The 1,153,433-nt window shown below is 43.8% G+C and overlaps 1 protein-coding gene across 3 annotated transcripts; it reads right to left on the bottom strand.

Annotated features, from left to right (window-relative positions):
* Positions 1-219,240: 219,240 nt before the first annotated feature.
* Positions 219,241-1,126,377, bottom strand: GABRG2 (gamma-aminobutyric acid type A receptor subunit gamma2). 3 transcript variants are annotated; one of them, XM_069654277.1, is made up of 10 exons: positions 1,125,792-1,126,308; positions 688,254-688,402; positions 609,676-609,743; positions 598,005-598,225; positions 444,557-444,639; positions 420,177-420,314; positions 246,119-246,271; positions 239,998-240,203; positions 229,910-229,933; positions 219,434-220,377 (listed from the first exon to the last, which is right to left on the bottom strand). In XM_069654277.1, the coding sequence occupies exons 1-10, from the start codon at positions 1,125,887-1,125,889 to the stop codon at positions 220,102-220,104; spliced, it is 1,416 nt and encodes a 471-aa protein (XP_069510378.1). In that variant the 5' UTR covers positions 1,125,890-1,126,308; the 3' UTR covers positions 219,434-220,101. The 3 variants fall into 3 exon arrangements, with proteins under 3 accessions (XP_069510379.1, XP_069510378.1, XP_069510380.1); XM_069654279.1 differs by having other exon boundaries at positions 219,967-220,377; positions 598,005-598,181; positions 1,125,792-1,126,377; XM_069654278.1 differs by lacking the exon at positions 229,910-229,933 and having other exon boundaries at positions 219,241-220,377; positions 1,125,792-1,126,371.
* Positions 1,126,378-1,153,433: the final 27,056 nt, after the last annotated feature.

The raw sequence follows: 1,153,433 nt of genomic DNA, 5'->3' as shown, positions 1-1,153,433 counted from the left end.
ACTCACTTTGTCACAGTACCCTTTAGACAAAGAGGCCGAGTGGGAAATTACCCCGGCATAGGACTCAATACGGAATGATAATTGGGGGCTGGATGAAAATGTAAACAGCCACATTTAGCTGTATTACGTATAGATCCAACACTGTTTAAGCACCTAATCACAGCTGTTGAATTGCAAAAATGTACTCATGTTAATAGTGGGAAAGTTCTTTTTCTGTCTATTGGAACAAATCAGCAGATCAGGAGTGTAACTTTATTCCAAACAGACCCTCGTGGTTGGTGATTGGTGCACCTGAGTTCAAGCTCAATACATAGCTCTGCCAGAAATTTTTCTAGGGACAAAACCGTCTTGGTAGAATATCCCCACAAGAATGAGCACCAACACCATTCCCTCGCGGACAATGTTAATCCCTTTGGATTCCAGCCCAAGAGAGCAATTCGCCTATACTCAAAATACTGACAATAAATTATAAGATGTTTTATTGTTGCGTTCTGCTCTGAGGTATGGCAGAACCTTCAACACATGTTGCCATCAATATCCAAAAAATTCCCCCATCTCATGGTTCTTTCTAAGGTGTGTAAATGGTTTAACCTAAATCGTAAGTAAGCATCCCTCAACGATGAACAGGGAAATTTCATCAGATACATACAACAGGGTATTCTCTTAGATAAAAATATGGCAGCTTCCGTGTAGTTTCTTTGTACCCATCAGTTCTAGGGTTCTTACCCAATTGTTTTCAAATAACCGTTTCTTAACATGTAGAAGCCGATTTTAAAGAATCATAAATTTGTACTACTGATGGTGGGTTTCTCTCAGTTATCACTTGTCGAGAATCCTGATATAATGAATTAAGGGGAGGATATAACATCTTTGCTAAATTGGTAATCTGCTTCCAGTTAAATCTGGTAGACAATGTCAATAGTCCCAATTCCTGGTGGAGCACAACATGTGGGAGTGACTGGGCCAGGCACAGCGTGCGCTTCCAGAGGGCACCCTAAATCTGGTCAAGAACACTGTCAATGTTTAGAAGACATATATCCAGTCCATACAGGATTATCGCTTCCACTTTGAGCGTGTAAAATTCAAATAGTGGGACCATTGAGAATTTACAAAATTTTGTGTTGACCATCTTCATTTGGGTAACCAAAGCAGTGATCCTGTTGTTCAGCCCATTCAACCCCATAATTAGAGAGTTTGAATCAGTTATGTCGTATCCCAGATATTTTAGGGACACAATCTTTGGGATGGAAATGTGGTTGATGGTTCATGTTGTAGATCTAATTTTGTGCTTCAAATTCTGAAAAGTAAATATTCCTGATTTTTGCACATTACACTGTAGATTATGATTATAAAAGTAATCTGCAAACATGTTGAGCTTTTTTTGCAGTCCATAGGGTGCATGGTCAAAGATTTAGATATCATCTGCAAAGGCGAGCCATTGGATTTTTAAGTGGCCCATCCTTGCCGGATAATCCTTACCAAGTAGGAGGTGTTATTGTGCAACTTTGCAATCAGGGCAATGAGATGGGAAGGTACCCCCAGACGTTCTAGTTTTGTCCAAAGTAATCCATGGATCACGCAGTCAAAGGCAGCCGACAAGTCGACTGATGCAATATAGATTAGGCCTGAGTTGGGAATGTTTGTTTTTAACAGTAAGTCGGCCACAATATATGCATTTAATGTGGTTCCGAGTTGAGTGCGAAAACCAATTTGAAATCTTGATAATGTGTTGTGTAATCAAATATGCATGTGTAGATCCTGAAGCAACAAAATTGCCAAAACCTTTGCTACTGCATCAATTAAAGCAATAGGCCTAGCATTTGCTGGGTCTGTCTTTTTAAAAATCAGAACTACATTTTATTGCAGCCATGACAAGGGAATATATGCAGTTTGTAGGATATGATCAATCTGTTTTTTTTAACAAAGCAGCACATAGACAAGGATTTCTCTTGAGTACACAGGGTGGAATCGAATCAGGACCGGGGGCAGTGGAGTTTTTTAGTACCTCAATGGCTATGGTAATTTCTTCTATTGACCAACCGGCAAAATTAATATCGGCCATGATCGTACATTTTCGAGAGGGAAATTTGAAATCTCTCAGGCAGAGAATTGGGTCCACACGTCTGCAGTAATATTCGAGGTCTGGTTTGTTGTCGGTGTCTGTTCCTTTGAGCGTAGCAGAGCCCAAGTGGAACGGCTATCATTACAACATAAGTTGTGTATCATCTCCTGATAGTTAGTATGGTGAATATATGCTCTATACTCCTTATATAGGTTTCTATAGCGATTACAAATAATGTTCTCATTTATTTGAAAATTGTCTTCAGTTAAAAGTTAACTTTTAATTTGTCTTAGTTTACCTTTTTTCTGTTGTTTTGGCCAGTTTGATTATGTTACTATGAGCGAGCACATGCTGTGTTTGAGTAGTGGTCCATTGTAACTTTGCATTTTTTCAGTTGCAGTGCGTATGATCCTGGAGATTTTGATTATGCTCAACTGATAGGGAGTATTTAATGATCTTTCGTATGGGATGGTTTAATGATGATGGAATCAATGGTAATCTGAATTGGATTATGATAAAGCGATATAATTAAATAAACATCTTTAATAGTCCCATTGATTTCTCACCACCGTCGCCAAAAAAGAGTGCGATCTATAGACTTTGAGTATGTTGTATAACAGGTTAGTGTTAAAGAGTATTGCTAGACCACCATATGGCCTACCCTGAATGCCACGTTGGGCCACCACATGGATTGCAGCAAAACCCTTTAGTTAGAATGGATAGATACACATTGTTTCCTGACACAACATAATATCAACAGATTCATGTGGATAAAAAGAATCGCCCCGACAGGATAGATTTTTAAGTCCACATGAATTCTATGAAACTACTCTCAATGACGATTTGCTACTATGTTGAGGGCGGGTTGGATGTACCCTGGAGATTTCCCACCAACGCTGTTAGCCAAGACCAGCCTTTCGTGGTCAAGGAGAGAGCAGCAAGTTGCGCTGTTACAGCTGTTTCAGGAGCGACGGGCAATATTTCCCCCCCCAGGCAAATTGTGTGAATGTTTTTGTATTTCCAAGGGCGTTTCATTAAAAACAATTGCTTCTTCAATAATCTCAAAAGGATACAATGATAGGCTGATCATTTTAAATTCTCTAGTGTGGTTCCAGATTAATTCCACAATTATTTGTGATTGTACTTGAAGTACCGTTCGATAATTGTTAATCAGTGGTAAGGTAATCCACTCAATGTTGTTTGTGGATAGTGTTCTTAGAGCAGGAATTTTTTTTAAAGCCTGAAGCATAAATGATTGGTTTAGTCTCTTGTCTGCATTGATTTATGGATCACTCAACCACCCTATACTGATGGAGGCCTGTGGGGTGGAGGCATGCTCTTCCTTTCGTGTGTTTAATCCCTTTAGTTTTAGGTGAGGGGATTAAGGTATGACCACAATGGAAGAGTTAGTGAGCAACTGACTGTCATGAAAGTTTGGGCTATATGTTTTAGACGAGGGCTTATCAGATGCTTTTTGGTGATTTAAGCTCTCCCCCAAAGCACATCTGAGGGCAGGACAGGTAGAGGATATGATAGGAGATACATTGCTTTGCACACTGGGCCTACCTACAGGATTCCCTTGAGCTAGCACTGCTACAGTGGGCTCAGTATTTGATCTTACATTTTTCCCCTGAATAATGATTGTATCTTTACCTAGATCCGTTCTTTTATTTGCAATATGTTTGTAATACATTGATAACAGATTGTTGGGGAATTGTCAGAGTAGACGTAAATTCATCTTGGTTTTTTTAACAGTAATTCGGTTTCCACCTTACTTCGTGTTATTTTAACTGGGAAGCTGCTACACCCAGTGTCAATCTTACCAAGATGCACCGGAGGCTTAGCAGTTGGGGTGATTTTAATTTCACCCCATGATCCAAATGGAGGACTGCCTCACTCTCCGTAGAAAGTTCATCCAGGTTAATACCATGATCAGCAGGGTAAGCATTCTGCGATCCCTGTGCTACTGCTGTCTCCTTGTTCTGCTGAGACATTCTGATGGAAGTTTCCTGCTGAATATTCATATTTGTTTTGTTCGATTTTTTTAGTTTAGTGCATGAATCTTTTTGGGCTGCTAAGCGATGGTTGTTCCTTTTAATTGCACGTAAGTCTGAGCATATTTCCTTCCTTGAGGTGAAGTGTTGTAACCTTGGCTTGGTTTGCACTTCCTCAGCATGTTGTTCCTTATTGTCCACTGTTGATATTTTTTTTTTATTTGCTTCCGCTTCTATTATATCTGTTAATGCTATTGGGCTATGTGGATGTTCAGTTTATAAAGTGATTTCTATCTTATCGATGAGAAACCTGTCCTGCTCCATCTCATTGTGCTGCGTAAAAAATATGAGTTGATCTATTTTCTCAGCATTGGAAGTTACCATGTGACATAATTGAAAGTGTATGAATATATGGATGGTTTCCCCAGATCCTGTATGTGCTACTGTTTGAGAAAAGGATTGTGGAAAACTAAAGGAGGGGGGGCAGTTCACTTGAATGTCATCTTGTTTCTCCTTCGGGATACCACTGTCTGTTTGAGTGAATACGTCCACTGTGGGGTGCTCCTCATTTTGAAGTGGTGGTTTACAACATTCTTCCCGTTGTTAGGGAGAATTCTCTGTTTAGGCTGAATTTCCTAACCTAGTGAGTCCCCCCGGCAGCTTTGCTGGATTTCTGGAGTTTATTTTTTTCCATCCTGCCAAGAGTGAGACTCTTTTCCTCCCACTCTTGGACATGTATGTGTGTAATTCCTTCGAATGTCAATGTGTTCTATGGGCTATGGGGTCTTTTACTCCATAGGGTCTCATATGTTTTTCTATGTGTGTTACACCGCACCCTATGTGCCGTAGCACTGGGGCGTCCTAGCGGACCCCCACCATAGACTCCATACCCGGGGACTGACTACTGTCTCCCCGGGCATGTAAAGTCACCATTGGCTTTACTAGACCTAAATTTACTAACAGAACTAGTACAAACAATCTTATTGTGGACATACTAGTAGGGGTAATTTGATTACTCCTGGATCTGTTACTCGAGGGGGCACTGTCCCGTCCCCCCTCGTCGGGTTTTGGCTGGTGGCAGTGGAAACTACTTGTTATGTCCGACCCCGAACATAACCCTATGGGATTCGTCCCACAGTTGGAGATTGATACTTTTTCTCGTTAATCTCTAATGTACCACCGGTCTACTTATCTTAAATAAGTTTATCGGATGGTATTTTCTGCCAGAACTCAGTTTGTAAAATGGCGTCTGTGTTCGTCTCTGTGACTCCTAAACCAAAGGTTGAGCCCTTTGTTCCACTTTTGGTAGGCCTCTGTACAGAGACCCTCCAAAGTGGTGCCATTCTGTCTGGGTTACCACAGTGGTGTGGGAGGGGGTTTAGGCACCCTGGAACGAGTTGCCTTGCCAACTCCGGTCACACTCTGGAGTGATTGGCCCAAGTGGTGAGCCTCCCCGCTCACCACTTAGCATGTGTTGATTGACAGCTAGGCTGAATGAATGGGGGTTTTCTGCATAAAAGCAGGGCTTTTGGGACTGGATCTTCAGAAGTCGCCACAGGACCTAATAATCCGACGAGGGTAACGCTGAGCCGACTTGCATGACGACACCTCCGGTGGAGCCATGCAGAACCAACTCACCACTTCCCGACGACAGAGGAGATCTCCCTGCCAGAGAGTCTCTTCCCCTGACTGGTGGGAACAACCAGTCCCCTTTGCTTTTTATTCGCCTCAGGACGCAGTGGTCGAATTGTCCGTGCAGAGAACCTTGACAACCGGATAGCCACTACCCCTGTACCGCGACCAAAAGGTGGTGCCTTGTGATGGAGCACTCCGCGGCTGGTCTCTTCGCTGGTGGTGCACCGGACTTCACTTTTCTTCGACGACGAGATCATCTCTACTCTTGGCAAAGACCCGACGTGCATCCACCACCAGGAACAACTGCCCCCGCCAGAGCTGCCCTCCACAACAAGGTACCGTGTCTGCCTGGCTTCCCCTTCGATCGGTTCGAGTGAAGTGTCTTAATCCTCTCCGTTCCGTTGGGTCGCCTCCAAGCTTTTCTCATTTATTGTTCTGAACTGTTTCAATCTGCCGATAACAATTTGCTACAAAGACTTGAATACATCTCCACTAGAGACTTTTTTGGACATCGCGCTTTGCCTCTCTCCGAGTGGGCCTGGCCTCTGAACTTTACGATCTATTGTGATTCTTGCCTTCCTGCCTTGCATTTTATCCGCGAAGGATTGAACTGTGTTGATTTCATAACCTGCCTATCTTTTTCTCTCCCGTCCTAACTAATATTAGAGTGTCATCTAGGTTGAGGTAAACCCCTCTGTCTGAAAATAAGTGGTACCGGTAGAACCTAGACTTGTCGAAATATTGCTAGGGGGATTGATCGTCTTCTTCGTAGAGTAATTGTGTTTGATTTGTTTGCCGTGAATTTGCCATAGTGTTTTTCATAGATGTTTCGTTATAAATAAATACCTTAATATCTTTACACTAAGCCTTGTTGCGTTCTTGCTTGTCTTGCTGTGAAGAATTGCCCTATTTTGTATTCTCCACATACTGCTCAACTCTTCTTGAGGGAAGTCTGACTGCTCAGCCACAGCTACCAAGTGAATCTGTGTGGTACAGACTGCTACCAAGTGGGTTCACCGCCAAACACCTGTAGTCCTAAATCTTTTGCAGTGGTCCCAGAGGGAACTGCACAGGTTTCTGCCTAACACTGGTGTACAGCGGTTGGATTTGTATCGAGTATACAGTTTAGAGTGCTTTTCGACACTGTAGGATAACTAACCACAAAACTTTCAAAAAACATGTCTACGATGGAAACTTACAGTCAAGAGTCTTTGTCAGGTGAAAATACCGAGAGTTTGCGAGCTCTCTGTCGGCAAGAGAATCTTTCTGTAAGAGGCAAGAAGTTAGAACTAATAGAGAGATTGCTGGTGAACCAAAGTCTGGGTACTGGTTCAGAGGAACCAATCTCTCCAGCAAATGTAGATGACAGTGATGGTGTTGATCTGAATCGTAATTCTGATAATAGCAATGAAGAGGCTGACGAGGACGGAGAGGCTGATGAAACTGTCTCCCCTGCTCCTCTACCTGCCTTACCGGCTGTGCCTACGGGGCCCATACCAGGTCCCACAAGTAACCCTGCTTATTTTGAACTTGAAAAAATGAAGCTCGAACTAGAATACAAACGGTTCTTGGCTCAATCTGAACGAAACCAAGAGCTCGAGTTCAGACGGATGAATGCCCAGGCTGAGCAGAAGGAAGCTGAGTTACGACTCAGAGAAATAGAACTTAATCACGAGTTAGAGATGAAAAAAGTTGTCTATGGAAAATGCTTCTCTCTCCTCTGGTTCCTCTAGGAGCTCCAGTCCCAAAAGACCCCGGATGCCGAAGGAATTAGTGGGTATGTATGAACCGAGATTGGATGTGTTGGATTGGTTGAAACTGTTTGAATACAATCATGGGCTCCAGGACATCACCGGGAATGCTTTGCTCCCCTGGTTGTTCTCTAGGCTCCCTCCTGTTGCGACTGATGTGGTAATGGAATTGGGGGAGGCGGATAAGACGGATTACGAAAGTGTGAAACTAGCTTTAATAGCTAGATTCGGGAAGACCCCTTCCCAGTATCTTAAGAGGTTTAGAACCCTCAAAAAGCATGATGGTACCCCTTGGGCTACCTGGGTGAGTGAAGGGTTGAAGAACTTAGAGGGATGGATTAAGGGTTACAAAGTAAACACTTATGAGGGTATGAGGAATCTTTTTATGTTGGAGTCTATTTATGATGCCTGTTCTCCTGAGCTCAGACAGCACTTGGCTGATTTGAAGGAATTGGATTCCAGGGAGCTAGCTAAGGCTGCTGACTTATGGGTTGCCAACAGGGCTACTCATAAGGATTCTGGGGCAACTCAGAAAAAGGATGAGGGAAAACAGCCTAAAAAAGACTCGAAAGAGAATTCTAATAACTCACATTTCAAAGAGGGCCCCAAACAAAACCAAAAGGGTAAGCCACATGGAAAACCTCTGCAAAATAGTGTGTCTTCTGGAGCCAAACCGGAAGGAGGTCAGAACAAGCCACCATTCCAGAAAGCATTCGGGAAATGCTTTGTTTGTGGCTCGACTGACCACGTGAAAGGAGATCCCAGATGTAAGGTTAAACCTTCCGGGGTCCAGCTTGTCTCCTTAGCCTTCGCTCCAGAGGAGGAAGTCCAAATGGCAAGTGGAAACTTTCTACTGCTAGCTGACGAACCCATTGGAGTCTCAGCCAGCGTTTCTTTAGTATCTCTGGGGTTGTGGGAACAACAGAATTTAGATGTCTATAATTCTATCCCCGATAATACTAAAGAGTATTATAAGGACAGTGTCCAGGTGAATGGTCAGGAGACTCCTGCCATTAGGGACACTGGGACCAGCATAACCGTGGTGGATAAATCGTTTTTTCAGGTTGAAGATGTTGCTAAGGCACCCAAACGCCTCACAAAGTTAGCTGGAGGGCCTGTGTAGATGCTTCCCCAATTACCAGTTCTCATCCAGTGTAACGACATGACTGTGAAGCTACCTGTCAGCATACAGAGTGAGGTACCAGGACGCGTACTGTTGGGTAACGATTTGAAAACTCTCGGAGTTGTATCGCATACTCCCAGACCTCCTAGTAAACGGTTACAGAAGCTAACCAGAACTGCAAGAGAGAGGACCATGCGCGGTACTCTCCAGGAGATGATGAAGAAAGAAATCACTCCTGCTCCACTGGAATTGTTGGCCGCTGTCTCCAAGAAATCAGAAGCAAAAGGGAAACCTAAGACGTCTATCCCGAAACCAGCAGCCAGCATTCCGGTGCAGCCAACACGGACTTCCCTGCGGTTGTCCAAAGTTACACCTGTAACTCCACCTCCAGCCGAGGCTGAGAGGGAGGTACAACCCTGTGTGGTAGAATTAGACTCTGAGGAAGAGCTAATGGAAGGCCAGGAACTCGTTGGAGATCTGGATCCTGTTGACCATCCTGAGCTGCAGTCTTTACTAGCAGAATGTGGACCCAGCAGGGCAGACTTCAGTAAGGGACAGAGGGAATGTCCAACTCTGGAAGGTCTTCGGCATCAGGCAGAAGCTCAGGCTGAAGGGCAAGAGCCTGGGAAATACAGGATGCACTGGGAAGATGGCCTCTTCTACAGTGAACCGACCGAGTCTGCACCTGGAGACTACAAACGACTTGTAGTAACCCAAGAGAACAGACCACAGTTCTTGCAGTTAGCCCACGAGATTCCTTTGGCTGGTCACTTGAGTTTCAAGAAGACTAAGGAAAGGCTCTCTCTCTACTTCTATTGGCCAAAGATGGGGGCCAAAGTAGAAAAACACTGCAGGAGCTGCAACACCTGCCAGACCTCTGGTAAGGTTGGCTCCAAGAATGTGGCACCGTTAGTGCCTCTCCCAGTTGTGGGAATCCCATTTGAGAGAGTAGGGATTGACATCGTTGGTCCCCTTGATCCTCCAACCTCCTCAGGCAACAGGTTTATACTTGTTGTAGTAGACCATGATACTAGATATCCTGAGGCAATTCCTATGAGGACTGTTACAGCTCCGGTTGTGGCTAAGGCCCTCCTTGGTATTTTTACTAGGGTCGGGTTTCCTAAGGAAGTAATCTCTGACAGGGGGTCAAACTTTATGTCCCACTACATGAAAGCCATGTGGAAAACCTGTGGAGTTACTTACAAGTTCTCAACAGCATACCACCCACAAACCAATGGGTTGGTAGAACGGTTCAACCGAACCATGAAGAGCATGATAGGTGCTTTAGAGTAACCCCTTAAGCGTAAGTGGGACCTTCTACTGCCATGCCTTCTCTTTGCTTATAGAGAAGTCCCTCAGGAGGGTGTAGGTTACTCACCCTTCGAAGTACTCTATGGTCATCCCGTCAGAGGTCCATTGTCCCTGATTAAGGAGGGGTTGGAGAGTGCTCCTTCCCCCAAGCCAGTCAGAGTGACTGACTACGTGATAGGTCTCCGGAGGAGAATGTCGCACATGATGACAGAAGCAAGCGAGACTTGAAAGCTGGACAAGCATTGGTCAAGCATTGGCACGATCAAAAGGCTAACATGGTTGAGTTCACTCAAGACCAGCTTGTTCTCGTTATGATCCCAACAAGGCAGAGGGCCTTGCAAGATAAGTGGATGGGACCCTTCCGAGTCGTGGGTAAACTCGGAGAGGTTAACTATCTGGTGTACTTGGGCAATCCCAAGGAGGCTCCGACAGTCTTCCACACCAACCGACTCAAAGCGTATGTCTCACGACCTGATGTAGGAGCGTTGCTTCTAGCATCATCCGAGGAAGAAGAAGAGAGTGAAGCTCTTCCGGATCTCCTCAGAGGCTTACCTTTAGACGAGAAAATTGAAGGAGTAAATCTCTCCTCCAATCTGACACCCGAGCAACAAGAAGAGTGCAAATCTATGTTGAATCAGTTTGCCTCTCTGTTCTCGTTTTCACCAGGCTTGACCCCTTGGGGCCAGCACGACATACTCACTGGTAACTGTCTGCCAGTCAAAAGCAGAGGATACCGCATGTCAGAAAACGTACAAACCCATATCAAAGGTGAGGTCAGCAAGATGCTCGATCTCGGGGTAATAGAGCCCTCTACTAGTCCATGGTCTAGCCCAGTTGTGTTAGTACCAAAGGCCGGATCTAAAGAACTTAGATTCTGCGTGGATTATAGAGCTCTTAATGCAGTCACCAAGACTGATGCCCACCCTTTGCCAAGAACAGATGAGTTGGTGGATAAACTTGGCGCCGCCAAGTTCCTCAGCACATTTGACTTGACATCAGGCTATTGGCAAATAGCCCTGACAGACCATGCCAAGGAGAAAACTGCATTTTCTACCCCCGTTGGCTTATACCAGTTTAAGGTAATGCCTTTCGGACTGAAGAATGCACCTGCTACGTTTCAACGGATGGTAAACCAGGTTCTGAATGGGATGGAGGACTTCTGCATGGCATACTTGGATGACATCACAGTGTTCAGCAATTCCTGGGAAGAACATGTAACCCACCTGAGAGATGTTTTGCAGGCTCTTGGACGAGCCAATCTGACCATAAAGGCGAGCAAATGCAAATTGGACAGAGTAAGGTAGTCTATTTTGGGCATGAGGTGGAGAAATAAGGCCTTTGCTCAGTAAAATTGAAGCTGTGCAAAATTGGACAACCCCGACTACTCAAACCCAGGTGAGAGCCTTCCTAGGCCTCACTGGGTATTACAGGAATTTCATAGAGAACTATGGGACCATAGCTTCTCCACTGAATGTCATCTCCTCGCCCAAATTTCCTAAAAAGGTTAAGTGGAACGAGGAGTGCAATCAGGCTTTTGAAAACCTGAAAAAGGCTCTTTGCCAAGCCCCAGTACTCAGAGCTCCTGATTACCACCAATACTTCATTGTGCAGACAGATGCTTCAAATGTAAGGATAGGTGCCGTACTCAGTCAACTGGATGGGAAAGGTAGGGAGCACCCCGTTTGCTTCATCAGCCGCAAGCTGAAGGATCCTGAAACAAGGTGGGCAACAATCGAGAGTGCTTTGCTATCGTGTGGGCTCTGAAGAAGTTTAGGCCGTACTTGTATGGTTCTACTTTTGTCATTCAGACGGACCACCAACCCTTGAGATGGTTAATGCAAATGAAAGGGGAAAACCCAAAACTATTGAGATGGTCGATCTGCCTGCAAGGGTTTGATTTCACCATTGAGCACAGGTCAGGGTGTCACCACCAAAATGCTGATGGTCTCTCTAGGATGTATATCATTGACTAGAGGTATGAGATTCATCCAGGAGTGGATTAAATCCTCCTGTCCCTTAGTCTGGGGGGGCGAGTGTTAGGGAGAATTCTCTGTTTAGGGTGAATTTCCTAACCTAGTGAGTCCCCCAGCAGCTTTGCTGGATTTCTGGAGTTTGTTTTTTTCCATCCTGCCAAGAGTGAGACTCTTTTCCTCCCACTCTTGGACATGTATGTGTGTAATTCCTTTGAATGTCAATGTGTTCTATGGGCTATGGGGTCTTTTACTCCATAGGGTCTCATATGTTTTTCTATGTGTGTTACACCGCACCCTACGTGCCATAGTACTGGGGCGTCCTAGCGGACCCCCACCATGGACTCCATACCCGGGGACTGACTACTGTCTCCCCGAGCATGTAAAGTCACCATTGGCTTTACTAGACCTAAATTTACTAACAGAACTAGTACAAACCATCTTATTGTGGACGTACTAGTAGGGGTAATTCGATTACTCCTGGATCTGTTACTCGAGGGGGCACTGTCCCGTCCCCCCTCGTCGAGTTTTGGCTGGTGGCAGTGGAAACTACTTGTTATGTCCGACCCCGAACATAACCCTATGGGATTCGTCCCACTGTTGGAGATTGATACTTTTTCTCGTTAATCTCTAACGTACCACCGGTCTACTTATCTTAAATAAGTTTATCGGATGGTATTTTCTGCCAGAACTCGGTTTGTAAAATGGCGTCTGTGTTCGTCTCTGTGACTCCTAAACCAAAGGTTGAGCCCTTTGTTCCACTTTTGGCGGCCTCTGTACAGAGACCCTCCAAAGTGGTGCCATTCTGTCTGGGTTACCACAGAGGTGTGGGAGGGGGTTTAGGCACCCTGGACCGAGTTGCCTTGCCAACTCCGGTCGCACTCTGGAGTGATTGGCCCAAGTGGTGAGCCTCCCCGCTCACCACTTAGCATGTGTTGATTGACAGCTAGGCCGAATGAATGGGGGTTTTCTGCATAAAAGCAGGGCTTTTGGGACTGGATCTTCAGAAGTCGCCACAGGACCTAAGAATCCGACGAGGGTAACGCTGAGCCGACCTGCACAACGACACCTCCGGTGGAGCCCTGCGGAACCGACTTGTGGAAATCGAAATAATATTGTACCTCCTATCGCATTGTTTGAATGTATGTTGGCCTACGCCAAGTTGTCTAAACACATTGTGTACATAGATTCCGCTGCAAGGTTTTGACCTTAATGTATTGTGCAAATCACCATCTTGGATTAAGCCGCCATTTTAGGTACTCTTGCAGTGTGGAAGTCACCCTGAACAACAAAATGGAGGCTGAATGACATTTCGAGTGGGATTCTGGCCGTTGTGACCTCCGCACACATGAATAAGTAATATGCCCGCTGGCCACTTGTTGGGGTCGCGAACTGAGACCTTGTCCTATCCCTGACCTATGTGTAAATGAACAACTGTATCAGCGGAACTGATCAAATTGCATACATTATGGGATTGACCTGGCAACGAACCCTAGGCCTGCTCCAAAGAATGGTTAACCCGCGAGGGGGTTGGCCAAGGCTGGATAAAAAGTATAAAAACCCGAGTATCCCAATATTCGGTCTCTCACACTAACACGGCGAACTACCGTTGATGGTTCGTTCTGTTACTCTGAGGGCCGAATAGCTATCCGTATGTCAATTGACTTTTGGTAATTGTTGTAACTTTGAATAAAGCGCTTTGTATGTCCTTTGTAACCTATGTTGGTGTGTTTCCTTTGGGCTTCCCGGCCTCATATCAATTTTTCTGTTTCCACAGTTGGCGCCCGAATAGGGACCCTCAAGATTGATGCCGGATCATTGAAGGTTGACGCAGACTATCGAACCGGGATCGGACGGTGTGATTCTGCGGGCCCGACCGATCGAGACGTGATACCTCGGCAGCGCTGCACGATCCGATCCTTGGACGATAGTCGTGTGGTCTGACACGGCATCTTGACGAGGGTCCAATTTTGAGGCGGGCAGATTTGCTGAAACCACCAAACGCAAGGTAAAATTCGTTAGGTAAGTTCTTTGTAAACCGTACGGTCCTCAGTTTGGTCAGGTGCAGTCGTGACCCGGCTCTTAATTTAACCCTGACACTTTGAATTTGGCGTATTGTATCTGCAGACACAATTATTGGACCAGGTAACACCAATTTTTTGAGAAATGCCTGGGAAATTGTCTAGCTGTTTTAGGGCTCTGTTCCGCAGCGATTGACAATCCTTGGAATTTAGCGGGTCGCCGGCGTGTACTATGTACTGTAAGTATGGCATTGGAAGTATAGTATTTAATGATATTTGGCACAGACAGACCAGACATGCCTCCGAATTTCAGTGGCCAATCAACGGTAGTTTTGAGATCCCCCGTATTGAATACTTAGAATTGATCTTGTTAAAGAAAAAGGCTAGACCAGCAGCCTTTGATGTGTTACAAAATTGGAAGAAAGAAGCATTGCAGCAGCTTAAAAGTAGGGATAAACATGCACGTCGTCATAAAACAAATGCTGAAAAAGCATTATTGTATGATAAAGAAAAGCGGTCAGAATCAGATAAAAATATGGATAGAGCCTTTTCACTCGGGATCCAGAAAATGTATCCCTCTAAAGATTTCCATGTGTCTGACGAATTTATTGAGAAATTATTAAATGAACGCAGGCCCGATGCCTCAGCGCCACCTCTGTATGCCCCTGTTTTGGGCACTCTGCCCATTCCTGCTGTTGTTCCTGTTGCTATTCCTGTTCCCCCTGTACAGCCTATTGTTCCTAGTCCTTTGGTTGTCGTTCCTCCGCCTATCGCACCGCCCCTTCCCCCTGCAATTGCACCTTTGTTAAATTTACCCATACCTCCGCTCCCGAGTGGCCCCGCATTGATTGGAGTCAATCCAGGTGCAGGTTCAAAGATTGTGACTCGTAGTACTGTTTCTGCAGATAGGAAACAGGAATTGTTTGCATGGGCTAAGCATTGCATGGAGAAAGGTGATCAAGCTAATGTTTTTTCTACATTATCTAATTTGAATAGTTTTCCCGAGAAAAATGTTTTTATCGAAGGTTTGGGGACTCATCTGTGTGTGATATGGGGTAGATTACAAAATTCGGATCTTCCACAAGGGGTGAGAGATCTGAATGCTTTGGCACTTTCGAGGGACACAGAGCAGAAAGTATATGGACATGTTGAAAGATTGTTTGAGTTTAGGAAAGACTTTGAAAAATCACGAGATGAGGATGATGAGGATGATAGAATATATGTACAGAAACGGTTCCTTCCGTGCCGAAGAACAGCACCTGAGGAAGTACGAATTTGTACCAAAGATGCGGTTCGATGGATCTCAGATTCATCGATACCGCCAGACGAAGTGTATGACACGTATAGTCAGTATACAGTAGAGATGCAAAGAAAAGTAATTCAGGTGATGGTACAGCACCTGCAAGAGGAATGTGTAAGGAAGAGGGTTAGTTGCCCCATAGAATTATTGGGGATTTGTAAAAGGGCTTTTTCGCCCGACACTTCTACAGCTGCCTTAGTGCTCGACCTGGCTCTATTGCTTAGTAAGCGGCCGGAGGTACCTATAGCTCAGTTGCCTATGAGAGAGGTTCCTCCGACCTTTGTCCCAAAAGTTGAGATCCCCGCCAACGCGGCGACTGGTGCCCCCGCGGTGGATATCCCTGCACATTATGTATCGCAATTTGTTCACGTCCCGTTTTCACGACAGGAAGTGAACACAATTAGACAATCAGTTCCTGATATTAGAAAAAACCCGACAGGGTTTTATAAAGAAATAGAGTCCGTTTTACAGTCCTCCGTGTTCACCTTGAGTGACATTGACTTGTTATTCCCTGTGCTCCTACCCGTAGATGTATGGAAACAGGTTCAGACAATAGACGATGTGCCAGGGCTGGGAGATACATGGGCAAATATGATTAGAATTGATGGAGAAAGACCAGCTGGTGAGAAACCGCCACAGGTAATACTTACTTTACCTGATAGGATTGTCACTAAACTAAAAACTATAATTCCAGAAAAAAGGATTATTTGGGACAAGCTTACGGCCTGTGTTCAAGGGAAAACTGAAGGCGCCACCGAATTTTTCAATATATTCGAGCAGGTATTTTCTGACTTCAGTGGACAGGATTTAGGTACAGAGTCAGGGAAGAGGTTGTTCGTGGACAAATTTGTACGTGGATTGTTACCTGACATCCAGTCACAAATGATGTCCTCTCAGAGCGCTCGGCAGGCAAAATCTCAATCTGAGGTTTTGCACATGGCTCAGTATTATGAGAACTGTGTTAATAATGAGAAGGAAAAAAATTGAAAAGTGAAAGGGAGATTTGAAAACCAAAGTATTATTACAGCAAATTATTAGAAACCCCAGAGGAGGCACGACACAGACTAGAGGTCAGTACGTTCCAAAAGGAAATGCTCCTCTGAGTACTGTGACTATTAATCAATGCGCTTATTGCCGACAGGAAGGTCATTGGCGAGCACAGTGCCCTTGTCCTTCGCCAGAGGTCAAACAGTGCATTTGGGGGTATGGGTAGACGACCTAGGGGCCGCCCTGGAGCAGGGGGCCCTGACAGAGGTCAGCTTTTACAGGATTCTCAGCAACCTTTTTCACGGGAAAAATCAGACCTCGAGTATGGACTCGAGAAACATATTTGATCACACTTCTGCTGCCTACCTTTCTGAAGAGCTTCCTTGTGACGAGGCTCCGTTTTATTAGGATTGCCCGAAGCAGGGTTTGGAACCTTTGCCTATTCCCGTTAATCAAAAAGGCCCCTACGTTGAATTATTAGTGGGGAATAGGAAACACCAGTTTTTGATTGACACTGGAGCACAGAAGTGCTCCATTGATCATTCTCGGGTTCCAAACATCCCACTGTCAGGGCAAACAAATGTTTCCGTAGGGTTTTCTGGTGTATCAACTGTCTGTCCGGTTTCTATGCCGGTATCCGTTTCTTTGGGTCCCTTTATAGACCATTGTCCTTTTCTTCTCACTTCAAACTGTGGAGAGAATTTGCTGGGGTTGAATTTGTTAAAGAAATTGAACGCAGCAATTCATTGTTCTTCGGATGGAGTACGGCTAACGGTTTCACCACAGCAACTTCCTAATTCTCAGTTCTTGATTCGACCTTTACCTCCCGAGTTCAGCATTGTCCCGGAATGCTTGTGGGCGGTGGACGACAATGATGTCGGAGTGTTACAGATTGAGCCCGTTAAAATAGTCCTGAAACATGGGGTGAAACTGCCACGCATCCCGCAGTATAAAATATCAGTCGAAGGTGAACGTGCTTTGAAATGCATTGTCTCCGATTTTGTACATCGTGGGGTGATCGAGGAGATTACAGGTAGTTTGTGTAACAGTCCGACCTTACCTGTATATAAGAAAGGCGACAATGCAATTCCATACCGGTTTATAATTGATCTTCGTGCTATTAACCGAGTGGTCGCCCCACAATTTCCAATTGTGCCTGATGTGACGACGATATTAACAATGATCCCTGCTTCGGCTACGCACTTCAGCGTTGTGGATCTAAAAAACGCTTTCTTTAGTATCCCTATACATAAAGAAAGCAGTTATTTGTTTGCGTTCACCTTTGGGGGACGCTCATTTACATTTACAAGGGAACCTCAAGGGTATACTGAAAGTCCCAGCATTTATAGTAGAGCTTTAAAAGAGCAGTTCGACACCCTTGAATTGCCACCTATTTGCACGCTGCTTCAATATGTTGACGATTTACTTTTGGCTGCAGATTCTGAGAAGTCCTGTAAAGAAGGCACTATACTGTTGCTTGTTCATCTAGCTAAAAATGGTCACAAAGCTTCGCTTAAAAAATTTCAATATTGTTGTCAGGAGGTTGCCTATCTAGGCTACCTCCTGTCAAAGGAGGGGAGAAGATTGACACCTGAAATAATAAAACACATTTCTGGCATGTCTGTTCCAAAAACACAGAAGGAAGTCAGAGCCCTGATAGGGATGGTGTCCTACTGTAGGTTGTGGATCCCGAATTTCGCACTAGTGGTAAAACCGATGTTGGCTTTGACGAAGAAGGGCATTTCTCTGCCACTGCCATGGGAATCGGAACATCAACGATCATTTGAGCTTCTCAAAACCGCGATATGTTCGGCACCGGTTCTGGGTACTCCAAATTATGACAAGGCCTTTGTGTTGTTTGTGCATGAATGTGATGGATGTGCGTTGGCTGTGTTAACACAGGAACACGTAGGGAAGAATAGGCCGTGCGGCTACTACTCCTCCGCCCTTGATCCTGTCGCATGCGCTTTGCCAAGATGTTTGCGCGCTGTTGCTGCTGCTGCCGCGTCTGTAAAACAGAGTGAGGGAATGGTCCTAGGCCATGATTTGATTTTGATGGTACCTCACTCTGTTGATATCCTATTGAACAAAACCCAAACGCAACACCTCACCTCTGCACGGTTAACAAGGTATGAACTAATTCTGTTTGCCCCTCATGTTCAAATTAAGAGGTGTTGTGTTCTCAATCCGGCTGAACTCTTACCTTTCCCGCAAAACACTGTTTGCGGTGACGAAGAATCACATGACTGCCTGTATACCACCGAGCAAGAAACGAAGGGCAGGATAGATCTCATAGATACTCCTTTGGATAATGCAGAAGGGGAGCTGTTTTGTGATGGCTCCTGCTTCAAACTTTTGAATGGTACATCTACAGCTGCTTATGCAGTTACTACATTGAGCAAAATTGTTGAAACTAAGAGAATTTCGCATAACTCCGCGCAGGCCGCAGATTATAGCGTTGACCCGAGCTTGTGAACTTTCCCAAGGGCGAAGAGTAAATATATATACCGATAGCCAGTACGCATTTGGGGTGGCTCACAACTTCGGAAAACTTTGGTCGGAAAGAGGGTTCCTGGCCTCACATGGGACCAAGATTCAGCATGGCCCTTTGATAGTGCAATTACTTTCAGCTCTCTCACTCCCTAAACGGTTAGCGATCATGAAATGTGCAGCACATCGCAAGGTCATAGATGATGTGGGCAGAGGGAACGCTTTTGCGGATTTGATAGCCAGACAAACTGCCACAGACCTTAGCACGGACATGTATACCTCGAGGGAAATGAGAGACGTTTGCATAATGGATGAAGGTATTTGGTCTGTGCGAGATATTCAGGCTGATGCCACAATGGAAGAATCTAGAAAGTGGGCTGAAGGAATGGGGAAACTGGATGACGAAGGGTGGTTGCTTCCTGATTCTTATGTATTGGCGATGGTTACGATGGCACACGGTCCTACGCATGTGCGTGCCCAGCAGATCACGAAAATGTTAGAACAGGTTTGGGTAAATGACAAAATTCTGGAAACTGCAAAGAGGCGCGTCCAGAACTGCATGATCTACTTACAGCACAATGTGGGAAAGGGGACAGTGACTCCAAGGGGAAGTTTCGGGCCCCCCTCTGTCCCTTTTGAGGTTATACATTTTGATTTTATTGAAATGGAGCGATGTAATAATCTGAAATATGTTCTTGTAATTATTTGTGCCTTTAGTAAATGGGTCGAGGCTTTCCCCGTCAGAGATGCTACCGCCATGACCACTGCAAAGATTATGGTAAAAGAATTCTTTCCTCGATTTGGGCTCCCGAGGATAATCTGGTCGTACAATGGTCCTCACTTTATCGCAGCAGTAATTTTGCAAATATGTACAGCCCGAGGTATTGAGAAACGATTTCATTCAGCTAGACATCCTCAAAGTGCTGGGTTGGTAGAAAGACACAACGGTATTTTAAAGAATAAACTTGCGAAAACATGTGCTGATACCAAACTGAAATGGCCAGCTGCTTTGCCTATTGTGTTATTAGCTATGCGTACCACACCTCAGACTAGAACTGGGCTTTCTCCATTTGAGGTACTGATGGGGAGGCCTGCTAACATTTGGGGTCTCCCGAAACCTAAAGCCCTGAGGGAGGTGGAGAATGTATTGCTTGTAGACTACTGTAACCAGCTAACTAAAAATGTGTATTTCATCTACCACCAGGTGCACTCAGCTTTACCTGTACGGTTCACGGGCCCAGGACACGATATACAGCCTGGAAGTTGGGTCCTCGTGAAGGCCTACGAGAGGTCTTCCTGTCTCGCGCCTTGCTGGCGGGGACCCCACCAGGTATTGTTGGTCACCAGGACAGCAGTGTGGGTGGCTGGAAAGAAGAACTGGATTCACGCGACGCACGTCAAGAAACTTCCTCACCCGACGCCACGCGCTACAGAAGAAGCAGAACCCCTCGCTGATGCTACAGTCTCTGATCTTGGAGTAGCAAACAGCGCTGTGAGTGCATCGGAGAAGGTCTCTGAGCGTGAGGAGCTTGGGGAACAATCAGTCCATCTCGTCACAACACTCTCTGAAAAAATCACTTTCGGAAAACACTGTTTCGAGCTCTGCGACTTCCGTCGCCACCGACACGTCGCTTCCCTCAGGAAGTGACGATACTTTGCTTCTGGATCAGACAAATTTGGGTACCATCAGGTACAACCTTCGACCACGGAAATAGAACTACGGCACGAGTGTCGTGCATCTGGAAAAGGAAGTGATTGGAAGATTGTTTTGTTTTGTTGAACAAAAAGGGATTCTGCTTGCTAGGGTTGGGAAGGACTAAGAAATCACGCGACCGTAGTGTCGCCAGCAACGAACATTGGGGCCGTCGATCGAGGAACTACAATGCCTACCACCTTCACCGCTGCTCCCCGCACTGGACTTTTAGATAAGGGGGTGACCAAATCGAACAATGAACAATGTGCCTGGGCCCCGAACACGTACTGTTGTGTTTTGATTTTGATTATTGTTATTTTTGCAACTGCTGCTGTAGGACTTTGGTATTTCGAAGAAGACTATCCTTTGAAACCTTTTTTACCGACCAAGATCGTACCAACTGTTTTGACTCCCTCTGTACACCTTCACACTCTGTCCCCTAGAGACTCCCAACATAGACAGAAGTATCATAATAACACTCTGATGACAGTAATGAATGCTACTCATGCCATTTTTAATAAGAGTAATTGTTGGATTTGTACTCACTTACCGCAACATGGGAACAAAGGACTGGGATGGTATATACATCCTCTACCTTTAACGACTTCTTGCTATGCCTCTCTTAGAGCACTATTCTTTGGCCGATGGAATGATAGCATCTCTGGGAACTTTGATGGAACTAATTTAAATGATTTCGAGAAACGTGAATTGACTCCCCTGGGATGCTCGCTTTTAGAAGTAAACCTAACGTTGCTTCTATTAGGCCGTCTGACAAACTATCTCTTCCTTTTCAAACTCTGATTTCCTTTAAAATGGCTCCGATAGGCAATAAGGACGCTGTACCTCCTTCTTATTCTGTAAATCATAGTCCCGATTCGGTTCCCTTCTGTGTACAGAGAAATGGCACTAGGCCAATGGGAGATTTTGAAACTTGTAAAAATATTGTAAATTTGACTGGGGAAAACAGGCCTCTGTATGTAGGAGGGCCCGTTTATTTTGTTTGTGGTAGTTTAGCATTTCCCTGGTTGCCCAAGGATTGGCAGGGGACCTGTTATTTAGGAATATTGTTACCCGGTGTATTTGTAGCTAGTAACTTGGAGGTTTCTAAGGCTCGCTCACGGCGAGACAACAATGGAGATACCCCTGGGCAAGTATTAGGGGACATAGCTACATTGGTTGTGCCCTTTTGGGGACAAATAGCAAACTCAGAGAACATTAGGGATGATGTTTAGCACTTGGCCTAGGCCAAAAGGAGGGTCTGTGGAAATCGAAATAATATTGTACCTCCTATCGCATTGTTTGAATGTATGTTGGCCTACGCCAAGTTGTCTAAAAACATTGTGTACATAGATTCCGCTGCAAGGTTTTGACCTTAATGTATTGTGCAAATCGCCATCTTGTATTAAGCCGCCATTTTAGGTACTCTTGCAGTGTGGAAGTCACCCTGAACAACAAAATGGAGGCCGAATGACATTTCAAGTGGGATTCTGGCCGTTGTGACCTCCGCACACATGAATAAGTAATATGCCAGCAGGCCACTTGTTGGGGTCGCGAACTGAGACCTTGTCCTATCCCTGACCTATTTGTAAATGAACAACTGTATCAGCGGAACTGATCAAATTGCATACATTATGGGATTGACCTGGCAACGAACCCTAGGCCTGGTCCAAAGAATGGTTAACCCGCGAGGGGGTTGGCCAAGGCTGGATAAAAAGTATAAAAACCTGAGTATCCCAATGTTCGGTCTCTCACACTAACACGGCGAACTACCGTTGATGGTTCGTTCTGTTACTCTGAGGGCCGAATAGCTATCCGTATGTCAAATGACTTTTGGTAATTGTTGTAACTTTGAATAAAGCGCTTTGTATGTCCTTTGTAACCTGGGTTGGTGTGTTTCCTTTGGGCTTCCCGGCCTCATATCAATTTTTCTGTTTCCTCAGACTCACCACTTCCCGACGACAGAGGAGATCTCACTGCCGGAGAGTCTCTTCCCCTGACTGGTGGGAACAACCAGTCCCCTTTACTTTTTATTCGCCTCAGGACGCAGTGGTCGAATTGTCCGTGCAGAGCACCTCGACAACCGGATAGCCACTACCCCTGTACCGCGACCAAAAGGTGGTGCCTTGTGATGGAGCACTCCACGGCTGGTCTCTTCCCTGGTGGTGCACCGGACTTCACTTTTCTTCGACGACGAGATCATCTCTACTCTTGGCAAAGACCCGACCTGCATCCACCACCAGGAACAACTGCCCCCGCCGGAGCTGCCATCCACAACAAGGTACCGTGTCCACCTGGTTTCCCCTTCAATCGGTTCGAGTGAGGTGTCTTAATCCTCTCCGTTCCGTTGGGTCGCCTCCAAGCTTTTCTCATTTATTGTTCTGAACTGGTTCAATCTTCCGATAACAATTTTCTACAAAGACTTGAATGCATCTCCACTAGAGACTTTTTTGGACAGCGTGCCTTGCCTCTCTCCGAGTGGGCCTGGCCTCTGAACTTTACGATCTATTGTGATTCTTGCCTTCCTGCCTTGCATTTTATTCGCGAAGGATTGAACTGTGTTGATTTCATAACCTGCCTATCTTTTTCTCTCCCGTCCTAACTAATATTAGAGTGTCATCTCGGTTGAGGTAAACACCTCTGTCTGAAAATAAGTGGTACCGGTAGAACCTAGACTTGTCGAAATATTGCTAGGGGGATTGATCGTCTTCTTCGTAGAGTAATTGTGTTTGATTTGTTTGCCGTGAATTTGCCATAGTGTTTTTCATAGATGTTTTGTTATAAATAAATACCTTAATATCTTTACACTAAGCCTCGTTGCGTGCTTGCTTGTCTTGCTGTGAAGAATTGCCCTATTTTGTATACTCCACATACTGCTCAACTCTTCTTGAGGGAAGTCTGACTGCTCAGCCGCAGCTACCAAGTGAATCTGTGTGGTACAGACTGCTAATAGGGTTCACAGCCAAACACCTGTAGTCCTAAATCTTTTGCAGTGGTCCCAGAGGGAACTGCACAGGTTTCCGCCTAACACCCGTTTGTAATTTTCCGCAAAAATGTGTCCCTCCAGTTTATTTAGTATTTATAATATTAGTATTATGTGTGTGATTTTTTTCTTTCATTTTGGCTATGGTCTGGTTTGGTTTGGTAAATTGTATTTGATCTAATTTGGCTTAAATTGTTTTGATATTTTGAAATTGTGATCTGTTTCAATATGAAACTGTAGTTTTCTGTTTTAATGTCATATTTTTTTGTAAATTTGATTTTGGTGTTTGTATTTATTCTTTCTACTGACTTCTTTCATTTTTTGTAAAGGTTATGTTATAACCAAATACAAATAAATAAATAATAAGCAATATATTAGTCCACGTAGAAGGCCTTCCCATTTTGGAGCCATTTAAGGAGCAATCTAGGCTCCAAGCCTCTTGACATTTGAGTAGCACTCGATCAGTTGACATAGAAGAAGAGACTTTGTAGAACATGGACGCTGTAACACTAGGGTTAGATAGACAAAGAAGTGTTTGAGCCTGATAACCATTCGTATTACAAATTAACAGATCATCATTTTCCATTGTAGCATTTATCAACCTTACATATTGCTGCAGAAATTACATGTATGCATGAAATTTGGTTATGAACTCATCAAAAGTAAGAGGAATACCTTGAATGAACAGCTGTCCTACATATTTACAGGGTAATTCATACAAATTCACACAAAAGTGGCGCACGCGACTGGCGCCCAGCATGCCCGTGCGAATATCTGTGCCAACCCCGTGCGCTAAAATCGATTTCCGTGCACAGCGTATTCATGGATTTTCGCATCCAAAACCCGCCGTGGCGCAGCGTGGCGCAGCGACCCTGCAGCAGCACCAGTTACGCCCCCAAGAACTTCCTCGCGCAAGGAAAAGCCTTCAAAATCCCCAAATAATTACAAAGGGCTGCGCTAACCCTGGACCAGTTCACAGGGCTGGCAAACAGCAAACGCCAAGCGGGGAACGTGTATTTCAGTGGTTCGCGGGAAGTTCCACACGCGATTGTCCTGTGTACGTGTGCATCAGGGGTGCGCGGGAAGTATCACACGCAAAATCTGCAGGGTACGTGTATTTCAGGGGTGCGCGGGAAGTATCACACGCGATTCCAGCACGGTACGTGTATTTCAGGGGTGCGCGGGAAGTATCACACGCGATTTCAGCAGGGTACGTGTATTTCAGGGGTGCGCAGGAAGTATCACACGCGATTGGCCCCGTGCAAGCAGGGTACGTGTATTTCAGGGGAGCGCGGGAAGTTCCACACGCGATTGGCCCCGTGCGAGCAGGGTACGTGTATTCCAGGGGTGCGCGGGAAGTTCCACACGTGATTTCAGCAGGGTACGTGTATTTCAGGGGTGCGCGGGAAGTTCCACACGCGATTGGCCGCGTGCGAGCAGGGTACGTGTATTTCAGGGGTGCGCGGGAAGTTCCACACATGATTGTCCCCATGCGACCAGGGTACGTGTATTTCAGGGGTGCGCGGGAAGTTCCACATGCGATTTCAGCAGGGTACGTGTATTTCAGGGGTGCGCGGGAAGTTCCACACGCGATTGGCCCCGTGCGAGCAGGGTACGTGTATTTCAGGGGTGCGCGGGAAGTTCCACACGCGATTTCAGCAGGGTACGTGTATTTCAGGGGTGCGCGGGAAGTTCCACACACGATTGGCCCCGTGCGAGCAGGGCACGTGTATTCCAGGGGTGCGCAGGAAGTTCCACACGCGATTTCAGCAGGGTACGTGTATTGCAGGGGTGCGCGGGAAGTTCCACATGTGATTTCAGCAGGGTACGTGTATTTCAGGGGTGCGCGGGAAGTTCCACAAGCGATTTCAGCAGGGTGTGTGTATTTCAAGGGTGCGCGGGAAGTTCCACACGCGATTTCAGCAGGGTACGTGTATTTCAGGGGTGCGCGGGAAGTTCCACACGCGATTCCATCAGGGTACGTGTATTTCAGGGGTGCGCGGGAAGTTCCACAAGCGATTGGCCCCGTGCGTGCAGGGTACGTGTATTGCAGGGGTGCGCGGGAAGTTCCACACACGATTTCAGCAGGGTACGTGTATTTCAGGGGTGCGCGGGAAGTTCCACACGCGATTTCAGCAGGGTACGTGTATTTCAGGGGTGAGCGGGAAGTTCCACACGCGATTGGCCCCATGCGAGCAGGGTACGTGTATTTCAGGGGTGCGCGGGAAGTTCCACACGCGATTTCAGCAGGGTACGTGTATTTCAGGGGTTCTGGGGAGTACTACACATGAATTGGCCGTGTGAGTCCTCCCAGATGTTCGCTCTACAACCTCCACGGCCCCTGCAGGCAGCCCACACCACGGGGGACTACCCTGCACCCCTGCTCATGTCCCGCAGGCAGCCCATCCACCATGGGCATGCCCCCCAGCCAACCCACATGTCACCTTGCACTACTGATCAACAATGCATGTCTCCCACCACCCCCACCCCCAGCAGTGCATGGGCAGCCTCCACCAGGCCCCCACCCATGTCTACCACCACCCCCAGCCACCAGGGGCACCCTCCACCAGGCCCCCACACATGTCCCCCTGCACCCCATCCCCCAGCAGTGCAGGGGCAGCCTCCACCAGGCCCCCACTCATGTCTACCACCACCCCCACCCCCCAGCCACCAGGGGCAGCCTCCACCAGGCCCCCACTCATCTCCCCCTGCACCCCCACCCCCCAGCAGTGCAGGGGCAGCCTCCAACAGGCCCCCACCCATGTCTCCCACCACCCCCTACCCCCCAGCAGTCAGGGGCACCCTCCACCAGGCCCCCACTCATGTCTACCACCACACCCACCCCCCAGCCACCAGGGGTAGATTCTACCAGGCCCCCATTCATGTCTCCCACCACCCCCACCCCCCAGCAGTGCAGGGGCAGCCTCCACCAGGCCCCCACTCATGTCCCCCTGCACCCCCACCTCCCAGCAGTGCAGGGGCAGCCTCCACCAGGCCCCCACCCATGTCTACCACCACCCCCACCCCCCAGCCACCAGGGGCAGCCTCCACCAGGCCCCCACTCATGTCTCCCACCACCCCCACCCCCAGCAGTGCAGGTGCAGCCTCCACCAGGCACCCACTCATGTCCAACTCATGTGTCCCACCACCCTCACCCCCCAGCCACCAGGGGCAGCCTCCACCAAGCCCCCACTCATGTCTCCTACCACCCCCACCCCCAGCAGTGCAGGGGCAGCCTCCACCAGGCCCCCACTCATGTCTACCACCACCCCGACCCCCCAGCCACCAGGGGCAGCCTTCACCAGGCCCCCACTCATGTCCAACTCATGTCTCCCACCACCCTCACCCCCCAGCAGTGCAGGGGCAGCCTCCACCAGGCCCCCACTCATGTTCCCCTGCACCCCCACCCCCCAGCACTGTGGGGCACCTGCCAGCAGGCCCCCACTCATGTCCAACTCATGTTCCCCTGCACCCCCACCCCCCAGCACTGTGGGGCACCTGCCAGCAGGCCCCCACTCATGTCCAACTCATGTTCCCCTGCACCCCCACTCCCCAGCACTGTGGGGCACCTGCCAGCAGGCCCCCACTCATGTCCAACTCATGTTCCCCTGCACCCTCACCGCCCCATCACTGTGGGGCACCTGCCAGCAGGCCCCCGCTCATGTCCAACTCATGTTCCCCAGCCAACATGTCATCACAATCTAGATCCCCGGTCCCTATGGTCAGCCTCCAAATGCAAAACACCCACCCAAGTATTGCATCCACCCACTCAGAAATGGCAATAACATGATAGAACTGCAATTACAAGTTTGGAAACGAACACATGTCCCTCACATACACCCAATGGGTGTCAGTGAATCTCAAAACCCATATCATGATATGCATGAAACCAATGAGATGATAGTACACATTGAAGTTTGATCAAAACATATGTATTAAAGAAAACATGAATTGAATCAAAAATAAACTAACAGAAATGGGAATGTAAAAAAAGTAAAAAGAAGCATGTCCATGAAAAAATGCAAAACCAAAAATCAGAATCCAAAGGAATGGTGTCCAAAGTCACAGTCCAGAAAAGAAAATCCAATGGGAAATTATAGTTGAAAGCCATTGCTCCATGGGTAAATAGTAAAAAGAAAAGAAAATCCAACAGTGAACTATGTACAGGTGAACAAGCCAGGGTCCATGATCCCAACAAAAGAAATGAAACCTATCAAACAACACTACGTAATAAAAAATAACTATATACAAAAATGTGGCCCATTGTCCAAAAGGTCCAAAGAAAATGCAAAAACAAAGGAAACCTAACACTAACTACATAACTATTTACATGGGCAGCGGGCTAGTCCAACGGCTCAATGGATGTTGTCATGGGCCAGGGCATCATCGAACTCCTGTTCAATGGCTTGGAGGCGGGCATGTTGCCTGGCCCCGAGGTCTCGCAGGGATAAAGCAGTGTCCAGCTCCAACTCCCTGCGAAGACCCTCAAGGCACTCAGCACGCCTCAGCACCCTCCGCATGGAGTTCTCCGCCCTGACTATTGTGAGCCGTTCCTCCTCTGCCTGCTGCCGCTCCGCACCTATCTGCTGGCCCAACCGCTCCCACACGGAAGCCACTCCATTCCAGGGTTCTCCTGCCCTCCGGCCGATGCCTGCACCCCTGATGTTGATGGCCCCGAGCCATGATGCCTCCCACGTCGAGCCTGCCGCTGCCTCCGACGCAACTGCCTGTGCCAGCACGACGGCATCCAGGCTGATGGTATCCACCGACGCCGTAGTGCACGTGCCCTGCCCGATGATGCCGTCACATCCTCCATCTGCTGGGGTCCAGTTGCTGGGGTGTCCACCCCTGATGGACCTCCGACTCCCGACTGTGGCAGGGATGGGATCCCCACTGAGCCGGCTGCATTGGTCGGGGCAGGTCCACAGGGGGCCTTGGTGGCATCTGGGCCGGAAGACGGCATGGAGAACGACTGGTGCATAGTCTCCACAGAGGAGGAGAGGGTTGCCAGATTGGCCGACACATGTAGGAAACCCCAGACCATGGCCGTTCCCAACTGGGCCACGTCGGGACAGTGCTCTCCGTGATGACGTGCATGCTCCACCCGGGAAGCACGCACCTCATCACGAATTGCACCTGTGCGCAACGCGACACCAATCAGGACCTTCTCCATACGGCCAGGGGTCCCCTCGTACGCAGGTGGAGGGGTGTCAGATGACATGGACATCCCCCTACCTGCGGACGGGCTTGGGATGGGGCATCCCTGCTGGTGCATGGTGGTGCAGTCACAGTGTCAGGGCCAGTGACATGCACAGGCCCCTCCACGGCGACCTCTGCTGCCTCCTGCCCCTGCCCCTGCACTGCAACACTTGCACCAGCAGGGATGCCCCCACCAGGCCCCATGTGCGCCTCAGTAGCGGCCTCCTCCTCCTCTGTGGAAACCACCAACCTGGATGGCTCCACCCCGTCTTCCGCCGTTGCAAGCCCCTGTGGGGGCTCACCCACCCCTTCTGCTGCAGCCGTGGGGGCATCCCCGCCACTTTGCTCCACAGAGCCGTCTCCGCCCTCTTCTTCACATGGCGCTGTGTAGAGGGAGACATAGAACACAAGCATCAGGGTACTGTACAATGGTCCCCTAGACAGGAAGCAATAGCAGATGAGTGGCACTGTCAAAGATCACTTCCATCATGTCCCTCCACAACACATGGCTCAGTGCAGGTAAAACACATCCGGTAACAGGCATGGCACATGCTATGGACATTAGCATACATGTCCAAGTGATTCTTGAAACATACACTGTTGTTTTGGAACTCACATGCATCATGTGCCATGCCTATCACATGCACACACTTCACCCTAGTTTCATCCATCTGGCCTCGTACACCACAGACACAGTGGATACAAGGATGACTAGGCTACATCAGTGAACCTGAACATTGCGACAGACATGTGTCATGCATCCCTGGCATTCACAAGTCACAGACACGCAGGTCAGACACACAGACATGGACAGCATACATGTACATGGCATCAGCACCCATCCCTCACCCATGTCCAGGAACAGAGACTGGCATGCTTTCATGTGGCCATTCCGCATAGGGCAACCACATGCACCAACCGTGTGGTTCACACATTACTGGTCTCACATGCATGACGTCCCTGCACACACACAAGCATACATGGCCTATGTCACACATACAGGCAAGTATCAGACAACCAGCACACTGTGACATGCCCTGACTCACACAGCAATGCTTGGCCACTTACCGCTCAACTCCAGACGGGTCTGCCTCTCAAGGATCTGGGTGTGGAGCGCTGGGCCTACGCGTTCCAGGACCCTCATCTGGATGGTACTCATGCGGCCCCGGCCCCCCTCCACGAGGCGCCGGGCCTTCAAGAGGGTCCTGGACCTGCAGTCATCCCAGCGCTTCTTGACATGTTGTTAGTCGCGACCTGCCACCCCCTCCGCGTTGATGGCAGTCACGATGTCCGTCCAGATCCGAGTCCGTCCTTCCTTGTTGGCGCGCTTACTTCCGAAGAGGGCATCATACTGCCCCAGGACTTGCTCCACCAGGACACCAACTTCGGTGGCAGTGAAGCTGGTGCCCCTCTACCTCTCTGGCCGGGGGTTGCCAGTGGTGCCAGATGTTGCAGTGCCGACATGGCAACCCCATAGGCAGGAGTGGGTGGGCAACTGGGTCCTGGGGCTGGGCTGTGGAGCGATGGTATCCCAGTCGGGAGTCTTCTGTTCCAGCAGGGGTGGACACAGCAAATGAACTCCTGCAGATGGCTGATGTGCAGGCACCAAATGGCAGGGCACGGTGGCAGCAGGCAGGCAGGCAGGCAGCAGCAGATGGCTCGTGGGAGTCTGCTCGGGACTCTGGCGGGCAGTAATTCGGCCTTTTGGGCATGCGCGTGGTCTTCCGTGTGCTTACGCGTGGCCAGCTTGATACGGAGTGATTTGGCACGTGAAAATCCTGCACGTCTGCGTGTAAATCGAGGAAAGGCCCTTAGCGCGTATGCACGTCAGCACGCATATGCGATTTCATTGGACCAAAGGCCCTTAGCGCGTGAGCGCGTCTGTGACGTGAGGCGCGCGGGTGTTTCCCTCATTACACGTGATGACAGAGCACACATGGATTTCCACCAATTGCGTGTGGAACTTCCTGCGCACCCCAGAAATACACGTATCCAGGCCAATTGCGTGTACGCTCACTTCCCTCCGATTACACGCGATGACACTCGGACGTGCAGTTTTACCACGTGTGCTCGCATTTGCGATTTCATTGGCCCAAAGGCCACCATGTGCAGCTGTGACGTCACGCGCATGGCCGTAGAGAATGGCGCGTGTAAAAATGAAGAGATACACGTCCGAGTGTCAAAGCGTGTAATTGGTGGAAATGGCCTCATTGCGTATGCGCGTCTGTGACGTGTGTATAAAAGTACGTGTAGAACGCCATTTCCTTGTAAGTGCTTTTCGTGGAGAGCGAGTGGGTGAAATCTGTACTTCTTGTCGGTTCACACGCGATTTACTTCACGGCGTTTCCAGTTCGTACTCCCTTCCCTGTTACCTCTGACAGCTTTTTCTCTTTTCCTCTTTTTCCTGGGCCTGTTTCCTCAAACAGCGTTCCCTACTACTGTTGTCCTGTCTCCTCAGACAGCATACAATTCTTCTTTTGGCGGGGGTGTTGCCAACGCGCACACGTGCATATTTTTCACGCTTTTGTTCCTGGCAGACAGTGAGTCGCGCACGTATTTAACATCTGTGCTTGCCCCGTGTGTTGCGTACCCCTTCAGAGGTCATTCTAGGCTGCGTGTGACACACATACATTCATTCTTGTGTTCCTGGGTGCCACAGCGTAGTGCAGGTTTATTTTTCCACGCACGTGGTCTAGGAGGGGTTGCGTGCACCTTACTTCGCTTTTTTGGGGTGCCTGTGCATTGCGTGACCCGTCATCTTTCCCCAGGGGTGACATACAGCCTTGCTAGAGCATTAGGGTACGATTACCATCTGGTACCCAACCCCTTTGTCCCCCAATTGCCCAGGACAATAGTTCACATCGACTCCCATACGCACAATAACAGCAGTGCCATGGCTGGGAGGCGAACAAGCCGTAAGGGTGGCAAAGGTGGCCGAGCCCCAAGTGGTGGCCGTGGTGTATCCGGTAGGGGACGTGGCCGTGACTTGCAGGGTGCCCCTAGCCCCCCATGTGTGGAGGAGCTGTCAGGGACACCAATGCCCCCCCCGGTTGAGGTTACGGTGGCTGACACCATCATGCTCAGCCCTTGTTGAACCAGCCCACTGTGGAACCAGACCTGGCACAGAGTGACTCCTTGGCTGACTTCCAGGTCAGCAAGTCTAGGCCACATGCGCCGGTGAACGTTGGTGTCATCAGGCCACATGGATCAGGGACAGCTAGGTCATCTGCTGCTCCGTGTAGGCAGGCTGGGAAGGCTGCAGGGGCAGCTGCGGCTCCATCCACCCCACCTCTCACACACCCATCCAGGACAGTGTCGGTCCAAGTCCATCATGCTGACATTCCCCCTGACACCATCACACTTGAGATAATGCCTGCACCAACTCCCATGCTGAGTGTGCAATCCCACGCTCCTGCCCCTAGTGTCCAGAGCGGCGCAGGACACTCCGGATCCCCACCACCTTCCAAGCGGAAGAGGAAGAGTGCTCGTCTAGTAGAGGCTGATGCCCCAGACACGGCTACACAGTCCGGCCCGTCAAGGAAGCCCAGCTTCAATGAGGCCGAACTGAATGCACTTGTAGAGTATGTGTCCGCACATGACCGCGAAATGGTGATTGTTGCAAGATCCAAGACCACACCTGCACAACGTCAGGCACACTGGCAGACCATTGCGGACATCATAAGTGCCCTTTGAATCGTGAGGCGCACAGCTAATGAATGCTACAAGCGCTGGAATGACCTGAAGCGCAGGGCAAAGAATAAGCTGGCCTCAAGTCATGCCGCAACTCTATTGACTGGAGGTGGGTCTCCAGCAGACGACATAGAACTCACTCCACATGAGCAGGTTGCTGGGACCTACGTCACGGAGGAACAGATCCAAGGCGTGGGAGAAGTGGCAGATTACGAGGCATTGTCCGGTGAGTGCACATGCATGTGTGTGTCATCCATGTGCATGGTGTGTGTGGGAGGGCTTCTGTTTGGGTGCCACGGGAGGGTGTGTGTGCCTGAGTGGTTCGGCTCACCCATGTGCCTCTTCCTAAACATTCTTGGCAACAGCATTTGGGTATAGCAGCATCCCTTCGGCCAACATTAGACATCCAGCCCAACACCACGCCAGTTCCCCTTGGAGTGTCATCTTGCCACTACACTGTTGCTTATTTACCTCTGTTTATTCAGGAAGATTGTTTGCATACCACCACTTTTACTCGGGATTTCTCAGTCCTATTGTCACATGTCTGACATGGCTATGGTACAGTGGACTGGCTCAGTTTCGTGAACATGATTAGTTTGGACATGTCCCTGTGCTATAGGACCATTTTTGACTGGCAGCTGCATGTTAATTATTTGAACCATTACAATGAAAATAATCAATCATATGAACAAACTGGACTGAATGAACAATTGGTGAGCTCCTCTCCCTCTTCACTTCATGGCTAGGGTACATGCCATCTGTGTGATGGCATGTGTATTTGACCTGCCAATCACTGGCCAATGTGTGATGCCACTGCTACGCAGCATGCAGCAAATGTGTTCATCTTCCATCTTGGTGTCATCAATGTGTGCCATCTGCCTCCCCATCACACGCAGTGAAGGTGCATGCATGGGAGTGTTTTAGTCATGTGGGACATGTGCCAATCAAGTACTGTTTCTGTAGCCTCTCAGCCCTCATTGTGTGCCATAGTGCTAATGCCTGTTTCCATTTCTTTTCTTTTTTGTCTTTGCAGGGGAAGACGCACCTGATACTGCTGGGGTTGTGGAGATGGTGCAGACCCAGGAGGGGTCTGAGGGCCGACCGACCACCAGTGAGGGACGTGGTGTGGTGGTGGGTGAGAACCCACAACTGCTGCAGGTCGTGCTCTCAAGGGGTGTCTCTGGCTGCACCTCCCCCGAGCTGTACTCAGGTGTTGATTCGGATGATGAGACCTACATGCCGTCGCAGGTGAGTGTTCCTGGGAGGGATTCTGTTCTGTCCGACCCACCTGCACCAGGGTTAGAACCCTCAATGGGGATGTCAGTTTTGGCAGGTACGCCTTTGGTGGTTACGGATGCAGGGTCACACTCTGATACTGTTCCTGGGCCAGCAGATCAGAGGGGGAATGCAGTCCTGCAGCCTCAGGCAGTGCCAGCACAGCAAGGCGCAGTTCGCCTTGCCCCAGACAGGTGTGGTGCCCGCCGACGTGGTGGCCGTACGCCACCTGGCAATACCGCATGGGAGCAATCCATTTACGGTATGGCAACCCAACAGGCAGCATCATCAGAGATGATGGCTCAGGCCATGGATAGGGTGGCCACTTCCATTGTCCCCCCCGAAAGGCTGATGGAGCGACTACAGCAGGCAACCGACTCCATCTGCCAGTCACACAGGGAGGACATGTTGGCGTCCGACAGGGACAGGCGGGCGGCACTGGCGACTCTGCAGGAAGCCATCTCCATAGAGTCCCCAGGGCCACAGGGAAGCCCTGAGGCTGGAACTCCTTCACCTCAGGACGACTCTTGTTGAGCTTGAGGCTTCAACAAACCGAAGGACAGAACAGCAGCTGGAGCGTTTCACCCGTACGCTCTCAGCTGAGATGCAGGCAACTAGGGCGGAGGTCCGGGCATCCCGTGAGTTGTTGCATGGGGACCTCCGCACACATCCTCCAGAACGAGACCTACCACACCCGCATGCTTGCAGCCATGGAGGAACAGACTAGGGCTTTGCGTGGGCTGCCTCCTATAGTGCCACCACCTCCGGATGCAGCTGCAGAGGGTGAGGATAGCGACAGCAGTGATACTCCCACAATAGGGTAGCCGTGTAGGCCATGAGCCCATGGAGGTGTTTTCTTTTCGCAAGATCCACACAGGTGGGTTTTGGTGTGCACCCTGTCCTCGGACCTCCTGGGTGGCCTCCCCAACCCCCCCAGGCCCATTAATGGCCATTTTTGATTTTTTTTGGGACAGTGTGTTGCCTTGTGTGGCTCCCATGGGCATATGCTGCATTGTGGCTGGGTACATGCAGTCTTGTCATGGATTTGGTTCAGATGCTTGGGTTTTTGTCACACACACCCCTCCTGCTTCCCGTTTCCATGGGCTTGCAAAGGGTTTGCCCAAGTGACATTGATGTACATGGTGACATTGGACTCCCATGAGCTGTGTGGGCAGTCTGTAGTCAATACTGTGTATACATTCATAGTGCATATTGTTGTTGTATTGTACACTGCGTGGTGTATTGATATGTGCCTCTGCATCCATCTCATCCTCATTATTTGCAGGTCCATTCCTCATGTCTTCACAATGCGGTCCACCTTGGAACTGGAGTCCATGTTGTAAGCAGTGCACCTACACTCTTGCGTGGCGCTAACACTGTATACTTGGAAGTGATGGAGGGCTGTCATCATCAGGTGGTGAGGCTAGCTAATTTTTAAGTCTGTAATGTCATGTTTAAGGTAGGTTGGAGGTTGTGTAGGTGATTGGTATTCTTGGTAAGTATTTGGTAATGTGGGTTGTAGGTCCTGCATTACTGTGAGCATTTCATGTGTGGACATGTTTCCATTAGGGACACTGTAGCTGCTGACACTTGGGGCATGTTGTGGGGATTCATTTCTTTCCTCTCACATTGCATGACATGCCATGGTGTGTTGTGTGGCCGTGCCGGGCAGGGGGTGGGTGACATGGCACTGTTTTCACATAGTATTTTGCAAGTGGGTATTCATTTCTGCAGCATGGAAGTGTCTTTTCATGACACTGCATTGGTGGTGTTTGTGTAGGTAGGGATGCACACATTGTGACACTTCCACATGAACAATCTCAGGCTGCTATGGTTCTGACAGTTGACAGTCCCTTTGTTCGTCTAAATTGTCAGGTCGAGTCATCATTGCTTATCAGATGATATGTGCCAGGCCTGTGTGCACTCCACTGGAGTGTGATTTCTATGTGAAGTAATTAGCCACCAGCTGCGTACAGGCTGCCTCACCCCGTGCCCTCTCCCCTCCCATGCGCAGCGGGCGTGCATGTGGTTGGGGATGTGGGGGCACCACCATGTCCATGGCCAGGCCCTGGGGTGTTGCAACATTGTGCAGGACACATGCTGCCACTATGATCCTGCACACTACTGGGGGCGCATATAACAGCTGCCCGCCAGAACTGTCAAGGGAGCGAAAGCGTGACTTGAGCACTCCGAATGTGCACTCCATTATGCCCCAGGTTGCAATATGGGCTGTGTTGTATCTTACCTCTGGAGGCGTGATGGGGTTCCGAATTGGCGTCATCATGTGGGTGCTCAGAGGGTAGGCACTGTCCCCTGGTGAGGAGGTGATGGGTATCATTAGTGGGGTAGTGACATAACTCTGCATCTGACATGCATGCATGTGCAGTGGCATTCACACTCACCAAGCAGCCATGTATCGCCATGCCGCCCAGCTTCTATGTCCCGGCTTAGGGTAGACATTCCGTAAATGAAGCAGTCGTGGGTGGACCCTGGATAGTTGGCATATACTGAGGTGATGATTCCCTTAGCATTACATACTACCTGTATGTTGATGGAATGCCAGTGCTTGCGGTTCCTATAGATGTGCTCAGATGCCCTCGGGGGACATAGTGCCACATGGGTGCAGTCAATGGCACATAGCGCTTTTGGGATTTTGTGCCACACCGTAGAAATCGAGGGTGGCAGCCTGCCTTTCTGCAGGTGTCCTGGGCAGGTATATGTGCCTACGGACTGATGGGCGTGCAGTGATGATGTTCAAGACCTGGTGTAGGCAGCGTGACTGCGTGGCCTGTGACACCCCACCCACTATGGCACTTGTCCGCTGAAATGATCCTGTGGCCAAGAAGTACAGTACATTGAGGACCTTCTCCAGGGGGCTGAGTGTTTGGGAGCACAGTGTGGGTTATGTGAGGTCATCCTCCCACTCACTGAGCAGGTCCAGTATTATGTGTGGGGGAAACCTGTACCTCCCATACACCTGGTCATCAGGCATCCCAAAAAGGCTGGTTCTGGGAGTGAAAATTCGGGCCCTCAATATCCTCCTCCTCCTTTGGTAACCCACAGCCACTGCTGCTAGAAATGGTATATTCATCCTGGCGTATGAGCTTGTTTGTTGTTTGCGCGCACTTTTATGCTGCGCGGGTCGACGTACGGCTGCTTCATGCTGGCGTACGTGTCTCAGGATTGGACCATTTTTCGGCACGTCGTAGGCGAACGTGTGAATCTTCCCGCCCATCCCAGGAATACACGTAGCACACTCTCACAGGCCCAATCGCGTGTGGAAGTTCACGCGCACCCCGAAGTTGACGTACCCAGGCCAATCGCGTGTGGGACTTCCCGCGCACCCCATAGTACACGTACCCAGGCAAATCGCGTGTGGAAGTTCACGCGCACCCCGAAGTACATGTACCCAGGCTAATCGCGTGTGGAACTTCCCGCGCACCCCATAGTACACGTACCCAGGCCAATCGCATGTGGAACTTCCCGCGCACCCCGAAGTACACGTACCCAGGCAAATCGCACGGCTGGGGGGTGGGGGTGGTGGGAGACATGAGTTGGACATGAGTGGGGGCCTGGTGGAGGGTGCCCCTCGTGGCTGGGGGGTGGGGGTAGTGGTAGACATGGGTGGGGGCCTGGTGGAGGCTGCCCCTACACTGCTGGGGGGTGGGGGTGGTGGGAGACATGAGTGGGGGCCTGGTGGAGGCTGCCCCTGCACTGCTGGGGGGTGGGGGTAATAGGGGACATGAGTGGGGGCCTGGTGGAGGCTGCCCCTGGTGGCTGGGGGGTGGGGGTGGTGGTAGACATGAGTGGGGGCCTGGTGGAGGCTGCCCCTGGTGGCTGGGGGGTGGGGGTGGTAGTAGACATGAGTGGGGGCCTGGTGGATGGTGCCCCTGGAGGCCGGGGGGTGGGGGTGGTGGGGGACATGAGTGGCGGGCTGGCGGAGGCTGCCCCTTACCTTCTGGGGGGTGGGGGTGGGGGTGGTGGGGGACATGAGTGGGGGCCTGGTGGAGGCTGCCCCTGGTGGCTGTGGGATGGGGGTGGTGGGAGACATGAGTGGGGGCCTGGAGGCTGCCCCTGCACTGCTGGGGGGTGGGGGTGATAGGGGACATGAGTGGGGGCCTGGTGGAGGCTGCCCCTGTTGGCTGGGGGGTGGGGGTGGTGGTAGACATGAGTGGGGGCCTGGTGGAGGCTGCCCCTGGTGGCTGGGCAGTGGGGGTGGTGGGAGACATGAGTGGGGGCCTGGTGGAGGCTGCCCCTGCACTTCTGGGGGGTGGGGGTAATAGGGGACATGCGTGGGGGCCTGGTGGAGGCTGCCCCTGCACTGCTGGGGGTGGGGGTAATAGGGGACATGAGTGGGGGCCTGGTGGATGGTGCCCCTGATGGCTGGGGGGTGGGGGTGGTGGGAGACATGAGTGGGGGGCTGGTGGAGGCTGCCCCTGCACTGCTGGGGGGTGGGGGTGGTGGGAGACATGAGTGGGGGCCTGGTGGAGGCTGCTCCTGCACTGCTGGGGGGTGAGGGTGGGGGTGGTGGGAGACATGAGTGGGGGCCTGGTGGAGGCTGCCCCTGGTGGCTGGGGGGTGGGGGTGGTGGAGACATGAGTGGGGGCCTGGTGGAGGCTGCCCCTGCACTGCTGGGGGGCGGGGGTGGTGGGAGACATGAGTGGGGGCTTGGTGGAGGCTGCCCCTGGTGGCTGGGGGGTGGGGGTGGTGGTAGACATGGGTGGGGGCCTGGTGGAGGCTGCCCCTGCACTGCTGGGGGGTGGGGGTGGTGGGGGACATGAGTGGGGGCCTGGTGGATGGTGCCCCTGGAGGCTGGGGGGTGGGGGTGGTGGGAGACATGAGTAGGGGGCTGGTGGAGGCTGCCCCTGCACTGCTGGGGGGTGGGGGTGGTGGGAGACATGAGTGGGGGCCTGGTGGAGGCTGCCCCTGGTGGCTGTGGGATGGGGGTAATAGGGGACATGAGTGGGGGCCTGGTGGAGGCTGCCCCTGGTGGCTGGGGGGTGGGGGTGGTGGTAGACATGAGTGGGGGCCTGGTGGAGGCTGCCCCTGCACTGCTGGGGGGTGGGGGTGGTGGGAGACATGAGTGGGGGCCTGGTGGAGGCTGCCCCTGGTGGCTGTGGGATGGGGGTGGTGGGAGACATGAGTGGGGGCCTGGTGGAGGCTGCCCCTGCACTGCTGGGGGGTCGGGGTAATAGGGGACATGAGTGGGGGCCTGGTGGAGGCTGCCCCTGGTGGCTGGGGGGTGGGGGTGGTGGGAGACATGTGTTGGTGATCAGTAGTGCAAGGTGACATTTGGGTTGGCTGGTGGGCATGGCCATGGTGTATGGGTTGCCTGTGGGACATGAGCAGGGGTGCAGGGTAGAACCTTTGGTGTGGGCTGCCTGCAGGGGCCGTAGAGGGTGTAGAGGGAACACCTGGGGGGACCCACATGGCCAAATGACGTGTAGCATTCCCCGGCACCACCGAAATACACGTACCCTGCAGAAATTGCGTGTAAATCTTCCGCGCTCATCGGAATACACGTACCCAGGCCAATCGCGTGTGGAACTTCCCGCGTACCCCCACCTAGCCAGGCCAATCGCGTGTGGAACTTCCTGCGCACCCAGTAGTACACGTACCCAGGCCAATCACGTGTGGAACTTCCCACGCACCCCCACCTACCCAGGCCAATCGCGTGTGGAACTTCCCGCGCACCCCGAAGTACACGTACCCAGGCTAATCGCGTGTGGAACATCGCGCGCACCCCCACCTAGCCAGGCCAATCACGTGTGGAACTTCCCGTGCACCCCGAAGTACACGTACCCAGGCTAATCGGGTGTGGAACTTCCCGCGCACCCAGGAACACGCGCACATGCTATTTTTCACACAGCGGGTGTCCGTGTTTGTCGGTGCCCCTTTGCACCTCATTTGTCCTAGAGGGCCACTGTATGGGCCATTCATCATGGCTGTATATGGGTGCTTTTTGTTAGCGCACATTTTGGCGCACATTTTTTTCAGTCGCAGGGGCGCTACCGCCTGCTTTCTTGTGGCGTACTTGTTTGGCCCTGTGCGCGTCTTTGACCGTGCGCTGGTTTGCCCTATTCGATTCCATGAATACGGGTTGTAGGCGAGCATGTGGGCGTTCCGTCCATTTGCCTCCTGTACTTCCCCCTTGACGCCCATATTTTCACGCGTTGTTCCCCATTCCGAGTGTTACGCCCCGTGTTCCGCCTACTTTTGTGATGTGCGCCGCGCTATGTGCGATTTCGCAGTGGCCGTGGCGCACGCTGTTGGATGACCTGTGCGCCGGCGTGCGCTGCGCACATTTTTAGCTCACATCCAATGTTTTTCTCGCGCACGGACTTCCATGAATCGCTGTGCGCTGGTTTTCCTGCACTTGCACTGCGATTTTCGCACTTTTCCTGCGATTCGCATGTTTTGGCATCTCTGCGCGGGAATTTTCGGCGCACATTAATTCCATGAATCGACCCCAAAATACCAAGAGATTGCCATGGTCTCCAACAAACAGTTATTTTGTTAATTTTTATCAGGCGGTTCATCCAACTATACTGTGACATAAACTGGAATATTTTTGTGCTCAGCGAAAATAAGTATGATCGAAGGTGCATAATAGAAACGTTAATACTAGTACTAGTAAAGCATCTATTGTTATTGTTGATGTAGTGACCATCCATTAGAACATAGAGGGAGACCATTGTTCTCTCTATAATAAACCAGTTTACCACAATAGGATTAGTGGGAATGAACCATAACTGAGATTGTCTTAGAACAAAGGCTTTATGATATTTTTTATAATCTGGGAAATCAACTCTACCTTCACGTCTGAGCTTCTTCAGTTTACACAATGAAAAGCTCCTTTTCTTTTTTCCCCCTGAGAAATTTGAGAATACAAGAGTCTAGTGATTTAAAGAGAATAGGAAGCATAGATAGAGAATAAAGAATAATAGGTGAGATCATCATTTTAACAGCTTCAAGTCTACCCCACCAAGATAGGAAAAGGGGTAACCATGTATGTGTTAGTTCTTTCACTCTGGTTAGGATATTTGCGTTGCTGTATTTTGTTTAATAGTATTCTTGGTCGATGACGTTATATGAATACCTAGCTATTTAATACCTACTGGGCACCATCTCATTCCAGAACATAAAAAATGCTGTTTGGTGCAATGTATGTTAAGTGGTAGAATTTCAGACTTATCTATGTTAAGCTTGTACCCTGATGCAAGGGAGAATTGTTTAATAATGTGAAACAAGTATTTGTTACATGCAATAAAAGTAGTACATCATCTGCATAAGAAGCCATTTTAATCTTAATATCTTTATACTGAATACTAAGTATATTGTCATCCTATCTTATTGCTTCTAGAATGGGTTCCAGTGCCAGGATAAACAGGAGTGGGGAGAGACGACAGCCCTGGCAACTCCCTCTATGAAGAGGAAAAAAGGAGGACATCTGAATATTTATAAAGACTGATTTTGTGGGATTATAACACAGTACTTTGACCATAGATATAAATGGATCGGGAATTCCATGCCAAGTAAGAGCTTCAAACATAAAGTTCCATTCAACCCTATCAAAGGCCTTTTCAGCATCTCGTGATATTGCCACATATGGCCGCAGGCGACATTTGAATAATGCTAACAATATATGTAAATAGTCTAATATTGGCTGGCTGAAGACAGTCTGCCTTTGACATACCCACCTGGTCATTCTTAATCACATTTGGAAGGAAGGGGATACATCTATTGGCTGAAATATTGGCAAAAACCTTACACTCAGTATTAATTAGGGATTGCGGTCTATGATTTTGAGTTAATTGAGGCTCTTTATTGGGTTTAGGGAATACAATAAGCATTGATTCAGAGAAATATCCAGTGGCTCTTTCATTAGTAATAAAGGATGTACATCATTAATTATCGTAGGAACTAGTATATCCTTAAAGTGGGCAAAATAATCAATTGAGAAACTATCTGGGCCTTTACCCTTTTTGAGGTCTTTGATAGCCCTGTAGATTTAATTCGACAATATGGGAGTATTTAACAACTGGAGGTTGGAATTTATATATGAGTGGCAATGTATATGCTTAAGGTGAGTATAACTTTTGATAACATTTGGAGAAGACTTGTATAATCTCCTTTTCATAAGTACTCTATTGCCCATCATGATCTTTAATAACAGTAATCTTTGCTTGATCTTTTTTTAAAATTTGAGATATGATGAAAATGATTTACCAGAGTATTAGAAAAGGGATACATCTTGGATTTACTTTAAAAGATTGGCACATTAGTATTCTGTATTCTAAGTTTAATGATTTTTTGAAGAGTAGTGGGGGAATTAGTACATATATATTCTGATTGTAAAAATTGGTTTGTTTAAGAATATCTTCTATTTCTTTTTTGAGTTTTTTCTTTTTAGTGGTAGTATAAAATGTAATGTGTCCTCTTAATACCGCTTTATAGCAATCCCATTTATTATGTACGGAAGTATCATCTGGAGAGTATTATGTGAAAAAATGGGTATGTTGATGGATAAATCTCACAAATTGTTCATCTTTTGAAAGAGCTGAATTGAATCTCTGTCTATTATATTCATGTGTATTTTGTGCATTGGATAGTTTGATTTGAACAGAAGCATGATCTGACAAGGTAATAGATTATATCTTGGCATCTAATAAGCGGTTAGTCAAGGATTTGGATCAACTCATGATAAGGAGTTATGAGGAGAGGAGTAGAAGGTATAGTCCAAATCAGAGGGATAGGTGATACGCTGTGTATCAATGAGACCTAATTCAGACACAAAGTTGGCAAATTGTAAGTGGGATTTAGTGGTTTTTAAATGTACATTAGACTATTTATCAAGGAGGGGATGCATGATCTCATTACAGTCTCCACATACAATGAAGTTATTAGGATAAGATTTGGAAATATGATTTCTTAGCTGAGTCCAGAAGGCAAGGTCAGCAGTGGTAGGGCCATACTCATTTAACATAGAATGTTCTATAGAATCAATAAGAGGTTTAACCAAAACCCATCTCCCTGCATCATCCGACTCTGAGGATAAGAACTTTCATTGAAGATGTTTATTGATAAGGGTGATAACTCCATTCTTCCTTCCATCTGCCACACTTGAAAAAGATTGACCCACCCATAATCGTTTCAATTTGAGAGCTTCTGCCAGTGAGAGGTTATATTCTTGATGGTTTATCCCTATTGAGGTGTGAGAGGATTTTAAGCTTTTTAACAGGATTATGTAGCCCTTTGACATTCTGTGTGGCTATGTTAAGTGTCATGGGTAATTGTGAGGGTACAATATACACACTTATAGTCTATATTAATATACTGGTGAGTTCAAACACATTGGGGAAAGAGACATAAGGGAGAGGGAAAGACAAACAAAAAGAGCATGGATTTTTCCAATTTCCATACAAACCAAATTGTGCAGAAAGGAATAGAGGCTAATGGAAAAGAACCACTCGAAACCATGTCTGGGTGCAGTCAATAAGTAGTAGGGGTGGAGATCCATATCCGGATGGGCTCACTCCGTGCCCCATCCTGGCAGGAATGTCGAGCTATGGAAAAAACATTTTGTGTACATATTCCAATTCATATAGGTGGTCTTGTGGCGTCCATCTCATCTGTTCTGTGGCTCTGGATAAAGTTGTGTGAGTCGATTGGATTCAGAAAGGTGAACATGTCACCATTGAGAGTGACCTTTAGAGATGCTGGATGGATGATTCCATATCTAGCAATGAGCTGCATTAACGCGGTCTCAACGCCAATAACTTTTTTCTTCTTGCCGCCTTGGCATTGGAGACATATTGGGATATAAAGATTTTGGTGCCTTCCCATGTAAGTATCTTTTTCTGCTTTGCCTTGTCCATTATGAGTAGGATATGAGTATAGTCAAGTAAGGCAAAGATTAGAGTTATTGGAGCATTCAGAGATGGATTTCTAGGTCCTAAACAATGAGTCGGTCTTTCGGCACAAGTCCATGTTGTGAACGTGGACTTGTGCTGAAAGGCTGACAATTCAATTGTTCAGACGCAACAGCGAAGGCATAGACAGGAATCAGGAATCAAATAAATTCGTTATGGCAACAATGCCTATTGAGGACTATGAGAACAAAATAACACCCTAAGCCTCAGAAGAAGAGCTCAGGCTCAAAACACGTGTCAGGCTGACTCTGAAATTAATAGAAACACATGGATTTATGCATGAAAGTCACAGTGATTTGCGCAGTTTGAGTGTATATGTTTTTTTGTAAAATATGTTTATACATGGGGAAGGGAGCTGAGAGAAAGCTGCAAGCTAGAAGACTATTTCTTTTGACTTTTTACATCCCTACACTTTGGTTTATTGTAAAAGTGAGGGTAAAAGTGATAGGTTTTGGACTCAGACAGACTTTTAAGCTGAACTCGTTGACCCAGACTTTCCTTAGTTTTATCAGGTAGGGAAATTCCAACTTGGCATAGAGAAAGGTAGGCCTTCACCCATCCTGGCATTTAAGTTAATCAATATTATTTTTTTTCAACTTGATATCTTCTGTGTCGTAATTCATGATGCCTTCACAGAGGTAACCAAAAAGGAGAGTCAAACCATTTAGGTGTTTATATGTTAGTATCTGAATTTTATCATTGGTTGGGTCACACGTCACAGGTAGCAAAGTTGACACATTTGACAGTTTGTTTCATTTGATTGCATGTGAGACTATCCTTAAACAACATGAGATGGAGTTACAGCCTCATTTAGCGGACAAGACTATCATAGACAGGCAGCCGGAATGTATGTGGATACTTGAAAAAGAAGGGGCCAGTGTATAAAAACCAGATGACAGAGCATGTGACGAATCCTGGTACGTTGCCCCTTCTCCCCAAGGGGGAGCGGCCCCATATTGGACTAGTGAGGCTAGCCCTAGGAGTTTGGGCAAGCAGGATCTCACTGAGAGCCACTCACCCATAGGGGACAAGGACTCCCAATTCAGTAAGATTGCAAGATCGTTCTTAAATCCAATGACCCCAGTGTTCTTAGGATACAATTGGATAGAGTGAAATACTGCCTGTATGGGGCCTATACACATGATTGGTGTGGATGCTGACTCCACCTTTCAATTGCAATACCTGGACTAATGGGAATATGAATATGACTCTCACCCAAAGATATATACAGAATCCTCCCCTTACCCAGAGAATGATAAAAGCTAAGACTAAGCCCATCAGCTGGAATAAAGACACGCAGAGTGGATGCCACTGCTGCCGTGTGGAGCCAAGACTGCCGGGAGGAAGGACCATAGCGCATATGGGGTTTGCAGAGGGCCCTCACATTAATTTAGAGCCCAGGAGGGCTGGAGATGGATGGCTTCCAGCTCTCGCTCTGAGAGCCAACCCTCTGCCAACAAGGTGGAAGACTGTAATCCTGGAGAAGAGGCACCCACCAGTAGGAATCTGGAATCAGCATCCCAAAATGGAAACCACCACAGAGGGAGTGACCTCCCCTCCTGGGTGAGAAGACCACAGAACAGCAGGTATGTGGTTTGTGAGCCACAAAGGGAGAAGGGCAGTTGAACACCCCAGGTGACCAGAGTGAATTGAGAATTCTGTAACTCAGAGGCCCAATGAGCCCAGAAAAGACACCCACTTGAGACATAAGGAAGGATAAGCCATATCCTATATGATAAAAGGGACCCATAGAAAACAGAAAAGAAGTGAAAAAACGTATATCCAAGAAGTGGGTGTAGGTACCACTTAACAGAGTAAAAGACCAGAGGAAAGGTAACCAATATCCCTCCCAAGTGACAGGACCTATAGAAAGCAGAGCAAATGAGAAATACCCCATGGGGTGACCAAGAAGACTATGACCCAGACGGGGGGTGAGTCAATCCGTGTGAAGGAGAATCCCCAAGAGGGTTCTAGGCAAAAGGACTAGCTTATGCACAAGAGATAAAACATAATTAAACCTACATAGAAAAATTAGAGAACTTGAACCAACACTGGAAAGCAGACTCCTTAGGTCTGTGGGAAACCACCAGAATTTACCCCAAATGAGAAGGTGAACTGTTCCGAAGGAAAGAGCCAAAGGGGCAAACAAATTGACTTCCAATGCTACAAAAGCTAACAAAACAAGTGATAAGTACACTTGTACTCGCTGTATGAAAGGGCACAACCATCAGTCTGGTTCATTTTGAATCAAATAACTAATGAGAACCAACATTTTAAGAAACTCTAAGAGGAAGATCTCACAGGTATTTTCTGTGGACTGTAAAAACTGTGGCGAGAAAGAAAACAAGAGTTACAATTTCACCTTTATACAAGACTTTTTAGATTTGTGTTGGAACTCTGAGGAGAGCCAAAAGCCTGGTACATTGCAAAACGTATTCAGTGGGAGGGGTCAAGCACCACTGAACAACCAACTAAGACAGAGTATCATCTGTACTACTTTTATTTCTCTTTGTTATAGTGATAGGGTAAGTTGGAGAGTTTAGGTTTGCACAGAGAACAGTATTGTTTTGTGTAAGACATCCTCATGAGCACCTTTGTTATTTTCTTTCCTAGTTAGGGAACCCTATTGTAGCAATAGGGATAGTTGGGGGACTTTCTTTATGTATGTTAATAAAACGTATATTTACCATGTCCAATGGCCTGAGTCATACCTTCGGCCCATCACAGGGATTGACAAAAGTATAAACAAACAGAATAAGGACAAAGTTTCACACCTTCCAGCTAGGAAATGGACCCAAACCCCTGAGAGTAAATTAAAGTCACTTGCATCTTCCATTCCCACAGAGAGGGAGAGCCAGGGCACCCTAACTCTGGGGCAGCCACATTCACATCACTAACAGGCTGCCATAACTGTGGAGACTGCTGACATGCGAAGGGAGATCCTGCCTGCAAGGGTAGACCCACACCAATGGTCATTAGTGATAGTCTCGTAGAAGAGGAGGGAGATGAGTTTGTAAATGTGGTCTAGATTATGAATTGACACTTGGACTGCCCAAATGTAACCTAGTATAACTGAGTGGGAAATGTATTGGGTCTCCCACAGAGGCTCCGGTTCCTGCTAATTCACCAATCTTCTTGGACTACGTGTTCATAAATGGGAACAGAGCCTGGGCACTTTGTGATACTGCTGTTAGTATATCCACTGTCTGGTGACAGTGGGTGAATGAGTACCAGATCATCCCTGGTCCTCGAAGATAGGGTATTGTATGTTATAACCCGATGCCCACTGGCTAATGTAGAGTTCAGTTAGCCGGGAGAAACTTCACAGCTCTGCGTTGCTATAAAAGATGCTATTCCAGTAGACTGTCTATTAGGAAATTATAAACCTGATGCTGAAATCATTGCCATGATCACAAGGTCTAGGTATTCTACCAAATCCTGATCCAGAGTCCACAGAGGCACCTGATTCTGATTGAGAGGGTCTAGTGGCCACTGAGATGCCTATTTTGGAGCATCCAACTCAGTGACCTCAGGGTTGCCTATAGGCATAGAACCAGAATCTGTGGAGAAGGACACAGAAGCTTCAGTCCTCAATGGCCATCCAGAATTAAGGGACTTGTCCTTAGCTGGAGTTGTGATTTAGGCTGACTTTTACCAAGCACAGGGCGACTGTCCAACTTTGGCAGATATGGTTACCAGCAAGAGAAGCAGGCCCAGGGGGAAGCCTCTAGAATGTTCATGGTAGAGTGGGAAAATGGTCTCCTGTAAATTGAGCCAAGAAGCCAGAGTTTGGTGGTCCCCCAGTGCAACAGAAGGTTCCTTATGGACTTTACTCATGACATTCCATTGGTGGGTCATCTAGGAATAACTAAGACAACAGACGGGCTGTCTGCCCATTTCTACAGGCCACAGATATGGTCAAAATAATTTGTCTGATCCTGCCAAATTTGACAAGTATCTGGGAAAGCTGTTGGTGCTACTAATGCTAAGGCTCCCATAATTCCACTACCCGGGGCTGGGTGGCCTTTTGAGAGGATAGGTATGGACATTGTGGGTCCTTTGAAACCAGTACATGTTGATAGTAGTAGAACATGCCACCCCGTACTCCAAGGCTGTGCCTTTAACGAGCATCAAAGTCCCTATGGGGATGAAGGCACTCATTAGAATTTAGAATATTCACTTGTTTAGGGTTACCTAAATAAATCATTTCGGACAGTGGATACAACTTCATATTCACATATATGAAGTCTATGTGGGTTGAGTGTGAAGTAGCCTCCAATTTCTCCACAGCCTTTCATCCACAGACAAATGGGCTTGTTGAGAGGTTCACAACAACCCTAAAAGGCATGAAAGGTGGCTTGTAAATGCCCCTCATGAGAATATAGGATATTCTCCTGCCATGCCGCCTGTTCTCCTACAAAGAGATGCCACGGAACATTGCAAGTTCAGTCACTTTGATCTCCTCTTTCGCCAGGTCTGCTAAATCTCATGTAGGAAGGATGGGAGGGCAATCCCCAAACTCCTTCCCTTGACATGGTGGACCATCAACACACTTGACCATAACTACAAATCCTTTACCATTGCTAGCATGACCATACCTGTATCAAACTCTTTCAAAACCATGGGCATTTACCTAGATGCCAACCTGTCGCTAAACAGGCATATCAACACCATTACTTTTTTACACCACCAAACTGTTCAATGCCTGCAGACCCTTTCTGTTGATGGCCAGCTGCATCATTATTTCCCAGGCTCTTATAGAGTCTGATTGGACTTTTATAATGACTTATTGGCAGGCACCTCTGCTTGTAATTTCAATAAACTATTGATGATTCAGAAAAATGTTCTCAGGGGATGATGAATATCCCGAGGCAGAAATACATCACTGCTGCCAGAAAAAGTGCACATTGGCTTCCTAGTCATGAACGCGTTAGTTTCAAAACTCTGGCTATTACCCACAAATGCTCTGCAAACACAGCACCTAGATAGTTGTCACAGAACTTCCTAAAGTTTCAGTCAGCCAAGCCTACATGGTCACTCGATTCTCACTGACTGACTCCCCCCTAGTTGCAGACTCAAGAGGTCAGGGGGATTGATGTTCCCACTCACTGCCACCAAGAACTGGAATGCCCTCCTCCACAACCTCAGATTAGAATTGGGTTTTACGGAAACACCTTATGACTCTGCTGTTCACCAGGATGCTTTATCTTCTGGTCTCTCTCCCTAAGACTTTGCAGTTTTATGCAAAATAAGTATGTGTCTCTGTGATCATGTGATGTGATGCAATGTTTTTTATTCATGTGGCCAGTGCCTTGGTGCCTATGGGTTTAGTGCGCTAAAATAAATAAATACATAAATGTCCTTGGCCTCAGATCTAAAAGTGCCAAATTGCGGAGAGCAGAACACCCAAAACTGAAGGCAAGTCAGGAGCTTATGAAACACTGGCATGACCAGAAGATCACTATAACTGAATACATGCCAGGCCAAATGGTCCGGATCAATGAACCAGTGGAGACCACTGCCTTGCATGGCAGCTGGACCGGTCCCTATGTTGTGTTGGTGAAAGTCAATTAGGTTAAATACCTCATTGATACCAAGGCCTCAAGTCAGACCCATTGAATCATACATTTCAAATGAAGCCCCATTACAGCTTGGATGACTTAGTGATCGCTCTGGACAGTGATGATGAGACTGAGGAGGAGAATGATCCCATCCCAGACATGTTATACACTGAGCCCACTAACAGTTATCTAGAGGGAGTTCAGATCTTCCCAGAATTCATAGAACATCAACTGGAGGACTGCCTGCAGTTACGGATCAGTTTGCAGGACTGTTCTTGCTGACTTCAGGGAAGATTGTTTGGTGTGTCCATGATATGAAAACCGTTAACAGCAAGCCAGTGAAAAGAAGGATTCACCAGATGTAGAACAAGGTCAAGGACACCATCAAAGGTCAAGGACACCATCAAAGTCCAAGAAGTCTCTAGAATGCTGGCTCTGGGGTTTATCAAGTCATTGCACAGTCCCTGTGATACCCCAGTGGTACTGGTCCATAAAATGTCCAGTATCATAAAAATGGAAGTCTGCTTTTGTGGTGGAAAACCAGGGGCTTAACTTTGTCGCCACGAACCAAAACAGATTAAAACCCCATCCCGAGGGCTGACAAACTGGTTGACAGGTAAGGTACTGCCAAGTTCATGCATACCTTTGACCCCACGACAGCGTACTGGCAGGTCAGTCTGACTGATCAAGCAAGCGATAATTCTGCATTCTACAACCCAGAAGGGCATTACCAGTTAACTGTCATGCTTTTTGGAGTAACAAAGACCCCTACCGCCAACCAGAGGATGGTAAACCTAGGGTTGTCATGGCTGTATGACTTCAGAGTCCCCTACTTAGATGACGTTGCAGTATTCTGCCACAACTGGAAGACCATCTATCCCATTTGGAACAGTTGATTAAAGCCATGCAGAATGTTGGCTTGACTATCATGGCGTCCATGTGCCAGATAGGGCAGGGTACTGTAACTCACTTAGCGCACCAAGTGCTTGGCAGTAAAAACAGCCTCTCCAAGCCAAAGTTAAGTGTGAGCGGTCAGAAAAGTGAGGCAGACAACTATGCTAAGGTTTTTCAAAAGATGCCATTTTGTTAAACTCAAAAGGGTTTGATGAACTCCTCACTGTCCCTACCCTAATGAGGATTTCCCTGCCAAGGAGAAACTAAAGGAAACACTCTAACAAAATAATTCTGTGCCTCACACTTGTACATACAACAAACTCAACAAGGTAACATATTGAAATTCATATGCAACAAAATTAGCAGATATATTCAAGGCTAGGTAACCGCTTCTCCTTGTAACCACGGTAAGCTCCCCTTCTCAGATTCAATCAGGATGCTAACCAACAAGTCAAATGTATAAGCAAATCCTGTTTTGCAGCAAAGTTCCAATTTAGTTCCAATAAGTCTCTCACTTGGACTGGACCAACTGTTCAACATTTTCAACAAAAAATCTGTTTTTCCACTTAGGGCAGAGAGTTCTACACAACCTCCCTTCATCCTTTCTGAGTATACCTCCACAGTTCATCAAGATCAAGAACAAAGCATCTGTCAGAATGATTCTTTAACAATTCACAACATTCTTAATTCAACAGTTTTGGTTATTCAGGATGATTCCACAATTATTCACAATGTGTTTTGTGGTCTTCACACTTCTCTTTCTTCATCATCATTTAAACTACAATTTCCCTTCTCCTGGTGTACTCTCCTTCCAGGACGGACTAGTATAACTTCTGCTACCTCTACAAGTGCTTCTGTGGTTTAGTTTTGTTCACACAATTCAGAAAGTCTTTTTCATTTGATCAAGAAGTTTGACTACGTCCTGCGACTTGAGTTGTCTCCTGAACACCTTATATCAGAAGGGAAGCCTTCCTGCCACTCTTATTTTCCCACTCTTTCACCAAGCAAGTATTGATAAGGATTCTCTCCTAAGCCTGCTCTACTTTGGCTTACGCAAAGAGTGTTTAGGTCAATTGCCCTTATTGCTTCTTTCTCCCTCTGATAATAGAGTCTATAAAAAAAAAACTGGCTTCTTAATGGTTTTCTCTTGGCTTTGAAAATGATGTTTAATTTAACTTGATTGAATATGATATTGTTTTGGCTTTGGCATCAGTTATCTATTTTGAGTGTCTAACAATATTGCTCTCTCGTTTTCTGGATAATTAATTTGACCTTCAAAATTACCAGAACACTTGACTGCTCTGCTCGCCAGGTTTTTGTATTGTCTCTTTCTCCACTTAGTATCAGTTTTGTGGGGTAAAATATAGCCCCTGAATGACAGAAATAAAAAGACAAGGCCAGGCCAGTGTAAGAGTGAAGCTCACTGGTTCTATCCATTGAAATGTGCAGGCCAGTCCGAAAAATCTTATTTTTCTGACTTAAGGCCTTGGACATGAACATAAAGGTGACTCTTTCAACTTTACCAAAATGAACAGGCGCTCAAGTGAAGGAAAATGTGCCTGAAAAATAAAAATTTCTAGATGTGCCCAATGCATGGCAAAAGACATCTGCAGCTGAAAATGCTGTTTTCATAAAATATGAAAAGCTACACTTTCTACTTAAAGAGATAGATAGCAGTGTGTACAATACCTTAATGTAACATGAGACTGTGATTCAGGAATCCAGGTGAAACCGAGTCTATGACATTTGACACAAGGGAAAAGAGCTTTTATGCTAAACAGCCAAAATGACATTTAATGGAAAGGCTTATTTAATTTTTCATAATTGAACACTGGTGCTTAATGTTAACTGGCCTGTTTGGTGAATGTACTTCAGTGTTAATATTGTGGAAGCAAAAACTATATGTTATAAACAAAAGGTTAAAATGTAATGTACTATGCAACTAGGTAAACACAATGCCATGCACAATGTCAAAAGATGAAAACCGTTGGTTGATCTAAAGCTGTACTTTGAGAAGCATGGATGCAGAGGGGTGTTTCCATTGAAATGAAACTGAGGCCCATGAACTGTTGGAACTGGGCTTAAAAGAATGCCTGGTTGTCAATTAGTTTCTGATAACAGGTCCTGCAGAAGTAAGCTTGAGGTCAGGTTTTCCATAATATTGTACATTAAGCAATGAGCAAGACCTTTGAAGCCGAGATGGACATGTGAAGTTCAACACAGATAAGCTGGATGACTGGTCACAAGTTTTCAGGCGAATAGAAATCTACCTAATGAGGCCATGTAATGCTTTGCCATCGATCAAACATTGAATACCGTTTTTCATTAATAATAGGAGCAGTGTGTGGCTGATAGAGCACATCCCGGGTTCAAATTAAACAGGAGAAAAAGCCTATCGTGACCCTGTAAAAATGAAATGTGTGTGATGGACATAGTTTAAGTTATTTGGAAAAGTAGGATTTTTGCCATTTACATACACTTGAGCAATGGGAGAGTTGCCATGGGCGTAGATGTTAAAAATAAGGTCTAAATGGGAAATGGTCCCATTTTAGATAAATTGGCGCAGCAGAAAACTGCAAAAAATGTTATCTTTTCCCCACCCTCAGCTCTCCCAACTTCTTGTCCTATCAGCAGCCAGTGGGCATTCTGGTGGGAGGTGAAGGGAACATGCTAGCCAATCCTAAACACAGGGATTATGACAAAGTTACTGTGTCACTAGCCCTAGAACAGGCAGGGTTTGCATGAGACAGAAGAAGGCTTTTTTGTGAATTATTTATATTGATATATTGATATTGATATTTTATTTCTAACGTGCTCATACACAAGTGCTTCAAAGCGTGACAAGACAAATGATGGGAACAGGGGAGAACAAAAAAACGATCTTACTAGGCCCATTAGTGTCAATTAGTTTCTGATAACAGGACCTACAGAAGTAATCTTGAGGTCAGGTTTTCCATAATATTGTACATTAAGCAATGAGCAAGGCCTTTGAAGCCAAGAAGGACATGTGAAGTTCAACACAGATAAGCTGGATGACTGGTCACATGTTTTCAGGTGAATAGAAATAGAGTGGCAGGGAGGCTGTTCCAGAGGGGGGCCCCAGCCGAAGACAGAGATCTACCCCCAGCTTGTTTCTTTGAAAAATGACTGACCCTGAGGGAGTTAGAGGTTGAGGAGCGAAGGGCTTGAGAGGGGAGGTATTTGCGGAGGGATAGCTGAAGGTATTTTAGACCCAGGCCCCAGAAAGCCTTGTGGACAATACAGAGGGTTTTGAATTGAATCCTTGCATCCACCGGGAGCCAATGGAATGATTTCAGAGACGGAGAGATACAATCCCAGGGCTTGAGACCAAGGACAAGTCTTGCAGTCCTGTTCTGGATTAGTTTCAGAGGGCGGAGAGTAGAGGCAGGCCGATTTAGAAAAAGGCTGTTGCAATAGTCCAACCTAGAGAGTTCTACCATGAGCTTCTGGGGGAAGGAGAGGAAAGGCAGTGTACCTCTGAGGACGTGCAGTAGGAAGTTTGAATTTTTAGAGACCTCAGAGATGTGGGCGGAAAAGGAAAGGGTGGAGCCAAAGATGACCCCGAGGTTCTTAGCCTCGCAGGTGGGGACAGGAGGAGGGCCAAGGGAAGCCGGCCAGAGAGTGAGGGGAAAGGATGGTGAAGGTGTGCCAAAGAGGAGGATCTCCGTCTTGATGGCATTCAGACAAAGATCATTGGCGGCACACCAATCTTGAATGGCAGTTAGGCAATCAGAGATGATAGAGGGAGAGGAGGTGGCCGAGGGCAGCCTGAAAATGAGTTGAGTGTCATCAGCGTAGCACTGGAAATTTGAGCAGAAAATGGCAATGCAGTAAGCGAGAGTTGCCAGGTATTGGTTGAAAAGCCAGGGCAAGAGGTTAGACCCCAGGGGGAACACCACAGGTAGAGAAGAAGATAGATGATAGGAAGGACCCAAGTTGGACCTGGGAGGGTCGATCAGAGAGGAAAGAGGTTAGCCAGGCCAGAGCCTGATCAGTGATACCCAGGTTTTCAAGGAGACAGTTGAGCAGGATGGTATGGTTGACCGTGTCAAAGGCAGACAAGAGATCGAGGAGGATGAGGACAGAGGGAATGTTAGAGTCAAAGTTGGAGAGCAGATCTTCACAGATTTTCAATAGAGCAGTTTATTTGCTTCTAGCAGCTCTGAAGCCAGACTGGTGGTCATGGAGACAGCCAACAGAATTGGAATGAAGGTTAAGCTGAAAGATGGCCAACTTTCCCAGGAGTTTGACCAGAAAGGGAGTAATGGAAATTGGGCAATAGTTAGCTGGACAAGAAGGATCAGTTGTGGGTTTCTTGAGAAGAGGATGCACAAAGGAGGGCTTCAGAGGGGAGGGGAAGGATCCTGGGGCAAAGGAGTGGTTGCAAAAATCAGCAAGGGCCGGAGAGAGGGTGTCAATGTGGTCCTTGATGGTTTTAGAGGAACAGGGTTGAACCTGTTTTGACAAGGCTTTCATAGATCAGACTTGTCAAGCGACCTCGTCAGGGGAGAAAAGAGGAAAGGACGGGAAGGATGATGGGGGGTGGCTAAAGGAGTGTCTGCAAGCACAGATGGAGAGGGGGGAGGATGGGTGGGGTGGAAAGGCTGGACAGGATGTCCTGGGTTTTTTTAAAAGAAGTGAGGGGCAAGGGCATTGCAAAGAGCCTGGGAGGCAACAGGAGGGATAGAGATTGCAGCAGGGTTGGCTAGCTCCTTGCAGATTTTAAAGAGTTTGGCTGAGTTGTTAGATGCCGCAGAGACACAAGCTTGAATGTTGACTCTCTTCTTGGTGAGGACAGAGAGTCGGTATTGCCTTTGGAGCAGGCGACAGGCCAATTTGTTAGAGGATGAACAGGAAGCCCTCCCTTTCCTTTCAGCCGCCCTACGCTTATGTTTAGGTGTAGCTAGGTCAGAGTCATGCCAGGAATTGCACTTGGCTTTATACTTCAAACGGATCCTCATGACAGGGTGTTAGGCGGAAACCTGTGCAGTTCCCTCAGGGACCACTGCAAAAGATTTAGGACTACAGGTGTTTGGCAGTAAACCCACTTGGTAGCAGTCTGTACCACACAGATTCACTTGGTAGCTGTGGCTGAGCAGTCAGACTTCCCTCAAGAAGAGTTAGGCAGTATGTGGAGTATACAAAATAGAACAATTTACACAGTAGAACAAGCAAACACGGAACAAGGCTTCGGTGTAAAGATATATAGTTATTTATTTATAAAACACATCTATGTAAAACACTCGGGCGCTAATACGGTAAACACTTCAAGCACAATTACTATAAGAAAAATCAATCCCCCTAACAATAGTTCGACAAGTCTAGGTTCAAAGGCACCACTTATTTGCAGACAGAGGTGAATGCTTTAACCTAGATGGCACTCTAGTATTCGTTAGGACAGGAGAGAAAGGCAGGGTATGAAATCAACTCGGTACCAACACTTTTACAAACAAATGCAAGGCAAGTAAGGCAGGGTTCACTGTAGATCGCAAAGTTCAGAGGCCAGGCCCACTCAGAGAGAGGCAAGGTGATATGTCCCAGAAAGTACCACAGTGGAAATGCACTTTGAGTCTTTGTCGCAAATTGTTATAGAAAGATTGGATCAGTTCAGAACGGAAAGTTAAGAAAGCTTGGAGGCGACCCAATGGAGAGGCGAGGATTAAGACACCTCATGCTAACCGACACATGGGAAGCCAGGCGAACACGGTACCTTGTTTGTGGAGAGACAGCTCCGGCGGGGGCAGTTGTTCCTGGTGGTGGATGCACGTCGGGTCTTTGCCAAGAGAAGAGATGATCTCGTCGTCGAAGGAAAGTGGAAGATCGTTGCACCACCAGGGAAGAGACCAGCCGTGGAGTGCTCTGTCACAAGGCACCACCTTTTGGTCGCGGTACAGGGGTAGTGGCTATCCGGTTGCCAGGGTGCTCTGCACGGGCAATTCGACCACTGCGTCCTGGAACGAAGAAAATTCAATGGGGACTGGTTGTTCCCACCATTTAGGGGAAGAGACTCTCCGGCGGGGAGATCTCCTCTGTCGTTGGGAAGTGGTGAGTCGGTTCAGCAGGGCTCCACCGGAGGTGTCGTCGTTGCAGGTCGGCTCAGCTTTACCCTCGTCGGATTCATAGGTCCTGTGGCGACTTCTGAAGATCCAGTCCCAAACGCCCTGCTTTTATGCAGAAAACCCCCATTCATTCAGCCTAGCTGTCACTCAAAACACGCTAAGTGGTGAGCGGGGTGGCTCACCACTTGGGCCAATCACACCAGAGTGCGACTTGAGTTGTCAAGGCAACTCAGTCCAGGGTGCCTAAACCCCCTCCCGCATCCCCTGTGGTACCCAGACAGAATGGCACCACTTTGGAGGGCCTCTGTGTAGAGGCCCGCCAAAAGTGGAACAAAGGGCTCAACCTTTGGTTTAGGAGTCACAGAGACGAACACAGACGCCATTTTAAAAACCGAGTTCTGGCAGAAAATACCAACCGATAGATTTATTTAAGATAAATAAACCGGTGGTATGTTAGAGATTAACGAGAAAAAGGATCAATCTCCAACAATGGGAAGAATCCCATAGGGTTATATTCGGGGTCGAATATAACAAGTAGTTTCCACTGCCACCAGCCAAAACTCGACGAGGGGGGACGGGACAGTGCCCCCTCGAATAACAGACCTAGGAGTAATCGAATTACCCCTACTAGTACGTCCACAATAGGATGGTGTGTACTAGTTCTGTTAGTAAATTTAGGTGTAGTAAAGCCAATGGTGACTTTACATGCCCGGGGAGACAGTAGTCAGTCCCCGGGTATGGAGTCTATGATGGAGGTCCGCTAGGATGACCCAGTGCTACGGCACGGAGGGTGCGGTGTAACACACATAGAAAAACATATGAGACCCTATGGAGTAAAATACCCCATAGCCCATAGAACACATTGACATTCAAAGGAATTACACACATTCATGTCCAAGAGTGGCAGAAAAAGAGCCTCACTCTTGGCAGGATGGAAAAAAACAAACTCCAGAAATCCAGCAAAGCTGCTGGGGGACTCACTAGGTTAGGAAATTCAGCCTAAACAGAGAATTCTCCCTAACACAGGGGCAAGAGCATTAAGAGTATCAGAAATTGAAGAGTAGAGCAGAGACAGGGCTGTGTCAGGATGTGAGACAGCCAGAGGTGGAGGAGGGGGGAGAGAAAGTGCTAGCAAAAGCCTCAACTTACACACGCTTCATGGGCCGATGTCCGAGAAGGTAGGTGGCAGTGTTGGGGTAGGCTTGGAATGGGGGGGGGAGATGAGAGGAGAGGAGGGAGTGATTGCTCCAGGAGAGAGGAATGGTGAGAGGGATGGAGAGGGGGAGGTCAGAGGAGATCAAGGCATCGAGTGTGTGCCCTGCAGAGTGAGTCAGGCCAGAGGGGAGGATGGACACGGAGAGGGAGTCACAGAGGTCACGGAAGAGTACAGAGGAGGAACAAGGAGAGTCTTCATGTATATTGAGGTCACTGAGGAGGAGGAGTTGAGTGGAAGAGGCCAGGAGAGAAGAAGAGAGGTCTGCCCACTCGGAGAGAAATGATGTGATTTGACCAGGAGGCCGGTGGATGATAGTCACAGTAAGAGAATGGGTAGGCGAGATAGAAAGCCTACAGACAAGGCATTCAAAAGAGGAGTAGGTCTGAATCCACTCAGGAAAGATCAGGGCTACCCACAACCCCCCCCCCCCGGGACCAGGAGGTTCTGGTTGTGGACAGGATCTTGTAGCCATCAGGGAGGAGAGTGTCAAAGCTTGTGAAAGAGCTGGCCGTGAACCATGTCTCAGTAAGACCAAGGACATTGAGGTCTAGTTCTTCAAGGAGGTGGCAGATGAGTGTTTGACAGCAGAGCGAGAGTTGAGAGTGGCAATATGAAGAAGGTTGCTAGCCTTAAAGACCTTCCGGGGAGGGATACAGATCAAAGGTATGCCCTGCGGACGAGAAAGAGCCCTAGGAGGTGCAGAGGAGCAAGAGGAGGAGGATAGAGAGGGCAAGGTAGCCAAGGGGGAGAGAAGGGGACTGCAGGAGATGAGAGGAAATTGATGAGGCGAGGGAAGCACCTATCAAAGAGGAGAAGATTGGCCTGAGGGCCTTGGACCATGACAGTGCCATTTAGGTAGACATTAATGATGACTTTAGAGGATTCGAAGGAAGCCATGAGAACTTCTAAGCGAGTGCCACTATTAATGGGAGAGGGGGAGATAGGAAAGAGCACAGTGATCATATGAGGAGTCCATAGATATGGTGAATAAACTGTGAATCTGATAAAATGAGGAGCCTGGTATTGTTATCGTTAGACTCATCATTAGTATCTGTAGAGAACCATTACCCATTATGAACACCCATTAGGAGAATAGGTACTATCTGTAGAGAACCATTATCCATTATTAGACTCATTGTTAGACTAATTAGAATCTTTGCTATGGAATCATTCCATTATTGCATTCTGTTTGGTTATCCATAGTACATTGCTGAAGTAGACACTGTCCAATATTAGACTGTCATCTTTGTATGCATTTGCAGACTTGCTTTTAGAATGATATTGTATGCATATAGTGCTTTCCATTAGGAGAGAAACATGCTGCCACTTTGCACTTTGCCATTTGAAATAGAATGACACTTGCACTGCCATATATCTGAAGTGCCACATAGTGTGTTAGAGACACAACATATACTCACCATGATATGCTGTATTTATGTTTGCATTAGAAATAGCACTTAGGCTGAGAGAGAAAATGCATTGCTTGCACCACACACACTGTCATATTTGAAATGCACGGAAAGCCAGTCACACATTGTTATGGTTTGTAGAGACACATTTAGAGATATGTTTGGTATGTCATGTATGTATGTATGATTGTTGAGTCACTTAGAATGAGTCTGCATTATGTAGTGCTTGTATTGCAAGAGATTTGCGGTAAACACTAGGAAGCATTCAGAATGAGACACAAGGCTTATGAGCCATTTTTTGATGGAGGAAGACAGAAGTTGCTCAGTGCGGAGAAATGTTATGGTACACTGTTCGTAAACATTGGCAGACATACACAGATAACATGAACCCTTGTCCGAGAGGGAAGCTTATCAGCTTGGCTGGTGTGCTTCGCAGAGAGAACCCTGAGGGTTGGGGCCATGAAGGGAGTGACGATGGAGAGATGGGAGAAGGTGCTTTTGTATGAGAGGGACGGGGCCTAAGAGCATTTTGTAATACAGAATGAAGCCTACAGTGGAGAGAATGGAGAAACAGGGAATAGATGATGTATTTCGCAACATACTCGGAAGGCCAAGAGGGAGAGATATGAGGTCACGCTGACAGCGCACGAAGTAACAGGACATGCTGTGCAAGGAACATGCAAACACAGACAGGCAGGCATTTTGCTAAACGCTGAGGGAGAGACATTCTTAGACATTCTGTGTGTCATTGGAGACTATAACCAGGAGGGCTGGAGAGAAAGGACAGAAGAGTTGTGAGAGTCGGAAGTGTTGTGGGACTGCACGAGAGATCGAGAGTTGGCCAGAGAGATCGGGAGAGCCACAGAGAGAGAGTTGGCTGGAGATGGTGCTTGGTGCAGCAGACTGATGGGCCGTTGGCAGTCTTGAGGCCTGCCACTGACTGATTGACAACAGAATGGGAAGTATGGGTTTGGCGTAGGCTTAAATTGATTGATCAAGAACAGACACACACACACACACACACACAGAGGTTTGGGTGTAGGGGAAACTAGACAGGGATTGTCTAGAGTGTGGATGGTGTGGATTGATGGTGTGGATTTACCCATGAAGGTGATGGATGCTAGCGCTTGCATTAGATTGCATTAGAACCACACATTTTCAGCACAGGCTTACATTAGGAACCTGAAAGGCTTATAGATACTGCATGGTAGCTTTGCACCAGAAGTATAAAAGGTGCAAATTAGACATAGCATTAGAACTGCCTGCATTGTCATGTATTATGCTTAGCTGTGTGTATATAAATAAATGTATCCCATTGTTATAAATTGAATCAATTCTTTGTGTTTTCTTTGTGTCTTAATGTTATTTGTTATTGCCCACGGTAGTAAGATAGGTGTATGTTATTAGCAGTAATCTAGGATTAAGTAACCACAGTGCACATGGGGCCTGATATGAATGCAGTCAAGGGGGGGTATAGTGATCCACACCCCCAATAGGAGGTTGTCAGATTGTCAAAGGTTGACCGAAGACCGGAGAGCGTGCTTGCCCAAAGGGGGCGGGGACAACACGACGGTTAGGGGTTTGGTTTTTTCAGACTGACAGAACAGCAAAGAGGATGTCGCTGAGGGTCTGTCTGGAGGAAGCATTGGGGTAGGTGTCGGTGATAGGAAGACCAGGGTTAGAGGACAAGATATCCTTTTTGAAGTTCTTCCTACCAGTCTTAGTGAATAGGGAAGGATAGTCAAAGGAGAAGCAGTTGGAAAACATAGGAGAAACAGAAAGCGCCATGGGGGTGGAAGTTAGGGGAGGATGGAGAAACTGGGGGGGGCTAAGGCAGGTAGGTGTGGGACGAAAGAGAGTGGTGATATCACTGGGCTGGCAAGTTACAGAGAAGCATCAGTATACAAGCAAAATACAGAGAATTTCACAATGGGCAACAAGATTTGACTTTCAAGCACAAAGCAAACACAGCAAGATTTGACTTTTTAGCACAAAGCAAACAAAGCAAGATTTGACTTTTCAATCTTGGATTAAGATGTTAGCAAAGGGTTTTTTTTAAAAATGTGTTTTAGTTGAAAGTTCAACTTTACAAATACATAAAATGCATCATTACTGATTTAATATACATTACTTTTGCAAAATAGTACATAAATAACTATCAATTAAAACAACAAGCATATTGTCATGAATTTTATTTTAACAAATTTACGATTGGATAAAAGATAGAAAATAAAGGTAAGGGTTAAGAACGTTTAACCTAGCATTAATTCATAAGAGAAGAGCATAACTATTTCATTTTCATTTTACAATCACAATGGGATTGCTCTCAAATGGGAAAGCAGCATCAAGAATAAGCGAAGTTGCAATTCTAAGCGAAATTTTACCAGACCCAAACATTTCAGCCCATATTTAATTGCCAGTTCTCTGAGTATACTTTGGTATTGTCATGACCGCAGCCTCCAAGGAGTCAGGTTTAGCCCAACTGCCTCGGAAGCTGGGTCACAACTTCATTTCCAGGCACCCATCGGCTCCCATAGGGGCCTTATGGGCCAGTGGCGCCAGGCTCATAAGGGGACCCAGTCCCGGCACAGGACGTGCCGGGCTCATGATGTAAGGAATGGTGCTTGGGTGGACCTACCTGCTGCAGACCATGCTGCTCACTCACCTGCAGGATGAAATCCTCATCCATCCATGGCTGGAACTACTTTACCTTCTGGGTGTGGCCAGCACCACTCCCTGGGACTGGATACTGGAACTATTCTGGAAGCTGGGACTTCTTACCTGGGCGAGGCTGCTGTGGAAGGAGACACCTAAGCACTCCAGTAAGCTATTTAAACCACGCCCTATCAGAGCAACGTGCTTCGCGTTATTCTGCAATAGCAGCAGGACGCTCACCGTGTCAGCTCCAGAGAATCTTCAACTTCTGCATCTGGGGAAGAGAAATCCGCAATCTTACCTTCCGAAATACCATCTTCGTCTTCAGCAGCATCTGAAAAGGGAAAAGAACACCAGGTTAGCACGAGATAAAAACCAGCGCAGCACTTACCCAGTCCATCGGTGCATCTCAAGCCACGGGCTGCAGCTTTCCATTTTTTTCCGGCACCCTGTGGAAGCAAAGACATTGGTTAGTAAACCTCCGTGAAACTTTCCTTACCTGCGCTGCATTCTTCTCGCCTCCGCCGACGCTGCTACTCACATCTGCAAAACAAAAGGACATCATTAAGAAATACAAAACTCCATCTATACGCACGTGTTTTGGGCAGCGCTCATCTTTCTCACTCCTCGGTGCATTCCTCGACATCCATTTTTCTACCCAGCTGCTTCTGCGACCTGAAAAAGGAAAAGAGACATTAAGAAGTGCTTTTAACTTCAAATTGACATTTTCTACTTACTTGCCTGCAATACCTTCGCCATTCCATCGCTCTCCGGACCTCCATATTCAAGCAACCACCGTTCGTGCTGCTAACAACGGCCTAGCTCCAAATCTTCATCCTCTGCAACCAAGAGGCTGGACAATTAACCAGTGAAGTAACTGGCTTTGGCGCCCCTGCACAGACGCAGGATGGAGAGCTCCGCTTTCACCTACATAAGGTGAGCACATTTAGCCTACGAACTACTTGGGAGTACCAGGAAGGGGAGGCAGCTTACCCAGTCAGGCTTATATATCCATATTAACCCCTTGCTCTCATAATTGCAGACACCTCACCCTTCAGATCAAGATCTCAGTGAGGAAAGGGCCTTTCCAGGGTGGCATTCGAGGCCTGCGCATGACCCTAGAAGACTCCGAGAACCCCCAGCCCAGACCTGCGCCTCCGAGGGATTCAGGTGATCGTTACAGAACGCGAAGCCTACCGCAATTTTCCCACCCAGGCGCAATGGAAACCTCGGACACAGATCAACTGGCTCAATTGCTTGGGGAGCTAAGGGCAGAAGTACACGCATCTCGCCAAGAAACAAACGCTTTACGAAGGGAGTTGATCATTGCCAAGGAACGGACGGATGATTTGGCCAGACAGTTGCTACAGGCTCAAGCGGGACAGACCCCACTGCCTCCCTATGGAGGGGGCGGCACTCCTACAACCTCAAGTAATCCGGTGCAAATTAATCTGCCAGGGAATGTGCCTTTGGCCCCGCCCGAACGTTTTTCCAGTGATCCAAAGCGATATGCAGTATTCATCAATCAATGCCGCTTGCACTTTCTGTGTAGACCCGCCGCATTCCCAACGGACCAAGCCAAGGTAGCGTTTGTACTTTCCTATCTTAGCGGTAGTGCTGCAGATTGGTCCATTCCTCTCGTGACACAGGATGACCCGCTCCTCTATAACTTTCAAGACTTTCAGACCAGTATGGAAAAGTTGTTCGCAAGACATTCACAGGGGCAGGCCTTGGACAATGAACTCCTGTCACTCAGACAAGGTAATCAGGATCTCCTGGCTTACATAGCGTCCTTTAATAGACTGGTGGTTGAGACCAGGTGGCCTGAAGATAAGAGAATCACGCTCTTCTACAGAGGTCTACGTGGGGAACTTAAAGACGTTTTAGCACAGGTGGTTAATCCGCCGCAAGACTGTTCAGATTATATCGACCTAGTAGTCCAATTAGATCATCGGCTACAGAACAGGAAGACCGATCGATCCAGATTTGAAACCCGGGTACTTTCAAGACCTCAGAGCTCCGCTAAAGGGAATGACTCCGTGGAACCAATGCAAATAAGAGTAGTAAAAGGACCATTAACTCAGAAAGAACGGGAAAGAAGAAGGCAATTACAGCTGTGCCTATACTGTGGGAATTCTGGACATTTCCTTCGTGATTGCCCAGTGAAACCGGTCAAGAAGACCGTAGGAGTTTCTGATAAAAATGCTGAGAAACTGGAATCGGGAAACGACCTCACCCGACAAGCGTAGAGGTCCGCTTGCCGAGCGTTAAAACCAGTTCCTTGATCTCGCATTTGGTAATGCCTATGGTCCTCATAAGTCCCAATAGACCAGATCGCATGCATGCTATCAAAGTATACATTGATAGCGGAGCAATCGGTAATTATGTGGACCAAGACTTGGCTATCAGGATGGATCTTCCCCTACTTCCCAAGATGGTAAAGGACGTAATCACTACAGTGGATGGTACTGAAATAGCTTCCGGACCAGTTTCTCATACCACCATGGAGGTAACGTTGTTATGTCAAGATGGACATCGGGAGAAGATCGTGTTTGATGTAATCAAGGCCCCGCAGTTTCAGGTGATTCTGGGAATGCCTTGGTTGGAAAAGCACAATCCTCAGATAGACTGGCGAGCCAAGGTAATTCGGTTTCCAGAATGCGCTTCAACCGGTTATCCTCAACCCGAAATCAAGCTAGCAGCCATCACTTCCGAGGACCCCCGATTACCTCTGGAATACCAAGAGTTCAGCGACGTCTTTCAGAAAGATCAAGCCAACACCCTGCCTCCGCATCGGTCATACGACTGCCAGATAGACCTAATACCTGGGTCCACCCCTCCGTGCAGTAGAATATATGCCCTCACTGAACCAGAAAACCTCCATCTCAGGCAATACTTGGACCAGTACTTGGCTAATGGATTCATCCGCCCCTCGAAATCCCCGGCTTCCTCAGCTTTGTTCTTCGTCCCGAAAAAGGAAGGTGACCTAAGAACTTGTATCGATTATCGCGCCCTGAACCAGATTACAGTCAAAAACCGATACCCGTTGCCCTTGATTCCTGAATTATTGGACCAGGTAAAAGGCGCCTGCATATACACAAAGTTAGACCTCAGAGGAGCTTACCATTTGGTACGCATTAAGGAGGGCGACGAATGGAAGACGGCCTTTCGCACTAAATATGGATTATTTGAGTATCAAGTAATGCCCTTCGGACTATGTAACGCACCGGCCGCTTTCCAGTTTTTCATGAATGATGTCCTCAGAGAACTTATTGATGTGTGCGTAGTCGTTTATATTGACGACATCCTGGTATACTCAGCCTCAGAAACTGATCATCGTAGACACGTCACAGCGGTTTTACAGAGACTTCGCCAACACCGCATGTTTGCTAAACTGGAGAAGTGCACCTTTCACGCAAAGGAAGTGGAATTTTTAGGGTTCATCTTGTCACCCAACGGAGTTCACATGGACTCAAGAAAAGTGGATGCTATCACCAAATGGCCTTCCCCAACTTCCGTGAAAGGTGTACAGAGCATGCTGGGCTTCGCTAATTTTTACCGAAGGTTCATTCCTGAATTCTCTCGGGTAGTCCAACCTATCACGGCTCTTCTGAAAAAGAATAAAAAATTTGAGTGGACTCCAGAAGCCGAACAAGCCTTCCAAGAATTAAAAGCCAAATTTATCTCTGCTCCAGTCTTAAGGCATCCCCGTCCAGAACTTCCCTACATCGTCGAGACAGACGCTTCCAGTCTTGCAATGGGGGCGGTGCTGTCACAAAGAGACCCCAGAACGCACCAGTTACACCCTGTAGCCTTTTGGTCTCGCAAATTTTCAGCTCCTGAGATCAACTACACAATTACGGACAAAGAACTCTTGGCAATTAAGTCTGCCTTTAAGGCCTGGCGGCATTATCTTTTGGGAGCCCGGCACACAGTAACTGTAATCACGGATCACCGTAACCTCCAGTACCTGAAGTCAGCTAAAGCTCAATCTTCGAGGCAACTACGCTGGGCTTTATTCTTCGCAGAATTCGATTTTGTAATCACATATCAACCAGGCGTTAGGAACGGAAAAGCAGACGCCCTTTCCCGGATAGGGGTAGACGAACTTACAGCTAATCCGGAGCCGGTGCCAATAATTCCTGAACAAAAGATACTAGGAGCAATCAACACACTATCCCTCGAAAAGATTAAAGCAAGGGTCAATCAACTCCTAACTCCCGAAGATTCATCGAATTGGCAATTGAAAGGAAAGGATTTTACAATAGATCAGAACCTATTGTATTTCCGAGGAAGACTATTCTTACCCTGCGTTGACTTACAAAAACAGGTCATCACCTGCTACCATGATTCTCTAATGGAAGGACATCCTGGAGTTGCCAAAACCTCAGAGAAAATTAAAAGGCATTTTTGGTGGCCATCTTGGAGGAAAGATGTTAAAGAGTTTTTGCTTCTTGTGGTATCTGCGCACAAAACAAGAGTCAGAAGGAAAAACCAGCAGGATTACTACGTCCAATAGACATTCCACCAGGCCCTTGGCACACGCTCTCGATGGATTTTATCACGGATTTACCCCCTTGCTCCGGATACAACACAATTCTAGTGATCGTAGACCTTTTTTCAAAAAGGGCTCATTTTATCCCACTGAAGGGTTTACCTACAGCTTCCATTCTAGCCTGAAAATTTCTTGAAAACATTGTCCGGTTGCACGGTTTCCCTTCAGTAATAATCTCTGACCGAGGGAGCCAATTTATTTCCCATTTTTGGCGGAGTTGTTGTCGTTTAGCACAAATTGATGTACGACTTTCCACCAGCCATCACCCTCAAACCGACGGGCAGACTGAGAGAACTAACCAAACTTTAGAACAATATCTGCGCTGCATGTTGCATCAATCCGAGGGTACTTGGAAGGATGTCCTTTGGATTGCTGAATACGCTTACAATAATTCAATCCATTCTGGGACGGGAAAAACCCCTTTTTTCCTGCTGTATGGAAGTCATCCTCGAACCTCAAATCTGGACCCACCTCAAGCTCTCGGAACACCTGCTGTTGACCATCTGCATTCGACGATAACTCAAGCATTTAAAGAAGCCACAGCTCATCTTCAACGAGCTAAAGAATCATACAAAAAAGGAGCAGACCAACATCGAAAAGAGGCTCCTCAGTATCAAAAAGGAGATCAAGTCTGGCTGTCCACTAAACATTTATCTTTAAAAGGGCCACGCACCTTCAAGCCAAGATATTTAGGACCCTACTCGATCACGGCCGTGATTAACCCAGTGGCTGTCAAACTAGAATTACCTACTCGAATGAAGATACATCCTGTCTTCCACGTTTCTCTCCTGAAACCTGTGCAACCCGGAACCCGTTTGACTAAACCTCCTGAGCCAATCCAAGTTGACGGGGAATCCGAATTTGAAATTCGAGACATCTTGGACTCCAAAATTTCCAAATCAAAACTATACTACCTGATTGATTGGAAGGGATATGGACCCCAGGAGAGATCTTGGGAACCCTCAGAATATGTACATGCACCTCGTCTAGTCCGAAAATTTCATCGGGCTTTTCCCAACAAGCCAAAACCTCCGGAAAAGACAAGCTTGGGAGGGGCTTTGAGGGGGGGTGCTGTCATGACCGCAGCCTCCAAGGAGTCAGGTTTAGCCCAACTGCCTCGGAAGCTGGGTCACAACTTCATTTCCAGGCACCCATCGGCTCCCATAGGGGCCTTATGGACCTTGTCCTGGCGCCAGTGGCGCCAGGCTCATAAGGGGACCCAGTCCCGGCACAGGACGTGCCGGGCTCATGATGTAAGGAATGGTGCTTGGGTGGACCTACCTGCTGCAGACCATGCTGCTCACTCACCTGCAGGATGAAATCCTCATCCATCCATGGCTGGAACTACTTTACCTTCTGGGTGTGGCCAGCACCACTCCCTGGGACTGGATACTGGAACTATTCTGGAAGCTGGGACTTCTTACCTGGGCGAGGCTGCTGTGGAAGGAGACACCTAAGCACTCCAGTAAGCTATTTAAACCACGCCCGATCAGAGCAACGTGCTTCGCGTTATTCTGCAATAGCAGCAGGACGCTCACCGTGTCAGCTCCAGAGAATCTTCAACTTCTGCATCTGGGGAAGAGAAATCCGCAATCTTACCTTCCGAAATACCATCTTCGTCTTCAGCAGCATCTGAAAAGGGAAAAGAACACCAGGTTAGCACGAGATAAAAACCAGCGCAGCACTTACCCAGTCCATCGGTGCATCTCAAGCCACGGGCTGCAGCTTTCCATTTTTTTCCGGCACCCTGTGGAAGCAAAGACATTGGTTAGTAAACCTCCGTGAAATTTTCCTTACCTGCGCTGCATTCTTCTCGCCTCCGCCGATGCTGCTACTCACATCTGCAAAACAAAAGGACATCATTAAGAAATACAAAACTCCATCTATACGCACGTGTTTTGGGCAGCGCTCATCTTTCTCACTCCTCGGTGCATTCCTCGACATCCATTTTTCTACCCAGCTGCTTCTGCGACCTGAAAAAGGAAAAGAGACATTAAGAAGTGCTTTTAACTTCAAATTGACATTTTCTACTTACTTGCCTGCAATACCTTCGCCATTCCATTGCTCTCCGGACCTCCATATTCAAGCAACCGCCGTTCGTGCTGCTAACAACGGCCTAGCTCCAAATCTTCATCCTCTGCAACCAAGAGGCTGGACAATTAACCAGTGAAGTAACTGGCTTTGGCGCCCCTGCACAGACGCAGGATGGAGAGCTCCGCTTTCACCTACATAAGGTGAGCACATTTAGCCTACGAACTACTTGGGAGTACCAGGAAGGGGAGGCAGCTTACCCAGTCAGGCTTATATATCCATATTAACCCCTTGCTCTCATAATTGCAGACACCTCACCCTTCAGATCAAGATCTCAGTGAGGAAAGGGCCTTTCCAGGGTGGCATTCGAGGCCTGCGCATGACCCTAGAAGACTCCGAGAACCCCCAGCCCAGACCTGCGCCTCCGAGGGATTCAGGTGAGCGTTACAGGTATCATACACAGGGCAAGTTTCAGACGCTGCGAAATAAAAGCTGTACATTTTGTAATAATATGATGGAGAGTTTCTGTTTGCAACTCATCTTTGCAGAATCGTCAGTGAGCTAATTCTTTTTTAAGGAGACCTCTTCTAACCAAAATCTCGTTAACCGGCCACAAATTGAGATGAAGTCTCAGAATGTTGGATCTTAATACAGGCGATGGGCATTTTACAAGATAGTCTGCCATTGTTCAGAATTGTTTGTGACCAAAAAGATTCCTGTCAAAATCTTTTAACGTTAAGCATTTCTCTTGTGTTAGTAACCAATCGGACTGATAGAGTTTGATCTTAGCTCTGTTCGGATTCATGAGAAGAAGATCAATCGAGATATTTGCATTGGCTAGTGCATTCAGGATATGCGTACTCCAATTTGAAGGAAAGGTCTGCTTCGAGGTCATCAAATTATTCGCTAGAATGGCAAGACAATCTCGATTAGTGATTCCTAAAAGACATTTCTGAAATAATGCACACATTTTCCAGGTGACCTGAATGTGAATTGAAAGAAGACCAAGTTCATACCTGAGTAACATAGTTGGAGTGCTTTTTGGAAGATTGAGTACAGATTTCCAGAATTTGGCTTCTAACTGTTTCCAGAATAGATGAGTTATTGGCAACACGGTTTCCATCCCATAAGTAATAATTGGCAAGACCTTTTGTTGATAAAAGGACATGATGGGTATAAATGTGATCTTACCAAATTTGGCGAGCAAAATTCTAGCCTGAGATGTCAACATAGTGAGTTTGGATACCAATGTTAGTTCAAGAGATTTTTCGGAAATGAAGTTGTTTGAGTTCAACCCTAAGTATTTATATTCTAAAGCCTCTTGTAATGTTTGGCTTGCTATTGACCACTGGTACTTGTTTGAAAAGGACGATTTCGGTTTACTAAGTGCAATGATTTGCGTTTTGTCCTGATTTACTGTTAGATTGTTAATGGACACATATTGCGCAAGTAAATCAAGAAGAGTTTGTAGCCCAGATGGAGTTTAGGATATCAACACCAAATCGTCCGAGTAAAGTAGCCAAGATATTGTTTGGTTTTCTAACTTTGGGGGAATCAGATGAGGCTTTGGCGAAGGAATCTGCTATATCCAGTAAAAAAAGATTGAACAATGTTGATGCAAGTATGAATCCTTGCTTGAGGCATCTAGCAGTCACAATGATGTTAGAAAGAAGCCCTTCCATGTTTAGCTTGATTTGGACAGACATATTTGTGTGTAAAAGACTTACAATTTTAACCAATGATACACGACAATCATATTTCACTCGTTTTTGCAGAAGAAGCTCCCTGTCAATTGGATCGAATACTATGCGGAAATCAACCAAAACCACATATAATGGTTGATTCCGCATGGCGTGCGATGACTTAAGGGCATTGAGTAGTGTTAGATTAATTGCAGTGCCTAATCCAGAGACAAATCCAGTTTGGAATGTGTCCCTTCGATGAGTTGATAATGACCAGGCATTCAGGTCACGAAGGACCAATCTACAATAGACTTTTCCAGGCACGTCTAATACTGCGATGGGCCGGTAACTCATGGGATTCTGTTGATTTCCTTTTTTTGTGGATTGGCACTATGATTGAGTGAGTCCAAGATTTCGGTATCTCTTGCTTAAGTTGAATTAGCTGAAATGTGATGTAGAGGATAGACACCCAGAGGTCAACATTTTTTTTAGGACTGCATTAGAGAGTCTGTCAGGACCAGGGGCTCGGGACATGCTGGCTTTGTTTATAAAGCAGTGAATATCGTCTTCATCAAATTTCAGGTCAAAAGTGGAGGGTAGGAGACAGGGGACCTTAAGGGATATTGGGGTAGCATAAATTGCTGAAAAATGAGTTACCCAATCTTTTTCTGTAACATCTTTTATCTGCGAAGTTAATTGCGAGACATTAGTAACCGAATTGAACATTTGCCAAATCTGTGCAGTATTTCTGCGTTGAATCTGCTTTACCATTAATTTGCCATCTTTTTGTTGTTTTAATAGTTTGTATTCATGCATCCAGTTTCTATAGGCAGTTTTGATGGTGTGCATGACATCATAATTACATTCTTGAGTTATGTTGGTTCTCGAGTTCAGGGTAGTGGCATATAACTGCATTTCGTCGTAAGGAGCCAATTTGTTTAGGTCTTCTGTTTCCATACATGCCTTGTGACACAATTTTAAATGATCTCGATAGAGCACTAGCGATTTATCGGACCACTTCAGCCGATTTAAGGAATTGTTTGTTTCCACCAAGCCTGAAAATAGTTGTCTCTGGGCCAAGGGGCTGATGCCAAGGTTTTCTTGAATGTAAGTGGCCGATGATCACTATAATCAGATGTTATCACTGAAAAGTCAGATATGTGATTAAAAAGGCTTCATGTTACAAAAATATAATCGATAGTCACAATCTGCATTCCTCTAAACCAAATTGCTTGAAGGGGAGAATCAGCAGTGCTAGTACCGTTCAAGATCACCAAGTTACAAGATTTTAAAAAATTGTTCCACAGTTCTTCTCGATCCTGTTTTTTGTGCTGACTTCCCTTCAAAATATGTAAATTCAAGTCACCTGCAACAATGATGTGTGTGATACCAGAGGATAAGATGATATTCTCCATTACGGTTGCCAGATTTTTAAGAAACAACAAAGTCGAAATGCCCATGGGATTCCAATACAAATTAATACAAGCAATTTTGAAAGAACTAATGGTAATATAAGAGCATTGAATGAAAGGATTGGCAGCAGGGAGTGAGGTCAAATGAATATTGGCTAATGTGTTTATGGCAGTTAACAAACCCAACATGGGCCTCCCTTTAGTTGCTCGTATTGCAGGTTCTAACTGGATATCATAATTATTCCAGGTAGGTGGTACAGTTAGCCAAGTTTCCTGAAGTAATATAAGGTCATAGTTACCAAGGATACTTCGGGGATTATTGATAAGGTCACTAAATCCTTGAGTGTTCCAGCTAATTACTGAGAGGCACACTTGACACACGGCCGGATCTAGTTATTCTCTCGTAATATGACTGTAATCCTTGGGACCATTCAGAACCTCTAGAGCATTATGTTTTAACATATTGAGGTGAGGATTCTGAGCAGTTCTAAGGCATGATTTTAACAGACTTTTTGTATCATCATTAGCTGAAATCATGAAACCTAAGTTGTACAAAGCATCCTTGGTTGCCCAAATGATATTACGTATTATTAAGGATTTAGTCCATATAAGGACTGTGCCAAGGTTGCTTTTATTAGGGAATTCAATTTGATCGAGGTCGTCGGATCCAATTTCTCTAAGCGTCATGGTATCGGAAAAGAGTTTTAGAATACTCTGACGATTGATGGTATAAGATGGAATAATTTCTGGTCGACATGCAAGCAGCAATGAATGTCTTGTTTCTAATCCAGGGCTAATCTTTTTAAAAGATTGTAAGGATTGTCTAGTAGACATTATGTTTGAGGACATGGTCATGTGAGCATTTGAAAACTGAGGACTTTTTGGATTAGTATCTTGAATAGTACTAGAGGCAAATGCCTGACCTTGTCTAGAGTTCATCTGCCATAAGCAGTGGGTGCCAAAGGGTTTTAGGAAGCACTGTGCATCAGGATGACAACATGGGAGTAACAAGCAGAAAAAAACAGTAATAGTCAAATGTGGTAGGAGTGAATCCATAAGGAGGGAACTAACCCATAGTTCTGGAGGAGGCAAAGTCAAGGAAGTGCGGATTTCTTAGAGGAGTGAGGTGGCAGCATCATTGTGGTTAGGGTGCAGGAAGTACCCCAATTTAGCATTCCAGAAGTGGACAGGGAGCAGACAGGGGCCTTAGAAGTGGACCTTCGCTGAGAGGGCCAGCTAAAGCCTGCCGGTCCCTGTTTTGGATGAAAGAAAACACTTAGCAACCAATGGAAGTGCTGCACAGGAAGAGGTGGTTCAGCACAGCCTACCTACACAACAAAGAAAACCATGGCGGGCATCTTGGAAGGAGAGAGCTGCTGCTGGACTCTTGCAAGGAACAAATTGCAGTGAGGCCTCAATGCTTACATTGGAGACAGTGGCTGGGACATGGAGAGGCTAGCTGGGACCCACACCAGAGGAGCAGAGGGAGTCTGGGAGCAGGAAATAATTCTATGACTGAAATCCCTTAACTAGACAGTGCTGTCCTCAGAGGAGCCCTGCTGTTTCCCTGGCCAAAACCTCCCATGTAAGTAGATACCCCAAAGCCATCAATTGGGGAGCCTTTATCCATTTCCATTGGTGGGTGATGAATGGGGTGAAACTTGGTACGCCCTTTGCACCATTTATTAAATCAATTCCTAGTAAATTCCCCATTGAAAACTAAACTCTCTGATGAAATTGCATTGTGTTGGGAGCAGCCATCCTTAAACCTTTCCATTAAAGTGTGGGGAAGGGGGCAACTGTGTAGACTCTTAGCACATTTGAGTAAAGTAAATCAATTCATTCCCATATAGAAAATCACCGGAGGAGTGCTGTTAGAATTAGAAACAAACAAAGCATGTGCTCATTATGTTATAGCAGGTATAGCCCATAAAGACTTGGATGACTGTTTCTGAAATGCTTGACTTCCACATAGGAAGGGGTGGGGGTGGTCTATAATCCAAAAAATACCACCTTTTAAATCAGAATTACAAAGTATTGCATCTCATCTGTCTGTGGGTACAAAAATGAAATTTCCCTTTTGGTTCCCATTTTTCTATGACCCCAGGTTATCAAGCTCTGCCTTTTATTTTCAAGTGTGTTGAAAAACGATGTTCATTTGAGTTCCTTTTTCCAAGCCTTGGGGGTCATTCCGAGTTTGGAGGTAGCCATGGTGCTATTAGCACCCAGGTCCGGGTCCGGTGTCTCTGAATGGCTTACCGGGTCATTCCAACCTTGGAGGACCCGGTAAATCCTCATTCAGAAAACTATTCCCCATTCCCATTTGAGCCCCCATAGGGCTCAATGGGAACTGGGAAGGAGCTAATAACGGGTGATTACTATAATCAGATGTTATCACTGAAAATTCAGATATGTGATTAAAAAGGCTTCATGTTACAAAAATATAATCGATAGTCACAATCTGCATTCCTCTAGTACCGTTCAAGAGCACCAAGTTCCAAGATTTTAAAAAATTGTTCCACAGTTCTTCTCGATCTTGTTTTTTGTGCTGACTTCCCTTCAAAAGATGTAAATTCAAGTCACCTGCAACAATGATGTGTGTGATACCAGAGGATTAGATGATATTCTCCATTACGGTTGCCAGATTTTTAAGAAACAACAAAGTCGAAATGCCCATGGGATTCCAATACAAATTAATACAAGCAATTTTGAAAGAACTAATGGTAATATAAGAGCATTGAATGAAAGGATTGGCAGCAGGGAGTGAGGTCAAATGAATATTGGCTAATGTGTTTATGGCAGTTAACAAACCCAACATGGGCCTCCCTTTAGTTGCTCGTATTGCAGGTTCTAACTGGATATCATAATTATTCCAGGTAGGTGGTACAGTTAGCCAAGTTTCCTGAAGTAATATAAGGTCATAGTTACCAAGGATACTTCGGGGATTATTGATAAGGTGACTAAATCCTTGAGTGTTCCAGCTAATTACTGAGAGGCACACTTGACACACGGCTGGATCTAGTTATTCTCTCGTAATATGACTGTAATCCTTGGGACCATTCAGAACCTCTAGAGCATTATGTTTTAACAAATTGAGGTGAGGATTCTGAGCAGTTCTAAGGCATGATTTTAACAGACTTTTTGTATCATCATTAGCTGAAATCAGGAAACCTAAGTTGTACAAAGCATCCTTGGCTGCCCAAATGATATTACGTATTATTAAGGATTTAGTCCATATAAGGACTGTGCCAAGGTTGCTTTTATTAGAGAATTCAATTTGATCGAGGTCGTCGGATCCAATTTCTCTAAGCGTCATGGTATAGGAAAAGAGTTTTAGAATACTCTGACGATTGATGATATAAGATGGAATAATTTCTGGTCGACATGTAAGCAGCAATGAATGTCTTGTTTCTAATCCAGGGCTAATCTTTTTAAAAGATTGTAAGGATTGACTAGTAGACATTATGTTGGAGGACATGGTCATGTGAGCATTTGAAAACTGAGGATTTTTTGGATTAGTATCTTGAATAGTACTAGAGGCAAATGCCTGACCTTGTCTAGAGTTCATCTGCCATAAGCGGTGGGTGCCAAAGGGTTTTAGGAAGCACTGTGCATCAGGATAACACCATGGGAGTAACAAACTCCAAAGAACTTGATCCAGAAGTCAAAGTAAGGGCCTAAACCCACAGACTGAGAACTCTTCTCAGCAAGCCTCAGCATCCAGCAAACCTAACAGCGGATGCAGCATCCAGGAGCCGTGCAGATCAGCGCTGTGTCCAGAGAAAGCTGTGCAGAAAGATCCAGGAGCTGTGCAGAGACGCTGTACCCAGAGACCAGACTGTGCCAGAACCGGTGCCGGACAGAACCAGAGACCAGATCGCTGTGAAGTGCTGTGCGCAGAGACCGTCCGGGGCGAAACCAGAACCGAAGCCATCTTGACCCGATCCGTGAGACCTAGACCTTCCAAAACACATTGTGAGTACAGCTAGGACGGGGTGAAACCAAATCTCTAAGTTTCAAGTGATATAATTCAATCTATTTAACCTAAGTAGAACTGCCTCCTAACTGTCACTTGTCAATTCTGAAGCTGCATAGCTGTCACTTGTCATTTTCAAAAGCTGTCACCTGTCATTTCAAAAGCTGTCACTTGTCATTTCAAAAGCTGTCACCTGTCAATTGGAGTTACTTTAAATTTGAAAAATGACCTTTACAAAATCACTCATATCTTTGGAACCGTTTGGGCTAGAAACTTGCTTTAACTTTCCTCTGAAAGCTTAGAATCTCAGCTTTTCTATGAACCTAGAAACGACTTGCTTCTCCTTATACTTATGCCGTAATCGCGATTCAAACATTCGCAAATTTTGCAGCGATTCGCGATTTGGTTAAAAATCCAGCCACGTGTGAAAACAGCAGCTTCCTTGCTTTCCTTTGCAAAAAATTTGTTTAACCTGTAAGTTACTCCTAGATCATTGCTAAAGTGAGCCTGAACTCATCCCAAGTATATTTCACTCACCCTGAACCTCCTAAAGGGAATTAAAACCATTTTCAGCATATTCCTCACTTCATTGCCAGCACATAGAAAAGCATTTTGGGCCTGTGTTTCAAACTTCTGTAGTCTAAGCTTGCTGGGGTGAACTGAATTACATTTGATTGCATTTCTAAGAACTGTGTGCTCTCCTCTTCATTTCCTTACATTGCATAAGGGGGGGGAGTGGATTGCCAGAGAAAAGTGATTACATTGTTTTGTTGAAATCATATTGAGTATTTTCTGTATTGCATTTTCATTCAACATTGCATCCATCTGAAACTAGATAAAGCATTCTCTACCACCTTATTCTTCTGTTCCTATTCCCAAGCGTGCTACCTCATCCTTTATACTACTCCTGGGTAACCAAATCAGTTTATCAGTAGAACATTACCCATTGTTGTTAACTGCTCATGTTCTGAAGTGTGATATTAATTATTAATTTATCAAAAAAGTGTGATCTATATATATTGTTTAATTTTTCTCAAATAAACCTTTTAAACTTGCAAAACAGAACTACTTCTTGGCTCAGTGGGGTCAGGGGGATTCTAAGAGAGGGGTGTTATATAGGGGTTGTCATCCAGAATATGAACCTGGACATAAAGATATATCAAGAAGGGTTTTTCATTCAGTATCCCAGGCTAGGCATTGACTTGGCTGTAGTGCTGGATTGAATCTTCTTACAAGTTGGGGGCTCGAGCCGGATGTCTGGGTTAGAACTATCACTTGTGCAGCTTAATACAGTGTGCTAACTGACGGGATACATACATCCGGTCGGATCACCACGCTGTTTTACGCTGTAAAGCACTCTTCAAAGGGACACTCTAAGGAAAAGGTCTGTTTTGCAAAAATAAAATACTAATTTCTGTAAATCAGGACAGAGATCAATCTCTAGAATGACGACCTTGGTAGACATGAAAATAGCGAGGGAGCACCTCTTACATAAGCTATTTGTGAGAGGTGAGTGGACTCACCAGGACCAAACGGTCTGGTTGCAGGCCATCGCGCAACAGGTCACTGAAACAGGGTCAGACAAATGGAGAGATCAGGGTCCATTACATGTGGCCCTGAGTGAACTATATATGGCTCCTGAAGCCAAAGATGAACACAATAAGATTGCCAGGATAGCGGCATATTTGTATCTATATATGGGAGCCATGCAAGACAGATGTGCTGAAGGCCAAGATCTGGCAAGTAGGCAACTGCTGGCGTTAGAGAAGGTCCAATCTGACCTGGTCTCGTCTGAGCAGAGGCTGCAGAGGAGCCAGGAGTCAGAAAATGATAGTAGGCAGTATATCATTAAAATAAAAGAGGACATGGATATACTGCAACAGGAAAAGACAGACCAGGATACCAGAATTCTGGCTTTGCAGATGGAACGCCAAGATAGTTTGGACTCCCTACTGCAGAGCCAGAAAAAGCTGGAGCAACAGATCAATTTCAACAGGGCATGCACAGAGCAGGTAGCCACCCTGCAAATCCAACTAGACAGAGAGAAAGAGGAGAGCAATAAACTGATCCTGAAAGACCTGGATACTCAGGCAGAGTTTGATCAGGAGCGCCAGAAAGCTGGTGCCTTACAAAGGCAAAGGGACGACCTGGCATCACAAATTCAAGCTCTTGGTCAGGAAAGGGACACCTTAGGCCAGGAAGTCTGCCACTTAAGAAGAAAAATGGAAAAAAAATCACCTGGCCCACAAGGGACTGGGTGACCTCCAAAAAGAACACCAGGACTTGCTAGAGCACACCAGGAGGGTGGAGGAGGCCCTGGCAAGACAGGAGCAGGCCAATAGGGACACAGCTCAGGAGGTAACCCTCCTGCAGCAAAGACTGGCCCAGTGCTCCAGGACCAATCAGGAAACGCAGAGAGAGAATGAGGCTCTCTGCCAGCACAACGATAGGCTCCAACAACAGGTAGCGATGCAGGAGAGACTGATAGAGTCTAGTAAGGCCTTAACTGAGGAACTGAAGGCGCAGGCTCTTGCATTGCAACAGGGAGCAGGGGCGGATAGAGACCAGGTTTGCTGGGAAAGAGAAACTCCTGAGCATAACCTCAGGAGCCCTAGTACCAGAGGCCTTTATCTCTCTCAGTCCCTGGACTCTGCCACCCCCATGTCACCTGGAGCACATGAGCACCGGGCCACAGGGATGGCAGATTACTATCCAGCCAAAAGCATGGGGCTCATAGGCCAGTACCACCCAGGTATGGAGGGGCGGGCATCTGGGTATGGGCACCCAAGCACAGTGCAATTTAGTGGGGGACCCCAGGAGAGTAGGCCCATTAAGGGAACTCTGAAAACCTCTGCCCAGTTAGGTCAGTGGGGGGGGTACCCATCAAATCCTGGCAGCAAGGAGGGATCGGAAGACTCCTTTGAGCGGTACAGGACACAGGAGACCAGGTCCCCACATTCTGCCAGCCACCCCCAGGCTCGCAGAATCCGGGAAAACCTGGAAGATCAGACAGGAACCTCTGGGAGCAGTGCCTCTGAGTCAGAGGATGAATGGACCAGGGTTACCCGAACCAAAAAAGCCAATAAGGCAAAAAGGGACTTGCTTAAGACCCATTGAAACAGATTAAGGCAATCAGGAGTGTCATCATGCCTTATCATAAGAACGCCAAGTATTCTGTTTGGTAACACTTGCAGCTCTATGAGCAAATGATGGAGACCTTTCATTTGAAGGACAGCCAAAGCTGTATTCAGTATGTAAAGTGGACATTCTCCCCAGAGTACTCCAGTTTCTTTGCGGGGCTGGAGGACCAAAATCATTCAAGGTGGTCCACCTAGAGGGCGGCCATCTTGAAACATTTTTCTGTGCACAGAAATACCCAAGAGGCTCACAAGGCAGCCTACAATTTGCAATGTGGGGAGGATCAGGCCCCACAAGAATTCGTGCAAGAACTGAAATGTGCCTTTGCGCAGACCACCAGAAGGGTGTGCACAGACAGCAGAGAATTTGTCAATACATTTTTCCATGCCTTGCCCAAATACATAATGACCCAGCTTGTGAGAGATTTTCATGAGAAAAGATCTTTAGACTGGGTCATTGAACAGGCTACCCGGATCTATGAGGTGCAGAAGCCTATCGAAAATAAAAATAACGTGCCGAAAAACCCCAAAACCAGCAGCACCCCTGCTGCTGCCAAGGTGGCAGAGTTAAAGGTCGCCCCCGTTTTAGATTTGGAGATGGGGGGGCCTAAAAACCTGCCTGCACCAAATAATTCACAGCCCAGAAGGCCCTCGGGCCAGTCACAGACAGGGAGTCGAGGAGGTAGTCCCACAAATGGGGTCCCCCGCTCCCCTGACTATGTAAGTCCCCGCTACAAGGGAAACCGACCAATCCTGGGTTATGTGTGGACTCCTCCAGCCCAAGGGGGGGGGATCCAGCCAAGCACCTGACCCGGTGAACTTCCCTCCTAACTTCCCCCAGGAGGGCAGAAATTCTCCAAATCCTGGGCAGAACTTTTTCCCCAGGTATCCACCCAATTTCCAGCCCCAAAATCATCCATCCTTCTTTCCCCAATTCCCTGAGCCCAGACAACCTAATCTGGGAGAGGGGAGGCCAAGGGTGGAGGGGTACCAAAATCTTCCCAACCAGGGGTACTACCAGAGAATGGATAGCTACCCTTCCCGGGATCAGCCCAGGGGAGAAAATAGAGCCCCGTATCAGCCTGAGCGGGTTTCACAACTTGAGCGCCAGGTCCAAAATATGGCACGAGATCTGGGTCACATACTGAGGACTCAACAGAACCCTCAGATGAGCATGCCACCGCAGAATGCCCCAAACTCTGGACCTGGTGCTCCAGAACAATGACGGGGCAGCACCCTGATAACACACTGGTTCCCAGGGAGGAGGCACAAGGGAAGGGGGGTGTAAAGCCTTGGAGGAAGCTTCCTTCCCAACTTGTAAACAGCCCCTGGAAAACCAGGAACCGGAAACAAAATCTCCTACCCCTGAAAGCCTGCCTCCCAAGGAGCAGAGGGGGGGGTAGGAGAAAAAAAGGACCCAAACAGACCCACTTTGTGGAGGAGGTACAGGTCTTCCAATTTGAGGGAGAGGGATCCTCAGAGGATCCTGGGGAAAGGATCTTCTCCTTTAGAGATGGGGGAACTCCTCCCAAGGAAAAATGGGTCCCAAGGGATGTCAATTCAGTCTGGGGAGATATGGAGACTGAGCTACCGCCGCCCATCATCTCATCCCAGAACCCACAATACCGAAATCCCCTGGTTCAAACCCATCCTGGTGACTGCCTCCAAGAAGGGGGGGCGGCCCAGAACCGGAACCATGGGAACCAACCATGGCTCTGATCTCCAGTTGCCAACTTTTTCTTTCAGATTCCCAAGGCTCTCCACAGAATTCTGCCCAAATATCTTTGCTAGCAATGTCCAAAACCAGAAAGTTAGCCCACCAGTTGTCCAAAAATGTGCATTATCTGTGCCCCCTTGAGGAGAAGGAGGGAAGATACTATGCCCCGGTACAAGTACAGGGGCAGGGTACAATTTTGGCACTGGTGGACACTGGATCCCAAGCTACCCTTCTGTCCAAAATGGCCTTTGAGGAACTAAATGCAGGAAGGGGGAGAATTACCGAATTCCTCTTACCTCTCTTCCTGGACAACTGCAGAACTTTGACGGGAAGGAAATTCCCGTTGAGGGGACTGCAGACTTGGACATTAAAATTGGGCGACACAAGGTGAAACACCCGTTCATAGTAGTGACTCCAGAGGGCACCCCTTGTTTACTAGGGAATGACCTCCTAAGAAGGTTGTCACCCCTAATAGATTGTGTAAACAAGGTCCTCTGGACCCAGACTAGGTGACCAATAAAATTAAAACAGAGTGTCAACCATGTTAGTTTAAACGACACTGCCATATGGTTGAACAAAATCTGACCAAGTAGAATTTCACTTCCAGAACAACCAAATTCCAGACGTGACAGTAATAGCAGTAGGACAACAGACTGGTGATGGGGGGTCCTCTCTATTTCTGAAAATCAACCTTCCTTCCAGTTTAAGGTGGTATTCCACACTGGAAGGAAACACCCTGAAATTCTTTATTAATCCACAATCAGAAACTCCCACTCCTATAGTCCAGAAAGATGTTAAATCAGCTCAGAGCCTGGCTGATATTCAGCAAATTGGAGAGCAGTTGTTCATCCCTGTCCAGGTAAATGATGGGAAGGAATCTGTTCTCGCTCGAGTGTGTGTGAACAACGGTAAGAGCTTCATCAGCAAAGCCATGTTCCGCCAACTCCCAGAAGATCCAGCCATTCCCACATTCAAACTGATAGACAAATGGGAAATGGACTTGGAAGCACATAATTCCAAACAGCTCCTGCCAAGCAGGTGTATGCTCAAAATCTCCATTGGCAACAAGAGCATAGTCCATAATTGTTGGGTCGTGCGAGACGTCACTGCCGCCTTTTACTTAGGCAGTGACATTCTCAATCGCTTTGCCATTGGTTTGGACCTAATAAACTTCAAAGCTTGGTCCCGATTAGCGGATAATCCCATGGGCTTTGATGATCCAGAAAAAGCATTTAGATTAGCTCAATTGCTACCTTATGCAGTTGAAATTCAGATTAATGAGGAAGTCACCATCCCAGAAAGGACCCGACAATTCTCCCTGGAAGTGAAAGTTAAAAGAGGACAACATTTGAAAAACCCTGATGCTTAAATACATCTAAATGCTTCTCTCCAACAGCAAGGGTTAGGGGTAAACCCAACACCATTAGTCAACATAGAACATGACGCCATTCCAATAGAGGTGGATAACAGCGACTTAAAGAGTATTACTCTAGCCGCAGGCACCATTATTGGAATGGCGGTTGATGACCGACATTTTTCCATTGATCTAGGAAATGAACTGTTAGGACCAATCTCCAAGGACTGTTTTGACAGTGACAGTGAGGACAATACAACACCAGACAGGATTTTTACCCGGCATGGGGGGAACTTCCTGGTGTACACTTCCTGCCCCTGTGGTAAGGAAGATGTGACTTGTGACTTCAGGAGGGATGAGGTGATTTTCCAGGTCCATAAGGGTTGCCTTTCTCACCTGAGGCCTCCAGTCCAAATCAGCACTCTGACCAGGGACTTCTCCACCCAGCTGGAGGAGGCCGCTGAGATAGCCAAACCAGAAGTCTTTCCAGGTTTCAGGCAGATGGTGGAAGAGAGAGTCAACCTAGCTGATGCCTGTGTGACTCTGGAACAGAAGCAAAAGTTGAAACAAGTTTTCTTGGATTTCCAAGATCTCTTTGCGGTAGACTCATATGACTGTGGTCGCACCGACATCCACACCACAACAATCCCCACGGACCCTGGAATGACTCCAGTGTTTGTGAAGCAATATCGTTTGCCTCTCGCATCCATGGAGTCGCTTACTGAAATAATTAAGAACCTGGAGTCCCGGGGAATAATCCGTCCAGTTCACAGCACCTTCAATAACCCGGTGCTGGGAATATTGAAGCCAAACGGCCAGTGGAGACTCTGCGCCGACCTCAGGGAGCTCAACAAACGGGTCCATACTTCCCGATGGCCTCTGCCCTACATTGACCTAGGGATGGCCCAGATTCAGGGGTCACAGGTATTCACAGCAATAGACCTGACCAATGGATACTGGACCGTGCCTGTCAGTAGGGAGGACCAATAAAAACTGGCTTTTACCTTTGGGGGCCAGCAGTACACATGGACCCGGACTCCCTTCGGATACCTCAACTCCGGCAATGAATTCAACATTTTCCTACAAAAGGCCATGCCTGACCTGGGTGCAAGGGGTAACCTGGCTTATGTAGATGATGTCCTCATCAAAAGTTCATCTGTGGAGGAACACATAGCGGAGATCCGTTATGTTCTGACCCAGTTGAGGGCCGCCGGAGCAAAACTTTCCTTTCAGAAAGCACAGTGGTGTAGAACCCGTGTTAATTTCTTGGGGCATGAGATTACTCCTCAGGGTCTCTGTCCCCAGGAAAAGAAAGTGGAAGCACTTCAGAAACTGAAAGACCCCACAACTCTGCGGGAACTAAGGAGCCTCCTTGGACTGACTAATTACAGCAGAAAGTTCATTGAGGGCTACGCAGAGATCACCAGACCCCTGATTCATCTCATGAAGGGGGGGGTCAAGTGGGAATGGGGTCCAGAACAAGCCGAGGCGGTAAGACAACTCAAAAGAAGCCTCTCACAAGCGCCTTGCCTAGCTTACCCTGTCAGAAACAAGGAGTTCGTCCTGGAGACGGGGTTCTCTAATACGTGCTTGACGGCAGTATTATACCAAAAGCATGATGAGGTCAATAAAGTAATCTCCTATGCGAATAAAACTTTATCCTCTGTGGAGGAAAAATTCAACGATTGTGAGAAGGTACTCCTGGCAACGGTGTGGGCATTGAAGAATTACCGCCCGTTTATCCAGGGGGAACACATCATAGTGGAGACTCCACACCAGCCTCTGCAATATCTCCAAAGTGACAGAATCCGGGCCGGAAATGTGAGTAATTCCCGAATTACTTCCTGGATTCTGTCAATGCAAGGCTTTCCTGTGGAGGTCAGAGTCACCTCGCGCAAGGTCTGGCTGACTTGCATGATTGTGCCAGAGAAAACTGTCTCGAGGACGAAAGTCTAAAAATCAATGACAACACAGAGGCATACCTTAATTCCCCACACAAGTCTTTGAAGAGGACAAGTGTGAGGGAATGCCCACTGTCTATGTGGATGGATGCTCTTACCATGTTGACAACGACGGGGAGAAAGAACTGGTGGCTGGCATAGGGAATGCATGGGTGAAGGAGTTCCCAGAACCCTCCGCCGGATACAAAATTGGTCCCCGAAGTAGTCAGGTGCAGAATTGATGGCTGTGCATCAGGCCATCCTCACTGCTGTCCAACATCAACTCCACGAACTGGTCATAATCACTGATTCGGATTATGTACGGAACGGGTTCGTGAAGCACCTGGTTAATTGGAAAACCAGAGGCATGTTATGTGCTAATAACAAAACCCTGAAAAATGGGAAGTTAATCCAAAACATTGATGATCTGGTCACATCGAATGGGATAACCATCTACTGGAAAAAGATCAAGGGTCATTCCAAAGTAGAGGGACCAGACAAAACTGGAAATGACTTAGCTGATCAGCTGGCCAAAACCGGGGCCATCCAAGGGGATCTAATAGAAATAGAGTCCCTGTTGGGGGAAATCCAGGTCACTGCTATCACTAGGTCGCAGACAAATGCTCACAGTGATCTTTCAACTGCCCAATGGAGTAAGGAGACCCCTGATGCTGATTTGATTCCCGCTCAGAAGGGGGATCCAATAATTGGTAAATTTTACCAACACATTGAGGACCCTGAGAACTTTCCCCTGACGGATACCGATTACAACGGGAAAGAGGACCTTTAGAGTATTAATGAAATGTCCAAAAATGTTCCGGATCCAAGACGGGTTGTTGGTAAGGAAATCCCAAGCTGGCCATGATCAGTGGGTGGTTCCTACCTCCTTCCGAAGCCTGATGTTAAGTCACGCCCATGATGCGGCTACCGCCGGTCATAGGGGGTTTCATACAACACTTGAGATCTTAAGAGAGGTTGCCTACTGGCCACACATGGGCCAGGACCTCAACCAATATTTGAAGGGTTGTCTTGTGTGTGCACAATTTCAGCCAACATCCCTCACACACCGGGCGCCTCTCCAAAAGAGGGGAATGAGACTCCCATGGTCAGATTTACAAATCGACTTTGTAGGTCCCGTGATTCGCTCCACTAGGGGGAATAAGTACATGTTGACTGTGACATGCTTGTTTACCAAGTGGGTGGAATGTCTCCCAGCCCCAAACTGCAAGGCAGAAACGGCAGCTGCCTTGATGATTAACCACATCTTTTCCCGTTTTGGTCTACCTCAAAGGATTGAGTCAGACAGAGGTAGCCACTTCACCAGTGAAGTGATGACAAAGATGTGGGAGATACTGGGGGTCAAGAGAAAGCTACACATTGCTTACAGGCCAGCTTCTTCTGGAGCAGTGGAACGCTACAACCGGACAATTGTGAGCATCTTTAAAAAGTTTGTGGCAGATTCTGGGCCAAGTTGGGATATCCGATTACCTCTGGTCCTAATGGCCATCAGATCTACCCCTTCATCTGCAACCAAAATGTCACCATTCGAGTTGATGACTGGGCGCAAGATGGTGCTTCCTCAGCATTTGCTCTACAGGACCCAAGAGCAGACACTGATAAATGCCTCCACAACTCATGAGTATGTGGAGAATTTAAGGAAACACCTCCAACATGCTTTTGCTTATGCTCAGCGGAATCTAGAAAGATCAGCTGATAGCATGAAGACCCACTATGACCTGAAAACTTCCCGGAAGGAATATCAGGTGGGGGACCGGGTCTATTTATACAACTTCCAAAGAAACCAGGCAAGACAGCGCAAATTTTTGCCTACATGGAAGGGACCCTTTGAGATTATAGACAAGATCTCCCCTGTGGCCTACAAGATCCGCATCCCCAAAGGCGGTTTGGCAGAGGGGGAAGACAAGTGGGTCCACATAAACCAGTTGAAGTGTTGCCATCCCAGGCACACTTTGCAGCAACTGGAGGAGTGTCTGCAATCCCAGAGGATACCGCTCCAGAGTAATTCAATTCCGACCCTAAAAGATCCTACATATAGCCTATCAAATTCTGTGTTTCTCAAGTTCATGTGTTCCTGTCTCTTAATTTAAAAAAATGTGCATGTTCATATCTGTTAAGTTCTAAAATATTTATGCCAACCCACTATATCAATGGTGGGGGAGAAATGTCCATGAATAGGTATTGCCGCTTTTCCTTTGTCATCCTAGGAGAAAGAAAACCTGGAGACTGGCCAAGGAGGACGATCCGGAAACTGGGAGCAGAGACCCAAGGGGCCCGGGGTACCGCCCAATATTCCCATCAGGACCGGCGAGGAGAACCGATCGATCAGTACCGGATGGAGGAAAAGATGCTGAACTGTGCCATTTGCAGAATTGGGAGAAGATTATGCAGACATACCAGTACGTAGGTCAAAACACTCTTTGCACCCGACTCCCCATCGACTCAGATTTAAAGTGCAGTCGGGTGGGGGGGCCTTGTTGGGTGTCCTGACCCACGTTTGAGCTATCATGCTGCAACATTTGGTGCTGTGGGCTTAGAAAATCCAAGATGGCCAAAAAGCCCACATGTGCGCCAGAATCCAGGAGAACCACGCCGTTTGTGCGCACACCAAAATGGTTACCTAACTTGCCACCCACTAGTGTAAAGAAAGATCTTTGTTAACAAAATCCACTGTTACTGATGTCAAAAAGTTGCTGAAATCATGGCTCATCGGAACACTTTAAAGATTCAACCCTTTTGTGGGGTTCCACATAACCATTTTACTGTAAGGAGCCCCATCAAAACAATGTTAAGCAAGGATTATTTACTACCATGTAAGAACCATTCCTGTTTAGAATGCATTAATCCAAGAAAGATCCTAAAAATTGATGCAGTACCAACAAAATCCTCAAGGCGACGCTAGCGGTCTAAACTCTGACAGGAGAACTGAGTGCAGTTGCTGACAAAGGAATTTGACTCAGCTGACTTCAAAGGCTGCATTTTAATCAAAAATTAGCCACCTGCTGTTCCCAGAGGCCAGAAGCCTGGGAAACCCTCTCACCTCAAGAGATTCACACCACAGCCCAGGATATCACATGGTCATAATAACCAAATGCAAAGTAACCCCCTGGTCTGCTGACCTAAGCCTCCCAGAGACCACACAATAGGCTCTTGCACTTGAATAGAATATGTTGATTTTGACTGTTTCCTGTCAACAAAGGCCTGCCTGCCAGCAGAGGCATGGTCACTGACCCACCCAAGTCTTGGAGGCAGACTCCAACACTCTGAGAACTGAATTGAAAGCAAAATATATATTTTACAGAAACACTGATAACTCTTTGTGATCAAATGACAGGAATATATAACTCTGAGAGCCTTAATTTAAAAAATGTACCTTCGATTCAAGCCCAAACTCCAATTTGTGTGATGTTCTGGGGAAAAACCCCGCTATTTATTGACACCACATACTCTGTATTTAAGCTAGAGATATGGGAATTTACTGGAGTAGGTATGGACAGCCTGTGTATATGTGTATAACTTTTAATGAAGAACCAAGGTTGCATAACCCACTAAAATCGAAAATAAGTTGCCATTTTTTTAATGCAAACCCTCAGGAAGAGCAGATTTGGGACAGAGACTACCTCATGTGATAGGTAATATGTACATACAATGACAAACCACTATGTATTTGAGAAATGTGTATTTTGATCAAATATAGATTTCTGTGCAATTTGACAGGGGAGTGTCCTTTCTGCAGGCCATATAATGACATTGCTCTGACACTCCACTTCTTTCCCCCAATCAAGAGAGAAAGGAAAGCTTGACCAATGATAAATTGAGAGAGGGGCTGGCTTAGTGATGCTGCGCACACACCCACATTCAAAACATAAAAGGAACATTGAAACCCAGGTGGGGACATTGAAACCCATTTGCTGCAACGCGCTCTGCCGGACCACACAACATCCAGAAGGCACCAGATCCAACACTTAGACTTTAAAACTCCAAAGAACTTGATCCAGAACTCAAAGTAAGGGCCTAAACCCACAGACTGAGAACTCTTCTCAACAGGCCTCAGCATCCAGCAAACCTAACAGCGGTAGCAGCATCCAGGAGCCGTGCAGATCAGCGCTGTGTCCAGAGAAAGCTGTGCAGAAAGATCCAGGAGCTGTGCAGAGACGCTGTACCCATAGACCAGACTGTGCCAGAACCGGTGCCGGACAGAACCAGAGACCAGATCGCTGTGAAGTGCTGTGCGCAGAGACCGTCCGGGGCGAAACCAGAACCGAAGCCATCTTGACCCGAAACTTGCTTTAACTTTCCTCTGAAAGCTTAGAATCTCAGCTTTTCTACGAACCTAGAACCGACTTGCTACTCATTATACTTTTGCCGTAATCGCGATTCACGCATTCACGAATTTTGCCGCGATTCGCAATTTGGTTAAAAATCCAGCCACGTGTGAAAACAGCAGCTTCCTTGCTTTCCTTTGCCAAACATTCGTTTAACCTGCTAGTTAGTCCTAGATCATTGCTAAAGTGAGCCTGAACTCATCCCAAGTATATTTCACTCACCCTGAACCTCCTAAAGGGAATTAAAACCATTTTCAGCATATTCCTCACTTCATTGCCAGCACATATAAAAGCATTTTGGGCCTGTGTTTCAAACTTCTGTAGTCTAAGCTTGCTGGGGTGAACTGAATTGCATTTGATTGCATTTCTAAGAACTGTGTGCTCTCCTCTTCATTTCCTTACATTGCATAAGGGGGGGGGGGGGGTGGATTGCCAGAGAAAAGTGATTACATTGTTTTGTTGAAATCATATTGAGTATTTTCTGTATTGCATTTTCATTCAACATTGCATCCATCTGAAACTAGATAAAGCATTCTCTACCACCTTATTCTTCTGGTCCTATTCCCAAGCGTGCTACCTCATCCTTTATACTACTCCTGGGTAACCAAATCAGTTTATTAGTAGAACATTATCCATTGTTGTTAACTGCTCATGTTCTGAAGTGTGATATTAATTATTAATTTATCATAAAAGTGTGATCTATATATATTGCTTAATTTTTCTCAAATAAACCTTTTAAACTTGCAAAACAGAACTACTTCTTGGCTCAGTGGGGTCAGGGGGATTCTAAGAGAGGGGTGTTATATAGGGGTTGTCATCCAGAATATAAACCTGGACATAAAGATATATCAATAAGGGTTTTTCATTCAGTATCCCAGGCTAGGCATTGACTTGGCTGTAGTGCTGGATTGAATCTTCTTACACCTTGCCTTTTGAATAGCAAGCCCAGAATGATTTTTCCCATTGAATACCTTTCCCAAACAGCACCTTTTTAAATTAGCAGCAAAACGATGTTTCCATTGTGCTCACACTCCTTGCACTTTGACTTTCAATCAAATGGGTCATATTTAATTGAGGCCTGAAGGGTGGGGTTTGCTGGGAGAAAAGTACTGTTTCAAATTAAGTAATTTCTGTGGAAAATGGTATTGTATTGCACATGTTTTTATTGATTAAAGCAAAATCAAATCTGGTGTAAGTTGTCATTGCATGTTTCAAAATTTCACCTGTGTTGTTTTACATAACAGAGTCATAGTTGTGATTTTGGCTGTTGGCACAGCATTGGGGCTGATGTTAGCATTGTGTCAAATATTAAATAAATAAATACATATTTTTCATGCACAACGGCCTGGTTCCTAGTCCGTTGATGACACAGAGTATTTGTTGAGGTTTTGTGCGAGACGGGTTGGTGACCTCACCAAATTGAACCTAAAGTAAAAGTGATTACTAGTGAACTCACCGGGCTTGCGTGTCCACTTCACTTGCTGCCTTCGGGCAGTGTGCTTCCTCTGCTTTGGGGGTAAGGAAAACTGCTTCGCTCGGTCTTCCCCATTCTGCGGTAGTCAACCACGGAGCGTTCCTTGCTCCAGAATCTCTCTGCTGCTCACCTGCCACTGCAGCCCACCTTACCATGGGGAAAGCGTCTCGACTTTACGCTTCCCTCTGCTCTACCCTTGCGACCATCATTTTCAAGGGGAAGGTTTTCATAAGTAACGCTTCCCACTGCACAATGTCTGCAACTAAAGTCCCTGAAGGAAGAGACCCTCTCAGAGCCAGCATCCGTAATATGGCAACTCTGGCGTCTCCTTTCTCCTCCTGTTTCAGCTTCAATGTGGAGTCACAGCAACCACCCCACCTCCCACTACTACTACTCTCTGCTACTCTCAATGACCTGCACCTGAGGGGGCCTTTTATGACTCTCACTCAGACGTGTGTCATTAACCTTATTAACCTGCAACTTGCAGATCAGTGCTTTTGCTTTCCTCTTTTTCATCCCATTACTTTGGGCATTGTCAGACACAAAGTCCCCAATATTCAAATCACCCTTTTCTAAAGTTTTACCACAAGCCATTAGAATTGTTGGGTCTCTGGTAAAATTATCAAAGGGGTTTTTCCATACATCGTGACCTGCTACCCCCCTCATGTGATCCTCCCGCAGAATACCACACGCAGGGTCAGGATCAGGAACCATCTGCCTTTTCCTGGCCATCACACAAGGCAGTGGTGTATTGGGACATCCTCATCACCCAAGCTATGTGAGAGCATTCTTCACCCTCAAAGGTTATTACCAGTCTTTTTTAAGGGATATAGGACTCTTGCTCTCCTCATAAATTGTGTGACATCAAATAAACTGCCAAAGTATATCTCCTGGACCACTGCCTGCCAGTCCTCCTTCCAGAGCTTGAGGAAGACCTGTGCCAGGCCCCAGTTAGAAAGATCCAATATTTTGGGCAAGAGTTTATCCTTCAGACAGACACCTGTGAATTTGGTATCTGTGTGCTGCTAGCGCAAGTGGACTTTGAAAGTGTGGAACAACCTTATGTGTACCTGAGTAGGTGCTTGACCAAGCAAGTGAGCAACTGGGCCACCATTGAAAAGGTGGCATTTGCAGTGGTTTGGGTGGTGCATATGATGAAGACCTACATTTTTGGACCTCACTTCAATGTCCAAAAAGTCCAAAGACCTCTCAGGTGGCTTATGGCCATGTAGGGGGAGAATCACAAGTTACTACGATGGGCCATATCCCTACAGGGATTAAAAATAGACATCCAACACAAACCAAGTTAGTAGCACTCCGGTGCAGATGGCCTCAGTCAATAAGAGGATAATCCAGACCTTTAGAAGCGTGAGTCTCAACAGGTTTAGCTGAGGGGCATTTCAGGAATGACCATGTGGCAATGGTGTGAAATACCGTTCTTTTTTTATTTGTATTAATTAATATAATGATGCACGTGAATCTATTTCTAAAGGGGAAATTTGCTAATAAGATTCCCCTTTCATAAACCCCATTCAGAGGACACAGTCTCATATGACAGTTGCAGTGACAGTCAAGTCTTTGCAGCACAAGTGTTTCATTTAAGAGTTTTTGAAAGGAAGGTGTTGGAGGAGATTAACAATTTAGAGACCAGAGGAATCCCACACCATTCCAATTTGAGTGCTACTGAGCATAAAATGTTAAAACATTTAGGAACCAATGAGAAGATCATTATCCGCCAGGCTGACAAAGGGGGCGCTATCGTAATAATGAATAGGAGAGAATATATTGAGGAATGTGAAAGGTTACTATCTGATGAGAATCATTATTTGAAAATAGATAGAGATCCCAGCAGTGACCTTCTTAATATCATTCGGAGTAAGGTACACAAGCGGTGGAAGAACATATGATCAGTCAACAAGAAGGTGAATATCTGATTAGAGAAAATTGGCGGGTTCCCATCTTTTATACCCTCCCTAAAATTCATAAGAGTCTAGAGAACCCACCGGGCAGACCTATTGTTTCACGGGTGAGCTCCCTCCTAGAGCCTCTATCCAAATTTGTGTACTTCTACTTAAGACCTTTTATACCAACTATGAGAAGTTACATTAAGGATACCACAGATGCAATCAACAGAATAGAGGGTAACTTTTTTGACCCAGACATTAATTTACTGTTGTGTCTAGACATTCAGGCACTTTACACTAATATACCACAACAGGCTACACTAGAGGTAGTGGAGGAAACACTTTTGAAAAGAGAAGATGAGTACCCAGTATCTAACTCTTTTATTAAGTGGTGTACAGAGATGGCCCTCACAAAAAACGTTTTTCAATTTATGGGTCAGTTTTATAAACAAGTCGAAGGGACAGCAATGGGTTCAGCCATGGCGCCCAATGTTGCTAATTTATATGTGAACATGTTTGAGGAAACCGTAGTCTATAATGATCGCAACCCATTCCAGAATAATATTGTATGCTGGTTGCGGTATATAGACAACACTTTTTGTCATTTGGAATGGGAGCAATGAAGAAGTAGGCAATTTCCTTCAGTGGCTAAACCTACAAAACAGATATTTAAAATTTACCAGCAATGTCATTAATCAGGAAGTTAATTTTTTAGATATCTGTGTCTAAAATCAGAATGGGGTACTTTTAGTGAGACCATACACCAAAACTACTGACAAAAACGCCTTGTTGCATTTTAAGAGTCATCACGCACAGCATGTAAAGAATAATCTTCCCCTTGGGCAATTCTTACGCCTTAAAAAGAATAGCAGCACCAACGAATCTTATGAGAATGGAGCCAATAACTTAATTACGAAATTGGTCAATCGAGGGTATCCCATCCCCCTGGTGAAAAAAGCTGCAAAAAGAGCTTTCAACAATAACCGGGAATCTCTTCTCGATCAACAAATACAGAGAGAAAAAAATCTAAAGACACCTCTTTAGTATTTGTCAATACGTTTAGTAATTTGTCATATAAGATCAAGGGCATTATTATGAGAAACTGAAATAAGATCATGACCAAGGAAGTGGGTAAACCAATTGTAGCTTTTAAGAAAAGTACTACTGTTCGTAATTTGGTGATGAGGAATGATGTGAGTGTTAAAAAGAAACCCTCCATACAAACTACCCTTTGGGGTTCTTCCCCTGTGATGGGCCATTATCCCTGTAGTACTTGCACAATGTGTGCCCAAACTAAAAAAACTTTGACTGTAGATTTGGGCCTGGAGAAAATGTGGAATATTAATGAACATGCAAATTGCAACACAAGTAATGTTGTTTATTTGATTAAATGCCCGTGTGAACGCATGTACATTGGAAAAACGAACAGGAAATGGAGAACTTGGATGATTGAACATAGAAGCTGCATTAGAAATGAAGTTGAACAAGCTCCTATGGTCAAACATTTCATGGAAATGAAACACACATGTAACGAGTTTGAGTGGTGTATTTTGAAACAAGTTAAAGGCCGATCGCAAATTGTGATCAACAGGAAATTACTGCACCTTGAACAAAAACTGATTTTTATGTCTAAAAGTCACATTAGTGGTCTTAATGAAGGAGTGGAATGGCATAATGCCTAAATGATGACATCTATTCCTCTTCCACCAGATTAAGGCCTTATGAAATAAGAGGGTTGGCTCTTGTAACTACCATTCAGATATATGCGATTTGGATATTGTGTGATACAATATGGGCGTTTCTGCCATACTGAAGTAGAATGAGTCTTGTATATGGACAATCGTGGACCTAAGAGCTAATGTAAGGGTCCACTCTGTCTATGACTCAATGATTTGAGATGTTAGGAAACAGATGCACATGTGAGTTATTGTATTGCACTGTGGCTTATGGGACAATGCCCTGTATAAGTTAATGCTATTTTGCCTAATGAATTACTGTAACACAGCACTGTTATTATACATTAGGGTATACGGTCAAGTGTCAGATGGGTAATATCCGGTACTGATGTTCCACACATGCCTTGATATCCAAATGGGATTTAGTGGGGCAACAGTATAAGAGTGCTTGTTGCCCCGCACACCTAGTTTTTCTTAATAGAGAGATACACATTGTCTCTTAAATAGAGAGATGCACGTTTTAAATCCAGGGTGGCAACTACTAGGTAAGCATATTGAACTGGGGTATGCTCTTGAGAGCACTCTCTGTGACATCGTGCAAGCACATATTGGCCCGGTATATAGTAAAATAAAGCAATAGGAGTTTGAACGTTATGGGACTACTACAAGTCCCAGGCTGCTTAGTTAACGGATGGAACCGGAGTTGACGCGCGACCGCATGGCGCAGTGATGTCACCACGCACATTTTCACGTGATTTGGTGACGCCACCGCGTCACGTGCTTGATCAATGCGCCTGCGATTGTAAGGCGGTTGTTTTGAACAATCCAAGCGAGGATGCCGGCTCGGTGAGGGAAATCTAAATCTAATTCATATATTGCAAGTAAGTGTAACTCAGGGATCAGTTTGAAGGCCGCTTGGGATACCCATTTTTTAAGTGGTGTCTCATGAAATGTATGGGCATTTATATCTCCACAGATTTGGGGACCAACTATAGCAGTAAGGACAAATTTTCTTTGGGCTTCTACCTAAGGGAGGAAGCTACTATCAACAACATATAGACCCTCAAGTGAGTGGGTGTTTTTTCATTGTTTGGAAATGCTGAGTTTTTTCATTGTTTGGAAATACTGACTTTTTACATACTAGTGTCAGATAGGAACAGATTTGTCTAACAGAGTAATCTTACTCTGTCTTACAGGGTGTTTATCCACATCTGAGGTTTTTGTTCGCGAGAACTGTGAAAAAATATAGTGATTGGAAGGCTCACATACTGGTCAGCATGTTTTCAGTATGGTCTAGAGTCGTCTAAGTGAGGTTATGGCTGGCATAGAGTATTAATATGTCATATTTGTGCATTAATTTAGAGAGGTGAAGAGGATTTGCAAGAATTCCCGTAAGAAATTGGGGATCTGCACTAGGAGCCAGAAAAGGTCCTAAAGCTACTAGGAGAAGAGAGGTATGTAATGAATAACATACCGTAGCACCTTGTTTTGGGGAACAGGGGGTTTGAGATGTATTTTGAGATTCATACTTGATAACTAAATTACTAATAGGGTGTCTGTTCCTTGATCTACAGGGTTCTCCCTCCATCTTAAAAAAGATTTTTAATACCAGCACAAGACACATTCCCCTAAATAATGTCCTACATGGTTGTATGTTAAGGACAGAAACGTGTACAAGTCAGGTTTTTTTAAATATAGCAACACGAGATAGGCTGAAATTAGTGAGGCATAGGAATTCGAGTGTGATTTGTTACACACATTTGAGATCCTGTGAAATTTAGTGCAAAGTACTCACGTACGGAGATTCTATTTGTGTGGTTTTTAATATGATGTATGTGTTTTATGTATGATGATCATTTTTATGATTATTTTATGAACTTGATGATTAATGTTTAATAACATTTTGTGATAATGAATTTTCATGTTTATGGGAAGAACCCAGAATGACACCAAATAAAACATAAGTCTGTCTTTTTGTATATAGAATCATTTAAGATATGTCCATCTGTACCACAACTATGATGATCATAAGTGACCCATGATGGTGTCAGTGTAAACATGTTCACACATGTGTCAGCCCCTGTGAGCCAGCACAGCTGGTGAAGGTGATGTGTATTTTGTCCATGCAGGCTAAGCATGACAAATGACAGGAGAGGAACCTGCATGACCATGCTCCTTCTTTGATCTTTTTTTCTTTTTTGAGGGTAGGTAACACCCTCCACCAGAGACAGCCACATCAAAAGGCAGCTGCAATGGGCCCAGTCATCAAAGGAGTGCACCCATTGAAAAGGAGTTGTCTCACAGCAAGGTGTTTAATTTCTAAATGCCTTTGCTCTTAGTGAGATGTGAAAGGGGTGGGGATTAGAGAAGACATTAGTTCTCTATATGGTGGAGGATAACATCCACCATTTTATTTCTCTCTGCATCATGCTTTCCTTCCTTCCTCTCCACTTCCCCGGGGGCAAAGCACTTTGGGTATGATGTCAGGAGGGCAGAATCCAATCAATTCTAGAGAAGGGATTGGAATACTAAGGCAGGCTAGTTGTAGACCAATCACATGCTGACCTTGTCCTTTAAGGGATCTCCTAACACGTCTTTGATTTACCCTGGAACAACACCTGAGAAAGATTCATTGGATCTTTTTTGGGAGAGTTGCACTTTCCAGAAGCAGTAAAAGGCAGAGGAATGCCCCGCCCCTTACCGATTTCAAGGACACATTTTGGGTGATTCTTGCTATGGACCAGGACCGGCCAAACTGCAACAGAATCTACTAATGCTGGGACGGTAGACCCTGAATGGAATCATCCTCTCCTAGAGCCCCTTGAGTGGGCCTCACAGCACCTGGAGGACAACATAAGCTAAGGATCTCTGTTCTGACTCCCAAGCCGGTCAAGTCACTGTTGATCCCTGTTTCCGCTCATTGAACCACAGGGATCATGCTGGTAATGCTTTTGGAACTCCTCTGTTCAATCTAACTGCATTGCATGCATCTCAACCCATCGCAATGCTGCATCATGCCCTTGCTGAGCCTGTCACCTACTAGGTTTGAATCAACCATTCGTCCCCAGAATCTGTCTGAAACCGCTGGGGAGTCACACGCAGAATCGAACCAGGGGTTATGCTATGACTTGACCCGACTCGCCTTCCAACTGCCACTTCGGCGAACCACACTGGAGCAACATAATCACTGTTTCTAATCACTGCCAACCACAGACTTAAACCAAACCACTGAAGCTTCACTAATCAACCCTCACCAGAGGTTACGATCCCACTCCACCTGGATCAACTTCGAACAGATGCTAGTGAGTGCCTGAACCCGTTTCACTGAACGCTGCACCCAAACTGCACAGAGCTACTGTATTCACACGTGCTTGACAGCCTCTTGCTGCTTGGGCCCTCAATATCTAACACACCCGAACTGAGCTCAATCAGCTTGCATCACTGCTCACGATTGGGTTCTACCCCGTCGAACTAACAACTAATCGAAGCAAGGTACTATTGACTAATAACTTCCCCCTGGTCCTTTTTGGGCCCTACAGACAGATTAGGCCACTTGTGCATAGTTTTCACCAGGACATTCTTTTTGTGATTTATAATTTGCCTATTACCCCTTTATTCATGCTCAGAGTGGTACATTCTACTTCCTGTTGCATCTCTCTGTTCTATCCAACAGAGGTGGGTTTTATACATTGCTTTCTATTTAGTTACCTTGCAGATGTTGTGTTCAATTAATTTGTATATATTTGTATGGAACATTGATTTGACCTTCCCTTTATTCTGGACTGTACCTCTGTGATGTTTAGGTCACTACTGGATCTCATTCACATCCTTCTTAAGAGCATAGTCCAAGCTACCACAAAAGGCGAAGGAGGTATATCTCTTAAATGTGCCTGTTTTACCTTTACAGTTTTGTTGGTTCTTGGTTTGTAGATGTATGAGGGCCAAGTGGGCATGTTAGCCTCTACTAATCATTGTATTCCTGCAAAGCAGAATTCAGTTTGTCATAGATAGTCAGTTACAGATGTTTCTGGTAAGCATTCACCAGGTATGCCTGCACTCTATCTTGTTTCCTGTAAAGAGTGCTGCTCCAAACCTTTGCAGAAGATAACACTGGACATCTCATCACACGTAGCATGGAGGTTGTAGCCCAGGAAGGGGGTGAGATCCTTTTGTTTGGTAATAGGGCTCTTTGCACGTCATTTCCCCCAAAACTCACACTTTCAAAAATATGTCCAGATCGTTTCATCTGCCTGGCCTTTACGGAGATTTCTGTGCGCATCATAGACTCGTACCCCCAGAAGTCATTGTGGGTGGCCGCTTCAGACTATTCACCTCTCCAATAAGTGTGGAATCCAGGTTGAGGACCTAAAAGGGAGACCAGCCATTTTGTTTTCAAACAGGGCTCTTTGCACTTCATTTTACTCTCAAGATGCAAGAAGGGGGCCACACCACTCATTCTGCCTGGTACCCAGAGGTATTCCTATGAGGTTTGATCTCCCAAATCCACCAATAAAACCCTACGTGCAAGACCTCTAACTATCGTCCATGACTTCTTAATTTTTATGCTAATAACGGAAATAGTGCAATAGGGGCCAGAGTGACCAGACTAAGATGCCGACTATCAGACATTTGCCGAATAGCACCACCAAGCAGTCTTGCCCTCCTCAGAAGTGCCACCTTAAAAAAGGGGGCTTGGAAGTGATCACTATTAAGTCTTTCTGGAGTCTGTAGATAGGCTAAGTTGCTACTTACGGCCCTTATATCTACCCTGGTTTGCTTCTGGGCCCACCTACTACCTCTGAACTGTTACTGTGCAATCCCCTTAGATGCCCTCCCATCCCTGTGTTTATGTTGGGCTTCCCATTCCAACCCTGTGCTAGTTCTGGTTGGCCACGCCCTTGTCTGGGTTGGTTCTGGGATGTTTCTCTCATCCCAACCCTGGGATGGTTGTGCACTCACCACCCCATCATTGGCCTGGTCTTTGGATCCCCCTCCCATTCCTGAGCTAGTTTTGGACTTCCCTCTCTTCTGATCCCTGAGCTGGATCTGGGCCCCCCTGACTTGACCGACTCATTTTCACTCTCTCTGGTACCCTGTATATTGTTTTATATCCCAAGCCCCTCGCCTTGTTCAGAACTTCTCTCCTAAATGGTAAAGCACAGAGCAATAGGATTGCTACATTGAGTTTTTGTGTATATAGGAGGTGTGTGCCTAAATATGTGTTGCTGTCACAAATAAAATACAAAATACAGATGCAAAAATGCAATTGCGTATTATAAATCTGCAATCTCATTGGTCCTTGTCGTTGCTGTTGATATGTCTCCAAACAGCATATTTGATCAATGTGATAATCTTCTTGTTATGGCAATGTTTGAGGAAAGCTCAACCTGGTAATTGAATAGTCCAAGTTCCCTTCTTTGTTTTTTTTTTTTTTTTTGCCCTATGAGGTTACGATTTACCATTGATATGGAATCCACTTTATTTCCGCAGTCGGGTACCTTTTTTCAAAAGTGTTGTCTACGGTATTGATAAGTTAGTATATGCTGACATGTCAAATGTCATGTTCATAGACTTATGTCTTGAGCATGCAAGCACCTTCTAAAGGCGCTATATAAATAACACATCATTATCATTATCATCAGTCTGCTGCATCCGCTCTGCATAAACCCAAGTCTGTTCTGAAGCTCTCTGACTAATTATTTGATATATCCCATTATTGTACCAAAAGTTAACATACTGTAATATCCCCCAAACAGAGCATTGTGTTGAGCAGATGAAGCCATGCTCACCTTACACAGCCTTGCTAATGAAAGAGCTCTCAGTCGCTTTGAGGGACTAAGAGTGTGGGATATGAAATCCCCTACATTTCTCAAGCACTACCCCTGGTCAGAATCCCACAGTAATCCAAACACTGCTTCTACACATTCGGCTTACTCAACTGTCAGTTTTGCATGCTGCTACCCCGACGACCTTACTCGTTAGTGACCTTGAAATGGACGCTATTACAGGATGCACACACATTACTACAGGTGAGTAATGCCTGTTATCCCACTCCGTGAATTTTGAATCTGACAGTCAAATACATAAATAAATACATCTCCTTATGGGTGGAGGGATTGCCATCACTCACAATGGCGGTAATAGAGAAGGTGGCATTATCAGATGCAGCAAAAGTGCCATTCCCCGATTCCTGCTGGACTTCGGAATGGCCATAATCGGGCGGTAACTTACTATTCCCACTGGAGGCAAATGTAATTCAGTTTGGCGGTATTAGTGATGCTAATGCCACCAAACTAGTAATGAGAATTTGTAGAGGATTATTTGAGAAAACTATAACTGTTAGACATGTTTGAAACTGTATGGCAACATGCCATGCTTGAAGCGGGTCAACATCAAATTATATCGTTCAGGTGACACAGTAGGGTGACCAGACGTCTCGGTTTTGTTGGGACTCTCCCTTTCAATTGGGTGCTCTGGCCCCGTTTCTCAAGATAATTTTTCCATTGGAAAACCCAGTGGTCCGAGTTTTTGGTAGTAGTCTTTTTATAGTTGGCATGCAGGAATGCACAATGCCACACAGAAGAAATGCTGCATTTTACAACTTAAGATAGTGGTAGTTTGTGATGAATTAATTATAATATGGGTTTATTCGAGCAGTATCACTTAAACCTACTTCTCCTTCAACCTCTACTGAAGTGTAGTGCCTTGACAACCCCTTTCAAGTGTTAGTCCTGCTTTTATGTTAGTTGCCATGTCCGGGTTTTATACTTTTTTAAATCTGGTCACGTTATGATTCAGACCCAAGGCTTTCGATTGACTAAGAATGTGATGTTTTTCTAGTGGCGTATTGCACCGTTCACTGTTTCGAGGTGAAATCCGAGCTGCTCATGGATATCCGTGTTCAAATAACGCCTCACGCGGACACCCAACTGCTCCACCCCATTGATGGCGCATTGCTCATACTGAAATTAAACACGCGAAATACAGAAACTACTATCTTGGTCTGAGGAGCTGCCTACATGTCTGACTCTGATGTTGGGCGAGAGCACAACGTCTCCTGGAGACTGTTTAAATGTCACTCTTCATGTCACATCATGTTGGCATCGACGACGGTTTTCCGTTCTGGGATACACAGGTTGTCTTTGATGCTGTGCCCAGCAGGCGCCTGCTGGAGAGACACATTCGGCAAGCGGTTTTAGCCATTTCCCTTCCGCGACGCTCTCTCTGATGAAGGAGATGCATGCATACCCATGTGTGGCGGCTGCTGGATTGGACGGTGTAAATATTTCCCTATAATGAGTGCAAGCGACCAAGCGAAACGAGGGAGTGCAAACCGCCAATACAATGCTGCATTTTCGGGTCACTTAAAGAGAACAATTAGGTGAAGTCACACAATTTCAACCTTTACGTAAAGTAGGTAACATGAACAATACTCCAACAGATGCCAGATCAACAACACTAAATAGGAGCATTGTCCATCACACTTTTAGGATTCCAGTGTACACAAAATATGCCAGTGTTTCCACTGTAATAACTCACCAATAATGGCTTTTCCCAATACGCCATACGCTAGACACTGTAAAATGAAAATGTCTTCGTTTGGCCTAAACATGCAGTACTGTAACCATGTGAACGAACTCATCATGTGTCTGTCCAACCATGCACTACTAAGAACACATTTGTTTTGGCTTTGCTCAATAATATCTGTACTCCAACTATAAGAACACACTCATGACTGTTTTGCCCAATACTTTCAAGGGCAGTACTGCCAGCCTGATAGTTCCGGCCACTGTAAGAACATACTTGTCTTTGCTTTGCCTATTAATACCAGTACTGTAAGAACACACCTGTAACTATTGTGACCAATAATGCATGGCCGTTACTGCAAGCCTGGCAGTACAGCCATTGCAAGAACAAACGTGTCTTGGCTTTGCCCAGCAAAGCCAGTACTGTTAGTGTAAGAGCACACCCATGGTGGCTTTACCTAACAGTGCAGTACTGCCAAGTTGCTAATGCCAGTACTGTAACTTTAAAGCCCATGATGCATTGACTTTGAAGCCAAGGCAAGCACTGCCAGCCTTGCATTGTTTAGCCTTTTCTTGGCTTTGCCTAAATATTGCGAGTAGAATATTTTTTTAGGACACACCCATGATGGCTTTGCCCAAGAAGCACAAGGGTGCCAGCCTTTCGGAGCTAGCCACTGTAAGACCATACTTTACTTGGGTTTGCTAAACAATGTCAGTACTATAATTGTAAGAATACATATAGCAGTTAAGGTCTCTTTAGCTGAATTTCAGGGGTATTGTTGCATTAAGTTCTCTCCTTAACGTCCCTGCAACCAAGGTTTTTACTTGAATTTCAAAGGTTTTGTTACAATGTTTTGCTCACCTAAACATTCCTGCAAGTAAAGATTTGTCCTTGAATTTCAAGGGTTTTGTTATTCCATAAATAATTGACATCAATAATACAGACAATTAGGCTAATGAAAACCATGTATCATGTCTACAAAGTAAAATAAAAACAAATTGTGCAACCCCCGCCCCCCCAAATAAACCTGCTCATAACAAGCTTCCAGACCACTAGCATTGTCTTTGCCCATGATCAGTGGGCACGGCCTTTGGCCATGCCTACTGTCCATTTTAAAATGCTACCAGACATGGCCTTTGGCCATGGCTGGTGGGCACGGCCAAACACTACCCAACCACTAGCCATGGCCTATAGCATGGCCAGTGGGCACAGCCACTCTATATTTTAAAACACTTGCAACCCATTGCTCAAAGATATTCATCATGTCTTTGGTCCCAGACGCTTCAGGTGAGTGAGCTTGTACCCCGACCTTCCTGGGCCTTGTTATTTGTATTTTGTACTTTGCTGAGTTCCCCTAGCCCCTGCCTGCACCCACAATCACCCTTGCCTCTTCACGTCCCCCCTTCTTCCTCCTCCGCCTCCCAGTCCACCCCCTCCCCTGATAGGCAAAAAATCATCTGCCATGCCAGCCTAGTCTCCGGCACCAACACCTGATCACCTCTTTGGTCCCAGGCACTTCAGGTGAGTAAGCTTGTACCCCGACCCTCCTGGGCCTTGTTATTTGCATTTTGTACTTTGCTGAGTTCCCCTAGCCCCTGCCTGTACCATCGATCCTCCTGCCTCTCTGCTTCCCCCTCACTTCCTCCTCCCGCCTCCCACCCCTCCCGCCTCCCCTGATAGGCTAAAAATCATCTGAGTTGCCAGCCTAGTCGCCGGCACCAATACCTGATCGCCTCTTTGGTCCCAGGTGCTTCAGGTGAGTGAGCTTGTACCCCAACCCTCCTGGGCCTTGATTAGTATTTCTACTTTGCTGAAGCCCCCCAGCTCCTGCCTGCACTGCACCCTCGATCCTCCTTGCTTCTCTGCTTCCCCGTCATTTCCTACTCCCGCCCCCGGCCCTCCCCTGAAAGGTCAGACAGCTGCTCTTAACTGACCTTCCCCGGGCAGCCCTCTGTCCATGCAGCTCCTGCAGCTAAGAGCCCCAAGGCAAAGGACAGCTCCCACAGAGGCGGCTCCACATTGTGTCTGCAGGTGTCAGCAGGGGAAGCCTGTGCACAGCCGTCAACCAGCAGCTACTACCAAGGTAGGTGTCGCCTTGGCGGGGAGTGGAGCTATCACTCTACTCTGAAGCACAGCCATTCTACATACCCTCTGAACACGCCAGCACAACAATATTGAAGTAATGTTAGTACTCCCTTGATTCACATCTAGAAAGTGCTCACTGAGATAGTACTGTAATTTATTTGCCTGTCTTGCTCACCTACAAATTGCTCTTGTTGCATTGATTCACATCTAGAAGGTGCCCACTGAAATAGTATTGTAATTTATTTGCCTGCGGCGCACACTTAGAAACTGTTCCTGCTACATTGATTCACACCTCGAAAGTGCCCACTGTGGTATTGCTGTGATTTGCTTGCCTGTTCCTGTCACCTAGAATCTGTTCTTGATTCACATCTAGAAAGTGCCCTCCGAGATAGTTCTGTGATTTATTTGCCTGCGCTGCACAATTGTTAATGGTGCACTGACTCTCACCTATAACATCCAACCTTACGATAGTACTGTGAATACTGGCCTGCATCCTCCTCTAGGAGAACTGTGTTTTTTTAGACCAGTGTCGCATGCCTAGAAAATGTGCTAATTCTGCATTGTGCCCCATTTACAGAGTGCCACTTTAGAATTCCCCATGTGTTCGGCACTTTCTCCCTCTATCCAAGTGTTGCAAGTCTAGGTGCTGCTACTGCATCTAGACTTCCATTCTACTGTTGCCCCACTTGGCCCTCTCCCACTGTCCTAGTGTCCAGAATCTAGACACAGGTTCTACATTTAAGGCCACTGCATCTACTTTTACAAGTACATCAATCTCTAGGTGCTGCCATTAACCTCCCCCCTGGATGGAGATCCCAGTTCAACAACGACCTCCTCTCCAACCCGTCCTGATCCCTGGCCTCCCTGCTCCATAACCCCCCATAACCTACCTCTTGCGGTGCATAACCCGCACTCTAGCACCCAACTCACAACCCCTCCCTTTACCCCCCTTCTGGTTGCAAACCACGACCCCTCCCCCCTACAACAGTGCACCTGGACACCTCCCACCCACGCTCCTACCATCATCCCTCATCCAACTCTAAAACCAGAGGAGCACTCGGGCGCACCAAACACCTGCCTCCTCAAACGTTCATCCCCCACTCCTTATCCCTCCCAAACACATCAACATCCACATTCCCTCTGGCATCTATTGAGAACAACCTCATACCCCCACCCATACACCACACCCATTATGGAACTCACAAGCCAGAGGAGCTCTCTGGCACTTTAAGGAGCACAAATTCACCTCCACTACTAGTCCATCCTTGTGCCCACTGAGTAACTCCCCACTCTCTCAATCAACCTCCCATGCTGCCCTGTCCCTCCCCCTTAGCCCACTGGGGAACTCAGCATCCTCTCCTTAACCCCTAGTCGACCCCTGCCAAAAGACACCCCTTCATAGTCCTTCCATTCTCTGAAAGTAGCTTGTCTCACCCTTGCTAGAATGGTAGCCTCATCTCCCTCCCCCTCTGACCCCCCTACCTTCTTGCACACTGTTATGGCACCAAAACCCACAGACCAACAAAAAAATGACTGGTCTTCTCCCCTGACCCTCCACATCTCGCCACTTCATCTTCAATCCAACCTCCAAGCCTCTCCCTACACTACCCTCAGACACTGCCCTCTCCCCTCTCCCAGTTTCCACCCCCTTGCCCTTGACTTCTCTCCCAGTACACCTATATCCACAGTGCCCTCCAAACTCAATCCAAAAACAACCCATCTCATCCCCTACACCTCAAATGATCCATTAACCACCCACCCATCCCCCCTGATCCAGCCCTCGTCTCTAACATACCTACCCCATCCGTCTACTCTTCCTGTCCCCCATTGAAGTAACCCTCTCACCCGGCACTCAAAGTCCACAGATATCCAGCCCCCACTACACCTCAACCCGTCTCACCCACACTGAATGATCCTACCACACCCACCACCCCATCGGCCACCCATGCCCGCTAAGCTCCCCCTGCGATGAGCATCACGAAAACAACCTCCCCTCACAAAGTTAGATTCATCCTTTTTAATGCCAGCTCGGTAGCAAGAAACAGACACAGGGCCTCATTACGAGTAGCGCGGTAAAAACGGGATAATTACCGGCATGGCGGAATAATCAGGTCCGTGCTCGTATGACGGCGCTAATAGCAGGTGATTACGAGTGCCCGAGCACGCATGAACGCCCATGCCGGTAATGGCCATACCGGCATGCCGCAAAAGGCCCTCCAACCCCCCAATAGTGCCATCACGGGACCCGCCGATACCGTCACTGCTTAGGAGGAACCCCTAAATACTGACCCGGTAATACCAACATGCTAATACCGGGCTCATAAAATCGAACCCGAAAATAACATCATTGCGTCGGAATGGGAAATGGGCCAGCGGCCAATTTTAAAAACAGAAACTATTGCAATCCTCCCAAACCACCAGTTGATTCCTGGAGAGCTCTGTGCCAATACTTCCAGAATGTCCAAGGCTAGCCGGAAGACCTCCCCCCCGGCTGCGGAAACAGCATTTTTCCAACGCTGAATTAAATATGTTAGCGTACACCCTTACTGCACATGCAGATCTCATGAAATCCCATGACATGAAGAGTGAGGTGCAGCAGAAGAAGAAGGACATCTGGCAGGAGGTAGCCCACAAGATGTCGGCTGTAGGAACCACCCCACGTAGTGTGAAGGACTGCAGGAAGAGGTGGGATAACCTCCGCTTGAGGGTCTGCAACATCATGGCAAGCAACAGGAGGGAGGCCATGGCCACAAGCGGGGGTTCTCACTCTCCTGCCTAAATGCTCCCCTGGGAGGAGACCGTAATCAGCTTCATAAATCCAGAGTCCATCAAGGGATTTGGGGAGATGGAGATGGGTGCAGCATCATCACCAGAAGGAGGTGAGTGACCCTGCAGATCCCTGTAGAGGAAACCATGACGTAGCACAAGTGATGTGGAAGAGAGTCTAGGCAAGGCAATGCTTGTCCCAACACCCACATAAACATATCCATGCCCAGGTGGCGGGCCAAACCCTGCCAGACAGAAATGCATGCTGAGTGCCAATCCCATAATCAACACACAGCCAAGACACCTGGACCGTGCCCATGTAATACATCACACAACCCCAAATCAACGGCATGCCACTTGCCATGCAGCGAATTCCAAAATGCGCCCTCTGAATACACTGTGTGACACACCTGTAAGACATGAATGCATGATTAAATGAATAATGAACAGCACCATTGTATGCTTCTGGCATGTAACACCATCACTGATGCCCTGCATCTCTTCTACCCTCCAGGCACCGATGAAGAAGATGCCAGCCAAGACACCACCGCAAGGGCATCCACGTCCCACCCAAAGAAAAGGGCTACCGCCACCACCACCTCTGTGGCAGCCAAGCAGGCCACACCCACAGCCAGTGTGCCTGACCAAGACGAGACACAGCCAACAACACCTGCTGCCAGTGTGCCTGACACACTTCAGAACCAGCAGCCCACACCCACACCAGTTGAAGGGGAGTCCCTAAGAGCACTGGCCACCACTGAGGATGACTTGGAGGACAATGTGGACCAGGAGGGAGTCACGGAAGTGACATGTCCACCCAGCCCAAGCCCCGTGTCCAGCCCCACCCCATATCCAGCCCTCACCCACCTACATCAGTGCTGATCCCTGCCTCCATGATTCAGACCTGAGCCCCTTCCAGGAGGACAGCACCGAAAATGCAGGCCCCGTGAGTGCACCACCCACCACTCCAGCTGACAACACCCTCGAGTCACGCCTGTCGAGGGGGGAGGCCCGACAGGAGTCCATGTTGGCGCTTCTGCGGCAGTATATTGCAGATGGAGAGGACACCAGGCGGGAAATCGCCACTGCCATTGCGGGGACCACAGCGGCCATTACAGCAAACACAGCCACTGTAAATGCATCAGCTGTGCTGATGAGGGACTGTCTAGGGGCAATAACACAAGTACTTTCATCAATGCTGCTCCAAATGCAGCGGCCACGCCTTGCTGCAGGCGTGGAACCTGCCACCGACTCCTCATCAGCCACCACACCTGCTTCCTCAGCCCCCACCAGCCCTGTGCGCCAGACCAGAAGGAGTGCAAGGCACACCGAAAGGCTGCCCTCGGACAGCAAAAACTCCCACAAGTAATGTGGGCAGACAATGGGAGTGGGACACATGGTTGGGGGTGAAGGGGAGCAATTTGTGGAGTTAATTGGGGGGGTTTGGGAGTTCACTGGGGGTTGGAGTTTGTTGTGGGTGGTTTGTAGTTAACTGGGGGTTTGGGAGTTCACTGGGAGTGTGGGGGGGGCAGTTGTCACATTTTTGCTGTTTGAACTTATACACCCATTGTGAGAAAAAACATTCAATGGCTGGACATTTTTCATTTCATGTGTATCCATTTAATGTGTGACAGTGTTCAGTGCCCAACTCCCAACAATCCCTGTGTGCATGTCCACATGGACCCAGTGTGTCACTGACACATGTCTATCATAGTCCCTGTGGCTCAGAAGTATTCGTGAATCATTGATTGGCGTACTGCATGGCCATTCCGTGCATCACATACTGGCAGGGGTGCTACTTCACCTCCGTCTCCATCCTCATCATCCGCACCCGGTGCATGAATGTCAATGTCAAGTGGCAGTGGTACATTTCTCCGGACGCACATGTTGTGCAGCATGACACAGGCCATGGTGATCTTTGCCACCTTCTCAGGCCTATAAAGGAGTGCCCTACCAGACCTGCTTAGGCAGCGGAAACGCGCCTTCAACAGGCCAAAGGTCTGCTCAATCACAACACAGGTACGGGTGTGAACACGATTGTACTCCTTTTCATGGCTGTTCTGCGGGTTCCGCATGGGGTAAGCAGCCACGGCCTAAAGGGATATACTCCATCACCCGCAAGCAAATACAAATAGGTGTTTGTCACTCTGAGTTGCCACCTTCAGGAAGCACAGTCATGGCCGCAGCTATTTGGTGTGGACATGCACATGTCCCTGTACATATGCAAGAATGCTACCTAGAAGCATAATATACTGCTATGAGGTGTGGTAGTCTGGATGGCGTTCAATAGATGATGCATGGTGAAATAATGCATGCTGAGGCGGATGTACTGTGGTTGTACGACAATGTTTAGCCTCCCATTTATGCTGTGTATTCTACACTGTGCATGGTCACACTAGCCACATTGGCACAGTTGCAATCCTGTTCAGTCATGCATTGCTTGACATATCCATGGTGGCCCGGTTGTGCCTCTTACTTTTTGTCATCAATATGCATAATTGGTAAAATGTTTGCCAGTGATGTGTCATGTTGGGTTTGGGAGGTTCAGGTCAGGAGTTTCTAGCTCTGCATGCATTCCCCAATCACCGTCAATTGCCACCCAGATGGAGTATGGATCCCCCCTTTCCCACCCAGCTGGAGCATGCATCCCTACACATCAGTACCCCAAAGCACTGCCATGGGTCAGTTGGGCAACTCACCAAGCAGCCAGGCACGAGGTTCAGTATGTCGCTCCATGTGATGGGGTAGTGTGGAGTTGCGCAGCACCATGGCATCATGTGTTGATCCGGGAAATCGGGCACAGCAATGTGTGATGATCTTGCTGGAGTCACATACCATTTGCACATTGATGGAGTGGTATTGCTTGCGATTGTGGTACACCGCCTCTATGGCATGGGGGACTACCAATTCCACATGGGTGCAGTACAGGGCACCAACACAATTTGGCATGCCTGACAGTGCATGGATGCCTACTTTGGTGTCCGCTATCTCCTGGGCAGTCCGTGGTAGTGATATGTGGGTGCTTGGCTGCTTCAGGAGGGCATCCAGCACTTGGTTCTGCATTCGTGAAAATTGTGGTTGGAAAATGTCATGCAGCTACCCCACTGTGTGTTGATAGGTGCCTGTGGCCAGGAAGTGGAGCACAGATACCACATTTAGTAGCAGGGTGATAGCAGTGCATATTTCTATGAGGCTGGCAATGTCGTTGTGTATCATGTCCACTAAGGTGGTGATGGTGTCCCGGTCCAACCGGTACAGGGTGTCGATCTGCTCAGGGGTTAGGTTGAATGGCCTGGGTCAGATGCGAAGGATTGGTGGCTGCCTACGAGGCACTGCTGGCTGCGCTGTTGGTAATTGCTGACCCTGTCTCTCCCTCCTTCTCCTCCTGCGTCTCCTCTGTGCTGCCTGTTGTTGCTGCTGTGGTTGTTGTTGGAGTTGCTGTTTTTGCTCTAGTTGTAGCGGTATAGGCATGTCCTCCAACGCCATGATTGCAACAGCTAGTGGTAGCATTTTGGTGTAGGAAGGGGTGTGGTGTGTGGGTATACTCATTTTATACTGGCCCAGCCTCCATTGACTCCGGGAGGCCGGTATTTGCATGTCGGCATGGGTTGTGATGTCCTCCTATTACCGGCCTGCTGGTATTTGCTCCCCGAAGGGGCGCGTGTACGCGGCCATGCCAGCATGAGGGGGCAAGGTACGGGCAGTGCCGGTATTGGTGGGTTGTCGGGTCGGAATGCCCCGGACCGGTTAACGATGAGGCTATTACCATTCCTGTCTCCCTGTTTCCCACTCTCTCATGTACTTTAATGTGATTTTGAACACTGTATTTTTTTTTTTGGTTATGGAGTCTGACAAACCCCATAGGGTTTACATTGTGTCACACAGCACCCAGTGGAATGGCACAGGTAAGTATTTCAGATTTCCCCAAGGTTTAAATACCTTCTATTGGATAAACTACTGTTTCCAAGAGCAGTAAAGTGAAATTGACTTTACTTATATTTGTAACTTTCTACACCCAGCACACACTATCTTACAATAGCGTGCTGGAGGGGTTACTTAGTATCCCCTTTGTCTAGCTTCTCATGTAACAATTTTATGTTACCCTTTCACTAATGAATGGCTGGTGGCAGTGGTTTACTTTTTTCTACCGTTGTGTGTGTTTTGGCACCCTTGGATGCAGCCACGGTAAAGCATCCAAGGGTCCCATTTTTGTCAAAATGGTCCAGTGTTCTTTTTTCACCATTTCTTTGTGGAAAGGTCCTTCTTGAGATTCACTCGGCGTGCCAAATCAGGTTTAGTCCCTTTGTTTATTTTGTCTTTGGTGGGATTCACGAGTGATGCCTGCCTCTGGCTGCAGGGTGTCTGGCGGGGTCAGGAATCTAGTAAGGTGCCCGAAACTCCCTGTGCTTAGTCTCCTAGGAGACAGGAATGCGCTATTAGGTGATCCGGCAAGGACAGCCACCAGGCTGGGTGAACGACGGCTAGGCTGGAAAGAAGTGGAGAAACCTGCATAAAAGGCGAGGGTTTTTGACTTGGAATGCAGGGTAGACCACTGGACAAAGGAATCCAAAGAAGAACTTGGAAGAGACACCTGCTGCAACTCCTGGACTGTTGGTTTGCCCGGTGAAGCCCTGGTGATGTGCTGAAGCTCTGAATTTGTATCAACAGAGAAGCCCTGCAAGGATGACTTCTCCCCTTGAGTTGGTGGGACCAATCAACTCCAAAGCAAACCACCTGGACATCCTCTCGAAGCTGGTTGAATTTCCACTGCAGTCGCTGCTGGAACCGAATAGCCAGGGTGAGGAACACCAGATTGTGTGTGTTGCTTTTAAGCTGGCCAAGAGCTTCAGAAAGATCCTCCAGACTCCCAGGAAGCAGGACTGACCAAGCCAGAGCCACCTCAACAGAGTGCTGGACCCCAGATGCAACGAAAGTCCATCTTGACAGCCAGGAACCATAGTGTTGCTATTTGCGGTAGACGTGAGGAGCAGAAACACTGAAGTGTCACATGTTTGAAGATTGCCGGTTGCGGTCGGTGACTGTCCCATTGCAGTGCAGGAGTCCCCAGAAGTCCTCCCACTTGTCCCCACAACTGAGGCACATGAACACCAAGATCTACAGAGCTGCACATGAACAGAAGACATCTGCTGCAATTTTCTTCAACCTTAAGGTACTGTACACTCTCAGAGAACTTACCTCTTGTTGTGCCCCTTGCTTGATCTCAGTTGAGACGTGTCTCTGTTGTTCTTGTAGAGTTGCTTGCATCTTCTACTACCCACAGGCCTAACAGCTTGTGACCCTACATTTGATTCTTCTTTTGATACAAAGATTTCTAAAACATTGTACAAGATGTTTACTTATCTGCAAGAAGTGTTCTAGCTCACCTGGACTTTTGCTAACTTAATGTTGGCTGAATGATTCTTCTCTCCTCTGCTTATACGTTTTGCCTTCCCTCCAGGAAAGGGTTAACTGACTTTGCATTTTTTTTTAACATACTTACCTGATTAAGAATAATTGTGTGAACACTTGTCTTATTCAGAAACCTCTTTTCTTTGGCACTCCTATCAATTATACTCTAAATGCAACAGCAATATATTAATGTCCACAACACCCTAGCTATTGAAGTCACCTGACAGTGTATTTAGTGTCTGTGAGTCATCCTAAATTGCTATTTGCTGATTTAGAAAACTAAGAGTGTGTATTTTTGAAGTGTATTGGTGTGTTGTTTTATATTGCTCCCTTCTGAAGAAGACTTATTCAAATTGACTGTTAAATAAAATAATACATGTTTAATCAAGAAACCGTGTGTAAGAGTTCATTTGGATACTTGTCACTGTTAATCTCGGTGTAACTCCCTACAGCTCACATTGACCCGTCTTGAGATAAGCCTGGCTTTTCGACCACACTACCAACCTGTATAGTACAGACTTATACCAAAAGTTGGGTTCCTATTGCCAGGAGGTCAGGGTTGTTGTAGTGCACCCAAAGGGTACTGAATACCACCTTGCCTACACTGGGGCAGGCAGTGAGGATCTATTGTAGACATGTTACACTAAGAATTTGCTTTGCTTTTGTTCAACTAAAACTTTCACAAGGCTAAGCACCACTAGAAAAGCACTTATAACATGCCAACTATGGATAACTTCAGTCAGGAAGCCCTGATCATTCTAACAGTAGATCAACTGAAAGAAATGTGTAAGATCAGATATCTCCTGGTTTAAGGAAAGAAAAATTAATGAATTGCAAGATTGTTATTCATCAAAGCCTGGGTACAAGGCTTTGATGAACCCAGGACATGTGGAAAATGATAATGAGGATGATAATTCAGAGTTTAACTTTAATGTTTTAGAAGAGTCAGAGGAGGGAGAAGAGTCTCAGGAAGAGAACCACTCTATGACCCAGCCTGTCCTTTTTCCTCAACCTGTATCCAGTGGGACCCCACAAGGTCCATCACTGAATCCAGAATGTGTGTCCCTTGAGAAAATGAGACTTGAGTTAGAATTCAAAAGATTACAGATCCAAGCTGAACCAAACACCAGGATATCAAATTTAGGGAAATGGAAATGCAACATGCTCTTGAAATGAAGAAATTGTCTCTTGAAAATGTTTCTATCCCAGAGTACTCTAAGTCTTCCAGTCCAAAGAGGCCTTGCATGCCCAAAGAAGCAGTGAGTATGTATGATGTGAAACTTGATATTTTGGATTTGTTGGGTGCTTTTGAATACAATTATGGGATTCAGGGTTTCAAAGGGAATCAGTTGATTCCTTGACTTTTCTCTAGACTCCCCCAGGTTGCAACTGATGTTGTAATGGAGGTTGGGGAACTTGAAAGATTGGATTATGAAAATGTGAAGCTAGCTTTGATAGCTAGATTTGGGAAAACTCCTTCCCAGTACCTTAAGAGGCTTATGACCCCCAAAAAGACTGATGGTACCTGTCATGATTCCTGCCATTCATGTCCCCAGCCCTCCAAGATGCCAGGATGGAGCCAGGCCACAATCACCTACATGGCCCTCAAGGGCCTCTCCATCCCTCCAAAGACCCACTTGGAGTCAGACTTGGCGCTTGTGGCACCAGACTCACTCACTCCCATAGGATAAAATTGGGGATTGGACTTGTAGTGCATTGATGGGGACAAGATGGATGCCCCCACATATTTCGGTTCCCATAACTGCATGTGTGTTCTAGTCTTTTGGGTGTGGTTCAGCCCAGAGACACCTGGGATACCCAGACACTATTTAAGCCACACCCAGGCTGAGAAACATGCTTTGCGTTTTCTGCACCTGCAGCATGACACTCACCGTGTTTGGATCGGTTTCCAGTAGGCCTGCATCTTTCTTCTGCGCTAAGCTCCTGCAAGAACAAGAACACCGTTAGGAACAGCCATACTTTGCGGCGCTTCTGCCCATCATTCATCATTTCTTCTGTTCTGTGGGCATCTTCGGCGGTGTCATTCCCATCCCGGCACGCCGCTTCCTAAGGAAAAGGGAAAAGAATAGAAAAAAAGGCATTAGTAAGCATTCTGCAAATCTTCGCTTATTTTTAAATGCTGTATGAGCTTCAAACGCTTACCTGAATCCCAGCCACTCTGGGGGAACTCTGTCTCCGGAACTTCTCATCCATCTGTAAGAGGGAAAAGACACTCCTGGTTAGCGTGGAAACATCTAGAGGCGCCGCATACCACGCTTACCCACTGCATTTGTTCTTCATAACCGACATCCACGCTGAAAACGTTGCGGCACCTAAAAAAGACAGAAAAAGAATTCAGTTCAATGCAAATACAAAAGGGGTGCATCGCGCTTCGCGCTCTCACTCACCTTCAGCGCTACTCATCTCAGCAGCACGGAAGGAAAGGAAGGAAAGGAACGAAGTTAGAGAACTGTTCAAAAGACTCATTATACATACCTGTCAGAGTCTTGCCAGTGAAGTAACTAGGCAGCAACGAGCCTGCATCAATCAACACGCCCCTGCGCTGAAAGCAGGATGGAGAGCACACTATCCAAGAAAACAAGGTGAGCTGTGGATCAAAGGGAAGGGTTGGACCCCGGGGAAGAAGGGGTTCAAGCACACAGAGAGATTAGGGAGTTAAACTCTACCAATCCTGTGTTTCAGGCCCAGTCTCCAGTCGAATAGCCTCCAGGGAAGGGTTTGAGGTCATAAGAGGTCAGAACAGGCTGAGTGACGTCCCCATGGATACCAGTTGAGTGTTACAGAACCGCCTGGGTGTGTGAATGTTTGAAAAACCGACATGGTTGGGTTAAGGGTTACAGAGTGAACTCCTTTGAAGGAATGCTACATCTATGTTTGTTGGAGTCTATTTTTGATGCCTGCTCTCCTAAGCTGAGACAGCACTTGGCTGACTAACAACAGATTCATCCCAAGAAGCTAGCAAAAGGTGCTGACTTGTGGGTTGCCAAAATGCCTAATCACAAGGATTCTTTGGCGACTCACAAAAAGGATGAGGGGAAGCAGCACAGGAAAGATGACAAAGAACATTCTAAAACCTCCCATCCAAAAGAGGGCCAAAAATATAAGAAGGATAAGCCATATAGGAACCAGGTCAGTCTAGTGAAACCTCTGGTGCCAAACCAGCGGGAGGTCAGCAGAAACCCCTATTCCAGAAAACATTTGGTAAATGTTAATTTTTGCAGGTCTACTGACCATGTGAAAGGGGATCCCAGATGCAAGTGTAAACCTTCAGGGGTCCACACTGCCTCTTAAGCCTTCATCCCTGAGGGAGAAGTACATATGGCAAGTGAAAACCTTCACCTATTGGCTGAAGACGCCATTGATGTCACAGCCAGTGTTTCTTTAGTGTCCCTGGGTCTGTGAGAACAGCAGAATTTAGATGTGTATAACACTATTACAGATAACAGCAAATAATATTACAAGGACAGTGTACCTTTTTCAAACCTGAGGATGTTGCTAAGTCACCCATAGGCCCCACTAAACTTGTTGGAGACCCTCTCCAGAATGTTTCAAATTTTAACAGCTCTCATCCATATGCAACAATATGATTGTAAGAACACCTGTCAGTGTACAAAGTGAGGTGCCTGGGAGAGTTCTGTTGGGGAATGACTTAAAAACTCTTGTAGTTGTATCAAACACCCCCAGACCTCCCAGTAAAAGGAAGCAGGAGCATTCTAGGAAGGCCAGAGAGCTCACCTTAGATGACTCTGAGTGGGTTGTTATAGAAGAACCTATAACACTCAGTCCACAGGAAGAACACACCTCTACTTCCAGGAAGAAAGAGACAAAGGGGAAACTCAAGGTCTCAGGAAACAGGAAAAGTAACACTCCTGTGCACAAAACCAGGGCATCCCGAGAGGACAGTCCCAGGTCACACCAGTGACACCTCCACTAGCTAAGGCTGAGTATGAGAAATCACCAGAGAATGGTAAATCAGCTACTGATGACACAGAACTAGAAGAAGACCTTCCCCTGTTGGAGATCTGGATCCCAAAGAGCATCCTGAGCTGCAGACTTTGCTTGCAGAAGGTGGCCTCTGTAGGGCAGACTTCAGCAGAGGTCAACAGAGTGTCCTACTCTTCAAGGACTTCGCCAACAGGAAGCTTCCCAGCTGGATTGGGCAAGAGCCAGTGAAGCATAGGTTGTACTGGGTGGATAGCCTACTCTACAGTGAGCCTATTGAATCTACCCCAGGAGACTACAGAAGACTTGTAGTACCCCAGGAGGTGAGACCCTAGTTTCTAGAGTTAGCCCATGAGATTCCTTTAGCTGGTCGTTTAAGTTTTAAGAAGACCAAGGAAAGGATTTGTCTGTATTTCTATTGTCCCAAGATAGGGTCTGATGTAGATAGATTCTTTAGAAGCTGTCACACTTGTCATACTTCTGGCACGAGTGGAACCAAGAATGTAGCATCTTTGGTGCCTTTCCCAGTGGTGGGAGTCCCTTTTGAGAGGGTAGGAATTGACATTGTTGGTCCCTTAGACCCTCCCATATCTTCAGGCAACCAATTTATATTGGTTGTGGTAGTCCATGCTACCAGGTATCCTGAAGCTATACCTATGAAGACTGTTACTGCTCAGGCAGTGACTAAGGCCCTACATGGTATTTTTACCAGGGTAGCTTTTCCTAAGGAGGTTATCTCAGACAGGGGGACCAATGTCATGTCCCACTACACGCAACCCATGTGGAAAAACGGTTGAGTGATCTACGAGTTCTCAACAGCCTACCATCCCCAAACCAATGGGTTGGTGGAGAGGTTTAGTAGAACTATAAAGAGCATGCTGGGTCCTTTAGAAGTACCCCTTAGATGAAAGTGGGACCTTCTACTGCCATGCCTTCTCTTTGCTTATAAAGAAGTCCCTCAACGAGAGGTTGGCTTCAGCTCCTTTGAGCTTCTCTATGGTTATCCCGCTAGAGGTCCATTGGCCCTAATCAAAGAAGGGTTGGAGAGTGCTCCTTCCCACAAGCCAGTGAGAGTCACTGACTATGTGTTAGGTTCTCCGAAGGAGAATGACACACATGATGACTGAAGCTTCTGATAACTTGAAAGCAGGTAAGGCTCTGGTGAAGCATTGGCATGACCAGAAGGCCAACATGGTTGAGTTTACTCAAGACCAGCTTGTTCTAGTTATGGTACCTACAAAGCAGGGGGCCTTACAGGACAAATAGATTGGACCCTTCAAGGTTGTGGGAAAACTTGGAGAGGTCAAATATTTGGTGTACTTATCCAATCCTAAGGAGGCCTTAGGGTCTTTTACACCAACCGCCTGAAGGTCTATGTTTCTAGACCAGAACTGGGATCTTTGCTTCTAGCCTCTGCTCAGGAGTAGGAGAGTGAGCCTCTACCTGACCTCCTCAGAGGACAACCTTTATATGGAAAGATAGAAGTAGTTAATTTCTCTTCTGATCTGACACTGGAACAACAGGAGGAGTGCAAAATTCAGTTCAATCAGTTTGCCCCTCTGTTTTCACTATCCCAGGCTTGACCCCTTGTGGCCAACATGGGATTCTCACTGGTGACTGTCTACCTGTCAAAAGCAGGGGTTACAGAATTCCAGACCATGTAAGAACCCACATAAAGGAAGAGGGCAAGAAGATGATTTATCTTGGGGTAATAGAGCCCTCTACCAGTCCATGGGCTAGTCCAGTTGTACTAGTGCCAACGGCAAGATCCAAGGAGTGGAGATTCTGTGTGGTCTATAGAGCTCTTAATGCAGTCACCACAAGGATGTTTATCCTTTACCTATGACAGATGAGCTGGTGGACAAGCTTCGTTCAGCCAAGTAGCTCAGTACATTTGACCTAACCTCAGGCTATTGGCAAATAGTCCTGATAGACCATGGTAAGGAGAAAACTGCATTTTCAACCCCAGGAGGCCTCTACCAGTTTAAGGTTATGTCTTTTGGACTAAAGAATGCACCTCCTACATTCCAAAAGATGGTAAATCATGTTCTGAATGGGATGGAGGACTTCTGCATGAAATACTTGGATGCCATTGCAGTGTTCAGCCCTACTTGGAAAGAACACATTGACCACTTGGCATATGTAGTGCAACCTCTTGGAATATGTAGTGCAGCCTCTTGAGCAGGCAAATCTCACCATAAAGGCAAGTAAGTGCCAAACTGGTCAGAGTAAAATGGTCTACCTTGGACTTGAGGTAAGAGAATGTGAAATAAGGCCATTGCCTAGCAAGGTAAAAGCTGTGCAGGACTGGGCTACCCCTACTACTCAAACATGAGTGAGAGCCTTTTTGGTCTCACAGGCTACTATAGGAACTTCATTGAGAACTATGGGACCATAGCTGAAAGTGATCTCCTCACCCAAATTCCCCAAGAAGGTCAGGTGGAATGAGGAATTCTCATGTCCCCAGCCCCCCAAGATGTCAGGCTGGAGCCAGGCCACAATCCCCTACATGGCCCTCAAGGGACTCTCCATCCCTCCAAATGCCCACTTGGAGTCAGACTTGGCGCTTGTGGCACCAGACTCACTCACTCCCATAGGATAACATTGGGGATTGGACTTGTCGTGCATTGATGGGGACAAGATGGATGCCTCCACATATTTCTGTTCCCAGAACTGCATGTGCAGTCTAGTCTTTTGGGTGTGGTTCAGCCCAGAGACACCTGGGATACCCAGAGACTATTTAAGCCACGCCCAGGCTGAGAAACATGCTTTGTGTTTTCTGCACCTGCAGCGTGACACTCACTGTGTTCCGATCGGTCTCCAGTAGGCCTGCATCTTTCTTCTGCGCTCAGCTCCTGCAAGAAAAATAACACAGTTAGGAACAGCCTTACCTTGCTGCTCTTCTGCCCATCATTCATTGCTTCTTCTGTTCTGCGGGCATCTCCAGCGGTGTCATTCCCATCCCTGCACACCGCTTCCTAATGAAAAGGGAAAATAACAGAAAAAAGGCATTAGTAAGCATTCAGCAAAACTTTGCTTATTTTTAAAGACTGTTCGAGCTTCAAACGCTTACCTGAATCCCAGCTGCTCTGGGGGAACTCTGTCTCCGGAACTTCTCATCCATCTGCAAGAGGAAAAGACACTCCAGATTACCGTGGAAACATCTAGAGGCACCGCATACCATGCTTACTCACAGCATTTCTTCTTCATAACCGGCATCCACGCTGAAATGTCAAGGCACCTAAAAGACACAGAAAAAGAACTCCGTTCAATACAAATACGAAAGGGTTGCATCACGCATCGCGCTCTCACTCACCTTCAACGCTACTCATCTCAGCAGCACGTCGCCATCCCCGGACGCCCGCCATCATCTAAGGAAGGAAAGGAACAAAGTTAGAGAACTGTTCAAAAGTCTCATTATACTTACCTGTCGGACTTTTGACAGTGAAGTAACTAGGCAGCAACAAGCCTGCATCAATCAACACGCCCCTGTGCTGAAAGCAGGATGGAGAGCACACTTTCCAAGAAAACAAGGCCCAGTCTCCAATCGAGTAGACTTCAGGGAAGGGTTCGAGGTCGTAAGAGGTCATAACAGGCTGAGTGACATCCCTGTGGATACCAAGTGAGCGTTACAGGAATGCACTAAGGCATTTGAAGGACTTAAGAAAGACCTTTGTCAAGCTCCAGTGTTGAGAGCTCCTGACTACAAGCAATCCTTTATTGTACAAACGGATGCTTCCAAAACAGGTATAGGTGCAGTTCCGAGTCAGCTGGATGAGAAAAGCAGAGAACACCCAATCTGCTTCATCAATAGGAAACTGAAAGACCCTGAAACAAGGTGGGCAACCATAGAACATGAATGTTTTGCCATTGTGTGGTCATTGAAGAAGTTTAGACCATACTTGTATGGATCTACTTTTTTAATTCAAACAGACCACCAACCCATGAGATGATTAATGCAGATGGGGAGAATCCTACATTGTTAATATGGTCAATCAGCCTACAGGGGTTTGGTTTTACCATAGAACACAGGTCAGGGTCTAATCACCAAAATGCTGATGGTCTCTCCAGAAAGTTTGACCGACTGGAGTAAGGAGATTCCTCCAGGGGTGGATTAAATCCTCCTGTCCCTTAGTCTGGGGGGTTGAGTGTTAGGGAGAATTCTCAGAAATGTGCTAATTCCTCTCTACCTTAGAAGAGACCCGCAGCAACTTTGCTGGATTTTGAGGCTTTGAATTTTTAACCTGGAGAGAGTGAGACTCCTATTCCCACTCTCTCATGTATTTTAATGTGATTTTGAACACTGTGTTTCTTTTTGGTTATGGAGTCTGACAAACTCCATAGGTATCATCTTTTACATTGTTTCACACAGCACCTTCGTTGCAGTGGCACAGGGATGTCTTTCAGATTTCCCCAAGTTTTAAATACCTTCTCTTGGATAAACTACTGTTTCCAGGAGCAGTAAAGTGAAATTTACTTTACTTACATTTTACCGTTTGAAGGGTAGGTGACTTGTGCAAGTTACAAACGCATACAGTGCCTAAAGCAGCGACTAAATGTAGGTTACATTTGTGAAATGAAAGGGGTGTGTAGCAAAGTGCATAAGAAAACATATGAAAATATTATGAAAACCAAGAAAAAACAACAAATGTCCTTCCTTACTTCAATCTGACAGGCGTCTCGACGAAAAACGGTACCTCACATGTGGGGGTGCACCTACCTGTATGCAAAGGGAGAATGCCAAACCACTGGTACATCAAATGCCCTGGGGAAGACTCGATTTGGCTTTATGGACAACCAACAGATTTGGGTGTGGTGTTTTGCAGCCACCACGGTAAATGCAATCCTGAAAAGAAGACACTGTGGGAATCCACAGAGGTCTGACATGCAGAAATCACCCAAGAATGTATTACCCACAAGCACCAGCAAAGTCCGAAATTTAGGAAAAAAAACCTGCATTTTCAGATATTTCCCACCTTGAAACTACTGAAACACACCGCCAGCAACACATATCCACCTTACCACATTCTCACAGGTGTCCGGATTAAAACAGTACCTCACATGTGTGGGCGCACCTACCTGGGTGGAAAAGAAAATGTTTTGACTGTCCACAAGTCCAACGGCAGTCCCATGGAGCCCCACATGGGAGACAGGTGACCAAGGCCAGGGACATGACCCCCAACCATCCGGGTACTTTGGCTGGCCGGAGGTACAGCTCCTCCCTGTGGGAAAGGAGAGGGAATGTGCTGGGCCTCCCTGGAACCACCACTGGGTTTGGGAGATTCAACCCATATGGAAGTCAACGACCGAAGGCCAGGCTTATGACCCCAGACCACCCTGGAGCTCTGCTGGACTGCGTTATAGAATATCCCTCTGATAAGGGATGGGGACCTTGCCGGGGCCCCCTCGGTCTGCTGCTTGGCTTGGGGATAGTAGACGCACATGGGAAATGAATGCCCAATGCGGGGACATCACCCCTTAGTGTCCTGGAGTTCTGGCTGGGCTGTATTACAGCTTTTCCCTCTGGGAAGGGATTGGCACACTGCCGGGCCTACCTGGTGGGGAAACGTTGCGACACAGCCCAGTCAGAACTCCAGGATGGTTAGGGGTGATGTACCTGACCTTGGGCATTCATTTCCCATGTGGGTCTAACATCCCCAAGCACAGCGGCAGTCACCAGAGGGAAAGACTAACAAATCCCAGCCTGAACCCCATAGGAGAGACAGTCGCCCCAGGCCAGGGACATTACCCTTGACTTTCATGGAGCTCTGGCTGGCCTGCATTACTGAATGTCCCTCAGATTATAGATGGGGACCCGACCGAGGCACCCTTGGACTGCCCTTGGGATTGGGGATGGTCGATCCACATGGGAGACTGATGCCTAAGACTAGGGACACAGGATATGATATGATATGATATGGCATTTATAACGCGCCTATACACAAGTGGTTCAAGGCGCGACGAGGCACAGGAGGTGAAACAGTGGGAAGACAGACAATGATCCTATTAGGCCAGGTGTCATTCAGATCGCACAAGTGCATGGGTAGGGAGAAAGGGAAAAGTGCCTTGGGGAAGGGAAAGGGGAAAGTGCAGTACATGGGATAGAAGAATAAATAAGATAAATAAAAGCGGCCAGATGGTGGCATGTGCAAGGTAAGAGCAGACACAAGTGCTGGTAGGGGGACTGTAGGGATACAGAAAACAATCCCTAGGTGCGGGGGTTGCCACGGAGGCAGGGCAGGTGTGCAAAAGGCGGGGCCTAGCCCCAAGATCAGAAAGGGTGGCCAGGTAACCAGTGCAGTTTCAGCCAGGAATTTGAGCAGGGACTGCATTACAGACCCCCTATCCCCTCAAAAACATGTTTTTATTTTATGGTTATGTTTGGCCCCTTCCCTAGGGGCAGATGGGCACAATAGTGTGCCCACCTACCCCTGGGGTGGAAACAACTCCCTCGATCTAAAGAGCACAATAATGCTGGAGATCGAGGGAGAGAAAGGTGGAAACCTACCTTCTCTTTCACCACGGCAGCCCAAAGTAGATGCAGCAGTGAAATTTACTTTCAATTTCATGTCAGGGCGCATTATGCATGCTGAAGTGAAACTGAAGGAAATCCAACCCCTGGGCCGAGAGGAGGAACCTCCTCCATACATAGCCCAGGGGTTGAATTTCAGATTTGTGCAATCACTGCTTTGCAGCGATCGCACAAAGTGAAGTGTAGTGCTGAGGACGATATTGCTCGTCCTTGGCATTTAAGTGGTTAAAAGAATACTACATGCAGATTTGGGAAATATACAGGTACCCAGCACTATCATTCAATGTGTGGACGACTTGTTAGCATGCAGTGATAATGATCAACAGTGCCCAAAGGACTCTGTCACGCTCTTATAGCTGTTAGCACATAAGTGATACAAAGTGGATAAGGCTAAGTTACAGTACTGACCAAAGGAGATTATTTACTTGGGCCATTTAATATCCTTCTATGTGTTACGCTCACCTGGTCTCTGCGGGGATGCTGGGGCACGGTTGCAGCCCTCCCAGGATCTGGCCTCCCTGGATCAGGCTTCTTCCCCTGCTCTGGTGTTGTGGACTGTTCTGATGGTTGGAACTGCCTCTGGAAGGATACAAAAGGTTGTGAGGATGCTGTGATATGGCTGGAGTTCTTAAACCCTTCTTACCAGAACGTGGTGAGCATGCATTTGCCTATATAGTTTCACCTGTTAAACTATGATGATGAGCTCTCCGTCCTTCTTCTCAAATGCAGGGGCACTTTAAATGGGCCTAGTTCCTTCACTGGTTCTTGTGCGTGACAGCGCAGGCCGACTGTGACTGATCTATTTCTAAGGTAAGAGGTCTTCAACAATGATTATTGTCCGTATGCGTTAGCAATGTTTTTTCCACATAATTAGTGTTCATATCCCTAGTAATGTCTTTCTTTCTCCCCAGTAGGTGATGAAGGCCCAGCAGAGTTGCGCTGTTGGAAGTGAGCCCGAATAGAGCCCTGAGGAGTCTACAATGTCCCAAATAGATGATAAGTTTGAGCCCTAACATCAGGGCAAGCGTTATGCAGCGCGTGACCGTAGCGAATTGTATGTATGTGGTTTCCGACCTTAATTATCCTTTTCTTCTGCAGGTATGACCTGGCAACGCCTGACGAGGAGCAGCTGTCCGAAGACCTGTCGGCGGGTGATAGATGACTGTAGCTGCGAGGATGCTGGCCGAGGAGAACTCCCACGTAAGTGTTCATACTCCAGAACAGGTAAGGAGCGTTGCAGGCGGCAGTATTGCTGGAGTCAGGTAGATGCGCTCTAGGCGATGGTAGATGGTGTTGCTGAATGCATTTAAGATGAGCTTCAGGCAAAGGTAGGATGAGTCCCGGGCGATGGATTTGCTGGAAACAGGTAAGATGCCGTTCAGCAATGGTTTTATTGGAAAACAGGTAAAATGCTCTTCAGCAGTGGTTTTACTGGAAAACAGGTAAAATGCGCTTCAGCGATGGTTTTGCTGGAAACATGTAAGAAGTGCTCCATGCGGCGGTGAGTGTTACGGTGCATGAGCAGACTAACGTGAAGCGCTGGCATGTGGGTGGGTCAGGCTTAAATAGGCTCGTCCCAGCCACGCTCCTTTGCTCTGCTTGATGGCTCCACCCTGCCACTCCCAGAAGATGCTGCACGTGTAGCCCAAGGCATTCCTATGTCATTGCCCAGCCTGGGTGCACGTGGGGGCTCTGCAAGAGATGAAATAGCATGAGCACTAGGAAAAAAGTGTGCAGAGCACACTTTCTCATGAGCCTGGCACCAAAGGCACCAGGACTGGGTCCAAATGGACCCTTTAAGTGATGTCAGTTGTGGTTCTTGCCCAGTGGCCGTGACACCATGGGAAGAAAATAACACCAGAATGAGCTGTGTCAGTGTGCAGTGCTCCCAAGCCAACAACTGTCAAAGAAATGCAGAAGTTTTTTTTTTTTTTCTTTTTAATTATTTGGTTGGTTGAAAACAAAAAAAAAACCTTTCAAATATTTCATAAAAAAGCAAAAAGTATACAACCACATATAATGTATAACACATACACTATTCATACAAAACAAGTGCAGGACTTTGCTTCTGAGATTTTTTTGTGCGCACACACCACAGGTGGTGATGAATTGGACCACGTCTCTTCTCCAGGTTGGCCACCAATAACCCTTTTGGATCTTGGCCCAAGTCTTGGCGATTCCAAGATGTCCTTCCACTAAAGATTCGTGGTCATTTGCTATTATCTGATTTTGCAATTTTTTGTCCTGAATATGTAGTCTTCCTTGAAAATAGGGTAAATCATCCTTGATGGAGTATTGGTCTCCCTGAGCTAACCACTCCTGTTGTGCAGAGATTTGATTCTGTATTTGTTCTTGGGAATAATGGCCAAATGCTCAGATGTTATGAAGGCTTCCTTGGCTTCTCCCATACGTGATAGGGCATCGGCTTTCCCATTATGCACTCCTGGTCTGTAAGTAATGACAAAATCATATTCTGCGAAGAAAATATCCCAAAGGAGCTGGCATGAGGATTGGGCCCTGGCTGATTTTAAATACTGTAGACTACGGTCATCTGTAAACACCGTGACAATGTGTATGGCTCTCAGAAGATAGTGTATCCATGTTTTGAAGGCTCCTTTGATTGCTAACAGTTCCTTGTCAATAATTGCATGGTTTAACTCCTGCGCTGAAAACATACGGGATCAAAATGCTATGGGATGTAGTTGTCCTGTATCCGGGTCTCTCTGTGACAAGACGGTTCCCATGGCTATGCTGGAGGCGTCTGTTTCGACTACATACGACTGGTCGGGACAGGGGTGCCGAAGAACCGGTGCTGAGGGGAAGGCCCATTTCTGTTCCTGGAAAGCCTTTTCTGCCTCGGGGGACCAAAGAAATTTCTTATTCTTTCTCAATAAGGAAGTGATTGGATGAACCATTTGCGAGAACCTGGGGATAAATCGTCTGTAAAAATTGCCAAATCCGAGCATGCTTTGTACTCCTTTTATGGATGTTGGTGATGGCCACTGAAGGATAGCTTCCACTTTGCAGGTATCCATGTGAACTACTCGTGGGGTAAGCATGAAGCCCAAAAATTCCACATCCGTGACATGGAAGAAGCATTTATCCAATTTGGAAAACAGCGGGTGTTGCCAAAGCTTTTCCAGAACTGCTCTTACATGGCTGACGTGATCTTCCTTGGACGTAGAGTAAATGAGAATGTCATCAATGTACACAAGTACGCAAATGTCCAACAATTCATGAAGCATATCATTCATTTATTTTTAAAATTTGTTTATTGGCATTTGTGGTTATATGCATTACACATTTTCATTGGTCAGGCCTTTAGCTCAGGCTGACTGACTTACTTGCAGGTAACATGCCATTACATTCACAAAAGTTAACAACATTAATACAACATAAAAACATTAACTGTCTCCTTATGGGGGTTAGCTGGAGGTTAGTCCGTCTTCGGAGGGGGGGATGGGCGGTTGGCACGGCTTTGGGGGGGCCATCGGGAATCCTTCTGGGATGGCCTGGTTGACGGGGGGCCGTATTCCAATGTTTATTCGTTTCAGTGGGTCGGTAGGGTGTTCGAGTTCATTATTCAAGGGGGTTTATCATCGGAGGATCGAAATATTTTAGCCATAGTGTCTTTCCATGCCTCCAGTGCCGTGCTTGATTCTTCGGTGGATCTGGCTATGCTGTCCTCCCAGGCTTTGGTTTCAGCATTTGCCCACCTTTCCAGTTCGATGCGCCAGGCTTTACAGCTCGGACCCGCAGGTTTTTTCCATGCCATGGCGATGGTCCTCTTGGCTGTTATACACAACAGGTCCATCAATTTCACAGCATGTTTAAGTTTGGCTAGCCTGGGGTAGCTACCCAGGAGACATTCCGCTGGGGTCCATTTGTATCTCGTGACTTCAGCTACTTCGCAAGTCTGCTTCACTTTTGCCCAGAGAGTTTGTGTCTTAACGCAGTTCCATAGCATATGGATCAGATCTGCTCCTTCCGTCCTGCACCAGTTACACTGTGCTTGGTTGGTCTTATTAAACTTTGCTAGTTTTCTTGGAGTCAGGTAGGTGCGGTAGAGCACATTGATTTGTATTAATCGGAATCTCTGGTTCCTTGACACTTCCTTCGGGAACGACAGTGCCCTGAGCCATTCGTTGTCGGACATTTCCTGCCTCATGTCCATTTGCCAGCGGGCCCTCATTGCTTCGCTTCGAGGGTTGGGGATGTTGCGCACGATGCTGTATAACTGCGATACTACCTTCCCGCCATCGTTCAGGTTGTATATCAATGTCAGAAAGGGATCTGCCTCCGGTTCCTCGGGCCAGGTGGCCCATCTAGATCGGGCTATGTTCCGGAGCTTTTGGTACCACAAGAATTGTCCGGCGTGGATATCCTCCATCTCCCGTATTTCGGCAAATTCTCTAAATATGCCGTCCATGTAGAGGTCGCCCCAGGTGTATAGCCCTTTCCTTTCCCACGATCTGATGTTGTTCAGGTTAACGTGTGTTTCACCCAGGCCAGCCAATATCGGCACTTCTTGGTAGTATGGTTGTTTCAGATGCTGGATCATCATAGCTCTGTGCCATATTCTCTTGCCTAGGTCTGCCAGGAATGGTGGTTTGCACATAAGGTTTTTAGGGGCCCAGATCAATTCTTTCAGCCGAAGCGGCTTTATCAGCCCTTGCAGCAGAGGGGACTCGGAAGTGACATCGTCTGCTAGCCATTTGGATACATGGCTCAGTTGGGCCGCCAGGTAGTATTTTTCTAAGTTTGGTAGTTGAATTCCGCCCTGCTCATACGGCAGGACCAGCGTAGATAAGGCCACCCGGTGTCTGCCGTTTCCCCACAGAAATTCCCTGATTATCGCGTCAAGGAGTTGGAAAAAGGGTTTTGTAATGTAGAAGTGCACGTTTTGAAATCCGTACAGGAATCTGGGGAGGATGATCATTTTAACTATTGAGGCCCTGCCTAGCATAGACAATGGAAGCTTTGCCCAGAATTTTATGGATTTCCTAAGTATGGGAACCGCTGCCTTCGTGTTATGCTCATGCATCAGCTCCGGGGTATGCATTACTTGGATCCCAAGGTAACGGAAAGCCGTCGTCCGCCACTCGACGCCCACCTCGGGGAGTTCATCGGTGCTTCTATTTTTTAATCCTGCTAGTGGGAACAAGCAGGATTTAGTTTTGCTAAACTTAATGCCAGAGTATTTGGCATAGTTGTCAAGGACGTCCAATATTGTCGGGACATTTTTATGGGGGTTGTTTACGTATATCAGGACGTCGTCGGCATATAATGAGATGATGTGGTCTATTCCTGCCAGCCTGATCCCTGCATCAAAGAACTGGTTTCTAAGGTAAATTGCTATGGGTTCTAGTCCCAGAACGTAAAGCATGGGAGAGAGTGGGCAGCCCTGCCTAGTGCCCCTTTGGATGTCCCAGGCTTCCGACACTTATTTCCCAGTTTTGAGCCTAGCCCTCGGATTATTGTATAGGATCTTAACCCATCTGATGAACCTTTGGCCAATTCCAAGTCCCTCCATAACCGCTATGAGCCACTCCCAGTATATGGAGTCAAACGCCTTAATGGCATCTAGAGACAGTAGTGCTAGTTGTTCGTCACATGCGTTGGTTTGGGCTATGATATGTTGGAGCCTTCGCAAGTTCAAGGACGTGCTTCGGCCGGGTATAAAACCATTCTGGTCTATGTGTATGACGTCTCCAATCACTTTGGAGAGTCGGTTTGCTAGGACCGTCGTCAATATTTTGACGTCATAATTCAGCATAGCGAGCGGTCGGTAGGAGTCGCATTTATCGGGAGGTTTATCGGGCTTGAGCATTGGTATCACCAGGGTTTCTCTCATGCTGTCTGGTAGGATGCCTTCTTCGTAGGCTTCTAAGAAGACCTGGTGTAGTAGGGGGGTCAGGGAAGGTTCAAATGCTTTATAAAACTCGGGGGGGAGCCCATCTGTCCCCGGGGTTTTACATGTGGCTAGGGAGCGAATGGCTTCTGATATGTCCTCTTGTGTGATGTCAGAGTCTAGGGTCTCGGATCGTGTTGGCGATAGTCTGGGTAGCCCTATTTCTTCTATGGTGTCCAAGATTTGTTCTTGCAGGACTTTTTCTGTATGGGAGTATAGTCTGGCATAGTAAGCTTTGAAGGCATCGTTGATGCCCTGTTGGGTACCATGCACTGCACCATGTTCATCCTGTAGTGTCGTGGTTATGTGTTTAGGGTGCTCTCTTTTACAAAGCCAGGCTAGTAGCCGGCCAGGTTTGTCCGCTTCTGAGTGTGTTCTGTTTGTTCTGGTTATGAAATCAAATTTGGCTAGTCTGTCCCATGCCCCTGAGCAGTCCTCCCTAAGAGTTCTGAGGTCATTCTCCCTCCCGGGGGTATCCACTGGCGTGGATTCAAGTGATAATATCTCACATTCTTTCTGTTCAAGGGCGGTTTTTAGGGTTCTCCTGATTCCTCCGGCTTTCGCTATAACTTCCCCTCTCGTAACTACTTTTAGGGCGTCCCATAATGTCCTGGCATGTTCGACGCTACCTGAGTTTTCAGTTATGTAGTTCTCTATAACTTCATGTAGTTCCTCCCTGAAAGCTGGATCTATTAGGGCCTCGGTGGGCATTCTCCACATGGGGATGGGTGGTCTGGGGCTTTTGTGTCGCCAGTCTAGCAGTAGGGGGGAGTGATCGGAGATAGTCCTCCCTAGGTATTGCGTGTCACTTACTTGGGGTAGGTGTTCTCTGCTTATGAAGAAGTAATCAAGCCTGGTGTGGAGTTTGTGGGGTGATGAGTAGTATGAGTAGGCCCTCTCGACTGGGTGTAATTCCCTCCACGTGTCGGTCAGATCCAGTTCCTTTAATAAGGTGACTAGGGATAAAGTGGCTGCGGAGGGACCCTTCTGTGGGGACCAGGATCTGTCCAGTTCTGGGTCATGAACACAGTTAAAGTCGCCTCCCCACAGAAAGAGGCCCTCCCTGTACTGCACCATCTTGGAACCCAGTGTTTTCAGGTGGTTGGGGATGTTGTTATTGGGGAAGTATGAGTTAACTATGCAAATCTCTTTGTGCTCAAGGGTGCCCCATATTATGAGGTATCTGCCCTCTGGGTCTATTTCCGTTTTATGCAGGTGGATTGGTGTTCGTGGGTTGATCCAAGTGTAAACCCCTCTGGCGTATTTAGAGTAAGGTGCTCCGAAGCCCTGTCCCCCCCAGTACTCATCAAGCTTTGCGTTTGCTTCCTTGTCACAGTGTGTCTCTTGTATCAGGGCTATGTCCACTTTCTTCCTGCTTAGGTAGGATTTGATTCTATTTCTACGAAGGTAGGTGCCCAGGCCCCTTACGTTCCAGGTCAGTATCTTAATGTGCGTTGCCATCTGGGTTGTGTTGGAGGTGCGGGAGGGTCTTGCTTCTCCCTGGTGTGTCTGCGTTCTCATCTGGGGCCTCAAGGTCAACCCTTGCTCGTGGACTTCTGCCCCTCCCAGCCATCGTTCTGGCCCCCTGGCCCTCCAGTTGTGCTTCTTCATTTGGAGACTGACTAACTACTTCAACTACCATTCCGGGGAATGGATTAACATTACAAAACAACAAGAAGAAACTGCCCCCAGCAGTTGTTTCAAACTCACAACGCTCGGGGGCTCCCAAGCCTTCCATACCTCTCCAGGTCTTCAGGTTCGGGCGGTGTGTAGCTGCGTTGACTACACCTTGTCTGTTGGGGGGGTTCAGCAGCTGTCTTGTGATTGGGGCTCCTGCTTCCTGCCCAATCTTTCTGTTTCCTTGATGCGGATTTGGGTTCAATCTTTACGTTCTATTTCGCTTGCGTTGGGCTCTTGCGGAGTCAGCTTTTGCTGCTTTTCGCCTGTTCCTCTGTGTCTTCCGCTAGGTTATTATGTTCGAGCCATAAGTTTGCCGCGTCCGGGGTTTCCAAGAAGATCGCCTTCCCTTTGTGTATTATTTTAAGTCTTGCTGGGTACAGCAGCATGTATTTAAGATTTAGTTTGCGTAGTCTGGCCTTTATGGGTACAAAGGAATTTCTTGCTCGCTGCACCACCGGCGTGTAATCAGGGTACATGACTACTAATGCATCGTTTCTTTTAATCTCTCCCCCTTCTCTGGAGAACCTCAGTATAGTTTCTCGGTCCCTGAAATTCAAAATTTTTGCAATCATAGGTCTCGGGTAAGACCCTGGGGGTGGGCGTTTCTGGAGAGATCTGTGGGCACGTTCCACGGAGAACCCCTGGGTGAGGTTGCCTGCCCCAATTTCCTGTAGTAGCAATGATTCTATGAATTCTGTGGGGTCTGAGCCCTCCATGCCCTCCGGAATTCCCAAGATTCGAACGTTGTTCCGTCGTGCCCGGCCCTCTGCTTCCTCGGATCTTGCTTCTAGTCTTGCCACCGTTGTTTCTAGCGCTTTGACCTTCGCTTGTAGTCCCTGCGTCGCCTCTGAGGTCTCACGTGTGGTGGCTTCTGTGGCGGTGACTCTTTCAGCCAGGTTTCGGGCATCTTGCCTTATTAATTGGAGGTCTGATATTATCTCCCCCCTCATGTCCTCTACCGTTGTTCTCAGTGCCGCGATTGCCTGAAGGATCTGTGAGTCACGAGGGTCTGCCGTCGGTGTTGGCGCCTCGGCCATGTTGTTCTCCGCGTGTGATATCTGTTGTTTCGGTTTGGGGGTAGTAAATGCGTCCATCGTTATGTTTTTTGATCTGCCTTTGGGAGGAGACATTACACCGCCTGATGGTTCTGGTTTTACCGGTGCCAGTTTATGGATAGTGGCCACGTTGAGTTATGAGGATCTCTCCTCTGGGGATCGTTTCAGAGCTGAGTCCCACCCTGGCTTGGTGCTCGTGTTCACCCCCGTTGGCCGTGGGGGGTGGTTAGATGGTTCCACAGTCCCGCTATAACCGCGTCATCGGCCGTCCATGGCGCGCCCCGCGGCGCGACCCTCAGCGGATTGTCCGTGGGCTTGCAGTTCGGGTAGCTGGGTGAATGATAGCTCCCCCCGGGGTTAGGTGGTGTGAAGCAGTTCCGGGCGTTGGTCGCCGCCGCACCCTGCAGTTGATGGGACGGTCGACGGCCCCCGCCGGTGGGTGGCCGTGTATCCGCTCGTAATGGCAGGCACTTACTTCTGGTGTGCTGGTCGGGGATGCGGCTGCCTCTCCTGATCCGGGCCTTGACCCGGGCTGGGTGATCCGTGGGTTTCCAGCTGGGGCCCACACCGATGCTCGGGTGTTTTGCTTCCGCGTGTGCTTTCGCCGGCGGGCCGGCAGGGACAGCTAGCGGCGGTGCCGGGTCCCCTCGCTCTCTGGCTGTCGCAAGGTTCTCCGCTTTCTCCCTCCTCCTTCTCCTCGGGGCGATGCAGACAATCGTCCGCTTCCTGTGCTTGGTGGAGGAGTGTGGTTATGGCCGCAGTCCGCCCTTCGATCCTACGCTCTCGGCAGGCCGTAGCGTCGTGGGTCCCATGGTCCGGCCGCCATCTTGGATGTCTTGGGGGGAGTTTCGGGACGCTTCGTTCTCGGTGTTACCCGCTCCGATTTTCTCCGGTATTTTCGCCGGTCCCCCAGAGGTGGTTCATCTGTGGCTCAGCTGAGTTTCAGCGTCAAAAGTGCATTATTTCGGCCGCGATTGATCGCGCTTCAGGATCATGGGCAGGAGCTTCGTGGAGAGCAGTCCTCACTCCATGCGTGCTGGCCACGCCCCTCCATATCATTCATGAAGAATTGGAACGCCGCCGGGGGAATACATAATCCAAAGGGCATGACCTTATATTTGAAAAAAGTCCAAATTTGGTTTGGAATGCCATTTTCCATTTGTCTCCCTTTTTAAGCCTCGCAAGATGGGAGGTCCCTCATTGGTCCAGTTTTGTGTAGATTTGGGCATTCTTTACTTGATCTACCAGCTCCGGGATGAGTGATAGGGGGCATCTATTCTTCACTGTGATTTGGTTCAGTCCTCTATAATCTATACAAGTTCTTAAATTGCCTTCTTTCTTTGGTACGAAGAAAAGAGCTGAGGAGGCAGGAGACTTAGGTGAGCAGATAAAACTGTTGGCTAGGTACTTGTCCAAGTAAGACTTCAGATGCTGATTTTCTTGCTCTGTTAGAGCGTAAATTCGACTGCAGGGAATTTGTGCTCCAGGCATCAGATCGATTTGGTAGTCGTAAGGTCTGTGAGGAGGTAGGGTGTTTGCTTGCTCCTTCTGGAACACATCCTAGTAATCTAGATATTCTGGGCGTAGGGAACCAGAGAGTCCCAAGATAGATTTCGTTTTGAGTTCCTTGATTTTCATTTCTTTGTGGTAGCAGATTTTAGCGCACTCTGGAGGAAAGGTCAGCACCCTTGTTCGCCAGTTGATCCTTGGGTTGTGTGTTTCTAGCCACAGCATTCCTAAGCTCATCTGGAACTGGGCAGCCCCAATAAGATCAAAGGAGATGTCTTCTCAATGACCATCCTGACACATCAGCATGACTTTGTCGGTATGTTGCGTCACTGGACCAGATGACAACTGAGAACCATCCACCGCTATGACGTTTTCCGACTTGAGCTTTTGCTGGAGAGGAAGGCCTATTCGTGTGGCCAGATCTTGATCAATATAATTTCCCACTGCTCGCTATCAATATATGCCTCCAAGGCATGTACCTTTGTCGGTTGCTGATGGTTGACCAAAAGTACCAGGATGACCAGGTGTGAGGTCTGTACAGATTCCTTCTTTTCGCTCGACAGGTGGACCCCTATGCTTGTCGGGTGCTGGAGTTTTCCGGGTTTTGTTCTTTTTCTTTGTTACCATTGTCTGTTGCACCTACAAACCTTTTGGGGGGTTTCACTGGGCTTACCTGGAGGAAATGTCCTGCTGGTCCACTGTATAAACAAAGTTTTTGTTGTCTCCTCTTTTCTCTCTCCGCCTTGGAGATAGGAGCCCGTAATCCTCCGATCTGCATTGGTTCGGTTGGTTTGTGGGTTTTGATTGGATTGTCCCAGGGTTGCAGATAGACTGACCTCCCTTCCGTTCTTGTGCAATCCATTTTTCGATTCTGCAACCTGTTATCAAGTTGTACTGTCAGATTGATGTACTCAGGACAACCTTCTGGAGGATTGACCACTGGGCTAGCACATCCTTTAGTCCCCCTTGCAATCCCTGATAAAAGAGTGTGGTCCTCTTCTCTTCCGGCTAATTTGTCTGTGCTTCGAGACGATTAAAGGTGGCAAAATAAGTCAGCAGATCTTTGTTCCCTGGTCTGAGGGACAATAGTTCGATACCCAGGGCTTGTCCTTGGGTGTGCCTAGCAAACAACCTTTCCATTTCTATTTGAAATTCCCCATATTTTTGGAGCAGAGGATCAGCCTGGTTTACTAATGGTTTTGACCAGTCCGCTGCACTAACTCCTAAAAATGATAGAACAAAGGCGACTCTTGCACTATCATTAGGAAAGGCTCCAGGTAGGCACAGAAATTGAAGACGACATTGGTTCATAAATATAACATACTTGTTTGGGACGCCGGTAACACATTTGGGTGGTGCCAGTGGCACTACCTCTGGAAATACCGCCTGGACTGGCGGCGATGGCTGCGGCATGGGAGGTTGTGCAATCCCTGGTAATGGAACCTGACCTGCATGTGTCTGAAGCATCTGCTTTGCCAAGTCATCAGTTCGTTTTTGGGCTACAATTAGGTCCCTTCGCAAGGCATTGGTTTCTTGTCTGGAAGCATGAATTTTGGCCCGCAATTCCCCCACTAATTGGGCCAACTGGTCAGTTTCTGAGGTCTCCATAATGCCCAGGCAGAGAGTCAGAGAGGCTTCACGTTCTGTTACGCTCACCTGGTCTCTCTGGGGACGTTGGGGCACGGTTGCAGCCCTCCCAGGATCTGGCTGCCCTGGATCAGGCTTCTTCCCCTGCTGCTATGTTGTGGACTGCACTGATGGTTGGAACTGCCTCTGTAAGGATACAAAAGTTTGTGAGGATGCTGTGATATGATGTAGCTCTCGAACCCTTCTTCCCAGAACGTGGTGAGCATACGTTTGCCCATATAGTCTCACCTGTTAAACTATGATGATGAGCTCTCCGTCCTGCTTCTCAAGTACAGACGTGCTTTAATTTGGCCTACTTCCTTCACTGGCCCTTGTGCGTGGCAGCCCAGGCCGGCTGTGACTGATCCACTTCTAAGGTAAGTGTTCTTCAACAATGATTATTGTCCGTATTCGTTAGCAGCAAAGTTCTTTCCACATGATTAGTGTTCATATCCATAGTAATGTCTTTCTTTCTCCCCAGTAGGTGATGAAGGCCCAACCTTGATTATCCTTTACTTCTGCAGGTATGGCCTGGCGACGCCTGATGAGGAGCATCTGTCCGAAGACCTGTTGACGGATGATGGAGACTGTAGCCACGAGGATGCTGGCTGAGGAGAACTCCTGCATAAGTGTTCAAACTCTGGAACAAGTAAGGAGCGCTGCAGGCGGTAGTATTGCTGAAGAGAGGTAGATGCGCTCTAGGCGATGGTAGATGGTGCTGCTGAAAGCAGGTAATATGAGCTTCAGGCGAAGGTAGGATGCATCCTGGGCAATGGATTTGCTGGAAACAGGTAAGATATGCTTCAGCAATGGTTTTGCTGGAAAACAGGTAAGATCCGCTTCAGCAATGGTTTTGCTGGAAACAGGTAAGAAGTGCACCATGCGGAGGTGAGCATTATGCTGCATGAGCAGACTAACGCGAAGCACTGGCATGCAGGCGGGGCAGGCTTAAATAGCCTTGTCCCAGCCATGCCCCTTTGCTCTGCTTGATGGCTCCACCCTGCCACTCCCAGAAGATGCTGCACGTGTAGCCCAATGCATTCCCATGGCCACGACCCGCCTGGGTGCACGTGGGAGCTCAGCACGAGATGAAATAGCACGTGCACTAGGAAAAAAGTGTACAGAGCACACTTTCTCATGAACCTGGTGCCAAAGGCGCCAGGACTGGGTCCAACTGGATCCTTTAAGTGATGTCAGTTGTGGTTGTTGCCCAGTGGCCATGACACCATGGGAAGAAAATAACACCAGAATGAGCTGTGTCAGTGTGCAGTGCTCCCAAGCCAAAAACTGTCAAAGAAATGCAGAAGTTTTTTTTTTTCTTTTTAATTATTTGGTTGGTTGAAAAAAGAAAAACTTTCAAATATTTCATAAAAAAGCAAAAAGGATACAACCACATATAATGTATAACACATACACTATTCATACAAAACAAGAAGGCAAGAATAAAACAAATAACACAAACAAGGATCACAATGCATATTGACTACATAGGTGGGTCTGGAGTATTTCTTGTCAAAAATTCACTAGAACCAATGACTCTTAAAATATCTATCACATATATCAAAATAACACATCATCTGCAACCATACTTGCCATTGCGATTACTTGCCTGTTTACTAGTTAGTATTAGCATCAACTGATGACAATACAGTGGGCCTCATCACGAGTTTGGCGGTAACCCTTAAATGCAGCGGTAGCGCTATTACCGCCGCATTTAAGGGTCTTCCAAATCACAGCTTCAGCTGATTTCCCCCCAGCTTTTAGCTGGGTGGAAATCTGCCGTAATTTCGCACTCTTACCGCCGGCGTGAAATCCACCGGCGTTAAGAGCGTGAAATTTCCCCATTGAGCCCAATGGGGAATGGAGAATTCCCGAATGGGCTCAATGGGGAATGGGCAATTCCTGTTCCACCAAACCCGTAAATGGCGCTATTAGCACCGGGGGGTTTGGCGGTAGGGCTATTAACGCTGGCGCTAATAGCGCCGGCGTTACCGTCCAACTCGTGATGAGGCCCAGTATCTAGATATTGCACTATCACGATTCTAATTGCTAATTTCCTGCTAGTAAAAATTGCAAACCAGATTTCATCATCAGTCATGGGAGTATACACACATAATAGATCCTGAAAGTACATTTTTCTTATCAAGGTTAGAACTGGACAAATGACAACCAGATGCTGCAATGTTTCTGGACATCTTTCTCAAGACAAAATCGACAACGGTTTAAATCTTTTGAAAGGAGCCCCCTTCTTAGCAGTATTTCTGCTGTTGGTAGTAGATTTAGTCTAAATCGCATATACTTTTGTCTGATATATGGAGATGGACATTTTAACAAGTAATCAGCCATAACTCTGAGTTTTTTTATCCCAATAATTGACCATTGAAATCTTGCAACATTGAACTCTGTTACAAATCGATTTGTGCTGAAAAATTTCATTTTCACACGATTTGGATTCATTAACAACACTTCAATTGATATGCACGCATCTGATAAGGCGTCCAGTACATAACTTCACCACTGAAAAGGGAAGACATGATCCGAAATGATAAGGTGGTAGGCAAGAGCACTCAAGATGTTATTTTTCTCAAGACCCAACAGGCATTTGCGTTGGAGATTGCACATTTTCCATGTCAATTGTGCAGATAAAGATATTAATCCCAGTTCAAAGCGGATTATGGGCAATGGAGTACACTTTGGTAAATTCAATACAGACTTCCAGAACCTGCCCTCACATATATCCCAGAATTTACATTTTAAGGGTAACTTGGTTTCAGCTCCATACAACAAGATCAGCACTGCTTTGCTTTGATAAAACAACATTGTGTGTTTGCATGAACATTTTCCAAATTTAGATGTCAGGATGTTTGCTTGAGATTTTAAATTTTGTAATTTTAAATTCACTGTTGCAATGTATGATGTATCAGATCAATTAATGTATTAATTAAGAAATTAATTAATGGCATATTCTGAAAATGCCAGCTGTAACTTCTTTGAGAGACAGACTTGTTGCGATGGCAAGCAACAACTTGGGTTTTTTCTAAATTGATTACAAGATTATTGTCTATTGAATACTTAGATAGTTCGTTCAGTAGATTTTGTAATCCACTGGGTGTTTGAGATAACAAAATCAGATCATCTGCATATAACATCCATGCAATCCGTTGCCTACCCATTTTTGGTGCATCATGTACGGTCTTCAATAATTGTTCACCCAAATCAAGAATTAACAAATTAAATAAAAAAGAGGCCAAAATACAGCCCCGCTTGAGCCCTTGCTCAGTCAAGATGAATGCAGATAGCAAGCCTTCTATTGTGAGTCTGATTTGTAATATTGTGTTAGTGTGCAATTGCTTAATGATAGAAATTAAAGAGGATGCAGCTATATTTAACCAATTTTCTGTATAACATCTTGCGATCAACAGAATCAAATGCCACCCCGGAAATCAATAAATGCAAGATACAATGGTTGTTTCCGGCAGGCAAATTGGGATCTTAGCATGTTCAACGTCATGATGTTTGGAGATGTTCCCAACCCTGAGATGAAACCTGTCTGAAATGGGTCCCTTCTCACTAGATCTGTTGCCCACCTATTTAAGGCCCTGAGAACAATTTGGTTAAATATTTTCCCCGGGGCATCCAACAAGGCGGTTGGCCTGTAGTTTGCCGGGTTTGACCTGTCACCCTTTTTGTGAATCGGGAGTATAATCGAGTGTTTCCATGACTTCGGGATGTTCTGCATTTGAGTGATGTTAGAAAACATATTATACAGTATTTCTGACAATAATTTAGGATATTTTTTCAAGGTGTAATTTGATAGACCATCTGGTCCAGGGGCTCGCGATTGATTTGCTCCGTTTATAAAGTATTTAATGTCTTCCCTGTCAAAGTTTAGTGTGATTCTATCTGCAATATGCACTGAGTGAGTGTTCTGTTTGCATATTGAGTGTTTATAAAGACCTGTGTAATATGTGATCCAAACATGCTCAGAAACATTATTAGATTGATACTTGAGTTGGTGTCGAACAGTGGACTGATTAAGGATGGCCCAGATATGTGCTGTATTCTTCCCAGCCAAAGCCCTTAACATGGAAGCACCATCATTCTGATACATGGAAGCTTTATAACCTTGCAACCAATTTGTATGCCTTGTTTTAATAATAGTCAATACTGGGCCTCTAAAATCAGGTGAAAGATTCATGACCTGTCGCTTATTGGAGCAATAGATGGTTTTTGCTGCTTGTACTTGTTTGTTATAATGCAGAAGTACCTTGGGCAGTGTGATTACTACAGGGTGTGGATAATTAGATTACGCTGCATATACTAGGCCCTTGTTGCAACACATCAAAGAAGCACAGCAGACAATAAGATAACATGGACAAAGTACAAGGATGCTTGTTGTTTTAGTGACACATTGAGATTTTTCTGTGTGTTATGTGATATCTTTTGTGTCGTATAAATAAGTTATTTGATGTTTTAAATTTGTTTTATATTTGTTTTTTAATGTTTAGTACACTGTGTTAGGTGAGGGTAGTGTTTTTTGTTTAAATTCAGTTTAAATTATTTGAATAATAAACTTGTTATACATTTGTGTAAATCAGTTACAGCAGACAGTCCATTTTTTCAGGACTCGTGATGCTGGAAAACCTTATAGAGTTTTTGTGTGAGGGGGTTGGAGGCAAGTAAACAACACGTATCATCTTGCTCTTTATTGTATTATACAAAGTACACACCCACAAGCTTAAACAACCTAAAAGATGTTATTTCCAATGCCCCGGTGTTGGCAACCCTTGACTACACTCAAGAGATGTACTTGTTCTCCCATTCTGATGATCAGATGATGACAGCAGTACTCACTCAAAAGAGCACTATGGGACACAAGCCACTGGCCTATTGCAGTGGAGTGCTAGACTCAGTAATGTAGGGGCAGTTCCCTTGCAAGCAAGCGCTTGTTGCTGCCACATTCTCAATGGAAAAACGCTCAACAATTACCATGGGGTGAACCATAACATTGTATGTGAAGCATGTGGCATTTGCCATATTAGAACAATCTAAATCCATGCTAACCACACATTGGGCATCTACATATGAGGTTATTTTATCGAGCCCAAATATCTACAAAGTGAGGTGCAAGACAGTAAACCCAGACACTTTCCTAACAGAACTGTCTACTGAGGAAGATAGCATTAGGCATGCCTGTGCAACATTTGAGTGAGAGGAGGAGATTATACCAAAATCAATAGCTAATCCGCTTGAGAAGGGAAACACTTTTTGTTGATGGTTAAGTGACCATTGACAAGGGTACAGGACTAAGACAACCGGGAGTGGCTCTTGTCCACTTGGTGGATGGTGCGTAGGAAGTATTGGTGCAGAAAAGGCTTTCCATGCATTGTTCAGCCCAGGCAGTGGAGCTCATAGCACCTATTGAAGCACTTCTAATCTCCCATGGGTGCCGGGTGACCATTTATTCAGATTTGGCCTACGTAACAACAATAGTGCATTCTGGGCTTGCAACATGGAAAAGGAGAGGGTTTAGGAGGGCTGACGTGTCCCCAGTCCAACATGCAGCATTGCTAGACTAACTAATTGAAGCCCTTTCCCAGCCCCCCATGATGGCTGTGGTTGAATGCACCACCCATACAAATGATACAGACAAAGTTTCACTCTGCATCGCCGCCGCAGACATGGCCATGAAACAGGCCACTTTTCTCCAGATGCCTAGCATCTACCAAGTATCCAGTAATAGCACGGGACGAGAGCATTTGTCAGCACCATAACCCTCACTTCCAATAGCATAAAATATTGAGTCGTAAGGAGGTACCTTACAGGAAGAGAAGGAGTTATGGTAAAAAAAAAGAGGGTGTAAACAAGCCTCCACAGATTTATTATGGCCACAAGGAAGTATGGGTAAAGATGTCATGCCACAACAGTTGCTGGACGCCTTCGACTAGTTGCATCGTCTGTCTCAGTTGTCAAAACAATATACCACTGCAGATATACAAGAGGACTGGTTTGTCCCCAATTTCCAGGAAGTTCTTATCAAAATGGTGAAAAATTGCATCAAATGCCAGACCTAGAGTACTAGTCATACCCTAAGAATGACACAATTTGCATTACCTCGCACTAGTGGGCTGTTTCGGGAGCTCCATATAGATTACGATGATGTGGGGGAGTGGTGAAATGGGTATAGGTATATGATCATCGTAGTGTGTCCCTTCTATCGCTGGGTTGGGGCAGGTTCCATGTACACATCAAAATGCTAAAAGCGCTGCCAAATTCTTAGTAAATTAGGTATTCCCTCGCTGAGGTATTTACGATGTATTGCACTCAGACAATGGCACCCATTCACCCATTTCTTTAACCAACTCTTTAAAGAAGTGAACACATTATTGGCCATCAAGCACTGGATGTGCACAATTTACCACCCTCAAGCCAACGCGATTGTTGAAAGGATCAATGGATTGCTAAAGGCTAAATTATCTAAGTTATGTTTCAGAGAAACTGGGTGCACTGTCTTCTGCTTGCTCTATTCAATTTACGCACGCAGCCCTGTAAGGTTCACCACTTATCGCTGCATGATGTGGTAACAGGCCAGCAAATACATATGTTTCTATCTCCTGTATGGAAGAACTCTGATGGTAACAGGCCATCATCTCTTCTGGATGAGGAATTTAATAACTATTTGACTCTTGACTAGATCAATCACATTTATTTCTCAACAGATAGCACCATGGCGATATGAAGAAACAACCAGTACTGCACCTGCTTCGGCGACATCACAGCTTCTTAAATTGTGTCCGGGTAATTGCGTATTTATTAGGAACTTTGTCCACAGGTGGAGTGAACCAAGATACAATGGCACTTTTACTGTTGTGTATGCCACTCCGTTTGCAGTGAATGTCCAGGAATTGCAATATTGGGTACACCTTTCTGATATCAGAAGGACTTCAAATGCCACACCCCTCACTAACGAACATGACATAGTACATCAGTATTGTCCAATAATAGTGAGCATACATTTGAAAAGTAATTCAACAGATGTACATATGTATATGAACTACATACAGAGTTTCACAAATTGTCTACTTTAACTCAATGCAGTGTTGATTTATGTTTTTGCTCTATGCACTAGTATATTCCCACTGTTTTGGACAATTCATCATTTTCCCTTCCCTTTTCATCTAATAAAGAAATTACAATTACTTATTGATGCACAAATTACTAATATACAACCTGAAGTTTAGAGACCTGATAATACTGTGTTTTGCTCTGCATATATGTGTGTGTGTGTTCACATTGAACATATTTTGTATTTTATGTTTGGTTTAGGAGTATATTCAGTATGTAATTTTATATGGAGGGAGTTGTGCCATGGACTGGTGTACACATCGGAATGGGGACAGTAACATAATACTGGGAATTGACACTAATACACCAATAAATGGGAATGTGATGACATGAAAAATAAATATAAATATGTTACCAGATGAAAAGTTATATGTGCCATATGCAAGCATATTAAAATGTTATCTGTGTCATTAATGCATTTTTGGGCTTTGCAGGGATGGCAAAAATAACATGTTCAGCATATAATGTGACTGAGCAGCCTACAGTTATGTGTGCCAATTTCTCAAAGCAAAGGCTGCTGTAGCCAATGCTTGCTCACATGGGTAATGGCCTCTCATTACGGAATCTAAGATATGACTGTAGATTGTTAATAGTTTGTATCCCAGTACAAACCATTATCAATCTACTAATGGTAGATCTGTGTGATGACAGCTGTCATCACTACTCCATTTGGATGGGAACATAGAAAAAAGTCTTCCTTGTACTCAGGAATGCTTATCATTAGAGCAGTGCTAATTGCAAGTTTCAACTTATCAAAGACATCCATCATCTCGCCTGTCCAGTTTATGTCACTTGTGTCCTTTTGTGATTCTTTTAGTCCTTTTAAAAGTGGCCTGGCATATGTCCTGTAGTCAAAAACCCATGCCCTAAAATAATTTTAAAATCCCAGAAATAGCTCCAATTCGTTCATTATCTCTGACCTGTGTGTTTTCATAATTGCTTCCACTCTTTCAGGTGTCACTTTCCTCCCTTCTTTTGATATTAGCTCGCCTATGTATAGGTCCTCTTCCTGAATATATTGTCCACTTTGTAACCTTTTTCTGACAGCACTGTCAACAATTTCACTGAGTCTTTACTGCACTCTTGCTCTGTGGTGCTGCAAACTAAGATGTCATCCACATGTCGGATGACTGCACTGCCAAGGTATACATTTCCTAGTTCCATCTGAAGCACCCTGTTGAAGACCGAGGGTGATTCATAGAACCCCTGGGGTAAACAGGAACGTTACAATCGGAATCTGCAATAAGTGAACACAGTCAAATATTGTGATTCTTCATGTAAGGGATTTGAAAGGAAAGCATTCTTTAAATCAATCACTGTAAAGTATTTTGCTGTAGACAGGATGTTACATATATTGTCGCTGGATTTGGCATTAGTGGATATTCTGCCTTAAAAATATTATTCCAGGAGTCTAAGTCCTGCATAAATCTCCATGACGCCCATTTTACTGTCTTAACGGGTATAATGCTGTGTTGCATGACGATTCTGAAGGCACTAACATCCCCTGCCGCACTACAGTGGCAATGATTTGTTTCATAGATACTCTCTCTGCTTCTTTTGGCATGGGATACTGCTTTATTCGGAATACAATGGCTCCCTTCTTCAGTTTAATTTTGACCTCTCCGGCTCCTTTTAATAGACCAACGTCATATGGACTGCTGGTCCATAATTAGCTTGGTACATGTGCGAAATCTTCTTGAAGAAAGCATGGTACTTTCCTCACTAATTATTTTCTCTGGGGAATCTCTCTGTCCTCAATTTGCACATGGTATGTGAGACTGATGCTAGATATCACCTTCTCATTTGATTCCTCATCTGTAAACCATTCTTCATCTGTCAAGTCCATCAGTCTCTGTACCAAGTTGATCAATATTACTGTGTGCCAATTTCACCCCTTCATCATATATTTTTTTACAATCACTCAGTCCTCTTTTACTATGGATGTGTCTAGCTCTATTGCAAGTATCTGTGTGTCTGCCACATCTGTGGGTATTTCTGATCTCAACAAAACCCTGCTGGTAACCTCAATATGTTGTCTTGTATTCGTGGAAGCCTAGCTAATAACACATCTACTGCATAAAGGCCTACTTCCAGTTTTAGTGACACCCCTCCTTGTTCTTTCTGACCGTAAAATGTTGTTAAGAATTCTTGTGCATTTACATAATGGATCCCTGGGGTGGAACATATTATCCCCTTTACAGTAAATGAGATTGTCATGTTTGGTTTACTCATTCAGTCTCTCCCCAATATGTTAAGTTGTGTCTTGCAAGTATATGACAATGGCATAGTCATATCATGACATGTTATGTTCTCCTATAGTGATAGGTAGATTGTCTGTAAAAAGGAACTATAGCCATTGTCCCAGAAAACCCTTCTGCATTGATGGAAATGCCTGACATTGGGCATTTTCCCTCTCTAATACAAGATATAGTCATCCTGATATCTACTAAGAAGGAAGATGTCTTGTCACCTATAGTTACCCTGACCCTTGGTTCCTCTTGTGGATCAAGGTTTTCTGTGGGCTGTCCTATTGTAGATATATATTCAGTCTCGTACCGGTGAAAGGATTGCCTCCCACTACTGCCACACCCCATGTTCTAGGTGTAGGTGTCTGTCGTAATATGTTTGCCTCCCACAGTGCCACTGTGTTCTGTTGTGCTGGTGCCTATGCCTGCATGGATTCTTGCTGTGTCTGAGGTTGCATTGTCTGTTCTGTCTGCTGTACTTGTGGCACTGGCTTATGATACTCTGTGTGATCTTGGGCATAATATTCTGGTGGTTCTATGCTATACAGTGGGGGTATACTGCCTCCCTCTTGGGTCTACTGAATGCCAGTTCTGTTGCATTCCTCCCACACTTCTGCATACATTTTTCCACATGTCTAACACTGTTGTGGGAGACCTCCGAATTCTGGTTGCCCTCCATTGATCCCTCATCTTACGGAGCTTAGAATCCAATCGCTCTGCCTCTGGGTGCAAACCCTCATCTACCGGGATAGTAACTATACTCCTCTATTCCAGCAAAATTGCTGTTCATTCTGGACTGTGCTTTTTGTGCTCCTTGTGTATTATAACCTTCTCTCGCACTTGTCAACACTGCTCCTTCCACTGAAAAATTTTGACAGTTTTCTCTGAACCAACTTTGCTTCCTCAATCTTTATGTCTTCAACTTTCTTTCTGTTCTTCTCTTGTTTTAGTCGACAATGGTGAACAATAGTCATTTGTGTTTTTGCCCATGGTTTTGCTTCGATTTACACAATTTTTATCGGCTGTCTTTGCACTTCTTCAGGTGTCTCTAACATAAAATGTGATACAAATTGATATGTTTCATTCCCATGTCTCTAGTCTCCATTTCTCTTGAAGGTCCTGTATATGCAGCGGATCCTCGTCTGCTCCCATTTTACAAGTCATAATTGCACTCATATCTGATGAGTTTGGGTACTGTACCCTAAGCACTTTCCATACGTCAGCTCAACAATTATTAAAAGGCACCTGCCATGTTTGGCATTTTGTGCAGTCACCCCGGGATATACTGCTCACCTCCAAATGCTGTCTGATTGCTCTCCCAATATGCCAGCATGTAGGATTTTCATATTACCTACGGCTAATGTCATCTGAGCCGTCTTCCTTTCCAGCTCATAAATCCATTTGCCTGTTCCTGATATGAGTGATGGTAGCTTACAAATGAAATTATTTGTATCTATTTGTGTCACTGAGCTATGTTGTGGCAGCCCTCCCCTTTCTCTAATAAGGGGAATGGTGTTAGTTTGGTGTCACGTCCAAGCATGGCCACCCTTTATGTCTTTTTTTACCACATCTGTCATGCTAACTCTCTTCCATTCTGGTAGACTTATCAGTCTATTCATATAGGGTATTTGTCCTTCTAGAATAGTTGAGCGTAACCTTGGTCATCTTGGGTATTCAGTGAGTCTGGTCTCATTGCCGGTTCTTCTATCTCTGCCCACGCTACTTAATTCCCTATCTGTGTACACATGAATGGGGCTTGTGCCACCTCCTCCTAACCTTTCTCATCATATTCATCTTCAAACATTGTATCCTCACGGTCTCCATCCTCTTCAACCTCTCTATACTAAAAATCTAGTCTTCTAAAGGGATTGACCACATATGTTCCACTCATTACTTCTTCCAATACATTCCTTCCTTCAAATTGAGAGGATCCTGACCTACTCTCCCTTTTATTGCTGCAATCTCTTCTACTCCTGTATAATTTGCCAATCCTCCTGTGATGCTAGAAATGTCTAATGGAGAGACAGAACCTCCTTTCCTTGTCCTAACACTTCTCTGAGTGTGTTTTCTAAATGTTTTCTGCCACTGAGGTTCAGTTTGAACATCTGGCAGTCAGCTCTTCATTTTGTATTTTGGTGAACAACATTCCATGGGATACCCTTATGGCACCCACGGGTGGGGGTACACTCTTATAGCCCTTATGTGTTATTTTGGGCACCTGTGTATTGCCCTCATAGCAAGGTATGGGTTGGTGACAGCTACATGGTGACTTGGCTGTGGTTGTGAGTTTCCTCCATTTTTGGTATACTCAGGTCCTGCCATATGAATTAATGGATTCCTACACAAAGGCAAGATGGCCACTGTGGCCTCTTGGTTTCTATTGCCTTTTACCTTGTTTCCCAAAGTCCTGGGAACCTCTGTCTCTATGACTTCCTCCTGAATGGCTCTTGGGTGTAAACAATATATATGTCTATTGTGTTCCCTTCCCCCCTGAGTGGCTGTTTGGTGGAAATAACATACATGACGCTGAGTCTGCCACCTGTCAGATTGACTGGAGCCTTACCAGGTGTTGTGTGTTGGGTACACCATAGGAGTGGGACCTGTTTGAATGGAGTTGGGAGTCAACTTCTATTCTTTGTTGTGGGTGCCTGGTTTCTGTGTGTGTGACACAATGAACGTGACAACCCTGAATGAAACTTACATGCATGCAGAGGAGTGTGCTGAAAGACTGGGTACTTGCCCGAATCCACATTCATTTTTATGGGTGTCTGGGTGGAGCTTATTACCTGCCTGCATGAATGTCCTTCTGTGTGATTGGCTGACTGAGCCTGGCTCAGCCAGAGTAAATGAGGGACAGATGTGTATATTTGGGACCTCTCAGCTACCATATTGTTCAGAAGCTGAAGTAAAAGCTGAAGCAAGAAGAAGCTATTCTTCAAAGCACAGCTTGAGGAGACGTTTGCTGCTGCATTTCTTCACTGTAATCCACATTTTGTTGTGTTTTCCAAGGACTGATGCAGAGAGTACCGACAAAGGAGGCCTCTCCCAAAGCTATGAGGTTCCATTGTACAAAACTGCTCTTCATTGAAGGGGCTCTTCATTGAAGTATCCTGGAAGCCAGTCATGTGTGCCTGCCGTCCTGGGAGGGGGTCTTTGAAGTTAAGAAAGAGGAGTGCCAGACATCTCGAGACAGAGTAGTCTATTGGTGTCACTCATGGTCCGGGGTATTGTTTTGGGACTGCTGGAAGCCGTTACTGCCTACCTCCCAGAAAAGGGGATACCCTGGCATAGTGCTGCTGGACACCCAGAGCTGTGAACATTCCAAACTGACTGAGAACATTAAAAAGGACATCCTTGCCATCATCCCTAACACCTTTCTTCTGCCAGAGAGAGTCCATAGTTGCTGGCAGCAGAGAAGAGTTGCTGGTGGGTTTCTGCCACCAGAAGTCAACAAAAATATCCAGAGGGTCTAGACTTGGTGATAGTCTGAGGCTCACTCAGTGGTCGAGTCCAGGTAATCAGAAGTCGTCCAGATGTCCGTGTTGTGACTGCAGAACCTAACAAACGAAAGTCAGAAAACCATGATATTCCAAAACCTGACACCAATATTGACCTATGCACACGTCACTGCCAGAAGTCATCAAAGGGTCCCAGTGGTCTTACTTTCATCTGCAAAGCCATTAAGGATGCCACAGCAAGTTTCATCTTCACAGGACATCTACAGTCGGAGAAATCGGTTAAAGGAGAGCACCACGATCTGCCAAACTGCTGCACTTCAGAAAGACGCTGGTTCCTTTTTATTCTTGTACTCAGCATCCCAGTGGCTCCTTCTTGCAAAGGGGTCTATCCTCTAAGGGAATCATTGAGTAGGTCCGAGAAACTCTGCCACTTCGCCTACCAAGACACCAAAGCTACTGTGACAAGGAAGAGAATCTTATAGTTTCAGGAGTCATCCAGGGAACCCAGATTCATCTTGGATCCTGTTCTCATGTGGCCTCTCAGGTATGTTGGGGTGGTAGAACATTTTCAGAGAAAGCACACGGTTATTGAACATTATTGGACAGGGCTGTAAAGGACAACATAAGTCTCCCCCTAACTTTTTCCTTACAGGCTGCCCAGGTTGGGATCCTCACTCAAAATTACTTGTCTAGACTAAAGGAAGTATTCTGCCACTGTTCATAACTAATCTGCCTTTTTTTCTCTATTCTATGCTGTTATACCTAACTGTTGCCTATTGTTAGTGCATCTATTACTGGATTTAAGTCATGTGTGGCACTTCATAGAATGTATATATTTACCATTCTTTGAATAAATATTCCAAGTACAAAGTGTTATTATGTACATATGTACATATCATACTAGTAGCACACTTTATTTTATATAAAGAAGCTGTGTTATCACCTAACATAGTGTGTGGACATTCCTTTGTGGGGGCTTTGGAGAAACAATGTGCTTAAGAATCTGCCTGCATCAACTGCTGAAAGCTTAAGCATGGCTGCTCACTCCATTATACCAATTTGAGAGCCTTGCTGGGGTGTTATGTGCCTTTACCCTACCATATAGAGGGCAGAAATAGAGATACCCCCCTCCAGTCTTTGCACCTCCGTTGTATAGTTCCTTCCTTGTCTTGGTCTGTAAGTGTTTGTCTTGTAATTATGTCATCAATTTCCTTTCAGTGCCTCTCCCTAACTTCTTTCCTCATATTATTGTCTTTCTCTCTCCTTCTCTTCTTCTTCTTTTTGTTCTATTGCCTTCTCTATCCCTTCATTGTTTTATTTTCCTTACTTCATCTCTTCTTTCGTCTCCCTTTCTCTTTTTCTGCCTGTCATCTGTTTTCATTCTCTCTCTCCCCTTTTTGTTCCTTTTCTCGTTCTTTCTCTCTTCTCTTCTTCACTTTCATTCTCTTTCCTCCTCCACCCTTTTCTCCTCTTCTATCTCCTTTACTTCTCTGACTTCCCTTACTTTCTGTTTAGAATTATTGATGCACTTTCCATCCAGCTTGAGCATTATCTGCCCTACTATCCATTAATTGGGCAGATTTGCTTTCTCATCCCTATCATATTGCTTATTTCTCTCTCTCTGAACCTGTTCCTCGGCTTCTGTTAACTTTTCATCTAAGCCCAAGCACTCGTCATATTTGACATGCGTGTACATTGATCATTGTTTGCTTATTTTCTCTCCACTTATAATATCTTCATTACTGTATGTGGGGGCGCATACGTGGAATTAGTATACACTGCTTCTGCTTTTAATGCTTGTAATGGATATAATCCTAGTGTAGTCGAGGACAGATCACTGCTCTGGAGAGGATGAGTAGGAGAAGCCATGTGCATCATACACCCCTCATCATGCAGGTTCAGCATCCATTATTTTTTTATCTAGCTCCACTATGTCTTCTCCGAACAATTGCCATAGTTCCAGTATACTTAGTTTGTTCTTTAAATGTTTGCCCATATAATCACCATGTAAATAGGTGCACATGTGTTGCAGTAGCGCTTTCAAACCAGCGACTTCTTGCGTCCAGGGATTGAACATTTTGCCCGCAGTGTCTTCAACACATTCTGCATGATGCTTATCTATTGTGTCCTTATATTGGGGCAATGACTTATATAATTGAATGCTTGGGGTGTCTTCCATGATAATAACTCATAAACACAATTTACCAATGAACACCAAACTCAAATTTCACTCACCTTTTTTCCTCCTTTATGCACCCCTACCCACACTAATCCCCCACAAATTAATACAACCTTTGTCTCTCTCCGAGACAAACTCAACCCTTCTAAGTGGCACCACAAATGCCACTCACAATCCGAACAGCCCCATTTCGCTGCTCCCACTGTCGCTGCGCTGACAACAATCCTCGGTCCACACCATCACTTCACGTCCTCTGCAATTTCAAAGAAAACCCCTTATGAAATCTCAAGCTATCTCACAACATAAGGTTGGCACCAGCAATGATTACACTAATAAAATACAGCTATCTTCTCAACTCTCTTTGATGTATACATCTTCTATTACTGCCCTGTAACAAGGCTTACCACGTGATCTTTCCCAACTATTGTTGGAAAATCTCTTGTTTACTTTCTTATTTCTTCCCAAAACCCACAATATACAACAAACACCCTCCCTTATTTTGTTATGCCTTTGTCATACTTATATCCATGGATCTGCTGAAGGTCCTCAGCATCAAACCTCTCCTATTAGCCTTTTGTCCTTCATGCCCTATGGGTTGGCTGGGGGGATGGACAGGACTTTTCTTCAAAGGTGGGTCATGTCACCCTCTGTTGCATATATTCCTGCTCTCCACAGGTTGCCTCTGCAGAACTTGGGACACAGTAGCTACTCCTCGAACGTCCAATGACACTTAGCCATCCCTCCTCTACTACCATGTGTTAAGGTGACCCAAAGGTCCCAGATAGGCCCAGAGGAATCGAAGTCAATCCAAAATAGACTCAATGATGGTGTAGACAAAGTGCATGACAAAACCAAACTTTATTTGCATTGAAACAAAGCTGGGACAGCATACAGGCATTTATATCTCTTCGCTCTCGCCAAACTTTTCAAGAACAGTTGGTAATGTACTCCATATGTGTCATCAATGACATCATGATGTAATATCAGTTTACAGATCCTATGGGGAATGGGAATAGGTTAGTGGGTTTGGCTATATATATATGGGTTAAACAGTTAATTGGGTTATACGTATCTGATACCTCCACCTGGAACCACCCCTATATTAATAAAGGCTAAACTACATCATCTACACGACAAGGGGTTGGTTGGCATACTATTTGATGGGTAGCATCTCTGTAAGGATTTTGATAGGTTGGAACATTGCTTTCCAACTTTGGATGCTTGGCATGTCATTAGGATATGAGCTAGACATAGCGTAGGGTGAGTGATTACCATGGAACATTCTTACTTCAATTAAAAGTTACCATCCCTCATTCTCAGGCCATGCGACTGTGCAAATCCCTTTGTACTTGCCCTTGTGTGGTGCCTCAAGTCTACTTGTGCATTTAAGGAGTACGGCAAGTGTCCTATCTGTCTAATGAATGGCCAGTGTTCTCCAATTATGGGTCACGTGCACTGGGATGGTGTTTGGAATAATTTACCTCTTATTTTACCTCTTATTTATTGAGATGTCAGTTAATATCAATGTGTGTGTTGTGTCTTCTATTACCAACATGGACGCTCTTGAATCACTCTTCATGGAGTCTTTTGGTTTACTGTTACACCTGGTTAACAAAGGTTGGCTGTTTTCTTATAAAAAAAAAAAACTTTAATTAATTTGTGTTGAGTATACTGCTTGTGACTTCAAATTCCTTTCACGTGCCTTCACTCCATCGTTCAGATCCACCCTAATTTCACTTTAACCTCAGCGTTAATTGTTAGCCAATATCTATCCTGTGCATGTGTAAGTATTTCTGTGGATTCGGCCCTTTGAGTTTTCCCAAAGCTTTTAGGCCCACGCTTATTCAGAGACCTGCTGTGTCTAATAAAATGGCTGCCTAACGAAAATCTTGCTTCTGTGTTAGTGAGCTATATTTGTGTGTCGCTTATGTTGCATTCACCTTATCCATTGGTCATGTTAGGCTTCCTCATGTCTGTGGATGCTATGTTAATTTTCTTCATCCCTAAATGTATATGTTACCTATTGTTTATGTTCTTCATGTGAAGTGCATATTTTCTTTGTGTCATGTGCATGCTTTTCTAATGTTACATTAGTTTGAATGCTTTTGCCATCTTCAGGCCACATTGTTCTTAAACCCTTCTGTACCTGTGGCGGATACAGGTGGAATGGCTATCTCAGTGAGTGATATCTCAAACCTTTTCAGTATTGATGCAGAGGAGTGGCAGAAGCAACGGATGCCATATTCCTCTGCTTCCCAACGCTGACCTCTCTGTTTTCAGTTAGGACAAAGTCTTAAACCCTTATGTCAACATGACATAGACATTCAGATAAGTGTGCCTGTCAAAAGGTGGAGCTATAGGATGTCTGATAATGTCACAGAACACATCAAGCCTGAGATTGCCAAGATGTTGATCTTAGATGTGATAGAGCACTCTAACAGTCATTGGTTGAGTCTTGTGGTGCTGATATCTAAAGCCTGAACAATGGAACTAAGGTCCTGTGTGGCCTAGAGAGCTCTGAATTTAGTCACAAAAATGTATGCATACCGTCTACTCAGATATGATTAGGTAATAGACAAATTTGGTGCAGACGAATTCTTAACCACCTTTGACCTTTGTTCTTTATCTAATGCTGCCATGGAGAACAACATTCTCCATTACAGAAGGTGTATGCTATTTTAGAATAATGTCTTTTGGACTCAAGAATGCACCTGCCAATTTTAATTTGCTGGTTAACTATGCCCTTAGTCGACGGGAGACTTTTGTATCATTTATTTAAATGACATAGCTGTCTTTAGAGACAAAACCATTATATAAAAAAAGACAGTCACAAGGTTAACTATGCCCTTAGTCGACGGGAGACTTTTGTATCATTTATTTAAATGACATAGCTGTCTTTAGAGACACCTGGGAAGATAATGTGTGCCAACTCCACAAGCTGTTAAAAGCCCATCTCACTGTAAGGCATCCAAGTGATCGACAGGACAATGTTTTGTGCTCTAAGTTAGTCACAAGGTTAGTGGGGCTACAATCCAATCTCTTCGCAGTATGATCCAAACTGTTCAGGACTGGGGAACTGCCACAACACAAAAAGAACTGGGAGCCTTGTTGATCATTACTGGATATTACTGAAGCTTTATGGCTGGACCATAGGAGCTCCTCTAACTGTTCTGGCAAATGCCCAGAACAGTACCAGAGGGCATTCTAATTCTTGAAGAATACCTTATGCTAGGTATCTTTTCTCAAAGCTTCTGACAATAGTCAGCTCTTTTTGTACAGACCAATGTTTCTAAAACTAAAATACAGACAGCACTGTCCCAACTGGAACAGAAAGTAGGGCTGACGTAACCATAGAATGGTTCATAAGTGTGCCCAGGCCCTAGATGACTTGGTCACAATTCATGAAACAAACAAATCACAATGCACTCAAGTAGTTGATGCATATAAAAGGGGAAACCCCAAATTGCTCATGTGATCCAGCAGCCTACAAGGCAGGGACTTCACCATTTAGCACAGGCTTGTTCATTGCAATGACAATGCATGTGGCCTTTTCAATAGTTTTAACTAACACATGACACATCCCATGGGGATTAGCTCTACTTCCCTTAGAATGGGGGAGGGGCCCTGTACTTGTTGGCATATGATTCATATTTACGCTAAATTCCCTTTTTTCCTTTTCTACCTATTTCTACACACCTCACCTCCCTACGTCTCACAAATGCTGCACCACATGGATCTATTCAGGCTGGGGAGACTTTCTGGCTCATCCATCATCTCTCTTTGATGCATACTCCCCCTGCCACCTTCCAGCTTACTTGAATGTACTCTGAGATATTCATCTCAATCAGTTTCCTCCCTATATGTGTTGCATGGAAGCAGTGTGTCTCAGCAAGAACTTGCACCCTGTCTGAATGCCTGTCTCCTTGCAAGCAATGTCCCAGGACGTGCTGTCACATGCTGTGTTCTCACTACAAAGCATGCGGAAGCCAAGGCAACCTCATGATGCTGTGACAACCCATCTCTAGTTTTCTCCTTACCTTCCTCTTGTCATTCACCACCAAGAGTATGCTTTTTTGTGCTTTGGCTACACATGCCCTTTGAGAGCTGCATCCCTAGCCAGCGGTACAGCTGAACTCTCCTTTATGGCCTGAACTTCACCCAGGTATATTAAACCAGGATTTACAGGTTCCTAATAACTGTGAATGCCACTTCTATGGGCACACATTCATCATTATGAATTGTAATAGACATTCATTATGGCCTCATTATGAGTGTGGTAGTCCAGAAAGAAGGGTATTGGTAAGCTCACCAGCACCCTTGTTTCCGGACCACCACACTACGAGTTTGCCTGTGGGTGCGCCTGACAGATCTGACCCTGCCAGGTGCAGTAGCCCCGGTAGGCAGACTCTTCACGGAAGCATCAGCACTGTTAGGGCTGGTGCTGATGCTTCTGTGAACCCATTCCCATGGAGTCCTCTGAGAATCCATGGGAATGGGACTTGCATTTTCCGGCACCCAGCTTCCTGGTCCACTGGGACGTGTAATGCCTCTGTGGCATGGGGAAGATAGGTGCCAGTAAAATGTTACGACTCTGGCGGCAACCAGCCGGAAACTCCTCCAGGGGTACTGCCGGACTGGTAATGAATCCCTATGTGTTGGCCCATTGTCACAGGAACAGCGAATACAGATTACATCAGAATTCCATATGACTACTTTCTAATTCAAGCCCGCAGCTCTGTGGCATCAAACAACACATCCAAACAATTCAAACTCTGTAAGGAACTGGTCAATCCTGCAGCAGCCTCCTCTTCTGTCACACCCACCCAGGACCTTTGCTAGGCCTTGGCTGCATACTTCACTGCAAAACCCAAGGCATCCTTTCCTCTCTCACATCCACACCACATCATATACTAACACCTCTGGAGCCTGCCTTGGCAACTCCACCACTTCTCCTCTCTTCTCTCACTCCCACCACACCTGATGAGGTCGCCAGACAAGTCGAGTATTTCAAAGCCTCATCCAAACAGGTGGACCCCTGCTCCTCCAAAACCATTAAGCCTTGGCTGATCTCTGCAATCTCTCTTTTGCCACTGGAGTTATTCCAACTTCTTTTAAGCTCTCCCTTGTGCACCTTCTGCTTAAGAAACCATCTGCAGGCCTCTCCATTCCGGCAAACTACCGCCCCATCTCTATCACCCCTTTCCTGGGCAAATTCCTGGAGAAGCTGGCTATATCTCAGCACACCCGCCACACTGAATCGGCTGGTTGCCTCCACAACCATCAGTCTGGCTTTGGAGCACCCAGAGGCATAGAAACTGCTCTTCTGAACACCTGCGAAGACCTGCTCTCAAAATATTGACACTAACACTCCCTCTGTCCTCATTCTTCTTAATCTCTCCTCTGCCTTTGGCACGGTAAACCACAACATTCTGATTGAATGTCACTGTGATACCCTGGGCATCACAGGTCAGGCTATGGTGTGGTTAACCTCCTTCCTTTCCGACCTCCCATCCCAAGTGGAACTTGGGTTCTTTCTCTCTACTATCACTCTTTCAACCTATGGCATTCCCCAGGGTTCTAACCTATCCCCCTGGTTCTTCAATGTCTACATGGCTGCCCTGGCACGTGTGATTGCCACTTTCACCTCTAACTTCCAGTGTTATGTGGATGACACGCAACTCTCCTATGGGCTACCCTCAGCCACCTCCCCTACCTCGCTCATATCTGACTGTCTGTACCCAATCCAGTGATGGTGTGCTGCAAAGAATCTCTGCCTCTGCCTCAATGTCCATAAGACTGAGATTGTTTGCATGGGACTCCTGCTCCCACTTTCCCACTCTCACTCTGGCTGGTCTCCTTTGGCCCTGCGCCCGCACCTCCTGCGATGCAAAAAACCTTGGGGTCACATTCGACTCCACTCTCCTTCTCCACTCACATTTTTATGTCTATAACAAGTCCAACTACCAGCTGCACATTCTCAGAGGTACTCTTCCTTTTCTCACCTTCCCCCACTGACTCACTTGGCCTCATTACGACCTCGCCGGTAGCCATGCCGCTATTGGCGGCATGGCTGCCGGCGAAATCGTGCCCGGGTCCAGGTTCACAGAATGGGGAATTACCAGCCCATTCCGAGTTCAGAGGGCCCGGTAATTCCTCCCTCCAGGAACCCGGGCCCAGACCTACCCCATTCCCATTTCAGCCCCCATAGGGATGAATGGGAATGGGAGAGGGAGCAAACAACAGGCTGATTACGAGTGGCCGGTTGTATGCTCCCTCTTCCCCTCGCGGGGAATGTGGCGGAACGGGTTTAACGGGTCCGCCTCCTTTTGCGGAGCCCATTAACCCGTTCCGCCAAGGTCGTAATGAGGCCCACTGTCTACAGAGCCCTGGTGCTCTCTAGGCTGGAATACTGCAACAGCCTCTTTCTCAACCTCCCTGCCTCTGCTTTGTGCCCTCTGCAACTCATCCAGAACAGAACCGCAAGACTTATCCCTGGCCTCAAACACAGGGATCGCATATATCCGGTGCTGAAATCCCTGCCCTGGCTCCCCGTGGCTGCAAGGGTCAATTTCAAGACCCTCTGCATTGTCCACAAAGCTTTCTGGGGCCTGGGATCTACTTATATGCAATGATGTCTACCTAAATACTTTCCCTCACGAGCCCTCCGCTCATCTACCCCCACCCTTCTACAAGTGAGCCCGTTCTCCAAGCAGAGATTTGGAGGGAGTACTTTATCCTAAGCAGGGGACTCCCTCTGGAATATCCTCCTTGCTGCCCTCCGTCTTGAGCCTGATCTCTTTAAGTTCCCGGAAACTCCATAGGACATTCCTCTTCGCCTATTCCTTCTCTCTCCATTTACCCTGCTAAACTCTCTCTCTCCGCTCTATCCCTCTCTCCCTCTTTTCCAACACAGCTTCCTGACTGGCTGCTGGGTGTACCTCACAGGTCCTTTCACACTTGCCTGCAGTCACTATTCTACTTGGTCAATGACCCATGAGAATGGCATCTCTCAGCACTTACCCAGTTTCTGACTAACTCGGCGCACTTGGATCCCCACCCTGCACTTGCCCCCCCTCACGTACCGTCTGTGCACTTGCACGATCTGAATGTACCATACCTTGTAGATCAGCTATCTATTCTACCCTGTCTCCCCTCCTTGCATGGTGGCACCTCAATGCACTTGGAAAAACTCCAGAATCGTTGTCAGACCTATTTTCTTTTATCTACACTGTTAATTGTGTTATATGCATTTACGCTGCCTGCGCAGACTTGTATCGTTCAGAAATTCAAGGGCTCTGGACATTTCCCTCCCTCCTCGAGTGCTTTGAAACACTTGCCTTGAGTAGAGGTGCTTTACAAATAAACATTACCATTACCATTACATGTGTAAACAAACTGAATGATTCCTAATACAATTGGAGCATATCTTATTGATTGGTTTGATTGGATTCCACTACTATTGTTTCAGAAAAATTGAAGATTATAAATGGGCAACTATGTTTTTCCAAATCTGGCTGTTTGAACGCAAGACACATAATAACAATAATAATAATAATAATAATAATAATAATAATAATAATAATAATAATAATAATAATCCTGCAAGGGGAGCCAGCCAATCAGGAGGTTTGAAATGCAGGCTGACAATCCCGATTTAGCACATGTTCCAAGTTGCCTGATGACCTGTTCGCCTGCTCACCATCTTCCCGCCACTCTCCATTCCCTTTTTTTAAATCTCCCTCCCAACTTACGTTATTGCGGTGGATGTGAGTGCCGTGAACGCAACTGAGGCTGCCATTCCTTCTACTCTGTCCCGTTTGGCCACCATTGACATGGAAGGAGCCATTCCTTTGTTTTCCATGGCGACCATGTTTGTATAGTATTTTGTTTCTTTGAACGGGATGCCACGAGGCAATCTGTTTATGGAAAGCAAATACTTTAAAATAGCCTCCTCTCAGCTCATTGGATAGGTGCTAATAGCGTTAACTAAGCTCAGGCCTTTAACTTCGGCCCTGCGTCGTTACCACCTCTTCCAGCCCTTGGAACGGCTGGATAATAATAATAATAATAATAATAATAATAATAATAATAATAATAATAATAATAATAATAATAATAATATACATATATCCACATGCTAAATATATTGCACACAACACACCAAATTGATTCTTGACATATACATGCATGTGCAGAAAACCCTGTTATATTAATACTGAGATTTATATTTTTGTTTTTTGAAAAACATTCTTTAAGCATTTCAATGTTGCCCAAGGTGCACCATCACTGATATTTTGCCATAGTCACACAGGAGGAATGCTCTAAATTGCCCGCCAGACACTCGACTATCCCTCCTGCACTAACAATTCAAACTCTATGATCGAACACATTACATGCAGTAACAGGGTCACTAAAGTGTTTTGGAAGGTAATCATTGTTTCCAAGAATTGATAGAGGAACGAGTTGGATGGGATGAAATGATTGAACATTTATATGAGAAGGAAGAGTATCAAAAAATATCGGAACAATGACAAGAGACTGGAGATGTTGTCCAAATGAAACAAGATGTACTGAAAATAATATTGAGAGCATGACCAGCTGTGTGAGTGAGGTTGTGCACAATGGGCCTCATTATGAGGCTGGCGGTAGTTCAGGCACGGCTGCCGCTGGTATTCATTTTTTCCAGCGGCCAGAAAAAGGCAATTACTGGGTCATTATGACCTTGCCGGACCCAGTAATTGCCCTTTTCTGGCCGCCAGAAATAATTCTTCCCCATTCCCAATTGAGCCCTGCAGGGCTCAAAGGGAATGGGGAAAGTGGTAGCACTGCTACGTTTAATAACGGTACCAGTGCTACCTTCATGTTCTGGTTGTGGGTGCCAGTGCGGCCACCAGGTCAGACCTGGTGGCTGCAAAGGCACCCGCGAGCAGAACTCGTAGTTTGCCGGTATGGTAAGAACAGTACCGGCAAGCTTACCAGTACTGTTGTTAATGTACCAGCAAACTCATAATGAGGCCCATTGTGTCTTAGATTAAGAAAGGACATATTATCAAGAACGGTGAGTGATTGGAAAGGTGGGTCAATCCTACTAAATATTATATCAGTCATCTTGTTTTTACTGTCATTATATGGCAACTCTAGATTAAAAAGGTAAATAATTAGGCTGAATTGCATGCAAAACCTATACTTGCAAGGGGTTATTTTGTCTCAACATCACTCCATCACCTATAAAAGGATCAAGCCCAAATTGTAAAAAAAAATAAAAAAATAAAAAAGAGAACTGTGACAGAATGCCATCTGGTGTGGATGTGAAAGCCCATGTTTATTTTTTAATTGTATTATTACAAAATTATGCAGGTAATTCTGTTTTTGAAACTCAATGCATTTGCTGCAAAAGTCTCTTGACCACTGTAGTCCCTACTCTTCAGTGGCACAGTGCACATTCAAAGGTCACATGTGCATTCCTGACAGCTTCAGGAACATCAAGTCCCTGTAGACCGAAACAACAATTTAACATCTGCAACTCGGAGGGTAAACTCCAAATTAAGCCATACCTGGTTATGGTATGGTGACTGAAAAGTGCACAAAGCTATTAAAGCCACAGCATATCAATATCATGAAAGTGTCAACTGTGTGAGACTAGGCACAGTGATGTCAGGGCAAAGTGGAGTAACAGCTAGCTTGGCTGCCTCTGATGCTGCAAGTGAGACAATTACCAGAATACTGTCTCTACTGATTTCCAAGGAGTAAGGGTAACACCTACCCTCAAGGCTGGTTATTCTCAACAGGATATCTCCTTGGAATCTTTGCTTCAAAGGCAGCACTAACATAACAGAGCCAGCCTTACACCAGAGCGCTGCACACCAAAGGGACTTGGATGTCTGCAGGCATGGGAAAGAGTCTGAGTTAGAGTAGCAAGATTGGGAAGGTGGCCTGAGAAGGGGTCACACCATTTTAGCTTTCTTTTAAGGCTCTCTTACTCACAACCCCCTCATTTCCTGCAGAACAAGGCACTGTGGAAATGGTGTTGGAAGGCAAGTATCCATTCTCACATTATGTGGGATTGGTCACTTTACAACAGGCTTGCCTTGGGCAAATACTCTGTGAAATGTTTCCTTTATAAGGAAGGGGTATTCCAGAAAAATACGTTTTTGGGACGTCTGATGAGAGCGCAGTCCATTCAAGATTTGCTGCCGTAGAGGTGAAGATAAAATGTATCCAAGGAAAGCTCTACTGCCTAACTATCACCAGGTCCCATTGGGGATAAACTGTTCTGGACCAAGGCCTGCCACTCTGCTAGCTTCACTGGAAGCAGTCTAGAGGTGAAAGAATCCCAGTATGTATGTGCCAGCAATCTCTCTGGATTGGGAGTGCATCAGAATGTCTCACCTTGTGCTTTAGCCCCAAGATTGGGACTCACAGCACCCAAGAATCCCAGAAGCAACTGCAACCCTGTGTGTTGCTTTAAGCCATCTTCAACCCATGTTGGCAGTGCTCAATGATTTCAAATCACCAGAGGACCCACCAGCTATTTTTGATACTCTAAGACAACTTTGAACGACTTGCATGATCTCGAGCCAAACAGACATAGATCGACCCATTGTTGCAGACCAACAACCCAAACCTAACATTTGCCGTTCGAGAGAGCAACCAATTGAAGAACAGTCTAAACCTTCAGGTCAACAATGAAGTCATAGTCCCGAGCGCAAACTCAATCCAGCAGAAGCCATCATCTTACCGCTGACTTGACCACTAATTGAACCATTGGAAGACATTGTCTCACTGTCTTGAATGCTGACTCGACCGTTTGGGGCCCTGAAGAATTGAACCAACTCAACGTCGACCGCCAGCAAGATTGCATTGAGTCGGACCATCTCAACATCAGTTTGACCACAACTAAAGCAACAAGAAGCCTGGATCGATGCTGTATAAACCAATTAAAATGTACTGTTAAGAGGCCCTGTCCCCATGGTTCATTTTCTGTGACTGTAGTGACTTGTAAGCACCCTTGTCCCATCCAGATTCTGCAACGCATAGCCTTTTGATTATGAAAAAAGTCTTATTAATCACTCCAAATTGTTAAAGATACTCTATAAAATACAATAATTAAGATTACTGAACTCGAGTGATTTCGATTTTATTGAGCCACTAGGTGAAGATATGGGTAATATTACTCGTATTCATTGTTACTTACCAGAAACTGCTATTTTAATACTCCTGCATCAGCATCACTGGGTTTTCTGGGTTGTTTTGGACAAGGAAGTCCGTCAACCTAAATCTATTTCATGTTTTGCCCAATGTAAAGTAAAGCAAACTGTTAAACAAATTGAAGTATCAAAACCAACTGTGAATCGATTTTCTAAATATGATGACACACAAGGGTGGGAGTGTCTCAAGAGTATTCTACCAGCATCTGGGGGACTGGTACATTCAAATTGTAAGATTGCTTGCTCGAACACCAGGGTTCACGCTCATTTCCTATCATCTAGTGGTTTCCTTGACTTAATGTTGGGATATGGCATCTTTATGACAAAACAAGAGACATGGTTAATCCATGTACATATGTTTTTTAAGTCCACCAGCTGAAAGCCAAGAAAGGCAAAAACATTGTGGTGCTGTTTGGTGATTTAAATGCTAGATGCATTGATGATGAGTTGACCACACAGTATGAGAACGTTGCAGAAAGAAGTGTCATGACTCATATATTTTCCACCCACTGAGAGAACCAATGGCTGCTCTTCCTAAAAGATCGGGACTTAGTTCTTCTTAACGGACGTACTGAACGTGATTGTCCAGGGAAGGCTACATGTTTATGTGGGTCTAGAAAGACTACTTCAGATTACTATGTGGGTAACAATGTTTTATTAGAACCAGTCTGTGACTTCGAGGTGTTGTACAATGTCTTCAGTGACCATGGAATTCTTGCTTAAGATTTGAACCTGGAGGGGATAGCATGCAGTCGTTAAGTGTGGAAACCTGTTCCCTAACCATGTGGGAAACCACCTATGGACAAGGTATGCTTAAGAATTTTGGAGAGGAGCCGAGTGAACTGGATTAAATTTGGAAGTTGCACAGCAAATGAGATTGAGAGTTGGCTGTGCCAAATGACCCATATGGCGGGGAGCCGTAAAAAGAAACATAATATGGTCGTAGATAAGTCAAAAGTGATGCCTTTTCACATTAACATCTTAAACACAAATTGCAAGATGTGCATAGAAATACGTGGTGGCTAAAAACATGGGTGGGTTAACAGAAGACACTATTGATATGATAAAAAAAATAAAAGGTGCCTACCACTGTTCACTGCAGCATTACAAGGCAGCCTTGAGAAACGAGAGCATCTTTCAAGGGTCTTTTGTAGCCTTGACACCTGTGCAATATGGTTAGTATTATCCTTTGCGAAAGGAGTCAAATCTAAACAATTTGTAAAACCCATCAAAGGCAAAACCTGGAGAAACTACATTGAATCAAAAAGGGTCATTGTTTCTCAGGTGGCGGCTGACTTTGAGGACGAGCCACTTCCCTGTTCATTGAATGTCGAAAGGGAGGACATAGAAATAGCAATAAAAACATTGGAAGTATCTAGGGCTCCAGGCCCTAACAGCCTAGCTAACTGTCAGAATTAGGCGTTTGGGCAGACGAGGATGCTTTGGGCGACGAAGGTGTGAACGGGCTGCAGCGGTGGAAAAACTACAATTCTCAGCAGGACTAGGAAGTTCTGTCATTCCTTTGCACGCGTGCGTGCAGCTGGGCGTAATTATCACAGGCTTTACTAGAGGCTACCCGACCGTGCCAGGTGCGGATTATTGAAAGTCGGCATGGGTGGTTGCAACGGTTTGTGAGACACATGGAAGCTGGCACGCCAAAGGAATGGTCTGTTGAGGGACAAGCCGAGAGCCACGGCGGTGACCAGACGCTTTTCCGCTAACTTCGCTCTAGTTCTTCTTGTCCGGGTATTCCCGTGGGGCTCGCAGACCAAAAACTAAGTAACACGCTTGTTTGTTTGGACTCAACTATGTGTCAGAAGAAAAATGGGTTATCAATGAACTTGCTACATTTAAGATCCCATGTTTTTTTGTTTTTTTGTTTGAGTTATAACACTCAGCAGAAGAAAAGGGGTGAAGGAGTTGCTGCAGCAAGCGGGTTCTGACTTTATTTAAGGGTGTCTGTTTTCAGTTAACATGCACCATTTTCGCAGGACATAATCAATTGGCCAATCCTTCTATGGGCCAGTAAGCAGTTTATGATTTGTGTTATGTTTCCCTTTTGCTTTGTCCCGGAGGCCATGAGTTTGTTTAATCATATGGGAGAAACTCCCTTGAATGTTTCATACTGCTTGCTCATTGTTATCCATGTTACCATTGCATCATCTTGTTTTATGTTATGTGTCCTGTGGCCATTCGCATTGCAGAATGGAGAAAGTGTATGAGTACTGAATGGTGGTTTTGGGGTACAGGCGGTCAGGAGTATAGGTAGGTGGCAGTTCGATTCAGATCTATTTAAGGTTGTGAACAGGGTCATTGTATATGTGTGTTTTCCCTTTACTCCTCATACCTATCCAATCATATTTACCCTTCATTTCTTTCTGGTTTTCCTTAATTCTCCCTTCATATCCACAACCTATCCCTAATCCCTCTTCCCTCCATTGGTTGCATCATGGTTACCTGTGGTTTTGACATCAGGTGCCCATGCCAACCATGGTGGTAGAGTCAAATCTACTCGGCTTCTCTGGTTCGGTGAGAGTGACTATGTTCTCTTCCCTTTTGAGTTTGACATAATAATCCACCCCCATCAACGATTTATTTTTTACCACCCAAGCCAAATGGAGACAAATCCTTACCCTATAGCATATGTGCTAAAGGCACTACAGGATATGCAAATTGAGTTAGCACATGCAATAATCCCCCACCTTAAAGCCTCAGGTGCAGGGGTTGATGGCATAAGGTACACCTCTGGAAGCGGTCAGTGCCGGACCATCTTTGGGAATAGTGGCCAGTCGAGCCCTAATGTAATAGTAGAACCCCCAAGTAGTGTTCGCAGGCAGCACCTGAAATGTTTTCTGGGGATCCAAGGAAGTATATGATGTTTTTGACACAATGTTGTTTGCATTTCTCATGTAAACCCACTGCCTTTGAAACAATTCAGGCTAGAAATGCATTTGTGATATCTTATTTGACTGGGGATGCAGCAGCATGGACCATGCCATTGGTCCAGAAGGATGTCCCTTTTTTGTATAATTGGGATACGTTTTTGACAGACTTTAGGAGGTTGTTTGACAGGCGGGAGGTGTCGCTGGCTCAGGATAAAGAATTAATTGACAGTATGCCACGGGGCACGTGACTTGGTATCATATGTGACACAGTTTAATCGTCTGGTGATAGAGAAAGATTGGCCAGAGACCAAACAGATAGTTTTATTTTGCCAAGGCTTACGGGAGGAATTGAAAGACGTGATAGATCAGGTAGAGCCACAACCCCCTACTTGCACCACCATGATTGATTGGACGTTATGATTGGATCACTGCATGAACAAACATATCGGGGGGGGTTAGCAAAGACCAGAGGGTTTACCCTTTGTAAGGTTGGATAAAATCACAGGAGCTAGAGCAGCAGACAAAGAATTTATGCAGCTTGGAAGTGTGAGGGGGCCATTGTTCCCAGCGGAGAAAGAACAATGCAAAGCAAACAACCTGTTCCTATATTGTGAGCAATCAGGACACTTTATTCGTACCTGCCCCAACACTCCTAAGAAGAGTGTGGGGGGTAGTGCAAGGGGGAGAGGTGAAAAGAATTGTCCCAGCATTAGGGGGACCACAGGTGGCGGGCCAGATGGAATCAAGGTTCCCAAGTTGGCTGGCAAACACAGTAGGGAGTAAGACATCTCATTTATATATCTTGGTGACTTTGTTTTTTGCCCTAACCAAGCAGGTAGTGCCAGCAATGGTTGATTCATGGGTTACAGGTAACTTTATTGACATAGCTTTGGTGGGACAATTGAAATTACCCCTTCAGCACACCACGGGTCGAGGGAGTGCAGTCGATGGATGGATCACCTCTAACTTCAGGAGTCATTCGACAGCAAACCCAACCCTTATGGATTTTATGTGCTTCAGGACATGAGGAAGAGATTACTTTCAATTTAATAGCGGCTCCACAATTTGGCCTTATTGTGGGAATGCCTTGGCTGGAGCAGCATAATCCCAGAAATGGTTGGTTTACTCAGGAAGTTTTCTTTGAAGCACAAGAGTGTGCATGGGCAGGAGGAAATGGGGCCCACTATATTCTTGGCAGAGAAGACTTGGGTAGCACAGGTTTAGAGGTAGTGGGGACAGGAATTCCATGCCAATATACAGTGTTTAAGTGCAGTGGTAATAGAGTTTCTGACACATCTAGGGGCTACCACCCAACTCATGATGAGGCCCAATGTCTGGTTGGTCATTTTCAATACTCATGCTTGAAATGTAAATCAGCTGGTATTCTGGAATACTGCAGGTTTGAGTAGTAAGTTTGACAATGGAGGCTGGATTGCCTTTCTTAGTACCCACAATGTTATTGCGCACCGAGAGATCTATACATTAGAAAAACGAGCCTACAGAGACGCATCTCTAGCTATGGACAGCCAGACATAAAACAGATGGCCAGACTAGCTCTGTGTCTTCGGATATGGGGTGCATATCCTTTGTAGAGGTCTTTGGAGTCACATTAAGGTAATCAGATGATATATACATATTTAAACATGGAATTCAGGGTAATTTAATAACATATGTAGATTACCTCTGCCCACATTTTCATTTAGAAGTGTAATCCTGACTTATTGAGGGCAAATGGAGAGGGAGAGATCAAAATGATTGAAGCCAGATAAGTTAACTGGCTGTATGTTTGGAGGAGGATATGTATAAGTAGAAGCAGATTATTATATGGTATTCCATGTACTGAGAGACCCCAAGTCGGGCGAGAAGGAGCTGGCCTTTTGGCTGTTTTTTTTTGTAAAAGGGATTGTGGGTCATAATGCTAAATTGATACCAATATCCTGGAATCCTTTTCCATTAATAATAATAAAGGGAAGGCTACCATTAATTACATTATTATCAGAGTGATGTCATCTCAGAGGGATAAATATTCTCTAATTTTCACATTAGTTTGTGTAGGAAAATACAAAACCAAAGATAATTTACTAAAATAAACTGAGAACCGAAAGTGACTCAAAAGAGAAAGAGAGGTATGGCCCAAAAGTGAATTCCACAAACTGTAACAAAGTCTAGGGCTGTTAAATACATTGGGCCTCATTACTAGTTTGGAGGTAGCCATGCCGTTTTTACTGGCATGGCTACCCCTAAACTCTGGTCTGGGTCCTGAAAAATGGCAATTACCTGGCCATTCTGACCTTTGCGGGCCCGGTAATTCCCATTCGCAGGAGCCGAACCTGATACGTCCCCATTCCCATAGAGTCCCCATAGGGCTCAATGGGAATGGGGAGGATGGTAACAATGGTCCCGTTCATAACGGGACTGTTGCTACCATCCTGTTCTGCTAGCAGGTGCCGTTCTGCATGTCTAGTCTGACCAGGCATGCAGAGCGGGCCCGCAAGCTGAACTCGTAATGTGGCAGTAGAGTGATAACGGTGCCGGCAGCACTACCGCTGCCATTATCACTCTACCGCCAAGGTTGTAATGAGGCCCATTGTATCTGGAGAGTGAGTTTCGATGCCAAGTAAAAACAGGAACACAAGAACTATTTGTTGAAATTGGAAAGTGGTTACACCTAAAGGGATAAGGCCCAGATGTTTGGAGTATGATTACAAGCAAAAGAACTAAGCAGACTCCATAACATTTATTTTAGGTTTTCATAGATAAATGAACAGCTCCATGATTTCAACACAGTGTCATGTTCCTGGGCCCCAAGCACAAAGAAAGAAAAATGCACCTGTGAATTATAAAAACTATTTTATTTGTTTTTCCACAATAGTATCTTGCAATGTATATCATTTAACAAAAATGATGCAAAGTTTAAATCAAGAAATGAAACCCCATTCTAAGTTCCATTATTTCCCCTAACCCAGTATTTTGTTAATTTGAAAATGGTGCACGACTGTATCTGCAAACTGTATTTTGTTAGGAAAGTAAGCTCCTACCTCTGGAATGTGTCATAAGAACTCAGATCATGGAATGGGCGCTTTTCCAAAGTATAAAATCAACTGTCTAATCTTATTCAAACACGTTGTTTAGGCTCTGGTCATGAGATACTGTGTATCCCAAGAGAAAATCATATGAGGAGCTTTCCTTTCCCGTGTTATAGAAAAATGCTTATTTGCAATGTACCACCAGTTACATTTGTGGCCAAAACTGACACTTATTTAACATAAACGTCTTGTAAAGCTGAAAAACATGTTCAATGTGTTGCATTTTAACCCACAAATATAGTATATCAAATATATAAATTGATAATGGAAGATCCCTGGAACCTAGAACAAATAGTGAATTACGGATAAAAAATCAATGTTTCATTCAACACCAAATCTGAATTTTGTACCATTACGCATGTTATAAAAAAAGCTAAACATTAATATCTCCAAAAAACATACATCTCACAGAGTCGTGGGCGATCTGAAATCATCCATCCCGATGTATAGATTATAATGCTCTTCATTGTATTAAACTCGCACAGTGACATCAAAAGTTGTACTAGAAAATCAAAATGCTGCTCCTCAAGATTAGGTTTGATGTTCACCCTCCCTCTTCCAATCACAAAACTAGGGTGGATAATACTGCCTAGCCAGTCACAAGGAGTATAGGCCCACACCGCTTAGGAACCACTTAGTGGCAAGGTTAGCAGAGGAGTTTGCATTATAAAATACCTTGCACGCAGATAGACAAAGATTATCATTATTTATCTTTATATTTCTGGGTGGAGATGGCTGGCTGGGGGAGAACATGCATCAATTTGATTGCTGGCATCCCATAGAGATCTTCTGAGATGCTCCAGATTTGAAAGGAGATGAGCATTCCATACAAGGAGCTTTTGCACCAGTTTAAGAGAACTTGCAGACTGAGAAATTCCAAACTGAAAGGGTCCAAATTGAACTTCAAAAATAAGAATCCCCATTTAAATTGTAAGTACTCAGTATCAAGATAACTCCTTATAATACTGTACAATTGTCTATGGTAACTCCCTGGGAATAAGGATGGCCTGGGAACAACCTGGGAAACTAGCTTTAAAGGGGACACAGGGGCAGTGTAAGATAAAATGGCACTGCGTTTCTATTTGAAACGAAAAGCAAGTGAGGATGATTAATTTCCATAAATCCAGCACAGATTCAAGCTAACAGCTTTTTGGGACAATAAAACGCAAATTGTTTCGGAAGAATTACACCACATGGTAATCCCGCCGCTTCGAGCCTCCTCAGGGCTCGAGGCCGCCAACTTCACCACTAGAGAACCAGGTATGTGCTCCCCTCCATGCCTCCGACCCCCCCTTGCCTTCTTTTTGGCTCCTGTTCAGGAGCAGATGCACTGGGGACATTTCTGTCCCCAGCGCGTCTGCTTCCAATCTGTTACACGCCACCATGTAAAGGAAGAAGGGTCTATATGAAGACCCTTCTCTCCTTTCCATGCCGGCCTTCTTTTATGTTTACTTTTTCCCAATTATTTAATGGCCAACATGGAAAGGGAGAAGGGACTACCTTCTCCCATTCCATAGTGGCCTTTTTATTTGTTTACCTTTTTTAAAATGATTTTCAATGACCACATGGAAAGGTAGAAGGGAATCAATTTCCTCTTCCTTGGTGGCCATTTTCTTCTTTTTTCAGTTGCCTGTAACTGTGGGCCCCAGAGCATTACCTGAATCAGTAATGCCCCCACTGCTCTTGGCTTATTGCATAATTAAAACAGAATCTGTGTCTCCTATTTGCATAGTAGGACATAGCTTTTGGCACTATGACACTTCACACAGCACCCGTCCACTCCCCTATGCAACACTGGCTGCTCTTAGAGACCTAGCCTTTCTCTACCTGCCTTTGATTTGGCTATAAATGCACAGACACACACATTTAATTACAGATCAACTCATACGGTTTTCTAAAGGGCGTACATCCACCACAGTACTTCAAAGTCATGCAAATGGAAGTAGGTGCTATACAAATATGACATAACCTAGCATAACATAGTTGTTAATGGTGGCCATGTCACAGTAATTAAGTTTCATCATCATCTGACATAATGTTATGCATGATTTGTTACTGGTGGGAGTTAGTCATAAAAGGGTTGTTGGTGATAAGTCATTTAGAGGACTTATTTCTGTTCACTGAAAACTATGCAAAGGCAACACCAATGCAATCCCTTATCCTAAAATGCATAGGTAGGCCTATGTGTGAGGTGAAAGGGCAAGAGTGCTACTACATTGTACAGTTTAATGGAGAATATTATGTCTTCAGCATAAACCTGTAGAAATTAGTAGAAGTTGATTGAAAGTTGCACATATATGCAGATTGAAAGGTGCACACACATGTTCAGAGAAAGCTGCACATAAATGTTACAGAAATTCATGGAACTCAATTTTTTCATTAACAATGATTTAACACTGTAAATGATCAGTAGGGAAGGTCACAATATTACTTTGATGCATTTGCTAATGTAACCTTGCATATTCAGCAAATTTCCTTTCTTGCATTTAAAGATTTTGAGAGATATTTAAGCAATGTAAGTGTATTTTGAATGCCTAGTATTCTTCAGAACATAATATATGCATAGAATTGGTTATTGAATTTAATTCTTGTCTATGAAAAATAGTATAATTCATGGAGGCAGGTTAAATGTACTTTTGCTGACCAATTGTTTATGAGAATAAAACATTCTGGTGACTTCCCTGGCATAAAGTTGGATACCGACTTTGTTTGGATTTGACTTTCTTTTAAATACATTTGAGTTTCCATACAATTGCCTGTTTGTTATCCCGAATTGTGGGTGGGACTGATTGAGCATGAGTGTGGGGTGAGGGGGTAGAGACCAGCTGTGCAAACATCTTTACATTTGGGTTGGATCAGTTCCTACCAGCTATTCCAAGGCTGATCACACATTCAACATTGATGAAATAAGTATCCATTTAGAACATTGTGATAAGGAGCACATTATAGCCAAAAATATGGCACGTGAATAAGTGAATAAGTAAAGATGTCTGGATATGGGTTGTACTGACATGGACAGAGTGCATCTATTTGAGGTTTTTAGTGTGATATATTGACTCCTTTTCAAAGATGTGCACAACTATGGGTACCAGGCTCAAATCATAGCTTAATGACTCCTGCAAAAAAATGTAAGAACTCTCCTTTGAAATCCCAGGAAAAAAAAATTCCGTAAGGCAACTGAGAGGCAGAAATGTAGAAATAGAACTATAAGAATGAGCAGAAAATGTGAAAGCTACTATAATAAGAGACACAATGGAATTTTGGAAGCTACTCATCCGTATGTATTCATGAGAAAACCCAGGTTGGTGTGTAACACAGGTTCACTTTGCCCGATGGGTGTGGCTGAATCACCTTGAAAATACTCTAAGACAAAACTTAACAGAATCTGAACATGGCACCGTTCTTGGTGGTGAATCAGATTCATTTTGAAAAGGGGATTATTATATGCTGGGACATGGTCAGATTTTCTTTTCAAATACTCATTCAGGTAGGAAAACCCCAGATTGCAATGTAGCCTCTTCTAATGTATCTAAACATCTTATTCCATGTTGGGCTTAAAAAAATGTAATTAAGAGCGTGTCGGTCTAGAAAAATGGACACCTCTCACGATTGACGGCAAACGTATTTTGGTGGCCGAAGGTCAACCGTCTCATGTACATAACGATAGAAATACAGGTTTCCGAGTTTGACCAATGACCGGCCATTTTGATGTAACAAGGATTGCCATTTTGTTTTCTAACAATTGCTCATTGCTTTCTGTTCAAATTGCTTCGCAGCACATTTCTGCTTTCTCTGGTCGACTGTTAACATTGTTGTCTGAACGTGAAAGGACAAGGCCGCAAGGCCGCGAGGCTAATAAAGAGTTTGTTGAAACACAACGTAGGCAGCTCCGAGAGGAATGCCCGGCTCCCTCCCGAATGAAGCATTGAAGGAGAGCCGCAGGGCATTTAATCATTTCACAGCTGCCAGCCAGTCTCGTTATGTGGTAGAATATGTTAGAGTAAAGCAACTAAAGGCTTGAATTATGCTCTTCTTACGGCCCCCCTTTTCCGAGCCCTGTAGAGCGTGTCGGATCCCAGGACACGAATGGCACCTCATAGATAGCAAGGTCTGGAATGTGACTCTTCCCCCGTATGTAGCTCGCTTACAAGAACAGAAGAACTGTGTTCTGTTCAACAAAGAAAAGATGTCTCCACACTTGCAAGGTTGCATATTGTTGCTAGAATAGATATTTGAAGGTGTTATATTCGTCGAAATCGTCCATCATCAAACCGAGTTCAAAGAAACCCAATAAAGGGGAGGTGTTAAACATATCACAGCTGATTGTATGATATGCATTTTGTATATATGTAACTGATGTACGTAATTCACTCTCTTGCGTCCCTCGAGGTCTAGAGATACACGTCGCGGGGCGTGAGACCGAGTTGGCCAACTGAGAATATTTGCTTGGCAATAAACCCTAGCTTTGGGAATACAACCTTGTGTCTGGCGTATCTATCGTGTGTGGTGACTTGCCTTGTTTCCATAATGCGAGGGACCCCTAAGGGCCCCTTTCAAGATGGCGCCCAAATAGGGAGCCTCCCCCACTTGTTCCATCGTGTACGTTGTAATTGAGTAAAGGCGGAGAACGACGAGGACGGGACGATCGAGCCGGGATCAAATGCTTTTCGGGGCACCCTGTAGAAGTGATGAGAGATTCCTTTGCAGATCTGCACACATCTGATCCCTGATCGACATATATGGCCAGAAGGCGAGGGTCCTGAAACGAGGCAGAAGCCAAGAAACGCAGACACGACGTCGTTGGTTGCGTCAGTATACAGACAAATTGTGTCCTGGAGGACAATTTGATTTATCAGGTGAGTCATACCCCGATTCAAAATAACCCTGATATTGGTTGACAGTTGAATTTGCAAAATCAAACGCCCTAAGTAAGGTTGATTAACCAAGGGGGGGTTGAAACATACCTGGGGTATTGTCCACCCTAGCAGGGCTTTTCCGCTGCGGTAGACAATCTTTGGAAGATGGCCAAATTGTACCACCTGGGGGAACGCCGGCTTATGAGATGTATGTGAAGTATGGTGTGGGAGCGATAATATTCTGTGAGACTTGGCATAGGCAAACCAGAAAGCAACAAGACCATCAGTGGCCGATAAATGGTGGGTTTTGAGATAGCGAGAATAGATAACCTGGAAAGGATGTTGACAAGAAAGAAAGCATGTGCCGCAGCATTTGATATCGTTAAGGACTGGAGAAGGTAAGCAATGCTTCGATTTAGAAGTAGAGCGAAGCATGCGCGCAGGCATAAATCGAAAGGTGAAGTAGCGGAAGAAAAGGAGGAGGAGGAGTGGACGGAGAGTCTAAGGAGGTCAGGTAGACGTGACCAGTTGAATATAGAAAAATATTTCCACAACGGGAATTGCACATAGCAGATGAAGTGATGGAAAACATATTGATCCATACAAAACATGCACAAGATCAGAAGCGAGGCCAAACACACCAGTAACTATTGCTCAAGCCCCTCCCATAGCTCAAACTCTCCCTCCCATAGCTCAAGCCCTCCCACAGCCACAGACCGCGCATGTAGCACTGCCTATTAGCCAACCAGGCCCACAGCAGACACTCCCCGTTCCTATTGTCCTATCCGCACCTCCCACCCTAGATACCGACTCGGTACTGTCCGTCCCTGCAGGGGTTGAAGTTGAAACCACGGTGGCGAGAGGCGGGACTGAACAAAGTAGATGCACAAGGGTAACTTGCAGTGCGATCAGCAAAGAAAGGAAGGTGGAAATGCAGCAACAGGCAGAGATGTATATAGACGGGAATGATGGGACGGCAGCATTGCCTTCGATGTATGACTTCCGAAGAAGCAACGAAAGACATGTAGTGTTGGAATCTATGGGTGAATATTTGGTGGAGAGATGGAAACAGTTAATTGGGAAATTACCACCGCAGCGATTGTTAGACTTGAATGCATTAGCACGCTGTAGAGAGAGAGATGAAGAAGTAAGGGAACATGTGTATGGACTTTTTGAGCTTAAAAATTAATTGAATAATGATTATGCTGAAATGTTTACTGCACCTGGTTACAAGGGTAAGGATATCGGGAAAGATAGGAAAGAAGCGGTAGAGCCATATATACAGCGTCGACATTCAATGTCGTCAGTACAGAGGGGCGACAAATTGAAAGTATGTATACGAGAGGCGTTAAGATGGATGTTGGATCCCAGTATCGCCACAATGGAGATACATGAGATATTTGATAAATATTCCATGCCCATGACAAGAAAAGCACTGCAGTCAATGGATGAACATTTAATAGATAAAGATATAAAAAAACAACAAGGCCAGCACACCCGAAATAATGGCAGTATATAAGAGAGCACTAGAGCGAGGAACAGGAGAAACAGCCCTATCGCTAGATCTGGGAATATTGTTACACATGAGAGAAGGGGGAGGGACAGTAAGTGAGACATTCCCTATGAGGGAGATCCCACCTACCTTTGTGCCAAAAACATAGGTTCCCGCAACGGGCAACATAGCGGCGCAGGTAACGCCAGCCCATTATACCGCCCAGTATGTACATGTCCCCTTTTCCAGACAAGAGGTGAATAACATAAAACAGACGATTCCCTATATAAGAAAGAATCCTGCAGGATTTTACAAGGAGTAGAGTCCTGCCTGCAATCATCCGTGCTTACCATGAGTGACATAGACCTAATATCCCCAGTGATCCTGCCAACAGACATATGGAAGCAAATAAGAAAGGTGGATGACGTAACGGCCTATGGCGCCACATGGGCGGACTTGGTAATAGAAGACAGGAATAAAGCGGTTGGAGGGACACCGGGAGCGAACATGGTGGCATTACCAGCACGCATAATACAGAAATTAAAAGAAATTGTCCCAGAGAAAAGAATTCAATTGGACAAGTTGACTGCATGTGTGCAATGCAAGGATGAGTTAGCAACAGATAATTTCAATAGGTTTGCGCAAGTATTCACAGACTTCAGTGGGCAGGATGTGAGCTCGGAAGCGGGGAAGAGGCTATTTGTTGATAAATATGTGAGGGGGTTGAGACTTCCAATTCAGAACCAAATAATGACATCAGAAAGTGCATGGCAAGAAGAAACGCTGGGTGAAGTATTGCACATGGCCCAATATTATGAGACGAGAGTGAATGGGGGAAAAGACCACGAGAAGAAAGATAGAGTAAATTTGAAGACAAGGGTTTTACTGCAGCAAGTTGCAGGACATAATAGCGGTAGAGGGAACGCACAAGGGAGGAGTAATTTGAATATACATGGGGGGGCATTGGGACCAAATCAGTGTGCATACTGCAGGGAGGAAGGACACTGGCGAGCGCAATGTCCACATCTACAGAATAGAAATGGAACTGGCCAGAGAAGACAGCACAGAGGGCACCAAGGAGCGAATGGACCAACTAGGAATAGTATTCAGCAGCACCACAATAATTCAAGGTAATCAAAACCAAGCCCAAAACCAAAGTGCTCCTAACCAGAGCCAGGGTCAGCAAAACCAACAGTATGGGAATCAGAGTGGGGGAAATAGAGGAAAGAATGGGAACATTTTCAATACACAGCCAAATACGTATTACAGTAATAGTAGTGACTACACATCGGATGATGTGTTATTTCCCCAATAGGACAGCCCAGGGCAGTGGTCGGAACCAGTGTCTATTCTGTGAATCAGAAATGAGTAGAAATGAGAGTCGGGAATGAGGAGCACTGCTTCCTTGTAGATACAGGAGCGCAAAAGTGTTCAATAGACCATCACTTGCTTCCGGATATACCACTGTCAGGGCAAAAGAATGTTTCTGTAGGGTTCGCAGGTACACCAGTCATAAACCCAGTGTCCCAACCAGTCCCAGTTATCATAGAACCATTCACTGAACATTGTCCCTTTCTCCTAACAGAAAATTGTGGGGAGAACTTGTTGGGATTAAGCTTGTTGAAAAAGCTAGGTGCGATTATACATTGCACGTCAGACGGGGTGTTTCTGACGATTTGGCCACAAGATGCCCCTGTGTCAGAATTCATGTCTGAAACTTTGCCAGGAGAGTTAAGAAAAGTACCAACCTGTATATGGGCGATGCATGATAACGATGTAGGATGCTTGAAGATAGAGCCAGTTAGGATGATTTTGAAAGAAGGAGTTACACTGCCGCAAATTCCCCAGTATAAAATTTTGGCTAACGGAGAGAGAGGATTGAAAAGTATTGTTTCAGATTTGGTGAAATTAGGGCTAATTGAAGAAATTACAGGCAGCACATGTAACAGCCCGATTCTTCCAGTATATAAGAAAGGAGGCAATGAAGTACCATATCGTTTCATAATTGATTTGCGTGCGCCAAACAAAGTAGTAGATCCACAATTTCCTTTGGTCCCAGACGTCACTACAATATTGACAATGATACCTGCCTCAGCAGAATACTTTAGTGTAATTGATCTAAAAAATGCTTTCGTTAGCATTCCGATGGACAAGGACAGTAGATATTTGTTCGCGTTCACATTAGGGGGACGATCATTTACATTCACGCGCATTCCACAAGGATATACGGAAAGTTCAAGTATTTACAGTAGAGCGTTAACAGAGCAGCTAGACATGCTAGAATTACTAGTGGGGTGTGTACTGTTACAATACATAGAAGATCTGCTTATCGCTGCTGATACAGAAGAGATTTGTAAAAAAATCACTGAATTACTAGTGTCACACTTAGCGGCACTTGGCCATAAAGCTAATTTGAAGAAGTTTCAATATAATCGAAAGGAGGTAGCTTATTTGGGCTACCTACTTTCGAAAGAAGGGAGAAGGCTAACGCCAGAACACATAGAAAGTATTTCTTGTATGCCTATTCCAAAGACACAGAAAAGAGTCAGAGCCACAATAGGCATTGCTTCTTATTGCCGACAGTGGATTAGTGATTTTGCGTTGATTGTGAAGCCAATGGTGCTATTAACTAAGAAGGATGCGGTAATACCTTTGCTGTGGAATGAAGAATGTCAGAGAGCGTTTGATCAATTGAAAACTGCATTATGTTCTGCTCCAGTTTTGGGCACACCGAATTATGAAAAAGTTTTTAGATTGTTTGTATGCGAGAATGAAGGATGTGCATTGGCTGTTTTGACACAGGAACAAGGTGGAAGAAATAGGCCGTACGGCTATTTTTCTTCTGCGCCGGACCCTGTAGCGCGCGCACTACCACGATGTTTGCGATCTGTAGCAGCGGCTGCTGCGTCGGTCAAACAAACAGAAGGGATGGTATTGGGGCATACTTTAATTCTGATGGTGCCACATGCCATAGATGTCCTATTAAATAGGACACAGACGCAACACCTCACCTCTGCTAGACTGACACAATGTGAAATTATCTTATTCGTGCCCCGTATCCAAATTATGAGGTGTAGCGCTTTGAATCCTGCAGAATTAATGCTACTGCCCACAGAAGAAATTGGTGACAACGAATCACCACCCCATGATTGCTTAATGGTCACTGAGGAAGAAATGAAGGGGAGAGTTGATTTAAGTGACACCCCACAAAAGGAGCCAGATGCAGAGTTATTTTGTGACGGCTCTTGTTTTAAGCTACCTGATGGCACGTCAACTGCCACTTGCGCTATCACTACCCTAGAGAGCGTTGTAGAGAGCAAAAGAATCCCCTACAACTCGGCACAAGCTGCAGAAATAATAGCATTGACCAGAGCCTTGGAGATTTCTGAAAATCTGAACGTGAATATCTATACTGATGGTCAGTATGCTTTTAGGGTGGTTCATAACTTTGGTCGACTCTGGGCTGAGAGGGGTTTCTTGACATCGCATGGGGCCAGAATTCAACATGGCCCTTTCATTGTACGCTTGCTGTCTGCACTCACGTTTCCAAATCGCCTAGCAATAGTGAAATGCAAGGCACATAAAAAGGTAACATGCAAAGTGGGAGAGGGAAACACATTTGCAGACAGAATTGCGAAACAAACTGCCACTGATTTGAATAATAAAATGATGACAGTCCAGACTGAGGAAGTCCCTGTATGATAGAAGATGGAATTGCCACTGTCAAAGAAATGCCGGCCAAAGCCACCGCCGATGAGATACAAGGGTGGGCAGAGGGCTCTGCTGAGTTAGATTTAGAGGGTTCTTGGGTGGATAAGGGAACTAAAAACTGGGTGGTGCCAAATTCCTATGTAACTGCAATGGTCACAATGGCTCACAGCCCTACCCACATCTGTGCCAAGAAAATAATACAGCACCTATCTACGGTATGGAAGAATGCAAACATAAAAAAGAATGCAGAGAGGTTGGTGCAGAACTGCATTACGTGTTTACAACACAATGTAGGAAAGGGAACAGTGACTCCAATAGGCAGTTTTGGCCCGCCCTCTGTGCCTTTTCAGGTAATGCATTTTGATTTCATAGAGATGGAGAGGTGCCAAAACTTGAAATATGTCTTAGTGGTGATCTGTGCATTCAGCAAGTGGGTGGAGGCATATCCCTTAAAAGACTGCACAGCAATGAGTACGGCAAAAGTAATGCTTAAAGAATACTTTTCCCGTTTTGGCTTGCCCCGTGTCATATGGTCAGATAACGGTCCACATTTTTGTGGTCGCAGTGGTATTGCAGATATGTGCAGGTCTTCAGATTGATAAGAGATTTCATAGTTCGAGGCATCCGAGTTCGGCCGGTCTTGTTGAGCGGCACAACAGAATCCTGAAGTCAAAAATTAGCAAGATATGTGCAGGGAGCAAGTTGAGTTGGGTGGATGAATTACCGATAGCGCTATTGTGCATGCGTACGTCTGTACAGGCTAGAACTGGGCTCTCCCTGTATGAGATTGTGATGGGGAGGCCGGCGAATATTTGGTGCGCACCTCAGCCAAAGCGACTGAGTGAAGTGGAGCATCCTGTACTTAGCACTTATTGTGGCCTTTTAATGCAGAAATTACGTTTGTTTCATCAGCAGGTGTAGGAGGCTCTACCCGTAAGATATACTGGTCCGGGGCATGCACTAGAGCCAGGAGACTGGGTGCTGCTTAAGAACTTTGAGAGAAAATCATCGTTAGCACCCAGGTGGCGCAGCCCCTATCAAGTACTTCTGGCAACGTAGACGGCAATACGGGTGGATGGGAGGAAGTCGTGGATCCATGTAACCCATGCCAAAAAGATCCGACCTTCACTGAAAGACTTGCCCAATCCAGACGACCAGAAAGAGACAGCGGTCCCAGAAATGAAAGAAACTGCTGCCAGTCCACCGCCGCTAAATCTGTCCGAGCGAGAAGTGAAACTCGAAACAAAGCCTGAAAAGAATGCCAGAAAGGGGTAAGGGCAAAGAGTGCCCCAACGTTGCCCAGCAGAACCTACATCACTTTTGGCCGACACGAAAGCTGCATTGCAAATAACGGCAGACACTAAACGTGTACCCCTTTGGCGCCCACCAGCACTTGCCATTGCGCCAGAGCCAAAGACTGAATCTGCATCACTATTGCAGCGCACACCAGCATCTGCCATTGCGCCACAGGCTGACTCTGAGCCTGGATCTGGAAGTGCACCGGCACTGTTCACGGATCACACAATACCAGGAGTGAGGCGATATGATTTGCGGCCTGGAAAGACAGAGTGATCCACAGTTCTTTGGTGTTTATGCTAACCTCTGGTTCCGCTCATGGACGGAGAAGGAACTAGACGTGTAGAGGAGAGAAGCGTGAGAGTTGGGTGGATGCATTACCGATAGCGCTATTGTGCATGCGTACGTCTGTACATGCTAGAACTGGGCTCCACCTATATGAGATTGTGATGGGGAGGCCGGCGAATATTTGGTGCGCACCTCAGCCAAAGCGACTGAGTGAAGTGGAGCATCCTGTACTTAGCACATATTGTGGCCTTTTAAATTGCGTTTGATTCATCCGCAGGTGCAGGAGGCTCTACCCGTAAGATATACTGGTCCGGGGCACGCGCTGGAGCCAGGAGACTGGGTGCTGCTTAAGAACTTTGAGAAAAAATCATCGTTAGCACCCAGGTGGCGCAGCTCCTATCAAGTACTTCTGGCAACGCAGACGGCAATACAGGTGGATGGGAGGAAGTCGTGGATCCATGTCACCCATGCCAAAAAGATCCGATCTTCACTGAAAGACTTGCCCAATCCAGACGACCGGAAAGAGACAGCGGTCCCAGAAACGAAAGAAACTGCTGCCAGTCCACCGCCGCTAAATCTGTCCAAGCGAGAAGTGAAACTCGAAACAAAGCCTGAAAAGAATGCCAAAAAGGGAGAAGGGCAAAGAGTGCCCCAACGTTGCCCAGCAGAACCTACATCACTGTTGGCCGACACAAAAGCTGCATTGCAAATAACAGCAGACACTAAAGTGTACCCCTTTGGCGGCCACCAGCACTTGCCATTGCGCCAGAGCCAAAGACCAAATCTGCATCACTATTGCAGCGCACACCAGCATCTGCCATTGCGCCGCAGGCTGACTCTGAGCCTGGATCTGGAAGTGCACCAGCACTGTTCACGGATCACACAATACCAGGAGTGAGGCGATATGATTTTCGGCCTCGAAAACAGAGTGATCCACAGTTCTTTGGTGTTTATGCTAACCTCTGGTTCCGCTCATGGACGGAGAAGGAACTAGACGTGTAGGGGAGAGAAGCGTGAGAGTTGGGTGGATGCATTACCAATAGCGCTATTGTGCATGCGTACGTCTGTACATGCTAGAACTGGGCTCTACCTGTATGAGATTGTGATGGGGAGGCCGGCGAATATTTGGTGCGCACCTCAGCCAAAGCGACTGAGTGAAGTGGAGCATCCTGTACTTAGCACTTATTGTGGCCTTTTAATGCAGAAATTGCATTTGATTCATCAGCAGGTGCAGGAGGCTCTACCTGTAAGACATACTGGTCCGGGGCACGCGCTGGAGCCAGGAGACTGGGTGCTGCTTAAGAACTTTGAGAAAAAATCATTGTTAGCACCCAGGTGGCGCAGCCCCTATCAAGTACTTCTGGCAACGCAGACGGCAATACAGGTGGATGGGAGGAAGTCGTGGATCCATGTCACCCATGCCAAAAAGATCCGATCTTCACTGAAAGACTTGCCCAATCCGGACGACCGGAAAGAGACAGTGGTCCCAGAAACGAAAGAAACTGCTGCCAGTGCACTGCCGCTAAATCTGTCCGAGCGAGAAGTGAAACTCGAAACAAAGCCTGAAAAGAATGCCAAAAAGGGGGAAGGGCAAAGAGTGCCCCAACGTTGCCCAGCAGAACCTACATCACTGTTGGCCGACACGAAAGCTGCATTGCAAATAATGGCAGACACTAAACGTGTACCCCTTTGGCGCCCACCAGCACTTGCCATTGCGCCAGAGCCAAAGACCAAATCTGCATCACTATTGCAGCGCACACCAGCATCTGCCATTGCGCCACAGGCTGACTCTGAGCCTGGATCTGGAAGTGCACCAGCACTGTTCACGGATCACACAATACCAGGAGTGAGGCGATATGATTTTCGGCCTCAAAAGACAGAGTGATCCACAGTTCTTTGGTGTTTATGCTAACCTCTGGTTCCGCTCATGGACGGTGAAGGAACTAGACGTGTAGGGGAGAGAAGCGTGAGAGTTGGGTGGATGCATTACCGATAGCGCTATTGTGCATGCGTACGTCTGTACATGCTAGAACTGGGCTCTACCTGTATGAGATTGTGATGGGGAGGCCGGCGAATATTTGGTGCGCACCTCAGCCAAAGCGACTGAGTGAAGTGGAGCATCCTGTACTTAGCACTTATTGTGGCCTTTTAATGCAGAAATTGCATTTGATTCATCAGCAGGTGCAGGAGGCTCTACCTGTAATATATACTGGTCCGGGGCACGCGCTGGAGCCAGGAGACTGGGTGCTGCTTAAGAACTTTGAGAAAAAATCATTGTTAGCACCCAGGTGGCGCAGCCCCTATCAAGTACTTCTGGCAACGCAGACGGCAATACAGGTGGATGGGAGGAAGTCGTGGATCCATGTCACCCATGCCAAAAAGATCCGATCTTCACTGAAAGACTTGCCCAATCCGGACGACCGGAAAGAGACAGTGGTCCCAGAAACGAAAGAAACTGCTGCCAGTCCACCGCCGCTAAATCTGTCCGAGCGAGAAGTGAAACTCGAAACAAAGCCTGAAAAGAATGCCAAAAAGGGGGAAGGGCAAAGAGTGCCCCAAAGTTGCCCAGCAGAACCTACATCACTGTTGGCCGACACGAAAGCTGCATTGCAAATAACGGCAGACACTAAACGTGTACCCCTTTGGCGCCCACCAGCACTTGCCATTGCGCCAGAGCCAAAGACCGAATCTGCATCACTATTGCGGCGCACACCAGCATCTGCCATTGCACCACAGGCTGACTCTGAGCCTGGATCTGGAAGTGCACCGGCACTGTTCACGGATCACACAATACCAGGAGTGAGGCGATATGATTTGCGGCTTCGAAAGACAGAGTGATCCACAGTTCTTTGGTGTTTATGCTAACCTCTGGTTCCGCTCCTGGACGGAGAAGGAACTAGACGTGTAGAGGAAAGAAGCGTGAGAGTTGTGCAAGTCGGACAATTCAAGACTCGCGGCTCCTCGGTGCGATCATAAAAAGTACATGTGTCCTGAACCAGAGCGGACAAGCTGGGCGCACATGGTACGAAGGCAATAGAGAACTGTTCAGAAGTCCTCCGAGCAGTATGAGAGAAGACAAGTGATCTTGCCTAGAACGAATAAGCAATCCAGCCTGCCAAAGGCTGGCAGACTAAACTGTTGACAATTCATTTGAACTTATTGACATCCGGACAAGCACGAGGAAGAGAGATATCCACGACAAACTTTGTCAGGAAGAAGAAGGACGGTGAGAAAGATCTCGGGAACGGTTTGAGCCTCCTCCTGCACCACTGCTGAGAATGAGTTAGTTATAAAGACTGTAAACTTAGGGAAAACGCATGGTAAAAAAAAATGTATGCTTGCTTTGTCAATAAACATGTTCTTCATGAGTGTGGTATCACCAATAATGACAGCCTTTGTGTTATGGTATGTGGATTCTATACACCCATTGGGAATGTTCTTACCAATAGTTAATATGTCCACTACTGAAAGCCCGGTTCAGGTGATTACTTATATCTTGTCCCGAATGGAGGAGAGACACAGAGAAGGGTATGGGAACAATACGCTATTACTCATCATGAACATGACGCATGCAATTCTAAAGAAAAATAATTGCTCGGTATGTGCCAATTTACCGCAGCATGCAGGGAAAGGAATAGGCTGGTATGTACCATTAAGTTCTGCATGCAGTGCATCTTTAAGTGCAATGTTTAATGGGAAGTGGAATAAGAGTAGTACGGGTCAATTAGATAGAACAAACATGAATGAGTTTGAGGAAATAATCCCTGTAATAATGATAATGAGGCCGGGGGGTTGTTCCATATTCCATAAAGCGCAAGTGATGATCCCAGAATGTACGTCTAAAAGTACGCGAAAAAAAACACGACAAAATAGACAAAATAGATTGTCCCCGCCAGTTAAAACATCTGTAATGATGTTTCGTGTAAGAACAGACGGGAACAAAGATGCAATGCCCCCTTCTTACACAGTGAATTACAACCCGAGAACTGTCCCTTTTTGTCTAAAAAAGAAAGGCTCCTATTCAGTAGGAGCATTTACTGGATGCATGAATACAGTGGTACTAAAATGTGAAATAGAACCAGCATATGTGGGAGATCCTGCCTATTTTATATGCGGAGAAAAAGCATATCCTTGGTTGCCCAGAAACTGGGGAGGTACATGTTACCTAGGTCTACTGTTCCTGGGAGTGTTCCTCTTAGAAACAGCAGACATGGCCAGGCTATCCAGATCTAGAAACCGAAGGAGTAGCAAAGGTGTTTTGATAGCGAAGGACGTAGCAAAATCATTCATACCATTCTTGTCCCAGATAGATAACTCCTATAACATAAGGTAGCTGTCCAGAATACTAAAAGATATGATAAACACAATGACAGATATACTATTTAACATGATGTTGGAAGAAAAGGGAATTAGGTTAATGACGCTGCACAATAGAATGGCAATCGATGTAATCCTGGTTGTTCGTGGGGGAATTTGCAAGATTGTGAGATCAGCGTGCTGCGTATTCGCAGATGACTACTTTCCAGCAATTTTTGAAGCAATAAAAAAATGCATGTCCTAAGCTCCAAACTCCCTACTGGAGAAGGGGGCTGGGGAATAGGGTCCTTGCTTTGGGGAATACTGCATGCTTGGGGATGGAAGTTGATTGCGATATTAGTAGTAGTGTTTGGAATATTCATAACGTGCTGTTGTTGCATACACTGCCTACCGATAGTTTGCACTGAGATAAGTGAGGGATGTACTAAGGGATGTATGCATATAATGACAAAAAGAAAACAAACTTATGGCCGGGATGACAGAGACACGAATGAAATGAAAACAGTGAAAGAATTAATGGCTATAGATATTAATGACGATAATGATGCTTACAATAGCATGCAAAATTCAGACATAGGTACTTCAGACTTATCGTCATCCGAGGAGTATACAATCAATAAATGAGACGTTTGCCATACGGCCAAAAGGAGGGTTTGTCGGTCTAGAGAATTGGACACCTCTCACGATTGACGGCAAACGTATTTTGGTGGCTGAAGGCCAACCATCTTATGTACAAAACAATAGAAATACAGGTTTCCGAGTTTGACCAATGAGCGGCCATTTTGATGTAATAAGGATCGCCATTTTGTTTTCTAACAATTGCTCATTGCTTTCTGTTCAAATTGCTTCGCAGCACATTTCTGCTTACTATGCTCTACTGTTAACATTGTTGTCTGAACGTGAAAGGACAAGGCCGCAAGGCCGCAAGGCTAATAAGGAGTTTGTTGAAACACAACGAAGGCAGCTCCGGAGAGGAATGCCCGGCTCCCTCCCGAATGTAGCCTTGAAGGAGAGCTGCAGGGCATTTAATCATTTCACAGCTGCCAGCCAGTCTCGTTATATGGTAGAATATGTTAGAATAAAGCAACTAAAGGCTTGAATTATGCTCTTCTTACGTCCCCTGTTTTCCGAGCCCTGTAGAGCGTTTCGGCTCCCAGGACACGAATAGCACCTCATAGATAGCAAGGTCTGGAATATGACTCTTCCCCCGTATGTAGCTTGCTTACAAGAACAGAAGCACTGTGTTCTGTTCAACAAAGAAAAGATGTCTCCACACTTGCAAGGTTGCATATTGTTGCTAGAATAGATATTTGAAGGTGTCATATTCGTCGGAATTGTCCATCATCAAACCGAGTTCAAAGAAACCCAATAAAGGGGGGTGTTAAACATGTCACAGCTGATTGTATGATATGCAATTTGTATATGTGTAACTGATGTGCGTAATTCACTCTCTTGCCTCCCTCCAGGTCTAGAGATACACGTTGCGGGGCGTGAGACCGAGTTGGCCAACTGAGACTATTTGCTTTGCAATAAACCCTAGCTTTGGGAATACAACCTCGTGTCTGGCGTATCTATTGTGTATGGTGACTTGCCTTTTTCCATAACGCGATGGACCCCTAGCGGCCCCTTTCAACCTGGCTCTACCAATAACACCTTGTTGTAAACTGGATGCTGGCTATCTTGGGCACATCCCCATCCCTATATTGAAATATGATAATTATGACTTATTCAATACTCACTGCCAATGCTTGCTCTACATCCCTTACAGTGCCCTGTTGTTGCTGAGCTTGGTTTGTACTATGCAAATAATAAGACTGAATGAAGAGCAAGGGGTTCGACTAAAGATACCTATGCGCCAAAATATCCACCTAAATAAGAGATCTGAAGTCTAGGCCTGTAGCGTGCACAGTCCCACATAGCCTCCCCTAACCAGGCTCCGATTTGGTATGACGAGAAAAATTGGTTTGGGAGTGTCGTCAAACGCGAAATGCCTTAAAAATTAGTTGCTACAATCAAAATATTATGTCACAAGTTACTAATAGTAGATACACATGGATTGTTGTTATAAATATATTTAATCAATTAATGTAGCAACTAATGTTTATGGCATTGCACGTTTCACCACACTCCCAAACCTATTTGTCTCTATAATAATAATAATAATAATAATAATAATAATAATAATAATAATAATAATAATAATAAACATTATTATTATTATTATTATTATTATTATTATTATTATTATTATTAACCATGGAAACATTCTCAAAATTGGTCTGCATGCTCCTGGAGACATCCAGGTAGGTTTGTGAGATCCCACAAATGTTCCTCTAACTTGAATCTGACTAACTCTTCTTTAAGAGCCATACATATACAGGTAATTTCAAGGTAGATTTAGGCAAGCTCGGGCTGATTCTTTTGAAAAGGAAAACATACACAAACTAATGTGAAAGAGGTCAGGAAGTGAGAGAAAAGATAGGGGAAAGGGTGGCATCACGTTAGGCTGGATGGGTTAAGCAAGAAGAAGTGGAACCCTTTCCATCTGTTAATGTTGTCCAAATTGGATAGCATCTTAAATTCAGCATACAGAAATCCCAGTAGATCAAAGCAATTACTGGGAAATCTCTGTGTGATCATCCAGGCCGCAAGTATGGATCTGGGTAAAAGGTCTATACATTAAGTATTAATGAGGTTTTCAATATTACAATACAGGAATTCATAACACATTCTGGAACTCTGAAAAATGTGTAGGGATGGGGGAGAGTCAGTCATGTATTGGGGGTGAACAAACTTTTATCCTGCTGACTTTGTTTATGACGACTACTAAGGTAAGAGATAGCTCCCATCAACAGTTATTAACATTAAACAGAAACTGTTCTTAAACATTCAATTTTAATTTTATTAAGACATAAAAAATACAATTCATCAAAATACCTTTCATAAAACACTGTATAAAAAATACAATTCGAAAAGTGTGACTAACACCGCCTTTGTAACTTAGCAATGATCCAGAGGGATCAGCTATTAAATTGTGTCTAAGAGGCTCTAATTAGCATCTCCGAGACAAGATTGTCACCAGTTTAACATATAGTTACTCTCAATAGTTAGTTCATAAACCATTGCATTGTTCTCAACATGTTTCAGTTCTCTTAAGTTGTTAATGGAACTTTCATCAAGAGTAATGTCACTTGTTAATTAAAAAAAACATAAATACAAGATATACTGTTATTGTATAATGCTGGAGTTTTCCTACAGCTTCTTTTACACAGTGTAAAACGCTGTTTTCTTTGTAATCTAAAACCGTTGTAACTGTTGATTAAGAACAACAATAAAGAGGGTAAGCTATAAATGCTGGATTAAATGTCTAAGACATTCAACTAGTCTGAAATAGGCCTGAGGTAAACAATACCTGTTCTATTCTGTGGAGTTTGGGGGGAGGCAGTCTTAGAAAATTTGCAAGAGACATCTTCTCTTCGGATGCCCCATCCCAGACCCGTCCGCAGGTAGGGGGAGGTCATCGTCATCTGGCACTCCTCTACCTGCGGACGAGAGGAACCCGTGACTGTATGTAGTCCATTAGTGTTAGTGATTAGTGTTGCGTTGCGCATGCATGACATTCGTGATGATGTGCGTGCTTCCTGGGGGGACCGCGCACGTCATCACTAAGATCTGCATGCCAATGTGGCCCAGTTGGGAGGGGCCATGGTTGGGGATTTCCTACATGTGTCGGGCACTCTGGCGGCCCTCTCCTCCTCTGTGCAGACTATGTGCCATTCGTTCTCCATGCCATCTTCTGGCCCAGATGCCACCAGGGCCCCATGTGGACCTGCCCCGACCAATGCAGCCAGCTCGGTGGAGATCCCATCCCTGCCACAGTCAGGAGTCGGAGCTCCAGCAGGGGTGGACACCACAGCAACTGGACTCCAGCAGATGGAAGATGTGCCAGCATCATCAGGCAGGACACGTGCACAACGGTGCGGGTGGATTCCATCAGCCCGGATGCCATCGTGCTAGCAGAGGCAGTTGTGTCGGAGGCAGCCGCAGGTTCATCGTGGGAGGCATCATGGCTCAGGGCCATCAACATCAGAGGGGCAGGCATCGGCTGGAGGGCAGGAGGACCCTGGAATCGGAGTGTTTGGTAGGGTACTTTGTAGGTTTCCTTTGTTGGGCTCACGGACCCTGGATTTTTGCATTGTATATAGTTCTGGACTGGATTTTACTTCATTGATTTTTTTTTACACATGGAACAATGGTTTTCTTTTTTGTTTACCTTTGGATTTGGTTTGATGGACGGACGCTTTGGAGCCATTTTCATTTGGATTTATTTGGATTCAGCATTCGTATATTTTTCATTCATTTTGGACATGCAGCCTTTTGTTCATTATTTCTTTTATTTCGTGATTTTCTTTCATTCCCTTGCTTTTGTATTTAATACATTTTGGTTTCATACTTCATTTGTGTGGTATTCTCTCATTGGTTTCATGCATGTCACGATGTGGGTTTTCTCATTCACTTGCACCCATTGTGTGTGTGTGACGGACATGTATTGTTGTACATACTTGTCATTTGGGATCTATCATGACATGGGATTTCAATGTGGGGTGGATGGAATACTTGGTTGGGTGTTTGGACTGGGGTGGCGTGGGGTGGGATTTGGATAGCCAAAAGGGCCATGAGTGTGGTTTGTGATGACGTGTTGGGGGGGACATGAGTCATGGCCTGCTGGCAGGTGCCTGTCACTGCTGGGTGGGTGGGGGTGCAGGGGGACATGAGTCGGGGCCTGCTGGCAGGTGCCCGTCACTGCTGGGTGGGTGGGGGTACAGGTGGACATGAGTTGGGGCCTGCTGGCAGGTGCCCGTCACTGCTGGGTGGGTGGGGGTGCAGGGGGACATGAGTCGGGGCCTGCTGGCTGGTGCCCATCACTGCTGGGTGGGTGGAGTACAAGGGGACATGATTCGGGGCCTGCTGGCAGGTGCCCATCACTGCTGGGTGGGTGGGGGCACAGGGGGACATGAGTCGGGGCCTGCTGGCAGGCGGCCATCAATGGTGGGTGGGACATGTGTTGGGGCTCACAAGTGCATGGTGCCATGTGGGCTGCCTGTAGGGCATGCCCAGGGTGTATGGACTGCCTGCGGGGCATGCCTGGGGTGGATGGGCTGCCAGCGGGGCATGTCCAGGGTGGATGGGCTGCCTGTGGGGCGTGCCCAGGATGGATGGGCAGACTGCGGGGCATGCCCAGGGTGGATGGGCTGCCTGCAGGGTATGGCCAGGGGTGTAGGGTTGTCCCCTGTGGTGTGGGCTGCCTGCAGGGCCTGGGGAGGGGAGAGGGGCACACCCGGGAGGACCCACACTGCCAAATCACGTGTAAAACTCCCAGCGTACCCCTCAGAATACACGTACCCTGCTCGCACTAGTGAAAACACATGTAAAACTGCCCGTGCACGCCTCGGAATACACGTACCCCGCTCGCACAGTGCTATTGCATGTGAAACTTCCCACACACCCACGAAATTCACGCACGCTGCCCATCCACCCGCCCCATGCCCCACAGGCAGCCCATCCACCGTGGGCATGCCCCACAGACAGCCCACACCACAGGGGGGACTTTTTCCATGCAATTTACCTGGCGCGAGCAGGGTACGTGTATTCCGAGCGGTGCGCAAGCGGGGTACGTGTATTTTGAGGGGTGCACAGAGAGTTTTACACATGTTCTCGCTGGCGCGAGTGGGGTACGTGTATTCCAAGGAGTGCGTGGGGAGTTTTACACGCGTTTTCGCTAGCGTGAGAGGGGTACGTGTATTCTGGGGCATGCGCGGGGAGTTTTACACACGTTTTTGTGGTTGGGGGGCTGTATGCTGGTCCACTGGCCTTTGCGCCAGGTACTGGATTTGTGCGATTTCTTTGGTGCACAGGGCGGGGTTGGGGGCGTAACTGGTGCTGCTGCAGGGTCGCTGCGCCACTCTGCACCACGGCTGCTTATGGATGTTTTAATCCATGAATACGCTGTGCGCCTGAATGGGTTTTGGCACACGCGGCTGGCGCAGACTGCCACACGGGCACTCTGTGCGCCAGCCGCGTGCGCCACTTGTGCACCGATTTCTATGAATTACCCCCTTAATCTAGCATTTATAGCTTACCCTCTCTATTTTTGTTTTTAGCAACAGTTACAATGGTTTTATATTATGAAGGAAACATCGTTTTACACTGTGTACAAGAAGCTGTAGGAAAACTCCAGCATTATACAATAACAGTATCTTGTATTTATGTTTTTTAAATTAACAAGTGGCATCACTCCTGATGAAAGTTCCATTAACGACTTAAGAGAACTGAAACATGTTGAGCAAAATGCAATGGTCTATGAATTAACTATTGAGAGTAACTATATGTCAAGCTGGTGACAATCTTGTCTAAGAGATGCTAATTAGAGCCTCTTTGACGCAATTTAATAGCTGATCCCTTTGGATCATTGCCAAGTTACAAAGGCAGTGTTAGTCACACTTTTCGAATTGTATTTTTTATACAGTGTTTTAAGAAAGGTCTTTTGATGAATTGTATTTTTTATGTCTTAATACAATTTAAATTGAATGTTTAGAAACAGTTTCTGTTTAATGTTAATAACTGTTGATAGGAGCTGTCTATCTCTTGTTTATACTGTTCTTACTACACATTATAAGACAGAGCTACCACTTAGGTGGTGTCTATGGTATTCCCCCTAAATTTAGTGACTACTAAGGTAATACATGTAATTATAGGGAGACTCCATTGGACTGACGTAGAGTCTGCCACATGTCACACATTCATGATGTATACTTTGACATTTCTTAAATGCGTAACATTTAGCTTGTTATGATTGCAATGTTACACGCTCTATACCTGGGGGAAAATAAATGAACATATAGCCCTACTATGAGGCCTATTCACAAAACAGTACTTGACACAAGTGACATGAGACACTGCTGCATCTCATCACTTGCATACAAAAAGATGTGTCCTATTCACAAAGGTACTTCAAATATATTCACATTCCCATTATGCAAATTCAGTAAGGATGCCCCTTAAAATGTGCAGAAACAGACCCATTAGTTTCTTTCTCTATAGAATCAATGCAGGAGAAGAGCATTGCATGAAAGGGTAATTTCTTACACATTCATGTCTTTTGTTTGGCATGAATCACTGCTGTACTATTTTCACAAGGGCAGACCCTTCAAGTGCCTGTTTTGATTAAATGCACTCCCAGCATCCACGTGTGCCATACATGCTGCTAATATATCCAAAGGGGCTGGATGACACATAGGGCCAGATTCACAAAAGTGTTTTATAATTGCACAATACCAAAGGAAAATGCTCTGTGAATCAAGTCAATAATGTGGCCTGCCGCATAGCCCCCAACCTTTTTGAATAAGGTGATCCGTTCTCTGCACGTTTTTATTTGCATTATTTGTTTGTGAATTTGTCAGCTACAAACAAAGAAATAAATATGTTTCTATATAAAAAAACAGGCACATGTAGACACATTGGGCCTCATTACGAGTTTGGCAGTAGCCGTGCCCTTAATTAGGTCACAGCAACAGCCAAATTCGCTACTAGCACCGGCACGCAGGAATGGGCCATTACTGGCCCATTATGAGTTGAATGGGCCGGTAATTGCCCATTCGCACCGTTTATAATGGTGCCGGTGCAATCACGAGTTCTGCTTGCGGGTGCCTCTCTGCAAGCAGAACTCGTAATATGATGGTATGGTAACAACGGCGCCTGTAGCACTACCAGCGCCGTTGTTGCCTTACCGCCACATTCCTAATGAGGCCCATTGTTTTCTTTGAGCATCCCTGGCACGAAGGTTTCTGACCTATCCCATTAACCTTTTGATATTTTTGCCTTTAACATTGGCTGCCATGAAAAGACCTCAACTCTTCAAACTAACGTTTACATCAATATTTTATCAGCATTAAAATGGCATGAGGTTAACCTAAATATGTCATCCTAATTTCTTAAACTTTCAGCCTGATCCGAATCACCCAAATACTGGGATAATTCGGGTGAATAAGGGTTTGTCAGAATGTATTCACTCAGGCTTACTTTCAATCCAGTTGAACTCTGTCCGTAATTTACAGAGAAACCATGCCTGCAAAAACATGCAAGTATTGTGACTAACTGCAAAAAAGGAAACCACCATGCCTCCAATCTGATATGTTTATTGCACATCTCTAGTAATTTGACCGGATTCTACACGTCATACTGCCGCAGTGTGTCCTTGGATATGTTCTCATCCCAATACGGTGTTAGGAGAGCAAGGTGGGGTCTGGGAATTTCTCTACCAGCACAAACACAGCCCAATGACCTGTTCTTGGGTGATTAACAAGAGTTAAATCTGAACAAGTGTACCAACAGCAACCCCATACACGTGTTTCAGCCTTGTTGGGCATCATCAGTGAGGTGAATCTGCACCTCTCTAAGAACAGTGAGCAAGGGGTCAACGTCTGGATTGCCCTTTTAACTAAGGGTGAGACCCAAAGTTAATTTATGCAAAACCAGGGGGGTTCTGGGAATCTCTCTACCAGCACGAACACAGCCCAATGACCTGTTCTTGGGTGATTAACCCCTGGGAGAGACTCTACCAAGTATTTAGCTCACTGTCCCTTTCACAGAGAAGAAATGTCCCTGCATATCAGTCTTTGTCCTGCCCAGAGGCAGTCCAGCACAGAAATACTAGGCAATTCTCCTCTGAACAAAAGTACCAACAGCAACCCCATACATGTGTTTCAGCCTTGTTGGGCATTATCAGTGAGGTGAAGCTGCGCCTCTCTAAGAACAGTAAGCAAGGGGTCCACGTCTGGATTGCCCTTTTAACTTAGGGTGAGACCCAAAGTTAATTTATCCAAAAGAGGGGGGGGGGTCAGGGAATCTCTCTACCAGCACAAACATAGCCCAATGACCTGTTCTTGGGTGAGCAACCCCTGGGAGAGACTATACCAAGTATTTAGCTCATTGTCCCTTTCACAGAGAAGAAATTTCCCTGCATATCAGTCTTTGTCCTGTCCAGGGGAAGTCCAGCACCAAAATACTAGGCAATTCTCTTCTGAACAAGAGTACCAACAGCAACCTCATACAAATGTTTCAGCCTTGTTGGGCATCATCAGTGAGGTGAAGCTGCGCCTCTCAAGAACAGTGAGCAAGGGGTCCACGTCTGGATTGCCCTTTTAACTTAGGGTGAGACACAAAGTTAATTTAAGCAAAACAAGTCGGGGTCTGGGAATCTCTCTACCAGCATGAACTCTGTCGGAAATTTACAGAGGAACCATGCCTGCAAAAACATGTAAGTATTGTGACTAGCTGCAAAAAAGGAAACCACCATGCCTCCGATCTGATATGTTTATAGAACATCTCTATTTATTTGACCGGATTCTACACCCCAGACTGGCGCAATGTGTCATTGGATATGTTCTCATAACAATACGGTGTTAGGAGAGGGCTGGGAACAACTTGCGTTACCGCATAATTCATGGAATATTTGCCTGGTTCAAAGTGAATTTGCACTGCTGACAAAGTGCATTTTTGCAGTGCAAAGTCTGGGCGAAGTCAGCGCATAGTCATTTTCTGCAGTTCAAAATGACTTTGGCCGGACTTTGCTCTGCAAAAATACACTTTGCATAGTTCCATGAATCAGGGTTTGTGTTTGCAGTGCAAAGTCACTTTGAACTGGGCCAATATTGCATGAATCTCCGCTCCTGCAAACAGCTTGAATCTAAATAAAGAAAGTCACCTACCCCAGCTATCAAACTGGAGTTTACATCTGCTGCAAAATGCTACAAGTCAACCATATTACAGGCAAAGGCCTTATCGTACAACACCTTTATCAACAATGCCAAAACAGACACCAGGGAGATATTCACTATTCTTACGGAGCTTAAAACCCCCACCAAACCCCCAGCCACCATCACCAAAAATGACTCATGGGGCACGACCATTCAAAACTCCATTTTGGCCAAAATCAACACCCTCCAAAATAAAATAGGCCTGAAACAATCTTTGCTAACACTCCTAGGCAACCAGACCCTTCCTTCGGTGCCAGCAGCCCTCCCTAATTTGCTTTACACTTCCATGTTTGATTCTGCCAGGTATCTGTCATTGAAGTCAAAATGATCCTAAAAGGCCTCAAACCTTCGAGATGCAAGGGAGACATATGCCCTACAGCCTTAGTGAAGGACTGCTCTGAGGACCTAGCACCTTTTATCACCTCCTTCATCAATGCATCCTTTGCCGCTAGCACAGCCCCGCCCTGCTTCAAGGAATCCTGCCACTCCCCCTAATAAAAAAATGCAGGATAGAGCCCTCAAACCCCTTCAACTACCACGCTATCCTGACACTTCTATTCCTCCTTAAAATCCTAGATAGAGCAGCCTACCTACAAACCAAGCATTACTTGGAGATGTTGGGTATTTTGTGGATATTTGGGGCTTTGCGGTATTTTCTTACCACCAAAATACCTTTAGCAATAATCACTCTCTGTATTCATATTGGATCACACATAACAATAATACATTGCATTATTTCAGAATTCAGACCTATTTAGATAATGTGAGCGATAATTTGCGTGGTTGGTTGGTATAGTGGTTGGTTTTTTTGTGGCCACAATATCCAACATCCCTTGTTTTTTATCTAGATTGTTCTTGATCACTAGAGAGACCTCAGGCCTACATTTTAGGGATACCACATTTTCAGTGTTAGTGTTGTGTGCCACCATGGGCTATTGTGGTATTTTTGTGGTAATTTCCACTATCTTATATACGGTATGGAACTATGTCCAGAGAGTCTCTTTTCCCATTGGCTCATGTACCTCCAACAAGCTATGCTACAAACAGTCACTCGCAACTGTCCATACTGAATATAATCATGCACACATCTGTTTTAAAATGACAATTGCACTGTTTAAAACTCTACCCACGTTTAAACCTTTTCCCATGCAAAAAATAATACACACTAGCTATCTGTTTTCAGATATTTTTGTACTATAGAAATTTCCTTTAAACACAGTTTAACCCTTTTTTACAGCAATAAATGAAATGGTACAACATTATTTGTGATAAAATGAACAGAGAACTGCGAGAATATATTCAATTGGTAACATCAAATATGCTGATAAGGGACTGGGACTCCCTCGAATACACTGACTGAACAGTTTCGCACACTTTCGCACAGCTCCCACACTTCTGTAATTACCTTATCTGTTCAGCATGAGTTTTCTCCGGCTATTCTCTTTCTGAATTTGGCTCCCTTGAAGATTAACCCCAGTGAAAACAAGCGTCTGCCGTTCTCAAACCGGGGTTATTGCCTGGAATTCTCAGCTTTTGCAGCAGGAATGCTTCAGCCAAGAAACAGGTCCTTCTCCCAGCTCTGCAAGATCTCGATTGTTCTCCCCCTCTCCTCAAGCTTCCCCAGCAAAACTCTAATCACAGCCTCTAGCATGATACGTGCTATGACGCTGCTCCAATCAGAATCAATCATGCCATCTCCTCCCTCACTACACAATGGCTCATTTCTACAGTAAAAATTGTAACAAACTGATTTCCTGTTCCTTCGAGCTCTTTGCTTCCTGTAGTTATGTGGACAGGACAGCAGAGAAAAAAACGAATGTGCGTTTAAAAGTTCACTTTCAGAGTAGGCCTAATTCTGCAGTGGAATCACATTTTTATTAGTGGGTTATGTTAAATGAAGTTTTATTAGTCAGGTTAGCTATTAATAAGGTTAGTTATTAATTTTCAAATATGTCTCTTGCAACATAGGCATTTCAGGTGAAAAATAGTGTGCATTTTTGAATGTGCACATGTGTGCTTTTAACTGTAAAAATAGATTTGCATCTTATATGTAAAAATCGTTTTTGACTGAATAGCCTGTCTTTACTTATATGTCCATGTTACTCTGGCAACACATATAGCAATGCACCACACCCATGATGTGGTGCTGCATCAAAAAAAAATTGCTACCTGTGCAGTAGTGCTGTACTCTGTGCTGTAACAAGCCAAATATCCTTACATATCCTCCTTTTGTTTTTAGAACTTGGCTACGATCCAAGCCAATTCCTAAAAACAACTTGTTCTTTTTCTTCTTTTCACAATATAGCAATCCAACAAAATGAATATTCATGTGCATCAATGAAAAAGTTGCAATCAACACAGTATTCATCTGAGTTCATTAGTTTACAAAATGTTCTACATTTGCCTTCTCAGTGGAAGTGGCATTACTCTAAGTTTCGATTTTACAAGTCAATTAAAAACAATAAAATAAAACAACTAACTAAAACAAATAATTAATATAACAAATTAAAATAAATAATTAAAATAATAAATACGTGGAACTCCATATGTCAGGACTCTTGTCCGCCTTTGATATGTCCCGACCAGCGATGTCATTTGGTTCATTCGAGTACACTTTCATCTTGGCAATCTTGGATCCATAGGAGTCATCTTTTCTGGCATTCTGGTTATCTTGTCTTCACCTCCACCTGGAGGCAGGCATCTTTTGGTCTTCATCCAGGGGACTCCAGGACTCCATCGTCTCCCGTGGCCTCTGATCCCGGAACCTCCGACCAAATAATGTAAATTTTCTAAATCAAATAGAAAAGAAACAAATTAAGTACATAGCACAAAACTAACTTCACCCTTTTGCCAAAAATAAAACATGCTTGGTAAAAACATTTCGTTTTTTTTTTTCCTGAAATTAAACACAAGTTAAAAAGAAAACAAGCACATATAAAACAGCATTCAAAATTTAATACATTTTCTCTCTGCACACCAACCATGAGCTTCCATTATATATATATTTATTTATTTATTTACTTATTTTATATTATATATTTTTACATATATTACAGTGTTTATGTGCAATTATAACAATCAACCTTTTAACTTCTCTGTCACTGCCTCCTGATTGTACCCATTAATTTTCTCTTTTTGTGTTCGAGGGACTTTATCTGTTTCTACATGCTCAAGCTGCCTGATCTCATGTCTGGGATGGCATGGTTTGATTTGATTTACATGGACGAACTGCTCTATTGCCGTTTCACCTTCATTTTTCAAAATTTGATAACCTACAGGAGAGACCTTATCTATAATTCGAAATGACCCCTGCCAGGCTGCTAGAAATTTAGAATTTTTCTGTTTACTTTTTCCAAAATGAAACTTGTACACCTGATCCCCAACACTGTATTCCTTTACTGATGTTCTTTTATCATAGTATGTTTTAGCACTGTCAGCAGCCCTTTCCAGATTTTTCTGCGCAAAAGCAAACGCATGTCGCAAATGCTTCCTCAGTTCATCGATGTACTCATGAACTGTGGATGCACTCACAAGTGTTTGCTCATGTGTTCTGTATAGTAGGTGTTGTGGTAACACCATTTTCCTACCTGTGAAGACCTCATGGGGGCTAACACCTGTTGCTTTGGCAGGAGATGATATGATTGCCATCAAAACCAACGGTAAACGTAAATCCCAGCTGGAACCTGCTTCTGCCACGAATTTCTTTAAAATATCCACAACAGACCTATTGTTCCTTTCAACTGTACCTGAAGACGCTGCCCGATATGGGATATGTAGTTTCCTTTTCACACCTAGTATTTGCCATACCTTACTCATTAGAGTACTTGTGAAATGACTTCCTCTGTCTGACTCAATTCTTTCTGGCAACCCAAATCTTGAGAACACATGGTTCACCAGCAATGTGGCTGCTGTTTGCACACTACAATCTGGTGCAGGAATGCATTCAATCCACTTCGACATCAAACATACCACACTTAAAATATAACGGTTTCCCCTGCTTGACCTTTTTAAAGGACCTACATAGTCTATTTGCAAATCTGACCACGGGAGAGTTAGGCATCTTTTCATCAATGGTGCTCTATGCATTGGTGAAGCAGGTTTAAATTGGGCGCATACTAGACATCCTCTAGTATATAATTCCACATCTTGGGACATATGTGGCCAGTAAGCATAATCTTTTAGTATTTCTAATGTTTTTTGTGAACCTCTATGGCCTGCAGTTATAGCATCATGTGCATGGTGTAGCATTAGCCCTCTGAATGAAAGGGGTACTACCCACCATATTTGTCCTGTTATGGACTCTCTAATCACGAGTCCATCCTGTAATCTAATTCGTGTTTTGTTCTTTAATAGCACCCTCAACTCTTCTTTTCCCATACAATCATTTTCTGTTAAAGAATGTTGTTCAGGATCTATCAAATGATTATAATAGATTCCCAAAATTCGATAATTCTTTTGTGCCTCAACCAAATCTTGGTCTGGCGTGTCATGACTCCACTGCACCACCGGTTGATCTACCTCCTTTGGTGCTTTAGAACGTGTCACTGCATCAATTTGTATTTCACCCATTAAATAATCAATAGGTAGCAATTCTCCCATCACAGCCCCAATCTTAGCCAGGTGGTCTGCCTTATCATTTCCCTCCTTATCCTCTCCTGGTGTTTTTAAATGCCCACAAATTTTTCTCCAGTATATTGTTAAATTATTCTCTGACACCAATTTGTCTATGGCTTGTATCATTTTTCCATGTTTAAGTGGCTTTTTGTTGTATGTAACCATGCCTCTTGCTTTCCAACCAGGCAAATACTCCACAAAGCTATTCCGTGCATAGTCAGAATCAGTCACCAGGACAATTTCACTGAACTTTTTATCAACTGCAGTAGCAATTGCTTTATAAATGGCTGCCAATTCCGCCACCTATCTGCTCCTAGCTCCAATCCTCATCCCTATACTGGGGACGCCTTCACATTTCAACCAGACATTTCCTATTCCTGCCACTAATTGTTTATTACTGTCATTTTCAATGTGAAAAGCACAACCATCCACATATACAGTTGGCAAATCCTTGCATGTTTTTTCATCAAAAGCTTTGTGTGGTGATTGTTCAAATTCCTGCAAACTTGTTTCCACTTCCATTTCATTTGGTATTTGTTCAGCTGCGCAGTCATGTAAGTCAGCTAACCCTTGAGCAATTGGGTTCTTTTTATTTTGTCCATATCTCACTTCTACAGGAAAACCTTGTAATGCTAGCGTCCATGACGTGATTCTGGACTGCGCTAGATTACCTGATCTAATTCTTTTACTCTCTAAAAATTGCAAAGGTTGATGATTTGTTTCAATAATCACCTTTTCTCCCTGAACATTGGGGCGGAAATGTTGTAGCGCCCACACAGTGGTTAATAGGGCCTTTTCACATTCATTAAATTTCATTTCAACTTGGGAAAATGCCTTACTTGCATAGGCAATGGTTTTGTGATTCAAATCGTGTTTTTGTGATAACACTGCTGACATACAATGTTCAGAAAAACCTATTTCTATAAAGAAATCCCTGTCCTTTATGGGGTATGCTAAACATGGTGCCTTTTCAAGACATTCCTTTAATTTAGCCACTGCATCAGACTGCTCTTTTTCCCATTTCCAGGGAGTATTCAATTTAAGCAGTTTAGTCAATGGTTGAGTGATTTCTGCATAATTTTCAATGAACTTTCTGTTATAGCCTGTCATCCCTAATAAACTTTTTACTCCTTTCACATTTTTAGGATCTTTTAATCTTTGTATGGCCTCTATTTTCTTCTTTTGTGGATTTAGCCCATGTTCAGTCACTTCATGCCCTAGAAAGTTCACTTTTTTCTTGCACCATTGTGCTTTTTGCAAAGATACTTTGGCGCCTGCTTTCTGCAATTGGCCAAGTACATGTCTTATTAGATCAAAATGGCTTTTCAGGCTTTCATTTTTTATCAGGATATCGTCCACGTAAACTATTGTTCCTCTTTCCGCTGCATCCGGCATGGCCTTTCTCAAAAATATGCCAAATTCACTCCCACTATTGATGTACCCGAACGGAGCTCTAAGCCAGGTGTATTGAGTCCTGTCAAATGTAAAGGAAAATAAATGTTGTATCTCCTCTGCCAATGGCACGCACCAATATCCAGAGGTGAGATCTAATGTGTTAAATACATTTGAACCATGCACCTGGGCTAGGCCCTGATCAATGAATAGCCATGGCCATCTAGATACTGGTACTCTTTTATTTAACTCTCTCATGTCTGCACATAGCTGCCATTGACCATTTGGCTTTAACACACCTAAAATAGGTGTATTGGATGTGCTATGAATGGGCCTGATGATTCCCCACGATTCCAAATTTTTAATAATCTCTGCCAATGATTCTAAACATGCCAGCGGTAGTCTATACTGGCGTACAAACACTGGATTTCTGCTACACCCTTCTGGTAGTGTGGCCACATGTAAATCAGTTAAACCACAATCATAAGCATCTTTTGCAAATACATCCTGAAACTCCATAAATATCTCCCTCAGATTGTCCCTATCCTCATTGCTTTCACACGCATCCGCTAAGGAGATCTGCTCTTCTACCATTTTGGAAAATTCTGGAAAATCTTCTGGTAAGGGAATCTCGGCGCTTTCCTCTAACTGTGTGGCTGTGTCTTTTTGTAAAGCTGCCACTTTTAAATATTTTGGCATATCAGCTTCCACTTCAATGGGCTGAATTTCTGTTTCATATTCATTTAAATTAAATATTATGCAATCCTCTTGATGGCAGCACACTGTCTCATTTGAATCATAAGGATACAGAATGAATTTTAAATATTCCTTTGGGCTGAGAATCCTGGTGTTCTGGCAACTCACCCTTGGCATCTACATACTTTTCAGGGATATTTCCAATCACCATGTTATTTAAATCTGCCGTATAATGTGATTTTTGTATGGCCATTCCTAATGGGGAGTTTTCCTCTAAATGAATATCCTGACAACCTTTATTATTTACCATAATTTTTACAGATCCTTCACCAATGTCTACCAATGGAATGTATTCATAATACAGGCCTTGCTGCTTTATGGATTCATTCAGGCATACAAATGCATCAGAGCCTTTCATCTGCTGTCCATTTTTGCATTTCAGTGTTATTGCAAACTGTTTTGTAAATGCAGGAATAATAGTATCTTTCCTCATTTGTAATTCGATTGCATAAGGAACCAGTTGTGCACAATGATAAGCCCTTCTTTTGTCTTCAAATTCAGGTGCCGGACCACCTAGGCGTGACCATATTTTTTGATTAAGGAAATCTAACACCATACACATTCTGTGCATGATGTCATTGCCATGTAAAATTCATTTTGTGCTCCACTCACTATCCATACATTATGGTAAATTGTTTTCTGCGCAATGCTAATTTTAAGCATGCATCTGCCTGCAATTCGGTTTTCAAAGTCTGGACTGTCCAACCCAGAAACATATTGGCTTTTAATCCTAAATTTCGGTATTTCTTCCCGCTCCATTGTTTTTTGCAACAATTTCTCATTAATGAAACTCCTTTCATGTCCAAGCGCTAAAGTGGGTTTTATTGTTTTAAAATAGTCATTTATACCAACATGAACCCATGGTTGCTCATCTTCCATGTGTATTTCTACCAGAGTGGTAATGTGTTTTTCTGAGTCTGTTTTAGGAACAATATTCTGTTTGCATGTTTTCTCTTTTAAATAAAAACGTAATGTGTGCTCATATATGGCAGTCTGCCAATTTTTCCTTGGGTCCAAGTATATTTGTACAGGTAGTTTTTCATTGTCGCTCTGCATTTTGTCTTGACACATTAATATAACAGTGACACTAGGTATGCAGCTATTCTGGAGATATACCTCCACAGCATCATTTGTTTTGGCAACGGTGTGACATTCATTTATATTGCTGTTTTGTGATTTTAGTTTCTTAGGCCTCAATGGTTTTTTGGTTAAGGACCACAGCACTCCATTCACCCCATCTATGAGAGGAGACAATCTTTTCAGGCAATCTGTCCCCATCAGAAATGGAATTTCACAAATAGATGTGATCAATACCTCTTGTTTCATTCTGTGCTTTCCTATTTTTATGTCAACCTCAGTTACACCTATGATGGGCACCTCCTCCCCATTAAAGTTATGCACTGGACCTTGATTTTCCTTCACTGTGATCTGACTCTGTGGGGTTCTCCCTTCATTGATACTCTTTACCAGCTCCTTGGACATAATTGTGGCCTGTGCGCCAGTGTCAATCATTGCAAAGGTGTGGCATTTTTCTTCTACAGTGATGGGTGCATAATATCTGTCCTCAACTTCCTCTAATACACATAGGAAGTGTGAATTCTTACTGATTTCAGGGCTCACCTTTCTCATGTCTTTTTCACTTTTGGCTAAGCACATTGGTAAATGGAAAGACATTTTTCCCTCGTTTTTACCCATTTCTGCGCGAGAGACTTTATTAATTTCTCCATGATCAGAGGTTTTTTGGAGTGTTGCCACTGTTCGCCCATCCATCTGGGTAACATCAGGGACCACATTACAACCTTCCAACTGAACATGTGTAACAACATCATTCAGCAATTTGTCATTTTTTTAATTCTGTGCATTTGTGATCATTTAGTGTGATACCAGCCCTTTCAGCCTCTTCAAAAATATGTGGCTCAAAGAATTCCTCAGGTGATTGACTTGTACCCTCCTCTTGAGTATTTCCTTTTTCTGTCTGTGTTTGGTCATTGTGCCCAGGGAAGGAGCTATAGCATCTCCACTTACTCCCTGTTCACTGGTATTCCCCATGCATGAGTCATTTTTCTTAAATCTGTCCCTTTGTTCTTTTGGAATTCCTAATGTTTCTTTTTCATTTGTGCAAATCTTTACTGTTTTATTTAGCTCTAGGTTAAACCGTACCTCTTTTTTAGAAGTATTTGCACTTTCTGTCACAAGTTCATTTACTGGCACTTTCATTTTTAATCCATTAGGCATCTCAGAGTCGTTATGCAAAAATTATATCAGAGCAATCTGTCATTTTGGCACTGCAGTTATCATGAGTACTTGAAGGTTCATGAAGGTTGTTTTTGCGCTGTATAGAGCTTTCCTATTTGCTCAGCTAACATTTTCACTTGGGCCTCAAGGCACTGGAACCTTTCCATCTCTCTAGGATCCTCTTTCTGTGGCCTAGGTCGATATTGGTTGTTTTCCCCCTGATTGGATCTATTCTGATACCTCTCAGGTGATTGATGTCGGTTGGGATGGTTTCTGAACTCTTGATTCATTTGTGGAGGGGAGCGGGTTGCACCCATCCTTTGATTATAGTCCCCTGGTGGGGAATCATTGTACTGACGTGGATTGTAGTTCACGTTTTGCCTCATGTCCTGTCTCTCAGATTGTGGGTACTGGCCCCTATGTTGATTTCCATTATCAGTAAATCGATCCACATATCGGGGTCTATCCTGATTACCATATATCATGGTGTTGGGATCAAATCTGCTCTGTGTCCCCAATGACTGGTAGGGCCCATCATTTCTTTGATCTTGATTTTGTCTCTGGTTATTGTTCATACCTGCCATATCAGGCCGATATCCTACCCGGGGTCTGTACCCTAAATACCTAGGGCTGATGTAGCTCTCCCTATTACTAGGATCATGTGATTGGAACATTGGTACAGGAAATGGCGATCTTTGTTGATTACCCCTTTGTTCAGGTGTCACATTATTTTTACCTTGGCTTTGAGCAGACTAAAGGGACATTTTGGCTGACCTGACTTCCATTACTGTGGCTGAGGGTTCTTTAGATTTAGGTCTAGTATCTTTCATTTTATCACTTTCTCTACCCTGACCATAGAGTACCTCATATAGTTTTGTGCTTTGATGTACAATCCATTCAAGGGACTTGTCACGGTCAAATTCACGGACCAATTGGGATATGATGTCTTTCTGTAGCCCATAGAAGTATGCAGTTTTAAACTCATTGGAATTTGGGTCAAAAGATACATCAAAGCGAGAAAATGCTCTTTTTAAGTCTTGTAAAAATTGGCGAGGGGATGTATTAGGTCCAGCAGTAATTGTGTAAGCAACTTTCTTTTCCTCCTGCAATGACTGAAAAGGAGAAAAATGACACCTCATTTCTTTTTCAAACTCCAACCAGGTCATATTCTGCTGTTCATTTAATCCCCTTATGATACTGGCCGTCGGGGCATCTAAAGTTAAATGAAAATATTGTATGTACTGTTCCTTAGGTATCTGGAGTGCTTTAAAAATGTCATGCACCGCTTCTAAGTGATCCTCAATGCAGCATTCACCTCCCTTTTTAAATGGTTTGATCAGGGCTTTAATGGATTTCATTATTTTTATGGGGCTACTTGTTGCAATGCATGGAATTGCACTATTTTGTGATTCAATCCTGTTTTCAGGTGTATGAGATTGGTGGCTGCCCCCAATGGGAGTATCAAATCCCCCAATAGCGCTGCAACCAAGTTCAGTCACCGGTCCAGTCACTGGAGCACTAGCTCTTTGGGCAGAGCTAGAATTCACCTCCACTCCATTGAATGTGGTACCCTGCCGCCTCTCCTGGGACCTGGGAATGCACATTTGCTGTTCTAAGTCCTTACACTTTTTAAGGAGTCTGTTTGCTTCATTCTGCAAATAGTTGTTTTCATCACTCATCTTATTAATCACCTCCTGCATGTCGCACATTTGCATTTGGCATTCGTTGAACTCTTTATTTCTCTTGTCTCTTTCTTGAATCATTTTAATCATTTCTTGTTCTGCACTCTGGAGATCACATTCTTTTTCACAATGTTCTTTTTGTAAAATCTGCATTTCTGAAACAACCTCATCTTTATCCTCTCTAATGTGGTCCACTAAGGCTTTTAGGTGTACCAATTCTTGCTCACTATCCTCAAATTGTTTCTTGCTTTTGGATAACTGAGCATCAAAGTCTCTGCATTTTAATTGCATGTCTTTTTGGCATACATCCAATTCTGCTCTTAACATTTCCTGATTTTTACTTGCCCCATCTAATTCAGTCTTTAACCTGTTAATTAGCTTGGTATCATTCTCCTGCATTTGCAGGGACTTATTCAAAATAAACCATATTTTGCCGCATAGCCGTATTAAACAGTCTTTCTCTGCACTTTTATCGACTGCATTCAATAATCTTGTAAGGCAGACCTGAATTATACTGCCTTCTGCAAAAATAGTGTCTAGTTTTTCCTTCTGCACCTCACCCTGAATGCGGTCACACCATTCTAAGGTGCTGTTCGACGACCACGTCCCATGTGCAAACAACTTTGCCTCTAAATATTGCACTAGGTCTGAAAATGTGGTTTCCCTTTGTGACATTCTGAAATTCGTTTTTAGTGGCACACTGCTATTAAAAAATGGGTTCCCTTTAATGTGCAAATGGCAGTGTGAGACACGCTTGCCACGCCCAGTAGGTACTTTATGATCACTTTCCCAGCCTGCAACGCACCATAAATATGTTGGGTATTTTGTGGATATTTGGGGCTTTGCAGTATTTTCTTACCGCCAAAATACCTTTAGCAATAATCACTCTCTGTATTCATATTGGATCACACATAACAATAATACATTGCATTATTTGAGAATTCAGAACTATTTAGATAATGTGCGCGATAATTTGCGTGGTTGGTTGGTATAGTGGTTGGTTTATTTGTGGCCCCAATATCCAACATCCCTTGTTTTTTATCTAGATTGTTCTTGATCACTAGAGAGACCTCAGGCCTACATTTTAGGGATACCACATTTTCAGTGTTAGTGTTGTGTGGCTATTGTGGTATTTTTGTGGTAATTTCCACTACCTTATATATGGTATGGAACTATGTCCAGAGAGTCTCTCTTCTCGTTGGCTCATGTACCTCCACCAAGCTATTCTACAAACAGTCACTCACAACTGTCCATACTGAATATAATCATGCACACATCTGTTTTAAAATGACAATTGCACTGTTTAAAAATCTACCCACGTTTAAACATTTTCCCATGCAAAATGAAAGAGAGAAATAATACACACTAGCTATCTGTTTTCAGATATTTTTGTATTATAGAAATTTACTTTAAACACAGTTTAACCCTTTTTTACAGAAATAAATGAAATGGTACAACATTATTTGTGATAACATGAAAAGAGAACTGGGAGAATATATTCAATTGGTAACATTAAATATGCTGATAAGGGACTGGGACTCCCTCGAATACACTGACTGAACAGTTTTGCACACTTTCGCACAGCTCCCACACTTCTGTAATTACCTTATCTGTTCAGCATGAGTTTTCTCCAGCTATTCTCTTTCTGAATTTGGCTCCCTTGAAGATTAACCCCAGTGAAAACAAGCGTCTGCCGTTCTCAAACCGGGGTTATTGCCTGGAATTCTCAGCTTTTGCAGCAGGAATGCTTCAGCCAGGAAACAGGTCCTTCTCCCAGCTCTGCAAGATCTCGATTGTTCTCCCCCTCTCCTCAAGCTTCCCCAGCAAAACTCTAATCACAGCCTCCAGCATGATACTTGCTATGAGCCTGCTCCAATCAGAATCAATCATGTAATCTCCTCCCTCACTACACAATGGCTCATTTCTACAGTAAAAATTGTAACAAACTGATTTCCTGTTCCTTCGAGCTCTTTGCTTCCTTTAGTTATGTGGACAGGGCAGCAGAGAAAAAAAATGAATGTGCGTTTAAAAGTTCACTTTCAGAGTAGGCCTAATTCTGCAGTGGAGACACATTTTTATTAGTGGGTTATGTTAAATGAAGTTTTATTAGTCAGGTTAGCTATTAATAAGGTTAGTTATTAATTTTCAAATGTGTCTCTTGCAACATAGGCATTTCAGGTGAAAAATAGTGTGCATTTTTGAATGTGCATATGTGTGCTTTTAACTGTAAAAATAGATTTGCATCTTATATGTAAAAATCGTTTTTGACTGAATAGCCTGTCTTTACTTATATGTCCATGTTACTCTGGCAACACATATAGCAATGCACCACACCCATGTGGTGGTGCTGCATCAAAAAAAAATTGCTACCTGTGCAGTAGTGCTGTACTCTGTGCTGTAACACGCCAAATATCCTTACATAGAGCAATTACATCTTAGGAACCTGCCAAATCAGGATTCCACCCCCACAATGGCACTGAATCTGCCCTCCTTGACCTTAACAATCAGCTGGATGACATAAGAGACAAGGGCAAACCTGCTTTATTCCTCCTTCCTGACCTTTCTTCAGTGTTGGGCTTGGTGGACCACAAAAACCTATGTCACCATCTTTCATTGGCAGCAAACTTCTCGCCCAAAGCCACTGCCTTTATCGCTTCCTTCCTCTGTGAGAGATCCATCAGAATATTTGCCAAGAGGGCTAATGCCTTGCCCACACCCCTCTCTTGTGGCGTCCCACAGGGTTCCTGTGTCTCTCCTTCATAATAGAATATATTCACTAAACCCCTTTTCCTTTTTGTCCTCTTGGACTCAATCAGTGTATTGTATATTGAATTATGCGGACGACACTCAAATCCTACTCTCGCTCACGGGCAACAACATTACTGACTCCACTGCCCTGAATTCTGTCTCTTTGTCTATTCAAGCATGGATGGCCACACACTGATTTTGCCTAAACAATGAAAAAACTGAGCTCCTTCTGGTGGCCTCACCTGCACTGATAAAAAATCTTGACTCCCAGCAGTACTCAGGCTTTGTCATCGAGGGCATCCAGATACCATTTTCACAGTCGGTGAAGCCTCTAGGGGTGTGCCTGGATGCCACACTCTCATTTACACATCAAGTTAATGCCATCACCTCATCTACAGCTTACACAACAAAGCTAATAATTGCTGTGTGGCCGTTCTTATCCTCAGATAGCTGTCTCAGAATTGCCAGAGCCATGGTTGGCTCAAGACTTGACTACTGCAACGCATTCATCACAGGCACCTCAGAACACAACATTAGGAAGATGCAGGTCAGCCAAAACAATGCCCTCAGAGCGGCCTTGAACATTCCTAAACTTGAACACATCAGTGCAGCAAGAAGAAAGGCACATTGACTCCCCATCCATGAGAGGATTTGATTCAAGACTATTACGCACAGATGCCTTTCACAGGAAACCCCCCTACCTCTCGCAGAAAGTTACGAAGTTGCCTCTCTCAGACTCACAAGACTGGCCTATACTCACTGCCTAGCACTGAGGACACCATTGACATTGTTGGCAATGGTGTTGACCCAGGTGCAGTCCCTGCAGCTGTGGGCACACCAATGCAAGCCATGGTAGTGTCTTGCCTCACATGTGTCCAGTGTCCCTGGAACCCCATGTGGATTGTGACATGGTCACATTACATGAGGGCAGGCTGGCCTAGGTCTGTCCCTCTGAGAAAGCCTCTGACATGAACAGGAGCAACTCCTCATCATGTCTGGTGAGCTTGGGCCCATGCATTAGTTCACCAAATATATCATCCACATAAGTAGTCACAGACAGGGAAGAGTGAGAAAAGGTTTGACCATCTCGTCATTTTAGAACTTTATGTTGGCAAATACCCCGGTTTTCGGCTCGCTCAAATTCAGTAGATGCATTTCCAGGTATTTGTCCTAAACCAAACCCATGTGGTGAGACTGGCTCCCTACCCACAGATGTGTATCGCAGGTGGCACTTTGTTCTTGGGTTTCAATGGATCGTTCTGGTGTGATAAATGATCATTCCCCCATCAACAATAAATATCCTGGGTTAACACTTTGGTCAACTATGTTGGCAGCTCACTACAAGACTGAGAGGAATGGCAAAGCCAATGTTCATCATAATTTACCATGTAAATTTGAAGATGTATTTGTAACTTTTACACAGCCACAATTGGGAGTTTAGTTACAATGCAATCTTTTGAACAGATTTTCGCTAATACAAAGTTTAGAATCTGCATTCCGGTCATGACTTCACATGCAGCAGAAAGGTGCTTTATTTTAAAACATGGCAACATCCTATAAAATCACAGGATGATGCACTTGACTTTCAGGACTTTAAAATTAATATTTCAGTACCAAAGGTCATGTTCTATTCTTTGCTTAATCACATTTCTAACCTAGGCCTTTTCACACTTTCTGCTGAGAATTGAAAGTTGGTGAAGACCCAGTCTTAGAGACTGTATTAATTTTAATCTCAGAATTCTTTGCTTTTGGTGATATGTGTCAAGGTCTGCATTATAGTTGTGTGCTGGGTCTGAGCTTGTGGCAAATATATGCACCGTAAGGGTGTTCTGTTATCGTGATAAATTAAATAACATGCTTGTTTCCTTTTTTCTTTTCCCATACAACTTATATCACATCAATTATCAGAAACTGCACTGGTTACCAATTACAGCTAGAATAGTTTTCAAACTACTCATAATGACACATAAATTATTTTACAACTCTGAATATTTAAAACAATATATAAAATAGCATATAACATCTCGAAAAGTGTCTAAGAGATTTACAATCATGGCTACTCGATTCAAATTATTCATCGCCTCTGGGAGATCTTTAAATTTCCTAGCAAATAAATACTGTCATTGTCTTCCAGGGGATATTAGATCTATAAGTAATCTATGGGCCTCATTACGAGTATGGAGGCAACCATGCCATTAATAAGGGCATGGCTGCTTCCGTACCGGGTTCCAGTAGCGGATTATGTGATTGCGGAATTACCCGGTCATTCCGACCTTGGAGGACCCGGTAATTCGTCATGCACAGAACCATTCCAGACGTTCACATAAGAACAGTTTTATGCACAATATATGTTCATGGATTAGCTTCGTTGGTACAGGTAATCCTCTATGCACAGGTCAACGAAGGACAAGGTCTCAGTACATGACCCTTACATTTGGCCTGTGGGTAGTTTACACATTAACTTGTACACAGGTCAAGACGGCCATGTTACATTCGAAACAACACTGTCCACCATTTTAGAACACAGGGTGACTTTAGAGTGAGAATTTGAAATGGCAGATGAACCTAAAATGGCGGCTAAAACAGATCTAAGGTCAGGACCTTGCAACGAGGATTTCTTTACAGAGCAACTGGGCTTAGGCCAATATATACAATAAAGGAGGCATGATATGATTTCCCGTTCGACACTGCGTGCGCCCCAGCATGCTGTCATTAATGGGCCCTTAATGGGTCATTAAAGGGCCTGTTTTTAGCATACTCCCCATTCCCATTGAGCCCTGTGGCGGCTCAAATGGGAATGGGGATGGTCCGGGTTCCCTGAATGGGGAAATACCGGGCCCTCCAAGGTCGGAATGGCCCGGTATTTCTCCATTCAGAGAACCCCGATCCGAGTTTGAAGGCAGCCATGCCCTTATTAAGGACATGGCTACCTCCTAACTCGAATGAGGCCCATTAATGTATCTAGGAAAGAACACATCTCCAACTATCGAAAGAAACTAAACTGGCTGCCAGTAGAAAAAAGAATTCAGTTCAAGGTATTATCGTTGACCCATAAGTGCATACATGGGAAGGCAACGGAATATCCAAAGCGCACCTTCACACAATACTCACAAAACAGGATGCTTAGATCAAGTTCAGCACATCTTGTTACCATTCCTCAGGCTAAACTAGCCAGAGGGAAAGTGAGATCCTTCCCCCACAAAGCCACAGGTGCATGGAATACCCTACCAAGAAAAATACAATACTTTTTGGAAAAACCTAAAACCCTTTCTCTTCGCTTAAATACTGGCTGATCATGTTTTGAGTTTGTCTAAATTTTTTGTTTACCTGTGCGTCCTGATGCCTGCGGGCTATGGCGCGTTATAAATAAACAAATAAAAAATAAATAAAAAATAGTTCATAACCCGCCTTTTAAAAAGATATAGATTACTTATAGATCTAATATGGGCCTCATTACGAGTAGTGCGGAATGGGTTTAACGGTGCCGGTAATGGTGCTGGAGCCGTTAAACCCACTCTACACTATTACAAGGTCCCCTCGCGGGACCCGCTCTGGACATCTTTTTTCTCCAGAGGTCCATAGCGGGTTCCTCAAGGGAACCAGGGAGCTAACAACGGGCCCGTAATTGACGGCCCGTTGTTAGCTCCCTCCCCATTTGCATTTAGCCCTACGGGGGCTCGAATGGGAATGGGGAAGGACCGGGCCCGGGTTCCCTGAAGGAGGAATTACCGGGCCCTCCAAACTCGCAATGGTCTGGTAATTCCCCATTCAGGGAACCCGGACCTCCAAAGTCGTAATGAGGCCCAATGTCAGTATGTATTTGCTAGGACATTTAAAGATCTCCCAGAGGTGGTGGATAATTTGAACCGAGTAGCCATGATTGTAAATCTCTTTTCGAGATGTTATATGCTATTTTATATATTGTTTTAAATATTCAGAGTTGTAAAAGAGTTATGGGCCTCATTACGAGGTGGATGGTAAGGGATTACTGGTACCGTTAAGGGCACCGGTACCGGTAATACCTTACCGCCCTATTACGAGTCGCCTTTGCGGGTCCTCCTTTAACGCATGGTTTACCAGGCGGTAATAGCTCCATTCACCAGGGCGGAGTCGGTTAGGATTTGCTAATAGCACCATTGTTACCTCCAAACTCCTAATGAGGACCTATGTGTCATTATGAGTAGTTTGAAAACGATTCCAGGTGTAATTGGTAACCAGTGCAGTTTTCTGATAACTGATGTGATATGTGTTGTATGGGAAAAGAAAAAAGAAGTCAGGTATGTTGTTTAATTTATTACGGAAACAGAACACCTGTACGTTGCATCTTTTTGCCACAAGCTCAGATCCAGCACACCATTATAATGCAGATTTTGGTACATATCAGCAAAAGCAAAGAATTCTGAGATTAAAATGAATACAGTCTCTAAGACTGGGTCTTCACCAACTTTCAATTCTCACCAGAAAATGTGAAAAGGCCTAGGTTAGAAATGTGATTAAGAATAGAACATGACCTTTGGAACTGAAATATTAATTTTAAAGTCCTAAAAGTGACGTCATGACCGGAATGCAGATTCTAAACTTTGTATCAGCGAAAATCCGTTCAAAAGATTACATTGCAACTAAACTCCCAATTGTGGCTGTGTAAAGGTTATTAATACATTGTCAAAATTACAAGGTAAATTATGATGAACATTGGCTTTGCCATTCTTCTCAGCCTTTTAGTGAGCTTGCCAACATAGTTGACCAGAGATTTAATCCAGGATGTTTATTTTTGATGGGAGAAGGATCATTTATCACACCAGAACGAACCATTGAAACCCAAGAACAAAGTTTCACCTGCGATACACATCTGGGGATAGGGAGCCAGTCTTACCCACATGGGTTTGGTTTAGGAAAAATACTTGGAAATGCATGTGATGAATTTCAGCAAGATGAAAACCAGGGTATTAGCCAACATAAAGTTCTAAAATGACCAGATGGTCAAACTTTTTCTCTCTCTTCTCCCTCTGTGACTACTTATGTGGATGATATATTTGGTGAACTAATGCATGGCCCAAGATCACCAGCCATGATGAGGAGGAGTTGCTCCCCTTTATGTCAGAGGCTGTCTCAGAGGGATAGACCTAGGCCAGCCTGCCCTCATGTAGTGTGACCAATGCACAACTGCCTACATCTACCTGGGGTTCCAGGGACACTGGACACATGTGAGGCAAGACACTACCATGGCTTGCATTGGACTGCATCTGGGTCAACACCATTGCCAACAACGTCAATGGTGTCCTCCGTGCTAGCACTTGTAGGTCAGGTATATTTTGTCATCCACAGACCTTTGTCTCATTACAACAGGGCAGGACATTTTTATCACATTTGTCTAGGCCGCACACAAATGGGGGCCACTTGGATGCCATCCAATCTGTCTTGAAGGAGTTGCTTTATGTATAGCAAAAGACAGAAACAGATCCTTGACGAATTCTCTGATAATGTGACCCAGGTAGTCAATGGAGTAGTAATATTTATTTATTTATTTTTACATTTGTATAGCACACTAAGCACTCAGGCATCAATCGCTTTTTCATGGGCGGTTACATGTAGCGAGAAAGCAGAATAAAACAAGATGTTGTGTTGTAAGAGGGAGATTACATATTACAGCCTTTGCCATTGCAGGATCCAGATAGAACAGTGGACAAAGTTAAGTAAACAGCAGTATTTTTAACAATTTTCAGAAGGCCCAGTAGGAATTTTCGGCTCGCAGGGATGGAGGCAGTAAATTCCACTTTTTAGTCGGAGATGGTGGGGAAGCTTGTGCCTCCGTCTTTTGCCCATTTTAATTTGGCCTGGGTGAGCAGTGTTGTGAGTCTGAGAGAGGCAGCTTTTGTAACTTTCTGCAAGAGTTAGGGGGGTTTCCTGTGAAAGGCATCTGTGCGTAATATTTAGTGTCTTGAATCTTGATTCCTCTCACGGATGGGGAGCCAATGTGTCTTTCTTCTTGCTGCACTGATGTGTTCAATTTTAGGAATGTTCAAGGCCGCTCTGAGGGTATTGTTTTTGCTGACCTGTATCTTCCTAATGTTGTGTTCTGAGGTGCATTTGATGAGTGTGTTGCAGTAGTCAAGTCTTGAGCCAACCATGGCTCTGGTAATTGTGAGACAGCTATCTGAGGATAAGCATTTATTAGCTTTGTTATGTAAGCTGCAGATGAGGTGATGGCATTAACTTGATGTGTAAGTGAGAATGTGGCATCCAGATACACCCCTAGAGTCTTCACCAAATGTGAAACTGGGATCTGGATGGCCTCGATGACAAAGGCTGAGTACTGCTCAGAGTCAAGATTTTTTATCACTGCAGGTGAGGCCACCAGAAAGAGCTCTGTTTTTTCATTGTTTAGTCAAAATCAGTGTGTGGACATCCTTGCTTGAATAGACAAATAAACAGAGTTCAGGGCAGTGGAGTCAGCAATGTAGTTTCCCATGAGCGGGAGTAGGATTTGCGTGTCGTCCACATAGTTAGTATACAATACACTGATTGAGTCCAAGAGGATGAAAAGGAAAAGGGGTTAGTGAATATATTGTATTATGAAGGAGAGACACAGGAACCCTGTGGGACATCACAAGAGAGGGGTGTGGGCAAGGCATTAGCCCTCTTGGCGAATACTCTGATGGATCTCTCTCTCACAGAGGAAGGCAGCGATAAAGGCAGTGGCTTTGGGCGAGAAGTTTGCTGCTGATGAAAGATGGTGACATAGGATTTTGTGGTCCACCAAGTCCAGCACTGCAGAAAGGTCAGGAAGGAGGAGTAAAGCAGGTTTGCCCTTGTCTCTTATGTCATCCAGATGATTGTTAAGTTCAAGGAGGGCAGATTCAGTGCCATTGCGGGGGCGGAATCCTGATTTGGCAGGTTCCTAAGATGTAATTGGTCTCCGAGTAATGCTGGGTTTGTAGGTAGGCTGCTCTATCTAGGATTTTAAGGAGGAATAGAAGTGTCCTGATAGCGTGGTAGTTGAAGGGGTTTGAGGGCTCCAGTTGCGTTTTTTGATTAGGGGGAGTGGCAGGATTCCTTGAGGCAGGACGGGGCTGTGCTAGCGGCAGAGGATGCATTGATGAAGGAGGTGAAAAAAGGTGCTAGGTCCTCAGAGCAGTCCTTCACTAAGGCTGCAGAACATATGTCTCCCTTGCATATTGAAGGTTTGAGGCCTTTTAGGACCATTTTGACTTCAATGACAGATACCTGGCTGAATCAAACATGGAAGTGTAAAGCAAATTAGGGAGGGGTGCTGTCACCGAAGGAAGTGTCTAGTTGCCTGGGGGTGTTAACACATATTGTTTCAGGCCTATTTTATTTTGGAGGGTGTTGATTTTGGCCAGAATGGCGTTTTGAATGGTCGTGCCCCATGGTTTCTGATTTGGCATTGTTGATCCAGGAGTTGTATGATAAGGCCTTTGACTGTAATATGGCTGACTTGTAGCATTTTGCAACAGATGTAAACTCCTGTTTGATCGCTGGGGTATGTGACTTCATCCATTTATATTCTGCAAGCTGTTTGCAGGAGCGTAGTTCCCAGAGGTCCTTGGTGAATGAGGAGTTCCTGTGCTGAAGGTTTGGACTCACGAGGTAGTAAAGGTGAAATGATGTTGATGGATGTGGTCAGGGTTGTGGTGTACAGATCAGCTAAAAGGTTGGTGTCAGCGGGAAAGGGAGATTGAGCTAAGTGCCTGGGGCAAGGCACTCCTTGGTAAGGTTTCTCGAGCAGTGGGCCAGAGTTGGCGGCAGCAGGGATAGAGTGGGTGTGGAGTGGCTGATAGGGTACAGGGAAAAATATGTCACGTGAAAATCGACAAGGGGCAAGGGTTGTTACTGGTGATAGTAGTTTGGCAGTTGAGGTCTGCAATCCAGTCCAACATGCTTCCTTTTGAGTGTTTTGGGGCACATATTTGGTGCACAAAGCCTAGCAGCGTGAGTGTGTTAGCAACCGATGTGGCAGTGGAGTCTGTGGGATCGTTATAGCCTACATTAAAGTCTCCAAGGAGTAGTCTTCTAGATGTTGGCTTGAGATGGGCAGTTAGTGTAGTGTCTTCTTCAAAAGTAGGTTCCAGGCCTGGGGGGTGATAGATAATGTGCAGAGTTAAGGTGTTGATATTCAAAATGGGCATCTTGACTGTCAGGGTCTCACAGTTATTGATAAGGGAAGTACTGACAGTTATGATACGTAGGCAGTCTCAAGCTATTAGCACAACTTCTCCACCCCTGGTAATGGGTCTGTAGCAGTGGAAGATGGTAAATCACTGTGGGATAGCTATTGAGAGTGCCAGGCCAAAGATTGGCTTTAGCCAGGTTTCAGTGAGGACCAGAATCTCTAGGCTAAGGGAGGTGATCAGGTCGTTGATATCCAAAGCATGGGCAGAGATAGACCTAGCATTGATCAGGACACATTGGAATGGCCGGGATTTGGGGGAGTTCTTATTAGGATGGAGTTGGTCTATGGTGTTATCAGTGTGGGCTCGACCAAACATTTATGATGTGAGGGGGTCAATAGGTAACGTGTGAGTTGGGCATTGGAGCTGGAAGTGTGTGCATAAATGGCAAGGGCTTTGTGATAGAGTTAATTAGGTTTGGGCCTACGGTGAAAGATAATGCATTCGCTCAAGTGTTTGTTCCTGATTGAGGTAGGTTGCGGGCATGACATGGAGTTCTGTTTTAGTCACTGCTGTGAGGGTCTAGAGGCAGGTAGTGGGCTGTTAGGGTTCAGCCTCTAAGTGGGGAGTTCTGTGTGTCCCATAAATGAAGCCTGCGGCAAGTGTTTCTGATGTGTGTCTCCTGTAGCTCTGCAGGGTATAGTGAGTGATGGGGTTGTGGGCCGGTAGAGGGGGGTTTCCGCCATTTACCCATTTCCCTTGGATGTTTTGTGTGGGTGCCTTGTAGGACAATGTGTTTAGGTAAGTGAAATGCTAGTTGTGCAGCCTATAAGCAGCTGGTGGTGAGTTTTACTTCATAGCTGTTTGTTGTATTTGGACTACATATGTTGGGTACTCATATAGTGAGGCTGCCCAGTATCAGTCAAAAAGCTAGAAGAACCTTAAGTACCTTTGTAATATGCACCCCATGAAAATTACTTGGATTTATTCAAATAATAGAGACTTGTTAAATTTGAATGTTACTTCACATTTCATAATTCCTAACGTTTCACTTAAATTTCAATTTGTGTTTGGATATTTTATCACATGTCCCTTGGTTTAATAATGATGTGTAACTCCCTTGACACGTTTTTGTTTACATTAATCTATAATGGTTCATCAGGAGGGTTAACAATTAGCATTACTGAGTACATAAACAAAAAACATTGAGTTAATTTTAAATTGACCTTTCGTGTTAACAAAAAAAATAATTGCGTGCAAGTTTGTATATGCTATCTGGATAACAATCTTTCTATGATGAGTTCACTCACTTTTACTCTCTCTGTTTGGATAGATATAAGTGCTTTACTAACCAGCATCTAAGGTGTTTGCCACTTCAACCGCGATGACAGGATGGTACCTGTTAATACAACAGTTGCATGCTTATTATGTCTAATCACAGTACATTTTAGTGCATGTAGTCTGTTGCTGGCAAAAAAGATCTTGCGCTTACCTTATTTTCTTAAGTAAATGATTCAGGCCCCTTTCGGTTTCGCAGCTGAATCACCCGGCGTGTTAACCGCTGTAAATATTACACTCAAGATGGCCACTTTTCAAATTTGACGCAATGACATGGACACATTTAACATCACAGGACCGTCTGATCGCGTTGCACCATTTTGTATTGGTTTAATTTTTATATTGGAAACAAAATATTCTCTTGTGACGTGCGGTAACACCATTTTTCAGTGCTAATTTAGGTGCAATGCACAAAATAGATATAGGTGACCAATAACCAAATATAGCATATGAAATTCAAACCAGTCCTGTAAAATCATCATGCTGACTCTGCACTGTCTCAGCCAGAGTCAACGGTCCCACCTTTAAGCCTGAAACCGGGTTCCACCTTACCATCGGTAATTACCCAGTTTTGGAGTTATGCTGTATGTTACTGTTACTTAATACTCACTCCCTAGTCAAGCACGTCCTTGAGATCGCTAATTATAATGAGAATAATCTGGACCTATGCGCTTTGACAGAGACTTGGGGCTCAAATGCTGCCAGTCCCAGTCTTAAGTCGTGTTAAGTGCTCCTCAAATGCCAACTGAAATAGTTTATTTTATTGTATGGTGTGCATAAGTCAAGCTCCAAACTTGAAAGCACAGTTTGTTAAATCACTTACCAGTTTTGAACATATTTGATTCTAGGTTTGGGTTCAATGTAATAACATGCAGAAGCCTGTACTAAAGTGCTTTTACTTCATTCGAAAATGACCTGCCTTGACTAGGTAATCATGAAAGTCAATACCTGAATGCAAACACCTCTTCATAATGAATATTTTATGTCAAACCTTCAAACACCTCTATTTATATGTGGGCAGTGACATACCACTCATAAATATATCAAATGTAAATCAAAGTTATCCAATGGGCCTCATTCCGAGTATGGCGGTATGGGGTTAACGGCACCAGTAAGGATGCCGCTGCCACTAACCCCCTACCGCCACATTCTGAGGTCCCTAATCGGGTCCCACCAGGAACAGCTGGTCTGACCAGCCGTTCTTAGCGGGACCCATTAAGGGACCAGGGACCAAATAACGGGCCCGCTATTAGCGGGCACATTATTTGCTCCTTCCCCATTCCCATTGAGCCCTATGGGGGCTCGAATCGAATGGGGAATGGTTTTCTGAATGGGAACTTACCGAGTCTTCCACGGTTGGAATCACCGGGTAAGTCCCCATTCGGAGAACCCGGACCCGGGATTGGAGACAACCATGGTGCTAATAGCACCATGGCTACCTCCAAACTCGGAATGACCCCCAATGTTTAGTCAGTAAAAGCCTAATCATTGTGCCTCATTATGCGTTAGGTGGTAAGGGATTACCGGCACCGGTAAGGTCACTGGTGCCGGTAATCCCTTACCACCCTATTCCGAGGTCCCTTAGCGGGTCCCTTCCTCAACGCCTGGTTTTACCAGGCGTTATGGATTGTTAAGGGACTTCAGAGCTAATAACAGTACTGCAATATGGGGGCTCGAATGGGAATGGGGAATGGTTCCCAGAATGGGGATTTACCGGGTCCTCCAAGGTTGGAATGACCTGGTAAGTCCCTATTTCAGGAACCCGGACCCAGAATGGCTACCTCCTACCATATAATGAGGCCCATTGTGTAGTAATGGATACATCTACTATCGTTTTTGGCTATGGTCTAGCCAGAGACCAAGTTCAAGATGCTTTGACTCGCCTTTAAGAGCATTCATGGCCCAGCCACCCACAAACCACAAACACATATGCATCCCTCCGAGCCATCTAGAGCTCTATGCTCATCCAATGCCAATCTCGTCTCTGTTCCTTTGTCCCAATGCAGGAGTATGGGAGACATATGATTTTCAGCTCTCACCTGTGAAAATGACCCCCTCCTCTCCACAGATCCACAGACTCACTGCAGTCAAAACTTTCCTTTTCTAACCTTTCCCCTCTCTTTCAAATATGATCTCTTTTCACCCTATTCATCTCTTGACAGCAGCAAGAGGCGATTCAATTTGTGGTGTGTGCATTATAAATAAAAATAAATATAAAGACACACATATGTATTATAAATAGTTTATTTCCTTCAATGTGTAAACATTGCAATTATTAAGCTTTAAAGTAAAATGCTTAATTTCTCGTTGTATCTGAAATTTCCACTCAAAATTGGATAGGTGAGGCTGCCAAGGAAATGCAGACAACTCTTCTTTTGAGAAAGAACTGAAGGTTCGTTCTAGCAATGGCATATTAAGCATACCTATCAAAATCCTTAACCTGTGTCGGGGGAATGTGAAAATAACATATCCTGCTTTCAAATTCTTTGATTTTAAATCTTGTAATTAAATGTTTCTTAAATAATATGATTGTGTTGTTAACTTACTGGGTGACACTTTAAGATTGTTTCTGCCTAACTTCGCAAACAAATAAGGCATGATTCTCAAAGATGTGCAATGGGGGAAATCAGAAACACCACTGGCCATCTCTGATCTGCTCATATTACCTGGTATCTGATTCATAAAGGCTAAAACAAAAGAACCTCTTTATGTGCATGTATCATCTCTGAGATGCTGACTTGCAAATGTGATTCATAAATATTTTCCCAAGGGCTCCTCAGAACAGGTCCAGGGATCTCGAGATTTCCCTTAGTTGTTTCCTTGTTGAATCAACTAAGGAGCAGGAGGAGAAAATCAGAGTTGACAAAAGAAATGTCTGTTTTGCTCCAGTGCAATTCTTTGAGAATCAGAGATATTATGTGCCTCAGTTTTGTGTGAACAATGTGATTTTTTTAAACTGTGATTCAATGCAATGTGAGTGTTGTGACTCAACTTCAATGAGTACCACTATATGTCTTCCCAGTTGTATACCATTTTACATAAGCTTACCATACCAGGCCTGCATTTCATGCATATTCCTTGTCACCTAGCATATTTTTATCCTATGAAGAGTAGATGTTCAATGTGGGTTGTTTTGTTACTCATTTAACTCTGATGAAGAAATCTTCTATATAACGTTTAAGGGTGTCTAGTCAAAGGATCGAATCTAAAGGGTCGACAGGTCAAAGGATCGACACCAAAGGGTCGACAGGTCAAAGGATCGATTTTTTTTTTTAATTATATTTATATTTTTAGGTTTTCGTATAAGGGAAAAAAAGTGTTTTTTAGCAAAAAAAAGGGGGTTGGTGGGCAGACCCCCCCAAAAAAAAGAAACGTGAAAAAAATAATAAAATTCGATCCTTTGACCTGTCGACCCTTTGGTGTCTATCCTTTGACTTGTCGACCCTTTAGATTCGATCCTTTGATTGGCAACCGCGTTTAAGTAGTCCAATAAAAGGTATCAACACTTTGAATGTGTGTGATCTTATAACTGAACTAACACAATGTCAATAGTTTGTTACATGCAGAATTAAAAATATATGTATTCAGAATAATGCAGCAGGAATGATGACAATAAGTCATCCATATGTTTAGGGAAATCAAATGTCAACAATCCTGTTGGAAAAAGAAAAACATAAAATGGAGTGTAAGGATAAGGAAAAAAGAAGTCCAGCAACAGAAAGGGGTTGAACTGGGTCATATGCATGAGATTGACCAACACAGATATGATCTACATACAATTAGTATAATGAAGTTATTGTACATTGCATCTTACTAATCCACGTGTGTGTAATCCGTAGGTCAGATTCCTTTTCTGTTCCAGGCTATATTGTATGTAAGGTGCAGGTGGTCTAATTGTATTCATCCGTTTGTCAAGAGTACTCTGAGAAACGCAAATGTCCTATCAAAATGAAAGTGGTGGAAGGCTTTTTGCTCTATGTTCAAATCGGAAAATTCATAAAAGATACTTTTTTGGGAAATTACATCCAAAAGGAAGATAAAGGACCACATTCTGACATGGGTACAAACGTGACACCCATACATCAGATGCCTAAGGGTGCCTACCCATTCTTATGGAACACTGCCCAATTCAAATGTACGCATTGTATATTCAAGAATCTTCCCTTTGAAAGCGCCTGATTCACATTTCGGCAGGTATCAGAAAAGGTGACGTTCTGATTGGCCATGAAAACACATTGATTCCAGGCTGCCCCTGGCTCATGATTCTTTTCCACCATACTAGACCTCCCAATGTAAACCTCTTCTGCAACACTGTTGCTCGTTAGGACCATACAGTAGAGTTAACATGCTACAAATATTCTTGCTGAATTAGCAAGGAGAATCTACATTTCATAAATGACATTGAACATGTTCAAACCTGGTCTTTTCCCTTTTAAAACTAGACAACTTTGAAAGTTCTTTTCCTTGCTTTTTGATATTCTGGAAGCTCATCAACATCCAGCTGTTTAAAGACAATTTCAACAAGAATTGCTATTTAGGCGTATCTCCCTCATGAAATATTTCTAGAAAGACTGGTGGGTGATATGTGTTTCATGTTGAATTTTCACACATTAACAATGCCCACCCTCCTTCAGGAGGTGGAAGTACAAGCCATTTGACAGGTCACAATGCACTTTTCAGAAATGATCTCAAATTGACTTCACTGGGTAATTCAGGCATTTAGGTTTGAGGAGAAAATTGAGAAGAATTTCCAAAGAATACTAGGAGCAGACATGCTCATCAGAGATGTAGATAATAATAATAATAATAATAATAATAATAATAATAATAATAATAATAATAATAATAATAATAATAATAATAATAATAAAATAATATGCTCATTAAAGCAAATCTTTGATTTAAAAAAATGTAGTGGTGGAGGCAAGGCATTTTATTTGCATATACCTGTGTAACACCCGCTAAAACACATGTGTACACATACAATGCAGATTAAACATAACGTTATGCTTCATGAAATAAATCTCACTTTCTTATTTGAGGAGAGTCTTTGAATAATTTACCAGTGAATATTAGCTTCTTCCAATCAGTTGATCGCATTTTATACAAGAAAGAGATGAATGGCAGCAGGGGACTATTGCTATTAATGTATCTATATACACAAAAAGAAAACACACTCCTTATTCCCACAGAAGACAAAGCATTATATGTGCTTTGAAGAGAAACAATATGACGACAAATATAAACTCTACTTGCTTGACATTTCAGAGGTTTAGTAATTGTCCACTACCTTTTATTAACTGATGCATTGAGAATTTGGTGATTGGTTGTGGTGTGTGTCAATCCATAAATCTGAAGACTGCAGATGTTTTTCTTTAAAATTGATTCCTCAAACTAGTGACAGAGGTTCGTGCAATAGTTTTTAAAAACAACATATTTAAAATGGCTATATAAGTGAGTGTCTCCGTCCCCATTTCAGCCCTCAGGTCTTGATGCCACATACACATAATAAAATAACACATCAACTCTAATGGGAAACGATGTCATGCCAGTGCCAGGGTGCAGCCTTGGCTATCCAACATAACATATCACACATTTTCAGATGTTAGACAATCATCTGTTTCAAAGCACATGGGCAAATAATCAAGATTGGTTTCTAGGTGGTGTCACGCTAGCTTATTTTGTATGAGAGACAAAAGGGGGCAACATGTCAGTCCAAACTGAAGCCTTTGCTTCTTAGGGCAACGTGCCTACTGCCAGCATGTGCCGTTCTTATTAGAACATGGTGGTCATGTGTTTTGTGGCCTTGACTACATAGCTACACATTAGAATGACTAGTCACCAGTTGACCCCTGCAAAAATGCTTTTTAGACAGAATTGGTCAACCGCAGAATGATTTTCCACAGATGTGATTGCCTTTAATAAAAGTATGTAAATGCATTGCCTGGACTTTCCTGAAAGAGATACATCCAGATGTTCATGCAAGAGGGGTAGGAAATACATGTTTGAGAAAGCATGTGGAAAAATAAAACCTTCCTTTGCAGTAGTTGGAGAAGAGATACAAAGTAGAAGACAGTGGACATTGATACCATACCTTTGCTCCCTTTATTTTGTCCCAAGAAAAAGATGCATGCACTAGACTTCAGACTTTATGCACTACAAGTTATTAAAATATGTACAACATTTTACAGGTGCTCTCGGTGGGAATGTGTGGGAAGCCACGAGTTTTGAAAACTCAAAAAAGAAAATGGCGACTTCTGCATTTGGGTCTCAGTTCATCGGAGGGAAAGAAGAGCCTTCCAAACAGGGCAGAGTTCAAGCATATGTTATACATGACGCTAACAACAAAACCATGCAGTACTTTAGCCAGCCGTTCGAGCAGTCATCTCTTGCAACCTGGTGCGAGTATAAGAATCCTGTGGTTGTAAGAAAAGCACCCCTTTTCGTCTTCTTCTGGGTATATGACTTACTACTAGTGAGCTGCCCATAGATCTCCCTAAATAAACTTTAGATTTTGCGTAAATAAATATGTCAAATGCTAACTCTTTAACCACATTTATTACTGTATGGCATTGACTTGGACACTTAGTGTGATTACCTATGGATGATACTATTGAGTGCATGGCAGCGTGAGGAAATGTGCCACTGTGGACGTTCTAAATGGATTCAGAATGGACATCATCTCATTAAGGAAATTAGGAAGTACTGCAAGGATCATGTCCCTTACTCCTCTCTGTGTTTCATTTTCAATTTTTTAAAGATAAAGGTATGAAACCCAGTAGACCAGGTTGAACAAACAAAAGGCAGTGGGGAAGAAGATCCGGGAGTAGGAGTCAATTTTAGCAACACGGATGTGTATCCTTCCATGCCTCCATGCACCCGACCGGCAGTCCTCAAAGCAGCAAAAGAAACTGGCACAATCCTTTCCATCCAGGCACTCGTAGCCGTACTCCTCGTCCCTTTCTTGCAGGTGTGTGGCGTTGTTCATTTGAATCGTTGCTGACCTGGGTCGGATGTCAATTGTTGGAGCCTGTCACGGGGAGGGCAGAAGGAGGATGTTTGAAGTAAAATAAAAAAACATGTTGTTAATGGTTTTCATTGTAACAGGCTGACATTAAATTGCTCCCTATCACATTAAACATCGCTTTTTGAGTCAACAAATCCATGGCGGGCATCTTTCAAACAAATGTTCTATGGTGCAAGAAATTAGTAATGGTATTTGTATTTTGAGAACAATGCATGTTTTGGCAAGTTGATAGATCTACTGTGTCTTATGATAAATCCCGAAGGATACAAATTTGTAAGTATAAACCTTTTTCCTTTCTCCTGCAGCAATGCATTGTGATAACATGTTGCAAACGCCAAGTAGTTTAAAGAAACTTCCATGTATGAAAGAACATCGAGACCTTCATCTTATGCTCTTTGCTGTCTTTCTGGTAACCTACCTTTTTTCTACTCCAGTCCACTAATACCTTAAAATTAATTGGCCTGAAAGCACAATGCATTACAATAGTTATTAACCACAATTAAGTCACTGTCGTGTTTTAAAGTGCTGAATATCAGTGGCTGGTCTAACAGATTACAGAATTGTGAGGTTATATCCCCTAGACACTATAAAACACATTAACAAATTATGATAATAATAATAATACTAATAATAATACTAATAATAATAATAATAGCAATTATTATTATTATTATTAAAATAATAATAATACCCCACAGAAGGAAGCTGCACTACCCTGTTAAGAAGACCACCAGCAGGAAACCTAACATTGGTATGGGACAAGATGATTGAGATCAAATAGCCCAAAAAATAAATGCAGGGTTTGACCAATTTTGCAAAATTGCTATTAAAGCAGAAACCCTCCACTCGTGTTATGTCGAACAATGATGGACTGGAGTTGAGATATGCTTTTAGATATCTTTTAGACAATATTACAGAAAATGTTGGACAATATTGATGAACTTTTGCCACACAAAGCAATCACCAAGCTACCACATCGTTCAACTGCCGGTCACTATCAGAAGCTCTGGGTTTGAAAATGTTCATTTGAGATCCTACTGAAATGGTGATCCACCATATTACAGAATGTTAATACCTGCAAACATATCTGATATAATCAAAGATTTGACACTAAACGTCAGTGGCATCCAAGAACAACCAGCGTGAGTTAGTATTTTCATAGCTAAATTAACAAAAAATGACCATTGACAACTTACTTCAAGTCACACAGGGCAAGGAATAGAACACTGTGCCCCACACACTGCTTAAAAGATTATGAAAGCATGGCCACAGAGAATTAAGTAGAGATGTCAAATGCTACCCTTGTTTATAAAGGTTCTCAAGTTAGGGTTAACTTGTACTTCCTCTGCAAGAGTGTAGGAGCCCCTCTACCGAGACCGAACATGGTTCAAATCACCTGTTCTATGGAATTATTGGTGTCCAGTCAACTGGTCGACAACAAACTGGTCGACTGCAATTTGGTCGACACCATTTGGTCGAATGCCAAATGGTCGAATTTTTTTTTTTTATATATATATATGTGTTTTGTGGGTTTTCGTGTGGGGAGAAAAAATAAAAAAGAAAAAAAAGGGGGTTGGGGGGTGGACCCCCCCAAAAAAAACCAAAAAATGGGTAAAAAAAAAAAATTCGACCATTTGGCATTCGACCAAATGGTGTCGACCAAATTGTCTGTCGACCAAATGTTTTCGACCATTTGACTGGTAACCGGAATTATTACCACACAAAAATATCTACAACCATGTTTAAGCTCACTGACCTTGATGGAGGAGAAATACCATGTACATATATGTCCGGTTTCTCCCACGAGGGCAGTCCCGCTTGGAAATGCTAGTTAATTCACCTCTGAACAAGAGTGCCATCAACAATCCCAGACACTTGCTTCAGCCTTGTTGGGTCTTCTCAGTGAGGTGAATCTGAGCCTCCCTAAGGAACAGTGGGCAAGGGCTCCACGACTGGATTACCCCAGAAAATGTAGGGTGAAATCCAAACTTTTACAATTTCAGCAGGGGGGTGGGAGCCTCACTACTGACAAAGAGCATCGTTCAAATAAACTGTTCTGTGGAATTTCTTCCACTGAAGACGGTCTAAAACCATGTATTTTTCTCGCTAACACTTCACTTAACTTGTACTGTATCTACATGGGTGTAATGGATGATAGAAGAATAAGAATGGTCTCTACAATACTGGTATCCACTCGATGAGTAGAGACATGCTTTTCAAGCTAAAATGGAATTGCTGGACCTTCAAAGGCTTTATCAAAATATACAATAAGCAACATAACTAGTGAGAGGAAGTAAATAATTGTATACTGGAGACTAATAACCCTTCTTTCAAAGGTTTTTTCTACTATGAATGTTATGTTGTGTCATTGCAAAACCCGTGCAATGAAACAAACCTGGAAGTTGGACAAGAAAGAGTCCAGGAGCAAACATAAGATCTAGAAACATCATAGAAAACTCATGCTAAGAACTTTACACACATTACAGACAGAAAGATGAAGACCTCAATGTTCTGGTCGATGCAGTCTTTGTTAGATGCTGCATGTCTGTTTCAATATGTCACCACACATTCTCGCTGAAGGGTTCAATAAACAAAACAATTTAAATTTATTTAGTCTCTGTGCCTTTATAAAAAATAATTTCCTCCCACAATTGATGCAGACAATCTAGCTTTTAAATGAAATGTATGGCATCATAGTTTGTGGTACAATTAACCATGTGGCTAATACACTATACTCACACCAACAAAGTATAGCTGTGCTGTTTACAGAAGCAGTTAGCCTAGTAACATATGTTCCTCAGAATTACCATCACTGGCTCTTTGCTTGACGATATAATTGTTACAATGTGTTTTAAGTAAGCCACCATTTTCTTGCAAATGTGTCGGAATGGCACGGGTTATGTGGTATATTTTATTATCTAACTTCATGAACACTCCTTGGCTTCTACCATGCTTCAGTGATTCCAAGCAATCAGACACATTATCAGTTGAAGTCAGGTCAATAGATGTACACTGTTCTACTGCATAATCAGTGTTACGCTTAATTTATAATCAGCCATTAAACTATAAGGGCTTCACAGAGCCATTATAAATGAAACACAAGCCATTCGTTTCTTGAAGCCATATGTGCATGCAGTCACAAATATCCAACAATTGCATGGTTTGAAATAGACATCAGACATCAATTTATCTGGAAGCAAGCAACCCAAAGTTTCACCACCAAGGTGTCAAGCAAGAATCATACTGATATATGTTTTTAAAAACACAAAGCTTCATTAATAGCAGCAACAAAGGGTGTGTGTGTGTGCATTTTCTCCCCACATTATCATATCAATCTAAATCACCAAATATCATGTATTCCTTTATTGGCAATGTATACTATGGGCCTCATTACACGTTGTGCGGTAAAAATAGGAATTTACCGGCATGGCGTAATTAGCGTGTTCGCCCTCGCAAGAGGCCACCAATTGCGTGCCATTACGAGTTTGCGGGCACGAGCATAGCGCCATGCGGTAATGATCCTACCGCCATGCCGCAAAAGTCCCCAAAAAGTCCCTTAACGGCATCGTCGAAAGCTCTGTTAACACTTCCGACCTGCCGCCACATGCAAATAGCGGTCACCGCAATTAGCGGACATTGGCATAAGCGGTCACCGCTAATAGTGGTGACCGTTATTTTGCGGAACCGGAACTAGCATCATTGCACAGGAACGGGAAACAGCACGGCGGCCATCTTTAAAAACACAATCCATTGCCATCCTCCTTATCCAGGACACCTTACCAGGAAACACGTTCGAAAATCCTTCCAGGACACTGTAAAGATGCCCAAGGCTGTGAAAAAATTGCAAGGAGAAATTCAGCAAGGAGGAGCTCATAATGTTCACTGAGACACTAGCAGAAAATGCACAGGTGGTCTTCTGCAACGACATGCGGCGGGAGACCATCCAGAAGAAGAAGGCCATCTGGGAAGAGGTAGCCCACAAGGTCAGCGCGGTAGGCACCACCACCCGCACAGTTAAAGACTGCCGAAAGAGGTGGGACGACCTCCGGCTCCGTGTGAGGAACATCCTATCTGTAAACCGCAACCTGGCTACGGGCACAGGAGGAGGCAGCGAATCAGTGATTAAGCTCAGTGAGTGGGAAGAGACCTGTGCATTGACAATCGGAGTGGAATCCATCGAGGGAGTTGGACAAATGGAGCATGGCATGGCCATTTTGTCTGATGGAGGTGAGTGTATGCATCAAACAATGCACAGTGAAGTGTGATGGTCCCCCCAATCATGTGTCAATATGAATGCCGTGGATCCAGCCACAAACAAACATGCATGCATCACCACATACCCGTTCAACACAGAGCCATTCATGCATGACCCACCCAACATCCCCATTACCCGCATCCACACTAAAGAGCCCTAAATGCATAGAACGGCATGACGTATTCATTCAGTATAAGGCAGGTCGACCCATAAATGATGATTTTCCCCATTTCTCGCCCGTACAGGATCACACACAGAAACTGAGGAGGCATGCACTTCCACACCTGCTCCCACATCCAGCAAAACACCCAGGAGGGATGCCACAGGGGACACCGCCACATCTTCAAGGGCAGCCAGGAGGAGTGACCATGACCACAGGGACAAAGGCAGCAGGAGCACCAGTTTCACGCAGCCACAGGCCATACCTGCTGCCATCGTGGCACCCACGGGAGTGCGTCTCCCAGCAAGTGAAGGCATCATTGAGGGAATGCACTCTGCTGCCACCAGCTCAACGGGTGAGGCAGCAGCCAGTGCCCCACTTTCGGATGAGGAGGAAGCACCTGGCATTGAGGATCTAAGCCAGAGCCCCAGACCAACACGCCCCTTACTGGCAAGCCCGAGGTTGTCATCAGGTCCAGGTAGCCAAGGAGAATCATCCACCCCCACCCTTGAAGGGCCATGGAGCCCCCAGGTATTCTCACCTGATGCAAGTGCCATGGATCCAGGCACATCAGCCATCCCACCAGCACCCACCATGCGACATGACCTCTCATCCATCTTTCAGAGGCAGACTGAGATGACTGGGCTAGTAGGGCAGCATGTGGCTGAGACAGGCCGCCTGAGGGAGGACATCGGTACATTTGCACAGCAGACGAGGGAGTGCATGGAGGCATGCACCAACAGAATCTGCAATGAAATGGCCCAACTCAGACAGGCCATGAACCGCATAGCAGACGCAATTGAGCGCCGATGCCCACTCACAACCCAGGATGAACCGGCCCCACCTCCTCTGGGAGTTCACGGCAAACTAGCCCCCTACGCCGGTCTCTGCGCAACCTGCGGCGCACCACTTCACAACCACCAGATGACGGAGCAGGCACTGGCAATTAGGGCCAGCAAGGACTGGGTGCCACATGTGGAGAAGGACACATTCACGCCATGAGGCTCACATGGGGGTGTTGTGGGGGTAGGGGGGTAAGGTTGATTTTGGGAGTGTTGTGGGGGGACGGGGGTAAGGGTGATTTTGGGAGTGTTGTGGGGGGAGGGGGTAAGGGTGATTTTGGGAGTGTTGTGGGGGGAGGGGGTAAGGGTGATCTTGGGAGTGTTGTGGGGGAGGGGGGTAAGGGTGTTTTCACAGTTGGGGCCCTGCACTTATTGTTGTCTTTTGTTCACAATACACTGTTTGAAAGTTTACACTGGCTTGGTATTCATCATTGTGTGTGTGTACTGTATTGGGGAGATGGTTCTTTGTGGGACATGCATCAGGGCAGTAATACCCATCTTTATCCATTACAGTCATACCTTGTATGACATGCAATCTGATGCATCAGATGCTGACGCACATCGTGTCCTGCCTGGACATTGCCACTTGCATGTCCCTGCGGGCCTTTTGAGCCATCCTCATCACCATCCACATCATCCTCATCTTGTGCTTGCATGTCAGGTGGCATAGTCACATTCCGCCTGAAGTAATTTTTGTCCCGCAACACACATGCCATGGTTTTCTTCGGCACTTTGTCATGGCCGTACAGGAGGGCTTCACCCAGCACACTTAGGGACCGGTGCTGTGTGTTGTAGAGGCCGGATGCCTGTTCCATCACAACACAGGTATGGCTATGTGCAATTTTCTTGTCCTCTTCCTGCTGGTTCTGTGGTATTTCTGGGTGCCCTGCTGGTGCTTGCTGCGGCTGTCTTGCCCTACTCCTACTCCTACTACTACTCCTCCTGCGTCTCCTCTGTGCTTCGTGTTGTTGATGGTGCCGCACTACAATCACATCCTCCAGCCCATGTAATGCGGGCAGTATTGGAAGCATTTTTGTGTGGGAAGGGGTGTGGGAAGGGGTGGGTGTGCCCTTTTGTGCTGCAACAGTCTCCATCCCCTACACCTGTGCTGGATGTGTCCACCTGTGGCAGGTGGACTGCTCAGGTCTCTTAACGGGTGGTTCGCGATGCCGGTATTAGCGCCATGGCGGTAGGGTGTTTTGGGGTCTTAACCATGCCGCTATTAGCGTGTCCGCCTATCTTGTGATGGGATGCTATTATCGACATGCCGCTATTCCCGACCTGGGGGTCGCGCGCCCACGGACCCGCCGCTATTAGTGCCACCGTACTTAACGATGGCGCTAATAGAGACAAGTCCGGGTCGTAATTGGATAGGAAATATAGCGTTACCGGTATTCACTTACCGGTAACGTTATTTCCTTACCGCCGTCCGTGTAATGAGGCCCATCTTTGTTGTGAACTGTGCCCACTTTGAAATATTGTCCTAATTAGAGCAACCCGTGTGTAGGGTTTCCTATTAACAAACATGCTCATAACATTAGACATTTTAGTTAAAAAGCCGCTGTAAAGTACATGCACAAAAGTGGTTTGTTCTGGGGCTTTTAGGTTGGGTTCCAACAGCCGGATATTTTTCAGCCTTATCCAAATTTGGAGAGGGCTGGTAACTACACAGAATGCAACAAGTTCTTTGGAAGTTCCCAGCAGTGTGTCTGTGGTTTAATTGAAAATGCAGGGGACATAGTACAACGTTTTAAAATCAACTATTTCAATATTGCATCACACTCTTGCTTAAATATTTAGCATATGTGTATCTTCAGTCATGAAACTGGAATGCATGTAAGACATACTGAAGGTTATTTAGTGTACTTTGAATTTAACACATCAAGTCAGCGTCCTGTGTCATGGTATACTATGTGCAGGGAGATGGGGCAATATAATTTGGAATCTTATGTCTTTCTGATGAAGACTTAAAACATTGAAGTCGTCCATTGGCTAAACGCATTTTTTCAAAATTGTCATTCACAACCATCGAATCTTCTCATTAGCACTGACATGAATTGTAGTTTTCAATGCTTAATTTTAGAGCTATTAAATCTTTGATTGCATCCATTGTAGCTTTTTATTTTATTTTAATGGAAGTTTACAGATGTGCATACTGCTTAATGCAGACAGTTGGAATGATTTTCCTGGAGTGTGCTTGTGTTTCATTAATATGTCAGATTATCCATGCCCACGTTTAATGTTTATTCTTCCTCTGAGTGTTAATGTTATCTTTCATGAATAAGAAACATTGCTTGTCCGCTCGTTATAAGTAACATGGTAGCAAAGTACAGACACCCACATGAGTTCTCTTAGCAACAGCATGCTGTGCTATGATCATCAGGATCACACAGTTCAGCAGTTTAGAGCTCTAAGCCTTAATGTGGCCACTGTTCTTCATTTAAATTTTGTAAGTGGGATATTATGAGTATACAGTTGTAGAGATCCCTCTGTTAAAAGGTTTAATGCATGAAAGACTATAGGGCCTCACTACAAGTTTGGCGGTAGCCTTGCTGGTAAAACCGGCTGTCTACCGTCAAACTTGCACATTTTTTCGGCCCCTGGCAATGGGGAAATACAGGGCCATTACAACCCTGGTGGGCCCTATATTTCCCCATTGCCAGGAGCTGGAAATGTTTACTCCACATTCCCATTTGAGCCACACAGGGCTCAATGGGAATGGGGAGGTTGGATGCACCGGCACCATTCAGAATGGTGCCGGTGCATCCAACCTGCTCTGCTTGCGGTTGCCGTTCCACCCGGCAGGCCAGTTCTGGCAGGTGAAAAGGCACCCACGAGCAGAACTCGTAGTTTGATGGTCTGGTAACTACGGTACTGACAAGCTTACCAGTACCGTAGTTACCGGACCAGCAAACTTGTATTGAGGCCCAATGTATACTGTTGATCTTCAGAACTCAAATTTGAATTCTAGAACTAAAGATAACTCATTTGAGAACTTTGTATAAAAACACTGAAGAATATTTGTATGCAGTCAAAAACAGTTTTTTTATTTGCTCCTTGTTAAATCTTTGAAGGATTTCCATCGTCAGGATTCCACATGAGCCTTATACCAAGGGATTTACATTACAACACACTCTTTTTTCTATGGACTGAAATATAATTTAGAAATATACATATGATGCATGAGCATATAATATCATCCAAATAACCTAAAGTGAAGCCCTTTTAGTTTCTCATTTGATGGTTTGTTAATTTTGCTTTGAAATGAATTTGAAGATCAACTTCAAAATATTCAAAATCGAACCCATTTTTAAAAAAGAAAACATTTCTGTTCATTACTTCTTGGGATCTCTTACAAAAACTACTCTAACAAATACAAATCAGACAAAACATTTCCAGAAAAAAAAACATCTATGAATAAAAAACCTGATGTTTACTGGAACAAAGAAAAGTGAAAATGGAATATTTCCATTGCAAAATATACATTGTTCTGTCCTACAGATGTATTTAAATACTTGGACAATATTGTTTATTAAAACATGTTTAATGTCACACTACACAGGTCAAGAGAATGACCTCCCAATACATTTGGTTTCTATGGTTAATGATAAAAGGTAAGTGTGGTTAGAACTAAAAAAAAGTGGAATTAGGACATTGAGCGTTGTACAAGTGGGTAATGAAACCGTATGATATTGTATTTGAGAATGTCCAACAGAACCCATGCATATCTGTTCAACTATACACAATAAAGTGTTTTTATCGTAGCAGAGATGTTAACCCAGCGCTAAAAGGTAACTGCATCAAAGACCCTTTCAAAGCTCAAAGCATCCAAATTAAAATGTGGGCAAATAATACTAAAGCAATTGTGAGTATCATGTTTTTTTTTTTTCACGGGCTTATGATTTATTTGTCATATGTGAGGTCTGAAAGGGTGTTATGCAGCCTTTTTGTGCAGTTACAACAGTGGTGTGGAGTTAGACACATGGAGGTGAAAGAGTGTGATGTTGGAAAGCCAGTGCTGACAACAAAACAAACCCGTTGTTAATTTTCTAGTATTGAACATGAAATCAGTTCAAACGAGTGTGCCATTGTTGGAAGTTGGCTGCTGCACCAACTTCTCATTGTCCTGTGCAAATCGTTAACATTCCACTTTAACAGCATGATCTCCATTGGGGAAAAGGAAGCGTTCCATGCCCAATCAGGTTCACTGTCACTCGGGCTGCCATTCCCCAAACCAGCAGTGGCATGCAGTGAAATTCCATTCCAAAAACTGTATACCTTGAAGGAAAACATCCGGAGGAGCTGTGGTTTTGAGCACAGAAACAAAAAGAGTAGGAGGATTTTTTTTTTTTGTTTAACAAAAGGAAGAGAAAAGGAGACAGGAAAAAAAGAGATAAGGAAATATACATTCAATGAGTTATGCAAAAATCCAGTAATTAAACAGAACATAAATCAACAGAGAAAGATGAATGTTTAGTATATGGCACAACTCACAACCTTACAAGGAGTTTGGGAGAGGGGATGCACTCTTCCATTCAAATGAACGGAGATGGTGTTCCATTACGATAAGATCATGTGAGTGAAAGCATAATGCACTGAAAATGGTTGGTCAATATTTGTAAATCTCATTCTCGTTGTTTGACAGTTGTCATATAACTAGTGTCACATTCATTCTCCAGCGGGTGTTTATCAGTGGGCTGGTGAATGTTTCCTAGAAATATAGAACTGCATCAACATCTATGGGTCAGGATGGTTGGGATTCAGCATTACACGACTGTGGCAAATCAGCCTGGCTGCATTTCACTTCTCTACTCAGTCGACATGTATTGGTAATTCAAAAGCATTCTGACTTCAACCTCCACATCTCTAAATCATTAACGCTCGATAAAATCGTCAGGCAGAAGTGGAATTTGCACACATTGCAACCAGAGTTGAATTAATATGAGACAGATTTAACAGAGGAGGGATTTGTTTCTTATTAATGTTGTAGATGTTGAATTCACCTTAAATATGTGTCTGTTTTTTGTATTTTTTTATTCATGTACAGCTTTTGGGAGGCGCAAGCATAGTTTTGTCAGACCGCAATACACTGGAACAGAGCATTGCTAACAACACAAAACACAAAATACAAGACATTTGTTCCCAAAAGAAACAACAAAAATGAAAAGGGAACAAAAACTTATACTGATGGGGGACCAGACTGATATCCAGAGGATTATTCCTCTCAGAGTCACGTTTTCAAAGATTTTCCTAAAGCTAAGATCGTTCCTGTCAAATCTAAGAGACATTAGGAGTTGATTGTAAAATGCACTGCTTCATCCCTATATCAAGTAACAGCTGTTGCAGTTGTTTTAGAACTGTTGCAGACATGTGTTTATCTCCTTTCGCATGTGTTTGCAGACATAGTTCCCTGCATATTTGAGTGCCTGACCAATGCAACACCTTTTGTGATCATCTCCTTTAACATTTGTTTGCAGACATAGTTCCCTGTCATATTTGAGTGCCCGACCAATGTCCAGTCAATGCAACACTTATACGCGATAACAGCAGCTGCCACAGTGTCCATTTAGAATTTTAGCATTTGATGACAACGAATACAATAAACATTGATGTGTGTCCCCTACTGCTCCAAACAGTGAAGGTGAGGCCAATTTCAATAAGGGTTCAGATATGGAATAGGTAGAACATAACAAGTAGCCCACTGCAAGGTTAGTACAGGCTATACATAGAATGACATACAAGTGTCAAATAATAATTCATTGAATAGTGGTTCATGATTCATTATATTAATTGTCACTAGGAAACAAACCCTGAGAAAATGTAAGTGTAATTTCCAGAAAAAGAAAAGCTCACTGGATCAGACAAAGACAAAATGGATCAGCTCTCAGCTGCTGAAAAGTGACTTACCCAGCCGACACACACCCTGATTCATGAAACTGTGCAAAGTGTATTTTTGCAGTGCAATGTCTGTGCAAAGTCATTTTGTACTGCAAAGAATGACTATGCATTGACGTTAATTTTTAGTGCGACTGCTGGATGTCACTCTGACCCTGGGTTCCTCGAGCCTCACAAGGAAAGGGACCATTAGGTTTATCTTTTGTGAGGCTGGAAAATATATCCTTCAGATTGAAAGAATGTACACACACATATTGTAAGTGTCTGAAAGGTCATTTTGAATGCTACTTGCATCTGTCATTTCTAATGCCATCCTTTACCAACAGGTACACATAAAATGTGATGGTTTTTTTCTAATATATCTAAGATGTGTTTATTTTCCTTTTATCTTTTTGATTTTCTAAAGAATTATCATGATTATTAGGAGTATTGTAAATATTGAAAAGCCCGAATAGACTTATTTAGAATTTTTAATCAACCATGCACGTTCTTGAAGAGTGGTTACATTTTCAAATGTAGAGTGGTCATCAAAGCAGTGTTCCTATACTATGGCATTAATGATGTGCCTCAAGAGAATATCACAGTGATTTCTACCGCTAGCGTTTTCTTGAAGCACAACTGGCCAATAAAATAGGCAGGTCCCATAGAACCATTACACAGGTCTGGGCTAGATCAGAGATGCAAGACCCAAGTGAACTACGAATCAGTGGAGCTATTTTATTGTATTTATATATGTATACATTTGTAGGAGCACATTTAACCCGTAGATATCTAGGCACTAGTTAAAGAAGATTAAAGGTTATCATATAGGCACTAGTTAAAGAAGATTAAAGGTTATCATATAGAACAACAAATATAGCAGGCATTTGAGGCTGTTAATGGAACAGGTGCGTTTCTAGTCAGTTCCGGGAAACAAAGTGTAGGAAGGCCCAGCTCTCATGGCAGGGGGAAGAGAGTTCCAAAGCGTGGCCGTGGAGACAGTTTAGCTAGAGCGTCTGCATTTGGCTTGTTTGAACCTTGGAATGGCTAGGCAATTGGCATATGCAGTACATATGGGCCTCGACACGACTGGCCTGGCGAGTCTCTGGGCCAGGTACTGAGGGGCGGTTTTGTCGAGGCAATAGTGGGTGATGGAGAGAACTTTGAACTTAATTTGTTCTCTGACTGGGAGCGAGTGGGATTCTGTTCTTGCTGCAGAGATATGATAATGTTTGTTTAGACCCAAGGCAGCTCTCAGCGCATTGTTCTGTATAGTTTGCAACTTGTTTAGATTTTGCTCTGAGGTGCCTCCGAGGAGAGTGTTGGTTGCAGTAATCCAACTTGGAACTGATGATGGCACTGGCGATGTTGAGGCAATTGTAAGTGGATACAGAGGGTTGGCTAGCATCGATTAGTTTGGTCGGGTATTTGGCAGAGGAGGCAATGGTGTTGACATGATGCAGCATTGTCAGAGTGGCGGCTAAATGGATGACAAGCATTTTGACGACTGGAGAGATGAGAATGGGGTGGTTGTTGATGGCGAACAACTGGTAAAATGGGCTCACTTTGGTGAGGTGGGCCAAATTGACTAAGCTGTCATTCAGTCATATACAGTGGCTAGCCATCCAGGCTTGATTGGTTTTATAAATTGAGATGATTTCAGTCTAGGTGGTGATCCATTGTGAGTGGTTCGAATATCTGGGTTTTGTCTGCATAGTCTGTATACTTGATGTTGTACTTGATGTTGAGTGAGTCAAGGAGGTAAAGATATGGGTTTGGTGTAGACATTGTAGAGGGTAGGGGAGATGCAGGATTCTTGGTGCACTCAAAAGGTGATGACTGTGGGGATGGAGGAGTTATTTTCAGCAGAGACACTTGAGGTGCTATTTGCCAGGAATTTTACAACCCACTTGGCTGCCTCTGGAGAAAAGGAGTCACTGGTAGTCAGATGACAACAGTGGATGGAGTGGTCAACCAGGTTGAAGACTTTGGTAGGTCCATAAGTATGAGTAGATAGAGGTTGTCAATCTGGTTTTTGAGGTCGAGAAACACTGATTATGTGCTGTGCCCGCCGTGCTAGCCAGACTGATGGAAACTGAGGATATGGTGTTGCTCGAGGTTATGCTGAATATGCATGTAGGCAGCCCAGTCTATGATTTTTAGTAGGAAGGAAACTATGGTGATAGGCCCGTAATTGGTTGGGATAGATAGATCAAGTGAAGGCTTCTTGAGGGGGTGAGATCCAGTATTCTTTAAGTGAGGCAGGTACGGAGCAGGAGGCAAATGAGGCCATGATGATGTGGGTGAGTTGCAGCATTAGAAGGTATGCACAATCTTTGATGAGTGGTGCAGGGCCAGTGTCTGCTTTGAATCGGGAAGGTTTAAGGCTCTTTAGGATGTTGGCGGCCTCGGCCAGAGAGACTGGGTGGAAGTAGAAAAGAGGGGTCAGTTGCTCGAGTGTTGTAGGAGTGATGGGGAACTGGGAGGAAGCGCTGATGGTAGAAGGTGAATGAAGATGTCATAGGGTTGAATCAACACACACTGCTTGTTTTCCATTAGCACCCTGGGCGGCAGTCCCGGGCAATCAGGGAGGTCGGAAAACGCGGGCTGAATACTTTGGCATAAGCCTACATTCTTAGCTCCTCCATGGCATCCTTGCTCCCTCACACCTCCGCCATGTTGCCTTTAGCACCCGCAAGTAAGACATGCTGGTTCAAAAGGCGATGTTAACAATATTTTTTTAAAAAAAGGAAAAACGTACCTTTACTCAGTCCTGCGACACCGCGTCTGGGACATGAGCCTATTTATAATCAACACTGAGGACGGTCTCGTTTTCCGATGCTGGGCCTCAGATCGGAGTAAAGGTACGTTTTTCCCTTTTTTTTTAAATGTTAACATTGCCTTTAGCACCCAGCATGTAGTTACTCGTGGGTGCTAACGGCGATAGGCCCCTCAGTGGTGGGCTCACCCTCTCGGTAACGGCACTGCCATCCGTGTTAAGGGACCCTCGATTCTCTCGTGCCCTTAACTTGGGTGGTCTGCCACCTGGGGACATACCGCCTCAATATCCCCAGGTCAAGGAGGGCTGTGGTGACCACTAATACTTATTGGAATGGAGTGGCTAACAAATGGGAACATTTGAGGAAGTAAGTGAAGATGCTTTAGTGAGAAAACATGGGAAACTGGTTTGTGGAAATTGCTCTAGGACGACTTCAAACAATCACAATAGCAGTTGAAGATATTAGAAGAGCCAAGCCAATGAAGACAAGCATAGTAAAACTTGGATGTTAGCAGAGTTAACCTGTGGTGTGTTGTCTGGAAATCTGGGGAGACTTATGGGGAAGTTGAATTATAAATAGATATACGTAAGAATACAGTGGACACAACATGAATGTGTCTGTCTCCTATTGAGAGCTCCAAAGTGTATTATGCTTCAGCAATGTGGCTTGCACTCAGTGGCATAGCTATTAGAATTATGCCACGTTTTACTTGTGTTAAGAATCTGGAGAGCCCCAGGAAGAACAACGTCATGTTCTAAACTAGAAAAATTGAGTAAATCAAATATATCCCATACATTGTTATGACTAACAAATTCTTCCATGCATCTAACCTGTGTTTTTGCAATTATTCTATGTTCCATGCAAAGTCCCCTAATGTTGAAGGTGCTATCAACACCACGGTACAAAAAAAGCAAATCAAATTGAAGTGATGTATTATTTGCCCCTAAAATCCAGTCCTCCTTATGAAAATGACTTTAAGTGGATGCACAAACCAAGGCAATGGTCATAACTAATTCAAATAAGAGCACATTTATTTTCCTCGGCAGCAAATATAATATAATGGGATAAGCCACATGGAATGTGACATAAATACAGATGTGACTGAGATCTAATTAAAGATTGCTCTAATGGTGTGTAATTCTTTAGGAATCATATTTAAATCCCGATATTTAGAGATTAGGTTACAAGACATACGCACAAGTGTCTGTGTTGATTGCTGTACTGTTGGTTACTTGGTAACAAAACTGACACTTCTGTGTACTGATCCGTCGAAAATGCATTTAATAAAAGGACTCTATGTGTATTGTGCAGTTTTTATTGTTTAAATTGTACTGCTTTCCTTTATGGAGTGAGATTGTACTCCGAAATACAGTGGGCCTCATTATGAGGTTGCTGGTACCCGTATGCTTGCCGGTACCATTGTTACCTGACCGGCAAACTCTGAGTTGTGCTCGCGGGTGCCTTTCATTCCGCCAGGTCTGCTCTTGCGGAATGAAAGGCACCTGCGAGCACAGCAAGCATGTAGCACCGACACCGTTATGTATGGTGCCGGTGCTACAGGCATCCCCATTCCCATTGAGCCCTATGAGGCTGAAATAGGAATGGGGATGTACCGGCACGGTAACCCGCGAAAGGGCTATTACCAGGTCCGGTGGGGTCGGAATACCCCAGTAATTGCCAATTCGTGGGTGCCGGATTTTCATGCCGGTAGGAGGTAGCCTTTCCGGTAAAACCGGCAAGGCCACCTCCAACCTCGTAATGAGGCCCATTGTCTATTCATTCATTAAGGTACATGTACGTAATACGTGTTTGGGGATCAGATATCTAGAATGGTTTTTGTTGTGCTGCTGTTATGCCTATACAGGACCAAAGAATTCGGTTTTAGTTCAGTATGTATCCACTTACACCATTCAGCAATGAAAAGGTCCTCCTTATACAATTAATGTATGTGGTGGATGTCCTTGCCCTCGGCCTGCCTCAGAGGCCATAACAAGAGAAATCACAGTTCAGATTCCTGCTGTGAATCAGAAATGGTGCTACTGCAGTCTCCTCTATCGCCCTCTACCCCTCACTCTTTATGTGCACATTCACCTACTTTTACTATGACTGCTGTTGTTTAGTGGCTGCTGAGTTGCAATGGTGTTGTGCGACTGCTGTGAGGATTACATGTCATCAGTACAGTCCTACACAAAATGCCACATTATAACTCACAGTATCACATAATAAAGGCTGAGACTAACATCACAAAAGTATAGAAGAATCAAGAAAGATCACACAAGCGAATGGGTTAGTGGGAGGGGGCTGTGCAGTACGGTGGTAAGCAACAGAGGGGAAATATACTCGTACAAGGGAAATGACAAAAAAGTGGAGGCAATAGTTTGGTGGATGTGATTTTTTTGAAAGAACTAAGTTTCTATCATTAATTATTTTATTGTTTAAAGCACGGACCTAGCTCGAATGCAGCGGAGCGCTGTACAGAATGTGGTTATCCGGCATTTGACTGGCATCTTTTAACAGTAGCACAGTACTATGAAGTCTGTGCGTTGGTATGTGCGTCCATTGGAATTAGTCCCTGGTCAGGTGTTGTTGAGCCATGTTTTGAGAGATTTGCAAAATTGGAGAATTGTGAGGGCATTCTGAACCGACACCGGGATCAAGTTCCATAGAGTGAGTGCATGACAACAGAAGGATTGTTTGCGGGTCCTCTCTTTGCAGGCGAGTTGTGATTGAAGTCGGTTGGTCAAATTGCTGCATGAGGAGCGTGTTCCACTAGATATTTTGAGCTTAGCTGTCAGGGACATTGGTGTGCTACTCATGACTGCTATGTAGATAATACATGCAGTCTTGAACAGTATCCTGGCTTTGAGTGCAAGCCAATGTATTTCGTGTAGGATGGGGAAATTTGGTACATTTCCATGCTCCCACAATTAGACATGCTGTACCTTGATGAAATACTTTTAGGGGAGCCAAGGGAGCAACTAGGAGACCTTCCAGGAGAGCATTTCCCCTATCGATGGATGGGACCACAAGGGCCTGCACTGCGGTCTGGAAGTCCTGCAGCGGTATAAAGGGTTTGTTTTTTGACGGGTAGAGATTCTGAGCCATGCTATTTGGGCCTTCTTGGCTATGTTTTTTCTTGAAGGTCAGATTTCTGTCAGTGGTGATGCATAAGGATTTTGCTGAGTCATAGAGTTGTGGATCAAATCATCCTAAGTGCATATCATTGAGCCATTGTTGGACATCCTGTTTTTTAGCGGGTGGACTGATGAGGACGAATTCAGTCTTGGATGGGTTTAGTTTGAGGTAGGCAGTCGACATCCAGGACTGGATGATGGCTAAGTAATCGCAGAGATGAATGATGCCCTGCGTGCTAGTAAGTATCGTCTGCATATTGGCAGATGTCTATATTGGGATTTTTGAGGAGAGTGCCCGTAGGCTCCATGTAAATGTTCAAAAGTATTGGTGAGAGGATGGAGCTTTGGGGACTCCGCAGGAGACCTGGATTTAGTTGGAACACAGCAAGTTCATCTGGACAGCCTGGTGTCTGCCTGAGACGGAGGGGTAAACCAATTCAGGGAGATGCCAGAGAATCCCATCCTGTCAGCAAAGAGGGAGAGAGGGATGCAGATGTTGACAGTGTCAAATGCAGCTGAGAGGTCGAGGAGGACGAGCAGGCATGATTAGCCCTTATACATGATTTGGAGAGCATCATCCAACACCTGGATGTTGGCTGTCTCAATGTACACTTTGGGCAGAACCCTGACTGATAGGATGTGGAGTTGTTTGATTCTGGCAAGTATTTGTATAGCAACTACTTTTTCCAAGATTTTTCCAATAAACGGGAGGTTTGTAATGGGCCTGTAGTTGGTCCGGTCATGTGGACCTAGGGTTGTTTTTTCAAAAGAGTTTGTTTAAGACCAGTCATGAGGGTGTCCTGCAGTGATCCTTCTTCGAAGGTAGGCATTGATGATGCTGAGGAGAGCATTGAGCACTGGGCCTGAGGCCGGAATGATATAATAATAATTGTATAATATTATTTTCTATATAATGTTTTATAGTGTTAGCATCATGGTGTAGTCAATGGTAATTGTTCACAATGCCCAATATGCCTCAACATTTCTACCAAATTCAAATGGATGAACTCCCCATTTGAATTCTAATATGCTACAGAGTGTTCCCATAAAACTGTCTCTACTGTCTGCAATAACCAACTGAGCTAACATACAGCAACAACGAGGGCCATATGAATTGGAGGAAGGTAGTAGAAGTCATAACTTTGAGAGCTGATATCGGATCCTAACCAGGCTACGAAGGGAATCATGATGTTTGTGAGCCGATGCAATGTGAAGGAGAATGAAGGTTGAGAGACACAGATAAGCGGGATGGCCAGACAAGTAGGTAATAAGAAAGCAAATGTGAGGGATTACTGCAGGAAGATGAGGATTTGCAAGTTATCCTACAATATATGAATATGATGATGTGGCCTGGCTTTCTGAAAAGGAAATATGAGCCAGAGATTTACAAAAGAACAGATAATGAAAGATTGAAGGCAGAAAATGGACAGAGAAAAGTGTTCTATCTTCCACTTTTTCAAATTTTCTTTTTTATACTGCTAAAACAGAGCTCCATGTAAATTACTTGTTTTAACCTCAATAATGCATTCTGAAAAGTTTTTAGCATTTTCTGTTGCAGAAAGTTTCAACAATGCAATGGTGTTTGGCAGCTAAGAACAGCCATCAGCAATGGAAAAGCATGATTTAACAAAAACAAAAACAAAAAGTTGACAGTTAAACATTACTTTTCATTATGAGAAAAAATCCAGACAGTGCAGTGATTTATTGTTAGCACAAAGAAAGCAAAGCATGCCAGCTACTATCGTAATAGTCAAAGCAACTATGACAATTCTCCAATCAATAAATCTGATGTCAATGGAGAAAGACTGGCTATGATTGAATAGCTACCCCACCACAAAGAGTAATTATATCCTGATGAATGAAGAGTTTATGGAGGTAGGTAAAAAACTGTGGACATCTCCTCAGCCAAAGATTCTTCCAAAGCATTCTTCCTTATTCCCTGGGATAAGTGAGTGATCTAAATATGCTTCCCAAATAGATACATAACAGAACTACACAATATAACCCAGGGCTTTATGAGTGCCTAGGGTTTGCAACCTGCACTTCTCCTAATGTTTTGGACTAAGACTCCAGTGATCCCTTACCATTGACACTGCTAGCTACCACTGAAGAGATGTGTAGTTCAAGGCATCTGAAGAGTCAAATGTTGCAGATGCCTACATTTTAGGGGAACACATATTATTACACAACTAATGTATGGGCTTGTGTACACAGGATAAAGTGCAGGTTTGCAATGACACAGTGTGACCACTATATACCCTAGGCCAACAGCTTCCTCTAGCGGTGACACCAGGCGAAGCTACTGCATCTGACAAACATAAAGGGAGAAAAATACATCTGGCCTTTTAATATATTGTTAGATGGTTTCACAAACATGTGGGTAGAAAGTGGCCGGTAGACCAGAATACAAAGAGAAGAAGCAATTCAGTAAAATCAAGCCTTGTTTGTAGTCATGACAATAATGGCAGTGGTAGATCTTTGATGGAAATGATCACCTAAGCAATCCCTCAACCTTCCCTTACTTGAGCTTTACTTGGAAGCATAGGGCTCATAATGGTAATTATGCAACATTGCCTACCGGATTTTTCTTCTTTTTGTCTTTGTCCTTGGAAGGCCGTCTATAGTTGACAAAGTAATGAAGGGTCCCATACTCCACTAAGGCGGCAAATACAAAAATGAAGCACACAGACACAAAGAGATCCATTGCAGTCACGTAGGAGACCTTCGGAAGGGATTTTCGGGCAATAGTACTCAGGGTTGTCATCGTCAGGACAGTAGTGATACCTGCAAGTTGAGAAAATTGATGAGGTGTTATCAGCAATTGACACCCAAACATCTACTCCGACCCACAATTAGGTTCTACGTTTTACTCTCCAGATTCGGGAACCCCTGAGCCCTGCATTTGTGTAGAGCCTGTTGCAATTTAAGTTCAAAGTTCACGTTCACTAGTCAGGCAACTGTATTTATACAAAGTTGCCTGTCTGCATAAAAAAAATATATATATACCTCATTAGCATACCGATTTCTCAAATAAGAGAGGGACTTGTCATTAAATCGGAAAGAGGAACAGCAGCACAATATAACCAGCAACTACAGTGCCACAATACAAACATTTCATATGTACATTATTTAATAATGCGTGTAACTAACATCATGAATGATGTCCAATAATCAAGACTTTACGGTTTTATATTTTCATTTCTATGAATGATGGACGGTCTACTGTCTGGAAATAGCCACTTAACAACCGTGTGCATGTGTAATTGTGAAGAACTTGAAGGGGGTCACTCTTGAATACTTTTTTTAAAGCCCATTTATGTGTGAACAATATTATTTAGTACCAGATCTATGAAAACTGATACTTACTAGCATGAGTCAACTGGTCATACAAGTAGAGAAAAGGCTCACAAAATGTCATTATTGCAGATGTAAACTGCCTGGTGTGCACAGTTCAGCTCATAGACATAGTGTTCATGCGTGTGCATGTTCCCAGTGCAATGCTGGGTATGTTCCCCATTCAAAGAGGGATGTACCCTAGAATGTACTCCCCATGCTGCATTCTTTATGTCCCCTGAATCTGCCCTGTATAAAGTTTGGGGTTGTGGAATGTAAAAAAGTAGGCAGCTATCTGCCTTGCAATGTCCATAATAGAAACACTCATGCCCGGCATGAGTGCCTGGAATCATGTTTCACATCACCAGACCCAAAGAGGGGCAGCAAGCCAAAATTACGCTGCTCCAAAATAAAACAGCTGACAAAAAACTTAACCTGCCTCCTCAAGTCAATACCGGAAAACAGAGCCCTAACCTTCCTAAACCAACCCAACCATTTAAATTCACCTCACTATCTCCCTATGAGGTGCACAAAATCATAGCCTCCCTTGAACCTTCCAATTGCCAAGGGTATTCATGCCCAGCCACTGTCATAAAGGAAGCAAAGAGCATACTAGCTCCTTTCATCACCTCCCTAATCAATGCCTCCTTCCAGACATGCACCGTACCCACTAACCTGAAGAACTCATGGGTTTTTCCTCTTCTAAAAAAACATCTTTGGACCCTAGCATACCCACACGTTTTAGACCAATCACAATAGCCCCTTATTGCTAAAGATTATTGATAAAGCAGCCTATAATCAGATACAAAACTATTTAGAGACCAATAGGCTACTCTGTCAATCAGGCTTTAGGCCCCAACACGGCACAGAAACAGCCCTTATTGAGCTAAAGATCCATATTGACGAGCTGAAAGACAAAGGAAGCTCAGCCCTCCTACTCCTGTTGGATTTGTCTGCCGCCTTTGATTTGGTTGATCACAAGGTTCTGTGCAAGCATCTCTCCACAGTGGCTCACTTCTCAACACAAGCAACAGCATGGATTAACTCCTTTGTAAACAACAGGTCCATGAGAGTCTTTTCTGCGTCAGCTGCATCTGACCCCATCCCCATATCTTGCGGAGTCGCACAGGGATTGTGCGTATCACCTACTATGTATAATGCATTTGCCAAACCATTGTTTGATGACTTGGACCATCTGGGTGTCACCTCCACAAATTATGCAGATGACACCCAGATCCTCATACTGCTGACATGAGACTATGACACAGACCTAGCCCTTATAAATAGAATTTATCTCATCATTCAAGCATGGATGGCAACAGATGGCCTATGCCTAAATGATGAGAAAACTGAGCTGCTTCTCCTAGCCACCCCAAGCAATATTACCTAACTGGGCGATCAGTACCGCTCTTTCAATATCGATGGAAACAATATCAAGGTTGCCAATGAGGTCAAAGTACTGGGCTTCTACCTAGACTCCTCCTTGAATTTACGTAAACAGGTCAGCGCAACAGCCTCTGCAACAGTTTAAACTTGCAAGCTCATTCATGCCTGCAAGCCCTTCCTTTCCACAAAAAGTTGTGTCACTTTGGCCAGAGCCCTAGTATTATCCAAAATCGACTATTGTGATTTACTGTACCTAGGAGCCAATAAACTCATTATTAAGAAACTCCTGTTCTTGCAGAACAATAATCTCAGAACTGCCCTAGAGCCTTCCTCGTAGACAACACATCTCCTCAACGAGATGGGACAACAATTGACTCTCTATTAAGGAAAGAATTCAACTTAAAACAGCATTGCTAACTCATAAATGCCTTAACAACTCAGGCCCTCAGTATCTTATTGATACATTCTCCAGAAATCACTCTGCCAGACCTACTAGATCATCTAACTCAGGATTTCTTGAAGTACCGAGATTCAAACTAAAAAAAGCAGGCAGCAGTAGTTTCCCAATCATGGCCGCCTAACTCTGGAACTCACTACCCACCACACTAAGATCTGACCAATCCTTCCATAAATTCAGGAAAGATATGAAAAACTGGATTATCACTAATGATACACCTTACTAATCCCTATTAGCCTTCCCCTACCTCAGCTATGTACAGTAAATCCGATCAAGTTACATTGACCGCTAGTACTCACTTTGACTATGCCCGCCTTATTTGTATATACCCCCTGATGTAAATAACATGAATAACTTTTACCTGTACATTTCTGTATTTTTTTCTTGTACTGTCTACTGTATATTTTCTGTATGTATATTTGGTGTGTGTAACTATGAAACGGCATATCCTTGTGATGCACCCAGATACACCTGGGTGTGGTGCGCTCTATAAATAAACAAACAAACAAAATCGCCATTACAGGACGCAAGCTACTTAAGCCCTGAACTCGGGGCTCTGCAGCCACATGCGTGGAGAGTAAGATCCCACCGTGCATGGAAACAATCCCCATCTAAACGCTGGCACCCATAATACACTCACATATGCACTGGAGATCGGGCTGCGCAGAGCAGGCACACTCAGCCTGGCCCCTCTGCTTACACAGGTCTCAGTTATGGATAAGGGGACTTGCCTGCAGAGCCTGCTGTAAGGGAACAATGAGCCGACTGCTTATTGCATCAAGCATCCAGCTTGCACGGTTTACTAATTCCCTGCTTTATTTTTATTGAATTGCCTTTTTTTAGCCCAGTCAGCACCACCAATTAAGGTGACAGAAATGCACTTTGCAAAAACAATGCAAGCATACAAATGTAAAACCACAAAACAGTTAAAATGCAGAACCTGAATAGTGCAACAAAACATACATTTGTGTCAGTAATCCCGCATGAAACAATTCTGCAGTTCAGTCAGACTAGGCATTTCGCTTATGGGTGCCACACCTCTGAAATTAGGTAGTAAACTCATTGGGCACAGTATTTTGGCAGTCTTTGAGGGACGGGCACAGCTCCCTTGAGTTTATTATTATTATTTTTTTTTAACCATAACATTTAACATGAGTTTGGCTGAGATGGTTTCTGAATGCCTAGTAAAGGGATAACGTGCAAAGTTCTAAGATTGCTCCACCATTTGTTAAGTCAAAATTTGTACTGGTCAAACAGACAGAAAGCTGTGAAAGTAGAACAAGGTCATCAGCAGAAATTGCACAATTGGAGAAGTGAGTCACTACCCTGGCGTGGTCTGAAATCTTTGGCCCTTCAGATGTTTTGGGCCATTACTCCCAGGATCCCTACCATTAACGGTGCTGGATAGGGCTGATGGAAGTTGTAGTACAAAACATTTGGAGAGCCAAATGTTGCAGACCCCTGGCAGAGTGGTTCAGTGCAGCATTTGGCACAGTACAAAACAACACAACTATCTAGATGCATATATGTAGACCTCTGTTTGAGAGAATGGCTGTTAGCCCCTAAGCACTCAATGATAAGAGCTTGGTTTGACCCTTGTAGATAACTCAGCTGCAATATTAAGTCTATAGATAACGTATGCAGATACCAAACAGAATGGGTGAACAGACTGCATACTAATAATGGGAATGCATGCTAACCCTCATCCATTCATGGTTGCAAATACATGGACAAAGCAACATTATGTGTTGTAGTTACCTCTCTATACACATGATTGCGGTTTCCTGAAGTATTAATGGACGCATTTTCCAAAGATTCCTCAAATTAACTTCAAATCATCCTTTTTAATTTATAATCGTCAACACACCTACATTCTGATAACTTTCCAAAAGGAGTCAGATGTTTGAACTATTCATTGGCTCATGGAGAAAACGCCTTTCTGTAGATCAAAACATGCTCCCGTTCCATGCCTTTTGGTGCAGTAACCCTGGTTTAGGGCAGTGACGGTGTTTTCAATGAAACTGTTGGAGCTACATGTCTATACAGTGACATGCAGCAGATCACACCGTGCGGTCCGTTGAGTGAACAAGGAATATAATTGTTCTAATATTTTTCGGCTAATTTTCTCACCCTCTAATCAGATCCATTTTCAATCCTGTAAAACAGTGGTGGAGTTGTCAAGATTAGCACCCGTGAGAACGACTCCAGCCAACCGGGAAGGGTTTGGGGGGGCACAGGGGAAGGGGGGGGGGGCAGGAACGTGGGCTGTATCTCGTAACACGAGCCTATTTTCCATGCCAGTCTTTTGGGCCTTTCCTGTGGCCCGTCATTTTTCTCAGGCTGCACTGCAGGCCCTAACTGCCCCCCTCTACTTCTTCCCTACTGCTAGCCCCCTTAATGTCCACTCACCCCTACCACACAACACTTACTACCCGTTTGTTTTCATCACTCTTAGGACTTTTCACAACATTCTACCTGCCCACATGCAAGCCGTTTAAGAAAGTAAAGAAACACCTTCTCTTTATTTGTTCAGGCCTCACTGTTTCTGAGGGAATTCGGCAAGTGCTATGCACACAGCCAATTCTCGCTTAGAAACAAACAGTATTAACACCCCCAGAGGCGCCTGCTTCATCAGGGTCTCCCAAGACACAGGCTGATGGCTGATGGGCTGTTACCGGCCAAGTCTACCCCTCATTTGAACTTAACTCTACAATATATTGGGGGGTTTGCAGTTCCTCTGCAGATAATGCAGTGGCAACATTCCAAAGCATCTCCTTTGTGTCTAGTTGTTTTAAACAGAACATTGTAACATCATTGTGTGTAATGTTCTAATAGAAACAATGCCCCCTTCTCATGCCATTAAAGGTGGTAGAGCCCTCATGCCAAGACAAAAGGCCCGAAAACTCACTGCACAATATGAATGATCACAGGGAGATGGGGGACATGATTTTTACCCATACATTTTGGAATTGGAAAGAAGTACTTGAGATAAAAGTCTGGCGATCATGGCTTTCATTGAATTTTGTGATATTTGCTTCAATCAGGTTATGCTCCTTTTCTAACTATATTGGCCCTCATTACAAGTCAGGCGGTGGACCATGGTGCTATTAATACCATTGTCCATGCCGGATTCCGCCATGGTGGATGGGGGAATTACCGCCCCATTCCAAGGTGCCCCCATAGGGCATAATGGGGATGGGGAAGGCGCTAATTACGGCACCGTAAATTACGGTGCCGTAATTAGCACCAAGGTCGCTTAGCGCCTTGGACTTTAACGCCTGCAAAAAGCAGGCGTTAAAGTGTGAATCAGGCGTTAAGGGTTAACGGCGCCGACGGCGCCGTTAAACCCTTAACGCCTGACTTGTAATGAGGACCATTGTGTCATCTGCGAGAGGATATGATTTGGCTCGCTGTGTGCGTGTTATACATTATTCAAAATTCAAAATTCAAATACAAAATATAAAAAACAAGGAAGTCTGGGACTGAGAAACAGAGAGTATTGGTGTTCATAAAACTATCTTACCCAGTGATGTTCTGGCAGGAACGGAATCCTTGTTGATCCAGAAGGACACCCAAGAAAGGACAACAATAAGGGTGCAGGGAATGTATGTCTGAATGGTGAAGTAGCCCATCCTCCTGCTCAGGTCAAAGAGAACTGCCATCACCACATAATCCCCTGGGGACAATACATATATAGTTAATGCATGATTGCACAAGGATTGTAAGCAGTCACATAATAAAGGACCATTCTATTTTGGTTTCTAAACAATAGCAACATTTCTTTTGTCTGTTTTTTCAGAATGATAATATATCTTTATACCAGGTGAATGGGTGTTATTCAGTAGAAGGCACTGGCCAGTTACGAGTTGATGATAGAACAGTGTTTCTCTGTAACCTGCCATCCACAGCACTCACACTATTTACAGGCTAGAGTGAGACAAAGGCCGTAAACAGGATCTGCTTCTTCGTGGGCAGTCCAAGGCAAAGCTCGGGCTATCGCCCTACAAGGGTGCAGAGAGATGCAGCAAACAACAAATACAATGCTAATCCTGTAACTTTTCTTGTGCTCAATGTCCATACACAAATAATTGATTTTCTACTGATCTTCTGTCCAGTGGTTTCGACTGATTGCACCTGATCATGCATGTATGGTGTGCATGCTAGTCGATACACTTCTTTTTAGTTGCTTGCAATGTATTCCTATTTCATTTTCCATAGACATTCCATATAGATTCTGATTTCCAGCACTCACCAACCACATCATGAAATCAGACATAATATCACAACGCAAAGTATTAATAGGCAACATATCTAACTTACAAATGGAAGGCGGCAGGAAGAGGGAAATTCAACATGAGTCAGAATTCAGAGTTGTAGATTTAAAGTGAGACAGATACCATAATGCGGGGACAGGTAGACAGAAACTGAGGGGTAGGGTGACCGAACGCAGAACAAAAGCATTAAGTCCAGACCGAGCAACGAGTAGACCACATGGAGGAACACTGGAAAGGGTCTAGGGGTGGGACCGGTAAGACACTTATTTTGGACTAAGCTTAGATGCGAAACCAGGGTTTGCACATCTTCTGTATCTTTTGAAGGAATTTTCCAGTGTAGGTACACGAGGAGTTTGTGCCATGCTAAGAGCCAATCGTGCATGCCCTCCATTCTAGTTTTCTCTCAAATTCAGGGCCAGGCGAAAGACTGCAGGCTGCGGATGGGGATGTGTTTCAAAGCAAACCAGATGAGATTTGTGGGACCAGTGCTGTAGAGATGTGTTAAGGGGCTTTGAGAGGAGCTTCCTTTTGATGAGCAGAGCTTTCACAGCAGGAGTATTGGAGACCCAAAGTTTAAGGGAGAAGATTATCCAAGCTGCTATGTTTTGGAGCAGCTGCTGAACGTTCTGATATTGTGCATTATCTAGAAAGTGGTCTAGGACTGTGTGCACCAGGCTATACCAATGGAAACTAAAATTGCTGTCACTTTGTATATTCTTGTATATTCTATTGTATATTGTTATCATAGTTCCTTGCAATCACTTGTACATTTTGTAAATTCTCGCACCTATCATCTTGTACAATACTGTATCTCACTTTGTACCTTGTAATTACTTTTCTGCAACTATGTACCTAAGAAAAGCGCCCAGATACCCCTGGGTCTGGCGTGGTATAAGCAAATAAAACAAACAAACACGCTGGCAATTGGGAAACATGTTTACTGTATAAATTAGCTAGATCATTTATCATGAAGCAAAAACTCACTGTACTCTGCCACAAAACTCACTTGCACTGTGATTCCGTACAGTGAGCATGTGCTGCTGCGATGAAATATGTGCTCAAGGTCATAAGTTTGGCTGATCGAGGTATAGTGCTCTAGTGGTCGTGAAGCATTTTTCCAAATTGTGACCTGTTCCGTTTGACTAGAACTGGGTAATGGTGTAAATGATTGCCACCTGGCAAGGATGTAAAAGCCCTGCGTATTTGAATTGTTATGGATTATTACAATCATGCATGTATTTCTATCTTCAAAAGGGTGGTCCTTTAAACAGACACCTCTTTCACAAAGCTCCATACCAGCATACTGACACATGTGCACTCAAAGTCATTTAAAATCACCTCTATTCCAAAACTACATAATTATGAGAGCTAATATCCTGGTTGGTAAAGCCACATCTGTTCTGCATTATAAATGTGTCAACACTGTTAGCCTGGCTGGCCATGGTCGGGCTGTGTGTATTCTCCCTAGTCTATCTCTGCTGCACCAAACATGACCAAAGTGAGTGGGGGTTGCCTCTCTTTTGATCTTTTGTGATTTTGGGAAACAACCAAGCCCATCAGAAGAAGCTGTCCTGTGAAGCAGTTATAAAAGGATACACCCTACACAAAAGGACTAACCTCAGGCCAGGGTGTTACATGCCAAAGGGTCATTGTTGCTATGGCTATGGAAGGGGGCAGGTTTACATTAGGCATAGAGTGCTCAGCAAAGTTAGTGAAGGATACCACCATCTCTCTGTATCTCTCTTTTCTACCACACTTCCTTTTGCACAAACCACCCTGCTTATGATCAAAGAAGGCAAGGAACACTTGTCACAAGGACAGGGTTTTGACCCCTTTAAATCAGGCTTTCCTGTGTGATTCTTCCTGTAAAGGAGGGGGTCTCCCCCACCTTCTTAAATTCACTTCTGTACCACCCAGGACTCAAGGAAAGATTGATTTGGACTTCTTTTGGGAGAGTTAATCTTTCCAGAGCCCTCGGCCAGTGAGGTGAAGATTAAGTACTCCAAGACAGAGTCAAGATCCCCAACCACTCCCAGGGCACATTGGAACCTGAATCTCTTCTGCCTACACCTGTATCTAGGACATAACTGAAGGTAAAGGACCCCTGAAGGTCTGTGATAGCCTCCCACTTGTTCGGAGACCAATACCACAACATATTTTCTCCCTAAGCCCTGGGAGAGCCTGACCAGCCAGGATCCATGTGCTGTGCCATCAAACGACTTCTAGTAATCTTCAAACCAGGCTTGACAGCCCTCGAACCAAACTGGATGTACCAGTGCTGCTTTTGACGCACAATATTCAAACTGTTGCTAGCACCGCTAACCTCTTGTTGCCACTTTGTATCAAGCTGAGCTTGTGACCTGTTTGACTTGAACCAACGACTCATCACCAGACCTTGACTTTAACCACTGGAAGCATTGTGCCACGCATCTACTCAAACCAGTGGTTATCAATGACTCCAATTGGCCTGACATCAAATCGCCACTTAGTCCAAATGAACATTGGACCATCATGGTGACAGCTTCGAACCATCACCAGACCTTGGGCCTCATTACGAGTCTGGTGGTAACCGAGGCGGTAAAACCACCTGGTTACCGCCAGACTCGTATTACCATTCCGCCTCCGTGATTCCCGGAATTACCGGGGCATTACAACCCCGGTTTCTCGGGAATCACGGAGGCGGAATGGTGTTAATCCCCATTCCCATTGAGTCTTATCGGACTCAATGGGAATGGGGATCATGGAAACACCGGCAGCATCTCGTAATGCTGCCGGTGTTTCCTCGTCCGCCTGCAGGCGGGTGGTGTTAAACCTGCCAGTCAAACCTGGCGGGAACATCACCTCCCGCCTGCAGGAGTCAGGATCAGGCGGTCCGGAAACATCGGTGGCGGCGGGTTTACTGCCACCGTTATTTCCAGACCGACTAATTTGTAATGAGGCACCTTGACTCTAAGTGCTGGAGAGTCACTTGTTAACCATAAACAGCAGTTACCATCTCAAACAGGGTCTCTCTTCGAACCGACCCTGGTGATTACTTCAAACTGCATTTCTTGAAGGACACATTCAAACTGTTCCGTTTCAGAGCTAGTGCTTTGAAGTGCTTCAACCCCTGCTCACCACTTATATCTACACAACTCGCCAAACCTGAACATGTTTGAATCCACTTGCACAATGATAAGAAGCCAGGTTTGACACCATGGACTCAACACTAACTGAATAAGATACTGCCAAAAGGACCATGTACCCTGGTCCACTTGAGACTGGTTAATCCCCTTTCTGTACCTGTTTCACCAAGAGGCTTATCCTTTTGAACATAGTGATACATTATGGAATGTTTTCCTCCAAGCTAAATATTCAGAGAGCGTGCATCTCTCAAATTCTAAATTTCTCTTTCTTTCCTTTAAAGGGGTTCCGTTTTTTGTGTGCTTTTGATAGTTGAGCATACAAATAATTTGTGTAATAACAATTATATATTTAAATAGAACCTTGATGAGACATGATTTTATTTTGGAACTGTTGTGCTGTTTGGGTTACTCTGGATGACATTCACGCACCTTCTAAGAACACTGCTTTTCCTCGACTCATCCTTGTACTCCTGCGGAGCAAATGTCATTTTGACACAGATCGGCAAACATTTGTCCAGGTACGTCAGTTTCATACCTGAAAAACTGGGAATGATTATTCATCAGCTCAATATGGAAAATTATTTCTAAAAATTTAAATATTCACAACCTTCATTCTGTGAAGAGTGCGAGTGCTTATGTGTGTTTATAGTTGCAGTGTCAGCTGTAATAGCCTGTTCGACATTTACTTCCCAAGTCGATAATCTGTGCATGGGTGTATGACACAGTATCGATTTATCCCTCTGACCTTAAAATAAATAAATAAATAAATAAATAAATAAATAAATAAATAAATAAATAAGTCTGTTGTGTGTCTCGAATTTATGTTTTATACATGTTTATTTTCTGGGCCCAATCTCTTGGAAAATACAGAGACACCAAGAGGTGGAACTTAAATCAAAATGGATGAATTTATTTCACAGTTTAACTGCAGCCTTGATGTGATGTTGACAGGAAGCTTGGCTTTGAAAGCACAATAAAATGTTAATCACTGCCGGGACGGAAGCTCTATGTTCTGGTCCTGCTCTTGATGGGAGCGCATTCTTTATATTCTCAGCTCAGACATCAGCACCAGCATCAGGTTAATGGGCCAAGCTGTATTTATGATGGACGGTTGCAAGGCACAAACAGCAAGCAAATGCAGGATCATATTACTGCTTTTAAAAGTTAATTGATCGCCGCAGTGAAGGTCTAATTAAACTGACCCTTTCCATTTATTGGCAAATTGCTCATTCCTGTGCATGCATTGGTTCACACTGAGCAAAAGGCACGTTAATTGCATGCAGTAATTTAAAGTATGGTCCTACTATGCGGACTGCATTGCTTTACTGCTGTGTTTTCAGACTTGCATTGCAATCATACAAATAGGCAGAGAGGATTTTACAGTAATTGCATAGCAGCCTGGGCTTTGTGTGCAGATCACGAATGAAGGCCAGTGAGTGCGTTCCAGCCCTGGAAAACAGGAACCCACACAGAGATCATTTTCAGAGCAGGTTGTTGACGGCTTCAACTGAGCCAACCGAGCTCATGATTCTGTTTACATTTAGTGGCAAATGTAGGAATCCATGGTTTTAGCAAGAGTGATTGCAAATTAGTTTCACATCTTCAGTGCTACACTGTTTAGAGTGCTGGAAGATGTCCATGAAAAAATACAACCCGTGTGTTTTACAGTAAGGCATTCATTCTGTTCCTACGCGCATTGAAGTTCAGTTCAGCACATTCTGCTATGAACATCTACTGTAGCCTTCTCCTTTCTTCAAATCCCACTAGGTCACGTTCTACCAGTGTGGTGGCAACACAACTCACATTTTGTCTGGTATGTGGTCCTTAAACGATTGAGGTTCACCCCTCATTCAAGAAAGAGGGACGTGGGAGGACAGAAGGGGTTGTGGGTGGTGGGGCAGCTGCCAAGATGGTTGCTTAGATTGAGTGCTCCTCAGTAGAATGTGGGGACAAAAGAAAGCACTCATTACATTTAAAAATGAACAACACCTTGTTATAACACAGCAGCGTTGGCAGAGAGAGGAATACGCACTCACCAGACCCGTGGTATAAGCAGAGGGCTGGATCGTCTTTGAGATGTGTGCAGGGTACGAGACGGGGGTGCGAGCCGGCTCAGGGACTGCAGGCGATGCAGGAGATAAGAGTCGCACCCACTCGTAGCATTGGGAGAGGAGCGAAAAGATTACTGCATGCAAATTAAAGTAAGCACTCGTCTACTGGAGTGAGGAAACAAATCTCTCTCATATGACAAAGGAAAATTACTCCGGAGGCTTGTTTAGAATCAAAGATACAGACCTGCAACTGTGGGGGCCATCTTGACAGGTCTAGTACCTGATAGGTACATTCAAATTAGATTTTATTGGATGGCGCAGCTTTCTTTATTTTTCCCTCTGGAAATGTTGGTTTACCACTAATAAAATATGTCAGTTTGTAAAACGAATATTGCCCTCAGCTACTGATGTTCTCAAGAGCTACACTACAAAATATTTTAAATTATAAACCAATTAGACGAAAGGGGGCACCCTAATAAACCTTTACTCTGTGTCTGTTGGTCAACATCACAAAATGATTACTTCATCCACGATACACAGAAAGGGAGCAATACAAGATGAGGGTATTACAAATGACAACAGAAACCCTTAAACCTCCAATGGCCAATCGCTTTTGTTGCAACTGCTAAACCCAATGGAGACACTACAAACAACAATGGGCCTCATTACACGGTAGGCGGTAAGGGTTTTCCGGTACCGGTAAGGGCACCGGTACCAGTAAACCCTTACCGCCTTACTACGAGGTCCTTTTGCGGGACCCGACCTTAACGGCTGGTTTTACCAGCCGTTAAGGAACAGGCCCGCAAAGGGACCTTGGTGCTAATTACGTTACTGCAATTTGCGGTACCGTAATTACCTCTTTCCCCATTCCCATTGAGCCCTATGTGGGCAAAAATGGGAATGGGGAAGTGCCTTGGTGAATAGGGAATTACCGCCCCCGCTCACCTTAGAGTAGGGCAGTAATTCCGCCATCCACCAAGGCGGGCACGGTAAAATACTGGCGGCAACCATGGCGCTAATAGCGCCATGGTTACCGCCTACCGTTTAATGAGGCCCAATGAATTCTTTTGATAATCATACTTTGGCACTCACTCTGATCTGCAAATCCTGAATGATGGCTTGAAATCACAAAGCAGGTGACTATCAACAGTTGAAAACCGAATTACAATGGCAGAAGACAGAATTGAGGGCTTGGATCACTTACAATTCAACGTGATGGAACATGCAATTGCCAAGACAGAGTTAGAGGATCATGATAAGAGATACAATATCTGCCTTTTTGGAGTGACCCTGCAACGTTTTTCGAGTGCTTGCTACTGGCACTAATATGACTAACCTTTGAGCCAATAAAGGGTTTATAGATAGTAACTGAAGAATGTGTTAAACCCAGAGAAACCCAGACCATTCATTATCTGCCTGGTATAAAGACATGCAACAAATATTGCTGCACGGCAAAAAGCATTATCCTTTTTTTTTGTGTCAAGGGCACAAGATTTATTTATCTGTTGATTTTTCCAAAGCCACAATGGATAAAAGGAAAATAAAAAAATCAGCCTACATCCTTCACTTCAAAATCTGCCTTTAAATCTGGTTGGATTGTTGGAGCTGGCAAGAAAGACAGTGACCAAAGGCTAAAAGACTACTGGGCACTGAGAAAAATATGTGTAGCATCCGTCTTAGAACAGTGAGAGTAATAGGACATGGGCACATAAAACCCTATTAAGGATCTGCAGTATCGAGACGATGGGCAATCTCCAAAACCAATAGATGATCCATGGGGACGCTTCAGAGACAAAGAGCAGAGTAAAGATCGAGGTAATAGACTTCTGCAATGTCCTACTCCTCCCTTCTCAGTGGATGATGTAGATTACGAAAGAGAAAAATCCAGGTCCCTGTTGAAATCAAAGGTTTGGTGAAATTGTAAATAATAATGGCAACCAGTTATAGGATATTGACCAATTATTAACAATCCATAATGCTTTTGGACATTGGATGTAGACATGTTTTACGCTCATCTCTTTGCATATGTCATTCTAGACTAGTTCCGCTCTGCACTGAGTTGCTGGATTGTGTCATGATTGAAGAAAGCCTGAGTTTTGATTTTGGTAAATAAGGTAAGGATACCAACCTGAGTACAGAACTAGGTTAAAGTAACATACATCATCTTTTTTATTTTGTTTGCAAATTGTGGTATTAGAGCAAAATGGTGATTTCTTCACTCCTGCACTCTCATATTAAGGCAGAACTTGCAAAACCAAAAGCTCCCTAATACTAAACCAATTATTAGGTTCCATTTAAACAGGGCACATTCAAAAAAGCTCAGGGACTAATAAGAGAACACGAATCTCTCATATTTACTAATTGGTCTTAAAGGTTTTTCATTTAATGCTAATGCCTTAGAAATGTTACTAAGGGAAAAAGGTTGTACAATATCTGAATGCTTAAAGGTCTGAAACTAGTGCAAGAGTCCCATTTTATGGAAATCAAAGCAAAAGCTGAGCGGGAGAGGGAATGAGAATGACCAGCATGTTGGTTGGAGAGGAAACATTGAGCTATATTACAGACCAGTGGCAGATGACGAATGCTTTAATTGTACGGACAGACATGTTTCCCCACAAATATTCTCGAACAACTGAGCATTTTGAGGGAACCTGAACCAACCAACAGTGGTTCTGGGGGCTCTCTTGACAAGAGAATTTTTAAAAATAATGACTTAAAATGGTACATTTTACAGTACAAATTCTGTGAAATATTTAGTAAAATGCCACACCATTTGCAATTAGTTTTGTAGGCTAACATATGAAAACATACCATGCATGCAAGACACCAAAAGTGCCCAGACACTTTTTCAAGATATTGTTACCAGCAATATATGTACGCATGAAAAAAAAACAAAAAAAAACACATGTTCCTCCTTGCTGTGCCAATACAAACAGGTCAAGGCAGGCTGCATACTATATACTGTAATTTTCGTGTAAGGACATACTCCTGTTCACTTTGCCAGTATTAATAGGCTGCCAGACCACAGTAATAAACTATGTCCACAGTGGGTCTACTAATGTAGGCCATATGACCATGTAAGTCAACTCATGATGTTGGCTTTAAAATGGATGCCAATAAAAAGAAAAGCATGCTACAGAAATGAGATATAACCAGACCGGCTGACCAATTTAGCCTACTCTAACTGACTAATACAATATCATATTTGACTTTGTTTTGATGCCCTGTAATATATATCATGCCACCGTAAGAAAATATAACCAGATTGGCTGCATCAATGTAGGCCAGTCTAGAAACCTAGTAGTATCTCATGTTTTCTAAACTCTTGATGCTGGGTAAAACAATATGTCCAGATTGACTGCTCTAATTTAGGACAGTTTAGTCACCTAAAGCATTCCATATATGAAATATCCTTGATGCCCAGTAAAACATTATTGTCACATTAAGAACACATGTTGAGATGGGATGAAACAATGTAGGCAAATCTACTAATTGATCATGCATTTATGCACGCATACACACATGCACATTTTCTTTTTCTTACCGGCAGCCTTGATGCATAATCTGCTCCACCTCAGGCTCCCTGAAAAGCTTTCCAGCTCTCACACATCACAAACAGGAATCAGGAATCAGGAAGAGCGTATTGGTTCCGGCACACATGCAGGAAGCAGCTGCAGCTGTATGCCATAGGCACTCTACGTGTGTGGTAATCAACGGAGCACTCTCTGTATACATTCAGGTCCTCAATATACCAGCTTGAATCCCTAACATGCCATGCAAAGGAAGCCTGTTTCACTTTGACAGATTAAGCGAGCCCAGGAGTTCTCCCTGGTCTGGCTTGACTAGTTCATAGTTGGTTGCTGGTTGTCACCCCATCATCCATTATTCATGAGTCACCCCTGTTTCTGACCTGGGTCAACAAAACGAGCAGATTGGTGCAGCCAAGAGGAGAAAGATGGTTGATAAGAGCAAACGGAAAGTATTTAGCAAGCCCATTGGTCAGTATCATAGCAGGACAGATTTCAGAAGAACATGGAGGAGAAAAACAATGAGCTGGGAGAAAGGAAGTTTGTAGGAATGCTTATAAAAATCACAACAGAGAAAGGGAGAGGAAATGAACGTGGAGGCGAAACGTGCACAGAGCAGGACGAGAGTGGAGCACAACAAACAAATGTGATAAAGGGGCAATTTATTAGTTTAGGTTACAGTCAATAAAGTGCAGGAATAATCATCCAAAGGGCGCTGGCATGTGACTGCTTCTCACAACCTTAAAAGGGCAGAAGAGAGAGAGCAAAACTGCTGATTATGGGAATTCCAGTCAGCAGTCAATATAGAGGTGGGTCAGGCATCAGGGGGGAAGAGTGCATGGAGTGGAACTGCCTTGGGACATGGTAGACTCATCAGTAATATAGAAGTGATTGGGCGTATATCAAGTAACATCCTCTTGTTAGAATCGGTGTAGAGGAGTGGGACGATTAACTAGGACAGAGCATAGAATATAAATAGTTGGACGATTAACTAGGACAGAAGAGAGAATAATGAAAGTCTCTCGATGTTCAGTGGAAATGGGCATTTCGGGTTAGGCATATCCCCAAATTCTGCCATCCTGCCAATGAATAGAGATCCTTCATAGGCTGCTGGATATTGGCGTGTTGGGTTGGAGGGCAGGGTGGGGGGGCAGAACTGGTAAACGGGGTGAACATTGGGAGTGGGACTTTTTTTGAGTAGGGATTCTGACTGGTGGTGTTTCTCATGTGTAAGGAAACGTCAGGTGTTGACACTCTTTCATCGTGTAATTTTAAAGCCAACTTTATGAGTATTTCTCCCTTCACACTTCAGGCATATGCAACAATAACAGGTGTTGATGCCGTGGAGGCCTCCCTAGCCTTGAAGCGCTCTGTTGGCATGCTGTCAAATATATATATATTAATATTTCAAGGTGACCGTAAACAAAGCGTTCTGGTTGCATTACCATTAATCTTCCCAGTATTAAAATGCTGAAGGCTTTATTTTTGTATTGATTTTGATGTAATATATATGCTATGGTCGGCCTTAGCCTTTCATCACTGGCAGCTCCCACACTGCGTCCTGGGACAGATGTCACACTGTGCGAGGCGGTCAGATTGATGGGCGCCGGCTTGGAAATGATGGAGCTAAGGCTGTCCAATCAAAGGACATACACAGCCACCCTGAGGACAAGGAACATAAATATTTGCTTAGCAAACAAGAGTCGGGTTCGCTCATAAATTGTGTAAACAAATTAGAAAATTAAGGAAAACACGTTACAAATATCTGTATGTTGCATGCAAACTCGTTTTTTTAATATCGTAGCTGGACCCAGACTCTTAAGGGCATATAGTACCGGCCCCTCTTGAAAAAATAGATGATTTTTATTGGTGAATTCCTACTAGACGCATTCCACTCACAGGCCATTGCAGGGAGGGGTCACAAATAAAACTGCTCACTGACTCTCCCATCATTGCTTGACATGGCGATAATAATGTACTTGGTAGGTGAGAAATTCCCAGGGGCAGATTATATTATTTCAAATCAATAGAGAACTTGAAATACGGCTGGAGGAACTTTACTGAAAGTAAACAAACAAGAATGTGCGGCACAAAGAGCCAAACGTTCTGCTCCCCACACATTGCCACGGGGCATTTTTTGAGCTAAGCACCAACCCCCCCCTCCCTCCACCTCCGAAAACGACCCCTGAGCTTTACCCTTTCTCATCACACTTCCCCATGACACTCACACCCCCTCCCTTATACCGAAGAATCATGTCTCTTTGTTTTCCTGTTTGTAGCACAGGGGAGTACTGGATACATAGCAAATAATGTTAACAGGTCCCCAGGCCCCAGCAGGCAGAGAGGCATGTCATAGTGCCCCCACCCAGGGCTTTACAGGAGCCTGCCTTCCATAATTGGGCCCTCTTGTTTACGTATATGTTACCTCAACCTTCCATATATAAATCTCCGGGCCCGGTCTAAAACTTCACAGAAACAAACAACATCCACAATTTGTAGAGGTGTGGTAGCCATGCTGTTCCCTTTCAGGTGTATAGAGGTGTGGTAGTCATGCTGTTCCCTGACAGTTGTATAGAGGTGTGGTAGCCATGCTGTTACCTGTCAGGTGTATAGAGGTGTGCTAGCCATGCATTTCCCTGTCAGGTGTATAGAGGTGTGGTGGCCATGTTGTTCCCTGTCAGGTGTATAGAGGTGTGGAAGCCATGCTGTTCTCTCAAAGGTGTATAGAGGTGTGGTGGCCATACTGTTCCCTGGCAGGTGTATAGAGGTTTTGTAGCCATGCTGTTCACTGTCAGGTGTATAGAGGCGTGGTAGCCATGCTGTTCCCTGTCCAGTGTATAGAGGTGTTGTAGCCATGCTGTTCCCTGGCAGGTGTATAGAGGTGTGGTAGCCAAGCTGTTCCCTGTCAGGTGTATAGAGGAGTGTTAGCCATGCTGTCCCTGTCAGGCGTATAGAGGTGTGGTAGCCATGCTGTCCCCTGGCAATTGTATAGAGGGGTGGTAGCCATGCTGTTCCCTGTTGGTGTATAGAGGTGTGGTAGCCATGCTGTTCCCTGTCAGGTGTATAGAGGGGTGGTAGCCATGCTGTTCCCTGTCAGGTGTATAGAGGTGTGGTAGTCATGCTGTTCCCTGGCAGTTGTATAGAGGTGTGGTAGCCAGGCTGTTCCCTGTCAGGTGTATAGAGGGGTGGTAGCCATGCTGTTTCCTGTCAGGTGTATAGAGGTATGGTAGCCAAGCTGTTCCCTGGCAGGTGTATAGAGGTGTGATAGCCAAGCTGTTCCCTGTCAGGTGTATAGAGGGATGTTAGCCATGCTGTTCCCTGACTGGCGTATAGAGGTGTTGTAGCCATGCTGTTCCCTGGCAGGTGTATAGAGGTGTGGTAGCCAAGCTGTTCCCTGTCAGGTGTATAGAGGGGTGTTAGCCATGCTGTCCCTGTCAGGCGTATAGAGGTGTTGTAGCATGATGTTCCCTGGCAGGTGTATAGAGGTGTGGTAGCCATGCTGTTCCCTGTGAGGTGTATAGAGGGGTGGTAGCCATGCTGTTCCCTGTTGGTGTATAGAGGTGTGGTAGCCATGCTGTTCCCTGTCAGGTGTATAGAGGGGTGGTAGCCATGCTGTTCCCTGTCTGGTGTATAGAGGTGTGGTAGTCATGCTGTTCCCTGGCAGTTGTATAGAGGTGTGGTAGCCAAGCTGTTCCCTGTCAGGTGTATAGAGGGGTGGTAGCCATGCTGTTCCCTGTCAGGTGTATAGAGGTGTGGTAGCCATGCTGTTCCCTGGCAGGTGTATAGAGGTGTGGTAGCCAAGCTGTTCCCTGGCAGGTGTATAGAGGTGTGATAGCCAAGCTGTTCCCTGTCAGGTGTATAGAGGGGTGTTAGCCATGCTGTTCCCTGACTGGCGTATAGAGGTGTTGTAGCCATGCTGTTCCCTGGCAGGTGTATAGAGGTGTGGTAGCCATGCTGTTCCCTGTCAGGTGTATAGAGGGGTGGTAACCATGCTGTTCCCTGCTGGTGTATAGAGGGGTGGTAGCCATGCTGTTCCCTGGCAGGTGTATAGAGGTGTGGTACCCATGCTGTTCCCTGTCAGGTGTATAGAGGGGTGGTAGCCATGCTGTTCCCTGCTGGTGTATAGAGGTGTTGTAGCCATGCTGTTCCCTGGCAGGTGTATAGAGGTGTGGTAGCCAAGCTCTTCCCTGTCAGGTGTAGTATAATGGGAGCCAGATGCAACACGACATTGACAGATGGAGAGAGGAGCTGTGCCCAATATCAGCAAAAGCACCCTCTTAATCATCTGCTGAGAAACATCTTTCAGGTGCAGAGAAACCATAATCAATATCCGTGGATGGGGACACAGCTTACAGTGCTACCCAGAGCAATGTTCTTTGTTTGCAAACGTGGGATTCTGAGACCATCTGTGCCCCCTCTTTCGGGGGAGGTGTGAAGGCATGTGTAAGCGCAAAATAGCCGTGACACAGATGAAATAGCAGTTTCTCGGTTTGCTTTGTACAAAGACATCATTCTTTCTGAAGACCAAGGTGTTCCAGACCTGCCGTAACATATGTTGATTGGAGTGAAGTGAGGGACAGCACAGGTGGGTTCCATGTCATGGTAACATGTATTGCAGACGATGGCTTATGCAGGCTTTCTGATGTCCAAACCAATCCTTGTGGGCAATGAGCATGTCACATCATGGCCTGATCTGCCTTCCTTGCCTGGAAAGAGAAGGCTGACATGTCCACCTGACCTATATTCTCGTGTCTGATGAACATGTAGTTTGTATCATCTATGATTTTACAAGGCAGCACCACTTTTGAGATATACAGCTAAATGCATTCTCGGCACTAGAGAGTCAGAGATATCTGGACCAGAGAGCAGCCGTCTTTGGTCCTAGGGCCGTATTCTCCTTTGGGAGGAGGCTGCAGCACTTCTTCATACAGGGGCAGCACCTGCTTTATGGTTGGTATTGTTGGACAATTTCTCTTTGGGCATTTCTTGCGCGAAAAGCCACACCAAAAAGAGTTGGAATCCTACACAGACATAGGAAGATAGTTTGCAATTGAGAGAGACACGTGAATAAATATACGAATGCAAGACACACCTAATTATGTATTTAAGGAATGAATTAATACATTTGTATAGGGGGAATATTCACATCACAGAAGCTTCTCAATTCTGGAAAAGTTGCGAGCATGACTGTCAACATTGTAAAATACAAAGGAACTCTGTGGCATAAATATTCGGCAAGGGGTTACGAAGTGACAAAACAAACTACTCAAAGGCGGTGCATGGAAGCCACTAGATCCAGATGCCCAGGTGCCTCTAAGCACCTAAAAGCCAGATCAAACAGTCCATAGCATCTCAAACCTCTCCTCCACACCACCACAATACAGAAATTACATCAGAGGAATAGCGGCCCTTCTTGCAGTCCCTCAACTGTCACCCCACTTGTCAACTCTGAAGCACTCAGAAAGACTAATCAACTGCCGTCACATGGGCAGTCACCAACCCATAAGATGCTCAGTTGTGTCCTACAAGGACATTAATTAAGTGCCCAGTACATTTGTCCTGCCAAGGGGCATCTGGTTTGTCCAAACCATGCCCAGGCATATAGAGTAGGGCAATAGGACAAAACCTGGACATCTCAGCCGTGCGACTTGGTCAAACTCTGAAACAGCAGAATAATAGAAGATTCATGCGGATGCCTTTGAAATCACCATTTTGACCTGAGCTATCCTAATATTTCCCGATCACAGATCATTCAACCTTTTTATGAAAGATGCTGACTGTTCACCTGTCACCATTATGTTGAATGCTCTATGCACCACTCACCAATAGAGTAATCTACATTTAGATTTTGCACAATGCTTTTCTGAAAACATACATTTGCATAGTGGTTCTTTGAACTAAGGACTGTGCATATAAAACACTGTATTTGCAGGCTACATCACATGCATTGTAGCTATTGCTCTAGGCTCTTTTATCCCTTTCCCGGACCCTTATTGAAGTGTCTTGTGAATGTGCAAGCTTTAGACTGCAGCACACATTTTCCACAGAGAATCTGAAATGCCCACCCAAAGAGAAGACTCTAAGGCCTCATTACAAGTCTGTTCCGGTGGTAAATCCACCAGAACACTGCGAGATGGAATTAACGCTACCGCCACTTGGTCTGGCGGAATAACTGCCGGATTACAAGTGGTGGTATGGCTGTGTTAGTCTGCATTTATGGGTTTTCGGTGGAATTACTACTTACTTTAATCATTCCAGCACTAATTAAGCCGGTTTTGCTGATTTTTGATGGTAAGGCAGCAGAATTGCCTCGAGCATTTTGCTGGAGGTTTTTCCTCTCCCTCACCACCAGTTGTAGTAGGTAATGTGGTGATACGAGAGATACCACTGCATTACTGCAGGCGTTTCCAACACCATTATACTTGTAATGAGGCCCTATATCCTTGGCTTCAAAAGAAAGCAGCATGCCTCTTTGGTAGTTCATCTCGGCAAATAATTCTCATTAAAAAAGGACCATTGTGTCCACACTCCATAGTTTCTCCATGGAGCACTATTTTTAAGTTGGAAAAAATGATCTTTACTCCTATGGATCCTGCCTTATTTTTCACAAGCAAAAAACAGGCAGTTTCCACAGGAATTAATTGTAAATGCTGCTTGCCAAGTGCAAATTGTCACGTGCAAGAAAAGGGTTAAAGGTAATTTTACCATCATTTTACTCATTGCTGTACTTTTACATGACAAGAATTGCAAAGAGGAGAGCTGTTTCCAAATGTCAGGTTCACACTGTGCAGCCTACGCGGACCTGCTGCAAGAGCCACTCTGCTTCACAAACCTTTTCCTCAACAAGTGGAATTGTTTCATCACAAACAAGAGAAAGAATGTTTCATCGTCCTCCTCCGTTATCACGAAGAAACAGTGTGGTCAAAGCATACACGTGAGTAATATATCTATCTGCAGCCAGGAGATCAGCATTAAACATCTCTTTCCATACAAACATTACATTCTTAATAGCACCTACCTAACGCGTTTGCTTCCTGCAGAGAACTTGAATGCAGCACAGATATGTTACACGTTTGGCAGTGCAAGGAGACGTCACAGCAACATTGTCCTTGCGAACAATCGACCAGATGTGCTTGCAGCACATGTTCTAATCTAATTATTCTTCCAATTTAAAGTGAGCTTAAGTCAAGTCCGATTAGTCGCAGATGAAGTCCAACAGAAGGTAAACATCTATAAAAAGTTCTATTTTAGTTGCCAGACTTATGTTGTTCTCACCTTTAAAGGTCACACCATGAAAACACTCGACATATGCTAATTTCTTGTTTGTGCTAAACATGAGTCATTTGTCAGTAATGCAAGCTACCTGCCCTTCTCTAGGCAGCATTACATTGAAACATTAGACTGGACGAACATCGTCCAAAACGATCATTTCTATTTTCTTTTTTTTGATTAGTGCACCGTGAGCTCAAACATAACCTTGGTTTAAAAACAGAAGTCTCCAAAGCAATATGAATATTACAGAAACACATGCCTAATTATGACAACATGACTTCCGTCCTGCAGGAGAACAAGGGTGTGCAGTGGTTAAACTACCTAATCCATTCTCACACTAATACAAACCAAAAGCAATCCCATTCATAAAGGTGACACAGGCACAGTGAAGAGATAAAGGGCTTTTATTCACAGAAGCATTTTATAATGGCAAAACCCATCGGAAAACACTCAATGAATTAGGCCCATAGCTCCTTCACCTATTGTGGTAACATGGCAGCTGACAGGGTACAATCTTGAGAGGGGTATGCATCCGCCCCCAACTCCCTCAGTGTCAGTCCCTTCTCCAAGCAACAGATTGGTAGTAGATCTCTTTCTTCTGCTTTTGTCTCCCTCGAGAACAGCCGCCATGCCTCCCTGAAACTTGAGGAGAACCATCTTCAGTTACGGAAGCACCTCAAGACCTTTGTCTTCGCTTCTGCTTTCTCTTCTCCTCTCCCCTGCTGAACTCCCGACTGAAACTGCACTGGTCACCTAGCTACCATGTGATCTTGGGCCCAGTTCCCCTCCCCCGCCAGATGCACACCTTCACTGACTTCCGGGCCACCCCTGCACTTGGGGGCTGTTTCTGTATCCCTATAGTGCCCACCAGCTCTTGAAACCTGATTTCTGCACCTACTACTGCACTTGCCAATAGCTGGCCACACGTTTACCTATTTAATTTATTTATTTTATTAATTCTTTAATGTTGATCCTATTTATTGTATTGTGCCCCTCCCCTGCCCCACCCGCACTTACCCTTCCCCTCTCCCCTGCACTTGCGCAATCTCAATGCCCCATGGCCTTGTGAGTTTGTTGTCTTTGTCTTCCCTTCGTTCCCTCTACCTTGCCTCGTCGCGCCTTGAAACGCATGTATAGGCACGTTACAAATGCCATATCATATCATATCATATCGTTCATGTAATAACAGTAGCAACCCAAACAGAAATAGCCCAAGATTCCAAAACAAGGAATGTCTAATCAAGGTTGTATAAACAATGCATGTACTTTAATTAAACATATGAACTGGCAGAAAATACGCTATAAAACACTAGAAAAAAAGTCCACATGGAAAGAACAAAGAAAGTTCAGAACATGGAGATGAAAGCATATTCCACATTCCAACATGGCTGACTAACGCAAAATAACCCTTGCATGAGGGGGAATTAATGGGTGGGTAATGCCCCTGGGGCAGTAGTTACAAGCCAATGAGAAGCCCCGCCGAGGGTTATTTTGCTATTAGTACACTGGCACATTGTATGGGGTACTAATAACATTTTTTCGCAAGGTGAGAAATGGCATTGAAACCATTTCTCAACTCGAGAAACAAAAGCAAATAAATGGCTGCAAGGGATCTTGGAGAAGTGACTAACGGTAGTCCCTTCTCTATTTCCATGACAGCCTGATGAGGAAAGCAAAGGAATTCCACGGTAGACAGCACTATAAAACCGCAGTCAGTGAGTCTTTGTCGGGTAGGTGTCCCTTGCCGGGTACTAATAGAGCTTGATTACAGTTCAAAGTGATGGAATACTGGAATCCAGCTAGTTTCTATTCTCTGGCACTGCAAATCCCAATTTTGGGGATTGGAGGCAAGATATGTCCTTTTCCTCTTCACTTCCAGTCTGTGGAGTCTAGTTGCACCTGCAGGAGTCGGTCACTGCCAATGATATGTCTGGGTACTAGTGCAGCTGGCTGAGAGTGCAAGTCTTAGTCCAAAAGCAGTCACCCCCAAATTTCCCTTGGGATGGTTAGTGGACAGAGCTAGCTACTGTCTTGGAACTTCTGTCTTCACCTCACAAATGGAGGCCCTTGGAAAGGCCCAACAGGATCCAAATGATTTCTTCTTGTCTTAAAGGTCCACAAGGAATTTACGAAGGAGTGTTATACCCCTTCATTATTAAGGTAAAAGGTAGCAGGGGATTGGAAAAAAGCAAGCCTTCTTTAAGGGGTCCAATCTCTGTCAAGATGAAAAGTGAGTTTTGTCTACTTCCATTATACTGAAAGTGCTCTGGTGGATGTGTAGCAAGGGACAGCAAGGGAATAGAAGCAAGAGAGATGAAAAAAATATGCTCTCCTTTAGGATTTGCCTGACCATTCTAACTGCCCCCCTCCCTTAGCCTGTAGCTTCAAAGGCCCTTTAATATCAAACAACCTGATGTGAGGCGGGCCTTTTGTTATGGATGTGCCTCTTTAAAATATGATTCCCAGGATATCTCCTGTTGAGAAAAATCTTCGGTGTATTCCCAAATCCATTAAAAAAGGCATGGAAACAAGTATATTGCCTTACACTACTCAGAGAATCAACCAGAATCATGCTCTGGAAGAAAGATTGGGTGAGGCTGTAGAGCAGAGTGCACGTTCATCCAATCTTTGGCTCTCTACTGTTGTTATGAATGTCCCAACGTGGCCAATGCCAGCTGCCGCAAATCCCCATCTCATCTTGTTCAGGCCATGCAGTAGCAATCAGAAAGTATCAACCCACGCACAATGCTGTATGAACTTTATCTTTGATAACATATATATATATATATATATATTCTACAGCTCTATGATAGCATTTACTGTGCAGTTCTAATGAAATTGTGGTCCTATTGGACATTTTTCTAATCCAGCTGATGCTGAAAGATTTTGGGATGCAATCAGTACCCCATGATTAACTGTCTCCTACTCGAATATGCGCACCGAATGTTAAGTCACCATTAGATAGCGATTGCTTATTTAGGATAACATGAATGATAGCAATATTTTAAGTTGTAGACGAATAACAAGGCAGTTGAGTAAAATAGTAATCCACTTGTTAGCAGTAGTAAATGTTAATATACCCAGAATGACTCTCTGCATAACTGATGCTTGTCATTATTTATTTTTTCAGTCTTATCAATTAACAGATTCAGACTGCATAAACATATTTCAACATCTGTATTGGTGTCTTTTTTAAATGGCAGAAACATGCACAAAAAAAACTGCTACATCAGTGAGGGCAGTGAGGCATAATAGCCTATTATCAGCACGTTTCATTGCTTTCTGCACCTGTGTGAATGTTCTAACCTTTTGTTCACAAATTATTTGGTTATGACAGGCTCCAGAATGTTTATGTTAAATACTACAGAAGAACAAGTTACTTACCCCTGGTATCACTCTTTTGACTGTATGTTCCTCCCACATATTCCTCATCTTTGATACTCGATATTCAGCTTCAGCTGCTCTGGAATAAAGAATTTGGCAGAGGGTGCTGTGCATTGATGCAGTCGATTCGATGTCTCTCGAGTGTCTCTGACTCGAGGATGATGTCATCTAAGGCATATATAGCACGCGTGACCCCATCACTTCAGTTCTGTTTTTCTTACAATAGAAACTCCCTGCAAAACTACGGGTTTGACCGTGATCGACTTTGAAGGAGCGAAAGCTGTATTAGCATGGGAAATTCTACTTTGGGGTAGTTTGGGAGGGCGATGAGGAATACGTGGGAGGAACTTCCAGTTGAAAGAACATTACCATAGGTAAGTAACTTGTTCTTCAAATGGATTGTGTCCTCCCACATATTCCTCATCTCTGATAGACTCCCAAAGCAGTATTTAATTTGTTGAGGGGAGTAAGAATTTTAGTTTTCAATGGTTTTCATGAACCAAATGGAAAACATCTTTCCCAAAGATTCCAGCCTGACCGAGTGAAGACTGAAGGCAGTAATGTTTTGTGAACATGTGAATAGTAGACCACGTTGTTGCCTTACTTCTGGTTGACACTGGTTGTAAACAGATCCACTTGTGGGGTTGTTCAAAGGGTGAAGATTTCTTGAAGGACTTGCTGAGCTAGTTCCCACTTCTGGGACACTGTGCTCTGCCTGTTCAGAGCATCCACTGCTGTTTTCTCTTCTCTGGCTAGGTGAACTGCTGATAGAGAGATTTCTTCTTGAATTGACAAGTACCAAAGCTGCATTGCCTCTCTAAACAGTGGTAGTGACCCTACACCTCCTCTCATGTTGAGGTAGTACATGGCCACTTTGTTGTCTCCATCATTATCAGGACATTCTTTCCCCATACTGTGGGCAGAAAGGCTTTCAGCGCTAGTCTGATTGCCCTCAGCTCCAAAAGATTGATATGTAGCTTGGACTGTTGGAGACCAACGGCTGCTGACTGTCAGATCGTTGATGTGGGCTCCCCACCCCGTGAATGAGGCGTAAGTCACTACTGTTATCTCCAGCCATGGTTACCAAAGGTGTTCTCCCTTCAGAACATTGTCCTTGCAGGTCCACCACAGGGGATCCCATGTGACCCTGCCTGGACCCTGAAGTAGGTCTGATATGTTTCCTGAGAACTGGGACAATTGCGTTCTGAGGGCCCATTGAAGGGATCCCATTCTCAGGCTGGCCTCTGGTACCAGAAAAATGCAGGATGCAATGAGGCCGAGCAACCTCAAAAAAACATAGGCCGGGAGACGCTGGGCACTCTGAAACTTGGAGACCATAAGCAGAATGTCTTGAGCCATCACCTCAGGTGGCAAGCTCTTTCCCAAGGATATATCCAGTACACCCTGATGAACTGGAGCTTTTGAGAAGGTGTCATATGGGACTTCTGGTTATTGAGGGTGAAGCCCAATCTGTGAAGAGGGTGGCAGCTCATGCTGAGATGACCCAGGACGCATCATGATCAGCCAGAATCCCCCCTCCTCTGAGATTCGCTTCCACCACCGCCATCAATCTGGTGAAAACCTTCGAGCAGAGGTTAGCCCAATTGCCAGAACTCAACACTGATAATGAGAACCGCAAATCTCAGGTATTTTCTGTGCTTGAGATGGATTGGCAGATAAAAATAAGCATCCATTGACACCATCCAATCCTGGAGTTGGAGGGCCTGAAGGATCTGAGATAGTGTGAGAATCTGAACTTGCCCTTCCTGAGGAGCCTGTTCAAATATCTGAAGTCCAAGATGGGTCTCAGTCCTCTGTCCTTCTTGGGTGTTAGGAAATATGGAGAATACCATCCCTTGTTCCTCTCCGCTACATGCACCGCTTCTATAGTGCCTTTCTCTAGCAGGGTCAACATTTACTGCAAAAGGAGCGGATCCAGAATCCTCAAAGATTCTGCTCTATGAAAGTATCATCCAAACAGGAGCTTCTCTGTTCTACCAGAACTATGAAGGACAACATCTCCTCTCTTGCCACAGGCTTGGCTGACGTCTGTAACCATAACCCTCACCACTGGTTCCTTCCCTCAACCCCTCAAGCACTCTCATGTGCACCCTCTCCTAAAAAAGCAGTCTGCTGACCCTACCTGCCCTGCTAACTATTCCCCTACCTCCATCACCCCCATGACCACCAGTCTGGCTTCAGAGAAGCAAAGGCAGGGAAACAGCTCTCCTGACCACCCTTGAAGACCTGCTCTCAAAGTTTGATTCCAACTCTCCCTCTGTCCTGAACCTCCTCGATCCTTCTTCTGTCTTTGACATGGTCAATCACGCCATCCTTATAAATCGACTCTGTGATACCCTTGCGATTGCATACCGGGCACTGGCCTGGCTGACCTCCTTCCTTTCTAACTGACCTTCCCAAGCACAACATGGCCTTGTACTCTCCTCCACCTCACTCTCTACCTGCAGCATTCCTCAGAGGTCTATCCTATCGTGGTGGCTTTTCAACATTTACCTTGCCCCTCTGGTCCACTTGATCCCCACCTTCTCTCCTCACTTTCAGTGCTACACTGATGACACACAGCTCTCCTTTAAGCTTCCTTTTGCTCCCTCCTCTTCTTCCTCTCTCATACTTGACTGCCTGAAAGCAAATGAGACATCATGGTGTTCTGCTAATGATCTGTGCCTTAATGCCAGTAAAACTGAGATCCTTCTCACTGAGATGCCTGCTCCCTTTTTCCCTCCCACTCTCAGGCTGCCCTCCTTGGGCACACTCCCCTCAGCCACTTATGAGGCAAAAGAATTGGGGATCATCTTCAACTTCTCTGAGAAAGGGATGAGCTGCGTGGCCAGTACAGAACTGTGGACAGAGATACCGAGTACAACCTTTACACTCTGTAAAGCCCCTGCACCTACAGAGCAAGGACAAAATCAAACAAACTCATAGTACCAGGTGTTTTGAAAAATATGAATAAATGAGTGGACCTTTTTGATGCTGTCTGCTCATGAGTGATTTCGTTTTGTGAGAAAGATACACCTACTATCCACACATTTGAACATTAGGTGGGCCCAAGTGAAGCAAGGGTCTCAGCTGGGGATCAGGGCGATTACTGGCCCTATCTTGCAACACTGAAATGGTAGAGTGTTGTTGCTCCATTGCCATTTCCATTGCTGGAAGGCAGTTGTCTGGGACGACATTGGAACAAAGTCTGGCAGAGTTAAGTAGGTAGGTTTGGTGGGATGGGGCGGGAGGGGTGCAGGCATCAGTGGGGGTTGAGAGGAGACAGACAGCAAAGGGGCCTGGAAGGCTTGAAAAATGTGCAGAGGAGACCTGGGGAGGTGAGTTGGTGACCGAGAGTATGTAGGAGGACACTGATGGACATTGATGGATTCCAAGCCATGTGATTGAACATTTGAGTGCAAACATATATTTTCCTTCAGAGACTCATATATTGTAGTGCTATCTGTATCTGACACTTATTCTATATTACTGTGAGTTCCATGTTAATTCCATGTTAGGTAAGGATCATCAGACAGCCATTAGCTCTAATTGAAGTCTCAGAACTGCTCTCCTCTGGACTTGATCTCAAATGTAGCAAGAGTTCACAAAGCCTTAAATCACAACAATCAATAATCGGTACTTACACAAAGGACACCTTTCACACATCAATGGCATATCTATTTTTTTCGTTTGGCTATAAATGTAATTGTAACATTGTAATATAGTGGGATTCAACCGTTTATAGCGCCCCTAATGTAATGCAAAGTTTGTGAGAACCAATCATGATCGGGATCTTTAAGGCAATATTTACAACATGACCAAGGTTCCTGATTGGTCTTTGGAAATCTCGTCACCACCCATGTGCCTACCAGCGAATCCCTCCCTTTTAGCAAACGTTTCTGTCATCCAGCAGTCAATTCTCCACAAAAGCAATACAAATCCTCCACCTGACAAAAAACGAGGAGCGACAACAATTGCATGATTATCAACTGCCAATACCCAGTGGTTATTTTGTGATGTATTTCTTTCTCTTTCAGAAGAAAATTAGGGCTCAGCCTACCACCAAGTCATGTCCGGGGGGCTAACTGTGTCATTGTCCATCAATATGGGCAATACAGGAAGTTATTCACTGTGGCCCATAAATTGGCCACCAGTGGGCACTCAGCAGCAAGAGTAGAATGCTAGCTAAACTCTGCCAATCAGGTTCCTAAGAATGCAAGCAGTAACTGCTGTTGCTTGGCTAAAGTTGTGAATATCCTTTTGAACCCATGGCTCCACCAAGGTCTGCTCCACACTGCTGGCACATCTAGTCTATTTGCCATTAGGCCTGGTAGGTGCTCCGGATTCCCTGTGGATCTTGGTTCCTTACCTAATTGAACTTCCATTTCTACCATTGGTCTGCAATATCATTGTTGCTGTGCCTAGTTATGCTTCTTCTTCACTCCATCTTCTGCTCTTGCAATTTTGACAGCCCACAGCCCCTGTTCTCTTACTATTTGTGATCCTGCATTGTTACTATTTCAGTTTGTCCCATTTAAACATGTAGTGTTACATCTCTTTACCGTTATCAGTGGTGTTTTTGCACTTTGGCAATCATTACAGGATTTGATTCTTCTTACTTTGGAACTACTTTTACATACTCCCTCTACCCCCGAAAGCTTTACATTTTGTGTATTAAAATAAAATTCAGTGCTCACACATGAACACCAAGACATGCAGCATCATTCAAAAAGCCTTAGAGCTTGTGGGTGTGATCAACAATGGGACTTAGGGTTGCCAGGAGCTGGGGAAACTGTAAACACTGCACCTCATACACATCATAGTCAGGAGTGGTGAAGACACTGGTTAATACATAGATGGGATTCTGCACAAACGACACTGTGGTTGATCTGCAAGGGAGATATGTCATCATCTCGGGATGTTAGGGCAACATGATGATTACATTTATCAACATGTATGGTTCCAATGTGGATGTTCCTGGGTTCTTTGAGACCTTAGTTAACAGGTGTCACAAATTCCAACATACTAGCATTGTGTGGGCGAGGGATCTCAATGTAGCACTCGACCTGAGGAGAGATAGATTGGCTGGTGGGGAGAGACGCCTTTCCAGATCAGCAGAGGCAGTCTTGAGTGGCATGCTCAAACTTGAGCTGGGGATGTGTGGAGGTTGATAAGGCTGGAAGGGAGGGAGTATTCACATCTCTCGACGGTGCACAGCACTTCATCGCATTTGGATTACATCCTGGCTTGCCCCCACCTCATGAACTGAACATTTGACCGTGTCCTGCTCCCAAGAACACTCTCTGACCACTCACCTGTCCTATGGTCCTTAAGCCCGGATCAGGAGGTATCATCCCAACCCTTTTGGAGGTTTAAGTCTGCAGCAATGTCAGACATTGTGTTTAAAAGTGAGGCACACGACTTGGTCAAGGCTTATTTTTGTGAGAATTTGAGCTCTGTTTCCGAGATGAGCTCTGTATGGCAGGTGTTGAAGGTGGAACTTCGGGATGGGTGCCTCTCTCTGGAATTGGGAGTGTTAAAACTAATAAGTAGGCAGCTGAATGAAACTGAGCTGGAAGTCAAGAGATGCAAAGGGGGGGTAGATATGGGAGCTGGTTCTGGTTCTCTGGCTAAATTGAGGGAAGTGCTGGACCACTTTAATGACCTTGTGGAGCAGGAGGTTAAATATCTAGTGTGCCCAGCAATGACACGTAGGTATGGCAAGAAGGGTAGGCCAGACAGACTGCTGGCAGCAATGGTGAGGCAAGAGAGGGGAAACAGGGAAATTACAGCGGTGAGAATGGCGGAGGGGGAGGTGGTAGTGAGGCCAGAGGCGATACTGGATGCATCCATCACTATTACGAGAACCTATATGCGTTGCAGGGAACGCTGCTTAGGCCAGAGCTAGAGGATTATATCAGGGAGGCGACCCTGCGGAAGCTGAGCGAGGTGGCAGTGGAAGCTCTGGCTGTACTCATCACACTTGATGAGATCCACCTAGCAAAGCGCACCCTGCCCTCTTCAACAACACTTGGTACGGACTGGATTACGGGCGTGATCTACAAGGAGTGGGGCCCCGAGGTGGCTCAGCATATGTTATCGGTGTGGGTTGAGGGTATGTCGGTGGGGCATCCTCCCCCAAAAATGCGTGAGGCAGTGATAACGCTAATACTGAAGCCAGATAAGGACCCCTTCGACTGCTCTTCGTATCGCCCAATATCCTTGTTGAATCTTGACATAAAAATATTTGCTACAGTGTTGGCGGAACGTCTGCTCCCGCATGTCTCACATATTATACATGTGGACCAGTCTGGTTTCATACCAGGGAGGACGACCACATTAAATTTGAACCGGCTGTTCACAACTCTGGCCCAGATTGCCCCCAAAGTACAAGCTGCGGTGGCTCTGCTTGATATGGAAAAGGCATTTGACAAAGTGGAATTAAGTTATCTATTTGAAGTATTGCGTCAGTTGGGGATCCCAGAGTACTATCTCTCAGTGGTATGGCTGCTGTATGCTGGGTCAAGTGCTCAAATTGGTATCAGTGGCACGCAGTCCTGAGTCTTCTAATTGGGTGGGGGTCAGGCAGCATTGCCCTCTCTCACCCTTGATTTTTGCTGCAGCGATAAAGGTAATGCCAGCCCCGCTGCGTCCACTTCATGGAACTAGGGGCTTGGCGATGGGGTTGGTGGGCTTTGGAGTTGGTATCGCTATACGCGGATGAAGCAATTCTATATTTCAAAGATCCCGCAAATAATTTTGCTCCTCTGATGCTGGAAATGGCAAGGTTCAGCAAGGCCTCGGGTCTCAGGATCAACAGGGCTAAATCCACTTATTTCCCTCTAAACAAGGCCAAAAATAGACCCCCAAACAATGAAGTATACAGATGAGAACAGTAGGCAGTTACATATTTGGGGGTGCGGGTGAGCAGAGATGCCCAAACACTATTAAAGACAACCATGTAAAATATCTACACACCCTGAAGGCTAGGGTGGAAAGGTGGTGCAGGCTCCCTCTTTCACTACTGGGTGGGATTGCGGTCGTCAAGATGATAGTGGTCCCCAAACTCCTATATATTTTTCAGAACATCCCAGTGTGGAATGGGGTGGGCTAATTTGAGGATGTACAGGCCCTACTGGTTAGGCTGGCCTGGCCCCGCGGAGCCCTAGCATCAGCTGGGAAACACTAACCCTCTCTGGGACAGAGGGGGTGTCAGTGTACCGACGTGGAGTTATATTTTCTAGCATCTCAACTATATTTTGTATCACTGTGGATGCCGGGGGCCCAGGCGTCCCCTCATGTATGCATAGAACAATGTTTAGTGCGCCCGTCCATTCTTTCTTCAGGGGGTACTGATCTCCAGCAGCGTGCAAGGCAAATGAAAATGTGATCCCGTGGTATGCACAGTACACACATTGAAAAGAGCTTGGAAGAAGCTTGTAATAGATCTTCCCTTTGACCCAGGCATTTCACTCTAGACTATAGGGAATCTAGCATCAACATGTGATGAAGCTATGATTTAGGAATGGCGGGGGCGGGAATTAACCGTATGGAGGACATGTACCCGAACAGGTCTTTGGTTACACATGAGCTATTTGCTGAATAGATGGGAGAGGGATTTCAGTGAAGGTTAAAGTACTTTGGAATGAGATCTGCTTTCGGGGAATGGTCCTCTGTGTTCACGGAAATTCCACATACTACCCCGTTGTTGAAGTACATTAGGTGCTCTTCTGGGAGTAGGGGGGTTGGTCACTGCACTCTACAAGTTAGTCCAGCAAGACTCCCCCCCGGGGAAGCTTTAAAGTGCAAACAGAAATGGGAGGAGGATTCAGGAACGCCCTTCACAGACAAACAGTGGTTGGTGTTCTGTGGCAGTACACACAGTGGGGCATTCAATACCCAGCTACGAACTGATCCAACTCAAGACAATAAATGCACCAGTTCGATAGCACTAGAGTTACTTGTTACCCGAGATGTAATATTGACTCGGACGACTTTCTACATATGATATGTGCTTGTATTAAACTGTGCTCATTCTGGGAGGGGGTGGCGGAAACCATTTCTGAAATGCAGTGGCAGTCTATCCCTTGTGATCTGTTGTGCTGCATGTTTGGTTGGCTCCCAGGGTTGCCAAAAGAGTACCAGACGCTACATTAGACTTGTATGATCGCTGCCAGGTGCTGCATATTGAAGAAGTGGACCAACTCCCCCCCCGCCCCCCGGGTTGAGTACATGGCTAAAAGATCTGACCTGGTTTAGCGATACGGACAAAGAGTATGCTAATCTCTGCGCGCTACAGAACAGGCCCAAACATATCTGGAGTCCCTTCACTGCCTATTTGCTATCTCAGAACGATGACCCAGATTGATTGATGATCAAGGCTGGGGGAAGTGAAATCCAGTTGCTGTACCTCCTGTGTGTGTGGACCAGGCTGCTCAGAGGGCAGCTTGATCTCCCATGACCCCTATGTTTCTCTGTTCAGCAATGTATGTTCCCACAGTGTTTAAGTGCCAAAATCATCGCTCTATCTGGACAATATCCTGCTTCTATCTCTTTTGCACTCAATCTGGTCAGTCGAGGCATTGAGTACAAAAGATTATCCAGCAGTGGACTGGCCCCACCCAAGGAACATTTAGGAGCAAAGCTCCCCAACCCACTAAGAAAGTGGTTTTGCTAGCATCTCAGTGGCCACAGTGAGTGACTGAAGGTCGAGCCGATCTGACGCTAAGCTGCTTGCTTCACAGAACCCTGAGCAGGTGAGAATGAATGGTTACCGTGGGCCTGGGAGTTCTGCTCTCCAGCTGGCTACCAGATGCATCAGGCAGCCTCCAGGCACCTTAGGAACGATTTCCTCCCACTCGTCAAGGAAGCTGTGAAGCCAGTTGCTGCATGAATTTGCTTGGGAGTCTGACTGAAACCTAAACAACATTGGACAGTAATAAGGTCTTCTGATCCTTGCTCTTCACTCCCATGTCCTTATGTAGCACGGATCAAAATTATATTTAACCTACAGCCAATTGGCCCAGGATGTAAACATGTTTTCTCTCATTTTGCACCCTTAGCTTTTGCTCTGGACCATAAATTAGCTGCTCACATCGCTAATGCCAGCCCTATTGGCCTTATGGGAAGTTAACATGGCTCCGTTGCTTGTGTACACCGTATACATTTTTGTTTTCCTTACAGCGATGGAAATGTATGTTAACAAATACTGGTAAAGTTCATATTTGCTCCTTGTGATGTTGCCGCACATAAATATATCCTTGTATATTTTATGGGGAAGGATAATCCTGTTCTGTTTGCACCTTTAGGTTGATGAAGAAGACTGGAGTTTCCCCTTCAAGGCTGCACTGTGTGACATCTAGAACTATCTTCACAGCCTTAATCTACTTCATCAGCAGTGTTCTTGCAGTATGCCTCGACTGTCTCCCTTGTGCGGTATCTGGGCAAATAATGATCACTTTTAACATAATCGCTATAAACATATGCCAGCTCTACAATATTAACCATTGTTCTAAGTTTGCTCTCAAATGGGAGACTCAGACAAGCGCAACTATGGATTTCTCTGTTGAGAAGCGGACATTAAGTGGACAAGGAAACCATTATACAAGTGCAGCAATATAATATAATTCACTGACAAAAAATGTTGTTAAAGGGACACTATGGTTAAGTTGCACTAGTAAAAACCTATAAAATTCAATGGAAAATGAGTTACAGGGACATTATGGTTACAGGTAAAACCGAAAAACCTCAGAAATGTGCCAGTTATAGTAAACTAAGCAACCATAACTCGCGCCAACACTGTGCACTGCTAAGACTAACACCCATAACATCAAAGATGACATCACAAATGCCATTGATGACATCACTGATGACATCACATGTACATTTACATTTCATAAAAAGCCTCCACAAGGGATTGTCAATATAATGTTGGCAGGAAACTATCAGAGGTCATTGGAAGAACTCTCATGAGATACATAATTCATTACACAATGTGGAATGCATTTCTCTTAGCGTCTGCTGTTTCTGCTCATCTCCCCGGCTAACTGCATGATGTAAACTGAATTTGTACTACTTACCTGGCGACTCTGTGGTGTCGGACCCATGTCACCTCCCCCTGCCAGGTGAACCCCTACACTGGCTTTCTAGCAAACGAGCACTTGAGGACTGTGTCCTGTATGCCTAACAGTGCAGCCACCACCTCGTGTGTGCACTTATCCATGCACTTGCCACGATTGGCCTGTATTTTTAGTTGTTGGCCCTCATTACGACCCTGGCGTTGGACCATGGTGCTAATAGCACCATGGTCCATGCCGGTAATTTACCAACTCCGCCATGGCGGAATGGGGAATTACCGTCTCATTCCGAGGTTGGCGGGGCGGTAATTCCCCATGCCGCCATGGCCCTTCCCCATTCCCATTTTTGCCCCATAGGGCTCAATGGAAATGGGGAAGGCGCTAAGTACGGTGCTGCAAATTGTGGCACCGTACTTAGCACCAAGGTCCCTTTGCGGGTTGGTTTTTAACGCCTGCAAAAAGCAGGAGTTAAAATCTCCAACCCGCAAAGGGACCTCGTAATCAGGCGTTAACGGTTTAACGGCGCCGCCACCTTTTACGGCGCCGTTAACCCCTTAACGCCTGGGTTGTAATGAGGGCCATTGTCATTTGTTCTTCTTCCCTTCCCCTCCCTCCACCCATGCACTCGGGCGATCTAAGTCACACCTGGCCTAGTAGGTTCTTTGTCTCTGTCTCCCCTCTGTTTGCCCTCCTTTGCCTCATTGTGCTTTGGTAGATGTGTGTGTAGGCGCATTACGAATGCCGTAGCATGCAATCGCACATCATATATCACACAAAAAATGCATGCACATCAGTAGGATGCCCGCCACTTACGGTATACTCTGCAAAGTTGTTTTTTGTTTTCCACACTACCCCATTTACTGCACACTTTTCAAAAAATATTGGATACATGCAGCACAACTTAAATGTTACTAACTGCTAAAAAAAACATACAGTTCATGCATACACCCAGGATGCCTGCTCCTTACATGGCTCACTTCCACCATAGCCTACTGCCCTTATTTGTGGAAAGAGACCTTCTGGCACACTGTTGAGTACACACCTGACTCACCAACCTTATAAACAGTGTCTTTTTGTCCACAGTTTCCTTTCCTTGGCTCTCATCCAGAAAATGGCTGGATGTGGCATGTGGAAGCGTGAAAGTACAACGTAAATCACTGAGTTTTCTTGCTAGGGAGGGAGCGAGTGTGAGGGGTAGATTTGGGGGGTAAATGTAAAACAGGATAGGGAGTTGGGTCTGTAGTACCGTCTCAGAAAAGAAAATGTTTTTTTTGTCCTGTTTTTGTTATGTACATGCTTGCTTACATATTTATTTGGTTTTCATGTCTTTCAATGCATTTCTGTTCCCTTCTCCTCACACATTTGTACGGACTGAACATCAACACTTCTCTTACAGTTCTACAGGATTGTATGCAATGCTGCATGCAGAGTGGCAAACTAACCAGCATTGCCAATGGAGGTCAAAAAATGTCCACTTCCTTGGACCCACTGCAAATGCTGTCATAGTCGGTGCTGACCATCCCAGCACTGCACGTAAAAGCACACATGCTTCTGTTTATAAAACACCTCCTGGCCTCTGGCTGTGGGCAAAGTACACTCTAATGTGCAACATATGCAATTACATACACCATGTGCTCGCGATCGCAGCGTAAAAAGCTCTCCGCACCCATTATTCAAAGGTCACCATCCTCAGAGAGAAACAGAGGCAACTCTGGATGGCTGCAGTATGGTGTGCTAGCTGTCGTCAAGGGATATGCTCTCGGGTGCATAACCAACGGCCCTTAGCCATGTACCCAATACTGTAGGCCTTACCTACACCCAGCACAGCATAATGGCCTCAGTAAAGGGAACATTTCCCACATACCACAATCCACAAACTTAACATATGATGGGTGGTGCAAAGGACAACTCATGGCAACCGCAAATAGCACCATGCAGCTCCCTAATTTCCAAGGTGGTGGCATAATGGGCACCATATGGTACCGGACCCATATCAGGCCACTTGTGTTGTTCTACCACGTCTACAAATTCCTGCACAACCATTTGTTCAATGTCATCACCATCCGAGACATGCATACTTAAAACTGCATGTCTGCATTATGGTGGTGTGCTATGGAGCCTAGGCTCGTCGGTGACTGGCCTACAGGCTACAGGCTTTTGCCATACACGCAACAGTGTAGTCCTTGGCCACACCCAGCTCAACATAACAGAGTTATGCAGGTGAACAAATAGCCAGGTATATGCAGGTCACCCCTAGCCACTTCTAAGAATCCTCTACTTCACCACTTCTCCCACAGGACATACTGGAGGAGTCATCAATCCATCAGGTCCAGGCATATACTACACAGTGTAAGAATTGCAACCAATCCCCACAACCATAAAAGCAACATTTTATGAAATTATCGCAACCGCACACCAAAGTCAACATTGTAAAACCTACTTCACCCCACGGCACATATTTGGCAGTGCAAGGTGGCCACTCATTCATCGAAGGTTCTACCGACTTAGCACACGCAAAACACCGTACTGCAGTGTATGTTGCAAGTTTCATGTGTTCTCCATTGTACTCCCCTTCTACCATTGCCCTACCATCACTGACTGCTGGGGCCTCACACACGGCACACCCTAGTACAACCCATGTTTTACTTCTCATGTCATGTATAATGCAGGCCCCATCTGCAAGTGCACCTGCCGACTTTCACCCTGGCCACATCTTTACATACATGGCTCAATGACGTTGCAGTGCCTGTGCTGAACGGTATGTGAGTGGCTATGTACATTGTCCATATTGCAACTTTCTGATGCTGATCACTTCCTTTCATCGCACAATGTGGTAAACAGTTCCTGAAGCAAGGGTCTTATAAGGGCCAAACCATAGCAAATGCACATGGTGACATGTGGCTCCCTATTGTGCAACAGGGTAAATGATGCGCACAATATGGTAATGTACGCATAGGAGCTCACTTCTGCTGTTCCACCAAGTAACAAAAGTCCTCTGCAACCATTGTGTGCTACTCACCAACTCCAAATGCATGCACAGTAACAACTGCATGGCTGCATTATATTGTGGAAGCTATGATGAAGGCCTAAGCAGTTGGGTGCATGGCCTATGGGCTACGGCTTTCAGCCATTCACCCAACAGTCTAGGTATAGGCCACACTCACCACAACATAACAGAGCCATGCAGGCAACCAGGTACGCATGTCCCATGAATCACAAAGGTAACATACGCACCAGCACTTCCACCCAACTGCCACACCATAAAGCAGGAATGCAAGGAAACGTGTTCTACTTACCGTAATGCAGAAACATATCGCTGTGTTTGGCACCACTACCCACTTCCAATCACAAAGCATTATAAACATGCCAACCAAACAAGACAATCTTCACAACATTGAGCCTGCTCCCAACACTCTAGTACGTGCATAGAACCAATGGTGCATACTCCACTGCAACGCTTACTAATCTGCGCAATGGACATTACGCAAGCAAAAAGAAGAAACATTTGCACCGGGACCTCTTCCATATGTACACTATTCCGTTAATACACCCAATGGACACACTGCACGACTGGTCACTGCACCATCTCCACCCATACACCGACAACTGTAGGTTGTTCTACCAATCAGCACACACATGCAACCAACATTGTGTGCACTGCAGCCAAACCACACACAATAAGCAACAATATGGCACATTCTTTCAACCAATGGACATACATTTTCAACCAGTGGACATCACTTTCTGTGCTAGGGGTGCAGCCTTGCATCCAAGGACAGACTTACCTCCCACAGCACACCATAGTACACGCTATGTTTAAATCCTCATGTCTCTTGGAATTCACTCCCCTTCTACAAATGTGCCTTCCACCACTCATGAAAGAAAGACATTGCTGCTGTAGCTCGCATGCCATAACGAAGGCTGCCTACAATGACTACACAAGATAGTTGCCTGTTGAGGTATCCGCGCATTAGCGTAGCATGCATGGCCGTATACTTTTCTTGCAAAGTTTGGTGAGGATTCATCCAGGGGGAGCAAAGTTATGAGCTGCTGAAAAAAGTGATCTTCTTATGAGTTTAGCAACTTAACCATAACTACACGGCCGATACAGCAGGCCGTGTAATGCTTGCTCTCTACCACTGTAAGTGTTGTAGACAAAACAGGTGCTTGCATTAATATTTAAGAAATGCATAACCTGTACTATCAACCACACTCATTTCTTTCTAAAATCTGAAGAAATATTAAGAAATAGATATATTAAAGCAGTGCATTGATAATGATTGCCAATTGGTGAAGCCAATCCCAAATATTAAACCCACAAGGCATGATCCAATGGGGTATTAACTGCTTAACAGTGGCTTAGAGATCAATTGCAGTGCAGGTTGCTTATATTTACAGTTGGTTCTGCTAATGTCACATGATCTCTATATACACGTTGGAGCTTTGCCGTTGTCTTCGATAGAAGGCTTTGCAAGGTGTCAATGCACCCTCTGAAGCAGACATCTTTTACCTGTGGTGCAATATAAAACATTAAAACACAACTAAAAAAATAAGAACAGGAGTGACCACATCCTCCACAGCACCTTTGTTTTGATTTCATTTGATTTCCGAACATTCATAAAGGGTTACTAGATCCAAAACAGAATCACAATGCATAGCCAAGTGACCAACATCAAAAAGGGGAAGTAATTCAGAAGAGAAGATTCTTCAATGGTTTTGTGAAAATTCATAAACATTCAGTTTCTGAATTAGACTATCACCAGATTAGACCCCACCAGCCAGCTGCATTTTTCCAGAGGGTGATGCACACCATCTTGAAAGGAATTAGTGGGTGGTATATTTCCAAGACAAGGGGGGTCACTACAAGTTTGCCGGTAAAGGAACTATGGTACCGGTAAGCTTGCCGGTACCATAGTTCCCGGACCGGCAAACTACGAGTTCTGCTCCTGGGTGCCATTACGGCTGCCAGGTCTGTCCTAGTGGCCATACCAGCACCAGTGAGCAGAGCATGTCGGATGCACCAGTACCATTCTTAATGATGCCGGTGCATCCGACCTCCCCATTCCCAATTGAGCCCTATGGGGCTCAAATGGGAATGGGGAAGAATATTTTCCTGCGCCCGCAAATGGGCAAATACAGGGTCCGGCAAGGCCATAATGACATGGTAATTGCACATTCGCGGGCGCTGGAATAAAAATGATACCGGCGGCAGCCATTCCGGTTCTACCGGCACTGCTACTGCCAGTATCATAATGAGGCCCAATTGTTTTGGTCACAGGAAAGGATGTAGTGGAGCATGACCAGAGACTATGAGAGGTTTTGTAGAAACTAGCCTGTGCAAGTCTCATTCTTAGGAGGGAGAAATGCTGCTTCTGGGTGTGATCAATTAACTATTTGGGGCATACATTTAGTAACAGAAGGCTGGATCCGGAGTTGGTTTCATCCATAGTAAATGTGGAACTACCCAGAGAGAAGCATGGAGTAATGCCATTTTTGGGTTTAGTAGGATATTATTCTAGGTTAGTAAGGCATTTTGCAGATAGATTTTGAGCCATCAGGAAATTGTGCAAGCAGGACTGTGAGTTTGTCTGGAGAAGTACCTACCAGGCAGAATTTGAAGAGCCATTGTAAGCATGCCAGCATTGGGAAACTTTGACCCTACATGTGAGACATAGGTAATGACAGACACTAGTGACACAGATTTAGGAGCAGACCTTCTCCAGAGTCAAAATGGTGTTGAAAAGGTAATTTGTATTTCCTCCCGAGTGTTGAGAGGTGTGTAAGAGAGGTATTCTGTGATTGAGAAATAAGCCCTCAGTGTGATCTGGGTAGTGAGGACGTTTCAAGCATTTCTCTGCTCTGGGTAAGATCCTTTACCATATATACAAATCACAGGCCACGTGTGGGGGTGTTTATGAACAAAAAACTGGAAAGGGGTTTCAAGGACAATAATGAGATGGGTTACGACCATACAGGGACATGAATTTATGATAAAGCATGTGCCTGGAAAAGAGAATGTTGTTGCAGACTATTTGTTGAGGTGGATCTATCTGATACAGAAGGATCAAGGGACATACAGATCTATCCATGTCTGGATGTAGAGCCACAGGTTATGATTAGAGACACCTGTACGGACAGCTTGGACTACACCCCAAGGAGCCACGTTGCTGACGTCGTTAGAGAAAACCCAACATAGCAGTGTTAGAAATGAGGCACATGTGCCATCCACACTTCGGGACACAAACACACACTTGAATACATGAAGAACATGAGCGTACAGTTATATAGTTAGAGGAGAGTTACATATACATACTGGCATTTCTTTTATTATTTTGCCATTAGCCAAACGCAGCAATGCAGAAACTGCAAAGCACAAGAGATTCCGAGAAGAGCTTGCAGATGCTTACACGAGAATAACCATATGGAACTGCATGAACAACTATGGGACCTGACAGAGTCAAGTGTGACTAACCTATGTAAATGTAGCATAGCATGGACACTGTGGAAACCGCATTATAAGGTTTAGGAAAATTACAGCAGGCCTCAGGCCTCTGAGCAACAGACAAGCTGAGCTGATTCAGGCTGGACAGAGAGCAAGACTTGTGAGACAGGACCCACTGCCAAAGTCAGGAGATACAGATGACATTCCAATCACCAGACAACAAAGGGACCAGCTGCAGAAAATACGGATACATCCTCATAATTCAGAGCTGCTGTCATGACCACTGTGAGGGAACACAAGTTGTGCCACAAGCAGGCTCCCACAAGAACCCTGAGGGCCTTAAAACCACTGAAAAAAAGGGCTCCTACAGCCGGTCCTGGCACCTTTGGCACCAGGCTCATATGTAGGAAGGAAGGGCTGTTCAAACTAGGTCCCATTTATGTACATGGGCCTTTATATCCAACATGGAAGCACCCACACAGTCTAGTTCTAAGAACCAAGCGGTCTAGTGTTTTGGGTGTGGCAGGCCTGGAACTACTTTCCCTGGTACTACTTTACGTGGGCTATATAAACCACACCCTGACTGCAGAACACGCTTTGTGTCATTCTGCAACCAGCAGCGTGATGCTCACCGTGTCCAGCTCCTGGTCTTCAGCATCTTCCTGTAATCCTGCAAGAACAAGAACAAGATTATTCTGTTTTACCTGAGAAAACACCATCCAGCACTCAGCACCTCAACTGGGCTGCAATCCGTGGAAACCGAGAGAAGAAGAAACATCACTCACCTGTGAGTACTAGCTTAAGGACTTCCGGCGAACCGCTAACACAGCTGCTGTTCGAATATTGCGACCTGCAATAACGAGAAAGGGAAAAACAACATTAGAATGTGTGCTTCCAAAACATCAAATTCCATAATTCTTACCTGAATTCCATCGCGCTACGCCACGCTTTTATCCGGAGCACCACATAACATTTGCAAAGGAAAAGAGATATATTCAGGTTCACTTTAAATATTAAACAACTGCACAGCACTGTATTTACCTTAATGGATTCCAGGGGCCTGTTTTTCATCGCACTCTCCTCCGCTCACTTTCTCTTACCTAGAAACGTGCCTCTCCATCCGGCCCGCCAGCATCAAGACCTTCGCACCTGAAAAGAAGGAGATAAAGACATTAACAAATTCCCACCATAAACAGAACAAAGACTTACAATTAACAAACATACCTGCCTACCAGCAGGTTCGGGGTCACAGCAGGCCTGGGCCCAATGAAGGCATACTGCACCAGTGAAGCAACTTGGGCAGCTCGCCAACAAACGTCAAGCGCCCCTGCACAAGAAATGCAGGACAGATAGCTCACCCTACAAATAACTAAGGTGAGAAAAGAACCCAGTGGGAAGGGAATCGGTCAGAGGGAGGTGGGAGATTCACCCATTAGAGACATTTATCACAAATCCTCCCTTCTGTAATTGCAGATTCATTATTCAGCACTGGGCAACTATGCATCCAGGGTTCCAGATCTCTGAGCCTTCCAGACACCCCTGGGGATATCATGTGAGCGTAACAGCTGCACAGCTCAAATTCGTGGTCTCTGGCCATGTGACGCGGCCGAAGCAGACAATGGACTGCGATCAGCGGTGGGAAAGGAGAATATGTGACACATGTTGCCCCAGACAGGAAAACACTCTCATAAGCAAAGGTGGTACACACCCGTTACAATACAGACACATCATTGTTCTCATCACCTTGTGATCAGACAGTGTGCTGAGAACCTTTGTGGATCTCAGACTTGGGGACAACATCTCTAGCCAATCACAGTTTAGTACGCTAGGGGTGGGTAGCAATGGGCAAGAACCAATGGTAAGTCCACTACACTGCAACAATGTTATAGTTAGTGACTTGGGGATGGAACAGGCCAGCCACCTGACATGTAAGGGCCAGTAGAATGAAATCTATAATGTCCTATATAGGTAATAAAATACCCAATACCCAATCACTTGGCCTGATGGGTTTTCTGGAGAGAAGCCCAAGTTGTGATGAAGTGCTGATGTCCATTTGGAAGTAAAACTGGACTGCGAGCCGAGGAAGAGTGAGATGTGCATGAATATTTGTCTTGTTCCTGTGCTGATCCCTGTTGGTTTTGTCTGTAATGAACCGCAGTTTGAATGGTGCCTTTGACTGAGTCCTCCGTGTATCCTGGGGGAGGGTTTTGGGCCCTCCAATTCCACGGACTTCCAGTGTTCCACTGGCATACCTGGGGGTCCATTCCCAACACGTTGGTAGCAGAGAGGATGGTTGGCTGCTCCAGCCCTGCACCACGTTGTGTCCTCGCCGCCGAACCTGAGAGGCTGCAGTGCCCTCGCATATTTCGAGAAGACAGGAAAATTCATGCCCGTGAAAAGGCCGTCAGGAGCCCCTTGGAAATCATCCTGGCCGAAGTCAGTGAGGATTCCAGGCAGACCAGGATGGGGAATTGAGCACCTTCTGGAGGAGTTGACAGCTGAGCAGTGCCAGCTGACCATGGAGTGTTAGTATTGACCCAGTCTAACTGCAATTGTGGGACTGAGGGAGGGTATTGAGTATTGTGAAGTATGGTTTAGTATCGTGGAGCATTTTCAAAGTATTGTCTAGTGTTGGCAATGTTAGAAGGGACAGGAGTGGAGGTAGAAGACCTTCTATTTTTAGGGCACATTCGGTATTAGAGGTAAACGGTTCTGGTGAATAACCTAGACTATTGACTTGAGGGCAGGGATGACAGAAGATATAGAAATAAGTGGTTTTCCTGTGGGTTAGCTCGGGTCATAGATGACGGTATCCCGGTAAGGGTTAGCAAGGAAGCTGGCCTAGATTGCAGAAGGTGAGTCGACTGATTAAGTTTCCTGGAGTGAGACATTTTGCACGCGACTCTGCGGGTACAGCACGATCACAAGAGAATATTACTATACACTGCCTGGAGGCAGGAAGACAGCTGTGGGTTTTGTTGAATGGGTTGCGAGTAACAGGCTATTACACTGTGCACAAAGTATTTGATTTTTCTGCACTTCCTGGGTCAATAGACTGGTGATGTCACCTGTAGGTTTGCACACAGGACACAGAGAGCATGAGACGGTGACAAGCTAGTATTGGCAAACCAGGTGAACCAGAGGCAGTGCATGGAAGGTGCATGCGAAAGATTGTGGGTATGAGGCAGCGATTGTGAAGGAGGAGCGGTGCGCTGAGCACGCCTGATAAGTTATGGAGCTTGTAGAAACTGAAAAGTATTGCCATTATACTGTACCTTTTCCCCTAAACAGCAGACTGTCAAAACCATCAATTTGAGGTCAAGTAAATGTACTGAATATGTATCAGAGGAAGTGCGTCGGGACATGCCCTTTCAGCACCTCTGTAAGAAACTCCCAGCTTATCGCAAGAAGATTTGCAAGTATAGCATAGAGTGGTCCAAAAGTACAGAGGGGAAGTTAACTAAACCATGGCCACCTTCTGGAAGTTTCTCCAAAGACTTGCACCAATCACTACTGACACACATACGGGGTAAGTATAAGGGGAAAAATTTAACGAAACGCATGGCCATATTCAAGTTGTGGCGCATGTTTCAGGAAGATGAGGAGAATGCAGCGAGACATCAGTGGATGCTGAGCCAGCAGGAGGTGAAGGAGCCAGGGGCTCATCCCTCTGTACCTCCCCATGTCCCTGCAAATGTAGCAACCGATGACACAGACGTTGAGCAAGGGATGTACCCAATGCGAGAATTAAGGGCAGCAAAGCGGTACTCAAATACGACATATAAGTCACAACCAAATACTAAGGAGGAGAGCTACTGATCAAGAGGTGAGCAGCGAGGCGCAGAAGGGCGTGAGGGAGGGGCTCTAGAGCATAGCCACGAACAAGTGGATTGCAGGGCAGTTACTCCTGAAACTGAAAGTGAAAACAGATGAAGAGGCAGACGGGGCGACTAAGGCAATGGAGGGTCAGAAGAGAAGCAGCGAAGCATCACACTGGGAGGAGATCATGGATTAGGAGGATAGGAGGTGTTAAATGGGATATCATATTGTGTCTGCTTTATTGTATATATTGGCCTAAGCCCAGTCGCTCTGCAAAGAAATCCGTGTTGCAAAGTTCCGATCTTAGATCGATTTAGCTGCCATTTTAGGTCTATCCACCATTTTGATTTCAATTTCAAAGTCACTCTGTGTTCTAAAATGGTGGACAGTGTTTCCCGCTTGTAACCAAGCCGTCCTGACCTTCACATATAAGTTAATGTCTAAACTGCGCGTAGGCCAAATGTTAGGGTTGTGTAATGAGACCTTGTCGTATTTTTGACCTGTAGATCGAGGATTACCCATGCCAACAAATCCGATCCACTGTCATACATCAAATACAATGTTGTTTAAATACTAAATGTGGACGTTTGTTGAACTACATTGTATAAGACGTGTACTAAGGCTTAATGTTAAATCCGAAGATACACTGTTGCCACTGTGACTTGTTGTCGTACAAACTGGAAATAATCCACGTGCATATAGTTGGACAAACTAGAGGTGAACCCGGCACAAACCCTAGACCGAGAATTATTAACCTGCAGAAGGGCTGGACATTACGATTGGAAAATGGATAAAAGATGTAAATGTTTAGACTTCCAGTACCTCTCACTTTTCACACCGAAAGGGCTGGTATTCGCTGTGATGTACTGAGGGACAGATAGCTATCTGATACTTTGTTTCTTTGTAAAACTGCACAGTTATAGAATAAAGATCTGTGAATCTTTATAAGCCCATGTTTGGAATATTTCCTTTTGAGGTACTCAGCCTCGATATTTTTCTTTGCTTTTACAGATGGCGCCCGAATAGGGACCCTCAAGATTGATGCCAGCTCGTTGAAGGTTGACGCGGCTAGCGGACCGGGATGAGATGGTGTAAAAGGGGGCCACTTTCGTGGATGAGAAATGACACCTTAGCAGCGCTGCACAACCCGATCCCTGGACGGTGAGCACGCAGTCCGAGTCGGCATATTGATGAGGGTCCATATATCGAGGCTGGCAGATTTCCTGATATCACCAACCACGTGGGACCTTAGTTAGAACTTTGTAATCCGATCGGACCTCCTTAGGATTTGATCAGGTGAGTCCTGACCCGATTCTTAAGTATCCTGATAATTTGTTTTGGCGCATTGCACTCGCGAGTACAATTATTGACCAGGTAACACCAGTATTCTGATATGCCTCAGAAATTGTCTTCCTGCTTCATGGCGTTATTCTGAAGTGACAGACAATCTTTGGAATTTAGCCGACCGGCACCAATGGAGGGGTCGCCGGCATGAACTGTGTACTGTAAGCACGGCATGGTAGTATAGTATTTAATGATATTTCGCACAGACAAACTAGACATGCTTCCGAACTGCAGTGGCCAATCGATGGTAGTTTTGAAATTCCTTGTATTGAATACTTAGAATCCATATTATTGAAGAAAAAGGCTAGACCTGCAGCATTCGATGCATTACAGAATTGGAAGAAAGAAGCTATGCAGCATCTTAAGAGTAGAGAATAGTATGCGCGCCGTCATATGACGCACGCCGAAAAAGCGTTGTTGTATAACAAGAATAAACAGTCTGAGTCAGTTAGGAATATGGATAGGGCTTTTTCACTTGGTATCCAGAAAGACTTTCATGTATCCGATGAGCTTATTGACAAACTTCTAAATGAACGAAGGCCTGGTGCCACTGCGCCACCTCCGTATGTTCCTCTTCCTACTGTTATTCCTCCTCCCGTAGCTCCTCCTGCTCCTCCTTTTGCTCCTCTTAATGTTCCTCTTCTTCCAGCTGTTGTTCCTCCTCTTGTTGTCGCTCCTTCACCTGTTCCTCCACCTTTGCCTGCTGTTACGGGTCTGGTGGGTTTGCTTGCCATGCCAGTGATAGTGCCTTTGTTTCTGAATGTTCAAAAATTGCCTAGCCTCCCTCTTCCAAGTGGTTCTACACGACTTGTAGTGGATCGGGGAACGGGATTGACGGTTGTAACTCATAATACTGTGTATTCAAAGAAAAAGCGTGAATTAACTGCGTGGACTAAACATTGCATGGAGAGGCGTGAACAAGCCGATGTTCTTGCCACACTTTGTAATTTAGACAATTTTCCTGATCTCCCACAAGGGCTAAGGGATCTGAATACTTTAGCATTCTCTGGAGACACTGCAGAGAAAGTACAAGAGCATGTCGAGAGGGTTTTTGGGTATAGAAGGGAGTTGGAAAGGTTAAAGAATGAAGAGGTTGATGGTGATAGTTTGGACGCTGTGTTAGTGCAGAGACGGTTATTTCCTTGTTGTAAATCAATAAATGAGGAAACACGAATTTGTACGAAGGATGCGATTAGGTGGATTTCAGACACGTCGATAACTCCCGTTGAAGTATATGACACGTATAGTCAGAATACGCCAGAAATGCAGAGGAAAGTGATACAGGTAATGGTAGAGTACCTGCAGGATGAATGCGTAAAAAGAAAGATTTGTTGTCTCGCAGAGTTATTGAGTATTTATAAGAGGGCTTTTTCGTTTGACACTTCTTCAGCTGCTTTAGCGCTAGATTTAGCTCTGTTGCTTAGTAAGCGTTCGGAGTGGCCTACTTCTCAGTTGCCTATGAGAGAGGTTCCTCCTCATTTGTCCCAAAAGTAGAGTTTCCTGCTAATGCTGCAAGCCACACCTGCCCAGGATATCCCTGCACATTATGTGTCGCAGTTTGTTCACGTCCTGTTCTTGAGACAGGAAGTGAACACCATTAAACAATCTATTCCCGATATTAGGAAGAATCTGACAGGGTTCTACAAAGAAATAGAGACTGTCTTGCAATCATCAGTATTCACCTTAAGTGATATTAATTTGTTATTTCCTGTACTCCTGCCTATTGACTTATGGAAGCAGATTAGGACTGTAGATGATGTACCAGGGTTAGGAGATTCATGGGATACTATGGCTAGACTCGATAGAGAAAGGCCAGCTGGTGAGAGACCTCCACAGGTAATACTAACTTTGCCTGATAGAATAGTTACAAAATTGAACACTGTAATTCCTGAAAGAAGGATTATTTGGGACAAGTTTACGGCCTGTGTCCAAGGAAAATCTGAGGGCGCTACCGAGTTCTTTAACCAGTTCGAACAAGTATTTTCATATTACAGTGGGCAAGACTTAAGCACAGAATCTGGGAAATGACTATTTGTGGATACATTTGTTCATGGATTGCTTCTTGACATCCAGTCACAAATTATATGTTCCGAGAGCGCTTGGCAAGCGAAGTCTCAGTCAGAAGTACTGCACATGGCTCAGTACTATGAGAATCATGTCAATAACGAAAAAGAAAGAGTTGAAATGAGAAAAGGTGAATTAAAGACGAAATTATTATTGCAGCAGATTGTTAGAGGCCCTAGAGGGGGTACTTCGCAATTTAGAGGTCAGCATGTTTCACAGGGAAATGTGCCATTGGGTCCTGTAAACATAAACCAGTGTCCTTATTGCAGACAAGAGGGTCATTGGCGTGCATAATGCCCAATCCTCCAGCAGAGGTCGAATAACGCATTTGGGAATATGGGTAGACGATCCAGAGGCCGCCCAGGGGAGGGGGGTTCTGGTAGAAGTCAGTTTTCACAGTTTTCACAGCAACCTTTTTCGCAGGACAAATAGGCACCAAGTGTGGACAATAGAAACATTTTTGATCATCCTTCTGCCGCTTACCTCTCTGAAGAACTTCCTTTCAACGACATTCTGTTTCGCTAGGATTGCCCGAAGCGGGGTTTGGAACCAACAGCTATTCCCGTTAATCAGAAAGGTTCCTACGTTGAAATGATAGTGGGAAATAGGAAACATCTATTCTTGATAGATACAGGGGCACAAAAGTGTTCCATTGACCATTCACGGGTTCCAAACATTTCACTGTCAGGGCAAACCAATGTTTCTGTAGGGTTTTCTGGCACACCAGTCGTCTGTCTGGTTTCTTCGCCGGTACCTATTTCTTTGGGTCCATTTACAAACCACTGTCCATTCTTTTTGACCACTAATTGTGGAGAGAATTTGTTGGGGTTGAATCTGTTGAAAGAATTAAATGCGGTAATTCATTGTTGTTCTGATGGAGTGTGTTTGACGATTTCACCACAGCAACTTTCTGTCTCACAATTCTTAACCAGACCTTTGCCACCAGAATTTAGTAATGTTCCGGAGTGTTTGTGGGCAATTGACGACAATGATGTCGGTGTTTTGCAAATTGAGCCTGTTAAGATTATTCTGAAACATGGAGTAAAGTTGACACGTATCCTCCAGTATATGAGCTCAGTTGATGGTGAGCAAGCTCTGAAATGCATCGTCTCCGATTTTGTGCATCGAGGGGTGAATGAGGAAATTGCAGGTAGTTTGTGCAATAGTCCGATTTTGCCTGTGTACAAAAAAGGCGATAGTGCAATTCCCTTCCGTTTTATTATTGATTTACGTGCCATTAATAAGATTGTTGCTCCAAAATTTCCCATTGTGCCTGATGTGACAACAATATTGACCATGATTCCGGCTTCGGCTACTCACTTTAGGATTGTGGATTTAAAGAATGCTTTCGTTAGTATCCCTTTACATATGGACGGTAGATTCTTGTTCGCGTTCACCTTAGGGAGACGCTTGTTTACCTTTACCTGTGCACCGCAAGGTTACACGGAAAGTCCTAGCATCTATAGTAGGGCTTTGAAAGAGCAGCTCCACACACTTGAGTTGCCCCCTACTTGTACACTGCTTCAGTATGTAGACAATCTACTTTTAGCTGCTGACTCAGAGAGCGCTTGTAAAGAGGGCACCGTGTTGTTGCTTATTCAGCTAGTACAACATGGACACAAAGCTTTGCTTAATTTTTGTTTTTCAATATTGTTGACAGGAGGTCACCTATTAAGGCTATCTCCTGTCAAAAGAGGGAAGAAGGTTGACTCCTGAATGGATAAAAATAATTTCTAGCATGTCTGTCCCAAATGCACAGAAGGAAGTTAGAGCCTTGATATGAATGGCTTCTTACTGTAGGCAGTGGATCCCACATTTCTCCTTAGTGATTAAACCAATGTTGGCTTTGATGAACAACGGCATTTCTTCACCATTGCTGTGGAACTTGGAACACCAGCGAGCATTTGATCTGCTCAAGACTGCATTGTGCTCGGCATCAGTTTTGGGCACACCAAACTATGAAAAGGCCTTCGTGTTGTATGTGCATGAATGTGATGGATGTGCTTTGGCTGTGTTAACGCAGGACCATGGAGGGAAGAATAGGCCGTGCAGCTACTTTTCTTCTGCCCTTGATCCTGTTGCATGCGCTTTGCAAAGATGTTTGTGAGCTGTCACTGCTGCTGCTGCGTCCGAAAAATAGAGTAACCTGATGGTACCTCACTCTATAGATGTTCTATTAAACAGAACACAAACGCAACACCTCACCTCCGCACGATTAACGAGATACGAATTGATCTTGTTCGCACCGCACCTCCAAATCAAGAGGTGTTGTGTTCTTAATCTGGCTGAACTTTTACCGTTCCTGCAAGGTACTGCTTGCAGTGACGAGGAGTCACATGACTGCCTTTACACTACAGAACAAGAGACCAAAGGCAGAATCGATCTAAGAGACATTCCTTTAAACAATCCACAAGGGGAGCTGTTTTGTGATGGCTCCTGTTTCAAACTCCCGGATGGTACATCCACAACTGCTTATGCAATCACCACATTGAGCACGGTCGTGGAGACCAAAAGAATCACGCATAACTCTGCGCAGGCCTCAGAGATTATAGCATTGACCCGAGCTTGTGAACTTTCCAAGGGCTTATCGTAAACATATATACTGACAGCCAGTATGCCTTTAGGGTGGTTCACAACTTCGGTAGACTTTGGGCGGAAAGAGGTTTTTTGACCTCAAATGGCTCTAAAATCCAGCATGGCTCCTTGATAGTGCGTTTACTCTCAGCGCTTGCACTCCCTACTCAGCTTGCTATTATGAAATGCGCAGCGTATCATAAGGTTGTAGATAATATAGGAAAAGGGAACTCTTTCGCTGACCAGATAGCCAATCAGACTGCCACTGATCTCTCTTCAGAAATGTATACTTGAAGGGAAGCCACAAATGCCTGTACTTTGGATGAGGGTATCGAATCAGTAAAGAATATCCAAGCCGATGCCACATTAGAGGAATCTAAGAAATAGGCTGAGGGTTTGGCAGAATTGGATGATGATGGGTGTTGGGTGGACAAAGTTAAAGGGAAATGGTTATTGCCCGACACGTATATTATGATGATGGTTGTTATGGCTCATGGTCCTAACCATATTTGTGCTCGTAAGGTCACCAAAATGTTGCAAAATGTGTGGGTAAATGACAAAATCGCTAAGGTAGCTGAACGCTTCGTTCAGGGGTGTATGATTTGTTTACAGCACAATGGGGGAAAGGGCACATCAACTCCTAGGGGTAGTTTTGGTCCACCTTCTGTCCCCTTTGAAGTTATTCATTTTGACTTTATTGAAATGGAGCGTTGTGATCATTTTAAATACATATTAGTTGACATCTGTGCCTTTAGAAAATGGGTTGAAGCTTTTCCCGTCAAAGATGCCACAGCCATGACCACGTCAAAGACCATGCTGAAGGAATATTTTCCAAGGTTTGGTCTGCCTTGACTCATCTGGTCGGACAATGGTCCACATTTTATCACTGCTGTAATTCTACAGATATGCGCGGGATTACAGCTCGATAAATGGTTCCATTCGGCCAGACATGCACAGAGTGCTGGACTAGTAGAGAGACACAATGGCATCATTAAGAACAAGCTCGATAAGACATGTGCCGGCACCAACATAAAATGGCCGGACGCCTTACCGATCGTTTTATTGTCCATGAGGACGACCCCTCAAACTAAGATTGGGCTCTCTCCCTTTGAGGTGGTCATGGGTAGGCTAGCTAACATTTGCAATGTCCCAAAGTCCCGTTCGTTACGCAAGGTCGAAACATTTACTTCTTTCTGATTATTGTGGCCAGTTAACTAGAAATCTGTATTTGATTCATCACCAGGTGTGAAAGGCTTTACCTGTCTGGTACGAGAGACCCGGTCACAGCATACGGCCGGGAGAATGGGTCCTCACAAAATCATTCAAGCGATCCTCTTGTCTCGCACCTCATTGGCAGGGCCCCCATCAGGTCCTCCTGGTCACACAGACGGCGGTGCGGGTAGCAGGCAAGAAGCATTGGATCCACGTGTCCCACATCAAGAGAATTCCATACCCTGTGCCATACGCTACAGAAGATACAGAACCCCTCACCAGTACTGCAACCGACGATCACGAAGCAGTAAACAGCATCAAGAGTGCGTTGGAGACTCTCGCTGAGCCTGTGGGGCCTGGGGAAACAGCGATTTCACCTCCACACTCTTCAACAGTTCTGTCTTTAAAATTTGTGCTGGATCTTGCATCAGATCCTGGTTTGGATTTGTCGCTTCCATCGTGAAGTGACGACACATTGTTCACAGCTCACTCAGTACCAAGAGTCACAAGGTACGTACGATCTGCATCCGAGGAAATAGACCTACTGCACGGTTCGGCTGTTCCATCAAAGAAAATCATCGAAGGGCTTGCCTTTTTGGCCCAATCATTTGTATATAAGGGGATTCTGTTGTCTAGGGTTTGTGAAAGGTCTAAGAAGACGCTCGGCCTGGAGGTCGCCAGCAAAAAAAACATTGGTGCAAATCGTTTGAAGAACAATGCCTGCAACCACTCCTGCTCGTACGGTACAGATAAGAGACTGTGTGACCAGCCACGAAAACGAACAATCGGATGTGTGGGCCCCGAAAACGTATTGTTTTCTTGTGATGATGTTAATAGGTTTTACAATAGTCATTGCCTTAGGATTCTGATATCTGGAAGAAGTACATCTGCTTGAAAATGTGTTACCCACTGAAAATGTACCCACTATTTCTACTCCTTTCGTGCATCTGCACACTCTAGCTCCTAGAGACTCTCAGCACAGACAGAGTTACCACAACAACACTCTATTACTCATTATGACTGCTACACATGCCATTTTTAATAGGTCCAATTGTTGGGTTTGTTCACATTTACCACAACACAGGGATAAGGGGCTGGGTTGGTATATTCATCCTTTACCTTTGACAACTGCTTGCTATTCTTCTTTAAGAGCACTGTTCTTTGGCTGATGGAACAATAGCATCTCGGGGAACTTCGATGGGACTAACTTGAATGATTTTGAAAAACGTATTTTAACCCCCCTGGGATTCTCACTCTTTGCAAATAGGAGCAAGCCTAATGTGCTTCTATTAGGCCTTCTGACAGACTGTCCCGTCCTTTTCAATCTTTGATCTCTTTTAAGAAGGCTCCTATAGGCAATAGGGATGCCACACCACCTTCTTATACTGTCAACCACAGCCCCGATTCAGTTTCTTTCTGCATACAGAGGAATGGTACTCAGTCAATGGGTTATTTCAAGGGTTGCGCCAAAGTTGCGAATTTTACTAGAGAGGACAGACCTTTGCATGTAGGTGAACCTGTTAACTTTGTTTGCAGTAATATAGCATTTCCATGGTTACCCAGGGATTGGCAGGGAACTTGTTATTTAGGAATTCTGTTACCTGGGGTATTCATTGCTAGCAGTGTAGAAATTTCAAAGGCTCGTCCAAGGCGGGACGAGAATGGCGAAGCCTTCAGCACAAGTTCTGGGCGATGTAGCTAAATCCTTTGTGCCATTTTGGGAGCAAATACTTAACTCAAAAGATATCAGGAGACTAGCAAGAGTACTGGAGAGGACCATCAACCAGACCACTGACATACTCTATAATATGACGTTAGAACAGAAAGCAATAAGTTTAGTGGCACTTCAGAACCGGATGGCATTAGCAATGGCTTGTTCAAGGGTATGGTTAACAAGGAGATATGACGACAGCACCATAGTACACATACTAGAGCCAATAGATTTAATCGCAGGCATCGAGAGCGAGTGAGGGGACAGACAAGTCAGCTTGACGAGAGCCTTAGGAGGAAGAAGGCTCTTACACAGGCTCAATGTAAGACCGATTGTTCAAGCCTATATTTGACACAGGTTACAGAGGGAGGGTCCCAGCGGATGCATACATTTTCCAATATGGAACTGACATTGCCCTTGCATCGCTCCCAGGAATTGCAGGGAAGAGGTGGCGAGTTCCAAACAAGTACCTATTCAGACCTGATCTACCAATGGATGAACACGGGGTAACCATAGTTCCAATAGAAACAGATGCAGTGGTAACGAGAGAGGATTGGCTAGCAGTACATGGGATGGATGAAATAGGACGGGCATGGAGAACAGTGATTGCAGTGGCAGAGGGGTGCACTATGACCACAGTGACAGATGAAGAACCTTTCAGTGAAGAAAGACTAGAAAAAGAGATTGTTTTCGAGATGAGTGTGACATACTGGTTACAAATACATTACAAGGAAGTACCACAGAGAATGGCAATGGCGCAGGAGGCGCCACCACCATTCTGGGCAGAGGATATGGCCAAGGTACCCAGAATCCTATGGACCACAAGTTGCAATGACGTTGGTCACATAAAGAGCATAAGGGGAGTGACCACAAGACTTGACCAGCTTTATGTATAAAAACCAGAAGTGGTAACATACTCTTATCCCACAAGCATACTGCGAGTCACCATCTGTCTTTAACAGATCGATACAGATGGACCTAAGCAGCATGCAGATGGAGAGCACAGTTTTACAGGACTTAGATGACATTTTGATCTGCAGCACGACAGTTGATCAGTGCAGGAAGGAGTCAGTACACATTTTGACTGTGTTAGCTGACATTGGGTACAAAGTGGACAAAGCTAAGTTACAGTACTGTCACAAAGAGGTGCTATACATTGGACAGACAATATCCCAAAATGGCCAACAGATCACCCCAGAGAGAGCAGAGACAATACGCAAGACAACTAAGCCCACAACAGTGAGGGAAATGCAACAGTTCGTAGGGTCCTGCAACTACTGCAGAGCATTGTCCTTTGACTACAGCACGTACACAAGGCATCTACTGGGCGCACTGTGGGAAGCATGCAGAGGGAACAAGACACTGACATGGACCACAGAGATGACTGAGGCATTCGAGGAACTGAAGGAAGCAATGAGCGCAGCCCCAGTACTATGGATCCTAGACTACACAAAGGAATTTTTGCTATTCTCTCACACAGACGGTGTAGTGATGAAGGCAGTACTGACACAAAAGCATGGGACACAAGCCAATAACGTATTACAGTGGGAAACTCGACTAAGTAATGAGAGGACACTATCAGTGCGGAAAAGCATTAGCAGCTGCCGCATTTGCAGTGCAGAAGTCAGCAGCAATATGCATGGGATGCACTGCCACTCTTTACTTGGAACTTGCCCTCTTTCCTATACTGCAGAAGCCAAAGAGCACTATGACTACACAAAGAGCATCAGGGTATGAGGTGATACTTTCCGAATGGAGGACTGAAGATAGTCAGGTGCAGAAATGTCAACCCGACAACATTTCTAGCAGATGTCCTACAGGTAGGAGACTATGCACACAACTGTACAGCAAACATAGAAACGTTCAGTGATACATGCAAGATAGAGGAGAATGCACTTGAGGGGTGAGATGTGCTCTACATTGATGGGTCATCGACAATTGATCTGACAGATGGGGTCAGGCATACAGGAACTGCAGTAGTAAGACTGAAGGAAGATGCGACAAGTGAAGTAGTAGCCAGTGCGTGACTACCATCCCCTTATTTAACACAAGCAGCAGAACTAGTGGCCCTAATACTAGCACTGGAACACAGCAAAGAGAAGGAGGTGACAATCTATTCTGACTCTGCCTATGTGACATCCACAGTACACTCTGGGCTGTCTCAATGGCTCAGGAGAGGGTTTATAAGGGTGGGTGGGACTCCAGTACAACATTTCACTGGGCAGATTGATCGAAGTAATTGCTTATCCTAGACAGGCAGCAATAGTGAAGTGCCAAGTACACACGAAAGGGGAAGATCCAATTTCAAGGAGAACAAAGCAGAAGACTTTGAGGCAAATTGCACAGCATATTTTGGGAAGCAATGGGAACTAGGAGGAGCTCCAAATGCGAGAGAGTGCACCAGAAATATGGTACTTAAGGAAGGGTACACCGTACTGCCAGAAGAGTTGTGAGAAGAGCCATACCAAGGCCAGTAGGCCCATACCAGCATTTACATATGGATTATGTAGATATTATCCAGGCTAGCCAAGGATACTGCTACAAGATAGTGGTTGTATGCCCATTCTCCAGGTGGATTGAGGCAGGCCCCTGTTCACGTGCTGACGACCTTAGAGCAGCTAAGTTCCTGCTCAGTGAAGTGTTCCAAAAATGAGGCGTGTGTGAGATCCTGCGGTCTGACAATGGCCCTAACCTCGCCAATGAAATGTTCCAGCACATCACAGCATTGTTGGGCATTCAACTCAAGTTCAGCTGTGCGTACAACCTGCATCCAAATGGGGTGTGTGAATGCCTGAATGGCCTCCTGAAGGAGTGTATAGCCAAGATACAGCAAAACACAAAATGGAATTGGTTGCACTGCTTACCACTCACACTGTTTGCATTGCACAAGAAACCTGGGTTAGACCACCATTTAATGCCCCATGAGGTGGTGATTGGATGGCACATGCATGTCCCCCTGCCTCCTCCCACAAGGGCACTGAAAGGTTGTGAGAAATGTGCAGATGTATTAGGGCAGGAAATGCATGACTATCTTACTTCTTTGGTGGCTAGTGCTTCTGTTATTTCCTGCCAGACACAAGAACACTGGGGAGGCCCAGAAGGCAGCAAAGAGAGCAACTGCAACAGTGCACCACAAGACTCTTGATTTAAAACACTGTGAATGTGGGAGACATCATCTCCTGGGGAACTTCGTCCGGCGATGGAATGCACCAAGGTTCACGGGTCCACACGTTGTGGACAAAGTGGCTGACCATGCATCAAACTTGAGGGGAAGATGTTCTGGAACCACTTGGCAGACATCAAGCCCATCAAAGTAGCGGCCTCTCCTGGCAACAAGGTCACCATGACAGACAGAGCCAACGTTCAGCACCTAGGAGAGCTACACGCACGTTCTGAACATACACGACCAGGAGGAAGGCTTCCAATGGTCACGCACTTGTGTGCAGCAGAAGTAGAGACCGGACTCCTTGTGGACATAGATTATGGCTCACTGTCTGTTTGTTATTTTTCATTTCTGCACATAACCAAAGTGAAAGCCGATGTAATTTTTTTTGATTGTCCATGTTGCCCTCTGCCCATCACCCTGATACTTTCTCAAATCAATGTGTCCATACAGTGAGGAGACCCAGCAGAGTTGGAGCCCGATCCACCAGAGTGTACTATCTTGCCTTTATAGAGTATGTAGCCATAACAGGCCCACAGCTTGAGCATGGCAATCCTCCCATCCTCGCCACACTGAGAGAACCATCAGTAAGAAAAGTTTGGGAAGAAGTGTTTTTCTTTGCCATTAGTGATTACTTGGTCTGCAGGGCTTAATAGCATTTACAATAATAACAAAATAACGAATTTCTTCATGCATTTCAGGAATGCAAGTATATCTTCAAGCTGCAAGGATCAAGCAGCGTCAGTGAAAATGAATCACATATTAAAAATGTGATGGTTCTGTTGGTCTCACTTATTCCTAGCAGTGTTATTATATTTGTATTCTGGAAAATTACTTACGTTGCTAGTGCTACCGCTGTACCCTCTAATAACATTCCCCCAACCCGAGAAGGTGGAACAACCATGCTAGGTGGACAGGAGAACACTGCTGATAAGGTAAGGAGAGGTAAACGCAGTGTTGATGCAGACATGAAGGGCATAGACATGTATCTCACTGACACTGCTCGACTGTCTAATAACATGTGGTACAAACACATGACCAAAGTAGGAAAGAAAACCATGGGGGAGAGCTGTTATGTCTGCTCCTTGATCCCCTATGCAATTAATGCCTCCAGAATTTTCAGAGCAACTGTAATAGTGTAGGAAGTGTAATAGTGTAGGAGCACAATGCTTAATGTACCTATAGATGGTGACAACTCGAGGAAGGTTCCAGGGGAAAACAGCGGTATTAAGGTGGATGTCCAGAGCAAAGTTCATGCATGAAGATAATTACATAAAGACATTAGACATGATGAGCAATTATTGACAGCTAGATGAAGCTATACAGTACATAACTGACGGCCCTGACAAAGGAGAAACAAAGACTATTACCCTGAAGGAACTACCATGTCCATGGACAAGAGGGAAGGAAACAGGGGAGCCAGGTTGTTGGGAAATACCACAGATACTAGTGTATGGACAAGTGTACACAAAAGATGGATGGAAGGATGGGGTGGCGGGACACTAGCACAGTTGCCAGTGAAAAATGTACAGGAAGAAAACAACAAGTTACTGAAAGAATGGGACGCAAGTGCAAAGCTACTGACATGGGTATAAAATGATGCTGGTCCGAAGCCGATAGAATGAAGATAATTACATAAAGACATTAGACATGATGAACAATTATTGGCAGCTAGATGAAGCTATACAGTACATAACTGACGGGCCTAACAAAGGAGAAACAAAGACTATTACCCTGAGGGAACGACCATGTCCATGGACAAGAGTGAAGGAAACAGGAGAGCCAGGTTGCTGGGAAAGACCAAAGATACTAGTGTATGGCCAAGTGTACACAGAAGATGGATGGAAGGATAGAGTGGTGGGATACTAGCACAGTCGCCAGTAACAAGGTACAGGAAAGAAACAACAAGTTCCTGAAAGAATGGGACGCAAGTACAAAGCTACTGACATGGGTAGAAAATGAAGCTGGTCCGATGCCAATAATACCTCTGAAGACACCAGCACTGTGTTATCAGAATAATGGTGAAGTTGGCAAGAATGTTGGATGCAGAAGCATTGAACAACACACAGCTGTGAAGGCAGGAACAGCAGCTCTCGTGGACCACTACTGGGCTTGCAGCTCGGAAGCATATGTGACGCTGCCACCCGACTGGGGAGGAGTTTGCTCGTTGGTACACATCAACATGCCTACGTTGGTCATGCCAAAGAATGATGTGAAGCTTGATGAGTTCTGGAAAATGGACAATAACAGAAAAAAGAAGTGTTTGATCAAAGTGATACCAACAGCCAAGGCAGAGAAGCCAGCTGAAATGAGCAGAGTAAATAGAGGAGGACATTTCTTCTCAGAAACATCAGAAACGTCACTAGATGAAATTTCAGTAAAACACCTGCTGTTTAGCAGGAGACAGATGTTCTTTGCATCAATAATAGCATTTGTACAGACATACATGAACACAAAGTGATTACAAATCACCCGCTGGGAGCTGATGATGACGATCAACTCCACAGTGAATGGGTTCAACACAATAAAGGAAGAGCTCAGAGCAATAATGTTGGTGGCACTCCAGAATAAATTTGTTATGGACCTCCTCAAAGCCATGGAAGGAGGAGTTTGCACACATATAGGGAGTTCCTGTTGCTCATTCAAACCTGCCAAAAATGAAGATAACAGAACACTATCAAATGCAGTGGCACAGCTGGCATATATGCATGCCAAAATAGAAGAAGAAGCAAGAGGTGCAGGAAAGGACCAGAGCTGGATAGCGTACATATGGTCATGGATGTCATCTTAGGTGTCAGATGGACTAAAAGTGATAATGGGAGCACTAGTTCTGTCAGCAACATCCATGATTGGGGTTAAAATCTGCTTGGCAAGGTGTAAGAAAACAGCGGAGGAAGTTATGGGGATAAAGGTCCTGATGGATGCGAATATAGGAGGAGCAACAGGCGAGATTGTGGCAGAAAGTACCAAATAAGGGAACGGATTGCACAATGCAAACTGTTCTCATTTGGAACAATGAAGCTGGACAATCAATTTGATGCAAAGTACTAGGAAGGAAAGTGGGTTTGGTGTAACCTCGAAGGAGTGTACTGTTACATGAACTGGTTGTTCGCTGACCACAAAAACTACTATGGGCACCTCAGAGAAATAATGAAGATATGCCAGCCAAGAGCAAAAGCACTGTCTGTTATGCTCACCTTGTCTCTGCTGAGGCATTGGGGCACGGTTGCATCCATCCCGGGGCGAGGTCGCTCTTGTCCGACTTCGCCCTCTGCGCTTATGTGGTGACTGGTGATAATAGGTGATGCTGCTTGGAACTGCTCCTGCGTGGAGAATAGGGGGCATGAGTATGCCAGCTTGTGTGCCTGATCCCCTTCCAGACCCCTTCTCACAAAGCATGGTACCTGTGGGATACGCTGTCCCTGGAAAGCTCACCTGTTGATTAGTTTTGGTGAGCACTCCGTCCTGCTGCTTCTGGCAGGGGCATTTGTATGATCTGGACCGAGTTCCTTCACTGGTCCCTTGCACGTGGTAGTCCAGTCCTGCTGCGACTAAGCCACTATACTTCAGGTAAGTGTTCCTGTTTCCCTTTGTCTTTCCTCGTCTGTTTTGTTGTATTGTAAAGTTTGTTGTCTTGTATTGCTGTCCGTTCCGCTTTTGATGTTTGTTCTTTTGCTTTCTTCCCTTGCAGGTCATGTTGCCAGCCGAGCATAAACTGCAGATGCTTGAGGCAGCAGCCAGAGGGAATGAGGAACAAAGCTTCAGTGGTGTTCAAATGCGGCGCAGCCCTAGGGCGGATGTTCTAACCTTGTCTTTCTTCTTCTTCACAGGGTCCGAGTTTGTGGATGTGGAGCGTGGTGCTGTGGCGTCTGGATCAAGATCACTGGATGTCAGGAGATCAGTTTGCAGATGAAGCGATAAAGCACCCGTTTCCTGAAGGTGAGTATGCAGGAGAACACCTGGTTTCAAAGGTAAGTAAACTGGTCCAAGCGGCAGTGAGCGTCACGTTGCATGCAAGTGCACAATAACGCAAATCACCGGCCTAAAGGATGGAGCAGCTTATATAGCTGAGCTTCTGAAGCCACGCCCACCAGGTTCAGCCTACCTGCCACACCCTGCCACAACCGGTGAGTCAGCACATGAAGACGAGGCCTAGGGAGCCACACCCGATGAGTCAGCACATGAGGATGTTCTCTGGAATAAAGGCTTTCAGCTCCTGGAAAGTTCTTGTAAAATAAAAGCACTCCTGCACTGAAATAAAGTAAAAGCACTCCTGAACTGAAATAAAGTGTTCCTGCTCACATCTCGATATGAGCCTGTCGAAGGCACCAGGACTGAGTACAGCCAGTGCCCCTGTGTTTATGGGTCCCAAAGGGACATAAGTGAGTCAAGTGACCCATTGCCCCCATCACTTGATGGTGTTATGTTTGTGTTCTGGGGTCTGTGGCCATGACACTGTTGTATAAGGATGTTGTTGACAGGTCGACCAGATGGGGGGCTGAAGAGGGATGGGAAAGCCTTCCACTACCCCCACTGCTACTAAATTCATGACAAGGACGAAGGCCAGGAAACACTGCAATCACCCATTTTATTTTGGACGAATTCCTAATGGACCCATGCTTGACAAGTACGTTGAGAGGTATCCCCTCAGCCAGCAATACTGATAAAGGGACATACAGATCTATTCATGGGTGGATGGAGAGCCACAGGCTATGAAAAGAGACACCTGTATGTAGAGCTTGGGCTAAACCCCAAGAAGCCATTTTGCTGACATCTTTAGTTACACCCAAACATAGCAGCATTTGGCATGAAGCACACGTCCCACCCGCACTTCGGGACAAACATATGCACTCAAAAACATGAAGAACACAAGCGTACAATTCTACAGTTAGAGCACAGATACAAATACATACTGTCATTGCTTTTATTATTTTGCCGTTAGCCAAATGCAGCAACGCAGAAGCCGCAAGGCGCAAGAGATTCCGAGCAGAGCTTGCAGATGCTTACACGCGAATAATTATGGAACTGCAGGAGCACCTATGGGACCCGACAGAGCCAAGTTTGACTAACCTATGGAGATGTTGAATAGCATGAACACTGTAGAAACCGCATTCTAAGATTTAGGAAAATTACAGCGTGCCTCAGGCCACTGAGCAAAACAAGGTGAGCTGATTCAGACTGGACAGAGAGCAAGACGTGTGAGACAGGACCCACAGCCAAGGTCAAGAAATACAGATGACATTCCAATCCCCAGACAGCAAAGGGACCAGCTGCAGAAAATACACATAAATCCTCATGATTCAGAGCTGCACAGCTAAAATTCATGGTCTCTGAACACGTGACACAGCCAAAGCAGACAATGGACAGCGATCCGCCGTGGGAAAAGAGAGCTGGTCCCAGGCACCCAGACACAGACTTCAACAAGTATGCAACAATATGTAACACGTGTTGCGCTGGACAGGAGAACACTCTCATAAGCAAACGTAGTGTAACCTAAGCTGTGAATATCCTTGTAATCGCTGCCCCCGGATACCTTCGGGTCTGGTGCGTAATACAAATAAATAAACAAACAAACAAACAAACAAACAAACAAGTTACAATACAGACACATAATTGTTCTCATCACCTTGAAGGTATACACAGTGAGCTGAGAACCTTTGTGGATCCCAGGCCTGGGGATGGCAACTCTAGGTCTTGAGTGTTGATCTTGTCTAGACTGTTGGTCTTGTCTGTAATAAACCACAGTTTGAATTTGCCGTTGACTGAGTCCTCTGTGTATACTGGGGCAGACTTCCAGTGTCCCTCTGGCATACCGTGAGGTCTATCCCAACAATGCTCAAGAATGTATTGTTACCTTTAAGCTCTATAAAATGGACAAGCATGTTGTTGGAGTTTGTTGCATTGGACATCCTGTGTTCTATTAGTGGAGAAAGGGGTGTGCGGACATTTATCATTGTGTTGATGGACTTGTTCTCCAAGTGGGTGGAGAATAAGCTTGTTTGAGAAGCTGACTACAGGGCCATGGTTGCATTTTTGGATGAATTGTTTCAGAGTGAAGGTTTACCCAATACACCTCTAAAGGATAATGTGGTGCAGTTGACGTTGAGGGTCATGGATTCATTTTTGGAAGGTATAGATGTAAGCCATCTTCGCACCTCCTTGCATCATGAGAAAAACAAATGGAGATGTTGATTGATTTAATCGTATGCGTGTGCAGGGGATCAGAATGGTGACTCAGATAAGCAATAGCTGGGAGGGAGTAGTAGACAAGAGGCTTGTTCCTACTGACTGGCTCCACATGCCACTACGGGGCTCATTCCATTTGAGGTGTTGACACAAAAGAAGACCCATACTTCTACCAATCCAGTGTCTGGGAGAGAGGGTGGCACACAAGAGCATGAACATGAAGGAGTGGTTTGATGTTCAGAATAATGTGAGGAGAGGAGAGTGGGCTGAGTGCCAGAGAATGTTTAATAGAAGAGTGGAATTGTTATGAAATCAGAGAGCAGTTTTGGGGAGCGCAGATCATCAAGAGGGAGCTGGAGGATGCAGTAGTGATGGAGGATGGCCGGGTGTGGAGCAAGGGTAGAGTAGCCCATGGTGAAAGGGGGAGGGAGTAGAGCTTGTTCAAGTGAGTGGGGGTGTATGTTATGTTTTTTAGCGTTATCATTTATTCACATTTATGTTTAGAGTGGGCTATGGGGGGTGACATCATGGTAGAATGTATTTCACTGTGGAGTCATGGAGGCAGACTGTTTGGTGCTGAGTGGGTGGCTTTGTTCTAGGAGAAGGCGAGTTGATGGAGTTGAAAAGAGCTGTGAAGGACTGGGGGTCCCATTTTACACACACACCATTTGTCTGTTCAGTGTGCCAATAAATTAATATCTGGAAATCTTCCAGCACACCTGCACACTCCATAATAGATGTGTTTAAGTAATAAGCAAATAGACACAGTTCACAAATATAGCAGAAGTACAATGATCACCTAGGAAGTGTGTTGGGGTGAGTTGACTTATTATCATACACATATCATCAGATCATCAGACCTAAACTGAAAGGCACAGTTCCATGAAGGATATTTTATATATATATATATATATATATATATATATATATATTCAGTAAAAAAAAACTGTTAAAGGGACGTTATGGTTCCAAGTAAAACGGAAAAACCCCTGAAATTCCCCAATTATGGTAAGCTAAGCAACCATAACTCACGCCACCACGGTGCACTGTAAGACTAACACTCAGGACATCAAAGATAACATCACCGCTGGACGGATTTTCTCCAAATTTGCGGCAGGAGCAGCGGCTTGGTCCCAAAAGAGTGCTTTGGAAATTTGGTGAAAATCCATCCAGGAGTTTTAAAGAACAGATTCGCAATTAGGTATGGATACATACATGAAACACTCATTAGGGATTTGTTCCTGTGTCACATTGTTGCAGAGAGTGCATATATGTTTCCACATGTATGAAATCTGGAAAATTTCATGTATAGGTATGTTTTTGTTTTTAAGTACTTGTATTAAGTACATTGGAAATTCTTGTGGATCTTCTTGTGAGTTTATAGTGAGTTTCACCATTCCAGCAAAGTAGTCCAATTCTTGTCTTATTCCATAAACACTACTCCTGTTGTCAGGATTGTTTGTTGCGTTTCTATGAAGTACTAACATTTGCAAACACAATTGGTCTGTACTGTGTAAGTAAATGTTGTCAACAATTGGTGATAATTGAAATAGAATATTCATTGCTACATTTGCGTAGCAACTTACACCAGTTATATTTGAAAATTTGAATGGACCAGATAGGTCTGTGTCCAAGTAATTTTTTGGAGTGTTTGTTGCTTCTTTGAAGAAGTACCTGAATTACTTTGAGTAATAGGTACTTCTTTAGTTGTGGTAATTGATGAAGTATTAGCTTCTTTTCGTCTCTTTGGAGGATTTGCAGTGAGATCCTGTTGCATTTCTGTTTGGATTATTCTTCTTTTACAACTTTTTCTTTTTTGTGGAACAGGATATGTCTTTAGATGGGGGGTGTATAGGCAACATAGTCTATTGTATTCTAAAATGCAAGGAATATCAGCTTTTACTTTACTTCAAAGTTGATTCGAAATAGACTGTCAAGTGTATGTAAGCATGATAGAGCTATGTAGCTCATGCCTTCTTTAAAGACTATTGTTACCAATATCTATCAATGCTTTGTCTAGGGTAAGCCCTTGTGATTTATGAATGGTGACTGCGTATGCTAGAGTTAGAGAAAATTGTTCTCTACGTGCATACATGTTTTTGAAGAGAAGGAATCGAGCTGTTGAGCGCCCTCTCATTTTTACCTCTGAAAGTTTGTCAAAGAGAATATTGACAAACTGAATGTTGTTGTCACATGGGTATGTTTGAAAGCCAACAACTGTACCTAGTGCTCCATTAACTAGTCCTTGCTCCACTTCAAAGTTATGTTTAAGCATTACTCTACAGTTTAAGGATAATGTAATTATTTTTTCCAAACCAGCTGTGTTGGAGATAGAATTCTCTAAGGTATTTAGTCTTGTTGTGGCTTGTTGACACATGGGTACTGTCATACCATGTATGTCCAGTTTGTCTGAGAAGCAAATTTCAATTATTGGTTGCATTTCTTTTTTCAACATTGTTTCATTGAATTTGGAACAGCTTGCAAGAGTTGGCATTAAGGACATACAATTGACATTTTTGTGCGCTAATTGTTTCATAACATCAGTAGCACATGAGTTACTGCAATAAAGTGCATGGATGTGCCAGGTTTTTAATATTACTTGTGCTTCTTGAAATAGTACACCAACTCTAATACTTTTTAAAATGTTGGCGTAGGTGAGGTTGCAGCTGTCGCATGTTTTCTGTTAATTCTCTGTATTGGAAATGTTGCCAAAGGTTGACATTTCCTATGCTGCCAACAGTTCTCCAGCAGAGTTTGTGCCCTAAGGTTTTAAAAATTGGTTCACCTTTCACTGGTGTCAATTGAAGAAGATCTCCGAAAACAACAATGTGTTTTCCTCCAAAGAGCTCTTCATAGTTTGTTTTAAGTACTTCTTGTAATCTGAGGTGAATCAAAGCCAACATTATTCACTTCATCTATTAGTAGCATTTTCATTTGTTTTAACACTCTGCGTAATTCCATTGCAGCTTCTGTAGAAAGTTTGTAATATTCTAATTTGTTTTGGTGTTCTACTGGCAGGGGTAGTAAACGGTGTAAAGTGACACCGCCTATGTTGTAGGAAGCTAAACCTGTGGGGGCAGTTACAACAGCTGACAGTTTGTGGTTTGTCAATTGTTGAAGGAACTTGCTGATGATTTTGATTATGAATGTTTTGCCTGAACCAGCTTCACCACTGACGTATAATAGTATAGGTTTGTAATTTTGGCAGGTACATTCTTTATTTTCATGTTGTACACCATGTGCAATTTATTTTGTTACTTCTTGAAAAATGCTACGCTGCTCATTGTTTAGTTTTGATTGTAGTGTACTTAAGTCTTCTGTATCTTCATACTGAAACATGGTGTTTACTACTTCTGTCATAGCTAATTCCACCTCATTTGCTATTAGCGGCTGTCCCAGTGGTTCTTGGCTTCCTGTTACAGAATGTTGACTACTGGCAGGAGTGTCCTCTTCTAGTTGGGCCTGGAGTTCTTCTTGTTCATTGTGCAACATTGTTTTGTACTATGTAAAGTTTACATCAGTGATAGTGCTTTCATTTGCTTTGAAAGCGTCTTCATAGGAGTCATAGTTATCTAGTATTTCTTCTTATTTTCGCCATGGTTTAAAGAGTTGTAGCAGGGACATGTAATATAGTTCTTTATGTTGAGGAGTTTTTAATGGCAATTTGATATGATTAAACTTCGTTTGGTAAGTTTTACTAAGCTGCCTTCACAATTTGTCTCTCTGTATCTACCATTTTTTTCATCGGGTTTTATATTATTCTTGTATGTGAAGCTTTGGGCTATGTGGTATAGTCACATGGTTTCCAAAGTGGTACTTCTGTTTGGGTAGTATGTGTCTAGTAAATTGTTTTTCAAAATGTCTTGGCTGTTGGGATCATTTTTGGCTATTGTTTCTATGTTGTATGATTTGAGAACTCTTTTTCTAGATTTAGCAGGACCAAGACTTAGCCATACTATATTTTCAGATTTTCCATACAAAGCAGTACCGGTTAAACAATCTGTAGCTTCATAGCAGCCCCATTATCTATGGGAGAGCATTTTTATGCCCAAGCTGTACAATTTATGAGACAGTGTTTTGTCTGATGACAGGTCATTCCAGAGGTCTTGAAGCTCTGTTTTTTCCTGCTTTGGTTAAGTAGGCTGTAACATATCATGCAACTGCTGTGGAATTGTCTGCAATGTACTGCACATCTATGTTTGCATTACATTAAAGGGGAATGATTGCATTGCAATCATATATATATTTTGCTTCTTCTGTTCTTTTTATGTAGTTCATCTTACTTATGCTGGTAATCAGATTTTTCTGAGAAATATACAAAATGCATTGCGTCCTTTTGTGGAATTACAGCCATCCATTTTGCAGTAGGTGTTGACTATTTCAAGTTTTTCAAACACACAAAAACACCACCAAAAGGCTCTTCTCAGAGCCACCACTTCCTCCCAGAGAAAAGTGCAATGATTATGATAGGGCAGCACCCCAAAATTTTTGATGTTCACGAACTGTCAGCGGACTTCAAAAAAATGCACAGGGCCCTGCTCCTTTTATTTGTCACTTCTATTTTTAGACTGTGAAAAGCAGCTCTGAAAAGAGCCTTTTTTTGGGGGGATTTGTGTTGTTTTATATTTTGTTAGTTTTTTTACACACAACACACTAGGAGAGTAGGGAAAGGAGGGTAAGGGGGGGACACCATTCACAGGGATAATAAAGGGCGGGCGGAGAGAGAAAGATGTAGGGTGGGCCTTACTTAGGTAGTGGGCAGGTCTTCTCGTGCTCTGAGACCGTAGTCTCGAAAGCACTTCGAAGTCTCTCCCCCCTGCAGAGTACTGTGTCGCAGTACATACACAAAACTGTGACCCTCGAAAGGTAAGGGTCATCAGCATTGCTGGAGGGATGCACTCTCCCACAGGAGTGTCTTTTGTGGTTAGAGGAAAGGAAACGGAGGATGTAGTAGAGGAACTCAACCTATTACGCTCCTCACAAGGTACAACCTTGCGAAGGGCCCCACCGTGGAACGACCTTAGATGTCGTATCATAGTTGTCTTACCAAAGCTGTATGAACCAGGCCTCCAGTGACTCAGCACCATATTGCAAGAGTTGCAGGTGACCTTGTTCATACACACCTTGGGTACGTTACCATGAATGGTAAATAACCGCCACAATCAAGACTCACGGCGAGTGCTGGTAGTAGGGACTTCCACTACCTCATCCTCATCATCCTCTTCATCCTCCTCTACATCCTCATGTCTGTTCCTCTCTTCAGGCCCTTGGGGAGGTGGTGGTGGTGGAGGGGGTGGGGGTGGTGCTGAGGCAGATGTAGCACCAGGGGGAAGTAGAGGAGCCATGGATGCCATCAGGGTTCAGCAAAATCTGGAAGATTGGCACAGTGTTCTGTCAGATAGTCAGAAACACAATGAGGATGAGCTCTGGGGTGAGGCCTTTTATAGGGGTGTTGGTGCGCACTTCACGGACACCCGCCCTATCCGCAGACAGATCAAACACCCCAAAAAGGCACAAAAAGTTCCAAAAAGTATATAGAAAGTCAGGGTCATTGTCTGGGACATGTGCTATGGTGAATTTTTACCATAAAATACTGTGGATTACCTGAAAAGGTACTTTTAAAATGTTCGGGGACCTGGACAGAGTTCACAATTCAGGAAACACGCTCAGCGGGGTGCGGTCACATGATGGCGTCGCGAACATTTCTGCGAAGGGAACGAGTGTCCGCAGGACACCAAATGCACGGGAACGGTCGTGTGCATGCGCACGGGTGTTCTACAGAGAGTGTTCGGGTCCTGAAACTAATTAAAAGTGTGACACAAGTGAGACGGACAGGCGCCATGTTCGGAGAACTTACGGGTGTGGTGCACATGTGCGTAGATGTTCTTCAGGCAGTACGGACAGGTGCAGTGTCCTCAGGACACTGCCATTTTGTTTATTTACAGATATCCCAGACACTGTGTGTGTTCTTAGAACAGTTTGAACTTGCCTGCGAACAGTACAGACAGGTAAAGTGTTCTTAGGACACCTTCATTTTCGTTTGATTATGGACATCCAGGACACCGCGTGTGTTCTTAGAACAGTTTCAACTTGCCTGCAAACAGTACGGACAGGCATAGTGTCCTTAGGACACCTCCATTTTCATTTGATTACGGACATCCCGGACGCCGCGTGTGTTCTTAGAACAGTTTCAACTTGCCTGCGAACAGTACGGACAGGCATAGTGTCCTTAGGACACCTCCATTTTGGTTAATTACGGACATCCCGGACACCGAGTGTGTCCTTAGAACAGTTTCAACTTGCCTGTGAACAGTACGGACAGGTATAGTGCTATTAGGACACCTCCATTTTCGTTTGATTATGGACATCCCCGACACCAAGTTTGTTCTAAGAACAGTTCCATTGTGCTTGAGGACACTACGGACAGGTATAGTGTCCTTAGGACACCCCCATTTTGGTTAATTACAGATATCCCGGACACCCATGCTGTCCGCGGACACCCCAACTGCCTTTCTTTAAAAAAAACACAAACAAGAACTGAATTAAAACACATATAATATTTTTGTTTTATTATATATAGATGCACCATTTATAAAAGAGAAGAGGAAGCAGAAACTGACACAAACACAGGGGAATTGGGGGTTTCAAGAGGATGGATAGGAGGAGATGAAGGGATGGAAGTCTCATCAAAACGTTTTTCTTCGTTGAGAGGGTTTGGGGATAATTGACTGGAATATGGAGAGGGGGACAGGTACATATGGGACAATGGTAATTATTTTTTTCTTTTATGTGGTCCTCCACAAAAATTTTCAAATGGTTGAAATTTGCCATGAGCATGTCCATTTTTCCTTCAATGCGCTGGAGAGTCTTTTCCAATGTATCTTTTGGTATACTATTTTCAATGTTTGTATGGTCTGTTAAAATATATATATATATATATGTTAAGTGTACATAAAGTAATGCTTATTAATTTGGTTATATAGAGAAGTGTCTACCATTAGTATCACTATATTCAGACATTTCCTCACTTGGGAAATTCTCCTCAAGCCATTCTAAAGTACTGGACATTTCTGTGAAAAAAAAATATATATATATTACTTTTATTGTATCTAATACAGACATTTTAGAAATATAAAAGAAAAATGAAGTACACTTATTAGCTTCTGGTAAGTTGTGTTCTTACTGGTCTGTACATCTGCTGTTGCTCCTAGTTGTGCAGTTTCTGAGAGGTAATTATGTTCGAAGCCTATCTTTCTTCTTTTGGTATATTCCATCTTAGTACATATGGTATTTAAATGGATGGTTGATGTGTTAGATATATAGGTTCCACTTCTTATTTATTACTATATATAATGTGTTTGTGTGCTGGTTTTTGAACTTGTGCAGTGTTTATATGGCATGATATAATAATTTAAGATACCCTCTGAGTTTTTGGGTAGTGTTGCTGTTGTCCGCGTCCGCCTGCGGACATACGCACAGTCCGCTGACATCAAAATCACTAGCTTGGGGTTCAGTATGTTCTATGTTACATATATGTAAAGTCAGGGATATTATGGTTAAGTTGTGCTACTAAAAAACGTATGAAATTCAGAAAAAAAAACATTGTTAAAGGGACGTTATGGTTAAGTTGTGCTACCAAAAACCTATGAAATTCAGAAAAAAAATCTTTGTTAAAGGGACATTTGCCAGTTATGGTAATCTAAGCAACCATAACTCGCGCCACCACCGTGCACTGCTAAGACTAACACCCAGGACATCATAGATGACATCACAAATGTCATTGATGACTTCACTGATGACATCACATGTGCATTTACTTTTCATGAAAAGTCTGTACAAGGGATTGTTATTATAATGTTGACAAACAAGTGTCAAGGGTCATTTGAATACATATCATGAGCTACTTTGCATTAAGCAATGCATTGATATAAATAGCATTCTATTATGAAGTTCTTTCCAGTATACTAAGCTACACATGTAGAAACATAGACATTGTGTGCAACATACATGATGGAGGTGCAATACTCATAATCTTGCCATGTTGAACAGTGAAATGATAACGGCTTTCTTATTAGAGGGTTGCGTACTGTGAAACATGTAATAAGTAGCTAATGAAACCCACTTACTACATAATTGCATTATTACAGACACAACTCAAAGAGACAACAACACATACAAATATGAGTATAAACAGGGAAAGTGAAGTAAGCAAAAAAGCAGCAGTAGTAGCAGAAAGTGTTCATAACCAAACTGATTATCTTAATGCAGAGAAATGATTGCTCTGTTTCAAAGCAGCTACTTCCCCTATGTATATGTATTATATGATGTGATACGACCCTAAGGAAAGTAGTGTGAGTACAATGTATACAAATATGAGCATATACAGGTAAAGTACAGTAATAAAAAAAAAACAGAACTATCAGAAAGTGCTGATAACCCTACTGATTATCTTCATGCACAGAAAGCATTGCTGTCTTTCAAGCTTGTGTCTTCCCCTATGTATATGTTTCATATGATGTGACTGGAACCTAAGGGAATTACTGTAAGAACATACTTGAAGGATAAGTCTACAAATATAGTACCTTTTAAATTTTAAGTTCCTGACTGTTACTGAAGAAAACCATTTGGCCTAGATATGTCAGTAAAGGAAAAAAGGGGGAGCCAGCCATGTGATGTCATCAATGACATCTGTGATGTCATCTTTGATGTTGTGGGTGTTTGTCTTAGCAGTGCACAGTGGTGGCGCGAGTTATGGCTGTTTGGCTTACCATAAATGGCGAATTGCTGGAGGTTTTCTGTTTTACTTTTAACCATAACGTCCCTTAACAAAGCATTTTTATTCATATATATATATATATATATATATATATATATATATATATATATATATATATATATATATATATATATATATATATTTGTTTTATTTGTAACACACACCATCCGGCCCGGAGGCATCAGGGCGCAAATAAGACATGGTTACATAAGCATACAATTAAATATATTCAAAGCATTAAACAGTACATAGTATACAAGGCATACAGCAATATACATATTTACAGAAGGTAGATTAGAGCAGGAGTTTCCCAGGGCTGGGCCGGACATCATGGCTGGTTGGAGAGCCAGGATTTGGTTTTAGCTTTGAAGGCACTAAAGCGTTCTTCGGATCGGATGGTGAGAGGGAGGGCATTCCAAAGCTTAGAGGCTAGGACAGGGAAGCTAGATCCACCCGCCTTTTGTAGTTTGAATCTAGGGATGGTTAGGCAGTGGGTCTGAGCCGTTCTTTGCGGACGGGTGGGCGCATGTCGGGATAGCCGGCTACGGAGGTATGGTGGGGCTTGGTTAGCTAGGCATTTGTGGGTGAGGCCTAAGGCTTTCAGTGAAATTCTCTCTTTGACCGGTAGCCAGTGTAAGTTAGATCTAGATTCCGAGATGTGGTGGTTTCGTGGGATGTTTAGGGCTGCTCTGATAGCGTTATTCTGGGTAATTTGCAGTTTGTTCATATTCTCTTGGCTCGTTCCAAGGTAGAGGGCGCTCGCATAGTCAATTTTGGCCATGATAAGAGTTCTGGCCAGAATGACTGCGTTGGGGGTGGTCAGGAATGGCCTGCAAGCTGCAATGAGTTTGCAGGTGTATGCTGAAGAGGATCTGACTGCATTTGTTTGTCTGGATAGGGATAGGGTGGCGTCAAGATAGACACCTAGGGTTTTGGTGTCTTTTGAGACTTGGATGGTGTTGCCATCGATGACAAATGATTGGTAGGATGGCTCAAGTTTACTAAGGCGTTGCGTAGTGCCCAAGATGAGGAGCTCAGTCTTGTCATCATTGAGGCATAACTGGTGTTGTGCCATCCAAGCTTGGATAACCAAGTAGACCTCGTTCAAGGCCTTAGTGTCAGCCAGGTAGTCACCAGTGATGGGAATGAGTATCTGGGTGTCGTCAGCGTAGTTCGTATAGGAGACACTCAGATAGTCAAGTACATCAAAAAGTGGTTTTGTAAAGACGTTATAGAGCGTTGGCGACACACAAGAGCCCTGGGGGACGCCACAATGAATCGGGGAAGGATCTGCAGCTGCAGATTGAGAGAAGACTCGCATAGATCTATTACTCAAGAATGATTTGATCCAGGCCGTGGCTGATGGTGAGAAATGGGCAGCCGAGTGAAGATGCTTGCATAGGATTTGGTGACTGACCAAGTCAAAGGCCGCAGAGAGGACGAGTAGGAGTAATAAGGCAAGTTTGCCGTTGTCCTTTAACACTTCGATTTGGGTTTTTATGTCAAGTAGAGCTGTCTCTGTTCCGTGTTTGGGTCGGAAGCCAGACTGTCTAAGGCCTAGAAGATTGTTGGCTTCCAAGTGCTCTTGTATTTGCAGGTATGCTGCACGGTCTAGGATTTTTAGCAGGAACGGGACAGTGATGATGGGTCGGTAGTTGGTGGGTTTGCTAGGGTCGAGGGAAGGTTTTTTGAGCAAGGGGATCACCCAAGCATCCTTAAGGTTGTCGGGGACAGTTCCTGTTTTGAAGGATGCGTTGATGAAGGATGTGATAAATGGGGCCAGGTCGTGGGCGGATTCCTTAATAATTGGAGAAGGGCAGGGGTCGGACGGTTTGATCGTCAGGATAATGTTTTCTACCTCCGCAATGGTGAGCGGTGAGAAGGCAAATCGTTTGCAGTTGGGGACGTCAGGAGGGAGGGTCTCTGCTGGGATGGGAGGGCGATTGTCCAGTTTCAGGCTAGCATGTTTGGCTGTGATTTTAGATTGAAGCATGGTGATTTTATTCAGTAACGCTGCCTGAATGTTGGCACACCATTTGCTGTCTTTAATGCAGGTGTCAGGGGGAGTAACGGGGGTTTCAAGCTCTTTTAAAATCTTAAATAGTTCTTTGGAGTTGGAATCAGCATGCAGAATGCGATTATTGAGGGATTCTTTTTTTGCCTCTATAATGGCTGCTTTGTAAAGCGAGGCCATGAGGAAGCTGTCTTTATGCACGTCAGAAGGGTGGCTTTTCCATCGGTTTTCAGCACAGCGTTTGGATTTACAGAGTATTCTTAGCTGTGGTGTGAACCAAGAGTTCAGGTGAGCACGTGGTTTGGCCAGTTTGATGGGGGCCAAAGAATCTATAGCTGTCAGCATGCTGCAGTTATAGATGTCAGCTAAGGCAGTCGGGTCGTTACAGGAATCAGTAGCTGCTTTAAGTGAGGGGAGTAGTAGAGGGAGGAGTTTCTCTTTGGTTATGTCCTTTTTGTTTCTGGTCGGGAGAGCCGGCGCTATCGCGGTTGGGATGCAGCAGGCGGCTTCAATATTAAAGGTGATAATGTGGTGGTCTGACCAGAGGCAGGGGGTAATGGCCAGGACATTGATCTTACAATTAGAGCTGGCTAGCCAGTCAAGGGTCCTGCCTTTAGAATGTGTAGGCTCTTGGATGTGTGAGGTGAAGCCGGAGTTGGAGAGGGTTGTTTTCCAGATCAAGTGCAATAGGATCTTTAGGGTCACCTAGTCCCAAGTTGAGGTCCCCCAGGATGATGATTTGTGAATTGCTTTTAGCGTTGTCAAGGAGGAGGGTGGATATGTCATCGACAAAGGAGGGTGCAGGGCCTGGGGGCCGGTAAATTAGGTGGAGGGTGGCTGTTTGGTTGGGTGTTAACGTGAGTTTGACTGAAAATAGCTCAGCGGATTCAAGTTTGGTATTGGTCGTTACTCTTAGGTCCAAAGTGATTTTATGGATGATGGCAAGGCCCCCACCTCTAGAGCGGGAGGCAGAGGTACGGTCACATCTCAATATGCTAAAGCCAGGTGGTATAGCAAGGGACAGTGAAGGACCGGTATCAGCATGTAGCCAGGTTTCAGCTGTGGCAATGAAATCAAGTACTGACGATGTTATAAGGTCTGCTATGTCTAAAGCGTGAACTGGGAGGGAACTAGCGTTGATAAGGGCGCCTTTGATGACAGGCAGTTTCACTTCTGTAGAGGGGGGTTTGCTATTGTTGAGGGCCACGGGTGGGCCCGGGAGTGTGTGTCGTGTTTGTTTGGAGAGGTTGCAGCGGGTAGGGCGTATGCGGAATCTGGTGCCTAATCTTTTATTTCTAAGAGATGAAGGGCACGGTTGGTTCGGCGTAGGTTTGCTAGCAAAGTGTTCCAACCAAAGGGCTGGGTCATTGAGGTAGGGATTGAGGTCGGTAGTGAGGTGTTGGAGGCCTGAGGTGGGTGTCATAGCGGAGGTCGCCATACGCAGGGTCTGTGGGCCAAGACTGAGGCGAGACATAGTGTCAGGTGGCGGAGGGTGAATCGGCCGTGTCAGGTATGTGCGTGGCTGAGTGAGGATTGTTGTTTCAGATGGCGGAGAGTGGAACAGTAAAAGGAGGAGCGCCCTAAGGAGCATGGTAGATGAACACCAAGGGGGTAGGCTTCTTAGCTATGGGCAAGTGTATATATGGTTTGTTTGGGACGATTTTAGGTTCAACCAGTTTAACCCAATCCATTACTGGACATGGGTAAGACTGTCCAGGTTTTTATGGTAATATTCAGGGAGATCTGATAGTCTAATATGTAATGAAGTGGGGTGTACTTGGCATACCTGTGATTGCTTGTGATTTGGATATTAAGAACCTATGAGAGTGGTGCCATATACACAAAAGAAAGCATCAGGTACCTAGACGAAAATGTAAGCAATCTAAGGTTGGCCACAGAGTACAAGGGTCCCAGCTGGGTGTGATTTGTCAGGAGCGATTGGAACCCAAGCAGTCTATGCCTCATCGCCTACTGAGGAACCTAAGCATTTGAGGATTATATTGTATTTAACCACATAAAATGCAGTGCAGATGTTTAGGTGAATCAATCGGCCAGCATGAATGTGGGAAATCCATCCCGATGTTCATGCGGGCAGTTTCTGTCCATGTCTCAGGCAGAAGGTAAGATAAAGTCAATGAGGACGTTTTTTTGTTCATGGAATGGAGCTCATTGTGTTGCCGCCCATCTGACATTGGGATTTATTTTAGCAGCAGACTGATGATAGTAAACTTTAGCTCCATAAATGTACTCCAGAAATATGTGAGGCATTGATGAATTTTGTGATGAACAGAGGCATAACTGTAGACCTTAGAGTTGCATGCATTAGTTGTTGGACCTGAAATGTATATAGTTTATACTGTCAAATTCTGTTACTATTGAAGTTTAAAAGTACATTTGATGGCAATACCTGATGTTGAATGAAAATATTTGCACCTTATTGCATGGTTTATGTTACTGTTTAATGAAATGCATATCTAATGTCTATTATCAATTAAATATTGTAGGAAATGAAATGAAATGAAATGCTGGTAACACACAAGAACATTATAGTGGGAACAGCTACCTGGCAACAGAAGATAGGTTACTACAGTATGTTGGAATTTGGCGTTAAAAGGTGGACTTTGGTCTCTTGGCGTCACCATGTTACTCTCTAAAATCACAAATCTATATCTATATTTGTTAAAGCATTTTTTTTATGTTCGGGGTTGGCTCCAGCCCTATAACAGTTGGTGGGCAAAAATGTCAGCCCAAGGTCGGCATACCATTCTGGGGTGTACTGGTGATAGTGAAATTTGACCAATCACACCCACTCGCCCTGCACAGAGCGGGGTCCGGCCCTGTGCTATCAAACTAGGTGACTTCAGGAGATTGACGATTTTACGATTGTTGGCTCCAGCCCCACTATAGTTGGTGGGCTGAAATTTTGGCATGAGGTCAGCACACCAGTCTGGAGTGTACTGGTGATGGTGAAATCTGACCAACCCCACCCATTTGCCCTGCACAGGGCAGGGTCCGACCTTGTGGTATCAGTGCGGGTTATTTTGGGAGATTGCCGATTTTGCAACCTCCAAAAATAGGAAGTTAGGACAAAAGGTTGGCATACCAGTCTGTGGTGTACTGACGATAGTGAAATCTGACCAAATCCACCCGTTTGCCCTGCACAGGGGTGGAGCGGGGACCAGCCTTGTGATATCAGTATAGGTGACTTCAGGAGATTGACAATTTTGTGATTGTTGTCTCCATCCTCACAATAGTTGGTGGGCTGAAAATTTGGCCTGAAGTCAGCACAACCGTCTGGGGTGTACTGGTGATGGTGAAATCTGACCAACCCCACCCATTTGCCCTGCACAAGGCAGGGCCTGGCCCTGTGCTGTCAGTGCAGGCTATTTTGGGAGATTGCTGATTTTGCGACTTTTCCAAAAATAGGAAGTTAGGACACAAGGTCGGCATACCAGTCTAGGATGTACTGGCGATAGCAACATTTGACCAACTCCACCCGTTTGCCCTGAACGGGGGGTGGCGGGGTCCGGCACAGTGCTATCAGTGTACACGATTTTGGGAGATTTTCGAGTTTGCGATTCTCAAAAATAGGAAGTTATCACTCAATAAAACAAACACAAGGGTATTTCAGACCCCCACATGCATGTCAGCTACAGACCCGTGCAACATCAGGTGGTACCGCTAGTTCATAATAATGTCCAATAACATCACCCTTACAACACTTATACCAACATATGGCAGTTCAATTAGTATAGGACAAACTGACATATCAATTGGGTCTTCTGTCCTCAGAAAAGGGTATGGACACTTAAGTGTCAGGACCTCTTTCACTGCTGCAAGGTCCACTGAAATTGCAACATGGTGCTCTAGTATCACAGCATGGAAGAAGGACATCACAGAAGGGCCAGGGCCATGCAACATGACCCTAGGAATCTCTATATGAGCAACTGAGATCATAGTGGAACCATATGATATCAAAGAAGGGCCAGCAGTCATCATAGAAGGGCAAGTTGACCTCAGAAAAATCACCAATGTGGTCAGAGTAGGGCCACTGTAAAGCCCACTGACATCAAGGTCCATTGACATCAATATGTGTCTCACTGGCATCATAGTAGTGCCCATAGATGTCATTATATTAGACAGTAGTCATACAACAGCATACAACAGCATACATGTTAACAGGACTATATGGTTCAAGGTCATTCGAATCAGTTAACATCATATTACTGCTCAATGACATATCAGAAGGATCCACTGACTGATACCATAGCAGAGCTCAGTGAAATTAATTGCAGTAGAACCCAATGATATCAGTGTATGGTCCACAGACATCATACTCTGGCTGCCTGCCATCACAGATAGAGGGTCCTACTTTGCTCCAGTTTACTTTAACCTGCTAACACATAGAGCAAGATGATGACACAGCCTAGCAATTGCCGTCAATGTGGAGCTGGTTGACTACAGAATAATAGTGTACCTCTGTGCCATCAATTGCAGTAAAGCACTGGCGACATAGACAGACCCCCTACTATCATAACAGCCTATTAGCATGCCAATAATGTGGGTTCGCTGACTTCGAAGAGGACCACTCACCACGTAGTAAATCCCCGTGCACCCAATGGCAGTTCAGTCTACTGATATCATAGTATTGGTCACCGACATCAGAGCAGAACACATTAAAATCAAAATAGACCAAACTAATATCATGACCACGTTATTAAAATCGTAAAGGGGCCCATTAATTTCACAGTAAGATCAGCACACATAACAGTAGGGTCCATTAACATAAGCATTATGATCAGTGAAATCAAAATGTTCATTAGTTGCAGTTTACTGTTAATGTGGTTTGTAAACATAAAACATGCATGGGCTGCATATGATTAGATAAGCATTTATTTCCAACATATAATCTAAGAATGCCATTGGCTGTATGGTGATGATTTTGCAATGTGTTGTTTTGCATGTGCCTATAAGAGCACAGTTTGTGAAACAAAATACCCTGTTTAAAGCCTCATTTTTGAATTGCCTGAAATGAAGTGGTAACATTTTGCATTATGTGTACAACTGTTAAAAACAGGTTGTCAAAACGATAATCAAATTGCATTTTAGCACCTCGACGGGTGTAATGAGATGTGCTGTGTATACCAATGCAGAGTTAATTCTTTGTTAACATGCCGTAAATAAAACCAAAATAAGTCTTTAAATCAAAACACTTTTCTATTAGAAATATGATAGATGTGGATTTCAATTAACTTTCCCTCCATTCATCAAATTCAAGAGGTGTTTGTTCCCTAATGGACCCGCGCCACTCATGCAAACGTTTAGTCTATAAAATTAATCAACATCGTCATTGTTTTATTCAAAGACACAATTGAACAAAGTTTGTCAAGTTGTACCCACCCATCTCTGGAAATGATATTGGTATGGTGAGGCACGCAGAGCCCGCAGTGACATTCTACTCCATTTTGTAGGTGGTGGCTGTGATTAAGCATCATGTCAAAAGTCTACCTTACTACAGCAAGCACGTTATGCCCATGAGTTATCTTAAAAAGGGTTCAAACCCATGCAAGTAGAAACTGTCATCTACCTGGACGTTGAACTCGCACCTCTTCAGCAAGTGAATTAATCACTAAACCGACTTATTGGTGTTGGGGCTTAAAACCTGCAGGATATACACATATCTCTTCAGCAGATATATCGACTCTACATAGCCACTGTTATAGGATAAGGTTTTACGTCAGGTACAATAATTTACAAAAAAAGCAAACAATAAAATAATAATGTATATCATATCATATCATGGGAAATAATCAAATATGACTATACTGTCATATTCAATATATCATTCAAATGTGTGACCTGACGGTAGCACACATGTCTATGCAGCACATGCTCATCGGCACTAGGCTTTAAGAACACTTTATGCCAGCCCTCCATGTTTTATTAGTGCTGAACCACCACTATTAAATGCATTCAGTGCAGCCCTTCATGTAAGCATTTAAGAGATCATTTTGCATGTTGTGATCTTTTCAGATCATACATAGCTTTGATAAATGCCATTAAAGCCATCCGAGACATATACTAGTTCATAAATACTGCATATGATATAAATATTTACACGTGCCATGTCTCTGAAGTACTCAATAGATGTAAACATGCATTTGAATTGTTGGTAAATGCACGGAAGTGCATATGAAGCTTGAATGATTCATACAGCAGCCACCCACTGCAGAACAAACATACCAAATCCACCTAAATGTCTTTGCCTGTGTAAGAATCCAAACATCTGTGACACTCACAGTCTTAATCCCCTTGTGATACATATGCATTGTTTTGGCACGCGTGTAAAGGCTGTTGTGCTAGTGAGTAATCGGCTGATTGAAAACAATTCAGTGATACTTGTCATTTTCTGGAGGCATTCACACCTCTGATGTGGCTCTATTTTACCTCCTGAAGCGTCTCCAAAAAGAATGATGAACTCCCACGCTATGTACACTTTATTTTATATATATCTGTATATAAGTAGTATAACCCATTTGAGACAAGTCAGATATGCCATAACGCCATTGCTAGAAGTTCACCTCCAGTTCAGAGACACATCAACAAGGCATTGTGGGTATACACATTGGCTCAAATGCAAGTTGGTCCAGGAAATTGTCTTTGTCTTATGAACCCAAGACAGATATTTATCAAGACTGCCAGACAACTATGTACCTGGACACGTTGAGTAAATAACAGCAACGTTACAGTGGATTTAAAGACTTCAAAAATTCTTGGACCTGAGACATGAAAGCTGAATTAGCCATTTTAGTCAATTCCCAAACAGCATTGAACCTCAGAATAGCCGTCACTAGAAGTTCAACACCAGTTCAGAGTGACATGGGAAATGCATAGTGGGTGTGGAAATTCACCATCACTGGAAGTTGCAGTGATGGCTACTGGGCTGCACTGTGTTGTGAGAGACTTGAATCAAATGGCTAATTGTGCCATTGCATCTTCAGGTGTAAGTTGCCTTTCCACGTCTGTGTGCTTCTTTTGCAATGTGTCCCCCTTTCTTTAAATGATGTCCCTTCGAGAAACATTCCTATGCAATAACTCCCTAGACACCCTAATGCCAGCAACGTTCCCAGTAAACGTAAGAGGCCTTTCGTTGACACTAAACACACTTTGTGGTAATTTAACGAGCAAACACCAATGTATTTCGGACATCATTCTATATAGGTGTTCGAAGTAGATCACCGAATGCTGCTGAAGGGTTCATGGCACCTTCACTGGAGTATTGTTGAGCAAGAACTTCTTTTAGGTGGCCCTGTTGGATCTCCAATGTTGTAACCCTGCAAATTCTAATAAACTATCAAACAACATTTTTCAGATGCCAGGCCAAGGCCAATACTATTAGTGAGAAGTGTGGATAACCTCCACCGGCCTGAACTTCTCCATATTGACATTTGAGTCAGCATTGCAATTTTTGAAGCATTCTTATCATTCATGGTCAAATAACTCATTAGAGATATTACCTTCACCAGTTACTGTGGTCATTTGATAGTTATGTTGAAGTCCCAGAGAAATTACCATTGTGAATAATTGTTCTCCATGACCACTTGCCTCGAAGCTACATTTAACCCGTGTGATCTAGTCACAGGAAAGGAGGAAACTGGAGGGACTTCTAATGCCCTGTCAGGTGTTCTCATAAATCTTGCTCTCAATGATTGAAATGGCTGCATTGTTCCAATGGTGAGGCAGCTATCAAAATAAAAGAGATAAGGTTGAATCTGTACCCCGACAGGAAATTATGCTTAGATGTAATCTTTAGGAATAGTGGCTTGAGAAATCGGCCTCATTGGGCCAGATGTCACTGACTTGCACCTCACCAGTATCACAGGTCTTCTCAAATGCCAAAATGGGGCAATAACAATATGAGAAGTATCTACCCTACATCACTTTAAAATAAATATTCTGTTTAGAAGAAAATTGTTATTTTACTCGGGCAAAGGTCATCAACACATGGCTACAAGCCAAGAAGCTGTTTACCAGAATGATTGAGAGTCTATGGAACTGCAGCAGGTTGAGTGACTCTACATAGAATGTCCAGTTTATAGCTCAGCAAGTATTTGGTTTTGTTCCACATGCCCCTTTTCATGGTCTACATTCCACTGACCCAGGTGTTTTTATACCTAGAAATTCAGGGATACGTTTCAGTTAACCTTTTTACTGCTTGGACATTTTTCAAACCTTATCAGAATCTCATAGAGTATTTGGTAAATTGTTACCTTTTTTTTATTGCAAGCCAAAAGTGAGTATTGTATGCATGAACTAATTACAACTCAAAACACACTCGTTATTTTTTGACTGCATATATTTGCCCTTTCATCATTTTATGTTTTAATCGTTTTAATTGTGCTGCATTTGAAAAAGTACCTCCGGGGAGCCACCAGGGGGTGCGGAGATGTGCTGACCTCTCTGCATCTGTCTCTTCCTCAGTGGCAGCAAAAGGACCTGGACCCCCCCAATAGCCCTCTGAGGGGTACATCCAACCCCTGCAAGAAGACGCTGTCCATCTTGAGCAGCAGATAGTGGGGTTTCTCGAGCCTGGGCCTCCTGTAGTGGCAGAGATATACGTGATTTTGTGTAAGCAGGCCTCGAGCACCAGTCACCCCGTTCCGAATCTCTGTGCCGAGATGTGCAAGTCGCAGCGCTCTGCAGTCGGCCCTCTCTAACTTAATCTAATTGGCCTCTGCATTATTTTCCTGGCTGGCAACCACGAAAATCGGCAGCCCCGCGACGAGGGAACTGAAATGTGTCCCAAGGCCGCGGGGTGTCTCCTGTGGTGCAGACTGCAGCACCGGGAGCAGCACTACTGCAGGGTGGTTCCAGCGGGGCCGAGGATGTAGCCCCCAGTACAGGATGCGGAGCCACTGAATAAGGGAATTTAGCACCTGAAGACAGATCGCAGAACCAGTGCCTCAGTAGGTGCCTGAAATCCTCAGATGGGCAGAGGAGTGAAGCAGCCTACCCCGGGAAAGTAGCCTGCCAGGGTGTTGTTGCACTGGCCACTAGCAGGGTAGCAGGGTTGCACTGGCCACTAGCAGAGTAGCAGGACCTGGCGAGGCGACCTGGAACCTTCCCCGCCCACAAGCTTGCCTGCTGCCGAAACAGTGAAACCCAGCACCCCTCTCCAGGGGTGGACAATGTCAGTGCCCCCCCTCCCCGCTGGGTCCATTGGCCTCCTAACCGGGTCCCTCAGCATCTTGTCCTAGACGGGGGAGTGGAGTAAGGGCAGGAGCCTCAGTCCCTAATAGGCTGACTCCCTGTGTCCCTGGGACCTTGTGGTGGCACGCGCCTATGCACCTACCATTGAGGGTACATGGCACAGAGAGAGGGGTGTCCCCTGGGTCTAGTGTTGTTAGTCTCTGGGAGGGGGCTCCAGTCTGACCAGGAGTTTACACCGATAGACTCTGCACGGGATCGCAAATATTTGGGATCTGCCCTCTGCCTACGTTGCCGGGTGAGAGCAACTAACCCTGTTGACAGAGCCACCTTGCCTCGTTGGACCCCTATGAACGTCCTGCTCCTCCATCTCCCCTGCCCTGCTGTAGCTTCTGCTGGACCCCCACTGGACCCACAATTACAGGACTCACATCCAGTTCCCCTCCTCGTCAGGTGCCCAGTGTAGAGAAGAGCGTGACCTCCCATGAGACCAGGGGTGTTTGGCCTTGTTGTCCGCTGGCGTAGGGTTCCTGGCGGTGGAGGAGGTGGGTCCCCCCCATATACGCCTTCACTCTCGAGCTCCCCTAGCATGGAAACCCCAATAATAACAGCTCCTATCCCTAGGGAACACTAAGGACTCTGCCCCCGACGGCCCACTCGTGGAGGGACCCTTGTGATCCTGCTTTGTAGGCCCAGAGGCCACTCCCACTCCTGCCGGCTTTCCAGCCCTCACCTTGGCCATCTCACCCCCTCCAGGGGCACTGGCCTGGGCCCTCGCCCAGACTACCGAGAGGGCGGAGACACCTCGCACCCCCGCCACTTGATCTAGTGCAAACCTCCACTTACCCTGAACAGTACCCATTCCCACAACTCACGGTGCGAGGGGTCTGAGGGTATCTTTTGGGCTTTCTCCTGAAGTGTGAATGCCTCCCGTTGCTGCCTCTGCAGTGAAAGTCCAGTGCCTGTCCTGGTCGCCCGGTAACCCCCCAGCTGCCCAGCTCCCCTTGGAGTGCTAAAGGCTTGCTCTGACCCCCTGGAGGGTGATCCGAGCCCACCAGCCGGGTGGTGCCCACACCGTTGCCGGGCTCCTGGTCTCGTAAACCCCTATCGATGAGCTAGTCAGAACCACTTCAAAGGTTTCACCATTATTCATCTCTTGCCCCGGGAGACAGGGGAAAAGAACTGGCAGGAACCCGGAAAGCCAAAGGATTCACTGAAAGATGCAGGGTCCGGGCCACAGGAAATTCAGGAGAGTTATCCCGGGATCCCCCTGCCCTTTCAATGACTGACTCCAAGCCATGCTCAGCTGGTGATGGAAGACCACGGGATGAGGACCATCTTTTTTACCCTAGCCCTGGAACATCCGGGCTAGTTCTTTGAACTTTGGCCATGGGTGGCCCTTGTGGTGATGATCCTCTGATGACCTGAAGTGGGTCCTGCGGGAGGGGGGAACAGATGATATTTGATGTTGATTCTGTTTGAGCTATAGGAGGTGGGGGCTTAGGGAGGCGGTGTTTAAGCGCTTTGGCTAGCCCGGAGGAGATAGGTGAAGGTGGCTTTGCTCGACGGCATATCAGATGTCGCAGGTAGTCCAGGCACTCAGGAGGGTGGGTTGGTTGGTTGGGGAGTTAGTTTGCGTTGTTCTGGGAGTGTGTTTCCTTTAAACTACTGAGTGTGGGGAGTCTTCTGTGGGGTACAAAGTGTTTTTCTGAGGGATCTTGGTACGCTGTGACAAGAAGGGGATGTAGGTCACGTGTGCGTCCATGGAGGGGACTCGAGAAAACTTTGCCCCTCTGGTGGCTGACATGCATCTAGTACTGACGGTGGGTTCGCTGAATGTCCGGGGCCTGAACTCCACGTACAAAAGATCCTTAGTGGTGAGGGAATTTAATAGGTTGAAACTACATTACTTGTTTCTTCAAGAAACCCATTGGGTGAGAGGGAGGGAATTAGCTATCAGGGGCAAGTCCATCCAGGAAGTGTTCCATGCCTCATGCTCAACTAAGATTAGGGGAGTAGCTATAGTTGTGTCGCCCAAGAAGCACTTTATACCAAAGGCCCACCGTAAAGACCCTGAGGGCCATTATGCAATGGCGAAGGAGGAGATCAGAGGTAGTATGGTGACAGTGGTCTCTGAATACGCCCTTAATGAGACCAAACAAAAGCTTTGGGAAGGCCTGAAAACAAAGATTATGGCATTCACGGGGGGATTCCTTATGGTGGGCAGGGACTTTAACATGGTCCTCCACCCCGAAAACGACAGGAAGTCCGATCACCCCTACACAGACACCCAAACACAGAGGTGGAAGGCAACCACTTTCCGAAAGACTAACGATGACCTGGGTCTTATGGATACTCACTCGACATGGCAGGGTCACAACCCCTTATTCACCTTTTTTTCCAAACCCCACAACACGTTCTACAGGATCAACTATATCCTAGTTGATGGTGTTCTCTGAGAAAGTTTGACCAACTTTGGCATGGAGGTGATCCCTTGGTCGGACCACGACCTAGTTCGGGTTTGAGTGGGGGTCCCCCCAGAACCCACTGTGACTTCTAGATGGTTGTGTAACCAGTCCCTTCTCATGGCCATACAAGAATATTTTGCTATTAACGATAATGGCGAAATGGGTCCTGCAGGAGTTTGGGAGGCCTTCAAAGCCACAATCCGGGGTGTTCTAATTGGTATGGGGGCAAGAAGGAAATGGGAACGGGCAAAAGAAGAGAAGCTCCTTGGGGATAAAATAGAGGCTATCCAACCGGGGGGCAAACTCAAATCCCAAAAGTTCCCGGGTAAATGGGCTGAGCTCCAACAGCACAAGGCAAAACTGTCGGCTCTCTTGGCGGGGCAAACAGAGAGAAAATTGACCTTTTCAAAACAAAGATATATGAAGAAGGGGAAGAAGGCGGACAGGATTCTTGCCTGGAAACTACAGGAACTTAGGAACAAGTCAACAAGTGAAACCGGAAAGGAAATGAAAATTCACTTAAATAGAATGTGGAAAAGAAATTAAAAGAAAATGAAAAGAAAAATGGAAAAAGAAAGAAAAATGGCCAAAGGGTAGAGAGGGACAGATAAGGAGGGACGAGGCCCTCGATGGGTCCGCAAGGACCGGAAGGGGTGGGGGGAATTAGGATGCTATTCCTCACCGCAGAATCCTGAGGCTAGCGGAAAAACAGAACACCTGTCAGTTAACTCCTAACTTTATGTATGTTAATAAAGTTTGCAGTGGCAATTTTACTCAGTAAACTGGTCATACCTCTCATTTCAGCTGTAAGTGGGGGTGGCGGAATTTACAGGGAGGAGGGTAGCGGGTAGGAAGCAAGGGGAAGCAGGGGTGTGTGTGTGAACATTGGGTGGGACGTGCCCCCACAGAGAGTGTTGGCACTATGCCAGGCGCCCACGCCATTCGAAGAATGGGCATCGCCGGGGGCCCCCATTAGTGCCGACGCCCTCATTGGGCATGGCAGGGTCGGGGCCGGGCCTACAGCCGCCTCTCCTAGCACCGACCAGAGGGGCTGATGTCACCCGGGTGCGACGAGTTCATGCATCAGTCTGGCAGCCCCATAAAAGTGTCTCCGGTTAAGCCTCTTGTCCCAGTGCGGATTTTGTTGCCCTCCCACCCGCCATTTTATGTTATGGTTCCAATGTTATGTTTTCTTTTTTGGGCATGCCCAGCGGATGTTACATGGTGTTCCTTTTAGAAAGTACTGACGGATACCACAAGGGAACTGCACAGCTATCAGCTTAGAATGAACGGCGCCCAGGAGTATTAGGTGAGGCCCCGATAAAATGGGAGGGATGGCTTGGAAGACCTTCCAACTCCAAACAGGGGTGGGGGAAAAAGGGGAAGTGCATCGATGGAAAAGGAAAAGGAGAGTAACAACGAATACAACAAGGGAAGGGGAAGGTAGGAAATAATCTTAGAAGAAACTGGATCTGGCAAGGAGGTGAAACAGTTGGGGGGACATTGGGGGGAGGGGAACTTGGGAAATGGGGTCGGCCTGGGGGGGTCAGGAGGAGAAATGGGGGCAGCTACAAGGGACCGCTTAGGGAGAACACTGGGTAAGGCCCGGTAGGGAGGTACTTTGAAGCCGGTGGGTTGTGGCCTTCGAAGAGCAGGGGGGAGAGCTGGGGAGAACCTTTTAAGCAGGGGTAAAGGGAGTAGGAGGGGGTAGGAAGGACTTTGGGCTCTGGGGGTAGGTAACTAGTGGTGGGGGGGCTCGTGAGAACAGGAGGGTGGAAAAGGGGAACGAGGGGGCCTGAGGGGGGTGGGACTGCTAAGGCGGGGCTATGGCGGTAGGGCAGCCCTGGGTTTCGACGTAAGGGGGGATTCACGACAGGCAAAAGGTATGCACATAGGGGGAGCCAAAGGGTAGGTAAAGAGAGTCCACCCAAGGGAAGGGGAGGAAGAGGAAATTTAGGGGAAAAGGGAATCATGATGAGGGCAAAGGAGAAGTGGATGGATCCTAAGAAAGGAGAACAATTCAACAAGTGAAACCGGAAAGGTAATGAAAATACCCTTAAATAGAATGGGGAAAAGAAATGAAAAGAAAAAGAAAAGACAAATGGAAAAAGAAAGAAAAATGGGCAAAGGGTAGAGAGGGACAGATAAGGTAGAGAGGGACAGATAAGGAGGGACGAGGTCCTCGACGGGTCCGGAAGGACCGGAAGGAGTCGGGGTGTTAAGATGCTATTCCTCAGCGCAGAACCCTGGGGCTAGCGGTGAAACAGAACACCTGTCAGAGTGCCTTTATAGAGTATGATAAATTGTCTGAAGTTATGGGGGATCGCTCGATTTTGATCTTCGAATACCTGTGGGTAAAATGGTCCCGAACAATCTTAGATGGTTTGCAAAGCTTACTCGTCTCCTCACACTCTTGGAGAGAATAATCTTAGAGTCTTTGTCAAAGAAGGGGTCGCTGTCCAGGATTTATAGGGTCCTGATCACAGCACAACCAGAGTGCAGGCAGGGATTCAAACACTTCTGGGAGGACAAACTGGGGATGGCTTTAGATGAAACGACATGGGCCACTATCTATAGGGTGCTTTTTTCAGGTTCTCTCTACACCTCGGCCGTGGAGCATAACTTCATGGTCCTTCATGCTTGGCATCTCCCTCATGATAGGGTGTCTAGAATGTTTACAGGGGTCTCGTCGCTTTGCCCGAGAGAGTGCAGAGGTTGTGGAACCAGAGTGTCTGTGAAGGCAGGAAGCTAGTGAGGAGTCCAAAACTCTTCAGCCTTTTGTTTTCCAGCCTAACTGCGAGAATCCAGTTCAAACTTGAAGGCTGGCTGTCCTGAAAGGATTGCCAACCCCCTCTATGTTTGAATGTGGCAAGGCTGTTTGATTGGCTGGCATTTCTGCATTAAAGTCCCACCCTGGAAGCTGAAGAGGTAGTCAACCGCTGGAACCAAAACTGAAGAGGAAGATGAAGAATTTGTGATTGAAACTATTTCCAGTAACCGGAGAGCCTGCTGTGTAACCGGAGCCTGCCATAGCCCTTCCTTCTAAATATCCTGGGGACTCCAAAAACGATAACCCTGACCCAGAGCTTAGTGAAACCCCCTAGAATCAGATGACCTGCATTTTGAGCCATCCCACACCATGCTGTGACCTTGCGGGGCTGCAATACCCCAATACCCTGGGACCTCAATCCACTGTGCGATGCACGGTTTTCAAAATTCAAATTCCTACTGAAACTTCAGGATCATCCTGCTCGATCTCCAAAGACAAGATTTGAGTCCATGAATTCCCCTCACCAGAGTGCTGGATAATCTGACCAGTGGTATTCTATTTTCTTCTGTGCTCCAGAAAAAGGCACCAAATCCACAGAGCCACATCCAGCCAAGGGAAACCTTGCCTAGAGACTTCCTTGTGATCCTTGCTGAAAAGGTCCTTCAATTGTCCTGTCTTATGTCTTCTTGATAAAGGAATGCAACAACCGGGATTTTGGCTGCAGATCCTGAAGTGCTCTTGCTGCAAAATCTTCTTCTGTACTGAGGTACTGTGCTGGCTTAGGTAATCACTTACTCATTTGATTCCTGTGAATTTTTGGGGTGTTTTCTGTGATTGGGAGCCCGTTTGTCCAGTGCACGAAGCCCCTGCTGGAATCCTCCTAGGGTGTCTTCTCTGAAGCCCCTGGACCCTCAACTAACACTAAAATAAAGTAGTTACTTGTTCTAATATTCTTCCTTAGGAACTCTGACTTTCGCTACTTAAGAACCTATCCTGACCTGCCTGTTGGACAGTAGACCCTAGTGACCCCCTTCTGCCAATGAGAATACTCATGCTCCAAGAATAAGGGAACAACTTCTAAGGAGTGGGCCTTTTGCCTAGAAAATAGAGTAAGGGCCAGATTCACAGAGAGTTTTCCAATGGGATTGCACCATTATAAATTGCTTCTATGAATCAGGGGCTAAGTGTTTCAAAGTTTCTTACTTGCAAAAGAAGTTGGTTGGTAACTGTAACTCTGAGAGTGAGCAGTTACAAAAGTTATTACTTACCTTTTAAATGTTTTGCCATTCTGAAAGTATATGTAACATCTTTCTTTCCTTAGAAACTGTTTCGCCATTCTATCAAAAAGTAGATGTAAGGTTATATTACTCACCTGTGATTTGGTTGTACCTCTTCCCAAAAGTAATGCTGTTGGTTTCTTTTCACTATTCCTGTAAGGATACATGAATGAGTGTCCCCAACTGGGTCTTGCTTCCCATGACTTGCTGTTAACCTGTCCAGAATAAGTCTGCATTAGGTTTTACATACCTAGAATAATATTGAGTCATTTGTGAAGTGTAACACTGGGTTTTGCTATCCCTGGTGTGTTGTAGACAGATACAAAAACAGTCTTAGTTGTATACCTGCCTTTAAGTTGCTTATAGCTCCTGTAAAAAAAGTCTATAGGTGTTACTTACCTTCAGTGTAACTGCGTAATCCTAAAATAAGTTAGACCTATTGCTTCCATTAGTCTGTGAACTGAAAAACAACTGTAATTGAATAGTACACCCCAGGGTCCAACTCCCATAGAATAACTGTGTTATCCTGAATCAGAGTTATAAGTGTATACTGTTCCTAGAATCTTTGTTTCACTAGATCATAAAAGTATGTTGTCCAGGTGATATAACTATTTGATTTCTTGCTGAGATTCATGGTACAACTGATATGGTCTACTACCCCGGTATTACTGAAATAATCTAAAAGTAACTGTTAGTTTTGACTTCCCTAGTACTCCTGTTAGGTGTTCCAAATATGGTTATCTGCTTTGGTCTGTGTACCTTCAAGCATAGTGTTGTGTTTTTCTATAATGTGTTGGTTTGGTTATATGATCTGTGATAGTATTTATTTCCCCCAATATTTATCTGGGCCAACTTGTATTTAAATAAACCATTTACTTGTACAATACATAGTGTTTCAGTGTTTTCTTGGACCATTTGTATTACATGTTCTTTGTACTGATTCTACAGCCCTCTCTCACTCATGATATAAGCCTGGCTGTTCTGTCTATGTTACCCTGAACTCAGGTGGTACAGCCTTATAGTAAGATTGGAGTCTTGTACCCCCTCAGTTGAATGGTTTTACTAAGCCCTTAGTTGGACTTCAAAAAAACTGTCCTAACATGGATGATTTCACAGTTGTAGGCTGGTGCTTGAGTTAAGGCAGGAGTGATCTGCACTGATGTAAAATGGCATTGGAATGCTACAAAGATGTGTGTACACAGCCAAAGCTCATGATTTGCCAAAAGTAGCATCGCAGGATCTCTGTCAGCTTGAAGTGTGGAGGGGGATTGTAAAGGAGGGAAAGGGGAGGGGGGTCCTCTTTTATATTTATAGAGGGGCCTGAAAGTAGAGGATAGATATAATGTAGTGAGAGGAGGTGGGTTCAGGCTACCTCTTCCTCTGAGGTACTTACATGTGTGGCACACATTTACATGTAACAGATCCTATTGCATAAAACCTGTGTATTTGTTCTAATAGATCACAGACTTATTATAATATATACAACTTAGTTTATTTACACATAGGGAAAAAACGTACTTTTCTTAACATATGGACATATACATGTAAGCTGAAAAACCATGTTCATTATATTGTATCATCATATAATGTAACAGCAAGGTACAGTTTAATACATCATGACTGGAGGTACAATGTTTACTTAAACCATGCACCTAACGAGTCGACACTCAAATGTGTTTCCAGCTACAGACAAAAACACATATTAATTATGTTATGTCCTATAGCTTTCCTCAGGACTGGTGTTGTTGAGTGTTATGAGATGAATTTCCACACGTAGCTCGTAGTGTCGGTGGAACTGTGGGAACATCAAAGGTGATATTTAGCAAAAGTAGTCTGTGCATGGGGGAAATGCCACTACATGTAATTGTGCCATAACATACCTGTTGCAAGTGTTTAGAAGTCTCAGGGCAGGTTTATTTGGAAAAGGTGTCCCTTTGTTTGCCAAAGATGAGGGAGTACAAAGATCCTAGTTGCATACACTGTGTATGTGCTGCAACAAAGACAACAAAAGATGTTGCTTACTAGTCTGCCATATTATGTGACAGAAATGATGCTCACTGCGCATCAAGGGTCAAGGGCCCGTGTGATATTGTTAAAAGTTATTTAAATTTTTTTTGTGTGAAACACCGGTAGCAATACCATAGTGACTGCCTATACATATAGAGGCAGATACATTTTGTGAGGAAAACACCCTGTGTCGTTAAAATGCTGTGGCTTATACACTATAACTCGACTGCTCTCTGATTCAAGTGCTTATTAGAGCATAAATCATAAGTTCGGGCGTGTATCATGCCTGTTCGGTTTTTTAGTCGGTTAAACGCGAGCTGTACTGCCTGCAGGACCTCCAACGTCTCATGCACATGCGTGATAGTGTGCAAAGGGACGTACGGGTACTTAACAGTGCAAATGTATCTGCGTGTCTGATTAGTGTTGTGGTTGCAGCGCATGCGTGCTTTCAGAAAATGGGAGAAGGATCATTGCCGGCATATTGGGAAGTACTAAAGTAGCAAACCCATCTTATGAACCATGGTATCCTGGTGTATTGAATAAACCCTAATATCTAACAATATATGTCTATGACGTGTCATTAAAAAGAAACACTTTTTTACGAACAATTGAAAAGGAACATTTGAAAAAACGTTAAACTACATACACACATTTTTGAAAAAGTCTTTTTTACACTGACTATTTTTGGCCCAGCTATGTGTGTATGATTGCAAAAAAAGAGGACAGTTTTTTCAAGGACGTGGGAAAACAAGGCCGACCACGCCAACAGGGCTACCATGGAATGAGAACACGTCAACGGATGCCACAACCTCCACAGCAGAATTGGTAATACCTATCTTTAACTGGAGTGATTACATCCTTACTCCTGATGATATCAAAATACTCAGCAAAGGGCTGAGTTTTGTACCCACCAACAGAGCAGACCGTTTCTCTACAGATGTTGAAGTAAGAAAGTTCTTTAGAACCATACGATTGAAGTACCTCTTCCGAAACTCCAACCAAGATAAACCTCTAGACCCTACAACCACAGGATTAAAACCAAAATCCACCTTCACACCTACCTCATCAATGATGTGCCCAGAAATACTTGCCTTTGAAAACAAAGTCCTGAGAGAAATGGAGACTATGTTTAAAACAAAAAACCATCAAAGAGACAATCTCACTAAAGGAGAAAGAAATGCTCTGAAACACCTAGAAGACCAGCAAGCCTTCTGTATAAAACCAGCTGATAAGGGAGGCGGTATAGTACTATGGGGCACCAAACTATACCAAAATGAACTACAAAAACATCTCCAAGACACACGGTTCAACAAAAACTGGAAAGCAATCCAACAGAATGCCTAAGAGACGAGATCAAAACTCTCATGATTTTTGCAGAGTCCCAAGGATGGATCGATGCAGATGAGAAATCTTTCCTCACCAATGAACATCCGATCACCCCGGCGTTCTACTGTATCCCAAAAATACACAAAAACACTACAAAACCTCCAGGAAGACCTATAGTATCTGGAATAGGCTCGCTTCTGGAGCCCTTATCCATATACACAGATATGTTTTTACGCCCTTTTGTTAAAAAAATGCAATCATACACACAAGATACAACAGCAATGATACACCACCTTGCCAACATCAAAACAGAACCAGCCGACATTCTAGTCACGTTCGACGTGGAAGCGCTATACACAAGCATTCCACAGAGAGAATGTCTACAAATACTCAAAGTCTATTTAGACACAAGACCAGATCAATCAACACCAACCTCCTTTATACTGGAATGCATACGGATAGCACTCACGGAAAATTTCTTCATGTGCCAAGGAAAGTTTTTTCAGCAAAAAAGGGGCTCCACTTTCGCTCCGGACATAGCAAATCTTTATATGGATCATTTGGAAATCAACAACATTTACAATGAAGACAGCAGGTACAAAGAAAAACTGATTGGATGGGTCAGATATATCGACGATATATTCACCATCTAGAGAGGAACCCAACAAGCGTTAGAAGATTTCCACACATGGCTCAACACCATTGACCCGTGTATAAAATTTACCAGACATTCGGACAAAAACAGCATTCCTTTCCTAGACCTTAATATCCAGACAACCAATGAGGGATCTCTGATGACAAGCCTGTATAGAAAACCAACAAACAAGAATACGTTGCTTAACTTCAAAAGTTTCCATCCTCAAGCCCTCAGAGAGAACCTACCATTCGGCCAGTTCTTAAGGATACGCAGAAATTGTACAACTCTATGAGACTATGATCGAAATGGAAAAGAACTTGAGTCCCATTTAAAAGCAAGAGGATAGCCGCCAAAAATCTTAAGAAAGCATGTAAAATGGCAAGGAACACCAACAGGGATAATTGTCTCACAAAAAAAAAATCTAGAGTGGAACACACTGACTAAATGACATGTGTCACAACATTCTCACCTATAAGCAACAACATCCGGAGAACCGTTCTATCCAATTGGAACCTTTTACAAACAGATGACTTCAGTCCAGAGAAACCCAGATTTGCATTTAAACTGAGCCAAAATTTGAGAGATCGGCTAGTCCACACATACCCAGACACATCTCAGAAACCAAGACAAACAAATCTGTGGAATCTACCCCCTGTAATGGGACATTTCAGATGTGGCAAATGCTCAGTGTGTAGCCAAACAAAAGATCAAAAAGAAATTTTACTAAATGGCTACAAGTGGCAATACAAATCATTTTCAAACTGTCGGACAAAATGGAGCATTTATGTTATATGATGCCCCTGTAACCTACTTTATGTAGGCAAGAGTAAACGGGAGGTCAGACAACGCATCTGTGAGCACAGATCCTGCCTAAAAAACGCGGTAGAAGACAAGCCGATGGTAGCACATTTCAGTAAACTAAAACACAAACACACTGAATTCCAGTGGGCCATCATCCAAACCATTAGTTAAAAAGAACGGGGAGGAGACAGAGACCTGGCACTCAGAAAACTGGAACAAAAATGGATCCACAGATTGGACACAGTGAGAAATGGACTCAATATTTGCATAGAATGGAATCTGTTCTTTTAAATAACTCATTACTCCACCATGCCCCCTCCCCCCGCGACCATGCATTCTTCCCCCCTCATTGGACACCGACTAGGGACAGCATTCTGTAAAACATGCCCAAATTTAAAACATACTAATAGCCGCAGTCATTTTGGAAGTCTTGCCAATTAACCGTTGCCTCACTATGGTTCTGCATTCAGGTTCAGAGACATGGCATCTTTGTAATTTATGGTAATTCATGTTGATTTTCTCAAATTGTAACTTTTTCAAATTGTAATTTTGTCCAAATATGTTTTTCAACAACTATGGCATAACAAAACCACATTACAGGAAGGTCCTGCACTATGCAGTGCACGAAATCTGAGAGCTCAGTAACCAAATATATGTGTTTACCAGCAATCATACAAATGGTGTAGGGCCAATAACGTTTTTCCCATAAAAAGTCACAGTACAAATGACCTTTCAAAAAAACTGTGCTAATGGAGTTTTCAAATGCACTTTCAATTGTTTGCAAAAATGTGTGTGTTTCTCATGACACTTGATGTATATACACGGTATGATATCATGGTGTATGCTAAACACCAGTACACCATGGCAAGCAACATGGATTAGCTGCCTCAGCACCTTACCAACATGCCGGCAAGCATCCGTTTTCCGTTTTCTGCTAAAACGCATGCGCAGTATCTGTAATACCAATCAGATGCGCTTACACGTCTTTCCAGTCAAGTCCGCGCTTCCGCTTGCAATCATACACACGGTCCTGGGCCAAAAATAGTCAGAGTAAAAAAGACTTTTTCAAAAATGTGTGTATGTAGTTTAATGTTTTTCCAAATGTTCATTTTCAATTGTTCGTAAAAAAGTATTTCTTTTTAATGACACGTCATAGACATATATTGTTAGATATTATGGTGTATTCAATACACCAGGATACCATGGTTCATAACATGGGTTTGCTACTTTAGTACTTCCCAATATGCCGGCAATGATCCTTCTCCCATTTTCTGAAAGCACGCATGCGCTGCAACCACAACACTAATCAGACACGCAGATACATTTGCACTGTTAAGTACCCGTGCGTCCCTTTGCACACTATCACGCATGTGCACGAGACGTCCGGATGTCCTGCAGGCAGTACAGCTCGCGTTTAACCGACTGAAAAAACGAACAGGTATGATACACGCCCGAACATATGATTTATGCTCTAATAAGCACTTGAGTCAGAGAGCAGTCGAGTTATAGTGTATAAGCCACAGCATTTTAACGACACAAGGTGTTTTCCTCACAAAAAGTATCCGCCTCAATATGTATAGGCAGTCACTATGGTATTGCTACCAGTGTTTCACACAAAAAAAATGTAAATAACTTTTAACAATATCAAACGGGCCCTTGACCCTTGATGCGCAGTGAGCATCATTTCTGTCACATAATATGACAGACTAGTAAACAACACCTTTTGTTGTCTTTGTTGCAGCACATACACAGCGTATGCAACTAGAATCTTTGGACTCCCTCATCTTTGGCAAACAAAGAGACGCCTTTTCCAAATAAACCTGCCCTGAGACTTCTAAACACTTGCAACAGGTATGTTACGGCACAATTACGTGTAGTGGCATTTTCCCCATGCACAGGCTAGTTTTTCTAAATATCCCCTTTCATGTTCCCACAGTTCCACCGACACTAGGGATGAATAAAAGAACAAGGGGTGTCCCTCTCATTTTCAAGGTTATATTGCCACAGGGGATTGGTCCAAAACAAGCCGACTATTAAAGATCCAATCCCTGTTATTGTAACTAATTGCTTTGCCTTATGACATCACACCCTGAGTACCTTGCTTGCAGGAAACGGAGAGGACAGGCATACCTTCCCTCTCTGGCTACACTAACACCACTCTTCCTACGCCTGCCAGCTTCTAACGGACGCAAGTGACCAGTACCCTGGTGTGAGACTGACTTTGTTATGTTCGTGTTAACTCTGAAGTACCTTTCCCTAGAAACCTCCGGGGGAAGTTTCTATGCCATGGGGGAAGGTGTCCCTAATTGCTGGAAAATTAAAAGGGGTAGCATACTGGCTATTGATCCACATGGCAGGAGTAGAGTCAGTTGTATAGATGCCAATATCCATCATTCCTGTCATACTTAAGCCCTGTCCACCAAGCTGAGGTGACAGTGAATACACCAGTCACTGTGCCAAAGCAGGCTTCCCAGGAGCAGTCAAGGATGCACACGTGACCTTTGAACCTGCTCTGTACCACTTCATAGCTAGCACAGTAGATGCCAGTGAACTGGGTATATAGCAAGGCACATATGGGCACCATACATTTTGCATGGAATATTTTGAAAGGGGGGTCTTCTTTTTGCAAACCTCTGTTTCAGAAAAATAATTAGCTTCATCATTTTGCGGCAACAAAACTAAAAACAATCTTGCTCTATCCTACCCTCACCAGATGGCATTTTGTCACAGTCCGTGCCTAACTACTGCTAGGACAAATTCATCACAGTCAATAAAGTTATCAGCCAGGTTAACAGCATTTTTATATAAGAGATAATGTGTGGCTCTGATGTAATGGGAAAATGATACTATAGATAATAATCTAGTTAATTTCAGTGACATCTCTCTTACAGTTGTCTAATGCCCTACATGTGTACATGTTGAGAGCAACTATTTGTTATTTTATCATATTGAAAAAGTTGTATTGCTCTGATTCTCTAATGCTGTCATGCCTGAGTAAAAAAAAATACACATTTCTCAACTCTTTTGATCCATTTTGAGTGGAGAAAACATATTGCTGACAGAAAGGAGAAGCAAGCAGGCAGTCTAGCAGACGGATCATGGAAATCAATGCCCCAAAGTTCACGCTTACGGTCCGAGTGGACAGATGACAGCAAAGCAGCAGGACAGTGATGTGCATTTAGATCTCTGACAGCCGCACTCTCTTTGTCCCTCACAGTGGTGGTGTTTGCATCCATTTGTGGCCCTGAATGGTTGAAAGTCCCTTTGATGGAAGAATGAAATCACTATGACTTCAGAAGTAGAAAGGTTGTGAAAAGGTCTATCGAATGGCAACAAAACAACTTCAACTGTTATATTTGTCTACCTTGATCCTGTCTGCAGAACACTGTAGTTCAAAGGAGTTTCAGGGACTCCCAAATTGGCACAGCGATTTAAAAGGTGCACAGTATGGCTGCACAGTAGTTGGTTGAGCTCGTAAGTGCCTTTCTTGGCAGATTGCGATTTCCGTGGCACCAGCTTTGCACTTTTCTCTATCTCTCTCTGCCTCTCTTTCTCTTTCTCTTTCTCTCCTCTCTCTGCCCCTCTTACTTGCTCTCCCCCTCTCTCTTAGACTTAAACCACTAACCATTAAAGGTAAAAAAAATGTAAATAACAGCCACGTTCGTTTTAACTCACTGCTACCAACCTCTTTCGTGCTATATTATCTGCAGAACATATTTGTACCACCTAAGACTATCACTGATCAAGAAATACAATGTAATCAATGCTACTGTACATCACATGGTATGTTTGTGCATGTGAATACATTTTTAAAATTATCACATCAAATTGTCTGATTAAGTATCCTTGTTCAATTCATGAAAAAATATGCAGTCTGCTCTATGGGGACATTATCAGAATGGCTGAAAAGTCAGTGCCCGTGTTCATTGGGGCTTCAAGCAATGTCGCCCATCTGTCAGGCCCACCTCAAGTATAAGCGTATGTAACATGGTCATAGATGGTTTTCATGGCCCTGCTAATCAGCAAATCATATATTGTTAATGGGACGTTATGGTTAAGTTAAGTTGCAATAATAAAAACCTATGGAATTCAGTCACAAAAAGTTGTAAAAGGGATGTCATGGTTACAAAGCGAAACTGAAAAAGCCCAGAAATTCACCAGTTATGGTAAGCTAAGCAACCATAACTCGCGTCACCACCGTGCACTGCTAAGACTAACACATAGGACTTCAAAGATGACATCACAAAACACCAAGACGTTACAAGCACCTACATATTACAATTGGTCATGTTGGCAAGTATGCATTTACTGCCAGCATATATACAGGGTAATTCATAGAATTTCGCAGAAAAGTGTATTACAGGGGTACGCGGGAAGTTCAACACGCGATTGTCCAGGGAACGTGTATTACAGGGGTACGCGGTAAGTTCAACACGCGATTGTCCAGGGAACGTGTATTACAGGGGTACGCGGGAAGTCTTACATGCGATTAGCCAGGGCACGTGTAATACAGGGGTATGCGTGAAGTTATACACGCGATTAGCCAGGGTACAAGTATTACAGGGGTACGTGGGAATTATCACACGCGATTTGGCTGGGTACGTGTATTACAGGGGTACACGGGAAGTTCTACACGCAAATCGGCTGGGTACGTGTATTTCAGGGGTGCGCGGGAATGATCACACGCGATTTGGCTTGGTACGTGTATTATAGGGGTGCGTGGTAATGATCAGACGCGATTTGGCTTGGTACGTGTATTACAGGGGTGCGTGGGAAGTACTACACGCGATTGGCCAGGGTACGTGTATTACAGGGGTACGTGGGAATTATCACACGCGATTTGGCTGGGTACGTGTATTACAGGGGTACACGGGAAGTTCTACACGCGATTCGGCTGGGTACGTGTATTACAGGGGTGCGCGGGAATTCTCACATGCGATTTGGCCAGGTACGTGTATTACAGGGGTGTGCGGGAATTATCACATGCAATTAGGCTGGGTGGGTCCTCACAGGTGTTCCCTGTACACCCTCCACGGCCCCAGCAGGCAGCCCACAAAACAGGGGACTACCCTGCACACCTGCTCATGTCCCCCTGCACCCCCAGCCCCCAGCAGTGCAGGGTCACCCTCCACCAGGCCCCCACTCATGTCTCCCACCACCCCCACCCCCCAGCAGTGCAGGGGCACCGTGTCTCCCACCACCCCCACCCCCCTGCCACCATGGGCAGCCCCCACCAGGCCCCCACTCATGTCTCCCACCACCCCCACCCCCCAGCAGTGCAGGGTCACCCTCCACCAGGCCCCCACTCATGTCTCCCACCACCCCCACCCCCCTGCCACCATGGGCAGCCCCCACCAGGCCCCCACTCATGTCTCCCACCACCCCCACCCCCCAGCAGTGCAGGGTCAACCTCCACCAGGCCCCCACTCATGTCTCCCACCACCCCCACCCCCCAGCAGTGCAGGGTCAACCTCCACCAGGCCCCCACTCATGTCCCCCTGCACCCCCACCCCCCAGCAGTGCAGGGTCACCCTCCACCAGGCCCCCACTCATGTCCCCCTGCACCCCCACCCCCCAGCAGTGCAGGGTCACCCTCCACCAGGCCCCCACTCATGTCTCCCACCACCCCCACCCCCCAGCAGTGCAGGGTCACCCTCCACCAGGCCCCCACTCATGTCTCCCACCACCCCCACCCCCCAGCAGTGCAGGGTCACCCTCCACCAGGCCCCCACTCATGTCTCCCACCACCCCCACCCCCCAGCAGTGCAGGGTCACCCTCCACCAGGCCCCCACTCGTCTCCCACCACCCCCACCCCCCAGCAGTGCAGGGTCAACCTCCACCAGGCCCCCACTCATGTCCCCCTGCACCCCCACCCCCCAGCAGTGCAGGGTCACCCTCCACCAGGCCCCCACTCATGTCTCCCACCACCCCCACCCCCCAGCAGTGCAGGGTCAACCTCCACCAGGCCCCCACTCATGTCCCCCTGCACCCCCACCCCCCAGCAGTGCAGGGTCACCCTCCACCAGGCCCCCACTCATGTCCCCCTGCACCCCCACCCCCCAGCAGTGCAGGGTCACCCTCCACCAGGCCCCCACTCATGTCTCCCACCACCCCCACCCCCCAGCAGTGCAGGGTCACCCTCCACCAGGCCCCCACTCATGTCTCCCACCACCCCCACCCCCCAGCAGTGCAGGGTCACCCTCCACCAGGCCCCCACTCATGTCTCCCACCACCCCCACCCCCCAGCAGTGCAGGGGCACCCTCCACCAGGCCCCCACTCATGTCTCCCACCACCCCCACCCCCCAGCAGTGCAGGGGCACCCTCCACCAGGCCCCCACTCATGTCTCCCACCACCCCCACCCCCCAGCAGTGCAGGGTCACCCTCCAACAGGCCCCCACTCATGTCTCCCACCACCCCCACCCCCCAGCAGTGCAGGGTCACCCTCCACCAGGCCCCCACTCGTCTCCCACCACCCCCACCCCCGTCACCCTCCACCAGGCCCCCACTCGTCTCCCACCACCCCCACCCCCCAGCAGTGCAGGGTCACCCTCCACCAGGCCCCCACTCGTCTCCCACCCCCCCCACCCCCCAGCAGTGCAGGGTCACCCTCCAACAGGCCCCCACTCATGTCTCCCACCACCCCCACCCCCCTGCCACCATGGGCAGCCCCCACCAGGCCCCCACTCATGTCTCCCACCACCCCCACCCCCCAGCAGTGCAGGGTCACCCTCCACCAGGCCCCCACTCATGTCTCCCACCACCCCCACCCCCCTGCCACCATGGGCAGCCCCCACCAGGCCCCCACTCATGTCTCCCACCACCCCCACCCCCCAGCAGTGCAGGGGCACCCTCCACCAGGCCCCCACTCATGTCTCCCACCACCCCCACCCCCCTGCCACCATGTGCAGCCCCCACCAGGTCCTCACAATCCCCAATCATGTGCGTAATGGTCAGCCTCCACAGCCAAAAAGCCCTACCAAGTAACCCATTCACCCACATGGAAATGAAAACACATGTTACACCCCCAATGTTCATGAAGCAAATGAACCCATGTCCGTCACACACAGATTTTCAAATTGAATGGGAAAACACACAACATGACATGCATGAAACCAATGAGATGAAACCACACAGTGAACAATGGAAAAAAAAATGTATTGGACAAAAATATGAATGGTAAAGAAAGAAAAATAACTACAATGTAAATGTGAAAAAATAAGCTGCATGTCCGCATAAAAACACAAAAGTAGAAAATCAAATCCATAAAATTTTGTCCAAAGTGAAATGTAAAAACTCTCCATGCAACAAAGAACTATGTACAAAAATAACAAGGGTCCATCATCACAACTGAACTAAGGAAACCTCCTAAAAAACCTACCTAAATATCAACTATATACAAAAAGTGGAGCAGTGTCCGTCGACTCCAAATCATAAGAAAGAACAAAGGAAACCTAAAACTAAAGAACTATATACAAAGGCGGCGGGCAAGTCCAGCGGCTCACTCCGTGGTGTTCCGGGCCAGGGCATCATCGAACTCCTGTTCGATGTCCCGGAGGCGGTCCAGTTCCATGGCCCCGAGGGTCCGCAGGGACGACGCCGTGTCCTCCTCCAACCCCCTGCGGATTGCCTCGAGGCACTCGGCCCGCCTCAGGGCCCTCCGCATGGAGTTCTCCGCCCTGACCATTGTGAGCCGCGCCTCTTCCGCCCGCCGCCGCTCCGCACCTATGGCGTGGCCCAACCGCTGCCACACGGAAGACACTCTCTGTCCTGGGTCCTCCTGCCCTCCGGCCGATGCCTGCCCCTCCGATGTCGAAGGCCCCGAGCCTTCATGGCTCCCACCATGTTGCTGCTGCTGCTCTGCCTCTGCCCGTGCACTGCCTCCTGCTGCCTGCACATCCTCCGCCGGCTGGGGTGCAGTTGTTGATGTGGCCACCCCTGCTGGACGTCCGACTCCCGACTGTGGCAGGGATGCCTCCTCCACCAGCCTGGCCGCACTGTCAGAGGCAGCTCCACAGGGCACCCAGGTGACTGATGGGTGGGAAGATGGCACAGAGGACGACTGGCGCGTAGGGGGTCCAGTTGAGGAGGGGGTCGGAACAAGCCCCATCAGACGGAGGAATCCGGTCTGGGTGACCTGTCCCAGCAGGCTGACGTGGTCAACGAGCCATTCGAGATGACGTGCAGTCTCTCCATGAAAAGACTGCAGGTCACCTCGCATGGCCAGTTGACACAACGCCACACCAGCCAGGACAGGCTCAACCCGGACCTGGATAGCCACGTCCGCAGGCAGAGGAAGGCCAGTTGACGTCAGCTCATCCCCTGCCTGGAAAAGGGTCTGGACGTAGGCATCCCTGCTGGTGCAAGATGATGCAGGGACAGGATCGGGGACAGGATTGCACACAGGCACCTCCGCGGCGGCCTGTGCTGCCTCCTGTCCCTGGTCCTGGACTGCACCACTAGCACCAGTGGGATCCCCACCTCCAGACCCCGTCTCTGGTGCTTGCACGGCCTCCTCCTCCACCAGACCCCCCACCAACCTGGATGACTCCGTGCCATCTTCCCCTGTTGGGCCCTGTGGGGTCCCAGCTGCCCCTTCTGCTGCCGAGGAGTCCAACTCCAACCTCCGCCTCTTGGACCTCCCCCCGGCAGCTGCGGCCTGGGACGTGGCACCGGACTCCTCACTCCCCGACGAGATGACAACACGGGAGGGGAGCCGGGCCTTGCGTCTCCGGCTGGCGGTCGGATCCCCGCCGCTGTGCTCCACAGCACCTTCTCCGCCCTCTTCATCAGTTGACGCTGCAGACAGGGAGAAACAAAACACAGGCATCAGGGCACTGTACAATGGACACATACACACATGACAGTTGCACATGAGTGGCATTGGCAAACCTCAGACATGTCATCACAATCCCCAACACACATGTCATTGCAACTCGCACACATGAGCCATACCACAGCCATATCGCAACTGCCACCACCATCCATACACATACAACAGCATGAGCAGCCAAAGGTGACCCAGACATCACATGCAACACAGGAAGTGCACCACACATGTACACACACCACCACACTTGCATGCATGTGTACACCTCTGCCAAGTGTCGCACTGTTCAGACGGGCATCCATGTCACATCTGCCAATCAGGCTTACACATACCGCAGTCACATGCATCCATGTTGCATCACTGTTGCACCCTTGTCAAATACACACACATGCACATGTACACAGTGCTCATACATGCAGCCCAATACAACATGCATGCGTGACATCACGGACATGTCTACTTACATACACATACATACAAACATGTGTGCACGCACAACTGCATTTGCCATGCAAGCCTACACACACAAGCACCATCCATGTCTCACACATTACAGCCCTCGCATGTGTCAGCCCCACGGCCATGTACACCCCCACCCATACTCGACCCCATACAAACAGATGTGCAACCTGCACAATACCGAATAATCACCACACGCACTGCTCACAATCAGGATGCATGTACACTCACCGCTCGACTCCAGACGGGTCTGCTTCTCCAGGACCTGGACGTGGAGCGCTGGGGATATGCGTTCCAGGACCCCCATCTGTTCTTCCGACAAGTGGCCCCGGCGCCCCTTGGCATCCGCTGCCTTCAAGAGGCGCCGGGCCTTGTTCAGGGTCCTGGACCTGAAGTCCTCCCAGCGCTTCCTGACATGTTGTAAGTCCCGGACTGCCACCCCCTCCGCGTTGATGGCAGTCACGATGTCAGTCCAGATCCGAGTCCGTCCTTCCTTGTCGGCGCGGGAACTTCCGAAGAGGGCATCATACTGCCCCAGGACTTGCTCCACCAGGACACCAACTTCGGTGGCACTGAAGCTGGTGCCCCTCTGCCTCTCTGGCCGGGGGTTGTCAGTGGTCACAGATGGTGTTTGCCCCGACATGACAACCCCAGAGGCAGGAGTGGGTGGGCAACTGGGTCCTGGGGCTGGGCTGTGGAGCGATGGAATTCCAGTCGGGAGTCTTCGGTACCAGCAGGGGTGGTCACAGCAACAGCACCCCTGGCTGATGTGCAGGCAGCAAATGGCAGTGCACGTGGGCAGCAGGCAGTCAGGCAGCAGCAGATGGCAGGTGGGAGCGTGCTCGGGGCTCTGGGGGGCAGTAGTTCGGCCTTCTGGGCAGGAGCGTGGTCTTCCGTGTGCTTACGCGTGGCCAGCTTGGTACGGAGTGATTTGGCACGTGAAAATCCTGCACGTCAGCGTGAAAATCGAGGAAAGGCCCTTAGCGCGAAAGCGCGTCAGCACGCATACGCGATTCTATTGGACCAAAGGCCCTCAGCGCGTAAGCGCGTCTGTGACGTGACCCGCACGGGTGTTTCCCACACAGCACGTGATGACAGAGCACACGTGGAAAGACTGCACGTCAGAGTCTCATCGCGTGTGATTGGTGGAAATGGCCCTACACGCAGAAGTGACAAAGCGTGTAATTGGTGGAAATGGCCCCACACACAGAAGTGACAAAGCGTGTAATTGGTGGAAATGGCCCCACACGCAGAAGTGACAAAGCGAGTAATTGGAGGAAATGTCCCTACACGCAGAAGTGACAAAGCGTGTAATTGGTGGAAATGGCCCTAGCGCGTATACGCCACGTAAGTGACGCTGGACGTGTGGGCCTGTATAAAAGGTACGCGTAGAACACCACTTCCTTGTACGTGCTTTTCGTGGAGAGCGAGTGGGTGAATTCTGTACTTCTTTTCGTTTCACACGCGATTTACTTCACGGCGTTTCAAGTTCGTATTCCCTGTTACCTCTGACAGCTTTTTCTCTTCTTTCGCTTTTACTGGTTTACCTGGGCCTGTTCCCTCAAACAGTGTTCCCTTCTACTGTTGTCCTGTCTCCTCAGACAGCGTACAAATCTTCTTTTGGCGGGGGTGTTGCCAACCAAACGTGCTCCTTTTACACGCTCGTTTACCAGGCAGACGGTGAGTCACGCACGTATCTAACATCTGTGCTTGCCCCGTGTGTAGCCTACCCCTTCAGAGGTCATTCTAGGCTGCGTGTGACACGCATACGTTCATTCTTGTGTTTCTGGGTGCCACAGCGTAGTGCAGGTTTTTCTTTCTGCACACGTGGTCTAGGAGGGGTTGCGTGCACGTCATCTCCCTTTTTTGGGCCTCCTGTGCGTTGCGTGACCCGTCATCTTTCCCCAGGGGTTACATTCAGCATTGCTAGAGCACTAGGGTACAATTACCATCTGGTACCCAACCCCTTTGACCCCCAATTGCCCAGGACAATAGTCTACATCCACTCCCATACGCACATTAACATCAGTGCCATGGCTGGGAGGCGAGGATTCCGTAAGGGTGGCAAAGGTGGAAGAGCCACAAGTGGTGGCCGTGGTGGATCCGGTAGGGGACGTGGTCGTAACTTGCAGGGTGAGCCTGTCCCCCCATGTGTGGAGGACCAGTCACGGGCACCCATAATCCCCCCCCCCCCTCCCATTGAGGCTGATGTGGCTGACACCATCCATGCTCAGCCCTTGTTGGACCAGCCCATTGTGGCACCAGACCTGGTTGACTCCATGGCTGACTTCCAGGTCAGCAGGGCTACGACACGTGCGCTGGTGCACGTTGATGCCATCATGCCACGTGGATCTGGGGCAGCAAGGTCATCTGCTGCACCAAGGAGGCAGGGCGGAGAGGCTGCAGGGGCAGCTGCGGCTCCATCCACCCCAGCCCTCACACACCCAGCCAGGACAGTGTCGGTCCTATTCCATGCTGCTGACATTCCCCCTGACACCATCACACTAGAGCCAATGCCTGCACCAACTCCCATGCTGAGTGTGCAATCCCACACTCCTGATACAGAGTCCACCAGGGCTCCTGCCCCTAGTGTCCAGAGCGGCGCAGGACACTCAGGATCACCACCACCTTCCAAGCGGAAGAGGAAGAGTGCTCGTCCGGCACAGGCTGATGCCCCAGACACGGCTACACAGTCCGGCCCGTCCAGGAAGCCCAGCTTCACGGATGACGAACTGAATGCACTTGTCGAGTATTTGTCCGGACATGACAACGAGATGGTCATTGTTGCAGGATCCAAGACCACACCTGCACAACGCCAGGCACACTGGGAGACCGTTGCGGACATCGTAAGTGCCCTTGGAATCGTGAGGCGCACAGCCAATGATTGCTATAAGCGCTGGAATGACCTAAAGCGCAGGGCAAAGAGTAAGCTGGCCTCAAGTCATGCCGCAACTCTAGTGACTGGAGGTGGGTCTCCAGTAGTAGACATGGAACTCACTCCACATGAGTCAGTCGCTGGGACCTACGCCACGGAGGAACAGATCCAAGGCGTGGGAGATCTGGCTGATTACGAGGCATTGTCCGGTGAGTGCACATGCATGTGTGTGTCATACATGTGCATGGTGTGTGTGTGAGGGCTTCTGTTTGTGTGCCAGGTGAGAGTGTGTGCGCCTGAGTCGTAAGGGTCAGCCATGTGCTTCATGCAATACTTCCTGCGCAGCTGCATTTGGCCATAGCAGTATCCCTTCTGCCAACAGTAGACATCTAGCCCAACTGCACGCCAGTTGCCCTTGAAGTGTCACCTTGCCACAACATATTTGCTTATTTTTCACTGTTCATTCAGTCAGTTTGTTTGCATTCCACCACTTTCACTAGGCATGTCGCTGTCCACTAGTCACATGTCTGACATGGGTATGGTAAAGTGGAGTGACTTTGTTACCTGGATATCATTTGTACACACATGTCCCTGTGCAATTGGACCATTTCAGACTGGCAGCTCCAGGTGAAAAATCTGACCTGTTAGAATTAGAAAAGCAATTACATGCGGGAACTGGACTGAATGAATAGGTGCTGCCCTCCTCTCCATCTTCACTCAATAGCAATGGTACATGCCATCTGTGTGATGGCATGTGTGTTTCACCTGGCAATCACAGGCCAATGTGTGATGCCACTGCCAGGCAGCATGCAGAAAATGTGTTCATCTTCCATCTTGGTGTCATCAGTGTGTGCCATTTGCCTGCACTTCATACGCAGTGAGGGTGCATGCATGGGAGGGTTTCAGTCATGTGGGACATGTGTCAATCAAGTACTGGTTCTCTTGCTTCTCAGCCCTCATTGTGTGCCATGGTGCTAATGCCTGTTTCCATTTCTTTGTTTTCATGTCTTTGCAGGGGAAGACGCACCTGATACTGCTGGGGTTGTGGAGATGGTGCAGACCCAGGAGGGGTCCGAGGGCCGACCAACCACCAGTGAGGGACGTGGTGTGGTGGTGGGGGAGAACCCACAAGTGCTGCAGGTCGTGCTCTCAAGGGGTGTCTCTGGCTGCACCTCCCCCGAGCTGTACTCAGGTGTTGATTCGGATGAGACCTACGTGCCGTCGCAGGTGAGTGTTCCAGGGAGGGATTCTGTTCTGTCTCACCCACCTGCACCAGGGTCAGAACCCTCCATGGGGATGTCAGTGTTGGCAGCTACGCCTTCGGTGGTTACGGATGCAGGGTCACACTCCGCAACATCTGATCCTGTTCCTGGGCCAGCAGATCAGAGGGGGAATGCAGTCCTGCAGCCTCAGGCAGTGCCGGCACAGCAAGGCGCAGTTCGCCTTGCCCCAGACAGGTGTGGTGCCCGCCGACGTGGTGGCCGTACGCCACCCGGCAATACCGCATGGGAGCAATCCATTTACGGTATGGCAACCCAACAGGCTGCATCATCCGAGATGATGGCTCAGGCCATGGATAGGGTGGCCACTTCCATTGTCCCCCCAGAAAGGCTGATGGAGCGACTAGAGCAGGCAACCGACTCCATCTGCCAGTCACACAGGGAGGACATGTTGGGGTCCAACAGGGACAGGCGGGCGGCACTGGCGACTCTGCAGGAGGCCATCTCCATTGAGTCCCAGGGCCACAGGGTAGCCCTGAGGCAGGAGCTCCTTCACCTCAGGACGACTCTTGTTGAGCTTGAGGCTTCAACACACCAAAGGACAGAACAGCAGCTGGAGCGTCTCACCCGTACGCTCTCAGCTGAGATGCAGGCAACGAGGGCGGAGGTCCGGGCATCCCGTGAGTTGTTGCATGGGGACCTCCGCACACTCATCCTCCAGAACCAGACCTACCACACCCGCATGCTTGCAGCCATGGAGGAGCAGACTAGGGCCTTGCGTGGGCTGCCTCCCATAGTGCAACCACCTCCGGATGCAGCTGCACAGGGTGATAATAGCGACAGCAGTGATACTCCCACAATAGGGTAGCCGTGTGGGCCATGAGCCCATGGAGGTGTTTTATCTTCCCAGGATCCACGCAGGTGGGTTCTGGTGTGCATCCTGTCCTCGGACCTCCTGGGTGGCCTCCCCAACCCCCCCGGGCCCATCAATGGCCATTTTTGATTGTTTCTTATTTTTATTTTTATTTTGATTTCTTTTATTCCCAATTTTTTTGGGACGATCTGTTGGCTTCCGTGGTTCCTGTGGGCATACGCTGCATTGTGGCTGGGCACATGCAGGCTTGTAATGTATTTGGTTCAGATGCTTGGGTTTGAGTCACACACACCCCTCCTGCTTCCCGTTTCCATGGGCTTGCAAAGGGTGTGCCCAAGTGACAGTGAATTACACAGTGACGTTGGACTCCCATGAGCTGTGTGGGCAGTCTGTAGTCAATACTGTGTATACATTCCTAGTGCATATTGCTGTTGTGTTGTACACTGCATGTTGCATTGATGTGTAACTCTTCTTCTGTGTCTACCTCCCAATTTGCAGGTCCCTTCCTCATGTCCACACAAGGACCTCTAGTCTGGAGATGGGGTCCATGTTGGCAGCAGTGCACCTACAACTCTACATGGCGCCAACACTGCACAGTTGGTAGTGGTGGGAGACATGAGTGGGGGCCTGGTGGAGGGTGACCCTGGTGGCTGGGGGGTGGGGGTGCAGGGGGACATGAGTGGGGGCTTGGTGGAGGTTGACCCTGCACTGCTGGGGGGTGGGGGTGGTGGGAGACGAGTGGGGGCCTGGTGGAGGGTGACCCTGCACTGCTGGGGGGTGGGGGTGGTGGGAGACATGAGTGGGGGCCTGGTGGAGGTTGACCCTGCACTGCTGGGGGGTGGGGGTGGTGGGAGACGAGTGGGGGCCTGGTGGAGGGTGACCCTGCACTGCTGGGGGGTGGGGGTGCAGGGGGACATGAGTGGGGGCCTGGTGGAGGGTGCCCCTGGTGGCTGGGGGTGGGGGTGGTGGGAGACATGAGTGGGGGCCTGGTGGAGGGTGCCCCTGGTGGCTGGGGTGTGGGGGTGGTGGGAGACATGAGTTGGACATGGGTGGGGGCCTGCTGGCAGGTGCCCCACAGTGCTGGGGGGTGGGGGTGCAAGGGGACATGAGTTGGTGTTCATTAGTTCAAGGAGACATGTGCCTTTGCTGGGGGGCATGCCCATGTTGGGTGGGCTGCCTGTGGGACATGACCAGGGATGCAGGGTAGTCCCCTGTGGTGTGGGCTGCCTGCAGGGGCCGTGGAGGGTGTACAGGGTACACCTGGGAGGACCCACACTGTCAAATCACATGTGGAACTTCCCGCGCACCCCTGAAATACACGCGCCCAGGCTATTCGCGTGTGGAACTTCCCACGCACCCCTGAAATACACGCGCCCAGGCTATTCGCGTGTGGAACTTCCCGCGCACCCCTGAAATACACGCACCCAGGCTATTCGCGTGTGGTACTCCCCGCGCACCCCTGAAATACACGCGCACCCAGGCTATTCGCGTGTGGAACTTCCCGCGCACCCCTGAAATACACGCGCCCAGGCTATTCGCATGTGGAACTTCCCGCGCACCCCTGAAATACACGCACCCAGGCTATTCGCGTGTGGAACTCCCCGCGCACCCCTGAAATACACGCGCACCCAGGCTATTCGCGTGTGGAACTTCCCGCGCACCCCTGAAATACACACGCCCAGGCTATTCGCGTGTTGAACTTCCCGCGCACCCCTGAAATACACGCACCCAGGCTATTCGCGTGTGGAACTCCATGCGCACCCCTGAAATACACGCGCACCCAGGCTATTCGCGTGTGGAACTTCCCGCGCACCCCTGAAATACACGCGCCCAGGCTATTTGCGTGTGGAACTTCCCGCGCACCCCTGAAATACACGCGCCCAGGCTATTCGCGTGTGGAACTTCCCGCGCACCCCTGAAATACACGCGCCCAGGCTATTCGCGTGTGGAACTTCCCGCGCACCCCTCAAATACACGCGCCCAGGCTATTCGCGTGTGGAACTTCCCGCGCACCCCTCAAATACACGCGCCCAGGCTATTCGCGTGTGGAACTTCCCGCGCACCCCTCAAATACACGCGCCCAGGCTATTCGCGTGTGGAACTTCCCGCGCACCCCTGGAATACACGTAGCCCGCTCCCCCAGGCCCGATCGCGTGAGGAACTTCACGCGAACCCCTGTAATACACGTAGCCCGCTACCCCAGGCCCAATCGCGTGAGGAACTTCACGCGAACCCCTGTAATACACGTAGCCCGCTCCCCCAGGCCCGATCGCGTGTGAAACTTCACGCGAACCCCTGAAATACACGTAGCACGCTCCCCCAGGCCCGATCGCGTGAGGGATTTCACGCGAACCCCTGGAATACACGTAGCCCACTCCCCCAGACCCGATCGCGTGTGAAACTTCACGCGAACCCCTGAAATACACGTAGCACGCTCCCCCAGGCCCGATCGCGTGAGATACTTCACGCGAACCCCTGAAATACACGTAGCCCGCTCCCCCAGGCCCGATCGCGTGAATAACTTCACGCGAACCCCTGTGATGCACGTACCCTGCTGAAATCGCGTGTTAGACTTCCCGCGCACCCCGGTATACACGCACACGTATTTTTTGTCAGCGGGTGTCCGTGTTTGTGGGTACCCCTTTGCACGTCATTTTTCCTGGAGGGCCACAGTATGGGACATTCATCATGGCAGTATATAGGTGCTATTTGTTGGCGCACCTTTTGGCGCACATTTCTTACAGCCGCAGAGACGCTACCGCCTGCTTTCTTGTGGCGGTCGTGTTTGTGCCTGTGCGCTGGTTTGAGCGTGCGCTTTTTTCCCCTATTCTATTCCATGAATACGTGTTGTAGGCGAGCGTGTGGGCGTTCCGCGCACTTGTGCCCTGTACTTCCCCCGTGACGCCCACGTTTTGGCAAGTTGTTCCCCATTCCGAGTGTTACGCCCGTGTTCCGCCTACTTTTGTTGCGTGCGCCGCGCTATGTGCGAATTTCGCTGTGGCCTGTGCGATTTTCGCTGTGACCTGGCGCACGCTGTTAGATGGCCTGTGCGCCAACGTGCGCCGCGCACTTTTTTATCGCACATACGCTGGTTTTCTCGCGCACGGCCTTCCATGAATCGACGTGCGCTGCTTTTCGTGCGATTTTCGCAATTGCACTGCGATTTTCGCTATTCCACTGCGATTCGCACGTTTTTGCCCACTTGCGCCGCGCTAATTATTCCATGAATCGGCCTGTAAACCTCCACACACCAACTGCCGCTTAAAAATGTGCTTCTTTTCTTTTACAAAAAGGTTACACACAGTGCTGCTATAAATGCATAACTATATTTTTTTAACTTTCATCAAAATGCTCCTAAAAAGAAAAATTGTCTACAGTCAGCATTTTCCATGTTCCATTCCATATAAATGTCGCAATTTCCAACGTCACTCATTACATCACTTACACTGCCACCATTTGCCACCTGCTACCACATGTGTATACTATCAAAAGTAACTATATACAACACTTCACATTACATATAAAGAAGTCTTTTTTCCCGACCTCTACTATTAGATACCAAACACTACTACCGGCCATTGCATTACCACTAGGTCACAGTTTATCCTTATCTTTAAAAAAAACACTGTAACACATTACAAATACTTTATTTGTTTTGTTTGTATTTGGTTTAGAAAAACAAAAGAAACCTTTACAAAGAAGATAATTTCAATACGATAAAAGAATATACATACAAAACATGATACAAAGCTAAGGAACAGAATAAAATGTGCATAGATTTACATTACATCTTTTTACAAAATATACTTTTACACCAAAATGTAAATGAATCTAAAACTAAGAAATGCACTTTGTTCTTGACTATATTATAAGACTGCAAACATTCAATAAGAATCGTATGATTGCTATTTTTAGAGAAATCGATTTCCCATGCATCATGTTCCAGCAAACTACCTATGGAAAATATCTTTCTGTTTGTGATACAAATTGTCCAAAGTAAGTTTCACGTTCCTCACAAATCAACTCACAATCCAATAATAAATGTTGTAGTGTCTCCTTTACAATAGTGCTTTTACAAAAGCGACATTGGACATGCCATTTTTCCAATTTGTCTCTGATTTCATGGATTTGTCCGGTTGGCAATACATTAAAACGGAACCGCATACGATTACTCCTCCAAATCCTATCAGGAAATTTGCTTAAATATGGTTCCAAAGTACCCACCAGCTTCCAATCTGATACCATATGACAATACAGGGGTGAGGCCTTTAATTTTTTGTTAGTTTCCATCCAGTCAGCCCACCTTAATCAGGTTTTTACTTGCATTGGCTTCCTAATTAGGGGTTCAAAATCTGTACCAATTTTTACAAGCAGATTTCTAGAAGATTCATACAATGATAGTAGGAAGTTCGATTTGGTTTTACCCAATCTCAGAGGCAGCCCACGAATTGAATATAAGTTATTACCTGATCTCAGTAAAAGTTTTCGTAGTAATGCCATTATTTTCCACTCAATTAAACGTTTGAGTTATTAAAGGCCTATTTCATACCTAATAGATGACATAGGGATACATTTTGGGAGAAAGTAGAGTATGCTTTTCCAGAACTTAGATTCTATCCTTGCAATAGTATTTTCGGCACATCTCGGGAAGAATTTGAGTCCATAAGTGAGCTTGGAAATAACTTTAGAGGTATAGAATTGTATCAGAGGTAACTTAGAGAATTTACAATACAACTTGTCAATTCTTTTAGTCTGTGCGATCAATCTTGACATGCACTCTTCCAAAACATTCCATTATACGCATTTATTTAAGTTTACAAACACAGGGTAACCCAAATATACGAATGATCGTCTAATTTCAAGTTTGTAATTATTTAAGTACCAACAAAATCTTGCTGGTTTTTTTAGTTGAACCCAGGATAAGAATTATAGATTTCCATTCATTTATACGTAAGCCGCTGACATCAAAATACTCTTTGAATTTGTTTATCATTCTTTGTAATCCTACCTGTGTTCTATCGATCAATAGGAAGTAATCAGTGTAAGAACACCAATTTAGTTTTGTTCCTTCTATTTTGGGGGAAATAAACAAGGCTGCATCCAATGGGGGACCCACATTGCAGACAAAAAGTTTGAAAACAGTGTAGGGCCAAAGTTACAGCCTTGCCTCAGGCTATTCCATGTGCATATTGGAATTGATAATTTGCCTTCCTGGTTCAACCGGACATTGATCACAAATCCCTCATGAAAATGATTAAGGAGAGATAATATATTCCCTGGCATTCCTAGTAATACCATTTTTGGCCTTAGTAGAGACATATTCACCTTGTTGAATGCTTGTGACAGATATATACTAGCCACATGTGTCAGAGGAGCTTTTTCCTTACATCGATTATCCTGTAAAAGTGAGAACATAAGACCTCCCAATTCAGTCTCCATACACTCTCTGAAGCCAAATTGCTTGAAATCAAATATTGCCTCGGTTTCTGCCCATTCTTCTATTAACTTCAATACCAAACCAGCAAATATCTTAGAGTCTGCGTCCAATAGTGCTATGGGTCTCTAGTTATGTGGGTCACCTTTATCCCCCTTTTTATATATGGGGATAACGTAAGAAATTCTCCAGGAAGATGGAATATGTTTTGTTACAACAATATTCCCAAACAACACAAACAGGACATTTGCCCACTGGAATGGGTTTGCCTTAAAAATGATGTTTGCCAAACCATTGGGTCCTGCTGCTCTATTTATTTATTTTTATTTATTTCTTTGCATTTTTAAAGTGCTCACACAGCCCGGGGGCATCGAGGCGCTGTTACAGAATGTTTTTGTTTTGTTGTTGTCTTCGAGGACCGGGGATCGAACCTGTGTTGCTTCGTGTGGTCTTGCTTCCAAGGCGAGCACGTTGCCGCTGAGCTATCCTCTAGATGGATTTGACTTATTTATTTGGATCATTATCTCAACCTCTGTAAAGTAACACTCCCAGTCGAGTTCGTGTATACCAGGGATAGTTAAAGGAGGAATCTTATTTGCTTCATAAATATCCCCAAAGTGTCCTACCCAAACATCCTCTGGGACACTATTCACTTGTGACATCATAAGAGGTGAATCCATTGAGTGTATAAGCGTCCAGAAATTTCTAGAGGAACCATCATTAAGAACCCTTAGCATATCCTCGCCATCTGATTGTAGCATCTGGGCCTTATGTGAATGTAGCCATTTTTTTAATTTCTGTTTTTCTTTATGAATTTGCTTATTTTTCCTCTCCCAATTGATAGGTAGGGTTTTAATTTTATGAATATTTTTATTGCAAATTTGTTTATGATCTTTAACTAGATGGTCAAAAACATGTGGATGCTTAATACCTAGAATTCTCCTCTTGATGCTAATGGAGCTAGTGATTATTTTCCCTACGTATGTGCTAAATTCCTCACTCGAGAATAACTTACATATTTCCTCTAGCTGTAGTGCTTGGCAATTTATATTAAGAGCCGTGTTTATTTTCAGCACGTTACCCGTGTGCCAGGTTATTCTGTTCCTTGTTGTGTTCACTTCTAATTTAGTCTTATAGTGTTTCCTTTTTTGCTGTTGTAATCTGATGTTCATTTGTATTAGGAGGAATCTATGATAACTAAAGGCTTTGTTAATTAGGTCAAAAGAGTTACATACTTTAAGTCGACTACCTGACATAAATATGTGATCAATTGTGGAACTGTATAGGCCATTCGACCAGGTATAGCTTGAACCCAAACTCTTTTTTAATTGATTCGCGTGAAGTAAATCCCAATTCGAGAGGAATGTGTACCATATATGACCTTGGAGTGTTTTCCTAGAGCAGCCCGATGGGCCTCCCTCTATTGTTTGGCCTTACTCTCCTCCTACAAAAGACAGAATACCTATATTGGATTCCGATTTCAAACTCCTATTGTCTGAGATAGGATTTTCAGCGTTCAAATCATCAGTGATTACTACCTGTAAACCTTTGTATTTGATGTTCAGGTCAACCAGGAGGGAGTTAATCTCCCTGATTTTATTAGATAAATTATGAAGGGGTTAGAGTATATATTCACCACCAATACATGCATTATCCCCATGTCTTGTGTCATTTCCAAAACCACTGCCAAGACCCCAGATACAGGGGACATAGTCTCAAGGATTTTTAAGCCTTCCCTTATTGTGACTGAATTAATCAACCCCCCCCTTAAAGGCGACCCCTACTTGATTTGGATGCCAGTTGAAACATTGAATCGAACCCATCAATATGGAATTTGCATGTCATCCAAGATTCCTGTATACAGATGATACTATTGGTTACTAGTTCAGCACACAGCTCTTTGGAGGATGTTAAATGCGAGTTACCCCTAGCGTTCCTGGATAGTAGTTTGATCTTATTCTAAAGGCCACATTTTACATGTTTTAGTTCAGCTACTGATTCCTTCAAGGTTTGTCCCAACCACATCCATGAGTTAACATCATCATTTTTGGGGGGAGCAAATTACTTTCATAAGCATTTCCCATCTTTGCTGACTTCTCTCACTTCTTCCACCTGTGCATATGGTCCCACCCCGAAATTCCTACTGTACCCTTCAAGTCTTTCTCTGAGATCATCCCTCTTATTTCCATTTGGCGTAGGGCCATCGATTTGTGTATTTAGGACCAGGTTAAAGTTTTTTGTATCATATACCAGTCTGTTCAGTTCCATGATCTCCTTAAGAACCAAGTCGTACACAGTGCGAGAGTGAAAGACGATACGTGCAAAGTCAAAATGTTCAGGGTGAATGTAACCAATTAGTTTTAGGTCAGCTAATGTAAGGAGTCTCAAATTGGGAACTTCCCTGAGCAAAGAAAGCACACAGTTTCTATTCAGACTGGGAGGACCTCCATAATCAAACAGAAAGAATAGAAATAGACTTGGGTAGTCTGTCATTATTGGTCTTCACCAGCAAATGTTACCAAAATCCTCCATCAAAGGGGGATTAAAAGTGTTACCCTCTGAGTCGCATTATGCTGTAAGGATTGTACCATAATGTGTTTGCCACAATTGCTTTCTACTTTCAAGGGAGTTCCCTGTTTTTGAGTCTCCATTATTGATGGATCACTGGCACCTTCTCCAGGTTTGACACTGGACTCAACCGTCGAGTTTCCTACTACGATGCCATTATTTACTTGGATTGTATTTCAGTGTTGTAGTAGGGTGAGTTCTATTGTGTTTTTGATCAGGGAAGCCAGAGCAGAATGATCCAAGGGTTGCTGCCCTTCTGTCTCACCTGTGTATAACGATCCTTTACCCTCAGGGGCAACACTTAGTTAACATTTTTGATGGTTAGGTTCTTTTAATGGCTGGCTGATGTAATTTGTTAATTAAATACAGCCAAAAATGTATTTGGTCCAACCAACTGATTGTGAGATGGGTTTGGGGTGGATTTAGAATCTTTAGCCTTCTTCTTTACCTCTACTTGAGCGCTCCCACCCCTCTGGGTTTTATTAAAGAGCCCTGTATTTTGTTCAAGTGTATTTGATTTTAAGATGCGACTGTCAGGACATTTCTGGAACTTCAAGCCCAACCCATGTGGAGCTTTTTGTTGATGCTTGGGCTCGCAAGTTTTTCGAGAACAACTGGTATGTTTCTTTACTTTCAATGACTCTAGGTCCCTTTGTACCCTTATGCCTCATTTCCTCAGATATTGTATTAGAGGCAATACACAGTTCTTTTTCCTTTAAACCTGTTGGGTACAGAGTAACCATAGTGGGCCCCAAAGGTATGGGTCCTTTGTTCTCTTTATGAGCATTATTCCCCGTAGGATCAGAATTGTTAATTTCTTTTGTTATTTTCATTATGCCTAGGTGGGATTTAGATTCCTCGTCCAGCTTGTGGAGGTCCTTCAGGACGTCATCACTAGACTGGTTTTCTGTTTCCTTTCATATTTATTACGATTTTTTTGGAATTTTTATTTTGTTTTGCCTTGCGTTTCTCTAGGTGCATCGCAGAGCGTCTTTCTTTGCGAGTGAGTACCACAATGGGGCTTCCGTCAATATGGGTCTCCCCCTCCTATTCTTTACAGTTACTCAGCATTTCAGGCTTAACAACTTCCGTATCTAAGTCTATCAAATCTGTCATGGCGAAAGACTGTCCTGTGTCACAACACCCTCCTGAGAGGAGAAACTAAAAGATTTTATTGCATCCGTGGGACTTGATACCATGGATAACAATTTGGTGATTTTCGCAGTATTTGTAGCTACTTCTTTCATTAGGCTCCCGTCCTTCTTTACTTCCCCAATACCCTCTCCTCGACAGGTTGGGCCTGGTGCAAGATCTTCAGGGTTTCCCGGGTTTGTGTTTCCCCCAACCTCGTTGTCACAATGCCCGCCTGGAAATGTGGGCTGAGGGGGAGCCTCGTAGGGCGGCAAGATCTTGCATAATTTACAAGTAGGTTTATTTTGTTCCATTAACATTGATGCTATTACATCACATGTGAACATCGCTCCATCCATTTTATTTAATTTTGCCATCATTTCAACCAATGTGTTTTTATTTGTCCTTATTTCCCAATGAGTCTGTTCATGCCCCTTGTCTAGCAGATTCAATATACGTGTCATTACTGGGAAAGAATGCTCACCATCCGGGGGTGTTTCCGCTTCATTGAATGCCCCCCCATGCTGAGAGCTATCAATTGCAAATTCGTTGCTCTTACTCTCAATACTGTAATGTGAGTTTGTTTCTAGGTCGATATCTATGACCCCGGGGATTACGTTTGAGTCGTGAACAGGGGAGCTAGAGTTTACTTTGATGGAGGGTATATGATCCTGGTGACCTAATGCTGTCCGTACTTTTCAAGGACCAACTGTTGATCATTTTTCTTCTTTGTTATTCTCCTGAGAGCTCTTAAACATGAAATCATTTTCTACGCCTATTGGTCTCAACTGAACCGGTGTGGAGGGACCCAGGGAGAGGCGAATGCATCTTCCCAGTTCCGCTTCTATTACTGGGGCAATTAAGGAGCAGTCTGAGATCTCATTTTCAAACTGTTTGTGTGGTGCTCCCTCCACATAGAAGTCCCATATTCCCCCGTCTCCCCCCCCCCCCAGGGTCACTCTCCACACCAACAACCTGGTGTCTGTCATTCATTTCCTTGAATGAGAAAGTTGGGAGGGTGCTGTCACCATCCGCGTTCGTTTGGACACTCTTCAAACCATTTTCATTTTTTTCGATTTTATTATTCATAACTTCCGTACTACCGTGAAGTTGTGCTGCTACCTCAATGCCCATACATTCTGTGCCTTCAGTTAATTTTTCTTGAGTGCATGAGATTTCCAATTCAACTGTGTCCTGCTCGTCCATATTTACATATGAAGGGGTACCCATGAGCTTTCTACCGCTCCTTAAACCGTTAACCATTTTGACCCTTAATTACCCTTTTACAATACAGGGATTGTTTAAGGCCTTTTATTACTTCGTCTACTATCAACCAATTGGGTGTAGAGACAGTGAAACTTAAGTATTTAAACAGTTAAATGTGGTAGAGCCAAGATGTCAATCACCTCTCTTACAAATATGTATGTATCATTCTAATTAGAGCATAACTCCACTCTTTCAAAATACCTGAGTTCTTATCTGCAGATTTGTAGTCCCGGCCCCCGCGCCTCCACGCCTAACAGCCCAACAGTCCACTTCTTGGCACTTGAGTGCGCGTGCCAGTGGATAGTTGTAGGCTTGCAGGGAAAGCGGGGGGCGGGGCCAGAAGAACGCAAGGTGGCGCCGCAAGACGAGAACAAGAAATGACAGGTAAGGCAAACTTATTAAGAAGTCCTTTGGGCGAGCAACGAGGCAAACTAGCAACAAGTCCTCAAGGCGAACTAGAAGCCAAGGACTGCAATATGAAAGTGAATATATAGAGTATTTACTTTGGTCTGTGCAGTTTAAGCAAAAAAGTCTGTGTTGAGAGCCATAATAGGATTCCTCTTGGGGACGGGGAAGGCAAAGGCAGGCAAAGGCAGGCAGGGAGGAAAATAGCAGCGTCTCAGCCCAACAGTACACTTGTTGCCACTTGGGTGCGTGCGCGGGTGTGCGTGTCAGTGGATAGTTGTAGGCTTGCAGGGAAGACAGGGGCGGGGCCAAAAGAACGAAAGGTGGCGTTTGGTCCTTGTAGTTTACGCAAAAACAGTCTGCGTTGCGAGCCATAATAGGATTCCTCTTGGGGACGGCGAATGCAAAGGCAGGCAAAGGCAGGCAGAGAGGAACATAGCAGCGCCTCAGACCAACAGTCCACTTGTTGCCACTTGGGTACATTACACCACAAACACAGCACTGCTTGTATTAAAATGGGCAGCAAAAAAATAATCTAGATATGCACCGTTTCCTAACATCCATGTTTGCACTCTTACTTCAAATGTGAAAAATAGCAGTAAGCATACTGCAATTGCTCTAACAACATAGTTAACACACTTTAGTACACCACCCATAACACAACTTAATTAACTTTTCTTTCCCAACAACTCCTCCTACCTTCATACATAACAACCCTGCTTACTAAAAGTACTTCACACTACCGCATATACACTAACTTTCTTTTACAATTACAGGAGAGAAGAAGATTGCCAAAGTAAGTTACTGAAAAAAAAAACACTCTTCACATCCTTCAAAGTAAGTACATGTATTTCTCTCTTACTCATTATATTGCAAAACATTCACACTATTTCTATTCCCATCTAAACACCACCATTACAACACCCACTGTTTTCCTCAAAACTTCACAATGTCCCACCTTATTCAATCATACCACCACTCTCCTTACTCACTAACCCAAGCCCATCTCACCTGCAAAGACTCTTACCCTTACAACCTTCCCAAGTACAGCTATCATCCCACTACACAATCACACAGCACTCTCTTCAGCTCTATAATCACACCCACAAACCCATCCACAATACATACATGTAGAATCCACAAACTTCCAAACTCAAAATTTCATTTTTTCCGGACAGAACAGAATGCCTACTTAAAAGCAACTCTGTAGAACACAAAGAAAATATAGATCAGATTAGAATAAAAGCAAACCTTAAAGTCAGCCACCCCTCAAACAATGTATAGAAAATATTAAAACAAAACAGCTAGTAACCTCATTCATCAAAACTAAACCTGCGAACAGTAAATAAAAGTAAGGACCCCCCTTCCAAAAATGAAGTTAAAAAAGATGTATAAACAAAAGCAAACCTACAAATAAACCTAACACTATATCCACAAATGTTAACATAGCGACAGTAAAGCATTCCCAAAAAATAATTTTACAAAAAATGTTCCACCGTGGAGTTATTCAAATCTTATGAAGACAGCTAAAAAACGTTACAATCTTCCCTTAAAAACTACCACAGAAGACAAATCCTTGAAGCTCTAATTGATGGCTCATTTCTACTAAAGAGAAAGTTGTTTATATTGATTTTAAACAGAATGAAAACACTAACTAAATGAATCAATACATTACAAAAAGTACTTCTAAACATGCACAATGTCAATATAGATACCTTTGCAAACTTTGGTGAAGGTGCATGGATTCACACAAGTAGCAGAGCAACCATATATCAATGAAGAGGCTTCTAAACAAGAACAAAAAAAAAACAATTGCGATAGACAGTAATGGTCTAGGTTATAAAATGGTAGGAGACACCATTATGGCAAAAGAAACCCTTATAGAAAAAAGGCCCCAATAAACGTTCAACCAATTGTTCCTTATAACCAGACAACAAACCGTACAGAGTACAAAGGGACATGCAGCTCAATGTGTAATGTAAAAAATCTTTATGACCATTCCTCAATCACTGTGTAAAACTAAAAGACAAAAGTAGAATAAAAAATGTTACAAATCATGGACCCCTGACCAGTGCGTAGCCACAATGGACTGCAAGGACATTCATTAGCCTGCATTTCAGGAACTGCTATCAAAAGCACATTCCAAAACACCAAAATGTTAGCAACATACCATTCAGCGATACAGAATCTTGTGCATAGGCTATACTATGCAAAATGTCCTGCTCTAGAACTGCAACATTTAAATAACATTCTCCTACATGGAACAGCCAAAGAACTCCTTCGTAAAATAGAGCACATCCAAAGTCAATATTTTGGATCTGAAGTTGACTTCGAAAATTCAGTAACTTCAGAAAACATTAGAGAAAGCCGCACAAACACCAACATCCTAACAAGCTCTTACAAAAAAGAAATAGCTATGTTTCAAAACACATCTGCTGAAATACCAGACCAAGTATGTGTCTGTTGTTGCAGAGCTAAATATAAGAAACGCACAAGAATAGTAGATATGGCCTACACAATAGAGGACAATGAGGAATCCCAATGGTTCCAATTAGCTTTATATCTAACCGCAGAAACTAAATACAAAATATCTGCCCCCTCAATAGTGTGTATGTACTGCAATACAAAGCTTGGCAATAACCAAATACCATCACATGCTGTCACTAGTAACTAAAACAGTACATCCATTTCAAGCTAAATACGCCTTCAACCGAAAACGGCCAAACTGCCAACATCTGAGCTACTAAAAGGCATCCATGGAAAAGTAGTACATTTGCCATTAGATCTTAAACAAAATGTAGAAACTCCTGGAGTACAACGGGCAATAGATCAATCTTTGATTGTACAAGATAATGGTGTACCAACAAAAGACACAAGACATTGGCAATGACTAGTCGACTTAAAGAAAGTTATACAAGCCCTACAATATCTGAAAGAAAACAATGAATACTACAAAGATATAAACATAGAGGGAAACTTATGAGAAACCATTAAAATAATTCAAGATTCACCATCAACTGTGCTAGGCCATAAAGACCGCATATGGAAACTAAGGCACAATAACCATATACTTCAGTGACACGACAGACACGAGGTTCAATTTCCAAACAAGTCTGGTTTATTTCAAAGTATCTCAGTAGGCCAACTGGATCTCAACATCTCACAACGTGTGTTCCCAGACCTCGTAAGATGCAAGAGAGCGAACAACGCTCAAGCAGTAATATATATACATTACATATAATCTTTATGAAGGCAATTTGATCCGCCCATAAACATGTCATTCAGGCTAGGGTTCAGTGATCGACAGTCATGACAATTATGACATGTTATGACAAGTCTTCATTCAGTCTAAACATAGTTATTCTAGCAATAACAGCAGAGACATCTTTCCGTTGTGGGGAACATAGAGCTCTTAGCTCGGCAAAGATATCAACTTCGTAGCAGAGAAACATTCCTTATTATGTTATCTGTGTGTCTCGGGTTCATGAGCTAAGGGTCAGACAGTTCTGAAGCAGAAAATACCACTCTCCTCGAAGGAGCACCGCTAGAAGAATATCATTCATGGTTTAACTGCCTTTTACTACAGCGTTAGCAACACAGGCTGGCACCTGGACTACTGATTAGATGCAGCTTCTGTTCGGTTTCAAGGACTTGGTGAGAGAGAAAAACAATGCATTTCTGCATAGTTTGACATTCCTGTCTGTGTTAGTATTTCAGCATTCAGGCCGTGGCCTCACACTGTGTGCGAGTTCGAAGCACACAAAACATTTTGCAAAGCGTTTAGACAGAAAGGAAAAAAGCAAATGACCGACATTTCACAAAATGGATGCCCTCTGGTTATAATGACGATTCTAGGATTGCAATGTTTGTCACATGATGCTATTGGTTTCTGGCCAACATACTATACATACTATAAGGTAATTTCTGGTCTAACAACTGGCCTATTTGAACATGTAGATCCCGTTACTGCAGCCAGCATTTTAAACCAGTATACAATTCACCCACTATCCTCCAAAGCCAAAGGGTTCCAATTAGCATAAGGGAGATAAGTGTAGAAGAATGTTCTTTTCCTTCTACTCTTTCTTACTTGAAAAGGCGGAAGCTAGGAAGAAAGGTCCACGCAAATATGTGCATCACAATATTGCTCTTTACAAATGTATTCTGAAGACTCCAGATTCAGACAAAATGTAGAATACATTTTCCACCTCCTGTTTGGAAGTGACCTAGCAATTCTATGTTATGGACTTTCACACACATTAAAAACCAGCTCTCATTATTTTAAACATGTCCGCTACCCAACTGCTTCAAAAAATAAAAGACACAGATGAAGTTTTGCAGTCAAGTATCACAAATCTCTTGCCAAACATGCTGATGTACTTTGTATGCTAAGGAACCTGGGCGCACCCACATGGTTTGTTACTTCAAGTTGTGCAGAGTATGCATTGGATGACTTGCACGACTTCTTACGCACTGCAAACTAAAATAATGATGATATAGATTTAAAAACACTGGGAGAACTCTGTTTTCTTGACCCTGTTAATGAATCAAGGTACTTTGACCATCACTTCATTGACATGCAGCCCTACATTACCTGCGATATCCCTTTAGAAACCACACATAGAGACTTACGTACACAAATCTTAAACTTCCAAAAATATAAGTGTGCCAAATGCGGCTGGTGTGGGTATAAAAACAAAGGTAAATATTATGCAAAATGTTGCTTTGGGTTCCCTAGACCAGTTTGCATAAAACAACAAGTAAATAGCTTGATGTCTTCTGTTAGACACATTGTAAAAGGCAAATCCGCTAAAAAGTCATCCAACATTGAAAGAGACAAAGCATCCAAGTACATCAGTGATTACATTGCAATCATTGTCTTCTTGTGGAATGTGAACATAGTCATACAATACACTGCAAAAAAATTCCACTGCATTTGCAAAATATGTCACAGCCTATCTCACCAAAGCTGAGAAAACTGAATTAAAAGACCTCTGTGATGACATATCATTTGACAAAACACATTCACAAAAAATGTGCAGCTTTGATATAAAAATACTCTCCCATAGAGAATGCGGATGCTATGAAGCTGCATATCGTTTAACAGGTACAGACTTACATGGCAAAACTGAACACATAGGGGGTCATTACGACCCTGGCGCTAAGTGGTTAACGGCACCGTAAAAGGTTGTGGCGCCATTAACCCCTTAGCGCCTTAGTACGAGGTCCCTCTGCGGGACCCGACCTATTTGCGGTACCGTAATTGCCGCCTTCCCCATTCCCATTGAGCCCTATGGAGCGAAAATGGGAATGGGGAAGGGCCATGGAGAAAGGGGGAATTACTGCCCTGCCAACCTTGGAATGGGGTGATAATTCCCCCTTTCTCCATGGCGGTCTCCGGCATGGACCATGGTGCTAATAGCACCATGGTTTAGCGCCGGAGTCCTAATGAGGGCCATAGTCTTGCTAAACCTTGGTCAAACTTCATCCCAAAAAATAGTACTAAAATCTTACCAAGGGTTAGAAATAATAGCCATACATGATCCCAACAACCAGGACATGTTAAAAAAACAAGTTAATTATCATATGCTACCCAAACAGAAGTACTGCTATGGAAAACATGTGCCTGTACGACATAGCCCCAAACTATTCCTACAAAAACAATGTCACACCAGATGAGACAACAGGCAAATATTCAGCATCAACTTGTGAAGAAAGCCTAGTGAAACCTACCAAACCGAGCCTACTTAATCAGATACAGATATTATTTAAATCTTCACAACATAGAGAACTTATTACATGGCCCTAGTGCAACTTTTTAAACATTGCAGAAAAGAAGAAGAATTGTTAGGTGACTATGGGCCTCATTACACGGTGGGCGGTAAGGGTTTACCGGTGCCGGTAAGGGCACCAGTACCGGTAAACCCTTACCGCCTTATTACGAGGTCCCTTTACGGGACCCGACCTTAACGGCTGGTGTAGACCAATTTGCGGTACCGTAATTAGCCCCTTCCACATTTCCATTGAGCCCTATGGGGCAAAAATGGGAATGGGGAAGGGCCAAGGAGAAAGGGGGAATTACCGCCCCGCCAACCTTGGAATGGGGTGGTAATTCCCCTTTTCTCCATGGTGATACCGGTATGGTACCAGCGGCAACCATGGTGCTAATAGCACCATGGTTTACAGCATAACGTCTAATGAGGCCCAATGACTCATTTGAAGCTGCATTCGAAGCAAATGAAAGCAGTATAACAAATGTCGATTTCAAACAATACAAAGAAATGTTGGACAATGAATGACAACAAGAGGACAACATTGAAGGTAAACTAGATAAAGACACTCCTGAGGGCAGTCAACCTTCACATACAGGAAGCCAAGAACCACTTGGAGTACCACTCATTCTAAATGAAGCCGAAATTGCCAAGACTGAGGTATAAAATACATGTATCAATCTAAATAATCTGAAGAAAACTTGTCAGTGCTAAAATCACAGCTAAATGATGAACATCTCACCATTTATCAAGAAATCACTGAAGACATTAAACATGGTTTTAAACATGAAAATAAAACTTGTAGCTCTACAAATTATAAAGCTACTGCTCCTTCTAGTAGAACACCACAACAAATGAGAACACTACACATTATCAGCAGAAGCTGCTACTGAAGTATGCCGAATTCTGAAACAAATGAAAGTGCGCCTAATAAATGAGGTAAGCATGGTTTCCAACCTCATGTTGACTTTCATTCACCTCAGAATGCAAGAAGTCCTGACACTGACTATGAAGAACTGTTTGGAGGAAAACTACAGTTAACACCAGTAAAAGTTCAGCCTATTTTCAAAGAATTAGTACACCAACAAAACCGCAACACACTTGGTTGCATTGGAAATGTAAATCTCTGGCAACATTGTGTCTACAGAGAAATAAATCAAAATATGTGTCAGTCTGCAGACCTCCCCTATGCTAACATTTTAGAAAGCATTAGAACTGGTCTGCAACATTCATCTTAAATAGTAGACTAATCTATGAGATATATGCGTGAAACACATCTGCTCCTGATTTCATGTAACAATTAACTCAACAAAATATAAAATGCATGGCCTAAATGCCAACCCTTTCAAGCTGTACTGAATTCAACAAGACAATGTTAAAAAAGAAATGCAAGCCATATCAGCTCCACAGACAAACAAGAAGTGCATGGCATGACACTCCCTATGTGTCAACAAGCAACAACACAACTAAATAGCTTAGAAACATGTATCTCCATCACAGCTGGATTGGAAAAAGTATTAACTCTGTGTCTAAACTGCAGAATAATTCTAAAATGCAACCTTGACTTAGAGCAATTGATACAGTTGTTGGCTTCCTAACATATCCATAAGACAACAACATTCTATGTGTCAACATCAGTTTTGTCAAACTTGCCGAAGTAAAAAGAATTGGCTGCACAAAAGCAAGTTTCCTTCTTTTCAAAGACATGTACTTACGCAGAGAAAAATTATCTCTATCGCTTGCATATGCTGCCACTATTTAATAATCGCAAGGTCTAACCCTAGATCGAGCATTGATTGACATTGGCAGTACATTCATTAATGAAGGTATGAGTTAAGTAGCACTTTGACGTCTCTGTACACTCAATGGTCTTGTGTTAGTTAACTTTGATGCAAACACAGTCAAAATTGACATTCCTTGCATTGTAGAGTACAACAGGCTACATACACTGTACACTCCCCATCTGAATATGAACCCTGTACCTCAAAAAATAAAACTTTTAAAGCAAAAATGAATACAAGCAGAACCTATAACAATCTCCCAACAGTAACGCTACAGAGAAAAATACCAACTGCTTGTCCATCAAATAATACAACCACAAAACTGTCTACCACAAACTCCACTTCACATCCATCAGAAGACAAACAGTCAAATATCTCTTCTCAAAAAAGATCTGCAGGCCCATCAAAAAATGCAGAGGCACAATTCTCTGGTCCATTTAAATTAAGCAACAAACCTGGAGTAAATTGCTATGAAAATGTAACAATCTTCTATTTCAAATGCCACCAATTGATCACAACATTTATTTAAACAGCTCAGACCAGCTCAGACCAGTTGTATTTGTAAATGCTCATTCTACAGAGAAATGCCACATATAATCCTCACAACACTTACAGTGTCCCAGGTATCAGGCAAGAATTGGACTACTGTGCAGGAATGGTAAAATATACCATAAACACACAGGAAAATCCAAAAGAATTCATAATGTACTTACTACAAGTACTAGAAACCAAAAACATTCCTATGAATGAAATCTTCCAGATTTCACTCACCTGGAAACATACATGAACTCTCTGCAAACATGTTTCACAAGAGCACATCCCTAATGAACGATGTGTGTATGTATCCATATCAAATTGTGAATCCATTCCAGTTCAACAGCTGCTGCAGAATGCATATAGTGGCATAGTATACTCTTTTTACAATTCAGACACTCGTTCCAGCATACAAATAAACTCACATAGCCAATGTGTCATACTAATGCTGCTAAGGTACAATGCAGATTGTACCAAAAATAACTGTAAGCTTACTAGCTCTGGACAAGAAAACCTTCACAAGAGTAGGCATAATATACCACACGGGTCCCACAACAACCTCAGGTCACTATACTGCATATGTCGAAAAAAATAAGTGATTGGTTTGAATGGAACAATACCTCCGTTACTCCAAATAATAGGTTACCAGCAAATTTAACACATGCCTACTTAATATTCTTCCAACACAAATGTACTCACTAAACTGTAGCACAATAAACAGTTAGAATAGGTCAACAGGTATCTAACTACCTCCATTACACTACAATACTAATTTTGAAAGTGAAGATAGCTAAAATATGCCAAACAGGTATCTCATTACTTCAAAAATACCCTTTATTGCAATACACTTCAAATACACCATCACAGTTCTTGTTGATACAAAACATCTTCTAACATCCAATATAGTTAGAATACATCAACAGGTATCTAACTACTTTGAACATTCCCTTAATTGCAACACACTTCAAACAAATACACTATCACACTTACACATACTTATAATAGGGTTTTTGTAATCCTCTATGGATTTTCTTTCCCAATATCCCAATGATTATTTAATGTCAGTACAACAGTGTAACACACACTAGTGTTGTACCAATCATAGTACATAGAAAGTACTGTTTATGAGGGTAAAAACAAGTCAATGTATATGTAAAATGGTATTCCATTAAAACTTTTAAGCGGTTACATGTGATTTTAGCAAATAATAAAACAAAGAATTAATTTTGAATGAATAAAAAACATCAAAAAAATATTACAATTTTTCTTTTGTGGTTTGTGGGTGTGATTTCCCCCAAAGCATCTATTTTTTTGTTTTTAAATACATTTCCCCATCCCTAAAACTACTATTCCCATTTTCAATCACATATATATAGTTTTCTAACATGTGTTATATTTTTTTCAATGTTTTGGGTTCATTTACAAATGCATTCTTTGTTTTCCATTCTATAACATCACTGCATACCCGTTTAAACTATTGTGCTTATTGCATTATACTGTAATACATTATAACCAGAGATTACAGTATACTGTAATACATTATAACCAGAGATTCCAGCTTTATTACTGTATGCAAATAAGTAACCATATCAAGTATAAAGAAATACATATTCCATAAGCACTATCCTCAACTGTACTACAATCATACATTCCATATACACTTCAATTATATCATCCTGCCATATTACAAATACTGTATACTCCCCTAGAGTACTGATAATTACTATAAACATATTACTATTGTGTGTGTGGCCAGTGCAAAGATTATTGGGGAATCTGGGTACTAGCCACAACCAACACAATATAATTAAACCATATAGCATGTACAGTACACTTTCAAATAACAAAACTCGCCATGGACCCCCTGAAATAATGTCTGCAGACACTAAAATTGACTGCAGTCTCGGCAGCATCTGCAAACCCTTTTTTCACCTATACAAATAGCTCCATATAACCTTGATTCCACTCCCCTATCCTTTCAATGCCCTCTTTAAGTGATCAAATAACCCCAAATTTGTTTTTCAAGCTGTTCATTCACAGCACTGTCCGAGAGCCAACTGCTGTGTCTGCCGTCTATCGCGGCACCTGCACGCCCTCCTTTCACCTATAAAAACAGCCCCATATTATCTTTATTCCACCCCTACATTTTTCCAGCCCTTCTTTCGACCAAAAAATAACCCCAAATAGGTTTTCCAGACTTTTGAGCGTGGCCGCGGATCCAACATGGCAACTGTTCTCAAAAATATGATAAACCTCACGCTTTCCAACATCCAAACAGCAGGCACACCCGATATGCATGGACATCACGCTGGACCTTGATTGGTCCAGGGGGGTGTCCGCAGACTGAATAGGGAAGTGAGTCAGTGGACCGGATCTAGATATCATTAATTTACTTTTACCCACTTTTTGGCCATTTAAAAAAAAAAAAAATGCTGGGACTGATTTACACCAAATTTACAAAATTACAACTCACTCCTACAGCCCAAATTGCTGGACGGATTTTCACCAAATTTGCTGAAGAAGCAGTGCTTTGTCCTGAAAGCGTGCTTTTGTAAATTTGGTGTATAAATGTGGTGCCAATTTACAAATCTGCACAAATGTTTGCAAAACGATTTGAATGTTTTTTGCAAAGTTTGGTGGGATTTTGTGAAAAGGGGTAAAGTTAGAGGTTGGGTTTGAACATGTTTAAATGGCATATAACTTTGTTGCAGTTTGTTGAATGCATCCAAAGGATTTTAGACAGATTATACACCCAACCTTGTTTGTTTGTGCAAAGTCTGAATGGATTTTGTCAAGTGGGAGCTCAGTTAGATTACTATTTTATGTAGATACATTTTGACACTTTTAAAAAAAAAAAAACATGGATGGATTTCCATCAAAGTCGTGAAGGAGCATTGGCAAGGACCTTAAACCATGGTTTTGCAAATGTGCCTGTGTTTTTTTTTTTAAAGTATCATAATGTAGGTACAGAAAATAGTGACATACTTTTGGTGACTGAGGGCCATGGGCAGTGGCAAGATTGTCTGAGTCAAGGCCAAAGACCGTGACTCAGACAATCTGGCTACTGGCCATGACCATGAGGGTTTGGGAATGGGGTTAAAGTGGGCATATCCACACAGCAATGGCTACTATGTGGTAGCATTTTTCAAAATCAGGATACATTTCAATGGGAAAATGTGGCTAAAATTCTGCCCATGGCCAGAATTCGTAGTGATGCACAGGACTGCATCAACAGATCGTTGTGATTACTGATGTATACACTCCAAGACAATGCTAATCAGCAGCTTATCACGGAGGATGCCGAACCAGGTGTCCATGTCCTTAACACCCTTTATTTGCGACCATAGCTGGACAAGATATTGGGATTGCATGCTGGACTCATTTCCACAACCTTGCAACAATGACTTGTCCACAATCCACGTGCATTTAGAAAGACCCTAGAGAGTCAAAACACGTGCTGGCTGACTTCTAACAATAAATATATCACCAACAATGGTTTTCATGACTACTTTATTATGACAATAGTTAATTATTGAAAACCCTGTGCTAAGGTTATTAGGGCTCACTCTACTATTCAAAACCTAACACTTGAAGAAGGAAGGGCACCTTCACAAAAGATACCTATCACAAGCACCAGGGTAATCCATTCAAAGTACTAGATGAAGCTCAGTGATCTACCCATTCTACAGTCGTGCACTCTGGTTTTATTATTGGGGCATGCAGCATGGCCAAAACCCTAGGTTTGAATGGGAACAAATATTTTGCTTTCGTCTACAGCCTGAAATGCTGTACTGAATAACAACAAACCTGTGCAAGCAGCATCAGTAAGGACTTGAAAGCATGCTTTTGCAAATCTGTTTTGTGTTTTATTTTTCCAAAGTGTCCAAATGTAAGCAGAAAAAAATCATGATACATGTTTGGTGCATGGACAATTGGCCTAGCCCTCATGAAGGACAAATGCCTACTCTAGGTTTAAATGGGAAATAACATTCTTCTGGCAGCTGTAAACCGGAGTGCTGGACGGGATTGCAGCAAACTTGCATGAGGAGCATCAACAAGAACCTGAAAGGATGCTTTTGCAAATCTGTCCTGTGCTTTATTTTTTTAAAGTGTCGAAATGCAAGTACAACAAATTGTGATATGACTTTTCTGCTGTGGGCAGTGGCACAACAAATAGTAATATAAATTGCTTCAAATCCTTACTCTAACTGGACCTCAGCTGGGAATCCTCAAAAAAAGATAGATACTGTTGTATGTGTCAGAACCCTGCACACCATGAGACACCTAAACATACTTTCTCTGAATGTAGAAAACTGGGTCCGGAATATATGAATTTGTTAGGACCATTTGTACAGTATGATTATATTAAGAGTGATAAGTTCTGGACCTATTGCCTTAACACGCAGAGTCAAAAATTGTATATTGCCATGTACCATCTGTGTTTAATTATCAAAAAATGCCTAGATATTGCTACAATAATTAATTTTCAATTTTTAGAGTAAATGGGCCTCATTACGAGTTCGGCGGTAGCCATGCCGCTATTGTCGGCATGGCTGCCGCTGAAATTGTGTTCGGGTCCGGTTCCTCAGAATAAATAATTACCGGGCCATTCCAAGTTCGGAAGGCCCGGTAATTCCTCCCTCCAAGGATCCGGACCCGGTCCTTCCCCATTTCAGCACCCATAGGGCTGAATGGGAATGGGAGCAAACAACGGGCCCGTTGTTTGCTCTCTCTTCCCCTCGCGTGACCCGCTCTACATGTCTGGTGTGACCAGACGTGCAGAGCGGTTCCCGCGAGGGGAACTCGTAATCTGGCGGTACAGGGTTGACGGCACCGGCACCTTTACCGGTGCCGTTAAACCTGTACCGCCCGACTCGTAATGAGGCCCAATGTGTTGTTATCGGAATATTTTAACTTTTGATAGATATTTGAAACTGTGGTAAAATGTGTTTGATATTTTGTATTGCGTTTGTTCTTAATGGTTTGATATACAGGGTTATGTTATTAAATGTTTTTGTAAAGTTTCTTGGAAACTAAACAATTAAAGAATAATACAAAACTATAAGTTTGCTGCATGGACAAATGGCCTGGCCCTCGGCTAAGACAAATGCCTATTCTGATTTACTTATTGGGGCATGTGGCATGGCCCGAAGCTCTAGGTTTAAATGAGAAATTCAAATCTACTTGCAGCTGCTGCCCAGAATGCTGAATGGGATAGCAGCAAACTTGCGCGAGGAGCATTAGCAATGACATGAAAGGATGCTTTTGCAAATCTGTCCTGTGTTTTACTTTTTTGAAAGAGCCGAAACGTAAGTACAAAAAATAATGATATCACTTTTCTGCTGTGGGCAGTGGGCCTGGCCCTCAGCAAGGACAAATGTGTACTCTTATTTGCCTATGGGGGTATGCAGCATGGCCAAAGCCATGCCCTATGGATTTTGGACACTGGCCATGCAAGCCATGTACACTGCCATTTGGTTACATTATGAGGGTATAGTGCACACTGAACTAGAATGCAGGGTAGGTGCAGTGGATGATAGGGGTGGTTTGGTGGGGCTGGGGTCATGGTGGAGCTTCATGCCCATGGCAATTGAACAATGACAGGCGTCCCCGGCATGCTCTGTTGATAACAATACGCATAAGTATGTGTTAGGGAGAATTCTCATCTATGACTGATTTCCCTCACTTCATGAGTCCCCCAGCAGCTTTGCTGGACTTCTGGAGTTTATTTTTTTCCACTTGGTAAGAGTGAGAGCTTTTCCTCACTCTTACCTGTGCTTTTGCTATGTGTTTCTACCTGTTTTTGTGATTGTGGACTCTGAAGTACACCACTTCAGTAGCCCTCTTCTTTTTGTGTGTCACACATCACCCTCAGTGCCGTGGCACAGGGTTGTCTTTGAGACTTCCCTCGACTCCATTTCTGAGGTGACTACCATCCCCCAGAAAAGGGTAAAGTTACCATTAACTTTACTTAGTCAATCTACCACAGATCCAGTACACCCCATCTTCCATGGAGTACTGGAAAGGGTTAATTAGTATCCCTTTTTTATCTGTACCTTATAGAGCATTGTTTCGCTCTTTTAACATTTAGACTTGGCTGGTGGCAGTGGTATCTACCCTAACTTTTCTACCGTGATTATAATAGATAAACGTGATACTGTTCTTGGCTATTATATTAGCCTTGAACATAAACCCGCTTGACCAAATCATCTTTCTTTTGGCTCCGGCTGGGTTTATTCGCCATTTCTTTTTGTTAAAGTCCTTCTTGTGTTTTACTTTGCGCAGCAAACTAGGTTCGCCTTCTTTGTTCACTGTCTTTTGGCGGGCTTCTGCTCCGAAGCCCTCCTCAAGGCGCCTGGGTGTCTAGGTGGCTGAATGTGAGGGAGGGGTGTAGTCACCCCCTGCACACGGTATCCTAGGAAACCCAAGTTCGCACTTTGTCATGATTGGCCAGGGTAGTTGTCCCGGCTGGACAAACCCGCTGCTGGGTGATTGACAGCCAGGCTGTGAGAATGGGGGTTTTTCGCATAAAAGGCAGGTCTCTTGGGCTAGAAGTCAGAGAGTCACCACTGGAACTACAAGGAACCGTAGAGAAGCGGAGAGAACGACGGCTGCTGCAACTACCCCGCCCGGTGAAGCCCTGCTGCAGTCCCGAGCTATCTTCCCTTCAACGACTTAGAGAAGATCCAGTCCGGAGTCTTCATCCCTTGATCTTGGTGGGGATAACCAGCTCACCTTCTACAGCCAGAGGATCCTCTTCCTTGGTCAAAATCGCTGCACGCTGCTGTAGTGGTCCGGATAACCACCTGAAGAGCCTCTCCTGTTTTTAAGGAGCACACCTTTTCTTCCTGGTCGCTGTTGCCGGCTTCATCGCTGTGTGGTGCAGACCCCCTTCAGACGTCCACCTTCACAATGAAGCTCCAGGAATCATGGGTCTGCGGGAAACCAACAGGAACAACTGCCAGGGCACCAGCTGCACCATTGGAACAAGGTACTGTGTTCTACTTGAGGAAACTGGGTGAATCCCTTTTCTTCATTCCCAAGGCTTGCCCTTGTCTTCCCTCCTTCTTATAACTTTTGCTTCCGAACATTGACAATATCGAAGTACTTTTAGCTATGTTGAATCGTGAAATGTCTGACTGTGTGATCATCAGCAACAGGCCCCGGTGTCTTCCGACCCTGGCTCCGGCCCTTTGACTTTGAAACTCCTGTCTCTGAGTGTTTCTTGATTCTGCCTGCCTAACTAAAATATTGCCTGTGATTTTTGCCTCCAACTCCCTCTGTGTATCTCAGGTGCTAAGTGTGTTTTTGCCCCGGTAGCATTTCATGTCACGGATACGCGTTTATTTATTTAGTAGACCAAACTGTCAAAAGGTGATCGCAATCGTATTTGCGGTAACGTGTTTTGTTCGTAACACTGGTTCATTCAAACACAGGGTACTTACCTTAAGACTGTACAAAGTGAATTGGTTAGTTGTGGTATATTTAAAGTGTGGTTTTTATTTGAGTTTAATAGAAGTGTTGTGTTTATAACGAATGGTTTAAAAATAAATGTACTTATATTTTTCTACCTGAAACCTTGAGTCAGTGTTTGCTTGAGTCACAGTAATTGTGGTCCCTTTGTGTAATCTCTACTACTGCTCATATACTCTTGAGATAAGCCTGGCTGCTCCGCCACTGCTACCACTGTGACAAAGTAGTACAGGCTTGTACCAAAGGTGAAACTTGTATTGTCACCTGTGGTCTTAATTGTGTGTAGTGGTCCCTAAGGGCCCTGCACAGGATTCTGCCTATCAGTATGCGTTCCAAAAAATATGTTTGTTAAAGGGGGTATGTAGTTGTTTAATATATGTTAAAAGAGGGATTATTAATAACTACTATATAGTGATATAAAATTATGAAACATTTTCACTTACAAAAACCTATTTAACTGACAGAAAAATCTTTGTTAAAGGGACATTACGGTTTAGATGTACCTCACCCTTGGGACTCCTCTGCCCCAGTCATTAGCTTGTGGTCTCCAACCTTGGCATCCCTTGACACTTTCCTCCTGGTCTCCTGTAAGCACTTGTCCATCTGTGCTGCCTCTTTTATTTATGAAGTTCTCTCACTGCACAATGCATATATACAGTTATGGGTGAACAATGTCTAATTTACCGGTAGGAGTATGGGAAATGCAGCGACAAAAGATTTGAAGAACATTGTTAAGTGGCAGTTGGAGGGTGGAAGTTTAATATATTGATAGGCTATATGTAGAGTTTTTTAAAGTCATTGATGGATGTATGTGTGAATGGTTTAAAGCAGGCAATGAGGGAATGTTATACATATAACAGTAAAAAAAGTAGAAGGGCTGTCTTGTGTGATGATGTGCATGTGCAATCTGGATTTTCCAATAAGGCATGGGCTAGACAGGGGAATGCAGAGACTGTGGATAGACGTAAAGGGCAATGGATTATGGTGTTTATTATATACTAGAGAGAAGAATTGTGGACAATTGTTTCTGTATTTCTTTATTTTTTCTCTAGTATACTATTGTCAATTTTTTCCATTAGCATTGTGGAAAATGATAATGGAATGTTGGAGAATCTTATTCAATCTAAATACTTCACTGAAAAATGTAAAGTAAATGAAGTCTATAAGCTTATTTTTTTAGTTCTATTTTTAAGTGTGAAAGGTGGTTCCTAGAGGAACCTTTCTTTGTTTGTTTTATTAAAAACAATGTTTTGCAGAAGAGGCCAGAAAGTAAGGTGGGGAGGGAAATGAGGGAAGGGGTACCAATCACAAATATGGAGGGGCAGGTGGACAGTGGAAGATGTTGCGTGTGTGTTACATCTAAGGTAGGTGGCACTGTTTCCCATGCTCCTTGATCACAGCTTCAAAAGCACTTTGAAATGTCTCTCCCCTGCAGAGTGGTGTGTTGCAGCATATACAGATTACTGTTGTCTTCGAAAGATTAGGATCAACAGCCTCTTTAATCGCTTGCAAGGTAGCTGGTGGGATTTTGTGTCTCACAGAAGTAGGCTCTGTGGTTACAGTATTGGTTGAGGAAGTTGACATAGAGGAAGGCAGTCTACTACTGCCTAAGAAATGAACAGAACAGCCCTTCGGAGAGCATTCTGGTGGTTGGATCAGGTGTGGTGGCGCTGGAAGCTGGTCCCATAGGAGTACTGCCCAGGTAGTCCGCGACTGAGTACAATACATTTCACTTTGGTAGCTTTAGCCTTTGTACATTCCCAACAGTGGTAAAGAACTGCCACACCCATGATTCTCTCTGGGTGCTAGAGGTAGGTACTTCCTCTACCTCATCTTCCGGGTCCTCTTCATTGTCTTTTGATGTATTGCGCTCCTTTCATTGTGTAGGTTCTCCAGCTGGTTGACATTCTTCTTGAGATTCAAAGTTCCTAGGTGAGAAGGAAAATGCAGTTCCGAATTGGTCACGAAGCACGGATGCATTCGCGAACATGTCATCATGCCGTGCGCCTGTGCGCGGTCACGTGACACTGTCCGGAAAGTCTGCCATTACGTCAGACATTTGCAAATGTCGACAAACACAAAAACTGTGGAAAATGTGTATAAAAGTGTTAAAAATGATGTTCGCAGGTTGGTTATGGCAGGGTTTTAAGGCGAAACCTTTTTAATTGAACAGAAATGCTGCTATATTGGGTGAAAGTAAGATGTTCGGAAGTTGTAGCAAATAAGGGTGCACTGGTAAAAACCCATCAAATTCAGTGAAAAAACATTGTTAAAGGGGCATTACGGCAAGTTTCACAAATAAAACCTGTGAATGTCAATGAAAAAACATTGTTAAAGGGACGTTATGGTTACAAGTAAAACTGAAAACCCCCATACATTTGCCAGTTATGGTAAGATAAGCAACCATAACTCTCACCATCACTGTGCACTGCTAAGACTAACACCCAGGTCATGGAAGATGACCAGTGCTTAATTTGTAAAAAAATAAGTGCCAGTGCCCAAAAAATATTGGCCCCATAATGCCGGGCGTGGCGCCGCCCGCAGTGCGGGCACAGCGTCGCCCTCGGCACGGGCGCGGTGCCAACCACAGCGCAGGCGCGCCGGCCGTGCCAGTTCAGTGCTAGACCTACCTAGGACGGCCCACCACAGCCCATCACACTGCTGCTGCTCCATGTCACATGTTTGGCGCTGCAGCAACTGCTGGCACAGGCTAGTAGTAAATGCGCAACTAAGACATGCTCCTCCTGTAACTGCGCCTCGATGCCCCCAGGCTGTGTGAGCGCTTTAAAAATGCAAATAAATAAACAAACATTCTGTTTCAGTCACTGTTGCACTTTATTTGTCTCTACCCCTTCTGCCCCATCTGACAGTCTGTTAAAGTACACCAAGTATAAACCAAGTATTGTTAATCGGTTACCTCCAGGAATAGCACCCTCGCCTCACCCCGTTCTTCAGTCACTTCATCCAGGTGTTTTGTGTAATCAATTTACTCTCAAGCCCTTATCAGTCATCACATCTCATGAATGCATCCCCCTTCACCCTTCCTTCATGGTGTTGTATAACTTGGAAAAAGTCATTTCTGCAAGAAGACGGCCTCATTACGAGTTTGGAGGCAGCCATGGTGCTGTTAGCCCAAACCGGGCTACATTACCGGGTCCTTCAATGAGGAATAACCCGGTCATTCCAACATTGGAGGACCCGGTTATTCCTCCATTCCCCATCCCCATTTGAACCCCCATAGGGCTCAATGGGAATGGGGAGGGAGGTAACAACGGGCACATTACGAATGGCCCGTTATTAACTCCCTCTTCCCCTCGCGGGACCCGGAAAAGACGTCTGGTTTTACCTGACGTCTGGTCCGGGTCCCGCAACGGGAACCTCGTAATTGCCCATCCCGTGATGAAGGGTGCTGGTCCCGTACCAGCACCCTTCCTTACGGGAGCGCAAGCCTCGTAATGAGGCCCATTGTTGTGAAATCAACGGCCTGTGCTACTCTGCTTTAGGGCCTCTTTCCACCTTAACACATATTAAAAAACTAAATATGTGTTGTCACCCAATGTTCAGGAGCCAGAGGAGCATGCATATTCGGACATCTCCTTCCCACTGACATGTTCTTGACATACTTCACTAAACTGCGGGGTGTAACTGTAAGTGACTTCAATTCAGCACTCCAACTAAGTCAATGCCTAGTCTGGGATGCCCAATGGAAGACCTTATTTATATATTTTAATGACAAGTTCATAAATCTGGATGATGAACCCTTATATAACGCCCCTCTCTTTGAATCCCCCTAACCTCACTGAGCCAAGAAGTAGGTTTGTTTTGCAAATTAAAAGATGTATTTGAAAAATTAAACAATATTTATATATCACACTTTTATGAATAAATTAATATTTGATAGCACACTTATGAAGATAACAGTGATCAACAATGGATAATATTACACTAGTACAATTCTTTAATTACTTAGGAGTTGGTATAGAAAGGATAAGGTATCAGAGAATACTTTTATGGTTTCAAGGAAAAGCAATGATGGAAGAATGCATCACAGAAATAAACTGATATAGTTTCAACAATAGATGAGATGATCACTTTTTTCTTTATGACAACTCACTCCCCCCCTATGCAATATGAAGAAATTAAAATGAGGGCACACAGGTTTTCAGGAATGCACTCAAAAGCAGTTCAGTTCCCCCCTAGCAAGCTTAGAGCAACCGGTATGCTTTTAAACAGTCAAAAATACTTTTACATGTGATTTGCAATGAAGTGAAAAATATGCTAAAAATGATTTTAATTCCTTATAGGAGATTCAGGGTAGGTGATAGCTACTTTGAATTAGTTCAGGTCAACACTAGCAATGATTCAGGAATGATTATCAGAGTGAAAACGAATTTCAGCAGTGGAAAGCAAGAAGCAGCTATTTTTACAAGTGGTGAAATTGAGCCAGTTTGCAATTCGCGGCACTTTTTCTGAGTGTGTCGCGATTACAGAAAAACTATAAGGAGTATTAGGCTCATTGGAAAGCTTAAGTTCTTAGCTTTGAAATGAAAGTTAAATCTCGCTTCTAGGACATATGGTTCAAAAGATACAGACGTTTTTATGGAGGTAGATTTTCAGAAATGGAGTAAAGATTCAGAATGACAAATGACACTTTCACAGCTTTGAAATCACAGAATGGACACACGATTTCTATGCAGTTCTGGACAGGTGGATACTCACTCCTAATTTTGGACTGGAATAGGCCACCACTGGTTCTGCTCACAGCATGGCCTCTGGTCTGGGTCTGGCACTGCACAGCGGTCTGGTCTGGTCTTGGCACAGCGGTCTGGTCTGGGTCTCTGGTTCCGGCAAAAGTTCTTGGCAAAGAAGCAGAAACAGCACAGCCCGGCTGTTTTATTCTGATGTGCCCCTTGGAAGTCTGGGGTAAAATCAGTTTGCAAGATTGGAAGGCCAGCTGAGAAGAGTTCAGCTTGCAGTAGGCCCTCTGCTTCAAAGTTCTGGAATCTGGAGTCTGGTTTTCTTGTGCAGAGCGTCCCGCCAATGTTCAGGTGATGAGTGAATCTGGAAATCCCCCCACTAAGGCTTGCCATCCTTACTTATAGCAGAAATTGCATCACTAAAAATGGGTGTGTGTGTGGGCATAACTAAGCCTGTCCCTCACAACTTATCATTGGCCAAATTCTCCTCTCTCCCTTGATTGGGGGAAGGAAATGGAGTGTCATCGTGATGAGGCATGTTTATGGGTCAGAGAATCCTCCCCTTGTCACTTTGAACACAAATCTATTTTTGATTCAAATGCATATTTATCTATGTACAATTTTTCTAATATTATATATCCAGTTAACATATTTTCTGTAGCGCCAAACTATCCGATCCCTGTCTTTGTAAGATGTTGTGTCCACTTCTGATAGAATTCTGCCCTTTTCATCCAGAAAAAAAATATCTAAATCTTTCCAGAATTTACACAAATGTGCGCAAGGAATATGGGCATCATATGATGAAGTGTCAGATTTTTAACATACAGACATTTGGAGTAATACGCTATTTTCCGCTACTACCCCCCAGAACATAACACAGAGTCCTAACACCTCTTACAATGTGCACAGAAAAATCACAGGAATAATGATATTATTTATATAATTTTGACAATTTTGTACTATGAATTATCCATCATTTTAAAATTATGCTCTGGCCCAGATGGGTGTGGTTAAGTCCCAAAGCACATGGGGAATTTCTGGTTTGTCCACTTCCTCCAAGCTCAGCTGGCTCACAGAGGCAGTGCCCCTGCCAGTTCCTTCCAAAAGGAAGCCATTTATGACCTCCTGATTTAGCAATTGCTTTGAGCCAAGGGAAGTTCATTGTTCTGTTTCCCTGCAGTCCCAGGTACCCCTCCCCTGATTCAATCAGAGAGGTGTAATCTCCTTTTGGTGGGGGCAGCAGGAGGCAGGCCTGGCCTGTGAATGCAGTTGCTGGGCAAGTTTCAACTCCTGTCGGGGGTAGTTGCCGGGCAGAATTCAATCCCTTTAAGCCAGGTTTCAGCCAAAGGTCACTTTTGTTCCAATTTTTCTTCATTCAAATCAAACTTACAATTTTTACACATGCAGCTAGAACGCTGATTCTAAGTTCAAAACTATGACATTTAAACAGTTGCAACCTATGTGACACTCAAAAGTAGGTCACTCATTTATTTTAAACATTTCGATTTTAGTGGCTTTAAATCCAATTTCACTTAAGCTGCTGACATCCACAGCTCAGCCAGTTTTGTTATGAACATTATTTTAGGCTCTTCATCTTTCCAGATTTTGTATGCACTCAAGACTTCATTCTACCAGACATCTGCTGGTGTTCAGTAAGATTTATGAATATCTTGCAATGTTTGAAATAGGCATTTTGAGCTTGCATTCAGAGAAACAATGGTGATTTCAAAGTGCTTTTTGAGCTAAGAGGCACTGCTGTTTTTCCTTTGGCACCATGTTTCACTCATGGCGCTTCTGGCCCATCACGCTCGCACTGGTGGGTGGCAGGTCAGGCGACCATTTTGGTGTGCGCAAAAACTGTGCGGTTTTCTTAGATTCTGGTGCAAATGTGGGATTTTCGGCCATCTTGGATTTTGTAAGCCCACAGCACCAAATGTTGCAGCATAATAACTCAAACATGGGTCAATACACCTGACATAACAGACACCCACCTCCCTATCTGAGGATTCCTATTTGAGGATTGCATGTGCTCTCATTCAGAGCACATGATCGGAGCGTACTGTACCCAGGTTAAGGGGCCACATCTGGTGTATAAACCACACATCAGGATAGAAAACATGCGCTGGAATTATGGAAAAAAATGACAGCAAAAGACGGTTGAGAATTATACACGAATACTCAAATAGTGCTTTTATTTATGACGACAGATTAGTGGGCACATGCACCATGTTTATCCCCGTCTAGTTTTCATGTATGTATCTTTAAGCCTGAAATGGCATTTCAGAAGTTCGTCTTTGCATGGGGTGTTCTCGCGAAGTACAGCTGCTTCGGTTTCGGCCCAATACGTGCACCCTTCCAGGTCCCCTCGCTGAAGCTTCTTTGTGAACTAATGAGGCCGATAACATTAAAAGGAAGAACGGAAACACCCAGGCACACATTTACAGTTCATGTTTCGCTTAGATGAATGCTATCCAGGGTCAGACTGGGGCATACAATTGTCTCGAGGGGCTCGGCACCAATGAAAAAGAGGCCAAAGTTGCAAATGACAATTCATTCCTTTTGTGACAGACACTAGTGGGAGCACATAGAGCCCGTTCCCCGCCCAGTCCTGGGCTTTGCCCTGCCTTGCCTCAATCACTTAGGCTACCTTCCATGGGGCCACCACCGCCACTGCCATGCTGAGCCTGATGATGACAAAAATAGGTGCGCGGTGCAGCAGCCCAACGGAAGGTAAGATTTTAAAAGAAAAAACGTATATTTGGGCGGCTGGGGCCCATCACTTTCAAAGTGATGGGCCACAGACGCCACTCAAAATAAGATATTTCTTTTAAAACCTACCTTTCGTGGGGCGGGGCCCTGGCCACCAGCCACACGGAAGGTCAGGTTTTCAAAGAAACAAGTAAAAAACATACTTTTGGGCACAATCCATTGGCCCGGCTGCCCGCGGTAGAGTCATCCGACTCAGTCTGCGGCAGCCGCCAGCCCCTGGTCTCAGAAATGCACTGGCACTGACTGCAGTCAGCAGCACACTGCACACAGGTTACACAGACAGAAGCCCAGGTGCTGACGGTCCCCTGGTGGGGTCCTGACTCTGGGCAGTCAGGACACCACCAGGGGATCGTGCCGCCACCTGGGCCCCAACCTGGGCCTTCCTTGCCTGATCACTTGACTGTGACAGGCTCAGGCTGCACCGCACACAACAACAAGTGACTTACCTGCTTTGCCGGCTGGGACTTGGTCTCCTGTCGGGCCTCAGGGTGGGGGGGGGGTGCGGATACGCACACTGGCACCCGCACAAATGAAAAAGCAGGCAGAGGGGGCCCCAGGAAGCAACTAGGCCGCACCACGCAGTGCAACAGGGCAGGCTGTCTCTCTCACAAGTCAGGACCGACAACGCCACGCCTCAACACCTTCACTTCACAGTAACTCGTGAAATGAAGGTGGCGCCGCGCTGCCTCCTGTGGCAACAACAACACATCACCATGTAATTTTACTGGCTCAGAAGAACAGCCAATGAAAACTGCACATTCTGTGTTACTATACAGAATGTATCAAATACTGCATAGTAACAACAGAATGGTAGTTTTCATTGGCTGTTGTTTGTAACAGTTTGTTGTTCATTGCTATTGCTGTCCCCTCCCAGGACCAGTCAGCCATGGCCTGCAACCTGCAAGCACGAGAGAGATCGAGATCAGAATGATAAATCCCAATGATTTATAATCAAAGCAAAACGAATTGGAAGAACAAACAAAGCAATTGCATGTGCGCTGGCCCCGCATGAGTTCCGGTGCCCGAAAAAGAGTGCCGGTGTTGGGCACTGGCAACCACCCCCAAAAATTAAGCACTGAAGATGACATCACAATGTAAACCTCACAATGTAAACCTCCTTTAAGAAACATATTTTTAAACACTTTCTGATGGGTGTTGTTATCAGCAGCACATGCTGGGGATGCAAGTCATGGTGGAATAGCCTACGGCATGAGACTCCACCATCAACCCAGCCACACCAAACCACCCCCGTTATCCACTGCACCAATCCTGCATCCTAGTTCAGTGTCCACTATAGCCTCATAATGTGACCAATGGCCAGTGATCTTGGCTTGCAGCCATTGTCAGTTTCCACAATCCATGGTGCATGGGCTTCGGCCATGCCGCATACCCCCAATAGGAAAGTTAGAGCAGACATTTGTCCTTGTCGTGGGCCAGGCCCACTGTCCAGGCTGCAAAATGATATCACTATTTGTTGTACATACTTTTTGACGATTTCAAAAAAGTAAAACACGGGACAGATTTGCAAAAGCATGCTTTCAGGTCCGTGCTGATGCTCCTCACGCAGATTTGCTGCAATCCCATCCAGTACTTCTAGCTGCAGCCACAAGCAGAATTGTTTTTAAATAAGAAGGATTTGTGTGGATGGCTAATGTTGCCCTTGTAATGCTGTTTGGTTATTTTTCTAAGTTCAGCACATTTGAAGGGGGTAAGGGCACTTTAATAGAGTATGTAGACTTGTTTTGATTGCTGTTTGGGCAGCATTTGAAACGTTAAGTTGTGATCACAACAATGGGGGTGTGGTAGAGGTTCTGGATTACTTATTTTCTTTGGTTTGGGGGGCGCTAAACTCTGTCTCTGCCAAGGGCCCCAATATCTCTTAAGATGGTCATGAGCGGTGATGCACTATTATAGACCACACACTATATCATAAACATGCATAGAGGAACAGTTTTCTTCAAACAATGGTTGCACAACTCTGGAACACTCCACTATAGGCACGATCCAGGACCATCTTGGAGTAAGGGAAAGGCTAAAAAACTGTCTTTTTAATACCCAATGAACTAAGAAACAACCCAACAATCAGAAGTCTTTGGCATTTTACATCAACCAACAACCAAGACCTAAGACAAATAGATCTACCCACCGTTTGAACTTCAAGAAATGTTCAAGACAATGTCATGCTGATCCACCTCCCAACCTCATCACTTTAAGGGAATGTCAAACCACCTCATCCCAGGTGCAAGTGGATCTAGGTCACCTGGCCTAAGCCCCGCCCACCTGGTGCCTTCCTGCCTGCTGCTCTTTTTCACCACTTAGCAAGCCACACCCACCTGCTGCCTTCCTGCTTGCAGTTCTTTTTCCCTACTTAAGGAGCCCTCCAGCCTCTTTTCCTTTGCAGATGTGGAGCAGGTACAAGTGGATCTAGGTCACCTGGCCTAAGCCTTGCCCACCTGGTGCCTTCCTGCCTGCCTCTCTTTTTCACCACTTAGCAAGCCCCGCCCACCTGGTACCTTCCAGCTTGCTGCTCTTTTTCCCTACTTAAGGAGCCCTCCAGCCTCTTTTCCTTTGTAGATGGGGAGCAGGTGCAAGGGGATCTAGGTCACCTGTCCTAAGCACCACACACCTTCTTAGCCCTGCCTCTTCCTTCCTGGTCTTAACCATTTGATCAAGGACGTCTCTCGCCCGGGCGTCCTAATGAAAGGCCAGATGAAGAAAAGGGCAATTTCTGTTTGGACCTGTTTGGACCAGGAGGACCCAGGCCCCGACCCCCTGATCAGACAGCAGGTAATCATGCACCAACATGTGTTACTCCCTCTGTCCACACAGGCCATCCCCACCCCCTCTGGTCCCCTTGTGATGTGCCTTGTGCCCTTTTTTTCTCGCACACAGGTGTTGCCTGTTTTGCTTGATTCTTCTACCCTGTTCCCCCCTCACTTCCTCAAGCCAACTTCTTCAGTAGTCTGTCCTGATAAATTCTGGTTTCACCATCACCGTCTTGTGGCCAATGCTGGATTTGACTTTTATGGACTTCATTCATTCACGTTGTGTCACCCTTTCTCAACTCTCATGCTGAACTTCCTTTGCATCTTGTACTGGTGGCCCTGAATCATGTTCTTCCCATCTTCATCTTGTATCCTGGCTTGCAACATTATGGGCCTCATTACGACCCTGGCGGTAAGCGCCCGTCATTAACGCCATGGCGTAATGAGCGTTTACGCCGTGGGACGATGGCGTAAAGAGCGCCACATCACGACCCATCGCGCACGAGCATTACGCCATGGCGGTAATGCAAATAACGCCATGGCGGAAAAGGCCCCTACCGCCATCGCTAAGCGAGCAAGGTGCCCATCCGCCAGCGTAAGTAGCGGCCACCGTAATTTACGGCCACCGTAATTTACGGCCAGCGTAATTTACGGCCACCGTAATTTACGGTGGCCGTAAAAGGCCAAACCGGAAATAGCGTCATCGCGCCGGAACGGGAAGCAGCCCGTCGGCCATCTTTAAAAACACAATCCATCGCCATCCTACCAAACAACACCAGACCCAACCCTGACACCTGTCCCGACAAAACACCCACCCACCCAAGTTCCCGAAAATGCCGAAATGCGTGAAAAAGGCCTGTGACCGCCTGCGCCAGGAGCGATTCAGCCGGGAGGAACTCTGCATGCTAGCGGAGACCCTGCAGGACAACGCAGGTGTTGTTTTCTCCCCTGAAATGAGCCGGACAGCATTCGGGAAGAAGAAGGCCATCTGGGCCCTGGTGGCTGAGCGCGTCAGCGCGGTGGGGACCGTACCCCGCACCCCACAGCAGTGCCGGAAACGCTGGGATGACCTGCGCATACGGGTCAGAGCCGTCATCTCGGCAAACCGCAACCTTGCCCAGGGAACCGGTGGAGGGTCAGAATCCCCCCTGAAACTCCAACCGTGGGAGGAGATCTGTGCTGCCACCATCGGCATGGAATCCATCGAAGGCGTTGGAGGGATGGAAAGGGGAGCCCCGACATCAGGCGATGAAGGTAGGTGCCTCATACAAGACATGCCATAGTCACAGCAGTCCAATCATGTGTAGCACAAGGTTGCCCTAGAGTGTAAATGCAACACAAATCAATACTGCCCATAGCCACATGCGAGCACCACCCTGCATACACTGCTGGCACCCGCACACCTGCATCCACATGCCACACCAAAAGGAGACAACCTGCATGGCACTGCCTGAAATCTGCCTCATCCACTGGCCAAAATAATGTCAACCATTGTCATTCAAAAGTCCGTATACCCATCAATAACGCCCTCCCACCTTTGCTCCACCACAGGCACAGAATCACACCCAGAGGACCAGGAGACCCCTGCGCCGAAGGGGCGAAGTCCACCAACAACCTCCCTGCACCCTCAACCTCAGCTGCAGTGAGGCAGACCCCACGACAAGCAGGTCCCACTGCAGGCATACCGGAGGTCCCACCGGCAAGCACCCCTGTTGGCAGCAGGCCAGCAGCTGCTGCTCCACCTCCACCGACATTGCCTGCCACAGAAGGCAGGGGGTCAGCGGCCAGCAGCAACATCGGGGAGACAGCTGCAACAGCTGCATGTTCTGACTCGGACATGGAGCAGGAGGTCAGAAGCCCCACTGACCAACTACATTCCCCCTGTTTCTCAGACGCCAGCCCCCATGTGGGCGACACACAGGGGCACACTGAGGCAGAGGAGTGGCCTTCCACCCCATGCCCTGTCCACACTCCACAGGAGGGGACCAGCCCCTCCATCACTCCACCTGCACTGGCCATGGGCCAGCACGGCCAGCCGTCCCTCGAGGACATCACTCAACGGCAGCATCAACTGTCCGCAATGCTGGATGAGCATGCAGCGGAATGTGTGGGGGCTAGGTTTAGCATTGAACAGGCCACGGAGACACTAAGGGCGGAAGTGGCGCAGAGCACTGCCACCCTGAGGGATGCCATGCAGGCCATGTCCAGGGACATCTGTGCAGAACTTGCGGCCTTGCATCGTGCGGTCATTGGCCTCACCCACACACGACAGGACGTGCATGCACAGGAGCAGCCAGGGACATCCTCCACTGCCAGTTCTGCGCAGAGCAGCCCCGTGCGCCGTTCCGGACGCAACCTGCGCTCCACAGCCAGGGGTGCCCCGGGTGCCGGGAGAGGGGGCTTGTGACGGCCTGTGGACACTGTCACAGGCATCTGTTGACAGCTACTTGGGGTGTGTTGGGGTGTGCAGGGGGGAGGTGGGAGGGGGTGTGTTGGGGTGTGCAGGGGGGAGGTGGGAGGGGGTGTGTTGGGGTGTGCAGGGGGGAGGGGGGAGGTGGGAGGGGGTGTGTTGGGGTGTGCAGGGGGGAGGTGGGAGGGGGTGTGTTGGGGTGTGCAGGGGGGAGGTGGGAGGGGGTGTGACACGACAGTTCATGGTTCCAATACACTTTTTTCTTTCAAAAAAAGGAAATGTGTGGACATTTTCATTGCGTATGTGTGCTTTATTGGTGTACAGTCCACAGTGTGCATGCCCCAGAGACACACAGTGCCCCAAGTGCAGTCTCCATGCGATGAACACCAGCCGTGTGTGCTAGAAGCAGTGGTTGATGATACTTTGGCGCATGGCACGCCCCTCCTGTACATCGCCTCCTCCATGTGGTGGCGCCCCATCTGCACCCTCCTCATCCTCATCCTCATCGTCAGGTGGTTGCAGTTCTGCGTCAGGGGGCAGGGGCACATTCCGTCTGACGCACATATTGTGCAGCATGACACATGCCATGACGATCTTTGCCACCTTCTCATGGCCATACAGGAGTGCCCCACCAGACCTGCTGAGGCTTCGGAACCGTGCCTTCAGGAGGCCGAATGTCTGCTCTATGACCACACGAGTACGTGTATGTGCACGGTTGAAGTCCTCCTCGTGCTGGTTCTGCGGGTTCCGGACTGGCGTGAGGAGCCACCTCTTCAGGGGGTAGGCTGCATCACCTGTATGTAGGCGAGAATGTATGTGTCAGTCATGTTGTCTGATCAGGAACATGATGTTCCACCATGGCTGGCATGGTACTGTTACCTTGGCTCACTTCTACATGCACTAATTGATTCACACTATGCAACCAGTATATGCTCATTGCTGCCATGGCCTGTTTTGCATGCCATCACCCTATGTATGCAGAGGGGTTTTGTGCATTGTGAGTGCCCTTCCTCTGTATCCGTTCTCTGTGTTACTCACAGGCCAGTGGAGTATGCATCACCCCCCCCCCCCTTTCTGCCAGGTGGAGTATGCATCCCCCCCCCCCTTTCTGCCAGGTGGAGTATGCACTGGTACGTCATTCCCATGCCCACTTCCATGACATAGCACTCACCGAGTAGCCAGGATCTTGGGCCTGCATGTCGCTCCATGTAGCGTGGTATTGTGGAGTTCCTCAGGATCATGGAATCATGGGTTGATCCGGGGAATCGGGCACAACAATGTGTGATGATCTTGTTGGAGTCACAGACCATTTGCACGTTGATAGAGTGGAACTGTTTCCGGTTGCGGTACGGTACCTCCATGGCACGTGGAACCACCAATTCCACATGGGTGCAGTCGATGGCACCAATGCAACCGGGTATGCTGGCTAGTGCATGGAAACCCACTTTGGTGTTTGCAATCTCCTGGGCAGTCCGTGGTAATGAGATGTGGTCGTCTGTGTGCTTGAGGAGGGCATCGAGCACTTGGATGAGTGTTCGTGAGAATAATGGTTGTGAAATGCCATGCAGGTGCCCCACTGTGTGCTGGTAGGTGCCTGTGGCCAGGAAGTGGAGTACAGCCACTACCTTCAGTAGGGGGGGGATGGCGGTTGGACTTTCTATCATGCTGACGATGTCATCGTGTATCATGTCTACGATGGCGGTGATGGTGTCCCGGTCCAAACGGTACAGGGTGTGGATCTGCTCAGCAGTGAGGTTGTTTGGATTGGCTCTGATGCGTGGGATTGGGGGCTGCCTGCGTGGTGGCACTGGCTGTGCTGGTGGGGCTTGCTGGGCCTGCCTTGCCCTCCTTCTCCTCCTGCGTCTCCTCTGTGCTGCCTGTTGTTGTTGTTGTTGTTGCTGTTGTAGTAGCACATGCATTGCTATCAGGTCCTCCAGCCCCAACATTGCTAGTCGTATTGGCATCATTGTGGAGTGTGACTGGGTGTGGGTAGGGGTGGGGTGTGCTCTTTTTGTACTCCCCTGAGTCTGTATTGCCTTCACCTGTGCTGTTTCTGTGCACCTGTGGCAGCTGCATTCACTTGAATTGGCCCTTTACGGTTGGTTCGCGATGGCGTTATTTGCACCATGGCGGTAAGGTACTTTGCGGCCTCGGTGATGGCGTTAGGTGCATGTCCGCTTGGGTCGGCATTTGCGTGCCTTTCCGCCATGGCGCTAAGTACGGTGTGGGCGGTCGCGTGCGCGCACCCTTAGCGCAGTTAGCGGCAACGTTAACTACGATGCCGCTATTGGCATCGTAGTTTACGGTCAGGAGTCATGATCGGACCTGGCGGAAAACGATGGCGGTAAGCATTTACCGCCATCGTTTGTCACTTAGCGCCAGGGTCGTAATGAGGCCCTATGTGTTACTACTGACTTCTACAATTGTATTCACTCTCCCCTCTTGCTTCTCCACTCTTTTATAGTGCTAACTCTCTGTTCTCTCCTCCTTTCCCTTCTCCCTTGTCCTATCTCCTCCCCTTACTTTCTTCTATGCACTTACTCTATCAGAATTGTCCCTGGACCTAGTATGATAGCAACCTCGTCTGTCTCCTCCCCCCTCCCCATACTGTTTTTTTCCACCCCCCAACCCACCTCCAGCACTATCTGAAATGTCATCAGGCCTAGTATGATAATTGCTTGTTTTGTTCCTCCACTACCTTTCTGCACCCCTCTCCCTCACCTTTTGTTTTTCTTTGGCTCTACCAGAAATGTCGTCAGGCCTAGTACGGTAGTCACCTGTCTGTTTCCATTTCCTTCCCACCCCCCCTTCCTTATCTATGTCTTAGCTCTTGCACTATCTGAAATGTTGTCAGGCCGAGTACAATAGTTAATTTTACATCCTTACTGTTCATGGCCGGTAAGAATGTCATTGGCCCTCATTACGACCGTGGCGGAGAACCATGGTGCTATTAGCACCATGGTCCATGGCGCTAAGTTGCCAACTCCGCCATGGTGGTTGGCGGACTTACTGCCCCATTCCGACCTTGGCGGGGCGGTAAGTCCCCAATCCCCATTTACCCTTCCCCATTCCCATTTTTGCCCCATAGGGCATAATGGGAGTGGGGAAGGCGTTAATTACGCCACCGTAAATTACGGTGGCGTAATTAACAACAAGTCCCTTAGCGCCATGGATTTTACCGCCTGCAAAAAGCAGGCGTAAAAATCACCATGGCGCTACGGGAACTCGTACTCAGGCGGTAAGGGTTGGCGAAGTTTACGCCGGCGTAAACCCCTTACCGCCTGGGTCGTAATGAGGGCCATTGTATTTTCCCTTGTTCCCTCCCTTGCCTTGAAGCGCTTTGAAACACATTGTGTATAGACGCTATATAAATAAACTATCATATCATATCACCACCATTATGCAGCTTGTGAGATAATTAGATTTTAGCTTCTGGTGTCCCACTGTTTACCAGACTTCAGTCAGACCAGATGGGTGCCAACCTTGCTTTGTACCAATATTCCATGCATGACTCACTCAGGTTTCACACTGTATACTTAAAGTCCTAACTGGTGCCTCGGGAGCCATGACATAGTGACAAAAAAACTGCATGTGGTCTCTTGTGTTGCATTTCAGACTCTGCTTTCCCTTCCCACTAACCATTCAAACTGTGTACTCAAACTTAACAAACACAAAGCAACCAAGATACAAACAGAGACGCCCAAATACCCACTTACAAGAACAAATAACAGAAAACTACGCCTGTACAACCACATTCGTTCCTCACCAACCCCAGTCAATACCTATGTGTACTATATGCACATTAGGTCACCTTTCTGGACACAAACACCACGATAGTGTTAACAAAAAACACCTATTTTATTGTAGTTTTCATTTGTAACTTGCTTAATGCCAGCAAGTGGTTTCTAAGCGTGGGATCGGGATATGAACCTATGTTGCGCCATGTTATCTTGCATCCACGAAAAATGCATTGCACAGGAGCTATCCTTCCTCCTAGAAACCCACACGACCGCAAATAGAGGAGCATGAACATCTTACATTTTCCCTCCCATCATTAAGAACCAAACTATAGCTACTCTCTATTAGAGTGCTGGAGTGGCTCAAGAGTATGCATATTGCAATGGCGCACAGTGAAAATTCTAATAACCTAAGAAAACATGTGACTGAGTTGACTCTGTGGCCTGGGATGCATATCTGAGTTTTGGCCAGGCAGCTACCAGCCACTTATGTATTGGCTCCCAAACCCATTATATTAAGTGGGAGAGGCCATTTGACACTTGCAGATCTATATATTTCTTCCCACTGGGATATTAGGAGCACATGTTATCTGGCAGTTCTTAAAGAGACACTCAACGACCATTTTTGATTTACATTTCACCTATATCAGGTTGGCTTGGTGGGGGGATGGGAGGGGATGTATAACTGAACACTTACCCTCGTGCTAAGCATGAACCCATTGGGTACCGCACAAAAGAGGTAGGGGGTAAAACAATATGATTTGGGCTTTTAATTGTGCCATACCTGAGCATGTTCTGAAAGTGGATTTGTAGTATTAGCATAATTTGTACTCATTTCACTTCTTGGTACAAACCTTCACCAATTCTGCCCATGTTTTCAATAAAGAAAATACTTTTTTTTCTGAGCGTAGTGTGAGTGCTGAATATACAGGCCACACACTTATAACAATATGTGTACACTTAAGTAGCACCACGTTTTCACAACACCAAGAACATTAAGGTGGGTGTAAAAAGGGTTGGAAAAAAACAAAAAAAAAACTTTTACCTGAAATGTGAAGGTAGGAAATTTCATTTGAGCCAAGTCACACATTCCACAACGCCACCTAGTAGCCATCGCTCGAAATTCACCTCTAGTTCTGAGCCACAGAAGCAAGGCATTGTGGCTATGCAAATTAACTCAAATGCAAAACTTTTTCTCCAGGAAATTGTGTTTGTCTGTGAGGGCATTTGTATGTTATACATGGCTTAATCAACCCAAGACAGAGATCTGCAAGGCTATCAGGACAACTACATACCCGGTTTCACCCTTATTAAAGACGATGCCAAGAAATGAAAGCTAGTCACATAAGGAGCCTGAGAGGGCCGAGCATTTCAACCTCCTACTGTCTGGTGACACACATTGTCATTAGAGCATAGTGCACGCTTTAAGCTGCTCACCACATGCTTTCTTTATTTAATGATGTACACAGCCTGTCTGTACGAGCCTAAATAACGTCTTCTGCGATAGCTGCTAAGATGAAAAGCCTCGGTACGGTACTAAAGCGACACGAGATTGTTTAAAACACATTTTTTCACGGTACCATTTCTTGCTTCCTTGTTATGGTTTAATATTTAAGAGGGATGAGATCAAAGAGAGACAGCAGAGTCTTTCTCTGGGACCTGATAGTGTATAAATGGAATGATTTACTGCAGTGCTTCTCCAGCTCAAGGACCGAGTGGCAATTGCAGATGCTGGAAAGCAGCTACCAGCCCAGAACAACAACGGGGGTGCCTGTATATCTTCAAGTGGGCATCTATTTAAAAAGAACCCATGACAGAGTTACAGCGCAGTCAAAGTGTTGGTTCAATCGGCCCTAATGTCATATTTACGCAGTCACTGCGGTCTTCTTAATGGGTGTCAGTCTAGCCACATCTTATACAGCGAGGTAGCTGCCCTATCGACTAAGCCCATAGCTCAAGAACACCCCAAAAGCTGGCCGCCATAGGCCTACTGCAAGCCTGTCTTAAGCCATGTTATGAACCCTGTACATAATATATGTGTTATCAGCTTGTATATACCTGTATATTACTGTATCTATGACTGTATATTTTACACTATCACTGTTGTAACCGGGTTGTATCCTAAGAAAAAGCGCCCAGATACCCTTGGGTATGGTGCGCTATATAAGAAAATAAAACAAAGAAACAAATACTTCTTATTCCATTGTGGCGTGGAGCATGCCCAATCCCCAGGGGGACATCCACACCACCTATGAGCTGTTTCCAGGGAAGTCAAATTGTATATATAATTGTCTATGTACACCACTTTGGCAAAAGCACTATATGAATAATGGATGATGATTATTATTATTATTATTATTATTATTATTATTATTATTATTATTATTATTATTATTATTATTTTTAATTTATTGAACAAATAAAAGGTGGAGGAATGGCTCTACATACTTCCACTGCGAAATAGCCTATGTTTTGCAGTCTGGGCATGCCACCGTACAATAGCTGTCATGATTTCAGCAAAATAAAGGAAATGTCTCCACTGTACTGTGCAGCACAATCAAGAAACACCCACCCCTGTTAAATTACACACAGTACCCAGAAACAGCCATAATCGAGCAGCAGTCAGGTGATGTGGGCATATGCATCTATTTTATGGTTTGGAAAATAACCTGTCCATGGCTCGACGATATTGGTGTAGACAGGATCTCCCCAGAGAGGGTCATAGTTCAGGTTGTAGCTTTATAACTGTGCATTTGTCAAGTGCACTTGTTCCTGTTAAACCATCCAATTCATGGTGTATTTGTGACGAAATGACTACTGCTCTGCACGAGCACAGGGATGACTACTGGTTTCAAAACTCCTACTCAGCCCCAGCTCATTAATAAAGGTGAAAAAGGCACAGTATGAATACTATACCTCCCTCACCCCTTAGGGTAGAACAGACCGAGGGCAGGCTATCGTCTTCACAAGGGGTGTGAGCCAGCAAGGAAACAATCAAATCAACAATATTACTACGATTTCAAACTAAAATAAATGTCCAAAGTTCTAAAATAATGCAAGACTTAGGTCAATCTAGTAGGGCTGACTAATATACACACAAACAATCCACCTTTGTAGTGAAATCCAGAGACTTTTGGATGATAGGAGAACTCTGTATGTATGGGTTTATAACGCACAAACTTAGCTGGGAAGCAAAGGAGTCCTGCACAGAGGGAACAGACCAGGGGGCTAAACTCAGAATGAAGTCATAGCAGAGGAGCTGGGATGGGTTAAGGGAGCATGAAAAGGTGAGAAAGCGTTACTGTGAAGCTATCAGTGATTTCTGAATGTTTGTTGAAGTGTAGGGTTTTCGGTCATTTCTGAAGTGGAGGATGGAGGGGGTATTTCTTTCACTTACTTTTTATTTATTTATGTGTCATCTGTATGGCGCCTATACTCAATTGTTACCAGGAGGGGAACAAAGGAAGAAAAACAAAATTGGCTATATTGGTCTTGTGGCAATCCTACCATGCAAGTGCAAGAACGAGGAGGCAAGTGCACGTGTGGGGGGTATAGGGATAAGTGCAGGAGTGAGGTGCCCAAGGAAGGGGGAGTGGAGGGTAAGTGACAGAGGGGCAAGAAGGCAAGTGTTGGGGCAAGCACAAAGGCAATTGCATGGGGAAAAAGGGAGGGGTAGGGAGGGTAAGTGAGGAGGACAGGGTGAACCAGGTTAGGGCTAGTCGGCCAAAGGGAGCCCGAAGACACTGCTGGCAAAGGATGTTGAGGGGACCTGGTGGAGGGTGGTCTGGCCCCTGTATAACTCTGGAGAGGCCAGGCCTCAGTCGCAGTTGCAGAGGGAACATTAGCATGGGAGAGGGAGAGGGAAGGAAGAGGAGAAAAGGAAAGTCTTGAGAAGTTTCCAGAATTTAAGAAGATCCAGCTCAAGTCTGAGGGGGGCAGGGAGGCCATTCCAGAGGGTGGAACCTGCCAAGGAAAGGGATCCACCTCCCACTGTATGTATGGAAAATCGATTGAACTGCAGAGAGTTGGAGCCAGAGAACCAAAGGACACTGGCGGGGAGGCATTTAGGGAGAGCAAGCTGGATGTAGAGAGGTTGCAGGCCCCAGACAGCCTTCTGGACGATGCAGAGTCTTGAATGTGACCCTTGCGGTCATTGGGAGCCAGTGGAGAAATTTTAGGGCTCAGAGATGCGGCCTCTTGGCTTGAGGCCAAAGATAATTCTCACAGTCCTAGTATGCATTAGTTGAAGGGGGCCAAGGGAGGAAAGAGGCAGATTGAGGAAGAGGCTGTTGCAATAGTCCAGCCACGAGAGAACCAGATCTCTGGAGATATTGCGCTTCTGGGCTAACGTGAGAAAAGGAAGAATGCCTCTGGAGGTGGAGCTGGAAGTTTGACTTCTTGGCGAAGTCTGTTATGTGTGGAGAGAAAGAGATAGAGGAGTCAAAGGTGGTCCCAAGGTTTTTTGACTCACACGTGGGTGAAGGGAGGGGACCCAACGTGGCTGGCCAGAGAGTGGGGAGGGGGAATAAGGACAAGCATCCCAATAAGAAGGATCTCTGTCTTACCGGCATTACGGCAGAGATCATTCGCAGAGCACCATGCCTGGATAGCAATCAGGCAGTCAGGTATGAGAAAGGAGAAGGAGGAGGTAGAGGATGGCAGCTTGAAGGAGAGTTGTGTGTTGTCCGTGTAACACTGAAAATTAGGGCAAAAGGTGGAGATCAAGTGTGCCAGACGAGTCAAGTAGATATTGACGAACCATGGCACTAGGATATAGCCCTGACTAACGCAACAGGTAGAGAGCGAAGTGGAGGAGAGAAAAGGGTACACTTGCACTTGAGAGGGTCTGAGTGAAAGGAAGGAGGTCAACCATGCCAGTCCCCAGCCTGTGATGCCAGGGGAACATGGAGAGGGTTTATGAGGATGGAGTGGTTGACTGTGTCAAAGGCAGATGACAAATCAAGGATGAACAAACAGAGGGTGTGTTCGAGTCCAGGTTAGAGAGCAGGTCTTCACAGGTTTTCAGGAGAGTAGTTTCCATGCCTCTGTATTCTGTTAAACCAGACTGGTTGTCATGGAGGCAGTGAACCAGTTTGGTGTGGAGGGTCAGTTGGGGGATGACCAGCTTCTCCATGAGGTAGCGATAGGGCGATGAGGTAGCGATAGGGCGATAGTTAGCTGGGCTGGAAGACACTGCAGATGTATGTTTTAGGTGAGGGAGCACCAGAGAGTGCTTAAGGGATTGTGGGAAGGAACCAGTGGAGAAGGAGTGGTTGCAGAGTTTAGCCAAGGCTGGGGCAAGAGAGGCAATGTTGTCTTTGATGGTTCTAGAGGAGCAGGGGATCACCTGTTTTGAGGAGACTTTCATAGAGCGGACAACTATAGATATCATCTGGTGCAATGGGAGATTATGGGTGGAGAGAGAGGGTCCAGGGGAGGCAAGAGAAAGGGGGCAGGTTGAGGAGGGGAGCAGAGGTCAAAGACAACAGGATTTCCAAAGTTCTGGATGAGAAGTGGGAGGACAGTGCAGAGTAGAGGGCCTGAGAGGCAGGAAGGGAGGAGGAGACTGCAGTAGGATTAGCAGGTTCCGTGATATAGGAGGCTGCAGAGATGCAGGCTTGAACATGAGACCTCTTTTTGGAGCAGATGGTGAGACGATACTGCCTTTGGAGTATGTGCCAGGACAGTTTCAGTGGATGAGCGAGATGGCAGCCACTACCACTCTGCAGCCTTGCACTTGCATTTCAAAGCTGCAAGGTCGGAATCATTTGGTCAAGAGTTGCATTTGGAGGCAGACTTCATGCAGATCATCATGACAGGGGCAAGGATGTCCAGGGTGTTGGAGATAGGGAGATGGAGGTTAGCAAGAACCGAGTCAGACAGAGAGTCAAAATATGGAGAGGAGGGAGATGAAGGAACAGACAAATGCAGCACCTAACACACCCCTCATCGGTCAAATGATGGAGAAGGAGACTGGCAGTGGAGGTGTAGGCATTGTCAGGAGCAGGGGAGGTCAAGGTGGGAGGAGAGAAGAGAGTAGTCAGACCAGGAGAGAGGGGTAGTAAGAGGGTTGGAGAGGGTGATATCTGATGAGAGGAGAGCATCCAAGGTGTTTCTGGCAGAGTGGGTAGGGCCAGAGGGAAGAATAGTAAGGGAAAGGGAGTCGTAGAGGTCACAAAAGGGTGCAGTAGCAACACCAGGGGAGTCAAGATGGCTGTTACAGTCTCCACGGGAGATACATTTGGGAGAGGAGGCAAGAAGAGAGGAGGACAGGTCAGCCCTTTCAGAAAGGAAGAGAGAGAACGGTCCAGGGGGACTGTAGATGGTAGAAGAGTAAGAGAGAGAGAGTAGGTGAAACAGAAAGCCTGCAGACTAGGCTTTCAAAGGATGAGTAGGATTGAGTGGTGGTGATAGAGGCAGGTATCTATTCAGGTAAGATCAGAGACACTCTGCCACCAGGTCGGTAGGGCATGGGATTTGACAAGATCTTGTATCCCTCAGGAAGAAGAGTGTCAAAAGCTGTGACAAAGCTGGCCTTGAAACACCTCTCTGTGAGAGCAAGGGCATCAAGGTCAAGGTCTTCAAGGAGGCGACATATGTCAATGGAGTGTTTGGTAGCAGAGCTCGAATTTAGGGTAGCTAAAAGCAGCTGGTTTCTCCCTTTACATGATTTGCGAGGGTAGGCACAGGGGTGATGCAGGATTGAGTGGTGACCGGAGAGGGGGAGAAGTTGCAGAGAGTTGGAAGACACCTGTCAAGAAGGCAGAGGTTGGGCTGAGAAACCCTGAGCCATGATAGTGCTGTTATGATAAACATTAATTGTGCACTTGGAAGCGGCAAATTGAGCAAATAACATTTCCCATCTGGTGCCACCAGTAATGGGTGAGGAAGTGAAAGGGGAGAGGACAGAAATCATATGGGCAGTCCATAAATCAGAAGAAAAAACAGCAAACGGAATGTCAGTGATAGTCTGTCTGAAGGAACCATTGATGTAGGTGTCTGCAATGGGCAGACCAGGGTTGGATCCCTGGAGATCCTGTTTAAATGTCTTCCTTACAGACTTTGTGAGAGAAGGAGGATAGGTGATGGAGAAGCAGTTAGAAAAGATAGGGGAGATGGAGACCACCATGGGGACTGAGACAGAGAGCGGTAGAATAGGAGGATAGCAGAGGAGAGGGATAGAGGCACTATGCAACAGTAGATTCTCACTAGGCGGCCAAGCAGACAAAAGCAATGGGTACTGTGGAATGTGCAGGTTCAAAAGATCATACAAATTGAAAAACACACAGAAATTCGAAAATGCCAGAGCGCACTACAAGTAGTGAACATGGAGGATGCACAGTTGGAAAAAAAACACACCTCAATTCGGAAATGCCAGAGAGCAGTACAAGCAGTACAAAATGGGGGATGCACAGTTGGATAAAGCACACCTAAGATTGAAAAAGCCAGAACACATTACTTGCAGCACAAAATGGAGGATGCACATTTGGAAAAGCACACCTGCGAATCCAATGGAATCTTAGATTTTGAAGGAGGGCATTGTGACGTGAACAATTCTCTGCATCCTCTAGGGACACACATCAGACTTCGAGAGCTTCAGTCCTTGGGAGCATTCACTGAACTCAGATCTCTGTTCACATATTGTAGTTTCCATCTCCGTGCTTCTCTCCTCCACATCCTCCATCCATTTGTCCATGGCAGTAATGTTTTCTAAAAAGTTCAGCCGTGCCTGTCTCGTACTCCCTCTTGATTTCAGCAAGAAGTTCCTGCAGGTCTGACTTCATGGCTGATTGCGAGGAGGCTTGGTTACTGGGAGGAGGTTCAGTTACATTCACCAGGCTCTCTCTTTATTAGCTGCTTTTAGATTTTTGTCAGTGTTATTTTTCAAGAGAGAGGCAATATACGGGTGTTTCGATCTTTTGGGTGCTTTTGCCAGCTTGATGCTCCACCACGTTGAATCCAACACTGTGTCCTTGTGACAAGGCAGGAGGGAGTGAGGGAGGCAAGTGGGTCTTAAGTGGTTTGAGCCTGGAGGGATGAGCAGAGCTAAAGGCTGGTCCCTCGAGTGGCCACCACATCAGGACTTTCTGTAGCTGGGAAACCCTGGACTTTGTGAGTTACCAAGCTCTTACATAGAGAGGACCGGCTTCACTAAAGGATTCAAGAATGCGGGAAGAACCCACTTAAAGGTGCCTGTGGGGAGGCCGCCAGTAGAGGGAGATCACAATGCTGGACGAGGAGGGGGCTGCAGTCCATGGACGAAAGCACTGGGAGAGACGAGAGAGCGAAGCCAGCCTCTGCCACCGAGCTCCAATGGCAGAGGGACAGGGCCGGAGGGTGTGGAAAAAAAGCAGCAGATAAGAGCATTGCGGGCTCCGCAGGTTCCCAATGGATGCAGCAGCAGGTTGGCGGGAGCACCCAACAGAAGCCTCAGGGCTAGGGCAGGTTACTGTATGGGTAACATGTTCCAGAGAGAGGGTGCATAGCAGAAAAGGGCCTGTTTCCTAGGTTTTTCCCTCTTGCAGTTATTTGTTGCCAGCTGTTGATGTTGTGAATTGTGCTAGTGCTTTGGCTACTGGAGATGGTGAGTTTCTCCGCCAATTGGTGTTTTAGTTGTGACTGCTTTGTTTTTATGCAGACAGTCTTGAACACGATGCACACTTAAAGTGGTAGCCAGTGCAACTCCTTGAGAATGAGTGTGAAGTGGTCGAATGTTTGTAGTCATGTGATGAAGCATTCTATAGCACGCTGGGTGGCTTTCAGAGACCATAGAGCCATCTGGGACACCTGTAGGGTGTTGCCACTTTGGGTATGAAGACAGTTGCATGTAGGCAATTGCCTTTGCAGCAAAGTTCGAATCAAAATGAATATGTCTTTAAAAAGTACAGAGTTGTGTCTTAATTGTCTATAGGGTCCTTAAAACAAGACCCCGGGGATAGAACTAATATGCATATCCTTATTCTTCTTTTTAAGCTCAACGGCATCGATCTGGGAGCATGGACACTTTCTAAAACATAGAATTGGTGAGCTGGTTGAATGCATTCAAAATGTGGTGTGATTTGTCATGTGGCAACAGCTCCAATCTTGAGGAAGCTGCGAAACTGCAGCCAATATCAGATCTGCAGTGCTCGAACATCGATGGGCCTCGAATGCCAAGAGTGGCATGTTCACTTTGTGAAGAGTGGGCCTGACTGGGTTTAATGCAGCAACACGATTTGGCAGCAGCAATTGCTTGGGTCTGGGAGAAGCTGGGAGAGAAGCAGTCAGTGTGGAGTCGGCAAGCTCAAAGGTCAAAGTGTATTACAGTCTTAAAATCGCAGAAACAGTTAACGGGGGTCCTTAAACTCAGAGTCTCAAAGGCACACACGACAGCTGCAAGTTATAAGGGTGTCTAAAAGCAGCTATTCTTTGATCTTGTCGTGACACGAGGCCCTGTCTAGTGAAGATGGAGGGGATTGGGCATTTGAATCTAGTCCTTTCATTGACTGAGAGCCCACAAGTCATGGCTGCCACATAAATTGGGAAGGTAGTAAGAAAATGAAAGTAAATAAATACTGTTTTGGAGCAAGATAAAAATAAAATAAAGATTGAGTTCCCACCCTAACACCCTACCGGCACTCCCCACCCCCTCTCCCTCATACTTCTTGTTACTGCACTTGCACAATCCGAATGTCACAAGGCCCAGTAGGACCATTATTGTTATCTTTCCTTTTCGCCCCCACCCTTATTTTTGTCTTGTGGTGGCTTGAAATTCCGTTTGTTGTATAGGCGCCTTACTAATATCCAATAAATAAATATTGGCAACAAATTATGTCTACCCATTCCCATTCCAGCAATATCTTTATTTTCATATGTATTTACATTCTGTGTCTCAATTTGCCTTTTCTCTTCCCCAGTGTTAACATTACTTTCAATTAAAGCTTTCTGAAGGCCTTGCTTCCCATATCTTTGCCATTTTATTTTATTGTATTCTTCACATGGATGTATACGAGTTTATAACTTTGCTAAAGAAACCCCTCACTGACGGAAGTGGCCCTCTGGGTGGGGCTTGACTGCTTGACTGTTTCCTGATAGGATCTCTGCTGCTGATGCTGGGAATGTCAGAACACCTAGGTCCTTTCCTCTAAACTGCCATGGCACAGCCTTGTCACTCTGCTCGGCAGTAGGCGTTTTTCCTCCTCGCGAGAGACTGCGGTGTGTGTTGTGCTGCAGTGCTGCCTGAAGTTGGAGGGTTAGTGCTGGACAGTGAGCAAACGAGTTTGCTGCATCCGACTGGGAAAGCTGCCACTGAGGGTATTTGGAGAGGGTGCTTGTGTCTATGCATTGTAACAGTTAAGACCTGCTGAGGGGTGAATGGAGAGGGCCTAGGAGTTGTTTGGTAGCTGGGGCAGAGTCTTCCTCTCCTGTTGCTCTCGTTATTTCCTCAACCTTTCATTTTGGGGTTTATGAGAACCCTCTGTGGGCATTGGTGATCTATATTGCCCACCTCTCGTTACAATATGGTAATAACAAGGCAGGGCATTTTTGCCACGCCCTTTAAGAATCAAATCTCTGAAGTGAAGGTCGCCAGCGCACAGAGGAAAAGACTCCTCCAAGATTTCAAATTAAACACATCTGAGGATGAAAGTGGTTGTGTAGTTCGTGAAGATTAAGCCATTAAACGTGATACTGAACAATCATGGCATGAAGTGCCAAGAGATTGAAAATCTGATTATGCATTTGCAGCATCTGTGGTGATGTTACGCCCACAGCCTTGTATTGATAAAGAGGAGACAGGAGTCACAGCATCAGAAGAGGCCCCAGAAATCAAATAATGAGCAATCTTTGGCAATGAAACAGAATAGCTCAAATCAATGGTTGCAAGTAAACCATTGCCAGCCTGCTCAGCCTGCTCCGATGCAGGAACTTCCATGTTTTCAGCGTATGGCTGGATTTAGCAGATAAAGTTGTGACCATGGTACGCCCTAACATGGTAGACAAGTTATGTCAAACAGAATCAATATTGTAGGTGGAGACCATGAATATGAGTTCCCAAAATAACCAACGGGTCATGGATTTCTCAGACTTGACTAAATCTCAGGGGGCTGACCAGCAAAAGCATAGTTTAGGGTCAGAAGAGACAGCTAGCCAAACTGAGCCGCTGTCTGCAAATATGCGAGATCTGGCAAAACCTGATCACCTGAACTCAGAAGACCTTAGCCCTGGGGTTTTGTCCGCTACATGAGCTATTGCAAGACAATCTGACTCTAAAGACTGACCAGGCTCTGTGTGTTACTCTGAGAAAAATAAATCCACTTCGTTCAAGGTTGTAAGCATTAGTAAATCTCAGATGCCATGCATTCCAGATAAGAGTGTCAGAGACTTAGTTTTCGACCAAAGACATCTTGTCATTACCAATGTTATGTCACCTTTAGGGCCTGAACCTAGGGATGCTCTTAGGAACAAGGTATTGGCTTGGCTTGGCGGCTACCTCGTATTGTTAGAAAATCTGATCTTAAGGTCCTATGGAGGACAAAGATAGAAGGATGGCACGCTTAAGCCAACACAGATTTTATAATTATAGGATGTGGTTGGACCAATCGCCCCAGTTTCTTAGCTCATTACAATCCTTTTATCAATATGTCCTCTGAACTGAAACTGATAGTAGATTGGGAATATATTATGTTTCTGTTTTCCAGTACCAGATTTGAGTCTGGTGCATTTTGCCTTGTATCATTATGTTTTGTTACATGCTATTCCACTATCAAATGTGGTTCCTGCTTATTTTACCTTGTATTACAATGTTATTTCATATGTTGTTTAGTTTCTGTGCTCAGCATGTTACATTTATTACCAATGTTAATGTTTGTTTTTTGTGTGTGCCCTTAAGCCTCAGGGACAATGGTGCACAGTTTAAATAAATAAACTAAACTAAAATAAACTTATATAGGGAATTATAAGGGACGTTTGAAAGTGTTATTTGCACTCTTGTCGGCTTTAGATTAATGCGGAGACACTTCATTCTATGTATTGTTTTCAAAATATGATATCAGATATTTGTGAACGGAGGACAGCACATGGTCAAAGTGCTGGTTTGGAAGCAAATCAACACAGAGCAAAAGAGGTTCAAATCCCAGATCTGCACTGAGAAACCAAAATCAAGTATTAAATGCGTAATAAAAAGGCAAATACAATATTTAAAAATGTATATTTTACCAAAAGTAACTATTGTTTGTGGAAAAGTGCATACTATGACAACAGAAAAATGTACATGACAGCGAAAGTGTCTAAACAGAAGAGAACACACCTGTTATTTGATTTCAGTTGCAAAGCTAAACATTAATGCTATTACCCCGGCAGACACAAAAATAAAACAAAAATAAATCGCAGAGAACCTACAGACACCTCGGCTATTGAGACCCATGACTTTCCTCTTTCTTTGCTTATTTCTGGATTTAAACACACATGCTAACTTTTATATAGTGTGTCCATTATGATAAGTTTGTTTTTATCTGATGTTTTCCCTTCAGTCTTAATGTTTCCTGAACTTGCATATTTCTTTGGTTGAGTACCAACATTTTCTTTGATTTTGACCTCCTTTCGTTCCATTGACCTCACCCTTCCTCTCGTTCTGCGGGTCTACGGAAAATCTCAATACTTTTGGCAGCTGCCTCTCTTGTGCACAATCAGAGCTGCGGTCTGTCCTGTTACATGACACCATGGAACCCCGCTTTTACAAGAGGATCCAAGGCACATGCCACATGTGATCCTCTTCACACAGCCACCTTTTCAGAGTATGGCATGCTGCTTTGGAGCAGTATACGGCTGCTGTTTGCCTCTTCTGCATAATGCCTTACTCCATCTCTTTTGAGAGGCACAGTTGATGCCTTGAGTTCTTAAAATCTATGTTAGTAGCCGAAAAAGGTGACGAGTACCATCCACAATACCAGTAGGAAGCCATTGGAATGACAGATGAAGTAAAGAGAGAGAAAGAGAGAAGGCTGAGGGTGACTTCATAGTCAAGCTCATCAGAGAGTTCAAGCAGGAACAGGCCAAGCTCAATGGATAGAAGGCTATCCAATCTCAGCATAAAACTCGGGCCGGACATACACTGTGATCTGCTGGAGAGGGGACTTCCACAAGGTGTCTTTGGGAGCATGAAGAGCAAGACCTGTGGGGAGCATGGAAACTCTCTCTAGCACAACCTGACATTGGAGGGCCCAGTATTTCCCCACTCAGAGAACGCAGACCCGGACCATCCCCATTCTCATTTGAGCCCCCAGAGGACTCAATGGGAATGGGGAGCATGCTAACAATGGGCCCATTAATGACGGGCCTGTTGTTAGCATGCTGGCCCCCTCGCGGGACACGCTAAGAACGTCTGGTAAAACCAGATGTCCAGAGCGGGTCCCACAAGGGGTCCTCATAATAGGGCGGTATGGGGTTAAAGGCTCCGGCGCCTTTACCGGCACCGTTAACCCCTTACCGCCCACCTCGTAATGAGGCCCCATGTCACAAGACAGAAAGGCGTGTCTACCAGATTTTTGGTTCTCTGGTAAGTCAAAGTTCAAAGAGGCTGGTCTAACTGCAGTGGTAGAGCATGCCGAATATAGATTTGGCTGCAGACAGAGAAAAACCTCTGTGCAGAGCAAGACAGCCACAAGGGAGACAGCAGTGGGTACTGTACCCCGTAGCACCAAGAACGGCTGGGACAACTTGAAAGCTAGGGTCCACAGCCTCATAGCCAAACCCAGGAAGGAGAGCTCCCATCCTTTATCCTTGATTGACTCATAGATCACATTTACTGAAGTTGTTCCAGCCCCACTTGGTCGTATTTGCAGAGTATTTGAGCAGAACATGTAGCTAGAATAAAGGGTGCGGGTGCTTTCTCCAAAATTTTAATCCACCAGGGTTTTTTTTTTCATTCTCTGCTAGCTCCAGGCAACAGACTCCATTGTGAAAATCAGCAAAGTGACCTTCATTGCAGGCATTAACACTGATTACATGCTTTGTTTGGTTAAATTAGGAAGAACATGGAAACCAACTACTGCGGTTGCTGGAGCAAGATTAAAAGTCCCATTGCGGCGACTTGTCTGCGTTTTTCTTGCATTTTCTTTCTTTGAAACAATGTCTAATCCAGCTTGCCAATCAACCTATTGAGTGCCCTTCATTCGCAAATGCCCAGGGCATGTTGCAGGGAAGTTTCTGGAATGGAAGGTTTAATGATTACATCACATTCTCCTTCAAAGCAGATGTCTCCTCTCATAGAACCGCCTGGAGGGCTTACATTGATCAAGAGTCGACATAGTTAGGTCACATTTTCACAACATGTGAACAGCAATTTTGGGTATGCCTAAAAATGCATATTTATAAAGGAGTATATAAACAGTGTGATCTGACGACTTATGTTTTCCATTTAATAACTTTTGCAAAATATTGACATCGGTCGATGTGTGATTTGTTCAATCAAATGTAACAAACAATTACGACACATAGGGCCTCATTACAAGTCCGGCAGTAGCCGTGCCGTTAAAACCAGCAGACTGCCCCGGACTTGTGAATTTTTCTGGCACCTGCCTTCACAGAAACACCGGGGGATTACAACCCCAGTGTTCCTGGAAGTCAGGCGTTGGAAAATCGTTTATCCCCATTCCCATTGAGTCCTATAGGACTCAATGGAAATGGGGATGACGGAAACATCGGCACCGTTAACAACGGAGCCAGTGCTTCCGTGAAAGTCTGCGGGCGGCTGCTGCCCGCAGACTCGGTGTGTGCCGGTCCGGTAACAACAGTGCCGGTAGGCTTACCAGCACCATTGTGAGGCGCAAAGAATGGATTAGATGGTGAAACGAATACCGCAGATAGGCAATATGGTATCCAATGACAGAGTCATCTGGTCATTCTAAGTATAATGCAAAACCCTGATTCTGTAGAAGCTTTAAATTGTGCTCTAGATGTTCCGGCAGTGGGTTAAAATAAGGTACGCACATTGAAGTACCAGTTACACAGTGCTGCAGAGCGACCTGGGACATATATCTCGACCTCTCCATCAACTGTGATGTTTATCGTCAATCTACCTTCAATGATAAACATTAGTTTTACGTCCATTGCTATCGCCTATGGCATGGCCAAAGGCCATTCTCTGGGGAGTTTCCCACAAACCTGCACATTGTGTAAAATGGCCGCTGCCCCAGGCTGTATCGCACAGGGAGAGTGCCCACTTCAGGTTGCTTTAGTGGATCATGGCCTAAGGTGATACCCTGGCAATGCGGTCCTGACCACGGGTAGAGGGGGGACATACCAAGTGTGAGCACAGAAAGGAGGATTGCCGGTTCCACATGGTGGGCCCTGTCATGTTCAGAATGTAGATGTAATGGTTGTAGTGTCCTTATGATCATATGTGTGATCACCTAATGTGGAATGGTCCCGGAAGACATGGGTGTTGGGGTGGGTGGAAGTGGGTGGAAGAGGAGGGGTTTGATTCTTTTCATGCATGTAGTGAGAAGAACAAAGAGGTGTTTAAATCAGCCTGCTGTCCGTGCCATATATATATATATATTTATGTATATATATATATATATATATATATATATATATATATATATATATATATATATATATAGAAACAAAAAGAGAGGAGAAAGTGAACCGCACTCTGTGTGGTCAGTTTGGAGACCAAAATCCATGAAAAAAAAACAAATAGCACAGCTCGCAAGAGAGGTCTTAAAATATTTTAATATGACCAGAAAAATTGACAAAAATACATAAATTACGGCTGGGGAGCATATATATAAATGGTGCCGTGAGAGAAGTCTGGGAAACAAGGCTGTGTCTATAAGGAAGGGGCCACTTGACATTGGTGACGAATGGACGAGCAGTGTACTCACTCATAATACGCCAGTGGAGGTATGCAGGAGCATGACATGTTGGCGCCATGTAAGGGTGGTGGCGTGCAGCCTACTGAAATATAGGCTGCGAAGATAGGCTGTGCAGGAGTGCACAACGCTCCAGAAGTGAGAGAGCAGTCGGTACGGAATGCATGTGAAGGTACGGTGGGCCTGGGTATAATTCAGTATGCACGGGAGAAATCACTGCTGGCAAGGAGAAACACACACTAGTGACATGTGAAGGAGCACAATACTGCCTCAATCGTCATGGTCGGACCTCCAGGCTGCCAGATACTGATAGAGTGGGTGGGGTAAGAAGACATACCAGTTGGAGGAAACAGAATTACAGCTGTTTTTCCTGCACTGCTGAATTTTAATACTGGAGGTGAAGTGGAAGATGTATCTCCAGAATAAGCTGGAGGTGAATACATCACCTTACTGTTATAAATCGGCAGATTTACTGTGCGGTAATGCCAACAGCGGTAAATCTGCAAAAAATTCCCATTGAGACTTATGTACTCCAAAAATGGGGAATAATCACTACTTGCAAATCCTGTAGTAAATCCATGGGGCAAAGTGGGCAAAGTGGCAGTAACAGAAACTAAATTAAGCTGTAATTCTCTATATACTGCTGAATTACCACAAAACTCGTAATGAGGTACTTTGTCTTTCCATCTCTCCTGATGAGACCACAACCTCCACCGTAGAACCAGCACCATTGCCATCAACGTGCTGCAATGACCAGATAAATGAGGCCACATTGAAGGTGAGCACTGAAGGCTCCCATGATCCTGAGCAACATCTCCATTTCAAAATGGCAACCGGATTCACCTCTTTCCAGGAAGTGCTCACTCCAACTCAGTGGATAGCCGGCAGACAAACTTTAAGGAGCCAGTCACAGAAGCCAGTAGGTAATGTTGGACCCTCGCAAGGCCCACTCCTAATGCATGCAATCCCTCTCTAGGCCTTTCAGGGAAAGGAAGGGGCTCCCTCAGTCTGCATTCAACTTAATAATAACACAGCAGAGATCTTTATCAAAAAATGCACGTGCGTTTATTGGAGCTCAAGAGATCCTGTTACATCCTTGAACTACCCTAGGCTACTCATTACCCTCCCCATGAACCACGCTGTCACTTCTTACTTTGAAAAGCAATGAAGCAGCAGCTCTACTGCTTCCGCCGATGATGGTTGCTTCCTCCCGATTGTCTTACTGCCCATGTAGCACAACCTCCTGCCCAAAACCAATCCACAGGTGAGTCCAAAGTTCTTGCACATGTTATCTGCCACTCCCTCAGTACCCCCCAGCAGCACGCTACCAGGTCAAGCCCAGCCTTATGCCACCCCTGCACTGTGCTATCACCTTTATACAGGTAAGAGACTGATGACATCACTGAGATTAAGGGCCTCATTACACGGAAGGCGGTAAACCATGGTGCTATTAGCACCATGGTTGCCGCCGGTACCATACCGGTACCACCATGGAGAAAAGGGGAATTACCACCCCATTCCAAGGTTCGTGGGGTGGTAATTCCCCCTTTCTCCATGGCCCTTCCCCATTCCCATTTTTGCCCCATAGGGCATAATGGGAATGGGGAAGGCGGTAATTACGGTACTGCAAATTGCGGTACCGTAATTAGCACGATGGTCCCTTTGCGGGTCCTGCAAAGGGACCTCGTAGTAAGGCGGTAAGGGTTAGCGGTCACCGGTGACCGTTAGCCCTTACCGGTGACCGTTAACCCTTACCGCCTTCCGTGTAATGAGGCCCTAAGTCTTGCACACACAATGTTTGCTGTGCCACCTTCATCCCCCACCCGCCTACACACTTTTACCCGGCCTCTCTCTCCACCCTGCTCTGTACTGTGCACACATATCTCCAGCTACCCATTTCCCCACAAATCCAATGCAGCTCCCGGCGCAGTCAAAGCCCTAAGCTGGATCAGTTGCACCCTTAACAAACCCGATGCTCATGTCTCCATTCACCCTACCTGCACCTGCCCACTTCCACTCCTGCGAGCACACAACCTTGCACTGGGCCCAAAGGCAACGCCCAACTCTCAGACTGCACACACTCATCACTCCCCTCTCTCCCTCCCTCTGCCTTCACCCACAACCACCACCTGCGCACTTGCCCCACAGCCCCCTCACCTCCCATGCCTCTCCCTCTCTCCATTAGCCTGGGCCAGTGCCCCCATGCTGCCACCAGCCCTGCCCTATGCCCCTGTGCCACTGCCATCCCTGCCCAGTGCCCCAATGCCACCACCAGCTCTGTCCTATGCCACCATGCCACAACCAGCCCTTTCCAGTGCCTCCACACCATGCCATTGCCCAGTGCCCGCCCCTATGTCACCACCAGCTCCACCCAGTGCCCACCGCCAGCTCTGCCCAGTACCACAACGCATTGCCAGCCCTGCCCAGTTCTCCAACGCCACCGGCAACCCTGCCTAATTCCCAAACACCACCACCAGTCCTGACCAGTGCCCCCATGTCTCCGACAGCCTTGACCAGTGTCCCCACGCTACCGCCATTGACAACACACACTCCACACCCTCGCCTTCAGCACCTAACATAGTGTGTGCCCTTATCAATGTATATTCGCTTTTCGTGCACACCATAGACACCCTTAATCTCATTGAAGCCAACAATCTCAACATTCTGGCCATCACAGAAACATGGCTACACGCCCTCTGCTCCAGACTTAGTGGTACAGTCCCGGAAAAAGAAGTCAAATGGGAAAACTAAAAAGTGGAAGAAGATGAACAAGGGTCATTCTGAACAGTCACCCATAGAGGGAAATAAACATGCGAAAACAGAAAAGAAGTATTGCACGTCAGATACCAACTGATTCATTAAAAGCTTAAAGAGAAAACCTCTTTGGCTGTTGTTGCAGATATTTCCAAGGTAGCCAACCCTGGGAAGGGAACAAAGATCAAGAACTCTTCAAAACCTCTGAATCAATCTGATGAAGTATTATTGGAGGCAGTGCTGAAAGCAACTATGGCTGTTGCTATTCAAACTGACCCCATTGTCCCTCCTGGGAAAATATCTCCTATTTTTCTGAAAGCCATAAAAAAAATAAAAAACATTGAGTTTAAAATAAACTAACATTGAAACTTGCGGCCATTTTTTTAAATCACGCTCTAAGTCTAGTCTCAAAAACCAAAATGCCCCAAACCTCTTTGACTCGGCCCCTCTAAGTTAGTAGTACCTGAATTACTTCTGTCACTTGTAAATGATCTACAGTTGGAAGTAAACTCAGACCATGAGCACTTATTCCAACAGGGCCCGGGGACCGTAACTAGTGGGTACGGGCAAGTGGGATCAAGTCGGGACACTTCAATTAAGACTAAGCCAAAGGATGGGGGGCCACAAGGCTCCCTTAGAACCTCCAAGGAATTGGGGCTTAAAGTCTAGTTATCAAGAAAAACTCCATATGAGATTGGAAAACCGTTGTTGAATCGTTCAGCAATTTTAATGGAACTGAATTCTATCCCTCATCTCCAGTATTTTTCGTCTTCTGATAATGATTGAGTGTGTTTTCCTGACAATCATAACACCAACACAGCTGAGCTCTTGTTAAAATCGAGACTGGGCTAAGAGGCCATTCTGGGAGCAAAAGAGGCTTGGGATCAGAGGGTCCTGTTGGTCTCCAAATTATGTCCTGAGTGAAAAGACCAACTAATTTGGAAAATCCCTGAATCTGGGCTGGTTACTGCTCCATTTGGTTCAGGTGGAATTACCCTCCCATCCACAAATATGTGGACATCTGGCCCAGAGATTATTGCACAAGTCCTCCTGAAATTGGGCATGAACCAACCGAGTTTGTAGTAGGCAAAAAGCTAAATCTACTCTCTTAGAACTCAAGAGGCCATTCGTCCTTTGTCTCATACCCTAGTAGACTTTTGTCCCATCATATTTCAGATATATTTCTCCTTCAGGAAACATGGTTGATTTTTCCACTAGGAATTGACAACATTCCAACAGTTAGCTCTTCACTTGGGAGGGGGAAGACGGGTGGGGGGTATTCTGATAGCATGCCATAGTGATGTATTTACCTTTTCAGAATTGCTATCAAATGATAAGCAGGGCATCTTGATGGTGAGATTTGGGAAGACTGGTGGTCAAGTTAATCTATGCTGGATAGTGGTTAAACTCTTTTGGAATCTGCTGGCATCCAGTCTACTTGTTTTCCTACAGGATCTATCGGACTGCCTGGTTGAGTTTTCATCTCTTTTTCCCTCTGATGAAATTATTATAGCGGGTGATTTGAATTCCCAGTGTATATCCATAAAAGATGAGATCTCAGGCCAAACCAAATTTAGTACAAAGAATGGTAAAATCTGGTGAAATTTCATGAGGGAATGGGGTCTCTGGATGCTTAATGGTAACGTGGTGGGGGATCTCCCGAGCGCCATGCCCTGAAACAGGGGAGTTTCTTTCTCTACGTTAGACCACTTCTTTGTAACTAGGCACATTTTCGACAGATCTCTTAATTTGATAATTGTGGAGGGGAAAAAAGATGATCTCTATATGTTAATAGCTACACTTTCTCGAGAAACTTTATATGCATCTTCTGACATTTTTTGTGATCTTATTGTAAATTCCTCTGGTAATCGTTTGAGGACATTTTGAGAGAGGGGGCTCGACTTTGACTGATAACTTGGATGAACAAGTCGGACAGTTGTCTAGTTGTCAGCTTGCATGATGATGTGAACCGGCTGACCTTTTTATGGGATATGAGCCCGCAACACGACTTAACACACAAAATACAGGTTACACATAAACATTCATATGATCCCTGTATTCATGAATAAAAGAGGCTCAAACAGCAACAGAGGGCTTTGCTAAAAAAGGGAGCTTTGACAAGAGGCACCTAGAAGAACATATCAGGTCCCTGAATGATAAATATAGGAATTGGATGGGGTCACATTGGCACCTATTATACCAATGTGAGGAAAAGATGATGAACACTCTCTAAGAAATTCCAGATGTTTCTGGGCCCTGGTGGGCTCTCTCAATAATCAATCGGTTGATAACCAGGAATCCTTACTACAAGAAAAAGTATGGACTAAGCATTTCTCTGAGGTTTATGGATTGTCAGATATTCTAGTACCGATAACTGAGGTGAAATATAGGTGGTCGCTATCTTTTTCTTGTGAAATAAAAGAAAATCTGATTAAAAAAGCATCATCCTCAAGAGAGGCTGGTCTTAACGGACTGAGTAACTCTATTGTAAAAGGGAATCTGTCCCTTTGGGCAATGGTGCTAAAATGCCTTTTTGACACCATTTTATTCTCCAGGGAACTTCCAGACTACTGGAGGTCATCTGTAGTGATTCCCATCTATAAAAAGGGGGACTGTCTAGCGGCCTCTAGCTATCGCCACATATCATCATTAGATGCGGATAGTAACATCTTTGTTGGTATTATATTGGACAAGATGCAAAGCTGGGCCAAATTGAAAGGTATTACACCCAAAAATCAAACTGGATTTAGAAGGGGGCTCTCAACATCCCTTAATGGGTTGGCTGTAAGCTGCCTAAGTGCACAATCCCTCATTAAGGGAGATTCCCCCCCTATATGGAGCTTGGATTGACCTTTCACAGGCGGTCAACACTATTAATAGAAACCTTCTTTGGAAAATGTTGAATGCCTGGGGGGTCCTTCCAAACCTCCTCTCTATCCTGATCAAACGCCATTGTGACTCATCAATGCAAATTAGGTCATCTAGATCAGGAACTTTGTCCTGCCCAATTAAAATGGAGTGAGGAGTACGTCAGGGTTGCCTGATTGCCCCCTTTTATTTATCCTCTTTATGTCTGACCTAGGTCTATGGTGGTTGGATAAAGGTCTAATTACCTAAAAAATCAGAGATACTCTATTAAATGGTTGGCATATGCTGATGACGTAGTGATCTTTGACCACTTGCAAGTTGGTCTGCAACGTCTACTCTCAGCTCTGGCAGAATAAGTGAAAAAGTAACAATTTGAAAATAAACCCAAATAAATCTAGGGTTCTGGTTTTTAAGCACCTTTGGGACTTGGAAAAACACCCTATTGACATTGTATCAGAAATGACATACCTGGGGGCAGTTATTGAAGCTTTCCCATATATGGCCACCTTCTAGCAACCACTGACCTTAAGGTTCTTAGAATTGGATCACAGATGAAAAGAATTCACCTGCAAATTTTCAATTCAACCCCTAGTGAGGTTTTATATAGGTAAATTCATTTGTATGGCATTGATTCTAATCCCCTATCCACTGATATTGAGTGGGACAGAATAAAGGCCAAACTCTGGAAAAGAACATCGAATTTGCCAAACTGTGTTCCAATAGAGTGTATTAGGTTTGAGCTTGGTCTGACTTCTCTTAGGGCTATGATAGGTATGGTGGAGTGGAAATGGATATATATGTTGAGACAAATTTTAGATCCACCAAAGGGGTCACTATACGAAGATGTAGAACTTTTATTGGGAAAAGGAGAAAATGTGTTTCTTAAGAGGCTGACCCTAAAGTGTCAGGAAATCCTGTGTAATTCAGAATATTCAATGGAACTCCTGATTCATAACCCAATGAAAGTCAAAGTTTGTTTGTACCGTATGGATTGGATTTAGACAATCGACAACATGAGGCTTGCAAAGATATCTGCTTCACATTCACGATTCGATAAACTGAGGTCTTTTATCCCCCAATATCTAAGAAAGTCACCTGATCCAGTGATCAGAGAAGACTTTCTAAGATTCAGACTAAATTTACTCCCCACATTGGAAATTCTCTCGATAAGAAACAGAGAGCAGTTCCCTACTGCCAGTTGTGACAGATGCAACGAAAATATAGTTCAGTCGCTTCATCATGTATTATCAAAATGCTCAGGAACCTGGCTGTTACGAGTCATAGGATTCCAGGAATGTGTTCATGATGTTCAGTGGCAGAATTCAGACATTTTCTGGAACAGACTCTCGTCTGGCAATGAAACTCTCTTAACCTTTGAAGTGGTTGCTGTTGTTGCTGTTGTAAGAGAACTTGAACTGGGTGGTCAGGGCATAAATTGGACAGCATTGTAGTGATCCTGAAACATGTTATTTATCATGATTTGATGATCTTTTTATATGTTTATGAATTAAGTTTTTTTTTTTTAAGTGTGCAGATTCTTGTAATTGGTTGAAAATGTTATGTGTAATTTTATGGCATAAGTGTTAAAAGTCATTAATTTGCTTTTTTGCTCTGTATTTTATGTATGACTACAGCACTATACATTTAAAAAAAAGAAAAAAAATGAAACGTGGTTGCATGATGCTCCTGGACCTACCCTCACTAATGCCGTACCACCCAACTATTCCCTCCTGCGTAATGATAGACCCACACAGAAAGGTGGCAGAGTCGCCATCATCTACAAAAACACCATTCCCATCTGCAACTCACTGCACACCCCTCTCCCCAATTGTCAATAAGTCTCTGCAGAGTTGTCACTATCTCTAACCTTACATGTCACCTACAACACTCCCAGTCCCACCCTTTAAGGATGATTACAATCAGCTCCTCATGAGCAACCTCAAAACCAAATTGAACGTCATTGCCTTGGGCAACCTCAACGTTGGCTACGGCAACCTACTTGACAAGGAAGTATCCACTCTCACCAGTGCCATCTCCTCCCTAGGCTACCCGCAAAATATTCTCAATCTCGCACACACACACAGGGGCACATGCTTGACTGGTTACTCGGTCACAAATTATTTTAATACCACTATCCTGTCTACCACCCCCTGTGGTTTGTCAGACCACCAAATCATCACATTTAGTATCCCCCTCACCACAAGGAGCCCACCCCCATACTCCCCCAACCACCATCTCCAGATGCACATGCAATCTCACCAGTGACTGCCTCCTGCCCCCCCACCTCACACTGCTAATGTCAACCTCTAGGTCCGCCAATACAACATCTCGCTCGAATCAGCCATCAATTCACTCACCCCTCTCGAAACAAAATAAAACACACACCCAAATGGTCTAAACACATCAGCCCCTGGTTCACCTCCATGCGCATGTGAAGCCGGCCTCAATGAAGAGAAAACCGAGCTCCTCCTTCTTGGTAACGCAGCCAGCCTTGAAACCTAATTCCCGAATACCATACATTCAACATCGATAAGCACGCCGCCCGCATCTCTCCCTTCATCTAAATGTTTGGGTTCCACCTGCACGAGCCTTTGAGTATGTTGCGCCATGCCAGCACAATCGCCTCATAAGCCGCGTATGCCACCAAACATATCACAGCCAGCTGACCCTTCCTAACAACGAGAACTGCCTCAACAACGCTTTTTCCCTTGTTGGATCCAAATTGGACCATTGTAATACGCTCTTCTGGGGCACTTCTGGAAAACAAATCAACAAACTGCAAATAGTACAAAACAACACCCTCTATGCCACCCTTGCCCTCAACAAGCACAAACATGTCTCTGCCTCAAGGAAAAAGGCACACTAGTTCCTTGTGAGAGAACAAATACAGTTGAAAATCCTCACCACCACGCGCTGCTGTCTCTCTGGCCCAGCCCCTAGCTACCTTACCGAAAGACTCTCTAAACCTACAACCACTAAACCTACTTGCACCATCTACTGCAACCGCCTATCCATCTCCAGAGTCAGACGATCCAGGGCCAGATGATCCAGCTTCTCTGCATCACCGGCCACACTTTGGAATGCACTGCCCCCAACCATCAGAACAGAACCCTCCTACAGACTATTCCGCAAACAAAAACCCACCTGTTCAACTAAGCACTAATCGTCTAAACCAGCCTTGTAGATATGTACTTTCTATCCTGCCTGTAACTAGCCCCTAGACGCCTCAGGACTAGGTGCGCTCTTATAAATGCAAAATAAATAAATACAAATAAATTATTCGTTTTTTCCCTTGCAGTAAAACTGTGAACCCCAATAAGCTCAATATCATCTCACTTGTGTGTGTTTTTTTTGCTAAAAATACCTTTGTAGTCCCTTGCAACACTTGCCGTGTGCCAAACCTATGCAGCTAGGTACCTTGCAATGCCGTGTAGTGTTATACTGAGGATCATGGTGCAACAATTTCCCACAGTCTTTGCATAAAAGTGAGTTACTCTGCCCACTGCTGGGAAGGCACGGGTAAAAGGTTGCCAAATGGCTAAAAGCACGTTATGAGTTGAACCGATCAAGATAGGTCAGAATTCAGACCTGCATTTGTAGAATATAACATTGTGTGATGTTGCTCATATGGAAACATGTATATTCCACTCAAATTGCTGGCAACACAATGGGCCTCATTACAGGTTTTCCAGTATCTCGGTGGTAATACTGCTGGGTTACCAGCAAATGGAAACACTGTTACCGGCATGTGTCTGCCAGTAATACCGGCAGATTACACGTGCCAGTATGCACAGTAAATTCCCATTCCCATTGAGTTCCACAGGATTCCATGGTGGGATTTTGCCACAATTACTGACAACGATATTACTGTTCCAGTAATACAGGCATTCCTTTTGCTGGTAGCGATCAGATTTACCTCCACCTTTTAGCTGTAGATACATACCTCACCAGAGCAGGCAAAGTTGTAGTTCGCCGGTCTGGTAAAAGTTATGGTAAACACTATTACAGCACTTTTACGGTGCACCGGCCAACCCTTAATGAGGGCCAATGTGAAGGAAAACAATTGCCGACACAGATTCCAGGTTTCCTTCAGTGTTCTGTGTGTACAATGTTGATTGGATGCCATTTCAAGTTATGGTGGCCTACTTCAGCATAACCATTTAAACAGCCACTTTGATGTACAACAATAATATTCCATACCCCCTTCTGAGAGATCATTCAACAGGACACATTTGGAGAAATATTAATGTAAGTATGTTTTTAAGCAATTATGTCTGATTACTTTGAAGTGCATTCCCGGATAGTTTCACCTGGAGTACAAAGGGGAGAGTCAACATTAGCAAGCACAAATAAATCAACCAGCAAGATTTTAAGTTTTGACATCTTGCACAAACACCACCTGTTGAACTGTCAAATGAACATATCCAGCATTTTTAAATTCACCTATGTAAATGGACATTGAAGCAGCCTCAACATTGAATGAAACAGCATCAGCAAACAACATCAAGTGGCTTTGAAGCGGAGGGCTCGCAACATTTGCATGTTTAGTCTTTCCATCATGAAAGTAGAAGATAGCTCAAATAACCATCAGTGACATCTAAAATGAAGCTCATGACCAGCTCCACACAAGCTTGTGCAACGTTCTATGTAGTACATGGTTTTACCTGGAAAATCCACAATCAGAAAACAGTTACATTGTTGGTCACCAGGTAAATAATCACTAAATAATTTAGAAAATGAAGAAAAGCAGAATATATTGTTTGCTATTTCCTGGTGTCTTGTAACATTATTTAACTGACAAAAATGTAAACATTATTTAAAAGATTTTAGAAAAGTGCAACGTACTCCATGATATGAAATAATAATAATAATAATAATAATAATAATAATAATAATAATAATAATAATAATAATAATTTTAAAAACGTATTAAAAATATATAGTCTGAATACCACAAAGGCTTGCAAATAGAGGGAACGAGCTTCACTTGTGATGCATGGGTAGGATAATAGATATTGTATTTCAACTATTTGCATGATCTCCCTGGGAAGCTATTGGTTTTAAAAGCAATTAAGCTTCACGTTTCTGCTTCAGTGATATATACAAGGGCTGTTGTGGTAACTGGAACAAATTATGGCAAGTATTAAAAGAACAGGGCATAGCCAGGATGGATAGGCCTGGGGTAGGTGCAATGACAATTATCCGGGAATTGTGTGCAGGTGAGCGCTGTTGACAGGCAGTTCTCTACATTTCCAGTTATACAGATGAAGATCCATTTTGAAAGATGAGATGAGGTGAGATGAAGTGTTTTGAGGGATGCCATATATTTAATGTATTAGTCTTTTTCTGAGGACAGCACAACCATAGTTGGGATTCTACACACTGAGAATTTAAACATGCTTAATATATTCACAATAGGTTAGATCACCTGGACAGTGGGTATAGCTACACATTAATCGTCCATGGGCTTGGAAGGCCTTTTCTCTTCACATTTAGTGATTATTCCAGTCCATCTTCCATTTCGCATATAGGCACATTTCTCTTCAATGCACCTTCCTTTTCGGCACACTAGGCTTGATAAATCGTTGAAACTGACACATACCTGAGGTTGTCTTCACAACGTTAGATGTATTTCTCAGCCCCACAAATGAAAACTGATACAGCCTCCAGGACCGGATGTCTCCAACCTCCACTGAGACACGCTTCCACCGGTAAACAATCTCCTCCAGAGGGTAGCCATCTTGAACACAGTAATACAGTTGGTATCAGAAATGCCTTTTATTATTTTGTTCTTATTTTCAAGTACATTATTTGACTCGGCAAAAAGGGAGTCTCGCTCTCATGTGATTAACTTTACTGTGTACAAAATATCAGGACAAACGTAATAAAAAAAAATAAAAAGGTCTAGGCAAGGTGTAATAGGTGCAGTTTGTTTCTATCGCACATCCATATTCAGTCAGTGTAGAGCACCCATTTTTAGTGATCATTTGGACGATTTGAACCAGTAGTGCTCTTGAAGGTGTCAGGACAAAAGAATTCCTGAAACACACTGTACAGCTGAAGGAATTATAGGTCTTAAAGCTTAACTCAGTACTGTGGGGACAGACAGTTATTTTCTCACGATACCCATACCTTCTCCCCGCCCCCGCCCAGATCCTTTAGTCCTAGGTTATTAGCAGACTGGAATATAGTAGATCAGGTCAGTGGTCGAAGTGTACAAAAAGAAGTAGTGGAACTATGTTCACTACTGGTCTGCACTGATCCCCACAAACCCATCGCCACGCCTCCTCCCGTGCAAAATACAAACTCCAAAACACATGCGCCTGCTGTTTATGGCAACGTCCAGTGCAGTGCACGGAAAGTGCAAGTTTCAACTTCCTCCTACACTTTTATTTTAAAATGAAACAGTTCCGGAACTGTTTCTTTTTAAAATAAAAGTACAGGAACGATACAACTTAATTAGAAGAAATAGAGGAGCACCGCTCCCGACCGCTCCCGCCCACTTCGACGTCTGGATCAGGTGAGGTTTTGTTGTTTTATGTCTTATGCATAGCATTTTAAGATGTGGTAAATGCATGTTTTTGATTAAAAACACGTTAAAAGAAAATGCAGATTTCCCTTCACCAACGTATAACCCAAACACATACACATGTTTTGTTTTTCGTTAAGAAGTGATTGAGTTGCAGCAATCATTTTAAAAGTGAATAGCAGTCTTGTTTAAATTTGCTCTGGTCATTGTGATATTTGATCACACACTAGCTAAGGAGAGGGCAAATTGAGGGGGAAGAGGGAGAAATGAAAAGGAGGAGAAGAAACAGGAAGTCATGGGTTATTTGGCAGAGGTCAAAGTTGAAGATGAAGGATCAAGAGTCCAGTGGACAAAGGGAGCAGAGAATTGTGGAGGAGAATTGCTGAAGGAGTGTGCAAGGTAAGGCATTGGTTGGTAAGAGACTGTGCTACTTGCCTTTGAGGGTGTGTGTAAGGTGAGTGAGTCTGAATAATAGAGCTAAGTGGAATGTGAGAGTGGGCACCACCATAATTAGTTTAAATCATCTGTAATAATTTCACGGTATATGGTGGGCGCCTAAACCCTGTTTTATCAAAGAAGTCCAGAGAAATGTGTTAGTAGTGTATACATGCTTTGTAGTCATTAAAAATATTGTGATGCCAAACACTGGAGGGGATCCTCCAGTTTTTCCTCAGAGCGATATAGCATCAGTGGTGTATACAAAAGTGACTGGGGAACTGAGAGGAGGGTGACTGTGGGTGACGATGTGTGTGGATCCAGAGTAGTGGTGTGGAGTGGGGGGATTAATAGTAGTATGGAGAGGGGCTAGTGGCAGTACTGTGGATATGGGAGAATAGTGGTATTGTGGAGAGAGAAAGAGAGTAAGATCAGAGGGTGGAGATAAGGAGAGACACAAAAGAGAGATAGAACAAGATGTTTTAGGGACAGAGAGGACAGATCATGGGTGGAGTAGTAGGAATGAGAGTAGGTGTAGGAAAGAGAGAGTGACAGAGAGATGTTGAGAGAGGAACTTCAGAGTGCAGACGGAGAAGACCAAATGGGGTCTGAGTGTCTGAAAGACACAAATACTTTTCTTACACTACACTGGGGAAGGTAGATAGGGGACAACCTCAAATGTTTCCAAAGGGCGTTTAGATGCACAAGGTGTTTGATTTTAGGGCATCACTGCCAGATAGACAGATTCATGTGCAGTAGGTAGTAGGGGTTACCGAACTATAAGGTCTGGAGTTGAGGGATTCCTCTGCTAGGATGGAATATGGCCACAGTAAATAAGAGAGAGAGGGATGGCCCTGAGTGAGCCCCTTTACCATTCTGAAAATGTAAAACATGTGAACTGTCTATAAAATGTTAGTGTGTTCGTGAGGCCATATGTGACATAGCGCTCTCTTCCTTTTTCTGTCTCCTCCATTTCCTGCATGCAGGGCAATCTGGATGTGATGTCACAAGGCAAACAGCATTTGTAACAACAATTGGGCTTGGACCCCTTAAAGCAGGCTTGCTTTACATCAATTAAACTGTGGCATTTTATCTATAAAGGAGAGGTACATACACCCCTTCTTCTTTGATTCACCTTTGGACTTAAAGATAAGAATGATGCCCTTTTTGTCATGATCCGTCGATCACGCCTTTTCTGGTCTTCCTGGTCCCTGGCACATCGGGGGTTACTCGCTGTAGTACACCCAACATGGCCGTAAACACAGAACGCGGTCTATCGACCTTTACGTCCTATGCAGCACGTTCTATAAATTAGCCACTCCCCTGCGGTTCCGTGCGTCTCAACGCTACCGATAGCTGTGGCCTGACGTGCTCCGTAGTTCATTCTCCTGAACTGTGTTGCTTCCTGGTTCCTGGACCTTCCTCCTTCTCCTTTCCTTCTACCTTCCTTGATCCTGTTTCTTCCGCGTTCCGCGCAGACTTCCTCTGTGTGCTGCCTCCATTCCAAGCTTCCTGGAGTTTCCATAGATCCCGGACAAAGAAGCTGAACGAATCCTGGAATCCGAAGACGGCCGAGCAGGATTGTACAAGACCCGAACTGCTAGGAAGAAAACCCTGACAAAGGACTCCGCAAAACAGAGAAAACAGGTGAGAAAAGGGGAAACCTGTGACACTTTTGGGCCTCTAGTGAGCTGTCCATTCCAAATATATTTTCCAAGGAGGTAAATACAGAAGGCATACAAGCCAGAGGAGAGTTTTGTGCTCTAATCATCCCCAGTGAACAGTGGTGGTGACAGTCTTGTTCCTGTTGCACTAAGGCCTCACTGATTGCTTCATGTGAACAAGGACACTATTCACTGAAGATGAAGGATCCCCTCTGGGCAGCAACATAGCTCACTGGATTGTGAATGTGGAATAGAAGGGCTCACCTTGTCCCTGGAGAAACTGGATCAGTCCACCCAGCCATCAATCAAGGAACTCTAGGCCCTGATTCCTTCATTAAGCCTCTTTGAGGCTACACCAACCAGAACATTACCGGTCTGTCAAAAGCTTGCCACATGCCATTGCTCTTTGGATAGAACCCTGTCAAACAGATCACTAACTTAAAGTCAAATCATTTTCTCAGGATGCTCTTAGAGGCTTGGCTCAATGCTGTTCAACATCCACGGACAAGAATAAGGAACTGGTGGGCGCTGTTGCGCAGTTTCAAGTTGGATGGTCACTTGAGAAGCCTCTGATAAATGACTGCAGTATCCTGCTGTCTTATCCTGCTCTCCTGTTTATTGCTTGTTGGAGACGGTTTTCTTGTGAGGCTGATACATGCCACTGCAGGAGTGGTGGTGAAAGAATACCTGAAGATGCTGTAAAGTGGCTATTACCGCAGCATTTGTCTCAGGCTGGTGTTCGGCTGTGCTGGGCTAGGTGGAGCTGTGGTAGAAAGGACAAGCAACTGGAGTGTCACTGTGGGAGCTGCTACAGGCATGCAGCATACAGATAACCTTGTCTCTTATTACAGGGAGTGCGGCTGGTGAGCCGGCATCCCCATCGACTCTGTGGAAGCCCTTGTCCCATTTAACTGCCCCTGGGAGCTACGTGGTGGTCTCCTGAGGGGGCTCCTCCGATGTCTCTGAAATGAGGAGGACGACGGCTCTGGTCCTTACTGGTGTGCTTGTGAGCTCAGCAGAGCAAACTACCTGGGGAGCACCTCCTTTGTGTTCCTACATGCCCCTCCTTTGCATTTGAGGCCAGTGGGGTGTGGGACGGGGAGGCACCCTTGAGACATGGCACACGCCATGTTGACACGGTGCACTGTCATGATATGATATATGATACAGCATTTGTAACGTGCCTATACGCAAGTGTTTCAAGGCGCAAAAGACTGGAGAGAGACTAATTAAGTGGAGGTGTAATCATCTTCCCACAAATGGCCTGTCATTGCCAGGCCCTAAAATATCTCCCCAGGTGGCATCATACTGCTGGATTGCGGCCCATAGGATACTCTGGTCACGGTTTGAGCACAAACAGCAATATTAAAGGATGTATTTTATATTCTAGTGAGGTGCACCTGGCATTTTGGTCAGCCTCCTTTGCATAACTTAAAACTGTGTGGTATTTAGCCAGACATCATAGGATATCCCAGTGTCACAAGCAGCATGGTTAACCCCAAGAGACATTAGAAAATGGAGTAGTTTGCTAAGACGGATAAACCTGCACAGATGGCAGATGCTTCCCAGGTCCCATCTCACATCATTGTTACCACCTTAAATCACATCTTAATAGCCTTGAAAGACAGCATGGACAACCTAGGCACAAAAATGGACGCCCTTTTCTTGTAAGGTGGATGTCTCGCTGGTACAGATTGAGAAGCTATGTGGCCATATGTCTGCTGGAGAGCAAAGAATTATCGAAGGTGACAACAAGGATGCAGAAAGAGATGGTGCTCCTCCAGCAGACGGTGAAGAATGTTGTAGCGTAGAATGATACCCTTGAGGGAGTTTGGAGGAGGAACAACTTGCGCATACTGGGGGTGCCACCGAACACAGCAATAGATAATATGGAAATGTTTGCTGAAAATCTGCTTATGGACATGATAGAGGGCCCCCACCTATTTCTGATATGTTCCTGGTGGAAAGGGTACACTGCTCTTTGGCCGCACGACCACCACAAGTGCACCGGAACATGCCATCATCACAAGAATATTCAGATATCTAGTCAATTCATCTAAACCCATTCCATCGAATGCATGTTTTTGGGGGGTAAATGGTTAATTTTTGTTTAGGTGCATTTTAAACGGTAAAAAATACCCCCCAAAAATAAATAAAATAAAATAAAATGAATTAGATGGACATTTTTTAGATGGAACAATTTCTATGGAATGGCATTAGATGCAATGGTTTTAGATGAAATGACCATAAACCGAATATTCAAATACAGGGACAGAGATGTGCTACTTAAAGCTTCCAAAGAGAAACGGAATATGAGGTTCTTCTCAGCGATGATTGGTATTTTCCAAAACTTCAGTCCACAGGTTCAGGAGCAATGAAAATCCTGTTAAGCAGTCAAGAATATCCTGAGGAAGAAAGAAGTTTGAAATGCAAGTTTATATCTGACAAAATTGAGGATTAACGGCAAGGTTATGTTCTTCACTTTCCAGAAGCGGCTGAAAGATTTGCAAATGGCTTGCTGGACCTGGGAATTCGCCAAACCAGTCACTTTGTTCAATATTTACATTTTGACAAGTTGATCGATACACATCTTTCTCCATGTGTTGCAGAGGTTAGCCAGCAATGTGCTGAATAGTGACTGATGAGGACTACCATCACAGAAAAGTGAACATTTAAGTGAGGTTGTCTATCACAAGGAGCTAAATCATCTGCCAGCTACTCCCCAATTTTGCAGTAACTGCTGGTGTGGTTTGTTTGGTTTAATTGGATAGGGAATAGGAGGGGCTGATAGCCGCTATGTCTGAGTTTATGGCCTGGGAAGGGGAAGGATTTGGGACATTTAGGTTTAGTTAAGCACAGCACTAGTGATGGCACCTGGTACAGCACACATAATCTCTCTGTCAACCACTCAACTTCCCCAGAGAAGAATCGATAAGCTGATTTCTTACTGGGGCATTTGTGGGAGTGTGTTTGGGTTGAATAACTTCTTGATGCATATTTCATGGGACACCAGGTGAATGAATCATATTGATGACATGGAATGTTCATGGGTTTGCCAACAATAAGATGTTCAGGTTGGTAATGAACCAGGCAAAGAGGTCATAGGTGAATATCTTATTCCTCTAGGAGACACATTTCAACAAGGGTGGCAGACTCCCTAGTGCCCAGGGTTGGGGGATCCATAGATAGGGCTCCTCCTTCTCATCACACTCCACGGTGGGTGAAGCCATGTACATCCACAGGTCTCTAGATTTTCAACTTCATGAACAAATTGGTGATGAAGACTGGTGTTTGGCAAAATCACCTGCAGTACCCTTTGGGAACAATACAGGCAATTAGGAACAAGTGTAAGCACAATTTCACCTTTGGTACAAGCCCGTACTACACAGTAAAGTAGTAGCGATGGATGAGCAGCCAAACTTATCTCAAGAGTTTAAGTGAGCAGTAGAACAAGTTACACAAAGGACCAACCAATACAGTAAACACTTACTCAAGGTTTCTCAGTAATAGAATATACATGCATTTACTCAATCATTTATAAAACATTAACTAGCACCAGCAGCTCAATATCGCACACTAATACACCACAAAAATCCAACCGGTAAGTAACTAAACAAGTTTAGCTTAAAAATGAAGTGTGAGCAAAATGTCACTTTAGATACTTAGAAAAGGAGGGAAAAGACACGGTTATAAGAATACACAGTCCATCTACATTCATAGGCAGGGCAAAGGGTTCAAGTTAAAAACAACCAGCAATTCTTCTCAATAGGCCTGGGCCAAAGTCAATGGTTCAGAGTCTTTTGTATAGTATAGCACAGTCTGGTATGTAACTGTTAAGTCTTTGCCACAGATTTTTAAAGGATTTGGCTAGGCAAAAAGTTTGATGAACGTTTAGGGAAGGACAAGCCTTCGTAGTTGAGGAAAGTTTCACGCACTTTCTCGATGGCCGAAAAGATTCCCGCCGCGTTTGCACAGTACCTTTTAAATGAAGAAAGCTGTAGCTGAGGCAGTTGTTCCTGGCAGTCCCAGCAGATCTTGCTGTTCCTGAGCTTCATTCATGGGGACAAGAAGGAGGACGTCGGAAGGTTCCTGCACTGCCCAGGGAAGCGGCCAAAATCCCTAGCAAGACGTCGGTTTAAGGTGTGAGTGCCTTAAAGACCCCCTGGTTTCCTTCCCTCTGGCTATCAGGTTTTCAACATTACTCTGAAGAAAATTCGACCAGAATAGGATGGTGTCCAGGTGGCTTGCTAGTTGGTTGTTCCCACCAAACTCAAGGGAAGAAGTTAACCTTGAAGGGCTTCTCTGTTGTCGGAGTTTCAGGCAATTCATACCTGCAGCAGGGCTTCACCGTTGGTCCAGGAGTTGCAGCAATCCTCTTCCTTCCTCTCCTCTTCAGTTCATTCGTTCCAGTGGTCAACTCTGCTTTCCAAGTTCTAGAGACCTGCCTTTAAACTGTTTTCCCCCCATTCATTCAGCCTGGCTGTCACTCACACAGCAGGGTGGCTGTCTTTGCTGGACAGCCAGCTGGCCAATCACACCAGAGTGCATTCAGGTCTCTTAGGAGACTAAGCACAGGGAGTTTCGGGAACCTTCCTCACATCCTGTCTACCCCAGACATTCTGGCACCAGAGGAGGGCTTCAGCACAGAAGCCCACCAAAGGGCACAAACAAAGGGACCTGGCTTGGCACACAGAGACAAACACAAGAAGGACCTTTCCTAAAAGAAATGGCAAAAAAAGATGACCAAGGTCTGTTTTTACAGATAGGTCTGGGGCACCAGATTGATAACCTTTGACCTTACCTCAGGCTATTGCCAAATAGCTCTGACGGACCATGATAAGGAAAGAACTGCATTCTCAACACCTGAGGGGCTCTACCAGTTTAGAGTCATGCCTTTTGGGTTGAAAAATGCACCTACAACTTTCCAACGTTTAGTCAATCATGCGCTCAGTGGGCTGGAGGCCTTTTGTGTGGCTTACTTAGACAACCTCGCTGACTGCAGTTTCACTTGGGAGGAGCATTTGACTCACTTGGATAAGGAGTTGCAGGCCTTGAAAAGGGCTAACCTCACTATCAAGGCCACCAATTGCCAGATAGCTCAGGGCAAAGTCACGTATCTTGGTCATGAGATAGGAGGGGTCAAATCCAACTGCTTCCTAGTAACGTACAGGATGTACATGACTGGGAGACTCCCACTACTCAAACCCAGGTGAGAGCCTTTTTGGGCCTCACTGGGTATTGTCACAACTTCATGGGGGACTATGGAACCATAGCTGCCCCTGATACCCCTGATTTTGAGCTACCGTTGTTCGCAGTCGTGACAAATCGTGGTAGTTGATCTAAACCACTGCCACCTGCCATTTAAAATAGGAAAAGGTAACATTTTAATGTTACATGAGTGTTTTGACTCAGGGAAGCTAAGAAACCCCTCCAGCACTCTATAGTAAAATAGGGTGTGCTGGGTCAGTACATTCAAAGAGACTAGTAAAGTCAATTTAACTTTACATGCCCTGGGAGACAGTAGTCAGTCCCAGGAAAGGTATTTAAACCCTGGGGAGTCTGAAAGCCATCCCTGTGCCAGTGTGACACTCAGAAAAAGATGATGCCATGGAGGTTGTTTTAAAAACTCCATTACCAAAGAACACAAAAGTAAAACACACACAAAATACATGGAAGAGTGGGAAAAAAGGCTCACACTCTTCTCAGGTAAAAAATCAAATCCTAGAAATCCTACAAAGATAAAGGGGGTCTCAAAAGGTAAGGGAAATTAGCACATTTGGAGAATTCTCCCTAACAAGGGGCGATTTGTATTCCTGGCAGGTGAATGCTTGTGGGTGCAGATTCTTCTAATAAACATATATGGCCTGAATATTGACTCCCCAACTTTTTCACAGGTTCTGGCATATGGGTTTGTCTGGACTGGGGATTGTAATATCGCCATGTCACCTGTCCTTAATAGGTCATCCACCACCCAACATGCACTCCCAAAGGCTGCCACGAAGTGGGGTAATATTTCAGACAATCACAGTCTGAAAGATTCCTGCCTTTTCCGGAAACCCACTGCAAGAGAAAACCATTATTACTCTGGAGTGCATAATAGCGCATCTAGAATAGAGTATGTTGTAGTAACAGCTGATACAGCTAGGTCTCTAAATGATACTAAGACTCTACCCCAGACGTTGTCCGATCACTTCTCAAGACCAGTGCAGGTTCCTAGATTAATATTATGGTGGTTTTGAGGGCACTCTTTAGAGGATGAAGCATTTAGAGATGAAATAGAGAAAGACATACAATCATTTTTCTCCAAAATGTGGGGTCTGTCCCGGATTTGAGGATTCTATAGGAAACATTCAAGGTTTACATAAGTGGATGCTGTATCTCCACGGAAGGACGGGTTCTAAAAGCTCTTTGCAGATCTCTGTCATCTCTTAAGGATGAAATGAAATGTCTGGAAAAGCAAAATGATCCAGATATTATGTCTCTAAAATGGGATAATAGGGGAGAATGAGTGTCAGTGGGCAGTAGAGAGGAACCATTTCTGTGTGACCTGGTGGCGGCAGCTGTTTATGGGGAGGGTGATAGGCCCAGCCATACTCTGGCATGGGCGGTTAAATGCAAACAAATTCTGGAAATTTTTCCATGAGGTTGAAGACTTCTCTGCGACTCCAGTTAGGGACCTTAGGGAGATTCCTCTGTCTATTGAGATTATTATAATTGCTTTTACCCCTCCCAAACTCAAGCTAATCGAAAAGAGATTGGGACATTTCTTGATAAGGTGACACTGGGGTGGCTGGTCCTCGAGCAGGCTTGTATATTAAATGAACCCCTGTCAGAGGAAGAAATACAATGAGTGATATCATCTCTTCCCAATGGAAAGGCTCCAGGGTTAGATGGCATTATGGCCAAGATGTATAAGGAATACGCAGATTTGGTGATACAACACCTGCATAATATGTACAAAACTTCATCGGCATCAGGTGTGCTATCTGGGTCTACAAGAACTGCCCTGGTAATGATTCTATTGAAGGCTAATAAAGATCCCCGGCAGTGTCCCTCTTATAGGCTCATATCCTTATATAATAGCTAATTTGCTAGAGGATATTTCTGCCACATATGCCAGCATTGGTCCTCCCAGACCAGGCTGGATTTATACCTGGTAGGTCGACCCAGAAACAATCGACGTCGCCTCTTTTCCCTGATGCATAATTTTATATTAAGGTTCCAATTATTGTTGCACTCAACGCCGAGAAGGCTTTTTACTCATTGGAATGGGCTTTTCTGTTCACAGTCTTGTAGAGATCAGAGCTAGGAAGGTTTTTTCTTCAAAGTGTCAAGCTCCTCTATACTCCCTCTAGGGTTGGATTGATAACCAATCATGTGGTTTCAGACTATGTTACAACAACAAGGGATACTAAGTAGGGTTGCCCCCTATATCACATTCTTTTTGTCTTAGCGGTCAAGCCTTTAGTCTGCTGCATAAGAAACTACCATGCTCATAAAGGTGTTCAAATCTCGTCACACATTTCAACCATTTCACTCCATGCTGATGACATGGACGATATGTCAAGGACCCCAAACAAACCCTGCATCCCTTAGTACAGGAGGTGTGGTACTTCGGTGAAACTCTCTGGCCTACAAATCAACTGGTCTGAATCGGAGGTGATCTCTTTGACATTGGGGGAACAATGTGAGGATGTAAGAGAGACCTCTAAATGGTGTCCTTAAGGCATTAGATATCTGGTCATAAAGGTGTTGGCGGCTCCAGCCTCCCTCTATACTGAAAGCAATGTAATAGCTCTGGAACCGCTGGAGCACAAAATGGGCCTGGACCTTCTTTCCACTATCTCAGGATACTAGATTTTCCCTTGCTAAGATGTTTATAGTTCCTTAACTACTGTATTTCTTTAATAAGGTACCGTTAGTGCCTGTGGCCAGTTTAAGGAGTATGATGATAAGATTAATCTGGGCTGGTTGGCAGGCCAGGACCTTGTATGACACCCTGACTCTACCATTCCAGAAAGGTGGCCTGGAATAGCCTGACCAATACATCTATTATTTGGCGGCACAACTACAGTACACAGTTTGGTGGTGGTTCCCCTCCCCAGATCTTCAGTATTCAAATTGGAAAGAGCAGTAGTGACCTTTCTGGATGATCTCAGGGGTTGTTGTGGGGGAAAGAAGGGCAGTTGGGAGGCATGAGATAAAACTGGTAGACACCACATGCATGGCGTGGTAACGTGTGATGCTTATGGTGGGGATGGAAGATGTGTATGCTCCTGGCTTTTCTAATTATGAGGTACTTGGGGTGGATGTCATGCATGAAAAGATATTCAGGCTCCACTTTGAGAAACTAGGTGTACAGTTTCTGAGGGATATGATACATGATTGGAAAATCATCATGCGGGTCCTACTAAAGGAAAAGGGGGAATGGACTACAGTAATCATGCTGTTTACTTTAGACTCAGGGTGGCACTGCGGGTTATGTGGCAAAGCTACACATATGCGCCCGGAAAATCCCCTCTAGCTCATTTCATTATTGACCCCCCCCGAAATATATACAAAACTGGGGTCCTCCCTGTACAAGATAATAAAACAACATTAAGTGGACAAGAGGATTACACTCAAAATAAAGTGGGAGATGTCACTGGGATAGAATTATCTGAGTCGTAATGGAAACTAGTATGTATGTAAACATGGAGACTGTCATTGAACAATCGATATAGGTTGACCCACTTTAAGTTTCTTCATCAAGTTTAGTGTACTCCAGTTCAACTCCAGAAATATTATCCTGATAAATCGGCTAAGTGTAATAGGTGTCCCCAAGACCCTGTCGATTTCATACATGTAGTATGAGTATGTACTCATATATGGCCCGTTTGGGTGAAGGTTATGAAAGCCATGGAGCTGATGGTCTCTTTTCAACCACATGATTCCCCTAAGGCATGCTTATTATCATTGTTTGAAACTGGAAACTGGCCAGAAAAAATGCTGTTGGGTGTGGCCTCCATTGGAGTGCGGTCATTGATCGCAAAGGCTTGGGGAATCAGAGGGCACACAGCTTACAAGAATGGCAGAACTGTTTGAACAATTGTGAGGGACATGAAACTCAATACGCACAGTGACTACCAATCAGGAGCCGACCGAGTGACTATCGGGTTCACCTGGGGTCCGATATGGCCAGAGTAGAGCCCTCATATGATGGGGGAAATTAGTAGATATGGAAATGTGTTTAGGGTAGCTTGCAGGCCAGACATTTGGTGGTACACACTGCATCATACTTTTGGATTTTCCTGGGTGGATGGGTGTGGGGATGTAGGTAGGTAGTACTCAATCTGGTTTGAGCGTATTGTTCTCTCAGGGATTGGGGATATTATGATTTTACTGTTATCCCTTATTATAGCTGGGCTGGGTCTGTTTTCTTGTTGTGCTGTTCACTATCTATAGTTATTTTATGGTTTTGTATTGATATGAACAAAAAGATGTAAAAACAAAATAAGGAACTGTGGTTAGTCCCTGTACACAGATCCACTTTTGAGACCATGTGTTGAGGAGCAGCAGGATGAATCTGCAGGAAGTCCTGCCCCCCCTAGACCCTATATGTTGGAGGCCTGAGCCTGCCATGTGTGCCAAATCTGCAGTAAATATTCGAAAAAAGGTACCCATTGAGAATACCCAATCAAATGTATCCCAGAAGAGATGACAATCACCACCAAGACGAGGAACTCTGTGAAAGAACATGAAAAGGAGCAAAAGAGAGAAGCCAGTGATGTCACACGAGACAAGCATGACACCCTGAGAGTATTGGCTGAAAAGAATGCATGGATCTTACAAAAACTGATGATGAAGTTAAGAATCGAGTAAACTCATGTGCGTAAAGACGATTTCATGTGTGGGAAGGGTTGCAGAAAATCAACCATTCAATAATTGACGCTTAAACGCAAGTAGACCAGGTCATCATAGAAGCTGGCTATAAGTAGCGAATAGGTTGCAGTCGTTGCTGCCATTGTATACGAGCTGGACATCAGTGTCATGAATTTAGTAAGATCACACCCATGGAGAGGAAAGGCCAAGAATTGTGTCACAGAAAGAATAAGCTGAGATCGTGGAAGCTCCTGGCTAAGCAGTCTGGCCTGGTATCAAAAACTGAAGCAACCAAAGTCAGGTATCTATTCTTGAAAGCAGTGATTGTGCAAAGGATGAATCATCCCTTATTAAGGTGCAAAGAAAGAACACCAAGAGCGTCAAGTTGTATTCATTTACGACATTTAAATGATGCAAAATTGACCAAATCGTGGTCTCCTGTAACCTGATCCAAGGATGGAAATAAAGTTGAGTTTGGAGTCCTTGAACAACAATAGTGAGTGCCTGTACTCCCATATATTCCCACAGACAAGGACTCTTTGCAAGGCCAAGTTCAAAGACAATATTCATAGCAGAAGGCATGGGTGATGAGTGATGTTGGGCTAATTGGGTGGGGAGGTGTGGTCAAGTCCACCTCCTGGCACCTGGGTCTGAGCTTACGTGCTGCTAAGTGAACCAAATGTTCGAGACATGGCACAAGCATGCCAACCAAATGTAGAGGGCCTTATGATGAAGGGCCTTGTAGCTTGAAGACCAATGATAAAGCATGTACTTAATGGTGCTGGAGATGACATGTTTTAGAGCTAGGCATAAGTTGTCCACTTGACAGTAGGGCAGCCAATCACAATCCTAGTCCCTATAGAAAGTATACGTAGATGTTCCCCTTGAACCAATTACAATCACTTCTAGGTTTTTCTTACTGTTCACATAGTATGATGTCACCTCTGACATATTTTTAGTATAAAATCTATGTTTAATGAGAACATTGTCGAGAGCTGAGTGAACGCCCGTTGATATCCGTTGTAACCTCCCTGTTTTAGATAATGGTCAATAAAATAAACCTCTTTGCCATCTTCCTGAGTTGGTTCGATTATTTGGACTCAGAGTTATTCTGCAACCCTATCCATTGCATGCACGTTACTAAAGCATCATATATTCACCATAGTGGCTTTTAAGCCCCCTTCTCTGCCTTTGTCATCTTAGAAATGCTTGCATATTGACATTGTGCCAGTTAAGCACCTTAACTCCCCTTCTCATCAACCCAGAATGCTATGCTAGAACAGTCTTCACTTTCTGTGTTTTCTTGACAGGGGTGAAGTTTCAGTAGTGCTTTTAAATAGATGATTACATTTTAATGTTTGTTTAAATGTCTATATGTTTCTATTACCTTGATTGGACAGTTTGTTATTATGGAACCATCAATATTCAGTTGCTTGGGTTGCTACAGTTATCAGCTGACAACCAATCGGAATATATATATTCACCTTCGCACTCACAGCAGTCCCTCCTTTCACATCCACATTGGCAGGTGTGTATCCCAGTGAGCTAGCTTCAATGTAAAAGAGGTGACAGCGACTCCAATTGAGGAATTTACTGCAGTCATTAAAGATTTAAAGTGCAGTCGTGCAAATTCATTTCCTAAAGTGCCAATGTGCTTAGGCAGCATTATCTCAGCACCTAAAAACTGTAGTCCTACATCTTAATGTTGATGTTAACTTCCATGTATGTTGGCCACATCATCTATTATGGGATAAGTATGTTTACTATAGCAGCCATCTGAGTTATAAAGTGCTGTCGTGCTTGTTTAATACATCAGGTGCCAGCGTGTTGTGGCAGCATGCACTAATGTTGTATGACTGTCTATGTTTTAACAGCCTACAGAAAACTAAAGTGTTATTGTGCTGGTGTGGTACACAGGGTGTCATAGTGCTGTGGCGGCAATGTCATGGCATTGATGCCCTCCATGTGTTGTCCATCGTGTAATGGTTTTGAACTTGCATTGTTTACATGTCTATGTTCTAGCAGCCTTAATGGTTCAAAAGTGCTATTGTGCTTGTGTAATGCATAAAGTGCCAAAGTACTACCCCAGCGATATCATGGTATCAATATCCTTTAGTTCTTGTCCTGGTTTATGATCAAATTGTCACGTACATGCATGCTTTGACAGCATTTGTTACATATTCTCAGCAGTGTTGCTATATTAATGCCTTGGGTGCTAGTGCATGTATAATCAATGTTAAAGCTGTCTGTAACCGCACTGTGATACCCCAGAGTCTGGGCGTGTAACAAATGAACAAAATAAATAAAATAAATGTCAATAATAGCAGCAATGTGATGTTAAGTTAAAAATGTGTGATATATTCAAAAAATCTTGTGACATGTAATACCTAACACCATTAAGAATACTTTAGTGGACCAATGACCGCTGCATGTGGTTTGGCTTTCCTTATGTATAAAACTAATTAGAAAATACTTCTCAATAAGTTAATATTTCTTCTTCATGTAATAAATTGACAGAAACAGGGGCCGTAACTGCATGCATAGTCTGTGGATTATGGAAGTCTGCAATACAATGTGATTCTTTCGGTGGTCGGTCATAATTTCGAAAAAAAAGGTCGAATGACAATAATGTCGAAACAATAATGTCGAAAAATAAAAAAAACATTTTTTTTTATTTATATATTTTTGGGGGGTTTCGTGAGTATAAAAAAATAAGAACAAAAAAAAGAAAAAGGGGGTTTGAGGGGAACCCCCCCATTTCCAATAAAAAACGCAGTTAAAAAGAATTTCGATGTTTTATTTTTTGACATTTTTTCGCAAAATTGACTTTCGACATTTTTGCTTTCGAGATTATAACTATAAACCGATTCTTTCTTGTGACATCGTCCTTTCCTTATCAATTCTGATGTTGGCTGCATTGTGAATTGTTAATTCCCCAGGAAAGTATACATCTCTTCATCCAAGTTGTGTCCATTCAGGGCTTTCGCGTTTAGGTTGAGAATGTACTGTGACTCTCATTGGCGTAGTTTCCTTTTTTCGGCCCCTCCTTCTGCGTGGTTCTCAATTGTATTGATGACAAAGTATTGCAGTGTCGACAGGTCTCCTTGGTAGATCTCTTGGAAATTCTTTGCCAAAGTGTACATGTAATAATTGCTGTTTATTGCTCACCTCTATGTGGTAAAATATGTGTTTTGGCCATATGTTTGGTACTGCCTACATATGTTTTCTCGCAACCCCATTGGATAATGTATAATGCAAATTGGCTCTCACATGTTAGATGTTTCTTAATTGATGTTGTTTCCTTTGTTCTTTGGTTTGTATGCTGCTTGATATTCATGCCATAACTGCATGCTTTACATTTAATGCATTTGAAGAATCCCACTATGGGTCCCTTGAGCCACTGATTTGTCTTAGATGTTGTCTGGTCTCTTTGAAGGCACTATCTTGGATACTATCGATGCTGATTTGTGAAATGTTATCTGTGCTCTATTTTTCACATATGGAGAAATATCTGGGTCATTTTTCAAAAAATTTCAGTTGGTGCAGAAGATTTTTCTCATTCTTGTTGTTTGTGTGTGACATGTAGTGATGAATCTTATGCTGTTTATGGTGACCTCCCCTCGTTGTTTCTTCTGTAGGAGACCTTCCCTTCTTTTCACTTTGGCTTTATCATAAGCCCATTCTATTGTTGTTTTGGGATAGCTTCTCTTCTCAAACCTCCTTGCTGTCAATTGTGCATGCTTTTGGAACTCAGGTTCTGTTGAGCAGTTTCTACGAGTCCTTATCATCTCTCCATATGGTATGCTGCTTATCAGTTTTTTTGGGTGGCATCTGCTTGCATGTAATACTGAATTGGTACTGGTGGGTTTTCTTTACATGGTACTTCTAAGTTGTCCGTTCTCGGCATATATTGATACATCTAGGTAGATGATTTGGTGTTTGTTGTGGTGTTCTGTGAATTGTAGATTATGCTGGTTTCGGTTGGTTGCTCAAACAAAATCTAACCATTCCTGTGTGCTCCCGTTCCAAATTATCAAGAGATTGTCTATATAACGATTCCAGGAGATTATTTTGTTATTGTATTTCTCATATTCATCACTTTGTAGAATTTCTTGTTCCCACATTCCCATCACTAGATTTATATATAGGAGCAAATGTTGTGCCCATTGCCGTGCCGCAGACTTGTAGAAAGAATTTTCCATCAAAAGGAAATGCATTGTGTTTGAGACAGAACCTCAGCATCTCTACTAGCATTTTGGAGTGGTCTCTATAGCTTGCGGATTTGGTTGATAGATATATTTTCGTTGCCTAGATTCCTATCTTGTGCACTATACTAGTGTATAGTGAAACCATATCCAGTGTGGATAATATATAGGTTTCTTCCCAGGGTATATTTGCAACTTTGCGTAAGAAATCTGCTGTGTCTTGTACGAATGATGGTATGGTCTGTATGAATGGAAAAGGAAATGTGTCAATGTAACATGACATTTTCTCCAGGAGAGATCCTATTGATGCTACAATAGGTCTAAATGGGTTTTCTTTTAGTCTTTTGTGTACCTTTGTTACAAAGTATATGGTTGGAGTAACAGGATGCCTAACTGTGAGGTATTATTTCTCCTCCCACCCAGGAGACATGCTTTGAGCCAACCATTCAGTATTTCATCGAATTGATCTTTGCATTGTTTTGTGGGTTCTTCTGATAATCTCAGATAATGTGTGGTATCATGCAGCTGTTGCTTGGCCTCTTGTACATAGTCATCTACTTCCATCATCACTATGTTGCCTCCCTTGCCCGATATTTTTATATTAATGTTTGGATCACTGTTAAAATTGTCTGGGATCTCTGATTCTTCTATTTATCTTTTGTTGTGTACAAGTGGAGGGGCATGCCTTGCCAGCTGTTTTAGATTTTCGACCATACGGTTGTTGAATATTTCTATACTGGCACCGTTGGGAGCTATGGGATTGAATTTTGACTTGGGTTTGAAACCACTGTCCTTAGTGAGGTACGTGTGGATGCCACAGGGTGTTAAGTCAGTATTGTCCTACATTTCTTCTGTATCTATAACGTTAGGGCCTGCCGCCTCTATGTTTGCTAAGTCTTGTAGTGTTTATTAAAAATGGGATATCTTTGATCAGGAGTCAAGTCAGTCTTTCCTTCACCTTGTCCTTGTTAGTACTTTAATTCTGGGTTGGAAAATGTTTGATCAATCTCAATTTCCACACAAATTTGTATAGATCGATGCAAGTTTGTGCATAATTTAACCTCAACTTTGGGCAGTAGCTTAGGCCCTTTGACAGTACAGTTTGTTCTCGATCTTTCATGATTCTCTTGGATAAGTTGATTATTTGCATTTCTTCTCCCATTAGTTCCGGTTTCCCTTCTTGTTCTGATAGCGTGTTTGTCGTCCTAGTGGCATTGCACTCCTTGGTTGTTTTTCCTTTTCTCCTACCTCACCTTGTTTTCCTTTGTTTGGCCCTCGCTTTCCACTTGTTTTCTTTAGGAAGTGTCCACGAGTTTGTAGATTTCTGCCTCCTAAATGCAGCAATATCATATTGTCTAAAAAATGTAGGTGTACAGGAGTTTGTGCTTTGCCGCTTTCCGATGTAGCTGCTGACGAGCTAGTTCGGTCTTCTGAAGTGGATTCCACCACCAGTGTTGCTTTGTTTTGTTTGTCATCTTTGTTCATTCTTCTTTATTGGTCATACTTTTTTGCAAACGTATAGTTCTGCGTAGTTCATGGTCTTCTTTGTCTCGTAAAAATATTCTCTGTTTGTGTTCTTTGATTTCCTTCTCATACACTTTTAGGTTAATGCCCATCTTGGTTTGTAGCATGTGTGCCTCTTTTCCTTGTTCTCATTTACAAATTGTTTCTTCTATGTCCTTTATCTGATTTATTATCTTTTTGCATTCCTTTTTCACATATCTCACCAGTTTTTGAGGAATTTGAAGGAACAGACATAGGTGGTTTCTCCCCATTCTGTTAACATTTCCGGGTCCAGGGACTCATATGATGGAATAGTTAAAATCCTTAGTTCCCTCTGGATTCTGCGCATATCTATGTAATTTTGTAAGGATGTCGCTTCCCACCATTTGGATGTTTCTTGTCTGTGTAGTTTTTCTAGCATCATAATTTCTTGCTAAGTCGTTTTATTTCTTGTGTCATCTGCATTATCTGCAAGGTACTTTTGATGTTTTTCTATTGGTTTTTGTTCATAGATTAGTGATGTTGCTTCCATTATCCTTCAAGCCTCTTTGTCTGTCATGTTGCCTGGTGATTGTTCCTTTCATAGGTTCAAATCATAAAATCTGGTAGTTAAGTCAGCAGCTAATATTGTTAGTTGCTGGTTGTATTGACTCTGCAGAACAACGTTGTAAGCGTCTTGTGGAACTTCTCCTTTGGTTTTGTCTGCTATTGTTCAATGTTTATCTCCTGTTGTTGGTATCAGGGGCATACTTGTGAGGAATTCGACCATCCACACAGAGAGAGTGCACTGAACTGGGCTTTTTTTAATTTTTGATCAATGAAAATGAATGATGGGAGATCAACCTCCAAGGATTGTGTGAGTCCATTCCGCACACAGTTCACCAGCTTCCCGCAGAAAACTCATAGTCACATGTACTCCGGGAAGACACAGCCTACTGGCACCATCTTCCCCTGTCATATTCAGCTAGAATGTAACAGCCCCAGGAACATCAAGACATCTCCCAGGGAACAGAGGGAGATACCAGACTCAGAGGACCCATCCAGCAGCTCCAGAACCGGTACCCAGCCAGCACACAGCATGCCCTGCTAGGTTCTGCCAGCAGGCTTCCTGGGTGGAAAGTGCTGGAGAGTCTCTGGACAAAGGACAAGGCAGGCAATTACTCTCCTGAGCTTTAGGCCATCTGCCTTATGAAAGGACTATACAAGCCCTGCGAAGAAGCTAAGAGGAGTGCCACACAAGCCAGTCAGATAGCACAGCGAGTAGAGCGCTCGATTTTACATCCGTGAAGAGCCTGCTGATGCAGGTTTGAATCCCGGCAGGGCCGAATTCAGCCTTTCAACCTTCCGAGGTCGATAAATGAGCACCACACATCGTGGGAAATAATAAGCAGCGCTCAGATGCTTGAGGGTTCGTAGCGCTATGTAAATGCAAAAAAAAAAGAAAAACAAGCATCATCCAACGTCCATCTTTAAGGACATTTTTGAGACAGTTGAGTCCTCGAACTGCAGCTGGCTGCACCGCTGACTGTTGTTACACCATAGTCACAAAAGCTGTCCGAACCACCTCAACCACCATTCCAGATCCGCAAACCAGTACCGAGACAACTATTCTTGGCCCGATACGCCGCACCGGACAGCCTGCAGACTTCTGTCCAGCCTCGCTTGCTGAACTGGCTACCGCCTGGTACCCGCAGCTGCCTCCTGCCACTAACTCTGTCTCAAGGGGTGAAAAGTGCCCTGGAACCGCCTTGACACTGTCAAGCACCAATAACTTCTTCAGCACCACGTACATTGTGTTTCTGCCCCCCTGGTCCTTCTCCGAAGGCCCCTAGAGACAGTCACGATCCTTTGCCCCCCTTGGTGCTGGAACCAATTAACCTTGAACTGTGAGACTGATTACTTTAGCAACTACACTCCTGCCAGTATCCAGAGTGCATCCCTTTGCTTCGTGAAACTGTCTGTCCTCTGTGTTCCTTAAGTGGGTGGGTTTCATTTTGTAGTGGGCTGAAAATATCTGTTTTAGTAATAATAAAGTAGATATTTTTATGCAACAATGACTGGACAGTCCCTTTTATCATTTGCTAATAATTGTATTTTCACTGTGTTGCAACTAACTAACGATCCACAACCTTCCAGAGATAAGCCTTCCTTTCCATCCACGTTACCAAAAATTGGACAAGGAGGTCTTATAATTCAACTGTACTCCAAACTGTTTGGGTCCCTTCTGGTGTGAGGTTGATTGATGGTTTAGAAACCAATATTCATCCCTGGGCCACTGGTGTTTCCCAGAAGTTGATTAGTCACAATACTATCATGATGTACTTGTCCGTGGATGGTGTGTGCTGATTGTAGGTGTCAGCAATCCTAGTGACGGTAGTCTGTTCAGTGCCTAGGTTCACACTCACATTAACACACGCCTGTTCATCGCTCTCATGTACACCCGATAGGTTTGTATTTACACTCTGCCATGTTAAAGAACAGATACGAGTACAGCAATAGTTAGAGGGAAGTGTATGCATTACTTACCGACGGCGTCGGATCCTCCGGTATGTAGTCGCGGTGTTCGCATATCGGCTCCTCCCACCTAGTCTCGTTCCATGTTTTGCGGGTATATCGACGGCTGCGTCACTTGGTATGCTCTTCTCACTATAAAATAATTCCGGGTGCCGGTGCGAAAAGGCTGCTGAAAGGCGTTCCGCTGTGTAAAAAATAGCCAAAATCGACAGGGGCAGCTCCTTGCATCGCCTTCACACTGACAGTAGTCCCTCCTTTCACATCCACATTTGCAGGCTGTATCCCAGTCAACCAGCTGCGTTGCAAAAGAGGTGGCAGTGACTCCAATTGAGGAATTTCGTTAATTGCAGCTTTATTGAATAAACACATTTAAACTCCAGGAAAAATTATAGAATCACCAGTGAGGATGACAGACACAAAGACTCCAGAGAGTCATCTAGCACATTTCGCCATCAAGGCTTCGTCAGAGTTGACTGTGTGAAAGTGCACCATTGTTATGTAATGTCTGTATGGTATGCGTTGAGACTAGTCCCTCTTCTATTTCTCGTGTTGGATAATATCTGTGTTTTGTGTAGTTAAAGTGCTAAGGTGGTTGGCATTTTGGTTTGGTGTTGGGCCTTTATGGATCAATATATTTCAATAGATCTCAATATATATATATAAACTGAATAAGGTGTAAAGTAGCCGTGTCATATATGTATTTATGAAGCAGCATGGCTGTAGCCATTAAAGATTTAAAGTGCAGTCGTGCTAGTTCATTTCATAAAGTGCCAATGTGGTTAGGGAACATTATTATCTCGGCACCTAAAAACTGTAGTCCTACATCTTAATGTTGATGTTAACTCCCATGTATGCTGGCCACATTATATGGGATGATAATCTGTAAGTATGTTTACTCTAGCAATCATCTGAGTTATAAAGTGCTTTTGTGCTTGTACGTCAGGTGCCAGCATGTTGTTACAGCATGTGCGAATGTTGTATGGCTGACATTGTTTTGTGCGACCACATTAGACAGAGGAGGTATACCTATCGGGCTGTGTCTGTTTCACCTTTATGGCTGGGATCACTGCTGCTTTTTGCAGTTCTGTGGAGCTGAGCAGGGGGTTTAGTCAGCACTCACCCCTGTACCCCCGAAGGGCAGTGATTATTTTGTCACAATCCTTTAATCCCTCCCCTTGAGGAGCAGGATTGTAAAAGTACATTGGTCAGTTTTATTTGGCAAGCACTTTAAGTTCAATTTCTCAACAAGTAGGCCAGACACAAATAAGAGTTGCATTATGTTATTTTTGTTGAAAGCACCTTCAATTGAATGATTTCTAAATGCACTGGGCCTCATTCCGAGTACGGCGCTAACCAATGGCGCTATTAACGCCTTGGTTGACGCCGTACCCGGACCGGCAGCGCCTTGGTGGATGGCGGAATCACCGCCCCATTCCAAGGTTGGCGGGGCGGTAATTCCCCATTCACCAAGGCTCTTCTCCATTCCCGAATAAGCCCCCATAGGGCTCAATGGGAATGGGGAAGATGCAAATAACGGTGACCGTTCATTACGGTCACCGTTATTGGCTTGGAGGCCCCTTTGCGCCCTCGACTTTAACACCTGCTCAAAGCAGGCGTTAAGGGCGAGGGCGCAGAGGGAACTCGGAGTATGGCGGTAAGGGATTACCGCCACCGGTCTCGTTACCGGTGGCCGCTATCCCTTAATGCCATACTCGGAATGAGGCCCATTGTCTTTAAAGAATGTTGCCAAATTGGTCATTGAATTATGGGAACTGGACACGTGTAAAGGTGCAGCATTTCTAAGTAGTGCTTTCGGATTCTATGAGGGAGCAAAGAGATATGTAGTCTCTACTTGTATTGATGGTCAAAGGATAACATATTGGCGCATGGAACTGCCGAACAGTGCAATTCACAATCTCTACAATGAATGTATACATGTGTGAACATGTTCCAATACATTCCAGGGTCGAATTATTCGTATATTTTTACTGACAAACTTTGAAATTAATTATCCATGCTCAGTAGATACCAGTTGGCTATTGTTGTATAGCACCCACAATGGTTGGACCTATAGCACAAAGTTTTGTACCCAACGGAGAGTGAGTGAATCTGAAGTCTTTTTCCACTTCATCTTTCTGAATCCACTAAATGGAACTCTTGTTTTTACTAAAATTGAGGCTTTCCACACATTTCCACATCAGTCTGTGCAAGCATGGTTGCATAGCAACATGGCCTTCTGTACAAAAACATTAAAATATTTGTAAATATTGTCGGAAACGCTTAAACTTTGATATCCTCAAAATAAAATAAGGGATTCAATAAATAATTCAGCAACACTCTCAAAACCTCGCTTTTTCACTGGTATCTGCTTTAGGACAAATCGTGATGGACACACAGACTGACGCACAGTCCACAACTCACAGTACTGCACTACTATTCCAAGACACCAGCCCAAATGCTGGCTACCCACACCCTGGTCGGTGCGCCACCGCTCTTGAGCTAGGTCTGCACTATGAAAAGATGCATGTGGGTTCGATGTTGCTGCACTGGCTGCCATGTTCCTTGTCTTTTACATCAGTCCAATGTATTTGCATTTATTCAAGAATCATCTGACCATTGGAAGGTATGCTGTAGAAATGAGTCAGTGTATTGCGCATGTCCCTGTGATTCATTATTCGCATATCATAATGTTAGTTAACACATTCCAGTGTATACGGTGCATGTTAAGAGTAATATCACTGTTCTGCCTCCATGAATCTTAAACCATCGATATTGATGGTAACTACTTATGGTTTGTTCCTTTAACTTTAATAACTGATACTCGACAATTTCAATATGTTTACCACATATTCTTGGGTGTTATATCTTTTTGCTTGGGATCTATGTGATCATTTTAAAATAAATCCTTAAGTCCAAAATAACGTCCCCCACCCAATTTCACTGCATATATATGTAGGGGGAGACCTCCTGCAGCCTCCCCGTACATTTTTTATAGCCTTTACCCATCCCCCTACATATATATGCAGTGAAATGGGGGTCCCAAATTTCGGGTTTTTGGGCTTCGCAGTGATGGGCTGCAACATGTTGGGGTGATACCTTTGACTGTTGCACATTGGCACGCACAGTCAATGAGTTGTTGCTTGTTGTGTTATCTTGGTGTGCAAGATATACAAGGTATTGATTATCGGTTTAAACAATTATAAAACTCAATCAGTGGGCTGCAGCTCAATGGGCCGGTTGTCATAGAAACATAGCACATTGAATTACTTACAGCTTGAAAATGCCAGAGGGCAGGAGTGCTTGTCCATTGGGAAGTTGTTCAGCTTTAGCTGGCATTCAGCATCTATTGTCAACCTACAGGAGAGAATATAAAGGCACAGTTTGGGTTGAAATGTCTCACATTCTGAAACAATGAAACGGTGTTAATTGGATATGACTGAACACAGGGGCGCATCTTCGTAAGCAGCAGTGCAGATTTTTAACAGTTATAAATCCTGATTTACAAAACCGTTTTCCAAAGGGAAAGTCTAATTTAAAGACGCTTTGTAAAAGCTTTGGTAAATCAGGCCCATAGTGTTTCTCATTTTTCAGACAACACATACACGATTTGAGAGAGCTATGTGCAGGCTAAAGACACTTGGCTCCAGAACAATCTTGTAAGCATTGAATTGCTGACGCATGCAGGGCTCTCCGCCCTCCGAGGTGTCCCTGAAACACTTGACACGTTCAGCAAATGTTCCAGAGAGACAGCAACGGACATTCTGTGAGTCTCGCGGACAGAGGCGAAGAAAAGTGTGTACTATATTTCTAACGGTAAGTAGAAGCGTCTCACTAATCCATCTTGCCGTCTTTCTGCAGAAACAAAATCGTAAGTAAGTTCAAAAGTGTTTTGATTGTGGAGAAAGTATGATTGGGCAGGCAGACCGAGAGTCCTTAGCTTTGAATGTACTCCAGGTACAACATTCCTTGCCAGCCATGACTTTTCAATCAACATCACTTTGCATGTTGATGCTTGTAGGGCCATGCTTATAATGGGGAAAACAAAACTACAGCTAGAGACAGCCCAACAGATAAGGGGTGTATCGTCCACTTTTACTCCCTTAAAATAGGCAAATACTCCCAAAACATTTAAATAGAGAGTGCAAACTCGTACACAGAAAAGGAAACAGACACATAGGGCCTCATTACGACCCCGGCGCTAAACCATGGTGCTATTAGCACCATGGTCCATGCCGGGGTCCGCCATGGTGAATGGCGGAATTACCGCCCCATTCCAAGGTTGGCGGGGCGGTAATTCCCCATTCACCATGGGCCCTTCCCCATTCCCATTTTTGCCCCATAGGGCTCAATGGGAATGGGGAAGGCGCTAAGTACGGTGCCGCACATTGCGGCACCATACTTAGCACCAAGGTCCCTTTGCGGATCCCTACTTTAACGGCTGGTAAAACCAGCCGTTAAGGTCGGGTTCCGCAAAGTGACCTCGTAATTAGGCACTAATAGGTTAACGGCGCCGCAGCCTTTTACGGCGCCGTTAACCCATTAGCGCCTGGGTCGTAATGAGGCCCATAGAGCCTGTCACCCTGCCTTCATCCACATAGCTCCATGATATGTTTGACCCAGTACTACACGTAAAGTCCCATGAAGGCACTCCACTATTATTGCTGCCTGATCTGAAGAGGTAAACATTTATATTAGAATGCGCATGAAGATCTTAGTGCAAAGAAATATTTATTAGAAAAACATTTCTGTTTTACAGTTAAAACATATTTTTCCTCCCTTATTCAATTCTCCATTTGGTAATGGGACTTTAATTTTTACTCCCTTAAAAAGTCATTTTATTCCCAACTTTACAAATAGGACATAAAATACTCCCACGTCAAAAACATATCTGGAGGACGGGCTACTGGAACATATGATATGCCTCACATCAACATTTTTCACGATTGGTTTCTCAGTTAACACTGGATTTATTTTCTATTTTCGTTATTACATGTTAAAGATTCAAGGTCTATTTTTTTTGTTTACCTCAAATCCTATTTACTTATAAGACCTGTGTGTCTTGTGCCTAGCATTTCTCTGTATTTGTTACAGAATATTTGTGCTGTAAAGTGCAATTAACACAAGGGCAAATATTGCTGAAGGGCAACAGGGCAATACACATAGGCGCTGATTCATGGAAAAGAGTGCATTAATCATGCATGGGCCACGCGCTGAGAACAACACTGGTGAGCCTGGGCACAGAATAAAAAATGCGCACCCCACTTATTTGTGTCATTTTCTGTGCAAATTAACCGTACACGCAAGTTGCGGACGGAACAATCCCAACACGCCCCTGCAAAGCAAAAACAGCCAGAACAGCTACCATTGCATGCTCCACTGGGTGCAAATACATGCACCCTACAAACAGTGTGTGGGGTCCCCCGCAAGTGGATCTGCATCTCGGGGATCTTGCCTGGGGTCCCCGTAACTGTTACCGGCAACCCGACAACATGCGTACAATGTATCGTAACTCTGGTAAAACTCAGAAAAGAGAGGCCACCAGGGGGCACAGGCAAGATGTCTGCCTGAACTTCAAGCTCCCCACATGGCCCCGGGAATCAAGCCAGGAAACATGCTCTAAAGCGCCATGAGCCCCTATTATTAATCAAATCCACGGAGGAGACCTGGCCAGGAACGTGTGAGAGGTGGAGCGGTCTTCTGGGGTGCCACCGCTCCCCCGCTGGCAACATGCGGGCTGCGCTCCTCCCCCTCCACCAGGCGCCTCTGCAGCAGCTCCGAGCCATGGGCTGCGTGGCGGCCACCCGCGCCAAGGGAGGAGGAGCCGGATTCCCTATATGCGCTCGCTTGAATTGGGAGTGACGCCCGACATAACGTAGCAGGGCTGAGTCCCCCCTCCGTGGACCCGCTAGCCCCGTGGAGATCCTTGCCCACGGCCCTCTCTTCGCCACTCTCCTGCTTGAGCCAAGCAGCGTGCAGCCGTTAGAACGAGGGAGATGGACGTAGGGGTGCTCGAGGCAGTCTGACGTGAGGAGCATCAATCAAGGTACTCGGGGGGGGCGTGCTCCATTCGCCCCCCACCACCTCCTGCACCACAGATTTAATCCGGCCTGGGCTGATGCTGGAACGCGGGCCGGGCCCCTCCTCTGCGGCCCGCTTTTCCGCATCTCTGCATCATCATGCGGAGCTCCAATCGAGGCATCCAGGGGGCCGTGCCCCCCTTTCCCCCACCACCTTCAGCACCACGGTATACTCTGGTTCGGGCCGATGCGGGAGCGCGCCTCGGCCCCCCCCTCTGAGGCCTGCATCTCCGCATTCCACACCACCACAACGGCAGTGAGGGTCCGCCCTGAACAACCCCAAGCAATATCATGAGGCAGGGGAGCCCACGACAATACTGAGGTAGGCTCGGGCCGTCACGGGAGCGCGCCTGGGCCCCCCCATTTCCCCTCCCACTCTGTGGCCAGAGCAGGGCTCACACGAGGGAATTTACCCCATAAGCGTTGGGGTCCCAGGCTCCTCACCTCATGCCGCAAAGTCACACCAGGCCCCCGCTGCAAGACAGGCTACTGGCGAAACCCTGCCTCACACACAGGGCGCGGCCCCACCCATCCGTCTTAGTGAAGCTATCCAGGTGAAGAATTGTGATACTACCTACTCAGGGGCCTACTTTAAGCCCACACACCTGCCAGCAGCTTCCTGCAATTAACAACTAACACCAGGAGCTGCGCAGGGGACCACACGGCACCATCACCCCCCCTCACTACAATAAGGGGGCATAGGGAAGCAGAGCAGGCTAAGCCTACCCTCGGAGGGGGAAACCCGAATGCCAAGCTTTGAATCGTTGACCGGGGCCCTTTCAGACCCCCTGCGAGGGTCATCAAAGAACGTTCAGGTACCCCATCGACCCAGGGCTGTGACAGGAGTGAGTGTGCCCTTGGCGAGACTAAAGCGGTGGGCCACGGAACAGGCCTCACAGACTGACACACAGCTTGATCACCTGAAGAGAACCCCAAGGATTTGGGTGAATTAACGGCACAAGTGTCTCTGGGTCCTGGGAGGACACTAGGGGCCCCCCGGGAGGTTCCTGTACCCCGAGGCGGCTGAATTCCCATGAGCTGGAGAGAACCCTTGCCAAGTATAAGTTCACCCCAAGACACCCCAAAATGGAGACCGGTCCCACCGCCACGCGGAACCCAGACAAGAATACCATGCAGAGTAATATCCAAACGTTCCTTGAGGAGATCAGAGGTATGAGGACAGATATGGAAGGAGTTAAGCACAAACAGGCATCAACGGACTTCCTCGAAATACAAATGGAAACCCGATTCAAGGAGCTGCAGCACAGTGAGGAAGCTCTCCGGCTCAAGGTTGATGATATGAAAAACCGTGAGAGGAGGAATAACTTGAGGATCTTTGGCCTGGAGGAGACGAAAGGAGAGACCCAGATGGGATTGGAAAGCAAAGTTCAAGACATCATCAGGATCGTCCTGGGGTCGGACTCTGGTGAGACGCTCCTGCTTGACAGGGTCCATCATGCGGGTGGGGGGGTCAGGGGCCCACGGTCAGTCCTATCGAGATTCCATTATTACAAGGACAAGGCTAGGTTGTTGGAGAGGGCAAGAACCTTACGAGATATTCAATATGGGAACTCCAGGGCGATAATATATCAAGATCTCTCCGCCCACACACTCCAGATGAGGAAGAAATGTGGATCCATTACCAGGTGGCTACAAGAGAAAGGGATCTGCTACTGCTGGGGACATCCATTCTACTTGGTCTTCAAATGGCAGGGTCAGAGGGACCATCTAATTACGGGCGTGGACATTCAGTTGGCCACAGATGACCTCATGGGAGATCTTGCGGGAACATCAAGAGACCAAAACGGAGCCGACAGGGATCACGACCGTGCCTCTCGGGGCCCAGATCTCTCTCAATAGAAGTTAAAAGTTAAGGGTTCAGAAATCCAGGTACCCCCCAACGGAACGGGGAGGCCCCACATGATCATACATGCAGCATTCAAGGATTAATCATCACAGCAAGGCTCAATTTGTGATCCTGTGGGGTTCTCAGCAATCTGAGGACAGTGTTGGGGGACCACATGTTTTTTCTGCAGTTGGCGGATATCTGTTCAAATGATCTAGGTCATAGTTGAAATGTTGCCTATCCAGAGGCTGTTTTGTGGTTTTACAGAGTGACACTTGACAACTCGCCCTTGAGAAATGGCGGGGTTTTGCGGCCCAGCGCCACAACATGAGCCACGAGGGCCAGGCGGAGTGGACCACATGCCAAGGTCGGGGGGAAATGAGGGGAGGGGGCGCCATCGCTGGGTCACCAGCCCCAGCAAAGAGGGGCTAACACCTAGTAGGCATGGGCATGATGGAAAGAGTCATTCCTACACTTTCCCAGAACCAAGGTAGCAACCCTGGTGGTTCGTTGCTTGCTTCAACTCCACCTGGGAAGCCGACGACGAACACCCGACAAAATGGGTAAGGGTGACAGTAGGGGGGTTGTGGGGTGGAGTTCTCGTCAGGGCTAAGGGGAAAGGGGAAAATCAGCTCGAGCCATTGATATTTGTTCCACAACGGGTTCTGCATAGCAAACGTTCAAAGGGGTTTAAAGAGCACAAAACCAAAAACGATAATGATGGAAGGGAAAATAGGCACATTGAATGTTAAGGGCCGTAACTCCCAAAACAAAAGGTCCCTAACAAGTAATGTGTTTCGCAAGCAGCGCCTAATGGTTCTTTTCCTGCAGGAAACACATTACAAACAAGGGAAGGAGTTAAAAATGAAGGGGGAAGAGATTGGTAGTAACTATTGGGTCTCTCACAGGAGTTCCAAGAAGGAAGGGGTGGGCATCCTCTTGAGCAGGGCGTTCCATCTAACGGGAGTAGAAACCAAAAGGGGCTTCGGAGGACGATTTTTGGGTGTTAAGGGTACCTGCGAGGGGGAGCGCATCACTTTGGCCACTCTATACGTGCCCAACTTGGGCCAGGTACGTTTCCTCACTCAGATCTTCAGCGTAATGGACAAAAGGGTAGAGGAGGCCACGATACTGCATGGGGACTTCAACCTCATAATGGGTCACCGTCTGGACTGGTGGTCGTTGAAGGGGGCAGCACCCAGGAGAATATTCAAAGATAACCTGGCCATGCAGACCCTCCTGAGGGAACACTACTGGGTAGACGTGTGGCGCAAAGCATACCTTGCCAGGGTGGATATACCTTTTTCTCACCCCCGCATTGCACCTATACTAGGATTGATCTCTTGTTGGTTTCTGAGGAGGAGAATGAGGAGGTTGAACAACCAAAGGTTGAAGCGATTACATGGTCAGACCATGAACTACTCACAGCCAATTGGTCACTGCACATCTTCCCGAGATCCTCCCAATGGCGATGTAATGACACACTCCTTAGAGACCCCATATTCCTGGATTTCATGAAGAAAACCTATTTTGAGACAAAAGACAATGGGGAGACTGACATGGCCGTGATATGGGAGGCGGCAAAGGCCACTTTCAGAGGCCTCTTAATAGCGGAGGGTTCGAGGTGCAAGCGGGAAAGGGGCCTAATTGAGAATAAGATCCGAACAGAACTGGGTGGTCTCCGAGCAAGGCTGGCCTCCCCGGGGTAGACCGCAGGGCTCTCCTAAAGGAGATGCAGGGCAAAAGACAAGAGCTTCACACAGTCCTCATAGGAGAGGTCATCAAGAAGATGAGGTACACCAAGCAGCGGTATTATGGGCGAGGAGATAGGGTGGGAACCCTTCTGGCGCAAAGGGCTCGAGGATATAGAGTGGAGAGGGCAGTCACCCGCGTCAGGGACGGGAAGGGTAAGATCTGTGGAGGACAAGAGGAAATAGCGGAGTGTTTTGCTGACTCTTATAGCAAACTCTATTCCAGACAAGAGGGTGAATCATTGGAAGACATCCGGACTTACCTGGCAGACCACCCCTTACCCAGGCTGTCTGACCTTGAGCTTGTTGCCCTCGTGGGGGAGATATCGGAGGAGGAGGTGGAGGGCGCCATCAAGAGATTAAAGGCAGGAAAGGCCCCAGGGGGAGATGGCTACACGGCAGACTTTTACAAGCAGCCCCAATTTGTTTTGGTGAAGCCACTGGCCAAATTGTTTAACCAGATCAGAAACCGAGATTCGATTCCACCGATGTACCTACAGGCCCTAATAACCGTAATACCTAAACCATGCAAGTACCAGACAGAGTGCGGGTCGTACAGACCCATCTCACTCTTAAACCTAGACACCAAGATCTTCGCTAGAATCCTGGCCTCAAGATTGGAAGGCTGTCTCCCCGGCTTAATACACCCCGACCAGACAGGATTCGTCCTAAATAGACAGGGCTCTGATAATATGCGGAAAACTCTCCACGTGTTCAGTTCCAGGGTGGTCCACGAGGAGGACGCACTACTGTTGGCCCTCGACGCAGAGAAGGCTTTCAACATGGTCAGCTGGGCTTTCATGGGAGAGGTCTTCTCGACTCTGGGGATGGGCCCGAGGTGGCTTCGTTGGATGTCGGCGCTTTACTCCTCTCCCTCGGCTAGAGTGGTCGCAAACGGGATGGAGTCAAGAGTATTCCCCCTCGAGCGAGGTACACGACAGGGATGCCCACTATCCCCCTTAATGTATGTACTGGTGATGGAACCATGGGCAATCTCGCAACGATGAGGCCATCGGGGGGATACAAATAGGAGACGTACAATGCAAAATGTGCCTCTTTGCGGATGATGCGCTACTTTACATTACGAGGCCATCCCAGACGGTCCCTAGGATGCTACAAGCTCGTCGAGCTACGGGGAATTATCAGGGTACAAGGTCAACCTTGAGAAATCAATAGCGTTCATAGGAGTAGATCTATTGGATCCAGAGGTAGCTCATGTGAGTGGGCTCCCCTTCAGACTACGGGAGGATGGGTTTCGATACCTGGGGTCCAGGTGACGCGTGACCCCGAGGGCTTATTTCCAGGCAACTTCCCCCCCTTTGGTCTGCAATTAGAAAGGACATAGAAAGATGGGCAAGGTCGGGACTCTCCTGGATGGCCCGCCTCAATCTTATAAAAATGGTAATCCTCCCCAAGGTCTTATTTCTCTTCCAAATGCTCCCAGTACAGATCCCCAAGACATTCTTTACAGAAATAAAGTGAGTCCTTCTTAACTTCCTCTGGTTGGGTAAAAAACATAGGATCTCCTACGAGGTATTGACGAGGCCAAATGAAGATAGTGGGGTGGAATACCCTGACCTGGAAACGTCCCATAGAGCCTCCCAGTTGAGGGTTTTAATTGACCACTTCCCCCCAGGTACGGAAAAACAATGGGTGGCCATGGACAACAGGGTCCTTGCACCTGTTACAGTTGAGGAATGGCTTTGGATCGCCAGAAAAAACATCCCTATAAGGGTTCTGAACCACCCTGTCCTTAAAGTGCTGTGGTCCCTATGGAAGGAGGGAGGTTACTACCGCTGGCTCACAACCTGGCCTTCTCCACTGAGCTGTATCTGGGCCCCTACCCCCTTTATAGACAAAATAGCAGAGCCAGCTACATACCAAAAATGGTTCGAGGCCGGACTCAGTAGGCCTGGTCATCTCTGGGTGGGGGGCTCGTTCCTACCCCTAAGAGACTTGGAGGAGGCCCTGGGAATAGGTACCCTGTCCCCCTTCCGCTACCTCCAACTCAAGGGAGTCCTCACTGAACCATCTTGGGGGGATACCCTCAGGAGAGACCTTACGGACTTTGAGAAACTCCTCCTCTCTGCCCGGGGCTCTAGGGGGGTGATTTCTCATCTCTACAAACTCTTTCTGCTCTGCGCCCCAAGGGATCCACCACCGGCACGCACACAATTGGAAAGGGACCTAGGGGAGGGAATTGATGCTAAGAGGTGGTCAGAAATGTGCAGGCGGGCCAATCGCTCTACAGCCTCGCTCCAATATCGCCAGCAGGCCCTCAAGATATTACACCGATGGCACTAACCCCCGCAGAGGATTGCCAGAATGAGACCAGGATATGACTCACATTGCTGGAAGTGTAGGACGGTTAGGGGGGATTACATCCACATGTGGTGGGGGTGTCCAGTGGTCCAAACGTTCTGGGAAGAGGTGCTATCCTGGATTATGGGGGTTGATGGGGTTGAGAGGTCGACTTTCCCCTGGCTCCTCCTCTTTGGAATCGACACTGGGGATGGTCAAGAGGGCACCCAAGACCACATGTTACAGGTGATGCTGGTGGCGGCTAGGTGCTGTCTAGCACAGAAATGGAAGAGCCCCGGAATGCCGGGGGAAAATACACAAACAGGAAACTAGCCTCTCCTTTCACATTTTCTGTGGAGTTGCCTCTGAAAGGGTATGACGAAAGATGAAGCTTAAGAGAGAAAGAGAGAGAAACGAACAGTGACAACACCATGTCAGCATAGAAAGTAAGCTGCTGTGCTGAAATATGTGATTTTGCCTGCAGGCATAGAATGCTGCCAGAACACTACGGCAGTGCAAAATAGGGGGGGCCTTCAGGAATTTCGGAAAGGGCTAACACACTTTCAGACTAAGCTGAAAGAGTATATTTGGCCCAATGGTAGCTCTGATAAATGGTGCTTATTGGAACATGTATACTATACAGACATCTGAAGGAAAGAGAACTCAATTCCTCCAAGAGAAAAAGACCCCCGTTGTTGGTGTGCACAGTTTGAATCATTGCACAACACGGACGTCATTTGGGGGTCGGGTCAACAGGGGTCCCAGCTGCGACCCCTGAAGTCTCCCTTGCTCCCCTTGTAGTCTCCTTTGCTACCCCTAAAAAAATGTTAAAATGTAAGCTCCTGGGCTGTGGCCAGTGCCATGTGGCTTTTTGTATCTGTTGTGGCTGGCTTTCTTTTTCAGACCTCTTACAAAAAGAGGGGCTACCGAAAGTGTAACACTTAAGTGACCCTAAGAATAGGAATGACAACTCATTTGTCTTTCTGGAATTCTATACAATAATTTCTAGATTCATTAAAAAGTTTATTTCAGGCACTTTTCAGGGGGGTGAGTCACTGATGTTGTCTGTTTTTAAACACCTCAACTCAGCCGTTTATGGTTCTGAGGTCGATTAATGAGTACCAACACAGGTTGGGTGACATTGCATGTAAATGTATTCTAAAGTGTAGTGCTATGTAATAACACATCATTATCATTTGGACGTCTGATTGCATTCACAGTCATGTGGTAATATGGGCCTATACACTCTGATATTAAGAATAAATATGGTGATCCATTCTTGTATGAAATGTATATCACATTGTAGTGATATCCTAACCATATTATTTGTAGTGTACTTAGGAAAAAACTATGTGATGGCACTTCCTGTTTTGTCAAGGGGTGAAAGGTTGTGTTCCATTGCTTCCCGTGATGTCACTTTGAGGTGGTGTCAAATGACATCAGAGGTCAAGGGTCATGTGATGTCACTTTCACTACCCCTAGTATTTTGGTGAAATGGCATCCTTGTTGCACAAATTAAACAAATTGACCACTTATACCTTTATTTATTGTACAGAAGTGTAATGGCTAACCCACCACCTATTGATGTTGGATTTAGAACCAGGATATGGCATAAATCAGTAAGTCAGGTCAAGCACATCATACAATTGCCGGCTCTTGGCTATACATTCACTCTGATGCCCCTAATGCCCTTGCCCAATACACTCACAAATATCACTAATGCCAAAATTTACACACTGGTGCACATGCAAATGTTTTGCCAAACATCGGCATCATCTAGGCAAAAGGACCCTATCACAATTCAAAATTCACAGTACCCACACAATAACATGAATGTGCATTGTGTACATAGCTGAGTCCTTTTCACATAGTCGACCTGTGTATCAGCACAAGAGAAACCGGAATGAAACACAAAGAGTGACAAAATGACAAATGAGAAAGTGTACGTACCGTATTCCAACGTCCAATTCATGCTGCGGTTGTGTGCCTCTCTATTACATTTATAAAGAATCTATCTACAAAAATCAATGTTCCTGGCTACTATAACTATAGGCAGGCATTTCATCGCATCCACTGAATTGATTTACACAAACAGATGCATTTTTGATTGGAACATTTGCTGCGATGCTGGTACTTTCCTAATGTAGCGTTACCAGGCTATATATTTCCTCTAAGCGCATTGACTGTTACAATACTATAGAGTATTGAAGAAAATATTCTTTGAATGTATGTATGGTATGAGAGAACTATCATTTTTGCCCTTCAATACATTCAAAAGAATGGTCTTTAAATAGCCTTCCAAATTGAACATCGCCCACTGGGTGTGCGACCAAGCCATATATTAGTTCAATCTATTTTGGAAATATTAATTAGCAGAAAATCTGTGCATGTCTTCATAAAGTGGTGTCACCTATTGGGGCCCACCAGACCCTATGCTTTGTGGGCAAGGATATTGTCATAGGCTTTACTTGCTCACTTGAACTTACTATTCCCTCCTAGCACTGATCTTTCCTCCCCTCCCTGCACTTCCCTCTTCCCACCTCCTCTGTATTCTTGTTACAGCACTTGCAGGTTTCAAATTGTCCCAAGGCCTAGTAGAATCGTTTATGTTTTGTCTGATTTTGCTTGTCCTCACTTCTTTTCTCCCTGCCCTACACTCCCTATCCCCCTTACCCCCCCCCGTCCCCGCATTGCATTGTTTGTGTGAATCAACTCAGTGGTGTTGGGTGTCTTGACCCATGTGCAAGTAATCATGCTGCAACATTTGGTGCTGTGGGCTTAGAAAATTCAAGATGGCGGAAAACCCACATGTGCGCCGAAATCCAGGAAAGCTGCGCAGTTTGTGCGCACACCAAAATGGTTGCCTCACTTGCCACCCACCAGTGCGAGAATGAAAGGCCGGGTTGCCATGAGGGAAATGGGTTGCCAAAGGAAAAACAGTAGCGCCGGTTAGCTTCAAAGCGCTTTAAAATCACCATTGGACTACCCGCACAGTAGTCTGAAACCATTGGAAATGGCAATGCTGATTGCCAAAAGCAAACCCATAACTGTTGGGAATTCATTTTCTTAAATCCCAAAAAGGGGTGCAGTACCAGTACTCACCACTATCCAAAAGCCGGCATTTTAAAACAACACCAGGTTTTACTTTTTGCAAAACTGAATAAATGAACCCAAAGCAAGCCAAAGAAAGACTTACTGAGAGGTGGATCCAATGTAAAGTTATGTTCTGAAGTGACTTGAAGGTGTATAACAAGACTGGCTGACCTGTGGATTTCAGCAGTTTAAGTAAATTTGGACTGAAAGACACTACAAATCTAAATGTTCAAATTGACTGAGTGACCTACTTTTGAGTGTCACATAGGTTGAAATTGTTTAAATGTCATAGTTTTGAACTTAGAATCAGCATTCTAGCTGCATGTGTAAAATTGCAAGTTAATTTAAAAAGCAACAAAAAAACATGACAGTTAGCTGAAAGTCTGGCTTAAGGAACTGAATTCTGCCTGGCAACTACCCCCATCAGGAGTGAAACTTGAGTCACAGCTGTGTTCCCAGGCCTAGCTGCCCTTTTGCTGCTCACACTAAGGATATGCCATCTATCTGATAATTGAATTACCTGTGCTCTACAGGAGCTCTGAACAAAGCCTGTCTTGACTCAGGCAAAGGTTTTATTACAGCGGTCGTAAAATGTAGCTTCCTCTTGGCAGAAGCTGGGAGGGGCACTGCCTGTGAGAGCAAGCTGGCTTGGCAGAACTGGATAAACCAGTATTTCTACCTTGTGCTGAGAGGAAACCACACCCCTTTGGAGCCAGAACATAACTTTAAAAAGATGGATCACTCATAGTACGGACATGTGAAAATTTTATAAATGACACCATAATTCTTGTGATTTTTCTGCCCACATTTTAAGAGGTTTTTAGAACCGGTGGTATGTTCAGGGGGGTTTTAGCTGAAAAGTGGATATTACTCTAAATGTATGCATGTTAAAAATCTGAAACTTCATCAGTTAATGTCCATACTCCCTGCGCACATGTATGTAAAGTTGGGTCAATGTCAGAAATTGAAAAATCAGTTAAAAAGTCAATTATGTGCCATTTCTGAATGCAAGCTCTTAGAAACAGCAGATTTGGACAGAGACATGGCTAAATTCAGCCACACCATGTATATGTAATTTCAAGCAACTGTGTAACTGTGAAATATGTCTTTTATTATCAAATATAGAATGTGTGCAATCTGACAGAGGAGTGTCCTATCTGCAAGCCATAAAATGACATCCCTCTGACTCACAGTTCATTCCCCAATCAAATGAGAAATGGAAGTTTGACCAATTAGAAGCTGAGAGAGAGGTAGGGTCAGTGATGCTAGAACACACCCACATTCTAAACACATAAAAGCAGACAGACAGGACAGATAGGGACTTTCAAATCCATCTGCCGCTGGAAGCTCTGCCGGAAAAATCCATACTTTACCTCCATCAAACCTCCAGAGAGCCAAACTAGAGACTTCAATCTATCCAGAACTAGAGACCCAGACCAGAGAACCAGAGAGAGCTGACCCAGATCACTGTGAAGTGCAGAGACCAGAGGCGAATTTAAAACCTGACCAGATCCATGGCGAGGCCCATTTCACTCAAGAATATAGTGTGAGTACCTAGAAACTGTGCAGAACCAATCTCCTAGTTAAAATAATATAATTCAATCTATTTAATCTAAGTAGAACTGCCTCCTAACAGTCACCTGTCATTTGTAAAGCTGTCACTTGTCATTTTCTAGTTGCAAGCTGCACTTGTCATTTTGAGCTTTTAAAATTTCAAATCTGAAAAACGACCTTCACAAAATCGCTCATATCTCCGCGACCGTTTGTGCTAGAGACTTGCAGTAACTTTCATTTGAAAGCTTAGAATCTTAGCTTTGAATCGCACCAAGAACCACATTCCTACCCCTTATAGTTTTACCGCAATCGCGGAACACGCATCCGCGAATTTTACCGCGATTTGCAAATTTCTCCACATGTAAAATCAGCTGCTGCTTGCCTTCCATTTGCCAGAAATTCGTTTAACCTGCTAACTATCCCTGCATCATTGCTAGTGTGAGCCTGGACTAATATTAACTAGATACCACTCACCCTGAACCTCTGAAAGGGAATTAAAAGCATTTCCAGCATATTTCTCATCCATTGCTAGCACATATCAAAGCATTTTGCCTGTGTTTTCAAAACTCCTATCTGTTTTCTGTAGTGTAAGCTTGCTGGGGTGAACTGATTTACATTGATTGCATTTCTGAGAACTGTGTGTTTTCCTTCCATTTCCTTGCCTTGCATCAAGGGGGGGAGGGGATTGCCAGAGAAAAGTGATTACATTGTTTGGTTGAAATCATATTGAGTATTTTCTGTACTGCATTCATTGAATATTGCATCCACCTGAGCTTACATAAAGCATCCTCTACCACATTATACTTTTGTTCCTATTTACCAGTGTGCTACCTTATCCATTTCATGTCAACTCATTAGTGATTATAAGAAGTGTGCTAGTGCCAGATTCTCCGTTGTTGATCTTTATCATATCAGATTAAGTGTGCTATTCAATTATTAATTTATTATAAAGTGTGATATATATATATATATTTTAAATTATCAAATAAACCTTTTAAACTTGCAAAACAGAACTACTTCTTGGCTCAGTGGGGTCAGGGGGATTCCAAGAGAGGGGTGTTATATAGGGGTAGTCATCCAGAACGCATGAACTGGACATAAAGATATATCAATAAGGGTTTTCATTCAGTATTCTAGACTAGGCGTTAGTGCTGAATTGAATCCTCTTACAAATTGGGGGCTCGGGCCGGACGTTTGGGTTAGAATACCACTTGTGCAGCTTAATACAGCGTGCCAGCTGACCAGATACACATATCCAGTCGGATCACCACGCTGCATTACGCTGTGAAGCATTCCTCAAAAGGGACACTCCAAGAAAAGTTCTGTTCTGCAAAAATAAAATACAAACTTCTGTAAGTCAGGACAGAGACCAATCTCTAGAATGACGACCTTGGTAGATATGAAAATAGCCAGAGAGCACTTCTTACATAAATTATTTGTGAGAGGTGAATGGGCTGAGCAGGGCCAGGATGCCTGGTTGCAGGCCATCACGCGACAGGTCACTGAAACAGGGTCAGACCTATGGAGAGATCAGGGTCCATTACATGTGGCCCTGAGTGAACTATGTATGGCTCCTAAAGCCAAAGAGGAACACAATAAGATTGCCAGGATAGCAGCATACCTGTACCTATATATGGGAGACATGCAGGATAGATGTGCTGAAAGCCAAAATCTGGCAAATAGGCAACAGATGGTGTTAGAGAAGGTCCAATCTGACCTGGTCTCTTCTGAGCAGAGGCTGCAGAGGAGCCAGGAGTCAGAAAATGACAGCAGACTGTACATCACTAAAATAAAGGAGGATATGGATATACTGCAACAGGAAAAGGCTGACCAGGATACCAGATTTCTGGCCCTGCAGAAGGAGCACCAAGACAGTTTGGACTCCTTACTGCAGAGCCAGAAAAAGCTGGAGCAACAATTAGACTTTAACAGGGCATGCACGGAGCAGGTAGCCACCCTGCAAAGTCATCTAGATAGAGTGAAGGTAGAGAGCAACAAACTAATTCTGAAAGACCTGGATACCCAGGCAGAGTTTGACCAGGAGCGCCAGAAAGCTGGTACCTTCCAAAGGCAAAGGGACGACCTGGCGGCACAAATGCAGGCTCTTAGTCAGGAAAGAGACGCCTTAGGCCAGGAAGTCTGCCATTTAAAAAGAAAAATGGAAGAAAATCACCTGGCCCACCAGGGACTGGGTGACCTCCAAAAAGAACACCAGAACTTGTTAGAGCACACCAGGAGGGTGGAGGATGCTCTAGCAAGAAAGGAGCAGGCCAATAGGGACACCGCTCAGGAGGTAAACCTCCTGCAGCAAAGACTGGCCCAGTTCTCCAGGACCAACCAGGAAGCACAGAGGGAAAACGAGGCCCTCTGTCAACACAATGATAGGCTCCAACAACAGGTAGCGATGCAGGAGAGACTGATAGAGTCTAGTAAGGCCTTAACTGAGGAACTGAAGGCACAAATGCAGGCTCTTGCATTGCAACAGGGAGCAGGAGCGGATAGAGATGAGGTTCGCTGGGAAATGGAAACTCCGGAGCATAACCTCAGGAGCCCTAGTACCAGAGGCCCTCATACCTCTCAGTCCCTGGACTCTGCCACCCCCATGTCCCCTGGCGCACATGAGCACAGGGCCACAGGGATGGCAGATTACTATCCAGCTAAAAGTATGGGGCTCATAGGCCAGTACCACTCAGGAATGGAGGGGTGGGTATCCGGGTATGGGCACCCAAGTATGGTACAGTTCAATGGGGAACCCCAGGAGAGTAGGCCCATTAAGGGCATCCTGAAAACCTCTGCCCAGTTAGGTCAGCGGAGGGGGTACCCATCAAATCCTGGCAGCAAGGAGGAATCTGAAGACTCCTCTGAACTGCGCAGGACACAGGAGACCAGGTCCCCACATTCTGCCAGCCATTCCCAGGCTCGCAGAATCCGGGAAAACCTGGAAGAACAGACGGGAACCTCTGGGAGCAGTGCCTCTGAGTCCGAGGACGAATGGACAAGGGTTACCCGAACCAAAAAGGCCAATAAGGCAAAAAGGGCCTTGCTTAAGGACCCCTTAAAGCAGATTAAGGCGATCAGGAGCGTCATCACGCCTTACCATAAGAACGCTAAGTATTCTGTTTGGGAGCACTTAGAGTTGTTTGAACAAATGATGGAGACTTTCCATTTGAAGGACAGCCAAAGCTGTATTCAATATGTAAAGTGGACCTTCTCCCCGGAATACTCCAGTTTCTTTGCGGGGCTGGAGGACCAAAATCATTTAAGATGGTCCACCTATAAGGCGGCCATCTTGAAACATTTTTCCATTCATAGAAATCCTCAAGAGGCTCGCAAGGCAGCCTACAATTTGCAATGTGGGGAGGATCAGGCCCCACGAGAATTTGTGCAAGAACTGAAACGTGCTTTTGCGCAGACCACCAGAAGGGTGCGCACAGATAGCAGAGAATTTATAAATACGTTTTTCCATGCCTTGCCCAAATATATCATGACCCAGCTCGTGAGGGATTTTCACGAGAAAAGATCTTTAGAATGGGTCATTGAACAGGCTACCCGGATCTATGAGGTGCAGAAACCGATAGATAGCAAAAGTAATGCCCAGAAAAACCCCAAAGCCAACAGCACCCCTGCTGCTGCCAAGGTGGCAGAGGTAAAGGTCACCCCCGTTTTGGATTTGGAGATGGGGGGGCCTAAAAACCTACCTGCACCTAATAATGCTAGGCCCAGAAGGTCCTCGGGTCAGTCACAGACAGGGAGCCAAGGAGGCAGCCCCACAAATGGGGTCCCTCGCTCTCCTGATTATGTAAGTCCCCGTTACAAGGGAAATCGACCCATCCTGGGTTATGTGTGGACTCCTCCAGTTCAAGGGGGGGGATCCAGCCAAGCACCTAACCCAGGGAACTTCCCTCCAAACTTCCCACAGGAGGGCAGAAATTTACCAAACCCTGGGCAGAACTTTTTCCCCAGATATCCACCCGACTTTCAGCCCCAAAACCATCCATCCTTCTTTCCCCAATTCCCTGAGCCCAGACCACTGAATCCGGGAGAGGGGAGGCCAAGGGTGGAGGGGTACCCAAATCTTCCCAACCCGGGGTATTACCAGAGGAGGGACAGCTACCCTTCCCGGGATCAGCCCAGGGGAGAAAACAGGGCCCCGTATCAGCCTGAGCGGGTTTCCCAGTTAGAGCGCTAGGTTCAAAACATGGCGCGGGATATGGGTCACATACTGAGGGCTCAGCAGAACCCTCAGATCGGCATGCCGGCGCAGAACGCACCCAACTCTGGACCTGGTGCCCCAGAACAATGACGGGGGCAGCACCCCGATAACTCACCGGTTCCCAGGGAGGAGGCACAAGGGGAAGGGGGGTGTAAAGCCTTGGAGGAAGCTTCCTTCCTCACTTGTAAACAGCCCCTGGAAACCCAGGAACCGGAAACAAAATCTCTTGCCCCTGAAAGTCTGCCTCCTAAGGAGCAGAGGGGGGGTAGGAGAAACAAAAGACCCAAACAGACTCAGTTTGAGGAGGAGGTACAGATCTTCCAATTTGAGGGAGAGGGATCCTCAGAGGATCCTGGGAAAAGGATCTTCTCCTTCAGAGAGGGGGGAACTCCTCCCAAAGAAAAGTGGGTCCCTAGGGATGCAAATCCAGACTGGGGAGATGTGGAGACTGAGCTACCGCCGCCCACCATCTCATCCCAGAACCAACCGCAAGAAAATCCCCTGGTTCAAACCCATCCTGGTGACTGCCTCCAAAAAGGGGGGGGCGGCCCAGAACCGGAGCCAGGGGAACCCACAATGGCTCTGATCTCCAGTTGCCAAATTTTTCTTTCAGATTCCCAAGGCTCTCCACAGAATTCTGCCCAAATCTCTTCGCTAGCGATGTCCAAAACCAGAAAATTAGCCCACCAGTTGTCCAAAAATGTACATTATCTGTGCCCCCTTGAGGAGAAGGAGGGAAGATATTATGCCCCGGTACAAGTACAGGGGCAGGGTACAATTTTGGCACTGGTGGACACTGGATCTCAAGCTACCCTTCTGTCCAGAAGGGCCTTTGACGAACTGAATGCAGGAAGGGGAGAGAATTACCAAATTCCTCTCACCTCTCTTCCTGGGCAACTCCAGAACTTTGACGGGAAGGAAATTCCCGTCGAGGGGACGGCAGACTTGGACATTAAAATTGGGCGACATAAGTTGAAACACCCGGTCATAGTTGTGACCCCAGAGGGCACCCCTTGTTTACTAGGGAATGACCTCCTGAGAAGGTTGTCACCCCTAATAGATTGTGTAAACAAGGTCCTCTGGACCCAGACTAGCCGACCAATAAAATTAAAACAGAGTGTCAACCATGTTAGTTTAAACGGCACCTGCCACATGGTTGAACAAAAATCTGACCAAGTAGAATTTCACTTCCAGAATAGCCAAATTCCAGACGTGACAGTAATAGCAGTAGGACAACAGACTGGTGATGGGGTGTCCTCTCTATTTCTGAAAATCAACCTTCCTTCCAGTCTAAAGTGGTATTCCACGCTGGAAGGAAACACTTTGAAATTCTATACTAATCCACAATCAGAAACTCCCACTCCTATAGTCCAGAAGGATGTGAAATCAGCTCAGAGCCTGGCTGATATTCAGCAGATTGGAGAGCAGTTGTTCATCCCTGTTCAGTTAAATGATGGGAAGAACTCTGTTCTCGCTCGAGTGTGTGTGAACAACGGTAAGAGCTTCATCAGCGAAGCCATGTTCCGGCAACTCCCAAAAGATCCAGCCATTCCCACCTTCAAACTGATAGACAAATGGGAAATGGACCTGGAAGCACCCAATTCAAAACATCTCCTGCCAAGCAGGTGTATGCTCAAAATCTCCATTGGCAACAAGAGCATAGTCCATAATTGTTGGGTCGTGCGAGACGTCACTGCCGCCTTTTACTTAGGCAGTGACATTCTCAATCGCTTTGCCATTAGTTTGGACCTAATAAACTTCAAAGCTTGGTCCCAATTAGCGGATAATCCCATGGGCTTTGATGATCCAGAAAAAGCATTTAGGTCAGCTCAATTGCTACCTTATGCAGTTGAAATTCAGGTTAAAGAGGAAGTCACCATCCCAGAAAGGACCCGACAATTCTCCCTGGAAGTGAAAGTTAAAAGGGGACAAGAGTTGAAAAACCCTGATGCTTACATACATCTAAATGCTTCTTTCCAACAGCAAGGGTTGGGGGTAAACCCAACTCCATTAGTCAACATAGAACATGACACCATTCTAATAGAGGTGGATAACAGCAACTTAAAGAGTATTACTCTAGCCGCAGGCACCATTATTGGAATGGCGGTTGATGACCGACATTTTTCCATCGACTTAGTAAATGAACTGTTAGGACCAATCCCCAAGGACTGTTTTGACAGTGACAGTGATGACAATACAACACCAGACAGGATTTTTACCCGGCATGGGGGGAACTTCCTGGTGTACACTTCCTGCCCCTATGGTAAGGAAGATGTGACTTGTGACTTCAGGAGGGATGAGGTGATTTTCCAGGTCCATGAGGGCTGCCTTTCCCACCTGAAGCCTCCAGTCCAAATCAGCACTCTGACCAGGGACTTCTCCACCCAGCTGGAGGAGGCCGCAGAGATAGCCAAACCAGAAGTCTTTCCAGGCTTCAGGCAGATGGTGGAAGAGAGAGTCAACCTAGCTGATGCCTGTGTGACTCTGGAACAAAAGCAAAAGTTGAAACAAGTTTTCTTGGATTTCCAAGATCTCTTTGCGGTAGACTCATATGACTGTGGTCGCACTGACATCCACACAACAACAATCCCCACGGACCCTGGCATGACTCCTGTGATTGTGAAGCAATATCGCTTGCCTCTCGCATCAATGGAGTCCCTTACCGAAATAATTAAGAACCTTGAGTCCCGGGGAATAATCCGTCCCGTCCACAGCACCTTCAATAATCCGGTGCTGGGAATATTGAAGCCAAACGGCCAGTGGAGACTCTGCGCCGACCTTAGGGAGCTCAACAAACGGGTCCATACTTCCCGATGGCCTCTGCCCTACATTGACCAAGGGCTGGCCCAGATTCAGGGGTCACAGGTATTCACTGCAATAGACCTGACCAATGGATACTGGACCGTGCCTGTCAGCAGGGAGGACCAATACAAACTGGCTTTTACCTTTGGGGGCCAGCAGTACACATGGACCCGGACTCCCTTCGGATACCTCAACTCCGGCAATGAATTCAACATTTTTCTACACAAGGCCATGCCCGACTTGGGTGCAAGGGGTAACCTGGCTTATGTAGATGATGTCCTCATCAAAAGCTCAACTGTTGAGGAACACATAGCGGAGATCCGTTATGTTCTGACACAGTTGAGGGCCGCCGGAGCAAAACTTTCCTTTCAGAAAGCACAGTGGTGTAAAACCCGTGTTAACTTCTTGGGGCATGAGATTACTCCTCAGGGTCTTTGTCCCCAGGAAAAGAAAGTGGAAGCACTTCAGAAACTGAAAGACCCCACAACTCTGCGGGAACTAAGGAGCCTCCTTGGACTGACTAATTACAGCAGAAAGTTCATTGAGGGCTACGCAGAGATCACCAGACCCCTGATTCATCTCCTGAAGGGGGGGGGTCAAGTGGGAATGGGGTCCAGAACAATCCGAGGCAGTAAGACAACTCAAGAGAAGCCTCTCACAAGCGCCTTGCCTAGCTTACCCTGTCAGAAACAAGGAGTTCTTCCTGGAGACAGGGTTCTCTAATACGTGCTTGACGGCCGTATTATACCAAAAGCATGACAAGGTCAATAAAGTAATCTCCTATGCGAGCAAAACTTTATCCTCTGTGGAGGAAAAATTCAACGATTGTGAGAAGGCACTCCTGGCAACGGTGTGGGCATTGAAGAATTACCGCCCGTTTATCCAGGGGGAACACATCATAGTGGAGACTCCACACCAGCCTCTGCAATATCTCCAAAGTGACAGAATCCGGGCCGGAAATGTGAGTAATTCCCGAATTACTTCCTGGATTCTGTCAATGCAAGGCTTTCCTGTGGAGGTCCGATATGGCCAAAACAAGAAGAGTCCCCTCGCGCAAGGTCTGGCTGACTTCCATGATTGTGCCAGAGAAAACTGTCTCGAGGACGAAAGTCTAAAAATCAAGGACAACACGGAGGCATACCTTAATTCCCCACACAAAGTCTTTGAAGAGGACCAGTGTGAGGGAATGCCCACTGTCTATGTGGATGGATGCTCTTACCATGTTGACAACAACGGGGAGAAAGAACTGGTGGCCGGCGTAGGGAATGCATGGGTGAATGAGTCCCCAGAACCCTCCGCTGGATACAAAATTGGTCCCCGAAGTAGTCAGGTGGCAGAATTGATGGCCGTGCATCAGGCCATCCTCACTGCTGTCCAGCATCAACTCCACAAACTGGTCATAATCACAGATTCGGATTATGTACGGAACGGGTTCGTGGAGCACCTGGTTAATTGGAAAACCAGAGGCATGTTATGTGCTAACAACAAACCCTTGAAACATGGGAAGTTGATCCAAAACATTGATGATCTGGTCACATCGAATGGGATGACCATCTATTGGAAAAAGATCAAGGGTCATTCCAAAGTAGAGGGACCAGACAAAACTGGAAATGACTTAGCTGATCAGCTGGCCAAAACCGGGGCCATCCAAGGGGATCTAATTGAGATTGAGTCCCTGTTGGGGGAAATCCAGGTCACTGCCATCACTAGGTCCCAGACAAATGCTCACAACGACCTTTCAATTGCACAATGGAGTAAGGAGACCCCTGATGCTGATTTGATTACTGCTCAGAAGGGGGATCCAATTATTGGTAAATTTTACCAGCACCTTGAGGACCCTGAGAACTTTCCCCTGACGGATACCGATTACATTGGGAAAGAGGACCTAAGAGTGTTGATGAAATGTCCAAAAACGTTCCGAATCCAAGACGGTTTGTTGGTAAGGAAATCCAAAGCTGGCCACGATCAGTGGGTGGTTCCTACCTCATTCCGAAGCCTGATGTTAAGTCACGCCCATGATGCGGCCACTGCCGGTCATAGGGGGTTTCACACAACATTGGAAATCTTAAGAGAGGTTGCATACTGGCCACACATGGGGCAGGACCTCGACCAATACTTGAAGGGGTGTCTTGTGTGTGCACAATTTCAGCCATCATCCCTTACGCACCGGGCGCCTTTACAAAAGAGGGGAATGACACTGCCATGGTCAGATTTACAAATCGACTTTGTAGGCCCTGTGATTCGCTCGGCTAGGGGGAATAAGTACATGTTGACTGTGACATGCTTGTTTACCAAGTGGGTGGAATGTCTCCCAGCCCCAAACTGCCAGGCAGAAACGGCAGCTGCCTTGATGATTAACCACATCTTTTCCCGTTTTGGTCTACCTCAAAGGATTGAGTCAGACAGAGGTAGCCACTTCACCAGTGAAGTAATGACAAAGATGTGGGAGATACTGGGGGTCAAGAGAAAGCTGCATATTGCTTATAGACCAGCTTCTTCTGGGGCAGTAGAGAGATATAACCGGACAATTGTGAGCATATTAAAGAAGTTTGTGGCAGATTCTGGGCCAAGTTGGGATATCCGATTACCTCTGGTCCTAATGGCTATCAGATCTACCCCTTCATCTGCAACCAAAATGTCACCATTTGAGTTGATGACTGGGCGCAAGATGGTGCTTCCCCAGCATTTGCTCTACAGGACCCAAGAGCAGACACTGATAAATGCCTCCACAACTCATGAGTATGTAGAGAATTTAAGGAAACACCTCCAACATGCTTTTGCTTACGCTCAGCGGAATCTAGAAAGATCGGCTGATAGCATGAAGACCCACTATGACCTGAAAACTTCCAGGAAGGAATATCAGGTGGGGGACCGGGTCTATCTATACAACTTCCAAAGGAACCAGGCCAAGCAGCGCACATTTTTGCCTACATGGAAGGGACCATTTGAGATCATAGACAAAATCTCCCCTGTGGCCTACAAAATCCACATCCCCAAAGGTCCTTTGGCAGAGGGGGAAGACAAGTGGGTCCACATAAACCAGTTGAAATGTTGCCATCCCAGGCACACTCTGCAACAACTGGAGGAATCCTCTGGAATCCTAGCGGGTACTCTCTCAGACTAATTCAGTTCCAACCATAAAACATACCACATCTAGTCTCTAAAATATTGTGATTTGCATGAAACTGTCTCTTAGTTATACTGTTTTTTTTTTCAAAATAAGAATGTAATGTTTCGTTATGATAAAATGCATATGCTGCCCCACTATCTCAACAGTGGTGGAAAAACGTCTATGAGTAGGTATTGCCGCTCTTCCTTTGTCGTCCTAGGAGAAAGAAAACCTGAAGACGGGCCAAGGAGGATGATACGGAGACCGGGAACGAAGATCCAATGGGCCCAGTGGACCGCCCAATACTCCCATCAGGACTGGCGAGGAGAACCGATCGATCAGTACCGGATGGAGAAGAAGATGCTGAACTGTGCCATCTACAGAAGAGGAAGAAGATTATGCGGACAGACCGGTGCGTGGGTCAAAACCCTTGGGCACGCGACTCCCCATCGACTCAAATTCAAAGTGCAGTCGTGTGGGGGGGCTTGTTGGGTGTCTTGACCCATGTGCAAGTAATCATGCTGCAACATTTGGTGCTGTGGGCTTAGAAAATTCAAGATGGTGGAAAACCCACATGTGCGCCGAAATCCAGGAAAGCTGCGCAGTTTGTGCGCACACCAAAATGGTTGCCTCACTTGCCACCCACCAGTGCGAGAATGAAAGGCCGGGTTGCCATGAGGGAAATGGGTTGCCAAAGGAAAAACAGTAGCGCCGGTTAGCTTCAAAGCGCTTTAAAATCACCATTGGACTACCCGCACAGTAGTCTGAAACCATTGGAAATGGCAATGCTGATTGCCAAAAGCAAACCCATAACTGTTGGGAATTCATTTTCTTAAATCCCAAAAAGGGGTGCAGTACCAGTACTCACCACTATCCAAAAGCCGGCATTTTAAAACAACACCAGGTTTTACTTTTTGCAAAACTGAATAAATGAACCCAAAGCAAGCCAAAGAAAGACTTACTGAGAGGTGGATCCAATGTAAAGTTATGTTCTGAAGTGACTTGAAGGTGTATAACAAGACTGGCTGACCTGTGGATTTCAGTAGTTTAAGTAAATTTGGACTGAAAGACACTACAAATCTAAATGTTCAAATTGACTGAGTGACCTACTTTTGAGTGTCACATAGGTTGAAATTGTTTAAATGTCATAGTTTTGAACTTAGAATCAGCATTCTAGCTGCATGTGTAAAATTGCAAGTTAATTTAAAAAGCAACAAAAAACATGACAGTTAGCTGAAAGTCTGGCTTAAGGAACTGAATTCTGCCTGGCAACTACCCCCATCAGGAGTGAAACTTGAGTCACAGCTGTGTTCCCAGGCCTAGCTGCCCTTTTGCTGCTCACACTAAGGATATGCCATCTATCTGATAATTGAATTACCTGTGCTCTACAGGAGCCCTGAACAAAGCCTGTCTTGACTCAGGCAAAGGTTTTATTACAGCGGTCGTAAAATGTAGCTTCCTCTTGGCAGAAGCTGGGAGGGGCACTGCCTGTGAGAGCAAGCTGGCTTGGCAGAACTGGATAAACCAGCATTTCTACCTTGTGCTGAGAGGAAACCACACCACTTTGGAGCCAGAACATAACTTTAAAAAGATGGATCACTCATAGTACGGACATGTGAAAATTTTATAAATGACACCATAATTCTTGTGATTTTTCTGCCCACATTTTAAGAGGTTTTTAGAACCGGTGGTATGTTCAGGGGGGTTTTAGCGGAAAAGTGGATATTACTCTAAATGTATGCATGTTAAAAATCTGAAACTTCATCAGTTAATGTCCATACTCCCTGCGCACATGTATGTAAAGTTGGGTCAATGTCAGAAATTGAAAAATCAGTTAAAAAGTCAATTATGTGCCATTTCTGAATGCAAGCTCTTAGAAACAGCAGATTTGGACAGAGACATGGCTAAATTCAGCCACACCATGTATATGTAATTTCAAGCAACTGTGTAACTGTGAAATATGTATTTTATTATCAAATATAGAATGTGTGCAATCTGACAGAGGAGTGTCCTATCTGCAAGCCATAAAATGACATCCCTCTGACTCACAGTTCATTCCCCAATCAAATGAGAAATGGAAGTTTGACCAATTAGAAGCTGAGAGAGAGGTAGGGTCAGTGATGCTAGAACACACCCACATTCTAAACACATAAAAGCAGACAGACAGGACAGACAGGGACTTTCAAATCCATCTGCCGCTGGAAGCTCTGCCGGAAAAATCCATACTTTACCTCCATCAAACCTCCAGAGAGCCAAACTAGAGACTTCAATCTATCCAGAACTAGAGACCCAGACCAGAGAACCAGAGAGAGCTGACCCAGATCACTGTGAAGTGCAGAGACCAGAGGCGAATTTAAAACCTGACCAGATCCATGGCGAGGCCCATTTCACTCAAGAATATAGTGTGAGTACCTAGAAACTGTGCAGAACCAATCTCCTAGTTAAAATAATATAATTCAATCTATTTAATCTAAGTAGAACTGCCTCCTAACTGTCACCTGTCATTTGTAAAGCTGTCACTTGTCATTTTCTAGTTGCAAGCTGCACTTGTCATTTTGAGCTTTTAAAATTTCAAATCTGAAAAACGACCTTCACAAAATCGCTCATATCTCCGCGACCGTTTGTGCTAGAGACTTGCAATAACTTTCATTTGAAAGCTTAGAATCTTAGCTTTGAATCGCACCAAGAACTACATTCCTACCCCTTATAGTTTTACCGCAATCGCGGAACACGCATCCGCGAATTTTACCGCGATTTGCAAATTTCTCCACATGTAAAATCAGCTGCTGCTTGCCTTCCATTTGCCAGAAATTTGTTTAACCTGCTAACTATCCCTGCATCATTGCTAGTGTGAGCCTGGACTTATATTAACTAGATACCACTCACCCTGAATCTCTGAAAGGGAATTAAAAGCATTTCCAGCATATTTCTCATCCATTGCTAGCACATATCAAAGCATTTTGCCTGTGTTTTCAAAACTCCTATCTGTTTTCTGTAGTGTAAGCTTGCTGGGGTGAACTGATTTACATTGATTGCATTTCTGAGAACTGTGTGTTTTCCTTCCATTTCCTTGACTTGCATCAAGGGGGGGAGGGGATTGCCAGAGAAAAGTGATTACATTGTTTGGTTGAAATCATATTGAGTATTTTCTGTACTGCATTCATTGAATATTGCATCCACCTGAGCTTACATAAAGCATCCTCTACCACATTATACTTTTGTTCCTATTTACCAGTGTGCTACCTTATCCATTTCATGTCAACTCATTAGTGATTATAAGAAGTGTGCTAGTGCCAGAATCTCCGTTGTTGATCTTTATCATATCAGATTAAGTGTGCTATTCAATTATTAATTTATTATAAAGTGTGATATATATATATTTTAAATTATCAAATAAACCTTTTAAACTTGCAAAACAGAACTACTTCTTGGCTCAGTGGGGTCAGGGGGATTCCAAGAGAGGGGTGTTATATAGGGGTAGTCATCCAGAACGCATGAACTGGACATAAAGATATATCAATAAGGGTTTTCATTCAGTATTCTAGACTAGGCGTTAACTTAGCTGTAGTGCTGAATTGAATCCTCTTACAGTGGATATGGTTTTGCCTTCAAAATAAGGTGTCTCTCAACACTTCTTTGATTCATTTCTGGACAAACACTTGCGGACAATTCATTGGACCTCTTTTGTGAGAGTTGATCTCTCCAAAGTCCTCCACCAGTGTGAAGAAGACTTGTCAAAGGCAGATGTGAATCCTGTCCCATAATCTACCACAGGGACATTTGGGGGTTAACTGCTGTTGGGACAAGACCTGCCGTTCTGCCCACAAGACCGCTTACCCAGCACATCACTGTGTTGAGTGACACATGCAGTTATGGATCAGCCTCCCCTGTCTGTGGGAGGACAAGAAAAAGGACTGAAACATATCCTGTAGCCCCTGGAGTGGGACCCATAGCTACCAGTGTACTAAGACATTTAGTAAACCTGGATTTCTTCAACCAATCTACTTCAAATCATGAGCCAAGCCTGTTTGCCACCTACAGTACCCTCTAGAGCTGCTTTTAGCACTCTGCTTTGTCGAACCACTGTACTCTGTGTTAAAACCTGTTAGCTGGTGCACCATACTAGCCAAGAGCATTGCTGTCTCAGCTCAAACTGCAAGCTCTTTAATGCATCTGTGTTCTTCAAATGGCAGCTCGCCCCACCAGCATCTTCACTGCTGATCTCCATTGCCAGTTGAACCGACTGAGGTGGACCATTCGAGCCCTGACATCAAACGGCTAGAACCAAAATGCACATCCAGTTTCCAGCCTGTTTGCTCTCAAACTAAACCTAGTGGCCTTTACGATCCACAGCTCCTCAAGGACTCGATTGAACCGATCCAGCAGAACCGACTCCGGTGGCATTAATAATTCACCCCGCTCAAGTATCATCTTCAAACTACAACAAGATCCTATTTAAGCCATGCTTGACACCACTCCCCATCTAGAATAATTTGACTGCTGCACTTAAACTGTTAAATCTTCTATTTGAACCAGTTAGCCATTGCACCAGGCCAGCTGAGCACGTAATCACACCGGCCTGACCTTGGAGTTCATTGTTGCAACCGCTGCCTTTGAATCACCTCTTTGAACTATTGCCAATCTTGAGAGACAGTCGACCAGACCCTGTGAGATCTTTCTAACCACGATCTTTGAACACTGCACATGAGCCGTCTGTCCCACTTGAACTGTGCATCTAGTCACCACAGTCTATACCATCGGACCGACCATCAAACTGAACCTGAAGGCCCTCATGATCCACACTTCTAACCACAATAAACTTCACCCCTACCCTATCTCTACACCTTAGCCTCATCTGGAACAATGTTACTGACACAGATGAACCTGATTCAAACTGCCCGAAAAGCACGAACAAGTTTGGTTTGATGCTGTGGAACTGCCAAGACCTGCAAGAAGGTATTACTGTATTATAAGTGCAGCCCTGGTGACTTGTAATGTCACGTATTCCCTTTTTGAATCCAGAACATATACTTTTATAGAACATTGTGCTTTCACTAGACTGACAGTCCTGAATCATGACACAGAGTGGCTCATATTTCTATCTGTACATATTCTGTGTTCTTTCTTCAGGTGTGAGTTTTGTATAGTGTTTTCGTATTTTGTTATTTTTGCAGTGTGTGTCATTAAAGTATATCTATGTTGTTTGTCATTTCTTTCATTTTGGACTGTTGTACTATTGCTGCTTGGGTGTCTACTGAATCACATTAACATCACATTCACACCCGTCTTGAGTATAGTCTTCCCCCAGCCCACATTACCAGAAAAACTGAACATATCTCTTAACTGTGCCTGTTTTACCTTTATGATTGAGAGCAATCTTGGTTTGCAGCAGTTTGAGTGCAGAGCAGGTGCTTTAGCCACTACTCACCCCTTTACTTCTGCAGAGCAGAAGTAATTTGTCACAGTTTTATAAAAATATACTCAATTATGCAATACAATGTAATAACTAACTAAACACACACGCTCTGTAAAGAAACACATAAAATGATAGCTGTTGTCCAATAGCATACTGTGTAGATGAGCAATGGTGTTCAGGCACTAAAATGGTAAAATGGCAATGGTCAAGAAGATGTCTTGTAAAAAGAAAACAGAGAAGGGGGACCTAAAAAACACTATTTTCTTAAAAGAGGACCAGAGAGACAGGGCGCTTTACAGTACTTTATTTCTTTGTCTAGCATGCACAACAGCATCAATACAGCCTTCAATGTGCTTTCCTGCAGTTTTGCTAGTGTCACATTTATCCAGCAGCAGGTTGGCCTCAAGTGTGACTTGAGGCTTGGCTCTGCATGGATCGGGTCAGCTCTCAAGACGGTGTGAGATGAAGGATCCAAGCAGGGTCGACACAGGGGCCGAGACTTGTAGAAATGACGATTTTGGGTCTCGACTGAGGACATGCAACACAATAACTTTCAGCTAGTCAAGTCAATAGACGGGTTGGGTGAAGATGAGATGCTGCTGTACAATGTCCTGCTCTAGTTGGAGCGAGTTGGATGCCTCCTCAGCAGTGGGCCAGTGCTGGTGTTGAGACAGCTGTGCTCTTCACATGTGAAATACAGCCTAGGGATGGATCAAAGAAGCAAGCAAGCATCTTGAAATTTGTGGAGTGCCATAAGCAGCACCGCAGGTCTTGAGTTATCATGAGGGGCATTGAGCACTGTCAAAGTGCCTCAACGATGGCTCAAGGTAGTGAAACATGATTCCAGCTGCTCTTATATTTCTGGATTGATGTAAGTTCAAAATACAGGGACTCCAGAACAAATTTAGTCAATTTTCTGCTCTCCCAGCTTGGCCAGCCGCTTCAGGGGTTCCTTCACCTCCAATGACAGGATCCTGGTTCCAGAGCAAGCACAGTAGTCTCCCTGACTGTTCCCCGGTGACGCCTCTGAGAAAGAGCTCTCCTCTGCCTTGGATGCCTTCTGTCTTCATCTCATTGCCAGAGGACTTTGGGATAGACATTATCCCCAACAGAGGTCCAGAGAAATGTCTCTTCTTCTTGTGAAAGTCCAGAGAAGCATAACAATGAGGGGATCCATCTCTCATTTTAAAGGCACAATTACACAGGGGATTGACCCAAAGCAAGCATACTGTAGGGGGTCATATACCCCTTTTTGTAGCAAGTTCCATTTGCCTTATGGCATCACACCAGATGTACCTTGCTTGCTGGAAATAGAGGGGATGGAAACAGAAGAGAACCTTGACAGAAAGGAAGACGGTAAGTCACTTCAGCAGGCCTACCTCTCCTTTTCGGCTAGCTTCTAAATGACTACAATGATCCCATTATTCCGGTTGTCTCCAAAAAATGTGATGGTATCAATTATTTAATCATAAACAAGATAGATAACATATGCCAACAGATTGACACTCCCAATATGCACAATAAACACCTGTACCACCTTTATTCTCCAATCCCCAAGGATCTTGCTGAAACTCTTCTGTCACTACCTCAAAACTGTGCAGTACTGACATGGAAAACATCATGATGGCCAGAGCTTCCCAGAAAATGCACAGGGAAATGCATGAAGACTAGGCTGCCACTCATTTTTGCCGATGTTATGGGCACAGAAGGACACTGCCTAAAACCACCATTGGACTACCCACACAGTAGTCTGAAACCATTGGGAGTGGCAATGCTGATTGCCAAAAGCAAACCCATAACTGTTGGGAATTCATTTTCTTAAATCCCAAAAAGGGGTGCAGTACCAGTACTCACCACTATCCAAAAGCCGGCGTTTTAAAACAACACCTGATTTTACTTTTTGTATAAAACTGAATAAATGAACCCAAAACAGGCCAAAGAAAGACTTACTGAGAGGTGGATCCAATGTAAAGTTATATTCTGAAGTGACTTGAAGGTTTATAACAAGACTGGCTGAGCTGTGGATTTCAGCAGTTTAAGTAAATTTGGACTGAAAGACACTAAAAATCTAAGTGTTTAAATTGACTGAGTGACCTACTTTGAGTGTCACATAGGTTGCAATTGTTTAAATGTCATAGTTTTAAACTTAGAATCAGCATTTTAGCTGCATATGTAAACATTGTCTTGACTTAAACTGGGTAACAAAAAGTGACATTTTATCTGAAACCTGGCTTAAGGAACTGAATTCTGCCTGGCAACTACCCCCATCAGGAGTGAAATTTGAGTCACAGCTGTGTTCCCAGGCCTATCTGCCTTTTGCTGGCCACACTAAGGATATGCCATCTCTCTGATAATTGAATTAAGGGGAGCCCCACAGAATACAGGAGCTCTGAACAAAGCCCTGTCCTGACTCAGGCAAAGGTTTTATTACGGGGGCTGTAAAAGTAGCTTCCTCCTGAAGCAAAGGGGAGGAGCACTGCCTGTGAGAGCAAGCTGGCTTGGGAGAACTGGAAAAACCAGAAATTCAACCTTGTGCTGGGGGAAAACCACACCCCTTTGGGGCCAGAACATAACTCTAAAAAGATGGATCATTCATAGAGCGGACATGTGAAAATTTTATAAATGATACCATAATTCTTGTGATTTTTCTGCCCACATTTTAAGAGGTTTTTAGAACCGGTGGTATGCTCAGGGGGGTTTTAGCGGAAAAGAGGATATTACTCAAAATGAGTGCATGTGAAAAATCTGACACTTCATCAACTAATGTCCATACTCCTTGCGCACATGTGTGTAAATTTGGGGTAATGTCCGGTATTGCAAACCAGTTAAAAAGTGCAAAATATTGCCATTTCTGAATGCAAGCTCGCAGGAAGAGCAGAGTTTGAACAGGGGATACCTCCTGTGATATGTGAGGGGTGCATAGGATTTTAAAACAATGTGTACCTCTGCAAATATGTATTTGGTTCAAATCTAGATTTGTGTGTAAGTTGACAGGAGGAGTGGACTTTCTGCAGGCTGTAAAATGACATCACTCTGACACAACTTAGCTCCCCCAATCAGTGGAGAAATGAAAGCTTGGCCAATGATAAGTGGAGAGGGGTAGGGTCTAGTGATGCTGCACACACACCCATTTTGAAAACACATAAAAGCAGACAGACAGGACAGATAGGGACCTTCAAATCCATTTGCAGCTGGAAGCTCTGCCGGAAAATCCATACTTTACCTCCCTCAACCTTCAGAGAGCAGACATAGAGACTTCAAATCTATCAAATTTCCAGAACCAGAGAGAGAGCAGAGCTGACCCAGATCACTGTTAGCAGAACCAGAGACCCAGACCAGACCAGCAGAGAGAGCTGACCCAGATCACTGTGAAGTGCAGAGACCAGAGTCCAGTCTAAAACCTGACCAGATCCGTGGCGAGGCCCATTTAACTCAAGAATATAGTGTGAGTACCTAGAAAACTGTGCAGAACCAATCTCTTAGTTAAAATAATATAATCCAATCTATTTTAATCTAAGTAGAACTGCCTCCTAACTGTCACCTGTCATTTGTAAAGCTGTCACCTGTCATTTTCTAGTTGCAAGCTGCACTTGTCTTTTTTGAACTTTAAAATTTCAAATCTGAAAAACGACCTTTATTTAATCGCTCATATCTCCGTGATCGTTTGTGATAGAGACTTGCAGTAACTTTCCCCTGAAAGCTGAGAATCGTGGCTTTTCTACGAACCTACCCGCTATAGAGGGAATTAAAAGCATTTTAGCATATTTTTTTCTACATTGCCAGCACATTTAAAAGCATTTGGGCCTGTGTTTTCAACGTCTGTAGTCTAAGCTGCTGGGGTGAACTGAATTACATTTGATTGCATTTCTGAGAACTGTGTGCTTTCCTTCCATTTCCTTGCATTGCATAAAGGGGGGGGGGTGAATTGTCCAAGAAAGTGATTACATTGTTTTGTTGAAATCATATCAAGTTATTTTTTGTACTGCATTTCATTCCACATTGCATTCATTTGAAACCATAAAACTATTGTTGCTATCTTATCCATTTCATGTCAACTCCTTAGTGATTATCAAGAAGTGTGCTAGTGCCAGATTCTCCGTTGTTAATCTTTATCATATCAGATTAAGTGTGATATCCAATTATTAATTTATTATAAAGCGTGATATAGATATATATTGCTTTACTTCTCAAATAAACCTTTTAACTTGCAAAACAGAACTACTTCTTGGCTCAGTGGGGTCAGGGGGATTCTGAGAGAGGGGTGTTATATAGGGGTAGTCATCCAGAACGCATGAACTGGACATAAAGATATATCAATAAGGGTTTTCATTCAGTATTATAGACTAGGCGTTGACTTAGCTGTAGTGTTGAATTGAATCCTCTTACAAATTGGGGGCTCGTGCCGGACGTTTGGTTAGATCTACCATTTGTGCAGATTAATACAGCGTGCCAGCTGACCAGATACACATATCCGGTCGGATCACCATGCTCTGTTACGCTGTAAAGCACTCCTCATAGGAACGCTCCAAGGAAACGGTCTGTTTTGCAAGAATAAAATACTAACTCTTGTAAGTCAGGAAGGAAATCAAATTTCCAGAATGACGACACTCGTGGACATGAAAATAGCCAGAGAGCACCTCTTACATAAGCTATTTGTGAGAGGTGAATGGACCGAACAGGGCCAGGATGCGTGGTTGCAGGCAATCACACAACAGGTCACTGAAACGGGGTCAGATATATATAGAGATCAGGGTCCACTACATGTGGCCCTGAGTGAACTATACATGGCCCCGAAGGCCAAAGATGAACACGACAAGATTGTTAGGATAGCGGCATACCTGTACCTATATATGGGAGACATGCAGGATAGATGTACTGAAAGCCAAGATCTGGCGAATAAGCGACAGATGGCGTTAGAGAAGGTCCAATCTGACCTGGTCTCTTCTGAGCAGAGGCTGCAGAGGAGCCAGGAGTCAGAAGATGATAGTAGGCAGTACATCATTAAAATAAAAGAGGATATGGACATCCTGCAACAGGAAAAGACAGACCGGGATACCAGAATTCTGGCTTTGCAGCAGGAACGCCAAGACAGTTTGGACTCCCTACTGCAGAGCCAGAAAAAGCTGGAGCAACAGATCAATTTCAACAGGGCATGCACAGAGCAGGTAGCCACCCTGCAAATCCAACTAGACAGAGAGAAAGAGGAGAGCAATAAACTGATCCTGAAAGACCTGGATACCCAGGCAGAGTTTGATCAGGAGCGCCAGAAAGCCGATGCCTTCCAAAGGCAAAGGGACGACCTGGCGGCACAGATGCAGGCTCTTAGTCAGGAAAGAGACACTTTAGGCCAGGAAGTCTGCCACTTAAAAAAGGAAATTGAAGAAAATCACCTGGCCCTCCAGGGGCTGGGTGATCTCCAAAAAGAAAACCAGAACTTGGTAGAGCACACCAGAAGGGTGGAGGATGCTCTAGCAAGAAAGGAGCAGGCCAATAGGGACACAGCTCAGGAGGTAACCCTCCTGCAGCAAAGACTGGCCCAGTTCTCCAGGACCAACCAGGAAGCACAGAGGGAAAATGAGGCCCTCTGTCAACACAATGATAGGCTCCAACAACAGGTAGCGATGCAGGAGAGACTGATAGAGTCCAGTAAGGCCTTAACTGAGGAACTGAAGGCACAAATGCAGGCTCTTGCATTGCAACAGGGAGCAGGGGCGGATAGAGATGAGGTTCGCTGGGAAATGGAAACTCCGGAGCATAACCTCAGGAGCCCTAGTACCACAGGCCCTCATACCTCTCAGTCCCTGGACTCTGCCACCCCCATGTCCCCTGGCGCACGTGAGCACAGGGCCACAGGGATGGCAGATTACTATCCAGCCAGAAGCATGGGGCTCATAGGCCAGTACCACCCAGGAATGGAGGGGCGGGCATCCGGGTATGGGCACCCAAGCACAGTGCAATTTAATGGGGAACCCCAGGAGAGTAGGCCCATTAAGGGCATCCTGAAAACCTCTGCCCAGTTAGGTCAGTGGAGGGGGTACCCATCAAATCCTGGCAGCAAGGAGGAATCTGAAGACTCCTCTGAACTGCGCAGGACACAGGAGACCAGGTCCCCACATTCTGCCAGCCATTCCCAGGCTCGCAGAATCCGGGAAAACCTGGAAGAGCAGACAGGAACCTCTGGGAGCAGTGCCTCTGAGTCAGAGGATGAATGGACAAGGGTTACCCGAACCAAAAGGGCCAATAAGGCAAAAAGGGACTTGCTTAAGGACCCCTTAAAGCAGATTAAGGCGATCAGGAGCGTCATCACGCCTTACCATAAGAACGCTAAGTATTCTGTTTGGGAGCACTTAGAGTTGTTTGAGCAAATGATGGAGACTTTCCATTTGAAGGACAGCCAAAGCTGTATTCAATATGTAAAGTGGACCTTCTCCCCGGAATACTCCAGTTTCTTTGCGGGGCTGGAGGACCAAAATCATTTAAGATGGTCCACCTATAAGGCGGCCATCCTGAAACATTTTTCTGTTCATAGAAATCCTCAAGAGGCTCGCAAGGCAGCCTACAATTTGCAATGTGGGGAGGATCAGGCCCCACAAGAATGTGTGCAAGAACTGAAACGTGCTTTTGCGCAGACCACCAGAAGGGTGCGCACAGACAGTAGAGAATTCATTAATACATTTTTTCATGCCTTGCCCAAATACATAATGACCCAGCTCGTGAGGGATTTTCACGAGAAAAGATCTTTAGACTGGGTCATTGAACAGGCTACCCGGATCTATGAGGTGCAGAAACCGGTAGATAGCAAAAGTAATGCCCAGAAAAACCCCAAAGCCAACAGCACCCCTGCTGCTGCCAAGGTGGCAGAGGTAAAGGTCACCCCCGTTTTGGATTTGGAGATGGGGGGGCCTAAAAACCTACCTGCACCTAATAATGCTAGGCCCAGAAGGTCCTCGGGCCAGTCACAGACAGGGAGTGAAAGAGGTAGTCCCCCCAATGGGGTCCCTCGCTCTCCTGACTATGTAAGTCCTCGCTACAAAGGTAACAGTCCAATCCTGGGTTATGTGTGGACTCCCCCAGCCCAAGGGGGGGATCCATCCGAGCACCGAACCCAGGGAACTTCCCTCCAAACTTCCCACAGGAGGGCAGAAATTTACCAAACCCTGGGCAGAACTTTTTCCCCAGATATCCACCCAATTTCCAACCCCAAAATCATCCATCCTTCTTTCCCCAATTCCCTGAGCCCAGACAACCTAATCTGGGAGAGGGGAGGCCAAGGGTGGAGGGGTACACAAATCTTCCCAACCAGGGGTACTACCAAAGAAGGGATAGCTACCCTTCCCGGGATCAGCCCAGGGGTGAAAACAGGGCCCCGTATCAGCCTGAGCGGGTTTCCCAGTTAGAGCGCCAGGTTCAAAACATGGCGCGGGATCTGGGTCACATACTGAGGGCTCAGCAGAACCCTCAGATCGGCATGCCGGCGCAGAACGCACCCAACTCTGGACCTGGTGCTCCAGAACAATGACGGGGGCAGCACCCCGATAGCTCACCGGTTCCCAGGGAGGAGGCACAAGGGGAAGGGGGGTGTAAAGCCTTGGAGGAAGCTTCCTTCCTCACTTGTAAACAGCCCCTGGAAACCCAGGAACCGGAAACAAAATCTCTTGCCCCTGAAAGTCTGCCTCCTAAGGAGCAGAGGGGGGGTAGGAGAAACAAAAGACCCAAACAGACTCAGTTTGAGGAGGAAGTACAGATCTTCCAATTTGAGGGAGAGGGATCCTCAGAGGATCCTGGGAAAAGGATCTTCTCCTTCAGAGAGGGGGGAACTCCTCCCAAAGAAAAATGGGTCCCTAGGGATGCAAATCCAGACTGGGGAGATGTGGAGACTGAGCTACCGCCGCCCACCATTTCATCCCAGAACCAACCGCAAGAAAATCCCCTGGTTCAAACCCATCCTGATGACTGCCTCCAAAAAGGGGGGGGCGGCCCAGAACCGGAACCAGGGGAATCCACAATGGCTCTGATCTCCAGTTGCCAACTTTTTCTTTCAGAGTCCCGAGGCTCTCCACAGAATTCTGCCCAAATCTCTTCGCTAGCGATGTCCAAAACCAGAAAGTTAGCCCACCAGTTGTCCAAAAATGTGCATTATCTGTGCCCCCTTGAGGAGAAGGAGGGAAGATACTATGCCCCGGTACAAGTACAGGGGCAGGGTACAATTTTGGCACTGGTGGACACTGGATCTCAAGCTACCCTTCTGTCCAGAAGGGCCTTTGACGAACTGAATGCAGGAAGGGGAGAGAATTACCAAATTCCTCTCACCTCTCTTCCTGGACAACTCCAGAACTTTGACGGGAAGGAAATTCCCGTCGAGGGGACTGCAGACTTGGACATTAAAATTGGGCGACACAAGTTGAAACACCCGGTCATAGTTGTGACCCCAGAGGGCACCCCTTGTTTACTAGGGAATGACCTCCTGAGAAGGTTGTCACCCCTAATAGATTGCGTAAACAAGGTCCTCTGGACCCAGACTAGCCGACCAATAAAATTAAAACAGAGTGTCAACCATGTTAGTTTAAACGGCACCTGCCACATGGTTGAACAAAAATCTGACCAAGTAGAATTTCACTTCCAGAATAACCAGATTCCAGACGTGACAGTTATAGCAGTAGGACAACAGACTGGTGATGGGGGGACCTCTCTATTTCTGAAAATCAACCTTCCTTCCAGTCTAAAGTGGTACTCCACGCTGGAAGGAAACACTCTGAGATTCTTTACTAATCCACAATCAGAAACTCCCACTCCTATAGTCCAGAAAGATGTGAAATCGGCTCAGAGCCTGGCTGATATTCAGCAAATTGGAGAGCAGTTGTTCATCCCTGTCCAATTAAATGATGGGAAGGACTCTGTTCTCGCTCGAGTGTGTGTGAACAACGGTAAGAGCTTCATCAGCGAAGCCATGTTCCGCCAACTCCCAAAAGATACAGCCATTCCCACATTCAAACTGATAGACAAATGGGAAATGGACCTGGAAGCGCCTAATTCCAAACATCTCCCGCCAAGCAGGTGTATGCTCAAAATCTCCATTGGCAACAAGAGCATAGTCCATAATTGTTGGGTCGTGCGAGACGTCCCTGCCGCCTTTTACTTAGGCAGTGACATTCTCAATCGCTTTGCCATTAGTTTGGACCTAATAAACTTCAAAGCTTGGTCCCGATTAGCGGATAATCCCATGGGCTTTGATGATCAAGAAAAAGCATTTAGGTCAGCTCAATTGCTACCTTATGCAGTTGAAATTCAGATTAAAGAGGAAGTCACCATCCCAGAAAGGACCCGACAATTCCCCCTGGAAGTGAAAGTTAAAAGAGGACAATATTTGCAAAACCCTGATGCTTACATACATCTAAACGCTTCTCTCCAACAGCAAGGGTTGGGGGTAAACCCAACTCCATTAGTCAACATAGAACATGACACCATTCCAATAGAGGTGGATAACAGCGACTTAAAGAGTATTACTCTAGCCGCAGGCACCATTATTGGAATGGCGGTTGATGACCGACATTTTTCCATATACTTAGGTAATGAACTGTTAGGGCCAATCCCCAAGGACTGCTTTGATAGTGACAGTGATGACAATACAACACCAGACAGGATTTTTACCCGGCATGGGGGGAACTTCCTGGTGTACACTTCCTGCCCCTATGGTAAGGAAGATGTGACTTGTGACTTCAGGAGGGGTGAGGTGATTTTCCAGGTCCATGAGGGCTGCCTTTCCCACCTGAAGCCTCCAGTCCAAATCAGCACTCTGACCAGGGACTTCTCCACCCAGCTGGAGGAGGCCGCTGAAATAGCCAAACCAGAAGTCTTTCCAGGCTTCAGGCAGATGGTGGAAGAGAGAGTCAACCTAGCTGATGCCTGTGTGACTCTGGAACAAAAGCAAAAGTTGAAACAAGTTTTCTTGGATTTCCAAGATCTCTTTGCGGTAGACTCATATGACTGTGGTCGCACCGACATCCACACAACAACAATCCCCACGGACCCTGGCATGACTCCAGTGTTTGTGAAGCAATATCGCTTGCCTCTCGCAACCATGGAGTCCCTTACTGAAATAATTAAGAACCTTGAGTCCAGGGGAATAATCCGTCCAGTCCACAGCACCTTCAATAACCCGGTGCTGGGAATATTGAAGCCGAACGGCCAGTGGAGACTCTGTGCTGACCTTAGGGAGCTCAACAAACGGGTCCATACTTCCCAATGGCCTCTGCCCTACATTGACCAAGGGCTGGCCCAGATCCAGGGGTCACAGGTATTCACTGCAATAGACCTGACCAATGGATACTGGACCGTGCCTGTCAGTAGGGAGGACCAATACAAACTGGCTTTTACCTTTGGGGGCCAGCAGTACACATGGACCCGGACTCCTTTCGGATACCTCAACTCCGGTAATGAGTTCAATATTTTCCTACATAAGGCCATGCCCGACCTGGGTGCGAGGGATAACCTGGCTTATGTAGATGATGTCCTCATCAAAAGTTCATCTGTGGAGGAACACATAGCGGAGATCCGTTATGTTCTGACCCAGTTGAGGGCCGCCAGAGCAAAACTTTCCTTTCAGAAAGCACAGTGGTGTAGAACCCGTGTTAATTTCTTGGGGCATGAGATTACTCCTCAGGGTCTCTGTCCCCAGGAAAAGAAAGTGGAAGCACTTCAAAAACTGAAAGACCCCACAACTCTGCGGGAACTAAGGAGCCTCCTTGGACTGACTAATTACAGCAGAAAGTTCATTGAGGGCTAAGCAGAGATCCAGACCCCTGATTCATCTCCTGAAGGGGGGGGTCAAGTGGGAATGGGGTCCAGAACAAGCCGAGGCAGTAAGACAACTCAAAAGAAGCCTCTCACAAGCGCCTTGCCTAGCTTACCCTGTCAGAAACAAGGAGTTGTTCCTGGAGACGGGGTTCTCTAATACGTGCTTGACGGCAGTATTATACCAAAAGCATGACAAGGTCAATAAAGTAATCTCCTATGCGAGCAAAACTTTATCCTCTGTGGAGGAAAAATTCAACGATTGTGAGAAGGCACTCCTGGCAACGGTGTGGGCATTGAAGAATTACCGCCCGTTTATCCAGGGGGAACACATCATAGTGGAGACTCCACACCAGCATCTGCAATATCTCCAAAGTGATGGAATCCGGGCCGGAAATGTGAGTAATTCCCGAATTACTTCCTGGATTCTGTCAATGCAAGGCTTTCCTATGGAGGTCAGATATGGCCAAAACAAGAAGAGTCCCCTCGCGCATGGTCTGGCTGACTTGCATGATTGTGCCAGAGAAAACTGTCTCGAGGACGAAAGTCTAAAAATCAAGGTCAACATGGAGGCATACCTTAATTCCCCACACAAAGTCTTTGAAGAAGACAAGTGTGAGGGAATGCCCACTGTGTATGTGGATGGATGCTCTTACCATGTTGACAACAACGGGGAGAAAGAACTGGTGGCCGGCGTAGGGAATGCATGGGTGAATGAGTCCCCAGAACCCTCCGATGGATACAAAATTGGTCCCCGAAGTAGTCAGGTGGCAGAATTGATGGCTGTGCATCAGGCCATCCTCACTGCTGTCCAGCATCAACTCCACGAACTGGTCATAATCACAGATTCGGATTATGTACGGAATGGGTTCGTGGAGCACCTGGTTAATTGGAAAACCAGAGGCATGTTATGTGCTAACAACAAACCCTTGAAACATGGGAAGTTGATCCAAAACATTGATGATCTGGTCACCTCGAATGAGATGACCATCTATTGGAAAAAGATCAAGGGCCATTCCAAAGTAGAGGGACCAGACAAAACTGGAAATGACTTAGCTGATCAGCTGGCCAAAACCGGGGCCATCCAAGGGGATCTAATTGAGATTGAGTCCCTGTTGGGGGAAATCGAGGTCACTGCTATCACTAGGTCCCAGACAAATGCTCACAACGACCTTTCAATTGCACAATGGAGTAAGGAGACCCCTGATGCTGATTTGATTACAGCTCAGAAGGGGGATCCAGTTATTGGTAAGTTTTACCAACACCTTGAGGACCCTGAGAACTTTCCCCTGTTGGATACCGATTACACTGGGAAAGAGGACCTACGAGTGTTGATGAAATGTCCAAAAATGTTCTGGATCCAAGACGGTTTGCTGGTAAGGAAATCCAAAGCTGGCCACGATCAGTGGGTGGTTCCTACCTCATTCCGAAGCCTGATGTTAAGTCACGCCCATGATGCGGCCACCGCCGGTCATAGGGGGTTTCACACAACATTGGAAATATTAAGAGAGGTTGCATACTGGCCACACATGGGCCAGGACCTCGACCAATACTTGAAGGGGTGTCTTGTGTGTGCACAATTTCAGCCATCATCCCTCACGCACCGCGCGCCTCTCCAAAAGCGGGGGATGACACTGCCATGGTCAAATTTGCAAATCGACTTTGTAGGCCCTGTGATTCGCTCTGCTAGGGGGAATAAGTACATGTTGACTGTGACATGCTTGTTTACCAAGTGGGTGGAATGTCTCCCAGCCCCAAATTGCAAGGCAGAAACAGCAGCTGCCTTGATGATTAACCACATCTTTTCCCGTTTTGGTCTACCTCAAAGGATTGAGTCAGACAGGGGTAGCCACTTCACCAGTGAAGTAATGACAAAGATGTGGGAGATACTGGGGGTCAAAAGGAAGTTGCATATTGCTTACCGGCCAGCTTCTTCTGGGGCAGTAGAGAGATATAACCGGACAATTGTGAGCATGTTAAAAAAGTTTGTGGCAGATTCTGGGCCAAGTTGGGATATCCGATTACCTCTGGTCCTAATGGCCATCAGATCTACCCCTTCATCTGCAACCAAAATGTCACCATTTGAGTTGATGACTGGGCGCAAGATGGTGCTTCCGCAGCATTTGCTCTATAGGACCCAAGAGCAGACACTGATAAATGCCTCCACAACTCATGAGTATGTGGAGAATTTAAGGAAACACCTTCAACATGCTTTTGCTTATGCTCAGCGGAATCTAGAAAGATCAGCTGATAGCATGAAGACCCATTATGACCTGAAAACTTCCAGGAAGGAATATCAGGTGGGGGACCTGTCTATCTATACAACTTCCAAAGAAACCAGGCAAAACAGCGGAAATGTTTGCCTACATGGAAGGGACCCTTTGAGATCATCGACAAGATCTCCCCTGTGGCCTACAAAATCCACATCCCCAAAGGTCCTTTGGCAGGGGGGGAAGACAAGTGGGTCCACATAAACCAGTTGAAATGTTGCCATCCCAGGCACACTCTGCAACAACTGGAGGAATCCTCTGGAATCCTAGCGGGTACTGTCTCAGATTAATTCAGTTCCAACCATAAAACAGACCACATCTAGTCTCTAAAATATTGTGATTTGCATGAAACTGTCTCTTAGTTATACTGTTTTTTTTTTCCAAAATAAGAATGTAATGTTTTGTTATGATGAAATGCATATGCTGCCCCACTATCTCAACAGTGGTGGAAATGTCCATGAATTGGTATTGCCGCTCTTCCTTTGTCGTCCTAGGAGAAAGAAAGCCTGGAGACGGGACAAGGAGGATGATCCGGAGACTGGGAGGATGACGCAAGGGGGCCCGGGGTACCGCCCAATATTCCCATCAGGACCGGCGAGGAGAAGCGATCGACCAGTACCGGATGGAGGAAAAGATGCTGAACTGTGCCATCTATTGGAAGAAGATGAGGAAACATCCCAGGTCTTGCGAGTCCCATCAGTGAAACAGAATGGCCATCGCAAGAGGGGGGCTTGTGGGATGTTTTTATCCACGCATCCAAGCCCTACCTCAAAACTGTGCAGTACTGACATGGAAAACATCATGATGGCCAGAGCTTCCCAGAAAATGCACAGGGAAATGCATGAAGAATAGGCTGCCACTCATTTTTGCCGATGTTATGGGCACAGAAGGACACTGCCTAAAACCACCATTGGACTACCCACAGTAGTCTGAAACCATTGGGAGTGGCAATGCTGATTGCCAAAAGCAAACCCATAACTGTTGGGAATTCATTTTCTTAAATCCCAAAAAGGGGTGCAGTACCAGTACTCACCACTATCCAAAAGCCGGCGTTTTAAAACAAAACCAGATTTTACTTTTTGTATAAAACTGAATAAATGAACCCAAAACAGGCCAAAGAAAGACTTACTGAGAGGTGGATCCAATGTAAAGTTATGTTCTGAAGTGACTTGAAGGTTTATAACAAGACTGGCTGAGCTGTGGATTTCAGCAGTTTAAGTAAATTTGGACTGAAAGACACTAAAAATCTAAGTGTTTAAATTGACTGAGTGACCTACTTTGAGTGTCACATAGGTTGCAATTGTTTAAATGTCATAGTTTTAAACTTAGAATCAGCATTTTAGCTGCATATGTAAACATTGTCTTGACTTAAACTGGGTAACAAAAAGTGACATTTTATCTGAAACCTGGCTTAAGGAACTGAATTCTGCCTGGCAACTACCCTCATCAGGAGTGCAATTTGAGTCACAGCTGTGTTCCCAGGCCTATCTGCCTTTTGCTGGCCACACTAAGGATATGCCATCTCTCTGATAATTGAATTAAGGGGAGCCCCACAGAATACAGGAGCTCTGAACAAAGCCCTGTCCTGACTCAGGCAAAGGTTTTATTACGGGGGCTGTAAAAGTAGCTTCCTCCTGAAGCAAAGGGGAGGAGCACTGCCTGTGAGAGCAAGCTGGCTTGGCAGAACTGGAAAAACCAGAAATTCAACCTTGTGCTGGGGAAAAACCACACCCCTTTGGGGCCAGAACATAACTCTAAAAAGATGGATCATTCATAGAGCGGACATGTGAAAATTTTATAAATGATACCATAATTCTTGTGATTTTTCTGCCCACATTTTAAGAGGTTTTTAGAACCGGTGGTATGTTCAGGGGGGTTTTAGCGGAAAAGAGGATATTACTCAAAATGTGTGCATGTGAAAAATCTGACACTTCATCAACTAATGTCCATACTCCTTGCGCACATGTGTGTAAATTTGGGGTAATGTCCGGTATTGCAAACCAGTTAAAAAGTGCAAAATATTGCCATTTCTGAATGCAAGCTCCCAGGAAGAGCAGAGTTTGAACAGGGGATACCTCCTGTGATATGTGAGGGGTGCATATGATTTTAAAACAATATGTACCTCTGCAAATATGTATTTGGTTCAAATCTAGATTTGTGTGTAAGTTGACAGGAGGAGTGGACTTTCTGCAGGCTGTAAAATGACATCACTCTGACACAACTTAGCTCCCCCAATAAGGGGAGAAATGAAAGCTTGGCCAATGATAAGTGGAGAGGGGTAGGGTCTAGTGATGCTGCACACACACCCATTTTGAAAACACATAAAATCAGACAGACAGGACAGATAGGGACCTTCAAATCCATTTGCAGCTGGAAGCTCTGCCGCAAAATCCATACTTTACCTCCCTCAACCTTCAGAGAGCAGACATAGAGACTTCAAATCTATCAAATTTCCAGAACCAGAGAGAGAGCAGAGCTGACCCAGATCACTGTTAGCAGAACCAGAGACCCAGACCAGACCAGCAGAGAGAGCTGACCCAGATCACTGTGAAGTGCAGAGACCAGAGTCCAGTCTAAAACCTGACCAGATCCATGGCGAGGCCCATTTAACTCAAGAATATAGTGTGAGTACCTAGAAAACTGTGCAGAACCAATCTCTTAGTTAAAATAATATAATCCAAGCTATTTTAATCTAAGTAGAACTGCCTCCTAACTGTCACGTGTCATTTGTAAAGCTGTCACCTGTCATTTTCTAGTTGCAAGCTGCACTTGTCTTTTTTGAACTTTAAAATTTCAAATCTGAAAAACGACCTTTATTTAATCGCTCATATCTCCGTTTGTGATAGAGACTGGCAGTAACTTTCCCCTGAAAGCTGAGAATCGTGGCTTTTCTATGAACCTAGAACCGCATTCCTAGCCCCTATAGTTTTGCCGCAATTGTGAGAAACGCACTCGCGAATTTACCGCGATTTGCAAATTTCTCCACGTGTAAAAATCTGCTGCTGCTTGCCTTTCAGTTGCCAAAAATTCGTTTAACCTGCTAGTTACACCCTAGATCCTTGCTAAAGTGAGCCTGGACTAATATTAACTTGATTTCACTCATCCTGAACCTCCTAGAGGGAATTAAAAGCATTTTAGCATATTTTTTTCTACATTGCCAGCACATTTAAAAGCATTTGGGCCTGTGTTTTCAACGTCTGTAGTCTAAGCTGCTGGGGTGAACTGAATTACATTTGATTGCATTTCTGAGAACTGTGTGCTTCCCTTCCATTTCCTTGCATTGCATAAAGGGGGGGGGGGTGAATTGTCCAAGAAAGTGATTACATTGTTTTGTTGAAATCATATCAAGTTATTTTTTGTACTGCATTTCATTCCACATTGCATCCATTTGAAACCATAAAAGTATTGTTGCTATCTTATCCATTTCATGTCAACTCCTTAGTGATTATCAAGAAGTGTGCTAGTGCCAGATTCTCCGTTGTTAATCTTTATCATATCAGATTAAGTGTGATATCCAATTATTAATTTATTATAAAGTGTGATATAGATATATATAGCTTTACTTCTCAAATAAACCTTTTAACTTGCAAAACAGAACTACTTCTTGGCTCAGTGGGGTCAGGGGGATTCTGAGAGAGGGGTGTTATATAGGGGTAGTCATCCAGAACGCATGAACTGGACATAAAGATATATCAATAAGGGTTTTCATTCAGTATTATAGACTAGGCGTTGACTTAGCTGTAGTGTTGAATTGAATCCTCTTACAATACTTCTGGTCAGACAGGGGTCTCCACTGACCTTGATCACCTACAGCATCCAGCAAGGCTCAATACCCTCCCTGATGATAGTTAATCTAAACATGGAGCTAGTGGGATCCTTCACAATGACACCAACATCTCACTCCATTAATATGTGCATGCTACTTGGGTATACCTAAGTGTTAGTTGCATATCTCAGGCTTCAGGAATTGCCTCCATTCCACCTATGCGTGGAAGACAAGCACATAAATCCCAAACCTTCAAGGCTGGAATATATTCTAATAAGTCACCAGTCTTTAAGGCTGGCTAAGTGATACATATCTTGATGATTTGCAAATGTCTTGGGTTCACTATAGACAGCACTCCCTCCTTTTGAAAACATAACAACAGAACAGAATAACAACGCATAGGCCCAAAGTACCAAATACCTCTCCTCCTGCTTTTAAAAGCAAGGACATCTGAACCATAATACAGGATGAGGTAATCTCCCACAATCACATACCTCCCACCTTTAGGGTGCTTCACCAGCTCCTCATTCCAAAATACTCTTTAACAATGCCTGCATCACTTATATCATCACCAATTAGTTAATCACTGGTCACACATCTGCCTATCTAGCTGGAAAGGTGTGTAGTTTAGGTGGGACATGTTGCTCCAATGCTGGGCACAAAACTGGCATGCATTGAAAGAAAAGGAAAAATGCCTTCTCTTGCTACACCTCTGCCTACTGGAACATCATCCCGGTGGCATTGAGGACTGTGCCAACACTTTTGCAGTTCAGGCAGGAATGTAATATATTACTCTTCACTCAACACATAGCCTATGGTTTTCCCCCATAAAACACAGCCCCCCAAGGCTGGAAACATCCTTTCCCACATAATATAATCTACCCTCCTTACTTAACATGGTAATCATAATGAAAATTATAGCATGCCATTCCTTCCTAGCTATCATGACAAAATGATGGATCTCATCACTTCTACCCAAAGGGGAGCCCACACCCCCACCTGTGAGACTAGGGAATTGAGCCTGCTCTGCAACACCCTCCGTAGGGGTTGAGGCAAGTGGGACCTCACCAGGAGAGATAACCCCCTTGAGTACAAGGACTCCTTTTTCCTTGATGAATTCCATGAGGCCCTCCACATGATGGTTTATATAGACTTGTTCAATACACCAGAGTGTTATCAGCCAATATCATCAACAACAAGATACTGAGGATATCCCTTTAAATTATATCCCCTGTGCAGAGAAGGATGATAAAGGATGACGGGCCAGAGAACCAGCGAGAGAGGGCGGAGAACCAACAAAGACAAATGCAGAGAGAACCAGAGGAAGCCCCTATATATAGGAGAACGGAAGAAGGTGGGGCTGTCATAGAAAACTGAGCCCACGTAAGGCAGCACAGCTCTGGCATGGAGCGATAAACGCTGGGAGACAGGTGTGTCAGAGCGAAGAAAATCCAAGTCCAGTGGAAGAGAGAGTTTGGTGGTGGCACAACCACAAAGCAGTCATGGTGGGCAGTCCACCCGTACAACAACGATGACACCACCAGTGTGAGTAAATAACTCTGTATCTGAGTCATGGTACCAGTGACATTTAAAAGACCAGAGCGAGGCACAGAAGAAAGAGATGCCATGGAAAGTAAGCTGCAGAGCTTTGAAACACACAAAAGTGAATCCAATCTCCACCAGGTGCCAGCACCATTGCCCCTGAACACTGAAGCTAATACAGCGAAAGCGAATACCAGAAAGTCAAGAGGGACTTGAAGGGAATTGGAAATGAAGTAAGAAACCAGAACTATGTTAATGAAATAGAAAGAAACACAAATAAAACAAAGTGGGAGGGAAGTAAAGTTGAAAACTTGCCATTTTGGGAAAAGAGAAAAGACAACCCATATCCTGATGGTAAAAAGGAGAATATAAGAGGAAAAGACACTTGGGGAATACAGTATTCTGACAGCAAAGAGATACACTTCATACATGAGACAGCACTTTGGGGAGGGTGAATTGTATTTGGAAATTGGGTATTCAGAGTTAACGAGAGGAGAACAAGATACAAGAGGACCCAGAACACTACAAGAGAGAGAGAGAGCAAACTTGAATCGAACTAAGAGAATTAGTGAGAAAAAGAAAAGGAAAACACCCAGTCCCTTAATGGAGCTACAGAACTTAACTTAAAAGATAACAAAAGATTATTTATGTTTGGTTTACTGAATGGAACAGAAGAATGAAAACAGACTCCCTGTGACGAACACAGTACCCAGTCTTGGTTAGTTACATTTGTGGAAGGGTCAGATAGGTTAGATATGGACAGTAGATGGACTTGTTGTCAACATTAACACTGAATGACAAACACCTAAGTTAGTAAAATAGGTAGGGAACACCCCATAGTCATAGGGAAAGATAGGCCTTATTGTACTTTAAATAAACCTCACAGTAAAAATATATCTACCACATCTGCATCCTTTTTCTGAACGGTCACACTATGTTTGCTCTATGTAACAGCCAAATTCAAATATAGTTCAGCAAGCGAGAATCATACATTAAGATATGTTGCTGAATCTCTGAAGGAACAAGGGAGATGCCAACAACACGGCAATATGACCTTCAAGAAAGAAGAAAAGTATTGCAGAAACAAAAGGACATGAACATCAGATATCCATAAAAGAAGAATCATCTAATATTAGGCTTCAGGTAATGGTGCATAGGGTCCTTTCAGTGTGGATTGTGGCGTCCGATTTAAAAAGAGACCTGCTCGGGCTAGAAGTGAGGCCTGCATCGAGAATGTAAGGTCTGACGTCTTGGTTCTTCCTTATAACATTTTAAAGGGTCAACTTGTTTGCATTTTACATAATTCACTCATTAGTTACAGAGTAATACGGAGAGTATTGGTCTAGTTATTAGATATAACTGATTCAATTAGGACAACAAAGTTCTCAAACCTATTTGACCATAAGGGTGGCATTTCTTAAAGAAAGAATACATGAAATGCAAGCCTGGAGGCATGATATTACATCAAACCCACTCCCATTAATTTTCAGACAAAATTCATGATGTTAGGTCTTTCTCTGTGTGGGGTAACAGCAGGGACGTCATTTAGGGGTAGCCAGAGGTCGCAACTGCGACCTCTGACATCTCCCTTGCGACCTCTGTAGTATCACTTGCGACCTCGAATAAAAAGAAATAAAAGCATTATTTTTTTATTTTTTTATTTTGTTTGTAATGCAAGCTCCTGGGCTGTGGCCAGCACCACATGGTTCTTTACTTCTGGAGTGGCTGGCTTTCTTGTTCAGGCCCCTTAAAAAAATAAGAACAGGAGTGCCACAAGTCTAACAATTTCAGCACTGCCCCAAAATAAGAAAGAATTGGAATACCAAATAATGTGTCTTTCTGGAATTCTATACAATAATTGCTAGACTCATTAAAGGTTTATTTCAGGCACACTTCAGGGGGTGAGTCACTGATTTAGTCTGTTCTTAAACACCTCAACTCAGCCTTTCATCCTTCTGAAGTCAATAAATGAGTACCAACACAGGTTTGTGATATTGGGTGTATATTTTTCTATTTAAGGCGCTTAAGCGTAAATTCTATATAATAACACATCATTATCATTTGGTCATGGATGTCTGCTTGCATTCACAGTAATTTTGGTAATATGGGCCTATACATATGGCGATCCATTCTTGTATGAAATGTACATCACATTATAGTGATATCGTAACCATATTGTTCGTAGTGTACAATGCTATGTGATGCCACTTGTCAACGGGTGGAAGGTCATGTTCCATCACTTCCCCCAATATCACTTTGGGGTGGGGTCAAATGACATCACTTCCTGTGATGTCATCAGGGGGCCAAGGGTCGTGTGATGTCACTTCCGCTACCACTGGCATTCTGGTGAAATGACTTTCCTGGGTAACAGTTATACTGCTTCCATACTCCAATCTCCTCACAAAGTGCCCCTAAAAATGTACGAAAAGCATCGAAACCTGGCAGCCTTCAACTTAGGTTTGTCGATGCCAGACTATATCCCTGCCCCCTTTGCCCAACTCTGTGATTAAGCTGCTATGGGGAAGAGCTTTTCAAATCCCAAATCAAACAGTGGTTGTTGCAATTCTGTCTGATGCTGGTCTTTCGGCGTATGATACATCTTTTCATAGGTATGTTAGCAGCTGTTTTCATTTTACACATGTCTTTATTATCTTTATTTTTGCATAATGAGAGTTTGAATACAACATCGAAATAATTAAATTAAATGATGTATGTTTAAAAAGAAAACAGGCTAGGAGACACAATTAATGTAGCACAAATTGCGTTTGTGTCTGCCACGCTTTCTCAAGATAGCTCAAGATTTCTCTTAGATCGTCAGCCGCAATCTTTGTTTAATGGCCCTGGTGTGGTTCCTGTTATTCATGGTTCTCCGCTGCTACCTGGGGTTACTGTAAAGTGTACCTGGGGATACTGTAAAGTGGGCATATACACAGGAAGTGTGGCATATCATTTTACATTGGTCTCAATGAAAACAAGGGTTAGGAAAGACCACATTCCAACGTGCCTTAAAAGTGAGCAGAGGTAGTATGCCTAATCTTATTTTACACAATAAGATTGTTTTTTCTTTTGATACAAAGGATATCCATGTAATGTGTTAAGCAGAAACTACAATCAGTTTGTAGATACCACATAGTTAATTTCCTAATTGCACTGCAGTGACAGATGTCTTCTTCCAGACCATGTAGACAACCTGAGATATTCTTGATCTATAATACAAATAAGAGAGGCGCCAACACATAACCCGGCCTGATCCGCTTTTCTGATGCAACATTGTTTAATGCAGGTTCCCGACAGACCCCACCACACCACTCAAAAAATGTCAGAATATAGTCAGTGTTTTGCATCCACTAGCCACGATGGAACTATGGAACTACTAGATCTTCCAACTGGGACCAACGTTGAATCCTGGTTACGGAGGTCAGGGATGTCTATAGGTTTAATAGGTCTATGAACACTGTATATAAAGGATGCCTCCTCATATTTACATATTTGCTATAATTATCTTTATATATGAAGGGGTGTGTGTGTGTGTGTGTGTGTGTGCGTGTGTCCCTCATTTACTGATGCTCACCCCGATTCACAGGTACTAGAAGAAGGCAACATTTGGAAAAGTGTCTGAAGCAACATTTTTGATATGTTGGTTATCCCTTTAAAATGTATTACTACTGTATACAGTTCAAAAGTGTTTATTAAAGCATTTTTAAAGGGAATAAAAATAATTATGTTTAATTAAGCAGTAATCCTTGAGCCGCAGGGGCATTTCCGAGACAGGTAATGCCCTGGGGCCGATAGTTATAGGCCACCACACCCAGACTCACAAGATGTGTCCAGTTTATTTAGCGAAATCAGAAGTGGAAACATACACGACTTCCTCAAGGGAACTGCAAGTCACCCTCTATCTTTAACAGAGTGATACAGATGGACTTGTACACCATACAGATGGAGCGCACAGTTTTACAGTATGTAGACAACATTTTGATTTGCAGAATGACAGAAGATCAGTGTAGATAGGACTCAGTGTACATGCTGAATGTATTAGCTCACAAGGGATACAAGGTGGACAAGGCCAAGTTACAATATTATCAGAAGGAAGTGCTTTACATTGGACAGACAATCTCACAGCATGGTCGACAGATTACCCCAGAGAGAGCAGAGACAATACGCAAAACACCTAAGCCCATTACAGTGAGAGGAATGCAGCAATTCTTAGGGTTATTTAACTACTGCAGAGCATGTTTTTGTTTTTACTACAGCACATAAACAAGGCCCCTACTAGGCGCACTGAAGGAAGCACAGAAGGGACATAAAACAATGACATGGACCACAGAAATTACCGATGCATTGGACATGCTGAAAGAAGAAATATGCACAGCACAGTGCTAAGGATCCCAGATTACAAGAAGACACGCATGGGACACAAACCAATAACCTACTAGAGTGGGAAGCTTGACCAAGTAATGAGAGGACAACAGACTTTGCATATTGCAAATAGACTTTGTTAGCTGACAACTTCACAGTGGAAAAGTCTGCAGCAAAACCCATGGGGTGCACTACCACACTTTACCTGGAGAATGCCCTTGTTGCAATACTGCCAAAGTCAAAGAGCACACTGACGATGCAAATAGCTTCAGGGTACAAAGTGATACTATCAAACGCTTCACTGAAGATAGTGAGGTGCAGACATGTCAACCCCAGAATTGACACGATTACCATCCCATTACTCAGCACAAGCAGCAGAACTAGTTGCCCTAATACTAGCATTAGAGCACAGCAGAGACAAGGATTGCGGGTGCTTTCCATACCGCCGGTGCTACAGGCATCCCTATTCCCATTGAGCCCTATGGGACTCAAATGGGAATGGGGATATACCGCACCGGTACCCGCAAATGCGAAATTATCGAGTCTGCCAAGGTTGGCATGACCCAGTAATTTATTTGCGGGTGGCGAATTTTCATGCCGGTATGGATCAAATATTTCCACTTAAAGGAATAAGATATTGTGAGATAACAACCGTTCCTGCGCACACCCAGATCGAAAGAGTGTGCACATTTTAGAAGAGCTTCCCCTCACCACTTAGACCCTTGGCCTTTTTTAGTCTGTGCATTTCCAATTGTTGGACCTCAAGTATTTCTGACTCTCTGTGACCCACGGGAATAAGTAAAATATCCACACAGGAAACGGAATATGAACAGTTGACCTAATCCAGGTCGCATCACCACCACACAGCTACAGAATCTAATCCTCAGTTCTGGACAGCTATGTACCAACCCAAATGGATTTGCCACTCCCTTGTCATCCCTTGCACTTGAGTTCGACGATCTGTAACCCCCAGTTCTTTGCTTTAGAAACTCTGATGAATTAAACATATTTTCCTATAAAACCGTTGTTTTTGTGCTACCACGTCTGATCCTATTAACGGTTGAAAGGAAACCAACGGCTTGTCCGTGCCCTCCCTTGTTTCTCCACAACAACTTAACCCTGTTTGTTGTTATAAACACTTCATAGTGTGTACACTAGTTCACCCACCAGCGCCCCGCTTGAGAGTAGATGCCAACCCCAGACTTCTCAACAACTCCAGAAACCTGGAAAAAGTCTCTGCTGCACTGACGTCCATGTTAGGATCCATTGAGGGCTTCCACATTGAGGGCTTCTACAATGCTAACAGTGCATCTCACCACTGCTCTGAATGAAACCATGAGTGCCCTTGCAACAATCAAAACCAAAATGATCAAGCCAAATGTTACTAAAAACCACTTGTTTTAATGATTTCATCATCAACCTTCGACATTCAAAGAGGGCAGCGGAAAGGGATTGGCAGAAGTTCCCATCTCCCCTTATGTTGCTCTCCTATAAGCAATCCGTAATGAGTCTTAAGATAGCCGTCATAGAAGCAAAGACCACGAGCTTCAATAATAGAATTACACGGGCCAAATCCAGCTCAAGGGAGCTCTTCATGATTTTGAAAGAATTCGAAGGCAAAGTGCTTGTCAATCCAGCTCTTAATAAAGATGCTGCCTGGTACTAAAGAATTCATAATTAATTTGCCTCAAAAATCACCAGGCACTAATAAGCCATTCTAGACCATTCAAAGACCATCACTCCCATTGTGGTTTCTTATACTGCGCCGACAAGAGCAACCTCTCTGCCTACATCTCACTCAGAGTTCAATTTCAGTCAATGCACTGAGGTTGAAATAGAGAAGATTATTGCAGGTATGAAGCCCTCCACATGCTTGGCCGATAGTTGACCCTCCAATATCTTTATTGCATGCCTAGATATTCTGGCTCCATGGGTAACAAGACTGGTTAACCTCTCCTTTTCCGAACGCCATGTCCCTCTTCCTCTGAAGGAGGCCTGGATCACACCCCTGTTAAAGAAGAGTAATCTTGACCCTCTCGTTGCCAAGAACTATCAACCTATAACAAATGTGCCCTGCCTTCTGAAGATCTTAGATCATGTAGCATGTCTTCAATTTCAGGGATACATTGAGGACAATAACATCTTTGGCACATGACAATCTGGCTTCAGAGCCAAACACAGCACTGAGACATCCCTGCTAGATCCTAAGTCCAACCTAACCAGTATTGTGGATAAAGGCCACCCAGCAAATCTGATGCTATTGGATCTCTCAGCCGCCTTTGACTGGTCTACCACTCGCTGTTGGTGGGCAGGTTTCAGGACCGGGCTACATGTTCCAGTCTAGCAGCACAGTGGGTTGCACCCTTCCTTGGGCCATGTAATACAAGAGTGGCCGTTGATGACACCAGCTCCTCTGAAGCCTCCATCACCAGTGGAGTCCCCCAGGGCTCCTGCATTTCTCCCACTCTTTTCGACATTTACATTATGCCACTCTTGATGCTCCTCTCTGACTTGGGCGTCCAACACACTAACTATGGTGATGATACCCAGGTCGTCCTGGAGCTTTCAGGTTCGTACACACAGGAATCCCTGGCCATCAATTCCATCTACAATGCCATCCAAGCCTGGATGTCATTGAACTGTCTTGCGTTGAGTACGGATAAGACTGAGCTCTTGATTGTTGCTTCAGGACACAAGCTAAAGAAGTTGGCCACTAACTACCAACGCTTTACCATCGCCAATAGCAAAATCACAGTACCTAAGAGTGTGAAGACACTGGGCGTCATGCCCGATGGCAAGCTTACAATGAAACACCAGGTTGCACACACTCAGGCCTCTTTTGGTTATATTAACAAACTGCTCAATCACAATCACTCAGTTATCTCCCTCGGCAAAAGCTCCTTGCTGGCCTCTGCCCTGACAAACTCTCGCCTGGACTATTGTAACAGTCTGCTGCTTGGCACCTCTAAGGCCAGCATTATGTCCCTGCAGGTTATCCAGAATGGGGCAGTGTGTGCGATTCATGGCCTTACCACTCGCAATCATATTTCCATTGCAAGAAGGAACCTTCACTGGTTCTCGGTCAAACAGTGCATGACCCACAATATATTAACCATCACTCTTAAATGTAGGAACCTTGAGGCACCCTCATACCTCTCTGACCGCCTCAGAGCCTATCAGCCCTCTGGCACCCTCTCGTCACAGGATCAATCCCTGCTCCTACAGCATCGGGTCAAGTTGGCGAAATTCAGTGACATAAGCTTTGATGTTATGTACCTTCAGTCCGAAATGTCCTCCCACCTGACTTGAGAATGATCAAGGCACTCCAAGTTTAAAAAATAAAGACGAAGACTCATCTCTTTAATCTTGCTCCAGGCTAGTTGTCTTTCTTGCCTGATCTGGCCCCCTCCTACCAGTCTTCTGTCCCTTTGTCCATGTGTCTCATGTTTTACTTGTGCACCCTGAGACCTGTGGAACGTTAGAAGAATTAAAATAAATACATATAACTAAATAAATTAATCCTATGTTTTTGCGTTCACTGTAGTACACACGGTTTGTCCATTCACAATAGCATCCGCCTGTGGGGAATAAATAGACCATGTGCCATACCAAAATTTGAAATGCATAGTAGTACATTTGAGCACCATGATTGCTCAGAAGATAGCTCAGTTAGTGAAGCACTCATTACAGAAATGTGTGCTCATATGCCAGATCACAGCACCAAATTCCAGCAAGGCTGCCTCAGCCTTTACTATGGCTGAGATGGATAAACATGCATGTATATATACTTCTGTGACAGTAACACTTACTGCATGCTACGTAGCAACGTACCTGCACCAGATAATGCTAGCTATAAAAAGTATTAGTCCCCGGGCAGACAAAGCAGCCAATCAGGTACCTTGGATCGTGGGCTGAAACTGCTAATCTCAGCCTGTTCCATGGTACATGACGGTTGCTTCCCCCACTCTGCACTGCCATTTTCCACCCACCCTCCCTTATCTTTTATTGTTTCATTCCCCCCACCTGACCTACCTTTTTTCTTTGGACGCCACGCTGCTGGTGCCACTCCTTGGTCACCATGACAATGGAAGAGGGGCTCATTATGGAGCCCCACCTTCCACATCCATGGCAGATATCTTGTGGCAGTATTTTAATTCAATGAATGGACCGTGTGCGGCATCCCGTACATTCACTGAAAATACCATTTTCTTAACACCCCGGGATTCTGGATTGGAAACCTGTGGTGCGAATAGCTTTAAGCTCCTCTCCCGGCCCTTGGAACAGGTGCTTAATGCTATAATATAGCATCAGTCTGGTGCAGGTCTAGAGCATTGTTCCTACAAATGACGATTATTTAAACTGGCAACCACCCGCCAATGAGGAGCAGACATTTTTAGTAGGGAGAGTTGATTAGGTACTCAAATTTGAGACACTGGAACTAAGGTCAGCGGAAGGATACAGTGATTCTGGACAGATCATTTTATGTTACTTTCTAGTAGTGTGCTGTCTTCCATAAAAAGGATTGCCTTCTCATTTACTAATGGTGTTGTTTAGCCTATTGCCTGATCATTCTTTTCTTGTAGGCTGTTTGCGTGAAATGAGATCAAGACAGAAGGGAACCCACCAAATGTCATGGGCCTCTGGTGAGCCTATGTTCAGGCCGCCTCATTTGGAAATTAAAAAAAAGGTACGATTTCTTAAACAGTTTCAAATGTACATCTGCACATCATAAATAACAGTCCTCAATTCTGTGTTTTGGCTGTATGTAAAGCTTCAGAATACAATGGAAAATCACATATTAAACCTTTAGAGCTCACATTTATTAATATTGTGGTGCTTATATACTTGCCTTTGTGATAGTAAAAATGAAACTAGAATCAGTGTCCTTTTGCAGAAAGTGCCTTTATAAAGTTTTGTCATGTGGGGTAATGATGGGATTTGTGTATTTTCCAAGTCAGCTCTTAAAAGAATAGGGATTTATTTTAGTTCATGAAAGTGAAACATTCACAAATAACTGCTCCTTTCGCTATGTTAGAAACTGGAAAACAATGTGGTCAAGTGCAGAAATTGCAGATTGGGCTCAAATTTCACCTTTACCTTTTAACCAACATGTATGATCTTGGGCAAGTTACTGTCACAATTTCCAATCTGTAAACTTTTGAAAATAATTAGCCGCTAAGAGTAATTTTGTTTTGAGGGAATGCTTTTGAAAAAGTCTCACTTATGCTTTCACTGGCTACACTGTTGCATTGTATATAAATATAATAATGTGTTTATTTTCTGACTAATTGCAATGACACATGAAAACCATAGCTTCTAATTTATAGCCACAAACTATGCAATCTGTATACATGCTTGAGCACTTTAATATTTAGTGAGACTGCTAATCTGAGTCTTCTCTCTATGCTGGGGTATGTGTACCTTTTTGATTTGGCTACCTGTCTGTGGCCTGCTTCTGAACTACACCTTTCTCGTGGATGTTATTGTTAAAATGTGTCCTGTACCTATGCTTAAATACAAATACTGTTGTCATGGACTGAAAATGATGCACCTCAAATGCTGCTCATTTATTATTCTGATTCCAGTAAGTCTGAAGAGGGTTATTGTGATGTAATTTCTTTGGTTCAGAGGGGCACCCCTATGGAGTCTTTGTCCCTGCCCAGAAATTCCTAAAGATAGCCCTGACTCGCCATTACAAGTTTAAGCAAACACACTGGGCCTCATTACGAGTATGTTGGTAGCTATTAGCACCATGGCTGCCCCCATACCACATACCGGGTCCGGGTTCTCGCTATGGGGACTTACCGGGCCATTCCAACCTTGGAGGACCCGGGAAGTCCCCATTCTGAAAACCATTCCCCATTCCCATTCGAGACCACATAGGGCTCAATAGGAATGGGGAAGAGGCTAATAATGGGCCCGCAAATAGCGGGCCCTTTATTAGCTCCCTGGTCTCATAGCGGCTCCCGCTAGTGGGACCCGCTAAGGGACCTCAGAATGTGGCGGTAAGGGGTTAACGGTACTGGCATCCTTATCGGTGCTGTTAACCCCTTAATGCCACATTCGTAATGAGGCCCACTGAGAATAATGACTGTGGCACGTCAGTGTTCAGACATCCAGCGAAGGAGTACATCTAAAGTTTAGTTTCTGATTGATTTAGGCGTCCGTTTAAGGCTTTAGAAACGAAAAACCACTCACTGTGTGTCTGTACTAGCAGCGCGTGTGAATAAGGGCTTCTGTCAGCACTGACCTACGTGTTTCCTTTTAGGAAGTCGCAGCAGCTTCCCTGTTCTATTGCACTGATCTTGTACTTAATTTTTGATGAGACAAGTAGGTGTTAATGTCAGATCTCTCCAGAGAGCCAGAGCACAGCAAGGTGCGTTGCGGCTCTCCCCTTCATGTTTCAAAGGACGCGCACGTGCATCAAAAGATGCTGCTTTGCCGTGTTTGCTCTTTTCATTGAAATCGTTCCTTTTTATCTCCAATCTGCGTGACTGATAGGAGTGCCATTTTTCTTTCAATTTAAACTAAATGCAGCACCAACATTAACTGTGATGTGATTTAATCCACAAGTGTGCCATTCCGAGTTTGTGAAGAAATGTTGCTGACAGTAAATGTTTCCTGGAGGAGCAGTTTGCGTGCAGTGTGAAAACATGCCTGACATCCACTTGAACATTGCCTTAGTTCGCTGCTCCTCAGTCGGCTCGAGGTGCTTTCCCGTGGCACCCTTCTGTTAGCCTGTAGCGCGTGAATGGCCTTTTCATCGGGGCGTTTTCATTTCTACGCTAACCCTTCATGCCACTTCACTATGGGCATGGTGAGAATGGTAAAAAAAAAAACATTCCTTAGTTTAATACCTTTACTCATGAACTGATATTGCCACCCAGGTGGAGATTGCTCATGCCTGAGTTCATGTATTCGATCTAATTAAAGGTTAAGCATAATCGAGCTAATTGATTCTGGGTGCCAGGATCTTTTGGATCACCATTTTGTGGCACAACTGCAAAGATGGCATTGCATTATTTGAGTTGGAAAGAGACCTGGTATTTTCAATTCTTTACTATGTGTTCAGTAATGGGACAGAACATCTTAACACGGTGATCTGCAAGCTGATGCTGTTGGTGATGCATGTGAATTGGGGGGTGCAAGAAAAAGCTGTGTCCACTTTCTGTGTGGAACTGCAGTAGCAGAATGCCCTGAAGGCACATGGACAGGACGGAATTTGTGGTGGGGCTGTGCCTGACATTCCATCTGTTTTTGAACCTTTCATCTGCATAAAGCTCACCTTAAAGCAGACGTGAGCCATTGGGCTTCAATCTATGTCACTCTTTAATGATCCCAGCTCGATGGGAACATCTATTTTATTTGCATACATTTGAAATAGGAGATGGCGTTATTTCATGATCTCTGACAATGGGCCTCATTACAGGTTTGGTGGTATCTGGCGGGATACTACCAAATGGAATTACTGTTGCCGGCACTTGGACTTCCGGAATTACTGGCAGATTCCAAGTGCCAGTAAAGGCAGTTAATCCCCATTCCATATAGTCCCACAAGACTCCATAGGGGAAGTTACTGGTATTATCGGCAATGGTAATACCAGTGCTGCTAATACTGAGAGTTTTTTTTTTATGGTGGGGTGGCGGAATTACCACCAGCTCCATGCTGGAGGTAATTCCAGCCACCCCACCACTAAACCCAGAGGGCCTCATTCCGAGATTTGCGCCATGACTGCCTCCAATAACGGTACCAGCACCAGTCTCGTTCAATGGGGACTTACCAGTGTAGTCCGACCTTTGCGGGACCGGTAAGTCCCCATTGAAAAAACCATTCCCCATTCCCATTTGAGCCCCCACAGGGCTCAATGGGAATGGGGAAGTAGCTAATAATGGTACCGTAATTTGGGGTACCGTTATTGGCTCTGATTTTCCTTAACGCGTCCCATCCATAATGCCTGGTCAGACCAGGCGTTAAAGGAGGGACCCGCTAAGGGAACTCGTAGTAGGGCGGTAAGTGATTACCGGAACCGGTCTCCTTACCGGTGTCCGGTATCCCTTACCGCCCTACTCGTAATGAGACCCAGATTATGCTAGTGCGATAACGTGTCGGTAAATGGAATTATCAACATTTTAACACTACAGCGAGCGACATATTTGGCTACATATGAATATTAAAGAGAGGTTTCATAGATCACAGACTTGACTGAGTTGAAGTGAAATATTCTGAATGTTTGAATCCTGTCTGTCCGGTAGGGTCCATATCACTCCAAGGAATCTCTTAAAACATAATCCCAGTTTCCTAGAGAGGCAACCAGGATTTCATGATTAATCATGGCCCTGAAAGGTGGACATATATTTTTTTTAATTTTTTTTTTTATTAGTATTAGTTTCAAAAGAAACTTTGTACCAGTTATATTTTGAATTCCGCGTGAAATAAAATAGTGAAAATTCCATAACACTTAAAAGACATATGATACAACCATTTCAATCAATTGCTAGAAAAGGTGAAAAAGAAGAGGAGAGGAGTAAGTAGAGAAAAAAAAAGAGAAAAAACGGAACAGGGAAAAAAAGAGAAAAAAAAGAACCATGTTCAGCCAGAATTAACAGCTCTTACTGTCCTATTATGCAAAAGTAAACTTTCTTTCACACTTCTCTCCATCGAGTGTTAAAAAAATGATTGATACCATCTCTAACAGGGAAAAACGTATAGATAGCCTTGAGCCCTGTACCAATTGTAACCAAACATCTTTCTTTGTTAGAGTTCAATTATTTGCAAATAATTTCCCCAATAGATTACGTCGAATGTCCTTGATACCCTGGCAACTCAAAATGAGATGGCAAAGTGTTTCCATTGGGTGACCACAGAGCCAACATTTATAGTCTCTCGTACGTTTCTGTTTTCTGGCTTCAAGGATTTCTTTGGTCGGAAAGATGTTAAAGCAGAGTCTTAGAAATTGCTGTCGCAACTCCGCCGAGGGAAACTTACTCAAGTACAATGGGGTTAAACCACACTTGTTCAGAGCAACGCAGTATTTACCATAAAGTTTGGATGACTGCGCCAGCTCTGTGGACTCAATCCAATCATACTCATACAGCCGTTTTTTCACAAGATCTGGGTTTTCAATGAGTAGTTTCACGGTAGAAATGTATTGACTTCAACAGCCCCAAGCATTCGGTACTCCATTAAACAAGTAAAGGCTCTTTTTCTGTTTTAAGGGATTGACCCAACAGCCAAAAACCGCTGTCCGGTGGAGGCAATAAGCATTTACTAAAGAAAGATAGAGTTTTCCAGCTGACGTAAGTAATGAGGGAAGTCAGTCCAAACTCTTTTCTTATCACAGATACAGGTATACAGTTTGGGAGGTCACAATAGGACTACCTTCATGGTGTAAAAACGGAGCAGAGGTGTCAGTGTAAATTTGCAATTTGCAGTGTAATCAATCTTGCCTGGACTGTCAGCATCTTCAATTTGTGCCTCAGCAATATTTCTCTTGTGGCTTCACTGTAGCTTACGTTGATCGGTATAACCAAATAGAGCAGTTCTGATGTCTCTCGGATCTGGTCACCATTTATGTGCCAACCCTTGAACTTCATGGAATTGCGTCTTGACTTCCCCAAAATAAGCACCATTGATTTGGTGGCATTTACTCTTAGGTCATTGAGAGATAGAAAACGTGCTAGGGCATCCAATTGGTGCTGGAGCCCGATTGGGGTTTCATCCAGGAAAATAACATCATCTGCATATAACAGTTTATTCATTGGAGAGCCTGCAATACATGGGGGAAAGCATCTAATGTCCGCAAAGGTGTCACCCATGTCGGGGATGTATAATTTAAAGATAGCTGGGGCTAGTTGACATCCTTGCTTAAGGCCCACTCCTGTTTTGATGGGGTTTGACAAGTCACCCTTATGATTCAGCTTAATCTGAATACTTGGATAGTTATGAAGGGCCTCCATGGCCTTGTGTATGTCAGTAGGGCACCCCCAGTCCTTTAGCTTCTGCCAAAGTTTCTCTCGATTTACTGATTCGAAAGCTTGTGAAAAGTGCACTGTTGCAAGATATACGTTTTTACTGTTCTTTTTTGCCGTTCTCAATTTCTGGTAGTTTATCAGAAAAAGGTTCAATGATATACCAATTCCTTTTTCAAACCTTGCTTACCAGCCATCCCGATGTTTGGAATCCCAGCTCCAGGCTGTAAGATGGTTCAGAATCAAGGCTGCGAAAAGTTTACCAATTACATCCAAGAGGGCGATAGATTTGTAATTTGCTGCCACAGACCTATCACCCTTCAAGTACGTGAGGCCGTCAGGACACGCAGCTCTGGAATTGCTGGACGATTTAATTAGGGCGAGTATATCTTCCCTTTTGCTTTCAAACTCCCATTTTGGGCATGCATTTTCAACAACCTTCGTGGCCTGCAAAATGGGCTTTGAGAAGAGCTTGGAGAAATGATCCGTCCAGTCCTTCGCCGGAATAGGGTTGGAGATAAGACTCTGTTGAGGTCCGTCTAGCATGTTGAAGATTTGCCACATTTCACTCAAGTTTTTGGATGCAACCAGTTCCAGAATATGTTCAGCATTTGATTGCAATAGAGATTGGGGGTCATTACGAGCTGGGCGGTAAGGGTTAACTGTCAAGGTAACGAGACCGGTGCCGTTAAACCCTTACCGCCCTATTCCGAGTTCCCTTTGCGGGTCCTGACTTAACGCCTGCTTATAGCAGGCGTTAAGGACAGGACCCGCAAAGGGACCTTGGAGGTTATTACGGTACCGCAATTTGCGGTACTGTAATTACTGCCTTCCCCATTTCCATTGAGCCATATGGGGGCAAAAATGGGAATGGGGAAGGGCCAATGGTGAATGGGGAATTACCGCACCGCCAACCTTGGAATGGGGCGGTAATTCCGCCATTCACCATGGCGGAATCATTAAGGTACCGGCGTCAACTATGGCGTTAACGCCTGGGTTGTAATGAGGCCCATTGTCTATACTGTTTTAACCATTTGTTGTACGCAGTCCACATTTTCTTAACGGCCATAAGCGATGCCAAAGAAGGATTTTTCTTCAGAGCTCTTTGCATCTATTTAGTTTCCTTTTTCTTGTGGCAACCTCATGGTTGAAGGTATATTTATGATGGAAGCCCTTAGATCTTCCTGGGCCAGAGTTTTCGATAAAGATCGACAACGTATAGTCTATCTCTTCCGGCCTACCATTATCTCTTTGATTTTTAGATAATGTTGATACATTTTTTCTCAATAATCTTACTCTGTTCCTTCCCGGCTGTACTTCCAGGGCAAGGTGGACATATATCAGTGCTTTAAGGGGCCCAGAGTAAAAAAGAAAAAAAAACACTCAATCCTCACTGCTTACTCGTTGCACATAGAAGATTGGAATTTTGACTACCAATAATGATGCAGCAGCATACGCCATACGTGGCATATGTGACCACATTTCTTCTTTCCAGGGACCACTCTCTCCTAAACCTTTTTGTACAGCAATATCATGTTTGCTGTCCCAAGCTGTACCAGCCTGTTGCGGTGTATCCTGAATGATCTGTTGCATTATCACCATGCACCGTCCATACTCATGCTGCACCTAAGGCACCACTCATGTGCAACATCTCCATCATATACACAGAAAACATTCAAATAATGTCCCACACCGTTATACAACGGTGTGAGTCAAAACAGTGAGTGAAAGGGTTGAATACAAGTGTTTGACCCTCATTTACTTGCTTTTCCTAAATTGTCAAGAAAAAAACTTATTTTCTCCCAAAGACAGCCCCAGTATTCAATCTAAAACAAATTCAGTTGATGGATAAACACTTAGAAATCACCTTTCTGGCCTTTTCACAGAACACAATCACAAGCCAATGCATGATCAAAGATAGATGGTTAGATGTTAAGAAGCTGTTGGGAGTTTTTACTCCACTGCCACACTGTCGAAAAACCGGAGTAAGTGGGTTGCAGGCACTCAAGCTCCATTCTTTTTCAGACAGCTAAGAATAAAGGTGTGCATCATATTACATTTCACATTCTTTATAGAATGCTGCACCATAGTTCATGCATCTTACTTTCAGGCATTATTGGAGAGAAAAATAATAAAACACATTAAAGTCAAAAAGAGTATGGAACATATATTAGGTGTAAGCTTGTTGTATTTTAAAAAATACAGCAATTTATTCAGTTCAGTACATGAACAACCATAATAACGCAACACAACCCCAGAAACTTGAGAGAGAGATAATTCTGGGCACCGATTGTGGATTGTAAATGAGCATTATGGTTTGGAGGTATATTTTGATAGAAATAGACTGGCTAGTCTCACACATCTCATTTGTCGAAGACACTAACAGGCCGATTCATGTAATTCCTCTCAAAAGTGTTGCACGCGGCTGGCGCACAGCGTGCCCGTGCGAATGTCTGCGCCAGCCGCGTGCGATAAAATCGATTCCCGCGCACAGCGTATTCATGGATTCTCGCCTCCAAAAGCAGACGTGGCGCAGAGTGGCGCAGCGACCCTGCAGCAGCGCCAGTTACGCCCCCAAGAACGCCCTCACGCAAGGAAAAGCCATCAAGATTGCAAAACCACCGCAAAGGGCTGCGCCAACACTGTACCAGTTTACCGGACTGGCAAAAGCGGGGAACGCGTATTACGGGTGTCGGGAACACGCGTGCGCGAGAAGATTCACACGCGATCGGGCCAGGGGGAGCATGTGCGTGTATTTCAGGGGTGCGCGAGAAGTTCTACACGCGAATGGCCTGGGTGTGTGTATTTCAGGGGTGCGCGGGAAGTTCCACACGCGATTGCCCTGGGCGCGTGTATTTCAGGGGTGCACGGGAAGTTCCACACGCGATTGGCCTGGGCGCGTGTATTTCAGGGGTGCGCGGGAACTCCCACACGCGATTGCCCTGAGCATCTGTATTTCAGGGGTGCGCGGGAAGTTTCACACTCGATTGCCCTGGGCGCGTGTATTACAGGGGTGCGCGGGAAGTTTCACAAGCGATTGCCCTGGGTGCGTGTATTACAGGGGTGCGCGGGAAGATTCACATGCGATTGCCCTGTGCGCGTGTATTTCAGGGGTGCGCGGGAAGTTCCACACGCGATTGTGCTGCGTGCGTGTATTTCAGGGGTGCGCGGGAAGTTTCACACGCGATTGGGCTGTGTGCGTGTATTTCAGGGGTGTGCGGGAAGTTTCACACGCGATTGGGCTGCGTGCGTGTATTTCAGGGGTGCGTGGGAAGTTTCACAAGCGATTGGGCTGCGTGCGTGTATTTCAGGGGTGCGCGTGAAGTTTCACACGCGATTCCATCAGGGTACGTGTATTACAGGGGTGCGCTTGGAGCACCACACGCGGTTTCATCAGGGTACGTGTATTACAGGGGTGCGCGGGGAGCACCACAGGTGAATTGCACGTGTGGTCCTCCCAGGTGTTCCCTCTACACTCTCCACGGCCCCTGCAGGTGGCTCACACCACAGGGGCCTACCCTGCACATGTCCTGCAGGCACCCCATCCACCATGGCCATGCCCCCCAGCCAACCCACATGTCAACTTGCACTACTGCCCACCAACGCATGTCCCCCTGCACCCCCAGCCACCAGGGGCACCCTCCACCAGGCCCCCACCCATGTCTCCCACTCCCCCCACCCCACAGCACTGCGGGGCACCTGCCAGCAGGCCCCCACCCATGTCCAACTCATGTTCCCCACCCCTCCACCCCCCAGCACTGTGGGGCACCTGCCAGCAGGCCCCCACCCATGTCCAACTCATGTTCCCCACCACCCCCACCCCCCAGCACCGTGGGGCACCTGCCAGCAGGCCTCCACCCATGTCCAACTCATGTTCCCCAGGCCCCCACCCCCCAGCACTGTGGGGCACCTGCCAGCAGGCCCCCACCCATGTCCAACTGATGTTCCCCACCCCCCCACCCCCCAGCACTGTGGGGCACCTGCCAGCAGGCCCCCACCCATGTCCAACTCATGTCTCCCACCCCCTACCCCCCAGCACTGTGGGGCACCTGCCAGCAGGACCCCACCCATGTCCAACTCATGTTCCCCACCCCCCCCCCCACCACCCGCGTGTATTTCAGGAGTGCGCGGGAAGTTTCACACGGGATTGCCCTGGGCGCATGTATTACAGGGGTGCGCGGGAAGATTCACACGTGATTGCCCTGGGCGCGTGTATTTCAGGGGTGCGCGGAAAGTTCCACACGCGATTGGGCTGCGTGCTTGTATTTCAGGGGTGCACAGGAAGTTTCACACGCGATTGGGCTGCGTGCGTGTATTTCAGGGGTGCGCGGGAAGTTTCACACGCGATTGGGCTGCATGCGTGTAATTCAGGGGTGCACGGGAAGTTTCAACCGCGATTGGGCTGTGTGCGTGTATTTCAGGGGTTCGTGGGAAGTTTCACACGTGATTGGGCTGTGTGCGTGTATTTCAGGGGTGCGTAGGAAGTTTTACACGCGATTGGGCTGCGTGCGTGTATTTCAGTGGTGCGCGGGAAGTTACACACGTGATTGGGCTGCGTGCGTGTAATTCAGGGGTGCGCGGGAAGTTTCACACGCGATTGGGCTGCGTGCGAGTATTTCAGGGGTGCGCGGGAAGTTTCACACGCGATTGGGCTGTGTGCGTGTATTTCAGGGGTGCGCGGGAAGTTTCACACACGATTGGGCTGCGTGCGGGTATTTCAGGGGTGCGCGTGAAGTTTCACACGCGATTCCATCAGGGTACGTGTATTACAGGGGTGCGCGTGGAGCACCACACGCGATTTCATCAGGGTACGTGCATTACAGGGGTGCGCGGGGAGCACCACACGTGAATTGCACGTGTGGGTCCTCCCAGGTGTTCCCTCTACACCCTCCACGGCCCCTGCAGGTGGCTCACACCACAGGGGCCTACCCTGCACATATCCTGCAGGCACCCCATCCACCATGGCCATGCCCCCCAGCCAACCCACATGTCAACTTGCACTACTGCCCACCAACGCATGTCCCCCTGCACCCCCAGCCACCAGGGGCACCCTCCACCAGGCCCCCACCCATGTCTCCCACCCCCCCACCCCCCAGCACTGCGGGGCACCTGCCCGCAGGCCCCCACCCATGTCCAACTCATGTTCCCCACCCCCCACCCCCCAGCACTGTGGGGCACCTGCCAGCAGGCCCCCACCCATGTCCAACTCATGTCTCCCACCCCCCCACCCCCCAGCACTGTGGGGCACCTGCCAGCAGGCCCCCACCCATGTCCAACTCATGTTCCCCACCCCCTCACCCCCCAGCAGTGCAGGGGCACCCTCCACCAGGCCCTCGCCCATGTCCCATCCATGCCCCCCTACACCTGGGTCCCAACAATCCCCAATCATGTCCGTAATGGCCATCCTCCCCTGCCAAAAGGCCCAACCAACTATCACATCCACCCACATATCAAAGGCAATTACATGTTACACACCCAATGTAAATAATGCAAATGAACACATGTCTGTCACACACAATGGCTGCAAGTGAATGTTAAAACACCCAACATGACATGCATGAAAGCAATGAGATGATATGACACATTGAAGGATGAAAATAAAATGTATTGAAAATCAACTTGAAAGGAAAAGAAATGACAAAAACCCCAAAGCAAAACAACCAAAAGAAGATGAATGTCCATGAACAAAAATCAAAAACACACAGCACAATCAAAATGAATGGTGTCCAAAGTCACAGTCAAAAAAGTAATCCAAGTGTAAATGATAAAAAAAAAACATTGCTCCATGGCGATGAAAAAAATCCAAAAAATAAAAGAATCCATTGAAGAACTATTTACAAGATAATCCCGGGTCCATGAGCCCAACCAAATGAAACCTAACTATGACAACTAACAAAAAACTGAACTATATACAAAAATGTGACGCATTGTCCAATCGCAACCAAATAAAAAAAAAATTAAAGGAAACCTAACACTAACTATATAACTATATACAAAGGCGGCGGGCAAGTCCAGCGGCTCACTCCGTGGTGTTCCGGGCCAGGGCATCATCGAACTCCTGTTCGGTGTCCCAGAGGCGGTCCTGTTCCATGGCCCCGAGTTTCCACAGGGACGACGCCGTCTCCTCCTCCAACCCCCTGCGGATTGCCTCGAGGCACTCGGCCTGCCTCAGGGCCCTCCGCGTGGAGTTCTCCGCCTGACCATTGTGAGCCACGCCTCTTCCGCCCACCGCCGCTCTGCACCCATATGCTGGCCCAACCGCTGCCACACGGAAGACACTTCCCGTCCTGGGTCCTCCTGCCCTCCGGCCGATGCCTGCCCCTCCGATGTTGATGGCCCCGAGCCATGATGCCTCCCACGTTGACTTTGCTGCTGCCTCCGATGCCACTGCCTCTGCCAGCACGACAGCATCCAGGCTGATGGAATCCACCGACGCCGTCGTGCACGTGCCCTGCCTGATGATGCCGGCACATCCTCCATCTGCTGGGGTACAGTTGCTGTGGTGTCCACCCCTGCTGGAGCTCTGACTCCCGACTGTGGCAGGGATGGGATCCCCACCGAGCTGGCTGCATTGGTCAGGGCAGGTCCACAGGGGGCCCTGGTGGCATCTGGGCCGGAAGACGGCAAGGAGAACGACTGGCGTATAGTCTCCACAGAGGAGGAGAGGGCCGCCAGATTGGCCGACACATGCAGGAAACCCCCGAACATGGACGATCCCAATTGGGCCACGTCAGCACGGTGCTCTTCTTGATGACGTGCGTGCTCCTCCTCGAAAGCACGCACGGCATCACAAACCACAGCCGTGCGCATCGCGACCCCAATCAGGACCTTCTCCATATGGCCAGGGGTCCCCTCGTCCGCAGGTGGAGGGGAGTCAGATGACATGGACATCCCCTCTATCTGCGGACGGGCCTGGGACGGGGCATCCCTGCTGGTGCATGGTGGTGCACCCACAGGGTCAGGGACAGCGACATGCACAGGCCCCTCCACAGTGACCTGTGCTGCCTCCTGCCCCTGCCCCTGGACTGCACCACTTGCACCAGCAGGGATGCCCCCACCAGGCCCCATGTGCGCCTCAGTGGTGGCCTCCTCCTCCTCTGTGGAAACCACCAACCTGGATGACTCCTCACCGTCTTCCGCCGTAGCAGGCCCCTGTGGGGGCTCACCCACCCCTTCCGCTGAAGCCGTGGGGGCATCCCCGCCGCCTTGCTCCACAGCGCCGTCTCCACCCTCTTCTTCACTAGCCGCTGCGTAGAGGGAGACATAGGACACAAGCATCAGGGTACTGTACAATGGTCCCCTAGACAGGAAGCAATAGCAGATGAGTGCCACTGTCAAAGTACACTTCCATCATGTCCCACCACAACACATGTGTCAGTCCAGGCAAAACACACACAGTGACAGTCATGGTGCATGCCATGGACATTTCCATACATGTCCAATGGACTCTCGAAACATACAATGTAATGGAACTCACATGCATCATGGGTCATGCCTATCACATGCACACACTTCACCTCAGTCACATCCATCTGGCCCTGTACACCCCAATCACAGTGTATACAAGGATGAATAGGCTGCATCAGTGAATCTGTAAATTGTCACAGACATGTGTCATGCATCCATGGCATTCACAAGTCACAGATACGCAGGTCAGGCACACATACATGGATACCATATATGTACCTGGCATCAGCACCCATCCCTCACCCCCACCCATGTCCAGGAACAGAGACTGCCATGCTCTCATGTGTACAATCTGCATAGGGCTCCCCATGTCGCATTTAAACACATGCAACAACCGTGCGGTTCACACATTACTGGTCGCACATGCATTACCATGATGTCCCTGCACACATACATGCGTACATGGCCTATGTCACACATACAGGCAAGTATCAGACAACCATCACACTGCAACATGCCCTGTCTCACACAGCAATGCTTGGCCACTTACCGCTCAACTCCAGACGGGTCTCCCTCTCAAGGACCTGGGCGTGGAGCGCTGGGTGCACGCGCTCCAGGACCCTCATCTGAATGGAACTCATGCGGCCCGGCCCCCCTCCACGAGGCGCCTTTATGAGGGTCCTGGACCTCAAGTCCTCCCAGCGCTTCTTGACCTTCTGGATGGTGCGGGTTGCCACCCCCTCCGCGTTGATGGCAACCACACAGTCGGCCCAGATCCTCTCCCATCCTTCCTTGTTGGCGCGGGACGATCCGAGGAGGGCATCATACTGCCCCAGGACTTGCTCCACCAGGACACCAACTTCGGTGGCAGTGAAGCTGGTGCCCCTCTGCCCCTCTGGCCGGGGGTTACCACTGGTGCCAGATGTTGATGTGCCCGACATGGCAACCCCAGGGGCAGGAGTGGGTGGGCAACTGGGTCCTGGGGCTGGGCTGTGGAGCGATGTTATCCGAGTCGGGAGTCTTCTGTTCCAGCAGGGGTGGACACAGCAACTGGACCCCTGCAGATGGCTGATGTGCAGGCACCAAATGGCAGGGCACGGTGGGAGCAGGCAGGCAGGCAGGCAGGCAGCCGCAGATGGCACGTGGGAGGCTGCTCGGGGCACTGGGGGGCAGTAATTCGGCCTTCTGGGCAGGAGCGTGGTCTTCCGTGTGTTTTCGCGTGGCCAGCTTGATACGGAGTGATTTGGCACGCGAAAATCCTGCACGTCAGCGTGAAATTCAAGGAAAGGGGCTTAGCGCGTAAGCGCGTCAGCATGCGTACGCGATTTCATTGGACCAAAGGCCCTTACAGCGTGAGCGTGTCTGTGACGTTTCGCGCACGGGCGTTGCCCTGGCAGGGGTTGGAGATCCCGCGTGCCTTTACACTGCTCTGTACGTGCTTTTCGTGCGGTGCGTGTGTTTTCCATCTGTTGGGGTTCACACGCTATTACTTCACAGTGGGTGTTGGCTACGTGTTCTTCTACACGCAAGGCAGATGGTGAGTGGCACCCCGCTCCCCCCCAGGCCCGATCGCGTGAAAAACTTCACGCGAACCCCGGGGAAACACGTAGCACGCTCCCCCAGGCCCAATTGCGTGTGAAAACACCTGCGAGCCCCTGAAATACACGTACCCCGCTCCCCCAGGCCCAATCGCGTGTAAAAACACCCGCGAGCCCCTGGAATACACGTACCCCGCTCCCCCATGCCCGATCACGTGTGGGCCTTCTCGCGCGTGTAGGACTTTGGTGCACATTTTTTTCCTGCGCAGGGACGCTACCGCCTGCTTTCGTGTGGCGGACATGTATGGGCCTGTGCGCGTCTTTGGCCGTGCGCTGTTTTTCCCTATTTGATTCCATGAATACGTGTTGTAGGCGAGCGTGTGGGCGTTCTGCGCACTTGCCTCCTGTACTTCCCCTGTGACGCCCACATTTTCACGAGTTGTTCCCCATTCTGCGTGTGACGCTCCGTGTTACGCCTACTTTTGTTATGTGCGCCGCGCTATGTGCGAATTCGCTGTGGCCTTATCGCACGGCGTTCAATGACCTGTGCGCCAGCGTGCGCCAGCGTGTGCCGCGCACTTTTTCAGCGCACATCCCACATTTCGCGCGTGGACGGACTTCCATGAATTGATGTGCGATGTTTTCTGTGCGATAATCGCACTTGCACTGCGATTTTTTCGCTATTTCTCTGCAAATCGCACGTTTTCGCACGCGTGCGCCCTTTTTTCGGCGCACATTAATTCCATGAATTGGCCTGTTAGGATGCTTACAAGGGCTATCATCTTTCATTTCTATGTTTTAGTAATATTGCAATAAAGAGTGGGCAAAGGAGAATAACACACATTTGGTGTGTGTGCAAAGTATATTTGATAAACTATGCCACACTATAAATAATGAAATAAAAACAATGTAAACCAAAGAAACACATAAAATTAGGTCTGGCAGTGTGGCATTGAATGTTTGAAAATCTTGGATCCTTTAATTCTTAAGTTTATGGAGGAACACTACTGTGGTCATTCCCTACACACTCACGTGGTTCTTCAGTTCCTGAAGAACAGCTGGATCTAGAGATATGCATATATGTTGACATTGATTTGCTGGGAAGGGTGAGGTTCTAGTTTATAGATGATTCTGTCTGGCTGAGAGGACCGGTTACATTGGGAATACAGGGGCTTGTCATCCCTTTATTATGGTGACATTCTGACTATAGTTATTTTAAGAACACATGAGAAGTGAACAGGTTGAGGTTTCAAATATAACATTTGTATTAGAGCAGTTATGCCTGGATCTCTCCCTTCTATACAACAATACTTTAGGGACATATGGCATCCAATCCTAAAATAACTATATTTAATAATCTTCTTTCAAAAGTATTTAGAAATAGTAATTGAAAAAACATTACAAGTGTGAATGGATGAGTTTAAGTGCCAAAAACCTCTGGTACTCATAATCATCGTACAGGTATTGTACACATTTAGGTAATTAGTTACAAATACCCTTAAAAAACAGTGATTATCAAGAATACTGTCACAGCCGGTCAGGGAGCGAGGAAGTTAAACATATATGCGTATTACTGCAAATTAGATAGCAGTATGTAATTAATGATATGAATAAATACAGCTTGCCATTATTTTCACCTCAACTAAAACTCCTCGACACCTGTGAAAAAATGTACATGTTGATACACTCCAAAACATAATCTTGACAGTTTGATGCTTAAAAATATAAGTTTTAAAATGCAAACTAAAAGTGAGAAGGTAGTGCAAGTTCAAAAAACAGAAGCAACCAGTAAAATTAATCTTGGGGAGAGGTCATGCGGTTACAAAAGGGAGGGAAAGCTCTCCGAAATTCTGTTGCAAAGCCCAAGATCATGAACTTTTCACAGACAGAGCACTTTGTGAGCAGACACACGCCACAGTTAAAGTGTCTTATTGTAGGGCACACAAAGTGCTGGACTTCATTTAGTTTGGGGACAAACAAAATTTGTTCTGCGGAGCTCCTTATATTGAGGTGTTAGATTCTTGACGAGTGAGGAGACATAGTTTGTATACTCAGATGCTGGCTTATTTAATGGGCTGGGTCGTTGTAGTTAGAGGGTCAAATTGCCATGGCTTTGATCCTGTATCTGAACATACAAACTGCAAAAGTGGAAAAACATAGGTTTGGTAACTTAAAGTTGCCATATATAGTGCCTTTCTCCCAGAAATTTTGGCTTTGCTGCACATGGTTCGATAAGAAAAGAAGGTGGTTTTGGTGGTTATAGTCAGATAGCAGGAAGGCTGAAGATCTGCAGTGTTTATGAGTGCAGGTTGGAAGTTCCCTTTACCAGCAATGCAAATGAAACTCTGTATGCTTCTGGTTGGTGTTATATAAAGGTTCCCATTAGACATAAAGGCAGACCTTTGGTTGTGACATACTGACTAAAGAAGGAAGGATAGAAGTCTATTAAGTATACTAGACATGGTTGGATATCCACGTGGTTAGCTGGGTGATGCTGGATCGCTTCCTGACTTAGGGAACATATACAGCGACCATGGCCCCTTTTAAAAAAAAGACACATTGCAATCCAAAATGTGGAGTATCCCCATGTTCCAGTCTCAAACCTGAACCTTTCAATGTATACATGATATCTCTCTTTGATCACATAAGAACCACAAGCTTCATATGATAAGCTATGCAGAAGACACATACATTCCTTAGAAACTCACCAACAACCCCGAAATTACCACAGTAAACCTTAAAACGTGCCTTGCCACCAACAGATTTAAACATACCTCTAGATCTGTGGTGCAATACAGACTAACCCTGATTCAATCCCCTGCCTGGACATAATGGTGTGTTCCCCACTGCTTACCTCTACTGCAAGGAACCTTTGAATTACAAAAGAAAAAAAACCTTACACTGGAATAAAAGGCCAATAAAGCCCTTTTAAGGAGTTGGATCTTTCAAAGATGTACCTTAGGACACATCATGTTCTACAAGACCTTCACAGACAGGACCATGGAAATTATGTTACTGGCACTATGAAGACTTGACTATACCAACAAACGTTAACTTGGACTCTGGACTATCTAAAGAAACTAACACATCACTGTAGCACTTCATACGCATCACTGGCTCCTAATAGCAGAATGGATGCAATTGAACATCTCATATATCGCATGGCCCCATAATCCATTACTAGGAAATTGTCACACTACATACATAGAGGACACTTTGATCTAGCAAGAGCACACAGCTAACAGTACCACACCTCAACTCAAAATGGTGTGGATGGACCACATGCCGTCTCCTATGCCTTGAACACCCAATCTAAAAAAACTAAAACACCCTTACATAAAAGACACTTAACAGGAAGCTAAAAACCTGGCGTTTCAGTTAACCTCTTCATGAGACCAATACCAGAAACACACACAACAATACACCTAGCTCCCTCAAATTTGCTGCACAGAAATCCATGGAAATTACCAGGAAACCCCAAGCAACCGTATGCATCCCATCAAATAACCAATCAGAAAACAGATCACCTTGGGTTGAACCCTATATGGATGAAATAAAATAAAATTATTATCACAGCAAATCTATGTCTCCGGGCCTCATTATGGGCCTCATTACGAGATTGGTGGTAGTCATGGTGGGACCGGTAAGTCATCATGTTACATACCATTCCCCATTCCCATTTGAGCCCCTATAGGGCTCAATGGGAATGAGGAGGGCGCTAATAACGGGCTTGCGATGTGCAATCCCGTTATTAGCGCCCTGGTCCCTTAGCAGGACCTGTAAGGGACGTGTGGTCTGACCACACAATCCTTATGGTCCCCGCCAAGGGACCTTGGAATAGGGTAGTAGGGGATTACCGGCACCGGTCTCCTTACAGGTGCCCGGTATCCCTTACCGCCCTACTCGTAATGAAGCCATCACGCTCTTCACCAGCAGGTACATGCTACCTCACTTCCAGAGCGCAGCCGGGGCGTATTGGTTTATTTCTCTTACTTCCCAATTTGTTTACTCCTTTCAGCTATCTCTTTTCTAAAATCTCCTACAACCCTACTACCCACTACACATGCACGTTCAGACAATGACAGACAATTGCTGGACCAATACCACATGTACATTATCAAGATATGAATATGCTCTCTCTTCAGTCCTATTGCACTCGCCCTCATCAGCAGGTAACCTTACTTAACGCATGCCTAGCCTGTCGGATTACCAGCTTTCCACAATGAATAACATATTCCCTATGTTCTCTGCTAAATTCACAAAAGCATGCTGACACACAGGAACTTGGTACTTTGGAAGTGCACCAATTAACAAAACAGGTTTCACATCTGCTTCTCCCACTACCCCACTAACAACAACTACCACCCCATTTGGTACAGGGCCACACTCACCAAGGCCAACAACAAGTGACATAAGGGATTTTGGCAAGACCACTTTACTTGCATAGTCACATATACCAAAACCCTTGAAATCCCCTCACTGATCTCCAACAAAGGAACATGACGAATGCAAAATGGGGTGCCTTCTCCATAGAATACTTTATATTCAGATGTTTACATTCTTCACCAAAATATTCTGTGGTATTTTCTTTCGCAGGTAGGTCACTCATGGAGCAGGAATCAGGTAGGAGTCAGGTAAGCTTAAAAGGAAGCTTGTTCATTAGTTACAGGGTTCAAGATAAGGGGTGAACAGGAGAGCAGCAGTGTAGCTTCCACTCAGGCATAGTTCCCAACCTCAAGTCCGGTCTAACGGTCAAACCTCGAATATGGAGGTTGCCCAGGCTCAATGGCTCACAGGACGTTCAATTAGTTATAATGCACTTAGCATACTACACACCTCCATTCTTTACAAACGTAACAGAGGTAACACAGTATTGACTCAGACTCTTAGCACAACCTATACATGCTTAAACAGAGAACTTACAACCAAATTGGGCATTCATTAGAACCTACCACAGCACACCCGAGGCACCTAAGAACACACTCAACCAACAATACAATAACCAGTCATCTTCTATCTGAGTCTGCCACACTACGGGTCACAAGCCTGCGACACTTAAGCCCAACCTGCCCGATGTGGGGCAAACCTAACATGCTCCGTAACTGTCCAGTTTATACATAACTCCTTTTAGCTGGAGCCGCCACCTCCAGATCTTGAGACTACCAATCTCACGCATATCCTTTTATGCTTGAGCCTGCCATCTTGCCTTTAAAGTGTGTCTCACTATTGATGTGCATGACTACCTGCACTCATGGTGGCAAGTGTCCAGGCTTCAACACAATTATTGACAAATGTTAATTCTAATCACTATACTATTAGTGCCCAGGAGTCACACATCTCAATTACATTAACCATTGCATAGCTCCATAGCCCATCTTTTTAGACTTCCACACTCTTTGTGCCAGGAGCCAACCATCAACTTAATCTACATCAATAAACCTAAGGAACACTATTACCTAAATAGCTAGAAGGCTTAATTACCTAACTTGTGCTTAAACAGCATCTAATTGATTCTACACCCTTAGTGCTAGGAAGCATAGAACCTTAAAATCACAACTAGATGAAGGCTCCTACACCTTTAGTGCTAGGCAGCATAGAACCTAAAAGTCATAGCTAGATGAAGGATCCTACACCTTTAGTGATAGGTAGCATAGAACCTAAAAGTCATAGCTAGATGAAGGATCCTACACTTTTAGTGTTAGGTAGCATAGAACCTAAAAGTCATAGCTAGATGAATGCTCCTACACCTTTAGTGCTAGGCAGCATAGAACCTAAAAGTCATAGCTAGATGAAGGATCCTACACCTTTAGTGCTAGGTTGAATAGAACCTAAAAGTCATAGCTAGATGAAGGATCCTACACTTTTAGTGTTAGGTAGCATAGAACCTAAAAGTCATAGCTAGATGAAGGCTCCTACACCTTTAGTGCTATGTAGCATAGAACCTAAAAGTCATAGCTAGATGAAGGATCCTACACTTTTAGTGTTAGGTAGCATAGAACCTAAAAGTCATAGCTAGATGAAGGCTCCTACACCCTTAGTGCTAGGCAGCATAGAACCTAAAAGTCATAGCTAGATGAAAGCTCCTGCACCTTTAGTACAAGGTAGCATAGAACACTTGAAATACTTGACGTGATGTACAGCTCACTTTAAATCCATACATTTTATGTAATCTGTAAAGATTTGATAGCCACTAAATTTGTGACACTCATTAACACAGTCCACTCTTTCATACAATATTTTATCACATAACGTACAGTCGCGACTGGCCCATAAATAACCCAGCACACACACACATTGCTACACTCCAATGTGCAACATTACCTTCAGATGGCAGAAAGCATGTGCCTATGGAGGCACACAAGCTGATGGTGATCAGTCGCCACCTTCAGTATTAAGTACTGCTGAAAGTAGTGGTGAGCAGTCACTACAATCAGGAGTTGAGATGTTGCAGGAGAAACAATGCACATGTCAAGTACACATTGGACATTTTTCATTTCTAATTTGCACGTGTTTAACTTAACGTGGTTCCAACTCTAATATGTTTAAACATATCATTTTCAACTTTAATCCCTCCACTTTATTATCACCTCATAGAATTCTCATTTAAGAGTTATGATTGCATGATTGCGACTAACACACTTAGAATGTACTACCAATTGCATTTGATCGTTTTTAGTGTTAAGAATATCCAGAAAGCCAATAATTGTGTTCAGTATTGGACAATGTATGTCTTATATTAATTGAGGTATTAATAACCAGCTGTGCCTTACTATGTTAATAACAACCTAGTAAAACAAACAGTAGTAAACATTTCACAGCACTTAAAACCATTTCCACAAAAATTTCACTCATGCGTCCATCACACTCCAACTACAACACCTGCCAGCCAGGCGCAGAGCAGAGAGCATTCCTGCTGAAACATGCAGCCTGACATATTTAATATCAAAACTAATTATTATGCTTATAATTGCTATAACGTATTAATTCCATTCACAAAGTCCTATAATCACACTGTAAGTTCTACTGTGCAGCTGTACAATTTGCGATCAGTACCAGTTGGCAAGCCGTCCTTGTAAACCGCAAATGAAACGCACATGCACTGCAATAAAAGGGAGCTTAACACACAGTTAAACTTGGCAGTCGCTTAAACAGGCAGCAATAACATTACGATGCCAAAGTGACAGAGGATTAGAATATTTCAAACCGATAACACATAACATTAGTCATCTCCACCTTATCTCTGGGGACACCACTTGGAGTTCTTCATCCGTTAGTCAATCGGAGTTTCCACCAGTACCTTTTGTCTGTAGCTGACTTTAAAGGTTCTCACAGGAACGCCAATGATAAGCTTTTGCTCATGAAACGCAGGAAACGCTTTAACCCGCCGCCCACTCTGCCTACTCAGCGCACACCCAGCGCAGGTACGTGTTGTTATGAGGGGGGCTGGCCATGGACATCGCACCAGCCCCTTGTGGGTGCTATGGGACGCCAGCACCAAGGAGGCCCAGTGCCTCGAGGGGTTGCCGGCAAACACCCGGTCTTGGATGGGGCAGGGTGTGCCTTACCCACACATGCATTACCTTGCCAACGTGCTGGCAAAAGGGCCCCATGGCAACATGGCCTGCAGGCCTGTGCTTACATGGTGTGGGCCTGCAGGCCTGAAATGAGACACACACACAGGTCATTGCATTTTGGAGTCTGCAGCCGTTCTGCTGCACGTACCTGCAAGGCTCCCTTTTATTAGCACAGTCATGGCCCATCTTAAAAGGACAATACACGTGGGAGGGACACATCCCCTTAAAGGTCAACACATGTGGGAGGGTCACTATAAAACACTAATCACCATGCTACAGGTTCTTTCTTCAGAATGCCGACCAGAAGTTGTACGTACGTGTCATCATTACTGTTCTGCTTTCACGGAGCATGGAGCTCCTGAATCCCTGCCTGCAATGGTCTCAATGGACTCCTTTCAGGGGAGAGTTGTAACCCAAACGCAGATAGACAGTTAGTAACCAGTTTCTCTTCCTGGAGAATCTCTCCATCGAGCAGGGTGCAGTATGCACACTCCTGCGCGGCCTGCTAGGCATGGATTACAAGTATCAGAAGGCTCCCAAGTTACCTGAGCTTCTATTCTTTGGTACAACACAGGGGTGTACTGGCAACGAAAAGTGGTCATGGAATTCTTTTTCGAAGAGGCCCCATATTACACATTTTCAGCAAGCCCAACCCTTTTCCTATGGGAAAATGTGGAAATGCCACCCAAAAGGGGCCCATGGTGCAGAGGCCTACCAGGAAAACTCCAGAGCTCCCGAGCAAGTTGTCCCTCGAAAGTAGGGACAAATACAGCCATTTGCCTTCAATCCAAATGGCACCTTGAGTTTTCTCCAGCAGCGCTGCAGTGATTTCCATTTCGGGCATCTTTAACAGCAGTATACTCATTTCTTAACTGCTTTTAATAACTCCAAATGTCACCAAGGGCTTGAGACGTTGCCAGCTCGTCGCCAAAAACTGTAGAATTTCTTCATAGATAAGACACGCATGGGACAGGAATCAGGTAAGTTTAACACAAAGCATGTTTATTTTAACAGGAGAGCAGCATTGTAGCTTCCACTCAGGCATAGCTCCCATCTTCATGTCCAGTCAAATGGTCACAACTGGAATCTGAAGGTTTCTTGCTTGCATTCACCAAATCAGTAACAGCATATCTGATGGCAGAGACCATAGCAAATGGCTCACCCCACCCCAATGACCTCCAACATAATGCAATAGGTTACACTAACTTTCTAAGGAGCTGTTAACCCTAGAAGGCAAATGACATCCCATTTTCCTTTGTCCATGTATAGAGTAACTTAATTCTCTGCTGTCAAAAGTCTCCGCCCGTCCTCTTCACCAGGTGAGGCGACTACAACAGTGCATCCAGTAGTCGCTCAAGGCAAGTGCAAGGATGACTGCAAACATAGGGCCTGATTCATGGAACCTTTAGAGCAGTGACTTTGCAGTGCAAAAATACACTTTGCACCGCTGTGCAAATCAGGGTGTTTGTTGGCAGTGCAAAGTCACTTTGCACCATTGCACAGTCACTTTGGACCAGACTAAACGTTCCACGAATCAGACCCAAAAACTTTCCCAGTGAAAGTATTTCCCACAGTAAGGTCTGAAAAGGAAGCTTCTCACAAATGTGGTCCACTCACTGGTAACCTCCAACCCGGAACAAAAGTTATGTGTGGACTGCATCTATGGCATCCTCTCCCCAAAGCAATCTGATGATGAAATTTTCATTGTGTAGGCTGTCACTAAATCTCTAAAATACAACAAATACATAGATGACTGCAACACAATCCAATGGACATGTCCAAGAAGGTCATTTTAAAATGGCAAGATTGTCTGCAATCCTGGATGAGGGGAGAGGTGCTCGCAATGGGAGATAGATCAAAAGACACCATAACAAACTGAACCAATTCTAGGAAATAGCTATTCTGTCTTCTGAACAAAGCTAGGAGACATTCGATTCAGGTTCTGATTAGACCTGTGTCATGTGAACATTAAAGATTCAGGTAATTACATATTTCAATAATGTGTTTATGTGGGAAGGTTTGCAAAACTACCTTTCAATAATACTGCATGATTTGTATAGTGCTTGCCCATTCGATTTGGGGGCCCTTTATTGGCAAACCAAAATGCCCCAAAGGTATTTCATGTATTGTCCTTGGTCAGTGTGGGCCTCACGTAATACTTAGTCATATAAGATGTGAGAGGTGAAATACGTTTAAAAAAATGTAACCAATGTTTACTGTAAAAGACTGAATAAAGTGAATGTCTGAACTGAGTAAAAATAAGAATGCACATTTATATTAAATAAATATCAGAAAAAAAACAAGCCAGAACTATTCTGTATTTATCACAAAAACATACAGCAAACTCAAGCTAAATTATTAAAAAAAAGGTTTGCAATAAAAATCTTTGGGATTACCAGTTCACATGTGTGTCAGCGGGGAGCAAAGAAAGCCAATGCAAATCATTAGAAAATTGAGGAAAAACATGAATTCGGTAGAGCTTGGTTCTCCGCACCTGCACCCTTGTATAGGCAAAACGTGACTGAGCCATTAGCATTTGTGGTCAATTAAAAAAGTATCAGGTTTGTCCCAGTATAAAAAGTTGCCATTACATGTAATCAGTATAACAGAAAAAAGAAATCACACCATGAGAGAGGGACCAGGTTTGTATCCGGTGAGTGCTCCATAAGGTTAGGTACTTTTCCCAGTTGCCCACAGTTAAGCACATGTTTTGAAAAATGTCAAAATACCAATGCAGAGAAAAGAGAGAGGGAGAGGACTGGCAAAACCAGTAACTGGGTTAGAGATTCAAAGCATAGGATCAGGGCCTCATATTTCGTAATGTAGTCCAGAAAGAATTATAAACAAAAATACCAAAGTCAAAAACTCGAAAAGGGGACTGGAGTGAGGTAGCTAAGTTACAGATCTTTTTTTTCAAAAACCTTTATTCGGCACAGAGTCATCAGGATTAGATACGTTGCACGGTGGATAAAATACAAAGCAACTTACTGTTTAAAATAACCCTGCAAAACATTCTTTGGATTACAAAAAAGAGTGTGGTCCATTAAAAACAGTTGTTACGGCAACACAAACTTTTAGTTATTGTGTACAAATTTGTAAGAAGTCATTGCCATGCGTAACATTTCTTAAAAAAGCCTGGAGAAAAATATTCGCACCCTCTGGGCCTAAATTAATAATCAGCCATCTTTCTCCTCAGCAGCCATGCACAATGGATAATATACAAAACGGCTTACAGTTTAAGTTAGCCCTGATAAAAGACTTTATGTAGGAAACATGTATGATCCACTGGAAAGAAATATTACGGCAGCATGAGGCTTTAGTTGTCATGTATCAATGGGTATAAAGTCACTGCCATGCATACAATTTTTATAAAACCAGGAGCGAAATACTCGCAGCCTGGGCACACATTAATAAGTAACCATGCTGTTTGTAGGTATTTGATCACAGAACCTTCTGCTGCAGGGATTAGTTGTTCTGTCAAAAATTCTAATGCATGGCCACATGTTTTGATACCTGCTTCGAACAATAAGGATCTCAAATACAAACATCTTAGCTGCTCACTAGGCTTACAGAGTAAAAGGAGAAATGTGAAAGTGTCTCCTCAGCGGCACCACACATTGGACAGTTAGCTGACTCAGAGTCTTTCCATTTGGCAGTGATAGCAGAAATTGGCAGGAACCCAAATCTTAGACTCATATAAAGTGATCTTGCATATGGAGGCTTGATCAGGTCCAAGTAGGCTTTAAATCCAGTTGTATGCCTCCGGGCCAGGTAGACCGGCCCAACCTTAGCCTTGACGCCTCAAGGAGGAGAAGATTCTGTGCTCTTTGTCTTATCAGGGGCTTCATTCGGCTCCAACTTGTTGCACAAAGGCGCCCAGGGTCATTCCAAAAGAAGCCCATAGTCAAACAGAATAATCATGTTTTTTATGTGGGAGAGCTTTTAGTTTTCTTGCTCCTTCAAAAGACACGATGTGTAAGAGAGTATCCGTACATGGTTGCAAGGCTGGCTGGGTCCAGACTCTAACCCATAAGGAAACAGGCCAAAACATAAGGTCAGTGTTTAGGGGGATTCTGCCATATTCCATATGAACTAAAGCAGTTGGGGCACGGATGGTAATAATAACAATCTCTTCACAAAGTTATTTTACCTTCTGACAATCGTCTCAACATCTTCAAATCCCTATAGCTCTGAACCGTAATGAGCAGTTGAAACCGTGGTGTAATTTAAGTTTTTATATTGGGTTCCCAGGAAACAGCTCTTTTAGCCTCTCTACAGAAACCATCAAACCATGCCACAATCTCAGTATGTTTAGATTTGAACTTGGACACAGGCACCGAAACATATGGCAGAATGTTATTTTTTACTATTTCAAATTCAGCCAAGACCCCGGGCAGACTCGCTCTCCAGGTAGATTTACTGCATTAGATACTTGTCCATGTACCTTGTGATTAACTGTTTCTGGAAGCTCCAAAAGCAAGTGGCCAGCAACAGCCACTAGAGGTGTCTGGTGATATCGCACTTTTTTGGGACATCTCAGTGGCTTCTGTCGGACCTACAAATGACTCTTTTTCAATTCCTTGTGGTTTTTCAGAGCCTTCTGATTTATTCTGGATCTCGCTGGACCCTGAATATTACAAAGCAGGCAGCGATGGTTCTTGGAGAAATGATATCAAACTAAGGCTGACAAGTCTCTCAGTCTTCTCAGCATTAGCATCTTACAGGGAAACCCCCTTCTTAAGTAGGCAAGCAAGGCGTCTTAGAAAGTTGAGAGGTCATTTGAATAAAAGCAAGGCCAGCTCCAAGCGAAGTGATTGGGTCATGTGATTGTTGCAGGGATTGGCGTGTCAGTTTCCCGGGATGTGAAGGCTGCAGTTTATAGGCCACAAAGTCCCAGTGGAGTATGGAAATGGTGCTGCAGTACAGCTAAACAAAGGGACACATATGGAGAGCCGGGATCTCTTCCAAAACTGTTCCCTCTGCCCTCTTCTCCACTCCCAGAATAGTGTAACCTCCAACTGGACAGTTGCTTGGGCGTTCCTTTAGTTTTAGGAGTGATTTAGTGCTCGTGAAAAGATGCAGATAGTGGTTGCTGGAGACTTGCCATCCGAGTGAGGCCCGCCGAAATGCAAATATGTTGGGTAGGAGGCTGAGAATGTAGTCCATCCCTTTTGTTTAATCAAACATTGCAATCACGGTCAACACCCAGCTGCGTCCCAACTGACAGGTCGCTGGTGATTACACTTTACATCCAATGTGGAAAGATCCTGCAAACGTGCACCATACCACTGGGGCACCAGGTGTTGGAAACAGTCATAGCAGGAATAAATTGAGCTCATCTAATGAAATCGGTCTTCTTGTAAATGTTCTGGCGTGTCTTCCCACTTGTCACTTGGCTTTCTTTGTTTGTCACAGAAGGCGTTTCGTGTACTGTCCCAATGTGCTCCCATCTGGCGGAAATGTCTGGTTTGCTGCTTTCCATGTTATCCTTCTCAAATGTGTCCATCCCTTGAATAATTAAACCCCCACTCTGTTCCCGAGTGGTGTGCTTGCTTGCTTTGCACATAACTGAAAGATAGAGACAAAGGGATCCTGTTTCGTGTCCAAAGCAGTGCAACTGAACAACACACGTACATGATTACATGCTTCTGCTGGCCAATAGCGCCTATTACGAGTTTTCTTTTTCGTATCATGGATCTGGCTATTTACTAAAAAACGTCAGTTAAAGGGCTCTGATAGAAGCTGATGTTAGTCGCACAACTCAATGTTGTACAAATAAAAGTGTTTTATTAGCTCATAATTTCGGACATGAAGCCCATAACTGAACACGGCCTTTAAAGCGCTGTCACTGCTCACTTTACAAAAAGTTAGCCTCCTCTCAAAATCTTCACTCCTCCATTCTCACTGTTTTGTGTTGCAATTTACTATGTTACACCTTTTGATGTTATCGTTAGAAGATGTTTTATACGCAGTACATTGCGACACACATTTCGCAAATACTCAAAGTCGACAAAGAAAGCAACAACAAACTGTGTGGACTACAGAAAAGGAAACATACTCAAGATGTCAAAACCCATCTGAAGGATGCTCCTCCACGAGATATGCATCTCATGTTATCTATGTTCAGCTGTGACCCTTTTGTTTGTTTAATTTCTGGATGATTTTGTCAGATTCACATCTGGGTTTGTGATGGATAGCTAAGTCCATGCAGTGAACTTGGGAGTCAAAAAGGTGCAGCGTTGGTGGGTTATATCACATTGCAATACAAACACCGGCAGCATGTCCCCTTTTAAATGTTTGAAGCAACTGAAGTAGCTGATGCAAAAACTCAATGCTGTATATAGACCCTATTGTGCTGATGGTGGCCTTCTCATTGAACATCTCATTCAGCCTTGAGCTACTGATGCAGCCCTGGCAAGATTCAACACGAATGTTCATTGGCCCTCATTACGACCTAGGCGGTAAGGGGTTTACGCCGGCGTAAACTTCGCCGACCCTTACCGCCTGAGTACGAGTTCCCTTAGCGCCATGGCGGATATAACACCTGCTTTTAGCAGGTGTTAAAATCCATGACGCTAAGGGACCTTGTCGTTAATTACGCCACCGTAATTTACGGTGGCGTAATTAACGCCTTCCCCACTCCCATTATGCCCTATGGGGCAAAAATGGGAATGGGGAAGGGTAAATGGGGATTGGGGACTTACCGCCCCGCCAAGGTCGGAATGGGGCGGTAAGTCCGCCAACCACCATGGCGGAGTGGCAGCTTAGCGTCATGGACCATGGTGCTAATAGCACCATGGTTCTCCGCCAAGGTCGTAATGAGGGCCATTGTCAGTATCCATTCCACCTACCTCTTCTTTTCCTCACATAACTAGTCCTTCTATGAGACGTTCCTATTGGCTGACGCCTTGTAGCTTATATGTCAGCTCAGTTCATAGTGCATCCTGCATAATACTATTAGAAAAGCTATGCCCCCCTCTGTCCTGCTTACGGTTGCCTATGCCTGCTTTGTACTGTTTGCTGGTGCCATGGCCAACACAACATAGTCAGCACTTGATGCAAAGTGCCTTCAGCCATGGCAGATGTGGCATCATATTAACACTATGACCTCATACTATTTGTGATTTTTGTTGATACTAATGCATTTTTCACTACATTACACATTATTTGAATGCCCCTACAATACCCCTGTTTGAATTATTTGTGTGAACATAACTATTAGAAGCAAGGTATTTATACATGTGCATGCTCCATTACAATGTTATCTTTATTGAAATAGAACAATGCAGACTAACCTTCATTAATACTGTGATACAATGCCAATAAATATGTGTATCCCGTTTCTCTTTTTTTTTTTTTGTGTAATTATTGTGACAAACATCAGCGTAACTGAACTTCACATCAAGAAAAATGACTTTGCAAGCAAATTCAAACATGTCTATCCCAGACCCAATAACTAATAGTAAACTGCACCACAACACGAGACAACGTGTCAAACAAGATAAACAACCCGCTCCTACCAATGTGAATCAAGCTCTCCAACCTTCCATATTAGATGTCTTGTGCAAAAAAGAAACCCCAAAAAGAAGCCCACAACAACTCCCTCCTAAAGTTCTGATGAGGGACTCGCAAGAAATAGACAAAGAAGAAGCGAATTTGGCTCAACAAGAAGCTTGCGTAAATGAGGATGAGTCCACACAAGAAGTTAGAAGTGCTCCTCAGGACATATCAAGTTGTATGACGCCACAGGTAACTAATGAAGAACAACTATTGTCCACTTTAGACCAAGGAAATAATAACACTAACCAACCAATTCAAACCACTATTGATTTGGCTACTGATGACCCAAAGGCTACTCATAAAACTATGATGTCCTCTCCCTTTGCCGCTATATCAAATCCATCTACACCTATGTCGCAGCCCTTGGGACCGAACTCGAGAGAGCGTGACATTGAGATGTAACAAGGGCTGCAACAAGCAGAAAAAGCCATTGAGTCTAATTTGGCTCGATTATCAAAGACAATGACCATTTTGCCAATTAGACCTCCCAAAGATGCAGCAGCAACCCCTGATGAACTGCAAACACCAGAAGTATCCAAAAGAGACCAAGCAAAACAAGCAAAATTAAGATGGTTGCAGTCCTACACAGCCCGGAGCCTTGCTAAACCCAAACAGAAAAAATAAACGCTTCAATCCAACCCAAGGACAGCCCGTCTTTCTTTAGACATCACCGAAATCGAGTCCTTGCTTGTAAACATTGAAAAAAGAAAAGAAGTATTTGGAGATCCTTATCTACAACGACCAATTAATCAGCCGACGACATCTACCCTGACTATGAATATAGCACACCACTATGATATTCCTCCACAGATGAATGAGCCCTCCCGTCAATCGGCAAACAACCCAAAGCACGTACGCGGAAAGAAGAACAAATGCAACTACGAGAATTCTGATCCCCCTATGTCAAAAAACGATGCCCTATCTTTAAACGATGCATATGACCAAGAGCCCCCTAACAAATGCTTATGTCTCTCACCGGAGGCTCAAACAACCCTGCGGATACTGACGACGATGGTCGATATACAGAACATCCTCACAACCATCATGACTCAAGCAATGATTCCATTCTGCAAACTCTATGAGGCGGCCAATGATACCATCAAAGATCAAGCTACCCTCCTAGCCCTAATTCCTACAAAACAAATTCATCTTGAAGCATTTGTCAATCGGGAAGCAGAGCGCTCGCACCAATGGCAAGCAAGATTGTTCGAGATGACATTAGCCGAAAAAGCTGAGAAAGCTACGCTTACCTCGACTCTGTTTGCTCTGATGAAGGTCCAGTCTCTTCATAATCCTAATCCTGCTCAGGACCCTGAAACAAAATTGCAGCAGCTGAAGAGTAGACAGCCAATAATAGCCCCATTGGTAAGTGTCGAAATTCACCCTCAACCTGTTGTCAGCAAATCTTCCCCTCAACCATATGCAAACCAATAGATACTTTTGAAATCTTTTCTAATAATAAATCTGGAAACCAACCAGCATATATCAAACAGGCTATCAAACCTAAAAATACACGAGCGAAGGGCAAAAAGCAAACAGGCTCTCGTGCCTTTCTAAGGCACTGTAAACTCACGGGACTCAATGAAACAAACCCCAACTTAAACAAGAGTACCATCAATGAGGAAAGAACTATTAAACCAATTGTGAATATTGATCCTGAATCTCCCGCTAATCCAATTCAAGAGCATTCCAACTCTCCAGAGGAGGAAATAGAGGAGTTACTGAACCTTACTACTCACCTGAATCATGAGGCGTCAGACAACAACAATGAAACAATATTAATAACATTGGACAAATATCTCACTGCGCAATCTGATGACTCAGTGACGATCAATCTAGATTTCGAAACCGTCTCAGACGCAGAATCTTGTTATACAGGTGACATTACTGATATCTCGGATGCCCCCTCAATCTATTCGATCAACACATCACGATCAGCTGATGATTCGATTTACAGTGAAACATATATCTCTGAAATGGAAAGAGAGACTCATAAAGTACAACAAAAAGGATTAAAGAAACAACGCGCTACGGTTACCTATAACCTGCCAGAATTTATTGATCCTTGGGAAAGAAAAGTGAAATACATCCTATGAGTAGCTTGTATTGAAAACAGACGACCGCAAATTACACTCAATAGGACTAACCTATTAAGACTATTTCAGGTATTTCCAGAGTTAAAATCAATACAATCACAGGAAATTAAGACAGTGACCTTTGAATATGACGATGAGTTGGATAAAGTACTGATCGAATTTTACAACCCAGACACTATGAATCGGATTTTAAAGATGGCTGTTCCACTACTGTCATTAGGATTTGCGTGTACAGAGGCTACCATAGATACAAAGAATATAATTTAAAAAACTCAGGATTAATGCATGCTCACAGATCCAGACCAACGACTATACTGATGAACACGACACTATCTATCCTTTTCGTCGAGTCTATGAAGATACGATTCTGAACTCTACAAATAGTTCTGACGTTCAATCATAACCATTAACACAATCAACTCTACACACATGGACGCTATGTTCCTGGAACACAAGAGGATCATCTCATCTGTTTGAATCACTAGATCCTGTATTGGAATCCTCTCAAATTATATGTTTCCAAGAAACCTGGCTATCTCAGACACCTGTGTGTGATGGTTATATAACTGTTCTCAATCCAGCCATAAAAGGATCAAGAGGCCGACCATCGGCGGGACTATTAATGCTAATAAAAATATCCCCCTTGTGGAAAATTATTGAATCTGAAAACATCAACCCTTAGACTCAATTGATCATCATATCTATTGCAATAGAGGGTGATGCAAATCCGTCATCTTCAACTCAAACTCAATCACTGAATATGACGGCAATTATTAATGTATACTGGAATTGAATAGCAATAAATGATGCTAATTTTCTGGATGGCGTCTTCCTGACAATTGACAGAACTGCCGCAAAATTCCCCAAAATCAGTTTTATCAGTGGAGACCTCAATATACATGTGTATACTGCAGAAGGCAAAAGGAGACAAATTCAACAATTATCAACAAGAGCACGACGGTGGACAAAAGAAATCGCCATGAGGGACCTTGAACTAATAAATCAACCGCATGAAAAACTAAACTGCTTGCTGTCAACTTGGGCAGCTAGAAAAACAACGGCAATTATTGACTACATATATCTGTCTTCAGATATTAACAATAAGCTAGTAGGCTTCCAAGTATGCCCTACCTCCAAAAGTGACCACCTAATGCTTAAGATCTCAGTGGCAGGAGGAAATGTAACACATGCGACCACACCCTCTACTTTGCTGGAAATAACATGAGCAACACCCAGATTAAGAATCATCAATAATCAGCTGGCTGCTATTCCACAGATTTTCCAACAAACACAGATGTCAGACAGAACCAAAATAAACTATTAATGAATTCTAATTCCATATCATACGAAACAATGCATGATAGAGAAACCAGTCCATTGTCATCATTACAACCCAGAAATAGCAGCAAAAAAAAAAAAAATCTGCGGCAAAATATTCGGAAGTGGTCAAAGGATCCCACTGTAGAAAATCTCAAAAAGATCAAGAACGCCAAGCAAGCATATAGAAATTGGAACAAAACTAATGCGTCCAAGGTACAACAAGACAATGCAGAAGCCATGCTAGCTACTTTGCACAATAAAAATCTGAGATCCCTCTGGAATTTGCTAAATAGCAATCCAGGACAGCAGCATTTGATGGTAGCCAACGTCACAGAAAAGAACTGGATTGCACACTTTACGAATCTCTATAAATCTCGAAAACAAATTGAACACCTGGATCAATCCATTAGTACAAACACCTGGACTATTACTTGGGAAAAAGAGAAATTCATAGAGATGATTAACAATTTAAATGTATCAAGAGCACCCGGTCCCGATGGACTTTCCAATGCTGCCCTCAAACGAGATTCAGAGACTTGGGCGAATCTGTTGGATCACATTCTAACCTTGGTCAACGCATTAAAGATATTACCCACCACTTGGTCCAAAGCGGTACTGATACCGATCTATAAACAGGGCAATAGAGATGATCCCGCCAACTTCAGACCCATTACCCTGTTAGACCCTTTGGGAAAACTATTTGCAAGATATCTCCTTAAAAACTTGTCCGCTTGGGCCAAAGTGACCAACCGCTTCGATTCCAGACAAACAGGATTCACCCCAAAAGTAGGGACGAATGTGAACCTATTCATTCTAAATGTTCTAAAAACATGAAGCACTAACATCTAAACCCGCCCTCTATGCAGCTTTTATAGATCTGCATATGGCATTTGATGCAATAAACAGGAACATTCTGTGGAAAAAGTTGGCGAGTTGGAAATGCCCTCCAGAGATATTGGAACCATTTAAGCTACTCTACTCCAATACTACAATTTCGATTAGATTAACGAAAGAAGGAACCACCACTGATGAAATAACAACTTGGCACGGACTAAAACAGGGCTGTCCGTTGGCAGCAACGCTATATAATCTATACACAGCTGACTATTCTGCCAATATCAAAACATATCTTCTGAACCCACCGAAAATCAATTCAGTGCCGATTTCATATTTTATGTATGCGGATGACATAGTCCTTCTCGATAAGACACCCGTAGGGCTACAGGAAAATCTAAGTATGACAGAAACATACATGAAAGAGAACGAACTACAGATCAATACCAAAAAAAAAAAAACTATGTCATTGACTACCTATCGAAATACGAAATTTGGAAATAAGATATCAAATTTTACACTGGATAACAATTCACTGGCCAATGTATCTACTTTCAAATACCTGGGCGTTGTGTTGAACCAACATGAGGCAGAATTAGCCTGGGCAATCACTTTAGAGACTAAAATTCAATCGTTGGCTCGACAAGGGGTGATGCTTCATAAGCGTTTTGGCAAATTTTCGCTGAATCCAATTATAGCCTTCTATCGCCAGAAAGTCGTCCCTATAATTATCTATGGGAGTGAAGCTATGATTACATCTACCCTCATAAACTGGCAAAAGCTTGAAGCTTTATTTTGGCGCAAGATCTTGCATCCCCCCAAGAACTTTCCTATGCCACAAATGCGCTTTGAAGTAGCATTGCAATCACTCGCCTCATTAGTTCTCTGGAAACAGCTAGATTTCCTACGAAAAATCATAAATGGAGAACAAACACCTGCTTTACAAATCCTACATGAAATCCCTCAGGCGATGAATAATACAGTGCTGAAACAGTGGAAGTCACGACTCTTCCTGGCCATGACAAAAGAAGACATTACGGTTGAAATGCTTATCAAACGACCACAACGTGCAAAGGTTAAACTGCAACTTAATGATTGGCAGAAACCATCAGAAGACAAACCGAGGTATAACATGAATTTACTTTCATCATTTGATACACGAGCTCTGAATGAACTGCCTCAGTATCTCACACTTTTTCCTGACCCCACTATGCGGACAATATTCATGAAACTTTGTTTCATCATTCTCCAGACGCGACAAAGACTAGCTCACATTCGCAAAATACCAAAAGATGAACAATTCTGCCGATACTGCAAGGACATAGATGCCATAGAATCCCTTGAACATCTAGTCATGGTATGTCCTGAATTATCTGCCAAGAGAGCCCTTTACGGGGGAGCATTTAACATCGCCCAGTAACAAAAGGAAGGAGATAACAGATGGCTTAAGCTGCTTGAAGGCAAAAACAAAAAACTAATCTTCACAATTGTTCAATTCTTGATTGACATTTTAGAATATAATCAAAACTGAAGCGTTCTTCTTGTTTTTGTGTTGTTGTCTGCACCTTTTTTAAACGTTGTAAATTAATGAAATGTATATGAGAATTCAAATGAAAAGTTTATATATAAACTGTATCATTTTAAATAAATAAAAATAAATAAATAATATGTGTATTCATATTATAGCATTCATTTTCTTTTCAATATCATTACTCATAAAAATGGCAAACTTTATTTTCAAAAATGTCATGTTGTATCATAATACTACATACATGAACGGACCCCTTATTATTTAAAAGTCTGCAGCAACAATAATCCACAATGACCATCAGTTAAGTATTATAAATGCAGTTCTACCACACATGTTGTCACAACGTATAGGATGTCAGGAGCAGTGCACATAGTTGTGGTGGGCCAGTATGAAATTTCAAAACCATTTCTCTCTGTGTCCTATAATATGCGACTGACTGTGTAGGTCAGAGATCAGCTCTAGCTGGGCCAATATGTATATTTGTAAAGTGGTGTGGCATTAGGACTATCCAGTAAAATGGTATTTCATAACCAAACTTACCAATCTTTCCCTTTTAACAGGCTAATAAACAGTGCTTGCCCCAGGGTGAGTTTGTAGTGTAAAGTGGAAATCCTGAGTAGGTATACAAATTACGCTTACACAGCTATCATTGGCAATAAATACATTATTTTGATCCAAAGAAAACCCATGGCCTAATCCCTCTCTAACATATCCTATTGTCTATTTCTGCTATCTGAGCTGGCTTCATTTTACAGACAAATTGCAGTTGGTAAAGGTTCCAAAGGCCAGAACTGCTGATCAGTTCTGTGATGAATCCAATAGAGTCCTCACTGATTACCCGATGGTGAACCTCTCCCATGTGGCCTGGGGACAGCCCTGTTGCATGATCCTGACCGTGGGGTTGTCTCTTTGAGGGAGGATCACATGGGAGGAAACTACCAGGGAGATGTTATGACTTCATTGGCTGGGTCACTGTATTCCCCACTTTTCCATGAGGAAGACACTGTAATACCAGAGTTCTTAATGGCCTATTGTCATTCTAGTCAGGATGCTACCTTTGATCCCAACACCCACAACTCACACATAACACATTTTTGTTTCTGATGTGCCTTTATGTGAAATCCATGAGAAAAAATATCTAAGAGTTAAAATTTCAAAGACAACCATAATCATACAGATACTGAGGCGCGGAGGAGGGCAAGTGAGTGTGTGCAAAGTGACATGAGCTCGAAGTACAACCTTCAGAGTGGTTGTTTTTCCAAACCTTCAGTGCACGCAACATTTAAAGATGGCAACCACACTGTCAAGTCGAGCAGTGCAGGAGGAGACGTTGCCACCCATGCTGAGGCTCACAAAATGAAGAAGAACGCTGGGATAGGAGAAGATATTCTACAGAACGACTATTACTGAACTTTTTGCTTGAACAAGAACTTTGTGAGGCCAGTAAAGACACAGAAGAATCCGGGGGAAGGGGACCACCCTCTGGATCCAAGGGTCTTTACCTTGGAGAACATTTTTGTTGTAATTGCTCTTATACTTTTGGTTTTGAACACTTTTTACCAGCATCAAGTTAAAGACATTTCCTTGCACCCTTTGTTGTTTTTGTTTTAGTGTGAAGGTTGTTTTGGACACAAGGACAGCTTTTCAGTACTGACATCCTGACACTGACAGGTTCTCAGTGTTTCATTTCAAGGCAGGATAGTTCCTCTTTAGAATAGGAATAGAGAGGTATTTTCCCAACCCCTTTTTCGTTTAATACAATGTCTTATCTTGAGAACTTGACTTTGTGACAGGCTTTACTTTCTGACCTCTCACAATTCCAACTCCTAAGCTGGCATACAAACACCTATTAATATGCAAAGTTAATTGGATGCACTGGACAACCAATCTTAGCAGTGCTTTGGAGACCCCTGGATGTAATTTTACATTTCACAGATGAGGACTGCACGTTAGAGATTTTATTTGTGTGGTGCATCTCTCCTCCATCTTGTCACAGCGTCAAAATGGGGTATGGCATTAAATCTAGGCATACTAGAATTACAGCTCACTGGGACCAGGCAGCATCTGACTGGACAGAGCCCAATCTCCTTTGATGGAATGAAAAGCTTGAAAGGAACACTGAGAAAACTTGCACTTCCAACTTGAATATTTCCTGATTATTCATGCTTGTCACAGATCAGTAGGAATCCCAGAATCACCTGGGAGCTCTCTGGGACAGACCTGGCTTTCCGCTTTATCATGGATCCTATGCAACTGTTCTCTGAGGATATATTGGAGCAGACAACATCTAATTCCCTATATTTATCTGCAGCTGTAATATTCCAGGTCAAACATGCCAGCAGGTTTTTACTGATTGTACTGATTGTATTGGAGAGACGATACACTGTTCACCAATGCTGGCATCACTGTTCATTATCTCTTACTGAGTTATAATGCAAGATGCCTTCTGTAGTCAGCCCACCATATTAACTAAGGGATTGACACTTGCCCACGCTCCACCAGAAATCATATAATTTGCTTCAATCCATACCTTAGCTTCTAAATCCCATTTCCTTCTCATGTTGAAAAAGGCCCTCTGATGTGATAGATTTATGGATGAACACTTGGAATAGTTTTGGAACTGACAAGTCAACTGTAAGACAGACACATGTTATGACAAAGTGATAATTCCTAAAGGGGTATTTACAAGTGACCATCCTTGGCCTGGTCCTTCCAACCTAGTTGGCATTCAGTACTAATATTGTTGACTTTCTGCACTAGTAAAGTTGTTAAAAACGGTCACAGCCATAACATAGGAAGTGCTGCAACACTATACGCAATGGGCCTCATTACGACCCTGGCGCTAATGGGTTAACACCGCTGTAAAAGGCTGCGGCGCCATTAACCCATTAGCGCCTTACTACGAGGTCCCTTTGCGGGACCCGACCTGAACGGCTGGTCTAGACCAGCTGTTAAAGTAGGGACCCGCACAGGGACCTTGTTGCTAAGTACGGTACCGCAATTTGCGGTACCGTACTTAGCACCTTCCCCATTCCCAATGAGCCCTATGGGGCAAAAATGGGAATGGGGAAGGGCCATGGAGGAAGGGGGAATTACCGCCCCGCCAACCTTGTAATGGGGTGCTAATTCCCCCATTCTCCATGGCGGAGTCGGTAAGTTACCGGCATGGACCATGGTGCTATTAGCACCATGGTTTTCCGCCTGGGTCGTAATGAGGCCCAATAACTCATATACTAGATACCTCTGGATACAAGATACCAGGAAAAATAAGGACTCGTTTCACTGTCTATTTCATGATTTATGTCACAAAGAGAAGAGGGAAAACACCATGTCCACTGTTTGAGGATGAGGGACAATTTCACATGTTTCTCCAAAATAAATCATTGGCCCTCATTACAACACTGGCACTAAACCATGGCGCTATTAGCACCATGGTTGGTGCTGGTGTTGTAACGGGTCCGCCATGGTTCAATGGGGAATTACCACCCCATTCCAAGGTTGGTGGGCCGGTAATTCCCCATTGAACCATGGCCCTTCCCCATTCCCATTTTCGCCCTATAGGGCACAATGGGAATGGGGAAGGCGCTAAGTACGGTACCACAAATTGCGCTACCGTACTTAGCACCAAGGTCCCTTTGCGGGTCCCTACTTTAACAGCTGGTGTAGACCAGCCGTTAAGGTCGGGTCCCACAAAGGGACCTCATAGTAAGGCACTAAGTGTTTAACGGCGCCGCAGCCTTTTACGGCGCCGTTAAACACTTAGCGCCAGGGTCGTAATGAGGCCCATTATCTTTGATAGTTACCTGTACCTTACCATCTGTAAGACATTTTGAAAGTCTCCCATGATGCTATCCACAATCTGTAAACTACAGAGTTTAAGCACAATACCGAGTGATGTTTTCGCAACGCATACTCATCCCATTTTTATGTCGCCCTTTTGGGTCATAGTAATAGCAGGGACTATAGGTTGGAGGAACCTTTTGCGGTCTTTGGGGTTCAGGAGTAGCTGCAAAAATTAGTTTGTGATATTCTTCATCTGATATTCTAGGTGAAACACACATCCCATTGCACACTTGGCACCAGATGGGATGAAACCTAATAGCACACCCTACAGGTGCATGAACAAATAAGAACTCCAGAGTTACAACCTGCCATGCCCATGTCCTCCTGTTCATCCACCACAGCCAAATACCCACCTCTGTTGTAGTGATATCATTGCTGAAATTGACAGCTCAAGACAATCTTCTCAAATACTTTACTTGTTATAACATCTTTTTTTTGTTCTAGGATCCTAATCCGGTGCCCTTGAATAGTGTGAAGAGGTTAAGAAATGGAATAAAACACTAGAAATTAGAAGATGGTGCATTATATCTTGGAGATTTTGCCCACCTATAATGGGGTGGTTTGAACCCAAGTAAGTAGTCCCGCCAAACTTCTAATGAGGCCCAGTGTATAATAAAAGTTCCAGAAGCGCTACCAATCCAAATGAGCCCGCTGATGTCCATGGTATGTACCATGACACAGTAAAGTATAATAATTTTGAACTGATTGCAGGACTGGTGTAGCTAGGTAGCTGTGCATCAAAGTATTTCTAGTCTTTGCATTTGTGGGAAATTGATGTATGGCAATCACACACTGACACACCATCCAAAAAAAAGCACTGGAAAAGGAATACACTGTTGAGAATAAACTCCCTGGTAGGTTTGAGGGCTACTAGGAGTTTGCAGACCCATAACTAATGGAAGGCTCAACTCCTTCCCGTCCCCAAAAGGAACACAGGCTCAGTCGTACAAACTGTGGTTTATTACAGGAAAAACCAACAGGGATCAGTACACAAACAAAATAAATACAGGGACATCTCAGTGAGCTCTGGCTCACAGGCTAGTTTTGATAGACTCTTGTATCACGAAAACGTCAGGCCCTGGGCCCGTCTCCCGAAAAATTATCGTGTAAATTGATTGGGCATTGAATAATAGTCCACCTATACGTGTTAGTTCACTTGCTCTCCCATGTCAGATGTCAGGCGTGGCCCGTCCTATCATTACTACACCTAAAACAATGTTGCAGTTTGGGGTTCTGATCATTGGTTCTTGCCCATTGCTAGCCACCCCTAGTCTCCTGAGCAGTGATTGGCTAGAGATGTCGCCCCCAGGCCTGGGATCCAAATTGGTCCTCTGCTCGGAGTGTACCTTTTCAAGGTAAGAAGAACAACTATGTGTCTCCATTTTAACATGCGTGCACCACCAAAGAATATGAGAGTGCCCGTCCATATCATGCAACACTCAGCTTCGCCTGTAACGACTTTGTTGCAACTTCTGTCTTGCTTTGTGAGATCTCTCCTCTTTAACAGCTGCTAGTTTCGGTTCATCATCGGCTCGGCTGGGTCACGTGCTCAGAGACCGTGTTTTGGGCTTCTGGAGCTCTGAATTACTCTGATTTATTTGTATTTACTGTGCCGGTGTTAATGTAGTTGAGGGAATGGAATGCCACTCGAAACTTTGTGGCTTCCATATTGTGCTATTCTATATTTGTCATATGTTAGTCGTACATGGTTCTGTCAGGTCCCTTTGTTAAACTGTAATGTCATTGCACAGCCCGAATGTCACGTCATGGAAGTTGGCCGTAAGAAAATTGCACCATGCAACGAACACTGCAAACCACGAAGCCTAAATGTGGCCAGTGGGAATCAATTTTGTAATTGTCCGCCATTTTTTTTCATGTAACCCTTTGCAAACTATATGTTGCACTTTAAATTCACACATGGTGCAAGGCCATAGCTTGAACTCTGAATCCCGTTTAGAGTGGAATGTGAAACCCTGCAGAAATACATTGTTTTATTATTCGGTAAAGCCTTGCAGCTGTGCCCGAGCCGCAGCTAATCAGATGCCCAGGTACCAGCCTGTCTTGCAAACGCTGTCGTAGAAGGCAATTTACTGAGAATTATATGCAACTAGCGGTGCTCTTTCATGAAGGATGGTATTTCTTTGCTTTAGAACTGTCTGACCCTTAGCCCATGAGCGCATCAGCCAGATAACACTGCTGGAATGTCTCCCTGCTAGAACATGATATCCTTCCTTGTGACAATGCCCCGCCCTCCCCAAAACAGTAAGCTGTCTCTGCAAACCTTGGCTACAAATACCGAATGTTTAGACTGAATGAAGTTACGTGCCTCACTGTCAATTACTGAACCCTAGCTTGCACGTCATGTATATGGGTGGCCCAAAGAATGATGTACAATGATGATGTATTATGTATATATATCACTGTTTCATCAACGGCTCTCTCTCTCTCCTCTCACAGTGTTTGTGAGCACACGTCGTGAGGTGTTGAGACCCGATTGGCCGATCGAGATTCTTTGATTAAAACCAGACTTGTTTGGAAAACGAACCTCGTGACTGGCGTGACATTTAGTATATGGTTATGGTGCCTTTAGTCCATATATGGTCTTTATTCTGTTAAGGTGATTCTGCGGTTCCATAGGGTTAATTGCATATGAGCACCTGCAAGCTTGTTCAGGATTTCCTGCGTCTTGCGGTTTCTGCTTTGCTGAGGTTATGCTAATGACAAAATAATAAACGTGAAGACAGTATGTATATGTCTCTGTCCTCTACCTTATAGAACTGTATGCATGTGTTATTTGTGCATGTGGGTGCGTGATTGTCTAATGCTGCTGTGTCATGCTGTCTCTAACAACATCACCCATGGCCTCTTGGCTCTTTAATCAAGACTGTCAACGGAGGTGTCCTTAGTCATGTGCTCAGACTCCACATTAACTTTGGGCAACATTTGCACTGCTCCTGTGTGGTAGGTTTGACTGAGTGGGTACCTCTCAACATACTTGTCTATCGTAGGAGCACTGGAAATAGGACTGAAATGGTATGGGCGACCATGGTATCTTTGGAACTTCTTCCGACTCATGTGCCTTATGGGAGGGGGAGCTGGGTTAGGATTCGACCACCCCTCTTCAACAAGAAACAAAACGTATGATTTAGACAAACAGTTTCAGGGTTATTACAGCTGAAATAATTAGTAGTTTGCAAACAATTTTAACATAGACCTCTGCATTTATAGTGTAACTTCAAGTAAGACCCAGAAACATAGGTTAATCATAGTGTATAAGGTGACAACGTGTTATGGAGGAAAGGTTCAGGCTGAACAGCAGGCTTAATTAATTCCTAGAGGTGCATGTCCCATATATTTATTGTTTCAAATGTCAATTACTATAATCCATTCGACACTTTTTTATAAAGGGGACTCTAGCGAGCCAGCAGACAATGATTCATTTGTTTCTGTATGTCGAAATTAAGTGTGCTGCTTTGACGTATGACGAAGGCATAATGTACATATTAAGTCAGCCGATAATATCCAGTGCATACACAACGTACACAGAACCAGATAGAAGTGTTTCACAAAACCATGTCACAACTTGATGGTTAGTAAAACAATCAATGTATGGTTAATCAGTGCCCAGACACTGTTTGAATGTGTAACACAAACAGTAGAAAGTATTTATTCTAATCATTTAATTCAGTCACCGAAATAATACACACAGGGCTGCATTTCCTGGAAAAACAGGGTCTTCTAAAAGTTGAGGATGATTTCTTTGTAGATGCCCCACTTTTGGAAATCGTCAAAGGTGACCTGCACATTTCCAGATGCCTGAATTGCAGTGGCAATAATAAGTTGGGCAACCCCTTGCATACATTAGTGGCAGGAGTGCACATCCAATGTTAATGTAGTACACGCTTTGAGCAAAGAGTTTTTATCCCTGGTTTAAGGTTAGAAATGGAAGTGGGACCACAGAGGTTCACACAGCTACTGGACCTCTTTAAAAACAAATGTATTTGTATTTGTATTTGTTTTATTTATACCGCGCAGCCTTTGGACCCGGAGGCATCAGGGCGCAAATTTGTGCAAAGTTACAGTAATGCATATATACAGGCAATAGTTACAAAAACATGATAATTAATAATGTTACAAGCTAAATATATTACAAAGATTACAGTGCCATAGGCTAAGCAGTGGGAAATACCGCTGGGGTGTACAGACATCGAGATGGTGGACAGAGCAGGAGTCTGCAGGAGAGGGCGCGGTTTATGTCTAGCACTGATCAAGGAGCCAAGATTTAGTTTTGGCCTTGAAAGTGTTAAAGGAATCTTCAGCTCCGATTGTGGCAGGAAGGGAATTCCAGAGCTTAGAGGCTATGACAGGGAAGCTAGTGCCCCCTGCTTTCTGAAGTTTAAACCTCGCGATCGAAAGACAGTGAGTCTGGGCAGTTCTTAAAGGTCGGGCAGTCGAGTGGCGGGACAGTCGAGTGGAGAGGTAGATAGGGGCCTTGTTAGCCAAGCATTTGTGCGTGAGGGCCAGTGTTTTTAGTGAGATTCTTTGCTTGACAGGAAGCCACTTTAGGTTAGTTCTAGAGTCAGAGATGTGGTGGTTGCGGGGGATGTTTAAAGTGGCACGAATGGCGTTGTTCTGGGTAGTTTGGAGTTTGTTCATGTTCTCTTGGCTAGTGCCTAAATACAGGGCACTGCAGTAATCTATTTTAGCCAAAATGAGAGTTCTGGCTAGAGTGACACTGTTGGGGGTGGTAAGAAAGGGTCCGCAGGCTGCGATAAGTTTGCACGTGTATTCAGAGGCAGATCTGACTGTATTTATTTGTCTGGATAAGGATAGGGTGGCGTCCAGGTAAAAACCAAGCGTTTCGGAATCTTTCAGAACTCGTATGATGTTGCCATCTATGGTGAAGGACTGATAGGACGGGTCTAATTTGCTCAGGCGTTGTGAGGTCCCCAGGATAAGGAGCTCCGTCTTATCTTCATTTAGGCATAGCTGGTGTTGAGACATCCAGGCTTGGATAACCAGATAGACGTTGTTAAGGGCCTTGGTGTCTGCCAGATAATCACCTGTGATGGGGATGAGTATCTGGGTGTCGTCAGCGTAATTATTGTAGGAGACACCCAGATAGGGTGCATAGAAAGAATGACCCTGTCATGCATTGCTCATCCGCCTTTGCCTGTCCCGCACAGGCTCGGGGGAATGTATATTTCTCTGTATATTAAAGTGCATATTAAAGTGCATCCCCTTTGTGAATTCAAGTTGTTCTTTACAATGCACAGAAAGGCTCCTGATGTGCGCAACTTTGCAAATATGGTAAAATAAAAGGGCATCTGAATGAGCGCCTTTGTGATGCCCTCTTTTTTTGTCACAAGTGAGGGGGTGGACTTGTGCATCTCACCGTGCTTGAGGCTCTGACTCATACTCTCTTATCTGATGCCTGTATTGTTCAGCCTGAGGTTGTCAGGCTGATGCTGACAGCACACGCCGAGCCATTGATAATCCTACACACCGACATTGCACAGTCGTGCACTTTCTTCCACTTGTGCAAATAACAGGATACATCAAGTATCAAACTAGCTCATTTTGTATGTATAGATTGTGTACAGTTGTATTTGCAACACAATGTGAAGTAACCATGTGTTTTAAAATTGTATTTGAGTAATTTATTTGCCATTTCCATACTGTATGCATTTGATAATGTAGTCTATAAACCACAACAGACGATAAAAGCAGAACACCACACAAGCATGTTGAATTCAAGACATAGCCAGAGCCTTGACCTATTAATTTATCTAGAATTAATTACATCATGTAAAACAAATCAGCTGTAGAACTGGAATCAGAACCATTATATTGAGGCACACAATACATTAATATGTATAGCTGTATTTTAGCAACATTGACTGTTTAATATCCTGAGGAAGGTCTTTTTAAACACTACGCATGTGTAAATGATAACATTTTCGCTGAAATACTGCATGCCAATGATTTATGAATGCAGGCTAAAGTTAGGTACTGCTGGATGTTATAAATAAATAAATAAATACATGCATAAATAAATAAATCGATAAACAAAACTACTGAGGGACAAGGGGCCTTACTGCTGATACCCCTTAATGACCTAATCCCCTTAAGCTCTTTTCTCTGTGTGCTATTTTACTAATCGTTAGCAGTGATCTGCATGTTGTGTCTAAATATGTATTTAGATAACGGTCCTGATTAAATATTCTTTAGAGGTCCTAGTTTTTTATGTACTAAATGCAATGTGCCACCCTTTGCCAAGTTCTGTCTGCTGTTTGACACGATCTGATTTCTTATCTTTTTCTGATTCGGATTATGTTCTCCTGTGCTTCAGTGCCTCTTTGAGGTTTTTAGCGCAAAACAAATAAATAAATACTTATATTATCCATAATGAATAACTTTAATGGGGACACTAACGATATACAAAATACATGTTAGTCCATTAACAAGGATCTTCTAAAGTGTCTTTTTTGGTGAGAGTGCGTCATTGTTGCCACAAAAAATGTAATTTATGAAAATATGAAAAAATTATGAAAACCAGAACCACAAAGAAATAATGAATCCAATTGTTCAGGATACTCTTGTCCTCCATGCAGTGTTTAGTTGAGCAGCTCATGTAGATATTTATGAAACATCAGACAGAGTTAACCTGAAAATAGAACCACCATGCAGGAACAAAGGCATACATGCCAACAATTAAAAACTGTCCACCAGAAGTTATGATGAATACGTCCAAATCATCACACAGTCTAGCTGGGTTGGTGAGGGCAGATGTCATCCAATAGCAACTGCACTGGTTAAAGAAGTTCCTTGCAAATAATATCAGGATTTTTTATTATAGATGAAGAAAAATACAGAAATAGGGGCAGATTCTGTATTTTCCCTGTGTGGACTAGCATGCTGGATAACCACGGATGATACAGTATTTGGGGGCCAAGAGAAAAAGCTCATGCCAGAAGGTGAAGGTACAGTGGTCCAGAAATAACCTTCATCAACTGGAAGAAAACTGGTGGAGGACAGGAGGGACAACAAGGGGTGGTCTATATCATCAATGGGCACAAAGGTGAAACCTGTAATCTTGTTCGATCTTGGTACTCCCATTCAAAGAACACGTCTCCTTTGGGCAGTGAAGGATCAAAGTATTTGGGGCAGATGGACTGTACAATCAAAACGCCCAGCGCTGGTTTTAGAAACCTATCCCAACACTAACTGGACGGATACCCAAAGATGGTTGCTCTTGTTACTCATATTAGAGCATTTAACCCGACCAAAAGTGCCTGCAGTCTCTCTGTCCGAATCCCATCAGCTCTACAGATAAGGAAATATCTAACCCCTGGTTCCAACACAGGATGTTTGATTCAAAAGGTCAAAGTGATAGAAGGACCAGTGTTCATGCAGCCTACAACATTTTACTCCTAAAGTACCAGAGCATTAAAGGACTTGCACGAGTGGACAACAATGGAATGATGGCCATTTTAAAATCTTTCCCATATACATTTCCCTTCCCTATTTCTTTCTAGGTTGAAAGGTACTGTCAGGTAGACAAGGATGTTCATACCTACCATTTGAAGAAGTATTGAAGAGGTGTTTGTGAACATTTATTAATAGGAAATCAAGAGTAAAAGTTTCTGAAAGTTATTTGTCAGGTACAAGGCATCCATTCTATCAATCCTATCACAGAACATTATTTTCTCAAGCGTTATTTCAATCTTTTATCATGACATACTGAGTATGCAAGGCCCATGGTTAGGGAAAATGAAAGGAACAAACAGGAGCAAGACTGTAGGCTAAAGCAACATGTGTGGTGTGGGAGTCTCATGAGATGCGTGCCTGCTGGGGTTTGGGTATATATCACGGTGTTCATATTTTGTGGAAATCTGTGACATGTTGCAATTCCATCTTCATGTGGCATGCTGGAATAAAGTTAGGTGGCATCCAACATGGCCTAAGGTGCATCTAGTGGCACAAAGTCTAGTACTTTGATCTTTCTGAGGAAGTGCGCTGTGTACTGTACAATGCTCTTTGTGTTCAACACCAGAGGTTGTGTGATGGGTTCAATATATAAAGATGTAACTTTGGTTAAGGCATTTGCTTCAGAGTTGATGGGGAGTCACAGATTTGTTCTGGTTTGTGAATCTTTGGGAGCAAATTAAACATCCCAGGGGTTGGATTATTTGGTATCAGTTGTAGAAAGTGGCACTCACTCCTGCTTGGCATGGATTTTAGTATTTGCTTGGTGGGGTTATCAGTAAACGCCTGGTAATAATGTGACTACACTGTGTCTAATAATTTGTGTCTAGGCATTTTCTGTATTATTTACTTTTGTTTGTGCAGTACACCATGGCCATTAAGGTGACACCATTGTCAGCTAGTTTTATTAGGATTTCCTTGTTTGTATTGGCTGTTCTTACTGCACTGCTCTCTTGGGGGAGAGGTTCTGTGTAGTCACATGTTGCTTGCTGAGAATTTCACATCCCGCATGTTTTATAAAAGAGTCAATGTAAGTTTCAAATTTTAAGCCATGGCCATATGGAGGTTTGAGTGTTTATTTAGTGTGCCACTGTCATCTGGAGCAGCTCTTTGTTCATTGTTCTGCCATTGAAGTATTCCCCCAGACACAAATGTCGAATGGTGTCATGTGTTGTATAATTCCTGGCTGTGGCAGATGATCAGTCCACATGTGCCGGTGCATGCCCAGAGAGATTGATGACTGGTAGTTGATTGGTGGTGCAATGCGGTCCTCAGTTTTGTTGGATCCTCAGGGTTGTCTGGTCCTCAGTGGTGTCATTTTCGGAAATGACTTACGCCCACATCAAACACACTGTGTCTAACATCAAGAAAACATTACATTCCGCAGTTTAGTATTTCTTAAAATGCAGCTCCCTGCTAGAATTGTGTATGTTTTATAGTGAAAGCGTGTATGTGTTTCATGCTTTCAGCTATTTTACATTATATGTTACTAGCAAAAATCCATCCTCGGTCCAAGCAGCAGAAATGTTGAATATCGCGTGAAATAACTCTGCCACTAATTGCAGGATGCCCCAAACACGTTTACCCCTCATTCTAGTGTGTTCATGATGAAATAAATGTACAAACTTGTGACACTGTTACTTCTAAAAGAAGATGTGTTTGAGACTGTATTCAGTGAAACTGCCCAAGCAACAGTTGCACACCCGCCCAGGATGGTGGTGTTTTGTATCACAAATCCAATTACCCCATCATTAATGACACTGCCAGTGTGGTCAGCAATGGCCAGCAAACTATTTTTCCTAGCTGCACAAAACGCATTTCACTTCCCTTAAAGTAAAATGATGATCATAATGAAATATATTGCCATGCTCCTGTCAACGCCAGCTCAGCATATGATATGCAAGCACGCTTGTGATGAGATTTGCAGACCAAGTGAAGTCTTCCTCAGACAATTTCTAAATGTCATAGCCAGGCCTGCCTAGATCACACTTCTAATAAAGCTGTTTGCAAAAATAAAGCTATATTCGATTGAGCCCTGTCGGAACTTGCCCCAAAATTCAGTGAGTAAAAGCCCTGCCTAAAGTTAAGTGTTCCAGATCTTAAAGAACAAGGCCCATCCCACTAAGCCCTGTCTGCAAGAATCTTAGTGACTGCTGAGGGACACCATACGATTGCTCCTTAAATAAACCAGATACTTTGGCTGCCTGAACTCATTACCTGCATCTGTTAAAATGTAAGAAATCTGATGATTTGTGAATGTAGTAGACAGTTAGGTGATTCAAGTTTTGCCACATTAATTTGCTCAGGCTTACTATTAAAGGTACCAATAATTATATTAATTCAGAATAAAGCACAACTGCACCTTGCTTATCAACTTCAGTTCTTTCACAAATACTTATTGGACTGGCACTATCTGAGGAAATGCAAAAGTAGCATCAATTAATTATGCAACTTGGAGAGTCTCAAGACCAGCTGCAGCAGTAAAGCATGAGAAGCACCTGGAGGTGGAGAGGTTACATGCATCTCCTGAGTTCGAACAGCTCCTAACAATACAAGGGGGCCCAAGTACAAGGCTGAAGATCACACAGTTGACAAAAGAGTAAACAAAAAACACTTGTTAAAGTGAGTATATTTCCACAGACAACAGTCCCTGGACATATTGGAGGAGTAATCTTGTTCCAATATATAGAAATGTGCCATTTTGGTTGAAGTCTGCAGATGGTGAAAGAAGCTGCACTAACAATAGGGGGGTCTAAAGTAGTGTCTGATCATGTTGGATGCTCTAAGGATGGAAGGACATATCAGAAAGAATAGCTAGACCAGTAGGTCATTTGTGCAGGTGTTTTCTAGTGTTCAGCTCTGGCACTTAATTGCAAAGGTGGGGTTAAGCACCGGCACCAAAACTGAATTGGAGCCTTTCACAACTTTTTTAAAATTGGCAAATTAATATGCAAGGTTTAGATTAAATGTATACTGTGCATTTGTTACTCACTTGAATGTATTGACTTTGAGCATCGCCCTGCCCTTTGCCTACTGGTCTGGTGCAGACAGGGTGAAAGTATTTCTGTCAAGCCTCGTGCTGAAAGCTGCAAGTGGCGTGTCGTATGTGCTACAGCCCACTATAGTGCGCACAGATCTCTTCTTCTGCTGGCCAAAGACGAAAACTGTTGATTCAAAAAGCTGCAAGTGAGCATGCTCCCCCTTGCTGCTCGAGTTTTCTGACTCGTACGGCAAGACTGTACATGTTAGGAACGATTATCATAGTAATGATAAAGCTTCCTGAGCTGGGTCAGCACCTTTTGCTTTTACTGGTAGGTTATTTGTCCTTATACCTTTGTGAGTAGGACACTTTTTCCACACTCACAGTACCTTTTACTCTTCTTATGGGTGTCATTTTTAAGAATCTCCATAGTGTCTTTTAAAAGTTATTCTCTTTGACAACTGCATGGCAATAAGTGCCTATTGTTGCTGGGTTGCCCTAGGGGCTCCCCTTTAACTTTCTCTGGCTAACCTTGTGAGAACCACAGCTCCCAAGGGTAGAAATGATATTTTGATCCCTTTTACATTTAATTAGGTGAGACCAGCACCCCCCACTTTATGTGGAGTGTTGGGGAAATAGTGAGTATCCCCTTTCTCATTTTAAATGTAGCATCTATGTCACAAGGACAAACTTACCTTTAATGGCTTATGGAAGTGAACCTTTTTATTATTTTGGTGCCCCTTTGCTGAAGGCTGTTTCCACAGCCCAGTTAAAGGCACCCAATAGTGCTTATGTAATCAAAATGGCCCTGTTAGGCAGAATTACATGCAGTACACTTTGGGAACATTCCACACAATTAAGACTACAAGTGCAAGCACAATCTCACCTTTGGTATAAGTCTGTACTACACAGTTTTGTGGTAGCATGGCTGAGCACCCAGGCTTATCTCAAGAGGAATGTGAGCAGTACAAGGTGTTACACAAAGGACTTGCAATCACAGTGGTTCAAACAAACACTTACTCCAGGTTTCTTGGTAAAACAATATTAACTTGTTTACACAGTCAGTTAAAAAACATTCCACTAGCAATAAGCAGCTCAATATCACACTATAATACACTACAGTACCCAACCAATTAGTTTCTGAACAAGTTAGACTCCCCAGAAGAGAGAGAAAATGGCACTTCAGTAACTGTAAAAGGGAGTAAAAGACACAATTTATAAGAATTAAACACAAATATGTTCTTTAGGCAGGGCAACTAGTTTCAGTTCACTACAAGAGGCAGTTCAATTCAATAGGCCTGGGTCAAAGTCAATGGATCAGTGTCTTGGATAGGATAGCACAGTTCTGGTAATAAACGGTTAAGTCTTTGCCAATGTTCTTAGAAGTAGTTTGCACAGAAAAGAGTTATATGTTGGATTAGGAGCGAACAAGACTCCAAAGTTGGGAAGGTTTCACAAACTTTCCTGCGGCAGAGAGGATTTCTCAACCGCGTTTGCACAGTACCTTGGTAATGAAGAAAAGCTCTTTTACTGTCACCCCAAACACTCAGGCACCAGAGGTGGTCTTCAGTACTGAAGCCCACCAAAGGCAAACAAACAAAGATATGAAACCTGGTTTGGCACACAGAGACAAACACTAGAAAGCCTTTCCAAAAAGAAATGGCAAAGAAAGTTGATCAGAACCTTTTTTTTTACAGAGGGGGTTCAGACACCATCTTGAAAAACATGGCTCAAATGGATTTGAGCTACCAGAGCATTTAAACGTGTTGTGGTTGGGAAAATCATGGTAATACCACAGCCACCAGCTATTCTGAGAGGAAAGGGTAGCTTTTGAGTGCTACATGAGTTCTTTAAGCATAGGGAATACTAGTTATTCCCTCCAGCACTCTGTTGTAATGCATGGTGTGCTGTGTCTAGCAATTTAAAAAGACTAGCAAAGTCAATTTAACATTACTTTCACTGGGAGACAGTAGTCAGTCCCAGAAACGGTATTTAAACCGACAGAGAGGATTTCTCAACCGCGTTTGCACAATACCTTGGTAATGAAGAAAAGCTGGAGCTGGGGCAATTGTTCATGGCAGTTCCTGCAAATCTCGCTGTTCCTGGGCCTCAGTTGTGGGGACAAGAGGGAGGACATCGGGAGTTTCCTGCCCTGCACAGGGACAGATCCACAAGCTTGGCAAAACGTTGGTTTAAGGTGTGAGTGCTTTAAAGTCCACAAACTGGTATCCTCCTCACTGTCTATTCGGTTTTCAACAGCACTCTGAAGAACATTCGACCAGTATGGAGATGCTTTCCAGGTGGCTTGCGAGTTGGTTGTTCCCACCAGCTCAAGGGAAGAAGTCGTCCTTGAAGGGGCTTCTCTGTCGAGGGAGTTTCAGGCTATTTGGATGTGCAGCAGGGCTTCACCGGGCAAACCAATGGTCCAGGAGTTGCAGCAGTCGTCTTCCTTCAGCTCGTCTTCGGTTCTTTCGTTCCAGTGGTCGACTCTGCCTTCTAAGTCCCAGAAACTTGCCTTTTAAACAGTTTTCTCCCATTCATTCCAGTTTAGCTGCCACTCACCCAGCAGGGTGGCTGTCCTTGCCGGACAGTCAGCCAGCCTATCATGCCAAAGTGCATTCAGGTCTCCTAGGAGTCTAAGCACAGGGAGTTTCGGGCTCCTCCCTCACTTTTTGTCGCCCCAAACACTCAGGCACCAGAGGCGGTCTTCAGTACTGAAGCCCACCAAAGGCAAACAAACAAAGGGATAAAACCTGGTTTGGCACACAGAGACACACACTAGAAAGCCTTTCCAAAAAGAAATGGCAAAGAAAGTTTATCAGAACCTTTTTTTACAGAGGGGGTTCAGACGCCATCTTGAAAAACATGGCTCATATGGATTTGAGCTACCAGAGCATTTAAACGTGTTGCGGTTGGGAAAACCATGCTAATACCACAGCCACCAGCCATTCTGAGAGGAAAGGGTAGCTTTTGAGTGCTACATGAGTTCTCTAGTCATAGGGAATACTAGGTATTCCCTCCAGCACTCTGCTGTAATGCAGGGTGTGCTGTGTCTAGCAATTTAAAAAGACTAGCAAAGTCAATTTAGCATTACATTCACTGGGAGACAATAGTAAGTGCTAGAGAAGGTGTTTAAACCTTGGTAAGTGAGAAAGACATCCCTGTGCCACTGCACTGAGGGTGCTGTGTCACACAAGAAAGGATGTTGCCTACAGAGTTATCTAAAACTCCATATCCAAAGAACACAAAAGTAAAACACACCGTAAAATACACGAATGATTTGGAAAAAGGCTCACATTGTTTCCAGGTAAAAATTAAAGTCCTACAATTCCAGCAAAGTTGCTGGGGGTCTCAAAAGATAAGGGAAATTAGCATATTTATGAGAATTATACCTAACTGGCCCATGTCTTGTTTTTTGTCATATTAGTGTTCCTTGTACTTTCTTGTTCCTTCTCCTGACATCCAGGTAGGGAAATTCCTTTTTGTGATTTATATCTTCAGCAGATGTCCTGTGGACTCCCTGTCCAGGCTCCAGAGTGTCTGTGAAGGCAGAAAGAGAGGGAGGAGTCCAAAACCTATGCAGCCCTTTGTCTTCCAGCCTAAGTGTGAGAATCCAGTTCAAACTGGGAGTCTGGCTGTCCTGAAAGGATGACAACCCTCCAAGTTTGAATGTTGCAAGGCTGTTTTATTGGATGGGTTCCTGCATACAAGTCTGAACCTGGAAGCTGAAGAGGTAGTTGCCCACTGTAACCAAAACTGAAATGGAAGATGAAGAATTTGCAGCTGAAATGAATTCCAGCAACCAGAGAGCCTGCTGTGTAACCGGAGCCTGATCTAGCCCTTCCGTCCAATCGACCTGAGAACTCCAAAAATGAAGACCCCGGGCCCAAACTTAGTGAGACCCACTAGACTTAAGAAGAGGTGCATTTTGAGCTATCCTACATCATGTGGCAACCTAGCTACAATAACCCAATACCCTGGGACATCAAGCAATTGTGCGGTGCGAGTCTTGCGAATTTCGAATCTCAGTGAAACTTCATGGGCATGCTGCCAGATATACAAAGACACAACTCCAGTCTGAAAATTCCCCTCACCAGAGTGCTGAACTTTGCAAACCACGAGAATATGACCAGAAATATTCTCTCTTCTTTTGTGCTCCTGAAAAAGGCACCAAATCCATAGAGCCGCATCCAGTGGAGAGGAAATCCTTGCCTAGAGCCTTCCCCATGATCCTTGCTGCAAAAGGCCTTCCAGTGTCCTGTCTTCTCTCTTCTTGATGAAGAAATTCAACAACCGGGTTTTTGGCTACATCTACTGAAGTCCTCCTGCTGCAAATTGCTCTTATGTGCTGAGATATTGTGCTGGCTTGCATATTTACTTACCTTAAGTCTATTGTGATCCCTGTTTAGTTTTGAGCTGTTTTCTGTGATTGGGAGTTCTCTTGTCGAGTGCACCCAGGCCCCTGCTGGAATCCTCCTACGGTGTCTTCTCTGAAGCCCCTGGACCCTCAACTAATTCCAAAGTAAAGTACTTACTTGTTCTAACAGTCTTCCTTAGAAACCCTGACTTTTGCAACTTAAGAACCTATCCTGACCTGCCTTTTGGACACTAGATGCTAGTGACCTACCTTCTGCCACTGAGAATTTCCTTAGAGACTGTTTTGTCATTGTAACAGAAAGAAGATGTAAGGTTATTTTACTTACCTGTAAATTGGTTGTGCCTCTTTCCCAAAAGTAATGCTGTTGGCTACACTAACTATTTCTTTCAGAGAATAGGAGTATAAGTTTTCCAACATGGTCTTGCTTCCCTGACTTGCTGTTAGCCTGTCCAGAATAAGTCTGCATTAGGTTTTACCTACCTACAATAACATTGAGTCATGCATAAAGTGTAACACTGGGTTTCGCTTTCCCGGGTATGTTTTAGACAGACACAAAAACAGCCTGAGGTTTATACATGCCTTTAAGGTGCTGATAGCTCCTTTAAAAGGTGTATAGGTATTACTTACCTTCAGGTAGCTGTTTCCCACCCTAAAATAAGTTAGACGAATTATTGTTTATCTCAATCTATATTTTACTGATCTCAAAAGCAACTGTAATAGAATATTACATCCTTAGGTTTTACATTCTTAGTATAACTGTGGGTTATCACAAAAGAATGTGTATGTTTTTACTGTACCTAGAATAACCGTTACACTATTCACAAAAAGTATATTGTCCAGTTGGTTTACTATGTGATTTCTTGCTGAGCGTCACAGTACAACTGCTAGGCTCTGCTACACTTATATAACTGAAAGTAATCTAAAAAATAACTATTGGTTTCACTTCCCTAGAACTTCTGTTAGGTGTTCCGAATACGGTTAAATACTTTGGTCTGTGTACCTTCAAGCATAGTGTTGCTTTTTTCTATAATGTGTTTATATGATCCGTGATAGTATTTATTTTTCTCCAAAGGATTTTTTTTTTTTCTGGGCCTACTTCTATTTAAATAAATCATTCATGCTTTACAACACATAGTGTTTCAGTGTTTCTTTGGACCATTTGTATTACAATGTCTTTGTACTGATTCTACAGCCCTCTCTCCATCCAAAGATGAGCCTGGCTGCTACCATGAACTCAGGTTGTACAGCCTTATACTAAGAGTGGAGTCTTATACTGCGTCACTTGAATGGTTTTACTATGCCCTTAGTTGGACTTCAGAAAAACTGTCCTAACAGTGCGTGATACGCAACGTTTTCCTTATTAGATAAGAAGGAGTTTATCTGACAGACACACTGCTGAAAGAGAAGCCACTACCGGGACCACCATCTCTTAGGAATGCTTGTCTCCATGTGCGTAAAACCAGAGAATCTCCTTTTTTCAGGAGAAGCATGTGTAATACATTCTGCAGAGTCCAGAGATAGTTTTACATACCCAGGGTTTTATCATATGTTTTATTTGATATTTAACCAGCTCAAGCATGTCACGAGCAGTGTTTCAAGACCCCAGGAACCCGGTCCTGGGCAAGGCACACATGCAAATTATGTCTGTTATTGAACCCCTACGCCTGTGAACACAGACACTCCCCAACTCCAATTGCCACACTAGTTGCTGCCTCTGCACCAAACCTCCGACGTCTGACTGTCTGGAGGTGCGCTGCCACGCAGAGGCCCGGTGGAAACCGTTCACCATGTTAAAAGGTACGTTGAAAGGAAAGTGTGAGTGTGTCTGTTGTGAATGCAAGGTGTGTGTATGTGTGCAAGAGAGAATACGTGTGTGTGTGTGCGTTTGTCATGTTTGCATGTCTTTGTCTTAGTCGGGAGCATACAATCACCATAAATAATATGCTTCTTCATATGGCATAAACTATGGAATCATAACCGAAATCACTACAGGTGGTCGTTATCTGGAGAATCATGCATACATTTAATTAAATTAGTTAAATTATGAATTCAGTGTAATGCCAAGGTAGTTTTACAATACTATTTTATGGAAACCTATTCCATGTGTCCTCTGCTTGATTAGTGCAGATAGGAAAGGGCCACTGACAGCGTGCACACCTTGTTCACGTTTGCATTCCAGTCTGCTGCTGGCGTGGCTAATCACATTATGAGCCAGACCTGTTTTTCAAGCCCAACGTAATGATGGGGGAGGTGAGTCGAGCACATGTGTGTCTGAAAGGAGCGCTCCGGAAGCACATGGTGTGCTAGGCTATGATGGGGAGGCTTCAACATGTTAAAGCCCTTGCTGTGCCTTTTGAAGACAGAATATTCTGCTGAGATGCCTGCTGTGCCTGTTATATTAGGACATTTGTATTGTGGTGGCCCATGAGGGGAGCTTGCACTCGCTGCTTACACTGCTGTATGTTCTATTTGCAGGGAATGTCCGGGCTGCTCTACATTTTGAGGGGAGCTGGCACATACTGATAGTGTACTACGTTGCCTGTTCTATCTGGGGTGAGATTGCCCTGTTAGAACCCATGCTGAGCCTTTTCTACATGATGGGAGTTTCCACTTCTGAGACCCCTGCTGTGGCGGCTCTGCATATGCAGCCCACAGACCGCTTGTCTATTTGTAGGAATCTGTCACTGCTGCTTTCCTTAGTGGATTGTTCTGTGTGAGGGTTGCTTAGATTGATGGAGGGAGTCCAGGAGGACTCGTTTGTGAGGAAAATGTTGACGTTTGCTGCCCATGATGATTTTCTCTATGTAAAGAAGGAGTTGCACGGCTCTAGCCCTTGGTGTACCTCTTCTGCTTGATAACACAATTTTCTACTGATGCCTAATGTTCACCTACTCTGTGAAGGAAACTCATGTTGACCAGGGACGTCATAATGTTAAGGGGAGCAGAAGTGACATCACACACCTGGTGACATCACACAAGGAGGCATCACATGACTTTTTGACCCCATTCCCATTGACATTATAGGAAGTGACACCACTGGTGTAAATACAAGCTACAATTTGTGTAAGATCGATAGAATAATAAATGATTCCTTAAGCAAATAGTCTTGCTGTGATGTGCCTGTGTGCAGCCATTATTACAAAGAGGCACACACAACTGAGTCATCATTAGCCAGAGGCACTGCTTCTACATGCCATTCACTCGAGCCCCATGTAGCTTACTGCCAGTGCATTCCAGCTGTTTTGTCTCAGACCAGATAGCCGTCATAGTCAAGGTATTTGTTAATATGCTCAAGTACTGTAAGTGCAGCTTTAAATGCCAGTGTATGCCAGCTAAAATCATTATATTAGATGTACTGCCTCACTTGCCATGGTACTGTGAGCATAATCTAAATGCAGCCCCTTTTGGCAAAGTAGGGTTTACCTTTTGTAACCTCACGTGCCAGGTACCGCATTATATGCCTAAGTGTCTCCACTATATGCACAGTGTTAGTCTCAATGGCCAGATAGTCAGTCTTTCTGTTTCTGAGTACTATTCTCCAACCTAATAAAACTCCACTTATCAACCTCAGAAAGACAGGCATGCTAGAGGAAAGTGCTTATCCTGATAACTATGCTAGATAAATCCTCTTTTTCCATATACAGTCATGTATTTATTTATTTAATATATCATTTATTTAATATGTCATCAGCAGAAAGTGTTGTATATACAACATTTAACACAGAGTTTACAACACAGGTTTTCAAACCAGAGTTTAAAACAACACAAACACATATAGCGAATAATAGAAACAGAGTTAAATAGATTCACTAAAACACAGATATCCTTATTGTCATAATTACACCAAACTTATACATCATGTGGATAAGAACACACTAAAATTAAAAACAAGAATTTCATTGATTTACTATTTAAGTTATACACTCTTATACAGATAAAAATACCTAAAACTAACTCAACAGGTTACAATGTTAATAATGTCCATGCATTTCCAATAAAATTTAACAAGGTAAAATATCAAACTGGTATCACACCCATTTAAAAACGTGGGCCATATCTCACAGAGTGCCTCTTTTGTTATAATCTTTCAGGTAGCTTGTTCTTAAGTTATGAAGACTTTCACACACCATTAACAGATGCTCGATTGTTTCGTCATCACCTGTGCCACATACCCTACAGTATCGCTCACTCCGCGAAATGCCTAAACGTGCCCCTTGATACATTAATGCCAGGCTTACATTACATTTTAGACGCAAGTATTGGATTGCTATAGAGCTATTGGAAAATGCAGTCAAATATGTGGGAACTATGGTACGGGCCACTACATACACACAAAACGATCTACTATTACTCATTGAGTATAAATTCACCAAATGTTGCTCTTTGCTGCACCTCTGCAATTTCAATTTTAGGCAGGCTTTAATCACATATATTGTGCCATTATTTGTGATTCCATAACACCCTTCTTGCCATTTTAAACAGAGTGTTATTAGCTGGCCAAATGTCTCAATTGTTTTGCAGTTATCGATTTTGCAGAAGACATCCGCAAAATTCCCCATCATCTTGCTCGTCTGTATTTTTAACATTTGATCAGAGCACCAAACAGATTGGCTAATATACCTGACGTACCAAATTCCAAATACACGTACTCTATGGGTAGTGACAGTGACATACAACCCATTTTACCAATTTAGTTAAAGAATAAATGAAAACTATGTACCCACAGGCCAGATGCAGTTTTTACAAGAGCATTACAAATACCATCTGGACCGGCAGCTCTTGAGGAATGTAGCTGTTTGCTGATAACAGTAAGGTCTAAGATAGTGAGTTGACATGTACAAGATACATTGGGAGTCAGTACTATGTCTTCATCAGACGCAACCCGACCCAATGTAATTGTTATAGGCATCATCCAATCGAGTTCTGTAACACATTTATGGTCAAACTACAGTACATATTACTGTGTAGAGCAGACATTTTGGTATTACCTTTTTTGTAGCACCAGTACACAATGGCTTTCCATTTTTCTAAATTCAGATTATTACGATATGCAGTAAGCCATTTCCGATAGTTACGCTTAGCTATTCAGACCTAATGAGATATTCTGTCAGTTGATTACTTGACTTATAGTAACTCTCAGATTATGTTTTTCTTGTGCTATGGTTCTATCATAATTCACTTGTTTATCCCACACTTGGTTAGTCTGCTCCGCTACGCTTTTAAATTTGCATTGATTAACGATTTTCTTTAAGAATATGGGGTTGACAAACTCCAAGTCAAGTCAGTCCAGCTGCTCACTCGACACCGATTCAAAACATGCTATACAAATAGGCAACAATCTACTAGATTCTGTGGCAGCTTTTAATAGGTCGTCTTCATTCCAATGGATACGGTTTCCCTGTGAGTTAATTGAGATATCTCCAGGTGTTTCTTTGCGGGCAACCAGGTGACTTTTGGCAGTTTGCGTAAGAAATAAGCATAATGGAAGATGATCACTCTCTGCTTTTACTAAAATTGCCATATCCTTTACCATTTTAAAACTGATAGTGTTCAACAACATATGATCTAATGTAGAAGTGGATTTACCACTCGCTCGGGTGTAGGCAATTGGTAAATTGTCTGGTCCCAACCCGTTTAGTCGCAACATATCATACCCTTCCAACAATGATACACACTTTTTTCCAATCCGTCTCACATTTCCTTGTGATACACATTGCTTCGATCTCTTCGCGATAAGTTGAGAACGTTAGCTCGATTACAGCATTAAAATCCCCAACCACAAATACTGGGAGATTAGAGTGATATTTATTCAATATATTTTTCACACCTTCAACATTATCTTCAGTAGCCACTTATTTGGGCGGTCGTATACATTGATGATGATTCAAACCTGCAAAAAGTGTTTCAGTTTTGCAGCTCATACTGTGGGCACTGCACACTCAATTTATTCCAGGGACAATGGTGAGGCCACCAAAATCATTAGACCTCCTTCAAGGTGGCCTGTAGGTCCCTTAACAGTATCTTTTTGGATAGACGCAAGTCCATCAAATTCCACCTAATCTATCAGTCATGTTTCCTGAAGTGCCACGATAGTAAAGTTGGAAAGGTAGGTCACCAACCCACCATCACAAAACAGATGGGCGAATCCTTGTGTATTCCAGGAGAGTATTATCTGAATGTCATTGCGACATCTGAGTGAAGTGGGTTTTAAAGATGGTAGCTAGCCAAGGATATAATGAGGGACACATTCAAAAGCTTCATTGCTGCTGCAAGTGTTCTATTTGTGTGAGAAACCTGGTTTGCTGATGCCCACGCTCTTCCAGTCCTGTGTCTGTGTGAAAGAGCACGTGAAAGCTTGAACTGCTCCACCTGCAACTTCATCGTTTATTTGTGAATGAACTTTGTTCTGCTGACCAAACTACACCAGTTCATTGTGCACAAGAAAGAAAGCCTTTTCTGCTGCTGCCCCTGCTGTATTCATACTCTATGGAAATTGCATTTCCCTAACTTGTTCTGCATGTGTCGTGTGTTAGAAGTGTCTATAAACCTTGCACTTTTAGCCAATTTTGGGGGGGAAAGTATGCTGTATAATGAACCATTTTTGTGGACACACACTCCTTAATAGCTCCTGCATGAAGTGAGGCTTACTCACCATTCATGCGATTCAGTGGTTATTTACACCAAATCAGTTTACAAGTTCACCAGCCACAAGATGCAAAGACAAAAGATCTTCGCCCTCTTTCTGTCCTCCTGCAGCTAGAAATATGGTGACCCCTGGCATGTATTGATTTTTTTACAAATTAAACACTGGGCTGGCCCCTTCAAGCAAACAGAATGAGTTACTATCGGTATGTACACTGCCAAGAAGAAGAATCCAAACATGCCACCTACTGTAATCGGGCACAAACAGCAGTACTTGCTAGCCACGGGGTCACCAGTGCTGGCTGCTACTATGGAGGTCTCGAAGCTTGATATCAGCGCAACCTTACTGATGCCAAAATACTATGTTTTTAATACTTTCCTGTTTTCACTTTGCCTCCTTCTCTCTGAAATGCACTGTTTCCCCCCTCTCTCTCAAATCTGGTGAGTTGAGCTTTCTGCCTCTCTCCTTGCTTATGTGTTAGTGAGAATTCACATTTCTGTGATAATTCCCTTCAACCTTAGAGATCCTCAGCTCTTTTGCTGGACTTAGGACTTTTTAATTTTATCCCTGGAGTGAGTGAGACCTTTTTCTCAATCTCTTGTGTGTTTTTACCTGATTTGGATTTGGTGTTTTCACTGTTTTTGGAGTCTGACAAACTCCATAGGCGTCTACTTTGTGTATAGTTACACACAGCACCTTCAATGCAGTGTCACAGAGAAATCCCTTTAGATATCTCATAAGGTTTAAGTACCTTTTCTTGTGTGAACTACAGTTCCCAAGAATAGAACAGTGAAATTGACTTTACTTTTTTCTCTTTGTAGGTCCAGCACACACCATTTTATGTGGAGTGCTGGGGGGTTATCTAGTAGCCCCTTATCCTACATTCTCATGTAACATTTTTATGTTACCCTCACTGGCTGGTGGTAGTGATTTAAATGTTCCTACCATTGTGCTTTTCTACAGCAAACTGAACAGTCAGCTGCAGTACAACACCCATGGGTGACCATTTTGTCAAAATGGTCCATCTTTTTTTAACCATTTTCTGTTTTTGAGGTCTTTCTTCTGTTTTACTCTGTGCATTGAGACAAATTTGAGCCCTTTGTTTGTCTTGCCTTTGGCAGGCGTCCTGAATCCAGCCCCTGGCTCCAGTGTGTTTGGAAGGACAGGATGTGAGGGTGGGTCCCAAAACATCCCTGTCCTTTGTCTCTAGGAATGCCTGATTGCAACCTGTCCTGATTGGCTGCTGTGTGATTGACAACCTAGGCTGTGCATGAATGGAAGAAACCTGCCTAAAAGGTGAGGGTGTTGCGACTAGAGGCAGAGTAAACAACTGGGAGAAACACCTGAGAAAGAAACCAGGAACAAAGCTTGCTGCAACCTGCTCGCCCTTTGAATTGCCAGGTGAAGCCCTGCTGCTGTGCTGAACTTCTTTTTCACCTCGACAGAGAAGCTCCGGATTGAACAAATTATCTGCTTGGGTTAGTGGGACCAACTATCCCAGAGACAAACTCCACTGGACTATCGCCCCCGACTTGCTGTTCCTCTCTGTTCCTGTTGCTTCGGAATCCCAATGCTAGGGGTTGAGTATCCTTAGTTGAGTGAAACATCTGAAGCAGTAACAAATCCTACTAGAAGCTCCAGGAGTCTACTAAGAACCTTCCAGTAGCAGGACGACCATATCCCAGATCCCATCACCAGAGTGCAGGACCCAAGGAGTGAAGGAAGCCCAACCAGTATCTGAGATCCGCGATGGTGCTGTTTGCTAAGCGATTAAAGCGCAAAGTGCTGCTGAGCCGAAAAGAGCCAGTAGCTGCTGACGACCTCCCAACTACCACCATAGGAGCCTTCCAGACTTCCTCCCGATTTGACCCCATGATTGATGCTCAGGAACAAGGGTCTGCACCGCTGTAGCAAGACAGAAACCAGCTGTGCCGCTCTTCTACAAACCAGAGGTATTGTTTAGGCTCAGGGTACTTACCTTACTGCCTTGTAGCTGTGCTTTTCTCAGCTGGGAATTGCAGTGGCTTAACCTTTAGAGCTGATTCCAACTCTCTTGTCACAGGCTTAACAGCGTGTGACCCTATACATGATTTTTCTATAAACTCTCTAACTTTGTGCAAGACTTTGATTTAAGAAGTTCAACATATCTATCGATTGTGTTCCAATTGACTTTGGCTGTCCTGGCTCCCTGAAAGCTCTTCTAGTCCATTGACTTTGATACTGTTTGTCCCTAATAGGTGGTAGCTGGTTGTAGACTGTTAAGGCTTGTCTAGATTTCTTTGGAAGATTTAGTTGTCCTCACATATCCTGAAAAACTGTCTAACCTTTTTCCTTCCCTAACCTTTCCTTTCTGCAAGCTCAGAATCTGCAAAGTATAACTAGTGTGATATATAATTGCCATTACCGTCCTTGTGATTGAAGTCACCTCAGGGTGTAGGAATTGTGTAAGAAGCATATCCAAAGATTATCCACTAATATGTCTTGATTTTGAAAAGTAATTTTAAAGTATATTTACACTGTTACACGAATTGCCTTTTTAAAGAATGTTTTTTTTTTTTTAAATTGATGTTAATTAAATGAATAACTATTTATAACAGAAACCTTGAGTGTAAGTGTTACTTGGCTACTTGTATTTATGTATTTCATTTGTACAGCTCTACAGCTCACATTTACCCCTCTTGGGGGGTTATCTAGTAGCCCCTTTGTCCCTAATAGGTGGTAGCTGTTTGTAGACTGTTAAGGCTTGTCTAGATTTCTTTGGAAGATTTAGTTGAGATAGGCCTGGCTGCTCCGTCATGCTACCAACTTGTGGAGTACAGACCTATACCAATAGGTGGGTTACCGAATACCAAGTAGATTAGTGTTGTGTAGTCTCACACAGTGTGACTGCTCCAAATCTTACCTAACACTATGCCCACGTTTTCTTTCTGCACCTTTGAACTTTGCACTCTGAAATATTATATACACATATGGTGCACTGGAAAAGCTAAATACATACAAATATGTAAAAAGAAAACACTCTAAAAATCATCATCATTGTACTCAGAAGATGTAAAAGGAGCTGCCATGATTCAGGAATCTTGCATCTCTTACTCCTCGGTGATCGTGTCATGCACTGTGTTTTGGGGATGAGTGTGGACGATTGTATATTTAAAAATAGCTAAATACCCGACTGCACAAGCTGACAACCCCATGACCAGCCTACTTGGAGGGCACTAACTTTCCGTATTGAACCTGAGCAGTGTCTATTAGTAGATTTTGGTCTGCATGCAGAGCCAGGAGAATGTCTTATGAGCCTAATGTGAATTTACGAGTGCAAAACGTCCCTAGACCTATCCAGAGAAATGATTTCTTTCAGTGAATAATGGAGAGCCCAGTGAATTGAATTAATATTCTGTAAATGGTACAATGTATCATTTACATAATCATCTTTGGGCAGATCCTGGAAGATCTTGATAAGTGGTTGCTGATTGCTTGGGGCTATTGCAGGAACAAGGCCTCAAGTTGTCTCTGAACAATTAACAATTCTGCAACTCCAGTGTGAAGTATGCGGGTCATGTAATCTCCAAACGGGAAATTAAAATAGATTCTTCAAAGGTGGAGGCCCTCTGAACCTGGCCCTTGACTGAACTCTTATAATGTGGTGCATTGATATTGGATTGTGCGAAAACAACAGACCATCTGTCCCTGCCTTAGACAAGATTACTTAATCACTGGATGGATAAATAAATATATTTTTTTAAAAATGGCAGATTGAGCACATGAAAGATTGTTCAAGAAAATGAAAGAAGCACAAATAAAACAAGAATGTGCAGAACGTACATCAATGCAATGCATAACATTAAAATGCAAGAAATATCACTAGATGCTAAAATCACATTCATTATGTTTTCTAGCAATTCAGATATCAACACAAGCTATAGTGTATATGTGAAGTAGGCATTAACAACGTCACTAGTTGTTGGACAACACGTATTGCTCCTCTATCACTCCACTTCCCGTCATATTTTCTGAACCTTTCTTTTATCAATGCAAGTGTCACTTAGAGCAACAACACATGGTTTGCCTGTTTTTTATTTTATTTTTAAGCCCCACATACAAATAACAAGACACAGACAGAGTACCTGCACCATCTGCCCATCCAAGGAATCAATCTATTGTTTCTGAACAATTTCTATGCCCCCGTGCATTGGTAAAGAGCTTCAAGAGCTCAATGCACTTCATCAGGAACCGTAGGCAAGGAAATGGCATAGGATCAATAGTTAACATAATGAGTCCCTCATATTCACAAAGTGTCTGACCTCTGGGTAAACCCTGTCTCATCCCCACCATGTCATTTTGTATTTATGTATGCATTTATTTATTATTTGAGCATTCATTAGGTGCCTGAACATCAGAATGGTGTTTCAAGGTGCCACGAGGTGAAATGGGAAGGGAGCATGGGGAGTAAATAGCTGTGGCAGAACAGTAATATGCAACGTGGTCCTACTAGGCTTTGTGGCATTCGGATGTGCAAGTGCAATGAGGAGAGTGCAGGGGTATGGAAGGGGGGCGGGCTGGAGCGAGGGGAAATGGACAAGTGCTGGTTGGGAGAACGAGCTATGGACAAGTGATGGCGGGAGCCAGGAGGAAAGTGAAAGGGGTGCCAGTGAGGGGAAAACTGGCTAAGTGTGTGGACTGAGGAGTCCCCTGGTAGTATGTCCCACCGCCAAGCAGGGGGCCCGCAAGAGAAGCGCTGAGGGGGAGGGTGGTGTCGACTGGGAGGGGGCCTGGGACCAGTGTGATTCATTAAGGACCAGGCCACCAGTCACAGCAGCAGTGGGGTGAGTAGAAGGGGAGAGGAAGAGAGAAAGAGGAAGATAAAAGCAGGGTGTTTAGTAGTTTCTGGAATTTAAGGAGATCCTGCTCAAGTCTGAGAGGGGCAGAGAGGCTGTTCCAAAGGGAGGCACCAGCCGAGGAGAGAGACCTGCCCCCCACTCTCTGCTTGCAGTCGCGTTTGACAATCAGAGAGTGAGAATTAGAGGAGTGTAGGGCTCTAAAAGGGACATATTTAGGGAGGGAAAGTTGGATATATCATGGTCCCAGAAAGATCCTTGCGGCCAACGGGAATCAGTGGAGATTTTTAGGGCTGCAGAGACAGTCCCTGGGCTTGAGCGGAAGCATATGTCTTGCAGCCCAATTCTGGATTAGCTGAAGGGGGCGAGGGAGGAAAGGGAGGCTGTTTCAGTACTCCAGCCTAGAAAGGATCAGAGCTCTGGAGACATTGAGCTTCTGGGGAAAGGTAAGAAAAGGGAGAATGCCTCCGAGGAGGTTAAACTGTAAGTGGGCCTTCTTGGCAAGGACCAAGATATGAGGGGTGAAAGAGAGAGCAAAATAGAAGATGACACCAAGGTTTTTTGGCCGCATAAAATGGTGAGGGTAGAGGACCCCAGGAGGGTGGCCAGAGGGTAGGAGAGAAGCAGGGCACAGGAGTCCCAATGAGAAGGCTCTCCATCTTACTGGCATTAAGACAGAGATAATTAGCCCCACGCCATGCCTGGATGGTGGTCAGGCAATCAGTGATGAGAGAGGAAGAAAAATAGGAAGTAGAGGGAAGTTTGCAGGAGAGCTGAGTGTCATCAGCATAGCACTGGAAGTGGGGAGAGAAGGACAAGATCAAGTGAAAAAGTGGGGCAAGATAGATAATGAAGAGCTAAAGTGATAGGATAGAGCCCTGGTGGATGCCACATGTAGAGAGGTAGGTGGTGGAGAAAGGGCCCCATGGCAGCTGGAAAGGGTAGTTAGTGAGGAAACAGGTCGGCCATTCCAATGCCCATTCCATGATGCCAAGGTTATCATGGAGCCTTTTTGCGAGGCTATACAGTTTGACCATGTCAAAGGCAAAGGAGAGATCAATGAGAGATCAATCATGTCTTCACAGGTGTTCAGGAGAGCTGTTTCCATGCCTCTGGATGCCCGGAATCCAGATTGATGGTCATGGAGACAACCAGAAAGTTCAATATGAAGGATCAGTTGGGGAAGGACCAACTTCTGCCAGAGTTTACCCAGGAAGGGGGTGGTTAAATAGGATGATAGTTAGCCAGACAGAAGGGTTCAGCAAGCAGCTTTTTTGGGATGGGGGGTGCACAAAGGAGTGCTAGAGGGATAAAGGGTATTAGCCAGTGGCAAAGGAGTGGTTACAGAAGTCAGCAAGTGCCGGAGCGAGTGTGGAGATGTTTCCCTTAATGGTTCTGGAGAAGCAGGGGAGCACCTGTTTGGATAAGACCTTTGTAGAGTGGAATTTTTTTTCGAGATCTCATCAGGAGTTATTGGGAGGAAGGAGAAGAGTGTGGGGTTGGAAGGAGGTTGGCCAAGGGAGGTAGGGGAGTACGGGGGTTGGGGATAGGGGTGGTGGAGAGTCAGAATAGAATATCCTTAGTTTTCAATGTGAAATGGGAGGACAGAGTGGTGCAGAGGGCCTGAGAAGGAAGGGGGGTGAGTCGAGACTGCAGTTTTGTTGGTGAGTTCCTAGCAGATTTTGAAACGTTCAGCCATGTTGTTAGTGGCTCCAAAGATGCAGGCTTGGATATGGGTCCTCTTCTTGGAGCAGATAGAAAACTGGCATTGCCTTTGGATCAGCCAACTGGCCAGTTTGTTAAAGGATGAACCCGATGTCTGCCACTTCCGTTCAGCAAATCTGCATTTACGTTTCAAAGAACCTAGAGCATTGTCATACCATCCATTGCACTAGGAAACAGGCTTCAGGCGAATCCTCATGTCAGGGGCAAGGATGTCAGAGGGAGAACCAGAGGCAAGGGCAAGAAGGGGGATGAAAGTGACTGACAGTCAATAGAATGTAACTTTTGAGTACATCTATTAAAGCTCATTGGTACATAATCAATGAAAGGTTGGCAACCTTTGGCTCTCCAGAAGTTTTAGGCTGCAATACCGATCAGCCTTAGAAATCATAGTAAATGGTGAGAGATCATGGAAGTTATGTAGAGCCACAGGATTCAGACCGTTGCATACTCTTGTCTTGGCTCTTGTCTTGGGACCCAATAAAAGTTAAGTATTTTGCACAATGTTCTGCTAATCCCTTGCCAATGGTAATTTACAGAATACATAATTCTCCAGATCTGCGGATGCTACTGGACTTTTAACCCTCGGATGACTTTTCCTCAGACTCACAGATTTTGAACAGTTTTTTGGGGTAGTCTTCAATAATGTATGTTCCAGTGCCATTACGTGACTCTCCAAACCACGAAGCAACAATTCTTAACATTTAAGTCTCTGGGAGAAGACTACACTTTATTCTGTCGCTTGCATCGTTTGCATTGTCCCTGGTGTAAGTGCTGCAACCCGATGACACACAGCACATGGGCACTTATCTCCATTGCACTAGAAGAGTACAAGGAAAAGCCCTGCACCTTGGGAGTTAGGCTTCTTGCCCCTGTTTACATGTTGGGGGAAGAGTTGTTTTGTGTGAAAACAGCTTTGGAGCACTGCTATGAGGATGTGCTTGACTATCAAAGATCTATCAAATTCATTAGGGACAAAGCGGAAAATAAACAAATTGGGCCTCATTACACGGACGGCGGTAAGGGTTAACGGTCACCGTTAATGGCAACGGTGACCGTTAACCCTTACCGCCGTACTACGAGGTCCCTTTGCGGGTTGGAGGAATCAACGCCTGCTTCTTGCAGGCGTTAAGTACCAACCCGCTAAGGGACCTCGGAGCTAATTACGGCACCGCAATATTGCGGTGCCGTAATTAGCGCCTTCCCCATTCCCATAGAGCCCTATGGGGCAGAAATGGGAATGGGGAAGGGCAATGGCGGAAGGGGGATTTACCGCCCCTCCAACCTTGGAATGGGGCGGTAAATCCCTTTTCCGCCAAGGCGGTGCCGGTAATTTACCGGCATGGTCCAGGGTGCTAATAGCACCCTGGATTACCGCCTTCCGTGTAATGAGGCCCATTGTTTTCGTCCACACAAAATTGATGTATTTTGGCAGTGAAAACAGTCAAGACTGCTGACATGTCTGAGGGAGTCCGTCCTTCAAACATAAGTTAGAACATTGCACTCTGTCTCTTCCCACAAAAAAAAAAAAATAATCAAAATCGGTGAAAAGGGAACACGTTAGCAAAGACATAATGATGTGAGCAATCAAGCTTCCTCCGCCATCTCGTGCTCCTTTTATTTTATCATTCAGATAAAGTCAGACTCGCAAATAGCAATGACAAATTTCATTTTGGGAAACAAAACCAAGACAATCCTCAATATCGGGCCATCAATGCCGTCTGACCTGGCAGGGCAGCGATGCGGAAATACCGGCCCTTTCAAAGACGGCTGCACTGTCAAAATCTTGCATTAGACAGAGCTGGAAGATGGGTTGCCATGGAGACTCCAGTTTGTTTCTAAAGTGGACACAGATGTTGGCATTTATTTGGTATTTGTTTGATAGCGTACCCACATCAGCGCATTTGTGACAGGTTTTAATATCAGATAATCCGACAAATGCGTTCTTATTTAAAGAAGCAGTGCCGTGGCAATATTGATCATCATAAGCATAAGGGGAGACTATCTTCCTATGAGATGTAAAACGAGCCAATCTTTGATCTGATTCACATATCGATATATCAGTCTGGTAGTTTGCATGTCTATATCTGCAGGAGGATGTTGCATTCTTTGCATTTTAAGGGAGGGCACAACCCAGTGCATTGAGTCACTGGGCCTCATTCTGAGTCGGGCGGTAAGGGTTAACGGTCACCGGTAACGAGACCGGTGCCGTTAAACCCTTACCACCCTATTCCGAGTTCCCTTTGCGGGTTGGAACTTAACACCTCCTTTTTGCAGGCGTTAAAAAACCACCCCGCAAAGGGACCTTGGAGCTAATTACGGCACCGTAATTTACGGTGCCATAATTAGCACCTTCCCCATTCCCATTGAGCCCTATGGGGCAAAAATGGGAATGGGGAAGGGCCCATGGTGAATGGGGAATTACCGACCCCGCCAACCTTGGAATGAGGCGGTAATTCCGCCATTCACCATGGCGGAGTCGGAATGATAACGGCGTCAACCAAGGCGCTAGTAGCGCCTTGGTTAACGCCAGGGTCGGAATGAGGACCACTGTGTTGACTTACACACGCCAACACACTCCCATCACCCCCCGGTGATGAAGATAGAGCATGTTCTAGAACAGCAATCTGACATTTCCCATAAGCCTCCAGACTGGGCTTCCTGAAAGCTTAACCGTTTATCACGACTGTTCCGGCTTTACATTGATACTGACATGAGATGCAACTGACTGACCCATCCTTATCACCCTCCCAGAGTCATAAGCCTGACACAGGGCTAATTCTATCCAGGAACAATAGGCATTCGAGAGAGATAGGTATAACGTGGTATGGAGACCACCTACTTTACAGACCACCAATCCCAGAAGGCCTTTCAGATGCACTGCCTTCCCCATTGAATGAGGTGGCTCAAGATAGTGAGTGTCCGAGCTGAAAAGAAAATGTGAAAACTCCCCCTAACCCAGTGGTATTCAAACATTTAATGCTTAGCCACCCCCCTTGAAAAATATTGTTGTTGATGTCCCTAGAGTAAAATTGTGTTGCCAGGGTGTCCCACCTATGGAATATATGATTATTATTATTATTATTATTATTATTATTATTATTATTATTATCATTATTATTATTATATTGAAAGCAGTCAGTGTGTTCCTTTTTGAAGAGCCTCGTAGATTCCTCCACCCTGGCAACCTTCAGCCCTACAGTTTGAAGGCCACTACAAACCGGGCGCTCTTTTTATTGGAAAGTCTTGAATGTAAAGGACGCAAGTGCGGCCCAGAGCTACCATCCCTTTCGAGAGGTGCAAAGCAGCCCTTGAAGCTTGAATCCATTCTTCCCCTATCCTCCCCTTTATCCTCCAGTGGTATCGAAGTAAATGTGTCCAGTAGAAGGTATTAATACTGGATAGGTGTAAGGGCAGATTGTGCAAACCTGAGGTGAATAAACTACATGATTTGTTGCACACAATTTTTGAGCCAGCGCATATTGCAAGGAATATACTTAATCATAAGTATAGTTTTTGGTAGTGGAAACACAGCTTAGCAGTTCAGCTTTCAATTGTGCTGCTCTAGGATAGATTGTGGCTGCAAATCATTAACAACAACAACACGAAATGTCTGTGGAAAGTTGAGATTATGGTATATTTCATGAATTTCACTACAAGCCTAAAAAGAATTGTTTGGTTTCACGCATTATTTTTCTGTGGGTAATGGACAGGGCTGGGTGAAATTCAGTTCTGCCAGCTGCAGAAGTGAAATCTGTAACATTTTGATCTGTTTTGCTACAATCTGCCATTCCGCCATGTTTACGTATGAAAAAGAGTGGTGCTAAGTTTCTCGTGCATCTGCATGAACCTAGCACAGATCAAAAAGAGTGGCACAAAGTTTCTCATGCCACTGTGCAAATCTATCATGGATCGAACAAAAAAAAAACTGTGCAAAGTTTCTTGTGCAACTGTGCAAACCTACAACACATCAAACAAATAGCTGTGCAAAGTGTCTCGTGGCATTGCGGGAAAATAGCACAAATCGAAGAGAGTGGCACAAAGAATCTCGTGTCGCTGCACGAAACTAGCACAGATGGTCGAAAAGCACGCAAAGTTTCACATGCTGCTGCACGAAACTTGAATGGATCAAAAAAGACCTGCAGGGCGTTCCTCGTGCCAATGCACAAAACTAATAGGGTTTGAATAGTTTTCTTTTATTCCTTTTTTCCAATCTCCTTGCCATAGTCATATCATGTTTTACATATTGTTGCACCCGTTAAGATTATAGATAGTGTGCAAAACTGTTAAACTTAAAGCCAGTTTTTCTGTTGCATGTTAAATAAAGCTGACCTTGATTAGTCAAAGTAAGAATGCAATTATATTTGCTTTGTGAAGTCTGGATCGGTTGTGAGGTTTCCATTTTACTTAGCCTATGGATTGGAATAAGCAGTTTGTGTACCATAATGGTGCTTTAGATATGCTATGCCCAAGCAAAGGAATGATGTCACACAAATAGTTTAAAAATAAATGCATTTTAGGGTTCATTATGGTTCTGAAACCCCCAAATGTAAAAACATATCAGAGTTACAACCTCCACTTCAAATGCTGATTTTGTGAACCTGAGTTATGATTCAAGAGAGGCAATCTCATAACTTTGATTCACAAAGGCAAAACCAATCAACTACTACGTAAGAGAGACACATAATTCCTGAATACAACCCATGCTTGTAAGCCCAGAACCCTAACACTGTAGGCCCAGGTTTCAGATCTAAACCCACATTTTGAGGCCGATTCATGGAATTAATGTGCGCTGAAATTTTCGGCGCAAGCGTTTGAAAGCGTGCGAATCGCAGTGCAAGTGCAAAAATCACAGCGAAACCCGTGCACAACGATTCATGGAAGTCCGTGCGCTTGTAAATCCCTGGATGTGTGCTAAAATTCTGCGTGGCGCACGCTGGTGCACACGTCTCCAAACAGCGTGCGCTAAGCGCACAACGAAAGCGCACATAGCGCAGCGCACACAACGAAAGTAGGCGGAACAGGGGGTGTAACACGTGGAATGGGGAACAACGCGTGAAAATGTGGGCGTCACGGGGGAAGTACAGGAGGCAAATGTGCAGAACGCCCACACGCACATCTACCACACGTATTCATGGAATTGAACGGGGCTAATGCGTGCGATAAAAAAGACGCGCTAATCCGGAAACACGTACGCCAGCAGGAAGCAGGCGTATGTGGATCCACGCAGCATAAAAGTGTGCGCACACAACAAACAAGCCCAGACGCCAAGATGAATATACCGTTCCTAGCAGCAGTGGTCGTGGGATACCGCAGGAGGAGGACAAGGATAGTCAGGCCAAGAATTTTTACACCCAGAACCAGCCTTTTTGGGATGCCTGATGACCAGGTGTATGGGAGGTACAGGCTTCCACCTCACATAATACTCGACCTGGTGAGTGAGTGGGAGGATGACCTCACATCACCCACCCTGTGCTCCCAAGCACTCAGCCCCCTGGAGAAGGTCCTCAATGTACTGCACTTCTTTGCCACTGGATCATTTCAGCAGACAAGTGCTATAGTGGGGGGGTGTCACACGCCACGCAGTCACGCTGCCTACACCAGGTGTTGGCCATCATGACTGTATGCCCATCAGTCCGCAGGCGCATATACCTGCCCAGAACACCTGCAGAAAGGCAGGCTGCTGTCCAGGATTTCTATGGGGTGGCACAATTCCCCAAAGTGCAAGGTGCCATTGACTCCACCCATGTGGCTCTATGTCCCCCCAGGGCATCTGAGCACATCTATAGAAACCGCAAGCACTGGCATTCCATCAACGTGCAGGTAGTATGTGATGCCAAGGGAATAATCACCTCAGTATATGCCAACTATCCAGGGTCCACCCACGACAGTTTCCTCTACAGAATGTCAACCCTAAACCGGGACCTAGAAGCTGGGCGGCATGGCTATACATGGCTACTTGGTCAGTATAAATGCCTCTGCACATGCATGCATCTCAGATACTGAGTAATGTCACAACCCCACTAATGATACCCATCACCACCTCCCCAGGGGACAGTGCCTACCCTCTGAGCACCCACATGATGACACCAATTCGGATCCCCACCACGCCACCCGAGGTAAGATACAACATAGCCCATATTGCAACACGGTGCATAGTGGAGCGCACATTCGGAGTGCTCAAGTCACGCTTTCGCTCCCCTGACCGTTCTGGTGGGCAGCTGTTATATGCTCCCCCAGTAGTGTGCAGGATCATAGTGGCAGAATGTGTCCTGCATAATGTTGCAACACGCCGGAGCCTGCCGGTGGACATGGTGGTGCCCCCACATCCCCAACCACATGCACACCCTCTGCGCATGGGAGGGGAAAGGGCACACGGTGAGGCAGCCCGTACGCAGCTGGTGGCTAATTACTTCACCTAAAATCACACCCCTGTGGAGTGCACAAAGCCCTGGCACATACCAGCAGACAATCAATGATGATGACGTAAGGGACACTCAACTGTCACAACCATACCATCCTGAGATTGGTCACCTGGAAGTGTTACATTGTGTGCATCCCTACCTACCCAAACACCACCAATGCTGTGTCATCAAAAGACATACATCTATGCTGCTAAATTGATTACCCCCTTGCTAAATCCAACATGAGAACAGCGGCATGTCACCTAACCCCTCCCCAGCTCCACCACCAAACACACCATGGTATGTCATCCAATGTGGAAGCAAAAAAAGCAATGCACAAGACCTGACACAAGTGTCACAAAGTACACTGTCCCTAATGGAAACTGCCCACACACAATATGCTCCCAGTAATGTATAACTAACAGCACACATTACCAAATACTTACCACCAACACAATGCTGCAACACACCATGTAAATATGCAAAAACATGACAGTACAAAGTTCAAGTATTGGTAGTCTTACAACCTGAATACGCCAGCACATCGACCCCTTACAACTGTAAAGTGTTACTGCCACCCAAATGTCTCAGTGTACTGCATACAACATGAACTGCATCTGCAAAGTAGACGGCCTTGTGAATACATGAGGAAGGAACCTGCAGATTAGGAGGAAGACATGGATGCACGAGCACATATCAATACACCATGCAGTGTACAATACAACAACAATATCCACTAGGGATGTCTACACAGTATTGACTACAGACTGCCCACACAGCTCATGGGAGCCCAACGTCACTGTGTAATTCACTGTCACTTGGTCACACCCTTTGCAAGCCCATGGAAATGGGAAGCATGAGGGGTGTGTGTCTCATGAACCCAAGCATCTTACCCAAACTCAGGACAAGCCTGCATGTGCCCAGCCGGAATACAGTGGATGCCCACGGGAGCCACACAAGGCAACACACTGTAAAAAAAAAAAAAAAAAATCAAAAATGGCCATGTGGGAGTCAGTGGGGGTGGGGGAGGCCACCCAGGAGGTTCGAGGACAGGGTGCACACCAACACCCACCTGCGTGGATGTTGCAGAAAAGAAATACCTCCTTGGGCTCATGCCATTGTGGGAGAACTGCTATCGCTCTGCTCATCCTCTGCTGCTGCATCAGGAGGCGGTGGCACTATGGGAGGCAGCCCACGCAAAACCCTGTTATGGTCCTCCATGGCAGCAAGCATGCAGGTCTGGAAGGTCTGATTCTGGAGGATTAAAGTGCGGAGATCCCCATGCTGCACATCACTGGTTGCCTGCATTTCTGCACACATGGCCTCGCGAGATGCCCGGATCTCCTCACGTGTTGTATGCAGCTCAGCTGAGAGCAAACGTGTGAGCTGCTCCAGCTGCTGTTCTGCCCTAACATTTCGGGAAGCCTCAAATTCAAGCAGACTCTGCTTGAGGTTATGGAGTTCTTCCCTGTGGCCCTGGGACTCTATTGATATGGATTCGCACAGAGTCTCCAGTGCCGCCCGTCGGTCCCTGTTGGACACCAACATGTCTTCCCTGTGTGATTGGCAAATGGAGTCTGTTGCCTGCTGTTGTTGCTCCATCTGCCTTTCAGGGGGGATAATGGAAGTGGCCACCCTCTGCATTGCCTGAGCCATCATTTCTACTGATGCTGCCTGTTGGGTTGCCATACTGTACATGGAGTTTTTCCATACAGTATTGCCTGGTGGCGCACGGCCACCAGGTCGACGGGCACCACACCTGTTTGGGGCAGGGCGATCTGCACCTTGCTGTGCTGGCCATTGAGTTTGGCCATGAGTTTGGCCATTTTATTCATGGCAAACTTCGAGGCCAAATTTGTCCTCAGCCATCTCAATAGATGGAGAGAGAACATCAAACAATGGCGTTGTTACATAGGCAACATCATATGCCTATGGGAAGGCACAGAAGAGGCCTTACTAGAGTTTAGCTCCTGGCTCAACACATGTAGCCAACATCCAATTTACATTTGAATACAGTGATTCCTCTATCCATTTCCTAGATTTAAGAATCCAACACGACCAAGGCAAATTAAGATGCACCACTTTTTGCAAACCTACCGATCGGAATACTCTTTTACATTTCCAAAGCGATCATCCTCAACATATCAAGGAAAAATTACCGTATGGGCAATTCCTAAGACTTCGCAGGAATTGCACATCACTAGACAACTTCTACCAAGATGCCAACCTTCTAAGTGACAGACTCAAACAACGCGGGTACCCCAAAAAACTGGTGTCAAGATCTTTTAAAAGAGCCCGCTTCAAATGTCGCGACTCACTTCTCACACCCAAAATCCGAGATGCAGAAAATGATACTATCACATGTGCCATTACCCACGGACAACATGCTTTTCAAATTAAAAAAATCATTTACAAGTGTTGGCCCATAGTTAGACTCTGCCTCCCGGACCTAGACAAACCCAGATTTGCATTTAAGAGGGGAGACAATTTGAAAGAACATCTGGTACATTCCATGTACAACACAAAATCTCCCAAAACTCATATCTGGAATCTCCGACCACTCAAAGGGCACTATCCATGTGGTACCTGTTCAGTATGTCAATTTACTGTGAAACTTCAACAATTTCAGATCGGAACAAAAACATGGATCCTCAATGACGTTTCAAATTGTAAAACAAACCAAGTGGTATACTGCATAGAATGCCCATGCAATCTACGATATATTGGACAGACCATGCGAAATGTCGGCATACGGATATCTGAACACCGTTCAAGAATCCGCTGCAAAAATATGACATCTCCACTAGTACAGCACTACATGGAGAAGAAACACAACACTCAGGACATAAAATGGTGGGTCATTGAACGGGTTTGCAATGGACCCAACATCCAGGGCCGCCTGTTAGATCTTGAATGTCGTTGGATACATAGAATGGATTCTGTCACACACGGCCTCAATGAACAACAACTCTTCCCTCAAAGATAATTCATTACTGTTGGGAGTGTAATTTTGGTCCCCTATTACATAGGCCATCATGCACCACAAGATTAACGCCACGACCTTCCAGCGCTCCTGTCAACACATAGTATTCTGTCCCCCCACACACAGAGACTCTATTCATTACATCTGTCTCCATATGGGTCGCAGCTATCAACATCCCACGGCCTTGTACTGCCCACAAACAGCCCCGTATACACAACGGCTCGGTCACTGCCTCCGCCACTCAGGAGCCACACTGGATCAACGCTTAGACCTCTGTGTCACCGTCAAATTAGATCGAGTGACCCTTACTTTCACTTTTAACCCTCAGTCAGGCACATCCTAGTATTCTGGAGTCGATCCACCCACCCAGACCTTTGAGCTATTCCAGCTCGTGCGACAAAACCCTCCCCTTTTTTTCCAACTGCACTTACCTTCAGTGCGCACATCGGGGTCTGCAGCTGCAGGGCCCGCCTGCATTGACCCCGACGCTCTCAACTCCAACGGGCGTCTCTGCTTCACTTGTGCCAAGGAAGTCAAGCGCAGAGACGACTAGCATCCCGTTCATGTCTAGTTCCGCATTGCACCGGCTCTGGCCAATCAGGACTCTAAATTTTCCCGTATCCTGATTGGTCCAGAGACCCACACACCCTCGACCCACCCCCAGCCCCGTTCCTGCCTTCATTACAGCAGCCCTGCACTTGCCGAATGCATGTCTTTCGGCAGCAGGCTGTCCTTCGAGTCCTGACCCCACGTTCAGCACCACCCCAACTCAGGTAAGCCTTCCCCGAACTCCGTGGCAGACTAGCAGCGTTTGGGGACCAATATCCAGTGCTTTGCATTTCACATTGAAATGCATCTCAGCCTTTTTTCAATTTTTACAAATAGCTTTCTCTTTTTTTCCCCTCTAGTTACAGAAATAAAGAAAACAGACGGCCACATAACGTTTGATCCTTCCCAACTTCGGGAGTACTTCTGTACATACAGAAAGACCTGGAATACTTAATGAATTTTCATATTCAGGTACTGTACTACACTCAATCTCTTTTATTTCCACAAGATATGCACACGCCCACACGCTAGGAGATTCTTGCTTCTCCTGAAATTCATGATTCAATTTCTCTCTCTGCAACCACTTTTATAGAGCATTTTCCCGTGAGTGCGAGTTACTTTGAGCAGCCCAGTAAGGCAGCTACGACAATAAATTTTCTTTCCTCCTGCCTCCCCACGCACATCTGCTACAACCAACCCTCCATCCAGCTACGCCTAGTCCGGAGAGTCTGCAACACTAAGAGAGTGTCCACAAGGAGTCTGTGGTGAGATTTTTCATTTATTAAGCCCACCACAGACCTATAGAGACAAGAGTCCACACCAAGTTCACTCTACTTTCCATTAAAGGTTCCTTCTTCCCTCCAATTTTTTTAACATGCGCCATTTTGGGGATTTATTTCCCTTCCAGTTCTGATTCAGCCAACTTTTTACTAATCCGCCCTTGTAAGTCCAGCAGAGAAACACCACTGTACCATGAGAAGAATTGAACAATATTTTTTCTCTCTTGGTCTCTCCTCCATAGGGGTCACCCAACCGCCCTGAAGAAGACTGCTTCCATGTCCCTCTAATCTTAGATACAAGATGGACACCAAGGCCGCCGAAACGTCATTTTGCAAGCAAGGGGGACCTTTGCACCAACTCCATTTGGTCAAGTGATACAATACTGTACTCAGATTGCAACACTACTGAAAGTGGGATTCCCACTTACACTACCCCCTGCAACGTTGGCATACATCCAGTTGGAATTGTCTGGGATTCAACCAGCCGGGACAATCTTGTCCCAATATTAACTTTCAACCATTGCGAGTTAGATGCAATCCACCCAGATGGACAACGCTTAGACCACTGGATCAACCTATGAATTTGTTACAATGTGAAAACTCATGAAGAATTCAAATTGTTGATTAAGCAACAACAATTTTTCTGTTTTATGTCTTACAATTTACTTTTTTTTTTCTCTTTAGCACACTATGTTCAAGGTGTATATTTTTTTCTTTATTTGAAAACATTATGGTTCAGTTTTTTTCACAATTAATGTTTTATGTTCCACACAAAACTGTAAATACGTGTATTTAATACAACCTATATATTTACACAAACCCCTAGTGAGTATATGGTGTTTTTTCTTCTGGACTTATTCTTTTTCTGGGCCAAATACTTCAATTATGATCCATTCCATTAGTAAAAAAAACAGTGAAGGCTCCTTGATTTCTTAAATTAAGTCATGCTTTATTCAATGACACATAATCGAGATGAAGCCTTCCAAGTAGCAGTACTAGTTTTTGTGTATTACTGTACTCCGTACCTGAGTCTGCTACTCCTCACCACGGGTACACCGAACATTTTGGTATGGCACTGCCTGAGGCTGTAGGACTGCATTCCCTCTCTGATCTGCTGGCCCAGCAACAGGATCAGATGCTGTGTAGTGTGACACTGCATCCGTAACCGCCAAAGGCGGACCTACCAACAATGACATCCCCATAGGGGCTTCTACCCCTGGTCCAGGTGGGTTGGACAGAACAGAATCCCTGTCAGAAACACTTACCTTCGACTGCACATAAGTCTCATCATCCGACTCAGCACCTGAATAGAGGTCTGGGGAGGTGCACCCAGAGGCACCCCTGGACAGTATGGTCTGCAGTAACATTGGGTTTTCACCCACCACCACACTACGTCCCCCACTTGTGCCCAGTCGTGCCTGAGATTCCTCCTGGGTCTGCACCATCTCCTCAACCTCAACCCCACCAAGTGCGTCATCACCTGCAAAAACATGAAAGACAACAAATGGAAACAGGCATGAGCACCGTAGCACACACATAGGCTGTGACAAGCCAGAGATCCAGTACATGAATTACACCTGACCCACATGACTATAACCCTGCCATGCATGCACTGTCAAAGAGTTGGAAGTGGAGTCAAAAAGGCAGACACTGGGGAGAGCAAGATGGATATGCAACACATTTGCAGCATGTTGGGTAGCACTGGCATCACACATCAGGCTGTGAGTGGCATGTCCAATACACATACATGACACATGCCACCACACAGATGTCAAAACTACAGCAATATGTCAGTGAATGAGTACTGTCACACATCCATGTCACATCGACATGATGCGAAGATTGATGCTGAATAGTGTTTCAAAATATGCATTTGCCACACACTGAAACACATCCAGTGTCCAATAACACAGTCATTGTGGGCTGATCAATGGTTGGTCACTTTAACATTACAGGTAACATCTGCTATCTTCCACATGCAAACAGGGCATAATAAAAAATGTCTGCAGCCCAATACTCCATCGGCCTGAATGGTGTAATCATTAACATAACCTGGTAAAAGTAGTGGCCCAGTGTGGGCTGTAAACAATGACCGAAGCATATCACATATGTTGCAATAGGGCAGCATAATGTGTACTAAAAATGGGAGAGTGGACACAATCAGCCTGAATGAACACTTACAAAATCTGACCAATGTAGTTGCAAGATTCAAGGTAAAGTGTACTAATCTGGGCGTAATTGGCAACTGTGAGCAGAAGGGATACAGTCATACCCAAATCCAAGGCACGTGAATGTATGGGAGGAAGCAAATGGGTGACCCATAACACTTCAGAGTACACACCCGCACCTGGCACTCAATCAGAACCCGTCACCCAAACAACATACACATGGATTACACACACACGCATGGGAACTCACCGGACAATGCCTCGTAATCAGGTAGTTCTCCCACACATTGGATCTGTACCTCTGTGAAGAATGTCATAGCAACAGACTCATGTTCAGTGAGTTTGTTGTCTTCTCGTGGAGACTCATCGCCAGTTACCAGAGTAGCGGCATGATTTGAGGCCAGCTTGTTCTTTGCTCTGCGTTTCAGGTCATTCCACAGCTTGTAGCAATCATCAGCTGTGCGCCTCACAAATCCAAGGGCACTTATGCGGTCCGCGATGGTCTGCCAGTGTGCCCTACGTTGACCAGGTGTGGTCTTGCACCCTGCAGTCACCAACATTTCGTGGCTATGTGCCGACACATAGGTCACAAGTGCATCAAGTTCCGGGTCATTAAAGCTAGGCTTCCTTGATGTGCCAGAGTGTGTAGCTGTGTCTGGGGTCTCAGCCTGTTGTATGACCTCAATAGAATTAACTATCATAGCACTAAACCAGTTAATATCAAGAACAGCCAACTTGAACATGTTGAACAGTTGGCTAAAGATGAAGATTTAATTATCAAACCTGCGGATAAGGGTGGGGCAATCGTGATCATGGATTCATCTTACTACACACGGAGATGTTTGGAACTACTTAACGACACCGTTACTTATACAAAACTTGATAATGATCCACTATTTAGAATCAAAGCCATCATCCAGAAAGCTGTTGACAATGCTTTGGAAAACAACTGGATTGATTTAAAAACAAGTCAGTTCCTTATAAACAAATATCCAATCACGCCTGTGTTCTATGGCCTACCAAAGGTTCATAAAGACAATATTAATCCGCCACTTAGACCAATAGTTGCGGGAACCGATAGCATATTTGACCCCTTGGCCATCTATGTGGATCGTTTACTTCAACCTCTAATCCAGAAAATACCAACCTACCTGAAGGATACTACAGACTTCCTCAATTGTTTACAAGAAATCATAGCCCTGGACACTAGCTGTATTCTCTTTAGTATGGATGTATGCAGTCTTTACACCTCTATTCCCCACATCGAAGGGGTCAATGCTGTACTCTGGCTTCTGTTGAATCATGAACATATAAGAGGGAATAAAGAATTTATTGTGGAATTATTGGAAATAATTCTTCACAATAGTTATTTTAGATTTCAGGGCCAATATTATGTACAATCATCAGGTACTTCAATGGGGTCTGCCATGGCTCCGGTTTATGCTAACACCTACATGTATAAATTTGAAAAAGAAAACGTGTTGGAGCACCCATTTTGGTCATTCAAAATCTTGACCTGGAAACGTTATATAGATGATATCTTTGGTATTTGGTGTGGAACACGAGATGAATTGGATCTCTTTTTGGAACATCTGAATTCAGTAAATAACACAATCAAATTCACAATGGAAGTAGGGGACCCTTCATTACATTTTTTGGATGTGAGCTTACAGATCAAAGAGGGTCACATCGACACCACGGTGTACCATAAACCAACAGACGTGAACAATCTTTTACATTTCAGCAGTTTCCATCCTAAACCCATGCTTAAAAGCCTACCATTCAGTCAAATGTTAAGATTGAAGAGAATTATCTCAGATCCAGCAGGCCTTGACTCAGAATGTTCATTTTTAGTTGAACGATTTGGTTCTAGGGGGTATCCAGATACTGTCATAGGAGAAGCCCGCAACAGATCAGAGACCTTCACGAAGGAACAACTACGCATCCCTAAAGTCAAAGACAAACCCACACCGCTACTCTACATTTCAAAGTATTCACGACAGAGTTTCCAAATTAGCAAAACTTTGCGTAAAAATTGGACCATACTACACAATGATCCCTTTCTCCTGAAATTATTTCCTAAAGCACCAATGATGGCCTTTAGACGTGGACACAATCTCAAAGATAAACTAGTGAGAGCGGAAAGACCTCCTAAAGACAAACAACTTGTACTTAGTACCATAAAGAAGGGTACATTTCCCTGCTTGAATTGTACGAACTGTAACAATGTTATAAAAGGTGAAACGATATCTCACCCACAAACTGGGAAGAAATTCAAAATCAGAGATTTTTCCACCTGCCTCTCCGCAGGTGTCATCTATTCATTGAAATGTCCCTGTGGTAAATTATACATAGGACAAACCATAAGACCCGTCAAAGAAAGATGGTCAGAACACAAATCCACCATCAGATGTAAGAATCTCAGATCCCCAGTGGCAAGGCATTTCATCGAATTCCAACACACGATTGCACAAATTAAATTTCAAGTTATAGAAATTGTCAAACGTCCACCCAGAGGTGGCAATTACCAATCCCTGTTGTCACAGCGAGAGAAGTACTGGATCCACACACTTGACACTTTGCAACCTAAGGGTCTGAATGATGAATTCTCTTTGAGTTGCTTTCTATAGTTAATTGTGAAATCCACATACTACATTGCCAATTACTATACACAAGTGTCTGTATCCCGGATTTAAAACAATTTTTTGTTTACACTACTTTAATATTCTATTTCATTACAACTGTTGTGACTTTGATGTTTTCTCCAAAGGAACTGTATTCTCCTTTGTTTGATTTGCCTATATTTACTTAATTGTTTGCACTTGTCCACAAATGACCTATTGAACCATCTTTCTATGGGTTCGAACCTTGTATGAGTAATAGGCTATATCGCAATCTCTTATCCTTGTCCTCAATCCCCTTGCCATTGTATCATACTTGTTTCACTATATAATGAGTAGCCTCATTACTCTATATGATTTGTTTTGGACTATTTAGAGTAAACTGCATGTACCATTTGTGTTATCTATCATGACTGTAATGATTACTGTACTATTCACAAATTTCTGTTTTTTTAGTACCTAAATTATAAAATGCGTTACGATGGTGAACACCAGAATTCCTAAATTTCACTATGGAACATATTTACTCTACCTTTCTTATTCATCCTGATCTCTGGTCAGTCCTTATGAGTACGTTTGCACTATGCGCCATTGCAAGATGGCCCCCATATTCCTCACTCACCGTCCTCTATGCCCCCTTTTTATGTTTATTATTTAGTTTCCTTTTTACGTCTGACGGCGTGTCCCCAGCACAGTTCGTTTCCTAGGTCACGACGGTGCGGAGCCATTGCCTGCCGGTTTCAGTTTCCACTAACAGTGTTCTACACACTGTATAGGTAAGCTACCGCTACTTGGATTTCTTTGCCCGGTTGGGAGACCCCATGTTCATTTCTCTTCAGTATAACAGAAATGTATGTGTCCCCACTTAGGTGCCAGCAGTACGTGTCTCTTTGCAGATGCCCTGCATCGTATAATTGTTTCAAATATTTGTTGACCACACGGATGCCCCTGATACCTTGGCTACCCGTCCCGCAACTCGAGTGAGTGCATTCTTTAAAACCGTTTCCGGTTCATTCTAAGTATTATTTATTTTATTCAGTAACGCTCTTTTTGATTTTTTCTTTTTTCTTTTCCCGTCCATAGGAGGGGTAAGGTTTTTTTCTTATACACGCTCCCCATATTGTCTCTGCTTTTTCACTATTCAAGGGTGGTCCTTGCTATTTATAACCCACTACCGCCTTTGGCTTATCTCGATCTGTTCAATCTTTTATCACGCCATTTTCTAGATCCCACCATGTAGGTGGATCTCACACAATACATCTCCTTTGTTATGGGTTTAGTTATTAGTATAGAGTATTTCTCTTTTATCTGAGAGTTCACTCTTTTCACCATACTAGATCTCCAGTATTCTGCTTTTCACCATCTCGCTAGCATCTCGAGTTATGTACAGCTTGTCAGTCAGTCCTTGACTGTTATGGAAATAAAATAAAAGATTTTACTTTTTGTCTCTTTGTAATGTTGTCAACAGTTCAATTGGGCCCTTATGAAGAAGAGGTTACCCTCGAAACGCGTCGGCCACCCCACAATTGGACAGCATCATCTCTTCATCATTTATTGCTTCATCGCAATTTGTTTTAATATGTCATACGTCATGAATTACTTTGTATAACAGATTGTGCTTTTTGGCAAATTTTATTTTGTTTTCTTCTTTGCCAAATAAATCGTTATATGCTCAACTAACAAAATTGCTGTTATATATTTATACATTGATAGATTTATATCTATATATTTGAAGGCCCTATGTGGCATCAGTAAATAGTGTGCAGGGGACGGGAGGGCCCCACCTTTTGGGCCCTCTTCTATTTTCTCGTCTCAGCCTGTTGTGCCAGAGCACCCTTCTTCCTCTTTTTCAAAGGTGGAGCGGAGCCTGAGTGGCTTACGCCGCTCTGGTCAGTAGGGGCAGAAGCACCGGTGGACTGGGTAGTAGGAGTGTGCGAATGCACAATGACCATAGGCCTTGCTAAAGGCATTGGCAGAAGTGTGATGTTGGCAGGGGGAACGTCAGTTTGATGGACCTGGACCGACACTGTCCTGGCTGGGAGACTCAGAGCTGTGGTGGATGGAGCAGCAGCTGCCCCTGCAGCCTCCCCACCCTGCCTACTTGGGGCAGCAGATGACATAGCGGCCCCAGATCCACGTGGCTTGGTGACACCAACTTGCACCGCCACACGTGGCCTAGACTTGCTGACCTGGAAGTCAGCCTGGGAGTCATCCTGTGCCAGGTCAGGTGCCAAAATGGGCTGGTCCAACAAGGTCTGAGCTGGGATGGTGTCAGCCACATTTCCCTCAACCATGGGGGGGGCATGGGTGTCCCTGATTGGTCCTCCACACATGGGGGTCTAGCGGCACCCTGCAAATCCTGGCCACGTACCCTACCGCGCCCACCACGCCCACCTTTTGAAGGTCGGCCACCTTTGCCTCCCTTACCGCTTGGTCGCCTCACAACCATGGCACTGATCTTGTTGTGCATTTGGGATTAGCAGTAAACTATTGTCCTGGGCAATTGCAGGTGAAAGGGGTAGGGTACTAGATGGAATTCGTACCCTAGTGCTCTAACAAGGCTGTCTGTGACCCCTGGGGGAAGATGACGGGTCACGCAATGCACAGGCAGCCCAAAATCAAAAAATAACGTGCACGCAACCCCTCGTAGACCACGTGCTTGAAAAAATGAACCCGCACTACACTGTGGCACCCAGAAACACAAAAATAAGCGTACACGTAATACACGCAGCCTACAATGACATCTGAAGGGGTACGCGACACACGGGGAAAGCACAGTTGGTAAATACGTGCGTGACACACCGTCTGCCTGGAAAAAGAATGTGAAAAAGACACGTGCATGCATGTTGGCAACACCCCCGCCAAAAGAAGAATTGTACACTGTCTGAGGAGACAGGACAAAAGAAGAAGTGAACGCTGTTTGAGGAAACAGGCCCAAAAAGAATAAAGAACGCTGTCAGAGGTAACAGGGAGTACGAACTTGAAACGCTGTGAAGTAATCGCGTGTGAACCGACAAGAAGTACAGAATTCACCCACTCCCTCTCCACGAAAAGCACGTACAAGGGAATGGGGTCCTACACGTACCTTTTAAAGCAGCCCACACGTACAGCGTCACTTACGTGTGTACGCGCTAAGGCCCTTTCCTCCAATTACACGAGCTGACACTCGGACGTGCAGTTTTTGGACGTGTACGATGAACATGCACCCGTGTTGATGGAAATGCCCACGCGCATCACCTCACTTACGCGCGTAGGCCCTTTCCTCAGATTACACGCATCCACACGCAGACGTGCAGTTTTTCCACGCATGCTGCCACGTCACAAGGGAAACGCCCGCGCGATTCACGTCACAGAAGCGCTTACGCATGAAGGGCCTTTGGTCCAATGAAACCGCGTACGTGTGCTGATGTGCTTACGCGCGAAGGTCCTTTCCTCGAATTACACGCTGACGTGCAAGATTTTCACATGCCAAATCACTCCGTATCAAGCTGGCCACGCAACAAAACACGGAAGACCACACTCCTGCCCAGAAGGCCGAATTACTGCCCCCAGAGCCCCGAGCACGCTCCCACCTGCCATCTGCTGCTGCCTGACTGCCTGCTGCCCACATGCCCTGCTGTTTGCTGCCTGCACGTCAGCCAGGGGTGCAGTTGCTGTGACCACCTCTGCTGGAACCGAAGACTCCCGACTGGGATACCATTGCTCCACAGCCCAGCCCCAGGACCCAGTTGCCCACCCACTCCTGCCTCTGGGGTTGCCATGTCGGGCACAACACCATCTGGCACCACTGGCAACCCCCAGCCAGAGAGGCAGAGGGCCACCAGCTTCACTGCCACCAAAGTTGGTGTCCTGGTGGAGCAAGTCCTAAGGCAATATGATGCCCTCTTTGGAAGTTTGCGTGCCGACAATGAAGGACGGACCAGGATCTGGATGGACATCATGACTGCCATCCACGCAGAGGGGGTGGCAGTCCACAACCTACACCATGTCAAGAAGCGCTCGGAGGACTTCAGGTCCAGGACCCTCAACAAGGCCCGGCGCCTCTTGAAGGCAGTGGATGCCAAGGGGTGCCGGGGCCACCTGTCCGACCACCAGATGAGGTCCTGGAACACATGTGCCCAGCGCTCCATGTCCTGTTCCTTGAGAGGCAGACCCGTCTGGAGTCGAGCGGTAAGTGTACATGCATACTGATTGGACGCTGTGCGTGTGGTGGTGTGCCAGTAGTGTGCAGGTTGCACATGTGTTTTCGTAGGGCCATATAGGGATGTGTATGAACAGGGGCGTGAGGCTGCCACATGTGAGTCCTCTTAGGTGTGAGACACATCGATGGTGTATGTGTTGGTAAGCATGCTGTGCAAATGCAGGTGTGGCAGCACAAATGTTTGAATTTCTGTGTATGTACGTTGGCATGGTTGTGGTGTCACACATGGATGGTGGTTCCTGCTGCATGTATCGGCACTGTGTACATGTGCATGTGTGTGTATTTGACAAGAGTGCAACTGTGATGCAACATGGATGCACGTGATACTGATATGTAGAAGGCTGAATGCCAGATGTGACATGTATGGCGATCGCATCACTGCGACAGTTGGAGGAGATCTAGACATGCATGTAAGTGTGGTGGCGTGTGTGCATGTCTAGTGCACTCCCTGTGTTTCATGTGATGTCAGGCTCACCTTCGTCTGTTCATGCTGTTGTATGTGTATGGATGTTGCTGCCTGGTGCCACTCATGTGCAACTGTCATGTGTGTATCAGTCCATTGTACAGTGCCCTGATGTCTGTTTTTTATCTCTCCCTGTCTGCAGCGTCAACTGATGAAGAGGGCGATGAAGAGGGCGGAGAGGTTGCTGTGGAGCACAGCGGCAGGGATCACACAACCAGTCGGAGACGCAAGGCCCGGCTCCCCTCCCAGATTGTCATCTCGTCGGGGAGTGAGCATCTGGTGCCGCATCCCAGGCTGCAGCTGCCGAGGGTAGGTCCAAGAGGCAGAGGTCCAAGGTGGACTCCTCGGCAGCAGAAGGGGCAGCTGAGACCCCACAGGGTCCAACGGAGGAAGATGGCACAGAGTCATCCAGGTTGGTGGGGGGTTTGGTGGAGGAGGAGGTCGCGCAAGGGACACACACGGGGTCTGGAGGTGAGGATTTCACTGGTGCTAGTGGTCCAGTACAGGGTCAGGGACAGGAGGCAGAACAGGCCGCCGCGGAGTTGCCTGTGTGTAATCCTGTCCCTGGTCCTGTCACTGCATGATCTGGCACGAGCAGGGATGCCTACGTCCAGACCCTTTTTCAGGGAGGGGATGAGCGCACAACAACTGGCTTTCCTCTGCCAGCAGACGTGGCTATCTGGGACCGTGTTGAGCCTATCCTGAGTGGGATAGCGTTGCGTCAACGGGGCATGCGAGGTGACCTGCAGTCTTTTTGTGGAGAGACTGCACGTCGACTTTCATGCCTCTTTGACCACGTTGACCTACTGGGACGGGTCACTGGTGCTGGATTCCTCCGTGTGCTGGACCTTCTTGCGACCCCCTCCTCACCTGAACCCCCTATGCGCCAGTCGTCCTCCATGCCATCTTCCAACCCATGTGTCACCTGGGTACCCTGTGGAGCTGCCCCTGACCCAGCGGCCAGGCTGGTGGAGGACACATCCCTGCCACAGTCGGGAGTCAGCAGGGGTGGCCACCATGACAACTGCACCCCAGCCGGAGGAGGACGTGCAGGCAGCAAGAGCCAGGGCACAGGCACAGCAGCAGCAACATGGTGGGAGCAATGATGGCTCGGGGCCTTCAACATCGGAGGGGCAGGCATCGGTCATAGGGCAGGAGGACCCCGGATTTCAAGTGTCTTCCGTGTGGCAGCGGTTGGGCCACACCATAGATGCGGAGCGGCAGCGGGCGGAAGAGGCACGGCTCACAATGGTAAGGGCGGAGTACTCCATGCGGAAGGCCCTAGGCGGGCCGAGTGCCTCGAGGCAATTCGCAGGAAGTTGGAGGTGAACATGTCGTCGTCCCTGCGAACCCTCGGGGCCATGGAAGACAACCGCCTCCAGGACATTGAGCTGCAATTGTAAATAGTTAGATAGTGTTAGGTTTCCTTTCTGTTTTTGTTTATTTTGGGGCGATTGGACAATGCACCACGTTTTTGTATACAGTTCTTTATTAGGTAGTCTTTTTTGTAGGTTTTATTTTATTTGTTGGGCTCATGGACCCTGGATTGGTGATTTGTATATAGTTGAACAGTGGATTTTCTTTTTTTTCTTTTCATTTCACCATGGAGCAATGGATTTCACTTATTTTTTTCCCTTGGATTTGCTTTGTTGGGCTGAGACTTTGGACACATTTTCATTTGGATTTCTTTGGATTCTGATTTCATATTTTTCATTATTTTCTGGACATGCTGCGTTTTATTTCTTCTTCACATTATTGTGTGTTTTCTTTTCATTACATTCATTTTGGATTCAATACATTTTTGTTTCATACTTTGGTGTGTGGTATTCTCTCATTGATTTCATGCAGGTCATAATGTGGGTTTTCACATTCACTTGCACCCATTGTGTGTCTGTGACGGACATGTGTTCATTTACATACTTGCCATTCGAGTTGTATCATGTAATGGGCATTTCTATGTGGGTGGGTCTTTGGGCCGGGGTGGCATGGGGTGTGATGTGGCTGGCCATTAGGCCCATGATTGAGGATCGTCATGACGTGGGGCCAGGGGGACATGAGTGGGGGCCTGCTGGCAGGTGCCCCTGACTGCTGGGGGCCGGGGGTGCAGGGGGACATGAGTGGGACATGAGTGGGGGCCTGCTGGCAGGTGCCCCTGACTGCTGGGAGGTGGGGGTGCTGGTGGACATGAGTGGGGGCCTGCTGGCAGATGCCCCTGACTGCAGGGGGGTGGGGGTGCTGGGAGACATGAGTGGGACATGAGTGGGGGCTGCTGACTGCTGGGACGTGGTGGTGCTGGGGGACATGAGTGGTGGCCTGCTGGCCTGCTGGCAGGTGCCCCTGACTGCTGGGGGATGGGGGTGCAGGGGGACATGAGTGGGGGCCTGCTGGCAGGTGTCCCTGACTGCTGGGGGGTGGGGGTGCTGGGGGACATGAGTGGGGGCCACCTGGCAGGTGCCCCTGACTGCTGGGGGGTGGGGGTTCTGGGGGACGTGAGTGGGGGCCTGCTGGCAGTTGCCCCTGACTGCTGGGGGTGCAGGGGGACATGAGTGGGACATGAGTGGGGGCCTACTGGCAGGTGCCCCTGACTGCTGGGGGGTGGGGGTGCAGGGGGACATGAGTGGGACATGAGTGGGGGCCTGCTGGCAGGTGCCCCTGACTGCTGGGGGGTGGGGGTGCTGGGGGACATGAGTGGGACATGAGTGGGGGTCTGCTGGCAGGTGCCCCTGACTGCTGGGGGATGGGGGTGCTGGTGGACATGAGTGGGGGCCTGCTGGCAGGTGACCCTGACTGGTGGGGGGTGGGGGTGCAGGGGGACATGGGTGGGACATGAGTGGGGGCCTGCTGGCAGGTGCCCCTGACTGCTGGGGGGTGGGGGTGCTGGGGGACATGAGTGGGACATGGTGGGGGCCTGCTGGCAGGTGCCCCTGACTGCTGGGGGGTGGGCGTGCTGGGGGACATGAGTGGGGGCCTGCTGGCAGGTGCCCCTGACTGCTGGGGGGAGGGGGTGCAGGGGTACATGAGTGGGGGCCTGCAGGCAGGTGCCCCTGACTGCTAGGGGGTGGGGGTGCAGGGGGACATGAGTGGGACATGAGTGGGGGCCTGCTGGCAGGTGCCCCTGACTGCTGGGGGGTAGGGGTGCAGGGAGACATGAGTGGGACATGAGTGGGGGCCTGCTGGCAGGTGCCCCTGACTGCTGGGGGGGTGGTGGTGCAGGGGGACATTAGTGGGGGCCTGCTGGCAGGTGCCCCTGACTGCTGGGGGGGTGGGGGTGCTGGGGGTCATGAGTGGGGGCCTGCTGGCAGGTGCCCCTGACTGCTGGGGGGTGGGGGTGCTGGGGGACATGAGTTGGTGATCAGTAGTGCAAGGTGACATGTGGCTTGGCTGGGGGGCATGCCCATGATGGATGGGCTGCCTGCGGGACATGACCAGGGATGCAGGGTAGTCCCCTGTGGTGTGGGCTGCTTGCAGGGGCCGTGGAGGGTGTAGAGGAACACCTGGGAGGACCCACACTGCCAATTCACGGATAGGACTCCCAGCGCACCCCCGAAATTCACGTACCCTGCTCTGACAGCAAAATCGCATGTGAAACTTACCGCGCACCCCCGAATTACACGTACCCGGCTCCGATCACGTGTGAAACTTCCCGCGCACCCCAGGAATACACGTATCCCACTCGCACAGGGCCAATCACGTGTGGAACTTCCTGCGCACCCCCGATTTACACGTACCCTGCTCCGATCGTGTGTGAAACTTCCCGCACACCCCAGGAATACACATACCCCACTCACACAGGGCCTATCGCGTGTGAAACTTCCCGCGCACCCCAGGAATACACGTACCCCACTCACACAGGGCCTATCGCGTGTGGAACTTCCCGCGCACCCCAGGAATACACGTACCCCACTCGCACAGGGCCAATCGCGTGTGAAACTTCCCGCGAACCCCAGTAATCCACGTGCCCCACTCACACAGGGCCAATCGCGTGTGTAACTTCCCGCACACCCCAGTTATAAACGTACCCCACTCGCACAGGGCCAATCGCGTGTGTAACTTCCCACGAACCCCAATAATCTACGTACCCCACTTGCACAGGGCCAATCGCGTGTGGAACTTCCCGCGCAGCCCAGGAATACACGTACCCCACTCGCACAGGGCCAATCGCGTGTGTAACTTCCTGCGCACCCCAGTTATACACGTAGCCCATTCGCACAGGGCCAATCGCGTGTGAAACTTCCCGTGCACCCCCGATTTACACGTACCCCGCTCCGATCGCGTGTGAAACCTCCCGCGCACCCCAGCTATACACGCCCCCTACTCGGACAGGGCCTATCGCTTGTGTAACTTCCCGCGCACCCCAGTTATAAGTGTAGCCCCACGTTCCCCACTTGCCGTGTGAGAACCTGTATACTGGTACAGGGTTAGCGCAGCCCTTTGCGCTGGATTGGGGATTTTGATGACTTTTCCTTGCGCGAGGGGCCTTCTTGGGGGCGTAACTGGTGCTGCTGCAGGGTCGCTGCGCCACTGTGCGCCATGGCTGGTTTTGGTAGCTAAAATCCATGAATACGCTGTATGCGGAAATGGATTTTAGCGCATGCGGCTGGTGCAGAAAGTCACACGTGCACAATGTGCGCCAGCCGCGTGCGCCACTTGTGCGCTGATTTCTATGAATTACACTGTTTATTTTCACAATATGTGGGTGTGGGACGCAGGGTAATACAAACAAAAGCAAAAATGTAAATTCTATACAAACAATAGGACCAAATATTAAATGTATGTGTAAAACATATCCACCACAATTGGTAAGAGGTTGTATAGTTTTTCCTTGTGTTAATTCCTCAATTTTCAGGCTCCTTCAGTGAGCATATTGCATCTGTTATTCTATCCTCTGAAAACTGAAATACTTTGTTTGATAATCTAGTCAATCTTATTACCCACCTGATAACAACTTAGAGCATGGACTTCTGTAGCTGGTAGGCGGACCAACACACTCTGCCAGGCAACACATGTTCTCATCATTGTTCCAACCTGCTCTTTTCAAGGTCTCAGCTTTCGATTCCCTGTCTTATTGTGACCACAGTGGCATTGCAACTCAGATACATGCGTGTAATCACCTCAAAGCACACAAGTATGTGTGTCAGCCTTTCTGCTCTTAGCCCTTCATGAATCTCACTATGGTGGAAATCTGGCCCATGTTTCCAGCCACCAGTTAATCTCTATGTAACTCATATTATCCGACAACCTGCATATCAATATTTGGGCTATGCTGTTACAAAACCTGTGACAACTTGATCCCTCTGAATCAACTTCTCTTTTTTCTTGAAGTGGAAGTCAATGTTGTTCCAGAGTCCTTAGAGCTCAGTGTTCACACAGATTTCAGAATCTCAATGGAATTTAAACTGTGTAGCATACTGGATTCTGTTTACAACATGTGATAACTCACATACTACCAAACATTCATCACAAAAACTAAAGCGGACACATGTCCAATAGCCGAATACCATCACAACGATCGTATCCATTCTTTAAACTCATATGTGAGAATACGAGTACAACAGCATGTTAAACATCTATACTTCAAACTTCATTCACAATTCCTTACTCCTCACTTCCAGTAGAAATCTCAAAACCTGGAAATGTAGAGTACAGAAACATTTCTATTACTTCCTGGCATTCTAGTTCCCACCTCTTTGCCTCTTAGGGTCGCTGTAAAGCTTACTCTTCTTCTTCTATATGTGTTTTAGGGACGTGAACATGATGAACACAAAACAGTATCCCAGCACTTCCCTACCTGAAGGGAATGCTCTTGTCCACTATAATGGCGGGTTTTACCCATCCACCCTTCAACGCCTCTATGCATATTCTGAAATAATTCCATCCAACCTAAAACTTTGTTTAATCAATATTCTGCCTGGAATTCATGGAAGTAAACAAATCTTCATGACTACACTTAGTCACATTCCCTTCACTCTGGGGCATCAATTCGCCTGTTATTACTACAAAGCACATGACATTCCAAATGTAAATGGACAGGGAAGTCACAATCACTCTGCTGAACCTCTCCACTGCCATTGATGGTTTACAACATACAACACTTATCATATGAGTCTAACACAAGGGATTTGAGTGTGAGACATGGTTTGGAAGTTTCATGGTTGCCCAAATGCATTTTACTACACTAACAACTGAATGCAAATATGTTATTCACTCATTTTATTGATAGCCATCCATAATCCAAATCTTTTACATATAGAACAGCTAATTTAAGTGGCCGCTGAAGAAATGTTCAATATACTACCATACTATTGCTGCCAGGCTATACTTTATACACATCAAATTTGGAATTTGTTTCGAAAGAGAACAGTAGAATCATGACACGATTGCAACATCGTTTGAGTCAAGCTGACAGCAGAAGAAAACATGAGTACCTATCTGCATGGGATGAGAGCCTTTCATGTGGTGATTGATATGCAGACTGCAAACCCCTCACCTCTCCCCATTGCAGGATCCAAGAAACCATCATCACCTCCTTCAAATGAGCACTGCTTACACACAGAGACTGAGCATGGCCATCTTTAGGGATTTTGGGGCCTGGCACACAGAGAGCTGTAGGTCCCACGACAAACCAAACAAATGAAGAAATTCAAGCCTCACTGCTTGAAACAGCCCGCCCCCTACTCTGATGTCATGATCACAACTCATAGCTTGATAAATTGCCCTGGAAACAACAAATATACGCATGGGCACCCCTTTGAAGTCACACAACCCCCCTTTTCAATTCTGGAATGACAATAATACACAAGTGCAATTTCAAAGTTAATACTAGCTTTATGATGTGGGTACTTGCGTTCTAGCATAGCCACAGAACATATTTCAACAATTACGAACAGAATGAATGTACCCAGGCTGTCGTACAGATGCAGGGCACATATCAGTAGCCATTTGAAACAGGTAAACATGCCCCAGCTTAGACACAGAGTGGCTTCACAGAATGTACACATGCTCAATCATGGAATCAGAGGACATTTTTGAAGTAATGAGGAAGAAATACATGTTGTAGCATAGATAGACGATCCAGATCAGACGTGACTATAAGAGTGCACATAACTGATTGTAGATTGTGATTAGAAGATGGCTATGGTTTTTAAGTGATATTGCCATGAATGTGTTAGTACAAACATGGCATTGTGGTTTGCAACAATCCGTTGCCTCGATGATTAAATACGACAACACTTAGTAGAAAGTTCAATCATCAGTAAATATTTTTGGAAGAGAGAACTAATTCTGACAGGGAATAGACAGTTTAGGCACTGCGAAATAAAAGTGTGGTCCTAGATGAAGCATTTTGATTAGGTGCTAAAACTGCGGTTTGAGCCCAGTCTGTTATTTATACATGTGTTCAGATTGCTTCCTGGTTAGTGTCATACAACATGGTGCAATTATGTTTTAACGTTTGATTTTCAAAAACTGAAATTAATACTCTGTTTTGGAAATCTAGAGTTAGAAAATGCACACATCACATATTAAACAAATAGAGTCATATTAAACAAGATCTGCCTATAATGATGTTATGTCAAAACAAAATAATTGAAGATGCATTAAAAGTAAAAAAGTAGCAAAATGCTAATTTATGTGACCCAACAAGATCTCATCTGGATTTTACTATTGCATTTTAAAAATTTAAATGCACCCTGCAATACAAACAGTGATACATTCACCTGATTAGTTTGCTTGTGACACATGTTAACAGTTTACTATTAATCATGCGACAATCATGTGATATTGTAGAAAAATCTCATCTATGTTTTCAGTCAAATTATTAGTCTTGAAAATGTGCTTCCCAGAGGCGTCTATAAGTTATGTGCTAATTGTTATATTGCACAACAAAATAGTCATCAAAATAGACTACACCAAAATAAAGTGCAAATGGCGGATTACATACACATCATAATGTGAGAAGGCAAAAACGTTCAGTGTGTACAAACTAAAATTTTGGGCCTCGTCACAAGTTTGTAAATGTTGGAGATTAATGGTGGTAAAATGACAGTAACATATTTACTAATTTGGGGTGTCTGTTTAATGTTTACAACCCTTGCTTCGTGGTTCTGTGCTCTGCAAGCTGATGCAATGTTATGTTTGCAAGTAATGATTCCTGGCGCAAAGTATGTTGTTTTGCAGCGCAGTAGTCATTACTATCACCAAAGTGCATATACTCAAGAGCATTAACGTAAGAGAGAGTATAGTCGGAATCTGTCTAGCCAGAATTTGGAAGTGTTCATTGGAACAAGACAGATCTCTGAAACATGCGCTTAACACACTGCTCTATCTTCAGAACCAACAGGGCAGGCACTCAAGCTTATAAATATGCACTTGAACTTTGGTTATTTCATTTGATCAATACTCCTCAAGGAAAGATAGAAAAATGCTCTACAAGTTGTGCTGTAGCAAACACCCCAATTAATGGAATTATTTGCGTGTAAAACGGGGATTTGTTTGTCATTCTGCCCGCAAATCCCTGTTTGACGAATGGGGATGTGCGGGCAGAATGACACACAAATCCATGTTTTACACGCAAATAATTCCATGAATCACGAACTGTAAATTCTATAGTGAATGCAGATTGCGTTACAGGATGAATTGGTCATATCAAACGATAGTGGTTCACACCAACCAGGCAGCAGGCACGGAGTCTAAGGGCCGGATTCATGGAATTTTTTGCACGGTTCAAAGTAACTTTGCACTGCTGAAAAGTGACTTTCCACTGCTGACACATACCCTGGCATATGGAATTGTACAAAGTGTATTTTTGCCACGCAAAGTCCGTGCAAAGTCAGTGCATAGTCATGTTTGCAGTACAAAAGGACTGTGCACGGCAAAATTACATGTTGCACAGTTCCATGAATCAGGGTTTGTGTCGGCAGTGCAAAGTCAATTTTCAGCAGTGCAGTCACTTTGCACCGTGCAAAAAAATCCATGAATCGGACCCTAAGCCTATAAAATGTGATGTTATGTGTTTAATATAATGTGTAAAATAAGTGCACTACCGTCTGCAGTTAGTTGCCCCCCCCCACCCTGATCAAGGTGGGGGTCCTGCACAAATTCCTTGTTTGCCCTCTCATAAACAGTACATGTTTGAATGGTTTAATAAGATCAAGAATAACCATATACACTCGAATTCCCTATTTGCATGCAGAATGCTCCATTTAAATGAGCGACTCCCATCTCGAGGAAGCCTGTGCAAAAACGTATTGTGGGTGCATTTCATATTATCGAAGAGCCTCTACTCTTTCTTTAAACCATTACGCCCTACATTCAGGACAGTAGGCAGGAGTGCACATTAGTTAATGAGGCCAGTGAGAGAAATAATGAGATGTCTTGTTACATTCATTAAACATAGTAGCGACGCAGTACTCTTCAGTCTAGCAGTGGATTAAAAGAACACTGCAGTTTATAATGGCTAGTTTTAGGTCGATATAATTGGAATGCACTGGATGAAGGGGCGGGCTCAGAAATGCTTCCCTAATAAATAGCTCCAAATTGTTATTTGTACCTCCTGAATTATATATCTGTTATAATTAAAACAAGATATTTGAAACAGATCACGTTCATACTTGGATTTTGAAAATGTGCAAACTAAAAGCTCGAGAATTGTTGTATATAAAAAACAAATTAGTATTGATATAGACCTTCTCCCCTCAAAAGAGTGTTAATATTTTAACAGAGTCCACAGCTCGGCAATCAAGCAATCCATTAATTACCAGGATTCATAAAGCAATAGTATTCAATTAACAATGACAGGAACCTATTCTTAGAAGTAGAATGAGAATGCACTCGTGATAGCCATTGAAAGAGTTTCTGTGTACTAAATAATCACAAACTTTATAAACTTCAAAATGGCCGCACCTTTGGAAAGAAGTTCCTCTTGTAGAGTTGTATGAGTCACTTACCTTAGCGTGTACAATACTCTGCCATCGTTCCAGATCCGCAGCATCCGATTTGGTGTCGTAATCCAATGAGCATCAGCCTTCTTGGAGTTTCGGAAGAAGGTGTCTGGTATCCAAATCTTGCCAACCATGTTGCTGTTGAGTCGTAAGACTTTCATGGTACTGTTAAACTTCAGACGTCTGTCATACCAGGTTTGGGCAAAAAATATATCAATTGTATATTCCTGTATTTTTAAACACAGAAACGTTAAAGAAATAAAATGTTGTCAGTGTTTTATTTACTTGCAATGTCCACAATATTTTTGTTTCACTTTAATACATATTTGAGCTTTAATTGGACAGTAATTAGTTGTCAGTTGAGTGCTAATAGCATATCAAATATTGTTCAGCTGTCACTTAATTGCTCTATGTTCTATAACAAATCACATGTCTTTATTTAAAGTTGCTCCATACACTCTCATGTCTAAAATACCTTGTTTTTCAATTTTTTACAGATGATTGTCATTTGGTGGCAGTAAGTAACTCTTACCTATTCCTTTCTCTGAAGACAGCCATGCACTTGCAATTTCCATTCTAGTACAAGTCATGAAATAACACTGATGGGCTTACTTAGGGCTGAGAGATGTATTCAGGTGCATCGCAACACATGTATGAATCAAGGGTTAAAAAATCGGAGGGGGCGCTTGGGGGGAGGCTGGTAGCTACTGCAATATCTCCTGAATGAAGAGAGTGAGCAACTCCAGATCTCCTGACAGTGGCCTGAAATGTGTTATGTGACGGCCTGACTGAGAATCTGATAAACCAGTTTTGCAATTCATTCACAAAGCACAACTGTCCCTGATCTATTGTCTCCTTTCTATTGTGAATGTTGTTTAGGGAGTTGATGGCACATTAACTCAACTGTTTTGAGTGATGGAACCCATCTTAGTTTCAGGAATCGGTTGCATGTGTTTCAGCCACTTAAAGTCAAGGATGATAACAGGGCGCCATATTGTGGACAAAATACGGTAGTTTCGAAACCCTGTGTGTTTTGAATTGCAGTGTGCATATGGATAGAGACATCTACTCAACATCTTGCAAAAGCCATCTAAATATGAATATTCGTTTTATTCGGGGTGTGAGGTGCTTTATAAATGTGTTCTCTACACATTAACTGTTCTAATTGTATCATTTAAGTGTTTTTGTAAGGGGATTAAGTGTTTTTGTAAGGGGAGTATAAGTTAATGCCTTACATCCACCTTGATCAGTGAAACTGTAAAGGTTCCTGACTCTGCGAGGTAAGGTATACCTCAAGAGGATACAAGTCTAGACTTGAAAGGGGCATTGCATGATGTCTCGCACAAGCTTGAAGAAAATACATGGTAAGTAAGGCATATTACTGGTTTCTGTGTTTTAGTGTCATCGACTTGACCAAATGACTTCCCTTGTCATGAAAGGAAATCAAGGATTATTACTTGAATGCTTCGCGTGTGAGTGTATTTCAAAAAGACTAGGGCACCCCCACAATTATTAACCACTCCAGCAGGAATCAGTATAAATTAGAGATTCCCTAAAGGTGTGTACTGGATATGTCATAAATTAGGTTTTTTTTTAAACACATATTCTGCTCTTCTACAATAAAATACATACATCAAAAAGACCAGCATACTAAAACGTACATATTATTATTGTTTTTTCTTTGTTTTTCAACATTTCATTTATGATTTTCAACGGAGTTTAGAACACCATGTTTTTTCATTTGACATATTTTGGTTCCCCAAAAAAACGTGCATGCCATCATAAGTGGCTCAAGCATATTTAGATGTATTCTACCAACCATCACATTGTTACCAAGAAGGAAAATACTAAAGACCGACATTAAATTAATATAGAGGAATATACAGCAAATTAACTTAAATCCTTAACTTAAATCTTATCATGCAACAAAGTAAACAAAAATCACACAAACAGAAAACAGCAAATCATGTTTATCGGTAATATAACAAACATACTATATTTTAAAGAATGTCATCAATTTTTTATAAGAGTGTGCTTTGCCGGTGAAGGCTGGCTAATGGCTGCACGTGGCTATCATTGAGCCTAACTCCCAAGTACTGCTGGCCATTGGTAGTGTCTGTGAGTGAAGAGGGGAGATACCAGAAACATGCAGCGAAGTTTGAAGTCGGTGAACGCTGCTCGCCGGGCTCCCAAAAGTGTACGTGGATCTGAAGGATGCCAGAATGAAGAAGAGAGCGAACGCCCAGAGGTGCGGCTTAGTACCAGTGAGTGAAATAGAGAGAACACTCATACAGGGCACTTGTTGGGCTAAAGCAAGGCGTATGGTTATGCTGAATGAAATTAATCAAGTAATAATGGTGAACCAAAAATGGTGAACCAAAAATGAGGTATTTCAGGTTCCAGCAAGCTGCAAATTGAAAATAAATCAACTTGAATGTCAAGCAAATATTATTGAAAACCAAATTAAAGGAAAGTTCTGATGAGCTTACAAAGTGAACACGTGTGAAACATAAGTAAGAAACATTTATGAAGTAAACATTTTTGAACCACGTGAAAAGGCAATTGATAAATCTTTATGAATAAAGTGAAAATCAAGTGATGAGCGCTTATGAATACTCTGAAAGCAAGGTGGTGGAAGAGATGAACATCACAAAGTGAGTTGTGTGGGAGAACACATTGTGACAAATACAAGAGAATGCCAATGAGAATCCAAAGTAAATGTAAACCAATACACATTTGCAGTAAGAGTGAAACCTGTGCTGACAAGAAAACGTAAAGAATATGGAAAGTTAACGGAGTGCCATGGGTTATCGGTTGCATGACCTGTAATGGGTGGACCGTGCAGTCCAACAACTGTGCCTAGACCGAGGATACACTGCTTGGAAAAAGCCAAGGAAGGAAAGTAAAGATAAAGAATATACACTTTGGAATACAATTCCTGAAGTGAATGAGAAAGAGAACAATCTGTATGACCTATTGAAGATCATGAAGGATTATTAAGTTGGCCTGGAACTGGTTTTGTAAACTAAGAGACTTGAAGTGATTGTAAGTTTACAAGTTGGAAGAGCTGACGTCTTGGGAAAGGGAAACCCGAGACTTTGTGAACTGTGTTGTCTACTTTGGGAAGTGAATGCCAAGACTGTTTTGAACTGTTTTGAACTTAGTGAAGGGGAGCTGGAATGCAAGCCAAGTGCTGGAAGAAGCTCAGAACTTCATTTGGAATACGATTCCTCTTCCACTTCCTCCCTTTATCTTTTCTTTTCCCCATTCTTTTTTCTCTTTTGCTCCATTTGCTAGTAGTTTTGGTATTATTTTTAATCTAATCTTTCTTTCTCTTTTCATATTTCCAATATCTCACATTCTTGTCACTTGTGACATTACACTCTTTGCAAATCTTTCTACCCTCCATGCTACTATCTCTCTTGATTTCCCTCATTATGATTACATCTCTACACTGGTGTTCACAAATTGTGCTTACTATCCTTTTCCCTTGCAGTCTATCTGTAACTCTGCTATTCACCTCATCGTTCATCTTTCTCCTCATACCATCTATTCTGTCAATTTTTGGCCTACTTTTGACTGGCATCTTCTTTTTAATGCTCTCTATATCTTTTTAATATGCATTCATGGCTTGCTCCACCCTATTTACCATCCTTAGTCTCAATCTACAGATTGTCTTGTTTGTTGCATTCTCATCCGGATGCCTCATTGTTGTTCGTAAGTCACCATGTGCTCCGTCCCGCCTTTGCTATTTGTTACTCCATGTACCTAGGCAATATCATTTCTTACCAATGTTTTACCCTGCTCTTTGGGTATTTCACACTCAATTAAAATCTCTTCTTCTGCCTCCTTCATTATAACTTTTTCTTTTATGTACTGATTATTGTAACCTTACCTTCCACTCATATTATTTATTCGCACCTGGGGAATGGCGCTCAGCCAATAAGGTAACTTGAAGAGCGAGTAAAAATACACAATCCGTGCCTGCTGTCAAGCCACCCGACACCCTTTCCCAGGTAGTGGCTTTTTTTTTTTTAATGCGGCGAGGCAACACTGAGCCTAACCCCAGCCCCAAATTGACCTGATTCCCCTCCCCACTTTCTCCAATTACCAGCGGCACCGGGGCATTGTGCTCCAGTCCCGGCACTCCTCTCGTCTGGCCACCATAGACATGGAAAAGGGCCTTAGTCTCTTTGCCATAGGGCGGAAGCCATTTTGTTTTCTTTTTTCATTTTTATTGGGAGATCGAATGTGCAGGAAGTGCGGATCTCCCAATGAAAAAATGTGAAAGCCATTCGCAGCCCGTACAAATCCTGGTGTTTGAATGGGTTTCATGTCCTGTCAGGAGGGCGGAGTTGGCCTTTAATGGCCCACAGCCCAAGCTGAGGCCCTCGCTTTGCTTGGGCTTGTTTTAGCACGTGCTGACGGCAATTAAAGCCCATGTCCCCACTCCTGGCATGGTATGAAAGCCATATATCTGTTTATATCGCCTTTGTGAAAGCACTATCTCATTTGAAAATGTACATCTAAATAAAAACACTTATATCAATAAATAGTTTCCTCTTAGGATTACATTCTTTCTTTGGCATCTACATTCACCAACTCACAATATTGGCTATAGGCAAGGGTGTTCTTCTTCTGTGATCAATCATTAAAATCCGGTTTGTGGCTTGAAAGTGCGTTTGTGACTGAGAACCGGAGGCTTGTTTGAACAGTGTGTTTCTTTTCTTCAAAATCACAGAGGGTGGTCTAGCAAGTTACAGGGCTACAAGACCTTACCTGTGACAGTTTGACCTCTTGGATATATCCTCATGAACGTAGTGTACAGATGGAGAGTTGACTGTAAGTTCTAGCATGTACGCTTGGGATGCATTCAAGGACAAGATTTGGAGGCAACATTGACCACATGTAGACAAGGCATTCTGCATAGATGCATGATGTGTTCAATGTGACCTTGTGTTCAACTGGTGACCAGCATGAGGAGAGCATGAGGAATTCATAACTGGAATGATGTGATCGCATATTTTGAAGTTCAGGTTCATTCTTGGTACTTGATTTTGTATTTTCTCTCTGCGTTTTGTGTAGTCAAAGGGACTGATTTACAAGGCCTTTGCTAATGGTATTTTGACATCGTAAAATGGTTTTGTAAATCCGGCTCAAACTGTTTCCTTATTGGATGAATAAACAGCAGACAATATTGCACTGGGATACATTATAAGATATACAAACATATTACCAGTGATGCTTAAAGCAGTTATTTCTATCAGGAGATGTTGACACTGTATTATTGGAGTTTAAAACGTCTCATCCACTAGCCAGCCAATCATCTCTACCACAGACCAAGACAAGAAAAACAAAACCAGCCCCATCTCTTAAAGAATACAATGATGCAGGTAATTTCACCTCTGAAAGAGAAATCTGCTAATCAGATTCCCCTTTCATAAACACCATGCCAAAACCATAGTGTGTACTTGTACATTGCTGAATCACTCGCCTGATTCGCAGCATCTTTTCAACCAGTGGCACAGAGTGGGTTAATAGGTCACAGATGCCCCTTTGTCGGCTGCAGTGACACCCAAGTCTCTGCAGCATTGCGGAAACATTTAAAATATACACCCCTGTTCCAAAAACGACATACCTCTGAAGATGTCCTGGCAGCGCATACAACTGTAAATATACGCCATACCTGAGTTATGGTATGATAGCCAGCATCATTCAGAATTATCCCACCCAGATGATATTGATATTGCACATGTGTCAGCCCTGTAAGTCCAGTTCAGCTATGGAAGAGTTATGTGAATTCCCCAGACAGTATGGACCTTGCCCTACTGATAGGAAGGTAGCCTGGTGGGGTGACTCTGTTAGTTTATTTGTAAGGGCAGGTAACACCCTTCTGCCTCGGAGAGCCACTCCAGAGCACACTGGCCTGGGAGCAGAAAGTAAGAGGCACATCCATTTACAAAGACCCAGGCCTCTCACCACAATCCTACATTAATAAAGGCATTTGATCCTATTGAGAAGCAGAGAGGGCAGAGCTAGGATAGCCAGATAAGGATATGTACAGTGTTGGGCTGGTTCTGCCATCCTGATTCTCTCTGCCTCTCTTTCTCTTTCCTGCTCCTACACCTCCTCTGTAGCAATTCACTTTGGGTGTGGCATAATAAGGGCAAAGTCCACAGTTTCAAGAGTAGATATTGACCCCTAAAGAAGGTGAGCTTTAGTCTGATCACTTGGGTAATGTTGCCTATCAAAGAAGGGGTATCCCATCATCACTTGTGAAGATTTCACTGCACCCTGCTGAGATAGCAGTCTTTGTAAAGTATTCCAGTTGGACGTGAAGTCAGAGACCACCCCTGTCCCCTAAACATCCCCAGGGATCAATGGGGGTGGCCTGCTGGAACAGACCTGCATTTGTGCCAGTCACTGCAATACCCAGGACATTGCTGTGTTGGGGTATCCCTGCATTTGTGTGCCAGCCTCCCCCATGTTGGGGAGCTCAAGAACAAGGAACTGTATTGTCCCTGACTCCCTGAAGTGAGGTGCATAGCAACCTGAGACGTGACCTGCTACAGGAGCAAGACTGCCTCTCTGCCAGCCACAGCGATACCCAGAACCTCTCTGTGTTGGAGGATATCTGTAGTTGTGTGCCAGCCTCCCTGTGTTTGGGAGCATGAGCAAAGGGTTAATATGTTCCCAGAGCCCCTGGATTCTGACTCAAAGCACCCTGAGGGCTGGGACAGTTGGGATCCTAGTGTCTTCCACTGTGAAATGCTTGGGCCATGTTTCAAGAACTGTTCAACACGTTTGAACCAGCAGGAGCATCTGTTGCTGCGTTTTTTACTCTCCCAGTCACACAGTGTCAAGAAGTTTGGTTCAGAACTGCTGAACCACCAATACCTGCAAATAAGTTAATATTGACTGCTAACTGCCCTTTTGCTCCATTTTCGGTTAATAGAGACTGGGTAGCTCACTCTAAACCCGTTTCGCCCACCAGTAGATATCCTTATTCAAAAATATCGTTGCTGTTGCTTATCTTTCACCCTTGATTCATTTCCCAGATTGCTGCATGTACAATATGTTCTTATTCTGTCTTCTTTCCTCAGGTGCAGGTTTTGTGTAGTGTTTTTCTAGTTTGTTATTATTGTACATAATGTGTTTAAAGTGTATATATTTTTATAGAACATTGATGGAACGTTCCTTTATTTTGGACTATTCAGTTTCGCCTTTTGGATTGCTACTGAACCACATTAACAGGTCTCATATGAGTATAGCCTTCCCTCAGCCAATGTTACCACAAAAGGCAAAGGTATATTGCTTGACTGTGACTGTTTTACCTTTATGATTGAGTTGGCTCTTGATTTGTAGTGTGAGGGCTGAGTGGGTGTTTTAGCCTCTGCTCATCCTTGTACTGCTGTAGGGCAGAAGTTAAGTACCAATTACATATACAAATAATTGAGAGTAGAGTTGAAGTCTGCACAGATGGTAGATTAAACCAAAATTACTACGCACCATATGTATCTGGAGGGAAGACAGGGATTCCATAATTTGTGTGGCTAACACCAACAAGCAAATGAGGGAAGATGCCTTTATGTACTACATTCAAGGCAGTAGGTCCCTTCTGTAATGCCAACATGAGCAAGTGCATCAACAGCCAATGCTAAATGCCAAGTACATTAGAACAGCTCTGAAAGGAATTACCTAATCAGCCAAACCAATGTCTTTTAATCAATACATATGTCTTCAAATATTTCACAGTCTGTGCTCAAAAGTGCTCTCATGAATCACAAGAATTGGTGACGTCTCCCCAGAGGCAACCTTCAATGTGAATCTGGGCAGGTGATACTGCTCCGCAAAAACCTCCCTATGGTTAGAGCAAGCAAGACATCAATGGGGGAGACTCCTCCTCTGGGTTCAAGGATTCATATTCCAGTGAGTAACCCCCTAAGATAAATATCAATTATAGATTTCTAAGAACATCTAGTGAAGAAAAGTATGAAGGCCATTCCAAGAGCTGCTATTGTCATCAGGAAATGCAGGTTAAGGAAAGACTACATGATACTGAGATGAGGAGAAACGTATCTGTTATAGAGAATACAGAGCCCAGAACAAACATAGAGAAGGCCCTGTTATATTGCGCTGGGAAAAATCCATGGCAGCGTAATACAGAAAAGGGGTGGAGCCTGGGAAGTGAGAAAGAGAAACCACAATATACGAGTTTGCTCAAAGACGTGTACTGAAGAAAGAGAGGACATGCAGCGTCCTTTGTCGAAAAGGAACCTGAGGGAAGGTTCTCATGTGTTGCATCTAAAAGAGAAGAAACAGAGAGGAACTGGGACAGATGCAAAACCTCCTCTTCACGTTCAAGAGCTAAGTTTTGGGGTGACCGAAAAGGAGCAGAAGTGGACCCATAGGTATGTAAACATCAACAATACCAGTGCCTTTGACCAAACACAGAAAGTGCAGGTGAACAAACAACTGGAAAGTTTTGGGTTTGAACCAGAGAAAGTGTAAGAAGCCAACCTGGCAAATCAATGAGAATGCCCCAACCGGTTGAGTACCCCGATGACACTATCCCAGTACACTACAGGAAAGGTCGAAGGTGGGAGACCTTGGAGGGGGAATCCAAATCATTACTGGCTTACTCATACTTGTCCCAGTCCTAAGATTTTTTTTCAGTGAATGAGGCAAAAAAAGAATCATTACTGGAACACTCATACTTGTCCCAGTACTAAGATATTGGCATTGAGAGAACAGCAGGAGAAGTATCCCTGTAACACTTATTTTCATTGCAAACCACAGGGAATGACAAGCCTTTCTGGAATGTTTACTCTCTGCGACATCAAGGAGGAAGCCAAAAAACATTACAAAATAGGAAACACTGTAAGAGGGGAAACACTGAGGAGCACATTGAAACAGGAAAAGAATCAGAGTCAATCCCAAAGTGAAACCAAAAGCTGTGAAATAAAGATTGAAAACCCCAGGAAATCAACGTAGAAGTTTTAAGTGTTGGGTAAAATTGTCCTATGAAAGAAAAAGGACAAAAGAAATAAAATATTTCAAGAAGAGGATCAAAATGATAAAAGAAGTAATCTAAAACAAGAGACAATTATACCTTTAAAGAACTCAATATCAGAACTGTGTGACTTACAAAAAGTAGTTGCACAGAACTACTTAAGAATACCTTATTGAAATGAATTTGGCAAAGAACCAGCGTAAGGGAGAAGGTAGTATTCCTGTTGTTATAATAGTGGTGGGGTTAGAAGTGATTAGTTTGGACAGTGGACTGATTCTGAGTTGGGCTCTCACTGACGATCGATGAGCACCTTACTTAGTTCTGTTAGGCATTGAAAACCCTTCTTACAGGGAAAGACAGGAACTACTTCCTTTCAGTTAATAAAGTGATCAGTGTAAAGGAAAAATAGAGTCCATGTTCCTCTTCTGATCCGCCACTGTGCATTCAGGTTAATTGTGTGTGTGTGTGTGTGTGTTTGTGTGTTTGTGCATGTGATGATATTGATATTTTATTTGCATGCACATGTGTTTACAATTGTAAACACCTTCTTTGTTTGGTCACCATTTTGAGTATTAAGAGGTTTACAAACTATTATGTAGTGTGCAACACTAATCATTTGGGCACAGCTAACCTGATTTGCTCTTGTCTTTCAACATCTCTCTCATGGGTGTTAGTGCTGAAGGTCCAATAAAGTTATATGGTAATGCACAATTGCATTCTGTATTTTCACTTGAGTGCTTGGGATGCAGCAGATACTAAGTTGACACATGTGGAGGGACACACAATACTGCCAGACATGTTCTAATGCTATGTCCAATTTTAGCTTCATTATATATTAATAATTATGATAGCTACGTACATCATTTGAACTATATCAAGGAGGACGAATTCTGGTACATGTGCTTGAATACCCAAAATCCCAGACTACATTTAGCGCTCTATAGAGTTTGGTGCAATGTAGTCAATCGGTTGAATAAATTATAAATATGAATGTTATGGGACAGAAATAGAAGCCCAGTTTAAGCGGACAAGCTGAGAAGAATAACATGGATTAGGAGGTTTAATTAATATAAATAAATGTATTTACCACTAAGTGCGGAAATCAATGATACTCACTGGGTGATATTCGCTAGGAGGAGTGCCTGTTAGGTTCCCATAGGAAACCATAGTAAGATCCGGGTTAGTGATTGAAGAATATATACGTATGTGTATAGATATATATGTGTATATATGTATTATATCCTTGATTTGATCTATAGTGTTGACCCATTAACAGATTTACTTAATGTATTGTTTGCTTGAATGAAATATGTAATGGAAATATATTGTATGTTTTATATTCATGTTATGATATTTTACTCCTGAATTTTATTATTGATTCTATTGAAAATATATATGTCAAGTTTTTGTTTATACAACTATATCACATTAAAAATAAATAATACAAAATAATAAATAAACACAATGCAGGGCCATTTTTGGACCTTAGTGAAACTTCCCATATGCTTTCCTTAACGCTGTATTTGATGCCTCTTGATATTTGTCACCTTCTACAAGAATGACATAAAACTCCTTCGTGGACCTCTATAAGGGTCATTGTATCTGCATGGAACATAACATATTATTTGTATTAGATCTATTTGAAGATCCTAAGGAGGCTTACAACTAATGTATTGCTTGGGCAAATGAGACACCTTGCAAGAGAACATCACAATGAGAGCCAGGAAGGCAGCACACAAATTCAAGAATATATGGACTAGTTATTTTGATGTGTATTTGTATTCTATATATTTGTATTTAATAGCATGCTGTCATCATCTCTAATGTCCTAGTGATAATGTGAGAATTAACAGGACATATTTACTTGTATTTACTTATGAGATAAATTGAACAATTTGTGAACACAACTCTCCAGTTTGTGATTTGCAAATTAGGTGTTTTTGAACCATTTCTCAATATGTTTTCAAGAATAAAACAAAAATCAAGTTTGCGAGTGCTAGGCCATGAATTAAAATAATAAGTTATGGGGTCACCATCCACTTAACAAACACAATTTCCAGCACTTCATCTAGTCTGTTATTGTTGCAAATCTTACAGTGTACTGGTTTAATTTACTTTCCACAATATATATTTGTGATTGTTGGCATGAGTTGCAGATTACAACCTGAGCAGTTATTTCTAAAAAAATAAAAATAAAATAACAGCGAGAATGATTTTAAAATTAAGTAATCCAATCCATGGGGCATACAAATGAATGTTTAATGGAAAGAAAACATGTTTAAGAAAAGAATAAAGGATTTACAAATATCAGTCAAGTGGAGAAAAGGAATACCTCAAATGGCAGGACCGGGTATTAGCGTAATATTTGTACAATCAATCTAATTTAATCAATTGTCAATTTTGCACACAACACATCCCTCTGTTGTACTGATGAATGAGCCTTTTTTATTTGAATGGATAAAACCTCAATGCACTCAGCAGGCTTCTGAAATTCAGAGCTATATGCGAATAAAGATAGGATATATATGTATATTTTCTGAGATTTCATACTACCAAACTTTGCCTCTGAGAATCAGTCTCCTATCCCTTAATATGTAAAAATAAGATGCATTCATTACATAAACCAAACTCAGTATAAGCAAATTTGAAGATATGCATACCCACCATGTTGATGGCATTCACTGGACCAATGCTATTTACATACATATCAGTGTGAATCACTGTTGGTTTCACTGCAAGGAAAACAAAAACATTGGTGATGTGAACAGTATTAAGACACCACATGAAGATAAAGGTAACACTGAGATCTGTTTTTGCAATCATTATTTCTACGTTGTCACCTGCATTTCACACATAATAGTGACTTGAGAAGGTTTCTGAGCCTTTACTCTTCAATTCATAAACACTGTAGCAACCATGTTTATATCTGCAAACATCTACCTTCAAGAGCTATCATCATTCAGTTTTTGCGGTTAGCCCTATTGTTTACTAACTTACAGTAAGACGCTCAACAATGTATTAAGTGATAGTTAAGGTGAAACAATTTAATGCAGCAAAAACCATGAAATTCCACGGATGATGGGTGTGAAGTGAAAAGAGCCACAATAAATGTGACTCAGAGTACCCTAGTTGATACCATACATAATGTAATTTTTGATGATATTTGTGACATCATCTATATGCTCATTGGCTGAAATCATGGGGATACTTTGAGTTAAGGGTGTCATCACTTTAATCACTGGCACCGTTCATTGCTTTTGTTGTCTTGAATTCTTTCACCTTAACCTTCCCTTGACTAATGTCTTTTGCTGAGTTTCAAGGGTTTTGTTATGCCTTATCTTACCACGCATGAAGGAGTGAACATCCATGGCCCATGAAACCATGGCAAAGAAACAAGCTGGGGGTAGAGCTCTGTCTTCGGCTAGGGCCTCGCTCTGGAACAGCCTCCCTGCCACTCTAACACTTGAGGAGAACCATCTCCAGTTCCTCAAGACCTTTCTCTTTTCTTCTGCCTTCGCTCCCCCTCTACCCTGCTGATCTGTTCTCTCTTGGCACCGTGCACCAGGCCACCCTCTGTCCTCTGGGCTCAGGTACCTGCTCACCCTGCCACCCTCCTGCACTGCCTCCAGGCCATTCCTTGCACTGGGGTCTGTATCTGTACCCATACACCCCCCCTTTTTCTTCCTCCACTTATCAGTCCTACCCTGTCTGCTGCCTTAAACCTAGAAATTGCAAATTCCTGGTTGCACTACCACTGTTTGTTTCCTTTATTATTTATTTATTGCTATATATCTGTGTCTCCTCTGCTTCACACTTTCCACTTCTCCCCCCTTTCATGCACTTTTCCCCTCCCCCTCTTACATGCACTTGCGTGTTCTCAATGTCACTGGGCCTAGTAAGATCGCTTTTTTGTTCTCCCTTGTTCCCCTCCCTTGCCTTGTCGTGCTCTGAAACACTTGTGTACGAGTGCGATAGAAATAAAATATCAATATCAATATCAATATCACTGGCCATGGATCTCAGCCATGGCCACTAGCTACTTTGCACCATTATGATAAAAGACCATAGCCACAGCCGTGGCTTCTGCCACATTTTCAGAAATCAGGCGCAAAGATGTATGGCCACTTTCTATCAATTATGTAATTTCCCTCTCCCCTTTAGTAGTAATTTACTATGACCCATGTAGCACTAATTGCAGTCAAAGAAACAGTCCAACGGGACATGGTATTTGCCATGGCATCTATCCCCCTCAGTAGTACTTTTACATATTGCACTGGCCATGGCCTACAGCTGTGCCCAAATGCCATTTAGTAGTAAACATCCATGTCCCACAGGACATGACCTTGAGCCTGGTTGTTACTTTTGTGAGAAACTTGAGGTTATTCTCCCAAGTAGATCCCGGAATCCCTTATTTAGTTGGCCAGAGAAGAACTTGCCCTCTCAGAACCCAACCCTGCGGGTAGACGAGTGAGGAATGATCACCTGGATAGGGGAACCCGGGGTTGTGCTCAGGGAAGCACTCCAGATGAGGTGCGGTACTATACAGAGGAAGAAGGAGAGGAGGATGAAATCTCAGAGGGCTTTCAATGCTGTACGGCATCTGCCTCCCTTCCTCCCATTAAATCTTTTGTGCCAGATTCAACAACCTCTCCATATATAACACATCCCCTAGGATCCCAAACCCTGTTACATCCATAAACCATATCTCCCAAAATCCTTGTTTTCTTGTGTCTTACACAAGGACTTTACCCATCCCTTTTCTGACGAGAACACTCTCGCACAATTTGAATGACAACGGACTAACACTCAAGCTATTTACCTGACATGTCCCGACACCAGGGTCAGACAAAGTCAGGCAATTGACCCGAACCACACACACCTTATGGCCCTTTCCCTTGTCCACAGGGATAAAAGGTGGAGCACAATAGGGGCAAGGCAGACTGCACAATGTGAGAGCTAACTCAGCACAGCAGTTTAAGAGGATGAGAAAGACAGCACATACCAACAGGGAGTCAAGGAGAGAAGTGAAATTGCCCTTTCCGACCAAGGCCCATGATACCTCTGCAGAAGGAATCGTAAGACTGCGAACAATAGCCAGCATGTGTTGCAACAGATGTCTACGCACAAGACCCTCCTACGCTGATAACCAAGTCTCCGTGGAACCAACCTTGACTCCAAAGGGAAAGAAAGCCAATCGGTTCATCACAGCCGATGAGCCGAGGGGAGACTCGATAAGAAACCGAACTGTGTTGAACAAAGTCGATAAGAAATCAAACTGTGTTGAACGAAAAGTAACAAACAGCTAATTGAACTGTGAAATGTTAAAAGAACTATTGAGGAGAAAAGGGGGAAAACCAGCAACAGAGGAGTCAAGCACCACGTGGGTGCTCACTCAGGAAAACTTTGGGCGATTACCCAATTGTTAAATCTACCAGTACCATAAGGCCTTGGGAAAGGCAAGGAAAAGGTTCAAAATGGTCATACAGGGGTCTTGTAAAATTCTCTGTACAGTCCAAAGTCTTTGACCGACAAATAATTGTGAAACTAAGGCAAGTGAATCTTGCATCGTAAGATTTGAATGTGAAAATGTATGATTGACAAGATTGGAAAGAGTGAACCCAAATGAGATATGCCGGTAAAGAGGGGGCAAATTCTAAAGTCCCGAAAAAAAGTGTGTTGACACGAGTGAACCTGAAAGAGGGATGTCCAAAGAGAACTGTACAAAAGATATTAAGACTTGTGAAGAACACCATAGTGAAACTGAATGAGGGAGGCGAACAGTCAGAGTGGTCTGAGCCCGAACAAGGGAGATCCAAGGGGTCAACAGTAGTCACCCAAAGATTTGTGAATGCAAAAGGGATCTGAGCCCGAAATGAGGGGGATCCAAGAGGTGAACAGTCAGCACCCGAAGATTTATGTGAAATGGAACTTCTGTTTATTATTTTGAATACAATAGGCCCACAACGGCAAGAGACATTTTGATAGAAAGAGACTTGATCACCGATTGCCCTGATTGCTGAAAGTGGAATTGTTAGCTCATGCTGGGAAGGCTTGAGTGTGTGCTCTAAAATATACCCTTGTCAAGTCCTGAACATGTGGGGAAGGGAGACCTCAAGTACTGCAAGTACTGCATTCCGACTTATCATTTGTGAACACTTCCTTCTTAAGAAGATTATCTCACACTTCTTGTTGTATTTAGCGTAAGGATTTGCAATAGATTTTTCTTAGTATAGGCCTTTTTTTATTTTGACATGACACCATTAGGACTGCTTATTATTATTTGATGGTCTAAGCTTGCTCCCATCTTAGATTTAGGTTTAGATTAGGTGTTTTTCCAACCTACCTTTGCAGTTTAATAAACACCCATGAACTGTGATCACTTGTGTCTATCTTTACTGTTGCCACCTTGAGTTTCTTACGCTTTCCACCTATTTGAGTACAACAAGTTGGTCCACTGGCCAGTGTTCCCCAATTGTATTTTCGTTTCTCCCTCGTTCATACCCATGAGATTTTCCCGCAGGAATTAGCATAACGACAAGAGCCAAATGGTTCATTGAAAAATGCTTTTGTTCACTTCGTTAAAATTAAAATGGCTTAAAGTTAAAATGTCTTCCACAGCCCCCCTCAACACTACAAATGCGCCCGTCCTCTGTCATCTCCCCACTTTCTCCCTGCAGTGAATGTGCTCCTGATGTCATTTGCCCATTTCGTCTTCACACACCCATCATGTATTACCTGCCCATTGAAATCTACCCATATTAATCAAAACAAAACATTCTTATAGAAAATGCCTCTCTAGTCCTTCCTATAATGTCAAACTCAACGTTTATATTTTCATGTATATCATCCTCCCCGCAGCCTCTCTGACGACAAACCTCACCTTTTCTCCTTGAAATATATAAATATATAATTTATATAACCTACGTGATCAAGAGGTCTGTGTCCCGCGAAACACGTCGTTTTTTTCTTGTTTCCCTTTCCTGATGCACTTATATTAATAAAGAAAACGTGCTGCCAGGAATGCTGAGGAGTTTTTTCCAGTTTTTTCCACTTATTTGCTGCAAGGACATTGTTCTCCTGTTGCAGCTGCTCTCTGGAGTGCATTCCACTCACTGCCTTTCCTTTGAAAAGCATTTATTTCATATATATATATATATATATATATATATATATATATATATATATTACATGGACGCGGTAGCGTCCATGTAGTTATGGTTAAGTTGGTGTTTCCATAGGAAGAGCATTTTTGGGCGTCTTATAACTTCGCTCCCTCTGGACGAATCCTCACCAAACTTTGCAAAAAAAGTATATGGCCCACTCTGACATTTTTTTGCAAAGTTTGGAGAGGTTTCGTCCAGGGGGGGGGCAAATGTATAGGGGGGAGTCCCAAAACTTTTGTTTTTTCCCATAGACATAATGGGAAAAAAAATTGCGCACGCCTAAAGCCCAAACCGACAGATTTACACCAAATTTGTGGCAGGAGCGGGGGCTTGGTCCCAAAAGCATGCTTTTGCAAATTTGGTGTAAATCCGTCCAGTAGTTTTTTTAAAAATGACCAAAATGTAAGGCAAAAAAATTAGTGATATCTCTGTTCGCTTTGCGGACGGACTTCCCGGTTCGCTCCACGGACAGTGCCCTGATTGGCCGAGCGGCCTGCGCAATGTCCGCGGACATGCGATGTGTTCACTGATTGGACGGCGTGGTGCTTGAAATGCATCAGATTTTCGGTGGCGTCTGCCATCTTGCATTCGCGGACGACCTCGGACAGCGCGGTGAAACTTGGATTAAAAATTGTATTTAGTGGAGTGTGTTGGTGTGTAAGAGTGTTTGGGGAGGGTGGGGGTGTATGAGATAGGTTCAATGTTCTGTTTTTTTTATGTGCTAGTCACTTTTGCTGTGTTCAATTTTTCTGCGGACAACACGGCTGTTCTGAAATGTTCATAAATAAACAGAATGCATTCGGTGAAAGTGTTCTAAGAAGACCCGTGGGGTCCTGGAATGTTCGCAGGGGGTGTCCTGAAGACGTTGTCTGTATTGTTCGTTGTGAAGCTGAAAGTGTTCTAAGAATACTTGCGGTGTCCTGAAATGTTCGTACATAAAGAAAATGGGGGTGTTCTGAGGACATTGTCCGTATTGTTGGCTGGCAAGTTGAATGTGTTCTAAGAACACTCACGGTGTCCTGAAATGTTCGAAAATAAACAAACTGGGGGTGTTCTGAGGACGTTCTCCATATTGTGTGCGTGCTTAGCTGTATCCAATGAGGGAATGGCACAGAGAATTAAGTGAAAATGGTAGAAGGGCTGTCTAAGAGTTATGCGGTCTGCGGACACGGCGTGCTACATCCGGGGTTTTCCAGCAAATCCAGCATGGAAAGAAGACTGTAGGGATCAGCCAATCAGATGTTGAGGTTGTGGATTTGTGTTCAAAGAGACTGTGTGTAGTGAAGATGGCAGAAGTGGAGAAAGTCACGGTGTTGGTGCTCAGAGATATGTTTGTGCATGGTTTACAACAGTATGCTCAATGCAGGCATGTTGCAAAGAATTTTGATGTTAAAGGAGTGGAGGTGGTGTGGAGCACTGTGCCTGATTGCAATGTACAGGGAATTGTACAAGTTTGTGAAGATATGGGCAGGATCAACAGTCCCCATGTGGTAGTTCCGCACTATGGTGCTTTCCATTTGGGCTATGTCAGTGCCCCTACTTTGTTGGCAGATTTGGAACACTTGGTTCAAGCAGTAATGAACATCTTTCCAAATGCCAAAGTATTTTTTTCTGTATTAGTACCTAGGGCAATATGGGACAATAGTTCAGTTTTTTGTCCTCAGCAAAACAATGCTAGGTGTGTAATCAACCGAGGCATGTGTGCCTTCATGATTAGAGCTGGTATGTTATTCTGTAATAATGAGAATATTGATTCCAGTAATGCTGTTTATTTTAAAGAATATGGCATTTCCTTATCTTTTATGGGAAATGCCATTCTGTTTTGGAATGTAAGGGTTGCTTTAGAGAAGGTTATGTGAAGATTTTAGGAGTAAAGTAAGAAAAAGAAAATACAAAATAACAGGTGTCTGTCAAGCATCTGCAAAAAAACAAAAAAAAAACGGCTCTTTTCAGAGCCAACCTCAAAGGGGAAATGGGGCACACTATTTAAATCTACATTCACCACGCTCAGATTTTCGATATGTCCGCGGACATGGCGGTAGTCCATGGACATCGAAATCACTAGCTAGGGGTTCAGTATGTTCTATGTTACATGTATATAAAGTCAGGGATATTATGGTTAAGTTGTGCTACTAAAAACATGAAATTCAGTAAAAAAACTTTGCTAAAGGGACATTATGGTTAAGTTGCGCTACTAAAAACCTATGAAATTCAGTGAAAAAACTTTGTTAAAAGGGACGTTATGGTTATCTTGCGCTACTAAAAACCTATGAAATTCAGTGAAAAAACGTTGTTAAAAGGGACGTTATGGTTAAGTTGCGCTACTAAAAACCTTTCAAATTCAGTAAAAAAAACTTTGTTAAAGGGACGTTATGGTTCAAAGTAAAACCGAAAAACCCCTGAAATTCGGCAGTTATGGTAACATAAGCAACCATAACTCGCGCCACTGTGCACTGCTAACACTAACACCCAGGACATCAAAGATGACTTTCAATGAGGCAAAAGGTTCTATCAATAGAATACAAATGTATATTGAAATAAACTATTTTGGTGAAGTGAGGTAAGGTCATTCTTTAACTGAACAAAACACTTAAAAGTTAACATGTGTTGGAAGCTTTGTCACTTAAGCTCTGAGCACCCTGTTGCAAAGCACATGAGCACATTCATGACCTCACAGGTGACATCACAGTACTTCATATAATCTGTGATGACTTGCAGGATACAATTTGTGATGTCATCAATGTGCTAATGAGCTTCTCATGGGGGTTTCAGGGTTAAGGTGTCATACATTCCAACACATGATAGATTTGAAGATTTGTGTTGCATTAAACCATAACCTAAGCATTACAAAATAAAATACGTTCCTTTTTGTTTTCCTAATGCAGTTTCTCTCTCTCTTTGTCTTACTATGTTTGTCTTACTATGCCTTCTATAATGTATTGCATATACTTCACTTGACTTTGACCTCCCAAAAAAACAAGAAAAAACAAATGGTTACATTTTATATTCCTGTTTGTTTATGAAGGTTGTTGGTACTTGTCTATGAACAAGTGAATCCTAAGGGCTTGATTCACAGACCCTTTTCCAATGGGATTGTGCCATTATAAAACACTTGGTGAATCAGACCCATTGGGCCTCATTCCGAGTGTGGCATTAAGGGGTTAACGGTGCTGGTAAGGATGCCGGTGCCGTTAACCCCTTACCACCGCATTCCGAGGTCCGTTAGCGGCTCCCGCTAAGGGCGGCTGGTTTTACCAGCAGCCCTTAGCGGGAGCCGCTAAAGGATCAGGGCGCTAATAATGGGCCTGTTATTAGCTCCCTCCTCATTCCCATTGAGCCCCATGGGGTCTCGAAATGGGAATTGGGATGGCTTCCCTGAATGGGGAAATGCCGGGTCCTCCAAGGTTGGAATGACCCGGTAAGTCCTCATTCAGATAACCCTCACCCGGACCCGGGTTTGGAGGCAGCCATGCCGCAAACTCGTAATGAGGCCCATGTGTTTTAGTGTCCTTCCTTTGTGTATCTGAGATCCCAGATTTATTTAATGTTATGCCCTATTCAGCCACTTGTCTTTGTTCCTATTTTCTAGTGTGTTGATTTTCCTAATAAGAAGCTAATTGAAATCATGCAAGCAGACCCAAATTAGGAGGAAGTAGGGGAGGTAGACTTCTCTTTGCCAGATCAGGAGGGAGGGCTAACAATGCAAATTTTGCCAATATGACCGAAAACAGCAGAGCAGAAGGTGGAGGAGGCTGGGTTGGTGCAAAGAGCCCTTAGGGTGGAAATTACTGGGGAGACGTTTCTGGTAATAATTGACTTAATGCAAGAGGAGTGTAATCATTGTTGGACAATGTCTTAGGCAAACTTTGAATTAGATATTAGATGGTGGCAAAGTTGAGAGAGGATGCAGCTTTCCAGAGCCTGACAAGGGCAAAGTGCAGGTGGTAATGCAGAAGAGCAAGATGTGGATGAGACAAAGAACTTTCCCAGCAGATGCCTCAGGGGGAGGAAGAGACTGTGACTTCTGCATCGGTGTGTGATCTTGCAGAAGAGGCCACAGAAATTATTTGGCAAGTGTGAGGAATTACAGGGTAAGTGCCTGGCCCAGGCAGTGCCCAGCTTGTCATAGGCCTGGTAACAATTTAGGTCGCGAAGAAGACATTTAGAGGGCAGAATGACACTGTGATGTACAAACTTTGCAAGATGTCAGCGAAGTGGGTCTCACCAAAAAGAAAAGATGTAGTGCTTGGGCACCCAAGTAATGAAAATGAACATTGAAAGATAGCATGGTCAGACTAGTCCGAACAAGGGAACGCTTCCAGTCACCTCTACCCAATTTCATATTGTATTGGCTGGTATGACATTGAGATGTGCCCCTACACTGCAAGAAGCATTCCCAAGCACCTCTACCCTTCCAGTATACTGTCTGCGTGTCCCATGTGCCATAGTGTACATTTCCACTGCCTGGAACCCCTCTACCATTAAAGTTTGTGGCTGCTGGTATCTCTGGATGTGTGCTTTTATTTAGATGGGATTAGAAGGAATGATTGATCCATCATGCTAGCATACACTGCCTGCTTTCCAAATGACCAGCAGTTGGAGAGAGTTGAAGAAAACAGCACTGGTGGATGCTGTGGTGGGGAATTTGCTCTGGTGCCACCTGGAGCAATGAAAGGCAGCCGCGAGCACAGCATATTGGATGCACATGCACCGTTGACAATGGTGCCTGTGCATCCGGCTTTCTCATTCCCATTGAGCCATATGGGGGCTCAAATGGGAATGGGGATATACAGGGTCTGGGTCACAGGAAAGGGAATTGCCGGGGCCTCTGAGGTCGGAATGGCCCGGAAATTCCTCATTCCTGGAACCTGGACCCTGGTTCCCAGTATGGGGGTAGCCATGGCGCTAAAAGAGGGATGGGTAATACTCGTAATGAGGCCCAATGTTTTGGACAAATATATATTTTTTATATTGGCGTAGCTAACTTCATCAGTGCATTTTAACTCTTGACTGCCCTTAGTCATTAAATGTACATGTTTAGGTGATGAACAAATCACCTTCCCAGACTTTGCCTTACATATAAACAATGTGAACCACAGCCAGAATGTTTTAGGATTACAAAAAACGTTTTGCAAGAAAAAGACTTGCTTTTGCAAAGACACCTTTTCAGAACTGAAAACAAGAGCTGTGATATTGGCTTCGTGCTGTTAGATTGCTCACTAGGAATTTTGGAGCCACTTTTTCCTCATTCTGACACGGTGGAACTTTGCTCAGTGCCCAGAGCCATGAGCACACAGTAACTAATCAGCACAACAAGATAGTTTTTAACCCGTTTTCCTCCATAGATGATTCAGGCATGAAGATATGTCAGATCCGATTGAGAGCTTTCAGTGAAAGAGCTCTTGCAGCTTTCTTCAAACCATGAGCACAAAGTATCATCAGGTTGGTACTAAGAGTGGTCAATTCTAGTGAACTTGTGGTCACTTCTATTGTGTGCCGTTTGCTTTTCTTGCAAGGCCCTCTGAATACCTATCAACATGTTGTGCTTCCTAAGAATATTTTTTAAGATGGCAGGACAACCTCTTTCTTCCCACTGTTTTGGGAATACTTAACAGAAAGAATACATGAAAATTCTAAGTGCAAAAAATAATCTCTGATAGCGAGAACAATTTAGAACGCAGCCGTGGAAGAGTGATACACCCTTTGATATCCACTGATTGAAGCATGTATGCCTCGCACATGAGATACACCCGGGAGTATTTAAGTTCAGAAAATGAAGGTGTAGATGCACAAATTGCCAGATAAAACCTTTCAAAAACTGTTCTGTCCAAAGTCAGGACTGAGTACTAAACCTTTGTTAAAACACAAAGGGCCTGATTTACAAAAGCGTGTTTCAATGGGAAAAGCCCATTGACAATCATCTGTAAACCCCCTAATGCATGTAAAAAAGCAAGACTATTTTTAACGTGGTTTAGTTTGGAGTGTTATTGACTCAATTTGCACTTCAATTGATCCTCAATATTTTAGTGATATCTAGTAAATGAATTCTTAATATTTGTAAGGTAAGTAACTTTTATTGAATCCTTTGTGTGAATGTTGTTTCCTGCATCCAGCAAAATGTCATCAGGATTCATTCTTACGTTATCTCTACTACATAATGGCAGCCATGGATGTCATTTAGGGGTCGCCCTGAGGTCTCTCTTGCTACACCTGTGGTCTCCCTTTCTACCCCTAAAGAAAAAAAAGTTTTTAAAAAAACATTTTTTTTTCTTCTTTTTTTGCATTGATGCTCTTGGGCTGTGGCCAGCATTATGTGGCTTGTTGTTTCTGAAGTGGTTGATTTTCTGATGGCTCTAGCTGGTAAGATAGCTCAATGGGTTGAGCACTGGCTGCTGTAATGTGTGTGTGATCTGCAGGTTTCAGGTTTGACTCGCAGCAAGGTCAACTCAGCCTTTCATCCTGCTGAGGTTGATAAATGAGTACCAAAACAGGTAGGATGATATTGTATGTATATTTATTCTATATGAAACTTAAGCATAAGTTCTATATAATAACACATCATCATCGTTTGGCCATGGACGTCTGCTTACATTCAAAGTGATTTGGTAATATGGGCCCAACTGATATTAACAATAAATATGGGGATTCATTCTTGTATAAAATGTATATCACTTTACAGTGATATCCTAACCATATTTTTCTTAGTGTACTGACAAACATTGCTATATGATGCCACTTCCTGTTTTGTCATGGGGTGAAAGGTTGTGTTCCATTGCTTCCTGGTACGTCACTTTGGGGTGGGGTCAAATGACACCACTTCCTGTGATGTCATCGGAGGTCACAGGTCCCGTGATGTCACTTCTGCTACCACTGGCATTTTGGCGAAATGAAGTCCCTGAACGTAACAATGATCTTAGAGGTACTTGGGATAATGCTTGCTTGCATGTTACTGATCATCTGGGAGAGCGCATCAAGCTTTCATCTTTTCTACCTTTACCCAACTGGTAGTGTCTTCACGTCTCTGGTTTGTGGTTACCCTTTTAAACTTACAAAAGATAATTTCTTATTTTAGTAACAGACTCTAAGGAATCGATTTCTGGTGGTGGTATGAACATGGAGAGTTCAAACTGAAGCCATTGGCATCTAGGCTAATATAGGCGTTTGCACGCTAGTTTGCTGAATACCAAATGCGGAGATGAATGACTTTGGGTTAGTGCTCATGTAAAGTTCTGCTGCAGCTGCATTATGTGGACAGCACATTATTCGATAGAGAGGTGTGTTCATGTCTTCCCTTGCTTTTCCAAGTCACATGAGCGCTTTGAAACACTTTCCTGTGTATAGGCGCTATATACATAAACAATACGATACAATACCAATTTTCCAGGCTTCACGCTCGTTATTATACTAGGAATATTGAGGTAATGCTGACACAATTCAGGCATTGCGGGGCAGTTGCTTATAGGGTGCCTCCACCTGCCCATAACACAACACGCCTTTGTGCACGATAGATTTTTTGTCAACAGAACCCCTAATTTCCTCACTGTTTACTGAATATGCTGCTGACAGTCACGGAGATATTCACCCAACAGGAAACCCCTACGAAAACAGTAATTCCCCAAGACCTAAAAATCATTCTAATGGCATCACTATCACAAATACACAAGGTGCTGCTATGTCATTGTGAAGTGATGCAGCCATTCATTGCATCAAGTATTCCTCGATGTGAATGTGAGCGTAAGAGTGGCAGGCTGAAGGGTCTTTGCACTGTGGCCCTAGGTCCTGTTCCCCACCGTCCATCATGGAAGTGCCACGTGCCAACTCCAGCTAATGACAGGAGTGCAGGGTGACAGACAGCAATCCCCATAACCACCGTATAATGTTGGTATGCGGCGCTCCATGCCAGATTCCTCCTGTTTCCAAGATTGCCTATTATAGCTTTTAGCATAAATGAAATTATTTGACTCTCTATTGTATATTTTGAGCGAGAAATGTTGCAGAGAATGCATGTGCCTTTGAAGCCATGAATGTGCCCACCCCCCTCTCGATCTACTATAAACAGCGACATTAATGATGCGGCTGAATAGACTTCCATACATTCGGCATAACGCTTTTGTTTGTTTTATAAAAATCAAATAAGTGACAATTGTTCTGTACCCCTGGTCAAGGTCATTCATGAACGCCAAATGTTTGTTTTACATTTTGGAACACATGGCACGCAATCTTTGGAAACAATTCGACCTCCGTCGACCATCATGGGGGGCATTTGCAGTGAAGAACATTGGAGGGTGAACAGCATGATTTCTTTAAGAGCATGTGGGCAGGCAGGAGACGGGGGCAACGGCTTGACACATGGTCCCCACTGAAGTAGTTGTCTGGATGGTCATGTCATACATCTGGGATAGAATGGCAGCAGTGGCTATGCAACAACGTCCCCCGAGCTGTTCACGGTCACATTAGTGGTTCTTCTCCTATTGTTACAGTTCGTTTTCCTGAATATGTTTCTACCATTGCATACATATGTCTTCCAAACACCAAGGCTTGCTGTTTTTCCCTGAACTATTCGTAGAGGCAGTCAGGTTTCATGATCATCTGTCATCCAGGGCGATTTGGTGATCACCGCCATCTCAGGATGTGATTCAGTCCCACAGCCGCATTGATGAAGCAGAACTATTCCGCTTATCTTAGTGCTGTATGTGGGATTCTACACAGCAATTTTACACAACAATTTTGGGAGCAATCGTCACTCCCGCAGGGACTCAGACGACAAGTAAAAAGCTATGAACCTGATGGTCTGCACTGCATTTTTGTGTGAGGGGAACCTATGGCAGGCCGTTCGAGTCAAAATTTTAGGGCTAATTCATTAGAGTGTTTTTGGCTGTTGCATTGACGTGGGGGTTCCATTGTGAGTCTGTTATACATCAATATTCCTTGCTCACTTAAGATGATTTAGGGCATTTCCCCATTCACAAGGCCATTTCAGAGGACTTTTAGGTGTGCCATGAGGAGAGATGTGTATGTGGTTGGAAGACATCCATTCATTTATTCAAGTGAGACAGTTGCTAAAGGTGGTGCTGGTTTTTATCATTTTGCATTTTGTATATACTTGTGTGTCAGCCACAGTTGTAACAAATGAGACCAAATTATTGTATGATCTTCATCTTCACATCACTTTTGATCCCTGGGGAATTGAGCAGGTAATGTGACATGTATTCAAAATGCGAGGGGGAAGCATGGTGATTCCTGTTATGTCAGTTAGGAACAATTCCATCCACTGTAGAGTTGTGTTATGGTGTCCGGTTTCTACCAGCCTTGTAGTTAGTTCATTGTGGTTAACAATGTTGAAGGTTGGTGGGAGCATTGAGGTCATGTTATCTGCTGTTATTGTGCGGTTGTAGCAAATAGAAACTAGTGCTGATTCAGGGACTCTCATAGGTCTAAGACCAATGTTTGAACAATATAGTAATTTATTAGACTCATTGCTCCAAGATTTAGCTTTGTACATAGCTCTCATGAATCGTGGTTGGGTATGGTATGTTTGAAATGGGACACAAGTTGAAGAGTCTTCTGGGTCTCCAGCAGTGATTTTGAGAAGAGGGTTGATGTAGGCAGTGTTTCAAGTGAGCAGTTCAATAATTTCAAAAATAGAACGCTGAAGTTTTATTATTTAAGATCTGTTGGTAGATGATTGTGGGGCAGGGGTCGATGAGAGAGCTATGTGTTATCAATTTTGTGAAGTATGATTCAGATATTGGGTTTAAACAGAGAGTTTGTAGGCTGAATATTATTGACCAGTGTTTCGGTTTTGCTTCCAATTCCATTTCTTATTGCTGCAATAATCGCATGCTGTATGTTTAATACTTTACTTCTGAGATGTTTAATGACATCATCACCTTGCTTTTGGGTAGATGAAAGTACTTTGCTGCAGGAGGTGGGAATTTTCATCTCATTAAAGATTTGGTACAATTATTTCTCCAGATAAGGTGCTTTATTGATTTGCTTGAAAACAGTATCACTTCTTTACATTAAGGAGCTTCTGCTTTCTAGTGGTGAATCTGTCTTTGGTAAGTAGCATAGGACAAAATATATTGCATCAAGGGTGTAGTCTGCGGTATGTGCCACTTGTTTGATGATTTAATTAAGGTGAATGTTCGCCTTGTAGGAGCTCAGGCCTCTGGATGCCAATTCTGTGTGCTCCTTCATTCAAATGGTGACATCTCAGAAGACTGTTAGATGTATGTGTTATATCATTAGATTAGCAATTGTATATGAAAGTTTTCAACATAAAATAGGTTTCATGATTGCTGTAATAGGAAGGAGAGGTTGATTTTCTGGTTTAGTGTGTGGTGGATAAGGAGTCATTCAAGGGCTGGTAAGTCTATTTATCTTGAAGTCAACATTTTGATGTGATCATTGTGTGAAACAGTAATACTCACTCCTCTGTGCCGGTCTGGTTAGCTTGGATGAGTTTGAAGTTGGTGGGGATTGATGTGTGTGCTTGTAGTCATCTAAGAAGCAGGTTTCAGGTATAAAGATCAAGTTTGTTCCTCATTCGCTACACATATATTGTAAATCTGCATTCTGTGTTTAGAGTTGGAATGGACGTTGATCAGATTTCATTGTATCATGTATTTGGCTTCTAGTATGCATCAACAATGTTAATTTTGTTGTATCAATTTACATTATTGATAGTGAGATTTGCTTGCATTTTGAAGAAACATTTTCTCGTCAACACATCCTTTTAGAATGTAAAGATCTTGCTATATTTTTCCAGGACATTTTGCGCAGAATGGGTGTGGCCCTTAAAATGATCTAGAAATCCGGAATTGTGGGACTAGTACTTTTTAAACAACGGTACTTGTTGAACAACATTATTGGAACTCATCAACTCATTGGGTGTTCACAGGGACTGGTACAGAGAATTGAAAGACAGCTCAGGCAATACACGTTTTGGTTCAATTTGATTAAATATGCACCCTTCTCAAGGAATGCCAAAATCTACCAAAAGTTAAAATTAATTAGGGGAATGTATCAAAGGAGCTTTGTGTACCATTCTGAGCCTAAGTAGTCCTCCCAAAGTGTGTCAACTTTCTGCAGATGTGACATTGCAGTAATTCATTATGATGCTCCATGGATAATAATGAGATGGTGCTGGTCCAAATTGTGGGTGGACACGACAGGCAACAATACAGAAAACAAGATGTGAATGCGAGACAAAAAAAACAGGGTTGATGGGAGTGTCACTCATTGAAATAGCAGAGGAAACACGATAAATCATAAGGCCAACTTCTCTGACTACAGAAGACAATGTGGATGTTTAGAGAGTGACAGCCATAGATAAGGAGTGAGGGAGGCCAGGGCTAAAAATAAAGGTGAGGGGGGGCAATACGACAGGAGGATAATCGATGGAGATGCAGGGAGATTCCCCACACACTGGAACAGACAGCATGAAAGCAGGTAAGGAGAGCAGGGGTTTGAGGGGGGTGGGGGAAGTCAAATGCATGGTTGTGTACTGCAGAAATATGGCTCACAAAAATATCACCCTGGTACAGTCCTTCTCTTGCCCTGTGCATGGGTCATGTTTTCCCTATAATGTTCCCAAATGTGTGATATCTATTGAGACTGCTGGTTAGTGTTGTATTTTTCTTAGTGCTAAAGCCTGAGTCATATATGTGTTGTCTGACAGGTCTGTGTTTTCTTTTGACGTGTTTGATAATTGTTGTTCTATCAACCAAATCTTACAGGAAAATGGTTCAGAAGTTCTACATTTGTCTGTAATGCACCATAGTATCCATGGTGGGGAACAGAATCTCTTTATTGGTCAATCTGCGATCTACATCTCAGGGTACATTTTGGAGATTGTCTGACATGTTACTTGCTAATAACCTTCCCAGGTGCCACTACTCTTTTTTCTTTTCCTCTGGCTCTTGGCTTAAACTGCAGACAGTTCAGAAGTTCCTCAGTGCGCAGAACCAATGAGCCATAACAGATGGGGGTGTTTTGCTTCGCCATTTTTGCACAGCTCATCAGGGATGCATGCTTGGATACTTCAGGCCTGAAGGTGCTAGGGGCACTCTTGCACCTCCCTGCATAGCCAGTGGCCGAGGTGCAGCGATGTGGGAGGCTATAGGTCCACTATGCATATTACAGAAGCTAGTAAGCACTCTTTACTTCATACTTCCTGTTGTGTATGACACACCTTGAGGCAGAGGGGCCAAGAGCAGCAGAAGCGAGATCGGGGCTGCAGGAAATAAAATAAAAAACACATTTATTGTGTGGGGGTGTATGCAAGAGTTTGCATTTGTGAGTGGGTGTGCGAATGAGAAAGTATTTGTTGTTTGGGGGCACGTGTAGATGAGTGAGCATATGAATTCTGTGTGGACGTGCAGCATGAGTGAATCTGAGAGTGAATGAAGAATAAATGTCATATGAATGCTGTTGTGTGTCTGCGAATTTGAGAGTGAATGAGGAATGGATGCTGTATTAAGGCTATTGTGTGTGTTAAAGTGAAAGAAGAATTAACTATGCCATGTGAATGATGATGCATGTATGCCAGCGATTGGGTAGGTGTTGGAGGTGGAAGGTGGTTAGACGGTGGGATGGCAGATATTACAGTGCCATGGTATGTTTTCCTGGGCATGAATAAGCCCTGTAAAAAATGCCATGCAGAGGCAGAGGCAGCATAATGAGTGTACCTACATGGTACCGGCGCATATTGGTGGCAGACTGAACATATTTATGTACTGTGTCATGGCATTTTCTACTGGTCATCAAAGGTGAAGGCAGCATGATGATGTTTCCTGTGTCCTTCTAGCACCCATTGGTGGGTCCAGTCTGGACAAATCTTCACTGTGGCATGGCATGTTTTATTGGGCGTCAAGGTTATAGGGGTCATGATAAGTTTTCCTACAAGGCCCATGTTGGTGGGTCAAGTCTGGACATATTTCTTTACTGTGTCATAATAGTGTGTACTGGTAAGCCAACAGGAGTAGTTTCTTACATGGTACTGGCATATATTGTTGCATACTTGGTCACTCTGCATATTCGGGGAAAACATTTACACACCTCCATTAAAAAGAAATAACCAGCCACTCTCACACATATAGGGCCCATGGTGAAAGGAGAAGACGACACAGTTTGAAAGGAGGATTCAAGTAGGGATGCAGGTGTGCAAGATAATGAAAAGCAGAATAGAGAGAGGGAGGACTCCAAAGAGATAGGGTGCCATTGATGATGAGCAAGAGGAAATTTGATGTTAAAGAGGGCATTCCACAATTGGGTACTAGGGACAAGACACAACAAGACTTGATAGCTGCTATACAGGCAGATTACCTGCCATTGGTATGGTGGTCAAGCCTGACATGGTCATGGAGCCTTACCTTGATTACCCAACAGGGAAAAATAAGAAATGCTTGCTCACAAAACTTTAACTGGGTATCCTCCCACTTTCAGAATTCATGAGACATTGGAGAAAGGGACTGTCTCTATATTGTCCATTATGCCCCATCCTAGTCCAAGTCAAAGCACTTTTCATCTTCTTTTGCCCACTGTACATCAATCTGAGAGTTAGATGACTGAAGCCATTACTCATCTCACAGCCAACCAATTACACGACAGAGGCTCTCATTATTTTTGAATGATGCTTGTCCGTTAATATTTTTTTATACAGTAACAATTATCTTATTTGCTTTCTTTAAAAAAAAGAAGTTTCCTTAAAAAAAATCTTAGAGATTAGTTGAACGTATTTCACAGTATTAGAAATATTGATCTGTGACACATCTCAGCCCTGTACTGTGATGAGTGAATTTGTGAATGATAACATGAGAATTTGAGACATACTCTGATTATTTTATTATTTTTCTTATGTCTAATCTAATTAAATGTGTCTTTACAATCTTTTTGTATGTATGTTTGATCTGCTTTTATGATTCACATTTGAAATAAAGCTAATATTGAATTGAGTCAGAAAGGGTCAGAGTGGGAGGATAAGAGAAAAAGCAACAGTCTGAGGGGAAGGATGAGAAAAAAAGTAAGGGTTGAGCTAAGATGAGAAGATATAATGAGGGTGCAAGATGACTATCTTCAAGGGTGCTGGGGTGAGAAGAAGAGTAAGGGCATAAGGAGAGAGAGTGACAGCGAAAGGTGAGCTAGTTGATCAGTGCAGAGAGAGAGAGAGAAAGTGAGAGCACACAGAGAGTGAGAGTGTGAGAGCACCTGGAGAGAGACAGAAAGCAGACAGGTAGAGAGTGACAGCAAAGAGCAAGAGAGAGCAAAAGTGAGAGTGTAGAGAGTAATAAAGTGACAGTTCAGAGAGAGTGATAGCCCATGGAGAGAGAGAGAGAGCGAGAGAGAGAGAGAGAGAGTACAAAGAGAACAAGAGAGATATCAGAGCATGTAAAACAATGGGATTTGGGTCTTTGTGAGGGGCAATGAAACAATATTTGTTTGTTCCTTTTCTTATTTTCCTTTATTGTGCATTAGGTTACACAACATTTACACATTTACAAAATACTCTTAACACAATAACACACATTTAGCTAAAATGCAATCTAGCGTCCTTGCTATATCGATTAACAATCATTAGTAAAACCTCATTGTACTCAAAAATGTAAGAACATTGGCATAGTTAAATATAAATTTAAATGCTACTATTGCAACTATAGCGACATTTAAAAAAGGATTAGTTAGTCTCTTCCTTCTATTCAATCTATCTTTAATCAAGTTCCATATGCGGAAGGCATCCACCATGATCATTAGGGATTGTCCATGGTCCTGAAATTCTGCATAGACTTATTTCTATAGGGGAGCCAGGAGACTACAGTTTGTAAGGACATGTCTGGCAGTTTCAATGTCCCTTTTGCAGATTCTGTATAGACAAACCTCTGTTGGAATCCCAGTCCAAGCCCCAATGTAAACAAATACAGTTAAAAGTTCACATCTCAATAAGTTAAATCATATGTCCCCCCCGCCTCGTCGCGCCTTGAAACACTTGTGTATAGGCGCGTTACAAATGCCATATCATATCATATCATATCATATCATATTAGCACGGGAAGTAACACTTAATCATATAACTGCAAGGTTTATCCGTGAAACCTCCTTGCTGTGCATATTTCTGGTACTTATATTTTCCTGAGATATTTGTAAGTCACTGAATTCAATCAATTTCTCTTGTACTTTTAACATGAGAGCACACATAGAACTTGTTGAGAGTTTCAGGGACTTTGCCCACCCCAATTTCAGAAAAGTGGTTTCTAACCATGCAATCAAGTTCTGCAAACAAGATACTTCGAGAGTGCCTAGTCTGGTGGGGAATCACTGCCCTCAATAGTGGATTGCTTCCCTCGTCCGTAAAAGTGATGTTCGCCCATGCCTAAATTTTCCAGCAAGAAATGATTGGATGGTGGCCTAACTCCAATCTACTCACATCAACTGGTGTAGCACAAGGGAGGCCTAAATGTGAGAGTAATATTTTAGCCTCAAGGGACGTCAACCATTCAATAGCCCCTTCAGGATAAACCTCCAATTCATATAGGATGGTAGGAATGATGGATGTCCTATATGTTTGGACCTTTGCCTCAATGGAGCCCCAGAGTCTGTCAACACTCTTCCTCTAGAACAATCCACTTCTTCCAAGCTTTAGGTATAATAGTGCTGGGTAGGTGAGTGGAGGCACAGTTTTTGGACAATTGGATACCCAAGTATTTATACTTACTAATGTGTTCAATTCAAGAGTCTCCCACCCGTCAGATGATAGGATTGTTTTTGGGAGATTGTTGCCAAAAGGTGAGGATCTTGGTTTTATGTGTATTAAACACCATGCCATTCCTTTTGGCATATTGATGTGAAATGGTTAGTGAGCATTGTAGTCCAACCGGGGTTCTGGCCAGAATCACTGTGTCGTATGCATAAGTAAGGCAGAGCAGACGTCTATGGCCATAACTAGGCGGATGATTATTACTGTCCATTTCAAGGTATTTTAGGACGTTGGAGACATATATGTTGTACAACAAGGGAGCCAAAAGGCAGCCCTGTTTCAACTCTTTATTAGGTGGGTAGGATTCAGATAGATTTCCCTCATCTGATAGACAGATTCTGATGTTGGTGTCAGAGTATAACAGCTTAAGGAAGTAAAGTAGAGAGGAAACAATGCCCCAACTGCTTAATTTCAATCAGAGTCTGATTTGAATAACACTAACAAAGGCACCCAAGTAATCCACAAAACATACATGCATACAGGAGGGAGTCTGGGTTGTGCCAAATGTCAGAAATGAGGGTCTGGCTGGCCCAAACCGGATGAGTGGTATTATAGAGTTTTATAAAACCAGTTGGGTAAAGTGGAGAAGGGCCCTCTCTTTGGCCCAAGTTGTCAACATTTCCAATAATACACCTGAGAACATTTTAGAAGAGCTGTTCAGCATGGCAATCAAGTGAGAAAATGTGGAAAATTGTGCAGGCCAGATTTCTGAACCGGCACCAAGACTGATTGGACCCATGACCTTGGTATTGAGCTGGTTTCACAAACGTGTGAGAAGAGGCGGTATAATATATCTGCCCAGAGAACCGGGTTCTCCTTGATGAGCATATTGCTCATCCCATCAGGCCCAACCACCCAGCAAGGTTTTATATTACATATTGTGACTCGTAGTCTAGATCTTTAAATGGATGCCATACCCATGTGTCTTTCATTGCTGTGGTTAGGATAGTTTCAGGGGCCTCTTTGCATTCCCAGTAGATGTGTTTTTTTATTATTATTATTTTTGTATGTGGGATGCCCAGACTCCCTCACAGATATAAATGATGTCGTTCGTGGTGGCGCCAGCCATTGAAAAATGGACTATGTGCCAGAATATCTTAGTATCATGTGTCAAAATTAATCTGTTAATGAAGTTCCAGTGTGCATTGACGGTGCCAAGGTAATAGTTACCCAACCACAATTTAAAATGCATTCTAATGAGGTGAATTATTTCATTCCTCTCAGCCACACCTAAGCAATCTTTTCCACGAATCTGTCTCAAGGCTTTATTTTTCTCCTTCTTTTTAGCAATCTTCATGTCATAGATTATACCAGGTATATGGCTAAATCTACATGATAAGAGATGTCCTGCAGGGTCCTCCCCAAACATTCTCACCATGCCATCCAATTGCCAGTCATTTGCTACTAGAATCTCCCAATGGGATTCATCCAAATTTGTCACATTGCTGTTACATTTCCTGATGTTAGAGGCCATACAGCTTAGGCGATTGCCCTGTACATTTACCGCCAGATTGGCCTTTAGTTTGTCCTTCGGCGTAATGCTGAAGGAAAACCTTGTGGAAATGTTTGCATGGTCACTTAGGTGCATGGGACGCACCACCATTACCGGTTGCGCTGCAGCAGAATATCATTTGTAAAAAGAAAATCAATTCTGCTGGCTTACAAGCCATTGGACTATGTAGGTCTAAAGCCTCCATCTTCAAGAGGCAGGACATGCATGTAAAATTCTTAGCAGCTGGCACACCAATTTATACTCAATGCCCCCCTTTAAGTCTTGGGCTCCCTCCCCAAGCAGGGCTTTGCCAAGCAGTCAACATTAAAATCACGAGCTAGAATTATTATTCCCTTAGGGTTGCTGGCATGCCATTTGTGCAGGGAATTCATCACCAGTCTCATTAGTATGGACGTACAACTGCCATCTGGGGGATCATACAGAGTCACAAGCAATGATCGACGTTTGTCGAAGGAGGGGTTTAAACATCACCCCACTAAGAAGATTGCTGTGCATCAGACTGGCTGAGTGGGACTTTAAACCATACCATGGGTTAGCACCCTTGCAGAGGCCACCTTTAGGCTGCCCCATAGATGGAATCTTAGACAAACTAAAATCCAAGGTGTATCCATCTAGCTCAAACCTGCTGGTCAGCCACATTTCCTGCATGAAGAATATGTTTGTGTTCTTCAATTTTGCAAGCCCCTCGCAATTTATCAAAAAGGAGCAGGAACCTTGTGTGTTCCAAGATATAAAATGTGTTGCCCCTGGTGAGATTATCTTATGTCATTGCACGTTTTGAGAAATGTTTAGCCAGGTGCCCGCAACTTGGACATCATTCCTAGACTGTTCCATGTACTGAGAGCATGCAGACCACTCGGAGAGCCCTTTCCCTTCGGCCTCAACTCATAGTTGCTGTCCAGCACTTTAAAAGGTCTAAATATTGCCACCTCAAATCCAAGCTCGTTGAATTTGCTGGTATGTTGGCAAATCATCTCTGTGACTTCTGCAGAACACATGGCCACCAAGACCTAGTTGGTTAAGCTACTGGTACGAGGCAATTCAGGTGATATAATACCTGTAGAGGTCAATTTCGATAAGGATGGTATAAGACCAAGCAATTGAAATAACTATGTCCGGTTTAAGAATGGACTGGAATCCGTCAGGCATCTTTCCAAGATTTTAATGAACATTGAATCCAAAGACTGTCTACCATGTGAAAGAGAAATCTAAATTATGTTTCAGGATAAACAACTTGCGCTCAGGAAATGTTCCAAATGTTTTTCAATGTCCATATAATATTTTGTTTAGATCTTCAGCTTGGTATTCACAAAACAGAAGATACACAGTTATCATGGCTTAAAGTAGCGAGTTTTATTGTTTATAAGAAAAACAGCTGACACGTGGTTTGACCATCCCGGTCGTTCTTAAGGCTGTAAGCAGTCACAATGTTCATAAAAAATCAGTAGGTATCATATTATGCGCAAAAGATGTATGTTCCACAAATGTAAAATCAATAATTGGAAAAACCAAAGAGAAAAGAAACATACCACACAAAAAGGTTTCAGATGAAGAGTTGCAACATCATGGTCGTATTGTTTTGTGAATACCAAGCTGAAGCTCTAAACAACATATTATATCAACATCGAAAAACATTTGGAACATTTCCTGACTGAGACATAATTTAGATTTCTTCTTCATGATACAAATCCCACTGGGTGGGTTTTTGTTATCGGGATCCTCGCTGCCGGAACTTTACTCACAAAAACATGCTGTAGCTATTGTAATATGGTAACTAGCACACAGCAACTGTATCACACCCACTGAACCATAATCCTCTGTCTACCATGTGGTTGTCCTTGCCCCAGATGTTCTTTTCATTGCTGTAGCTGTTCCACAAAGTTAAGCCAGGATGGTCGGCTATTGTTATCACTCTTTTTGGAATATTTTGTTGTGGTTGGCTGCAAGGGACGTTCTTGGGGGCAGGTCAAGTTACTCCACTCTGTGGCATGTGCTGGCTTTGTCGCTACATGGCGAGAACCCAGTGGCCACCTTATTAGACTTCACTGGAATGATAGGTAGCGTGATGTTTGATTGAGGTCTGCCGTTGTTGTCAACATCTGCCGTCGTTGCAAAAATGTATTCCTTTCTGAGATCTTGCTGCCTGGGATGCTCTGCCTTCCCATTTCTTTTGGGCACTGTGATCCAAACAGCTAGCGTTCCACAACGGTGCACCTGCCTCATCGTACCTTCACCCAATTCATTGGTGGTAGTGTAGGAGGCAGAATCAGGAGGGAGATTGTGGGTGCTTTTGGGGTGGGGACGTTGAGTACTGGCTATCTGGTCGCCAGAATTTGACATTATGGTGGGTGGTTGTCTACTCCGGTCAACTTTGACAGGGGTCATTGCCAAAGTGTTGTTTAACATCGATGTCCCTGTGCACAGAGCTTCAGGAAAATGGTCATCGGAATGGGCCATGATATTAACAATGTCCTGTTCACTTTCAGGCTTTTCTGGGGACTTTCTTGGCTCAGCGATCGTTGACATTACCGAAGAACCTCCTGCTGTATTCCTCTTGTTTCTGTGTGGTTTATCCACTGCATTCTGCGTTCTGTTTGCTTGATTTGCGGCGTACGTTTTTTTTGGATTGGGAATGTTCAACAGCCACTAATCTCTGCATGACGATTTCCAGGAGGGAGGTGGGGCCACGGAAGTCTATATCTTCACTATAGACAGACATTTCTTCAAATTCACTATCTCCATAAGCAGAGATAGACATAAAGGCAAATTTACCCAGATCCAGTCTACCAGACAAATAATTTGCAGGTGCCACCGTCTGGGAGGTGCCTTCTGGGCCCAGGGAATTCCTCCTTAGTTTTTTGCATAGATTAACTAGGTATCCGTAGTTGTCCATGGTGAAAGAATTGGCTCGATGAGGAGCTTGTGCTGCTGCATCCAAAAGATCCCCTTCACCACTCTCTGGAGCCCTAGGAGGGAAAGCAACCTCTGTATTCTTATGAGGGAAGGCTGTTGTTTTATTGAAAAAACCCATGATGTTTGTATTCCGGGCCAACCCCATTCCTTCCTTTTTTCCTATGTTTGCGCGTGGCATGCCAGACTTTTTTTGTTCCTGAGGTGCCGGGCTGGGCTCCTGCTTCCCTCTCAGGGCCATCAAGCTTCAAAGAACATATTTCGTTTGCCTTAATTCCATTAAAGTGAGTACAGTTAAACAATATTATAGGTCAAGAGCACTCCGTCGAATCGAAATATTACTGAGTGCACAATTGGTCAGTAAAAACCAAGGGAACATCCAGACAGAGTAGCTCTATTATGGGGAATTAAATAAGATGAGGGACGTGGTTCTTGTGAGGCACCGCTAGGAGGCAATGATGTGATTTAGAGAGTCACCTGGATGTATTCCGGACCCTTTGTGGGAATACCCCACAAAGGCTTAAAGGAATCAAATCCCTGCAGTTACCGCCTAACATCAAAGTGCCGTAAAAACCACTGTAAACCACTTTGTTGCCTGCCCATATCAGCTTCACCACTCCTCTGCACCTTCAACATGCAGGCAGCTCCCGAAATTTGCTGACCCCGGTGCCCCAGACACTCCTCCAGTCCAACCGACCAGCAAACCAGTCCACAGACAAAAGGGACCTCAAAAGGCACAGAAGGACACTGCCCACAGAGGCCACCAATGGTCACCAGCGGCTTGCTGAACAGGGGACAAAGGTAGGCGCTCTGCTTCCAAACCAACGACTTCTTCCCTGCAAGTCGCTGCGAAGAGTGGAGAGGAAATGACTCTCAATGCCGGCCCCAGCATGTCAAGCCGCACCTCTCACCAGCACAAGCAAAGAACGTCACGGAGGCTGCTTCTGATACCAACCTAGTCTATGGCTACATGAAACAATATGGTATGTCTCCCTAGTCTACCTGAAACATAATGCAATTCTGTGTGTTGGCATTCGGGTCAGTAACAGAGCAGCCTGAAGGTAAACCATGTGGCCCCTCAAATCATTAAATCTGTCCCATTGCGAGGGAATCTTTTTTCGAATGGTGTGGATGTAATCACTTATAAGGGCTCCTCTCTGTGCAGTTAGGTCAGAGTGAGATTACACATTTTGTCCAGGATCACACACTTTGGCTAAACAGTGAAACATGGATTTGTACCCACTCTGCAATTTAAGAACTTGGCCACACTCCTTTCAAGTTTTGCTTCGTACACATATTTATGTTTTGGATGTCAATGCATACGATAATACTGTGTGTTAGTGTTTACTTGCAAGCAACCTCACAACGTGTAAATCCTTCAATAAACATGCTAAGCTAAAAGAATATCATTGTACCTTTATTTTCCATCTCCTGATCAGAAAACTTTAAATCTCAGAGTGCAAAATAATGAAAGCCTGAAACACCATCTATTTGTCACCACTGTACTTTCCCCACTTTCAGACATACACTGAGTGAAGTTTTACAGTAAACCGTGTGTTTTGGAGAATCTTCCTCACGTGTTCAGCTCGTGCAGGATTTTAAGAATATTTGGCCATGGATATAAAGCAAACCTTTTTTTTTTCTGCCAGGCTAGAAGACATCATGAATATAAATGCACCTTTAAATGTCGACTTTATTGTGTGACTCACTTTATCTGATTTTGAAGCGCGCACAGATTTGCAATATAACTGGCATGATGGGTGTGTTTGTGTGTGTGTCGGCTGCAATTTAGGGAATGGGCAGCCTTGCTCATCTTGGCAACTCGAGCTGATTATTAATTCAGAAAGAACATGTGAACATGCCTCTTTTCATGAGCCTTTGCAGTAAAGCGGTGTACTTTAAGCTTACCAATTGCTTTACACTTCCACCTTTGGAAAAGAGCTCATATTTCGAGACATTTGTCAAGCATATTCTGTCCATGGGCCTCATTACGACCCAGGCGTTAAGGGTTAACGCCGTCGTTAACCCTTAACACCTATTCTGATTTTAACGGCTGCTCTTAGCAGCCGTTAAAATCCATGGCGCTAACCTGCCATGATGCCAATTACGCCACCGTAATTTACGGTGGTGTAATTAGCGCCTTCCCCACTCCCATTATGCCCTATGGGGCAAAAATGGGAATGGGGAATGGAAAATGGGAAATGGGGATTTACCGCCCCACTCACCTTGGAATGGGGCGGTAAATCCACCATCCACCATGGTGTAAACATAGTTTACACCATGGTGGTAAAGTTGGCGCAATTAACGCCTGGGTCGTAATGAACCCCCATGTAAGTTCAGTGGACATGTAGATGTTATTTCGAAATCAACCGGCTCCAAGATGTGATCCCAATGCATACAATAGTTTTTGTTACTGGCCTTTTCAATGCAGCTACTCAATCAAAGCTTATTATAAATCATTTGGACTTCAAACGTTTTATGAAGCATTCGTTGTTAGTGGTCTGTCTCAATCAGTATTAAAGGTATTTTGAAGTCTAATAATCTGAGGCTTTGATGTCACAGACATCTACTTCCATGTTTTTGCTGTTTAAACAAGAGGTGCGGGCTCAGATTAGATGTGAGCAAAAATAGTGCATTGGTGGGTAATTTCTCTAAATCAGATCTTACATGGCTTCGGTCCCACAGAATCAGGCATATTATTGCTGCCAATGATAGATCCTGATAATATTGCAGAGTTGATTCTTTTAAAGACACTTGAGCTTGCCACTTCTTTAAAAATAATTAAAGATGTGCATACCTGGATTAGATGCCACACATTTCCATCTAGTGACATAGACCCTTTTGGTTGTTGAGGCCCTTGAATTTCATGTTCATTCGTTAGCTATGTGTATTACTCCAAGTCTTCTCTACTATGGTCAATGATATTCTCCAATAATTCCCCAAGTGCCCAACTATAATCCTGCTTCTAGGTTTAATTCCTAGGTGCAATTTAAGAGCAGGCATGGCACACTATATGCTCCTAGGACCAGTGTCCCATTTCCAGGGTGACATATGGCTACTTGTTTCAGAATGTCAGCTGTTGACAGCAAATTGGTCTGATCTTTTTTATTTTTTATTTTTAACACATATTTCCACTAATTCTTTCTCAGAAAGTTTAATCTGCTAATCAGACCATATTTTCATATTGTTCAATACTGGTAAGTATAGTACAAACATTTAACATTGCAGGACCTCACTGCTGATAATCCTAGCAGCTGTCTTGTAGTTTGTCAACATGGAAGTCACACAGTTACATGTGCATACCTGCAGCAGCTGCTTGAACCTAACATTTCAAGGGTGGGGACTATCCTTAATCACGAGAAGCCCTGATCCAAATGATATATTATTGTATATCACCAATGTCTGGTGGCAGAGTAATACATTAATACAAACCATATCGGTCGATATGTTGATCTATGGGAATACACAATTACAGTGGCCAACACAGTTTTGATGTCATGTGTTTGTTAATCTGCTTTCTAATGCCCCTTTTATCTGTCAGAGTTTTGTGTAATCCTGTCTAGGCCGTGTTTCACCCAAAATAAAACATTTGGTTCCAGCCCCATAAACCTCATTGCTCTATCTGGGAAGTCATTTCAAGTCAAGTCAAAGTTTATTTCTGAAGAATTACCAAATAATGTCCACAAGAACAGGATATACCCAAGGGGCTTATCTAGAAATCAGAGCTTTAAAAGCAGGTCCCACCAGGCCAAGGAAGAAGTCCCCCAAGGTGGTAATTACTTGAGTCTCTTTATTGTAAGGCAAGCAAGGGTGAGGGAAACGTTGGTAGATCAGGAAAGAAGTGACAGGCAGAAGAAGCATCCAGCCATCTTGAAATCCCTCAGGCAACTCACACTTACACTTCCTGCAATTCCTGCTCCCCCCTCTTTTTCCTGCAGACAAACACCCTGTGACTAAAATCACCAGGAAATGACTAATTTCCTGCAGCCTGGATTGAACACTTACTAAAGAAATAGTTTAAAATGGGCCACTATGGAAAGATTGCAGAGGGCCTCATTCGAGTGCCTGTCTGCCCAAAGCCCTCAGCCAATGATGTGATTATAAAGATTTCAATTATGTGATTATAAAGATTTCCCACACAAAAGCAAGACCTTAGCCTTAACCTTCCCAGATGACCATTTAGTGTAAACCTTTGTTTGGACATGACTGGAAATAAGGACCCTGCTCACTGAATGTGCCTGCCCATGAAATTGCTTTCTGGTTACCTTCCTGGCTGTGAAGAGAAGAATAAGGATCAATGGAGACCTTGGACAGGGTCCCCCATAAACCAAATAATCAAACACTTACTCTGGAATCTATTTCCCACCTCCAATTGGTTGCAGGACAACTTGTTTGAGTTATTTATGTTCTTCTACAGGACCCCATGAGTTGCCTTTAACACTCAACTCTGCCTCAATCTGCTAGTAGCACTGACTCAAACCATCTCAATGCTGTCTCAACCTGTGGAAATCACCAACAGATCCATCTCGATTCCAACTCCATCCACTGGGATCACTAATTCACACTGTCTCTACATCCACTCAACCCATCATGGATCTCTGACTTGAGAAATCTTTACGTTGACTGGGCCCATTGGAACACTGAAGAAGATGACGATACTCACAGAGGTTCTGTTCCATTGTGCCTGGTTTTTGGGGCCATTGAGACATTTAAGGGTCCACTCTTCTCCTTTAAAATAGCATATTCATAAATGTGAACCTTGTAGTTTTTGTATTTATTGAATTCATATAGCCAAAACGCTAATATATTTAAAATGTTTACAGCGGTACAAAAGGGGAACAATACAATCCAGATAAAAACAGAAGAGGGGGCAAAATAAGCAAAATAAGCAACAGCCAGATATTGGAAAGAAGACAAACAATTAGATTAGATTGATTAGATTGAACTTCATGAAAAGAGGGAGAGGAAGGAATAGAAAGAGGGGGAGGGTTCCAATATTTAGGGGCAAGAACTCCAAAAACCAGAAACGAGAAGATGCACATGGGGGTTTAGGCACAGAAAGAAGACAATGATTCTGATAACAGAGAGACCAGGAAGGGGAATAGAATGAGACAAGTGAGGAAAGATAGGGAGGAGAAGAATACATGACAAAGTCAGGATTCAAAAGCAAGAAGGGATATGGAAAGAAGAGGAGATGGGATCGATGAGATTGAGGAATGAAGAGAAAGAGAAAGAGAGACAGGGAGATAAGGAGACAAACAGAAGAATTATCGAAAGTGCAAATAGGAAAGAGGTTAGAGGTAGGGAGACCAAGAAGGAGGGCAGAACAGTAATCAATGAGAGAAAACCAAGCAGCAGAGAAGAAGCTTAGTGGCATGGAAAGACAGATAGGGTTGAGCATGGCAAGCATTGGATAGGGCATAGAGACAAGATTGAGCACTGGTAGAAATATGTAAATAAAATAATTGAGAAGGGCTGACAATCACACCCAAATTATGTGGAAGAAGAACATGGTAAAGAAGGAGGATGAAAGGAAAGAGAGGGGCAGAGTATGGGGGATTGTGGTAGCAGTAAAGAAAGGAACCTCAGTCTACCAGTGATTACTTGTAATTGTAATTGTAGTTGTTATTTACGTAGCACCTTTTACTATTACTAAAGTCTCAATGTGCTTGTGGTGGGAGCGCCCCTGGGACCGCAGTCCACAGCATGTAAAATTCTCATAGAGGTTTTGTGTGCATTTTGGTCAAGATAGGGAATTGGGTGGGCTGGCTGGACTCCTGTAAGCAACCCAAGTCGTCAGGCATGTGGGTGGGTACTGAGGGAGGTCACAAGTGTGTGTGACTGCAAGTGACTTGATATGTGTCTAGCTAGATCGAAATTTGCCATAGGATTTTGCTGTATCCCAATGGCAGAGCTGTTCAGGCAGGTAGGCGTAAAAGTGTTAAGTGTCCAGGTAGACCTCATTTTTTCATCGGTTGTAACTGCATACTAATGTGGTGCATTTATACGTACTTAGAGCTCAGATGAACCTTATCTTTGATGTCGCTGTGTCACCAGGGGGGGCAGAGTTATAGGCCAGATTGTCCGGGTGATGGTATAAGGTCACGACCCAGACAATCTGACTACTGGCCATGACCATGAGGGATGGAAAATGGTGTTAAAGTGGCCATGTCCACCTGGTACAGGCTATGTGGTAAAGTTATTCGAAAGTGGGATAGGTTTGAAAGGGAAGAACAATTTGCGTATGGTAATATGGTCATAGGCTTCATGGAAAGGGAACAGGGGCACTGTATGTAGCCCTGCCTTCTCTTTCCATGGTGGCCATTTTGGAAAAGTATTTTTCTTCCTACAGTGGGACGTTGCAGGCATCCCGTTGTAGGAAGGCAGATCTATTTTTTAGCACCCCGGGTTCCCACCTTGGGAAACAGGGATGATAATGGTCTTCATCCCACATTGCAGAGGCTGAAATGGAGGAAAATGGTCCGGAACCCTTGTTATTTATTTTGTTATTTATTCATAAGGCACCGAAGCCCGCAGGCATCAGGGTGCACATTTATCTGGACAAAACTTTGACCTGAAGGCTCAGGTTAATAGCTTGGTCTCTTCCTTGTCATACTTCATTAAGTTGCTTAGGCATCTCTGTCCATTTATCTCAGAGAAGAATGCAGAGACTTTAGCTAGAACCATAATTGGCTCCAAACTGGATTACGGCTGTTGTCTCCTTGTAGGGACTGCACAAACGGACCTTCAACGGCTCCAGATTATCCAGAATGGAGCAGTCAGAGCGGTAAAAGGTATTGGACGCAGGGACCAGATTTCAGACGCTAGACATAGGGCCTCATTACACGGATAGCGGTAAGGATTTACCGGTACCGGTAAAATACCGGTACCGGTAAATCCTTACCGCCTTACTACGAGGTACCTTTGCGGGTTTGGGGATTTAATGCCTGCTTTTTGCAGGCGTTAAAATCCAACCCGCAAAGGGACCTCAGAGCTAATTACGGCACCGCAAAATTGCGGTGCCGTAATTAGCGCCTTCCCCATTCCCATAGAGCCCTATGGGGCAGAAATGGGAATGGGGAAGGGCAATGGTGGAAGGGGGATTTACCGCCCCTCCAACCTTGGAATGGGGCGGTAAATCCCCTTTCCACCAAGGCGGTGCCGATATTTTACCGGCATGAGCCATGGCGCTAACAGCGCCATGGCTCACCACCTACCGTGTAATGAGGCCCATAGTCTACATTGGCTACCAGTATAAGCAAGAGTGCGCTTTAGGTTGATTCTTATCCCTTATAAGTGCCTTAAAGGGCAAATGCCATCTTACCTAATGGATCTCTGGGTCTCATTCAGCATATCAGCGGTTATTTCTTTTAACCAACAGGATTTCTAGGTTTTTGTTGTTTGTCATGTCTTTTTTCTGTCTGCCACCTTAAGCCTTAGGATACCGGGTGTGCACTATAAATCAATGAACATAAACAGACACACTTCGCTTGGGACGATAACTTGGGCTGCCGGGCCGCTATCCCCACTTCTGGTTCATGGAAAGGGGGATGAACGTCACATTATTCACAAAATGCTAATGGAAATGTTGGAAAAACATAGAGTCTATGTACTTTACTGAGATATGTAAAGTATATGGTGTCTATAAGGTTTATTTTAGTTCTGTTTTATAACTGTGAAAGATAGTTCCTAAATTAACCTTTCTTTTGTTGTTTTAATCGAAAATGTTTGCAGGAGAGGTTAGAATGTAAGATATGGAGGGAAATGAGGGAAGAAGCACCAAGCACTAATATCGAGGGTCATGTGGACAGGGGAAGATGTTGCACGTGTGTTACTTCTAAGGTAGTGGGCAGTGTTTCTTATGCTCCTTCATTACAGCTTGAAATGTACATTGAAATTGCTTCCCCCTGCAGAGTGGTGTGTTGCAGGACAAACAAAGGACTGTTGTCTTCCAAAGATATGGATCAGCATCCTCTTTTATTACTTGCAAGGTACCTGGTGGAATTTTGGGTTCCACAGAATTAGGCTGTGTGGTAACAGTATTGGTTGAGGAAGATGATGTGGAGGAAGACATCCTACTACTTGATAAGAAAGGAACAATCTTTCTCAGAGCATTGCTATAGGTGGATTTCGTGTGGCAGTGCTTGGAGGTGGTCCCGTAGGAGTCCAGGTAGTCTGCGATTGAGTACAAAGTTGCACTCAGTGCATTTCACTTTTGTAGCTTTAGCCTGTGGTACATTCCCAACAGTGGTAAAGAACTGCCACCCCCATGATTCTCTCTGTGTGGTAGAGGTGGGCCCTTCCTCTACCTCACCTTCTGGGTCCTCTTCTTTGTCTTTGGAAATACTGCACTTTTTTTGTTGTGTGGGTCCTGCAGCTGGTGTTGGTGGTGGCTCTTGGGGAGGAGGGATGGCAATCTTAAAAATGCAATAGTTATGCTACTATTCTTTCAAGTATGTGCTTTGTAATAGATTTTGAGCTTGAAAGTTCCTAGATCAGTAGGAAATTCATTTCCGAACTGTCCTTGAAGCACGGACATGAACGCAAAGTGCAAACGCGTTCATGGGCACGTCATCATGCTGCGTGCATGCGCATTGTCACATGGCACTGTCCGCAAGGTCCACAATGACGTCAGAAATGGTCAGACATCGATGGAAGCAAAAACAGTGGAAAAGGTATAGAAGTGTTAAAAATTATGCTAGAAGGTGGGAAATGGCAGAGTTTTAAGTTGAAACATTGTAAATTGTACAAAAACATTGCTATATTGGGGTAAGTTTGATCTTAGTAAGTTGTAAGATAATACTCTGCACTGGTAAAAACAATGAAATTCTCAGAAAGAAAAGGTTTGATAGAGAAGTTATGGTTAAGTTACAACAATACAAATCTATGAAATTCATTGAAAAAACGTTGTTAAAGGGACATTTTGGTTAAGTTGCACTAATAAAAACCCATAATATTCACTGAAAAACTTTGTTTAAGGGACATTATGATTAAGTTGCACTTATAAAAACCTATGAAATTCAATGAAAAAACTTTGTTAAAGGGACGTTATGGTTACAAGTAAAACCGAAAATCCCCCGAAATTCACCAGTTATGGTAATCTAGCAACCATAACTTGCGCCACCACCAGAATAAGCTCTAAATCAACAAACAAGACATTTTAGGAATCTTAGATATCTGATAGAAAACAAATTGAGTGTTACATCATCACAGAAACACTATAACACTTCATCTACTTCCTTTAATCTAAATATAATAACTATTTTCATATTGGAACAAAGATAATACATTTTAACGAGTCATTGAAATGCCAATACAACAATAAATAATGTTTCAAAGCATGTTTTTGATGAACTACAAACTCTTCTTCAGATTATTATATTTTCAGGTTGACTCTTGGAACAATTGGCTCCATTTTATTTTTCAAAACACTTGCTGTACTGATCACAGGACATTTTAGAACTGGTAAATAACCTTTCGGTGCAGTACACGTGCCTACAGTTCTCAAACACACTTTACAGATTTACCATTCTTGGCTAACTTTAGACAAGTCTTTACAATACTTTTATCTCAAAGTTTATTAGACAAATTGTTTTAAAAAAACGTAACAAATAGGTTTGCTTATTGTGATCACCATGATGTATCTATCACTTGTAAAAAATAGTGAAATCCAGGGGAGCTGTGTCAGTTATAATTTTGGACCTATCGGCAGACTTTGATAAAGAAACTGTTGGCTCCTTCTGGGAAGACATGCCCTAAATATAATTATCAACATATTTTTTCATTGGATGCATTCATTTAAGCAGACTCTGAATAAAGAGTTAGCCTTCCCCCTTTTCATTTACAGTTTACATCCATGGCATATGGAGTGCCACCGTACTCTGCTATGTCACCACTCGTATTTAATCTGTACATTTTACCACCAATACAGCTCCTCGATGTGCATGATATGAAATATCTAAAGTATTTCGATCAAACACAGCTCATGGTTGAAATGTTGGCAAGTTCATATTGAGCCACCCCTAATTTTACTGGATTGGAGCTAACTATGGACTTTTGGATATTGGTAAATATAATGGAAGCTTAAAAGACAAACTCCTTTTAGTGGGGAAACCCACAGAATCACTGGCTATCAGAGATATTGTCCACTGAATTGGCCACTTACTCCTCCATTGACCATGTCAGTAACATGGGTGTACTGGTGGATGCTACGCTTTCTGTGAACCTCAAATATTAGCTTCTTTGAAGTCAGGTGCCATTAATATTTGTGATCTTCCTCCTGGATTGCACACATCGAGCCTAATGATCATGATACCAAAAACAATATATATCTACAAAGCCCGCAAAATTTAGTAGTACAACTAGTTATAGGCATAGGGCACAGGCAGTCCATATCTGCAGTCATTGCTTTGGTATGTTAGCTTCCAGTTTGTAAAAGGAACATTGTTAAATATATTTGTAGAGCACGTTGACCATACTACAACACTGGACCATAGTTTATCAACAACAAGTTCAAACAACACCCCCTCCCCCCAGAAGAATGTAATGATATTAGTCAGTGTATGTTCTGCACTCCATTACATTTAAGAGTCGAGGACATGAGATTTGTTACACATTCACACTGTGGAACATTCTACCATCATAATTAAAATTAATGACTGGAAATGTGATGTTTTGTTAATTGCTAAAAATATTTGTTCTCACTTAAATTAAATCACCTTTAGTTATTGTTGCGTTGCTACTTCTCAAGAGACAAGCTGACAGATGACATCAACCTTTGTAGAAAACATCAATAGCATAAAATGTAGTTTTTCTACATTCACATTTCTCACAGATGGGTGGGAATAGCATGTTTAGCAAACTAAAGTTAGCAAAAGTAAATTGTGCGTATTACATTTTACTGTTGAAGTGGTTCTTAACAACACTGAAAAAAATAAAAGGATACAAAGGCTAATTATTGGGTTTCTTAATGGTAGTGACATGTGTATTGTTGTATGTGTTGACAAAAAATCCTTAAAACAGTTTTTTGCAGCGCTAAATCCATGTAATTACATTACATAATTCACAGTGATAATCGTTCCGAGAAAATAAATCACTTTCTGGACACAAGGGTACACATTCTACGTAATCAGCACAGAATATGTTCTTCATAATGTTTTGACATTTGGGAGGAAAGATGATTTTCATCCAAAACAGATATTCAAAATGTACCTTACTCTAGATTCCATAGATCCCAACAAATACTAAATATGAAGAATATGAAACATGGGCAAGACCAATGAAAGATATTTTAATAATGCACTAATGCAGAAGATAGACGTTAGAAGAGAAGGAACATAAGGTGTGAGAATAAGAAACGTAATATTAAGTAATGTGCACAAAAAAGTAATAAAGCCAGTATGATTTTTGTAACAGCATATGACCTGCATGTTTATAATATTGTGACAGTAACAGAAACATTTTGGTCCATTTCCCGAAGTTGCTAAAATTGTTTCCCGAAGCACCACATCAACTTTATAAACTGATCTTATCTATGTCTAGAATCAATAACTTGTGCCTTGAAACACTTGTGTATAGGCGCGTTATAAATGCCATATCATATCATATCATATCATATCATATCATGTTATTTTGGGAGGCTGCCCCAAATGAGAAAAGCAATCAAACTAAAGTTAAAAAAAGAAAAACAATCAGGCAAAAGGCACAATACAATACATAGTGCATTGTTTGAAATGCTCATTTCACAACGTGTTTCTGGGGGAAAACAAAAGAATGACATAAGAATGAACACTTGAATAAATATGTGACATAAGGAATAACAAATTAAAACCAGGTGACATTTCAAATTGTCAATGTCCAGCCAAATCACACGATGTGGTGATTGAGAAAAAATATAACTATAGACATAACATTTCTGTTTAGATGATTTACACAGTCAGTACTAAAGGGTTGGGAATGCAAATTAAAAATGTGTTACATTGCTATGAAGAGGGAGGTAAAGATAGCAGTAGGACGTTTGTAAAAACGTGTTTACATATGTTTATAAGTCCTTTAAAAGCTGAGCATTTTTGGAGAACATTACAAGGCAATGCTATGAAGATGATAGAGAGACATATTTGAAAATAATAATATTGAACTATAGCCCTGTAGGTGGATTAGACATGCAGCAAATAGGTCTAACCTTTAAAGTACACAGGGAGAAAGGATGAGAATTACACAAATGAATTGTGTAATTCAACAATCTTGGAAGACCCACCACATACAGTGGGGATAGCACTTGCTGAACAGGTGGAGGTTGTGGGAATGGGGTGATGCAAGGTCAAAGAACAGAAGGACCTGAGCACTGACTTGACATGCACCTCAACCTGGGAAGAGACACCCAAACTAGTTAATGTGGGATGCACTGGGTCAGACGTACACCTCATTTAATGAAATCTTGTAAGTCCGAATAGGAATCCTGGAGATGTGGAATGTGTTAAGTATATGAGAGGTCATTAAATTATTTGCCTCAAGGAAACCTGGGTTACCGGTGATCCAGAATAAATGGGCCAGGCCAAGTGGTGACATTTAGATTTGGAAAGAGTCTAACATTGGTGTAAAGGTAAAAACAATAGATAGTGGCAATAAAGTTCTCTGTGGGTTACATTTTTAAATGAGCAATGGATCTAAGATTCTCTTGATTATTTTTACAATAGGCAAACACCGGGGAGTGCAAAGGACTGGTTGGCCTCTTGAAGGAGTGGGCGCAGCTGTGGAGGGAGAGACATCCGGATAACCCAAGAACTATTATATTGGGTGATTACAATATGCAGTTTGAGCTACTAACACTGATGGTGGACCTCAGTGAAGAGGAGGATCAATTGTATGGTAGAAGATAACTTAATGCCCTTAAACCAAGAAGGGATTATCGAAGTGCGGAGGAGGTGGCTATCATTATGATATTCCTCTGAAGGCTTGTTATGCCAGACAAACAGGACACACCCTCACTAAATACTTGTTTCTGAATGGTTGTCATGCGAACTTAATAGACCACATTTTGGTTAACTTGGAATTGCAGGCACTGGTGACAGACTTTGAGGTATTTAATAGAATGGAAAATGACCATTGTCCACTTGTCTTAAAAATAGTGTGTATCTTGCTGGGATAGACCTAGCAATAAATGAAGGTCAGAGTACAGCCTTGATGGTCTATGGGCATGAAAGATGGGTAGTGAAATGGGGTAAACTGAATCTAGAAGACATCCTACCTGTAGCTTATAGCATGATCCTCACCATCCACCTTATTTATAGACCTGCAGGCCCTATTGGAACCTTCGAGGAGGACATCTCTACCATTCTATCGCATAACCTAAAACAATCATCATAAGTTATCCTGCTAGGGGATCTTAACCTGGGTTTCAATGATCAAAACGACCCACAGGCAAGCAGAGTGGCTAACCTACTCTTTAAACTAGGCTTCTCACAAAGAGTAATTCACCCTACCCACAACAAGGGTAGAATACTTGACTGGGTGGCAGACCACAATTGTAATGCCTCCATCCTATCGATTTCCCCACTAATTTGGACAGACTCCCACCTTATAACATTTGCTCTAGAAATGGACGGACCTACTACTACCTTAGCCCAGCCAGCACCGTCCATCCGACAAGGAATAAGAAAAATATCACACCAGATAACCTACTTCCGCTCATCCTCCCTACACTTAACTCACTACCAGACAACCTGGACCCTGAAACTCTAGTGAATGAGTACAACAAAATTATGTCCTCTGCTCTGGACTTCATTGCACCACTTAAAGTGAGATGAAGCAAACCCAAATCCCATCTCAACTCCTGGTACACACCCCACCTAAAAACTCTTCGCACCAAAAAAAGACAATGTGAGATTGCATGGAAAATACAACCATCTGAAGAAAATAAGAGCACTCTGAGAGACATATCTACCCTCTACAAAAAGGAAATACTGTCGGCTAAACAGGAAACCTACAACGCTAGAATAGCCCAAGCCAACTCTAGCATGGAGGAACTCTTCATCATCCTAAAGGAAATAGAATCTCCCATCCCAGTGCCAGACAACTGTGTCAAATATCAAATATGGTGCACCAATATTCAGCAAGCCCTAGCTAACAAAGTGACAACTCTCCAATCCAAAATTGCCACAAAAAAATCCTCGCTTAGTGTGGATACTAAGCCCAAAATAACCATCACCCCTCCCAAAAATAACATTGATAATCCTCGCTTCAAGTTCTCTAAAGTATCTATTATTGAGACTGAAAAAATCATACTGTCACTCAAACCATCTAACTGCCAGGGGGATCAATGTCCAGCCCAACTGATAAAGGATGCAGCTAGAGACCAGGCTCCCTTTATCTCAAAACTCATCAACGCCTCATTCGCAACAGGGTCCATACCCAGTAACCTAAAATAATCTTGGGCACTCCCATTGCTTGAAAAACAGACGCTAGACCCAGCCATACCCACGAACTACGCCCAATCACCACTGTGCCATTCCTCTTAAAAATCATAAAGTGGCATACTCACAAATCCAGAAACACCTTGAAACTAACAATTTACTAGGAGTACGGCAGTCTGGTTTCCGTCCCCAGCACGGGACCGAAACTGCCCTCTTAGATTTAAAGGCGCAAATCGATGAGCTAAGGGATCAAGGCAAACCAGCCTTACTCCTCCTCCTGGACCTATCAGCGACATTTGACCTTGTTGACCACAAGGTCCTTTGTAGGCATTTGGATATGGTCGCAAACTTTTCTGAAGAAGCCACAAACTGGATCCAATCCTTCCTCAATAATAGGACCATGAGAGTCTTCTCCACCACTGCGGCAGCAGACTCCATCCCCATCACATGCGGCGTGCCCCAGGGATCCTGTGTTTCTCCTAAACTCTACAACATCTTCACGAAGCCCTTTTTCGATAATCTGGACCTTCTTGGTATCTCCTAGACTAACTATGCAGATGATACTCAGATTCTCCTACCACTTACTGGTGATTACGACAAGGATTTGGCCTTTGTGAACAGGGTGTATCTCATCATCCAGGCAGGCATGGATGGCCACTCACAGACTATGCCTGAATGATGACAAAACTTAAATCATTATCCTGGGCACACCCTCTACCCTAAAAAAACTGGGCCCCAACTACTCCTCTTTTAATATTGATTATAACCAAATTACAACTGCCCACGCGGTAAAAACTCTGTGTTTCTACCTGGACTCCACCCTCTCTTTCAACAAGCAGGTCAACGCGATGGCTTCTGCAACCGCCTACACCTGTAAACTGATAAGAGCAGGCAAACTCTTCCTATCGAACCATAGCTGCATCACACTTGCGAGAGCGCTCGTGTTATCAAAGCTGGATTATTGCAATTCGTTCTATAATGGGGCCAATAAGGAAGTTATCAAAAGAATTAAAATGTTACAGAACAATGCACTTAGAGCAGCACTAGGTATCCCCAGGAGAGCCCCAATAACTGGCTTTCTACTCAGGAGAAAATCCAACTAAAAGTTGCCTCATTGGTCTACAAATGCCTAAACAACGCCGCACCACGTTACCTTTCTGTGAGATTCACGAGAATAAAACCAACAGGACTCACCAGATCTGCTAACTCCAACAACATATCTACACCTAGAGTTAAATTGACCAGAGTCGGTGGCTGCAGCTTTCAGGTGAAAGCAGCTCAACTCTGGAACTCCCTACCATCCACCCTGAAGACAGATCAACCCTACCTCACTTTCCGACATAACCTCATAATGTGGATCAAAAACGCAGACAAACAATAGATCACCTTCTGCCTGGACCTATTTAATTTCTAGTAGTTTCCGATTAGGACTGTAAATACGTGTATCTTCATTTTTGCCTGTTGTACATTTTTGTATATTTCGGTTGTACATTTTTTGTATATTTCTTGTTTCTCTATTTGCCATGTGCTTTTGTAACTAAGCTTTAAGCTGTCTTATAAAATGCGCCCAGTTATCCCAGGGTCTGGTGCACAATACAAATAATAAAAACAAACAAACAAACAAACAAACAGACATTGGACAATTATTTTAACAGCGATGCCTGTGAAAGTGTTAGGATTCTGGCAGCTCATGCCACCATAATGAATGAAATCACTCCCTTTGAACTGGCCCTGGGAAAGTAAATAAAAAGTATTCAACTAAAAAAGTGAACATGTGATGTGACAAAGATTGTCGGAAAGCAACAGAGGACATAGTAGGTATTGCCAAGAAGGTAATATTAAAGGCTTATCAAAAGCAAGAAGGAGGAATTTGCTACAGAAACGTGGGAATATCATTAATTGGAGGGATACACAGAGTTTCTGGAAAATTATGGAACTGGAAGATGTGATAACAAGTCTAACCATTCAAGGAAATATTCCACAGATGGTTTTGCATACTCACTTTAAAAAGTTGCAAATAAAGCACTGTGTCCAGACAAAGTACCAGGGGATTTCTACAAATCAGAACCTGTACTATGGGTACCCTATCTCACGCAACTGTGTATTGCTGCAATAAGAACTTATATAGTGCCGCCTTCATGGACTAAGGCAGAAATAGTGCTGCTGTACACAAAAGGAAACACAGAAGATGCTTGCAATTATCATCATGTCTCCATATCAGATGCAAGCAGCAACGTTTTTGTTTGCCAAAGCGTTGTTAGCACATTTGAAAAATTGGATTGAGGAGAATGATACAACACATCACATGCCAACTGGGTTTTGAGTTGGCATCAGCACAATTGACCAGAATCTGCGATTAAAATTGTTATGTGATAAATATGTGGTTTTGAGGAAGATGACCAGGAGAACACTAAAATACACCACCTGTAAGCTGGGTTTAGAGTTGGCATGAGTACAATTGACCAGAATCTGTGATTATAATTGTTATGTAATAAATATGTGGTTTTGAGGAAGATGACCATGCATATTGCTTTATAAAACTGCATTCAATAGTGTACCATGTGCTAAATTGTGTGGTGTGTTAGCCAACCTGAATGTTCCCTTGCCATAACTTATGACAATTCAAAGTTTGGATACAAGCAATGAAGCAGTGATTTGGTGGAGTTTAGGTGGTAAAACTAGTGAGAGAGTAGAGATCCAGATAAGGGTTTTCCCGAGGTGCGTTCTTGCACCAAAGTGCTTATGCCTTTTTATTTATGATGTGATCAGGAGGCTCTTAGGTTTATGCACTGATGCGCCAACCTTGGTGGGTGAAATAAAGTAGACAATTATGTTGTTTTCTCATGATTCTGCTCTAATGTCTCTAACTCCAACTGTCGTAATGTCTCAATTGGAAAACTGTGTAGATTTTTGTGCTGGTAATGGTTTAATGATCAATATCCAGAAAACTAAAACAATGGACCTCATGAGATGCATGAACAAGGAGAACATGAGGATTGACTTGATGTAGCGTGGTGAAAGAATTGAGCAGGTAGATGAATATACATAGTTTAGGATTGATGGTGAAAGATAATTGTAGTTGATCGGCACAAATGGCAAAAGTAGAGGTGATTTTAGCTAGATACATTGGGGCAATTGCTAGATAGACACGGGAACCTGACACTGGGGCTGCTAATCAGTCATTGGAAGCCTACAGGTTTCAAGCTAGACAATTTTCGCTGTATGGAGCAGACCTATGGGCAGTTGTACATTTCAGTACTGTTACAGTTATAGAGAAGACATTTATCAAGAACATGTTAGGCTTGCCTGTGAATACCCCGAATTTGCCTGTGTTCCTGGATAATAATTTGCAGAGAATCAAGCCTGTGAGTAAATTCAAACCTGTTTACTACTGGGTTACGATGTAGACATTGCCTAGGCTGATCCGATTTAGATAAGCCTGGAAGGATGTATTGTCACAGGAGGGGGAATGTGCGCCAGCCTGGTTTGTACATATTAAATCAATACATTGCAGCTAAGGGCATTGCGAATGTTGAGTTCACCAAACTTCATGGAGGGTACCGTTGTGAATGCTATCGTAAGTGTAGTACATGCAAAAATGGAGGGTTAACTGATGGAAAAAGTGATAGTTTCAGATGCGTGTGAGAGATTTTGGGAAATGAAACAGACATTAGGCTATGCAGAGTACCTGGACAAAGTGCAACCAAAGCATAAGAGAAATATATAAATAAAAATATGGTTGTGCATCCTTCCGGTGGCAACATTTTGCCCGAGTGGCAGGCTGGTGCTTCAGATAAATATCGCACTGCACAGGAAACATTAGGAATACCTTCCATTTTATGCTTATATGCCCAGGATATCAGAATGCAAGGAAAACATATTTGACACCTCTGTTTTTTAATAGATCGTTGGAACCATTTTAACAAGCGATGGCTTTGGGCTTTACATGTCTACTGATCACCTAGCAAGTCATTCATCTCGACAGGGCATGGAGGAGAAGATTAAGTGTATTAAAAGAAGACCAGGCTGCATTTCTGCAATCATTTTCACAACAATTTGCTGGAAGAGGATGGTTTTAACGGCCATTTATTATGATCCATGTTAGTATGTTATTGAAATTCTGAGCATAACGCTCACATGATTTGCATTAGAACTTTATTGTGACCTCAACTGTTGGTATTTTTTTTGATGAGGGGAGGCAAGTTGCGCAACCTGTGGCAGCCAAAGTTTGAGTTTTAATTGTAATTGTATGTGCTTAATTTTAATATGCTACTCTTTCATTGACATACAATGTCCTTTTACAGTTGTTCTAGCAACTATTGTGACCCCCCACCCCTTTATCGACATAGTTATCCAAAGCGGATGCACAATGTTTGAAGGAACAGCTCATTCTTTGTTTGAGTGGAACTATTGCTGATGAATATCAATTACACTTTGCACTTTTTATTACTGCATCCTTTTTCATTATTGTAATTCAAATGGTATGTATGTGTGTATATATGTTCTGTGTTTTTATGGCTGGTCTGCCAAGATAAAGTGATTACTACTACTGATAGAAATTATTTCAAATATAAAATGAATAAAGTAACATAGCCTAACTGCATGTCAGTACATATACACAAGTCAGTGATTTGCAATGATGAAAGATGAAAGTATAAGAATGTAAAGTCGTCAATAATAAAATGATTTCAAAAATAAAAAATAAAAAACTGAAAAAGGAGAATGTGTCGTAATGGTGCGCTCGCGCCATCTATGTGATGTCATCGTAGGCTCTGGTGGAATGTTAGTGCCAGGTTGAAGTTTGGCAGTTGGTTATTGAGGTGACTGGAAGGGGTGTGGGGAGCGCTGTCAGGTGTATCGACCCAGGTTCAAGTTATTATGCTGCAAAATTTGGTGCTTAGAAAATCCAAGATGGCCGAAAAGCCCACAATTGCGCCAGAATGCTGGAAAACCGCGCAGTTTTTGCGCACACCAAATGGTCGCCTGACCTGCCACCCACCAGTGCGAGCGTGATGGGCCAGAAGCGCCATGAGCGAAATCAGTGCAAAGAAATATGGTCTTGTTCAAAATCTGTTTTAATTAATGTCACAAATTGCTAAAATCATGGGCACGAAACCACCAAACAAAAATCCAACTTCTGGTTGGGTGTTCTACATTACTCTACTGCAGAATCCACATTAATACAATGTTAGCAAAGATCATATGCTATCAAGTAAAATCCCCTTTTTTAAATGTATTAATTCAAGACAGCTCCCAAAAATGGGTGCAGTAGCGGCGCTTGACACTAACTGGTGCTAGCGATCTAAACTCTGACAAGAGACCAGTATTTCAGGAGCTGAAAACAAACCTGAGTTAGCTGGAAACTTCAATGCCTTGCTGGTCAATGGGAAGCCTTCACACCTCAGAACTCCTCACAAGAAGGCAGTTTGATTAATTAAAAGTTCAAGAGGGCTCTGTCCATGGTAAGCATTCCCACCTGCTCTCACGACCAACAGCACATGATATCGCCTTGACATGTAAATTAGGGGGGGGGGAGAATTTCCCTGCAGCCTGGAGGAAAGAGACAATAGCTTCTTTCAACTGAATAGGATATGCTGATTTGAGGTGTAATTGTCAACAGTTGCTCTAGGGGAAGGAAAGACATTTGATCTCTGAGTCAAGCCAAGTTCCCGGGAGCCGGGACAAGCAAATGGGTGTACTGAAGGAGAGGCAAATGTATGTTTTATTAAATTGCTTATAAAATATTGTATGAAGCTGACAAAAATGTCCAATTTGAAGATAATTCTTAATATGAAAAATGGTGCTACAATTGGAGACTAAACTCATCTCCGTACAATGTTCTGAGACCGAACCCCGCAATTTATTAATGCTGCAGACACTATATTTATGCTAGAAAAATGAAAACTTATTGTCATGTCCCCAGAGAGGGGGTGTACCTCCGGAGAAGATGTGATGAAAAACCAATATCGCGAAACCCACTAAAAAGCGCAAATGTTGTCGTTTCTGAACCCACTCTCGCAGGAACAAGGGGCTTGAACAGAGAACTGTATAAAATTAATCTGGGATGTGTACATGTGTTCTTAACAACTTGTGTACCTTGGAAACATGTTTGATTATGAAAAATTGGATTCTCAGTCAAAGCAAAGGGGCGTTTCTTCAATAGATTGTAAAATGTAGCAACACTCTTACTCACAACTCTGTTCTCCAGTGAGAGCGCAGAAAATCTTTTAACCTATCAGGATCCTCAGAGGGTTGGGCATAGAAAGTCAGCCTTCCCACCCACTTTCAAAAGACATAAAAAGAGCCACTGAAACCCAGGTAGGGACATTTACTTCCCACTTCAAACTGATTTCTTGCGAAGCACTTTGACGGACGACCTCAAATTCAGGCAATATCCAGAGACCAGAACTTAGAAAACCAGACTCCAGAATTCAAATCCAGACAGATCCTGAGATTCCGAATTTAGACTCCAGAACTTAAAGCAGAGGGGCCAATCCACAAGCTGAATCCTTTTCAGCAGGCATCAAAATCTTTTGCAACCTAATATTTAACAGCCGGGCGAGCTGTTTGATTCTGGCTAGAACCCTGTGCCAAAACCCAGAAAGCAGAGCTGTATCCAGAACCGCAGACCAGACCCAGACCAGACCACCGTGCAGTGCCGATAGAAGACCAGACCACTGTGCAGTGCCAAGAACTTTCGCCACAACCAGAGAACCAGACCCAGAGAGCAGAGCTGACCCAGATAGCTGTGACTTCAGAACCACCCGCCGGAAGTCAAGTCCAGCCCGACCAGATCTTGATGGCCTAGTTCAAATTTATAGTGTGAGTATCCAGCCAGAACTGTGCAGAACCAATCTTTTAGTTTAAAATAATCTAATTCAAACCAATTCAACCTGCCTAAAATTGCATTAAAAATTGTGTGTTCATTCTGTGATTTCAAAGCTGTGAAAGTGTCATTTGTCATTCTGAGCTTTACTTTAATTTTGAGAATCTACCTCCACTAAATCGTCCATATCTTTTGAACCACATGTCCTAGGAGCGAGGTTTAACTTTCAATTTGCCTCTATGTTCTCCACCTGTCAAAAATAGCTGTCTTACTTGCAACTGCTGAAATTCGTTTTCAACCTGATAATCACTCCTGAATAATTGTTAGTGTTTACCGGAACTAATTCAAAGTAGCTGTCACTTACCCTGAATGTCCTAGAGGGAATTAAAATCATTTTTAGCATATTTTCACTTCATTGCAAATCACATTAAAAGTATTTCTGCATGTTTTAAAAGCATACCGGTTGCTCTAAGCTTGCTAGGGGGGAAATAGAATTTGTATTGCATTTGATTATATGCCTGAAAATTGTGTGCTCTTCTTCCATCTCTTTATATTGAATAGGGGGGGAGTGATTGCCACAAGGGGAAAAGTGATTATATTATCTCTTGTTGAAACTATATCAGTTTATCCCTGTGCTGCATTCTTTTCCATCATTGCATTTCCTTGAAACCATAAAGTATTCTCAGCTACCATATCCTTTCTATACCAACTCCTAAGTGATTAAAAAAAAGTGTGCTAGTGTAATATTATCCATTGTTGATCACTGTCATATTCATCAGTGTGCTATCAAATATTAATGTATTCATAAAAGTGTGATATATATATATATATATATATTGTTTAATTTTTCGAATAAATCTTTTAATTTGCAAAACAAGCCTTCTTGGCTCAGTGAAGTCAGGGGGATTCAAAGAGAGGGGCGTTATACAAGGGTTTATCATCCAGATCTATGAACTTGTCATAAAAATATATAAATAAGGGCTTCCCTTGGGCATCCCAGACTAGGCACTGACTTAGTTGGAGTGCTTTATTGAAGTCACTTAACAGAGCGGTGTCCGGCGTCCTATCGTGTCATATTGTCTTCCACTGGAAGTGCTGAACTAAGGACAATAAAGTCGGAACAGTTAGTTACATGATTACGGCGTCACATCTTTAATCAGAACACTGGCGATGAGGATTTGAAATGGATGGTACGGTTACCATCGCTGCTGTGGGGGGATTCAGCTGGCCGGACACCGTCCCCCCTGGTGTGTCCCCACACCCCGGAGCCGAGGAGTTTGCAGTTCGGCTCTGTGCACCCGCACTGTCAGGAAGCCCTGCGCTTCATTGGTCAAGCCAGTGTACGGTTTGGCTCTGCCTGGTGCCCAAGAGGAGCTGGGGTTCACCCAACAGGACAATGTACCGCCCATATTGTTAAGGGGCGGGGTGGCAATTCTGGATGCCAGTTCGTCCTGATAGGCGGAGGAGAGAAATAAATAAAATAAAAACGGCCATCAAGGGGCGTCACCCTTCAGGAGTGTCGAGGGCCGTGATTTCGGGAGCGGCTCCATCTGTTTCCGGTAGTGGTTTGCTCTGGTGATTTCTGGGACGTGCAGTGCCCAGGACTGTCCCAGTCAGGTGTGCGATTGGCGGCTAGTACTGGGAAGGTGTCTACAGGGCGCAGTGCATGAAGATAGTGTTGCCGGTCATGGAGGGCATTGTCACTCTAAATGGAGGCCATGGTCGGTGTTGTGTGTATGGGAACTGGGCAGCGCGCATTGAGGACACCAAAACGGCTAAGGAGTGTTGCGGCGATGGAGGTGCTGGGCAATGGTCGGTGCACAGTTCGGTGAGCAGGTCGGCGAGAACCTGCTGGTGCTGTGGAGGCGTTGTCCATGTTTGTTTGGATCATGAGCTTTCGGTCCCAGGGCACCCCAGAGGGGAAGTTGGCGAAGATCCTGATTTCTAGAACAGTTTTGAGGGCATAAAAGGGAGGCGTGAGGATCCCCGTGGAGGGATTGTCAGAATATGATGCTCAAGTGACTTCGCGGAGGTAGGTGTTGTTTGGGCCGTAGTTATGTTTGTATATTTGGACTGTATTTCTATGTGCGTGTTTAAGTTTGTGTGTGGCCCGTTGTTTAGGGGTTAGGTATTTCGGTTCCGGGGTGTTAGCTGTGGTGGCTGTTGTCCTGTGTCGTGTGCGCATGTGGTATATGTATTTGGTAGCCGCGGGTGTTAGGTTCTTTTATAAAAATAAAAGAAAAAATGACATGGCTTACTGTATTTAACGTGCTAATTCCTTTTCAGGTGCGGGGTCGGTTAAGGCTTCCCTGAACATTCATTGGGGCAAATTTAGTTTTACTGTGTTTTAGGGAGTTGCCGAGGGTCCAGTCACCGCTTGTTGTCAAACAGGGGTATGGTCGTTGGGATTTTGGACATGGGACTTGGTATCTACAACAAACTTTTGTGGGATGTGTGCCATGGTGTGGGGCAACACTGGGAAGGTGATGAATATATCTGTTTATTTGATGAATACATCTGTTATATTAACAAATGTATCTGTTCTATTGACGTTGCATGCTGCATGCAGGTCTGGGTGGTGTGGAGCATAGTGGGTGGCAATGTTAGATGTAGGTATTTTGCTTAACATTGCAGGGTTGCTGAATTGGCGGTTTGACTGGCGTTGTGGTGCGCTATGTTGCATTGTGGAGAGATTTGCTCAGTTAGTAGCTGCTCCAAGGTATTTTCGTTGGCTGGTGCAGGTATGTTCCGTGTCACAATAGAGGGGTGGCTCAGGTGCGTCCCATCTTTAATCATAACAGAATGTAATGCAGATCACTGCAATGGGAGGAGTGGTTTTTCTTCCTTGTTTAGCACCTTGACCATGAAAACGAATGACCCTGCCAGTGAAGAGGGCCGGGCATGAGATTATCATGCTGTTGTTTAGATCTTTGTAAAGAGCACAATATTTGATAGAGTAGAAACTGACAACATCAGAGATATGCGAGTCTCAAGCACGATGCTGTAAGGCTGCTCGATTGACAGAGAGAGCGCAGTGCAGACTCTCATGTATCCTAACAAGCAATGTCAGATCATTGAGAATGCTGCTGGGAATGCGTGTATCACGAATTGTGAGAAAAAACTCATTAAAATGAATGCAATAAGAGGGATGTCTGAATAATGGAATGCATTATATTGCAAAGCTGTGCATTGTTTGCCTAAGTAAAGAAATACCTTCACGGTTCTATAGAGATGTTGATTATCAAATGATTTGAAATGTTGCACATGAACCAAATGCGAATAAGAGAGCCCAGCACACACAACAACAAAAACATATCCGGTGAGAGTGTGTGTGGCCTGTGTACACAAAATCCTCAAAACTCAAAGCTGAAGAGATTCTCTGTTATTGCTTAGTTGAGTAAAAGAATGATGAATTATCTATTTGACCACTTGGAATTGAATGGAAGAACTGGACTGCAAAACACCATGTTGCATCATGAAATGTGGTACCAGAATTACTTGATCAGCTATCAGCTCTCTACATAGAGACTACATATGTAGTCTTTTAACGGGGGTCAAACTGCCAAAAACGGGGCTAGGGGAAAGGTTTTCTCACTGGTTGAGTGTTCTAGGAAGGAAAGGCTCCTGCCGGGAAGTGCTGGAGTATTTGATCTCCGCTGTCCATCCGGGACCCCTACGCTGTTGTCTCTAGGGGACTTTTCAGCTCTCGCCTTGAACATATCTGTAGTCAGAACAATCTAGAGGGGGACATTGATCTACGTAACTTCAGAAGTGTCATATATTTGACAAGTACCAACGTGCTCACAACTTTAGGCACCATAGAGTGACCATCTTCTGGAAACATCCTCAGAATAGTTGCCAAGATTTTCCTGAAACACATGAAATAAGCGTGTCTGAATGAGATCCACTACACCTGCACAGCTTTATTTGAAAAACAGTGCCCGAAACCATAGTTTTAAACGCATCGTGGGGGACACAATGTCACTTCCAACTGGCTTTTGTTTTGGTTTGGGCAATTATTTAACATAATCCATTTTGACGGCGTGTTTAAGTCTTTCTGCTGCTATCCAGTTTTAATTTTCAGTTTTGAATTCCACTAGGAGTTTAAGAGCTGGAAAGGAAGCTTGCAGTGTTAAAGCCTGCTGCATATATATGTGTGTGGCCTGGATGTGAAGTAATAGTAGATTACAGTGGATTGGGTAATCACTATACTGTTAATAATGTTTTGTGGGTTCATATGTCAACTGCAGATATGCCCATTTGGTGAAGTATTTTCAGTGTGATGGTGGATATTCCACTGGACGGAGTTGCGGTATCGGTAAGACAGTTTGACAGTATTCTGGTGGATTTACCGCCAGAATACTGGCAAACTTATAATCAGCCCAAATGGGCCTTAAAAATAAAGAGGATAACATTTCATGTTTTGGCATATTGCACCAGAAGAAACTTTAAACCATTGACCTCCATTTTGTTTGATATGGAAATAAAGTAGACCGTTTAAAAATAGTTTTAAACTGTCTACTTTATTTCCATATCAAACACAATTAAGTCTACAAGTGCAAGAACAAATTCACCTTTGGTACAAGCCTGTACTACACAGTAAAGTGGTATCGATGGCTGAGCAGCCAGACTTATCTCAAGAGTAAAGTGAGCAGTATCAGAAGTTGCACAAAGAACAGCAATTACTATGGTTCAAATAAACACTGATTCAAGGTTTCCGAGTAAAAGAATATACATTTATGTACACCATCAGTTATAAAACAGTTCACTATTATAAAGCAGCAGAAAATGACAATCTTAATACACTACAATAACCCCCAATCAATTCTAGACAAGTTAAGTTCAAAATGAAGTGTGAGCAAAATGGCACTCCAGCAATTTAAAAGGGAGGAAAAGACAAGCTTATCCGAAATCAACAATACCAACAAGTTATAGGCAGGGCAATCTAGAAAAGGCTTACTACAACTAGGACTTAAGTCAATAGGCCTTGGCCAATGTTAATGGTTCTGAGTCTTTGGAGAGGATCACACAGTTCAGAGTAGTTTGCGCTTAAGTCTTTGCCAAGAGCCTTCGAAGAGGCGAAAGATTTCAAACACTTTCACTGCGGTCGGACGGAACGAACGGCTGGATTTGCACAGTACCTTAAATGAAGACGAATGCTGTAGCTGAGGCGGTTGTTCCTCGCAGTTCCTGTAGGATCATGGTTCCTGAAGCAACAGTAGAAGTGACAAGAAGGAGGAAGACTGGAGGGTCCACATTGCCCAGGGAAGAAGCCAGCAGCAGAGCAACGCATCAAATAAAAGGTGCACTCCTTAAAACCCAAACATGTTCTGTTCCTCCTGGCTATCCGGTTCACTGCAGCGATGCACAGCAAATTCGACCAGGAGAGGAAGGCCAGCGTTTGGTGTTTGGCAAGCTGGTTGGTCCCACCAAGCTCAAGGGAAGAAGATTCCTTGCAGATCTTCCTAGTCGTCGGAGTTTCGGGTGATTCGGACCTGCAGCAGGGCTTCACCGGGATATCCATTAGTTGCAGCAGTCGTCTTCCTTCAGCTCCTTGTTGGTTCTCACGTTCCAGTGGCGATTCTGCCTTCCTAGTCCCAGACACATGCTTTTAAGCAGTTTTCCCCCATTCACACGGCCTGGTTGTCAACCACACAGCAGGGTGGCTGTCCTGGCAGAACAGCCGCCTAGTCAATCAAAATAGAGTGTGACTTGGGTTTCCAAGGAGACCCTGTGCAGGGGGCCTCAAACCCTGAACAAAGGAACCAAACCTTGTTTGGCAGGCAGAGCAAAACACAAGAAAGACCTTCCCAAAAAAGAAATGGTGAATAAACCCAACTGGAACCAAATAAAAATAAAAGGGGTCCAGCGGGTTAGAGTTTGAGGCCACCACTATAGCTTCTATTGTTACCGAGGCTATTTTCATAGCTCGCAGTAAATACAAATGGTAGATACCACTGCCACCAGCCAAACCTTAGAGAAATGGGAACAAAATAATGTTCCATGAGAATCAAACACAAAGGGATAACTATTAACCCTTCCAGTACTCTATTGGAAGAAAGTTTGTACTGGGTCTGTGAATTTAAAAAGACTAGTAAAGTCAATGGCAACTTTACATGTTCTGGGAGACAGTAGTCAGTCCCAGAAAATGGAGTTTAAAGTGGGAAGTCTAAAAAGACAACCATGTGTCACTGTACTAAATGTGCTGTGTGACACACAGTAACAAGGTGATGCCTATGGAGTAGGTGAGACGCCATAGTCCATGAGGAAAACAAATGTACAACACACAGCACAAACACATGTAAGAGTGGGAAAAAAGGCTCACACTCTTACCAGGTGAAATAATTAAACCCTAGAAATCCAGCAAAGCTGCTGCGGGACTCAGTAGGTAAGGGAATTTGGCCATTCTGGAGAATTCTCTCCAACACAAAGGACAAGCACGATGTAAGGCCACATATAAAAAACACAATACAATCCCAACGAAAATAGATTCCCCAATGCTGGATCTTGCATTGCTAGCACTGACATTACTACATGGAAGGAGAATGAGGGCCGTAATCTTCCACACACAAACAACAATATTTGGAATGCCAGATGAGGATGTGCATGAAAGATGATGCTTCCCTATCCATGTCATCCTAGACCTGGTCAGGGAGTAGGCGAATGACCTGGCATCATCCACCATGCGCTCAAAGGCTGTGACATCTCTTGTAAAAGTGCAATCAGCCTTACACTTCCTAGCCACTGGATCATTTCAGCATACCACAGCCATTGTTGGGGGTATATCACAGTCCACACAATGAAGGTGCCTACATCAGGTGTTGTGCTGCATCCTAGCATGTGTGCCTAGTTACATTCCCAAGCGACGGACACTGCAGGCAAAGCTGAGAGTGCGCCAGGAATTACATGTGGTTGCACACTTTCCCTGGGAGCCATCGATTGCACCCATGTAGCGATGGAACCCCCCTCTCCATCCCCTGAGACATGGAACTGTCAGGGCTTGCAGTTGCAGTAGGCTTCTCAATAGCAAGGGTGACATATGGCCAGTAGTTGTCCACAGGGTGGAAGTATGGTTTGCTAGGTGGAGGTGTTAAAAGGAAACGGAAGTTGGGAAGGGTGTATGTTTTATTTTTTCCTTAACCTTAGTTGTACAGGTCTCCCAAGCCAAGATGGCACAACAATGAAGGGAAAGCTGATTGGTTGAAGGTTCAGGAACATTCACCTTGGAATGTACAGAACGATTCCTAACTGCCTTTCATCAAGGATTTTGAAGAGTCACGTTGTTTGTTATAGTTTCCCCCCCTAATTTAGGCCCTGAGAAACACTTTTTAGAAGGAAAGAGTTTGCAGTTGAAAGCTGAAGCAGTCTATTACAGAAAACATAAAATAAGGAAAACTGAGTCTGCAGCAACTGAACACACAGGTGGGAGCAAAGCATATTGCGAGCAAGGACATGAACTGTTTTTGTTTATTGTTATGGGAAAAACTCTTATTTAAGGCTTACACAAGAGCAGCTTTTATATGGGCAGCGTTTATATTTACTTTTTGTGCTTTTTAAAGGACTTGAAAGTATGAGCACAAGTGTTTAATAAGTTATACAACCGCATTAAGCTAACAGCAGCGTCAGGTTCACTCTGTGTATGTTTCTAGTTAGTGTTATGATTCCCGAGGCACTCAGCGCATGTGAGCCACAGTGTGTGTGGGTCAGTTGTGAGGAAAAGACCACACGTGAGTAATGGGCGTAGTATTGGGAAGTGAAGCAGAGTGTCACGCATGCGCGCAAGATCAATATCGTCTCCTGAAGACAAGAAGGAACCGAGAGAGAAGGTAATCATTGGTCCCTATATTAGAAGAGTCTAAGGGCCTGATTTACAGATTGTTTTGCTTGGTGCAATGTGACATTGTACTGGAGTAAAGTCACTTTGCACTGCCAACAAACAATCTGATTTATAGAACACGTTGCACTGAAAAAGTACTCTTTGCACTGTGAATTGGGCCTACTTAGAGCAGTACAAAGAGTACTTTTTCACTGAAAAAGGATTTACGGTACAGTACAAAGTGTATTTGTGCAGTGCAAAGTTACATTGCACTGCAAAAATACACGTTGCACTGTTCTGTAAATCAGGGTGTTTGATGGCAGTGCAAAGTCACTTTGCACCAGTACAAAGTCATTTTGCACCACGCAATACATTCTGTAAATCATTCCCCAAGTCTTTGGGCCTCAATACGAGTTTGGAGGTAGCCATGCCCTCAATCAGGGCATGGCTACCCACAAACTCGGGTCCAGATCCTGGTCCCGCAAAAGGGGACTTACCGGGCCATTCCGAGCTTGGAGGACCCGCTAAGTCCCTTTCGCGGGACTCGGACCCAGTAAGTCCTCATTCCCATTTGACCCCCCATAGGGCTCAATGGGAATGGGGAGGATGGCAACAACGGCCCCGTTAATAACGGTGCCATTGCTGCCACTCGGTAGGGCTAGCGGGTGCCACCCTGCATGCCTGGTCTGACCAGGCATTCCAGAGCAGCACCCGCAAGCATACTTGGATTGTTGCAGAGAGGTAACAACAGCGACGGTAGCAATACCGGCGCCATTGTTGCCTTTCCGCAACAATTGGAATGAGGCCCTTTGTTTGGAAAAAGTAACATGGAACAATCTTCTTAAACACAGGGGGAGCCAGTAAACCCCTCTCACAAGTTATTCTTTGTTTTTAAGAGCTTGCAACCACATTTTAAGCACACAAATACAAGTTTTAGTTAGTTTAGCTAGTTAGGGTTAAATAGTGTTTAGGTTTTAGGTGACAACAATTGATACAAAAGTATTCAATAGCAATTAACTGCAGACAAGATCGAGAGAACTCTTTAATCAAGAGGAAAACAGTCATCACCTCCTGGCATTGGAAGAGGCGTGACAGGTAACAGTGAAGTTAGTCAAAAAGAGACACAACAGAAACATAAGAGTTTATTTGAAAAATGAAATAACCTGAATGCAATTTGTTGTCCAACTGCATAGCACAGAAACTGACACGAGCAGAGCCAGCCTGTCCGAGAAGCGTCTGTCTTTTGTTTATGTTATCCATTAGCCTTTCCCCTTTCTGGGGTTTCTTACACAACTATAATTGGCAAGGTTGGGTTAGAAGCGCTCTGAGAGGGTCTGTGGGATCAGCAGCCCCTGTGGAGAAGACTTTCTGGAACATGACAGTAACACATGGATTGCAACTGGAAGCATTGGCATTACATAAATGTGCAGGTGATCTGTGATTCCAAGGGACAGATCATGCATGTGAATGTCAGTTTCTCAGGTTGCACGCATGATAGCTACATCTTGTGGCATTCCCCTATATACCAGAGCCTGGCATCTGGAACCTTTGGTGACTTCTGGCTCATCGGTGAGTATCAACTATCACGCACACACAAGCAGTCACATAACACACAGAAACACAAGAAATTACACCACAAGTAATCAATCAACATCATTATAGTAACTGTCATAAGGGCATCAATTGAGCATGGACATAGATTCGGGAAACAATGAGAGTGTTTTACAATCATAGAGGCAACAACACAACGAGGGAAGCAAAGAAAAAGGGAGCATTGAGCAAGGAATCGACAAGCAACTGGAGGAGGAGACAGTGGGGAACAGATCACAGAGTCCCAGTTAGGGCAGGGTGTGTAGAACAACTTTTTAAATTGTATTTATTCATTTGTAAGGCTTGTATCCCGCAGGCATCAGGGCGCCTGAACATAAATAGGTGGAGTCATCAAGGAGACTTAATTGATGAGAGCGGCCTTCAGTTTCCAATGAGACATATTGAATTCCTTCAAAAGTCTGAGGTCTAAGGGAAGGGAGTTCCAGACTTTGCCTGTCATAACAGGAAATGATCTACCTAAGTTGTTAGTAAGGTTGAAATTAGGGGTTTTAACGAGCACTAAGGGTGATGAGCATAGTTTTCATAGGGGGGGTGACAAGGAGAAACAAGCTCTTTGATGTATGACAGGAGCTTGCCATGGAAATCCTTGTGGGCAAGTGCGGCTGCTTTGCATTGGAGGCGGCAGAAACAGAAAGCCAGTGGAGATCTCTTTGGCTGTGTGAGATGTGGTCTCTTTTAGATTTCCTTTTATCAGTGCAGAGAGCATTGTTTTGGATCACTTGTAAGGCCTGGATATTTTTCTTATGAGCCCCGATCAGGAGAGCATTACCAAAATCAAGTCTGGGCAAAATAACTAACGGAGTCGCAGATGAACAGTGGCTTTGTTCAAAAAGGGGCACAGGTTACTGTGTAGCGAGGGGGAATAGGTACCATTTTTTAAAATCTGGTTGAACTGGGCCTCAGCACTAAACAGTGAGTCCACGTAAAATCCTAGTGTCATAACACTCTTTGAGACCTGAATGGGACAGCCATGAATGTGGAAAGTCTGGTATTTGGGGTTGGCCTTAGATTTATAGTCTGCAGTGGCAAATATCAACAGCTCAATTTTGTTCCCATTGAGACACATCCAGTTGGCGTTTTTCCAGGCTTCAATGCAACCGTAGATAGTCTGAAGTAAGGTTGCATCATTAAAATAATCTCCTGTGTGTTGAACAACCACCTGGTTGTCATCAGCGTAATTTATGAAAAACACTTTGAGCTCATCTAGGAGGTCACAAAAGGTTGGATGAACAAATTAAACAGGCATCATCGATTATCTCGATGGTCACAGGCATCATCGATCATCTCGATGGTCACACGTAAGCCTCTGGGTCAGTCGTGCGCAGTACAAATGTAATAAAGTAAAGCCATTTCAGTGCTACATCTTGATCTGAAACCAGAATGGTAGGGCTGATGGATGTTATTGGCTTGGTTGTGTTGGAGGGGCTGCATGGCCACAAATCTATCAAGGTTCTTACCTAGTGAGATTCTTTCCTGGTTTGTCACACGTAGATCAGCCCATGTGAGGTGGAGTTTGGTGAGGTCTTCTGTGAAAGTCACAACTGGGAAGTTCTTGAATAATCAGAAAGCTTGTTTACAGTGTTTCCAAAGGGTTTGGCTGAGACGTGTGGTGTGATTAATCTCAAATTGGGATTGCCCGATGGTTCAGACAGTTGACTGGAATAGGGGGGCTCTGATGGAGGGCATGCATGGCAGTGATGATGGGGTTGAGAATATTACCCTTCCTTTGAGTTTTGACTTTTGTGTGTTGTTTGAGATTCAGTGTATCAAGTATGCAGGGGAGACCTTCCTTGATTGACTTGGTTGCTGGTTTGGTAGGGATATTGAAGTAACGGAGGTTGAATTGTTGGCATGCATGAGAGAGATATGGTGGTGACCAATTCCTTGAAGTATTCGATGAATGATGAGTTGGGCTTGGGCGGTCTGTAGATGATGTGAAAAGTGACTGGGTCCACTAGGAAGAGCAGGAAGAGGCATGATCAATTTCCGAAAGAGCCAATGGTGGCGACGTCCAATTGGGTGAAGGGCCCTGATGACTTGTGAATAATGGTGAGGCCTCAGCCAACCTTGTTTAGATGGTCTTGTTGTACAAATCTGTAGCTGTTGTGTGTGAGGACATCTAGGATGTTGGTGGAGGTGTATGTCAACTGTCTCAGTCATGAAGATGTCATCCATGGCATGTGTGTTTATGAGGTTGGTAATGTCAGCTCCATGGTTCATTGCTTAGAGCCAACATCAGTGAAGATCATATTTCTTGTAGTGCTGGAGTGAGGATGTGCTGTACTTTAATGTGGGTGAGTCTGCTGTGATGTGGTTTCCATGATGTTTCTGGTGAGCGGTGTGGTTGGTGATGAGCGACAATAGTAGGGAGGGCCTATTGGGAGAAAGGGGTAAAACACATATTCAAAAATAATCACATCAACAATCATGTACTTCTTTGCAGGGGACAGTGCACATCCACTGTCACTATTTCTGTTGACACTGATCAAGAATCCAGCCAGCCCAGGTGAGGAGCGCTATAACTAACCAAAATAGCCATTAATGGCATAGTGAAGCTCACATTCAGAGTGCTTAAGTCTCACCTCCTCTCCTTTGACCACTCAGTTGACGTATTGCTATGTGCACTCCTTGTAGTATGCAAAATCATTGTGGGATGTTGTATCCTGCATAATAATGGCAAGCGTCAGGGCATAGTAATAGAGCTGCAGGATGGATTCTCCCCTCATCCATAGGCACCACCCATTCCCTTAGCATGCCAAAGGGCACAGGGACTCGACACGTGAACCCATGTAGTACAAACCATTTTTTCATGAATTGCAACCCCTGTGGAACTCACACAGTAAAGCCACATGCCTGATATGATATGATATGATATGATATGATATGATTACATATTTAAAACTCACCTGTACAGAGGTGTTTCTAGGTGCCACAAGATTATGGAGAGGGAGACAGAGGGAAAGCAGTAAAATGATCCTCCTAGGCCTTGTGTCATTTGGATTGTGCAAGTGTGACAACAAAAGTGCAAGGGGGAAAGGGAGAGGGGGAAGTGCAGGGAAGAAGGAAAGGGAAAGTGCAGTCAGGGCACTAATGCTCTGATTAAGTGCAGCCAGGGCATCATGGCTCTGTGGAGTTATCGTTACAGACCCTAAATGCACAGTAGGCCCAGATGCAGTGCAGGATGACTGCTCATGGAGGGGCCTAGTACTCTATGAGACTCTGAGGGTACCCAGAGACCAGTCAGGGCAGGTATGCAGGTAGACAGGAAGGTTAGCAAGGAACAGGGAGAGAGAAGGTAGAGGTGGATAAGGAAGTTCTTGAACAGCTTCCAGAATTTCAGGTTGTCTGGCTCAAATTTGAGAAGGGTAGTGAGGCCATTCCAGCCAGAGGGAGGCACCTGCAGAGGAGAGAGACCTACCGCCCTTCTGACCGTCAGAGAGTTCCAGGTAGCTGCGCAAAAGTCTCTAGAAGGAAGGTATTAAGAAATAGAGAGTTAGATATAGTGTTGGCCCCGGCCCCAGAATCCCTTGTGGGGGGCCAGGGCCAACACTATATCAAAGGATCTTGAACTTGATACTTGTAGCCACCGGGAGCCAGTGCAGAGATTTCAGAGCTGGAGAGATTTGGTCCCTGGGTTTGAGGCCAAGGATAAGTCTTGCAGTCCTGTTCTGGAGTTAGGCAGGTTTACAAAGAAATTGTTACAGTAGTCCACCCTGGAGAGAACCAGAGCTCTGGAAACAGTGAGCTTCTGGGGGAAGGTGAGAAAAGGTAAAATACCTCTGAGGAGGTGCAGCTGGAAGTAGGCCTTCTTGGCAATGTCTGTTATGTGAGGAGATATGATAGGTATGATAGGTTATTTATAACAGACGTAATACCCAGAGGATTCTAAGCGCAGAACCGGAGACTGTGTTGCTCCGCGTCGTCTTGCTTCCAAGGCAAGCACATTGCCAATGACCTATCCTCCCAAGATGAAGGAGAGAGAAGGAGAGAGTCTAGTCGAAGATGATCCCATGTGCTATTCCTCCAAAGAGGGTGAGGCTAGAGGGCCCAAAGAGAGTTGCCCTAGTGTGAGAGGGAAAGCAGGAGCAGGGATTCCAATAGACAGAATATCAGTCTTACTGGTATTGAGGAAGAAAACGTTTGAGGTGCACAATTTATGAATTGTGGATAGAAAGTCAGGAATGAGCTAGGAAGGAAAGGAGGCTGAGGGAAGCCTGAAAAAGAGCTGTGTGTCATCCACATAACACTTGTAGTAAGAAGAGAAGGTGGAAATCAAGTGGGCCAAAGGGGCAAATTAGGCATTGAAGAGCCAGGGTGAGAGGATAGAGCCCGGAAGGACACCACACGCAGAGAAAGAGGTGGTAAAGAGACAAGCCCCAGGTTGGACCTCGGAGGGTCGGTCCAAGAGGAAGGAGGTCAGCCACGCCAGAGCCTGATCCATGATGTCCAGGTTCTCACAGAGATGATTAATCATAATAGCATGATTGACCATATCAAAGGCAGAGGAGAGGTCAAGTAGGATGGGGACAGCAGGAGAGGTGGAGTCAAGGTTAGAGAGCAAATCTTCACAGGTGTTCAGAAGAGCATTTTCTCCACCTATACCTGCTCTGAAGCAAGACTGATGGTCATGTAGACAGCCAACAGATTCAGTGTGGAAGGTTAGCTGGGAGATGGCCAGCTTTTCCAGGAGCTTGCCCATGAAAGGAGTTGTGGAGATAGGGTGATAGTTTTGCAGACAGGAAGGTTCGGCAGACAGCTTCTTTAGAAGTGGGTGCAGAAGGGAGTGCTTGAGGAGAGAGGGGAAAGATACAGTTGTGAATAAGTGATTGCAGAAATCGGCCAAGGCTGGCACGAGGGAAGCAATGTGGTCCTTGATATTTCTTGAAGAGCAGGGCAGCACCAGTTTGGAAGACACTTTCATATATCAGACTTGTCCAGAAACATCATCAGGTGTTTTTAAATGATGCATCTTCAGAACATATTTTTCCAGTATGCACTTTAGATTTATAATAGTAAAATCTAACACAGGCAATACGTGTTTCCACCTATCCTCGTCCTCAAGACAACTGGTTCCATCAATTGGTTTCCCTGATAGCAATATCTGTCGAGTGCTTTTCCTTAATGACTAGAGATTCTACAAAGTTCTCTATAATCCCCAAACCAAGTTTGACTGACTGCCACTTCAAGCCAAGCGGGATCGAGTGCAGGAAATGTAAACCTCAGATGTATTGGGACCTATTAACTAATTACAAGAGGATTATCCTAATTCAGGAGCACTGTATCTAAGAAGAAGGTTTGGGAACCAGTTTATTGGATTTTACTGCATACCAAAGGACATACAAAAAAGGATTGAAACTCTTCCTAACGAGAGAATTATACACTTATACGGCGGTAATGGAACCAAACTTGTTTTGGTGATTATAGAGAACTGTGGAGAATCTCTAGTCATTATGGAAAAGCCCTTGAGAGATACTGCTATCAGGGAAACCAGAATCAGTTGCCTTGAGGATGAACATAGGTCGAAACATGTGTCGGGTGTGTTAGATTTTACTTTAAAAAATCTACAGTGCATACTGGAAAAATATGTTCTGGAGACGCATTATTTAGAAAGGCATTATAATCGACGAATATACATGGTCATAGCGCCGTCAATCAGCATATAATCATTAATTACATTATAGGATGCAACTTCACATTATTTGCAACAGTACACACACAATGTGAGGATGGCAACTCCTCTTCACCAATGGATGGATTACAGGTGTGTGTGTGTGTCCCAACACTTGGCAAGTGTCTGGGGATATCAAAGACAATACAGGTATGTATGATAAGAGGTGCCTGGCCTAACATACCTCAGGGTGGATTCTACCCACACTCAGCCCCCACTGTCAGACTCTGTGCAAGACATACACATTGGCTTTGTGGATGTGACACATTGCTCACCTTTAATGCCTACAAGCAAGTCTATATGGATGGCCCCACATGCAGATGAATATAGCAGGTAAGACTTCAACCGGAAAGGACACATGCCCCAATGTCCTTGTGTTCTTCCAGTAAACAGCATGTATCACTCAGATGTCCACTATTTATCATAATGTGTCAGATAAAATATTATTTGAACCCTGGCACCAGGTCCTGCATGCTACACACCCATGTGTTTGTGAATGGGAAGAGGAAGAGGGCAGAGTTGGTGAAGGGCCAATAATTGACAGTGAAATCTGATTTCAAGGATTAGTAACATCACCCTGTCCGATGAAGTTTTCCAGGCTGCTCTCCAACCTTGGTGTCTGCACAACCCTATGTAATCCCTTCATGTTTAACAACCACCTACGCCGGAGATGTGTCCTGCATGCAATTTCACCAACTATCAATGTGCTCTGCAAATGAGGTACACAAATATGCCTGTGCTCTGACCCATTGCAAGTCTACTACACACTCAATTCATGCAGCATCATCTACAAGGCCATTAGCCTGTATTCAACAGGATTTCTCAGCCACATATTCAGCATCGTTATAGGCCTATACCACAATGGAAGTGAGGACAAGTGGAGACTGCTCTGCTGCTACATTGATGAGAGATCCATCAGACAGGCCTACTTAGCCCATTTAAGAAAATACTTACGCTATCTCCTCACAACAGTGGACTCACACTCACTGTCATTGTTCCTGAAAGAGCTTTTGACCCTCCTCTGCCATAACACCTGCCTCTACACACTTCTCACTCACCACCCCACCTGAGACAGTGTAGGTAGAGTCTTAAATTTAACAATAATTATGTTCACTGTAAGAGAAGGATTATAAGCCAATCCTGTTAACTCACTATTAATTAACATAGTTGTTCTGTGAACTGACCCCTCTGCAAATCGGAGTTAGCCGACATTGGAACCTAGGTATTCAAATGCTGATTGGTGTGAACATAGACATCTTAACTTTTCATATTTGAACAAGAAAATTCAGTGACAGGGTCAGACCTCCCCACCATCTTACAAATCTTGTTTTTGTTTTTTCTTTGTTTTTGTTTCCTTCTGCTGCTTAAACACAGGAATCCACCAACGTTATAGGCGAAGAAGCGGGGGAATCACATTTGAAGCCTTTTCCCCATTAAAGAGATGAAAAAATGCAGATTGGCATTGCTCTCAGGATTAATCTTGTAATGTCCTTAAGAACATACAAAAAGAGACTTTATTTGTATTTTTTCCCTGTTTTGGATAATTTCTTTTCATATTTTTAACACGTGTCATGGGGGGAGGTGAAGGATTAATGAACTCAATAATATCAGTAGCTGAGTTTTGTATTAAAATAGGGTTGTCTTTTTATTTCTAACCAGGGAAATACACTGCTGTTGACGGCTCATGCATCATAGAGTGGCTACTTGACATGACATTTATCAGGAGATGGTGTGCAAGGCTGGCATGACAGGCGTGTATATTTAATGTCACACAAAAAAGAAGCAACTGCATAATCCTTCACCAAAAACATGTGCACAGGAACACCCAAGGAGACTGACTCCAAGTAATATTTTGTGTAGGTGTAACCTGTAACAAAAAGACATGCACACACTCAATGATATAGGACAACTCACATCTTTATTGACAGAGCCCATCACCCAATGATCGCCATATTTAACTATACATGCTCAACTCTATGTGGGCCATATCATTCCTCTAATAGGATGTATATATCACCAGCCATGCTAATGAACAACAGTGCACAACATTATCTGGTGCTGTTGGTCTGTGCATCCCTTCCCCACCTCCACCTAACACTGGCCCTGCACATTGGTGCTAGGAGTGTCAGTGTCCAGCAGAGGGAATGAGGACTTGGGTCTAGATAGGGTGCTTAAGGTGTCTTTTCAGGGAGTGTGGGCAATAGATAAGGCAAGAGATCTGAAATTATATTGTGCTGCACACTTAGAATTGCTGTTGTTAGATTGAATCACATCTTCAAAGTGCCCATTGTGATAGTACTGTGCTGCCCACTTAGAATTTTCTTGTTACATTGATTCATATCTAGAACGTGCCCACTACGATAGAACTGTGATTTACTTACCTGTGCCGCACACTTAGAAATTGCTCTTGTTAGATTGATTCACATCTAGATAATTCACTCAGACATCTAAACATTGTTCCAACTGGTATCAGTACAATGGCCTGAAAGGGTAAGATTGGGCATTGGAGTGATGTGTATTTGGGATGCATTACTGTGATGTTGCACACTGTTGGGGCAATTACTGTGGGTAAGAGGAGTGGGCGTAGAGGGATGCTGATTTGCGGGCATAGATTACTGGAACTACTGGGTGGGGTTGGACTTGAGGGTGCTGCCTAGGATGTTATGACACAGATTAGATTAGTGGAGGTACTGGGACGAGGGCTGACTTCTGGGTGCTGCCTTAATGTAGGGTGTTGGGTCGCAAATTAGTGGAGGTACTAGGATGAGTGAGGACTTGTGGGTACTGCTTTAATGCCAGGTGTTGGGGTGCAGATTAGTGGAGATACCTGTACAAGGGTGGACTTGCGGGTGCTCCCTTAATGCAGGGTGCCGGAGCCCAGACTAGTAAAGGTACTGGGAGGAGGACTTGTCGGTCACAGAAGAGGAGTGGAATTAATGATGAATGCTGGTAAGCAATCCTGGATTACTTCATTCCCATGGGTCCATTGCAAATGTTGTTCAACAGAGATACATTCATTTTGCCCAGGGGGCGTTTCAGGGCATGGCAGGCGCTACTCATTTTTCTTTGTGATGCATGTTTCTGCACATATTTAATTCCATTAAGCAGCTCACAGAGCTGTACATTTGTGCTGCATAATGTTTGCACGGGCACTAACTACTCTGGTCAGACTTTCTTTGTAAATTAGTCCATAGTCTCTGTGATCGAAATAGACAGGGAGCTATCTAGCTATGTAGGCAAAAGATGCCTCAACATACATTGACCAACAGGCTCAAGATGAGGGTACCCAAAGGTGGACCGCATCTACACACTTTTTTCAGAGTGTTAACGCTGTCCCCCCAGTGTATGTTTGAGGCCAGGAGAAAAAATAAACTTGTTTGCTTTATTTCATTTATTTTTTAAGATACGCTCTATACTCAGAGCAGGGCCACCATCTCGAGGTTGGCCACTTCATCACTACATCAAACAGCCCTCTGAACCTTACACACTGCTGAAGCTAAAATGCCCTATGCTGGAACTTTGCACAAGGAATGCCAATGCTTGGTCTGGATTGCAGGAGTCACAATGGCCTGGCGGGAGCCCGGCAAAGGTGCCCTTCCCACAAGCTACCAGCATTGCTATCTCAATTAACAGGGTGTATGAACTGAAAGGACAGCAAGTGAAGAAAAATGGATGCACGAAGATGACTACGAACTGAACCCTGTCTGAATTGCTGTTAATAGTCTGTGAAAACCTGTGTTTGCAAGATTCCCTTTTATGTTCACAAATGGCAACTACTTCGAAAGCTGTGAATGTAATGTTTTGAACTTCTGCCACTGCGGCCTGGTGTGGTGTAGTCCAGCTGCTGCATGATCTTCCTTCCAATCTGGGAACATGTCGAGGGACCATGTTGTTGTACACTGTTCCCTTGTTTGTGTAAGCAATAACAAAACAAAAATAACACTCGCACTAGATGTTGGTTCTCTGGCAGGGAGTCACATCCTGAACTCTCTGCTCGTTTGGGTCATGTAACATTTCTCATATTGACATTTTACTTCACAGAACATGTTTTGCTACTGTTTCTTAGATTTAAAAGGTGAGAACATGTAATGCTTAAACAGTAATTATGTATGATTTTATAAGTTACTAAATAAGTATGATTATGAAAAAGACTCTAAGGCAGTCTCTGAGATATACGATCTTATTCATGACTGGATGGATAGGAATGGCATCCATTGAACCATGGCAAGACTGAACCTATGCTAATTGGATCCAGGCCCAGACTAGCTAAACTCAAGACAGAGTATAAATCCTTCCATTTTCCGGATTGTGATATTCTGACACAGGATAAAATAAAAATATTAAGTGTAACCTTTGATCAGACACTGAGTATGTTTGATCACATCAATGGGTTGGTATAAGCCTCACCCTATAATATCAGGCTGCTCGCACACATTTGTCCATTCCTATCCCAAAAGGGCTCTGAAACCATCGCCAGAGCTGTCATCTCTACCAAAATCGACTACTTTGGCTCCCTTCCCACTGGAGTGGGAAAAACTGAGCTAGTAAAACTCCAAGTGGTGCACAACAGCACCATTAGAGCAATTATGGGTTTACAAAAGTTTGCACATGTGTCAGAGATAAGAAGAAATCTACATCGGTTGCCGATTGCAGAGGGAATTGATTTCAGACTACTTGTCATTACCTACAAATCGCTGATAGGTATCTTCCCGGCAGATATTGCCAAAAGACTCAAAACTAATCACGTGCTATGCACCCTGCGGTCAAATAATGACTAAAAGCTGCACATACCAAAAATCTCCTTGGAGTTAGTTAAAAGAGGTGCCTTAAGAACAAACTCAAAACACACATTTGCAACTAGAGTAGCGGTTTCCAGCGTTAGGCAATGTGTTCATCCGTTCTCTATAGGTCTTGACGCTGTATGCCTCCGGGCCACTGGTCACACCCTACAAATAATTTAAAGTAAAAGTAAAGTAAAATGAAAATAGGTTCTTATTGCAAAAGCTTTTTCTGTTGTGTGTGGTTTTTTTCAATTGTGAAAGACAAACTGCTGAACGCAATTTGTATATTCCACTTTGACATCCTGTGATGTCACTTCCCAATGCACTTCAGAGTCCCTGCACTATTTTTTTTTTAGGACTCGAACCCTGATTGACAAGAAACCATGCATATGTTTTTTGCCAGTTATTGAGCAGTCTGCATGCCAGTGTTTCTTACAAATTATTCAAATTTTCTATCAGAGTAGTATTTGCACTTCAGGAAAGCAAGCAAGATAGCTCAATTGACCAATATGCCACTGCTTGGAGCCTTGCACATCGTACATACCATTGACCTGAAATCATAGGGTGGTTGTGAGAGCTGGCTGGTCCCCTCACGTTGTCTTGCACAAGCAGAGACAAGTAATCAGATAGCAATGCCACAGTGCCGTAAGAAATTCATTAACGTTGTTCATATGTGAAGGAGTACACTTGAAAAATTGCTCTTGTATGATAGACCAGGTACAATGAATTTGTCTTGTAGTTTTGTATCCCGTTTTCACGTTTAGAGACTGTTTCCCAACATGTTATAAAAAAAGAAATATATTTACAATGCATATATTTGTTAGCTTACATTTGCTCGGATCCAATAACATGATGTCACCTACACATGATGAAGGTTTTTGCATTAACAAACTCAAAAAGGGTGCTTTTTGGTTCATAGCAGTTTTTATGTACCACAAAAGTGGTGTTTTGACACTGCCCTTTTAGGTAATGGCGTATATTTTTGGAGTGACTCTTAAGGAAATACTAAGGGCAGGGTGGCCTTTTCATTCAGCTTTTAAGGACGTTGTTTATTGTGGAACCACTCCAGCCTTAAGGTGTCTACAAAGGTGAGTTTGCCATCTACGGTAGCAAGTTCCAAAGATTGTTTCTGCAACATCAAAGAAATCCATGCATCCAGTCTATCTTGGGGAATACTCAATGGGCCTCATTATGAGTCAAGCGGTCGGGAACAACGGAGGCTGTAAATGCGCCGCCACCATTGTTTCAGGACCGGCTGATTCTGAGTCCGGCAGGTGGGAGGTCTAGCTGCTGCCAGGTCTGACCTGGCGGAAGTAACACCACCCGCATGCAGGCAGACATGGAAACATTAGCTCTGTCATTGACTCCATATCGCACTCAATGGGAATGGGGATTTACAGAATTCCGCCTTCGGAATTACCGGGTCACCAGCGTTGTAATGCCCCAGTGATTCTGGCAATCACGGAGGCGGAATGCTATTACTGGTCCGGTGACAGCCTGCCGGTTTTTCCGGCACAGCTATCGCCGGATTCGTAATGGGGCCCAATGTTTCAATAATACTTGGGAGGCAAAAGTAAAATAGATAATATTTGACAGCTACCACCCAGATTTACTGCCATCTCCATTGCAAGTTTGGGAGAAAATATATTACGTGGAATTCCAATGAAGGTTGCATTAAATATTGCAACTAGTCACAAGACTTTTTGTTGTATTAAAAACTTTCTTTCCTATACAGGAGGGATTCCAAACACTCATTCATGCAGCAGCCAATGAGGATCTCTGATGGGAACCATCTAATCCATGTAATTATTGAAACACTCAGAATAAGCCCTGTTGGGCATTAACAGAATGTAAAACAGTGTTATGGTGACAAATTAACTTCTGGGGCACCAGTTGTCCGGAGGTGGATATCGGTTTCTAAACCATGAATTAGCCCCACACCTCTATTACATCAGAAGGGATCTGAACAGATTGGAATAACAAGCAAATTATACAACTCTGTGTCTAATTTTAGTAATGTGGATGCAACAGCAGGGTTATCTCCAAAAGGGAATGGATTGTTAGTTAGTTACAACACAGCGAAAATACAATTATTACCCAATGATGAAAGGGACGATCCAGGCAAGGTTGTATCCAAATATCTACTATATCATTATCACCACAGACAGTTCTAGCAACACTACAACATACAACCCACCCTGTAAAAGAATGCCGATGACAGCCAGTTTCAAAGAAAGGAAAGGGATGCACTCTGGATATGGTCAGGGAAGTCGGTGTGGTTAATAACCACAACAGTTTAAGGTTTCTTGGCTTCAGCACAAAGGGGACAATGGGTCTTATTTTGTCTCTAGGGACCTTCAGGGAAGGACCAGGTGGACAGAACCACAATGTACCGTGTACTATAGGTGTTCTTAGTGCTCAACAGGGTTGAGTTAGCTTCAGGGTGCTTTGCAGGCTTCTGTGACAGAGTTCAAGATGGGAGTCAACTGCAGGTATCAGGCGGCAAGATGGTGTGTTGAGCGAAGATGGATGAATGGCTGCATGCTGGCCTACATGGCAGCTCATGGTCAGGAACTGTTGTCTCATAGCTGATCGGCGGTTCTGTGGCACTGGTCAAGATGCCTTGCATATCTTTAAACAACTGCAGCTTGACAGCAGTGCAGTCAGTAGCTGCTCGAGGAATTTGACAAGCTCTAAAATGTTCTTCTCCCAGCTTCTTCAATGGGCTTGTGACATCCTTTTGAGTGAATGGCTCAAAGCCGAGGAGTATGTTGCATACAGCTGCCTTGTCCTTGGTTGTAGGTTCAGAGACCTTCTGGTACTTTCCATCCAGGAACTTTACTGCAGATCCTAGCTGGGCATGCTGTGTGCTGGCTGGGTACCAGTCCTGGAGTGGCTGGAGAAGTTTAGGGGAGGTATCTTGTTTCTCTCTTTGGGAATCCTGGCCTTCCATCACTGACGGGAGATGTAACGCAGACTGTTCCTTCTAGGCTAGGGTTATTATATCTTAGTGTTACGCTCACCTGGTACCCACGGGGACACCAATCACCCCTGGTTGGTTGCCGGAACCTTCACCCCGATTTCCGGATGGTGTCTTCGGAGGGAGTCTAGCCTTAAAACACTGGAGGGCTAGGTTCAAGACTGGCCGACTCAGGTAAGTATACCACCCCTTTGGCTTCAGCCCTTAGGCCCTCTCCTCACCTTGTTGTGGTATTAGGTGTGCTATCCATCATGCCTTCTTAGCAGTGGTGCGTTGTCTTCAGTGGGCGTGGGCGACCGAGTTACTTCACTGGCGCGTGCCCGTTCAAGTGTCTTTAAGGTAGGTCTTATTGCAGCAGTTTTGTATAGCGCTGTTTGTTCTTGCCTGCCTTTCCTTTGTGATTAATTATGTCCTTTTCTTTCTCCCTAGGCGTGCAGGAGATTCGGCATGGCGTACTGGTTGGTTTGAGCACCTCTGTCAAATGATGGCGCAAGATGTGCGCTGTAATGCGGTAAGTAATGCACTATGCGCAGCGCTGCACTGCCTTGTCTTGCTTTGCTTACCTGTGTCTCCTCTCTTCCTTACAAGTCGCGGTCCTTCTCCAGTGGGTGTGGAACTCTGGAGCAATGTGGGCCGGGAGGTGACAAACCAGGTAAACTTCTTGTGATGTTTGTGGCTTAAGCAAAGCCGGAGTATGCCTTTTCTAATGTTGTCTTTCTCCTTTTCCTTTTCAGGTCGCTTCGTTCCGGTAGGTATGCGGTGCCCAGAATAAGCTGTTCACTGGAGAGCGGATGACAGGATGGAGATTGCAGGTAAGATTCTATTAATGATGTTCCTTTTGTCTCCTCTGCAGGCTCTTTGCTCTGAGGATCGCGGGTATCACAGGATACAGTGAGAGTTACGTTGCAGTCTGCAAAGTAACGCGAAGAGTGCTCTGTTGCTTGGGTGTGGTTTAAATAGCCTTCCAACAAAGTAGTCCAGGTAAAGTAGTCACAGGCCACCACACCCAAAACACTATACTGCATGACTTAGTTCTTAGGAACCAAGCTATGCCAATGCCTCCATGTTAACTGCAGGCCCAATGAAAAGTAGTCCCCCTTCAAACATGTTCTCCACAATGAATATGAGTCTGGCGCCAAAGGCGCCAGGACTGACTCCAAGAGAGTCTTGGGAGTGGATGCATGGTCTTCAAGGCCTTGATGGAGACCCGAACCCTGACCTTACCTGGCAAGTGGGCTTGCCAGTGCGGGTCTGGGGTAAGGGTCGTGACACTTACTTCTTGCGAAGTCTTCATATGATCGGCCAAAAAAGGGGATTGGCCTTCTTTTAAAGCCAAGTGGGTCAGCGATTGGTGTAGGCTAAGCCCTTAACCTACCTTAAGGAACCAGTCCTGGGCTCCCTACCAACAATCTTCTGTATGTGTAAGGTCATAACCAGAGTCCTTTGCAACAGGAAGGGTAAAGGGTTGAAAACAGAAACAAGGTGTGCCACAGAATTAAAATGGTGGAATCCTTCTCTCAGCAGAAAGGGCTCTGGGTACACTCCCGTGTGACACTAAGTCCCATGCAACTTCCTGTCTGTAATGGACCAAATAGTCTCTTTGGTTAATGAATCTCTCTGTGGTTCCTGATTAAAGCAGCAGGTCTCCCTTGAATCTGTGGTAAGACCAGGCTCTCTGGCTTCTGTAAAACACATTCTTGTACCTTATGAATGGGGTCCCCCTAGCGGGATGGCCTACTGTGAACAACAGACCCAGACATGACAGTTCAGTGCCATCAATAGTGAGAGGCAGGAGCTGGCTTCAGGTTGATACAGTTTCATAAAAAAAAGGTTGTGTTTCCTGCATCCTTTGTTTTCCTCTGCAGCCAGGCACCATGTGAGCCTGTTTGAACTGCCCCTTGTTGGTATGAGAATCGCTGCCAGAAACTGCAGGGCCTAACAAAAGAGCAGGGTAGATCCATGTAGCCTTTTTCAGTTAATCAGGCTGACCATGGCATGTGGAGCCCCACCTTCCATTACCAGGCGGCCATTTTAGGACTTCCCCCTTTTGGAGATACATTGTGTACAAATTTGTTGGTAAGATACATTAGGCCTCATTACGAGTCCGGCGGTAACCGTGGCGGTAAAACCGCCTGGTTACCGCCGGACTCGTATTACCATTCCGCCTCCGTGAGTCCCGGAATTACCAGGGCATTACAGCCCTGGTGTCCCGGGAGTCACGGAGGCGGAATGGTGTTAATACCCATTCCCATTGAGTCCCAGAGGACTCAATGGGAATGGGGAAGTGGAAACACCGGCACCATCTCGTGATGGGGCTGGTGTTTCCACGTCTACCTGCAGGCGGGAGGTGTTCAACCCGCCAGGTCAGACCTGGCGGGAAGATCACCTCCCGCCTGCAGGACTCAGGATCGGGTGGTCCGGAATTAACAGTGGCGGCGGGTTTAGCGCCACTGTTAATTCCGGACCGCCCGACCCGTAATGAGGCCCATTGTGTACTCCTGTCACATTCCAACTAAATATTACAGGCGGACTGCACATGGGTCTATCCTTTCGTTGTGGTGTGAGCATAGGAAAATGTGAATAGATTAGCCCCACACACTTTCCGGAGGTTGGTCTACCATCATTCCATTTAATTAAATATTTCCAAAAAGCCCAGGTGAGCGCACACCCACCGTGTGGAGCTCGAATTGATCACAAATTACATGCATTACTTACCGTAAAAGCATTTCTGATGATTGTATCTGCTTAGATTCACATGCTGTGCATATGGTCCGACATCCAGTGGTAACCGCGGAGTATTGCATCTTGTCTTTCGGTTGACCGAAAGGGGACGTCGAAATAGGTGTGTCTGAAACACTATCCCTATCGTGACATGTGTAGTACCCAAAATCCCTCACACGCCGAGGTCCCTCCGATTGTATTTTTTCTGCCATGAGGGAGCCCAAGGCTATAGTGAGTGAGTACATGAAGAGAGAAAGTAGTAAGAAGTCTATGTTCCTTCCACCCCGAGCGGCGAGGCAGAGAGGGCGCATGTGAATCTAAGCAGATAAAATCATTAGAAATGCTTTTACGGTAAGTAATGCATGTCTTCTGATGCTTTTTAATCTGCTTAGAATCACATGCTGTGCATAGACTAGCGAACAGGACCTGGAGTTGGAGGTGGGTTGTGAGAAGGAACAGTAGAAAAAAGATGTCTTAGTACTGCTTGTCCCACCTGAGAATCAGACCTAGAATGAGTGTCTAGGCAATAGAGTTTTGTAAAGGTGTGTACAGAACTCCAGGTTGCCGCTTTGCAAATGGACTCCAGGGGAACATTTGCAATGAATGCTATGGATGCCTCAGTGCCTCGAGTAGAATGTGCTCTAGACTTGAAGGGCAGTTCTCTCTTTGCAAGTGTGTAACATAGTGTGATGCATTTGACAATCCACCTTGATTATTTTGCTGATTTTGAGACAGGGTCCCCTTCTCTACCAGCTGCCACTGAAACAAAGAATTGTTTGGTTTTCCTCAGTGGTTTAGTTCTATCCATGTAGAACATGACTGCCCGGCACACATCTAGTGTGTGAAGGCTTCTTTCGGCCATGTTTGTAGGTCTCTGGAAGAACGTGGGTAGTTCGATTGACTGGTTCACATGGAACTTTGAAATACATTTTGGCGTAAATCTGGGATGAGTGCGCAGAACTACTTTATCTTTGTGGACTGTAACAAAGGGGTCCAAGACCGAGAGGGCCTGTAGTTCGCTAACTCTTCTGATAGAAGTGATAGCTACTAGAAAGGATGTCTTGTAAGTCAGGTCTTTCAGACTAGCTTCATGCATAGGCTCAAAAGGGGGTCCCATGAGCCTAGTTAAAACCACATTTAGATCCCACCCAGGGGCTGGGTGAGTGATGGGGGGATACATTCTTTTAACCCCTTCCATAAAGGCTTTAATCACAGGTATTTTCCACCACGACACCTTTTGCTGTGACGTGGTGTAGGCTGACAACGCCGCTAGGTGAACCTTTAAGGAATTGAAGACTAACCCAGAGTACAATAGATGGGTTAGATATAACACAATGTGTGAAGGCGAGCAATCGGTGGGATTGATGCCATTGGAACTGCACCAAATGACAAAACGTTTCCATTTGCTGGCATAGCAATAACTTGTGTTAGGCTTTCTTGCCTCCCTCAGTATGTCCATGCATCTTTGAGGGAGTTGCAGATGTCCAAACTCTATGACTTGGAGCCAGGCTGCTAAATTCAGAGTTTGTGGACATGGGTGCAGAGTCTCCACCCTGTCCTGAGACAACATGTTGTATGGGCAGGGCAGCTTGACTGGTGGGGAGAGGGACATTTCCATCAGGTGCACGAACCAGGTTGGCGGGCCCACATGGAAGCCACCAGAATCATGGTGACTGGTTCCTGATGCATCTTGTGCACTATCTTGTTCAGAAGGGGAGTCGGGGGGGAAAAGCGTAAACAAATTTCCCCGACCAAGTTATCCAGAGACCGTTCCCTTTGGATCGGTTCTGGGGGTACCTGGAGGCATAATCTGGGCATTGGGCGTTCTCCTGAGTAGCGAACAGGTCGATCTCTGGAAACCCCCATTCTGCGAAGACGTTGGATACAATGTCTTTGTGCAGACGCCATTCATATTCTTCTGGCAGAGGAAAATCTCTGCTAAGTACGTCTGCCGGAAGAATGAGTTCCCCTTGAACATGTGGGGATATCAGGAACATCTTGTGTTGAGAGCCCATATCCAGATGTTTTGGGACAGCTTGGATAGCCCTGGAGAGTGAGTGCCCCCCTGCTTGTTCAGATAATACATTGCTGTTGTGCTGTCGGTTAGGACCAGCACTGTCTTCCCTTGCAGTTGCTCCTGAAAGGCTTTCAATGCTTTGAACACTGCTAGTAGCTCCAGTAGGTTTATATGGTTGGACGCTACCTGAGGGGGCCACACTCCGTGAGCTGTCTGTTGAAGCAGGTTAGCCCCCCACCCTGTGAGAGATGCGTCTGTCGTGAGAGTGGCTTCCAGTGCAGGGGTGGTGAAGGTTTTCCCCTTCAAGAGGTTCTCCCTCGACCACCACTGCAGAGAGAGAACAAGGGCTGGAGAGACATCTAACAGATCTTACCATTGTCCGCTGGCCTGACACCACTGGCTGTTGAGCCACTCTTGAATGGGACGCATGCTCAGCCGCGCATGGGGGAACAAGTATATGCATGACGCCATCATCCCTAGCAAGCGCATAGCTTTGCGTGCCGTCACCTCCCGACTGGCTAAATACTGAGGAACTTGAGAGAGCATGTTCTGAACCCTCTGGCTGGAAGGGAAGACTAGACCATCTTCCCTGAGAATTAGAGCCCCCAGGAACTGTTTTACTTGGCTGGGGACTAAGCTGGATTTCTTTTCATTGATAGAAAATCCCAGGCTGAACAGAAGGTCTACTGTCTTTTGGGTGTTCGAAAAACAAACGTCGAACGAGTCCCCCGTGATGAGCCAATCGTCGAGGTAAGGGTAAACTGGAACTGAAAGTCTGCGCAGGTGTGCTGCTGCCACTGCCAGGACCTTGGTAAACACCCGTGGCACCGAGGCTATGCTGAAGGGGAGTACCTTGAACTGGTAGTGTTTGTCCTGAATCACGAACCTTAGGAATTTTCTGTGCGCTGGCAGCATTGAAATATGAAAGTATGCATCTTTCATATCCAATGTTGTCATGAAGTCCCCCTGTTTTAGCAATGGGATCACCTCTTGAAGTGTTACCATGCAAAACTTCTGGGGCTTTATGAACTTGTTCGCCGGGCGCAGGTCTAGAACAGGATGCATGGTGAGATCCTTTTTGGGTACAAGGAAGTATATTGAATAAATACCCTTGTTTACCTGAAGAATCGGGACGGCTTCTATGGCGTCCTTTCCCAGCAGCACCTCCACCTCTTGGACCAGGATCTGCAGATGTTCCGGTGAAAGGCGTCGATGTTTCGGCAGTCTGAACTGTGGGGGTCGGGCAAATTCCACGTAATAACCGTGGGCGACCGTCTTTAATACCCACTGGTCTGAAGTCATCCCCTCTCATGCCTTGAGGAAAGGTGTTAATCGCCCCCCAACCGGGGAGACATGGGAGGGGACCTGAACTTGGTGGTCATTTCTGACCCGAGGTTGATGCACCTCTGGAATTGGAGCCTCTGCCTCTATTCTTTCCGCGCTTCTGCCCCCTATGGGGGTAGTAAGTGGGGCTTGCAGCCGGTTGACTTGCGTTGAAGTTGCCCGTGCCGAAATTATTTTGAGCGGCGCGGCCTTGTCCTCGAAAGGACCGCCGAGAATTGCTGCCCCTCTGTGAAGAGGGTTTTTGGGAAATCTGGTGCAGTGACTTTATAGTCTCATGCTCCTTCTTGGCTGTCTCCAACGCATCGTCTACCGCCTTCCCGAAGAGGTTGGCCTCTTCTATGGGTTTATTGATGATGGATGCCTGGGTCTCAGTCCTGAAACCCGACGTGCGCAGCCACGCGTGTCTTTTTAGGAGGGTACCCTCTGTGAAAGACCTGCCTGCTTTCTCTGCGGAGTCCAGGTTATTCTTTACAACATTTTGATTGGCAAGTTTGCCCTCAGAGACAATGGCGAGAAGCTTGGCTCTGGTTGGTTCCGGAACCTCCTGGAGGCCTTCCTGGAGTAGGTTCAATTGGGCGTTGACGTAGCTTGCCAGTAAGGTTGTGTTATTGGCAATCCGGAGGGTATAAGCAGCCGCCGATGTGACAACCTTTTGGACTCTTTGTCCGGGGGTGACTCTCCCTTGGCAAGGGGAACCCCTGCTCTCTTGCGAGAGTTGGTCACCACCAGCGAGTCTGGGATTGCGTGTCCTTTGATATAAAGCGGGTCGGTGGGCGAGGGCCGGAAGAGTTTTTCGCCCCTTGGGTTCACAGCCCTAGTCTGAGTGGGCGTGAGTAAAGAAGGGGCCAGCCGTCTCTTCACAGAGCTCAAGAGAGGGATAGACTGGCTTGCCGGAGGCTTGTCATTAATAATGTTTTCCGCGAAATCCTGTTCAGGCAATGCCTCAAGCGTGGCAATTTTAAAGAATTCCGCTGCTTTTTTCAACGTGTTGTTGAAAGCCATTTGATCATCCACCAGGGGAGCTAGCCGAACCGGTGTGGATGGGGAAGAGTCGAGGCAAACGATATCAGAATTGTGATCGTCCTGCTGGGGTTCCTCCCAGTTGTCCGTTGTGCCTTGATCTTCCCCATAATTATCCAGAAAAGAAGTCTCCTCTTCTTCTGTATAGATGTCTCTATACGTGTCCTTCTGGACGTCTTCTTAATAATCAACATAGTGTTGACCATCTAGGTGTTGGGCAACTCGTGTGTGAGGGTTAGGGTCTACCCAAGCTTTTTTCGGCAGAGGTTGATCAGAAGCCCCGAAAACCTGCTCCAGCCGATCCATATACCCCTCAAATTGTTCCGTGGTCCACTTGGATGACCCAAATGGACCCAGTTGAGCAGGAACAGGGTCCTCCGTCCTAAGGCGTTCAGAGGATCACCTCAGGGTGCTTGAGAGGGGCACCTTGCTCTCTTCGTAAGAGTCCTCAGGATCGTCTTCCAAACCTGTGGAAAACTTTTCGGCGGATTGGCCCATAACTGTGGGCAAAACCGGTACTAGGCCCACCGCCCTAGCAATCCTATTGATGCTCTTACTGATAGTTACTGAATCTTCGGGGGACAACGCCTCTGATGATGGTTTCTCGGGTAGAGGCCTGCTAGTAGTTAGCGGCCTACTCGTAGTTTTCTGGCTTGCACGGGCCCTGGAAACCATGAAATTCATTGAAGTTCCTTGCTCAGAAACTTCGGCGTGTAGAGTTTGGGGAGTAGCGCCTTTGTTATATTTATTAAGCCCAGTCGTCATGCACTGCTGCGGATGCGGGGAAGGCTTCGGATCAGATCGACCCGATGGCGCTTGCATCTTCTTCAACGAGGTCGTCGAGGAGGGCGCTTGGGTTGTGTGTGTTGTGCGGTGCGATTGTACGCCCCTGTCACCAGGTGCGGTCCCTGTAGCAAGACCGGAGTCAAGCCTGGAAGGGTCGGGGACGGGCGTGGTGACTCTAGAATTATCCGCCTCAAGATCTACAACGTCCTCGTTGGACGTTTGGTCATCCGATGTACCCCGTCACTCTCGGCTGGTGTCGCGGCAGAGGAAGGAGGCTCCACGTGTGACATACCATACGCGGCCCACCGCTTCAACCGGCGCTCCTCAAGGGATTAGGTTTAGGAATTTAACGCTGAACACTGCTTTAGTGCTCTAGGGGGAGACAAGCATACACAAAGTGTGCTCGTCTTTCCACGGATATCTGACCCTTCACAGAGGGCAGAATATAAATGGAGTCCTTTCCATAGCAGAAGGGAAGGGTGACCAGACCAAAAAGGAAAGAAGTGGAAAAGAGGAAAGACATCATAGCAGTATGGCAAACCCCGAGCCCACTCTCCCTACTGTGTAGGCCGGCCAGAGGGCCCGACCACGTGGAGGTCTGAACACCGGATCTTAGGTGCCGGAATCCACAGCCGTAGACGGTACCCCCGTAGTCTTCATCAAAGATGTTCTTGATAGGCAAAGTGACTTATCAGGGATTGAACTGACAATTCGGTAAGATAAACAATGTCTCATGAAGAGCTCTGCTATAGGGCGACCAGTTATATGGGCGGAAAAAAAAATCAGAGGGACCTCGGCGCGTGAGGGATTTTGGGTACTACACACGTCATGATAGGGATAGTGTTTCAGACACGCCTATGCCGACATCCCCTTTCGGTCCCCCGAAAGACAAGATGCAATACTCCGCGGTTACCACTGGATGTCGGACCATATGCACAGCATGTGATTCTAAGCAGATTAACAAGCATCAGAAATCTATTTATTGATTTACACCCAAATCAGTATTTCAGCAATAATACTGACATATCTGCTGGGCCTGTGGTAAACATGGAATTAGGTAGATATTCAGGAATACAACTGGAGATTGTGGTTATTAATTTCCATGATAGTCGTCCCACAAATCTACCCAATTTATAATGAGGCCCTTAGATTGAAACTATGTTCTGATATTAAACATCTTGTTGCGTTGTTTAAAGTGAAATAATGCATCAGGTATTGAAAGACAGCATTGATTTCAAAAGATGGAAAAATGCTGCAAGGGCCATTCTGATTTCAATGGTCTAAGTACCCGATTTACAATAGCAAAACATGTCAATGATGTAAGTATCTGAGCCGATGATGGCAATGCCGGGCATCTGACAGTTGTACCTACACCCAGATGCAGGCGCGATAGTGGTAATTGTGCTATATGCTCATTAGCCATATGATGTGAGTACCTGGAAATATCATGGAAATACATTGACCATCATGGTACTATTACATGCTTGTAGGTAGCAGACACAGCTGGAATGTGTTGCGAGTAACAAGGGAAATGATGCTACTTCTGGCTGACTTAGTATTACCTCTTTTCCATAAACGTATTGATAGCCTTCAATAGTGTGTGCCTTTTAGTTAATATGTGCGTCAAAATGTGACATGTCGCAGGAGGGCGAGGACTCTAATCACCTAGCAGTGTCGATACAGGGTCAGCCATCTCGCCGCAAGAGTAACTTAGAGGAATTGATCACGGTCACCCCCCGAAGCCAGTGCGCCTCTGCTCTGCACATCTCCACAATTGCCAAAGTTAACAGAATTAGAGACGTCAATAAAAGCCTTGCGTGGCATTGTTCATTTTCTCGTTAGCTTTCTCAATTTTGTTTTGCACTTTGCTTTATCTCCTCTTCTAAACACAAAATAAAAACATAAATAGGAAATACCACACCTCCTATGTCCGGCCGAAGCTTGTTGTCATACCCTTCGAGCAGTCCATTTAAAATGTGGGTCACGTCACTGTCGTGCAGTTTGGAGGTCAGAACCCACGTTTTGTTCAGTGTCACATCTTCATAGTCCTCTTCCGTTTTTTGGCTCGAACTGTAAGGGAGGAAGGCAAACAGATGTGTGAGATCAAAACTTGAAGTGTCATAAAAGTATCTCATACTGACACCTTGCACTTAAGTACAAAGAAAGGGAAGACACGAAGACATTATAGAGAAAGTTGCATGCTGTTGGAGCATGGCAAAATGGAACGTTGTATCTTGTCTGTCTTGTCTTATTACGACAATGAAATGTTGATCAAGAGTGACAGGCAAGAAGAGGAAAACGTATGGAATCTCCCATTACTCAAGTCATGTAATGATCAGAATTATCAGGATAAAAACAGTAATGATTAGCTACGCAGGGTAAGCACTTGCCTCATAGATGTGGTTGAAAACAGTTCTTGCAGATTCAAATACAAGTAGGGCCGAATTGACCTTCACCCATCCGAGCATGATACATTGCATTTTGGTAATTAGAGTAGTAATTGCATGTTTTATTAATGAATACATTAAGAAAAGAGAGATTACGAGCATGAAGGACTATATAACAAATGTTATACTGTCAGAATGTGGTCGAGGCGTATTGAAGCATTCCATTTAAATGGCAGCCCACCACTTACCTTGCCCCAAGACAACCCCCCCAAAGGACCACAAAAAGGATACAAGTATACCTATAGCAATAGGAATCCACATTTATATGGTCCCAACACTTAGAAGATTTTAAAGCAGGCCAACAAAGCGCACAATAGGTATTCGCATTGCTCTTAAACATTCTTTACATAACTCTCAACAGACAAGCTAATAGACCCCACTAGATAATAATGCCTTCCTTAAAGCATGCACACGTTTAACTCTTGGATGGCTTCTTAAAACAAGATGAAACATATGATCTCTAAGTGCAGAATCTGATGATGCAGTCTGCATATTTTCTTATTAAGATACTAACTGTACTGCTTTTGCCTGGCTTTCAATCCCGCATAGGTAAAGGTAACTGTGCAAAATTTTGCGCAGATCGGAGAAACTGTGGATTTGTATAAGGAACAATGCTTCACCAAGCCACAAATCCACAAACACATTTTGGCTTTTGCTGAAATCCGGGGGAAGGGCTGGCTGACCAAATGTTATGTAGCCAGTAATGACCGGAGGGTCCTTACAGGTAACTGTGCAAGATTTGGTGCTGATTGGTGAAACGGAGTAGAATATGTAGGGAGCATACACAAATCCACAAAGCCACACCCACATTTTCACTTTTGCTGAAATCTGGGGAAAGGGGTGAGTTGTCCAGATGGCGTGCAGTTAGTAATGTCTGGAGCGTCCTAACAGGTGACTGAGCACAATGTGGTGCAGATTGGTGAAACAGTGTGGAATTGTATAGGGAACAAATGCAAACCCACAAACCCACACCTACTTTTTCACTTTTACTGAAATCTGTGAAAAGGCATGGGTGGCCAGATGTCATGTAGCCAGTAATGTCTGGAGGGCCCTAACAGGTGACTGTGCAGAATTTGGTGCAGATTGGTGAAGCAGTGTGGAATTGTACAGAGAACATACGCGAAGCCTCAAACCCAGAGACTTTTGCTGATATCATGGAAAAGGGGTGGGGTGTCCAAATGTCATGTAGCCAGTAATGTCTGGAGGGTCCTAACTGCTGACTATGCACAATTTGGTGCAGATTTGTGAAACAGTGAGTCATTTTATAGGGAACATACGTGAAGCCACAAACCCACAAACCCAGAGACCTTTTCTGAAATCATGGAAAAGAGGTGGGGTGTCCAAATGTCATGTAGCCAGTAATGTCTGGAGGGTCCTAAGTGGTGACTATGAAAAATGTGGTGCAGATTGGTAAAATGGTGTGGAATTGTAAAGCGAACATATGCAAATCCACAAACCCACAAACCCACATATTTTCACTTTTATATATACATATAGATAGATTTTTTTTCGGGCTCTGCATTACCACTATTCTGCAAAACCTTAGTTAGGAAGAGGAACCTCTTGTATTGAACAGATTTTCAGATGTATCAACCAGTTCTTTGCTTCAATGGTACGTGCCTTTTCTCTGTTCATGGGAGACACCATTAATGTTTTGAAAAAAATTGCAATATTCATTTGCATCAGTAACATATACGATTATGGATGATAAGAGAAAATGAAAGACTGATTGAAGAAGTTAGTCAAATAAGAGACAGGAACTTTGGAGGAAGTCAGAATTGAAGGCAGTGGTTGTAGAGTGCGGAAGGGAAGATGCGTACAGAGTGTGAATTGTGAAGTATGGATTGATAGTGATGAGAGGGCAGGGGAATCTTTCAAAAGGAAGTAGCGCTACACAAGGAGATTCACAATGAGTACTACACAATGTGCAATTGATTGATTGTGTGACCGCACTACACTGTGTCTATTTCACCCTTGTGAATTTGTCGATTTGAGATGGTATGCAGCCTCTATCCTTCCTTTAATGGAACAGCTTTATGACATGAAGCTACATGAAGCTGGACTCTGACTCAAACACACCATATCAACTTAGTGTTCAGCTCTCTGCCACTTCAATAGTGTCACCATCTTGGACTCCTTTATATCCATCCCATTAAAACCAATGTCACTTATTGATGTCCCTGGGGGTGCTTACTCTCCAAAACATTATACCCATGGCGAGTCAAGGGATTGATAGTTAGAAATGAAAGCAATGTAGGTGGCTCATTGGCCTAACAGCTACCCCAGTGGTGGACTGATTATTATTCCTCCCTTATCCTGGCCCCTGACGAGCAACAGACATGGATAGTGGCTGGTAGTGGAGTTTAGTCATACAACCTTTCTCAGTGTGGTTCCCACATGCAACTGGTCTAACGACACATGACCTACATGGATTTTAAGCTAGTAATCAGTAGTGATTCTAACTGATGCGAAAACCCTTTAGTACATTCTAAAGCAGGTTGGCACAATTGCTATGTTCCCCTGTCACCTCGTGATGAACATTTGAAAGTAGGTCACACTTCAAGGGAATGTTCTCACAGAACGAGATGATGTCAGCCGAATGACTTTTACACTCCATGAGACATACTGCTGTTGTAGAGAGAATCATCATCAGGACTAATGTTAGCTCTTGATGGACATTTATTTATGGGCGAGTTGAAAAACAATCTGACATTTGCATTGTTACTGGCCAAGAAAGCTACATTTCTCAGGGCAAATTTCTAGGTAGACTAGTCCAGAACTTTCTACATACTGTCCCTCCAACTCTCCAAACATGCTTATACCAAACATAGTAATCATTTCAGGAACTATGTAAGTGGTCAAAGGGACTCTCCGTGACCCATCCTGGCCTCATGAAACAGTGGGCAACCAAACTTTTACATTTGCACATTCTTGCTCTTCCTGTGATTAGGTAACAGCTACTGGGAAGGGATGTTCCCTTCAATGTATTCAGCTAACATCAGTCAATATTATGTTCAAATGGACATGGACAATTGAAAAACATATTAAAAACCAGTGTGGCCAATGGGTCCACCACTAATTAAATTGTCGACTAGCTCACTGTCGCTTTTTCTACCAATGAGGGAGCCTACGAGCTCTGCAAATTCTCAGTAGAATTGTCAGCAGTCCATACACAACCCATCCCTTCGTTCTTAGCAAAGGATTTTCCTTCATTGAATGGGATGCTCGCGGTGTGTCATTCAAGTAATGAAAATCCTTTTTTTAACACCACAGGTTACCGATTTGGCAAACCGGTGTGATAATGGCGTTATCGCCCCATTCCAAGGGCTCTAATGAGGGGTAATGGTGCGGTGCTCTCGTTATAGGCTCTTGCTTTGCTTGGCCCAATGACTTTGGCTGCTGAGCCAATACCCCCCATTCCAGCCCTTGGAATGGGGTGGTAACCCCCATATTATGAACGGATTGTTAGGATTTTAAGTGGTCCAATTCCAAAATGCCAAGACCCTGCTCTTGAGTTATTAAGACATGTGTCAACTACATTTTGGATTTTAATGGCAGCTAAGCAGAAATCAGAAACTGGACTCCTTAGAAGTGTTTCCACAGTTGGAAGGTTTTTAAGAATTCTTAGTATTGTGGTGGATCTGTAGTTTAATTTGAAGGCATGTTTTCATAGGGAATCTATAGAACAGGAATGCGTTGATATTAAGCGATATCTGTTTTGTTATACAAGCAAAGCGACTAAGCTTAAGGTGGACATCAACCTAAAAACAGGAATGTGGTTTGGAGAGGGGATGACGAGACTGGGAGTTCAAGAAGAACGGCAGGAACACAGTGAGTTGTTATCTGGAATGTATGCCCTGGGATGAACCAATGTATGAGTCCAGCATTTTTGTAGGTCGGGTAAGGGAGATATGTGAAGGTGGTTTCCACTGAAAGCAGGCTGTATGTGATCCTCACCAAACTGCTCTCCATTCTACTTTCTTTCTTATACTGTACTGCTCCTTTGTGTCCACCGCGCCTATGGCACAGCAAATAGGCGAGGCTACAATTTCAATGGCATGTTTTTTTCTGATTCTTTTGTTAACTGTGGCCATGTCCAGCAATACAATGCACAACAATTCCTTCCACAGACAATGTAAACCAGCAATATATTTGTAAATATTTTAGGCAGGCTGTAAATTAAAAATGAAGTTGACATAAGTGATGCGGTTTGACATGTAATGGGGCCATGTCACTCCTGCTGATTATGTTTTTTTTTGTAGCTATATTTATATTTTCTTTCACTACAATCCTATTTATACACTGTGTATATATATATTCAATAAAAAAACTTTGTGAAAGGGACGTTATGGTTAAGTTGCGCTACTAAAAACCTATGAAATTCAGGGAAAAACTTTGTTAAAGGGACGTTATGGTAAAGCTGCGCTACTAAAAACCTATGAAATTCAGTGAAAAAACTTTGTCAAAGGAACGTTATGGTTCCAAGTAAAACCGAAAAACCCTTGAAATTCGCCAGTTATGGTAAGCTAAGCAACCATAACTCGCGCCACCACCGTGCACTGCTAAGACTAACACCCAGGACATCAAAGATGACATCACAAATGTCATTGATCACATCACTGATGACATCACATGTGTATGTACTTTTCATGAAATATGTGTACAAGGGATTCTTATTATAATGTTGCGAAACAAGTGTCAAGGATCATTGCAATAAATATCATACCCTAATTAGTGCATTGAACGATGCATTGATATAAATAGCATTCTATTATGGAGTTCTATCTAGTATACTAAGCTACTGATACAGAAACATAACATGGTGTGCAGTGTACAAGATGAAGGTATTGTGAAATATGTAATACGTAGCTAATAAAACATTACTATAGACAAATCAAAAAGACACAAGAACACATACCAATATGGGTATATACATGGAAAGTGAAGTTAGCAAAAAAGCACAAGTAGTAGCAGAAACAATTCATAACTTAACTGATTATTTCCATGCAAATAAATGATTGCTCTGTTTCAAAGCTGCTATTCACCCTATGTATATGTATCACTTGATGTGATTGGACCCACAGGGAAAGTACAGCCATAACAAAAAAAACAACAGAACTATCAGAAAGTGCTCATAAGTCTATTGATTATCTTTATGCACAAAAAGGATTGCTGTCTTTCAAGCTTGTGTCTTCCCGTATGTATATGTTTCATATGATGTGACTGGATATGGTTGCTTAGCTTACCATAACTGGTGAATTTCAAGGGTTTTTCGGTTTTACTTGGAACCATAACGTTCCTTTGACAAAGTTTTTTCACTGAATTTCATAGGTTTTTAGTAGCGCAACATTAACATAACGTCCCTTTAACAAAGTTTTTCCCTGAATTTCATAGGTTTTTAGTAGCGCAACTTAACCATAATGTACCTTTAACAAAGTTTTTTCATTGAATTTCAAAGGTTTTTATTAGTGCAACTTAACCATAACGTCCCTGTAACATTTTTTTTTTTACTAAATTTTAAAGGTTTTTATTAGTACAACGTGACCATAACATCCTTTTCAATAGATGAAGACCACTAACATCTTATGTCCTCAAAGTGGGAATGCCGGGTGGTAAAAAAAACAAAAAGATTTTCCTTCCTACGCCGGGACGCCTGCGGCGTCTCGGTGTAGAAAGGAAAATCTTTTACCAAGATGGCCACCATGGAAAGGGAAGGCGCATGAGCGGAGTTGGGGGGACACAGGGGAGACACATGGGCATGAGCAGGGGGTGAGAGGGAACAGGGTACAAACGGGGCATGAGCAGGGGGTGGGGGGAAAAGGAAGGACACACAGGGCATGAGCGGTGGTGGGGGAAACACGAGAGAGACACGGGGCATGAGCAGCGGGTGGGGAGGAACATGAGGGAGACACGGGGTATGAGCAGGGGGTGGGGAGGAACACGAGGGAGACACAGGGCATGAGCGGGGGGGTACAGGGCACATACGGGACATGAGCGGGGGTGGGGAGGAAAGGAGAGCGACAAGGGGCATGAGCAGGGGGTGGGGGGGAACACGAGGGAGACACGGAGCATGAGTTGGGGTGGGGGAACACGAGGGAGACACGGGGCATGAGCGGGGGGTGGGGGGCAACAGGAGACAGACACGGGGCATGGGTGGGAGCAAGAGGAGACAGACACGGGGCATGAGTGGGGGGTGGCGGGAACAGGAGACAGACACGGGGCATGAGCGGGGGTGGGGGGTACAGAAGACAGACACGGGGCATGAGCGGGGTAGTGGGGGGCAACAGGAGAGAGACATGGGGCATGAGCGGGGGGTGGGGAGGTACAGGAGACAGACACGGGGCATGAGCGGCGGGTGGGGGGCACCAGGAGAGAGACACGGGACATGAGCGGGGGGTACAGGAGACAGACACGGGGCATGAGCGGGGGGTGGGGGGCAACAGGAGAGAGACATGGGACATGAGCGGGTGGGGGGAACAGGAGACAGACACGGGGCATGAGCGGGGGGTGGGGGGCAACAGGAGAGAGACACGGGACATGAGTGGGTGGGGGGAACAGTTGACAGACACGGGGCATGAGCAGGTGGGGCTACAGAAGACAGACATGGGGCATGAGCGGGGGGTGGGGGGACACAGGAGACAGACACGAGCATGAGCGGGGCGTGGGGGTACAGGAGACAGACACGGGGCATGAGCAGGGGGTGGGGGGCAACAGGAGAGAGACATGGGGCATGAGCAGGGGGTGGGGGGAACAGGAGACAGACATAGGGCATGAGCGGGAGGTGGGGGGAACAAAAGAGACAGACACGGGGCATGAGCGGGGGGCGGGGGGCAACAGGAGAGAGACACAGGGCAGGTGCAGGGGCTGGGGGGCAACAGGAGACAGACATGGGGCATGAGCGGGGGGTGAGGGCAACAGGAGACAGACACGGGGCATGAGCAGGGGGTGGGGGGGAACAGGAGATAGACACGGATTATGAGCGGGGGGTGGGGAGAACAGGAGACAGACACAGGGCATGAGAGGGGGGTGGGGGGCAACAGGAGACAGACACGGGGCATGAGCGGGGGGTGGGGGGCAACAGGAGAGAGACACGGGACATGAGCGGGCGGGGGGAACCGGAGACAGACACGGGGCATGACCGGGGGGGCAACAGGAGACAGACACGGGGCATGAGCGGGCGGTAGAGGGTACAAGAGACAGACATGGGGCATGAGCAGGGGGTGGGGGGCAACAGGAGAGAGACACGGGGCATGAGCGGGGGGTGGGGGGAACAGGAGACAGACACGGGGCATGAGCGGGGGGTGGGGGAATAGGAGACAGACACGGGGCATGAGCGGGGGGTGGGGGAACAACAGAGACAGACACGGGGCAGGAGCGGGGGGTGGAGGGCAACAGGAGACAGAGACGGGGCATGAGCAGGGGGTGGGGGGCAACAGGAGACAGACACGGGGCATGAGCGGGGGGTGAGGGGCAACAGGAGACAGACACGGGGCATGAGCGGGGGGTGGGGGGCAGCAGGAGACAGACACGGGGCATGAGCGGGGGGTGGGGGCAACAGGAGAGACACAGGGCATGAGCGGGGGGTGAGGGGCAACAGGAGACAGACACGGGGCATGAGCGGGGGTTGGGGGGCAACAGGAGACAGACACGGGGCATGAGCGGGGGGCAGCAGGAGACAGACACGGGGCATGAGCAGGGGGTGGGGGCAACAGGAGAGACAAGGGGCATGAACGGGGGTGAGGGGCAACAGGAGACAGACACAGGGCATGAGCGGGGGGTGGGGGGAACAGGAGACAGACACGACAGACACGGGGCATGAGCGAGGGGTGGGGAACAGGAGACAGACATGGGGCATGAGCGGGGGGTGGGGAGAACAGACACGGGGCATGAGTGGGGGGTGGGAGGAACAGGAAAAAGACACAGGGCATGAGCAGGAGGGGTGGGGGGCAACAAGAGAGAGACACGGGGCATGAGCATGTGGGGGGAACAGGAGACAGACACAGGGCATGAGCGGGTGGGGGGAACAGGAGACAGACACGGGGCATGAGCGGGAGGTTGGGGGGCAACAGGAGATAGACACGGGGCATGAGCGGGGGGTGGGGGGGACAGGACACACACAGGCGGCATGAGCGGGGTGTGGAGGGGAGCAGGAGACAGACACAGGGCATGAGCGGGGGGTGGGGGAAGGGGAGAGACACACGGGGCTAATAATATATATATATTACATGGCCACGATAGTGGCCATGTAGTTATGGTTAAGTTGCTGTTTCCATAGGAAGAGCACTTTTTGGGCGGCTTATAACTTCGCTCTCCTTGGACGGATCCTCACCAAACTTTGCAAAAAAAGTAGTTGGGTCACTCTGAATTTTTTTGCAAAGTTTGGTGAGGATTTGTCAAGGGGGGGAAAAGTTATAGGGGTGTCCCAAAACTTGTTTTTTTCCCATAGACTGAATGGGAAAAAACTTTGCGCACGGCTACAGCCCGAACCGCTGGACGGATTTACACCAAATTTGCGGCAGGAGTGGCGGCCTGGTCCCAAAAGCGTGCTTTTGTAATTGTGGTGTAAATCTGTCCAGTAGTTTTTTTTAAAAATGACCAAAATGTAAGGCAAAAAAATTAGTGATATCTGCGTTCGCTTCGCGGACGGACTTACCTGTTCGCTCCGCGGACAGCACCCCGATTGGCCCATGGGCTTGCGTCATGTCCGAGGACATGCGACGTGTTCGCTGATTGGACGGCGAGGGGCGTGGATCGCTTCAGATTTTCTGTGGCGCCCGCCATCTTGTGTTCGCAGTCGACCGCGTACAGCGCAGTGAAACGTGGATAAAAAATTGTATTTAGTGCCGTGTGTTGGTGTGTAAGAGTGTTTGGGGAGGGTGGGGGAGCATGAGATAGGTTCAATGTTTTGTTTTTTTATGTGCTAGACCTTTTTATGCGTTCGATTTGTCCGCGGAGAACACGGCTGTTCTCACATTTTGTAAATAAAGTAAATGGTGGGGTGTTTAGAGGATGGAGTATGTGTCATTTTTGTTCGCAAGGAAGGTAAAATTGAGCTATGAACACTCGCGGTGTACTTAATTGTTCGTAAATACACAAACTGGGGGTGTCCTCAGGACGCTGTCCGTATTGTAATCTGTCTAGTTGAATGTGTTCTAAGAACACTCGCAGTGTCCCGAAATGGTTGCAATTACACAAAATGGGGGTGTTCTGAGAACGGTGTTTGTATTTTTCGTTGTCAGTGTGAAAGTGTTTTAAGAGCACTCCTTTTGTTCACTAATAGTACAATTTCCTAGGGGCGTCAACCGACTTTTTGTCCACTAAAGAAACGATAAATCCGGCTGGTGTGCGCCGAAATTATGTGATAATCCTATGACTGGCGCTATTGACCTGGCTGACTTGCTTTTGCGACACTAAATCATATCTCCCGCCCCTAAGCCTGATATTATCAAAGCATTCATATTCCCCGCCTTTCTTCGTGACGTTACAGGGTGCGTAATGAAACGCGCCCAGTCGTCTCCAGTACTACGCGACTTTACACAGAACCCGGAAGACAACACACATTATGTCACAACACAGCGCGCCACAATTCGGAATATGAAACTGTGATTTAAAAGCAAAGAGCAAGATTGTAAATGTTGTAAAGTACATTTATTTGACATCAAATGTTTAGAGAATATTCAGCAATTTGTATTTGTGTTTGTTGTCGATCCGCAAAAGTTCATGTTGAGACACGCGATGTTCCTTTGCCGTACAGAGAGTGTTAGATCAGCTTACAACTCAGTGCGCCACAATTCGGAATATGAAACTGTGGTTTAAAAGTAAACAGCAGGATTGTACATTTGGTAAAGTACATTTATTTCACATGAAATGTTTAGTGAATATTCAGCGATTTGCTATTGTCTCTGCTGTCGATCAGCAAAAGTTTATTTGGAGCCACGCGTTGTTCCTTTGCGGTAGATAGGCTGTTGGTTTATGATAAAAGCAGTAAATGGTTGCTCTGATAATCGGAAGGTTGCTCCAACAACGAGCCATTAGACCACCCTATTGGTTGGTATGTTGTTTGTAGCCGCTAGTACTGCGTAAGGGCATATTGGTCCTTGGCGATTGTCCCATAAAATCGTGAGGGTCATGAAGTTGCATATTTGGACTTGCACCTGGCAGTTGAAGACCCCATCCGCTGGAGTCTGTAAATCGTGACATAGACAAAATGGGGCCACGTACCTGTTTTAAAAAACATAAATTAGTCTCACCAGCCGATCTTCATTAAAAATCATCATTTTATTTATTAGGGCGTGAAACTATTTGCTATCGAAGATAGTGCAATAGAGTATGTTAATAATAAAAAAATAATATTTTCCCATTCATATAGCGCTAAGAACCGTGAGGTATGTAAGCGGTGCTTATTATTAACCACGGTGTGTGGTGCTCATTTATCAACCACGGAAGGATGAAAGGCTGAGTTTCGCCTTGCCGGGATTCAAACGTGCGTTAGCAAGCTGTGCACGGATGTCAAAGCGAGCGCTGTACTCACTGTGCCACTTGACAGGCTACAGTGAAGTGGCACAGCGAGTAGAGCGCTTGACCGCCTATAGACCGGTTAAATTATTTCTATTAACCCACCCTGTGTCGCCTGCCTTTTTCAGAGCCCTCTAAACGACAGGGGATCAATTCGGCGGTGATAGTGCGCAGTAGAAAACATTATGCCACTTTCAACGAACAAGTTCAACTTGAGCGGTCTTTAATGCTACGCTATTGTAATTATATTTGGTATAAAGTAATCTAAAGGGTTACTTACAGTACAATTGCAATTTCCATTGTCTACGAGTGGTGCAGTCCCAAAATACGACTCTGTGTGTGCCAACGATCTTTCGTATAGTGATATAATATATAAAAGTGGTTTTGTTTCAGAAATTTCATCTTTATCTTCTCTTACGTTTTAGCAACACTCCTTCAAGAGAAGTCTTTCATCACAATCTCTGTCTGTCAAGGTCAAAACACAATACAACCTTATAGTCCGCTTCGTGAGCCTCTCCGGGGCCCGAGAAAAAAATGGAAGCAGCTGACCTTCACTGTGAACGAGCATAAATTCTTACTTTGCAACATTCTGTGTAAAGCCATCTGTAGAAGTTGGTTTTTGCACGCCATGTTTGTATATTGTTTGCGTGATATTAAAAAAACTTTGTTAAAGGGACGTTATGGTTAAGTTGCGCTATTAAACACCTATGAAATTCAGTGAAAAAACTTTGTTAAAGGGACGTTATGGCTCAAAGTAAAACCGGAAAACTCCTGAAATTCGCCAGTTATGGTAACATAAGCAACCATAACTTGCGCCACCGTGCACTGCTAACACTAACACCCAGGACATCAAAGATGACATCACAAATGTCATTGATGACATAACTGATGACATCACATGGCTGGCTCTCCCTTTTTATCCTTTACTGACATATCAAAGCCACATAGTTTTCTTCAGTAACAGTCGGGAAGTAAAAATTGAAAAGGTACTATATTTGTAGACTTAGGGTCCTGTCACATCATATGAAACATGTACATAGCGGAAGATAGAGGCTTGAAAGAGAGCAATCCTTTCTGTGCATGAAGATAATCATTATGGTTATCATCACTTTCTCATAGTTTTATTTTTAATACTCTACTTTCCCTCTATATGCTCATATTTGTATACATTATACTCACTCTCCATAGAGTGAATGGGAAAAATGTTTTGTTCGCGCATACAGCCCAAACCGCTGGACGGATTTCCACCAAATTTGGACCAGGAGCAGCGGCTTGGTCCCGAAAGCGTGCATTTGCAAATTTGGTGAAAATCCGTCCAGTAGTTTTTTTTTATAATGACCAAAAAGTAGGTCACAAAAAATTAGTGATATCTGTGTTCGGTTTGCGGATACACTTCCCTGTTCGCTCCGCGGAAAGTGTCCTGATTGGCCAATCGTCTTGCGTGATGTTCGCCGACATGCAAAGTGTTCGCTGATTGGACGGCGTGGAGCGTGAAGCGCGTCAGATTTTTTGGTAGCGCCCGCCATATTGGATTCACAGATGTCCCCGGACAGCACGGTGAAACTTTGTTCAAAATGTGTATTTTGTAGAGTGTGTTGGTGTGTAGGAGTGTTTGGGAGGGTGGGAGTGTATGAGAACGGATGAAAGTTGTGTTTTTTATGTGTTAGATGTTCTTTTTGTGTTCGATTTGTTTGCGGCCATCACAGGTGTTCTGAAATGTTCTAAATAAACTGACTAGGGGGTGTTCTAAGGAGTCAATATGTGTCCGTTTTGTTCACAAGCAAAGTGAAACTGTTCTAAGAACACTCGCGGTGTCCGGGGAGTGTTCGTAGGTGGTGTCCTGGGGACGCTGTCCGTATTGTTCTCTGTCAAGTTGAATGTGTTCTAAGAACACGCGCGTTGTCCTGAAATGTTCACAAATAAACAAAATGGGGGTGTTCTGAAGACATTTTTGAGAACACTCCCGGTGTCCTGAAATGTTTGTAGGGGTTGTTCTGAGGACGCTGTCCGTATTGTTCTCTGTCAAGTTGAATGTGTTCTAAGAACACTCGCGGTGTCCTGAAATGTTCGCAAATAAACAAAATGGGGGTGTTCTGAAGACGCTTCTAAGAACACTCGCGGTGTCCGGGGAGTGTTTGTAGGGGGTGTCCTGAGGACGCTGTCCGTATTGTTCTCTGTCAAGTTGAATGTGTCCTAAGAACACTCGCGGTGTCCTGAAATGTTCGCAAATAAACAAAATGGGGGTGTTCTGAAGACGCTTCTAAGAACACTCGCGGTGTCCGGGGAGTGTTCGTAGGTGGTGTCCTGAGGACGCTGTCCGTATTGTTCTCTGTCAAGATGAATATGGCCTAAGAACACTCGCAGTGTACTGAAATGTTCGCAAATAAAGAAGATGGTGGTGTTCTGAAGAGGCTTCTAAGAACACTCGCGGTGTCCGGGGAGTGTTCGTAGGGGGTGTCCTGAGGACGCTGTTCGTATTGTTCTCTGTCAAGTTGAATGTGTCCTAAGAACACTTGCGGTGTCCTGAAATGTTCGCAAATAAACAAAATGGGGGTGTTCTGAAGACGCTTCTAAGAACACTCGCGGTGTCCGGGGAGTGTTCGTAGGTGGTGTCCTGAGGACGCTGTCCGTATTGTTCTCTGTCAAGTTGAATGTGTTCTAAGAAAACTCGCGGTGTCCTGAAATGTTCGCAAATAAACAAAATGGGGGTGTTCTGAAGACGCTTCTAAGAACACTCGCGGTGTCCGGGGAGTGTTCGTAGGTGGTGTCCTGAGGACGCTGTCCGTATTGTTCTCTGTCAAGATGAATATGGCCTAAGAACACTCGCAGTGTACTGAAATGTTCGCAAATAAACAAGATGGTGGTGTTCTGAAGAGGCTTCTAAGAACACTCGCGGTGTCCGGGGAGTGTTCGTAGGGGGTGTCCTGAGGACGCTGTTCGTATTGTTCTCTGTCAAGTTGAATGTGTCCTAAGAACACTTGCGGTGTCCTGAAATGTTCGCAAATAAACAAAATGGGGGTGTTCTGAAGACGCTTCTAAGAACACTCGCGGTGTCCGGGGAGTGTTCGTAGGGGGTGTCCTGAGGACGCTGTCCGTATTGTTCTTTGTCAAGTTGAATGTGTCCTAAGAACACTCGCGGTGTCCTGAAATGTTCGCAAATAAACAAGATGGTGGTGTTCTGAAGACGCTTCTAAGAACACTCCCGGTGTCCTGGAATGTTCGTAGGGGGTGTCCTTAGGACGCTGTCCGTATTGTTCGTTGTTAAGTTGAAAGTGTTGTAAGAACTATCACGTTGTTCTGAAATGTTCATAGGGGGTGTCCTTAAAACGGTGTCCGTATTGTTCCCTGGCAAGTTGAAAGTGTTCTAAGAACACTCACATTGTTCGCGGACATTAAAAGTTTCCCATAGGTCATAGTTGAAATGTTTGACTCTATGGATGTGATATGCTGCGGTGGTTGTTGCCAGGGCATAGAGTCTTGGGTGCATGGCCATTTGGCCATGCACCCAAGATTGTATGCCCTGGCAACAACCACCGCAGCATATCACATTCATATTTGCTTATAACTTTGGGTGAAAAACAAATGTATAAGGAACAAAGGTATTAGATACTATGGATGTGATATGCTGCTATGGTTGTCTTATTATTGTATACTTACTGTTTGGTCTAGTAATGGGAGTCCATGTTTTTCTTCTTCATTTCTGTGATAAAAGAAAATAGCATGTTAGTATTAGTATTTTGTAATGACTTATTACATTGTATAAGCAAAATACTTTTATTTTTTTTCGACCCTCATATTTAGTAGAGTACAAATCAGAGTACTGTGCAATTTGCTCAGTTTCTGTATTTGTTGCTAAAATCATTGGGTCTGTGGGAGAAAAAAAAATCCATGTTGGATTAAAAAAAAAAAACTTTTTCTGTTATGCTAGTTTATTTGTTTGTTTGTTTCCAGTGTTCACTTGTTGTTTCTGGCTAATGCTTTATACTTTGCTTTGTTGTATTTTTTTTGGAGCAGTAACATATTCTTCATTTGTTTTGATATTATAACATTTTGGAGCAGTTAGATACCAATTGGCATATTCTAACTGTCTATTTTTTTAATATATTTTAGTCGTTTTGATTCATCTATTTGGATATTGTTAAATTTTGGGACAGTTAGATACCAATTGGCGTATTCTAACTGTGTATTTTTTGGCCTAATTTAGTGGTATACATTTATCTGATTAGTTGTTGTAGAATCTTTGAGCTGTTAGATAGCTTTTGGAGTATTCTAACAGTTTATATTATTTTAACACAAATTTATAATTTTGGGACAGTTAGAGACCAATTGGCATATTCTAACTGTGTATTTTTTGGTCTAATTTAGTGGTATTCATTTATCTGATTAGTTGTTGTAGAATCTTTGAGCAGTTAGATAGCTTTTGGAGTATTCTAACAGTTTATATTTTTGTAACACAAATTTACTTAAAGGTTTAAATACAGTTTATTTATCAAATTTTGGTTTTAAGAACATCAAATAAGCGTTTGTAAGATTTGCTGGTAATCTCTGCTTTAGAGTAATGGTACTATCATTACATTCAAGCCATCCACATTTCTTTTTTATGTATGCAGTGTAGTGCCCTGAATTGGTTGTGGCTCCTGCGTGGTAGATTATACCTATTGTTGTGAAGGTTTTCTTACCAAGTGATATTTGACCATGTGTGAATCCAGTCAGCTTGCAGTTGTTTTTGGTACCATCTGCATTGTAACGTAGAAGCATTAGTATTACATATTTACTATGTGTTTGTATTACTAACGTGGAGCGATTATCTGAATTGCAGGTAGAGCATAATCTACCATGGTTTGCATTTTGTACAAGTTGCTGAAATGGAATGGATTCACAATTTGGTATTGATATATATATGAAGCGTTCATTGGGGATTTCTTCTTGTGTCACATTGTTGCAGAGAGTGCAAGTATGTTTCCACATGTATGAAATCTGAAAGATTTCATTTATAGGTATGTTTTTGTTTTCCAGTACTTGTAGTAAGTACATTAGAAATTCTTGTGGATCTTCCTGTGAGTTTATAGTGAATTTCACCATTCCAGCACAGTAGTCCAATTGTCGTCTTATTCCAAAAACACTATGGGCCTCATTACGACCCTGGCGGTAAGGGGTTTACGCCAGCGTTAGCTGCGCCGACCCCTTACCGCCAATTACGAGGTCCCTTAGCGCCATGGAGGTTTTAACACCCGCTTTTGGCGGGTGTTAAAATCCATGGCGCTAAGGGACCATGGAGTTAATTACGCCACCGTAATTTACGGTGGCGTACTTAACTCCTTCCCCACTCCCATTATGCCCTATGGGGCAAAAATGGGAATGGGGAAGGGTAAATGGGGATTGGGGACTTACCGCCCCGCCAAGGTCGGAATGGGGCGGTAAGTCCGCCAACCACCATGGCGTAAACGTAGTTTACGCCATGGTGGTAAAGTCACGGCCCAGGCGGTAACTTACCGCCTGGGTCGTAATGAGGCCCTATATGTGTTGTCAGGATTGTTTGCTGCATTTCTGTGAAGTACTAACATTTGCAAACACAATGGGTCTGTACTGTGTGAATAAATGTTGTCAACAATTGGTGGTAATTGAAATAGAATATTCATTGCTACATTTGCATAGCAACTTACACCAACTATATTTGAGAATTTAAATGGTCCAGGTAGTTCTGTATCTAACTGCTTTTTTGGGAGTTTGTCTTCCTTCTTTAAAGAAGTACCTGGTTTACTTTCTCTAGTTGATTCTTTTTTGTTTGTGGTACTTGATGAAGTATTAGTTTCTTTTACTCTCTTTGGAGGATTTGCAGTGACGCCCTGTTGCATTTCTGTTTGATTTAGTTTTCTTTTACAACGTTTTAGTTTTTGTGGAACAGAATATGTGTTTAGATGGGGAGTGTATAGTGAGCGAAGTCTATTATATTCTAAAATGCAAGGAATATCAGCGTTTACTTTACTTGCATCAAAGTTGATTAGAAATAGACCGTCAAGTGTACGTAAGCGTGATAGTGCTACGTAGCTCATGCCTTCTTTAAAGACTGTGTTACCAATATCTTTCATTGCTTTGTCTAGGGTAAGACCTTGTGATTTATGAATTGTGACTGCGTATGCAAGAGTTAGAGAAAATTGTTCTCTGCGTACATACATATCTTTGAAGAGAAGGAATCTAGCTGTTGAGCGTCATATCCATTTTACTTCTGAAAGTTTGTCAAAAAGTATATTGACAAACTCAATTTTGTTGTCACGTGGGTATGTTTGAAAGCCAACAACTGTACCCAGTGCTCCATTAACTAGTCCTTGGTCCACGTCAAGGTTACGTTTAAGCATTACTCTGCAATTTAAGGATAATTTTAACATCTTTTCTAAGCCTGCTGTGTTTGAGATTGATTTTTCTAAATTATTTAGTCTTGTTGTGGCTTGGTCACACATGGGTAGTGTCATACCATGTACATCTAGTTTGTCTGTGGCGCTAATTTCCATTATTGGTTGCATTTCGTTCATTGAATTTGAAACAGCTTGCAAGAGTTGGCATTAAGGCCATACAATTGACATTTTTGTGGGCTAATTGTCCCATAACATCTGTAGTACATGCATTATCGCCATAAAGTACATTAATGTGCCAGGTTTTCAATGTTGCTTCTGCTTCTTTAGAAAGTATACCAACTCTCAAACTTTTTAAAATGTTGGCATAAGTTAGATCTGCAGATTGGCGCATGTTTTCTGTTAATTCTCTGTATTGGAAATGTTGCCAAAGGTTGACATTTCCAATGCTGCCAACAGTTTTACGGCAGAGTTTGTGCCCTAATGTTTTAAAAATAGGTTCACCTTTTACTGGTGTTAATTGAAGCAGATCTCTAAAAACAATAATGTGTTTTCCTGCAAAGAGCTCTTCATAGTCTGTTTTGAGTACTTCTTGTAATCTGAGGTGAATCAAAGCTAACATCAGGTTGGAGACCATGCTCACTTCATCTATTAGTAGCATTTTCATTTGTTTCAATACTCTGCGTAATTCCAGTGCAGCTTCTGCAGAAAGTTTGTAATAGTCTAATTTGTTCTGGTGTTCTAGTGGTAATAGTAGTAATCGGTGTAGTGTAACACCACCTATGTTGTAGGCAGCTAAACCTGTGGGGGCATTGACAACAGCTGACAGTTTGTTGTTTGTCAATTGTTGAAGGAACTTACTAATGATTTTGATTAGGAATGTTTTGCCAGAACCAGCTTCACCACTGACGTACAGTAGTATAGGTTTATAATTATGGCTGGAACATTCTTTATTTTCATGTTTTACACCATGTGCAATTTGTTTTGTTACTTCTTAAAAAATGCTACTTTGCCCATTGTTTAGTTTTCATTGTAGTATAGTTAAGTCTTCCTTATCTTCATACTGACACATGGTGATTTCTACGTCTATCATAGCTAATTCTGCCTCATTTGTTATTAGTGGTTCTCCCAGTGGTTCTTGGCTTCCTGTTACAGAAGGTTGACTACTGTCAGGAGTATCCTTATCTAGTTGGGCTTGGAGTTCTTCTTCATGTTGCTGTTCATTGTACAACATTGTTTTGTACTGTGTAAAGTTTACATCAGTTATAGTGCGTGCTTTCATTTGCTTTGAAAGCATCCTCATATGAGTCATAGTTATTTAGTAATTGTTCTTCTTTTCTCCATGGTTTGAAGAGTTGTAGCAGGGACATGTAATATACTTCTTTATGTTGAAGAGTCTTCAATGGCAATTTGATATGATTAATTAAATTTGGTTTAGTGAGTTTAACTAAGCTGCCTTCACAGTCTGTCACTCTATATTTACCTTTGTTTTCATCGGGTTTCATATTATTTTTGTATGTGTAGTTTTGGGCTATTTGGTATAGACACATGTTTTCCAAAGTATTACTTCTGTTTGGGTAGTATGTGTCCAATAAATTGTTTTTTAAAATGTCTTGGCTGTTGGGATCATGTTTGGCTATTGTTTCTATATCGTCATATGATTTTAGAACTCTTTTTCTAGATTTAGCTGGACCAAGACTTAGCCAAACTATATTTTCAGATTTACCATACAATGAAGTACCAGTTAAACGATCAGCTGCTTCATTAGATCCACATTCTCTATGGGTGAGCATTTTTATGCCCAAGCTGTATAATTTCTGAGATACTGTTTTATCTGATGACAGGTCATTCCAGAGGTCTTGGAGCTCTGTCTTTTCTGCTTTAGTTAAGTATGCTGTGATATATCGTGCAACTGCAGTAGAATTGTCTGCAATGTACTGCACATCTATGTTTGCATTCCATAAGTGGGCAATGATTGCATTATAATCATTGATATATTTTTCTTCTTCTTTTCTTTTTATGTAATATGTATTTTTAGGTGACTTTCCTTTAACAGTATGTCTAACTGAAGACATGAGGATGTTTACTTGACCTGTATTTGTAACTGGTCTAGGGAAACCAAATCGGCATTTGGTGTAGTATTTGCCTTTGTTTTTGTAGTTGCGACGACAATATTTTCCACATTTGTGTCTTTGAAATTGTAAAATTTGTGCACAAAGATCACTATTTGTGGCTTCTGATGGAATTTCACAAGTGACATATTTTTCAATAAACTGTAAAACAGTGGCATCACTGTCTTGACCAAATTTAGGAGCATCTTTAATCCATAAAAGCATGTGGATATGTGGTGCTCCTCTGGCTTGGTATTCTTTTCTCCAAAAGAAGTGTTGCACTTCTCCAAGGGGAGGAACAGTTTTATTACAAATAAAATGTAGCATAGCAATGAAGCGATGGTGAAAATATCTTGAAACATTAACAGGATCCAAAGAACAAAGTTCTCCAGGTGTTAGAATATCTATGTTTGTTTTGTTTTTATTTGAAATGTGTAGGAAATCATGTAAATCTTCCCATGCATATTCTGCACAACTTAATGTAACAAGCCAAGTGGGTGGGCCAAGGTTTCTGATCATACAACGTACATCTCCATGACGTCGAAACCAGTACTCTTTAGTACCACGCATATTTGCTAATAGATTTATAATATTTGATTGTAAAACCTCATCCTTTTTTTGCACTTTCTCTAATAATTGTGTAGCTGTCATATTTTGAAAGTGTGATCCTGATTTTAATATGTGTGCAACTCCGTAACATAAAGTTACATAAATCTGGGATCTTCAGAATACATCCCTAATGAGTGGTATTCTGAAGCTGATATTTGAATAGGACTATCATCATACCTTCCTCCTTTGCCAGTAGGAAAGAGTAGAGGAAAAGCATGTGCTTCTATACTTTTTTCCCATATACTGATTGGCGATCCTTTTGGTTGAAGCATTTGGTAAGTTTCTAGTACATCTTGTACGGTGTCATTACAGTGCAAAGGATGAATTGTATAATGGTCTAAAGTATTTGATATTGTAGCAGGATCTAGTAGCTCAAATTGACCAGCTTCTTGTGTTTCTTGAATTATTTCAGGTGTATCTTTCAAGTTTTCTTCAATATTAATTTCTTTGTAATATTCATTATTCTCTTTAAGCTATTGGAAGGCTTGTCTAACTTTATATAAATCTACCAGCTGTTGCCATATTTTTTTGTCTTTTGTAGGTACTCCATTTACTGATATAATTAAAGATTGCTGCATTGGACGTTGCACTCCTAGAGTATGCACATTTTCTTTTAGATTTAATGGTAAATAAACTACTTTTCCACGAATGCCTTTTACCAATTCAGAGGGAGGTAATTTTGCTGTTTTTGATTGAAGGCGTATTATTGCTTGAAATGGGTGTACTGTTTGAATTATGATGCTCTCATATAAATTAAGTTGTTGTAGAGGTTTTGGTACTGGGTATAATTCCAAATTATTTGTGATAGAACGTGAAGGAGTTTGGTTGTTGTCAAGTTTTGTAGTGCAATAACTGCAAAGTATGAAGGGCTCAGTTATTTCATATTTGTTTTCTGTTAGAAGGTAGAGAGCTAATTCAAACCATTTAGAATCTTCATTGTCTTCTATTTTGTATGATAGGTCCACAGTTTTTGTGTTACTTTTATAAAAAATTCTAAGGCAACATACACATACATGGTTTGGTACTTCAGCTGATGTACTTTTAAATTTTAGTATTTCTTTTTTGTATGTGATTAGCAAAAGGTTGCCATGTGTAGAATTGTTGCTTAATTGGTTTAAAGCTATTTCATTCTGTAAATGGCTTTCACTTCCAAAATATTTTTTCTGGATATAGTGAATTTCTTCAAGTAGGTCTTTTGCTGTACCATGTAGAAGGATGTTATTTAACTTTGCTAGTGCTAAAGCAGGACTTTTAGCATAGTACAGTTTATAAACTAGATTTCTTATAGTTGAATGATGTGTTGATATCCTTTTGATATCATGGAAAGAGGTTTTACAAGTAGGTCCTGTAATGCAGGCCAATGAATGTCCTTGTAGTCCTGTGTACTTGCGCACTGGACAGGTATCTATATTTTGCAGTAATTTAATTTTGATTTTGCCTTTGCTTTTTACATATTTATTGAGGAATTGGTGTAAAGATTTGAAACATTGTTTGGGAATGTTACACATTGACATGCATGTCCATTTGTACACTAGACGTTCTGATTCAGTTGAATGGAGGGGTAATTCTAAGTTTTCAGGGCATATTTTTGTAAGGAGTACTTCTTGTTCCATTATGGTATTATTCACTTTTTCATAACCTCGACCACTGTTATTTATGGCAATTGTATTCGTTTGCTTTTGTTTGTACGCTTCTTCATTAAAATATGGTTCTGTGCTCGTAGTGTGATTCCATTCACCTCGCAGACACTGAAGAAGTTCTTTCTGTTGACATTTCGCTTATTGAGAAGTCTTTTTTGTAATTTAGTTATTAGTTTTGTTAGTGGTTTCATTTTGTTTAACAGTAAAATAAATACATTTCTTTTGAGAAGAATTGCACTGTCCATCAATGCTTCTAAGATTAATTTCCTATGATAGGTTTTAAGCTTTGAACCTGATTTCTCTCCTGTTTTTATAAGATTTTGAAAGACTTTGTGACGGTATATTTTGGCTAAAATACTTTTCTTGGTATGCTTACTTTGCACTATATTAAAATTTTAAGAAGTAGTTTTATCTGTACTGATAGCTGATTTTCTGTTAATTGTTTTTTGGTTTGTTTTACATTTTGATAGAGGAAGCAAAGTTGTTGTGCTTGAAACTTCTTGTGTTTCCCTAAATGATTGTATTAGCTGTTTTGTTTCAACTTTTTTTACAAATTCTGCTAGAGATGGATGCTTATGTTGGACACCTTTATTTTCATTTGCTCTAATTTTGCGTTGCTTTCTACGGAGTTGTCTTTTGGTAGGCATTCTTTAGGGTCTGTTGAAAAAAACAAAGAAGATATGGATTGGGGTGTTCTGGAATGTATGTGTGCTGTGTGCATGAGTGTTTGAGTAAGATGATAAAGATGTATGTAATGGTGTGTGATTGTGCATTGGAAACTAAAACTAGTAGGGATAGGTATTCTAGAATTTATGTGTCACTAAACTGGGGTTCAGATGACAAAAAAAAGTAAGCTAGTGGTGTGGAAAAGTACAAATAGTAAATGTAATGTATACAATTAAAACAGTTGTTTGTTCTATAATATTACAATTGTAGTGGTTCAGTTGCCTAATTTGTGTGTCCAAAAATAGAAATTTGTGGGCCATTCTGGTTGTAAATCGCTGTTTACGACATGGAAATTTTTGGACAAAATGGTACAAAATAGCTGGTATTAATGTTATAGTATATTTGATTAATAATATAAATATTATGGTGATATTTTACTTACTTTTTTTTTAAATTAACAGGTAACTTCTTAGTTTTTCTTTCTTCTTCGAATTCGGCTGTTTCTTTTCAGGAAACTGGTCTTCACTGCAGCTGTAAAAGCTTCAAATTAGTAACTTTGTTTGTATATAGCACTGTTTTTAATTTAGATATTGATTTTTTTAATTGAAATCCTCAGTGCCTTCTGTAAAACTATTAAACTAATTTATTTACATAAGATACATTGCATCAGTTCAGTACATATGATATGTTCTTAATGAACAAATTGTATTGAATGCCTAACTGTAACAAAAATAAAATATCTTTACTATGTCTTGTGAAATTTATAATATATTACTGAATACCACTATTTCTGTAAGTAAACTGTTCTAGGTAATAGCGCCTCAATGTCATGTCTAATTTAAAGTAATTAAGTAAATAAATAAATAAAAACAAAAAATATGAAATTGTATAAGTATTGTTATAAAGGTTTAAACATAGATTGTGTTTGCATGCAATTTTGTTTGAATATATGTAGTCTATATATTTCATTTAAAAAATGTTAGTTTAACATGATTTGAGTGTGTGTGTATAAAGAAAGTAAAAAGTATAAAGGTGTATACGTGATAGTTGATTTTAGGAAATTGAAAAAAGTACAGTAAATTCATTTTGAAGATTTTACAAGGTAAAAGTCTGTTTGAAAATGTGTTCATCTACCATAGCTCTCAACTCACACGCTTTTGGCGGGTGTCACACGCCTTGTAAAGGGCAGACCCACCCGCGAGGCCTCCTGCACGTCCATTCATTCCAATGGGCGTCTAACCCGCCAAAAACAAAATCGGGTGATTTCACCCGCCTGTAAAACAAAAATGGTTGAGAGCTATGTCATCTACTATACAGAAAATATGCATACCTGAAGTTTGTGTTCATGCATATGGATATGCATGGAGCTGCAAGTATAAATCTTGAAGACTTGTACAGTATTTGTGGTAGATGCTGCTTGCCAATGATATGACACTTGTACTCAGAGAGATTCAGAGTACATTTGCAGTGCTGATCTATGATGATGCAGTTAGATGTAGAGGTCTTGAATGTGATTGGTGCATGGTCATGTGATTTTTGAGGTACATCCAATGAGGGAATGTCAGAGGGAGTGTAGTGGAAATGGTAGAAGGGCTGTTCATGTTACGATATGTCCGCGGACATGGCGGTAGTTCCCGGACATCAGGAGTTACATCCGGGGATTTTGGGTTCAGAAGTCATGCAAATGAGAATAAGCACTGAAAGGGATTGGTCAGGAAAGTTTGGTGGGTGTGTTGTGCCAGGAGAGATTTTCTGAGATACTCTTTTTGCTGAGAGAACAAAAGATAGCTATGGCTGTGTGTTTCAGAAAACAGATAGTTTGGATTTTAGGAGATTTGTGGATACATTGGTTGAAGGTGCATGCAGAAAGCTGTGGAGTAGCTGTAGATCTTGGATTCCCCACATGTTTTTTGCAATTTGCTATGAAAGAAGGACTGAGGAAGGTTATGGACATGTTTCCTAATTCTCAAGTGATATTTTCACAGATTGCGCAGAGACAAATGTGGCTTCGTTCTTCTTCATTTGGTCCACAAATGGAAAAAGCAAGGCGCAATGTTAATAAGGCTGTTTGTGGCTTTCTAAGAGATTTTGGCATGTCTTCTTTTCACAATGAAAATATTATGTTTTGTAGTACATACATTTTTCGCAGAGATGGAGTCCATTTTACTCATGCTGGCAATCAGATTTTTCTGAGAAATGTACAAAATGCATTGCGACCTTTTTTGGAATTACAACAACGATTTTGAAGTAGATGTTAAGCATTTACAATTTTTGACTTACAAACACCACCCAAAGGCTCTTTTCAGAGCCACCACTTCTTTCCAGAGAAAATTACAATGTTTGTGATGGAGTAGTAACCCAATTTTTTTAATGTTCGCGAACTGTCCGCGAACTTCTAAAAAATACAAAGAACCCTGCTTCATTTATTTTCACTTCTATTTTTTAACTGGGAAAGGCGGCTCTGAAAAGAGCCTTATTTTTTTTTGATTTTTGTAATTTTGTATTTTTTTGGTTTTTCAGACACGACACAGTAGGAGAGGAGGGTAAAGGAGGGTAAAGGGGGGACACCAACCACAGGGATAAGAAAGGAAGATTTAGAGTGGGTTTTATTTGGGTAGTGAGCAGGTCTTCTCGTGCTCTGAGACAATAGTCTCAAAAGCACTCCGAAGTCGCTCCCCCCTGCAGAGTACTGTGTCACAGTACATACATACAACTGTGACCCTCGAAAGGTAAGGGTCATCAGCATTCTGTATGGCCTGTGAGGCAGCTTGAGAAAGACGCTGTCCCACAGAGGTGGTCCTTGTGGTGACAGGATCAGAAACAGAGGATGAAGTAGAGGAAATCAACCTGCTACGTTATTCGCAAGGTACAACCCTGCGAATAGCCCCAGAGTGAAATGACCTCAGGTGTCGCTTCATAGTAGTGGTCCCAAAGCTGTAGTTACCGTGCTTCCCGCGACTGAGTATCATTTTGCACTCATTGCAGGTAACATGGTTCGCACAAGCCTTAGGACCATTCCCATGAATGGTAAATAACCGCCACATCCAAGACTCAAGCCTAGTGCGGGTAGTAGGGATTTCCTCTACCTCATTCTCATCATCCTCTTCTTCCTCCTCCGCATCCTCAGTCCTGTTCCCCTCTTCAGGCCCTTGGGGAGGTGGTGGTGGTGGAGGGGGTGGTGGTGGTACTGAAGCAGGTGCAGCACCAAGTGGCAGTTCATCAGCCAAGGATGCCATGTCGATGATGGTGTAGTCTGCAGGTGGCAGCAAAAATCACTGTGTTCTGAAGAATAGCCAGAAACACAATAGGAATAAGCTCTTGGGCGTGGTCTTTTATAGGGTTGCTTGTGCATGGTCCGCGGGCATGCGCACTGTGCGCGGACAGATCGAACGCAAAAAAAGGATCGGAAAGTTTCAAAAGGTATGTAGAAACTCAAGATTGCTATGTCGGACTTGTGGCATGGTGAGATTTTATTGAAAAATATTATGGATTAACTGAAAATGTACTTTTAAATTGTTCGGGGACACGAACAGTGTCCGCATTTCAGGACACACGATGAGCGTGGGCGCGGTCATATGATCTGTTTGCAAACTATTCTGCGAAGGAAGCGCATGTCCGCAGGACACCAAGTGCACGGAGATTGGTTAGCGCATGCGCATTGATGTCCTACGGACACTGTTCGGGTTCTGAAGTAATTAAAAGTGCGTCACACGTGAAACGAACATTTCAGGACACCGCGTGTGTTCTTAGAACAGTTTAAACTTGGTAGCGAACAGTAAGGACAGATATAGTGTTCTTCAGGACATGTGTAATTTAGTTTATGTACGAACATTTCAGGACACCAATTGTGTTCTTAGAACAGTTTCAATTGGGTAGCGAACACTACGCACAGGTATAGTGTTCTTCAGGACACCTCCATTTTCGTTTACGTACGAACATTTCAGGACACCAATAGCGTTCTTAGAACAGTTTGAAATTGCTAGCGAACAGTACCGGACAGGTATCGTGTTCTTTAGGACACTTTAATTTTTGTTTGTTTACGAACAATTCAGGACAGCAATTGTGTTCTTAGGACAGTTTTAAGTTCATAGCGAACATTACGGACAGATATAGTGTGCTTTAGAACACTTTAATTTTTGTTTCTTTACGAACATTTCAGGACACCGCGTGTGTTCTTAGTACAGTTTCATGTTGCTAGTGAACACTACGAACAGTTGTACTGTTGTTCAGGACACATCATTTTCGTTTATTTACGAACATTTCAGGACAGCAATTGTGTTCTTAGGACAGTTTTAAGTTCATAGCGAACATTACGGACAGATATAGTGTGCTTTAGAACACTTTAATTTTTGTTTCTTTACGAACATTTCAGGACACCACGTGTGTTCTTAGAACAGTTTCAACTTGCTAGCGAACAGTACGAACAGGTGTGGTGTTCTTCAGGACACCTCCATTTTCGTTTATGTACGAACATTTCAGAACACTCGCACTGTCTGCGGACACTTTTATTGTTTTTTTTAAAAAAAACGGAAACTATTCACAATACAATATAAAAATTGAACTTTATTTAACATATATACTAATAATTTATGACAGAGAAGGTTAAGCAGAAACAGAAACAAAAACAGGAGAATTTGGGGTTTCAACATGATTGGTATTAGGTGAAGAAGGGATGGAAATCTCATCAAAACGTTTTGGATTATGGAGAGGGTTTGGGGATAATTGACTGGGATATGGTGAGGAGGGACAAGTACATGTGGGGCAATGGTATGACGTTTTTGTTTTAAAATGATCTTCAACAAAAGTTTTCAAATTATTAAAATTGGTCAACAATAAATCAATGTTTTCTTTTATGTTGTCAAGCATGATTTCCATAAGAGCTTCTTCAGAGGTAGTTTCTATTTTGTTACGCTCTGTACAAAAAAAATATATATATATGTTTAATCTATACAAAATAATAATATTTAAATGGTTTATATTATAAAGTGTTTACCATTAGTTTCACTATCTTGTGACATTTCTTCATGTGGGAAATTGTCCTCTAGCCATTCCGGAGTACTAGACATTTCTGTGAGAAAAAAAAAAAGATAATATATTTTTTAATCTAATACAGAAAGTTTATATATATATGAGTAAAATGAAGTACACTTACTATTTCTGGTAAGATAAGTCCTATGTATTCAGTGGGTCTGGTCTTGTTGTCAGTTCTGTTGTGTCTGTGAGGTAATTATGTTGGAAGCCAATTTATCTTCTTGTGGTATATTCCATTTCAGAACATATTGTATTAAAATGAATGGTTAGTGTGTTACATATATGGGTTACATTTCTTATGTATTACTATATATAATGTGTTTGTGTGCTCCTTTTTGAATTTGTTAAATGTTCCTATATTATGATATAACAATCAAACATACCCCACCACCCCCCCCCCACAGTTTTTAGGTAGTGGTACTGTTCTCCGAACATGTCTGCGAACATTAAATAAGTTTGCGGACATCAAGTTCATAAGAAGAGATCTAGTCAGTTCCATATGACATGTATATAAAGTCAAAGTCATTATTGTTAAGTTGTGCTACTAAAAAACTATGAAATTCAGTGAAAAAACTTTGTTAAAGGGACGTTATGGTTAAGTTCCGCTACTAAAAACCTATGAAATTCAGTGAAAAAAACTTTGTTAAAGAGACGTTATGGTTAAGTTGCGCTACTAAAAACCTATGAAATTCAGTGAAAAAACTGTGTTAAAGGGACGTTATGGTTCCAAGTAAAACCGAAAAACCCTTGAAATTCGCCAGTTATGGTAAGCTAAGCAACCATAACTCGCGCCACCACCATGCACTGCTAAGACTAACACCCAGGACATCAAAGATGACAGCACAGATGACATCACATGTGTATGTACTTCTCATGAAATATGTGTAGAAGGGATTCTTATTATGTTGCGAAAAAAGTGTCAAGAATCATTGCAAGAAATATACCCTAATAAGTGCATTGAACGATGCATTGATATAAATAGCATCCTATTATGGGGTTCTATCTAGTATACTAAGCTACTCATACAGAAACATAACACTGTGTGCAGCGCACAAGATGAAGGTATGATATTGGTAATGTTAATATGTTGAATAATGAAATGATAATTGTTTTCTTAATAGATTTTTGTGTACTGTGAAATATGTAATAAGTAGCTAATAAAATCCATGTATTACATAAAAGCACAAGTAGTAGCAGAAACAACTAATAACTTAACTGATTAGTTTCATGCAAATAAATGATTGCTCTGTTTCAAAGCTGCTATTTACCCTATGTATATGTATCACTTGATGTGATTGGACCCACAGGGAAAGTACAGCCATAAAAAAAAAAAACAACAGAACTATCAGAAAGTGCTCATAAGTCTAGTGATTATCTGTATGCACAAAAAGGATTGCTGTCTTTCAACCTTGTGTTTTCCCATATGTATATGTTTCATATGATGTGACTTTACTCTAAGGGAATTACTGTAAGAACCTACTAGAAGGATATGTCTACAAATAAAATAAAATTCTTAGTTTCTGACTGTTACTGAAGAAAACCATGTGGCCTAGATATGTCAGCAAAAGAAAAAATAGTGAGCCAGACATGTGATGTCATCAGTGATGTCATCAATGACATTTGTGATGTCATCTTTGATGTCCTGGGTGTTAGTCTTAGCAGTGCACGGTGGTAGCGCGAGTTATGGTTGCTTAGCTTACCATAACTGGTGAATTTCAAGGGTTTTTCGGTTTTACTTGGAACCATAACGTCCCTTTAACAAAGTTTTTTCACTGAATATATATATATATATATATATATATATATATATATATATATATATATATATATATATATTTAATGAAAAAAGGACGCTAAGGTAAAGTTGCACTAATAAAAACCTCTGAAATTCAATGAAAACACTTTGTTAAAGGGGCGAGGGGCGTTATGGTTACAAGTACAACCGACAAACCACAAGAATTTGCCAGTTATGGTAAGCTAAGCAACCATAACACACGCCACCACCGTGCAGTGCTTATACTAAGAAACATGACATCAAAGATGACATCACAAATCTCATTGATGTCACCACTGATGACATCACATATGAAATTAATTGTGATGAAAAGTCTATACAAGGGGTTGTGTTTATAATGTTGGTAAAAAGATGTAAGGGTTGATCGGGAGACCTATCATGAACTACTTAATCTATTAAAGAATGTACTCATCTAAACAAAACATTATAATGGAGTGATGTTGTTAATACAGGAACCTAATCATACATGAACATAAGCAATGGCTGCAACATGCACCATAGAAGTATAATATTTATAATCTTGTAATTTTGGATAGTAAAATAATGAATTCTACCTTATCAGAGTTTTGAGTAATGTTGAACATGTAATAACTAGCTAACAACTCAAGACTAACCACACTTGTACTAGTACAAACAATGCATCTGAAGACCTGCAATGCATACAAAGTAGAGGGGCACACATACATGTTAATAACATTAAAGTTCATCTTCTTGTACACAAATTAATTGTTTGTTTGAGGCCTGCTTATTGCCCCATGTATGTGAACCATGAGCAGAGACCAAACCCTAAGGACAGAACTTTAAAAAGAGATGACAATTGTTAAGGTCTAGATATATAACACCTTTTGAATTTTTATATTATGACTGTCAAGTGCCTACCTCTAGCACCAAGAGCGAATCATGGGTGTGGCTGTTCATTACCACTGTTGGGAATGTACCAAAGGTTAAAGCTACCAAAGTGAAAAGCACTCAGTCGTGGACTACCTGGACAGTACTGCTATACTGTTCCTTTCTTAGCAAGTATTAGGCTGTGTTCCTGCACCTCATCTTCCTCAATAAATACTGTAACCACACAATCTACTTCTGTGGGATACAAAATCCCACCAGCTACCTTGCAAGCAATAAAAGGGGCTGTTGATCCATATCTTTTGAAGACAACAGTCATCTGAATATGCTACACACACAACTCTGCAGGGGGGAGCAAATTCAAAGTGCTTTTGAAGCTGTAATCTAGGAGCATGAGAAACACTGCCCCCTACCTTAGATGTAACATATGGACAACATGTTCCCCTGTCCAGCTCCCCCTCCATATTAGTGCCTCTTCCCTCATGTCCCTTCCCACCTTACGTTCAAACCTCTCCTGCGAAAAAATCAAGAAAATCAAAAAACAAAAAGAAATGTTCCTTTAGAAATAAAATAAATCTTATAGATTCTATCTACTTTACATTTCTCAGTAAAGTACACAGACTCAATAAGATTTTCCAACATTTTATTTAGCATTTTGTGTTATGCTAATGGTAATAATGTGGCGTTCATCCCCCATTCTATGGACTGAAACGGGGGATAACGCCCCCCCAGCCCAAGTTATCGGCCCAGGCTCAGTGAGGGTGGATAACAAGGGCTCCGACCAGTTATCCTGTTCCAGCACATGCAATGGGGGATGAAAGCCATTACCACCCCGGGTTGCCAAATTGGTAACCTGGGGTGCTGAAAAAAAAAGATGATCTTTCTTCCTACACCGGGATGCACACTGCGTCCGGCTGTAAGAAATAAATCCTTTTCCAAGATGGCCACCATGGAAAGGGAAGGTGGGGCTCCGTGCGGAGCACCTCTTCCCTTTCCGTGCTGGTCTGCAGAAGGCGAAGAGAGAACCCTATGACCATATTACCACAGGCATTTGTTTTACCCTTTCAAATCTATTCCAATTTCAAAAAACGTTACCACATAGCTGGACCCTGGTGGACATGGCCACTTTAATTCCATTTGTCGTCCTTCGTGGTCATGGCCAGTAGCCAGGTCTCGTGCAGAAGGGATGTGACCCAGCAGTTCAGGCTGGACTGCCTCTTTTGGAGTGGGGCAGAGCCTGATTTGTATATGGTCTTTCCCCTTTTGTAATATCTTGGCAGGTGAAGAGCGATGGTCTGGAGGGCTGCCGAGAGCAATGGCAGAGGTTAGGATTAATTCCAAACCTTCCAGCCATTACCTCTGTTATTTTCTATAAGTCACCAAGTGGGACGGGTAAGCCCAGACGCGGGTCCCGTGCCTCCTGGGCCTAGAGACCCAAGCTGCTCCTCACTGATGACGCCCAAAAAAGACAAAAATATGTTTGGGGATGCTTGTGGTCTTGTGCAGAAGGGATGTGATCAAGCAGTCTGGGCTGGACTGCCACTTTTGGGGTGAGACCAAGCCTGGTTTGCATATGGTCTTTCCCCTTTTGTAATGGCTTGGAAGGCAAAGAACGATGGTCTGGAGGGTTGCCGAGAGCAATGCCAGAGGTTGGGATTAATTCCAAACCTTCCAGCCATTACCTCTGTTGTTTTGCAGAAGTCAACTCGAGTGGGACGGGTATGCCCAGATGTGAGTCCCGTGCCTAGTGGGGCTAGAGACCCAATCTACTCCTCATTATGAATGTGAATTACCAAGTCATGCTAATTTATGCCATGTTTATTGTGCTCAGGACGAAGATGCCCACTTTGTACCTTCAGTTGATAGTGATCAATGAATGAGAGAAAGAAGACCACGTGCCCTTCATTCAAATTTCTGGTGAAGGAAGCCATGCGTTTAATAGGCTGATATACCTTGTGTAGATTGCCCTCTTGATTGGAGAAAGTGTGGGAAGTGTTGCATGTAGTGAAAATAAGATGAGCAAATTATAGTTTCAATGGGTGGCAACTGAGTTTCTCAGTTGATACATTTGCTTTTTGCATAATACATTTTCAAGATGCTAGGCCTGAATGAAACCTGAGAATTCATGACAAGGGATGCATATATGAACTGAAAGATATGGACCAAATATGGAATTTGCCAGGTCATATCTACATAAAAAGAAGCAAGGACATATTAGTAACTCCCTTTATGTTACATTTGTGGAAGTGTTTGAATGCAGATTTAAATATCACAAGTTATATGCTGGAATTCTGCTGATTAATGCTAGCTTGGTTATGATGTTATCAAATGTTCCTTTTTTATTTATGGTAATTCATGGATTCTGCCATTTTACAGAGAAAGTTAATTTTGACTGGTAAATTTGCAGTGAACATTTTCTCTCTTGAGAAGTGGTTTGGGAATTGTACTTTGAAGTTATGGCTACAGTATGCTAAGTATTAGTAACATCTTTTGGTTTTCAGGCAAACTATACCACGTAAATGGTTTCTGTGAAATTATGAAGCAAATTGAAAAGGTGAATTCATAGTGGCTAAGGCGTCATAGTTCACATTTCTGCTTTTTGCAGTAATCCATCAAATGTGTTTGACATTTTTTATATACTTTTGTCCTTGAAATTCAGATGGTTCAATATATACGTTTCACTTCATATGTGCATGCTTTATTATGAATTTCTAGGTTATGAAATAAATGGTTTCTGTGGAGTATAAGATTAGCTCACTTTTCATTCAGGCTTATCATCCAAACAACGTACTGTGCCAACCACAGATATATCACAACCCGACAAACTTGTTGTCCACCCAGTGAAACTCTACTTTACTCATCTTATTTACACTATATGAGCTGCTAAGTATCGCACCACATTACTCAAGCACTAAGAGAAGATATCTACATGGGGCATTTATTTTATACTGCAGCACTTCCACTCTAATCGAATAGTTATATTATGTAGCTCAGCTACGTATAGTTTCCTTACTAACAATGCATGTGAAATTGAGTCTAACATTTCGGTCACAGCTTTGAAAGTAGATTCCATAATTGCATTGTATGTAGAACAGCATGGGTACTATAATGTGGAACACCAGTGCATGTGCATGAGTCTAATGTGTGCGGTAGACAAAACAAAACATTGGTAGTAATGTATAAGTAATGAAGGGTAACCATATTTGGTAATTTCACAATTTGTTTGGAAATGGTGTGCTTTGGTAGGGCAGGAACTGACTTGGGTTCTATGCTATGTGATCACATATGTTGTTACACAATGTACAGACATAGGAAGATGTAAAATGAATGGGGGTGCATAGTAATTTATATCATCAAACAAGCAGCATACCTCTAACCAAAACAAATATTGCAGCTATGTTTGTGCTTCGAAGTTGGATATCAAGCTCTTCCCTATTATCCCATATTAATAACTCCTTTTGTGTGAGATTTGTGGAAGTGTTTGAATGTGTCTTTAAACATGATACATTTAATGATGGAAAGCAGCTGATCAATGGTAACTTGGTTAGATTGTTGGTAAATGTTGTTTTCCTTATTTGTGTTAATTCAAGGATTCTGCCATTTTACAGGGAAAGTTAATTTGAACTTGTAGGTTTTCAGTGAACATTTCTTCAGTTGAGAAGAGGTTTGGGAATTGTGCTCTGAAGTTATGGCTACAGTATGCCAATATTACTAAGGAAATGTTCACTGGGATGGTACAAGGTCAATATTTACAATATTGATGAGTTTCGCTACGGTAGCATTCGGGGGCTGCCCAGGGAACTTGGCCATTCATATCCTAGTGAGAGTGGTGATGGGCAGTGGATGGAGGGCAGACATGGTGTTGGATTTTGTTGAGTAGCAGTAGTAGCAATTAGTTTGTAGTTGAAATGCAGGATAGCGGGTTAGGCCATTGGCCCTATCAGGCCTGAATAGGTACACACAGGTAAGGCTCTTGCCTTTGCACGTCCTTTGATGTGGATGCCTAAGAAGGACTGATTAAATAGGTGGTGGGAGGCGTAAGTGAGTGCCAAGGTCCGGTCATGGGACCAGCAGCCTACTCAAGGCTGCGTGCCTGGGGCTGACCTAAAGTCCTTAAGTAGCAGCATGTAAGGTGTGAACACTATAGCTGGGTGGAACAACTGAGTGGCAGTGCTTTACCTTCCAGCTGTCCTCCCTCAACACCTTCCTCATGAAATGAGGACATACCAGAGATTAATGAATGGCAGGTTGCTACATAAACCCAAATATATGTAACAGATTATCTTGCAACACCTTTTTGTATGTGAATTAACAAATTATGCTAATTTATGTCATGTTTATTGTGCTCAGGAGTGAGATGCCCACATTGCATGTACAGTGAATAGTGATGAAAGAATGTAGAGGGAGAAGACCATGTGTCCTCACTTCAAATTTCCACCACAGAGCTCTTATAGATTAGCCTTATATGATTGGAGAAAGTGTGTGAAGATTGCATGTAGTTTAAATAAGATGTTCAAAGTAGAGTTTGAACAGATGGTAACTGAGTTTCTCAGTTTGAGATGCATTTGTGGTTGTTACAGTGCATTTTCAAGATGCTAAACCTGAGCTCATTGTATATATTATAGTGGCAGTTTGTATTACAGCCTTATAATTCATGATAAGGGATGCATGATATGAAGTGAAAGATGTGCACCAACTATGGGATTTGCTAGGTCATACCTATAGAAAAAGAAGCATGCACATTTGATGTAGGACATTTATGTTTCTCACACATAACCATAGCATAGCATGTACTACTGCTTGAAGCCTCTTCAGAAAACACTGGAATAAAATATGGGAAACACTACTTTCCAAGTAATACCTATAATCGTTACTAAATTACACATGAAAATATACTGAATACATTTGATATAAACAACAATTCATATTATATATTGATGATATAAAAAACACAATAACTGACCTTCACCATCCCACCGTATTTCTTTACAGCTTTTTTTCAAAGATGCCATCAAGCAAGCAACAACAACGTACCAGAAGGAATAATTGTGTGCAGAGAAGTAAAGTTTTACAATATAATATTTTACTAAGCAGTGTTCTCAAAAGTGTAGATACAAATACTGGAGATAAAACAACAATACCTGTGTTTGGTAATACTTTTGCAAATCTGAAATTTCAAATAGGAAACTCAGAATGTCTTAGTGGAAGTAAAAAAAAGAACCAATGTATCAAATCTGTTAGTAATAAGTAAAAAAACAAACATTTTAGAAGAAAAAATAGCAAATGTGTTAGCAATTTGAAACAGAGGAATAACGATATGTATAAGAAAATGTACCACTGTTGGGTTTTTACAAATCTTTGGAGAAGTATGAAACAAAAATTGAGATATGCTGTAAAGCATTTTTTTCAAAAGATTATCTGATTAAAGATATTTTTGTATGAAAAGAAAAGTGTATTTTATATTGAATACACTTAAGAAATTACTTAAGGTGACTACACCATTTTGTAGAAATATCAAAACAGTTTATGTACTAAAACCTGGAAACTGTTGTAATGTGTTTGGCAGAGAGTGTAACACACTTCGCATACAGAAAGATTTTTAAATGAGGAGAGTTACATTCAAGGAAAGAATGTGCCTATTGCTATTGATGAGAGTGGGCATAGCTATGATGTTCAAAATGGTCTGATTTCTAAAAAAGAAGGAATGCTATATCCTGATAATACCAACATTTTAAGTTTAGGTCAGTCTAGAATACAACTTAAAAAGCAAAGTGAGGTATGGATGTGCAATTTTTTGTTCACTATTGATATATGTTGTGCAAAGTCTTAAAGAGATTTTTGCAAGTTTTGCACAAAAATAATAATGTTAAAAAATACATCACGATCCTACAGAGAATAGATGACTTTGAAGTTTGTGAAAACACAGGACTTCTGGGTCACTCTCTAGCTTGTCTTAATAAAAGTGGATATAAGTGTCAGTTTCATCATATACGGATTCTGACAGTCCATCATACTGCAATTAGATACCTTGTAGTTAAACCATATGAATGCAAAACACCAAGTATGTCTCTTGCACTTTTAAATCAAACACTCTTGACTGGAACTGTAGAAAGTTTCGTTTGTACAGTGAAAATGATAAACATAATGCATTTAAGAGAGTATGTGTACATAGATGAAAAACGTACAGGAAGTGGAAATGATCCTATGCTTTCAAAGTATCTCATTTTTCAACAGTATGCAATGTTTGAGTTGTCTTCTATGGAAAGACCTGGCATTGTTTGTCTATCTTGTTGAGACACCTTTTATGAGTCTCAAGTGAAACTTGTGTACCTTGAGGAGAAAATTAAACCGACCATAGCAGATGTTTGGACAGAGCTTTATTTGTATTTGTTTGTAGAAAAAAGATTTGACACACGTGGGCCACTTTATATTTGTAGACACTGTGATAGATTTTATAATCAAACAAGTATTACTGCAAGTTATTTCTTGAATGCCATGGTAGTCCTTGATATCCCTGTTGTGCTTGAACAATTGAACATGTTTGAAGGGATTTCATTGCAAACTGTTCCTCCTTTTCAAGTTATTGTTAGATTCCAAACAAATATGTTAAACCCACCTAAAAATGCATTAGTGCAAGCTGTGAGAGACAAAGTTGTTAATTTACCTCCGATTTCGGAAGAAAATGTCAACACTTTAGGAGTGAAGCGTGATATTGCAGATTATGTGGTTGTTTTAGGTAATGGTGCTGCCCCTAAAGATAAGAACATTTGGCAACAGCTTATGGTTATTGGAAAGGTGAAAATTGCATTGCTGTTTCTATCGGGGCACAATGATTTATACAAAGGAAGTCTGACTGTACCAGTCTTGTTTATGCTTGATGTTGAGTCAAAAAACAAAAGCAGTGAAGCTCAGTTACCACTTCTATCTGTTGCAGAAGGGAATAGTTTTTTATGAACATTGCACTATTCCTCCTCTACGCTCATGTTAAGTCATGGGTGACAGTTCAGTCTTGTATCAAATGAAAGCAAGGAAACATGCACCAATCAGTGTTAGGGAAAAGGAGTTAGAAGCTTGTTGTTTCCTTATATTTTTTGCTACTGGTACAGGAGGCAGATTGGATGATCAGACAGTTCCAATCTCTTCTTCAGAATATCATTGTACAAGAATGCATTCTGAAGATTCCCAATTCTGCACCAATGTTGGATATATTTTTCATGTATTGTATGAAAGTGCATTTTCAACATTATGTTATGCTGTTGCTCATACACTTTAGACAGAAATTAGATTTAGATGTGAGATGCTGCAACTGGTGAAAGAAAAATATGATGTTCTTCGAGGGTAAACTTACCAATATTCTTGCTACAATGGAAGGAACTAAGGAATATCGATGTAAGAGACACTATGAGGTTAGATGCATGATCATAAACTTGGGTTCTCCAAATAGGTTTGTGACTTTCAGTTGCACGCGGTATGTGTGGGATTATCTTGCTGAGTGGATTCCTAAAACTAATGCACAGAAAGAAAACCTAAAACACATGACAGCAGTAGAATGTTGTTCCATGAACCCTGTAAGTGTATTGAGATTCTTTCATCACTGATTTATAGCCATGTTACACTTCGTATGTAATAAAGACAAGGGTCCCTTAGGCACTGTTGAACCAATCATTTGAGGAAAGATTACCAGGCATGTGGGGTTTACATATAAATATGCTGTTGTGGATTAGAGATGCTTCTCAGTTTGGGAAAGAAAGTGATGGCTGTGTGATGGAGTTCATATGCAAATATGTTACTTGTTCCATTCCTGCTCAGCATGCGATCAATGGAACTAGGTGGAAAGATTTCAAAGGCAATCTTGTGGAAAGTACTGTTAGAGAAAATACAAATGTAAAGACAAGTACTAGGCTCAGTGCATATTTGTCTTTCAATATGGTCCAGTGAATAGTTTGATGTCATTTGTTTGACACCATGTTACTGGCAAGTCACCAATAAATACCTATCATTTAAAAAAAGATAAGGAATGCCAATTAACTAATGGTTACAGTCATGTCAATGCTCTGCTTTGGAATGGAACTACTGTAGTGCACTACATTGCTAAGGATACTACAGCTGTTGCTCGTTATGTTACAGCATACATGACTAAAGATGAAAAGAGCAATGTAGCTGAGGTATGGGCATATTCATCAGAAGATAAAAATCGTAGTCAGAAACTTCTCAGCTTTAGTCTAAAGATGCTCTCACATAGAGAGTGTGGTATCTACGAAGCTGCATATCGGTGAACTGATTTGCCTCTGTATCGTTGTAGCAATAATGTACTTTGGTTATGTTTTGGCCATGCTAGTATTAGAAATCAGACACTGAAGCCATTAAGGGAAATTCAGCAGTTAGCTGAATCTGTACCTGACAGTACAGAGATTCTGAAAATGAACTTGATTGATACATATTACCCAAATCGAACTGTAGAGTTGGATGATCTTTGTTTAATTGAAGTAGCAGAATGCTACTCATATCCAAATATTGAACCAAACAGTGACAGAGGATGGTTTAAAGTACATGGATGTAACGGTTATCTAGTGAAACATGAGAAGGAAAACTGCAGAGAAAAAGGAATTATTTGATTTGTGTCTTTTGCTTTTGTTCTTCCCACAATGTGCAGAGAGTGATTTGCTTGGAAGTTTTGAAACTTTTGCAGAATCATGTTTTTGTTAAAAACAAGCTTAATTACATATCCAAAATGTGAGCTGTTATTGGAGTTACTGGAGAAAGAGCTATGTCAAGAAAGACGTTTTGCAGCTGAATTTGCAAAAGAGACTCCTAAGGGAAGTCAAGATTCTGCAGCAGGAAGTTAACATGTGCTTGGTAAGCCAATTATTCAAACTGATGTTGAGAAATAGAAAGTGCAATGCAACAAACTAAAGTTGCAGATGCAAATTATGGTGAAATAGTTAGTAAACTAAATATATACCAAAAAGAAGTTTATTACAAAATTAAAGATAGGATCTTACATGTTTTACAGCATGACAAGCATGAAATGTTCTTGTGTCCAATACAAACTTGTATCGTTATAGGTTAGTGAACAAGCAGGAACAGGTACATCATTTTTAATTCATGCAACAAGAGCTTTGATCCAAAATGTACATTCAATGCAGAATGTGTTACTTTACATCACTTGTTGAGGCTAGCAGTGGTGCTTGACAGAAAACTAGAGTATCTAAAACTTGTATCAAGTGCAGCACAAGAAGTATTTATTCATTTGATGTATTGTTTGCTTGGTAGGTGCTTAGACAAAATAAACATACTGTTCCAAAGCATCCACAGGGCAGGGAGGGAGCAAGGGTGGGACATACATTAAAAACACAATATTTAAGAGCAGTGGGGGGGATGTAGAAGGGACATACCTACTATGTCTTGTGAGTATTCAGAACTTGCAAGTGCAGCAAGGAAGAGGGAAGGGGGATAAATGCTGGCGAGTCCAACCTCATGGGTGAGCCACAGATGAGGTGCTAGGAATGTTGAGTGCTACAGGGACTCGGGCCACAGGAGGTGTAAGTGTGGACCTCCAGTGGGTGGAGGGTGTGCAGATGCAAGTGCTGTGGATAGACATGAGCTGGGAAAAATTGGTGTGGGAGGTAAGGGCCCCAAGGAAGCATAAGGGCCTAGGAGACTGATTCAGCAATTGTGTGATTAGCAGAGGAGACGTAGGAGGAAAAGGGGAAAGTCTTAAGAAGCTTAAGCTTTGAGAAGATGCTGTTCAAGGCACATGGGGGTGGTGGGCTATTCCATAGGAGGGAGCCTGCTGATAAAAGTGAACAGCCCCCTGCCCTCTGTTTAACAAACACTTTACACACAAAGAGTTAGTGCCAGAGGAAAAGCTCTTAGAAAATTAAAAACCTTGATTGTAGATGAAGTAACCATGGTGTCTGATGCTAGTTTTCATTCACTTGTAAATGCAAGAGGTTTTTAAGACTGACTACAATGTTTTTTTAAAGTAAACATGTCATTGTTTTTGGAGACTTGTTACAATTAACTCCTGTGATGGTCAACCAGTTTTCAAAATGTTGCAACCTGAGGATAGTCAAACAACTATAGGAAGTATTGGTCATTTTAACCTTTGCAATTGTTTTCAATTCCAGGAACTTACCATTAATTTGAGGTAATCTGTAGACATAGAGCATGCAGACATGCTTAATAAGATTTGTATAGGTGTTCTTGAGGAGAATGTGAAAGCAGTCTTAAAGGGAATACTGATTTCTAATATGTTTCATGCAGATTGTGGTCTGTATGATGTCATGTTGACTTTCAGTAAAGAAGAAATTAGTGCATAACTAGTTTAATTTTATAATGCTACTGTCAGAGAAGTGAAATATTGTGGAGATAACATTGTATGATGTTTTAGATGGAGATGTTATGCCCATGCACGAGTAATGTTATCGAGGAACTTGAATGTAGCAATTGGTCTAGTCAATGGAGCGATTTGAAGAGTGATTGGGTTACATGTCTTTATAATGAGATATTGTATACCGAATGCCCATATATCGAAACATATATCTTGAAAACCTCAAAATTGAAAGATTTTTCTTTTTCTTTAGGGGGGATCCACCCACCTCTGTTTCCAACCCCTAAAAACCCATGCCAACCATTTCTCTAACAAATGTAATCCTTTACCCCACCCTAAATGTATTCAATATAAAGGTTTTCAAGATATATATTTATATATATATATATACATATGTGGGATTTGATACACAATATTCAATATACACACTGTATACTGAGATTTGGCATTTCACACTTTTCCTCAAAGTACAAATATTGAACATGCTGAAGTAAAGTGTAATCATGTAGAAGAAACTCATTTGATTTCTCAGACCTCTGACATTTCATACTTTCTAAGGATACCTTTGCGAATACTGCACAATTTCCATTGTGCTCTGCACGTGCAATTACTATCCATAAATCACAAGGGTTGACTTTTGATGCAACGCTTACTGACATTTGTCAAACAGTGTTTAAAGATGGACTATCATATGTAGCTCAGACACGTGCAAAGAATATTGAAGGTTTATTTGTAATAAACATTGATGAAAGAAATGTCACAGCTGGCATTGCTTGCATTGTAAAATATAATAGGTTATGTGTACTGTATGCTCCTCACCTGAACCTTCCACCTGTACCTGTTAAGCACTTAGCAAGGAAACATAAGGAGTCAGTGAAACAATAGTCAAATAAAATCATTCCTCTTAAGACTGAAAAAACAACAGAATCTACCGGAATTGGAAAGTTGTTCAACTATGACATACTTCCATTGTAGATTTAGTAACGAAGCAGGAGTTGAATGATAGTCTAAAGCCGCTTTGTGTATGTTGTTTCAAATTACACCATTGAGGCAGGAAATAGATTCCACAGCAGACAAGCAGCAATGTGTGGAACTTTCATTTCTTAAAATATCTGTAGATGAAAAACCCCACAGTACACATTCGGCAATGTTAATCCAAAAGGTAGTCACTTTTACAAGTGGAAATCAACAATTTTCTCAAAATACACAGGAAGATAGTCAGGAATATTTAATGACTGTCTTTGATGTATTAGTGCAGGGACTGTAAGTGTAGAAAGGTATGTAGGAATTAGTTATAAGTGGAATCATATGTGTCCACAATGTAAGAACGATTACACTACTCAGGCTATTTCTGAAAGATTCGTATATGTTCCTATCCCTGATCAGAAAATTGAAAATATTTCTGACCTTCTAACTAAATAATTATGTGGCATGCAATGCCATGACTATGATTGCAATTTGCAATATACTTTTCAACAACTTGTTTTTAATAAGTATGTATTGATTATGTTTCAAAGATACTGTGTAGATGTAAGAACAATTTTAAGATGTATGTAATTATTTGTCATGAGGAGGCATCTATTCACTGTGGACATTTTACAACATGGGTGTGTACAAAAGGAGATTGTCTTGGTGGAATGACTCTATAGACACACACCAAGCTAGAATGGCAAAGGGTTTAAAGAATGTTTATTTAATGTTGTTAGAACCAACGTTTTCAAATATATGTTTTATATTATTTGTGAATATAAACACGCAAAATAACATTTTGAAATGGAAGAATATGATAATAAGTCTTTTATGTAAAGTAGAAGATGGATTGCTACTGGGATGTGTTTTAATATTGGTACGAAATAAAGGTTGAGATAATGTGATGATTACATACATTAGAAGAGATAACATTCTTCAATCTTTTATTTCTGTTTTATTGTGTAAAACAGCATATATCTTAATATGTACAAGTGTTCCCTGTATGTGCTGTGTTACATAAATGGTTTCATGCATAATATTTTGAGTGCTGGGGAGTATAGAAGGTCATGCATGTTTACATATGAAACAAGTAAACAATAGTATACAGATACAAAAACAATAAAGTACAATGTTTGAAAAATAAATGACATCTAACTAATAATAATAATTTTAGGGAAGGATTTATATATACTGTGTTTACTTGTCATGTGTGTAGGTTGCAAAAATAAGGACACACAACATTTTAAACAAGTATTCCAATTCAATAAAGCAACAAAAACAGCTTACTTTAAGTGTTAGTTTGTTCAAAGATTAAAGATGTTCTTTTTGTAGCGTTGAAGCTTTCAGAAAAGTCGTACAATGTATTGTGTCATTACACCGTGTACGATTTTGTGTTTTTTTTAAATAATATTTTATACACAATTGTAATTTGCTACTTAAGTGTATAGGTGACCAAAAAAAGGAGGCACGCCAAATAAAAAAAGAAGTTTTGTAATGGCAATGTAGAGATAATTATTCTATTTTACAATGAAATTTGATTTCATTAAAAAGGTATTCCTCCCTACACACAACTATCTGTGAAAATAGAAGTTTAAATAACAAGTCCCAGTTTTAAAACATTTCAAATATGATGTGTACAATTTGAAATGCCAGTATTAACTTCTTATGTGGGCACGTGGCCAAACAAAGGACACACACAGATTTCACAAGAAGTATGGACCTGACATTTGTTAGGTTCTTAGTGTAGTTTTGGTAAGTGTTAATACATTTACACACACAAAAGATTGTATTCTCTACTCATTATTTGACATATTGGTATGACTATACTTTAAAACAATGTATTCTCAAAATATTGTTACAATGTTAGCATGTCTTCATACATGTATTTGTAAAATTGAAGAGATATGTTATATATCTTGGCTTCCTGGTTAAGGTTGCATACATTATTCTTCACATTTTTAACCATTTAATATTAAATAATGTTTGCACAGCATTGAGACATATCTTCATTGTAGTGACATGCCTTTATAGGTGCACATACTATTGACATTGTGGGCAATTTTATTTAGAATTTTCTGATGCAAAACCAAGTTCTTAGTAACCTAAATGGTTAGTGTAGTTGAGGCAATCATACACCATTTATTTTGTCCATACTACACTGAAGATACCCCTTCTATTTCAAAGTGTTATTCTATTAAGTTATTTTGATACATTGTGCATTTTACACAATTGTTAGCATTTGTATTTCACCTATCATATAGATTACTTGTAGAATGTGCTATAGTATGTCATTTGTGTGTATATATATATATATATATATATATAAAAATTTAAAAATTAGTTAAATGCATAATTGATACCCCAATTTGGTAGCGCAAAACAACAAGTATCAGGGGGTGGTACAAACCCATTCATGTTAAAATTGTACAGACAGCTAAATAAAATGCATTGGCATGAATACGTACCAATTGTGGTAAAGCAATGATGAACTAGAAATAACCGAAACATAAAAAGACTCATTAGTCTATTGTAAATCTCATTTAAGTTCAATGCACAGTGTTAAGGTGTGTCACATCATGACAAGAAATAGCCAAATTGCATATTTACCAATTCCACTAGATCGATTTCTTTTATTTAATCCCCAATTATGAAAAATAAAAGATAAGGCCAATTAGTATCAATTGGATATAGGTCAACCTTGTAAAATTCAATTGGTATTGTTGTTGATTCACCACTTGATTAGTTAAAAGGTAATTTACCAAGATGAAAATTATTGAATAGTAGATTTTGTACTCCACATTATCTGCAAATCAGAAAATCCCTTATAAAATTCACTCTTAAATTGCACTCGTACGAGATAATTTATTCTCTACAAGTATATAAAATGTCCAAAAAACCTTATTACCTGCCACTTTCGTGCATTTGCAATACCTCTTAATTCACAATTTCTGAAATGTGCATCAATATTTATCAAAGCACGATTCACCATGTAGTCCAACCATCCAAATTACATTCAATGTTTGCAGATTGTAGATAAGCACACACGTAGACAACCCAAAATAGAAAGAAGAAATACAAGTGGATGCCTAATTAGTCATTATTCATTCAATTACTGCTAAAGTAGCCATACAATCTCATTGAGGGACCGTAAATAAAATCACAACCATCTTTCTCACTAGCCTTTCGCCATCTGACAACTATATGGGAGAAACCGCCGCTGTGTCTCCTTCCTTTGTATATACAAACGCTAGAGTGTTAACAACTGGACTGTTGCTCACTTCAGCGTGTCCGCCATCTTGGATGAGTATCCTGAACAATTCACCAATAACAGCCGCTATTAAAACGCTGCCATTGCTTCTGCCTCAGTTTAATCAATACACCAAAGTCTTTGAAGTAGAACTACCTATGGTTATTATTCCTGAGTGATTTAGATTTGGATTATATGGTGTAACATTGACCGCTAACGCGCTGAGTATAATAGTAAACTGTAATTATCTGTGAACCTTGCCCTATGTGTTACATGATGTGACACAATGGACCTCATTACAACCCTGGTGTTAAGGTGTTAACGGCGCCGTAAAAGGCTGCGGTGCCGTTAAACCCTTAACGCCCGATTCACACTTTAACGCCTGCTTTTTGCAGGCATTAAAGTCCAACCCGCTAAGGGACCTTGGTGCTAATTATGGCACCGTAATTAGCGCCTTCCCCATTCCCATTGAGCCCTATGGGCCAAAAATGGGAATGGAGAAGGGGCCATGGTGAATGGGGATTTACCGCCCCGCCAAACTTGGAATGGGGCGGTAAATCCACCATCCACCATGGCGGAATCCGGCATGGACCATGGTGCTAATAGCACCATGGTCCAGCGCCAGGGTTGTAATGAGGCCCAATCTGTTAACGCCATCACTGATATCAAATACAATCAAGGATATACATAACAATGAACAGCCGTATTGGTACGATCATTATGGGCAATTACGTTCTATACATTTTAAGCAAAACATATTTTGATAGCGCCACGGCACATCTTAAGTTCAATCATAGTTACACAACAATAAGCTGGGAAAACATCACCCACTTGCGAAGACGGTGGGGGGAAACAAAATAGGGAGTTTATGATAAAAAAGAGTTCATAAAGAACCACAGATTCATACAAATTGTTATATCCTTTTGGTTACCCCATTGGTCACATATATTTAAACTAAAAATTAACATTAGTCTTCTTTAGACTGCACGTCCCAAGGCACATAGTACATTGTCTCTTATCTCTGTTGTACTTAAAGAAATACATGGAATTCGTGATCTGAATTGAGGCCCCGAGTTGTCATTCTGTATTTACAAATTAGTCTTGCCTCAAGTTGCCTTAATCTGAGTTCACGGTTGCCTCCAATTTGTATAACACTTGCTTGAACCATACCAGTAAACCGAACAGCCTGCTTGTCGTACATTTGGTGCATTTCCGGCCAATGTATTGCTAAAGGATATTTGCTCTCACAATTGGTAATGGATGCCAAGTGTTCTCTGATCAGAGTATTCAGGGGTCTAATAGAACTGCCAATATAACATAGTCCACAGATACACGTTATGCAATAAACTACACATTTCGTGTTACAGTTGATAAATGATTTGATCATGTATTTCCCCAGAGTTCTGAAATCTAACACTGGTGTTTCTAATGTATATGCACACATATTGCAATTCCCACATTTATAAAAAACTATTCGGACAACCAAGAGACAGCCATGTACTACTTCTTTTTTGATTTTTCATGTGTGATGGACACAAAATATTTTTAAGCGTCGGGGCTCTCCTAAAGATAATACTGAGTTTGGGCTCAAGACATTTGGTTAGATCTTGAGCTAAATGTAGCAAATGCCAATAATGCTTCAAAATTGTATAAATGTTACTGCTATCAACATTAAATCTAGTTATCAGTCTAACTGTAGGTGATATGAAGCTCATTGTTGTCAAAAAATGTAGTTAACACTTTCAGTGGCTTTCATGTGGTCAATTGACGTGTATAACGCCTTCACATTAAGTGTAACCAAGATTAGATTTGGGCGGTAGGTCAGCTTCTCCAATATCAATAAAATATGCATAGTAACTCACAAATAGGTCTGCATTGAAGACACTAATGTTGTCAAACATTCATTAACATAGATCGATATTGGTTCCATAAATCCACATTTGCCACTAACAATAGGCCTCCCCTCTGGTATGTTATCAAAGGCCTTATGAATCTTAGGGAGAAAGTAAGCTGTTGGTATAGTGGGGTGGTCAACCATAAGATAGAGTTTTTTAACATCTGTAATAACCCCGTTGTTGTACCTTTTATCAATGAGAATATTAATTTCTTGTTGCAGAATAGGTAAGGGGTTAGATTTAAGGGTCTCATAAAATCCAATCGTATTGAGGTGACATAACCCCATATCAATATAGTCTTTCCTGTCAAAAATTACATCATTGCCACCTTTGGCTGCCTCTTTAATGGTCAGTGCATCATTCGAGGCCAGGTGATGTAAGGGTGTCATTTCTGAACGTGTAAGATTTGAATTAAAGTTCTTGCATTGTTCGTTGTCTACTAATGTATGAATATCATTAGTTACTGCTCGATGAAAGGTGTCAATAATATTATCCTCTGAAAAAATAGGCATAAACTTGGATTGCTTATGAAATTATTTAATTTTTTAATTTTGTTGTTGGATATCTAAATTCTTCAAAGTGTCCATTATATTGTAATCCCTATCAAACATGGCATCATCTGCTTCCAAATCCAACACAGATGGTCCAACCAATCTAAACATTTTGTATAGTGTGTACATATGTTTCCCACAAAGAGGATAGACCTTAAGAATTACAATACCAGTATTAGATACATTCCAATAGTGTAAAAAAAAGCATAAAAAGAGAACACATGTCAGTGTCCTCTGGATATTCAATGAATATGCAACCAACCATCACCTAAACATCTAACTAATTTCATGTAGACAATTCTCTGTAAATAGCAATCCTTAAAATGTACTCCATATTGGTTTTCATGTCTGGACAAGTGCCAGAACTAGCTATACATCCATAAAGAGTCCAGAAAGTATTGCATTAAAGATAAATGCAGAATCAAATGATTCCATATAGATCAATAATGATACCAAAATGGAAATGAAAATCAAAGAAATGCGAAATAGCTAATATACATAAAATAAAATGAAATATGGAAATAACAAATAACAAGAGAGCAGAAGATAAGCAAAAAAACACACAAAAGAACAAAAGAAAAGGGCAAAAAGAGTAGAAAGTAGGATCATTATAAAATGGGCGAAGACAGCCATGTTGGACACCAAGAAGCACACCTCATTGATCAATTAAAAAAAAACAAATGGCACTAGTAAATAAGTATCTAATAAGAAAAATAATAATAATGACTCAAGAGCCCAAATAGTGTACATTTCCTCACACAGGTTGTGCTCCAAGGGTTATTTTGGTTCCAAATCCAAAATACATTTAGTCTCCAGTTATCTCAGTTGGAGTTCTCGATTTTCTTCTCTGGGCGATTCTGGAACCGAGTGTATGCCACAAAATGCAAAACCATCAAATTTCCTACATGGACTGTTTTAAAATGTACTGCCATGGGGTATTTGCGATCAACATTCTTGATGGCACATATATGTTGGAGCACTCTAAGTTTTAGTTTACCAATAGTGCTTTGAACATACCACTTTCTACAAGGACAAGTAAGTACACTTCATAGACAGTATTGCAAGTGATCCTCAACTTGATCTTAATATCAGTAGCCAAGACAGGAAGGCAGTAGCTCATTGTATTAATTTCATATTGGCATGCCTTGCATTTTGTGCATCTATGAAAACTTGGAATTATTCAGCTCATCCAAGAATCAGCCATGATGTTAACATGTGGGCTCATATAGCTTGACACCAGGCTATCTTGTAGTAACATATATTTACAAAAAGTTATGTTGATCTTATTGCCCAAGCACATGCCAATGTATATTAATTATCTGGCGAATGTCATTTGACCCATTGCCATATGTTAGAATCAAATGTGAGTCTTTATCTTCTTGGGTTGCATTCAAAATGCATTCAAAATTGAATTAGATATTAAAAGAGAGTTCCGATCTTTCCCTCAGGATTTGACGTAGTCCCTTTCAAGAACCTTTTTGGGGCATCCACAATTCTGGAATTTTTTGTCAATCAGTACACATTCTGTGTCAAATCATTCGATTTTAGAACAATTTCTAATAAAGTCCTCATATGGTATACTCCACTTAAGGGCCTTGGGGTGGTTACTCTTTGCAGGCAGAGGTATGTTGGAAATTGTTTTTTTTTAAAGTTCTGTTGTGAGTTCACCTTGTTCCACTTTAACAAGTATATCCAAAAATATGATAGCAGTCTTGTGTGGCTTTATGTGAACTTTAAGTTCAACTAGTTCACATTTAAGATTTTCACAAAACCCAGCCATTCTTCAGCAGTGCATTTACTATTGTCTCGGTGCCATACCACACATTTCTCCTACCATCCCATGGTGAGGTTAGCATACATAGGGGCAAATGTGGTGCCCATGGCCATCCCTTGGAGTTGAATTTAATTGATTGTTTATTTTTATAGTGCTTATACACAATGTGTTTCAAAGAGCTTGGATGTAAAACGCCTTATTGAACAGAAATATGTTATTCATGAGACAAAGATGGATCATCTCCAAATTTATTTTCCCATGTTGTAGATAATTCATGGATCTTGTGTTGAAGAAGTACTCACAAGTTTGCAGACTGTGAATATGTTTGATTAATGTATAGAAGGACACCACATCTAATGTAGCCAATAAAAAAGAAGATTCCCACAGTATGCCATGTATTTTATTTAGAAATACCTTGGTGTCCCTCAGATATTAAAGTAATGATGTCACAAAAAAACAAGGTTTCATCCACCAATCACAAAATATTTTCCAACAGGTCTCCACAAAGAGTAACAATGAGTCTGTCTGATGGTTTTCTCATGCTCTTATGCAGTTTAGGCAGGAAATAGATGGTAGGCTTTGTAGGAAATCTATTTTGGAGGAATCTACACATGTTTTCATCCAGAATGCCTATGGCTTTCCATGTTGTAAGAAAGTTGAAGAGTTGTATGTTCATGTCCTCTGAAAGATCACCCTCCAGTTTTTCATAACATTAGTTGTCTTTCAGCCTCCAAGATATAGGGCCTGATTCACAGACCCTTTTTCCAATGGGATTACACCATTATAAAATGCTTCTGTGAATCAGACCCATAATCGTGCTGATTCATGATAACTATGTTGGTGCCCTGATCCGAGGGTTTTTGACAATACAGTCAGACAATGTATACAGTGTCATCAAAGTTCCTTGTTCATGAAAGGTCAAATTAGATTTTTTGTATTGTTTTTTTTCCTCCAAATTTATTTCAAATCATTAATGACCATGATTTAAAATGGGATTAAACCTAGATTTAGATGTATGCTTGCATTTAGCAGGCCAGTCAGTATGGATGTCCATTGAGTTGCACTCCTCTTCACTAATGTCTTCATGGATTTGATGTTTAGATTCCAAATGTATTAGATCTGTGAGGGTCTGCATATCTTCAATGCACACATTACAATGGTTCTTTAGATTGAAATTTGGGCGGATTAATAGCAAATCATTTTTTAATTCTTAACTTCTGCATGTATTTGTCAAAATCTATTCTTGTTTCTACGTAGTCATATTGGGCTGTAGGGCAGACATTGAGACCCAATTTTAATACCTTGATTTTATCAGAGGTAAAGGAATGTGAGGAAAGATTAACCAACTCCATATCTATTTTTGTGCTTCCTTTGCTCCAGAGGGTGTTGATCTCTTGGACTTGTCCGTGTCCGAGGTGCTTGAAGCGTTGTCCCGCCTTGTTTTTATCTTCCTCTCTGTCCCGTGGTTTTTCCTCTGCCTCTTTTTTGAAGTTGTTGTTCCTGCCATCAAAGCCCAAAAGTCTAATTTCTTTTAAAAAATGTCATTTTTGCGTGTGGGCTGTTCATTCTCGCTTTCTGTTGTTTCAATTTCAGAAGAGGATACATCTCCAGATATATCTCCAGCTTGAGCCAATGTATTCACACAGACAAAGGTGAGTCACACTCCAAGTCATTATATTCAAGCGACAATGAATAATCATCAGAATCAGAGAACACCAAAGAAAGAAAAAAACTGCCATTGGCAGTGTGGACCGCACACCGGGTCGGGAGATCCCAAACAAAATCAAGAACCTTCAGGTCGAATGACACAGATATTTTTTATGACAAAAATACATACAGCAGTGGCAGGACTACATAGGCACTGTGTCCTGTATACAGAGTGCTTGTTCACATGTATATTTATATTGTTAAATATGTTAAAGAAGTTAATAGAGTTTTTGTTCTATCCAAAAATAAGTTGTTTTCCTTTGTAGTACAATTAATGAATGCAGCCTTGTATTTGCTGTGTACTAGGAAAACATTCAGTATTCACTTAGTACCATTGTGAAAAAATAAAAACAATATTCTTGTGTTTTATTTTATTATGAAATACATTTCATTCTGTTTCCGAGTTACTAATATTCAAGAAAGAAGATGACACATATAAAGGTATTAGGAAAGACATTTGATAAATATTATATATGTATATGTACAATGCACATGTGTATATACACAGATTTGTATTGTTTATAATATTATTATTTATAGCCGTGGCTACAGAACAAGCCAATGAAATGCAGGTATATGCAAGTGTGACTAAAGTGAGCAACGGCTGGAGTGACTCTATCTGCAGCTACATGACCCCCCTTTAATATTGTAACCATGGTTACAAGTAAACATTTTAGGGTATTTTAGACACTCAAACTGCATGCAATAAATTACAATAAATGTTGCAATATATTTGTGCAGACTATGTTCAATTTCATCTACTTTTGTGACTTAAAGGGGCCCTTCACTCACCCACCTCAAACTCTCTGAGGGTCAGATGCTTCTACAGGCAGTGAGTAGGGTGTAAATCTCTCTTATCTGCAGGTTCCTGCCTCTGGATGGCCATTTTTGGGGAAGGGAAGAGGGCGGTGGAACAGCGAAGGAAAACACATAAGGATGAAACACATAACCAAGGGAATTAAAATAAAAAAGGAAAATGTATTTTTGTTGGTACATTTTTGATTTTAATTTTTGTTATTTGTCTTTTTTTTTTTTATTTAGTTCTCCAATTCCTTATTTGTGGCACTTCCCACGGCTACCCATGGTGGCATAGTTCACACAAGACTCTCATAACTGAGATATTGGGAGCCAGTTTTTTTGTTTGTTTGTTTTTTAATTGTAATGCGTGCCAGACCCGAGGGTATCAGGGCGCAATAGGCATCAAGAGGGTTGTTCAGCTTAGGTTACATTGATGTACAAGATCATACATTTTATACAATGAGTTGTAGAGAGGCAGTTTGTACAGAATACAGGCATAAGAAAGGCAGGTTACACAGTACGGCAAAAACACAGTAGACAATACACACAGTATGTACAAGAGGAACCGGAATTACATTATGTATGTAGTGAGAGGTCAGAGGTAATTTTCCTTGATCCAATGGATGAGGTTCGACCTAAAGCGTATGTAGGGTAGGTCTTCCCTCAGGGGCGGAGGGAGGGAGTTCCAGTATTGGGCAGCTTTCACAGGGAAGCTGCTTCCACCAGTCTTCGTACGTTTAAATCTGGGCACCGTTAGGAGGTTGGCGTTAGCAGTTCTCATGGGACGGTTGGAGGGTTCTCTCGTAAATCTGGCTATGAGGTATTGTGGAGACATTTGTGTGTCAGGGAAGCTGTTTTGAGGAGGATTTTATCTTTCATGGAAAGCCAGTTATTGGATCTTCTGAAGTCAGAGATGTGGGCTTTCTTAGGAATACTTAGGGCTGCTCTCAGGGCATTGTTTTGTAAACTCTGAATCTTGTTGGTGATGTATTTGTTACTCCCTACATATAAGGCATTACAATAGTCCAGTTTGGATAAAACAAGGGCTCTTGCTAGGGTGATGCAGTTGTTGGAGGAGAGGAAGGGCTTGGCTGCTCCGATTAGCTTACAAGTGTAAGCAGTTGATGAGGCCATGGAGTTGACTTGTTTTTTAAAGGTTAACGTAGATGCTAGGTAGAATCCAAGGGTTTTGACCTCCTTAGCTACTGTAATGTTATTGTCGTCTATTTTGAATCAGAGTAGTTGTGGCCTAGTTTGTTAAGGTTCGCAGGGGTGCCGAGAATGAGAAGTGTTGTTTTGTCATCATTCAGGCATAGACCAGGCAAGGCCATCCATGCCTGGAGGATGAGGTACACTCTATTCACAAAGGCCAAATCCTTGTTGTAGTCACCCTTCAATGGGATGGGGATCTGGGTATCATCTGCATAATTAGTGTAGGTGATAACCAGGCTGTCTAGATCATCAAAAAGGGGCTTTGTGAAGATGTAGTACAGGGTGGGGGACACACAGGAGCCCTGGGGCACACCGCAGGTGATGGGTATGGGGTCAGCGGCTGCTATGGGTGAGAAGACGTGCATTGTTCTATTGTCCAAGTGGTTACATAGGATCTTATGGTCCACTAGGTTGAACGAAAAATTGAAGCAAGTGCATTTGAGACTGCTGCAGAAGTTGAGGCTTCATTCTGTGTCAGTGATGTCCCACTGGAGGAGGCAGGCTCTGGATGTTGTGCTTATTTCCGTGCACATAATACATGCAATTTTATTTTCTGGTGCTTATGCGATTTACGATATGCATCAACCACATTATCGCAGTGGACTTGCACCAGATGATTTCTCATGACCGATGTTCCCAAGCTTTGTGATGGAACATTAGAAGGGCCACAACTTAGTGTTTTCTTGCACAATGTGCATCCTCCACCTCTTTCTTAGAACAGTGCTTTTACACCTTGAAGTATCACCAACTGTCTGCAGTGGTCTTCATGACTGCTGCTATCTTCCTGGGTAGTGATGTATTGGGGACTTAGATGATATTGTCATCACCGCTGCTGCTATCATGATTGAACATGTAAGAAGGTCCAACTGTGGATGAAAATGTAAAACACCAAACATGACAACACTAAAAAGACAATGCCATAAAACATGAAAATGTTTTAAAAAAAGAAAAAGAGTAAAACACAAAATACACAAACTTAACAAATCACAACACAAGGGAAAAGTGGTTTAGGTGAACAGTGCTTAAAAAGCAAGCAGAATTGAAGAGTTAAGGTGCAAAGATTTTTGCGGTTACTTAGATAACCTTTTACTAACAAGCTCTGATTGCAATGATCAAAATATCTTTTGTTTTGTGTGGGTGGGCTGATTATTTGTGGCTATACACTCATTGGACCCTTATGGACATGCATATGTCCTTATACAGCATGGGTGTAGCCGTGGTAATACATTTCAACCTGTAATTGGGCCGTTCCTTGACATGGGTAGGAGTCACGTGTAGGCGTGGAGCCACAGCGCGTGATATGATTTTTTGGCGCATTAGGAGCAAAGATGAGCAGCCACGTTGAAGGAGCTAGACATCCTATTGGGTCATTTCGCACACATGTATATTGTCAAACGGCATGGGCCTAGTTGTGTCAATGCAACACAGTGTGTCATTGGCTTGTTCGTTGATGCGGCTAGCAGGGCACCACATCCTATGATCCAATTGGCTGTTAAAAACAGGTGTGAAGTTGCATAGCTGCATCAACGTAGCTTTCAAAGTCATTGGGCCTTCCATTGATGAAGCTATTGCCACGTAACGGCACAAATCCTCATTGGGCCATGCGATTGGTCAATAATTTAGTTGCAGATACGTCATTGCGCTTGAGTTTACCTGCGCATATGAAAAACACATTCTGGTTGGCTATATCACGTAACTTCGGTTATACCCCTTTTCCAAATACCTTTTTCATGTTTTCTGTCATCGCTTTTTGTCTCTTGGTGGGTGATCTTCATTGTGAGCCTTCAGGAACTTTTAAATGCAGTACCTTTCTTTATCCATTCCTTGTTTACCTTTCATCTTTCTATACCTTTCTTCTTTCTATACCTTTACTCTAAATTTGTACGATATTAAGTGGCAGAGTCTTTTTTGTGTTGTGTATTTGTACAGTTTTTATTTTTCCTCCAAGGACCAGCATTTCAAAATGACTATGACCATCAGTGATGAGGAGGTGGTGTGGGTGGCTTCAGCTTTTCTGCCACGGAATAAGCAATGTGAACAAAAAACCATATCTGATAGTTGCCAATATTTCTGTTTAAGGAACCAACACAGCAAAAGGAGATTGAGGAGGCCATGTGCAGCAAATTCAGCACAGCAGTATTTGTAATCTGTGCCACAGACTTCCAATTTGATTAACAGCTATTTTCCACCAACTAACACCCAACCTCAGTCCATCCTGCCTGCACCCGATATTTCTAATTTTATTGTGATGTGCAAAACCTGTCACGGATTGATCGGGGTGGGAGGTGGCAACCTAGACGCTTGGTGCAAGGCTCTTTCAGAAGATACAGCCATTTGCTGGATATTTTTAGGTGTCAATATCTTTTTACCCCATAGCCCATCCCATCATCATCACCCCTCACATCCCCATTGATTGTTTGATAAGTTTGACAAGTGCAATGATGGTTTTTTTTATATGTTTTTACTGCGATGTCTGCGGACATCCAACAGCGTTTCCAGAAATCTGACGCACCTTACGCGTTTCACCATCCAATCAGTGGGCGCGTTTGATGACTGCAGACTTCAGGTCGTCCTTAGAGCCAATCGGAGGCTTGTCCGTGGACCATACAGGGAAGTGGTCCCACGGACCGAACCTTGATATCACTATTTATTTTTAACCTATTTTTAAACCGTTTTAAAGAAAACTACTGGACGGATTTACACCAAATTTACAAAAGCACGCTTTTGGGGCTGTAGGCATGAGCAAAATCTTTTTTTCCATTGTGTCTCTGGAGAAAAAAAAAAATGTTGAGACCCACCCACATAACTTTGACCCCCTTAATGAAACTTGCTAGAATAATTCATACTGGGCCATATACCTATTTTGATGAGTTTGGTAAGGATTCATCAAGGGGGAGCAAAGTTATAAGCCACTGAAAAAGTGTTGTTTCTATGAGTTGAGCAATTTAAGCATAACTACAGGGCCCCTACTGCAGACCCTGTATATATATATATCCTTTCAGTTCAGTTAATCTGACTCCAATTTATAAATTGCCTCAATTGCTGGTTTCATTTGCTTTCTCGAATGACTCAGAACAGTTCTATTTAAGGGGAAGATGTGTTTGTTGTCACCTCACGTGATGCATTTTCTCTACCAAAATACCAGCACTTACGTCTGCAGTCACAACAGCCTGCTGGGTCCCTGAAGACGATAGAATTATCTAGCCTGTTTGTGATCGTTACATACAATTAATTAGAAGTGAATACTCCTGGAAATCGCCCTGGATTTCTATCTCACCACTCAATTGAATAAACCATCACCGCGGATTCAATTACCCACAGGCATCACTTCCCTCCGTGAGCCATGATTTCAGCGGGCACCGCGCTGACGCACAGTCACAGCAGACCTGCTCCTTCTCATTCTCTCCAAATGGCTACCAAATATATTGTTTGTAATCAACAGCGCCATGCAAGGTGCCTTTTTCTTAAAGCAGGATCCTAATTTGTGGGCGTTCATGATTCTACATATGAGCTTTCCAGTGACGAAAGCCATATGTCATTAACATCAGTCAGATTAGACCCTGTGTGGGCATCCCACTGTGTCCGTACGGGGGACAAACGCTTAACGTCTCTAATTATATGCATTCATTGGTGTTCATCAGGACAGAGGCCGGCAGTTTCGTCACTGAGTAAATGCCATGTAAAAACGTTCTATAAAAAATAAAGCACTGATAACACATAGACTGATGGATTGCAATGGTTATTTATGAAGACATGAATCTATGATTTGTCATGTTATGTCGACGAGAATTTTACTATGCACCACTACCATTTCACTGTTCTCCAGGTCGTCTGGAGGATCCAAAAACAAGGAGCGTGGATTAAGTTAGTGGGTGAGAGTGGGAAGATGCAAGGTAGCTTTGTTTTGTTTTGATGTGTATAGGCTGAAGGCACTCTGAGCTTGACGTGGGGGTTTGTTTCTAGGTGTTGTGTTACCAGAGAATAAATGCGTTTGTGTCAAGAAGGAAGCCTGCTTCTAGGATGCACTGCACAGGACTCTTATATGCAAGTTGATTGTTGAGGTGGAATGTTGTTTTGTGGGATGTCTGTTGGGAGGGTTTTTCAATTGGCGTGGGAGACGATTAGTTAATATGCGTGGAGTGTGTGTGGACCATCGAGAAAGATAACCTTGTTAAAATATTCTATTATTTCCATTAGTGATGTTAAATTTAGATGGTTTATAATGCCATCATACATGGTAATGGGAGCTTATGTATAATATTCCGTATGCAGCACGTGACCCATGTTAATGCAATGCACACACCTACATGGATTGTATGTAAGGAGCTACCCGGATTCTATGTGCAAAGGTTTACCTTTGAATGTTGGTGAACATTGGAGACTCACTTTCTCTGGGAAATCCATCACGATGTTTTGTATTGTTCGTAAACTATGGCAACAAATAATGAGCATACCAGATACATGATTCAGTAAGTGTATTATGAATATGTGTTAATTAATTCATTGATTGTAATCGTTTTTATGTGAAGCTATTTGTATATTATTATACTGAGGAATGCATTGATTCTTGTGATTACTTTACTACAACCGTTCACACATTACTAAAGAAACACTCCTTCATTACACATTACAGTTAACATATGACTATATAGCTACAGCCTTTTAGACATTAAATACATTCATTTAAACATGTATTTATAATCATTACACATCTTACCAAAACAAGTATGTATTTCAATACTTGTGTGCAATGGCTGTTGATCAAACAATGTGCACTATAAATAAAATAAATAGAGAGAAAGATAATATTAGTGAAGTGAGGCAAGTAGAGGGCGTGATGTGCAACTTGGAGTTCCATTCAGCTTAGCCATGGCGAAGTTTAGGTATGGGTGCCAATAGAATGATAGCTCTATAGTGTTGTCCTTCAGGAAAGGTCCTTGTGAGATGTCGTGGAGTAAAGTGGCGTGGGCTGGTGTCGATATCTGACAGTGTACAAAGGCTGTGTACACTGTCTACAAGGATGTAATCTGTGTGTAAATTTGTATTAAGCGTTAAGACTATTGGCAGCGTTTATTTTTGTGCATAATCCACACATTTGTATACATGGTCTGAGAGAAAGGAATCATCAGGAGATGGCTGACAAGGCAAAAGCACAGTAGGAGATAATGTGCCTAAGGGCATTTCACAAATTCATTCTAGAATCACAAGACGGTACGTATTTTAGGCAATTTCTTGTAAAATACATCTTTTTGAAATCATAATTCTTTAATCCAATACCATCAGTTTTGTTTTTCAAATGCTCTTTTAATGTAGGTGTCCTTAAGGTGAGGAATGTATTCATCTACCATAAATGTCCTCAATACCATTCTAGATAAACGGCATAGTTACTGAAGTGTCCACGAGTCCCAAGAAAAAGAGGTGCTGTACCATCCTTTATCATAGCTCTCCTAAGCAACTTGCCAGTCCAGTCACCCTCCTCTTCATCATTGTAATCAGTGGATTGTGGAGTATGTTTCTTTGCTGTTTATGTTTGAGAGACAGTGACTGTTAATCCTCCATACCCTGAAGGGGGTGCGACACAGCAAGCACTGAATTAACAGTGTATTCAGCCATACATCAGGGATTTCTAAGGCATATTGCAATGTAGCACACATAATTTCCTATTATATGTGTGGCTGAGAAAGCTGTGTGCTCACTTGAGTTGGAACTTAACTCGATCCTGTTGCAAAGCACACAGACACATAATCACTGATTATCATATTGGGGGAGGGAACACAGAGGGAAAGACTGTATTGATAATGGATGAGAATGCAGAGTGTGCAAGGTATTAGCAGATCAGAGCTACCCTTCAGAACTATTTCCTGCATGTGCAAGACAATTTACCAAATGGATTAGCTTCCTCTTTCACTTCACTTTGATCATGCCTGATAGACCCTCCATGTCCCTGGAAGGTCTCCCTCCCTCCCCCCGAAATCAGATAAATATTCAATTCCTGATTGAGAGGGCATGATTATGTTATATGTTTCCTCCTGCACTCTGAAGCAACACACATTGGGTTGGGTCTCCCCTATGGCTGAGCTTCTCTTCCTTGTTGCCATCCACGACACTGCTTACTGATGGTTGCACTCTGCAATATGGCACAACTTCTCTTCCCATGTTGTTTTCAGTTGGCAATCTTCCTTCTGCTTCTCTGGCAAGCCCAGAACTCCAGACTGCTTCTAACTCTACTACTTCTTCTCTGTCTCTCTCCAGATTTAGCTAGCTCATTCTTGGGTTTAAATGTCCCACTCAGGTGCCTTGCTCTACAATAACTAGACCACACATTCTGTTCAATAGCAGCTCCGACCCTTACTAAATCTGAGTCCCTCTTCCTCTTCACAAGTCCATAGCGGTTTTGCTGCTTTGACATTTAGTTAGTTTTGATTGCTTTGTGAACTGAGATTTGTCAGAGTCAGGGGATGTTATGTAAAAGGTGTGTGATTTAACATTGGGGGTAAGGATCTCTACATAAGACAGAATCATGAACATAAGAGGATGCCATATGGAATTCCTGAACTCCCAAGATACAAACCTTATTCTGTTTAGAATAGTTTTCATGGCATGTTCTTTGGGTAGTTTCATGGGAGTTGTGTAATGACAGCATGCCATTTTATAGGACTCTCATCCTCACACGAAGATGAATACTGTGTCTCTCCCAAAGGAGTCACCACTTCCCCCTGACTGCCATCTCCTCCCATGTGATCCTCCCTTATGTTACCACCCCCAGTGTTAGGATCAGGTAGCTGCTCCCTTCACCTGGCCACATGGGAGGAGATACTTGCATGGGGTTCAGTGATGACTCCGCTGGATTCATCACCAAAGGCAATAGTCAGCAATGGATCTACAAGTAACCAGGTCGGAAACAGTGGGGATCAGACAACCCAGTCTCAGGTTAAGTGGGGCATCAATGGTGTATGGTCCCAGTTGTTGTGTAGGAGACATTTCTGGAAGAGTAGGGTCTTGAGCTCTTGCCTGAACTGTAGATGTTAATGTTACTTGCCAGTGTTGAATTGTTGTGCTTCTGATCTGGTGCATAGTTGGCTTTGTTAGTTGCTAGTTCATGGTGAATGTCCAGCTGCTCGGGAGGATAGCTCAGGGGTAATGCGCTGGTCTTGGTAGCACTGGGTCCGTGCTTAGAAACCTCTGGGTAGTAAGCGTGTTACAAATAACCAATTGCAATTACCGTAGTCCCATGTAAAGCAGAGTGGTGCCACAGTTGACCTGCCTTTAGGGTGTCAGTGGGTGGTTCGAAGGGAGGTCCTGGACAACTGAGTAGGTAGGATCTGCGGGTCCTACATTTGTGCCATACCAGTATCAACTAATTGGCCATCATGTAACCTTACATCACTTAAGATGTAACAAGGCCTAAAGGAAGAATATTTTGAGCAAAGGTAAGCAAATGCAGGGAGCTATGATTCTGTCCCCAGTTAATCTATATACTAAACAGTTAAGCTAAAAGGATAACATTGTATCACTGTGTTCTACACCATAAATTAAAATACCCAAGCCCCAGGATGCAAAATGATGCAACCCTAAAATCTATTTTACACCGCAGTACTTTTATCCTTTCGGCTTAACTATCTTGTATAAGTGATTTTCGGTATAGGTTGTTTTTCCACAAATTTCGTTTCCTGTTACATTTGTTTAATAGACATTAAAGCAACCTTTTTGAATGTCAGGCCAGTAGACTCAATTGATATGCAGTAGTCTGATTAAAGAGCAACGTTGTGTTCCTGTAATTGCATGGGAAGGGGAGTCTGGGTAATAGGACCTGTGTAGGATCTCAATTCAAAATATCCCATCAGGGTTCATAACCTGCATGTGAAAGGTGCTGCTAACAAAATAATCTGTTGTGCCTCAGGTCTGCATGCATGTACAATGTTATCCTGGTTGTGACGTGGGCAATGCTGATAGATACGAAGAGGCCCAATCATAAGGCCACAATTTGGAGAAACCTAGAAAAGGTACCTTCAAATGTAGCTTCTTTGGACAAACAATCTTCAAAGTATTTTCTCAATACATGACCATGATATCATTAGGAACATCACAGAAAACTGGTTGAAATTGTTATTCCTGGAGCAAGAGCTGGAAAAAGCTCCTGGGTGTCAGTATTTTCCTATGACCAGGAGTTACTCGCAGTGACCCAGGAGCTGTTAAATTCCAGTCTCAACTAAAGTGCCTGAAAGGTTGCAATACTTGAGTATTTTTCCTGATCTGTGGCATAAAACCGAAAATGCACATATTGAAGTCTTCTATCAATTGCTGTGTTACTCCATTTTGGACACTATTACTCACTATGGGCCTCATTACACGGATGGCGGAGAACCATGGCGCTATTAGCGCCATGGTTCATGCCGGTAAAATACCGGCACCGCCTTGGCGGAAAGGGGAATTACCGCCCCATTCCAAGGTTGGCGGGGCGGTAATTCCCCCTTCCACCATTGCCCTTCCCCATTCTCATTTTTGCACCATAGGGCTCAATGGGAATGGGGAAGGCGCTAAGTACGGTACCGCAAATTGCGGTACCGTAATTAGCTCCCTGGGTCCCTTTGCGGGTTGGTTTTTAACGCCTGCAAAAAGCATCTCCTCACTCCTATCAGCACCCATCCATTGCCTGACAAAATGTGTTGCTTTCTTCCAGAGACTGGGTAGCCCAGTAAGCCTTATTTGGCCAAATGCATACACACATCCTAATCTTACTCTATGACCTCTAACACTCTGGACGTCAGTCCTCTGAGAGAGTTTACACTAATAGTGCCTTGATACAATTATAATGGTAAACAATGCTATATAAAAACAACAGGTAAAATGCAATACAATACAATATGTATGTGGGTTTCTCAATTGTTTGACTTTCTCATACGCCTAGTGAATTCAAGAGAGGTTCTCATTGCTTTGAGCTTCTCCTTTGGCAAGAAAATGCATATGAGTTTCTCTGTATTTTACTTTTTCCCAAGCCAATAAATGCATATAGGGTTCTCATTAATTGGCCTTCTCCTCCTCCCCTTGTCTTCTACACCTATTAAAACCATGTAGGGTTCCAGTGTTTTGGCTTTCTCCTATGGCTAGTAAATGAATGTGAGTTTCTCAGTGCTTTGGCCTTCTCCTTCACTGTGTAAATGCATATTGGGTTTTCAGTGTTTTATTCTTCTCCTATGCTTTATAAATTCATTTGGGTTCCTCAATGTGTTGCCCTTCTCCTAGGCCTAGTAAATGCCCATACGCTTTTCAGTGCTTTGGCATTCTCTTACATCATTGCATCCTTTTTGTTCTGGCCACACTAACAAGTCACACTCTGACCTACCAGCAAATTCCGTCTCCCAAACCCCTCCAGTCATTGATTTAAGTATACTCATGTCTTACCATCCTAGAAATCCATTCCCTAACAAGCCTGAACCACTTCTGCATCTTCAAATGCCAACCATTTATGCTCCTGTGTTCCTACTCACCTGTTTTATGCAGCCACGAGGTTGGACCTTGAGAAAACCCTGTAATGTACAACATGGACAACCTCGCTGGAAATTCAATGGGTTCAAGTCTTGCTGAACCATTACACTTATACTTAGCGGGGGATGTGGAAATCCCTATAAATCTGCCAGAATAGATGCAAACCATAGAAATACATGTCAAAGGTTCCTCATCATGAATTTACATTGTGTGCTGCATTTACATTTGTTTCTGGGTAGGAGTGGAAACAGACATGGAAACCAGGCACTGCCCAGATTTCTATGCCTTATAGACCCCATTTCCCAAAATCATGCAAAGTGCACTGAGAGGACTGTGAACATGAAGTGGTAGCCTGTGACGTCTTTGCCAGTCCAAATTACCCTTCTCTTTGTGACATTGTAAGGAATGTCAGGATGTGTCTCAGGATGTGTCTCAGCTTATGTAGGCTCTAGTGTGAAATGTTTGTGATGCTCTGAGCGTGGGAGTCAAAGCAGAGTAGACAATTAAACGTAATGGCCAGGTTATGTAAGGTGAACATAGCGTAGGGGAATCGCCCATGATAATGTGCCTGGGGAAATTCAGTATGTCGGAGTCTCTATAGTAATCAATCATGCTTGAGGCACAGACTATCAATCACCGACCTCTGATATAGGACAGGCCTGACAATATTGCTGCAACATAGCACAGAGGATTCTTCGATGGGAATGCAACCTCTCTGTCAATGGCGTTCTACTGAGAAGGGGAACATTATATCAGCCACTTGTTTGATATAAACATTGTACAGCCAAGGTTGCAGGACTGATCCTTGGGGCAGACTGCAGGCCAGCGAAGTTGGGATGTACATGAAAGGGGACCAATGCCACCCACATAATCTTTCCTCAGGAAGGAGGTGAACCCCTTGGGAGCCAGGTGCTTTGATGCCCACGATGGTCCACAGTGTCAAATAGTCACCTAGTCAATGAGTTTGCTGGAGAGCTGTTCATTGTAAGGAATCAGAAGTTTGACTCTCCTCAAGAGTAATGAACATTCTCTGCCTGACTGACTGCAAAGGAAGTGTGTTTGAAAGAACACTAAGGAAACACAGCATTTTAACCAAAATATGTAGAATGTACATATGGGTAATTGCATCAGTGTATGAAATACCAAAGGCTGAATTCTAATAATCCCATGCTATGAACCACCACACAGACATTCTGTCTTAGATCCATCCCAACACTTTGGACCCTCATACTCAAAGAAAGAGATGCGGGGAGGGGCTGTAACACATTGACTTCTGCCCTCAAGGAGTACCAGGGTGATTTGACGTTAAAGCACCCACTCAGTCCTTACACTTCTGCAAACCTAGAGCAAACACAATCATAAAGGTAAAACAGGCACAGTTAAGTCGTTGTGAATTCGGTTCAGTAGCAACCCAAACAGCAGAGTGTAACAGTTTAAAAATAAAGGAATATCCAATTAGGTTTCTATAAATATATATAATTTTATATAATGTAACTCACCATGTATAATAACTAACTAGCAAAACACTACACAAAACCCACCCCTCAGGAAAGAACACAGAATAGGCACAGAGCAAAGACAGAAAAACGCAGCAGTAATGAATCAGCAGTGTAGGGCAAATAATCTCCAAAAATAATCAAAATGATATGTTCCTGGGTGCAAAAGGGACACAGGGTATCTAACCAGTCTCTATAGCCCAACAATGAACGAGGTTGGGAGTTAGCAGTATATAGTACCTTTTTTTCAGTTCTTGGTGGTCTGGCAGCACTAAACCAAACATCTTGGCACTATGTGAGAAATGTGAGAAATGTGAAGATATGTCCTGGCAATCAAGGAGCTCAGCGACAAGATGAGTCTTTTTGTCTTGCTCTCAAACATGAGAGGTTGGCACACAGCTGCAGTGGTCATTCAGCATGGTGAGGTCCTGGGTACCACTGTGGATGGCTTAGAGTCAGGTTTTGAACAAGCAGAAGGTCACTCCTCAGGTTGCTGTGAGGCCCACTCCAGGGACTCAGGAACAAGATTGGTCCTTGTTCTTGGAATCCCAAACACAGGGGAGGCTGGCACACCACTGCAGGGGTTCTTCACCACAGTCAGATCCTGGGTACCGCTTTGGCTGATTGAGAGGCAGGTTTTGCACCCACAGCAGGTCACTCGACAGGTTCCTGTGAGGCCCACTCGAGGGAACTTGTTCTCTGGCTCCCAAACACATGGGAGACTGGCACACACCTGCAGGAGTCCTTCAACATGGCAAGGTACTTAGCACTGCTGTGGATGGCATAGAGGCAAGTCTTATTCCAGCAGCAGGTTCATCCCCAATGTTCCCTTGGAATGGTTAGGGGACAGAGCTTACCTCTGCTTTGGAACACATACCTTTACCTCACAAATGGAGGACTCTGGAAAGTACTGCTCTCCCAGCAGGGTCAAATGAAATCTTCAAGGTTTGGAGTCCAAAATATGATTTCAGGAAGTGGTGTCAGGCAGCTTATTTTAAAGGGTTACAGCCCACAGGGGATTGGACAAAAGCTAGCCTGCCTTAATGGTCCAATCCCCAAGTGATTTGCTCTAGAGGAATTGAAAGAAACAGGAAGGAGCAAGAGAGGCAGACAGGAAGAAGATGGATGGAAGTTGTCCCCATGGTGAAGAACTTTCCTGTCTAGACTAGTCATGTCCCCTTCTCTTCTGGCCAGGATTAAAAATCTTTAGAACAGTTGCACCAAGGTATGAGGCTTTTTCTTTTGAATGGTTCTGACCATTTCATGCCTGGGCCCAGGAAATCTCCCTGTAGTGCGGCTGTCACTGGAGGAGTGTGCTACCAAAAAGATGCATGGCCATTCTGGTTCCTGTCCTATCACTTGGCAGAATCAGCCTGTCTGGCCAGATTGCACATCACCTTCCAAAGATTAGCTGGATCATAGGAGCTGGCACATGTATGATAGTCATTTAATGTGGGTGTGATAACCATGAGTGATGCTGGCCACCATACCCTAATTCAGGTAAGGCTTATATTTACAGTATGATACACCACTAGGACAGAATCCACAGAGTTATGCCATTTTTAAAACAGTGGTGCATATCTTAAATGCAGCCCCTGCACCGTTGAGTGGAATCTGCTCTGTGCCCCTGTGGGGCAAGTTCTGCCTACAGGTTAATGAGGAAGCAGTGCACAGGTGTACAGTAGGTTTTTTGGCATGGAGTTTTATGAAAGGGATATCTGATCAACAGAGTTCCCTTCCAGAAATGGAATTACCCAAATTGTTTTACTTACTAATAACATTTTCTTTTTAAATCCATGGCTAGAAGGCAATTCTTCACAGAGGCACCCTCAAAAATCAGTAACAATGCAGCATCATCGACATTATGCCGACACCTTAGCCACCATTTTACTGTTGGCTTTCTGACAGAATTAACAGGATTCTGTATTCAACTGCCCTTGTACCCTTCATGGCATTTGACAGATCCTGGCTGAGGGACAGGGATACTTGTTCCAGCCTAGCAGTGCAGTGGGTTGCATCCTATCTTGGGCCCCAGAATGCTAGAATGGCTGTCAATGACACCAGTTCCTTTCTGGCAGCTATCACCTGTGCAGGGTCTCCCAGGGTTCCTGCATCTCACCCACTCTTTTTAACATTTACATCATGCTACTCCTGATACTCCTCTACTACCTGGGTGTCCAATATACCCACTATGCCGACGATACACAGGTCATCCTGGAGATCTCTGGCTCTTACATACAGGACTCCCTGGCCATTAACTCCAAATAAAATGCCATCCTTGCCTGGATGTCTTCTAATTCCCTTGCACTGAATACAGATAAACAGAGCTTCTGATTGTGGCTTCAGGTCACAAGCGAAGAAATCAGGCCCTTAACTACTAATGTTTTACCATCGTCAAAAGCAAAATCACTGTAGCTAGGATTGTGAAGACACTTGGCGTCGTGCTCGTCACCGAGCTCGCAATGAAATGTCAGGTTGCACATACACGGGCCTCTTGTAGTTATATTACCAAACTGCCCAATCACATTCGCCTGTTTATCTCCCTTAGCAATAGATCCTTGCTGGCCTTGGACCTCATTAACTCTTGCCTGGACTTATTGTAACAGTTTGCTGCTTGGCACCTCGAAGGCTTACATTATGTCCCTGCAAGTTATCCAGAATGGAGCAGTACGTGCGATTCATGGCCTTACCACCCAAAATCGCATCTCCACTGCACAAAGGAATTTTCACTGGCTACATCACCCACAAGTTGCTTACCATCACTCTTAAATGCAGGAACCTCGAGGCACCCTTATACCTCTCTGACCATCTCAGCCCTCCCGTGCCCTTCGTACTCAGGGTCAATCCCTGCTCCTACAGCCCCAGTTCAAGTTGGTGAAATTTGGGGCACAAGCTTTGAGGTTATGCCCCCCCAGCCTTGATTGACCTGCCAGATCTGAGAATCACAAAGGCCCTCCAAGTATTCAAAAAAATGGCCAAGACTTATCTCTTCAATCTTGCACCAGGCTAGTGTCCTTTCTTTCTTGATCTGACCCCCTGTTGACCGTCCTCTGTCCTGCTGTCAATGTCTCTACATTGTATATGTGTCCCCTCTGACCTGTGGGCATGTGGAGAATTAGTAGAATTAAAGTAAATAAATAAATAAATACATACATACATGCATACATACACACATATGGGCTATAGAGGGACCAATCTTGTCCTCCATTACATGTGTCCCATGCGGTGGTTCAGTGCGTGTTCATCACCATGATGTTGGTCAAAATGCACATGGCCTGATTGCCAGGTTGCATGCTATATTGATAACAAACGTGTCTTGGCAGTCTGATTTACTCAATTGTATTGGACACTCTACCAGGTTTATAAGGAAATTGTGCCATTCAGAATGTACACAGTGTTACAGATAATTATCTTTCATGTGTTAATTCCTTTCAACCATAGACACACCCAGCTCCTTTGCTCGACTTAGGACTTTTAAATTTTAACCCTGGAGTGAGTGAGGCCTTTTTCTCACTCTCTCATGTGTTTTTACCTGATTTGGATTTTGTGTTTTCACTGTTTTTGGAGTCTGACAAAATCCATAGGCATCTCCTTTTTGTATGGTGAAACATTACAATGTTATATTTGTACCACTGTTGTGTTATTTCTAGTTTACACATATACATTTACTGTTTATGGCTACTAAATATCACTAGTGCCCTAAAATGGTGTTAGAAGAATATGCAGTTCTTACTGCTCATGATGAATGAGATCCTTAGACATCCATTTTGTTGAAGAACTGAAAAACTAAGTTCACAGCTTTGCAGGAGTCATGCACGGTACGTGAGGAACAAACAGCCAGCACTTGTTTTCTGTTTTTGGGAACCACGACACAGAGATTTACAAATTGGCAACTTGCAACACACACCAATGTGACAATGGGGTCCTTGTATGTCCTGTAGACGGCTTGGGTACGGAAACCATGAACAGTACCAAGCCGAAACTCGAGTCAACACCATTTTGCCTAAAGTTCCAAAAGTTGGGCAGTCACCACTACTGCTAGGGAGAATGTACATATCAAAACTAGACAATTGATATGTGCCTATATTGTACTGAACTGGTGCATTGAATGTGAAAATAGTACTTTGCACTCTGTGGTCGGCTGTAAGACCCTTATAAATTATTTACTTTGCATATCTTGCATCGTATGAGTTGATTATGAATGTGAATTAATGATGTGGGTTGTATGAAGTGCAGAATGGGTCATATTTGTTTGTGATGTGTGTTGTTGTTTAATTGTGTAATCAATTTTTAGTAGAGATTGGGCCTCATTACGGCTATTGCGGAATGGGTTAACCAATGCCGCTAACGGTGGCGGCGCCATTAAACTCATTCCGCAATATTACGAGTCCCCCTCGCGGGACCCGCTCTGGACGTCTGGTTTCGCCAGACATCCAGAGCGGGTCCCGAAAGGGGAACAGGGAGCTAACAACGGGCCGGTCGTAATCGGCCTGTTGTTAGCTCCCACACCCATTCCCACTGAGCCCTATGGGGGCTCAAATGGGAATGGGGAAAGTCCGGGCCCGGGTTCCCTGTAGGAGGAATTACCGGGCCCTCCAAACTCAGAGTGGCCCGGTAATTCCCCATTCAGGGAATCCGGACCCAATTTTGGAGGCAGCCATGGCGCCAATAGCTCCATGGCTACCTCCAAAGTCGTAATGAGGCCCATTGAGTTCATGTACCTTTTAACAAAAGAAAGTAACTTTTCATACACTGTTTTTTCATTGGTTGTTGTATGCATGATATAAAATAAAGAATATTTTGTCATAACAAAATCAAATTGGGTTTCTATGTAAGGAGCTTGGTACTATAAGAATAATTACATAATGCTATGAGAGTTGGTATATACCTTGCAAGAAACATCACTGTTCCACAGTTGCAACCAGAACTTTGGAAGTTGCCAGTTTGTGGTGAAAGTCACCCAATTGTTGAATTTCAGCCTCCCAACTTCAAGGTATCCTGCTCTGGAAGGTCTTTATGAACCGAAACTGGAAGGATGCCTTCCGTCACCTGTGTGCGATGGCCGTTGCTTGAACTCACCTTCTGCCATCCTATGAGGTGTCCTAATGTGGTCTGCATCAGTACTTTCTGAATTTCTTCATTGCCAAGGGTTGCACTCTGCTCCTGGGCCCAGCAGGGGAATCCATGCACCCGCAGCTCCTGGGCACCTCTCACCAGAACCAACAGTGGGAAAAACAACATTCAGTGACCCAAAGTCGGCCCATCCTGTCCTCGGAGAAAGTAAGAGTCGGGGGGTAAGTAAACACAAAACAGTTGTCTTTCCCTGTCCTCCATAGGATAACATTAAAAACAAGTCTCTTTGTGTCTTTCCTTTCCACTGCTTTTTGGTAGTCTCATCTGTGCAGTGAAACCTGAAAGATAAGAACACATTTTTACTTACCAGTAACCTTGTTGCATCTCTTCTCTTGAACATTTACCAACAGAAGTACTTCACCTGCAGCAGATACATTCTACAGAGATGCATTGCGACTTTTGGGTACAAGGCACCACTCTTGATAGGGATTATACTTCTGAAGCTAGGGCATATTTCTTGTGACTTGGTTCCATCTCACTGCATCACTTACCTGCATGTTAGGAACCTTATTTCATTTAGTTAATTCATTGAATGCATTGTAAGAACGTAGGTTGACTGTATACATGTTTGTTATGTGTTGTGCAATATTATCCCCTGCTTGTTTAATTATTTTACTGTGTATTTTGGGCATAAAATGAATATAATATGTGTGTATATTCCTGTCTAATTTTAATTGCTGTGTGCTTCACTGTGTAGGCAATTTGTGGAACCATGACCCCACTCCCACTCGCTGACAATAGCTTTGACTGCTCTCTATTGCTAGCTTAATTGGGTTTTGGCTAACCTCACTGAGATCTCATGTTCACTGTAACTAGGAGGGCCTCCCAAATTCTGTCAACCACACCAGATTCTAGAGATTCTCCTTAATGTCATTCATATCTTTCTGCTTCATAGTGTGCAAGTGGGCAGGGCACTGTGTGATTTATTGTCTTCTGCCCTGCAGCAGTGCAAGACCAAGTTGAGGTTAAATTGCATACCGAACTCTCACACTTCTAAAAACCACGAGTGAACCCAATCATAAAGTTAAAACAGGCACAGTTAAGAGATATCCCTCCTTTACCTTTTGTGGTAATGTGGAGTTAGGGAATTCTATACTCTCAAGAGGGGTGTGAAAGTGAAACAATTGCAACCCAAACAGTAAAAAAAAAAAATAATAATCAAAGGTCTATATACTTTCATTTAACACACCATATACAATATAATAACTATAGATACAACACTACAAAAACCCAGCCCCTTAGAAAGAACACAGCATATGCAAGACAGCATGATTCAACAGCCTCAGTAATAGGACAGGGGGGGTAAAAAAGGCAACAAAAAAAAAGCTAATTGTTGACTAAAAGCATATGGGTGACAAACCAGATGTTGTTCTGCAGAAGTACATGGATGAGTACAGGCTAAAATGTCCACTCATCACCTCACACTTATACAAACTAAGAGCCAACACAGTCATAAAGCTAAAACAGGCACAGTTAAGAGATATACCCTCTTCGCCTTTTGTGGAAATGTGGCCCGAGGAAAGGCTAGGCTCTTAAGAAGGGCGTGAATGTGTCTGTAAGTTACATAGACAACAGTACAGGGTTGATATGCAAATTATAAACCAAACAAAAGGATATGTCTCAGAGAAAAAGGTGCACAAGTAACCTAATCAGTATTAAGGGCCCAAATGGACCAGGAGGCAGTTACTGGTTAATAGTACCTTGTTTTGCTTTGTTGACAGCTCAATTGGATCAAGCCCATTCTCAAGCAGAAATGCGAGCAGATCAAACTCATTGGAGTGTGGGTGCATAAGCAGCAGGCAGCCATCAATCAGGTTTTATTGAGGTCACTCTGTGCGGTTCGGGAGTGGCGTTTGGTTAAGCAGGTTAGACATTCACCAGAATCTGTTCAAAGTAGAGCCAGGTCGAGAAGGGTTGTAACCACTGGCAAGTGTTAATGAGTGTCACTCCAGCAGTTTGACTCAGCAGGTAATGGTGATTCGAAACAGTAATCCTATTGCTCCAGTGTGCGGTTTAAAGAAGCATAATTTCAAAGGCGAGTTGGGAGGAGCCGTAACATAATCCCTGGTCTGATTTGGCAAGCTACTCTCCAGTGGTTTGAGTCTTATTCTGGTGATGAGCGGTTGATTCAAGCCTAGCATATGTCATATTCAGCAAGGGCACAATGTAGCATTGAGCTGGTTTGAGATGCAGATGGTACAGAATACATGGTGGGAGGAGTGCCAAAAGCAGCACCGCTGCTATCCCTCTGGTTCGATAAGCTGTGAACGCACTTCAACTGGTTTGGTGTGGCAGAACACGGAGCCTTAGCTGATCTTTTCATCCAGATGCTGTGAGACCCACTCCAGTAACTCTAGGAAAGAATGATTTGGTTCAGGGTCTGGTATTTCAGGGTTTGGTGATTCTAGTGCAGAATGGTAGGTCCTGGTCCACATCGTTAGTAGCCCCCAATGTTTCCTGGGAGTGGGTAGGGGCAGCCTCTGCTTTGAAACTTCTCCTTCTTAACCTCAGTAGTTGGGGGTTTGAAAAGTTCAAATCTCCCACAAGAGGGCCAATGAATCCTTCTCAGGTATTGTTCCAGAGTGAATTCAAGAAGTGGTGGGAGACCCCTTCTTCTAAAGGTAAAGGCGTGCAGGTGATTGGACTAGACTTAGACTGACAATCCATGTTTTTGAATTGAATGGACTTTGCCCTTGTGGCATTACACCCACAGTGATTTGCTCCAGAGAAAGTGGAGGGTACAGAAAGTAGCGATAGAGACAGCGTCTTCCTCCACCATACAGGACCCACATGTCTACTGTAACCCTACCCCTGCCCCTTCTCACAAAGAGTGAATGCCTTTAGAAATGCAGTATCCTGGTGTGAGGCTACTCCAGTTCAATGGATGTGCTCCGCTGAAGGCTATTGTGAGGCTGCCTCTGGCAGAAAGAGATCAAAGAAGAGGCATGGCCATTCAGGTTCCTGCCCTTTCATTTGGCAGGCTCACCCTGTCTGGACAGAATATACATCACCTTCCCAAGCTGAGCTGTCTCGAAGTAGCTGACACATTTGTGATAGTAAATTGAATGTGGCTGCAATGATAATAAGTAGTGCCTTAACTCAAGCAAAACTTCATTTTACAATTCACACTGTCACCTAAATGGGGTACTTATGATCATCATAGTTTAGGCACAGGGGATCATATCTTAAAAGCAGCCTCTCCAATGCAGAGATTTGGCTGTCACGACAGCTGTTAAAGGGACAGCTGGGACATTGAAATATGCCCTGTGCCACTGGTAGATCAGGTGGTGCAAATCAGGATACTAATGCAGCAGGACACAGATACAGAATATGATTTTGACATTCATGAAAGGGGAGGATTACGAGCAGATTACCCTTTCAGAGATGGAATTACCTGCATCATGTTATTAATTCATACAAAGAAAAAAAAACAGGACTTTCACACCTTTGCCAGATGGTAATGAATCACCTGCCCCCTACCCCCATCCAGAAAAGGTTGAGACTTCCCTTCTAAGGGTCTGGCTCTTCCTCCTGGTGAATCTATTGATTGGGGTCAACTGCATTAGAGTGCTGTGACTCAGGTTTGTATTGGATATCCATGTCCAATCCATGTAGGGATGTGGCTGTAGTAACCTAGGATACTCTGCCTGCATGGCCATAAGCCAACTCAGAGGTCGGTGGTATGTTTGGACAGTGAAGTAAGAAACAAGAATGTAGGGGTTCAGCTTTCATACCACCCAAACTACACCAAACACCTCCTTCTCAATGATGGCCCAGTTGCACTCTCACTTGGCCGAGTGACTAATCGGGTACATACAAGGTTGTTCTATCCCTTCAGGTTTCAGTTTTGCTAGCAAGGCACTGATTCAAAATTTACAGGCAAATTATTAACTCTTGTCCAAAATCTGGGCTCTTTAAAGTTAGGCCTGGCACAATCCATCCTTGGAGGACTGGCAGGCAGGGGTCCAGGTGAAACGCTACAGCAGTTTCTTCCATGTGACATCATTTAGGAGCAGGACAAAAGTCCCATACCCCTTAATAAAAGACAAATAATAATCTGTGAAATTTAGGAAGGCTCTCATTTGAGTCTGGGGGGTGGTGATGTCCCAATTCACACTGCCTGGAGTTTGGCCTGAAGAGGCCTTGTTCTTTCTGCCACCTACTTGGTGTCCAAAGTAAGTCACAGTACGCTATGCTATCTGGCACTTGAAAGCTTTGACAGTGAAGACAGCCTTCTTCAAGGCTTGAAGCGCCTGATTGTGATGGTACAGATTATACTTATAATTGTTCTTTTATAATGTTCTTAGTACCAGAGATTGGTTTCTAACTGTGGGTTCAGGATTCAAACCTGTGTTGTGCTTCATTGTCTTTCTTACAAGACAGATGTGTTGCCCCTGAGCTATCGACCGTCACCGAGATGGTCTTCCTAGGTGTGGTTGAATACTGCAAAGTCATCTATGTAGGTAATGCTGAAGTCTCCTAGCCCCACAGCACCTTTACCATCATCTGAAGGGTGGCAGGGGTATTCTTTAATCCAAAGGGATTGACTGTGAACTGGTAATGCCTTTCTGGGGTGGATAATGCAGTCGTCTCTCTTTCTTGATCATTCAGACAAACCTGCCAGCATCTTTCATGAGGTCAAATGTACTCATGGACTTGGTAGCGCCTGATCTGTTAATCATTTTGTCTTCCATAGGGACAGTGTGTGCATCAGTCTTGGTGACAGATTTGATCCCCCAATAGTACACACAAATGCAGACTTCTGACTACTGGACATTTTAGGGACCATTACAATTGTGCCAGCTCAGAGGCTGCTGGATGGCTCAAGGACACCAAGGCTAGAATTTCAGAGATGTCCTCCTTGACGGTGTCCTTGACTTTGTCAGACATTGGGGTGAATGCACCAGCTTCTTGTCTCCAGTGTCGATATCATGGACACGCCAATCAATCTTCCCTAGAGTCAGCGAGAACAGTCCTGCAAAATCTTCCGGCAACTGCTGGCAGTCCTAAAATTACTGTTCTGTGAAGTCTGGGGATATCTGAACTCCCTCTAGAGACCTGTCAGTGGGTTTGGTGCGTAACAAGTCAGGGGGGACCAGTCTCCTCAGTCTGGTCATTAGTGACCAGAGCCCTCACTAAGTTATCCTGGTTGTAATGGTGGTCCAGCCGGTTGACATGGACAATTCCACTGATGTGTGAGTAGATACGTTCCCTGTATTTCGATAGTTAATGCCAGTCCTATTGTTCAGGACGAACCATCAGTGTGTGATATAGCATGTGTTTATGCATTCATAAATTACATCACCTTAAACTGTTATGCAGGTATTGTAGTACACTACAGTGACTTTTTGGAACACTCAGCATTTGAAAATATGCTCCCTCCCTAGAGTGCATGTAGGAAACAATGTTTCACAAAACAACACACATGTCAGGATGAATACATTTTAATGTCAGTTTTTCACAGAACTCTACTGTATTTTGAATATAAAAGCATATAGTTGCACATTTGGGTACTTTGAGGTTGCACTTGTCATTACACAGCCAAAACCTTTTGACTTTAACATTATTTGTTTATGTTGGTGAATTTAGAGATTACCATGTTCAGAAGATTTTGAATGCATAATTCAAATCACGTTATAGATTCACAAGAGTAGAGCACATTCACAAGCAATGCACATACCAAACTCAATCAGAAAAGGCCATGGCATGTTCGTAATGATACTGAGTTACAATGGTACGTCTGAGAGCCGAGAAAGGATTTTAACAAGCTGGTAATTGTTTAATTGTTCATGGATTAACTATTGACACATATATGATTCTATACATTGTTGATCATTTATTTGGAAGTTTGTAAATAGATATTGGACCTCATTACGAGGTAGGCGCAAAGGGATACCGGGCATCGTTAAGGACATCGGTGCCGGTAATCCCTTTGCGCCCTATTCCGAGGTCCCTTAGCGGGTCCCTTCCTTAACGCCTGGTACCCCCTATGGGGGCTGAAATAGGAATGGGGAATGGCTTTTTCAATGGGAACTTACCGGTCCCACAAAGGTCGGAATAGACCGGTAAGTTCCCATTGAACGAGGGCGGACTCGGTACCGGTATTGGAGGTAGTCATGGCGCTAATAGTGCCGTGACTACCTCCAACCTCGTAATGAGGCCCATTGTATTTATTCGATGTTTTAAGATGTGCATTGTGTTCAGTTGTATGACACTGTTGAAATCAACTATTTGAATGATTACATAAGACTTCAGATAGTTCTCATCCAGTCTATGAGAACAGTATCTCATGGTGATGTGCATATGCTGCCCAGTTTGAAACTGGGCCCTCTGTACAGGGCCTAATTAATATAGTTGAAGCACTGGGATAGAAAAGTAAAGGCAGGTATATGACACAATGATGGGAATACCACAGAACATATTCAGTTTGTGAGTATATATGAATCCTATGCCATATGTTCATTTCAGGGATATCAATATTGACTCTTTTGTGAGAGGGTTGCGTTCAAATGTGTGCAATAATGTTTGTAGCACAACAAGGTCTCCAACAGCCGGAATTGTTGCTTCAGGATGAAACTGTATTCATAGATATTTGTGAACATTTTGTTACGGCCCTGGATGAAAAAATCACACATTAGTCTTCAATTGACACTATGGTTTGCCAGATTCTCATTAAAAGCTGGAATAACTGGAGTGCCACGCATATGCCCCACACCAGTCCTTCCTTGTTAAAGCTTATCGGTGCTAATCAACTCAGTCTGCTCTAACAAATCTGCACTTCAGATGGGCCTCTGCTAGTCTCCTCCCTGTCCCTGGCACTACTCAATAGAATATACACCTACTACCTCCTGGTTCAACTCATGGAGTGACCTTATCAAAATTTCAAATGTACGCCGATGACACCAAAATTCCCTTCAGGTCAATACAATAAAAATACAAAAAATCAAAAATAAATAACAATTCTATTTAAGCATATTTTTTTTCGATGTGCGGGCACAGCCTAGATTTTTAAAGACATACTAAGAGAGGATACGTTAATGGGTGTCATTAATGGGCCATGGGTTTCATGAAAATGAACAGACTAACAATCACATGGACCTATAGGTGGGGAACTACCCTGCAGCTTGTAATAATAACCTTAAATGAAGGTATGTTTGAGGACCCGTATGTGTAGGGTTAAGGGAGACCATACATTGAACACACTATGGAAAGTGTTCACACTACAGTTATTGGATCACACAATCAAATTTGCAAGATCTGTGAATTTAGCAAGATAATAATACTGTGATATTGAGAAGTCCGACTTATTAAATCACTGCTATATAGATGCTCAGAATGCATCAAAATTGCTAAGCTTTCAAGAGGAGGACAAACAGCCTTGTGGTATTTCTCTCAGTGTCGTTGATATAAACTAAAGAAATGAAGGTTCTATGTACTTTTCACAAGGCCTTCCCAAAGTGCCCAAGGTTATCCTCAGAGACTGACAACCTACTATTCCAGATCCAAAACCTGCACTCTATAGAGTACACTTACTTACTGTATTTTTAGATAGTGTTTATTAAATGAGGGTATACTGTGTTTCAACGAGAAACACCTATTTAAAGAAATCAACAGTCAGCAGATCAATCCTGAGTCCAGTCCCATTAAATTGTAAGAGAGGTAGTGATCAACCAACCGGTGGATGGTGGTAAATACATGAAATAAAGAGCGGGACAGGACAGGATTCACATATCACATTAAACCAAAGGGGTGAATAACGACAGGGTATTATATTCAGTTCAGATAGTTGCATGATAATGTCATTGCCAATCGTCCCAAAGAGTTTCAAAAGGAAAACAAACACACAAAAAAAGGAGACTATGCATTCTGATTAAACACATGATAACATGAGAGAGCCATTACTGGTTCAGTATGGATACATAAACCGTGTTCAAACTGTGATTCTGCAACTAGCAGGCTTTGCCAAGTCTTCCCCATGTTTACCCTGAAAAGCCTACTCGCTTATATCACTGTACTGATTATAGCCTTCAAAGTTAAAAGGTTTCTTAGTGCAATGCAGAGAATACATCCGTCAGTCATCCAAAAAGTCCCACTATGGTACTGTGAGAATGAAGGTGGAGACATGCATTGAGTGCAAGTAAGCAGCTAAAGGCATATTGAACTGTGAAAGATTGTCAATATATAAATGAGGTATTGTAGATATTTAGTACATGTTGTGATCCAATTGGGGTGAATTGTTAGACATATTCAACAATAGTGGGTACAATATGTAAAATATCATTTGTAATGAAAGATTGACTTGGCTCTGATGATGAAACTAGGGGGGTTTGGTGTTTTGGTTGTTTTCTTTTTTTATGGAACATCCTGGTTAAATGTTGGCTTTAGATGTTGTGCTTCAACAATCTTTTAATGGTCATAAGCAAGCACATTTAGGTGCTGGCATTTTAAGGCAAGTTAAAGTTGATCCACTTGTTTTTCTTTTACCTATTTTTCCTTCTGAACTGTATAATAACCTGGGCATTTGATGATGTCTTAAAATCTCACATGAATCCTTGCAGAGGTAAATGTCTTATAAACATCCACCCACAAAGTCGCAGAGGTTCTGCACAGCCCCATAAGGCAGAGGTATTCTTTGCATAGATATTCCAAAAATTCCTTACCTGACACAGCATGAAAAGCTTAATTGCACCTTTTGACATACATGGACATATCACCATTCTATGTATAAGTCTAGAGGTGATGTAATTGTTATTTATCACTATGTGATATGGTGGGTATAGTTAGAGGCAGCTTTCTGATTGTCTAGACTCCATATTCCAGTCCTGCCTAAAAATAAAACATGTTTAAGAGAGAGGCCAAAGCCCCAGGTCTAGATGATGTACCTGCTGATCTGTTCAGAAGTGACTGGGAGGTTTATGGTCTTTCCACGGAAAGGGTTTCCATCAAAACCCTTTCCAACAAAATAAATGTCCATTGATGTTTTTTGCATCAAATGCATTATTTTTGCATTTTTTTTAGGGGGGTCCTCCACCCAACCCCCTGTTTTTTACCCTTAGAACCCAACCTCAATGAAAAATAACCCTTTACCCCATCCATATATGCATTCCATGCAAAAGAATGTGCAGTCAATGCAAAATAATTTGATGCAAAATTTTCATTGGAAAGGGTTTAGATGGAAACCCTTTCAACGGAAAGACCAGATACTGGCTGGGCAATCTTGAGCCCTATTTGGAAACAACAATCCTAATATATACGAAGCGGGACAGTGGCAAACTGGACATTTATGGTCCAATCTCTCTTTTGGACTCCCTAGGCAAGATCTTCTGCAGGATAATAAAAGGTAAAATAATACCATAAATTTAAAGAAATAATGTATCAGCAAATGCTCAAGCAGTTTCATATGGGAGAAGGGATCCAATTATAAGGTATTTCAAATCTTTCTATTTTCACACAGGTATGCAGAACTAAGGATGCAATCATTGTACCTTTCATTTATTGATTTAAAGGTAGACTTTTACATAGAGATAGCACTGCATGCTTAATGTTAGAGACACATTCCCATGATAGGAGGAGAAGTGTATACTGAGACAATTAGAGGTATTTGCCACCTCGAAAGGAATTCCTTAATCCAAAAATATACTTCTTTCAGGTAGTATATATCTTCTTATTTACTAAGTTGTGTCAATGTTCGTGGCCAGGTCGCAGATATTACAAAACAGGTCATATGCCTGAAGTAGCTTCTACAGTGACTTCCTGTTCTTGGTAATCATAACTGCATTTCATGCATATAGAGGAATAGGCCAATCCAACACTCCTCATCTATCATAGTTGCGTCTTCATCTAGAACAATCACTTCCCGGGCCCAGAACATAGCCCAAGTAAATTCCCCTTTGAAAGGGAAAGGGAGCAGTCTCCTCATCAATTGCACCGAAGATAAGTTTATCTGTAGTATTAGTAACAAGCAACAGATTTTCAGTGATGAGATTTAGCAAGAAGTTCTTCCTTTTCAAAATAGCGCACAAACCTGTCTCATCACTGACACAAATCTCATCACTGAAAACGTGAATCCTGTCCTGTCCCGCTCTTTATTTCATGTATTTACCACCATCCACCGGTTGGTTGATCACTACCTCTCTTACAATTTAATGGGACTGGACTCAGGATTGATCTGCTGACTGTTGATTTCTTTAAATAGGTGTTTCTCGTGATTCTGCAACTAGCAGGCTTTGCCAAGTCTTCCCCATGTTTACCCTGAAAAGCCTACTCGCTTATATCACTGTACTGATTATAGCCTTCAAAGTTAAAAGGTTTCTTAGTGCAATGCAGAGAATACATCCGTCAGTCATCCAAAAAGTCCCACTATGGTACTGTGAGAATGAAGGGGGAGACATGCATTGAGTGCAAGTAAGCAGCTAAAGGCATATTGAACTGTGAAAGATTGTCAATATATAAATGAGTTATTGTAGATATTTAGTACATGTTGTGATCCAATTGGGGTGAATTGTTAGACATATTCAACAATAGTGGGTACAATATGTAAAATATCATTTGTAATGAAAGATTGACTTGGCTCTGATGATGAAACTAGGGGGGTTTGGTGTTTTGGTTGTTTTCTTTTTTTATGGAACATCCCGGTTAAATGTTGGCTTTCGATGTTGTGCTTCAACAATCTTTTAATGGTCATAAGCAAGCACATTTAGGTGCTGGCATTTTAAGGCAAGTTAAAGTTGATCCACTTGTTTTTCTTTTACCTATTTTTCCTTCTGAACTGTATAATAACCTGGGCATTTGATGATGTCTTAAAATCTCACATGAATCCTTGCAGAGGTAAATGTCTTATAAACATCCACCCACAAAGTCGCAGAGGTTCTGCACAGCCCCATAAGGCAGAGGTATTCTTTGCATAGATATTCCAAAAATTCCTTACCTGACACAACATGAAAAGCTTAATTGCACCTTTTGACATACATGGACATATCACCATTCTATGTATAAGTCTAGAGGTGATGTAATTGTTATTTATCACTATGTGATATGGTGGGTATAGTTAGAGGCAGCTTTCTGATTGTCTAGACTCCATATTCCAGTCCTGCCTAAAAATAAAACATGTTTAAGAGAGAGGCCAAAGCCCCAGGTCTAGATGATGTACCTGCTGATCTGTTCAGAAGTGACTGGGAGGTTTATGGTCTTTCCACGGAAAGGGTTTCCATCAAAACCCTTTCCAACAAAATAAATGTCCATTGATGTTTTTTGCATCAAATGCATTATTTTTGCATTTTTTTTAGGGGGGTCCTCCACCCAACCCCCTGTTTTTTACCCTTAGAACCCAACCTCAATGAAAAATAACCCTTTACCCCATCCATATATGCATTCCATGCAAAATAATGTGCAGTCAATGCAAAATAATTTGATGCAAAATTTTCATTGGAAAGGGTTTAGATGGAAACCCTTTCAACGGAAAGACCAGATACTGGCTGGGCAATCTTGAGCCCTATTTGGAAACAACAATCCTAATATATACGAAGCGGGACAGTGGCAAACTGGACATTTATGGTCCAATCTCTCTTTTGGACTCCCTAGGCAAGATCTTCTGCAGGATAATAAAAGGTAAAATAATACCATAAATTTAAAGAAATAATGTATCAGCAAATGCTCAAGCAGTTTCATATGGGAGAAGGGATCCAATTATAAGGTATTTCAAATTTTTTTATTTTCACACAGGTATGCAGAACTAAGGATGCAATCATTGTACCTTTCATTTATTGATTTAAAGGTAGACTTTTACATAGAGATAGCACTGCATGCTTAATGTTAGAGACACATTCCCATGATAGGAGGAGAAGTGTATACTGAGACAATTAGAGGTATTTGCCACCTCGAAAGGAATTCCTTAATCCAAAAATATACTTCTTTCAGGTAGTATATATCTTCTTATTTACTAAGTTGTGTCAATGTTCGTGGCCAGGTCGCAGATATTACAAAACAGGTCATATGCCTGAAGTAGCTTCTACAGTGACTTCCTGTTCTTGGTAATCATAACTGCATTTCATGCATATAGAGGAATAGGCCAATCCAACACTCCTCATCTATCATAGTTGCGTCTTCATCTAGAACAATCACTTCCCGGGCCCAGAACATAGCCCAAGTAAATTCCCCTTTGAAAGGGAAAGGGAGCAGTCTCCTCATCAATTGCACCGAAGATAAGTTTATCTGTAGTATTAGTAACAAGCAACAGATTTTCAGTGATGAGATTTAGCAAGAAGTTCTTCCTTTTCAAAATAGCGCACAAACCTGTCTCATCACTGACACAAATCTCATCACTGAAAACGTGAATCCTGTCCTGTCCCGCTCTTTATTTCATGTATTTACCACCATCCACCGGTTGGTTGATCACTACCTCTCTTACAATTTAATGGGACTGGACTCAGGATTGATCTGCTGACTGTTGATTTCTTTAAATAGGTGTTTCTCGTGATTCTGCAACTAGCAGGCTTTGCCAAGTCTTCCCCATGTTTACCCTGAAAAGCCTACTCGCTTATATCACTGTACTGATTATAGCCTTCAAAGTTAAAAGGTTTCTTAGTGCAATGCAGAGAATACATCCGTCAGTCATCCAAAAAGTCCCACTATGGTACTGTGAGAATGAAGGGGGAGACATGCATTGAGTGCAAGTAAGCAGCTAAAGGCATATTGAACTGTGAAAGATTGTCAATATATAAATGAGTTATTGTAGATATTTAGTACATGTTGTGATCCAATTGGGGTGAATTGTTAGACATATTCAACAATAGTGGGTACAATATGTAAAATATCATTTGTAATGAAAGATTGACTTGGCTCTGATGATGAAACTAGGGGGGTTTGGTGTTTTGGTTGTTTTCTTTTTTTATGGAACATCCCGGTTAAATGTTGGCTTTCGATGTTGTGCTTCAACAATCTTTTAATGGTCATAAGCAAGCACATTTAGGTGCTGGCATTTTAAGGCAAGTTAAAGTTGATCCACTTGTTTTTCTTTTACCTATTTTTCCTCCTGAACTGTATAATAACCTGGGCAATTGATGATGTCTTAAAATCTCACATGAATCCTTGCAGAGGTAAATGTCTTATAAACATCCACCCACAAAGTCGCAGAGGTTCTGCACAGCCCCATAAGGCAGAGGTATTCTTTGCATAGATATTCCAAAAATTCCTTACCTGACACTGCATGAAAAGCTTAATTGCACCTTTTGACATACATGGACATATCACCATTCTATGTATAAGTCTAGAGGTGATGTAATTGTTATTTATCACTATTTGATATGGTGGGTATAGTTAGAGGCAGCTTTCTGATTGTCTAGACTCCATATTCCAGTCCTGCCTAAAAATAAAACATGTTTAAGAGAGAGGCCAAAGCCCCAGGTCTAGATGATGTACCTGCTGATCTGTTCAGAAGTGACTGGGAGGTTTATGGTCTTTCCACGGAAAGGGTTTCCATCAAAACCCTTTCCAACAAAATAAATGTCCATTGATGTTTTTTGCATCAAATGCATTATTTTTGCATTTTTTTTAGGGGGGTCCTCCACCCAACCCCCTGTTTTTTACCCTTAGAACCCAACCTCAATGAAAAATAACTCTTTACCCCATCCATATATGCATTCCATGCAAAATAATGTGCAGTCACTGCAAAATAATTTGATGCAAAATTTTCATTGGAAAGGGTTTAGATGGAAACCCTTTCAACGGAAAGACCAGATACTGGCTGGGCAATCTTGAGCCCTATTTGGAAACAACAATCCTAATATATACGAAGCGGGACAGTGGCAAACTGGACATTTATGATCCAATCTCTCTTTTGGACTCCCTAGGCAAGATCTTCTGCAGGATTATAAAACGTAAAATAATACCATAAATTTAAAGAAATAATGTATCAGCAAATGCTCAAGCAGTTTCATATGGGAGAAGGGATCCAATTATAAGGTATTTCAAATCTTTCTATTTTCACACAGGTATGCAGAACTAAGGATGCAATCATTGTACCTTTCATTTATTGATTTAAAGGTAGACATTTACATAGTTAACAGGTTTGTGCGCTATTTTGAAAAGGAAGAACTTCTTGCTAAATCTCATCACTGAAAATCTGTTGCTTGTTACTAATACTACAGATAAACTTATCTACGGTGCAATTGATGAGGAGACTGCTCCCTTTCCCTTTCAAAGGGGAATTTACTTGGGCTATGTTCTGGGCCCGGGAAGTGATTGTTCTAGATGAAGACGCAACTATGATAGATGAGGAGTGTTGGATTGGCCTATTCCTCCATATGCATGAAATACAGTTATGATTACCAAGAACAGGAAGTCACTGTAGAAGCTACTTCAGGCATATGACCTGTTTTGTAATATCTGCGACCTGGCCACGAACATTGACACAACTTAGTAAATAAGAAGATATATACTACCTGAAAGAAGTATATTTTTGGATTAAGGAATTCCTTTCGAGGTGGCAAATACCTCTAATTGTCTCAGTATACACTTCTCCTCCTATCATGGGAATGTGTCTCTAACATTAAGCATGCAGTGGTATCTCTATATCAAGCACCAATTCAGTCAGCATTGAAGATCCAGCTATATAAAGCTATTCCAGCTTTACCCCAGCGGGGTGGGGGCTGTGGGTCTAGACCAATCTGCCCCCCTTATTTAAAGTGGAGAATATTATTTTTCAAATATTTGTTCTCAAATCCTTCCTCTATTGCTTTGAATATCCTCAATTGCAAATGAGGAATTAGGGCAATTGATGTTCAGTTAACTTTACAATTAATCCTTTTCTGAAGTTGTATGTGGCTAGACCCAGTAAGGACATGTATAAGTGGCTACTGAGCAAAATTGTGAAATTGGCCACGGTGAGGAAACTACCTTGGTTTAAACAAGTGGCATTGTTCTTTCCCTAGTGGCTTTTCAGGCATGTATTTACATCCCAGGAAAACCAAAGCAAAAGATAACAGTGGATTTAAACTGCCGTACTGGAATTATCAGAATGGTATAATAAGTGATAAACTCATACGCGCTGGATTAGCACTGGGCAGCAGGCAATTAAAGCTCATTGGGCCTCATTACAAGTTTGGAGGTAGCCATGCTGTTTGTAGCGAAATGGCTACCCGCAAACTCGGGTCCGGGTTCCGCAAAAGGGGACTTACCATGCCATTCCGACCTTGGAGGGCAAGTTAATTCCCTTTCGCGGGACCCGGACCTGGGTACGTCCTCATACCCATTTGAGCCCCCACAGGGCTCAATGGGAATGGGGAGGATGCTAACAACGGGCCCGTTAATGACGGGCCCGTTGTTAGCATCCTGTACTGCTAGCGGGTCCCGCTCTGTACGTCTGGTCTGGCCGGGCATACAGAGCGGGACCCGCTGCAGCACTCGTAATGAAGATTGCCAGCCCCTTACCGGCACCGTTCATTCCGTGGCTGCCATGGGCCTAATGAGGTCCATTGTGTATTTGGGAAGTACTTAGAACACATTGGGCCTCATTACACGGTAGGCGGTAAGGGTTTACCGATACCGGTATTTTACCGGTACCGGTAAACCCTTACCACCTTACTACGAGGACCCTTTGCGGGTTGGTACATTAACGCCTACTTTTAGCAGGCGTTAAAACCTGCAAAGGGACCGGGGTGCTAATTACGGTACCGCAATTTGCGATACCGTAATTAGCGCCTTCCTCATTCCCATTATGCCCATGTGGCAAAAATGGGAATGGGGAAGGGCAATGGAGGAAGAAGGAATTACCGCCTTCCCAACCTTGGAATAGGGCGGTAATTCCCCTTTCCTCCAAGGCAGTACCGGTAAATTACAGGCATGAACCATGGCGCTAATAGCGCCATGGTTTACCGCCTACCGTGTAATGAGGCCCATTGTCCTATGTTTGTTCCAAACCATGTATTTTAAGTTCAATCAAAACATTTGTTGGATGCCATCTTTGGTGGGGAAGTAGAATGGTGTAGATGTTTTATTGTCAGCTTTGTTCTTACAATTTTTGTTAGATGAGGAAGCCATGCATGTGTGTGTAACTGACCTTATCATAGATTTTTCAAATTGTGTTGCCTGGTTTCTATACTCAAATCTTAAAAATGCATATAATTTCTGCTGAAGTTCTATGTAGTAATTAATGAAAAACACCATCTTCAAGTGTTAGTGCATGTCCATATATTCTGTCTTGGCTACATATAGTTCAAGTACATATCGTAAGAAGAAGACCCACTGGTCCCCACCACCCAGGTATCTCTTCAGCTGACTTTGAACCTAGCGCTAGGAACCTTCATTCATAAGTATACACTCCACACTCACTCTGACATCACAGAGAGAAAGGATGGAAATACAAGACACTACACACCACCTGTCCTACCGAAATGTTCAAAAGTAAAACAGGGAAGGAGGGCAAGACACTATGCACCTCCCTTATTAACAAACACAGTGTAGTCCAAGCAATATCCACAACTCACACAGGGAATAAGAGCATATAATTTCACATCTCCTTTTGCCAAACACACTATAGCCACACCCAACTATGCACGGCAATAAAGGCAATACAGGAACAATTCTCACCAAGTCAGAGACTAAGGTGGAGAAAAGGGGCACAGACACACTGCCACCACATAAAGGACCAGGAGCAAACAGTACTAAAAAGGCAGATGCCCAAACCCTGGACAAGAACACAAGGCCCATGTACACATCTGACCCACACAAACTTAGCAATCTTAAGAGAAAGGCCAAACACTGTAAAGAACACCACGTCCTAGGGGAAAGAGGTGAAACGACATTCTCACAGTATGCACACATAACTTGAATAACCACGTAAAATGGAAGTCAAGTCTTTTCTTTTTCAATACGTATCAATGCCATACCTCATATTTTACGCCTGAATGCACTGCAGTATCAACCTTTTAACTCCCATTTATTTTTCATAATACTTATCAGTTGCAAAACACCATATCTTATGTGTGAATGAAGTGCGTTACTGACGTATTTTCTACCAATTTTGCTTGGCTAAGTGGCAGTAATGGTAAATCCATTGGGCGGTAGGCCAGTGTATTTACGGCCAGAATACTGCCCAACTTGTAATGATCCCTTATAGTCTTGCGATGTTTACCAGCATTCCAAAAAATATGCACTTCTACTTTGCCTGACACCACGTATGCTGATGAAAGGCTAAAAATTGAGCTATAGGTAAGATGATACTAAGGGCCTCATTACACGGTAGGCGGAGGACCAAGGTGCTATTCGCACCTTGGTCCATGCCGGTAAAATACCGGCACTGCCTTGGTGGAAAGGTGAATTACCACCCTATTTCAAGGTTGGCGGGCGGTAATTCCCCCTTCCCCCATTGCCCTTCCCCATTCCCATTTTTGCCCCATAGGGCTCTATGGGAATGGGGAAGGCGCTAATTACGGTGCCGCAAATTGCAGTACCGTAATTAGCACCCTGGTCCCTTCGGGGGTTGGTTTTTAACGCCTGCTAAACAGCAGGCGTTAAAGTACCTACCCGCAAAGGGACCTCGTAGTAAGGCGGTAAGGGTTAACGGTCACCGGTACAATCACCGGTGACCGTTAACTCTTACCGCCTTCCGTGTACTGAGGCCCTAAGAGGCCCTAAGTGTAGAACAGTAGAAATTGAATGCTGATCTCAGGAGAACTATTATCAGATATGCATACATTATTAGCATCTCGGCTGCCTGCTCATTTGCAAATATTGACGCGCAAACTACTTGAAGACAAATGCAAACAAGTAATCAATTGGTGAGGCTCAGTCTTGCTTATTACCATGAGATATATTTGCACCTAATAGCTGACTGAAAGCGTAGTTTAGATTTCAGTGCATCAAAAGCACACACGTGTAGCTGAGCACTGTCACACAGCACCCACCTATAATAAATCAGTGGGAAAATGAATTGAGCAGGTCAGATATCTCAGATGGGGTTGATTGCATTCCCCTCCATAGTTATACAATAGACCAAAAGAAAAAGAAAAGTTTCCCTGATTAATGCATGAATGCACTTAAAATACATATTTACTACATTTAAATTCAAAAGATTTATTTTTTTACAGTGTTAGTATGCACAATGTTTTAATATTTGATGTGTATTTGTTGCAACCCTCACATTCAAATAGATACATTACATAGTATTTACAGATATCACATGTGATGAAGTCCTTTGCCTGGTTCTGGTGGCCACCAAGTGCAGTCGAGAAGAGAAGCCACTCCCAGAACACACACCATTATAACCACAGGTGAATACCCTCACTGAATGTCCCAAAGGGGGTAGGTGGGATTACAGTATACATGCACCAAGACCCAGTTGATCAGTGTGGTTTGTTGAAAAAGGTTGTGACAAATGGCCGAACACTGGTGGGGTGCAAAATGATTAGGCTGTATTGGATTAAAGCGGTAGAGGTGCTAATGTCAGAGGAGGTGGGACTAACAACAGACGAAAAGTTGGTAGTGTCATAGAAGGAGGTGCTATAAACAGAGAAGGAGGATGTGGAAATAACAGAGCAGGTGGTGGAAACAAGCAAAAAGGAGAAGATAGTTACAGCAGACTGGGAGGTGGCAGTAACAGAGAAAAGGGAAGAGGTAACAACAGAGGAGGAGTAAGAGGAAGTAGTGTAAAAGGAAGCAGTGGAGATAATGGAATCGAAAATATCTGACAAGGCAGAGAGGGTCAATCTCCTACAGAAAAAGTTTTTAAAGGAATGAGAATGCCAGGTTGGTCTAAGGCAGGTTAAGGCGGTGGGAGGAGGAATAAGACACCATGTGCGGTCAGAGGAGACGTAGTCATGGTGTTGGCCATGGTTCTGGTGGTGAAATGGAACCACAGTTAAAGGAACATGAAGGTTACAACCCTTGAACTCTCCTTAAACTGACATAGATACTTTGGTGATACAAAAGTCCAAGAGACTTTATACTTGACTGAATTACCTTTCATATTTGAGGAACGAGGTCAAATGAAAGGGTGCGTGAACCCCTGTAAAGACCATGCCACCACTGAGAGGGTATACATTATCACATCCATTGTTAAGATACTTGATTTTGATGTAACACTCTCACCATTCTCGATGATTTATGTATCAATGCAAGTTTGTGAACACTCCTTCCTGAGTCAGTCTTCTATGCATCTTGCATACATCTCCTGACAGATTGTATGAGCACAAGCAACTCAACAATGTAGTATATGCCACATACAACAGCGGGTATGTTTGTATGTGCAAAGATTAGTCATATATTTGGTATCTAAAAATACAAAAGGTGGCCCGTGTTTTGCACCATCCTACACTTTTTCATAGATTCCCCTTTGTGCTGTTGGGTCATTTCAGCCAGACGTGTCTCCTCTTCAGTATTGGTATATGCACTGTTTCTTAAAAATCGTGAATTTGTTGGAATTTACTTGGGTACATCAACTGGACGATATATTTTCCTTTGGGAAGTGCTTTTTCCTTCTTCAGAAAATACTTAACTTTTGATCTCTCTGTCTGTGACATTTTGGTTCCAATTACTTTACATTAGAGTAATACACTTCATGATTCTGTTGGCTCATGTTTAACCAGATTTTAATTGACTTGTTAGCCCTAGCAGAAGCGGATGAGTCTTCTTGGAAATATTCTCCATGGACACTGCGTACAAGCATCCCCTCTAATATTAAAGAAGCCTGGGTGACCCCGCTCCTCAAAAAACCATCCCTAGACCCCACAATCCCCACCAACTACAGACCCATCACCACAGTACCAATCCTCCTTAAAATCATAGATAAAATTGCCTATACCCAAGTACAATCTCACCTTGAAAACTACCATCTGTTAGGGGAAAGACAATCAGGCTTTCACCCTGGTCATAGCACAGAGACAGCATTGCTGGATCTAAAAAAACAAATGGATGCGTTCAGGGATTCAGGAAAATTGTGCATACTTTTAATAGTTGACCTCTCTGCGGCATTTGACTTAGTAGATCATATTAAACTCTGCCTAACACTAGCAAACAACTTTCAATTTTCCAAAGATGCAACTGCATGGATCAAATCTTTCCTATCTGACCTTACCTCCAGGGTAGCTATAGAAGATGTCTCAGCCGACCCCATTCCGGTGCCGTTGGGAGTCCCCCAAGGCTCATGTCTTTCACCAACACTTTACAATGCTTATACAAAACTTCTGTTTGCAGCCTTAGATGCAATGGGAGTTGTATACACGAATTTCGCCGATGATACTCAAATACTAATCCCAATCTCAGGCAACCTCGAACAAGACACTATTCTTGTTCATAAAATCTATTCCATCCAGAACTGGATGGCAGCAAATAGCCTCTGTCTAAACGGGGAAAAAACTGAAAATCTGATAGTCGGCACCCCAAAAAAACTAGCCAAACTTCACCCCCAATACACAGCCCTGGTCACAGACGGCACCGACATCCCGATCTCTAGCCAAGTAAAAACATTAGGCGTTTATCTAGATTCCAGTCTTATGATGAATAAACATATTAGTGCCCTCTCCTCTTCCACTGCTTATACTGCCAAACTAATTGCATTGAGCCGACCCTTCCTTTCACTACAAAACTGTATCACTCTTGCCAGGGCCTTAATACTTGCCAAGATTGATTACTGCAACATACTACTACTAGGGACTTCGAAGAAAAACCTACTTAAAATACAATTACTGCAGAATAAAGCACTAAGAGCAGCTCTAGGCATAAAAAAAGAGTGAACACATTTCTCAACACAGAAGAGAAGTTCACTGGCTACCTATCCAAGCAAGGATTCTGCACAAAATCCTCACAATTACACACAAATGTGTTACAGGTAACGCACCCAACTATCTCAACAAATGTATCAACCGTAAAACCACTACCAGAGTGCTTAGATATAACAGCAATACTCTACTACACATCCCTAGATTCAAGAATTCGAGAACAGGGACCTCTAGTTTCCCAACATCTGCACCCAGAGTATGTAACTTCCTCCCAAACTACATCAATAATGAAACATCACTACCTAAATTCAAGAAACTCCTTAAAACCTGGTTATTCAACAAATATTGAATCCCATATTTGCCCAAAAGGCCTGCCAGCCTCTGCGCCCATCCCTGTTTCGGTAGTGACAGCATCACCATCTGAAGTCCTCACCGCAGACTGGTACTAACAGGTAGATGTAAGGGGCCAGCCCCGGGCCATATTCGGCACCTCGCACTGTTTCACTCTCCTGCATGCCTCTCTTTGTCTATATGAATTACCATGCTATTTCTCACTGCTCTCATTCCCCTGTATGCTTTATTAGTTACCACATTATCCCTCAGGGCATCCATCCTCGGGTTGCCCTCTCTTTCTTTTTCTTTTTCTTTTACCATGGTGTCGTTCATTGTAATGCAACTGTAAAGTTAACCATGAATTTGTATAACCCTATGTACCTGCAACCACCAAGCTTCATGCGAAGTATTTAATGTACAAATTCTTCTACGCTGTGATACCTCAGGGCTTGGGCGTATAACAAAAGCAATAAATAAATAACATAATTCTCAAAATAAATAATAGATGAACACCTCATCAAATTGATGTACCAAGCCAAATTTGTTGTTTTAAGAGCAAGACTTTGACATGGCCTATAAACATACTTTTAGAAAAGCTTGAGATATCATTGACCTAGCAGGCAGTAGTCTTCAATATGTTTTTATACATCATAAAATGCAGAATGAACCTGCTTGCCTTTATTTATGCTGTCAAATTTCAATGTTGCTCCATTTAGCCACCTTGTCACTACCTTTGCCCACGCAATTAACTCTGCAGTCTGTAACAATGAGTCCCAGGTGAGGACACCCATGTAGTCAAGATGCCAACCTTGCAGCACTGCATTGCATTTAACAAGTACTTTGTTTCGAGGCTTGCCACAAATATCATCAGCATTTTGTCACAATAACCTTTACATTCTAGAAAAAAGGGAATATAAATATGTATTTATTAGCATCTTGCGTTCCTTTTTCAGGACTGCATCGTCTACTTTGAGAATGAGTGCCATATAATTGCGATCAATTCAGTCTTAGCTTTGTGCGTACTTAATTAGGATGAGCATATGTAGATGTAATAGAATGTGGGAGCCATCGCACAATGTTGACCATACAGACAAAGAGCTTTACGGGATTCAGTGAGGGCACCATCCCTTTTACAGAAGACAACAGCTTCAGGGTTCTATCGTCTGAAATGTGCAGAAGCTACATGTTAAACTAAGAGTTGCCTATGCCTTGTATTTTCAATTGATAATACTTCATAGTGTCAAGTGATGGACATTATCAAAGGGTATGCAGAGGTCCACTAAAGCACCACATTTCATCCCCAATCTTTCCGAAAATAAATATGAAAATAAATATGTTTCTGTTGCTACCTAGCCCCTCCCCCAACCACATAATCTGTCTAATATCTCTCCAAGTGATCCAGCCCAGTCTACTACCCTTGGCAGCAACATTTCACAAATTGTGTCTGCCGAAATATCAATCAGAGGAAGATGCCAATAGTATTCAGAATCCACATGGTATCCCTTTTTAAATGTTGGCTCATCATACTTATTGCTTTAGTTAGACCTAATGAAGCCTGAATCTGACACCCAGTTTAATTGTTGACATTACCGAGTCCCTGAAACATGGCACAGACTGTCAGAGCCAGCCTCACTGATGATGCCCAACAAGGCTGAAACACGTGTATGGGGTTGCTGCTGGTACTCTTGTTCAGAGAGGAATTGCCATAGCATTTTGGTGCTGGACTGCCCTTGTGGGCGGGACAAAGACTGATATGCAAATGGATATTTCCCATCTGTGAAGGTACAGTGAGCAAAAAGCAATGGCTGCGAACTCTCAATGTGGTTAATAACCACTGAACAGGTTATCATGACTTGTTCTTTCGAGAGAGGGACGCCTGCTACCTTTTTTGTAATATTTATTATACACTCCTGGATGTAGAAGGAATGCTTTCCTCATGATGAAGCATTTGTGTACAGGGATGTCAATTCACCAAAATGCCAGGGGTATTGGAAGTGACATCACATGACCCTTGACCTCTGATGTGATGACAGGAAGCAATGTCATTTGACTGCACCCCAAAATGACATCACGGGAAGCAATGGAACACAGCGTGTTATCCCTTGACAAAACAGCATGTGGCATCACATAGCATGGTTTCTAAGTACACTATCAAAAATATGGTTTGGGTATCACCGTTATGTGATATACATTTCATACAAGAATGAATCACCATATGCATCGTTAATATCAGTGTATAGGCCCATGTTGCCAAATTCCTGTTGATGCAAGCAGACACCCAAGGCCAAATGATAACGAGTTAATATATAACACTTAAACTAAAGCACATTGTATAGAACAAATACACATACAACATCACCCAACCTGTGTTGGTAATTAATCAACTTCAGAAGGAAGAAAGGCTGTGTTGGGCTTGCAGTGATTCGAACCTGCAACCTGCAGATTACACACACATCGCAGCACCGAGCACACAACCCACTGAGCTATCTTACTAGCTATAGCTATCTTACCGGCTATAGTAAAATGAGCAATTACATGTCTGAATGTTCTCAAAGTCAGAAGCAAATTACACTCAGTAGTGGATACCATTAAACTGGTAACTGAGATGTAATAGCAGATCAGTCCATTTGCAGGTCTGGTGCAAAGATGGCCACATGTCAAGGTTGAGTGGGTCTCCTTTTCAGGCTTCAGAGGTTGGAAAAATACATAGCATTGGGAGGGTTCATAACGGTTTATTAAAGAATTTAAAGTGGTGCTGGGAAAGCTGCACACTCACACGGCATCCCATACCATGGGGACTCGTTATCTCATACATGCAAACATCCTACACAACATGCCATAGAGTTAGGAAAGATAGATGCGCTAATAGTCTCGGAATCAGGCCCACTGTCTTTTTCCAAGGTGTACCAGGTTCACCATAACTTAGAAATGTGTGTGAATCTTTAATCAGTCTCAGAATGTGATAAAGTGCAACAAGTGCTGATCCTCTTCAAAGAAACTTAAAGAGCTAAACAATAGCATTGATGTTCTGGCCATCATTGGGCTACCTTGGCTTTCAAACTTCATCTCACAGCTTGACATTAGAGCTGAAAGTCCATAGGCAATACTGAGGGCCCTATCTACATTGCTCACAAGCAATATTACACTTTTGAGTCACTTGCCTCAAGAAAGAGCCTGTTCACAATAGCAGCCACTGATGAGGAAGGGTCACTTTTTGCCAGCGGTAATATTGCTGCTATATGAGAGGGCAAAGAGGAGCAGATGCAGAGTTGGTCATAGAAATTTTTCAGGGATATGTATTTCCACCTCTACTGGAGTACTACAAGTTCCGAGTGATCCACAATCTTATTAAATGTTTTGGTTTTCGTTCTAAATTTGAGCTGAAAATTCTGCTAGTTGAGCCATATCACAGATTCCCCTTCTCATTCATCTGTACTTTCCATACAAGCTCCACATACATGATGTTCTGTTTCATGATCAAATTGTCTTTTTAAGGATTATTGTCACTGTATATGTGGGTTATCAAACAAATCTGCATCAAGGTTGGTGATTCAAACTACCAATGAAGCACACATGACTGTACCTTCTGTCGGCTAGAAACACTGCTACAAGAATGTGAAGCACATTTTTCTTAATGTAGATCTATGCACCATATGGTGAAGCGGTTAGGTGTTCTACATTCTTTTCTATTGATTTCTAGAAATGTTCAATAACCAACACAGAGGCTTTGTTAGGAAAACACATATACAAAAGCTATAATTCCAGGACCATAAGGAAGCGAGAAGCTGAATCAAAGTCTTGGCCTTCATCTGCATCATGTACGTTTTTAAATAAAAGTCTGCACATTTTGACATGGGCTCTAAAAATTATGCTATTTCCGATACAGTAGGACGCCTGGGAGGATTCTCTCTTCTTTTATTTATCAAGAGTACCCTATCAAAGTAGGTACATTTGGTTTATCTTGGACCAGCAATTCTTCTTCTGAATTGTAATCCAATCTCTCTCGAGTCTACTTCCTGGATCCTCTTCCAAACTTGCGTATAACCTTTCCAAAAATGCAATTGCACCTGTTTTGTCCAACTTTTATATAATAATGTCCTCATTATTTGCTAGGACCCTCAGTGTTATCATTTTATGTTTTTGAACGATTTTGATATGCATTGCTTAAATCGTTTTCAAACTTTTTAACCTAATTAGGACATGCTTCTCAAAGGTTATACATTCAGAACTAAATTAATATACCAGTTGAATAAATGTAGAAGGATTCCTCAATCCTGTAATGTTGAAATTAATATGATCTTCTTTGTTTCAAAAGTACTATTTGTGGTGTCCCATAGAAATCAAATCAATCATGTTGATTAGTTCTACAGGTAGTAAATGGGAAATATTTGTTGCACTGTCAAGATGTTCTCATTGATTGAAAACACCTGATTACAATGGATTCATCTGTCAACTGAATATTGTGGTGAGTACTGCGGGAGTGAGGCAGGAGTGAAAAAAGTTAAGTTAATTTGGCAGGCAGCGGGGCTCACCCTTGACTTCTTTGGATACCGATAGTATATGTGTTGCAACTTTGCCACTTTCTCATCCAGTTCCCTTTGAGACTAGTCATGGTGTATGGCTCCCCCCAAGGGTGTCAATTTACCTCTTTGAACCCCGATGGGTTCCGTTTTTTGTGTTTTTAGAACAAAGCTTATGGCTTGGGATGACAAAAGAATATTGTCCACTAATTGGTATCCAAGTAAGTAAATTATACATTATTTATTAGGTGTCCCTGTACATGTTGTGCACTGCACCTTGCATGAATATTCAACAATGACTATACTCACTGGGGACAAATGGAGCATCAACACATCTGGAGGGCCACCTCAAGAGTAGCCATGAATGTGTAATATGAAAACAATTACTCTATATGCACCAATCAATAATCACCAAAACCTAATTGACGACATGACCCCAATCACGCTCGCCTTTGGCATACGTCTATTGTTGCATAGATCTCTGATTGTGGTGCGGGGGTTTGCCGGATGTAGATGTGTCTGCTTACCTGATATGCAGGTTACTGAATGTACGTCTTTGCATTATAGGGTCATTTGTGCTACTTTTATGTTATCCCGTATATGTGAGAACGGCACTGTGTGATGATAAACACGAGTTGGATTATTTTGTCTCTTTCCATTTCAAAGTGTAGTGCTGCTTCCTCTAGTCTAATTAGAGGATGCACTTCAAGCTTATTTAGCATACAATCCGTCCCTTTAAACCTTACACTCTAACCTTTTGTTGGTCTTTTGATGTGCTTGTTTCTCAGAAGAGAACCTTTTCAACAGCAATCTTTATCTTTTTCCAAAGGCATCATCTGTCGGCCATTTTCCTTTAGCGTTTGGGTAGAAGCAGACGGAACTGTTAGCATACATTAACAACTATGTTTGATGCTCTTTCAATAATGCATTTGCTTACAGAAGGGCATCAGCCATTAAGCCAACCTTAAAAAGGTTTGTTGAATGGGTGACCTATATCTTACATAATTCTTTGCATTTCCATTCAAACCTAAAAGCCAACTTATATACACAACGGTAAGCATCGCATTTCGTTGTCGTAGTCTCTGAGCACAAAAGTTACACTTCTGGCCCACGGCATCACTTTAGTTGAAAGGCACAGATGAAAGTACAGAGGATGTTCAGGAGAAAATAACTGTGAATTATGGCATGCTGTTGGAAAGATAAATCGCATCGAAGGGCCTATCTGCCTAGCAATTATTGGCGTGCCGAGCCTCCATCTAGTAGCTATTTTTGTTCTTGACAGTTTAATATCAGCAGGGCTTCGTGTTGCAGAGCTAATGGAGATATTGAACTACACGTGTTCGTAGGGGTGCCCTTCTGGGGCACTAGAGAAGTCATTTGGGTCAGGGGCTCTGATAATTCTAGTGATAATGAACAGACCCCTCTTAAAAGGGGTACCCGAAGGTTCTAGGAAGTATGCTGTTAAGAAACCAAGAGGTGCTGTTGAAACGTGAGTCGACTCTCACTCACAACCTTAATGCAGAATACTGCACACCCTGGTGTTTGCATTATGCACATTTGCATTGTGTTTGCGCAAATACATAAGTGGCATGACACATAAATATAGAAAATGTACTCAAGTGTGTGGTAAACGTGTATACCCAGAAAGCGGCGCTCTCACCCTCCACTCAACGGCAGGACCGAGGGCCCCCACGGCATTTGATTAATGTTAAGATTTTCCCCGTGATGTGCTGCCTGGCCCTGTACTAGGAAACCACCACACTGACTTTCAGAAAGGGGCACAACTATCAATCAAGGGCAACAATATGTCCCTGCACACATTATGGTCATTACACCCATTCCAATTCCATCCGCCCCTGTGGGTGCACCGAATCTAGGCCAACCCTCTGGCTGTTGACATGCTCGCTATCTTTTGGGAGCTGTGTTGACATCATGAAACAGGTCTACAGGAATGTCGCTGTTTGCCTCGGGAACATCCCCCATTCATTGTGGAACGTCATATTTTCATTATTTTGGCAGCAGAATTTCTGACAGCACATGCAACTTTCCTGACAGTTCCCTTCCCTTGTACCAATTTGCACAGTAAATGCATAAAAAGCTTACAATGCATTCAACATGATTTTTCGACAAATGCCTCAGAACAAATACATAAATATGGCCAACTCTATCCAAGTTTCTCCATTTTGGCGCAAAAGTTTGGATATTCTGTTATTCCGCTTGTTTTTACTCTTCACTTTTAATAACCAAGAGAAATGCATGTCTTATCTCTCGCGCACTTACATTTCGGGGAATTAGGAGAAACACATGTGTTTTGTAAATGGCATTCTCTTACTCCCCATGCGTACCACCAATCCCAAACATGGATGGCAAAGTGACATGTGGTTTAGGCAATAGGGATTGTCGGATTTACCCATGATTACATGAATATGAAGTTATCATTCACTTATAAGTGCATAAGGATCATATCAGATATGTGCATTTCAACACCTAACTAGCTTGGTACATTACATGAATGTCATTATAAGATGGATGACATGTTAGCATCAAGTAAGTGAGCATGTGACAGTGGAAGTAGTGTTATCTAAACAACAATGCATTCTTGTTTTGCACTTGAAGAGGAAAACACATTGGCTGTTTATATGACTCCCTACCCTCATTAGCCAATGGTTGTTGTTGCTATTTTAATGTATACAAAAAAAAGTTTCAATGTCTTCATGTCATAAAATGGAAATTGGATAGTAACACATAATGGGTTTATGTAACAAGGTTTGTATTTATAAAGTGAACAGTGTGCCAATGTGTTGGCCTATTGGAGCTGAGTGGTGTCTGGTGGGCGGGAATGGGAATATAGGGTTTTGCATGATAGACTGGTGTGTGTGTGAAATGTGCAGGCACAGAGGGTTGTTGTAAAGTGATGTGCAGCTATTGGTACCAGGTAAGTGTTGCAGAATAGGTTGCACGCATACACAGTTCTTTTGAAACCTGTGGAAAGTTGTCCCAGGATGGTGTGACAGTGGTTGCCAGTGTTACTTTGGTGAGGCAATTGTTGAAGGTGTGTGCAAAGGAATCATTCTTGCCAAAGGAATTGTAGGTGTGTAGAAAGCAGATGATTGTCTGAGATTGATTGAGCAGCTAGGGATCAACAATTTATTGAGGGGAGATGAAGTAGCTATATTGTGCTGTTTTCCTATTTCGTTGGCCACATTCCTAGTGTAGTGAACACATATTGTGATGCAACTGGATCCATTTGTTAGTCACGTTTCTCTGTTGCAATTGGTTCAGGCTCCCTGGGGAAGAGCAGTTTTGGGATGTTGTCATTGTGCTTAGGGCTGCTCTTATGACTCATGCACAGTATGAAGTGATGAGCGGGGCGTTTTCTGTAGATAGAGGTGTACGTGCCGACTCCAGTAAAGGTTGTGAGGCAAAACTCAATTATTACAATGTTGGTCATGTGGGATTATCTGATGAAGATTGATAAGACTGATAAGACTAGCATGGCTGCTGAATCGGTAAGGTCATTGAGAAAGGGTGTTTTTATGTTGAATTCTTAAGCTGCATTTAACATTATCGACTTTCATGGACCCTGGTCCAGTACCTGTGGAGTATGCAGCCTTTTGGACGCTCCGAGGTTTCTTTAGTTCAGCATGTCCTCCACTTTACTGTGATCTGCACTGACTTCCGGTTGCCTGGGTAACAAGGCTTTATAACTTGAAATGGTTGGCATAACAGGGAAGTAGATTCTGGAAGGCAGTGCCTTCGATTCTAGGAGTTTAAATGCCCAATGTGCCCCACTTGTGTATTTAATTCCTTGGTTTTAAGACACCTGCAAGTGGTGATACCTACCTGAGTCTTAGCTCTTAACGAATCTTAGCCTCTTTATATATCAATGGAAAAGTATGTTTTGTATTTGAGTTTGTGTTTGTTTATAACCTATTTTCATTTTGACTAGTTGTCTTTTGAACTGCACTCCTGCAATGTTTATTGTTAACCCTTTTATTGGAGTTAGGTTTACTATAGAAAACATTAAATTTAAACTCATTGCAAATCAAGACCACATAAGCTGCAGCACACAGGATGGGCCTTTACGTACCTGTGTTGCACTGTTTGAAGCAACATTTACATCCATGTAATCCCTTTATAATTGTGTTTGGGATATCAAAAAGGAAATGAAACATGGCCGGGGCAAAAGGCCATCTGGGGTACTACTCAAGAATATAGAAATGTTCAGATCAGTTAACCAATCATCGTAACTGACCATAAACATTCCAAAACAGCTTCCCTGCACACTACGGCAAAGGAAACTTCCACAAAATTGTCCCTCAAAAATGTGAATGACACATCTTGAAAAGTTCTATTTACCACCAATTTTCATATAGCAGTTATGGCGTAGAAACCCCTTCCAGACCCACCACCTCGAACCTCCCCCCACACACACATTCTACATTAACCCTTATCACTCATTTTGCCATCATCCACTGCTTCCCAGGGCCTCTCTCATGGACAAAACACCACAAGGGCATTACCTTTTTTTAAATGCAGTGTTTATGGTTGAAACAACCTTCCACGCTGAACAATAATACATTTGAAACATCCATCATACATTACATATCATATTGAATGAAAAATAAAGACAAATAACATCAGTGAATCAACAACTAAAAGACAATAGCAAAAACAAAGCCCCATTTATGAATAAAACACTATTCATCAGCACCTTAGTATGAGAAGATGGAAGACCAGGAGCAATTTAGGAAAGTTAGTTTTACTTTCCAGGATCAGTTTTGGTTTCACAAGCTGCCATATATGAAATGCTGCAACAGTAACCACCAATGACTCCGCGCCATAGATCATGCTCCAGCACTGAACCGATTGATAGTCACTGAAGATGGCATATCCCTTCCCACACAATTCGATCAATGTCGGACCCTGTGTGAGGATATGTCGAGATGTTTCCACATAAGTCCAGCATAGACTACATAATCGTTCCTCTCTAGGGATTCCTTTCCAAGCACCAGTGTTTTCCAAGACTGGAAGGAACTCTAGCCTCAAGTGAAAATCAAGCGCGTAAGTGGAGGATTTTAAAGGGTCATCAAATGTTCAGTAAAATGACACTGATGGCAATAACTTACATATTTTCGACAATCAGCCAGGTGTGCTAATGCGTGTATGCGGTCAAGCTGTCGAAATCCAAGGCGACCGTTGGGGGGGGGGGTTGACGCAGACCAATCTCTTCAAAATGGCTTTAACAACAGTCTCCATTTCTTTGAACCAAAACCTACGGGTTCACCTCTGTGCATGTTCCATTGTATGACCTATTAGTGAAGGACTACCTATGTCACCAAAACTGAGAATCGGCATACTGACACCTTCCATGAAGAGATTCATGACTGGAGTCCCAGTTCTAATCAAATTGCCTCAATGGGCACCGACCTAGAGAGTCCCAGAATGCAGCACAATATTGTTGCCTCTAATTTTGTCAGCCATAGGACCACCTTTTCAGGATATGCAGGGCATACAGGATGACCAGGACTATAGAGAGTTTATGGGCCCAGACCTTGGCCTCGATCAACCGCCCATCCCCACAGATTTCAATAACCTTCTTGATGGTCCACCATTTTTTCCAGGCCTTCAGAGGCCCCAGTTCTGCCAAATGAGATAAAAAGATGCTATTTCTGATAGTCATTCCCAGGTACTTATACTCAATTACCTGGTCTAAATATAGGTCCTCCAGTCTCCAAGAGAATGCCGGGTGGCCATATGCTCTATACCTGATGGTAATTATCTTGGTTTATTAACATTGGGCCTCATTTCAAGTTTGGCGGTGCGGAAACAACGGTGCCGGTAAGCTTACCGAAACTGTTGTTTCTGGACTGCTAAACTACGAGTCTGCTTGCGGGTGCCAGTCCACCCGCCAGGTCTGACCCTGGCGGGCAGAACGGCACCCGCCAGCAGACTATAACGGAAGCACCAGCACCATTACTAATGGTACTGGTGCTTCTGTGGTCCCCATTCCATGGGGATCAACATTTTACCTGCACCTTACTTACCGCACAGCTGAGGCTCTAATTCCCTGGTTATTCCAGCAAGTCAGGCGGCAGTAAATCATTATGGGTCTGGCGGCTACCTGCCGGTTTTTCTGGCATGGTTACCGCCAGACTCGTAATGAGGCCCATTGATCCGGATGCCATTGGCCTCAGAATACCGGCTAAACACATCCAACTATCGTTGGAGGCCAATTGGTGTGCGGTCCAAAATCAGGGTGTCATCTGCGTAAACAAGGGAGCTCATGTCTTCATTACCAAATCGAGGGGTGACGTTTTTAGCTGTTTTCAATGCAGGAACAACGTCTGAAACATAGAGGTTAAACAGGATGGGAGCAAGGACACCCCTTCTCTAACCCTCTCTTACTGGGAAAGGAGTTAGATAACTCTCCCTTTTGGGATAAACAAAGAACAAAAAAATCAGTGGTTTGGTGAATCACTAAACATGGTTGCCCATCACTGTTGCTTAGGTACAGCAGAAGCATTGCAATTTGTCCAAATACATTTACAATCAGTCATCAATACATTCGAACGACATGGCTCTTCTTAAACATTTTGTGCCAATTCTATAAACTTTAAACTTGCAGGACAGCTGCGCTGTCCAAAGTTTAGAAATGTACTGAGAAATGTCATGAAACACCACTGCAGAAAATAAATGGTCATTTGTGAGTCTCATTATTTAAAGTAAACCTGCTTCCCTCCAGCACCGACATCGTGACACGATCCCACTTAATTGGGAACATATCCTTCTCTGAGTAATCCTAATAACACCATGAATAATAAATGTTTTTAACACAAAACACACTCTCTGGTTTCTGTTTTTACCACCTCATCATTCCATTAAAAGCCTGTGAGCAAAGTGTCCCTGCGCTGAGAGATGGAGAGTGCAAAGCTAATCAATCAGACTAACAAACTGACGAAGGATGAAGCCTTACAATCATGCCGTAAGAATAATCTAAAACGAGACCCATTAGAGAAGCTTTGCAGCAGTGTGAATGCGAATTTGATGAGTATTGGCACTAGGGCAAATATTGCCCCAGAGCAAAAAATACACATATTATTTTAATACATTTCTTGTATCATGACAATTTTAATACATTTCCAAATGAGAAGTAGTACAAACATTGGGGGTCATTACGAGTAGGGCGATACGGGATACCAGGCACCAGTAAGGAGACCGGTGCCAGTAATCCCTTACCACCCAATTCCGAGGTCCCTTAGCGGGAACCATAAGGAACTCTAAGGGGCCAGGGCGCTAATAGTGAGCTTGCCAATCGTTATTAGCGCCCTCCCCATTCCCATTAAGCCCTATGGGGGCTCAAATGAGAATGGGGAATGGCTTGTTCAATGGGGAGTTACCGGTCCTGCCAGGGTCGGACTACACCGGTAAATCCCCATTGAACAACACCGGTGCCGGACCCCTTATTGGTGGCAGTCATGGTGCAAATAGCGCCATGACTACCACCAATCTCGTAATGACCCCCAATGACTTGCTAAATAACACCAAATCTGGCACTAGGTTTCTGTAACACAGACCCGTATGCACATCTTTATTGCTGAGGTGCTCCTATCACACCAGAACAATGTTCTACTTTAAACTGCATTTCTTAAATGTTATCTGTGATTAACCTTAGGCCAAAAAAGATTTTTCTCTGAATATTGACACCGTTACAAAAGCAAAACATACCAAGTCAGTGAAATAGAGAGTGACAGTGACCTACACAGAGGCTTTGTAGATGTGGGCAAGAATCAGCATTTTTATACAGGGGCCCGGGGGAGTCGACATTAATCCTCGTCTGGTGGTTAATTACAGCTCCACCCAGTAAGAGGTTCTCCTCTGGGAGTGTTCAAAATGTACAGAGAGGTTGTCTCAAATTGCAGTCTTGTGGGCCGGGCAGAAAATCAGTTACAGAGCGTTGAGGAATACAGCAGGGAATCAATAAGGAAGCTGGCAAATGTGCATGGGTGATCAGACGCTCAGGCAAAGGTAGCGCAACACATGAGCTCTGATGTGAGTTGGGACAGTTCACATGTTCAGGGAGAGCTGCAGAGTGTTCTGGTCAAGTGCTCATTGTATTCTCATCACACCTCATCACAGGAGTGGTAGTTTGGCCGATGATTCGAGAATACATCTAGGAACAGGAATTCATTGCTGGGCCTTGCACTATGCTATTATGCATCCAAAGGCCCCATCCAACCTCTCCATCATTGTAACCTCACAAAAGCATAAATGGTGTTTTTGTGCTGGGGGGGCTGGGGGGTGGGGGTCTCTGAATCTAACCAAGATCACTGGAATGGGGCATTGGAATGTATGTCAGAAGTGCGGGAACAGTGATAGGGCCTCATTAAGACCCAGGTGGTAAGGGGTTAACAGCCCTGTAAAAGGTGGCAGCGTTGTTAACCCCTTACCGCCTAATTATGAGGTCCCTTTGCGGGTCCCTACCTTTAACGGCTGGTTTTACCAGCCGTTAAAAATTGGACCCGCAAAGGGACCTTGGAGGAAATTACGGTAACGCAATTTGCGTTACCGTAACTACCGCCTATCCCATTTCCATTGAGCCCTATGGGGGCAAAAATAGGAATGGGGAAGGGCCAATGGTGAATGGGGAATTACCGCCCCGCCAACCTTGGAATGGGGCGGTAATTCCACCATTCACCATGGTGGAATTGGTAAAATACCGGCGGCAACCATGGCGCTACTAGCGCCATGGTTACCACACAGGTCGTAATGAGGCCCATAGTATTGCCAAATGATATCAAGGCAATAGGCCACATTACGACCCAGGTGGTAACCATGGTGCTAGTAGCGCCATGGTTGTCGCCGGTATTTTACAGATTGCGCCATGGTGAATGGTGGAATTACCGCCCCATTCCAAGTTTGGTGGGGCGGTAATTCCCCATTCACCATTTGCCCTTCCCCATTCCCATTCTTGCCCCCACAGGGCTCAATGGAAATGGGGAAGGCGGTAGTAACGGTACTGCAAAATGTGGTCCCGTAAATACCTCCAAGGTCCCTTTGCGGGTCCAATCCTTAACGGGACCCGCAAAGGGACCTCGTAATTAGGCGGTAAGCGGTTAACGGCGCCGCCACCTTTTACTACACTGTTAACCCCTTACCGCCTGGGTCGTAATGAAGCCCAATATCTTATTGGAGTAGGCTCCAGTGTATGTCACAAAAAAGTAACACAGCCCTTGTTTTGAAAATATACACACATTTGTGTTGTCACCTGCCCCTCCACCTCTGCAACGGAAAAAATCCCCATCCAGAAAGCTGCAGACACCACATTATCTCGACATAAATCCTCTGTTCCTGTTCTATCTATGACGTGGAACAGCAAATGCACACTGACCTTTTTGAACCGAGGAGAGCATAGATAACACAACACTGTTGTGCTGTCCCTTTCATATTTTCAGGTGTCTGATTGCGATGTTCTAATGTCTGCATGGCAGTCCAAAAATCACTGAACATTTGAAGTCAGTCAGAGTTATATTTCATGTCCTGCAGATCAGTAAAGATAGCGGTAAACTAAGTGATACCATTGTTGTGCCATTTTTACCCCTCCACAAGATTTTCTCCAAATTGTCAGGAGTAGTTTGGGAGCAGGACAACATGTACATGTCGCTTGCTTTCCCAACCTGACATATCCATCAGTTTTTCCATCAGCATGTATCTTCATGCTGCAGAAAGACAATGGACTCTGCCTGTAATTACCACCTCGTAAAAGGTGAACAAGTCCATAGGAATTCTTTGCAAAGACCTCCCACAATAATTAATGTTCACTTTCCAACAGAAGTAGTGGACATGTATAGAGTGGGCGTGCTTTCACCTTTGCTTTCTTCTTCACTTTTCCACCATTGGAGGAAATGGACAAACATGGAGGGGAACTTCCACACTTAAGGGGAAGGTGGTTGCTTGCATGGGATGACCTCCTCAATTGAACATGACACCACAGGAATTACTAGTACACATCACTGATATATCATAATCAATGGGAGTGCTACCAGCAGTGATGTGGTAAACCTGGGCATAGCAGAATGATTGTCCATGAGCAGTGTTATGAGACTGACATATCATTTGACCAACTGATTTCTTATTCCTTACTACTGGTACCACTTTTGTATGAAACATGCTTTGATGATTGTTGCTCTTGGGATGCAATGCATCTGCTTGCAAAGAAGGGTGAACTACATTCCAATTGAAAATAAATGATGTCTAGTGAGCCACAAAGCATGAAGAGAATTGCTATGGAATGTGGTGGTAGGTAGCCCTTCGGACGGAGCTATTGCTACACGGCAACCATGGCATAGGGAGATATTACCAAACATGTTGAGGGGGGGGCGATGAAATGCATTGTTTGGGAAGTCAAATTATGTGTGCAACGGAAAAGAGAATCCATAGAATGTATTATAAGGGAGCCCTTAGAGGGTGGTGAGTCATGGCACATAGAGATGTAAAGGAATGTATTGAGGGAGAAGAGTAAAACACCTTGACTGGGAAGTCATGGACAAAGAGGAATGGATACACATTAGAACGTAGTAGATGAGAAATCACAGTATGTAATATAAAGGAGTTCTTGGAGGGTGATTAGGGTAATGCCATTGAATGTTGCTGTGCAGCAGGCAAGGCACATAGAGATACAATGGAAGGAATTGAGGTAGAACATATTAAGAACATCAATTGGGAATTCATGGAGGTCTCAAAGAGGAAGGGAAAAGCATTAGAAACTAGTGGCAGAGAAATCATAGACAGTAGAGTTAGAGAACATCAAAATGCACTTAGCAGAAAGAGGAGAAATGTAGGAAGAAGAATGTCATGGAATGTAGTGAGGAAGAAATGTAGGTCATGGCAAGTCATGCAATGTAGGGGGAGCTCCACAGGCTCTTGTGACATTTTGAGTGTGTTATCGGAATCAGGCAATGCAGAGAGATGCAGAATTCAGTGAAATGCAAGCTGTTGAATACAGTAAAAGGACAGCCATCTAATAAGTGGACAGGGATCTTGTGAAGCCACTTTAAATTTTGTGTATTCAATTCTAGAACTCCTGAAAAAAGAGATTAAACATATTAACCATTTAATCATCTAGAAAGCTGCCGAGATGACATAGTTATGAGGGACTCATCAATCAAAAATTAATTTAAATGAATTAAACTAGAAAGAGGTGATAAAACCGATAGGGTGGGCAGACTTTGCCATTAATGGCCATCCACGTAAAGTTAAAGCTCAGAGCAAAGTGAGGGTCCCTTTACATGGGCATCGGTGGAGTGTTGTATTACCATTAGCATCTGTGATAGGCAAATACGTGTTCTAAAGCTGCTTAATGAAAAAAAGATAATAAAAAAAGAAATACCTCAGCAATCCACAATGCATCTGTGGTTTGGCGAAGTCTGTTTTTTGTGTTGATAACAGTGAAGTCCGTTTTTTTGTTGATAACAATGCTGGTATCAACCATGAAGAATGGCTTTGGACGATCCCAGCACCATCATAGATTGCTGATGTAAATATACTTTTTTTGTTTTATCTTTTAGTAATGAGTCTTTAGCTCCTGCATCTCATCATCACAGGTATTAAAAGGGCAATGGAGAGGTGAAATAATGAGGGGAAGAGATGGGCTACAGTCAGCCTATGTGCGGCCGGTGTTCCAAGCTATGTGATTGGTTCTTCGTACAGCCCTGGGTGCTAATCAGGGATGATATGAAGACCCTGATTACGCATGTAAATGGATGAAATGAGGACATGGGTTTAGAACTTTTAGCAAATAGAGCAATGGAAAGAACATGATGTGGCCCATCAATGATTGATCATGGTACATCAATGATTGTTCACAGTAGCTCAATGTTTGTTATAAGAAAGGAGGTTTACCTCATTCCGAGTTGGAGGCAGCTTGGCTACCTCCAAACTCGGGTCCGGGTCCGTGGTGTCGGAATGCAGACTTACCGGGACATTCCAACTTATGAGGTCCCATTTCGAAAACCATTCCCCATTCCCATTTGCCAAATTGCGGGCCCATTATTAGCTCCATTGTCCCTTAATGGGTCCTGCTACAACAGGCTGGTAAAACCAGCTGGCCTTAGTGGGACCCGCTAAGGGACCTCGGAATGCGGCGGTAGGGGGTTAACAGCACCGGCATCCTTACCGGTGCCGTTAACCCTCTACCGCCAGGGTCGGAATGACCCCCCCATGGTCATTGCAGTCCACTTTTTAAATAAAGGAGAGGCAGGCTTTTATCCGGATTTAGGAATTCTGTTTTTGCCAAGAGGTATTAGCATTGATTACAGTGAGATTTCAATGTTAAAATGAAGAATGGATCTTTTGTGTCTTGTCTATTTCATCTCAGATTGTAACCTTTTCAGAAAGTTTTTATTTGTATTTGTATTGTTTTCATTCTTTACTAGACAAATGGTAATTAAAACAGAGCTGCACTTGTGGCTTGTTCATCTCAAACAACTACTTCACTAAGTAGTTGCTAACTGACATTCTAGCAAAATCATGTCAGTATTGACTTACAGCCTGGAGCTGCTTCTGTTGTGCACGGTAATGTGACGCAAGAGAATGTAGTCAAAAATCAGGTGCATCGAACCATGCAGAAGCAGAACAGTGTCTTGAATGCCAGCTGTAAGGTGGTCCAGGCAAAGACATGTCAGGAGTTCCCAAATGCAGGGGAGCACCTACGTGAATTCAGGTCAAGATGCTTCTGTGGTGGTTGGTTGTTCGGCTATAGGAACAGAGTTTTACACAACTAGGTTATGTTATGTTAAGTGCATTTGTAAAGCGCAGCGTACACCCGGCGGTATCTTGGTGCTACAACCATCAAACCAGACTAGACCAGCGTGACAGAGGGTGTGAACATGAAACAGGTGGTTCTTTAGTAAACAGTGAAAGGATATATGAAGTCTCACAGCTTGCAGAGCAAGCGGAGGGAGTTCCAATCTTAGAATGCATTACAATATTATTTCATTTTAGGGGCAACAAGGGGCATTAGGGGGCTATGATCAGTATCCACGCCTGACAAAGAAAAACATAAATCATCATTGTTAATAAATGTTGTCCAGGCATTTTCTTCATTGTTCATTACAGAGATGGTATCTAGCCTCATATAGTGTATATCCTGACCTTCATATTCATACACCTAACGCTATTATTTCCTCATCTCATCCCTTTTAGTTTATGTGTCGGAGAAGCAGGGCTTGGCAGTCAGAAGTGGACTTTTTCCATCGTATCACGACATAGAAAAAAACAATGATGCTTTTTCACCTTGTGCATAGGATGCAAGACTGTAGTAGATGTTTAGCCACGATTTTTTGTCTTTGCCATTACAGTAAACCAATATGTACCAAATGGAGCTGGAAATGCATCAACAAAACGTAAGGCCTTCGCTCTGTAGCATACTATTTTTTTTAATTAAACACAAAGGCATGCTCCTGATGAAGATGCGTGCGTCATTTTAACTGGCCTCGCCAACCTTTCTAGCTGATGCCCCAATCATAGCATACTGAACGTGTTGTCCATCATAACAGACGATATAGTAACCAATGGCCTTGTGTTCATGAGTCTCTATGCATAAACAATTTGCCATGCCACCAATTTCTTTTGAAGCCACAATGCCTTCCTAATGGCTTCCTTGGATGGCAAGGGATTGCCAGTCCAAATTAAGTGTCCTGAGGGCCTGAGGAACCTTTTATTACTAATCGCTCTGGGGTGCACGTGCATGTCTTGTTGTTGGGCAGGCTCACAAAACAGGTATGACGATGTTCTTCAAAAAGAAGAAACATGGGGGAATGGGGCCCGGAGATGGGAGCAAGTAACATGAGATGGTAGGTAAGCTTACTTTTGACTTAAAGAAAAAGACATTCGATTAGAGCAGGTGAGCAGAAGGGGCAGGATGAGGAGGAGAAAGACAACAGATGGTTTACCACTACATACAGTCAACCTTCTGAGCCCCCAGGTTGTCAACCACACCAAGCCAGCAGCTAATAAAATATATATATTCGTTTTTTGCTTAAGCTTTCAGTTAAGCTGTTTTATGCAAGACTATCTTCTAAGCCACAGGTAGTAGCCGGTGGTCGTCAAGAGTCACACAATGGGGGTCATTACGAATTGGGCGGAAGGGGATACCGGGCACCGGTAAGGAGACCGATACCGGTACTCCCCTACCGCCCGATTCCGAGGTCCCCTAACTGGAATCACAAGGGACATGTGGTCGGACCACACGTCCCTTACGGGTCCAGTTAGGGGACCAGGCCGCTAATTACGGGCCTGCCATTATCAGGCCCGTAAATAGTGCCTTCCCCATTCCCATGGAGCCCTATGGGGGGTCAAATGGGAATAGGGAATGGTTTGTTCAATGGGGACTTACCGGTCCCGCCAGGGTCTGGACTACAACGGTAAGTCCCCATTAAACAACACTGGACTCGGACCCGTTATTGGAGGCAGTCATCACGCAAATAGCGCCATGACTACCTCCAATCTTGGAATGAGGCTCAATGTCTCGTTTTCAGTATAACCAATAAATATGCTATGGACCAATTTAGAACTTCTGTATCTAATGTATTCATGATAATAAACGTTTGGGAATGTATAAGCCCTGAATAGTTCTGGATTCCCGTCGCCACGTCTAATGTGTTAAGTGATATTCATACACGACGCAAGTATAATCAATAAGGGTTTATATGATAACAAGACCCCATGCAGATCTAAACACCATCAAGCCCAGCTCTGTAGTAACAGTTGAAGCCAAATGTCAATTGTCACTAGTGCGCACGCAATGGCATTCCGAAATAGAAAGTTGGTATGCCATTAGGTGCGCAGCAGGAACATCAGATTGTCAGTTTATGTATTCAGGCCATGATTTGTTCAAAGAGACCCACTAGTGATTTTCAGACATGAATACATATAAAGGGCAACAACCTTACATTTTAGAGGACTGTTTTGGTCATAGCATATTGTATACATTAAATATGGATTAGAAAGAAAAATGTCTGTGTGGAGTTTTGATAACACGGTTTGGTCAACATTAAAGGTGTGTGTTCTCCAGACAAGTTCACAACAAGCAAAAGTAGGCTCATCAACCACCTGAGGTCCTAGCCATACACGTTACCTTAAATGCAGGTATGTAGGACTATTATTGATTGCGTTGTCACAGTTGGCCAGGGGTTCAAGGCTGGGTACTAGTAGATGGTATCAACAATCAGAAAGCCTCCTGATCCAAATGTGGAGGTTTGTCAGATTAATCATGCTTTGTCGTTGTAGTCAATACAAGTGTCAGCCTCCTGGCCACCCCTTGCACTGGGGACTGTATATGTACCTTTACAGTCCCCCCTCCCCATTTTCTTCTTTTTCTGCACTTATCAGAGTTACCCAGTTCTGCTTCCGTAAACACAGCACTTGCCATTTGCTGGCTGCACTACCACTGATTTTTTGCCTCCTATATCTCATTATTTGTATTTATTATTTTTGTATCTGTTTCTCCTCTTCTCTGCACTTTCCACTCTCCCCCCTGAATGCACTTTTGCCCTTTCCCAGCAACTTGCACGTTCTCAATATCACTGGGCCTAGTAAGATCGTTGTTGTGTTCTTCCTTGTTCCACTCACTTGCCTTGTCGCGCTCTCAAACACCTGTGTACGAGTGCGATACAAATAAAATATCATATCATATCATTTGCATTGTCTTGCCCTGCACATTTATTTTTTTCCAATTTGATGCCTTGAAGCTGGAATTCTTTCTGGTAATTGTTTTTCTTTATATGCAACGTTAACTACTACCATTATTACTACTAGAAGAAGTAGCCAATGGTGGGGGAATCACTAAGGCAGACCCAGGCACTCAACAGGGCAGTTAGGATGGTCATATTGTGTGAAACCAACAGGAACATTGCTTCGACTGGAACTCAGTTGCAGATCCAGCAACTAAATAATTAAGTCTTGGTTTGCCTTTGCCTTCCTAACCTATATCTACTCAATTATTCTGCATAGCTCTTCTCTCCATGTCCTTTCAAGTGTATCCTTAAAAGTCTACCGGGTATCCCTACATATTATCCCCACCAAAAATATCGTCGTATATATGGTCGTCTGGCATGCCATAGGCGATATTTTGGGGGGGATAATGTGTGGTAGCCGGGATTGCGGGGGTGTCCCCTGCACATTTAAAAATAATGCAGAGTTTGCGGGGGTGTCCCCTGCAGGGGCCATTCCTCAATATCGCCACAAAAATATGGCGATATTTTTGTATCACAATATTTTTGCAGGGGTATTAACACATGGAACCATCTACCCTAGGTGCATCCATAATATTGGATCATTTTAATGTTTGTCCTTGTGAAGCCCTCAGTTGATTCACAACTAATATGATACTATGTACAAACCAACACACACACTACTACTACTACTACTACTACTACTACTACTACTACTACTACTACTACTACTACTACTATGCTACGAGACCCCACCCATATGCAACCCATTGTAACTCCTGGATGGGGGAGACTACAAAGAACTGCACATCTCACCAGGATGGGAAACACATCTTTACAGGATGGGAGAGATACAAGCACAAAATGAGGCAATACCTCCTCACAAACATGCCCGGAACGCCAGGATAACACAGTCTCCAGCTGACAGGAATGAGACAGAAAACTAGCTGAACAACCCCAGACAGGAAGCTGCAATCCCCAACCATTGAGGACCAGCTGGATGACACAGGCCAAATCAGAGGAAAGAACTCACCAATGACAGACGTGTAAATCTCAAGCCGCACCGCAACAGAAGGTCACGGCATCCTCCGACGTTTGATGTGAGAAACAGCAAACATTTGTAGGGATGAGATTCAGCTGAGAGACAGTACATAACAAGTACATAATGTGGATAGCTCGCAAATGTAAGACATACAAATGTATATTCATGAGAACATTATTTTGAATAGGAATGAGCCAAATCAGTAAATAAGAACTGCAATAGACCGGGAAATGGGAAACCTATCCATTACATTATTGTAAAACGTCGTAATGCCTCTTTTCTTGGTATTTTCACTGCAAACCCCATATTCACTGATCGCTATCTCCTCCTCAAAATATACCTCATCTTAGACAAACATTCCAAGACAGAGGTTTCTATTTCGTCAATAATCCCTCCCCCTGTCCCCAATCCACGATGTAACTACCATTGGCATCATATACATAGTAAATACATTATACATTCCGTATGGAACAATCACATCAGTCCCAGCCCCAGAATAATGAAATTGCTGAGATATCAAAAACTCACATAACATTTAGAATATGGCCAACATCCTGGTGGGACTGTTCTAATAGCTTCCTCCATCATTAACACAAACACAGTATTGTTCTGCCAATTCTGATTGTTAGTCAGACATATCTCTGGATATGCTCTTTATCACCTTTCTTTTCAAGCATTTCAGAAAATCCATCCCCTTTTGGGTTTCCCTTAGGTACAGTACTCCATTGCATCCTAAATAGGTTATTTAGGCAATATGCCCCAAGACTGTGGGCCATTATCGCATAAGGTAATGCTGCTGGGGCCCATAGTTACAGGCCCTAGCGTAGCAAGAGCGTTAACGAAGGCCCTGGGGACATTACCTTATGCAGTAATGGCCAGCAGTTTTGATGAGGAGTGTCCGTTTTCAACAAATGAATGTAATGGCTTTAGAGCATAAATATTGTGCTATGTCAGTGTTCCCACTGCTGCTTGTGGATCGCAGCCTACAAGCAAGATCCCTATTTAGAATTCTACGGTGAGCAAAGGATGACTTAGAAACAGGCATAAGCTTACTGTTCATCACATTACACTGCCCTCCTCAGGATCAGACTTCAAAAGATGAAGGCTGATCCTGTTTTCCTCAAGTTGAGATGGTTGTCATAGAGTCAGGTTTGGAGGTTTCTTCTTCCAGGTCGTATGTCCTGTTATACCTAGCCTTAAATTCATCCATTGCATATGTGCTTATGTCTGCAAACATAAAGGAGTCCTGTTCTTGCTGCTTTAAGGTTTCCACTTGCAAAGTACCAACTCGGTTTTCTAAGATGGTAGTTAATGTGTCAGAGAAGCAGTGCTCCATAGTAAGTAGTGGTTGCCTTCCATAGTATCACAGACAGAAAAGAAAAAAAGGATGGCTTTTCACCTTGTGCATATAATGCTGTTTGTTGGCACAATATTTTGCGTTTTCCAGTACTGTGCCATGTCACTCGGTGAACCATGCATAGAGGTTTTAATTCCAGTCTCTGGAAATGAGTCTATATGAAACCACTGAAGGTATGGGCAGACGTTTGGGACGATACCGAGAAGGCAATGCCTTATTTAGAAGGCAGCTGAGTGACACATATGATAAGTAATTCGAGAGATAACACACTCTTTAGCTAGGAAATGTAGTGGTGAGATGGGAAATAACAACCATGTTTCCTTGATACCAAGCAACAGAAATGTGCAGCAAAAGAAAAGTCTTCTTGAAAAGAAAATGGCCCATCTGAAATGAAAACATCCAATATACAAGGGAATTGAAACTTATCTAGAAAACTGAAGTAAGGAGAAGTGTTAACAAAACGTTGCACAAGTGCAAATGAAATTAGCACTAGGTCAAACATTTCCATATTTAAAAAAAAACATATTTTATCAATGCATGTATTAAACCGTGATCATGTTTGTTTTAGGCTAGCACGATTTTATGACCGCTCCTTGGTCATAGGGTTCACTCATCAAGGACACTCAGGATACTCAGGACAAGTGCTATTAGTGGATACTTTATTAGCTTCTTGGTTACAAGGATCAGATGTCATCAAGTCATTAAGAGATAAGAGGAATCAGGAACAAGAGCCCACTGGCTCCCACCACCCAGGCTCACATCTTATAACTGCCAGGGTCAGAACCAATTCAACTCCAAACATTACAACCTCACACTCCACACTCACAACCTACATTCTGAAGCTGACATCAGTCCTAGCACCTCACACATACAGGAAGAGGACAAGCCCTAACACATGAGCATGACATTTCTCTTGGCGCATAAAGTCACCGAAAAATATGATTTATGCCCTATGGCAATTTTTAACTTTGGGCTTGCTGCATTTGCACCAGTGCAAAGTTTCTGTAATATGGGCCAACATGTTTTAATTATTTTTAAGGATTGTGTCAATGATGTTTGGTATTTGATCATAAATACAAACATACTCAGAACATACTGGCGGACAGTTGTAACCACAAGTTCAACCAAGCAACATTTGCCATCCATCGGAACATGCATGTGCTTCGTAGGCTGTTAAGAAATAACTGGTTTCAGCCACACTCTGCTGACTGCCAACATGTGGCATACACCACCAGTAATAGTGATAAATAACAGTCAGGCCCTAATTATCTAGTGAAAAGGCCAGAATACTCACTCAGATTATTCACACGCAAAGATTAGGTCACCATCCAGCTGCCGGATCTGAACGGATTAGATGCAATAATGAATGTTTATAGTAATTACAAATTAGAATGTTAGGCTTCAGATTACTTGGTAAAAACGGTCTGCAGGATAACTAGTAAAAATGTGCATTGTTACTCAAAAACAATTTGAATCTGGCTTGTTTTCTATCAACGTGCATGCCATACGTTTATCTGAAAATATAAATTCTCCTGACTACCTAATTAATGATTTTTTTTTTGTTCATACTCCATCAGCTACTCTACGGAAGATGTATTTGATATAAGAAATTGTATATAAGAAATTGTATACATATGGTATCTCCCCAGATTCAACCGCCTGCCTCTTGCATTTGCCCTCGCACACAATTAACCCTGCCACTCGGGCGAGTACCGGATTGAGTACCGCTTACCCGCGTTGGATGCTGCTCGTGCTCCTGTGCTCCTGTCTCTCCCGTGCTGAACTTGTCTTGAACTTTGGCGCTGGACGCTTTCCTGGGGAGTCTACTTTGGCGTTTTTGTCGCCGGAACTGTGTTCGAGCTCTTTCGGCTCCACCCCTTACCGCGGCGATTGGCTGCGTAGTAACTGTCTACTCAACAAATATCCGGCGCACGCGCACAGCGCGCGCGCACTCGGGCGAGTACCGGATTGAGTACCGCTTACCCGCGTTGGATGCTGCTCGTGCTCCTGTGCTCCTGTCTCTCCCGTGCTGAACTTGTCTTGAACTTTGGCGCTGGACGCTTTCCTGGGGAGTCTACTTTGGCGTTTTTGGCGCCGGAACTGTGTTCGAGCTCTTTCGGCTCCACCCCTTACCGCGGCGATTGGCTGCGTAGTGAAACTGTCTACTCAACAAATATCCGGCGCACGCACACAGCGCGCGCGCACTCGGGTGAGTACCGGATTGAGTACTGCTTACCCGCGTTGGATGCTGCTCGTGCTCCTGTGCTCCTGTCTCTCCCGTGCTGAACTTGTCTTGAACTTTGGCGCTGGACGCTTTCCTGGGGAGTCTACTTTGGCGTTTTTGGCGCCGGAACTGTGTTCGAGCTCTTTCGGCTCCACCCCTTACCGCGGCGATTGGCTGCGTAGTGAAACTGTCTACTCAACAAATATCCGGCGCACGCGCACAGCGCGCGCGTACCGGATTGAGTACCGCTTACCCGCTTTGCCGCGTTGTCGGTGGACGGTTGGGGTGAGCTAAATTATACCTTGACCCATGAGTAAGTGTTCTTTATAGTCCCCCCTCGGACCCCAGTTTATAAACTGCTCTGAGCACTTTGTTCTGTTTCAACGCTACCTGGCTGTTCTATTTGGGACATCTTCTAGTCATCTTGAAATGTCGATGCGGAGACGGCTTTACTCATTAAAAACCGACATGCCATCAATGGTAAATGTTGGTAATAGTTTTAATGGTCACCAACATAATTTACAAAAAAAAATGTCCTCACATAAGTCTATTGTTTTGACTCCTTGCCCCCTGATCCCGAAGGGTTCCAGTACTACTGTGATCCATCCTGTGTGTTTGTCAACCCCTAACCAACGCGCCCAGCCACACACTAAATTTTCACGGCTGCATAAGTCACTCAAGTCTAACAACAACCACGACCTTCCACCCCAACGACCCTCTATTAAATCAGTAGCTGATCTTAAGACCCGATGTGAACTCTCAGACAATACCATGTTAAATTCACCTTGTCAAGCTCAACCAGTTATAATAGACCGAACCATTCAATCATCCATGTCTACTGATTACAGTTTAGATTTAAATGACTCCAATGAGAATCAAGAGGTCTCTCTCTATGCGAGTCAGTGTGAATCCCCAATACCGATCCACAACTCACAGAATTCTCACCAAAATTCTAATGTGTCTCGATCAGCCTCAGCTCTTTCTCTGTCTGCGATATCATATGTGCACCCTACACCGCGTCGCCCATGTACCTTTCCTCAAGGTGACCCTGCAGTGGCTCAATCTCCGTTGTTACAAACCACACTGACAGCTATCAACACTACACTAATGTCTCTGTTTAAACTCTTTGAGGTATTGAACTCTAAAATAACAAACCAAGAATCTAAATTAGATGATCTGTTGTTATGGACACAACAAGTGAAATTGGCGCCTTCACCCCTCCCACGTTCAACAGAAGGGACGCAGTGCGGTGCTTCCTCTGACATGCGGATGGCAGCTGCCCCAGTCCCCTTAACTTCTTTATCAACGCCTTATCTGGCGCTGCCTACTATTGCACAGATTATTACAGTAAGTCCTCCAAAATTGGCTGTTCCTGCAGCTACGTTAAACCAGTCGTGGGCGAGTGTGCAAGACTCACCAATTTCTGACCCTATGTTAGAAAATGTTCTACCTGTTATGAACTCCACAGTCCCAGATGAGTGCCCCTCTGTAGTTTCTCCGAAACTTAGGAAGATTGTTAAAATCAACGCCAAAAAGAAAAAGACCAAGAACATGCCTGCTGCACGAATGTCAAAAGCTTCCATGCATGCCTTTTTCAAAAAAATTACTTTGGTCCGTCCTGTGACTGCGGAAATAGCAAAACCTTTTCCAACCTGTCCTACATTTACTAACCTTGATGAACATGCTCTTCCTGTAATACCCGTGGTTCATGATCCATTAGACGCCCTAGTCGAGGCCCTCGACTTTGGTCATACTGACAACATTGACGATCTGACCCGGACTGACACTCGGGCTACATCCTCTGCCCAACAGTTACCAACTTCTAGCAGTCTTGACACTGAACTACAACGGTCAGTTATCACGAGTGAAATGCGTTGCGCATTGGACGCCTATATGGATGAGCGTTGCTCGTCAGCGAGTGACTACCCTTTAAATCCAGCAGTGGATTCCCGGACCAAATCAGTCTCTTGGACCTCCCCGGTAGTTCAATCCAAAATCCCTCCACATCGCCCAAATAATAGAGGACGGCTTATATTGAAACAAGTTTCATGTTTGCCTCCAGAACATCAACAATACACCACGGAAAAAAATAACATCTCATTCAATAATCTCGAGATGAAAAATGTCAGCAATAGGCAATCTCGCCATCCTATTACCACTGCGCCAGCTTGCCACACACTAATCCTGAAATGCCGTGATGGTCCCTATCCTAAATTCAATCTAAATAGGCAAAGTGTTCTGAACATTTTTGGCGATATATTTGAACTAGAAGATCTAACTTCACACGATATAGCCCAAGTCGAATACATCTCTGACACCACTACAGCAATTGTGAGAATATGGATCCCTTCAGGATTAGTCTTAAATACTATATGGCTTGCTAAAATGTCTTTATTTGATATGGGGTTCCTGTTGACACAAGACCCGGAGCGCATCACTAAACATGTAGATGCCCCATCAGTTCTCCAATCTCAAATTTATATGAGCTCTCGGGATGACACGCAGACAGCTTGGTCTTAACCATTAGTGACACTACAGCCTCATGTGATTAAAATAGCTTCCTGGAATACCCGTGGCCACTCACATTTACACATCTCATTAAAAACACTAGCAGACTATGCTATAATCGCTTTGCAAGAGACTTGGCTTTTGGAATCCCCAACATGGGACTATTTCGATGTCATTTTACTACCTGCAAAGATGGGAGCACGTGGTCGGCCCTCGTCAGGGCTATTGGTGGCTGCTAATAAGAAATTGGGTTTTAAAATCGAAGCCTGGAAGCATGTCAGCAATTATATGCAGTTGGTGAAAATTACCTGTCAAAATCATATAATAGCCCTTGTTAACATCTATCGTAACCCAGTTGGGTTATCAGATGTGGCTTTCTTTGAGGGCCTAACAGCTTTCATTGATCTAATATCAGTCACTCCTGGCATTACTGATTTCTTTATCATGGGTGATTTAAACATGGATTGTTTATCCCTAGCTAATAGAAATAAGACGAGGGCGGTTACCACGTGGTCTCGCATTATGTCGGATTGTAATATGTGTATGGTGAATGCTCGGTAGAAGGTGACATTCCACCGAATCCGACTTGGCAGCGAGGCATTAGCCAAAGTACCATTGATTATATGTATGTTGAGCGAACCATGCTTACTCACATTCTTTTGTTTGAGATAATAAAGGGGTCTGTAAGTGATCATCATCTTCTGTCCCTCCAATTAACTTGGACGCCTATGAATTCTTCTAGACAATGGCTTGAACAACATTTCATGGTTAATAATACTAAAAATCGGCTTAGATGGACGCATGGAAATCTTATGAAGTTTACGCAGGCAATTCATCAGTACCATAAATCATCTAAACTGATTGAGTATATTGATTTTCTTGATCCATTTCGGCACACAATTGTTCCAAATCCTAAAGCAAAAACTTATAAGCATACATTTGACTTTGCAATTAAAGCTCGCAAAATTGAATACCGTAAGGAAAAAAGAGCAATTCTTATGTCAAATAATGCTAACACTAATGCTAATCTAAAAACAGCTAAATGCAAATATATGAATTGGATTCGAGGACATCGAGCGAAGCTCTTCCAACAAGATGGTGAAGCGATGCTATCTGCCATCTGGTCTAAAAACTCAGCAGAAATATGGCGATATCTCAATCAAAAACCAATTGTAGCTCAAGCCTATGTCCAATCAAATCCTGTAACAGAGGCCGTTTGGGTATCCTATTTCTCTGATCTCTATAGTGATCCAGAATTTGATACAAATGATCACCAGATCCAGTCCTCTAAACCTTGGGCCATCCACTGCTCCCTTGACCTTCTAGAAGCAATGATCAAAAATTTAAGCTCATCACGAGCTGCCGGTCCCGATGGCCTCCATAATGTCATTTGGGCATCAAATCTTCATGCAATCTTTATACAAGTGATGATCAATCGCAGACTCCCAGCCTCTTGGCTAAATTCTGTGATAGTCCCTATTTATAAGAAGGGTGACCGTTCAGATCCTCGTAATTACCGGCCAATTGCCTTGTTAGATACCCCAGGTAAATTGTTTGCAAAATTAGTATTGTCAGAATTCAATCTATGGACAGAAACCTGTGGTAAACGCGATCTTTACCAAACAGGCTTTGTTGCGGGCATGGGTACTTGTGTCAATCTTTTTACATTGAACACAATTAAAGCCCTTTGCCAGTCCCATAAGCAGTCAGTCTATTTTGCGTTTATTGACCTGCACGCTGCATTTGACTCTGTTTCTCGACCTTTATTACTGGCGAAATTAATAAGAGACAATTGTCCAGCAGACCTTTTTGACATCATACGTGCATTTCATGGTACAACTTCTATTCGCGTAAGGCTTACTTTGGAAGGGTTGCTATCTGCTCCTATTCAGACCGCGCGAGGTTTAAAACAAGGCTGCATATTAGCGGCAGCAATTTTTTACTATTTTATACATGATTTGAGTATCTGTTTTTTACAGATATGTTCTGATGCCCCTGTTTTAAAAGGGGTTAAAATTACTAACTTGAACTACGCTGATGACATTGTCCTAATTTCTAAGACGCCGAAGGGCCTACAGAACCTTATAGATGCGTTTGACCTATACATATGTATGAACCAACTGGTGGTCAATACTAAAAAAACCAAGATTGTAGTCTATCAAGCTAACAAACTTAGTAAGACTAGGTTGGTGTGGTCAATAAATAATACACCACTAGATATTGTACCAACTTACACCTACTTAGGCGTTGAGTTTGATGGCCTAACCAACTCATGCAGCCAGATCGAACGCATGAAGGCAAAGCTGACTGCAACCATTTCGCAGACCAAAATAATACTGCACAAATTTGGGTAATTTTCCATTCAACCGGCAATAGTTTTCTGGACTGTAAAAGCAATCCCTTCGATTATATATGGAGCGGAATCCATTTTGAACTGTAAAAATCTCAGAAAATTTGTCTTTGATAAATTCGAGGGAAAATATTGGCGAGCGGTGTTATCTTTGCCGAACTGTGTTCCAGGCCCTTGGCTGCGCTATGAATTGGGCCTTATCTCAATGCATGCTATTTATACATGGCGTTGTTGTATGTTTTTACGTAAATGCATAGTGGCATCTCAAAAAGTAACTATTTTGTCGATTATTTCTGGCTTTATGTTAACATCGGATAAATCCTTTGTGAAACTATGGATTGACTTCTGTTTAGAAGCTCTTGCGGTCGCAAGCATACCAATAACCTTGTTAATCTCTAACCCAACAAAGGCAAAAAATCTTTTATACCAATTAGACTGGTTTAAGACCTTAGAGAAATGCCACAAATACCATCAACCATGTAAATATCGATTTTGGCCCAAAACGGTAAGAAGCCCTGAATCTTATCTATTAAAATTTCCATCAGTTGTATTGAGATCAGGAATAATGAGAGCACGTTTCGATCTATGGCCCACTCACCAAGTTCAAGTGAGACGCAATTTGAGACCTCGATCACTTTTGTCATGCATATTTTGTAATGATTCGACTACGATTGAATCTCTTGAACACCTAGTCTGCAATTGTGTTCAATTATCTATTTTAAGATCAAAACATTTTTCAAAGGTGATGAGTATGTTAACAATCATTGCCTACGACATGCGCTGGTCTTTTCTACTATGTTCCAACAAATATTCTGTCCAGGTGGCCCTAGGTAATTTCTTGATGGCTATAAATTGGGATATTCCTACCTGAGAGGTGGTTTCAAGCTCAAACAGCGACTGACTTGACGAGGAGTAACTGATTACTAAGACATCTACCAGATAATCTGTGTATTATGAATATTCTGATTGTGATGTAATAATTAGATTGACTGATATTTGCTAATTTACCAATATGTCTTTTGTGATGTTAAAGTAATAATATTACTGGCGCTGTTTGAGTCGGCACATCCAATATGATTTTTAAATGTTTAAATGAAAATGTTTGTTGTTGTTGTTTTAAAATGTTTAATGAAAATGTGTGTTGCTTTAAAATGTTTAATGTTTGATGTTTGAATTGTGTATATTGAAAAGTTGTTTTAACAGCTAAATCAATAAAAAAAAAAAATAAAAAAATAACCCTGCCACTTATCCTTTTTATATCAGCTGTGATCTGTTTAATTGTGTTGTTTTTGTTGACAGTGCGGCAGTATGGCTTTTGAACTAAACTCCTATGGCACGTGTTACGTAAAATGAGCATTATTAAATTACTGCATTCACCTTCCATTACCTAATGTTAAACCTACATACTTTCTTTTTCTCTGAAGAAGCTGCAAAACATGCCTGATCGATAAAAAAGTAAACATATTAGTCATAGCGTGCCTTTTTCAAGTTCACCCTTATGATATTACTATAGTATTATTGACCGACGCAGCGTATACTATTGCTAAGAATTCACCATTTTGATTTTGGGACAAAAGGACATTAAGTCACGAAGGACAATCACCCAAACCAAAGCCATAAGGACCACGTCTTTGAGCAATAATGCAACGAGCATATGTTGACCATGTCAGGGGAGATAATGCTGAGGGCTGCTCATAGGGTAACCGTGTCTAGCAGGGATGAAAAAAAACAAAGGGGCAGCACAACTGCACATGCACATCGATGTGTGTTGGTAGTGTCCCTGGATTCTTTGTTTACTTTTTGCTCAACCCCCATTCGTGATCAGTTATTGTATTCCCTAAAGCTGCCCCTAACTAACATTTGGCTGTAATAACTCTAAACAGAAACGATGACAGGCATTGGTTATTGTTGAAGAGTGTAAAGATGGAGCAAGGACATGCTGACCTACTGGCTAGGAAAAGAAAACAAGAAGGTGTGAGTGCAGGCACACACCACCGTTTATGTCCTCTCACACGGTGCCACTTGGTCATTCCTTGTTGTATTGCTCCAAAACCATTTTCACGTACTCTTCAGCACAACCCTATGCATTCACACTGACAAGGGACTGTTGCGATGAATGATGCATCAGCCAAAGCATTGCTGCCATTGGCATATTAAGGCGTGTCAGATTGTTTGAATGTTGTCAATACTGCAGTTATTGACTGCATTGCTTGCATGCCGAGTGGTTGAACAGTGGTCAATAACGGCAACGATATGTGCCTTCTTTGTAACGGTGAGGGAGCTATGGGCTTACAATGACTCTGAGAGCTAAGACCAATGCCAATGTGAATTACTAGAAAGGATGAGTAGAGCAGCAGATACCAATCCAGTACCAGTTAAACCTTTCACATATCGAAGAATACAGTGTATACAATCTTGCATCACATCTAAAAAGTAACACAACAAGCTCTCATCTGGTATGGTATGAACAACAAAGATTGTGATTTATAGCCCTGCATAGCAATTCACATAATTGAATGTTGATTCTTGGATCATTATAAAAACCATGTTCTACATGGTTCATATGTCATCGCTGGACAACACAAGAGTGTCTCTCTATAAGATTTGGTATTCAGTCAATGCTGGCAACTAGAGCCACAGGCAATGGTAAGGGAATGCACTGCTCTAGTGAACCTCACATATCACTATTAACAGAACAGTTTAGGTGAAGCTTTTGAAGCTTCACACGTTTAGTAACATATGATATCAAAGCTACTTTAAAAGATACACAATCTCTGTGTTCAAATAGTGACATGTATCCATCTTTCAGACTCGGCTAGGTTGCACATGATAACATACAATGCACATTCACCCAGAATGTTCACCAACTATGGATGTCTTTAACATATACTTTGCAAAAAGTTGTGAAGTGCGATGGTGTACTTCTTGTAATTCACCGTTGGTGATTTTGATACTGTATTGGCTCCAAAGAGTACCGTGCAGGTGCTCTGTATGTAATCTTGCTTTAAGGAAAGTGTGCCTGCTTCATGTTGCATTTTGTTATCTATGATAAATATGTTTTAAGAACAGTTATCCTGACAACGTTTATTTATTTATTTCATTATTTATTTTTTTTATTCAAGTGAATTGAATTAAAAAATGTAATCGGGTTTTTAGCCTGAACATGATTCTTTAGTATTACATGGTTAACTGGGCTGCCAGTGCAGGCTTTCAGATGTATAGCGTAAAAACAACACTTGTTTCCAATGGTTTGTCTATGCCAGTTTCTCTTTAAAGTGCATTTAGAATAGCAGTAGACACATATTCAAATACGTTAGTCTACTGGTGCTGGAACAACTACAATTCAATGCGTTACTAAAATGGTGTCTTCATTTCTCAGTTTAGTTTTTGTGAGGCGAATTAATAAAGTAAATTATTTGTCGTGAACATTTGTAATAGTAGGTGGCAAGTGATGTACTCTTACTTCAGCTAATCACCCGTTGCATACTTCTTCCCATGTTTCTTATTGTGCAAATCACAGGGTCGTGGTTTAAAGATTTAGTCATTTCCAATAGGCCGTATCTACTGTCCTACAGCATTGAAGTATATTCTCAAAATGGTGTCAGTGCATATTGCAGTTCTGTCCCTTATTTTCAGATCATATATTCGCGCACGCGCATGTTAACAGAGCACATTGCAAAGGAGACATTCCAGTCTTGAGATGTAAATGCAATTGAAAAGTGGCGTTTGAAGTTTTGCTCAAAACTCAGCAGCAGCTGTCTCGTGGGAGAGGCGATAGAGACGAAAAGATCACCAATGACTTGTAAATGGGTTTCTTGTTCAACAGGCGGGGCCTTTACGAATAGAAAACATATACTAGAAAAGAACAATATTAAAAAAGGGAAAAAAGAGGTTTGTGCAATACTCCAGAAGAACGTAAAGCAGTGCTTTACCATTCAGACTCGGAGATCTGATTCACAGGACTTGCATGGCACCCCCACAAAGAGAACCGGAGAGGTCCTGGCATCATCCGGCTCCGGTGAAAGTCCTTTCTATTGGCATACCGTTAAGTTAGCCGTGCTAGTCACATCCAAACGCTACCACGTTCAAGTCAAGAGGCCGTAGCTTCAGAAAGGCGGGCTTATGACAGACAGGATGAGCAGGTGGCAAGGTAGGCAGGCAGAGGTGAGTAGAAAGGAACCATAGGGCAACCAGCTTGCACGGATAGTGAGCATTAACTGATCTGCCACATAAAGCATGTTCACACAAAGGCTGCAGAAATCACAGCCTCATGCCACTCACTCAGGATTCTATCCACAAAGAACATGTCCTCATAATCACAAAGGTCATCCTGGTGGTTGCCTAGTAAGAACATCCCTTCCATTCTTTGTGAGGGGTTTATTAGGGAATGGCAAAGTGTTCTTCAAGTCTGGTGACGCATCGGGACAATCAGAGAACACTGCGTGCGGCAGGGATTACGCAAGTCCATCTCTCTTCTGGCAGACGCTGATGTCCATGTGGGGGAAGGGATCGGCTGAGCACTGCAGAGTAACTGGCTGGATGGCTATACTCAGAGACAGAAGATATCTGCGCAGAGCAATCCGTTCCTGGTTATGCAGTGGCCTGGTGACTTTGGCAGAAGTCTAGGATAAGATAATTGCCAAAAAAATCCATCATACAATAAACAAAATAAAAGTCTACAGTGCAAAAGAGAAGCAAACACGAAATACACATTGGTAGTTACGCCACAGAGCTGAAATTCATTAAGCAGAGGATTTCAAAATAACATCCAAATACATAAATCTACTTACAGAAACCATAAAGCCTTCTGTTGAACATAGCCAGCCCTATTAGAAAGAGATTGAGGGACTTTTCTTTTCATAATTAATTTATCAAAACTTAACCGATTCTCAATATTGGTTAGAGGTTTCTTTTTCTCATTTTAACAGATTGAAATAAAATGGAAAAGAGTACTGCTATTAGGGTGATGTCAGAATGGGGGTAAACCTCATCAGCAAAGGCTTATGATAACCTTCTAAGGGATGAACCTGTTGCTGTGGTCTACCAATGCCATGTCTGAATAGGGATGGACGTTGTGAATGTTTATGATCTAAAGTACTGCATTTTACTACTTGCGATGAATCTGAGGATGTCGTTGCTTCTTCCCTAGGTGGAGACCTTTCTCATGGGGCCAGGGCTTTGCATCGACAGTCAAATAGTCCCCCTGGGGATGCTGTCCTGAGCGAGGAGCCCATGGGGAAGGATGCAGTATCACCTTGCTTTACCCCATCATAGCCCTTTTCCAAGTCCTCCTACCCCCTCCATTGATACAGCTCATATGTATTACTGTCAAGTTAGCATAACCAACCTACAATACCACTCTGAAAAGCCAGATAATATGCAGTATTATGCATATAGTGAAACTGACCTGCATAAAGAAGATGGCAAGGAGTAAAAGGATCACGTGTGAGCAAACAAACAAGCGGCCTAGTGTCCAAAGGACAGTGATTGGCTCTAAGGAATACAGCAGTCCAACGCAGTTCTAATCGAGGTCAAGATCAGGCTCAAACAAAAGCATTGGAGAGACACGAGAGAGGGAGAGCCGTCCCCCGAAGAGGAAGAGTGGGAGCCAGAAACGAGACACGAAGCTCAGAAGGAACAGTACGTGCAACCGGAGAGAAGCCTCAGTCTGCAGGGATGCTGCAGACCCCGCTGTTTGCCAACAACACTGCTGGGGCCTCCATCAAGGAGGCAGTGGCCTGGGGACCGCTGATAACAACAAGGGGGAAGCAAACAGGGAGGCAAGTCGGTCGTGAGGTGTGGGAGGTCTGGGGAATCATAATGGTGAGCTAAGGAGCTGTAGAAAGAGGGTCTGGAAACCTACACCAAACAAGAGACAGGTTTATACTTGGCAGGACAGTTAACCAAGCGGATACAACAGAACAGTGCAGGTCTAGGATCCACACCCAAGAGAAGGATGGTGTGAGACCCTAATAACGGAGAGGATCTGGGAACCTGAAATTAATAATAGACAGTTGTATATTTGGCATGAGTGTGAACCAAACTGACACAATGCAACTATGCAAGTCTGGTACCCGCACCGAAAGCCAAAAGGGTCTGGGACCCCGGATGAAGAGAGGGTCTGGGCCCCTGAAACAAGTGAAAGAGAGTTGCATATTTAGCAGGAGAGGGAACCAAGTGGATGCAACACAACATTGGCACGGTTAGTATAGCTCAGTGGCAATGTGCTCGTCTTGGAAGCAAGACGACACAGAGCAACACAGGTTTGAATCCCGGGTCTGCACCTAGAAACCTCTTCAGTGTTAAATGTGTTATAAAAAATTAATCATCATAGCCCAATTGTGAGTCTGGGACCACACCCACATGGAAAACCAAAGTTCGATGCCAAGAGGGTCTGGGATCCCGACAGAGGAGAAAAATAAAATGGTCCTGAATCCTATGACTGGCATCAGAAGAATCCTGCAGTACTACAATACAGGAACTGTCAGCTAAACAACAGTTCCTTATGAGTTATTCGGAGACTTAATATAATAAGGAACCTAGGGGAAAGGAGCACAACCCTGGCATTGGAATTTTGTATTTTGGAACATTATTTTGCTTCACTTTTTTCTACCAGTGAAACTGGGAACCTTTCTGTGGGTTGGAGGCACAACAAACACTTTTGACTTGACAAGACATCATCCTTGTACAGTTATATTAGACTATTAGTGTTATGTGCAGTAGTAGGTTTTTGGGACATGACAGTAACAGACTTTTTAGATTCAGACTTTCTAACAATCTCATTAGTTTCCTTTAAGGCAGGAAAGCCCCTCTTAGCTTTAGGGATAGTGTGGCATTTTCCAACCCTTTTAGTGTTAAAAAAATGTCTGCATCCAAAAACATGGCACCATTGTGTCCGAGCCTTATGTCTTGACCCTTACATACTGTAAAATTGTGTATAAGTTAGCTGTATGGAACAGAACATTTGTAACAAGTGTATAGCATCAGATGAACAAGCCATGAAATAAAGATGCAATTGGAGTTAAGGTACTGTATTTGACAAAATAGTGATAATTGCACAGCAGTACTTGCCAAAAATGTCTATGTTACGTGGTATTGTGTTATGTTAAAAAGCTTTTATACTGTGCCCATTACCACCATAGTCATCATACGCTGCACATACTTGTCTGGATAGCGGTTTACTGTAGCAATCACGGCCCAGCCTAGTGGCCTACATGTCAGGTAATGGCCCACCAGCCCAAGCCAAGGCTGTTGGCTTTTATCGGCCATGTATGCCCGTAGCTGGGGTGTGAATGTTATTTGCAACCCTGTGTTTGCCCAGGGTGCAAATAGTTTTCTTTTCCTGGGGGATGGGCTCTGTGCTATTGTGCAGACCAAATTTCCAGAAGGAAAAAACAAAAGATGACCGCAGCCATTGTAAAAAAGGACTTTGCCCCTTTTTCTTTTTCATGGCAGCCACCGGCGAGAGGAGTGCTGGGACTGGAACATAAACCTCCCTGTTGCTGCCCCATAATCAAGATGGCACCTGCCGGGTCAAGGGCATTGGTGTCTGGAGTAAGTGGGAAGTATACTTCAAGGCGCACCTCGACTGGATCAGCCACCATAACTGCTCCATCCTCATCAACGCAAACACCCCCATCCCTTGGTCCGACCCCCACTACATCCAATTCAACCTTGGAACCAAGAAAGTTGCCCCCCCCCACCTTGCCCTGCCACCTACACAAGGAGCTCACGTCTACTCACAGCAGAGAATCTAGCACCCTACCTTCTTCACTCTGCCCTACAGGCCTCATCCTCCAATAACCCCGAAACATTAGCCAACACTTTCAGGGAAGTCATCACATCAGCTGTGGACGCCATCGCCCCTTTGATCCTCAAAAAAGCCAAAAAGGCCAAACATGCTAATGCTTGGTTCACTAAAGAACTCCTTGACCGACGTACCCTAAAGAGGACTGCCCTCTCCGCATGGAAAGCCAACCCCTCTGAAGACACCAAACAAAAGTTCGAAGCCATCTCCAAATCCTATAAAACAAACATTACCATAGCCAAAGCTGCCTCCTTTAACGCCAGGATCACTGATGCCAAGTCGGGCTTCAAAGAACTATTCACCATCTTTAGGGAATTGGAAAAACCACCTGTTCCCTCTTCCTCAGTTCTCAAGGACGCCAAGTGGTGTAATAGCATCCAATCTGCCATGTTAGAGAAGCTCAACACTCTCCAAACCAAAATTTGCAGACACCAATAAGCACTTTCTACCCTTATAGCCAATCTGTACACCAAACCACCCAACAAGACTACCCCCTCCCCGCCTTTTGACTTCAAAGATGTCTCGGAGTTAGAGGTCATTGCCCTGCTCAACTCCATTAAACCTTCCAACTGTAAGGGCGATGCCTGCCCAGCTAGTCTCATCAAAGACTCGGCACACATCCTGGCCCCATTCCTTACTGCATTTATTAACTCCTCCTTCCAGTCAGGCCATGTCCCGTCTGGACTTAAGGAAGCCTGCGTACGCCCACTCCTTAAAAAACCCTCTCTCGACCCAACGGTCCCTGGGAACTACAGACCCATCACCACTGTTCCGTTCCTGCTTAAAATACTGGACAAAGCAGCCTACCTGGAAGTCCAAAAATTCCTGGAAGACAACCGTCTCCTCGGCCTGCAGCAATCCGGGTTCCGCCCATGCCACGGCACCGAGACGGCCCTCCTTGATCTAAAGAACCACATGGACGATCTCAGAGACAAAGGCAAACCTGCTCTCCTATTGCTCCTGGATCTTTCCACCGCCTTTGATTTGGTGGACCACGACACCCTGTGCCACCATCTAGCCACCCAAGCCAATTTCTCCACCAAAGCATGTCAATGGATCACTGCCTTTCTCCAAGAAAGAGACATGAAGGTCTTCTCTGACTCAGCAGCCGCCTCTCCCATCCTCATCACCTGCGGTGTCCCACAAGGCTCTTGTATCACACCCATGCTTTACAACCTCTTCACTAGGCCTTTGTTCAACATCCTCGACTCCCTTGGCATCTCGTATACCAACTACGCGGATTACACACAGGTCCTTATCCCACTTACCGGAGATTACCTAGCCGACACTAAAACCCTCACCTCCATCTACTCCACCATCCAATCCTGGATGGCAGAGAATTGGCTCTGCCTTAACAGTGATAAAACTGAACTTCTCCTCATAGGCTCCCCACTGACGCTGGGCAACCTCGGTGATCAATACACCTCCTTCACCATCGATAACATCCCCATTAAGGTCTCCAACTACGTGAAGACGCTCGGAGTCTACCTGGTTTCCAACCAATCCATGGACAGACAGGTGAATGCTATCGCCGCCTCCTCAGCGTACTACTCCAAAGTCCTCAACGCCGCCAGGCCCTTTCTGTCCTCCCATAACTGCCTTACCATTGCTAGGGCAATTATCGGGTCAAGGCTAGACTATTGTAATGCCCTCTTCGTTGAGACCTCCAACAAAAACATTGCCAAATTGCAGCTAGTCCATAACAATGCTCTGAGCCAACCACAGGTACCGCCAGAAGAGACCATATCTCTGAAATCAGGAGGCAGGCTCACTGGCTCCCAGTCAAACAGAGAATTGTCTTTAAGACCCTCGCTATCACCCACAAATGCCTGCATGAACTTTCCCCCCTTACCTAATACACAGAATCACCAAGCACACGGCCACAAGACCCTTAAGGTCACACTATGTCAACACAATTGTCACGCCCACCAATGCATAAAGTGCGCGCTGGTGGCTCTAGCTTCCACACCCAAGCTGCCATGCATTGAAACGCACTGCCACCTCATCTCAAACTGATTGAGTCACACCTAGTCTTTCGTAAGGCCATCAAAACCAGGCTCTTTATCTAAAAGGCCTCCCAATGTGATTCTCCTTTTGCACTATTCCTGTTTCTGCATACCAATGTATATCTATGTGTATATTACTGTATACCACTGTACTTCTATGTTTATATCACTGTATATCTATGTGTAACTATGAGACCTATGGTCATCCACTCTGCTAATCACAAGTTCCTCTCACATTCTGTAACAGCGCCTCGATGCCTCTTGGCTGCAAGTGCGCTTAACAAATGCAAATAAATAAATAAATACAGTGTATTCTCTCCTGCTCTTCCAGCCACCTGATTGATTGAGCGCCCTTCCCTGGGTGCAAATGTGACTGCATCAAGGGTGAGCCAGACAGTGCTCTGTAGTGTGAAGGAAATGGGAACAAGGATGAGTGGGTAAAAGAAGCACAAATAGGATAGAATAAAGATGACGTAAATGGAAAGGATCAAATGAGTTTTGTGGCAGGGATCATGCATGGGTTTGTAGAGGTACATGTGTATTAATTTGTAGTCAATCAAACACATGCTTGGCGAGAACAGGAAAAGAACCTCTTTGCGATTGTTAGCAATTTCCCATTAGGCACGTTTCTGGTAAAATCATTTAGTGGTACATGATTTAGTCCACACATGGTTGAGTGATGGATTAGGGTTGTGCTCAAATGTGCCCTTGCAGAGGGTAGTCTTCTTTATGTCCCTGCTGGTATACCAGGGCGATAGTCTGGCGGGAAAAAGCTTCCAGGTTGAATTGCCAGAACCAAGTGCTGACCTTGTAAAGGTCAATACGGGGACCAAAAAATGGGAAGAGGACAGAGAAGAAGGGCTGATGTCAAAACACCAAGAGGCACAATTGATGATCAATGTTAAATGAAGTAAGAATGTGTGGTGTGTTAATTGTGTGTAGATTATCAAATCATAATGACAAATACCTACTAACAGTGAAAACATGAACACTGAGTTCCCAGCTTGATTGGGAGACATGGGGTCAGATGTCCCCCTTCTATATACAGTGACATTCTGCTTTTGTGTGAAATGATCTAATGACGCAATGACTTTTAAGCCTTTCAAAATGACAGGGTAATATTGAGAACCTAAACCCGCACAATGGGCAAGGATAAAACAAGCCCGTCTATGTATTCCCCTATTCCCTCAATGGTCATGGTCAAATTCTATGAAAGGAAGGCTGGGAGGAAGGATACTACATTACAACAATAATTTAGTTTTTGTCTATACGCTACTGCAATATGAATTTCAATTAAAAAGGAATTTGATTGTCTCTAAGGGCTGAATAGGGTAAATTATGTGCATTCTAATAGATGATCACATTAAGCACGTTTAATTTGTTCCTCTTGACAACCATTTCCATCGCCAAATATGAGCATCAGGTTTAAGATACATACTCAATTATTATGTAGTTTATATCCTCAAATAATACATTAAATGGCCCAATGAAACAAAACAATAAAAGTTGAAGTTGAGCATGTACTGTGTTCGGCTTACTTCCCCCTGGTGTGTACTAAAACCTCTTGTCCACCAATTATCTGACTCTGGTACATGACTGATCACTGTTGTACCTGAGAAAACCAATCGTGTGTATACTGTATGTAGAAATGGCATATGTGGCCATGATGTTCCTTATTGAATGGCAAGTATATGACTACAAACAAAATGACAAGCAGTGTCTAGCAGAGCATTATCAGCTGTGGCACGCAGAGGATTTGGAGCCAACAAAGTGTTGCGTCAATGACATGGCCATTTCCCATGAGAAACAAAAGTGCAATATGTTAAAATGACCCTCTTGTGAATATTATTTTTGCTCTATCTACTTTTTGCAAATGTGCATGCTGCAACACCGAGTCTAGTAATAATATATGCTGTCAGGAGTATTTTAAATTTAACTAATATTGTTGGTCTTTCTGTGCTGTCATATTCATCCCTAAGGTGTCATGTAAAGCATTTCTCGTATCTCCAAAGATATAAGTTAACTACCAGACAGGATCAGAGCGAGCGAGTGCGTACGCAGTAACCGACCTTTGAGAGCTTGCGTCCCATGTCATCATCATGTGAACAGAGTCAGGCTGCAGATGAGAACAGTGGGCGGACTCAGGCAGGGCGGAGCGGTGACTGGGTGGAGGGTGCTGGGCTCGAGGAGGTGGAGCGGACTCTCAAGGCTGGGGCTGGGGGTGAATGAGCTCTAAGGAGGAGGTAAGGATGGGTAAGGAGAAAGGAAAGAAAAAGGAGGTGGGGGAGGGGGTGAAGAGGGGGAGGACGTTGACTATAAAATCTTCATCTGTGGAAAGAGGAATGGAGGAGAGTGGGGGACAGGATCGCAGCAGATCCCCGAGGGATGATGAAGGGGGGCTGGCCCGGAACAACACTGGGTCGGTAATCCAGGAAAAGCCCGTTTTGAAAGGGCTGGAAGCCCAGAGAGCGTTGGGTCTGAGGAGGAGAAGATGCAGGGTGACAGTGTGTGGAAGGTGGTGTTGAAGCCTGAGAGTCGAGAGAAGACGTTTCTGGGGGTGAATCTGTTGGAAATTGCTAGATGGGTGGAGGCGGCTGTGGGGGATGTTACTCGGGTGTTAGTGGTGGCTGGGGGCTGGTTGTTGGTGGAGGGGACGGATGCTAGTAGCAAGGCTAAGATTCTGGAGGTGCGTTGTCTGGGTAGGCATGCGGTGCGAGTGATTGATCAAAGTGGTGTGTCGTGTAAAGGGGTGCTGTATGGAGTGTCTGTGAATATGTCTGAGGTGGAAAAGAAATTGGCGGATGTGGGGGTGGTGGAAGCATGGAGGTTGTGGAGGAGAGATGCACATGGGGATGTGGTATCTACGACTGTGGCAGTGAGGTTTGCGAGGACGGAGTGTCCGAAAGTGGTGGAGTTGGGATATCAGAGGTTCCGTGTGAAAGTTTATGTAGCGTTGCCCTTGAGATGTTATAAATGTCAACAGTTTGGACATGTGGCGAGAGTATGCAGGAATGAGAGACACTGTGGGAGGTGTGGTGGAGATCATGATATTAAGGAATGCAAGGTGGAGACCCCGGAGAAGTGTGTGAATTGTGGGGGGAGGCATTCTCCCGCGTATAGGGGGTTTGAGAGTCACAGGGTGGTGAGAGAGGTAGTGCAGGTGAGGGCGGCGGAAGGTTTGTCTTATGCAGAGGCTGTAGCAAGGGTGAAACCGGCACGGGTAGTGAGTGAGGTGAGTGCGAAAGAGCCAGTGGTGGATGAGGCTGTGGGAAGGAAGAAAGTGGTGGGTGAGGTGAAAGGCGTAGAAATGGTGATTGTCCCAAAAACTGAGTTTATGTGCTTCATAGTGAGTGTGCTGGAGCTGGTCAAGGGAATGTGTCTATCAGTGTGTCGGATCTTACGAAAGGAGTGGTGGAAGCGGGGAGGAGGTTTTTGAGTGTTGTGGATGTGGTGGAACAGGATGTGTTTAGGATGGTTGCTAAAGTGTGGAAGCAGAGTGGGGTGCCGTCATGAGGATTTTGCAGTGGAACGCGAGGAGTTTGTTGAGGAATGGTCAGGAGTTGAAAGTGGTGTTGTGTGGGGAATTGAATGTAGATGTGGTTTGTATTCAGGAGACGTGGTTAAGGGGTGATCTGAGGTTTATGATTCCGGGTTTTGAGTTGTTTCGTAAAGATAGGATGGAGGGGAGAGGAGGGGGTGTGGCTCTAGCAGTTCGAAAGGGGTTGGTTGCAAGGGAGATTGTGGTGGATGGAGCAGTAGAGGCGATTGGGGCGGGGATTCGGGTAGGAGGATCGGAAGTATTGGTGCTGAATTATTATAATCCGTGTGAGGTGGTGGAAGTGGGTGTGCTGTCTGGAGAGATAAGGGGGCATGTGGGACCTTGTGTTTTGTGTGGCGATTTTAACAGTGCCAACACGTTGTGGAGTAGTGATCAGAAAGATACGAATGGGGAACTGTTGGAGGACATGGCGGATGAATTGAGTCTGGTATTGCTGAATGATGGTTCGGGTACGCGGTTGGATGTGAGGACTGGGAAGTTGTCGTGCTTGGATTTGACCTGGGTGACTGCTGCAATTGTGGGTGAATGTGATTGGGAGGTGCGTGAGGATGGGGGCATGGGGAGCGATCATTCTGCTATTTTGGTGACTGTGAGGGGTGAGGTAGGGATCAGGCCACGTATGTCTGGGAGTAGGTTGAATTTTAGGAAGGCTGATTGGTAGGTGTATAAGGGAGTGTGTCGGGATTTGATTGTTCCATGGGGAAGGGATGGGGGGGTGGATGAATGGAATGAGCATCTGGTGCAGGGAATGAGAGCAGCGCCTGTGGCAGCAATTCCGGAGATTGAGAAGGGGAAGGGTGGAAAGATCGAGGTTCCTTGGTGGTCGGTGGAATGTTCAAGAGCAGTGGCGGCACGGAAGAAGGCTAGGGCGAGAGCGGTGAGAACGGGAATGTTGGTGGATCTGGTGGCATATAAGAAGGCTAAGGCGGTGGTGCAGAGGGTGATTAGGGAAAGAAAGTGAGGACATTGGAGGGGCTATTGTGGGTCCCTGGGGAGTGATTCTGGTGTGGGTGAGGTTTGGAAACAGTTCAAGAGGATGTGCGGATTGATGAGGCCACAGGGTGGTATGTCTGTGTTGTTGAAAGGGGAATAGGTGGTCAGTGAGGAAGGGGAGAAGGCAAATTTGTTGGGAGAGTATTTTGCGGAGGTGCACAGTTCAGGGAATTTTCCAGAAGCGGTGAGGCTAAGTATGGGTGTGGTTGAGGAGGAGATGCAGGAGTTGTTGGCGGATGTTGGGCCTTGGGAGGAACAGTACGAGGTTCCGTTTTCTATGGTGGAGTTGGATGGGGCGATTCGGAAGGGGAAGTGGTCTAGTCCAGGGGTGGATGGGGTCATGTATGTATTTTTGGAGAAGTTGCCAGTGGAATGCAAGTTAGAGGTATTGGCGCTGTTCAATGAGATCTGGAAGAGTGGAGTTTTGCCGAAGTTGTGGAAGAGAGAGATTGTGGTGGCGATTCTGAAGGGTGGCAAGGTTCCGACGGAATGTAAGTCGTATAGGCCGATTGCGCTGACTGTTGTGATGTGTAAGGTTATGGAACAGATGCTGGTTGAGCGATTGGGGTTTTATTTGGAGTCGAATGGGCGACTGAGTGATTTCCAGAGTGGGGTTAGGAGGAATCGGTCGATGTCTGATCCGTTAGTAAGGTTGGTGACTGGTGTGGAGGAGGCGTTGTGTGATGGGGAGTTGGTGGGGGCGTTCTTCTTGGATTTGGAGAAAGCGTATGATATGGTATGGAAGAGCGGGTTGTTGATAAGACTGTTGGAGATGGGTGTGAAAGGGAGGATGTTTCGGTGGATTAGGGCGTTTTTGGCTGATAGGACCTTTCAGGTGAGAGTGAGGGGGGTGATGTCTGAGGTTTGGAAGATGGAGAATGGGACGCCGCAGGGGAATGTGATTAGTGCAATGCTGTTTAATGTGATGGTGGATGGGTTGATTCAGGCTTTGGCGGGAATCGGATGTCAGGTGGATTTCTTTGCAGATGATGGTGTGGTATGGGTAAGAGGGCGGAGTTTGTTGTTGGTGCAGAGCCGGCTGCAAGCTGCGATAGTGCGTATGGAGGAGTGGTGTGGGAAATGGGGCTTTTCGGTGTCTGTGGATAAAAGTGTAAGTATGGTTTTCTCGAGGAAAAGGGTGCAGCAGGAGATAGAATTGGTTTTGAAAGGTGTGAGGGTGAAGAGCGTAGAAGAGTTTCGGTACTTGGGGGTGATTCTGGATAGGAAGTTGAACTGGAATTTGCAGGTGGATGGTGTGGTGGATAAGTGTAAACGTAGGTTGAATTTGTTGTGGGCGGTGTCTGGGAAAGAGTGGGGTGCGCAGCAGAAGTCTTTACAAATGTTGTATAAGGGGTTGATTTTGAGTGTGATGGATTTTGGATGTCAGGTGGCAGTGGGTTTCACAGCGAGTCAGAAGTTGCGGTTTGATAGGGTGCAGGCGAGGGCATTGAGGGTGTGTTCGGATATGATGAGGTCCTCGTCAGTGAATGCGGTGCAGGTGCTTGTGGGGGAGATGCCGTTGGGGTTGAGGAGGGATGCGTTGAATATGAGGTGGTGGGTGAAGTGCAGTGCGAAGAGTGTGACTCATCCGGTGCGTGAATGTTTGAAGTATAATTGGAGGTTTGACTACTATAGGGACCGGTGGAGGAGGAAGGGGGGCACTTTGGGATTTCATATGTGGGAGAAAGGGGTGAAGTGGGGTGTAGGTGAGTTGTTGGCTGTGATGGGTATGGATTTGGTAAGATGGCCGATGTGGATGATGGGGTCGCCAAAGGTGTGTTTAGAGTTGGCGAGTGTGGTGTTGAAGAAGCGAGGTTTGCGGGGTAAGATCAAGGCTTTGGGTCAGGCGTATGTGGCAGGGAAGGTAGGATGCAAGGTGTTCATGGACGGTTCGAAAGATCCTGTGTCTGGGAGAGTGGGTATGGCATATTATTTGGAAAACACTGTGGGGTATAAAGTGGGGCAGCTGACGAATGATGTGTCTATTTGTACGGCTGAGTTGGTGGCGATTGCATTGGCGATTGATAGGGTGTGCGAGTTGGGGTATGAGAAGGTGGTGGTGTTCTCGGATTCATTGAGTGGGTTGCAGGCGATTGTGGCAGGGGATGGTGATAGGAAGGATGTGATTTTGGATATCAGGAGGAAGATTGATTAGTGTGTGCGTGGGTGAATGGATTTGGAGTTGGCGTGTGTCCCCAGTCACAGTGACATTTTGGGTAATGAGTTGGTGGATCTGGCGGCGGGTGAGGGTATGAGGAGGGGAGCGGTTGATGTGAAGTTGCCTTTGAGTGTGGATGAGGCGAAGGCTGTGATGGTGAGATGGGTCATGGATGAGTGGCAGGAGAGGTGGGTTAGTGGGGTGAAGGGCAGGTGGTTGTTTGGTGTTCGTGGAAAAGTGTCGGTGAAGGTGGATGCGGGGAGTCTGGAATGGAGGACGGGGAGGAGGTGATGCTGAATCGGGTGAGGATAGGGCATGTGGGGCTGAATGACTGTCTGTTTCAAGTGGGGAAGCGTGAGTCGAGGGACTCTGCGTTGTGTGGGTTGCCTGAGACTGTGGGACATTTTTTGCTTAGGTGTGGGAGACATGTTGAAGAGAGAGAATTGATGAGGGTTCGGTTGACTGTGCTAGGTGTGGCTGAGCTGAGTGGGAGGACTTTGCTGGGAGGTGACGGGGTGAGAGGCAGGAGGAGGAGCAGTGTGATGTTGGATTTTGTGAGGCAGACGGGGCGGTGGGAGGAGTTGTGAGTTTATGTAAGCTAAGTAATGATTGGTGGGTCTGGTGCACATCATCCTTTAGGATGGGGAAGCGCCTGCGTGGGTCCGCCCACGCCTCCAATAATTGAAAGAAAAGAAAGAAAGAAAAAGACAGGATCAGGAATTCTAAACATTGAGACATATGAATGGACTTGTATATGGAGTTTTCATAGAAACAAAGTAAATAGTGGTAATGTATGTCATCTTATTTTGATAGTACCTTTAAATAACATAGACACACAGACACATTTTCTAGAGTTTCAGAAAGTAACCTTTCTTAATAATGCTCGGATAGTTCTATGCACAAATGTGAAACAAATCCAAATTAAAATTTGAATGTAGCTACCCCTGCATGCAAATAGTTCCAGATTTCTAATGGATGGGTTCATATTTTATAATAACATGTTTTTTTTTTTAATTGCATTTTGAACAGCTTTTCTCTTGTGGTTTTCTCATACGAAGAAAATGCCCCAGAAGTCTCAAAATGTACTGCTTTGATCATCAAGATGTTTGGCAAGTCACTTGATTGTATTGTTCAGATGCAAGTGCACTGCCCAAAACGTGAGCGCAAGTATCGACTGAGAAAGGTCGTCTAGCAGGCCATCAGTACCCCACCGGTGACATAAAGGCCATGTGCAACGATGACAGTTTCAGTGCTGGTAGTAGCTGATAGGTGGCAGAAAATAGCACTACTGCATAGTAGTATATTTAGTTGTTTATAGAAACAGGCAATTGTCATATTGTAGCTTTGCTTTTTTGCCAGCATTGCGGCACATAACATTGCATTACTTGCGTGCACTGCATATCAACAGAGAGGACGCAGCATATTAGTTTTCATGTAGCACATTACCCCACGTCCGTGATTGCAACTCAGCACACTTCATGTACCTATATCTACCACACTTTGACTGCACAACCTGATTGCTGAAAAGTACATGATGCATTACACTGCACTCCTGCATGCATCACACTTCATAGAAAGTACACAGCACATTGTGTAGCACACCTGCCAACAATCAAGCTCATGGGAGTACATTTTCTGGTTACATGACAACTGGATAGAAGGTGCATAGCATGTACAGCCATGCTTTCACCATCTGGCACATTACACACACAGCCCATTACGTTAAATATTGTTTCATGGAAAACATGTGCGTCTGTTGTGTTTTAAATCAGTACCATGGGGATTTTGTGATGCAACTAAACAATTACTCTGATATATTCCTTTTGTTCACAGGCCACTCAAGAGGCTGGTATATTTGACCATCTGTCAGTGAATACACCCCTGAACTAATCGGGTAATTTGGAGATCCATATTAACAGAATCGAAGTGAGTGATGGGATTCTACCTGAGAACATGAGTGTCCCATTTGACTCTATGATGGCCGCCTCAGTGTACAACAGCCGCAAGCAGACGGCGCGGATCATGTGACCAGTATGACATGCCCAGATTTAATGAGGCGGTCCCACAATGAAACACTGAGCACAGAATGGCTGTTTAACTGAAAAGGAACTGCGCGTTACAGCTGGCGTTCACCTGAGAAAGGATGACTCCCTTACCAGTTATGGGGATATATTAGACGCTATTGACCCACTATCTACAGATGAATGCAGATGGATGTTATAAGGGTGGGTGCTTTCAACACCAAGACTCTTTTGACAAATGCCTTCTTCTGTCTTTGGTCATAGATACAAGCCCATGCAAAGCTATAGTGTGAGATATCCTGCGCTCTAAAGTGGAAGCAGACATCAAAGTGAGGACAAGAAGGTATGATGGTCACATTTAGGTGAGTGCATGGCTTGGGATTGGGCACAATGGCCCAAGATATTCTAGATGAGGGTACACAGTAGTTACAAGGTTGGGTGTGTATCCTACACCCAGTCCTCTCTTCACAAATGCTTCCATCCGTTTCTTTGCCACAGAAATGAGTCAATTGAAAGGGCAGCATCAGTGCGAGGCAGCATTTCACACTTCAGAGAGCGAGCGCACAGCACATTGTAGACTGGAAGTTACAATGGTCGGATTTAGGTGGGAGCATGGTCGGGGACACAATGCCCCATGCTATGTACACAGTAAACTATAAACACAGTATAGCCCATTGAGATGACGAGAAGCAGAGAATCCACTCATATTACTGAAGCTATTTCCTTGTCTCACTGTCCAGGTCACTTACTGGCTGCCTGTGTTAACCAATGGAAACAGGAGGATTGACTCCCTTTTGAAGTAAGAGTGGTTGTCTTCTGGCCTTGTGGAAGGTAGCTAAACACTTGCCACTGAAACCGATCGACCACTCCTCTGGATGTCCTTTTCTAATCAATATTGTAGGGATACCACATTTTGAAAAAAATATTTATCTTGTTTTTTAAAAGCATTGTCACACATTGCCTAAAAGTAATGAAAAGTTGACTTGTGGTTGACATCACACTGATGCACACTGGGGTCGGGTAAATTAAAGTTTAAAATCCCCTCCCCAAAAGCTGATGGGATTTGCCCAGAGACAATGAACTTTTTAGATGTCTTTTTGATTGTACTGCGTGTCTTATGGAGTGATATTTCTGTCCTGTACCTTTCAGGCCAGCACTAACTGTATAGAATATGGGATTTATCCACCTGTAATTCAGCCTGCACTTCTACAGCACAGAGGTAGAGAACAATAAGAACCCACTAGTGACCACACATTAAAGATGCCTGTATAATTGACAGATTTGAGTTTAGTGGAGGGATTGTTTCCTCTTTGACTATCCCTGTTGGAGAGGTGGCACAGCACCTCTTCCTAGCGTTATATCACCCCCAGGGATGGCATAGTCCTTTGTTGAGGGCTAGAGACAGTTTCTAAGCAGGAGCCCGGGATTCGAACATGTGTTCCTATGCCTTGATTGTTCTTCCAAGACAAATGCGTTGCCCCTCAACTATCCTCCCAGCCCAAAACATGAAACCCACAAGAATGCCCCCCTCATCGCTATCTCTTGCACTTCAGGAGGGAACTGAAGACCCTGCTCGACAAGGAACTCCTCATCATCCAAGGACCACCTGAAAGCACCTATCCTTTTCCATCGCTTCCTTCTGCTCCCCATTCTATTCTCCCTCTGTCTTCCCGCCCTTTTTTGTGCAACACCCTCTGTGTCTTGCCAGCTGCAGGCGTGCTATATAGATCCCATACACGAGTGCATGCATACATGCCATCATCAACTAAAATTGGGCATTGTTTTAGATGACCCCTTTTCCGCATGTCTAGATGGAGCTTGTACAGTTCCTGCCTGTGCTCTGATTCTTCGTTGCACCAATGGCACCCCTGCCTTATATGGCCAGGGTGTGTAACACAGCGTGCACTTGTGTTGCCTGTATTGAACCCATCCTGTGAATTAAGTGTGCATTAACGATGTCTATGGCGGTCCAGTATGTGAGAGATTATTGGTCTGTTGCCATGTTTGCTGTACCTCTTTTTTGTATGTAACAGATGGCTGTTATGTTATTGCCTGTACGGTACCAATTCAGTCTGAATGAAGCTTGCACTTCGGCTGCACATTTGTTTGTGAGAGGTCTTTACACTGCTGCACTTGGTCTTTCAACCCAGCACTGTTACATATTTCCATATGCCTTGCCACACTACAGACACAGCTGTTCGCTATAGCTGGTGTTGAAGAATAGTTATCATTAATCATCATATAGGTCAAAATACATAGGGCCCAATTCATGGAATTCTTTGCACGGTTCAAAGGGACTTTGCACTGCTGAAAGGTGACTTTGCACTGCCAACAAAAATCCTGATTCATGGAACTGTGCAAAGTGTATTTTTTCAGTGCAAAGTCAGTGAAAATTCATTTTGTACTGCAAAAATTACGTTGTACTGACTTTGTGCTGACTTTTCACTGCATAAATGCACTATGCACAGTTCCATGAATCAGGGTTTGTGTCAGCAGTGCAAAGTCACCTTTAAGCCGTGCAGCTTTCAGCAGTGCAAAGTCACGTTGAACCGTGTAAAGCATTCCATGAATCGGGCCCAAAGTCTGCACTTCCAATTTGGGAGTGGTATGCAAATCAGAAAATCCTGCACGGCCGTGTAGAGCGATACAAACAGTTCTGATTAATGAACATATCGGCACATGTCTTTTTAAATTCCTAGTGATAACACGTTGCCTATGTACGCAGAAGTGTGATGTGGGCGTCATGTAGTGATAACATGCAGCATTAGACGAGGAATACAGAAGAAAAAGAATGATCATATACAAGTGTCGTCCTTGTGTAATCGTGCGCCCTATAAAACAACTCCCAACGCAAGCACTACTTCTACAGGGTAATTCATAGAATTTCACACAAAAGTGGCACACGCGGCTGGCGCACAGTGTCCCCGCGCGATACACTGCGCCAGCCGCGTGCGAAAAAATCCATTTCATCGTTCAGCGTATTCATGGATTTTAGCCTCCAAAACCAGCCGTGGCGCAGAGTGGCGCAGCGACCCTGCAGCAGCACCATTTACGCCCCCAAGAACGCCCTCGCGCAAGGAAAAGCCATCAAAATTCCTAATTCATCGCAAATGTCTGTGCTAACCCTGAACCAGTTCACAGGGCTGCCAAAAGCAAACGCCAAGCGGGGAACGTGTATTTCAGTGGTTCGCGGGAAGTTGCACACGCGAATGTCCTGGGTACGTGTACAACAGGGGTGCGCGTGAAGTAATACACGCGAATCCATCAGGGCACGTGTATTCCAGGGGTGCGCGGGAAGTATCACACACGATTCCATCAGGGCACGTGTATTTCAGAAGGTGCGCAGGGAGTACTACACGTGAATTGGCCGTGTGGGTCCTCCCAGGTGTTCCCTCTACACCCTCCACGGCCCCTGCAGGCAGCCCACACCACAGGGGACTACCCTGCACCCCTGCACATGTCCCGCAGGCAGCCCATCCACCAGGGGCATGCCCCCCAGCCAACCCACATGTCACCTTGCACCACTGATCAACAACGCATGTCTCCCAGCACCCTCACCCCCCAGCACTGTGGGGCACCTGCCAGCAGGCCCCCACACATGCCCAACTCATGTCCCCCTGCACCCCCACCCTCCAGCACTGTGGTGCACCCTCCACCAGGGCCCACTCATGTCCAACTCATGTCCCCCTGCACCCCCACCCCCCTGCATCCAGGGCCACCCTCCACCAGGCCCCCACACATGTCCAACTCATGTCCCCCTGCACCCCCACACCCCCCAGCATCCAGGGGCACCCTCCACCAGGCCCCCACTCCTGTCTACCACCACCCCCACCACCCAGCAGTGTGATTCGCCTGGGTACGTGTATTTCAGGGGTGCGTGTGTAGTCTGACACATGAATTCATCAGGGTACGTGTATTATGGGTCCGCGTGAACTTCCACATGCGATATCAGCAGGGTACGTGTATTACGGGGTTCGCGGGAAGTTCCACACGCGATTGCCCTGGGTACGTGTATTCTGGGTTGCTTGGGAAGTTCCACACGCGATTGCCCTGGGACCGTGTATTTCGGGTTGCTTGGGAAGTTCCACATGCGATTGCCCTGGATACGTGTATTTCGGGGTGCGCGGGAAGTTCCACATGCGACTGCCCTGTGTACGTATATTTCGGGGTACGCGGGAAGTTCCACGCGCGATTTCAGCAGGGTACGTGTATTCCAAGGTGCGCGGGAAATTCCGCAGGCGATTGTCCATGGTGCGTGTATTTCTGGTTGCGCGTGAAGTTTCACACGCGATTTCAGCAGGGTACATGTATTCCAAAGTGCGCGGGAAGTTCCACACGCGATTGTCCGTGGTGCGTGTATTTATGGTTGCGTGAAGTTTCACACGCGATTTCAGCAGGGTACGTGTATTCCAAGGTGCGTGGGAAATTCCACACACAAATCCAGCAGCCTACGTGTATTCCGGGGGTGCCGTGGAGTCCTACACGTGAATCGGCCGTCTGGGTCCTCCCAGCTGTTCACTCTACATCCTCCACGGCCCCTGCAGGTGGCCCACACCACAGGGGACTACCCTGCACATGTCCCACAGGCAGCCCATCCACCATGGCCATGCCCCCCAGCCAACCCACATGTCACCTTGCACCACTGCCCACCAACGCATGTCTCCCAGCACCCCCACCCCCCAGCACTGTGGGGCACCCTCCACCAGGCCCCCAATCATGTCCAACTCATGTCCCCCTGCACCCCCACCCCCCAGCACTGTGGGGCACCCTCCACCAGGCCCCCACTCATGTCCAACTCATGTCCCCCTGCACCCCCACCCCCCAGCACTATGGGGCACCCTCCACCAGGCCCCCACTCATGTGCAACTCATGTCCCCCTGCACCCCCACCCCCAGCACTCTAGGACACCCTCCACCAGGCTCCCACTCCTGTCCCCCTGCACCCCCACCCTCCTGCATCCAGGGCACCCTCCACCATGCCCCCACTCCTGTCTCCCTGCACCCCCACCCCCGGCACTGTAGGGCATCCTCCATCCTGCCCCCACTCCTGTCCCCCTGCACCCCCACCCCCCATCACTGTGGGGCACCCTCCACCAGGCCCCCACTCATGTCTCCCACCCCCCCCACCCCCCATCAGTGCGATTTGCCTGGGTACGTGTATTCCAGGGGTGCGCGGGTAGTCTTACACGCAATTTCATCAGGGTACGTGTATTATGGGTTTGCGTGAACTTCCACACGCGATATCAGCAGGGTACGTGTATTCCAAGGTGCGCGGGAAATTCCACACGGGAATCCAGCAGCCTGCGTGTATTCCTTGGGTGCCGTGGAGTCCTACAGGTGAATCGGCCGTGTGGGTCCTCCCAGCTGTTCACTCTACACCCTCCACAGCCCCTGCAGGCGGCCCACAACACAGGGGACTACCCTGCACATGTCCCGCAGGCAGCTCATCCACCATGGCCATGCCCCCCAGCCAACCCACATGTCACCTTGTACCACTGCCCACCAACGCATGTCTCCCAACACCCCCACCCCCCAGCACTGTGGGGCACCCTCCACCAGGCCCCCACTCCTGTCCCAATGCACCCCCACCCCCCTGCATCCAGGGGCACCCTCCACCATGCCCCCACTCCTGTCTCCCTGCACCCTCACCCCCCAGCACTGTGGGGCACCCTCCACCAGGCCCCCACTCATGTCCAACTCATGTCCCCCTGCACCCCCACCCCCCAGCACTGTAGGGTACCCTCCACCAGGCCCCCACTCCTGTCCCCCTGCACCCCCAACCCCCTGCATCCAGGGGAACGCTCCACCATGCCCCCACTCCTGTCTCCCTGCACCCTCACCCCCCAGCACTGTGGGGCACCCTCCACCAGGCCCCCACTCCTGTCCCCCTGCACCCTCACCCCCCTACATCCAGGGGCACCCTCCACCATGCCCCCACTCCTTTCTCCCTGCACCCCCACCCCCCAGCACTGTGGGGCACCCTCCACCAGGCCCCCACTCATGTCCAACTCATGTCCCCCTGCACCCCCACCCCCCAGCACTGTAGGGTACCCTCCACCAGGCCCCCACTCCTGTCCCCCTGCACCCCCAACCCCCTGCATCCAGGGGAACGCTCCACCATGCCCCCACTCCTGTCTCCCTGCACCCTCACCCCCCAGCACTGTGGGGCACCCTCCACCAGGCCCCCACTCATGTCCAACTCATGTCCCGCTGCACCCCAGCACTGTAGGGCACCCTCCACCAGGCCCCCACTCCTGTCCCCCTGCACCCTCACCCCCCTACATCCAGGGGCACCCTCCACCATGCCCCCACTCCTTTCTCCCTGCACCCCCACCCCCCAGCACTGTAGGGCACCCTCCACCAGGCCCCCACTCATGTCCAACTAAAGTCCCCCTGCACCCCCACCCCCCAGCACTGTGGAGCACCCTCCACCAGGCCCCCACTCATGTCCAACTCATGTCCCCCTGCACCCCCACCCCCTGCATCCAGGGGCACCCTCCACCAGGCCCCCACTCCTGTCCCCCTGCCTGCACCCCCACCCCCCTGCATCCAGGGGCACCCTCCACCATGCCCCCACTCCTGTCTCCCTGCACCCTCACCCCCCAGCACTGTGGGGCACCCTCCACCAGGCCCCCACTCATGTCCAACTCATGTCCCCCTGCACCCCCACCCCCCAGCACTGTGGGACACCCTCCACCAGGCCTCCACTCATGTCCAACTCATGTCCCCCTGCACCCCCACCCCCCAGCACTGTGGGGCACCCTCCACCAGGCCCCCACTCATGTCCAACTCATGTCCCCCTGCACCCCCACCCCCCAGCACTGTAGGGCACCCTCCACCAGGCCCCCACTCATGTCCAACTCATGTCCCCCTGCACCCTCACCCCCGGAACTGTAGGGCACCCTCCACCAGGCCCCCACCCATGTCCAACTCATGTCCCCCTGCATCCCCACCCCCCTGCATCCAGGGGCACCCTCCACCAGGCCCCACTCATGTCTCCCAGCACCCCCACCCCCCACCAGTCAGGGGCACCTGCCAGCAGGCCCCCACACATGTCCCCCAGCCAACACGTCATCACAATCTAGATCCCTGGCCCTTATGGGCAGCCTCCACATGCCAAACACCCACCCAAGTATTGCACCCACCCACTTAGAAATGCCGATTACATGATACAACCCCAATGGCAAGTATGTAAATGAAGACATGTCCCTCACATACACACAATGGGTGTCAGTGAATGTCAAAACCCATATCATGACATGCATGAAACCAATGAGATGATACTACACATTGAAGTATGATGAAAAAATATGTATTAAAAGCAACATAAATGGAATCAAAAATAAACAAACGAAAATGGGAATTAAAAACAAAAAGCAGCATGTCCGTAAAATAATGTAAAACCACAAATCATAATCCAAAGGAAAGGTGTCCAAAGTCACAGTTCACAAAAGTAAATCCAATGGAAAATTAAAACCAAAAACCATTGCTCCATGGGTAAAATCAAAATACAAATAAAACAATCCAACAGTCAACTATATACAGATAAACAACCCAGGGTCCATGATCCCAACAGAAGAAATGAAACCTATCTAATAACCCTACCTAATAAAAAAAACTATATACAAAAATGTAGTCCATTGTCCAAAAGGTCCAAAAAATATAAAAAAGCAAAGGAAACCTAACACTAACTACAGAACTATTTACAAGGGCAGCGGGTCAGTCCGACAGCTCACTTCGGGATGTTCCGGGCCAGGGCATCATCGAACTCCTGCTCAATGTCCCGGAGGCGGTCCTCCTCCATGGCCCCGAGGGTCTGCAGGGCCAACGACATGTTCACCTCCAACTCCCTGTGGATTGCCTCGAGGCACTCGGCCCGCCTCAGGGCCATCCGCATGGAGTTCTCCGCCATGACCATCGTGAGCCGTGCCTCTTCCGCCCGCTGCCGCTCCGCATCTATGGTGTGGCCCAACCGCTGCCACATGGAAGACACTTCCCCTCCTGGGTTCTCCTGCTCTCTGGCCGATGCCTGCCCCTCCAATGTCGAAGGCCCCGAGCCATCATGGCTCCCACCTCGTTGCTGCTGCTGCTGTGCCTGTGCCCGTGCCCTGGCTCCTGCTGCCTGCACATCCTCCGCCGGCTGGGGTGCAGTCGTTGATGTGGCCACCCCTGCTGGACGTCCGACTCCCGACTGTGGCAGGGATGCCTCCTCCACCAGCCTGGCCGCACCGTCAGAGTCAGCTCCACAGGGCACCCAGGTGAAAATGGGTGGGAAGATGGCACGGAGGATGACTGGCACATAGGGTGTTCAGTTGAGGAGGGGGTCGGAGCAAGCTGCAGCAAACGGAGGAAACCGGCCTGGGTGACCTGTCCCAGTAGGCCGACGCGGTTAACAAGCCATTCGAGATGACGTGCAGTCTCCTCATGAAAAGACTGCAGGTCACCTCGCATGGCCCGTTGACGCAACGCCACACCAGTCAGGACAGGCTCAACCCGTTCCTGGATAGCCACGTCCGCAGGCAGAGGAAGGCCAGTTGTTGTGAGCTCATCCCCTGTCTGAAAACGGGTCTGGACGTAGGCATCCCTGCTGGTGCAAGATGATGCAGTGACAGGATCAGGTACAGGATTGCACACAGGCACCTACGCGGCAGCCTGTGCTGCCTCCTGTCCCTGGTCCTGCACTGCAACACTAGCACCAGTGGAATCCCCATCTCCAGACCCTGTCTCTGTCGCTTGCACAGCCTCCTCCTCCACCAAACCCCCCACCAACCTGGATGACTCCGTGTCATCTTCCCCCGTTGGGCCCTGTGGGGTCCCAGCTGCCCCTTCTGCTGCCGAGGAGTCCAACTCCGACCTCCGCCTCTTGGACCTCCCACCGGCAGCTGCGGTCTGGGACGCAGCACTGGACTCCTCACTCCCCGATGAGATCACAACCTGGGAGGGGAGCTGGGCCTTGCGTCTCCAGCTGGCGGTGCTATCCCAGCCGCTGTGCTCCACAGCACCTTCTCTGCCCTCTTCATCAGTTGACGCTGCAGACAGGGAGAAATAAACACAGGCATCAGGGCACTGTACAATGGACACATACACACATGACAGTTGTACATGAGTGGCATTTGCAAACCTCAGACATGGCATCACAATCACCAACACACATGTCATTTCAACTCACACACATGAGCCATACCACAGCCATATCGCAACAGCCAGCACCATCCATACACATACAACAGCATGAGCAGGCAAAGGTGAGCCAGACATCACATGCAACGCAGGGAGTGCACTACACATGCACACACACCACCACACTTGATTGCATGTGTACACCTCTGCCAACTGTCGCAGTGTTCAGATTGGCATCCATGTCAAATCTGCCAATCAAGCTTCCACATCCCGCTGTCACATGCATCCATGTTGCATCACTGTTGCACCCTTGTCCAATACACACACATTCACATGTACACAGTGCTGATACATGCAGCTGAAAACAACATCCATGTGTGACATCACGAACATGCCTACTTACATACACATTCATCCAAACATGTGTGCCCACACAACTGCATTTGGCATGCAAGCCTACACACACAAGCACCATCCATGTCTCACACATGACAGCCTTCGCATGTGTTAGCCTCACGGCCCTGTAAACCCCCCCATACTTGGCCCCATAAAAACACATGTGCAACCTGCACACTACTGGCACATCACCACACGCACAGCTCACAATCATGATGCATGTACACCTACCGCTCGACTCCAGACGGGTCTGCCTCTCAAGGACCTGGACGTGGAGCCCTGGGGATATGCGTTCCAGGACCCTCATCTGATCATCTGACAAGTGGCCCCGGCGCCCCTTAGCATCCGCTGCCTTCAAGAGGTGCCGGGCCTTGTTGAGGGTCCTGGACCTGAAGTCCTCCCAGCACTTCTTGACATGATGGAATCGTTGGACTGCCACCCCCTCCGCTTTGATGGCAGTCACGATGCACGTCCAGATCCGAGTCCATCCTTCCTTGTCGGCGCGCAAATTTCTGAAGAGGGCATCATACTGCCCCAGGACTTGCTCTACCAGGACACCAACTTCGGTGACAGTGAAGCTGGTGCCCCTCTGCCTCTCTGGCCGGGGGTTGTCAGTGGTGCCAGATGTTGCAGTGCCCGACATGACAACCCCAGAGGCATGAGTGGGTGGGCAACTGGGTCCTGGGGCTGGTCTGTGGAGCGATGGAATCCCAGTCAGGAGTCTTCGGTTCCAGCAGGGGTGGTCACAGCAACCGCACCCCTGGCTGATGTGCAGGCAGCAGATGGCAGGGCACGTGGGCAGCAGACAATCAGGCAGCAGCAGATGGCAGGTGGGAGTGTGCTCGGGGTTCTGGGGGGCAGTAATTCAGCCTTCTGGGCAGGAGTGTGGTCTTCCATGTGCTTACCCGTGGCCAGCTTGATACAGAGTGATTTGGCACGTGAAAATCCAGCACGTCTGCGTGTAATTCGAGGAAAGGGCATTAGCGCGTAAGCGCGTCAGCACACTTACGCAAATTCATTGGCCCAAAGGCCGCCAGCGCGTATGCGCTTCTGTGACGTGCGTGCGCGGGCATTTCCCTGTACACGGGTGCATGTTACACGTCCAATGACTGCACCTCAGAGTGTCAGCCTCAGAGTGTCAGCTCGTGTGATTGGAAGATGGGGCCTTAGCGCGTACACACGGAAGTGACGCTGGACGTGTGGGCATGTTTAAAAGGTTCGTGTAAAACGCCATTTCCTTGTACGTGCTTTTCGTGGAGAGCGAGTGGGTGAAATCTGTACTTCTTGTCGGTTCACACGCGATTTACTTCACGCCGTTCCAAGTTCGTACTCCCTGTTACCTCTGACAGCTTTTTCTCTTTTTGTCTTTTTCCTGGGCCTGTTTCCTCAAACAGCGTTCACTTCTCCTGTTGTCCTGTCTCCTCAGACAGCGTACAATTCTTCTTTTGGCGGGGGTGTTGCCAACGCGCACACGCGCATATTTTTCCTGGCAGACGGTGAGTCGCGCACGTATTTGACATCTGTGCTCGCCCCGTGTGTTGCCTACCCCTTCAGAGGTCAGTCTAGGCTGCGTGTGACACGTATATGTTCATTTTTGTGTTTCTGGGTGCCACAGCGTAGTGCAGGTTTATTTTTCCACGCACGTGGTCTAGGAGGGTTGCGTGCACATTATCTCCCTTTTTCGGGGTGCCTGTGCATTGCGTGACCCGTCATCTTCCCCCAGGGGTCACATACAGCCTTGCTAGAGCACTAGGGTACAAATTCAATCTAGTACCCTACCCCTTTGACCCCCAATTGCCCAGGACAATAGTTTACTGCAACTCCCATACGCACAACTACATCAGTGCCATGGTTGGGAGGCGAGCACGCGGTAAGGGTGGCAAAGGTGGACGAGCCACAAGAGGTGGCCGTGGTGGATACGGTAGGGGACGTGGCCGGGACTTGCAGGGTTCCCCTAGCCCCCCATATGTGGGTGACCAGTCAGGGACACCCATGCCCCCCCCCTGGTTGAGGGTAACGTGGCTGACACCATCCCTGCTCAGCCCTTGTTGGACCAGCCCATTGTGGCACCAGACCTGGCACAGGGTGACTCCATGGCTGACTTCCAGGTCAGCAGGTCTAGGCCACATGTGGCGGTGCACGTTGGTGTCACCAGCCCACGTGGATCAGGGGCAGCTATGTCATCTACTGCCCTGCGTAGGCAGGGTGGGGAGGCCGCAGGGGCAGCTGCGGCTCCATCCACCCCAGCTCTGAGTCTCCCAGCCAGAACAGTGCCGGTCCTAGTCCATCCTGCTGACGTTCCCCTGACTACATCACACTTCAGCTAATGCCTGGACCAACTCCCATGCTGAGTGTGCAATCCCTACAAGGTTCACCAGGGCTCCTGCCCCTAGTGACCAGAGCGGCGTAAGACGCTCGGGATCCCCACCACCTTCCGAGCGGAAGAGGAAGAGTGCTCGTCCAGTAGAGGCTGATGCCCCAGACACGGCTACATAGTCCGGCCCGTCAAGGAAGCCCAGCTTCAATGAGGCCGAACTGAATGCACTTGTAGAGTATGTGTCCGCACATGACCGCAAAATGGTCCAAGACCACACCTGCACAACGTCTGGCACACTGGCAGACCATCGCGGACATCATAAGTGCCCTTGGATTCGTGAGGCACACAGCTAATAATTGCTACAAGCGCTGGAATGACCTGAAGCGCAGGGCAAAGAAAAAGCTGGCCTCAAGTCATGCCGCAACTCTAGTGACTGGAGGTGGGTCTCCAGCAGAGGACATAGAACTCACTCCACATGAGTATGTTGCTGGGACCTACGTCACGGAGGAACAGATCCAAGGCGTGGGAGACCTGCCAGATTACGAGGCATTGTCCGGTGAGTGCACATGCATGTGTGTGTCATCCATGTGCATGGTGTGTGTGTGAGTGCTTCTGATTGAGTGCCAGGTGAGGGGGTGTGTGCCTGAGTGGTTTGGGTCACCCATGTGCTTCATCCAATACATTCTGCGCACCAAGATTTGGGTGTTGCAGTATCCCTTCTGGCAACAGTAGACATTCAGCCCAACCTCACGCCAGTTGCCCTTGAAGTGTCATCTTGCCACAACATAGTTGCATATTATTCTGTGTTCATTCAGGCTGATTGTCTGCATTCCACCACTATCACTAGGCATTTCTCAGTCCTATTGTCACATGTGTGACATGGCTAGGGTACATGCCATCTGTGTGATGGCATGTGTCATGTATGTTTATTGGACATGCCAACCACAGGCCAATGTGTGATGGCACTGCTAGCCAGCATGCAGCAAATGTGTTGGTCTTCCATCTTGGTGTCATCAATGTGTGCCATATGCCTCCCTTTCACACGCAGTGACAGTGCATGCATGGGAGGTTTATAGTCATGTGGGACATGTGTCAATGAAGTACTGTTTCTGTTGCTTCTCAGCCCTAATTGTGTGCCATGGTGCTAATGCCTGTTCACATTTCTTTTCTTTCATGTCTTTGCAGGGGATGACGCACTTGATACTGCTGGGGTTGTGGAGATGGTGCAGACCCAGGAGGGGTCTCAGGCCCGACCGGGCACCAGTGAGGGACGTGGTGTGGTGGTGGGTGAGAACCCACACTTGCTGCAGACCATCATCTCTAGGGGTGTCTCTGGATGCACCTCCCCCGAGCTCTAATCAGGTGTCGATTCGGAGGATGAGACCTACGTGCAGTCGGAGGTAAGTGTTTCTGGGAGGGATTCTGTACTGCCCAACCCACCTGCACCAGGGGTAGAACCCTCAATGGGGATGTCAGTGTTGGTAGGTCCGCCTTTGGTGGTTACGGATGCAGGGTCACACTCCGCTACATCTGATCCTGTTCCTGGGCCAGAAGATCAGAGGGGGAATGCAGTCCTGCAGCCTCAGGTAGTGCCGGCATAGCAAGGCCCAGTTCGCCTTGCCCCAGACAGGTGTGGTGCCCGCCGACGCGGTGGCCGTACGCCACCTGGCAATACTGCATGGGAGCAATCCATATACGGTATGGCAAACCAACAAGCAGCATCAACTGAGATGATGGCTCAAGCCATGGGTAGGGTGGCCACTTCCATTGTCCCCCAAGAAAGGCTGATTGAACAACTACAGCAGGCAACACACTCCATTAGCCAGTCACAAAGGGAGGACATGTTGGCGTCCAACAAGGACAGGCGGGCAGCACTGGAGACTCTGCAGGAGGCCATTTCTATTGAGTCCCAGGGCCACAGGGAAGCCCTGAGGGTAGAACTCCGTCAGCTCAGGGTAACTCTGGTTGAGCTTGAGGCTTCAGCTAACACGAGGACAGAACAGCAGCTGGAGCGGCTCACACGTACGCTCTCAGCTGTGATGCAGGCAACGAGGGAGGAGGTCCGGGCATCCCGTGAGTTGTTGCATGGGGACCTCCGCACAATTATCCTCCAGAACCAGACCTTCCACACCTGCATGCTTGCAGTCATGGAGGACCAGACTAGGGCTTTGCGTGGGCTGCCTCCCATAGTGCCACCACCTCCTGATGCAGCTGCAGAGGGTGAGGAGAGCGACAGCAGCGATTCTCCTACAATAGGGTAGCCGTGCAGGCCATGAGCCCATGGAGGTGTTTTTTTTTCGCAAGATCCGCACAGGTGGGTTTTGGTGTGCACCCTGTCCTCGGACCTCCTGGGTGGCCTCCCCCACCCCGCCGGGCCCATTCAGGGCCATTTTTGATTTTTGTTTTTTGATTTTTGATTTTTTGGACAGTGTGTTGCCTTGTGTGGCTCCCGTGGGCATATGCTGTATTGTGGCTGGGCACATGCAGGCTTGTCCTAAATTTGGGTCAGATGCTTGGGTTTGTGTGACACACACCCCTCCTGCTTCCCGTTTCCATGGGCTTGCAAAGGGTGTGCCCAAGTGACTTACATGGTGACGTTGGACTCCCATTTGATGTGTGGGCAGTCTGTAGTCAATACTGTGTATACATTCCTAGTGCATATTGTTGTTGTATTGTACACTGCATGGTGTATTGATATGTGCCTCTGCATCCATCTCATCCTCCTAATTTGCAGGTCCATTTGTCATGTCTTCACAAGGTGGTCTACTTTGAAAATGGAGTCCATGTTGTAAGCAGTGCACCTACACTTTTGAGTGGCGCTAACACGGTACAGTTGGAAGTGTTGGAAGTGCTGGCATTATCAGGTAGTGAGGCTACCAATTATTTAAGTCCGTACTGTCATGTTTATGGTAGGTTGGAGGTTGTGTAAGTGATTAGTATTATTGGTAAGTATTTGGTAATGTGTGTTGTTGATCCTGCATTACTGTGAGCATTTCATGTGTGTCCAGTCTCCATTAGAGACATGTCATGATGCCTACCTCTAAGGAGCCAGGCCGGGCCCAGCAACCCCAGAGGCAGACATCATTTTCCCCCAGGGAAGTCTCAGCGGGCCCAAGTCGGGGCCCTTTGGACTCAGTCCTAGCGCCTTAGGCGCCAGGCTCATAGAAGAGGATATGTGTTTAAGTGCTTGGGTGCACACTTACCTGATGCAGACCTTGCTGCTTCTTCCAGGCCCTCTTGAGGCCTGAATGGGACTACTTAACCTGTAGGACTACTTCACCATCCGGGTGTGGTCGTGGAAGGATACATACCAGGAACTACTTCCAAGGCTATTTAAACCCCACCCGAACAGCCACACATGCTTCGCGCTGTTCTGCACCTAGCAGCTGGACGCTCACCATGTCAGCTCCTGCATCCTGACTTCAGCCACGCCTGCCAGCACCCTGGAAAACCTGCAAGGGGAGAACGGAAGAGAATAGGTGAAGAAAAGCCCTTACCTGCTAAATCTGCATCCCGGAGTCATTTCTCCAACGGCCCTGAAAAGGAAGACATCATTTTAAAGGCATTTTGTTTCGGTCGCTGCAGCGCTGCATTTTACTCACCTTTGCAAGGCGCTTCCATCTTCAGCAGCGATCTTCCGGATTCAGCTACGCCCCGGCGCCTAGAGGAAAAAAGACAAGAACAAAGGTGAGAGGGAGAAAAGGAATAAGGAAAGCTCAGTTTCCTTTTAAGTCTTACCTGTTGGATTATTCCCACTGCATTTCGGGTCCTGCCGCTTCCTGGCATCTCCAGACCCCGGCCCCTATGGGGAAAAAAGACAAAGACATTGAATGAGCGAATGCAAAGACATTACCTGAGCGCTCATCCAGAACTGTTTCACTTCGGGTCGGCGCCATATCTCCGGCACTCCGAACCCCGGCCCCTAAGGGGAAAAAGACATAAGCATTAGCGCTTGCTGCAATTAGACAACGAACATTATTATTAAGCTTGAACTTTTGAACAGAACTTTTACAGCGCCTTACCTGAACAGTCAAGCTTACCTGAACTCCCATCAATCCTCAATCCAGTGAAGTAACTGGGTTTCAACGCGCCCCTGCATCAGAAGCAGGATGGAGAGCTCATCCTTCCAAACCCTAAGGTGAGGCTTCACGGGGAATCGTGGAGGAGGTATCGTGGAGGGTTGGAAGGGAGTGGGAGGCTTGAGCATTGTTCCACAGTTGGTAATACTCCCTTTTCACGCACAGGAGGGTATCCAACGAGCCAGGGAAGCCAGAATAGAAGGGCCCTTCCTGTCCATCTTCAGAGTTCTGCGCCTTCGACGCCGCGCCTCCGTGGGAACCAGGTGAGCGTTACAGAACGCGAAGCCTTACCACAATTTCCCACCTGGGCGCTATGGAGACTTCCGAGACAGATCAGCTGGCCCATCTTTTAGGGGAATTACGGACAGAAGTGCACTCAGCCCGCCAGGAGACTAATGCTCTCAGAAGGGAACTAATCATATCCAAGGAAAGAACTGATGATCTGGCCAAAAGGTTATTGCAGGGCCAGGCAGAGCACACTCCTTTACCTGTTTCCGGAGATATTTCTACAACAATGGGTTCGAATAACCCGGTACAAATCAATCTACCTGGACACATGCCTTTGGCCCGCCGGAACGTTTTGCGGGGGATCCCAAGAAATATGCCGTTTTTATGAACCAATGCCGTTTACACTTTTTATGCAGGCCCGGGGCCTTCCCCAACGACCGGACCAAAGTAGCCTTTGTGCTATCTTACCTCAGTGGCTGTGCTGCCGATTGGTCTATTCCATTGGTAAATCAGGATGACCCCATTCTCCGGGATTTCCAGGGCTTCCAGGCCAGCATGGAAAGATTGTTCGCTCGACACTCGCAGGGACAGGCCCTTGACAACAAACTGCTATCCTTACGACAAGGTAATCAGGATCTTTTGTCCTATATCGCCACCTTTAATAGACCAGTTGTGGAAACCGGATGGCCTGAAAATAAAAGGATCACATTGTTTCATTGAGGCCTGCGCGGAGAGCTTAAAGATGTTATAGCTCAGATAGTAGATCCACCCCAGGCCTGCGCAGACTACATAGACGTAGTGGTTCAACTTGATCACAGACTTCAAAATAGAAAAGCAGATCGGCTCAAGTATGAAACCAGAGTACCTATCAAGACCCACGTTAACTCCAAGAGTACTGACATTTCCGAACCTATGCAAATTGGCAGTGTTAAAGGACCATTAACGCAGAAGGAACGAGAGAGAAGGCAACAAATGCAACTTTGTCTGTATTGCGGAACTTCCGGTCACTTTCTTCAAAGTTGTCCAGTTAAACCACCCAAGAAGGTGGTTGGAGCCACTGATAACGAGTTATTGACACCTGGTTCGGGAAACGACCTAGCCCGACAAGCGTAGGGGTCCGCTTGCCGAGCTTGAAAACAAACTCTTTGACCTCGCATTTTGTCATGCCGATGGTGCTTGTGAACCCAAAACAGCCTCAGCAGTTGCATGCTATAAAAGCATACATAGACAGTGGAGCTATTGGAAATTACATAGACCGTGAATTGGCTTCCAGGATTAAGCTTCCTCTCCGCCCGAAAGTAACCCAAGATGTAATTACTACAGTTGATGGAACCGAAATAGCCTCAGGGCCTGTAACGCATTCCACAGTTCAAATCACTCTGGTGGGTCAGGACGGACATCGGGAAGCAATCGTGTTTGATGTGATCAAGGCCCCACAATTTCAAGTACTTCTTGGAATCCCTTGGTTAGAAACACATAATCCGAGAATAGACTGGCGAGCAAAGAAGATAACTTTTCCTGATTGTGAACCAACCTGTTACCCAAGGAATCCAGCTATGGGTCTAGCCTCTGTAACTTCCACCCCTGTACAGCTACCATCTGAATACCAAGAATTCCAAGACGTTTTTCAGAAAGAGCAGGCTAACACCTTACCTCCCCATCGATCTTACGATTGCCAAATCGACTTGGTACCCAATGCACAACTACCTTGTAGTAGGATTTATGCTCTTACTGAACCTGAGAACCTGCATTTGCGCCAGTATTTGGATCAATACCTGGCCAATGGTTTCATTCGCCCATCAAAGTCACCAGTCTCTTCCGCTTTGTTCTTCGTACCTAAAAAGGAAGGAGACCTTAGGGCCTGTATTGACTACCGCGCCCTGAATCAGATAACGATTAAGAATCGGTACCCTTTGCCCCTGATACCTGAGCTTATCGACCAAGTAAAAGATGCTCGTGTGTACACCAAGCTAGATCTCCGAGGAGCTTACCACCTGGTACGTATAAAAGAGGGCGACGAGTGGAAGACTGCATTCCGCACCAAATTTGGGCTCTTCGAATATCAAGTAATGCCCTTCGGTTTGTGCAACGCACCTGCCGCCTTTCAGTACTTCATGAATGATGTTCTTCGGGAACTTATCGATGTTTGTGTCATCGTTTATATTGACGACATCCTGGTGTATTCCTCCTCAGAATCTGATCACAGAAACCATGTTAGGGCAGTTCTTGAGAAATTGCGCCAGCACAAATTATTTGCCAAGCTCGAAAAATGCGTTTTTCATACCACAGAAGTGGAGTTTCTCGGATTCATCCTGACACCTCAAGGAATCCGAATGGACTCGCGGAAAGTGGACGCCATTCTCAAATGGCCATCTCCTAGCTCTGTGAAGGGAGTGCAAAGCATGCTTGGCTTTGCCAATTTCTATCGAAGGTTCATCCCGGAATTTTCTCGAACTGTTCAACCCATCACAGCTCTCCTAAAGAAAAACAAACGCTTTGAATGGACTCTTGAGGCTGAACAAGCCTTTCAGGACCTGAAAACCAAATTCACCTCTGCACCTGTATTGAAGCACCCGCGCCCAGATCTCCCTTACATCGTGGAAACCGATGCATCCAGTTCGGCCATGGGAGCTGTCCTGTCGCAAAGAGACCCAGAAACTAACCAACTACACCCTGTAGCCTTTTGGTCCAGAAAATTCTCTCCACCTGAACTCAATTACGCAATTACCGACAAAGAACTACTGGCTATTAAATCAGCTTTCAAGGCTTGGCGTCACTATCTTCTCGGTGCAAGACACACCATCACCGTAATTACGGACCACAGAAATTTGCAGTATTTAAAGACGGCCAAAGCTCAATCTTCGCGACAACTCCGATGGGCTTTATTCTTTGCGGAATTTGATTTTGTAATTACCTATCGCCCTGGCTGCAAGAATGGTAAGGCAGATGCCTTATCCCGGATAGGCATGGAAGAACCCAATTCGAGTTTAGAACCTGTGCCAATCATACCGGAACAAAGAATTCTGGGCTTGACTTCATTGCAAACCATTGAGGACATCCAAGCTCAAGTAAAACAGCTTTTTGACTCTTCTGCCTTACTGGAATGGAGTCAAAAGGGTCCTCACTACACTGTTAAGGATGATTTACCCTACTTCCAAGAGCGGTTATTTCTGCCAAGTAAAGAATTGCAGGAACTTGTCATTACCCGTCATCATGAATCATTAATGGAAGGACACCCCGGTATCGCGAAAACAGAAGAAAAGATCAAACGCCGCTTCTGGTGGCTTTCTTGGAGAAAAGACATAAAGTCATTTGTGTTGTCTTGCGGAATCTGTGCCCAAAATAAGAGTCAAAAGAAAAGGCCAGCCGGCCTACTTCAACCTTTGGACATTCCACCAGCACCTTGGCACACCTTGTCAATGGACTTTATAACTGACCTGCCTCCTTGTGGTGGTTACAACACGATTCTCGTAATAGTGGATCTATTCTCCAAAATGGCCCATTTTATCCCTTTAAAAGGATTGCCGTCAGCTTCCACCTTGGCCAAGGAATTTATGGAAAATATAGTGCGGTTACATGGTTTCCCTTCCATATTAGTCTCAGACCGTGGAAGTCAATTTATCTCCCACTTTTGGCAGAAATGTTGCCAACTAGCACAAATAGACGTGCGGTTATCCACCAGCCACCACCCCCAGACCGACGGACAAACCGAGAGAACCAATCAGACTCTCGAGCAATATCTGCGGTGCATGTTACACCAATCCGAGTTGAATTGGAAGGACATCCTTTGGATTGCAGAATATGCATACAACAATTCAGTGCATTCTGGAACCGGACAGACTCCTTTTTATACCCTGTATGGTCACCATCCTCGGACCTCTGACCTAGATCCACCTCTGACCCTGGAGATGCCTGCAGTAAATCACCTACATTCCACAATAACCCAAGCCTTCAAAGAAGCTACAACCCACTTACAGCAAGCCAAGAAAAAGTATAAAGAAAACGCTGATTTGCACCGAAGTAAAACTCCTCCTTACCAAGTAGGAGATCAGGTATGGCTAGCAACTAAACATCTACCCCTCAAGGGTCAGCAAACTTTTAATCCCAGATTCATTGGGCCTTACCCCATCAAAGCTATTATCAACCCAGTGGCCTTTAAACTCGATTTACCATCCAACATGCAGATTCATCCCGTTTTTCATGCATCTATTCTAAAACCAGTACAACCTGGAACCAGACTGTCTGAGCCCCCAGGCCCTGTCCAAATTGATGGAGAATTAGAATTCGAAGTGAAAGACATTTTCGATTCCAAGATAGTTAAGTCAAAACTCTTCTATCTTGTTGATTGGAAAGGATATGGACCTCAGGAAAGATCTTGGGAACCCAGTAACTATGTTCACGCACCACGATTAATTCAAAGATTCCATCGAAGATTCCCGCACAAACCAAAACCCCCGGAGGAAAAGACCTTGGGAGGGGCCGTGAGGGGGGGTACTGTCATGATGCCTACCTCTAAGGAGCCAGGCCGGGCCCAGCAACCCCAGAGGCAGACATCATTTTCCCCCAGGGAAGTCTCAGCGGGCCCAAGTCGGGGCCCTTTGGACTCAGTCCTGGCGCCTTAGGCGCCAGGCTTATAGCGGACCCCAGTCCTGGCGCCTTAGGCGCCAGGCTCATAGAAGAGGATATGTGTTTAAGTGCTTGGGTGCACACTTACCTGATGCAGACCTTGCTGCTTCATCCAGGCCCTCTTGAGGCCTGAATGGGACTACTTAACCTGTAGGACTACTTCACCATCCGGGTGTGGTCGGGGAAGGATACATACCTGATTGGTGGAAGGATACATACCAGGAACTACTTCCAAGGCTATTTAAACCCCACCCGAACAGCCACACATGCTTCACGCTGTTCTGCACCTAGCAGCTGGACGCTCACTGTGTCAGCTCCTGCATCCTGACTTCAGCCACGCCTGCCAGCAACCTGGAACACCTGCAAGGGGAGAAAGGAAGAGAATAGGTGAAGAAAAGCCCTTACCTGCTAAATCTGCATCCCGGAGTCATTTCTCCAACGGCCCTGAAAAGGAAGACATAATTTTAAAGGCATTTCGTTTCGGTCGCTGCAGCGCTGCATTTTACTCACCTTTGCAAGGCGCTTCCATCTTCAGCAGCGATCTTCCGGATTCAGCTACGCCCCGGCGCCTAGAGGAAAAAAGACAAGAACAAAGGTGAGAGGGAGAAAAGGAATAAGGAAAGCTCAGTTTCCTTTTAAGTCTTACCTGTTGGATTATTCCCACTGCATTTCGGGTCCTGCCGCTTCCTGGCATCTCCAGACCCCGGCCCCTATGGGGAAAAAAGACAAAGACATTGAATGAGCGAATGCAAAGACATTACCTGAGCGCTCATCCAGAACTGTTTCACTTCGGGTCGGCGCCATATCTCCGGCACTCCGAACCCCGGCCCCTAAGGGGAAAAAGACATAAGCATTAGCGCTTGCTGCAATTAGACAACGAACATTATTATTAAGCTTGAACTTTTGAACAGAACTTTTACAGCGCCTTACCTGAACAGTCAAGCTTACCTGAACTCCCATCAATCCTCAATCCAGTGAAGTAACTGGGTTTCAACGCGCCCCTGCATCAGAAGCAGGATGGAGAGCTCATCCTTCCAAACCCTAAGGTGAGGCTTCACGGGGAATCGTGCAGGAGATATCGTGGAGGGTTGGAAGGGAGTGGGAGGCTTGAGCATTGTTCCACAGTTGGTAATACTCCCTTTTCACGCACAGGAGGGTATCCAACGAGCCAGGGAAGCCAGAATAGAAGGGCCCTTCCTGTCCATCTTCAGAGTTCTGCGCCTTCGACGCCGCGCCTCCGTGGGAACCAGGTGAGCGTTACAAGACACTGTAGTTGGTGACACTTGGGTCATGTTGTGGGGATTAATTTGTTTGCTCTCACATAGCATGACATGCCATGGTGTGTTGTGTGGCCATGTCGGGGAGGGGTTGTGTGACATGGCACTGTTCTCATGTTGTATTTTGCAAGTGGGTATTCATTTTTGCTGCATGGAAGTGTGTCTTTTGATGACACTGCATGGGTGGTGTTTGTGTAGGTAGGGATGCCCACATTGTGACACTTCCAGATGAACAATCTCAGGCTGCTATGGTTCTGACAGTTGACTGTCCCTTAATTCATCATAATTGTCAGATTGAGTCATCATTGATTGTCAGATGGTATGTGCCAGGGCTGTGTGCACTCCGCAGGGGTGTGATTTCTATGTGAAGTAATTAGCCACCAGCTGCGTACGGGCTACCTCACCCGTGCCCTTTCCCCTCCCATGCGCAGCGGGCATGCATGTGGTTGGGGATGTGGGGGCACCACCATGTCCATAGCCAGGCCCCGGCGTGTTGCAACATTGTGCAGGACACATGCTGCCACTCTGATCCTGCACACTACTGGGGGAGCGTTTAACAGCTGCCCGCCAGAACGGTCAAGGGAGCGAAAGCGTGACTTGAGCACTCCGAATGTGCGCTCCACTATGCCCCGTGTTGCAATATGGGCTGTGTTGTATCTTACCTCTGGAGGCGTGATGGGGTTCCGAATTGGCATCATCATGTGGGTGCTCAGAGGGTAGGCACTGTCCCCTGGGGAGGTGGTGATGGGGATCATTAGTGGGGTATTGACATTACTCTGTATCTGTCATGCATGCGTGTGCTGTGGCATTAATACTCACCAAGCAGCCATGCCGCCCAGCTTCCATGTCCCGGTTTAGGGTTGACATCATGTAAATGAAGCTGTTGTGGGTGGACCCTGGATAGTTGGCATATACTGAGGTGATGATTCCCTTGGAATCACATACTACCTGGACGTTGATGGAATGCCAGTGCTTGCGGTTTCTGTAGATGTGCTCAGATGCCCTGGGGGGACGTAGAGCCACATGGGTGCAATCAATGGCACCTAGCACTTTGGGGAATTGTGCCACCCTGTAGAAATCCTGGCTGACAGCCTGCCTTTCTGCAGGTGTTCTGGGCAGGTATATGTGCCTGCGGACCGATGGGTGTGCAGTGATAATGGCCAACACCTGGTGTAGGCACCGTGACTGCGTGGTCTGTGACACCCCCCCCACTATGGCACTTGTCCGCTGAAATGATCCCATAGCCAAGAAGTGCAGTACATTGAGGACCTTCTCCAGGGGGCTGAGTGCTTGGGAGCACAGGGTGGGTGATGTGAGGTCATCCTCCCACTCACTGACCAGGTCGAGTATTATGTGTGGTGGAAACCTGTACCTCCCATACAACTGGTCATCAGGCATACCAAATAGGCTGATTCTGGGTGTGAAGATTCTGGCCCTGACTATCCTTCTCCTCCTCCTGCAGTATCCCACGGCCACTGCTGCTAGGAACGGTATATTCATCCTGGCGTCTGAGCTTGTTTGTTGTTTGCGCACTCTTTTATGCTGCGCGGGACGTGCGCCTGCTTCATGCTGGCGTACGTGTTTCCGGATTGGACCTTTTTTTTTGCGCGTTGTAGGCGACTGTGTAAATCTTCCCGCCCACCCCAGGAATACACGTAACACGCACTCCCAAGCCCAGTCACGAGTAAATATTCCCGCCCACCCCTGAAATACACGTACCCTGCAAATTCGCGTGTGAAACTTCCCGCGCACCCCAAAATAGACATATCCATGGCAATCGCATGTGGAACTTCCCGCCAACCCCATAATACACGTACCCTGCTGATATCGCGTGTGGAAGTTCACGCGGACCCATAATACATGTACCCTGATGAAATCACGTGTAAGACTACCCGCGCACCCCTGGAATACACGTACCCTGGCAAATCGCACTGCTGGGGGGTGCAGGGAGACAGGAGTGGGGGCCTGGTGGAGGGTGCCCTACAGTGCTGGGGGGTGGGGGTGCAGGGGGACAGGAGTGGGGGCCTGGTGGAGGGTGCCCTACAGTGCTGGGGGGTGGGGGTGCTGGGAGACATGAGTGGGGGCCTGGTGGAGGGTGCCCCTGGATGCAGGGGGGTGGGGGTGCAGGGGGACATGAGTTGGATATGAGTGGGGGCCTGCTGGCAGGTGCCCCTGACTGGTGGGGGGTGGGTGTGCAGGGGGACATGAGTTGGACATGAGTGGGGGCCTGGTGGAGGGTGCCCTACAGTGCTGGGGCGTGGGGTGCAGGGGGACAGGAGTAGGGGCCTGGTGGAGGGTGCCCTACAGTGCTGGGGGGCGTGGGTGCAAGGAAACAGGAGTGGGGGCCTGGTGGAGGGTGCCCTACAGTGCTGGGGGGTGGGGGTGCAGGGGGACAGGAGTGGGGGCCTGGTGGAGGGTGCCCCTGAATGCAGGGGGGTGGGGGTGCAGGGGGACATGAGTGGGGTCCTGGTGGAGGGTGCCCCTGGATGCAGGGGGGTGGGGGTGCAGGGGGACATGAGTTGGATATGAGTGGGGGCCTGCTGGCAGGTGCCCCTGACTAGTGGGGGGTGGGGGTGCAGGGCGACATGAGTTGGACATGAGTGGGGGCCTGGTGGAGGGTGCCCTACAGTGCTGGGGCGTGGGGGTGCAGGGGGACAGGAGTAGGGGCCTGGTGGAGGGTGCCCTACAGTGCTGGGGGGCGTGGGTTCAAGGAAACAGGAGTAGGGGCCTGGTGGAGGGTGCCCTACAGTGCTGGGGGGTGGGGGTGCAGGGGGACAGGAGTGGGGGCCTGGTGGAGGGTGCCCCTGAATGCAGGGGGGTGGGGGTGCAGGGGGACATGAGTGGGGGCCTGGTGGAGGGTGCCCCTGGATGCAGGGGGGTGGGGGTGCAGGGGGACATGATTGGGGGTCTGGTGGAGGGTGCCCCTGGATGCAGGGGACATGAGTTGGACATGAGTGGGGGCCTGCTGGCAGGTGCCCCTGACTGGTGGGGGGTGGGGGTGCAGGGGGACATGAGTTGGACATGAGTGGGGGCCTGGTGGATGGTGCCCTACAGTCCTGGGGGGTGGGGTGCAGGGGGACAGGAATGGGGGCCTGGTGGAGGGTGCCCTACAGTGCTGGGGGTGTGGGTGCAGGGAGACAGGAGTGGGGGCCTGGTGGAGGGTGCCCTACAGTGCTGGGGGATGAGGGTGCAGGGAGACAGGAGTGGGGGCCTGGTGGAGGGTGCCCTACAGTGCTGGGGGTGGGGGTGCAGGGGGACAGGAGTGGGGGCCTGGTGGAGGGTGCCCTATAGTGCTGGGGTTGGGGGTGCAGGGGGAGAGGAGTGGGGGGCTGGTGGAGGGTGCCCTACATTCCTGGGGGGTGGGGGTCCAGGGAGACATGAGTGGGGGCCTGGTGGAGGGTGCCCTACAGTGCTGGGGGTGGGGGTGCAGGGGGACAGGAGTGGGGGCCTGGTGGAGGGTGCCCTATAGTGCTGGGGTTGGGGGTGCAGGGGGAGAGGAGTGGGGGGCTGGTGGAGGGTGCCCTACATTCCTGGGGGGTGGGGGTCCAGGGAGACATGAGTGGGGGCCTGGTGGAGGGTGCCCCTGGATGCTGGGGGGTGGGGGTTCTGGGAGACTTGCGTTGGTGGACAGTAGTGCAAGGTGACATGTGGGTTGGCTGGGGGGCATGCCCATGGTGGATGGGCTGCCTGCGGGACATGTGCAGGGGTGCAGGGTAGTCCCCTGTGGTGTGGGCTGCCTGCAGGGGCCGTGGAGGGTGTAGAGGGAACAGCTGGGAGGACCCACATCGCCAATTCACGTGTGGGACTCAACGGCACCCCCGAAATACACGTAGGCTGCTGGATTCGCGTGTGGAATTTCCCGCGCACCCGGAGTACACGTACCCTGCTGAAATTGCGTGTGGAACTTCACGCGCACACCGAAATACACGTACCCTGCAAATTTGCGTGTGGAACTTCCCACGCACCCCGGAATACACGTGCCCAGGCCAATCGCGTGTGAAACTTCCTGCGAACCCCGTAATACACGCACACGCTATTTTTCACACAGCGGGTGTCCGTGTTTGTCGGTACCCCTTTGCACCTGATTTGTCCTAGAGGGCCACAGTATGGATCATTCATCATAGCTGTATATGGGTGCTTTTTGTTAGCGCACATTTTGGCGCACATTTATTTCAGGCGCAGGGACGCTACCGCCTGCTTTCTTGTGGCGTACTTGTTTGGCCCTGTGCGCGTCTTTGACCGTGCGCTGGTTTGCCCTATTCGATTCCATGAATACGAGTTGTAGGCGAGCGTGTGGGCGTTCCGCGCACTTGCCTCCTGTACTTCCCCCGTGATGTCCATATTTTCACGCGTTGTTCCCCATTCCGAGTGTTACGCCCTGTGTTCCACCTACTTTTGTAATGTGCACCGCGCTATGTGCGATTTCGCAGCGGCCGTGGCGCACGCCGTTGGATGGCCTGTGCGCTGGCGTGCGCCACGCACTTTTTCAGCGCACATCCAATATATTTCTTGCACACGGACTTCCATGAATCGATGTGCGCTGGTTTCCCTGCGATTTTCGAGTTGCACTGCGATTTTCGCACTTTTTCTGCGAATCACACGTTTTGGCACCTCTGCGCCGGAATTTTCGGCGCACATTAATTCCATGAATCGGCCTGCTAATGTTAGCGGGATTAACTAAGACAGAGGTGAATGATCGAACATCACACTCATTTCGATCCCACATGCTTTACACATCTGCTCAGTGCACTCATTAAAAAAGGTGTCTAGCCAAGCTCTTTTCTTGTTCTCCTTCTAAGATCAAAGCTAAAACAAAATGGTGTTAAGCAGATGCAACGATTTCAATTAGGTAAACTTGATGACAGAGAGGCAAATCTCCCCCCGGGGAAGGTGCTTGTGATATGACGTTCTTACTGCAGGCCACGCAAGTGCCAAAAGAAAAAGTCAATTTTAACTTCTAGACAGTCATCATCTAGAGATAATTAGTTTGACCACAAGAAAGCACTTTCGGGTCCCCTGCGGCCAATCACGTAAAGTAACCTCGTGGAAAGCGCTTTTACAGAAGTAATCCTCTGGGCTGTTTTATTCCTTCTTGTGATACAATTTTAGGTCAACAGTGGAGAAGAACATTTATACAATTACTTCTTTAGCTGCAGCAGAGACAAAAACAAGCACTGGCAAAGCAAACAGTTCTGACTTGTGTGTAGGTATAGTGCGTTTGAAAGGCATTGCCATGATGGTACTAACATATCATACGATAGCAACAATTGAACATTTGTGAGAGTGTGTAAGCACATGATGTCAGCACCTGGCACATGCCTAAAACCTATACACATGCCAAGACTGTTGTCTTTGCTAGTACTAGTTTTTTTACAGGATTTCAGTGCAGGGAACAGAAGTAAGGACACACATTATACATATAATAATTGATGTTGCTGAAAGCCACTTGATAAAGTAATTTTTATTTCAGCTGCAGCTCATTTACAGTGACACTAACTACAGTACACCTCAGAAGACTGCTTAGAAATAACCCTATGCAACCCACAGTTTGGTGTTACTGTGTGGAAGAGCTTGCGCAAAGAGATCCTGGAAGTGTGGGTTTTGGGTGGATAGGGGTGGATGATCGTGAGAATGGTCATAGAGTTTAGCATTGCTTTGGCAGGTACATGGGTGGGTAGTGAACTAGTTAATTCCTACAAGCTGTGCGTCTCTCCTCACATCCCATATCCATATTCGTCCCCTAAAGAAATAAACTGAGCATGCTGGTGGCACTTAGTGCCATGTGGAAAACACAGCACACATTACCCACATTCATGATGCATATTTACAGAAACCGGAGAAGAAGAGGAGAAACCAGAGCTAACAGTGGCCTCAAATAAATACCCTTGGACTGCAAAATTACCACATTGCATCAACGCTGCTCTGCAGATTGCTGGCAATGTTAAATAGCTGAGCGTTGTTTCATTACGGTTTGGTTAATTGGTAACTGTTTTGTTTTGATATTAAAAAAAAAAAAATAGAAAACCATGCTATTACCTGGAATGCATATGTTCTCATTTGATAGTCGTTGAACGATTACAAATCTGGTTTAGCCTTAGAAAATACAATGCATGTGTTAAGAAATCCATCCAGAATACGTATGCAGGTTTTACCAACTGTTAGTGCAGGAGTTGAAGATACTCTGGGCAATCTCTATCGGACACCTTCCGTGATAACAGAATATCAGTGGAAAGCAAGGGGGCGATATTTCAGCATGGTAGTACAGTAGACACATGAGTCATGTGGCGCTCACCCGGCACAACACCCACTAGGAAGTCAGTAAATACGCAGGGTCATTTCTATTGTGAACACCACACAGACCGGAAGGGAGAGCTAGGAGGGTTAAAATGCTGAGAATAGAAGGCAGGTATATATGCAGTAAACGCTTTGTTTACACTGCAGATTCGGATTAATCAGCAGTTCAATTAATTATGATGAACAAAATAAACAGAACACATAATGGAAATGTGCAGCGCAAAAATAAGAACCAGTGATTTGGTATGTATATTATTTTATCTGGAATGCAGATAACATGCAGGTGAATTGCCCAGCACGTGATACTCTTCCAGCCCAGAAATACCACTTTTGACTAAGTGGTGTTAATGGAGGCACACTGGCTTCTCTCCAGGAGGTGCATGTATTTGCACTGTCGGTGATTTCTTAGTAAATGAATGGAATTTTAAATGGAAATTGAAGATGTTGAAAACTCAATAAAGTAGTTGGACATTGAGACACTAAGCAACGTTGCACGTGTTGAACACAGAGACAGAAGGAATAATGTGTGCCATTGCTGCATCAAGAATGCTCTTTTGAAATTGTTCTAAGTATCTAAAACGACCTGCATCATTACGTCCACAGGTGGGAAGGGATAACCCAACAGGTAGAGAAGACGTGTCCATCTACCTACATGCATTCCGATCCCTTGACACTGTTTTGCAGCTGTCAAAATATATTCACCCCTGCAGGACTTTCTTGAGCCACCACAGATAATAGATCACTTTTTGTGACAATGCACAATTTTGCAGGTTGGATATTATCATAATTAAAAAAAATAAAAAAATAAATGTAGCACACAAAACAAGTCAGAGCGTTTTTCATTGGACCTGATTATTAATGACATTCTTTTAGAATGATGTTTCTTTGGTGGAATTGCACTACCACGTGGACTGAGAAAAGAACACGTGTGGGTTCTGGAGTAGCAGTGGGTAGAAATGGGGCTATGTAACTATATTTAAGGTTGCATTCCCTTAAGGAAGTCCTTAAGGGGATGAGCACTCAATATAGTGGCAGGCTGGATGCACATCCCCACGCGCGATACTGCAGAGGATTTGCTGACTTCCAGAAGAGAGGCAGGGAGGGTTGTGTTTCCATGCTATCTGCATGTTCTAATATATGTTGGGTGCGGCCCTGCATTACAGACTTGGAGGAATTCATTTGATGATGGGCATATGCGTGTACCTGTAGGGTGTGTAATGTGACAAACTAAATATATAAAATGCACAAGTCAAAACTTGGAGATACCATGGGTAACGCTGAAATAATGACAGTGGTCGCCAGGTGTTCTGCAGATGTAGGCATTGAGTGTTAGCTGTTAAATCTGGTCTTCTCCCATTGTCTCTACGGAAAGGACACTTCCGGTCCCACAGTTCAAATATTTGTCTCGGTGTTCCCCCTCTGCAATGCATTCTAGGACCTCTGAATCCATGTTCCTGCAAGCAGCACGTCTCTCTGGGTGGGCATTCACAATACCCACTGTGAACTCTGACAACGCTATCATGCATGCACGATTTCCCTTTAGGTTCACTGTTTGAACGTGTTCTAGAACACCTACCTCCAAGTTCCATTGAGCATAGTTTCTCTATATGTTCACAGTCAGTTGATCAATACATTCTTGCTCTCTGACTCCAAGCTCCATCATGCAGCAATTCTGTATGGGTTAAAGTTCTCAATTCTTTACCATGCTTGCCTTTGATGTGTCTTTTTGTGTCTGAAGTTATTCAAAAGGACACTGTCTCCCTCGTTCCAGCATGCACACACGCAACATGGAACACCTTCAAAACACTATCCAGGATTTTCTGGCAAAGGCTCTATCATCCCACAAAGCCAATATCCTATTCAGATGGCATGTTGCTGGCCTTCATACGCAATGTCACTACCAGTGGAAGCCCTATTCCCCTTCTCTGACAATCCTCGCCATGTCTCTCAATCCGAGACCCATGAAAACATAACAGCTCCTCCCTCTACTCTAAAAAAAAAAAAAAAAACTGGTGTTGACCCTGATGACCTCAGTACCCACTATCCAATCACATACCTTTTTCTCTTATCTTCACACTAATGTAAAACCTAAATAAAATAAATAATACAAATGCACACTGTTTCAAGACAAATAGCTCAACATATTCCCATTCGTATTAACAACATAACTCTACCAAGATACATATTGTGGGAGTATGTTGCACCTTATACGTTCCCAAAATGTAAAACAAAACACATACACATAAATGGTGATTCAGGTAGAGCTGATGTGCTTGGGCAGGCTAAGAGGGCTGAGTAACTGAAGGCTGCTTGTGAATGTGAGTCCTGAACAGGCAAGAAGCAGGTGCATCCTTCTGTGTAGAGAATCTATATTGCCATCCCTATGACCAGAGGGTGTTTTGTAACAGTGATTAGAACCAGTCAGGCTATCATTCCATTTCATGTGCTTGTGCATTGCCGTGGTCCCAAAGCAGCAACCCTTCTTTGTTTTACCCCACTGCCCTGGTGTGTTAGATTCCAATGTGCTTTCTTTCCCCATCAATGTATTTCCCTCTGGCAACCGAAAGGACTCTGAGGCGCATAATGAAGTGGGCACTGACACAGCCACGGGCCAGGATGTCCAACGCACTGCATGAGGCTTGACAATGAATGCCTCTGCCTGCCCTTACCCCTCTGCAGGAACAGGCACAGGTCAAGATAAATATTAAAGGGCACCTGGCTATGTCCTGATATACCCAGGAGGGTAAATAATAATAAAGAAAGAATCAGGATGGGAGATCAACACAACAAGATTTTGAATCAATATATTTAATCTCAAAAAAGGTTGCAAAAACGAAACTAAGTTTTGCAAAATGACAAGTTAACAGACAACGGAGAGAATTCAATTTAACAGTGAGGGGTACTGCTAAGTACCACCCTCATGGGTGTTTGAGGGTGTTGTCTACAAAATGGTGCACAATCTCTAAAGCACATTGCGGACATTCAGTACAGAGGTAAAGTATCCCTGATAGGCTACACTGTGCTAGGAGTAACCGGCTTCATGCCAGGTCATCTACATGCATCACCATTGCCAAACCCACTCCACCAATATGCCTGCAGTACTTTTCATCAATGTGTTTTTTCCGTGCCTACGTGAATCTACATGCCGGAACCACAATTCCCATCATACCTCGGCACTCACGTGCTCATAGCACCGTGTAGCCTATCAGGGATACTTTCACTTTTCTTTTCCGTGATCGCTACACACCCCCCATTCCATTGGCCCAAGTGTTACACCACGATTGGCTGTGCCAATCAGGGGGCGGGGCTTCAATTACAGCCACACAGCCGTTACAAATACATTGATCCAACATTTTGATGTGTTGATCTCTCATCCAGAACAGGCACAGGTACAGAAGTGCCAGTCTTTTCTGCGATATATAACAGGGACAGCCTGTTTCTCTCCCACTTCTTGTTCGCCCATCCCCTTCTGTTCTACCACCAAACTGAACACTCTAAACATCTGTCTCTGGGTATACCAATACCTCTGATGGACTATGCTCCTGCTTTATAACCATCTCCTCTTGAACTCTAAATTAGGCTATGATTTTGTCTGCCAGAAACTCTACTGTATGTGCAACTATTTCATTAAGTAAAATATGTCCAGCCATTCCTCTCCAATCGTATCCACTACCTGTGGCAAAAGTACTCCCAGCAGTGCCCGTTCCTTCTCCACCTCTTGGTTGGCTGTCCCCTTCTGTGGTTTTCACAAACCAATACTTGAGGCCAGCATGATGTTCTCTTTCTGAGTTATCCCCTAATGACTCTCCCATCTAAGTCTCTATTGCTTCTGGCTTTTGGTATATGGCTTCAATACTGCCCTCTGCCCCCTACATATAAGAGCCACTTTATTCTCTTCTATGAGACAACCACCTGACAATTAATATTCTGCTGCCTGGAGATGTCTTCCATCTCTTCCTCCTTAATATCCCTGCCCTGCTTAGTAATTAAAATGTATTTATCTTGGGAAGGACTAACCCTGGACAAGAACAACAAAGGCAAGTGACTTACTTGCCAATAAGATAGCTCAGCCGGTTGAGCACTCACTACTGCAATCTGAGCGTGATCTGCAGGTTGCAGGTTCAAATCCTGGCAAGGCCAATTCAGCCTTTCATCTTTCTGAGGTCGATAAATGAATACCAATTTCGGTTGGGTGACATTGTATGTAAATATGTGCTCTGTAAAGCACTTTAGATTAAGGCGCTATATAAATAACACATCATTATCATTACTAGGTCAAATACATGTTTTCTCATGGTTCTCAAACACACAAAGGAAGGTGACTAAACAGTAAAGATTCCCTGAATCACATACAATCCGGAAGGACGTTTGGAATGTGTTGGCAAGTGGGAATAACAAAGGAACATCTTTTTATTGTTTTTTTTCAAAGTAAAGGTGATATTTATTTGCTCTTTTAAAGGTTTTGGGGAAAACAAAAGAGAAAAGGAACGGGGGAAATGGCAGACAACACTGTCAGTGCCATTTTTGCTGAGAGAAACGGAGTCTTCCATTGAAAGGTGACAGAGGACAGCTAAAAACAGATAAACAGACAAAAAAAAACTTTCAACCTATAATTGGAATACAATTAAAACAAAAGATGGTTCAATCTTTTTTTAGGGCTGCCAAACTACTGAAATAATTCCACATCTTGTCGTTTGGTTTGGTGACTCTGAGTGTCTAGACAAAAAGAAACCCAGCCACCTGCTACAGCACCATTATCGGCTGCTGGCACGTCCTGCAGAAATCCACATGAACTCTACATTTCTATGTAATACTTGGATGCATGAGCAGGACTGGGTGAAGGCCATTACACTCTAATTATTGAACTGGATGGTAGAAGGATTAAAGTGCTGTAATATGGGATGAAAAAGCAGGTATGAACTACCAAGGGTTAGCAACTATTCATATGTAAGCCACAAATTACTAGTTGCTTAACTGATTCTAAAAACAGGGCCGGCAAATTATATTTGATTTATACATTTTCAATGTTGTATCACTTTAAGCAATAAACCGGGGAAGGGTTTGGGGATTTACTCGGTGGGTCAACTAGAAGCCCAAGCAAAGCGAGGTCTTTATTTGGAGACTGGGAATTACCAATCCCTGTAAAATCCCCCCATCAGAAGAGTGTATTGCTATTACCATCCTGACATTTTATGCCAGAATTATGTTTTTTTTATTTTTTGTAGTGGAGAAATGGCGTGTTTGCCATTTCTCTACTTGAAAAAAATTACAAATCAAGATGGTCGCCATTGCCTAGGTATAGTCCCTTCTCCCTCTCTGGCAGCCATTGCCACAACAGAGACAAATCAGAAACACTGAGTGTTCCTGGAACCTGCAAGGGTAAAGGGAGTACTAGGTAAGTGGGTCGGTGTGGATGAAGGAATCTGGATATTGGGAATGGGAGGTGAGGGGAAGGAGGGGAAGGGGAGCACTGTGTGCATTTACTTGATATCTTGGCGCAGAAGATGGGGCCTCCCACTTCAAAGGAGGTTCATAACAAGGGCTTTAACTTGAGTTCAAGACCCTGTGTGGAGCTTCCTGAATGGCTCTGGGACCCCCACCCCACCGGCCCTTTCAGCCCCTCGGTGGGTGCTAATTAAGCAAACAAAGACTTTTAGGACTTTTTACAAAGATAAATGTATGGCAATCCAGTTGTAATGAAAGTGATTTCCATTTTTAAAGGGTATGTATTGATAAGGCATGTCATAGAGCCTAATGTTTCTTGAAGACAGGGATTGTGAAGTGAAATGTCATTTTGCTACCTAGATCCAGTGACCCACCGAAGAAGAGGGTTTATATGTGGCAGTGTTGCAGTGGATACCTTTGTAGGTCATAAAGAAATCAAAGAGAAAAAAGATGCTCTAATTTCACTTTGACTACTCTGAGACACAACTATTCACAAGCAAGCATGAGCGATACATCTCTAATGATGTTGTGCTCAGTTCAAGGCTGAAAAGTGGAAGGTGTGAAAAGAGTGTGCCAAACTGTCACAATATAAGGGTACTCATTAAACAGATGTTATGCTATCTTGCCTTTGTAAAGCACATCCATGCCATAGGTTATGGCATCAAAGCTCTTGATGTGGTGTAAGAAAAGATGTGGCAGCATTATCGTACTAGGAGTTTGGAGATGATTTGGAAGAAAGACTTACAGCAATTTGATGGAGCATTTTTCACCAAATTACCTCCATTCATGGAGGATGTACTGCCGGCAGTAGAACCAAAGGTGTGAAGTTACCTTTGAATTTAGAAACATGGTTTGGGCTTAGTTTATGCAAGAAATATCCAAAGGCATCAAACATCTTGAGTCTGACAAAAAAGGAACACGCATTAGCAACACCAAATTGTTCATCTTTCAATAGGCAGGCACATGGCGTAATTTACAAAGCGTTAATCAATGGGAAAATGCCATTGGAAAAAAAAAACACATTTATATATCAGGCCCATAATCTCCCATTTAGATATGTATAACCTTAGATTATTTCTAGATCGTAATGTCCTACAAACAGACACAATCCAACGCATATCGGCTTCGTATTGTCTTTTTCATTTCTGTATACATTTCAATAATAATATCTTACTATTAGTCTTCATATGTTCTATCTAAAAAGAAAAAAAGAGACACATGAAGCACTTTATTTCATGAATGTGTGATGCGAGGATGTATTGCTTAGAAATCAAGAACTGTTCTTACAGCAGGAGATGCTTGATTGCTACAAATTAACCCATACGCTTTTGCAGGCAGAAATAACAGTTTTGAATTACGTCAATGTGACAGATATTTCAGTAACACCAGTTTCGATTGCATACATATTTACTGGCCATTGATCTGCGATATATGTATCATACAAACATGCCACAATGTAGTGCCAAGCCCTCAGTGGCCATGCCTGGGGCAAGACTCTAATATATAACATACCAGACAATCAGATGCATAACTGGGGTTGTAATTCGGCACAGTATAATGTATTAAATCACTATATTTTGAATTTGAATACAAATTGTTATTGTCTATGATTTCTAAACGTGTTGTAAGATTGCCTTAGTCCCCTCGTCTTTACCTTGCTTTTCCTTGAAATTAATTTAACTCTGATGATTGGCATTTTGCAAAGGGACTGCAGGGCCATCATTCCACTTGCTGGCTTTGACAGCACAGAGATATTTTATTCCACACTTTCATAAACATGTATAGATGCTTCCCATACTAAATCACATGCGCCCACATACCAATCAAGCAGAATCGTACTGTATCACAATTGACTCTGAGCGAATTAGCCATAGCCAGAAAACGTGCCGTGGTACAAAAGGAAGACAGAGGCAAAACTGATCTTAAGAAATTCCGGATCAATACCTCGGGCTCACAGAGAAAATATATCATGGGTGATTCGGGAGAAAATCAATTAACAGTCGCAACCCCATTGCCCCAAGATCTATCCTTGAACACTCTTGAGCACATATTGCTTTTTGCTGGCAGGGGCCAGTGAGTGAGCTAGCACAGAGACATGGAGATGGGTGAGACTCATACATGGGGTGAGGACAGTTACTAGTGCAGAGTCAATGGATGGGTGGGTAGAGATGTGACAAGGCGACATTACAACACCCAAGGACATGGCATGGAGAGAGTCAGCAACAACAACATGAACATAAGAAATAACAGACAAAATGCAAATAAGATTGTCAGAAAAAAAGAAAAAAAATGAACATGAGAAGGCTTCTGAATTCCAAATGGTAGTTAAGGGGAATGTAAAGAGAATATTTAATATAACCATGACTCACATTTAGTATGTCATGACAAGACAAACAGATACCTTCTGACCTCCCTGTAGCCATTGCAACTGATAGGTAGTCCAGTGTATACATCATTGATTTATAGTATCATTTTCTCCCACACTTCTGGTAAGCCTCTCTGCATAGAAATAAGGTGCAGCCAGTAATAAGGTGGCATTTACTGAATATCTGAAAAAAAGAGATTTTCAGTACTTCTGCATTCTGTGGCCATGCCCCAATCTCTGCATCCTTAGTAACACCCCAATGTGTTATCTTTGAGGTGTAGGACAAACTGAATTCGAACAGCCACGGTAAGGGAGACCATAGTTCAGATTCTTGAGAACATGATGTGGGCTGAGTATCATAAGCTCAGTGTTTGATGCTTTTCATTTCAGGACACTGTTCCTTCTCTTACTTCAGAGACAGTCTGATTCTGTGGATAAGTTATCGCTGGGTCCAGTGACTGATCTATTCATCTGAGTGCCTGAGTGTCATCCATACGCCAGTGATCTTGAATGTTTTAGCATGTGTTAGGGAGTTGTATCATGTCTGCTTCATCCCCTATCTTAGTGAGAGCCCCAGCACTTTTGGCTGGACTTCTGGATACTTTTCTTTATATTCTGAATGAGTGCAGCCTTCTTCCACTCATTCATTGCTATGGGCTCTGTCTTTTGGAACTCTGTTCTCTGTGTTTTACCTTTACTATGGAGTTTACTTTCTTCCATACCTTGTTTAAGGCATCTGTGTTTAAGCTTTGCACACAGCTCCTTATGGGCCGTTTTGCTGGGAACCCTTTGGGTTCTCCTTTGATATTCTTTATTTATCCTTACTTACTACTGTTCTTAAGGATAGAGGCATACTTTGTATCCCTCCTAACACTTTATACTCTGATAGATTGGCACACACCACCTTATGTGGAGTGCCAAGGGGATACTTAGCATGCCCCTTTTCCCTCTGCTCCTGTGGCTTTTCAGTCACATAGACAAGCCTTTAGTTATGACTGATGGCAGTGGACGTGTTCTACCAACTATATTATGCTATTCTTTACTGCTGACTGTATTCACAGTCTTGGTTGTACACAATAGGGTCACCTATGTACTAACATGGTGGCTCATTGCCTTTTTTGCCATTTCTAACCTGGATATTCTTTGATAGCTCTTCTTCTACCATTCTGTGAGAAAGAGGTCATTGTGGTTATTTTGCCTTTGGCAGTAATATTTGGGCATCCCTGCCTAGGCTCCAGTGTGTCTGGGAAGGCAGGAAGTGACTTGTTCACTCTCCTGTCCTGTGCCTGAATGGATCCAGTACCCACTGGGTGTATGGCTGTCCCAAAGAGGCCCCTAGGGTCTTTCATACCAACCGCCTGAAGGCTTATGTTTCCAGACCAGATATAGGAGCTTTGCTCTTAGCTTCTGATCAAGAAGAACAGGAGAGTGAGACTCTCCTAGATCTTCTCAGCGGACACCCTTCAGATGGGTCTATAGAAGGAGTTAAACAATCTTCCAATCTGAAACTGCAGCAACAAGAGTAGTGCAAATCATTGTTAAATCAGTTTTCACCTCCGTACTCACTTGCAACAGACTTGACTCCTTGGGGCCAACATGACATTGGCACTGGTAATAGCACCTGATTAGAAAATAATAGTCATTACAACCGTTCTTTGGTGAAGGTTTTGCATGACTTTGCCAACTTCTGATCCTGGCTAACACATATAATTAATAGATGATTTGCAGGGTATAAGGGTTGCCCTATGAGAAAGGTTGCAAAGTTCAGTTTGTTATTATGTATGCCGCCCATGGTAGGTCCTCCAGATGATGCCTTGGACCATTCTATAACCCTCCAACATGTGCACACACAGACGTTACGTGCATGTATTTTGTATTAAAGAAGGAGCTTTGCAGCTACTAACTAAAATCAATGAGCAACCCCTTAAGAACAAACATTAGGCCAGGTGTCTCTAGTACCCAAAGGAAGCCTTGTGGCAAAGGTATGTTTAAATGATGAATACTTGTCCCCTGTCTCTCGGTTTCGGGAACAAGTAAAGACCCCATTATCTGGTCAAGAGATGCACATTTAAATAGGTATCACCGTGTATAGAGGACACAAAGGATCCAGATAATAAATCATATTTCATCTCTAGTCTAATATTGTCCTCATAAAAGCTTTCATGTGTGATCGTAAGAAGCCCTTTGAGCAGGCTGTGCCCCCATACAAAAAAGAACTACAATTGTGTTTCGGCGAACTAGAAGCCTGCGTTTGTTAAAGATTTCATGGTGATGGAAGCGTTACTGCAAAATGGACCTGGGATTGGAAACTTAATTGAAAAAGAAGCCCAGGTGAGAACACAGCTGCTTGAAAGATTAACCCGCAATGCTGCCAACAATGTGTGCAGCACAGATCTCCAAGACTCGAGTGCTTTTCTGGAAAAACAGATTAAACTGCAATGAAGTGAGACAGGGAAACCTGTCACAATGTCTTCCTTGCATCCAGAATTCGAAATACAAACGTAAGAGTCCATAACAAGGCCAGTGTGCTTCCATTTGATGCAGGCTTATTCACATCTCATGGTGTTCGTTCATGGAGGCTCTATAGCCAGTGACACACCCATTATTTTAAGAGAGATAGATACTCTGGTGTAGGAATTGTATGGCATGCAGTGCCTCGCTTCACAGGTCAAAATATGCTATCACATATTCAATGCAAGCACGTCCAATGTATCAAACGGTATATCAGTATTACAACTAAGCAGCCATTGTCTACTTCAGCTTTATAGACCCTGATCTATTGCCGTACCAGGAAATATGGCCCTGAAGATCAGTTGATGGCACAAACGCAGTAAGTGAATGTAACAGGTTTTATAGGCACATTACTCCTGGTACAGCTCAAGGGTGGGGTATAGAATGCTATTGTATTTTGCTAAGGGGTTATAAATAAAATAAGGGGATCAACTCAAGCATGGGGGTGTAGAATCTGCCACTGGGAATCGTTTGAGAAAGCGAGGAAGATGCTGGTATCCGATTAACATTCTGGGCTCATCCGCAAGGTGCAAATCGGCAATGTGGCATGTGGGGCGGAGTGAAGACTGAGATGCATCTGCCAGGTGAGGCTTGTCAAATAGCCAGAGCAGAGATGGGGGTGAAAGCAAAACTTAATTTAGATTCCAGCAGGAAAGACCTGGGTTGTAGGTACGGAGAGACAGGGAGAGCTGGGGATGATTGAAGTGCCTGGCCCGTGTCAGTCAGAAGCAGTCTGAGTGAAGAAGAACGCATTGCCAGCAGCACGGTTTGCGTTGGTGCTCCTGCAATGACATGGATAGTCATGCTGAGAGCCCTGCCAGCAACGGTACATCATAAAGGTGATGAAATGACCACTGTATTGCAGGAGTACAAGGATGAGTAAGCTCTACTCAGCCTTCACAATTCTACCATTGAATAGTAATCCCAATCATAAAGGTGAACAGGCACAGTCACGCGATTTACTCCTTGAACCTATGTGATAAAATGGGCAGAGGGTAGGCTATACACTTAAGAATGGTGTGAATTATGGTAGCAACCAAAATATCAATAGTACAGCAGTCCTAAAAAAGGAACATTCAATTAAGGATGTATATATATATATATATTTGCATGGATGTTCAGGTGAGAAGTTAGCACAACAAAACCCGTGAAATTCAGCTAAAGCCACCTTAACATTGTGCCCCCTTTTGCACAGCCTATGACCACAATGATGCCATCACAGATCACATCACTGATGACATCACTAATTACCTTACAACTGTAACTGTCATTAAGCATGGCCTTCAGTCATGGTCAGTGTGCATGGCCAAATATATTTTAACACATGAACAGGTACTTGTTATGCCCACCAGTTATGGACAGTGGTCACAACCTTCACCCATGCGCACTGAATATTTTAAAACAATAACATGCTGCCAGCCATAGATGTGGGTCTTTACCAATGGATAGAGCTTTCAACCGTATCCACTGTATATTGTACACACTGATCAGACACTAGACATGGACTTTAGCACAATACTGTCCAGTGGCCACAATTTTTGGCTGCGCCCACTGTATTTTCTAACAAATATATGGGCCACTAGCCATGGCCTTTGATCTTGAGCAGTTTGTACACATTTTGGCCATGTCCACTGTATATTTTAAAATAATAAAATGCAATAAGCACTGGCCTTCGGCCGCACCTGCAATAAGCACTGGCCTTCGGCCGCACCCACTGTGTATTATACAACACCAACAAGCCACTAGTTATGGCATTTAGCCGTGCCCTCTGTATATTATATACACTAACTAGCCACTAGCCACGGTCTTCAACAAAATACTAACTAGTGGTCACGGCCTTTGTCTGAGCTGACTGTATATTCGAACATATTAATGGGCACTAGCTATGGCCTTTAGTCATGGCCACTGGCTACAGCTTTCAACGTTTCCCCATTGTATATTTTAAAACAGTGATGGGCTACTAGGCATCACTTTTAATAATGCACATTCATATTTTGCAACACAAACTGACCACTAACTATGGTGTTTGGTGTTGGCCAGTGGCCACAGCTTTCATCATGACCAAGTCCATGGCCTAAAGTGTTATTAAGTTAATCAAAGATTTCATGAGCTAACTTACAAATGTTGCTATGTCTAATTCCATTACTGATGAAATCAGTTATATACAATGTAATTAGTGTCACCAGTGATAGCATCAGTGATGTGATTTGTAATGTCATCAGTGTTCTCATACAACATGTAATTAGGGATGTGCAAAGTTAAGGTGGCTTTAGCTGAATTTCAAGGGTTTTGTTGCATTAAGTTCTCACCTTAAAGTCCATGCAGATAACATTTTTTCCATGAATTTTGAAGGTTTTGTTACAATGTATCGCTCACCTTCATGTCCCGGCAACTAAATTTGTTTCCTTAAATTTAAAGCGTTTTGCTATTCCATATAATTTTAGAATGCTTCCATGCCACAAGCATGCTCTTTCGGCAATGGCCAGTGGGCAAGCAACTCAATATTTTAAAACACTTGCAACACATTACTCAAAGATATTCATAAATCACAAATTCATTTTGACATGTTTTGACAGTGGTATTGTTATATATAAAATATTGCATACTTTGAGAACTCACTATGTTTTAGGCGATACACAGTGAGATTAAGGGCCTAATTCACAGAAGCGTCTGGTAATGGCAAAACCCCATTGGAAAACATTCTGTGAATCACTCCATAAATGTTTTCCTGAGGATTACTCAGTTTGGTTAAACACTGTGCTACAAGGCCCTTGTGTTATGGCTGTCTGTTGGTGACTGTTGTGCTACATTGTAAAACCCCAAATGATCACATTTAAGCAGCACTGAAAAAGTAAAAAAAAAATGACGAACTGCAAGAATAACATATGCCCAGGTACTTTGATCCCATAGTGAAAATCAAAAGCTGAAACCCATTATTATATGCACGGATAAGGAAAAAAGAGGTAGGAACCGTCAAGGGGAAAACACTAGATACTTATAACAAAAGGTAGAAAAAAGAACATTTATTTGCTTTTGCATTTTATATTGTGTACATGTGTTTATATTTTTTTTCTAAAGAATGGGGTAAATATATTGACACTTACAAATATTCCTGGCATTTACAATTGGACGCATGTTCTGAAAGAGCCTTACCCAAAGCATCTAGGATGCCACCTAACACCTCGATCAAGCTGTGACAAGTTTTGCACATCACCACAAAGTTTGAAGGATCGGATGCAGGCAGAATGGACTGAAGTTCGGTGTTATTGGAAAATAACGAGTAATCGTATTGCAACTCTATGGCACAGATGTTAAATACTGCTGTACTAATCTTGCTCCATGCGCTTTCACCTTATGTTTCACATGAGCCTTCCTATACAATTCAACCACTTCATCCCAATGTATGCAGACAAGATGTTCAATAAAGTTTTTTTTTGTTTATAAATGTTTATTCGGGGCTGAAAGTCTCACCAAACTCACACCAATTAAAATCAACAGTATAGATACAGTATAGATACAACAAATCAAATATAAAAAAAAACATTCACAACTACAAATAATTAAAAATCCAACATATGATAATCTAGGAACATTTCCGATCATAGAAACTGGGCACTTAATGAGAGGACATTTTCAGTATAAAAGTTAATAGACTGTGCCATGGACAAGCCCGGAAAAGAAAGAAGCCGCCTTATGGCAGATTGAACATGCCTGACAGCCCGTGCCCTCAGTAAACAGAGAATACATCTCTTTCTCAGGGTGAAGAATATAGGAAAGTAAAGCAATACATGTTGTGAATCTTTGATGTTACGTCCAAGGCATGAGCATTGCAGTCTGGTGATGCTATCATTCAATGAGGAACATACTGGCAGATGCACAAAAAGTAGGTTTGCCAGAAGGTGTCAAAGGACTCCCCATTTCCTCTGCTTATTGAGCCATATGCATAACTTGTTCATGGGGCTGTAGGGATAACATATTTATGACAAAATTGCATGCTTTGCTTTTACAGCTCGATATCTCTTCTGGTATTCCCTCTGAGGGGGATAAAGTTGCATGCAAGCTCCCTTTATTCAGCCTCATCAGTCACTGATTCTTCATCCAGGTGGCATGGGTGACCAAGTTTACAAAAAGAAGTCTTAACATGATTTAGCAAAGGGCAAGAGCGAGTGCCATTTGAAGCCATTGTGTCTCTCACCAGGGTTTGAGTTAACGATAAATTAGGGTTTACCCATAAACGCAACCAGTAGATAATCAGTTGCAGAGATATGAGACTCTGTACATGAGCTAAATCAAGTTCTTCATGCAGCAGGTACCCTTGAAAACCATTGGGTACACCCCTAATTTTCTTCAGCAATTTGTTTTTCACAAACATGGGCATTGTAGGTCATCGGCAGTACCGTTTTTGCTGTGTAAATCCTGAGAATATGCTCTATTGGCAGGCCGCCCATTCCTGAGCTAAATCTCAGTATTGAGCCATTCATTTGTGAAGCCTTTAAGGATTGGCCCCTGATATGAGTGGACCATTTTAGGCCATGTGTAATTGTGAAACCTAAGTAATGAAAAGAGGAAACCCATTCCAGCTTCCTGCTTTCTATGAATATTGCATTACCACGGGGTCTACTGTTTCCCACATACATGACCTTTGATTTTCCTATGTTGATTGTCAGATCATTCTTAACCATATATTTATTAAACCAGTCACCAGTTTTTGCAGTGCATGATTTAGTACTTGCTATTAGCACTGCATCATCTGTGTACAACAGTATGCATATCTTTGGCCAGCTACCCTAGCAACATTGCTCTTCAGGCCAGCTAGCTCTCTTGCGAGTGAGTTTTTGTAAGGGTTGAAAGGGAAGGGGGCATTTAGGCACTCCTACCTCACTCCTTTAGTTACGGGGACCACCTTGGTTGTTCAGCCTCTGTTCCCCAGTGTCAATATCACTGACAACGTTGAGTGTAACTGGAACATAATTTGCCATATGTTTTCCGACATACCTAAGTTGTGCAAAACTTCCTAGAGTTTATCATGGACCATGCTGTCAAAAGTGGCTGAGAGGTCCATGAAACCAAAGTAAATAGTTCCCTTCTGGCCTCGGATACTTGTGCAGAACCATTCTAAGATTCAGTATTTGACAGGCAATGCCAATTCCATCTCGGAAGCCATACTGGTACTCACACAAGATCTGATTTTCTCTGACCAAATCCATGATCCTGCAATACAGTACCCAACCAAACCATTTGGCACAGGAATCTAATAAAGAAATCAGACGATAACATGCCAGGTCTCTTTAATCAGATTTTCTAAAGACTGGGACGATAATCGCCTCCCTCCATGAAGGCCGCACAACCTTCAGATGCAGGATCATTTTAAAAATTAAAGTGAGTCCTGGTACACAAACCGTTTTCTCGTCCTTAAATAACTTGATTGGAAATAAGTCTGGTCCAGCCGATTTTCCGTTGGCCATCCTTGCAAGAGCTTTGGCAACTCCACTCATCATTATTACAGACCCAGGGGCAACTGTACGGGTGGTTTTGCAGGTGAAACCATTCCAACCAGTTAGACCTGTATTACTCGTGTCATTCCTGCCGCTAGACACACAATATAAAGATGAACATGTTTTAATCCACTTGGCTTCCCCAACTTGATCTATATAATTTTTTGGGGGATTGCCACTTGGACAAAGTCCATCTGAAATGGCTCTCCAATATTCCCTTATGTAGTCTGATAAGGCGGCCTTTTATAGTTTTAACCATGCTTGTATATTGAGTTCCTGCTTACCATTTTCGATAGACGTTTTATAGGATACCCTTGCTTTGGGTGCTGCCTAAGTAAAGACAACAGAATATGCTTTGCTAGCTTGCACTGAGTGAAGAACCACTGTGGTTTGCTTGGCCTCACTTGCAAAAAGATTGAGATCTTCCTAAATCCCTCGGTGACCAGTGCAATTATGTCCACCCAAGCTTACCCAATACATGAGCGCCATGCATTTTTATTGTAAGGTACTCATGCAATTTCCAATATGCATCACACACCTCTGAGTATGCCACAGAGGTAGAAAGGGGGCAAGGGAAAAGCACTGAGGATGAAGGAAAGCAAATGGTAAAAAATATCCTCATCCAGCTCTGTCAAGGAAATCAATAGCTGGCCGGAGCAGTCCAGTGAATAGGAAGCGAAAACGCTGTCATCGTTCAGTGAAGATAAAGACAAAGAATCTCTCCAGAAAAGAAAGATCAAGTAAAACCAGTAGGAAAATGGAGACAACTTTGACCCAGATACTCTCATTCATCCCTGGTCATCAAAATGAGAGCCTCCTGATAGGAGGTTGAGAACAACACTGGTTAGAAAAGTAGGAAACAAACTACGGAATGGGTGTCCCATACCACATCTGCCAAAAGGAATTGCTGAAATACCTGAAAAAGACAAAAGAATGCTAACCTGCATGAGCAAGAGTACTAAAGACATAAAGAAACAGCTTGATGCATCTTGGAAATTATACCAAGCTACCTTACTCGATGTGTTTGGCCCAATTTCAAAGATACTGCACCTGGCTGATAAAGTAAAAGAGAAAAGGAAGAAAACCTGCTCAGCACAGACAAGAAAACACAATGGCCCTCATTACAACTGAGGTGCTAAGTGCACCAACTTTACCACCATGGTGTAAACTACGTTTACACCATGGTGGATGGCGGATTTACCGCCCCATTACAAGGTGAGTGGGGCGGTAAATCCCCATTTCCCATTTTCCCTTCCCCATTCCCATTTTTGCCCCATAGGGCATAATGGGAGTGGGGAAGGCGCTAATTACGGCACCGTAATTTACGGTGCCGTAATTAGCACCAAGGTGCCTTAGCACCATGGAACTTAACGCCTGCAAAAAGCAGGCGTTAAGGTGGGAATCAGGCGTTAAGGGTTAACGGTGGCGTTAACCCTTAACGCCTGAGTTGTAATGAGGGCCAATGAAACAAAGTCATGGATATGTGCATAAGTATGCTAAATATTCACCTTAACTCCATTAAAGAACCAGTGTGCCCAGCACACTGTCATTGACAGCTAGTGGTATTTCTGTATCAAGTAGCAGTAGAATAATAAAAAACATTAAAGACATTCACTGTGTTTCCTATTTAAAACTGTTGCAGATGGAAGCTTCCAATAAACCATCCCTAACTTGTGCAACCTCTTATTTGATTAAGCACCTCATCTGATTCAAAAATGTGGAGAAACCCTAGAGGAAGGCAATTTTCCATCAAAATGTACAAACCCATGGCCTATAATCTGCACACAGGTTTCTGCTGTAGAAAAGCATGTCTGCATCACTCTCTTCCGCTTCAGTTGTTTCCTCTGTTGCAACCATGTCCACCCAACCTCCTCCTATCCTACCTATACCCAATCTGCACAACTGCAAAGTAATGTATTTGAAATAATGATAACTGCATCATGGTGTTAGATTGCACCCAACATGGTTACAGAACCGCTATTTCAGAATACCAAAGCAATTACTGCCACTAAAAGATATATGCATTTTATTTGAGTGGCACTTTTTTGAATCCCCTTATTTTACAAAATTTAAAACGGAAGCAACTCATAAAGAGAGTAGACACAACAAACCCATACTTCAAATATTAATTGTGGGCATACATTGCATTGCTGAAGCCCATAGTGCACATGCATGTACTGGGGCAATGTGCACTGCAAAAACCATTCTATTTTGTTTTACATAATAAGAGTCTGCACAACAAATACCATTCCTTCCAAAACAGGTTGCATTGAACATGGTCAATTTCTTGGGGAATTTTGTGAATCACTTGCTGACACCTTACAGGAAACCTGCTCAGCACAGACAAGAAAACACAATAAAACAATGTTATAAAGATGTGCATGGGTATGATAAAAAATTGCCTTAACTCAATGGAAGAACCAGTGTGCCAGAAAACTGTCACTGATGGTTGGCAGTATTTCTGTGTAAAGTAACAATCACGTAAAAAGGACATTAAAATGTGCAGTGTGTTTCTATTGGGAGCTGTTGAAGACGGAAGTTTCCAATAAAGCATCCCAAACATTTGCAACCTCTATTTGATTCAGAACCACATCCAGTTCCATTACAACAATATGGAGGAGCCCCATGCTAAGGCTAAATTCCATCAAAATGTACAAACCCATGGCCTATAATCTGCACACAGGTATCTGCTGTAGAAAAGCACATCTATGTCACATTCTTCCACTTCGATTGCTTCCTCTGTTTTAGCCACCTCCACCCAACCTCTTCCTATCCTTCCTATACCAAATCTGCACAACTGCAAAGTAATGTGTTTGAAATATGACAACAGCATCATGGTGTGACAATGCACCCTACCTAGTTACACAAGACCTATTTTACAACACCAAAACAATTGTTGCCCATATATATATATATATATATATATATATATATATATATATATATATATATATATATATATATATATATTCAGTGAAAAAAACTTTGTTAAAGGAACGTTATGGTTAAGTTGTGCTACTAAAAACCTATGAAATTCAGTGGAAAAAATGCTGTTAAAGGGACGTTATGGTTAAGTTGCGCTACTGAAAACCTATGAAATTCAGTGAAAAAAACTTTGTTAAAGAGACGTTATGGTTAAGTTGCGCTACTAAAAACCTATGAAATTCAGTGAAAAAACTTTGTTAAAGGGACGTTATGGTTCCAAGTAAAACCGAAAAACCCTTGAAATTCGCCAGTTATGGTAAGCTAAGCAACCATAACTCGCGCCACCACTGTGCTCTGCTAAGACTAACACCCAGGACATCAAAGATGACATCACAAATGTCATTGATGTCATCACTGATGACATCACATGTCTGGTTCCGCCTTTTTTCCTTTACTGACATATCTAGGCCACATGGGTTTCTTCAGTAACAGTCAGGAATTAAAAGTGGAAATGGTAGTATATTTGTAGACTTATCCTTCAAGTATGTTCTTACAATAATTCCCTTAAGATCCAGTCATATCATTTGAAACATATACATAGGGGAAGACACAAGCTGGAAAGACAGCAATCCTTTCTGTGCATTAAAATAATCAGTAGAGTTGTCAGCACTTTCTGATATTTCTGTTGTTTTTTTATTACTGTACTTTCCCTGTATATGCTCATATTTTTATATCTTGTATTCACACTACTTTCCTTAGAGACCAGGCACATCATGTGATATATATATATAGGGTAAGTAGCAGCTTTGAAACAGAGCAATCATTTCTTTGCATAAAGGTAATCAGTTAACTTATGAACACTTTTTGCTACTACTTCAATTTCCTTGTATATACTCAAATTTGTATGTGTTGTTGTCTCTTTGTGTTTTATTATCTACTTATCACATGTTTCACAGTATGCAAAAGTCTAATAAGAAAACAATTATCATTTCTCTATTCAACATGGCAAGCTTATGAATATTGCACCTCCATCATGTATGCTGCACACAATGCCTATGTTTCTACATGAGCACCTTAGTATACTGGATGGACTAAATAGCCCTTGATATTTATTCCAATGATCATTGAACTTTTTTTAAAATTAACATTACAATAAGAAACCCTTGTACAGACTTTTCATGAAAGGTAAATGCACATGTGATGTCATCAGTGATGTCATCAATGACATTTGTGATGTCATCTGTGATGTCCTGGGTGTTAGTCTTAGCAGAGCACAGTGGTGGCGCGAGTTATGGTTGCTTAGCTTAGCATAACTGGCGAATTTCAAGGGTTTTTCGGTTTTACTTGGAACCATAACGTCCCTTTAACAAAGTTTTTTCACTGAATTTCATAGGTTTTTAGTAGCGCAACTTAACCATAACGTCTCTTTAACAAAGTTTTTTTCACTGAATTTCATAGGTTTTCAGTAGCGCAACTTAACCATAACGTCCCTTTAACAACATTTTTTTCACTGAATTTCATAGGTTTTTAGTAGCGCAACTTAACCATAATGGCCCTTTAACAAAGTTTTTTTCACTGAATTTCATAGGTTTTTAGTAGCGCAACTTAACCATAACGTCCCTTTAACAAAGTTTTTTTCACTGAATTTCATAGGTTTTTAGTAGCGCAACTTAACCATAACGTCCCTTTAACAAAGTTTTTTCACGGAATTTCATAGGTTTTTAGTAGCAAAACTTAACAATAATGACTTTGACTTTATATACATGTCATATGGAACTGACTAGATCTCTTCTTATGAACTTGATGTCCGCGAAATTATTTAATGTTCGCGGACATGTTCGGAGAACAGTACCACTACCTAAAAACTTTGGGGGGGGGGGTATGTTTGATTGTTATATCATAATAAAAGAACATTTAACAAATTCAAAAAGCAGCACACAAACACATTATATATAGTAATACATAAGAAATGTAACCCATATATGTAACACACTAACAATTCATTTAAATACAATATGTTCTGAAATGGAATATACCACAAGAACATAAATTGGCTTCCAACATAATTACCTCACAGACACAACAGAACTGAGAACAAGACCAGACCCACTGAATACATAGGACTTATCTTACCAGAAATAGTAAGTGTACTTCATGTTACTCATATATTTATAAACTTTCTGTATTAGATTAAAAAATATATTATCTTTTCTTTTTTTTCTCACAGAAATGTCTAGTACTCTGGAATGGCTATAGGACAATTTCCCACATGAAGAAATGTCACAAGATAGTGAAACTAATGGTAAACACTTTATAATATAAACCATTTAAATATTATTATTTTGTATACATTTAACATATATATTGTTTTTTATACAGAGCATAACAAAATAGAAACTACCTATGAAGAAGCTGTTATGGAAAACACGCTTGACAACATAAAAGAAAAAAATGATTTACTGTTGACCAATTTTAATAATTTAAAAACCTTTGTTGAAGATCATTTTAAAACAAAAACGTCATACCATTGCCCCACATGTACTTGTCCCTCCTCACCATATCCCAGTCAATTATCCCCAAACCCTCTCCATAATCCAAAACGTTTTGATGAGATTTCCATCCCTTCTTCACCTAATACCAATCATGTTGAAACCCCAAATTCTCCTGTTTTTGTTTCTGTTTCTGCCTCACCTTCTCTGTCATAAATTATTAATATATGTTAAATAAAGTTTAATTTTTATATTGTATTGTGAACAGTTTCCGTTTTTTTTTTAAAACAATAAAAGTGTCCGCGGACAGTGCGAGTGTTCTGAAATGTTCGTACATAAACGAAAATGAAGGTGTCCTGAAGAACACCACACCTGTTCGTACTGTTCGCTAGCAAGTTGAAACTGTTCTAAGAACACACGTGGTGTCCTGAAATGTTCGTAAAGAAACAAAAATTAAAGTGTTCTAAAGAACACTATATCTGTCCTTAATGTTCGCTATCAACTTAAAACTGTCCTAACAACACAATTGCTGTCCTGAAATGTTCCTAAATACACGAAAGGATGTGTCATGAACAACAGTACAACTGTTCGTAGTGTTCGCTACCCAATTGAAAGTGTTCTAGGAACACAATTGGTGTCCTGAAATGTTCCTACATAAACTAAATTACACGTGTCCTGAAGAACACTATATCTGTCCTTACTGTTCGCTACCAAGTTTAAACTGTTCTAAGAACACACGCGGTGTCCTGAAATATACGTTTCAAGTGTGACGCACTTTTAATTACTTCAGAACCCGAACAGTGTCAGTAGGACATCAATGCGCATGCGCTACCCAATCTCCATGCACTTGGTGTCCTGCGGACAGGCGCTTCCTTCGCAGACTAGTTCGCAAACAGATGATATGACCGCGCCCACGCTCATCGTGTGTCCTGAAATGCGGACACTGTTCGTGTCCCCGAACAATTTAAAAGTACATTTTCAGTTAATCCATAATATTTTTCAATAAAATCTCACCATGCCACAAGTCCCACATAGCAATCTTGACTTTATATATACCTTTTGAAACTTTCCGATCCTTTTTTTGTGTTCGATCTGTCCGCGCACAGTGTGCATGTCCGCGGACCGCGCACAAGCACCCCTATAAAAGACCACGCCCAAGAGCTTATTCCCATTGTGTTTCTATTCTTCAGAATACAGAGATTTTTGCTGCCACCTGCAGACTACACCATCATCGACATGGCATCCTTGGCTGCTGAACTGCCACTTGGTGCTGCACCTGCTTCAGCACCACCACCACCCCCTCCACCACCACCACCTCCCCAAGGGCCTGAAGAGGGGAACAGGAGTGAAGATGCGGAGGAGGAAGAAGAGGATGATGAGAATGAGGTAGAGGAAATCCCTACTACCCGCACTAGGCGTGAGTCTTGGGTGTGGCGGTTATTTACCATTCATGGGAATGGTCCTAAGGCTCGTGCGAACCATGTTACCTGCAATGAGTGCAAAATGATACTCAGTCGCGGGAAGCACGGTAACTACAGCTTTGGGACCACTGCTATGAAGCAACACCTGAGGTCATTTCACTCTGGGGCTATTCGCAGGGTTGTACCTTGCGAAGAACGTAGCAGGTTGATTTCCTCTACTTCATCCTCTGTTTCTGATCCTGTCACCACAAGGACCACCTCTGTGGGACAGCGTCTTTCTCAAGCTGCCTCACAGGCCATACGGAATGCTGATGACCCTTACCTTTTGAGGGTCACAGTTGTATGTATGTACTGTGACACAGTACTCTGCAGGGGGGAGCGACTTCGGAGTGCTTTTGAGACTATCGTCTCAGAGCACGAGAAGACCTGCACACTACCCAAATAAAACCCACTCTACATCTTCCTCTCTCAGCTCGCCCTTTCTTATCCCTGTGGTTGGTGTCCCCCCTTTGCCCTCCTTTACCCTCCTCTCCTACTGTGTCGTGTCTGAAAAACCAAAAAAATACAAAATTACAAAAATAAAAAAAAAATAAGGCTCTTTTCAGAGCCGCCTTTCCCAGTTAAAAAATAGAAGTGAAAGTAATTGAAGCAGCGCTCTTTGTATTTTTTAGAAGTCCGCCACCAGTTCGCGAACATCAAAAAAAATGGGGTTACTACTCCATCACAAACATTGTAAATTTCTCTGGAAAGAAGTGGTGGCTCTGAAAAGAGCCTTTGGGTGGTGTTTGTAAGTCAAAAATTGTAAATGCTTAACATCTACTTCAAAATCGTTGTTGTAATTCCAAAAAAGGTCGCAATGCATTTTGTTCATTTCTCAGAAAAATCTGATTGCCAGCATAAATAAGATGGACTCCATCTCTGCGAAAAATGTATGTACTACAAAACATAATATTTTCATTGTGAAAAGAAGACATGCCAAAATCTCTTAGAAAGCCACAAACAGCCTTATTAACATTGTGCCTTGCTTTTTCCATTTGTGGACCAAATGAAGAAGAAAGAAGCCACATTTGTTTCTGCGCAATCCGTGAAAATATCATTTGCGAATTAGGAAACATGTCCATAACCTTCCTCAGTCCTTCTTTCATAGCAAATTGCAAAGAAATTCCAGTCACATGCCCTAAACTGTTCCCTCCACAATGAATTACAATTATGTCTGGATGTTGCTCTGTCTACAAAGTAGCACAGAGAGGTAGCAAAATCAACCACTTCATTCCACGTACTCCATGCCAGTGTACTTCCACATGTGGGAATCCAAGATCTACAGCTACTCCACAGCTTTCTGCATGCACCTTCAACCAATGTATCCACGAATCTCCTAAAATCCAAACAATCTGTTTTGTGAAACACACAGCCATAGCTATCTTTTGTTCTCTCAGCAAAAAGAGTATCTCAAAAAATCTCTCCTGGCACAACGCACCCACCAAACTTTCCTGACCAATCCCTTTCAGTGCTTATTCTCATTTGCATGACTTCTGAACCCAAAAATCCCCGCATGAAACTCCCGATGTCCTGGAACTACCGCCATGTCCGCGGACATATCGTAACATGAACAGCCCTTCTACCATTTCCACTACACTCTCTCTGCCATTCCCTCATTGGATGTACCTCAAAAATCACATGACCATGCACAAATCACATTCAAGACCTCTACATCTAACTGCATCATCATAGATCAGCACTGCAAATGTACTCTGAATCTCTCTGAGTACAAGTGTCATATCATTGGCAAGCAGCATCTACCACAAATAGTGTACAAGTATTCAAGATTTCTACTTGCAGCTCCACGCATATCCAGATGCATGAACACAAACTTCATGTATGCATATTTTCTGTATAGTACATGTCATAGCTCTCAACCATTTTTGTTTTACAGGCGGGTGAAATCACCCGATTTTGTTTTTAGCAGGTGAGACGCCCATTGGAATGAATGGGCGTGCAGGAGTCTTGGCGGGTGAGTCTGCCCTTTACAAGGCGTGTGACACCCGCCAAAAGCCTGTGACTTGAGAGCTATGGTAGATGAACACATTTTCAAACAGACTTTTACCTTGTAAAATCTGTTAAATGAATTTACTGTACTTTTTTCAATTTCCTAAAATCAACTACCACTTATACACCTTTATACTTTTTACTTTCTTTAAACACACACACTCAAATCAAGTTAAACTAACATTTTTTAAATGAAATATATAGACTACATATATTCAAACAAAATTGCATGCAAACACAATCTATGTTTAAACCTTTATAAAAATACTTATACAATTTCATATTTTTTGTTTTTATTTATTTATTTACTTAATTACTTTAAATTAGACATGACATTGAGGCGCTATTACCTAGAACAGTTTACTTACAGAAATAGTGGTATTCACTAATATATTATAAATTTCACAAGACATAGTAAAGATATTTTATTTTTGCTACAGTTAGTAATTCAAAACAATTTGTTCATTAAGAACATATCATATACACTGAACTGATGCAATGTATCATATGTAAATAAATTAGTTTAATAGTTTTACAGAAGGCACTGAGGATTTCAATTAAAAAATCAATATCTAAATTAAAAACAGTGCTATATACAAACAAAGTTAATAATTTGAAGCTTTCACAGTTGCAGTGAAGACCAGTTTCCTGAAAAGAAGCAGCCAAATTCGAAGAAGAAAGAAAAACTAAGAAGTTACCTGTTAATTTAAAAAAAAAAGTAAGTAAAATATCACCATATTATTTATATTATTAATCAAATATACTATACCATTAATACCAGCTATTTTGGTTTCTTAAAATAGAGATTTTGTACCATTTTGTCCAAAAATGTCCATGTCGTAAACAGCGATTTACAACCAGAATGGCCCACAAATTTCTATTTTTGGACACACAAATTAACCAACTGAACCACTACAATTTTCATATTATAGAACAAACAACTGTTTTAATTGTATACATTACATTTACTATTTGTACTTTTCCACCCCACTAGCTTACTTTTTTTTTGTCATCTGAACCCCAGTTTAGTGACACATAAATTCAAGAATACCTACTCCTACTAGTTTTAGTTCCCAATGCACAATCACACACCATTACATACATCTTTATCATCTTACTCAAACACTCATGCACACAGCACACATACATTCCAGAACACCCCAACCCATATCTTCTTTATTTTTTTCAACAGACCCTAAAGAATGCCTATCAAAAGACAACTCCGTAGAAAGCAACGCAAAATTAGAGCAAATGAAAATAAAGGTGTCCAACATAAGCATCCATCTCTAGCAGAATTTGTACAAAAAGTTGAAACAAAACAGCTAATACAATCATTTAGTGAAACACAAAAAGTTTCAAGTACAACAACTTCCCTTCCTCTATCAAAATGTAAAACAAACCAAAAAACAATTAACAGAAAATCACCTATCAGTACAGATAAAACTACTTCCTCAAATTTTAATATAGTGCAAAGTAAGCATACCAAGAAAAGTATTTTAGCCAAAATATACTGTCACAAAGTCCTTCAAAATCTTATAAAAACAGGAGAGAAATCAGGTTCAAAGCTTAAAACCTATTGTAAGAAATTAATCTTAGAAGCATTGATGGACAGTGCAATTCTTCTCAAAAGAAATGTATTTATTTTACTGTTAAACAAAATGAAACCACTAACAAAACTAATAACTAAATTACAAAAAAGGCTTCTCAATAAGCGAAATGTCAACAGAAAGAACTTCTTAAGTATCTGCGGAGGTGAATGGAATCACACTGCGAGCACAGAACCATATTTTAATGAAGAAGCGTACAAAGGAAAGCAAACAAATACAATTGCCATAAATAGCAGTGGTCGAGGTTATGAAAAAGTGAATAATACCATAATGGAACAAGAAGTACTCCTTACAAAAATATGCCCTGAAAACTTAGAATTACCCCTCCATTCAACTGAATCAGAACGTCTAGTGTACAAATGGCCATGCACGTCAATGTGTAACATTCCCAAACAATGTTTCAAATCTTTACACCAATTCCTCAATAAATATGTAAAAAGCAAAGACAAAATCAAAATTAAATTACTGCAAAATATAGATACCTGTCCAGTGCGCAAGTACACAGGACTACAAGGAAATTCATTGGCCTGCATTACAGGACTTACTTGTAAAACCAAATTCCATGATATCAAAAGGATATCAACACATCATTCAACTATAAGAAATCTAGTCTATAAAATGTACTATGCTAAAAGTCCTGCTTTAGCACTAGCAAAGTTAAATAACATCCTTCTACATGGTACAGCAAAAGACCTACTTGAAGAAATTCACTAAATCCAGAAAAAATATTTTGGAAGTGAAAGCCATTTACAGAATGAAATAGCTTTAAATCAATTAAGCAACAATTCTACACATGGCAACCTTTTGCTAAACACATACAAAAAAGAAATACTAAAATTTAAAAGTACATCAGCTGAAGTACCAAACCATGTATGTGTATGTTGCCGTAGAATTTTTTATAAAAGTAACACAAAAACTGTGGACCTATCATACAAAATAGAAGACAATGAAGATTCTAAATGGTTTGAATTAGCTCTCTACCTTCTAGCAGAAAACAAATATGAAATAACTGAGCCCTTAATATTTTGAAGTTATTGCACCACAAAACTTGACAACAACCAAACTCCTTCACGTTCTATCACAAATAATTTGGAATTATACCCACTACCAAAACCTCTACAACAACTTAATTTATATGAGAGCATCATAATTCAAACAGTACACCAATTTCAAGCAATAATACACCTTCAACCAAAAACAGCAAAATTACCTCCCTCTGAATTGGTAAAAGGCATTTGTGGAAAAGTATTTTATTTCCCATTAAATCTAAAAGAAAATGTGCATACTCTAGGAGTGCAACGTCCAATGCACCAATCTTTAATTATATTAGTAAATGGAGTACCTACAAAAGACAAAAAAATATGGCAACAGCTGGTAGATTTATATAAAGTTAGACAAGCCTTCCAATATCTTAAAGAGAATAATGAATATTACAAAGAAATTAATATTTAAGAAAACTTGAAAGATACAACTGAAATAATTCAAGAAACACAAGAAGCTGGTCAATTCGAGCTACTAGATCCTGCTACACTATCAAATACTTTAGACCAGTATACAATTCATCCTTTGCACTGTAATGACACCGTACAAGATGTACTGGAAACTTACCAAATGCGTCAAACAAAAGGATCGCCAATCAGTATATGGGAAAAAAGTATAGAAGCACGTGCTTTTCCTCTACTCTTTCCAACTGGCAAAGCAGGAAGATATGATGATAGACCTATTCAAATATCAGCTTCAGAATACCGCTCATTACGGATGTTTTCTGAAGATCCCAGATTTAGACAAAATGTGGAATACATATTCCACCTACTCTTTGAGAGTGAACTAGCAACTTTATGTTACGGAGTTGCACACATATTAAAATCAGGATCACACTTTCAAAATATGACAGCTACACAATTATTAGAGAAAGTGCAAAAAAAGGATGAGATTTTACAATCAAATATTACAAATCTATTAGCAAATATGCGTGGTACTAAAGAGTACTGGTTTCGACGTCATGGAGATGTACGTTGTATGATCAGAAACCTTGGCCCACCCACTTGGTTTGTTACATTAAGTTGTGCAGAATATGCATGGGAAGATTTACATGATTTCCTACGCATATCAAATAAAAACAAAACAAACATAGATATTCTAACACCTGGAGAACTTTGTTCTTTGGATCCTGTTAATGTTTCAAGATATTTTCACCATCGCTTCATTGATATGCTACATTTTATTTGTAATAAAACTGTTCCTCCCCTTGGAGAAGTGCAACACTTCTTTTGGAGAAAAGAATACCAAGCCAGAGGAGCACCACATATCCACATGCTTTTATGGATTAAAGATGCTCCTAAATTTGGTCAAGACAGTGATGCCACTGTTTTACAGTTTATTGAAAAATATGTCACTTTTCAAATTCCATCAGAAGCCACAAATAGTGATCTTTGTGCACAAATTTTACAATTTCAAAGACACAAATGTGGAAAATATTGTCGTCGCAAATACAAAAACAAAGGCAAATACTACACCATATGCCGATTTGGTTTCCCTAGACCAGTTACAAATACAGGTCAAGTAAACAACCTCATGTCTTCAGTTCGACATACTGTTAAAGGAAAGTCACCTAAAAATACATATTACATAAAAAGAAAAGAAGAAGAAAAATATATCAATGATTATAATGCAATCATTGCCCACTTATGGAATGCAAACATAGATGTGCAGTACATTGCAGACAATTCTACTGCAGTTGCACGATATGTCACAGCATACTTAACTAAAGCAGAAAAAACAGAGCTCCAAGACCTCTGGAATGACCTGTCATCAGATAAAACAGTATCTCAGAAATTATACAGCTTGGGCATAAAAATGCTCACCCATAGAGAATGTGGATCTTATGAAGCAGCTGATCGTTTAACTGGTACTTCATTGTATGGTAAATCTGAAAATATAATATGGCTAAGTCTTGGTCCAGCTAAATCTAGAAAAAGAGTTCTAAAATCATATGAAGATATAGAAACAATAGCCAAACAAGATCCCAACAGCCAAGACATTTAAAAAAACAATTTATTGAAAACATACTACCCAAACAGAAGTAATACTTTGGAAAACATGTGTCTATACCAAATAGCCCAAAACTACACATACAAAAATAATATGAAACCCGATGAAAAAAAAGGTAAATATAGAGTGACAGACTGTGAAGGCAGCTTAGTTAAACTCACTAAACCAAATTTAATTAATCATATCAAATTGTCATTGAAGACTCCTCAACATAAAGAAGTATATTACATGTCCCTGCTACAACTCTTCAAACCATGGAGAAAAGAAGAACAATTACTAGATAACTATGACTCATATGAGGATGCTTTCAAAGCAAATGAAAGCACTATAACTGATGTAAACTTTACACAGTACAAAACAATGTTGCACAATGAACAGCAACATGAAGAAGAACTCCAAGCCCAACTAGATAAGGATAATCCTAACAGTAGTCAACCTTCTGTAACATGAAGCCAAGAACCACTGGGAGAACCACTAATAACAAATGAGGCAGAATTAGCTATGATAGACGTAGAAAACACCATGTGTCAGTATGACGATAAGGAAGACTTAACTATACTACAATCAAAACTAAACAATGAGCAAAGTAGCATTTTTTAAGAAGTAACAAAACAAATTGCACATGGTGTAAAACATGAAAATAAAGAATGTTCCTGCCATAATTATAAACCTATACTACTGTACGTCAGTGGTGAAGCCGGTTCTGGCAAAACATTCCTAATCAAAATAATTAGTAAGTTCCTTCAACAATTGACAAACAACAAACTGTCAGCTGTTGTCACTGCCCCCACAGGTTTAGCTGCCTACAACATAGGTGGTGTTACATTACACCGATTACTACTATTATCAGTAGAACACCAGAACAAATTAGACTATTACAAACTTTCTGCAGAAGCTGCAATGGAATTACGCAGAGTATTGAAACAAATGAAAATGCTACTAATGGATGAAGTGAGCATGGTCTCCAACCTGATGTTAGCTTTGATTCACCTCAGATTACAAGAAGTACTCAAAACAGACTATGAAGAGCTCTTTGCAGGAAAACACATTATTGTTTTTGGAGATCTGCTTCAATTAACACCAGTAAAAGGTAAACCTATTTTTAAAACATTAGGGCACAAACTCTGCCGTAAAACTGTTGGCAGCATTGGAAATGTCAACCTTTGGCAATATTTCCCATACAGAGAATTAACAGAAAACATGCGCCAATCTGCAGATCTCACTTATGCCAACATTTTAAAAAGTTTGAGAGTTGGTATACTTTCTAAAGAAGCAGAAGCAACATTGAAAACCCGGCACATTAATGCACTTTATGGCGATAATGCATGTGCTACAGATGTTATGGAACAATTAGCCCACAAAAATGTCAATTGTATGGCCTTAATGCTAACTCTGCAAGCTGTTTCAAATTCAATGAAAATGCATCCAATAATGGAAATTAGCGCCACAGACAAACTAGATGTACATGGTATGACACTACCCATGTTTGACCAAGCCACAACAAGACTAAATCATTTAGAAAAATCAATCTCAAACATAGCAGGCTTAGAAAAGATGTTAAAATTATCCTTAAATTGGAGAGTAATGCTTAAACGTAACCTTGACGTGGACCAAGGCCTAGTTAATGGAGCACTGGGTACAGTTGTTGGCTTTCAAACAAACCCACGTGACAACAAAATTCAGTTTGTCATTATACTCTTTGACAAACTTTCAGAAGTAAAACGGATAGGACGCTCAACAGCTAGATTCCTTCTCTTCAAAGATATGTATGTACGCAGAGAACAATTTTCTCTAACTCTTGCATACGCAGTCACAATTCTTAAATCACAATGTCTTACCCTAGACAAAGCAATGATAGATATTGGTAACACAGTCTTTAAAGAAGGCATGAGCTACATAGCACTATCACGCTTACGTACACTTGACGGTCTATTTCTAATCAACTTTGATGCAAGTAAAGTAAACGCTGATATTCCTTGCATTTTAGAATATAATAGACTTCGCTCACTATACACTCCCCATCTAAACACATATTCTGTTCCACAAAAACTAAAACGTTGTAAAAGAAAACTAAATCAAACTGAAATGCAACAGGACGTCACTGGAAATCCTACAAAGAGAGTAAAAGAAACTAATACTCCATCAAGTACCACAAACAAAAAAGAATCAATTAGAGAAAGTAAACCAGGTACTTCTTTAAAGAAGGAAGACAAACTCCAAAAAAAGCAGTTAGATACAGAACTACCTGGACCATTTAAATTCTCAAATATAGTTGGTGTAAATTGCTATGCAAATGTAGCAATGAATATTCAATTTCAATTACCACCAATTGTTGACAACATTTACTCACACAGTACAAACCCATTGTGTTTGCAAATGTTAGTACTTCACAGAAATGCAGCAAACAATCCTGACAACACATAGCGTGTTTTTGGAATAAGACGACAATTGGACTACTGTGCTGGAATGGTGAAATTCACTATAAATTCACAGGAAGATCCACAGGAATTTCTAATGTACTTACTACAAGTACTGGAAAACAAAAACATACCTATTAATGAAATCTTTCAGATTTCATACATGTGGAAATATACATGCACTCTCTGCAACAATGTGACACAAGAAGAAATCCCCAATGAACGCTTCATATATATATCAATACCAAATTGTGAATCCATTCCATTTCAGCAACTTGTACAAAATGCAAACCATGGTAGATTATGCTCTACCTGCAATTCAGATAATCGCTCCACGTTAGTAATACAAACACATAGTAAATACGTAATACTAATGCTTCTACGTTACAATGCAGATGGTACCAAAAACAACTGCAAGCTGACTGGATTCACACATGGTCAAATATCACTTGGTAAGAAAACCTTCACAACAATAGGTATAATCTACCACGCAGGAGCCACAACCAATTCAGGGCACTACACTGCATACATAAAAAAGAAATGTGGATGGTTTGAATGTAATGATAGTACCATTACTCTAAAGCAGAGATTACCAGCAAATCTTATAAACGCTTATTTGATGTTCTTAAAACCAAAATTTGATAAATAAACTGTATTTAAACCTTTAAGTAAATTTGTGTTACAAAAATATAAACTGTTACAATACTCCAAAAGCTATCTAACTGCTCAAAATTCTACAACAACTAATCAGATAAATGAATACCACTAAATTAGACCAAAAAATACACAGTTAGAATACGCCAATTTGTATCTAACTGTCCCAAAATTATAAATGTGTGTTAAAATGATATAAACTGTTAGAATACTCCAAAAGCTATCTAACAGCTCAAAGATTCTACAACAACTAATCAGATAAATGAATACCACTAAAGTAGGCCAAAAAATACACAGTTAGAATATGCCAATTGGTATCTAACTGTCCCAAAATTTAACAATATCCAAATAGGTAAATGAAAACCACTACAATATATTAAAAAAATAGACAGTTAGAATACGCCAATTGGTATCTAACTGCTCCAAAATTTTATAATATCAAAACAAATGAAGAACCTGTTACTGTTCCAAAAGAAATACAACAAAGCAAAGTATAAAGCATTAGCCAGAAACAACAAGTGAACACTGAAAACAAACAAACAAATAAACTGTAGCATAACAGAAAAAGGTTTTTTTTTAAATCCAACATGGATTTTTTTTTCTCCCACAGACCCAATGATTTTAGCAACAAATACAGAAACTGAGCAAATTGCACAGTACTCTGATTTGTACTCTACTAAATATGAGGGTCGAAAAAAAATAAAAGTATATTGCTTATACAATGTAATAAGTCATTACAAAATACTAATACTAACATGCTATTTTCTTTTATCACAGAAATGAAGAAAAAAAAAACATGGACTCCCATTACTAGACCAAACAGTAAGTATACAATAATAAAGACAACCATAGCAGCACATCACATCCATAGTATTTAATACCTTTGTTCCTTATACATTTGTTTTTCACACAAAGTTATAAACAAATATGAATGTGATATGCTGCAGTGGTTGTTGCCAGGGCATAGAGTCTCAGGTGCATGGCCATTTCAGGGCATAGAAACTTGGGTGCATGGCCAAGTGGCCCTGCAACAACCACCGCAGCATATCACATCCATAGAGTCAAACATTTCAACTATGATCTATGGGAAACTGTTAATGTCCGCGAACAATGTGAGTGTTCTTAGAACACTTTGAACTTGCCAGCGAACAATACGGACCCCGTTTTCAGGACACCCCCTACGAACATTTCAGAACAACGCGATAGTTTTTAGAACACTTTCAACTTAACAACGAACAATACGGACACCGTCCTTAGGACACCCCCTACGAACATTCCAGGACACCGGTAGTGTTCTCAAAAACGTCTTCAGAACACCCCCATCTTGATTATTTGCGAACAATTCAGGACACCGCGAGTGTTCTCAGGACACATTCAACTTGACAGAGAACAATACGGACAGCGACCTCAGGACACCCCCTACGAACATTCCAGGACCCCGGGAGTGTTCTTAGAAGTGTCTTCAGAACACCCCCATCTTGTTTATTTGCGAACATTTCAGGACACCGCGAGTGTTCTTAGGACAGACTCAACTTGACAGAGAACAATACGGACAGCGTCCTCAGGACACCCCCTACGAACACTCCCCGGACACCGCGAGTGTTCTTAGAAGCTTCTTCATAACACCCCCATTTAGTTTATTTGCAAACATTTCAGGACACCGCGCGTGTTCTTAGAACACATTCAACTTGACAGAGAACAATACAGACAGCGTCCTCAGGACACCACCTACGAACACTCCCCGGACACCGCGAGTGTTCTTAGAACAGTTTCACTTTGCTTGCGAACAAAACGGACACATTTTGACTCCTTAGAACACCCCCTAGTCAGTTTATTTAGAAAATTTCAGAACACCCGTGATGTCCGCAAACAAATCGAACACAAAAATAAAGTCTAACACATAAAAAACACAACTTTCATCCTATCTCACACACTCCCACCCTCCCCAAACACTCCTACACACCAACACACTCTACAAAATACACATTTTGAACAAAGTTTCACTGCGCTGTCCGGGGACGTCCGCGAATCCAATATGGCGGGCGCTACCGAAAAATCTGACACGCTTCACGCTCCACGCCGTCCAATCAGCAAACACTTTGCATGTCCGCGAACATCAAGCAAGACGATTGGCCAATCAGGACACTTTCCGCGGAGCGAACAGGGAAGTGTATCGGCAAACCGAACACATATATCACTAATTTTTTTTTACCTACTTTTTGGTCATTTTAAAAAATAAACTACTGGACGAATTTTCACCAAATTTTCAAAAGCACGCTTTCAGGACCAAGCCGCTGCTCCTGGTCCAAATTTGGTGGAAATCCGTCCAGCGGTTTGGGCTGTAGACGCGAGCAACATTTTTTTCCCATTCACTCTATGGAGAGTGAGTATAATGTATACAAATATGAGTATATAGAGGGAAGGTAGAGTAATAAAAATAAAACTATGACAAAGTGCTGATAACCATAATGATTATCTTCATGCACAGAAAGGATTCCTCTCTTTCAAGCCTGTATCTTCCGCTATGTACATGTTTCATATATGATGTGACAGGACTCCAAGTCTACAAATATAGTACCTTTTCAATTTTTACTTCCTGACTGTTACTGTAGAAAACTATGTGGCTTCGATATGTCAGTAAAGGATAAAAAGGGAGAGCTAGCCATGTGATGTCATCAGTTATGTCGTCAATGACATTTGTGATGTCATCTTTGATGCCCTGGGTGTTAGTGTTAGCAGTGCACGGTGGCGCGAGTTATGGTTGCTTATGTTACCATAACTGGCGAATTTCAAGGGTTTTTCGGTTTTACTTGGAACCATAACGTCCCTTTAACAAAGTTTTTTCACTGAATTTCATAGGTTTTTAGTAACACAACTTAACCATAATATCCCTGACATGTAACATAGAACATACTAACCCCCTCGTAGTGATTTTCATGTCCGCGGACTACCGCCATGTCCGCGGACACATCGAAAATCTGAGCGTGGTGAATGTAAATTTAAATAGTGTGCCCCATTTCCCCTTTGAAGTTGGCTCTAAAAAGAGCCGTTTTTTTTTTTACAGATGCTTGACAGACACCTGTTATTTTATATTTTTTTTCTTGTTTTTTTTTCTTACTTTACTCCTAAAATCTTCACATAACCTTCTCCAAAGCAACCCTTACATTCCAAAATAAAAAGGCATTTCCGGTAAAAGATAAAGAAATGCCATCTTCTTTAAAATGAACAGCATTACTGGCATCAATATTCTCATTGTTACAGAAGAACATACCAGCTCTAAGCATGAAGGCACACATGCCTCGGTTGATGACACACCTAGCAATGTTTTGCTGAGGACAAAAAACGGAACTATTGTCCCATATTGCCCTAGGTAGTAATCCAGAAAAAATTACTTTCGCATTTGGAAGGATCTTCACTACGGCTTGAACCAAGCGTTCCAAATCAGCCAACAAAGTAGGGGCACTGACGTTGCCCAAATGGAAAGCACCATAGTGCAAAACTACCACATGCGGACTGTTCATTGTGGCCATATCCGCACAAACTTGTACAATTCCCTGTACATTGCAATCAGGCACAGTGCTCCATACCACCTCCACTCCTTTGACATCAAAGTTCTTTGCAACATGCCTGCATTCAGCATACTGCTGTAAACCATGCACAAACATGAAGGAGTGTTGCTAAAACGTAAGAGAAGATAAAGATGAAATTTCTGAAACGAAACCACTTTTACATATTATATCACTATGCGAAAGATCGTTGGCACACGCGGAGTCGTATTTTCAGACTGCACCACTCGTAGACAATGGAAATTGCAATTGTACTGTAAGTAACCCTTTACATTACTTTATACCAAATATATTACAATAGCGTAGCTTTAAAGACCGCTGAAGTTGAACTTGTTCGCTGAAAGTGGCATAATGTTTTCTACCGCAGACTATCACCGCCGAATTGATCCCCTGTCATTTAGAGGGCTCTGAAAAAGGCAGACGACACAGAGTGGGTTAATAGAAATAATTTAACCGGTCTATAGGCGGTCAAGCGCTCTACTCGCTGTGCCACTTTACTGTAGCCTGTCAAGTGGCACAGCGAGTACAGCGCTTGCTTTGACATCCGTGCACAGCTTGCTAACGCAAGTTCGAATCCCGGCAAGCCCAAACTCAGCCTTTCATCCTTGCGTGGTCGATAAATGAGCACCACACACCGTGGTTAATAATAAGCACCGCTTAGATACCTCACGGTTCTTAGCGCTATATGAATGGGAAAATATTATTATTTTATTATTAACAAACTCTGTTGCACTATCTTCGATAGCAAATAGTTTCACGCCCTAATAAATAAAATGATGATTTTTAATGAAGATCGGCTGGTGAGACTAATTTATGTTTTTTAAAACAGGTACGTGGCCCCGTTTTGTCTATGTCACGATTTACAGACTCCAGCGGATGGGGTCTTCAACTGCCAGGTGCAAGTCCAAATATGCAACTTCATGACCCTCACCATTTTATGGGACAATCGCCAAGGACCAATATGCCCTTACGCAGTACTAGCGGCTACAAACAACATACCAACCAATACGGTGGTCTAATGGCTCGTTGTTGGAGCAACCTTCCGATTATCAGAGAGACCATTTACTGCTTTTATCATAAACCAACAGCCTATCTACCGCAAAGGAACAATGCGTGGCTCCAAATAAACTTTTGCTGATCGACAGCAGAGACAATAGCAAATCGCTGAATATTCATTAAACATTTCATGTGAAATAAATGTACTTTACCAAATGTACAATCCTGCTGTTTACTTTTAAACCACAGTTTCATATTCCGAATTGTGGCGCACTGAGTTGTAACCTGATCTAACACTCTCTGTACCGCAAAGGAACATCGCGTGTCTCAACATGAACTTTTGCGGATCGACAACAAAGACAAATGCAAATTGCTGAATATTCTCTAAACATTTGATGTCAAATAAATGTACTTTACAACATTTACAATCTTGCTCTTTGCTTTTAAATCACAGTTTCATATTCTGAATTGTGGCGCGCTGTGTTGTGACATAATGTGTGTTGTCTTCCGGGTTCTGTGTAAAGTCGCGTAGTACTGGAGACGACTGGGCGCGTTTCATTACGCACCCTGTAACGTCACGGAGAAAGGCGGGGAATATGAATGCTTTGATAATATCAGGCTTAGTGGCGGGAGATATGATTTAGTGTCGCAAAAGCAAGTCAGCCAGGTCAATAGCGCCAGTCATAGGATTATCACATAATGTCGACGCACACCAGCCGGATTTATTGTTTCTTTAGTGGACAAAAAGTCAGTTGACGCCCCTAGGAAATTGTACTATTAGCGGACAAAAGGAGTGCTCTTAAAACACTTTCACCCTGACAACGAACAATACAAACAACGTTCTCAGAACACCCCCATTTTGTGTAATTGCAACCATTTCGGGACACTGCGAGTGTTCTTAGAACACATTCAACTAGACAGATTACAATACGGACAGCGTCCTGAGGACACCCCCAGTTTGTGTATTTACCAACAATTAAGTACACCACAAGTGTTCATAGCTCATTTTTACCTTCCTTGCAAACAAAAATGACACATACTCCGCCCTCTAAACACCCCAACATTTAGTTTATTTACAAAATGTCAGAACAGCCGTGTTCTCCGCGGACAAATCGAACGCAACAAAAACGTCTAGCACATAAAAAAACAAAGCATTGAACCTATCTCACACTCCCCCACCCTCCCCGAACACTCTTACACACCAACACACGGCACTAAATACAATTTTTTATCCACGTTTCACTGCGCTGTACGCAGTCGACTGCGAATACAAGATGGCGGGCGCCACAGAAAATCTGACGCGCTCCACGCCCCTCGCCGTCCAATCAGCGAACACGTCGCATGTCCGCGGACATGACACAAGCCCATGGGCCAATCGGGGTGCTGTCCACGGAGCGAACAGGGAAGTCCGTCCGCGAAGCGAACGCAGATATCACTAATTTTTTGCCTTACATTTTAGTCATTTTTAAAAAAACTACTGGACAGATTTACACCAAATTTACAAAAGCACGCTTTTGGGATCAGGCCGCCGCTCCTGCCGCAAATTTGGTGTAAATCCGTCCAGCGGTTCGGGCTGTAGCCGTGCGCAAGGTTTTTTCCCATTCAGTCTATGGGAAAAAAAAAACGTTTTGGGACCCCCCCCTATAACTTTTCCCCCCCTGGACGAATCCTCACCAAACTTTGCAAAACAATTCAGAGTGACCCAACTACTTTTTTTGCAAAGTTTGGTGAGGATCCGTTCAGTGAGAGCGAAGTTATAAGCCGCCCAAAAAGTGCTCTTCCTATGGAAACAGCAACTTAACCATAACTGCATGGCCACTACCGTGGGCATGTAATATACATATATAATATATATATAGATATATATATATATATATATAACTATATATATATATATATATATATTAAAAAGTTCAGCAACAATTGTTTTGATCCCGTATTGTACAAAAATAAAAACAGAAAAATACTCATGAAAAGAGTAGGCCAACAAATCCATCCTTCAAATATTATTTGTGGAATGAAATTACATTACTGGAGCTGATCGTGCATCTGTGTTTATTGGGGCAATTAGCACCAGAAAAAACACATTATATTTCTTTTTTTTACATAATAGCAGTTTGCACAACTAATACCATTCCTATATTCTGCATGAGTGCATATTTAAAAATAAAACCAATCAAACATATTTTTGATAAAATTAAACACTAAGTTTAGCAAAGAAAAAACAAATGAAGACAGTGTATTTCCACTTATAAATAAACACATTACAGCAACAAAAAAAAGTTTGTAAAGCACACACATTTTCAGATCAACCCCAAAACACTTTAATACACACCATAAGGGTTTATTAAAGAATCATAAATAAAAATACATGTCTACTGCTCTGTGATCATTATTTTATTTTGAGTGCAGGAAGTATACTTAAGGATTCTATATCTTGCACCTCACTGACCTACATTTTCTTTCCTAATATACAAATTCCAACAATTGTTCCCACCCATCTTCTACATTTACAGGACCACTGTATTGTTAACAAATACAGTAAGACAAAAAAAAATCACAAAGTCCCATTATCAACATATTTTCAAATAAAACCTTCAACAAAACAGTGACAAACAACTGAGTAATTCCAATCATATGTTGTCACAGGTAACATGAACTGCACTGTGTGAGTTCTGCGGTCAAAATAAGAATAGTAGACAAAATGGTGGGTTTCATACTTTCTAAAATCAAAAGCATAAAAAGAGGACTACATTGTAAGAAAACAAATGCAATGGCTGACACATATTCAATGCAAACTATCACAAAGATGTACACATTTACAATATTAATACCAGCAACTAGAAACACTGAAACACATACAAAAACATGCTCAGCATCTCTAGTAGCCATGGCTATCCAACACAGCTACACATCTTTCTTGTAGCCACGGCTACACATACATTTTCTACAAACTGAAAGTCAAACTAAGCCAACCTTCAAAACGTCAAATAAGACAATAGAGCACCTAAGCACACAAAGTAACAAACACAGCATGCTTACCTGTCCCATCTGCATAAAAATATGATTATTGCACAGAAAATCTATGGTCCAATAGACACGACTATAACAGTAGCCATGTCTATCAGAACAACCAACGAAAATGGAAAAAGTGTAGACGTACCCACGCACATGTTTGATATAGCAGAGGTTATAGAGAAGCCACGCCGGTTTGGATGTTATTATCCACGGCTAAGACACATCCACAAACCCTTGATGTGCCATTTGCTGGTATATAGCCACAGCTGCACAAGTACCACTTTTATCTGTGGTTAGAAATACTGTGGAAGCAGGATAGTCACAGTTAAACACGTAAGCTCATTGCTGTGGCTAGGCACAATCCTCAAAAAACAATCACTGAAATATTTGTATAACAGCGGTTCTCACATAGTAAAGCCCTCTCATAGCCACGGATATCACACATCCATGAACACTCGACCTGCCATTCACTGGTATATAGCCGCGGCTGCACCGAGTGCCACTTTTAACCATGGGTAGCAACGCTGTGCAATAGGTGGGTGCAGGATAGACACGGTTAAACATGGCAGCCCATTGCTGAGACTTAGCGCGAAGCTAAAAAGACCAATCACTCAATTTTCTGTATAACCAGGGTTCTCTCATAGTAAAGCCTTCTGGTAGCTGTGCATGCCACAAGTCCACAAACACTCAACATGCCATTCGATGGTATATGTGTTTCTGATCGGAGACAGTTTACTGTTTTGGTAACTGGCTTTTTGTGAGAAACTAAATATTAACATGGACATTGGTTTGATATATTTTCCCATTAAATGGTTTGGATTGTGGAGAATGAGTTGGTTCCAAGTTTTTCCAGAATTGTTCAGTCTGAAAAGTACAGGGCACACAGAAATCATACTAATTCATTGTGGAGGCAATGATTTAGGGAATGTACGAGGTGTGTTCCTTACTTTAATGATGAAACAAGATTTGCAAGAACACATGGAACTTTTTCCTCAAACCCTCATTTTCTTTTCCAATCTGACTCAGAGTTAAATATGGAGATGGACCACCAAACGTAATGGTAAAATGGTAAAATCACAGAGCATTGTTAATAAAGTAGTTTCAGCATTCATGAGTGACCACAACCATTGATGGATTTCAAACAACAACATATAGTTCTACATGGCCAATTTCTATAGACATGATAGAGTGCACCTAACCAATGAAGGAAATACAGTGTGCCTTCACAACATCAAAACAGTACTCCAAATGGCTAGCAATACATCACTCAGTGTACCCCAAAACAGCCCTTTTAAGGACTACTTATCACATATAAATACACAAATAGAAAAAATAATACCCTAAAACATTGTTTTATATATAACCACATTTAGAGTTCATTGACTTTTTGTATAACCGCAGTTGCAAATTGTTAGTTAAGGGGGGCGGGTGGCTTGGTTCATTTTTATAACACAATAGAAGCTAAAAGATCAATACAGTAAAACACTGCTCATGTACTTATCTGAGGTAGATGAAGATAATGCAGGCACAATATAATACATGACAGCAAACTAGGTGGGGATACATTAAATAGGTTGAATTATGGCAGATAAAATAGCATGGGTGACAATACACAGGTTAAAATACAGTGTATGGGGCATCTAAACTAGAGTAGGGTGGCTCCATTTTGTAGTGATTTCTTTAAACATGTTCTTCTAATTTTCTACAGCCTCACATGTAAGAAAGTCTGAAAACACACAGCCTAAATAGATACCAATCCCAAATACCTAACGTGTCACTGACCATGGCCTTTGGCGGGCAGTGATTGTTTACCCCCTATATCACTAAACCTATAAAAAATGACTTTAAAAACACAGACACCCCAAAATGTATAGCCGCGGGCATGGAACTACTCTTACCCGTGGTTATCTGTAGTCCAGTATTGCCTCGCACAAGGCCAAGAATATCAGAAAAACGGCTGAAAAAGAGAAATACTTCCCTCCCCCCCAGACCCTCCATGGACCTCTTATAACTCCTAAAATTCACTTTGTGAAATAGCTTTTTACTACTTTTAAGTTCCAGAAATCCTCTGCTATAGCCGCGGTTATCTCTTGCATTGAGAGAAAAACAAGATGTAGGTTGTTTAATTTCTAAAACCCCCTGGTTTTGGGTAAATCCCAGAGATATATCTATCTATTTTTGAGAAGGGAGCACTGCTTATCTGTCAAATATTTAAGTAACTACTGCACAGAATTACCCCAAATTACAAAAGGCCTTTTTTAAACGCTTCTTGTCCAAGTTGTTTCGGGCCTAGTTCGAATCCATCCATCGGTTTGTCTATGGGAAAATGAAGGGGAGGTAGGCTGCACTTCTGAATAACTTTTTAGTTTTTTAACGAATCTTTATGAATCTATATACAACTTTAAAGTCTGTGGTGGCGGGGGGGCAAGTTCCTAAACACTTTAAAAATGCTGGTCAAGTCTGTCACTTCAATCAAAAGTTATTAACAATAGAATTTTAAGGGGTTCTTTTGATAGTCCAACTCATCTTAACTATAGGGCGGCTTTATATGTATATAACTGTGGAAAACACACAGAACATGCAAAATTTAGATGATGCAAGAATTCTGGGTAAATATAGCAGAGATGAAAGCCAATATATTCCAAACCATATCTCCAAAAAAGGTGTGTCTTCTTGAAAAAGGTTCAAATGGGTAGCTTGGCAGTTTGAAGGGTCCCAGAGGTTGACCAAGGGGTCTAGAACCTCTCAGCAGTACTGTTGTCAGTTCTTGGCTGTTTGACAGCTTTAAACCATATCCAGATGCAGCAAGATATTCTTGTTAGGAAGGTGAACTGGCTTTGAGTCAATTGGAAGTGACTCAATGTGGTTTGGTGCTGGCATTTGATTGATGCAGATTGGATGGCTCACCTTAATTAGTTCAAAGGGCGAGGCAGTTTGAGACATTGGTAACCATTGGGTCAGGTTGTTGAGTGATGCAATGCTTCCAGTGGTTTGAGTCGACGGTGAGCGGTTTGAAGATGTGATCCATATTGTCTGATGCAATGTTTGAACAGTCAGCAGTTTGAAGAATTTCATAACAGTAAGTTGCTTGTTGAAGCTGAGCAGTTGATTTGCTCTGCTTGGTACAATATTGCAGGCAGTCGGTTCTGTGAATGCAGCAACAGTGATGCAAATAAAGTCTGAAGAAGTGCCAAAAGCATCACTGCATGTCCTGGTGCTTTAAATGCATTCAGACTGGATTGATTCACAGTTAGGTGATGGGCCATCGATGTTGCCCACAAGAAATCAGCAGTTTTTCTTATTGCGTAGCTGTGAGTCCTAATCCAGGAGCTCTGAGACAAGATTGGTTCTATTTCTCTTCACTCCTGAACCTGGGGGTGGCAAGCTAGCACCTGCAGGAATCCTTCACCCTTAGTGAGGTTCATGGGTACCAATGCTACTGCCAGAGAGGCATGCCTGGTCCAACAATTTTTCACCCCCAAGTGTATCCTGGGGAAGGGTAGGGAGTATAGCTTGCTTCTGTCTTCCAACACCTGTCCTCAACTCTGGCAGAGGGCTTTGGAGAAGAATGCTCTCCCACAAAGGTCCAGATGAATTCATGCTGATGTCCTTGAAGGTCCACAAATGAATCCAAGAATGAGTGGGAGACCCCTTCCTTATGAAGGCAAAGGACCATCCAGATTTGTAAAAAAAAGCAAGTCTGCGTTAAGAAGTCCAATCTCTGTTAAGGTAACAAGAGTTATTTGCCTCCTGGCAAATAAAACAAAGTACTTTGCTATCCAGGGGTTGTAGGACATGGGAGGAAAAGATAATCCCACACGAAGTCAAGATTGAGGCATCCTTTCTCCCTACTATCTACTCTGTCTGGCTTTCTAATCCTTCAACACACTGATTTGAGGCTATTCATTGGGTTCAGGATGTGCTCTTTGAAGCTTGTATCCAGAGGAATCCTGCTGGAAACTGACATGCTGGAGGGAGTTGTTACCTGACCTCACAAAGGATGAAAGAGAGTCATAGTCACCCTGCCCATTTTTTTCTAGCTGAGCAAAATCAAGCAGTCTGACTAGAATAGACACAACTCTACCCTGGCTGACCTTGGCTCATCCTGTTCACCTCTGTACAAATCAGATGTGGTTTTCATATTTATGTGAACTACCAGCCACCATACCAAAAACTAGGCATGGCTTATATTTCAGAATCACCTTGCCATCTTGCGGTTGTTAATCTAAAAAATAATGGTTTTGGATCAGAGGTACATTTTTAAATTCAACCTATGTCTGCAGATATTTTTCTGTCATCTGCAACTATCAAAACTGGGTATCTGTGACATGTGGGGCTGCTCTGTGTCACTGCAGAGACTAGGCCACCAACAGTGTAAAGGGGGCGTGGGTTTCCTAATTGGAAATATTTTTGTAATATGTTTAATTTCCAGCCCTTCATTGTCTGCAATTAAGAAACACGCCAATTTCATCGCAAACCTTTCTTTACACTATCACTGATTTTTTTTTTTTTAAGATTGCCTACTCATCTTTTAAAATACCTTCAGCTATCCCTCCGCAAATACCTCCCCTCTCGAGCTCTTCGCTCCTCTACCTCCAACTCACTCAGGGTCAGTCGTTTTTCTAAGAAACAAGCTGGTGGTAGATCTTTGTCTTTGGCTGAGGCCTCCCTCTGGAACAGCCTCCCTGCCACTCTAAAACTTGAGGAAAACCATCTCCGGTTCCGGAAGCACCTCAAGACCTTCCTCTTTTCTTATGCCTTCGCTCCCCCTCTCCCCTGCTGATCTGTTCTCTCTTGGCACTGTGCACCTGGCCACCCTCTGTCTTTTTGGGCCCAGGTACCTGCTTATCCTGCCACCCTCCCGCACTGCCTCCGGTCCACCCCTTGCACTGGGGTCTGTATCTGTATGCATAAAGCCCCCCCTTTTTCTTTCTGCACTTATCAGACCTACCCTGTCTGCTGCCTGAAACCTAGCACTTGCAAATTGCTGGCTGCATTACCACTGTTTGTTGCCTTTATTATTTATTTATTGTTATTTATCGGTTTCTCCTCTGCTTCGCACTTTCCACCTCTCCCCCTCTTCCATGCACTTTTCCCCTTCCCCCTCTCCCATGCACTTGCGCGTTCCCAATGTCACTGGGCCTAGTAAGATCGCTGTTTTGTTCTCCCCTGTTCCCCTCCTTGCCTTGTCGCGCTCTGAAACACTTGTGTACGAGTGCGATAGAAATAAAATATCAATCAATTAAAAAAAAATCTTTTAATTATATATGCCACGCTAAGATCAGGTATACATCCTCCTTTACATAAAACCATAAACAATGTATAAATTAGCATTACACATTTTTCCAATATCAGCTGCCATAACATATCATGTTACGCCAACAATTCATAATGTCAGGATTTCTCCATTGACGTCCTTCCTCTCTCCCAATTTGCTATATCTTATCCCATGCTGCATTTGGATATTGCTCTACTCTGATATAATCTTGTCAATTCCTTCTGAATCACAAATGGTTCATCTTAGCTTCTAACTCTGAGAAAACCTGACATTACTTACCTTGATCCATACTGTCTAATGTGTTCTGCATCCGTCTCACTCTGTCTCCTCTACTCTTCAACTTCCAACTCTGACATCAGCCCACACTTATCTTTCCTTTACGATAACCTCATACACTGATCTGTGATGGCCATTCCACAATGCCATAATTCAAAATATGCTATCAAGGTGCTGGAGTGTAGGGTTCTATGTTATGCCTTATAGTGTATCCTGTGTTGCCTGCACTTTACATTGGGCCTCATTACGACCCTGGCGTTAACCAATGGCGCTATTAGCGCCATGGTTAAAGCCGGCAATTTACTGGATCCGCCATGGTGACATGGGGAATTACCGCCCCATTCCAAGGTTGGCGGGCGGTAATTCGCCATTTACCATTGGCCCTTCCCCATTCTCATTTTTGCCCCATAGGGCTCAATGGGAATGGGGAAGGCTGTAATTTCAGTACCGCAAAATGCGGTACCGTAATCACCTTCAAGGTCCCTTTGCGGGTCCCAACCTTAACGGCTGGTCTGTACCAGCCGTTAAGGTAAGGACCCGCAAAGGGACCTCGTAATCAGGCGTTAATGGATTACCGGTACCAGTACCCTTACCTGTACCGGTAATCCCTTAATGCCAGGGCCGTAATGAGGGCCATTGTCATTTGTAAGCATTCCTTCAGCACCCACTTGTATCACTCCACACACCCATCTGTTTGTACATAATACAGAGCTCTCTTTCAATGCTAAGCACTATGTCACAGAAACAAAATGCATTGACTTAACTGGACACAAACAGAACAACTTTGGGGTTCAAGCCGGTCTGAGGAACATGCCAGTAAAACGGCTGGTATTACTGGTCCAGCATTTTTCCTGGACCGGCTTACTCTGAGTCTGCCAGTAGTGACAGTGCAGCACCGGTAGGCCCAACTAGCTGGTAGTCCAGGCCCCCACCAGCAGAGAAATCACTGAAGCACAGGTACCATTAACAAATATGGGACTCCAGGGAATGGGACCTTACTGCCATTTATGGCTCCCATAATATCCCGGTTACATAGGGATATCAGGCACTGTTATTGGTACTCGTAATTAGGTGCTTTGTCTATTATAAACTCTCCACAAAGTATTTCTTTAGAATCTGTACATTTCTCCAGGTTGGTAAATTCTTGTCATTTGTGCTAAAATCACTAATGTGCAAAGAAAACCGTTACCTCTCAGGAAGAACACTTCATGGACTAACAGTTGTCATAACAAACTCCCACCAAGGTCTCCCAGCAATTCCCATGGGCACATTGGCTTCCCTTTGGTTATCAATGACTTATTGTTGGCTCATAAATTTAGTTGTCCCTCTATGTGCAGCTTCACAAACAACTTCCTAATGACAGGCCCCTCTGTATAATCACGGCACATTGCATTACCAGATACTCACCTTCTTGTTAGCATTTATGCAGCCAATCAAGCAATCCACAATGAACACTCTTTCAACCCATCCAGCATCTGGTAATTGTCCTTCTTTTCAAATCATACTTTTCAAATATAATGATGTTATGTGTTTGCACCCATACAAAGACATGCTCACCTCCTTCCTCGTTTGTTTTACTTCATTTTGTAAAATAACCATCAAAAGTCATCAGTAAACTCATTTCAACCTGGCAACTTCAATTGTGTACCAGTGTTATGTTAAACTAAAATACGAAATGCAATAACAGATATGTTTGCCCCTCCAGCAGCAAGGAATGCCACACCTGTGTGAGACCTACAGAATATATGTAGTGCCACACAGTGGTGTAGTAGTAGTAATAGCAGTAGAAGTAATTGTAGTAGTAGTAGAAGACATAGTAGTAATACTAGTAGAAGTAGTAGTAAACACACTAATAGTAGTTGTACTGGATGTAGTCATTGTAGAAGAAGTAGTACTAGTAATAACAATAGAAGTAGTACAAATATTGATTAAATTCACATATGTACTAGGAGAGATACAATACGAACAAATCAAAACATACATTCAAAATGCAGTGCAGGATGTCAGATAAAACCAAAACAATGTCAAACTGTATTACATCAAATCAACAGAAAAGAAAAAAAAAACAATTTAAGAAACCAGAGAAATTAGGAAATGATGTCTCAGTCTGATTTCAAAAAGTTATATAGAAGCACAGCTCCTGAATCTCAAACAGAAATGCCTTCCAGAGGCACCACCCTAGTGCTTTCAAAGAATTCATAGTGAGCTGCAGTATGATATTGTTTTCTACTAGCGTGGCAGTTGTACTCGAGGCTGGGGTGAGAAATATAACATATCATGGAAAGAGATTAGTGAAATGTGTTGTTGCAGCCATTAAGCATTTCCAAAATGTATGTTAATTTGCTGACCTGTATTTTGTCTTCCATAATAGACCAGCCCAAAGCCTCACGCGATAAAGAAATATTATCAAATGTTTTAAGGGAGAAAATAATGTGGGGGACCTGGTTATGAACTGGTTGCAGCTAGGTCAAGGAATTCTTGGACATACCTGGCAAAACATATATTACACCTACTTACATAAGTGATTTATGTTGTCTCTCAGAGAGAAATAAGCCACATTGGATTTATAAAGATGGACAGGAGATGTTTTAATGTATGCATCCACCTGAGGTGAAAAGAAAATACAGATGTCACAGATTACCCCTAAATTCTTGACCGAATGCTGTAGTAGCTGGTTGACCAAGATGTAAGGGCCAATGTTGAGCAGCATATGCAAGGGCCCACAGTTAAGGAGAAGACCTACATCTTGTCACCATTCAAATGCAGAATGCTATTCGGTATCAAATGTTTTGCCGCCAAGCAGCTGATCATTTCCACATACTCCCCTGGCACAAAGATGGCATCAGTGACCAAAGATGCCCCTCACCTGTTAAGGGGTTTCTAAACATTAAATGGTAAGGGTGGGAGAGATGACATGTGTGGAACACCACATGGAACTGGGAAACTTGCAAGATGAAATTGCAGCTGAACCTTTTGAATTCCCTCCTCCAGAAAATAATGGAATACTCACACAACCACTTTTATTTCCCTCATGAACTAATGGCATGATGCTTTTTATAGTTTTATTTTGTCATCCTTTTGGACCTCTATGATGCTGTCAACCACTCCTCTCTCCTCCCCAGTCTCCAGGACTTTGGGTTTTGCGAATCTGCTCTCATATGGAAAGTCAATTCTTTATATATGTTGATAATTTGCAAACCTCTGATGCCACCCCACTCCATGTCGGTGCCCTTCAAGTAGAAGTCCTTGAACATCTGCTCTTCACTCGCTATACCTTTGGAATAGCAAGCCTTATCTTGTTCTTTGGCATTCATTATTAACTTTTTGCTGATGACACTGACATCTGTTTCTCCATTCCCTGCTTTACCCCATCCATCTCTGAACAGATTACCAGCTGCCTCACGGAAATTTGTCCCAGGACGTTTCGCTGCTGCCTCATTCAGAACTCATCATCTTTCTCACAGCAACCAATGTAGACTCTCCCCTCCCCTCTCCTAACTCCTTCCTGCCTGACATTCTTGCTTCTTTTCCCCAGGCTTGCAACTTTAGGGTCATTCCTGCTACTACCTCTGCTGCACCTATTCACTTACTCAAGTTCAGAAAATGTGTCCTATTTTTACTAACCACTCTTCAAAAACTTTAATCTTTGCCTCATGCTGAGCAAACTAGACTTCTGGTCAAGCTTACTTCTTGGCTTTCCTATCTACTCCATCCACCCTCTAGACAAAGTTCTCAACATTGCTGCCGACACCCTCTACAAAATACCCCCCTTCTTCTACCTACCAACTTCATGATGGTTGATTCTCCATAAACATCGACTCCCTTTTCCAGTCACTTCTCCTAGTCTACAAAGTTAGTCAAGGTCTTGCTCCCCAATACATGTCTGATTGTATTTATCTTTACTCACCGTCTTGTTCCCTCTGATCATCCTTTGCACTCAACCTCAATGCTCCTTTTGCCTCCTCTTGATTCTGCATTTTCTCACTGCTCCCCCACTCCACTGGAACATGTTGCCCATCAAAATCAAAGGCAGACAATTGTGGATCTCTATAAAGCTCAGAGTACACTTCACTTAAATGTTAAAGAGGGAGCTCCCCCTACCCTCTCCACCATCGTCCCTACCTGACCCTACCAATCCCTCTGTAGAACCGCATAGGATAATGTAATATGTATATATTTCAGTTTATTCTTCTATTGTTCCTTGTGTATGTCCCACTTTGTAAAGCCCTCATAAACTGGATCTTGACATGTTATCATCATTTTGCTATTGTACATACACCATACTCCCTTCAAGGGAATGCCCCCGCCATCTGTACATGTGTAATTATAATTGAAATTGACATATCTGTTCATGAAATAAATACAAAATACAAATATGCCAGAGTGAATTTCACAAACACTATTTGTACTAGCCTGCTGCCGTGCTCGGCCTATTCTTGCCACCAAATGGCTGTAGAGCATGCACATCAAGCTTGTTCCTCTAAGTGTCCTCCAAACATCTCTCCTGATAGGGATCCTCACCATGTATGCTCTGCTTTTTAACAACATTTTTAAAGGTAACAGACACATCCAAAACAATTCTCACATAATCCAAATTTATGACAATGGGTTTTTTCCATGCAACACTCACGAAATCACTTCCACAAGATGCCATCTTCTGAAATGAAATGGCCTACATACTCAGCTACTTCGAATAATTACTAATACACCCAAATGCGTATATTGGTTTAAATGTTTACTAGCTTAGAATTACATATTTGGAAACATTTATTTTTGTTGTGCCTGATACTTTGGTAAACTGAGAAAGCTGATGACAGGTGAACAATGCAGCTGTGTATGTTAGACCTTGCCTGGTATCAAAAGAAATGGAGCAGTTTATTTTTTATTATTTCTTGATATTATAATTGCATAACTGTTTACCAAAATGCATGCAAACCATAATACAGTATCACCTTTCACAATGTTCAATGTGTTGGTGAGGACTGATACCCTGAAGTGGTCTTATCAAATGCCACCATACCACTGTATGGTCACAGGCATGTTATAGAAGAAAAACATCCCTGAAGACAGTAGAAGTAGAGGTTCTGGCGGGGGTGCCAGCAATGGAGTAACTTTGCTGTTGGGGGGGGCATGACATCTGAAGAAAAGGTGCCCCAGCCAAATGAATGGGGACACAATGGTGTGCCATGAAAGTTGGGGGGACAAACACCCCAGCCCCCCCTAAAATTATGCCCATGGGTGACAGCCCATGCAAAAATGTGACAACTAAACAAGACATATATAACTGGTATCTCCTCTACATAGGCATCTAGTGGAGCTGTCATCCTTATAGAAAGGTGGAATGACATCTCTGGAGGCAGAATATCCCCGACAAAGATGCACCATGAGCTGACATACTACATGTATCTTTAGTAGGCATTGACTAGAGAATAGATTTTACATAATCAATTTTGAGTTGAAAAAGAATTGGACCACAACCTGATGAACTTTGTTGGGAGTGAAAGGGGTGGTCTGTATAAATTAATGACATCTTAAGAAAGGCTTCTTCACCACAGTTTTGACTGCTGAAAAACAAAACGTGCCCAGATAGACATGTTCTCCTTGAAACATATCACAACCAGTCCAGCGGCGCAGCTCAATTCAGTAATTTATAAACTGGCAAAGAGACAGTTTATAAATTACTGCATTGAACCGTGTGTATATATCAAGCTTGATATAGTGAAGGCTTTTTTTTTTGTTGATTAAACTGTTTTTGGCAGTTTTTATAAAATTGAGATTTCTGTTCCTTTATTTGACCGTTTCCTTGTCATAGGTTAAGGCTATAATCCCAGACATGCAAAGGAGCCTGTGGATTCCAAGAACATCTAGGTTGGCCAGTGACCACTTTCCCTAGAGCCTTGGGGTTTCCTGGGAAACCCTGCTATGTGTCTTAGATTGCTTCAGTTGACTGTGACAAGGGAAAGTATTTTAAAGTGGTGGCAGAACGGTCTGCAATAAGACTTAGGAACCACCACTGAGGAAAGGCATAGATTCATGAATTTACATATTCAGGGTACTACAGAAGCTAAACAACAAGGGTCAACACCAACTGATCTAGAAGAAAGAATGCATGCTGTTTGGCGCCTTATAAATAATCAACACATAAAATAAATAAATAAAAAGGCAAACATGAAGCAGGTGATACAAAACCTACTGACATAGAAGTGGCTGAGGGAAGGTAAAACAAAATCGTGGAATAAGTGGAAATACCCTGAAAGAAGAAATGCAGATAGTCACAATATTGCCTGGTTACTATGGGTTAGAACATTGGTACGAGAGGGAGTTGGGAACTGTACTATGAAAAACAACTCGTTGGGTGGCATAAGATAATTGTTATGCCCAAAAAATACCTTTGTTCCGAAAATGTCTTTTTTGTATTTTGTATTTTGTAAGGCTTTATTTGATTTCCCTACATTAATATATCACTAATCAGTTCACTGGGAAATCTCGTCCCACAAGCACACAGACCAGCGACTTTGTTATTGAATCACTGATCCTTGCTTGGCTGCTTTGTGCTCGGTGTAGACAAGTCAAATACGTTATCTTTTAATGATATTTTTAGTCTGTTCTAATGACCAGTGATATATGATTCAATGCCAAATGGCAATTACTCCATTTTTTGTAACATCATACTTCACAGACACTTTTTCTTGTGCTTTGTGTTTATGTTTATGTATGCCATTTATATAGCCTGCCAGGTACACGAAGGCTTAAGGGTGCTGGAACACAAAACTCAGACAAATGGGGGCTCACACAGAACAGGCGAATAAAGAGAACTGGCCAAGGCCCAATCCTAAAGATGACTGAATCGATTGCTAAGTAGGGAGTCGCTCGATGATTTCAGCCCTTTCTTAAAGACCTCGATGGATGCAGTAACCCGCAATATAGATGGGAGAGAATTCCACTTCTGTGGAGCTGCGTATGTAAAAAGCAGCATTGCTTGCTTCTCGGTTTTCAAAAGCGGAACGATAAGAGCATTAGTTTCGTCCGATCTGAGAGTTCTGATTTTTTTTTAGAGATGATCATTTCTTTAAGGTACGTAGGCATAGTTCCTTGTACACATTTGTGTGTAATAAGGAGAAGCCTAAAAGCAACCCTAGCCTGAACAGGTAACCAGTGTAAACTACGTTATGCATCCGACACGTGATATCTTTTTGTCAGGCGTTTCGCAACTCTGACTTCTCCATTCTGTAGGACCTGAAGTCGATGAAAATCTGATAATGGCAGACCAACCAGGAGACTACAACAATAATCAATCTTAGCTCCAATAATGGCCCTTGCCAGTGTTTCACAGTTTGTTTATGACACAAATGGTCTAAGACAGCGTAACAGTATGATAAAATAAGAAGCTGAGGAAACGAGATCTATTTTACAACTATCTATAGAGAATGACTGATAGCTGAGTCCTAGTTTCTCAAGTTTATTCTCTGAGCTGATTAGTAAAAGCTTGGTTTTCGAGCTATTGATGGCTAAGCCATTTACCACCATCCAAACCTGGATTTTTTTGTAAATTTCATTAATCCGGCCTTTGTCCTCCACATAAGATCCTGATATGGGGATGACGCACTGTGTGTAGTCTGCATAATTTGCTAATATGATCCCATCTCTTTCCAGCATCTGGAAGAAGGGAATCATAAAGATATAAAAGCAAGGTGACACACAGGCTCCCTGGGGAACACCGTACATAAGCGTGGTAGGTTTGGTTTCAGCACTATCGCTAACTACTCTGACTTGCCTCCCCTCTAGGAAGGAGTTAACCCAATCTACTGCACCTTGAGAAAAGTTAGCACTCATCTTTAACCTGGTGGACAAGATGGCATGATCCACCAGGTCAAAGGCTGCTAACAAGTATAAAATCATTAGGAGCAATATATGGTCTCTGTCCATTTTATGAAGTAGATGAGACTTAAGAGCCAACAAGGCAGTCTCGGTGCCATGGTTCATATGAAACCTAGACTAGTACTCGTGGTAGACATGGTTCTGCTCCACAAAGATGGAAATCCTATTATGGACCACCCTATCCAAGATCCTCAACAGAAAGAGTGTGTTTGTAATCGGCCTATAATTAGATGCAGTAAGGGTGCAGGGATTTGGCTTCTTTAGTAAAGATGTAATTCATGCATTTTTGATGTATCTGGAACTCTGTTGAGCGCAAAAGACGCATTAACATCTTCATCAGAGCTGGGATGAGGACTGGAGAGCACTCTTTGATTATAATGGTTGAGCAGGGATCCCCTTGGCAGCTAGTGCTTTTTAATTTGGAGATAACCTTAGCCAGTTCTTGTTCGGAAATAGGCTGAAAGCTGAAGGTGGCTTGTTCCCCAGGTTTATTGATTATGGTGTGTAGATTGTCCTCTAACACTTGCTTCGGCATGTCGAGTTTTTTTTCGTCGATCACCTCTCTTATTTTCTCGAGTTTATTGGAAAAGGCAGATTATGTTTACGTACACCATACCTCATCTTTATTAATAGTGCTTGCGTCAGGCCCAGAGTATGCGACTGCTCTTTTAAGATTTTAAACAATTCTCGACTATCTGACTTTGCTTTTATTATCCTGGTCTTAAAAGACTATTTCTTGGCCGAGTATATGGCCAGTTTGTAGTCAGCTGACATTTTCTTATAAGCTTCGAGATCGGCAACATCTCTACTTTTGCGCCAGATATGAAAGAGTTTAGTTTTCTTGGATTTAAGTGCTTGGAGCTTTTCATTAAATCACGAGTTGCGTGCCACTGCAGGTTGTATTTTGTTTTTAATTGGCACAAGCTTCTCTGTGATTGAGCCGGGAGAGTTCGAGAATATAGTGGACATTTCTTCAAAGTTGTCTATTGCGATAATCTCATTATTAAGAGTGGACGCCCAGTCGGCAAGGTGAGTGAAATGTAACTTGCTTCAATTTTGTACCTTAAGTGATAACTTAGGTATAATAGCTCTCTCTCAAAATAGTCCATCTGTATTTGAAAGCAAAAACAGAAATTATCTGACCAGGGACATACGTTCACCTCTTTGTTAGAAAGGCTCAAGTTCAAAGAGGAAACCCAATCAAGAGTGTGTCCCTTAATGTGAGTGGGGACTCTACTATATTGAGACAGATCTAAAGAGTCTAATATATTATCCATATTTTTGGCTGTAGCATCTGTAGCACATCTGAACTATAGATTGAAGTCACCCAATAGGACTAGTTTAGTTTTGGGTTTAAGGAAGATAATAGGATGCTGTTCAAGGTAGCTACTACGGTGCAATCTAAGGAAGGAGCTCTGTATAGTAAAAGAATATTCAGGGTGGTTTCTGCACTTATGAACTGAGATTTCATGATAAGGGCCACGTTCGAATTGTAACATGGCAATACATTGACCCACATGTATAGCTATGCTTTAGAGTTAGCCATCATTATTGTTTGATTTAAAGATTTAAGAAAAGGTGGCCAGTTGCCCACAATCAGCCATGGATAATTTAGTTGTTCATGTGGACAATTCTTTGTGCCCACATTACTTAACACACAAGCTGTGCAAAGTTACTCAATACTATGCACAGTGGGGAGTAATTTAATTGCAAAAGGAGGATTGTGATGAGATGAAGTCAGGCTAAAAAATCGTTGGATAGACAGAGCTAAACCAAGATTTGTCAATCCTACTTTGCCACATGTTTTGAAAAGGTCATATAGCATCCTCATGGGGCAAGTATGGTCTATTAGGAGGACAAGGGGATGATCTGGAGGGGTGAAATAGGATCTTTGGACATTGGTTATAGTGTCGATAGATATGCCTGATGGATCATGGATTCTGCACTGCACAAACATTTGGAAGGGGCATTTAGAAGCTTGTTGGGGTGCAAGTTGACTCCTCGGATGAAAAAGGCATGTCTGATAATAATGTTGTAGACCTGCAAATCCATGGCAGGGGTATGCACCTGTTTGCATGTGAATATCCATTGTTTTTAGCCTATGGAACTGCATGGTTAGCTTGGTCTTAAATCTGACTTTCATGCCTACATTATGGTATTTCGAATGTTGTGAATATGTCATGTAGAATAGAAACGAAAAAAAAATGACTGGCCCCTTGGAACTTCCTCAGAGTTTAAATCAAAATAATGATATTTGTGTAAATTGGAAAAGCTTAGCTAGGTTCAGCATATCAAAAATACCTATTATAGCTTACTTTCAGCCATTTGTCGTTGTAGAATATTAATTTCTGAGGCTAAAACCACCTATTATTCTTCTCAGTTACTATTAAACATAAGGCTCTGTTGCAGGTGGTCCATCATTGTACCAGCCATGTTCCACCACCAAGGTTTTTTCATTGGCGAAACACTGTTCTGGTTTTCATTGTTTTTTCAGTGATAAAATTGATTGAATACTAAAAAGATATTGCTGACCAAAAAAAATCTGTCCCCACTCTCCTCGTCAGGTCTATAGGCATTACTTTATGGGACCCTTTTGCTCCTTTGTCTATCAAAGAGTTGGCTTTCCTCCAGGAATATCCTCCTATAGTACATATTGTGAATGGTGGCGCAGGAGTGGTTTTACTGTGTTCAGTGGCAGAGGATGCAGTGACTCCTTTACCTCTATTGGCAGAGATGGTCCTTCAAGAACAGGGCTGCTGTGTATACTAATTAATTCCCATGCATACGGCGCGAGACTGGTGCAGGAGTGGTTTTACTGTGGTTCGTGGGAGAGGATGCAGTAACTCAATCAGCTCTATTGGCAGAGGCAGAACTTCAAGAACAGAGCTGCTGGGTATATTACTTAATCCCCCACACACACACAAAGCATGCACGAGCATGGAGCAGGAGTGATTTTACTGTGGTTCAACTGGGCTTGACTGCAAGATGGCTGCCTCATTTTGCATGTTCCCCCCTGCATTGTTGTGAAGCCACGGATCTTGCGTCTTCAGTCCAGTGTTGCTGGCTGGTGCACACAGAACTGTGTGGATTGCCCATATGTATATTGTACCAGTAAATTTGTTGTGCATAGCACTTCTGATTTATAATGAAAGCAAACAGGGTGGAAACTTGGACTTCACAGTGCTGCGACTGAGAACAAAAGCAGCAACTCGCCTTCATGTGAACCCTGTGCTCTACCGGAAATTGCAACCGGCTCTGAACAGGGTACCTTTAAGAAAAAAACAGCCCTAAATAAAATCACTGGCTATTATGGAGTACTACAGGCTAAGGTCCCTGCTGCTGCCAATAAGTTAGCCCCCCCTCATCAGTTACCCTGACCCATGTGAAGGGGTCACTGACGCATATTTGTACTGCGACTGATCGTGGGTGATTGTCAGCTATGTTGCCTGATCCCGTGCTGATTCTCGCTTCGCAGGCTCTGGAGAACTATAGCTTTGAGCTGTCATCACAGCTTTTGAAGGATCAAGCCGCTCCGTTCTCCTCTCCCATTGACAGTAATAATTCAATTTTTGCCTCAATCTCCCACAAAAATCACTGGGACCTTCTGAGAGGAATATAATGTTTAACTCCTCTGTTGCATATAATAACATAATTAGAACCCAATTATTGGCAACTCCTGACCTGTGACGTCTGATTTCCTCAACAAGCTCGTCCAGCAGCTATCATAGCTCAAGTGAAAGTAATAGTGAGGCTGAAGATGAGCATCCTGGGGAAAAAAACAGCCAATTCTTTCCCCACTACCAACATTTAGGGCAAGCCAGGAGATACACTACAATCAAAATTGAAATCTATTGTTGCGTTTATAGAGTAACCACTTGCACATTGTACTAACATGGCAAAAGAACAATGTGAAATTAAAATGATCCTGGCCAAAGTTGGCAATGTAATCTTTGAACCTTATGGACCTATATGTGATTCTTTGGAACCCCTCAAACGAATTTGTGCAGTTGACCCACCGCTTCCCTGCAACGCTTATCCTTTGGCATTGTAAACATTGAGTCTGACAATCTGAGTCTCTGAAACACTATGCCCTGTCATTGATCCTACATCTCGAACCCAATCAATGGCATGTATTGAGCAAGTTGTTATGGAACCACTCGACTTGCTGCCAATGGAAAATGAGCCCCTGGGATTGAAGAGCCTCCATACTGCGAACACTACTGTGACTAACCCCACAAATATCATGAGGAGAAAGAAGAGACACGGTTGCCCCCTTCTGTATGCTCTAAGGAAATCGACTACTATTGAAGTATGGAGTACAAGCCCAAATGCATCACATTCTGTCGATTTAGATAACCCTAGAAGTCTTCCCTTATCATTGGGATTGTCTGTTGTGTCTCAAGATATTGCATGCAGACCTTTCACTACCGTTACTAATACACTTGTGCATGGTATGATATGACAGGCTGACTTACGTGGTCCACTTGAATGATGACTGCAAGTCGGTCATAAGAACAAGCAGCTTACCAATACCCTTGCTGCCACTTTGCACACAACAAACTCGTATCCCCTATCTGTAACCTGGCCTGAACTGGTAGTTGAGAATGCTTTTGTTTTGACATGCCAGCAGGAATCTGAGCATCACTCAGATACGTCGGAAAACAAGCACAGAGCATCCCCATTTGCTGACCATAGTGACACTCTTGGAGAAATATCCCACTTGTGGTGTGAGCAGCATTGTGTAAAATATTTGCTATTGGGGTAGGGGATTAAAGTGGAGGAACTTTCCTCTCTATCAACTAGCCTTTTTCCTGCATAGAACCCAATTGATGGCACTATTTCATTGTATTCCTCCAACTTCCTTGGAACTTTTGTAGATATGGCATTATAAGGCATATCTTGCCGGAGGTACGTAGTGTCACTAATTGGGCCATCATTGAATTTGTCTCAAAAGTTATTACAGCTTTTTTGTGCTCCTATCAATCAGAGCTTAATAAGATGGGTTATTTGCTGACTGTTTGCTTGAAGAAGCCAAATCACTCATTGCATGTTAAATCCCATGCTTGTTTGAACAGTTTTCCATCACTTGTTCCACAACCACCTGTTACACCTTGCTCTGGACATCAGACTCGTGCCTTGAGCACTGAGCAGAGGACTCGTAACACTTGGGTGCTGAATCCATCTAATCATCCTGGTTTGCAACCTGTATGAATTCCGGAAACACAACCTCAAATCTGCTGGAACTCCTGGAATATTCAGGGTCTTAAATCATTTATGAAGGAACCTTTAGGTCAGTGCACATTGATGTTTTGTCGGGGGGAAATTCTGCCGGGGTCGGCTGGGCCGTCCGCGGACCTCCGGGCAGGGAGGCCCCAACTCCTCCCGTATATCCCAAAAACAACAGAGTATGAGACACACGCAAGAAGCAAGGTGGTTCTGCTGTTTATTAGACAAAACGGCAGGGATGGGTCAAGGATCGTACGCGTCCGTCCTGACACACACACAATCATGGGGCTCGCAGGCCCTTTTTACCTTAGTATGACGCGCTACTTGCGTCACCTTGGAAAGTTTAGCAAAAACCTATCTCCACTCTGGATTGGTTGCTCGAGTGGTAGGGTTAGTATAGCATACGTATAGAGAACGGTGTTAGTGGTTGAGGGTCAGTCAGGTGATATACTTGGGTTGTCCCTTCAATTTGATACATGAAAATTGTTACATGAAGACCCCTGAGGATTGGTCAATGTTAATGGCGTCAGTGATAAGAGCCCCATGTTCTGATTGGTCCGCTCGCGAGCCTCCCAGTTTGGGACCATCGCTGTTCCCAGCTCGCGGTGCACCTGTCATTTGCAACAATGTTTCACTATGGGTAGGTGCAGACAATGTGAGGATTTATTCATATGTTGGAAGGCCGTCTACTCCCACTGCCGCAGATGTCCATTGAGTCTTTTAATTGTATCTGCCTGTGTCTTGTAACCGGGGATTCAGACGTCTCCTTCCTCCTGGCCTTGGCATCCTGTCAGGTTTGGCTTGGTCACGTGAGGTGGGACCGTGGTTGAGGCAGAATTCTGCACAATTAATATTGTTTTTTCCACTGTGTGCCTGGTTTAATTTGCAGGTGTGACTTTGAGGTCGGCTTGTGGCGTGCGAGATTGCAACATTGTGCCCTTGGCTGTCTGCTTTCGTCGGGCTCATTCTGCAGGGTCAGCAACCGGACTCTTGTTCATTTAATGTTAATGGAAGCTCTTGCTTGCGGCCTACTTGAGTCTGGTGTATAGGTGGAACCGTTTGGTGCACAGGCGCTTTAGGTTGTGGTATCATATTGTATATTTCTGAATATGGCACCTGGGTTTAGGAGAAGCGTGAGCAAGCTCTTTAGATGAGTTCATTGTGTGTCTTACGTTTCTGCATTTTGAAAAGCCTATGTGAAAAATAATAAAGATGCACGTACGTGGGTGTGTTCATCACCTATGTCATAGCACTGAGTATGTTCTTCGTGTGGATTGGTGTGGGAGTGTCCAGTGTGCATGTTTGCACAGGTGTGCTGACCGTTGGCTAGGTCGTCATGGCATCTCTAACGATGTGTTGGTTTAGTCGAGTTCATCCATGCCGCAGGTGTCGGCATGGGCAGGGCGGGCTGCTGGGCAGGTTGGTGGGCACATCCGTATGTTCCTGTACCAGGGTATTTGGTCATCTGGTAGATAGGCAAACTCCTCTCGTGGCGGGTGCCTAGGCCATGTTCCTCTAGGCCAAGCGCGAGAGGGGATTGGCGGGAGCCTGTTGATCCATTCTCCCACTTCAGTTTTATGCCATTTTCTTGTTGCAGGCGACCTGGCTGATTGACAATTTCCTTTTTGATGGATACAGTATTGTCTGTTCTAGTGCTAAGTAGCAGTGTAGAGGACGTCCTTATACCGGTTTTGTCTATTGGCATTCCCACTACCTATTTCCTAGCAGAAATCTTGCATGATAGAACTCTTTTTGAAACCCCCATCCTGGTCATTTCTATATAAAATCTACATGTAGGAACATCAATGAGCTGCAAACCTATTGGTATAATGAATTCCACTTGGGGCAGGTGATAATTGCTGGGGATTTCATTGATAACATCTGTTTAGGGAATTAAGCATTGACTACATCTGATATGGTCGCTTATTGTCTGATATAGTTGGAAACTCATGGCCTGGTTCGCGTCAATGCTAAGGGAAAAGGCTCTCTACCATTAGGGAAAACATGGACCAATGCGAAGCACTTCTACTGCATTGATTATGTTTTCATTAGCCATGAATGCTGTTCCCACCTCAGCCCTATTGACCTTATCCAACTCTCAGCAATTATTTTTTATTAACTTGGACATGTTTGTTGGCTGATAAGCGTTAAACTTCCTTGAGAAAGTCCTGTGAGAAAGTTTCAGCCAACAACCAGGGAAATCACATTTGTTGGTCAGGATGTAATATTGAGAAATGTAACAAATTTCTTTCCAAAGATCCTTCATGGGTTGAATGTAGACTTACCCATTATGGTGGAGATACAACTACAGCACTATCATAATTACTTTATCAATTACAAATGTGTAGAATGAGGATGCATGATACAGTTTGGCATGTAGCCCTTTCGATTTAGCTATACAGCAGAGAAAGAAAGCTTACTCAAGAGATTGAGTGGAGATTATGAAACATACTGATCTGTCTGATTCGGTACATTCTGCTACCTTGACTTCTTTAACTACCAAATATAAAAAAATGGGTGCATCAACATCGCTGCTTATTGCATAGTGCCAAGTTGACACATATGTTTGACTTATTACATACTAACAACAACAGGAAGTTTTGGTCCTTTTTTAGATCTTATATGGCAGGTGTTTCCATGCAAGAGTTGAACCCCTTTTCAGGGGCAACTTGGTCTTCTTATATAGCTTCATTGTATTATAATGCTGCAATAATGCATGTGTTGGCACCTGTTCATATAAATAAACCAAGAAGATTGGAGGGTTTTGGCACTGATGACATAGAGATTGTAATTGAGAGACAAAAAAGCTAATGGTACCCTGGACCTGATGTCATTCCTAATGTAGTTTACAAAGCCAATCATGTTCTTTGGGCAAGATTACTGGTGGACTGGTTTGACAAGATATTCTTTTTGGGCTTGATCCCTGATAGTTGGAGAAAGTCTGTACTGGCCCATATTGAAAGCCAATCATGTTCTTTGGGCAAGATTACTGGTGGGCTGGTTTGACAAGATATTCTTTTTGGGCTTGATCCCTGATAGTTGGAGAAAGTCTGTACTGGCCCATATTGAATGTATTATAATATTAGCCATGTTGGACACCAACGCCAAGATCTTTGTGTCTCTTCTCTTTAAAAAAAATGTAGTAAGTGAGCTGATGACACTGCTGGGTTCATAAAATGTCAACCAGGCATCTGTATTGCACATTTTATCGTTGCACACTACAGTACCTGGTTTCAGATACAATTTCCTGTAAACACAAACTGTTCCTATGCTTTGTAAATTACTCCAAGGCGTTTGATACAGTTTGTCATCAACATCTTTGGAACAAACAAGCGAACTGGGGTATCGGGAGCAGTGTCCACACGCCTGATACAAGAGGCAAGCTTATCACACTTGATCAAAACGAATACAGGATTGAAGTTGGGGTGTGTTCTTGCACCCCTAATATACAACCTCTACGTTTCATACTTTGATGGACGGCGTGCAAAACTTTCCCCCCACGATTTGTAATGCAACTTCTGCTTTGGCTAATGCATGCTGATGACGCAATCCTTAAGGGCCATACATTAGTCGGCCTAGGGCGCTCTACAAATGCTTCATCCATATATGCTCCGATAAACTATTTGAGTATCAATTTTTTCAAGACCAAGGTTATGGTACTTGGTAGCAAAACCAAGTATCAAGGCTCTTTTGTATGGAAAATGAATTACGCCAATTGGGAGGTTGTGGGTTGCTATATTTTTCTTAGATTCTCTCTTTGGATATTTCCTACTTACTCTCACTACGGTGACTTCATTTTGCCTTGCATTTTTAGAAATGGCCTGTGATAAATAGTTTTGCTACTAATATTTGTGTTAATAATTTGGCAGGTTTAATTAAAATATACTTAACCAGTATATTTCCAGCACTTACCGTTGGCCTTGAATTGGAACCCTATGTGGGAAGGTTGCAGCAGTTTGAAGGAAACATTGTTAGAAATATATTAAATGTCCGTAAGACAACTCCAGTGGAGGTTTTATGATGTGAGTTGGGCCTAATTTAAATTTGTTCTCAGTGGCTGTTAAAGCCCTGTAAGCTCTAATTCTCATTTTTACTCAATATAACACCCAGTAACACCCTGTTGGCCCTTCTAGCAACGAAGTTGGAAGCAGAATTTTCTAACACATTTCTGAGGGCTTTAAAAATAACAGTGTGTCGACATTGGGATGTGAATTTTGCAGTGGATGCAACATCTGATATGCTAGATTATTTTAACATTCCTAAACAGAAGACATGAGCATGGGATGGTGTGGAAACTATCCAAAGGTTAAGCAGTAAAAGGTGATATTTGGAATACAGCCAGCAGGGTTTTGTTTCTACTGGTGCCCACTCATATCTATTTAGGATCTGTGATGGTACATTGAGAGAATGTATTATTCACTGTTGCCTAAATATCCTGCCAACGTTTGCATATATTGTAAGCTGGCTAGGTATACCGATTGAGGATTGATTATGCAGACTTTCTCATGGTTCGGCAAAATCAAACTGCCATATTTTAACCCAATGCCCTAATTTAAAATGTCACTATCAAAAAGCACACTCCACTTTTGTGTGACAAATGTCCAAGAAGATGAATTCTGGAGCACCCTGTATGGAGCATCCTCACTGATTTTAGTACAGGAGCACGCTACTCTGTCTGGAAAGAAGCTGTAAAACAACTCTATATTAACTTAATAAAATACCTTTTGCAAGAACTAGTTTGTATAAAACAACCTGAATAGGACACAATGGGTTCTACATGCATGGATTTTCTTGAAAAGTGTGCATGGTAAATTAATTTTAATCTTGAATTCAACTACATGTTGGCAGGGACATCATATTTCTCGTGATATGATGTGTGCTTATGGTATTGCTTATAATATTGATTGTATGATTGAAGTCTATTATTTATTATGTGTTACATTTGTTGTGATGATTATTATTATAACATGTATAATGCTTTTAAAGTGTATTTATCTGTTCCCAAAGTTTTGTATATTCAACCAAGTGCACAATACATTTTTTTACAAATATTGTGAATTGTTCAATAATGCAATTGTTTTCCTGATCAGCTGAAATTGGGCGCAATTTCAACCATGCTGCAGAAATCTTCTGTGCCTATCCCATCTTGAGGAACGATAGACCCATTATAAGTATCCCATTCCTTAGGAACATCTTGGAGAAAGCAGTTGCTATTGACAATCTCCATTTGCTACACTTGTATGCATTTGACTTTCATCCTCCTTAAAGCACTGATACGATTACTCTTCAAGTTGTAGCTGACATCCTTCGCCCAAGTGATGATGGTGGTGCCATCCTACTCTTGATGTTGGGTCTCTATCAGATTTTGAGAAAAGCAACAAATGGTATACCTTGCTTTTCTTTCTGCCCAGATGTATTCTGGTGGATGGGTGGTGAACTGGTTTCAATTTTTCCTCTCTGTCAGATATCAGAATGTCCAGAAGTGTTTATTCTGCACTCCTTCACTTTCCATACAATATAGTGTCCTTCCGGGGTCTATTTTGTCTCCTATTGTGTTCAATCTCTATGTAGAGACAATGGGATCTGGTTGAAGAGTTGTCTTGTCTTTCATATCCACTAATATTCAGAAGATACTCAGTTGCACTAAAAATATTCTGCTCATGAGCACATCTCTTGCCTTTGCAGGTATGAATGTCCTGGACATTGACAAATGTAACTCATTAAAAACATAAATATTTCTGTGGTCCAGTGGAAAAGTAGATAATGCGGCCCAAAGTTGGATGTCCATTTTCAACAGGAACGGTATCGCCCCCCTCTTGATTACACTGCTCATTCTCTTGTCTTGTGGTTGAACAATACATTTTCAATGGGGGTACATGTGTCAATGAAAAAACTGAAACTGCCCTTTTAACAAATTGTTCTTGTGCACAGGATTAAATCTTTAATTCTCCCTGAACTTTTCAAATCTGTTGCAGAGGCTTCAGTATCACCACACATTGAAGGGTCAATTCCCTTACTTATGTAAATCCCCAAATATATGTTGGGGCTAAATGTCATCCTTCCAAAATGCTGTTTGTTGATTACATCACCACATTAGGCCCATCTTAACAAATGTGCACCGGCTACTCTTAGAAACCTGAGTTAATTAATTAATTAATCTTTTATGATGCACCTAACACCAGAGACCAGCCTCTAAGTGAGGATCAGGATTCCAAACTGTCTTCTTCTCTATTGCTCTGCTTCCAAGACAAACACATTGCTCCTTTGCTATCCTCTCTGCCGTTTTAAACTTTGTTGTGTTGCTTTTAAATTCATCCAGTTTCAGTGGCCTATATACCTTTCAGTCAACTAGCTGTTTCAGCTGGTCAGTAAGAAAACAGAAGCAAGTCATTGGCATGGTTTGAACTTGTGCTAGTAAGGAAAACATATGTTGGTAATGAATTGCGCTCTGCTGCTACCCCTCAGATTTGGAAGGCCCTTCCCTTTAATTAGCATTTGGCTCCCTATCTCATTTCTTGATAACACTTGGAAACATTCCTTTTTTCTTAATATCTCTTTTTCTGTCCTTGGATTTCTTTTTTTTTGTGTTTTTTTCATGATTTGTTCTCATTTAAAAGTCAATATGTATTATGATGTTCCCTGTCTATTGTTTCCAAAAAATGCACAATGTAGGATGTTAATATATGTGGGCCACATCGACAGAACTGCACAAAACCTTCCAACACAAGCAACTCATAATATTTGGAGGAATGTTTTTAGGAGTCCCAACACAGCGTGCCGGGACTAAAGCTATGTATGGATGATGGCACAGAACATTATTTTTAAATGGTCGAAGACAATGTGCTAAAGATTGTAGAACATAAATTACCTAGCAGACTGACATCAAGCTTGGGGTGAGGTTGACGGATAGGGTCAAGTATGCAGTTACTAAAGGGGTGGTGTCCCTATTTATTAGAGTGTTGTAGGCAAAATTATGCTCTATAACTACAAAGAATGATACAAAGCAGCAATCAATCTGTGGAGGGCCTGGCATGTTAAATGTACTGTGAAATAAACTATTCTGTGAATACAAATAATGTGGGGAAGGAAATAAGAAGGCCATCTTCTGAATGGGGAAGGCCATCTTCTGAATGGGAATATTTTCGAAAAAAACCACAGAGTAAGAAATGAGACCTTCTCAGGTCAGATTTACTGACTTGTAGAAGATGGTTCCTCCTTGTTAGATGAAACCTCTTGCCGGTAAGGAAACGTATGAACGGGGAATATGGGAATTCTAGGTGCAAATGCTATTTGGGCTAAGAAGAAGAATTGAAAACTGGTGTGTTAATATGTCCACGTTTTATAGAACTTTGCAGAAGGCGGTTAGCCCCGTTTCTTTTTTTTTTTCAGAAGTAATGGAATAAATGCATGCAGTGCTGCAATAAGTTATGGATTGAATTGTGAAGAAAGTGTTTTTTTATATATGATGTGTCTGAATTTCTTAGAAGGACAGATATTTGTAATGTTAAATAACATACATGCATGTTGAGGTTTTTAAGACAACATTTTGGGAACTGTTGATGTGTATGGTAATGGACACATCGGAAATAAATACATTTTATCTACCTTATCTACAAAGAAAAGAAAGCAAAAACAGAGGAGGTAGATTATCATTCGTAAGACACAACCATGTTGTTCTTCTGATACCCACATTAAAATATTAGATGACTTTGAACCAGAGACAATGTGGTGTGAACTGCCATTGAAAAGCAAGCAATTATTCACTTCATATCGGACGATAGACAATGCCTGTTTGCTGTGACAATATCCCCCAGACACTTTGTTGAGTTCATATACGAAATGGAAAAGAAATCCTCAAACCACACAGTACACATATATTCTGATTATACGAGTCAGGCCCCTTGTTTCCTTACGAATTCAATATATTTGTTTATGATTTTCTTTAAAACCAAACAAACATACTGCTACTCAACCCTGACATTTTCAAAGGGTAAAGATGAGTGGGTGGTAAAGATTTTAAAAAGAATATTCGTTGCTCTCAAAACTTTAGGCACTGTGAAGATGTGGTATGTTTGTTCACCCAGCATGAGTACTGAACTGAAAATGTAGGGTTGCCCATTATCTTTATGTTTCAGTCTGTTTGGATATAGCCTGCTATTAATGTAGACGCTGGAAAAGCAATGTTGCAAATATGATGCATGTGAAAGATGTCTGGGGACATGGCACATGTTATGTTGTTGTTGTTAATGACCTGCATGCATTCAAGATGTACCTACAGTCCTGGCTAGGATGTATAAGTGGGCGACTGGCATGATTGCTTTTGGGAATGTACATAGATTTAGGCAATATAGTGATTTTTTTTTCTGCAGACCCTCAGTGTTAAGCATCCTTGTTGCTACCTGTTATCTGCAGTTCAATATTTTAAATGTCAGATGCGCTATTAATTTGTATTATTAAAAAAAAACAAGTAAACTAGATACAATAGTTATTTACAAAAAATGCTGTCCAAAGTTTTTGATCCAGATTCTGACAGGACCCACAGTGCCCCTCGTATCACAATCTGTGCTGGGGACGCCCTATGGTCATAAGTCATTTTTCAGGGTGGGTGGGGCTCTTCACCTGTCCCTCTGCACAAGAGACATCACCGTCAACTTTTCCAACCATCCTGCATTTGAAAGAGGCCAAAACCTTCCCACAAATATTGTGGTGGAATTTACAGTCTGTAACTGCAACCCAGAGAGGGGACAAAGGTATGCCCCTGCCCCCCTCATTGAGCCCTCCTGATTGCACAATGAATATGCACCACTTCTAGGGTGAAACACGTTTAGCACATTCCCTCAAGGCCTGATTACCCATGACGATGGTCTGATAAAGGAAGCATGCCCATGACAAGTATGATTTCTATAAATATGATAAGGGTGTGTACAGTACGAATTATGGAAAGCATTATTTAGAACGTTCACGTGCAAGCTTAGTGGACGTGCTTTCGGCAATAACTTCAGGATTAAACAATACATGTGAAATACCACACTGATCACTAAAGCAGGGGCCTGCAACATTTTGCTCTCCAAATCTTTTGGACTAGAAATCCCATCAGCCCTAGCCAGCATAGCCCTAGGTTGTTTGGTCTTCGTCTTGGAAATCATGGCAAGCGGTCCCTTTCTACCATGAAAGACAACAGTCTTATCCCATTTGAGACAACATTTGGAGTCAGCAATATGTACAGCCCTGCCACAGCTAATACACAGTGTTCTCTTGGTATGTGATCCTTTATCATTGCAAAATGTGTCTGACTGACCACACATACTGCATGTTCCTGTGTTTTGACATTGTTACTAGTTTTTAATTTGGTGATCTCTTTTGCAAAACACATTGACTGTTCCATGATTTTGGCTACAGAGATGGTCTGATCAAGAGTTAAATTACCACTATATGTCAACTAAAATCCTTCCCCGATCTGCTTGTCACTGACAAGTACTGTGAGTTGTTCTGATATGACCTCATATAAGGATTGGAAAAAGTCACAAATGATAGTGCATACCCTAAGTGCATCTTCATACTGTTCAATAATCTACCCTTTATTACCAGGTGTTCAGCTTACTATATCCCTTTCCATAACCACATTACGATTAGTGGAAAATTATTTTTTCATCCTCGGAACAGCTTCTTAAAAGGCATGAACATTTACTTCTGTATTAGTCAAACTTGAAAAACATGCGAAAAAGAAGTGACCCCTATATATATATATATATATATGGTAGCTAAGCTAAACAAGCATAACTCGCACCTCCTCTGCGCATTGCTAAGACTAACACCCAGGACATAAAATATGACATCACAAATGTCATTAATGACATCTCTGATGACATCAACTGTTCATTTACTTTTCATGAAAAGCTGTACAAGGGATTCTTATTATAATGTTGACAAAACAAGTGTCAAGGATCATTGGAATAGATGTCATGAGCTATGTAGTGCATTAATCAATGCATTGATATAAATAGTATTCTATTATGAAGTTCTCTACAATATAAGCTACTCATGTATAAACATAAGCATTGTGAGCAGCATACATGATGGAGGTGCAATATTCAAAATCTTCCCATGTTTAATAGTGAAATGATAAATGCTTTCTTATTAGAGTTTTGTGTACTGTGCAACCTGTAATAAGTTGCTAATAATACCCACTTACTATATAATTTCATTATTACATACATAACACAAAGACACGACAATACATACAAATATGAGTATATACAGTATATACGTCCCTTTAACAATGTTTGTTTAACTGAATTTCATAGGTTTTCGCAAAAACTCAGGGGTATCTTAGATTGTTCTATCTTGCCATATAAACACTGAACAAGTTCAAAAAGCAGCACATGAACACATTATATGTAATAATATATAAGTGGAACCTAAATATGTAACACATGAACCGTCCATTTAAATAGCATATGTACTAAAATGGAATATACCAAAACAAAAAAGATATGCATCCAACATAATTACCTCACAGAAACTGCACAGCAAGAAGCAACAGCACACCTACACAACAGTAACAACAAAACTTACCAGAAACTAGTAAGTAAACTTCATTTTTCTTATATATTTCTTAACTTTCTGTATTAGGTACACTAAAAGTAATATATATATATTTTTTTATACAGAAATGTCCAGTACTTTGGAATGGCTTGAAGAAACCTTCCCACGTGAGGAAATGAGTGAAGCCAGTGATACTAATGGTAGACACTTCTCTATATAAGCAAATTAATAATAATGAATGTATGTGTACGTAACATATATATATATTTTTTAACAGACCATACAAACATTGAAAATAATATACCAAAAGAGACATTAGAAAATACTTGCAGCGCATGGAACAAAAATTGATATGTTTATGTAAAATTTCAATCTTTTAAAACATTTTGTGGAGGGCCACATAAAAGAAAAAAATAAATATCATTGTCCCACATGCACCTGTTCCCCCTCTCCAAGTCCCAGTCAACTATCCCCAAACCCTTATCACCAAGAAAAACGTTATGATGAGACTTCCATCCCTTCATCCCCTCCCATCCATCCTCTCCAAATACCTAATTCCCCTGTATTTGTGTCAGTTTCTGCTTCCCCATCTCTTTCATAAATTTTATATCTGTATATAATAAAAAATATTATGTGTTTTAATTCAGTACTTTGTGTCTTTTTTTTTTAAAAGGCAGTTAGGTTATCCACCGACAGCGCGGGTGTCCGGGATGTCCGCAATTAACCAAAATGGGGGTGTCCTAAGGACATTATACCTGTCCGTACTGTCCGCAAACAAGATGGAACTGTCCTTAGAACACACTCGATGTCCTGAAATGTCTGCAACTAACCAAAATGGAGGTGTACTAAGGACATTATACCTGTCTGTTCTGTCCGCAAGCAAGATGGGACTGTTCTTAGAACACACTTGGTGCCCGGAATGTCCGCAATTATCCAAAATGGCGGTGTCCTAAGGACACTATTCCTCTCTCTACTGTCCGCAAGCAAGATGGAACTGCTCTTCGAACACACTTGTGTCCAGAATGTCCGCAATTAACCAAAATGGCGGTGTCCTAAGGACACTATTCCTCTCTCTACTGTCTGCAAGCAAGATGGAACTGTTCTTAGAACACACTCGGTGTCCGGAATGTCCGCAATTAACTAAAATGGTTGTGTCCTAAGGACACTATACCTGTCCGTACTGTCCGCAAGCAAGATGGAACTGTTCTTAGAACACACTCAGTCTCTGAAATGTCTGCAATTAACCACAATGGCAGTGTCCTAAGGCCACTATAGCTGTCTGTACTGTTCGCAAGCAAGATGGAACTGTTCTTAGAACACACTCTGTGCCGGATTGTCCGCAGTTAACCAAACTGGTGGTGTCTTCAGGACACTAAACCTGTCCGTACTTTTTGCAAGCAAGATGGAACTGTTCGTAGAACACACTCAGTGTCTGGAATGTCCACATTGACCAAAATGGAGGTGTCCTAAGGACACCATACCTGTCCTTACTGTCCGCAAGCAAGATGGAACTGTTCTTAGAACACACTCGGTGTCCGGAATGTTTGCAATTTACCATAATGGAGGTGTCCGAAGGACACCATACCTTTCCGTATTCTCCATAGAATATCTACGCACATGCACACCACACCTATAAGCCCTATGAATATTGCGCCTGTCTGTAATTATCCGTCTCATGTGTGTCGCACTTTTAATTAGTTTGAGGACCTGACACTGTCCGTAGAACAATCGTGCACATGAGCAGGATCATTCCCACACATTTGGTGCCCTGCAGACAACCGTCCCAAACGCGGACGTGTTTGCGATATCATCATGTGACCGCACCCACTATGAGTGTGTGTCATGATTTGCGGACACTGTCCGGGTCACCGCACATTTTTAAAGTGATTTTTTTGACAATCCAAAGTATTTTTCAGTAAAAATTCACCATTGCACACGTCCCAGACAATGACCCTGGCTTTCTACATAATTTTTGGAACTTTTTGGGGTGTTTGATCTGTCTGCGGACAGCGCGGCTGTCCATGGAGCGCGCTCCTTCACCCCTATAAAAGGCCACACCCCAGAGCTCATCGTCATTGTGCTTCTGGCTACCTGACAGAGAATTGTCTATTTTGGCTTTTGCTGATCTTACTGCTCTTGCTGCTTCCCATCATCAAACCTGATGGCATCTATGGTTGCTGCTGCTCCAGCTGGTGCTACTTGTGCCTCAGCACCACACCACCCCCTCCACCACCACTACTTCAACAAGGGCCTGCAGAGGGGAACACACGTGAAGATGTAGAGGAGGAGGATGAAGAGGATGAAGAGGATGAAGTAGTGGAAGTCCCTACTACCAGCACTCGCCGCATGTCTTGGGTGTGGCGGTTGTTTACCATTCAGGGTGGAGTACCAAAAGCGTGTGTGAACAAGGTCACCTGCAACTAGTGCAAAATGGTGCTGAGTCGTGGGAGCCCTGGTTCGTACAGCTTTGGTACGACATCCATTAAGCAGCACCTAATGTCGTTCCACGTTGGGGCTATTCGCAAGGTTGTAACTTGAGATAAACATAGTAGGTTGAGTTCCTCTACAACATCCTCTGTTTCTACTCCTGTCACCACCAGAGACACTCCTGTGGGACAGCACACCCCTCCAGCTGCCTCACAGGCCATCCATGATGCTGTTGACCCTTACCTTTCGAGGGTCACAATATTGTGTATGTACTGCGACACAGTACTCGGCAGGGGGGAGAGTCTTCAGAGTGCTTTCGAGACTGCAGTCACAGAGAATGAGAAGGTTTGCTACCTACCTAAATAAGGCCCACCCTACATCTTCCTCTCTCCACATGCCCTTTATTATCCCTGTGGTTGGTGTCCCTTCCTTACCCTCCCTTCCCATCCTTTCCTTGTGTGTAGTGAGAAAAAAATACAAAGAAATATAAAACAACAAAATTCCCCCCAAAAAAGGCTCTTTTCAGAGCCTCCTTTCACAGTTTAAAAATAGAAGTGACAAATAAATAGTGCAGGGCCCTGTGCATTTTTAGAAGTCTGCAACAGTTTGCAGACATATAACATTTTGAGGTGCTGCCCTAACAAAACCATTGCACTTTTCTCTGGAAGGAAGTGGTGGCTCTGAAAAGAGCCTTTTGGTGGTGTTTTTTGTGTTTGAAAAACTTCCAATAGTGAACACCTACTGCAAAAAGAATTGCTCTAATTCCAAAAAATGTTGCAATGCATTTTGTACATTTCTCAGAAAAATCTGATTGCCAGCATAAGCAAGATGGACTCCATCTCTGCGAAAAATATATGTGCTACAAAACATAATATTTTCATTGTGAAAAGAGGACGTGCCAACATCTCATAAAAAGGCACAAACTGTCTTATTGACATTGTGCCTCACTTTCTCCATTTGTGGATCAAATGAAGAAAAACACAGCCACATTTGTCTCGCAATACGAGAAAAAAATTACTTGAACATTTGGAAACATGTGCATGACCTTCCCAATTATTGCAAAGAAATTCCAGACACATGTCCTAAACTGTTCCCTCCACAATGAATTATAATTATGTCTGGATGATGCTGTGTCTCCAAAGTAGCACAGAGAGGTACCAAGTCCAGCCACTCCATTCCACGCACTCCATGCCAATGCACTTCCACATGAGGGAATCCAAGATCTACAGCTACTCCACAGCGTTCTGCATGCACCTCCAACCAATGTATCCATGAGTCTCCCAAAATCTAGATAATCTGTTTTCTGAAACACACATCCATAGTTATCTGTTCTTCTCGCAGAAAAAAGACTTTCTGACAAACCCTCTCCTTATACAACACACCCAGTACATTTTGTTGACCAATCCCTTGCTCTACTCATTCTAATCTGCATGCCTCTCCACCCCAAAATCCCTGCCACCATGTCCGTGGACATATCGCAGATGCTTGACAGACACCTGTTATTTTTTATTTTGTTTTTGTTTATTTCTTACTATACTACTAAAATCTTCACATAACCTTCTCCAAAGCAACCCTTACATTTGGAACAGCATGGCATTTCTCATAAAAGATAAAAACATGCCATCTTCTTTAAAATAAACAGCATTACTGGAATCAATATGCTCATTATTACAGAAGAACATACCAGCATGAAAGCACACATGCCTTGGTTGATTGCACGCCTAGCAATGTTTAGCTGAGGACAAAAAAAACAAAACTATTGTCCCATATTGCCCTAGCTACTAATCCAGAAAAAAAATTACTTTGGCATTTGGAAGGATTTTCATTACAGCTTGAATCAAGTGTTCCAAATCTGCCAACATAGTAGGGGAACTGACATAGCCCAAAGCCCAAATAGTGCAAAACTACCACATGGGGACTGTTCATCATGCCCATATCTTCACAAACTTGTACAATTCCCTGTACATTGCAATCAGGGACAGTGCTCCACACCACATCCACTCCTTTAACATCAAAATTGTTTGCCACATTCCTGCATTTAGCATACTGCTGTAAACCATGCACAAACATATCTCCAACCACCAACACCCTGACTTTCTCCACCTCTGCCATCTTCACTACGCACAGCGTCTTTCAACAGAAATCCACAACCTCAACAGCTGATTGGCTAATCCCTACAGTCCCCTTTGCATGCTGGATTTGCTGGAAAACCCCGGATGTGGCAAGCCCTTTACGTGGACAGCCGTGGTGTCAGTGGACTGTGTAACTCTTGGACAGCCCTTCTACACTTTCCACTTCACTTTCTGTGCCATTCCCTCATTGGATACAGCTAAGCAGTCACACAACCATCCACCAATCACATCCAAGACCTCTACATCTAACTCCATCATCAGAGTTCAGAACTTCAAATGTACTGTTGATCACTATGAGTACAAGTCTCATATCATTGAAAAGCACCTAGTACAAAAACTACTATACAAGTCTCCAAGATTTCTACTTGTAGCTGCATGCATATCCACATGCATGAATACAAACTACAGGTATCCATATTTTCTGCACAGTACATGTACAACTCTTATTGTATGCATATAAACAGAGTAACTGCCACTTAACCTGTGTAACTTACTGTCATTTTTCCCATCTGCTATAATCAACTATCAGTTCCAAACATGTCTGCTATCTACAATTTTTTTAAACACACAACTATCTAAAAAAATATAATATTAAAAGATGAGAGAAATAACAGTAGAATTGTAGAAAAAACACTTAGTAGTGTGTTATTAAATTACAAACAGTCAGGATAGGGTCATGCATCTTCATACACTCACACAGATAGACACTATCATTGAAAAACTCCCAGCTGAAATAACACCGCTGCCTGTAAATCACATCCTTCTGCTTTAGTACCCATACCTTCACAAATGAATATATTCCATGCTTTTCTATACAGTTTCTGCCATTTACCTTATACAGGTTGCAAAAAAAGTATATCATTATTTCTTTTATCTCCTTTCATTCAATAACACAGCCTTAAGAAACCAAGTGAGTTTCATATACTTTGTAGTCTACTCATTAGCAAAGCATGTTCAACTAACATATTGTAAGTAAATTATAAAGCCTGCAGATAGTCAAAGTAAACTGCAATCACACACTATGTTCAGTTATCAAACAAGAATACTACTACAAAAACATACAAATCAATGTTTAAATTAACATCAGTGCTATAAACATACACAATTACTAACTTCTTTCTTTTACAATTGCAGTGAAGACCACTCTCCTGAAAAGCAGCAGCATCTGAAGTACAAACAACAACCCAGAGGAAACCTGCTCATTCCAAACAAAAACAGTGGCCCTCATTACAACACTGGCGCTAAACCATGGCGCTATTAGCACCATGGTTGCTGCCGGTATTGTAACGAGTCCGCCATGGTGAAATGGGGGAAGTACCACCCCATTCCAAGGTTGGTGGGGCGGTAATTCCCCATTTCACCATGGCCCTTCCCCATTCCCATTTTTGCCCCATAGGGCATAATGGGAATGGGGAAGGCGGTAATTACGGTACCGCAAATTGCGGTACTGTAATTAGCACCAAGGTCCCTTTGCGAGTCCATTCCTTAACGGCTGGTAAAACCAGTCGTTAAGGTGGGAACCCGCAAAAGGACCTCGTAATCAAGCGCTAAGGGATTACTGGTACCGGTATCCTTACCGGTACTGGTAATCCCTTAGCACCAGGGTCGTAATGAGGCCCAGTAAGTACAATTCTACCATAATATTCTTACTGTTACTGAAACCCACTCTGGGGTTGATTCACGGAAGTTGTGCACCGAAAATCCCCATTTGTTAAACAGGAATTTGCAGGCGTATTGGTGCACAAATCCCCATTTTTCAGCGAATAAATTCCATAAATCAACATCTAGAATGTTAGTATTGCAGAACAAAGAACTGTTTTAATTCTATACAATTAGATTTAATATTAGTGCTTCTCTTCGCCACTAGCTTACTTTGTACTGTCATCTGAACCCCAGTATAGTAACACACAAATACAAGAATAGACTTCCCAACTAGTTGTAACTGCCCAATGCACAATCACACACCACCACATACATCATCACACTCAGACACTCATGCACACAGCACACATACATTGCAGAACAGTCCAACCCATACCTTTTGTTTTCAACAGACCCCAAAGATTGCCTACCAAAAAGCAAGTCCGTTGAAAGCAAAGCAGAAGTAGAGCAAATGAAAATAAGTGTCCAAAATAAGCATCCATCTCTAGCAGAATGTGGACAAAAAGTTCAAACAAAAGATCTAATCGAGTCATTAAGTGAAAAAAAACAAGCTTCCAGCACAGAAACTTTTCCTCCTCTTTCAAAATGTAAAACGAAACAGAAACTGATTAACAAGAATTCAGCTACCACTACTGCGAACACTGCTCCTATAAATCTTGATGTAGTGGCAAGTAACCATACAAAAAAGTATTTTACAAAAAATGTTCCGCAACAGAGTCCTTCAGAATCTTATAAAAACAGGAGACAAATCATGCACAACCATTAAAACATACCATAGAAAATTAATCTTACAAGCTCTCATAGACAGTGCAATCCTTCAAAAAAGGAAGTTATTTATTTTAGTGTTAAACAGAATGAAACCACTAACAAAACTAACTACTAAATTACAAAAAAGACTTCTCAATAAACAGAATGTCAACAAAAATAACTTCTTAAATATCTGTGGAGGTGAATGGATTCACACCATGAGCACAGGACCATATTTCAATGAAGAAGCATATACACAAAAGCAAACAAACACAATAGCCACCCATAGCAGCGGACAAGGGTATGACAAACGTAATAATACCATTATGGAACAAGAAACGCTGCTCACAAAAATATCCCCAGAAAATTCAGTATCACCTCTCCATCAGACTGAACCAAAATGTCCAGTGTACAAATGGCCATGCACGTCAATGTGTAACATTGACAAAAAATCTTTCAAATCTTTATGCAAGTTCCTCAATCAGTATGTAAAAGGCAGAGACAAATTCAAAATGAAACTTCTAAAAAATATGAATACCTGTCCATTGCGTAAACACACAGGATGCCAAGGACTTTCATTAGCCTGCATTTCAGGACCTAATTGTAAAATCGCCTTCCATCATATCAAAATGATATCAACACATCATTCAACTATAAGGCACCTAGTCCATAAACTGTACTATGCTAAAAGTCCACTTTAGCATTAGACAATTTAAATAACAATCTTCTACATGGTACAGCCAAGGACCTACTCAAAGAAACAGAGCATATCCAGTGAAAATATTTTAGAAGTGAAAGCCACTTACAAAATGCAATAGCTTTAAAACAGACTAGGGACAATTCTACAAATGGCAACCTTCTACTACATACATACAAACAAGAAATACTGAAATAAAAAAGTAAATCCACTGAAGTACCAAACCATGTGTGTGTGTGTTGCCGCAGAACTTTTTTTATAAAAGTAGCACAAAAACTGTAGACATAACATACAAAATAGAAGACAATGAAAATTCCAAATAGTTTGAATTAGCTCTCTACCTTATAGCAGAGACCAAATATGAAATAAATGACCCCTTAATGCTTTGCTGTTACTGCACTGCAGAACTTGACAACAACCAAACTCCTTCACATGCTATCACAAATAACTTGGAATTATTCCCACCACCAAAACCCTTGCAACAACTCAATTTATATGAGAGCATCATAATTCAAACAGTGCATCCATTTCAATCAATACTACACTTTCAACCAAAAACAGCAAAATTACCTCCCTCAGAAATAGTGAAAGGCATTCATGGCAAAGTAGTTTATTTACCATTAGATCTGAAAGAAAATATACACACTCTAGGAGTGCAACATCCAATAGTGCAATCTTTAATTGTCTTAGTAATTGGTGTACCTAAAAATGACAAAAAGAATTTGGAAACAACTCGTAGACTTACATAAAGTTAGACAAGCCTTACAATATATAAAAGACAATAAAGAATACTACAAAGAAATTAATATTGAAGACAACCTGACGCAAAACACTGAAATAATTCAAGAGTCACCAGAAACTGGCCAATTTTAACTTCTAGATCCTGCTACAGTAGGCAATATTTTAGACCATTATACAATTCATCCATCACACTCTAAATACACCATAGATGATGCACTAGAAACGTACCAAATGCAACAAACCAAAGGATCACCAATAAGCATATGGGAAAAAAGTATAGAAGCATGCACTTTTCCTGTACTCTTTCTGGCTGGGAAAGGGGGAAGGTACGATGATAGACCCACTCAGATATCATCCTCAGAATACCGCTCATTACGAATGTATTCTGAAGATCCCAGATTTAGACAAAATGTGGAATACATATTCCACCTACTCTTTGAAAGTGAACTAGCAACTCTATGCTACAGAGTTGCACACACATTGAAATCAGGTATCCATTTTCAAAATATGTCAGCTACGCAATTACTACAAAAGTGCAAGAAAAAAATGAGGGTTTACAATCAAGCATAACACATCTGTTAGCAAACATGCGTGGTACTAAAGATGACTGGTTCCGATGTCACGGAGATGTACATTGTATGATAAGAAACCTTGGCCCACCCATTTCGCTTGTTACATTAGGTTATGCAGAATATGCCTCGGAAGATTTACATGATTTTCTATGGATATCAATCAAAAACAAAAGAAACATAGATATACTAAAACCTGCAGAACTTTGCTCTCTAGATCCTGTTAATGTTTCAAGATATTTCCATCATCACTTCATTGCTATGTTATACTTTATTTGTAATAAAACTGTTCCTCCCCTTTGGAGAACAGAATACCAGGCCGAGGAGCATCACATATCCACATGCTTTATGGATTAAAGATGCTTCTAAATTTGGTCAAGACAGTATTGCCACTGTTTTACAGTTTATCGAAAAATATGTCACTTGTGAAATTCCTTCAGAAGCAACAAATAGTGATCTTCATGCACACATTTTACAATTTCAAAGACACAAATGTGGGAAATATTGTCATCGCAAATACAAAAATAAAGGGAAATACTACACCAAATGCTGCTTTGGTTTCCCTAGACCAGTTACAGCAACAGGTCAAGTAAACAACATCATTCCTTCAGTTAGACATAGTGTTAAAGGTAAATCACCTAAGAACACATATTACATAAAAAGAACAGAAGAAGCAAAATATATCAATGATTACAATGCAATCATTGCCTTCTTATGGAATGCAAACATAGAAGTGCAGTACATTGCAGACAATTCCACTGCAGTTGCACAATATGTTATAGCCTACTTAACCAAAGCAGAAAAAAACAGAGATTCAAGACCTTTGGGATGACCTGTCATCAGACAAAATGCTATCTCAGAAATTGTACAGCTTTGGCATTAAAATGCTCTCTCATAGAGAATGTAGCTCCTCTGAAGCTGCAGACAGTTTAACCGGTACTGCTTTGTATGGAAAATCTAAAAATAAAGTGTGGCTAAGTCTTGGTCCTGCTAAATCTAGAAAAAGAGTTCTAAAATCATACGACTACATAGAAATAATAGCCAAAAATGATCCCAACAGCCAAGACATTTTGAGAAACAATTTACTAGACACATACTACCCAAACAGGTTACCACTTTGGAAACCATGTGTCTATACCACATAGCCCAAAACTTCACATATAAAAATAAGATAAAACCTGATGAAAACAAAGGTAGATACAGAGTGACAAATTGTGAAGGCAGCTAGTGAAACTTACCAATTGAAGCTTAATTAATCATATCAAATTGTCATTAAAAACTCCTCAACATAAAGAACTATATTACATGTCCCTGCTACAACTTTTTAAACCGTGGAGAAAAGAAGAAGAGTTACTAGATATCTATGACTCCTATGAAGACGCTTTCAAAGCAAATGAAAGCACTATAACCGATATAAACTTTACACAGTACAAAACAATGTTGCACAATTGACAGCAACACGAAGAAGAACTCCAGGCCCAACTAGATAAGGACACTCACGACAGTAGTCAACCTTCTGTAACTGAAAGTGAAGAACCACCGGGACAACCACTAATAGCAAATGAAGCAGAATTAGCTATGACAGAAGTAGAACACACCATGTGTCACTATGAAGAAGATACAAAAGACTTAACTGTACTGCAATCAAAACTGAACAATGAGCAGCGTAGCATTTTTCAAGAAGTAACAAAAGAAATTGCATATGGTGTACAACATGAAAATAAAGAATGTACCTGCCAAAATTACAAACCTATACTACTACACGTCAGTGGTCAAGCTGGTTCAGGCAAAACATTCTTAATCAAAATCATCAGCAAGTTCCTTCAACAATTGACAAACAACAAACTGTCAGCTGTTGTAACTGACCCCACAGGTTTAGCTGCCTACAAAATAGGTGGTATCACGTTACACTGATGACTACTCCTTCCAATAGAACACCAAAACAAATTAGAATATTACAAACTTTCTACAGAAGCTGCAATGGAACAAGGCAGAGTGTTAAAACAAATGAAAATGCTACTAATAGATGAAGTGAGCATGGTCTCCAACCTAATTTTGGCTTTGATTCACCTCAGATTACAAGAAGTACTCAAGACAAACTACGAAGAGCTCTTTGGAGGAAAACACATTATTGTTTTCGGAGATCTTCTTCAATTGACAATAGTGAAAGATGAAACTATGTTTAAAACCTTAGGACACAAACTCTTCCGTAAAACTATTGGCAGCATAGGAAATGTCAACCTTTGGCAACATTTCCAATACAGAGAATTAACAGAAAACATGTGCCAGTCTGCAGACCTCACATACGCCAACATTTTAAAAAGTATTAGAGTTGGTGTACCATCTCAAGAAGCACAAGCAATATTAAAAACCCATCACATCCATGAATTCTATGGCCATAACTCATGTGCTACTGATGTCATGAAACAATTAGCACATAAAAATGTCAATTGAATGTCCTTGATGCCAAGTCTTGCAAGCTGTTCCAAATTCAATGAAACAATGTTGAAAAAAGAAATACAACCAATAATTGAAATCTGCTCCACAGACACACTGGACGTACATGGTATGATACTACCCATGTGTCAACAAGCCTCAACATCAATAAATATCTTAGAAAACTGTATCTCCAACACAGCTGGTTTGGATAAAATATTAACATTATTTTTATTTTTAAACTGTAGAGTAATGCTTATACATAACCTTGATGTGGAACAAGGACTAGTTAATGAGCACTTGGTACAGTTGTTGGCTTTCAAACATACCCACGTGACAACAACATTCAGTTTGTCAATATTCTCTTTGAAAAACTATCAGAAGTAAAAAGGATAGGGGGATCAACAGCTCGATTCCTGCTTTGAAGAAATGTATGTACGCAGAGAACAATTTTCTCTAACTCGCAGTCTCCATTCACAAATCACAAGGCCTTACCCTAGATAAAGCATTGATAGATATTGGGAACACTGTCTTTAAAGAAGGCATGAGCTATGTAGCACTACCACACTTACGTACACTTGACGGTCTATTTCTAATCAACTTTGATGCAGGTAAAGTAAATGCTGATATTCCTTGCATTTTAGAATACAATAGACTACGATCACTATACACCCCATCTGAAAACCTATCCTGTTCCACAAAAAGCAAAACATTGTAAAAGAAAACTACTTCAAAAAGAAATGCAACAGGATCTTACTGCAAATCCTCGAAAGAGAGTAAAAGAAGCTAATACTTCATCAATTACTACAACCAAAGAAGAAACTAGTACTCAAAGTAACTCAGGTACATCTTCAAAGCAGCAACACACACTCCAAAGAAATAACTTGGACACAGAACTATCTGTTTCATTCAAATTTAACTGGTGAAAATTGCTACGCAAATGTAGCAATAAATATTCTATTCCAATTGCCACTAATTGTTGACAACATTTACTTACACAATACAGACCAATTGTGTTTGCAAATGTTAGTCCTTCATAGAAATGCAAGCAACAATACTGACAACACATACAGTGTTCAAGGAATAAGACAAGTATTGGAATGCTGTGCTGGAATGGTGAAATTCACTATAAACTCACAAGAAGATCCATAAGAATGTTTAATGTACAAAAACATACCTATAAATACCTATAAATGAAATCTTCCAGATTTCATACATGTGGAAACATACATGCACTCTCCGCAACAATATGGCACAGGAACAAATCCCTAATGAACTATTTGTGAATGCATCCATACCTAACTGTGAATCCGTTCCATTTCAGCAACTTGTATAAAATGCAAACCATGGCAGATTATGTACTACCTGCAATTCAGATAATCGCTCCACTATACAAATACAAACACATAGTCAATACGTAAGACTAATGCTTCTACGTCACAATGCAGATAGTTCCAAAAACAACTGCAAACTGACTGGATTCACACATGGTCAAGTGTCACTTGGTAACAAAACCTTCACAACAATAGGTATAATCTACCACACAGGAGCCACAACCAATGCAGGTCACTACACTGCACATATAAAAAAGAATTGTAGATGGTTCGAATGTAATGATAATTCCAATACTCTGAAGCAAAGATTACGAGCAAATTTTATAAACACTTATTTAAATTCTTAAAACCAAAATGTAATGACTAATCTGTACATAAACAATAATGAAACTTCAATTAGAAAACTATAAACCGTTAGCATATGCCAACAGGTATCTAACTGCCCCACGATGCTGCAACAACCAAACAGATAAATCAATACCACTAAATTACAAGAAGAAATAAACAGTTAGAATACACCAACATGTATTTAACTGCCCCAAAAATCTACAACAACCCAACAGCTAGATGAGTAACTTGAAAATATAAATAAAAAACTATAACCAGTTAGAATATGTAAACAGGTATCTAACAATCTGCAACAAGCCAACAGATAGAATATTAGCCAGAAACAACACATAAACACTGAAAAGAAAGAAAGAAATGTATTGTACCATAACAAATTATTATTTTTTTTTTAATCCAGCATTGATTTTTTTTGTCCACAGACCTAATAATTTAAGAAACAAACACAGAAACTGAGCAAATTGCACAGTACACTGGTTTAAACTACTAAATATGAGGGTCGAAATAACGCAGACATGCCTATTATGCAATGCAATAACTCATTATCAACTACCTACACTATCATGATCTTTTCTTTTATCACAAAAATTGAAAAATAATATCTGCTCCAGTTACCCAAGTCATGAAAAAATATATCCAATCACAAAAAAATCAAACAGTAAGTATATTATAATTAAACTCACAAATACTGCTCCATAACACAACCATTGAAGCAAACATCTAACCGTACACCACAATTCAAAATGTTTACTTCCATGGATATGTTAAATTGCAGTGCTTGTTGCCAAACTCTACATCTTAATTACATGACATAGCCAAAACCTACCATACAAACAATACAAATCAAACTGTAGATGGTGGATATTTGATGGATGTTTGATTCTATGGGTGTGTTATGCTGTGGTGGTTGTGGTTGTATATATATATATATATATGTTTAGGTTTTAAAGTAAATGGATTGAGAGTTATGTTTACAGCAGTATGCACTTTATAATCTTGAACTTACAAAAGATCAAACGATCGGAATATCATAGTTCCTCACATATGTAAAGATGTTAAATAGAAAATTAATCAGGGCCAGTGTGCAATTAATTTTATGACTCCAGTATTTGATTGCAAATTCAGGCCGTAATTGGGAATAATGTGTAAGTGTACAACGAGCAGGTTTCAATTTCAACAAACAACTATCAGAGCGACAACATATTTAAAATTGTTGCGTAAATGAAAGTGAAAACCTGTCACTGCACACTGAAAGGCACTAAAAAATTATTGTGATATCTCTGAAAAATGCACTAAGTATGAGAATCAATACATCTTAAAATGGCTGCATGCATTCAACACAGAATGCTTATGGGGTATTGCAAGAGCTGAAAGAGAAGAAGGACAAAATGTGTAGGGCAGAATCATAGAGATCGAGCCCTTCTGTACTCAAAAGCACTTCACAGTCTCATTATGTTTTATATGTGAGCAAGCAACTGGAGCATTGCGAAACGCGTCCTAGGTTGTAATGCCTTGAATAAAACTGGATATGGCATAAGAACTTTGGCAAATGGTAGATTGACTTACTTTTTTGGAGTTTTATACTAGTGTCTTGACCGCATTGAGTGCTGTCCCTGTGTTGAGAAGTGCAATTACTTTTGCTTTCTTTAAAATATTTACGCGCCTAGTGACAGGCACTGGACATGCACCAGCTGGCTTGCTTGAAACAAAGAAGGAGCACCGAGTCACGTACGGGCTGCCCGCCTTTGCTCCGGACAAGGAATTACATCAGAGGAGGAAAAGCATGTGTATTCGTCGCCGGGAGGGGCCCGCCTGATCAGAGGTGTAACCGGTTGTCATCGGAGGGTGAATAGAGACACCAACGTTCGGTGAGTGAACTCCTGGTAACTTACACACAATATACTTCTGTCCACATTGGTCTGTGAAGCGGATTATGCGAAAGATTTCTCTTGTGTGTATTATTGCTGCCAAATCATAGCGTCACTTTCTCCCCATTAAACGAATTCACACCAAGGGTGTTTGAATTCTTTCCATCTAACGCCATTTCCCTCCAGGATATGAATTGCAAATATCCTTCAAAGGAATATGGCATCACAACTTGATAAAGAAAATGCATGCTGTGAAGAGGCACATCATTTATTTAGTGAAGCAAAACAAAGTAAAAATCCGAAACAAAAATGTAACAGAAAAAAACATTGTAGACAAAAACGAAATCAGCTTACTGAAAGGATTGGAAAGACTACAGAAAAAAGAAGTGAGTAAATGGTGGGAGGAGCATTCACTGCAAAACGATGTGGATGTTGGAAGGATTCCACGTTGGCTTAGAATTTTAACATCACCTTCCTTCGAGGAACAAGATCCGGAAATGCTCAAAGAATGGGGCGATTCCACAAACTTGTGCTCAGGACAATTTCTGAACATTTTGATCAAGTATGCCTGAATCAAAAGACAAAAGGTACTAATCAAAATAGAAGAAATTAATAAACAATTGTCCGCTGTTTCACCTAGCGAAGAAAGGAACAAACTCAGAAAAAGCATGGAAGTAACCCTAATAGCTTACTAAGAAGATATTAAATTACGCAAGCAGAGAAAGTTCCTCCGTGATAAGCAGGACTACGAAAGAGGAAGAGTTTATACCTTTGCACGCCGATTCGACAATCTGAGAAAAAATATGGCGAGTCAAAATGCAGAAAACAAGGAAACAAACTCCACCTCGAACGAAGCAGCCACAACTTCGGATTCCGAAGCCTCTGCAAGCAGCAGTGAAAATTCCCCCAAGAAAACTAATTTTTTAGAGGAGATGAGGATGCTCGATGGCAGAAAAAAATCCCACAAAAAATATAGGCAAAGGATGAGGAAAGCACCAGGGTTCAGGAGGAAGAATAAAACAAGGAGGGGACAAGGGCATAAGCAGCTCAGAGTCAGATCAAGGAGCAACAACACGCTCTGGGAAGAAGAAGGCAAGATAGAACCAGATAAACCTGACAAAAGTATCATCAACCTCTCAAATTATGCGCTCAACGAGGAACAAGCTAAAGTTCTCCAATACGGTTTTAACTTCTGCCCCACAGCAGGTTATGATTACACGGAAACCAGAATAGACTTCTTCAAATATATGAGAAAAATTTGGCTGAAGAAATTCTTTATTTTGAATCCACCTAAAGAAAAACCTAAATTGGTTTCATCAGGTCGAACAGCAGTAGCTATCGAGGATTTGGAAACATTAATTGATTTGGCCGAGTTGGAATCCATAAATCAACCAACAGATATGACCTCTGACATTACTCCTGAAATGTTGGACATAGAAACTGATTGGCCTCTCAAGAGTACACTAAAAGCCAAATCCAGATTTAATCCTATGTTCCAGCCAGGAGGCAGAGTTGAAGCATTCCAGGATTTGGTCATCCAGGATCTAAAAAAAGTCAGAACATATAGGAATACCATGAAGCCTAATTTCTCATTCAAGGAGAGAAATATCTTAAAAGAATTGCAAGAACTCGACCATGTGATCATAAAAGCTTCAGATAAGGGAAGTAACATAGTAATCCTTATCAGGGAAGACTATGTAAAGGAAGCACAACGACAACTTAGTGACAACTACTGCTATGAAAAGCTTGAAGAAAACCCATTGGAACTCATAAAAAGGAAAGTTGAGTGCTTCTTACACAAATGGGAGGAATTAAACATACTTGATGATGATGATTCGAAGTACCTCTTCAACAAAACACCTGTCATACTCACAATCTACTTCCTACCGAAAATTCATAAAAATCCCACCTGTCCCCCAGGAAGACCCAATGTCACTCTAAACGGGGCATCATTGGAAAACATGTCGAAGTATGTTGATCAAACATTATTGCCCTTGGTATTCACGTTACCTTCATATCTAAATGATATCAAAGACTTTCTCAGTAAAATTGAAGGAATCAACTGGGAAAGAGATTTCATGTTTGCAACATTGGACATAGTATCACTCTACACCTCCATTCAACACAACGATGGAAAAAAAGCAGGTAAATACTTCCTTGACAGTAGATCGTTAAATTATCTAAGTCATGGACAAATGATTATGGAGATGATAGATCTATGCTTAACGAATAACGTCTTTCTCTTCGACAATGCCTACTATAATCAACTGCGCGGAACTGCGATGGTAACAAGTTTCGCAGCGCCCTACGCAAATCTGACAATGGGATGGTGGGAAAAATGTGTTGTTTGGACTGATGCCAATACCAAGTATACTAACCAAATAGTCCTCTGGTTACGGTTCATAGATGACTTATTCATCTTGTGGAATGGAAAAGAAAAGGACTGGCTTGACTTTGTAACTATGTTAAATGTCAACAGTTTGAATCTGAAATTTACGGAGACTTATAGCCATGAATCCTTAATTTTTCTAGATGCACTGGTGAAAACTGATCGTAAAGAAATCAGCACAGAACTCCATCGAAAACCAACGAGTTCCGACATGCCATTATTTGCGAGTAGCAATCATCCGACTCCATTAAAATGGAGTATAACATACGGTGAGTTTGTCAGGATCCATTGCAACTGTAGCAATTTAGATTGTTTCTATAGAGAATGCAAGATCACAGCCCGGAACTTTGCCAAACAAAGGTACCCTAAGGCAATTATTGAGAGAGCTTACATAAAAGCACGAAACCTAGATCGAACAGCATCACTCTCCACCAATCGAACATCTGAAAAGATTCAGGAACCTGATGATGTGAGATTAATACTCACATATGGCTCACATGCAAAGATAATAAGGAAAATATTACATAAACATTGGCATGTCTTAAAAACCGATGAAACTTTATTTCCATTCATGGGAGACCAAGTCAACATAACCTACAGAAAATCTACCTCCATCAAAGATACACTGGTTAACAGCTTAATTTCCCCGAAGAAAGAAACCAACGCTGCATCCACATGGTTGAATAAAAAGAATACTGGGTTCTCCAAATGCACTAAGTGCAAAGCATGCCAATTTGCTCTGAACAAAACAAATTATGCACACCCAATATTAGGTCATAATATTGAGGTGAAAACTAAAATAACATGCAATACAGAATTTGTAGTATATGTACTGCTTTGTTCATGTAACCTTTGGTATGTGGGAAGTACTATTGGTAAACTGAAATTGAGAATATTACAGCATATGCGGGTGCGGGCCATAAAAAATGTAGATGCTTCCTACCCAATGGCAGTACATTTCAGAGACCAACACCAGAGCAAATTAGACAGTTTTAGATTTTTTGGAGTACACCACATAAAGCTCAATCCACGTGGAGGGAACCGTGAACTTGAATTACGCCAGATGGAGACACAATTCATCCTAGATTTTCAAACCAAGAAACCAGGAGAACATAACTTAGATGAAGAACTGTATACATTCCTTTGGACATGAATCTCCTCTTCTGCTTTAGTCTTGATGATGTATTTAAGTTAGCAATTTAAGGAAACATCTTTTGTTGATTTTTTGATACTTATTTTAACTTTAATCTTTTCTACAATTGTTATATGTGTGTTGACTTTTTATGTAATAGTGAGAACTGTATAGCTTTTAGTCTTGACTTCATTCATCTTGTCCTTCGATATACCCCTGTTTACATTGCCCGAAATCCTGGCTTCTATTTTGCACGTTTAATACTGGCCATGGTACTGTTGTATGTTTACAGTACTAAGCACTTTAGCATTCTTTTATCTCGCTGCCACAGAAAATTCATTTGACAATGTGTGAGGATTGATGTTCAAGATACTAACAAAGCACTTTGCACTATGCACTTTAGGTTTTAAGGTAAATGGATTGAGAGTTATGTTTACAGCACTATGCACTTTATAATCTTGAACTTACAAAAGATCAAACGATCGGAATATCATAGTTCCTCACATATGTAAAGTTGTTAAATAGAAAATTAATCAGGGGCAGTGTGCAATTAATTTTATGACTCGAGTATTTGACTGCAAATTCAGGCCGTAATTGGGAATAATGTGTAAGTGTACAGCGAGCAGGTTTCGATTTCAATAAACAACTATCAGAGCGACAACATATTTAAAATTGTCGCGTAAATGAAAGTGAAAACCTGTCACTGCACACTGAACGGCACTAAAAAAATGATTGTGATATCTCTAAAAAATGCACTAAGCATGAGAATCAATACATCTTAAAATGGCCGCATGCATTCAACACAGAATGCTTATGGGGTATTGCAAGAGCTGAAAGAGAAGAAGGACAAAATGTGTAGGGCAGAATCATAGAGATCGAGCCCTTCTGTACTCAAAAGCACTTCACAGTCTCATTATGTTTTATATGTGAGCAAGCAACGGGAGCGTTGCGAAACGCTTCATATTTTTTAATGCCTTGAATAAAACTGGATATGGCATAAGAACTTTGGCGAATGGTGGATTGACTTACTTTTTTTGAGTTTTATACTGGCGTCTTGACCGCATTGAGTGCTGTCCCCGTGTGGAGAAGTGCAATTACTTTTCCTTTCTTGATGTATAAAACGGGAACCTTCAGTACCAGAGTGATGTGCCTAGATGTTTACAAGCCCCATTTTAGGGAGAATTCCCATTGCTGTGCTAATTCCCTTCAACCTGAGAAATTCCCAGCTGTTTTGCTGGATTTAAGGACTTTTTAATAATTTTTATCCTGGAGTGAGTAAGATATTTTTTGCTCACTCTCTCGTGTATTTTGATCTGATTTGGAGTCTGTGTTTCTTTGTTTTTGGAGTCTGACAAACTCTATATGCATCTCAAACAGCACCAGTGGTCGAAGCGAGCGGGAGCGGTCGGGAGCAGTGCTCCTACACTTTTTTAAATTACCTTGTACAGCTCCTATACTTTTATTTTAAAAAGAAACCACTCCGGAACGGTTTTGTTTTAAAATAAAAGTATAGGAAGAAGTTGAAACCTTCACTTTCAGTGCCGTGCACTGAAATGTCCCTTAAACAGCAGGTGCAAGTGTTTGGGGGGTGTATTGTGTGTGGCAATGGTGTTTGTGGGGAGCAGGGGCAGGCCAGCAGGGAACATAGTTCCACTACCTCTTTTCATACACTTTGACCACTGCACACCACCTTCAGTGCAGTGTCACAGAGAAGTTGGTTGGATTTCTCATAAGGTTAGATACCTTCTCTGTGAAACTACTGTTCCCAAGAGTTGTAAAGTGAAATTGTCTTTACTACCTTTTTCCTATTCAAGTCCAGCACACACCATCTTTTATGGAGTGCTGGGGTGTTGCTTAATAGCCCCTTTAACTACTTACTCATGTAACATTTTTGATGTTATCCTCACAACTTTAAATGGCTGGTGGCAGTGGTTTAATTTTCTTACCATTGTGCCTTTTTACCTCAAGCTGAACCCTCAGCTGCAGTAGAGCACCCATGGGTGCCCATTTTGTCAAAATAGCCCCAGCCATCTTTTTACACCATGTATTGCTTGTGAGACCTTTCTTGGGTTTTACTCTACATTCCAAACCAGGTTTAACCCTTTTGTTTGTTTTGCCTTTGGCGGGCTTCAGTACTGAAACCCACCTCTGGCTCCAGTGTGTCTGGCTTGGCAGGAAGCGGTGTGAGTGACAGCTAGGCTGTGCCTGAATGGGAGAAACCTGCATAAAAGGCGAGGTTTCTTGTTCTGAGGGCAGAGTCAACCACTGGACAAAACATCCAACAATGGAATCATGAAGAGAAGCTTGCTGCATCCTCCTGAACTGATGAACTTCCTGGTGAAGCCCTGCTGCTGCGCTGAAACTTCTTTTCTGAATCGACTAGAGAAGCTGTGGAGAGGACGACTTCTGTTAGTGGGACCAACTAACCCCAAGATGAATTTTGTTGCTGGAGGACCTTCTCCAACTGGCTGTAATTCCTTGCTGCTGCTGCAACCGAGTGCCAGGGGTTGAGAAATCCGTAGTGGAGTGCTTTGTCTTTAAGCCAGACCAGAACTCCAGGAAGATCATGAGGACCATCCCGAAGTAAGGCGACCCATGCCCGAGTCACCTCACCAGAGTGCTGGACTCCAGAAGCAAGGGAAGCCCATCAAGTGTCCATCAACCGCATTGGTGCTATTTGCCGGTAGCTGAAACGGCCAAGTGCTGCTGAACTCAAAAGAGCTTGTAGCCGCCGCCGACCTACGAACTGCAGTGCAGGAGTCATCTAGATGTCCTCCCTCTTGTTGCCACAACTGAGGCCCAGGAACCCAGGATCTGCAACCCTGAAACCAGAACAGAAGCCAGCTGGATCCTATTCTTCAAATCTAATGTACTGTGCTGAATAAGCAGTACTTACCTCTTTTGTCTGTATCTTGCATTATCTCATGTGAGTCTTGCAGTACCTGCTTTTTGCAGAGTTAATCTCAGCTCTGACTTTCACAAGCCTAACAGTATGTGGCCCAACACTGATTTTCTACAAACTCTCTAACTTTGTGCAAACAGTTTTGCTATCTAAAGAAGTGCCATTGACTTTGTTCAAATTGACTTTGGCTGTCCTGGCTCCCTGCAGACACTTCCGTTCCATTGATTTTGATTTTAATTGTCCCTCATAGTTGGTGCATACATTTAACGTGTATTGCTGGGAAACTTTGTGCAAACAGTTGTGCTATCTAAAGAAGTGCCATTGACTTTGTTCAAATTGACTTTGGCTGTCCTGGCTCCCTGCAGACACTTCCGTTCCATTGATTTTGATTTTAATTGTCCCTCATAGTTGGTGCATACATTTAACATGTATTGATGGGAAAAATCTAATCTATACTTCACTGGGAGATTGAAAAGTGCTCACATGCTCTGAGAAGCTGTTCAAATTTTTCCTTCCTAACATTTTTTCCTTTTCCACAACCTCAGAATTTTACCAAATGCAAAAGTGATATATAAATGCCAATACTATCCTAGTAATTGAAGTCACCTCAGGGTGTAGGAAGTATGTAAGATGCATCTCTAACAAGTATCTACATGCTTAACTTGATTCTGAGAACATGTTATGAAGTGTATTTTTATTGTTGCATAATGCCCTTTCTAAAGAAGGCTTATTTAAAACTGACTATTAAATAAATAAATCATTATTTTACTAGAAAACCTTGAGCGTAAGTGTTATTTGGCTAGTTGTATGTGTGGATGTTGATGCTACAGCTCTAAAGCTCACATTTACCCCTTTTGGGATAAGTCTGGCTGCTCAGTCATTCTACCAACTTGTGTAGTACAGAACTATACCAATAGGTGGGTTACCTAATACCAATATGACATCACTGGTGTAGTCTGCCACAGGGTTACTGCATATTGCCTAACACCCCACTGTTGCACTGAAGTGCAGCAACGTAGAAGGACTATGCGAAGCTGAATTGAATAGTGTGTAGGTCCAATCGCATTCACAACCACATCTTTCTGCTTCTCTATTGAAAAGGAGGATTACCTGGCATTGTAAGAATGTAGTAGGAATGACCTTTTGCTGCATTGTGTTGCCCCAAAGAATGCATGTCAAAATGGAGAAACAGTGACATGATCACTACTATGAACTGTTTACTTTACCCGAAGGTTAATTTATGGTGGAGCAGCAATGTCTAGCCTCACAGCAGATACCTTTTTTATTTAATTGTTTCCCATGAAATTAGCACAACGTTCATGAAAAGAACAAACATTGAACACATAGACAGCTCACTGCAGATACACATGGTCAAGTAGACTGGAACCGATATGAATGTCATTCAGTTACCCAACAGGGTGTCACAATTGTGTAGGCCTGTATATGACTTTACTTCTTCAGAAGAGAGTCACCTATCCCAAAGCAGAATGGGAGAGTTATGCTCTGATTAAGGAAGCAGTTCATCTTGGCCGGTTGGACATCCGTCATCACGATCCGGTGCTCTTACACCATAATGGCCCACACAAGTCACTGGTACTTTGATTTGACCCAGGGATCAGCATCCCAAAGTATCAGTGGAGGCATACACAATTAACATCCAATCCCCACAAACTGAGATGCAGTTTCAAGACAGTTTGGCATTCAAGACCTGCCTGTGAGCTCACACTGGCTTAGTTCTACCAACCTCCTGGACATCCTGAACTATAGGTAGTGAAACCCTGTGATGAGTAACCATCAATCAACAATCTTCGAATGGCAAACAGTCCCAGATATCCAAGCATTGTTTCTTAGTGTGAGGGTGGACATTCTTTTATAGGAGGGAGGCTTCTACATAATGCAATGCAATGACCTAAACATGAGCTCCAATTTGAAGCATTCAACAAATATCCAAGTGAACACCTCATTTTAATGCAACACTCATTTATCCCTCCATATGACTAAGGCGAATCGTCACTCCTCAGTCATCTGAAAGAACATTTGGTACTGTACATGGGTTTCCCATTGATATAAAGTCAATGCGACCATAATCAGATATTTGTTAAAAGCGAACTAAGATTGCACAGCTGATTTATTATTTTCTTCTGCTCTTTTATGTGGCACAATGTATAATAAAATGAGTTGTATTTGCTCTTTTATGTTGTGCCGCACACTAGAAATTACAGTGTTAGTGCACTTGGAAGTTGGTGTAACTCATTATCATAATTATTACCCATATTTGTAGTACTCACGGTGCATTCTCGGAAGGATGAAGACACTAATTGGCTGATAAGGGTATTGAACCTTTGCCCGAGCAGCAGCTCCCCATAATTGTAGACGTATGAATGCTATGCCCTTTGTGTGGAGCTGTTTGCTCCCTTATCAGATCTCACTGTGTTCAGAAAGCTAAGAATTGTTTGATGCTACTGCATTTCCTCATACAGAATGCTCTGTTGACCATTGCATGTCATTTCCGATTAGGCACTGTTCTATCCAATTTGTTTTTCATCAACTTGACAAATGCCTATTTACCAGCCCAGACAGGGAAAGTGTCAAGCTCGACAAGATATACAGACTGAACACGACTTAACATCCCTGTGCACTTTTTTCAGTGTCACACAAGCATTTCAAGAAGTTATCATGGCTTCTGATACCTAGTGTGTTCACGCCATGCATGGACACGGTTAGAAGGTAGCGAACCGTAGTGACATACATTGGCCTCTATTGACAACACACATGAGATTCTTAGCTGCCATGAGAAGGTAATGTGTGATCACTCCAGATAAACATCCTTGTAGGTGCCCTTAAACAGCCTCTTCTCCTCGTGTAGCTTTCAGTGAAGTTTATATGTCACGTCTCCCTTTAGTTTAGCTCATCTGCCTGATGGACCGGAAAATACATTATTCACCACACTTGAATTTCAGTGATCAGATGAAAAAGGCAGCAGGGATGGGGATGAAAGCCATAGTATCAAAACAAACATGGAACCTGGGAGGATAGCTGTGGAGGAATGCACTTGTCTTGGAAGAAAGACAATGCAGAGCAACACAGGTTCAAATCGCTGTCCTGCAATTAGAGACTGGCCTCGGGTGTTAAGCTATTAATAATAATAATTCATTTTTTTGTTTTTATATAAAGAGAATGGTCTATTTTACCTGCACTTTTTAAGTGCTAACTCTCATGCAGACATCATTTGAACAGACACTTCATAACATTGTGTCTGTTGTTTGCTATGACATGCTAGAGGATGCCAGATCAAGAGCCATCCTAGAGTGTATAGAAGCAACATAGAGCAGATAATCTTGCAGCAATGATACTTTTAATCCGGTTAACTGCATATGTGTGTTTGCTACCGTTAAACAGCTTTCAAGGCCACCTGGGGAATACGCAGGGAGCTGATTCTAAGAGACCCATGACTCCGCACTTGTTTCATGTTTCCCAACTAACATAAAAAAGGACGTCCAGAGTTTGCTATTTTTGCATTCTTTGGCAGACAAAATTGGTAGACCAGGATCTTTCCAAGCTCTTTGTAAGTAGCATTGAACATGTATAAACCAAAGGAAGCGATGACAGCAGTCAATGAGTCCGGATTCTCAATGGAATGGAAGGGAGCTCAAGCGGAAACACTGCAGGCACACCATGGTACAATCTTCGCTGACAAAAGAAAATGATGTAATGCAATGATCTAAAGGATAATTCTTTTTATCTCAGAAATAGCTATTACTCTGAATCCATGCTCCGACAAGGGTTCTCTGCTACAACAGAGAAGTCTTCAACTAAGACCACGAATATTGTTTTCATCCACTTACCCAGGCAAATAATCTGCTTGACCAGATCTAGAACATGAACATATTCAACACATTTCCATTAGTGCATGACAACAACCTCTACCAGCTGTTATGGCAGCTCAGCACGTTAGAAATAGTCCATTAGTGTACAGCTTCTATAGGAAATGTGCATGTACATTATACACACTCAGAATCAATGTACAGCTTCTATACAAAACTGACATGTACATGCTCATACACCTTATATCACAGTTTCACAACACATGTTCTTTTAACACAATCACTTACATCACTCACAGATATTACACACACTCTTAGGACGCATGCTCCTATGACATTCACTCCTATGGCACATGCTTCTTCAGTAAATGTGCCTACGACACACACAAACATGGCACACATCTTACCATTAAAGCTTTTAAAAGACACACTTACAACACATTGGCAAACACTATGTGTTGTTACAGTAGTATGACAAATGTTAAGAATTAATGTACAGTCTCTATACACAATTTACATATAAATGAAGAATGTGTACATTACAAATGGTCAGACTGAATGTACAGATTCTCTATCAAATCTACATGTATATCCTCATGAGCCTCATAAAACTCAGTGTTACTGCACATGCTCTTACGACAAACTCACACATGACACATGCTTGTTCGACCTGCTCCTAACAGAGATACACACGCACACACACAACTCATACTCTTACCAAGCACACTCTTACCACACACAGTTTCTATACAAAATGTGTTGTAAGTGTGAGTGTCATAAAAGCATATGATGTGCCGAAACGCAGCCCTGCAATTAGTACAACATGTTACATTCCATAACTGTGCTGTGGTTAGTAGATACAATATTCCCATTACTGCTCAACTATTTGGATCCTCTTAGAAGTGACAAGTAGAAAAGCACACCAACTGAAAACAAAGTTGAACATTGTCACTACTTCTGGCTGATATGTATAGGCATGGTTATCAAGCCTCCAGGCCAGGGACCCTCACTATAATCCAGCTGTTGCCATCATATGCCCATGATATGTCACAATGGTTCAGACTCATTGTAACATAATGCATTCTGTTTTTCCTATGAGAGGTTTTTACTATAACGCACCTGATAATTCCATCAAAGGCATATATATTCAGATAGTTTCAAGATGTGCTATACAAATCCCAAAGAGTCACACTGTTGCCAACCATTTCTGTCAAACCCAAGCATCATTGCCATTCACGTATGAGCTAGGAAAACATTGTTCAGGAAATGTGTAGTTATAAAGGCATTGTCAGGTTCCACTATGCCTGCCACCATAGCAGTGCCCTATTCGTGTATATACAGTTATCTTAGAAGTGACAGGCGCAGCTACGCACAGTTATCATTGCAACACCAAACTCTTTTAGGCTCAATGTTACATCTGCTCAATGTTGTCAACTTAGCTCAGTAAGAACAGAAAGCCTTTTCCCGTTACAACAGCATAAGCACATTTGATTGCGTCCAGCTATAGATCATAATCCAATCTTCATAGTTATCACAGAAAATCCAGTTGTCATTAGATCCATAAACACAGTAATTCCAGATCCAAATATGCCCAGCTATCACTTTAAAATCAGAATCCGTTGTGCCTTGATTAGTTTGTCGAGTGTATATGCAACGCTGGGAACAGAATATGTTAAATGCTATTGATATTGAAACATCAAAACGATGGCAGAAAGGGATACCAAATAAAAGTATAGTAAGTGGCATTTTGGAATTCCACTAGCAGTATTCTAGCAATACCATGACCGGTGTTGATGGAATGACTGGTAAGCTTTTTGGAAACACTCACAGTGTTGGTATTTGCAACAAGTGGTATTCCTTGCAAAAAATAAAGTCTGCCCAAAATGTAATGAGGCCTTCTGGATAGCAAGGGAAATACAGCGGGCTGAACCTGAAGATTGTTCAGGATGACACTGATACATTAACACAAGTGCACCATATCTGACTCTATAAATGTAGAAATGTGGGCTGACATATGTCGTTTTGAAAGAACATTGTAAAATGATTGTGGAAAAACAAAATAACGGTCAGTGTACAGCTTGGCTAGAAATGTTGTTCAACCAACTATGTGACTCATTCACATCATACCCATCACTACTCACAATCCACCTTCCAAATAACATGCAACATCATGCTCAAGAATGCTCCTTCAGCAGTATTACACACATCATGTCTTTCTGACATCATCACCATTCACAAACGAGCTGCATTCTTTATCACATATTGCAACCCCACTTCCACACCTCTGGAATGTCCTCATCCCAAGAGGCTGTAGTTTGCTCCAAAAGATCATTTACCCTCCAGGAGGAACACATGGCTGCATGCGTGGGTCGCCTCATGAAGCACTTCCAGCAAACTCATGTTCAGATGATGACCTTCTGGCAGATACTGATTACCCAAACAAACAATGTATTCTTATTGAAACAGCAGACTCATCAAAACAGCATATGTCAACAATACAACTAACACCTTACTTGGGAATCTGCCCAGGAGCCACACACCCAAGAACGCCAAAGACTCTCTACTTTAGCTGCTCAACACCATAGACAGCATGCCACACCAATGGCAGTACCCTGAACCTGATATTAACCATGTCTCCACCCATCTATTGTTTTCCCTCCTGTATTGGACAGAGCCATGCCCATTCTGCCCACCGTGGCCAACACAAACCATGCAAAATACTGAACAGCTATTTCCAGATTGTTCTCATTAATGCACTGGAGTGAACATCATCACCTTGACCTACATGTCGGATTACTCAGAGAATGCCAATGCCCAGTTCAGCACACACAACCAGATCCTATTGTGAACCACTAACACCTAAATGTCCCTGAAACCTGGACAAAAATAAAAAGTCACACTTTGGTACACACAAGGAAATAATGAGAGCAAGCACACCAAAAGCAGAAAAGAAAACTTCTGGAATAAATTCCACCAACTAAATGACAACATCAACAACAGAAATCTCGATACAGCTTGCAGCACACTCATGACCACAGCCAAACAAATCAACCACACAAAAGCCATTGTGGGGCAGCATGATCTTCTAAGCAGTGAAGCACTGCATCAGCCCCTTACCAAACACTGCAATAGCACAATTCATTGCCATACGTAGCAAAATGAAGAACTATTTCACAAGCAAGATATAAAGGATAATGCACTACATTTACTCTTAACATATCTTGTAACAGTATATAAACCCACACGATGTCAGGATGGAACACATTCATAACACTTGTGGCACTCTGTTCTCAAACACACCAACATAAATGCGACTTCATCCACTCCTCTATTGTGACGGTCATTGACTGAGAAGCACTCACACCACTTCTCAACATTATCAACACATTCTGCACAAAAGATATCTTACTAAGTCCACTGAAAATAGGGCAGATCCTTTCCACTCATGAGCAGGATGGCATGACCAACTATTCAAGTCAAGCCAAGTCAAGTCAAGGTACGTTTATTGCAAATAACATCATTTACATAACACACACAAACAACATGCACACATTCTTAAAAAGATACATTAACATATAAATAGGTCAACATACTTCCTATACCATACAAACATGAATTTAATAATAAAGAGCATCTGTGCTTAAGTGCATGATGAAGATAAGTTAAGAGTTCCCAGCCTATCGTTGGTATTTCAACTTTCAACAAGAAATGTATTGTAGGACGACACTGATTGAAACCTAAAGTCTACAGTATAAATAACAAAGTGTGTCTTCTTATAGCATCAAACGGTAGACATAAAAAGAAACTGAATTACATCTTCAAGGGAAGCTGGGCAAATTATACAACACTTTTCCCCAGGACACATAGCCCAAGCAGCATTAGTAGCAGACACGGGTATCTTATAAAACATTGATTTAGTAATCAACACATTTAAATTAGCTCCATAGTAAATAAGATGGTAAAATGATATATTCATCTTACTGACAAAGTCATGTGCTTTACCTGTTGCTTTGTGCAGCTGTGTTTGTTTACGTTCTTTAATAAGGCACCTTACCAATTTAACGTTAAGTTGGTTGTACATTTCTAAGTGGACCACAAAAGTCTATTTTTGTTTTTTTTTAGCAACCACAGATTCACAGATTCAAGAAATGGCTGAACGTGCCACGCTAGGCCAAACATGTTTTTAGCAAATGCTGACTTAAAGTTCCCTTATCATTGGTTCCAAAAACAATTCATCCTCAAGGTATGACATTCACAGTTCCTTATGAGGTCTGAGTTCTAAATGTTGGGGCTGAATTGGGACACCAGGAATAATTTTTACAGTCTTATTTTCCTGCGATTGTAAAAGCCACAAGGATGTATTCCCCCTATAGTGCTGTATCATATTTGGCCATTGCCTTAACTCTATTAATATACTCTTAGGCACACATCTAACAATTGCGTTTTACATGTTTTACATAACTGATATATATCTCGTATGGCCTGGCACATTCACACATCTTACATCATGATTTGAGAATCCCCATTCTATTTGGAGGAAAAACACAACGCTAGCAATTCAAATTAATTTTCCACTGTGATTGCTTTATTAGCAGTAACAATGTTTTGGCTACTATGCTTCTTTCTATCAAATGTGCAGCATAATATAGCTGACCTACTAATGTTCAAGGGAAAGCAGAGTTGAAGACAGTAATACTGTGTCTCCTGCATAGGCTAGGGCCAGAAAACCTCCACTACCTATTATTTGGAACGTCAACCCCAATTCTACTAACTCCACAAGATACAGACCTGCCTAACTCTTGCATTAACCTGAAATAAATGAGTGCATCTCCCATTTGCCTGAGATCTTACACAGGTCATTGTACCTGAATGGAGATCATTCAAAATGCTTAGAAGTTCTTTGGTAATTCAAAAACTGAAGACCATTCCACAGCTTCGACATATTAATTTTATCTTAGGTAGTACTTAGGTCAATAAAGTCAAAATACAGGCCAAATACACAGTCTCCACTTTGAAAAACAGAATGTTTGCTATCAACATACATACATTAAGCCATTGTTTGTTAGTGCCTAAGTCCTCTTGTGATCCCAGTTGTATCCTTAACAGAATATTATTACACTCTGCCCCTTGCACCAACTATTTCCCCTTACACATATACTCTTGCTCAATAAACTGAATTAGATGACCATCACCATCCAGTTGTAGACAAAGGTTCACAGATCTCCATCACTTACAGGACTCACTCAAAATCTGGTATATTACCACAGTACAGCATAGAGAACACTTTGATCCAATGTATGATGACATTTTAAAACTCCAGGCCGCCTTGTTGCCATTGATCCCAAACCAATCCTCTCCATCATTGCCACACAAATGGACTTCAACAGAAATTCCCTACATTGGTTTACCGCCTACCTTTCCTACCAAGATCATCGTGTCAAGGTGGACACCAATAGATCCCAGCATTGCCTATAAACTAAAAGAGTTCAACACGTCTCCTTTCATTCCCCTGCAATTTTCAACCTCTGTATAGAAAATATGTGGCAACCCATCGCTAACACCAACATCAAAATGTAGCAAACAACAGATGACATAAAGCTCATCCTTCAGGCTATATCTCCAGCATTTAATGACTTAATCACTGTCTGTCCCTTATCCATATCTGGATGTCAAGCATCTACCTGAAGTTCAACGAGACAAAGAAAGTATTACTTCTCCACAGAAATAGAGAGAAAGATAGATACATAGATAATATACATTAGAAGACAGAATGTATTGAACGTTTGTAGAGGAATGGAGGTTTGATGGAAATAGAAACAAAGAATGCACAGTGATATAGATATGAGGCAAATGTATAAAGAGAGACATAATGTGTGAAGAGTAGACAGTTGATCCAATTCTGTTCTGAAGCAAGACTTTTGACAGTGGGTGCCGATTGAGGGGCTGATGCATGGGGTGAAGATGGGAGGATTACAATGTATAATTTTGGAAAGTTGTTGCAGAGGGTTGAAATGAGCATTTGGACATAAAAGGTTTTGCAAAATGATGATGAGGACAACGCATTTTAAGATCTCGTGCAGGTTCAGAGTCATATAATCATCCATCATCTTTCATTATGGTGTGCATGGATCTTGCTTTGAATTCATTGTTCCAAACTACAGGGATTTTGAACCGAAAATAGGAATTTTGGATGGATTCCAAATCGGGAGGAATTGACTTGCAGTTTCGGTATAATTTACTAATTATACTATCTATGATGTTGTTTGCCATTTGACAAGACTTAACATTGAATATAATAAACATAATACCTTCATGTATGCATCCTCAGAAGGGATGAGTCACTCTTGGTGAGTCTTCAAAGGATACACTTTTTTGTAATGCTTTTGTAACTACAGATCATTGCAATAACACCAGTCAATTTTGGAATAATGACTATGACCAGGCAAACGTAATGGCCAACATTTAAATCTCCAGATCCTCTAGCAATTCTGCCATCACAATCCTCTCTGAACTACCTTTGGTGTTTGGGCAATGGGGTTGCAATGAATTTGGTTTTCAGTGTTAGAACTAAGATATGTGGAGTTGGGTATGTGTTTATTATCGTAGGTAGAGGCAGGGGTTAGCTAGAGCATTTGGGGAGGGGAGAAACTTTCACATTGAAATCAATTGTGGGAGATTTAGAAACATGACATGGTATTCAGTTGAGGTAGATGTAGAAATTGAAATATGATTTGATTGAGGAAGTGGTTGACAATTAAATTAGGCTGTAAAACAGGTAGAGAAATTTGCATGAGGAAAAAGTAGAACATTCAAATTGCATTTAGTTGCAAGTGAGGTAGTAAATTAAAATAGGATAGGCCATCTTTTTTGGGATTATAAAAGGAGGATAGATCCCATCCACAAGCTCACAGATTGTACATGCATTTGTCATTTCTTCGATCAGACTAGAGAGTGAGGTGAACATTTTGGAATTGTTTGGATGCAAAATAATACAATCAATGTCACATTTTTGTAGTAGTGAAATCAAAACAATATAATTAATTAAGGTGGGGGGATATAGGCCATACAACTTTCTTTGACACTGTAAATGCTAGTTTTAAAGAGACAATCATAGAATGTTTAGATGGCAGGGGAATGCATACAGTGTCTGCACTGATTGCTCCATCTTTAAATAACAAGACATAATATTATAATTGACATAACGTTCATTCAATAGTTTGGAATCAGACAAAATAATAGAAGTTAAGAGAAGCCTACATATTAGAGGAACTGACATGCATTCAGTAGCTGTGTGAGTGTGTTATCATTTTGTGACAAGACAAAAACTAACAACACAGTAAAAATCATACAATTAATTTGAAGCAACATTTCATTATGTGTCTGTAACTGTGTGCATGCTTTTTGGAATGAGATAAAATATAAGTGTCAATGAGAAAATCATGGAATTGATTGGGGCCAAGGGATTTCATACGTATAGACAAACTGGGTGTGCCATTTGTTGTGAAAAGCCAAAATTCTACCCATGAAGGAGAAATCATAGAATTATTGGGAGGAGGGATAATACACTCAGTAGTCGTGTTAAATCCAGTGGGATAGCACCAAAATGGAATTGCTGTTACTGGAATTGGTCTGCTGAATTACCAGCAGATAGTGTTGGTAAGGGTAGTCACTCCCCATTCCATGGAGTCCCATCCATGGGGGGAGTTGCCAATATTATTGGCACTGGTAATACTGTTGTCGGCAATGCTGCCAATTTGTGCTGGTGGTTTGGAGTTTGTCAGTGTGGAAACATGCCGGTAAATGTAATTACCAGCATGTTAATTCTTCACATTCTAACTCCTAATTTTCAGGAGCCAACACACTGGTACTGCAGCACAGAGAAACTCAGAATTATTTGGTGGTAGGAAATTAAATTGTGATTAGACAAAATATTATCAACAAAAAGAATATCATACAGTTCTTTTGCTGCAGCAGATAAATTGGCTCCCCTAAAAACAGCCCAGTACACTGCAACATGCTGTATTACATGTGTACAGATGTTTAATCGAATCAACTCCATACTACGAGAACTACATTGGTTTCCTCAACTGGCTAGGATACAGTTCAAGACTGCATGCATCATCTACAAAGGAGTTACGAGAGGCACACCAGTGTACCTCGTGGATAAGTTCCACATATCTGGTGACTCACGCTCCACATGCATGCACATTGACCAACCGTCTTGGATCAAAACTCGTCCGCAAAGAGAGGCCATCAAACAAGCCTATCAGCTCAGAATGCTGACCACTTCTCTTATTTCACCAATCTTTCAAAACTTGGCTGTGTCAACAACACCTGGCCAAGGACTACTCCCAATAGATGTGCATACAGATGCACAACTCAAAGTACTGAACTACTGTTAAAAGATGCCACCCCAAACGCTGGTTTCCCACACTCTGTACTGTGTTCTGCTGCTCTAGAGGTAGGCCCATGCTTTGAAGAAAAAATAAATAAATATGTCAGTGATTGGTTGTACCTCGGTGTGCCATATTTTTCTTAAGAGACAAAATGTAAGCACTGTAGAAAAGAGAACATCATAGACTTGTCTGAAAGAAGACATTGCATACAATGGGCATCATTCAGAGTTTGGCATTAATTGGGTGGTAATTCTGATGAATTAACACCAAATCCAGATTTTGATACCGCCATTTGGTCCCATGGGTTTACCACAGAAGAACAAGTGGGGCAGGTTCAGTACCCATTTATGGAGTCCACAGCACTCCATTGGAGATTTTGTAGTGGAATTATTTTCATTAGCATCATGCTGGAGGTAAATCCTCCATTGTTCCCACAATAATTTCCAGAATTACCACTCTGTAATTCTGCCAGTGGAAACTCTGCCAAAACCTGAAATATGGCAGTGTGGGAAAACTGAAGGTAATTGCTTACTGATCAAAAAAGTGGTGGTAACTTAATTACATTCACTTTATTCCCACGGTGCCAAACCTGGAATGTCTTTAACTTTATGTGCCATCTTTTTGAGATGAGACAGTGGTCAGGAGAAAATCATACATCATGGTACCTGGAGAATGCATTAAATGTCTGTACTGTGTATTATTTTTGCGATGGAGAAAGCTTGTAGTGATTCAGAGGAGAATGTCCTGTTGATGAAGGAGTTTACAATCGATGGGTGTAACTGAAAATGTCATATTTCTTTTTAAATCACACATATGCAATGGAATCAAATGTGATCAATAGGGAGAAGGACCAGCTCTGAATGGTCAAAGTACACATTCTCCTACACTCCACTAGTTTTTTTTACACTGCTTTCCCCTTTTCCAAACAAGCACAACCCACCGTGAACATAGAGGTGAGTGGTGCATTGTATATGACCAATGGACTTCCCTAGAGATTCATTGAAAATCTCAGGAGTTACAGAGCTTTTGATGGGCCCAATGAATAAGCGCCAATCCTCTGAACACACACTTGGCCAGGAGAGACTTTGTCCCATCACCAAATATCACTCCATCTCCATAGTCTTCTGAATCCTATAGACAGGATTTGGTTTGACTATTGAGTTGGGTGGGCTGCAGGTTTCACCAATCTCAGGACATTCCAAACTCATGTCTCATTCTATGTGACTCCCTCATTGGCATTCTCAGACAGCAGGAAGGTTTGGTCTATACATCTGTCTGTGTTAATTCAAAGTATGTGGAAACAAATATATATTAATGCCATATCGTGATTAAAAAAAAAGAAAGTTGTTTGTAGGAAAGATAAATACTTTCCAACCATTTGAGCTTACACTACTGATTGAAAGTAGATTTCAAAGTAAATCATGTGCCTCTGTTCTCCCTGTGGCCTGCTGTTTGGTAGCGAGCTCCATGCTGTGGTTTCCACCAGTGTAAACACAAAGAAACACAGCATGTCTCAGCTACACTCAGAGGAAAACAGGAAGGGGGATTGATTTTTAATTGCATGTTCCCTAGACATTTTGAAATTAAATTCTGCTGCTCATATGAGAACAAATGTTATCCTTTCATGGATGCTCCACAATTAAAGCATTTGAATCTGAATTGGTAAGCGTTATTGGACTGTCATGGAATGATGAAAACAAATAAAGATTTGTCGCTTAAGGAAAATATTTATTTTTCTACCAACACACGGTTTACATCCCCCTTAGGATCATTTGTCCCCATTATGTTACATATTAGCTTCTTCAATTCCTTTTTCAGATCAGGAATTGAAGCTGCGACTGAGCATCATATTAGAAAATAATTGAGGTACAGCATAATTGAAATATATTTGAATACGCACACAAACACACATGATTCGGGAGGTTACCAGACATTTGATCGAAAAAAATTGGTTGACTGGACAAATGGTCGAACCAATTTGGTCGAAAACCAAATGGTCAAATTTTTTTTTTTTTTTACCACTTTTTTTTTTGGGGGGGGGTCCCCTCCAACCCCCTTTTTTTTCAAAAAAAACCTTTTTTTCCCTAAACCACAACCTTAAAAATTGACCATTTGGTTTTCGACGAAATTACGTCGACCAAATGTCCTGTCGACGAATATTTTTCGATGAAATGTCCGGACACCGATTCGGGAGTATGCAGCAATATTCTAATGATGCTTTTCTTGCAGACGTTCTGCAATATTTTGAGTATGGAGAGAGACACATTTACAATTCTCAATCCAAAATAGTCTAATAATCTGTGCAGATGGTTATGGCTACTTACCATGTGCACATTCTCTCATATGTTCTCAGTATGTGTGATCACTTACAGTACTTCATTGACTGTCATCCTTTAACTAAGCTCTTCACTATCAATATGGCAAACTTGGCTACAATTATATGATAATTTCGGGGAATATCTTGGCGCTCATCCTGACTTGGGGTATTTGGTTTTTTTTCCCTCATGGAACACTTGAGTGTCTTTCCCCTTCGCGTGATAACTGGCTTCTCAGCAGGGTCGGACTGGGCCATAAAATTGTCTCGGCACAAATGACAAAGTGGCCCACCGTTGCAAATGGCTATTCATTCCTTTTGTGACACTGTTTGAATAGTAGCTAAGGGGGAATCTTTTGATAACGTGTGATACGAATTGTGCATTTTAAAGAATATTTATTCAGCAACACTGGTAAAACTATTAGCCGCAGAGAGAATTAACTCATCAAACTGGCCCAAATTGGCAAAAAAAGTGGCCCACAGCAGAATGTTTTATTTTTGGTTCAGCTATGGGCCTATTGCCCTGTAAGCCAGTGCAAGCCTGCTTCTCAGCCAGGATTGGGTGTTTAGCTACCTCTGCCGTTCTTAGATCTGTGGTGTTCTCACCATCTTGAGTGGTATCATGTTTCTCAGCTCAGCTACAGTGTTTAACTTGGTTGGCCCTTCTTGGACCTTTGGGTCTCTCACCCCCTTTTGGGGTGTCAAAAGAGTTGATTTGACTAACTTAGTATAACAAAACCCTTAAGAAATTGCAAATGATTGTGTCCTGTCCAATCGATGTTCGAACTTAATTGGGAGTGACAGTAAGCGTGATAAGCACATGGCATTTAATCAATCATTAAAATGATTGTGATCCTTCTTATTCTGGAATTCAATGAGTTGTCTGGAGTAGACACAAAAGGTAAGTGTGGTATATCCCAACAGGAAAGAAATACAGTTTAACTGAGGGTTGAGTCACTGTAAATGTCTCAAATGAACTGCGTAGATTGTGTTTATTATTTACACATTATGTACTGTCTTCATGCTAACTCTCTGTTAGATAAGAGCTAAAATACACTCCGTTAAAACCAAGCACATGTGTATATTTTCACACTTATTATTTGCAGCAAAGTATATACAAATATGTACAAAAAAAGATTGAAGCACTGTTCATGAAAAGGCCTGAAACAAGAGTGAGGAGGTTAGAAAAGAGGAGATACATGAATTCACGACAGTTTGAACTACCATCAACAGAAGATATTTATTAGAGCAACAAAAAAAGTGTTTTTACAAACATATAGTCATCACTTCTAATTTAACAGGACATATGCTGTCAAAAACCAAATATGACTAAACTAGAGAAATTCTAACCCTGTCAAGCATGATTCAAGTTTTCTATGATAAAATATTTCTTTGAAGACTTTAAGTGTACTTTTATGGGGATGGAAAGATGATGTGTTGGGTATTCGGATAAATGGAGCTGAATCCGAAAACTCAGGAATTCATCTTTCAAAAGATGACATCAATGGGCTCTCTTGCAATTTTAATTTAATGGTTACCCACTTTTGCACAATGCCAGATTATTAGATGAGGAGAAGGGAACAACTCCAGTTTTTTCTCTGCAGTGAACACAACTATTGAACACATTTCATAGACAAACCACCACCAAGGGTGAGAGACATGTAAATGTGCCAGCAGGAAGGGAGGGAGACAATTGATTACAGGACTAGCTGGCTATCAGTCTATAATCATATGCCTGTAATTATATACCAGTGACTTTCAGAGAGAAATACACTGCTGACATTCTACTTTCTATTGAATCTAGAAAGCTTACCCAGTAGGCTGAAATGTTTAAATGTGCTTGGCTCCCCAGCCCTTATACGGGAATCCACATCATATTGCATTGAAATGCTTTAGAAGCCTGTCGTTAAAGGGAAATTATCATTCCTATGGTGACGGTATCCCTACAGTTGATCAAACCAACTTAACTACTCATGCACAAGCCAAATATTTAACTGAATTGACTGAAGATGACATTGAAGATTGCATGGCACAGAATGGTTAACTACATTTGAATTCAGCAGATACAATGTGTTCCCAGGCCCTCAGCAATCTGGTGAATTACAAAACAAAAGCTATGTTGTCACTGAATATTTCTTGTCTAGCTAAAAGTGTATCTGATGGTGTATGTTTCTTAGGGATTTTGACATAGTGGCTTTCAAGGAAAGCCAGGTGAAGAACACAATTTGTTTAGAAGGTTGTAGAAGCTACCAGGTATGAGCAAATAAAGGAGAACATGGGAGACCTAATGGAGGGGAGTGGCTTTATGGCTCAACCCTTATCTCAAGGGTGCTATTTAGAAAATCCTTCTGTCAAGTGGCGTTCACGCAATTGTATTCAATATCGATCCAGGATCTTTAATGTCTACTGCATCACAATGGTGATTCTGAAAAATCTTCTCTCAATCGTGTCTCTGAAGAAATTGTTGATATGAAAAAAGGGCCCACCCCAGGATTCTGGACAAAATAAATCATGCTAGAGAATTGCAATCTTCAATGTGAACCTTTATTTATTTATTATATTTGCATGGCTTATTACAAACCTTTAGCAATTACCTGTGACAACAACATATTATTTACTTCAGCTAGTCATAATATCATCCACACACCATAACAAAACATTATCATCCATTCATCTCACTTTATATAGACTTCTACTAATTTAAAACATGTAAATTACATTTACGAAGCCTCTGTACAAACGTAACTGTTGCTAAAACCATTGAGATATTCTCCCTACTCCTCGGGAGTAAAGATTCTGATATCAGCAAGAAAGTGCCCAACAATGTGAGGTCCTCTGAGCATTTAGGCCAGTACAAAATAACAACATATGCTTTTTTGTTTCAGCTTCATTCTTATTATGGCAATACCTAAAACTACAATCTATTTCCACAATTGATGCCCTCACGGCCAAGACTTCCTTTGTCAAGAGCAAATTCAGACGCACTCACAAACATTGGTTCCTAAAATAACTGATAATAAAATAATTTACATAGAAATGTAGGCAACATGCTGTATGCTCTCACCCCATGTTTAAGAAGATAGCAGAGTGTATACTCTCTCGCCTCCTCTTTTGAATTCAGTCTATCTTCAATATTTTCACCTCCACTTTACCAGGATTTGTTGACAATCCATCTCTGTCACTTCTAGTTTATTGAGAAGACCCCTGCAAGACGCCGTCGACCCTACCAAAATATATTCTCTTACAGTATCCAGAGCTGCCCTTAAAGATTGAAACAAGTGCAGCAATATATTCAGTGTACATGTATGGACTATATAAAGAGAGTAAACATAAATGATGTCTCACAACCTGTATTGGAATGCTCTTGGCTAACACCAGAACCCTCTTCCAGAAAGTTCTGTCTGATAATGGTCATATTCTGCAAGGTAAGGAGAATGAAGCTTCATCCCCATAGGACAATATTGAGACAGTCTTGCATTTATAAAATTGCAGCACTGGTATAATGGAGAAGCAGCAATAACGTCCAATAAACACAGAGCCCTGGGCTTTGATATGTGTTGCTTTAACTCTCCAGATCGGTTCACTCAGAGCATCAACTAAGCTTGAAATTATACACATAACCAAGTATGCAAAGGTTTCCATTTTTTCTAGGGACTCTTGGTACAAGCACCATTTAACCACCCCTTTTTCCCTCATATAGATCTTTGACTTCGCACATTTATTTCCAGCCTATTTTCTTGGGCTTAAACATACCATTTATCAAGCTTGTGCAGGAAGCTGGTAGCTGTCCAGTCCAGAAGGACCAGAAAATCGGTGTACATCATGCAGCTTATCAACCTTCCATCGATGCATGATGGAAAGCACTTCTCCACTTCAAAGTATCACTTAAATATGAGATAAACAGATTGAATAAAGCTGGCACCAAGGGACAACCTTGCTTCAAACCCTTAAGGTTTGTATCTCTCCTGACAGACGTCCAGCTAAATTCAATCTCTCAGTGAGGTTGAGGCACACAAAGCTTTAATTGCCTCAATCAGATCACTCAGGCAGGCCCAAGTGGCCATTTTAAACCAAAGGAGGCTTCTATTCACACTATTGAACACCTAAGCTAAATCAATGAAGGCTAGATACAGTTTAGTTTTGTTCCTAAGTACTCTAATTTTGCAAATGTTAAGAAATATTATATTCAGGCAGGTCTCTGAACTTTTTACAAATCCTGTCTCAAACATGTCCATCCGATAAGCCACCTCAACAATTCACCAAGCGCTACAAAACCAATGATGCAAACAACTTTCCAGCGAATAGGGCAATAGTTCTTTGGATTAGCCATATTGCCCTTCTTGAATATAGGGATAATAATAGAGGATTTCAAAGATGCGGGGAACTACCTCGTTTTTACCACCTGATCAAACAATATCCATAGGAATTCTGCCCATAACTCTGGGTCTCATTTTAAAATCACATTTGTAAGCCTATCCAGGCCTGGTGCTTGTGATTTGCTCGCTTTTTGAATCAGCGCGATATTAGCCTTCCTCGCAAGTGGAATTAACTACTCCTGGCAGTCACGGAATGAACGGTGCCTGTGAGGACCTGGCACCGTTCATAACGGGTTGCCACATTCGAATTCTGCTTGCGGGTTCCTGACAGCCCGCCAGGTCTTACCATGCGGGCTGGGCGGCACCGGTGAGCAGAACTTGTGATTGCACTGACAGTGCAACCATGCTCCCCAACCCCATTCTGCCCTTTTGAGTAGAATGGGGATCGGGAGCCTGGCATTACTGCCTCCTGCAAATGGGCAATTACCGGCCCACTCATCTCGTAATGGGCCGGTTATTGGCCAATCATGGGAGGCAGTGTCGGTTGCGAACATGGCGGTAGCTGTGTCTGCCATACAGGCATGGCTACTACCATGCTCGTAATGAGGCCTGGTGTGTGAACATTCCTCTTTTATCTTTACCTGAACTTTTGTGTCTGCAAAGATTTTTTATTTTTTTTAAATGATCAATACAGTCCATGATCCCAAGTCAGTCCATTTCTTCCACAACAATGTTTGACTGGAGAGTTGCCTGTGGAATATCTCCCTTGTTGATCAGCTGCTCGATGTCCCCTGACCTTTGTTTGCATATCGCCTTCAGCATATTTTCGGCATCATGCTGGAGCATAGAAGTTTTATGGGAAAACAGACAATTCTTATATTGTTGCTTTCTTTCAATCATTAATCTTGGAGCATCTGTATTTGGCAGTGCAGTTATCCATTTTAGATCTAATCTTCACTGTATCCTTTTCTGAACAACCGACACATCAGACGCATGACTGTGTTGAAAAGTCGATTTCCCCACACTACCTTTATCTTCTACAAAGCTTTGCAAAATAGGGGTGTAGGCAAGAACCTCTCCCACATTTATCCTCTTCCAGTTAGCTACACATTTCACATACAACTCTATAAACTCCAATATATCTGTCTGGTTTATTCAGAGTTGGTGTCTCCCCTGTGATATTTCTACTTTCTGGGTATTTATCTCCCCTTCAATCATTCTCTCTTCACACCATCTCATCCTTAAAATCTCATGGTCACTACAATAAGTGGGAACTACCTGAAACTCTTTCATGAGTGGTAAAATCCTTCGAGACACACACATAAACCCGGGGTCGCAGCCTGGGATCCTTTTACCCAAGTCAGCTCACTCTGAATATTTTTCTGTGTGGATCTGTTAAATGTATGCAAAGCTCTAGTTTCTATAGCTCTTATCCGGGTGAGACCCCTCCCCTCAGACAAATTAAAATGAGCAGTTGGCTCAGTCAGCAATATGCCCTTTTTATCTCTACAACTAATGTTTAAGTGTCCACATAAGAAGAGTGTTTGTTTATCCACACTAATATAAGATTCATCAATCAGCTCCAAAACTCCCTCTACAAACACCTCTTTGCACTATCCTCTCCATCTGGGTAAACCATGGTGTCCCACCTGTACTTGATGATTTGCATGAACGGATTTGGGTTTTTCACCTATGTAATAGATATTATTTGTTATAGCTGTCAACAGACCCGAGGAGGGCCTACCCTGTGCCCCTTTATTGCTGGGTTTAGGCAGGCAACAAACAAGTCCAAGATCGGATTTGAGAACAAATAGTTTTCCTCTAAACATATTATATCATGGTCTTCAAATCTAAAAAAAAACTTTCCTCAATGGATGAGAGTAACCTCTTGTGTTCCAGACAATCATGGTTCTGCTCTTTAGGGACTCAAAGGTCATCTGCTAACATTTTGTATTAGTTACCAACGCTTCTGCTAACCATGACCATGACACATCATGTGCAGCTGAGGGACCATCCCGAATTCCATTTCCACTTTTCATCTCAATTTAGCTATTTCCCCCACAGGTAACTCGTATAGGGTATCTAATGTCTCACCATGATTCTACTTTCCCTCCTACTCGTTGACTTCTATGTTGATATGTTCCTTATTTGAAAAATCTTCCATTCGGCTACCACAGTCATTCCCTCTGTTTAACACCATTTTGTTATTTCATTAGGTGCCATACTTGTGATTCCTGATTAACTGGCATTAAATCAAAACCTAGTGGTAGCAGAGAGGAAGCTGCTTCCAGCAACATATGGTTCACCAAATTATACTCTAGCTATAGCAATACTTGATCCAATTGTGTTTCACTCAAAAGCCGGTTTAGATCTTTGGAGCAGATAGCTCTTAACTCAGAATTTGATGCAACAATTCTATGAAATGCCTTTGATTTAAGATTACGTCATCTTGTACGTCTACCAGTTTCTCCAACAGCACACACTTATCTAGTTCTCTGGTACTACCATTTCTTAAGCTTGCTAGCATACTTCCCCCTTTCTCACATGAGGACCCAGCCTGATCATTATAAAAGCATACATTTTGTACTGCCATAGTCAGACATTTTTGGGATTAACTTTGTGAGTACCCTCTTTGTCCCTGGATATCTTTAGAGCTGTCTCCCTTGTCCAACTCTTCTGGTCCTTTTGTCTTTGTATGCACACAATGAGGATGCTCAATGTATTCTGTGTTATTATCCTCAGCAGTATATATCAACACATAAATTCACGCCTCTTGCCAGTCCTCCACTTCTTCCTCAGTTACCCTTTTCTTTATGTTAACCACATCAGCCACAATGGGAGTTACAATGTGTAGGTTCTTTATAGCTGTTATGCCCTTCATGTCTTACTCTGGAGAGTTTAGAGAAGCAGCAAGAGTCCTCAAGAATTTTCAGAGATGTTAGATTTCAAATTCAACATTGGATTCCAAGATTTTTGGTTTTCTTGATCATTTTTCTCATGCTTTTCTTTCTTTTCTGGAATATAAAATATTCATTTTGCAGATTATCTGCTTCAACTGCTATTGCAACTTCAACCCCTACTATCTCCACCTTTCATCAACTCAACATCTAGAGGGTCATTCTCCGCCAAACTCACAGACCTCTGACCTGAATCCGGCAGTGCATTTCCCTGTGGGAAATCATCCCTATCAAGGTGTATTACAAGTTGCACAATTTGTGAAGATAGTGGTACATTGGTGAGCTGACCTACTTTGAAACCCACATGCCCCTATTTCATACTTCTGATTGATTCAAATAATGTTGGCATCTATTCACATTAGGAGCCAAATGAGGCCCCCCACAGAGATGGTCAAACACTGGGACACACACTTCACATGGCCATGATTAATCCCTCTATTTAAATCATTTTGGATTGAATCATTGCCAACACAGTTGCCTGATCTATCACATTATCATTAATAGTCTCATATAGTTTCAAGAAAGAGGCCATAGTGATTTTCAATGCTGAAATTATATTGGAATTCTCAGATATAAAAGGATGCAGACTTCTACCTCTAAGTAGCCATCTTGCTTTTCCCGATGCCTCTGAGGTCATTGAATCTGAGATAGCAGAAGATAATGAGCCTAAAGGGCTTCTGGGATCTCTGTATTACAGGTTCAGCTCTTCCAGTACGTCCTGCCTTGACCCTGCTTGATGTAGAGATATCTCCAATCCCTCTGAAGTCTGCTGGCTCACCTCTGTCATATTACTTTGCAGTTTCTCAAGTGTGTGATTCCCTCTTGGTTGCAGTTGTTTGCCCAGAGTCCACTATCTCTATCATACTTGTGATGTGAAATTAGTAGTCTGCGTACTTAAATAAGGAGGGGCAACTACAGGCACGGACCTGGTCCTGGACAACTGAGGCATCTCTGTTTCCTGCTGTACCTCCACCCTAACTCTCTCTAATAGCTCTGCATCCATAACCTCCACTGCTGACCCTGATCCGACCACATTTCCCATTGAGTTCATACTAATACATTATGCTGTGATCCTGCTGACCCCTTGTTTCAATGGTAGCACCAGGGGCTCTTTCAAGTTCTAACACCCCACTGTGTTTGCCCAAATTGGGGTTTTCTGGGGACTCTAACATTTCTGGAAACTCTGGGAACTCTAGGATCTCTAGGGCACAGCCATTCTCATGCAAACGTGGTCATCCCTCTTATAGTGCCACAATACGTAAAATTACAAGAAACCTTCGCAATTTCCTTAACCAGTTACTGCTCATGGAAATTGGCAACATTCACAATCTGAAGTTGTATCTCACTCAACAAAGATGGCACTGTACAAGTTATTTTGGGACGTATGCATCCCCACATACAACACTCAATGTCACTGAACTCATGGTTGTAGAGAAAGGAGCACCCAGTGGTTCCACTCCCAAGCCTTGCTGTCTACAACTCCTCAGGATGTATCCTGTTTCTATCAACCAACCGTGCACCTACTAATCAGTTGGCCACTTCCAAGTCCTCCTGCAAACCAACTGGAATACAACTGTACTCTGCTGTATTCCTGCGCCAGTGCTTCATGCCGGAGCAGGAGTGTGTAGAGCTACACCTCGGCCCTTGCCTAAGTTTGTTAAAGGGCCAGACACCAACAGTAGAAAACCAGTAGAGACGTGCTCTGCTCGTCTGCAATATGGCTGTACTCTGCAGTACTCTTGCACCTGCTATTCAAGCCTGGTGAAAGATTTTGTAGAGCTCCATCCTCTCCCCACTAACCTGTATTGTTAATGAATGCTCTCACTGAAGAGGAAGATCTCAATAGGAGACTATACGTGTTATGTTTCAAGTCATGAATTTCATAGACAAATTGCGCGCATCTTGCTTGTAAGACAATGGGTTGAATAAAAGCTGAGAATGAGAATATTTATGATGAATTGCTGGAGTATTTGCTAAATCCATTGAAGAAAGAATGCAAGCATCAAGACGAACACCATATCACAAAAGGGTTCCTGACATGTGCAAGAGCATTAACCAGCCCACATGTCTCCCACTGCACTTGGAATATCAAGCTGACAATTCATGGTATCAATGGACAGTACCTCTCTGACAACTGTTGAAAGCTTTGTGGGTATCAAAGGTGCATCCTACAGGGGGGGAATGATGTGGGCTAGCCCCCTCAGTGATGTTGTCATCTTAAATGTGCCAGGTACAGCCAGTGGACTACGAGCAGAAGAGATGCTTGGTGCCTATATGCAGGGCACTTCACAATTTGGAAGGGAAGATGACCCAATAATGTATTCATAGAGCAAGTGGTTACTATGGTCAGTGACACTTGTCTGAGTTGATATTGAATCCCTCATTTGCCCCCAGGTAAGTGTATATTTAAAGATAGTTCAATAGCACAACCAGGCTATTGTCTCTAACCTTAGGAGAAGCCTTTCAGTGTTACATGTTGAATGACTGGCGTTCCTGAAAATGAACACTTCATTGCAACAGACTACGGATTGACATCTAAAAGTATCCAGTGCACAATCTTGGGTGATGACGACGTGTTACTTGTTAGGTTGTTTTGTCATGAAAAAAGCTCACAAATTGACAGATGTAGCAGTGACTGAGAGACCAGCTGCTGCCTTGCTGATGGCACAATCCGTTTCCTGTTTTTGAATCCTATTGTTAGCATGGTCAGCCACTTGACAAAAGTTATTTGGATCTCTCACTCTCTGAAACAGTGCCATACATTTCCAAGACTATCCCACTGAGCGCAGCCACCCCCTGTATTTCACAGATTCCCCCAAAGAGCATAGCTACGTCTAAATGTCTTAGAATGTACTAAATGTAATGGTTCTCACACAGACCAAAACCCTCTTCTACAGTCCATGGGCTGCCCCTGAGCATAGCCACCGGTTTAAGTGCATGGGTTCTCACACAGAGTGCTGCCTATCTCATGCGTGTGGAGTTTTTCCGAGGAAAGTCACTCCTCCATGAAACATCTTTCCTTCCCCGTGTACATTCAAGAATTAATGGTGGGAAAAGCATGGCGTGGCAACATGTGCCTATCAATGGCAGCCTGAAATGTCATGGAGTCCAGCTCCCCATCTGAGAGGCATCAGTCAATGCAAGCACTGCACAAATGCATGGGTCATCACCTTATACCAGGGTTTCCTCTTGCAAAGGTGTGACATGCTGCTTTAAACCACTGTTCGGGGAGCACTGACAGTGCAGGTATTGTGTTGCTGATAGTTGTTGGGGCCACTAGCAATGATTGAGCAGGCATTGCAAATGTGCTAACTGTCTGCTGCTTGGCACAACCTGCCCAATGATCATGTGGTGTTACACCTTGTGCTTAAGAGGTGTATCACTTGCATTACCACCACTGCTTTAGGGGGCTCCATGAGTTCAATGGTGACAGGGGACTAATTTGCTCTGTAAATCTCATGATGCTGGTGGCAAATGTGATGTTGCATCACTCTCATCCACAATATGTGGATTTTGCTTCTCTCCCTAACTTTCTTTCCACAGTCTTCTGCCTCAAAGAGGACTGCACACTTGTCACTCTTGAACATGAGGAATATGTGAAGAGGAGAGGATGTTGGCTCCATGTGCCAGCCTTACCCCCCTCTGCAAAGGAAGCACATTAGTTCAGTGCTGCTCATGTCTTTAGCTGGCACTGAAAAATAGCACAAAGTTCCCGCCTACCTCATTTGTCAGAGTGGAATCATCTTTCTTCTGCAAGGAACACAATTCAGCTCCTCCTCCTCGCCTTCCAGCTCCTTCTGTTCCCAGCACCAGAAGTGTTTAATTACCCTCCTTAATATGTAATTGCAACTAAAAGTGGAAGAAATCCCAACAAATAGAACTAGAAAATTTGAACACCCAGAAGATTCCTGCACTCAAAGAACAACAAAAAAAAAATGCAACTAAAAAAAAAAGTGTAATTACTTACAAGAATGACAAACCAATGCAAGAAATGAAATCACAAAACTTGAAGGAAGTAACTGGAAAACAGTAAACACACTTTCTTTTGTTTTGTGTAAGGAAACGAGAGGCAGGACATGTTCTCTTTACCCTTTAAGGATTGCTAAGGGTAAACAAAATTGAGTGGGGACCACCCTTATATGTGGTGGGGTGCCACATCCTTACCTGAGTGGCATGTCACCCCCTCGGTGGGTGGCAGGCAGCGCAGTCCCCCATGGGTTTTATTTGCACGGGGACTGTGCTGCCTGTATTTTGCATTTTGTATTTTATTTATTTGTATTGCGCTCCTTGCCCAAAGGCTTGCGGGTGCATGTTTGGTAGGCAGTAGCAAGTTACAGAGAGGACGTTTCAGGTTACAGACAGGGTGATACAGTATACCATTACAGATGCAAGTAACATAGATAGTAACAACAAAGTAGCAGTACCCGGAGGTTACAGAATAGGGGTACAAGCTGTGTGCAGTTATAAGTTACAAGCTGTCTTGTTCCCGTAACCAAAGTTTAGCTTTGGCTTTGAATGCGTGGCATTGCGGAATGTTCCTTAGGGCATTGGGAAGTGAGTTCCAGAGCTTGGCAGCAAGGACCGGAAAACTCGACCCTCCTGCCGAACGTAGTTTGAATCTGGGGATATCCAGTGTGTGCACCTGGGCGGCTCTCAAGGGTCTAGTGGTTGTGTGTTGCGAGAAGCGTGATACTAAGTAGGCAGGAGCTGCATTGTTCTGTGCCTTGTGTGTGAGCACAAGTGATTTGAGTGATATGCGGTGCGAGATAGGTAACCACTGGATGTTGCGTCTATTATTGGAGATGTGATTCCGTCTAGGTAAGTTGAGTGCTGCCCTTATGGCGTTGTTTTGTGTGACCTGGAGTTTGTCCAGATTTCTTTGGCTAGTCCCAAGGTAGAGGGCGTTACAGTAGTCGATTTTGGATAAGATGAGGGTTCTCGTGAGGGTCAAGCAATTATCCGGAGTCAGGAATGGCCTGCAGGCTGTGATCAATTTGCAGGTGTAGGAAGATGCAGAGAAAACTGCATTGGTTTGTCGCGTGAGAGACAGGGTGGAGTCGAAGTAGATTCCTAGGGTTTTGGTGACATTGGCCACTTTGATGTCAATCCCATCAATAGTGAAGGATTTGTAGTTAGCGTCGAGTTTCGCGAGTTTAGATTGGGAGCCCAGGATGATTAACTCTGTTTTTTCGTCATTAAGGCAGAGCCCATGATTAGCCATCCAAGCCTGGATGACGGTGTAGACCATGTTGAGGGTTTTAGAGTCGTTACAAAATCACCAGTGATAGAGATGAGTATCTGGGTGTCATCCGCATAATTAGTGTAGGAGACACCCAGAAAGTCAAGGATATCGAAGAGTGGTTTAGTGAACACATTGTAAAGTGTGGGAGATACACAAGATCCTTGTGGGACTCCACAAGGGATGTGGGAAGGGTCGGCCGCTGCCAGTGGAGAGAAAACCCTCATGGTTCTGTTGGCAAGGAATGAGCTGATCCAGGAAGTAGCTGCGTCCGAGAAGTGGGCGGCAATTTTGAGGTGGTGACAGAGGATTTGGTGGTCGACCAAGTCGAAGGCTGCTGAAAGATCAAGGAGGAGCAGGAGTGCCATTTTGCCCTTGTCTTTCAAGTCCTCGATTTGGGTTTTTAGATCTAGTAATGCAGTCTCAGTGCCATGCCTGGGACGGAAACCGGATTGTCTAAGCCCTAGTAGATTATTGCTTTCGAGATACTCCTGGATTTGGAGATAGGCTGCGAGATCAAGGATTTTAAGCAGGTAAGGCACAGTGGTGATGGGCCTGTAGTTTGAAGGGTTGTTAGGGTCCAGATTGGCTTTTTTAATTAATGGTATGACCCAGGCATCTTTGAGGTTGTTAGGCACGGTGCTTGATTCAAAGGAGGCATTTATGAAGGAGGTAATAAATGGGGCGAGCTTGGGAGCGGCTTCCTTAATGATGACGGCAGGGCATGCATCACCTTGGATGGTTTTAGTTTTTTCTACTTCCTTGATGGAGAGGGGGGGGAAGCTGAATGGTTTGAGATCGTGTTTAGGAGCTTGTATTTTATAATTCAAGGCGGCACTCGTTGAGCTTGAAAGGTGGTTTTTTTTAGCATTGATTTTAGTTTGGAGAGTGGTAATTTTGTCTAGTAAAGCTTTTTGGATATTTGAGCACCATTCAGTGCCCGGAGTACACTTATCGAGAGGAGCAATAGGGGATTCCAGTTCCTTAAGTATCTTAAAGAGTTCCTTAGTGTTAGAACGGGCTTGGGTGATTCTTATATTTTAAGCTTCCTTTTTGGCCACTAGGATGGCTTCTTTGTAGGCAAGGGTGGCTGACGTGACGTTATTTTTGTTGGCTAGGGAAGGGACACTTTTCCATAAGGCATTGGCTTTTCTTTTTTCTTTGCGTAGGTCGCGAAGTTGCGGTGTGAACCAGGAGTTCAAGTGGGTCCGCGGTTTTTGTTTACGCATTTTGATGGGGGCAATAGTGTTGAGGGCTTTTAGCATGACATGGTTATAAGTGTCTACAAATGCTGTAGGGTCAGTGCAAGACTCCGCAGCTGCGTTCAACAATGGGAGGATGAGAGGTAGAAGTTTCTCAACAGTGATGTCCTTTTTATTCCGTGTGAGCGTGGGTGGTGAGAGGTTCTGAGGGTCCTCGGGAGGGCTGGTGCAAATGGAGAAAGAATTTAGAAGGTGGTCAGCCCATGCACAAGGGGAAACAGAGATATCTTTGATGGCACAGTTCATATCTGCGATCCAGTCAAGAATGCGACCCTTAATGTGGGTGGGCTCTGTGATATGTTGTGTGAAACCGAAGTCAGTCAGGACATTTGCAAGATCAGAAGTTTTGGTGTCATTCTTGTCCAGGTATCCCAAGTTGAAGTCACCCAGGATAATAATTTGGGAGCTAGGCTTAGCACTGGATGCTAGGATAGAGGAGATGTCTTCAACAAAGGAAGATGTAGGACCAGGGGGCCTGTAAATGAGGTGAACAGTGGCTGTGCGCTTGGGCGAGATAGGTAGTTTGAGAGAAAGCGATTCAGCTGAGTGTAACTGAAGGCTGTTCGCAATTCTGATGTTGAGTGTATTCCTAAATATGACGGCTAAGCCACCGCCTTTATGTGCATATGAGCACATATTTGGTTTATGTGTGTGGTAGAGCCCTTTTGGATGAACTCATTATTGAGGTAGAACCATAGATGCGGAATGACAGGAGATAACTCCTCTCCTGTCAAACAGCATGCTCACTTCATAGAGAGGAGTGGTGGGGCCATCTGCTCCACTCAGTAGTGATGTAGGCGCTTTAAGTGGGTGAATGCAGGTAAGCAACTTTTATCTAATGCAATGTGTATGTATGTATGCATGTGTTGACTGTAATGCCTATTTGTATGTGTGTTAGTGCTTGTTTTTTATGTGTGCTTGCAAGGAGTTGAATGAATGATGTTTGAATGTGTTGGTGAAAGTGTTTGCGTGCTTGTGTTTGTGTGAAGTCAGCCCCCACCCCTAGGTTTAGTGGTGTGGTCTGCTCAAGGCTTGGCCTTCTTTTATGCAGTACTGTGCATCAAGGGTAAAACAAAAGTGGTAAGTGAAGTGTTATTACATGTCTATACTGGTCAACATTGAATGTTTGCTTTGCACTTGATACCCTCAATGCACAGTAACTGAATACATATATTGGTGCATCATGCATGCACATATATGGGCACAGCTAACAGTAAATTGTTTTACCTCAATCCCATTAACATAGCAAACATACTCAACCTCTTTTGAAAGCACAAACAAAAAGATTGTCAGCTCGGAGGTCAGATTTATAAAATCCCAGTAGACGTACATTTAGCAGGAACATCTTATATAGTACCAAAGACAAGCATAGTAAATTCCCTAACATGCATGTAAGGCCCACTACTACATTTCAGAAAGAATTGCATCTAGAAAATGCTTTGCATGTCACAGTCCCAGTGTCAGATCGTATTGCAATACCAATTAATGCCAATCCAAACCAAACACTGTCCCTAGTACAGGTCCCTGATGTGTTTACATTCGGCTCAGGAGCCAAAAATAAAATGCAAAAGCACAATTAATGGTATATGAATAAGAACACGAAGGCCATGGAGACTATTCCTAAAAATAAACATAGAAATAAGAACCCCAAAGTTAAGTATAATATAGACTCACAGGTCTGCTATTTACCCCAAAACCCCCACCTGCCACCAGTGTGGTAAATTAGGAAAGGAAGTCAAAATGTTAGCAAAGAAGCTCAATTTGGTTCTCAGAGAACTCCAGCAGATAAAGGACATCCAGACTAAATCAAGCTCTCAGTGGGGATACACCCTCAGCAACTGTACTGAAATCAGTGGACAACAAGTGGTACAGACCTTTCGTTCTAACACAGGACAAGGAAAAACCCAAGCAAGTTTGTCCTTTATGATAATAAGAAAGCCAATGCCCATCTGATTATTGAGGTAGAACCATAGATGCGGAATGACAGGAGATAACTCCTCTCCTGTCAAACAGCATGCTCACTTCATAGAGAGGAGTGGTGGGGCCATCTGCTCCACTCAGTAGTGATGTAGGCGCTTTAAGTGGGTGAATGCAGGTAAGCAACTGTTATCTAATGCAATGTGTATGTATGTATGCATGTGTTGACTGTAATGCCTATTTGTATGTGTGTTAGTGCTTGTTTTTTATGTGTGCTTGCAAGGAGTTGTATGAATGACGTTTGAATGTGTTGGTGAAAGTGTTTGCGCGCGTGTGTTTGTGTGAAGTCAGCCCCCACCCCTAGGTTTAGTGGTGTGGTCTGCTCAAGGCTTGGCCTTCTTTTATGCAGTACTGTGCATCAAGGGTAAAACAAAAGTGGTAAGTGAAGTGTTATTACATGGCTATAGTGGTCAACATTGAATGATTGCTTTGCACTTGATACCCTCAATGCACAGTAACTGAATACATATATTGGTGCATCATGCATGCACATATATGGGCACAGCTAACATTAAATTGTTTTACATCAATCCCATTAACATAGCAAACATACTCAACCTCTTTTGAAAGCACAAACAAAAAGATTGTCAGCTCGGAGGTCAGATTTATAAAATCCCAGTAGACGTACATTTAGCAGGAACATCTTATATAGTACCAAAGACAACCATAGTAAATTCCCTAACATGCATTTAAGGCCCACTACTACATTTCAGAAAGAATTGTATCTAGAAAACGCTTTGCATGTCACAGTCCCAGTGTCAGATCGTATTGCAATACCAATTCATGCCAATCCAAACCAAACACTGTCCCTAGTACAGATTCCTGATGTGTTTACATTCGGCTCAGGAGCCAGAAATAAAATGCAAAAGCACAATTAATTGTATATGAATAAGAACACGAAGGCCATGGAGACTATTCCTAAAAATAAACTTAGAAATAAGAACCCCAAAGTTAAGTATAATATAGACTCACAGGTCTGCTATTTACCCCAAAACCCCCACCTGCCACCAGTGTGGTAAATTAGGAAAGGAAGTCAAAATGTTAGCAAAGGAGCTCAATTTGGTTCTCAGAGAACTCCAGCAGATAAATGACATCCAGACTAAATCAAGCTCTCAGTGGGGACACACCCTCAGCAACTGTACTGAAATCAGTGGACAACAAGTGGTACAGACCTTTCGTTCTAACACAGGACAAGGAAAAACCCAAGCAAGTTTGTCCTTTATGATAAAAAGAAAGCCAATGCCCATCTGATCCGAGTTTCATATCTACCAAAGGGGCACATTATATCTATTATTGATGCGTATAAACAAAATAACCCAACCAGACCAAATGCAGTCTGAACAAGAGTTGTACAAATGGACTACTAGCAATGAAAGAAATAACTAAACCAAAACAGCAGTGGGAGCAATTTACCTCTTTTAACAACTCATTATATCAAGTAAATGTAGCAGCACTGAAGCCTGTTTCATGAGAACATGAGGATTCTTTATGCAACCAAATAATATTGGTTCCGGAAAACAAAAGGCTGTTATTTGATAATAAGGTACAACATTTCCTTTGTCTCCAGTCATAATGATAATACAGGAACTGACCTTGATGACCTAAAAGTGATACTCAAAGACACATTCCTGATGGTCTAGAGTCAACTGACTTTAGAACTGTTCCGCCCATCTCTAGAAACAGTCAAATTAAGTCAGTTGCCCCAAATACCAAAAAACAGAACGAACCGGATTGGCTCAAATTGAGGGAAAAGTGCAGGGTCATAGCATGCCAAACAAAAACAGCCAGAGCCCAGATCCCATACATATAAACACTTACAATGCAGGAAGATGAGGGTGGGGGTACCTTGAATCAGAATGGGACACCAAAGACCTCATTCTAGATGTTTATGTAAGATTCTAAATTCCTGAAATCAAAGGTACAAAGGGACTCCCTACTGGGGGCCTGACGACCTGGATGAGAGTGTTGTTTTTTAACTCCTGCACAGAATTAACATCTAATTCTCTAGACATCTTTTAAATGAAAAGTAGTACTACCTTTAACATTTCAATATTATTAATTACTCTTTACACTCATATTGATGGACTGCTGGAATCTTTTGCCATCTATACAACATGTGACCAATGGGATCACTAGAAGGCAGTGTTCAAAAATAACGGACTCATAAACCTGTCGGGCAATTTCAATGTGAAATTTGAACTGTTAGATGCCATTTATGAAATAATCCAGGAAGAGGAGCAAGCATGGGAAATACTTGAATTGATATCAGCATGGCCCAACAAGGAGCATACATATTCCCTCCCAGTAGCAGAAGTCCTAGTGAAACCGTGCCCATGTGTAATTGGAGACAAAGTGGCGATCAACCAGCTAAACATAGTATACCTCTGACAGAGCTCTGTGGCTCTGATCTAATCATAACCAATTCTCGTGTGGGGAGCCAGGAGCACAATGCATCAACAATGTACAAACTCCTGAGTAATGGTACAAAGAAAAAAAAAAACTCATGGTTTTCTGGACAAATTGCCTTCAGGAGGAGATGCCAGCATCGAAATGGGAGGCATTATGTAGACATATTCCGTGAATGTTGATGAAAATAAGGCAATGGTTTTCCAACCCCTCCACTGCCCTCATCCCGCCCCCTACAATGCCCATGATTGGTGGCTTTCCATAAGGAGGCCCAACATGCCTCCTACACTGAGACCAGGACTGCTCTTTCATTGGTAGGGTTGTATGAGAGGGTCTTGTCGCTCAGGCCTGGTCTCGTGATGTAAGTGCCACCTCTGTGCCTTTCTTTATTTCATTTCCCCCAATTCCCATACCTTGATTCCCTCCCCATCCCTCCATTGTTGTCATCCCCCCCCAGCCCCTGATTATTGGACTTCATTAAGGAAGCTACACTCTTAATAGAGGCCTTCAGGGCAGCCATGCCTGGGCAGCTGACGAAGGGCCAGAGGCAAAGGGCAGCTGACCCTGGGCAGTTCTCGTCCCTGTTTGCCCCTGTTTGCCTGTGGACACCTGACAAGTCATCCTACAGTGACATCCATGTAAGGTGGTATGGGCGGGAAGCACATACATTTCTATGCTGCAGAAAACCCTGGCACTCTTATGCTACTAGTATTCTGAACTGTGCTGCACCCTATAGTTAGTCATTGTGTTGAACTGTGCTGTGCTCTATAGTTAGCCATTGCACTGCAGTCTAGCCATTGTTCTTTGCTGTATAGTTAGCCATTGTGTTGAACTGTGCTGCTTTGTATAGTTAGCAATTGGAATATGCCCTATAGTTAGCCATTGTGTTGAACTGTGCTGCGCTCCATAGTTAGCCATTGTGCTGAGCTCTATAGTTAGATATTGCGTTGAACTGTGCTGGCCCCTATGGTTAACAATTGTGCTGCACTCTATAGTTAGCCATTGTGCTGTGTCCGATAGTTAGCAATTGTGTTGAACTGTGCTGTATCCTATAGTTAGCCATTGTGCTGTGCTCTATCATTAGCCATTGTGGTGTGCCCGATAGGTAGGCAGTGTGTTAAACTGTGTTGTGCTCTACAGTTAGCCATTGTGCTTCACCTTATAGTTAAGTTTTTGTTGAACTGTGCTGTGCCCTATAGTTAGCCATTGTGCTGTGCTCTATAGTTAGTCTTTGTGCTGAATTGTGCTTTGCCCTTTATTTAGCCAAAGTGTTGAACTGTGTTGCACTCTATAGTTACCCATTATGTTGGGGTCTATAGTTAGCCATTGTGTTGTGCCCTATACATAATGTGTTGAACAGTGCTTCGCCCTATAGCTAGTTATTGTGCTGTGCCCTATAGTTAGCTATTGTGTTGAACTGTACTGTGCTATTCTGCTTCGCTCTATAGTTATCCTTTGTGCTGAATTTTACTGTACTCTATAGTTGCCCATTGTGTTGAACTGTGCTGTTCTCTATAGTTAACTTTTGTGCTGAATTGTGCTGCACCCTACAGTTGGCCATTGTGTTGAACTGTGCTGTGCTCCATAGCTGGCTTGTGTTGAACTGTGATGTGCTTCATAGTTTGCTATTGGGTTGAGCTGTGCCACACTCTATATTTGACCATTGTGCAGAATTGCACTGCACTCCATACTTAGCTATTGTGCTGAACTGTGCTGCATTCTATAGTTAGCCATTGTGCTGAATTGCGCTGCACCCTATAGTTCACCATTGTGTTAAAGTGCACTGCACTCCATGGTTGGACCTTGTGCTGAATTGTGCCACACTCCATAGTTAGCCATTGTGCTAAATTGCCCTGCACTCCAAACTTAGCTATTGTGTTAAACTCAGATGTGCTCTATAGTTAGACATTGTGTTGACTTGTACTGCACTCCATACTTAGCTATTGTCTTGAGCTGTGCTGCGCTCCATAGTCAGCTTGTGTTGAGCTGTGCTGCACTCTATAGTTAGTCATGGTGCTGTACTGTGCTGCGCTGTATGGGTAGTCATAATGCTGAACTGTGCTACCTCTCCACCTATGACTCCATGGCAATGGATAATAGACAAATGGCAAACAACCTATATGCAATAACACAAAAAATGTAGACCGCGCCTTGACAATGAACAAAACGCACCAAAAAACAAAACATTGCAACCCAGATAACATCTATGAAAAAAAGAAAAGTATCAGGGGCAAACTCAAGTCTATAACCATTAACACAACATAAATTACCAAACACTGGAATAAAGCACCCACGCTCAAACAACCCACCAATCTGCACTAGTAAAAACTTGGCAACTCCGCCATGCACCTAATTAGAATACTCAATGAGGAGATGGAACACCCAAGGACAATCCCACCTAGCAAGCACAACCAGGAGAGAATCCCCAGCAATTAAAACTCAACAAACACCACATCGACTGGAACACACGAAAGAACTACAATTACACTGCAGCCTACTCAAAGTAAGATCTAAAGCTAAACACAAAACAGAAATACAAAACCTCCTATTCAAGGGAGGCACAGGCATGCTTTTCCACAGAGAAAAATGTCTATCAGACAACTACAAAACTATTACGCACGTAGCAATACTCAACCATTTCAAACTTATACACATCAATAGAGAAAATGAAAGCGGAGACGGAATCACAAGGGTGCACAAAGAGCACATCTGCACCACACCACTACCCTCACCGACAATGAAGACTGTGAATCCCTTCTCCTCAAGATCAAGCCCAATGACCAAGCCAACATAATGTTCCTTCGGATCTACAGACCACCATCCTGCACCCCGAAATTTGCGCCGACTCCATCGCCAACCTATCCACCTACCATGACAACCTAATCGTCCTGCAGGGTTTCAACATCTGGTTTAAAGAGAGAGCAAAACCACAAAAAACTCACCCTCCTCACTCCTGAAATCACTCCACTTCAAGTAAATAATAAACAGATCCACCCACAATGCCGGACACACCTTTGATGCAATCTTTTGCAGAGAAGGACTCTGTAAATCCGCCCCACCACTACCAATGGTATGGAGTGATAACTACCTAATACCATTCTACATCAAACCTGCATACCACCCAGAAATGCAATATTACATGCCACTGTGAAAAGGAACTGGAAGAATCCTTAACAGATCTGCTAGAATTGACTCAACCAAACACTGCTGAGCTGAACAGAATGACCACAGATTCAGTAGAAAAAATACTCAACTCTTCGATCACTGAGGCCCTAGACCAACTACCACCATCAAAACCTTTCAAAGCCACAGCAAAAAAGGTGGCAGCAAGGTTATTTACTAAGGAGCTGAGAGAACTAAAAAAAAAAACGCAAATTGGAAAAATTATGGAGAAAACATTACAATCAACTGTACAAAATCAAATAACAAATACAACTTAGATTAGACAAATTGACAGTCGTCATAGCAAAAACTCATACTACGCTACAAGAATCCAATCAGCAATCAACCAACAACAAGAACTCTTCACAATTATCAAAGATATTTAAAAAAACTACATCCCGCAACAAAGGCGCCATCCCAACACAAGCACTATTTGACAACATCACCAACTACCTAAGAACAAATATTGAAACGATCCAACAAACCATCAATATGAACCATGGAAATATAAACACAACCAGATGGATAACTGGCGATACACCAACCACAGGAAGACTTGTGCATTTTGAACCAAAAGATGAAGAAACTATTTCCACACCAATAAAAGAAAACCAAACTCGCCCCTGGACATCTACAAAGAAGTCCTCAACTACTACACCTCAGCATCACACTTTCATCATAGGAATAGTACCAAAGTCTTTCAAATCGGCATAGATCAAACCACTTTTCAAAAAGGAAATAGATAGTGTGGAAGACCCCAGCAACTACAAAACTATATCCAACCTGCCCTACCCAGAGTAAATACTGGAGAACCATGCATACAACGTGCTACTTTGAATACTTTTCCACTAGCAAATTGTCTTCAAAACGATGAGAGGAACAGAATCGGCACTCCTGTCCCTATGGGATTACCTCAAAATAAATGCAGACACAGCACTCAACCTGCTATCATACTGATTGACATATAAGTGGCATTTGACACAATCAGTCACACACCACTAATAGAAAGACTGTTGGAATGTGGTATAAGAAAACTCCACCTTAAAAGTGTTAAAATTCTTCCCCACAGATCAAACCCCTCATTTTCAACTGCTAAATGTCCACCTTGATGAAAATCATTCTAAACCATTGACGGACCACCTTCAACTATGCAGACGACACACAACTCATCTTAAAAGACCCGAACAAAACCCTCAACAATTGACTCACAGACGTATACAGACGTACATACAACTGGATGACAAAGAACAATCTCAATCTGAACCCGACCAAAACAGAAATAGTGATCTCACCCCCCAAGGGCAATGCAAACAACTCACAACTGGACTGGCCGTCAGGCATGAGAACCCAACCAGAGACTTCAAGTGTGATAAATTACCTAGGAATGGTCATGAACAACAAACTGTCTCTGGAAACATAACTCAATGCTATCAAAACGAAACACTTCTACCCCCTGAGACTACTCAGAGGGATGTTCCTCTACCTCTCTTTTACAAGTAGAACTGTTGCAATAATTTTCCTGATATTATCAAGAACTGACTACACAAACAGCCTCTACCTCGGAATGCCTGAAGGCTCAACAAAAAACCTCAGCTCATCCAGAAAACTGAAGCAAGGATACTCCTGAAATTAAACAGAAGAGACCACATCACACCAGCTCTGAGAAGCCTACATTAGCTCCCAGTATAGAAAAGTAATTACATTCAAATCCCTCTGCATTGCCCACAAATCGCTACATGGGCAAGGAGACATATTGCTCCAGGCCAAGAGCAGACGCTACCAACCGGGAAGAGACCTAAGATCAAGCAACAAACTCCAAAATCAAGATGAAACATTATGAAAAAAGGACGTTTGCAGTGATAGCTTCCTCACACCTAATTACTAACCTATGGAACACAATGCCAAAGGAAAAAAAGACCATCTCACCTTCAGGAAATGACTGATTTACATGGCTATTCAACTGTCAATGACCAGCACAAATGGGCAATACCATTATTACCAATAGGGACTGAACCAAAAGCCACCAACCAACCTATTCCAACTCCTCCTCTCCTAGCCGTGCATCACACTTAGAAAGATGTGCAAAGACTAGCCATGCCTCACAGTTACACAGATCTGTGAAGACAAGCCATGCATCACATTTAGATAGATCTTGGAAGATTTAGCCATGCACCACATTAGATAGAATTATAAAGACTGATCATGTGTCACTTTAGATAGATATGGATAGATTAGCCATGCATCACTTCAAGAAAGTTTTGTGAAGATTAGCCATTCGCCACTTTAGCTGCTAATCTTACGACTGCCAGAAGCAGAATTGTACTGAATAATTCTTGCTACGCAAATAGGGACTAATGGGAGTAGCCAATGTGTTGCACTTAAGGGAACTTGTGGGAGCAGCTAGTGCTCTGAGTTTAGAGGTGTGGTGAGGACAGCCAGTGTACCAAAGCTGAAAGACTTGGAGGGTACAATTGAGTTGCAGGTGGATGAGCTCTGAAGACATACTTGGAAGAATGTTGTGAGTAGCCAACGTACTAACCTCCCTGCTCCTGCTCCTCTCCAACATACCTCATAAGTAATATACACGCCTATGGGCTAGCCAAACTACATGAACACACACCAAACTTAACTAACATCAGCGCACAACAAACAATTATGGACACTTGACCTTACCCTTATGGACACAGCAAGCCATGAACACCAGCAATAATACACATGAAACACACTAAAACCCATCCCCATCCCATAACAAGTGGGACAGTGCATTTTTTAGTGATATTTTGATATCACCTCACCCACCCTCTGGGCAACCACCCTTTTGCAAGGAACTTTCCAGTAATCAATGCTAAAATAAAAATTACATGACTATTCCGATGCCTCAATCTCTGCACTTGTGACTGCTAGCTGCTTAGATTTAAGAATCCGAGATTTAATTCCCCTCTCGCACTCCCCCACATCATTGTGCTGGTTGCCCCCCCCTCCCTCCTTCCCTGCATCAGACCAGCTTTTCCACCTGTGTCTAAGTGAACAGGACCATGGTTAACAAAAATATCATTAGTTGTTTGGTCTTGCCCTCACCGGCAAGTTGATGAATCTTTTTCCCCAGAAAACCGTTCCCTGTGTATCAGTATTTCCCTACGGTTTGGGAAGGCAATTGCCACTCTGGCTCTTCGAGCTTTAATTTACCCTGTTGTTTTTTTTTGCACAGTGTAAGACAACATAACATAACATAATCAACCATAACGTTTTCAAAACCTGTCAATATGTTTTAAACATTTCCCAAATGTGATATTTGTGTGTCACTCCCTTTATCACAGCCCAGCAAAATTCCAAAAAGCCCTAGGAAGTGAGCTCGGACTTTAAGAGAGCTTCAAACTTCTTATAGGAGATTCCAATTCTCTGATTGGCTAATGAAATTAAATGAGTCAACCTGAGATTCCACGTTTGATTCAAGACTCCTCATTGGGCACTCCACATGGGAGTCAGGAACCCACAACGAGATCTGACTGCAAAATAAAATCTAGGGGTACACTCACGGGATATGATGAAACTACCTAAAGAGATTTGAGGGTCTAACAAGAGACATTTTAGGAAATGTGTTGAGGCACAGAAAGCAACAGAAAATAACTATTTGTGTAACATCTAATAAGTAACCTAATGTTTGCTTTGCAGCGTTGTAAAGCGCCACATTTCATATCATACTGTGCCAACATTTTTGTGACGCATAGAACAACAATGCTTCCCCTGCGATAGTTACAATGTTACATTTTAACAAATGGATGTCTTCTCTCTACAACAACGAGAAGATCAAAGCTATGTTTTACTCTTACTTATGAATACTTGTTTTCCCAAATGTGGTAATCCTCTAGGGCTTCCCAAAAAATCCACTACAATCCACACTGATTCTTAGGGAAATTTGAACATAAATAGTTTTTTCCCCTTCATAATAGGACCAGTGTGTTTGGAAGCGAAGCGGATTTGTGCATGACTTATGCGTGAGAGTCTGCCAGCATGCCACCATACTGTGCGCTACTCAATGCATGCTAATAGGAGACACACCCAAGACGGAAACTGCAAACTACCGGAAATATGAGTTAGCAGCGCAGTGTGATGAAGCTGACACTTAATTCAGGAATACTGGGGTTTGCAGCTACCAATGTATAATTAGACACAAACAAATTACATATGGAAATTGCATGCAGTGCGAAAATTCAGTATACATATTTATGAATTGAAATGTAAAAGGAAAGACGCGTATTCTCTAGGAGTGTGTTTGTAAGGTACTGTGTGTTCTAGGTGTCCTGCTTTAGAATCAGATTGATTCACCTATTTTGCTATTGGTTGAATCACATCGATTCACCTATTTTGCTATTGGTTGAAGCAGCAATATATGGAGGTAGGTTTACGAACGTGTGGAGGAAATAGGCTAACCATTCAGTTCATGGCAATAGACTTGGACGGTGCCTATGATGGCTCACGCCATCATCCTCTTCTTGAGTGTATACAGATTGCAAAGAGATTTTAACAAAATTGAAACCACATGACTTTTCCATATCTACTCTGATCTCTGCTCATCTGGTATGAGTCTTCTTGCAAAATGAGAGTATTTCTCACCAGCCACCCTGATGCTAGCTAGAGTGGTTACACAGAACCAGTGTTATTCATTATCCTTGTTTTCCCAAAAAAAATCATATTTCCATATGATCTCGGGGTGAGCATTCAAAACCCATCAGGCAGCAATAGTGATCCTTCGGCAGCAGAAAACAGAATGCCGTGCTCAACTTGTTGATGTTCGCACAGCTAAATAAAGCTTGAAAATGTTACTTTTTTTTCCTCCATTAGAGTATGGTCTCCAATAATCAGATCACAAAGAAATGTGCTCACACACCTAAAGACTGCATGCGTACATTCTGAACATCACACACATGTGCCTAAAATGTCACTCAACAGAGAACTAGCCCAGTGTTCTTGGAGAGTGGGACATGGGATAAGCAGGACACGCAGTTTAGGAAGCATGTATTTTATGTGTGTGCTTTTTAATGAGGATCTCTAGCAAGAGAATGTCAGAAATTGAGGAAAATGGCACTTGGGACATGTCAATAGACAGGGGATAGCGAGGACTGTGTAGATTGCAAAAGTGTGTGTACGTCCACAGTGAGTCTATCAGAAATAAGGTCTTCCTCGATGACAAGGATAGCTTGTCATTGATGAAGGATAGTTTCTGTCAAAAGCAGCATATGGTGGTATCCCAGGAAGGAATTCAATTGGAAAGGGAGAATCAAATGAGAGTTGATTGAAGATGTTAAGATTGAAAATTCTGAGAATTCAGAGATTATCGCATATAGGTCCTTATTACAACACCGGCGCTAAACCATGGCGCTATTAGCACCATGGTTGGTGCTGGTGTTGTAACGGGTCCGCCATGGTTCAATGGGGTATTACCACCCCATTCCAAGGTTGGCGGGGTGGTAATTCCCCATTGAACCATGGCCCTTCCCCATTCCAATTTTTGCCCCATAGGGCTCTATGGGAATGAGGAAGGCGCTAAGTACGGTACCGCAAATTGCGGTACCGTACTTAGCACCAAGGTCCCTTTGCTGGTCCCTACTTTAACGGCTGGTGTAGACCAACCGTTAAGGTCGGGTCCCGCAAAGGGACCTCATAGTAAGGCGCTAAGAGTTTAACGGCGCTGCAGCCTTTTACGGCGCCGTTAAACACTTAGCGCCAGGGTCGTAATGAGGCCCATAGTATTGTATTGTCGTAGAGTGCATACGGTTTAGATCTTAAAACCTTCACCTGATTATTCTCTGTCCACGTGGCCGCAAATTGCGGTACCGTAATTACCTCCAAGGTCCCTTTGCGGGTTCAATCCTTAAAGGCTGGTAAAACCAGCCGTTAAGGTGGGAACCCGCAAAGGGACCTCGTAATTAGGCGGTAAGGAGTTAACCCCTTACCGCCTGGGTCTTAATGAGGCCCACTGTCTTCAGTCAGACCATAATAGATTTGGAACCATATTCATCTAATAAGAGTCCAGCCCACATTTCGGACTAGCTATCCAGCTTAACCATGGTGTCAAGGCACCTCTACTATTGTGATTAGACCGCAAATAATGTTCAAGAACAAGTTCAACTCCAGTTCATTTTGGTTAATTGCCGTTTCTGTTCTTGCACGGAGATTGTGCCCATTGTCAAAGAAAAAAAACAAACATCGGCATTCATTTGTGAAATTACACCTTTTCTGCCGACTTGCAAGGTTTGCAAGCGATCTGCAGCCGCGCCGAGCGGCACCTTTGTGTTGTGAAACATCAGGAAGAAAGGTCCTTGCTTTACATACGCAAGACTTGCCTTGAATGTTCAAAGCAATGGGAAATTACACAGCGATTCCTAAGCTTTTATGATGACGCGGATGCAGGAGGCATGGAAAAAAAGTGCTCTCCAATTTGAACGATAGTTTTTTTCCCAGTGTTACAATATGGAGGTTTCCCTTTTTTTGGAGTGCCACGTGGAAATAGAGTTGCATTGGCACGGTGGCACCGTGTTTAGTTAGTAATAGAAAGGCAGTGGGCCATTTCCTAAGGACGGTTTACAGAGGGGCATCGCAGGAAGGTACTTTCACAGTGCCTTCCAAATACTAGGCGATGCCATCTTATATTAGGCAGTCTTCTTTTAATTCTAGCTTATAGCATACAGTCCTCATTTCTCATGACTATCAAGGTAATGCTGTGAAAAAAATAAAAAATAAAATAAAAAACCATATCCTTGATATTTCTGTGACAAGGCCTGCATACATGCCCTATCAGGGAAGATAGGGAGCCCATCCCAAACATCCTGTGGTCCACCCTACCTCTGACGATGGCAGCATCTCGCCACTGCAGAACACCAGCGGGCAGAAGACGCGACGAGAAGCAGCAGAAGGAAGACACCATGCAGAGAATACTCTCTTGGAATATACGCCATCCAGAAATAGAGACCTTATTAATTAAAATGCCACCAGCCCGCCTGGGAGATTAAAAGGCCCCCCAGAAGGCCTTATCAAACGGGACTCCAGTCCCTCGGGAAGTCTTTTACTTTCTTTGTAAGAAATGGTGCCAGAAAGGGGGCGGGGCTTACAAGCCCTTTTTCAAGCCTCCCTAAGTACTTCCCCAGCCACACACCCTTTAGCCAGGTAAGTGATTTGACAAGGTGAGTATCCGAACCCTGGAATGGGGTGGGGTATTTAAAGAGGTGCATGTGAGTTGTGCAGTGTAGGTTGGTTGGGTGGTGACAGGCGGTGGAGAAGGATGTCCGAGAGACCAGTTGAGACGAATATGAAAAAAGTGCACAGGCTATTGCTGAGAGGGGGTCTGTGGAGTGTTTTCGTTTGAAAGAATGGAGTGTGCGAACTAGCGATATAGTAGAAAGTAGTATTAGTTGGATATGGTGGTAGTAGCAGGAAGTGGTAGTTGGTAGTAGACAACGGTAGTTAGTGGTAGTGGTCGTATTGGAAGTGACAGTAGTGAGAGAGGGTTTGTGAGAGTAGTAGGAGTTCTAGGAACAGGGGAGAGATGTGGTGATGGTAGCGCGGTAACAGTAGATTTGGAATAGAAGTGTTAGAGGTATTGGTAGTAGAGTGGTGGTTGGAATAAGGAAAGTGATAACTTCTAAGGTGAAGGTAGGAAGTTGGAGTGTGAGAGCAGAGTAACAGTAGTACAGCAGGAGGGGGAACGTCCCAGAGCCCAGTGTAGAGAAGGGTCAGGAGAGACTGTGTCTGCAAGGAGAACATGTGGAACTTGGGAGAAAGAAAGCATCAAACCATATATAGAGTACTAAGCACGGGTAAGGTCACAAACAACTAGAAGACCCCTAGGGAGTTACCCAGCCATCATCTGAGGGATACCCTTTTTAGTCTAAGGATGCATCTCAGACAGTAGGAACTACCTTTTGACATTACTGAAAACCCCATTAGGGACACCTGGGACAGCGAGATGGGATAAGGCCGGGGAAGTTGAGAGAGAGAGCAATGGCCCTAGCGCCGAATCCCTCAAGAACCTTGAAAACGGAATCCATTCTGACCGTTTGTATTTTAATAAAAACTTTGGACTTACTATTGGAGTCGGCGTGGATATTTGTGGTGGACCACTCCGTCACACTTCCTTTATTTCCTTTATTATGTTGTAGGTTTTCAGAACGATTCTGCCAGACGTACACTCTGTGCCCTCGTCAAAGCCCTTTCACAAATAAGTGTTTGCCTAAAAAATGCACACACGTTTAAAGTTCGGAAGAAATAAAATGCAATACAAATCTACTTATCGCCGTGCAAACCTTTTTTCCCATGTACATTCTTTCACTCTGTTGTCTTTCCTGGATACGGATTTTCCAGATATGGGCGATCTGGGTCTTTGACAACAATGTTCGATTTGCCTGTAATTCCCCTGTTTCTACTTGTTTGCCAATGCCAATTACGTTCAGTGCCTCTGCCATTGCTCAATACACATGAGAAATGTTCCCAACTCTGTAAAGCGGCACAGTTTGTGCCTCTCCCCCTTCCCAACGCTGATTCCAACTGATTATTTGTTGGGGGGTTCTTTGGTATTCATCATTACAGTTTAATTATCTATAGTGTGGAGGTCGTTGCAACACAGTGCCCTGTGCCCAATGTGATGCCATTTAGAATGTCGTGGGTTAGAGGTTCTGTGGGAGGCAGTTTATGAAGGAGCTCGAGAAGGTGGTTACTTGAAGCTGTCTGTGAAGAGGTTGTTCATGCAAGTTTCCTGTCTTCAATTAACCGTGGAAACCTACCTCCCCCAAATCCCCCGACTCCCTCTGTGAAAGCTCTTGATAACACACATAATCCTTCTTAGCCCTTTCAAAGCCCCACACTATGATGATCCTTTTTCATATCCCTTCTCGGGTGCAATGTCGATATCACAATCCAATTTACATAATACATTAGTGGACCCTTGATGATGGGCTGAAAAACGACTGCACACAGTGTAAATGCAAATTTTTGCTAGGCACTCAACTGTATAAAGAATATCCCTTGACTAGTTCTACTAAGAATGTGTACCAAAGGCTACCCTTTAGACATCATTCCTACCTGGCAGGTGGTTTAGAAGGGTTCCCATACAATTAGGAAGCTCAGGTGGCTGGTTATACATCATAGCAATGCCAGCGTTCTGAGCCTCCTCAGAAGTGGGAGGTCAACATCTTCCCTAGAATACAGGTAAGCCCTTGGTGCCCTGGTGAACCGTGCTCTCTTCCCACCACCCCCTCTGCATTTCCATCTCCCCCTCGAGCTTCCCTCGCCACCCAAAACCTGGCTCCACTTACCTGTTCTGCCTTGTCCGATGCCGATCCCAGAACACTAGCTGTTCCAGGCTTTCCCCTTTATGGCAATGGACATCAGTGAAAGCGAGAAGGGACTACCTGTAGTTCCTTTCTCCTTAGATCCATAACAGCTATTTGGCTTTGTATTTTTTTAAAGTGGAGAAATGGCCCCCAAAGTTTTTCTTCACTTAAGAAAAAACAAAAAATAACAACATAGTAAGCATCTCGGAAAACATGCTTGGGGTCTCATAGCAATAAACCCCTCTCTGGGAGGATATCACCTGTCAGGTAATGAGTGGCCAGGTGAATATCCTTAACCCATTAACACAGACAACCGTGCATTGAGTTGTTGTTGTCTGATGTATCTTTTATATTGCTTCAGGTCAACAAATCACCCCTGAAGGGATACCTACCAAAACAACTATCCTTAAGAATGAATGTACACATATATATTTAATTGAAATCCACAGTCTTCAGGGTTTCAATAAGCAATGGTTAAACCAAATGACTTTCTTCACTTGTTTAATGGTTTTGCAGAGTTTTCTGAATTGGATTCCTCTGAAACCACTGTAGATAATCTGAACATATGGGTCTACATAGGACCTCTATAAAGTTGTGCATTATACTACAATGTTATAGTAACTTACTTCCACACTGTTCTGTAATCAACAGTATGCTCATGTTCAGCAAGGTGTTGATGCTAAGCAGGCAGAATATGTTCACTTCATATGACAAGATAAAATATATGTTTCTTGGGAAGGAGTCTAATGATCTTTTTCTGAAGTGAGAGCCGTGCTTCCGAATGTGCTGATGGTAGTGGAACCTGCGTAGGCAATTGTTTTAGTGTCACAGCTATTTCTATCAGTGTGGTGATAATTAGGATGTGAAGTGTAGGTGCTGCAGTAAGGCGACACACTTCACCAACGATACCAGAGCAGGAGCAGATCATTCAGAAGCATGTCGGCTCTTCTAATGAGCGTTGTGGACTGCCTGAAAAAAAATATATATATTTTTCAGGAAGAGCTTGGCCCAGGGACAAACGAGATGGTGTGAACCCACCATCCCTTCACCCAAGTTTCATGCAATGCTCTTAGTGTTGTTTATCTAAGAAAGAAAATCCCTGCAAGAATGGATCTCCTGGGATGCACCTACACTTTGACGTGTGTGGCTGAAAGGCAATTATTGTCTGAGAGCGAGGTAGCCATCTTTGTGGGTTTAGATGAAACACTGTTTCATGGAAACTAAGTTTGATAAAAATTTGAGTTTGAAAAACGAATCCAATCAATCCTGATGGCACTCCACATACATGCCCAAATAATGTAAAACCCTCGTTGACTGCCATGCCATGCTGACTCAGGGCTCTTCTTCGATGATGGTGGGCATCGCCCAACAAGCTTGCTTTTCAAGGGCTACCGCTGTAAATGTCAGAGCAAATATTCAAGAAGCATATGTTCTGAAATTCTTATATCATTGCCAAAAAGCTGTAGCTCATTTGCTTTCCATTCATAGCACCAAGACGTGTACAACCCCTTCCCCCTTAGCAGGCTGTGGGGGGTCATTATGAGTTGGGCGGTAAGGGATACCGAGCACAGGTAAGGAGACCGGTGCCGGTAATCCCTTACCGCCCAATTCCGAGGTCCCTTTAGCGGGAACCGTAAAGGGGACCAGGGCGCAAATAACGGGCCTGCTGTTCGCGGGCCCGTTATTAGCGCCTTCCCCATTCCCATTGGGTCATCTGGGGGCTCAAATGGGAATGGGGAATGGTTGGTTGAATGGGGATTTACCTGGTCTTCCAGGGCCTGAATGACCCGGTAAGTCCCTATTTAACGAGACTGGTACCGGATCCGGTTTGGGTGGCAGTCATGGTGCTGATAGCACCATGGCTACCGCCCAACTCTGAATGATGGCCCGTGTCTTGTGAAAATGGTATCTACGTCTTTGACAAACAAAAGGACACAGAATCATTTAAGGAGAGCATCCATTTTGATTTCTACTTTGATTGCATTTTCTCAATGACAACCAATATCATCACAGGCAGGGGCACAATTGTAAGGTAGTGACAAGGGGGGTCATTACGACCCAGGCGCTAATTGCGCCAACTTTACCACCATGGTGTAAACTACGTTTACACCATGGTGGATGGCGGATTTACCGCCCCATTCCAAGGTGAGTGGGGCGGTAAATCCCCATTTCCCATTTTCCCTTCCCCATTCCCATTTTTGCCCCATAGGGCATAATGGGAGTGGGGAAGGCGCTAATTACGCTAATTACGGTGGCGTAATTAGCATCATGGCAGGTTAGCGCCATAGATTTTAACGGCTGCTAAGAGCAGCCGTTAAAATCAGAATAGGCGTTAAGGGTTAACGACGGTGTTAACCCTTAACGCCTGGGTCGTAATGAGGCCCAAGGAGACAACCACGTTATGGTTCCACTTTCATGAAGACTGGACACATGGTGTTGCTCCGTGCAGCCTTCACAGGCACACTTTCTGCGTGAGCCACTTCGGCCATAAAGATGCCTAATTGGTGCATACTCTTCAAGAGTATACAAACTCAGGATGAAAATACGAGCACACGGGTGCATTTGACAATAAACATGGCTCTCTCTCTTTAACAAAATTAATCACAAGGTCGTACACAAGAGTTTGAAAGCAGCCAAATAGTTTGCTCGGAACATGAACTGAATGTTACCGCAAAGTAAGCTTCTGTCTGCTCTGGCATGCTCTGACTGCTCCCCCAATCCTTTTCTTGCAAATTTCGCATAACTTGCACTCATCAAAAATAAATATGAACAAGCAGTGGCAATGCCAATAGTCTGAGATTTTGTGTAGACATGGCAAAGGCACTTAACAGGCACTGCTATTGTAGTATTAACTGGCCATTGAAGATTGCTGGTGCAACATGGTGCAGGTACCTGGGCATCTAATAGCAGTGCCTGGCAAATGCCAATTACATATACACATGACAAAACTGTTGGTTTTGCCAATTCTCTCCCCACCATGAATTTATGAAGGACACTCCAGTGACTGGAGGCAGAGCTGATTAAGAAATGTTTATTACACCAGTAGTGCATTTACAACTCCAAATAAGTCACTAGCTCTCTGAAGACTGCTCCGAAAAACACTGGTAGGCACTTAGAGTGCAGCCTTTGATGGCAAGGCTTGATTTCAACTAGCTCAAAGAGTTCCCATGTGGAGACGTTTTGGGAGGAGATGGGCAGGAACTGTGTGGGAATGGCCATAGGGATTAGCATGGCCAGTCAATTGATGGGCAAATAGCCAAATAACACCTAGAAGCTTCTTATATATAATTTCTCCCTATCTGTACTATAAAGCAATCGTTTTGGCTTAAATATACTAATAGCCGAAACTATTGGGACACAAATGCAAATGCCAATGTATTCCTTTTCATGACCAACTGTTTGTGTACTACCTTAGGGGGGTGTTTTTCATCCAATGTGTTGAAAGTAGGGCCTTTTTTAACACATTTGGTAAGTAACATTGGTCAAATATATAAGGCGCAGCGTATGAAGTAACACCACCCGTCCCATAAATCTAGCCCACACTGATATGTTGAGTAGGGTGTCACTTAGAGCATGTGACATTTAGCTCCCCAGATGTTTTGTACTACACTTCCTTTTAGCCTTCACCGACAGTCAATATGGGGCTTATCGAGTAGTAGTCCAAAACAGCTAGCAAGTTGCGACCCTGCTCTAAATTACAGTCTGAGCGTGATGGGAGGGTGTGCTCTAATATTTACTAATAGCATGTGAGCATCATGTATGCAACATGTCCAGCCAATCACATCTAGAATGTGTGCATAAAGATGATCTACCTGCAGGATGTGCTCAAAGACAAACCACACAACGGGCCCAGAGACCCTCATTCGCACCCAAGACTTGCACAGCTTCGTACCCGGTTTTGAAAATACAGTGTGCCTCCTGGACATACAAGTAGACGGGGGCTTTGTTGGTTCCCCGGGCTCAATGGCTGGACGCTCAGTGCATATTTGCAATTCATGCAGCACATGTGCATCTTCCTATGAATCAACAGGAGGCTAAGTTGTTGATAGGCTTCCTGAGAGAGGGCCACGTGATCCTCTACAACTGCACTATCACATTAAGTCAAATACAAGCACAGGAAGTAGACATATTTGATGACTCTGTCCTGCCCAGAGAAAGGGTTGCAGATGTGTTAACACATTCATCTCTTGGCAAGCTCCCAAACGTACACCTTTAATGTATCGGTGGCTGTTCATAATTAGAGCTCCACTTTTGCGTTGGGAGAAATGAAGACACCTTAGAATTGATATTTCACATAACCTCCTGTTACAGGACCAAAACGAAGGTAGGCCTTTCATGGGGAATGGGCCAGTGGAAGAGTCAAGTAGCCAGAAAATCCTGAAAGCAAATGATTCTCCTGGGAAGAAGACAAAACTCTACAAGATCACAGAGGGGATCCTTGCACTGTGCCCATAGTAGTTCCATGTCTTAGAACCCATCTCTCTGAGTGTGCCTCCACATCAGGGACCTCCATATCCCGCGGTCGCTGCTGTGCCCACCGCTGCACACCGGATCTGCTGTTGCCTCATTGCTGGGTAGCCAAGCCAAGCGTGCTCTTTTCACACAACAGAAAGTAGCACCAGCCCGCTAGAGCTACCACAATTCCAGAGTCAGCGTGCGATGTGACGTATACCATTTCCCCTGATTGATGGGTGGAGAAGAAGAAACAACAGGAAACTAAAGAATGAACGGATCAAGAATTCCCTCTCCTAAACCCGCAAATCATAACATACAGATACGTTTATTCGTACAATTCATTCATGATGTTTCACCTCTTTATTTAAAGGGGATGCATTTTCTTTCATTGAACCTCTGTTGGTTCAATTCAATGGTCTTGACGGGCTGTGACGCTGTCCAAACAGTGAACTTCCAAGCAGCATGCACCTTACATCAGGACGCTCCACTAACAACTATCAGTGAATTGAAAGGCTTCATTAAAGCGAGCTTTCAAGCTCAAAGAGTTCCCATGAGGAGGAGTTTTGGGTGGGGAGAGGCAGGTATGGGTGGGAATGGCCATTGATATTGCATGAATATGAGCAGGCAATGGGTGGGCTCATAATCAAAAAACACCTCTACACTGTGTGCTCCTCCTCAATCGTCATTCCTCTGTGTCCCTCATCACATGCCATTCGTTCCTATCTGTTCTTGAATCTGTACTCACATGCAATAGTTTAGGCAAGCGACACGAAATAGCCCAAATTAAACTTACATATACCTGCCTCTGACCTTGCCTCTGACCTTGCTCTGACCTTGCTCTGACCTTTCTCTTTGTCCCATTCTTCAAATCTGTTGTGTGTCTCATGAACATGAAATAATGTCTCTTCATATAGCTCCCTTTGTCATTTCCATGGCAGCCGCATTGTTTGTATCTTTTATTCGCCACCAGCAAGTTGTTGGCTCTAGTCTTTTAATGTGCAAGCTTTCTAACCTGCAGATGTGGAGAACCTCCTTGCCTTTCAATTCAATTATACAATCACAGCTACAATTGATTCCTATGTGCAGAGGCGAGCTGTATGTATTTTATGAAAGGTGGTTTTCACTTCTAATTCACATGTCCCATTAATGTCTTTAATCAGCCTGTATATGGTGGTGAGGGTTGAAAGATTGAGCCCAAGATGGCAGAGCTGATGGCATTGATAATCTTTCAGTCTATGCCCCAATGTCTGTAACCCACCCTCTGTGGCGACATTAAAGCTTCAACATTAGGACACAAGTTGCTCTGCAAATGCTGATTTAGTTTACAGTTGAGTTCTGGAGGGGCATCCATGGTTAGCGCCTGGGTGAGAGCACAAGACAGAGCTATTGCTACTAGCTACACCAGCCATTTCAAAAAAGATTGGGAAGAACGATAACTCATTGACTTTGGGGTTGCGCCGTATCCCAATTTTAAGGAAAGCTAAGTCTTTGGGCATTAAGGTCAACTCAAGTGTTGACATGATTGATCATGTTTCATCCATAGTCAGTACCTGTCACTACTATATTAGCCTGCTCAGCCAAATTATGCCTTTCATAACCAATTTTAATGCTGCAATCATCGCCAGAGCAACCATAGGAAGCAAATTGGATTACAGTAATGCACTGTTATTTGGGACACAAGCATATAGAATAGCCCGATTGCAGCTGGTTAAGAATGCCGCAGAGAGGATCATATCCAACACTGGTCATCGGGAGCACATCACACCAGTCCTGAAAAAAATTCTGCTGGCTTCCAATAATACAAAGGATTACATTTATAACAACAATACATACATGCTTAAATGGCAGTGCGCCGGAATATCTTAAGGAGCGCATTAAATGGTATTAACCAACTCGAGAATTGTGCTGGGGCTCTCAACAGCTTTTGGTCTGTAAACATTTAAAATGTACCTGGGCAGGTGGCAAACCATTTCATATTTTGGCACCGGCATTGTGGAATTCTCTCTCTATTTCTATGGGGTCTGATGCTACCCTCCTATCTTTTAGGAAAACGCTGAAACCATCTTATTGTCTGAATTCTTTACTTAAATTATGTCTCTGATTTAGATACTGACCCATGCCCTTTGTGTGGAATGAATGCTTTGTCCTTCTCCCGATTATGCTACTGGTAGTCTCAGCCCTGAAATGAGGCTTTGGTTTTGGGCTTTGACCCCCATGAACTTTAGCGCACAGTAAATTAATGAATACATAAATAAATAAATAAATACATAAATAAATAAACAAACAAATAAATAAATAAATAAATAAATAAATAAATAAATAAATAAATAAATAAATAAATAAATAAATAAATAAATAAATAAATACATAAAATATATGCCTTGCCCGCTGGGTTGGTGACTGGTGCTTAGACTTTTAATGCACTGGCCTACACTCTATGGTCCGGGCTGTGCCAAAGTCTTGAAGTGGGCAGCATTGGCCCTGCTGGTTCCTGGAGCGCTAGCGTTGCACCAGTTCCTGCATTGGCGAGGTATAGGGCCCTGACATATGTCAGTGAGTACTTTGATGTGGCCGGGCCCTGCCAGAGGTATTGCCGTAGCATGCATGTCTGATGGTTTCTGAATAGGGCAGAGCTTCGCAAACACGGTCACCAGTCTCCTGCTGTTGTGTATAGCGATGGACACCTTCTACGTGCACGGCTGTGGCAGTTAAGGAGAGTCTCGGGGTGAAACTGCGATTTGTGGCATATCGTGTTTGTATATGAATTTCTTGTTTCCTGATGTGGTCTTCCAAAGTATTAGCAACACACATGTCAACTGGTCAAATGCATTTATGCCGCTGTGAGTAAAGTGTTTAGATTGTAGGGAACTACCACTTTGAAAAATATATATATATATATATATGTTTTGTGCCAATTTTCAAGTTCAACCAGACGAATTTTCTAAAATGCAACGCGCAGTCAGCCTTCCTGTTTGAGTGGCTGTCTGCTTGTTATCAGTATCACTTCATGGCCGCTTTAGTACAGTAAAATTCTGCTTGTTATCAGTACCACTTCATGCCCCTTTAGCACAGTAACATTCTGCTTGTTAACAGTACCATTTCATGCCCGCTTTAGTGCAGTAGAATCTGGGGGGCATAACACAGAGCGACACATAGAACGTGGATTGGCGCGCTGACTGATGACAACATGGAAGTGCCCACGAGACGTTGACCAGTGTAGTGAAACGCTTTTTGTGAACTATTTTCAGCCCTGATTCTGTGAGAACGCATTGCTATTTTTTATCAGGCTCACACAGGCAGGGCAATAGGGCAATGTCCAACCCAAAAACCGCAAAATGCGTGTTAGGGGTTGTTTGTGGGTTAAAGTGGGCCAGTTGTTTGGCCGATGTGGGCCCGTTTGACGAGTTACGTCACTATGCGGCTATTCGTTCTGACCATTTTTGCTAAATAAATATTCTTAAAATAGGCGCCAGGATACTGTCCAAAGGGCCCCTACATGGGGTTGCTGGGTCTTTCCTTGGGGACTGGATGTCCGCTTTTGGGGACGCAGGGCTTGAACCGGCTTCCTGGGAGCGGGCATCATGACACACCCTCCCTCTCTTCAATAACCTGGATTGCCGTGACATAGAACCAATTTGGACTACCGCAATGCCCTCTTCCTTGGCACCTCGACAAAAAACTTTAACAAAATTCAAGTCACCCAGAACAATGCCCTGAGAGCAGCTCTGAGTATTCCAAAAAGGGAACACATCTCCCAGGCCAGAAAAGAGGCCCACTGGTTACCAATAAAGGAACGCATTCTTTTCAAATCCATGGCCATTACTCAAAGATGCCTCTACTCTGATGCCCCGCCCTATCTATCCGAAAGGATCCCCCTTAATACTTCCACCAGACCCACCATATCACACCTGACAAACCAGACATATGTACCCACCTTCAAAAAAAATCACCCTCTTCAAATAACTTCTCTCTGCCACACTCATCATAATGAATATATGTAACAAATGTATGTGCACTCCTCCTAGAGATTGTACGTAACAACTGCATATATCATTTATATGTAACAACTGTATGTATCTATCATATGCAATGACTACTTGAAATTACAGTATGTATTAACAGTAAGTAACACACTCAAACTACCTGCTGTAAATTATGCCCTACTGAATGACATGTATTAAGTGAACCTACCTTTCAGTGCCATGATGCCCCCGGGCAGTTGAACGCTATACAAATCCAAATAAATAAAATAAATACATAAATAAATAAATAATTAAAGCAGAAGCAAAGAGGAAGGTCTTGAGTTGCTTGGGACCGGAGATGGTTCTCCTCAAGTTTCAGAGAGGGAGGTAGGCTGTTTCAGAGGGAGGCGCCAGCAGATGAAAGATGTACCACCAATGTGTTGCTTGGAGAAGCGACTAACACTGAGGTAGTTGGAGGCAGAGGAGCGAAGAGCTCGAGGAGGAAGATATTTAGGAAGGGAGAGTTGAAGGTATTGAGGTCCCAGCCCCCAGAAGGCCTTGTGGACAATGCAGAGGGACTTGCACTTAATCATCGTTGCCACTGGGAGCCAGTGCAGAGATTTCAGTCCTGGAGAGATACGATCCCTGGGCTTGAGTACAAGGACAGTTCTCACAGTCCTGTTTTGGATGAGTTGCAGAGGGTGGAGAGTAGAGGCAGGAAGATTTAGAAAGAAGCTGTTGCGGTAGTCAAGCCTAGAGAGAACCAGAGCTCTGGAGACAGTGAGCTTCTGGGGGAAGGAGAGGAAAGGAAGAATACCACTGAGGAGGTGCAGCTGGTAGTGTGACTTCTTAGGGATGTCAGAGATGTGAGGAGAGAAGGAAAGTGTGGAGTCGATGATGACCCCGAGGTTTTTAGCCTCAGAGGTGTGAACAGGAAGAGGGCCAAGGGAGGCCGGCCAGAGAGTGACAGGAAATGAGGGAGCAGGTGTGCTGATGAGGAGAATCTCAGTCTTCCTGGCATAAAGGCAGAGATCATTAGTGGCACACCACTCCTGGATGGCGGACAGACACTCGGAGATGAGAGAAGGAGAAGAGGTGGCTGATGGGAGCCTGAAAATGAGCTGAGTGTCATGCGCATAGCACTGAAAGTTGGGACAGAGAGCGGCAATGTGGTGGGCAAGAAGTGCCAGGTATAGGTTGAACAGCCAGGGAGAGAGGTTAGACCCCTGGAGAACACCACAGGTAGAGATAGAGATAGAGGAGAGGAAGGACCCAAGTTGGACCTGGGAAGGTCGATCGGAGAGGAAAGAGGTCAGCCAAGCGCGGGCCTGATCGCTGATACCCAGGTTATCACGGAGATCATTGAGCAGGACGGCATGGTTGACTGTGTCAAAGGCAGAAGAAAGATCAAGTAAGAGGGGGTGTTGGAATCAAGATTGGAGAGCAGGTCTTCAAGGATGTTCAGGAGCAGTATCCATGCTTCTGGCAGCTCTGAAGCCAGACTGATGGTTGTGGAGACACCCAACAGATTCAGAGTGAGGATTAATCTGAGAGATCGTCAGCACTTCCTGGCGTTTGCCCAGGAATGGAGTGATGGAGATTGGACAATAGTTAGCCATAGTTAGCCTTACAACAGAATGCGTTAAGTCTTGTCAAGATAAAATCTAATGAAAGGCAGCATGGAAAATATACACAAGTGTCTATATAGACCGTTTTGTTAGGAAATTAATGGTTGAGCAGAGGGACATCATTTAGGGGTTGCCAGGGGCTGCAGCTACGACCCCTGAGGTCTCCTTTGCTACCCCTGTGGTCTCCATTGCTACCCCTAAAAAAGAAATGAAAAACTGTGGCTCTTTGTTTCTGGAGTCACTGGCTTTCTTATTCAGGCCTCTTAAAAAAAGGGAGCTTCACAATTGTAACACTTTGAACATTGACCCTAAATAAGAAAGAATATGAATAACAAATACATTTTCTTTCTAGAATTCTATATAATGATTGCTAGACTCATTAAAGGTTTATTTCAGGCACACTTCAGGGGGAGGAGTCACTGATTTAAGTCTGATATCAAACACCTCAACTCAGCCTTTCATCCTTCTGAGGTTGCGTACCAACACAGGTTGTGTGATATTGTATGTATATTTGTTCTAAATAAAGTGATCTTGTGTAAGTGCTGTATAATAACACATCATTATCCTCATGGAGGTCTGCTTGCATTCACAGTAATCTGATAATATGGGCCTATTCACACTGATACTATTCATTCATATGGGGATCCATTGTTGAATGAAATGTATATCACATTCTAGTGATATCGTAACCATGGGGGTAATTCATGGATTATTTGCGCCGAAAAAAATGGGATTTGTGCGCCATTCTGCCCGCAAATTCCCATTTGTTAAACAGGGATTTGCAGGCAGAATGGCGCACAAATCCCATTTTTTTGGGCACAAATAATCCATGAATCCCCCCCCCATATATTTCCTAGTGTACTTAGGAACAATGCTATATGAGGCCACTGGCTGTTTTGTCAAGGGGTGAAAAGTCGTGTTCCATCACTTCCAGTGATGTCACTGTAGGGTGGGGTCAAATGACATCAGTTCCATGTGATTTCACTTCTGCTACCACTGGCATTTTGTTGAAATTACATCTCTGGTCGTGCCTTGTTTTTCAAAAATTCCATCCATTTAGCCAGGGTGCTTCCATTAGATAGATTGTAACCCAGGTATCTTAGGAAGACAACTCGTTCAAGCCTTTGTTTGCCAATTTCCCAGTACATAGTCTTGGGTTTTGTCTTGATCGACAAAATGGCAATTCTGGACTTTTGGCCATATACAAGTAGGTTGTTGTTACATGTGTACTGATAGAATAGGTTTATTTTTCTCTGGAGATCTAAAGGGGTCTTATAAAAAAAAAAACACCAGGTCATCCACGAAAGCCAATCAATTCAATTTTAAGAGGACCAGTTTAAAATGGAAGGTGTTACCGTTCACTCATAGATGGTCAATGTCACTAATATAGAGTTGAAAAGTTCTAGTGCCATAACACATCCATGTTTTAGCCCTGCACATATTTTGATGGGCTTAGACCCAGTGCCCTCACTGGAAAGCTGACCTTTATGGATGTTCCATCATGTAACAATGGCATCAGCCAAACTAACTTCTCCAGCACAAAACCACTTTGGAATTTACACCAAAGGGTGGTTCCCTCTATGCGGTTAAATGTGCTAGACATATCTATGGATGGCATGCAGGAAGCTCCTCATTAATGTTTCTCTATTGAGGCTTGTAGATGTGCCATGATGGATGCATTTGAAGCAGTACCCATTTGAGGCCTTTAGCCCACCTGACACTTTGTGATAATTAACTGATGTTAAAGTCTATTAACAGGCTGGAACCTAGCATTTAGCTTGCAAAATCAAGTAAGGTGATAGACCTATAGTTGCCAGGGTTATCTGAGTCACCTTTCTTATGTATTGGATGATTATTCACTCCCTTCCATGCAGTAGTAAATACATAGCTATCATAGATTCCAGCAAAGAGGAATTTAAGGAGGGTACACCAAATTTCAGGGGCATTTCTAATGACCACTGGTGCCAAATCATCTGGGCCAGGTGCCCTCGAGGCATTATTTCTAGAAATTGCCCAGAGAATATCATCCTAAATCAGAGGGCAAGGGCTGGAATCCATAGAACTACAGCCCTATATCGGAGTTAGTGAATCCCACAGGCAGAAAAAATGTGTCTGTATAATAGTTTATTCAAACCTGTTCCTATATGGAAAGGTCAAGTTGGACCGTTTACTTCCTGTGTTATTGTTAATAATGGCCCACAATTCAGATGTATTATGGCAGAACCGTTGTTATGATACATTTCTAATTTTAAGGATTTAACATAGTTCCTATGGGCCTGTAAGAAAATTGTTTTGTTGTTAATATATTGATGGTAAGGGAGACATTGTTTAGAACAATCTCTGAACATGGATATTTTTAGCTTTTTTGATTTCACAATTCTCATATCATAGGACTGAGAAGGAAGTTTTTGAGATAACAACACACCTGTGTGAGTTTGTTCCTTTAGACGCTGGGAAATCAAAGTGCTAAACTTTTCAGTTGTAAGTTTTGGGGGCAAACGGCTGGCATTGGAAATACCAAAGTTCTCATTGGCCTTTGTTAATATGGATGAGCATTCCATATAACAGTTAGCCCCTCACAATCAACAGAAACCATGGCAATACCTGGAGGTAATTCAAAAGCGTAAGCAGATAGGAATAGTTAAAGGATTGTGGTGACATAGGAGACTGAACAAGTGTCTTACATTGTTAGATATGTATAAATGATCAACACAGAAAAATGCATTTCCCCGGTGTCAAGTAAACATATCTCTGGCGTCTGTATTATCTGAAACCGGCACTTGTGACAGACCCCACTCAAGTATAAAATGATCCCAATATCCCCCCATACAACATTCTCTGAGGTATTTGAAGTGGTATCACAGAGGAATCATTCAGTCTCGCACCCTCCACACAGTTTGAGTTAAAATCAACCCCTATTACCACTGTGTGAGGGTGCCCCTGTTCCAAACATTCTTAAATTATTAACACCAACACCATTTGGATGGAAGATAGGGTTGACCCGGAGAGGTTCCAAAATAAATGTGTCCAAAGAATCTTAGAATTGTCTCCTTCTAATATAAGACCAACAGCTAATACGCCTTCATGTGGCGAATGCAAAGTATATCATTTTGCTTTTAGGTTTAAATCTATAGCAATAGCTAGGCATCCACTGGGATGACCCAGTTTGCCTTTTAGTGCCAGTTTAATTATTGTGGCAAACCCCTCCAGTTCGAAATGAGACAAGGCCATCATCTCTTGTAGCATGATGATATGTGTGTCCTTAAAAAAAGCAGAGTTTGAAAGGCGTCTGGCAAAATTAGCCTGTCCACATGAATTCCCAGAAGTTATTGAGCAAGAAGTAGGGTTAGGAATGATTCAAAGTCCCTCTTGTGTTGGTAAAGATTTTTATGGTGGCTTCCAACCAAGTCCAGTCTTGTGAGGGGGATTTAGTTGTTAAGTTTTGTTGTTTATTAGAAGATAAGTCTTGGAATCTGGACACCCCTTTGGACTCTGTTTCCTTTCTGGATTGTTCTTGAGTATTAGCTGGGGCTGATAAAAATGCCTGTGACTTTTCTTGGTTGTTTAATACATACAAGTCAAAGCCTAAAGAGTGTAATGTAGGGTGTTCTTCCAAAACCAGTCATGTCATTAGGTTAGATTAGAAGTAACTAACCACACAGACCTTTCCTTGATCAGCAAGAGCTACGTAATCAATATCACCAGCATGGAGAGCACGCAAAGATGGAATGTTTGAAATATCTCAAGTAGTTTATTAGGGTTCAAAGAACACCATTGACATGTATAATGTTTTCCCAACCAATAATAGAATGGGTTTAGAGTTTGAATCATAAACCTGCCTAGCGGTGACATGCTAGGATCCTAAATGGGTTATTATGTTTTTGTGCTGTCGAGTTCGAGTTGCAGTAGTTTGTTCTGCAACTCGCAGGGTCGTACAAGCTTCAATGATCAATATATCCCCTTCCCAATTTTTTGAACTGTCCTGTAGACATATAAGAGGGTCACAGTCTGTGTTTTAGTGGAACAAATGTAGGTAGTGATTTTAATTTGATTCTCTGTTGTCGTTCTATGAGCAACGATTGGATTGGAATTCTCTGCCCTGGCACTGTCTGAGGAGAGTGCTTCGTCATCATTCATTGCCTGAGTGTTAGGGGCAATAAACTCATCCTCAGAGGCAAGCGACCGTAAGCATTTTAGTGATGACTTTATTCTGTTGAATTTGAGGGCAGGTCGATTTGATGTCTTCTTTTTGGCTTGTAGACACTTTTTTCTTAGACTTCCCAATTGGATTGCTATTTACACATTCAGACAGAAGCACCAATTCATTAGTCTCTTCCCGAGCTTCATTTTCTCATGGCGAGTCAAAAAGCATAGGCGACACACTCAGCCCTGAAACATAGTCCAATAATGGAGTAGGTCTATTTGAAGACTGGTGCGTTTGCACACGACTTGGTGCTGTTATAATCAAAGGAATAGGCGACGTTCTGTCAATTAATAGATCTAAAGAGGGGTGTCAATCTCGACCAGGTTCTAGCTTCACATGCCCCATTTTGGTGGAGTCTAATACTCCTTGCATTTTTAGTTTCACCACAGAGTTTTTTAAAGCATTTTCCTGGACAATGTCATTCATGTTGTCGTAAAATCGTAAGAGCGACTGCCTGCAAAACCAGGTGAAGTGCTTATATAAAAGTCGGCCCCAAGGTACCAATGTTAGGCAGAATGTTATTTGGCAGTAAAGAAGTCCATTTCAGGCTGTAACCCACAGTGAGTGTTTATGTTGGCTTGAGAACCCTGCTAATCTTCCTGCGGATGTGATCCAGTCTGAGTAGTAAATTTATCAAATATTGGGGGTGAATTGCCATTGTTCGTTAAATTACCCATGTCCCTACAGTGACTAAGAAATGACTCATCTAAAATGATGGAAGCATCCTATGCATATGTAGAACCGTTAATTAATTCAGACTCCCATCCAGTACTATCACAGTGAATGACAGCCTCAATACTAATGATCCGGTCAGAGACTGCCACATTTGTGATCTGAACTGTGGCCACGGGTCTCTGTGTCACTGGACAAGGCAGAGAGTTTTTTTTGCGGATCCTAATTGTCTAGTCCCATTAAGACAGTTGAATGGACATTGAGAGAAGGATCTATTAACTCGACTGTATGACAAAATGAGATTGTTGTTTGAGAGACTCAATTGGACTGCTCACCCCAACTTGTAGATTTCATTCGTAAACATGAGGCAGTAGTGAGCGTGCCATTTTCACTCTCAAAAATGCCCTCTCGCCCACTTTGTCTCTTTGCTACGAAGAGCCATGGCCATGACCTTTTCTCCAGTAAATCCACTACAGTTCGCAAAAGTCAAAACGAGTCACAACACTGTGCAAATAGTACACAATTGCAAAACGTACTGTTGAAAGAGCTTTTCAAAGGCAGGTTTATCGGGTTTCACAACAATAGAAGATTAATGTGTGGACTTGCCGACTCACCAACACAATGGGCCTCATTACACGGTAGGCGGTAGCCATGGTGCTATTAGCGCCATGGCTACCCCCTTACCGTATTCCGGGTCTGTGTTCCCGGAATAGGGAGTTACCGGGTCATACTGACCCTGGAGGACCCGGTAAATCCCCCTTCCGGGAACCATTCCCCATTCCCATTTGAGCCCCCATAGGGCTCAATGGGAATGGGGAAGGAGCTAATAACGGTACCGCAATTTGCGGTACCGTTATTAGTTCTGAAGTCCCTTAGCGGGTCCCTTCCATAATGCCTGCTAAAACCAGGCGTTAGGGGAGGGACCCGCTAAGGGACCTCGTAGTAGGGCGGTAAGGGATTACCGGCACCGGTGCCCTTACCGGTGCCAGTAATCCCTTACCACCTACCATGTAATGAGGCCCAATGACACCAAGACACGCTGCACACTCCAATGGACAGTAAAGACAGACTTTGGATTCAATAAGCCTGCAATTCGCCTCCTCCAGTGCAGCACCAAGAACCAAGGCACTCTGCACACTCCTTTATTTGATACCTACTGTGTACATAAAATAACATGGGCACCTTCAGAAAGTAGCACTGTCGAACTAGCTTGTTGTTTACTGTTTAGTCATGATCCTTTGGAAGATAGCCAAACTTGAAATCAGACAGCATCCAGCTGATTGAAAACACATCTGGATAATCTGTATTTTTGAGGGAATCCAAAGGTTGTCATTGTCACAACATGTGTGCACGTGTGGCAGGGGGGATCTTGGGTATGTGCTGGCGATGCCTACTGATCTTAGTAAACCTGCCTATCCTATTGGCATTGGTGACCCGTTTAACATTACAAATGCAGTCCTAAAAATGAGCTTAAAAAACATGTTTATCATTCTAATGATTCCAGTTAAATCAATAACGTTAACTTTGTGCAGTGTAAAGCCATCTGTTGTGCATATCTGCTTCTTGCATCCAGTGGTTTGCTCTTAACGAGCAGAAAGAGAACAATACAAATAATTCATCAGATATGTCTCTTGCTGGCCTTTCTCCTCCACCAATTCGTGAAAAGTGTTGTGTGTGCATGTGGTCTGCAAATGCGAGGAAGAGCTAGTGAGGGTTGTGCAAAGATGTGTGAGGCTGTTTCCTGGTCGTTGTGCAGAGTCGCCTTCATCACTCACAAAATTGTCCAGAGCAAGCATGGTCACACCCTTAGGCTGGATAGAAAGCTGTCAAATCGTGGGCAATTTGATGCTTTTCTGTGTTAAATTACTCTGCATAGGTTTTGAATTCTAGATTGGAGGGGTTCTTGGAGCGTCATGGCATTGGCTTATGGTAGCTCGCATGTTTTCTGAAAATATCAAGACAAGCATGCTCAGAATTGTTCTGCTCATGACATATGGTGCTATGAAATGTGTGTCGCCTTCCTAGCATGTGTTGTCCTTGCATGCACCAGAGTAGTGAGGAAGTTAGTCTTAATAGACCCAGGCCCTGATTTACAAAAGCATTTTTCAATGGTGCAATCTGTTTGGCAGATTTATATGAAGTACCCTTTGGGAACACCACACACAATTAGGACTACAATTGACAGTACAAATTCACCTTTGGTACAAGCCTGTACTACACAGTAAAGTGGTAGCGATGGCTGAGCAGCCACACTTATCTCCAGAGCAAGTGAGCAGTATCAATAGTTACACAATGGACAGCAAATTACTATACTTCAAACAAACACGACTCAAGGTTTCTGAGGAAAAGAATATATATTTATTTACACATCAGTCATTAAACATTTCACTATTATCAAGCAGTTGAAAAATCACGTTTCAAATACACTACACCACATCTAATAGATTCTGGACAAGTTAGGCTCAAAATGAAGTTTAAGCAAAATGGCACTCCAGTAATAAAAAGGGAGGTAAAGACAAAGTTAGAGAGAAGTTGGGCAGCACCAACAAGTAAGTAAGCAGGGCATTCTAGAAAAAGGAACTACAGTGAGGAAATCAAATCAAGAGGCCAGGGCCAAAGTCAATGGACCAAAGTCTTTGCAGAGGATCACACAGTTCAGGGTAGTTTGTGGTTAAGTCTTTGCCAAGAGTTCAGAACGAAGTTGGTCGGACGAAAAGCTACTTTAAATAATAGAGAAGGACAAGCCCTCGGATTGGCGAAAGATTTCACATACTTTCACTGCGGCTCTACGAAACGAAAAACCAAGTTAGCACAGTACCTTTAAAGCAGAAGAATGCTGTAGCAGAGGCAGACTTTCCTGGCAGGTCCTGCAGGCTCACGGTTCCTGAAGCAACTGTCGGACTGACAAGAAGGAGGAAGACTGGAGGGTCCTACACTGCCCAGGGAAGAAACCAGCAGCGGAGCAAAGCGAAAAATAAAAGGTGTGCTCCTTAAAACGCAAGCAGGGTCCATTCCTCCTGGCTATCCAGTTCACTGTAGCTCTGTACAGCAAATTCGACCAGAGGAGGGAGGCCTAGCTATCAGTTTGGCAAACTGGTTGTTCCCACCAGCTCAAGGGGAGAAAATTTCGTGCAGATCTTCCCTGTTGTCAAAGTTTGAAGATTCTAACCCGCAGCAGGGCTTCACCGGGAGGTTCAGGCGTGGTAGAGGTCCTTTTCTGTCAGCTTCTCTTCGGTTGTCTCGATCCAGTGGCAACTCTGCCTTTCCAGTCCTAGAGACCTGCTTTTTATGCAGTTTTCCCCCATTAACCCAGCCTGGCTGTCAATCACACAGCAGGGTTGCTATCTCACCGGGACAGTCAACATAGCCATTCATACCAGAGTGTGACATGGGTCTCCAAGGAGACCCTGTGCAGGGACTGTCAAACCCCTCCCTCATATCCTGTCCAAATCAGACATTCAGGCACCTAAGGAGGACTTCTGTGCAGAAGCCCGCCAACGGTCAGCAAACAAAGGAACCAAACCTGGTTTGGCGCGCAGAGTAAAACAAGAGAAAGACTTTTACAAAAAGAAATGGCGAATAAACCCAGCCAGAACTGTAAAAAAGTAAATATGGTCCAGCGGGTTTAAGTTCGAGGCTACCAAGATAGCCTAAACAATACCAAGGCTATTTAAAATAACTGTGGTAGGAAGAAATAGGGTAGATACCACTGCCACCAGCCAAGTCTTAATGAAAAGAGAACGAAACAATGTTCCTTGAGAAACAGACAAAAAGGGATAACTATTAACCCTTTCCAGAACTCTATGAAAGATAGTTTGTATTGGGTCTGTGAGTTTAAAAAGACTAATAAAGTAAATGGCAACTTACATGTTCTGAGAGACAGTAGTCAGTCCCAGAAAATGGAGTCTGAGGTGGGAAGTCTGGAAAAGACAATCCTGTGTTACTGCACTGAAGGTGCTGGGTAACACACAGTAAAACGATGATGCCTATGGAGTAGGTGAGGCTCCACAGCCTATGAACACATAAATGTTAAACACACACAGCAAAACACATGTAAGAGTGGGAAACAGGCTCACACTCTTACCAGGTGAAAAAAATAAATCCTAGAAATCCAGTGAAGCTGCTGAGGGACTCAGTAGGTAAGGGAAATTATGGCATTCTGGAAAATTCTCGCTAAAACAATCACATTGAAAAACGTTTTGTAAATCAGGCCCTGATTGTCTTTCTTTCAATTATACGAATTATGTAACTGATTAAAGTAGTTAAGAGTAGAAGGCAAGTGCCAATGAGTTAATGTAATCTGGCCAAGGTGACCACAAAGCGGATGAAATGTAAACCTGTTCCTAAATATGCATCGTGCAGTTGTCGTCGCTTGGAAGTGTTCGTTTTCAGTGGCCCAGTTGTTGCTCTATGGAGAAACTGACCAAGGGGAAATGGTTTCAGCTTGACCCTTTGCCACCGTTTTTAAACGGGGCGGGAACCGTAAGGATTGTGAGAGGGTGACAGGCTCATTGAAATCACATCAATGTGCAGGGAAACTATTCCAGGGCCCTTAATTCGTGTGATGTGTGTTTGCTATGTGTATATGTGTTGTGGCCTTGTGTTTGTAGCAGTGGTCGAAGTGTACGAAAAGAGGTATGTTCCCTGATGCACTCAAACCCCATCGCCTTGCCCCCCTCTCATGTGCAATACAGACACCCACACTACTGTGCCTGCTGTTCAAGGGATTGTTCAGTGCATTCCACTGAAGTGCAAGTGTCACATTCTTCCTACACTTTCATTTTAAAACGAAATAATTCCGTAATGGGTTATTTTTAAAATCAATGTATAGGAATGGTACAATACAATAGAAGAAAGTAGAGGAGCACCCGCTATCAACTGCTCCTGCCCACTTCGACCACTGGTTTGTAGCCCTTTGGTGATCAGGCTGTGGTCGGCTGAGTGTGCGTGCAGTATAGCTGGCTTATTTTTGCATGTCCTTTGAGTTTGCAGTTTTTGTTTTCTGTTGTTGTGTGGCCGGGCTTCTTTGGTCTGACAGCAGTGCATGCAAGGCAGTTTTGTGCTACATTTTATGAAGGTATTTTTTGGACAGATATAGCTGTATGCTATCGTTTCAGGGCTTTACACTGATGCGCAGGCTCGGACAGGCCTATGGGGCTATAGGCCAATACCTGAACCAAAATCACAAAATACTAGCATGGGCCAGTTTTTGGTGAAAGTGGGCCAGATTTCTGTGGGACAGTTTCACAAGTTACTTCACCATGCGGCTGGACATTTTGACCAGTGTGACTGAATAAATATTCATTGAAATGCACAATTTGCATCACATTGTATCAAAAACCTCACCCTTGGGTACTACTCAAACAGTCTGTCACAAAAGGAATGGATAGCCATTTGCAACTGTGGCCCACTTTTTAATTGGTGTTAGAGACAATGTTATGCCCCAGTCCGACCCTGCTCTATGTGTCACATCCCTAGGAAGAGCATGGCATATCTGTAAAATAGCCAACTTTAAGTATGTGTGAGATTTGGGGCCTCATTACGACCCTGGAGGTAACCATGGCGCTATTAGCGCCATGGTTGCCTCCAACACCTTACCGATTCCGCCATGGTGAATGTAGCAATTACCTCCCATTCCAAGGTTGGCGGGGGCGGTAATTACCCATTCACCATGGCCCTTCCCCATTCCCATTTTAGCCCCCATAGGGCTCAATGGGAATGGGTAAGGCGCTAATAACGGTACCGCAAATTGCGGTACCGTTATTACCTCTATAGTCCCTTTGCGAGTCCCGGGAGGACCCGCAAAGGGAACTCGTAATAGGGCGGTAAGGGATTACCGGTACCAGTGCCCTTACCGGCACCGGTAATCCCTTACCGCCCGGGTCGTAATGAGGCCCTTGGTCTCATTATTCACGACTTACCTCATCGAGGGCACTTCCAGGTTTCCCCGGTACGTGACCTTGCCTCCCACGGCATGCATCTCCCTAGTAAACCAATATCAAACCCATACATGCGCATTTCACAATTGAAGAAAGCAATAACAATGCTATCTGGATTGTGTCCATCCTCAAAAAAAGCAACATCGATAGTTTTTGAAGGTTGTTGTAAAATAATTGCTTTTATAGCAAGCAACACCATTCATGACGTAGCAAAGCAGATTTGGGCAACATCTCAAACACCACCGGTGTTAACGCCTGGGTACAAACGGCATCACAAGCATGCTAAAATTCCTGGAATTAAAATGTCATTTGTTTGGTAGGCACCTGAAATGCAAAGCAAATCAGAAGCCGTGCTGTTTTAATCATAACTGTAGTGTTAATGACGAGCATTCATGCTAGTGAGTCACTGGGCTACACGGTTCTCTGTAAGCAACACATGATCCTTTTCTTTGTCCGCACGTGAACCCTGGCCAACCATCAGGGGATTAGCTACGATTCTATGCCACATTTGCAGTGAGCACATGAGTATTGTGATCAACCAATCCAGCAAACGCATGTGGTCCAATACAAGGTGGGTGAAACACTTGGGTTTGTCACAGGCTTTAGAGAGGCAAGAACAACGTTTTCATATGTGCTATGAGATGCTATAGTGTGTACTCCAATCAGTGGTAGATGCTTAGGAAGGCCAGAATCTATTGGCAAATGGAGGCAAACATGAATGGTGTGACTCACCAACTCAGTTTACTGGGTGAATTAACTTTGTGACTCATTCACTTCTTTCTCTGCAACGTTTCGAGAGCCTGTGACATAATCCATAAGGTTTAGTTTGGTGCAATCCTCCTTTCCTACCGTCTTGGTATCTCGACATTCTGACACTCAAGCATGACTCCATTCCACTGTTTGTCCAGGCCTTTGGGTTATCACGATGGAATATTACTTTTTGACACCGTTGGTGAACTGCATACCACAAACCACAGTAAGTATGGGGTTTATTTGTAAGAACCCTGTTCAACCAGGCGCTGGAGTACTAATCAAAGGCATTGTGACTTACATTGGGTTGTCAATCAATACATCAGAAGTCTTGTCACTTGTTTTTCTTAACCATCCAATTTAAGTCACAACCCATTTGATTAGTACTCAAGTGCCTGGGCGAACAGGGTTCTTACAAATAAACCACATTTAACTCAGTGAGACGGAAGAGCACCTTCTCCGAAAAGCCCTCCATCGGCAGCAGGACCCACTCTCAAACAAAATGATCAGCGCAGTGATCTGTGTATTATAGCGCTCTACCCCCACCCCCTTGTTTCCAATACACAGTAATTATGGGGTGACACCTAGAATGTTACATTTTGCCAGGACCGTCCCAGTATTTACCACTCTGTCCCCCAATGCCCCGAGATATTTTTAAGTTTAAAACCCCAGCATCCTGGTATTTGGGGGTTTGAGTGGATACCTTCCCCTTTTTTTGCCAAAATAATTGAAAAATCCCAACATCGGACTAGCTACCGTGCTCCCAACTCACTTTGAACCCCATACGCCATAACTTCTTCCATTACTCTAGGTAATCTCACCTCCAAACAGTGCTCTGTGCCTCCAACATTTGCAGAGACAGTCCACTGATATAGAAGTAGGACTACAGTTTCATTAGTGTCCCATTTGAAGTTTAGTCCTTCTTTTGTTTGTATTGGTCCTGAAACTGTAATCCTACTTCTATGTCAGTGGGCATCATTCAAAGTTGGGTGGTAAGGGATAACGGGCACCGGTACGGAGACCGGTGCCGGTAAACCCTTACTGCCCAATTCCGAGGTCCCTTAGCGGGAACCATAAAGGACGTGTGGTCTGACCACACGTCCTTTACGGGTCCCGCTAAGGGACCAGGGCGCTAATAACGGGCATGCTATTCGCCGGCCCGTTATTAGCACCTTCCCCATTCCCATTCAGCCCTATGGGGGCTCAAATGGGAATGGGGAATGGTTGTTTGAATGGAGACTTACTGGTCCTCCAGGGTCGGAATGACGCGGTAAGTCCGCATTCAACCAGACCGGTACCGGACCCAGTTTGGGAGGCAGCCCTGGTGCTAATAGCACCAGGGCTACCGCCCAACTCGGAATGACCGCCAGTGTCTGTCCCGGTTTTTCATTTTGAAACTTTGGTCACCCTACCTATCCCTTTCCTCTCATTTTCTTAGCTCTCTACCTAATTATACTGTTGATTGAGGCCTTAATGCTCTATGGGGCTAATGTGCTTTTTGAGTGGTTGACACCAGTCAGGGGAGATATGGTCCAGACACTACAGCAGTACCACATTGAAGGACGCTGCGTATCGGACAGAGAGGTGCTGTCATGATCTTACTACATCTGCATACTTCCATTGGGCATCACAATCAGGAGATGTGGGTATTACTTTCAATCCCAGAATTCAGCACTTATTTATCTGAAAATAAACTTTAGAATTGATGCCTATAATTACTGGAGCTATCTTCAAATGTTTTTTTGTAGTAAAACATGTTTGGAAAGATTGGGTAATTAGGGTTTGGGGTTCCCTCCTCATAAGGTAAGTTGTGTGTCCTGAATGAATTGAGCCTGTGAGAGTGATGTCAATGTGAGGTGGCAAATGTTGTGATGCATGAAACCTGGGCATATAATGTCTGCGAAAGTTGTATGGCTGCAATTTGGATCTGGATGTGCTGACGTGAGCATGCACTGCTGGATGCAATGATTTTTATATTTAGCACTGATGACATGACGATTCTAAAATGAAGATGCCATAATAAAGCAACTGATCTTTTTATTTCACAATGGACCAAAGTATACTTTCTCAATGAAGGGACAACTTCAAATCGTTAATTAAGCAAAATGTTATCTGTTGTGGGGAATGCAGGGCAACCTTCGCAGTTTAGATGAGAGGCACCTGATTTTTCTATAAATAAATGTTGCTACGATTTACTGTTTGACAAAAATTAGAGACTAGGGGTTATTTAACGACAAGATAGAACAATCCCCCTGAGTAATAAACTGTATTTTAAATAAAATGTTCTACCAGTCTTGTGTTGTGGCTCCCTGTTTATTGTGAATCTTATTCAAAAGTAGTTAAATTCCACTTTCTTAGGATCAAACCATATGTTTCACAATGTCCTTCTACAGAATATAACAATATCTTGAAGGTTGAACCTAAACTACATTCACCAGACAACACTCGTCTCTTTTTTTCAATTATATAATTTTAATTTATCAAATTTTGACAATAAAAAAAACAACTTTCTCGGTTGTTCATCTTTAATTTCATATTTATGTGGAATTTACATTAATGTGAGGTGATCATTTCTCTATGAACCACCACCTTCCTTCAATAAAAGCTTAGTTTGCAATTATAATTCTCACATTTTGCTTTAATTGCAACCATTCATTCCCATTTCATAAACCCTCCAACATGTTTCATTCCTCAATCACTCTATTTAAGAACCATTTTTCAGGAAATTCATCAGGTGAACACTAATTTATACTTCCACACTATTTTTACACTTAGTTTACAAATATAATGTTTTCCTTCAATATTCTGCTTCTTTCCTGTTCCCTATCCCATAGGGCAATATGTTTGCTCAATGGCACTCATCCGCTTTCGCTGCTAGCTCTCTCTTTGTCACCATCTACAAGGGATAAACAACACAACACGAAATGTGTTTTAATTCGCCATTCTTGTGCCTCATTATTTTCAAGCATTATCTCACACTTTTAATTTGTGTAAAGAGTGTAATTCTCTTAGTAATAATGGCATCACTGATTTTGCATTCTTACTCGGACTCACCTGCTGTAGGTGTATCCTTAGTATTTATCTACACTGCCAGGGCCTGTGATTTCGACTGGCTTTGACTCTGCATGCCACTTCTTCGCCAGTTGTGTTCTACATTGAAACAGAGAGCTAGGAGTCAATCACTGGACAGGTCTCCCATTGCAATATTATTACATGTCTCTTTAGATTTCCATATCTCTGTGTCTTCATTATAGGACACTCATACCTGTCTTTTATTGGTTTCCAGTCTTTCTCTTTCTCAAAGGTCATGATATTTGGATAGGAGCTGCTCTCAATGTCAGCGTTCTCCCGATTCAAAGGGTGCACAGGCTTCAATCTACAACAATTCCACTCTTGTTTGTATTCTCATAGACCACTTGTTGCTTTCATTTTGCAATTTTACACTTACTCGTAGCAATCAGTCCTGCTTGTTTTTCAACCAAATCTGTACAGCACATACATTCTATTTTTATCTGGCAAAACAGCTTTTTTGAAAAAATGGCTTCTCACACCTGTCTTTAATATTCTTCCTCCTGGAGTTCTTTTCCTCAATGGACAAATGGCAGCATTGAAGCCACACTCAATTATGGCTTCTTACCGATTTTCAGGCTGCATGTACTGCAGTCTACAAGAAATTGCATTCTTGTTTGTACTTTCAAAAAGCCATGTTTTCCTTACATTTTGCAGTTTTACATCTCCTCCCAACATTCATTCACTCTTAACTTACATGACATGCCAGTAGCTTCTGCATTCCAGGGACTACAGTTCCCCTCACGGGCACAATGTTTTCTTGGCAACATAGCTTTAAATGTTTCCCTTTTGCTATGTCCTTTCCTCTAATGGCAGGTATGCTGTGTCTCCTGCAAAATGAGTGACTTTGACCTACAGCCTGTCGTTTCTTTTTTTTTAATCTTATCCATGGAATTGCCATGCTAACTTACTTTTCAGTACGTTTTCATTGCCATGATTTCATTGTCAATCGTTTTACAGATTAATTCAATAAAGTGGCTCTAAAATGACCCATGAATGTAGGTTCTACAGTTTGTTATTCTTCCTTTTTGATTTCTCAAAACATACAGTCTCCGTGATCCACTCTTCATCTTTACCAGTTTAGTCAGACTTGTATATTTGTATTCTATTAATGATTGCAGTCATGTTACAGTTGATCCCTATCAGACTTGGGTCATTTAGATTTTGTTTCTTTTCTGGCATATCTTATTCCATATTAGGGAGAATATGGTTTTGTCACAGCCTGTATTTGCATGTTGCCGTCACACTGCATTCTTATTCTCTGTACATTCTTTAGAGTCCATAGTTGTACATTACATGTGCACGGTAGAGAGTATGGCTATTCCTCTGTACGTTCATTAAGACCATTGATTGCACTTTTAGACAGGAATATCAGTTTGCTTTCTTTTCGCAGGAGCTTTCCTTTGTTGCAGTTGTGTTCTCCTCCTGGTTTTACCTGATACAAGACCATCCAACTCAGATCTTCTGCTTTATGGATCCATTCAATGAAGTGACCCACTAGAGGGGCTGCATGCATTCTATTTTTAATGCAACTTGTATGTTCTGTTATTCTTGTCCTGACTTTTCATTCCATCTTGCCTACATAGATCTTACCACACAGGCACCACACATCGGATACTACCATTGTTGAATTGCAATTTGTGAGGGCCCATTGGGACCATGGCTTCAGAAGTCCAATATCAAACTCAGTGATCCTTTTTGTTTGTGCACAGCTTGTACACTGTCCACATGGTGTATGACCAGTAGTTTGTGGCATCTCCCAACTCTCTGGTATAGTTTTTTGTCTTGAGGGTCTTAGTACTATGTTATTCCACACCACTTGGGCTCTGAGATTCCTACTTCTTTTAAAGGCTAGCAGTGGTCTCTCCAAGGGATGTTTTCCTTGTTCAAACACTTTCCAATTACTGTGAATGATTTTCTTAATTTGGTTTACCAATTTAGTACTACCTAACATAATCCTAGCCTCAGTTCAATCGACTAGGAACATTTTGTTCTCACACTTCCCCGGTGATCCAAAATGTTTGTTATGTATGGTCGGGGACCAGCTAGAAAACAACACAAAGTTCCTTTGAATTGAAAAATAAAAACAATCCGCCCTTCTTGGAAAACATCTACTGGCCTGCTGAAGCCATGGAGTTAACCTGCAGGTGAAGGAAGGCAGAGCTATGGAGCAGTTGAGCCATGCACATTTCAATGACACCGTATTAGGAATTAAGGAGCCATTTAGTCCAATGAACCAGATCAGCTCTGCTACACCACAGGGAACATAACCATTGTTGGACTTATGGGCATGAGGTAAAATCCCTGTAAAGCTGTTGAAGCGGCTATCGACCTACTGGAGCCATTGTAAGCCCGCAAGTTCCCAGGGAATGCAAAGAAATGTGTGTTATTTAGTAAGCTAGCCCTAAGAAGATGGAGCAGGAAAGATGCCTGTATGAACTTGCCACTGGATGTTTCAAGACAGACCTTTCTCAATTATAATTCTCGGTACCGCTGAACCATCCTTCAGGGAGCCATTCATTAATTTCAGCAGTGAGTATAATGGAGTGTTGGGAACACTCAGGACTGGGTCAATAGCACTTTTCAATCTATTGATGTATTTTTGAGGTGGTGGGCCCCAAAGTGGCAGGCTTACCCTGTCGGAAACAGCCCACCACCAAAGTTAATGGCCCAAGTTAAGCGAGTGTCCCTCAATATGGGCAGCGGTGCCGTTAGCACCTGTGTGTTTTCTTCATGGGTGCTAATGGATTATTATTATTTTTAAAATTAACTTACATTGTTGTGTGGCCAGGCACCGTTATTTCCCTGAGTCTGTTTTCAATGTGGATGACCGTGATATCATCAACAATGAAACAATATGGGAAAGCGCTGTGCAGCGCTGGGCTGAACAGTGAGGTATGTTTCTTTTTTCATTTATTATACTGTTTTAGCACCTGTGTAGGAAACTACAAGGGTTCTAAGAAGGGAGGGGGCCAGGAGTGATGGCTAGCAGCATTCTGGCTGCTCAGAACGTGAGTTTTACCATGCAATAAATCCTGCATTTCGAGAATCCTGATTGGACACCCCTTCCAGGGAGCTAATGACTTTATATTAGGTACCTTACCACTGTCTATATATCCATACTTCCTAGACATGATAGCCTTACCTCGGTACTGACCTCATAGTTGTATAGCTATTAAGGAATCAGTACTGCTGTGGAAACTTGGGATGAACATCTTTGAGATTGCTGTAGATGCAAGATGCATTGCCATAAGGCAGAATCAATGTTAGCCACACACCCTCAATCAAGACAGTCCTATCATCAAAGGCATTAGCCAGTAACAACAACTCCCATTTACTCTGAAGGATTCAGTGTTTTTTCATGACTTGCACAAGCCTCAAATGAATAACACATAGGCAAAGGAGAGACAGCCTGTGCAATAGAAACACTGGGGGCCTCATTATGAGTATGGCTGTCTAGAAATAAGGGTGCTGGTAGCAACGTAATGGCACCCATTCCAGAGCGCCACACTCCAACTCTGTGGGTGGAGGCCGTTAAGGATGGAAGGTCTGTCAGTTACGACCATTCTCAAAATGAAGCCATGGGTCTGATCCTGACGTCAAATGCCATTTCAGTTCTTACAGATGCTGTTAATGTAACAACTGTATTAAGATATGGCATTGAATTAACAAGTTCACATTTCCCAAAGAGTTGGTGTTAGGGGAGTTTCCCTAAAGTCTCACTTGAAGTTAAGACGTTAGTTAGCTATGCCAGTGGTTTGCATACCCCCAACTCTTAGTATCCATATATACTACTGCTGGAACCTTGTAAAGTGGCAGAGCAGTCTGGCTTGTCATAAGCGGAGCATGTGAGCTGTAGCTAAGTACACGGAACCTATTTAGTAATGCACATAAAAGAAACACTTACACATAAATGTATATTAAAATATAGTTTTTTATATTTACAGAAGATTCACTTAAAAATACTTAGAACAATAAACCAAAACACTTAGGAATACTTAAGAATACCTTTCAAAGACCACTGCTAAGTTTGTAGTTGCTCACAGTTACATTAGTTACTGCTTTTGACAGTAATGGATGGCCACTCATGGACTATGCCTTAATGATGATAAAACGGAACTCCTCATAGTCGGCACCACAGCAAATCTCAATAAATTGAGCCATCTCTATTCTAATTTCATCATAGATAACAACAACATCACAGTAGCCAAGGAAGTTAAAACTCTCGGTTTCTACTTAGATTCTACTCTCACCTTCAAAAAACAAGTAAACTCCATTGCCTCGGCTACCACTTACACCTGTAAGCTAATCAGAGAAGGTAGACCTTCCTTACGCCCAATAATTGCATCACTCTAGCAAGAGCCTTGGTACTATCCAAATTGGACTACTGTAATGCCCTATATGTAGGGTGCAACAAAGACATTACCAACAAGATTCAGATCTTACAAACAATGCTCTGAGAGCAGCTCTCAACATTCCCAAGAAAGCCCACATATCCGACCTGAGAAGATCTAATAACTGGCTCCCCACTAAATGCTCATAAATGTTTACACATGGCCGCCCCACAGTACCTTGCCACTAGATTCCTACGACATTCCACCAACCGCCCCCCTAGAACAGCCACTGCCAACTTACTTCAAGTGCCTAGATTCAAACGTATGAAGACAGGTGGTAGTAGTTTTCCGGTCAAAGCTGCCCAAAATTGGAATTCACTACCACCCTCTTTAAGGGAAGACATGTCTTATACACGTTTTAGATCCAACCTTATCATATGGATTAGGGAACATGACATTTGACCTCTTACCACTATTACTGTATAGAATTGTTATCTGTTGTCTCCAGTTACCACTTGCTTATTTGTATGATATTTGCCCGCACTGTTTATTAATGTATTGTTTTGTAATGCACAGCTATGTAATTTAAGTTGAACAATCCTCTTTTGCTTTCTGCGCCCTAATATCCTCGGGTCTGGTGCGCATTATAAATAAAAAAACAAACAAACAAAAAAACATAATGACAGTTCTATTGTATTATTGGTAATAACGCGCTCACAAATCTTAGCAGAAATACGGTAAAGACATTGGGCCTCATTCCACGGTAGGCGGAGGCACCTTGGTCCATGCCGGTAAAATACCGGCACCGCCTTGGTTGGAAAGGGGAATTACCGCCCTATTCCAAGGTTGGCGGGGCGGTAATTCCCCCTTCCCCCATTGCCCTTCCCCATTCCCATTTTTGCCCCATAGAGCTCTAAGGGAATGGGGAAGGCGCTAATTACGGTGACGCAAATTGCGGTACCGTAATTAGCACCCTGGTCCCTTTGCGGGTTGGTTTTTAACGCCTGCTAAACAGCAGGCGTTAAAGTACCTACCCGCAAAGGGACCTCGTAGTAAGGCGGTAAGGGATAACGGTCACCGGTATCATTACCGGTGACCGTTAACCCTTACCGCCTTCTGTGTAATGAGGCCCATTTACTCGACATACACATATAAAATAGTGACTTTTGGTAAGGGAAATATTCGATTAGTGTTACACTAGCAATGCTTAAAGTTCTAGAGGCAGTTTCCTCATGCAACAAGTCTTTTAAGTTCCAAAACACATCCCTATCTAAAGGCAGTTTGCAGAGGGCTTAAAGTCTTGACAAGCAGCAGAATATGAAAAGTTCCTGTGGATACTTTGAAGTCTCTAGTCTTTACAATACAGCAAGATTAAACCAAAATCAGAGACCCTGTTAAGGACTCAGTAAAGAGACACAACAAGCAGCTTAAGTCGGAGGTAAGAGGGGGTATCCTGGACACCTACATGTGCACTCCCACGCTCTGATCAAGGTAATCAAAACCTTTCCCCACCTTACCATAGGTTAGAAGAAAAGATTGGGGCTGTATTTTCCTTAGTATGATGACAAAAGGGCATTTGATGGATCTTTCACCAGCAGTCTCAAGGAAGAACCTCTGGCACGGGTTTCAGCAATTTCTCTGGTCACTCTGCTGTTTCTGCAGCACCAACAAAGGACACGATTGGCCTTGTCAATCTCCTTTGTATCTTGCAGTCCCACACTCTGCTGAAGGGGTCTGGGCAAGTCTGATCGGGTCTCTGGAGTGTCCTTGAGGACTCAGCAAAGACTTGAATGGTTTCAGTCTTTCCATGATTTTGCTCTCGAAATGGGCAGCAGCTCTCCTGGTATTGGGGTTTCAGAGCTCAGGAAACTCACAAGACAGTGGGAGATGGCCCAAATCAAAGTTTTTCTCGGGAGTGGTTGTCTTCAAGTGTCAAACGGAAGAAGTCCTCCTCTCCTGAGTTCCTCTGTCACACAGAAATCAGGGTCAGGACAGCAGTGGTAGCTTCATAGTGTTGCAACGGGTCTGCAGGTATCTCTGGCCATCATCTCTGGTTGATTCAGATTTCACTGGTCATATTTACTTCCACCTCAGGAGCCTCACATTTTATTCAGTTCCAGCACACACTCCTCTACAATCTCTCTCAGCAATATACAGATTGGGGCTGGTGGTTGTCCAATCAGAACAGCCATACCCCAGTGGGAGCTGGTTCCATTCAGGCACTCAGGCAAACAAATGACAGTGGAGTGAAAAACTCCTCCCCCACTTCTTGCCTGCCCAGACACAATGGAGACTAGGTGGGGAAACCAAGGGTTCCCGCCAAAGGCAAACACACAGAGAGTCCTCACCTTCCCAGGACAGTGGAAGAATAGCTGGCAAATAACAACCAGGCTAGTACTGGTGAAACAAAGAATGGAGCCATCAAGTTAGTACTTAGGTGATCCTATTGTGTATAACTGGGGCTATGGATATAGCCTGTGGTAGAACATTCACACAATAGTTGATAGGACATGCCCACTGCCATCAGCCATAACTAGGAGATTGTCTATGTGACATACAAGTAACAGGAGAAGAGAGAACGAGGATACTAAGTAGCAAAATATTATGCAGCAAAAGTGTGCAAGGCCCTTTATTTTCCAGCAATAACTGGAGCTAAGGTAAAATCCTGAGTGCAGCAAGAGCCTTTCACAAAGTCCCTGTTATTCAACCGGCTGTTGAATGAGTCCCTTCTGAGTGGTTAATAGCTACTTGCTGTTTGGGCATGCACATTGGGGTGTTTATGGCTATTTATTTAGGCATTTGTCATTGTGTGGGACAATGCATGCTGAATTCCTTTGAAAAAATACAAAGCAAGATGGCCACCATAGACATAGAAAAGAAGTCAGTTTTCTAGGTCCATTATGGTGGGCAGAGGCAGACGGGGCCAGTGAAGGGCCAGTTATTGACATCCACAGGTTAATGTAAGACCCCCGGATGGGGATTCTGGTAGTGGATTCTAAGTGTGGATAGCATGTGTGATTGGAGGCCCTTGTGAGTGAAATAAATGGAGACCTCGGGAGAGGGACAGTGGCCACAATGAAGCATAGGCTTTACCATACAGTAAATCCTACATCCTGGCCGTTTCATTGCCTGGTGCTTGTCGCGTGGGTGCTTATCAATAATAAAGCAACCTATCTTTTACGGACAGGGAGAACAAAGGACAAATAAAACAAAATAAATAGTCTGTGCTTCTTTCATACAAATCAGAGTGATATTTGTCATTCATATAGCAAATGACAAAATGACACACACACGTTGCCATGTGGTGCAACATCCTTTTAGGGATCTGCCCATCTGTAAATGCAATGTTTCCCACATATGGGTTGCATATTCTCATGGGAATGCTTTAGAGTGTTGTTTATATGATGGGAGTATGCATTTTAGTTTCCAGTAAAATGTAGTGAAACCAATTGTACACAAATGGAACAAACGTGTCAAAGAAAATACTGTTTCATAGTGATAACATTGTCCTAAGAGAATGGGAATGGGAAGAGACTGGGTAAGCACATGTAAAACTGGCCTATCCGCCTGGGAGAAACAGAACTATCACTTGTCCAAAACCCTGATAAAGTAAAAACAAATCTATATAGACAGGATTGTATCCAGACCCACGATAGAAGACAGCTTTTCAAGCTGTATGGAAGACCACTAGATGAAGAAAAACAGCTGAACTGCTTGCCACAATATTTACAGCTATTTATAAATTGGTTCTTTAGGTCCCAATTTTGGAGAATTTGCCTGAACTTGTTCCCAACAAGGGAAATTCTGAGACCATGAAATCAGGGTGGGGGCCCATTGACCTGTCATTTATGTAAAGTAGACTCATCAATAGAATACCTCGACCATCTATTAATGTCAGATTCTGCAACCAAAGATCTAAGGGTGAAACTAATGTCGGAAGTAGCCCAGAAACATGAATATAGAACTAAAGAAGAATTATGGAAAATCCTATTAGCAGGAGTGCGAGTTTCAATTACTTTGGCATTTGTTAACCTGGTTATTGCTATTTTTAAGAAAGCCGAATTACTAAAGTTGTCCCTCAAGATCAGGACAGACAGCAACTAAAAAGACTCAAGGCTACAGGGAAGATGCATTATGTGGACATTTGATTTGATTAGATTTTACTGTGATTTTTAGATGTTGGATAAAATGGCTTAAAGTTTTCTTTGTATAACAATTAAATAGCCAATACAAATAAAAAATAAAAACTGTTCAATGATGTACTCACAGTACAGTACATGAAATATGGCCAAAGTAAACACTTGACAGGATGCCCGGTTTGGGAAATAATAAAGTTTTGTCTGTGAAAAACTACATATTTTGTTTAAACATGTGAGAGATCATGGTTTTTCCCATGTCTGTTTTCCAACTAACATTACTGCACAAAGCCAATTCTCTCATAACACCTACTGATTTGAGGACTGCTGTACAATCACATAGTTATCACATTTGGATGAAGGAAGCAAACTCTTCTTTGTCATCCCTGCCACAAACCTTGCCTCACCCTAAGTAGTACTTCATGCCACAACAAGAGTAATCACTGGCATAGAGAACTATCCAATTTCTCCCATTCTATGGGAGATTTATTGTCATGCAATAACAGCGTGAGTGATCTTTAAGATGACCAGGATGATATACAAGGCACTCAAAATGAAACTAATAATCGACTAACTAAGGATCATCTATCTTAACGTGAGACATGGCCAGAATAGTGTAGCTAAACCTAGTCCCCTAATAGCCAACATGATGCAGAATATGAAAAGATGGCCCTGACTGAACCGACATCTTCTTGTGAACATAAATACTTTCAAAATGATGACCCTTCGCATGTTGCTATGTACCCTGACCAGAATGCACTTTTCTATTTCCAAAATTGCATAGATGGAATAGGACAAGCATCTGCTAAACTTTGACTGGAAGATGACAAAACATAGGACTGTCTTTTTGACTGCAGATGCTACCATGTCAGGGTGGCTTTCGCCTCCAATGCTTGGAAGAGTACTTTCAAAGTGCAGTTCTGGCGAACACTGCCAAAGTGCTAGTAACCAACCTAAAATGGTCACTAGAGTAGGAAATAGTTAAGTACAGAAATGCAAAAGTGCATCTATCCCCCGACCCCTTCCATAATTTCACATGTTTACAGCACAACCAAAAAATGCATATATTGCTGTGGAAAATATGTGCTGAAATACTAAATCATGTAACCACAGGGCCACAATATTAAAAACCGCTGACATAAACATTCTGGGTCAAAGCCTGTCCTAGCCAACCTGGATTTAATGAAACAATCAAACTGTAAGAGATGTGTCAAAAACAGTGTTTGTGATTAAAATGTTGAACAACCATAACATGGAAGTCTTCCACCCAGCAACAAGTCTTCCTGATAATGTCACCACAGAAACTATAAATCTAAATCTAACATATCAAGAAGAGTGCAGCACTGTCACTGTCCTGAATCAGAAAGGGCACCACAACATACAACATGAAACACCCGACTAAAGCAAAACAGGGGTCAGATATAAACATGTCAAAGCCCATGTGTGAGTGGCTGAGTAAACATCAACCTTCAGCATTGGCAAAAGCCTTCTTTGCGGTGCAGTGGCAAGACTTAACCTGAAGATAATGACCTATTCTGGAGATGAGATTATGGGCACGTATCTGTACATCCTGTATAGCTGTGAGAAAACACACAATTCGAGAAAGATGTTATAGAAAGAATGAAACTTGATAGAAAAGGCATGCTTTATTTTCCACAGGGTGCGATCATGCTCCTGTTTAATCTCTTATAGTCTTTGCGGAAGAAACCATCATATGCAGAGTCTTGTGGATAAACACGTCTCTTTCTGTGAGCTGCATAAACAATGGAAATGCATAAAACCCTTGCAAATTGAGATGTGGGTAGAAGTCACTATTGAAAGAGTCACAATGAGATTCTTTAGAACTATAAGTAGAGTAATTGGATTGAGGAGCGATGCTGTAGATTATGTGAGGACAAAGTTACAATTGAGACGGGGCGACATGTTTTGACTTGCTGCCCAAAAATGATAAACATATACTCTAGATATTATGAGGAGTTTGTGCATAGGATTGAACACATTAAGGAGGAAATCTTCTTGTGGCGTATTTTGAATTCTACAAAACTGAAAGGTTTAATAGCAATGTACAATGTTTGGTTAGAGATTGAGAAAAGACTGGATTTCTCCATTTGAGCTAAGCGGAATGTAGGTAATGGCATAACTTGAATATGCACCCAGAGGTAGAAATGCAGTTTGGTTATTCATTGATGCACATAAAAGAATGTTTTAGAAATGATCTCACTGAATGCATTTTAGGCACTTTTATATAGTTCTTAGCATGTTTTTTTTTTAATGAGAATTAATTATGAATGTGTAATTTGGCTTATTTTTTTAGTTGATAATGTATATGTATAATATGTAAGATGTGAAAAGTTTATTTATAAACTGTAACACATTAATAAAGAAAAAAATAAGTAGAGTAAATGTACTATGTATTGATACAAAAAGTCTGTTAGTTCCCCTTATGCAACAATGGGAGGAGTGATGAAAATCATGCCCCAAAGAAAGGTGTCTTATGCCCTTCCATGATCATGCTCATAAAAATACAGGATTTCCAATTAGACGGGCTACTTAAAATGTCTATGACATGTTGATAGATCTGGTTAAGCCTAATACAGTACAACTATTCAATACACAAGAAGTCCATTAACATGTAAAAATAGGAGCAAACAGGAGACTGACCTTCCCTTTTAAGCGCCAACACCACTCTGAAACACCATCCCAAATCCCATTCCATTGGCAAAAAAAACGACCAAAAAGAAGTCAAGACAATGATATTGGAGGAATTCCTCTAAAGGCGGTTGTGATATCACCCACTAAGCACGCTGACACCCTTTGCCCCACTTAACTATGTTAAAATGCCTTGTATCTAAGCTAGGTTCCGGCTGTACAGATATCTTACACAGATATATCAATTCGACCTAGGTCACCCAGTGCAATTTTTCTCATATAATTCTGGAAGTTGTTGTTTTCCTTTTTCCTTGATAACTTCAGAACTGCTGTCACCAGAATGCAAAGCATAATACAGATCTTTTTTCAGCTTCATATTGGACAACTTGAGGTCTCTGACATGTTTTTTATTCTTCATTATGACATATTATATTGACAAGATACATATGTAAACTTAGCAAAGCATTATTCCCCAGAGTCTAATGACAACCATGGTGTGCACGCACTCACAGGCAAAGACACACACACCCACCAGTCGCACACATACTCTTACAAACACACACATACAAACCCAGACACATACTCATTAGACAATGGGAAGCTTTCTGAGAACCTGTTCATTCCACAATGTGTAGCTAATGGTGACAGCTTAATCTCTGCTATACCAAGTAAAATGAAACAATCCTGTCGTCCCTTTGTAAGAATAGTCACCATGTATGTCTTCTGCCTATCCAAAATGCTCATGACGCAGAGAGACTATTTTAAAACCACAAGAATTGCAGCAATTCAGCAGATGCAAATGTGTAAAGTGCAGCAAACATTGGTTCCTATGAATATCTATCCCTGAAAGCAAAATGTATACCAAGAAGTGTGAAATTCATGCGCATGTGACAAGTTGTTGCTGGATAAAATCGTCAGAAAACCCGTGTACAATGTTAAGGAACTCAGAGAAAAAATGTATGTTGCTCGTCAAATAATCGGATCCCATTGATCATGTAGTGAGTACGATCATTTATATGGTACCAACCACAAAATGTAAATTGTCTTGGCGCTGGGTAACCAATCATGAGTAGCACGCTGGACATTTGGAAAAGTGTATTATCTGGTAGCAAAAGTGTACCACCTCTTGGCACATTTGATGTATAAAAGATCCCCCCATGTTAATAATAAAAAAATAAAAAAAATCTCTGGGCTGGTAACCCCCATTTTAGCCCTTGCAATGGGGGCTTTAAGGCTATTAGCACCCCAGGTTGCCAAAGCGGTAACCCACGGTGCTAAGAAAAAAGATTTTCCTTCACTCAATGGGACGCTGCAGACAACCCATTGAATGAAGAAAAATCCTTTACAAAGATGGCCACCATGGAAAAGGAAAGGCAGGGCACCGTACGGAGCCCCTCTTCTCTTTCCATGGTGGCCAGTTGGAGCCAGGAAGAAGGAGAAGCTGCAGCGGCGAGTGCCGCCGTAGCCGAAATAAGGTGTGTGGGGGTGGGAAGGTTTTAACAAAAAGAATAAAAGAGGCAGGAGGGTGAGGGGAAGATGGTGTGGGGGGCTGGCTGTCTGGCGGGCTGGAATGCCGGCTTGCATCAGTGATTCAAGCTGTGTTCCTAGCCACCTGATTGGCTGGCTTCCCCCGCCAGATGCTAATGGAATGTATAAAATGTACCATACCTCTCCATGTGGTTCTGTAGAATGCAGCTGACTGCTTTCTCAATAGGGTTAGAGTTCAAACATGGTCTGGAAATAGGGCACTACATTAGATGTACTCTTCATTTGGATTGGAGTTTTGGGTTTTTTAAGAAGAGGGAGCAAATTAGCATACCACAAGGAGGCTTAGGAAGCTTTTGAAATCAACTTATTGTTAATTCTAGTGCTCAACTGAGATGAAGTTGAGGTATATTTGGGAAAATGGTAAGCAATTGGTAAGGTCAGTTGGGATCTATCAAGTTGGGCAATGATCCAGTCCTAGTGGACTAAGGTATATAACAATGTGGCCCTGCGTAGTGGACACCTTGTACAGGTCATGCCAGTGCACAGCCTAGTGGGCAGTTGTGGCCTTGGCCGTCTAAGCCAGGTTCCTTTATAGCTGAGACCCCAGGGACACATAGAGACCCAAAACAGACCTATCCGAGGAGTTTCCATGCAACAAGACATGTCTGAAACCTTTAAGCAAGGCAGAACCTGCCTGCTGATCCAGTGACCATGTGGAAAGTTTGGGTAACTGGCACTTTGTGCATGGATCTTGCATGGGATCAGAGGACCTGGCAGCAGGTATGGCGACATGACTCAGCCCAGATCTGCCATCTATGAGCTACGTAAAAGTGGGTCTATTCCACAGATCCTGGATCTCCCAGCCACGTTAGTTTCCCTTTCCTTGGAGTGACTGTTGTACTTCTCTGAGGTCCTGCCAACCCTGTTAAGGGCTTAGTTGGTCCCTATAGGGTTATTATAAGAAACTGCATTTACCATAGATTTCAGGGACCCACGAATGAAACCCAAGACTACAATGACACAGTTTAACACAAAAAATCAGACATCCTCAATCAATCAGAATGGCCGAAAAAGGCCAATCAGGGCTAGTTAATCCTATGCAGTTCTGATAGCTGGCCTGCCTGCGCCAAATATCTCACCTTTACGGACGTTTGTAGGGTCTTTAATAAACAAAATCACAGCACTTAGCAGGTATATTCATAAAACAATGCATATAATATGAAGGTTCCCACATGGTAGCTTCTCACACAGGTCTGGTGTAAATCCGACCACCAGTGCAGTTGTTATTTCCTACGCTATAATGTCTTAAGGTGGTGTGTCTATCTATATTGTTTTCAATCTGTCTTTAAACATCTCTCAGTAGTATGTGTTGTTCTATGTTCTTAGTAATGCAATTTTAAAAAGACACGTTGAAATTAAACCAGTGCACGTCAAGCCATACTAAAGAATGCCTTGTCTTGAGGAGGTTTGAGATACTTTGCTAGGATTCACTGTAAGGCCCGTTCAGCAATATTTCAACCAGATTCCAAATATTTGCAAACATAGACATCTGGTTCCATTCCTTTGGCTCCTTTTCAAAACAAGACTGAAATACAGTTCACCTAGCAGATACATCTTACTGTTTACTGAATAAAAAGACCTGGTTATGAACCCAGATAGAGTGCTGCACTCTAACTAACGCAATTCACCTCCAATTAAAATAGTGGTTACAAAGTCAACCTCCTTAACAAACTAGTACTGCAATTGAGTCTGATCATTAGATGGTAAAGAATTGTTGAATGGTGATGCATGCAGGCAGATGCCAATGGCCAATGCATTTCGCACCTACATAGGATCTTCTTCAGAGCAAAATCTGTATAGTGCAAAATACAAAATAAAAATGCAAAGTGGTCTTCTTTAGAATCAGAAGCATCACTAGGGGAACGCTGAGGGGGCTATAGCCCTTGGTTTCTTGGTTGCTGCCCCGGATAGAAGCTCAGGGGAAATAGCCAATGGGCTAGCTAGCCCAAGTCCCGACAGTCCTGACATTAGCGTAGCCCCAGATCATTTCCAGACCTAGCAACATCCCTGATTAGAATCATGAAAAAACAGAAAAAAAAGAGGGAAATAAACACATACAACACGTATGTACAAAAGAAGTGTTGGCAAAGCCCACAGTTTTGGCTCCTTCATAGGCGTAGGAAAGGCATTTGCCAGCTACTGTCGTAATGGCAACATCTGAAAAATGGCATGAGTACCTGGGCAAATAATAGCTGTGACTGGAAAATGCGTATCTAATACCTATAATAAAATCTATTTGTTTTACCAATGCGTGTTTTTAAAAGCAATTAATTTCAGTGCAAAGAACAGATCCGACGGCAAAAAAATGTTGCTTATATATCAAGTAGCTTAAGATAGACTTGCTTAAGACAAATGTATTACAGCAGTAGTACATTTACAGCTGCAATTACATTATTAACTCTCTGAAGACTGGTTAGAAATACCACTGTCAGGCCTCGTACATCACAACCTTGCTGTTAAAGTCAAGCTTTACTGAATGCAAAACAGGTCTCTAAATATGAGCATCACTGACAAAGAGAACAGATACACTACATGCAGCAACATTGCATGCTTCACCTAACACAAAACAAATCCACAACTATGAGCATCCGTGACAAGAACTAAGAGCATCAGTGACAAGGATATCAGATACACAAACAACAATGGTGCAAGCTTCTTAGGAACAGCAAGAACAGGTAGAGCATGGATACAGCAATACAGGCTTAACCCATATAAGATGCAGTGCAGGCAGAAGCAGTGACTGTTGATCTTAAACAGAATGATTACGTACACCACAGAGAGCTCTTTGAGCTTCTCACACATAATGTGCATTACAGAACATGCAGTAGCAAGAGCGGTTTGAGTGTCCGTTAATATAAAGTGAGCAGAGAAGACACAGGGGCAGTGCAAGCTTCCCTCACACACATTCATCAATAGCAACAGTCCAGGTTACTCATGTACAAAACAGGAACCAGCAGTGCAAACGTCCCCCCATACAGGCAACATGCACCACATGCATAGCAACAGTCTAGGTTGCTCACGCGAATAAAAGTCAAGTGAATTGTGCATGTGAGCGTGTGCATCAGTTTGTGTGTGTGTGGTGTGTGTCAGTGATTGTGCACGTGAGAGATTCTTCAGAGTGAGTGAGCTGAAAAGAAGTGATTGATTCAATGGAGTGTGGTAAGGTTTTCGAGGGTGGGTGGGAGTGAACTGATCACTTGCTGAGGAGATCTGTGTTTAACCTGAAGGTGACACAGTGGAGTCAGTGTTGCGCTCACTCGGTATTTCATCCTGCAAAGTTAAAACGAGTACGATTCAAGTGCGAAATTATAACAGTGCTAAGAAACGGTAAGAACCACAAAAGTAATACTTTGTAAAGTGTTGCTATTATGAAGTGTGTAAGTGGTCTAAGTGGGAGAGTGAATGTGAGGGAGTGGGCTGAGGGAGTGAAATAGCTCATGTGGTTGTTGGATTGCTATGGATGATGGCATTGGTGCAAACTGATTGTTTCGGCACCTGCTATTTAAGCGCTGCATGGCAATTCATGTGGCAGTGAGCTTTCACACACACTAATGAAATAATGTTTAAACTCGGGCAGCGGTCGCAGCCGCGCCACTCATCAAGTGTGACCATCAACCCCAAATCAATGCTCATTGCACCCCTCATTCCACAGACCTGCCACAAGCTTTTTCAGTGCTGTACAAAAGTATATTGCTTACGTCCCTGTTGCATCTCGACAATTTGTCATGTAAATGTCACCCAGGGACCCTCAGGGCAGGAATGTCTGCCCCTTTCATACATGAGCATGAACACGTGTGAATGTAGAAAGCAAAGCACTAGTTTGGGGAATGGCACGCCCTAAAGCAAATCAAAATCGTGTGCAGCAATCATTAGTACAGCATCACACACATCTGACATTGTGGAAATACATTGTGTTTCAGCCTATTCTGTGTGTCGCTGATCAGAAAAGTAAAGGTCCAATGCAATCCAGCTCGAGCGTAGAATTTCTTAGCTGATCAAAGCCATAGTAATTAGAGTATTCATACATTCTCACAGTGGAATATATTTGTGCTTTTTCAACTAATTGCATTAGAGAGCATTTTGAAGGACATAAATGATATGTTTCATGGTATTATCGAAACACAATATCTACCTTGGCGAAAAAAGCACATACTACAGAGTCAATCACATCATATTGACATCACTAACAGCACATCCAATCAGGTGCTCCTTACATCACAAGACACTCGAACAAAACCCACAAATCAGTACATGGAGTTTTTCAGAGTAATGGTTCCACACAACATATATTTAACAGTAACTTGTTTAATTTTAATTCAAAATACATTAAAATAAATTGCATAACTTATAAGCTGTAGTAAATATGTTTTAAAGTATCAAACAAGTAAATAATTTGTTATTAACATTAACATATGGTGGCCACCATTTTGGAGGTAAACATGGCTGCCAAATTCAGCACACAATACAAATGTAGGTAACGAGTGCAAAAAGGTGTGTGATTTTGGGAGGAGATGGGTGGCAATGTGTATAATCATATGGATTTAACTTAAAGATTGGCATTAAATGGGGGGGGCACATTGCCAAACAACACAAATCCATCCTTATATGTCATCTGCATTGAAAAGCATTAGAAAACCTAATTCAAATTCCCTATTTGAAGCTCTTATGTTAAAGCTTTTATTTTAATGACAATAGTGTTGGCCCCACCCAATAGCCAAAACTAAAATGCAGATGTACACCACGCCTAGCCTGTGTGATTACAACAGAACCACTGATAAAAAGAACCTTAGATGTGTTAGGGGAAAAAAAACCAATAACAATAGTAACCTAGTAATGAAACATAAAGGAAACAAATATTTCAATGTTTAGCAATACTATAGTATACCTTGAGAGTTTCAAAAAGTATCTAGAGCTTAGTCATCAATGCTGAGCTAATCCCTCATACAGGTGGTAGTCCTCAGTCAATCTTGTTTTACCAAATGGCTCTGAAAAACCAGTCACAATACACAGTAACATTCAGTAAAAGTATTGTAAGAGGATTCAATTCAACACTACAGCTAAGTCAATGCCTAGTCTGGGATACTGAATGGAAACCCTTATTAATATATCTTTATGTCCAGTTCATGCGTTCTGGATGACTACCCCTATATAACACCCCTCTCTTTGAATAACCCTGACCCCACTGAGCCAAGAAGTAGTTCTGTTTTGCAAGTTAAAAGGTTTAATTGATAATTTAAACAATATATATATATCACGCTTTATAATAAATTAATAATTGAATAGCACACTTAATCTGATATGATAAAGATTAACAACGGAGAATCTGGCACTAGCACACTTCTTTATAATCACTAAGGAGTTGACATGAAATGGATAAGATAGCAACAATACTTTTATGGTTTCCAATGGATGCAATGTGGAATGAAATGCAGTAAAGAAAATAACTTGATAGGATTTCAGCAAAAGACAATGTAATCACTTTCTTGGACAATTCACCCCCCCCCCTTTTATGCAATGCAAGGAAATGGAAGGAAGGCACACAATTCTCAAAAATGCAATTCAAATGTAATTCAGTTCACCCCAGCAAGCTTAGACTACAGAAGTTGAAAACACAGGCCCAAATGCTTTTAAATGTGCTGGAAATGAAGAAAAAAATATGCTAAAATGCTTTTAATTCCCTCTAGAGGTTCAGGGTGAGTGGTATCTAGTTAATATTAGTCCAGGCTCACACTAGCAATGATGCAGGGATGGTTTTTATGAGGCAAACGAATTTCTTTCAGAGGAAAGCAAAAGCAGCTATCTTTTTGCAAGTGGAGAAATTTGCAAATCGCGGTAAAATTCGCGAATGCATCTGGTGCGATTACAGAGGAACTACAAGGGCTAGCAATATCGTTTTGGGGTCCTAGGAAAGCCTAGGATCTCAGCTTCCAGATGAAAGTTACTGCAAGTCTCTAGCACAAACGGTCACGGTGATATGAGCGATTAAATAAAGGTCGTTTTTCAGATTTGAAATTTTTCAAGTTCAAAAAGACAAGTGCAGCTTGCAACTAGAAAATGACAGGTGACAGCTTTGCAAATGACAGGTGACAGTTAGGAGACAGTTCTACTTAGATTAAACTAGATTGAATTATATTATTTTAACTAGGAGATTGGTTCTGCACAGTTTTCTAGGTACTCACACTATATTCTTGAGTGAAATGGGCCTTGCCATGGATCTGGTCAGGATTTAGACGGGACTCTGGTCTCTGCACTTCACAGTGATCTGGGTCTGATCTCTCTCTGGATTCTGAAGATTGAGGGATTTAAAGTCTGGATCTTTCTGCACAGCTTTCTCTGGAGATTGATGGAGGTAAAGTATGGATTTTCCCGGCAGAGCTTCCAGCTGCAAAAGGATTTGAAAGTCCCTATCTGTCCTGTCTGTCTGCTTTTATGTGTTTTCAAAATGGGTGTGTGTGAGCAGCATCACTAGCCAGCCCCTCTCCACTTGTCATTGGCCAAGCTTTCATTTCTCCCCTGATTGGGGGAGCTAAGTTGTGTCAGAGTGATGTCATTTTACAGCCTGCAGAGAGTCCACTCCTCCTGTCAACTTGCACACAAATCTAGATTTGAACCAAATACATATTTGCAGAGGTACATGTTGTTTTAAAATCATCTGCACCCCTCACATATCACAGGAGGTATCTCCTGTTCAAACTCTGCTCTTCCTGGGAGCTTGCATTCAGAAATGGCAATATTTTGCACTTTTTAACTGATTTGCAATACCGGACATTACCCCAAATTTACACACATGTGCGCAAGGAGTATGGACATTAGTTGATGAAGTGTCAGATTTTTCACATGCACACATTTTGAGTAATATCCTCTTTTCCGCCACAACCCCCCTGAACATACCACCGGGTCCTAGCACGTCTTAAAATGTGGGCAGAAAAATCACAAGAATTATGGTATCATTTAAATAATTTTCACAAGTCCGTACTATGAGTTATTCATCTTTTTAGAGTTATGTTCTGGCCCCAAAGGGGTGTGGTTTTCCTCCAGCACAAGGTTGAATTTCTGGTTTTTCCAGTTCTGTCAAGCCAGCTTGCTCTCACAGGCAGTGCCCCTCCCCTGTGCTTCCAGGAGAAATCTCCATTTACGACTCCCGCCATAAAACATTTGCCTGAGTCAAGACAGGGCTTTGTTCAATTTCCTGCAGAGCCCAGGTAATTCAATCAGGGAAGTGTCATATCCCTTTTGGTGTGAGCAGCAAACGGGCAGCTAGGCCTGGGAACACAGCTGTGACTCAAGTTTCACTCCTGATGGGGGTAGTTGTCAGGCAGAATTGGAATCTCTTTAAGCCAGTTTTTAGCTACATGTCATTTCTGTTCCCCAGTTTAAGTCAAGACATTTTTTTTACATATGCAGCTAGGATGCTGATTCTAAGTTTAAAACTATGACATTTAAACAATTGCAACCTATGTGACACTCAAAGTAGGTCACTCAGTCAATTTAAACACTTATATTTTTAGTGTCTTTCAGTCCACATTTACTTAAACTGCTGAAATCCACAGCTCAGCCAGTCTTGTTATAAACCTTCAAGTCACTTCAGAATATAACTTTACATTGGATCCACCTCTCAGTAAGTCTTTCTTTGGCATGTTTTGGGTTCATTTATTCAGTTTTCTACAAAAAAAAGTAAAATCTGGTGGTTTTAAAACGCCGGCTTTCTGATAGTGGTGAGTACTGGTACTGCACCCCTTTTTGGGATTTAAGAAAATGAATTCCTCACAGGTATGGGTTTGCTTTTGGCAATCAGCATTGCCACTCCCAATGGTTTCAGACTACTGTGTGGGTAGTCCAATGGTGGTTTTAGGCAGTGTCCTTCTGTGCCCATAACATCGGCAAAAATGAGTGGCAGCTTATTCTTCATGCATTTCCCTGTGCATTTTCTGGGAAGCTCTGGCCATCATGATGTTTTCCATGTCAGTACTGCACAGTTTTGAGGTAGGGCTCGGATGCATGGGTAAATACATCCCACAGTATCTAATCTAGTATCTCTGGCCTCTGCATAGAAACCCTCTTACCTAACTGCATTGGACTGTGCTGAAAATGGGGGCCAATATTGCTTCCCCTGGATAATAATAACTCCAGCCATAGCAAGGCTGTTTATAATGTGTATTTTGCAATATGTCACAGATACTTTATTATGTACCTGACTTTCGGAAAAGATGCCATTACGTCTTGACCATGATACAATCAAGAACGGGTGCACGTTTAACAAAACAATGTGTTAAACACAGATTGTGGGGTGATAAAGGAGGGGGGGACTGAAAAGTGGAGGAAAGGAAAGGGAAGATTACTTGAATGTACCAAATGATTCCTTGTAAAAAATAATCAAAACAAAGAATAGAAATGAATCTTTGATAACTCGTGGCTCAACCATTCTATAAGAACTCAGAAACCCAAAATAATGAGGCTAATACGCATTGTAAATCATAGCAAATGTAAAACATGTATGCATATTCTGCCTATGCCATTCTGGCCAAAAATGGCCATACCATGATAATAATAAAAACCATTGCAGTATTAATAATTACACTAAACACTGAACCCCATACAAATGTTAGATACCATGAACAAATGTGCTGTAAAATCTAATGAGCAAAGTGCTCACTTAATTGGCAAAACAATAACAAGAAAGTAGGTTATAAAGGAATGATCGGTAATCCAATGAACACAAATAAATAACCAACTAGACAACAAATCATGAGGTTTGAACCATGAAATTAAGAGAAAGCAGTGTAAATGTAACTTTTCCTTCATTCCTCCTGGTCAAAGAGAGACTAGACGATGCACCAAAAAAAATCTCTTTGCTCAAGTATTTTATGTATATTCCCTCTGTATTCCTTCTTGTTGATTACTTCCACAATCTGGAATCTCACTTGCACAGATGAATGCCCTGATTCTTTGTAATGACATGCCACTGGTGAATTCAGAATACCAGTCCTCTCACAAGACCGGTATTCAGTCCATTGTATCCTGTGTTTCATGCCGTCTGCCCTATATAGTACAGTCCACATGGGCACCATAAACAGTAAATGACACATTCAGATTCACAATTAGCATACTTTATTTAACACGTTACATTCATCACATAGGGGGTCATTACGAATAGGGCGGTAAAGGGATACCGGGCACCGGTAAGGGAACCGGTGCAGGTAATGCCCTACCGTCCTATTCTGAGGTCCCTTGGGGGGAATCGTAAGGATCGTGTGGTCCGTCCACAAGTCCCTTAAGGGTCCCGCGAAGGGACCAGGGCACTAATAACGGGCTTGCAAGTCGCAAGCCCATTATTAGTGCCATCCCCATTCCCATTGAGCCCTCTACGGGCTCAATGGTAATGGGGAATGTCATGTTCAATGGGGACTTACCGGTCCCGCCAGGGTCGGACTACACCGGTAAATCCCTATTGAACTACACCGGTGCCGCACCCGTTATTGGTGGCAGTCATGGCGCAAATAGTGCCATGACTACCACCAATCTCGTAATGAGGCCCATAGACTGGTGCCCACCCCTGATCACAATTATTACTGTTTAAGTATTTAGAAAATATGTTTTAGCAGGTTCTTCAAAATATCAGAAGCCCTTACCACACCGTGTTCCAGATTAGAAAATACTCCATTTGTATTATGTTGGATATATTGGATGTTGCAAAGATGATGGCCTCCATTTAATAGAGTAATATTCCAGTGCCCACACAGAAGCAGAGCCAGTGGTCATGTATAGACTATTTCAAGTGAAATCCAAACCTATGAAATTTCATGTCATTCAAAGTTTGTCGGATTTCAAGCAAGAGGATTATGTGGGAAAGTTCATGTATGGACCACGAAAAGATCCACTCATCAGCTTTTTTTGGCCAAAGCTCATCAGAGGAGCATAGCATTGTCTGAACCAAAAATATATTGCTAGGATGGGAATGTACTTGCAAATACCGCCCTGACCCCATCTCCAGTAGAATCAATGCAGCCTGAACTGTGAACCTATGCCTCCTCAGCATGTAAACAAAAGCCAGTCTCAAATGATGAACACCATGCAGATTTCCCAAAATCTTCCATCATCCACCCCATTTACCCCTGTTAAGTATGACTATGTTGTTTTTCGTCCTCCTCTCTCTCACTCTGTCATGATTCCTTATTTACATTTGCATGCACCTTTTATGACCCTCAAAATCAACAATACTTTCTCTTCTGGACTTAGTTTGCATCTGACTCAAATTGACAATGCACCATCAGATCCTTTAATTAAAGAGCACAAAAAATGAGGTCTTACACACTTACCATGGGAAGGGAACGAGAGGAGTTACATGTTTTCAATACTATAGTCACCACACTGTTAACACCTCACTATTTCATTGAACAACATTGACCAAAGCGGCCTGCCCCGGATGGCCAAAGGAGCTCTGCCAATCAAACGTCAAAGAGTATGTGAAACATACTAGCAAAGTGGCTGTCCAATCACCGTCATGAGAAACCAAGAGTTCCACAAAGAAGTCTTTGCTAAAAGGTAGCGATAAAATGGTCACGAGGATTAGGAAAGGTTAATAGGGCTAGGCATTGTAAACATTCCCCTATAGACCAATCAGCAAGCAGTATTTTCAAGGTATTCTGAAGCAATGTTTTGCAATGTCACTCCACTTTCTACTATAAAACAACACCATTTTGTATTTCTCATTGATTTATTTTTGTATTATTCCCGACCCTGGTTGTGTGTAATAAACGTTAGATTTTCTTGCTCCAGTGCACTTTTATTGACTCATTGGACTATTGTAAATTGATTTTTGGGTCTTACCCTAGAGTATGTTTCAAAGGATTCATAGGCTGGCACAGCCACGTTATTCATGTCTGCGTCCTTCGATGTTACTACTTTTGTTCTCCACTCTTCATATCAGTCATCACTACACCAACCACAATTACCTGACCTTCAGTGTCATTTGGAGCAACCTTTCCCTTGATCTCTCTATTGCTCAGCCACTCTACTACTCTTCACTCTTCAAGTTAGACTTGTTTTACTTGAATTCCCTTAAAGGTTTGCAATACATTGTTGACTTTTAACAGAAAATGCTTTATAAACGGAATAAAATGAAACACCCATGCAGAGACACATAGAATCCCAAGTCTTTGCAAAATGGCACTACAGAAATTTAAAAGGGAGGGAAAGACAAAGTTAGGCAGAAATTGACCAGCACCAACAGGTAAGTAAGCAGGGCAATCTAGAAAGAGGAACTACAGTGGTGGAATCAAATCAAACAGGCTTAGGGAAAAAGTCAATAGGACAAAAGTCTTTTGCTCAAGATCACACAGCTCAGGGTAGTTCGCGGTTAAGTCTTTGCCAAGAGTTCTGGACGAAGTTGGTCGGCAGAAAAGTTAGTTTAAAGAGTAGAGAAGGACAAGCCATCGGATTGGAGAAAGATTTCACACACTTTCAACGCAGCTGAATGAAACGAACAACCAGATTTGCACAGTACTTTTAAATGGAGAAGAAGCTGTAGCTGAGGTGGACATTCCTTGCAGTTCCTGCAGGCTCACGGTTCCTGAAGCGACTGTCGGACTGACATGAAGTAGAAAGACTGGAGGGTCCTGCACTGCCCAGGGAAGAAACCAGCAGCAGAGCAAAGCAACAAATAAAAGGTGCGCTCCTTAAAACCCACGCAGGGTCTGACCATCCTGGCTATCCGGCCCACTGTAGCTCTATACAGTGAATTCGACCAGAGGAGGGAGTCCTGGCTTGCAGTTTGGGTGAACTGGTTGGTCCCACCAGCTCAGGGGAAGAAGATACCTTGAGGATCTTCTCTGTTCTTGGAGTTCGAGGATTCGGACCTGCAGCAGGGCTTCACCGGGCGATTCAGTCATGGTAGGAGTCCTCTTCCATCAGCTCCTCATCAGTCTTTTAGTTCCAGTAGCGACTCGGCCTTTTCAGACCCAGAGACCTGCTTTTTATGGAATTTCCGCCATTGACACAGCCTGGCTGTCAATAAATGCAGCAGGGTGGCTGTCCCGCCGGGATAGTTACCACAGCCAATCAGTTCAGAGTGCGACATGGGTCTCCAAGGAGACCGTGTGCAGGGAATCCTAAACCCCTCCCTCACATCTTGTCCCCCCGAGACACACAGGCACATAAGGAGGGCTTCTGCGTAGAAGCCCGCAAAAAGACAGTAAACAAAGGAACCAAACCTGCTTTGGTGCGCAGAGTAAAATAAGAAAAGACTTTTACAAAAAGAAATGGTGACTAAACCCCGCTGGAACCATAATAAAACATATATGGTCTAGCTGGTTTAAGTTCAAGGCTACCAAGATAGCCTAAAACAATACCAAGATTATTTAAGATAACCGCGGTAGGAAAAATAGGGTAGTTACATCTGCCACCAGCCAAGTCTTGATGAAAAGGGAGATAATCTCCAAGAGAAACAGACAAACAGGGATAAGTATTACTCCTTTCCAGTACTCCATGTAAGATGGTGTGTACTGGGTCTGTGGCTTTGCAGAGGCTAATAAAGTTAATGGCAACTTTATATGTTCTGGGAGACAGTAGTCAGTCCCAGAAAAATGAGTCTGAGTTGGGAACTCTGAAAGACAACCCTGTGTCACTGCACTGAAGGTGCTGTTTAACACACAGTAAATGAAAATGCCTGTGGAGTAGGTGAGGTTCCACAGTCTATGAACACAAACATTGAAAACACACACAGCAAAACAAATGTAAGAGTGGGAAAAAAGGCTCACACTCTTACCAGGTGAAAAAATAAATCCTAGAAATCCAGCAAAGCTGCTGAGGGACTCATTAGGTAAGGGAAATTAGCCATTGTGGAGAATTCTCCCTAACAGTTACTGAAACAAAAACACAATTTAACACACTTAAAACACATTATAAGGATACTGTCAGCATTCAATACTGTCTTGTGCAGAGCATGGTGGTTATGCACATGGCTTTGAAGGTGGAACTTCGCCTGACAGGGAGCTAGTGGAGGACATTGAGGGTGGGTGTGATTTGCTCTCTGGAGGAAAAAGGCTTTGGACCCGTTGGAGCTTTCTCAGTCGATATGCAGGGGCACCCAAGTAGAGGGAGTTAGTGTAGGCAGAGAGGATGATAGTCATGATTGCTGTGAATCTGTGAAGGTAGGAGAGGTAAGGGAAGATGCGTCTGGGGTTGCTGAGGTGCATCTGTCAAGATTTAGGCAGAGAGTTGATGTGATGTAAGAGATATAGCTCTGCATCCATAGTTCTTTACAGTGTTGGATGCGGTATGAGGAGGGGATAGGGAGAACAGTCAAGGGGTGGGGTGAGAGAAGAGTGCCATCTTCGTGCAGATCATGATTTCATATTTTCCGGGGTTGTGGAGGAGGTTGTTAGCCATCATCCAGTGCTCGATTTCTGAGAGGCATGCAGTGTGGTTGGGAGGGGGGTGGAAGAGTTCTTAGGGATCTTAAAGATTATCTGGGTGTCATCTGCATAGTTGTTGTATAGTTGTAGCAGGTTAGGCCATGTGAGCAAATGAGAGAAGGGAGGGAGATCAGGTAGAGGTTGAAGAGCTGGGGGCACAGGGAGGCATCCTGTGTTACACCTTGGTGACAGGAAAAGGGGGAGGAGAAGTGGGGTACAAGGGTTATTAGTGATCAGTTGGCAAGGAAGGATGACACCCATCGTTATGCTATATCCCTAATGCTGAGCAAATGGAGTTTGTGGAGATGCAGTGGTTGATGGTGTCAAAGGCTGCCAAGAGGTTGAGGAGGATAAGTGTGGCACAGCCTTCTAAGTCTGTGGAACATTTGAGGTCATCCCATATGGAGAGTGGGGACAATTCCATTCCTCAAAGGAATCTGAAGCTGGCCTGTGTGGGATCAAGGAAGAGGTTGTATCCGGTGAAGAGGCAAAGTTGGGAGTAAGCCATTCGGTCAATATTTCTGGCTATGAAGCTCATGTTAGAGATAGATCTGTAACTGTCTGGAACAAGGGGGTCAAGGGAGATTTCATTTTCTTTTTTTTTTTTACCAGAGTTTTTATGCACAATATCTTGAATTCTGCTGGCAATATGCCTGAGGTGATGGAAGAGGTGATGATAGATCTTGCTCTGCTGCCTTCACAGGTTCAGGAGAGGATATCTTTAATATGGGCCAACAGGCATGGATCTCCAGAGGATCCGGATGGGCAGTTGCTAGCAAGTAGCTTCAGGGATTTGGGTCGAAATATGAGAACGAAGGAGGGGTATGTAGGGCAGGTTATGGAGCAGGAGTGCTGCTAATTTAGTGCTGATGGTGTGGTTTCTTTCCATAGAAATGTGGTGGAAGTGGTTGAGAGGGCATCACACAGTGCTTGGGAGTTGGGAAGGGAGGAGGTGCAGAGAGGGGATTTAAATTCAGACATGATCTTGTGGAGCTCCCTGCTGTTGTTACGGGCATTGGAGATTCTGTTTGAGTAGAAGGATTGTTTGGCCCTCCAGACTTCTGCCTTGGAGGCTTTGTTTGGACTGGCATAATCAGTTCTGTCCAGGGTGTGGGATTTGAGTGAGGGGTAAACCATCTAGGAGATGGGGCTTGTCTGTTGGAAGAGGATCTGGTGGGGTTGAATGGTGTGAGGGTATTGGAGAGTCATACGTCAAAATGGCTTATGGAGGGCAGACCTTCCTGGAGAGGGAGAATTGGAAGAGTGGCAAGCAGGAGGTCAGCCAAGTCCGAAGTTACTATTACCTCGTTCCACAGCAGGAAGTAGGCGGATGGTCCAGAGTTAGTCCAGGAGGGATTTCAGTTGATAGCGATAAGAAGATGGTCTATCCAGATTAGTGGTTGAGGGGGTAGCATGGCGATTAGATTGTAGGAGCTGAAAATTGCATCAAGGGTATGTCCTGTGGTGTGCGTGCCTTCTGATATCAGTTTTGTCCTGTTAAGGGCTTCCAGGTTGTCCAGAAGTGGTTGTGTCATGGAATTATGTGGGCCATCAAACCATACTTTGAGATCTCCTAGCATAGTGAGGGATGGTGGGTGATCATGATGGTCACTGGGAGTCGATTAGTCTAGCAGTGACGTTTCTTTTATAGCTGGTAGCTCTGTATATGTGTAGAAACCTGTGGGCAAAGGAGGGATTGATGAGCAATTTCACCAGGAGAGATTTGCAGTTTTTGTTGGCAACATTTTCCATGGATCGTGAGACTGTGTAAATGTGTAAATGTGTAAATTGTGGAGGATGGCGATCACACCGTTTTGTTGTGCATGATTAGTCTGTAGGCTGGGGGCAATGACTCGTGTTTGAAGGGTCGCAAGTCATCAGAAAAGCAGGTTTCTGTGATGACAAGGATATCTGGGCTTTCATGACCAATACACTGACCTGACAGCTTTGTGACTCTGTCCGGCACTCTTGCTGGTACAACCATTAGGTGAACCACCAGTGAAAGCAAGTGGCAGAAAGTAAAACCATCACACAACATCTGCCTATCACACTGAGGAGGGTATGAATCTCCATGTCAGTCAGTGGTCAACTTGCACTGCAGGAATACATATGTATTACCTAGGCTGCTGCTACAGAGCAGTGGCAAATGTTACCTACATGCTCTGTGTGATTACCTTCTGTGAAGTTAGGTAATTGAATTTGATGTTAACTTACCATTCAGAATTATCAATTTTTAACGTCTGAGGTGTATGTGAATTATAGAAGCCGCCGGAAGAAGGCCAAGGGAAAAGGCCTTCCCCACTCTCTGCAGCTCTGCTGCGAGGGACCCGGCTCCCATTGAGGAATCCTGCATCAGACTTCCAGGAGAAGTCCCCCTGCTCTCCCCGCCCGTATTTTCTGACTTCACTGCCCACATGGTCTGTGAGCAGCGCCACCCGTGAGATAGTCCCCTCGGTTGCCCAGGTAAACAGCAACAACATTGTGAAGCCTGAGAAATTGCTTGCGAGTTTCACCACCACGGCCCAGGCCCACAATTGGTCTCTCCTGCCTGCCAGCCCCTCCCCTCCTGCCTTAAAGGGAGCTGGAGGAGGCCGACAGGCGAAGCAGCCGGGAGAAGGCCAAGGGAAAAGGCCTTCCCCCTCTCTGCAGCTCCCCTGCCAGGGACCCAGCTCCCATTGAGGAATCCTGCATCAGACAGCCTGGAGAAGTCCCCCTGCCCTGCCCACCTGTGTTTGCTGACTTTGCTGCCCACGTGTTCTGTGGGCAGCGCCGGCCGTGAGATGGCCCCCTCGGTTGCCCAGGTAACCGACAACAACATTGTGAAGTCCGGAAAATAGCCCACGAGTTTCACCACCATGGCCCAGGCCCGCAATTGGTCTGTCCTGTCTGCCAGCCCCTCCTCTCCTGCCTTAAAGGGAGCGGGAGGAGGCCAACAGGCAAATCCGCCGGGAGAAGGCCAAGGGAAAAGGCCTTCCCCACTCTCTGCAGCTCCGCTGCTCGACAGCGCTGTACGGACCTCCCTGGTGCCGTCACCAAGGTAAGCCTGCAGTCTCAAGCTCCAGCTGCCCCCTATCCACATCTCTGAGCCACTCAACATGCTCTGCATGGAACGCGCGACTCCGGTCATGCACCATAATGGCCACACCCACTTACACACCGAGCACAAACTGTCGCAACAAGCGACTTGGGAGTAGGTGCTGGGCAAATATCTTGATGCCCTACACCACCACCTCCTCGCTTGGCTCTGCACATAATGACCCCCAACCAGATCGGCGGACCCAGCAGCGCACGTCAGGCTCACTATCTTCTCTCTCTCATGCCTGTATACCCAGAGACTGCTGTACTTTGACCTGGCAGGTCGCAAAAAGCGTACTCCGAAGTTAAGGCCTACTGCCGATGTCACTCCACTGCTTCTGCAATTTAATGCCAGCAACTTGCAAGTGCCTGTTGAATCATCTGCCACGGTCCTTCCAACAGCAGGAGCCCCTAATGCTATACACATGCCACTACTTGCTGCGCCCACTGTTTCTCATCTGCAAGCACCTGTTGCCCCCACTGTATTGAACATGCAATTGCCTGTTGCCCCCACTGTATTGAACATGCAAGTGCCTGTTGCCCCCACAGTTTTGAACATGCAAGTGCCTGTTTCCCCCACTGTATTGAACATGCAAGTGCCTGTTGCCCCCAATGTATTGAACATGCAAGTGCCTGTTGCCCCCAATGGTACTATCCTGCCTATGCATGACACCGATGATGCTTCTGTGGCTCCCCTAGTTACTTCTATACAGACCACCACCCTCAAGTGTGCCCTAATTAATGACCGCTCAGTTCCAGCACACGCCTAGGACATCCATGACTTAATCCTCAAAAACAACACCGACCTCCTAATAATTACAGAAACTTGGTTGAATGATACCTCAGACCCTGCCCTCTCTCAGGCCATCTGGACAGATACACCATCTACAGGCAAGACCGCCCCTTCTTAGGGGTGGGGGACTAGCCCACATCACCAAAGAGAACCTCACCATCAGGAGGATTTAAGGTGAAGTTGGCCACAGCTGTGACTACCTTCCTCTCAAAATCAATCTCTCCCCCAACCTTACCTTGGCTCTACACATTGTTTATCGACCCCCAGGTCAATTCATCGAATTCCAGGAATCCCTCATCCAAGCCCTTTCAGGCAATTTAAAAAAAAACCTCCAAAGTCTTACTCACAGGTGATCTTAATTTAGGCCTCAACGATCCTAACAACGCTCACATTGCCGCTCTGAATAAAGCCTTCTCCACTCTAGGGTTCTCCCAAACCATCTCCAATCCTACCCACATTAAAGGACGCTCTTTAGACTGGGTCACCCACCACAAATGCGCAGTGCAAATTACTGGAAACTTACCCGTCCCATGGTCGGACCACCACTAAATTCAATTTGACCTAAACACCTCTAAAGGGCCCACCAAGCCCACCATCCCCCTTTCCCCCCAGCTCTCGCGAGAAGCTCCTGCCAACTAACAGTAGAAAGGATCACGCCCCTCCTTGAGGTGCCTGCTCTCCAGGCCCCCTTCTCAAATTACCCTGACACTCTTGCTAGCACTTTCAAACTGGCAATCACCCATGCAGTTGATGCCTTTGCTTCCCTCAATCTCAGAAAAGCGAAGAAAGCCAAGCACACAAACGCATGGTTCTCCCAAGAGCTTCTCGAGCTTCGTGCCAAGAAGCGAGCTGCCCTCTAAGCCTGTAAAAATATAGCTAACTAAATCTGCCTTTAAGACCATCTCTAAAGACTACAAATTAGCCATTATCATCGCCAAAGCCAACTCCTTCACAACGCTAAATGTCGAACAAAAGAAATCTTCAACATTTTCACAGAACTCGAAACTCGAAACTCCATCCACCCCACCTTCCACTATCTTGAAAGATGATAAATGGTGCAACGACATCCAATCCACCATGCTTAATAAATTAAACACTGTGCAAACCAGAATCCTGGCACACCAAAAAAGCCCTGACCCATCTAATTACCAACCAGAATAATAACATAAGCAAAGAGACTAAAATCAACTCCTCCCCGCTATTCGACTTCAAGGACATCACTGAATCTGAGGTAATGACGCTCCTAAAAACCATCAAACCTTCCAACTGCAAGGGCGACATTTGCCCTGCTCAGCTCATCAAAGACTGTGGCCCTGCCCTTGCCCCCTTCCTTACAGCTTTTATAAATGCATCCTTTCAGTCTGGCCATATTCCAACTGATCTTAAGTAAGCCTGGGATCGCCCGCTCCTCAAAAAACCCTCCCTTGACCCATCGGTACCAGGGAACTACAGGCCCATTACCACTGTCCCCTTTCTACTGAAAATACTGGACAAAGCGGTTTACCAGCAAGTCCAGAAATTCCTCGAGGACCACCACATTTTGGGCCTTCGGCAGTCTGGATTTAGACCACGACACGGGACTGAAACAGATCTCCTTGACTTGAAAATTCGAATGCACGACATTCGAGATGCTGGCAAACCAGCGCTCATGTTGCTCCTTGATCTATCAGCTGCATTCAACCTCGTGGATCATAACACTCTATGCCACAATCTTTCAATAGCAGCCAACTTCTCCCTCAAGGCATGCACATGGATCACCTCTTTCCTACAGGAAAGGGCCATGAAAGTATTCTCCGACTCAGCATGCGCCTCTCGTAGTCACATCAAATGTGGGGTGCCCCAGGGCTCCTGCATAGCGCCTACCCTCTATAACCTGTTCACCGAGCATCTCTTCAATCGTCTTGATGCCATGGGCATCTTACACACCAATTATGTGGATGACACCCAAGTGCTCATCCTGCTTACAGCTGATTATGACTCAGACAGGAACACCCTCAACTCCATTTACTCCACCATCCAAGCCTGGATGGCAGAAAATTGGTTATGCCTTAATAGTAATAAGACCAGGCTGCTACTAATTGGGTCACTGACCATTCTGGGTAACTTCGACAAACAATACTGTTCCTTTAGCATCAACAATATACCCATTGGTGTGTCCCAATCTGTCAAGACCCTAGGAGTCTATCTCGACTCTTATCTCACTATGGACAGGCAAATCAATGCCAAAGCCTCATCTTCGGCACGCAATTCAAAATTGATTAATGCCGCAAGACCCTTCTTATCCTCTCAAAATGGTCTCACCATTGCCAGGGTCATGTTATGATCGAGACTGGATTATTGCAATGCTCTCCTTGGTGGGACATCCAGGAAAAACATTGCTAAGTTCCAACTGGCTCAAAACAACGCCTTTAGGGCCACCACAGGATTCTCCAAGAAGGACCACATTTCTGATCTCAGAAGGCAGGTCCACTGGCTGCCCATCAGGCAGAGAATCATCTTCAAAATCCTTTCCCTCATCCATAAATGCCTCCATGGCCTTTCTCCTCCATACCTTTCCCAAATAATATCCTGGCCAACTTCTAATAGGCCTTCCAGAACTGTCTACACCAACCTGACTTCCATCCCTAAGACCTGAAGAGTACACACATGTGGTACCAGCTTCCCAGCTATAGCAGCCTCACACTGGAACGCCTTACCTACGCACCTTAGGGGGATTGACTCTCATCTAGCCTTCCGTAAAGCCATCAAAACTAGGCTGTTTGTTTGACCCACTTGTTTTGACTTCTGTTTGTATGCCAACGGCACATGTAACCCAGCACCTATGTGTAACTAAGTACCTCATGTTTTCTATGTAATCACAATCTTGCCTACATACACTTTCATGTAATAGGGCCTTGATGCCTTTGGGCTGCAGTGTGCTCTACAAATGTAAAAAAATAAAATAAAAATTATTTTCGAACTTGAAAAATCCTACATCTTTTTGGTCACAGAATATTGGCAAGTAGGTAGATTTGAGACAATGACACGGTTCAAAATACACCTAGATGCAACACAGAGGCTAAAGTGAAAAGCGCCACTGAGATTTGAGACAGTGTCAAGGTCCAAAATACACCTATATTCATTGCAGAGGCTAAATGGAAAACAAAGCTAAATTTGAAACAGTGGCAAGGTGCAAAATACACCCAGATTCAATACTGATTCTAAAGTCAGGACAGTGTTAGGGAACGAGGGAGGGCTGAGGGAGGGGAGAGGAGGAGGAAGCAATGGAAGCTTGCAGGACTCTGAAAACGCTCACCAGGTAACCACATGGCCTTGTGAAGGAAGGTTCCCGACAGGAGCAGAGAACTTGTGGCAGAGTCCCCGGAAGGCAGCGCAGTAAGGGAGGAACCACCAGCATTTTGTTCTGGGTAGTTATGTAAGGAATCAGCTGAAAAGAATCAGCATCCAATTACGGGGCACGGTGGGCGGGCAGAGAGAGGGAGCGAGGGTGGGCTGAGGCGGGAGAGGATGTCAATAGCATCTTGTCACTCTTCTAAAAGAGACAGGCCATTAACATAGGGTAATGGCTTGTAAATGCAGCCTTCACATCTCACAGATATGCAAGAGAATGCTTAATTGCATGATTTATGAATAGAGCCCTGAAGGAGCTCCTTCACCCCTTTGTACACGCTTTATGGGATACTTTTACTCCACTTGTGGTCAGTGATAAAGGAGGTTTAGTTGCATACAGACTGAGCATTCCGGGTGATTGGAGATTAAATCTGCTCACAATGTCAACTATCTACTATAACTGCACAAATAAGTATCAAATTGTTTTAATGATGGCCGAATACATCATTTTTGTCAGAAAAGTATAAAATACTAGCTTTGATGCCACAATGGTGGCCTAGGTTTTGTGAGAAAAGCATTGGCATAGTGGTGGTTATCTTTAAATGCTCCCTACCACGTGGTTCTACTTGTAATGATTAACATTTAATGGAATATCTCTCTGCACTGAAAACTGAATGTCAACTATTAACATTTGGCAACAGGTCTTGGCCCAAGTTAAAGGTCCAACTCTAAGAATTAGGGACTCATATGAACCCTACACGAGACTGAACACAAAAGCAAAATAGTGGATGGGCATGTACACTAGAATGTTACAAAGAATTAAAGTCACATTACAATGGGAAGGGGTAAAAGCTGTTTTGAAATGTAGCACATTTAATATGGAGCTTTTGGATTTTTAAATTGCTAGGACTTCTATTAGGTCTGACCTTCCTTCAATAATTGCTTCAGAGTCTGATATATAAGGCCACAGGTCAGTATATGGCATACACTGAAAACTCTGATGTGACCAGGAGGTGCAAACCACGATGTCCACTTAACTTATCCTCTCTGAGACCCAGCAGAATGAAGGATTCCCTTACCCACAACAATTCCTGTATATTGTCCCAAAAAAGACTGTCGTCACAGGGTAACAATGGGCAGAGCGGCCAGTGCGGGTAGGTCTTTCTGTGGGATCTGGAGACAGTGGCAATGCATGGTCCATGGCACTCGAGATGTCTAGTTGTGCTGCTCGCGTGGGGGTCACTGCCATGCATCCAACACACAATCAAAGGCATCAATGTGAATGAAAGTAGGAGCCGAGGACACAGAATTACACCACAGTCAGGTGCTCTGCTGGTGATCTCGGGTGAAAAGGTGGGAAGGATCCTCACTGGCCCGCCTGGTTCTTGGCAGTGTAAGGAAGGCATGGTATCAAAGTAAGACAGACACAAGTGATCACAGTTCAAGGGTGCTCATTAAACTGTAAAATGGGTGAGATACAGGCCTAATCTAAACCTAAATCTAAGATGGGAACAAGCTACAACCATCAAATAATAATAATACAGTCCTAGTAGAGTCTAGTCAAATAAAAAAAGGGTCTATACTAAAACAAAAAAAAAACCTATTGCCAATCCTTACTGCTACGCTACAAAATAGTGTGGGATAATGTTCTGAAGAAAAGAAAGAAGTGTTCACAAAATGATAGGTCAGGATGCCGGGGTCTCCCTTCCTATTGTTTTTAGAACCTGACGAGGTTGGACTCTTGAGCACAACACAGTCCTGGGCTTTTGTGGCACAAGCTTACAGTTCCTTTTCCCTATATCAGGGTCTTCTGTGCCAAAGTCTCTTCTCAAGCAAAGTCTCTTGTTTCAGAGGGCCTGATAATACAGAAAAAACAAAAATAAAAAAATAATTCTGCTAATCTTGATGTCAGGTAATTGCCATTCACCCTTGGATCCCCCTCGCCAAGGCTCCAAACTGTCTCTCAGTTTTTAGCCTCCCAAAGTACTTGCCAATTTAAAAAGAGACTTCTGAAGGGTGATCTTGTATCGCTGAGTCAATCTGTTAGCCTATGGCAAGTGCGGATGTCACAAATCACAGTTCGCCTGGCGTTCCTCTCAGCCGGGCGCAAATTCCGGTTTCAGAATTCCCTGAGTCGGGTTCACAATTTCACAATTGTCAAAACTTCTGCAACGTGTCAAGGACCTTTGATTGTACATGGGGTTTAGAATTACCCTTGTATGACCACCTTGACAGCTCACACCGGCCTTCCATATTGCCTCTTGGTGCTTGTAGTTTCAATACTGTTTTAACTCAACACATTCTCTTTGTTCAGGAGAGGGGTACCAGCAAGAGACCTTCGAATGAGTGCCCACGTGGTGCCAGACCACTCTATCTCTGGTGCCAAGTTCGTTCACAAAAACACCACTGTCTATTAATCTTCTTAATGTTGCCACTGCAACCTTGAGCATTACACAGTCGGGTCCACTATCAGGTTTTTCTGGCTCACCGGCTGTGCTGAACTCGTTGGCGTTTCTTTTGCCGCTGGTGTCAAGGACAGTACTACGATGGCAACCGCGTCTCCCCGCCCTGGCTATCAGTGCGCAAGGGTTCCATATACCGCTGACATCCGTCACACCATTCGCAAGCTGCGATTCCCAGTATGTTTCCTTTGTTGGAGGCTTTGCTGGTGTGGTTTGAAAAGAGCAAGGGCAACTCCCTCCTTGTCATCCTTTCAGGTCTCGCCGCCTTTTTCCTCCGTTTGAACTGCCATCCTGTAATTGATGCTTCCTCGTGCATTTGGTCTTGCTCAGAGTGTGCTCTTGTGCTCTGCCTTTTATCCCTGTGTAGAAGTGAAAGTGCAGTCAGGTGTGTGTAGTTGTCGGCAATTGCTTGACTCTGCCTGACTCTTGTGTTGGGACATTTCAGGTAAACGGCTCTGGTATTAGTCCTTTGTCGCTCTTGGTGTGAGAAAGTGTTCATGTTGGAAAAAGGGGGGGGCAGAGTTTCTAAATATCATACTGGGCAGGATGGGGAAAAGGTGTCATAAGGAAGGGGATACTGCGTCTAACCCTTCAGTGTCCCACTTTTACACCCCGAAAATCCCCCATCCAGGTGATCCTCCCACACTGCGCCAACCCAGTAACTAGATCTAATAGAGATGGCCATGTCCTGGACACCTGGACCACAGATCTCTGGGACTAATGGGTAAGACACCTTCAGATTTCTCCCAGCAGGGAGGGGTAAAAACTGAGAAATCTGTGGTGGGGTGGAGAGCCTGACAGACATCTGGGAACAAGGCATACAAGGAGATGCACATTCCAGACCGTATGGTAAGAGTGGGGCAAAGTGGAGTTCCCCAGGGGGTAGGAAGAGTGCCTTGCATCACCATCAAGGGCCAGGGTCCATTGAGGAGCCAGCAATCGAAATGAATCAAGGACAGTGGTGGCTAATGCCACTACTTCAAGGATGAGGTTGCCAATTTGAACAAATGTAGGATGTCTTTCAAATGGGAAGAACCAATATTAAAATATTTCAGGATCAGGCTGAGGAGCTGTGTCATGGGGGACTGTGTGGTTCAGAGTGATACTTTTCCTCTGAGTAGTTGCATTGTAAAACTCTTGGGGCCTCATTACACGGATGGCGGTAAGGGATTACCGGCACCGGTAAGGGCACCGGTGCCGGTAATCCCTTACTGCCCTACTACGAGGTCACTTTGCTCGTCCCTACCTTAACGGCTGGTTATACCAGCCGTTAAGGACGGGACACGCAAAGGGACCTTGGAGGCAATTACGGCACCGCAATTTGCGGTACCATAATTGCCGCCTTACCCATTGAGCCCTCTGGGGGCTCAAATGGGAATGAGGAAGGGCCAATGGTGAATGGGGAATTACGGCCCCGCCAACCTTGGAATGGGGCGGTAATAAAGCCATTCACCATTGCGGGATCGGTAAATTACCGGCAGCAACCATGGCGCTAATAGCGCTATAGTTACCGTCTTCCGTGTAATGAGGCCCTTGGTGTGCGTTGATAACAGTATATTAAGCCCAAGATTTGCAATTCTAACATAGTGTATGACGAAAATGATAAAAAAGAAAAACAAAAAAAAATTAAACCAAAATATTTCAGGATCTGCCTACTTCATCCAGACCACTCACAAACTTGGAGGGAATCGGCGGACATAGCCATTCTCTGGGCTTTGAATTGACCAGATCGGGTGCAAGCATTTTTCTCAACCCAGGCAAATGGTCACTTTGGTGCACCCCCTTACCTTGACCATCCTGCACGAAATATGTTCAACCACTTCACATGCTTGTGCAGGCCTCGTGTACCATGTGAAAAACATTAACATATCTCATGTTTTGAATTATTTTGTTAAAACACTATCAGATTCATTTATTTATGTTTACATTTGCAAATCGTGCACAAAGCCGCAGGAAACGGGGCGCTGCTCTTACACTCACACTCTTACATGTCTCTCACATCCAGGCAGTTTCTGAAATAATGCGTCAGAAATAGAAACAATTATCATATCAGGCAGGATAAGAAGCAATTAAAACCAGGCACTCTATCACCACAAGGCCACTCACTGACACTGTAAGTTCCAATTTGGAGTCTGGCAGAAAAGTGGGCCAAGCATCTCTCGAGTATTTTAAGTTATCAGTTACTGGTGTAATTCGCATTTTATCGCTGTGTAGTTCTGGTTGTCCGCACTGATGCTACCTGTGTGCAAAGCATTGCAGCAACAATTGCAATGGTGATTGCCCTTGTCATGCCTCACCTTGAGCTGTTGATGCGGTTGGTTAACCTTTACAAATATGTCAGTAACTCCCTTGAAGCACAACAGCACCTCGATTTTACTGCAGAGAAGGCACTGTGGCAGTTTTGACTTTGTAACCCCAGTAATAAACACTCCATGCAAAGCAATGTATTCTTGCTAAAGATTTCTAGGACCTTGTATACCAAGATAGCAAGCTTGCATACAATTGTAGCTGCAACAGTTGCATTAAACAACAGGTTATTGCCAATTCCCTAACATTGTATAAAGATGCCTCCCATTTTAGGAATCTTAAATATCGAGTTGTAAAAAACAAACAATGCAAGTGTTGCACAAGTCCATAATGTTTGTGGGTATGTTTTTCACATCACTTACAGGCCACACTACGATGTCATTTTATTTTAACTCTAATGGGTAGCTACTGACTCAACCATCACAACATTTCAAGGGAAACGTACTCATTTGCATGGCTGCTCAGTAACTAGGCGAGTGGTGCACACTGACAGGCACATACAGTCCATCAGACTTAAAATTGGGCCTTAATTGTACCATTGTTTATCACACTAAACAAGCAGCACTATCAATACATGGTTTGCTCACTGAAAATGCAGCATATGTAGTTGCAGTCCACATTTCCCAAACACAGAAAAAGTTACAACACGGACACATTAGCAGTGCATGTTTTCCTCATGCACACAACCATTACAGCAAGGCAGGCCCAATGCAAGCTATCGTCACATGCTGATAAGGTACAATGCATACACAGCAAACAGCCTTGCATACATAGAATACGTAGAGTACAGTCAGCGGTGAAAAATCAGCCCACACACTGAACAGGTGCACTACAGGCAGCAACCATGGAAACTTCCCTTGTTCACACTGTTAAACATGTTACAGGCACAGAATGAACAGTAGCAGTATTGTCCCCCATAAAAGGAACACATGAATATGCAGCATTGGAAGAAGCAGAACAAGTTCCCCTCGGATTTTGAAAAACATAGCATAGGCAGCAAAGCAAGATTACCTCAGACATACAACAGGCACTGCATGGAGAAAAGCCTTGCAGCACACACCTGCCCTGACTTGTCCAGGTTACATGCAGCACCCATCTGAAAATTCAGGTTTTGGGGATTTCTTCTGTTTGTTGGGAAAAGTTAAGAAGGCACTGTATGTGATCACCCTTGAGAAAGGGACTAGAAGAGAGAACATCGAACATCACATTTCATTGGGTAGGGAGCGCCAAAGTGCTACCTCACATGCCTCTCCTATCCATTTATCCCACCCTTAAACTGAAAGAGCTCCTCAATAAATCTACAGCTCATTTGATTATTAGTTATGAAAATTGTCAAGTTTCACTCTGCACAGTGTATCACTGTTATACAAGTCCTTGTGAGATCAGTTTGCAGCACACAAATATACCCTTTGGCATTCTCTATTACAGCTCCTCTATTTTTCCTCTAGGGACGTTCCCATATTGCTCTTCTTAATTTCTGAATAGTTGGAGGAGCAGTCTATAATCTTTCCCTAGCACAATCCAGAATACATGAATGCTGCTCAAAAGCCAGTTCCAATTGCTAATTACAAGATTCACTGCATTTTGTCAGAGCTTCCCATACCTAAATTAACTACCTGAAAGTGGTTAAGAGCGGTCAGTCTACCTTTCTTCTTTTTATACTTCCGTTGAACAATATGCTAGAATGGCATAGTTGTACTCCTTTCCATATCCAACAGAACACAGCACGTCCTCTCGGCCCCATCCACCTTTAAACAGTTATTCTCTTACCTGTCTTCCTACAGTCGTTCTCTTTCCACCACACCACCCCTTTTCTCTGGGGCATACTCCCACTAGCCTTTACTCTCCCCTTCATCCTCCTCCCACAACTCTTACTCTCCCCAATGTTTCTCCCTTCGGAACGTCCTTATTCCCCTCATATAGCTGCCAAGTGCCCCTGTTTTGCATGTACACACCTTCAGTCAGGGATAGCTTTTCAGCCAATAGCAGTTTCCAGTCTGGGAATTGTAGTTTCAGTTTTCCATTCTAAAAACGAGGATAGCAAAACAAACCTATGGGTCTAGATGTCCCAGAATACAGAGTTCCTGATGTTGGCTAAAAAGCCAGGCCTGGCGTACACCTTCCCAATTGTTGTGCAACCACAAGGTAGCTAGTCTCATCCTCCTCCACTTCCTGTCTTGCCAGGCACTCAGGGAACCTGTGTCGGCTTTCCATGAGAAGCCCTCCAAGGACAAAAGGACAAATTGACCTTATCCCACCCAGAATGGTAAGAGCCATGACGTTGAGAACTTAAAAAAGTAAGGCCACCGTTTGTGGTGTAAGGCATGCCTTATGTGAATTATCGGGGCTGCGATAACAAGTACAAAAAAAGTGATGCAAAAGGTACACTGCCACCAGCCTGAATAGAGGGGCTTGTCAGAGTAATGCAAAGTTGCAGGAGAGGTGAGAATATTAATACACTGCACTCCCTCAGGGCTCCACATAGGGTGGTGTGTGCTGATCTTGCATGAAAAAACACAGAAAGGACACAAAGCATCCCCTTGCCCAGGTAATTATATGATTTATTCAAGGAAATAAAATAACTAATGAAGGAGAAGCACTATGAACTTTAGACAACATTTCAGAAGATGCTGTGTGTTGCTTCACTAAAAAGTAGTTGCATAAAAACCCAAGGAAAGAGTAACTCTGAAAAGAAATACCAAACAGGGGCCAAAAAGTTTCCTTACACCAGAGTAAAAGGGGGGTGAGTGTGGAAAAAGGTTCTCACTAACCCAGGAAAATGTGTTGAAAAATGCAGTAAAAAGTGCTCGGGGACTCATAAGGAGTGGGGATTTCTCACAAAAAGAGAATTCTACTCTAACAGATATGGTTCTAAAATAAACGTATATTTCTATAATGTGGGAAGATACTGCAGTTAGGATGTGCTCTCACACTGGATATGTTGTTATTTGTGCTTAGCGTAGGTTAGTGTATTATGATGAATCGGTGGGGCACACTCTGAAATGTGGCATTGATGGCATGCATAATGTGATAATGACTGTACACATTAAGAGATAGTCTCAAAAGCTGGTCTGACATGCAATATTAAAACAGCTGTTTCTTCCTAACTGAATCTACCTGAATCTCCTTAAAGTCACATCAATCTTCGGGGATGTTTGGGAGGAATTTGGATGGGTTTGCCGTGATTTGTGTGAAAGGAAATACACACATAACTTAAAAAGAATTCAGCAAGGGAGAGAAAGGCTAGTCGAAATGGAGGTCTTCTGTCAGGCTGGGTTGGGGGCTTAGCAAAAAAAAAAATGGAGTTTTGTGTATCTGTAAATTTTATCCAAGAAAGACATCACATTGAAACCTGCATTAAGAAATGTAAGTAGACTCAAGGGCATACTTTTGAAATGTAGGTGTAACCCGCATGTCCCAGTTGTGACAGCCTTCTCATACTTTTTAAATTCATCAAGTTAGTGAAGTTGAAGTGGGAATTGTAAGATTGAATGCCAGACCTAGAAAAGTCAATCACACGTAAGGAATGCCTCAATTTGTTTTACATAATTTAGTATTTGACATATTGTGAAGTATTGTGGCGTATAATATAACAATACAGGGAATTCATCAGAGACATGTTCTTCTGAAAAGCTTATAAGGCTCGAAATTAGTGACTCATGCATTAGGGGTGCATGCATTTTAATTATGTTCATTTTCCTTCCATGAAAACTACCAAGGTTATTTACTTAATAATTGGGAGGGTTCATGGTGCAGGTCAATTACAGGGGACAGGCCCATAGGGCTAAAGCAGTGTGACTCACATGTCAAGACTTTGACATTTCATAAAAAGAATGCTATTCAATCAGGTAGAACTGCAATGTTATGCACTATCAGGGAAAAAAAGAATGTACGAATGTAGGTAGGGCCATAAATGCCCCTGACACCATTTACGATGCAGCACAGCCCCCTGGGAATGCGTATGCCACCTTTGTGAGTAAGCTGACCTCCACACTTCTCAAAGTAGTGCAACTAGAACATGTCATCTCTGCCGTTATTTTGTGTTCGTTTTTGTGAAGGTTGCACTTTTTGTTTAATAATTACAACTTTTTGTTAGAGAACATAATGGTTTCTGTGTTTAAGAAAAGGTCAGGAAGCACATTAAACATTTAGGCACATCACTTTCTTTGAGCATCCCCGGCAGAAAAGGTTCTGAAATTCTAACCTACTCCATTAGCTTTATACTGTGTTTGCATTTAAAATCTGCTGGCCGGAAAAAAGGTCTGACATTCCGAAACAAATATTTATATCAATACTTTATCAAAATGAGTTGTCAAAAGCTTAACCCAAATATGTCACGCAACTCCCTTTAAAGTTTGGATGAACCTGCATCACTCGCACACATTGTAAATGAGGTGCTTCACTCAAGGTTGTAGTATGTACCTTTGATGCAGCTCTACCATAGTTACTGCGCAAACAGCCTTTGGAGATTGGCAGTCAAATGTTAACTACAAGAATCAAGCATGTTCTTCCTATTAATAAGTCCTTAACATGATTGTACAGGGTTCAGCCCTTTTGAGGGAAACATCATTGGGGGCCCATCTCCCATGGGGACGAGGTGGGATACTGTATGTGTAATTTAGAACGAACAACCCTGCAATTATAATGAAAATTGAAAAACTGCCAGAACCAGAATGCTGAAAGATGTGAAAAAACTCTGTTGTCTGACACCTTGGAAATGTATGGGGATTTACTGTGCTTTTTTTCGGGGATGGAATATGCTATATTTTATAGACGTTTGAAAGCTCCTACAAGACTATTGATGCGGGACTGTCTGGGATTTCTGAAGGCCTTCAACCCATATAAGAGGAATCAAATAAATAGTCTTCTTACTTCATATGTCATTGGTACAACATGAGAACTCTTCTAGGTCTGATCCTCGACATTTGGATTAGCACACATACGCAGAGGCTTGGTTGAATGTATCAACACCTAATTATTGCTAAAGGTGTTACAAAACAGAACAGTGTTTTGTTATCAGGGTGGAATGATTATGCTATCACGTGGCAGTCTGTGACCACCAGTACCATTGCAAGGTTCTTCCCACTCTAACATGCCGGGCACGAACATATGATTAAGGGTGCTCACGCTGGCTGCTGCTTCAACAAATGTACCCATTAATTTAGTCACTTACTCTCAGGCACACAAAGTCGCCCATTCAAAATTCAGAGACCTGGGATTTTCCAATGAAAACAAGAATCAGTTTATCATGTAATTTTTAGAAATGTGGCGCCCTTTGATTGTAATGTACACTACATGTATAAGGCTAATATACATCCCTTTGGCCTTCGGAGAGTGGTTGGTGAACTGTGTGGAATTGTCGTGGAGACTGGTTAAACCTTTATTTTAAAGCAATGATTAGTTTGAATTCCAGTACATCCATTCCTGATCTAGAAAGTTTGGAAGGGCCTGTAAGCTGAAATGCAAAGAAAGGTGGGATGGGGCAGCTTTTCTGTTATCTAAGCTGTTTCTGGGTGAATAGACCATATTATTCACCTCTGAGAATGGGCAAGCTTGAACTTCAGAAATGCAAATCTTAGAAGAGCAGAACCATGCCTTCATCCTGCCGTGGGTGATATATTGAGTGCCATCATATCGGGAACTTTGACAACTCTTATTATAGATCTTAGAAGGAGAAGGAATCCGGAAAAACACACTGTTTAAACAATGAAAAGGATGTTATTAGCTACTTCATTCCATACACAGGTGCACAGATGAATGCAAGGTCTTAATCTGGTATTGCTCTCTCCATCTCCCTCCTGCTTGATGAGGCAGAGGAAGTTCCACCCTCATTCAAGCAGGGTTGGTTGATATTAACCCTGAACCTTGGCCAGACTCTGGAAACAAAATGACTCCTCCCCAATGGCATAACTCACTGATAAACCAACCAAATAATGACAAAAAACGAATTATGATTTGACATTTTTGGAAGCACCAGTAGGAGATGGCTTAAAAAAGAAACACACAATTATGGTAAACTCTTTGAAAGACCATGGATAATGTTTAAATCACTTTAAAATATGTAATAGAGATATTCCACCACTGATGGTTATATTACAACGTTGGAAAGAACGGATCCTACACCAGTATATACATTCTTATCACATGTTCTACGTTGGAGATGTGTTGCACAAACCATGCTGTATTTTCTGATACCTCCGTCTTGACCCTGTGGTAGATCTAGCCCACAGCATTACATTTCTACCAAGAGACCACTGTGCCCAGTTTAAACACAAGCCAATCATTTCATGACTGCCTGTATTTGTAACATGAATGAGTTCTGTTGAGCCCCATTACACAGCTAATATATGTTTTAATGTATTGAAGCAAATTAAACCAAGTCACTTACTAATGGAGCATTAACTTGCAAAATGTACAGCAATTCATATGCATTGTTATTATTTGGAGATGTTTTAATGTAGTTATGTCTAAATGCATCTTTATGGTATTGTGATAGATATCAATATGGATATTAGTCACACCATGGAGGGCTAGTGTCCATCAGCACACACCAAACGTGGAAAGCATCCACAGATATACTCCGCTTAGAGAGACACTTCAGGATTAACCAATTTATATGTCTACCTCACTTCTCCGATCCTTGCTAGACTTGCTCACAGATGCAGTATTAGGTGCTTCCTGGGGGGTAGGAGTCATCCATGGGAGAAGGATGACAAGAGAGTTCTCATTCCCATGTGGGAGTTTGTGACAGGTGAGCAACATGCCTAGCAGCAGGACGTGCACAGCATTGTGCATTGACCCGCAATTCTTTCAGTAACACTGGCAAATTCTTTAAATCTAGTTGTTGAATGATTGTGTCCCTAGCATTAATGTAGACTACGTATGGAGGTAGAGCAGTCCTCAGAGGCACAAGTTTGCTAATGACATTTAAAGAGCTTCATATTCTGAAAAGGGGACAAATAGAACAGATGATAGCATTTGGTCAACATACACATTCAATTCCATTATGAAATGGCCAAAATAATTTTAAATGAGCATAGATAACATACTCTGTGAGAAACTTCCATCCGGCAAGGGTGCAAAGCCCTGTCTTTTTTAAAAATTTTAGTTCCTAACATGATGTGTGACATTCTTTCTCCAAAGGTGTAATCTGCTAACCAGATCCCCGGAAAAGGTATAGTGCGCTTTTGCCCTGCTGCATCAGTAATCTGACCCACAGCACCCACTCTGTGGTGTAAATCAGATCCAAAGGTCACACAATGCCCACTGAGTCGCTGCAGAAACAGCAAAGGCACTGCAGCTCTGGGACGACATTTAACATACGCCCCCTGTACCCAAACTACAATGATCACCAGTACCCCATGCTGGTGGCACGGTAATCTCTTAGAATAAGATATGCCTGAGTTTAGGCATAGTGCATGGTGATGCTTATGATAATGCCTGCTACATCGCAAATTGATATTGCACATTTGTCAGCTCCTGTGAGTAAGCTCTGCCATAGAAGGAATGTGTATTAGTGTCAGACAGGCCGATGCTGCCACATGGCAGGACAGAAACCCAGAGGACCCAGTCTCTCTTTCATTCTCTTTGTGAGGACTGATAACCCCCACTCCCACAGAGATCACAGCACAGGCAGCTGTCCTGGGCCCAGGCATCAAAGGAGCTCACCCATTCAGGAGGAGTAGCCTCATACCAGGGTGATGTATAGCCAAACATCTTTGATGTCAGTAGGAGTAAATGGGGTGGGAGTAGGATAGCCAGGAGTGAACACTGGATGAAGCCTCCCACCATCTTGTTTCTGGCTGTCTCTCTCTTTTTTTCTCGCACCTCCACTTCCTAAGGACCAATGCTCTTTGGGTGTGACATCAACAGGGCAAAGTCCAATTCAGCCAGAAGAAGGGATTGGTCCTTTAAAGTAGGCTAGCTTTAGACCAATCACTGTGGAACGTGTGCCTTAAAAGAAGGGTTTTCACACACCTTCAGCAGACTTCCCTCAGTTCCTCGAGGATACTTTAAGGCAAAGAGACATTCTGGGCATTCTGACTTGTACTTCTTTTGGGACAATTGCACTGTCCAAAGCTCTCCACTGAAAGTGAAGAAGGAGCCTTCCTAGACAGAAGGATGATCTGTCCCCTAACCAGTTCCAGGTAACATTGGGAGTGACCAGTGCTGTGGACCAGGACCAAATATTGTGTAATGGATCTTCTTCCACGGAAGAGCATACCCTGAACTTGATCATCCAGTCCTTGGGTTTTTTGCGAAGGCCTCACAGCAATGGGAGAGCCAGACCAGCCAAAGCACCCTGTTCTCTCGCACCAAACGGGTTGCTCCATGTTCCCCGCATCCTGAACAATAGGGAATGTGCTGGTAGTGGTGTCTGCATTGCTCCAAACAGCTAAACTATTGAACTGCATCTAAACCAGCTCAACACTGCATCGTGCCCTAGAGAAACATGTCACTTGTTAGACTGAAGTGTTTGTGCAAAACCGGAAACTGGACTGAATCTCTGGATGGTCACTTGTCGACTCCAGCCAGGGGTTACAAGCATGGCTCTGCTCAGTTTGCCTAAGGACTGCCGCCTCACTGACTGCACATTAATGCATCCTTTATCACCAATTCAATGTCTGTAGCCTGCCATCTAGAACCACTGGCACGTCACTTGCTGACCTCTCCCAGCGGGCAAAACCTGACTCGGCCTGGCCAATTGTGAACCATTCTTGGGAACACAGCAAACTCCATCACTTGAACAGCCACTGTTGAACCACACAGAGAACCTGCATTCTCCCCTAATTGATGACTGTTTGCAGCCCTGGCCGCCCAAATCTTCTGTGCCTGACTGAGCCTGATCAGCTTGCATCAATGTTCAAACCCAGGACTGATGCATCAGCCCACCAAGAAATGAATCTAAGTACTGTGACACTGAACTGCCTCTGCATTCCACTGGGACCATAGAGACTGGTTAGGTCACGATCACTCCTGTTTTCAACCCAATATCCCTTTTTATGATAGTACCTTGGCTACCACCCCTGGAACTGTTGCATCCACTCTGTTATTTCCTTCACGGTGGGCTCTTGACTAGTAATCACTTTTCATTCTACTTGCAGATGCTGTGTTTTATTAAAGTGTTAATGATCATATACAACGTTGATTGGACATTCCCTTTATTTTGGAGTGTGACACTGTGTTTTTTGGGTCACTACTGGTTCACCTTCAAACCCCTCTTGAGAGTATAGACTTCCCTCAGCCCCTATTCCCACAAAAACTGAAGGTGGTGTATCTCTTGATTGTCCCTGTTTACCTTTATGGTTGTTTTGCATTTTGGTTTGTAGAAGAGTGAGGGCTGACTGGGCCATATTACACCTGCTCATCTGCGAGGCAAAATCCAATTCACCACACACAGCAACTGATAGACCTCACTATTAGATTTGACACAGTACCCTATAAAACTCGTTTCCCAGCAACATTAGCATTCTTAGGAAAAAGGTACATTTGTCATCTTTATGTAAAATAATTATCATCATTGTAAAGTCCAAAAGTTGTGCAATGATATAGGCAATTGAAAACAATTGAAACATGTGGTGGATATCTTTGAGGAAATTATGGCTAGCACAGTCGTTAATTATTTTATATCCTTTAACAATGCCCAATTGTTCATTTCTTGGCCATCACATTGCCAAAGCCACATGTCAAAAGTACATTTTGGAAAATAATAATCTAGTCATAAAGATGAAAACCATGTTGTTCACGATGTATCCAATATTCATCTGTGTTAATATTGTAATTTGGTACAACAACTAAATCCAGCATTAAAACATAGTTAAGCGATTTATTTCCAGAATTCATTACTACAAACGTGATTACTGTACTGTCCAATGTGCCACCTGATTCTTGTTAGTGTATTACATACTCTTTAGAAACTTTGATGGACTGTGTGTGGATATCATGGCTAGGGTAATAACATTGTGCATTGCATATAAAAATAGTTTTAAAAATACCACTTAATTATAAGATGTGATCTCATTCAACATTTGCGTCATGATCACATAGAAAGTACTGCAAGGAGAAATATTTGTACTTCCAAATCATAATTTGGTGACATTTGAAGAAAAGAAGGTATATACAAAGGATTGGGGTTGGAAGCCCATGACAGAAATGTTCGAGGGAGAAAAGACAGAAGATTATTTTTCCAAATTAACCTTTGGTCTTTTCTCCGCGGAACATTTCCAACTTGCCCCCCCACCCACAACCACAGCCACACCCCGAACCTCACCCCTACCCACACACCATACTTACCTTGCCGTCAACTCGCTATGTCCCTGCCACGCCTGTTTCCTTTCACTTCCGTGATCATTGGGGCAGGGTCCTTTCTTCCTTTCCTCTTTTTTTTTTGCTTTTTGGGATTGCCTGTGGGAGACACCCCCACACACCCTGCTCACAATATAGAGAACAAGGGTGGGAGGTACACCCTGCAGCCCTTAGCACCGAATGGGGGATTTGGTCAAACTTTCAGCCTTTGAGAATTTTCGAACGGCCGAATTTCAGCCAAATCTCCCATTCAGGCTTCTTTTTGCTGGCTTTTTGAGCGATTCCATATAAAAATAGCACTCGTTTGTCAACACCACCATACCAATAATAACAGTTCCAACTTCCGCGGTCCCATGCAGATCTATTCGAGACAGTGCTGTTTTATATGCCCACCCCTGCAATGGGGAATACAAAACTTCAAGTTCCAGCATTCAATTGGAAGCAAAAACCAGGACAGGATAGAAGAAAACTGCATGGAACTGGGAAACTTGGGAAAGTTGGCAGCTATGGATTTTGAAGGTAGTGGAGATGCTATGGGTTGCTATTGAATCTTCCACGTGTTTGCACTTGCTCAGAGCTGGCTGATGCATGCTACAGACATGTATGTAAAGGGCCTACTGTCATTTACAATCCATTTTGGTATTTGATTGGTGTACAAACAAAACAGAATCATGGCCCTGACAGTATTTCTGTGTTCCATGTGCATTTCTACAGTAGTGGATCAAAATGCACAAAGGGGAATGCATTTACTTACATGCACAAAAAGGTCTCGCGTTATGTGGCATTAACAGAGACCTGGGGCATTAACCTGATTGTTTATTAATTTGCCATTATGCTGAAAAACAATACAGAATGATTCAGTTTACACAAGTGTAAGAATAAACAAGAATGAAAGCAGACCCCAAGAACAATAAAAAAAACAATGTACTGTGAATGAGTAAGTGCAGACGGACGCAAACATACACCACAGTTAGAATAGGGTGTCTGCAACGCAAAGACACATGAAAGCCAAGCCTGGCAGCCCAAGACCCTCTGGGATGTCTGTCATAGAACTATTTGTTCAAATCTGTGCACTGGGCATAGGCAAAGACCAATAGGAAACCGCATGTAGTCGCCACTTATAAAGGTAATGCAAGACAATGTTGAAATTGCCTGGTGGAAGGGAGTTCACTTAAGGACAAGGGAATCTTAAGTCAGGTGGGCTGAGGAGAAGCAGATAAAAGACGATGGGGAAAGAAGCAGTCTTTAAGGCGAGATACATATCTTTCATAAGTCGCTAGTAGTTTTTAGGCCTCACAGATCTTTGATGATCAATATCAAGCAAACATCGCCCACCATCTACACCACCTCTCAGTGGTTTCCAAACAAATCCTGTGCTGCTTAGGCTTTAACACCAGGTAGATACCGTCATGAGGGTAGAGCACTTTGTCAAACCCCATCGCTTCCTCCAGCTCTGCTTCATCGTCGTGGCACTACTACACTGGCACTCCTGCAACATCTCTCAGACACTCGATGGTCGCTGTGTCCATTCCCTTCTGGTGTACAAGAGTGCCAGAGCTCAGGGTTTTAGGGTTGTTCATGGACCACAGAGTGAGTGGGCAAGCTGGGCAGTGAAGGAAGATGATGTATGCAGTTATGCTGTGAAAGAACACGATGTAGACAAGGAGAGCCGGGCAAAGGAGTGGGGTGAGGTAAGTTGAGTGTTAAATTAGAAATCACATCTCATGGGCCCCAGTTCCACACCATTTGCCATTCTCTCTTTCTGAAAAGGAAATACCAGTGTGGGTTTCTGCTAGTAGACAGACTTTCTGAATATGTCCAAACCAATCCTGCATTGCTGCAAATGGGCTGTACTCCTGCAACACAGTACATAAAGAAAGCCCTTGATGCCCATTATCTGTTGTGATATATGGGCAGGATTGGATTCAGGTAAGAGTGCACAGCCGAGCAAGAGCAGGCTAGAAGTAAGGTGTGCACATTGCCACTGACCTGTAAAAAGGCAAAGTGGGGATTTTAGGGTCACTCCCATTTTAGAGATGGTATAGAGGGCAGGGGGCAAAGGCAGGATTGCATTGTGGTTCACCCTACGCACAAGTGGAATGCACGTAGGGAGGAAACAGTCTGGCAGATGCTCATAGTGGAGAATGTCCATGGTCGCCATATGATAGGAGTAGAGTGATCCAGATGTGGTACATGCATTTTAATGAGGGGATGATGGCAAAGTTGAAATGTTTTCACTGTATGACAGAGAGCTGTATGGGACACATGTCTTGCTGGCTTGCATGCAAATCAGTGGAAGGTGATGCTGATGGTGTATTGTGAAGGTGTTCAGCAAGCGATTACATGCAGACATGAGGAAGTATGTAATAAGGGGGGAAAGGCAGGTGCCTCTGTCACAATCAACTTTGAAGCCTAAGGAAAAAAATAAGTCAGAATGGCATTAGTAGAGAAAGAGATGATAGATTCTGTTTAAGTCCTGTGAACACACGCATGTAAGGCTGTGTGTCCCAATAACATTGGGCAACCATTCTGTGGATGTTTGTGAGACAGTCAGGGGCAAAATAATCGAGGGGAGGGGGGGTGGAGAAGTGAGGATGGACTGGGTACCATTGAAAATGAGGTTGTAGAAAAAGACACATGATAATGCATTGTCTTCAATGGAGGTTGTGTACAGGAAGTAGCAGCAGGCATAACATGGGGTGATTTCCATATGGAGAGAAGACATCAGCAGCACACTTAGATAATCAGTCATCTACGTACAAGGCACTGAAGGCTTGCTGATCCTGAGAGGTTACAATGTTATTTAGAACGTTCTTATGAACATGCACACCCATTGATAGCATCTCAATGTGTATTGTGTCACTAATGTGTACAGACGATCGTGCTGTTGTGGCACAGTGAGTGACATGTCATAACATGCATTGAACACACCATGAACTCTTACCACCTGACCTTTTTCATTACATGTTACACTTTTTTCATTGGGAAATAATAATGGTATATCAAAGCTGTCAGGAGGCTCAGGTGAAGTGCCATATAATTGACACATTTGCATTAACATTATTATTATTAGTGATAATTATATATGAAAAAATACCCAGGATTTCGAGACTGCACAACAAAGCAATCAAGGAATTGCAAGTTAAATGACGTTAGCACCTGTGAGTGCGTAACCTTTGCAAGTGTACATGCCTGGCGTCCATTTCTATGTATGAAGATGGATGACGTTGTGGGTTACTTAAAGTAAAGTAACTTACTTTGCTATATGTTGCCATTTTTTGCAGGAATACCTGCTATGGAATGTGACAGTACCTAAAGATTGGCAGGGCATGTTTCGTCTCCCACGGGATCCATGGGAAACATTCTGTGATTATGAGAAAGGCAATTAAAGCAGAGGAGGTGGTGTCATGATCTTACAGAATCGGCTAAATGTGGGCCTATAAACAAGAGAACATTTTTAACCAAAATAAATTCTACCTTGCTACAGGGACTATCTTTTGAATTTGTACGTATTATCATGTTTATTTGTTTTCCTAAATGTGGTAAAAAGAAAACCACAGATCTGTTAAATGAATGAGATTTTGAAAGCCTTTATTTATGTTTTTACACTCGTTACATGAGGTATGATATGATATGGCATTTATAACGCACCTATACACAAGTGTTTCAAGGCACGACGAGGTAAGGGAGGGGAAACCGAGGGAGGGCAGACAGCGATCTTACTAGGCCAGGTGCCTTTCAGTTCGCGCAAGTGCATGGGAAGGGGGAAAAGGAAAAGTGCAAGGGGAAAGGGAGAGGGGAAAGTGCGGTACATGGGAGAGTAGAACAAATAAAATAAATAAAACGGCCAGATGCTGGCAAGTGCAAGGTAAGAGCAGGCATAAGTGCTGGTAGGGGGGCTGTAGGGATACAGAATAACAGTCCCCAGGTGCGGGGGTTGCCAGGGAGGCAGTGCAGGTGTGCAATTGGCGGGGCCTGGGCCCGAGATAAGAAAGGGTGGCCAGGTAACCAGTGCAGTTTCAACCAGGAATTTAGCTGGGTAGAGGGGGAGAGAAAGCAGAAGCAAAGAGGAAGGTTTTGAGGTGCTTCCAGAACCGGAGATGGTTCTCCTCAAGTTTCAGGGAGGCAGGAAGGCTGTTCCAGAGGGGGACCCCTGCCAAAGAGAGAGATCTACCACCAACTCGTTGCTTGGAGAAGCGACTAACCCTGAGGGAGTTGGAGGCAGATGAGCGAAGAGCTTGAGAATGAAGATATAAGGAAGAGAGAGTTGAAGGTATTGTGGCCCCAGGCCCCACAAGGCCTTGTGGACAATGCAGAGGGTTTTGAACTTAATCCTTGCAGCCGATGGGAGTCAGTGCAGAGATTTCAGTCCTGGAGAGATACGATCCCTGGGCTTGAGGCCAAGGAGAAGTCTTGCAGTCCTGTTCTGAATAAGTTACAGAGGGCGGAGAGTAGAGGCAGGCATATTTAGATAGAGGCTGTTACAATAGTCCAGCCTGGAGAGAACCAGGGCTCTGGAGATAGTGAGCTTCTGGGGGAAGGAGAGGAAAGGAAGAATACCTCTGATGAGTTGTAGCTGGTAGTGTGACTTCTTAGAGACGTCAGAGATGTGAGGAGAGAAGGAGAGTGTGGAGTAAGATGACCCCGAGGTTTTTAGCCTTGCAGGTGGGAGCAGGAAGAGGGCCATTCCCAAATGTGGGCAATTGTGTTTGTTTTTCCCACATAGAGTGGTATGGTGGTAAATCTGCTCTGTACGTTTCACCGCTTGGTACATGAAATCGTATCCCTCGTATCAGTGCCTCAAAACAGGCAGGTTAGAGGGGAATCCCACAGACACTTCATGCTTGATAACACTTCCTGTGAGCTGGAGGATTTTCTTTTGTTTTGGGAATCTTCATTAATTACAGCCTCCTTGTGTATTAATGGTGGTCAGCATTACTGATCTCCGCCCTGCGCACATGTGCGCATGCCAATGACTACACCTAATTTACGCCATGATAGAGCTTTAGGAACAGGAACCCAGGGAAGGCCTGGTTTCCTGTTCTATGGCCACATAATATCATGAGAGACAGACTCTCTCAAACAATCCTCTGCCAGTCAAGCTTCCAGGCTCTTTCTGATGGAATCACCACTAGAAATTAGAGGTAACTTTAAAAGGTTTGAATTAAATATTTTCATAGATGTATTTATTTGGGGACATTTTGTTGAGTGAGAACAACATCCACAGATGTGTTCCGATTGGTCTGCACAATGTGGGGGTGTGTGGGGGGCGGGGGGACTGGCAGATCGGCCACGCATCATTTTACGTTTGAAAACATAACAGTACAACATTTCATTTCTAGAGGCATCGCACTGGGAAGTTGGTAAGTCAAACTGACAGTATTTTAGGGGTGAGCAGTGAGAGAACATCACTGCTAAGTGAAGTTTGACTGAGTCACCTGCGTGCATTTTCTGTGCATTGTGCAAGCAGGGAATCAAGGCTGAGCAGAGATTAGGGTTGTATTGAACAATAGTGTTAGAGATAGGTGGAGGGGGCGAAGCTGTAAAGTCCAGACAAGCAGTGTTACATGCACTGGCAATCTGTTACAGAGTGTGCTTGAATGGTGGTATTGTGTTGGAAATGGTGTAATGTTGAGATGGTGTTTTATGTTCTTGGGTTTGGCTGCATCATTTCAGAACGTGTGCTCGTTCAAGAGGGAGTGGTCTAGGTGCAGAAATATTAGAACGACACACAGCAGTTGGAATTGGAGCTGGCTTTGATGGCATTTGAGTGGTGTGGTCTCTGTTGTATGTGACAAGTCTGAGTCTTGTATTTGCACACAAAATAAACGTAAAGTAAAGTAAGTGAGGGCGAAACGGTTTAAATTTGCCATAACTATTGTGAATGCCTCTGAGGCAGCCGTCCATTGCATTGTATTTTAGTCGATCTGTACAATTACTAAAAAAGTCAGTATGCCACTCTAAAAAGACGTAATAGAGCCAAAACTGCTAGCACTTATGGGTAGCCCACAGCAGACCTTGCCATATTTCGACCTCGTCGGGCATCATCCATCTGACCCTAGGAAGACCAAGTCTTTTATCCATGTGAATTTGCTTGTTTATTTATTATACGTGTTGCTTCTTTTTTGTCAAAGTAAACACATTATTGTTTTGTTCCCCATATCTCTGATTCCAACCCCGAAACCTGAATGGTTGTTGATAGCGGTTTCGTATTCCACACTGTAAGGATATTTGGCATGTTACAGCACAGAGTACAGCACTACTGCACAGGTAGCAAACAGCACAGAGTACAGCACTACTACACAGGTAGCGAACAGCACAGAGTACAGCACTACTGCACAAGTAGCACATTTTTTTTGCAGCACCACCACAAGGGTGCGGTGCATTGCTATATGGGATACCAGATTAACAAGGAAAGACAGGCTATTCAGTCAAAAAACGATTTTAACATATAAGATGCAAATCTATTTTTACAGTTAAAAGCACACGTGCTCATTTAAAAATGCACACTATTTTTCACCTGAAATGCCTATGGTGCGAGAGACACATTTGAAAATTAACAGCTAACCTATTAACCATTAACCTGACTAATAAAACCTTATTTAACATAACCCACTAATAAAATGTGTTCTCCACTGCAGAATTAGGCATACTCTGAAAGCCATTTAAATGTGTGTGCAGATTTTTTTTCTTCTCTTCTCTGCCTGATTCTCCGTGTTTTTGTGCACAGTAACTGCAGGAAGAAGGAAGTCAGATTTGCAACAATTGTAAATGTATAAGCGAAGCTATTGTTGAGAGTAGGAGGATGAGAGATGATGGATTTCATTGGGACACGTCATACAGAGGGCTGAGATGAAAGTTTTAGTGGGCAGTATCGGGGAAAAAGACAGGGAGACATTTTTCTGCACTACTGGGGAGAAGACCTGGCTGTGGGACTCCTGACTGAATGCAGATTCCTGCGTCCTGCTACAGTCAAGATTTGGCAGAGCTGGGAGGAAGACCTTTTCCTGGTTGGAGGCATTCCTATCTGCAAAAGCTGAGAATTCCAGGCAATGACCCCGGTTTGAGAAGGAAAGGCGATCCTTTTACTGGGGTTAATCTTCAAGGGAACCACATTCCGAAGGAAAACAACTGAAGAAAACTCTGAACAGATAAGGTAATTACATAAGCGTGGGAGCCGTGTGTGCACGAAAATATGCAGTCAGTGTAGGAAAGGGGATTCCTGTGCGTGTCTTAATCAAATACCAATGTTGCAATTTGAGTTCTGTTCTCCGCCACTCTCTTTGCAGTGTGTCCTAGATAATGCTTTTACTGTACCATTTTATTTATTTCTGTAAAGAATGAGATCGTGTTTAAATGCAACTTTTATAATACAGAAAAATATTTGAAAACAGACGGGTGGTGTATTTACTATTTACCATTACAATGCCGATGATGTGGGGAGATTTTTAAACAGTGCAATGGTCATTTTAAGACAGATGTGTGCATGTCAGAATCAGTATGAATAATTGTGAGTGACTGTAGCATAGCTCGTTGGAGGTACATGAGCCAACGGGAAGAGAGACTCTCTGAACATAGCTCCCTACCGTATATAAGGTAGTGGAAATTACCACAAGACTACCATATATAGCTCTCTGTCGTAAATAAGTCAGTGAGTTCGCCCATGGTGGCACACCAACACTATCACTGAAAAATGTGGTATTCCTAAAATGTAGGTCTGAGGTCTCTCTAGTGATCACACGAAAAATCTAAGCAAAGATAAGGGATTCTGGACATTGGGGCCACAAATAAAACAAGGGAATTATGCTCACCAAAATACCACCAACCACGTATACCAAATATGCAGGTCTGGGTGCTGAAATAATGCATGTCCATTGTATTATTGTTGCACATGGCCAAATCTGAATACAAAGAGTGATTATTGCTAAGTTATTTTTCGGCGGTAATAAAATACTGTCAGGCCCCAAATCTCCACAAAATACCCTACATATTTATGGTGCGTTGCAGGCCGGGAAAGTGATCCTAGAGTACCTACTGGGCGTGGCAAGCGTGTCTCACACTGCCATTTGCACATTAAAGGGAACCCATTTTATAATAGCAGTGTGCCACTAAAAACGAATTTCAGAATGTCACAAAGGGAAACCACATTCTCAGATCTAGTGCAATATTTAGAGGCAAAGTTATTTGCACATGGGAATTGGTCTTCGAATAGCACGTTAGAATGGAGTAACCGCATTCAGGGTGAGGTGCAGAAAGAAAAACTAGACAATATTTTTGCAGAAGGCAGCATAATTCAGGTCTGCCTTACAAGATTATTGAATGCAGCCGATAAAAGTGCAGAGAAAGACTGTTTAATACGGCTATGCGGCAAAATATGGTTTATTTTAAACAAGTCCCTGCGAATGCAAGAGAATGATACTCAGCTAATTAACAGGTTAAAGACTGAATTAGATGGGGCAAGTAAAAATCAGGAAATGTTGAGAGCAGAATTGGATATATGCCAAAAAGACATGCAATTAAAATGCAGAGACTTTGATACTCAGTTATCCAAAAGCAAGAAATAATTTGAAGATAGTGAGCAAGAATTGGCACACTTAAAAGCCTTAGTGGATCACATTAGGCAGGATAAAGATGAGGTTGTTTCAGAAATGCAGATTTTACAAAAAGAACATTGTGAAAAAGAAGGTGATCTCCAGAGTGCAGAACAAGAAATGATTAAAATGATCCAAGAAAGAGACAAGAGAAATAAAGAGTTCAATGAATGCCAAATGCAAATGTGCGAAATGCAGGAGGTGATTAATAAAATGAGTGATGAAAATAATTATTTGCATGATGAAGCCAACAGACTCCTTAAAAAGTGTAAGGACTTAGAACAGCAAATGTGCATTCCCAGGTCCCAGGAGAGGCGGCAGGGTACCACATTCAATGGAGTGGAGGTGAATTCTAGCTCTGCCCAAAGAGCTAGTGCCCCAGTGACTGGGCCGGTGACTGAACTTGGTTGCAGCGCCCTTGGGGGATTTGATACTCCCATTGGGGGCAGTCACCAATCTCATACACCTGAAAACAGGATTGACTCACAAAATAGTGCAATTCCATGTATTGCAACAAGTAGCCCCATAAAAATAATGAAATCCATTAAAGCCCTGATCAAACCATTTAAAAAGGGAGGTGAATGCTGCATTGAGGATCACTTAGAAGCGGTGCATGACATTTTTAAAGCACTCCAGATACCTAGGGAACAGTACAGACAATATTTTCATTTAACTTTAGATGCCCTGACGGCCAGCATCATAAGGGGATTAAATGAACAGCAGAATATGACATGGCTGGAGTTTGAAAAAGAAATTAGGCGTCATTTTTCTCCTTTTCAGTCATTGCAGGAGGCAAAGAAAGTCGCGTACACAATTACTGCTGGACCTAATACATCCCCTCGCCAATTTTTACAAGACTTAAAAAGAGCATTCTCTCGCTTTGATGTATCTTTTGACTCGAATTCCAATGAGTTTAAAACCGCATACTTCTATGGGCTACAGAAAGACATCATATCCCAATTGGTCCGTGAATTTGACCGTGACAAGTCCCTTGAATGGATTGTACATCAAAGCACAAAGCTATATGAGGTACTCTATTGTCAGGGTAGAGAAAGTGATAAAATGAAAGATACCAGGCCTAAATCTAAAGAACCCTCAGCCACAGTAATGGAAATCAGGTCAGCCAAAATGTCCCTTGAGTCTGCTCAAAGCCAAGGTAAAAATAATGTGACACCTGAACAAAGGGGTAATCAACAAAGATCGCCATTTCCTGTACCAATGTTCCAAACACATGATCCTAGTAATAGAGAGAGCTACATCAGCCCTAGATATTTAGGGGATAGACCCCGGGTAGGATATCGGCCTGATATGGCAGGTATGAACAATAACCAGAGACAAAATCAAGATCAAAGAAATGATGGTCCCTACCAGTCATTGGGGACACAGAGCAGATTTGATCCCAGCACCATGATATATGGTAATCAGGACAGGCCCCGATATGTGGATCGATTTACTGATAATGGAAATCAACATAGGGGCCAGTACCCACAATCTGAGAGACAGGACATGAGGCAAAACGTGAACTACAGTCCACGCCAGTACAATGATTCCCCACCAGGGGACTATAATCAAAGGATGGGTGCAACCCGCTCCCCTCCACAAATGAATCAAGAGTTCAGAAACCATCCCAACCGACATCAATCACCTGAGAGGTATCAGAATAGATCCAATCAGGGGGAAAACAACCAATATCGACCTAGGCCACAGAAAGAGGATCCTAGAGAGATGGAAAGGTTCCAGTGCCTTGAGGCCCAAGTGAAAATGTTAGCTGAGCAAATAGGAAAGCTCTATGCAGCGCAAAAACAACCTTCCAAAGAGGGGGCTGATGGCCATAGCAATGACCGGGGGGCTTCCGAAAAGTGACTAAGTACTCATGATAACTGCAGTGCCAAAATGACAGATTGCTCTGATATAATTTTGCATAACGACTCTGAGATGCCTAATGGATTAAAAATGAAAGTACCAGTAAATGAAATTGTGATAGAAAGTGCAAATACTTCTAAAAAAGAGGTACGGTTTAACTTAGAGCTAAATAAAACAGTAAAGATTTGCACAAATGAAAAAGAAACATTAGGAATTCCAAAAGAACAAAGGAACAGATTTAAGAAAAATGACTCATGCATGGGGAATACCAGTGAACAGGGAGTAAGTGGGAATGCCATAGCTCCTTCCCTGGGCAAGCAAAACAATGACCAAACACAGACAGAAAAAGGAAATACTCACAAGGAGGGTACAAGTCAATCACCTGAAGAATTCTTTGAGTCACATATTTTTGAAGAGGCTGAAAGGGCTGGCATTACACTAAATGATCACAAATGCACAGAATTAAAAAATGACAAATTGCTGAATGATGTTGTTACACATGTTCAGTTGGAAGGTTGTAATGTGGTCTCTGATGTTACCCAGATGGATGGGCGAACAGTGGCCACACTCCAAAAAACCTCTGAACATGGAGAAATGAATAAAATATCTCGCACAGAAATGGGTAAAAAGGAGGGAAAAATGTCTTTTCATTTACCAATGTGCTTAGCCAAAAGTGAAAAAGACCTGAGAAAGGTGAGCCCTGAAATCAGTAAGAATTCACATTTCTTATGTGCATTAGAGGAAGTTGAGGACAGATATTATGCACCCATCACTGTAGAAGAAAAATGCCACACCTTCGCTATGATTGACACTGGCGCACAGGCCACAATTATGTCCAAGGAGCTGGTAAAGAGTATCAATGAAGGGAGGCCTCCACAGAGTCAGATCACAGTGAAGGCAAATCAAGGCCCAGTGCATAACTTTAATGGGGAGGAGGTGCCCATCATAGGTGTAACTGAGGTTGACATAAAAATAGGAAAGCACAGAATGTAACAAGAGGTATTGATCACATCTATTTGTGAAATTCCATTTCTGATGGGGACAGATTGCCTGAAAAGATTGTCTCCTCTCATAGATGGGGTGGATGGAGTGCTGTGGTCCTTAACCAAAAAACCATTGAGGCCTAAGAAACTAAAATCACAAAACAGCAATATAAATGAATGTCACACCGTTGCCAAAACAAATGATGCTGTGGAGGTATATCTCCAGAATAGCTGCATACCTAGTGTCACTGTTATATTAATGTGTCAAGACAAAATGCAGAGCGACAATGAAAAACTACCTGTACAAATATACTTGGACCCAAGGAAAGATTGGCAGACTGCCATAGATGAGCACACATTACGTTTCTATTTAAAAGAGAAAACATGCAAACAGAATATTATTCCTAAAACAGATTCAGAAAAACACATTACCACTCTGGCAGAAATACACATGGAAGATGAGCAACCATGGGTTCATGTTGGTATAAATGATTATCTTAAAACAATAAAAGCCACTTTAGCACTTGAACATGAAAGGAGTTTCATTAATGAGAAATTGTTGCAAAAAATTATGGAGAGGGAAGAAATCCCGAAATTTAGGATTAAAAACCAATATGTTTCTGGGTTGGACAGTCCAGACTTTGAAAACCGAATTGCAGGCAGATGCATGCTTAAAATTAGCATTGGTCAGAAAACAATTTACCATAATATATGGATAGTGAGTGGAGCACAAAATGAATTTTACATGGGCAATGACATCATGCACAGAATGTGTATGGTGTTAGATTTCCTTAATCAAAAAATATGGTCACGCCTAGGTGGTCCGGCACCTGAATTTGAAGACAAAAGAAGGGCTTATCATTGTGCACAACTGGTTCCTTATGCCATCGAATTACAAATAAGGAAAGATACTATTATTCCTGCATTTACAAAACAGTTTGCAATAACACTGAAATGCAAAAATGGGCAGCAGATGAAAGGCTCTGATGCATTTGTATGCCTGAATGAATCCATAAAACAGCAAGGCCTGGATTATGAATACATTCCATTGGTAGACATTGATGAGGGATCTGTAAAAATCATGGTAAATAATAAAGGTTGTCAGGATATTCATTTAGAGGAAAACTCCCCATTAGGAATGGCCATACAAAGATCACATTATACGGCAGATTTAAATAACATGGTGATTGGGAATATTCCTGAAAAATATGTAGATGCCAAGGGCGAGTTGCCAGAACACCTGGACTCTCAGCCCAAAGGAATATTTAAAATTCATTCTGTGTATCCTTATGGTTCAAATGAGACAGTGTGCTGCCATCAAGAGGATTGCATAATATTTAATTTAAATGAAAATGAAACAGGAAATCAGCCCATTGAAGTGGAAGCTGATATGCCAAAATATTTAAAAGTGGCAGCTCTACAAAAAGACACAGCCACACAGTTAGAGGAAAGCGCTGAGATTCCTTTACCAGAAGAGTTTCCAGAATTTTCCAGAATGGTAGAAGAGCAGATCTCCTTAGCGGATGCATTTGACAGCGATAAGGATAGAGACGACCTGAGGGAAATATTTATGGAGTTTAAGGATGTATTTGCAAAAGATGCTTATGATTGTGGTTTAACTGATTTACATGTGGCCACAATACCAGAAGGTTGTAGCAGGAATCCAGTGTTTGTACGCCAGTATAGACTACCGCTGGCATGTTTAGAATCATTGGCAGGGATTATTAAAAATTTGGTATCACGGGGAATAATCAGGCCCATTCATAGCACATCCAATACGCCTATTTTAGGTGTGTTAAAGCCAAATGGTCAATGGCGGCTGTGTGCAGACTTAAGAGAGTTAAATAAAAGAGTACCAGTATCTAGATGGCCACTACCATTCATTGATCAGGGCCTAGCTCAGATACATGGTTCAAATGTATTTACCACGTTAGATCTCACATCTGGATATTGGTGTGTGCCATTGGCAGAGGAGATACAACACTTATTTTCCTTTACATTTGACAGGACTCAATATGCCTGGCTTAGAGCTCCGTTCGGGTACATCAATAGTGGGAGTGAATTTGGCATATTTTTGAGAAAGGCCATGCCGGATGCAGCGGAAAGAGGAACAATAGTTTATGTGGATGATGTCCTGATAAAAAATGAAAGCCTGAAAAGCCATTTTGATGAAATAAGACATGTACTTGGCCAATTGCAGAAAGCAGGCGCCAAAGTATCTTTGCAAAAAGCACAATGGTGCAAGAAAAAAGTGAACTTTCTAGGGCATGAAGTGACTGAACATGGGCTAAATCCACAAAGGAAGAAAATAGAGGCCATACAAAGATTAAAAGATCCTAAAAATGTGAAAGAAGTAAAAAGTTTATTAGGGATGACAGGCTATAACAGAAAGTTCATTGAGAATTATGCAGAAATCACTCAACCATTGACTAAACTGCTTAAACTAAATACTCCCTGGAGATGGGAAAGAGAGCAGTCTGATGCAGTGGCTAGATTGAAGGAATGTCTTGTAAAGGCACCATGTTTAGCATACCCCATAAAGGACAGGGATTTCTTTATAGAAATAGGTTGTTCTGAACATTGTATGTCAGCAGTATTATCACAAAAACACGATTTGAATCACAAAACCATTGCATATGCAAGTAAGGCATTTTCCCAAATTGAAATGAAATTTAATGAATGTGAAAAGGCCCTATTAACCACTGTGTGGGCGCTACAACATTTCCGCCCCATTGTTCAGGGAGAAAAGGTGATTATTGAAACAAATCATCAACCTTTGCAATTTTTAGAGAGTAAAAGAATTAGATCAGGCAATCTAGCGCAATCCAGAATCACTTCATGGACGCTGACATTACAAGGTTTTCCCGTAGAAGTGAGATATGGACAAAATAAAAAGAGCCCAATTGCTCAAGGGTTAGCTGACTTACATGACTGTGCAGCTGAACAAATACCAAATGAAATGGAAGTGGAAACTAGTTTGCAGGAATTTGAACAATCATCACACAAAGCTTTTGATGAAAAAACATGCAAGGATTTGCCAACTGTATATGTGGGTGGTTGTGCTTTTCACATTGAAAATGACAGTAATAAACAGTTAGTGGCAGGAATAGGAAATGTCTGGTTGAAATGTGAAGGCGTCCCCAGTATAGGGATGAGGATTGGAGATAGGAGCAGTCAGGTGGCGGAATTGGCAGCCATTTATAAAGCAATTGCTACTGCAGTTGATAAAAAGTTCAGTGAAATTGTCCTGGTGACTGATTCTGACTATGCACGGAATAGCTTTGTGGAGTATTTGCCTGGTTGGAAAGCAAGAGGCATGGTTACATACAACAAAAAGCCACTTAAACATGGAAAAATGATACAAGCCATAGACAAATTGGTGTCAGAAAATAATTTAACAATATACTGGAGAAAAATTCGTGGGCATTTAAAAACACCAGGAGAGGATAAGGAGGGAAATGATAAGGCAGACCATCTGGCTAAGATTGGGGCTGTGATGGGAGAATTGCTACATATTGATTATTTAATGGGTGAAATACAAATTGACGCAGTGACACGTTCTAAAGCACCAAAGGAGGTAGATCAACCGGTGGTGCAGTGGAGTCATGACACGCCAGACCAAGATTTGATTCAGGCACAAAAGAATGATCAAATTTTGGGAATCTATTATAATCATTTGATAGATCCTGAACAAAATCCTTTAACAGAAAAAGATTGTATGGGAAAAGAAGAGTTGAGGGTGTTATTAAAGAACAAAACACGAATTAGATTACAGGATGGACTCATGATTAGAGAGTCCATAACAGGGCAAATACAGTGGGTAGTACCCCTTTCATTCAGAGGACTAATGCTACACCATGCACATGATGCCATAACTGCAGGCCATAGAGGTTCACAAAAAACATTAGAAATACTAAAAGATTATGCTTACTGGCCACATATGTCCCAAGATGTGGAATTATATACTAGAGGATGTCTAGTATGCGCCCAATTTAAACCTGCTTCACCAATGCATAGAGCACCATTGATGAAAAGAGGCCTAACTCTTCCATGGTCAGATTTGCAAATAGACTATATAGGTCCTTTAAAAAGGTCGAGCAGGGGACACCGTTATATTTTGAGTGTGGTATGTTTGATGTCAAAGTGGATTGAATGCATTCCTGCACCAGATTGTAGTGCGCAAACAGCAGCCACATTGCTGGTGAACCATGTGTTCTCAAGGTTTGGGTTGCCACAAAGAATTGAGTCAGACAGAGGAAGTCATTTCACAAGTACTCTAATGAGTAAAGTATGGCAAATACTAGGTGTGAAAAGGAAACTACATATCGCATATCGGGCGGCGTCTTCAGGTACAGTTGAAAGAAGCAATAGGTCTGTTGTGGATATTTTAAAGAAATTTGTGGCAGAAGCAGGTTCCAGCTGGGATTTAGGTTTACCGTTGGTTCTGATGGCAATCAGGTCGACTCCTGCCAAAGCAACAGGTGTTAGCCCCCATGAGGTCTTAACAGGTAGGAAAATGGTGTTACCACAACACCTACTATACAGAACACATGAGCAAACTCTAGTGAGTGCATCCACAGTTCATGAATATATTGATGAACTGAGGAGACATTTGCAACATGCATTTGCTTTTGTGCAGAGAAATCTGGAAAGAGCTGCTGACAGTGCAAAGTCATATTATGATAAAAAGACATCAGCAAAGGAATACAGTGTAGGGGATCAGGTGTACAAGTTTCATTTTGGAAAAAGTAAACAGAAAAATTCTAAATTTCTAGCAGCCTGGCAGGGGCCATTTCGAATTATAGATAAGGTCTCTCCTGTAGTGTATACAATTTTGAAAAATGAAGGTGAAACAGCAATAGAGCAGTTTGTCCATGTAAATCAAATCAAACCATGCCATCCCAAGCATGAGAACAGGCAGCTTGAGTATGTAGAAACAGATAGAGTCCCTTGAGAAAATAAATGGGTGTAATCAGGAGGCAGTGACAAAGAAGTTAAAAAAAAGTTGATTGTTATGATGGTACATAAACACTGTAATATATGTAAAAATATATAATATAAATAAATAAATAAATAAATAAATAAATAAATAAATAAATGCACATATAATGGAAGCTCATGGTTGGTGTGCAGAGAGAAAGTGTGTTAAATATTGAATATCTGCTTGTTTTCTTTTAACTTGTGTTTAATTTCAGAAAAAAAAAAAAAATGAAATATTTTTACCAAGCATGTTTTATTTTTGGCAAAAGGATGAAGTTAGTATTGTGCTATGTACTTAATCTGTTTATTTTCTGTTTTGATTTAGACAATTAACATTATTTGGTCGGAGGTTCCGGGATCAGAGGCCACAGGAGACGATGGAGTCCTGGAGTCCCCTGGATGAAGACCAAAAGATGCCTGCCTCCAGGTGGAGGTGAAGACAAAATAACCGGAATGCCAAAAGAGATGAATACTGTGGATTCAAGATTGCCAAGATGAAAGAGTACTCGAATGAACCGAATAACATCGCTGGTCGGGACATACCAAAAGAGACAAAACAAAAGTTCCGGCATATGAAGTTCCACGTATTTATTATTTTAATTATTTATTTTAATTTGTTATATTAATTATTTGTTTTAGTTAGTTGTTTTATTTCGTTGTTTTTAATTGACTTGGAAAATTTAAACTTAAAGTAATGCCACTTCCACTGAGAAGGCAAATGTGGAACATTTTATAAACTGATGGACTCAGATGAAATGTTGATTGCAAATTTTCATTGATGCACATGAATATTCATTTTGTTGGATTGCTATATTGTAAAAAAAAAAAGAACCAGTTGTTTTTAGGAATTGGCTTGGATTATAGCCAAGTTCTAAAAACAAAAGGAGGGTATATGTAAGGATATTTGGCATGTTACAGCACAGAGTACAGCACTACTGCACAGGTAGCAAACAGCACAGAGTACAGCACTACTACACAGGTAGCAAACAGCACAGAGTACAGCACTACTGCACAAGTAGCACATTTTTTTTGCAGCACCACCACAAGGGTGCGGTGCATTGCTATATGGGTTACCAGATTAACAAGGAAAGACAGGCTATTCAGTCAAAAAACGATTTTAACATATAAGATGCAAATCTATTTTTACAGTTAAAAGCACACGTGCTCATTTAAAAATGCACACTATTTTTCACCTGAAATGCCTATGGTGCGAGAGACACATTTGAAAATTAACAGCTAACCTATTAACCATTAACCTGACTAATAAAACCTTATTTAACATAACCCACTAATAAAATGTGTTCTCCACTGCAGAATTAGGCATACTCTGAAAGCCATTTAAGTGTGTGTGCAGATTTTTTTTCTTCTCTTCTCTGCCTGATTCTCCGTGTTTTTGTGCACAGTAACTGCAGGAAGAAGGAAGTCAGATTTGCAACAATTGCAAATGTATAAGCAAAGCTATTGTTGAGAGTAGGAGGATGAGAGATGATGGATTTCATTGGGACACGTCATACAGAGGGATGAGATGAAATTTTTAGTGGGCAGTATCGGGGAAAAAGACAGGGAGACATTTTTCTGCACTACTGGGGAGAAGACCTGGCTGTGGGACTCCTGACTGAATGCAGATTCCTGCGTCCTGCTACAGTCAAGATTTGGCAGAGCTGGGAGGAAGACCTTTTCCTGGTTGGAGGCATTCCTATCTGCAAAAGCTGAGAATTCCAGGCAATGACCCCGGTTTGAGAAGGAAAGGCGATCCTTTTACTGGGGTTAATCTTCAAGGGAACCACATTCCGAAGGAAAACAACTGAAGAAAACTCTGAACAGATAAGGTAATTACATAAGCGTGGGAGCCGTGTGTGCACGAAAATATGCAGTCAGTGTAGGAAAGGGGATTCCTGTGCGTGTCTTAATCAAATACCAATGTTGCAATTTGAGTTCTGTTCTCCGCCACTCTCTTTGCAGTGTGTCCTAGATAATGCTTTTACTGTACCATTTTATTTATTTCTGTAAAGAATGAGATCGTGTTTAAATGCAACTTTTATAATACAGAAAAATATTTGAAAACAGACAGGTGGTGTATTTACTATTTACCATTACAATGCCGATGATGTGGGGAGATTTTTAAACAGTGCAATGGTCATTTTAAGACAGATGTGTGCATGTCAGAATCAGTATGAATAATTGTGAGTGACTGTAGCATAGCTCGTTGGAGGTACATGAGCCAACGGGAAGAGAGACTCTCTGAACATAGCTCCCTACCGTATATAAGGTAGTGGAAATTACCACAAGACTACCATATATAGCTCTCTGTCGTAAATAAGTCAGTGAGTTCGCCCATGGTGGCACACCAACACTATCACTGAAAAATGTGGTATTCCTAAAATGTAGGTCTGAGGTCTCTCTAGTGATCACACGAAAAATCTAAGCAAAGATAAGGGATTCTGGACATTGGGGCCACAAATAAAACAAGGGAATTATGCTCACCAAAATACCACCAACCACGTATACCAAATATGCAGGTCTGGGTGCTGAAATAATGCATGTCCATTGTATTATTGTTGCACATGGCCAAATCTGAATACAAAGAGTGATTATTGCTAAGTTATTTTTCGGCGGTAATAAAATACCATCAGGCCCCAAATCTCCACAAAATACCCTACAACACCCACCGAGAGTAATCCTTGTAAAGCCTTAGGAAGGACCTTTAAACCTCTCTTTCACAATCCCATTGCCTCTCTCATACTGAAAACAGCCCGGTGGGCACAACATTTAGTTTTGAGTGGTGTCTCTTGAGTGGATCCCCTTTTCAGTATTGCCATATAAAATTGATAAGATTCACAAAAGATGATGACAAACCCGGAACAACATGAATCTAACATGTGATATTTATTTTTATTTTTTATTCATTTGTAAAGCGCATAGGCACCGAGGTGGTGTTGCGAGAAAGTGTCTTAGTTACAGGAACAGTTCATTGCTCTGGGTTACAGTGAGCATAAGCCCTAACATTGTAGGACATAGGTGGGTACAGGCTATAGTATCATATTCATACAGTGAGTGCTCACCTCAGAGTGGCAACGTTATAAAAACCAACCAGGTTTTTATCACTTTCCGGAAAGCTAGGAGTGAGTGAATGCACCTGAGGTGGGGAGCATAATCGTTTTAATTTTTGGCCGGTTTTTGGGCATGTTTTTCCCAGTGAAATATAAATTAAGAAATGTTTCTAAACACCATTCTTGCCTCGTCAGCAGAGGCATAGAAAGGGTAGGGCCTGAGTGGGCAAGGCCCAGCCAAAATCTGTAAATGCCCACTCTTCAGGGCTGTTTGGGCATTTAAAGATGTTAATGTCACTACAGAGGTGCCCAATAACATTACCTTCAGGCCCCAGTTGTTAGACAATCCTGGCTGCGCCTCTGTGTGTCAGTCACTCAGTGGAATGAACTTTCCTATTTATGAATGTGTTTAAGGTTTTGGCTGGCACTTGACAAGTTGCCAACAGGGATAGATTTTGCTCTGCATCATGTATGATTGAGACCCGGGCACAATATATCATTTACATAGGTGTGAAAAGAAGGACTTGGAAGATGGTGAGGGTGCATACATTCAAGAAGAGGTACAAGGTTATAAGATGGTTCTTGTGGGGGGACGTTCTGTCTTTGGCATGCTGCTGCACGCACCATGGGATCTTCCAAAACCTGTGTCAGAGGGAGACTACTGTGCTATTCTTCTTATGTGTGTATGCTTTGCATTGTTTGAAGTTTGCTGTGAAAAACAAATGAGACGTATTTTAACTTTCTTCTTAAGTAGTGGAAGTGTTGGCATTGGTATCGTGGGAGGCGTTTCGGGTAGGTGGTTGCAACGTTTGGCACAGCTTGCCTGCAAAAGGATGTTCTTCCTTACACACACAACAGAATCCATCAGCACCCATTGCAATGACAGAATGAAAGCATGACAGAAGATCATTTGGAGCCGGATGTGTTTCAAAAGTGAAATATATCGGAATATGTCATAACTAAATCTAATGTCCTGTACATCGTGCTTGATGGCCTCGTTTGTGCTGCTTCTTAGCACTGTAAATTCCATCAACCGATTGTGGTCGACAACACTGTCATGAACCACACATTCTAGCAACGATTGCTTTCAATATGTGCATCACTAATATTAAAAAAATATATGATAAAGTACAGTAATACATTCCTATTGAATCATCACCTTTTGGAATACATATATTAATTCTTACACCCTTCAAATCCTAATATCATAACATTTGTATATATAAAAGTGCCAGGCTACTATGCAAGTCTATGCACAAAAGGACGAGCATACTCCTTGGCACTTAAGGGGTTAATCGTTCAATCCATAACAACCCTCTCACTTGCTCTAGTCTCAATCTCCATGGCCAGTATCTATTTCAAGTCACTCCAAAGGTGACATATTCAAATATATAAGCATAATTGCTTCACACACTCTAGGCATATGCTTGCTCGCTTTTCATAAAGAGGCCAAACAAGGAAAAAGTGGAACGTGCCGCCTTTTATATTCAGACAATAGGGAGACATCTCGTCTCGTTTGTTCTCCATCGGGCCGCAACCTCTGCCAGTGGCGGAACACCCACCCACGATGACTTTCCAAAGGGGATGCTTTAAGGTCTAAAGGCTTAGCAATTCCCTATCGTGCCGTGTGAGATGCATGGACCAGTTCATCTCAGCCAAATGACAACCTTTTAGGGGCCTGCCTAGACCGAACCTTTATGCTTGAGCATTGGAAAGTGGGAAGCGCCCGAACGTATAAGTATTTCAGCCTTTGACCTCTGTAGTCTCTAACTGAGAAGAACGCCGGATGTCTATTTGGTACTATAGAATCTTCTGTTTTATAACAGCAGAACATCAGAAACCCCAAAGTAACTCATTTCCACATTTACAGACATAACTCGCGTGCAACAGAGGAGGCAACAAAGCATCTTCTATATGTCTTGTCTTTGTTAGCAATTGCTTTATATTGACCATCCCCCATAGCTCTGCACCATGTGTCATATGCTGCAGTTGACACTGCTTGAACTTCAACATTTCTTTCGCTGGCTCAGCCCCATTTCACCACATCTGTCTGTAAAGCTCCTCACCATCCCACGTCTTATTGTCAAAGTAAATGAACTCGTCAACATCTGTATGGTTCCGCTTCCCTTCCTAAATATATGAACTCCAAATAATCAAAGTTTTCTGCAATTTCTATGTTTTAGGCTCACAAGAAATGGGACATTTTCAGGGTTTGGAGTAAGTGGCAGGAAATGTTTTTAGACATCTCTATATTCATTGTCAGCCCAGTCGCTATGCAGACTTCTTTGAATAGACTAAGAGGGTGCTGAGACCCCACAGGTGTTTTTGATGTCAATACACTGTTATCAACAAACAATAAATAACTGTGTTGTCTTCTGCCAGTTTAAAAACATCTGTATCGCGGCTCGATAGGGACACAAACATAACATTGATGTACAAGGTAAATTATGAATGTGCCAAGACACAGCTTTGCCTTCAACCTTTACTCAAGGAGAACGGATGTGTCCTTTCCCCAACATATTCCTCTTCAAAGACCAGACAATAATAAGTATGTATACCATTAGTATTGCTAACTGCAAATCCTATTCTTGGAGGAATAGTATCAAATTCATCCATTCATTCATTCTGTCATTTGTATAGCACCTTTCACCATAATTAATGTCCCAACGTGCTGTAGGTTGAACTCCCTTGGAGGGACCGGAGTACACATTTGGTAGAATTGGGAGATGCTATTATGCGTGTGTGCATTTTGCCAATTAAAGTTATGTGATGGTGGCCAAGATCCTGCTAGTCACCCATGTCTCAATGGCGTGTGGATGGGCACAGTGGAGGTAAACCATGAACTGGACAGGGGGGATTGTGTTTAAGGAGATAGATAATTATGTGAGAAGCTACAGTTTGACTTTTTGTTGTTATATGTAGCTTCATTCTTATGGCAGAAGTGTTGTAAAATAGTGTTTGTGTTACATGTGAGTGCAGGGTGTGTGGAATGAGCTTTTGCCTTCCGCTAGGTTATGACGGTGCAGTGTGCAAGGGGAGAAAATGGGTTAGCTGTACAAACAACAATGTCTACATCCTGGGTTCCAGCTATGTACAAAGAGTGGTACTACATATCGCAATTGGGATAATTTCAGAATATGGCTACCTTACACCATAAGCCTAAATGCAGAATAAGGGTACCTTAGACAACTAGGCTAAATGCAGACTATGGCTACCTTACACAGTTAGGCTAAATGCAGAATACGGCTACTTTACACTAGAAGGCTGAATGAAGAATATGGCTACCTTGCACAAATATATTAGGTAATGATATGCAGTCTTAAGTTCTAAATGAGATGAATACAGAGACTAATCGCACAGAAAGATGCATTTTTAATTAAGAAATAGAAACTAAAGATGTGTTCAATGGTAGAAATTCCTTCCCTGTAGCATATCTGTAAATGAGTTAACATATCATTGTCCATGCATCAGTCCCCTTGAAATCCTAAAATACGACAGTTATTGTGTTACCACTGTCTCTGTTTAAAAAAAAGTCCATAATCTCTGTCCTGTCCAACCATCTGGGCGTAATAAACTCAAATTCATGTTCTTAAACAACATTGTTAGAAGTAGTTCCAAAGTATCTTTCTCATTCTGGAATCAGTTGGGGTGTTGTGGAAGCCAGCCACTTGTTTAAAGAAATGTATGGCTTGGACTATCTCTTCCTTAGTGAATTCTAATGCCTCAACACCTTCTCTTAGACCAGCCTTGTCGATATTTAAACCCAACTCCCCTATGCTGACTGACATCCTGTTGTGCATAAAAAGAAGTATAAGGCCATACAAATGAATCTCTGCAATATTACAATCTATTTTAGCAATATTCTCATTTGAAAATTCCTTCACAATTTTCCAAAACCTCTGCTGATTATCGTGAGCCACCACTTGCTTTAAATATTCGGTCAGGCTCTCCCTGTTTCAATTTTATTATAAAGTCCTTGTATTGTCTCTTTGTCAAATGTAAAGTACCAATGTTTCCTGTAAACATAGATGCCTGTAACATTTGTGTCTAATATTGTTTTACTTCATTATACTGTGAATCGGTAAAGCCAGCTATTTATTTTCAGAATATGTTTCCTTATTTCTTACATTTGTTTTGTGTTATCTGAGTTTATACATTTCACTTCATTGTCCTAAATTTTAATAGTAAAAAAATGGTGATTAGGAGATTGAAAATCAAAATCTCACGAAGAGGAACTGATTCAGCATATCAGTGTGCAATATCTCAATTTAATCCACTCCAGCACAAACTTCAAGTGTTTGTGTTGGTGGTCATAATCACCTATCTATCTTCTAATATCTGTTTGTTTTCTTATGCCATGGCCTACATATAGATGGTACTAAAACATCATAGTCTCGTTCTTATCAAAAGGTCACTTCAAGCCTTTCAATCAAATTCCATTTTACTATGATATAATCTATAAGTCTTGATTTAGTTGTAGTTCGGAAAACAGGTATAGCTGGAGGGCCCCACACGACATTTATTTTGGATGCCTTCAGACCAGAATGTTGATTGCCATTGCTAAATGAATTGCATTGTTATTTTTGTAAATGGGTTCTGCTGCCTGCATCCTGGGTATACCCCTCACTTCATCCTGTCCATCACATGCTCAATTAAAAATAGCTAATGGCTGAAATTGGATTTTAAAATCCCCCAGTCACAATGAAAAATTCTTATTTTTCAGGTGGCATAAATTACACATTGCATAAAGAACTCGTTCTGATACAATAAGCAGCCACCTACTAGATCTTCCTTTTTGTCCCTTTTTGCCAGCCTATGCAAATCATATATTTTGGCTGATAGGTTCAAATGCACAGGGTCCCTTAAAACATAACATAGCACCCTGAATTCACTTATAAAATCATGGTGTTGTCATTGGCTATTGAAGATAATATATAGACACACAATCTGTTTCCGACCTATGTATAATCTCGTTAATACAATTTGTATAGAAAAAACATGTATTCATATTCATTTTCATGAATATAATATGTATAAAATCATGGCAGTCTGTGTCTTTAAATGTAATGTCCAGCCCAGCCAGTTTCTAGGACAACAACTTCAATAACCGATGTTCAAACTCTTTAGACCACGACTGGTGCTGATCACATTATTCCAGAACACTAATCTTTCGCAACTCATGGCTGGCTGCCTACTCTCCAATTCACTCTCAGGAGAACACCTGTTGTGAGGTACTAGTTGTTTTTGGTAATACCATTTTACCAAAGGGGCACAGTTATATCCTCATCCGCAGTGTGTTTTATGTACTTTGATCTATCGAGAGCATTAAACAGCCTATTTTTTATCATATTTTGCATTAACAGCATCTGGTCGGCTAATACCCCTACTAAATATTCATAAATGATGGATAAACACCCTTCACATTTCTAACTTAAGGTGCCCCCTCTCTCGGATGTATCGTTTTTTCTATTGTTGGCCCTCTTGTCATAAGCATTGGGCTGATAGTGCCGACTTCTTAGTTATAGCACTGGCCTGCTTCTTTTTGTTCTCAAGAACCATCACGTGCATTCTGGGACCGTAAATGATTCCATTTGGAGTTGGGTAATGTCGACGTGTCGCCCTAACCCTTGTATGGCCTTCCCTACAAAGAAATATTGTCCCGCCATTTTGCAACTGTGCAATTGCTGACATAACACTTACTTTTGCACATTTTGTATCATTTGTTTTGCTATTCATAGACACAAGCTCCCTAAGAGCTGCTTTATTTTCGGCCAATTTAACAGTACGCCCCTCCACAGATCATTAAATGTATCTACATATATGTGAGCCACACAACCCCACAAGAGGTTGCGTGCAATCCCGCTTGATTCATTACCAATGTGGGAGCTCAAGCCTCACAATCAATTGCTTAAATGTTACCCCATTAGCATTAACATTGGTTTAACTGTACACTAATGTAATTAGAGCTTCCATTTCAGTCATTAGGCTACTCAATTCAATCTGAACTGCCTCACATTCGCTGAAAATATTACAATGGTTACGTAATGTTATATTTATATTTTATATTTATATTTATATTCATATTCAATGAAAACACTTTGTTAAAGGGACGTTATGGTTAAGTTGGACTAATAAAAAGCCATGAAATTCAAAGAAAACACTTTGTTAAAGGGACATTATGGTTTCAAGTAAAATAAAAAATAAAAGAAATTCGCCAGTTATGGTAACCTAAACAACCATAACTCGCGCCACCACCGTGCACTGCTAAGACTAACACCCAGGACATGGAGATGACATCACAAATGTCATTGATGACATCACTGATTACATCACACATCTGGGACACTTGTTTTTGTTTATTGACATATATAGGCCAGGTGGTTTTGTTCACTTCGCAAAAACATGTATATCTAGATCTATTATCAGTTTGCAAAATGAAGTGTAGATTCGTCAAATGGCACCTCATTTATAAGACTTTACATTATTTTGGGACCCCCCTCTAATTTTGCCCCCTCTTCACAAAATCCCACCAAACTTCACAAAAACATTCACATCTAAATATATTATCAGTTTCCCGAATCAAGTGTAGATTTGTCAAATGACACCTCATTTATAAGCCTTTACATTATTTTGGGACCCCCCTCTAATTTTGACCCCTCATGACAGAATCCCACCAAACTTGCATACCAACCCACAATCAGGTCAGAAATATACATGCAAAATTGCATGCAGTTCCATTAAGTGGTGCTAAAGTTATAAACTATCCAAGAACTGCATTTTACCAACCCTGTAATGATGAGGTGTCTGCAAACTTTTCAGGCCTGTTCGCGAACATCCAAACTGTTTGTGGACTTCCGTGGCAAAAAAAAACCATTATTTTTGCTTCTTGCAGCCATATCCCATCCTCATCACCCCTCACCTCTCGAGAGATTATTTGATAAGTTTGACAAGTGCAATGTTGTGTTTTTTAATATGTTTTTACTGCGATGTCCGTGGACAGCGGCGAAGTCTGCGAATCCAAGATGGCGGGTGTTTCCAAAAATCTGACGCACTTCACGCTCTTCACCATCCAATCAGCGAACACCTCGAATGTCTGCAGACATGACGCAAGCCAATTAACCAATCGGTGTTCTGTCCACGGAGGGAACAGGAAGTGTGTCCGTGGAGCAGACATAGATATCACTAATTTTTTGTGCCCTACTATTTAGTCATTTTAAATAAAAGCTACTGGACAGATTTTCACCAAATTTACAAAAGCACGCTTTTGGGACCAAGCCACTGCTCCTGCTGCAAATGGTGAAAATCCGTCCAGCGGTTTGGGCTTTAGGTGTGAGCAATTATTTTTCCCCATTCAGTCTACGGGAAAAAAAGCCATTTTGGGACCACCCCTATAACTTTCCCCCCCCCAGACCAAACCTCACCACACTTTGCAAACAAAACATCAGAGTGGGCCATATACTTTTTTGCAAAGTTTGGTGTGGATTCGTCAAGGGGGAGCAAAGTTATAAGCTGCCCAAAAAGTGTTCTTCTTATGGATTAGCAACTTAACCATAACTACACGGCCACTACCGTGGGCCGTGTAATTTATATTTATGTTTATAGTTATATTTTATGTTTTTATATTTTGTAAAACAAAATATAAATAAATATACATATAAATATACTGTTTAGCATCCCTCCCTGAGGAAGAGTTTTGTGTTTCCATGATGACCTCCCCACAATAAAGATTGATCACAAATTAATAAATGTGTGTCTGCTGTCTTCTACCCCAGCTGAACGCGGTGTTGCTGAGCCCCGCAGGTTCAAATCCATTTGGAAAGTGGGTCAGATTCATTAATGAGAGGGAGATGTGTTGCGACAATGTATTCTTTGTTTTTAGAAAATACACCATGTTCTGGACATAGATCACTTTAATCTGTATGATGTGAACAGATCACAGCTGCTATCAATAAGATCCAGCCTGCTTGCTGGTGTGGTGGTTGTGTGATATCCTCAATAATAATATCGGTAGGAATCTCAACATTATTTGCTGCTGATGTTAATTAATTATAGAAATCAGCTAATGTTGCATGATTGCAATCAAAAAGCAGGATGGATTATGCTAATTGATCTGTCTTTCTTTGCCCTGCAAAGTTTCTATGTGCCTTTGTTGTTTCACATTTTGCCCAATAGTTTGTCATGCATTACATACTTATAAATATGTTGTTTTTCAGGGCTTCATGGATCACTTTAAAAGACCTCAATCTCACTAATTACTTAATTTGCCTTTGTTATTGGTTTCATTATTTGGTCTGCTCTCTTTGTTAAGGGTGCAGAGGATTGGTATGTGGTAGCCTTCCACTCAGTCATCATTAATGTTATTTCCTCTTAAGGGTCCTTTGCATTCCCTTTACAACTGAAGTATACTTGGTGAAAATGTGCCGCATATTACAGGAGACAAATCTAGAGGTAATATATGTACTCAAACTAATTGTTTTTGAAACTATTGGAAAGTTTCCAGAATCATAAGATTCAAAGTTCACATGCTTGCTCTGTGGGCGTAGTACAGATGTAATCAGGATCTTAGGAACATTTTCAGTTAATGGGCCCAGTGTGCAGTATTATTCATGATAACTTCATAAAATAGAAACAAAATAGCGTAAGGTTCAAAAGGCCAAAATCCCAAAGTACAAAGGACCAGTGCAATTTCAAGTACCTATATTTCATTAAATGTAAACTAGGCCTTCAAGCAACAGCCCGGTCAAATCATATGCCTTCTGTCAAATCAGGCAAATTGACATCTCCACCGCATTTTATATTGGGAAGGGAAATGTGTAAATAGCAGTGAAACATTAGGGAACATCAGGTTTACCTGTCCCCATTTCCCACTGCTACCTTGCAATGCTGATGTCGTTTGCGTCTGCCCTCACTCATGGTTTTGTGCTCACTCCAATCATCCATTACCTATTTTCTCCAGTACAATGTTTGATATTGAAGGTAGATTTCCCTTCCTTCATCTCCTGCTGTAAAATTACAGAAAGATTCAGTGCCCATGTTCATGATATCCTCACCATGGCTTTGCCTATGGTCATCTTAAGTATAAGAGACAGGGCAGGTCAAACAGGCTTCATTCATGTGGTAGTATAACCACATATAATGGCACTCACTTTCTTGACCTTAGAACAATGAACAGATGTTGCTCCCCTGCAACGATTCAAATCATTCGATTTGAATGGGAATAATTTGTTTTTAATCACAATGACAAGCTCCCCTTTACTGTCCAATCTGAATTAAAGGGGTGCAGTGATAAAGATCTGCAGCACAGGTGTCATGCATTTGTAAATGGATGCATGCATGGTCCACTGGTTAGATAGAGTGATAGTGTTGGTTTGGTAGAGTGATATAATTAAGCAAACGGTTTGAATGAGTTTAATGGATGGTAAACAGGATGTACTGCTTTAAGGAGACTCACATCTACCTGATGTCGAATAGTGAAGCCTAGAAGTGGAAAATCTGTTATCACAGTAAGTATGCGACAAGGATTGTTTCACCAAATGCTTCATCTCACTAGCATCGTTCAATCGCTTACACCTGTTGTGTTATGATGCCCAGAGTTATACTGAGCATCAATTTAATTTGCAAGGTCTCCAGTGCTCTTATCCTGAAGAAGATGACATTGATTAGCAGCCTTCAACCAGGATGATTTTTAATAAGTTGATTTAGACAGAGTTTGCAAATATGTAACAAAGGTTAATGACCTGTCCTTCTGATTACAGCACTGCATCCCAGCATATAAACATAATAATCAGTGTAACATTAAGTAGATGTTAAGGAAGTTAATAAAAGAATTAAGTTGTTGTTTACTATTGTGATTCACAAACAACACCCGTGAGAGCCATGACAACATCAAACAAATATGACACAAAGTATGTTAGCATAACTACATGATCATGATCACTATTGACACAAGTACCAGCAAAAGCGGTAGTGCTGCAAGATTAGATAATAGCCACTCAATATGATATATTGCAAGCCATATCAGGTCACCAATGAGTAGAGAGTCCTAATCCCAATGGTAACTAGAATTTATTTTTTTTAAAAAACCTTTTCTGCTGCATCAACCTATTAAGCGTACATGATATGTGATGTTAAATATAGTTCTACATTATTCAGAATTTAGGAGAAATTACATAATGGGAGCACATAGCGAATCTAGGAATTACTGTATCATTTTGATTAATCTAATAACCACTTCTAAGAAATCTGAATATCAGTCTTCTCCTAAAGACCACACTCTCCACTCTATCCATCATAACCCACCAACCCACCCTTGGGGTAACTCTTTGGATCTCTTAGTCATCTCCACCTCTCTCTCGATCACTAATACTACTGTCAATCCATCACTATGTGATCACTTTGTTGTTTCCACCACCATCACCTTTGCAACCTCTGACCTCTCCGTCTCATCTTTTTCTAACAGGAAATGTAAACCTTCTGCCATTCCTCCCTTTCTCTCTTACCCACAGTTCTCATTCTCCTCCTTCAGACTGTATGCTTTTTCCATTAACAATACCTTTTCCAGCTTGCAATCCCTACTATATGATTCCTTCTCCTCTCAATTCTCATTGCTAACTTTCACCCATAAGTCTCAGTGTACTCAACCATGGGTTGCCCCATGCATATGCTCTCTTCACCCAGACCACCATTGGCTGCTGCGCAAGCTGATGCATACCCACTGTCAGGAAGACCTTTAACTCTACCTCTCTGCCCTGAACTCTCTCAAGTCCTCTGTTGATAGTGTGAAATGGGAATTCTACATCACCCTTATTCACTGTAACTCCAACCATCCTCACCGGCTACAGTGTGCTCTAAACTCACTCCTCAATCCTCCAAAACCTATGACTACTAACTCAACTCTCAGAGCTAATAACCTAGCTGAATACTTTGCTGAAAACATTTCTAAAATTAGAGACTCTCCCCTGACCTTTGTCACACATCCTCCTCCTACATTCTACACTCTGCCTACTCTGCCATTGTCCTGATTTTATATTACACTTTAGTCACAATAATATTAAAGAAGTCCTATATCTACTGATGAAGGCTGGCCCCTCTTGTGCCCCATCAGACTCTCTTGCTCCTCAGCTAGTCAATCATTCTGCCCCTTTAGTGGCTTCTCACCTCGCCGAACTTTTCAACCTGTCCTTCGACTCTGCTTGCTGTCTCTCTATTTTCAAAACCACCAGTCATCCCTCTCCTAAAAAAGCATGCGGCTGACCCAAACCTACCAGATAACTTTCGCCATGTGTCTCTCCTTCTGGACTACTCTAAAGTACTCTACGGGATTGTGTTCAACTGTTTTACAAATTTCATAGACAAACACAAACTTTGAGACCCCCTACAGACAGGTACCTGCTCCTGTCACTCTGCAGAAAAGGCTCTCATGAATGTCTCTAACTTCATCAAATCGGCTAAGCACTCCACCTATCCTCTTCCCTAATTGTCCTTGACCCGGCCCCTGCCTTTGATGTTGTCAATCACTATGATCTTCTTAATACTTTCTCTCTTAATTGGGATTTGCGATAAAGCTCTTGCCTGGATTAAATCATACCTGGCACCTCGCCAATACTCTTTCTCCTGGAGCAACATCTCTCAACTCATTCCTCCATCTGTTGGTGTTACACAAGGTTCTGTCTTAGGTCATCTCCTCTTTACAATCTAAACCTCTGTTATTGGGGACACTAATTTCCTCCTTTGGGTTCTTTTACCAACTTCTTTGTGGACATCATCCAAATCTTCTCTTTTCCTGAACTCTCATCTCATCTCTATATCAATATCAACATTTTAATCAGTCTGTCTGCCACTAAATATTGAATGGCTGTACACTTTATGATGTTCAACTCTATAAAAACAGAGATGCTCTTCTTTTCTGCCAAATACTCTCTCATCTCTTCCCTTGCCTTTCCATTTCCCACTTGACACTCTCCACTACTCCTCTTCAGCTAGAAACCTTGGTGTCATCTATGATCCTTCTCACATGTTCCCTATTTTTGATCCGAAACTGCAATGGTGGCTCACCTTATCTGCTCAGTAGTAGGGAAATGTCTGTTCTTTTGCTCAGATCATTAACTTTGCAGCCAGGACTCACTTTAAATTTGCCCACTTCAAACTTATTTCCTCTTACTGTCATCAGGATGGATGACCGATGATGTAAGAAAAGGGCCAGATTAAAATGTGCTGACCTGGTTCACATATCTATCCATTGTAAGGCACCACTTTATCAATCCTCCTCCAGACAAATCTACATGCCTTCTCATAACCTCTTTTCTGCCTCCTTCACTAACCTTGGGATACCTTGCCCTAACTTTGGTTCCTCTCACTTCTGCTCTTTCTCCCTTCTTGCTCAAATTGCATGGAAATCTCCTCCACCGGACATCCAAGAAACAGTCAACCCCAATTATTTTCAAAACCACTCTGAAAGTCTACCTCCTCGCCTCGGAGTTACCCTCTTAAGCCTACATCAAATCTGCCTTCATGCTAACATTATTCACACACCACTATCCCACCTCTATCAGTCGATTTCTCACCCTCCACTTTAGCACTTTATCCATCATTGTCACATCTCTAACACAGCTGGCCATATAGCCTATGTGCACTTTAAAATGTCTAATGTTGATTGTCCTTTATGTATGTCCACCCATGTATTGTCCCCAGTGCCTGTTCCATTTGCTCCACTCCACAACACAACCTGGTCAGACTGTCACTGGAACTCACCCCATTGTAAGAAGCTCACTGTTTACTGCCAAACATGAATTCTCATCTATTGTATGTTATTTCATGATATAAAGAGCATTGTTTTTCCCTGTATATGTAAATATAACAACAGTATCAAGGGAAGTGCATAACACATATGTGTAGTATTGCCAGGATGTTAGCAGGGTAGGCATCTGTACTGGAATGTAGATACATAAACTTAAATACAGAGAACAATTAATGGAGCAAAAAATATGTTTTATTCGACTCGGATAGAAGACTACATATCCATTGTAAAAACAAATGAAACAGGAAGCAATGCATGGAAAATGGCTAGGAGAGTTAGCAACTAAAAGTAAGAACAAATAGCACAGATGGTGAAATAAGTCAGTACATTTTTTTTGCATCAATCAGAGATAGTATGACAAATAGCATAACACTGTGAGACAGAAGGGGGAAGGAGAAATGTTCAATGAAGAGTATATATGAACAAACGAGGAAGTGAGGCCCCACAACGGGATTAATGGGGTGTTCTCGTGGTTCTATGAAGAACTGTACTCCAGGAAACAGGAAGCGGAGGCAAAGGATATAACTGATTCCCTAGGGGAGATTCCCCTCCCCAGGCTTTCCAAGGAGCAGGTGCAGACATTAGATGTGCCCCTTACGCTTGATGAGCTGACCACAGTGATAGCCGACCTCCCAACAGGTAAATCCCCATGACCGAATGGGTTACCTGGGGAATTCTATAAGAAATACGAAGATTACTTGGCACCATGACTACTAGAGATGTTTCAGGAGGCATATGAGGAGGGAATGTTGCCACAGAGCCTGTTGGAATCAGTCATCATACCCATATTGAAACCGGGGAAGCTGCATCTTGAGTGTGGCTCCTATAGACCGATTTCCCTAATCAATCAGGACTCCAAAATCCTGACCGCAACCCTAGCGAACCGACTCAAGCTGGTCATATCCAAGATGATGCACCCAGACAAAACAGGATATGTGCCAGGATATGTACCAGGATATGTACCAGGGAGGAACCCGACATGGAATCTGTGCAGACTCCACCACATTATTGAGAGCGCCAACCAAGAACAGGGTGAACGCACGGTGGCATCGCTAGATGCCATTAAGGCATTCGATTCAGTGTACTTGGACTGGCTCCTGGGGGCCCACGCCCATTTTGGGATAGGGGAGGGGTTCCTCCACTGGATTCGGCTTATTTACAGTGATCCCACAGCAAGGGTGAAAACGGGTATGCATATCTCAGAGGGGTGGAAGAATGGCAGGGGTATGAAGCAGGGATGTCCACTATCCCCAATGCTATATATACTGTCCCAGGAGCTATTCACCATTTTCCTCAGGGCAGAGTACAGGAACGCAAGAATAGAAATAGACGGGGTGGTACACTTAATTTCGATATATGCAGACAATATCCTCCTCTATGTGGGGAACCCAAGGAAAAACATGCCAAACCTGCTAGAAGCACTGGGGGCATTTGCCAGACTGTCGGGTATAACGATCACCAAGGAGAAATCCTCACTCTTCCCCCTGGCAGGCTTGAAGGAGGCCGCCCTCGACCAGTTATAGAGCATAGGACTCACATGGACACCAACCACTTTCTGCTACTTGGGGTTGGACATACATCACAGTACCACAGCAATGCACATGGCTAATACACAGGCGGCCCTAGCCAAAATAGAAAAAGCTATGATGTTCTGGAAGACACTCCCATTGGGGCTGATAGGAAGAGCAGCCTTATTGAAGATGACGGTCCTGCCCCGCCTACTGTATTACTTTACTAATATTCCATATAACATTCCCAGGCCCTTCTTTAGATGCCTACACACACTGGCAAGAGAGTTCATGTGGGGCGGGGGAAGGAACAGGATAGTGCTGAACACACTACAGAGAGATCATGAATGAGGGGAGGTCATACTACCAGACTTTGAATGCTACTACCTGGTGGGAGAACTCCAATTCATTGTGAAATGGTTGGGGGATGACACATCTATAGATACATTGCTCTTTCAGCCAGCACAATACGACACTATTACCAGAGGGAACTCAATTGGATGGACAAGGCTCTAGCCAAACCACTCCCTACTATAGTTCAACTGGGCCTGACTATGTGGAGGAGAGCGTTGAAGATACAAGGGGCGCGTGACCCCTACTCAAGACAAATCACCCTCAGAGGACTAGTCGACATTCACACGGCATCCCAGACCACCTACCGCATGCAGTGGGAAGACAAGGGAGTGGCACAGACCGGAGACCTATGGAAAGAAGGACAGTGGGTGGATTTTTAGACCTTGATGGATAAACAGGGCATACACAGTGGGCAATTCCTATTGTAGAATGGTATGATACAGAGGATCAAGAAGAGATGGAGGACATTGCCGAGAGAAGGAGACAGTGAGGGAGTACTCGATGTCTGGTACAATGTGTCGGAGGGAGAACACACGATATCCAGATTCTATGAACAGAGCATGTGTAGCAATAATGAAAGGGCATTGCAAGCACGAGCTAGATGGGAAGAGGAATTCCACAAGATCTTCACTGATGGAGAGTGGAGCAGAACACTTTAGTATGCCAAAAAATGTCTCCAGAAATGCGGGATTCAATCAAATGCAGCTGTACCTAATGCACAGGGCGTACCTCACAACCCAGAGAATGTCGCACATGGGACACAAACAAACCCGAAGCTGCACACGTTGAACGGAAGAACAGGCAAATATGATACATAGGTTCTGGTACGGCCCGGTGATACTCAACTTTTGGGACACAGTGTAAATCAGGGAGGAGGCAGGAGGAATCCAATTGCAATCTTGGTCAGCAGAATCTTACCTCCTGGGGCTGTTCCCAAGGGGCAGCAAACAACGGACACAAATAGCGAAAATGAAAGACCTAATGTGTATTCTGGCGAAATGCTGCATAGCGATGGCATGGAATTTGAGCACAGGGCCATCAGCAGAAATGTGGTGGGCAGATCTGAAAAAATTGACAATAGCGAAAACATCAGTGTGGACCAGAGCGGCACAGAGGGGAGAGGGGGAGAGCAGGGCCAAATTACTTGCATGGAACTCTCTCATACAGGACCTGTTTGACAGCACGGAAGGCAAGCAACGACAGGCCCTGGTGGGCCAGAGGAGGATTGATCCCCCAGTGACAATGTGAGCGAGGGAACTCGGAGGGGTCTGTGGTCATGCAGTAAAGGGTCTAACGCTGGAGCCGGGGATGATCAATACTGAACATGAAGCCGATGCGCCTAGGAGACAGAGGAAAGAGTGTGAATATGAAGTGCCAGTTGTAGTGTAATGTTTGTTGTTCTTGTTGATGTTTGTTTGTTAAGCGTTGCAAATTAATACAGAGTTTAAAAATTAATATATAGTGAATGTGTTTGATATAGGGATACGGATGCATTCAATGTACGAATGGAAGACTCCTTTAAATAACTGATAGTGCCCAGCAGGGTATTGGCTTCAGCACTAATTGAATTAATTTTATTATACCACAAGCCTGCAAGTTGTCAGATAATGAACCATTACACCAAGGATGATGTCAGAAAGCACTGGCATTGGAAGCCTAGTAACCATGACGTAGGTGGTGGGGAAATGAAAGGAAATCCAAGAAAGCAAGAATCTATGCCCAAAAGAATCTATGCCCAAAAGAATCTATGCCCAAAAGATGTATAGATTGGATAGTGACAGGGTATGCAGTGGCATAGGACAGTATTTGGTGTTTAGTGAGTGGTGATAACAATCAGGAAGCAGGTAAAAATAAATGTGCATCAATCTGCCCAAAAGACTAAAGACAAAACTGCAGAAAGCACACAGGACATGCCACCCTGTAGTTTGGTCATGCTCTAAAATTCGCAGATGGCCACCATTCATCAGTGTAGTGCAAGGCTGCTCAACTTGCCTCAGATTCCTGTGCTCATCCTGGACAGAAGGATATGATATTAAGCATTGTATTTAAACAATTCTTTAATTCATTTGCTATGCACAGACTGTTGTCAGTTTGACACGCACTTCGTGGTGTATGACAAATTCTGGGAAATGATCTGAATTATGTACGTGTTGAAATTATCTGAACAGTGTGCATGTTGTTACATTGGAATTTGAATTGAAATCATGTTTTGTTAAGCATATTTGTTTTGTTTTGGAAAAAACGCAGAGAGAAAAACATTCTCACTAATTTAAATTGCATTCTGATGGAGGGGTAGTTCTTGGTGGTACTAGGAACTACAACTCCCAGCACCCAACTAATAGAAACATCAGTCGCTTCAGCGCCGGTGCTTCAGTGTCAAGCTAGTCTTCGATGGTCTGTGTCGGACATGCCACGACCTGCGTCCTGTCCACGAACGAGTCTCCTCTTAGACACATACAGGTACGAGTTACTGCAATATATTTTTATTTTTGTTCCTTTTTTTCCTTCATGATTGTTCGTTGCCTCCTGAAAGTATGGGTATACTTCCTGAGCTTAACTTACTGATCGCTCTGGAAAAAATAAGGCATGACAAAATTGTTGAAAAGTATGTTGCTGACTTTTACATTGATGTTACACCTAGACCGTGCATTGTGCCAAATATGAGCCCAAACACGGTACAGAAGGAGGCCTTTATCATCCCCATGCCCTACGCAGATGTTACATACCTCAATGGCCCAAATGTCCTGGCCTTACCTCTACTACAAGATCCTGAAGGAGTAGATGAACGCACTCAGACACTAAATCAAACCCATCATTTAGTCGCGCGCTTAAGCAGAAGGGATACTGGAATTGACTGCAGAGACTTATGCAGGGACTTATGTCCCAACAATGAGGAAAATATAGATCTCCTGTACAGTTCTAATCGTATGCCCCAGGAATGTACAGGCAATTGTGAGGAGGGCATGACATTTCCGGTCCTTTTGCACCTACAGACCATTCATAATAGGTCCTCCATTAAGGTATCCCTATTAAACGCTTGTTTGCTTAATAAACATGCCATTAATGTTCATGACTACATACAGGAAAAGGGCAGAGACTTGATGTGCATAACTGAAACCTGCTCAGAGATTCTAGTGGACCAAATATTAGCCTAGTTATTCCTCCGGGGTTTAGTTTCCATGATAAAAATCGGGAGCAGGAAACAGGGGGAGGAGTGGCATTCCTGGTTATGTCAGACTTGCAATTTTTGAGGCCCTCACTCGTTCAGGATCCAAAATCATTCACCTCACATTCCTTCCTAATTCTAACTGCTGCATTAACTTTGTTCTTGCGTATCAATCACCAGTCAGGATGCCTGAGTTTAATGAGAATTTACTGCATATAGTGACACCTCTTAGCAAACCTAATAGTGCCACGATACTGCTTGGCGACTTCAATAGATGGTTAAAAAGCTCTGAAGATAAGGATGCTTTAGATCTTGTAGATCTCCTGAAAAACCTACATTTTTATATTCTTAACAACGACCCTACGCATGTAGATGGGAATATCCTCGTTCGTTGTTAGAAACATCTCTATGACTATAACTAACACCTTGCCTTGCGTGTGGTCTGATCACTGTTTCGTGGCATGTCTTACGCACTTACCGAGTTTGCCCAGATAAATACATAACCTACCCAATGCAGTAACCAGTAGAAACTTGACAAGGATCAAGCCAGATCAACTAGGACAATGTTTTACATCCATAATGGAAAACTCCTCTGATAGGGACACACCACAGGCACTGGCATTGTTATACAACAATAAATTAAACAACCTTCTGGATTATGTGGCTGCTTTGAAATCCATATCAGGTTAGGGACAAAAACTGCAAACAATTCTGGTTTACGGAAGAACTGATATCCCCAAAAAAGGAGAAAAGATGAACAGAACGACTGTGGGAGAAAAATAAATCTGATGAAAATCAAACTCATTGGAAAATTCAACAAGCAACCTATAAAAACAAAATCCTAGAAGCAAAACAAACCTTTTACAACAGAGAAAAAGAGAGGGCAGGATGCGACTCCAAAAAACTCGGGAAGACTGTATAAAAGTACAGCATGCTTTTTCCAGGAACATTCTTGCCGCAAGAGCAAAATGACAAGGCTCCAGATAAAGATACAGGCTGTATAACTCAGCCTGCCAGTAAGGAGTATCTGGGACATTATTTTCAACCAGTTGCAGTGACTGAAATGTGCGCTTTCCTTAAATCAATGTTCCCAACTCGTTGTCGAGGGGAAATTCTGCCTTCAAAATTAATCCTAAGCAACCCTAGTGTTTTTAGTGTTTTTGTTCCGTTACTGGTGCCGTTACTGGTGTCATTTGTTAATGCCACTTTCCATCATGACCCCAACAATCATTTCTCCTAAAAATCATTGACTAATTGACATCCGTTCAATTTCTGGTTTGGAATCTGTTTTCTGGCTCAACATGGCATGGAAAGCGAGCTACTGGACTTATAGTCACACATTCTGAGTCTTCGGGAGGAGTGTAAAGCAGACCTTCTGGTTCTTTTTGACCTGTTAGGTGCTTTTGATTTGCTAGATCACGGATGACTATTGGACGTCTTGCAAACCACTGGGACTGTTCTAAAGAAGCTGTTGATTGGATTCACTCTTTTTTGAACAATGGGGAATCTCGAATATGCTGGGGTGATGCCTCCTCAGAATAAGAAATAAATAATCTAAGAAATCTCAAAGGGAGCATGTTTGTTAATGGCCCTGATCAACTTATATATGAAGCCATTTTGTGACCTATTATCCACCGTGGGTGTCTACTTTGCCAATTATGCTGATGACACCCAGCTTGTGATAGAGCTAAGTGGACACTATGAGATTGACTCAGCCAGGCTAAACTCCATCTATGACTCAATAAAAGACTGGATGTCCAGCAAGTGGATATGTTTAAATCCCTCCAAGAAGGAACTTATGATCTTTGGCTCTGTCTAAGCAAGAACATCACTAAGCCCTAAATATAAAACCATTTGCTTGGACGGTAAGTGTATAACCATCCTAGATAAGGTTAAGACCATGGGCATTTACTTTGCGGCCTCACTATGCTCTAAAGGTCAGGTCAATGGGTTGGTCAGTAGCTCTCACTACCACCTGAGAGTACTAAGACATGCCAAGCCTTTTTTTCCCTGGAAAATTGTAAAACCTTGGTCCGAGCCCTTATTATGCCACGTCTGGACTACTGTAATGCTATCCTGTTGGTAGAACACTGCATAACCGGACTCTAGACGATACAAAACTAAGCACCTCGGATCATTTTTGACATACCTAAAAGGGAACATGCTTTTTGGGCCAGGAGGAAGCTGCATTGGCTGGCGGTGTCAGCTAGGCCAGGTTTCAAGGCTCTATCAGTTGCCCACAGATGTTTGCAATGGAATGCATCCTCTTACCTTAAGGACCGCATAACACCATACATACCTTCTAGACATCTTTGATCGTGTACTTCGAACAAAAAATTCCAAAGGCCTTTTGACGTCTTCATAGCCACAGCATGGAATGCTCTACCCTTGAACGTACGTCTGGAGCAAGGTTGCGTGCCGTTCAACAAAAAACTAAAGAGTTGGCTGTTTGAATAAACAATGCATCTTTAGATCTGGTCCCTCTGGTTTATACTTGTACTAGTCCCACATTGTGTCACCCTGTCTTGTGTTTATGTGTGCAAACCTCTGATTGTGGGCTTTGGCGCAATATAAATAAATACAAATAAATAATAAAACATATTAATTAAACCTGCTGAACTCACAGAGAATCTCAGTTGTATACTGAAGCATAGAGGCAACTACCAATCCGAGCTTCACCACTGAGTTCTGGGGGTACCTAACATTGTAGGGGAATGACATCTGTAAATACAGAACATTGTGTTCGTCAAATCACATTAACACAATGCTATGGAGCTATGACTGCATGTAAGAGACTGAAAAATGGGGATGAAGTCCTCTGATGCTGCGCAGAAGAAACATACAGTTCACAGAGGTGGCCATCTGGGCATAGAGGGCAGACACAAAAGGTGAACACCGGGGTGACTTCGCAACATGAGGACAGCCACGCAAAATCATTTTAATTAACATGGCCAATACCCAATCCTAGGCAGTTTCTGGAAGCCAGAAACATTAAATATATATTTTCTGTTATTGAGCCCCAAACAACAGCCTTCTTCATATAGATAAACTACTGTCATTTTCGTGCTTCAACATGAACGGTTATATCCTATGGTCCCGTACCATATCCTGACCTCTCATTTGCATATGATCAGTGCTAGTCCAGTTCATAAAACTGCTGCTTTCGTCTTTGGCCCTTGATGCAACGATGGCTCACTTCTGCTCCCAGTTGTTGGTTGTACGTGCTGTTCAGTTGCCACACTGGAAATGCTTCTGTTATCGCCCAGACCAATCCCTGATCTTTAGACCTTGAGGAACCCACTGACGTGCATGCACCGCTTCCGATTTCATTAGCTTTTGTTTTTGAAACCGTGTGTGCTGTAGTAGTCTTTTTCGTGTGCTTACTCAAGAAAAGATTAATTACAATTTGATAGAGGGCATGTAAGAAGTTCCTCATCAGTGACAACAACGGCTAGATTAAAGCAATTGTTCTGCCACGTCAGCATGCACAGAGCATAATTTTGTCACAGCGCCAAAGAGCCCATGATTACTGTATGGTCAGCATCATCCAAGTGCATGCTTTGCTGTACAATGATCATTCAGCATAATTGGTGCTTTCTTTGTATTGCCTACAGAATGTATTCTTATTGGGATAGCTGCAGTCACCTGTTTGGGGGCATTCCCTGTGTACAAAATAGGTGTTCCTGCATAAACTAAATGCAATGTGTTTTTTATAGGGACCGTGGCAATAGGCACTAAATATGACAGCAACTATGATGGTAAATACGGTAGAATGAAGGCTGCTGAGATGGTGGGCAGCACGTGGCTTCCATGAATTGTGCAGAGGGCAATTATGTTCATACGGGGATGGGGGAGTGAATGTCCCTTCTTTAGTCTCATGGAGGGAAAAGCTAGGCCTTTAGTGATCACCACGGAGAGGGGTGGCAAACACCACAGAAGCGGCTTTGCATTACTCTTGCTCAGTGAGCATCTGGGGGTGGGGGGACGAGGTGCACATGCTTCTGGTTTTACCACACCACACACAGGCACAGACATGTCTCACATACCAACATGTGTAACCCCCACATACAAACAGACCTAGATATATCTTGCGTACAGTTATATACAATTCTGCATGGTACACACCAGAGAAAGAGTGTTTATGTGTTTTTTGCAACACAACGTGCCTCATTACAAGTATGGAGGCAGCCATGCCCTTAATAAGGGCATGGCTGCCTCCATACCGGGTTCCAGTACCGGGTTCTGTGAATGAGGAATTACTGGATCGTTGCACAAAACCATTCCCCATTCCCATTTGAGCCCCCATAGGGATCAATAGGAATGGGGATGGAGCTAATAACGGGCATGTTAATAATGGGCCCATTATTAGCTCCTTGGTCCCCTCACGGGACCCGGAAAGGACGTCTGGTTTTACCAGACGTCTGTTCCGGGTCCCACTAGGGGACCTCGTAATCAGGCATCCCGTAATGAACGGTGCCGGTCCCGTACCGGCACCCTTCATTACGGGAGTACCTGCCATCGTAATGAGGCCCATCTACTTTTGGCTTGTTTGCTGTGTACTTTTTTTTACTAAGTCGCCATAAATAGGCTTCAGTACTGCACCAAAACTATGAGATTAGCCAATGAACACACTGTTTTGACATAGCAAAGTCCAGTTATCGGATTTTTTAAATTGCCTTCAAAGACTGCCATTCTTTGCTTACACTGCTGCGGTTTGCCATCATAGTGTGATTCAGAACATAAAGTGATTTAAGGAAATAGCTCATCAATGCGAGTGATGCCCATGTTAAAGGAGCATATTTAGAAAAGAATTCACAGCAGCAGCATGTAGTAACATTATGGAAGACCTTATCGTTCTACTGGTTCCGGTGTTGACTAGCGTGAGTTGCAACATACTTCTATAGCAGCCGGGCCTATGTCTGGTCTACAAACTAAGATGTACTTTAAAAAGGTCCTCAAATCGGCAGTCAAAATGAGAAAAGGCCCCTGAGATTTTAGTCAAGTATTTTTCACTGTAGTGTAAAGGATTAGACCAAGAGCCTGGAGCATCGAAACAGCCTCCCAGATAATTATAATGCTGTATTCTCTTGAGGCAGGCTTTTTAGTTCCTGTACTTTGCTCCAGGCCACCTTAGATACAAATGCCAATATATTAGACTTGCTGGTAGTAATTAGCAGTTTTGAGCTGCACACAAGGCTCATAGAATATTAAGATGTGTCATTGTTTGTTTGTTAGTTTGTTTCTTTATTTGTAACACGCACCAGACCCAGGGGTATCGGGGCGCGAGGACAAGGACATTTTCAGGTTACATAGTTACAAGATATGAACCAAAATATAACATAGCTTACATAAAATTGCACAAATACATATGTATGAGACACATTACAAAGTACCAGGTTTATTACAGTGTAGGTCGCCACAAGCGTATGGTGTAGGTTGTAGGAAACTAAGCACGAAGAGAGGGGGAGTGTGCAGGGTGGGTTGCAGAAGTGTACTGTTATAACTGTTAGTAGAATATTTAATCTCTTAGGACGTTACATTGGGAGGAGAGTTAGAGCAGAGGTGGCTCGTATGGGCTTAGATATCGTGGGTTTTAAACCAGTTGATAATGTTTCGTCGGAATTGTGGGTAAGTTTGGTCCGCCCTAAGGATAGGTGGGAGGGAGTTCCAGAGTTGGGCAGCTTTGACGGGGAAGCTATTACCACCGATAGTCACCTGTTTGAAGGAGGGGACTGTCAGACAGTTAGTATAGGTTGCTCGGGTGGGTCGGAGTGTAAGTCTTCTATTGAACCTCTCTGTCAGGTAATGAGGTGCTGCGTTATTAAGGCACTTGAAGGTTAGCAACGCAGTTTTTAGTCTGATTTTGTAGATGATAGAGAGCCAGTTAGATTGTCTCCTTGCTGTTGATATGCGGTCTCTTTTGGTCATTCCTAATGCTGCTCTCAGGGCATTGTTTTGAAGTATTTGAATTTTCATAGTGATTTGTTTGTTGGATCCGATATAAAGGGCATTAGAGTAGTCCAATTTAGACAACACAAGTGCTCTTGCCAATGTGGTACAACTGCTTGTTGAGAGGAAGGATTCAGCAGACCTTATCAGTTTACAGGTGTAGGCCATCGATGATGTATTATCATCATTCAGGCATAGACCATGGAATTCCATCCATGACTGGATGATGAGGTATATCCTATTCACCAAGGCCAAATCCTGATTGCAATCCCCTGTAAGTGGAATGAGAATCTGGGTGTCATCTGCCTAGTTAGTGTAGGTGACACAGAGACAGTCCAAATCATCAAAGAGGGGCTTGGTAAATATATTATACATGGTAGGGGAGACACAAGACCCATGGGGAACACTGCACGTGTTATGCATGGGATCAGCTGCTTCTGATGTGGAGAAGACTCTCATGGATCTTTCACTTAAGAAGGATTGCATCCAAGCTATAGCATGATGCGAGAAATGCGCTGCTGATTCTAGGTGATTGAAGAGGACCTTATGGTCCACCAAATCAAATGCTGCTGAAAGATCCAGAAAAAGTAGTAGGACACATTTTCCCTGATGTCTCAGTTCATCAACTTGGGCCTTAAGGTCCATGAGTGCTGTAACAGTCCTATGCAGTGGTCTAAAACAAGATTTCTGGGTGCTGAGGAGTTGGTTTTGCCCCGGGAAGTTCTGAATCTGAAGGTACGCCACCCTGTCTAGTATCTTTAGGAGGAATGGCACTGTTGTAATTGGCCTATAGTTCGTAGGTATAGCAGGGTCCAGAGTGTGTTTCTTCTGGAGGGGGAGTACCATACCATACTATGCCGATCTGCTTCGGTCTACAGCAGGAGAGTCCTGCGAGTCCTTATGGTCACCCAAGCTCGAAAGTTTATTGGGTACAGAATGAACATTCGGGGTGACATGATCTAATACAGTAAATGTATCCCTTATCCTTGATTCCAATGCAGTCTCACGTTGGTGTTGACATTAAGTGTCAACACAGCCTTTAACAATGACTTGTCTTTTCCTGAGCAACGGCTCTGTGGATAAGATTGAAAATGATTTGTATTTCTATTAAAACTGCATCATGAATGTCAATTTGAAATGTATTATACTTGGACACTACCTGGGAGGAGATGCTGCTCTATGTCCAATTCCATGACCAAATGCAGCATGTGCACTGGATACTACCTATCCACACCTTGCAACTATAATTTCTCTCCTGGACCAGTGCCTTGATGCCTCTGGGCTGCTAGTGCGCTATATAAATTAAAATATATAAGTATACATGTCATTTTGTGTTTTCTAAAATATTGTCAGGCATTCATCCACGCATTCATGGGATCCCTCAAATCATGACCTTCCCAGTGATCCTTGCAGTGCATGCCATGTTCTAACCAGTACACAACTCACTCGTTATCACAACCTTCCTTATAGCAACCTTTCCAGACAGCTAAGTAAGTTCCGATGTGCACGTTACTTCTCCAACACTCCACCTTGGAATCTGACTACGCTGCGGCCACATTGTTCTTGACGGTTTCGGCTGCGTTACAGCTGGCGATTACCCTGGAGACTGGGCAGCGTTTGTATGTCGTGGTTTTGCGGTCACGTGAGGAGGACTAGGTCACATGATCGCATTGCCATGACAACGCTATAAAGTAACACCGGAAACAATCATTGGCACGTCTGACCTGCGTTACATACCCAGCTCACAGAGTTTGCTCGACTTGTCTGAATCCTATTTTCGACCACAGCATTTCTTCACAGACTCTCCCTTTATTCATCCATGGCTATGACTCTTTGTTACTGCTTCAGACTTCCTCAACTGCTACGACCTCAGCACGGCCATCCAGACTGCTTCTGTATGAACACATTTGTTTTGGCGCCTCCCTTTGATCTGCAACGTCAATGCCTTTGGACTTCTTCTACTCTGCTCCACGCAACCCCAGAGGTTCTGAGTTGCTATCTAATTCCATGTAAAGTCTTTATCAGGTGTTGCAAGCGTTGGACTTTCATTGTTCTTCACAATTCACCGCCCAAGTGGGGAAGTACCAGGTATCCTGTTCACCCCTCTCCACTTTTGCATCTTCCCCAGCATAGCATCTGGTAGTTTTATTTTCCTAGTTGTTATTTGGGATTCGGAATGCAGCATATTATGTGATTGTTGTGTTGTGCTAACTCCCTGTTTCCTTTACAGCTCCTGGGGACCCAGTGTCTTGGGGACAGAGGTATCATAGTCTAGGCAAGATTCAGTTTTTGACAGACTGAGAAGCCGCTGCCTAGACTATGGATGCTGCCACAGGGGACCCGGGGGCTGCATTGGTTCAGGCAATCACGGTGTTGAGGGCGGATATGACGGCAGCCACTGCCGCCATACATCAGTGGTTAGATACCATCCAAAGTGAATGGCATGCCCCCCCTTTAGATCCTGAGTTTGGTGATCCACCAGCTCAACCTACTCCCGCAGTGGCCCCAAAACCACAAAATCCTGTATATGTCCCTACTCCCTTTCCCTTAGCACCCCCGAGAAATACCAAGGTGACCCTCAAAAATTCAGAACATTTCTAAACCAGTGCAAACTACACTTCTTATGCCGTCCTCAGGCTTTTCCTGACTCCATCACTTAAACAGCCTTTACTCTATCCAATCTGAGTGGCATAGCAGACGCCTGGGCTAATCCTTTGTTCAAGGGTAACAGCCCAGTGTTGTATGATTTTGATCTATTGGTGGCAGAGAGTACCAGAGTCTTCGACACTCGATACAAAGCCCAAACCTGGGATCTTGAACTATTAGACTTAAACCAAGGGAAAGCCACATTGGTTGAATACATCACACGGTCAACCAATTGTCAGTGGAAACAGCCTGGCCCAGAATAAAAAGGCAGTTGTCTTTTATAGAGGGTTAAATGACGCCATGAAAGAATGTGCTGGCTGTGATACCCTGAATTGGTGGATTTGGCCCTCCAAGTAGATGCTCGAAGGGATGAACGTAAGAATGAAACAGGGAGAACCCCCTGTGTTTTTCTTTCTCCTGGTCCTCCATCAAGTGACCCTTCAGGTGAACTCATACAAATAAGGGGTATACATAGCCCAATTTCTGCAACTGAAAGAGACTGGTGCAGAACTTCCAATGCTTGCTTCTATTGTGGTCTGAATGGCCATTTCGTAAAGGAATGTCTGCTAATTTTTATAGGTGGTTTATATCAGGATTTTCTGCCATAGCCGCACCATTAACCAAACTCACCAGCCCACAGATACCCTTTCTCCCACACACAACAGAAAGCCTTTACAGCATTGAAGACCGCTTTCACCACAGCACCCATTTTGCAACAACCAAACGCAGAGCAACCATTTGTGGCGGAAGCGGACGCATTGCCTTATGATTTAGGAGAGGTCCTTTCCCAAGGTTGTCCGTCTACTGGGCTTCTACATCTAGTGGCCTATCATTCCCACAAGTTTACGGCCACTGAGTCCCGCTACACTGTTACAGAAAAATAACTCTTAGTAGTTAAGGACGCATTCCGAGTATGGTGGCACCACCTGATGGGAGCGAAACACCCAATCACTGTTCATTCAGACCACCGTAATCTACAGGATCTGGCTACATTAAAGTGCATCAATAGCCGGCAGGTCCGTTGTCACATATTTTTTTCTGCCTATGATTTTGTTATCTGTCACTTCCCGGGTGTTATACATGGAAAGGCAGATGCCTTGTTGTGTCTTGCTGGCGGTGGTTCCGTCCCGGTATATCCGGAAACTCTGTTGGACAAAAGACATTTTGTTTGCCACTGTACGCCACCCCCATGTCTACTCTCTGCTTTTCGTCAATGGGGTTCCCTCCATCCAGATGTGGTCCACGACTTGGATCCAGTGTTTCAGGACAGTCTGCCATTTGTGAAAGACAAACTATACTTACCAACTCAAGAGACACGCACTCAGGCTTTGGAATGGTCCCATGACGCTCCCATCAACGGTCACCCAGGTCAAACACGCACCTTGGCCCTTCTCCAAAGCTGGTGGCACACCATGCGAAGAGACACTTATGAATATGCCCCCAACTATTCTATTTGCGCTCAGTGCAAGACCTGCAAGGGACAACCCCTGGGCCTGCTCCAGCCTATGCCTCTACCCCCCAAACCTTGGCACACAGTTACCATGGATGTCATCACAAATATGCCAAAAATAGAAGGTTACGACACAATCTGGGTGGTGGTGGATTCTTTCTCCAAAACGGCCCGATTCATTCCATGTTCTGGTAACCATTCGGCACCTGTCCTGGCCGGTCTGTTTTTTCATTCTCTGTTGTGTCTCTTCGGCCTTCCCTCTGTGCTAATCACCAATCGGGGTTCTCAGTTTACCTCTCGTTTTTGGCAAGCACTCACGAAATTACTGGGCATTGACACATTATTCTCTTCCTCTTACCATCCTGATACCGATGGGCAGACTGAATGAGCCAACCAATCCCACGAGCGGTATCTACATTGTTTGTCCCTCTAATACCAACACACATGGTATCAGGTTCTCAACATCACTGAGTTTGCCTACAACAATGCTCCCCATTCTTCCACAGGCTTCTCGCCGTTCTACACTCTGTATGGGCAACACCCCTGAGTTCTCCCGATCCCAGACTTTTCTGCCACGCCTTCATATGTGGCTGGTGATTGCCTTAGGGACATAAAAGCGGTACATGCTCAGACACTTCACAACCTCATGGAGGCTCAGGTTGTAATCCGTCATTCGGCAGACTGGAAGGGCATACAAGCACCTTCCTATGTTGTCTGCGACAAGGTGTGGCTGTCCACTAAACACCCCCGCATTCCTGGTTGCCGAAAATTGCTACCCCGCTATGTGGGGTCCTATAGGATCTCCAGGGTCGTTAACACTGTTGCCTATCGCCTTTCCATACCTGTTGCCTGGCGCATCCATCCCATCTTCCACACCTCTTTTTTGAAGCCATGTCCCCCCACCACCTGGGTAGTTCTGCCTCCTTCTCCTGTCATGCAGGGTTCCCCGGATAAGTATGAGGTCCATGCCATTCTTGATTCCCAGATCAGGAGGGGACGTTTGTATTACCTGGTGGACTGGGTGGGTTTTGGCCCCGAGGAGAGTTCCTGGGAATCCGCCGATGATGTCCATGCTCCCTTTCTGGTGGCTTGGTTCCATAGGGAGCACCCTTCTTGTCCATGGGGCGTGGGCCCTTGGGAGGGTACACTATCACACATTCATCCATGTATTCATGGCATCCCTCACATCATGACCCTTCCAGTGATCCTTCCAGTGCATGCCATGTTACAACCAGTACACAACTCAGTTGTGTTCCTTATGGCAACCTTTCCAGATAGAGATGTACATTCCGAGGTGCACGTTACCTCTCCCACACTCCGCCTGGGAATCTGACTACGCTGCAGTAACATTGTTCTTGGCTGCTTCGGCCACGTTATAGCTGGCAGTTACCTTGGAGACTGGGCAGGGTTCATATGTCACGGTTTCGCGGTCATGTGGGGAGGACTAGGTCACGTGATCACATTGCCATAACAACACTATAAAGGAATGGCGGAAACAATCACTGGCACTTCTCAGCTGCGTTACGTACCCAGCTCACGGAGTTTACTCGGTTTGTCTTGTACTCTTGACAAATCCTCATTTCGAGGACGGCATTTCTTCACGGACTATGCTTTTGTTCATCCCCGGCTACGACGCTTTGTTACTGCTTCAGACTTCCTCAACTGCTACAACGTCAGCACGGCCATAAGGACTGCTTCTGTATGAACAAATTTGTTTTGGTGCCTCCCTTTCATCTGTAACATTACTGACCTCGGCCTGACGACTGGCTTTGAACTTCCTCTACACTGCTCCAAGCAACCCCAGAGGTTCTGAGTGGCTATCTGGTTCCATGTCAATTCTTTATCAGGTGTTGCAAGTGCTGGACTTTGATTGTTCTTCACAATTCACTGCCCAGTGGGGAAGTACCAGATATCCTGTAAACCTCTCTCCACTTTTGCATCTTCGTCAGAATGCCATCCGGTAGGTTTATTTTCCTAGTTGTTATTTGGGGTTTGGAATACAGCCTATCAAGCGATTGTTGTGTTGTGCTAATTCCCTGTTTCCTTTACAGCCACCTGTGGCCTCAATAACTGGTTAGGGAGTGTTTCTTGATCTCTCTGACAAGTGCTTGGGGACGGAGGTATTCATAGTCTACGCAAGATTCCGTTTTTGACAAATATGCACCTGTCAACACGGCCTGGGATCTTACTTACCACTGGAGTATCACTGGAAACCTGGGTTCTAATGAGGAAAACAAGTTGAAGACATTGTTGGAATGCAACATATTCAGAGGTTGGATTAGTGGTCAGCCTGTCTCTTGGCAATAAGTTGTCTGGAACTGTTGGTATCCTGCAGTAGTACTATCTCTTCGGCTCATTTTACTTTTGAAAGAAAACCCTAACAGCCAAGGACACTGTTACCATCTCTCTCATAGTACATTATGTTTGGAAGATTACTTACTGGCCCGGCATTTGCAGGATTCACTGACTTGCATCAAGCCACAAGATCATAGTTAGTTACTTAAGAAAAGAAGGGTTGGGAAAATGTGTCACGGTGTATCTTGGTATCTCAAAATCGATGCATTCTCTCAGTGCTCTGGCATTTGTGTCTTCCCATCAACTGATATAAATGGGCCCCTGAGTGGTCTTCCAATATTTTAATCTGTACAGATAGAGTTGTATGTTATGTTTAGGCTCTGATCAGTTGCTTATGATTCAACATGTTTGTAATACTCAAATGAGCCTACATGTCTTTGCAATTCACGTAGAGAAATTCTAGAAGTCTCTTTTCAGATTCAAATAATGTTTATTAGAAAATCCCATAAAATGTGTATTTATTTTTCAATCTATCTCAAAACTGTTGTGCACTTTCTATCTAGGTTGTCAGGCTGCTATAAACAGTGTAAGAGAAGATGCATTCAAACTACTAACATCAATTCAACCAATGTCTCCAGAGGCTTCTCCCTCAATGTTTCCAGTACTGACACAGAGATATCCATAGAGGTTTCTGTAACTGTGTTCAGTGAAGCTAATGTTCAAAACTAGAAGACAGCAAAACAATATACCTTTTATCCAATAATATCATGCAGTTAATGTCAGGTTGTGAAATATTGATATTTGGTACCTTATTTCTCTACATAAACCAAACAGCTCCCTCTGTATTCTCTAACCAGGTTTATACACATTTTAACAGCAGCGAGAACATGATATTATTCAACAGAGTGCAGGCGGAAAATAACCTCTAAGAGCAAGCCCCATATCTTGGTTATGTGTTACAGATAGGGAGCATTAATGATACAAACGATTACGAGGGTATCCAACTCAACTGATACAGCTCTGAAAGAAAATACTCTCAACTAAAGTGTTTTCAATCACTCTGGATTCAGTTTATACACCAACCCTGTAAGAATCATTGGGCTGAGGGCCTATATGCGTTTACTATTTACAAAACCCTTACAGATATACATGGCTGAGAAAATAAATGGAGGCCAGACAGCACCACATGCTGCTGCCATCATATACATAACTATCTCGGTTTTCCCTATAGAGACATGGTTAGTTTCATATGACTCATTCACACACTCTTCACATCTGTGGTCATACGCATTGCTCCATATACTCCCAGAAGCTGTATATAGCACCAAAGTGTATTTTTAAATAGTTCACTTCCTGAGTTGGAATCTCTTTGAAGACACATTTCTCCCATCGCAGCACAGAATTTTCAAACTCAACTTTAAAATTGATCAGCTGAATTGCTTGAACGTAATTTAGGCCTTCTACAAAAATCCAACAGTTTAGTCAAAAGGAGATTGAAGGCATCAAACCAGCTTATAGCAACAATAAGCACAGACCTCCTAGCACATGGCTGTCCTAGGGGACGCCAGAATGTTTCCAAGCGCTGATGCTGTATGCAAGGACTACTGAATATGTTTATTTTTCATTTAACCCTATAACACCACTGAATTAAAGCATACTAAGCCAATATTTCAAAGCAACAACATGTGGGGATGTACTCAATATTGTTCACACTGCCTTCATGTAAATGGATGTGTACTGTCTATGGTGGGTTAGAAGATGAAGTCAAACACAGATTGGACATTTCTATAAGGTTTATTCAAAATAATAAATAAACAGGTCTATCTTACGCTATTGCTAAAGTGATGTTGCCTACCTAACCAAACTAAAAAACGCTGCTCATCTGTCATCAGGAAGTCCAACTCAAAAATGTACTCTGTCCAAATCCTATTCTACCTGACCTTACCACTAATTTTAAGAACTAAAGTTTGACAAAAGAATGTCTCTTTTCCAGCTGCTTCCCTTCAACTGTCGGTCTCGAGGCTTTACTTCAGGGTTCACTTAGTTGATATATACATATATATCAGATGTGAAAATGTCATCCTCTAAAAACAAGTTTATTACGATGGTCTCTGCTAGTTCTCAGTGTCTGATTTATGAGCTCCTGTAGCTCCTGCCAACTACTCATAGGCTTCGTCTTCCATATGGTGTACTGCTTATCAGTATTCTTAGTACTTTCCTTAATGGTTTTATTAAGATAGTCTCTTACAGTTCTTCCTCTGACTTTGCATATTTTACTCTATTTCAAATGGATCCTTCTGGGTTTTTATTTTTTTTTAGGTAAATAGTATTTGTTTATTATGTATCAGAGCCCGCAGGCATCGGGTGCACACGAACACATTGGCCAAAGGAAAAGAAAAACAGGACAGGGCTGGCTAAGGAGGATCAGGGAGTACTAGGCAAAGAGAAAGGTTTTCAGCCCATTCTTAAATGAATTTATATTAAAATCTGAGCGCAATGATGCAGGGAGGTCATTCCAGATCCTGGAAGTGCAGTTTGCAAAAGTTCCTCCCAGTCCTAAGGATTTCTTAAAGGAGGGGCAGGCAACAAGATTGGTGTTGGCAGATGTAAGAGAGGGAAGAGAATCATACCATGAGAAAGTTGACTTATGATAGCTGGAAGATTTCCCAAAAAGACACTTGTGAGGTATGGTCCCTGCCTTGAATTTACACCTTGCCATTACTGGTAGACAGTGTAGTACCTGCCGGTGGATTGAGATATAACATCTGTGTGGGACTTTTTTTACAATCCGAACAGCTTCATTTTGAATCATGTGTAAGTGCTGGATGCTTTTTTTTTGCCGGCCCCTACTAGCAGCACATTACAATAATGTATTCTTGACAGAATGGTAGCCGAGCGATGGTAGCTCAGTTGTCCTCGTTCAGATACGGCCAGATGTTCCTGACTAGCTTTAGATGATATGAGCAGTTTTTGGTGACTACGTTCACGTGAGATTCGGCACAGTGTTTTAATTTTCTTTTTGACCGAGATGCAGCAATCCTGGATGGAGAATGTTTGATAGCAGTTGGGGAGTTTAGCCATGGCTTGTCGGGAGCCAACGATAAGGAGCTCAGTCTTGCCCCTGTTGAGGCACATCCAATTTCCTGTCATCCAATAATCTACTTGGTTGTAAATGTTTTGGAGGAGTAGACTGTCAGCGGCATAGTCTCTGGAAAACTCCAGGACCAATTGCGTATCATCAGTGCAATTGGTCCAGAACACTCCGGATTCTTCTAGGAGGCTGCATTGGGATATGATGTATCGATTGAACAATAAGGGGGACATGTAGGCTCCTTGCAGCACCCCAAAGGCAGAAAGGGAGGGAGCAGCGGTAGCCACTCCACAATGGACTCTGGACTGTCTTCCAGACAGGAAGGAGAGTATCAATTTGCAAGCTATAGCAGAGCAGTGACTGGTATCCCTTAATATCTGTATGAGCCGCTCATGGTCCAGTAAATCAAAAGCGGCCTAAAGATCTAATAACACAAGGAGGCTGGACTTTCCCTGGACCATGATGCTCAGCATGTGGCACTGAAGATCGATCACAGCTGTCTCATTACTATAAGCGGGACGAAAACCCGACTGCCTCGGATATAGAATATTTGTGGTTTCATTATAAATCTGAAACTGATGAGTGGCTAATTTATCTAACATTTTAAAGCAAATGTTGCAGTACATAATGGGTCCTAGGTTGGCTGCATCACTGGGGTCTAGTTCTATTATTTTCAGAAGGGGAGTGATTGTAACATTTTTGATGCCATCAGGCACTAAGTCAGTACGAAAAGAGGCGTTAACGAATTGGGACAGGGAGGGGGTGAAAATATCCTATTGTCCAGAATCATTTTTGGGTGGATTACATTGTCAGGTCCCGTTGTCGGGCACATATTACCTAAGGTGGACAACAAGTCTGAACTAGTTACTTCCGAGAAACTAAATGAGGGTCCATCACCAGATGGTACCGGGGATCGAGGCGGGGAAGGAAGTGGTCTCAAAGAGGATTTGCTTAATATATTTAGTTGAGCATTGATCTGAGCTTGGATTTCATCCCTAGCCTTGAGTATCTTGTCTTGGAGGCATTCTGTATTTTAGTACAGTCCTCAATGGAAGGAATGAACGGAGTCAGTTGGGCTTTGGGCTTTTCAAGGAGCTTTAGTATCTCTTTATCAAAAGCAGGACAACAATACTCCTTGGGTTTCTCTACTAGGCTCTTTCTCTGAGCTCTTGGCACAACATATACTTTTAGCTCATATAGTTTTTGAAAGTCTTTCATTAAGGGAGTCCCCCAGTCTTCAACATTTAACTTTAGCAACTTTTTCCATCCTTCATAGGATACTCTTTCCATCTTTCTCAAAGCCTCATACCAAATATTACCACTCACTTTCCTTGGTGTCTTGTGATATATATAAATGTTTTTTAATGTCCAACATCAATGTCATAGTTTTCACAGATTCCAATACTTAAGGTGTGTACCCCCGGCAGCCTCCCCATTCTCTAGTCCACCCCTGTACCTTTGTTTGTCATGGGTGGCGTTTGAAGGTTTGGCACTGGCACAGTTCTGCTGCTTTGGATGATCATCTCTGCACTCCAGGCTTTACGACCGCTCTGCTTGTGGGGTCTCTGAGGCTTTCCACACTCGGTGAACACTGGTTGATGGAAGTTTTCAAGGGTCCTGCTTCTACGGGTGGCAGTGTCCTTAGACATTCCCCAGGCCCACCACAGTGCATCCATGGTCATGCCACCACATCGTACGGTCCTCCCAGCTCCAACTTGACTGCAGCTCCTCTGCTGTTTTGGTTTCCAGGTCTCTGCCAGGCTGCTACATTTTGCTCAAGATGACTTGCATAGGGAATTCCTTGTGGAAATGAGAGTCCCTGTTCCCTAAGGAAAAGTCACTCCCAGTGAGGTCCCACTTGCCCAGACCCATAGGGAGGGTCTTGTGGAACAGTCTCACCTCCCTAGCCTCAATGTTGCTGGCTCCCCCTAGTGAAGAAGGGATGAATACTCTTGATCCATCACACGTTTCACATAGGAGGGCTTAAGGGGCATTCCATTGTGCACATTATGACTTCAGGAACACAAGACTAAATGGATGCTCACAACATTAATATACACAAACGGTTTAGTTGTGTGGAAAGAAAATCAGAAAGTATCATTATGAAGCCTCTCAAACTACACATTCTTCGGTAACTGATTAGCTTCAGCATCTCATGTACATTTACATCGGGACAGGAGCAGCCATTGCATGTTAAGAAAACAAAGTCCTCTGATTCATGTCATTGTGATTATCGAGCATGTACATAACTTCAAAAATGGCTTCTCACAACAGCTTCTTTCCAGTGATACTCAGAAGAACTTCTCTGTCCCCTTCGTCACGCCTTCTTCTTCGCTAGGCTGTATTTTTGCATCAATGGACTACCCAACGCTGGAGGATGGTGTGTTGCCCACTGATCAACTCCTCTAAGAGTGAAATAATCTTTTTTCTCCAACGCCATTGTCAGACCCGTCTCCGCTCTTCATGCCTCCCTGGCCTGCTTACTCCATTGTGAACTGTTATCAATTTCAGTGTACTCTTTGACAGTGACCTGCAACCTCAGAACGTCATCAGCTTCACCACTGTCAGGTTTAACATCCCAAATATGTGTAAAATATGTACCCATCTCACCTTTCTCTATAGGAAAACACTCCTCACTACACTAGCACTCAATAGGTGAGATTACTTATCCAGCCTCCTCACTGGCCCTTATCATGGTGGATTACTCACCAGGGATCAAGTCGAGGGTACACACGGGTGGACGAGTATACCCACTTTTTTCAGAGGATGGACATAGTGCTCCCCCAGCTAAAATGAGAACAATTGAATGTCCTCTTTGAATTCACAAAATAGAGCTAGCCTCGGAATCAAACCTCAGTCGTCAGGTTTGAAGGCTGGACACTTCACCAATGCACTATATAACGTGATGGAAAATAACAAACAACGAAAGGTGAAATGTCTTATTTCGGCACTGCAAGTTCCAGGGAAACCATTTGTATTGGTTCTTGGAGTTTAAAACATGCACACTATTAGAAGAAAGAATGCTTTCTTGTTTTTTTGTGTGTGTTGATTTTATGAAAGGCAAATGCCATTCGTCTTTTGCAGTTTGGGTGGTTATGAACAGATAAGCTAATGGCATGTGCATATTTGACCATGATATGCTAACTTCTGGTGAGATCACATCCCATTGTGTTTGTTGATGAGTCCACCTACTTGAATTTTTAGGACTTGACCCCTGATGCTCACTGACCTTCGGCAGGTTGGATTACAGTTCCAGTCTCCTCTCCAGCACACTTTATTCTGGATTACTGCCCCAGCCTCCTCAATGGCATGCCCTCTGAAGGCTGGATAACTGCCCCAGCCTCCTCACTGGGCCTGGGTAGGCTGGATTACTTATCCAACCCCCAAACGGGCCCTTAGAATGCTGGATTACTGTTCCAGCCTCCTCACCAAATTCACATGTACTCCTTCTATCCGTGTTATTGAACATTGAAGCTATACCTTCTGCAAATTCACACTATCCTCATCCACCTCTCTGCAGTGAGTGCCTTCATGCGGATTGTCTAGCCATGGAAAATTGCTTCCTATTTCAATTCCTACGTCTTTCCATTAAACCCATTCAAGGCCTAACCGCCCCCATGCCTCAGTAAATGTATAATTTGCTTCTCACTGCCTCATGCTCTACCCTCTAAGGCTCTACTCAATTTAATCATCCCATTCATCTTATCCTGCTGCCAAGTCTGTTCCTTCACTATCTCATCACTTAACACCAGCGCCAGAAATTTGGACCCAGCTTCAAGGGCGTTCCTTAAGAATGTCCTTCTCTCCAAAGAGGGTGTCCAGGAGTCTGATAATGATATCATCTCCTCCAAATTAATGCCAAAGATTGTTACAAGTGGACTGCATGCAAACAGTTTTTCAGAGTCCATTTGGGGCTGTTTAAGTGCAGAACTATCCAATAAAGCTCTAGAAAATAGATGTATTGAACACAAAGTCATGAAGTGTTGGAGACTCCAAATGTGTCTTATCCACGCTCATAGTATTTTAATTTTCTATTAGACTCTTCTTAAAATGCTCTCACCATTCCCTATTGCGCTGTGCGACTTCTACTAAATCAATTGCTTTTCGGTCTTCTGTTCTCTTCTCAGGCTTGAGAAATAGAAGGCAGGAGAATCCTATCTGCCTTTTTTACCTAACAAATGGTCTTCAGATTTTTTAATGGAAATGATTCACTCACAAATATTTAAGCATGCAAGTACTGTGAGTTTTATAAACATTTTAGACTTGGAAATATATCTCTTTCATTCTCAAAAGTTCATTGGAGCGCTGATTGCCTATCCGCATCATATAATCTGGACCTATGGTAATGTCCTAGGAAGTATTTAAAGTCAGGATTGAGCTGCCCCTTCTACTTTTTCAAGCTCTTTTCCAACATTATCATGTCCTTTGCAGAGCACTTCTTTTTGTAGCGATTTGCATTTCCAATAAAGATAACAATCACATTGCTTCATAATCAACTTAAGAGACAAGGGGCCTCATGACAACTCAGGCGTTAAGGGTTAACCCGTCGTTAACCCTTAACGCCTGATTCCGATTTTAACGGCTGCTTTTAGCAGCCATTAAAATCCATGGCGCTAAACCGCCTTGGTGCTAATTACGCCACCGTAATTTACGGTGGCGTAATTAGCGCCTTCCCCACTCCCATTATGCCCTATGGGGCAAAAATGGGAATGGGGAAGGGTAAAATGGGAAATGGGGATTTACCGCCCCACTCACCTTGGAATGGGGCGGTTAATCCGCCATCCACCATGGTGTAAACGTAGTTTACACCATGGTGGTAAAGTTGGCGTACTTACCGCCTGGGTCGTAATGACCCACAAGGTTCTTCACTGACTAGGAGTTGTAAATGGCACCAAGAAGTCTCATAAATCATATGAGTGCTCTTCAAAACCACCAACCAACTGTGTCTGTTTGTTCCCTGTATGCTCCTTCCAGCGAACACTGGCATCATTGGGCCTCATTACACGGAAGGCGGTGAACCATGGTGCTATTAGCACCATGGTTCATGCCGGTAAAATACTGGCACCGCCTTGGTGGAAAGGGGAATTACCGCCCCATTCCAAGGTTGGCGGGGCGGTAATTCCCCCTTCCACCATTGTCCTTCCCCATTCCCATTTTTGGCCCAGAGGGCTCTATGGGAATGGGGAAGGCGCAAATTACGGTACCGTAAATTGCGGTACCGTAATTAGCTCCACTGGTGCCTTTGCAAGTTGGTTTTTAACGCCTGCAAAAAGCAGGCGTTAAATTCCCCAACCCGCAAAGGGACCTCGTAGTAAGGCGGTAAGGATTTACCGGTACCGGTAAAATACCAGTACCGGTAAACCCTTACCGCCTACTGTGTAATGAGGCCCATTGTATCATTAGATCTTTTGGGTTTGGTGTTCCCTTTGTCTCAGTTTCTATTGAGAGCTTCAGTAAACTATCTGCAGAGTAGTTCTGTTGAGAGCTTCAGTAAACTATCTGCAGAGTAGTTCTGTTGAGAGCTTCAGTAAACTATCTGCAGAGCAGTTCTCTTGAGAGCGTCAGTAAACTATCCACAGAGCAGGCATCAAGCTTAGCAGAAGGTGTTCTGAATTGTTTAACTTGTTGAGTCTCACTGAAGATGTATTATTTTCTAGCCCTTGTGTTTGCTGCTACGAGTGCTGTTGTCTTTTATGTTACTTGTTTTTAAATAAAATAGCATTTTGCTTTGAAAAGCAACTATATACAGTCAAATAATGGATAGCTCATGGTTCATGCAGTGCAGTCTATAAACTTGATACATTACTGATTACATTAGAACATCATTGTCCTTTTAGAGGGAGTACTTGGAATGTAGATGCAGGCAGGTGCTTAAATGACTAAACACCTACTATGGTTTGAAGGGTCCAGCAAAAGGGGTGTTGTACAGAGTGATGGACTGGGCATACTGCTTTGCATTCATATCAGCTAAGTGTGGGGAATGCCAGAACGATATATTAACATGATGTTAATTTAACTCTAGTGCCTTGGTGCATGGTATTACTTCTGAACAAAGAATGATTGAAAGCTCTCCAACAGTTTCCACTTGTACTTGTTAATAGGCTAGCCCTAGTGTCAATTATGTAAACTGACAGTTGTGTGTTTTCCAGGCACATATTTGTAGGCATACCACATGGCTCTGTGTGTCTACTGAAATGTTCAAAATATAATAGAACTGCAAATGTTGCAATTGCAAAATGTCCGCAACACGTCCCTCTTCCCGAATGTCTTGATATGGAATACACTAAATGGTATACCGTGCAGCCCCACTAAGTTCTAAGGAAATATTGGCAATCACGTTGTTATGGCTGAAGCAGAAGTCCTAAAAAAACATATTCTCAAACAAAACAGCCATAGACAACCACAATATTGACTCCAATAGTTTATCATAGAATGTATAATGTTCATGGAACCAATTTATGCTGATCAACAATTAAAGAAAGCAGGGACCGAGGAAAGGAAGCAGTTCCCAAGACAGTTGGCCTCATTACAACGAGGGCGGCCGTGGAATGAATGGGCCCAGTAAGGGACCATAACCGTTCATTCCGGGCCACCCTATTACGAGTTCTGCAGTGGGTCCGGTCTTCACGCCTGGTCAGACCAAACGTGCAGAGCGGGACCCGCTAGAAGACCAGGATGCTAACAATGGGCACGTCATTAACGGGCCCGTTGTTGGCATCCTCCCCATTCCCATTGAGCCCTATTGGGGCTCAAATGGGGATGTACCGGGTCCGGGTCCCGCAAAAGGGAATTACCGGGCCCTCCAATGTTGGAATGGCCCGGTAAGTCCCCTTTTGTGCGACCAAGACCCGAGTTTGCAGGTAGCCATGACGCTAAAAACGGCATGGCTACCTCCAAACTCGTAATGAGGCCCAGTGTGTGTGCGTGTGTGTGTGTGTGTGTATAGGATCACAATTACTCAAATTGCATTTTTTTGTTAAACTAGCAGACAGCTCACATTACTTCATTCGTCAACACATATTTAAAGCCCTCACTTTTCAAAGACTGAGATTGGACATGAAACATGGGCTGCACGGTATGTATGCATTGCTGTTAAATTCTCTGCCAGAATACCTCTAACTCCCTGAAAGTTACATCCGCTTTGAATATGCATCTGACCACTGTGTACAAGGCCAAGGTGGTGTGAAACTTTCACCATTGTATCCTCTGCTTGCCCAGAGCATGCTCTTAGAGGTACTCGGCGCTGGGAAGTGCAATAAATGAACAAAACATTACATGACATCTAATGCGCCATGACTACCTCCAACCTCGGAATGAGGCCCAATTTGTTTGTGACGTTTATATATGATAATTAATGAGTGTAGAAGACTTATTGTGCCATTAACATAACCTTTAAACATGGTGGAAATGCTAATATGCCCCCACACGTCATTGGTAACCCCTTTACAAAGTCAAAGACCACTAGTGTTGGCACCGCCTTCCCATGTGAACATCAAGGCCTGCAAAGAACTGCTGCTCCTTTTGTCCTTTAGGTGATTTCCTCCCTCCCCGTATCAACACACTAAATCGACACCAAAGGTTAGAGGGAATTTGTATTTAACAACCTGGCCCGTATACAAATGCACAACTCGTTTGCTTCGCAGTGTTTCAGTAGCTCCAGCCAAGGAAGAGAGATGTCCTGGAGCCTGTATTGTGCTGCTGTGTATATAGCGGTGAGTGTGTCATGGTGATTAACGCAGGTGGCCACTTCATTCTGGCCCAGTCGTCTCATTGTCTTTTTTCAAATGCAAATTCCTTTATTGCGCCTGATAGACAGAAGGCACTTATTGACCAGGCAGGGCCCAACAATGCAACGTGAAAGAGACGGAGCAGCCATCTTGAATCACGTTTGCTACACGTGCCTCTGCCCTGAGACTGACTTGGATGCGATATGGTTATGTTAAAGCTGTGCATGATGGAGCTCAATAAGGTTTTAGGGGACTGAGCTGCCCATGTAATGTCCCTGTACGTCATGTTTCTGTGACAAACAATGTAAACAAATACATGGTGGGTGTAAGCAATGAAACAAATCAACTTGTGTGGACTCTCAAAGTAAAGGCCAATTTTGAGAAGTAATGTGTACAGCACTTCGGATCGCCATATCCGATTGACAATGAGCCCACTCGGGAGGTGGCCTTTCCCAATATGTTGGTGCTGGCAGGGTATTCCAGGTGTAAAGTGTTCATAGGGTCAGATGACATACATGCTGCCATTTTCATAAGAAGATGCCTGACTCTACAGCAGACGCACTCCTTTGTTAGGTAAACAAGGCATGAAAGATATGAATTTGCAAGGTCTGGGCCTTCCCATCCTCCCTCAAAATGCCAAATGGAGGAATATTCCCTTAGGCTGCTTCAACATATAAACTCGTTTTGGAATGGACTAATGTATAGAGAAGCTCCGTGGCCTGCCCGCATGCATAATGCACGTGTGACAACCCAAGGAACACCACCCCTGGGATATGAGTTAACCCTGAATCAATGCTTGTCTTTCAACAGGGCATGGGGAAAGTAGGTTGGGGGTAGGTTGATGTGCTACCTATCTAGCCACGAGTTAATTTCTTTCTATAGGCTTTGCCAAAAATAGTAGAAGGAGCTTATGCAGTGTGAATACTCCAGGCCACAAGTAAGGATGTACTGGGATGTGCACAGATCACTTTTGCAACAGTACCCTGTTGTCATAAATGCAATGTAGACATGCAGGGCCTGATGTACAAAACATTTTTTCAATGGGTTTTTCCCATTGAAAATGCTTTTGTAAATCAACATCAGTGCCATAGTGTTTACAATGAGGTCCAGTTGAGCATGCCTGTTATCAAGGCAGTGTGCATGCTCCTTTCCCCGTCCAGGAATATACAGTGCAGTAGCTAGGCAGGCCATGCCAACATCAATGTTAACCATATAACCTTTACGCTTAAATGTCTAGAAATATATAGGTGTAGGTTTATTTATGTTAATTTGCCTGCAAACATATGCAGAAACACACTTAGCCTTTATATGTTGGACACGTGTTTAAAAATGCATATATCAACATATATAAGGTGTGCACATGTATATATTTACACCTACACACACAACCCGTATCTGCTATCATTGGTCTTAGTTATTATGAAACACACAATCAGTCACCACAGGCGGCTCGACATGAGAAGAACTGCCACCGCTGTCCTTGGTGCTGAAATCCAGCATCCATCCAGGCAGCCACCCTCCCATTGCCTAGGACCGCAATAAGCCAAAACGCTGCCTACTACACAGAAGCAGCGATGCCGGGTATGCAGGGGTCTGAAAACAAAGCCAGGGTGGGATCCAGCAGCACACGATTAGCAGCTCAGCTGCAGATGGGGCCCCTGCGTCCCCGCCTTGTCAGGCGATCTCAAAACACATAGCTGTACAGTGAGCGCGGCAGCACAGCTGCCGGGGTCAGCCGATTCCACGCAACACCTCCGTGAAATATTGAGTATGCATAAATATAAGGCATTTGTCACACGACAACCCCCACCCTCCCCTAGATTCCAAAAATGGCATGTCAGCAGGGAAGCACCCTCTCCCACACACCGCATCAACCTGCATGTTTGAACACCCAGCCACCCCCACTCCCAAACAAACGCTATTGGGATGCGGGGCTTCTCTTACCAATGGACGAGGGTGACGAGCAGCAGAGCCCGCAGGACCATTGTGTTGGAAAACGCCACGTCCGTTGGAAGAGTCCTCTGTTTTGGAAGACTCCTCATCTTCCTCTCGACCCCACGCACACCCCCTTCCTCGTCCTCCTTTGTTGCCGCTGGATCAGGCCCCCCGCCCTCCCTCTCTAGGTACAGTGAGTGTGATGCTGCTGCATGGTGGCTGGATTAATATTCAGGGGGCAGGCATCGGATCCTCGCAGGCGCCCCTCTCTGCAGATCAGGCGGAGAGATGCTCGGCTCCGGCGAGGCACCGCTACCGATTCACTGGAGGAGCATCCGCAGGCGAGAGGAGAGGAAAACGTCCAAGGGAGGAATAAAACGCAGGCAGGGGAAAAAACACACAGGCAGGAAAAAAAAAAAAATCTCCCAGCGAGTGAGAGAAACGGGAGCTTCTGCTGCTTGAATGCCGATTAACTGCGAGGTCAAAGTAGAGTGGATGCACGTTGCCGAGGCTGAGATTAAGACATGCGTGGTGTGTCAGCTCACCCTTTGATTAAAGCATAGATCAGGCTGCATAACGGTGTATGACTGGCCCTGCTCCAACCAGTGGCTGGCTGTACTATCAGTGCAGAGGAGGGGGGGGGGGTTCTTGCGCTCCTAAAATGGGAGCCTGCTTTGTAATTAGCTGATTAACCGGCTGCCATTCAGCAGAAATCTGGAGTTCAGCAACTTGGACGGGAAATACATGGTGCATGCTAATTAATATTTCGAAATGCACATATTAATGTGTATTTAGATATAGGTTGTGTGTGTACAGATATATATATATATATATATATATATATATATATATATATATATATATATATGTATGTATATATATATATATATATATATATATATATACAATATATATATATATATGTGTGTGTGCATGTTTGAAACACACGTACATATGCTTACATAGCAATACATCAGTGTATACGCAAATGCATATCCAACTAAATGTTGCATGTCTATCGGACTGTGTCTATTACACAGTGAGCCTGTAGCTTCACGACCCAAAATAAACAACAACTATGTGTGTGCATTATCTATTATGACCAAAGGAAAGTCAAAATAAATTATTGAACTGTATTTAAAAAAATGCATAGCGAGTAGCAAAAGCTGGATACTGAAATAATATGGTTTCTGGTGACATGTGCAGATTCCCAACCCGTTTCCTAATGGTGGGTCACCGTGACACTAAAGCCCTTATAGGAACGTTTTACCACTATATGTTCTATAATATGGGCATGGACAGGTATTTTTCCCTATATCAAGTCATGCCATGAACTGTAGTTTAAGGCAATGACATGACATGTTCTGTAAATTGCATATTTCAGCCAATATAAAGGCAAACAGTAATGTGTGTGTATATATATATATATGTAATGTGATTGGCTATTTATAACGCACTTAATACCCAGAGGTTTCTAAACATGGACCCGGGGCTCGAACCTGTGTTGCTTCATCTTGTCTTGCTTACAAGGTGAGCACGTTGCCGATAAGCTATCCTCCCGAATCAGTTTAAACACATAGATAAGTTATTTTATTCTGGAAGTGTTGAACATCCTTACCAGGCAGTACCAGTGTAGCGACTAAATATTGGCGATTCAGTGTTTACTATGTTGGAAGGACAAGAGGGACTGGAACCAACTATTTGATGTTGCCCACAGTGAATATAATGGAATCAACATTGCAAAGACGACTATCATGAAAAATCATTGTGGAACGAAGGGGCTTGCATGACTTGAAAGAATGGTGATGTGCGTGTTGGAGGTAGGCTGCTGCTTCTTAATCGAGGGTAAGGCATTACCCTCAACCAGGGTTTTTAGGACCATAGGTTAGCAGAAGCAGGTGTGTGCAGAATGAGGTCCTAGGTGATTTGGTAAGTGCCCCTGGTGGCAGACTGTGTCTGCCTGGATTACGCAAACAGTGCAGTGTGCAGTGGCTGAGGATCAGTGCTTGTGCAGTGATTCTGGATCAGACAGGCGATGAAGGAGGAAGGGTGTTCCAGGGTGGACCCCATATTTGAAAGAGGAAAAGAAAGGGGCAACCACAGAGGGAGTAGCTCTAGCAGGTGGTATTTAGAAAGTGAACACAGGAACAACCTTTGAATCAAAAATGCTTCCCGCAGAATGGCGGGCACATTAGGGAACAAAGGGGAAACTGTACAAGGGAAGTTTTGCAAAGTACTCATTGTGGGAACATCACATCGATCCACCTGAAACGTTGAACAGATGTATTGAAATAATGATTCCTAAAGGAGAATAACAGATAGATAGATGGATAGAAAACTACTTTCTCGTCCAGGCCCATTTACATGATAAGAAGGATGCCATAGAGACACATCTTTAATCGTTTTCCTGAATGGATTAATTTGAATGTAAATTTATTATACGTTTTACTATATTTGTTCATGTCTAGTTTTCTTTTAGAACAGAGATGAACAAAGGTGTATTTGAACTTGCGCCGTCCTCAGCATTGAGGTGTTCTTAAGTGTGTATGTATTTATGTATTAGTGAATAATTCTTCTGTATTGGTCTCTGGGTTTTCAGTGTAGGCCCTGAAAGTGGGCAGGGTTGAATCTTCTGAGAAATCTCTGTGTGAAATGTCACTCTAGAGTGGCTCCCTCTGTGTGTGAGTTTAGGATTAAGAGACACCTAAATGAGGTTAGCTATTCTGGGCTTTCTCCCCAGGTTGGTTGGGTTTGCACATTTAACAAACTATGTGAGAGATTTGTCAACTTAAATGTGTTGAACAGAGGGATTCGTTTTGGATTTTCTATGTGACTGAAGAGTGTGGTTAGACATTGTTGGCTTGTTTCCATATGGTGATTGGATGCCACCTCCCACATTACCTCAGTGGGACTCCTGATGCAGGCAAGCTCCTTTGAGTGGAGGAGTTTTGCAGCCTTCCATGACACATATCAGTTGAGATAAGCTCCAACAGAATGGTTGAGTTGTATGATGTATGATGCGCAGTGGGTCTTTTCATTTTGGTGTCTAGTTGTTCAACCTTCCACAACTCATGAGTGTACATTTCCTATACAGAATTGTTTTATTTTGGTGATTGGTGTTTGCGTTCTTACATGTCACCTGAGTGTAACTTTTCTGACTGTGGGCCTGATTCATGGAAATGTGTGCAGAAATCCCAGAAGAGCCACGCGCCGAGAAGGACACTGTGCGAGCCTGTGCGCCAAATGAAGAATGCGCGTCCCGTGTATTGATGGAATTCTTTGCACAAAGGACCGTATTTACAAGTTGCAGTTTGAACACCCACGACACACCCACATGCAAAGAATAAACAGCCAGATCAGCTACCTTTGTGCACTCACCTGGCCGCAAATGCACACACCCTTCAAACTGTATGTGGGGTCACCCGCAAGCAGACTTGGAACTTGGGGACCCCATGCATGGTCCCCGGTAACTGTTCCCGGCACCCCGACAAGTTATGTATGAAAAATCGTAACTCGGTCTAAACTCAGAAAATGTGCGTGTGAACCCCTAAAACCGTTCCTGAACCCCACTACACTGCTTACACGCACTTCTAAGTTAGATAGGAATCCTGATTGAGTACGCACAGCCCGAAATCCGACATGCAACCCCACCTCTGCGCTGCAAATCCCACGTGCAAGTGTACTTACGCCTGCCTTTGGGTGGCGGATCATCTGAAGGATTCGTGTGGCCATTTCTCGGCCGAGTGGTTGTGCAATCGAATCCATGAATACATCTCGTGCTGCACAATTGTTGCCGTGCAAGGGATTGCCTGCCTTCCCTTGGAAATCCAATTTTCAAGTTATTGCAATGTTTCCTGTTCTGTCCCCTTCAAAGCCCTCTACGTAAGCAACACCCATGATTTGCCTGGAGTCTTGCGCAAGCACCTTGACAGCGAGTCCTTGAAAAGTACTGCGCATTCGATTCCATGAATCGACTAAGGCAATTTGCGCGCACTTGCACGAGCATGTTCCCTACTTTCCTCGCATATAATTCCATGAATCGGGCTCTGTGTTTTCTCCACAAATTGGGCAAGTTATGGGTGACCTTCCACGGCATCCCAGTGTGGTTTGTAATTGTGAGTTTTGTATCCTTGGAGTGGTCTGGCTTGCAAACTTGAATGACTCTGGATGGTGATTTGGCAGCATGGGACTAGCGTCCCAAAGTGGTCAGATTTTCTAACGTTTCACACAATTGTCGAAGCATAGGCAATGTTGGTCGGTTTCCTTAAGGTGGTTCAGAAGCATCATTCCATGACACCAGAATGTGATTATCAATGTCGCATGAGAAGCGAGGGAAAGGTTTGTCAGCATTGAATCTGGAGTTGGGCTGACTGTGAAGTTTATAAAATATATCTCTGTATCCATACATGATTATTTATCTACTTATGTAAAACATAAACACATAGGGCCTCATTACGACCCTGGCGCTAAGTGGTTAACGGTGCCGTAAAAGGCTGCGGCGCCGTTAACCACTTAGAGCCTTACTACGAGGTCCCTTTGCGGGACCCGACCTTAACGGCTGGTCTGGACCAGCCACTAAAGTAGCAACCCGCAAAGGGACCTCGCAGGCAATTACGGTACCACAATTTGCGGTACCGTAATTGCCACCTTCCCCATTCCCATTGAGCCCTATGGGGCAAAAATGGGAATGGGGAAGGGCCATGGGGAAATGGGGAAAGACTGCCCCTCCAACCTTGGAATGGGGCAGTATTTCCCCATTTCCCCATGGCGGACTCGTTACAACACCGGCACCAACCATGGTGCTAATAGCGCCATGGTTTAGCGCCGGTGTTGTAATGAGGGCCATATAGGCGCATGCTGCAAATCATGGTTCATACCTCCGCATACCCTTTCTAATAGCACACCTAAGCTGTTGATGTTGGTCGTTAGAGTGCACGGTTTTGTCGATACAAATAGCTGCATAGCTGAGCATTGGCGGTGAACACTTTGCTTGTCAGGCATTACCTTCCATCTGGGGGGAGGTGGGAGGCCGAGGGCCATGCTGCTCCCAGACTTCAACGCGCCTGCCATGCAATACTGTTTTAGTGCTGTAACACTCACAAGCCTCAGTGAGTTTCTGCCAGCCGAAGATGCGTTGTCATGGTTACAGAGGCTGGGATGGAAGACACTCAGTGATGTAAAGATGCATCAATCGAAGCACCTTAAAAGCTGTTCGATGTTGGGGATGGGGTAGTGTCGCTGGTCCTATTGGGGTCAAATCCTTCACAGTTTTACATTTTGGGAACTATAATTAGTAATTTCAAAGTTATATGAGTGAAATCAATGAACCAGTGACCCTTCTTCGGTAGATCCCACATTAGCCTCTGGATTTGATTGTAATACATTATTAATCTACATACTTCAATTTCACAATTGAAAAACATCGATTTGATTACAAGTTTTTGAAGGCACGACTTTCAGCAGCCTCAATAGTAATGAATGAATTTGCAATAGTGTCTGTAAATTATGCATTCATATTGATATAGTAAATGGTATTTCAGAACTCCAGGTACTTCCGGTATGGTACTGCAGGCGACCACTTATATGATGAACATAATATTCAGATGCAATATAAAGTATTTATTCAAACGTTATAATGTGCTTCCTTAATGTGTAAATGGCAGAACGCCCAGCCTTTGCAAGTAAACAATGAGCAGCTTTAAGTGAAGTCAGGAAGAAAAAGAAACATGCCATCGTATACGTTCTCTGTGCAAGTACCCAAGTACCGGTGGTTCTATTATTGCAATGTATTGTATTTATCAAGTGCCACCTTCAAAGGACTGGAAGTATAGTTAAGGTTAAACCTATCATTCATTGGAAATGAGAACATTCTATGTCTAATAGCTCCCCAAAACGTGAACATTTTGTACAAATCCGTGTTACGGTTCAAAAGATATGGAGGCTCTAAAAAGGGGTGTATTTTTCAATTTCCCATTCATTTTTTCCATAGTCAAAATGTCAAATATTTGCTCATGTCCACCACTCAAACTGCTGGACAGATTTGCGCCAAATTAAAAACTAGTCAGGCACAAAGTGCTCAAATGAAATCCTCTGTTGGTTTAGCATAAATGTACTCAATTTTTAAAATGTTTTATTTTTATTTTGGTAAAGAGTGGTGTGCCCATGTATTAACATAAATCTAATTATATCTCCCATGATGCACTGCTAGTGCCAAGACTGGACATTTCTGAAAACCCACCATTGCGCAATTCGAGATTCAAGATCTCGTTTTGTATTTGGAAACTGCCCTAAAATAATATAAGTCGTATATATTGTGAAGTTTTGAGGCTTGGGAACATGTGGGTAGGGTAAGAACGGATGATTTGTAAACCTTTGGGGTTGGCAACAGTGTTTTTTTAACAGTTTTTTCTAAGATATCGATTTGTTTCGCAAGGCAAGAAAATAGTAAATACTTCAAAACTATAATATATTGCAATGTGTCAATCACTGTGATTGCTAGCTAGGGGAATATGAGCATTTTAAGTTAATTTAGGAAGCAATCTGTGTTTTTAATATAAAATAAAATACAGGGATTGCTTCTTAAATGAACTTAAAATGTGTGGGAGAGGGTACTAGGGGGCTATTAGTGTCTGGGGTGTTATATTGGCTTAAAACGCTTCTGCTTGTTTAATTACATGAATAAAAAGTGTGCAACATAAGATCCACGGAAACCAATGTTTGTTTACTACATCCATTGTTTTTATTGGACAAGTTTATCATGTGCTGTAACAGTGAATATCTTGATTTTCTCTTGATGTCAGCAGGGAAGTTCTGTACATTATCGCACCACTCTCTTCTTCGTCTTGTTATCTAATTACTAATCCTAACTAAACACTACATCCCCCTACCTCGTCACAATATTGAAAAGTCATCATACCTATACCCCACTCTTCCTCATCCCAGTACCCAATGGTAATCTTACCTTTACCCCCACATTCCTCTTCCTCGTCAAAGTCCCCAACTCCCCTTCCCTCACCCTTCCTTGTCACGATCACCAACTACCCCACTTGATTCTTCCTCATCACAGTCCCCCACTTATCCCACCACACTCTTCATCATCACAGTCCCTCACTAGCCCCACCTCACTCTACCTTTTCAGAGACCAGCACTTTCACCATTTCACCATTTCTGTCACAATCCCCTAATACTGCACTTAGCTCTTCCATGTCACATTCCCCCACTACCCTAATCGTACGTCTCACATTTTCACACCTTAGTCTTCCTTGTCACAGTCTCCCTCTACCCCACCTCAATCTTTCTCATCTCAGTCCCCCAGTACCTCACCTCACTGTTCCCAATCAAAGTACCCCTCAAGACCACCTCAAACTTCAACATCACTGTCCCGCACTACCCGCCTCACTTTTCTTCATCACTGTCCCCCATCACCACACTTCACTCTTCCTCATCACAGACCGCCTCTTACCCATCTCACTCATCTCCGTTTTCTTTTGTCACAGTTACCACCTACCCCACCTCACTCTTCCTCATCACAATCCCCCATTAATGCCACCACATTCTTCCTCATCACAGTCCCCCATGGAGCCCACCTCACCCACCCTTGCACCAGCCCCCTGCAGCCCCACCTCACTCTTCTTCATCACAGTCCCCTACTACTCTCACCTCACTCTTCTTCATCACAGTTACCTACTACCCCAACTCACTCTTCCACATCAGTCGCCCAGTAAACCACCTCACTCTTCCCCATCACAGTATGCCACTACACAACTCAATCTTCCCTGCCACAGTACCCCAATAATAATCACTAGCATTGCCCCCACTTCCATCTCCCATAACCCAGTACTCAATTATTAATCCTGCTTTTACTTTCCCTCACTCTTCATAATCACAGAACCAATAATAATCCATTTCATTACCCCTACATCACTCTTCCTTATCCCAGTCCCCAATGGTGATCTTACCTTTACCTCACATCCTTATTTCATATTCCAATACTCAATAGTATTCTTACCTATACCCCCTTTACCCCTTCCTCCTTACAGTCCCCAATAGCCGCATGTCACTCTTCCTCATCATAGTCCCCACCTATCCCACTTCACTCTTCCTTTTCAAAGCCCCCAATAACCACATCTCACCCCTCCTACTTACAGATCCCCACTACTCCATCTCACTTTTCTTCTTCACAGTCTCCCTCTCACACACCTCAAATGTCTTCATCATAGTACCCCAATAGTAATCAGTACCATCACCCCCATATCCGTCTATCTCCTCCCAATGCACCATCAGTAATCAATGTGTATCTAGTGGACACAAAAAAGTTATAAATACCTGATAAATCTGATGGTGCATAGCTGAAGAAAAGACATTGATTACAAATGATATTACATTGGATATGTTATCAGAAAAAAAGCAGAAATACAGGTGTGGTGGTTTAGCTCCAATCTCACTCTCTCTACCCGTCAGGCCAGGCCACTTCCAGCACTGTCACCTACCTTCTTGTTTATCCGGCCCATGAAGCGTGTTTGAGTTGAGGCTTTTGCCGTCACAATCTCACCCCCTATTCCCCCTTTGGCTGACTCGCACCCTAACACAGCCCTCTCTATGCTCCACTCTGCTATAGCTGATATTCGTGATGTTCTTGCCATTGTCATGAGGATTCGCTTGAAGCCCAAAGCCAAGTGCAACTTCTGGTACGACTCAGACCTCGTCACCCTCAAACGCAAGTGCAGAGTGGCTAAGAGGAAATGGCGTGCTTCCGGTACATCTTCCGACAATCTGGCCTGTCACCTGCTCCAAAGGCAATACCAGCTCTCTGTCCGCACTAAGAAGAGAGCTCACATCCAAGCCCACATCTCTGCGGCATCTAATAACTTGGCCGAAGTCTTTAAAATCTGCAGGGAACAGGCCAATCCTGCTGCAGTCTCTACCTCGCCTGTCCCCTCCCAGACCCTCTGCACGACTCTGGCTTCTCATGTCATCTCTAAAATTTAGGACATCCTGTCCGCTCTCTCTTCCTCTCCCCCTCCTCCCTCTACTCCCTGCTCTTCCTCTGGCCCTTCTTCAGTCACCTCTCCTCCCATCGTCTGTGCCTTTCTGCTGTTCTGCCCAGATGAGGTTTCTAGACAAGTCTGATCTATGAAAGTCTCATCAAAACAGGTTCACCCCTGTTCCTCCAAAACCATCAAGGACCACATTGATACCGTGGCTCCTGCCCTGGCTGACTTCTGCAACCACTCCTTTGTCACTGGTGTCTTCCCTTCCACCCTGAAGCACTCCCTTGTGCACCATCTTCTTAAGAAATCCTCTGCCGACCCATCCTGCCTGGCTAACTATCGCCCAATCTCCATCACTCCTTTCCTGGGCAAACTCCTGGAAAAGCTGGCCATCTCCCAGCTTAATCTTAACACTGAATCTGTTGGTTGTCTCCATGACCATCAGTCTTGCTTCAGAGCCACCAGAAGCACAGAAACTGCTCTCCTGACCTTCCATGAAGACCTGCTCTCTAACCTTGACTCCATCGTCCTCATCTTACTTGATCTCTCTTCTGCCTTTGACACAGTCTTGATCTCTCTGATTTACACGTGAGAATTGCTGTACCAGTGATGTCACTGATTAAGTAATTTGTGATGTCATGTGATAATAGACATTTATTACATATACGTACTAGTCGTACATGGAATCTTGTATAATCTTTAAATGCATTTTCCTGGTCCCTTTAACATCCAGTGAAATGTTAAATCTCCCAATACGCATTTGAGTAGTTAAATGTGTAAGCGGATTAGGATAGGTTCCATAGTAATAGTTGCCGAATTAAATGGTTGTTGCAGAATTTTCAAAAGTGAACATATTGCCGCTTGAATGCGTTCGCGAAGGAGAAAACTGCCGTTTGGCCGGTCCCATAGTCCTTGACCAGGGACCAGGATCAGGAAAATGCATTTAAAGATTATACGAGATTCCACGTACGACTAGTACCTTGTCTCAAACTTACCAGTTACTTATAGACTTACACGCCCTGAGGACGGCCGGGTTAGGGTTGAAACACGTGTTGGCGGGTTTTTTCTGTTGGAACCTTGTTTCTCCAAATTATCTGTGTAAATATAAGTTATGTACTTGTGTACCTTAGGTTCTCAATCATTTGTGAATACTATTCCTTGTGAAGCGTATGCTCACACCCTATGATTACCCCTTTCCTACTTCACTGCTGACGCATACCTTCAAATAACTAATTAATGATAGACATATATTTTGTTTTTACTTATATGGAAAGTTGTGCGCACATCCAAATACAGGATAATTTCTCACACTTACAAAACAAATGATTTATGGTTTTGGAAAACAAATGAGAGAAACTTAGCGCAAGAAAACACTCTGACAATTCAAAAATACTCCTAACACTACCGGTTCTGAATACAAGAGAGGATGGGTTTAAAACAGGGATTACTATGGACAGTACATATGCTAGTGACACAGTTCTATCTATAGATACTCACTATATGGGTTTCAAACAGAACCTCAGGGATTCTTGTTAGGGATTCTGGTTCTGGGACTGACTGCCGGGCACACTAGATTGGACTGGGTGTGCAATGGTTCTGGTCACAGCTCGGCACAGGACTGGATCAGGTCTGCAATGGTTCTCAGGTCACAGCACATCACAACGGGATTGGGTCTTTTGATTCTGATGAGACTTCTTTTAGCAGGAAAGCAGGACAGCACAGCCCAGCTCTTTCTTTTGTTTCCCTTAGGTTTTGTGGGATTCTTTCTTTCTGGTTCTGGAAATTCAATGCCTAGTTGAAAATGGTTCAACTAATGGAATGCGCCTTTCTGCTTGCCAAGTTTCTGGAATCAGGAGCAAGGAAGATGGATAGTTCTGCTTCAGGGTGCTTCGCCAGGATCAGGATAGTGGGTGAATCTGTGTCCCTTTCTAAGTCCTCAGCTGTCTCTATTTATGCCTATGATAAAGGGGGTGTGTGCTGGTTTATCCTAAGTGCACCTCCTAGGAAGGCGATTGTCTGGAGTCTCTTCTCTCCCTTGATTGGAGAAGAAAACAGGGTGTCACCATGATGATGTGGGTTTATGAGTCAGAGAATCCTCCCCTTTTCCCTTTGAACATAAAATCTACTTTTGGTACAATACAAATTTACATGTCTGCAATCTCTATAACAATAAAATATATTGATTACATATTTTGTGTAGCAGATACTCCTCCAAACCTCGTTGCTGTACGATCTTGTGTCTGATTTTGACTGAATGTTGCCCTTTTTGTCTGGAACACAATATAAAGTTAATCAGAAAATGTGCACAAATGTGCACATTGAATATGGGCATAAGTCTATGAAGTTTCGTGCTTTTGGCATAAATAAATTTGGGGTAAAACCATATTTTCCGCTACTACTTCCCAGAACATCTCACAGAGTTCTGGCGTCTCTCAAAACATGCATACATAAATCACATGAACAATGCTGTTATTTCTGTAATTTTCACAATTTTACACAGTAATTTATCAGTCTTTTTAAAAATGAGCTTTTGGCTTTTGTTAATCAGCAAAGGGTGGTTTGTCCCCGCCTCCTTCTTCTCCTGGCAGCTCCAAAGCAATCTCCTCCCAGTTCCTTCAGGGAGAGGCCGTTTATGACTCTTAACACGTTGCATGTCCTTTCAGCCAGAGTATGTCCATTGTCCCCTTCCCCTGCAGCCCCAAATTCTCCTCCCCTAATCTAATCATCATAGAGGTGTGATTTTCTGGTGGAGTGAAGCAGAAGGGAGATACCTAGCCTCCGTGGGGAAGCTGTTGGACTGGTTTGATTGCTTTTAGGCAGTCTTAAATTCAATGTCATTCTGTTACATTTTTTTTTCTTGGTTTAAAACAAACTTGGAATTTCAAAACAAGCAGCTAGAACACTTAATGCAGCTTCCAAACCATGGGATGAAATAGTTACAACCTAGGTTACTCTCAATACCAGGTCACTTAGTTTTGAGATATTAGATTTCAGTTGTACAACTTTAAATTCTATCATGCAATCTACTGACAGCTGTCATACAGGCGGCCACGGATACTGTGCACAGATTTTGACAGATTTCACAGGCAGGCACATTTTTGCTGTGAATGTTTTGATGACAAATTCAGCTTTTCAAAACATTGTATGTTCATAATGATTTCTTGAATTAAATTAATTGTAGCACCCAGCAAGAATATGGGATGTGTGTGGGTGTTTTGTACCAGCATTCTGCAGTTTCAGCAACCAAGATAAAGATTTAAAAACAAGATTTTGGGTTTATTTTAGCAAAGCCCTGATTTTCTCTCGGTGCTCCATTTTTACTTGTTGTGAAGCCCAATGACATGTTTCAGGAGGGAGAGCTCCGTTCCACCACTGACAACATGCATGGTAGATTTGACAGCCATCTTTTCGTGTTGTACAGCATGATTTCCAAAGGTTTTGGCGCACACGGGGGTTTTGCGGACATTTTGATAATTCTGGCACCACCAGAACACAGTGATGCCACAGGGCAGAGAATAAGTGGGTTAATGCATCACACAAAGCCCCCCCCCCTCACGACTTGAATTTGACCGCCCGTCAAGGGGAAGTAGGGAGATTGGGATATCCAAGTGGAAAAATGTGTCTGCTTCTCCCATCAGTGCTGGATTGACAGATCCTCCTCGCCGGTTCTGGATGGGAGTATGGAAAGATACTCCGGCCCCTTGGGTCTTTCCTCCCCGTCCCCAAGTGGTCCTCCTTAGTGCTTAAAATCCTTGGTTTCAGTGCTATGATGACAGAACAGACCATGGTTATGGACATTTCCCCACCACTATTCATGTAGTGGGGCAGATGCATACATTTGACATACAATTGACAATCTTTCCTGCCTGTAATTACTACTAATTTCAACAGGTGGAATGGTTTTTAATAGTTGTAATTTTCTAGGTATCCAGAATGTCCCCTTCTGGGTTTCCAGATGGCTCCTCTAGTTGCCGCAGAGTATGCATAGGATGGCAACTCTTCAGCTGGTTGATGTGGACCCACTTATCTTCCCCTTCTGCCAAACTGCCTTTGGGGATACGGATTTTGTAGGCGACTGGTGAGATTCTGTCTACAATTTCATTTAGACTTAAGACATTTTGTCAGCTTTTCCAGGCTCTTTCTCTAAATTTTGATGTCTTAGCTTCACTTGTCAGAATTTTCCAGGCTCTTTCTCTAAAATTCAATTTCTTAGCTTCACTTGTCAGAATATTTTATAGGTATCTTAAGAGACGTTTCTTAATGTATTGAGATTCGATTTATGTGTGTATTATAACACAATTGGAAACCTAAAATGTAAAACCAGAGATCAGCTACTTAAAAGATGAAATTAAGGTTGTTTCACAAAGGAGTTTAGTTAAACATCATGTTTGGACTTGAAATAATTGGCATACTTATTATTGCTTATAATAACTATATAATCCTACTTGGTATTCTTTTCTAGTTGTCTTAAGGTCATAGTGGGTCTTCATACTGTCTGCAGATCGTTCTAGATCCCGCTGAGCATAGGCAAAAGCATGTTGAAGGTGTTTTCTCAGATTCTCAACATACTCATGAGTTGTGGGGGCATTTATCAGGGTCTGCTCTAGGGTTCTGTAGAGAAGATGCTGGGGAAGCACCATCCTTCATCCAGTCATCAGCTCAAACTGAGACATTTTTGTTACAGAAAAAGGGGTAGATCTGATGGCCATCAGGACAAGAGGTAATCGAATGTCCCATCTTGGCCCAGAATCTGCAACAAACATTTTTAATATGCTCACAATTGTCTTGTTGTATCTCTCAACTCCACCACTAGAGGCTGCTGGTAGGCAATGTGTAGTTTCCTTTTGACCCCAAGTATCTCAAACATCTTTGTCATCACTTCACTAGTGAAGTGGCTACCTTGGCCTGACTCAATCCTTTGGGGTAGTCCAAAATGCAAGAAGATGTGGTTGATCATCAGGGCAGCTGCTGTTTCTGTCTTGCAATTTGGGGCCGGGAGACATTCCACCCATTTAGTGAACAAGCATGTCATGGTCAACATGTACTTGTGCCCCGTAGAGCAGTGAATCACAGGCCCGATAAAATAGACTTGTAAATCTGACCAAGGCTATGTCATCCCCCTCTTTTGGAGGGGAGCATGGTGTTTGAGTGATGTTGGCTGATATTGTGCACACACAAGACACCCCTTCAAGTATTGGTCGAGGTCCTGCCCCATGTGAGGCCAGTATGCAACCTCTGTCAAGATTTCTAGTGTCGTATGAAACCCCCGCTGACCAGCTGTGGCCGCATCATGGACTTGACTTAGAATCAAGCTTCGGAATGAGGTAGGGACCACCCACTGGTCATGGCCAGTTAGGGATCTCCTCACCAACAAACCATCTTGCATTCAGAAAATGTTTGGGCATTTCATCAACACTCTAGGTCCTCTTTCCATATGTAATCGGTATCCGTCAGGGGAATGTTCTCAGGGTCCTCAATGTGTTGATAAAACTTACCAATTATTGGATCCAGTTTTTGAGCCATAATCAAATCAGCATCTGGGGTCTCCTTACTCCATTGTGCAGTTGAGAGTTCATTGTGAGCATTTGTCTGGGACCTAGTCATAGCAGTGAACTGGATCTCCCCCAACAGGGACTCGATCTCAAGTAGATCCCCTTGGATGGCTCTGGTTTTGGCCAGCTGATCAGCTAGGTCATTTTCAGTTTTGTCTGGTCCCTTTAATTTAGAATGACTCTTAATCTTTTTTCCAGTAGATGGTCATCCCATTTGAGGTGACCAGATCATCAATATTCTGTATACATTTCCCATGTTTCAATGGTTTATTTTTATCACATAACATGCCTCGGTTTTCCAGTTAACCAGGTGCTCCACGAACCTGTTCCATACATAATCTGAGTCTCTGATTATGACCAGTTTGTGGAGTTGATGTTGGACAGCAGTGAGGATGTCTTGATGCACAGCCATCAACTCTGCCACTTGACTACTTCGGGGACCGATTTTGTATCCAGCGGAGGGTTCTGGGGCTTCATTCACCCATGCATTCCCTACGCCGGCCACAAGTTTTTTTTTCCCTGTTGTTGTCAACATGGTAGGAGCACCCATCCACATAGACAGTGGGCATTCCCTCACACTTGTCTTCTTCATAAACTTTGTGTGGGGAATTAAGGTATGCCTCCATGTTGGCCTTGATTTCGATACTTTCGTCCTCGAGATAGTTTTCTCTGGCACAGTCATGTAAGTCAGCCAGACCTTGCGCGAGGGGACTCTTCTTGTTTTGGCCATATCTGACCTCCACAGGAAAGCCTTGCATTCACAGAATCCAGGAAGTAATTTGGGAATTACTCACATTTATGACCCGGATTATGTCACTCTGCAGATATTGCAAAGGTTCGTGTGGAGTCGCCACTGTGATGTGTCCCCCCTGGATAAACGGGAGGTAATTCTTCAATGCCCACACCATTGCCAGGAGTGCCTTCTCACAATCTTTGAATTTTTCCTCCATGGAGGATAAATTCTTACTCGATTAGGAGATTACTTTATTGACCTTGTCATGCTTTTGACATAATACTGCAGTTAAGCATGTGAGAACCCTGTCTCCAAGAAGAACCCCTTGTTTTTGACAGGGTAAGCTAGGCAAGGCGCTTGTGAGAGGCTTCTTTTGAGTTGTCTTACTTCCTCGGCTTGTTCTGGACCCCACTCTCACGTGACCCCCCCCTTCGAAAGATGGATCAGGGGTCTTGTGATCCTCAATGAACTTTCTGCTTGAATTAGGTAGTTCAAGGAGGCTCCTTAGTTCCAGCAGAGTTGTGGGGTCTTTTATTTTCTGGAGTGCTTCCACTTTCTTTTCCTGGGGAGAGAGACCCTGAGGAGTTATCTCATGCCCCAAGAAATTGACACGGGTTCTGCACCACTGTGCATTTTGAAAGGAGAGTTTTGTTCCGGCAGCCCTCAACTGTGTCAGAACATAACGGATCTCCGCTATATGTTCCTCCACAGTTGAGCTTTTGACTAAAACATCATCTACATAGGCTAGGTTACCCATTTCAAACAGGTCGGGTATGGCCTTGTGTAGAAAAATGTTAAATTAATTGCCGGAGTTGATGTATCCAAAGGGAGTCCGGGTCCAAGTGAACTGCTGCCCCCAAAGGTAAAGGCCAGCTTGTATTGGTCCTCCAGTACCCATTGGTCAGGTCAATGGCAGTGAATACCTTTGACCCCTGGATCTGGGCTAGCCCTTGGTCAATGTAGGGAAGAGGCCATCGGGAAGTATGGACCCGTTTGTTGAGCTCCTTTAGGTCGGCACAGAGTCTCCACTGGCCGTTTGGTTTCAAAATCCCCAGCTCTGATTATTGAAGGTGCTGTGGACTGCACAAATTATCCCACGTGACTCAAGGTTCTTAATTATTTCAGTAAGGGACTCCATTGATGCAAGAGACAAGCAATATTGTTTCACAAACACTGAAGTCATGCCAGGATACGTGGGAATTGTTGTGTGGATGTCGGTGCAACCACAGTCATATGAGTCCACTGCAAAGAGATCTTGAATATCTTGTTTCAATTGTTGCTTTTGCTCCAGAGTCTCGCAGGCATCAGCTTCGTTGACTCTCTCTTCAACCATCTGCCTGAAGCCTGGAAAGACTTCCGCTTTTGCTATCTCAGCGGCCTCCTCCAGCTGGGTGGAGAAGTCCCTGGTCAAAGTGCTGATTTGGACTGGTGGCTTCAGGTGGGTGTAACGCTCACCTGGTATCCACGGGGACGTCACTCAGCCTGATCTGACCTCTTACGACCTCAAACCCTTCCCTGGAGTCTATCGACTGGAGACTGGGCCTGAAACACAAGATTGGTAGAGTTTAACTCCCTATTGTCTCTGTGTGCTTGAACCCTTTCTTCCCCGGGGTCCAACCCTTCCCTTTGATCCACAGCTCACCTTGTTTTCTTGGAAAGTGTGCTCTCCATCCTGCTTTAAACGCAGGGACGCATTGATTGATGCGGGCTCGTTGCTGCCTAGTTACTTCACTGGCAAGAGTCCGACATGTAGGTATAATGAGTCTTTTGTACAGTTCTCTAACTTTGTTCCTTTCCTTCCTTAGATGATGGCCGGTGTCTGGGGATGGCGACGTGCTGCTGAGACGAGTAGCGCTGAAGGTGAGTGAGAGCGCGATGCAACCCTTCCATATTTGTATTGAACTGAGTTCTTTTTATGTGTCTTTTAGGTGCCGTGACGTTTTTAGCGTGGATGCCGGTTATGAAGAAGAAATGCGGTGAGTAAGCGCGGTATGCAGCGCCTCTAGATGCTTCCACGCTAACCTGGAGTGTCTTTTCCCTCTTGCAGATGGATGCAAAGTTGCAGAGACAGAGTTTCCCCAGAGCGGCTGGGATTCAGGTAAGCGTTTGAAGCTCGTACAGTCTTTAAAAATCAGCAAAGATTTGCTGAATGCTTACTAATGCATTTTTTCTGTTCCTTTCCCTTTTCCTTGGGAAGCGGCATGCCGGGATGGGAATGACACCGCTGAAGATGCCCACAGAACAGAAGAAGCGATGAATGATGGGCAGAAGCGCCGCAAGGTAAGGCTGTTCCTAACAGTGTTCCTGTTCTTGCAGGAGCTGAGCGCAGAAGAAAGATGCAGGCCTTCTGGAGACCGATCCATACACGGTGAGTGTCATGCTGCAGGTGCAGAAAACACAAATGATGTTTCTCAGCCTGGGCGTGGCTTAAATAGTCTCTGGGTATCCCAGGTGTCTCTGGGCTGAACCACACCCAATACTAGACTGCACATGCAGTTCTGGGAACCAAAATATGTGGGGGCATCCATCTTGTCCCCATCAATTCACTTCAATTCCAATCCTTACTGGCCTGGTCATTCTTTGCTAGAGCATCTTCCACCCTCCTGGCTCTAACAGTTTTTCATAGTCCCTTTTGAGCTCACCCAGACCCTGAAGGGCCAAGTGATTTTCTTCCATCTTGGTTTTTAAATAACTGACTTGCTGGCCTAAGGTGTCCCTTTCCTGAATTAGAGCACCTCTCTATGCAACCAGGTCATCCCTTTGTTTTTTGAATGCACCAGCTTTCTGGCTCTCTTCATCGAATTCGGTTTGAGATTCAAGGTCTTTAAGAATTATTTTATTATTTTCTTCTTTTATCTCATAATTCTGATTTTCCAGAGCGAGTATCTGCCCTGCGCGGGCCTTATTATAATTTAATTGCTGTTCCAGCTTTTGTTGGCTCTGTAGTAGAGAGTCCAATATTTCCTGACACTCTTTTTGCAGTGCCAGTAATTTGGTATCCTGCTCTACCTTCTCTTGCTGCAGGATATCCAGATCTCCTTTTACTTTTATCAGGTACTGTCTGGTTTCATTCTCTGATTCTTGGCTCTTTTGTAGCCTTTGCTCTGCAGAGTCCAAATCAGTTTGGGTTTTTCTAGTGATTGTACTTGCCTTGTTGCCAGATCTAAGTTTTCGGCATATTTTTCCTGTATTTCTCTCATGTGGTGGTACAGGTATGCCGCTATTTTGACAATTTTACATTGCTCTTCTTTTGCCCTTGAGGCCATGTACAATTCACTAAGTGCCATGTCTAATGGACCCTGATCCTGCAATATATCTAATTCTGTGGCAGTGGCTTGTTTTTGATTTCCTGCAGCCAAACATTCTCATCCTGCTCAGCCCATTCACTCCTGACAAATAATTTTTGCAGTGGGTGTTCTTTTGCCATATTAATTTCTACTGGGGTCGCCATTCCGGAAGTATTAATTTCCTTCTGATTTACAGTCCAAACTGCTTAGAGTGTTTCTATTGAAGGGTGTTTTTACAGTGTAGCACAGTGTAGTAGCCCAACAGGGTTTATGTACCCCATAATTTAGCACGCTGTATTAGACTGTCACATGTGGTATGTCTAATTCAGAAACCTCGTGACGAGCCCCCAATCTGTAATGGATTTCAATCCGGCACTTCACCTAAATCAACACCTAGCGTGTAATGCACAACTGAAATCCTTATTTATCTGTGTCTAAAAGTTATTTTATTCTGAACAATGTACCAATCACATCACGCCCCCCTCTTGGAACCCCCCCGGTCACACTGAACCAGGAATCAGCTGGTTTGCAAAGATAAAATATTTATTTTTGTATTCACAATTTTAATCACACTATGTTTATGGGTACACAATAATCACCAATGGGGTGATGTAACACTAAGCAATCTCTTTAATCACGAGGAGTAACAGTGAGCAAAACAATTCAGCACCGAAATAATACTTTTGTGTGTGTTCAGATCAAATAGCAATGTGGTTACTATTTCCCCCTGCACACCACTCAATCCCCCAACAGGCAATGTAAAGAGATAGGAGGAGAGAGAGCAGGTATTCAGGAATGCAGAATTCTAACAAAATGTGAATCCCAATTTCCCCCCAGCAACACAAGAGAGAAACAGAATTGATCGGCAAACTGTCAACTGGATTGGGTAAAACACTAAGGGGCCGATTCATGGAACAAACGTGCACCGAAAATTCCAGCGCAAGCAGGTGCAAGGAGGCGCAAGCGTGAGAAAGCAAGCGAAGGCGCAAGGAAGGCGCTGCGCTACTTTCCCACTGGTTGTGCGCCAAATCCATGCATGGCGCACGCTGGCGCACACGTCTCCAAACAGCGTGCGCTAAGCGCACAGCGAAAGCGCACATAGCGCGGCGCACACAACAAAAGTAGGCGGAACAGGGGGCGTAACACATGGAATGGGGAATAACGCGTGAAAAAGAAGGCGGAACAGGGGAAGTACTGCAGGGAACTACACGGAACGCCCACAAGCACGCAAACAACCCGTATTCATGGATTTGAATACGGGAAACCCACGCACGGCAAAAGACGTGCACAGGCGTCAACGCGTCCGCCACAGGAAGGCAGGCGGAAGCGTCCCCACACACAGTATAAAAGTGCACGCAAACAACAAACACGTATATACAGCTATGATGAATGCCCCATTTGTCGCAGCACTGATCGTGGGACACCGCAGGAGGAGGAGAATAGCAAGGACACACATTTTTTCACCACGGACAAGCCTTTTTGGGATGCCTGACGACCAGGTCTATGGCAGGTATAGGTTTCCACCCCGTATCATCCTAGACCTGGTCAGGGAGTGGGAAGATGACCTAACATCCCCCACCCTCTGCTCCCAAGCATTGAGCCCCTCGGAGAAGGTGCTCAATGTCCTGCATTTTTTCACCACTGGGTCTTTTCAGTGGACTACTGCCAAAGTGGGGGGGTCTCACAGGCCACACAGTCACGCTGCCTACACCAGGTCTTGGCAATCATGACTGCAAGCCCCTCAGTCCGTAGGCACATATACATGCCCAGAACACCAGCAGAAAGGCAGGCCATTGTCCAGGACGTTTACAGAGTGGCACACTTCCCCAAAGTGCTCGGTGCCATAGATTGCACCCATGTGGCTCTACGTCCACCTAGGGCCACTGAGCACATCTACCGAAACCGCAAGCACTGGCATTCCATCAATGTACAGGTGGTATGCGATGCAAAGGGAATCATCATCTCTGTCTATGCAAACTACCCTGGCTCCACCCATGACAGCTTCATATACAGAATGTCCGCTCTGAGCCAGGCCCTGGAAGCTGGCCAGCATGGCGACACATGACTCCTAGGTGAGTACAAATGCCCGTGTACATGCATGCATGTCACACACACACAAAAAACCCCAATAATCACAATCATTATCACCTCTACAGGGGACAGTACCTACCCTCTGAGCAACCACATGATGACGCCAATCCGGAACCCCACCACACCACCCCAGGTAAGATACAACGCGGCCCATATTTCAACCAGGGCCATAGTGGAGCGCACATTCAGAGTGCTCAAGTGACGCTTCCGCTCCCTTGACCGCTCTGGCGGGCAGCTACTCTATGCACCCCCAGTAGTGTGCAGGATCATTGTGAAAGCATGTGTCCTGCACAATGTTGAAACACGGCAGGGCATACCGGTGGACATGGTGTTGCCCCCACATCCCCAACCACAGGCACAGACGCTGCCCATGGGAGGGGATAGGGCACGTGGCGAGGAAGCACGGACCCAGCTTGTGGAATCACACAGGCCTGCCAAACAGGCCATGACTATCACTGGTATGTCACTCAAACCCTCCAAAACCATAACATGACATGGCAAGCAATAGCCATACACCAACACAGTAACAATAAGGTACACATTGCCATGTCAAAAATGTAAATTGGCATCAGACAATGATGCCTGATATGGAATCAGATGAAATGACTGACCAACAACCTCCCACGCAAAATAAGTCATACCCAAATGCATTCCAAAAGTTGTAGTTGAAACATAACAATGAATGCCTGTCTACATGCACAATGTGCATTGCAAAATCAACACTGCAGCTACTGTGTGCCGTGTCCACCTCCTGCAACACACTGCTCAGCCCACAGCACAGTGAACAGCCATTGTGTGTGATGCACACCCTGAGCATCACATCTAAGCGACAAACTACATAGAAAACCAAACTAGACATGTACAGGATCCACAAATGGTCAGAGAACATGTGCTGCAGGGACACAGTGGGAACCAGAAGGCAAACAGAGTGTACACGTGGAAATGGAAGGGTGGTTGTACTTGTAGTGGATCATAGTGCGAGCGTGTGGGTCAGTAGGGACATGCACTCAGCATATGCATGTGAAATCAAGTGACCATCAGTGTTGTCTACACATCACATGTGAACATTCACCATGTGTATACCCCAGCATGTCAAACCACAACTATCCCCTCGCACCTGAAAGGTAAACACAACACATGAACAGACATTGATCAGCAGAATACATCATGTACATAGGAAAGCACAATTACAATTTCAGGGTGCCCATCACACTGCATGGCAAGGCAACTATCAACAACAAAACACCCCCCCTCACAAATCACCACGACCCACTGAACAACTGCATCTGGGTCATTCATCGTACATCCTTGAATTCCACCTGGCCACAGGATCACCCTTCCCCTTTGTCACCATCTCCCACCTTGTGTGTAAAAAGTTGCCAGCACCCTGAGAGTCCACCTAGATTTGCAAAAGCACAAAATCCAAGAGAACTCAAAACAGGACAACACAGAAGCCAAGCAAATACCCTGCAGGCAGTAAAACAAACCAGAACAGGCTCCAGTAGATGGCTTCAAGTAGCAGTACTCCACAAAGGCCAAGTATGGCCACGATGATCTCAACAACCAAGGTAGCACAGTAAAACAATGTCACAACAGGATCTGAACCATGTGTGGTACATAACATAGAATCATGCAACAGAAACGGATGTCTACTGTCACAGCTCCCATGTACAGGCGCAGGAGTGGCACAAAACAACCACCCCCACCGTGGTCTGGGTGCCTGCAAGGTCTAACTCACACAGGCCTCTGAGAACCTGGAGGGGAAGGAGGGTCAGGGATATGCAGTCGGCACAGGCATTGGCATAATGGAAAACGGGAATGAGGGGCAGGAGAGGGGAGTAGGATTGACACAGGAAAGTAGGGAATGCACCAAAATGTAGTACACACATTAACACATACACAAATCGACAAAACTTGTTCAGATGCACATAGCAGCAAATTACTCAAATGGTAGTCAAAGGGAAACTTATCTCTGGGGTGAATGCTGGCCTCCTGCCTGCGCACTCTCCGGTCCGGTAACAGGAGCAGTTCAATGCTGCAAAGAGAGCCACAGTTAATAATCTGTGCTTGCCCAAAACACACAAACACACTACCAAATATGTCCCAAAGTAACAAAATACACTACAAACAGACAAACCTGTGTGGATGCTGCATACCCATACGTAACATTACCCCTCTGATGGTTCATACACAGTCAATGCAGTAAGTCAGGCACCGGTGGGTGCGTGGCAAATGGAACACCAATGTGTCAAGATTCACACAACATGCAAGGTTCCCTGTGTAAGCAGACAGGCGCATATAGCAAGGTCTGACTTCAGAAAAAGTCCTGTACCACCATGACCAAAATAAAGTAGCCAGTGCATGTATCAATTTCTACTTGGAAATTAAATGCACTGCACCCGAGTCTGTCTCTTGCTGTCTGTCCCTGTGAGCTGCTTCATTCCATGTCTCGGAACGCTACATGGCTAATACAAGTGCCTCAATGGACCATGGTGGACCGGAGGGTATGTGCCACTGCCCCTGCAGGTGCCCCAGACAACTTTCACATCCACTAGCCATCAGTCCACTAACACATCTGAGCTGTATTGTGCGCTTCTACACCAATATTTGTCCAAGTTCACCGTCAGTGCTGCTACTAAGCATCCATGTTCAACTGGCCAGGTGGAAGGTTTGCTGTGTTGTGACCCCCCTGTGCTGCTCACCTTGCCTGGAGTCCCTTGAAAAACGTCATCGATTTTCGGATGTATGATCGCAATACCTGACCCTCTGCCTGCGCACACATGCGCATGTCGGCAGCACCAAACGTGACCTGATTCCAGAAGTCCAATGGCCCATGTCTGCTGGCAAAGGTGGTCTTGAGGCTCATCCCCCTGCAGAAAATGCATGAAACACATGATTAATGCTTAATATGCATCTGTGTGTGTCTCTTCACACATTACATGACTGGACCATGTCAGAGACGTACATCAGAAATCACACCATCAGTCCGTCTTTCACAGCAACAGTGTGGTACACACTATCTACGGCATGATTTGCAAGAAGCACATGGTCATTAAAGATAAGAAACATACTACACAATGCATAGCAATGAATGTACACATGAATCATTAAACACCCCATCTAGCAAAAGAAGAACAGTGGTCAATTACACCCCAATCATCCCCACTAGGGGTGTTAACACAAGTTCCACAGCAGGAGACATGCCACAGATATGACAGTCCATTGCCCTTGTGTAATAGGATGTTACACCCAACCCTCCTTGCGAAACCATGGATAAGGGAAGCAGGAGTGGCATATGTGAGTCAAGGACCCCAAGCAGCAAACACAAACACGAGACAAGCTTGAAGGGCCCAGCTGGAACAGACATTGGATGCTTTCAAAAGCCACAAAGCACCACACCGCTACATGAAAGCACAATAGACAAGCAATTTTACACTATATTAACTAATTACACTAACTATGAAAAACCTACATTACCTATTTAAACTAACTATCAAACAGAAACTTAACTAACTTAACTAAAAGAAAAATCAAAAATGGCCAAATACGACCCGGTGGGGGAGGCACCGAGGAGGGGGGAGGTACAGGGTGCTGCTCAACACCCACATGCGATGATGCTGAGGAAAAAAAAAAACCTCCATTGGCTCAAAGCCTGCACAGCCCGGCCTATGTGGGAGATAGATTGTCGTCCGAGTCTGGCTCTTCCTGGAAAGGAGGACGTGGAACAGGAGCATGACCACGCCTAGCCGCAGCTTGCCTCTCGTCGGCAGCAAGTCTGCCGGACGGGTGAGACTGGTTCTGTGTGGCGATGACACGTAGGTCTGCATGGAGAACCTCCCGTGATACATGTGCTTCCTCTTGCAAGGTAGCATGTGTAACACGGAGTTCCTCCTGCAAGGCCTGGCTTGACAACCGCTGCAGCTCCCGGCAAGCATGTACGCTCAAGCTGTGCAAACCTCTCCTCTTCCCGCTCCCTCTGGGACATCAAAAGGACACCCAGAGTGGATCTGAGGGAAGCATACTCCTGCCTCAGGGCCTCCATGTGTGCCTCTGCGTGAGCAGCAATTGCTTCACGCAGAGACAACATTTCAGCCTGGCGTGCCCTGTCTGCGGCCGCCATGCCTAGCCTGAGCCAGCGGGCCATGGACCGTGCCGTTTGCTGCTGGAGAAGCACCCGTCTAGCAGGGGGGAGCACAGATCGGGCCACACGCTCCATGCTCTCAGCGATGTTCTCCATTGCTGCCCCCTGCCGTTCAGAATGGGCAGTCATGTCTTGCTCCCACTCAGTATACAGCGGTTGCACGTGGCGACCGCTTTGCTGGGCTTGACCCCTGGGGGACCCAAGGACCAGGTGTCCTCATTGTGTTGGCACCGCCCGCGGCTGCACGACTAAATGCCCCCGTCGACGTGATGTCCCAGGCACATCAGTGACTGGTGTGGAGTGTGACCCTGCGTCCCGATCCAACACGGGCGGAGGTTCCAAGACTGTCTGACCCCTCAGTGCAGGTGTCGGGGACAGAGGAGTGTCCACATCAGAATCACTCACCCCTGACATATGGAACTGATGCTCATCCAACTCGACATGGTCGTCAGAGTGTACATCAGGGCTGGTCTCATAGGCAGCCAGAGACAAGATGGACTGTAGCACTTGGGGGTTTTCGTGGCCTACCACCCCACGACCCCCAAATATGCTGGGTTGATGTAGTGATAACAACCCTGTGCCTGGCATGACAACACCATCCTCCGGCTCCATTGCGTCATCACCTGAAAAATAGAGAGAAAAAAGGTCACTACACATGTTAGAAGCACACTACACACACACACCGACACCAAACACATCAGGCAGACATGTGACACACAAAATAGAACCTGGCATGCATGCTGGGTAAACTTGAAATTGCTTCTGTGATTAGACCTGTTGAAAGGTGGCAGTTTGCACTGAAGTGGGTCTATGCAGTGCAGCAAATATGTATGTTACTCACTATCTACATGTACAAGGACTTCATGGTGTGTGTCAGAAAATGTGAAGGCAGTGCAAGGTCAACTTCAGGCATCACGTGCAATGTGAATTCAATGGGTAGCATATCTAGAAGCAAACCACCCCTCCCCCCAAGTGCAAAAGCAGGGATGCCTAGCATGGTATCAAAAGGCTGACCATAGACCTGTGTATTGACAGACAGTGTTGACTAGCATCAACAGCATCATGTGAGTCAAGTGACAACACAGCAAATGATGATGGGACAGTAAGCAGGACACATGATGAAACCTCTGGAGTACACCCACGTGTGAAGAAGACACTACACTAGTTGGACAGAGTCATTGGCCATTAAACAGGCTGAGGCCTGTGACCCACACAGATTGTCAGACCCTAAACATGTGTGCAACGCAGTACTGAGCCACAGTTGACATGGGAAGGCAGATAAAATGCCATGCAATTTGGGAAATCATGGACTTGGGTAAGAGTGATCATCCAGTCATGGACACATATGGACATGCGTGAAATGCACATGGAGCATGAATGGGCACTCATGTCCCTGTGGGGCATCTGACCTCTGCACAGTCCAAGTGAGACACCCTGCATCAAGTACTAAGGATGTACCTCAATGGATATGTCTGGCAGATTGGCCGCTGGATGTTAGAATGTACACAGGAGGCATGACCAAGGAAGTAACCAAGGGCAATATGGTAGCAGACCAGTGCTAAAATGGAATTGGAGTGCAGAGAAGGGGGTTGAGGGGCAAGGGAGCATGCCTACATTGGCTACCCCCTTGCAGGCATAGGACACATGCACGTCAGTCATGCTATGCATAGTTCCTGGGCTGAGAGGACAGTCACCCCATGCTACATGCAAAAGTGCCAGTGAGCTGGAACATGGACCAGAGGGGCATACTGGTAACCAGCATCTGACTAGGGTGCAAAAGTGGTGATGTGGACAGTCCCTGTCTGCTCCACATGTCCACCATCCAGCAGAGTAGACATGCATCAGGGAAACATTGCATTACTCGCACATCATAACCATGTACACGTGACATGTAGTGGCAGTCATGCACAAGACATCACCCAAGTAAAACACACACATCCTCGACAAACAGGCATCAACACTAACTAGACTGGGCATCAAAGTCCGGCATCTCTCCCACTCCTTCGACCAATTCAGATGGTTTGAACTCCTCAACGAGTGACTCATGCAGAGTGAGGTCTTCCTCCTCCAGTGCAGGCCCACCGCCAGTCACCAGAGCAAGTTGTAATTTGAGGCACGCTTAGCCTTAGCGCTGCGTTTGAGGTCATTCCAACGCTTTTTGCACTCGTGCGCCATGTGCACCTCATGGCCGAATGCACTCACATGTTCCGCAACTTGCTTCCAGTGGGTATCACGGTGGTCAGCCGTAGTCTGACAATTAGCACTCACTAGCATGTCACGGCTGTGTTTCCGCATGTAGCCCACGAGAAAGTCCAGTTCCTGTTTGCAGAAAGGCTTCTTCCTCAACGTGCAGGAGGTCATGGCTGTGTGTGGGGTCCCAGCCTGTGCTGCAGGTGCAACCTTCCTCCTCTTGGATTGTGGCGCAGACCCTGGCTGGCTAATGCCGCCCTGATCAGTATGGCCAGTGGGTTCGGGGGATTGAGCCAAGGGAGTGGCAGGTGGAGGGACAACCAAATGCCTGACTTGTGTCAGTGGCAGCTGGGTGACCTCTAATTGACCCTGCGCAGCAACATCCGCTGTGGCAGGATGATTGACCGCAACTGTCCTGGTTGGCAGACTCACAACCGGGGTGTTGTTGGGTGCATCTGCCCCTGCACTTGCCAACACCCGGCTGTTCAGGGCAGCACATGACATAACTGCCCCAGGGACACGTGTCTTGGTCATGCAGCCCTGCGTGCCCCTACAGTTTCCCTCCTGGCCTGTTGGAAATCTTCCAAGGGCTCTTCAAGTGCCAACGCAGCCTGCGCTGGCAGACCCTGAGCCTGGGTGGTGGTGTCCACAGCTGTACCTGCAGCTA

This window comes from Ambystoma mexicanum, chromosome 3q (assembly GCF_040938575.1).
Source record: "Ambystoma mexicanum isolate Mex_15411 chromosome 3q, UKY_AmexF1_1, whole genome shotgun sequence".
NCBI lineage: Eukaryota > Metazoa > Chordata > Amphibia > Caudata > Ambystomatidae > Ambystoma > Ambystoma mexicanum.
This window is presented reverse-complemented; position numbering and strand designations above follow the sequence as displayed.

Excerpts from the sequence above, each read along its gene's own strand:
- GABRG2 (XM_069654277.1), bottom strand. The coding sequence starts at position 1,125,889 with ATGAGGAGTCTTCCAAAACAGAGGACTCTTCCAACGGACGTGGCGTTT. Across the intron at positions 688,403-1,125,791 it reads CTCGTCACCCTCGTCCATTG|TTCGAGCCAAAAAACGGAAG; the intron begins GTAAGAGAAGCC and ends CCTCCCTTACAG. Across the intron at positions 229,934-239,997 it reads ACAAAAAGAAGAAAAATCCG|CTCCTCCGGATGTTTTCCTT; the intron begins GTAGGCAATGTT and ends TCAAAACCACAG.